At 36.5% G+C, this 1,107,183-nt stretch overlaps 2 protein-coding genes, 4 long non-coding RNA genes and 3 pseudogenes across 10 annotated transcripts; 4 read left to right on the top strand and 5 right to left on the bottom strand.

Annotated features, from left to right (window-relative positions):
- Positions 1-85,409: 85,409 nt before the first annotated feature.
- Positions 85,410-589,028, bottom strand: B3GALT1 (beta-1,3-galactosyltransferase 1). Of its 3 annotated transcripts, none has more exons than XM_072810857.1 (4): positions 588,823-588,984; positions 418,534-418,637; positions 125,544-125,668; positions 85,410-90,343 (listed from the first exon to the last, which is right to left on the bottom strand). In XM_072810857.1, the coding sequence occupies exon 4, from the start codon at positions 90,112-90,114 to the stop codon at positions 89,134-89,136; it is 981 nt and encodes a 326-aa protein (XP_072666958.1). In that variant the 5' UTR covers positions 90,115-90,343; positions 125,544-125,668; positions 418,534-418,637; positions 588,823-588,984; the 3' UTR covers positions 85,410-89,133. The 3 variants fall into 3 exon arrangements, 2 of the variants coding, with proteins under 2 accessions (XP_072666958.1, XP_072666959.1); XR_012023653.1 differs by lacking the exon at positions 85,410-90,343 and adding an exon at positions 93,472-93,603 and having other exon boundaries at positions 588,823-589,028; XM_072810858.1 differs by lacking the exons at positions 125,544-125,668; positions 418,534-418,637; positions 588,823-588,984 and adding an exon at positions 90,963-91,110.
- LOC140624519 (uncharacterized) lies at positions 274,542-286,269 on the top strand. Its single transcript, XR_012023984.1, has 4 exons — positions 274,542-274,663; positions 281,222-281,271; positions 284,400-284,637; positions 285,938-286,269. It is a non-coding gene; the product is annotated as an uncharacterized lncRNA (long non-coding RNA).
- On the top strand, positions 359,834-404,614 carry LOC140624126 (uncharacterized). Of its 2 annotated transcripts, none has more exons than XR_012023655.1 (6): positions 359,834-359,931; positions 384,484-384,529; positions 391,446-391,544; positions 398,658-398,716; positions 402,438-402,489; positions 404,385-404,614. It is a non-coding gene; the product is annotated as an uncharacterized lncRNA (long non-coding RNA). The 2 variants fall into 2 exon arrangements; XR_012023654.1 differs by having other exon boundaries at positions 402,438-402,477.
- Positions 569,724-570,220, bottom strand: LOC140624552 (ATP synthase subunit d, mitochondrial pseudogene; annotated as a pseudogene).
- Positions 589,029-589,441: 413 nt separating the features above from the next.
- LOC140624284 (uncharacterized) lies at positions 589,442-609,277 on the top strand. The gene is made up of 3 exons (XR_012023771.1): positions 589,442-589,652; positions 590,007-590,072; positions 608,374-609,277. It is a non-coding gene; the product is annotated as an uncharacterized lncRNA (long non-coding RNA).
- An 8,067-nt stretch (positions 609,278-617,344) lies between these two features.
- Positions 617,345-691,919, bottom strand: XIRP2 (xin actin binding repeat containing 2). 2 transcript variants are annotated; one of them, XM_072810938.1, is made up of 9 exons: positions 691,623-691,919; positions 666,980-667,140; positions 661,685-661,822; positions 639,214-639,324; positions 638,764-638,836; positions 637,709-637,839; positions 627,780-637,071; positions 625,508-625,641; positions 617,345-619,244 (listed from the first exon to the last, which is right to left on the bottom strand). In XM_072810938.1, exons 2-8 carry the CDS (start codon positions 667,034-667,036, stop codon positions 625,547-625,549), a joined length of 9,897 nt encoding a protein of 3,298 aa, XP_072667039.1. In that variant the 5' UTR covers positions 667,037-667,140; positions 691,623-691,919; the 3' UTR covers positions 617,345-619,244; positions 625,508-625,546. The 2 variants fall into 2 exon arrangements, with proteins under 2 accessions (XP_072667039.1, XP_072667040.1); XM_072810939.1 differs by lacking the exons at positions 627,780-637,071; positions 691,623-691,919 and having other exon boundaries at positions 666,980-667,137.
- On the top strand, positions 654,079-671,045 carry LOC140624211 (uncharacterized). Its single transcript, XR_012023715.1, has 3 exons — positions 654,079-658,044; positions 662,807-662,997; positions 666,912-671,045. It is a non-coding gene; the product is annotated as an uncharacterized lncRNA (long non-coding RNA).
- Positions 691,920-713,422: 21,503 nt separating the features above from the next.
- Positions 713,423-713,986, bottom strand: LOC140624210 (cell division control protein 42 homolog pseudogene; annotated as a pseudogene).
- Positions 713,987-1,095,087: 381,101 nt separating this feature from the next.
- Positions 1,095,088-1,096,482, bottom strand: LOC140624174 (elongation factor 1-alpha 1 pseudogene; annotated as a pseudogene).
- Between the last annotated feature and the right edge of the window lie 10,701 nt (positions 1,096,483-1,107,183).

Here is a 1,107,183-nt window from a genome sequence, read left to right on the forward strand (position 1 = left end):
AGGACAGCATTACCCTGGTACCAAAACCAGATAAAGACTACAAAGAAAAAAAAGAGAGAGAGAGAGAGAACTACAGGCCACTATCTTTGATGAACATAAATGCAAAAATCCTCAACAAAATAGTAAACCAAACCAAAGCCTTAAAAAAAAAAAAAAATCATTCACCACAATCAAGTTGAATTATTTCTGGGATGCAACAGTGATTCAGTTTTTGCAAATCAATCAGTGTGGTTCATCACATCAATGAAAGGATAAACCATATAATCATTTCAATAGATGCAGGAAAAGCTTTTGACAAAGTGCAACATATATTCATGACAAACACCCTGAAAAAATAGGTTTAGAGGGAACATATCTCAATATAATAAAGGCTATATGTGAAAAACCCACAGATAAAATCATACTCAATGATGAAAAACTGAAACCTTTTTCAGTTGTCCACTTTTTCAGAATGGCCACTCTTACCAGTTCTATAACATAGTACTGGGAGTCCTAGCCACAGTAATCAGGCAACAAAAAGAAATAAAAGGCATCCAAATTGGCAAGGAAGAAGTAAAACTTTAAATATTTGCAGATGCTATGATGTTATATTTTTAAATTTTTAAAAAAGATTTTACTTTATTTATTCATGAGAGACACAGAGACACAGGCAGAGGGAGAAGCAGCCTCCTGCAGGGAGCCCAATAAGGAACTCAATCCTGGCACCCCAGGATCACACCCTGAGTCATAGGCAGATGCTCAACCACTGAGCCACTCAGGCATCCCACTATGATGCTCTATTTAGAAAACCCTAAAGACTCCACCAAAATATTACTAGAACAGATAAGTGAATTCAGTAAAGTTACAGGATACAAAAACCAATATATAGAAATCCATTGCATTTCTATATACTAATAGAGTAGCAGAAAAAGAAATTATGAAAACAATCTTATTTACAACTGCACCAAAATAAAATACCTAGGAATAAACTTAACCTCTGGGAAATGAACTAGGGGTGGTGGAAGGGGAAGAGTGTGGGGGGTGGGGGTGACTGGGTGGCGGGCACTGAGGTGGGCACTTGACGGGATGAGCACTGGGTGTTCTTCTGTATGTTGGCAAATTGAACACCAATAAAAAATAAATTTATTATTTAAAAAAAGGAATAAACTTAACCAAAGGGGTAAAAGACTGGTATTCTGAAAACTATAAAACATTAATGAAAGAAATTGAAGATGACACAAATAAATGTAAAGACATTTCACGGTCATGGGTTAGGAGAACAAATATAGTTAAGATGACCATACTACCCAAAACAATCTACAGATTTAATGCAATATATGTCAAAATACCAGCAGCATTTTTCACAGAACTAGAACAAAAAAAAATCCTAAAGTTTGTATGGAACCATAAAAGACCCCAAATAGCCAAAGAAAGCTTAAGAAAAAAGAACAAAACTGGAGGTTTCACAATTCCAGACTTCAAGTTGTAGTACAAAGCTGTAATAATCAAAATAGTATGATAATAGCACAAAAATAGATCAATGGAGAATAGAGAGGTTATTTACAAATAAAAAATATTTAATTGACCATATAATCAAATAAGTATGATTATATGGTCAAATTATCTTTAACAAAGGAAGCAAGGATATGCAATGGGAAAAGTCTCTTCAATGAACAGTGTGGGGAAAACTGGACAGCTACAATGCAAAAGGATAAAATTGGACTTCTTACACCATACAAAAACAATGAACTCAAAATGGATTAAATACCTAAATGTGAGACCTGAAACCACAAAGATCCTAGAAGAGAGCACAGGAGTAATTTTTTTGACCTCAGCAGTGACAACATTTTTCTAAATGTTTCCTCAGGTGAGGGAAGCAAAAGCAAAAATAAACCATTGAGGTTACATCAAAATTAATAGTTTCTATACAGAAAAGGGAACAATCAACAAAGCAGTTTATTAGATGGGAGAAGACCTTTGCAATGGACAAATCCAATAAAGGGTTAGTAAAAATTTATAAAGAATTTATACAACACCCAAAAAATCCCCAAACAATCCAATTTAAAAATGGTTAAGATATGAACAAACCTTTCTCCAAAGATGACATACAGATAGCCAACAGACATATGAAAAAGTTCTCAACATCATTCATCAGAGAAATGCAAATCACAACCACAAAGAGATATCACCTCATACCTGTCAGAATGGCCAAAATAAAAAACCAAGAAACCACAAGTGTTGGCAGGGAGCCCTCAAGCACTGTTGATGGGAATGGAAACCACTGTAGTCACTGTGGAAGACAGTCTGGAGGTTTGTCAAAAAAAAAAAAAAAAAGATAGAATTACCTTATGAGCCAATGATTCTACTGGGTATTTACCCAAAGAAAATGAAAACACTCATTTGAAGATATACGTACCCCTATGTTTATAACAGCATTATTTACAATAGCCAAGATATGGAAGCAGCCCAAATACACATTGATTAGCGAATAATAAAGATGTGGTATCTGTGTGTGTGTGTGCACGCATATATATATAATGAAATATTACTTAGTAAATATTACTCATAAAAATAATGAAATCTTGTCATTTGCAACAACATGGATAGATCTAGAGCATAACACAAAATGAAATAAGGCGGTCAGAGAAAGAAATACTGTATGATTTCACTCGTATGTGGGATTTAAGAAAACAAGTGCACAAGGAAAAAAGAATAGACAAATATAGAGAACAAGCTTATGGTTATGAGAGAGGGGGTAGGTGGAAAGATGGGTGAAATATGTGAGGAGTACACTTATGATAAACACTGAGCGATGTAACACACACACACACACACACACACACACACACACACACACACACACACGAGGGACCAGATAGAAAAGAGTAGGAGAGGTGGAGATGTGCCAAAAACAGGAACCCGGCCCCTGATGTGGAGTCCTCCTTCGGTAAGGAGAGTCTCATCTGCCCAGGTGCCCATTAACATCTGGCTTTGAAAATCAATGTGGCTTAACTCTGGGAGAGCCAGAGAGCTACAGGAAGCGAGACTCTGCTCTTAAAGCACCAGTGCCCTATATCACTCATACTGAGACCAAACACAGAGGAAGCAGTTTGAAAAGCACTTAAGTTCTACATGAGGGAGATCTATTGACTAACATTAGGGCATGTTCTGAAAGAGCAGAAGTTGGTTTTATCTGAGAATGGAAGTGCTGGCAGGTGCTAGCCTGACTGACAAAGGGCAGGCTATTTTCCTGCCCTTTGTCAACCAAGCTAGCACTTCTCAACCTGCCCTACAGACCCCCAAAGAAGTGCCTGTCTTGCCACACCTGGTGGGCAGACTCAGATGTGAGTGGCATCACCTCAAAGCAAATACCACCTGCCACATCGGTCAGGCAGCCCCAGTGGGGTTGGCAAGCTTCCAAAGTGACTCCAGTTCTTGGGAGAAGGGGAGCCAGCCTCACCCAGCAGCACCCCTGCAGTAGCTACAGCAGGACCTCTCAGCTATAGCTGAGATAGCTGCACTGGGAGCTAACTTCTCTGACCCACCAGCAAGCCCAAAGGAACTAAGAGCCAGGCCTCTCAGCCAACTGCTCTGGGGGCCGGCACTACCAACCACTACACCCAAGGAAGCCGTGATCAGTCATTGCAGGCAGCAAGCGTTGATGGCCATGCCTACCCATCAGCATACCCCCAGCAGCTACAGCTTTGCATCTCAGTAGGCCACACTGAGGTGCAAGCTCCACCCACTAGTATGCCTTTAGTAGTCACAACTGGTCATATAGCCCCACCCACCAGTGCACTGCAGCATACCTGTCCCAGTCGTAACAAAAGGGCCCATTGCAAAGGTGCCTGGATGGCTCAGTGGTTGAGCATCTGCCTTTGGCTCAGGGATCAAATTCCACATCAGACTCCCTGCAGGGAGCCTGCTTCTCCCTCTCCCTGGGTCTGCCTCTCTCTGTGTGTCTCATGAATAAATCTTAAAAAGGGAGGGCATGCAACTCACACAGGAAGCACCCTTAGACCACCTGAATCTGATGATCAGGAGGGATTATGCTACTGGGTCCCACAGGACACCTTCTTTGTAAGACCACTGCTTTCAAGACTAGGAATAGTAGCTTACCTACCCAATACATAGAAAAAAATAGAGAGAATCTGACAACATGAAAATACAGAGCCATATGTTCCAAATCAAACAAGAGAAAATCCCAGAAAAAAATTAAATGAAACAGAGCTAAGCAATCACCTTAAAAGAATTTAAAGCAATGGTCATCAAGATTCTCACCAGACTTGAGAAAAATGGATGAACTCAGGGAGAACTTGAAAAAAAAGATAGGAAATATAAAAAAAGAACCAAAGATGAAGAATACAATAAGTGAAATGAAAAATACACTATAGGGCATAAATAGCAGATTAGAAGAAAAGAGTCAGTGGTCTGGAAAGAGGATAGTGAAAAGCAACCAAGCTGAACAGCAAAAAGAAACAATTTTAAAAATAAGGATAGAAAAAAAAATAAGGATAGATTAAGGGACCACTAGGACAAAAAATGTACTAACATTCTATTATTTCTTCCAGAAGGAGAAAAGAGAGAAAGGGGCAGAAAACTTATTTGAAGAAATAACGCCTGAAAACTTTCCCAACCTGGACAAGAAAACAGACATCCAGGACAAGAAATCACAGAGAACCCCAAACCCAAGAAGATCCACACCAAGACACATAATAAAGTATCAGAAATTAAAGATAAGGTTAGAATCTTGAAAAGCAAATAGTTACATACAAAGGAAACCCTATAAACCTATCAGCAGATTTTTGAACAGAAACTTTGCAGGCCAGAAGAGTAGAATATAATCAAAGTGCTGCAGAAAAAACCTACAACAAAGAATACTCTTCCTTGTAAGGTTATCACTCAGGATTGAAAGAGATATAGAGTTTCCCAGACAAGCAGAAGTTATAGGAGTTCATCACCATTAAACTAGCCTCATAAAATTTAAGTGACTTCTTTAAGCAGAAAACGAAAGGCCGTAACAAGAAGTAAGGAAAATTATGGAAGAAAAATATTTCAGCTCTAAAAGCAAACAGAGTAAAGGTAGTAGGTCAATCACTTACAAAGCTAGTATGAACATTAAAAACCAAAAGTAGTAAAAATAAATTAAAAATTTAGTTAAAGGATACGCCAAATGAAAACATGTAAAATAGGAAACCATAAACATTAAATGTGGAGAGGGAAGAATAAAAATGTAATTATTTTTTTTAATTTATTATTTTTTTAATTTATTATTTTTTAAAGATTTTATTTATTTATTCATAAGAAACAGAGAGAGAGAGAGAGGCAGAGACACAGGCAGAGGGAGAAGCAGGCTCCATGCAGGGAGCCTGATGCAGGACTCGATCCCAGGACTCCAGGATCATGCCCTGAGCCAAAGGCAGGTGCTAAACTGCTGAGCCACCCAGGGATCCCCTAAAAATGTAATTCCTTTAGAATACATTTGAACTTAAGTAACCATCAACTTAATATAGACTGCTATATACATAGAATTTTACCTAGGAACATCATGGTGACCACAAAACAAAACCTATACTAGATACAGAAAAAAGAAAAAAAAATCCAAGTATAACACTAAAGAAAGTCACCAATCACAAGGGCAGGAGAGCAAGAGACAAAAAGGAACAGAGAACTAGAAAACAAGTCACAATGGCAATAAGAACATACCTGTCAATAATTACTTTAAATCTAAATGGTCTAAATGCTCCAGTTAAAGACACAGGGTGACTGCATGAATAAACAAAAACCAAAACCATTTTCATGCTATTTACAAGGGAGTCACTTCAGACCTAAAGACACATGGGCGTAAACGAAAGAGATGGAAAAAAAAGAGATTTCACAAAAATGGAAGCAAAAAACCCACTGGGGTAGCATTAAACAAAATAGACTTTAAAACAAAGACCGTGGGGGAGCCCCGGTGGCTCAGCAGTTTAGTGCCGCCTTCGGCCAGGGGTGTGATCCTGGAGACCGGGGATCGAGTCCCACATTGGGCTCCCTGCATGGAGCCTGCTTCTCCCTCTGCCTGTGTTTCTGCCTCTCTTTCCTTCTGTGTCTCTCATGAATAAATAAATAAAATCTTTTAAAAAAATAAATAAAACAAAGGCCGTAACAAGACATAAAGAAGGACATTACATAACGATAAAGGAACCAATCCAACAAAAGGATATAACAATATTTGTATTATGTACCTACCATGGAAGCACTTAATTATATAGAGTAAATATTAACAGACATATAGGGGGACATTGACAGTGATGCAATAATAGTAGGGAATTTTAACACACCGCTTACATCAATGGATACATCATCCAGACAGAAAATCAATGAGGAAAGAGTGGCTTTAAATGACACATTAGACCACACAGGTTTAACAAATATATATTGAACATTCCATCTCAAAACAGCAGAACCCACATTCTTTTCAAGCGTACAAGGAATATTCTCCAAGACAGATCACATTAGGCCATGAAACAAGTCTCAGTACATTTAAGAAGATTGAAATAATTTCAAGCATCTTTTCTGGTCACACCAGTATAAAACTAGAAATCAATTACAAGAAGGAAACTGGAAAAAACAAACAGAAAAGTTAAATAACTTGCTACCAAATACCAATGGGTCAATAAAGAAATCAAAGAGGAAATAAAAAAGATCTCAAGACAAATAAAAATGGAAAAAATAGTTCAAAATCTTTGGGATGCAGTAAGAACAGTTCTATAAGAGAAATTTATTAACAATACAGGCTGACCTCAAGAAACAAGAAAACTCTCAAACAACCTAATCTTACCCCTAAAGGAATTAGATAAAAAGAATAAATAAAACCCAAAGTGGATAGGAGAAAGACATAATAAAGAGTAGAATGGAAATAAAATAGTTTCATTGATCTTTTCTACTTTATAGTCTCTAAGATCTTGTGTGAAAATAAAATTGTTAAACGTTTAGTCAGACTCATCAAGGAAAAAAGAGAAAGGACTCAAAATCAGAAATGAAAGGGGAGAAGTTACTACTGACACCACAAAAATGCAAAGAATTATAAGAGATTACTAAGAAAAATTATATGCCAGACAATTTATCAGAAATGGATAAATTCCTAGAAACATACAATCTTCCAAACTGAATCGAGAATAGAAAATCTGAACAGACTAATTATTAGTAACAACACTAAGTCATTCATCAAAAACCTCCCAGCATGGGACACCTGGGTGGCTCAACGATTGAGCATCTGCCTTCAGCTCAGGGCATGATTCCAGGGTCCTGAGATTAAGTCCCTAATCAGACTCCCCCCAGGGAACCTGCTTCTCCCTCTGCCTGTATCTCTGCCTCTCTCTCTCTCTCTTTCTGTCGCTCATGAATAAATAAATAAGATCTTAAAAAAAAAAAAAAAACTCCCAGCAAGAAGTCCAGGACCAGATGGCTTCACAGGTATATTAATCAAATATATAAAGAGCTAATACATATACTTATCAAACTGTTCCAAAACGTAGAAGAGGAAGGAAATCTTACAAATTTTATGAAATTTGGAATTACCCAATTACCCTAATACTAAAATCACACAAGGACATCACAAAGAAAGCAAATACATATTAATATTCCAGATGAATACTATTAAATGCAAAAATCCTCAACAAAATATCTGCAAACAAATTCAAAAATACCTTAAAAGAATCATTCACCACAATCAAGTGGGATTTTTTTCCCCAGGGAATCAAGGGTGGAACATCCACAAATCTGTCAACATAGTACATCACATTAACAAATTGAAAGATAAATATCATATGAGCATCACAAGATATGCAGCAAAAGCACTTGAAATATAACATCTATTTATGAAAATAACAGTCAACACAGTGGGTTTAAAGGTTATATATCAAAACATAAGAAAGGCCATATATGACAAACACACAACTAACACATACCCAATGATAAAAAATTTCCTGGCTTTTCTCTAAAACCAAGAATGAACAAGGATGTCCAATCTTGCCAGACTTTTCCAGCACTGGAAGTCCTGGCCACAGAAATCAGACAAGTAAGAGACAAAACCTACCTAAATTGGCAAGGAAAAAGTAAAACTTCACTATTTCCAGATGACATGATACTGTATGTAGAAAACCCCAAAATTCCATCAAAATCTTATTCCATCAAAATAACTATATTAAGGATAAATCCCAGGATACAGGATCCAAAATTAATATACAGAAACCTATTATGTTTCTATATATTAATAACAAACTAGAAGAGAACTTAAGAAAATCCCATTTACGAATGCATGAAAAATAATATCTAGGACCAAACTGAACCAAGATGCTGAAAGAACTATACTGTGAAAACTATAAAATACTGATGAAAGAAACTGAAGATGACGCAAATAAATGGAAAGATATATTATGCTCATGGATTGGAACCATTAATAGTGTTAATGACCATACTATCCGAAGCAATCTACAGATTCAATTGAATCTCTATCAAAATACCAATGATATTTTTCACAAAACGAGAACAAATTATCATAAAGTTTGTATAGAACCACAAAAGACCCCAAATGGCAGAAGCAATCTTAAGAACAAAGTAGGAAGTGACACAATCCCAAACTTCAAACTACACACAAAGTTATAGTAATCAAAATAGTATGGTACTGGCACAAAAAATAGACATGTAGATGAATGGAATAGAAGAGAGAACGTAGAAATAAACCCACACTTATATGATCAATTTACAATAAAAAGACAAGAGTATACAATGGGGGCATAGATAGTCTCTTCAACAAATGGTGCTGGGATAGCTACATGCAAAAGAATGAAACTGGACCACTTTCTTACATCATACACAAAAATAAACTCCAAATGGATTAAAGAACTAAATGTAAGACCCCAGATCATAAAACTCCTTTTAAAAAAAATCATAACCAGCAAACTCCTGGACCTTTGCCCGGCAAAAGTTTTCCAGGTCAGTCTCCTCAAGCAAGGGCAGCAAAAGCTGGACAAACAGGCAAATAACTACTGGAACTACATGAAACCAAAAAGCTTTTTTGCATAATGAGGGACAAAACAACAAAGGCAACAAAACACAAAGGCAACCTACGAGTGGAAGAAAATGTTTGCAAATGATATATCCAAAAAATGGTAAATATCCAAAATATATTAAAAACTCTTACAACTCAACACCAAACACTCAAATTTAAAAATGGGCAGAGAACTGAATAGACATTTTCCCAAAGAAGACAGACGGATGACCAATAGATATATAAAAAGGTACTCAACATCACTAATCAGTGAAATGCAAATCAAAACCACGATATTACTTTGCAGCAGTCAGAATGGTTAGTATCAAAAAAAAAAAAAAAGAATGGTTAGTATCAAAAAGACAAAAAATAACATGTGTTAGCATTGATAAAGACAAAAGGGAACCCTTGTACAATATTGGTGGCAATATGAATTGGTACAGTAGATATAAAAAAACAGTATGGAGCTTCTTGAACAAATTAAAAATAGAAATACCAAAGGAACAAATATTTCCACATCTTAGTATTTACTTGAAGGAAACAAAAGCACTAATTCAAAAAGAGGATTAGAAGAATAAATATTGTGAAAATGTCTATGCTTCCCAGAGTAATTTACACATTCAATGCAATCCCTATCAAAATACCATGGACTTTCTTCACAGAGTTGGAACAAATAATCCTAAGATGTGTATGGAACCAGAGAAGACCTCAAATAACCAGAGGAAAGTTGAAAAAGAAAACCAAAGCTGGGGGCATCACAATGCTGACTTCAAGTTGTATTACAGAGCTGTGATCAAGACAACATGGTACTGGCACAAAAACAGACACATGGATCAATGGAACAGAACAGAGAAACCAGAAATGGACCCTCAACTCTATGGTCAACTCATCTTCAACAAAGCAGGAAAGAAGATCCAATGGAAAAAGGATAATCTCTTCAATAAATGGTGTTGGGAAAATTGGACAGCCACATGCAGAAAAATGAAACTGGACTATTCTCTTACATCATACACACACACACACACACACACACACACACACACACACACACAAACTCCGAATGGTTGAAAGGTTTAAATGTGAGACAAGAATCCATCAAAATCCTAGGGGAGAACACAGGCAACACCCTTTTTGAACTAGGCCACAGCAACTTCTTGCAAGACCCATCTATGAAGTCAAGGAAAACAAAAGAAAAAATTAACTATTGGCACTTCATCTAGATAAAAAGCTTCTGCACAGCAAAGGAAACAGTCAACAAAACTTAAACAACCTACTGAATGGGAGAAGATATTTGCAAGTGACATATCATATAGAGGGCTAGTATCCAAGATCTATAAAGAACTTGTCAAATTCAATATCCTAGAAACAAATAATCCAGTCAGGAAATGGGCAGAAAACATGAACAGACATTTCTCCAAAGACGACATACACATGGCCAACAAGCACATAAGAAAATGCTCCGCGTCGCTTGGCATCAGGGAAATACAAATCAAAACCACGATGAGATATCACTTTACACCAGTGAGAATGGAGAAAATTAACAAGACAGGAAACAACAAATGTTGGCGAGGATGTAGAGAAGGGGAAACCTTCTTGCACTGTTGGTGGGAATGTGAACTGGTGCAGCCACTCTGGAAAACAGTGTGGAGGTTCCTCAAGAAGTTAAAAATAGAGCTACCCTACAACCCAGCAATTGCACTACTGGGTATTTACCCCAAAGATACAGATGTAGTGAAACAATGGGACACCTGCACCCCAATGTTCAGCGCAGCAATGTCCACAATAGCCAAACTGTGGAAGGAGCCACGATGTCCTTCAACAGATGATTGAAAAAAGAAGATGTGGTCTATATATACAATGGAATATTACTCAACCATCATAAAGGATGAATACCTACCATTTACATTGACGTGGATGGAACTGGAGGGTATTATGCTGAGTGAAATAAGTCAAACAGAGAAAGACAATTATCATATGGTTTCATTCATATGTGGAATATAAGAAATAGTGAAAGGGACCATAAGGGAAAGGGAGAAACTGAATGGCAAAAAATTAGAGAGGAGATAAACCATAATAGACTCCTAACTCTGGGAAACAAAGGGTTGTAGAAGGGGAGATGGGGGGCGGATATGGTAACTAGGTGACAGGCATTAAGGAGGGCACATGATGAGAGGAGCACTGGGTGTTATACTATATGCTGGCAAATCGAATTTAAATAAAATTTAAAACCCCACTAATTCAAAAAGATATATGGAGCCTATGTTTATTGCAGCATTATTTACAACAGCCAAGATTTCAAGTCAACCTAAGAGTTCATCAATAGATGAATCAAGAAGGTATGATACACACAGGGCTATTAATCGGCCATAAAAAATAACATCTTGCCATTTGCAGCCATATAGATGGACCTAGAGAGTTATCATGCTAGGTAAAATAAGTCAGACTAAGAAAGACAAATGCCATATGATTTCAGCTATATGTGGAATCTAAAAAAAAAAAAACAAAACATCCACGTTGAAGCAAATGGTGGGTATTTGTCATTTCTAATAGCTGAGTAATATTCCATTGTATACATAAACCACATCTTCTTTATCCATTCATCTTTCGTTGGACACCGAGGCTCCTTCCACAGTTTGGCTATCGTGGCCATTGCTGCTATAAACATTGGGGTGCAGGTGTCCCGGCGTTTCACTGCAACTGTATCATTTGCTTCAACGTGGATGGAACTGGAGGGTATTATGCTGAGTGAAGTCAGTCAGTCGGAGAAGGACAAACATTATATGTTCTCATTCATTTGGGGAATATAAATAATAGTGAAAGGGAATAGAAGGGAAGGGAGAAGAAATGTGTGGGAAATATCAGAAAGGGAGACAGAACGTAAAGACTGCTAACTCTGGGAAACGAACTAGGGGTGGTAGAAGGGGAGGAGGGTGGGGAGTGGGAGTGAATGGGTGACGGGCACTGGGGGTTATTCTGTATGTTAGTAAATTGAACACCAATAAAAAATTAAAAAAAAACAAAACAAACCAGAAACAGTCTCATAAATGCAAGAAGAAAATGGTGATTTCCAGGTGGAAGGGTGGTGAGAGTTTAGATGAAACAGGTGAAGGAGATAAGAGGTACAAACTTCCAGTTACAAAATAAAGAAGTCACAGAGATGAAATGTACAATATAATGTAATAAATATTTTAGTAACTTTTTATGGTGAATAGATGGTAACTGCACTTATGTAGGTGAGCACTGTGTAGTATTTAGAATTGTTGATCATGGTGTTGTACTCCTGAAACTAGTATACTATTGTATGCCAACTTACTTCAATAAAAGTAAAATAAACCAGTCTACTTGAAGAATAAAAAAACTTGTAACATTTTGAAATCCAAAAGTTCACTACAATTTTTTAAAAAAGAAATTAGTTTCAAAGAATAATAGGGAATCAGCTATTTGTTTTCAAAACTAGAAAATGAAGGAAAAATAAAATCAAGCATTTATTGTGCATCTTTTTTTAAATTTATTTTTATTTATTTATGAGAGAGAGAGAGAGAGGCAGAGACACAGGGAGAGGGAGAAGCAGGCTCCATGCTGGGAGCCCCACACGGGACTCGATCCCAGGACTCCAGGATCGTGCCCTGGGCCAAAGGCAGGCGCGAAACCGCTGAGCCACCCAGGGATCCCTTATTGTGCATCTCTTATATGAACTGTACTACTGGATAGCCAGTAGAGGAAGGGTCTCTTTATAAACCTATTCCAATAAATAAAAGAAAAAATTGCAACTTCAAATAAATTAGTGGATCTAGGGCATGTGTATCAATGGCTGCTGACATCTCAAAAAGAGAGACAACAGATATTATGTTTCCTTTGAGAAAACATAAAGCTGCCTACAGTCTTGCCAAAGAGATCAAATAGGAGTTTGATCAAGCCCTTGGATCTAGCTGACAATTTCAGGAAATATCAAGGACATGAAAATACATGGAGCCACACCAGGAATATGAAATCAGAAAAATCCAGACTGCATGAAACTTTGTATGTCACATGGCCTGAATTCCTCAACAGATAAGTTATCAGCAAATGAAAGGGATAGAAGAGGAGCCTATAATTTAAGAGCCATTTACTTTATCAATTTTTTCTAAGAGGCAAAGCTAAAATACAAATGTTTAGGTTAGGTAAGTATGTCGGAACAATATTATTTTCAAAAATATATTAAAAATAAAACCTAGTGGTTTGAAAGGCAACTGGACTATAAAGAAAATCCATGTATTAACCCTAGAACATCCACCAAATGGGTGGGAAACTTCTGGAAATCTAACTAGGATGAGTGGTGCCAGTCAGCACCTTTTTTTTTTTTTTTTTTTTAACATTCCCCCTCCATCTTGATAGTGCAGATGGGAGCAGAGTCCAAGCACTTCAGTTAGCCTGCTAGGGCCACTCCAGCAAGTCCCAGGCCTCTAGCCCACATCAGCTCCATCCAACCCAACCATTTTGCCAAGCATGGCATGCCCCAATAACTCCTGGCCCACACCTAATGCAACTCCAGTTGTCCTGCCAGTGGCTCCAAGGCAATGCACACTGGGACAACTCCAGCCCATACCTGCTTCAGTCCCAGCTATCCTCCCAAGATAACTCTGATGTGGCACAGCATGGCCCAAGAGCCCCTGTTCTTCACTGACCCAGCTTCCTAGCCATAGTAGCCAAGGTATGGCACACTGGGATCTCTACACCTGCTCCAGCCACCCTGCCAGTGTTGCCCTGAAGCAGTGCACCCTGGCCTGTGCTACAGCCATCCATCAAGGAGTCCCTGGCACAACACATACCGGGACACCCCAGCTGATGTACACCCTACTCCAAGTTGTCCCATTAAGGTGGTTCTGGTGCAATGCACACCAGAACCACTGGCCCACACATACTCCAGCCACAGCTATCCTGACAAATTGGCTGTGACACAACAAGTTCTGGGAACTCCATGACCTATACTCCTGTTACTCCAGTCAGCCTGCAAAAGCTGTCAATCACATGCAGTCTACACAGGATACACTACTACACAAGGCCACTCCTTCAAGATTGGGAGAGCTGGCTTTTCTGCCTAATTTATAGAAAAAAAAAAAAAAAACCACACACACACAAAGTCAAACAAACTGAGTAGACAGAGGAATATGTTCCAAGAGAAAAAAGAACAAGATAAAACCCCAGGGGGAAAAAGAAAACCCTAATGGAAATAAGTAATTTATCTGGTAAAGAGTTCAAAGTAAGAATCATAAAAATGTTTATCAAACTCAGGAGAAGAATGGAGAAGCACAGTTGAGAACTTCAACAAAGAGTTGAAAGAAAGAACCAATGAAGGGATGTAAGTTGATGCAGCCACTGTGGAAAATAGAACGGAAGTTTCTAAAAAAAATTAAAAATAGAAATACCATATGAGGGCAGCCCTGATGGCGCAGCGGTTTAGCGCTGCTTGCATCCCAGGGCGTGATCCTGGAGACCCTGGATCGAGTCCCACGTCGGGCTCTCTGTATGATGCCTGCTTCTCCTAACCTCTGCCTGTGTCTCTGCCTCTCTTTGTCTCTGTCTCTAAATAAATAAATAAAATCTTTTAAAAAAAGAAATACCATATGATCCAGTCATTCCATGACTGGGTGTTTATCCCCCACCCCAAATGAAACACTAATTCAGAAAGATATTTGCATTCCTATGTTTATTGCAGCATTATTTGCAATAGCCAAGGAATGGAAGCAAACAGTGTTCACTGATAGATGAGTGAATAAAGAAAATGTGATACACACACACACACACACACACACACACACACTGAACTATTACTTGGCCATAAAAAAGAATGAGATCTCACCATTTACAACAATATGGGATGGACCTAAAGGGTATTAAGTTAAATAAGTCAGACAGAGAAAGACAAATATGATTTCACTTAAATGCGCAATCTAAAAAAACCAAACTAATGAAAAGCAGAAACCCATAAATACAGAGAACTTATGGTTGCCAGAGGGGAGGGGTATAGGGGGATAGGAAACATGGATGAAAAGGAGTGGGAGGTACAGGCTTCCAGTTATGGAATGAACAAGTTATGGGAATCTGATAGGGCAGTTGTGAATATTTTCTCCCATACATTGCCTTTCAGTTCTGTTGCGGTTTCCTTTGCTGTGCAAAAGTTTTTTATCCTAATGATGTCCCAGTCATTCTTTTGCTTTGGTTTTCCTGGTTTTTGGAGTCATGTCTAGCAAGAAGTTGCTATGGCTGAGGTCTAAGAGGTTGCTGCCTATGATCTCTTCTAGCATTTTGCTGGATTCCTGTTGCAGAGTTAGGTCTTTTATCCATTTTGAGTTTATTTTTGTGTATGGTGTAAGAAAGTGATCCAGTTTCATTCTTCTGCATGTGGCTGTTCAATTTTTCCCAACACCATTTGTTGAAGAGGCTGTCTTTTTTCCGTTGGATCTTCTTTCCTACTTTGTCAAATATTAGTTGACCATAGAGTTGAGGATCTATTTCTGGGTTCTCTATTCTGTTCCATTGACCTTTGTGTTTTTGGCCAGTGCCATACTGTCTTGATCATTACAGCTTTGTAATACAGCTTGAAGTCTGGAATTGTGACATCTCTAGCTTTAGTTTTCTTTTTAAACACAGAATACACTTTCTGCTGTCCATGGAATGTTCTCTCCAGGGTAGATCATATGTTAGACTGTAAAGCTAGTCTCTATAAATCCAGAAAGACTGAAATCCTATCAAGCGGCTTTTCCAACCAAACAATATGAAACTAGAAACCAATTTTTTAAAAAACATAGAAAAACATGAACATGTGGAAACTACACATATATTTCTAAACAACCAATGGGTCAATGAAGAAATAAAAGAGAATTAAAAATATCTTAAGACAAATAAAAATGAAAACACAAAGAATATGTGATATACATATGTACAATGGAACATTATCCACCCATAAAAAAGAATAAAATCTTGCCATTTGCAACATGGATAGAGTTAGAGGACATAATGCTAAGGGAAATAAGTCAGAGAAATAAACACTGTATCATCTCACTCATATGTGGAATTTAAGAAACAAAATAAATGAGCAAAAGAAAAGAGACACAACCACAAAAACAGACTCTTAACTACAAAGAGCAAATGGATGGTTACTGGGGAAGAAGGGGGATGTGCGTTGAAGGATGCATAGAATAGGGGATTGGAATTAAACAGCACATTTATCATGAAGAAATGAAATAAATAACAAAATAAGGAGAAAACTTGCACTTGCATTACTTACAACCAATGCAAATATTTTGACAAAAGAAGCATGAAGTCAAATTTTAATTAATTCAGAATATATTTAGAATTTCTTCAGATAGGGGCCCTTGGGTGGCTCAGTTGGTTAAGTGGCTGCCTTTGGTTCAAGTCACGGTCTCGGGATCCTACGATCCACCCCTGCATTGGGCTCCCTGCTCAGCAGGGAATCTGCTTTTCCCTCTCCCTATGTGCACACATACTCTCTCTTTCAAATAAATAAATATTAAATAAAATATTAAAGTTTTTCAGATAGAGAAATATTTATGCAGTTGATGGAATGATGAGGAGCTCTGCATAGCACAATTTCAAAAAAGTTTGAGAATTAAATGGAGATATGATCTATGCACAGTTTAACACATAATAAATGTAATTTATAAAAAAAGAAATATACTTGGCACTAATAAGTTTACTGGAGCCCCCAAATAAGCATGTATGTGTTATTTTTAAAAAAGAAAATTAAAGCACAAACTCCCAAAAATCAATGGGACATAGGAAAAGCAATGTATAAGAGGAAAGTGTATAATTAGATAGATCTAATTAAAGAATCATGAAAAATCCCAAGTAAACAATCTAACTTTACACCTAAAGGAACTAGAAGAAGAGCAAACAAAGCCCAAAGTTAAAAGAAGGAAATCATACAGATCCGATTGGAAATTAATATCATAGAGACTAAACAACAATAGAAAAGACCAACTCTTAGTAAAGATAAATGAAATTGAAAAATCTTTAGGTGGTGGGTTCATAAACAAAGAGCAAGGGCAGCCTGGGTGGCTCAGCAGTTTAGCGCTGCCTTCAGTCCAGGCATGATCCTGGAGTCCTGGGATCGAGTCCCACATCAGGCTCCCTGCGTGGAGCCTGCTTCTCCCTCTGCCTGTGTCTCTGCTTCTCTTTCTGTGTGTGTTTCTCATAAATAAATAAAATCTTTTTTAAAAATGCAGAGCAAAGGCCCAAATAAATAGAATCATAATGAAAGAAATCTTACAACTGATACCACAGAAATACCGAGAATCATTAAAGATTACCAAGAGCAATAACCTCTCAACAAATTGGATAGCCCAGAGGAAATGGAAGTCTTCGGAGGTGAATTCCACCAAACATTTAAAGAAGAGTTACTCCCTATGCTCAAATTACAATGGACAATGGACTCTTAATAATGTGAGGGTAAGGGGCACAAAGCCCTTATCTTTTGACACTCTAAAAACTTAACTACTAATAGTCTACTGTTGACTGGAAGCCTTACTGATACCATAAAGTCAACATGTATTTTGTATGTTATATGTATTATCTATTATATTCTTACAGTACTAGAGAAAAGAGAATATTAAAATCTTAAGGAAGAGAAAATACATTTACTGTACAATACAGTGCAAGGAAGCACCCCACACACCCTTATCCCCACATGGTTAGGAAAGCTGGATCCTGGAGTGACCTCCACTCCTTACTTCTCTATCCAGAGGAATGAGGCAGACTTCCTTGCAAGCAAAGTCTGGGGGAAAGGCAGAGAACAGGGGAAGGAAGAATGCCTTTGTCCATCTCTCTGGGTCACTGATTCCACCTGCCCTCCTTTCTGTGGCTCTAACAGTTTTTGCTTATGGAAATGCTGGCGAGCAGTGAGCAGCTAGTTCCCCAGCAGTATTAGCTCCCTGCGGAGAGGACTTTCAGCACCACTGACAGCACCCCTGTCCCTGTCCGCTCTGTGGCTCAGGCTCCTGCCTGGTGTTGTCTTGACCCCAGTGTTGTCTTGAACCTCTCACCTTGGGGGCAAGTTTCTCATTCTGTGGTCCTTGACCAGCGACTGGCCCTGACACTTCGGCAAAAATCCTCCTCAGAGCCAGTTTCCTTGCATCTTTCAGTTCAAGATCTCAATTAACCAAGCTTTGCACACCTGTGAGTACCCTGCTGTTCCAACCTTCCCCACATCTTTCTTCCTTAATAGGTCTAGTTATTCGGCAATTTCTATCTGTTCAATCATAATGTAAAACATGTGTTAAAAGCAAAAATCCACATGTAAGTGGATTAGTGCAGGTTAAACCCATGTTGTTCAAGGGTCAGCTATACTCCAAAAAAATTGAAGAGGAAGGAATGCTTCTGAACTCATTTTTATACAGTGAACACTATACAGATGCTAAACTCAGACAGGGGCACACCACACAACAACAACAAAAAACAAAACAAAACAAAAAAATAAAAACAAAACTACAGGCCAATATCTCTGATAAACATAAAGGCAAAAATCTTTAGCAATATCAGCAAACTGGATTCACAGCACATAAAAGGATGATCAACTGGGATTTATCTCATGGATGCAAGGACAGTCTGACCTCAGCAAATCAATCAAGATTCACCACATTAACACAATGAAGGTTAAAAACTCATGATCATCTCAATAGATGCAGAAAAAGTATATGAAAAAATTCAACATCCTTTTATGACATAAACTCATCGGGTCAGTGCAACACTATTAACATAATAAAGTCCACTATGACAAACTCACAGCTAACATCAGACTCAGTGGTGAAAAGCTGCAAACTTTTCCTCTAAGATCAAGAACAAAACTGTACAAAGGAACAGTGCCTACTTTTGTGACTTTTATTCAAAACAATATTAGAAGTCCTAGCCAGACCAATTAAACAAGAAAAGACATCCAAATTGGAAAGGAAGAAGTAAAACACTTCCTGTTTACACAGGACATGATCCTACACATAAAAATCCCTAAGGACTCCACCAAAATGCTGTTAGCATAAATGAATTCTGTATAGTTGCAAGATACAAAATTTACATACAGAAATAAGTTGCATTTCTATAAACTAATAATGAACGATTAGAAAGAAATTAAAACAATTCCATTTATAATTATATCAAAAAGAATAAAATATGTAAGGAAATGAAAGATCTACACTTTGAAATCTAGAAGACAAATAAATGGAAAAATATTACATTCTCATGGATTGAATTAATATCACAAAATCCACACTCAAAATCCACACTACCCAAAACAACCTACAAATTCAATGCAATCTCTGTCAAAACACCAATGTTTTTTTTTGTTTTTTTGTTTTTTTGTTTTTTTTTTTTTTTTTTACACAAAACTGGAACAAATAATTTTTAAGTTTGTATGGAGCCACAAAAGACTCTGAATAGCCATAGGAATCTTGAAAAAAAAGGAAAGAGCTGGGGTATCACATTCCCTGATTTCAAAACTATATTACAAAGCTATAGTAATAAAAAGAACAGTATGGTACTGGTACAAAAACAGCCACATAGATGGATGGAAACTGGAAATAAACTCACACTTATTTGGTCAATTAATCTATAACAAAGGAGGCAAGAATATACAATGATGAAAACAGTCTTTTCAACCAATAGTGCTGGGAAAACTGGACAATTATATGCAACAGAATAAAACTGGACCATTATCTTACACCATATACACAAATAAATCCAAAATGGATTAAAGGCTCTGAATGTAAGACAAGCGATTAAACTCCTAGATGAAAACATAGGCAGTAAGCTATTTGACATTAGTCTTAGCAGGATTTTTTTTTTAACCAGTCCCCTCAGGCAAGGGCAATAAAAGTTAAAACAAACAAATGAATTATATCAGTCTAAAAAGCTTTTGCACAGCAAAGGAAACCATCAACAAAACAAAAATGCAACCTATTGAATTGAGAGAAGATATTTGCAAATCCTACCAAAATAAGGGGTAATATCCAAATTACAAAGAGAACACATGCAACTCAAGAGCTAAAACACAAACAACCCAATTTTTAAAAAATGGGCAGAAAACTTAGACTTTTTTTTTTTTAGATTTTATTTATTTATTCATGAGAGACAGAGACAGAGAGAGGCAGAGACACAGGCAGAGGGAGAAGCAGGGTCCATGCCAGGAGCCCAATGTGGAGCTCAATCCCAGGACTCCAGGATCACACCCTGAGCGGAAGGCAGATGCTTAACCACTGAGCCACCCAGGCATCCCTTAAATAGACTTTTTATAAAAGATTTTGTTTATTTGACAGAGAGCACAAGCAGAGGGAGTAGCAGGCAGAGGGAGAGGGAGAAACTCCCCACTGAGCAGAGAGCCTGATGTGAAGCATCAATCCCAAGACCCTGGGATCATGACCTGAGCCAAAGGCAGATGCTTAACTGACTGAGCTACCAAGTCACCCCAAATCGACGTTTTTCAAAAAAAGACATACAAAGGCCAAGAGGCACATGAAAAGATGCTCGACATCACTAATCATCAGGAAAATGCAAATCAAAACCACAACGAGATATTTCCTCATTTCTGTGAGAATGGCTAGTATCAAAACAACAAAAATACCAAGTTTGAGTGAGGTTGTGGGAGAGAGGGAATGCTTATATCTTGGTGGGAATATAAATTAGTGTAGCCAGTATGGAAAACCATATGGAAGTTGAGGTTGGGCAAGATAAATAAAGGTGATTAAGAGGTACAAACTTCCATTTATAAAATAAGTAATTATGGGGTTGTAATAGACAGCTTAAGGAATATAGTCAATAACAATATAACTTCGTATGATGATAGTAACTAGACCTACTGTGGAGATTATTTTATAATGTATAAAAATATCTAATTACTGGGCAGCCCTGGTGGCTCAGCAGTTTAGCACCACCTTCAATCCAGGATGTGATCCTGGAGACCCAGGATTGAGTCCCACATTGGGCTCCCTGCATGGAGCCTGCTTCTCCCTCTGCCTGTGTCTCTGCCCCTCTCCCTCTCCCCCTCTCCCCCTCTCCCCCTCTCTCCCTCTGTCTCTCATGAATAAATAAATAAAATCTTTTTAAAAATATCTAATTACTAGGATAAGGAGATATTATGTCAATTATACTTTAATTTTAAAAACGAATTTGCAAATCAACCCATCTACCCACCACTCCTAATTTCCCTTACTCTGCTACTTTTTTCTTTTCCCAAAGCCGGTATCAACTTTCTAACACTTTATAAAATATACTTATGTCTGGTATGTAGTCTCTCATTCTGTTCCCCAGGGTTAGAGATCTTTGTTTTGTTTAGGATATATCTAAACTCCCAGCATAGTAATCACAATATTTTAGTGTCTTAGTAAATACCAGTTGAAGAATAAATGATTTCTTAAGGAAAAACATGTAAAAAGCTATGAAACAGCAGCAATAGTTCAGAAAAATCTGACCAAGAGACCTGCCTTCTGAAACTTTATTTTTCTTTTTTACTCAGCCTGAAATCTCACCAATTATGAGTTTGACTTAAGTGATGTCTTCTTTTAAAATGCGAATACTATAGTAGTGGTGCTAAGAACTCAGTTACTAATGCATTATTGTGAATTGATTTGAGTTCATCACTCCCTTTCAATCTCTAATGGAGAACAGCTTCCTGATGACACACAGAGAGGGTAGAGGAAGCTAGGACATTTTGGAACACAGACCACACTAGGGAGTGTGGAAATCCTGGGTTAGAGTCAGAGTAGGGTGGCTTACAGCACCATAGCTCAGCCTGAGGTATGGGAATGGCAATGCCACATTTACATAGTAATGCTTAGTTCTGTAATGATCTTTTCAAAATCCCTCCAAAAAAGCTTGTTTAGATCAATAACTGCCTCATTAAATTGATTACATCTGTTGGCCAAGTATAACCTAATTCCCAAAATGCCCATCAGAAACTTGTTTAAAGGAGTAAATGGGAACAGGGATGGGCTTTTGGTTTCCCAGATCTCTCAACGTGACTTTTGCCAGGAAACTGAAAGCGCTTATCAGATTTGCTTCATCTAGAAAGAATGGTTCTATGTTTCCCTTTGCAAGTCTCTACAGGCCAGTCAATCTGATGAACTATCCAGATTTCACCGCCCAACACTGTGACAGTTCCATGATTTATTGGCCACCATGAATAATGCCAGTATTACAACACACACAAACATCACTTTATAGCTATTTTATGATTGTTGGATTGTTGATGGTCAAGCTGTTTTCATCCCTTGGTGTCCAGAGATTTCAGACCCATTCAAAGACCTGAACCAAACAACTTTGGGATAATGATGAGATGCTGTGTAGGGTTGGCATGAGCAGTGGTTCATTGAAGAGCTCAGGCTTAAAAGTTTTTGGCCATTAAAGTTATTCATAATCTATATGGCAGCAGAAGCTTAATGATATCATTTTCCTCCTATCCTTCCTGGAACCCAAATGACTATCTGTAACATCATTTGAGGTGTGTGAGAAAACAAGGGAAAGAGAATAGGATGAGAATGATTCCAAATAACCTCCTTCTCCATCTTAAGGTACAAGAAAAAGAACTAAGCCCAAAGTTAGCATAAGAGGAAAAAATAAAAGTTAGAGTAGAAATAAATGAAATAAAGAAATGTAATAAAAGATTGACCAAACTAAGGGCTGGTTCTTTGGAAACAAATATAAAATTGACACACACTTAGACTAACCATAGAAAAAAAATAGAGGAAACAAATCAATAAAATTATAAATGAAAAAGGGATGAAATAACAGACACCACAGAAATAAGGATCATAAGAGGGTACTATGCACAATTTCATGCCTACAAACTGGACAACCTAGTAAAAATGGAAAATACATAACCTATTAAGATTAGAACAGGAAGAAATAGAAAATTTGAAGACATCACTTACTAGTAATAAGACTAAATAATATAAAAAATCTCCCAGCAGGGGCACTTGGGTAGCTCAGTTGGTTAAGTGTCCAACACCTGATCTCAGCTCAGGTATTAATCTCAGGTTCATGAGTTCAAGCCCCACATTGCGCTTCACATGGGGCATGGACCCTACTTTTAAAAAAATCTCCCAGCAAAGAGAAGCCCAGAGTAGATGGCTTCACTAGTACATTTCCCCAAATATTTAATGAAAAAATTAACACCATCCTTCTCAAACTCTTTCAAAAAATCTTAGAGAAGGGAAGAGTCCTCAATCCACTTTACAAAGCCAGCATGATCCTGATACCAAACCCAGATAAGGATACTACTACAAAAGAAAATTAGAGGCCAATATCATTGATGAATATAGATGCAAAAATTCCCCCCAAAATACTAGGAAGCCAAATTTGGCAGCATATTTAAAGGATCATTTACCATGATTAAGTGGAATTTATCCTTGAGATGCAGGAATGGTTCAACATATGCAATATGCAAAAATCAATGTGATTCATCATATTAATAGAATGAAAGAACCATATAATCATCTCAATAGATGCAGAAAAAACATTTGACAAAATTCAACATTCATTCATGATAAAACACTTAACAAATTAAGCATAGAAGGAACATCTCAACATAATAATGGTCACATATGACAAGCCTGTAGCTAACGTCACACTCATTGATGCCAGTTTGAAAGCATTTTCTCTTAGATCAGGAATAAGAGAAGGGTGACTTCTCTCACCACTCCTATTCAACACTGTATTGTAAGTCCTAGCTTGCACGACAGGGAAAGGATTAAAAAAAGCATCAAAATTGAAAAGTAGTAAAATTGTTTTTGTGTGATGATGACATGATTTTATATGTAGAAAATCCTCAAGACTCAACCAAAAAACTGTTAGAACTAATCAATAAAATCAGTAATATTGCAGGATACAAAATTAAAATACAAAAGTCAAGAGTGTTTCTATAACAATAAATTTTCTGAAAAGAGGGGTACCTGGGTATCTCAGTCATTTAAGTGGCTGCCTTCAGCTCAGGTCACGATCCCAGGGTCCTGGGATCGAGCCCTGTATGGGACTCCCTGCCCTGTGAGGAGTCTGCTTGTCCCACTCCCTCTGCTGCTGACCCTGCTTGCGCGCGCGCACTCTCTCAAATAAATAAAATCTTTTAAAAATTTTCTGAAAAGGAAATAAAGAAATCAATTCCATTTACAATAGCATAAAAACAGTAAGATGCTTAGGAATAATTTTAACCAAGGAAGTGAAAGATCTCTACTTTGAAAACCACAAAATATTGATGAAAGAAATTGAAGATGATACAAATAACTGGAAACGTAGGTTTACAAATAAGAGTATTATTAAGACACACCCAAAGCCATCTATAGAATCAATGCAACACTCAAGATTTAAATGGCATTTTTACAGAAATTGAAAAAATACACCTAAAGTTTATATGGAATTTTAGGAAAAGATTCTGAAAAGCTAAAGAAATTCTGAGAGAGAAGAACAAAGCAAGAGGCATCATAATTCTTTTTTCATGCTATACTGTAAAGCTATAGGAATTAAATCAGTATAGTATTAGCAAAACAAACAAACGACCCAAAACAGAAAGGCCAATGGAACAGAATTGAGAACCCAGAAATAAACCCTAGCATATAGGTCAACTAATATATGACAAAGGAGCCAAGAATACTCAATGGAGAAGACAATCTCTTTAATAAATGGTACTGAGAAAATTGGACATTCACATATAAAATAATGAAACTTGACTTACTGCTCACAAAAATTATCCACAACTGGGTTAAAAAGTTAAACATAAGACCAAAGTCATGAAATTCCTAGAAGAAAACAAAAGGAAAGAGCTCCCTGGGTTTTTAAAGTAATTTTTTGAAAATCACCCCTAAAGCCCAACCAGAAAAATAGAAAATTACTAAAGTGGGACTACATCAAACTACAAAGCTCTGTACAGCAAAAGAAGTGATCAACAAAGTAAAAAGACAGCATACAGAATGGGAAAACATATTTGCAAATCATATCTGATAAAGGGTTAATATCCAAAACACATAAAGAAGTCATACACTAGATTACAAAAAATAATAATAAATTAGAAAATGGGCAAAGGGAGGGAGGATCAAGGTGGCAGAATAGGAAGATCCTGAGCTCACGTCCTTGTGTGAACATACCAAGGCCACAGTTATACACAGAGCAATTCGAAGAATGACCTAAAGACTAGCAGAATAACTCTTCCACAGCTACAGATATATAGAAAAATCCATATGAAAAGAGTAAGGGGGTAAAGATTCCATCTTTCAGGACTCATACTACCCATGTGGTGACTCATGAATGGGAGGGATATCTCAGGTGTGGAGGTCCCTTCTAAGGAGTGATGATTTCAAGCCCCACATAAGGCACACCAGCTTTGGGGACCTACATCAGGAAGATAAGCCCCATAACATCTCGCTTTGAAAACTAGTAGTGCTTACCTCCAGGAGAGCTGAAGGCCTATAGGAGACAGAGACTCCACTCTTGAGGAGCCTGACAAATTCACTCCTTCAGAGATCCAACACAGAGACATCAGTTTGGAATGCATCTAACCCATACATGAAAGAGATATATTGGATAATTTGACAGAATGTGCCAGAGGGGCAGAGATCTGTAGGAAATTTCTCTGGGAATGGAGATTCTGCTGGCTTCCATTTTTTAAACACTTCTACTTGCTGGCCTGGCACTGGGGGGGGGGGCACCATTTCTAACACCCTCCATCTACCTTGCTACCACCACTTGCCCCTCTCTGGCATTCCCCTGTGGACTATCCAGTCTAACACATCTGCCCCAGCAGGCACCTATCCAAAGCAGCTCCCACCCTCCTGTACCTGGCAGATGGCCTTGGTCTGGATTAAGGTCCTGCCATAGAAGCTCCTGCCTGAGGGTTATGCCAGCTTTGTCCACTAGCACACCTAGAATAGTGACAGCCAACCACACTCATGACTATCCTTGCCCACCAGTGCACCTGCAGCAGAGTCAGCTGGGCCTCTTAGCCAGCTGTACCAGGGGCCAGCTTCACACACCAATGCACCCACAATAGTCATGGCTGGGCAAAGAGCCAGCTAGGCTGGGGGCTGTCCCACCCACCAGCATACCTGCAGTAGTCATGGCCCAGTCACAACAGGATGGTGCACACAGTCCACATCTCGTACATCCCTGGAGTTCCTGGTCCCTTGACCAGGGGATATTGTGTTTCTGTGCTATGGGACACAATCTGTATAAGACTACTCCTTCAAGATTGGGAGATGTAGCTGATATACCTAATACATAGAAACAAATATAGAGATTCAGACACAATGAAAAGAGAAAGGAATATGTACCAAACAAAAGAATAAGACAAAACCTCAGTAAAAAACTCAATGAAGTAGGAATAAACAATTTACCTGATAAGAAGTTCAAAGTAATGGTCATAAAGATGATCACTGAACTTAAGAATGGATAAATGTAGTGACATCCTCAATAAACAAATAGAAAATATGAAAAAGAACTAATCAGAGCAGAAGAATACAGTAACTGAAATGAAAAATACATCAGAAAGAATCAACAATAGATTAGAAAGTACAGAAGAATGGGTCAGCAGTCTGGATACAGGGTCATGAAAATTACCCAAGCTGAGAAGCAAAAATAATAATAATTTAAAAAAATTTAAAGGGGTCTTTGGGAAAAAATTAGGCATATAAGCATTAGTAACATAAAGGTCCCAAAAGGAGAAAAGAGAGAGAAAGGAACAAGAAGCATATTTGAAGAAATAATAGCTGAAAACTTATCTAACCTGGGGAAGGAAACAGACACCCAGGTCCAGGAAGAACACAGAACTACAAACAAGAATTCCATGAGGTCCATACCAGGAGAATAAGTAAAATGTCAAAAATTAAAGATAAAAAGACAGAATATTAAGAGTAGCAAGAGAAAAGCAAATAGTCACATACAAGGGAACACTCATAAGGGTATCAGAGGATTCTTCAGCAGAAACTGCAGGCCTAGAGAGTGTGGCATGATATATTCAAAATGCTGAAAGGAAAAACATAAAACCCAGAACTATACCTAGCAAAATTACCATTCAGAATTGAAGAAAAGATAGTTTCCCAGACAAGTGGAAGTTAAAGGAGTTCATCATCACTAAACCAGTCTCATAAGAAATGCTAAAAGGATTTCTTTAAGCAAAAAATAGTCATTATGAGAAAAATAATTATGAAAGAAAAAATTTCACTTGTAAAAGTTATGGTAAAGGTAGCTGATCAACCACTTATAGAGCTAGTATAAAGGTTAAATTACAAAAGTAGTAAAAAATCAACTAACTCTACAATAATCAATTAAAAGGGACATAAAATAAAGAAATGTAAAATATGATGTCAAAAATATAAAATGTAAAATATATATATATAAAATGTAGGATGGCAGAAGTAAAAATATAGTGCTTTTAGAATGTATTTGAACTTAAGCATCAACATAAAATAGTCTACTATATACATAGGATGTTAAATATGAACTGCATAGCAACCACAAACCAAATGTCTACAATATATGCATAAAACAAAAAAGAGGAAAGAATTTAAACATAACACCAAAGGAAGTCATCATTTCACAAGGGTGGAGATCAAGAAGAGAAAGGAACAGAGAAGAGCTATAAACAGCCAGAAAACAATTAACAAAATCAAAGTATATACCTAAATAAATGCACATGGACTAGACATATTTGCTGCATATAAGAGACTCCCTTTAGATCTAAAGAGACCTACAGACTGAAAGTGAAGAGATGGAAAAATATATCTTATGCAAATGGAAAGAAAAGCTGGGGTAGTAACATTAAACAAAATTTATTTTTATTTTTAAAAATATTTTATTTAATTTCAATTTGCCAACCTATAGTATAACACCCCATGCTCATCCCATCATGTAACAAAATGTATTTTAAAACAACACTGTAACAAGACACAAAGAAGGAATTATATAATGATAAAGGGATCAATCCAACAAGAGGCTATAACAACTGTAAATATCTATGCACCCCTTAAGAGCAGCTAAATACTTAAAGCAAATATTAACAGACACAAAAGGAGAAATTTATAGTACTAATAGCAGGAAATTATAATACTTTACTTATATCAATGCATATAGATAGATCATCTATATAGAAAACCAACAAGAAATTGGGACCTTAAATAACACATTAGACCAGGGGATCATTAAGATATATATAGAACATTCCATCTGAAAACAGCACAATGCACATTCTTTACAAATGCACATAGAACATTCTCCAGGACAGTTCACATGGTAGGTCATAAAATATGTTTTAATAAATTCAAGGAGAATGAACCCCTATCAAGCATCTTTTCCAACCCCACCTGTATGAAACTAGAATTACAAGAAAAAACAACAACAACAACAACAACCTGGAAAATAGCCCCCCCCCCCCCGCCAAAACATGTGGAAGCCAAACAGCATGCTGCTAAACAACGAATGGTCAATGAAGAAATCAAAGAGAAAATTTTTAAAAATACCTTGGGACAAGTGAAAATGGAAACTAACTTTCCAAAATGTATAGGATACAGCAAAAGTAGTTCTAGTTTCTAGTGATATAGGCCTGCTTCAAGAAATAAGAAAAATCTCAGGCAATCTAAAGGTATACCTAAAGGAACCAGAAAAAGCAGAACAAAGTACAAAGTTAGTACTGTGAAGGAAATAATAAAGATCAGAGCAGAAACAAATGAAATAGAGACTAAAACAACAATTAAAAAGATCAATAAAATCAAAAGCTGGTTCTTTGAAAGAAATAAATTAGATAAACCTTTAGCCAGACTCATCAAGAAAAAAAGGGAGGGGTTGGGGGCTCAAAATCAGAAAAGAAATGGGAAGTTACAACCAATACAAGAGATTATGAGACTATTACGAAAAATTAGATGGTAAAAAATTGGACAACCTAGAAGAAATAGGTAAATTCGTTTAAAAATACCATCTTCTAGACTGAATCATGAACAAACTGAAAATTTGAGCAGACATTAATGGGATTGAGTCAATGATCAAAAGTTTCTCAGCAAAAGTCCAGAGCCAGATGGCCTCAGAAGCGAATTCTACCAAACATTTAAAAAAGAGTTTTTGGGACACCTAGGTGGTGCAGTGGTTTAGCGCCTGCCTTCAGCCCAGGGCGTGATCCTGGAGTCCCGGGATCGAGTCCCACATCGGGCTCCCTGCATGGAGCCCGCTTCTCCCTCTGCCTGTGTCTCTGTCTCTCATGAATAAATAAATAAAATCTTAAAAAAATAAAGAAGAATTAATACCTATCCTTCCCTATTCCAAAAAATTGAAAAGGAAAAAATGCTTCCAAATTTTAGGAGGTCAGCATTATCCTGATACCAAAACCAGACAAAGACGCTACAAAAAAAAAAAAAAAAAAAAAAAGGGGGAAAATTACAGGCTAATATCCCTGATGAACATACATAAACCAAAACCCAACAAAAAAATCCCCCCAAACCAAACTCATCAACAAGATTAGATTGCTTACTACCAGAGGCAAAGGGTGGAGAGAGAGAATTGGAAGGAGGTGGTCAAAAGCTACAAACCTCGGGGTAGAAGATAAAGAAGTACTAGGGACATAACATACATACAACATGATGAGTATAGCTAATGTTGCTGTATGATACGCAGGGAAATTAAGAGTAGATCCTAAGGGTGCTCATCACAAAGAAAATTTCTGTTCTTCTCTTTTTATTGTATCTAGAGGAGAGGATCATAAAAGCCTGTGCTGTAATCATTGCACGGTATATGTGAATCATCATGCTATACAATTTGAGCCTTATGCAGGGTGGGAGGTCCATTATTTTTCAGTAAAAGTGGAAAACAGCTGAAGGAATTAAAGAAAAGTAGTAGTGTATTTTTGGTGGGGGGACAAAGTGGTTCATATTAAAAATATTGAATTCACTGAGATGAATAACATAGGAAGAAGATTTTTTTTAATAAAAAATGTTTACTCTTCATCTGAGATAGACTATTCATGATCAGGAAGGTTTGTCCAGCCCCCCACCCCCACCCCATCTAGAAATGAAATTCTTTTGTGCATTCCTAGAGCTGCCTTTCTACTCTCATTTAGCAAAGCACCTTCATCATTCATCCCTGCGAGCTTTAAAGAAAGGAAGACAAAGCAGATGAGGCAAGGTCTCAGTTTCCTTCACAAAATGAACCAAATGTTTTCTCTTCTGAAGCAAGAGCCCAATGAGTTGTCATTAGTTGGTAGCACTGATGTGGGGATTAGGCGACTTCGCATAGTCTCAAGCGTTTACAAAATGGGTTAATGTGAATGAACATTACATTTCTCTGTTGCCAAATGCCTTCAGGGATGTGAAAATGAATAGTCTGGGTGAAAACTGGGAAAATATCTAAGATAAATGCTTCTCTTTGATTGAACAGGGACAGGATGTAAGAGCCCTAATGTGCTATAGTTTGGAAGGGCTTCTGGAGAAGAGCCAGGTCTTTAAAAATTAAGTATATGTTCAGCTTTATGGTAAACTTTGTAAGTACTTATGCCACTGGGTATCACAGAAGGAAAGTTGAATTAGAAGGCCTAGTAAACAACACATGAGCAAAACAAAAAAACAAAAAAACAAAAAAAAGAAAGAAAAAGATAAAGAGTAAAGTTTTCTCTTAATTTTTCTGACCCACAAAATGCCCTGGGTTCATCGGACTATTTCCTGAAGAATTTCTTTATTCCATACACTTTCCTTGATACTACTTACATGGTATAGCTGCTGTGCAATGGTTTTGTACTACTAAAAAGTCACAAAACCCAATCTATAATGAAAACCACAAAAGCCCACAACTCAGAAAGGAACCATATAGATTTCCACATATAGTAGTTTTTCTGAAAAGTGAACACATAAATAGCACATTTCTAAACTTTATCAAATGGTAAACTAACTGGATGATAGTGAAATGTTGCTTTTTAGTGAGTGCATTGAGCCTTTTGTCTTGGACAATCCTAAACAGGGAACTTCATTTCTATCTTATTCCTGCAATTGTAGCTTAGAAGTAGGCTTTTTTAAAAAAAATTTATTTATTCATGAGACACACACACACACACACACACACACACACACACACACACAGAGAGAGAGAGAGAGAGAGAGAGAGAGAGAGAGAGAGGCAGAGACACAGGCAGAGGGAGAAGCGGGCTCCATGCGGGGAGCCCGACGTGGGACTCAGTCCCGGGTCTCCAGGATCGCACCCTGGGCTGAAGGCGGCGCTAACTGCTGCGCAACCCGGGCTGCCTGAGGTTTATGTATCTACCCTAGTCAATATGTATATATATATTTTTGCTTATATTACAAAGTGTGTAGCCAGTAATTATTTTTAAAATGGCACCCAAACTGAGTGCCAAGAATCCCTGATGCTTAAAAAGAAACTAATATAGAGAACATTAGGAAATACAGAACATCTAGCCAGCCAGCCTCTCCATTTTACTAAAAAGAACATAGTACTCTGGATTTTTGGATTCGACTAAAAGAAGAGGAAAAGAGAAAATTCGAAACTGGACACGCTGCACTATTGACCTGCTTATCTGTTCAAGGTGTCCTGCTGGAATTCCACACGAACAGAAGCCAGACACCTGCTTTCTCGTCCACAACCTCAATTACCAACACAGAACTGGAGCAAACTTTGAATAGGGTATAGATTCTGTGCATAGTCAGCAATCACGTTTTTCTCGAGCACACTATGGGCTACCCTACACAAGCTGGCACCCAACAAAGATTTGTGCGGAAGAGAAGGAATGGAAAAAGCAGAGTGATTGTCAAACTAAGTTCTTTAAAAAAAAAAAAAAATCTGTCTTTTCCCCTCATTTCTTCACTCTTGAAAATAACGGATACATTATAATACCTGAAAGCTTAGACTCAGGAGAACATTCAGACTGAAGTAATACATTTGAGGAATGGGATGTTCCAGTCACACCTGTTTATGTTTGAAGAGGGCTGGGCCCAGCGAGATGAGGCTCACTGCCCACGTCCCACACAGCTGGGGAAGACAGGCCCAAGCCTAGAACTCAAGGAAGTTTACCCCCAGGCTCATGCTCTTCCCCCCCCTCCACCCCCCACCCCCACCGTGAAGCTGCCCAAGGCCAGGGTGGCTGTCTTAACTAGATGATTCCTCCCCTAGTGCTAGTGTCGCAATGACTTGCTGGCCTCCTGTAAATGCTAAGTCACCTGAGGCATTAGTAAAGGGAACACCTCAATTCTAAGATGTGTAGCCATACATCCTGTGAGCCCGGATTCTTCCAGAGTCTTCAACTGCCAGGCCGCTGAGTGGACCCAACTCGAACACTAGACCCTCATCAGTTTATGTTGGGCCTGCTTTTTTGTCGCGGATTACATGGTAAACTTTTTTTCTGCTTTTCCAGCTTCGCTGAAATATAGTTGGCAAATAAAAATTGTATATACTTAAGGTGTGCAGCTTCACGTTTTGATAGATGTATACACTGTGAAATAATCAACACAGCAAGTTTTTATGGTGGCTTATAATTTCATAAGGTTCAACCCCAAAAAAGAAAATACCTTGTTAATTACCATTGATTCCAAGAGGACAGCGCTAAAGTAGCAAAAGAAAGAAACCGTTTACTAGGCACATTTTCATATGGAGAAAGTTTATTTTTTTCCTGTGGAAGCTCAGGTATGCCTATTTAGCATACTAGGTTTTTGAAGTGGCAGTTAATGTAGTAGCATGTGTCAGCCATTGTATGTGCGACAGAGAATGGAGCACATGTAAATGGGACCTTAAGGAAGTTTCTAATTCCAAGTCCAATAAATGGACTTCTAAGTCCATTTATGTATGGACTGGGATCCAGAGAAAAGGCAAAGCCATGCACCTAAGTCTAAATATGCATGACCGGTGGCAAAGTGATGTTCAGCTGTCTTTTTGGTATCCATGCAGCCAGTTGAACCATGTAGATATTTCACACAACTTAAAAAAAAAAAAAAAAAAAAAACATGGAAGGTATCCATTTCCTCTAAAGCCTGTCACTTCTGGTCATTTTCATTTGCTGAGTGGGTAGGATTCTTTTTTATTTTGGGGGGGTGTAGGATTCTTAAGCAGCTTTACCTTCTGTATTAGTTTGGTAGGGTGGCCATAAACCACAAACTGGTAGCTTAAACAGAAGAAACCCATTTCCTCACAGTTCTGGAAGTCCTAGATTAAGGTGTCATCAGGGTGGGGGCCTTCTGAGGGCTACGGGCAATGTCTGTTCCATGCTGCTCTCCTAGCTGCTGGTGGCTCGCTGGCCATAGTTGCCATTCCTTGGCTGCTGCTCAACACTCCACTCTTCTTCGCAGCTTACAGCCATGTAAGGATATTCTGGTAGATGACACTTGAGTATTGACAATGAGGGCAGGTTCTGGGTGACATCCTTGTGAAAGCTACTTTCCTTCCATTTCCTGTACCCCTGCCCTCTCCTGGAACATGGACGTGGTTGTGAGCCAGCCTCCACCTACACAGGAGGGCAATCCTTTGGGCAGTGGTTCTCAGACTTTATACTTTCTTATACTTTCTTCTGTACATTCTTAAAAATTATGGAGGACTCCAAGGAGCTTTTATTTATGTGGGTCATATCTATTAATAATTATCATTTGAAATGAAAAGAGCCTTTAAAAATATTTCCAAACAATGAACCCATTACATGTTACCATAAAGAACATTTTTAAAGATAAAGTTAAAAGAACTCTCTGAAAAGTATTGCATTGTTCCATATTTTTGTAAAGCTCTTTAAAGTTTGACAATAGAAGACAGACTCTCAGGTCTGCTTTTGCATTTAATTTGTTGTAATATTACATACATGTCGTGTAACCTGTGGAATACTTCACTATAGCCTCATGACAAAATGAAAAAAAGACAAAACCACCTCAATATTCTCCTAAAAAATTATTTTAATCTTGTCAATTCTTGAAAGGGTCTCAGAGACTGCTTTAGAGGCCTCAGACCAGACATTGACAATGACTCACTAATGAGGACAAAAATGGAGGACTAGGGTCCCAGTGTGACCACATGGAACAGAGCCCTGTAATCCCACACCCTAACCACCTACCCACATAGATCTTCGTGCAAAGGACAAATAAGTCTTCTATCTTAAGCCACTGTGCTTCCATCTCCAATGAAGCCAACACGCTATTAAGACAATCATTTGACTGGCAGGATTGTTTTCCTTAAAACAGAGTTAACAGTGAAGTGATATTTCTCGTACCAAGTGTGAACTAAAAGTGGGAAACAAACTGTAGACTCAGAGAGCCTCTACTTTCAAGATAAATGGGAGAAAGTGCATCTCCCTACAGAGCTTACAAAGATTTCCAGGTTTTCAGATCCAAAATGTGTCTGTTTTACTTTGACCCGCTTTGTTCACTTAGGACACTTGCTGGCCCCAGCAGGTAATGAGGCGGTAGAGAGCCAGTGGGAACTTTGTGGTAGGAAAGTGATCAGAACAATGCTTCAGGAACATCAATCTGAAGGTCCTGGGAAAAATGAACTGGAGAGGAGAGAGGCTAGCAATGGGAGAGCCAGGTGGCCCACTGAAGGCTACCATAAGATTCCAGGAGAATTAATGAGCAGTCTGGATTAGGTCCAGGGAGGAGGGTCGGAGGAAGGGGGTGCATTAAATGTATTCACGCCTGAACCTCGGTTACCTACACTGTACTGGTTATAGAGAACCATGGACCAGAGCACAGCCCGACTCTCCATCCAGACTATTCTTTATTACGACTTGTTTTCAGAACACTGCCTGCTGGTCTGCACCTGGCAGAAACATGAAGTGTCCCTCTAAGTCTTTTCCAAGGCTGCCCAAAGCTAGACCCCATAATTCATTCCCCAGAGCCTAATGACGCACTACGGCAACCCATTCCCCCATGTCAAGGAAATCTGAAGCAGAGAGCATGTCTGGCCACGTTTCACCTGTCAGCAGGTGGCAAAGAAAAAGTCGCTCCCTCCGGGCTGTCTGCGTTATAATCCCACCAAAACGTTTTGCTGACCAGTCCTGGGGAAGGAGCAAGGGGACCACCACCCTGGGGGGTGGCCCTTACCTGTATCCAGGATGGTTTTTATTTTTTTTTTTGTTTTTGTTTTTGTTTTTGTTTTCAGGATGGTTTTTAGAACTTATCCTACCTACTCTTTCCTGAAAGCTAGAATGAAATAGGAGAAAGGTTATGTGCCCAACAACAGCAAGAATAGCAACAGCCTACATACATAGATCGTTTATAAATGTGCCAGGTACACATTTCTGGTTTTGGGATACATTAGGTTGTTTAATTCCTATAACAATTTAAGACCGGTCTTAATATCATCCCGTGTTACCAATGAAGAAACAGAGGCACAGAATGTTGAATGACTTGCCAAGCTCATAGGTCTAATGACCTGAGAAGCTTGTATTCAAACCAGGTCGTCTGTCTCCAAAAGCCTGTAGCCTTAACCATATGTTGGTTTGCACACAGCAGCCCTCTTGAGAGCTTCCCTGGATATAATCTGGAACCAGCCCCCATATGCAAGAGGTCAGGGAGCAACCAAAGAGGCAGGCCACCCCAGGTTGGTAGGTAGCAGTTTTAATAAGCAAAGAGAGGGCAGCCCAGGTGGCTCAGCAGTTTAGCACCTGCCTTCAGCCCAGGGCCTGATCCTAAAGACCCACATCCGGCTCCCTGCATGGAGCCTGCTTCTCCCTCTGCCTGTGTCTGTCTGTCTGTCTGTCTCGCTCTCTCCTTCCCCCCGTGTGTGTGTGTCTCTCATGAATAAATAAATAAAATCTTAAAAAAAAATAATAAGCAAAGAAAACCTACAGAGAAGGCTTATCTTGGGAAGCCACAAAATGAAGGGCTCTCCACACCCGCCTGCTAAATCTTAGAAGTTACCTTAACTGGGATCAGTCAAGCATACCGTGCAGGTGTTTTTAACACCACGTCACTATCTCTAAGGTATGTCCTGGGAGCAGCCTCTGAGAACAGGAAAGGCAAGCCGAACGCACGTTCCAAGGACAGGGGAGGGAGAAGCACCTTTAGCTCACATGTCAACTGGAGGTCACGTCTTTGATGACCTCCAACACCGTAGCATTTTATCATCTCAAATACAGTGCCAAGGGCTCAAGCCTGAGTTGTGGAGGATGGCAGTTCCCAAGAATATGAGCAAAAGAGAAGGCAAGGAGGGCTTGATATTCAAAGCGCTTGATATCCAAGCAAACAGAACTGGAGGAAAAAGAAAATCAATTGGATTCGATCCATTGTGCCAAGGAGAGGACGGAATAAAAAACAAGTCTAGAGTGATGAGTCTGGAGCACTGGATAATCGGTTTGGAATCCAATCAAGAGCTTTCATTTATAACCTGCTGAAGAGCAGAGAGATGTGACCCTGGTTCTAGGTTACCACGGAGCTTCTAATCACACATCAGTCAAAGAAAAATTTGTCAGCGGGGCCAACGTCTTGGCGCATTCACAGTCCTACCTGCGTGTCTGAGGAAGCCGGCAAAGCCCTCTACTCTCTCGCCGTCAGGCGCTGACTGATGGCCAGGGTCCTGGAGTCTCCAGGTTTTATCAGTTGATAGGGTCGAATTTGGCACAGCTGGCCAAGGGCCATCCATGTGTTTTCCTTCTGGAATGACTGTGGGTTCCTATTTGCTGCATCCAAGGTTATGTCCTTTGTAATCAGGCCAGTTTTCTACTTCTTTTGAAAATACCAACTCAAATCTTACTATGCGATGCCTTTTCTCCTGCAATAGGCAGAGTGCCCTTCCTGGGGTTTTCATAGCACCTTGACCATAGCTTTACTTACTAAACTGCTTTGTAATTGATTGTCTATATTTTTTCTTCCATCAGATTATGAGCCTAAGACCGGAACTGTGCCTCTTCCATCTTTGGGCCTCTGCACTGAGTAGAGTGGCCTGACACATGGCAGGCTCTATGGTTGATGAAGGAAAACAAAAGGATGGAAAGTGAAAAGAGGCAGAGAATGATGAGAGCACCTTTATAATATGGTTCAAGGTGTCCTGAGAATAACACTCCTATCGCCCCAGATCCCCTTTCTGGTCCTGCCTCCGTATGTGATGTTCCACCATAATCAAGGAGTTGGAAAAATGCAAATAGCTTTGGGAAAATAATTAATTCTTCATCAGCCCATAGCTATTAGTATGGGATGGGATGATTTTTAAGAAGGTGAGTTTCAGGGAAGAAAGAGCCTGGGGAAGATGAGGTTGTTGATGGGACCCACAACGGGTCATCCCAAGCAGAAAGGAAAAAGCCAGAGATATTGAGTGTCTCTGCTGGTAAAAGAGGGAAGGGTAAAGGTAGGGGGGTAGGGAGACTTCAGAAAAATGTCCTTACATAATTGTCCCCAGAACTAGTAGCCCAGAAGGGGAAAATATGATTATCCTGCATATCTCCTTGATGTATTTTGGAATCCTGGTGCTTATTTCAGTATCAAGCTTATGTGTAGATATCACAGTTATATCAACTAGTCTAATTTCTCTTGGCAACGTGGGACTCAATGAGCCAAACTGTTCAAGTATATAATTCAGTGCTTTCAAGGCCAAAGCAAATGCTGCATATTTAGCATTCTTTTTTTTTTTTTTTTTTTTTCGGAATAAACTAACTGATCAAGCCACTGGATGAACCACATTTCCTTTTCACAGCCAATCCCACATAATGTGATGATGTTCCAGCCCCCCAATGGTAGTTTAATCTGGAATTGGTTGTGCTGATTTGGTGGCTTCTTAAGCATTTTAAGAGACCTCCATGACTGTATTAGACCCAGGAAAACAAGCCACGCTGAGCTGCTGTGAACTGTGGATGTGAGGCTCATTTCTGCGGGGACTCTAGTCGTCCTGCTCCTAACCACCAGCTCCCTTCCTCTGTCATTTGCTCCCCCCTGCCTACCTTCGGGGTCATTTACTCTTCTAAAGCCACCTGCTCCTCCTTGCCTTTGAGTCCCCAGGTGCCAGCTCTCTAAGACTTGACCTTGGGAACTGCCAACTCAGAGCTGGGATGCCTTTTCCCAGCTGCAGCAAAAGCCATTTCAAAAAGCAGGGAGAGAGCTGGGCTTCTCATATTTTCCTTGCTGGATGTGTTTGTGGCTGCAAAAACCAATTACGGAAGCTCAGCTGTAAGAAATGAAATGTATTTAGTCACAGGTAAAGTTCATGAACACGTTATTAGCTGCAGAATGTGTGTGGTGGCATCTTTTACAAATGAATGCATATCCTAGATCCTGCTCCTTTTACAAATAAGCCATCTCCAGAGCGATATTGATGGCAAAAACAGAAGCAAGTCTAATGGCCAGGCAGCCTCAAAGCTGCTCAGAATAACGAGCTATGGCACACAGCACTTTATCTTCATCAGATTTCCCCCCCTGCTTGTTTAAAGCATCTGAAATGCCCATATTCCTCTGGGATCAAAGAGGCTTGCAAGTCCTGCAGGACAAACTCTTCCCTCCACACTTTTTTGTTAACATTTGAGGCTGTTTCACCAAGAGAAATTGTTGCATAGAGAGAAGTCAGGAGGCAGATGAAGGCACATATGGATGGCATTTTGGCTCTACCAGCACCATTTTTGAGAATGACTATACCCTCCCTTCCAACTGGCCAAAAACCATTTGGGAAACAAAGGACAAACCAACAGATTTAGTTGGCCTGTTCCCACTACATAAGACCTTTGGTGAAAATGAATTTTTAATTGAGAGAGCAATTTCCGTTTGGTGGTTTGTGGTTCCATAGAGATCTGAAACCTGGAAGACCACCCAGTATCAGATGTTATTCTAGGTGAAAAGGGAAAGCTTTCTAGAACCACAGATCTGAAAAGACCCTGGAGAGGCCTTGAGAAGTCAGGCTTTCCAGGCTGTTGGTTTATTGTTCAAGCCATTAGATGAAAGGTATTTGTGTGATTCACTTGGATCTTTGATCCGTGGACTCTGCTGTAGTTGGTTTGCCTCCCAACAGGAGGACTGACTTCCAGGCAAGGCACTGGCTTCCACTGCCAGCTCCCTTATCAATATTGCTGGCTGGGTGGCACCAGGTTAATCCTACAATATTTCCTAACTGCTTATAATGCTCCTTTGTTCTTTACTTTCCACTTGGAGCCACAAAGGGGTAAAAAAAAAAAGAGTCTGAAGGAGGTCTAAACTTGAAGAAAACAGAATTTGTTATGAAACCTTGCAAATGCTTTGAGATCTCTGTCCCTCTCAGCTCTTCTCCCTTTTGGCCAATGACCTAATTGCTTCCTTTACTGGGGGGGAAAGAAGTCCTCAGTGTCTGTTTTCTTGTTTTCCTCCTGGTTTTTTCAAAATTCCATCTCTGTATGAATCCTCTTCTCCTTTTTTTACGGTCTCAGATGGTGTCTTGCTTTCCCAGACTAATTAGCCAACCTGAATTCATAAACCCATACACTCCTCTTCTTCTCCTCAGTAACTGTTCTTTTACAGTTCCCCTTCCCCAAGCATCTTCAATTTTGATTTCTGCCTTGGCTCCCTTTCTCAGCTGCCTGCAGATAGGCACACACCTGTGCCTGGGAAGATTTCCTAAGCCACTCTGCTAATCTGCTTCTGCTTCTCCCTACCAAGACTCTTGGCCAAATGCCACCCAGTGTCTAGTAATAGGAACTCTAATAACAAGAAATGATAAATGACATTTGAGTGCCTACACTGTATCAATCGATTTACATACACTATCTTTTAGCCTCACAAAAACCCAATAAGGTGGCTATTGTTACCACAATTATCTCTGTTTTAAAGATGGGGAAATTGGGATGTCTGGGTGGTTCAGTGGCTGAGCGCCTCCCTTTGGCCCAGGGTGTGATTCTGGAGTCCCAGGATCGAGTCCCACATCGGGCTCCCTGCATGGAGCCTGCTTCTCCCTCTGCCTGTGAATCTACCTCTCTCCTCTCTCTGTCTCTCATGAATAAATAATATTTAAAAAATAAAATAAAGATGGGAAAATGGAGGCAGAAAGGAGTTAAGCAGCTTCCACAAGATCCCACAGTAAACTTAGAGCAGAGATAGGACAGAAATCTGGGGCGTCTGGTCCCAGAGCCCACAGGTTACCCCACTGTCTCATGCTGCTTTTCTCTCTTGTTCTGCAGTCAGGCCTCCCAGCATTCTGGATCCATATGCAAGAAGTGCATGACCTCAAAAGAGAGGAGTCCACTGACATTATCAATTTTTCATATTCATCGACCTTTCTGAAGTATCTGATAGGGTTGATCTTTGGTACCCATCTTCCTTCTCATCATTAACCTCTCCTTTGGCTCTTACAGCACCATACTCTTGTGGTTCTTATCCATTCTCTCTCATCACACTTTCTGTCTTCTTTGACAGCTGCATTTTCTTCTCTTAATGCATATGAGCGTGGCCCGAGTTTCAGTCACTGAGACGTGGCCTCTCTCAATATATAGTCTCTCATATCGTGCCTGATTCAGTTGTATCATCTGCCATTGAGCTTACTCCTACAGTTCCGGCCCCACTGTCTATCCTGGCTCCAGGCTTGCATCTCCAACTGCATGGTGAACTTTTTTTTCTAGATTACTTCACTTACACTTCAAATTCAGTATGAGTTAGTATACATGAATCATATCTTCCCCAGATTGCTAGAATATTGTTCTCCTCTGTCCTCCATCTCTGCTTTAGTTCAATGGTACTTGTCCAGTAAGCTAGCTTAAAATGTGAATGGCAAGCCTGAAGACTCCCTCATTGTCACCATTCAGCATGATCTAATCAAAATCAGTCTCTTTAGTTCTTTCCTGATTCTCAGAACTTTCTTCGCTATTCCACTCCCTGTCTACCGCCAGCACCTAAGTAGAGGCCCTTATTAGCTAATGCTTGGCCTATAGCGGAAGTCACTATCTGACCTTCTTGCCTCTCTTGCTGACCCCAATCTATATGGCTGGCTGCCAAAATATCATCAGTCTAAAACATTACTTCCATCACCATATTACCCTGCTCATAAATCTGAAGGAGCTTCCTATGAGCAAAACCCAAACTCATTAGCCTGGCATCTAATGCCCTCTCTAATCTGACCACAATTTATCTTTCCAGCTCTCTGTCCTCTAGTCCAGGTGGGCTCTTGCCCATACCTAAACATTTCAGCTCACTCTTGTGTCCACACCATTGCTCTCTGTGTGTGGGATAACACCCTGGTCTTCTCCACAGACTACTTACTTTTCAGGATCTAGCTTCAGTTCTCATTTCTTCAATCAATATGTTATGACCACATCCCCTAGATATGATCTCCTTCCTCTGAATTCTATAGTAATGATCATACCAACAATTCAGTACTTAGCATTTCCTGCCTATATTTTCATTTGATATGTATTTCCTCTTCAACTATATATATATATACATATATATTTAAAATATATATATATACATATTTAAACACACTGAGCAGTTGTTAAAGTCTGGGCACTATATTAGGTGTTTTAAAGTCGCCACATTGGGGCAGCACCAGTGGCACAGCGGTTTAGTGCCACCTGCAGCCCGGGGTGTGATCCTGGAGACCTGGGATCGAGTCCCATGTTGGGCTCCTTGCATGGAGCCTGCTTCTCCCTCTGCCTGTGTCTCTGCCTCTCTCTCTCTCTCTCTCTCTCTCTCTGTGCCTCTATGAATAAATAAATAAAATCTTAAAAAAAAATAAAGTCGCCACATTTTAACAACAGTCTTGAGAAGTAGGTATTTTATCTGTATTTTATAGATAAGGCAATTGAGTCTCTGAGAGGTTAATTGGCTAAGGATGTTGCTAACACAAATCCAAACAGAGATATTATCCAGGGAGCGTGACCCTAGGGCTTATTCTTTTTCTGCTGTTCCACATCATGTCCTTTCAACTGCTTGATGGCAACAATCCAATTTTATATCTCCCAGTCCACCCCCTGGTATCCACCACAACCCTTGAATCATAGCATTCAAAATATTGCTATTTGAAAGATGTGCTGCCAAAAAATAATAATTTCTTAACATAAAAAGACATTAATAAAATTTGTAGGAAAATTATAAAGTGGAAATTTTATTGTCATACTGCAAAGAATAAGTTACTGCAGGAATATGGGGGGGAACAAAATTTAATTAATTAATTAATTTATTTATTTCAATGTGGGACTTGAACTCACTACCCTGAGATCAAAAGTCAGATGTTTAACCTATTGAGGTACCCAGGAGTCTCCCCAGTTTTTTAAATTTAAATTTTATTTAGTTATATATAAATTCATTTATATAAATGCCCCCAAAAATATTTTAAAAATTTCAAAAGAGCACTGTCTGGGTTGGGTTTTAGGGAAACAGATTCTTAGAGATTTAAGAAAGCAAATCTACTGGGGAGAGCTCTGGTTGTCTACATCAGTGGGAGAATGAAGGAAACCAGGTTGCGCAGGGGAAAAAGCTGAACAGGGATGCAGAGAGCAGTGTTATCAGCTGAACAGCACATCAGCTTAGCTGAAAACACAATCTCATGACCATGAGGAGTCTTGGAGCTGAGGTCTTGTTTCAAATTTGTCCTGCCTTGAGGTAAGGGGGCCGGTGTTTATAACTCTCTCTCCCCACCAGTTTCATTAAAGCAGGCTGTCCACACCAGCTGAGGCAATTTCCAGAATGGGACTCAACACTGCTGGCAGTTGGGGACATGAGAGCCTCTCCTATGAAGAAGAATCTGGTGGCACATCACAGCATCCACTACAGATACCAAGGATGGTAGATAGATGATAGACCCATGTTCCCCAGGCACCAAGTTACCTCCTACAGAGGTAACCAATGTTAATCACTTCCTTTTGTATCTTTCAAGAGATGTTTCATAATATTTAAGCAAACACAGCTATTATTTTTTTAAATGATTTTATTTACTTGAGAGAGCGAGAGACAGTGAGAGAGATCATGAAAGGGGGGAGGTGGGTGCAGAGGGAGAAGGAGAAGCAGACTCCCCACTGAGCAGGGAGCCCAACCTGTGGCAGGATCTCGGGACCCTGGGATTATGACTTCAGCCAAAGGCTGACGCTTAACTGACTGAGCCACCCAGGTGCCCAACAAATAGGTAAAATTTTTCTCCTTTTTACAAAAACAAATGGTAGCATACTATATGGGTTATTCTGCTCTTGCTCTTTTCACTTAAAATACATTGGCTTTCATTTATGCCAGTTTTTAAAGGAAGCTTCTTCATTTTTTTAAGGCAGCATTTCATGTGGATGCATAATGATTTATTTAACCCATTTCCTACTGATAAATACATAGGTTGTTTCCAATCACTTGTTATTACAAACACGGCTGTAATGAATAACTTTGTATTTGTCTTACTTCATTCACTGGTGAGTATATAGGTACAATAAATTCCTAAAGGTAAGATTGCTGGTTCACAAGAGTTGTAGACCCTACAATTTTGATCCATCTGGCCAAACTGCCTTCCATGGAGTTTGGCACTGTATGAGAATGCCTATTTCCTCATACCCTCATCGACACAAAGCATTATCAAATTCCTTAACCTTTGCATATCTGATAGGCAAAACAATGGCATATCACCATAAGTTTGCATTTATTTAATTTTTATAGCATTTAGATGGCTCTTAGTATGTGCCAGATATTATCAGCATTTTACAAATATCATCATATAGAATATCATCACTTCCCTAAGAGGTAGGTTATACTATTTCCAATTTATTGATATGAAAACTGAGACACACTGAAGTTAGGTAATTGCACATGGTCATACAACCAGTAAGAGGTGGAACCAGAATTAGAAACACCATTAGAAATTTTGGCTCTAGAGTTCTTTTATTATGAGCGTGGTTGAGGAGCGTCTGGGTGGCTCAGTCGGTTAAGCATCCTACTCTTGATTTTGGCTCAGGTCATGATCTCAGAGACATGAGATCAAGTCCCAGGGTCGGGCACTGGGCATGGAGCTTGCTTAAGATTCTCTCTGTCCCTCACCCTTTGACTCTCCCCCACTACCATGCTCTCTTTCTGAAAAAAAACAAAAAAACAAAAAAGCAAAAAATAGTGAGGTTGAAAATCTTGTCATATGCTTAATTTGGATTTTTTTTTCTGTGAATTCTCTATGTCTTTGTTCAGTCTTTTAAAAAAACAATGAATTCATTATTCATTCCCAAATATGTAAATTAATTAAATTAGTTAATTTATTAGTAATAAATTAGCTATTCACCCCCAAAATATGAAATACTGTAAAAAACACTATGATCAGATTGAATAAAAATATTTAATGGCTTAACAAAATATTTAAAATACAAGGATATTTTATATGCTTTATTAACTATATTCTGATAAAGCCAGTTACCATATAGATGGCGTAGTTTGATCCCCAAATCTACATACTCTCCCATATTTTGATACCTGTGTATCAATAGAATAAAGCTATGTAAGTACTGGAAGATGTGCATAAAATATTAACAGTCATTATCCCTACATGGTAGTATTGTCACTGGTTTTATTTTTCTATTTTTATTTTTAAAATATATTATTTATTTATTCATGAGAGATACAGAGAGAGAGGCAGAGACACAGGCAGAGGGAGAAGCAGGCTCCAGGCAGGGAGCCCGTTGTGGGACTCGATCCCAGGACTCCAGGATCAGGCCCTGGGCAGAAGGTGGCACTAAACTGCTGAGCCACCCGGGCTGCCCTTGTCACTGGTTTTAATTTTCTACTGTGTGCGTCTGTATATTTTCTTAAGTTTTAACATTAATACACATTATTTTTGTAAAGTCTGAAACTTGATTTTTTTTTTACCGAAAAATGAAATATGAAAAAAAAAGCCGACAGTCTAATTATTTGGCACCCAAATCCTGGCAGCAGTTATACAGCAGGCCTCCTCATTACCTGTCACACTCACCCAGCTTTCTGGCAGATTCTAGAAAATATATGGTTTTCCTTGAGTAGAGTCCTCCAGACTCTGGCAGCTGAAGGATCTCCGTCACTGTCCTGTCTTCTGGAGGCTTCTGTCTAATTGCCTGGAGCAGGGTGGGGTGGCTTATTCCCCTTCTAGGGTCCCCGTTTGCCATCAGGCCCAGGGTTGTAGCCTCATTTCCCCTATAGGTTTCTGCAGCTCCTCATTTCCAAGAATTCCTCACAGAATAGTTCTTAGGAGAACAGGATATTCTTTTTCTTCCCTGTTTTCCCCTCACTGGTCTTTGTCTACTTGAGAGACAGGAACATTTCTTTGACTAAAAACCTGTCAATTTTGCTTTTCAGCTCCTTCAAAGGGTAATTTTTTACCCATTAATTTTTTTATGCGTGGATTTTAAGAGAATTCCTTTGAGTTTTTGTTGTCCTTTTACCAGTTGATGTGGAGACACAAGCTATCATTATAAAGCCTCTTAAGAAATTAAAACCATTTCTCTGAAACAATCTCTATAAACAAACCCCAAGACTTGTGTTTTGCATCTCAGGCAGGAATTCTCTTTGATTAAATACTTCATTTGTCAGCTTCTGAGGCTGAAGAGAAGTTTGCTGGTGTTTTGGTTATATTTCAAATTTTGGGAGGAGTGGCATGAAAGCGCTTGCAGTGTGCATTTTTTTTTTTTTTGGTTTGATTTTTGCTTCAGTTTTGTGGTATTCTTTATTGATGATCCTACAGATGCGGCTATTTCCATAAAGGTTTGGGCAATTGTAGCACCACTAAAAGAAAAGAACTGTCTAAAAAAGAAACTAGACAAAACAAAATGCAATCCCTCAAACCATTAATTTCAACTTCTCTCAGTAATTTGGGGTTGAGGTGATATTCAGAGTCAAAGCCTATCATTTTGTTCTAAGTGTATTATGCTCCTTCCTCCTGTTAAGTTTCTATATCCAATTCCCCAGCGAGTTCTTAAAGCAAGTGCTGTATTGATTAGGTTTTTATACCAAGTCCACCACTAGTCTGAGATAAAGCTGACCTCGCTGATAAAACCGGATACTTCTTTTTGTTTCAGAACCAGGGTCAATCCTAGAAAAAAAATATCAAGCAGGCAGATTGTTATTTTCTTGTCTCCTCTTTTGGCCCTTGCTTGGGGTCCCCAGCAATAAATCTCAAACATCGTGTTGCCTTGGAAGACTCCTAAAGCAAACACTGCTGACAGGCTGCATTTTGTCTGGCAGAAATATTTTGTGAAGCCTGTATGTTTAATAATTGGTAAATGTCATACCTTTTGTGTGTGTAGTGAGAACGCTTGAAATCTACTCTCAGCAAATTTCAAATATACTATATATTGTTATTATCTATAGACACTATGCTACACAATTAGGTCTCTAGAACATATTCATCTTGAAACTGAAATGATCAATGTCACTATTTTTCACATTCTACCTCTGTTCCTAGGAGTGTCATCTTTTTCTTTCTTCTTCTTTCTTTCTTCTTTGTTTCTTTCTTTTTTTTTTTTTTAAGATTCCATGTATAAATGAGACCATGCTGTGTTTGCCTTTCTAGGTCCAGCTTATTTCACCTAGAACCTGTCTTCCATGTTCATCTACATTGTTGAAAAGGACAGAATTTCCTTCTTTTTTTAGACGAAATAATAATCCATTGCGTATTTTCTTCATTTATCTGTTGAGGGACCCAGATTATTTCTGTATCTTGGTTTCTGGGAATAATGCTGCATTGAATAATGGGGGTGCAAATATTTCTTCAAGATAGCAATTTTATTTCTCTCAGATACACACCCACAGGTGGGATTGCTGGATTCAATTTTTAATATTCAATTTTTAATGTTTTGGGGAACCTCAATAATGTTTTCCGTAACTGCTACACAAATTTACATTTCCACCAAGAGTGCACACATGTTCCTTTTCTCCACACTCTTGTCAACACAAGTTATCTTCCAACTTTTTGATGATAGCTATCCTAACAGGTGTGATATGAAACCTCATTGTGGTTTTTATATGTATTTGCCTAATGATTAGTGATGTTGAGTGACTTTTTATAAACTGGTTGACCATTTATAAGTCAATTTTGGAAAATGTATATTCAAGTCCTTTGCCTATTTTTGAACCTGATTGTTTTTGTGCTATTGAGTTGTATGTTACTTAAGTGTTTTGAATACTAACTCCTTATCAGATTTATGATTTGCAAATATTTTCTCTGATTCCATAAGTTTCCATTCCATTCATTCATTATTTCCTTTGCTGATCAGAAACTTTTTAGTTTGATGTACCCCCACTTATTTATTTTTGCTTTTGTGGCCTGTGCTTTTGCTGCCAATCCCAAAAAACTATTGCAAGGCTAATGTCAAGGAGCTTTTCCCCTATGTTTTGTTTTAGGATTTTTATGGTTTCAGGTAATTAAGTCTTTAATCCATTTTGAGTTGACTTTTGCATATGGTATAAGACAACGGTCCGGTTTCATTCTTTTGCATGTGACTATCCAGTTTTCCCAACACCATTTATTGAAGACACCTTTGGTGTATTTGTGGAGAATTCATCATATACACTTGGATTTATTTCTAGGCTATTTTGTTTCAATGGTATGTGTGGCTGTTTTTATGCCAGTACTATATTGTTCTGATTATTATAGTTTTGTAATATAATTTGAAGTTAGGAAGTGCCAGTACTATATTGTTCTGATTATTATAGTTTTGTAATATAATTTGAAGTTAGGAAGTGTAATGACTCTAGCTGTGTTCTTTCTCAAGATTGCTTTAGGTATTTGGGGTCTTTTGTGGTTCCTTGTGGATTTTAGGATTGTTTGTTCTGGTTTTTTAAATATTTTATTTATTTATTTATTTATTTATTTATTTATTTATTTATTTAGAGTATGAGCAGGGGCGGTGGGAGGAGCAGAGAGGGAGGGGAAAAGAATATCAAGCAGACTCCACCTTGAGTGCAGAGCCTGACATGGGGCTCAATGTGGGGCTCCATCTCAGGTGCATGAGATCATGACCTGAGCCAAAACCAAGAGTTGGGTGCTCAATGGCTGAATCATCTAGATGCCCCAGTTTGTTCTGTTCCTGTGAAAAATATCACTGGAATTTTGACAGGGATTGCAATGAATATTTAGATCCCTTTGGGAAGAATGGACGTTTCAACAACTTAGTTCTTCCATTCCGTGAATGTGGGCTATCTTTCCATTTATTTGTGTCGTCTTCAATTTCTTTCATCAGTGTTTTATAGTTTTCAGTGTATAGATCTTTCATTTCCTTGGTCAAATTTATTCCTAAGTATTTTATTTTTTTGATCCTATTGTAAATGGGATTGTTTTCTTAACATATTTTTTGGATATTTCACTGCTACTGTAGCGAAATGTAACTGTTTTTGCATGTTGATTTTGTATCTTGCAACTTTATGGAATTCATTTATTAATAGTTTCATTTATTATTTATAAATAAATGTTACATTTATTAACATGTTTTAACAGGGTTTTTTTGGTAGATTCTTTAGAGAATGCTATATATAAGGTCATGCCACCTGCAAAAAGACAGTTTTATATCTTTCTTTTTTAAAGATTTTTATTTATTTATTTTAAGATTTATTTGTTTATTTATTCAGAGAGGGAGAGAGAGGGAGAGACACAGGCAGAGGGAGAAGCAGGCTCCCTGCAGGGAGCCCGACGTGGGACTCGATCCCAGGTCTCCAGCATCACACCCCAGGCTGCAGGTGGCACTAAACCGCTGTGCCACCAGGGCTGCCCTATATCTTCCTTTTTGAGAAGGATAAATTTTATTCCTTTATGTTGTCTAATAGCCCTGACTAGGACTTCTAGTACAATGTTGAATAGGAGTGGGTACACATGTCTTGTTCCTGATCTTGAAGGAAAAGCTTTTAACATTTCACCATTGAGTATGGTGTCAGATGTTGGCTTGTCATATATCATCATTATTTGAGGTCTCTTCTATATCCATTTCGTTGGAATTTTTTTTATCATGAAAGGATGTTGTATTTTGTTAAATGCTTTTACTGAATTTATTAAAATAATCATATGAGTTTTATCTTTTATTCTATTAAGATGGTGTATCATATTTACTGAGTTGCATACATTGAACCATCATTGCATCTTAAGAATAAATTCCACTTATCATGGTATATGATCCTTTTATTGTGCTGTTGAATTCAGTTTGCTGGTATTTTGCTAAGGATTTTTGCCTCTGTGTTCATCAAGGATATTGGCCTATAATTTTTTTTCTTACAGGGTCCCTGTCTGGCTTTAGTATCAGAGTAATGTTGGCCTTATAAAATGAGTTTGGAAGTGTCTCCCTCCTCTTAAATTTTTAAGAAGAGTTTAAACTAAATACTAAATAAATGCTAAATACTAAAGGATTAGTATTAATTCTTCTTTAAATGTTTGATAGATTTCCCCATGAAATGATCTGGCCTAGAATTTTCTTTGTTGGGAGATTTTGATTACTAATTCAATCTTTTTACTTGTTATTAGTTTATAGTCCAAATTTGTGTTTCTTCATGATTCAGTCCTGTTTGGTTGGTATGTTTCTAGGAATTTATCCATCTCTTTTAGGTTTTCTAACATGTTGGAACTGTTCTAAGTACTGACTTATGATCTTAGTTTTTCTGTGGTATAGTTGTAATGTCTTCTGTTTTATTTCTGATTTTATTTGAGTCTTCTCTCCTTTTTTATGGTTAGTCTAGCTAAAGGTTTGTCAGTTTTATTTATCTTTTCAAAACTCAACTCTTAGTTTTATTGATATTTTCTATTGTCTTTCTAATCTTTATTTCATTTATTTCTCATTTTTGTTATTTCCTTCCTTCTACTTACTAACTTTGGGCTTAGATTGTTCTTATTTTTCTCCTAAAGGTGCCATGTTAGGTTGTTTGAGATCTTTCTTTTTTCTTATTTTAAGCATTTATCACTATAAACTTCTCTCTTAGAACTGCTTTTGCTGCATCTCTTAAGTTTCGGTACATTGTGTTTCCATTTTTGTTTGTCTCAAGATATTTTTAAATATCCCCTCCGATATCTTCTCTGACCCATTGGTTGTTTGGAAATGTATTGTTCAATATCCACATATTTGTGACTTTTCCATGTTTCTTCTTGTTATTGATTTCTAGTTTCATAGTATTGTGGTGGGAAAAGATATGTGATATGATTTCAATTGAGTTTCTTAACTTTGTAATGAGGCCTAATGTGTGTTCTATCCTGAAGAATATTCCATGTGCAGTTGAAAAAAACCTATATTCTGCTGCTGGTCTGCAGGGTATGTGCTAAGAAATCTGCTAGTAGTCTTATGAGGGATTCTCTTTTATATGATAAGCTTCTCCTCTCTCACTTTCAAATTCTTTGATTTTTTTTTAAAAAGAGGTTTTATTTATTTATTCATGAGAGACATACAGAGAGAGAGGCAGGGATATGGGCAGAGGGAGAGGCAGGTTTCCTGAGGGGAGCCCGATGTGGGACTTGATCCCAAGATACTGGGATCATGACCTGAGCTGAAGGTAGACATTCAACCACTGAGCCACCCAGGTACCCCTGTCTTTGATTTTTGACAGTGCTATTATAAGTATCGTGATGAAGTCTTTTGGTTTAACTTGATTGGAGACCTTTGAGCTTCACATACCTGGCTGTTGACATCTTTTCTCAGATCTTGGAAGTTCTTAGTCATTGTTTTGTTAAACAAGCTATCTTTCCCTCTCTGTCTCTCTTCTCCTTATGAGACTTCCATAATGTGACTATGGTTTGGTTTGATTGTCCTGGAAGTCATACAGGGTTTCTTCATTCCTTTTCATTCTTTTTCTTTTTTGCTCCCCCGACTAGATAATCTTAAATGACCTGTTTTAGAGCTCACTGATTCTTTCTTCTGCCTGACTGGGTTTCCTACTAAAGCTCTCAATTGTTTGTTTTTTGTTTTTTGTTTTTGTTTTTTTTAGTTCACTCATTGTATTCTCCAGCTCCAAAATTTCTATTTGGTTCTTTTTTTTTCTGTTTGTTGAACTTCTCATTTGTTCTTATATTGTTTTTCTGATTTTGTTACATTGTTTATCCATGTTCCTTTGTGGTTCTCTGAGCTTCTTTAGAATAATTATTTTGAATTCCTGGTTGGGAAATTCATAGATCTCCATTTTTTTTTGTGGTTACTGGAAGTTTACCTTTGGGTGGTGTCACATGTTTCTGATTCTTTGTAATCTCTGTAGACTTGCTTAGGAGTTGGCACATTTGAAGCAGCCGTCACCTTTTCTAGACTTTATAAGTGACATTGGTAAGGAAAGATCTTCATTTGTAAGTAGGGACATGCTGGAACATGCTATGGCCCTCTACTGGGGTGGGGTATCAAGTGTTGGGGCCTGTGGTTGGTCTGGATCTGCAGGGAAATGGTGGGTTGTTGGCTCAGGGGCTCAGCTAGGATCCATGATATCAACAAATGCAGTCCTTCTTGGCAAGAGCTGCAGGGTGTTCCCAGTGGATGCAAGAACTGTTGGGGTCCTCAGCAGCACCTCCAGGTTTCATGCCATGGAACCAGAGTTGGTGGTGCCAGTTGGTGGTAGCCAGAGCTGGTGGTGCATATAATGAACTGTGGGAGCCGGTTTCAGGTGCTTGTGGGGTGGCAGGGTGGCAACAGACACATGCACAGTAGCAAGGGCAGTGGCCAGTGGCAGGGACTGAAGCCAAGTATGGATGCAGCAGGGCCCTAGCCTGTTGTATACTCAAGCGGCTGCAAGCACTAACCATGTGTGCATGCATGGCAGTGAGGGCCAGTGATGGGAGTTGGGCTGGTTTTGGCATGCAGGTGGGAGGCTTCATTGTTTAGCTGCAGGCACCTGCGGCAGTACAGGCCAGTGACAAGAGTCTGGGCTGGCTCCAGCTACCAAAGGAGCTTCATGGTCCCAACCTGGCTTTGTGTACACACATAGTTGCAGAAGCCATGGCTAGTGTGGGTAGGGTTGCTGTGCTGGATCCTGTGCCTAGACTGTCCAGAGTGGTGTTGACTGGGGTGGAGAGCAAGGAGGAACTCAGGCAGCAAGAGTCTGCAAACACAAAAGGCTATGGGGCCTTCAGCAGTGAAAGCTGCAAGGAGTCTGCAGCAGCTGTGTTGATTGTTGGTTTCCTCAGCAGCAGAAGCTGTTGGGATCCTCTGTAGAGCAGTCTGCTGAGCTCTCTGACAGGATCCTCTGTGATGAAAGCTGGGAGTCACAGCATCCCTGAGTGCTGTTGGGAATCGCAGCAGTGAAGGCTGCGGGGTCCTTGGCAAAGCCAGCCACTTGGGGCTGTGGTCGCTCTCGCCAAGTGGTTGACATTGGTAGCTCCTGCTCTTCCTCTTTGTTCCTAGACATTTCTAGATGTCTCAGCTATGCCAATCTCCAGATGGGGTGAGACCGAAGCGGGTCCTTCCTTATAGTGCTTCAAATGCTGGGCAAGTGGTTGCTCACTCTACTTTTCTTTTCCCAGTGAGGGGAGTTCTGTCTTGGTGCTAAGCTGTGCCAGCCTAGAGGATGGGCAGATGCAGGCAAAATGACTTTTACCCCTTTTATGTGACAGTTGGAGGAACCAGGGTGGGGTCTCCTACTGTGCCACATCAGTGATGTCACTTGGGCTCACCTCTGTAGGGAGGGCGTGTGCTCTTACTCTATTTTACTACATCTCCACCACTCCTTATTGCATCATACTTTTTCCTTTTATGTCACTCATTTATGCAGCTTTCACCATTTTTGTAGGCATTTGAGTCTTTGTTTCCTTCCTTGAAGCAAAAAACTGATGAAGACTTAACTAAGGTGTGGTTCTTAAACTTTAACATGTATCAAAACCATCTGAAGAATCTGTAAAAGCGCGGGTGGCTGGGCTCCAGCCCCATTTTGTAGGTCTGAGGCAGGTCTGAGAATTTGCATTTCAATAAATTCTTAGATGATGCAGATACTGGGACCACACTTTGAGAACCACAGCTTTAAAGTGTTATTTCTCTGAGTGGTATCTATATCTTCATTCATTCCCTCATTCATTTGCGTGTTCAATATTTATTACAAAGTGCTTTGCTTTATATTGAAGATTCATTAGTGATCAAATATATATAGTTCTCATTTTGATAATCAGGCAAAATTTTAAAATTTTATTCACACTATACACAGGTATATAATTACAGATGTGATAGTGCTGTGACGAGTATTCAGAATGGCTTCCTTAAGGAATGACAAGAAGCAATCTATAGAGGACAAGTAGGACTTGGCCAGACAGATTAGGGAGGAGAGAGGAGCTTTCTAGGTCATTGGAAGAGCATGTGTAAAGCCAGGCAAAGCCGCCTTGCAGATCTAAATGATAAACCTCTGATGGGGGTTTCAGAGACTGTGGGAAATATTTCAGTTTGGGATACTTCCCAGTCATCATTCCAAGGAACCAGGTGCCTATTCTGATGACTTCTGAGGCTGATTGTTTCCAAAACTGCAGAGTATGGAGCCAGGAGAGAGGGAGATGTCCATCCTGGCAATCTCACCTGTCAGCTCTAATGAAGTGGGCCGCATAAAGGAGCAGTGGCAAAAGTTATTTTGAAATCCTGTACTGGGGGGAAATCCCAGTGGCATGTTGGCAACTCATTCCAATTTCTCTCTATTCCAATTTCTGGGCCTGTGAGCATTGCTAGATAAAAAAAGTTAAAAAGATACCAACTGGAAGCTCAGATCATCAAAATTTCAGGCTCAGTCAGCTGTGCCTCTGCCTTGGCTAATCAGTCCTTTTATTCCTCATTGCATAAGCTGTCCATGCCACAGTTGTCCCTCATACCTCCAGGTCTTATCCCGGCCCACTTACCTGTGGCTGCTGACCTCCCACATCACCTGTGGATTCTCCTTCTGTGCCACCTGAAAGCATTTGGTTTTATTTCCTTGGCTTTATAATTCTTTCTTCTTATTCTCAGATGTCGAAATGTAAAAGCATTTGTTTTTGTTTGCCTTCTGTCTTTCCTTTTCTCTTTTTGCCAAAATCTACAAATAAGAATGCCTTCTATTTAAAAAAATATTTTCCTCTGTATTTCTTCTCAAATTTCTTCATTTTTTTCTATTTATACCATACACTTCATCTACAAATAAGAATATCTAAATCAGCTCTCCAAGCCTTTGTTTTCACTTTTTCCTTTGAGAAAGTGGAAGGTTTTCGATGTTGGCAACCACTGTTGTCAAAAGGCTGATTTGCTTTCTGCCTCTTCATTATTCCTCAAAGATTGTCTTACGTATTTGTTTTCTAATACAGCAGTAGCATGAAATGTTCTCTGAGGTTGCTTTTAGTTCTGAAATATTATAATTACAAGAAATTTGCTCCTCTTCCATATAAATTGTAATTGAATTCCCAGCTTTTAATAAATTAGTTTTGATTATTTTCATAGCATCATTAAAAAAAGAATATGCCTTTCACTCACATTTTATGGCTTCTCTCCTACCTTGCAAATTAATTGCATCAATGCTACTATACTAGCCAACTTCTTTTTATGTGACTTTATTTTGGACTCTTTTAAAAAATATATTTATTTATTCATGAGAGACACACACACACACACACAGAGGCAGAGACGCAGGCAGAGAGAAGCAGGCTCCATGCAGAGAGCCTGATGCGGGACTTGATCCTGGGACTCCAGGATCACGCCCTGGGCCGAAGGCAGGTGCTCAACTGCTGAGCCACCCAGGCATCCCTCTTTTGGACTCTTTAAGTGGGTACCTAATAATATGTCCTTTCCTAAATGTGTATCATACACACTGATTTTATTTATTTATTTATTGATTGATTGATTGATTTTTATTTAGAAAGATTTTATTTGAGAGAGACAGCATGTACACACAAATGGGGGGAAGGACGGGAGAGGGATAAGCAGACTCCCTGCTAAGCAGAGAGCCCCACGTGGTGCTCCATCCCAGGATCCCGAGATCATGACCTGAGCTGAAGACAGACACATAGCTGTAGCTGGCTGAGCCACCCAAGAGCCCCCACACTATTTTACATATTTAAATTTGGAGGTTATTTTGTTCCCATTTTTCTCAAAGTGGTGGAATCTTTATGCTATCTTTCTTGTATGCAGAAAGCCTAACCGAGTTTCAAATTACTTCCTTCTTACACATCTTTCGGGTATGTGCATGCATTTTGCAGATACAATCTTGTGCCCTTCCCAGTTCATACCTCTGCAATCTCTTTCCAATACAGATCTCTTGGATCTTCTGGTATCTGACTGATAATCCAAAACTTTACCCAGGAACAAATTCCCTAGATTCTTCTTTTCCTAATATACCATTTGGTGTAGATGCAAATCTGTCTCTAGTTTCCTTGTATTCAATAAACTTTTCTCTCTCTGGTCAGATATGACATTTGCCATTTTCTTTGTATTGAATAGCATTGGCAATTTTGAACTTCCTTACCCTGTTTGTAATATTTTTTCCAGTTTAGTTATTTTTATTTATTTGGCCAAGATTTCCTTTGACCTCACTCATTTCTTTTGGCTCCTTGGTTTCAACTTCAAGTTCTGAGGGTGCCCTTATTCCCTTCTCTTATATTTGAATTTCTTTTATAGTTTGTCTTATTATTTTCATTTACTGTGATATATTTCTCAATATTCTTGCCTTTTCTTCTCCCTCTGCCCAAGGATTTCAAGGATTGCCCAATAGCAAAGGTGTCATTATTCTCTGATAACTTATAATGCACTCATATAATTTTAAATTCTATTGCTGATAATTTTTATGTTGAACATGTTTTAATTCCTATTTCTTGAATTGCTCAAAACACACAAAAAATAAAGATCTTTGACACTTGTCTAGATAGGCTAAGGAATTTAGCAAATTTTAATTTCCCCTCATCTTTTTAAAAAAATACATTGTGGTGTTATAATACCTGACTTTCATTCAGATTATTTTCAAATCATTATTAACTTAGTAATGCATCTTAATTTTTATTTTTAAAATATGTGTTTAGTTATAACAATTATCTTACTTAATCCTTTGTTTAAATACTTTCAATGCTAACTGTTTGGATTTTTCCAGTCCTGAGTTCAATATTTGTATTCATCTCTAGATCAACTCAAATATATCTTTAACTTTATCAGAGAAATTCAGTCAAAATACCTAGGAATCTTGTATTGTTGATGATTTTTTCTAAGAAAGACAACTTGAATATGAATAGATTTTTGAAGGTAGACTTTTTCACCTTGAAAAGTCTGTTAAGTAGAAAGGGCACAGATGTTCACCGATGTGTTAACTCTATAGAGATCCATCAATATAATAAAATTTTATATTATTTTTTAAAAAAGAAAGAAATGAAAAGCTCTTCATACATAATGTGAAAAGATCTCCAAGTTATAACACTGATAAAATGAAAATGTCATGGTACATTCTATGTCCATGTTCACGATAGCACTATTCACAATAGCTAACAGGTGGAAGCAACCCAAGTATCCATCCCGGGATAAATGGATAAACAAAATGTGGCATATACATACAACAGAATATTATTCATCCTTAAAAGGAAGAAAATTCTGACATATTCTACAGCATGGATGAACCTTGAGGAACAGTATGCTAAATGAAATAAGCCAGTCACAAAGAAACAAATGTTGATTCTATTTAGTTAGAGTAGTCAAATTCATAGAAACAGAAAGTACAATGGTAGTTACTGGGGCCTAGAGGAAGGGGAAATGAGAAGTTGTTGTTTAATGGGTCCAGAGTTTCAGTTTTATAAGATGAAAAGTTCTGGAGAGTGGTTGCACAATAATGAGAATGCACCTAACACTATTAAACGATATACTTAGAAATTGGCAAAGATGGTAAATGTTATGTCATATGTTTTTACCACAATAAAGAAAATATGGTACAGATCATAGAACCTTTGAGGTTAAAAAAATGGGTCAGAAAATTTAGATACATTTGTAATTGTCTATGTACAAACAATATAGTATACATAGGAATGTGCCAATAGAGTTATAAGTGGGTAGAGGTTTGGAACAGACAGACGTGGGAATCAGCCTTAAGGGGGCTATTTTTCACTAGATATTTAAAAAAATCTTCTCTTTTTCAACCATGAGAATGCATTACAGATTCATTGAAAACAAACCAAACCAAAACAGTGAATAGGTAACATTGACATTTATGGTCCCCAAATCAATCTCCCACTTTTTAGTAGAAGAGCCTGTGTATCTGATGGAGAAGGAACGCCCCCCCCCACCTTGGAAGCCCCATTCTCAGTGTTCAAAATGTTTATTTTTACTGATAAAGCCTGTTTACTGGCTGTGGTATTTAGAATAATGGCAACCACTCCCCTCAAAGACATCCTCATCCTGATATCTGGAACCTGTGAATATGTTACTGTACATGGTAAAGGAGAATTAAGGTTACTAATCAGCTGACTTTAAGATAGGGAGATTATTATGGATTATCTGGTGGGTTCACCATTATCACAAAGGCTCTCAAAGGGGGAAGAGAAAGGCAGGAGAGGAAATTAGAGTGATGCAATGCAATGTCAGAAAGACTCTACCTACTGTTGCTGGCTTTGAAGAAGGAGGCAGGAGGCCATAGTCCAAGGATGCAGGGAGTCTCTAGAAGCTGGAAGAGGCAAAGAGACAAATGCTGAAGAAATGCAGATTTCCCAACACCTTGATTTTAGCCCAATGAGACCTGGGTAGAACTTCTGACCTACAGAACTGTGATGTAATAAATTTGTATTGTTTTATTCTGCTAAGTTTCTGATCATTTGTTACAGCACTAGTGGGATATAGTGATTATGGAGTGGGCTGAGGCAGCAACTGGGAACAAAATAATCAAACTTGAATAGTTTCTCTAAAAATCTCAGTATTTATTCATTTTCTGAATTAAATTTGAATAAAGATGGAAAAGAAAATACCCCATGGATATTGGCACATCATCATCTCTTTAATTAGGAAAGGACCAAAATCAGAATGATTCTTACTTTAAAAGTAACATATTTTTTATTTTCCTAATTGTGGGATCCCTCTTTTCCTTCAACCATCAAATTAAAAAAAAAAAAACCAAAACTATCATTACTAATCAGAAAATAGAAAATACAAAAAAACCAAAAACCATTCTTGAAATTAAACACAAATCAAGACATGCCTATGCAGGGATTTTTTTTCCCCCACAAATGTAGCTATTTTGGAATTTTTCCTTGGTGTCTGGCACAAAGCTTTAACTCCAAAAATGACCATATCAAGTAGGAATGATGAGTGTCCCCATTTCATAGATGATAATCTCGAGATTAAAATAGCTGAAAATTTTTTTTTCAAGCTAATCAGTCTGAATCTATGCCTGTTGACACAAAGGCCCATTTTCTTCAATCACCAAGGTTCCCTGCTCTCATGTTGTGCTTCCATTCCTCCTGGTTATCCTCAGGAGCCCTGCCCTTTATACATTCCTCTGTAGCCCTTGACCTCTCCCTAGGAAATATTCCTTATCCATAGACTTCATATTATCCTCTTCCCTCACACTCTGTCTTTCAAATAATTGAACCCTATTTTTCTAGTATCATCTCTGCTCTTTACTACTTTCATTGTAGATTTTAATATACTATTATACTTTTAGTGTCCATGTGTGTATGTGTGTGCGTGTGCGTTATATGGCCTTTTTTAAGGCTAATTGTTTCAAATAATTCTGTGTTTGAGCTTCTTCTCTCTATCTAATCTCTTGATTCATAGAAACACATAAGAAAACATGAAGTACAGGCACACCTAGGACATATTGCAGATTTACTTCCATCCACTGCAATAAAGTGAATATTGCAATAAAGCAAGTCAAATAGATGTTTTGGCTTCCCAGGACGTATAAAAGTTATGTATATACTGTATTGTAGGCTATCTTCCTTTCATGATTTCTCTGTAGCATGTAATGTTGTTTGATAGCATTTTACCCATAGTAGAATTTCTTTCAAACTTAGAATCAATCCTCTCAAACCCTGACATTGCTTTATCAACTAAGTTTGTGTAATATTCTAAGTCCTTTGTTGCAATTTCTACAATCTTCGCAGCATCTTCACCAGGAGTAGATTCCATCTCAAGAAATCGCTCTCTTTGCTCATCCATAGGAAGCAAGTCCTCATCTGTTCAAGATTTATCATGACCTTGCAGCAATCCTGTCCATCCTCAGGCTATACTTCTAGTTCTCTTGCTATAACTACCACATCTGCAGTTACTTCCTTCACGGAAGTCTTGAATCTGTCAAAGTCATCCATGGGGGTTGGAATAAACTTCTTCCAAACTGTTGTCAATGTTGATATTTTTGACTGTTTCCTGTGAATCCTTCATACACTTCACGACATCTAGAATGGTAAAGTTTCCTAGAAGGGTTTTAATTTACTTTGCCCAGATCCATCAGAGGAATCACTATATATGGAAGCCACAGCTTATGAAATGTATTTCTCACATTATTATTTCTTACAAATAATAAAACTCAATAGTTGAATTAACTCCTTGACCCTTGGGCCGTAGAACGGATGTCACCTTAATAGGTATGAAAAGCACACTAATCTCATTGTCTTTCTCCTTTAAAGCTTGTGGATGACCAAGTACCTTGTCAGAGCAATAATATTTTGAAAGCATCTTCTTTTCTTAACAGTAGTTCTCAATTGTAGGCTTAAAATATTCAGTAAACCATGTTGTAAATGGATGCGCTGTCATCTAGGCTTTGTTATTCTAGCTGCAGAGCACAGGCAAAGTCGATTTAGCATAATTCTTAAGAGCCCTCAGATTCTCCAGCTGGTAAGTGAGCATTGGCTTTAATGTAATGTTACCAGGTGCTAACAAGAGAGTCAGCATATCCTTTGAAGCTTTGAATCCAGGCCTTGGCTTTCCCTCTCTAGTTATGGAAAGTCCTAGATGGCATCTTCTAACAGAAGGCTGTTTTGTCTACATTGAAAATCTGTTGTTTGGTGTAGCTAGTTTCTTTAATTATCTCAGCTGGATCTCCTGGAATACTTGCTGCTTCACATTGCAGTTATGTTATAGAGCTGGCTTCCTTCCTTAGACCTCACGAACCAACTCTTCTAGCTTCTAACTTTTCTTCTGCAGGTGGCCCACCTCTCTCAGCCTTGAGAGAATTGAAGAGAGTTAGGGCTTTGCTCTGGATTAGGCTTGGTTTATGGGATTGTGGTGGCTGGTTTGCTTCTCTATCCAAACCGCTAACACTTCTTCCATATCAGCAATAAGGCTGTTTCACTTTCTTATCATTCATGTGTTCACTGGAGTAGCCCTTTTAATTTCCTTCAAGAACTTTTCCTTTGCATTCACAACTCGGTATAAGAGGCTTAGCTTTGGGCCTGTGACTGCTTTCAACGCGCCTTCTTTACCAAGCGTAATCATTTCTAACTTTTGATTTAAAATGTGAGACACCGAACTCTTCCTTTCACTTGAACACTTAGAGACCCCTGTAGGGTTATCAACTGGCCTAATTTCGATATTGCTGTGTTTTAGGGACCAGAGAAGCCTGAGGACAGGGAGAGAGACAGGGGACTTCCCAGTGCGTGGGGCACTCAGAACACACAAAACATCTAGCAATCAGATCGGCTGTCTTCTAAGGGTGTGGTTTGCAGTGCCTCCAAACCAATACAGCAGTAACACCACTGATCACACATCACCATACCAAATACAGTGATAATGGAAAAGCTTGAAAAATTGTGAGAATTACCAAAATGTGACACAGAGATACGAAGTGAGCAAATGCTGTTGGAAAAGTGGTGCCGTAGGGTTGACTTGATCTATACAGGGCCGCCACACACCTTCAATGTGTAAAACAAGGCAATATCTGCAAAGCACAGTAAAGCAAGGAAATTTCCACAAGTGCTTTCGAATTTTTTCTTTTGTTTTCTATGAAAGATTTCCCTTCCCTCCTTCAAATCCATGACACCTTTTCACTTCTTCTAGGTTTAAATTCTATGGAAGACCGCTCTGTCAGTGCAGCAGGTTGGGAAGGGTTGGCTCCCTGGCCTTCTAGAAGCATGGAGACTCTCTGGCAGACCTTGACTTGCAAGGACTATCCAGTGCCGACTCTGACAGATGTGATCTAACACAGCTCTCCTGGACCTACCAAGGGTCGTCTACTGCTTCCTCCTCTTCTCATTCATAGAAGACCACTCGTCCTTTCATATTAGAAGTTGTCTGAACATTTACTCTTGAATTTTCTCTGACAGTTCAAGTGGAAGCATGGCAAATACAGTCTCCAGAGTGCATTATGCCACGAAGCTTCCTGTTTCTACCCGATTGAAGCCTGATCACATGTGACAGTGTCATCTACCACAAGTCTACGTTTACCATGTTCTCATTGCACGATAGGGCATCTCTCCCTGTATGGGGAAAGAAGTGTCCCCAAGGATCCTATCGACGTGCACACACGTGTGCGCTGCTTCACTCTCCATAATAGGACTTACGTCCTTGAGGTCAGGAGCCACGCAGGACAAGAGGGGTGGGGAATAGTGTCTCTCACTCCCTCTGCTGCCCTCTCACCCTCCCGTACAGACCAGCCACTCTGTCTCACATGGTGAAGCCCCTCACCTGGGCTTTGTCTAGCAGAAAAACCTTTCAGTGTTGGATTGTTGATATTTGTTTCCAGTTTTCAGGGCTGCCACAATGCATTGTGACCTTTTATTGCTATTGCAGGGGGAAATGGGAAGGTGCCTCGGTGCCACCATCACGACCCCGAGGTTGGCACCACAGAGGTGTCTTTGCTGTTTGATGCTTCTGGTTTCTGTCCTCAGCTGGAGCCCTCGTCTTCATGGACCTCATTTCCATCCCAGGCTTCCTGCTCTATTTTCCTTTGCTTTCCTCTTCTTTACTTCTCTCCTTTTCTTTTTGAACCTCACCCACGCGATGTGCTCCCACAGCGCTGGAGACTGTGTGTTCCGTTAGGTAAATGCGTTCGGTCACTGCTTGTCCTCTTTAATTGCAAGCCTTTGAGGCTGGCGCTGCTTGCCCGTCCCCCGTTTGGGGCCTTGAGCACTTTGCTTATATATGGTCCCCCTTTCATCCTAAAGGCTGCACGTGATGCTCCTCCCAGGAGGCCCTGCTCAGCCTTTTCTCCATCCTACCATGCTTTTCCTGACTATAGCTTGTACTCAGATGATTTATTGAGCTTCATCTGTAATATGTCTTTGATTCCCTTCTACTCACTGAGAACCTTCTGTGTCCCTAAATGAAAAGCACTTGGCAGGCAGTTAACCTTATCTTCCTTTGCCACAGTTCTATTTCATGCTTGTATCAATGAAACCAACTCCTAAACTGTCTGCTATTTTTACTGAAACCATCCATATGTCACAATCTCTTCTTAACAAGTCATAGAATCATTGATCCTTAGGGTTGAAAAGGGCCTTAAAAGTAACTCTGTTATATATGATGACATGAGGATAGCATGACAGAAAATTAAAGTCATGATGTGAAACCATATACACAATGTGGCCTTTGTGTGTGTGTACATAGGTGTGCTGTGTGTGTGTCCTGGGAAGGTACATATCACAGTGTGAACAGGGTTATCTTTGGGTAGTAGGATTACCATTGCTTTTAATCTTTCTTACACTAACCCACATTTTCCAAATTTTCTTTATTCAGCAATGCTAGATGTGATGGGAAATACTAGAGAATTGCCTTAAAAATTCCAAGGGGAAAAATCTTCAGACTCAAATTCTATACTGATGCTATTAATCGTCAATAGTAAGCTACAATAGCAACATTTTAGAAATGAAAATACTAAAAAATTTAGCTTCGATTTGTCCTTTCTAGGAAGCTCAGTGAAAATGACTAATTACAAAACAAGGGAATAAGACAATGAAGAAGACGTGGATGTAGGAAACAAAACACCCCCCAAACCCCCCCACCCCAAATTTGAAGAAATTCCTAGGATAACAGACATTCTAACAGTCAGAGGAAGTAATCCCCTTAGAAAGGAACAGGCTGAGAGAGCTCTTTTGCCTTTAGGAGAAATAAAGAAGAAATTAGCTCTCACAGGTCCCTAGAGGTCAGTTTCAAAAGACGGCGGCGTTATCCACACATTCATTCACTCAATACCTATTTATTTAGCACCTATTAGTGCCGTTGCTATGCTAAGTGCTGAGGACACAATGGTGAAGCAGAAAATCTTGTTTTTATGTAGCCATTAAGAAGACAAGGGCGGGGTGCCTGGTTGAGCCTCTGCCTTTGGCCCAGGTTGCGATCCAGGGGTCCCAGGATGGAGTCCCACATCAGGTGCCCGCAGGGAGCCTGCTTCTCCCTCTGCCTCTCTCCCTGTGTCTCTCATGAATAAATAAACAAAATCTTAAAAAAAAAAAAAGAAGAAGAAGAAGAAGAAGACGACAACGGCTACCATTTCCTTTAATTTCCCCCTCCAGCCCCACTTTATAAATGACATCTTTGCCCTTGTAAGTTAGGAAGCCAAGTCTGCAGCGTTTGCATACCTTGCTCCTGGCTGCCGATTAGCAAGTGCCAGGGCTGGGATTCAGATGTGGACTCGAAGCCTGCGCTCTTTGCTCAAAGCAGAGTTTTTTTCTTCAGGGGGAGAAAACGTCTTTGCCAAGAAACCTGCTTTCTTAGAATTGTATGCTTAGCAAAACTGGTGAGGAAAATAATCTTGAAAACTCTCCTGGCTGGCCATTTGGTGGATGATGTGTCTGGCTACACCCGCACCTGATGGTCTGTGACAACCCACTCTGTGCAGATGGACGCTGAGCAGATGATGCTGCAGCAGGCCTCCCGCCTCCCGGCCCGCAGCGCACTTCCCAAAGTGTCTGCTCAGCATAACTGCAAATTGAAAATAAACTTGTAAACCATTGTCAGTGATGTAGCTCAAAGACTTTATGTGCTGAAGTGTCTTTAAAGTTGTTTTTCATTACAGCCTGCCCTTTTTCGATGGGCAGGATTCATTTTCTCCTCTTTAAGTGTGCTCGGTGAGGGGAAAACGGATCTTGAAAGGGAGACGTGGGTCTGATTTCCTGGTGCCGTGTGTGAAATGCATCCTATTCTTGAGAGCTGGGACCATTTCTTTCTCTCCCCTCCCTGTCTCACAAAGCTTCTCCAAAAGTCTATCACGCTCAGGCAAGCTGCTCCAAGGTACTCAAACTCTGTGCTCACCAGGGGACAGTTGCTGGGACCCCACGGCCAGTGCCAAGGCAGGTTACGGAACCTAGGTTATGAGCCCCTAAGCCCTCCTCAGCTCTGGCTGACCCAGTGGTTTTAGGTTTTGACTCTGAAACCAGGACTTCCTGGGTTCTAATCCTAGCTCATCTCTAACTAGCTCTGGGACCTTAGATAAGCTACATAATCTCCCTGTGCTTTGGCTTTCTGTAGAGTAGGAAATATTATTAACAGTCTCTTCTTTTATAGGATTTTAACAGGAACTAAGTGAGGCATTCTGTGTATAGATTATATACATAAATATACTATATCAATGCCTGGCAAAAGGTGTGAGCGATTGGAAATTATTTCCTCCCCAAGGACTTCTTTTCACCATGCCTTCCTGTCCTTAAAATAATTTGCTCCCAGATCTCAACACAAGATCCCCTCCCAGAGGCCAGTATGATCTGTTTGCTTTTTGAATCCAGAATCAAGGACCTGTAATCAGTTTTCCTCCCCAGTCTGTTCTCCCTAGGTCAGATCCTGTGTCCGGTCAGGGGGTGGGAATTCCTGTCCCCTCTAAGTCCTTGGAGCCGGACTAAGACTCAAATTGACAAGAAGACAGAGTCACAGGAGAAAATAAGATGTAATCGCTTATGTATGAGGAATCCACACAGACATGGAATTTCTAAGGGCCATCAGGCAAATGAGGTATCTGTGTCATCCTGAGCCAAGGGAAAGGGGGTCGGAGTCTGGGACTTTAAGGAAAGGAACGCACTTCACAGGGTGCTAAGAGCAGGTGTTTGGCAATCGGACGTTTGCCCTGCATCCCGATGGGCCACTCAGATCGAAGCATCCCTGCTAATAACCCTTCTGAGAAGGACACCCTCTTGATTCTTCTATGTGGTGAAGGCAGGAGCAAAGGTTTCCCTTGAGCCCGGAGGGTCTTGGCTGCCTGTGGCCCAGAATCATCTTCATGCCGAAGAGGCCCATCGTGGGGCGGCCTGGCCTGGGCTTCTCGAGTCTCTGCAGGGCAAGCAGGCAGAGAAACATCTGGTGGATGTTTGCAGGTGCCTCGCCTCAGGTAGGCTTCCTCTCCGGTCGTGCACATCCTTAGCCGCCTCTGGCCCACCCGAGCCTGGGTGCCTGCCCCTGTCTCCCCACGGCTACTCTCCCTCCAGCACTGTGCCTGCTGACTCCGAACACCCGTGTCAAGGAGTCCTGCAAGAACTGGTGACTTTCTCAAAGTCTGACACTCTTAAGAGGTGTGAAATGGCTAAACCAGGTTTCAAACAGGGAAGGGAAATGCTTGCTCTGAACCCCAGAATATGTAACGAGGGCTCTGTACCAGCCGTAAAGGCTCTTCCATCTCCAGCCTCACCCCTCACCAACCTGCTCTGGGCGCCTCCAGGGCGAGCTCAGGATCCCGGGGCTTCCCCCACTGGTAAATGAGACGAGCCTCCCTCTGTCCTGCCTGCCGCGACCCTTCAAAGGCTCGGAGAACCAAAGCCAACGCAACGTGTGGAGGGAAAGAAAGCCTGCCCTTCCCGTAAAGATTGGCGCTCCCCCACCTGCACCCCGATGTTCGTAGCAGCAGTGTCCACAATAGCCAAACTGTGGAAGGAGCCTCGGTGTCCATCGACAGACGAATGGATAAAGAAGCTGTGGTCTATGTACACACTGGAATATTCCTCGGCCATCAGAAACGACAAATACCCACCATTTGCTTCGACGTGGATGGACCTGGAGGGTGTGATGCTGAGTGAAGTAAGTCAGTCGGAGAAGGACAAACATTATATGGTCTCATTCATTTGGGGAATATAAAAAATAGTGAAAGGGATTAAAGGGGAAAGGAGAGAAAATGAGTGGGAAATATCAGAAAGGGAGACAGAACATGAGAGACTCCTAACTCTGGGAAACGAACTAGGGGTGGTGGAAGGGGAGGTGGGCGGGGCATGGGGGTGACTGGGTGACGGGCACTGAGGGGGGCACCTGATGGGATGAGCACTGGGTGTTATTCTGTATGTTGGCAAATTGAACACACCAGGCCCATCTGTATCTCCCGCCCCTTCTCCTTCCTCCCCTCCCCGCACCCACCCACCCTGGTGGCCCTTCCCTCCTTATCCCTCTCCAAGGCACAGAATACTCTGCTAAAAACTGGCAAAAGTAGGAGAATCACTGCATGCTGGAAGGTCAGTTCATGGCTGTGCCTCTTTTCACTTGTTTCTTCCTTTCTCCTGGCTTGAATACTCAATACCGACTCTCCATCAGTCACGAGGGGAGGCCCTGCCCCCTTGCTCCATGTCTCCTCTCTGTGCAGCTGCCCTGGTTGGCTGCCCCAGGGCCCACTGCTTCCAAGTAGACCTGGCCACCATCTGCTGTCCTCGTGATTTGCCTGCACTTGCTTCTCTCTCTTCATCGTGGTCGGTGTGCCCAGGGTCTCAGTCCAACTGTGCACGGGGTAGAGACTCAGCCCTTGCTCTTTGTCTCTCTGCTTCTCCCTTGTGGCTACTGGGCTATGGCAGCTGCTGTAGTTGGGGCTTGGTTGCTTAAGCAACAGCACTTAGGAGCGCCCTGGGTGGCTCAGTCAGTTAAGTGTCTGCCTTCGGCCCAGGTCTTGACCCCAGGGTCCTGGGATGGAGCCCCTGGTCATGCTCCCTGCTTGGCCAAGACCCTACTTCTCCTCCCTCTGCTTGTGCTCTCTTTCTCTCTCTCTCTGTCAAATAAATAAATAAAATCTTTGAAAAAATACCCCACAGGATTTAGGAACAAATGTCCTTTAAAAATATTGTTCTGTTTCTTTTCTTCCTTTCTTTAGTTCAATTGTCAAATATACTTTTTACTGCTGTCTCTTTCTCCCTCCGGATCTGGTGGGTGTTTCTTAGTTGTATTTTGCATGAAGTCAATTGACGTTTATTAGCTTAGAACAAGGTTGCAATGAACCCCTTTAGTTTTTACTTCCTAGGACCCGTTCATGCTCCAGCTGAAGACAGTTACCCAGTTTATGTCTGGGAAGCTGCCCTTTCCCTATCCTCCATTCATGTTCTTTGGATTGAGCTCCCATCCTCTGGGGCAGGTGGCTCAGATCTGGGCAATCAGGGCACTGTTTTGTCCTGGCCACAGTGCTTGTTTCAGGGATCAGAAACCAATGATACCTTTTCTGGCACTGTTAAGGAATGTTCTTTTCCACTGGACTTGTGATGGGAGGATGTGATGTGGGACCTTCCTGCATCCATCTTCAGTCACAAGGGGACAGCCTGCCTGAAAACAGAGCTGGTATGCGGGGATGTGTTAAGCGATGGATGGAAAGATACCTGGAGAATAAGCTACACGGGACAAAGTATCCCCACAGCCAGCTCCACCCTTGAACTTTTCTTTTTTAAGATTAAAAAAAAAAATTCATGAGAGACACAGAGAGAGAGGCAGAGACATAGGCAGGGGGAGAAGCAGGCTCCCTGCAGGGAACCCCATGTGGGACTCGATCCTGGGATCCAAGGAAGGTAGACGCTCAACCGATGAGCCACCCAGGTGTCCCTGAACTTTTCATTTAAACCTAGTAAACTCTCTCTTTTTAACTCTCATTTGAATGAGATTGTCTCTCACTTAAAATGGGAAAATGTGCCTACTAAAGAGAAGGAGTTTAGTTCCAAGATCTCTCCTTCAGTTTGCCAGAGTTTCCGTCATTCAGAGTTGGGGCCCATACCCAGTTCTTCATAAAATGGTGTTATGATTTCTTCAGATATTGTTCCTTGTGCTTTTATCTTCCCTAGGGTATTGCTAATGAGGCAGAATTTGAGTGTTCCTCTTTAGATCCATATTTTCAGACCAGACTTTGGCCTCTTCAATTTAGGCCTGGGATCCATGTTGAGTTCATTTTTGTGTACAGTGTGGGGTAACAGTCTAAAATCATTTTTGGGACAGCCCTGGTGGCTCAGCGGTTTAGCCCCGCCTTCAGTCCAGGGTGTGATCCTGGAGACCCGGGATCGTGTCTCATGTCATGTTCCCTGCATGGAGCCTGCTTCTCCCTCTGCCTGTGCCTCTGCCTCTCCTGCCCCCCCCCCCCCATGTCTCTCATGAATGGATAAATAAAATATTTTTAAAAATTAAAAAAAGATTAAAAAAAATAAAATCATTTTTGTTGCATGAGAGTATCCTCCTGGGGCAGATCGTTTGTTTAAAAAGACTTTTCCTCCTATTGACTTGGCACTGATGTTGAATATTCATGGACCATAAATGTAAGGATTTTTGAACCTTCAGTTCCATTGGTATATGTTTCTATCCTTACACTAGTACCGCACCCATCATCTTGACTTGCTTTTTAGTAGGTTTGGGAATTGAATGATGTAAATTCTCTGGGTTTTTCCTTCACAATTATCTTGGCTACTCTGGGTTCTTTGCATTTCTGTATAAATCTTAGGATCAAATTGTCAGAAAAAAAAAGCCTGCTAGGATTTGGAATATTGAATTTTCTAATCCATGTACATGGAATGTCTTTCCATTTATTTAGATCATCTTTATCTCAGTAATTCATTGAAGTTCTCAGGGTATAGAACTTGCACTTCTTTTGTTAAATTTATTCCTAAGTATTTCATTCTTTCTGATACCGCTGTAAATGAATTGTTTTTAAAATTCTATTTTTGAATTGTTCCAACCTTATATCTTCTAAACTTATTAAGAGAAGACAAAAAATGTATATAGGTTGTTAGTGGTCTTCATTTCTTTCTGTAGAATCTCTTTAACATCTGGTGCCATTTCCTGTCATCCAGAAGGACTTTAGTATTCTTATAAGGCAGAACTGCTAGCAACATGTCTCAGTCTTTGTTTATCTAGACATGTTTTTATTTTGTCTTCATTTTTGAAGAATAGTTTTGCTGGACATAGATTTATTTACTGACTTTTTCTTTTCTTTCTTTCTTTCTTTTTTTTTTTTTTTTTAATTTTGAATGTCACTGTAGTACTACCTTCTGGTCTCTACTGTTTCAGGTAAGAAGTCAGCCATTAATAACACAGCTACTCCAAGAACTCCCTGTTGAGGTTCTAGATCATCTCTGGTCACAGTAACCTCCCCAAGTAGAATTGCAACTTCAGGCTACTGGAGCTCCTGACTGCCTTGGCAGGGCTGCTGATGACCAATACTGCTACTTTATTGATAGCATAAGGAAACATAGGTTTTCACTTTCTGCTCCAAATCAAGTCCATTCCCTCCAGCAGTAAAGCTCTTCTTTTCATGGCTACCCTCGCCCTGGCAAAGTTAACTTACTGACTGAGCCTGGGGGAGGAGAGGAATGAATGGGAATCACCCCAGGCAACGAAGACTCCCTTGTGTTCTTAAATAGAGTTCTAGCAGCTTTTTAATGAATAAACATTACTCAATGAGTTGTTTGCCTTAAGTCCATTTCTAGAACCCTGAAATGGATGTTTATGAAAATTTGAGCCAGTTTTAGAGTTGTAATTTTGGGGAGAGGATTTGCCAACCTCTTCACTCTCCCATAAGCACTTGTTTGGTGATTTGAGCTGCTACAATAATATGTACTTATACATATATTCTTATCTTTTATTTTCTTTGATCATTTTTAAATCAATAGGAAATGCCTGTTGGTCAAAATCTTTCTGTTGTAATTGTGTAAAAGCTTTAAAAGTTTGGTAATTCTCTATAATCCACTCACCGTAACACTAACCATACTAAAGAGAAAATTGCCTGATTAATGATCCTTAACCTTCACCGGTAAGGTCCACTTTGGTAAGGGCTAGGTCTTCTTTGTTCATCAGCTATATTCCTAGGACCGAGTACAATCTGATGTATTACAAGGTACTTAGATTTATTTGTAAATATTTGCTAAGTAAACAAGTAAATTTCCCCTACTGTTCTTCATCTTATGTTGGTGACGTTGTGCTGAGGTAACAGGGAAGGGTCTAGAAAATGTAGAAGGCATTTTAACTAGAATTCTATAGCTAAATAATTAGTCACTGGGGTCTTCTTTGTTTAGGAAAGCACTGCTCTGCCCTCAAAATGAGTGATCATTTAGCTTATTTTGGTGAACCCTACACTTGTTTTTGAAGGCACTTAGCAGGTAGCCTTGGTTTTAGGAAGAAAATATAACAGCATGGGAAAATTAGGACTTGGAATTTTGATTTGCCTCTGTCAATAATTGGTTGAATGTCATCTCTGGAAATCCATTTCCTCATTTAAAGTGAGAAAACTGGACTATATTTTATTGGTTTGTGAACATGACTGAGCAGAAGAATCACCCATTAAAATTGTCCCAACTTTAGAATTTCCAGGGTTAAGGTGTGGTAACTTATTTTTAAAAGCTTCAATGATAAGGGTTTTTGTTTTGTTTTGTTTTTGTTTTTTGGTGTGTGTGTGTATGTGTGTGCTTGTAGTTACCTAAGCTGGCAAATGGATGGCATTTGAGAATCGCTGGATTCTCTGCAACTCTCTTCGGACTATGTACCCAGGGTGATCCCAAACCTCTGTAGGGAGGGGAAGTCTTTGAAGATGTAATTCACTCAGGCAGCAAAATAAAAGACAGGTTCTGGCTTGTTTTTATGGAGTCATACAAAAACTTTGGTTGCATGTGAAATGGGAATTGCATAAAGGGCGCTTGTATCTTTTTTGGCTACTTGACAATTGATATAGGTAGAGAACTGCTAATTATCTAATAAGCGAGGCTGGCAGGGTATTTTGATCACTTTTCCCTTTCTGAAACTGCAAGTGACTGTCTGCAACTATCTCTGTCATTTCTCATCCTTTAAGAAAGCAACCCTTCCCAGCATGAGTTTATTTTAAAATAAATTGAATAAGACTTTACAGGAAAAGAGGGTACATTGGGCCCTGTGCACAGGTCTCTTTTTCTTGACCTATTCCACAGTCTGTTTTCCTGGGAATAAAATGAAATAAACTTTGAGAAAAGTGTGGCAGGTAACTGCCTCGACTATTAATGTTTTTGCTCAAGCATAAGCATTTGATTCCTTTTTATCTGTAAGAAATAAAGAGCTACCTAGGTCCCTAGGAGGAAAGCTGAGATCAATGTGATGGTCTAAAATGCTGTGCTCTCTGTGTTGCTAGAAGAGAATGCTTTCTTTAGATGCCAAAACCCAGTATTTGCTGAATTAGATTTTCACCAGGCAAACCTAAGTGTGTGGTAGAATGACTGCTCCCAAAAGTACCAGAGATATGCTCTGTTTAGGGAAGTACACAGCCTGTATTTCCCTGTCCATGGATCCTAGTGAACTGGGTGCTTTTTCTAAAAGGTAGAAATTCTATCTTGAAAGAAGAAAATAATAAATAATTTTAATATACAATTTCCCAGTGATTTTGTCTTCTTGGAACAAAACCACTTTGTTTGACAGAAATGTTTGATCGTGGTAGTCATGTTGATTAAATTGTAATATGTGCCCTAGCAGAAATGTAATCTATCTACTAAAAATAATATATACAAAGAGAGGAACAACATATAAAATGTTTATAGCTTTACATAGTAAAAATAAGATTCAAGAAAGTATGGAAAATAGTTAATATGGAGAAAGAAACAGGAAAATTATTTGAAGGAAATATATAGAGTAACTGTATTAGAATAGTGGAATTTTTTCTTTTTCATACTTTCTGTAAGGTGGTTTAAAAAAATTAAAATATAATGATAGTTAATTAAAAATGAATGCTGGGGTGCCTGGGTGAATCAGTTGATTGGGTGTCCTACTCTCGGTTTTGGCTGAAGTCATCATCTCAGGGTCATGAGCTTGAGCCCTGCATCAGGTTCTGCACTCAGTGCAGTCTGAGATTCTTTCTCCCTTCCCTCTCCTTTTGCTTCTGCTTCTCTCCCTCTCTCTTAAGTAAATAAGTAAATAAATAAAAGCTTTAAAAAATGAGTGCTAATTGAATGAAGATCATCTAATGGTCTGAGCCCCTCTTCCACTCTGAGTTCCATCTCCTCACATACCCCTTCAATCAAAAACAACAACAACAACAACAAATGGAGGGAACAAGTGCTCATGTATGGGAAAAAGAGTTAGGGGGCTGAGTTATCTCAAACTGAATATGGGTCTGACTGTCCCAGGTTTAGGTTATTTAGGGGTGATGGACCACTAACCTACATCTAGACTATTGTACTAAGTATGAGAGCATCTATATTACAAAGGGTGTTGACTGCTTATGCTGGCAAGAAGGAACGCTGACAAATGAATGCTGAAAACATTGCTCCATCTGCTCCCTCAATCTTGCACTTAAGTGGCCATCTATACCTAACCCAATCTCCACTGCCACTACGTTGAATACCCCATTACCACCACGAACTCTGCATCAGAACCTTTCGGTTACATCTATATTCCACAGCAGCTGCTTTCTAATACTATTCTTCAGCCAAATGAACTTTCAAGGCATTTTTCTCTTCTGTCTTTGCTCACACCATTCTATCTGGTGTGTCTGCACTCTTCTTTTTCTTTTTAAGATTTTATTTATTTATTTATTCATGAGAGAGAGACACACACAGAGAGAGGCAGAGACACAGGCAGAGGGAGAAGCAGGCTCCATGCAGGGAGCCCGATGTGGGACTCGATCCCGGGTCTCCAGGATCGCGCCCCGGGCTGAAGGCGGCGCCAAACCGCTGCGCCACCGGGGCTGCCCTGCACTCTTCTTTGATTAGCTTTTAGCCATCCTTCTTTTTTTTTTTTTTTTTTTTTTTTTTAGCCATCCTTCTTTATTTAGCTTAGATGTCACCTATTCTACAGCACTTACCACAAAGCTTCCACAGAGTGATGTGCTTTCTCAGCTACGCTTTCAATATATTCTTTTCATACCTCTGTTGCATTAATAATCACATTATATCATCAGGATTTACTTCCAATATTTCTTCCCTTTGTACCTACACACTCAACTCATCTGAGAGAGTAACCTTGCCTTATTAATTTTGGCATACCCCTACTTAGTAATTTTTGACACACATTGAATAACAATAAATATTTACTGAGTGAAAAAACAACCATTTATCAGTTACTATATGAATGAGTGAATGAATCAATGAGCTGTTAACAATCCTTTTCCAGAATAGAATAGGAACCTCTGCAAATCTGCTCCTCGATGAAAACAATGAGAATATTGGAAAAACTGTCAACTGTCACAATAAACTTTTGGAACTCTCTAAGTAAACTAAAGGTTTACAACAATCTGAGGGTTTATTTAAGAAATATGATTGGATCTTTATAGGAACAGTGAGGTTTGTGGGATTTTAATTTGCCAATTTCATCCACCTCTTCCTAACTCTGTAGTAGTATTGAAAAATGGCATCCCCACAACTATGGTAACTATGGAAACCAGCAGCTTACAAGCCACTGGAAGAGATGTGATGGAATACCCTCAATACCCCATTACCAAAGAATTGTCACTATTTAACCAGACAACTCACCGAGGGGCTCCATTTTCAGGGCTTGCCTTTATTGAACCTGACACAGTTCTCACTCTGTAAAAAGAGTCCTAGCCACAGAGCATTTGTCAAATACAATCAGTGGCAACTGTTTAACATTGCAGCTGCCTGAGACAATGTTACCAGTTGGGAATAATAAGACATGACCAAATTTTTATAATGAAAACCTGGAGATTGAGATATCCATAGGAGACTTTGAAAAGTTCTGGCATATTCCTGGAATTCTAAAGAGTCACACACATACCAGACTATGCACATACCCAGGAATGACCTAAGAAGGTCTGATGGTCATAATTCTGGCTAACTTGGAAGCTCTGTGTATACAGGGAGTAAAGACTAGGGTGGAGTTGCAACTGCTTGTCAGAGCATTTAAAACATGCATGCTCCCACATCCCCCCTACACAGCCCCTCTACAAAGAATGGAAAACACATTGATTCAAGGCATTTAAAGACATCTCTATCCAGTTGCTAGCTGGTTGCTAACCTCACTGATTAGAGACTTCAGTGGCCACACATGATAAAGAATATAGATTTAATAAAGTCACTCCAGGAAAGCCAGTAAACAAACAGTTAACAACCACCATAAGAGACAGCAGTAATAATAGACCCTGGGGAGGGGACAGAAATCGAATATCTGGAATTCACAAATTGTATTATTTAAAATGTCCAGTTTTCAACATAAAAAGAACATGCAAAAAAAACAGGAACCCATTTAGAGGAACAAAACAGTCAATAGAAACTGTCCCTAAGGAAGCCATGTTGAATTTACTAGATAAAGACTTTAAACTAGCTATGATAAATACATTAAAAAAACTAAAAGTAACTATATCTAAAAAAGGAAGCAGGGATCCCTGGGTGGCGCAGCGGTTTGGCGCCTGCCTTTGGCCCAGGGCGCGATCCTGGAGACCCAGGATCGAATCCCACGTCAGGCTCCCAGTGCATGGAGCCTGCTTCTCCCTCTGCCTGTGTCTCTGCCTCTCTCTCTCTCTCTCTCTCTGTGACTATCATAAATAAATAAAAATAAAAATTAAAAAAAAAAAAAAAAGGAAGCAAAAATATGGGAATAATGCTTCACCACATAGATAGTATTAATAGAGTAATTATGAATAAGAACCAAATAGAAATTGTTTTTAAGAGTACATGAAATATTTTCCAGGATAAGCAAAATACTTGGCTATTAAACACAAATGACATAAATTTAAAATAAATGAAATATTTCAAAGTATATTTGTCAACCACAATGCAGTTTAGTTGGAAACCAACAATAGAAAGATATTGAAAATCTTCAAATATTTGAAAATAAAATAATACTCTTTCAAATAATATAGGAGTCAAAGAAAAATCACGGAAGATGTTAAAAATATTTTGAACTAAATGAAAACAAAACCAAAACATATCAAAATTTATGCAATACACCTAATGCAGTGATTTAAGAAAAATATGTAACCCACAGAAGCCTATATTTGAAAAGAAGGAAGGTGTAAAATAAATAATCCAACCTTCACCAAAACAACAACAACAACAGACAACCAGCACCTTAAAAAGATAAAATGAAGCAAATAAACAAAACTAAACAATAAGCAGAAGGGTGGAAATAAACCAGACCAGGGTGGAAATCAATAAAATAGGGAAATAAAAGCAATAGGGGAAAAAAAAAAATCAATGAAGCCAAACCTGGTTCTTTGTAAAGATCAATAAAATTGATAAGCCTTTATTTAGATTGAGAAAAAAAGAAGACACAAATTTCCAAAATCAAGAATAAAAGAAGGAACACCGCTATCAAGACCGCAGGAATTAAAAGGGATTGTAGGGAAGAATATGAAAAATTCAGGTAAATGTGGTATATCCATAAAATAGAGTGTTTATCCAAGCACAAAAGAGTGAAGTTCTTGTATGTGCTACAACGTGGATGAACCTTGAAAGCATTACACTAAGCCAAAGAAGCGAAACACCAAAGGTAACATACTTTATAGTTGTATTTATGCAAAATGTCCAGAATAGGTAAATCCATAGAAATAGAAAACACAGTAGTAGTTTCCAGGGGCTGAAGGGACGAGAATGGAATGTGACTGCTGATGGATATGGGGCCTCTTTTTGGGGTGATGTAATGTTCTGAAATTCAATAGTATTGATCAACATACAACTATGAGAATATACTGAAGGCCCTAAATTGTACATTTTAAAAGAACCAACTTTTTTGTACATGAATTATTTGTTAATAAAGAAAAAATATACATGGCTATAACAGAAAACTGATTAGGAAAATGATTTTCCCATACCTCTACGCCCCAAAAAAGATGCCCATGGTTTTCAATTTGCTTCTCTCGAGTTCATTTTCTGCACAGCACTCCAGATGGTTAAAACTTAACTCAAGCCATGTTATTGCCCTCCTCAAAACCCTTTGAAGGTTCTCCAAGTGTGATCTGTGGCCCACTTGGGATTCTTATTAACATTGTAGATTCCTAAACAGATTTCTTATTAAAAATACAGATTGCTAAAAGCTTATAATCTCTGTTAGAATCTTTATTTTTCAAAAGTCTTCTCTTTCAGTTTTCACACTTGGAAAAATTTAAGAACCACCAAATTTGATTTCAATCTAAACTAATTTGGCTTCCAGGGATTTGTATGATTCGGTTCTCCCTCCCATTCCAGAATTATCTCTAATTCCACCTCCAGCTCACCATTTTTCATCCACATCAGGTATCTTTCATTTCCTCGTATGGTTCATAGACAATTTATAAGCAAATGGCCATGGCTGTGTTCCAGTAAAACTTTATTTATAAAACAGGTGGTGGGTCATATTTTGCTGACCTCTACTCTAATGAATAAAGATGTGATATTTCAAAAACAGGGCATAGAATAAATCACCTTCTGAAAAGTAGCCAAAAACTCAGTTTTAAATATTTGTATATTATTAGCTTGAAATTTGTCTCCTTTAATTAATTTAATTTAATATACACTCTGTGAGAGTAAAGATTGAGTTTACTTTGTTCAGTAGTATATTCCCTGCTCCTAGTGCAGTGCTCAGTATATATTTATTGAATTAATGAATGAGTTAAAGAACATATACTATCAGTACTGTTGTAAGAATTGGCTCTAAAATTATGAACAAGGGGAAACTAGAAAGTATAAGGGCAAGGATTTTTTGAATGTTTTGTTTATTGCTATTTTCCCAGTGATAAGAACGGTCATGGTACATAATAGGTGCTCAATCAAAATTTGTTAAATAAATGCAAAACTGACTGAATAAATGAATAAAGGTGGATGCAATCTTTGCCTTTATGGAACTCTGGGGGGAAATAGAGATAAATCAATGGATAATTACCATGAAGTTGGATGACCATCAGATTTAAAAAGACAGGGTACATTGAAAGCAAATAGAGTATAGCTCAGAGTTAGTGGAGAGGGGTGTCTAAGAAGGCTTTTAGAATGATGGTCTTCTGAGCTGAGGATGAAAGATTGGGAGCAATTATCCAGATGAAGAGGTGGAAAAATAGCAGAAGGAAGAGGGAAGAAGAGAGGCTCAAGCAGAGAGGATAACGTTAAAAAGCCCAGAGACAAGCGAGGGAATGTGTGGAGTGTAGCCAGAGCACAGAGAAGTGAGAAATAATGCTTGAGAGGAAAACAGGTTCTGGTAAACTTATTTCTAAAGGTATTTAACCTTCATTCTGCAGCCATAGGGAACCTTTGGGTTGGGATGAAATAATACGATCAGATCTGTGTTACAAAGATTACATAAGAAGAAGCTTAAGGGAAAAAAGAAAGGATGAAGGGACAAAATGATAATTATTTTCTAATAGCTAAAGGAAATCCAGTGACCTGTCCAGGAAGGGAATCGGTGGCTTAGGAATGAATGAGCTCCCTGTATCTGGAGTTAAGTAAAGCAAAGTGGGATGAGTACTCATCTGAACTGAAATTTGTTGAATTAGGACATAGAAGCCTCTTCTGGCATTCTTAGATTTTATGATTTATGACCTTTATCCTATCAATCTTAAAGGATGAAATAAATTAAAAGAAAAATTAGAATAGGGGAAAATTAATTTTATTTTGAGATCTGTTTGAGACTTAGGAATTTTCCTTGAGATAACAGAAAATTTAGTTAATTTAGTTATTTATTAAGTGCTTACTGAGTACCTTCTTTGTCTGACTCTGTTTTGGGTGTTGAACATACAATATGGACAGAGCAGACACCATCCCTGCCTTTATGGAGACCATGGTCTGGAAGGGGATGTAGATTAGAATCAAATAAGGCTGGTTCCCAGATTTCCAACTTGAACTAGAGCTAATAGGCCCAATTTTAGAGGTGGGAAAATTGGAAAGGACCAGATTTGGGGAGAAGATAAATAATGTCTGCAAAGTCTAAGGTTGGTAATCATTGTTTTGATCCATTCTAAAGGAGCTCATCTACTCTTTAAACATGAAAGGCAATGACCCAGGAAATCCTCTTCTTAAAATAATAGATTGACAGTAGGTGGTGTTTGTGACTTCAGCATTATATTTGGTGAAACTTCTATTTAGAGAGACTATGTGGTCTAATCAAATGAATTTGTGAAGGATTTTGTACTTTGAGGAGCCCTACCACTCTCATACTATGGTTGTCCATACCTGCATGCTTTTTTTGAGTTATGAAGGGGCAATAAAGAATATCAATCACTAGCATTTGACTTGAGTCTTGAAGGTTGAGTAAAATGGAGGTATAGGGTGGGGAAATCACCCCAGACCACGGAGTAGCTACCTTGATATAGGAGAGAAGACTTTATTTTTAATTTAAATTCAATTAGTCAATAGGGGAGAAGACTTTAAACAAGCCCTTGTTGAACATTTCTGTAAAGTTAAGTGACAGATGCCTTCACCCTAGTTGGGCAATTGCTGAATGGTCTGGAGATTTCAAACCATATCCAGTTGCCCATGCATAGCTGTGAATACAGACTGCATATGGCTGCTGATTCAGGATAGGGGGCTGGGACAGGTTTGCTAGCTTATAGCTTTTCAGCAAATTTTATTGCCCATGGTGCAATCTGCTTTTCTTAATTTCATAGAAATATATTTTAATTCTAAATTATTAAAGCTATTTAGAGTTTTGTATAATTTTCCATTTGTTTGAAGAAATGAAAGTATCAGTGCATAATATAAGTGATACTTACTGGTTTTGGGTTGGGGTTGGGGCTCAAACACAATTTACATTGCAATAAGAATGGATTTAGTATTTGAGAGACTTAAATGTACAGAACTACATACCCATTAGTACGTTTCTTTTCTGGTTAATAGACACTAATCAATCATATTCTAATCCATTAGGTTTATTCATGAAAGAATAAAATGCTGATTCCATGGAGCAAAAATGCTGGCTTGGAGATCATGGGATCACAAGTTCTTCTATAGTGAACTAGTTCCCACTAAATCATCCAGGAATTAGAAATTCTAAGAAGCATATCTTGATTTTAAACAGCAAGGAAGATTGGGCTGTCAGGAATATTCAACAATCCACTCCTAAATGTGTAAACACTTGGTACTAACATTGTGTCTGATTTCTGGTTAGCCCTCAGGAAATACATACTGAATTAATAGTTGAATGAATGAATGAATGAATATGCCTCCATGGACTTCCATCAACATTCTACCATCTACCCAAGAGTAATAAAGCAAAATGATAGCTTTCTCAACTGAAATTGATCTTATAGTTTATCAGAAACCTAATGTGTATCTTTTAATTTTGCTTTTGAGTTTTATTTTAAGATTTTATTTATTTATTTATGAGAGACACACAGAGAAGCAGAGACATAGGCAGAGAGAGAAGCAGATTCCATGCAGGGAGCCTGATGTGGGACTCGATCCCAGGTCTCCAGGATCACACCCTGGGCCGAAGGCAGGTGCTCAACCACTGAGCCACCAAGGCTTCCCTTGAGTTTGATCTTAAAGCTAGTCTTTAAAGCGAGTTTGCCTTAGGTTGTGCCTGTCTTCCAATGTGGAGAGAAGAGTATCTAATGATCGCTTTTCCACTGAAAAGGTTTCACTTAATCCGCGCCTGTGGAAATCCAAGCAAGTCCAACCTCTGGGATTTAGTTATAACACACCTGCAAAACTTAATGTAAAAGACTGTAGCATTTCTGGTCCAGGTATCAGAACCAACTGAGAATAATTATAAAACTGAAGTAAGGAAAGGAAAAGAAACTAGCAAAAAAGGAACCTGATATATAAGAAAATGTGAATTGATAAATATCATCTTAGAAAAAAGCACAGAGGGGCAACCAGGGTGGCTCAGTGGTTTAGCGCCACCTTCAGCCCAGGGCGTGATCCTGGAGACCCAGGATCGAGGCCCGTGTCAGGCTCCCTACATGGAGCCTGCTTCTCCCTCTGCCTGTGTCTCTGCCTCTCTCTCTCTCTCTCTCATGAATAAATAAATACAATATTTTAAAAAAAAGAAAGAAAAAAGCACAGATTGACAACTGCCTCTGCGGATTCGCCCCCCTGTTTGAAACTTCTCTACCTAGAAAAAAATTTGATGAAAAGTGGCTTGAAATCTCTGATACCTAGATACTTTTCACAATGGCAAAAGCAAAGTAACATTGGTCAACATAATCTGAAAACAGGTGTTTTCTTCATCTTCACCTCACTCTGAATTACTGTTTTCTGTTCTCTTACTTACTTTCCTTCCTTCCTGCTGCTCCTTGTTCACGGTCCGTTTCAGAAGTTCTTACTGTCTCTATTGCTGACTCTCTTCCTTTGTTACTGGAGTCATTTTCTCCTCCTTCCATTTGCCTTGAAAATAAAAAAAAGCATGTGCAAAGCCTTTGCAAAGTGCGCTCTGTGTTCTTATTGAAAAACATTTATTTCGTTTGTGGCTACATCTGATGTAGGTTACTTCTAGATTCAAAGTAGAGGTACAACCCTCCCTCAGGATCCTGTAGACAACCTTGCTCATGGCAGTTAGAAGCATTCCTGGATGAGGATTTCTGCCAGAAAAATCCAGTTCTCTTTGTTTTGCCATTTAATATTAAGTAATTCTGATAGGTGTCCTAAACTTATTATTATTTTTTTTACTTTTGCCTAGATTTTGAAATTGTTATATCCGCTATTTACACAGTCTTTGGGCGGCAAATTTGGATTCTGGATCTCTTTTGTTTTGTGCTGATTTTCCAGACTTGTTTGTTACTTCAAGCATGGACTGTCCATTTGGCCTTGGGTATATTGCTAATATGACCTTTAATGTGTATATACTTGAAAGCCAGAGTTTCCCCCTCTTTTGTTTTAAAAATTGTGAATGGTATGGAGAGCAGTAGGATATAATGGAAAAAGCATATGAACTCCAGTCAAAAGATCTGGGGACTGAATACTATCCTTCTGGTTATCAACTGACAATTTCTTCAGCTCCTATATTCCTCAACCTCAAAATGGTGCCAACAATATATGCTGGATTCCTCTATGGGAGGGACCCCCTAGTTTCTGGTATCATGCCAAAAAAGCTTCCTTTCTCTCACCCTGATCATCGTTTCTCCACAAGAGGTCAGATTACTAATCTGAATGGTCATATTCTATGATGATGATTAGTCACATTTATGCCTATGGGGGAGGGTCACTATTTGTGGACAGATGACATATGGGTTTCTCTCTCTGCTGCTTTCCTTCTGTTTCTCTTGTGTCCATGATCTGGTAGCAGTTCTGTAGCCTGCTCATGCATCCTTCCTCTCTCCTCTCTGTGGGCTATGCAGTCTTCCTACCTTAAGCTTGTGTGTGATTGGTGGAAAAGATGAAGCCATCTCTCTTTCACCAGGACCTAAACTAGGAGTTCCAACTTGTGTGTGTGTGTTTTTGTTTTGTTTTGTTTTGTTTCTACAGCGAGAGCAAGCAAGCAAGCAAGTGAGAGCATGAGGTGGGAGGGGGGCAAAGAGAGGAGAGGGAGAAGCAGGCTCCCTGCTATTCAGGGAGTCTGATGTAGGCCTCGATTCCAGGATCCTGGGATCATGATCCCAGCCAAAGGCAGATCCTTAACTGACTAAGCCACCTAGGTGTCCTGAATGCCAACTTGATTTTAAGATAGAATCCTTTATTGGGCTAACAGGCACCGCGTCAGCAAAATAATAGTGTGATATTTTAAGTAGATTGTTCTGCCTCTCATTGTTTTTGTTTCTTGGGTGTGTATTGCTTCCTCTAGGACCTTAACCTTCTCCCATAAGGTCTTAGAGGAAATATATACGAGAAGGAAAAAGAAAGAGTTTTTAACCCAAGACGGCACTAGAAACTCAAACCTCACCTTAATCCTTCATACCTTTTAAGAAGTTTTTCTGAAGATTTAGAGGCAATATGTGAAAGCCTTTGGTATGGTCCATAATAGATGCTTAATGAATGCTAGTATCTCCATCGAGAATCTAGCCTTGAATCTCGATACAAGAGTATCGGTGTGGTCTGAGAGCTTATCAGAAAATCAGAACCTTGGCTGTACCCTGAACTACTAATCTGCATTTTAACAAGATTCTCAGGTAATTACTAGGCACATTACAACCTGGGAAACATTGCTGTAGAGTGTATGTGTCCCTCATGCTGTTCCCTGTGCCCCCAGGCTCCTGTTTGCTCCCACAGCCGTGCTGCTTCCAGCTTGGATTGCCTGTAGGAACCGAGGAGCATATTGTTACAAATGGCATGCTTTCCAAGTTAACTCACATACTTCTGTCGATAAAGTTTGAAGAGAAACCTGTAGTTGTGAAGTTCTCTTTTCCTAAAGGAAATGTGGAGTAGCATATGTTGAAGAGACCAACAGATGCAGAAATAGAGCTTGTCTGAGTGTGGTTTGAGACCGGTGTGGAGACAAATCCCCCAGTGCAGAGAGGGCTTGCCTTTTTAATGAGCTAGCCAGTGATGGATGCCTCTCCAGAGGATCCTTTGCTTCCAAGAGGGGAAAAAAGTATAATTGAACTTATAGATTGTTCTTTCTACTTTACAGAAACGTAGTGTGTGAGCTCTGAAGAAGTTCTGTTAAAAGTTCCTCTTGAGCTGAGCTAGACTCAGAGAGAGGGGTTATAGATTTTTGACTTGCACCTTCTTACTACTATGCATTAGATTTGGATATTATCCAATCAATCAAGAATTTATTTTTAAATTCTGGAATTTTTACCTGTGTTTTCACATTAATTATTATTATTATTATTATTTTTTAACTATTTCCTTAAGCTTTTTTTTTTTTCTTTTGTCTTCTACTCTCTTCCTTTCCGGGTTTTTCCTTTTCTTTGTACTAAATTGTCAGAATAGGTTATCTGAAAAAACTTTTTCTAAACATTAAGCATTATATATGACGACTAGTAAGTGAAATGCAAATCATGTAAAATAGAAGTTTGGAAAGAGATCAGTGACTGCCAGGGACTGGAGAAAGGGGCTGATTATAAAGGGGCAAAAGAATTTGGGAGGTGATGGAACTGCTCTTTATCTGGATTATGGTGGCAGATCATCCCAAATGTATCATTTGTCAAAACTCATAGAACTGTACACTTAAAAGGGGTGAATGTTAAAGTGCTTAAATTATAACTCAAGCAAAGTGGTGGTGGTGGGGGTAGTTCTAATCTGAAAACAAATTGTAATAATTACACAGGTCAGGGTGATGGGGGTTGGGGTATATGTTCTTACTTTCAGAAGTAGCGGGCTGAGCTGGTTATAGACACATACTTTAGAGCCAGAGTGCCTGAGCTCACTCTGTAAGTCACACAATTCTCTGTTGCCTCAGTTTCCTAATCTGTCAATTGAGATAACAGTAACACTATCTCATGGGGCTACTGTTAGGATTTAACAACAGACCAGAGGAATGGACACTGAAAATTTAAGGCTTTGTAATGGGAGAAAGTCTCTGGTGTGTTCTTTTCCCTCACCTCTCTCTTGGTGAGGTTATCCTTGTCTCTGCTGAAAAATAGTCTTCATCACAAAACCCCCACACGTACCACTGTCCAGACTGCCATATCAAGCAGCCACTGCTGAGTAAACGCTCTGGAATAAACCTTAGAGAGAGAATAAATCACCTTTCACGTCATGCTCCCCCCAGGTGAGGACTGAGGTCATTGCAAGAGGCATAACAAATAGTCGACATAATGTACCAAACTAATAGATTCTATAAGGAAAACTAAATGGAAAATTTTTCTTGAGTGCGAGGCACCTCTGGCTGAAGAGACAGTGGAGCTGGTGTTATTATAGATGTAGTTGAATCAATAATACTTTTTCATTCATTTCTTTTTCATTTCACAAAAATGCCTATTTTAACCAGCAAAGAGGTAAGGAGATATTATCAAGGGCAATTTTTCATGCTCACATGGATTATATTCTGGGACACATCGTTCTTCTAAATAGCCCCATTTTTTTTTCTCTCAGAAATGTATTCAATTCTCTTCCAGCATTGTGAATTTATCTGGAAAGCTTTGACAATCAATTAAGTAAATGAGAAAATAGAATGCTTGTAATTATGATAATCAAGCTATATGAAACCCACCCTCTTAGGTCTAATACCCACACATCTTTAAGCAATATATTAATTAAGCTTTGGATAATTGTTACAATTAGAATCAAGTTTTTATAATTTTTTAAAATCACCCAGAGAGAAAAAGGAAATATTTAAAAATATATGCAGCTGTTGGTTTTTGACGCAATTCATCATCATGACTACATTGTCATTCTCCTGGCTGCATGGGAACAATTCCAGTACCCTTTATTGATGTGACTTCTCACTTACAATTGGAGAAAATTTGTATGTAACACCTTTGTCAGATGTCTCTCTGTTTCTCTAAGTCAAAGGTTGAAAAATTTTTCCTGTTAAGGACCAAATGATAAATACTTCAAGCTTGTGGGCTAACAGGGAAAATTGAAGATATAGAAATGTACTGAAATAACAAGAAACAGATTTCCATGGTTTCTGTATTAATGAAATTAAAATATGATAAAATAAGCATATATATAGCAAGAAACAGATTTCCATAGTTTGTATTAATGAAATTAAAATATAATAAAATAATAAGTATATACATATATATGCAATACACATCCATTGAGAAGAGTAGAATTCTTACCGTGGGGAAAACATGTTGCTTAGTTGGGGTTCAATGTTAGTGTCTCCCCTCGTGGAATCTTCACAAATATTCATCCTGAAACCACCCTTAGCCTGTGGGCAGCAGGTTAGACGTGGTTTGCAGAAGGTAGTTTGCCCGCCCCCAGCAGCATTCTCGACTTTTGTGTGCCCGAGAATCACCTAACCACCAGCTTGTTGAAATATATTGGGAAGCCACACCCTCAAGTTTCTGGTAGGTTCCAAGAATTTGCATTTCTAACCAATTCTGACTCAGTGCTGATGCTTCTGGTCTAAGACTGTGCTTTTACAACATTGCTCGAGATGTTGGTCCTTCAAAAGAGTCACTCTGAATATAAATCTATAGGTTTTATGTTTTCATTGTTAACTCATGTATTTGAGCTCACCTATTGGACTTAACTTTTTGAACTCTGAGGTACAGCAGTAGTAAATCTGGTTAAATTTCCATTAAAAAGCGAAGACCTATTTAAGCTAATGCAGGGTTGATAACAGGAACTTTTGTCTCTTAAATAGCTATTAGTCTCTTGCTTACAAAGTCAGGCATCAGCAATCAGCATCTATTTGTCTGCCGTAAAGAATGCCTGAATAGCATTTTTCCAGTCTGAGCAAAGTTTTAAAATAGTATGCCAACATTCTAAAGGATATATATGGATGACTCATAAGAATGGCAGTTTTGCTTTGACCTTAATATGTCCTAATTCACCAAACGCATTATCAATATAATGCTCTCTGAATTGGAAGAAGTTGCCATGTTCAACCCATAGGATTTAAAACAGAGGCTTTCCTGAGGCTGCCAAGGGGCAAGGGAGATATCGGTTTCCTAAATCTTGGAGCAGCCCATGATCTACTGGACCAAACCATCCCTAAGTTGACTGTTAAGCTGCAGTGGGGCTCTCGGGATGAGCTCTGAACGATGTGAGCTCTAATCAATGTTGAGGTTGTGGAGAAGGTTAATGATAACAGGGCACTGGCTAATTTTAATGATCACATTTCACCAAAGAGATTTTTTTTTCATAAAAGAAGCAAACTGGAAAATATCTTCTCCTTCTGTTTATTTGTCCCAATGGTTTTTAAAAAATCAGCTTTATGGAACCATAATCTTCCTCGTGACAGATGGGCTTATACATTGGCATCGTGCTTTCAATCGACAGTTTACAATTCAAGAGGAAGGTGAAGAAACTGAATGTAAAGACATCTTCAGCATCTATTTGTCATTTTTCAGTTTTATAACATTGATACAAAAAATAGTATTCTGATTAGCAGCTTGATTGGCAACCCATGTAACCCTAAATAGTACTACAAACCTGGAGAGTGCACTTTTACAGACAATTACGTTTGGCGAAATAGTATGTACAATTCTGACAAATAAATACATAAATAAACAATCATTCATATATAACGATATACCTAAATGTCAATTATCATCAACAAGCGTTTCTAGTAAATTACTTCTTTCATTCACAAGTTACTTTGTTGCTTATAAAAACTATCCTCACCTTTACAGAAGAAATGACATAATCAATTCCCCCCACTAAACCCACATATTAGGAAAGGTAGAAAAGGAATCCCAGAAGCTTTATGTAAATGTTCCATTGTCTTTTGATAGAAGAGATTTTTGATTGAAAAACTTCTTTCTTAGCTTCTCTGTCAGGAGTTTGTTTCCCCTGTATCATCACACAAAGGGTTCTAGAATTTGATCCAAATCGAAAATGATCTTCATTTTTTGAGTCTGGTTATTTAAAAATATGATATTATGTATTGAAACTGGCATTTGGTCCGATATAAGAAGACCCAAAGCCTTGCAAACTAGCCAGCAAAGATCAAACTTTTTTCCAAAAATAAATTTTAAAAAGAAATTCTAAGAATACAGACACTAATTATTGATACATTTTGTTATCCAATGCATAATGAACAAAACAGGTAGGGGGACAATCAGAAGGTTTTTATAAAAATTATCTGAACGACTCCTGGTACAATACTGTCTGAAACATTATTTTATATAAGAGAAATGAAAATACATTTAAAAATGGCTTAAATAATTGAAACCATAGTTTGGCCAGTGTCATAAAATTAAGAAAAGTAGAAAATTAGAGCTTTTTTCCTGATCACGTGACTTAAACTTTTTTTTTTTTTTAACATTCAAAAAATGAAGGGCAAACATGCTTTTGGCTATTGAAACACTGGACAAATGGCTTTGCCTCACCAAGCTCCATGCAGAAGAAAATGTACATAACAAGCAGATTCTAACTATACGTACGGGGAGAAGAAAAAAATGCCTTTAAAATATATACATATGGTCTTTGATGAATATTTACATGTTTGTCACATGGGCACTACCTACCATAAAAAAGTTAGGAAATAGTTCTTTAAGACATATGATTCTCCAATTTTTGCTCCTTTTAAAGATTAGGGCTCTATAATGTACACGCATACACACACACAAAACAATTCATAGATGTACATATGTGATGTTTATAATGTGCAATCCCTTGACACGAAGGTGGCTTGACTGAGTATCAGGTAAATGCAAGATGGTAGTTAGTATAAGACAGAGGCTTGATTCAGCTACGTGGTGGAATCGCGAACCAAGTACAGAGTCATGAGACTTTTCCAATGACTGGAACTCACAGCAGTTGAGGGTTGGGGGTGAGAGAGGGGCTCACCTTGTGTTGATCCATCTCTCCCCAGGCTACCTAATGCTGTTTTCCAATCAAACTCGGCAGTCCAGCTGACTGTTTGATGAAGATGTACTGAAGGACAGGAAGACCTGTCTCATATTGCATTCTTTTGGACTGGGGATAAGAGACCCAGTGTCGTCAAGAAATAGGCCATGACTTCCATTTGTTCATTTTGTTTACTTGTTTGCTATCAACTTCTAGGGGGAGCTTCTAAAAGTTAGATTGAAAGAGATTAAAAGTTATATTCTTTCAGTTGCAGGGCTGTCTTTGAATGAAAACAAACAAGTTTTTTAATGAGCAGAAGCTGTGCAGTGTGTGGGTTTGCTGAATGCCTATTCTTCTGATAGAGGGGGACTAGCTCTACCGGCCTCAAAGTTCTTATTGAGAATTCAGATCAATGTTTCCTGAGATCTAAGTTGATGGGATATTACACATTTTGCAAAGCATGTGATTCAATTATTGTAACTTACTTCCAACCAGAGGCTCCTCCCCGAGGAAAGGCAGCTGCCTTCACTTTCAGCACCCTGGGAAATCAAGGCAATGCACAGAAGTAAAAACTGATTCATTGAAACCGGAAGAAATGATAGAGAAATTGAAGCTTCTCCAAACACCTAAGATATCCAGGGAAAAAGTCAAAGTCTTAGGAGAATCGGATGCACGAATAGTTTGTATTCGATCTTTATTTTGGCATAAATTATATTTAAGGTGATGTTACTACTACTGATGATCATGATTGTAATTAATTATTTTAGCATTTGTTATAACGCATGACATACTGCATTAGCACCTTGTAAACTAAGGATCTCAAAATACTTAGCAAATGCAATTTGCTCTCACAGCACCTGTGAGGTAGGTGTTTTTTCCATCTATTTTATAAATGAGAATACTGAAGCATAGCAAGGTTAAGATGCATGCCCACATGACCCAACAAGTGTGATGGTATCAAGAGAAACTGATTCCAAACTTCTCCACTCTTCCTTCCTGTGGACCTTAGTCACAGAGCTTCCAGAACACCTCCCAATAGCATTGCTGCTAGAGGTACTTGGATGTTTCAGATGTTACAATATTACTGTAGGGCTAAAGCACTCAATGACATTGGTATCCATTGAAAGATGATCTCACATGCTTTGCAAATACGTGGGAGGGGCATCTGATATGACTGCTAAGTTTGTCTATGTTAATTATAATGTATATGTAAATTTGCATCTTCTCCGTGTAATTTATTGTTTTTCTGCCCTCCTGACTTTTTTTCTACACATGTGCCTTCCTGAGCCAGAAACTGTAAAATGCACTTAGCAACACCCTATGGAGGGAAGCAGGTGAGATTACATTTGGCAAAATCTCCTTGGAGGCACCAGGTAATGTTTGTTCTGAAAGAACAACAACAACAACAACAAAAACCCCAAAAAACCCCTCTTGTTTATTTTGTTAAGTAGCATTTTATATACATTCCACCGGATGACCAGTTTTAATCCTTGGATGAGCAAGCAGAGTTGTCTTCCAAACATACAGAATATTTGATTTTCAAGTTTAAATTTCGATTTATTTAGCTGTAGCCTCCCTGCCAGGCCTAAGTTCATTTCTTGGTGGAACCGCAAATACTGTACACATTACATGGCAATAGATGTAAAAATTCAATGTAACAGCACACATAATATTAATAATCACATTGAGTGTGTCTTCCTGACTGTGCATTATTTCTGAAAAAGAGTTATTTACTTTTATTTTTGCAGAGATGATATGAAGACATTACTGTGAGTCTCGGTTTCCCAGAACCAGATTTTTATCTCAGATGCACAGTATGTAAATCCTAGCAGTTGTTAGGATGTTGCTTTTTGAGATAAATGCAGTGCCTCAGGACCTGAGCATGAAATCTGGCCCTTCTAACTCATGTATTGTTTCTATGACCAGAGCCTAACACTTAGAAATTGGTAATCCAAGAAAGAAACTAGGAGAGGGAAGAAAAAACTTTACAAAACCCCTACGCCAGTTCATTTCCCCTGGTGACACCAGTAAAATACCAACACACTAGGCCCCATTTCTTAAAAAAGAAAAGAAGTGTATTTACATCGGTAAAAATCCTAACATCTGAGATGTTTCTTGCTTGACATGTCATTCCAGATTCTGTGCATTTCTTCTGGAGAGATCTGATGCACGGTGATAACTCGGCGATACCTACACAAACTGTAGGCCATTTTCCAGTGATTGAAGCCACTGTTCTGGAAAGGATGTATGCCCAGTTTTCGAAGACAGAGTCCCACGTATACATCTTCAAGGTGAAGCAGCCTTGTATGGAGTGAGGTCTTATAGATGAGCTCAGCTACATCAGCTGAAAAGATATAGCCAGTCCCCGAACAGAACGGTGGGTAGTTACTGTCAGGGTACAAATCCCTGGGCATGTACCACTTGCTGCGGACGTCCCGGATCGGCCCTCCGTTGATGACATAGCCAGTAAAATACCTTCTTCTTGGCTTGGTGGAGGGTTTTAGTAGCTTATAAATCAGGTTGTCCATGTTGACAAAAATGTCACTGTCGGTTTTCATGACATACTTGGCTTTTGAACAAAAAGTGGCCACCCATCTCATTCCCATTAATGTTTTGAGGGTAAGGTTATGGTAGGAGTCGATGAAGTCCTCCACGATAATGTCGTGGAAGATCTGGCTCTCCTGCTCCACCATCTGATTCAGAACGGGATCGGCGTTCTTGCCCAGGAGGAAGAGCGTGGCTATCTTGATACCTTTGAAGTTGTTCTCGTCCCCCCACGTCTCTCGGATTGCCTGGCGGGCATCGAATTCTTTGTGGGTGGTGCTGATGAGGATAACCAGGAAAGGAATGCTTTTCTCACATTTGTTGGGCTCATTTATGAGGAATTCAAAAGAATGTGGGTTTATAGGTCGAGTTCTTATGTTGCCAAAGGTGAAGTTTTTCCTGGCAACTGTTAGGTGGCTGAATGGCTTGGAGCCAGTGTAGGAGGAAGTGGGACGAGTTATACTCAGATACCAGAGGGCGCTGGCCCAGCACACAACTGTCAAAACATATAGACAGGAGACCTTTGAAGCCATTGTCTTGAGAGCACGTCTATTCCAAATACCGAAGAATATGCCTTCTTGGCATTAGTTTGTTTTCATCTTGCAAAGGCAGCATATTACTGATAAATCTTAAAGTTCGATAAAGAAGTGTGAGTACGGGATTGTCCATGGGTCTTAGTGGCGGTCTGGCATCTCCGCATTCCCTCTACTTTCTTCCAAACCCGATGGAAGGTTCCATGTCTCATAAATCTTCCTCTAAACTCTGCAAAATCAATAAAGTACAGTTGTGATTCAGATTTATTTAGTCACCTTACATCCTCAAATAAACAATAAGGGTGTTAGAATTACCCACGATGACTAAAATCATAAATGTATTCATTCACTTCCACCACTACTGAAAACTTGCTGACACCGCCATCCTCCCTTTCCTCCCCTGGACAGAAGTGATTTATGTATATTTGTGCCAAATTAACAAGTCTTAGATTATAAACTCTGGAAGAACATGGAGTAAACTGAACATTGGTAATTAAAAAAGAGTTTCCCCTCTTCACAAAAGGACTTCTTTGCTGTAAAATACCTTCTGACATCACAGGCTTCTTTCAAGCACAGGGCCTCCTACCTTTTCTCCACGCTTCTAAGTCTGAGCGTTTGTTCGCTCGATTCTGATGAAGTCGGTTCTCAACATCCCTCTGCTTTCTCTAGCCCTGAATTTGAAAATGTGTGCATGCGCGCTGGAAAAATCTCCGCTCAAATGGTCTCTCTGGGCTCTGACTTACAAGTAATTCCGTACTTTTTCTCACTTTTTCTTAATTTTGGCTCTCACACATGTTAGTCCCTAATTCTTAGTTTCCTAGGAGGCCTCAGATGAAGAAGAGCCTTACCCTCGGGCATGGACACCAGCACCCAAGTGTCTTTTCAGACAGCTGGCAGCATTCATTTTGGAGGCGATCTAAATGGCATCGCTTTTTGTGGTTTTCAACAATTCATCCTGATGTTCCTTTGATGAAATTAAGCTCGCCCCTTTCAATTCTTTTAAAGTAAACTGCAGGAATATAGTAAGAGACACAATTGAGCTTGGGGCCACAGATCCAATGAAGATGGACAGAACCCTTTAATTGGTGTTCAAATTAAAAAGCTGTTCTCCAGAACTCTAATCCTTTCTAGGACTTGAGCCGCTCTCATGCCAGTAAAAAAATTTATGCCAGGGTACGACGTCCATTCATGTTAAAAATTGTCTCTTCCTCCCCAGTTAGAGCAAAATGCGGTAGCCCTGGAAGCCAGAGATAGTAGATAATGGGTAGCAACTTTAACAAAGTCTGCTTCAAAGAAAACTACGGGCTTGAACAGAGAGAGACTGTGTTGAAAAAACTTAACTGGGATTATAGATTGAATATCAGGCTTCCAAGCCAGATACTCATAATGAAATGAAGAGACATGATGGACAATAGCAGAGATAATACACATCCTCTTGTCAAAGCCAAGAGCTGACTGTGAATATATGATCCATATGAGACCAGCAATAACTCAGTGTGGTTACGGTCCTAACTAAATGAATATTAGAATGGCTTCAAGCAGCATGACTCTAGGCATAGCCAGGCCTTCATCCAATCCATAACTCAATAATAAGCTCCAGTATCCTTGGCTCCTGAAGGAAATGTCCGCTCTAAGGTGCAGCATGGCTGATAAAAGGGACGTGATGTGCAACAAGCTTTGAAACTTTAAATAGCAAGCGAAATGAAGTGAGAAGCCAGCCATAGAGTTCAGAAAAGGGTTTCTCAACTTGGGATATACAGACAGCGGCTCCATTTGAATGCCAAAGGGATGTGAGTGAGTCTCAAGATGGTATTAGAAACCAAATTCTCTCTGTCATTGTTCTAGATGCTTATAAGCCTATCGTTAACCATCACAGAACCTTTGTCACTTTTCATACTTTCCTGCTAAATTAGGAAAGTCATCTTGTTACTAAGCTGGTGTACCAAAAGTGGGGACTGGAAGAGGCACCTCTCAGGTTCTCTTCTCGAGACCCTACTCACATGCGTGCATGTGAAGTATTGGATAAATGGAAGTAGAGCCCGTACTCCTCCTCGTCTAGGAGGAAAGACTTCATGGAAACAAAACAGAGAGATGAAAAATTTCATCACAAGGCCACTGGAGTACACAGAAGATGAGAGCTGGTGGACAGGGCATGGGCGAAGCAGGTCGTGTGGGCTACACAGTGCAACTCCACAGAGTGCCATTCCTTTTTTTTTTTTAAATATTTTATTTATTTATTCATGAGAGACACACAGAGAGAAGCAGAGACACAGGCAGAAGGAGAAGCAGATTCCATGCAGGGAGCCCAGTGTTGGGACTCGATCCCGAGACCCCAGGATCAGGGGGCTCAACCGCTGAGCCACCCAGGTGCCCTGGAGTGCCCATTCCCTTAGACTGTGGTGGGAATCGTACTCCCCCATCCTACCCAGAGTGAAACAATGAGGCTGCCTTGGGGAAGGTGCCATGCAAAAGTTTTCTAAGCTGAACCTTCAAGGGCAAGTAAGAATGATCTGGATGAGAGCCAGACATTTGAGGCAGAGGGATCAGCATATGCGAAGACAGGAAATGAGAAGCACGTTGTGTGCCAGGACTACCAACAGTGGAGGAAGAGAAGAGGATGGGGTGCTGGGGAGGAGGGTGGTGATGGTGCAGTTTCCAGCTCTTGAGATAAGCTGGGGTGAGTGGTGCTTAGAAAGTGTTCTGAGCTGAATAGCTTGGCACCCATCTTTGCAATCCAAAGGGTGTTAAGGGAGGATTTCACCTTCACCAAATCCTGTCCACTGATTTTGGTGGCAATTTCTTTTTCATATTCAGGATTTCTTTCTCCCATAGTTCTATGCCCCAGAGGAATAAGTGAAAAATTGTTTTCTCTGATACCTTTCTGTGTGGTTTTCTGGGGGAAAGGACTCCATAGCAACAGGTATTGGGGGATTTAGAAAGAGCTAAACGAGGGAGAAATATAAGAGAAATAGGTGAGCACGTAAGTTTATGTATTCAGAAACACTTTTCATAGAAGAATGAGCATTCTCTCGTGGACAGCTTAACAAACCCGACACTTCTTCCGTTGTTATTACAGGTCTCACTTCAAAACGTGTGTAGTACGCCAGGCGCTGGTCCATGCGCTGTGCGCTCCAGGGCCTGCATTTTAGAGAGCTTCACCCCTTACGGTGTTACAGGAGGGGTACTGTCTCCATTTTACAGTTGAGAAGACGGAAAATCAAGAGATATTAAGTAGGATGCTCAGGATCACACAGCTAGGGAGTGAGTGACTAAGCGAGCCCTCATCTCGAGCTTCCCAAGGCCTGTGAGGACCGCACGGGAGGGCCCAGGGTGGCAGAGGAACACATGCTGCTACACTCCCTGCGAGCTGTACCTTTGTTGTCTTAGGTGTGTGTCCACTGCTGGAATTTTTGCCTGGTCCATTCTGGTTGGTTACCCACCGCAAGACACCAGTTCTGTGGGGCTCCCTGATCGTCAGAAAATGATGACCTGCAAAGAGCAGATTCAAGCTGGGAGCGGGGGAGAGCTGCAGCAGTTGAGGAGGTTCAGGGACACTTTGCAGTTCCCGGCCTCTGAAATCCTGAAACACGCACATGCACTCACACTCACACACACAATCACTCCTTCTACTGACTTTTTTTTTTTTTTTTCCAGACACGAGGACAAAAGTAAGCACGGTACTATTACATCTCGGTCACCAGTAAACACAAGGTATCACCAATAAAAACAGAAGATTTGAAATGGGAAAAAGAACCAGCCTAGAATCTGAAGCAAGGCCAAGGATAACGCGTAGCAATGGCAAGGGGCACCAAAAAACAGCCTTTGCGTGTACAACAGCACAGGTTTCTCAGGTGGCCAGACAAACACAAAAAGTTGCCTCTGGAACACAAAGAGCAATGTGAGCAAAGATGAGAGAGAACAGTGATGCTGCTTGTAACTCGAAAGCGTGATTTACGTATGCTGCTTGAAGTAGTCAGTGATGGGCCAGACATCCATGCTTTATTCCTTGAGTAATTCTATTTTTTTTAAAATTTTTTTTTATTTATTTATGATAGTCACAGAGAGAGAGAGAGAGAGAGAGAGAGAGAGAAAGGCAGAGACACAGGCAGAGGGAGAAGCAGGCTCCATGCACCGGGAGCCCAACATGGGACTCGATCCGGGGTCTCCTTGAGTAATTCTAACTTGCTGTGTGGCTTTCTGTGCCTCGGTAGCCTTAAGGATGAAATAAGGGGAAAAATAACATCTCTATTATCTCTGGCGACATTATAGGTATTAGTGATCATCACCAGCCCTCTGAGTTTCTGGGGGAAATGCTGCTGTACAGGCAGATAGTATGATGTAAAGAACAGGTTCTAATGGGGATGAGGGGTTTATGTCAGTTTATCAGTTCTTGATTTGGGGGTCCAGGGCACATAGGTCTATCGATTCTTCTAAATAGGATTGTGGTCAGTTTTTTGGTGTAGGGAATACACTACAGATTTCCTGCTAGAGAGTTCTGTTCTCTTTCTGGAAAACACAAAGGCAAAGGTCCACTAAAGAGCAAAGAAAATGTCAGCTGAAAAGTTCTAGGGAGGGAGCTGAATGTCACAAAGCAAAATCCTCTGGAGGGTTCTTTCCGTTTCATGAAATTTAAAAGAGTCCCATTTAACAGACTCGTTAATGTACTAAAATACAAAGTTGCTCACAGAGCATCTGTCATTCCTTTTAGTGGCCTGACTACAACCACAGACGCCTCCGATGACACATTCACTTGTCATCCATTAAATACAAATCCCTCCCAATAGAAATATTCCTCTCCTCCACTTGAAAGATTTCCTCCCCAGGGGCTTCCTGGATTGCAGATTACCTTGTTCACAGAACCCTTCAGTAGCTAGCTATCCACCTTCACCTTTCAGCAAGTTAATGGGGCAAAATTTTCAATTTAAGGAGCACAGGTTTCTCCCAGAAATCACATCGCACAATCTGGTATTTTGAGTCATTTATTTTTTAAAAGGCCCCTACATTTGCCCAAATTCTTTTCTCATATGTCTCAAAGTAAATCCAGCAGCAAGTGGGTAGAACCGTGTATAGTTTGGGTGTCAAGCTCATGTCCTTCTCCATCATGGCTCAGGCATGTACAAGTCAGTACTGGCTTCCTACGCTCCAGATGCCACTGGGTTGGCTTGGCAGTCATACGAGCTTTCCTCACCCATGGCCAAGGCTGCACAGGCCCCCTCTGCTCCCTGGGGTCACAAGGAATATAGTACCTCCAAGTTTTGATTGCTCTTGGATTTTCAAATCTACTTCATTTGTCCATCAGAGATGCCCTGAACGCCTGTGAGAGACACCAGGCACTGCTCTACAGTCTGGTAAGACAGATGGGGGCTTACTTTCTAGGAACTGTAGGCAGAAGATAAACGTACAATAAATGAATACAAAAATAGTTTCAGGTAGCGATAAGTGATGTATGCAAGTCGGGCAATGGGATAGAGGCTGAGTCAAGCGGGAAGGGAGCAACTGTAGATGAATTGGTCACTCTCCGAAGGGGTGACACTTAAGCCCTGTGATCTCCAGTCTAGTCATTGCATCTTTTACCAATGTTTTGGTTCTTTGCTTGCCTCCTTGGGATTAAAGCTTCATCAGGAGCATCTTTTGGTTTTTGATCTCTGCTCCTGTCTTGTCTTTGGGTAAATACCTACTAGTATAATTGCTGAATCGTAGGGTAAATCTATTTTTAACTTTTTAAAGAACCGCCATACTGTTCTCCAGAGTGGCTGCACTGGTTGGCATTCCCACCAACCATGCAAGAGGGTTCCCCTTCCTCCACATCCTCATCAATATCTGTTGTTCCTTGTATTGTTTCACAAATCTGAAGTCTGGAAGTCTGAGAAGATGTTGGCAGGGTGGTTCCTTCTAAGAGCTGTGCATGAGAATCTATCCCCTATTTTTCTACTTTTCTCCTAACTTCTGGTGATTTGCTGGCAATCTCTGGCACTCCTGGATTATAGATGCATCAATTAGATCTCTGGATTCATGTTTAGACAGCATTTTCCCTTCCCTGTGGGTATCTGCGTATCCAATATTCCCTTTTTATAAGGACAGAGTCAGATTAGATATGGGCTTACCCTAATGACTTCATTGCAATTTGATTACTTCTGTAAAGATCCTATTTCCAAAGAAGGTCCCATTGTGACGGATTGGGGGTTAGGACGTGAACATGTCTTTTGGGGGAGGAGGATACAATTTCATCCATAACATCTACTTTCCTGGATAGCAACAAAATGAAATACTTGGCTCCCCAATACTTCATTTCTTCACATTTTATTTTCTTGATTTGAGCAGGTTAAGTCTTGGATTTGGGGAAACCAGCTTTTAAAGGATGAAAAATGTGTAATTAGGATTCAAAGAAGAAAGAAACATGAATGTGTAAAAGGACACAAAGTATGGCTTATTTTTAGGATGAAAAAAAAACCTAGTTCATTTTTTTTTTTAGTAAGACCACATGAAGAACATGGCATAGTTTTATTTTTTAAAGATTTTATTTATTTATTCAGGAGAGACACACAGAGAGAGGTAAAGACGTAGGAAGAGGGAGAAGCAGGCTCCCCCTGGGAAGCCTGATAAGGGACTCGATCCCAGGACCTGGGGATCATGATCTTGCCTTTGCTCAACCACTGAACCACCCAGACATCAGGCGTGGCATAGGTTTAAACAGTCCTGTGCCTCTGCCACTTTCTCTTTCCTTTGAGATATCTCTCTCCACCCACACAAAATCGACCCTAACTATTTGGGAAAGTTGAGGTAGGAGGGTGGCAATTTTCCCAAAGATTGGGGTCAACAATTTGTGAGACACTAACTTGGTTTGAGAATAAGGACGATTCTCCAGTGTCACCTCAAAACTACCAGCATTCCTATTATCCAGAAACAATTCTGAATATTCAGAGACCATATGGCACTACAAAAGTGGTGTGAACGTTAAAATCTATGTAGTGACTTTATAACGTGGTACAAAAGACAGTTGAAAAAAAAGTAACCCAATCTTAACCAGTTGAGAGAGGAATAAAAGGAAGACAGAAATTCAGAAAAATAAAATAAAGAAAAGAGAAGGCAGGGAGAGAAAGGGCTAACCACTCATGTTTATGAAAAGCTCTTGTAATGGATGAGAAGCGCACTGTACAGCCCATCATGATATCGGGGAGGGGAAGAGAGATCCTGTCTGAAAAATGTTTTGATCTCAAATGACTTTCCTCAGAGCTGGTGTATGAGTGAAATCAAAGAATCTTCATTCTGTGGGGAAATACAAGAACTCAGACCGCAACAGAACTAATTGATAAACGAGCCCCAAAGGCCAGAGATTCTTCTCGGCTGCATTAATTTGGCAAATGGTTATCCTGATGCCCAACCTCCTCCCTTCCTCTCGCTCTTGTAATTATGCTCTAAATAAGCACAGGAGAGGAAGAAATAAAGCACTATTAACACTAGATAATGGTCCTTGAAGGAAGAATTTCATAAACCATTATGTTATACAGCTTGCTAACTTATTATCTCTCCGAATCACAGAGGGCTGGCTTTCTCTCCTGGCCTTTCTTTGAAGTGAGCTGCCGTGGCTGTGGAAGGCTTTGTGCCCCCAGAAGCTGAAATCCCTGAATGCTCATAGGAGTAAGCGTTCTGACTCCGCTGGCTCCGAAAGACAAAGAGCTAATTTGAGCCTTTAAAAAATTTAATTATGAATCCTTTCAGAGACCCCGTAATTGAACTCGCCCAACAGATCATTTGCAACACAGAAGTGGCGGAAAGCAAAAGGGGAATATTCATCATGATTGGGCAGTTGAAATCATTTCCCTCCCAAATCTGGAAGAGATGATTTGAACCTTTCTCCTTTTAGTTCAATACACCTTGAAATTTATTGAAAAGGTCTTTATAAATTCCTGCACTCAGAAGAATGGGGCCAACTTGAAAGAGGAGTGGGCAGGATGAGGATGTCTTTGTGTGGGCTTAGGGCTCTTGCTATTCTGAAAGCCACACTCTATTTCATTGCAGAAAAAGTGCACTTCAAATTAGCGGAGAAGATTATAGCTTTCTTCAAATCAATGTGTTGCCCTAGTTCTAGAATTCAGAGAATTTTTAAACATCGCTACAATCCTCTCAGGGAAAAATGAAAATGAGGATGTCTCATTATTTTAAATAAATGCTTGGCTTCCTTTGCAGTGATGGATATGGTGCCTTGACGGCCATATATTAGACACATTTTTAAAGATGGGCAGAGCTATCACTTATTTAATCATGGGAGCCTGGGAGCCTGGCGGTGTAGTCGGGCCGTGGGTAGGGCTTCTCTGCTGGGAAAGAAACGCCAGGATGTTTTATTACAGATGTGGAAGAGGATGAGAGGAAAGACATCCTACTCATAGAAACAGCAGCTGGGAGAACTTAAAAATGATGAGCTATGCGATACCAAAAAGAGTATTCATTTGGCCCATTATTTTGGGGAGGGGAAGCCGATATAAATGGATCTTATTAGAAATCAGGAAGATGTTGGTGGGTTGCCATCTAAAATTTACAGCATCTAAGGAGATATTTCTTAGCCCATCACAGAGAGGTGCTATTTTAGGTCATATTTCAAAGAATGATATTAGTACCATGAGGGAACTGATGACATCATATGGAAGAGAACTTGCAATTTTTATTTTTCCTTTCATTTCCTTTTCTAATGTCAATCCCCCTTTATACCATATCAATTTATCAATACATAATAGAAATAATTTTGTGTAGTTGCTGTCGATGGAAATTATCTCGTAGGCAATCTTACGGCACTGGAAGAGCTGGATAAAACTTTCAGCTGTTTAGTCATCTGCTCTGGACTCTGTGCATCCCTCTACCTTTGTTTCTCCATCTATAAAATGAGAATGACAGCATCTGGACATACTTTGCAGGGTCACTGGATAGATCAGCTAAGATACCGTGTTTGAAAATACCTTGTAGGTTATACACCGCTACATGAATGAAGAGTATTATCGTTATTAATATAAATATGTTTTCTTTTTTTTTTTATGATAAGCACACAGTGAGAGAGAGAGAGAGGCAGAGACACAGGCAGAGGGAGAAGCAGGCTCCATGCACCGGGAGCCCGACGTGGGATTCGATCCTGGGTCTCCAGGATCGCGCCCTGGGCCAAAGGCAGGCGCTAAACCGCTGCGCCACCCAGGGATCCCTATCGTTATTAATATAAACACGATAAATAAAAGACAAATCTAGAGAGGATCACCTTTAAAATGTTTCGCAAGTACCAGTCAATACATCTTTTTTTAAAAATTTTATTTATTTATGAGACACAGAGAGAGAGAGAGGCAGAGACACAGGCAGAGGGAGAAGCAGGCTCCATGCAGGAAGCCCGACGTGGGACTCGATCCCGGGTCTCCAGGATCACACCCTGGGCTGAAGGCTGCGCTAAACCGCTGAGCCACTTGGGCTGCTCCACAAGTTAATACATCTTGACTGACTGGTACTAAAGCAGATTTCTTACTTGGCTGATACTCAAAAGGGGGGAAAAAAAAACTTGGCAGTTGACTGTTTTCATAAGAAGATTCAATTTCATTTTATAATGTGTATATTAAGAGGTCTTGCACTTCTGTGAGAAAGGGGTACACAAACTAGAGGAAATATTATGATTATTATCAACACTGATATGATGAAGAACTAGATTTTTTTCTAATATAACTTTAGAATATAAAAAAATCTACCAGATTTAGATATCTCTCTGAGCAGCACTGACATAGCCATCATTAATGTTTTTTTTTTTTTAAGACTTTTTAAATTTATTCATGAGAGACATAGAGAGAGAGGCAGAGACATAGGCAAAGGGAGAAGCAGACTCCCCACAGGGAGCCTGATGTAGGACTCGACCCCAGGACCCTCGGACCATGACCTGAGCCAAAGGCAGATGCTCAACCACTGAGCCATCCAGGTGTCCCTCACCATTAACATTCTGTGTACATACTAAGTCTGAACCGGCTATCCCATGATTATTTTTGAGATATTTAAGACAAAGCCAAGTCAAGATTTATCATTTTCCTTCATAGACTGGTCTAGGTTGTAACAGAACCTATCCGTAATATAATATTACATGGCATATGGTCATCTCATCACTTAGCCAAGAGACTTCTCAATTTCCACACAGTATCAGCGTTGTGAATTGCTCTAGAAATGTACGCAAATGAAAGCCTGGGTGACAAGGAGTTTTGTTTGGCAGAGTAGCTTTATAACCACACCCTTTTGTTTCTGAAATCTGTGATCTTGCGTATAATTTTCTCAAATTAGTACCTACTGGCTGGTCAGGTGAAAAATACTGCCCTTGGTTGCCATTCCCATCCTCGGTCACCCATGTTGGCTCTTCACAGTCCTTACCTCATTCAATCCCCAGCATCGCTCCCCACAAGCTATTTACCAAACACTTGCTCAGTTTCACCACATCAGATACTATTTGGGGCTAGAGATTTACCCTCTTATACATCCCCCCCTTTTTTTTACAACTTCCTTTTTGCTTAAGATTCTTATTTCTCCAATGGTTAGAGGCCCAGGCTGCCACTGTTCATTCTCCTGGAGCCTTGAACTCTTTACCACAATCCACCCTACATAGCTCTTGAATCTGTTTGAGGCTACACTGGACTCCTCTCACTTGGATTCCACGGGCAGGGCTGAATGCCTCTGAGACTCCATTCTCGTTCCCGTCTCACTGCACCATTCCCTCTTCCCCACCACATCAGCTCTCCGCAATCATCTGCCATCTTTATTCTTACTCCTGAGTCTTTACATTTTGTGGGGTAAGGTCTCATTGTCAAAGAGACTGAGACAACCTGGTCTCCTGGACAAAGCACAGGATTGACTGTCAACAGAAAAAGATGCAAGTGGTAGTACTGCCATGAAGGCTCTTTGGAAACACTTTCCTCCTCAAAAATTTCTCTTAGTTTCAAAATTGCATTAACTTTCACTGATCAGAAACTCCTCACCCCTCCATGATTCCTCAACCCACGTGACGGACGGCTCATCTCTGCAGTATCTGGCATTTCCAGTCTTTCCATTCCCATTGGCTCTCTTGTCTCTGGAAGGGCTTTGAAAAATGATGGGAATAACAGTAACAAAACCTCTTCACCCTGGCATCGTTTTCAATTATTGTCATATTTTTCTCTTTCATTTCATATCCTGAGCCCCTAAAGAAGGGCTCTCTCATGCTTTTCTCTATTTCCCCACCTAGTAACTCTTGCGATCTATCCACATGGAACACGACACCATTCTGAGTAAAGCTGTGAGACCTGCCCTGACACACTTAGGCACCCTCTTCTTCCAACTCTTGCCCAGGGTTCCTCCTCACTGCATCCTCATGTTTCTCTGCTCACATTTCTGGTGGTCTTTGAGGTTTCTTCTCGTCACCTCTCCTCTTCCTGCTCTTCTCATTTTCCACACTGGCACTCAGCCCTCCCTCCAGTCTCATTAGCATGGAGAACTAGCTCTCTTGCAAAAGGCTTCTGCTGTCAGCTTTCTAGCAGTGTTCACTGGAAAGGTGGGTCAGGGACCCATGAACTTGCCATCCTTTCCCATTTTCAGCACAGTTCTCTCTCAGGGTAAAAATGTAAGTTTATACCAAAGCAGAGGGATATTTGCTTTTTCTTTTCCCTGTAGAAAATAGACGTCAGAACACGTGTTTAAGTCCAAGTTCTTAAGCTGGAAAGTTTGAATCGGAGGCAAACCCTAACAGGTGTAGAGGACAGGTTTGCTAACGACAGCACAAGGTAAAAAATGATTTTGTGCTTTTGTTCACCTACACATACGAGAGTTCCACTCTTCTTTATGTTGGAGATGTTAGGCTGTTTCTGAAACTGTTAAAATGTTGTAAAGTCCCATTCAAAGCATATTTTTACTTGGCCCATTAGAGATGAGTTTCCGTGAAATTCTGAGGCTACTTTTTACTTTTAAGACTGCATTTTAATAGTCATTTTTTTCCAGTAACTCCTAGACAGATGGTACAGGTGACTTTTTAAAGAGATATCAAGCTATTTGCTTTCCCTTTCCCTTATTATATTATTTGAAAACCATCAGACAGTTTGAGTTCTATAAAAGTAGAATTTAGGAAAGGTCTGTAAGTATAATTGGAAACAGGTCAGTTGTGGAAGGAAATAGACTTTTTGTTTTAAACACATAAGCCATAAAAATGTAAAACCATCAGAAAATAGAGGAAGAAAATCTTGTCATTATTCTCTATCATACGTCTACAGTCAAGAGTGTAGCTACTCCCATGATGAACCCCCACGTCTACAGCCTATGGACAAGGACATGAAAGGGGTCTTCAGAAGGTTCTTGGGGGGAAAAGATGGACTATAGGATGTGGGACTGAGGGGAGAGTAAATAAATTAATATTCTGGATTGCCTAAAAAAAAAAAAAGTGCAACCGTTTTTATGACCGGATAGACTAGCATAGCATTTCATTTTTCAAATTTGTTAAATCAAGATTATGACATTAATTATTTTGAAATAATGTTTTAAACAATAGTTTCTATTTAATACTATTTGCTAGGACTATATAAAATGCCTTACAAATCACTATTTGTACATGTAATTTATATATTTAGAGGACACATCATTGCTTCTCTGCCTCTACTCACACTTAGGATGTTCTCTATAATTTATGTAGAATCTCAGTAACAATTATAAGAAATAGGCATCCTTGTTCCCATTTTATAAAAGAGGAAACTGAGGCCCAAAGAGTAAACAACTTACCCCTGTGTCACACAGCTAGCGAGTGATTCAATCTGGATGCAGTGATGCCAGGTGGCTTAGTTGGTTAAGCCTCTGGATCTTGATTTTGGCTCAGGTCATGATCTCAGGGTCCTGGGACTAAGCTGTGTCAGGCCTTATGCTCAGCAGGGAGTCTGCTTCTCTCTCTCTCCCTTTCCCTCTGTCCCTTCCCCAGCTCCCACATGTGATCTCTCTCTCTCTCTCTCTAAAATAAATCAAATAAATCTTTAAAAAAAAAACCCAAACATGGATATGAACTGTAATGTGGTTCTATATGCCATATCATACATTTCACTTTTTACATCAGTCAGATTAAAACATTTTTTTTTCTCCTACTTCCAAGGAATAATGTGAACATAGGGAAAATGAACTCACAGCTGCTATGCATCTCACCATGGCTCAAGGGTCTTTCTGGCCCTGAGATCTTTAGTTCCACAATGTAAATATGTAGTTATTGTTTTTTAATGAGAACTTGAGAAAGGATGAAGGATTCAACTCCATTCATAAAGCTACTCCCTTCACAATATTCAGATGTCTAGAAAACCATACCAGTAATGATTCTTAAAGCTCAAACAATTCTAGGTCAAAAGGAAACAGTTGATCTTAAGGGATATTTTAACTCAGCTTTGAAGGTCAGATGAACTACTCATCTCTACCATAATAAAGCAGTCATTCTATCTTGGGCTGAGTATAAGACTTGGCATCTGAGGCTCTGGCACTTACTAGCTATGTGATTGGAGTCAAGTATAATTCTCCATTTAGGGAAGATTTGGTAGTTTAGCTATTTCAATCTATTTCTATTCCAATTCCCTTTTAGCTTTTCTTCCAGGAAAAGGGCCAGTTGTAAAAGAAGCTCAAGTCCAAAACTGAATTTCCCAGGTCCCTTTACAACTTGGATAAAGGCATATGACCTAGTTTCCACCAATCAGATGCCTCTGGGCAAGACACAGATGATGGACTGAGCCACATAAGATGGCAGCTGCTTTCCAGTGATTTGGACTGACTGGAAAACACATGGAGTGACAAAGGTGTCTGGTATTGCTCGAACAGCTGTGATAGAATTTTCATTCTCCAGATGTGACATCATAGGTGTGAGTAGAGGCAGTGGAAGCAATGCTGTGCCCCCTAAGACAGCTCCAACAAATTGTCAAGCACTGTTTGGGCTGCACTCTTACGGGCAAGCTACTCTGGTTGGTTAGTAACCACATGGGGGTCCTGCCTCCCAGAGATTCCACGAGCTACTTAATGCCTTTCCATAAATTTCTTTCTCTTTTGCCTGGTAAAATGGCTTCTGTTTTTGGTAATTAAAAACCCCAAACCATACTATTCTCTCTACTTCTTTAGGTATAAAATGAAACGATGATAATCTAATTTTCAGGTTGGTTGTGAGATACATATAAAGTGGCATATAAATTTGTTATTATAAATTGCTGGACATTTAAACATTGTTTGAGTGAACTACCTACCACCATAAAACGATGTGTCCCTGCTATATTCATCTTGGAAAATGCTATATAGCATTGCCCATGTAAGGAGCAGCCTTTTGAATGAGGATCACATTTGAAAACTCTATTTTCTCTCTCAAAGCTATCTAAAAATGTATGGCATGTGTCTCTTGGCTGGATGTCACATGGCCCTGTTGTTGTGATCTTGCTCAGGACAAGATGCCCTGGATGACAACTGAATATCTCTTTTAGGAAACTCTTGTGTACCTTTTTTCTAGGTGAATTCACTGAAAACCATGCAGCCTTCATTTAAAAATAGGCCACCATAAATACACTCTCAAAAATTGCTGAAAATTCATTTGCTTTTTTTGTGATGTGTTAATTTTACCTATATAATTACACATGGTATCATACAGGTGCCTACTCCTAAGTCTGAAGACATGCTGACAACTCATTATTCTCTGTTCTTTTTTTCTCTGGAAGGGAGGATTATTATTATTTTTTAAAATTTTCTTTATTTGAGAAAGAGGGAAAGAGAGACTGCACACATGCAGAATGGGGAGGAGCAGAGGGGAGAGAGAGTCTCAAGCAGAACCCTGCAGAACATGAAGCCCGCAAGAGGGCTTGATCTCCTGATCCCAACATCACAGGCTAAGCCAAAACCAAGAGCCAGATGCCTAACTGACTGAGCCATCCAGGAGCCCCTGGGAGGGAGGATAACTGAGAAGAACCAGTATGCTTTTGTTTGCATTTACTCTTTCATTATATTCGACAATCCCATGATTAAAATTTATAAATGTTACAATAAATACACAAACTAAAATGCAAATTCACTACCTCTAAGGAGCTTAAAGTTATATTAACTATAATCTATGTGGAAAGAAATAAGGAACAAATAGAGTTACGGTACTATTACTGAAATAGTTCATTTTTGATGTAGATGACTGGGTTACCTTCATGTAAGAAACAAATTTTGACTTGGATCTCAAATTTTAAAAACCGAATAGATAAATCTCACTAGGAGAAAAATTGGTTGTGGGGAAGAGACATTCAATGGTAAGAGAAAAGCATCTGCAAAGAAACAAAGATGTTAAATTGATTTACTTGGGGAATAGGGAGCTGTTTGGTATGGCACAGTGTTGCATTAATGATAGAATGTAGTTGAAATTAAGTAGGTGGAGGTAGTCGTTGCTCATGAACTCATTTTTTTTTCTCCACCACACTTTCATCATTTCTTCACTTTCAAAATACTTTCATAACTTTACCACTGATCACATTTTGGGTTGATTGTTTATGTCCTATGGAAAGACCCCTCAATCACTAGGCTGGTTTCCTCATTGCTTTTAACTGTGTCTATTTGATAAACTGTAACCTATATAAGGACAAAGATTTTCCCTGACTTTATCACCATTTTTACTACTTTTATTATTATTTCTATCTTTATCACTATGTTTAAGTATAATAGCACGGTGCAGGAGATACTGTACTTGATAAACGAATAACTGTTTGAGTGAATAGTTTCCGGATAGATAGCCATCAACAGTTAACCTGTCATCCAATAAGATGGCATCAACAAGAGAACTTGTTGAGGGCTCTCGAGAGCTGAGATATCATAGATAAGTGGACTGTATTCCAAAGCAAGCATTTATGTGATGTGCTAGAAGGATACATCAAAAGGTGTTGTGTAGTCTGAGTGTAAATCTTCTCTCATGTCTGGCCATTTTTTTTTTACTATGCCATTCATGCCAAACCTCTGTCTCTGATTGAATTCCTGAACTCATGACTTTGTTGTAATGATTCTAGATTAAAAATAATTTTTCTGGATAAAAGATATATCTGTGAATGACAATAAACACACACACACAAACACACACGTGCAACTAGCCTGGCATTAATAAAAGAGAAATTCAGAAAACATAATAGAGAATCTGAACTTTTCTGGGGTGAATATTTTTAAAAATTTTCCACAAGTTGTCAACTGTCAAATCCTTGAATTACTCTTTCCTGAATGTCTTTCTGAACCAATTTTTTATAAATTATCTGGCTTGCTGTTATGGTGGGTCATTTGTGATTACATCCATCTTGTCCAGTTACAGCAGTAACATGTGTAAATTGGATCTCTAAGGAGTGATAAAGTGATGCAAATAGTGCTTTTCACCTTGGGTTACCATAGCCACAGTCATTATTTGCAATAGCAACTGTACTGTGTTCTTCTATGAAATCTCCTAACAAGATGCTTTACCTCATGTCAATTCCAAGCTACTGATAAGAGTTTAAACATCGAAAAGTTTGGAGCCAGCATAACTTCACTGCTAAAAATGCCCTTCCAGGAAATTACCTTCAGAGCTATTATTAGGTTGGTTTTTGTATGCTTTGAGATTCTTTACAGTGGCCATATGTTGCCAGATTCAACAGGCAAATATGCATTTTGGGGTAACAGGAATGGGGCAAAGAATAACCTCTAATAACCAAAGTATTTTCAAGGCATGAAGTGCAATGGTAAAAATGATCTCCTTGGTTCCTGGGTATGTGTCAGTCCCAGGAGACTATTAGAGAAGTGCCAATGCTTCTGGGTGCCTGGGGAGCTCTAGGGCACGGCTCCTGAAGCAATTGTCAGAAATCAGGATTATTATTTATCTTCCAGTTGGGTCTGAAAGCTAAACAAACAAGTAAAAGCCCAATAGGAGTAATGTATTCATGTGGTATGAAAGAGGTTTTTCTTTTTTTTTTTTTAATTTTTATTTATTTATTTATTTATGATAGTCAGAGAGAGAGAGAGAGAGAGAGGCAGAGACATAGGCAGAGGGAGAAGCAGGCTCCATGCACCGGGAGCCCGACGTGGGATTCGATCCTGGGTCTCCAGGATCACGCCCTGGGCCAAAGGCAGGCGCCAAACCGCTGCGCCACCCAGGGATCCCCGAAAGAGGTTTTTCAAAGTACTGCCTTGTCACCAGACTGTATTCCAATATACTTACTACTTTGGGTTGTGAGATGCTAATGGGCAGAAACACTGGGTTAAATGAAATTTTCACATTAATTTACTGCAGGACTGCTCAGAGCCTTTAATACGATCTATTCCTTTGAGAATCTCAAGACAGACATAAAATGGCTCACTAAACTTTGTTTATACTAAATGCTTTCTAGCAGCACAGTTCAAGATGCTGTGTGCTATCGGACAGTTAAGACGCTCTGTGACTTCCCTTTTGGAATTGTAAATGACTGTCATCACATTATTGTTACTGCATTTTTTGTTTCTTAAAAAAGAGGTCTAAAGAAAGGCAGACTGGTCACAGCCTTTTGGTTACTTTATGGGGTGAGCATAATCCTATTAGAGTATATATTTTTAAAGATTCTTGTAAGCCTAGTATCTTATAACTCTTAATTTTTCTAACTTTTCTCTTTCTAACACTGTATTTTAAGGCCATATTGCTTTTGAGAAAGCTTTTGTTTTACTTGGACAAAAAAGATACATACTCAACACCCTCCCCAAAAAAGGTACATACACAAGACAGAAAATTTAGGGGATCAAAATAAACAAGAAAAGAAAACCCACCCATAATTCTGTCAAGCAGATACAAGGACTGTTGACAAATAGATCTTTTCTTTATTCATATCTTATATTTTTTAATTATAAACATAGGATCGTGTTGTAATGACCTTTTCATGCAGGTTTTTTTTTTAGCATCATCAACAGCTTTGCATGCCATTACCTACCCTCACTTTGCTTTCAATTACTACTGTATTTCATTTATGTAAATCATCCCTCCACTGCCAGATATTTTAGTCTAACAGACTTCCTGTGTTTCCCAAATTTTTTTCTGTGAGCATTCTCAGAGACTCCAGGCATGTGAATATTAGAAGAGATGACAGTGTTCTCGGTTCCATAAGCCCTGTCCTAGAAACTTCACATGTCTCAATTGTGGTGTCAGGGAACAGAGGCGCCAACAATGATCTGCTGACTGGAGTCCCTGAAACCATACTCATAGTGCTGCTGATAGACATAACTTCCCAACCTGGCTCATTAATCTGTAACTACAACTTATTCCCAGGCTGCTAATATTTCAGAGGAACGATACAAGCAATCAAAACCTGCAATTTATGGGTCAAATCCACAGAACAGTTCTAAGTCAACCTTTCTGGCTCTTGGGATGAGAATAGTATAGCATCTGGGGGCTTTTCTGATGGCAGCACGAAACGGTTCCATGTTTTGTTTGAAGTCTTCCAGATTATTTATCCCGAGGCTCATTCTATAATGAATGCTCATATCACTTACACAATACACAGTATCGTCAGCACAATAAGGGCAGTTATTAAGAGGCCGAAATTAGCACAACCTGGTAGTCTGTTTGATGAGCCAACTCCAATCATGATTTGAGCTATCAAGTATTGAGAATACCTATCTGGAGATTGTTCATCAAAGTTCTTCTGGGCATCAGGTCAGGTATGACATGAGGGAGCCTGTTGGACTAGATTTCTCTGGTCTAAGGAGAGTTCCACACCATGTTGTAAGGATTGAGATCTTGATTGTCATTCATCCTAGTTGCCCTTACTGTGAAGCATCTTGAAGTAATATTTCATAGAAAGGAAGTCAAATTGGACTAGAAAAACTTTGGCTATCTCTATGTGTCAAATAATTGTGAAAAGCAAAACCAAAAAAAAAAAAAAGATAAGAAAAGCAAAACCAAAACAAAACCAAAAACCAAGAGGCAATTGTATTTTAAAGGAAATATGGCATAATATGGAAACATATTATAGTCATTAAAATGACTTTAATCTATTAGCCTTCCATCTTTATTTATTGTGGTTTACCATATTTTCCCCTCTCTCTGAGATACGCTATTGGCAGCAAATCGAGAATCTCAAAATCTGTACTTACTGAAATGATTTGGATTTTTTTTTTCTTGTATTTTTGTCTGGGGCATTTTACTTTCCTAATTAGGAACATGGCTTCAGTGGCTACTGGCTAAAAAGCATCCAGGTATTGCTTCTCACCCCCAGTTAGGAAAAAGGGGGAGGCTGGAACAGGCCTTTGAGCCTCATTAGACGGCTGATACATTTCATTTGTACATTTTGCAGAAGCTGCTCAGACAAGTGTGGCAATGCCACTGTGGCCAGGTTTGCTAATTGGGGAATGTGAAAGAATATCCATATAATCTCAATATCTTTGGGGAATTTGCCAAATTGGAGGTTTAATCCCATTGTTTTTCTTATCCTAAAGGCACAGGAAGGCACTATCTCAAATTTCTGGTCTCCCTTCAGATACGAATGTGGCTCACAATGATCAGATGCCATATGTGAATGAACCACAAAAGCCAATCTTCCTTCTGATGGGTGAAGACCTAGAGCCTATCCATACTGAGTTATGAGACTGGATGGAGGAGATGGCTCCAGAGAGGCTTCCTAAAAAACCTTTAAATCTTTAAAAACCTTTTATTTTGGGACGCCTGGGTAGCTTAGCAGTTGAGCATCTGCCTTTGGCTCAGGTTGTGCTCCCAGGGTCCTGGGATCAAGTCCCACATCGGGCTCCCCTCAGGGAGCCTGCTTCTCCTTCTGCCTGTGTCTCTGCCTCTCTCTCTGTGCCTCTCATGAATAAATAAATAAAATCTTAAAATAAAATAAAAACATTGTTTTAAATATGAGAAATAGCAATGGATCAGGACAGAGGGCAGCTACACTTGTGGTGAGTACAGCATAATGTAGGAACTTGTTGAATCATGTGTTGTACACCTGAAATGAATGTAACACTGTGGAGCCACTTTTTAAAAACATGTTTTTAAAAAAAAGCTATTCGAGGTGGTTTTCAGTATTACACAGGTACGTTTATCAAGTTGTCATTCCAGTGAAATGTGTGACAGCACGTAAGGCAGCAGCAGTTTCTTTGCTTGCCTGAAAAGGATGTCAGTGTGTTGATAAGCACGATTGGTGTACAAATGTCGTCACAGCACCTTATAAGGACAATGTCTCCAGAGTGATTAGCCATTTGTAACCAAAGTAAAAGAACCAGTGGAATCCAAAGCTAGAACTTGGGTCTCTGATCTCAAAAAGAGACTTGTTATCTTCTGGAAAGAGAACACACTGTGCCTTTTAGACAAGCCAAGGTTAAGCTGGTCTTTTTCTCCACCTTCCTATGAGACATGTACACTAAGCAGACAATTATTCAGACAGGGCTGGCTATTTTCTAAAGAAAAATCTAGACTTCGTTTGGGTACCATCGTTTTTGACTTCAAGTTTAGTTTTCTACTGGGGGCACGAATGTTTACACGGAAGACAGTGTCATGCACTCAGCCTTCATACAAAGGTACAAAGTGGAGGTTCCTTTTAGTCTGAGTCTATTTAAAGATCCTATGACCCACAAGAATACCATTGCCCTGACCCAGTTCTTTTTTATTTTTGAATTCTGACCTGGGTTAGAGTGCTTCTGAAATGGAGATCAATATACCATATTTTGTTCAGAAAAGTTCTCTTTTTAGTTAATAATTACCACAGAATTAACCCTTCACTGATACAGAAGTCCAACATTGAGCTTGATTTTGTTAAAAATTCTGATTTCATCCTTACTCCTTACAGGTTTTTTAAAAAGATTTTATTCATTTATTCATGAGACACAGAGACAGAGAAGCAGAGACACAGGCAGAGGGAGAAGCAGGCTCCATGCAGGGACCCAATGTGGGACTTAATCTGGGACACCAGGATCATGCCATGGGTGGAAGGCAGGTGCTGAACCGCTGAGCCATCATGATTAAAACTCATCCTTACAGTTTTAATTTCAATGTTGGAAGTAGTCTTAAGAATCATCTACCCCAGGGATCAATCACAGCATTTTGGATACAGATGTTTCTTAGGAGCTATAGGAAGAGACTTTTTAGAATTTCCCTTGGGAATTTGTACTAGGATCTGATCATATTCACTTAAAGATATCATTTTTCATGTACAGATCTGCTATTCCTATAATTTCAGCACATATCTTCCAGTGTCACCCTGGGACTTGGTGGGAGATGGTCAAATCAATTTCTTTTATAGTATTTACATGAAGACAGATCAGAACTTTCAGCTTTCCTTTCTCCATATTAAGACATGTCCTTTTCAAAAAAAAAAAAAAAAAAAGACATGTCCTTTTCAATGGTGGCACAAAAAAGTTTATATCCCACATAGTCATTCCATTTATTGTTCCAGTGTCACCTTTCAATAAGGAAATCAGAAAATAGCAACCTTTGGGTATGGTTTTTACCTGACTCATTGGTGCTGACACATCGTCAGGATCTTTCTGAATTTTGTTTAAAGAACTGAATTTCTCTGAGAGCCTCGATGTTTGATCTGCAAGGGTCATTGGTCCCTCTATTTTTGTTTCTGTTAAATTAATTTCCTAGTCTGGGAGTTTTGAGCTCATAACCTCTGCAAGGAGACACAGCCATCTGCCATGTAGCTTAGCCTCTGAGCTGTGGGGCTTAGAGGAAGCTATATTTCAAGGACAAGGAAGCCAAGGAAGGAAAGGGGGACATGCTTATTTTCAGTTTTCACGGACAACAGTGGGAGTGAATCTAAACTCTGGCAGGAGACTGCGTTAGGTGCCAAACTGCGACCGTCATTTGCATAATGTGTAATCTAAGGTGTTGATTCATCTCTGATAGACGGGCACGTTTAGTGAGGGGAGGCAAAATTACACATCGCCCCTCTGCTGCCCCTTAAGAAACCAATCACATTCCTTCTCTCCATCAACTCAGCAGAGGCAGAGACCTTTCTGCTCCACTGAACTTGCTTCTTGTCTCTACTTAGCAAATTGACTGATGGCACTGGCTCTTCCCCTGCTGCCACCTCTGATGCTGCTAAGTGCAGCTGCTCCCCCCACTCTCACAAAGGAAAGAAACTGATGATGTCAATGGTGACTGGTTGGTTTGGGGTGTGTTTTTTTAACTTCATTTTTGTAAAATTGCATCCCATCCCTTGATAGGACATACCCTTTGAAGACTGTGGAGGAACATATAGCTTGCAGAGCAGTGTGCTATTAAAATTGAACCACGTTAATGTAATTGCAGAGTCACTTGATTTTAATATGCTGTTTCTTGAAGGTGGGTCTTTGGCACAGAATTTTGGTTTTAGAGACTGGACATATAACTGCATGTTTACGAGAAGCATCGAATGTCTTTTCCAACAAATGGATCCTGTCATTTTAATAAAATCCTTAACATTAAGTAGTTAGTGCAATTTTTTCTTCCACTCTTGGTCCTCCCAGAGAATGTACTAAGCAACACCATTCCTGTACAGTGGGCACAGCAGCAAAGTTAAGACAGTGTTGTAATTTCTATTTTAAAATACAGTGATCAGAAGGGAGACTCCCACAACTTTGACTTTTGCAATATTGTTGTTTTTAAAGATTTTATTTATTTGTTTGTTTATTTATTCACGAGAGACACAGAGGCAGAGACATAGGCAGAGGGAGAAGCAGGCTCCCCTTGGGGAGCCCGATGCAGAACTCGATCCCATGACCCTGGGATCACCACCTGAACTAAAGGCAGATGCTCAACCACGGAGCCACCCAGGCGTCCCTGCAACATTGTCTTAGCTGATATTGTTTAGTACACTCTTTGGGAGGACCAAGGGTAGGACCTTTCTACATCCCTCTTACTATACACTTTTCTTTTCTTTTTAAAAAAACGATTTATTTATTTTATTTTATTTATTTTATTTTTATTTTTTTATTTATTTATGATAGTCACAGAGAGAGAGAGAGAGAGAGGCAGAGACATAGGCAGAGGGAGAAGCAGGCTCCATGCACCGGGAGCCTGATGTGGGATTCGATCCCGGGTCTCCAGGATCACGCCCTGGGCCAAAGGCAGGCGCCAAACCGCTGCGCCACCCAGGGATCCCTGATTTATTTATTTTAGAAAGAGAGAGTGTGTATGCATGTGTGGTGGGGGTGGGGCAAAGGGTGAGAATCTCATGCATTCTCCCTGCTGACCATGGAGCCTGAAGCTGGGGCCCAATCCCATGACTCTGTGGTCATGACCCGAGTCCAAATCAAGGGTTGGATGCCTAACCAGCTGAGGCACCCAGGTGCCTCACCATGAACTTTTTCTAAAAAAAAAAAGTTTCCAATTCTCAATCATCCTCCTTTTTAGCAATGAAGAAACTGGGGCCTATAGTACCTAAGAGATTTTTTCCCATTCTTTTTGGTCAAACCACATAAAATTTCCACCACCATGTAGCTTAAAAATAGTTGAACTCAGTTCTGCAGCTTCATATGGCTCAACCCAACAGCTACCGGGGAGATCCAGGATTCAGCTGAGTCAGCCAGGGTCAAAGGCAGCCTTCCCTCCACCAACTGTGATGCTGCCTTATTTGTTTATATTCTGTGTTGTTACGAGAACATAGCTTTGTATGCATTACATACTCAAAGTATGTGGCTAATAAATATCTATTGTTTGGCTTTTTTAAAAGTGGATTTAGGGGAAGCACCATAGAGCCATGTTTTGTAACCAGTTAGTATACTATTAGATCTCAGTTTTTATTGTTTAAATCTGGGTGGTTATAAAGGACTGTCAGGGGCAGCCCTGGTGGCACAGCTGTTTACCGCTGCCTGCAGCCTGGGGTGTGATCCTGGAGACCCAGGATCGAGTCCCACATCAGGCTTCCTGTATGGAGTCCGCTTCTCCCTCTGCCTGTGTCTCTGCCCCTCTCTGTCTCTATGAATAAATACAATCTTTAAAAAAAATAAAGGACTGTCAGATACTCTCTCTTGAATCATTAATTCCTGTACTCTCTACATATGGTACAAGTTTCCTAACATCCAAATAGTGTCCAAAGAGTGACGGGCTCTTCTCAGAACAGGTGAAATCTTGCATCTCTGAACTCTCTTTCTCCTGTGATTTCTCCTGCCAGCAAGGCTTAGCAATTTCACAGCTCTTATGAAATGACTGAGAAAGCATTTAGATAATTTGCCTTCAAAATATCCCTCCCCTTTCTTTCTCACTCTATTAACGTCTCCTTCCACACTTTAATCCCTTTCCCTACAGCACTTTATCTCTTCTAGAGATAATACTCTAATTTTCGGGCCACAGGTGTTTAGCTCAAATCCTTGTATTGACCATTTTAAGAACATATCTGCACATTTTGGAAGAACCCAGGTGTTTTTCATATTGGGTATGTCCAAAAGATATGAATTTTGAGAGCAAATCAATGACTGCACAATTTATAGTGTAATTACATAGTAATTACTCAATTTGCTGGTGAACACTGACTCTTCTCCATGGGTTTTAAACAGATGTCACAGCAGATGCACTTCATTTAAAGGAGAATTTCTATTAACTGCAGCAGTAGTTGGGCTTATTATTGTCAGTAGTGCTGAATTATATTGGTAAGAGAGGGCACTGTTGAAAACTATTAGGGAATATGACTCAGGAGAAGGACAGGAATTGTTACACACGGGAGTCTTCCCATGAGTAAGTGTATCAAATATAGTGTCAGTCTTTCAAAGGATTGATGAATATTGGGCTTTAGGGTTATGTGACAGTTATTTATAGTAATAACTGAGTTTTGTACAGAATTTTCTAGTGTGCAAGCTTATTTCTACCCACGTTATCTCATTTGATTATCACTGGAATTCAGGATGTAGGTATGAGTGTCCGGAGGCTCAGAGGTCACCCAGATTCTTACGGGTGTGTGTGTAGTGGAGCCCAAACCCATGCCCGGGCTGCCTGGCTCCCAAGCCACTTCTCTTTTCATCACACCATGCTGCCTCTTCAAGCCAAGAGTCAGTGCAGTCAACAAATCAATTAGGTGGTGCATGTGTCTTTAATCAAATTGACGTCTTGATTTGTTAATTTAAAATCAAAGCAATCGAATCTCTTGTTTGTGAAAATAAAGGTTAAGAAGTGCTTGTTTACTTTTCCTTCAAACCCTTGGTTTTAGTGGTATATATTTTCAAACAGCTACAGTTTGAAAACAACTTTTTGTGCAACAAAGGAGACTGCTAGATGTGCACCAGCCTTTTCAACTAAAGCCAGGTATATCTAGGAAAATCACTACCGGCAGCATCTTCTTCAGATGTGTAGAACAACATGCCCATATTGATACGGACGGTATAAAACTATGGGTAAGTTGGAAATCAACGAATATACAAACTCCTCAGTTGAAAGAAATCTTGATAGCATTTCACCGAAGGTTGGGAATCACTTGCATATGTTTATGCTCTTCCTTTCTGACCAAAATGTTTATTTATTTGCTTTTAAGTGACTTGATCCCTACTCCACCCCATTCCAGTTTCATATATGTCCTCATCCAAATCCAGGCAGTGGTAGGTTTGGCCAAGGGCCTGCTTACTACTGACCCCGCTCCCTGCTCTGTAAAAAAAGCCTGGCCTTGGTGAGGCTTGTCATTCAGGGGGCTGCTCAAGAGGCAAGGGCTCCAGAGAATTTCCTTTGGCTTAGTCCTTGGCTGCATTTCCCTGGGGCAAGACTTCCAGGTGGTGATTGATGAGAACAACAGAGAGAAAGGATCTGGTTGTTTGTCAACATGATTCCCACTCAAATGCAGAGCTTGGCTGGAAAAATCATTTTCTCTCTCTCTCTCTCTCTCTCTCTCTCTATATATATATATATATACACACATAAATCATCAGCGCTCTCTAGAGATTTCTTTCCCATATCCTTACCTCCTCAAAGACTCTGCAGGCCCTAGCTAACCTGTAGCCCTTTCTCCTACCTTTCCCATTTTCTCACCTAAAGGAGCTGGCTGTCCTGCTGTGCTCTCTCCTTGCTCACCCCTCACACCACTCACCTCTTCCTTTCTCCTGCTTGGGATGTCTACCTCCCTTCGGAACACTAACCTTCCTACATCTTCTCTTTCTATTTCCTGTTCTCTCTTGCCTTCCTCCCTCAAGGCTGAGGATGGTCCTCCCAGACCCACTCAGTCAATGGATGAGTCTCAGCTGGGGGAGTGGTGGCCATGAGGCTAGTGGAGAAGGAAACAGAGGAGGAGGAAAGGCGCAAATGAGACTTGTGTAGAGTGGGGATCATGAAGGGGAGGTCAGAGGCCTCTGCAGCCTAAAAGTGAAACTAATCAAGTGGGGTAAGACTTGGTTCTTCCGTTCTGCTCCAACTTTATACATAACACTTTGTATATCTGTTACATTAGAAATCTAATATGAATGTGATATAAATAAATTAATATTAGAAATATCTTAATCAGCGCAGCCCAGGTGGCTCAGCGGTTTAGTGATGGCTTCAGCCCAGGGCGGGATCCTGGAGTCCCGGGATCGAGTCCCACGTCGGGCTCCCTGCATGGAGCCTGCTCCCTCTGCCTGTGTCTCTGCCTCTCTCTCTGTGTCTCTCATGAATAGATAAATTAAAAAATTTTAAAAAAAGAAATATTTTAATCAATGATATGAGAAATAATTTCTGCAAAATGTCTGATATAATGAGTGAACTATAGTAGAGATACTAGATAAAAGATGGTTATTATATTATTGTTTTTTAAGACCTAAAGTGACTCAAATAAATGAACTGGGTTCAAACCACGGAGCAAAATCTAGTTTTGATAAACACAGCACTATGTCCTTCGCAAAAGGTTCTCTACATTATAATATACAGATTGTGGTGGTCAGTTGTGAGGTATGTCACAGAAAATGTATAATAATAGTCACCAAGCGCTGAAATTTGTGTATGATTTTGGAGACAGGAGAGTACAAATGTAAAGACCTGGATTCCACTCATAGGCATGTATTAGTCTAGAAACATTCTGTAATCTCTATAGGTCGCTGTTTCCTAACCTGCAAAATGAAGATGCTCCAGAGAATCAACCATTCACAGTTGTTCTTCGCTCAAATGGGATCAGATGTGCAAAGCTCATGACACAGTGCTTATTTAGCACATAGTTGACACTCAGTAAGGGCTGTGCATTATTGGGTTTCAGTTTTAAAAATTAGAGATTTAAGTTTATCCTTGTAAAAATACTGATTTTGCTCACTTGCCCTCTGATTAACTTTCCTAAAAAAGAAAGAGTCAAGGCTCATAACCCATTGGGAATGTGTGACCCATGAGAAATTTATCTCTTATGTAGATTGTGACAAGAAAAATATTAGGAGTCACTACACTATGGAATATCAGAACAAAAGTATTAGAACCCACTAAAGTGGGTTTCTTACCAACTGTATGATCTCTGCTTATTTCTGGCCATTTCAAATGCCCATAGGCCATTTTTCCACAGGGTTACATTAATTGATTTATAAGTCCATTTATCATAAGCTAGACTTATTTCACTAGGGTATCAGGGATATTTTGTGCTTTTAGGAAAGGTACAAGAAGCCATTTGGGGGATCTCATGTAGATTTTTTCAGTGTAGAAAGATTTTTTGACCATATCATATTATAGGGCATTTTCTAAATAAATGCCTTATTACTTTATGGTTTATGCTAATTCATTTGACCAACATCTATAGAGTACCCCCTACTTTCCTGCTCTGTCCTAGGTGTCAGGGAGCCAAAGATGTGTTACACATGTCACAGCCTGGTGAGAGAGCATGGGGCCTTGCACACAGCTGAATAAATATTTGCTGAAGCGACTGGAAAATATGTCCTTACTTAATCATACTCAGAGAGCTAAGAACAAGCTAGCCTAGGAGGAAAGGGAAGGGACAAGTACTCTGGATAGCCACATGTTTGCTGCCTGGAAAAGTCTTTATTGTGCTTTAAGATCTCTCTGTGCTATCTCTCCAGGGCTCAGTAGAATTTACTGAGAATACTTGTCCCCAAATCCCAGGACAGAGCACTGTGAGGTGGCCAACCCTACCCCCAACTCCTGCCCTTAGGACTTCTCTTTTTCACTCTTTTCAACCAAACATTGTATAATGTTCTGGTTTCCATCCTAGTCTGCTCAGTGGCTGAAGCACAGCTCGGGAAGGCCTTTGGTTATAGTGCATCCAAGGCCAGAAACAAACACAGCATCAGAAAAGCAAACTTGGGCAGCTGCCATGCAATGAAGGGAAACTGCCATTCTGTGGCCAGAGAGAGAGCAGGGGCGAGTGTCATTTGCAGAGAGCATGCCTGGCTCCCTGCTCCTCAGCCCTCCACTGTGCACAGCTGGAACTACTTAGCTCCATCTTGTTCATTCCGTCTCAGCTCGGTGCCAGTCTAGGCCAGTCCACTTCCCTAAAGGCTCCTAAGGTCACAAGGCAAGTCAACTACAAAGTCTGCATTCAAACCCAGGCTATCTGACTCCCAGGTTCACACTGTAAACCACAATATAAGTTGTATTCCCAGCACCTAGTTCAGGGCCTGGGAAATAGTCACTCTGTCTGGTTTTCCTTTTTTTTTTTTTTTTCAATATTATTCAGCTTTATTTATTTTATTTTTTTAAAATTTTTATTTATTTACGATAATCACACACAGAGAGACAGAGAGAGAGGCAGAGACATAGGCAGAGGGAGAAGCAGGCTCCATGCACTGGTAGCCCGATGTGGGATTCGATCCCAGGTCTCCAGAATCGTGCCCTGGGCCAAAGGCAGGCGCTAAACCACTGCGCCACCCAGGGATCCCTGGTTTTCCTTTTTACTTTAATGTTTTTGTGATGGTTAATTTTACAGGTCAACTTGGCTGGGCCCTGGTACCCAGATATGTGATCAAACATTATGCTGGCTGTTCCTGTGAGGGTGTTTTAGATGAGATTTACATTTATGCCAGTGGACTTTGGGGAAAGCAGATTTGTCTGTAATGTGGTGGGGGATGGGACGGGGTAGGGCTCCTCCAACTAGATGAAAGCCTGAATAGAACAAAAGGTGCATCTTCCCTGAGCAAGAGGGAGTTCTCCAGCAGACAATTTCAGACTTCATCTGCACTGCCTGCTACTTCTGGTTTTCCGTTTAGAATGCCTGGGGATTCCAACTGTAATTCTTTCCTGGGCCTACATCCTGCTGGCCTCCCCTCTTAGATTTCAGACTCACCAAGCTTACACAGTCCTTAAAATAAAATCCTCTTATATATACACCTCTCTTTTCCTTTCAGTCTAAGTCCCCCCCACCTTTTTTTTTTGAGGAAGAGAAAGTGGTAGTGGGGGAAGGGCAAAGAGGGAGAGAGGGGATCTTAAGCAGACTCCACGCCCAGTGCAGAGCCCAATGTAGGGCCTAATTTCCCGACCCTGAGATCATGACCTGAGCAGAAATCAAGAGTCAGATGCTTAACCACTGAGGCACCCAGGTACCCCTTGCTTATTTTCTAAGCAAATTTTTCCTGCCCATGGCCTAAGGTGCTAGCCATATGCCAATAACTCTTAAATTTACACTCTAGCTCAGATATACTTATGAAACTCTGGACCCAAATATCCAACCATATACTTGGCATGTGTTCTTGGATTTCTGAGGAGCATCTGACTGTTGCATGTACAAAGGTAAATTCATCATCTTGCAATCCTGATCCTCTTTCAGGGTTGCCTATCTCTCTTCAATGTTTCCACAACCAGGTGAAAGACCTGGAGCCATTCTGAACAGTGCTCTCTTCTATATCTCACACCTAATCCATCACCAATTCCTGCCAGTGTCACTGCAGAAACTTTTCCTATCTTTACTTCCCTCCATCCCCACTACTACTGCCTGACCTCTCTGTGGGTATTCTTAGTTTGGTCCTACAGTCTTTCCAAGTAGTCCACATGTGCATTCTCTGTTTCCCTCCAATCTTTTTTTTTCTTCATAGCCACAGTGATCTTTCTAAAAGACATAGCTGATCATGTCATTCTATGCTACAACCTGTTTGAAACCATTTCAGTGACTTTCTACTGCACTTAGGAAGAGAATCAGTTCTTAGATGACTACAAGGTGGTTCCCAAGGCTTAAATGATCTCATTCTGCAGTGTTTCCTCCTCGCTCTCTATATTCCTGCTACTCTTAGTCTTTTTCAAGTCTTTATTTTTTTAAAAGATTTTATTTATTTATTCATGAGAGACACACGGACACACACACACACAGAGAAAGAGAGAGAGAGCGAGAGAGGCAGAGACACAGGCAGAGGGAGAAGCAGGCTCCATGCAGGGAGCCCGACATGGGACTTGATCCCGGGTCTCCAGAATCATGCCCTGGGCTGAAGGCAGGCGCCAAACCACTGAGCCACCCAGGGATCCCTCTTTTTCAAGTCTTTAAAAATGCTTCCTCACATCACTGGTCCTTTGCACACACTGTTTGTATTTTTAAAAATGTGGAACATTATTCCCAGCCTATCAACTCTCAGGTTAGGAGTCACTGTGAAGAGAAATTGTGTTCCATATACCTTTCCCTCAGTCTGCTCAGATTTTTTGTTATATAATCTTATATTATTTACCTAAACCAATACAAATAATAATAGCTAAGATTTATTGAATGTTTATCAAGTTCAAGTGTCAAGCATCATGCTTGACATTTTATTTAAATATTATGTAATTAAAAAGTACAAAAACTGAGAAGCAAGTAATATTCTTCTTCTTTTCTAAAGATGAGGAACCTGAGAACCTGGGTGGGAAGCTGAGTGCTTCTTCAGTAGTGTGAAGACTTGGTGGGTACTTGGTCTCCCACTGGACTGTGTACTTGGAGTGAGATGAGGCCAGGTCTGTTATTGATCAGCACTGTGAGAAGACTGCATGGCATATAGAATGCATTTCATTCTACACTCTAGTTACCTATGAGATAATTTATGAAAGTCCTTACAGTTGCTTGCAAATGAGAAAATGGCATCCCCAATGGTAGAGATGTTTCAGAGTACCCTCCACTCTTCATTTTGTTGACCATCTGCTCCATTTCTAATAAGGCAGCTATTTAGTTTAATTTTTCTCACAGTGAAGGATGATTGTTTTTTGTCCCAGTCCTTCTAGGGCTTCTAAAACAGAGGGAGTCACACACACATAGACTCATGCTTACAAACATGCACACACTGTGTTAGGTAAGCCTATATAGTTGCTATAACAAATAAACACTAAATATCTGAGCCTTGTTGATAGTTATTTCTTATTTGTGTAACGACCTAATGGGGGTGTTCCCACTTGGCCAGATAGCTTTCCACCTGGTCATCTAGGAGCCTGGCTCCTCCCATCCTTGAGGACCCGAGACAGCATCAGGGGAGATTAAGCAGGGAGAAGGCACACCTACTTCCTTAAAATCCTGGTCCCTAAATGAAGCACATCATTTCCATTCATATTCCATGTGAGAAAGTCACCATGTGGTCATACCCAATTCTAAAGAAGAAAAGGAAATGCTGTATAGTTATATGCCCAGGAAGAAAAGAGAGAAAATATATCTGAGTGAGTCAGCAGCCATCTTCACCCTAGCTCCATCCCTATAATACAAAGCAGAAACATGCTTTAAGATTAGTACAAAGTGCCCTGGCAGATGGGAAGATGGGAGCTTGATATTAATATTAATTTTAATGGTGAATATCATAAAGACCAGTGGGGGAGAGGATTTTGAGTGGATCTTAAAGGAAAGGTAAGTCCTCAATAGAAAGAGATCCTAATGGTTTTAACTGAGACCAGTGCCAAAAATGGTGATGTCAGAGGCCAGGATAGAATGGGGGTATGAGAGAAATATATGCCTGTGCCTTGGTCTCTGTGTATATAACTCAGAATCAAGTAGAAATTATTTTTTAAAGATTATTTATTTATTTATTCATAGACATAGAGAGAGAGAGGCAGAGACACAGGCAGAGGGAGAAGCAGGCTCCAAGCAGGGAGCCCGATGTGGGACTCGATCCCGGGTCTCCAGGATCACACCCCAGGCTGCAGGCGGTGCCAAACCGCTGCGCCACCAGGGCTGCCCAGAAATTATTTTAATAATCTCTTTTTCCTGGTTTTCCTCTACTCCTTCTATAAGTAATTAAATAACAAACAGAATTACCTCCCTCCACCATGAGGATCTTATCCCTAATGTGAAAATATGAAATAATTAGAGGGTGTGCTGTGTAAGAACTTTAATGTAACGGGAAACTTCTATTTTCAAGACTGTGCTAATTATACAGGATGAGGCTGAACAAAGGGAAGATGTACAATTAGCAGAGCACAACTTATTACAACCAGCTCCATTTAGAGGCTCTTCTGAATCTAGATACGTAATAATTGAAGAGTGATGCAGTATATATCTTTTAGAGCACAACTCTGGAGATCATAGAAATGCAAGGCTGGGCTACTTTAGATATGACTGTGGTGATGGTATAGGGACACTTTCACACTCTAGTCTAAGTAGCAGAGAGGAAAGAGAAGGGTCTTTGGAGGGGAAAGACTCCCACCCCTTCCTTGGTCTTCACTCATTGGCTGGATGATTGTAACCTTTCAAGGCTACTTTCTCATGTATGGGGATAATACTACATATGAAAACACTTAGCACTGAGCCTATTTTAACGACCCTGTTTTTATTTTAGATCCATCTCCCTTCCTTTCTCCTGCTTTTCTTTTTCTTAAACAGGATTTCATTCACCTCAATAAAAAATCCTTAAGACTTTAAGAACTGTACAAGAATGACTCTAATATCAGCTGGATGTATTTCCTCTAAATCTACCAAACTTCAATAAAGGCAGTTATAATATCTGGGGCTCTATCTGAGCAGTGTCAAGGATAAAGAAATACCTTAGTTGTCAAATCCCAGGAGGGCTGACTCAGCTCTTCTTTTCTTCCAAAGAAGATAAACTGCATCTCCGGCAATTTGCTTTTTGCTAAGGGGTTTTTGTTTTGTTTTCGAACAAGATCTTCAGTGCAAAAGACAATCTCTCATACATATACATTAAAGGAGCTATGATGAGTCCCATGAAAGTTTGGGCTTTTCCCTAGATTCTGTTGCCAGAATATTAGAAATTGATATGAAAAGCTGAGAGCTTAAAAATCACACAATATTACATATGATTCAATTGCAAAATGCCGTGGGCTTCCCATCCCAGGCCTCAGCTCAGCCATGAATGGCCTATACACTCAAGTGCATCTTCCAATTGACTGAAAAGATAGAGGCCTCAGCTCCTGAGAGGGCATTAGGATTGCATTATCATATCAATAGCCCACATGCAAAGTTCTTGATAAAAACGATCATAATCCAGAGGCAAGAGATAAACTATGAGAGTTTGATTTGTGTAAACAAATCAAAAGCATTTAAAGTCAGCTACTTAATCTATCTCCAAGCATTGCCAGGAATATAAATATCAGAACGGCTTTAGAGATACAACAGGCAAGAGTTGAGAGAGTAGAAGGAACTCTAAAGATTATTTGCTACTTCTTCCTGACTTACTCTAATCCACCCATATTGACCTTCTTTCAATTCTGTGAACTAGCCATGCTCAAAGCCTCTTGTCTTAAAGTCTCTATAAATCATCTTTCTGCCTCTTTAGAAATGCCTCTTGTAATAGTCAGGATTGTCCCTGTTAAGCTACGTTAACAAAAAGCTTCCATATCTCTGTGGCTTAAGACATTAAAGTTTGTTGTTTGCTCATGCTACATGCTTGCTCATGCTACATGCATGTCCAGTGTGGGCTGGCTGAGGTGGCTTTGTTCTCTGGGGTCACACAAGTCCCAGGTGAAGGGAGCCACCACATCTTGGATCACATCCCTGGTCAGAATGCCACAGGGACAGGGACAGGGAGCTAGAGTAACATTAATTAGATGCTCCAGCATGGAAGAGACACATACTGTTCCCATGCACAAGTGATTGGCCAGACCAAATCCCATGACCCCTGGAATCTCCTGGGGAATGAGGAAGTGCAATCATGTCACAGGCCTGGAAAGGGGAGGCACTGGGAGCAGCCCTCTCGCCTCCCACACCTGTCCTGACTACCTTCTAAAGCCAGGTCTAGCTCTTCACTGTCTGAGCATTCCTTTTATTTTTCCATAGTGCTTATCACAATTTGCAATTATATTATTTGCTAATTTCCTGCTATTGTTCTAATCTTTTTCTTCCATTGAACTATAAGGCTCCTCAGAGGAAGGACTGCAATGGCAGGCTCATTCGATGGAAGAGTTCCCCTACATGGTCACTCTGCCTAGTATATTGAAATACCAGATATATTTGTCTTGAGTTTGGGGAATCCTTATGGTGTTAATGCCACATCTCTTAGTCAGTATCCTTTTTGGCTGTGTGCTGGTGCCTCTCACTCTTTATCAGAGGATCCTCTCCCTGCATTAACAGCCGAGGCTAAGGCTAAGACAAACTCCGTATTCCTTCAAATGCTGTTATGAAGCGAACTGGAAAACTATCCATTAAAATCTCATAGAAATCCCCAAAGGTGGTAGACCCCAACACACCCAGTGCCAATTGCTGTAAGTTTTGTAAATAATGAAAAGAAGAAAGGAATTCAGTGAACTGGCATTTTGTTGAATTTGCTTTAGGCAGATGACTTTGCAGGGAATAAGCTTAAAGCTACCCCCCCCACCCCCACTCACAGTATCTCATGGTCAAACTGAGGCTAGCATTTAGTCTGAAATCTAGTCTGAAATCTAGTCTGAAATTCAGGCAGTCTGAAATCATGCACAAGGAAACTGTAATTATCATCCCAAAGCACAGAGGTGATGGTGGAAGAGAGAAAAGTATGATTCAAGTCTCCTGGTGCCAGTGTGGGGCTTCTTTCCCTGAGTCACACTCCAGGAAGTCTGCAATCATTTCTATAGACTTATTAGCACTCTATTTAGGGCAACAAGCATGGAAAGGAATATTCTGAGTATTTGTCTTGAGTTTTATCACTTTAAATAAAAATATTTTAACGATTACTTGTTATTTTGGACACTTTTTATAACTATTCCATCATTTTCTATATAAAAAGACTATTATTTTCAAGTGAAATAAGAAATAATTGAAGCACAATTGCCTGTGGGACAAGGTTATTTCGGCAAAGAAGTTTCAAGAATCAATTAGCTATAGCCTTGGAGAAATGGATTTTTAAATAGGCATTGTCTCAGGTCACCTAAGGCATATATTTAGTTCCCCGTTTCGTCTTAAAAGAGGCCACCACTAAAATCAGTCAAAGGTTTTGTAGGCACTTGTAAATATGAATTTTTTTAAAAGGCCATTCTTTTTTTAGCTTTCATTTTTTTTTTTCTCCCAGATCATACAAGAACAGGGGTTACTTCATGGCTCATGGCAAGGGTAATCACATGGTAGAGCACATAAACAGAAACGAAAGCCCCAAACCACACTTTTCTCTCTCCTCATTAGTCCTTAGATGTTGATTTCTGCTTTTATAGAATTGCTGGTATTTTCCCCCAGGGATGGACTGCATAATTGAGCAATGCCTTCTCTTACCTGTTGGGCCAAGCCTGCTGTGGACCTCTTCTTAATGCAGGTGCAGGGCGCGAGGCATTGTCTCTGTTCGTCTGATTGCGGGGAGTTGTGCCAGGAGAAGCTGCTGCTTAGCAAACCCCAGGATCCTGTGTAGATAGCCCGAGGGGAGAAAACTTTAGAAACGATGGAGATTAATCAGTCTCTGAGAAATGCAAACCAAGTTCTCCCCCTTAAAAGCCAAAAGGCTTGTATGTAGGCTCTAAGTACAATACACAGAATGGTGTCTGGGTGAGCACTGAACACAGGTGGATCAAATGAGAAAAATATGAATAAATGAACAAAGGGAGGTTTAGAGCTGGTCCTAGGATGGCAGCCCAGACACCTACAAGCCCAGGCGAGTGGCACAGATGAGGGGCAGGCCAGGGGTGGGTCAACAGGGAATGGCGGGGCTGTGGAAGGGTTCGGGGGGGGGGGGGAAGGAGAAGGACTTCAGGGGGCCAGGGACTCAGCTACTTAGTGGCAGAGCTGGGGCTTGTGAGCTCAAGCACCTGACCTTTTGCCCACAACCTTTCACGCTCACGGTGACCCCTGAGACTGGCTGAATCTGAGCAGATCTTTAAATGACACACTGGAGGCCAGTTAGAAGCGGCCTCCAGTTGACTTGAGTCTTGGGTCTCAAGCTTTATACCAAGAGGCATAATTTTCTGTTCTCACTGTTCATGTCCTGGGATGAGGTCTGGGTAAAGCTGGGTGACTAAAATAGAATGGTCCCTCCTAGGAAATCATACTCTGATTGTAGGTGTGTTTGGGGTGGTGTTTAAGTGGTGTGGCCAGATGTGAAGAATGGCAGTGCTGGGGGTATGGGCAGAAGCATGAGGGGGTCCCCCCAATCCACCTGCTGGCTCCTGTTGCTGCTAAAAGGCTGCTCTGTCTATACAAGAGGCAATGTTGTGTGGCGGCTAAGCGTAGGGGATGGGCTGTAATACAGACTCAGCTGCTTACCGTGCCTTAAGCCCTCTAGGTCACATGTATAAAACAGTGATACCACTCCCTGAATCACAGAGGTGTACTGAGGTGTAAATGAATCAATACAGAGAAAATGCCTAGAGCGGTATTTGCACAAGGTAGGTGCTCAGTAAATGTTAGTACCTGTAACACATACCAACATTTCTTGAATGCCTAACATACACTAACTTGCCTACATTTATTATCCGTAAGCATCACCACAAGCCCCTTCATCTGATATTATTATCTTCATTTTAATAAAGAGTAAACCATGACCTTAAGAGACAGTCTCTGGTCTAACATCCCCCTGGTAGGTAGCGGAGCCAGTGTTTGGAACTAGGTCTAGCCATTTTTTTAACCCACCTCTCCAGTGCCTTGCCAGGTTCAACTGAAAATACTATGCAGATCTTTGAAGGGAAAGAAAGCCAGCTTTGGTCAAACACCAAAACCTTATCAAAGGAGTCCTAAAGCAACCAATCAAAAGCATTGGAATGCTTGATAAAATCTGCCTTCTATAAAAACGTACTGTTTAGAATGGGAGTGTATCACGTGACTGGGAGTAAGACAGGAGAGTGTGTGGTCAATTTTTAGTGTGCATAAACTCTCATGCTTAACTTTATTTTTTTTTTAAATTTTTATTTATTTATAATAGTCATACAGAGAGAGAGAGGCAGAGACATAGGCAGAGGGAGAAGCAGGCTCCATGCACTGGGAGCCTGACGTGGGATTCAATCCCAGGTCTCCAGGATCGCGCCCTGGGCCAAAGGCAGGCGCTAAACCGCTGCACCACCCAGGGTTCCCTCATGCTTAACTTTAAAATGCTATGCCCTTAACAGATGAATAGTGGTAAACCTGGGGGCACTTGGCTGGTTCAGTCAGTAGAGCATGAGACTCTTGATCTCAGGGTCATGAGTTTGAGCCCCACATTGGGGGTAGAAATTATATAAATAAAACATAAGAAAAATAGTGATATATCAAATTCCATGGAGGTAGCTCTTAGGAATTAAAACACATAGTGGGTATTGACATTGGGAAAATAACACCTGAAGATTTTACTTTAGCATCTTAAAAAAAATTCCTTATTTGTATAAAATGAATCTTTTTTTTTTAATAAAGACTTTATTTATTCACGAGAGACAGAGAGAGAGAGAGAGGCAGACACAGGCAGAGGGAGAAGCAGGCCCCATGCAGGGAGCCTGATATGGGACTAGATCCTGGGACTCCAGGATCACGCCCTGGCCCAAAGGCAGGCGCTAAACCGCTGAGCCACCCAGGGATCCCCCAAATGAATATTTTCTGTACAGAAAAAGAACGGAATAAAACATAAGTATTTACTGAAGTATATGAAGTGTTAATATGAAGCATCTTATGTAAAACATTACTGAAGAAAAGGAAGCAAGGAATAAAGGAAATGAGCAGTTACTGACGGCTAACATGAGCCAGATCCAATGCCAGGTAACTTTGTATACAATTTAGCATTTACTGAGTGAAAAATGACCAAACCAGGTCCAAAATAGGTGTGGAAAATGTATATATGGTCAACTCAATTTTCCATGGGCAGATATTTGCATTCATACATCTCAAATCTTACTGGGATATAACTCTTTATCTTGACCACTTATTTAGTTTTTTTTTTTGGACATATACATAAAATATAAATATAATTAACTTTAGCCAAGCAAGGGCAGAGAGGGAAGCTGTCCATTCAACCAAAATATTAAATTATCATAGGTGCTAGGAAAATATAAATAGGAAACACGTAGATGCAAATAGGATGAATGTAACATTACCCTAAGGGATAAGATCTATTTTCAGCAATAATATAGAAAGTAGGAAAGTACTATACAAGGCAAGATGAAAAATATAAGCCACTTTCTTCCATCTGATTTCTAAAATATAATTTTAGTGTTTAAGTTTAGGCATAGCAACTTTACAGAATTTAAAAAGCATCCACATCCAAATGTTGGTTTTGGAATACAAAACAATATTTCAAAGTCAAATAGAAATGAATTTGTTCATTATCTACTCTTTTGGATAATTGCCATTATTGCTATTTCTCCTTGGGCAGATAATTGAAAATTGACTATATAAATTGTGTTTTTCTGGAGAAATTGCCTAGACTAAAAATTTGTCACTCACCTCTTAATCTAAGTTACAATTTTACCAGGCCTAAAAATATAGCTACGCTAGTACATTATTTTATTATATCTCATTAATATCTTCCCTTCTTTTTAGCTTTACATGGCAAAAAAGAATTCTGGGGATGCTTGGCTGGCTCAGTCGGTAGAGTGTGCAACTCTCAGTCTCTTGTTCTGTGGACAAGTTGTGAGTTCAAGCCCCACAATGGGTGTGGAGCCTACTTAAAAAAAAAAAAGAAAAAAGAAAAAGAAAATTCTGTCCATGCCATTTTTGTCTGAAGAATCACATTTGCTTTGTATGTCTCCACATGAGAGTTAGCTAGCAAGTATTTTATGACAAAATAGGACAAAGTAGGTAGATACTATCTGGATATGAGGCTCTGTCTCCCCAGATTTGCTGCAGCCCTCTTTGCAGCAATGAAGAGATTTGCACAGTGAATCTCTAACGTCAACATCTGGCCACATGTGATCCTGGTTTGTGCGTGGTCTGTCTGTAACCAAGGACTTGAATAAAGACTGACAGAAGAAAGTTGCCTATTAACTTACCAAGGTAAGTTCTGTGAGTTGTTCGGAAGCCAGCTGGAGGTAAGAGGTGATCTAATTAGTTAACGAATTTAGGAGTCAGAACAGGGTTCTCACTCTCTAAGTTTCAATGATCATGAACTTAATTTTCCATTTCTCTTCTCACAGGCTGGATTTCTGGGAAACAGACCTTGAGACTCTGAGATATCCGTGCAGGAAGTTTAATGGGGTGTGTTCTGGGGACTAACACCCGTGCCATGATGAGAAGGGAAGGAAGAAAGGGTGGGAGAGGTTGAGCTGTGATGCAGTCACGAGGAGGCCTGAGCCCACCGTGAGGCAGCGCTGGAGCAGGGATGGGTCCATGTGTGCCACCGCCAGCTTGGATACTGTAACTCCCGCAGGCTAGGTCTTCCCTATTCTACACAGAGTACTATTCTAATCCCAGGATTTCTAGCCCTGCTGCGTTGTCAGTGATCTTTTTTGTTGCCTTTCTGAAAGGGGCAATTGAGCTCCCTTAGAATCAGAACAAACCCTACGAGACACTATTCCCTGGTATGACCGCCAGAGCCTAAGTGACAGGGTTGTCAAAGGAGCAAGCACTGACAATGATCCAACATCTGGGATAAAATACTTAGAAAAAAAAAAAAACAACTGAAATGATTTGGTTTAAAAGTACTTCCATTTCTTTATACGTAAACATGGTCATTCATGCTAATAAAGTAGAATGATAAAAACTGTGGCATGTCTTTGTTTAATGAAGTCATTAAATATTTCTGGAGGCAGTTCAGGATGTATACCATAAGGTGGGAAAAGATTTTAAGTGTATTAACCAAGCCACACGAAGAATTTCAATTAAAAGCATTCCAGCTTTTTTTTTTTTTTTTTGCATTCCAGCTTTTTAAAAATGGTTACTTTCTAGGAAAGATGAACTAAGCCAATTTCTTTTCGCAAATACCAACATCATTAGGAAACTCAGAGAGTAGTGTGAGAGACTTCACCATTGGCTGAGGTAGCAGAAAGTTTCAGGGGGACCATTCTGTACAAGGCTGCATATCTATTGAAGTTTTTTCTTCTTCTAGAGTCCTTTACCAGAAAAAGATAATAGGGAGACACAAGATTTGACAAGCAGAGACAGATTATACAGAAACTCTTCTCAGCTTTGCCCCTACATCCTACACTAAATCTTGGTGCTGCAGATTTTGCAAAACACCACTTAGACATCTGATTTAGGAAAGAACAATAGACTTCAAATGGAGGAGAACTTGTCATGATATTAGTGCATAAGGCTAGAATTTTGAAACTCAATAAGAAAAGTGTGGATGATTCAAAAATTCAGTGATTAAAAAGTGACTCAGTATCGACTATCTCTATTCCATCGTCTATCACGCTTCTGTAACAGGCATCAAAGCAGAGAGGAAGGGAGGTTTCCGAAAACCATTCTTTCATGACATAAAATCACTGGGCACAAACTCCATCTTACACATCACAACTTAAGCACAGAGCCTTGTACCTGGTAGGAGCTCAGTCTCTCTCAATACCTTGATCTTAAAAAAAAAAAAAAAACCCACAAAAACCTTGATCTTAGATGAACTGATAAAATACAGCTACGGCTACACTGTGGATTCTAGAATCAGCTTCTTAATTCCTCTCCTGTAATACCTACTGTTTCACTCAACAAAACTACTTTGAGTATTTTCTATTATTATGGTATTCTACTAGGAGCTGGAAATACAAAAGAACTCATATCCTTCTTGAGAAAAATAAAAAAGTCAGATAACAAAGTATAGTAACAGAGATACTGAAGTATAGAAGATAGATGCTGAACAGTGTGTGTGGGTGTGTGTGTGCGCGCGTGTGCACGCATAGGCCTTGGTGTGTGATCAAATGCATTTTTCTCTTGAATGACGTGTTCAAATACTGAAAATTAAGAGCAATAGCTCCACTAGTTCGGACTGAAAAATATGAATGCAGTTAATGTTTCTGTTAATCAAACAGGGGATATTATGAGGATAAAGGAATTTAGCACGGAGCCCCAAATTACATGGCCTGTTTTTTCTGATTTTAAGCTGAAATGCATGTGAGCCAGTCTTTTACCAGTTCAACAATATTTTTATTTTCCTTTTAAGAGCAATTCGCATACTAGGTCTTGGGTATTTAAAGAAGAATAAAGAAAATCCAAGTTTGTTTTCAAAGTCTTATTAAGTAAGAAATTCCAAAATTTGGCACACTATGAGCTTTTCAAAAGTTTGATATAACTTCATGATACTTTTCAGGAATCTCAAATGTCCTAGTGTATGTTTACTTTAAAAAGTTTAGCTGTATAGATGAGTTACTCCACAAATGATTCTGGTACAACATGAATTTACCTTTAAAAGAAGCAAACCGAGAAGAACAGAATAGATCCTTGTTTAAGTTTGGCTGTCAAACCTTTTAGCTACAGTTTTTTCTCTGCCTTTATGGATGCCAAAGCTGATTCTGAAAATTAAGACCATTCCAAAGTTTACCCGCAAAGAAATTCTGCACAGCTTGCATATTGACTGAGTCAACTACTGCCTTGCTGGATTTTTTCAGGTCATGCTCCACATATCTTGCAAATACTGTTATAATAAATCATGCCATGTAAGCTCATGGAATTTGAACATGATTGCTGGTTTTGAACATGACTGATTTGAACATGACTGCCTGCAGCCAGTTAGTTCCAGTGCGAATTGAATGTGACCCATCTGTGGGTAGTTGCTTTGCTTTTTTCTTCTTTTTCTAGAGGCATTTTATTCTAGATCAGTCTTTTTAGGAATGGATACGGCATCTGTCACTAGAGATAATGGGTGAAAGAATAGGCCAGTTTCTGCACAAATACATCACCACTATTAAAAAAAAAAACAGCAAACAAAACCAACAGTCTAAAATGCATGTTCTATAGACAATCAAAGCAGCAACAGCACCTCTTAATTCAAAGGGTAGCATCTTGACTTGACATGTAGGTGGAAAGTGATCTTCCTCCTGATTTAAGAGGTTCCCGACCATACCCAGGCACATGTAGTGCAGATGCCAGCAACCATATTGACCAGAGAGAGTCATGACAGAGAACCTATAGCAGCTTCTGCAGAGGGTGGGGACTTACAGAGAGGTCACTTTTGCTCTTAATGGGTCATCCTGAATGGAGATTTCTATATTCTAAGATCAGCAAGACTTGCTGAAGTTGTGGCATGGCAAGCAACAGGTCTAGGGTGGGAGGAGTCATTTTTTCTTCTGAAACATAAAGCTCTTCTCTTACCCTAGGTTTGATGGGTACTTAGATGTGCAAAAACAAAACAAAACCAAAAAACACAAAAACCCACACATCTGTTACTTCCAAATTGGGCACATTTTCCTCAGCAGACCTTCCAAAAGAATGAGGATTTAAACCCGCCCCTGTGAAAGTGTCCACACTTTGGCTAACTGGTAAAAGAGATCTGTTTAGAGATGTCAGGGAAACAGAACTCATGTTAAAAAACACAAGTCTTCTTATTTGGAAAACAAAAATAGGTGAAGCCTATAGATTAATGATCTCATAGAAGGACTAAATTTGAATGTCAGACACCTAAAAAATAGGAGAAATAGGAGAAAGCTTACAATTTTCACTACAACTATGCTACATGAATGCGGTTTTATTCTAGTACTTTGATTAATGCTAGTTTTTTTTTTAAGTTTTAATATCCATAATGCCCTGCTCCCTAAAGGTCCTGGAAGCCACCTACACCTCATGCCCTTGACAGCAATATCACCTGGGCTGCTTACTGTTGTTCTTTTGCCTTGAACTTTGATATTTAGGCAGCCCACTCTGTCACTGAGAACAGGGTGGGCGAGCTACACCCTCATGTTTTCTTCTTGTGTTACTGTTTTTGCCCAATTTTCTTTTCAAGGAGGAAGCTATACATTTTAACTGGACAGATAGAGGAAAAGAAACTATTTTTCTCCAAAGATAACAATCAACGACCTTTGGCAATATGTGCAGAGCTCTCTGGAATTCTATTTAAAAATTATCTGATAAACTGCCTTTGGATCTATGTGTTATTTTCTTTGTGTGGGGCAAGAAGTGGGACCTACTGAGCTTAGCAATTTTAGCTGGATGTTACTTAAACTGTAGGCAATAAACAAATATGTGCTGTGTAGTACACAGATAGCTGGAATGATCAATGTTACAGTTGAAAGTTACATGAAGAATCACCTGGTTCTCCCTGTATTCATTACACTTAGTGCAATAGTAGCTAGCCCCAAAGATACGGTACCTTATGTAGTCCATCTATTCCTTCCATTAAACACCTCTCAGGGTGGTTCCTAAAAACCAATCCGTTCATTTTTCTCTTTCAATGAAAACTAAAAAAGAAATTTTGAGAAAAGTCACAAATCACGGCAACTGTGCATGTACTCCTTGTAATACATTTCCCCTGGAAAAGAATGGTAGTAAGTACCAAAAGGACTTGTGAAATATGCCTTTAAGGCTTCATATGCTTTAAAGCAAAAAAGTTCTTTCACAGGCTAAATGCTTGCCTAGAACTGCCCACTACTCCAGGATCGTGACACATATGATGGAATGAGGGTGTAAACAGGTCACTCTGAGTGTACTTTTTTTCAAAAAAGGTATTCTTTGGGGGAGTTTTGGTTAAATGAACTGTATATGCTTTCATTTCTCAAGCTTTTGAGCAGGAAGCGAATGAAGCTAACTACACAGGTTTAACTCTGTGTAGTTAGCTACCTGCTAAAGGTCAAAGAGCTGAGTGAGCTGCCATAAAACCCCCCTCTCCTCACCTGGCCCCCACACTCCCTGGACAAGGTCCTGCTAGGGGCACAGACATCAGCTCATTGTCTTCTCTTCCTTACCTGGAAGACGCAGTACCTGAAATTATGCAGAATCAAACAACGTGTATTCCAAAACCAATAGAGCTAAGTACATTGTGAGGTCTCTAGGATGAGAAAACACCACATATGCCCACACTATATCCCCACCACAGCAACCGTTTTTATTTTTGTAAAGCAATTATCAACTTATGTATAAGTGATTACAGTATTTGAGATCCAAGATCCTTGGAAAATCTGATGTTGCAATCAAAACGTAATTGAGCTATTTTGGAATAGAAAGCCTATTTGCTCTTCAAAACACATAAATATCTAAAAATTAAGTGATGACCCATTTAGAACAGTGTTGCTTCACTGCAATCTTTTAAGGATTCGTTTTAAATGAACTTCCCTGCTTGATGGAGTTTCTATAGTCTGATGCTGTTAGTTCCCAACCTGAGGGGTGTGTGTGTGTGTGTGTGTGTGTGTGTGTGTGTGTAGGGGGTGGATGGACACGTGGGCAGCAATGATGAATTAATTTCCTCATGTGATCTGATCTGAAAATCCATCTGCACACCAATCATTGCAGCCTAAATAAATCATGTCTTGTACATGTATGTACTATTATTTTTTTCAAATGTGTACATATGACTCAGTGATGAGAAAAATGTGAGTTCATTTTAAAGTGTCGACTTCACTGTAGATTTTTGTTATTCCCATTTTTCAATCCGTGGATTATAAAGTCACAGCAATTACTTATGGGCAGTCACAACATTATAACTGTTAAGAAGTTCTTCTTGGGGGGAATCCCTGGGTGGCTCAGCAGTTGAGTGCCTGCCTTCGGCCCAGGGTGTGATCCTGGAGTCTGGGGATCGAGTCCCACATCAGGCTCCCTGCATGGAGCCTGCTTCTCCCTCTGCCTGTGTCTCTGTGTCTCTCATGAATAAATAAATCTTAAAAAAAAAAAAGAAGTTCTTCTTGGATTGGATGCACTGTAGTAATGTATTTCAAGAGTTGCTGATAAAATAGTTATAATAGGGACTTACTAGAGATAGCTAATATATGGGGATATGATAGATATAATTGAATTTCAACTATGAATGAGTCCCATTAGAAGAATCATTAAACCATTTGGTTATATTAAGTTTAAATGTTTAAACCTAACCCCCAAATCAAACAAGAAACAGTTAATAGCCATTACCTCTACGGACAGAAGTGGAATGGTGGGAGCAGACTGTGCAAAGGCAAAATTTACTCTATTCTCTATACCCCTAAATTGCTTCCATGGTTTACAACCGATATGGATTCAACTATTTATATATATATTTTTAAAGATTTTATTTACTTATTCATAGAGACACAGAGAGAGAATGAGAGGCAGAGACACAGGCAGAGGGAGAAGCAGGCTCCACGCAGAGAGCCCGACGTGGGACTCGATCCATTGTCTCCAGGATCACACCCCGGGCTGCAGGCGGCCCCAAACCGCTGCGCCACCGGGGCTGCCCCAACTATTTATATTTTAAAAAAATATTAAAAACATCCACACATAATGAAATTAGCAGTCTCTTTGAAACCCAGTGAGGTGCTGGCTCCTGTGTGCCTCTCATACACCCATTCTTTTCCATTAGGCTCACGTTAGAAGACTGAGAATTTTTTCTCATTCTTCATCACTTGGGAGGCTTCTCCCAACTTGAGAGTCATGTTCATCAAGGTACTGGGCTGCACACTTTACACGAAGTCAGAGCTCACACTGAGGGCTACAGGGCAAGCTATGTCAACACATCCGCGTGTTTGGGGGCTACAGCACTACAGAAAATTCCCATCCAACGGTGTCTTATGGTCTATGGGTGCAGAGAGAAAAAGGATTATTGATGCTTGCCACCAAATGTGTTGGGATGCTCCTGGAAGAATTTATAAAATCTCACTTTGTTCTATACCAGGAGGAGACTACAACTGGCTACTCCATAGTGTCTTCTCATGATAACCCTATGAGAGCTGGTATTTGGTGTCAGGGACACACAAGGATCATGTGATATTTAATGCATGTACTCAAAAAGCTGTAGCAAATTCCATGCAACACTTGCTAATATGGCAAATTAATCTAAAATACTTTAAAGTCTGTCCAAAAAAATGCTGTCATGCTGAATTACCCCAGGTTAAGTATTGTCATGTTGTATTATGGCATGACATTCAGGTGGCTCATTGTAGCAAATAAAAACATTTATATCCTTTAGGGAGATTTCATGGAAAGCAGACTGTTATTTTTTTCTAAGAACTATAGTCCAATTTTAGAAATGCATATGTGAAATGGATAAAACATCACAAATATAAGATTTCAGTTTTTTTTTTTTTAATGCGTAAGCTAGACCTTTAAATTTTAAGTAGAGTCTTGGGGAAGTGAATTATTTAAATCTAAGGTTCACATTTTCTCTTCTGTCACCCACGTCTACAATGACTTTCCTTACTCATTCAAAGGGAGGACAAACAAGACGGGGTGATTTTCCTAATTGATGGCTTTTTTGATTTAGGACCAATATATACCAACTGGTTTTGTTTTCACTATTGTCCTTAAGACTTAATCAGAGCCTCAGGCCCTGATCTTTGTAGAAGAGTATTGAAAAACATATAATATAACATAGTACAATATTATATAGTATAATATAAATTATATATTATAGTTTTATTCTCTACTCTTTCCATTCTCTCCATAAGTCATATATATTTTAATATATAATATAATATTTTAATATTATAATATTATATTATATTTTAATATAATATTTTAATATATATTTTAATATATAAGTCATATATATTTTAAGATATATAATTACATACATAATATTATTACATCATTTTATATATATATAAAATATATATATTTATATATATATAAATATATATATATATATAATCATATAATCTAATCATGTGTTGCCAAGGAGCCAGCACACCAACTCCCTACTCATATGTTGGCTGTTTCACCTTTCTCCTTTAAATTTCTGTTATATAGAAATAACTTGCAATGAATAAATGTGAGTGGCTCTTTTGAGTCAGCTTTTCACGTACGGTTTCTAAATTCAGGTCCAGGGCATGCCTCCTTCCTGCAGATGCTCTCTCTAGACTCCAACACTCACAGCTCGGTGAGCTGAGGGCCTCTAGATTAGGACATAAAAGGTGTGCACCCCAGTTCTTCCTGGTGTGTGAGGGCTCATCAGGCACAGGTCTCATTCACACAATTGCCCAAACCCATGCGCAAAGACCAGGATCAACAGATTCCTTTGGTTCCTCAACAGAAGCCACTCTTTTGTGAGGGTGAAAAGAAGAGTTATTTAAAGTTGTCTCCAGAGGGTTTTTCAATATTAAGGAATAATTCCAAAGTTTCAAAGATAAGGGTGAGGCAGGGAAGCTGAGTTGCAGATGATACTTTTAGTGTATTTATTGCTTTCATTTTACTTGGGACTTTTACTTGCATATTTATACATTTTGTTTTGCTTTTCCTCCATTGAGAAAGTTTAGGGGAAGAGTTTGAATGAGAGTGGGGTGACAGTGGGTTCTGGGGGAGGATGATACAGGTGGTAGTTTTCCCTTCCTAAACATTTGATTTAATGGTTAAAAAAACAAAGGCTCTAGAGGTTGTTTAATCATGGGATTCCAAACTTTAGAAGGCGCCACCTAAGGGGCCCCGTGTGGCTCAGTGTGTTAAGTGTCTGCCTTCAGCTCAGGTCATGATCTTAGGGTCCTGGGATCCAGCCTGTGTCTGGCTCCCTGCTCAGCTGGGAGTCTGCCTCTACCTCTCCCTCTATCCGAGCCCGCCCCACCTTGCTCATACTCTCAAATAAATAAACAAAATATTAAGAAAAAAAGAAGGCACCACACAAGAATGCTCACTGCTGACTATCCTTGGAGCTGCTTGCATGTCCCATATTTTTACTCCTGGGACCCCTTTCTCAATGATTTTATGTACATGAAATCAAATAATGGGAAAAATTAGTTGGACTGAAATAGAGCTAATAATGAAATGCTATCATTCCCTCAGCATGCTATTTTTATATTCATTCAACAAATGTCTAATGAGAATAGATATATGTCAGGCAGTATTCTTGGTACCTGGAATACATCAGTGCACAAAACAGATAAAAATCCCTCCTCTGGGGAAGCTTATTTTTTAGGGGGAGGATCTAAATGTATATATACTTTGTGTGTGCATGTATGTGTGTGTATACATACATATGTATGTATATAATTCATCAATAGAATTCATTTATTCATTTATTGAAATCAGAAATTTTATTAAAACTAGGAACCTTTGTCTGTGGGTCTTGTACACATCTCATATTTCATAAAGTAATTAGATTGCCCTTTAACATTTGCTTTAAACTTTCCCCCTCATTTCTTAATGAGAATACAATCTCTTCACAGCTTGACAAGAGCAAGCACCAGACACAAGGAATATAAAACCACAAAGAAGCATTTAGACTGTTCTAGAAAGCTAAAAGCAGGTTCAAAACTAAAAGCAGGTGTAGTGATTTGGTTTGAAACAATTTTTCAAACTCTCTCTTTACATCTGATGGACAATCATTTTTAGCAAAAGCTAGTGAAGTAAAAAAAACCCTCAAAATATTAATTTTTCTTGGGTTTCTGAAACTGACGGCTTGTTTTCAAGAGTTGATTTTGATACATTTCATCAACATTGAGACAAATGCTTGGATGTAGGCTTCTTTTAATCTGATAATGACCCATTCACAGATGAAACGACTGGAGTCAAGATGCAGTATCAAGCACCATATTTAGGAAATGGTATCTATGGCAACATAAATTAAAGTGTATTCATTGAAATCATAGGATTAGAAAGCACTTTGAAAAACGTCTTCACACAGGAAAGTCAATGAAGAGATGAAAACTCACTTGGCATTCAAAAATATTTATCGAAGCCCTACTATGGATCAGATATTGTATTATATATAGGAATGACTAAATCGTGGGTCATATTCTCAAGAAATCAAAGCTAACAACAGCAAAGTCAGAAATACGATGAACTAAGTATAACCCAGTATAACGTCATAATGATGGGATATTTGAGGGGATGTAAAAAAGTTGACAAAACTGTCCTCCATTTCATGGCCTCTCAAAAATGTTCCTTAAGTCTTCCCCCTACCTTGCTAGAGAAAAACCTTTATTTTTACTAATGCCTACTTAATGTCTAGTGTAACGCACCATGTTCATTTCTGTTTTACCCTGTTTTCATATCTAATTAGTATTTCCCTAATGAGGCCTTTCGTATGTTTTAAAATTTAAAAAATTGTTATGCTAAAGTAAGAATATTTTAATTGTTGAATTTACTCATATGCCATCTCTTTCCAATAAAGATTTCAGGGACAGGGATCCCTGGCTGGCGCAGCGGTTTGGCGCCTGCCTTTGGCCCAGGGCGCGATCCTGGAGACCCGGGATCGAATCCCACGTCGGGCTCCCAGTGCATGGGGCCTGCTTCTCCCTCTGCCTATGTCTCTGCCTCTCTCTCTCTCTCTCTCTCTCTCTGTGTGACTATCATAAATAAAAAAAAAAAAAGAAAAAAAAGAAAAAAAAAAGAAAAAAAAGAAAAAAAAAGAAAAAAAAGATTTCAGGGACATAAAGCAGAAGATATAATTATAAGGCAAATACAAAAGAAATGGAAAAAGAGACCCAAGCTATAAACAACCATGAAGTAAACCATAAGAGTTATTGTTACTAAGAGCTGGAGATCTTTTTTAGATTTGTATTTGGCTTCCTGGCAGCCAGTGCAAAAATGAGCAATGTGTCAAGTTGGTTACATAAATTTTTTTTAACTATGAAAGTAATAAACATACCAGTTTATCAGGGGAGATATTATTATTATTATTTTTGACATTAAACTCTTTTACATGGAGAGTGCAGATTAAATGTATAATGGCACTATCCAAATGTTGAAACCTATCTCAAATGACCAGTTAAAATCAGGCTCTGCCTCTCTCTCTGTGTCTCTCATAAATAAATAAATAAAATCTTTAAAAAAAAAACAAAAACAAAACAAAAAACACTTTTTCACCCGGCAGTAGAGATATGTGCATGGTTGATGATTCAAGGGTAACTCTCTCTTAAAAAAAAAAAAAAAATCCAAAAAAAAAAAAAAAAAAAAAAAAACCAAAACCAAAAAACCAAAACCGAACAAACAACTTGTAAAACCTTGGAAACCTGGTTTTCTGTTTGTTTGTTTGTTTGTTTTTTTTACTATTTTATTTACTTATTTGAGAGAGAGGACAAATGGGGGAAGAGGTAGAGAGACAAGCAAACTCAATGCCAGGCTCCATAGGGGCTCGGTCACAGGACCCTGAGATCATGACCTAAGCCTATGTCAGACACTTAACCAACTAAGCCACCCAGGTGCCCAAGAAAGCTGGTTTCCTATAATACTAACGGTGGATGGTGGATGGTGGATGGATGGTCTCCAAGCTTTGGAATTTAAGTCAACCAGTGGTAGGATTGCCAGTTTACTGTTAGAGGTGTGAAAACAAAGCAGCATAGATCTCTGCTTGTTCAGAATATGGGAGCACTGCATCCTAGCACAGAAATGAATGAAAAAAAATCAGGATTTTCCTTAGATACAGTATTGGACTGATTCTAAGTCTTGGATAAAAATCCCAAATACTACCATAGAAAAGAAAAGCATTTAATGGAGGAGTTATTTTTAAGGCAGATATAAAATAACCAATTATTTTTGTTAATTCAGGCAAATAAAAGGGCCATTCTCCCCACAGAGCAATGATGACTCTAAGCAGGACAGTCAACCCACAGGCAAAAGAGAATTGTTCCTGGCTTTTTATTTTCCCTAATTAAAATTTCAAAGGGTGTATTGGTGTTACAATGGTCTTAGAATATTCTTCCATATGTTTCTGTTCTAAAGCAATATATCGAATTGTTTCTACCTTTCCTTGTCATTTTGGATTTCTTTTAATGATTTTTTAAAATTAAATTTTTTATTCTGAGGCGACTACATACAGTTTTAACTTTTAATAATTTTTTAATTCCCTTAACTACGTATCGGCTATATAGGTTCTTGGGAAAATACAAATCATAGTGTGCCAATGGAATTTTAATCTAAATAATCAAAAAGCCAAAGAAAGGAAGGCTGAGTTTCATAGTAGAAACCTATCTGGGCTGTCCTGGTGCTCACGGAGACTGCCTGGTAACCAGGTTACGACTACTCCTTAATCCCTTATTCTTTGTTCAGAACGCATTGTTTTCGATCAGAAAGTAAGTACTTGAGTACCTGAGGCTCTGAAATTTATTTTACATCAATCCATATATAATTTCAAAGGTGGAAAAGGAAAGCTATTTCTTTTTTATCTTGATATTGGTAATTGGAGATCTGTGTGACTGTTTACCTTCCATCTTCCATGGAGGCAGTGAGATTAAAGTGAGGTGAGAAATAGCTTAGTCTTTGATCATTTGACTTTATGGAATTGGGTGACCAGGATGAAAGTCACCCGTTTATCACATTAGTGCATTCCAACTTAAGCATTTTAAAAGCGGGGAATAAAAGGACTTGTTCAATAAGTAGCATGTTAGAAAAACAGGGACAATGAAGTTGATTTGACCTTTCAGTTACAACAAAGGGGTTTTACTCTTTTATGGATAAATTTTGAGGTGTAGGTAAATAACCAATACACAGCAAACAAAGCTTTCTGGTTTTTGTTTCTGTTTTTTGTTTTTGTCTGTTGGTTCATCTAGAGAAGGGTCAAAATCCTAACCTATTAATAAACTGGATGCCTGCTAAATGAGGGAATTTTCACCATCTAGTTTGTTTATTAAATGCTCCGGTTAATGTTACACAAAGTACAACAAAGGAGCTGGCACTCTTGCTACGCTTTTTTACGCAATGGTGATTCAACAGAAAGAATTTTATTCTTTTACATTATGAACTAAGGCAACGTGTTCCAGAGAGTGTGTTTCTTTATTAAAAACATCAACTTCAACCAGACTTATTTGAATAAGACATATATTCATTAGACTCACCGTAAGGTTTTAGTTTATTCAATGATAATAAAGCTGAAAAATAATTGAGTTGGACTAGTGTTAATCACAGGAGAACACATTTTTGTTTCAAACAACATTAGCAATATTTCTAAGCAGTTAGAGACAGAGCTCCAGAATGTAGAAGGACCCAGAAGACTGGGGCTATAAGCTGCAAAAAGTGTGTAATATCCCTGCTGAAGTCTCCATCCTCCTAAAATACCTAGAGAAATTAAAAATTTCTCCTTTTTGGAAAAAATCCCATTTGAACAGTGGGCTGGTTTTGAAGTAAAAAGTGTATCAGTTGACAGGTACAGTTTCAGGTCAAGGAGGGAATGAACAGATTGTATTTAAAAAGGGAGGAGTTCAGGGGATTTATATAAAGATACAGTCTATAGAGCCTGTGAAATCCTCCCATTTGAAAAAAGGGCGAGTGACTCTCCATTATTCACATGTTTGCTAAGCCCCTAGGGCTAGCTACCATGCAGGTCAAACATCGCATTGGGGGCTGAATTTTTCATTTCTGAAAACAAAAATGATGCAATATGTCTGTTTTATCCTCTGAGTCTGCAAAACATTGATCTCCCTCTCTCTCTCTCTTATTTGTATTTGGGAAATTCTACTTTGCACCTTGCTTTTACAGTTAGTCTTCCCCGACATGCCTTGCCTCCACAACTAGACTGGAAGAAAAGAAGCCAAATGAATCATCTTCCCTGTAGCAGACAAGGTTCATTCCTACCTGGTCCTCATTGTTTTCTGACTCTTCCTCAGAGACAGGATTTCGCTCTGGTCTGTACCCTTCTAGCGCTCCAGGAAGGGCAGACACCGGCCCCGGCTGAGTCATACTGACCTAAGCTGCTCAGTGGTGGCCTCCTTCCCTCTGTCAGTGATGGGGTTAGGCAGGGGCATTTGCCTCAGTTCTGGTCATGAGACTTGCCAGGAGGTCTGCTGAGGGTTTCTGGGAAACGTTCCTTCACTCTGAGAGAAAGGCATCTAGTGGTGTGTCCACGTGCCACGCTTGCACCTGCGAGCTAGCACTATATTGTGACTGTGAGCAGTAGAGGGGGAGTGGAGAGATGGAAGGAAAGGGAATCTGGATTTTTAAAAAAAAATTTAAAAAAATATTTTACTTATTTATTTCAGAGAGAGAGAGAAATTATGAGCAGGAGGAGGGACAGAGGGAGAAGGAAGCCCCCATTGAGGACACTGGGATCATGACCTGAGCCGAAGGCAGACTCACAGCCAACTGAGCCACCCAGGTATCCCAGGTGCCTTGATTCTGATGGACTTGGTTACTTGACCAGTCCTGGGCTTACCTGATGTACACACTTGTGGTTATTGGAGATAATAAATTCCCTGAAAGCACCTTAACTGATACATCTGTATCAGCTACACAAGTGGGTAGTCAGCTTCATTTCTTTCCCTTCCACATCTTCCAATTCTAAGACTACCCATCATCTCTCTCTCTATCCATCTATCTATCTACCTGTCGATCATCTAAATTCTGTCCTCTCTTCGTTTTGTTCCTAAATATCTTTCTTGTGGGCTCTTACAATAATCTCTAATTGACCTCTCTGTCTGCAGCCTTGGTCTCTGGAAACACCCGGCAGACTGTCATCACTCTGATCTCTCTACAAGGGAAACTAAATCCCATTATTCTTCCACTTAAATTCTTCAATAGTGTCCCACTATTAGGAATAGTGACTACAAGTCCAAACTATTTTCATATTTACAAGATGTTCTATATTCTGGTTCTCGACAAGTTTTCTATTCATTTCAGGTACTGTGCAACTGGCTCCTACTCATCCTTCAAGACCTAGCTAAAAAGAAAGAAAGTCCCCTCTGAGCTATTGCCGACCCTTCTGCCCCTTTGTGGCATCTCAGTCTTTTACAGGTGATTTAACCAATACTTGTCTCACAGTATTCCTTGCATTTGTTTGCATGTCTGTCTTCTTCAGTAAACCACAAACTTCTTGAAGCCAGGGGCCATGTCTTATTTTTCTGAATCTCTAATGCTCAATACAGTGATTTGTGCATACTAGGTACTTAATAAGTATATTGTGATTGATTCTAGAAAGAGGCCTATGGTGCAAAGCTGGGAAATTTAAACTCAGAAGAGCTTAAGTTTCAGTACAAGAAATGTATATAGCGTCTCTGCTGTCTATACCTTGGGCTAATAATGACTATGTAACGATATGGGGGAGATCAATATTACAACCAGGATCCCATCAAAAAGATTAAATTATTTTTGTTGTTTTTCTTCCTTTTTTTTTTTTTTTGATTTGCATTTGTTTTGGAAAATCATTCAGGAAGTAGTGATAAGTGGTCTCTCAGAAGTCATAAATTGCTAAATAATGATCAAAGTATGAATTGTTCAATAGTTCAATCCATAAAGAAGTAGTTACTGCCTGTCCATTGCATGCTAAATTTTTAAAAATATTTTTTCTTTTTAGGAGCATCTCAAATGACTGTCAATCTTTGTGAATTCTTTTGAGAAACACATAAATACAAGATCCAATGATCTAAAGGTCAAAAAATGTAATTTTTATCCTCATTTACAAGGAGAAAATATGATTTTGGTTAAGGGTGTATTCATATGTTCATAAAAATATGGCAGCCTTGATCCTTGCCCACTTTATGTGGAGATATTTTATGGCGTTTCCTGTAATTCACAAAATGGATTCCTTATAGGACCCTCTGGACACATGTGCTTTGCATTAGAGGTCTGATCAAATGATTATATTGACTGCAAAATCAAGTGGGGAAATATAATTCTACCAAAATTCCTTCATGTTCACCCTTCAGAGACAGTCTGTGTAAATCCAGACAAGCAGACATATTGAAGCCAGATTTTGGATTTATAAGACTGCTCTGAGTTTGAGATCTGCCAAATTGTGACTTGGAAAAGCCACTCAGCTTTTTGAGAGTCCCATTTCTTTTCCACATGTAAAAAATGACAGAACCACCTACATTAGGAATTTTTTTCAGTAAGATAAGAAATGAGAAAAAGGCACATAACCAGAGAAGATGAACTACTGGTTAAAGCATGGTCCCCAGAGCAAAGCTGCCTGGATGTGAATCCTACTACTCACTGGCTGTGTGCCCTTTGTTGAATTCCCTACCCTCTCTGTGCTTTCATTTTTTCCCACGTGTAAATGGGGATGACAATAATGTCTACCTATAGGGTTGTCACGAGGATTAAATGTGCTAATGTTTGTAAAACACTTAGAACACTGCCTGGCACCTAAGAAGTGCTAAGTGTTTAGCAGATACACAGTAATTTGTATTCATCTCCTGACACAGTTCTGGCAAATAAAAATCTTTGTATTTATACCATATCTACATAAAAGGGCAAGTAGAAGAAAAAAATGTAATAATGTAACTAGAAGAAGAGGGAGGCACCTTGTTTAAGACCTTAATTAGGTCAATATGAACAGTAATTTCAAAGCTTTGGCTGGGCATTTTTGTAGTTGAGGGAACAGCCATTAAAATTTTTTAAAAAAAATCACTATTTTAAATAATTCCTGATAGAACAAGGATTGGCATAATTAGGAAAAGGAGGAGCAAGAGGTTGATGGAAGAAGCTAACCAGGCTTTGTACAACAACATTGACATGAACCCCATTCTGAGGAGGGGTGGAAAAGATGGAATCTTTCAGGCAGAGAAATGCTTTGCTTTCTTTGTATTAATTTCAAAGTCCTACCTCTGAGTGCGTGCTTGGGAAGTATGCAGTTGTATGGATTACGGCTGTGCTGGGGATAGTAGTGAAGATGAGTGGTCCCACAGCTTCCTGTTCAAGATTCAGAATAGGAAAGCATGGTCCAGGCTTCCCAGGTGGAGAGATCTCTAAAGGAGCCCGACTCACAGTACTTATCCTGACCTAGCAGGCCAGTAGACAGAGACTATCCAAGTCTACTCTAATTGTCCTCACTGAGCTCCAGTGGAATGCTAGTCTAGACTGAACAACTCAGCCCTGGGAAAAGATTCCTTCAGAAAAAGGCACTAAAACCTCAAGTGGATAGAATTAGATTTCCCAAAAGTTGGGTTGAAATGTTCTTAGCAGATGTGCAAAGTAGTGGTAGGCAAACCTGAGTTCTGCAGAGCAAGACTGGGAACTTGAGTGTATCTTCAAGGGGATTGCAGTGAAAGGATTAATTTCTTCTGGAGCTTTTATTGTAATAGAGGATAGTCTGGTGAAGTATATTTTAAAGAAATCTCTGCCTCTTTTGTGATTTTCTTTACCTGCTGGTAAGCCACAGAGAAGTCTGAACTACTTCTTCATTCTTGCATGGTTGTGGTTATGTTGTGTAGAAAAAAAAGGAATAAGGTGAAGAAGTGGGCCTGTCCTGCCTTCACCATTCTGTTTGCCTTTGTGTAGATTTGATAACATCATTTCAAGGTGCCTGAGACTATAGTTTCCACACTGTAACCACTAGACACAGAACAACTGCCTATCCAAGGTAGAGCTGGGAGCTGTGGGAGGAGCAGGGGATATAAAGAAGCAATGGAGAGGGATGGAAAACTCTGGAGGCATCTATGACATTTCTCTTCCCCAACTTCTGATGTTGAGGTAATATATTTATTATTACCCAATAGTAAATATGGCAGTTTGCTTTGACAATACCCTTTCAATAATAATGGTCATTATAAACTCAACACCCAAAAACAAATAATCCAATTAAAAATATGGGCAGAAGACACAAATAGACATTTTTCTACAGAAGACATCCGGATGGACAACAGACACAAGGAAAGATACTCAACATCACTAATCATCAGGGAAATGCAAACCAAAACCACGCTGAGATATTGCTTCACACCTGTCAAAATGCCTGTAACAAAAAACACAAGAAATAACAAGTATTGGTGAGGATGTGAAGAAAAAGGAACCCTCACGCGCTGTTGATGGGAATGCAAGCTAGTGTAGCACTGTGGACAACAGTACGGATGTTCCTCAAAAAAGTAAAATAGAGTTATCATATAATCCAGTAATTTGACTACTGGGTATTTACCCAAATAATATGGAAACACTAATTTGAAAAGCTGTATGTACCCCTATGCTTATTGCAATATTACTTAACAATAGTCAAGATGTGGAAGCAGCCCAGTTGGGATATAGGAATATATAAAGGAGATGTGGTATATACACACACTGGAGTATTTATTACTCAGTCATAAAATAGAATGAAATCTTGCCATTTGCAATGACATGGATGGATCTAAAGGGTATAATGCTAAGTGAAATAAGTCAGAGAAAGACAAATATCATGATTTCACTCATTTGTGGAATTGAAGAAACAAAACAAACAAAGAGGAAAAGAGACAAAAAACCAGACACTTAAATATAGAGAACAAACTGGTGGTTGCCAGATGGGAGGTGAGTGGGGGGCATGGATGAGATAGGGAGGGGGATTAAGAGTACACTTGTGATGAGCACTCTGATGAGTAATGCATAGAATTGTTGAATCACTATATGGTACACCAGAAACTAATATAACATTGTACGTTAACTATACTGGAATTAAAAAAATAATAATGATTATTGTTGTAATCATCATCATTATTATATTAGAATCTGTCATTATTGAGCTCTTATGTGCCAGGCATTGTGCTGAAGACTTTATTTACATTCTTTCATTAATCCTTAAAACAATCCTATAAAGCTGGGGCACCCAGGTGGCTCAGTGGTTGAACATCTGCCTTCAGCTCAGGTCATGACCTTGGGGTCCTGGGATCGAGTCCCACATCGAGCCCCCACAGGACTGACATGGTCTGTGTCAGAAGAGCCCTGATATCATTTCAAGTCATTTGTACACTTAGACTCTGGCACTGACAAGGAAGCATTTGACCCTCAGGAGGAAATATATACAATAATATGATATGAGCTGGAGTGGGTAGGATGTAGTCATAAAATACTAATTTTTCTCACTTTATTTCCCCCAATCTGTTCTATTGGTTCTCCCTTTCCCTCCCTTGATCATTGTCTTGAGTTCTTCCTATAGACTTTCTCATCACTGTGAGGCACTAGGAGAGCTTCATTTCCAAGTTATTGGAAGATCAGGTGTCATCTAAATCAAAATTGAAAATGCTTATCCAATCTAAAGAAACTATTTTCCAGCTCAGGCCTGGCAGGTCATGGATGGCAGGGGTGGTGGCATGGCCTTTGGTTCACGGTGCTATCTTACTCTCCTCTCCTTGGCACCCTGCTCACTGTACTCCCCCTGGCTGCACAGGGGAGGGATGAGAGGAAGACAGCAAGGTCTCACCTGCATGGGGCTACTGGAAAACGGCATCAGTATTCTTTGCAGTGGCAGATGCCCAAATGCTGGCCCTGTGGCTCAGTGTCAAGTTGAGGATTTCTTCAAGTCTCTGCCTATCACCCCATTCCTCAACACCTGGACCTCCTAGTACAGCACTCTTTACTGATAGAGGTGATTCCCTCTCCAGTTGACTTCCTTTCAGTTCCTGATCTTTGGGCTAAGAAGGCTGCCCTGCTCTCAAAGAACCTCCTGGGAAAGATTCTTTAAAAAATGGCTCTAGCTGGGATCCCCGGGTGGCTCAGAGGTTTAGTGCCACCTTCGGCCCAGGGTGTGATCATGGAGACCCGGGATCGAGTCCCACATTGGGCTCCCTGCATGGAACCTGCTTCTCCCTCTGCCTTTGTCTCTGCCTCTCTCTCTATGTGTCTCTCATGAACAAATAAATAAAATCTTAAAAAACACTTACTTAAAAACATGGCTTTAGCTAAGCAGTATTTAGCAACATGCCATGTTCTGGAATAGGGATGGAGCAAGGGATCTCAGAATCAAGTTTTCTATACCTTGGCATGTTTTGCATGAAATATGATGGTACATGATTCCTAATGGGCTTTGAAGCCTCAGCAGAGACTCAAGAAAAAAAAAAGTGTTATTGCAAGAGAAATATGACTAGATATATAGGACCAGGAAGTTTTCATTTGATTTAGCTGGTAGAAACCACCTCCTAGTTTTAGCGTTAAGGTAATTTTTCTCACCTTCTCTATTCACTTTGCTCACTGAGAAAATAAGGACCTTGTTTGTTGCATTAATTTTCAACAGAGCTATCATTTTTAGTACCTCCTCTATGTGTATTTCTTGATAGAAGCCTCACAGCAGCCCTGTATGATGGGTGCTCTTCTATTCGCATGCCAGATGAGGACATGGGGGGCAGACGGCTGGCTGATGGCAACAGAATGGGGCAAACTGAGATTTCACTCCTTGCTCATTCCAAAACCTGTGCTTTTCTCAATATTCTTCATTGCATAGTCCCAGCTGAATTTAGGTAGCATGGTGATGATGGCCTTCTGACTGACCAAAATATGGACTGGCCAAGCCATAATTATGGCTCAATGATTTCTTAATTCTAGTTAATTAAAATGTAAAACCTGATTCTCAGCCTTACTTACACATTTGAATCATGCGGGGAGCTTAAAAAAAAAAAAAGATATGCCTGAGACTAATCCCCAACCATGAAAATAGAATCTCTGGGGCTGGAAATGGGCTTATATGTGTATTGTGCCCAAGCTCTCCAGGTGTTTCTAATTGTGGCCAGGGCTGAGAACCACCCATTTACACAAAGAGATAAGTGTATGTCTGGGTTGTAGGTGAGAATCATGGTCTTTAAGAAAGTAGACAGTAGGTTTGAAAAGGAAATATTAGTAGATACTTCTATATAATCAACAGGGAAGTTACAAAACAGTGCAAGCTTGATAGTTCAGTTATAAATACTCCATGTTCCTGTGGAATAGGAACTCTACAGTAATAGATGTGATGAAGAAATGAAGATACATTTGCTTTATCTATTAGTGCTTGCCACTTAACTTATTTCAAGTTACCATTTAATTTACTGAAATACATACAATCTGAGAGAAGACCAAAAACAGAGAAGGAAGATTTTTCTGGCGACAGTCTGAGATCATATTATTAAATAAGTCCTGAACAAGGTTAGGGAGAAGGCAGCCAACAAAGAAAATGAGCAGGCGAGAGGCACCTGGGTGGCTCAGTGGGTTAAGCATCTGCCTTCAGCTCAGGCCATGATCCAGGGTCCTGGGATTGAGCCACCCATTGGGCTCCCTGCTCAGTGGAATGCCTGCTTCTCCCTCTGCCACTCTCCCTGTTCGTGCACTCTCTCTCTCTCTCTCTACCAAAACAAGAAATAAAATCTTAAAGAAAAAGAAAATGAGCAGGTTAACTACCAAAACATCATTCCTTTAAAGAGAATCAAATAATGCTGTGGAGCTTAATTACCATTTCCCCATTTATTACTATTCCATTTGATCCTTGTACATTCCCAGGAGAAAGTGATGCTATTACTCTTGTGTAACAGGTAAGGATCCTGAGATTCTGTGTATGAACAACTTACCCAAGGGCGGGGGGGCTTAAACCCAGGTTTCCTGGCTGCAAATTGTCCCTTTCCACTACTTCACACTGAAGGGAATGATATGGATTCAACGAATCTTTCGTGATATCAAAGCCGATCCAAATTCACAGAGTGAGAGGCAGACCTGCCATTTGCATCTGTGTTGATTTAATAGCTATAGTGATTCAGAAAAGCTGACTAGTGAGAATGATTGGAAATGAGCAGTGGAAATTGCTTTCAATGTAGCACCCATGAATCAATGGTTCTTGCTGATTTGAACAGTTGGGGAAAGTTTACTGATATAAAATCGGAAAAGCAGTTGTAGAAAAGCCCTAAGGGTGAACAGTGCTTTGTCAACGTTCACAGAGGGCTTTTGACTTCTCATTTGATTTCATGAAGAGTGAGCTGAGTGAAAAAGAATACTGCTCCCTAAAGCAGAACACCCCAGCAAGAAGGAATTTGGGGTTTGGCCACCAAATTCATAAGGAAATCCTTACATGAATAATTCTAGATCCAAGCACTCCTGTTAAATGCTCAGCAAAGCATGACATTCAATTATTTTATGCATTTTGTTCCAATTAGCTACTTGATTTATTCCAGCAATAGAAAATAAGATATTTCTAATATGACCTAGACCAGTGCATTATGGTGTCCATCACTAAAAATTACACTGTTTATTTAGAATTCAGAATTCACATGCCTTCTTAACTGCAACACAACTTGAATGCAATGTATGTGACCTCTTTCTAGAAAACCTAAAATGGGTCTTGTCTACGGGGTTGCTGTGTCACTGTCACCTGAAATCTGAAAATAAGGGCTAGGGAGAGTAAAGGCTGCCCCTGGGATGACAAAAAGCCCTTTTTGTGATCTGCTTCTAAGCTGATTCTTTATATCAATCTATGCATCTGGCGGTTCGCTCTCTGTTCTATGCCCCATGATCCTGACCATCTTCCCATGAATTTCTCACTTGACCTTTTAGGTCAGATCTGGTCTTCTGACTCTGAATCCCCCTTCAGTTATGAAATTCTTAACTTTGACTTATATAATGACTATTTGAAATAGGGGACTATTACTGAAAGCAGAATTAGCACTTACTTTTAGGTAAGGCCAATTATATATTGTTTAAATGCATTGGCTTCTCTACAGCCACCAATTTATGTTGATCCTGTGATATAAGTCAGAAGTCCACATCTATGAATGGGCAGACTAATATACGTGGATGGTTTCAATGCTTTTTGAATAATGTCTTTAAATATTGTATTTTAAAACATGCTTACTGTTTTATGTTTTAAAAAAGCCAACTTTAAAATACCATAAAAATACAAAGTCCTCATTCACTCCGAGCACTAATTATAACAAAAGTGTGGTCTTTTCTGGTCTTATCATTGTACAGACATGGTTTTCATGTTGTCATAATAATATTTTGCCATATTATGCTTGGGATAGTGTGTGCTCTCCTTTTTAATATAGCACTGTTTTACAGAGGCTTTCTAAATATTTATATAGTCCAGATATCCACCATTTTTGCCATAGACTTTATCATATTAAAGTTCCAAAGTTTGTTTAATCACACCCTAATTGTTGAGCATTTGGATTGTTTCCAGTTATGGTAGCTGTAAACATCTTTGCAGAAGAAGGCTTAAAAGATATTTTCTTTAGATAATACCCCAAGATGAGGATTCTAGCTCAAAGGGCACGAACATTTTATTTAGCTCTTGCAGTGCCAGAATGTGCTCTAAAAATAACATATTAATTAACAGTGCCACTGACAAGGTAAGAGGGCATCTCCATTCTTTTTTATCTTCATGAATGTTTATACTATCATGAAAAAAGTGACATGGCCTCAGATCCCTACCAAAAGAATAAAAAAGATTTTCTGCAGCCAAGTGCACCCACAGGACTCCTCAGAGGCACATAGGTTTCCTTGCGGTTGGCCATCAATCTGCTGACCACTCGGCCTCGTGCCCTTGTTGGGTTTTACCTGACCTGCTGGAATTCAGTACTCTGGGCACAGCCTGGGAACAGAAGCGGGAGCAATGGTTTGGAGTTTGTGAAGGAAACAAGCTAGATAAGGTGGCTTAGAATCCTCCCAGCTTCAAATCCCTCATGCCATCTACGTCCTACTCATTTACAGCTATCACTGCGGCTTCCTCCCCAGATCCACCTTCCTACTGTGGCCATTGCAAATTGTCATGCTTATTTCTGCTTTATGCAGTCATAAGCCCTGGCTTCTGCCAGAGGTTACTGGCCTAGAAAAACTGCTTTTAAATCTAATAATATGGGTGTTGTCCTCAAGACAAAGGAAGTTAATGACCACAGCAACTTTGCTGAATTCCACTTCACCTGACTACAGGACTTGGCATTTGAAACCAAGATTAGCTAGAAGGGCACATTGCCTCTTTGACCTCTATTCCTTCCTTGCCCAGAGTCGCTGGGGAGCCACGTGGACAGGATCAGAATTTCTTTCCCCTCTCCTCCACCCATGCTAAATAGTCACCTTGTTCTTCCTTATTATTTGCTCTTAAAGGCATCAGCCCTCTTGGACAGGAAAAAAACAAAAAAAAAAAAACAAAAAAAAAAACAACCAACTAGCTTCATGATAAGAAAATGTGTGGAAAATGACTATACTTTTTTTTTTCTTTCAGATTCCAGAAAAATAACTGCTACTCTGCTGGTAGAAGCATCACATAGTGACTCAGAGTCAGGTGTTAGATGGAGGTGGGAAGGGAATATAATGGATCTTGCACCTCATTTGGCTCAAGGAGATAATAATTGCATGGACTCTCAGCTTTATCGTCTTCTCCCTCCCCATCATCAGTTGTAGTTGACACAGAGATAAACAGGAAAATGTTCCCTGATGGGCCATAAATATTGGGCAGTAGCTTTTTCCTCCATATACTCCTGTTGAGTCTGATAATTAAACCTCATTGAGAGGGGTATTACATTTTATTTTTGTACTCTCTTTAATCTTTCTAAATATTTTTCCTTTTCTTCCAAACTTTACTTGTTTGGTATGAGATTGAGGGCATAACAGAAAGCAGAAGTGGTCAGGTTAAAATTGTCTACCTTATTCCCCCATGAGTGCAGAACTGCAGTAGAAAGCCTACTTTCTTGTTCTCTGTTGACCCACCATAAACTAAACATCCCACCAGACTCTATACCCATACGGGAGAATTCTCCAGTAATCAGATGAATCATGCAGTCAGAAGGTATGTCTAGCATTTAACCTAAAATGTTGATTTCTATAACATATTCTTAATACTCTCTCTTTATTCTTACTATTACAATAACTTCATGGCAATATATTTTTTAAAGATTTTATTTATTTATTTATTTATTTATTTATTCATTCATTCATTCATTCATTCATGAGAGACACACAGAAAGAGGCAGAGACATAGGCAGAGGCAGAGGGAGAAGCAGGCTCCATGCAGGAAGCCCGATACGGGACTTGAACCTGGGTCTCCAGGATCACACCCTGGGCCGAAGGCAGACGCTCGACCGCTGAGCCACCCAGACGTCCCACTTCATGGCAATATTAATATTGTTTTCAAAGGGACTTTGATAGATTATATAATTTTACTCATTCAATTTATAGAAGGTTTCACAAACAGTTCCAGAATTTAAAAATTATATTTAGAAAAAAAAATACTTGCATACTTCTCTACTGAGAATCTTAAAGTACACGCTCTGTTAAAATCACGTGGCCTCTAGGAGTTGAGAAGGGCACATAATTCTTTTATTTATGGAGTAATTGAGATCACACACCACATTCATTTGGATAAGCAGATTTCTTCATTGTGTTGTTGTATTTAAAAGTCTAGAGCTGATCGTGTTTGTTTATTTTTTATTTTAAGTAGGCTCCTTGCCCAATGTGACCCTGAGCCCAAGAGCCGCATGCTCTACCAACTGAGCCATCCAGGTACCCCTAGAGTTGATCATGTTTAGAAAGGATTAGAAAAGGATGATTAGAAAGGATTTTTGTAAGGTGGTATATGTTCACTATTTTGCTGGAATATTCAGGGTTGTGCCCCGTCTTACCAGACAAATGCTGACATTTCTTGACGTTTACTTAGAAGATGCCATGACTTGCCTCCTGGCCCTTTTGCCGGGTCTTGGAGTTCCCCACATCTACACTCCTGGGCCTTTTAAATGAGCCATGCAGGATCCTTGGGTGGCTCAGCAGTTTAGCGCCTGCCTTTGGCTCAGGGCGTGATCCTGGAGACCCAGGATCGAGTCCCACATCGGGCTCCCTGCATGGAGCCTGCTTCTGCCTCTGCCTGTGTCTCTGCCTCTCTCTCTCTGTGTCTCTCATGAATGAATAAATAAAATCTTAAAAAAAAAAAAAGAGCCATGCACATCTACCCAGACACATGTAGGGATGTCAAACAACATCACTAGGGGCATCACCCTTCCTCTTCAGAATTTCTCCCAGCCACCTTCACTTGCTTGTTCTGCTGGTGCTCTCTCATTGTGCCAGCTTCTTACTCAAGCCTGGAATCTGGGTTCCTATTCTCCACCCAGGCCCAGCATCATGTGGAAGTAAATTAACACTGGAGCTTGAGCTGAAATCTTTTAGATTTTTAAGATACTTTGTATTTTCATCTTCTTTTTTGGTTCCTGAAGCTTTGTGCACAGATCTTAACTTTCAGGGGAATGACAGTGTGCCTTATTAAATGGAGTGTTGTACTCATCTGGGCAGACCTTAATTTGAAATAGAAACAAGAGACAAATCCCTAGCTTTAGGAAAGAGCTTTGTAAAGAAACTAAAAAGATTTTGCCAGAGGAGAGAGGGTGCCACTGAATCTTCCAGGAGGAGTCACTGCCTAAAACATTTTGAAAAATATTATTCTTTGCTTGATCCTTCAGATTGTCACACAGTCGTACTATTTCTTTAGCCCTAAATGTAACATTATAGAATCCTGAGCACCAGAAATACTAACACGGCCTTAGTAGGGCTTGTTTACATTCATTTATTACAGATGACTGACAAAGTTTCTTATGTTCATTTATTGAGGGCTCTTAAAAAAAAAAAAAAACTTTTGTGTGTATAACTTTGTTTATTCTGAGACATTTTCTTCATTGACTATATGCTTGACCAGGTAGGCTCTGAGCTCATTCTGATATTGTATTCCTCTGATTCCAAATGTGTGTGTGTTTAATTTTTTAAATTGAGGTGAAATCCACATAACATAAAATTAACCGATTTGAAGCAAACTATTCAGTGGCACTTAGAACATGTAAGTGTGGGGGATCCCTGGGTGGCTCGGTGGTTTGGCGCCTGCCTTTGGCCCAGGGCACGATGCTGGAGTCCCGGGATCTAGTCCCGTGTCGGGCTCCCTGCGTGGAGCCTACTTCTCCCTCTGCCTGTGTCTCTGCCTCTCTCTGTCTATCATGAATAAATAAATAAATCTTAAAAAACAAACAAACAAACATGTAAGTGTTGGGCAGCCCGGGTGGCTCAGCGGTTTAGCACCACCTTCAGCCCAGGGTGTGATCCTGGAGACTGGGATCAAGTCCCATGTCAGGCTCCCAGCATGGAGCCTGCTTCTTTCTCTCTCTCTGTATCTCTAGTAAATAAATAAAAAAATCTTAAAAAAAAAAAAAAAGAACATGTAAGTGTTGTGCACCACCAACCCTACTGACTTCCAAAATATTTTCATCACTCCAAGAGGAAACCTGGTACCCATTAGACAGTCATTCTCCATTTCACTTCCCTCCAGCCCAGAAACCAGCAATTGGCTTTCTGTTTCCATGGAATTACCTATTCTGGATATTACATATAAGTGGAATTCATACAAGATGTGACCATCTGTGTTTGGCTTCTCTCACTTAGCATAATGTTTCTGAGGCTCATCCACATTATAGCACGTGTCAGTACTTCATTTCCTCATGTGTTTTTACTAGCATAAGACTCTAATTCTTCTTTCCAGACATGACTTGCAAGAATAAATGCAAAGATAATAATCCAAAGGGTCATGTTTCATATTTAACTTCTAGAAAGAAGTACTATGGAATACATAGGTTTACCCAAGATTGGTAGGATGCTTCCCTCCATCACATGGCATCCCCATTTGTTGGGACATTCTTGGTGTTACTGAGAGAAATGAATAGCCTACAGACTGTTGGAGATCTTCGACTTTGAAATTCTTTTATTTGAAAGAACCTCCTTTCATGGTCTTTAGCTCTGTGATTTACATATAAGAATAGAGCAGCTTTTGTGGGTAATGTTGCTGCCTTTTGGTATATTCTGCTCATGACCATACAGCGATACCTCCTACAGTCACTCAGGCTGCCTGTCCAGTAGAGCTAACACCTGCACAGCTGAAATCAACTTAGAGTCTATCACTGAAACTTCAGCATGGATCACTTATCTGGTTTCAAAAAAAAAAATGGCATTTTGGTAGTGTCAGGAAACAATTCCAGGGTACAACTGTGCTTCCAAAATACAGCAATCTAGTCAATGAGTAGGGCTTTGCCAACAAAGTATGCATCTGTGAGAGTATGTCGAAATGGGCTAACAAAAAGATGTAAAAGAGTCCCTAGAAGCTTTATGAGCTGAGTACTGTTGCTGGAACTGAATGCCTAGTTGGAAGTGCTTGGCAATGGACAGCTGTGTATAGATGTCATCATAATAGCTGCCTTCTTTTTGTTAGCGAGTTCTTAAATTTTAGTGGACCTTGCAGAATACAAAATGCTTTTCTTAGAGCATGATTACTACAGTTGATTGTTGAAAGCAGCACTCTTAACCTTTTCGATGCCAATATACACATGGGAAGTAATATTTCAGCAGCACACTGGGGACAATGATCAAAGCTGATCATGTGTGGAGATGACTGGACCAGAGATTCTGGACATTCTGGGCCCCACGAGCCACCCCTAGGGCCAAAATTCAGCATCTCAGCACACCAGCTTGAAGACTCTAATCTAAAACATTGTGTGCAATGCAATATGGTCCATAAGTATTTGTCATTCAAGATTCTGTTAGTCACAGAAAATCTGTGTTTGCAAAAACTGCTTTGAAATCCTGATTCACTGTCTTGGGGTACTGTCTTGAATATGGTGGAGGTAACAGAGCAAATATAAAGAAAATAAACTCTTGTGTTGTTTTCTTGAACCTGTTTGAAACTTGCCTGAGATTTTTGAACCATGCAGCAAGATAGACCTTGGTAGTTAGCAATCAAATAATTTTCCTAACATTCACACTGTATTTTGATAGAAAGTTTTAAATGTTGAATGTTCTTAGGATATGTGATATTAAGAGAAAGGGACTACGTATGTGGTAAATCTTTTAATAGTTTCCCACAATTCTCTGAACAGATGGATAGGACTCTATCATCCAGTGATTACTCTGAAATTAATAACAGCTATAGGTTTGAGTGGCACTCTGAGAACAATACAATATGGGATGCTCCAGTTCTTACTGTTCTTTTTGATCGTTGTTTTCAAAACAGACATTCAGATTTGGCCTTGCCTGCTAAGCACTGAGCCACAGAGTCCCTGAAGGCCTGAAATGACCAGTGCCTACAAATTAGGGAGAGGTACTGACAGCCCCTCAGAAACGCAAACCAAGAAGTTTATATCGCAACAGTCATTCTCAGTGTAGTACCTTTGATCAATAAACACCAAAGAGTGAAAAAAAATGCTTATTGATCAGAGCTAACTGCATCAGAAAAACAGGATATGACTATGGATGTATTTTATGCAAGGCAGAGCCTTCCGACAATAGAAAGAAAATGCACCTATATCATAGCAGATATCTTAAAGAAATCTGTTGATCTTAAAATATTTACCAGCCTGAAACATTTCCTCTACCTTCCTGATGAGAGCCTGCCATTCCCTTCTCATCAGGCAGGTCATTAAATTCAGATTATTTGCACATGGCAAGCAATTCTGAGTGGCTCCAAATGCCTTTCTTCTGCTATGTGGCTTGTTTCAAAAGCTTGAAAAAATGTGTAGATGGAGGGGACGGTGGAAGGATGGAGGGAGGAAGAGAAACATGAAGTGGACATGCTATCCAAACAGTTCACTATGTCTGACGTGAATAGATGAAAAAAGTGAATGAATGAAAAAGCATTTCTGCCTCATAAACTCCTCTTAATGCTTACTATTGCCTGAAAGCCCAGAAAAGTGAATGTCAGATCTGGGGTGTGGACAGGGGTCTCCTAATTCTAAGGTCAGGGCCTTTCTTTTACTCCAGGTTAATTTCCATGGAGAGATGGTTGGGGGGAAAATGGTGTGGAGTGTTCCCACAAAACACTCCCTCATATGGTCTCCATCTCAGATTCCCTCAGCATTCACAGCGATGTTCACGTGACTGACATAAGTGCTCAAAGATGGGAGAGAGAGCAGCCAGGTTTGGAGGTGCCAAGAGTGAGCACAGGGGTCACAAAGGTCTCTGTGAAGGTCACAGAACGTCTTAGATGCTTGTGTCTGCATGTGTGTGCATGTGGGGGCACACTTGCATAATTATCTGTTTCTCTAGTTACCTAATAAATTTTCTGACACTCTTTTTGTACTCTGGTTTCTTTCATTTGATTACAGACCCCTGATGGGTAAAGACTCTGTTAATGGTCTCTCTTGGGTCTTTTGACAGAGCAAAAAGACTAGACTAGACTACTTACAGAGCTCTGTATGCGGCGAAAGCACATTTCCTATTATTGTCTGATTTACATAAAGACATTGCTGGTCATGCAAAGTAATTGGTTGTGTAGAAATTGGTAATACACGCAGTATTATTTCTTCACATATTTGTATACGGAGGCACCTGTTTAAGTTTCATGAGATCCCCATGAATAGCATTTAATTAAAAAATCCCAGTGTTGCACAATCTCATTGCAGTATAGATAGCAAGAAATTTGGGAAATCTTCAAAATATGCTACTTAAAAATTCTTTTTGTTACAACATTGCTTTTACCAGAGTTAGAGATCACCCACTGGAGGAGAGGTCCTTCCTAAAAATTTATGAAATAATTCTACCTAATAGTATATCTTGCAGTCTTCCTTTGAATCTGGTTATCTTTCTACTTCTGTATTTTGATAATTTTAGACTCCATGCCACTTGTTTATATAAAGCTGGGGTTTCATAAGCTAATTAAAATAATTGTTTTATGATTCATATGTTGCAAATTTACCATAGAAAATCCAGAAATTATAGAAAAGTGTAGGAAAGAAAGAAGTATCATCTATATAGTTCAGGGATATCCACTATGACTGTTTTGAGTGCTTTGCCCTACCGTCTGATTCCCATAAGCATAAGCACATACAATTTTTCTTTTTCTTCCTCTCTCAATCTGTGTGGGCATGTGTCTATATACTTTCAAAAATACATTGCAATTATACTCTTTAATAGTTTCTGTTTTTATATAACATTTTACCCTAAGCATTTCATAATTTTTTGTAAACACACCTTTTACTGTATAAAAATATGACATCATTTATATGCATTAAAATTTAATTTCATAATGTGCACATTTAACTAGCTTAAAATTTTTGTTTCCAATAACTAAATAATTTCCTTATTCACAAATGTTTGCATCTATATTTATCTTGCTTGTTATACACTTCTAGAACACAGAATATTGGGTAAAAAAGGCAGAAAGCCTTTTTAGAGAAGGTTAAATTACTACAAATTGTGCATGGGAATGATTATCCAAAGTAAACTCATCAGCATTAAACATTATCATTTAAAAATTAGTGCTTCTGCTCTGAGAGGCAAATGATAATATCCTATCGCTATTTTAATTTGCATTCCTTTGATTGTTAGTGAGTTTGATTTTTAATAAGTTTATTAATATAATTAAGAAAATCCAGTTCATTAGCTTAAGTTTTAAGAATAAACACAGGGAAGCTACAGAAGCCAATATCCAAAGGATAGTGGTCTCTCCAGGTTCATACAGAAAGATAAAGCTCTGAGGTGCCTGGGGGCTCGGTCAGTTAAGGGTCTGCCTCATGATTTCAGCTTAGATCATGATCTCAGGGTCATGGGGTTGAGACCTGCAGAGGGATCCCCACTCAGTGAGAAGTCTGCTTGAGAGTCTCTCTCTCCCTCTGTCTCTGCCCTTTCCCTTGCTTGCGCTTGCTCTCTCAATAAATAAATAAAATCTTAAAAAAAAAAGAAAGATAAAACTCTTAGAATGACAACAGAAAGGGAAAAATCGTTCTTCAATCTTACATGTTTTCAATAACATTCTCATTTTGATATGGGTCATAGATGCTTTCCCAGGTAAAGACATAAGAAAGGGAAGGGGCTTTGGCTCCTTAATCAATATTTATTCTGATGCTCACTAACAGTAAATACTCAAATGATGATTACTATAGAATTGGGTCATACAGTTAGTTTATTGTAACCCAGCATTCTTGAACCAAAGAGAAATTACCTTCTCAGTGACTATATCATCACCTGTTTAACAGCCAAAGGATACTTCAACAAATAAGTGAGCATTAGATTGAAAAAGATCCTATAAGTTTGGGCACAGAGAGTATTCTTTCAAATACTTTGAAAAACCGGGACATCATTTCAGTTGGAATATCTGAAGCATGGATCTTTGATTTGAGCACTCAGAATAACAAGCTATCAGTTTAATCTTTCAATTAATGCATTAGCAATATATCCAAGTATGGAGTTAGGCCTCCCCTTGTCTAGGTCAGAAGAATATTCTCCAGATTCGTAGATGACAGGAATGAATGACCCGTTAGCATTGGTTATGGTTGTTCCCATGCTGTTTTACTTAGGAGCTAGCTAACAAGTATGCAACACAGAGATGAGAAATCAAAATACATGTGATTGAATGTGGCTCCACTACCTTTTGGAATTCTGTCCAGAAACACAAGTATAGTACTTGGGCAGCCTATGTGGAGTAAGAAATCTGTCAAAAGAGCCTAGAATTATGTGCTCACTGACTTTTGCAACATTAGCCTGGGGAGAGTAAGCTAGAATTTATGGTCTGACCACTACCACATAGGCAATGTCTTGCTTTGCTACAGTTAATTTTTTTCCTTCTATTTTCACTTATCATTAGGCCAGCAGAAGGCCCCAAACCTAACATGCCTGCTACTTGTGACTTCTCTTCTTTTATGCATCTTTTATGAGGTGCTTTGTAGAGGTGATCTAGTTTATAGAAGACCATTTAGAAGTGCCAGTCATGGAGACAAATTCCTGAGCTATAAACATAACATTGTGAAAACAATAGGAAATTAGGGCAAAGGAAACTTGATGTTAATGTTTCCCTTAAAAAATAGTATACACAAACATATACATAGATGACAGGATATTTGTGTTTATACCTTGGAATATAATATATGCAGTGTTAAAAGTTGCTTCTAAATTACCCAGTTCTACAATTCATGCTCAGTATGCAAAACTATTGCTCTAAGAGCTAACAGATTGATTAATCAATTAATAATTAATCTTAAAAATATTTGAGTTAATATTTGCTGATAGACCCATTCATTCATTCATCAGCACAACAAACATTTACTGATTCTCTCCTCAAAGTAATACATTATGCCATGGTGAATAGATAGGTGAATAAGGTATTTTCTTTTTCCTAAGAAGCACATAGAGATTTTTGATGACAGTTATTTAGAGGTTCCAGATCTTCCCTGCCTAACGGGTTAAGAGAATATTTTCTTTTGGCTGGGGGGAAACTCCGCATTTAGGGAATTGGGAAACATTTGGGTAGCTCTATTAAATGATAATTACCTCTTGACAGGTATCCATAAAGTTTAATCAGTGTCGCTGCATATGTTTAGATGAGCTTGAAAAGAGGAACATACTTGGTATGTTATGCATTTGAAAGTGCTAAAATATTTAGGAGATTAATAAGGAAACATAAAACTGGAGTGACCTTTAATCTTGTAATTGGGAACTGAAATACATATGCACCTAATCAAAGGGCCCTGTGCTGCGTATCTAAAAGTCAGGAACATTACTGATTCATTGGGTTTCCAAAATAGAGACTGCATGTTTGAGAGAGCATTTCTACAAGCTATAGCCATGTAAGATAAGGTGATAATGTATAGCAAGCAGTTAAAAACAAGGCTTTCCAGGTACACAGGCTTGAGTTCAAATTCTGAGTCAGTCATTTATCAATAGTGTGACCTGGCACTGGATCTCACCTAAACTTGCAATTTCCTTGTTCATAAAATGAGGAGAATGATAACACTCACTTTACAGAGTTGTTATGAGAATTAAATTAGATAATGTATAGAAAGCCTTAGGGACACGGCCCGGAATTGAGCAAGTGCTTAATTAATCGCAATATTGTCAGAAAAAAATATCAACATGATTTTCTTTTCAGGTCATGTCTCAAAATAACCAATTTAAGAGCACTTCAATATATTTCACTAGTCTGTGCTTCTCAACTATGTAATTTGGGAGGTTACTTTGTAGCTCACCAATGAAGCAACATGATTATGCAGTTTACCAACTAGTGTCTGGGATTAAACTTCTTTTGGTTCCCTCAGTCAGCCATTAATGGGCTAGTGTAAATAGAAATATCCTTTTGCTTCAATAAAAATTTAATAATAAAATGTAGCATAACTTGCATTTGGTAAGTTATTGGTAATGACCTGATAAGCAACCCATGAGCAGAACCATTTATCTCCAGTTTGTATTTAATTATTAGTTAGTGAATTGATGACCAGGTTCTGATTAAGATTGCCTTGCCAAATTCCAATATGTGTGAGAGGGGACTCCCACATGAACACTGAACTCTAGAATTATCCTTGGGCATACTCCCCATCCCAGTTTAGTCCCTTTTCATTCCCTCTACTGTGTGCAGGAGAAGAGTTCTAAGGAGAGAACCTGTAGAAAATGGCCACACAGAACCATGTTAGTCATCTTTGCTGACAAGTCAAGCACACACGAAAGAATATATTTAAACAGCAGATAGGGAGGCGATTGATTCACAGCATGTAGCAGTTTCAATTTTTCAGCACTGGAGTCGCCTGGCTGTTAAACACATGCATATTCAGGACTGGATGGAAAAAGTAAAAAGGGAGAAAATAACTCTTCAAGAGTTTCCAATGTATGTCAGGTACTGTGAAGACACTTTCACATGGTGCCATACTTCATCTTCACACAAAATCTCAGAATGCATTATTAGCCCATATTTTTAAGTCAGGAAACCCTGCCCAAAGAACATAAGTAAAATGCCTGCCCCAGGTCATGGAGCCAGCAAGATGTGGAGCTGTAATGTGAATAAAGAGCTGACCACAAAGCCTATCCTTCTTGTACTATGCTACACTGAAGGAATCATTTCACTTTTCTGAGAAGATTGATCAGTTCTTAATAAGTGTTTATTGAACACCTAGCTGCTGCCATGGGTGGGGCTAGCGCAAGGCACGGTGATGTCACTGTGAGAAGCAGAGTTAGACTTCAAGGAGTTAATCATTTCTCTGATAGCTTAAATTTTCTATATCCATTTACAATACACAGAATTCACAGAGTACTTAATGGTCTCATTAAAAGGGGACACCAATGTAAAAAAAAAACTATAAACCTTTTAGGGGAAAATACAAAAGAAAAACTTTGTGACCTTGGTTTAGGCAAAAATTTCTTAGGTTTAGTACCAATAGCATGATCCATGAAAGAAAAAAGGTGATAAATTGGACTTTATCAATATATATAAATTGTGCTCTGAGAAAGACACTGCTAAAAGAATGAAAAGACCAGCTGCACTCAGGGAGAAATTATCTGCCAGCCACACATCTGAGAGATGACTTGTATCAAGAATATCTAAAAAACTCTTAAAATGCAACAGCAACCCAATTAAAAAATGAACAAAAGATCTGAATGGACATTTTGCCGAAGAGGATATACAAATGGCAGCTAAGTACATGAAAGGATACTCAATCTCATTAGTCTTTAAGAAAACGAAGATTAAACCCACAATGAGCTATTGCTATATACCTATTAGGATGGCTACAATAAACACTAAACAAAACAAAAATGCAGACAAAACAACTGGCAATACCAAGCGAAGAGGAGAATATAGACCCACTGGAACTTTCATGCACTGCTGGTGTAGATGCAAAATGTTAACAGCCACTCTGATTCATTTGGTAAGATGATCCAGAAATTCCACTTCTAGATATTTCAGATGAAGTAAAAGCCTGTATTTGCAAAAACAAAAAACAGAAAACACCAAAAAACCCCTAACCTTGAATATATCATTCATACCTGGTCAAATCTGGCAACAACCCAACGTCCCTCAGCTAAGGAATAAACAAATGGTGGCACATTTATATAATGAAATACTACTCAGCAATAAAAAAGGAATAAATAATTGACAAATGTGAGAATGCATATCAATACATATCATGTATAATGTATTTGGATGAATCTCAAATGCAATGTGCTAAGCAAAAGAAGACAGATTCAAAATGCTCTATGCTGTATAATTCCATTCATCTAGTATTCTGGAAATGAGAAAATTACAGAGACAGAGTAGTTCTGTTCTCTGTTAAGGATGGGCGGAGAGTTTAACTAAAAAGGGGGTAGCATAATGGATTTTTTTGGTGACTAGGATGATGGAACTATCCCACGTCTAAATTGTGGTGGTGGTTATAATGACTTTATATTTGCCTAAACCCAAAAAACCAGAAAGTGAATCTTAATTGTACATAAATGTTTAAAATATGAAAATGAAAATTCAGAATAACAACAAAAGAGGCACTGGGATTTAGGAAGTTCAGCAAAAGACTATCCTTGTCTACCTAGCCTTGTAGGAGAGTGGAAGGCACCTGGATTTGGCTGCACTCTTATTTCTTGCAGCAAACCACATCTTGTATGCTCCAGGATTTGTGCGGGCTAGAGTTACAGCTACAAGGTCTCAGAGGCCTCTGCCCTTACTGGGACTGGCCAGTAACTCCCCAGAGTTGCTGAACTGCCTGTTTATGGGCACCTGCTACCCCCAGCTAATTTGGTGCAGTTTCAAATACGTTTTTCTTTCTACTGCCACCTCACTCGTTAATGGTAGATTCAATGGAAAAAATTATTGTCTGAGTTAATCCTGTAAAAGAGAGAAAATAAGGCAATTCTGGAAGTATGTTATCTTTTTAAGATGACTAGCATTCTGTTAAGCAATAATTTCCTAAATGGAATAGCAAAGATAACAAGATTCTTTTTTTTTAAATTTTTATTTATTTATGATAGTCACACAGAGAGAGAGAGAGAGAGAGAGGCAGAGACATAGGCAGAGGGAGAAGCGGGCTCCATGCACCGGGAGCCCGATGTGGGATTCGATCCCGGGTCTCCAGGATCGCGCCCTGGGCCAAAGGCAGGCGCCAAACCGCTGCGCCACCCAGGGATCCCAGATAACAAGATTCTAATTTACAATTAAGACATTAGTAAAAACAAACAGGATTCTTCTAAGACACCTTGACTACTCTTAGAATCTTCCCACAGTTGCCACCACGCACAGTCAAACTTTGCAATTTCCAAATGTCTCTCATGTACTTCAGGCAATGTTAAGTACATTTTAAAGTAGGGAAATTTCTGGGTGCCTGGTTGAGTTGTTGGTGACAACACCAAGAAAAGATGCCTTTATGAACTTTGTCAGAGGCAAATATCTACTTGACACACTGGGAATAACCTTTGTTTTTCCAACTGTCAGTCTGAATATCTAATATTTTAATTTATGTTCTGATATCTTTGAGAATAAATATGTTCCTGTCATCAAAATAGCTGCATCTACTCGGAGAGGAATTTGTAACTGCATCATTGTTCCCTATTGCCTAATCTGGAGTGCATATGCCATACGGGTGAGTGGTAATGTCACAAATAGTAAACGGGGAGGTCTTTTTGCCCATCATATCGCAGACTGCAATGATTTTATTTTCTTTATGAAAAAAAAAAAGAAAAAAAGAACTCTAGTTAGATGCAAATAAACCCAGTCCCACTGTTCAGAGTAGAGAAAGATTTTGGTTGTGGGGAAGCATGAAGTGAATATATGACTATGGTGTCTAGAAGTTTCTTCATATACTTATGAAGAAATGCCTTCCAAGTTAGAGCTGTAAAGATGTATCAACTTTTTTCACACAACTTTTTTCACACAATTCTCCTTTTGAGAAGATATTTTATAATGAAATTTACTTCATTACAGAAAAGTCTAACTACATTGTTTGCTTTTTTCCCCTCAACCTTGCAACTCAACAAATATTTGTGACTTTGCTACATGACTGAGGTTTCTAGAGAAAGTTTTATTTCCAAGCTTTTATCTTATTTCCTAGGAGTAATGAGTGGAAGCAACACTAGGAGAGCCATTCTTTGATGCTGGTTCCAACTTTGATTTCCCATTGATAGGTTTGTCAGACCCACTCACATGTACTTGCCTTCTCTTGATACAAATCAAGTAGGTAGAAAGAACTTTATTTTTGTAATTTTTAAAAATTTTATTTTATTTATTTTTTGGTAGAAAGAATTTTAGAGCATTAGGAACCTAAGGGGACCAAAACCACTTTGCATCTAGCCTGTGTGAGTGTGTATGTGTGTGTGTGTATGAGGGGGATGATTATTTAAAATATCTTGTAATGTTTAGGAGAATTCTACTCAATAATCATCTCACTTCCTGTTATTGGACAGAGGGGGCTAGCAAATGAGCTGGCACATAGGTAAAGGAAGTACGCTTTTACTTGGTTACAAAGGTGTTATTCACTTCTCAGGTAATATGTTAATAAATGGCAACAGAGTTTGAATGTTCCTAGAAGATCCTTAGCCAGATTATGAGGTATCAAAGAGGTATAAACTTATTATGGTGCTACAAGGCTTCAGTAAACAATACATTTTGGACTAGAGAATCAATGTCCATGATTCATTGGTTCTGTCTTCATTCAGAGAAGGAAAGGCATTTTCTAAGATACATTACCTGAGTTTAAATTTAGGGTTTAGGAACGCCTGGGTGGCTCAGTGGTTGAGCGTCTGCCTGCTTCTCCCTCTGCCTGTGCCCCTGCCTCTCTCTCTCTGTCTCTCATGAATAAATAAATAAATCTTTAAAATAAATAAATAATAAATAAATTAATAAATTAATTAATGTAGGGTTTAAAGCACTTTTCTGCATATGTACCACCTAATCAAATTTGGTATCCCATTACATAGCCATGAAAATGTATTTGTTCCTTATACAAGTGGTATTTTTTTACTTGATACAACAGTGAAGCCAAGTAAGAAAGCCATTTGGCTAATGGGCACATTCTAGTTATCAATTCAATCATTTAGAAATAACAGCTATTCTGAATTACCTTGGATCAAGAACAAGAGATTTATTGATCATTTGTATTTTCCCTCTAGGAACATGTCTTACGTTCTAACCAACCTTGACAGAACTTACACCTATGGACTCCCACATCCTTCTGAACTCATAAATTTGCCATAGCTCCAAGCGGACCAAAAAGAGAGAACGTTCTCATTAAACTTTCTACTTGGGCTTCTGTTGCCTGTCAGTGTAACTGTTCATCTTCCACCCCACCCCCCTCCCCACAGCAGTGACTACACTCAGCCACCTCATAATTCCGTAATGAATCACGAATCATGAGGCCATCTAATTACAGACAGGAATCATGCTCACATTTTGCTGGATCTCCAGGGGGTGTTTTTAGGTACACATAGTCACAGTGATCAAAGGGTGATACGAAACTAAATCTGATGACCTCAGCACTGGATGGGATCCCAGTTCCTTTCAAAATGCCAGGGGGAAGGGTTTTCTGAAGTGGGTCAAGGTTCTGGCCTCCACATTATCTGGTGATGGTTCACTCAAAGGCAGGATACCCAAAGAGATCCCACACTTGCTTTCTCTGGCCTTTGTAGAGCATGGACTACTAAGCCTTCCTAATTCACCCCCAAGCGGTCAGTCTTGCACAGACCAAGATCCATTACTTATTTTACCTATTTTCATGTATCCATGTTTTAATAAATCTGGTGGTGAAGGAAACCAATATGAGGAGTCTTTCCTGATTTGTATTCATTATTCACTCTGTTATGTTTTGGGCCCTTTAGGTAATTTGGAACAAATCAGGAAATAATTATTTTTCTTTTTTTTTAATCAAAAAGTATGTTTATCTAGGAATAGAATTATAAAACTCATTAAATCCTCAAAATGTGTTCATTTTACATATTTATAAAAGTGTATTCAAGATGCATAAATAAAAATGAATGCTTTTTTTTTTGTATTTATGCCAACCTAAATTAGACATTTGTAAAACATTAACAAAGAACTATTTGGGGGCAGCCCTGGTGGTACAGCGGTTTGGCACCGCCTGTGGCCCGGGGTGTGATCCTAGAGATCCGGGATCGAGTCCCACGTCGGGCTTCCTGCATGGAGCCTGCTTCTCCCTCTGCCTGTGTCTCTGCCTCTCTCTCACTCTCTCTGAATAAATAAATAAATAAATCTTAAAAAAAAAAAAAAAAAAAGAACTATTTGGGAGGACTACCCCAGTCACATCTTTGGGCTTCAGAAGGTATTGGCAATGCCTACACCTGAGTGTGGATGCCTTCCTCGGCTGTGCAGACAAGTATGCTTCTATAATTAGTCACTCTGTTTAGTGAAAAGTATGCACTATACTACATAATTGAAAGGGAGAAGCCAACTTGGAAGGACTGTAATCTATTTAGGGTTAATTTAGGAATATGATGATGGGACCTAATGCTAGTGAGGTTATTTGGAATTCAATGACTTGAGTAGACCAGGGTTTTGTAAAGGAAAGGGGCACTTATGTTTAATGCAGGCTACAACACCATTTGGAACTCCGAAGCCTAAAAAAAGAGAATGTTTTTATTGCAGCATACCTTGCTGTTGAAAACTGAGGTAACTGTGTATATAATAAATGCAGGTATCTCTTCTCATGCACTTAAAAATGGAGTTCTTTCATTCCTTATCTTTTAAACATAGAGTGATTCCATTTCCCAAAGCATCTCCTCTACTTCATGTAATTTACTTTTGGCTGAGTTTTATCCCAAACTATTGGTCCTATATGAGAACTCATCAGCACTAGGTTCATTGTCTTCAAGGCTATGTTTGTACTCCTGTTTTCCTTTGTTCCTCTTAAGACTATTTATTATTTTTCTTTAAGGGTTAGAGATGACTCCAGTGCCCAATAGTCTTTTATTTTTGAACACAAATACACTAGCTTCTATTTTCACACCTGAATAGTTTGCTAGAGTTCTCAGAATGACTCTGTTGGACATGGAGCTGGCTACTGAGAAGGAAAAACAAACCATAATTGGTCTCCTCTTTTGTCTCCACAGATGCTGTCCAGTGTATGCTTGGTTTAAAATATGCAGTTGTTATACACATTCCAAAGTGTTTATTTACTTTTTTTATTGACGACTTCATTAAATCAAAGGTGTTCCTTTATGGCCTTGTAATCCCTACTAAAAAAAAGCCAACTAAATATTGAAAGAAAACATTAGTTTCCCCAATCTTTATTCTTATGAATATATTCAGCATTTACTTTTATAGTTCAAGACAGAGTCTGCATAGTTATCCACTTACAGTATTTTCAGAGTACCTAATATCATTCTATATGCAACCTAGGTACTTGATAAGTGTTCATTGTTTTAAATGGTTTTAACCATAAACACAGCTTGATTATTATGAAACCTAGAGGTCACTTACAGAATATATATCAGTACTACTATGAAGAAAAAACGCATTTTATTAACAGATATAATTTTACTATATGGCTGATGAGTTTTGGGTTAATTCACCCTCTGGGCCAGAATGATAACAATTGTTTTAAAATCATAACTCTAACAGAGTTCTTTTTTGTGCTCTAAAGCAAGCATTTTTGGCAAAAGATTAGTTTTTACAGAAGAAAGAATTTTGCCTTTGGGATCATATTGGTTTTCTCACTATTTCAACCTTAACTTAGCTAAATTGAGCCACTTCTAAAATCCATCACATAAAATGTTCAACCTTAATTCTTCTCTAGCCTCTCAGGGAAAATTTGGTGGAGTTCTTTCTTCACAAAGACCCTGGACATATCCCAAACTCTACGTGTAAAGGGGTGTCAGCTCAATCAGCACATAAATAAATCATTAAGCAAGAAATAGTTGTCTTCTTAAATTTTACCTTTGCACTTCATTAGGCTTTCCTTGGTTCAGATTTCCTTTGTATTCACAAAACATTTTCTTTCTTTTAAAATGTCTTAAGACCGCCTACAGCATGTTTACCTGAATGGCAGGAGTAGTGGCCTGCTCCAGAGGAAGAAGACCCATTTTCTTTCTATCTATCTATATATCTTTTTTTTTTTTTTTTTAATTTCTGAAGTTATCTTCTCAGCATTGTTATAGGGATGGGCACGTTTGCTCTCAAAAGAGAATTGCAACTGCAAAGGAATTAGAGTAGAGAAAAAAATAGTTCTCTTTTGAAATGCCATGTTCTTGGTCTAGCAATCTGAATTTTGTGAACTGATAAGTACTGGTATTGTTTAAATAGATTCATATGAAAATATTTTTAAGTTTTATTTTCATTTCAATTAACTATCAAGTGCTATGTCATTGTGCTAAGAACTATAAGGAATAAAAGTAATCCATTTTGAATCCAAAATAACAGGTTGGAAAGTACTAGGTGGTGGTTATGAGGGTGTTCACTTTTTAAAAAGTCACTTGTTAAACAGTACATATGTATTCTATGTATCTTTCTCTGGGTACTTTTTTTTTTTTTTAACTAGAAAAAGCGAAAAGAGATGTTGGAATCTGATCATTTCCTTTTCAAATCTGGGCTTCCTCATCCTCAAAGTTCCCAATTGATTTAAATAATTGATTGTGTGCCTACTATCTGTTCCAGGCATTGCAGTGGGGAATCATCGCTGAACAAGAGGTAGATTGTTCAGAACGTGGATATTTAACAGATGTGAGAGTCTATAATATTTGACTCTGTCCTTAAATATGCATAGATTAAATGTCTTGGTTGACTGTATTTGTAGGAGTCAAGATTTTTTTTAACCTATGGAGATGTTGGGGATGAGAGAGATTCAATTTCTTATCTCTATTTCCAGTTGTTGAACTTCATTGCTTTGGAAAGATTGAACCTCTGAACAGAAAACCAGAAGGAGGCTTAGGAAAGAGCAGGAGTTTCATGTGCCCTGGCCAGTTACAAATCTATGAGGTCCTGGTCCACTGCCCTGGGTTAATGTATCAGAGCTCTCTTAAAAAAAAAAAAAAAATTTGAGGGGGGGAAGGGATTGGTGGGGGGTTGGAGGGACAGAAGGAGAGGGAGAGAGAATCTTCAAGCAGACTCCCTGCTGAGTGGAGCCAGATGCAGGGCTCTATCCCACCACCCTGAGATCACAATCCCAGCTGAAATGGAGAGTCCCACATTCAACTGAATGAACCATTCAGGTGTCCCCATATAAGAGCTTTTCCAAACAATCTCCACTCTTCTCACACTTCTGCTTCCCTCTAAACATCCAGTAAATAAATTTTTTTAAAAAGCCTTGATTTAGAGTGTCACTGAACAATAGTCCAAGAATGAATAAAATAAAAATAATTACACACATAAAGAAAAGGACATGCTTTGAATCCACTGATTTGAAATACTTCTTCCTGGGGACACCAGTCTAACCTGTAATTGTATTTCTAACTTTTATAAATGGATTCTTTTTTCATGTGTGCCATTTCTCCAAGGATGGAGCATGGGGGTGGGGGATGGAGGTCTGGTAATGGCAGTGTTCTGAGGGAAATGATGCTTTGTGTTAATCCAACATCATCATCTGAAAATCTATCTTTTGCTGCAGAAGAAAAAAAAACTATGAAAATTCAAACTTGAATTTGTTTCGATTACTACAAAGAGGGTACTGATAACAGGCTAAATGATCCCGAGGTGACCATTATTTTGCCATTTCACACTATTTTCTATTACTTTTTCACTTGGAAAAGTTATCTAGAGTCTTGGAACAATGTTGCCAAGAAATGCCCTGCTGATGAGAGGCTGCTCGCAGAGAGCTGAAGGTCAAATAGGCCCACATAACACTGATTTATAAAGCCCTATGCTGCATTCCAGGTCCAAATATGCTGCATCCCAAGCACTGTCTCCAGGTGCACACAATGGTATACAGACTGAAAATATAAACACTGTAAACCCGAGTGTCAAAGACATGGATGACATCCTTTATCCCCTTTTTCTTCTCTTTGTAAAATGTTCAATTATTATCACATATTTCTTAAGCATCCTAATGCACCAATGATAGGAAATAAGAGCTATACTTATTAGGTCGCTTAAGAAACTGCTAGAAAAGCCAGAGGCATGCAAGTGTCAACTGCTATTCTTTAGATCAGCCTATGTCTTAATAAATTCATAAGGTAAAATAAATCTGGTAATGAAAGATAATTTCCTTATGTCTGAAAGGAAGAGGATAAAAACTAGAAAAAGTTCACTGTTTCATTTGGTCTCAGAACGAAAAGGGTGACTGTGATGCTGTGGCCTGATTTTTAGCAGGTCCTTCTTGTCATTTTAATGCATGACACTGTCCTTGACTACCCACTTGCTCAGCATGTTGCAGGTAGTAAGTTGGCCTGATTATTACGGAGGACAATTGCTGCTGTGATATCTAGTTTCTTCATTCATCAGAGCAATTCACTTTCCCATACCCAGGGCCCTTATACTCTCAGTGACTCACAAAAGTGTCACTGTCATTGTCATTCCAGGCATGGTAATATTATAAATTGCGGCCTCTAGTAAAAAATTAGTTCTCTTCATTTAGTATGAAATGGGATCCTTTACTTTAATCAGAAAGTTAAACAAGTATAAAATTTTCCCCTTCTGGTCTAAAACAATCGCATAGCAGAAACAAATCTTTGTAGTTCTTACTTTTGTGTTTAATTCTTCATGTGAGGTAAACTAAATACGGCTGTATCCTTAAATGAACTCTCAAGTTCTTCTCTAATGACCTTCCTGGCTGTTAATTAGACTTTCAAACTAGTACCTTGGGTTGGACTCCAGTGATGATAGAAAAACTCGAGCTGAATAAATCCAAGAGCGCAGTCAGTCATGTATTTTTCATACTATGCTTTTCCCAGGAGCAGTTCAACTTAAGTAAACAAACCCTCGAAATGGTGTCTCAGTTATAATAACATCCTCACAGGCCTAGATGAACACAAAATCAATGCAAATCTATAGAAATTCTGCGCTCTCCCATTATAACGGGAGATGCATTTTGCAAGATAACAGAGTAGCTTATTACAGACAGGGCCGCAGATGTCCCTTTGCGCACTGGTGTGCCTCAGTTTCTCCCTGCATGGTTGTCTCCTGCTCCCTGTCAGGATGGAGAGAAAAGCTGCAGCAGCCCGGGACAGCACAGCAGGGTAAAGGTGCCCCCTGTACTCCTGGGCTGCAGCCATGGCCCTGCCAACTCGTTCTGAACAACTAGCTCCTGGCCACAGCTCCTCCGACCTCTACTTTCTCTTTTTTGTTTTCCATGGTACTTTAGGGATACATTCATTTTAATATTTAGCTTGCATTAGAAAATCTATGGCTATTCTTCAGTAAGATCTCTAAGTATGCCAGGCACTATGCCAGGTGATTTACGTATCATAACATCATGCAAGTAAAGAATTACTACACCCACCCTGCAGTTCTCCACAGAGCACCAGGCTGTGTGGTGCTGAGCCATATTCCAGGACATCTTTCCTCCCTTCTATACTCTCACTACAAAGTGGCACTTTAACAAACAAGGAAACCGAAGCCTGGGGAAGTTAAGGTTACTCAGCTAGCAACAAAGAGACAAACAAACAACCATTCAAGCTGGCATCTAAAGCCCATACTCTTAGCCACTGTCATATGCTGCGGCTCTTAGGGGCACACATTCTGTCTTTGGCTACTAGTCTGTGGGCACCGTGGGAATGGGGACAGTGATTCTAGGCAATCATGGTCTCTCTTGTGTTTTGCACAATGTTGGAATTTAGCAGTTACATTATATGCATATTCTTATCTTTATGAAGAATTTATCATCTGCTGTATGCCCAAAGCAAAAGCCCAACCCCCTCAGAATCAGTTGGCCATTTAGAAAACATTTTGGGGGGCTTATTCTTCTTTGTCAGAGAAAAGGTGCTGCGGGGTTTCTCTATTTCCAGACTAAAGCTTCTCTCTCTCCAGACTACCCAAAAACACACTATGCTGAGGGGGACAGGTTTTGTTGCAGGTAACGCACTCACCCTGGGCCACTGCTGACTGAGCCCGGCCATCAGCCAGGTTATGGCTCTGGGAGATAAATCAATGTGAGAGCCCCGTGGAGAGCCAGGAGTGGAGGCAACCAAGTCAGTGAGGAGGGTGGGGTCACTGGGTGGCCCACCAGAGTTGCTGGAGTGTCCCCATTGAGGACCAGGAAGGGCCAGGCTGCAGAATGCTGAGTCCACCTCCTGGACTTCCTTCCATCGAATCCCCATCACTGTCTGCGAGCCTGCTGCTGAGTCAGGGAGGAGGGGGGGCTGGTAAAAAAAAAATGGTAAAAACACATTATCTCAATCTTTAAGGAACTATGATCTAATGAGGCAGATGCAGGTGATTATAACCCAAGACTAAATATGCCTTGATGGGCTGGACTCTATATCAAAGGACTCTCTAAAAGGGGCTCCTGGGACATTGTCACATGTTCTCGTTACAGGTCTATATGACAAAGCTGGGGATGGAGTGAAAGGAGAGGAAGAGAAAGACAGTGGAACATGGGAAGACTAAAAAAGCAAAAACCTATTATAATTCTATTCCCATTTGAGTTCACATATTTCAGTAATTGCCTACAGTGCTAAGAGAACCTAACCTTTTTCTTAATTTCATGTTTAATAAAAACTATCTCTTAGTATATCTTGAGTGAGTTCAGTGCTCCTTAGAGTGAGGGACAACTAGCAAATGAGTTATAGCACTGCATAACGAGGAGGGGCACTGTGCAATGTCTTCAGCCCTGAATTCACTCCTTTCCTTCATCCAAATCAGGAGCTGGCTTTATAATGTGCACCCTGGATGTCCCAGTGCTGGATCTGGCCCTCAGCTACAAAGTAAATAGGAAATCAAATCAAATCAACCACAGGCTTCCCTTTGTATAGACAAGACCTGCATAAGAAGGGGACCTTCTCTCTTTTTCAGACTGTGGTCAGTCCAGACCTAAAATTACAATGGAGAAGGCCATATCCTTCCAGAAACTTAACTGGTCATTTTTTTCCCAGCCCATGACCAAGCTGCCTATACGATGGAGGTCACCGAAAGACAGCTATGAGCAATTGCATATCTTGCCCCTCTAGATTTCCAGGGTCATAAGGGTTGCAGAACTGGCCTATAGTGTGGTATTTTGTCTGGATAGGTAGACTGGATGCTATCACACATAGTCCATTACTACCCTGAACTAAATGGCCACAAAAACAAATTATGTCCCTGAACTTAATAACAGCTTATACTTCGTGAATGTTCATGGTGTGCCAGGCCCCTTGAAGGCATGTCTTCTTCTTTACCACTTCCTCTGAGGTAGTGGGTGATAATAACTATTATTAGTCCCATATTACAGATGAGGAGAGGGTTATTTGAGAAAACAAGTTACTTGTCCCAAACAACATGGTCAATAAGTGGTGAAGTGATGGGATTTGAACCCACTCATTTGGACTAGAGATGTTGCTCTATTTATTGCTTCAGTACACTGCTTCCCAGCATTAGAAAGAGTATTTTACTCTCTTTCAGAGAGAATGGAGTGAAACCAGAGTCCTTTCTATAGTAAGCGCCGGTAAACAGCTTGTTCTTTTGGCAGGTTTCTACCCAGGCCCCAAGATTTTCTTGGATATCTGTATCACGTCTTTCTCTTTCCACCTCTGGAATTCTCCTGCAGTGATTATGTGTTTTTGTCTCTGCAGAGGTTCTCTGGTTGAAACTCATTGACAGAGAGCAGTGATGTGAAATGACTTCCTCTGCTTTCCAAAGCTTAGCCATTCACTAGATCAGTCCTTAAGCAAAGCAATGCATATTTCAAATTCCATCCCCTGAGTAGCCACAGTCTGCAGTTTTAGCCTGCCGAGCCAAATTAATTAGAGATGAATATCATAATAGGACAGCATTGATCGTAGCATATCACTAAGAAGTGCTGGTCTGTGTTAATTAACATGATTTGCCATCAGCACTCAGTATATTTATATACAATCAGCATGGGCATTTGTCCACATAGACCAATACATTCTTCAGTAGAACTCACCTCAGAAATGCTCCATGTGTTCAAATGTTTGTCCTACCTCTGCCCAACACACACATTGGTGGCCTAATTGCCTCTATTTGGCTGTTTCAAAACATAAAGGTGCAACCTTTGGAAAATCTGAATATTTGATAGTGGAGAAGTAGAAATTGTTGATATAAATGTGAGAAGCATCCTGGGAGATGGACTAAGAAAAGATTCCTTGGCAAGTCCAGCCTGCCGATAGAAAGAATCTGAGTACTTCTCTTATGTTCATGTAGTTCTAATACTGATGCTACACTTGCCATTTCCATGAATAGAACTTTATTTAAAAAAAAAAAAAACAACTTAAATAGCCTCTTTTAAAAGGCAAATATCTCCTGAAAAGCTAGGGGTTTATAGGTCATTTATCTACTTCATCAAATTTGTCCAAATTTCTTTTCATTACATTTAATTCAGAAAAACTGAGTTTTGGGCTGCGACTTTTGGCTGGGGATGTCCAGGGAGGGTGGTGTGAATTTTGTAGCACTGGGTCATTCCCAAATGTAGGAAAGAGATACAATTCTTCCTTTCCTCCTCCTCCTCCTCCTCTTCCAGAGAGCTTCATGGGGGCATCTTCCCTCTGCAACTCAGTTGGGTGATAATCCAGACCCAGCTTCAGCTCTGCCATAGATTCAAGAACCTTCTGTGAACTGGCTTGAGCAGTTAACCAATGCATGTAACACGGTTTCTAGAGGAAACTGCTTTGAATGTTGAACGTCTAAGTTACAAACCAACCTTTGGAACAGAATCTATTTGAATTTGGGGACTCTCTGTGCCTGCCTCCAGGCTATATCTTCACCCTCCACCCCAGGACACACTCATCAGACACAGACTGTTCAAGCATGGCAATCAATGCATGTCAAAACAGAAGGCCTGAATGCAGTACATGGCTCCGCACACAAAGCCAAAATATCTGGATGAACTGTAGACTAAGTAAGCTATTCAGATGTTTTAAAATAATTAGTGGGGGAGACAACACATTTGTGTGATTGACGTTTTTACCTTTACATATATATATATATATGTAGTATTGAGTAGCCCCAGTCATTGTAACTGCAGTCTTGCTTGCTAAAATGTGCCTTTATTCCTGAGAAGCTGGGAGTGTTGAACTCAGTGGGTGTACTTAAGACTATAGGGGATTAGCTCTGTGTTGTCTTGTAAGATGTGGACTTGGTGTGGATCAGGTGAAGGGGAGCAAGGTGAGTGGCCTGGCTATATATATTCCTTTTTATCCTCTCCTTCCCTTTTGGCAATCTACTCTGGATCGGAGGCTTGATCTCTGCTCTGATTTCAGCTATTTTAATCTTCTTAACTTTCTGTCCTCTTTCTTATATGTGTCCCGTGAAATCTGATTCAAAAGCAGGATGTACTCTATCGCAGTTCTTCCCAAAATACTATCAGGGCCACAAGCATAGGAACACATTGGATATTTAATGTGAATGCTGATTCATAGGCCTTCTTAGCTCTTGTGACTCAAAGTTTCTGGAGACTACGTGCTGGGAATCTGCCTTTTAAAGAAACTGTATAGGTGAGTATAGTGCAGACTTATGAGGATTGCTGCATTATAGCCTGTTCTGATTATTGTGGCTCACGAAACTTTCACTCTTCAATTTTATTAATCTATAGAATCTAGAAATCAAAGTGATGGTGGAAAAGGTATAAATTGAAGTATCTAAGTGCTTCTGGAAATGGAATGTAAGCAAGTTAGGAGCTTGATAACCTTTCATCATAGATGAATCTATTGCTCTAGAATCTATTCTTAAGTATGTCGGGCATTTTTCTATCTGAAATCTGATTTCCATAGGAGATCAATAGGGGAATATTTACACTGCCAATATGGTAACCATTTATTATTTGATTTTTACAAAATCCTTGCCTCTAAGCACTTGGCATTCAAAACAAATCATTCCTTCATTAGCCATAATGATACTTTATTGCCTTTGTTCTGAAGTATTCATTTTATTTCCATTATCCCTATTGTATAAAGCAGGCACAAAACTAGCAAACACCAGTTTATCACAGTGGAAATTGAACAGAGAAGCTAAATAAATGCAATCTGAGGAGTTTCCCCTCAGATTAGCAACCAGAAGCGTTCATCTTCTCTAAGAGCCCCCAAATTAGTCTGTGGGGTGGCAGTTTGAGTTACGAATGTCTAGAATGTAGAGCTATAACTCTTCTAAAATCATTGATAAGCTTATTTATTTCTATTAAACCAATTACCAAGTGAGTTGTTTGGCATCAAAACAAACCACCCGATAAGTGAATTTTTTCCACATTTTCATGGGAAGGGTAGAGAGAAATGTAGAGACTGTGGGGACAGAGTACACTTTAGAACCTCTGGAAAATGCTGGCTCAGTGGAAACACAGGTACTTACTTCTAGGAATAAGAAAAGCTTCATGAAGGTGTTTTTAGCTTCTGAACTCAACTCACCAAGAAAATGGGAGGTTAAACAAGTTGCTTAAGGACCAGGAACCTCAAAGCTAGACTCAAATTTTACCCTGCATAGTCGGGTTTCACCTGTCAGTCAATGATTAGCAGTTTGTTACTGCTGGGGACTTGTTAGCAGTTGTATTCCTCTAGTCTGGATGTGTGTGAATGGCCTTTGCTACTATTTAGTTTTCCTGTTTTTTTTTTTTTTTTTTTTTTTAGTTAATTGAGTGCTGCTCCCACTCTTGTTTCAAACTCAAGTGTTCAGTTGGATTTAGGCTCTCAGTTTCCATGAAATGGCCCCTCTCTCCAATGCTCTGCATGCAGAAGGACCTTCATCGATGCTGGTGGACTGTCTAGCATATGGTTAGTTTCCAGAATCAGGCTTGGGTGCATAGGATGGCAGATATTCTAACATGGCTCCAGACCCCACTTTTCACATTATCCTGGATACAATTAGCGCTTGAGTCTAGCTATCTCATCTCTCCTGGCTCACTGAGGAAGCATCTCATTTATCTTATCTTAAAATTATCTTAAATTCAGCAACTCTATTGTCAAATTGTGGCTCTCTGAATGTGGTTGCCAAAAAGTCATGTGACTATGAGGTCAGTCTTACAATTTCCAATTATTGTGAGGTTCTGAAGTTTTTTTTTTTTTTTTCCTTTTTAGAGTTTTGTTCAAAAGATGTTAATTTCTTAGAACTGAAATGCACTTTCCTTTCAGGCAAACCTGACCTATAGAAGCTGCCAACTGAGAAACTACAAGGTGGCTGTTATTCTCCATCGGTGACAAAGCCTGCAGTTTATTAAAGGACAAACAGACAATCTTTTTCTGGAAATAAACCTACACAAATGGTATACAAAGTCACATGGGTCTCCCCATGACTATAAAAGCAATATACTTTATATTTACATTGCCTTCACACGATTAATATCAAGCATTCTTCTTTACTTTTATCTGTAAGTACACTTAAATTCTTGTCATAAAAAGTAGAAATGTTTTATGAGTGTTTAAATATACACATAAAGCTTAAAAGTATTACTCTTTTTATTTTAAAAAATTTTCTTCAATACAATAACTCATCTCAACTTGAAAGGTCTACCAAACATAATACCTATTATGCTGTTCTTTGTTTCCACTTTTCATCCTGAAAATGCTTCCATTTCCAAGTAAAATCCTCACTGCATCTTTTAAAATCTTTTTACAATGTAAAAAGTCTTCAAGTGTTAAAAAAAAAAAGGTAGACAATATGACTGTGAGCAGCTAAGACTCTCATGGAACAATGCAGTGTGAGGCAGAGGGTCTGTTTTCCCTCGGAGGTATAAAACAGACTTCATAAAGAAAGAGTCCATTTTTGGACCTTGTAGCTTTTGTCCAATGTAAGCATAATGCCTACAGTCCTAATTTGGTCAGTAGCTGTCTAGGTCCTGGGTTTGGACAACCCCCTTCTCCAGCCTCTGCAGTGCTTTCTGCAGACATTTACCTGATCTTAGATCAGAAACTTGGTCACACACTCTTGTGGTACCTTAATTAAATCTTGCAAAATACTCCAGGAATTCCGTTGCTGGGAAAGACTTGGGTATCTAAAGTAGCTGCCCAATCACGTAAATTTCAACTTTTCTAAATATCTCATCAAGCATTCTTTGCTCCTTCCCTTGCCTGCACCCCCACTGGCTGCCCCAACAGCCCCACTCCCACAACATGGATATCTTTGATCAGTCCCGACTGGTGCTTACCAAACAGTCCAATATACCTACTGGGATTGACTCTTTTCTCTGAACTGACTACTGCTGTCTACTAGGCTGGAGCACCATTATATTGATGACCCCTACTTTCTCAAGCTCTTGGGTGGATCTTTGTCTGAATTGGACATATTGGTAAGAACAGTATTTGATCTGAACTCCTCCCCTGGTCAGTTTCCCTCCCCTTCTCCCACTTCAGTGTACCCAACCCCACATTATTAATACCTGGGAAAACATACTCTGTCCAGGTCTCAGAGGGTCCTCTTTTGCCCTTTATTCAGGCACTTGTTGCCTGGGTCCCTACAAGCCTTGGCTAAGGGCTTGCCAATGTTAGGACACATTTTAAAGAACTTGTAAGTATCCAAGGGAACTCCGATACTTTCTCTGACTGGACAAGCAATGCAAATTTATGTGGTTGCTCATTCTGAAGTCATGTGCCAAAACACGATCCCCAGGGGGCTGGCACCCTATACCAGGCATTAGTAAATTACAGAACAAAGGTCCAGTAAATCCCATTCCCTGTTCTTGTGTGTGTGTGTGTTTGTGTGTGTGTATTTTAAGATTTATTTATTTACTTGAGAGAGAGAGAGAGAGAGAGAGAGAGAGAGAGAGAAACAGAGACAGTAGGAACAGGAGGGGCAGAGGGAGAGGGAGAGAAAATCCCAAGTAGACTCCAAACTCACTGCTGAGCCTAACATGGGGTTCCAGTCCAGAACCCTAGATTATGATCTGGGCTAAAACCAAGAGTTGGACACTTAACTGACTTTGACCCCCAGGTTCTCCCTCCTCCCTTTTTTGTAAATAAAGTTTTATTTGTACACAACCATGATCATTGCTTATTAATTTACATGATGTTTATACCTGTTTTCCTCCTATATCAGCAGAGTTGAGTAGTTGTGACAGAGACCGTATAGTTCACAAAGCCAAAAATATTTGCTATTTGACCTTTTATTAAAAAGAAATTGCTAACCTCCGCGTTAGGCTCATCCATTACCTCATCTCTGTGCTCAGATCCTAAACAGAGTCGTACTTGAGAGGCAAGTACTCATTACTCAGGAACCAACTTGGTTGAAGTCCACATTACTTTTCAACAAAAGGGATGGAACCTATTTTCAAATTAGTGACATCTGACAAAAAGCATTAGTATTTGTAGAGGACAAAAAGCCCTCACATAGCTAAACTCAAAGACTTCTAGAAGAAATTACTTTAAAAAATGCAGCATAGAGAGAGGCAAACTTGAGATTAATTATTAACAATTATTGCAGCCCAAGAGGAACTCAGAAATCCTGATCCCACTCCTTAGCTGGTGCTCTCTTTCCAGCTCATGTACTCTGACCACACCCTGCCGCTAGACAATTCATCCTCACTGTTATGGAAAGAGAATTAGCATTGATTTTCTCCCATTAAATAAAATATTACAAAGGCATGCTTATAAATGATTATATCACCAAGGCTTGCAAATAGACAAGATAAACATTTCTTTTTCTTGAGCTCATTTGCTAAATTGAACCTGATAGAGAGAAAGCAAAATTTCTCATGTAAATCAAATGACTAGATATGCTGACATTTCATTTCACAAAGGCAGTCTTTCTACAAGGTTACACATGTGACTACTCAAATTTAAAATGGCTGAAGGAAAGGGTTTTACACTCTATTGTGCTAAGTTGTAATTTTTTCCTCTGCACTGATTAAAATAAAGGAGTCGTCGTGTCAATGGGCAGAGCCCGTTTCATTGCTTTTACCGAATGCAAGGAGGTGTAAATACAAACTGTAAAGTAGAAGAGAAAGATCATGACTCACTGTCTGACAGCAAAGCTATTAAACATAATCAAAGACTCAGAGTGAACTCACGTTGCCTTTCAACACATTGCTAAAAAACCCTTTCTGCTGTAAAACTAGCATAAAATGTCACAATCCTGACACTGCTATTGGAGAAACTTGGTTTAAGGCATTTAAAACAACTTCAAGACTGCAAATGAAGGCGAGTTACTTACCAGAGGATAAGTCACACTGCATTTAGTCTGGACACAGGGCCCCTCAAGCTGTAATCAATAACTGTAAAAAGTTGATCTTTCAGGGCATTATAATCTGAAATTTTAGGACACGTATTGGTAATTAAAATATACAGTTTGTTGAATGAACTCAGGCTCACATATGCTCACAACAAGGTCAATATTTTCTTTTATTAAATACAAGGACAATGATTTATTCTCAGGAAGTCAGTTGGACCATGAGGGAAGGCACATGGTTCTATATTGAGAGGTGAAAATCCTGCGCATGGTGTAGGATTCCCAGATCTTGAACGAAAGGAACAGATGGGCAGGTAGATGGGACATGTAGGTGCAAGAGAACAGATATGACAATATACAAGTGCCCTGAGCACTACCTGAAAGAGCCTACTTATTTTCTGCTCATCTATCTTTAAAGGTATGTGTCCTCAAAATCTACTTGTTACAGTACATCAGTTTGTGAAAATGGCTATGAACGAAAGGGCTTTTATGAGTTCTGTAGGAAGCTTAAACATGACAATTTAAAAGCTGAAGCTAGGGGAACTCTGGGTGGTGCAGCGGTTTGGCGCCTGCCTTTGACCCAGGGCGCGATCCTGGAGACCCGGGATTGAGTCCCACGTCGGGCTCCTGGTGCATGGAGCCTGCTTCTCCCTCTGCCTGTGTCTCTGCCTCTCTCTCTCTCTCTCTCTCTCTCTGACTATCATAAATAAATAAAAATTTTTAAAAAATTTAAAAAAATAAAATAAGAGCTGAAGATAGTCTTCTAAGGCCAGCCTCTGGCCAGCCTTGCAAAAATATATGCAATTTAGCTCTGTCTGGTTTACCAGTATTTTATTCATGCTCTTTGGACTTAAGGCTCTGAAGCACCAACTACTTTCACTTGACTCTCCATGTACACTCAGCATGGAGCCTGGAACACACTATTTACTTAATAAATGCATGTGGCCTGGAGGACTGCAAGAAATAATTTTCATCACTTTTTGTTAAGCAATGTGAAAACACAAAGACAGAGATATGACCTATCCAAGGAAGACTGGCTTTGGTTGTCAATATCCACTCAACCTCTGACCCAGTAACTCTGACCTCAAACCCTTCTCCTGCATACTCCATAAAAGTCACAAACACTAACATTTATTGTAGGGTCTGATGTGACCAACTTATTAGAGAATTCAGGCTTCATACTCTGACTTCAATACCTGCCTCTAGCTCCTTGTAATTTGTTGTCCATGAAGTTTCTCCTTCTGAAATTCTGGATTGTGTACTTCCACACAGTGGGTTCACTTTGAATCTTCCCTTAGCCTTGGTACCTTCTGCTACCTCAGCTCAGAAAGTCTCTGCTTTCAAATCTAATGCCTGGGCACCTCCTGACCACCAACCCTACTCTACTATGACAAGGACGGAATCTGTCCTGGAAGGAATAATCTCAGGAAGAACTTCAATAGATATTTTAATTTCTGTTTCCTTCCTTGAAGCCTTGTGGATCTTTGAGAATTTTTAGCAAAGGTAGGAGCAGAGACTCTTTTCTCAATGGTAAATACTCAAGAATTTTCTAGTTAGTGCTCATCCTAGTGGGTAACTGATGGCTTTTCTTAGGTGATCTGCATGAAAGGAACTATCACTTCCAACTGCCAACCTTTATAGCAATGGCTCAACAGGTCACTTATCATGAAGGGGTTTAGCATTATCTAGCACTCAGCATATACCATATTGTGCTTCATCTGTACTTTCGAAAGAGCTCACATCACTGCCTACCTTGTGTTATATTTATTGTTTTACTTCCTTCTTGCAGTACTTTGGTAGGTAACTTAGGCGGCTCTTTTGTTTTTCTTACTCATTGTATTCCCCAGAACATAAGCAATGAAATTTGTACAAATAAGGACACTAGAAACGCCTACTAAAAGTAAGAAGAGAAAATGGGAGCATATGCAAATATATGCCATTCTAGTTTGGTGAAATGAATATTTAACTATTGGATTGAAATGAGATTTTTGATTAGTTGTTGTGCCTATTTTAATAGTCATTATCAGAATTACTTATGTGTTCTAAAATCCTATCGAGGCAAAAAATAACATCTACCCCCCCCTACATCTACCTACACTCTTTCACACTTTTGATCACCTACAAGTTAATTTCTGTTGATGCTTCCCACTTTCCATTAAATTTGTCTAATGTGATCCCAGATGAAATTATAGTTTCCTGCTCTAGGTTCTTAGGGTTTTCATGTGGATGTTTTTTCTTTATTTAAATATATTATATTTGGTAATAAGGATGGGCAAAATGGAAATTAGTTGAGTTTCTCTTAAGCCTCTTCAACCTTTAGGTGTTCCTTCTCTGCCTGTAATGGCCTTCTACTGCTCTTTGGATGTTCTATGACCTCATTTAGTCCCAAATCTCAAACTATGTCTCTCTAGTTCTCCTTACAAAATATGTTCTTAGTCTAGTTCTGCTGGAAAGTTTCCAATATATGAATTAGTCATATGATGTTAATGAATGATAGCAGCTTAAGGCATTTTTTTGGCCCAGAGGGATTTGCATTTTGATAAGGGGCAATGCCCTAACCCAAAGGATGAAATTACTAATGGTAGAACTTAAAGTTTTCAGAGATAGCATCAAGGGGTCAGAGAACCTTCCAACCCCTATCATATTGGCTGCCAGCTCTAACAGTGCAGAAGACTTCCACTCCCACAATGCAGTCCCCTTTTATCACCATGAATAATCAAGAAATTATATTCTATGTAAGTCCCAAGTGCTGACACTGGCAAATGCTGAACTTATTAAAAGGGAAAAATGTCAACACAGTGGTTCCAAATAAGTTTTGGACTTGGTGGGGAGAGGTGGGGGAAGAAAGGAAAACAAGAAGGGAAAGAGAAAGGCAAGAAAGGAGAAGGACTGTCAACAGTGAATGAAAGAAGTATCTCTTTTATCTGAATGTTACTATAATATATTACTAGATTTTTAACACACTTCTGAAATTAAATTGTAAGTATTAATCCAATTTTTATGAAATAAAAAGATTGATTTATAATCTGTGGGGAAAGGGAACTTAAAAGACACAATAGATTTGAGGGCCATTAAATGTAATGTGTTTAAATTTTAAAATGAATTTCATAACTGTAACTCTCTATCTTAAGCTAGTGTATAATAAGTAATACTAATTTTGACAAACAGGTGTCTCAAGGCTATTTACCCAATTGTTATTAATTGAAATGAATGACCAATTTGTCATTGCTAAGAGTGGTGGAAAAGGAATTTTGTAGTCACATATTTTTGAAGAAAGTAAGAAATGAATTTGCTCAATAGCAAGAGAATTCAGCTGTATTTGTTGAACACATGACTTTTTTATCTTTTTGGAAAACAAAAAATCACACACTTGCAGAACATGGTGCTGGCCTTATGTGAGCTCAAGCATACATACCCTCTTAATAGATGTGGGTAGAGTCAGGAAAGGACTTGAAAGATGAACCCATATCACAGATAGCAATGCAATGTGTTTTCAAATGTGTTACTGTGCTGACTTTTAAGTTTCCTTTTTTTAAAAAAAATAATTTTATTTAAATTCAATTTAATTAACACATACTGTATATTAGTTTCAGAGGTAGAATTTAGTGATTCATCAATTGCATACAACACCCAGTGCTCTTTACTTCAAGTGCCTGCCTTGATGCCCATCACCCAGTTACCCTCTCCCCCTCACTCACCTTCCCTTTAGCAAACCTCAGTTTGTTTCCTATAGTTAAGAGTCTCCTATGATTTGCCTCCCTCTCTGTTTTCATTTTATTTTTCCTTCCCTTCCTCTATGTTCATCCGTTTTGTTTCTTAAATTCCACATATAAGTGAAATCATATGGTATTTGTCTTTCTCTGACTGACTTGTTTTGCTTAGCACAACACCCTCTAGTTCCATCCACATCTTTGCAAAGGGCAAGATTTCATTCTTTTTGATGGCTGAGTAATACTTAAGTTTCTAAATTAAACCTTGAAACTTTATAAAGATGCCATTTTATTTATCTTTTAAAAAGAAAAATTAATGAAACAATTGGAAAGCTAGGAGTTACAAATTCTTCTAAAGTGAAAAATTTAGGTAATTGTGCAGCATTAGTTTTATAGAAATTCTAAAGCAAACAATAATAGTAATGGTTATTAATTTAGGTTACTTGGGAAAAATTAATCTATTTCCTGTATCTCTGAAATAGTTCTACCATTTCTTCTTCTTCTTTTTTTTTAAGATTTTAATTTTTCACTTGAGACAGAGAGATACAGAGAGGGAGAGAAAGAAAGAGAGAGAGACATCATGATCAGGAGGAGAGGCAGAGGGGGAAGGAGAAACGACTCCCTGCTGAGCTGGGAGCCTGATGCAGGGCTTGATCCCAGGTCCTGGAGATCACCACCTGAGCTAAAGGCAGACACTTAACCTTCTGAGGCAACCAGGCACTCCAGACTCTATCACTTCTTAAATTATCATTTGTGTTTCAATTTCCATCCATAAACAATTCATGAGATGCTGCAGATTAGATGCAGATGAAGACTTAGATCTGATATAATTATATATACACAAGAAGATGGAAATTATTAGAGAGAGTTTAAGAGACATGGAGAATAATATCAGAATATTAATCATATACATATACAATTGTAATTCAGAGATAATGGAGGTAATATGATAATCAAACTCTTTTTTGGTTGAAAAATTTTCAAAATTGATGAAAAACATTACTGCACATATAAAGGAAGCACACAATATGTCAAAAGAATAAATGTTTATAGATATATACCTAGACAGATCCAGTGAAACTGCAGAACATCAAAGATAAAGAGAAGGTCCTTAACATAGTCAGGAAGAGAAGACAAAACAACTATAAAGGATAAATATCTAACAGTAAGATTCTCAAAAATAATGGAACCCATAAGCCAAGAGAATAAAATCTTCAAAGTGCTGAGAAAAAGAATTTTCGATATAAGTATAAAAACCTCCTTTAAAAATGAGGATAAAGGGGATCCCTGGGTGGCTCAGTGGTTTAGCACCTGCCTTCGGCCCAGGGAGTGATCCTGGAGTCCCGGGATCGAGTCCCACATCGGGCTCCCTTCATGGAGCCTGCTTCCCCCTCTGCCTGTGTTTCTGCCTCTCTCTCTGTCTCTCATGAATAAATAAATAAAATCTTAAAAAAAAAGTGAGGATAAAATAGGCACATTTTCATTTAAAAACAAACAACAAAATAGAGTTTCTGATAATAGGTGATCATTAAGGGCATATTGAAGTTTTATACTCCTTAGAAGATGGCAAATGATCTCAAAGAGAGATTCAGAAATGCAAGGAGCAATGGTGAGAACAAACTGTTTAATAAGCAGATAAATCTAAATAAATAGTTTATATAAATAACCATAATCATCATTATGGTTAGCATACTGTTTAATATTAGACTTTACTAATATACTAATAAGTATGAATAAAGTATGAATGCCCTAAAATTTTTAGAACCACTAAAATAATATAAATAAAATAACTTCCAAACTAGTAGATGGAAAACAAATAAGAAAAAAAACCTAACTTTTAATTCAAAACGTAAAGGCTCAAAAGGAGAAGCAACAAAGAGGCACAGGAAAAGTGTAAAGTAAAATGCTAAAAAAAATTCAAGCATATTAGAACTACAATAAATGTAAATGATCTAAGATTGTTAATAAAAATGGAGATATTAGATTAAATATGAAAACAAAACTAGCCATGTTCAGCCTGTAAGAGGCATGCCCATAAGAAAACAGAATAAAAGGACGGAGAAGGCAGACCAGGTAAACATTAACCAAGAAAAGGCTTGGGAATATAAAATGTTCCTTAGGATAAAAAGCCATAGGAAATAGGAAGGGTTACTACATAATGATAAAAGGGTCAATGCACTACAGAGCTATCATAATAGTTGTAAACTTGTGTGTGCCTAATAAAATAACAAACAAAAATAAAAGGAAAACTAGAGCTGCAGTTCTAGTTAGTGTTACAGTATTAGAATTTACAAAGAGAAATCTCTCATTGTAACAAAAGATTTCAATGCAATCCTTTAAATTATTAATAGATAAAGCTGATAAGAAAATGAATATATAAAAGATTTGATAATACAATTTACAAGTTTTATTTATTTATGAAATCTTTATTTAAAAAATGTATTTAAATTAGTTAACATACAGTGTAATATTAGTTCCAGATGTACAATACAGTGATTCAACACTTCCATTCAACACCCAGAGACAAGTTTGATTGACTGAACTCTGTATACAACTAGTGATATTTCATTTTTATGAAGAAACATGGGATATTTATTTATTTATTTATTTATTTTAAGAGGGAGCAAGCAAGAATATGTGAGTGAGGCAGGGAGGTGCAGAGGGGAAGAGAGAAAGAATCTTAAGCAGGCTGCATCCCTATTGTGGAGCCCGATGAGGGGCTTGGTTACAATCCTGAGATCATGACCTGAGCCAAAATCTAGAGTTGGGCACTTAATGGACTGAGCCACCCAGGTGCACCAAGAAACACGGAGCATTTAAAAAATTCACACACTAGGCCATAAGGCAAGTCTCAATTTTGGAAACTCATGCACATGGAGTTCTTTTTTCTAACTACATGCACATGGACTTCTTTTTTCTAACTACAATTTAAATAAATTAGAAGATAATATAATCAAAAGAGTAATGAAAATCTCCATTTAGTTGAAAGTTAAGCACACACACAGGTGAATAACTAAAAAATCAAGACTTTTTAATGAAAATTAAAATATTTAGAAGGAATGATAATATTATACTGAAATAGTACTCAAGAAAACTTTGCAACCTTATCAAATAAAGAAGTTAGGAAAACAGAGTAAGTTCCAAAAGGCAGAATAACAAAGATGGGCTTTTAAAAATAAGGAAAATAAGAAACAGATTAAAATAGCTGGTCAACAAAGCCAAAGTTGTTTCTTTGAAAAACCATTAAAATAGACAAACTGGTGGCTAGATTTATTAAGAGAAAAAGAGAGAAGATGCAAATAAAAAATATTTGGAATATATATGAGGACATAACCATAGATGCATTGGAAACTTAAAAAATAATGCAAAGATACTTAGAGAAATTATGGCAATAACCTGGAAATTCAGACAAAACTGACAGGAAACATATTCTTCCTCAAACTGATTCAAAACATATAAAATTGCCAAAGCCATTTTGAAAAATAAAAATAAAACTGGAGGTATCATAATTCCAGACTTCAAGTTATATTACAAATCTGCAGTAACCAAAACAGTATGGTACTAGCACAAAAAGACACATAGATCAATTGAGTAGAATAAAAAAATCCAGAAATAAACCCACAACTGTAGAATCAATTACTCTTTGACAAAGGAGGCAAGAATATCCAATACGAAAAACATAGTCTCTTCAACTAATGGTACTGGAAAATTTGGGCAGCTACTATGCAAATGAATGAAACTGGACCCACTTCCTTACACTGTACACAAAAATAAATCCAAAATAGATTGAGGACATAAATATGAGACCTGAAACCATAAAAATACTAGAAGAGAGCACAGGTGGAAACTTCTTTGACATTGGCTAGAATAACTTTTTTCTAGATATGTCTCCTTAGGCAAGGGAAACAAAAGCAAAAATAAACAATTGGGAATACATCAAGATAAAAGCACAGAGAAAGAAACAACTAAGAAAAATAAAAGACAACTTACTAAATGGGAGAAGATACTTGCAAATGATACATCTGATAAAGGATTAGTGTCCTAAATATATAAAAAGTTATATGACTCAACACCCAAGAAACAAACAACCCAGTCATGAAATGGGCAGAAGACATGAACAGACACTTCTTCAAAGAAGACATACAGATGGCCAACAGACATATAGAAAGATGCTCAGCATCACTTACCATCAGGGAAATCTCATACCTGTCAGAATGGCTAAAATAAAAACACAAGAAACAATAGGTCTTGGCAAGGATGTAGAGAAAGAAGAATCCTCATGCACTGTTGGTGGGGATGCAAACTGGTGCAGCCCATGTGGAAAACAGTATGGAGTTTCCTCAAAAAGTTAAAAATAGAATTATGATCTAGCAATCGAACTCTGGGTATTTATTCCCAAAATACAAAAGCTCTAATTAAAAGGTATTCATGCACCCCTCTGTTTATTGCAGCATTATTTACAATAGCCAAACTACAGAAGCAGCTCAACCTTCCATTGATAGATGAATGGATAAAGAGGGTGTGGTGTATTTATACAGTGTTATATTATTCAGCCATAAAATAGAATAAAACCTTACCATTTACAGTGACATGGATGGAGCTAGAGAGTATAATGCTAAAGGAAGGAAGTCAGTCAAAGAAAGACAAATACCATATGATTTCACTCATATGTGGAATTTTTTTTTAAAGATTTTATTCATCCATTCATGAGACACACACACACACACACACACACACACACACACACAGGTGCAGAGACACAGGCAGAGGGAGAAGCAGGCTCCATGAAGGGAGCCCAACGTGAGACTCAATCCTGGGTCTCCAGGATCAGGCCCTGGGCCGAAGGCAGGGCTAAACTGCTGAGCCACGGGGGCTGCCCCCTCATATGTGGAATTTAAAAAACAAAACAAATAAGCAAAGGGAAACAAAAGAAGAGAGAGAGGGAGAGAAACAAGAAACAGACACTTACCTATAGAGACCAAATTGATGGTTATCAGAGGGGAGGTTGGTGGGGGAATAGGCTATCTAGGTGATGGGGATTAAGAATAGCACTTGTCATGATAAGCCCTAGGTTTTGTATGGAATTGTTGAATCACTATGTTGTACACCGGAAACTAATATAACACTGTATGTTAACTACACTGAAATTAATTAATTAACTAATTAATTAGTAAAGAGCACATGTGGGGGGAGAGGGGCAAAGGGAGGGGGAAAGAGAGAGAATCTTTTTTTTGGTATTTTTTTTTTAATTGGAGTTCAATTTGCCAACATATAGCATAACATCCAGTACTCATCCCATCAAGTGTCCCCTTCAGTGCCCGTCATGCAGTCACCCCATTCCCTTGCCCACCTCCCTTTCCACTACCCCTTGTTCGTTTCCCAGAGTTAGGAGTGAGAGAGACAATCTTAAATAAGTTCCACACTCAGCTCCAGCCCAAGGTATAGCTCTATTTCATGACCCTGAGATTATGACCTGAGCCAAAATCAAGAGCTGGATGCTTAATTGACTGAGCCACCCAGAGGACCCCAACTACACTGAAATTAAAAAAAAAAAAGGTGGCTCACAGAAACAGAAATATTAAGTAAGAACTGACAAAACAAAGCCTACTGAATGGTAGATGTTTGTAAATGTACATCTGAAAAGGAGTTGATGTCCAAAATATATAAAAATGTATACAACTCAACCCTCAAATCCCCAAATAATTCCATTAAAAATGAGCAGAGAACTTAAATAGATATTTTTCAAAGGAAGTCATACTGATAGCAGACAAATACATGAAAATATGCTCAACATGGTCATTAGGGAAATACAAATAAAAACACAAAGAAATATTACTTTGCTTCTGTCAGAGTGGCTAGAATCAGAAAGAAAGAAATCATAAGTGTCGGCAAAGATGTGGAGAAAAAAGAACCCTCATGCACTGTTGATGACAATGTAAATTGTTATAAACATTGTGAAAAACAGTGGAGGTTCCTTAAAAAGTTAAAACTATTAAAAAATTAAAAATTAAACCAGGTAATCCAGTAATTCCACTACTGATTATTTACTGAAAGAAAACAAAACACTTATTCAAAAAGATATATGCATCCCTATGTTTATTGCAGTATTATTTATAGTAGCCAAATTATGGAAGCAACACAAGGATCCATTGACAGAGGAATGGATAAAGAAGGTGTATCTCTCACACACACACACACACACACACACACACACACACACACACACAGAGGAATGTTATTTAGCTATGAAAAAGAACGTGATCTTGTCATTTGTAACAACATGAATGGACCTAGAGGTATACGCTAATTGAAATAACTTAGAGAAAGACAAATATCATATGGTTTCACCTATCTGGTGAATCTGAAAAAGCAAAAGAAAACAAAAAACAGAAACAGACCCATAAATAGAGAGAATAAACTGATGGTTGCCAGAGGTGCATAGGGTGGGAAGATTGACAAAATAAATGGGTGAAAGGGAATGGTAGATACAGGCTTTCAGTTATGGAATGAATAAGGTGTGGGAATAAAAGGCACAGCATAGGGCATATAATCAATATTATAATAATAGCATTGTATGGTAACAGATGGTAGTACACTTGTGGTGAGCACAGCATAACATATAGACTTGTCAAGTCACTATGTTGTACATCTGAAACTAATATATGGAATATTGTATGTCAACTATTTTAATAAAAAATAAATAAAATATAGAAAATTAAAAATGTTTTATAGCTATGAAAATATTTCAATTGAAAAATGAGCAAAAGAACAGACAAGTCTTAAAAGAGACATAATCCCATATAAATATACTAAAAATGCTCAATTTCATTGGCAATCAGGGTGATACAGATTAACACTAAAATGCCAAACATTTTGTTGTTTCCTCGTTTTGCAGAAAGAAGTTTGACTCTACTAAATGCTATTGCTGCTCAATACTGGCCAGTGTTTAAATTGTTTTAGCAGCTTTAGGAAAAATATTGATACTATTTTATAAACTCGAACTTCAGAAACATAACTTTCAGCAATTCCTTTCCTAGGTATACCTGAGAAACTTTTGCTTATGTGCATCAGAAGGCACTGCTTGTAATAAAAGATCTGGAATGTCCATTAGCATAAGTATGGATAAATAAATTTGACATATTCACATTGGCATATTAGACAATGATGAAAATGAATGAACTATAGTTATAATAATGACTGCACACTGATATATCTAAAAATAATATTTGCATAAAAAGCAAGTAATGAAAACGATGTGTAGTATATAATTTTTATAAAGCTCAAAATCAAGGAAATCAAGCAATATATTGTTTAGGGATATAAACATGCTAAATATTTTTTCTTTATAAATGGCTAAAAGTAATAAACAAAATTCATTATAGTAGAGAATTTTGAGCAGGAAGTAAAAGGCAGGTGAGAGGTGAAGCAAAGTACACAGGTAATGGTATTAAGATTATTTTAATTATTTAAGTTGGGTGATAGTTTCATAGCTATTAATCAAATCATTATTCATAACAGATATTTCAAAGATTTTTTTTGAATGTTCAAATATTATATACTATAAAATCAAAACAGATTTATGTAATTTCTGTGGTCAACACTTACCTACCAAATAAAGTTCCAAGTAATTGGCATGACGTTCTAGATGCAACTTGTTTTTGCTATGTTCCGTCATCTTTCAGCAACGTCAGAACAGATTTCTTTCCCTCACATATACTGCCACATATGCTGCTGCTTTACTGTCCTTTAATAGACGCACAATACATTTTCATACTCTTGTATCTTTTCTTAAACTGTTCCCTCAGCTCTCAATGCCTTCACGTTCTCCCTTGCTTAAACAAATCTTTCTCAGCTGTCAGGATCCAGCTCTTGCTCATCTCCCCAGTGAGGACTGACTGAAGAGTGTCCCTTCTCCCACCCATATTACCTGTACCTACATCGCAGTATAATCTGTATCCATCAGATAGGAAATAGCCAAGCTGTAATGGTAAAGCAACTGTCATACTACAATGGAAAAAAAGACTACATTTAAAGCAATCTTGGAGCAAGCAATTCATCAGAAAGTAAGAGTACGAAGGCCTGATTGAGTACAAGGGCAGAACAGATTGCTGCCAGGATGGGAGATGTGCAGAACAGCGTCAGTGGACTAAACTACCTATGTAGGGACATCTAGAGTCATTCAGAGTCATTACAGTCTGTTCTCGTAGCCACACCTGGCTGAGAGATGTCATCAGTTCCTCAGCAAAGACAAACCGGAGGTATATATGAGCTCTCCACTTCATAGCATGAACATTTTGTAGCATATGATTTTCTTTACCCCTTATGTACCTTCATATAGTTTCAGTAAGTTCCTAAGCTGCCTTTATACAGTAGCGAATTAAACACTCCCTATTGCCAACATTATTATAATTAGATAGCTTTACTCCATTATTGCAATCAAGATTTTGGTTCCTATCAGTCAAAGAGCAGCATTCTTTGGAAGCCTTATTTCTGTAAAGGGTGAGCTTCAAGCTACAACAAGGTTGTTTTAGTTAGGTGACTCATCAGTAGTCATTCAAGCACAGCATACCAGGTTTGGGGTCTGAAGAGAGTGGTCCCCCAGCAGGGACGAGTACTTTATCACTGCACTGACATTATTTAGAATTGACAGTGCAGGGCAATCATAAAAAGACTAATGTTTGGTCAATTGTATTATTCTTAAATTCCCTTTAAACAATGCACCCCCTTACTTGTCTGCATCTGTGATGGACCACTCCTACTGTGTCACTACTTCTTGCTATTTACTTTCTGTTTCTCCTACCAGATTGTAACTTCTTTGAGGGTATGAAAGAGATCTTAATTACCTTTGGATTGTAAAAACCTAGCATTTAATAGATTCTTAGCAGATGTTTGTCGAAGAATGGAATTTGACCTTGTTAGGATGTGCTTGGTGACAAGTACCCAAATACCCAACTTACACTGTTATTAACAATGAAGCAGATACAGTGACTCACGAGACAAACTTGGTTCGGTGACTCATCTACTTTGGGTCAAACACCCACTTTCTTTTTGCCTCTCCAGTCTACCTTCTGGAGTGTTAGATCACTCATACAGATACAAACTGGGTGCCAACAACTGCAGAGGCTACAGAAGTCCCCATCCACAACCGTGAGAAATAAAGAAGAGGAATTCCAGAAGCATCCTCACAAGAACAAGGAAGCTTCTATTCTCAGTCTTATTCTTCATTCTCACTCCTCTGGCCTGGGTCATGTTCTTAGTCCTCGATCAATGACTTCTAGAGCCAGGGGAGAACAGGGCTTCTCCCAGAGTTGGGAAGGAAAACCTGAATATTGTTCAGGTAAAGAGGGAAATGGAAATTGTGAAGCCATCACAGTGCCTGCCAAAAGAATAAAGTATAATTGGTTGTATAGTGGGTTGGAAGGCAGGTTTTGACTTGGAAAAAGGTTTCTGATATTGGGCACAACCTAAAAATGATTAAATGTATATCAACTATTTCTAAAAAAAATTATTGTTTACATGTTTGGTTATTTTACTAATGTTTTACTTTTTAGAGTATTTGCAGAGAGATGATCTTACCTGTACTGTGTTATTGCCATTCAGAGAAGTAACCAGGAAAGATATTTCTACTCTGGGCTCTTTTTGTTCCAATTTACTATGTGGGCTACTCCTGTAATGCATTTGAAAAGTAACTGAAAACCTAAGGTTATTCATTATTATGCTGTAATAATACTGTTTTACTTGCCACATTTGACTTTGATTATGAGTAAGTCCACAATAGTTTTATTTAGTATTGTTTTGCATCCAAGTCAAGAATGGCAGACAGGCCAAAGGCATTTCACCATAAGGTGTTTTCACTAGTGTTCAAGAGCAGCGTGTACTAACATTCCTGGAAAGAAACAGGCCAAAGAGCCCTGAAAATTTTATACTTATACATTATAATATATGCTTCACTTTTTGGCATGCAATTAGAGAAACTGTACGTACCATCCATCATTCCTGGTGCAAAAAGTGGACCTCTCAGAGAAGCTATTAAATGTGTTCCATTTACCCTAATCTGAGAAGTACCAGACACATTGCTTTATAAGTTTTCCCAATAGAATTGCTTTTAACATACTATAGATTATATTAAAAAAGGCTGTCTCACCACTCATTCATTACTTTACTTCACAAATTTTTTTTAAAGCATTTTATTTATTTATTCATGACAGACACAGAGAGAGGCGGAGACACAGGCAGAGGGAAAAGCAGGCTCCCTATGGGGAGCCCGATATGGGACTTGATCCCAAGACTCCAGGATCACACCCTGAGCCGAAGGCAGATGCTCAACCACTGAGCCACCCAGGTATTCTTATTTCACAAATATTTAATAAACTCTTACTTTGGGCTAATCGTTGCAGTGATGGGGAGCTTATAGCCTGTGATATGGAGGCTGATAATAAACACATAAATATATACTGTTAGGGGAGAAAATCACCATGGAGAAAATAAGGTAGGCTAGAATTAGAAAAAAAGGACAAACTGCTAAATACCTACAAAATATGTAGTTGAAGAAAATACAAATAAATTTCCCATACTTTTCTAAACATGAGAAATAAACCCATCTGGACCACAATCTTTCCAACTGCAGCTTACAGAAAGAGTTCTTAGTCTATCTCACTGTCTTCTCTCATGCTTTCCTTTTGTGGACCAAGAAAGCTAACACATCTTATGGATAGCTCTCTGATTTTTTATTTTAAAGGATTACTAAAATTTTCCATCACTACAAGCTCTCTTGTAAGTTATATCAGAGCTATATGTGAGTCATAAATTTAGAAATTACACTTGCTTAGGAAAAAAGTTAAAACAACAATTTAAAAATGTCTCCATTTGGTAAAGTACAATTTGGAATGATAGCTATTTTATCCTTCAACACACTTCCTCGATTGTTATAGCTTAGGCAGCAGAAAAGAAATAAATCCAACCAAGAGCAAGAAGGGCAGGACGAATGAAATCTGGACTGGAATTAGACATCATGAAACTGAAAATTAGGGCAGGCTGAGCTTAGGGAAATGGAATATTTCACATCTAACCATAAAGGAATGACTGCTTATAATACAGTCTTAAGAGTTATACATTTCAATCCCAGAGCTTTTGAGGGAAACCTGGAAAGACAGTGAATGTCCGAACATGGAAAATATCAAGGATACACGGAGTTCAAAGGCAAATGTTTCTTGATTTCAAATATAGACACAAGCTGGTCTCACAATGGAAAGTATATAAGCAACAAGCCATTCAGAAGGGTGATTTTGACTTTTCTCTGAAACTTCTAGCTACTCTGAAAGGCTAAGAAATCTCAAGGTATTATTTGAAATCTTTTATTTCAAAGGTTTGAATTATAACCCTGTCTGGAGAGGGATTCTAAACTGTTTTGTGTTTGTGTATCTGTACATGTGTTTCACATAGAAGATATTAGGGGTATTTGAGATCGAAAGAAGACAAAATATAAAAAGAACACCACTATAGTGACTTCTTCTTTAGGAAAATATCATTTGAGAAAACATAAAGATGAAATTGACTCTGGCTTCAGGATATTTGTTGAATGGGTTCTATCATTCTCATTGTATTCATCATTAAGACTGATTTTTTGGGCTTTTTTTCCCCCCCAACTAATCTCTATATCCAATGTGGGACTTGAATTCATGAGTCTGAGATCAAGAATTGCATACTCCACCAATTGAGCCAGCCAGACAACCCAAGACTGATTTGACTGAATTTTAAAAATGGATTTGATTTTATCAATTAATTTGAATTTTTCATTCATTAACTTATATCCATATATAGTTGTATTTAACCAAGAAAGATTCCCTATCAATTAGGAATGTTGCCTAACTTGTTGATATTATTAATAATCTCTAAAACTTGAATGGGATTTTGTTCTTTTCAAACATTTTCTTATGAGTTATCTGATTATTTCTTGCCCGAATTTTCTTTTATTTTTTATTGTGGTAAAAAAGCAAATAACATAAAATTTACCATCTTTGCCATTTTTAAGTGGATAGTTGAGTAGTTTCAAGTACATTCGTATTTGTTGTGCAACAGATCTCTAGAACTTTTCATCTTGCAAAACTGAAACTCTATACCCATTGAATAATAACTCCCCCTCCCCTCCTACCTCCAGCCTCTGGCAACCACCATTCTACTTTATAAGACTTTGACGACTGTAGATGCTACATACAACTGGAATTATGTAATATTTGCCTTTTTTGTGACTGGTTTATTTCACTTAGTGTAATGTCCTCAAGTTTCATCCATGTTGTGGCATATGACAAGATTTTATTCTTTAAAAAAACTCTTAATAATAATGTATCATTGTATATATACCACATTTTGTTTTTCCATTCATCTGTCAGTGGACATTTAGGTTGCTTTCACCTCTTGGCTATTGTGAATAATTACATGGATTTTCTTACAACCCTGTCTATGTCATTTTAGAACTCAGATACAAGAGTTAAGAGCTGATGCTACTGTCATCATAAATTCTTCTCTCTAGTCTTCTCTTTCTACTGGAGGCTACTTGAGATGAGCAGAGGGAACACAGGATCTCAGGCTTGGGAAACTTAGCACATTGTTTGGGGGTTTGTAATCACGAAGACTTTATGTATCAATTCATGGGTTCTCCAGGCTGGAAAAGGCATCCAGTTTAATCAATCACCCTATATTTAAATTTCCTTTCCAAAAGTCCTGCCAAGTATTTTTCTGATCTATGCTACAAATTGCAATGATGGCGTAAGTCTAAGGCATAACTACTGCCATTAGATTGCCCTAGTAGAAAATTCTTCCTCAGGCTAGACTGACATGCAGTTTCCATAAGCTCTACCCAGCTATAGAGTGAGTGTTTGTGTCCCTCACCAAATTTATATGTTGAAACACTAATGATATGGTATTGGGAGGTGGGGTCACTGGGGGGTAATTAGGTCACAAGGATGAAGTCCCATGATGAAACTAGTGTCCTTATAAGAGGAAGAGAACTATTCCTCTATTACCTGTCACGTGAGGATACAAGGAGAATATGGCCAATAGCAAACCAAGAAGAATTACTTCACCAAATACCATTTCTGCTGGTGCCTTGATCTTGAACTTTCCAGCCCCCAGAACCACAGAAAATAAACGTTTGTTCTTTAAACCACCTGGTCTATGGTATCCTGTTATAGCTGCCTGAAACGACTGAGGCATACTTCTTGGATTATCATAGAATCACAGGATGTCAAGAAACTTTGGAAACGTCTCATCTCCTCTGGGCCCCTCCATTCACAGGCTTATTTCACTTCCTTCAGGACAAATCTTCAAATATCTGAACACAGGACCATACTTCTTCCATTCTCCTGGCTAAACATTCTTGGCTCCTAAGATCCTCTTTTAGCTGAAGTGGTTGTGGGCCTTTTGCCCTTCAAGTTGCTCTTTTCTGAGCACACATCAATTGATCTGTATTTCCTTTAAACTGTAAGACCCAGAAGTGAACAACACACAGCCCTTCCATGCTGACAATGATCTATTAATCAACACCTTTGAACATGATCATCTGACCAGCTATGAATTCAATGAATACTGATTAAGAGCTCAGACTCTGTAGCAGAAAAGACTTTCTAGTTAAGTGACACAGGAAAACTAATCTCATTAAGCCATGGTTTCCTCATCCATTTCATAGAGATTATATAGCACCAACTTCAATAACAGAATGTGAGCAAAGTTCCTAGTACAGTGCTTGGCACACAGTAAATAATTAATGTAAGTTCTTGTAAATCCATTTCCAACTATTCAAAACTGATATTGTGAGAGACAATGAGATATAAAGAGTTAAAGGGGAAAATAATTACTAGAATAATATTTTTAAAAATCTGCATTACTTAGGATAGTTAGCAAAGGAAAGGGTAAGCATAAAAAATTGCTTTAACCCTATAAAAGGGATTTATTACAATGAGTTAATTGGTTTCATTCAATTTGGAGCCATAACATCTGGAATTTATTCTAGCTGAGTGCATGCAATGCTTTGAATTTATTAATCCAGTTCATCAGCAATCTGCTAATTTTGCATGAGCGATACAGTTAACCGGATGTGCTGACCCTGCAATTTTAAGACTGTTTTCTCCTCTCACCAGTACTACCTTGAACTCCTAATGGATTCTGAAGAAGGGGTCCTATATGTACTGCAGTGGTGACAAGATGTTGGTGAACACTTTCTAGACATGCTGAATTACCTTTTGACAAAAACCTTTTACTATTTGGGCTATATTAGCATGCTATTCACATTTTAACTAAAACAATCTCTATTTTTCTTAAGTATGGCACTAAAATATATTTTTGAAGCTGAATTTCCATTTCAAATGTCTCTAGAGACGTGGTGATACAGTGAAGAGTATGTGGACTTGGAGTTGGCTGTGAGGAATCGGAAGTTAGTTGGCTATGGTTCAAATCCTGGAGCTTTTACCCACTAGCTCTGTGACTTGAACAAATTATTTTAACTTGCTACCCTTTCGGCTCTTATCAATAAAATGTAAGTAGGAATATAGCTACTTCAGAGAGTAGTAAATGAAATAATGTATATGAAATGCTTCTACAGTATAAGGTCTGTCTCAATAAATGCTCCTTCTTGCTATTCTTCTTCTTCATCATCATCATAATCTGGATTCATAGATTACATTATCGTTTGCTAGGTGACCATTGGCAAGGTACTCAACTCTCTGATGTCTCCATTTTCTTAACTTTTTAAAAAGGTATAGTTGTAAGTACTTCATAGGATTATTGTAAGATTAAATAAAGTAATATATCTAAAGCACTCGGGACAGAGTAGAGGCTCAATGAATTTTCCTGTATTATTTCTTTCCCCTTCTGTTCCCAATCCTTTCTTCATTCTTCACTAATATATATCTGTATCTACATTGATTTATATTGGTAGTAATATATTTAGGAGAGATGTATTTGTTTTCCTGCTTTTGCATAACTTGCTTTGAGCCAGGGGAAATGTTTCTCAAACATTATGCTACATATTACCAAATATAAGCAGTCTCTGCTCAGATGGCAAGGGCAGAAATAGATTGGAATTCATACTCTCATTGCTCTTGCTCCGTGGATGACCCATTGAGATGTTTAGCTGCTGTTGGGGCAAGAGGTCTCTAGACAGTCTATTGGAATTTCATCTGCCAAATGCTGGAGTTAGCAGAGACCAAGGAAATATATTAAAAAGGCATGGCTCCCAGAATTTACTGGCAAGTCCAAGGTAATAAAAAAGCAAAATTTGATATAACCAGGGGCTTTTCATACTATCATTTTTCACCTTTGCCACATCTTCTCTAGCTGACCTAAGCTATTTCTCAGTAAGGTCTTAGAAATCAGAAAGGGGATTTAATGCCTTGCTTGAGCACATTTTCGCTTGGCCCAGGCTGATTTATATTTAAGATTGTATTCTTTTCTCCAGGGATAGTTGGAATATTACTGGAGTGATTGTTTAAAAATATAAAAACCATGAGCAAACTCAGTTACTTGAAGAGAGAATGAGAAGATGATGGTGGCAGAGGCAGCAAGGGGAAAGAAATAAAATACTGAACATACTAAAAATGAGAAGGGACAGAAAAGTGGCAATTAGCAATGAGGTACCTGCAAACAGTTGAGAATTAAGCAAAGAAAAATGGATGGAAAAACACACGTGAAAGAAAAAAACTGGAAGAATCGAAGATGCAAAAACAATATGCTAAAAAGAAATCCACTGACTCTGAGTACATCTTTCTGTTTCTTCTTTATGTTATCTGCTTAACAGAAAATGAGTCCAGGAACTGGATTGTTAAAGAGAAGAAAATTTTAAAAGAAAAACTTTCATAATTCATTCTCACTTCTCGCGGATCCATGGTTGAGTATTTTTTAAGAGGGACCCTTGTGGCTGTTGGGACTGTCTGCTACAGCTTTAGTGCCTTCAGGAACAAATGGATCATTCTGCTGGTTTCCTGGCCCAGGACTCACATGGTGCATGGGACTCTCACTCATATAGTTCACTTTTTGATGCTGTCTGAATAGTCTCTGAAGTTTTCAACACATTCAGGCCATGTTGACAGCATCTGGAAAATTACTATTGCCTTAGAGCAATAATGGCCTGGAAATTGCTTTTAACTTGGTGTTACAGTAGCAGCCACAAGCAAAGAAACTTGTAAACTGGTAGGAAATGAGATCAAAGACCACGGCTACTTTTTTCTCCCTTTTATATCCTGGTTGGGTAGTAACTAATGATTGGATTGACTATATTTACTTCCTTAGTGATTGGCTCTAGAAAATATCATTGGGGAGTTAATTCTGCAGATCATTCCCTGGACTCATGTTTCTGAATCTTTGTAGCAAAATAATTTTTATAGACCCATAAAACAAGCCTCTCACATGTCAGCAAACCAGTGTGTGAAAGGTTGCCTGTGCACAAGGAGGAGAGGCATGTTGCTTAAGGATCTGAGCAGTCTGGCTCTTCTTTCTGATTCACTCTATCTTGAACTTCCACTGCCTGCTTCTTACTTCTCTGGACTTGTAAACTGAGTAATATTAGGTTAAACCAAGAAATGGCAAAACTCCTGGTGCTTTCAAGTGAATTTAGTCCAATAATGTCACCATGTCAATGGCCTTTGCCTAGCACATTGGGGATGACAAGGTCTCATGGATTCTAGCAATCACCACAGAAATTCTCAAAAACCATCAGAAACATGATGAAACACCCACATTTGTGGAAATCTGCGCCAAAGGTGAATGGCTCTGAAAACTAGTGAGTTTAACAGAAGAATGCTATTCCTGAATTCTCATACTGACTTTACCAGCAAACAGCTTTGCATTCTTGGCAAGTCATTTGAAATCTCTCTGCTAGATGTAAAATGGGGAGAATATGCCCTACCGGATTGTCACAGCAATCAAATGGTATCTGATTGGGATGGTTTTAGAAAGTTAGGAACTAGTTGCACCTGGGTGGCTCAGTGATTGAGCATCTGCCTTTGGCTCAGGTCGTGATCCTGGGGTTCTGGGATCGAGTCCCAGATCATGCTCCCCTCGGGGAGCCTGCTTCTCCCTCTGTCTATGTCTCTGCCTCTTTCTCTATTTCTTTCATGAATAAATAAATAAAATTTGAAAAAATTAGAAACTATTTCAACAAATAAGGCACCAAGAGGTAGGTCACTATGATGGTTTCCAGCATACTGGAGCCAAACTGCCTGGATGGGAAACACCCATGATGTCATCCATCTAACTGAATGTGCAGGTGCCCGTAGACTCCCCTCATGTGCCTGTCTCCGGAGATCCTGCTAATAAGAAAATCAGGTTCTCCTCCCACCCTACCAACAACTCTCCTAAAACTGCCCTCGCAGGCTTACAGATAAACCTCCTTATGGTGAGATCTAGCAGACTTTTAAGTACAGCTCTGCCACTTACCAGCTGTGTGATCTCCCTTTGCTTTTCTTTCTTCTGGTATAAAATGGAAATAAAATAGTTTCCAATACTGGTAAGTACATGCCATTATAAATTCATCCAAACCCACAGAAGGTGCAGTATCAAGAATGAACCTTGGATTTTTGGATTTCTAAATTATGTGCCAATGTAGGTTCACCAGTTGCAACAAATAAACCACTCTGGTGGGGAACGTGGACAGTGGGGGAGGGTTTGTTTGTGGGGGGATGAGGATGTCGGGGGCATATCTGTGTACTTTCTGCTCACTCTTGTTGTGAATCTAAACTTGTTTTTAAAAGAAAAGCCTATTTAAAACCAGTATCTATTCCATAAGGCATTATGAGGATTTAAAAGGGTAGCATAGCTAAGGAGCCTATACAATCCCCAACATCTAGTAAACATTCAAAAAGTGTTGGCTGCAGGACGCCTGGGTGGCTCGGTTGAGCGTCTGTCTTTGGCTCTGGTCATGAGCCCAGGGTCCTGGGATGGAGCTCTGTGCCTGGCTTCCTGCTCAGTGGGGAGTCTGCGTCTCCCTCTCCCTCTGTCCCTCCCCCTGCTCATGTGCTCTCTCTCTCTTTCTAACACATAAATAAAATCTTTAAAAAAAAGTGTTGATGCTGCCACAGCATAATTTTCATGAAACTCCCAGTGAATGTTCTTTGTTCCCTTTTTCCTTTCATTTCATTATCTTCAATGTAGGGCCATGACAGGTTATTGTTATGCCAGCAGAGTACCAATACTATACGTGTAAGAGCAATATCTTCCATTAAAGGACATTTTGTTTTGTTCACATGAAGTAACTAATTCAACTGACTCATTCCTTTCCCTTCTCTATCACTTTCCCCTAGTCTGTTCAGTTATGAGTGTCTCACCAAACTGACCATTAGTTCAGTCCTATGCAGAGACACTGCGACGTCCAATGGAAGCCACCATCCTGCTGAAGTTACAGCCACACCACTATCAGATTTAGCAGTAAACACCCCACTAGCTTACTTCCAGGTGAAGTTCAATCCTTGCCAGTAGTAGATCTTACTGTATGCTGGCTTCACTGCTGTGGAAAAGGCTCACTAGGACTTAATTCTGGCCATCTGCTAAAAGTTTAAAGCTGTAAGTATCTCCAGTGAGTACTGTGACTCCAAATAGGTTCAACTTCTAATTATCTCAGTGCTACTCACCACTTCTACTGATTGATTGACTGATTTTTACTGTGGTGCCCCAAAATGAGAAGATTTGACACAAAGTTTACCATAACATTTTATAATATCAATAAAGTTATCCACATGTCCAATTTAGAATTTTATGCCTCATAATATATTCTACTTTTTGTTACATTGGCTGTGTGGACTGCATTTACAGAAATGTTCAGATCAGAAAATGTCTCTACCAATTAAAAGCTTTTTGCAGTTGTCTTAGAACAATGGGATCAGGTTTGACTTGAGCTTACAGTTCTTGTTTTTGGACATATTCATATAGGAAAACATTATATAAGTTGCAATACTGTGTATAAAACACTGCCCTTCCAAGTGAAATTTTGCCAAGTAACTTTTGTGGGCTGATGAATGGGAAAAACAATATCCTGGGAGAAGACACTTGACAACTAGGGCAAAGGGGCCTAGAAACAAATCCACTTATGTGTAGAGAACCATCAAGCACTTCTGCTCTGACTCTGAGGCATCAGCCCATGATCCAGTCTATAAGCAGGAAAGAAAGTGGAACAGAACAAAAGAGGGGCCATTGAGATGGAGGCCTTCATTTTAAATCATGCTGTGGAAATGGGAGATGTCTGCAGTGAAATAGACTGGTTTCCATCATGCACAAGAGAGGGTGTCCTCAAATGGCCCTAGAAAAGAGTCAAACACACACTGGCAATGTGAAGAAGGAGGTATCAGGAGGAGACAGGATGGTAGTAATAGTGCAAAACAAAAGATGCTGGAGTTACAAACTTACTTGAAACAGCAGCAACAATACCAGGCTTAAAAGTGAATTGTTCCAAGGCAGGACAGAAGGAAAGGGCCTGGTTAGCCTTGGACATTGGTGATCTTGGAGGCACAGGAGAGATGGAGGTTCTAAAAACTGCATGTGCAGAGAAATAAGAGTATGGCACACATAGTTGCTTTTCCACATATATTTCAGAAATAAGGGCAGCCCCGGTGGCTTAGCGGTTTAGCGCTGCCTTCAGCCCAGGGCGTGATCCTGGAGTCCTGGGATCGAGTCCCACATCAGGCTCCCTGCATGCAGCCTGCTTCTCCCTCTGCCTGTCTCTGTCTGTCTGTCTCTCTTTCTGTGTCTCTAATAAATAAATAAAATCTTAAAAAAAAAAGAAATAATGAGCACTGGGTGATGTACGTATAATGAGCACTGGGTGATGTATGTAAGTGTTGAATCACTAGTACACCTGAAACTATTACACTGTATGCTAACCAACTAGAAATTAAATGAAAACTTTAGAAAAATAAATAAAGTAAATGAAGCTGTGTGTAACCACAGTAGAACAATACTAGCCAATAATTATTGACAACTAGGCACCAAGTTTTTGATCATTTTACAGATGGAAAAACTGAATTCAGAGAGATTAAATATCTGCCTAATTTAATGCTGTTGGTCACTAGTGCAGCTAAAATTCAAACCTAAGGTTGATTACGGAACCAGACATCTTAATCCCTATGGTTTTGTGGTTAAGAATGTGCTCCATGGAGGGGCACCTGGGTAGCTCAGTGGTTGAGCATCTGCTTTTGGCTCAAGGTCATGATTCCAGGGTCCCACAGGGAGCTTGCATCTCCATCTGCCTATATCTCTGCCTCTCTCTGTGCATCTCTCATGAATAAAAAAATAAAATCTTTTTTTTTTTTTTAAAGAATGTGCTCAATGGAGACATTTTTCCTAGGTTCAAGTCTCTATTCCACTACTTATTAGCTTGAGTGACTTACATAATCCCTTACAACTGTTTCCTCATCTACAAAATGGGGATGATACTGCTTGATATGATTGTGTACTCCCTCCCCAAATTCATCGTTGAAGCCTAATCCCCAATATGATGGTATCTGGAGGGGGGGCCTCTGCAAAGTCATTAGATTTAGATTAGATCATTAGGTCAGAGCCCCAGTGATAGGATTAGTGTCCTTATAAGAAGTGGAAGAGACCTCTCTCTGCCATGTGAAAATACAGCTAGAAGCCACTTATCTGTGAACTAGGAAGAGGGTTCTCACCAGGAACCCATATTGGCACTCTGTTCTCAGACTTTCAGCCTCCAGAACTGTGAGAAATAATTTGTCTTAGCCACCCAGTCTACAGTACCACGTTATAGCATTCTGAGCTAAGACCCTAGTATTTTCTTTGTTGTGAGAATTAATTAACATAGTATTTGGAAAGCGCTGAGTATAGGGTAGGGCGCATCGTAAGGAGTCAATGAACATAAGCTATTAAAATCTTTAAAAGCACCAGCTACTTACTGCTTTTGTATGTATTGCTTTTATGTTAACAGGCATAAAATGACACATTTTGAGCAAAACCTACACTAGGAACACTAGGAACATCTTTCTAGACACTGAGCTTTATTCTCCTACCTATAAAATAATAACACATATTTGCTACCCATATTTTCTAGTGTGAAAACACACGGGCGGGCACTAGGTAGGCAGCACCATGTGATAGACAGGGCATGACATTTGGAGCCGAAAGGCCAGTTTCAATCACAACTCTGTTAGTAGCTGTGTAGCCTTTGACAAACTAGTCATATCTTCAAGTCTTAGTCTCTGCCTTGGAAAAAAGAGTTACAAATAATACCTCCCTCTCAGGAGATTATGGGTTTGAAAGTATTTTGTAAACTGTAAAGTACTGTACAAATATTAATTATTATGTTAACACAGTGTGAAGGTTTGAGAAAAGCAAGAAAACAACACATTACTGGTGAAGTTTGAAGGGCTTTCTAATTTAGGAATTGTTGCAGATACCCTTGAGAACTGAGACACACTGTACTAAATTTAGTTTAAAACAAACAAAAACTGAAATGTGCTTCAACCTGGAAAAAATATAACTTCTGAATCTCTGAAACAGATTCACAGAAACCTAGAGAGCAGCACTGTGGCCGAGCGACCCAGTGGTTGTAGGAAGTCAGAAACCAGATTGGAGCTTTTACAATGTCATGCAGCATTTGAAAGGGCAGTTCTGTTTCAGGCTTTTATCAAGAGACAATGAGCTTCTTTCTTGCTTTTGGAGCTGGGACAACACTGGCCGAGCATCCTGGGCACTGCAGGTTAGCTATAAGGCCAGGTTGCCTCATCTACTACACACACACACACACACACACACACACCCCGTGGGATTCTGACTAGGAAGGAGAAACAGATCTAATTGGAGAAGGAAGACTCAGGGAGGTCTTCACCACCTCCCACAGCATCACAGGCCAGTGCAATGTCCTTTAGCTCCTTTCATGGTTTCCCCACAGGGATTTTGTCCACTTCACTTTGTACACGATTCCTTTGGATCTGTTTGAATCTGATCTAAGTGTACAGAAAGCAGGTAGGAGAGAACACTGAGAACACATTAGATAGGATAGAGGGGTATGGTGATTGACTAAAATAAATCATAACATTTGGTAAGGCAACATGTTGAAGAAAAAAACCAGACTTCATTTATTAAAGATTTTTAAAGATTTAAAAAAAAAAGCCTTAAATAATAGGCAGAGGGAGAAAATATATGGATCTGACAATTTTTACTCTCAGCAGAAGTTTCCATGGGTGGCCCTAGGGAGGTATGTCCCTGTACATGATTCTAGGCTATCACTTTCCTCTCATACTTAGCGATACAGTGACTGAGCCAGTGCCCTCCATTTTTCCACAGCTCTTCCCTAATTCCCTAACATCATTCTTATGTTCACTATTTCCACCTGCCATTTCACAACAGAGAATTGGTAGTGGTAAGTATGTTAGAGTTTGCCTGCTGTTCAGTAGAAACCCTAGGGCATATTAAGAAGTAGACAATGTTAGCTTTCCCCATCCTCCATTCATTATTCTTGTTACCTGTCATCACCTGCCCATTCAAGAAAGTCATTCCCTAGTGATTCTCAGGCAGCCATCTGAGTGGCAAGACTGACCTCCACGGACACTCACTCATGGTCCAGGCCTTCCCTTTCAATCTCTCCTCTCCCACTGTCACCCCTGCCAAGTCCCCTTCCTTGGATCTTTCTAGTACATTAAAACTGATGGAAAAAAAAAAAAAACAAAAAACTGATGGAACACATCGATAGATAGGTATATATATCATAACACATGATATATGTGATATATATTATACATAAACACACATAGGTATATATCATTACATGTATGATATATATGATATATGTATAACATATTACAACACACATATATGGTGATAATGACTGATAATGACTTAAAGAGCCCCTGATCAATTCATTCACACAAAGAATACACTAGAAAGTTAAAATAAGGGTGAAAAAGAAAAACAAATAAGAAATTGAGAAAAAAAAGGTATTTTCATTTGCATATAAGTCCAGGATTTCTTCTTAATTGCTATTAAGATACTTTCTGGAATAAATGTTAAATATCTGAACTCCATTTCAGTACCAGAATATTTATTGCAAACCTCAATTACAGAAATATCAGAAACAAACTAAGTGTTCAATAAGAAGGGCAGAATTGTAGACATTCACACAATAAAATAATGTGAAGCTATTGGAAATGATATTGTAAAAGAATATTTAATTATATGGAAATGCCACATCACCTTAAGTCTAAGTTATACATGGTTTGCTTTTTAATATTTCTGAAATCAGAAAGTCTCTCACAACCAATCTTTTTTTTTTTTTAAGATTTTATTTATTTATTCATGAGAGACACAGAGAGAGAGGCAGAGACACAGGCAGAGGGAGAAGCAGGCTCCATGCAGGGAACCCAGTGTGGGACCTGACCCCGGGACAGGGATCACGACCTGAACCAAAGGCAGATGCTCAACCACTGAGCCACCCAGGTGGCCCCTCTCACAACCAATCTTAAAACAAGTACTAAGCAGATGAGTGAATTGTGACTTAATATGTTGCCTTCGTGTGCAAATGTAGCTGCACATAAAAGAAAGGTTTCTGTCCACTCATGTTACCTCTGAGTTATTTGTAATGGTAGGAACACATATGTCGAATTTTAACTTAAGTTTGTACCTCTAATTGTCTTTTAGTTGTCATTTTAATTGTCTTAAAATACATTTTGATATAGCTTTGACATGAAAAATATTGTGTATGCAGAAGATTGTATCTGTCACATGCCAGACAATGCAATTAACACACTAGAAATAGCCAAATCTCCAGGAATAGATTACAGGATTTTCAAAGCCAGGAGAAGCTAGTGTGACTGATTCATACACCATGAAAGACTCTCACCCAGACACCAACATATCAAAAGTTTCTGGCTGACTTTCAAGAGAAGCTGTTTAACTTGCATCCATTTTTAATATAATTAAGCAAAACCCCCCAAATTGAATCTAGCACTTCCCTCCTATCCTCCTCCCAAAAGTCTTGTGAAGCTTTTCTGGCCCTTTGATTTGCCTTAAGATTTTAAAATCAACCCCACAGGTGGGAAAATGTCAAAATAGAGATCTTGTGTTATGAGAAGTGACATGTCCTTAGGAAGCAATGCAGAACTGTTGATGGGCAGCATGGCAAGCAAAAGCTTATACGTACTGTAGACTGCAATTTCATTTTTTCCTTTTGGTAGGGTAATGTCTATAACTGTTATCCTATGCCTGTCCCACCACTTTATTTTTCTAGTTTCACAGATCTATAGGTGTTAAGAAAATGTGTCCCATGATGGAACATACCCAGACTTAGACATACTTGATTTATGTAATGAGATTTAGGGCTTCCAACCTAATGATATTTGGATGAGATTTTTGGCTTCAGTTGATACTGTAATAAGTTGAGATTTGGGAGGATGCTGGTAATGGGATGTATCATGCACATGGGATGGATGTGAATCTTTGGGAACCAGAAGATGGATTTGGCAGGGTGAAAAAAATGCCATTCCTCACCAAAGATATGTTTTCTTTTGAATCCTCATAGCCTGTAAATATCTTATAGGGCAAACAACGTGATTAAAGGAAGGATCTTGAGAATAGACATTTACCCTAGATTATCTGAGTGGGTCCTAAAGTCTAAACATGAGTATGCTTATGAGGAAGAAGTAAAGGGCGTTTTGAGATAGGCGCACACTGTTGCAGTGGAGAAGGTGTTATGAAGAGGGACACAGACACTGAAGTGATGTAACCACTACCCCAGGAGCATCTGCAGTGTCCATAAGCTAGAAGAGGCAATAAACAGTTTCAGCCTAGAGCCTCAGTAGAAAGAGCAGTCTTGACAAAATCTAGATTTTAGATTTCTGGCCTCTGGAACTGAGAGGTAATAAATTTCTGTTGTTTTAAGCAAGTTTGTGGTAATTTCAGCAGCCCCAGAAAACTGAAGCAGAAGACAGAGGCCTATAATAGTAAGATGTGGCATCATCATGACTGATAAACTACAAAAGGTTAAAAATACACTATAGCGGGGATCCCTGGGTGGCGCAGCGGTTTAGTGCCTGCCTTTGGCCCAGGGAGCGATCCTGGAGACCCGGGATCGAATCCCATGTCCGGCTCCCGGTGCATGGAGCCTGCTTCTCCCTCTGCCTGTGTCTCTGCCTCTCTCTCTCTCTCTCTCTCTCTCTCTCTCTCTGTGACTATCATAAATAAATAAAAATAAGAAAAAATACACTATAGCATAATACTATTTTAGCTGAAAAGCAGTAGCTATTAACAAATGAATAAAGAAATAAAGAGATGTATCTGGAAGTTAATATGTCTTAGTCTGCTTGGGCTGCCATAACAAAATACTATAGAATGGATGGGCTTCAACAGCAGAATTTTTTCTCTCTCACAGTTCTGAATGCTGAAAGTGCCAGCATGATTGAGGTGTGGTGAGAGCTCTCTTCCTGGCTTGCTGTCTTCTTAACTGTGTCTTCACAGTGTGTAGAGAGAAAGAGTCTGACCTTTCTTCCTCTTCTTACAAAGACATCCATCCCATTAGGAAGGCCTTACTAGGGCAGCCCAGGTGGCTCAGTGGTTTAGTGCCACCTTCAGCCCAGGGCCTGATCCTGGAGACTGGGGATCGAGTCCCACGTCAGGCTCCCTACAAGGAGCCTGCTTCTCCCTCTGCCTGTGTCTCTGCCTCTCTGTGTGTGGGTGTGTGTGTCTCTCATGAATAAATAAATTTTTTATTTTTAAAGGAAGGCCTAACTATCATGACCTCATCTAAACCTAATTATCTCCAAAAGGCCCCACCTCCTAAGACCATCACATTGGGAGTTAGAGCTTCAACACATGAATTTTGGGTGGGCACAAAACATTCAGTCTATAACACTACCTATAACATGGTATTTCTGGTAACTGTGAGTTTAGGTGATACTTAAACATATTCTTCTAAATATATTTAAGGGGATACAAATATTTAACCCATTGTTGGTATGAAAAGAACTCTTTCCCTTGGATTGATCATGTGGCCCATTTAGGGAAATATAATTCTCTCCAGCAAAGACCACAGGCAATTGTCTTAGAAAAAGACTTCATACCCCTAAAGAAGGGAAAACATTTTTTTTTCTATTGTTATGGATGACAATTCTGGTTTTGATAGCTTTTCAAATGTTTTCAGGTAGTCCAAGAATCATTAGTGATAAGAGAATAGGACTTTGATGGGAGGGACTAAAGGGATGGAAATACGAATAGAGAGGAAGGTTAAGGAAGAAGAGTAGAGGGAGAAGGAGCCCAGTAAGTGGTATGATAATGGTCATTGCCAGCGGACAGTGCTGAACCAGTGTGGTAAAAGTGTGGTCAGTGCTTATAAAGGGACACTGTTTTAGGTTCCCATGGGCATTTTGGGTCAGGCCTAAATACCAGACTACAAGATCTTTGAGTGGGTACTTTACCACAGGAGTGGGAACCATGCTCATTAGGTACTAAAAGTCCCTACTCCTCCAACCATCCAACAATCTTATGAAACTCCTAGGCACTTGAAGAGTAAAGGGGACCTTTGGGTACTAGGGTGATGAAGACAACCTCTGACTGCTATAGTTGGCGGTTAAAATGAAGTCCTCAGCCTGGGATAGAGGATGCCTCTTTTAACATTTTTTTTTAATAGTGAATATGCAATACTTTAAAAATAAGAAAAATGAATACAAAAAAGAAAAAAAAAAGCCCTATAAATGAAGTAAAAGAAGACTCCATACATCTACGAAAAAACCATTTGTTTCATTTTAAAAGAAGAAGGAGGAAAACTGTTCAGTGGTATCATCTCATGGGTTAAAATACTAGCTGACTGGTCAAGTGAGCGCTTGGCTCACAGTTAGTTCTCTGAGCCTTGGGACTGTGGAATTAGAAGAAGCCGATGAAGAAATGAAGTTTAAAAATGAACTCTAAAAGTGTGAACAAAAGCTGATGGAGATAATCACATTGAGGTCTCAAAGGACAAAGCTGAAGTCCATCACTTGCAAAACTTTCCTTCATGGGGCTCTGTGGGGTTAATGGTATCTCGAAGCTCAAAAAAAGTCCAGATGTCTTGTGCTGGTCAATGAGCTTCTGGCCTGGAACAAACCACTCTGATTTAATTGCCTGTTACCTGGTACAGAGGAAGGGATTATTAGATGTTTATGATGACATGGCTTTGCACTTTCACTCATTCAGTTGGTTTGTAAAGAACATAAATTCTCCCTACCCTCAGTCAGGAGTGAGTGAGCATGTGACAAAGAAATGATAAAGTGCCTAAATCAAAGAGATATTAAAGGCCAGATGTCAAACGTTGCTTACATAAAAATAAAAATGAATTTAAGGATGCCTGAGGTTCTTTTAGATTCCATTCTGCAAGGTGTAAATGCGCTGAGTGCAGAGTCAGACAGACAAGGATGAAATTGCCTCTGCTACACACAATTTGTGCTAAACTGGATATGGTATTAACTTCTTTGAGTCCTTGATCTCTTGACTATAAATTGGGGGATAATGATACCTATCTCATGGGGGTGTTGTGAATGCTAATTATACAAAGTATCTAAAGTATTTAATCCAATGCCTTATATAAATCCAGTTACTATTGTTCTTTGATGTTATATCACCAATGAGAGCTTTGTCACACTACAAGTCTATAAGGGGGGATGCTTTGGGGCAAGGCAGGTTTCCCAATTATCCTTAAATCGTTTTTACTTCTTACTCTTAGAGTGAGTCTTGGTTACTGCCCCATCATGTACCTGGGCCAATGGAGTTCAAGGCAGGAGCAGACACAGATGGGCAGATTCCTGACAAATATAAGGCTAGAAAAAAGAGGGAGATGAACATGTATGGCATAGGACTGGCAATATTAACTTGCAGTGTAAGGTCTCCGGGTATAAAAAATATAGGCACTATGTCAATAAATAATCATAGCAAATCTCACAAAGAAGCTTGGTGTTCCACAAATACTTGGAAGCAGGGCAGATCTGAGCTGGCAAAGCAGGCCAAACAATGATGCCCTGAGATGAGCACTATGGATAGCTCCAAGGAAAGCCATTTCTTCTCTGAAAAGGAGGCAACTCAATTATTCAAACCATTTATATGAGGAAGCCAACATTTCTCTGCCTTAAAGAACCAAAATCTGTTAAGGCATATTTGATCCCCAACATCAGAGGAAATGTTTATCCATTCAGTATTTCTAAATAGAGGTCAGCAATAGCTAATATCTGGACAAAACTATTCAAAACTGGTTCTCCCTGTAGAGAAAAGGAGATCCGATGTGACCTTAATTGGTTTGACTAAGGTTGCTCAGCATTCTCAGAGATCCTAAACTAATTCATGGCTCTGTTAAGAAGGTCCTTGCCTCCCTTAACACTAATGCCATGTTGGAGTTTGGGTTAGTGGTGGGTCAACTGTAGAATGTTTCAACCATAAGAGGTCATAGGTGTGGGAAAGGGCTCCCAGGTGTATGTTCTAGGGCCATATTTATTCCAGTCCATTAGACAGTCTAGCCACACTACTGTTAAGAATCCATACAGGGGTAGATATAAATTCTGCTCTACTTCCTGTGTACCCCTGGGAATGTCTTTTGGTGCTTCCTGGTGTCTGTTTTCTTATCTGAAAGATAAAGAAATTGAACTATAATATCTTAGGGAAGATAAGAGGTTCCATTACAAAAGATAAAATAATTTTCGGTATTTGGCTTGAAATTATTAGTTCAGCGATTCAGGAATGCAAAAAATATTCCTGAGGAAAAAGAAAATAGCTGTAAAGGTATGTAGAATTGAGACTCAGGCAAGCACTCTAAGGCGGGTGCACACACACACACACACACACACACACACTTAAGGAGATAAGGGAGTCAAAGAGCATGGTTGCAAAATACTATGGTGTCTTAGAACTTAGAATACTATGGTGGAGTAACCCCTCAGATCTTCTAAACCAGGAATTGGCAGAAATAAGGGTTTACTTTTTAGTTTTGAATTGATAGTTGTTCTCCAAGTTTTGAGGCCTCCAGATAACAGAATGCAGGGTTTATTATATTGTCCATAATGTCTGAAGGGCAGTGGCTCAGACTACAGGAGGCAGCTATGGGGTAAAATGACCCTTTTGGGGCATGGAGGCTTTGGATTATAGGAACCCCTCCAATAAAGCAGTGTTTTGCTGATGGGCGTTTATGTTTTCTCAGAAAAAGGAGTCTTATTGTCATTTCTGAATAATGATAGTGGGGCTCCAAGTTAGTTAGATAGATAGTTCTCCAAGTAATGGATGGAAGAAAGCCTTGCATTTTCTGGAACTGCGATTCTCAAAGTATTGTTCTTGGACCTCCATGTGTCTCTGCTACCATTTTTGGAGGCCTATAATATCCTTCCCTTTCCAACTACATATCCCCACAAAGCCTGATTTTCTTCTTATACTTCAACCAAAATGATGGATCACAGCAGTTTGACTATAAAAGTAGATATGAAAGCCCTGTAGTTGTCTGTTGGGCCAGACAGTAACAAGATTTGCAAAAATACAAACTGCCAGTGTTCTTAATAATTATGTTATTGTCTTTAAAAAACATTATTTTAAATACATAATTACTTCATTGCATCTTAAAATTAATTAAACAAAAATGTAAATCTCCCAGTTTTGATCTCTAATATGGCAAATACTGACAAAAATAACCCTATAATAAAAAAATTCTTTGGGAATCTTCAGTAATTCTTAAGAGTGCAAAGGGAAGAAAATATTTGACAACTACTGTTGCAGGGGCATCAGGATTCAAGTTTTTCTGAAGAGTCTTTTAAAGATTTTATTGATTTATTTGAAAGAAAGAGAGCACAAGCGGGGTGGACAGAGGAGAGCATACTCCCTGCTGAGCAGGGAGCCTGACATGGGGCTTGATCTTAATCCCAGGACCCCGAGATCACCCAGGTGCCCCCTGAATAGTCTTTTAATAATAGAGCAATACTGAGCAAAAACTTGGTTTCTGAGTTTGTATGAGATGTTATATTGTCTGGGAAATATAGAGGCTCCCCTAGGACATTTAGATGTTTACCTGGGTTGGATATGGCATGACACATGTGAGGTTGCCCCTTCATGGCTTTGAGTTTCTCCACTTTGTACTGGCTTTGAGCTTCATAGATAATACTAGTTGCCATTACGTTATTCACTTAAACTTCTGCTTCTAGAATACCCCAGTGATGAAAGAAAGTGTTCTGCAACCAGGTATAATTGAACTGACTGAAGAAAAAGTAAATATAAGTGCAAGGAAAATCTCTCTATTGATGTTGGTGAGAAATAATTCCATTTTAAAATATTATGTCTAGGGAACTGGTGGAAGTTTTATCACTTAGACAATATCACATGCAAAAGTATCTCTCAATATTTTAGGGTTTTATAGAAAACAGTAAACAATATTGCTAAGCTTTACCTTTGGAGCAAAAGGATTTATGACTGTGGGCAAACCTCAGTAAACTAGGCTAATTAAAATAAAGTCCAAACAAATTACATAAAAATACATTTAGAATGGAAATACTTTCAAATAAAGCACTAGAAGATGAAATTTTAATGTTTTGGAATATATGTCATATTCCCACCTAATATATAGTGAAATTTAAAAGCGATATATATATCATTGGATTTACTTTAAAGAAAGCAAAAGTACTGCTTTGTGTTTTTGAGCCAGTCATTTAGCCTCTAATTTTTTTTACATCTACTAAATAAGGAGAATGCATCAATAGTCACCAGCTGTAACATTCATTCATATGTAGGCCATAAACCAAGTAGGTGTCACAAGTGTATTTTACTCTCTAAGGTAGTATAACGTGTCATCTGCTATTTTATATTTTTTTGTTTCTTCTATACACTGTTTTTACTATAAAGTTCAAAAGCAAAGTTCATCAAAATCTTAGATCAATTATCATAAAACAGTGAATGGTGACTCAGTTCAGTGACACTCAAGGCCATCTTCATAGAAAATTATGAAATTTCAGGCAGGAGTAGAATTTTTACCCTTTAAGAATTTAGATATTTCAATAAGATAATTTTGGATTCACTTGATTATTGAGTATTATTTTTCCTTTATATGTTTTGCTGGTGGTGGGAGTGGGGTAGCAATCGAGGTGAAGGGAAGGAATAATCCTTGGGCCAGTTCAATGATTATTTTTTTGGTTCATTGAAATTTGTGTCAGGAATTTCAGTTTTCACTACCTCTGGGTTTTATCCAATTCTAAACAACCTTTTCCTAAGTTTATGATTCCCAAGGCAGTGGAATAAAAATCATATCAAAGACAACACTAATTCAAAGTCATCAGCTTATAGCTTGTCTACCATTTTAAGTAACCAATTATTATGTAAAACTCTGGCTTTAGTGGCATTAAGAATATGCAGAAGTCATGAACTCTGTATGATTATAAAAAACATGAATCTTCATTAAAGAACAGAAAGCTAACTAAAAGCTAATTAAAGGGAATGAGGATTTTTGCATATCTGATATTCTCTACTTATTCATACATCTAGAAAGTTGCAAACTGGTCAATGTCAGGTAAGACACTAAAGTCTTTCTTTTGGGGGTAATTTCAGCATCTTGACATTTGAGAAGAGGAGTCAACTGTTTATGTTACATAATCCACTCAAATAGGGAGGAGGAAGGAATACTCAGTCTATAATGTATATCATAGATACATTACCTTCAGAGTATCTGTGCAGGGAATTCTCTAACACAAGTGGAATTTATATTATAGTACATTCATACTATAGCCTACATCAAAGACTAAGATTACTATACAAAGATTCCAAGTAAACAAGTACTGGAACTACAATTAAGAATTTGAGAAGAGTAATTAGTGGACTCCTTTATCCTCTTTACACAAAATAGCTTTGTTTTTTAACAAAAGCAACAAAGAATACCAAAGCCAAGGGTAACATTCATGAAGAAGATAATCAAAATGAATGAAAAAGATAATATTTATCATTAAAGAAAGATCAGAGGCACATAAGCCTACCCCAAAAGAGGTCAGAAATTGAAAATAAAATAATACACTAATATGGCAAATGCCAGTCCCTGCCTGCTCTTCACTATAGGACTGGACTTCATCTGCCTGCAGGACCAGCCCTGCCCAGACTTAGAGCCATTGATTCATGCTTAATGGCCACTGTGTGTGTGGAGCTGAGTCTTGAGATGTGTCAGCCTAAGGTGGATCCCTGAGATTGTACCTTGATTTCCTTTTCTGTTCTGAGTAGTGATGTGTCAGCCTAAGGTGGATCCCTGAGATTGTACCTTGATTTCCTTTTCTGTTCCTTCCTGTTTTGAAAACTTGGTTTGAGCTCTGGCATTCTGCAAAACTATTCCATTTTCTCCTTTCTTCTCCATTTTAAGGTCTGATTCTTGTCCTACAAATTCCTAGTTGCTGCCTGGATTTTTGTTCCCATAAGCTGCTTGTTCAGAAAACACACACTGTTCTACTTCTTTTAAAGACATATCTGTTGTTCTCTGACAGAGAAAAACTTCTAATTCTTTTGGTGCTATTTTCTGCTTCTATCTTTGTCTGTCTACAAGAGGAATTTCTATAATGGAGGATGATCAAAGGCAGTACAGACCACGAGACAGACAAACTCTCCCTTTTCTGTATTGCTTTAGCTGCTCACAAATTGTTTGCCTATCCTTTGCTTTAACCGCATGCAGACCTGCTAAATTCTTTCCTGTTGTCTTTAGCTCCTCTTGCTCCAACTAGAGGCTATGATCAGATACCAAAACTTCCTGGTTGCATTAAATAAATTGTCTGTAACTGTGTATTTGCTCTAGCACATAAACTAAATTGTCTGTAACAGAGTGTATTTTCAATGATGAATAACACCTGCACAGCATTTTCTGGCTGAAATGAGAGAGAGGAGGAGAGGAAGAGAGGGAAAGACAGAGAGGATGCCCAACAATAACAATAGCAAAATAAAATAGAAAGTTAATCCTACAGGATAAGATGGCTTACGTGAACGCCTCAGTACATCCTCCAAGTGGATGATGTACCCTTTGCTCCTCTTCTCTAGGTAACTTCTAGAATAATATATTTATTCTCAGTGTATAAAGGGCAGGAACCTACCATTCAGAAAGCCCTGTATATTTGGTCAAAGATTAATCAAACCAAAAGTTCAAGAATGGTAATAAGGAGGGTAGATGTGTAGCAGAAGAATTTTCTCTGGGAGAAAATTTAAATAATGCCACTCTTAATGCATTGTTTCCAAAACCAAAGTATGGTTTCAGCAGCATTGCATATACTTACTGGATAAATGAGCAAGGAAGCAAATGAGTAAATGGGATGAATTTACCAAGAGAGCCAAGAGCCAAGAATTCTTAGGAATTCCATGTCCTGTTCGTGGAATTTTTTCTTGGTGACTATACAACTGTTTAGCAGGTTTTTGTTCTGAACTCTCCAAATGGGATTCACTTCATGGATGCTTTACAAGTTGAATGACCCTAATACTTTAATGGAAATGGTGTCTACTGATGGCAATTGAGTTTGGTGTCATTTATAGTCATCTGAATAGAAGTTGAGAACAATTTCCAGTGTCCAGATGTTTGGCATAATAATTGAACGTTTACCTTCCATTCAGATGTTTTAGTTGGTAAGTACATAACATTCCCTCTGCCAGCAAAGACCAAATAAGTGAGTAAATTAATAGAACAGTCAATATAAAACTACAAAAATAAACAAGAACAAACATAAAACCAATTTTACTACAAAAACCAATTCCTAAATAGCAAATGTTGAGATAAAACAAATACTATTTTTATCAAAATTATCTATCCTGCTACATCTCCAGAGTTTCATTACCAAGAAAACCTACTTTAAAAAGTCACATTTTAAGTACAAGATAGAAAAAGGAAATAGGGAGCTAGAACTTTAGACATGGGATAGCATTGCTATTTTTCATGCATGAGTTTCAATCATGCAGTTGTATTGATAAATGTACCTTTGGGCAAAAATCAAGCGGAGAAGTACAACTCATTTTGCCCAGGAGCAGTGGCTGCTTCTTCCCATTCACTAAGGAAATAATCACCAAGCCAGGGTTCTTAAGACTTTCTTATCATCTCTATCACCCAATACTCTGATAAAGACCCAAGCCTCTCAAACAAAGCAATGTTAAGTGAACAAATTTTTCTTCTGTAGGTAAGAGGTAGGGCCTAGGATTCTGTTATAACAGATGGTAATCACAGAAATGAATCCTATTTTCTATAGATTTGATAAGCCTATGGTAAATTATATAAACTTGAGTGCAAGAGAGGTACCTATAATCACTTAATGTTTATTATTACTGCTATAGCATATTAAGAACAAATTCACTGAATCTCCTTCTACATCAAACGTATTATAAAAGTAATAACCAAAGTAGCAAAGCTTATTTATATGTCATTTAAAAACATCTCAACACACACACGCACGCACGCATGCACACACACACACACACACACACACACACACAGGACAAGAAGACCTAGAGAATGACTAAAATCAAATAAATTATAGTCAGGTAGCCTGGGATAATTTCAAACTCTCTCTGAGTAGTAGGGCTTTGGTAGTCATATTGAAATGGCACTGTTTTACTTGGCTTTGGTTGCTCTAACTAATGGTACTATTTTTAAAGTTGTTTTGTGTTTTGATAATTAATCAACTACTAGGATGACACTGCATCATACGTTACATAATTTAGTTTATACAGTCATCTGGAGCTAGAATTCTTGTCTACATTTAAATTTCAGTGATTGCAAAAACTAACAAGGACATTCTAAAACAATGCTTGTTAAGAATACATTTGCCATAAGCAGAAAGATATGAACATATTTTTATCACACCTTTGTTCTGGAGTACAAAGAACATAATTAATTGTTTCATGAGTCATGAGGAAGAGAGGAAACTGGGGATTTATTACTTTTTTGTTATTGATGAACCACTGTGGATAAATCCTATTTAAGAACTGTTAATTCACATCTGACACAACTCTTGAAAGAAAAAGACACTTAAGTCTTGTTGAGGAAATCGTTTTTCCTTCCCTGACCTCTAGGATTTGGTCACAGCTTGATGTGTATCTTTGTTTTCTGCCCTCACCCACTTGTGTACTCTATAACCCAAACAAATCCATGTACTTTGCATTTATTTTGTGCCTGTGCCTTCATCAGTCTGTGTTTTCTGTTGAAAAGACCTCCCCACTACTGGACAAATTCATTTAAAAATTGCAATAGGCCATACAAGAAGGGGGAAACATAATTACTAGCTAACGTGTTAAAATGATCTCCCTAGTAATCGAAGAATGGATTTAAAACATGAATAAAATACCATTTCCCCTATTAAGTTTCAAAGAGACAAATTGATAGGTATCTCTTTGCTGATGAAGTTGAAGTGAATCTGGAACCCTCTTATATGGCTGGAGAAAGGATTATTTTACTTTGTAAAATAACTCAATATAGTATATTAAGAGTTATAAAAAATTTTTGGAAGCAGAGATCTGAAAATCCCACTTTTACAAATTTATTTTAAGGAAAGAAACCAGTGGAGCTGAAAAAAATCTTACCTGTGAAAGTGTCGACTTCAATATGTTTTGATATTGAAAAGAACTTGATGTCAAATAATAGTGGAAATATTAATTAAATTATGGTAAAGCTATCTTATAGAATATTATGTTTACAATCCAAAAGTGATAATTATCAGGATGGTTATGGCAATAAAGAAAACTCTTTTGATAAGTAAGTTTAACAGTTTTTAAAAGCTATATATACAATATGAATATCAATATATAAAATATGTACACATATGCAAGCATGCTTGAAAGACATATAATGCAGATAATAGGTTTTTAAGGATGATGAAATTATGTCTGTTTTCTAGCACATTTTTCAAGCACTCTATAATATTCTCATGTCATTTTTTATAATAATTAGAATTTACTTTTAATTCCCAGTCCAAATAGACCTCTTCCAAAAAAACTTTTATAAAACCTTATTTACATCTATTTTTGGAATTTAGATATATTCTTTCATTATAATTATCAATTTCCTTGTATTAAGTTAATAAGCTGCACATTAATTTGGGCCTAGAGTTTGTAAATGTAAAAAACTCTAATAAAAAACATTACTAGTAACTACTGTGGTGAAAATTTGAGGATGTATATATTCATTTTATATTCTGCTTAGGAGGGACAATAATTGCTATGTGACATCTGCAAAATTCGTGAGGCCTCCTTCTTTTATGACTAATTATTATTTAATATTTTCATATGGATATACTCTATTCAAAATGATCACTAATTTCACCTCTTGATATGGTTTTTTTTTTTCTAGCAACAGCAGAGAAATTATTTACTGCAGTTATTTAAACAAAGTTGACTTTGAACACAATATTTTCCTAAATCTCTGCTACTAAAGATGGGGTCACTCTCAACACAGAGCAACCCTTTTCCTAGAATTGAAGTGAAGACAAATCTGTCCCTAACTCATGCAACCTTAATGGCTCAAAGAAATGCATATGCATATGATCTGGTTGAACAGGATTTGGAAAACAAAAGTGAAAGGGTCTTGTTTCAATTCTGTTTTCCCAAGTAAGCACAGGTATCCAATTTGCTAGAAATGTAGTCTAATATGGCTAGTGAATTTGTACTCAGGCACCTTTATTTTTTTTCTCAGGCACCTTTAGATTAAAAAGAATTACATAAAATGTCTAAGTGCAATTTATCTCAGGTATGTAAGGCTGATTCAACATTTGAACAGCAATTAATGTAATCCACATCGACAGCCTAAAAAAGAAAAATCACATGGTCATATCAATAGATCTTATCTATTGGATAAAATCCAAAGCATTCATAATAAAAACTGGAAACTAGTAATAGAAGCAAACTTCTTCAGCTTGATAAAGAAAATATGCAAAAAAAAAATCTACAGCTAATATCATACTTAATGGTGAGAAATTTGAAGGTTTTTCATGAAGATCAGATGCAAGACAAAAATGTCCCTCTCACCACTCCTGTTCAACATTGTACTGGAAGTTCTAGCTAATACAATAAGAGAAGAAAAAAAAAGTATACATATTTGAAAGGAAGAAATAAAATTATCTTTTTTGCAGATGACATTATTATCTATACAGAAAATCTGAAAGAATTAACAAAAAAATCCTAGAACTTACAAGTGATTATATCAAAATTGCAGGATGTGAGATTACCCTACAAAAATCAACTGCTTTCCTAATTACCAACAATGAACAAGTGGAATTTGAAATTAAAAACACTATACTGTTTACATGGGCACCATAAAAATAAAATCTTAGGTATAAATTTAACAAAATATGTACAAGACCTGTATGAGGAAACTATAATACTCTGATCAACAAAATCCAAGAACTAAATAAATGAAGACACACTCCATGTTCATAGATAGGAAGACAATACTGCCAAGATATCAGTTGTTCACAACTTGATCTATACATTCAGTGTAATCCCAAAGTTCCAGCAAGTTATTCTATGGGTACCAACAAAGTGATTCTAAAGATCCAAAAGAGACAATGCAATATAATATTGAAGAGAATGGATGCCTGACACTACTCAACTTCAAGGCTTACTCTAAAGCTACAGTGACCAAGGCAGTGTGATATTAACAGATGAATAGACAAATAGATCATGGAACAGAATTTTCTATTCTGTGAAGAAATAGACCCGCATAAATATTGTCAACTGATCTTTGACAATGTGCAAAAGCAATACATTGGAGCAATCCTTTCAACAACATGATGTTTGTCCTTTCAACAAATGATGCTTGAACAACTGGACATCCACATGCAAAAAAATAAAATGTATTGAGACACAGACCTCACATCCTTCACGAAAATGAACTTGAGATGGATCACAGACCTAAATCTAAAATGCAAAACTATAAAACCTCTAGAAGATAATCTAGGTGACCTTGGGTATGGTGATGACTATTTAGGTACAACATCAAAGGCATGATCCATGAAAGAAATAATTGATAAGCTGGATTTCAAGAACATTTAAAACTCCTGCTCTGCAAAAGATACTTTCAGAAGACTGAGAAGGCAAGCCATATAGACTGTGAGAAAATATCCCTCATCTGATAAGGGACCATTATCTAAAATATACAGAAAAACCTTAAAATTCAATAATAAGGACAAACATCCTGATTTTTTTAAAAAAATGGACCAAAGGCCTTAACAGAAACCTCACCAAGAAGATATATACATGGCAAATAAGAATATAAAAAGATGTTCTCATCATGTCATCAGGGAAAAGCAAATTAAAACAACAGCGAGATATATTACTCCACACTTATTAAGTGGCCAAAATCCAGAACACTGACAACACCAAATACTAGTGAGGATGTGGGGAACAACAGGAACTCTCAGTAATTGCAGATGGAAATGCAAAATGGCATAGCCGCTGTGGAAGACAGGCAGTTTCTTAAAAAACAAAACCTACTCTTAGCATACTATTTACCAGTTGCATTCCTTGGTATTTACCCAAAGGAGTTAAAAGTTATGTCCACACGGAAACCTGTATATGTATATTTATAGCAGCTATATTTATAACTGCCCAGACTTGGAAGCAACCAACATGTCCTTCAGCAGGTGAACGGATCAATAAACTCTAGTACATCCAGACAATGGGATATTACTCAGCACTGAAAGAAATGAGCTATCAAGCAATGAAAAGATATAGAGGAACCTTAAATGCATATTACTAAGTTGAAAGAAGCCAATCTGAAAAGGCTACATGTTGTATGATTCCAACTATAGGATAACTGAGAGGGCAAAACGATGGAGATGATGAAAAGATTCATAGCTGCCAATGGTTAGGGTAGGGTAGGGGTGAATAGAGGGAGCACAGAGGATTTTTAGGGTAGTGAAACTACTCTATGCTGCCATAATAATGGATATGTATCATTTATATTTGTTCAATCCCATAGCATGTACAACACCAACCATAATGTAAACTATGGACTTTGAGTGATTATGTGTCAATGTAGGTTTATCAGTTGTATAAAAAACCCCAAAGTACCACTCTGTTGGGGGACATTGATAATGAGGCAGATCTGTGCAGGTGCAGGGGTGGGAACTATGAGAAATCCCTGTACCTCCCCCTTAATTTTGCTATGAACCTAAAACTTATCTAAAAAAATTAAGTCAATTTTTAAAAAAAAAGCAAAAAAGAAAACTCGTAAACTGAAGACTAAAGAAGCATTCTTTTAGAATGAGCCAAGCTGAGGTTCATGCTTCTCAGAGGAAGTGCTGGCAAAAATCCTGTGTTGTGCCTGCAGTCTGTGGTAGGACTGGTTGTTGTGAAATTCTGAATGTGAGGTGCTACTTGTAGGTAGGTGGATTCTTTGGATTCCACATCATTTTTATTCCCATTTCTTCATCTCATTTCTTAATTGCCTGTGTTGGTTTGTACTTTGGAAACATTTGGGAGGCATCATGGTTATTTACTTTTGCAGCATATTTGGAGGCTTTCTTTAAATTACACATTTTACACCTAGGTCAAATCAAGGAGACGAATCCATGTTTGGGATCCTATTTCCTTGATCTCTTTCTGTTTGCCCACTACCCCATTATTAAAAGTTTGGATGAAAAGTTGGGAATTGAGGCACGATCGAAAGCCATAAATATTCTGAAAGGACTGTTTCTTAAAGGTTTAAAGGAAGGGAGAGGTAAAAGCCAAAAATATAAAAGTACACTGAATGTTGGGAAAAAGTTCTGTACAGATGAGCTAATAGGTTTTACATTATATTTCTAACCAAATGTTGAAAGTTTTAAAGATTATTATTTTTATTAACAAGATTTAGGCTACTTATTTAGATCTGGTGGTGACACAATTTCTTGTCACTCAGAAATTGTTAGAAATTGTTAGGAGTTTAGGCTTAGGAAAAAATAGGAAGTAAATTCACTTCAGTCCTTAAATCAGAATACCATTTAGTGCTCCAAATCTCTTTCTCACACATTCTTATCTGTCTGTAAGCCTCTTTAGTGACTAAGAGGACTCTCATGTACCAGCTTTTTACCTGTACTGCCATTCATTCATTCATTCATTCATTCATGTATTCATTCTCTTGTAATTTACTGAACATTGATTGAATATCTCATACTGTAGGTGCTGGGATTACAATGATAAACCAAGCAGATATATAAAACCTAGAGATATCAAACGCTAAAATGGTAAGAAAACAGATATGTGGCAGAGTGGACTAGGGTCTTGTTTTGATTGGACAACTGGGGAAGGCAGTTTGAGATGACACATAAATGAAGATGTGATTGACAATAAGTAGAGAAGGGGGACCTTGGGAGAACATTCCAAATAGAAGCAACATAGTATAAGGGCTGTAACACAGGAATAAACTGGGGGTATTCGAGGAAGAGAATAAAGGCAAGAATGGCTGGAGCACAGGATTGGGTGGAAGATGGATGGGAAGTGAGTTTGATGAGGGAGATGGGGGCCAGGTCACATAGGGACTTGTAGGCAGTGTGAAGCATTTGGATATTATTCTATAGGCAGCAAGAAACGGTAGAGGGCTTCACATGTGGCCACCACAACCCGATGCTGCCATGCGGGGATGAGATGGAAGTAAGGAGAACAGCTTGGGGGGTTATTGCCTTAGCCCAAGTGACAGATGATGTTTTTGATTTGGGTGGCTGATCTCTGAAGAGGTGGGAAAAGGGTGTACGGACTTGCCTTGTGTTTTATTTTTTTAAAGGATTTTATTTACTTATTCATGAGAAACACACAGAGAGAGAAGAGGCAGAGACACAGGCAGAGGGAGAAGCAGGCTCCATGCAGGGAGCCCGATGTGGGACTTGATCCCAGGACTCCAAGATCATGCCCTGGGCCTAAGGCAGGCGCTAAACTGCTGAGCCACCCAGGATCCCCAATCAGCCGTGTGTTTTAAAGACACATTCATTAGGGCTTGCTGGTTGATTTGATGGGATGAGGGGTAAAGAATGATCACATTAAATAGACTTTTAAAAAATCAGCAAAAATATTCCCAACTTAATGGGAAATAGCGAGCTGCACTTGAAGACGTCCCAGGCAAGTGATATCTGGACTGCATTAGGCATATGCATTTCGTTTCAGACATTAATGCCCCCGGAGGTTGGTCTGCTGTCTGCTGAGGACCCTACACATATAACACTTAGAGCTCTGCAACCAGTCCTGAGAGGCAGCTGCATAAGCTCCCAACAGAAACTCCCACAGCAGTTTCACCACCCGTGGGTAGCTTTGGTGCGCTGCTAGAAGTTAGGCTGCTTCCAATTTAAAATTTCTGTGCTAAAACCCTGCTGGGTCTATTCCAGGGATTTTGAATGTATAAGCTGTACACAATAAGTAAGTTACAGTAATAAAGATACTTGAGCTGTTTTTTATTGTTTCATACCTCTACTTAATTCCGGATTAAAAAAATTGTTTGATTTGGTTTAGTATTTATAGTCCTTCTGAAGTGACAGCAAGGCTAGTTCTTTTTGCTGGATTATTACGTCTAGCCTTTGCGCCTGGGACAAAACTATATATTTTCTTTAGAGGTACATAAACCCTAGTTGGAATGTTTCCCTTTATCCCAATAAGCATTTTTTTTCCCTTACAGAATCAACTCCCCGGAGTAGAAAATACATATAATCTATACTTATGCACATATACGTGTAACATATATTTGCCATTACTGAGCATATGGTCACACACTGCTTCGTGGTAAGTGATTTGGAGTATGATCTTATTTAATCCTCACAACGAGAAAGGGGTTTGTAGATTTATCCCATTTCACAAATGAGTTAATTGAACCTTGGCATGTGGTGGAACGAGGATTTCAGGCCAGTTCTGCTAAGACTCTTTGGCCCAGGCGCCTCCCTCTAAGGTGGGGTCCCCCCAGCTGTTCCCAGTTACATCCTGCTGTGCAGCTATCACTATGCCTTTTATGCTATTTGAGGCTTCAGTCCTTCTAAACTTTTCAAATTATTCATAACTCTGCCCCGCTAAAATTTTCTATCAAAACTGACTACCTCTCCTTAAACAAATATTAACACAATATTAGTATACACAAAACTCCAGTGACTTCTTGAGCCCTCTGGCACCAGTTAGAAGAGGGTGTATGTCCACCTGTGGCCTTTGGGAAAGGTTTCTTTCTCTCCCTAACCACCCGTCCTTCCCTCTCTTTCTCATCCAAAATTCAGCAGAAGTCCACAGGGCACAGAGCTCAGAATGTATTATCTGGTTATTAGTTTTTAATTTTCCCTGGAAAGTCTGAAGTGTTCTTGCAGACTCTGGGTTACATCTGGGCTTGTTATCCATCCTGCCTTTGGCACCACGCTGCTCTGGGCTGAGGCCAGCTCCTGGCAAGAACTTCCCCTTTTGTTTTTCAAGCACACATTACCAAGTACTTTGCCGTGTTGATTAGCAGCCTCCTAGCTTGGCTTGCTTTGTCCGCTTCTTGGTCTCTGGGTCACAGCAGGGCATGAGGTGATGAGGAGCAAAAAAACCCAGAAAGCATTTATCCTGAGATCCCCAGATCCCTGAATTCACAAGATTTCCTAATATCAGTTACGTACATATTTCTTTGATGCTCACACAACTGAATGTAGGAAAAAATATTATTTTAAAACAAAACAGTGAGCTTTGCTGCCTTCCAAGGGGGTAGAAGGAAGTAGTGGTACAGGTATCACTGCTGTTCGCAAGTCTGCATTACACTACTTTGCTTTTATGAAAGATCCACATGAGTACCTGCTTTTGGTAACTGAAAGAAATCCAAAGAGGATCTTTGCTTTTTTTTTTTTTTTTAAGGTGAAAAGTGAAAACAGCAGTCAGTGGTCAGGGGTCAGCATTTGTTTTGCAGAGAGTGGTTATAGAGTGAGTGTGCACCCTGAGCTGTGAGCAGTCCTTTCTGGGACCCACACTCAGCCTCTCAGCACTGAACCCCCACAGCTCTGAATTGTGTCTATGAGCACTCGTGCTTTATCTCAATGTATCTTATGCAGCTATTAGTGAGATGTGTCCTAAGGTATCAGAAAAGCCTAGAGAGGTTATTTTTTGGGTCTTGGAATGCTTACAAAATTTTTCCCCTATAAATTAATGCTAAACACTTTGCACTGTTTGGGCTCATCTCAAAGGTTTCTTTCTTTCTTTTTTTTTTTTTAAGATTTTATTTATTTATTCATGAGAAACACTGAAAAAGAGAGGTAGAGACACAGGCAGAGAGAGAAGCAGGCTCCTGCATGGACAGCCTGATGTGGGACTTGGTCCCGGGACTCTGGGATCACACCCTGGGCCGAAGGCAGGCGCTAAACCACTGAGCCACCCAGGGATCCCCAATCTCAAAGGTTTCAAAGGCACACTGTACTTCTGGATAACAGGGGAAGCCTGGATTGTTTACATTACTCTGGAAAGAAACCTTTCTCTTTCCTTTCCTCTCATGGACATTGGTGAGGGAAGGAGAAATGAGAAATGGGGCACATCAATGAACTTTGTGTTTGTAATAGGAAGCCTGGAGTTGAGTTTGGGGTCAGAGGCTGGAGGGGGTCACCTTGTTCTGCTTGAAGCAATAAGATATCTTCTTTTGTTTTGCTCCAGAAGAGAGAGCTACGCCATGTGGGGAGGATGACCTGAGTCGGCTGAACTGACATTTGAAGAGAATGTTTTAGTAAAGTGTATCTTGAAATGTCTCCTGTGATGTGCCTCCCTTCTATTGCCTCACACTTTTAGTGAAATCTTTCTGCATGTTTCATTTTTTATCATATTTGGTTTGATTTGCTTTGCTCTTTTGTGACAATCCGGGAAAGGATGGATGCTATATCTAAGTGAGATATGGTACAGAGCAGGGACACTACGTGTGGGATGGTGAGAAAACTTGACAAATTCATAAACTTGACAAATTTAGGAGTCATGGGAATATAAAAATAGAGGTGACTATGAACAATGTAAGCCGCCATCCTCTCCTCCACCAGAATTCCTGACATGATTGAAAAGACTGTGAAGCCTTGACTAAACGTGATGTTTGAACCAACTGCACTTAGATCTCAATGGATGTGGTGCCTCAGCTGGTATCTCTAGAGGCCACTAACCAATGTAACAGTTACTTTAAAACTATAATGCAAATTTCATTGATTTTTGTCCATTCTTGTAGTAGCAGAGTAATGCATCCCCCAAAGATGCCCACATCCTAACCCCTGGAATCTGTAAATATATTGGGTAACATAAGATGGCAAAAGAGATTTAAGGTTGCAGGTGCAATTAGGTTTGCTTATCAGTTGGCCTTAAAGTGGAGATTTTTCCTGGATTCTTTGGGTGGACTCAATGTAATAACAAGGGTCCTTAAATGTAGAAGAGGGGAACAGAAGCAAGGGGCAGGGTGATGCTCTGAGAGCAGAAATCCATATCATTTCTGGTTTTCAGGATGGAGAAAGGGAGGCATATGCCAAGCCTTTGCCTCCCTTTCTCTAGGAAGAGAGGAAGAGCCTCTTCTCTAGGAAGAGGCTCTGGGAATCCTCTAGAAGACGGAAAAGCCAGGAAATGTATTGTCCCCTGGAGTCTCCAGAAATGAACCCAGCCCTGCCAACATCTTGATTTTAGCTCAGTGACACTCATGTTGGATTCTAACCTACAGAAAGGTGAGATAAATTTGTTATTTTCAGCCAGTAAGTTTGTTATGGTAGCAAAAGTGTATCCGTATCAGTTATCTATTGCCAAATAATAAGCCACCTGAAAATGTAGTGACTTAAACAACAATAATCATTTATTTTGCCTGTGAATTGGCAATTTGGCCAGGGCTCAATAGGGCAGTTTGTCTCAGTTTTATACAACATCAACTTGGTACTTCTTTTGAGGGATGGAGAGTCTACTTTCAAGATGGCTCATGCCCATGGCTGAATAAGTATCAGCTGTTAGGTGGGAGTTTGCTAGGAGCTCAGCTGGGGCTGCGGGCTCTGGAACTCATTCCCTTCCCACACGTGTCTCCACATGGGCTGTTTGGGCTTCCTCACAGTGTGATGCAAGATCAAGCATCCCGAGAGAACAAGGGAGAAGAACAAGGTGGAAGTGCACGACACTTTCATGACTGTGACTGTGGGAAGTAACATCATTTCTCTCCTGCCACACTTATTTGCCTGCTCAGGCCCAACGGGAAGAGACACAGACTCAACTCTTGTCACAGAGGGCAAGTTTCTAGTAGTGCATGTGAGGCGGAAGACAATAGGGAAGCCATTTCTGAAAGACACGATGTGCAGGACTCACTTAGTGTGAAATCTCAGCCCTTGGTGCACTATCTCCCAAGATGATTTCTGGAAGATCACAGCACGTTTTCCATATATGTTTAAAATACGATTTGTATTTACTACCCGGTTTATTCGCCTTCTCTTGCTTCCAACCCTTGTTTCTTGGCATAGCTATGCCTTCTGGATAATGGGTGGTTTTTGTTATTCCCACTGCACTACTACTCTGGAGGAGCCAAATGCATATGTTAGGCTGTAACACCAGAGGGATGCCAGCTTCTGGTCTCTCTGCTTTGGTGTTCCAAATGGGACACTATTTTTTAAATATGCAAGTGGAGTGTAGCAAGTCAAGACCTAATTAAACTTGGAAATATATATGTTAGGCTTGTACTCACAACAACAGAATTACTATTCAGATAGCCTTTACTCAAAGTACACAATCCCACACATTCTTAGCTGATTGGCAATGACAAGGATTAAGGTCTGTTCTGTCTTCTTTGCTACAATATCTTTTTTTAAAGATTTTATTTATTCATGAGAGACACACAGAGAGAGGCAGAGACGCGGGCAGAGGGAGAAACAGGCTCCGTGCAGGGGGACTTGATCCCAGGACCCCGGGATCATGCCCTGAGCCAAAGGCAGATAGATGCTCAACTACTGAGCCACCCAGGTTCCCCTGCTACAATAGCTTTATTTCTATCTTTTCCTATTCAGAAGACTAAGCTTGGCTGAATTATAGGTAACATAGGTAAAATGACAACTGTTACAATTTCTATAATCTCTGCTTTTTTATAGCAAATAGTTTCCATATGGAGATCCTATTCTTTATAATTGCCCCCTTTCTTCTGGGCCATTTCCCTTTAGAAACAAAAGCTACAAAATTTTTGCCCCAATCCCAAGTGACTTCAGCCACCTGACTGTCAGAGATGAGTAATGAATGTGTCCTCTTGCCTATAGTTAGTGCTGTCTGATAGATATTTTGTAGTGAGGAAAGGGCTCCATATTTGAGATATATGGTAGCTACTAGTCACATGTGGCTATTAGGCATTTGAAATGTGACTAGTGTGACTGAGCAACTGAAAATTTCATTTATTTTATTTAAAGGTAAATAGCCACATGTGGTTAGAGTTACCATACCTGGCTAGTATGACTCTAAAAGATGGTATCCTACTGTGACTTCCAGGTCCTCAAGTTTCTGTAAGCTCCCTCACAGCTAAGGAAGAAGGTTTGAAGAAATCAGAGCCCCAGTAAGATTTGGGAGCATGTAAAGCTTTTACATATGGTTATAATTTTAAGTGAGAAGTTCAACTAGACTCTGGTTTTATCCGTCAATAGTTTTATTTTATAAGGTTAGCTTCATTTAGCAAAGACACAGTTATACCGATTATCTTGTGACCATGCATATAATGTCTACTTTTACTAGAAAGAGCATCCTGATTCTTCTCACAAAGCTCCTCAAATCTTGCTCTGACATTGGCAAAGTCTGCCTCAGGTTAGCATCACCTTTCTCCTAATTTTTCCAATAGCTTAGCAGAGTCCAAAAGAAGAGTTCTTCAGAGCTTAGAGTTGAGACAAATATTTATTTTGGATCAAGTATAGCTACCAATAAATTAACTATTGCAACCATAATGCTGCTTAACAAATAATTTTAAAAAAACTCAGTGGCTTACAGCACAAACAAGTATAGATAGGTTGGCTGGGTTCAGCTGGTCAAGGCTAATATAGCTGAGTTGCCTATAGGCTATAGGATAGGTTCAGGTCTGCTCTATGAATTTCAGGATATGTTCTCATAGAGATGTTAGAAGTTCAAGAGAAAAAGCCCAGCCTTGAGAGCACAAAGCTCAGATTACATAGGCTAATATCCCAACAGCCAAAAGCAAGTCACATAGCCAAGCCAAGAGTTAAAAGGTGGGAGGTTTACTCACCCCACTATGAGGCCATGGAGAATGTATGGATGTAAAACACTACTTATATGGGGGTGGAGAATTAAGACCATTAATTTAATTTACCACACTTATATTAGACTCAATCTCTCTTCCTCTTTCTCATTCTTGTTCTCTCTCCCCCTTCATACACACACATTTCTGTTAGTGATAACAAAATCAATGCTTTAAAAAAAAAAAAAAACCCTTTTTATACCTGGAAAGGCAATGCTTTGGCTCCTGTCTTTTTTACTTCCATGTTGGGAAAGTTTTTTTAAATCACATTTTTATGGCAAATATATCAGCAAATTTAGTTATCTGGAAACTAGGTTCCTAATTGTGCCTATAATAACTTATTTGCTATTCTAAATGTGGTGTGATAGAAGAATTAGTCTCAGCGCATCAGTTCTGTTACCTTTTCTCTTTTTCTTAAAGCCTTTGGTGTTCATTTAGTTAAAAGCAAACCGACTAATTTAGCACCCAATCTCTTTAGAGCTATCCCACTTGGAGCTCTATAGTATCGGTCTAAAATAATTCCAGCTTAGTCTAAAACTTCAAAGTTTTTAGAAGCCAAATCTTTAATGTTAATGATATATTATTATTTTGAAAAGTAGGTTAGAGAAACAAGATAGATAGAATGATATTATTTATATTAATAAATATTTGTGTTTTTTATGTGCTTAAAAGAGATCAGAAAGACTTGGTTACCTCGGGGGAGAGGTAGTGACGTCTCATTTTCACTTTAAACTTTACATGCTATTGTATGTTAGATTTTTATTCAATAAGCAGGTATTATTTTTATGACAAAAAGTTGTTAAAAATAAAAATCATATCATTGTACTTTAAATATTTTGACAGGCTGTCACAGTTGGCAGGACAGAAAGAAATTTCCTATTTCTATTATTTACATGTTTCTAATTTTGAGTTATCTTTTCAGAGGAGGAGAGAAAGAGAGGTGGGTCATTTTAAGGGGTCAGTAAGATCCTTTCAGGGTTCAGTATTTTGTATTGTTCTAGTTCCAGTTTTCTTCAGTTTTTGATGTCTAAATATCTTACTCCAAAAAGATCTGTCCTTGTAGCCATCTCTAAGCACTGCAGAGCTCAGCTTCTCTTAAAGATAAATTACTTAAAGAGAAAGTGACCAAGAGTTTTTGTTTTCTTATGAAAGCTCTGTGGTCTCTGTAGCATCATCTTGTGTCATCTTAAAATGAATTGTAGCCAGGCAACAAATGTCATCTATTCTAACAGTAAAAGCTCCTTTTTGCATTGTTCAAACATTCCTGTTTTTACCTTAAAATAATCTTGATCCTTCAGTACCAACTCTCTAACAGAAACAAATACAAAACACAAATTTCCCAGGAGTAGGCTCTTCCTGGGTCACTTTAGCATGTGTCAAGATTTCATAAATCAAATTCATGGCCATTCAGGGAAGTTGGTCCCCCCACTCCTGCCATTTCTGGGTATCTAACGGTGTGGAGAATGGTCCAGCAGTTAGAGGAAACCCTTTGATATCCGAGTTTGAAACCTGGCTGTTTCCATTAGTACATTGCATAACCTCCGGCAAATCACAACTGCTTTATTATATATACTTCTTTTGTAGATTTTTCTATGTTATTACAGAATATATTTGTGATTGTGTAAAAAGGGGCAGAGAATTCCTTGTTTTTGACATGAGAATCCCTTTAAAACTGAAATTAGAAGGCTATAAATCATGTAACATTGTTTCAATTTTATTATAATGTACTTGAGGGAATGAATTTGATTTTCTAAAATATTTCAAAAGGAATAGCATCATTTTTCACTTTGCAGGGTTCTAGCTATATTGAATTACACATCACCACATAATGTTACCGAATTTTATTTTCATATTATATATTATCCCTCTGAAATCAATATCTGGAACATTTAATTCCTGTAAATGGGAATTTGCTTATTAAAAATGCATAGAATGTAAAACAAACTGATGACTATTTCATCTATATTGTGCAATACCTTCCCCTGCCCTTCAACATATATGCACATTATTTTAATCACACTCTCCCAGAAATTGAAGATGGAGGAATATTGCTTCATTGAGTAGAACATTTCTCAGAAAAAATAATGCAGAGAAAACATACAATATTTGGTGGATAAAAGATTGGAACTGACTTAGGCTTAACAAGTGAAATCTTTTCTCTTCTGCCCTGATTGCTTTTTCACAGTTGCTAGGTGAGTGACCAAGAAAGATTGTGGGCTTTTGGCATGATGGGGTAGTCAGTGGGCTAAGCGTTCCTCAGGGAGCCACCAAGGGGGTGGCGAGGGGGGGGGCTTCTGGGAAAAAAGAGGACTGAATTATACAGAGATTCTTAAAAGCCACTGCTATGGAATTCAGTTAAAAAAACTGCAGGTCTGAATGTTATGAATGTATAATGTTTATTCTGCAAAGGATTCTGAAAGGTCTCAACTCCTTTAAAATATAGTCATAACACAGGCTAGTAGCTGACATGCCACATTTTAGTGGACATAATTTGAAATGGATGAGAAATTATCACAGGTGTTGGGTCCAAATGCAGTGCAATAGTAAAGCACCAAAGCTCTCACAAAGGACTTGAGAGAGGCTTGAGGTGGTGTATTGATGCCTGCCAAATAGCATCTGTCCTTCAAATGCCTGGCTGAAACACTTTATGCCAAATTAAAAGTGTATCTGAATTTTAGTCAAAGAAAAAGATAGCCTTGTATACTGCCTGTTACCTGCAATGATCAGAACCCACAGATTTATATTCTAATTAATTTTTGATCCTGAACATCTGCTTTGGTAAAAAACGGAGGAACATAAAGAAGTCCTAAGATCTTAAAACTCTTTTCAGTCTAACAATGCTTAGGGGGAAAAATCAAGTTCAGGATATAACTTATTTTTATTGTTATGAAACCCAGCATCCATTACTCTTAGGAAACTTTATGACCATAATAGATATCTTCATAGAAAGCTGCTACTTTTCTTAAGATGTTGCTGGCGTTGACTAGTATATGCATCAGTGCCTAGCCTCTATTCATAGGCTATTGCACTGGAAGCCTTCAATTAGTTTCAACCACAGCAAGTGCCTAGTCGATTCCTGAGGAGCTCCTTCTTACTCACTGTCTCTGGAAGCCATACCTCTCATCCTCCCATGAGCAAAGGTGAGGTGTTAGTGCTTTAGCATTGCTACATCCATGCCCCACCAGCCCCTGAACACTTCTGAATTTCCACTGAGTCCCAGTCTTGTTAGAATTCACTGCAGTAGGGGACCTTGCCAACCAGTGTGACACTTAGTCACTCCTCTCCCTAATGGTGGTTCCCTGTCTTGTTTGCTTGTTGCCATCTATAAAATAAAGACAACAACAGTGCTTCTCTCATAAGGTTGCTGGGAATATTACATTTATATAAGTGCAAAGCACAAACTGTGGCACATGGTAAACATTCAAGAAGTTATTAATATGAAGGCAGGTGCTAGGATTTGATTCTAAGAAAAAACATTTTGTAGGATCACAGTGCTACACAGTATTTTGCTTCAGTTAGACCTGCTTTCCTGAATTCTGTTTTACCACTTCAGTCGCTGTGCCTTCTAAAATTTATCATCATCTCCAAAAAAAGATTATGTCAAAATGAGCAGTTAGACAACTGTGTGTGAGGTCAATTGTTTTGCAAGACATATGCAATCAAAAAGTTCTAAGTGTCTATTTACCAATAAAGAATGTTTTCACTGAAAAACAAACAGGTATATGGAACCCATGTGACTACAGGTGTCACACTTTCTTGGAGATACTTTCTTTGGAACTCCTCTTTATTCCTCCTGCTACCCCTGGGTGAACCCTTGGGATATCAGTGCTAACCTGGACCAGGCTTGGTTCCTGATTTAGCTGTAGATCACTATCCTTTTTGTCTCTTTACTAAGAATCCATCATGCTTTTTGAACACATGTGAGTTATGACAATGGACAAGTATTCTACTAATTTATTCCCTATGTTTCTCTTTGAATAGATAAATTTTTATGACCCAAATAAATTCTAGAAACTCATCCATTAAGAATTAGATGTTAAATCTTAGAAAAATGTGTATTCTTTTTCTAAGCACATCAGTTCCCAAAGTTGTTACTTCAAAGAGATCATATCTTTTACATGGGTAATAATAAAGATATATTTTTGAATGAAGAGCAGTTATTTTTTCTAGGTTATTTCTAGAGTGATGACAAACAGGAAAACAAAAAAATATAAATGATCAAAAAAATTAACCTTTCCCATATTAATTTTTATGCTGTCTAATGTATGATTTGATAAGATATTAGGTAGTAGTAACTATATTAAACTCAAATAAACATTTGTCTAAAATACACTGGCTCATAATCTTGCCTAAGGTAAGTGTACTGACTGTTCCCTAATATTTTATTGATTATCAAGATGCTATAGTGACCAAAAGTAACTTTTGTGAAATTCAATCTTACTCATAAAGATATAGGCATAGAGATTTTAGCGGATCAAATATGTTGTTGTAATGGTATATTTGAGGAATTTAATGTTTTGCAAAAGTTTCCATTTCACCTCTTTTAGTCATTTACTTTCCACCTAAAAACAGCTGGATCATATGCTGGTTAATTGTGGTTTTATTTAATAGAATTTTTAAAAATTAGGAATAAAAACAAAAACAACAAAACATGTATATATTATGCCCATCCTGGCAACATCTTTAGTAAGGCAATATTATACAAGTGATGCTTACAGATTTATCCTTATACATATATGACTCTATTAAATATTTTTTTAATTGTGTGAAAAATAAAAAAAAATAAATTTATCTTAATACCATTATAAACACAGGAAATGTTTACATCTAAGAGGGGAAAAAAATCCAGATCTTTGTATCTTTGTAAATTCACAATAAGTCTATGGTATGGTATTTCTCTCATAACTGAAAATATTAGGGATTCCCTTTCCTCTTGGTGATTTTTTAAATATAAAATAGAACAATTTAAAAATTATTTTAAAGCAAAGAAGAGTTCTTTTTAAAAGGTTTCTTTACTCTCTCTTTATTTTCACTCTAAAAATTAAAGATGGATTCCCTTTGGTGTCAGAAATTCCACAAACTATCCTCAGATGATTTATTGTTTATTCAAAGATCATTGGAGAGAGATATAACCATACTGAATGGACCTAAATTCCTGCCTTAGACCATGTTATGGGCCTACATAGTCAAAATTACAAATGCCAAACCTCCAAAGGCCAAAAGATTTATTTAACATCAGTGTTTTCTTTGTTAGTTATTTTATTGTGAATAATCATCCTTTAACATTTACATTCCAAGAAGATTTTCTTGGAGTGGTTTACCCTTGAATGAACTTGTTAAATCTTGTCCTTCATACAGCTTTCAGAAGCTCTAAAAATAATAGCTGTTTTACTTTATCTTTTCTTCTTAATCAGGAATGATGATTTGGTGTGGGGGAAAAAAAGGCCAGTAGACTGGTAGGCAGTGAACTCAGTGGTTCAATTTCTGCCCTTGCCTGGATTGGGTAGGTCCCTTGGCTTTGAATTGTTGAAGTAATTTGTAAAGTGAGGGACTTAGAAGGACATAATCTCTAATGTCCCATTTTTTAAATATCTCTTTTTAATCTAAATCCATTTACACACTAATGGATTGCAGAAAAGGAAGCAGATGACCTTAAAATAAGTGCTTTAAAAATCATTTTCCATTTTTTCCTCACTAACTTTATTTCTCAGAGTGTTTTTGAACCTGAAAGCATAGCTTAATGAGCCATAAATAAAATTCAAGCCACAAAATTTCGAGTTGCTTATAAACAAAATATCCACAATGACCAAGATGTTTCAAAATACTTTCTTCATTTTCATAAAACTACTAATTTACAAAACCATATGGTTAAGTAATGTAACTAACTCCCTCTAAAACTGTGAAGCTAAGACCAGCTCAGAAGCTACAAAGCAGGAATAAACATGATCTTTTAAAAAATTCAGTTATGAAGTACAATCATGATAATACCAGCAAATAAATATATTTTCCATGCTCCATAATTTAAAAATTTTAAAGCTTTTCCCTAGAAGACAAAGCAAGACTTATGGCACAACTTAAGTGTTTCTGAAGTACATAGATTGATACAGATCAGTGACATATCAAATTTAAGTGGTAAAGTGGTGTCTTCCTAAGGACCACCAAGCTAACTTCCACTGGAGGGTGGGTGGGTTTGTTTGTTTTTCAGTGTCAATCTAATCAATGCCTTGACTTATCTCTTTCTTGAACCAGGCTCTTCTGGAAAAAATGTGGGGTACCTTGCCTCTCATATTCTATTATAACATCTGTAAATTCCTTGGTGGCAGGAATTTCATTTTAACTTGAATGCCAAAGAGAACCTTTGTTAACCAGACAAGGAGATCAAATTGGACTCAGTGAAAAACGCACTGTGAAAGATAGCAACTTGTTCTGTTATTGGGAAGAATCTGTCTGTGTAGGGGACTTAGTGCACTTCTCAAATAGGAAACCAGAGACAGTGGGTTACCTCACAGAGCAGGGACACAAATGTGATCGCCATGTAGCCATCACACTGAAGAGCGAACAACTGTCCCGGCCAGATGTGGAGCTCTGCTGCTAGGAGGAAACAGTCAGTCAGTCCCTCACAATTGCATCGCCATTTAAGGCACAGTGTGCTTCCCCCAGCTGACCAACTCCTTGTTTACTCATCTCTATCAATCCTTTGATCATGACTTTGATGATCATATTTAAACTTTGCAAACTGGTATTTAATTGTTATAACTAATTTCATAATATACTTATTTCCATTTAATATGTTCAATTCGATTTGGTCTAGGGCAATTCTCCAGTTTTTTAGAATCTCTCACACCTGAATCACTCAATTAAGGCAATATCTGTTATGAGAGCAATGCACAGAACACCATCGTCAGCAGCAACAGTTGCTCAATATTATGAAGCCCTTACTGTGCTCAAAACACCATGCCAAGTGATTTATGTGCCTTATCTCATTTAATCCCAGTGTATGAGGAATCCCTATACCTGATTTTATAGTTTTTATAAAACAGAGACCCAGAGATATAAGTAAATCCCCACAGTTAACTCAGATTAGGTAACCATCATTGCCAAGATTCCTCATCTCTTGATAAAAGAGATGGACAAGTTTTCCTGAAAGTGTTAATGTCTATAAATGCCTGTTATACAACATTGCTTTTACTTATGTTCCCATTCACATCACGATGTTGATGTTTCTCAGTATTAAATAAAAGCCTATAATGTGGATGATATTCTTGTCTCTTGATCCTAGATTGTTCAACATTGACCTTGATTATAAAAGTCTGACCAATTATTTTATTATATGTGGGGTTGTACAATGAGGGGAAAATCTATAGAACAAAAATATTACATGGTTTCTGTTTTTAGTTGAAAAGACAAACAGTACATAGGAAACAATGGAAAATCTGTTTGACAACACGTTTGATCACTGTATGTGTGAAACCTAATGTAAAGACAAGAGATTCTCTGAAGGCTGAGACACTCAGCAAGTTTCACTGAAGGAAGTAATACAACATAATCACCATAGTAACTGTCATGTATTCAGCACCTACTACGTGTCAGATGCTGTGATGGTGGTGTTTTTTTTCATAATTGAAATATCTTTATATACAGTGAATTAGCATTACGGTAGGTATTTGGATATCACAGCTAAGGTAGGTATCTGGGATGCCCCAATCAAGGAGGTTCACTTAATCCAGTGAAGCCTATATCCTTGGTGTACTGACAGAAACACTGGTGACACAGCTTGAGGCTGTATTTCTGTATCAGACTGTGCAGGTTTGAGCAGATATGGCAAGAATGAAAACCCTGGCCAAATTTCCTTGGATGGCTCTAGTAGAGCTGCTGGTGACCCATCTTGCTCTCTTGGATGCAACGAGGCCAAAGGTGTGATATGTTTTTTATATGCACAGTCTTCTCACTAGCCTTGACAAGTAAATACCATTTTTCACATTTGCCAGTGAGACTAAGTAAGGTTAAATCATTTGTCTGAGGTCATATGATTAGTAAGAGGCAGAGCGGGCATTTGAATGTTGCTCTGTCCAACTCTAGAATATGCTAGGTTTTGAAATGTGTAAATAAAAGTGTGGGCAGAGACAATTTCTTATTCCTGATGTCCATTTTCTCCTTCTTTAGGAATAGAAACCTCAAATTGTAGTTGAGCATATGGATACCAGTTAAGTTCTACTTTCCTTTGTCTCTTTGCAACAAGATGTGGCTATGTATCTGTGGGGCATGAGCTAAGGGATGCGTGCAATTTCTTAAAAGAGTAAGTACACAACCTTCACTTCCCCTGCATCCTTTCCCCTGGTTAGAATGTGGACATGATGGTGGGAGCTAGGGAAGCTATCTTAAGCAATGAATGAAATCTGCATGTGGAGAATGGCTGGGAGGGAGAGAGGTTTCCAGCACCACCAGCATTGCAATATTAGCTCTGAAATCATGTTTTGTCATTATGTAAGAAAGAAATAGTTTTCCTGAATATAAAAAATAAATCATATCATATCATACTTTAGTACTACAGGGCTCTGTATTTGAAAGAAGTCATCTAGTGGGCCAACCAAGGATATAAGGCAAAGCAGTGATGAACATAACTATGGGAAGAAAAATTAAAGCCAAAGGTGCATTTGATAAACAGAAGGAAATATTCTTTGACACATAAGGGGGTCAGGTTATGAAAGGATTTCCTTGGTGGGGCTGAAAATGTACATTTTAGGAAAAAGGAGCAATTGGATAGGCTTTGAGCAGGGCCTTGTATATTTATTAACCCATTAATACCTTTGTTCAGCAAATACATGTTGATTATAAATTCTTGTGATATAATAAAAACTTTTCTTAAAGATTAACCGTTGGTTAAATATAACCAATAATTAACTATTTGGGGGAATAACTAGTAATAGATAGCCAGAAAACAGGAATGAAAGGTAAGAGATTATTTAATAATCTAGATACAAATTATATCTAGTAGGAGGTGCTGATATACACGTTAGAAACTTTCACTGCAGAGTGAATTCAATTCAAGAATAAGAAAGAAGATGGCATATTATCGTAGTTTATAAGAAAAGATGACTCTGACTTGGATAATCAGTGATCATATTCTAGAAGAAACAATGCTTAATTTGGGACCTACACAGTGATTAGAAGTAAATGAGATGAGGAAAGAAGAATGATATGGGAGAGAACGTTTTGAGCAGAGGTCATGAGATAGGTTGGCTCATTCTGAGAATGAAAGGAATTCAGTAGGGTCAGAATATAGAAAGTGTTGGGCAGAACTTGAAGAGCTTTCAGATGAAGTTCTCTAAATAAACTTAGAAAAAGAGAAACAGAGAATTAAGTTCCAACTTTTCAACAATAAAAATAGTTACTGATTAATAAGAGAGAGGAATAGATGGATGAGGTTGTATTAGAAAAACATATTAAAAAAACATACTGCCAATAGAATGTAGTGGAAATGTCACTGGAGGATATTTAGATCTAATATCTTAGAAGGTCTTACTGCTTTCATTTTTTGTCATCTTAGAGGCCTATTCCACCATGGCTGATACCCTGATGGAAAAAAAGGTCAGATGAGGCTCCAAAGATGTGAGTAAGGCCAACTTGGATATTCCAGTCTCAGCCGAGATCCTAATGAATATAGCCATATAAGGAACACCAGCCAACATGACATAAAGCAAAACAAAAACAAAAACAAAAAGCCCCCACAAAACTTAGACCAGCTAATTATAGTATTGGGAGAAAGAATAAATTGCTGTTTTAAGCCTCTGTGTTTTGGGGTGGTTTGTTACACAGCAGTAGCTAACTGATACAGTAGAAGAAACTAAAATCTAGGAGAAGTGGAGACAAATCAGAATCATGTATCTTAAGGAGTCAGAGGAAAGACCATTTCAAGTAGAGACAATCTATAGTACTGAATACGGGAAAGAAATCAGACAGTATCTCACATTGGAAATTATAGGCATTCTCTGTGGTGTCAATTACCAAAGTCAAGTATCTGAACTTGTCATTACTGTAGTCAGTTTGTAAAAGGGCATTTTCTTTTTTTCACCTACTGAATAAGCACTGCTGTGAGAATTCCTTTCTCCCAAATTATGATACTGTTTTTTTTTAAAAAAAATATTTAATGTATTTATTCATGAGAGACACACAGAGAGGCAGAGGCATAGGCAGAGGGAGAAGCAGGCTCCCTGCTGGGAGCTTGATGAGGGACTCGATCCCAGGACCCTGGGATCCCAACCTGGGAGCCAAAGGCAGATGCTCAACCACGGAGCCACCCAGGCATCCCTATTATACTGTTTTCAAAAGAGAATATAGATAGAGCATCCTATAGCAGACAGTCCTTCTCCTTATTTGCTACTCTTTATAAAGCTAGATGAAGCCTACAGTTCTGTTGATTTCCTGGTCTATTCAAGTTTGCTCAAGTTCACTCATAGTCTTCCACTAGGGTCTTAAATAAGGGATAAGCCCAAGGGTCTGCGCCTTTTAAGTATCAGGTTTCTGCTTCCTATGCTTACAGACTATCATGCTCATTAGCAGCTGGTGCAACATCTACTAATATCTTTTAGTTAGTTTGTTTGTTTCTATCTCCCACTGATTTTAAGTTGGTATTCAACTGGAGTCTGACTCTTAAAAAAAAAAGCCTCTTGAAATGACTGAGATTAGATAAGCATTTATCCGTATTCTCTACAGGGTTTTGCACCAGGACCTTGGGCACTCTTGTGTTGTGAATTCTCATTTGGCTTTCCAACATCTCAATGCACCCACTGAGAGCCCCAGACAATTCCATCACGAGTTCAGCAACCCCTTATGTTGCTCTTGGTTCCCTAAGGGCTATAATTTCACTTATCGTGCTGCCAGTCTGCACCCTTGCAGACTTCCTTCCTCTTCTTGGCTCATCAAACTTGTTGGAAATTGGCCTGAATTGCATATCTAGGGAACCTGAAAGAAGAGCCCATTTCATCGGTTTTCTCTTGGATTACCCACAGACTATGATGTCTTTACAAAGTTAAAATAGCAAAGCACAATTATTAAACAAAGCAAAGCAAAACAACAACAACAACAACAATAAAACTAAGATATTTTCTTTTAGTATCATTTATCCATAGTTATGTTACCAACTAGATGACACTTGGTATTTGATTTTTATGATTTGGGGTAATTTTAAAACTCTTGAAAAGCTCTATTATTTAAAAATTTTTACTAATCAGACCTATATCCAAGCCCATTAAAGTGAAAATATCTGTCTAAGTGCAAAGAAAGACATATTTAAACTACAGGACACTTATAAAGCTTGTACCAACTACATTCATAATAAACACACTTTGGTTCTCAAACCATCTTACTGGGAAGAAACAGAGGGGATTTTGCTCAGCTCCAAAATTTTAAAAAATGAGTCTGTATGCTCTTTTTATTGTAGAGTAATACATAGTCATATATACCAATATTCTGAAAATTATGCCATATGGATATGAATCGAGGTAGGCTCTAAGTACATGATTAAGTAAATTACCCCAAAGACCACGGAACAGAAAGGCTCACAGACCAAAATAAGATGCTTACATCACTCCAACCATTAAGTCATTGAAACACATAGCAAACAGAAAGAGGCAAAAGATTTAGCAGAAGTGGAAGTACAGCAGGAGGCTTCTGCCTGGATTCTGGGTTATATAACGTGATACACTATCTTTCTCTTGCTGCTGCTGCTGTGGTCATGAAGAGCTAGGTGATGTTTGAGCAAAAGAGCCTGGCAGATGGAAGGTGTCTATACCAACACACATGTGCTCTATAACAGAAGCAAGTAAACCTGGCCACAGTTAAAGGTTACCAATTAGCCTGATGAGCAGCAATCGGATTTATTTGTCAGAATGTATCACATTAAAAGGTGGCTAATTTAATGCCTCTGAATGTTGAGTGCCCCATATACCTCTTGTACATTTACCATATGATGCATATTAGATACTTAGTACATACATGCTTTACTTACTTTATCCATAACCAATTTGTCTCATAGGTAACTAACATCTATATCCATATCCACATCTGCTTGTTTGTTCCCTTTCCCTAACACAGTTTCTGAATTTTGCCTATGCCTTATAAGACACTAAGTTATTCAGTATCTATGCTTAACCTATCCATCCCATTTCCTTGTCTTCCATAGCAGATTAAGTATTCTCAAATACAGGAAACACATACCACACAACATTTATTTAGCAAATATGTATTGAACACGTACTATGTACTAGGCAAAATTCAAGTGCTGGTGGTACAGCAGAGAACAAAATAAAAAATTCTGCTTGTTTAAGCAGAGAACAAAGAGACGACAACTTCTAATAAATTCTCAGTGCTCAAAACTTATTCATGGTGATACTGCAATATATATCTAAATTTTTTCTTGTAATGATCTTTATTTTGTTTGTATTAATTTTAACTGAATGTGGAAAAATACAAGTAAGTCGTTAGTTACATTGTGATCACCTTTGAAAACAAAGTGATTGACAGTTAAAATAAAATGTAACTTTTCAAAATGACCTGTAGGCAATACAGGAAAAGGTAAACTTGCAGATGGATGTGTAGCTGGGATTAGAAAAAAAGCCCCTCCCCCACATGGGAAGGATTAAATGGGCCATTCAGAGCCAGTTTAAATTCATTTTTTTAAAAAAGATTTTATTTATTCATTCATGAGAGACACAGAGAGAGAGAGAGAGAGAGAGAGAGAGAGGCAGAGACACAGGCAGAGGGAGAAGCAGGCTCCATGCAGGGAGCCCGATGGGGGACTCGATCCCAGGTCTCCAGGATCATGCCCTGGACCGAAGGCAGATGCTAAACTGCTGAGCCACCCAGGGATCCCCCAGTTTAAATTCAATATACTTTGGAACAAAAGTGAAACTGATACAAATATAAGGGTAAGCTCTGATTAGCTCTAAGGAAGAAATAAAATGAAACAGCAACATGGTCTTAGACCACCACAAGGACTTTAAAATTTAGCAGTAATTACTTTAAATGATACTATAACAGAAAGTTATTTATTAGGAAGTTTAAATATCAGTTTTCTACATTCAGGTGTTCTGGTATTTTGTACTATTTTAAAGAACTGAAATTCTTATATTTTGGTTGGTATTGTTATTTCAGATCTTTAAAAAAAATCAGAAATCTGAATCATTTCTATCTTAAAATTCAACCAGTTTTAAAATGAGTAAAATTTTATATAAACAAGGTGCACCTGTTTAGAATGCATTCTTCCATACGTAAATAATTTCCAAGGAGAAGAACGATGAAAATTGACACAGCAAAGCTTCTACTGCACAAATAATTCTTGCTTTGGTTCAAAGACTTTCTGAAAAGTAGAATACCCATCTGTAAGTGATAAAACTAAAAGAAGATAAATTGGTAATATATTCTTTGAAACACAAATTGCAACTTTCACTCAATAAAAACATTTCAGCTCTTGGAGATAACAAAAAGATATTTAAAAAAGTCTTCAAAGGTATCAAATAAGGCACAGAATTGTTTGAAAATGAGAGTCAAAGGAAAATATTTGGAATTGGTTTATAATTATATCCTCATTTTCCCCAAAACCAAGGCTCAGAAAAACTTTTCTTGGAAGAGCTAAAAAATGTGTGCAAAAAAATATACTCAAAACTCACCTACCCAAAGAGGTAAAAGATCTATACTCTGAGAACTACAGAACACTTGTGAAAGAAATTGAAGGTAATACAAGGAAAGAGAAAAACATTCCATGCTCATAGATTGAAAGAACAGATATTGTTAAAATGTCTCTACTACCCAAAACAATCTACCCACCTAATGCAATCCTTATCAAAATGCTACCAGCATTTTTCACAGTGCTAGACAAACAATTGCAAAATTTATATGGAAGCACAAAAGATCCCGAATAGCCAAAGCAATCCTAAAAAGAAAAACAAAGCTGGAGGCACCACAATTCCAGACTTAAAGCTCTATAACAAAGTTGTAGTCATCAAGACGGTATGGTACTGGTACAAAAACAGACACATAGATCAATGCAACAGAATAGAAAACTCAGAAATGGAGCCTCAACTCTATGGTCCACTTATCTTTGACAAAGCAGGAAAGAATAGGCAATGAAAGAAAGACAGCCTTTTCAATAAATGGTGTTGGGAAAACTGGACAGCAACATACAGAAGAATGAAACTGGACTACTTCCTTAGACCATACACAAAAATAAATTCAAAATGTATTAAATACTTAAATGTGAAACAGGAAACATCAAAATCCTAGAGGAGAACACAGGCAGCCACCTCTTTGACCTTGGTCATATCAACTTCTTCCTAGACAGTGGCCAGAGGCAAAGGATACAAAAGCAAATGTAAACTATTCCGGACTTCATCAAGATAAAAAGCTCCTGCACAGTGAAGGAAACAATCAAGAAAACTAAAAGGCAGCTTATAGAATGGGAGAAGATATTTGCAAATGACATATCTGAAAAAGGGTTAGTATCCAAAATCTATAAACAATTTGTCAAACTCAACACTCAAGAACAAATAATCCAGTTAAGAAATGAGCAGAAGATATTAACATTTCTCCAAAGAAGACATCCATATGGCTAAGAGACACAAGAAAAGATGCTCAACGTCACTCATCATCAGGGAAATAACAAATCAAACCATGATGAAATACCACCTCACACCTGTCAGAATGGCTAAAGTTAACAACACAAGAAAAAAACAGGTGTTGGCAAGGATGTGGAAAAGGGGGACCCTCATGCGCTGTTGGTGGGAATGCCAACTGGTGCAGTCACTCTGGAAAACAGTATGGAGGTTCATCAAAATGTTAAAAATAGAACTACCCTTCGATCCAGCAATTGTACTACTAGGTATTTACCCAAAGGATACAAAAATACTGAATTGAAGGGGTACATGCATCGCAATGTTTATAGCATTATCAACAATAGCCAAATTACAGAAAGAGCCCAAAGTCAACTGATTGATAAATGGGTAAAGAAAATGTGGTATGTATACGCTATACTACACAATATCACATAGCCATCAAAAACATGGGTGAAACTAGAATATGTTGTACTAAGCAAAATAAGACAGAGAAAGACAAATGCCACAGGATTTCACTCATATGTGGAATTTAAGAAACAAAACAAGAGGAACACAGGGGAAGGGAAAAAAAGAGAGGGAAGCAAACCGTAAAAGACTTAATTGTAGAGAACAAACTGAGGGTGATAGGGGGAGATGGTGGGGGGTGGGCTAAATGGGTGATGGTTATTAAGGTGGGAGACTTGCTCTGATGAGCCCTGGGTGTTATATGTAAGTGATAATCACTAAATTCTACCCCTGAAACAAACATTACACTATTAGTTACCTAACTAGAATGTAAATAAAAATTTGAAATAAAAGTCAACAATGACATCATTAATACTCTTTGTTTTTTAAGGATTTCACATTCTGAAAAATAAATATCTTACTTTCTTTTTAAAAATTATTGGTTGAACAATTCATTTTTACACTGTGGATAGTTTGTAATTTTTGAGCATTTTATTGTAATTACTTTTGCTTAGTAATTATTTTCACTGGAATGTTAATATATGCCTCCCATTCATATTTTGTGGTTAATTTTTATTTGATGTTTTATAATATTTATACATGTTCATATTTTAAGTGTACTAAATATATACTTCCACAGTTTTAAATTCTAAACACTTTTAAATGCAGTTTTGTCATTTTTCTCTTGTATCACATCATTGTGTATGAATCACTCAATTCCTAGTTAACAGTTTAGATATTTCCAAATCTCCAAATTTGAGGGTGGTACCAATACACAAACAGATAAATGCAGCTTTTGGGATGTTTGTATGAGAAGATGATCAAGAAGTTTAAATGTTCTAAAATTTTAATTTTCATTGGCTTATTACTAAACTCATGATCTTTCCTCACACCTGCTACACCATTAGCCCTTTCTATCCATTGATAGCACCCAGATGCTTCCAATTGTTGAGAACAAAACTCCTGGCTTTGTCCTTGATGAAAGCTTTCCTTCCCTCTTGCTATACAATCATCAGTAGCAAATCCTGTTGACTTTACCGTCAAAACATATTCAGGTATAGAGCACTTCTCATTAGCTTCTCTGCAGATGCCCTGGCCTAAGGTCTCCATCATATCATTCTGGATCACTCTGGTGTCCCTACAGCACTCAGGAACATCCTTTATTTAAGATTATTTATTTATTCATGAGAGAGACACAAAGAGAGGCAGAGACATAGGCAGAGGGAGAAGCAGGCTCCCTGCAGGGATCCTGATGTGGGACTTGATCACAGGACCCTGGAATCATGATCTGAACCAAAGGCAGACACATACCACTGGGCCACCCAGGTGTCCCCTCAGGAACATTCCTTTAAATTTCAGATCCAATCACATCACTCCTCTGCACCAGACCTTCCTAGAGCTCCCCATAGCTTTTGGAGTCCAGATGTCCTTACAAGGAGATCAGCCCTCACCCCTTGCTCAAGACCAAAGAGGAGAGGGAAAGTCTACTGGATTTACTCATATTTTTGTTTACCACGTAGTTTCTTCCTAATGCTCCAAACTTCCTCCTTCTATTGTTACCTTTCTGCTTAGAGAACCCCCTGTAAGCATTCTGTTTAAGTCAGGTCTGTTGGTGGCAAGTCTGCTCAGTTTTCCCTCATCTGAGAATGTCTTGGTTTCCTCTTCCTTCCTGAAGGATGTTTTTGCTGGATGTGGGATTCTGAGTTCTGAGTTAATTTTTTTCAGTACTTTAAAAATGTACCACATACTTCTGGCTTCCATGGTTTCTATTAAGTCCCTGTCATTCAAATTGTTCCCCTCTTAAAAAGTAGGTATTTCTTGCCTTTTTTTTTGTCTTTATTTTTGAAAAGTTTGACTATGAAGGTTTTTAGTATAGGTTTCTCCTCTTTGGGGTTTGCTCTTGCTATGTTTACGGTGTTTGTGTGTGTGTGTGTGTGTGTGTGTGTGTGTGTGTGTGTGTTTGTGTTTTGGTCAAATTTAGGAAACTTTTGGCCACTGTTTCTTCTAATACTTTTCAGTACTGCCCTCTTTCTCTTCTCCTTCCTAGATTCCAATGATATGGGTGTTAGATCTTTTTTATTAGTCCAACAGATCCCTGAGGACTAGTCATTTTTATTTTTCTTAGTCATTTTCCTCTAGGTTCAGAATGAGTAACTGCTATTGCTCCATTTTTTTGGCTTATTGATTTTTTTTCTCTTCTGCCTCCCCTATTTTTTCTAAGCCCATCTACTGAGGTTTTGAAATTTTAGTTATTCTACTTTTTCATTCTAAAATAAACCGATTTTCCATTTGGTTTTTCTTTATATTTTCTATTTCTTTGCTGAGACTATTTTTTTCCCATTAGTTTTGTGTTCATAATTGCTTATTGAAGCAGTTTTGTGATGGCTGTGTTAAAACCTCCGGCAGAAAATTCTAACATTCTGTCAGATTTGTTTTGGCACCTATTGATTGTCTTTTAAAATTCAGTTTGATATCTCCTGGTCTGACAATGGTCCCTTGCTGGAGGCGCTTCTATTATGTCTTTTTTTTTCCATATAAGGGAATGAAGGTTCAGATGGGCCCCAAAACATACCTTTCAAAATAGGACTGGGAGCTGAAACTAGAATCCAAGTGTGTCTGATATCAAAGCCAGGCTCTTAAGCTCTCAAATTATAGACAAATATGTTTAGTGCAATTCTATTTTTATAAGAAAAAAATGTACAGCTAGATATGGATTTCTAGCATAGAGAAAATTTAAGAATAGACTTCAAAATTTTAGCTGGTATATTTAATGATTATAATATTTAAATGATTTCCATTTTTGTCTTTCTGTGTTTTAAATTATCTATAACCATCTCAATTTAATCACCTGTCCATTTTATGATTCTGAATAAAGTTCTGGATATCTTACATATTTGCTTAAATTAATTTAAAAATTGTGTTGTTCATGCTTTATTTCTCATGTGACTGTCACAAATTATGTGCTCTAAAAGCAACTCATTTAAATGTTAAAATAAAAAAAAATACTCTTTACTTTTAGACTCTTATTTGCAGGAAGTAGATTTAACACATTTTTGTTAAGGCAGAAAATTTGTTTTCTGTTTATTTTTCTCATATTCTTTAATATTAATTTTGTAGTTAAAGTTATTTAAAATTTAAATCAGATTATTTTCAAACCAGCACTTTTTGGTAGTGAAAATAATTAAATTCCATGATCTCTCCATTCTCTCATCCTCTTCTTTTTTTCCCTCTTCTACAGTCAGTATTTAAAGTAGCAACAAAAACCTTTGGAATGATAATATATTTTTGTCTAATAGACTTGAATGACATGGTATATTTTCACATCATGTTGCCATGACTACAAAACCCTTGAGCTCATCTTCATTTAAATATGTTCACTGTTAAATTAGAGATGTAGCTTAAGCAATTTGGGATACTCTATAATTTTTGTTTAAAACATTGGTTATATGGTAAGTCTTAAGTTCACTCTTGCAGTGAGAATAATGCTAGCATGTTGCTGCCTATAGAACACCTATTCTGTTTCATAATTCTTCCAACAGCAGTTAAAAAGAAAAGGCCAACACTTGTCTAGGAGAGATTTTCAAGTTCTGTCTAGGAATTTGCCACTCAGGTACAGAGCAAAATTTATGTATGTTGTGAAATAAATCAGAAAGCTTTTCCTAAATTCCAAGATGTCTGCACTGACATTGAGACTTCGCAAAAATACCCAGAAGCCCACACCAGAATTGCTGAAAAACCTTCAAATGACAACAAAGGTCTTTCCCTGACTGATTTAGAAGTGTTTGTCTAGATACAGCCTCCCTGAGCCCCTCACTGTGTGAAGGTGTGGCTGTTGCACATTGCAGGGACTCCACACTGACTTGCTAGTCAGGGGTGAACTTTGCAGAGAAAAGAAAGCAGTGGCCCTAAATGAAAAATAGTTATTAGCATCTGAAAATTTATATTTGGCTACCTCTTTTCCAGAAGCCTCACATATTAGAGAATGAAGATATGAATTTACTTTGTGTGAGTTTGTGTGTGTGTGTACGTGTGTGTGTGCACGTGTGCAGGCATGTCAGAATAAGCATGGTATCAGACAAGTACACAATTTTGCACACTCCAGATTGCTTAAGTACTATTTTTTAAAAAACCTGACTAGCTTTGAGGACTTTAATGTCATTCAAATACTTTTCTTTTGAAAACAAAACCAAAATCTTTAAATAAGTAATAGTATAACAAAGAGAAAAAAATTGGTTTGACCTTGATAACTCTTAGACTTGATCTTTAAAATGATACTTCTTTAAATTTTATGGAATTAAAATAGCAACAAATATATCTAGATTCTTCAAATGGCTACTCACAAATTCACATGAAATACTAAGAATTACTAAATTTTCTAATATCATATGTTATCCTCTATTAAAAATCTATTAGGATGAGGTTTTGCCTAGGCGAAAACCACAAGATCAAATTCTAAATAATTATAAATCTATAATTCCCCATATATAATTGTGGATAAATGTATTGGAAGGGATGACATTCGACATATGTTTTTATTAGCAAACCTAATTCTGCATAAAGTATTAAGGGTTTTTATAAAACTGAGCTGTTCATAAATCCTAATGCACTGTCTAATCTTCCTACCTCCAGTTTCTTTCAAAATGGAATACTAAAAATAATTAACAAGTCAAAATAGAGAAAGAATCTAATAATCCAGAATTCTAATAATCCTTCACTTTGAATTCCAGGATCACAAACTGACAGTCACTACTTATTGCAAATGACCCCTGGTCTTATTTTGGTTTTCAGTAAAGCAAACCAATAACAAATAAATTAGAAGTGACCTTTTCGTTTAAGTGAAGCGGGTGGAGTAAAATATTTAACAGGTTTAAGAAAGCAAATAAAAGTGTGTGAACTTGGTTTAAATTTCCCTGAGACAGTCCTTGTCTGCTTAGCCTTTTCTTCTGAGGGGAAAAATCAGCCTAAAAGCAGTAGTTTGGGGTTACTGAGCATGTGACTACATTGCTTTGGAATTTTTCAGTGGTGTTCCACTGCACAGAATAAAATCCAAATTCTTTCTCTTGGCCCCCATCATTCTCTTTGACTCACATTCTACCTCTTATGCATCATTTTCTATTTTTTAACCATAGCAGCCTATTTCCATCTTTCAAATATACTAAGCTTATTTCTGCCCCAGGGCCTTTGCATCTGCTTAGGATACTCTTCCTCAGGACTTCACAGCTCTTAATTCAAATGATACCTTTCAAGTCTTTCCTGAGCTTCACTGTGAAAGTAGTCCCCTCAAATGCTCTGAAGATTATTTTAATAGTTTATTTAATTATGTGTTTGTTTTATGTTCAGTCTATTGTTTTCTGTTTAGTCTAACTAGAATAATGGACAAGCTTCTTTTAGAACCATGCCTAGATCTGTGTCTGACACATATGATGTGCTCAATAATATTTACAGACTGAGTGGCCTTCAGGTTATTTCAAAGGTGGGGTCTGTGACAGTCTAATTTTGTCTAAGAACTATCATTTGCATTTTACAACTCACAAAAATGTCCATATACAATATCTCATTATATTCTTAGACCTTTATGCAATCTGAGGAAGTTAAGGTGAGGTGATATTGTCCTCCTTTCTATACAGTAGGAAGTGGCCACCTTGTGATTCATATCCAGATTTCAGTGGTGTGGTTGATGCTGATATTGTGTCCTTCCCTGTCCTTCCTCCATTTTTCATGAGCCCCAGATGGCTGGGATGAAATGATGGGACTGCAATCATGCACCACAGCTGGCTGTCTGGACTCTGGTAGCCAGTCTCCCCACATTTGGCATCAGTCCTACCCGACCTGACCACTCAGCTATTGATATCACCAGTAGGCACAAAGTCACCTTTTCTTCCTTCCATATTAATTTTACTTCATATAGAGGAAAATAAACTCTATTTGCTTAAAAGCCACTGGGTCTTTATTAGTGTCACAAAACATCATTATGAAAACTTCTATTACACCCTAGGAGAACAATAGATGCTTATGTTGTAGAGGTATTTTCCCTGAAATATGAAGAGTTTCTTTTTGGACTCATGGAATCTTTGGGTTAGAAATTAGTTTTTGTAGGTGAGAGAATAAGTAGAAAGGCATAGTGATCTGTAAAAGATCACTTAGCTACTTAATAGTAGAACTAGGACTGAATGTAGATGGTTGACCTTCCAGTTTACACGATTAATGCCTCTTTGGAAATTAAATCAGTAGTTTTGCAGAGCTTGAAAGAATGAAAAACAAGGAAAACAAGAAAAAAAGTAAGTAATCTGTAGGCTGTGATGATACCCAGTGATTTATATTGAGTAAATACACGTAACATCGTTAATTTACTTGACAAATGTTTATTCCATGGCTATCTTATTGTAGGCTCTATTCTAGACACTAGGGGTATAATGAAGAATAGGAGAGCATTTCTCTCTTCAAGAGCTCATGGTCAAGTGGGGAGACTAGCCAATATTAAATGTGCAATTTTGATACACAGCGTTAGGTGCTACGATAAACACAAGCACTTGGGAACACAGACATGTGGCAGCTAATCCAGATGGTGGCAGCTAAGAAGAGTAGTTCCTGGAGTATACTGTTTCCAAACTAAGATCTAAAGGATGAGAAAGAAATATGTGTACAGAGAGGGAAAATGTTCCAGGCAGAGAGGGACACGCATGTCAATACAGATGCATTCCCATCCAAAATGACCAAAACACAAAAATAAAATAATCATTATCCGTATTCTTTTGTCATCTTTTGAACCACAGTTCTTTGTGAGGAATCACACATGGTACTCCAATACCTGGATTGCCTCGTATGTGTTTTTATCTAGACTATCACTGTATAAGACTCAACATCCTGACAAAGTGGGTTATAGTGAGACCCCACTGGCTGGAAGTGCAGAGGGGCAGGGCTTTATGAATTTTGAAGAAGGCCAGGTTCTCATTTATCTAAATCACTTGCACCTACCTCGGAAAATCTTTGGTGTCTACCTCCACTATGTAATTTAAAATGAACATATTAAGGTGGCATTGTGCCCGATAATATTAATATATTGTCACAAATGAGCAACACAGTTTTATCCATGGGCTGACTGCCTTAGGGCATTTAAGGATCTATGCCTTTGTAAACTGACAACCCTGAAAATTAAAATTGTTTTTCTTAAAATGTACATGTTTAGAACCATCTTGCCAATAATTATTAGGAGTCATAAATTAGAATTTCCTCCTCTAAGGATAATCAAAAGTAGATGTTAATCAAAACAAAAGCTGAATGCTTTCTTTTATTCTTTGACCACTGATGACTCATTTCAGATACCTGCCCAAATCTCACATGTTTCTGATTTTATCACATCAGGCAGAATGATTTTGAGTATACATTTGTTTCTTTCCTTCATTTAAAAGTAATTATGGAGAGCCATCCATTTCCTAAGCATTCTGCCAGATACTAGGAACACAGTTTGGTTCCTATCTGTAAAGAATTTATAACAATAGGAAGAGACTGGAGGGAGAGTAGAAATAGAGGAGCTGCCAGCAAGGACACTAGGAAAGAAGGCATCTGGGGCGAGAACTACTGAATCAGAATCTTGGGAGGATCTGGCCTCAAGAATTTGCATTAAAGGAAAGAAACAAAAACCTCAGGTTATTCTCATACACATCCAAGTCTGAGAACTTTTGTTTTGGCAAGGGAAGGTCACTTAAGAGTTTTAGGCAAACAAGTAGGGTGAGAGGTTAAGTGTTTTAAGAGGTAGCTCTATGAAGCGGGGCAGGGCATTTTAATTTTGTAATGTAAATTGGACTAGTTTGATAATGTGGCATCAACTATGGGAGGAAGGGTGGGATAATATACAGAGGAGAAATAAATTTAGGACTTGAAGAATTACTTTTACATGTTATTTAACAATTTTAATTAGTTGAAAGTTTCATATTTTACTTATTTTGTCTTTTTTGCAAAAGCATATTCCATTTGATCAAAATGCCTTAGTTAAAATATCAAGTAATGAAGGTGATAATGAATTGGAGCGAGGCAAGCACAGAGACAGGGAGGGTGCAGTGACAGCTAAAGATAAAAAAGATGAAAACTACGGCAAGAGGAACAGGATGGGGAGAAGGGAGTTACATCACAACAAGGGAGAAATTAAAGGACTTGGTTTCCAGTTGGGTGGAAAAAACAAGAAGCAAATAGCTGTGACTTAAAAAAAATCATTATTTTGTAATTATTGGATATGGAACTGAGTCAATATGATTTACCTTAATGAGATCACTTTATGGAAGTGGTTCGATGGAAAATAGGCCAAAGAAAGTACAGCTTAGCATCATCCTTCACTGTTCTGAAAACAGCTGCACTGATGACAGTTTATGCATCATCTTTGGATTTAAGACTTGCTATTCGGCTTCGGGCCTCACCATGCTGTGCTGCAATGATGTCCTCATGCGCCCGCTTCTTGCACTGCGCTATGAGCACTTCATCAGTAGGATCCATGCTCTTCTACTGCTACCGTGACCCACACATAGTAGACCCTCTGAACTTGGTTTTAGAATACACAAACTGATTAGTTGTGGTGCTGATTGGAAGTAGCACTTTCTGGCTTAAAATAACTTCCAGTGAACCCATAGTAGGTGCCTCTAGTCTTCAGCAAGGCCACTTTGTCCTCTGGCACTACTCTTATCCTGGAGAATCCAAATGAAAGGTGTTGCATTCAGTCACACAGAGAGTTGGGATCCTGTGTGTCCTATCAGGGAATAGCTTGAGTCTGAGATCTCCTGTGTGAACCTTAGCAGATGGCTTTCCAGATGTTTTTCTTGGTTAACAGCTGCCATCGGTTTGACTTTGCAGAAATAACCGGGGTTTGTCCATAGTCTTTCAGATTAAAGTCTACAAAAATTTTGTGTGAAAGAGTGAAAGTACTGCTACTTGCGAACGTTACAATTATTTAATAGAAATTTTAAGAAGTGGAATTTTGAAAGCTTTAGATTTGCTTTCAACTTTAGTTGCTAACCTCCCCCAGTTCGTGACAATTCTAGAATGTTAGGGCTGAATAGGACCTGGAAGATGATTTACTCCAGTCCCTGCCTTAGAAATGAGAAAACTCAGACCCAAAAAAGCTGGGTGACATGTATAAAGCCTGTGGCTCACTGGCAAAGAGGTTTAGAATCCAGCTTTTGTGGTAGTTTGCTTAATGTATAAGGATTCTGTTTTAGGTTTATTTTGACTAAGTGCTTATTTTGCTCCCCCATTTATACCAATTGTCCATTTCTTCTTAAATTCCTTTTATTTCTTTGATGTCTCTCTTTATTTTCCCCATGATTTGTGGTTAATGAAGTTCAGTCAGATGGAGTAACCCTAATACAAACCACCAAATATTATTATTATTATTATTATTACTATTTTTCACCAAATATTATTTGTTATGTAGTAAACACCAAGTCTATTTCTATGTAAATCAATTATGTTCATGATATATAATGAAACAGAGAAAGAAAATTCTATGGTCCCATGAAAATGTCTATCCACTGGGTTTAATCTTGAGTTAGTGAAAAGCTCTGTAGTTACTGTTAAATATCAATGGTACCGTGCTAAATCTTTCACATATGAGGTAAGTAAGGTTACCCTCCCAATATACTTAATAAATTGATGCTCAGAAGTATTGAATAATTTGCACCACTAAATAAATAAGTTGCACCACTAAAAAGTCAACTGATAGTCTGGAACAACAGCCCCTTATTTGGAAATTCCTGAGCAGCGCATGAGCTGCCATGTGAATCTTATCTCAGCAGGTTAACAAAATTCAAGGAATAGTGAGAGGGTTGGGAGGTATCTCACAAAGAAGATGGTTTCACAGACTATTTGAGTCATTAAAACAGAGACAGAGAAAAAAAATTTGACTCAAAATCTCTGTTTTATCCAGCAGAAATTGCCAATGTAAAATACATTTTTGGGATGGTGGGAAAACTCTGCATTTGGTGGCTGCAGATTCACTCCTTGAAAGCCAAATGCTGTGGTCAGGGTTCATATTTCTACAGCACGCGGCCCTCTCCCCAGCTGTGTGCTTGCCACAGTGCCACTGTGTAGACCTCTTCTCATTTTCATTCCATTCCCTTCCTAACCTCATTTCTGGTTAAGCAGGCAGGGCTCTCTGCTTACGTCATAGCCTTCGTTGTTGTGTTTGATGCTTTCAGGTTAAACAACAGCAACAACCATGCCATTGTAAATTTTAAATTAATTACTTAGCTTTAGAATTTTTTTATAGGACTGAAAACATCCACAGAAGAAACAAAAAAGCACTTTATTTCTATATATTAGATCAGATTTCTGCAAATATGTGCAGCCTACTTTGCACTGTATTTCATTTGACTTTATGCATTTTATTTTACCAGAAGTATAATGAGAAATACTTCTTAATGCTTTCAGTTCATAGAAATAAGTAATTGCACACCAATAATCAGGGAAGATATGAGAACTGTCTCCAAGTCTGCGTTCTAGCTCTGCTCCGGACATTTTCTATGGCCTCGGTTTAGGTGAATCCCTTTAACTTCTCGAGCTATCTATTTCACTCACTAAAAAAACATGTGAATCATAAATACCTAGTTCTTTCAGAATCTTTGACGTTAGAGGATATTGGAAAAATATTTAAACTACATAAAAACATGTAGGATAAAAATGGAGTGAATAGGCTTCTATTCCCCTCCCCCTTTAAAAATAGCCTCATCCTGTGACCTGAATGCTTTGGAGACCTGGTTATTTAATTATTAAGCCATTAGAAAGGCTGCCTTCCCACCTGCTCCCATGGAACAGGCAAACCACCATCAGATTTTGATGTGTGCTTATGAGTGCGTGCAAAACACTATTCCCGCTACAACCCGACCTTCACTCCCCTGCCTCTCTCTCTCTCTCTCACTCTCTGTGTCTTGAAATCTTTACTTATGAATTTTAACACAAAATATCTGAACAGACTGACTTGTTGTGACTACTTTTTACCTTTCAATCTCCTTAACTGGAGAAACAGAAATACCTTCTTCCTGAGATTTTTACAATCTGGCGACTCTAGATCACTTATGCTTATCTATAAACCTGTTCCTTGCATCGAAAAAAGGCTTAGCTTTTTACATGCTATTTCTCATTCACAAAATATTTAGGTAAAACTAATCCTTCATTTAAAGAATTTATTGGGATGAATTACCAGAGTGAGAAAAGAAAGCAATTAGCATTTAGAAAATGCCAGGTCCAAGGTTTCACCAAGGAACAGAGAAAAAAAAAGTAATTTAGACATTGATATGGTTTATTAAGTAGAAGGAACTCATATGTTTATGAATTAGCAGACAAATCTCAGCAAATACATTCTATCAGTAAAAGGAGACTAAAAAAGAAATATATGCTACTTGCCACAAGGGAAGTGATAAAGGATACTCAGTCTGATAGAAAGTTGAGATACTTTTAAAATACAGCCTCTTCCCTCAAAATAAATATGAAAGTTAAAAATAACTAACATTTACTGAGCATTCTGTATGAGCCACTCATTGAGTTAAGCATTTTAAAGATCTTGAGCTAAGGACAATTATAATCCAGTTTTATAGGTGAGAAAACGGGTGCTCAGAGATGATAGGGAACTTTGTTCAGTGTCATCCAGCTAGTAAAAGGCAGAGCCAGCAGGTGCTGGAGCCCAGGACCCATAGTTGGAACTACTGGAAGATCTGAAATCTCAAGATCTGTAAAATTCTTAAAGAATTCTACAAAGGTGGGGCACCTGGGTGGCTGAGTTGGTTAAGGGTCCAACTCTCAGTTTTGGCTTAGGTCATGATCTCAGAGTCCTGGGATCCAGCCCTGTGTTGGGCTCCATGCTGAGCATCCTCTTGAGATCCTCTCTCTCCTTCTTCTGCCCCTCCCACTCCCACTCTTTCTCTAAAATAAGTAAAATCTTAAAAAAAAATCTACATAGGCCTCATTTAAGAAGACAGGTTGGGAAGAAGGAATGTAAATGAGTAAGTGGCTAAGTAAGAAGAATAAGTACAAAAAGGTTGGAAATGTTTAAAATGAAACTGATAAAAAAATTTAAAAATGAGTATTTGGAAAAATAAGAATTCAATTATTCCTATGAATATATACCCCTATAAATATATTTTTATGAATTCCTATGAGTGAAAGTGTTCAGTAGGCACAAACTTCTACTTATAAATAAGTCATGGGACTTTAATGTACAGCATGGTGACTATAGTTAACAATGCTATGCTGTATATTTGAAAATTGTTAAGAGAGTAGATCTTAAAAGTTCTCAATCATGAGAAAGAAAATTGTAACTAAATATGAAGGGTGTTAACCAGGTTTAACATCTATCCTGATCATTTCACAGTATATACGTATATTGAATCAGTACATTGTATACTTGAAACTAATATAATGCTACATGTCAGTTATATCTCAATAAAAAAGTTTTCAAAAAGATATAGAGATCCCCTCCCCCAAAAGAAACATACTGATTCCTTATTCTACTTAAAAAATTAAAAAAATTTTTTTTTAAGTAGTCTCCATGCCTAGCATGGAGCCAAAGCAGGGCTTGAACTCAAAACCCTGAGATGGAGAACTGAGTTGAGATAAAGACTTGGATGATTAATGGACTGGGCCACCCAGGTGCCCCAATTCCTTATTTTAGGAAAGGAAAAAAAAAAAACATTTAAGATAGCAACACAAAAACTACATATTACATGAAATACATTCCTTATTTAGTAAGGGTGTTTAATGTATTAACATAAAGTTTGTTCAGAAACAATTATAAATCTATTAATTGAGTTATTTAAATATTTTCACTTTCTACTACCATTTGAGCTGCATGCTACTGCACTGTGGTCTAACACTGTTAGTCTTATCCATTTATAAGAAAGTAATGAAAGCAGGGAAAAGAGAAATTGTTCTAGGAAGGCCAATAAACATTTCATGAATTTTTGCGTTAAAGTCTCTCACGTGGAAAAAAACCTCATTTTGATTCTTTCAACAGCATATTTTGAGGTTTATTGAATGCTAGGTATAAGAGGACAAAGTAAGATGTGACTGATGCTTCAGGGAGCTGCTGGCGTAGAAGACAGCAAATGTAAGAAAAATAAATAAGGTGTGGTAATCTGATCAAGCTGACTTCCTAAATTCTGACTGTGGTGTTTCCACTTCCTGGTCGCAAACAACCCTGGAAAAGTTGTCTAGTTCTTCGGAAGGGCCTCAGTTTTCTCATCTGTAAAATGGATGCATGATTACTCTCTCTATTATCAGGTTATAATGAGGAAGAGTTGTGTTAAAACAGGAAAGGGATCAGAAAAGCCCCTGGTACACTGCGAGCCATCAGCCAGTGTTAGCTGCCGTTAGGAAACCTGTGATGAGTGGCTGAACAGAGTGGGGTGGGGACACAGAGACTGGAGAGGCTGATTACCTCGCGGTGTGAAGGAAACATCTCAGATCATCTGATTGCGGTTATGAGCTGGGTGCCTGGACGCAGTGCCTGGCCCTTCCCTAGTTCTAACCCGAGCAGAACTGCTTTTCTGTCTTTCATACATTGTGTTTTCACCGAAGATTTTTATTTCAGGAGATGATCTGCTCCTTAAAAAAATTTTGAATTTTATTTATTATTATTATTATTATTATTATTATTATTATTATTTTTAAATTATTTGAATTTTAACAACAAGATCCACTGAAGCTTCTGATCAAGGAAGAAATATGATTGGATCTGAATTTTGGAATAACTTTGGGAATACTTCTTTAGTTATTTAGCAAAGATTACATCGCACAACGTAACAGAAACTGTTCTAAACATTTTATAAATATTAATTGATGGAAGCTGGGGAGGAGGATACAAAAAAATCAGACAAGGGATTTCCCCCAAAACTCAGCACCTATAGTACCGAGAGCCCTCTTATATTCACCTTATAAACAAGCCCTTCACTATCAGTACTTTTTCTTCTTTTTCTTCATATAGTTGTGAGAACTTATAAAGAGTTTGGGGATAAAATTTTTTTCACTACTATGCATGTTGGACTTGTTAGGAATTATTCTGATAGACAGGAACTCACTATGGGCAGAGTTGAGGCTCTCCTAGGATTGGGGCGGGCCGGAGTGATGAATGATCACGTGCCATGATGAAAGCCAGGCATAGCTCTCCACACCACTGGTACCACTCATTGGCAGGGGGGTGGGGGTGGTGTTCTGGAAATCTTTGCAGATGCTTTTGGTTGCCATGAAAACGAGGTGCTGCTGGCATTTAGTGGGTGGAGGCCTACGGATGCTAGACATGCTGCGATGTACAGAGTAGTTGCTCATCCTCCAAGGCTTTCATATATGCAAGAAAGTAAAACACTTGAGTATAACTGCAGAAGCCTGTAACCTGACACTTTTACAAAAGGTAAAACACATAGTATTTTGGTATGGTTTTAATATATACTGAATTTATCAGGAATGGAACTACCGCATGTATGAAGGAGAGACTGTATCCTGTTCAGGTTTTTTTATTTGCCAGGAGTTGTTCACTGTTTTGGAAAATAACATCACAAAGCAGTAACACTGCTCTTGGCATTTGAGTTTCTGATCTACTCACCTGAACAGTCAGCCTTTGTAGCTGCCACATTCACCAGGAGCCCATGGTGGGTCTACCCCGGGGCAGATGCAAGTGTTTGATTACTTCATTATGTCACCTACTGAAGTTGTGCTTCAGGGCATTTATATATTTTTCCTTTAAATCTAGGGCATCGTATTTGTTTCTTTGAGATAGTCTGTGCAGATAGCTTATATTGAAATTTCTTTGAGGCAAATAAAGATGTCTCATAAAATATCTGCTATAAAAATGGAGCTTGGAGTATGACTGGGTTGAGAGTCAATGTGTCAAGGTAACACAAAAGCACTTCCAAACCACTCGGTTTCTCCTATTCTATAGTGGATAGGGAATCAATTTCATTTCTTGATTTGACTTTAACTTTTCCAAGCGGAGGCCACTTTTATTCACATGCTATGGAAAGTGGAGGATGATAAAGCACTCCAAAACCAAGAAGACCCTTGTATGTGTGCCACGCTGGGCCCCAGCCATCAACGTGCAGGGGATTCAACTGGCAGGTCCACACCACGGTCCTGGGTAAGATTTTTGAGGTTATTGTTTATGTGTAATTTGGGAAAATACACTTCCAGCATCAGCTCCATGCTAGCTGCTTGTCTTGATATGCAGTGAGAAGTAATTCAGGAAGTGATACATTATAACTCGGGCTTTTTGTATTTGAGGCAAATGGTTCTTTATAATTTGTACAAAATATATTTTGTACACATACAATAACAAAAATGCAACTAGTCATTATATATCACATTTCCCAGCATGGAAAAATAGTCAAAATACACATTCTTCTAAAATACTGCTGTTCCTTAAAAAACAGAAATCTTGATTTTCCTCTCTGTTCTTTCATCTCTTTGGCCTAATATTTTCATCAACTTGTGCCAATTTATCAATAATGCACTTGTCAGCATATCATTTACATATGTCCAAAGCAACATGTTGTAGATTCTTTCGAGTCGACCTGAGTTTACATACTCTGAAAAAATTGAACTCACCATGGACTATTTGGTTACTTCATGTGCTAGTTATTACTTGAAAAAAGCTTCTCCAGAGACTGCATCAAAATATTTTTTAGTCCAGATGTGGCCCCATGCTCATTAATCATTTTATATTATAAGTACATTTTTAAGTATTAATCTTTTGCTTACACAAAATAAATTGAAACATTTATTAAATTTTTTTTGCAAAGAAAATAAAAGATGGTATCTATAATGGGATAGAAGGAAGGGAGAGGGAGAGAAAGAAACTATGCTTTCTACTCATTAACTTTCCACTCATAAACTAAGATAAATTCTTGCTTTATAACTCTAATGGGTATTTCTGAACAGCTTGTTGGCAGGCACCATCTTAACAAGTAGAAATATTTGATTCACAGTTCTAGAGGCCCTGAATATGAATGTAAATTTCTTTCCTCTTTTAACACCAATATTAGCTGTATCTAATATATACTAAATCCTGGTAATTGGTAGTTCACATAGATCCTGGGACCACTTATTGCTATTTACTGCAGCTGTATCTTTAATTAAAACAATAATTTCCATGAATAGATAGAACAGCAAAGCTTAATTCAGGACTAGTTAATACTGACTTCTAATTTACCTATTAGGATTAATCACGCAAAGCAAATGTTACAATAATCAGTCATTACTTTTTAATTTTTGTTCAGCAGTATAGTAAGGGGGACACATTTCTGATTATTCAGAGGTCCTTAGAAAGGGTTCACCCCAAAAGTCCTTCCCAGATAGCTAACTAGATCATAATATCTAATTATATCCTAATTATATTCTAAATATCTATCTAGATAATTCTGAAGTAGATAATTCTTGTAACTATTTAGAATTCTAATTAGACAATTTGGTATCTTGAAAAAATGTTAGACCCTTTTTGGGTTCTCAATATAAGGATTTTTCTCTTGGTTTTATAAATTGGTATTTTCAAAATATTTATTCATTATGAGCAAGATAATATGCAAGGAGCTAATCTGGTTCAAGAGTATCCCTAAGTGCTGGGATTATTGGGAGTAAATGGGAAGGACTACAGAATGTTATCTGATTAACAGCAGTTACACTTTCTCAGGATCACAGAATCTACAAGTATTACTCTCATCTCCCATAAGAATTAGTATCAGTTCCTCTTACTTTAGGATCTAATTATTTTCTGCCTGTGATAGTACTTTTTCTATCTTTTAATTTTCTTTGTACCCCTCATTAAAATACAGTGCCTTATTTTACCATTTATGGGTCATAACAAGATAATTGAAAACCTACTTTTTCATTCATTTTCCTCTTGCCCTCTCATACTCTAAGCCATCACCTAGTCCATGAAGCATATTCTGAAGTCTTCCATTATAAAGGATCTTTTTCCCCTAGATGCTCCAGACATCCTCCCATGTCTCTTTACAGGAATCACCATATTCGATCTAGTTTTATAATTATGTATGTGTATTTCCCAACAGCTAACTGTTATGCTTCTGAGGGCCGGGCTACTTTTATTGCGTACCCTTAGTAGAACCCCCACCGACCAGACACCTCTACACATGCACACACACATATACATATACACACACTCCTAGCCCATTCTCAATAGTATCTATTTGTCTTTTGACAAAGCTTCCTGAGAAATTTTAGGTTAAAAATTTTCAGATGTATTATTTAGTTTGGAAAATTATAAAATATCAATTTCCATTATAAATTCATCAACAATATCAACACCATTTTTAGACTATTATATCCTCAGTAAGTTTTAGGACCTATAAATTAGAGTTTGAAATGTAAGCATGTGAGGACATACCAAAGAAAGTGTGACATTTGTATAGGCATGATTAGATGAGTAGATATCATTGGTTTCTTTATGTGCCAACAGCTTTCAAAATTCCACTGGGAACTTCAGGCACATCCACTCAGTGACATTTATGGCATGTGTTCTGATTGGTTGGTACCTAGGGCTTACTAGCTGTTAAGTATTTTGAACACTGCCACATATATATTGACTCTTGCTTCAGTGTCAAGTCACAGTGTCTCTTTTCCCACTCTGATGGCTGAGTGTATTACTGAGCAATACAGAGAAGAGACTAAGACTTAGTTTTCTCTGGAGGGCTAACTGAGTTAAAGCAGCTTACAGTGACTCCAACACCAAGTAAATTCATGAAAAGAACTCTCAGTTGAACAAATAGAACACGGAAAAGTATATGCTTGTAGAGAAGCTGAGCTTTGTGTAGTTCTGAGAAAATCAAAGTGGTGAGAATATGTTTGTTTGGGGGCTGTTACATTCTTCCATATATTTGACTGTCATTGTTTCAAGAATGTAGTTCCGAAATTTGTAAAATTTCTTTTGAAACACTGTATAAAAGTGAAAATGACATTTAATAATATAGAAGCCCTCCTTGAAATGTTACATTTATACCATTTTTATAAGGATACAGAAATGCACTCATAAACCTCCTTGGAATTTGCATTCTTCTTTAAATGGAGGGTTTTCAACAGAGAAACATGTAGAGAGTTTTAAAAATATGTCTTTTTGACATTATCCCAAGAATTTTTTGAAATATTTATTTCTTTCACAGAATAAACAACATATTTCTTTTTCTTTTGAAGGCATTGGAGATGTGTATAGTTTTATTCTAAAGTCATTATTAGAAAAAATCCTTAATACTTAAGAAATTATAAAGAAATGTGGAACACAATGTGGTAGTACAGTTTGTGTTAACTGACTGAACCACAGTGTGTCCCAGAGGTTTGGTCAAACATTATTGTGGTGTGTCCGTGAAGGTATTTTTGGAGGAAAATAGCATTTTAACCTGTAGACTGGATAAAGCAGATTGCCTCCCTAAAGTGAGAGGCCCTCTTCCAATCAGCTGAAGGTCTGAATAGATAAAAAAGGCCAACCCTCTCTCATCCCTCCCGGATGGCTTGAGCTGGGACACTGATCTTTTCCTGCTTTTGGATTATAATAATAAATTAGTTATCCTCTCATAGTGTGTTTTTCAGTAAATAAAATATTAAAAGTATTAAATTTTAGATTCATCCCTTTTTCCTCACCTGATTCAAGTGATAATAATCTAATCACTGGCATTCTCCACAAAAATTTATATCCACTTCAGAAACACTTCGGAAACACGATGATTTAAAAACCATCTAATATATTTCATATTTCATAATGAGAAATTCTTTGAATTATAAATTATTCCTTCCCATGACTAACTGCTGTTTTGTAAGGTTATAAAGATTAAAAACAGACCACATCAAATATAATTTGAAACTCCATTCTTCAATAAAACTTGAGTCTCAAGAAATCTTGAGACCTCATGGTCTTTGAATTTATATTTTGAAAGTAATTTTGATTTTCATATTGATTACTTATTTTTGTAATATAGATTTCAGAATCATACATATATCAACAACTTTTACCAGGCTTTTGTGATATAGTAGGAGATTAAATGGTAAAAATATTTTCCTTCATTGAATTTTGTTTTTGTTCTCAGGAGGAGTGGAGAATGCAAACAAGAACAAAAAGAAATTAATATATTAGAAAGACACATGCTCTGGGGAAAAATCAAAAAAGAGGAGAGGGAGAAGGGAAGTGGGACGGAGAAGGGTATGAGACAGCAAGTTTAAATAGTCCGAGAAACCTCACTGAAAAAGTGACATTAAAGCAGACTTGAAGGAAATAAGGGAGTGATGCATGTAACATGCATGAATAGTCCGTGGGAAAGCACTGCAGGCAAAAAGCCAGCAGGTACAAAATGCCTAAGATAGATCTGGTGATTTCAGAACACTGAGGAGGCCAATGTAGCTGGAGTGGAGTGACCAAGGTGGAGAGGAAGAGAATATGAAACCAGAGAGATGGGACCTTGCAGACCATTCTATGGTCTTAGCTTTTACCCCAAAGTGCTTTGCACAGAGGATTTACATTTCATTATTTCAATGATAGTTAACAGGATTGCTCTATTATAGTGGAGAGAATAAACTTTAAGGGGTAATATGGAAGAAAGCAAGGAGACCAGTAAATGAACGATTGCAGTAATTCACATGAGAGAGGATGCTATTCCATGCTGGTGCCTGATTGTTGCAGGTGTTGACATACTTGGCTTTTCATACTATGGCATCAGGATCAGTACTTTTCTTTGGCAAATTCTTGGAGATTTATTTCTATATGTGCAAAATGAATGCAGTTTTTGTTTTGACATATTTTTAAGACAGTTATTTTATTTTTTATAAAGATTTTATTTATTTATTTATTTATTAATGAGAGACACACACAGAGAGAGAAGAGGCAGAGACACAGGCAGAGGGAGAAGCATGCTCCCTGCAGGGAGCCTGACATGGGACTCGATCCCAGGACTCCAGGATTGGGCCCTGGGCTGAAGGCGGTGCTAAACTGCTGAGCCACCCGGGCTGCCCAAGACAGTTGTTTTAAAAAGAAATCACAAGCAATCATGGCTGTGAGTACTGAATTCCTAAAGAATACTAAAGAATAAAGCCATTTATATACAAAAAGATGTACTTTTGGGGATGCACTTAGGTGACAAATATTTTCATGTGGATGGGAGCAAAACACTAATTAGGGTAGGAGTAATGTTATTATAATAACATTTTAATTTGAATTATACTACAGTTTGTTATTTTTCTTTGTCTTCATTCTTTATGAAAAACTTTTAATTTTTTACTGCCTCTTAAAAATATATATAGGATCAAAACAGTCTACAATGAATAACACTGAGTTGGTGTGCTTTTGGCTGTTTTATCACGTATCTGAAAGTTTTGTTTTTTCCCCTCACAGAAATTGTGTGAGAGGGGGAGATGTCTTTGCCATCATCCTGCTTGTCTTAAAACCCACCCTTGACACTAAATTATCTTATAGTGTAGCTTCATGTTGCAATTTTGAATCTATAAGCTGAAAGCATCAGCTTTTCTGGTTTTATTTAATTCCTGGCTAGTTCAACCTTTGGTTTTACATTTGATCATTATAATTATATGGGTGTGAACCAATTCTGGAAATATCAGACCTTATCCTTCCAGGGTATCTCTAGCTTAAAAAAAGAGCACTGTAGAGCAATGGTTCTCAGCCAGGTCAATTCTGTGCCCCAGGGGTCCTTTGGCAATGTCAGGAGATATTTTTGATTGTTACTTTTGTAGAGAAGGTACTTCTAGCACCTAGTGGCTAAGAGTTCTGCTGAACATCTTACAGATCACTGGATAGCTCTTGTTGACATAGTCCCAAATGTCAGCAGCAGTGAGAAGGCTTGCTGGAGAAGAACAACTTAGAACCACTTGATCAAGGGGTGGATGGCATTCCAAGCAGACAAAACTCTCCGTCGGTTTGAAGAAATCAGACTGTACAACTTGGTCCTCCTGAGGCTAGAGAGAGTTAATGCGCCTCCACAAGAGGCTTTTCCATAGAGTAACTCAAGCAGCAGTTCAGCACCTGCCACAGTATATTATAGAGATTGTTTTGGGTTTAATGAAACACAAAGAGCTATAAAAGCATCTTCAATAAAATACCAGTGAGATTTTGCACATTGTAATTGAGGGATAAGAGGGTGACAACATTGCTTCCCTGACTTAAAGGAATATTTTCCCACTTTTTCAATTAATTTCTTTAGTAGCCTCAGTGATGATGGTAAATGTCCATTCTGCATTGAGAATTTAAGCTCCATTGCATGATGAAGAAAATCCAGAGATTACAGCCTACCCTCCATTCTTTTCCTTCCAGTTGATCAAACACACATCTGAAGGCTACAAATTGCATTAGCAGTGACAAACCATCAGGAACAATTCTTCAAAGGCTATTTATCAAATCTGTAAATGAATGGAGCAATCTAGGAAATTCTCCCTCATTATGTTATTTCATCAATGTTAGGTGTACATATTTTCACTTTTTAACCTTCCTGAAACAAAGTTTACCTGACGGTGCGAAGCGTTATGCAGTCACTGACTGTCAGCCAGGTAGCAGTCATGCATCAGTTATGTAAAAATCTTCTGGTAAGATAATGTCATCATCCGTGTATCCTTTATGTAATAAAATAAGGCTGAGTCCCTAGAAGTCTGTTAACAGAGGCATAGCCCACACCTTCTGGCCACAGGGAAAGTCACATGCACAGTAAAAAAGAGGATCCAGACTCTCACAAACTGTATTTTGAAAGATTCTTCATAGCTATTAATTCACAGTACCTTTATGAATTATTCTAGAAATAGTATGCAAGCAATTAGAATATTGAAAGCACTCTGGCTTCTGAGACCAGAAAAGCCAAATCACACTAATAGAATCTATTCTCAAGATACCTTTGGAATTGTAAAGAACGGCAAGTTTGTTCCTTCTACTGAATCTCACTTGAATGTATCTGAACTGTGTTAACATTGTTCTCTGACCTACTGGAGACAGGCCAGGTACCCTCCATGGTACCTACCATTACTCCCATAAAGTAGAGTACCACACAAGTAAGAGAGAAAACAAAACAACAATTAGACGCAGTTTCCTATAGTAACTTCCAGGGTTTGCATCAAGAAGAGAAAGGTCTAAATGCTCAAGTAACAAAATCCACTTCTCAAACAAGCTGCATCAACTTCAAATTTCCCTGTGGAAGAGCACTGCTATGTTTATGAAATGTCACTTGTCTTACAAATAAGAGGAGCTTCTACCTGGAGATGGGCCAATGATATGGAGGACAGTGGTATGCCAAGGGCTTTTTCCAAAAAACAACTTTCTTGGGAAAGACCAGACTCAGAGCAAGATAGACTTTCTGAAACTGGGATAAAAATTAGAATTGGGTACCTCTCACTTCTGGAATTGAGAAACCATCACTATTAGTCATTATTCAAAAGGAAGAGCAGCTGAGACTATGGTTCCAGGGTAGGACTGAATGTTTTCGTCCACTGTAGGAAGAAGGGAGGAGGTCATCTCTCTCTAAAGTGCCCAAAGACTTAGCTGAGGGTTATCAGCTCACTCATGTCTCCCTGTAAAAAAGCCCTTACATACACAATCTACATCAGACTATAGAAGTATTTTTCACCTGGAGTGGTTATAATGTTCTCTGCAGAAACGATCCTCTGCCTTTACCGTAGTCAGGAAGGAAAGCAAGAAGACGTAATTCCGGAACAAGTGCACTTTCCAGTATTTGCATCTGGCCCTACAACCCACTGAAAACATTATTTTGCTTTACATTCCTCCCCTTAGCCCCCTTGCACAATTGTGCAAATGTCTAAGGAACCAAGGTCTTCTAGACAGTGCTTAAGAAATAAGAAGTAAAATAAATGTTTCACAATTGGTACAAGAAAATTTCTAATATGCATAGTGTCAATTTTTAAAGTTTCCCATATGGTTTATTTTGATAAAATTTCAATAGTTTTATCTAGTGTGATTTCAGTATTGAAATTTTTGTCTGACTCGTCACTTGCCAAAAGGGTTCTATTTACTTATCCATATTGAACTACCCTGTAGTACTTGCGTTGCAACTTTGAGCCAAAGAACAACTGTTGACAATGGCCAAAAATTAAAATATTAAAAGAATAAATTATAAACAAAAAAGCACACAGAACTAGCCTAGGATACTTTTCTAATTAAAATTCTTATACCAGTTCCACAATATCAACCATTTAGATACACCTCTTGTCCCCATATCTGATTGGTTCTTTTGTTCTTCTAGATTGCAATCAAGTTCTAAATCATAGAATTATAGATTTTTCAAATTGCTTAGCAAGCAATTGAATAGTAGTGATAAAAATGAAATAAAATAAGAAAAGTGACAAGTGAGTCTTATATCTACAACTCTGGGAGAAAATTTGCAAAGTTTAAAAAGTGAGTTGGAATTTGTTGCTCCTTAGCAACATTTTCCCAATATTATCATATATTCATAGAGTGGGTGGCCTTCCAGGATCATCTAGTTCAAACTTCCACCAGATACAGGAATCTACGTAGCATCCAGTAACAGCAGCCATTCAGATTTTATTTAAATACCTCAAGTGTCTATACCTCTCTGTGGTAACTTTGCTTCATATTTCACAGAAGCAAATAGCAGGCAGGAATGCCTTAACTTGAGAAGAGGAAATATAGTAGCCTATTCATACACTTAGCCAGTGATGTGCTGGTAAATGTTTAGCAAATGTTAGCCCATGAAAAATAAAACCCTTGATTTGTACCATGCACTGATTCTTCTCATATAAATACTAATGTCAGGTCCTGTGACAGTGGAGTTGCAAAGAGATGTGCATGATCTATTCTCCTTTCCTTTGTAACTTTGATGAGATTTTTGTGTAAAAGGCCAATCCCTCGACTTCAGTTCTATATCCAATTCTGTCTTACTTTCTCAAAACTTCATTTACAGCTAAACTTCTTTTCTCCTAAATCATCAATTTATTCATTCCTGGAGGAAAGTTACTATTAGCATCTAACATGGTGTGCATGATCAGAGCACTCTTTTTTTTTTTTAATTCAATAGCACTTATTACTATTTGCTAGCTTTCCTTATATATTGTAAATTTTTAATTTTATTTATATTCTATCTCCCTCAATTGGAATGGAAGCTTTACAAGTTCAGGGTCTTTTTTTTTTTTTTTTTTAAACTCTTGTCCACAAGCTTATCTCCAGAGCCTTAAATAGTTCTAGGCACATCATACAAATTCAACAAATAGTTACCAGTTTCTGGGAACAACACGAAACTTCACCGTATAGCTTTTGGGTTTTTGATAGCACTTACTGTTAGAAATTTCCTCTTTACATTGGTGGGGATGAGTTGTCTCCTAATTCTACCTGGCGATCCCAGATGTGCACTGATTTATATTAAGACAAGAGAATCAAGTTTGTGTGCAGGTGAAGGATAGTGTATACATGGATCATCAATATACTTTAATCAATTACTTGAGGAAATTATATCAGCTTGAAAGTAATAAAATACATGCTTACTTATTCCTACATGGTCATATAAAGTATACCACATTAATTGAAATTGCTGTTTATTGGTAAACGTCCTGACCACCAAGGTTAAGGAACGGTTCAAAAACCTTGATAGTGTTCCTTGGTTATAACTCTTGATAAGTGAATTATAAGATATTTGTCCAAATTTAATGTATATTTTCACACTGCAGGTAATATTTAAATGATAAAAATTTTATATAAATTCTAAGCAGATGGACTTTCTTAAACATTTTCGTAGCAGATGACTACATAACTCATCAAGATGAACTCTGCTCCCTTCTTGCCGTGGGCACATGCTGGTTTGCATCTTTCAGCATTGATATTTGGCTCTCAGGCTGTTGGGCAGGCTTCCCCACCCTAGTCCACTCCTTACATATTAGTGACCTTCACGGTTTCTTCCCTGGGCTCTCTCCTTCTTTCTCTCTGCACACTCTTCCCTGTTGATCTCAGCCAGTCCTGAGATTTCAAAGATCAAAGCTGACAATTTCCCAGATTACTCTCCAGCCCAATGTCTGTCTTGAGCTTTGAAATATGCAGACTCCATTGTCCCACCCATCTTCATTTGAATATCCCAAACAGGTACCCAGCTGAACTACCTTCCTCCAATTATCCGTAAGCATGCTTCTATCTGCCAACTTTTCTCAAAGAATGAAACCACCCTCTATCCAGCTAAAAATAATTTTCTCCCATAACATAGACCTTTATCATACTCATTCTGAGTTACCTCTTAACTCATGAGAGGGTTAGCTCCATCCTCTTCAGTGTGGAATCTCCACCACGCAGCTCTGTACCTAACCAAATACAGGTTCTCAGTAAGCATTTATTAAAGTCTATTTTTCTCTAGGATATTAGAGAAAAGATCTATGGACATTTGGGCTTCCATCCTTCTCTAAAATCCAGACACTATATTTATTAAAGAAGTGCCAGTTTTGAGTATTTATTAAGTGAATGTGGTCAAATTCTGTATAGATTATACACTATAATCAGTTTTCCCTTTGCTGCACCAACAATAAGCTTTAGGATGGCTAATCCAGTATAAGTCACAACTTTCAAATATGCCAGTTCAATGCCTGAATGCCTTGTCATTATTCTCATTTTTGATGCCTTTTTCTTTCCAATTACATGCTTGAAGCAGAACACATGAAGTACAATTCTTTTTCCTTAATATCATAGTGGTTTAAATTTAGACTCCTTAGAATTTTAAGGGGGAATGCATATAGAAGAGGATTGAAAAGTTGTTAATACTTCACAAGAAAATTCAACTCTTCTAAGTGCAATTCTAAAAGAAAATAAAACCAGACCCTGAAAATTTCTCTATTCAACAATGTGCTTTATACTTATATTTGTTGTGGTTACTTCTGCTCTTTGTCATAAGGTCTCCATGGATCCACTGTGTAATTAGAACTAAGGGCTGAACCATGGGCAAGACTTTTGAGTGATTAACTTCTCAAATTCAAACTGGGCTTCACTGTAACCTGGAGACGAAACCATTTGAAAGGAGAAATTATGGGGAGGAGGAAGAGTGGTAAGTGTTTGTCAGTCTGAAGATCTTTATTGTTTTAGAAAATCTAACTTTCTTCCCTCACATAAATCTAGAGGGGATGAGAATAGAGGACAACTGCAGGATTATCTAAGTCCACTAGAATGTCATTATGATATCTAAACTGACAGTGAAACTCACCGTCTGTGCTATCAGGGGGACAGGAGCTCCAGAATGGCTGCCCCAATGTAGGGAATCTTTCTAAAATGAGTAATATATTTATATGAATGAAAATGTTAATGGTGTGTGAGCATTTTCATTACTTTGCTGACATTTGATCAGATATTTAGAAGTCTTTTGAAGTGACTAACTCACAAACCTACATTGTCAATTTTCACAAGTAGTAGACAATATAAAATCAGTCTTAATAACAGCTTTGACAGGATTTAATAAAGCAGACAAAGAAAACTTGTAATTTGCACAGGCTAATTTACACATATGTATAACTGAGAAATGATTTTGGAAGATGTTAGCTTCCCATCTGTACCACGCAGAGAAAAAAAATGAAAAAAAAAGATTTACCAACTGTCAATAAACAATTTTAAATGCATTCTCATGTTCCCATCCCAAAATAAAAATTTCAGTGCCCAAAATATATTTTCTGAGCTCCCTTGCTAAGGTGGCATTTTATTTCCATGTGATTTTGTAATTTCTATACATGTGTCATAATATGTTGATTTTCAGGACCTCAATTATTATTTTTTAAGACTGAATAATCAAATTCAGTCAGGGGAGCTTGTGGTTGAGAAATAAGACAGTGATTTGGCCAGGTCAAATGCATGTGATATTTCTTCAGCTCTCCTTTTCTTCTGAATTTTTGAAATCTCACCTTCTTCCGTTGAGTTTATAATTTCTACATCCCTGAGTTATATTATGAAATCACAATGCACACTAACCTGCCTTAGGCTTGAATGTTGAAATTTCTAGATTACAGAGCTAAATATTCTTTGTTAGTCTTCTTGCTTGCTTTAGACTCTAACTTAAAAATATGTGTAGTCAATCACTTGGTAGCATTCACATAGGATTTGTGTATCTCATTGAGTATGGTAAGGTTTTTTAGGATTATGTAAATTTGAATAAGGTATTAGCATAAATTTTGGGGCAAGAAATATAGTTCCAGATATATATGTCAGAATATTGTTTCCAAGAAAAGGAACCAAGTTCCTTTGCCCTCCTTTGTTCATGGCATTTGTTCACCATTCTACTATAGAGGCCTTCTCTATCTTCCCCAGGCAATTAGAGGCACTAATTACTGATCTAGTGGGGTAGTTACTTCGGGTTGAAGGAATATGAAAGATGTCATTATAAGACCTGAGAGTGAAAAAATAACAAAGTAGTAAGCTAAAAAAGAAAAAAAAAAGTTGGTCCAAGGAGAAGAGAGAAAATTCTGATGTAGACTTGCAGAGTAAATTTTTAGCTGCCACTTCATTCCTGGACTGGGAGAGGTGGGACATAGAAAGACTAGCAAAGATTTCATAGGATCAGACCTCAGAGTTCAGCTTGAACAGCCTGCCAACAGAGCAAAAGCTGGTAATAAGGAGATAGACAGTTTGTTCTCAGTTCTATCTGACGAAGTTAATACAGCTAGTATTGTTATCAATTATTTCTTTTCTTTTTTTTTTTTTTAAAAACTCTTTTTTTTTTATATTTTTTATTTATTTATGATAGTCATACAGAGAGAGAGAGAGGCAGAGACACAGGCAGAGGGAGAAGCAGGCTCCATGCACCGGGAGCCCGATGTGGGATTCGATCCCGGGTCTCCAGGATCGCGCCCTGGGCCAAGGGCAGGCGCCAAACCGCTGCGCCACCCAGGGATCCCCAATTATTTCTTAAATGCCATGTAGTCTACATGACTTATGAGTATTAATTCATTTAATCCTCACAAGAATCCTATAATAAGTACTATTATTAATTCCATTTTATGAAAAGGGAGGTGGAGGCACAAAAAGTGAAATGTCCAAGATCACACAAGCAGTAAGTGCTGAAACCAGGATGACAACCAGCCAACCTAACTCCAGAGACCATATTCTTGATTACCACTTACTGCCCATCCAAGTAATCACCCAGCAGAAGTGCTACCCAAGAACTTGCCCACCAACCCCACAGACAAATGAGAAAGTGTTAAGTTGTATCTACCATCTGTAGATAATAGCTCCCATTTCAGTGGCCCAGAATAACCATTCATAAGCCTCCAAGAATGCATGGTGGGGAACTTGGATAGCTGGGGGGTGGGGGGGTTCGGGGTGGTGATCAACTGGGCAAGGAGCCACTAGATGGAGCCAGTGGAGGAACTCCCACAAGGACACAGAAGTGCAGCACACACATTTTGATTATGCAAATAGTTTTGATACTTTGATTCATGTAGTTTCAAGGACATTCAAGAATAGACCCCCAACACTGCATGTAAGCTCTGGGCAGCTACCGGGGACACCTATTAGGCTGAGCCTGTCGTGTCTCCCGTGAATCACCTGGTAGAGCACGTGAGACACTGGGGAGGGAAGCTGAGCCTGCTGACTTCTAAAGCCTTTGTATTTCAGAAGCTTGATAATTCTGTAATTCCAGAGAGATATTGCTGTTCTTTCTGTAGTTTCTATCTTTTAATGTTGGCAGCTCAAACAGGTTCTGGGATGCTGAAGTAAAGCTACTTATTAAAAAATAATTAACAGTGAGATCACCACGAGCGAGGCTGGGTTTTAACAAAAGAGCTCATGGAATTTTCAGAGTTTTAAAATTGCTATATGGGAGCCTGAAGACTAAAATTAGCAACAATGAATAGAAAATGAGGCACAATGGTTAATGTCCACATTGGCCACAACTGAGTAACTGTCTGCTGTTTTGAATCCTAATCTGTTTAGACATACTCATATCAAATACTTTTCAGGACATAAATATATACATAGTCACAGGGATTAAATGACTACATTTTATTTTTGAAGCATAGTAGTCTTCTTCATATGCATTTACTATTATCACCGCTTAATAATACATATAAACATTTTTTAAAGTCCCATTTACAGGCATTCTCTTCAATAAATAGAAAAGGTAGTCTCGACAAAGCCTTAGCATGTACGGACACCCAGCTATTAATGAACATGGTGAGGTTTGCCATTTTCTACACACAGACACATACACAGGCATGTACATAGATACACATGTTCAGACACAGATACACACATAAACTACTTCGCATTTTTATGATCTGACTGTTCAAGTGAAAAATGTATGGAAATATGGCACAAAGTGATGGAAGAGAGGCATACGTAGTATTAAATTTCATCAAGTACCTACTATGCGTAAGAAGTATGACATCCCTGGGGACAAAGATGAATGAGATGCGGGACTGATTCCCAAGAGCTTCTAGTATGGAGGGGGCAGAGGTAGGAGATGTGAAGGAGACGGATAAATACAACCAATACGTGATAAGGGCATCATCAGGTATATTGCATTTAGGCACAAATAAGCCACTTAAAAGGCCTCTGTCATGAAGGCATCCGCATCCAACATGAGACTTTTAACAGCAAAAGACCTGTTGGAACTTAACAAGGAGTACCAAGGGATTCATTTGTGATGACTGAATACATGCTTCAAAATAAAAGTAGCTGCCACTTATTGAATGCCTACTTGATATTCATTTTCTCTAATTCTCACAATCTTGGAAGCTTGTTTTACAGGCAAAAATCTAAGCTTCAGAGGGGTTCAGTGACTTACACAATGTCACAGCAGGAGAGTGGCAAAGCTGGAATTCAACGCTAGGTCTAGCCACAATTTCACACCACTAAAGCAAGAACAAGCTTGTCCAGCCTTGGCTCTGCTCATGTTCTTTTCTGTAGCCAGGGCCACTCTTTTCCCAGGGTGTCTGTTCTGAGACCAGCTGCTTCCTCATTTCTGCATTTTGAGCTGTTGGTAGATTATCTTACACTTGGCTGTGGAGATTGTGTTGGGTAAAGACTGCATCAATGGCTTTACGGTTTTGCTTCTCCCCCAATATGCTCAGCAAAGTGTTGGCTTCCTACTTTCCTTGTTAACCCCTGGTGTGGCTCTTGTTGGTCTGGTTGATTCTGCAGCCTTCTGTCTATTGTGAGCATTCGGCATTCTCTGCTGGATCAGTGGTATTGGGCAGGCTGGGGCAAAGGGAAGGGATTTATTCTAGTCCCTTTGGCAAGAAGAATTGCTTCTTTGTTGAGGTTAGAGTTGCAAACAGATGCCCCTTTGTACAGTGTCATGATACTTCCTGGGTAACACTATTAAATGTTTCCTGGGCAGCAGAAGCTCTGGGGTCACTGCTGAATTACCATTTAACTTCCAGTGGTATGTGAGCCTCCAACTGTTTTGTTCAACTGCACTACTGCACTCTGCTCATGATAACAGTAGGATTCTCATGAACTGGATCTTTGACAAAAGGAATCATGACCTGAATCTTTGACAAAACAAGCCTGCTTTGTTCAAACTATGTACTTGAAGTACCACATAATATATGCATCATACATAGTAGGTGTTCAATAAATGCTTATTGAGTAATGAAGTTCGAGAAGCAGCTGGTGTTTGTGTTTGTGTATGTGTGTGTGTTTCAGGAGTGTTCCTCTTTCCCCTGGAAAAGCATAATAATAATCTATGCTGACTACCTAGACTAAGATAATTTAGGTGATCAGATTATAAGAGGTAATAGTTATATAGAGAAAGCAATAAAGATATCGGTTATATCCGAAGATATTTTGGGGTATGGGTAATACTATCCTAACTAAACATTGCCTCCTATCAGAGTGACTAATAATCACCAATAAAATGGCTATTTTATTCTTTCTTTCTCTCTTACACACACACACACACACACATCCTCTCAGCTATGTGAAAACATATAGAAAGCTGATACACAATTTCCAGGAGAAGCAACATGACAAGAGGATGGGAAAAACTGCATTTTGAGTTCCCTAGCAAAAGTTCACTGGATAAAGTGTTGAGTATTCTCCTCACTTAGAGCCTCAGGGCAATTTACCTTTCTAGAAAAAAACAAATCTAGAAAGGCTTTGAGAGGTCAAAGTTAACATGTTTTCCTTAGAAATTTTGTTTCAAAACATAGGAACATATAATGAAGGGCAATCTATTACATGGAAGGTGGAGACATTTTCTTGTCTCATTTAGTTAGTTTTGGTGAGGAAGCTGGCTTAACACTAGATACCACATTTCCATTTGGATTTACTTTCAAAAGGGGAATATTTTTCGTCTCGCTTTCAGCTTTATTTAACCTCTGAAAATGGAAGGAAAAATAAAAGGTGATTAAAAAAGGTAAGAGACCCAAGAAACATGGAAACTACCAAATTGGTTTAAGGAGAAATAAATCTTAACAGACCTATAACAAATACAGAGATTGAATCAGTAATCAAAAACCTCCCAAGAATGAAAAGCCCAGGATCAGATGCCTTCACTGGTAAATACAAGGGGAATGTGTAAATTAGCATGGCTTAAAGATGAGGGAGATTATTTCATATGGTAAAGGATTTATATTGTCTTCTAAGGAATGGGTAGGCATTGGTTACAGATGAGATGGTTAGAGGTATTACTTACAAGTAAGGAGCAAAATGAATTGGACATAGCAGGGAGGACAGATGAGACAGTGACAACTTTGTTAAGTGTAATAGTTTATGTTGTACAGGGAAAGAAATTAAGACTCGGTATATAGCTTAGGACCAAACAAATGAAGTTCTTAAACGATGATGTGAAGAGTTGGACTATTACTCTAGATAGGATCTATTAGAGGATTGTGAACAAAGCTATATTAGAAAAGCAGATTTTTAGAAGATAAACTTAATTGTATTCACAATGAATAGAAAACATGGGAGAGCGTAACAGAGAGATGACTGGTTGGGAGGTCTTTTTTTTTTTAAGATTTTATTTATTTATTCATGAGAGACACACACAGAGAGAGGCAGAGACACAGGCAGAGGGAGAAGCCGACTCCATGTAAGGAGCTCGATGCAGGACTTGACCGGGGACTCCAGGATCACACCCTGGGGCAAAGGCAGGCGCTAAACTGCTGAGCTACCCAGGGATCCCCTGGTTGGAAGGTTTTGATGGTAATTCAGGCAAGATTATCATGGGGATAGGATGGTTGCACTGAGATTGAAAGAATGATTATATGGACATGGAAGCTTAGTGGCTAATAAGTATAAATGATGGATTCTAGCTGAAAAATTATTAGATGATTCCACAGTATATAACATGAAAAACTAGAAGGATGGTGTAAACACTGTCAAAAATGGAGTGATTTCGGGAAAAAGAACCAGATCTGGGACATGAACAATGAGTGCAACTGGACACTCAGAGTTTGAGATCCCAGGAGCATATCAGGGTGGAGATTTCCTGTAGGGCAAATATCCAGGACAAGATTTTAAGAGAGAATCCAGGCTTGCGAGTCATTGCTCGACCACTTCTAGTACTCTCCCCAAAGGTTTCAGAGAGCTGTAGATAAAGGACTTAAATGTATTTTAAATCATTTAATAGAGGGACTTCTTTGCCTTCCCTGTTGTATTTTTGTGTTCCAACCAGAATGAAGACAAAGAGATGTGCGATGAGATGCTGAGGAGTGCACCCAGCGAGTAAGCTGCTGCTTCTCTTGAATGATCCTCTTTCTGGGCTTCCCTTCTTTTCTGTTCATGCTCAGCTCAGCTCAGTTCTAAGGACTTGGGGGAAGTCTTCTGTGTAAGATTGTGCTTGGTGCTGTGAGAAATATGACCATGTAGGAAATAAAAACTCAAATATATATAGTCTAGTTGAATTTTCAGGAAAATTTATGTGTAAATGTGTTTGTGATCCCCACTTGCCCCATTACTGAAGCTGTGTGGGGTGCCTTCATGTAGAACATTGCCACTTTCTCTCTGAGATGTACATTGAGTGTAGTTGAGAAGGTTCGTGTCCAATTGTAAGCTGGCTCATCTGGCAGAGGTCTTGAGAAAAATCTATTCTATTAAAGGCAGTTTTCCATGACATAAGGACACTGAGTGTCAAAAGCAACACAATAAGATCAACTAAACTAAGACAAATGAGCTGTACACTTATGCTTTCAAAGAGATTTCTAGAAAATTTCTCAAGACCCAGTGGCACAATAGCTTCTACTGAGTGAATCAAGACCAAAAAAATCAAATTTTTATATTAAGCTCTTATCAATGATGAAAAAACACCCCATTCAAATCTGTTAATAAAATTCACCACCTTTTCACAATTCACTGTCAGAAAAGTGTTATATTTGGCTAACAAATGATCACTGACCAGTGTAATGTTATTCCTTCCTTTCCTTATCATTTTTATTTCTTTGTCTTCCTACAAGGCTGAGTGGGTCCTCACTCACCCTCAGTGAATGAATAGCTTCGAGAACTGTGCCAATTCAGATTTGTTTGTTGAATACATTTTTATAAGTATCTGATTTTCCACTGCTATGGTTATAGGTTTAATTGGATCATGTGTTGGTAGGGGACATTGAACTGGGAAACAAAGCAAAAAAAAAAAAAAAAAACAAAACCCTAGAAAATAGGAACTCATGAAAAGGTAGCTTCAGTTGAGTCAGGAGCTATACTAGGGGGTTAGACAAACAGAAAGAGGTGGTCAGGGACAAGGAGCAGATGGAAGATAGTGTGTGGGGGGAAAAAGTAACAGTAAAATAGTTCTTTCTTGGTCCCCCCACCCTGGGGAAGAGCTCCTCTTTCAGAGCAAGAAAACTTAGATTCAGGCAAATGTGGCAGATACCTCAGATTCTGCTCATGAGAGACCAAAGAGTCTAAAGCAAGGATGCCTTCTGTTCTTTACCCAACCTGCCTGGTCCACTTAGAACTCCTTACTCCTTGCAGCCCTATGGTAACTCTTCTTGAGGTTGTAGTAGCTTCTCACAATATAACCTTTGAAATTTCATGCACTCTTTGTACCAAACCGTATCTTTTCATCAAGTCTCAGGTGACTTTCTGTAATAGGAAGAAGTCAAAAGAGATCATCTCTAAGCTTTCTTCCAACTTTAACATTCCGTGATTTCAGAGAAGAAACAGAAAACTCTTTGCTATGAAAGGAATCCAGGCAGATATAATTTACTCACAAGTCATTTCTGCATTTTCATTGATAGTTTTTGAAGCCATTCTCCTGACGGTAAATCACACAGATATTTCACAACTGCTATAAGCCCCCAATTATGAATTTTTGCTGGTAGTGGCCAAGAGTAGAACAAGTACAAACACTGCTAAAACCACTGAAGCATTATGAAACTTGTTGACAACTTAGTTCTCAGTGTAGCAGTGCCTGCTGTTGCTGATAATGTCCGCAGCATTCCCCTTCTGAGCTCATAATTTGATAGTTAAATACTATATCTTGTCTACATCACCCTGCTTCTCCAAAAAGCTGTTAGTGATTTTTTAGAGAAGAATGTATACAAAACATTGCTAAGAATTTTAAACATTATGTTTCATTATGGTAATTTCTTTCTTCCTTTTTCTTTTTTCCCTTCCCTTCCCTTTCTCCTTCCTTCCTTCCTTCCTTCCTTCCTTCCTTCCTTCCTTCCTTCCTTCCTTCCTTCCTTCCTTCCTTCTTAGTACTGCTAGAAAAGATCTAGAAGAACCATGAAAAGATAAATCAGGGAGATGAGCATTCAGCGGTCCTTTCTGCAGGCAGCCTTTGCTAAACAGCAATGGATGGCTGAGTCCAATTCAAGTCAGCCTCTTAAACCTTACTTGCTTCAATAGGAGTTTGCTTAACGATAATAAGAAGAGTGGATTATAACAGAAGATAAAGAAAGCCATTGGCCTGGTGCTCTCTGTCATTCTGTACTCAGAATAAATGGGAAACATATTGGAAAATATTCTGAAAGGGAAGTTTCGAACTTTCTTCAGCAAATACTGAGTTGCAATTAAGCACTTTAGGTGAACGTGGCTCTGAGTCTGAACATTGCTAAATCTTAGATAACAAAATCAATATGGTAAATTCTAGAAAGAAGGCTCCTGTGTGGAAGTGCAAGAGCAAATCTATTAGGAGTATATTAGTCAGAATAAAAGCCAGTGAAATGTTTTTTAAGATCAGCTCAATAGGTGATCCTCAAAGATTTCTTTTGGTTACTTGGGGTACAGGGTCTTCAGAGAATGATATAAGTCAAATTAATGGTGATACTCCTTTCAAGTCTAGAAAATAGTCTCTCCCTTTTATTTAACCAGATAAAAAAGGATTTTTGTTTTCTACCAAGAACTTGTTCTCTCATCTGAAACATGCAAATTAAACTCATTCATACACATTCTTATTTTAGATCTTTCTGACTTTTCACAGATTCACTCCAAAATTGCCATTCCAATGGCTGCCTATGGTGTCAAAACAAATAATCAACACAATAAAATATAATGTTAGTTAGATTCAAGGGGCTATAGTGTCACTCAATCTCATTTCCTGGACCAAATCTGAAGAGCCCCTGAGCTAAATGACCCAGACACTGTCCCCAGGTAGGAGGAGCAGGGGAGAGAAAATGGTAGCCATTTTTACATTGTTTTGTATGGTATTTATTGATTCAAGAAACAAATGCAAAATTCTGAATAAAATGACATCAAAACTTTAAAAAAATAAAAATAATTATTGCTAACAATTCTAAACACCACCTTCAGAACTGTGAACTCTGGACTCTGGTGGTTATTTTGTGCTCTTGTATCTTATTTTACACTTCAGTTTTAGGTTGTATTTTGTTCCTCTCTTCTCTTTTTCCCAGATAATCCTGCCCAATTTATAGTCATTGGCAGTGGGTATACATGAAAGAAAGATGAAGGTAATGACAAGACAATTCAAAACAACTGCTTCAGTCTTCTAATTTACTTTGCACCAAGAGCTATAACCAGAAATAACTCCCCCTGCCCCCCCCCCGGCCCCGCTACTTTTATTCAACATAGTACTGGAAGTCCTAGCCACAGCACTCAGATAAGACAAAGAAATAAAAGGCATCCAGACTGGTAAGTAAGAAGTAAAACTTTCACTATCTGAAAATGACATAATACCCTACATAGATAACTTCTATGATAATACAGACCAGTCTACACATGGCACCTGAGGTTCGTAGTATGTAAATATGTTGCCAGTTATCCATACCTTATAAACTTGTAAGCAGATAAAGTTCATTTCATATGAACCTCATGAAAGGGAAAATGTGCTATATTTGGAAGAGTTAGGTATGAGTGGGGATCTCTTCCATTTAGCATAATGATGGTGGGGAACAGGCTTATGGCATATTTGTATAAGACATGAGTAATTTGAAAAAAAAAAAAAAGACATGAGTAATTTGGCATTGTTGCTTTTTTCTTCCTTTCTCTTTTTCTGTCAACAGTTGCCTAGGTCAGCATTCCAAATTCAGGTTTCAGTATGATCACTCCAATTCTCCATTGGCAACTTTAATTTCATACTTTTTTCTTTCCTTGCCTCTATTATTTTACAAGAGAAGGGAGCATGACATTGCAAGTCATACCCATGCACCTCCCTGGCCAGCAAGGCCATAGATGGGTAATGTTATAAACCATGGATATCATGAATTTTGATCTAATCCCAATTATATTACATACCACTTATAAATGTGATTAATGGCAGCCAAAATAGAGATAATATACCAATAATATTTGAATCATCAACAAAGAGTTGCAGATAAGGCATGCCTCGGTGGCTTAGTGGTTGAGCATCTGCCTTTGACTCAGGGCGCGATCCTAGGTCCAGGGATTGAGTCCCGCATTGGGCTCCCCGTGGGGAACCTGCTTCTCCCTCTCCCTCTCCCTCTGTCTCTCTCTCTGTGTGTCTCTCATGAATAAATAAAAATCTTTAAAAAAAGTAGCAGATAATCTCTGAATTTCATAATCTTAATGTAGATAAATCATTTCCCTTAAATCTCAAAGATAGATTTAACGTACATTTGTTTCTATTTTCTTTGTAACTAAGAATTTTAGAAATGGTATATACACAAAACTTACTAGCTGAAGAATTATTTTCATATGACCTAATCCATTCCATGTTTTATAAGACGTATTTGAAATATACTGTAAGTAAATTGCAGCTCCAATCAAGTCTATAATGGAAGGGTTCTTATATCCTTAAGGGTTCTTATATCCTTATACATGACTATAGCCTTAGTCTTATGTGGAGAAATAACGCAGGACGAGCTCTTTGACAGCACTCATTTGATTATTCACTTTTCACATTAATAGCATTCATTAATTTATGTGTTTTCATACTGATTTATTGCATGCCTAATGTGAGTGAATGTTTTAGGTGCTGAACGTATCACAGGAGCAAAAAATATGAAGCCCCTCTTCCTGTGGAGCTTCTATTCTTGGGGAAAGTGACAGATAACAACCACCACCACAACTGCAGTGACAAACAGCTCAACAAATCAATATATAATAAATACAAAGACAAATAAAACAGGGAGAGCCAGTACAATGTGATGAGTGCCATTTCAGATCAGGTGTCAAGAACAGCAGACACTTGAAAGAAGGTCTCAGGAAGGACAAGTTTGAGAGTCACTGAAAGAAGGTTTATCTTTTGCTGAGCTATATTTACACCACACTAATCTAACAAGACAATCAGAAAATAATATTACATCAACCATGTAGTCTAATAAACATAATCCAGCAAGTGATTTGTCCTCTGAATTCTTCAATCTTTAAACCAGCTTTTTTATGGTACATGAATACAAAATAAGATATAGCCTTAGGGGGGATCCCTGGGTGGCTCAGTGGTTCAGTACCTGCCTTTGGCCCAGGGCGTGATCCTGGAGTCCCGGGATCGAGTCCCGTGTCGGGCTCCCGGCATGGAGTCTGCTTCTCCCTCTGCCTGTGTCTCTGCCTCTCTCTCTCTCTCTCATGAATAAATAAATAAAACCTTTAAAAAAATATAGCCTTAGATTCACTAGTTCTCAGGGCAAAATAAAATCCATAGGTGGAGTCTCTGATGGTGAATCACCTTTGGTGATTATCACTCTTTTTTTATTCTAGAATTCTGGCAGTAAGTGATAAATCCAGGTAGTAGTTGGAAGCAGTGATTGCTGCTGAATTCTGTCTCCCTGAGTCTGCAGTGAGTAAGTAGCTGTCACATACCAGCAGGGATGTCAGCAAACTAGATGGTGCTCACAGCAATCATTCAACCAATAGAGATGTATTGAATGATTTGAACTTAAAAAAAAAATAAATCATTCTGCTGCTTTATTGAGAATGGACCCTCTGGAGAAAGAGTCAAAATTGGAAAACAGAGGTGTGAAGGGAATCAGGAGTTCAAGTTGGAGATACCTGGTAGATATGTTGAGAGGACACTTGGATTGTGCATGCCTAGGGGTTAGGGACAAAGTCAGGGATGGTGATATGTCATAGTCAGGAGAGCAGAGAAGGCCTCTAAAACCATTGATTAGATATGATTACAATGGAGAGGGGTACACAGAAAAGAGAAGGAGGCCCAGTACCAAGCTCTAGAGCACTCCGATATTTGCAGATCTCACAAGGTCAAGGAACCAGCATAGAAAACCAAGGCTAGTCACAGTATAGGGAAACCAAGAGAATGTGATGTGAGGAAGGACAAACCAAAGGAAGAAAGTGTTTCAAAAAGAAGAGAATGCCTATTTGTGCTAAATACTGCTTCAAAAAAGACTAGTAATTGTAGAGACTAATAATTTAACAGTAATCATCATCATACAAAAAGCTAATGTGTTTGTACCCTTATTATCTGCCAAAAATTAAGAGTTCAGTGGATTTTCCCTTATAATCCTTACAATATCCCAGGCAATCCATCCTCACGTGGATTATCTCATACAATCAAACAAGGTGGATACTGATATTGTCATAATTTTACAGATGAGGAAACTGTGAAACAATATTAATGATAAATTAATATTAATAACAGAATTTAATAACCTAATTCCTGATTAGGAATTGATTTAGGAAGATGGAGACTGTTGATAGTCCTAAACAGACTTGTTTTGGTAGAGCAATGTATGCTCTGGACTAACCGGGGTGGTTTGAAGAGCAAGTGGCAATGAAAAGTAGAGACAGTAGATACACACACACATACAGCTGCTTGCCTAGCACCTAGAATATTCAGTAGTTGATGGCTATTATTAAAATAGTGCCGATAACATTTTATTGCAATTATTCTTTCAGACAGCTGTCTTTTCATTGAACTGTGAGCACTCTTTGAGGGTACACCTTGTATTTTTTATCTGTGTATTTCAGTCCTCACTCCAATCTCTCTAATTTGTTAAGTTCAATTAATGTTGATTAGGGTTAGGATAAGGAAAAAGTTAATGGAGGAAATTCACTTTGGAATGGCTTCATAGATAGGTAGAATTTGAATAGATAGAAAGGTCAAGTATAATATCACCAAAGATGCACAGACTATTGCTGAGTTCAATATATAACATTTTATGAAATATCAGTCAATAATTTGTCCAAAATGTTCATTTGTGGGATGATATAGGTCTATCTAGATCAGAGGTCCAAAGCTCAAAAGCCTACAGAGACCATGCTGCAATGGAAATGAGTAGACTGAGCCAGCTGTAAGCTTTGGAATAAGAAGATTGGGGCACACCGGAGGGAAGCCAGAAAGTTGGAATTCTTATATACCATCTTCTCCATTTTGTAATGCAGGCAACTAATTCAATTTTTTTGATAATACTGTTAAGTGTAAAAAAAGACATCTATGGGGTGCAAATGGTCCAAGGGGCACTAATTTATGACTTTTTGGTCTGGACAATGTCAATCCAGCTAGTCAAGAGTTGATTCTTGGGGGAGGGAGGGGAAATCGATCAAAGAGTAAAACGAGTGAAACCTTTTTGACATAATGTATCAGAATTTTATATAGCAGGATAGCTGCTAGTTTAAAAATAAAAGCTATAAGAGAAAAATATATATTCCAAGTCCTTCAATAAGAGTAGAAAAGAAAAGCACAGGCAACCTGCCACAATTAGTATTTAAAGCAGATCCGCCTGAAAAATTGTGTGATCCAAGGAAAATCCAGATGCACGGGGATGGCTCTGAAGATCATTGTGTGGTATACAGTGTAGTATATCTTTCTTCCACTTTGGGTGAAGGCAGCATTCACAGAAGTGGAGGGTGTGAGGTCATCTTTATCTAAGGGAAAAATATCTTCTACAGTTAGGTAAATATTTTATAACTGCTTGGCACATCTCCTAGCATACTGCTTAGATCAAAAGAATGTATCTACAGAGATATGTGGAACATTATATTATACAAAACTATTGCCTGTACAGTGCTGACAAATAATATTCTAATCCATCATTTAGTCTTAAATGATTTTCTTTAGCAAATCAAATTACACTGTCTCCTAGGTAACCTCAAAAGAAGTTTTCTTTCATTCTCTTTTACACATCACACCATTTCTCCTAATGGGGTCTTAGGGGTTTGATATCAAGAGAGTGTGGAACTAAAGTGTTAAACGCAGGGACCAGCTAATTCTTCAATGATTTGAATGTCAACTAAATTACTTCTTTTGATCAACAAGGCAGCAGAGTGCTTTGTTGTCCGGATCTATAGAATGATGTATCATTTATACACAGATAGATCGAAGAAAGATTATGTAACCTAAATTTTTTTTAAATGCAGTATTGGATTTTTAGTGTATTGGTACATGACAATAGGTTAATAGGAAGCTGATTATCCATAATACTATGTATCCCTCTATCTAAATATACAGTAATTGTTTAATATATAGTTCCCAGATTGAATTGAGCCAATTACAGGACATGAGCAAATAAACATGGGATGTAAATTTACAGATTTTTTTAAATGAATAATCAATATTTGAAGAAGTTACCAAAAGAATAGGCTTTCTTTCTTTAATGCGTTTGTTTCAACTGAATAGTCTTTATACGTTTTTTACTTGAAAGTTAAAGATAAATTAGTTCATTAAGCCTCAAAGTTTAAATTAAAAATGAAAACTGATTACTAAAATACAGATCAATTCTCAAATCATAGATAAACAAGGTATTAGATACCTAGTAAAATACTGTGAAAATAATAAACTTTGCAACGTGACATTTCTTAGAACTAATATTATATACAATGGCCCATCAAGGTTTACACTATGTAGCTTTGTATCTTATCTCTCCCAGAGAATTTATTATGTGATAGAAGACAGATGCATATGGACTTCTTATTTGGGTTCCTGTGAATGCTTCTTGAGTCTAATCATTTTTAAGCATATGTAAAACTTATGTTTTAATTAGAAATTTAAGCCTGCAAAATTATTAACTAAGCATACCCTTCTGCTCTCACCACAGTCAGGCCAATGGAATTAAAAAGCTCTAACTATAGAATGTGAGAATGGAGTTGTTATCAGGCCAGGAAATTGAAGGCCAAAAAGTAACTTGCGTTAAGTTTCTACAGGTAATCAACAGGGGGGTTGCAACTAGAATCTTAGATTGGTGTTCCTTTACCTTATTAACTTTCATAATTAAAAGAATGATATTCAAGAAACACCTGAGAACTATAAATAAGATTCTACTTTAATTTTTAAATTTGCTATGGACATTAGCCCAACCATTCTTTTTAATGAAGGCACAAATAAATAAATAAAATAATAAAACTTAATAGATCCAGTAATAATTTCAAATTATAGATCAAAAAGCAAATGCTTAGGATCTTACATCACTATTATTTTGGAAGATGTGTAAATTATTCTACACTAAATTCTAACAACCATATTATGCCTTTGAGCCATGTAAGTATTTATCTCCTGCCTTTTTTCCTTCTCTCTTTGTCTTATGAGTCTTCAAACACAAATCTCGTTGCTTGGTACAGTGAAACATGAAACAAGACAGCTGCTGACTATGGAAAGCCAAAGAGCATGGCAGCTTGCTTTAAATAAGATCATTTAAAAATCAGTTTGCTTTAAGTTCATAAAATGTCATTTCATTAAAGTGTGTTTTCATTTATGAAATATGACTGCCATGCCAATGCTATTTTATTTGTGCAGTGAAGATATAAAAATGTCTCTTTATTATACAGCAGCACAAAACACTATTTATTTACATTTTGTTGAAATTTTTAGGAAATTCTAGATCCCCATGGTTAGTTTTTAAATCAATTAAATAAAATCGTATGGGTTGCTCTATCCATGTATCCACTTCGACAGCATATCTACAGGCCTGGAATTTACAGATATACTATTCACTGCCCTTATTCTCTATCCAAAGAAGTATTATATAGTGTTCAGTGCATGATAAATACTTGTCACAGGTTGTTTAGGAAGCAGTCTGTCTGATTCTGACTTCCTTCTTGGTTAGTCTTGCTGCTAAGATTACTGGCCCAATGACCATGGGTAGAGATTGTAGAGAGGAAGGTATAGAGGAGGCATGCAGACCAGAAACAAATGAAAAGGTGGAGGGTCTGATTACTTTGTGCATCAGTACGGTGGTGGTAGTGGCTGGGACCATCAGGGTACTGGTGACAGAAGAATCCCTATAATGTTTCAGTCTCCTAAAAATTTTAGGCCCTTCTGGGCCACTCAAGCATTGTACACACCACAAACTAGAAAATGGAGATGCAACAGAAATCCTTCTTGATTCAATATGTGAGTAGATGTCTGAGGACGTTTCCCATGTAATTCCTGCAGGCAGGGGAAGAGTCCAAATGTGTAACAAGCTGGAATTGCTTGAGCACTAATCAAGGAGGGTGGGTGAGAACAGTCCCAGTGGCATACTTCTGAAGAGCCACCTTGCCACAGAGAATGTCTTCAATTTGGTATGAAGAGGGTCCCCTCTGCTTTCCGAGTGGGCTGGACTGAGCTTCTCCAATCTACTGCTCCAGAAGTGCCTGTTCCTTCCCTGTCACACTCCAAACAGACAGAAGAACTAGTGATGATGGAAGGTTAATACTGCCTTGAGAATCTTAATCCTTTCAGCTGCTGAAAAAGTTGTCTCAGTCCGCCTGTTACTTAATTCCATTCAATTTCTTTTTTGATCATTTTGGGAAAGGAAAGGTATGGGGTAGGAATATGTAAGCTCTGCTGACTCTAAACAAACTGATGTTCAACTGAAACAGCCAAGAAAATATACCTCAAAAGGACTTTTAAAAGTTGCATGTTAATAGTGAAAATGACCATCCAAACAATGCATATTTTTAAAGGCAATTTGTAGAGAATAAAGAGCAAGTATTTGGATATTTCTTCTATTCAGATAAATGGCAAGTTTGTACTGCCAACAGTTTTTCTTCTTTGGGCCTCTGCATCCTGATCCAACCTTCATTTTCTTTATGGTTAAGTCATTATTTCCAACTGGTACATTGCAAAGAAGCATTGTTTTCAGAAGATGGTACACAGACATACTCGAAGGAAGATTCTAATTCAGTGAAATACTATTTTGGTTAAATAGCTAAGAGTAATTACTTAAATTTTTTTGCCTGTGACTTTATTTAAATATTTAAAAATGTAGTTAAAACAATATGTGAATGTGGTAAAAATTCAAATGATATTAACAAAATAAAATGAAAAGTAAAATCTCCTTTCCTTTACCTCCAATTCTAGTTCTTTTCTGTAAAATAACTTATGAGGTTCAGCCTCTCATTTATTCTTCGAGAATTAGAAGAAAAAGAGGAAAGAGGGAAGGAAGGAAGGAAGGGAGAGAGGAAGAAAACAAGATACACTGGGATTATTCGTGCACTCCTTAGCATGTGGCTTTATTTGCTCTATAGTATACCTTGGAGCCCTTTCGCTATTTAGATAATTTTTAAAAAGTTTTTACTATGGGAATTTTATACAGAAGAGTATAAAAGTTTGATATAATAAGCACCAATATATCTCCATCAATTAAAATTGTTAACATATTGCCCAATTTGCTTATTTCATCTTTCAATCACCTATCTCTATTTCTTTGCTGAATCATTTCAAAGTAAACTGTAGATATCCTTACACTTCATTCCCAACTGCTTCCGGACTCATCACTTAAAATGAAGAATATTGGGCAGCCGGGGTGGCTCAGCGGTTTAGCGCCGTCTTCAGCCTAGGGTTTGATCCTGGAGACCCGGGATCAAGTCCCACGACAGGCTCCCTGCATGGAGCCTGCATCTCCCTCTGCCTGTGTCTCTGCCTCTCTCTCTCTCTTTCTGTGTCTCTCATGAATAAATAAATAAATCTTTAAACATAAATAAAATAAAATAAATAAAATAATAAAAAAAGAATATTATCCTGTATGGCATTCTTGTACCAAACAAACTCAACAATAATTCTCACATATAATCCAAGATCCAGTGATTACTAAAATATCTCCAATTATTTCCCAAGTGCAATCACCAGATTTTTTTTTTGGGGGGGGGGTGGACTTGTATTTAATTAAGAATCACATTTTGAATGTGGATGTCTAATCTTTTAAATCTCTTATAATCTAGAACAATGCCCTGCTCCACATTAAAAAAAGGTTGACTCTATGAAGAGATCAAAATTGGTTGTTTCCTCAGGGTGTTACTTGCTCCTCTACTCACTCATCCTCTTCATTAATTAATCAATATGCTTACATTTCACAAACTGCAATAAATGCATTTTATGCATTTAATCTCATTTAATCCATAAAACAACCTTAAGACATTAATAATACTACATCTATTTGATAAGAAAATGGGAGTTAGAGAGATTAACTCAATTCTCTAAGGTCACATAGCATTTGTGTTTTCTTCCCTTTCTTTATATGTGTCTCACATAGTTTAGTCTAGTACTATACCAAAAAGACTTAATTTTACATAGAAGAAAAAGAGGCCCAGAGAGACCAGTTGTATGATATGCCTAGTCATGTAATTATTTAGTACATAATTTTCAAATGTTAAAAGCATTTAATGAGCTGGTGTCACTAGGGAAGGTCAGCTGGATTCTCATAGGGTAGCATTACATTTGTAAATCTGCCAAGGTATAGAGCAGTGTTTACAAAGTGTGATATGCAAGGTAATTTCAGTCCGTGCATAAGTAATTTTTATATTTGCAGTTATTTATTTTTATGCATTTTAGAGAAATACTGTAACTAGTACACTGACCTCAAATATTTTTTAGCCTGAGGCTCAGTTAAAAACAAAGCTAAGTTAATTTAAAGTAAATGTAAAGAAAAATGTTAGGAAAATAATGGGACAGAAGGCATATAGTTAGGGGAAAAACATCATGATGATGGAGAGGAAGGTATACCTCCAAAGAGGAGGTATCTTTTAGGGTGAGGTCATATTAACCTAATTCATGTCTGAAACCAGAGTGTTAATGTATTAATTCATAGCGAGAAATAAAATAGTTGTGTATACTGAAATGCACATCCATCCACGTGACAAGTAAATTATCTGCCTGTAGGCAGAGCTCAAAATTAAAACAAGGAAAGTTATTTAAATGATTCTTAGGCTTAATAACTTCAGGTCAAATATGCCGAGTTTATTCTTCTTCAGAACGATGCTGGCCTTGACAAAGGGACCTTTACATTGAAGCTCCGCTGTTCAAAATTTCCTATCTCTTAGGTGTTACAAGATGACTGATTCTCTCTTCTGGATGATTAGATCTGTTCACATTTACTGGACAGCCATACCTGGGAGGATATTTTGCCTTTCCAAGGAATCAGTAAATCTCTCTGCTCTAATCCATCCCCTGTCGGATATACAAAGTAACTTAGAGGTTATACTTACTTCTCTTATGTCTAATTCATGGTAGGCTCCAAACACTAATAGCTGTTGCTAGCGGTCATGGCCTTGACTGCTGGCTTCTTGTCTCCTAACCCTGTGCATATTCTTCTATACTACTTAGCACTGAGTAATTTTCTCAGAATAACATTTCCCACACTAAAGAATCTGAAACCCACAAAATCCTTCATAGCAGGTCAGCATCTCACTCTGAACATACTTACAGTAATTAAAATATATCATAAGTAAAGTATAGGTTCTTACTGCATGTACTTAATACAGTGAAGATGGAAACATAGTAATTTGCTACCAAAGTTCCACAAAGCTTAAATAATTTGTTTCTGGCTATCTTTCCTTCTTCTACCTTTTGTTACATTTTCCTAATTCAGTGACAGAGGAAACAGGAAGATTTTGAGTGAATTCTTATCACTATTTATACTCAGTCAATGGATCTAAAAATGAAAGTTGTTAAATCTATTACCCAGTTTGTCCTTTATTTTTACCAGCCTAGGTAAGTGCTGCTGGCTTGAAACCTCGAGGCCAGGTACGTTCATCTTCAAAGGTTGGCCACATGTCCACCTACTTTCAGGGTAGGGATTAGAGACACATTTGGAGTTTGGATTGAATAGTACAGCAAGCCAAATTTCCAAAGAAGGAGAATAATTATAGAAGCAACTATCTCAAGTCTGTCCCCCAAAAGTTTTCCCTTACAGATTTAAATGAAGTTAAGGTGGAATCAATATGTGTATTGACATGCCAGGGGCTATCTCTGCTAAAAGAGTTTTGGTGTATTCTCTCCAACTCACGACTGGATATCATGTTAGGAAAATCATTTGGGATAAAAAGCCCAGTGCATACTGTTAAGAGAATAAAAAGCCATGCTGTGAAACTGGGAGAAAATATTTGTAAAACACATATATCATAAAAGACTACTCACCAGAATATGTATACAACTATCAAACCTCAATAATAAGAACACAATCATCCCGATTTTTAAAAAGTGGGAGGAGCAAATAAGTTAAACAGAAACCTCACCAAAGAATGGATGCAGATGGAAAATAAGCACATAAAAAGTTATTCAAAATTATTGGCCATTAGAGAAATACAAATTCAATTCACAAGATACCACCATACACCTATTAGAATCTCTCAATTAAAAATTTTGACCGCAGCAACTTCTGGCAAGGATTCAGAGCAACTAAGATTTTCCTAGATTGCTAGTGGTGGGAACACACAATAGTATATATAGCATGTCAATGGTTTGTAGTTTATTAGAAGTTGAGCATATACTTATCATATGACCCTGCTATTCCACTACTAGCTATTTAGCCAAGAGAAATGAAGATATATCTACACAAAACCTCTACATAAATGTTTACAGTGGCTTTATTCACCATTGCCCCAAACAGGAAATAATTCAAATGTCATTAACTAGGGAAGGGATAAACAAATTGTGGTATCTCCACACACCGGTACACCACTCAATAGTAAAAAGGATAAACTTGATATATGGAGCAACATAGATCAGTCTCAAGTACATTATGCTCGAATAAAGAAGCCAGACCCAAAAGGCTGCATATTATATGAAATTCCATTTTAATGGTCTTCTGGGAAAAGATAAAATGATAGGGAAAGAAATCAATTAGTGGTTGTCTGGACAGTGCAATGGAGGAAAGGAGGGGATTGATGATAAAAGACTAGGACAGAAATTTTTGGGGTGATGGAAATATTCCATATCTTGTCAAAACTCATAGAACTATACATTAAAAGGGGAAAACAATATTGTATAAAGTATACATAAAAAACATGACAAATGCAAACACACAGAGATACATACACGCATCACAGATATATATATATACTTGCCTTATTGAGGCCTGAACCTTACTGACTCCAAACCACAACTAGATCAACAGCATCTATGTCATTTTTGGCCTGAGATTTTATTATTTTCTGGTCTATGGGAGGGCTACTGTTTAGTGTTAGGAAAGGAATTCGGAAAATGTCACTAATACTTTAGGTTCTTTTTCTTGCCAAATGGATGAAAACTGAGGATGTCCTATTAATTAAACGACTGTTTACTGAGGACCTACTACATTCTATGCTCTGCTTTAATGCTAGTTGGCAGAAGGAAACTGCAGACACAAACCTCTGCTTTCATTGGAAAAGATTTTTAGTTAGATTTTTAGTTATCATAAAATAGGTTATATGTCAGATGGTCATAGTTTTGATGGAGGAAATAGAAAAAGCAGAGAACAAGGGTAGAGAAAACCTGTGGTATGAAAGGTGGGTGGGTATTGTAAAGTTAACCATGAAGTCATTAAATATACATGTGCTCTGAATACTATGCTGGACACTGAAGATAAGGTGATGAGGAAAAGCAGACAAAGTCTTTGCCTTCCTGGATCATTCACCTAGGAGAGGAGCGATATTAACTAAATGCTGTATAAATGTGAAACATTCACTGCAATAATTGCTTTTGAAGAAAATTGAAAGGATTCTATAATTAAGTAAGTCTAGGGGATGTTATATACCATATGAAACCCTTTCCACCCCTCCCTTATTAATATATTAACGTATTAAGAAGCCCAAGAGTCTCCCTAGTGACTATAAATGTTTAATATATATATACCAAATGTATCTGTTTTGTGGAATAATTTGTCTATTAGCATCTCGCAGAATGCTCTATTGAAAGAGACACAGGAATAAATATTCATAGTATATTTTTTAAGTATTCGAACTTTCATTAAATGGTTATTAATAGAAAGATAGAGGGTAAGCCAAAACCACCAAGGAGGAAAAAAGTAGTTTTGTTCACTATTTCCTATTTTTTTGGTCTCTGAATAAGAGAGTGAATCAGGAATGAAAAAGAACTGTGTGCTTTCTCCAGATCTATTTCTCATAAAATCTGCCTGTTTGGCAACATTTTCAGCTTCCAAATATAATATTCATACACCAAACTTCTTGACATAGAACTATAAGGAAATACTGACTTTTAGCTACCCATTTTGTTGTGGTGGCATATTGAGGGATGGAACAAATGAGTTAATATATTGATACTATCGAATGCAAATGTTCTTATTGTGAGATAAAGAAGATTTAAATACTTAATGAGGAAAAGCAGAAGAGATCCATGTGGGTTTGGATTAGAATTAGAGCTATGATTATGAATTTATAATCAAAAAAATTCTTGACATGGCTAGGGGCCACCATCACCCCCCCCCCAAAAAAGGGGGGTATTTACTAAAATATTTCTTATTCTACTCATGACCAGCTTTATGTTTCTTTTCAAGTTACCTTCTTTTTTCTTTTTCCTAACCCCATTGCTGTAGTTTCAGCTGAGCTGAAAATTGTTCCCTTCAAAACAAAATTGTTTTGGAGTTTTCAGCAACCACTGCCTTGGCTTAGATTTTGAAATTTCTGAAGTGAAAAAAATTATAAAGGGGAAACTAGACCTTGATTTTTCTGTCATCTGGGTGGTTTCTAATTTATATGACCTAGCTTCAGACAGAAAGCAAATATTACAAATATCTCTGTACTCATTGATTTCTATAGCCTCACTTTAATTTGTCACACCCAGAGATAATTTTGAAGTCCATAGGCAGCCACTATATAAGACAGAGAAATTAAATGGGAGAAGAAAATAAAATAAGTTTCCAAAGATTAAAAGGCTGAAAATTAATTATAAGCAAAATGCAGAGAAGCTATAGTTTGGAGTGAATCATGTCATACGGTTAATTATAACACAAATTTAAAGCTTTCCTTTGACATAGAAAATAGATATTAGTGGATTTTTCCTTTTGAACATAAAAATACAAATTGGTATATGGGTTGGTTTAGTTTAATGTTTAATATCCAATTTCTTTCTCTGATATTTAGGCTTTTTGGGTTTTTATTTTACTGATCAAATAATCATGTTATATAACAGTTATTTGCTTTATAGTGCTCCACTAAATATGATGTTTGATTAAAAAAAGTTTTAACCTAGTGTATGATATTTAAAAGCACTTCAAATAAGGGAATAACAAAGCTGTTACAAAAGGAATAAACTGGTGAAGGCCAGAATGATTGTTTCCAAGTGGGCACTGCCTCAAAGGTTAGCCATCCTCTTTTCTTTTGTGTCCTTTAAAGTTGCCGACTGGTCTGTACTTAAAAAACAAAATACACGACTTGAATTTGAATTGTTTGAAAGGAAAAGATGGAAGGTTTCATACTTTTCTATTTTACTAGCACTTTAGTGTGCAGGACTCCAAACTTTTTCTGAAGTTCAAGGCACCTCCATGACAAGTTATTTGTAGAAAATAAAATAAAATCTATATTCCTCATGATGCATGCCTGAGATTTATTCTTCAATTAGGCTTAGCCCTCTATTCCTTATGGAATGAAATTTGGCCCAAGGGAACAGTAAATACTTAAAGTTGATAGAAAATCACTAGCTGGTTGATCAGCTGGGATTGACCAATCTTTAGACAGCTATTCAGTATTTTTTTAATGAAATAGGTAATTATAGGTTATTTCCTACTAATAAATACTAGATATTTCTCATGAACATTCTTCATAAGTAAACTAAAGCAAACAGGACTTTGCAAAAAAGAACGAATAAACTAAATAAACAGAAAAATACTTCTAAACCCCTAACTGAAAGAGAAAAACCCCTCCAAATCCCTTTTCCAACATGGCAAACTAAAGAGCTAACTCTGCTATTTAAAGCCATGTTTGAAAAGAGATTGGAAGTAAATAAACATATGGATTTAGTGAATGTAAATTCAAATGTTAGGGTTAGATGGACCTGGAGCCAAATTCCAGCTCTATTTCATAGTAGTTTGACCTTGAGCAAGGTACTCAAACTCCATTTTCTCACAAATAAAATGAAGATCACATCTACGTCATAAGATTGTTTTGAACATTGGATATAATAATACATAAGATGTTTAGCACAGTGCTGACACATGAGAGAATTGTTTTGATTTTCATTTTAATTATAACGACTATGATTGTTTGGTTGTAATTTCCTTTCTGGTTCTATACTGCACTGTCCTGAATTTCTTGGGAAAACCATAAGGAAGCATATTAAAGAAAGTTGAACGTCCAGATATTACTTTTGAGGAATTCCAACATCAGTGTGAGTGGGAAGGTGGTAATGGTCAGAGGTCAAAGATTAGAATTTCATTAATAGGTCTTTCTAGAAGACCTAGGTAAAAGATCTTGTTGGTGAGCATACTTCTATCTTAGCCCACCTGTCAACCATCTCCCATTATTGTATCCACTTTAACATTTTATTGGTAGGCCTCACTATTCCTGGAAAACACTCTAGCCACTGTAGGCTCTGTGAGTTTGCTTAGACAAGTTTCTTTCTTTGGAATATTGTTGCCCCAGTTCATCACGACCTATCTAAATTATATGCTTATTTCAAGATTGAGGTCAAATGATCTTCCTCCCTCCACAAATACTTCCCAATACCATAGTACAGTATACATTTTTACTTCATTGGTGTTCATTTAGTATTTAATATCATGACTAAATCACTCCTACGAGTTATAGTTACCAGTATGCATGTCTTATCTTCCCTAAAACATTATGAGTTAGTAGATTCCTCTCCTATACCCAGTGAAAACTTCCTGTTACACAATAGTCACTGCTGGCATTCAATGATTGATGTTCAATTAATCAGAAATGATTGTATTTTCAAAGCAAATAGCTATATTGTTCCAGCAAGAGGAATGTTAATCATATATGTGAAAATATTTGGGAAGAATCAGAAGATATTTTATTCTACTGTTTTATCTTGAATCAACTATTATAGTTCATACTCTATAGCTATATTTTGTGGGTGATACATTATTTTGTTTTGGATCAGCTTAACATTGATTGCCTTAGGTTCTACCCATGGCCAGATGCCTTAGAATGTCACCAGGGCACCACTGTTTAATATAGTGCTCTTGTACATCTTAATGTTGAATATTAAGCTTTGCAAGGAAAAAACTCCTTTAATTCACTGAATTTAAGATGCTATCAATTGTAAGATGAGTTTCTTTTCAGAGATATTAAAATGTGCAAATATGTGCATCTTACAATGGATAAAGTGTGATACAATAAACTCCTTAATGGTGGTCCATATTAGGATGCTTTTGGTTGCAAGTTACACAATTCAAATCCAAATTAAGCAGAAATAATAATTAACTTCAGATAATGAAATTTCCTCTATAGGTGTGGTTAATTAAGTGGCTTTGAAGTGATATCACATACCCAGGTTCTTAACATAGTTCCTTAGGGCAATAGCTTTGGTCCTCTGCTTGAGCTGCAAGATAACTTACACATCTGGCACCACTGATACACTTAGGTCCATACGCACAGACATGTTGCTTTCCATACAGCGCTTTTTATCAGTGGGAAAACCTTTCTCAGAAGGTACCCTAGTAGCTTTCTCCTCATGGTTCTTTGGGCAGAGTTGAATCTCATGGCTTTTCCCACGTCAATCCCTGGCAGAGGGGATGAAATGACAATCATTGGCTAAAGTGGGTCAAGTTCCAAACCTCTGGTGCTGGTGATAGGATGGTCTTTCTTGAGAACATGGATGTGAGAAGAGCACATGTGTCACAATGAGCTGCTGCTAACAAGAACAAAGCAGGTATCTATTTGAGTAGGTGCCCATGGCAATCTATTTATGCCTCTGTTTATGTATATACTTCTAAAGCCAATTATTTGCTAAAGTAATATTCTGGCTGGATTGTTTAATTGTTATAACTGGAAGCTCTTAGATTCTATGTGAAATAAAAAGAAGTCTCTGGTTTGTAGCAGAATGGTTCACTGACAACTACTTTTTTCTCAGAAACCCTTCTAGTCAAGTAAATTAAATTCAAAAATTAACTAAATTGTTTGATAACTCATAAATATATAAGATATGGACACTCCATAAATGTCACAATTGTAGTTAGCATTCACTATTTTGCCCCAAATTCCAAACCTTCCACTGTGGAAAGAAAACCACCTTCAACTTGATAGTGAGGAGAGGTGGCTACCTTTTTGAGGCTCTCTAGATAATGATAAGGTAAAAAAATTGCTTTAATAGGCTGGTTACTATGAATATTACAATTTGAAGAAGATGACATTCCCTAATGGAGAATGATTTGATAGCTGTTAAATATATGCCAAAAGAATAAATTAATTAAGCCCATGCTAATTAAAAAATGGTATCAACCATAGTCTTATGAAATGGTCAGTATTGGTAACATTCTTTGAAGGATTTTTAATTGTATCCTATTTAAATACCAAGTTAAATATTTAGTTAAATATTAAGCATTCATCTGATTAATTTATAACCTAATAGCTATTATTATATAATGAGAAGTTCTTTGAGCAAATGGGCAGCAGAACCATGAGTATTTCTGGGCATCTAAAGAAGAGAAACTGACAAAGTTAAAAACAACAACCACCACCACCTTACCCTGGAATTTTACCTCCAGTCAGTCTTAGTCTCTCAAATTTGTCTCCTTATATCCATATCCACCAAAATCCCAGGACATGTTACCTTCCTTCATTTCCCACATTAGCCACTGAAATATTTCTTAATAGGGCTTCCTACTTCTACTCTTGTCCATTCTCTATACTCCATACTGCTGTTAGGGCAATCTTTTACACAGATCTAGTCAATTTTCAGTATTCATAGCAGTTAAGACCTATAACATTGCTGTAAACACCGAGTTAGCAAATACTGAACGACTGCTCGTAGAGGACATACAGGGCTTGGTTACTCTATGCCTCTGGTCACAATATTTTCTGTTAATTTATCAACACATAACCTTGTCTAATGTGTGTTTCTATTTCAAGACCTCTTATTTAATATACATTGCTAGCTTTTTAACACTAAACATATGGCTACAGCAATATGACTCATGCCTGAATGAAACTTACCTAACACATGTATGTTCTCCATAGGCACATGACAACCTTAGGAATACTATGATTATATATAAATATATAATTGATAATTATGATAGGTACTAGAGATTAAATTAAAAATGCTAAGAGGGTGTTCAGTGGTGAGGGAATAGGGAAAACCAAAGATCTTGTGAGAATCGTCAAAATGTAGGTGTGTGTTAAAAGCCACGGGAGAAGGTAGGTCCTAGATATGTAGGATAGAAAAAAATTAAAGCAAAAAAAAAATTCTCAGAAGTACCCAAGGGAAGATGTTGCTAGGCCTCTAGCAATTGGTTTGCTTTATTCTAATACCATCTTGTTCTAAAACTCTGTGCACACACAGCACATGGACAGGAAGAAAAAAAAAATTGATCTACTTATCTTTAAGCTGAATTTTCATTAATCCCAGTCTCTTTTTTAAATAGAAATATCCTTGGTATATAGTAATAATGAAGATAACATCTACAATGAACCAAGTTCAAAGCCAGCTCTTTACATGCAATATCTCATGTGGCAATGCTGTCTTTCGGTTTGGTATTTTGAGATAGTGTTAGGTGCTGTCCACATTGAATCATTCTACCATTTGGGTGAGGACTCTGGAGTTGAGAGGAGGTAAGTAATTTACTCCCAGCTTACATGGTCAGTAAAAGGTACAGCAGGGACAGGAATCCACCTCTTGCAAATACCACAACCCACAATCTTCAGTAATTGCCATAAATTATTAATCATCTGAAAATTGGGATGTGTGTGTGTACATGAGTGCTGAATTGCAGCTGTCAACATATCATCAAGAGTTATGAAATTGAGGTTTTAATAAAAGGTGTGACAGAGGAAGCATTTTTTAAAAAATATTTATTTATTTATTTATGTATTTATTCAGAGAGAGAGAGAGAGAGAAGCAGAGACACAGGCAGAGGGAGAAGCAGGCTCCATGCAGGAAGCCCGACATGGGACTCGATCCTGGGTCTCCAGGCGGCGCTAAACCGCTGCGCCACCGGGACTGCCCAGAGGAAGCACTTATTAAGCTATAGTTCAGTAGCTTTAAGTTAAAGGATTTAAACAAAATTGCAATGTTGAGAACTCGAAAATTAGTTCTAAAAGATATTATTATAAAAGTATTTTTAGAATGAGGACATCTACATAGACTGTTCCCCCCACCTCAACTATTCATGAAATTTTATTTTTCCTGATCTTAAACAATAAATATCTAATTTACATATAGGTACATTTCACTTGGCTCAGAATTTAGAGCCTACTCTATTTGAAATCATTGCTGGATCATTTACTGTAATGGAAAGGATAGCAAAAATTTTTTTCGACTGAAGCACTGTTGCATTTTAACATGAAAGATTTAAAAACAATTTTACTTATACATTTTTTAGTAGTAAAGGAAGGCAATTCTAAAACAACACCGGAGAAGTAGAAAATAAAAGAGGGACATTAGGACAGAAATTTTATCAGTTTGATCCTCACCTGCTAATGAATGAAAGGGGAAGAATTAGAAAATATCTTAATAGATTCAGTGCTTGGGATTGAATTACTAAAATTTCCAAACTAAGGTCTATAAGACATGTCTGTTCATCTGTCCCATCCATCCATCCATCCATCCATCCATCCATCCATCCATCCCTTCTAAACTCTATCCTGTGATTTGACTCTATGGAATTTGTGGAATTCTAATTGTTGTGCCATTGAAATTTCTACAAATAAAATTTCACACATTTCTTTTCTCATTTAATTCATTGTGACTTTTCCCGGAGTACTTTCACTTAAGCATGTATACTATCTAAAAATTTCAGTTGGTTTTCTGTTGGTATGTTATACTTTAAAACTATGAAGAGTGAAAGTTTGACTTCTTCCTTGACAATTTGGATGCCTTTTATTTGTTTTTGCTGCATGATTGCTGAGGCTAGAACTTCCAGGACTATGTTAAATAACAATGGTGAGAGTAGACATCCCTGTCTTGTTCCTGACTGTAGAGAAAAAGATCTCAGTTTCCCCCCACTGAGGATTCTATTAGCTGTGGGTTTTTCATATATGGCCTTTATGATGTTGAGATATGTTCCCTTTATTCTGTTTCTTGAGGGTTTGTATTAAGGATGGATGCTGTACTTTGTCAAATGCTTTTTCTGCATCTATTGAGAGGATCGTATGATTCTTATCCTTTCCTTTATTAATGTGGTGTATCACATTGAGTTGCAAATATGGAACTACTCTTGCAGCCCAGGAATAAATCCCACTTGATGGTGGTGCATGATTCTTTTAATGCACTGTTGGATTCAATTTGCTAGTATTTTGTTGAGAATTTTTGCATTCATGTTGACCAGGGATATTGGCCTGTTCTCTTTTCTCGTGGGGTCCTTGTTTGGTTTTGGGATCAAGGTAATGGTGGTCTTGTATTATGAGTTAGGTAATTTTCCTTCCATTTCTATTTTTTGAACAGTTTCAGAAGAATAAGTATTAAGCTCTTTAATGTTTGGTAGAATTCCCCTGGGAAGCCTTCTGTCCCTGGACTTCTGTTTGTTGGAATATTTTTGATTATATATTAAATTTCTTTGCTGGTTACTGGCCTGTTCAAGTTTTCTATTTCTTCCTGTTTCAGTTATGGTAGTTTATATGTTTCTAGGAATTTATCTATTTCTCCCAGATTGCCCAATTTCTTGGTATATCATTTTTCATAATATTCTCTTATCATTGTAGTTCTGTGGCATTGGTTGTGATCTCTCCTCTCTTGTTCATGATTTTATTTATTTGGGTCTCTTATTTCTTTTCTCTTTTTTTTAAGTCTGGCTAGGGGTTTACCAATTTTATTAATTATTTCAAAGAACCAACTCCTGGTTTCATTGATCTGTTCTACCATTTTGTTGTTATTGTTTCTGTATTATTTATTTCTGCTCTAATCTTTATTACTTCCCTTCTTATACTGGCTTTAGGCTTTCTTTGTTGTTCTTTTTCTAGCTCTTTTAGGTATAAAGTTAGACTGTGTTCTTGAACTTTTTCCTGTTTCTTGAGGTAGGCCTGTACTGTATACTTCCCTCCTATGACTCCTGTTGCTGCATCCCAAAGGTTTTGGACTGTTGTGTTTTCAGTGTCATTTTTTTCCATGTAATTTTTTTAGGGTTTCTTCTCTAATTTCCTGGTTGATCCATTTGTTCTTTAGTAGGACGTTCTTTAACCTCCATTTATTTGTGGTCTTCTCAAATTTTTTCTTGTGGCTGACCTCAAGTCTAATAGCATTATGGTCAGAAAATATGCATGGTATGAGCTCAATATTTTTGTACTTGTTGAGGCCTGATTTGTGACCCAGTTTGAGATCTATTCTGGAGAATAAAAAAGAATGTGCATTCTGCTGCTTTAGGATGAAATATTACAAATGTATCTGTTAAGTCTATCTGGTCCAGTGTGCCATTCAAAGTCATTGTTTACTTTGTTGATTTTCTGCTTAGATCTGTCCATTGCTAAAAATGGGGTGTTAAGTCTCCTACTATTATTGCATTATTATCAATGAGTTTCTTCATATTAGTTATTTATTTATTTGGGTAAATTTATTTGATAAATAAAGTTATTTGATATAATGCCCTTTTCAGCTCTTATTGGAATCTTCGGTTTAAAATCTAGTTTGTCTAATATACATAAAATCTAGTTTGTCTAATATACATATGGATACTCCATCTTTCTTTTGATGTCCATTATCATGATTCATTGTTCTCCATCCCGTTACTTCCCATCTGTGGGTGTCATTAGGTCTAAAATGAGTCTCTTATAGGCAGCATATAGATGGGTCTTGTTTATTTTATTCATTCTGACACCCTATGTCTTTTGATTGCTGCAGCTAATACATTTACATTCAGAGTGATTAGTGATAGATATGAATTTAGTGCCATTGGTATTACTTGTTAAGTTGTTGTTTCTGGAGATTTTCTCTATTCCTTTCTTGTCACTTTTGGTCTTTCTCTCTCACTCAAAAAGTCCCCATTAATATTTCTTGCAGGCTGTGTTAGTGGTCACAAATTCATTTAGTGGTTTTTGTTTGGGAAACTCTTTGTATCTCCTATTCTGAATGACAGCCTTGGTGGATACCGTATTCTTGGATGTATATTTTTGCCATTCACCATGTTGAATATATCATGCCACTCTCTTCTGGCCTGCCAAGTTTCTGTGGAAATATCTGTTGCTAACCTTGTCTTCCCTTGCAAGTTAGGAACTGCTTTTCTTTTTGCTGCTTTTAGGATTTTTCTTTATCTTAATATTTTGCAAATTTAACTACAATAGATCTTGGCATTGTCTTGCTTTTGTTGATTTTGATCGGCCTGTGCCTCCTGAACTTGGATGTCTGTTTCTTTCCCTAGATAAGTTTTCAGCATACTTTCCTCCAATAAACCTTCTGTCCCCTTTTCCCTCTCATCTTCTGAGACTCCTATGATACAAATGTTATTACACTTTATGGAGTCACTGAGTTTCCTAAGTCTGCATTTGTGATCCAATGTATTCTTTCCTCTCTTCTTTTCAGCTGCATTATTTTCCATAATTTTATATTTTATATCACTGAGTCATTCTTCTGCATCTTCCTTCCTTGTGGCCATTACATCCAGTTCATTTTCATCTCAGTTATAGTATTTTTAATTTTAGTTTGACTAGTTTTTAGGTGTTTTATCTCTACAGTAAAGGACTTCCTAGTGTCTTCTATGCTAGTCTCAAACCTAGCTAGTATTCTTACAACTGTTGCTTTAAATTTGGGATAAAAAAATACTAATATTACTTATATCTCTTTCAATTAGCTCCCTGGCTATGACCTTTTCTTCTTTCTTTTGGGATGAATTCCTCTGTCTTGGCATCTTGTCTAGGTTTCTGTCTTCTCTGTGTTAGGAAAGCCTGTTATGTTTCCTGTCTTGAGAGTAACGACTTTACAAAGAAGAGGTCATATACTGTCCAGGGACTGGCACTTCAGGAAGTGTCTCTGTTGTATGCTGTGTATACTCTGCGGCTGTGTTTTGGCTGCTCTTTCCCTCATGTCAGTCCTCGAAGAGTTTCTCCTCATCTGCATTGGGGAGTGTGTGGACCTAGGCCAGAGTGTGGTGAGTTTTAACTAGGTGTCCTCTGTTGTGCTTGTTAAGAGACCTGATGGTATATCCACCAGAGCTGAAGCTTTGCAGGACATTATGGTGAGTAGATGTGGTACAGGGGAAGGAGGTGCGGTGGGGAGGTTGTGCTGGTCTTTTGGGGGAGAGGCCACTGCTCTGACTCAGGCACACTTGCCCTAGAAAAACAGCACCTGTAGAGTGCAGGGGGGGTGGGGTATGGTGTAAGTGATTTAGGCCACCACTCTTGGCACTGTGCTGCTCAGTGAAGCCAGCTTATGCTGAGGGGTAGGGGACAGAAAAGGCACCAGCCCTCTTCCCCATCCTAGAGAGGGTAGTTCACACCAACTGCTGTCCAGGAAGCAGCAGGGCTACTGTCCAGGAAGTATCCCAGAAGGGCAAACAATCTCTCCTCATGTGTCTCAGGCTTCCCTCAGATTCCTGCCTTCACCAACTGTGTCTAGGCCATCTGCCCACCTGGCAGCACAGTGCACCTGTGTTCTATCCTAGGTGGCCTAGGATATTTATATTAAATACATTTATTTAATATTCATATTATATTAAATATATTTATATATGTTTATATTTATTGGACCTGGTGTAGTGTGTACTTATGTTGGTCCTCTGGGGAAGTGTCTTGCACTCTGGGACTGATGCAGATCTGTCCCAGAAGGGCAGTCATGCCAAAGCACAGGGCGGTGGATTTTGGAGTAAAGCACAACAAGGAGTCAGTGTCCAGGTTAGCTGCCCTTAACAGGTGTCTCTGCACCTATGCTGAAGGGCAGGGATGGTAATGGTGCCATTCACCTGGCTCTTTTGTTCTGAGAGACAATTCCACTTCTCCCAAATGTGCTCCAAGGAGGCGTAACCATTTCTCCCAATGTGTCCCAGAGTATCCTCAGATAGCACCATCTGCCTCAGGGCTGTCTGGCCTCCTTCTCCACAGGAGCAATGCAGTGACTTCAAGGACGCCATACCTGCTATGCCACAGACCTCTACAACTCCAGTCTTTGAGCCCCACTGCTTGTAAAAATTCACGAAAATTAGCCCCTCTCATTTTCCCAGTCAATATCTTTGGGGAAATGTTTTCCTTATGAGATCCCCTGTATACTCCTCTCTCTCTCTCACCTCTCTCTGTGACCAGGGCTCCCTCCTCTCTACAGCAATCCTTTTCTCCCCAAAATTACATCTCTGTACCTCTTCCTTTCCACAATATGGCCTCTTCTCTCCCTCTAGTTGTGCATTTTGTTCTCAGTCCTCAGACTGATTTTTTGAGCATTAGAATGCCTTTTGAGAGAAGAGGTAAGCCCAAGGTCCTCATACTATTTACCATCTTACCTGTGCTCTGCCATCCAGTCTGGTAGTACTTAAATGGGAGAGATTTCTTTTTCATTCTCTTTACTACTGATGGTGTGAGTAACATATGTAGGGAGGCAATGAATTTTTGTGTAATCAAGTATAGCCAAATTATTTTATAAATAATTTTATTAAGCATTTATTTGCTGGCATACTTAGGTTTTCCTCAGTGTACACTCATTTCATCTATAAACAATAATTTTGGCAATTTTGCCTCTTATTTGCCACTTACACATTTATCTATTATTGTTGTTTTATTTTATTTGCTAAAACTTTCAGAAAAATAATGAATGATAGTAGTGTTAGTGAGATCTTGGTCTTTGCCTCACCTTTAAAGAACATTATTCCAATATTTATTTGTTTCTCAGTTTCTGGTAGATTATAATTTCAAGAAAAAATACCTTTATTCTTAATTTACCAAGAAATGTATTGGGAACAAATGTTGATATTTTTATAATTATTTTAAAATATCCATAATGATGTAAATTCCTAGAAACATATAACCTACTGATACCAAATCAGGAAGAAACAGAAAATATGAACAGACCAATTAGTATTAGTGAAATTGAAGCAGTAATTAAAAAAAAAAAAAAACTCCCCCAAAACAAAAGTCCAGGACGAGATAGCTTCAAAGGTGAATTCTATCAAACACTTAAAGAAGAGTTAGTACCTATATTTCAAACTATTTCAAAAAATACAAGTGGAAAGAAAACTTCCAAGTTTCTTCTATAAGGCCAGGTATTACCCTGATACCAAAACCAGATAAAATAAAAGAGGACTATAGGCCAATATTTCTCATGAATATAGATGCAAAAATCCTCAGCAAAATGTTAGCAAACTGAATCCAAAAATACATTAAAGAAAATATACACCACTATCAAGTTGGATTTATTACTGTAATGCAATGGTGGTTCAATATTTACAAAACAGTGTTATACATCACATCAATAAGAGAAAAGATAAAATCATATGATCATCTCATGAGATGCAGAAAAAAACATTGGTCCAAGTACAACATCAATTCATGATAAAAACCCTCTGCAGAGTAGGTCTAGAAGGAACATACTTCAACATATCAAAGGCCATATGTGAAACACCCAGAACCAACAACATACTCAATGGTGAAAAACTGAAAGCCTTATGCCTCAGGTCAGGAACAAGATAAGGATGTCAATTCTTACCACTTTTATTCAACATGGTACTGGAAGTCCTAGCCACAGCAATTAGACAACATAAAGAAATAGAAAGCATCCACTATTTGCAGGTAACATAATAGTATATACAGAAAACCCTGAAGACTTTGCTAAAAAACATCTAGAACTGATAAAAGAATTCAGTAAAGTCCTAGGATACAAAATCAAAATACAGAAACCTGTGGTATTTTATACACCAATAATAAAGGAGCAGAAAGTGAAATTAAGAAAATAATCCTATTTACAATTACACCTAAAACAGACACATAGATCAAAAGAACAGGAAACCCAAAAATAAACTCATAATTATATGGCCAGTTAATCTAAAAAAAAGGATAAATGAATATACAATGGAAAAAGATAGTCTCTTCCACATATGGTATTGGAAAAACTGGACAGCCAATATAAAAGAATGAAACTAGCCACTTCTTTTTAACCATACACAAAAATAAAATCAAAATGGATTAAAGACTTAAATATGAAATCAGAAACCATAAAAATCCTTTAAGAGAGCACAAGCAGTAATTTTTCTGACATTAGCCATAGCAACATTTTTCTAGATGTGTCTCTGGAGGCAGGGGGAATGAAAGCAAAAATAGACTATTGGAACTAGATCAAAATGAAAAGTTACTGCACAGTGAAGGAAAGACTCAACAAAGCTAAAAGGCTACCTAATGAATAGGAGAAGATATTTGCACATGACATATCTGATAAAGGGTTACTATCCAAAATACATAAAGAACTAATGCAACCTAACACCTAAAACCAAATAATCCAATTAAAAAATAGGCTGAAGACATGAACAGCCATTTCTCCAAAGAGGACCTATAGATGGCCAACAGATACATGAAAAGATGATCAAAAGTACTCATCATCATCAGGGAAATGGAAATCAAAACTAGACCTGACAGAATGGCTAAAATAAAAACTCAAGGAACAACGAGTGTTGGCGAGGATGTGAAGAAAGAACTGTCCTGCACTATTGATAGAAATGCAAACTGGTGGAACCACTGTGGGAAAAAGTACTTTGGTTTCAAAAAAAAATTAAAAATAGAACTACCCTATGATCCATTAATTGCACTACTGGATATTCACCTCCAAAATACAATAAAACACTAATTCAAAGGGATACATGCACCTCTGTGTTTACTGCTGCATTACTTACAACAAAACTATGAAAGTAACCCATTTCTATCCATAGATAAATGGATAAAGAAGGTGTGGCACAAATACACACACACCACACACACAGAGGAATATTATTCAGCCATAAAAAGAATGATACCTTGCCATTTGCAACAACAAGGTTAGAGCTACAGAGTATAATGCTAAGGGAATGAAGTCAGTCAGAGAAAGACAAATACCATATGATCTCATTCATATGTGGAATTTAGGAACAAAATAAATTACCAAAGGAAAAAAGAGAGAAAGAGAAAGTGAGAGAGAAACCGAGAAACAGATGCTTAACTGTAGAGGACACACCAGAGGGGAGGTGGGGGGGGGCACTGGATGAAATAGGGGATGGGAATTAAAAAGTACACTTATCATGATGAAAATAAAATAAAATAAAATAATTTTTTAAAGTTGAACATGAAGAATATGAAAAACCACAAAAATTTAAATTGTCCTTGATGCTTAATTATTTTTAAATTCATGTAAGACTTTTTTACATAGTAAACAGTTTGAAAGACAAAAAGTATAGATAAGTTTTGCAATATCTTGACCTGTTTTTATCGTGCCTCCCACAAGTTAACATTACAAAAAATTAGTTAATTGCCAATTATTGGTTCTATCAAATCTGGGCTTCCTTTCCAACTTATCTGAAAAGACATCCTCAGAGGAAAAGAGTTTAAGAATGTTTGTAAAACATTTTTTCCTACAGAAGCAACATGTCTTCATTACTTTTAAAACTACAAATTAAAAAAAAGAGAAAGACAAAAGAAAAACAAAAGCTCAAATGCTCATAAACAGAAGATAATTACTAGTCAATATTTGCTATTTGTTTTTCACATATTTTCTTTCCTCTAATATGTGTATAAAATGCATTAAAACAGTTATAATTTAATATCCTGCTTTTAAAATAGGATTAAGAATAGGAGTTATGTAACAAGTACAGAAAAGAAGGTTCAGGGTTGTTTGTGTTGGAAATTCTTCATAAATTTTTCCATGATCCATTGTTAGAGTTTGGCATTATTATCAATACTGTTACTCCTTAATGCAAATAGGGTTTAAAAAATTTTCCCAGTGTATAATTCACACATAAGTATTACAAACTAACTGAAAAAATAGCAAAAATTATTTGTTTTAAAAGCCAATGGAAATGATAATTTTTTCCTATCAGACTTCAAGACCTAAAGACAAGCTGGACCACTTACCTTGTGCAAAGCAATAGAGCCCAGTGGATTCAGTGTTTTACTGGGAATTACAGCATACAGGATTATCAGAGAACTGATTAGATTGCATTGTGAAATTCTATGCCGATTCATAGTGCAAAAACATAGTGATAAGCTGTAGTAGGAAGCACACTTCACCACTACAAGGAAAAAAAAAAAAGGCCCCAATAATGTCTTTTAAAACCATTTGACTCCTGGTTTCAGGCAAAGATTTTAAAAGGTTAATGTCTCATTTATTGCAAACATATTACCATAGGGAAGAAAATATTGAATTTTTAGGTCCACTATTCATAAATTAACCGTTCAATGATAAAAGCTTCAAACTAGATCATTCAAAGAAATTGGTAATTTTCTTAACTGCCCTTTAACAATGAAAGATGGATTTGCATACAGCTTTAGAATGAAGTAAGTTAATTCTTTTGTTTATCCACAGGCTATCACTACCCCCCTAAGAAAGTCCCACTGTTAATGATTATATATAAAGACATTTTTATCAGCCTTCTCCCAGTAATGTCAGGAACTAAAGCAATTCATCAACAGGCCACTCGTTTCCTTTTTCAAATTAAACAATCTGTTAGATATTCTTTTCCATCAGAGAAGAAATATGATGGATTCTATTTCCTGGACTGTAAACGATTTTTGAGTCTTCTTGTCTGAAATGTTTCTGCTTAAACCTGACAAGGGGGAAAAAAACCTTTCATAAGGCAAAGTCATCCTTAAGGTTAGAGTAGATGTGCTGCAGGAGCACAAGTCCAATTTCCTACTGTGGCAATGGAATATGAGAGAGAAGTAGCAGATGGATATTAGATGCTCATTTTGGAAACCATGAGTTTCAGACATTAAAAGATTAGGCTTTACTAGGTAAAGAAAATTGCTTCATGGTAAACTGCACATCTGTGATGCTGTTGTTAACTCATTTCCACAAAGCTTTCTCTTATTTGACCAAGATGGAACTGTGTGACCCAAGGGCACTCCTCTATCTCTGAATTTGCCTGGTACACTGAAATTCTCACAGAACCCCCTCTTACTGAGCACTGCAGGACTACTCATTTCTTAGCTACAAGTCCCTGGCAATGTCTATTTACACCATAAATTATTTATATATATATATATGTATTTCTACAGAAACCAGCTATCTTGCCAGGGCCTTAATGCAAAAATGACTTTTCATGTGACTTTTCACCACTTTCATAAGTGAAACTCCAACATGCAGCCTGGATTTGGCCAGAAGGGGAATTCTGATAAAATGAAAGAAAATGATGAAGGGCCAGAAAGGACAGCTTGCTATAACTTAACAGGAATATGATATGTTATATCATAAAAAGCCCAGTTTTTTTTTAAACAAACATATTTTGAGACATTGTACATATGCCTAGGATTACCCTATATAGGCAAGGCAATAGGTGAGTTCTTATATGGTAAATTATCTGTCATAAAAATCAGATGCTTGAGGTCTCAGTAGTAGGCTTCCTTTTTTTCACCAAATGAACCAGGAAGACAACTTTCTAAAAACTTTTGCTCTGTGGTTGGCACTACGACCCTCAATATCTTACAGTTCCCTTGGTTTGTGACACAGATTTTGATCCCTAGATTCTGTCTTGGAATTAGATACAGTTTCCTCTGGTCCTCTTCTTAGCCACAGATACTTGTTCCAAACACAGGAGTCTGCTCTGTTGCTTCTATTTTGAAGTCTGGCCTGGTTCAGCATTAAACTTGTTAAAGAGGCAAGCAATTTGGAGTGATTACCACTACCAGGTGTGGTTTTTATTTCCCACCTGAAAATCTTGTGGTTATCAATATTTCACTATGGCCTGGAAATTCCTCCTTTGGGCAGGGGAATTTGTCAGTCTCAGAGGGCTATGTATTGACACATTTGGACAGTGATAGTATACATTTTGGAGCTGGTACAAGCACACAATTTTGACTATGAAATGGAAACAGAAATCCTCAAAAAGATGAGATAGGCTTTCTATAAAGAACATGTATTTTCCAATGTACACAGGAGAAGGCTCATTACAGCCTATCACAAGGACAAGCCCATCGATTTTAAATACAGTTGAAATTCTAATTATCTATACTCTGCCTAATTGTAATGAACCATGCAATATGTCAACCTCTATATGGTTAAATCTTTCCATATAAACAAAATACATCCATAGAAATAGGATTAATAGGTTAGTCTTTCTCATATGTAACCCTTACTCTAAATCATGAGTTAACATTGAAAGATAGTATTGTCTCCTTATTTTTTTTGTCCTCTTTGAGTAGAACCTCTTCCTTTCAGAAAAATACAATATTGTCTATTAAAAATATATATTTTTTCCAAAAGTTTAGCATCCCCCCAGCTTATGAAATAGTTCTCACCTATCTTTAATTTGTCATTTCTCCTTTTCTTTTAACTTCACTATTTTGTTTGGCTGGTATTATCTATTTTTAACATTGTGTGTCAACTATATTCAAAAATTATCAAATCAATAAACATAAGAAGAACAGTGCATGAGACAATGATGGAAAATGAAGTACAGACAGATGTGCACTGGTGGCCTCTCAGAACATTCTCCCTATCTCTTACTAGAGAATAGTTGAAACTAAGCTATTTTCTTCTTGACTTGAACACGGAGTATATATTTGCCATTGGAAGTCATTTTATTTTTTATTTTTTAATTTTTTTGGAAGTCATTTTAAATCAAAGAAGAACCAGCCTCAGCATGAGTATAATACTCTGGATGGCAGAGCAGAGAGCCCAGAAAAAATCTAGGACCTAGGCCATTATTGAGCCCCTGGACCCACTGCATCTTCGCTCTGCTTCTTTATTGTTTAAATTGACTTAAGTTGCCTTTTCTGTTATTTGTCATCCAGAGGAACAAAACCAACACATTTTGATCTGTATATTACTAGCTGTAACAGTAAAAACTATCACTTTGGTAAAGATAGCCATCCAGTGGAAGCTAGGGCTTTACTTCCTTATAGTTTTCCTTTATTTTTTAAAAAGATTTTATTTATTTATTTACTCATGAGAGACACACAGAGAGAGGCAGAGGGAGACGCAAGCTCCCCATGGGGATCCCGATGTGGGACTCAATCCTAGGACCCCTATGACCTGAGCTAAAGGCAGATGCTCAACCACTGAGTCACCAAGGCATCCCTATAGTTTTCCTTTAAATCTAAGTCACAAAAAACACAAAAGAGAATAGATTATTATTGGTCTCTATGTCTAAACAGCTTAAATATCTAAAAATACTTCTATGATCATGATAATTGGTCAGCTTCTTGTTAGGTTGACAATAACAAACTAGGCAGTAGCCATTAAGTTATAAATATGTCACGGGTCCTTTTCTCAAGAAGCAACATCCTGGATGAGAATGGGCAACATATACATCAATAAGTATATATCTGTTGCTCTAATGAACTGCTCTAAGGTCTTTGGAAGCCAATCTCATCACAGAGTCTTTAAGGGGCTTTCACCAGGTACGTGAGACCAAATCCATGTAGACTACAGATGATTATTTTATATTTATGAAAGAGATTCTGTAATAATGGTATTGATGTAAAAGGGGCAGTTTTTAATCTCAAGATTATGGTCCTTTATTTAATTATTTTTAGAAGATTTATTTATTTATGAGAGAGAGAGAGAGAGAGAGAGAGAGAGGCAGAGACAAAACAGAGGGAGAAGCAGGCTCCATCCAGAGAGCCTGATGCGGAACTTGATCCTAGGACTCTGGGATCATACTCTGAGCCAAAGACAGACGCTCACCTGTGAGCCACTGAGGTGTCCCAATTATGGTCCTTTAAATCTACTTATATCATAGATATAGGCTGTGTTCATATTTAATATTCTTGGAGCCATTAGGACTATTTCAAATCCAGTATTCTGGGATGAAACCATTTCTTGTCTATCAATCTGAACACTGCTAAAACTCTTAAAGACTTTAAACTCTAAGATACTAATTTTCAGACCATTTACTTAAGATGCACCTTTATTCAACTAATTATCTTTCCTACTTACCTACCTTTTAATATGTAGGTATAATTATACATATACAAAAACTCCCTAATACAGGACTCTGCAGGGAATCAGAACATGTCATCCTCAAATATGCCACTCTGGCATATTGATTATTTTGAGCTCTTGGTGCTTGAAAAATAACAAATTTATGAAAGGCTCTCTGGGCTCTCTCTTTCTACCTGAAAGTAGGGTACAAATTTCCTATGAAGAATACACCCTCCCTGTACCAGGAAGAAAACAGTCTTATCACAAGAGAAGGAAGTTGACACCAAGAAGAAGCTGTACAGACAAACCTACTAAAATACCCTTATTTTCCATTATTTCCCCCATATATTTCCTATATAGAAATTTCTGTTCAATTTACTGCTCTAGCTCAAACTCCCTTTTCCACTGTCTTGTCACATCTCCACAACCTACTGTTCTTTGTTAAAATGGTATATAAACTCTCAAGCCTACTTGCTTCTTTGGGCATTCATTTCCTATACATGAAGGCTTCTATGTACATGTAAAAATGTTAACAAATACAACCTGCATGATTTTCTCCCGTCAGCCTGTCTTGTGCCAGTCTAAATAGTAGGCCCAGTCACAGAACCTAAGATGGCAAAGGAAAAAAAAAATCTTCCCCCTACAATACCACTCATTCTAGCAAAACCATGGCTCTTTGTAAACCTAGAAGTTTCTCTTAAAAACTTGATGTTTCTATATTTCAAACCAAAACACTTGGAAAATTTATTTATGTAAATAAATTCATTCTGGTCATTTGAGATTTAATGTAGTCTTCTAAATATCAGATTTGATTACTTGTTTTCTGTTACATTTGATATTTTCCATCATGTCAATAGTATAAAGATTGGAAAGAACTTAAATATCTGATCAGCATCTCTTACAGTTTTATTTTCTATATTCCTTAATGCCAAGTGAATAGTTTAACAATAAAATTCACAGTAAACTCAAAATCAGAGTTAGACATGTTAAGAATCTGGAAGGGAATATGTTATATAACTATTGACAGATTAAACATACACATTAAAACAAAATTTAGATATCTAAGTTATTAAAACACTCTAATTTAAAGGCAGAAGTTCAACCTCAAATACAAATTTCAACCCTCTAAGGTAATTAAGCCACCTTATGACTCTAATGTCAAATTAATTTAAATCTCAACAAATTATAAATTATGCTATAGGCCAAATATGCCAGATACTATGAAAAAAACACAAAACTTGAAATGCCTCCCACGCAGAAAAATAACTTCCCAAATATCTAGTTACAAAGCAACTTCCTCTCCTCTTAGTTATCCATTTACATTTGTTTAATTTTGATGGATGAAAAGCCAGTGTTGTTAACTTCTCTTTCTTTTGTCTCAGGTAGCAGGTAATCATAATATTAACAATTTATATGTTTTGCTACACCTTATTTAATTTACATGGGCAGTTAGACATATCAGCATGTTGAAATGCCTTCTTTTCATAATTTTGTCTATGGGAACACTGTTGCATAAATCGTCTGCACTAGAGGTAGCCATGGGTGAAATGGCCTTTCTTATTAAATGTCACAAGATTTAATGTCACAGTATAATTGGGATGGAAGGATAATTGCACTAAGCTCAACATGTCTTTTTCTGCTAATACATTATTAATCCACAGGAGTGTTAAAATATGTTTAATAAAGGCCTCATTCACATGGAAATTGTTGGCACTTGCTAAAAATTACACTATTTCATTGCTCAGCCCTAAGAATTTCTAGTGGAATTCACAGCAAGTTTGATTTTCAAGTGAAATTATAATGGGAATCCACACTAAAAAAAAAAAACCTTCAACATTTGTCCTTAAAGTATATTTTTTAAAGGATTAAAAATGGTCTTGTGCTTGAAGCACTAATGCAGTCTAGAATTACATTGGCAGTGCCATAGTTCATGTTTAACAAGTGCTTTGAAAGAAGATGTTTGGATCTGTTCTTAGGTTTATTTCTTTTTATCCTGCCTATACACATACACACACACACACACACACACACACACACACACACACACATACACACACCTGAGCACACAGCTAAGTTACATTGCTAACTACTAGCTTCCTTTGAAGGAAGGCAGGGTCATATGACTGAGCTCTAAGGAGTACAGGCAGAAGCCATGAAAACCTGTTCCACAATTCTATATGGTCTATTCTATCCTACTTCCATGAAACAGAAGACCCAGGACAAGACTCCGAATCTGATGCTTGCTGAATATCCATACTGACTTACAAGCGAGAAAAAAAAATTATACTGTGACATTTCTGAGACTACAGGACTGAGTGCAATGCAGTTAGACCATCCTGACTTTCTTCTTTCTTTCCTTATTCTTTCTTTTTTAAAAAAGATTTTATTTATTGATTCATGACAGACACACACAGAGAGGTAGAGACACAGGCAGAGGGAGAGCAGGCTCCCCAAGAGGAGCCTGATGTGGGACTCGATCCCAGGACCCCAGGGTCAGCCCTGAGCCAAAGGCAGACGCTCAAGCACTGAGCCACCCAGGCATCACTCTTTCCTTATTCTTTCCTTTTGCCTTTTACAAAGGGTAAAACCTACCTACTGAAGAAAGAAAGAAAATCATCTTCTAATACTCCATGTTTTGTTATCATTCAGTCAACGACCTTAAGCTATTTTTTGGGCTTCACACTCTCAGTCATTAACCCAAGGATATATACTCAAGCATTTCATAAAGTCATAATCTCGAAGACTTTTTATAGACAAACTCCTCCATCTCCATGCTTTCCTGTAGGATCTGTCCTCTCAATGCTACAGACTATATGAGAATTTTCATTGTTTTTAAAGGAACTTATGGTAAAAGATTCTGTGTTATTATTCTAATCTGGCATTTTCAATACCATTCTTGGTAAAATTTACTTGTAAAAAGTCTAACCGCCCATAAATGTCATTTTAACACATTTGTATTTATCTTACTTTCAATAGAGTATAATTCTTCCTATAAGTGAGAATACCCTGTTTCCCCCAATCTTTCCTTTTCTAGGCTAAACTAAATCACACTGGCCTTTTAATCTTTCCTTACAAATGAATCTCAAAATTTCAAGCAGTTCTAACTTTTTTATATTTCTTTTTCATAACCCACAGTCACATAATTGATCTGTTTGGTGGAAAAGTAAACTGAAGCAGAAAAGAAATCCATCCATCCAGCTGTTTATACAGACAAAACTACTTCTGATTGCATGTACTTTTTTTTTTCAAATAGTTTTTATAGCCTAAAAGAACAGAATCTGAAATTGACATAATACTCAAGGAAAACTGTAATAAATGAGCTTAAGGGAATAATTTTTTACGGGTTTCAAGTGTTAGATGTCTATGCATATTTTACAGTACAACCCGTTTGGATTTAATTTAGTTGTAATAATAGTTATTTTCATTTCAGCTAGGCACATTCCCCACAGGTTTCTATCTATTAAATATATTTGATCAAGCTAGAACTGGACATGATTGAAAAACTTAGAGGCATATTTGCCCTAATCTATCTTTGTGACCATCCAAGTGGTAAGAACTCAACACACTCATTTATTTGTAAGAACCAGGAGAAGCAAAGTGAGCTAGTATAGAAAACAGTGCCATGGAAATTTTTAGACCATTTAATTAACATAGCTTTATAGGCTAAAAAAAAATCTTAATAATTTTAAGATAATAGGAATGGAGGAGGGAACTCAACCAACAGTTTAGGATCCGCTAATAGAGCAATATAACTTACCTAAAAAATGCATAAGCAATTGTTATTGCCATCTCTTTCTCTGTGGCTTATTGGAGCTTTAGAGACAGATAGACTAGGATCAAAATTCTACTTCCTTCCTTTATTAGCTCTGTAATTTAATATTTCTGATCAACAAATTTCTAATCTGAAAAACAGGATAATGATATTTAACCTCCTCTGTGGTTCTGAGATTTATATAAAATGCAAGGGATACAAGACTTAGCACAGTCCCTGGAATATAGTAGGTGGTTGTGGTGAATTACAGATGGCTATCCACCCCTCACTACTCCTTCGCTACACACTTGGCCATCCAACAACATCCTCTTCCCACCCTGAATGTGGGCCTTTTCTGAGACTTGCTTTGATCAAAAGAAGGCAGTCATAATGTTGCTATAGAACTTTCAAAGCTGGGCTTCAAGAGATATGCAGCTTTCACTCTCATACTGGGGATGCTCCTACTTTGAACACAGCCACCAAGCCAGGAAAAGCTCAAGCCACAGACAAAAACCATGTAGAAAGACCCAAGGCACTTGAGTTGACAGCCTCATGTCCGCTAATGGTCAGTAAGTACTACACACCAACCATGTGAGTGAGCCATCTAGGATCCTCTAGGCCATTTGGACCTCCAGATAACTACAGCCCTGGGCGATACTACATAGAAAAGGATAATCACCCAGCTGTGCTTAGTCAACCCATAGACTCAAGAGATGGTAGTTTTACTTTCTTAAGCCACAAAATTCTAAATTAAGCCACTAAGTTCTTAAGTTTTGATAGTTTATTACATAGCAATAGATAGCCAACAGTGTGTACAATAAGCAATTGTTATTGTTTTTCTCCAATGATGAGGGAAAATAGCATATACTGGTATTTCTTTGCTCTACTTATAGACTTAGAGGTCAATATATTCTATATTGTCACTCAATATCAAAGCATTGGGGAAATAAAAAGTAGATGAATTGCCAAAAATTTTTTTTAAAAAGGAAAATTTCACTTATACAAGAGACCTCTAGAAGGACTACTGTTTTTGTTCCATTGTAGTCTTCACTGTAGTGTGAATCCTCTCATTTTATCACATACCTGTGAGTTCTTAAATGACTATAAATCATAGGACAGAGAATACGTTTGTCCTAAAGTCAGATATCACAGCCTATTTAAAGGGTGCAGCTCTCATAGACTCCCTCACTCACTGTTCTCTGCCTATGGCCTTCTAAGATTTACATTTTGTTTGCCTCCCTGCTCCTCGTCCCATCTACCTTTGTAGAGATTGCAGAGCCAGCATCTACTTTGCTTATCTGCTCCCATTTCTTACTTTTATAGACTTTCTGTATCTTCTTTATAGTTTTTAAACTTCTCCCTATGCTTACTATCTCTCTCCCTCCTGCACCCTTGACCTTGACTAGTTATCTCCCTACAGCTATTACATCTAATGGACACTACTTTTAGATTTCCAATCTTGGCCTTTCTTGTCCTACGCTGAATCATTATTGCTATGCCCAGTGAAGCACTAGACATGGTATTATCTTAATTGCAGGTATATAAATGCACAATGTCTTCTTTCCTCAGGATACAAATGAATGAAAATTATAGTAATCTACAAAACAAAATGGTTATGTGATTCTAGGTAAATTTCCTAATAGAGGTGATGGTATCAAAATATATAACTGCATATTCAGTGACAAGTCATATTCTTTGCTTTCAATATATAAGCAAGCTCCCAAATCCCTTGAAAGTTTCTACTTTCAGGGGTGCAAATTCTTGCCATCTTTGGTAGGTTTTGCCATCAAATATAACATGGGGGCAATAAAAAACATGGGGGCAACTGAGCAATTATTATGACATGATCAGTACATTAAAGTCATCCTGTTTTAAGGAGCCACCTTTCCTTTACCAAAAGAGGCTATGACTAATTTAGGAACAGAATATTTATTGTGTATCTGCAATGTGAAGAAAATGCTTATTGTAGATTATGATATAAGATTTTACTATGAATAATACATTTTGTTCAGGAACTTTCCTCTTAAACATAGTAATTATTTTAATTATTTCTTCTCTGGCAATTTTTCAATTGAAATTTTCTCATTGTGTTGTTTTAATTGAGAGAACTCAAGCCACAGAAATGTGAAATTATTCAAAATTGCAGCAGTTTTCATTCTATGTGGATTTGAAAAAAATTCTTTTAAAAACTTCATTTTGAAGAAATGTTTTATGTATTTACTCCTCAGCTATGTGTTTCTTGGCTGCCTTGATCTACCTCCATCTACATGGTGGCAGTACTTTGTATTTCATAAGAGTAGATATCCTAGTGAGGACAATTCATTCCGACTGCAAAGAAAACAGGGATTTGAGTTGAGATCCTGAAAGCCAAAAGTAAAGATTACACTTAGAAACAACTGGCTATCAAATATGGACTTGAACAAGGAGGCAGAGAAAGCAATTCTAACAACTTGTTAGTAGCATGGATAGAAATATTTAGATGACTAGCATGTAAGGACCACAGGTATGGTGGGAGGGGCTTCCTAATGAGGTTCCTTTCATTTTTACCTTTGTGTAGTAATGTTTAATTTACAAAGAACTTTCATGTCCTTTATCTCATTCAGTTCTCACAACAAACACATGAGGGACGCTGGCATTGTAATGTTTTTCCCTTTTTCACCTATGGGAAAGGAGGTTCCAAAAAGATTATAGATTTCCTAATATCATTAGTTTCCTTAGAAGGTAATCCAAGACAGCCAATAAGAGTTGTCGTTATCTGTGTCTTCTGACTGCTGGGCTCGGGTCCTTGACTGTATGATTCTGTGGCTCAAATTTTGAGATGCATAAAGTTGTAAGTAGTGATAGATAAAGCCTGGAAATCACATGAAAGATCATATCTGCCCGATGCTAAGGAAGAATTAGAATTGGTTAAGAGGATGTATGTTCAGTAAATACTTCTTTATTAAAATCTTTATGATGTATGCACTGAAAATTATACCTGTGTGGAATTCCTGTTTACTGTCATGAGAAAAGCTAAAGAAGCATTCTAAACAGGAAATCTGTGAATAGTATCATTTCATCTGATCATGCTAATTATTGACTACTGTGGTGACCTCACTCATGTGGGTGTGCTGCACAGCCAAACCAAAAGGATTCTTACTTAAGGAATATTATACAAGAGGTGCTGTTTACCTTATCTGACCTACTTTGTGGTGCTGCCACCTCTAAAAATACATTTTTTTAAACTCAAGATTTTGTGAAGGCAACAAAAAAATTAAGATGAACAAATATTACTATGGGCTGTGAATTTCAGTACAGGGTTAAATATAATTTGCATCTGCAACAAACTTTAGGTAACATGTCAATGGTTAGAATAAGATTTTTCTCTAGAAATTATGGAAACATTTAGCGAAATGTACTCAAAAGAAAAGATTTCTCATCAAGACTAGTACTAGTATTATACTCTTACCCTTGACCATTGATCTATTTTCTGCTTGTTAGGAGCCTAGATTGGTCTATAGTAGAAGGCTATTTCCTTTATCAAGGCCTGTAACACAAATGGCAGATCATCCGGAAATCCTTTGTTTTCCAGTTTGCATTTATTTGAAAATAGAGTCTTAGCCGTATTTCTAAAGTGGTTTTTCTTTCCATAAATATGCTTTACAAATTGCCCACGATTAGTTGTTGATGACCATGGAACTCTGCATTTGTGTGGCACTGCAGTTCTGTCTCTCTATATGCACTCTTTGCTGGGAGCTCATTTAGCTCTGAAAATGATAGCCATAGCCTCAGTAAGCTGCTGGTTCTCCAATCTGCCTGATATCTTTTACTTAGCTACTTCAGGATCCGACGGCAGTGGAAGGACTTTGTTAGTTCCTGGCTATTTTCAAGAAAATCAAATAACTTTCAGATCAGTCTGCAATAAAATATAATCTGTCCTGAATGAAGATACTCTATGCCAATGTTTTCAAATTGTGGTTAGAGATCTACAGGTCCTAAAAACCAAATCAAATATGAATATGTGATTGAGATTTTTGTTTATAACTGGTAACTGAGTTTTGATGTAAGACATATTTTTAAATTTGGATCATGATTTTAAAAACTTTGAGGGCAGCCCCAGTGGCTCAGTGGTTTAACGCCACCTTCGGCCTAGGGTGTGATCCTGGAGACCCGGGATCAAGTCCCACATCAGGGTTCCTGCATGGAGCCTGCTTCTACCTGTGTCTGTGCCTCCCCCCGCTCTCTGTGTGTCTTATGAATAAATAAATTAAATCTTTAAAAATTAAAAAATAAAAACTTTGAAAAATTACTCTTCTTTGTTATTTAATGTGTAATAGTACATATCCAACTATTGGCTGATGTTTTAGATTTTTAACTGTTATGCTTTTCATGTTTGCTGTGGGGTCATATCTATATTGAAGTGAATTGCTGAAACAATTACACAAGCGCTGTGAAGAAAATTCTTTCATTTGGTGTCACTGATCAAAGACTTCTCAATATGGGATAGCCTGGTATGTGGGAACACAGGCTTCTGAGCTGGTTGGCCTTTGTTTCTAATCTGTTTCTATAGCTCCTTAGCTGCAGGCCTTGGGTAAGTCACTTAGTTTCTTTGAGCCTCAGTCCCCTCACCTGCAATATGGGAATATTCATCTCACATGGTTATTTTAAGGATTAGAGAAATGCATTCAAAGCACCTAGCATAGTACCTGCACATAGAAAGTTCTCAGCATATAGATACTATAATTCTAGCAGTGGAAGGATGGTTTATAAGAAGTATTAAAGCAAGTTATGGAGATATTAGAGCAGTTTCAGGTTAAAGTAAATGTGACCATAGCAACTGATTTTAAAAATCTGAAATATTTAGGGGCGCCTGGGTTGCTCAATCGGTTAAGCGTTTGACTCTTGGTTTCAGCTCTGGTAGTGCTCGAACCCTCCTCAGGCTCTGTACTCAGCAGAGAGTACGCTTGGGATTTTCTCCCTCTGCGTCTCCTCCCACTTGCTTTTACTCTCTTTCTCTCTCTCTCTTAAATAAACAAACAATCTTTAAAAAATCTGAAATATGTAAAGAATCAATACTTTCATCTGGAATTGAAACAAAAACTAAGTAATCTTCTCTATGACCTGAGAGTAAACTATAAAGAAGGATCTAGTCATCTTTCACAGAGGTCAAAACAAGATAATCTGACAATAAGAGAATCTAGTTAGATACAAAAATTAATTTTATTAAAAAACTTAAGAGTGGCTAAATAATCTAGCAATTGCAATCCCAGGTATATAAATACTCAAGGAAAATGGAAACAGAAGTTGATGCAAAAACTTGTATATGAGTGTTTATACCAGCATTATTTATAATAGTTGAAAGTGGAAACAATACCTTTAGAATGAATAAACAATGGGTTAGATAAACAAAATGCCATGTATCTGTATAAAAGAATATTATATAGCTATGAACAGAAATGAAATACTAAAACATGCTATCAATGAATCTAGATGAACCTTGAAAGTATTATGCTAGGTACAAGAAATCATTACAAAAGGCCATGTATTATATGATTCCATTTATATGAAATGTTCAGAATAGGCTAGTCAGTAGAGATAAAAAAAATAGATTAGTGACTGCTTAGGGCCAGGGAGGCAGGGGGATTTGGGTAGTAATGAAAGGGTATAGGTATCTTTTTCAGATCATGAAAAGGGTTGAAATTTGATTATGGTAATAGTTGTACAACTCCATGAATATATTATAAACTACTGAATATCCTTTAAATGGGTGAGTTATATAATTTGTGAATTATATTTTAATAAAGTTGTAAAATAGTGGCTAAACATTGGGAAAGGCCATAATAGCTATGAAGCCATAATACTTAGGGGGTTGGGCTATCTCAGTAACATAGTGGCCATGGAGTTGTAAAGTGGGGTGGTAATGATTGATTCTGGAATGTTGCCATTGTGGGGGGTATTTCTTAATTTTTTGCCAAACTTTATCCTACTCTGGTTTTGAAGATCATTTCAGTCTTGATCATACTGGTAGAATTTTCCTCCTTTAAGGATTTTTATTATTCTGAACTGGCTCTCTCAATACAGAGGAGAAATAAATAATGCATCGAGTAACACAAAAGTAGATTGGTAATGTATAACATCAAATGCTTGCAAAAGCATGCATCATATGGAGACACATTTCTGCTATATACAGATAAAAATGAGATAAATGTCCCATTTTTTTGCTTATTGCTGTCTTTTCCATATCTATAATTAATGATCAACAACCAAGTGTTTAATACCCTGGATACAACTAACTTTCCCACAGAAATAACCTGTCAGAAATGGGGGAAAAAAAAACACATGTGCAGTTGGTAGTGCATCAGAATTGTTTAATTCTGTGGCATAACAATTTTAGCCATAAAGCAGTATACATTGTGATAAAGGATCTGATGTTAGTCTACGTTTATCTAAAGTTAGGAATATATAAGATATAAAATAAAATGTTCTACTACAAACTGACACATAGTTTGGTGATACACAACAAAAATATTTAATTTGGGGATATTCTTATGACATGTGGGAAAAAACACCCACAAAATCACAGCTTTCTCCAACACATGCATCTCGAAAAATTGCCTGTCTCTTGCCACCTATGCAATGTGAAGTCTAATTTATAACAAAGCTTGTAATGGGCTCTTAAATGTGCTGTACAGATGGAGATTTTGATAATATCACTGGAAACCAAAAGCAGAAATGCGATCTGTCTGTTTTTTGGATTTGTTATCTTCATAAAATGGAATCTCATTATTTTTCATTTCTTTGATTATTTTATCTTCTATTATGGATGAGTTATACTCCAGACTCTAAAAGTCACACAAAACATAATGAAAAAGAATGAAATCCTATTCATCATAAAATATTATTAGTTATAATAATTTCTGAATCAGAGAGAACTGAATATTTTGCATCTAATAACTAGTATTGAGAGCAAATGCAGATACAGGCAACTTGGGGTAATAGTAAGAATTGTGAACTGAGGAATCTTAATTGTACCTGCTGTGCAGCTCACTCATCAAACCTCATTCTTCCCATTTGTAAAGAAAAGACCAGTTGGACCATATGACCTCTATCTGTATAACATTTTTTTAAGCTTTGGCAGTTTATGATTCTTTGATATGGCACTGAATAGTCTGAAAGGATGGCAGAGAAGAGAATTGTATATCTTTCTCTACTACATCTAAATTAAGCCACCTTTATAACAAATACAGTTTATCTGCTAAGAGTTTGAAGCAATTATGATTTTAAGCCAATAAAAATAAAAAAAATTGAAGCCAGTTCAGATATTGTTACAAGGGTGTCTAATGTATATGTAATAAACACCTAAGCTAGTAAAGCAAACTCTACAATCCAGTAGACACACCATCTGAGAATGTGTTTAGGAAAAACAGTTAAGGGGCAGCCTGGGTGGCTCAGCAGCTTAGCGCCACCTTCAGTCCAGGGTGTGATCCTGGAGACCCGGGATTGAGTCCCATGTCAGGCTCCCTGCATGGAGCCTGCTTCTCCCTCTACCTATGTCTCTACGTCTCTCTCTCTTTCTCTTTCTCTTTCTCTGTGTCTCTCATGAATAAATAAATAAAATATTTTTTAAAAAAGGAAAAACAGTTGACTTTAGTTCTTCAGGGTAGACCGTTAATTATATTTGAGCCTGTATCTGATTTTTGGTACAAAATTTTTCCAAATATTGCTTTTGAATCACTTCTCGGCCTTTTGGCTAAGATCAAGTGGAAATATTGCTTTTAAAGCTTTTTTGGAGTAGAATTTTCTCTTCATTTTATGAGTACTGTTCTTTATTAGTGATAAAACCTCAATTCTGCATAACATCTGATATGTGAGGCAATTTACATTGAATCTTTTTGCCAATCATATTGGCTATGTCTCCCTAACTTTGAAGAACTAATAGTTTAATTTAGAAAATTTCTTGAGGTATTAAAACAAATAAATACATTCTATAATATGTAGTATGTAAATTCAAATACATATACACAAGAGTGTGTATATATGTATAATATATAAATAATATATAAATATATAAATATATAAATATATAAATATATAAATATACATATATCTATATCTATGTCTCTATTTAGAGAGAGAGAGGAAGAACACACACAAAACCAGAATTGAGCATTTGAACATAAACTACATCAATTGATTTACATTAATTTATTTGGTTATTTCAGTTTGCCTCAAATTTTCAATAATGAAATAAATGTAATCTCAGTGTCAGTCTACATCCAAAATGAGAACTGTTAGAATTGGCTAGTTTGTGTTTGTGGCTTTCAGTAAGCAGGACTATCTTAGATGCTAAATCTTAACATTACCTATTCTCTCATGTAAATGTCAAGAAATCTGATGAGATTTAAGTTTCTGAAGGTAGTCTGGGGAATGCTATTTGTTTGTTTATTGTGAATGCTAACTATTTGGACAGAGGCAAAATTGTTCTTAATATTCAAAGATAGCATTATTTGACTTTCATTTTTATGTTTTTCCCCCCACAGCAGAAAAGTGACCTCAACATTTACCCATAAAATGGATGCCTAGATTTGGGACCAAGTTTTTCCCCTGAATGAAACTACAGAGCACTAGCGTTTTAGCTTCAATAATACCTCATTCTAGAACAGTAACAGACAATGCAAGGTAATGGCTTTACAAACCAGAGCTAATTCTGGTAAGACAGGTGATGTGTTAATATATGGAAATTTCACACCTCCTTCATTTCTCTAAGACAGAACCAGATCTTCCTCATTTGGTGGCACTATTTCACAGTGATTTTAAACCTTTTACCCATTTTGTCCCTAAGTGGCAGGGCATATTAGAGAACTAGAAGGATATTTTGTCCCATTAAAACATGGCAGTGGACACATATTACCAACATTAGTAGATGATACTCTGGTCACTAAATCTAGAGTTTAGCTTTGCCACTCACTACTTGCATGCACCTGGATAAGTCCTATGTTCTCTAATTCTTACTTTTATTATCCTTAAAATAAGGGATTTCAATGGACTCTCAAGTGCCTTCCATAACCAACTTGACGTTTGACTTTCACAGCACACAAAATATTTCCACAAATCTTATGATATTTGTTTCACACAACTCTGTTGGTTATTTATGCCATTCCTATTTTATATATAATTACACTGAGGCCTCCCCACAAAAAACCTTGTAATAAATGTGTCATCCAAATTTCTTTTAAAATTATTCAACTGCTGAGGGCACTAATGTGGTCATCTTAATGTGTATTATTTAAGTGTATCATGGTTTTCTACAATAGTCCTGTTTTATATTTTCATATTATTTATCACAGGGGACAAAATTAAAGGGCAGAAAAATTAAGTGGATCTTAATATTACCAAAAATTCTATCATTTTTTGAAAGTTTACTAAGTGACATATACTATTGTGTTACACATTATTTTTAATTCTACTATCCTTCAAGTGTGTAGTAATATTATCTCTGTTTTGCAGATGAAAAAAAATGAGACTTGGAATGTAGGTACATATTAATAGTTGTATAACAAGTAAATGGTAGAGCCATTTGGAACTTAGATAAGTTACTCCCAAAATGGCTTTCTCTCAACTATAGCACATAGCCTCTCTATCTCTTCTTTTTTCTTTAAATATTTATTTATTTTATTTGAGAGAGACAGAGAGATCAAATGGAGGGAAGGGCAGAGGGAGAGAGAGAGAGAGAGAGAGAAGCAGATGCACAGGGCTCGATCCCATGACTCAGATCATGACCTGAGCAGAAATCAACAATTGGATGCTCAACCGACTGAGCCACCCAGGTGCCCCTACCCTGCCTCTTTCTTTCAATAAAATGAACAAGTATGTAAAAATGCAAATATATATATATATATATATATATATATATATATATATATATATCCCAATGTTAAATCTAATAAGTATAGTTAAATAAGGCACTTAACATCCTAGGTACTCTCTGTTATAAGTGGCGTTCTCAGCAAATGACCTGTCATTCTCTGAATTTAGGTTGTTCTCATTCCATTCCCCTCAATAGATGCTTAAGGCATTGCCCTAAAGTCTAAATACAGTGAACACATTCACAAGATATCTATGCTCTTTTAAGCTAAAAGGGAAAAATTTAATTTCCCTCCTCAAGAGACCAAACTGCAAGTGCACAAACTAATTAACCATCACCAACTGACGTATTTTACACTGCTGAGGGAGATCAGGGAGTCTTGCACAATTATCTCTTCTAGGAGGGCTCCTAGGACCATTTCTTTCTCCTACAAAACAACAGTATTAGAATGTAAGAAGATAAAGTCAGAAGAATTGAAAAGCCTAAATCACTCTGGAATGAATGAGAATAACCATTACATGAATATACCAACACAGAAATGGACAAAACAGCCTTCTTAATCTCTCTCACTAGGTCTTTGATATTTTAAGACTGAGAAACTACTTTCATTTTTATTCTACCAAAATACATAAGCTTACATTTCAATTCACATAAGTATTAAATTGTGTGCTCGTTACATTTTGGTGGGATTAATGTTGGAAATTATCATTCTAAAATGATTAATCTCCTTCCTTTTCCCTCACCGTGAAGTTGTCAATGAAACATGTCGCCAGTGCTAACAAGTTTCCGTGGTGTTTTGAGTTTGGGACTCAGTGATTTCCCTGTTTATTTTTTAAAGGCAAAGCAAATATTTTAATAAATTACACACACAGGTGGATGAAGACACAATTTTTCAAAATATTCTTGAGCAATCTGAAGGCCTCATTTGCCTGTGATTTAAGAGAATCATTTTTGCTTTTATAGTGTTTAAATCTAAGAAGAATAAAATGGCAAAATAGATTAAGAGAGCACATACGATGTAGGTAGGTGGTCTGGAGCAGACAGCTGTAAGTGTGACTTGTTCTTAGACAAGTTTACTCTACAATCTCTAGGGAGTTTTACAACCAGTTTTAGCTTCATAGTGTTGATCTTTCATTATCATCTCCATCATAACTTTTTCTTTGCCCCTCACATGTGGGCACCCTGTCCATCTGCCCACTATGTCCTTCTATCTTCCAACCTGCTGCATTCTCTCTTGAATGCCTGACTTCCAGCTCCACCATTAAAGTTCAGAGTAAGTAGCTGCCTACACCTTTGTCCATTACCCATGTTTTTCATGCAAATTTGTAAGGCTGAGCCATGAAAGCATAACAAGTTAAGTGGCAGCTTAAGAAAGTTTAAAAACAAACAAAAAATTAAAAAAAAAAAAAAAGAAAGTTTAAGAACCACTAGGGAAAAAAACTGTCTTGATATGACAACAAATCAGGTTCTTATGATATACATGAAATCATAGTTTGGTTATGCTGTCTATCAGGAAACATATGCATTATTTTATTATATAGTCCTGTCATTTTAGTCTTCCAATTAGTCCAGAATATTATTTATAATGATCAAGTCCTGACTGAAAAGTAAATTATGGAAATATGCAATATATATCCAGTAAAAGCAAATAAATCTATGATTTATTGAGCACTATGTACCAAGGACTTGCTTTGCATCGACATGTCTAATGCTATCTGAGTGGGAAGTAGCAAAGTCTATGATGTTTGACATTTACACTCTATAGCCGCTGAAAGCAAAACCTTAATGTTTTCTTGCAGTTGTCCTGAAACAGGAGTGTTATGCCGTGGACTCCGCTGGGGGTACTTTATTTCAGCATCAGCTTTCTAAATATTAACATTTTAATTTCACATATATTTATTCAAATAATGGGAGCACCATTTGGGTCATGTGGATTTTTAAAAATAGCTTGGTGTCAGGAAATTTGTAAAATTGTATTCATTGTAGTGACTAGTGAGTCACTTTAAATGGTCTAGAACAGTGGTTCTTAATCTATATAGTTACGAATTTCTTTGAGAATCTATTGAAAGCTTTTACTTATACTTTGAGGTCATTTCAAATGGGGTAAGATGGTTAGCAGTTATAAACACATAGGCAGTGGAGACGGAAAAGAAATACAAATGGGAAGAATAATGAAGTTTAGGGTTGATGCACAAAATGTGTACCTTACAGCCCTGTAGATTTGTTGGAGGTAGACTCAAGTTTTGTCGCTGAGCTGTTTATTAACCATAGCATTACGACTTTCAATGCTAATGAAATAAAAATAAAACCTCTCTACATTGTGCTATTAGAAAACTGTGTTTTATTGTATCTGTAATAAAAATTTTAAGTAGGTTACAATTATTTTTTCCCCAAAATAATATATAATTTTAATGCAATCTAATAAAAATCCCAGTGACTGATACTAGTGTCAAGACAGGAAGACAGATTAATGGAATGAAATAAAAGGTTAGAAAGAGATCCAATTATATCAGAATTGTGTGATAAAATTGGGATATTACGGTTGTGGGCAAAGTGTAGATTATTTAACAAATAGTACTAGGAAAAGTAGATAGTTATTTTAAAAATAAAAAAAATTTGATCCCTACCTTATACTTTGTAACAATATATTTCAGGTTAAATTTTGAAATAAAATCATAAAACAATTATAAGTAATGTGCACTTTTATTAAAACTTGGGGTAAGGAAGACTCTCCTAAGCATAACAGTGAAGACCAAAACCATAAAACACTGATAGAGGTCTAATTGCTTATAAATTTAAAACTTCTATATATCAAAAGCATAAAAAAATATTTAGAAATTCAGAAAATATTTAGAAAATATTTAGAAAACATGTATATATAGGGATTCATATATAGATGTATATAAATGGATATATATGTGTATGTGCATATATACATATATACACAGAGAGATTACAATTGAAAGTGAGCTTACAAATTAGTAAGAATAATTTGAATAGCATAATAGGGAAAAAATGGCATAAAGAAACAATTCTTCCCAAAAGAAATTCAAATGTCAATAAACACATGGAAACATTCAACTACCACAGTAATCCAATAAAGGTAAATAAAATACTGAGATGCCAATAAATCTGATAAAAATGGAAAAATAACAATGGCTGTAGCTATGGATCTTAGAAACTGGTGCTCTACATGCTATTGTGGTAGTGTAAATTGGTTCAAAATTTCAAGACAGCAATTTGACAGTATATATAAAAAGCCTAAAATAGCATTTGTTCTAGGACATCTTTTAGCATTTAATACACATAATACTGGTCAATTATACAAATATATGTGGAGTCTATATTAGTATATTTTTTCTTTTGGTTTCATGTACATAAAGATTAATATTTGTTAGGAAAATTAAACAGGAAACATATATCATGATGTTATCAGTAGTGATTGTGGGTTTTTGAGATCTCAGGTAATTTAAATTAATTTTCTATTTGCGCACCCATGTTTTGACTACAGTCTCCAATTTGGAAACAAGAGGCATATATCCCTGAGTACAGTCCTGAGATGGTTATTTTCAGAAGCACAGTGGGGTTCCTGAGCACATTTAATATGCGCAGCAAAGAGCAAAGTGTGTTTAAAGAGGTGCAATGACTTCATCAGGATCAGTGAGCAAATTCTCATCAGTGCCAGTCAATTTCTAGTCCTCAAATATTTAACAGCGCTCTACACTTCCATCTAATGAGGCTTTGTGATACAACACGGCAGCTATTCAGCTGACTCCACAATGGGACCTGAATTTTGTTTCCAAAGGACAGTCAAAGAATTAGTAGAGATTCCCTCTTCAATTACACTCACAAGGTCATAGACTTTTTTCTAAGAAAACATAAACAGGGATCCCTGGGTGGCGCAGCGGTTTGGCGCCTGCCTCTGGCCCAGGGCGTGATCCTGGAGACCCGGGATCGAATCCCACGTCAGGCTCCCGGTGCATGGAGCCTGCTTCTCCCTCTGCCTATGTCTCTGCCTCTCTCTCTCTCTCTCTCTCTCTCTCTCTCTCTCTCTCTGTGACTATCATAAATAAATAAAAAAAAAAAAAAAAAAGAAAACATAAACACACCACAGTACTAGACTAGAGAATTTGCAAATGGATTAATTGGTGGTAAACAGTTCAACATTAGTTACAGAAATTTAGGAGTAAATTTTGATAATATAATTTAAATAGTCTTGTGGAGAAAATACAAATTCAGTATGCAGTGAGAACAGACTTCATGTCCCATAGCTTCCGAAGTAAAGAAAATTTTGTCTTAATTAAGAAGAAGTCAACACTTTAGAAAATGTTTTAGATTCCGGAAGCATGTTGGAAGCTTTTCTACTGCACTATGTTAGGCCCAATAAACAAACAAGAGGCGGCATTAGGTAGATTTTAAACTTTAGGTCAGGAGCTCCTACACTTACTGTGTGATACCCTGTGTACACATTCTGTGTACTTCAATTATCTGATTCATAAAGCAATAATAATAATAGCAATTCCATATGGGTTCTACAAAGATGAAATTAGTAAATGAGCATATTTAACATGTAGCATCTAAAAACAAGCTCTGTTTTAAAAGGTTGTGACAGGGATCCCTGGGTGGCGCAGCGGTTTGGCACCTGCCTTTGGCCCAGGGCGCGATCCTGGAGACCCGGGATCGAATCCCACATCGGGCTCCCGGTGCATGGAGCCTGCTTCTCCCTCTGCCTGTGTCTCTGCGCCTCTCTCTCTCTCTCTGTGACTATCATAAATAAAAAAATAAATAAATAAAATAAAAATAAAAGGTTGTGACAAATAAGTATCCCAAAAATAAACTATCAACGAAATGACAGTATGTTTTATATATTATATTTATTTTTTAATAGATTATTTATTTACTTATTCATTCATTCATTCATTCATTCATTCGAGACACAGGGAGAGAGGCAGAGACATAAGCAGAGAGAGAAGCAGGCTCCATGCAGGGAGCCTGATGTTGGACTTGATCCCAGGACCCCAGGATCACGCTCTGGGCCAAAGGCAGATGCTCAACTGTTTAGCCACCCAGGTATCCCGACAGTATGTTTTATAAACTATAAACCAAAACATTTTGAATATTTGATATGCTCTGACATGGCAAGCTTCCGAAGCAGGCAGGAAAACATTTTGAAAAAAAATAACATGGATAGAAACATAACAACTGGAGTTGCATAGCATATAATGTGGATTGATTAAGTGATAAAAATCTAATTGAATAATATGAGGTCAAGGCAGGAGTAGTAACTAAAACTTCTTAGAGAAGGTGGGGTTTAAAATACTCCCTAGAAAAAAAAAGTACGATTCATTTTGCTAGATAAAAGGTAGGGGTATGAGATATTTAAAATTTGTAGCGGAAGCAAACCAAATTTTATTATCCAATTTCGTATGTGATTTCTTTTTCTGACTCTTTTTTGTCCTCTTCTGTGGGAATCCACTTGTAATATAATTTGTTTTTTGTTACTGAATAGGTAGATCCTGTGTTTTTCTTCTTTAAAAGAACTTTAGAAAAATTTCAAGCATATACAAAGTAGAAGGATCATATAATGAAATCCCAACTTCCTTAACTCAGCTTCAAACTGGTTGTCAATATTTTGACATTCTTATTCCATGTTATGGCTTAATTAGCATATAACTTTAAACATTAGGCTCTTTGTTATGACCAACTTTTATTTTTTAATATCTTTTTAAAAGATTATTTATTTATTTATTTATTCATGAGAGACACAGAGAGAGAGAGAAGCAGGCTCCATGCAGGGAGCCTGATGTGGGACTCGATCCCGGGACCCCAGGATCACGCCCTGGGCTGACGGCGGTGCTAAACCGCTAAGCCACCGGGGCTGCCCCTATGACCAACTTTTAATGTGTAGTTGAGGTAACTATAAAAATATGAATTTTTTCATTACTGTGCAGGATGCCCCAAAGGGGCCTTCTGGACTTTGTTCATCACTTCCTGGAATAAGGAAGGATTAAAGGATTTTGTTCAAAAGAAATAGTCTCCCATAAGTTGAATAACACTTTTAAGCAAACTTTTAAAAAACTGAATAATATAAGTACAGAAAACCGTGCAAATTGCAAGTATACAGCTGAACTGGTGAATACTCCAAGTGAGTATGTGTGTGTAACTATCACCCACTTCAAGAAATAGTCTACAACTTGGGTACTTCCCTTGTGCTGTCCCAGGAATCATCTTCCCCAATTTTCACCTCTCACCACAGATTAGTTTTGTTTGTTTTTGAGTTCTTGCATACATATATTATGCATTTTTTTTTGTGCCTCCTCAATGTGAACAACGCTATGCTCAAGACAAACACCCATATTGGTTGTAGTATTACATATCCTTCTATGGTATGGATATACCAAAATTTATCTAGTCTATTTTTTTTTATTTTTATTTATTTATTTATTTATGATAGTCACAGAGAGAGAGAGAGAGAGAGAGAGAGAGAGAGAGAGGCAGAGACACAGGCAGAGGGAGAAGCAGGCTCCATGCACGGGGAGCCTGATGTGGGATTCGATCCCGGGTCTCCAGGATCGCGCCCTGGGCCAAAGGCAGGCGCCAAACCGCTGCGCCACCCAGGGATCCCTATCTAGTCTATTATTGATGGATATTTGAGTTGTTTCTACTTTTTAAAAATATTACATATAATGTTGTAATAACTTCTTACATCTGTCTTTTGGGATTATTCATTGCTATTGGGTAAAAATCTACAAGTAGAATTACCGGGTCACACTGATGAATATTCAGTTTTGGTAGATTTGGCAAAAATAGGTTTTCCAAAGCAGATAAACCAAGTATATTTCTTAAATTTTAGCCACAGTCTGGTAGTTGTCTCTAATTTGAACTTAATTTTCAATTACCCAAAAACCAAGGAAATAATGAGATGAGCATGTTTCTCTATGTTTACTAACCATTTGGATAGCCTCTTTTGTGAAGTGCTTAGTCAAACTGGTTGCCAATATTTAAAGGAGTTTTCTATTATTTTTGTTTAATTGATTTACAGGACCTACTAAGATATTTAGGACACGAATTCTCTGTCCATTCTGAATATGGGCCCTAAACTCCAATTTCAGTTTGCTTACAACCATGACAATACCAAGAGCTGAGCTCAGCCTTTGAACTTAGTTATTGGCAAATTCCTCAGTGGAACAAGAGCTGAGGTCTCTCTTTCTTTTTCCCAGGAAGTTCTGACATCACTGCTACCCTTAATTCCAATTTTCATCCCTAGCCTTATTAAAGCACCAGTTTACCACATTCTCCTTGGCCTCTCAGCCCATGTCACTTAAGCAATGGCAAACATTTTGGGTTGAAAGGCAGAATACAATTCCAAGTTCACTTGAATGCATTTCCTTTTTCTGCTGGATCTTACAAATCCCACTGGCTGTCTTGTTTGCTCTCCAATACCTCAGACAACTTGGTATTTAAAAAAAATCATTATTGTGCTATTGTAGCTCTTTTTAGAGAGATGGTTAGTTTGATACAAACTATTCTGTGATGTCTGGGAACTGACTCTAGATGTAGGACTCAGAATCTGGATTTGTTTTTTAAATTTAAGCAGAATTTTGCATGTGAAAATATTTGGCAAGGTTGGGGGTGGGGTTGCAGAAAATCCATGATTTTTAATCATTCTTAAAAACATGAGACTAAAAAATCTATTACTGCTGTAATTTCTAGGAGCCCAAAAGAGGCTTAAAAATGTTGTGGATATTTAAAGTAATTCATCCAGATCCTACAAATTTCATATATATGATCCATACTGTAGGGGTAGAAAACTTTCCTTTTATTAATTCTAGGTTCTTTGGCTAGTCTAATAATTAGAATGATTAAAGTGGATTAATAAGAGAAAAGCAAACTCATGTTGTGTAGATGGCAGCCCCATAAGAATATGAAATGCAGAAATCAGCCAGATGATTGAGGCTTCTGTAACATCTTGAGCCAAGGAAAGGGGTGGGAGTCTGGGAATCCAAAGAGAAGGAAGGCCATTCACAGGAGGGCAGAGGAGGGGTTTGGAAAACAAAACTGACCTATTATACAGGTAAGTTTCTTAGGTAAAAAAGGTATCTCTAGTAAGAGTTTTCTTCCTAGGACAGGCCCTCTCTTTCCAGTGTAAATTTAGGCAGGTGGGTGGGGGGAGAGTGGTGGAGAAGTAGTGTTTTTCCTGAATGTGCTGAGTTATAAATACATTCAGATCAAAATAATCTTTATGCCAAAGAACCATATTTTGGGGTAGCAAACTCTATTCCCCTTCAATACTAAAAAAGTTCAGGGTATGCTGCCCTAAAATCTGCCACTCTGACATAAGGGTTATTTTGAGCTGGATGCAATTTCAAAGAACCCAACATACACCCAAAAATTACTGACCTCCCTCTGTCTACCAGGAACAACAGGATGATTCTTCATCACCAGAGGCAACCCTGGACTCAGACTACAGATGGCACCAGAATAATCAACGTAACAAAACTTATTAACTAGCTGTTATCTTCCATTAGTTTCCTCACATATTTACCTTTTCAGTTTACCATCCCTTAGAGTGGAAACCCCCCTTTCCTTTGTCTCATCACTTTTCTAAAAAATGTATGGTTCTTTGCTCCTATACTATAAAAGCCCAAGTTCTAACCAGCCTTTGAGATACTCAGTACGGAGTTCTCCCACATACATCTGTGATACACGTGTTAACAGACTGTGCTTGTTTTTCTCTTGTTCATCTGTCTTTCATCACCTTATTCTGAAGCCCCAGCTACTGAACCTAAGAAAGTATAGGAATTTTTTCCTCCCCTAATTTTGGCAACTAGATGAGATGCCTGGGACATCCCACTAACCCCAGAGGCTACAGTAAATCTTAGGACAACTGACCAAGCAAGTAAAAGGTAAGAATTCTTACCAAAAATAAGTTTTTCTGATTTCTGTTTGTAGGATCCAGGCAAGAAAGGATGGTAACATTTCTCCTTTCCAAATTAGGTTTAAAAGCAAAAAACCTTTGTGTAAACTACTTCTTTGGGGATGGGGCATTTTGGCCAATTGCTATTGATCCGTTTCCTTTCAGGTAGTCATAATTTTCCTTTGCCTTTATCTTCTGTGGCATTTGTCATAAGGAGACTCATAGGGTAAAACACAAGCATAAATCCCATAAGCCTATTGTTTGAACTGGCCTCACTGCCTGGTCAGTTTACAGTTCTCACCAGACCAGAGTTTGTTTGGACAACAAACTTTGCTGTGGGTAACCAATTTAAAAAAACAGATGAGATTCTTCTTCTGTCTTGTTTTATGTCTTGAGAATTTGGCTTGAATCCAGTGAAAGCATACTCTCCCTGATTCCTCTGCTTCCTGGGAGATATAGGTTCTTGGACCTGCATCTGCAGATGGCCATCTGTCAAGATGAGGACCTGAGATATGTCCCTACTGTCTGTGCAAGCTTTCAGGGGAATTTTTCCAAATAAGATGGTCTCAGCCCATAAGGACCTTTATCATCTTTTCCCTATGTTGCCTTGTCAGTGCTGGAAAAACCTCATGCCTCAATAGCCTACCAAGCATCATAGACTAATGGCCCAGTGACTGAGGCATCTCATTTTTGTGGGAGACTGAAGTTTTCTTACTATCTGGGGGTGAAGTCTGTTTTCTTTTATTATCTTTGGAAGTGACCTTTCTGGGCTATGGAGGCTGCATCGTTGGCACCCACTCTACCTCTTGTATCCATGTGAGCATTTATTCTAAGCTTGGAAAGTTGCTTCTGGGTCTTTCCATAAAAAGGCTTTCTGGTTTGTGTTGCAATTATAATAGGTATACCTTTGGTGATCCGATGTGTTGAAGGCTTGACAATAGACCTTTGGTTTGAAAAAAAATATATTTGGAAAATATCTAAAAGGATTTTTAGAGAGCTCTCATCCTAAACAAACCTCTTATTGGTACCTATTGGAAGATCATACTAAACATAAAGGAAAAGAAAGAGAGGGAAGAAACAGGAGAGTTCATTTCCTGGCCCTTAACAAGATTAGAAAGTAGAGTTCAGATTTAGAACAAAAAATCGAGCATTGCAAAAGGCACTAAGGCAGTTGTGAGACAAGTAAGTACTGATAGCCAGGAAATAGCTTTAGTAAAGGTCCTGGGAATACACAGTAAACCTATGTTTACTGTCCCTTATTCTATAACCAGACTCAAACAACTTCAGGCCTTCTCATACAAAACTCTTGGCAAATATATTTTATATCTCCCACCACAAAGAATTCACTGGGCTGTCTACAGTTAAGGGAAAGAAAGACTTCAAAAACAATTGCCCTAGATTTTTGATAATAAGCAAATATGCCCCTGAACTCCTTTTTCTTATGACTTTTTGTTTAAAACATTACTAGTTTAATAAGACTCCATTCTCCTTATGACAGAACGCCATTGAAAACATTGGTTATATTACCAAGACTTTGACTGAAATTTCATATTTAAGAATGATGTTCATAGAATCAGATAGGAACAGACAGATTTAATAAAGTAAGATTTACTTTACAGAGCCAGTGCTTGCAGGGTCTCTTGAAAAAACTGGTCTCATACCTGACTTACAGGGTTCTCAGACTTACAGGTGAGTAAGAAAGATCACTTCCTAGCAGGCCCACGAATTTTAAATTTTTGGGGGACCTCAAGAAGAGAGAAATTTGCTGAATCTATATGTATTAAAGGAAACGTCTGATAGCTACTTCTTAGTTTGACTTCCCAGCCTCAAGAGGCTTTTAAAAGTCGAGTCTGAGATTCCCTAATAAAAGTTCCAGTCAAGGAAAATAGTGTGGAGGTTCCTCAAAAAATTAAAAATAGAACCACCCTATGATCCAGTAACCATATGACTGGGCATTTCCCAATACAAAAACACTAATTTGAAAGGATATATGCATCCCTATTTTTATAGCAGCATTATTTACAATAGCTAAATTATGGAAGCAGCCCAAGTGCCCATTGATGGATAAATGGCTAAAGAATAGTCAGTCATAAAAAAGAATAAAATCTTACCATTTGCAACAATATGGGTGGTTGGGAATGTAATGCTAAGAGAAATAAATCAGTCAGAGAAAGACAAATACCATGCAATCTCATTCATGTGTGGAATTTAAGAAATAAAATAAATGAACAAAGGGGAAAAAATAGAGACAAATCTAGAAACAGATCCTTTACTATAGAGAACAAAAAGATCGTTACCAGAAGTGAGGTGGGTGGGGGGACAGGTGAAATACATGATGGGGATTAACGAGTACACCAGTGATGAGCATTGAGTAATGTATAGAACTGCTGAATCTAAACTAATGTAACATGGTATGTTAACTACACGTTAACATTAAAATTAACATTAAAAACCTAGTAAAATAATATTTATTTAAAAATTTTCCAGTAAAGCAAACTTAAAATAAAAAGAGCCTATATGGCCAATCACTAGTCTTGCTGCAATTTTTTTTAAAATATTTTATTTATTTATTCATGAAAGACACAGAAAGAGAGGCAGAGACATAGGCAGAGGGAGAGGCAGGCTCCTTGAAGGGAGAACGATGTGAGACTTGAACCCGGGTCTCCAGGATCACGCCCTAAGCCAAAAGCAGATGCTCAACTGCTGAGCCACCCAGGCATCCCTCTTGCTGCACTTTAAAAAAAAAAACTTTATTTATTTATTTGAGGGAAAGAAAGAGAGAGAGACTATGAGTAAGGGGGAGGGTCAGAGAGAGAAGCAGACTCTCCGCTCACCGGGGAGCCCCATGTGGGGCTTGATCCCAGTACCGTAAGATCATGACCTGAGCTGAAAGTGGACACCTAACCCACCCCCTTGCTGCACTTTTGTAAATAACCAGGCTAAGTTTAATGAAACTAGGCTCACAGCATAAACAAAGTAGTCTTACTTTGGTTATCTTTTATAGAAATGGGGGTGAGGTGATTGTAGGGAAAAATTCTCTGATTCAATGGAAAATTATAACTTCTCCTTATGTATGTTTAGTATCTTTGAACTATTTTCATCTCTTTGTAAACTGGATCTTGCATCTTTCTGCATTTTGTCAGTGATTAAGGTTTCCCATTATCTCTCATCCTTTTGGTTTAGTGTCACTGAGAACTAAAACCTGAATGCCCAGATCCTTATCTAAAAAAGCCCTGAAAGCTGAAGCTGGATGCATCCATGGTCTGCTCTGAACAATAGCCGTGACTGTGACACTGATGTATATGCCATCAGAAGAGACACTCAAACTACAGAACAGGAAATTCATTGGATCCCCACTATTTGTTTTCACTTTATCATCTAAGAATGTTTCAAGACTTTCATCTAGAAATCTTGATTCCCCGACTTCTGGATTCAAAAACTGAGTTTAGAGTTTGTTCTAACCATTAAACTTTGTTTGTATTTTCTTTACACAGAAATGCCCCCTCATTAAATGCTTGAATGCTCACATCCTATCAAGGCCTCATTTAAGTGGGTGCCCTCTTCTCATCTGTACCACTGCCTCCAGAAATGAGACACAATTCTTTATCTGGACTGACCTATTCCCAGGACTGATAGACTGTTCAGTAAGATATGGAGCAATGTACTTAGATTTGTTTTTTCTGCTTTTTCCAATCTTTGTTTTTTGGCTCCTTTACAGATCTCTTATCATACAACTTTTAACTCAGATCTCCCTCCCTAGCCACCAACATGATTTTTATTTTTTTATTTTTTTTTCAACATGATTTTTAATATACAAAACTTCTTAAATTTTCAAATGGGAGAGTGAAGGGGTTTGGAGTATGCTACCCTCAAAGTATGCCACTCTGACATAAGGGGTATTTTGAGCTAAAGGCAATAGAAAAGAAGCAGACACACATTCATTCACTCTCTCTCTCTCTCTCTCCCCCCCTCTCTCTTTCTTTCCTTCTCTACTAGAAAGGGAAGGGTGATTTTTAATCATGGGAGATAACTCTAGGCTTTTATCAACTCAGAGACAGCACTGAGTGGAATCTCCATAACAAACCTTACTAAAAAAACCCTTACCTTCCATTAGTTTCCCTATACATTTATCTTCCCACAGTTTGCCACCTCTAAGAGCTTAGACCCCTTTTCCTTTGTCTTGTCACTTCTTTAAAAATTTATTCTTTGTCTAGATATTATATAAACCACCCTATTGGGTTACTCATCCCTTAAGTCTTCCACTGCACGTATTAAAAAGATTCTGTTTTTCTCTTGTTAATCTTGTTTTTATCAGTCTAATTTCCAGAGATTTAGTTAGAGATTCTCACAGGGTAGAGGAAGAATTTCTTTCTCCCCTACAATTCCAAACATAATGTCTGAAGTATACTGACAGCAAGTTTTAAAACATTGAGAAATCCAAGATAACGTTCACACTCTGGAAAAATGAGCAGTAGTTTGAGGTACTGATATATAAGATGGATGTTGAAAATAGAGTAAGGTGAAAGATATAATATTTGTAAATACATATTGGTGCATTGCGATTTATCCTTTAGAAAATATTCTTTTATCCTTCTAACATGTCAGAGAAGGGGTAACTATTTGATGCTTTTAACAAAAATAATGACCTTGACAAACAAAAGAGAGCAGGGAAAGAGAGGAAAAGGAGGATGAAAATAAAAGAGAATAAATTTCTTAAATTTCTTTAATATATCAACAGGAATGCCTAATCATGAGAGTGACAGATCATAGAATTTCTTCCTTAATGTAGAGAAGATGTTCCATTTTCAAATACATCATGAAGCTTGGAGTCATATGATAGGAGGAGAAAATGGCATAGAGAAATAAAAGAAAAGCCTGCTCCTTGTCATTTAAGGGATAGTAAAAAAAAAAAAAAAAAAAAAGTGGAAAAAACAGTAATAAAGATAAAGATGGTAGAGTGTCAGACTCCTGAGCCCAAATCTTGCTTCTTTAGCTGAAGCTGCAAGTGTGCTACAGATATTTAAGGCAACATTGAGAGAAGAAGGATTCTTGTCTGTCTCTCTCCCTGATGGCGCTCTGAGAAAAGCACATAGTGTGAAAGACATTCTTTCCAACGGGGAGCTGCTGCATTCCAGGGTGGGATGGCATGGCCAAGCATAGAGTATTCTCTAGCCTCAGTGCCCACATGGCAGGAATGCTGGTGGAAAACCTGTGGGCCACCTTGGTGAAAGTTCAACATGAATATGAGACAGGTTAGCCATCATCCCTGTGCCTTGATACAGACAAGAGAAGTTAGACCAAAGATGTAGAAGGTTCTCCAAGTTCTACAGGAGGTCCTTGTAGAATGCCCAGAGATGGGCCTGCATCGGTCATTTGTTTGTATCCTCCTTCCTGCCGGTACAAACCCAAGGATTAGCAGGGTGCCTGGAGAATCTCTCCTGGCCAGTGTACAAGATCCTCTAACCCTTCCATCTAGCCCATCTAACCCTTCCATCCTCTAGCCCAAACACCATCTAAGGAAGGGTCAAAGTAAGGAGAGAAAATGAGGAAGCTAATTTTTTTTTTTTTAAGCAGGTAAATCTAGAGAAATTAAATCATTGGCTCAGGCTGTGTTTGGACTAACTTTAGTATGTCTGTACTTTCTACTACTTAGTATGTGGAGGCTAGTGAAATAGATAAGAGCTGTTTTATAAAATAATGGCATTACATTTGCGTGGCACATCTGAATATACTGTGATACATTTGTGAGGCCACTGAAGTATTAACCACAAAGCCAGTTGCATAACATTTATTACTACTGCTAAATCATACCAAGTCTATAAATGTATGGTAGGCAATGGCACTCAGTTTTCAGAACCATTTCAAAATTTTTTGCTTTGGGGTAAGTTTGGAGAGAATAAAATCTCAATGTTGGCTAAAAAGAGAGAAATCTAGCTGGGTTTCAAAATAATTAAACTGGTCAACCAGCTCTAAGATATTAACAGCTGCTATTTTAATCACTAATGAGGTAGTCAGTTCCTATAATCCGGGAGATGGACCAAAAAACATGGGCTTGGTTTTCCTCTCATTTTAAATCAGTTCACTGGAGAAGGGCTATCCTCTATCTTAGTGCCGTCACTCTGCAAGCTGCTGATAACCTGTGGCAGACAGGGAACACTACTGTATCACCGTGACACATATACACAGAGGAGGAAGCACATTGAGTTTAATGGTTATTAACAAAAACAAACACGATGCAGACCTAAGAAATTATTTCTGGGCACTCTAATTTGCAGGACTCACCTGACTCCTAACAGATAAATACATAAATAGGAAGGGTAACTACCTTCTGGATATATTTGGAGTGTGCTCCTCAAACATTTTACAAACTCCTTTATGGTTTTTCAAAAGCCTCTGTGTTCCTGAAAGTAACATTCTGATCTAATGGATGTGACGTTGGTCTTGCAGTACAGTTCTCTGTCATTACTTTTTTATTCATTATTTTCACTTGATATAACTGCATGAATGGCACAGGAGACTTGGCAGGGCTCGAATAATAAAATATCCAGTTCACAAGAACTACGCAATGTAATGATGTCTAAATGTATCTCCTTTTAAAGTAACAGACCGTCCAGCAGAGATATTTTCGTCTGTTTCAGTTGTATTCAAGGCAAGTTTATTTTCCAGTGGGTTAAAAATCTCAAGGAAGAATAAGGGAACAATTATAAATTGTTGACTAAGTTAATAATAAAATAGTCAGTTGGAGAAATATGATTCTAATGATTACTAGCAATTTATCCTAGCGTTTTCAAGGCATATTTTCTTTAAATATTTTGTATGTACCTCTACTACAGCAAATAATATATTATATTGAAATTACTCATTACACAGCTGTTTCTATAGGTAAATGTAGGCATGTTTTGGACAGGGACAGCTTTTACACTCTTATGATGATGCTGTCTGGCATTCAATCAATGCTATTGAATGATAACAAATGATATTTTACTCTGTTAGAATGGAAAACAGGGATCCCTAGGTGGCGCAGCGGTTTGGCGCCTGCCTTCGGCCTAGGGCGCGATCCTGGAGACCCGGGATCGAATCCCACATCGGGCTCCCAGTGCATGGAGCCTGCTTCTCCCTCTGCCTGTGTCTCTGCCTCTCTCTCTCTCTCTCTCTCTCTCTGTGACTATCATAAATAAATAAAAAATTAAAAAAAAAAAAGAATGGAAAACAACGAAAGTGAATCAAATTGGAATACCACTGCATAATTTTAAGAGCTTATTCAGATAAAAAGTTTTGGGATAAATAGAATATAGTATTTCCTAGGCTTGAGCCTAGAATGGGATTAATGGAGAAGAGTACGGTTTATAAAACATGATTTAGAGGCCATTTTGATTTCCTCCCCATTTTTAAAATCAGATATCTCATAATAAAAACTGTAGTGAACATATCTACAGATCTTCCTCTGTACTCCCTTGCAGTTTCCTCCCTTATTTTGCCTCATCATTACAAAGCTAGAAGACTCCTGGAGAGGAAGACCTCTTACTCTACCTTCATCTAGGACTATTACTACATGCTCAAAAAAATAGTACAGAAATTTGAAGGGAAAAATCCAATCTCTCCCCACCCAATTCCCTGGATATTAGGAAGCTTTTTTTTTTTTTTTTTTTTTTAACCAGCTGAAATGAAACTAAGGTAATTGAAAAGCAAGAAACTTTGCAAAAGCTTATTACTATAGTGATGTAGAGACAGGCCCAATAATGAGTACTTTGTGTTTCTACAGGATGGTTGGTAGGGAGGCTGCCCCGGTTCCAGTCTTCCTGAGAAGTCAGATACAATTTTGCACTGGGGCCGCACTGGTTTTCTCTTTGGGGTCCCAAAGCTAGGGAACAGCGTAAGGAAAGGTAAGAGTGGAATCCGGCCTTTGTTTGAAGACTGAGAGAAGGAAGAAGGACAGAACAGGTAAGCGCCCAGTTGGATAAGAGAACTAAGGGAATGGAGAACAAGTGGGTTTCTATAGGAATTAATGCAAAATATGTTTCTAAAAGCATTTTTGTTTCATCACCTAAAGAGATCACACATTTTAGTATCATACTTAATCTATGTAAAAGCAGAAACATATTTTAAAAGTTATCCTTTCATGAGCCCATCTGTGGCTTATCAGAGGACTTGCCTGACCACAGAAGTAGACGCGGGATGATACTGAGGAACTACATCAAACTATTTTAATTTTATTCAACACTATTTTTCCCCAAATTGTGAAGATGCTGCAAAAATGAGCAAAATTTATGAAGTACTAATCTGTTATGTGAGACAGCCTAAATTTAGTTTTAAAAATTGAACTTCACTATTTTTCAATCACCTATATAAAGCCTAGGTACTTGAAAGAAAAAAGAATATACATTTAAAAAATCCTCTAGCCTCTGCCCTTCAGGAGTTGGTTTTCAACAATGTATTAGGTAAAGGCTTGGAACTTGAAAGGCAGAGATACAGCCCTCTAGGAGTGAGAGAGAGACAAAGAAAGCAACAATTATGATAAAATAGGATAAGCACTATGATAAAAGAAGCCCAAGGTATTGCAGCATCAAGGAAGAATGGCTTCCAATTCAGCTAAACTCCTTTTTTTTCTCAGCAATGTATCAAAATGCCAGTTACTACATCTTATATAAAAAGCTTCCTATTTTTGAGGATTTGAATGCAGAGGTTATTAATTCTCATTGAATGTCAGCAGCCCTTGAGGACATTTTGAAAATATAGCTATGTTCAGACTCTCAGGTGAGGCAGAAATCTAGAAATTTCTAGAAATTAATTGTTCTTGGGTGGAGACAGAGCATCAACACTTAAAGGAGAAAAAATAATCTGCCAACTGTTTTTGCTGTGCAGTTAAGGCTCAGAACCAGTTCCTTCTCCAGGTTTTCCTGATTATTATGCAAAATTTTAAAAGAGAATCATTGAGGGTTAGAGTTGCTTCCTATAAAATTTCATTTTAAGAGATGAACAGATTGAGGAGAGGGTCCTGAAACCAAAATTGGGGTCATGAGGTTAAACAAATTCAGGATAGGACATGTAACATTAACAGAGAAAGGCAACGTCATGCTGCAACTAAATTCATTCTCTGAAGACTTATTAGCAGGCAAAGAAAGTCAATGAGCAATGTAAAAAATGATTTAAGCCCTGCCACTGCCATTCTATCTGGGGGCACGCTCTGTCAAAGACTATTTAGTGCTTCGCCCTAGTGCCACAAACTTATCACCATCTGTTCCTTTTGTACGTTCCTCTCGTTCTGCTGAAAGGAAATGCTTCCCACTATATTATTAGGTTTCCTATTATACACATCCCATACTGTGGTTTGAATATCAGAGTTTTGCAAGTAAAAAGCAGCATATTTGCCCTCCAAATGTCCTCACAACTCCCAGGACTTGTTAATTTCCAGAGCATCACTGATTTTCAACTTCTGGGATTTCCCTGAAACATGTGGAAATGGGAGAAAAAGATTTTGCTGAAGCTCACAAGCATACCTACATTCTGACCCAGACTATTTTTGTTTCTTTACCTCTATCAGGACACCTGTTATGATTTTAAGAGAACTCTTATTAGAACATCTGTTTCAGTTGCTCTGCTCTCTGGAGAAAATACATTTATTAGAGAAGATATCTGTACTTGATTTTCTTTTTTTTTAAGATTTTTAATTTATTTATTCATAGAGACACAGAGAGAGAATGAGAGGCAGAGACACAGGCAGAGGGAGAAGCAGGCTCCATGCAGGGAGCCTGACGTGGGACTTGATCCAGGGTCTCCAGGATCACGCCCTGAACTGCAGGCAGCGCTAAACCGCTGCACCACCGGGGCTGCCCCTGTGCTTGATTTTCAAAGTTGAATTTTTTCTCCCACAAAATGTTGCAAGGAAATTTTTGAGTATATTGATGCAAATGGGGAAAATCCTGGCCTCATACTTATTTAGACATCATTCTGGTGGCACTCTAAAATTCAATTTCTCCTTAGAGAAGTAACACTAGGTCTGGGGAACCCACAGTGTGGGCACAACCTATTGCCAGCATTGCATTTTGTTTTGTCCTTGGATAAACTAGAATTTTTCATTAACCAAGCTTCCACATCTATAATTGGGAAATTTTTCCTTTTATTCCACTGAGATGATTTCGGTGTCTTCTTACCACAAAACTAGGCTAAATAATATTGGAATGGCCCCTTCCCTAACTCAGTGCTATGCTTTACAAGCATACAAGACTGATTGCTCACATGCCAATATGATGATGAGTACTCATAAACAGAGAAAAAAATGATAAAATGTATTCACTAACATTTCTGTTGCTTAAGGTTTATGATAGATAATAAATCTCTGAATAGAATTATGTGAGATAGAGAAAACACTTGACTGCTTCATTTATGCAGGGTTTTTATATACTCATTTTCAAAGGACAATGTGAAAAGTGAAGTGTCTAATAAGGTTACAGGGGCAGATTTTTTGTTGTTGTTGTTCACTAGGAAACATCTTGTTTGACTTCTCTTAACATTTTTCGGTAGATTACTATGGGGATTCTAAATTAATTTTGCTAATTAAGAATGCTCTTGAATGAAGTAACCTTCACCCGCTGCTTGATATTTCTCTCAAAACATTTCAGGACCTGTAGGAAATTCATTTCAATGTGTCTAATCCCGGAAGCCATATTTCAAATGAAAAAACATCCTTACGTTACATACAAATCAGAAATATGATTGAACTAAAAGAGGTACAGGTGAGTCAAGAAAAGAAATATATTCATTATTAAAGGCATCACAAAGCATAGATTAAGTGATCAATTAATGCATATGGATTGATTAATTGAAAGCAATGCCTCATTGTTCCACCAATCTTAAACTTTAGCATATTATTCCATCACTTTATACAGATGTTGATGATCAGAATAACAATAAAGGTGTTTGTTTTAGTTGATTGATATACCATTATTAATCTAGTGTTATCTTTCCATTTTATAAATGAGATTCCTGACACACAAAGAAGGGACTTTTTTCAATGTAACTGAGATCCTGTTGGTATCAGTATTAGAATTTCAGTCCTTTGGTTGCAATTTTATTGTCTCCCTATCATACAGGACCTTCTATGTACCAAGCATTTACTAAATACTGTGGTGGGGTAAGTAAGGTGCAGAAGGTGGTGAAAGTATATCATAAAAAGACAAAGGAAGAGATTTCATGATTTGTCCCTTGAGGTTATTAAGATTTCATATTCACTGGTAGCAAAGAGCCATCAGTTTCACAAGCTGTTTGTATGACCAAGTGGTTGCCTGTTCAAGAAGAGAGTACTGGGCAGCCCAGGTGGCTCAGCGGTTTAGCGCTGCCTTTGGCCCAGGCCTGATCCTGGAGACCTGGGATCAAGTCCCACATCTGGCTCCCTGCATGGAGCCTGCTTCTCCTTCTGCCTGTGTCTCTTCCTCTCTCTCTCTCTGTCTCTCGTGAATAAATAAATAAAATCTTTTTTTTTTTTTTTTTTTTTTTTTTAAAAAGAGAGTACTTAGTATATGTGGAGAGGAAGAGGAAAGGGGAGAGCAGACACTGACATGGTGTAAATCCCCACATACTTTAAGCCTGATGCTTCTGGGGACCAGGGATAATGATAGGAAAATCAAAAGTACGATTAGTTTGTTGTTGTTGCTCTCACCAGTAATTCCTCCTTATAAACTGTATGATTTAAGGATGGGTACCATTCATTATACAAGGACAGTAAGAGAATTTTTATTTATGGGGTTTAGGAATTTAGAGACAATTATATATAGTTGAAGGGGTAACTGAAAAACAAAGAGATACACAGATGTATTTCAAATATACCCTAGAAATTAAAAATGTGAACTCCTATTATTAAAATATTTGGGAAACCATTAGAGTCAAGTTATAATGATGATAATAATAATTAATTATTCCACTGGTTCACCCACCTTTGTTCTTTGCACATGGGAGATATAGATATAGATAATCTGCAATGAATGAGTTAATTGAGTAAACCTATAGGTTATAGATTATCTACGTAAAACTTCATTAAGAGATGATTTGGAGATAGGCATTGTTGGTTTCATAAAAATGTATTTCAAAAGGCTTTCCACAATATGTGCCATGATATTCTCATACACAAGATAGGGATGTGTGAGCAGAATGCTAATCTGGCTAAGCAGAGGCAAAGCTGGTTGAACTACTGTATAAAGAGTGTGAGATTAGTGGATCAGTTTCACCCTGGCAAGAAGACCTCTGTTGGTGTGCCAAAGAGCTCTGTACTCAGCCATGTCTTGCTGAACATTATTATGAATGACTTGTATGAAGATGTAAAGAAAATCCTGTCATATTTGCAGATATTATAGAGCTAAAATCTATAAAACAGCATTAGAGTCCTAAAGTAAATGGACAGGCTGGAATAAGGGGCTGAAACTAATAGGACTGGATTGGTGTTCCGGGAAAGTCCCTGTCTAGACTCAAGACAAAATTATAGAGTCAGCCTTTCACCATCTAATCCTGATGTAAAAGGAATAAAGTCAATAATAACAGTGACAATTTTTATTTTAGGCCTTCTAAGTGTTTCTCTGGTACATTTGATGCTTAAAATGGGGCTATGAAATAGTTATTATCATTCCCATTTTATAGATGAGAAAAATGAAAGCAAAGAAGTAAAGCTGCTTTCCGTGAGTCATAGAACTGGAAAGCAGAGAGGAGGTCAGGATGGAGAGCACAAGCCATCTAACTCAAGATACACTGTAAATTTACACAGAAATTCTGCCCTTAGGTTTCAAAAACCAAATACAGAAGCACAGGTTGCTAGAGGAGACATTGTTTAAAGGTCCCTAAGTGAAAGATTTCTGTGACAGGGTTCAACATGAGGTATCAGTGTTGCCAGAATGGTTAATGGTACCTCTAGCGGCATTTGTGGAGAAATTTATCTAGATCAAGAGAAATAACATTCTTGTTCTTCCATATGGTGTCATCCTGCTTCAAATTCATTCATCATCTAATTTTATGCTCTTCACACTTCCTGCATTTACATTGACACTGATAAAGGTACTCAACTCATTAATGAAGAGACAATAACGTAAAACAAAATACGGCACAACTTGAGCTCAATACACAAAATTTGAGAAAATTCGAGCAGTTATTCAATTAATCGAGTTGATGAAAATCGTAATCTAGATAAAGTGAAATTGAAGCTTGTGAACTGGTCCATTCATTTCTTTTTCAATCATATTAACATACAAGTACCACACTGTCATTTGGATCAACTGGATAATCTGGGATGACCTTCATGTTTCCCTAACAACCTGACCTTCTTTCCACATTCACTTCATTTGATCATATATAGTCCCTGTTTTTTTTTTTTTTTCTTTTTAGTTGAATGCTACTGGCTCAATTATTCAATTAAGGGGAACTGAACCTACATTTAGTTGGCTTCCAAATACTCTAGTTTTACTAGAGTAACAATTTTATCAGTTTTAGATTTGAATTTTAAATTCAGACTAGATTTTTAGATTCTCTGCAATCTACTTTTTAAAGATATTTTTTAAATGCTCAAATTGCCCTTGCAGACTTTTCATACAAAATTACGAGGTACATAGCTCATATTTTATGACATCAAACTTAAAATATGTATGCTTTCTCTAATATTCTGAAGATTGAGGGAAACTTCAATTCTGTAAACAAAATAATTTTAGAAGCTAATTTAAAAAAGATTCTGGAAGAAGAGTAAAATTGAAGGCTCAACCCTTTCAACAAGAAAGTTGTACTATAGTCTATTTTGCCACTCTTATATATCTTTATTTTTGTAAACTAATGACAAATTATTTATACAATAGGAAAAGAAAACTTAAATACAGTGTTAGATTACTCATAGTATGCACAGAAGCTTCCTCTCTTGAATCATGTCTCAAGTTGTTTACCTTCAGTCTTTGTTCCCTCCTGATAAGCCAACAGTCATGTTCAGTACACATCTTGCAGATATTGGAACTAGTTATTTTTGAGGCCCATTCATTTATATAATGAACTTCAGAAACTATACATTAAGCAGAAAAATTAAGTACAATAGTCTATTTTTAATCATGAAGACAATACTAATTATAATTCTCCAGATAAACATACATAATTATAGTAATTACAATTCAACAATAACTCACTGGTACTTACTATTATAAACTCATAAACTATTATTCAGTACCCTATAAAATTCAAAATCTAATTGAAAGTGCTAGTTTAGCATAATTCCCACAAGCCATCATTCTTTAATATTCTGGAATGAATGAGGTTTTGGTTGAGCTATTAATTGATACTGACAAGCAATAACCACTGGAATGAAACTGCAATTATGAGTGGCAATTAATCACATTTGCTGTCATCTCTGGTGTCAAACAAAATTCAATAATATTCTAAATAGTTTTCAAAAGTTTATACCTTTTATGTTTCAATTTACTTAATGGAAACCAAAAGCAGTTTCTTGGGATAATCAAGTGATACCCAAATTGTATTTATGTAAAATATGAATATTACATTTTCTTAGTTTAAGAAGCTTTTGTTCTCCTTCTGAAATTATTTTCAGCATTAATCTGTGTTTTTGCACGCTAGGAAAATCTCCTTATGCTCCAACCCCTACCTGCATTATCCCAGCACATCTTTTTGACTCATAGATCACCTTTGGACATGGCCAAAATTGCACGTGTAGTGAAACTCCTGGGAGCAGGAACTTTAGTAGGCATCATTAAGAACTTGAGATCATTTGAGAGGGATCTTTTAGAAGCTTCAATTGATCAATGTCTCTTTGAATTGGGGAAAGGAGGTAGAAGGATTTAATTTCCTTTCCTTCATTTTTTTTTTTCTAATTAACACGGCAACTAGCAATGTTCTTTCTCTGACCTATAGCATTCATACACGGCATCATTTACCCCAACCTGTTCTGTTCAAAAGTCACTGGAGGGCTCCTTAGGCACTAATGCTGTGACCTTGGGATTGAAATATAGCAACGTATTTGTTCTAAACCAAGCAAGATCACCTATTAGATGACCACTTCAAGGACAATATTAGCAACAAAAGAGCCAATCCCAGATAAATGAAGCACTTTAGGCAAAGTGGAGGTTGTGACCTCAACAGGCAATATCTACCAGATATTTAAGCAGATACACAGGCTTACTTCAATATTCATGAATCCCAATTCTTGTTTGCTCAGTGAGACATGTCTACAAGGAAAAAGTCTTGTTTCGTTTTACATGCTTACAGTTTGTGGCAAGTTTAATGTACTGAGATAGTTAATCCTCAATAAACTAAGAAAAGAAATAAAGCATCTGTTCACTCTAAGCTCCAAATTTGAAAAATGTTTTCTGGAAGGGTCTTCCATAAAGCTGAAAATGCCAACAACTTAAAAATAAAAAAGGATTTATGTGCTATAATTAAAAACTTGAATAGACAGAGCAAAGTTACTTATTTAGAAATATTTCTAAATGCATAGCATTTATATATGTTTCAGGGAATGTTAGTAAAGTGAAGGGACTTACTAGCAAGCAGACAGAGAAGAAAAGAACATTATACTAATTGCTGACACTAATAATGTAAATAGAATGACTTTCACTTTAATTATTCTGTTTTTTCCCTTTACTTCTGTTTCTGCTAATTGCATTTATGCTCATTATTGACTTACAATAACATAAAGAAGTAATGGTCAAGACTTAGATTTCATGCTGTTTGAAAGCTGCCTCAATATAACATGACCTTTTCTTCCTTGGTATTTACGGTTCTGACACAGCTATGTTCTGGCATCTTTTTGTTTGTTTCTTTCAAAAGTTATTTAAGTTCTACTCTGATTTTGGATTCGTTTCTTTCTCTTCCTTTTTCCTGCTGTTTTCATAATAGTAATTTTATAAAATTTCAAGTGTACAGAAAATTTCAAACTACTCAGTTAGCAGTTCAATTATTTTCAGTTGTCTAACATATGTCTTGACTAACTCATCTTGGTAGGTTTTCTACAAAAAACCTTGTTTAAGTTCAGATGTGCAGCAAGAATAGTACTGAAATTCTTATTGTTAATTAGAATCGCAATTTGCTCTTGATCCTTGAAAAGTTAGGGTTAAAAAAAAATCTTGTTCCATAGCTTGGAACTTTGGTATCTGAACTGAAGCCTAATCTAAGTACATGATCAAGGCCCATATGCTTCCAGAAGAAACTTTGCAGCACATCTTTGTGTTAGGTGCTCTGGTTAAGATCCAAGTAAGATTTCTCTTCTTTCCCAGTTAAGCACCAATTATGTCTTTGTCTGACAGTTGCCCTTCAGTCAGAAACACAGAATTTTCACAACAGAATCTTCTATTTGCCCTCTCCAGGCCTATTAAATGCCTGCCAGCAAAAAGTGTTATTTAATAAATAGTGTTAAGGGAAATCCCGTTCCTATGTGATCTGAATTCCAGGCTTGTGTCAAGTTATATGACTGGAAAGGTGCACATCTGAATGATATGTGATTCTCCCACTATAGAATCACTGATACAGAATTATACTTTCATGTTACTGCAGAGCAATTACAAAGCAGATACAAGAAATATTATGCCAAGAATTCTTCTGTGCTTTCTGTTGAAGCTCCTATCTGCTATGTTGTTTAATGTCTCCTATAAAAGTCTCTTTTCCTCCTATGGTGAATTTCTTTTACACTGTGATACCTAGGAGAAATGAATCTCTTGAAGAAATAGAATGCTTCCTTTCACCGGAATGAGAATTATGTAACTTAACATTTTCTAAAATAGTTTTAAAAGAAAATTATTGTGGAGGATGTTATTATGTATGAAAAGTGAAAAAGTCTATGCCTGTGAATCTAAATTTGTTTAACAATTGAACCAAGATTCAAAAATTGAGGAGGTTTCTTTTTTAACTGTAGGATGTCCTCAAGACTTTGATTTGCTAATATGTACTCTGAGTCTCTAACAGGGAGATTTAACAGCCACATATCCCAGCTCACTGAAACATATAACCCTTGTTTTCAGAGCACGATTAAAATCTTTCCACATAATTAAAGAACTAAAGAAAAATCTAAATGAATGCCATTTAGATTTGAATGCCAGGATCACACTTTCTTGCATTCCTTTTGACCTAACTGCTAAGAAGCAGAAAGTTAAATACACTACTCAATCACAATATCCAAAAGACCTCTTTAGTTAATATAATTCCTCCATCACATTAAAAATTATAACGCTCTTATCATTATCCACTACAAAATCTTAGAAGCAATAAAGTATAAATGCATGAAACTTTAACATTTATAGCATTATTGAAAACACTGTGAAAAACATGCATAGGGACAGTGGTTTTCAAAAATCAGTTTACTCATCATCACTGTTACTATCATTTCGCTTTATTTAAAATATGAAACTTCAAGAATGATCCCTTTGTTCAAGTGATAGGGGGAGCTTCATACATCCTTGAGATGGCCTTGGATTATTAAAACCAAATAAAAATTCCATGCATAATAAAAGAGAACTCCTATATTTAAATCAAAGGGTTACATTCTTTGAACATTATTTAAAAAAATAATCAGGTATTATTGTCTATAGTCTTGCAGATTAATTCTAATTCTTATTTTTTTAAGTTGTAAAATACGGTTTCCTAATCATCAAAGCCACTATCCTAATATCAATTTAATATTAGCCACACTCTTCAGTTTTAAAAAAAAAATCAGATTTTATTCAAGGAAGGGGACACCATTCCCCTTTAATTCAGGCTCTTTACAAGTACTATTTCAAATCTGTGTCCACATAAATCACCAAAGAGCTTGTTAAAAATGTAGATTCTATGGGTCATTTCCCAGAGACTCTGATCCAGAGTCCTGGAATCTTCATAGTTAACAAGTACCCCCAAGTGAGATGGTGGTTTATATTTTAAAAATTGCTTTTGAAGAGATTGTTGCCATGAGAGAGAAATTTTAGTTGTACTTAATTTCCTTCCCATTCCAAAAGGGCCTAGACACTAGTGTTACTTGGGAAAGGACTTAAAGTTCACTCAGTACTTCAGCATAGGAATGCCCACCCTTCCTTCTAACTGCCATTCCGTCCACACATAAGCAGTGCATTTTGTTCAGCCTGGACATGTGAGTTCTGGACCCAGCAATGTTGTTAACTAGTCATGTGGCCCAACCAGCAAATCTCATAACTTTACTTCATGTCATTCAAATAGAAGACTGGATTACATCATTCCAAAAATCACAATCAGTTTCAAAGTTCTGGCAATCAGTAAACTTAGATTTTTCTTTTTTCTTTTCTTTCTATGTTATTTTTTCTAATCTGTAGGTTTTCAAAATGAGCTTTAAGGGTAGGTTTTATTACTGTTGTTTTGTTTTTGTTTTTGTTTTTTTCTGATAACCTGACTTGTCTTTTTCAGAATACCACACATTGTCTCCATTTTCTTTCAGAGATAAGACATAAAAAAACATAAAAAATTTGAGAGCATTGTGACTTCATCTGGAGCTCAGTATTACTCCTCTTGACCTCACTTGGTAAGTCCACTGGGCCAGACTAAAAGGTTTACAGTTCGAAGCAACAAATATAGCAATAACAACAAAGAATGTGATTGAAGGTATTGAGAGTTTCCCCCCTTTTTTCTTGAACTGGCAAAGTAACTGAATGTAGGTACTGCTTTATAGTTTGCAAAAGATGTAGACTGAATATACAACTACTGTGAAAGTGACACCGCAAATAAGGTTGATTCTTCCTTTTTTAGGGTGAAATTTTAACACATGCTCTACTTGGCCTACAGTCAAGCCAGTGATCTCTGTTTATGTGGAACAGAAAAGTCCATAATGATCCTTTGTTTTAGGTGAGTTAAATAAAACAACACTTTGTCTTCTATACCATCTTTGAAGAAAAAACAACAAGCATCTGTCACCTGTGGGATGAAGTGTTGCCCACAATCACCTTGATAATCAGTGTGGGGCTATGGCTAGAGCACAGGCTTCTCTGCTCCTGTGTTCTGTCCTCTAAACAAACAAAACAACAAAACAAAACAAAACACCCCAACAAACAAACAAAACAGGTGCCGCCCTGTGTCCTGACAAGTAATGGTTTGTTCTTGATATCCAAGATAAAATGTTTCTCTGTTTTACTAAAACTTTTAGACCTAAACAATTTAGGTATTAAATAATACATATAAAATCTAACATTTCAAGCAGGTATAATAACTTCCATTCTGTAGCCACATATTTTATTACTTTGCATTAAGATGACATGGTTTTAGGTGAGAAGGTAAAAATATCTGTAACTTCTTACTAGAAAAGGTGAAATTCTTGGCAACAAAGAATACTTGTTGATCAATATTTGTAATTCATAAAAGTATACAATATAAGGTGTTTAAAATGTCTTCAATCTGTCTCCAAACTCACTTCATAATTGACTTTGGTATACAAATAAAATTAGAAAAAAGGGAGAAAAAAGTCGTGTGTGTTATATAGAGAGCTAGCTTATATCACCACCGATTCTGGAAGTAGATATATAGCATTATTCTACAATTAGAGTTATCTGCAATTTTTAGCCAAATGGCTCATTTTAAGGGATGAGCTCTAGAATATGCAGAACTGAACCTTGGCCTAATCCAAGAGCATATTTCCTCATTTCTCCCTAAGCGTCACCTGTAAAAGTGGCACACTATTACCTACAGAAACCTTATACCCAGTAAGGAGTAAATCAGTTTTGCCACAAGAGAACAATTATTCCTAAATGGCAGCCTGAAGAGAAGCATACCTATAATAACCATTCCTCACTGAAATTGCAGTATAGGAAAATGTCCCAAGTACGGGCATCATGGATTAGTGAAGATGAGGATGGCCAGTCTATTTACTGTTTCTGCAATGCTTTCATGATTATTCCCTCACTGTCTTACCTCTAGACTTTAAGAAAGCAGTGAGATTTTTGAGTTTAAATATTTTGATCACAATAAAACCATTTTTATTAAAATAAAAGTTTTAAAGACTGGAATTTATGAAAGATTCTAAAAAGACTTCGTTATGCTACTGTAATCTCCCCGTGGCATCCTTATATTACATTTTTAATATTTCCACTCGCATGCTTGACAATAATTGTTTCTAAAAAATTGTACTCCCCACAATTGTGCATTATAGATAGAAAAATTTAGAAGTAGAGCTTTTTCACATTAAAGAACTTTAAGTGCTTTATTCAGTTCTTATAAGAATGGTTAGCTTCTTCTATTCCACTGCCTCATTTGTGCTAAATTCTAAGCATTGTGATTAAACCATATTCTTTTTATCTAACCTCTGAGTAGGTGAGTCTTCCATAATTATTATTTAAAATATATTCTAGATTATGTTATTGAGCGCTTCCACATAGAGAGATTTTTCTTTTCATTACTTTTCCCTCAGATTACCAATGAAAATGTAAAAGCTGTATTATATTATGTTATGAAAAATGGTGATTTACAAATAATTGGTATTTGGCCTTGGTCCCTTCCACACTGTCCCTGGGAACCATGGAATAATCCTTGGCGATTCCATCCTGTTGAATTAGTTCATATTTGACTGATGTCAATAGCTAGAGAATGGCTCAACATGCATTCAAAGAGTCTGGTATTTCATTATCGTCACGGAGTCATTGTGCATGGTGGTATAATCAAAATCCATTCAGACTCAGATGATTATTCAATACACTTTCGAAGGATTCCTTTCTCCTTTCATCCTTTGTACATTTCCCAAGGAAATAGGATATATCAACACAGCATATGGTAAATGGAATCAGTCATAGCACCACATTGTATCTTCTATCATATGCTATTTCACAATATGACATGCTCAAGTTCTTTTCTGATGAACACTGTAACTCCTAATATAGATTTGGCAATAGCTCTTGCTTCTTCCCCTTTCATAGTCATCCCTGTCATTGCTATTAGCCTATTTTTATGTCTGAATAAAAGCCTGTGTTTCTTACTGAAATGCAGCTTTTTTATAACAGTGTATAAAAGTAAAATGTAAGCAAAAAGATGAAATAGCTCCAGATGTGGTAATTCAGTGACAAGTAGTTGAGCTATACACTGGTAAGAAAAAAAAATGCCCATAAAAGATTGGATTTTACTTTATCCTAGAAACACATAGTGGAAACAACGGGGACTTTGCAGTTCTTTCATGCCTTATGACTCACTGTGTGACCTGGGGGGATGTTAGTTCTGAAATTAGAAAGGTAAGAACACTCATTCCATGACACTGCAGTGAAATTTATGTAAGATCATGTGTGTAAAGTTCCCAAAGCACAGTGCCATGGCACAAAATGTAAGTGCGCTGCACTCAATAGCTTTCTTGTTCTTATGCCTTCTACACTTCTTAATGCTTCCTGAAGATTTCCCAGATAGATTGGATATAAAATGTGAATTTGAAAACTGAAGCCTACACATGTCTTTCATGTACTGTCATGGCATAGTTCAGTTAGTTGAAAGATAAGCCTGTCATACAAATAATCACTCAGCATGTTATGTTATTATCATGTCACCTATTTTAAGGTAGAAGATTCAGAAGATAGGCCTATGCTTCTTACCCTATGTTTCCTTGCCCTATACCATGCGTGTAATTATTTAATAAAAGTTATATGATGAGTTGCATATTTTGTGTGGTGACCAAATGACAGGACACGTAAAGAAATATTATTAAAGAACACAAGAAATTAGCTCAGGGTATTAAAGGTACAAAATACCTTTCAAGTAAGTCAAAAGAAAATTTGATTCTCAGTATAGTTTTACATTTTGATGAGGAGAAAATAGAGGATAGATCTAAAGTAATCATCAAGCAAATAAATAAAATGTCTTCTATGAAAGATTTGCTGTGAGCTTCATGGATTAGCAATGAGAATCAAGTGTGAAATCTAACTTTCTAAAATATTACATATTCTCATTTCATACACTCATTTTCTTCACATCAGCCTTATAATCTAAGGGGAGAGAAAAGGACAAAACTAAAGGTATGTATGTCAAGGGGGCAGACCATAGGAATATTATTTGCATTATATTGGTTCCTGAAAGTACTGGTTTTACAATTCTTAGTGTTATCTTGATCTGTTATCTAATCATTTAACCCTTGGTTCATCCAGCCACTATGTCCTGAGCACACCTTCAGTGAGCTGACACCAGGCCAGGTGCTTCTCTGTTTAAGGATATTGTCTTTCTTCTCAATCACTCTTACAGGTTTATTATGAACAGGGTGGCATGTTCCAATTATTTAACAACTTGTACCAAGTAGGAAATAACTATTTAGAAAGGATATTTCTTAAGCATTTACTACATATTAGGAATGATACTAAATGTCTATATACATTAGCGTCATGTATTCCCTTAACCAGCACAATGTAAGTACTACTCTTACTCCCATTTCAAACCGGAGAACACTGAGATTCAGAGACATCACTTGCTCAAAGTCATATATTTGCAGGTAGAAGGGCCAGAACTAGAATGTAGGCCAGTGACATAGATCCCACAGAAGAAAATCTGTACTCTGGTGAGTCATGGTACAGCTTTTGCCTCATGGATGCCCTTATTTTTTGACATTTTTCCTGCACAGTTGTTGACTAAATGTACCATATAATTATGCCTCTCATATCTGTCCTTTTACCTTCTTTTCAATCACTAGGAAAAGTGATTGCAAAATTTGTTTTCTGAATTTCAGAAAATTACATCAGCTTAAATGTTCAGAAAAAATGCCTTGATGATTAAGAACTTCATATCCATAGTTATAGTTCCAAAATTATAAGTTTAAATTGGGCCTGAGGAAAAGATCTGCCAGGGAATTAGAGCAATTTAGGGCCAAGAAAGATGGAAGTCCTTATCATTTTATAGATGAGGATGGAAAGCCCAGAGGATTCTTAATTGTTCCCAGAGCCCAGTGTTAGCAGAGCCAAGAGAGGAATGTAAACATAGGACTCTACATGTTTTCTTGGAGGTACAGAAATAAAAGCAAAAATGACCAGTAGTCAAGGGTTCCCTAAATCCAAGTTCTGCCACTAAATGGCTATGCTGTCTTTGGGTAGTCATTCATACTTTTTGGGTCTCAGTTTCCTAGGGTGAAAGAGCATCTTCTTATTTTTGCAATTTTAGTTTGTTTCAAACTGTAACATTTTATTATCCTGAGTTTCATTACATCATGATCAATTTGGTTATGTCAGACAGACATTATTACTATTCATTCGTGTTTCAGCCTACCACCATTCTACTTCCAAATGCAAATACTGCCCTCATTTGCTCTTTTGAGACAAAAAGATTTTATGCTAAGATTTAAGTTTTGTTTTGGATTTGGTTGTCCTTGAAGCCTTAAAAAATATCGACTAGAGTAGCTTAAGAATTCTTTTCTGTATAAGGATTAAATATCTTAATAATGATGATACAATAAATATTTGATGATATATTTTGGTCACATAATGAGGGATAAAATAATACAATCCTGAAGATGTTTAACAACACATTCAAGTACTGAAGCCCTGATTAAGACTGCTTTTAAATAACAAGGAATCTAGATAAAGGTGACCAGTGGAGAAATTCAAGGACTTAAAGCACATTTTAAAAACAGCAAAATGTGATATACCATATAACTAAAAAAGAAACTATCTTGCCTGGAAATCCAGGCCATTTTAATACTCTTTGTCATTTTAACTGGCTTTCTCCTAAAAAAATTATTTCAGGAAGGGCTCATTAGTGTCCTTATAGAAGACCAAAGCCAACTAGAATAAGGGGACCTGGAAACACATTCCAAACTTTACTAAAATGTAACTTTAATATAGAAGAATTTTATTTTACAGTTGGACTATTTATAATATTGGTTCCAGAGGGCAGCCCCCATGGCGCAGCGATTTAGCGTGCTTGCAGCCTGGGGTGTGATCCTGGAGACCCAGGATCGAGTCCCGTGTCAGGATCCCTGCATGGAGTCTGCTTCTTCCTCTGCCTGTGTCTCTGCCTCTCTCTCTCTCTGTCTGTCTCTACGAATAAATAAATAAAATCTTTAAAAAAATAAATAATATTGGTCCCATGGATGAAAGAGTATTAATAATAGTAATAACAACATACACTTAAATTGTGTATATTGTGTGACAAATACTGTTCTAATATATATATGTATATATATATGCATACACATTAAATTTCATGTTGTACATTTATTTTACTGTTTATCTGCTTTATAGTAGTCCTACTGAGTAGTTTACAAGTTTTAAAAAGATATTTTACTTTTATATTCTAAATAAGTAGTTTTATTTAATTTCATTAAAACTGATAAATGTAAGGTTGTACATTTCTGGGTTTCTTAATGTTTATATGAAAATATCTTTGCCTAAACGGTTGTGCTTGCTATGTACCATAGAATCTGGAAATGTCAGAACTAAAAAGGAAATTGGTAATCATGTATTTGAGGAGTCACCAGTACACATGAAACGAGCATTTTACAACTGAGATAATGCAGGGTCAAAGATGTGAAAGACTTCCAAGGTCATCCAATTAGCTAGGGGTAAAGTCAGATCTAGTTCTTTTTGCTTCCAGCACTAAGAACTTTCTACTACAAGCAAAATCCATGTAGCTACAAACTTAGTAGTAACTAGCAATAAAGATAAAGTTCTAAAAAAAAAAAAAGAGCCTTTTTACTACAAGTTTTAAAACCCTAGGACATGATAGAAATGTTCCATAGTCTATTTAAAATACTGGGAAAAGAAGCACTTTCAAATAAAATAGTAAAGTTTTAATATAAGGACACAGCTTAGGGGGTTGAGAACCCCTCTCCAGTGTCCCTTCCAGTATATCCTCAAACCTGCACATAGGGGAGGCACAGAATTACTTCTCATATATCCAAGTCATGATACGTATCTCATATATCTGTCCAAGTCACCCCTGATCTTAGTAGGGCCACTGTTAGCTCATATGGTGCTTTGAGTAAATTTAGGAAAAATTTCTTCCTCTGGATGGTTAAATTAGAAAAAGATACCTCATATGGGTGATCTGTAGCCCCTCAGGCACAAGATGGCTTTGTGCCAAGAAAAATGTATCCTCTTCCAGGAGTGTGCAGGTGTCCCCAGAGCACACTGCTTAGAGAGTCAACCAATGGCTCTTCATCTCTCCCTGCTTTTATGGGATACAATACACAAACTACACAACTCTGTGTAGTGGTCTTGCTCTTGGACCTGCTGTCTGTCTCATGAATTCCCTTGGAGATTAAAATGAAATGTTGTGGTTGTAGAGCCCTCCACTGAATGCCTCTTATCACTTTGTCTTCTAAGTCTGAGAATGTGTTCCTCTACTTCTTGTTTAAAGGCAACATCTCCACCAATGCCTTCTATCTCATCTCCTTCTAACTCAATCAAACGACATTATTTTTTGGCTTATCTGTTTTCACCTTTTTCTGTATCCTGACTCCTTTACCATTTATAATTATTCTAGGTAGCTGATCACTAAAACTCTCCTTTTCCTCCTGGGCACACACATAGACCACATTTCCCAGCCTTGCTTAAGGCCAGGTATGCTTTATGACTAAGATCTGGCAAATGGGCAGGTGGATGAAAACAAAGAAGCTGCATGTGGGCCTAGCCTACAACACTTCTCATACAATCGATCATGTTCTCCATTGTTTGTCAAGTAAAGACGATTTCAGTAGTTCTGTGGGTTTTGGGAGATAGCATGGTCATTACACCAAAGAAACTTGGTCCCTAAATAACTGCAGTATGGACCACTCATGCCAACCCTCACCAGACTGTAACGGAAGTGAATACATTTTGGGGGGTTAAGTCACCGAGATTCGGCAGTTGTTTTTCATGGTAGGCCACTGAATTCCACTATAAAATGTACCACTTTCCATTTGTCAGGCTCTACTGAAGAATCAGACCATCACTACAGGCAGCTATCCTTTACGTGGTATAGGAAATTCAATGATACCATGCCTTCTCACTCTACTTTCAAAGACTTCAAGCCTTTAGGATAATGAAAAGTAACTTCAGCTTACCCAAACATGTGAGAACATCAGTAATTCCCACCCTTTCATGCTGATATTGTAAAACTAACTCAGCCTTTTGGGTTTGACATACCTTCTCCATGATTGAAAAAGGACACAGGGAATTTGGTTATTCTTAGTCATACTACTACAGGGTATTCTTGAAAGAAAAGTAAGTTTCCAGAGACCTCCTGCATTTTAGATCACAAAATCCAGTATGTACGCTTTAAACTCTATAAATTTCCCTCCAAGTACTCAGGCTCTCATTTAAATGATAATAAATGTCGTTAATCATTTTTTTGAAAATGTATGCATCATACAAAATTACCTCATTATCTGAGATGAACTTGCATATTCCTTTTGTTTTCTCCCACTCCCTTAGTGGATAGTAATGCAAAGAGATGACAAGGATGTTTACTTTTGAGATTAGAACCACCTGTTAAAATTAATTTCAAGTTGGTGGTAGGATTAGTAGGCTCAAAGCAAAGTAGAAAATGGAAGGAAATATTACTATTGATCATCAAAGACTAGAGTAGAAAATTAAGACCTGAAACCTTAAAAAAAATATTATGGTGAATATATCAAATTGCAAGGTAGGTCTAGCACAGTTGTTCACCAGAGTGAAGAATAAGAGCATAGAGTATTTTTGAAGTACTTTTTCCTTGGAATTACTTCTGTTTTAGAAAAACTTAACATAAACACTAAAAGGAAAAATGAAATTATGGGCTTTTAACAATATTTTTGAGGCTAAAATCAGGTTAAGAGAAGGAGGCAAATTTCCTAAGCTTTTTACATCATACAGATTCATATTCTCTGACTGTGTAAAATACTTGCTGTTTGATGCTTAGGTCAACTACAAGGTCCAGGAAAACATTTGGTCCCACAGACCACATGGTGCTGAGAAACAGAACCCCAGTGACAAAATGGCATCACGGGCAAGGAGAGAAGCTGGTTTCTGCCTTTCAGTGACAACCCCACACTAGGGGAGTGAAGTATGCTTGTTATGTATAGTTAAGTCACTTTTGCCACCATCCCAGGGATATAGTTGAGAGTACAACATAGCAAGGGAAAGGGTAATTATTTGCTAATTTGAAGGAATTATCTATTAGTGATTTTAGTGGCTAGCTGCTAACTGGCAGGGACACCACTTAAGTATGGTACTGCATTTTGGGCAGCAGGAAAACTGGTATGGACACCATTTAAGAGAAGAGCATAAAGTGATTTGTTAATTCAAGGCAGCAACATGCAGTGGAGAGTCTATGTTCTGAAGGCCGTGGTTGGTTCTAGTTCAATCTCTTTTAAGATGAGCATTCTAGGAAGGTTATTATGCTGGTTATGAACTCCTTTGATTCTGTTTCTTGTTTTGGAAAATAGGATACTAATACCTCCCTCACAACTTGGTGAGCTACACACACACACACACACACACACTGCTGGTTTTAACTATTATAAATAACTACATTGATAACAAACATCAATAATTCATTTAACATAGCTCTCTAAGTATTTACTGAGAGGCTTGTACATTTTCAGTACTGAGTTGGAAACTATAAGTGATTCTAAGAAGTGGTTGGACCTTAGTCTCAAGAAGATTACAACTGTTTGGGGAGTCAAGATATACTGATGAAGCAATAAATATTAATACACAATCATATGTTATTAAAAGGGAATGTGTTTTTTAGGTGATGAATAATAGAAAATGAGAGGTAGGCCTTGAACTTGGTGAAATATATTCCTGAACAGGAGAATATTAGTTATTAAATAGTTTAATAGTATAGTTTAATACTTATAGTTTATAGTTATTGAATATTAAATATTAGTTAAGAAGCAAAAGACAAAAAAAAAAAAGCATCCATTCAAGTTAAGTCCTTTGAGATTTACCTTAATTCTAGGAATTTAGTTGGATAGGTTTTGCTGCATATGACAGAAAACCAAAATTAGAGTGATTTAATTTCTGATTTAAGACAAAAAAAAATCTCCCTGTCTCTCTCTCCCCCACTTCCTCATCCCTTCCCCACACATCTGGAAAGACAATCCCAGGCTAGCATAGCATCATCTCAGAGTCAGACTTCAAGTTCTTTCTATCTTGATGCATCCCCTTGCATGGTACTGCATTTCAGGCAGCAGCAGGAAGGAGGGGAGGGTGGAGAAAGGCTCACTTCACCTCTTTTAAGAAGACATTCTGGGCAAAAAAAAAAAAAAAAAGATATTCTGGGCACCTGGGTGGTTCAGTCAGTTAAGCATCTGCTTTCGGTTCAGGTCATGATCCCGGCCCACAAGGGGCTCCCTGCTCAGTGGGGAGCCTGCTTCTTTCTCTCTCTGCAACTCCTCTTGCTTGTCCTTTCGCTCTTTCTCTCAAATAAATAAATAAAATCTTTGAGAAAGAAGAAAAAAAAAGACATTCTAGATATGAACTATATTTCCTTTCACTTCTCATTTTCAGAACTTATTCTTATGGCCATATTGAGACATAAGACTCTGGAAACTGGATTCTAAGCATTTATTAGAGAAAAAAGAAAGGGCATAGATGGTAGAGTGGGGAGTAGCAGGGAAAATGAACCTCTAGTAGGCTTGGTTTCTCTTTTCATTTTCCTCCTCTAGTCAGAAAACTAACACTCCTAGAAAAGAGTGGGCAGAAAGAGAGTAGAACTATATTCCCTTTCCAGCACTTTCACTAACTAGGTAAGGGTGGTGCCTCTCTCTCCACTTCCTTTCTCAGCTGAAAAATGAAAGTGAGGTCTTGTAACTGATCTGAAACTCTCTAGATCTATCATGGGTAAAATCAGACTGATGGAGCTGGAACTGGTGACTTTACAAATGAGGAAATGTTCAAGAGTTTAACACTTAAAAGATTAGATTAGGTTGCTGAACTAGAAAAAAGTTTATAGTCCCAGAGTCATGAAAGAAGGGGTTTCCTTCTGCAGTGATTTTGGTTCTGGTACAGAGAGCCAATGGAAATCCTCATTTAGAGGTTGCTGATTTGATGCTTCATGAGCCTCAGCAAGCACAAAATTTCATGCAGCAAAGTCTGCTGGATCTGATTCTTTTTGGCAGACAGCTGGAGGAAAGTGGGGAAAGAAGTTAGAGAACTTAATTCCTGTCAGATGTGGTCACTCACTACCACTGGGACTTTCAGCCAATCATCTAACATCTTTAGGTCTCAGTTTTACTAACAGCATCATTTTTGTAGATATCCCAACAAAATAATGTAAAGACCCAAAGATCTCTCACCTTCCTACTCAGTGATTTGACAAAGATGTTAATGTACAGATATACAAGTTAGGCTGCCTATGTAGAAAAAAAGGACCCAGGGATCCCTGGGTGGCGCAGCGGTTTGGCGCCTGCCTTTGGCCCAGGGCGCGATCCTGGAGACCCGGGATCGAATCCCACATCGGGCTCCCGGTGCATGGAGCCTGCTTCTCCCTCTGCCTGTGTCTCTGCCTCTCTCTCTCTCTCTCTCTCTCTCTGTGACTATCATAAATAAATAAAAAAAAAATTAAAAAAAAGATAAAACCAAAGAAAAAAAGGACCCCAAATAATCCGATGAAACACATGGCTGCTCTCCAAGTGGAAGGTTCCAGGAAAAGCAGGATGGCATCCAAGGTAGAGCAACTCTATATGGCACTGAGACCAGGGATGTGCAGCAGTGGTGGGATCGAGCCAGTATAGCTAAGAGCCCTGCTTTCTGAGCAAGTGAAGGATTATTTCCAGTAGCCTATGTGTCCAGCTTATGGAGGCTGAACAGCAGAATCCAGGATGTGATGCTGAATGCTGGAGAGCAGCTAGGGACCATGGGGGCGTGGGAGTGAGGGAAGGGGAAATGGAACATGAAGAATGAGGATACATCTTGACCTTGAAGAGGTTTGGCTCAATGCAGAAACAATGGTGAAAGGACATTTGTTTTCTAGTGCTAAGAATGCATCATGTTCCTCCAGGTTGGTGTTTTGAGAAGATGTTAAATGGTACCATAGGAGAAAATATGGGTGGCAAGAAAATTTAAGGTCAAAAAAATTATAGCAGTGTTATGGAGAGGGATATTCTATATTAAGCAAGAATCTATCACTGTACATGGCTGACACATCTGGATGCCAGAATTATATGAGAGCTGAATCAGAATTTCTTTTTCTATTTCCTATGAGTAGTGAAGGATAAACTTTAACCCAGAGAGGTCTGGCCATTGCTCTTTGCTTCTAGAAGGTGATCTCTAGGGCCCTGGAATATCCTGCCTAATAGGAGTGTCTTTGTTTGCCTGGGGACTTTGGTCACCAGTCTAGCAACATGATATGCGATGAGGCTTAGAAACCACCATATCGGGGAATCCCTGGGTGGCTCAGCAGTTTGGCACCTGCCTTTGGCCCGGGGCGCGATCCTGGGGTCCTGGGATCGAGTTCCGCATCGGGCTCCGGGCATGGAGCCTGCTTCTCCCTCCTCCTGTGTCTCTGCCTCTCTCTCTCTCTGTGTCTATCATAAATAAATCAATCTTGAAAAAAAAAAAAAAGAAAAGAAGCCACCGTATCAGTTTTGACCTCTGGAGGAACTAGAAACTAAAGTTATTATCCCTAATTTCCAGGAGGGGGTAGAAACTAGAGGTCAGCCATGTGGGCAGTCTGTGATTGAGTCCCAACAGAAACTCCAGATACCAAAGGCTGCACTAAGCTTCCCTGGTTGGCAATACTCTTTGAGTTACTGAGTCTCAATGTTGAGTTGTTCATCATGGCTGGAAGAAGGCCATCCATTACTCCTCAGGAGAAGATAAGTGTTTTGTGTTTCAAGAAAGAAGAAGGAGCTTTGTGTTTCAACCCTGCCCTGGCTTTGCTATGTCTCTTCCTTTTGGTGGTTTTAACTTCTATCCTTTTACTACAATAATAAAACTAATTTTAACTGTAGCAATTTTTTGAGCTCTATAAGTCATTCGAGTGAATTATTGAACCCAGGGGAGTCCACAGGGATTCCAAACTTGTAGCCACCTGGTCTGGGTAAAGGGAGGGGGGCCCTGAAGATCTCTGAATTTACGACTGGTGTCTGAGATAAGGGCAGTCTTGTGGAGGGCTGTGCCCTCAGACTTGCTGTTTGCCAAACTCACTGCAGTTGGTGTCAGATGTCTTCTGTCAATTTGGCAGTCTGTGGCCTGTACCCTTAACTTTGAATTTGAATAAATCTGGATACCCCTCATCTAAAATCTCCTTCCCCTCTTGGGTCAGCTGGATCCTTCAGATTGACATTGGCCATTCAAAATCCATTGTCCTTCTCTTGTTATTTTTAAGGGTAGCCAATGTACTTATCTGGGCCAGGTACTGGATCAAATTTGGTCAAAGTCAATCATGACAATTTTGTGTTCTGCTCTCCCTTTAACATGAGTCTCCATGTGACCTAGTTCTGACTATTGGGCCCTAAAAAGATTTCTGCTGGGGGTGCTGGTATTCTGGGAAATTTTTTGCCTTCCTGATGAGAGAATGCATATAGCTTTTCTCCTGTTGCTGGTTTGTCTGCCTTGAATGTGACATAATGCCTAGCAGGTGGACCATAAGGCTATATAAACCTACAAGACTAGGAGAGTTAGATTGAGCCTGGAGCACTATTAATACGTTTGAGCCACTGCAGCTACCTATTTCAGGACTTCTGCTATATAAGAAAAATACACTCATACTTGTTTATAGCCTGTATGTATCTGCTTCTCTGTTGTTTGTAGCCAAATGCATTTATGATAGGTACAAAGAAAGAAGAAAGAGGTCAACCACCATGTTCAAAGTCATAGGTGTGCCAAGGCTCCCATGACTTCCATCCCAACACCTTCCTCCATACTCCTTTATGCCCTGTTTTGTCCTTATGAATCATAATGAGCTTAATTTCTACATACTATTCTATATAGTAAATGAAACAGCCTTCTAATTAGAGAAAGTTAAAGTCATATACAGCTCAATGTTCCATTATCAGACCCTTAAAACCATAAACTGAATGATCAATTTGCTTTTCTAATAATCTTTATTTTTTAAATATATCTTTTCCCCTTGACTTTCACCAACTCCCAATCTCAGTGTCCCAGTGATTTTGATATGTGGTGCATAATCATGTCGTAACCATTCATGTTAAAACTACTTTATTATAATCCCATCCATCAAAGCATTAATACTTCTAAAGAACTTCAAAAAGTTTATTGATATGATCTCAGCTGACTAAAAGCATCTATGTCACCCTTGTTCAAAATAAATTTATTTCTTGCTTGATTTAAAATAAACATTAAATTCAAAAAATAAATAAATAAATAAATAAAATAAAATAAAATAAACATTAAATTCACTGCTTTTCTAAGTAAATACTAAGTAGACTTCTTCGACCATGTTGTTTATTTACGAAAACCATCATCTGAGTTCTGGAGGATAATTCCCATAAAAAAAAACTCTCTGTTATTGACCAAGCTGAGAGCATAATTAGTATATATTTTCCCTCTAAAATGTCTGAACTGAATAATGACTAATAAATCAATCACTTCTGAGTCTCTCTAATCTCTTAATGTTTAATTAGGAAACATTAAGACTATTTCCAGTGAGAAAGTACATTTTCTACAAGACTTCTATGAGACTATTTCCAGTGAGAAAGTACATTTTCACAACAAGAACTTTATTTTTTTAAAAAGAGTTTATTTACTTATTTGAGAAATAGAGAGAGTGCACCAGCAAGGTAAGAGGCAGAGGAGGAAGCCCACTTCCCCATGAGCAGGGAAACCCACACAGGGCTTGATCCCAGGATCCTGAGATCATGATCTGAGCCAAAGGCAGAGGCTTAACTGACTGAACAATCCAGGCACTCCTGCACACACTGAGAACTTGAAGCTCCCCTTTCAAAATGTTTTACTCTGGAATATTTTTCTAAATGTATGGTGTGAAAATTACGACAGCATAGATGTGAAGAATGTCACTGTCAGTCTCAGAACCTACCTTTCTTTCCTTTCATCTTAGAAAACAAAAAGCCTTAGTATCAAATCATATATAGATCTCTAGAATAGTACAGGACTAAAAAGACTTTGCCTACCCTATATAATCCATGCATTTTAAAAAACAAGATACAAAAAGCAGAATTCCACTTTGCAGAGTTGATTTTCCATCAACATCCTGGTCACATCTTTAAGAATAAAGTACGTTTATACAAGTAGACCAGTGATTACTAGATTCATTTAAAATACTCTTCTATTCCTTTGTAAAAAGCATTCTGCTGAATTTATATCTCATCTTATGGCATAAAAACAAGTAAAGGCTTCTAAATCACTATATATAGTTTTGTCCATAAGGAAGAAACTATGCCAGTGCTTTTTCCTTCTTCCAAATATGGAGATATTCAGGTGGAAAAGATAGACCCTGACTTGCCCACATTTTAACAGAACAAGCGTACAGCAAAACCACCATCTGGGTTCCCCATCACAGTTATATGGTTCGTAGGATACCTCACAGCAGAATTACTTCTTAAGGCTTATTTTAAATCTTGAAACTTATCTTAGAAAATTGAATACAACTGAGTTAAATTGTTGAAAACGCAAAAAGAATAGAGATAAATTATGAAAGGGCAGATCCTTCCCTTTTTCTTTTATCAGAGTAGGTAGAAAAATTATCTCACATCATTTATACAGGATTATCAGTGAAATACATTTGTCTCACATTTTAAAGGGGTATAGAGGCAAATGTAAAGAGTTTCAATAAAAGCAGTATAAAACAGTTAACAGTTTGGGTTTAAACATTAGTTCAGAAGAACTTATAATTTTTAAAAGATTTTATTTATTTATTAATGAGAGACAGAAGAGAGAGAGAGAGAGAGAGGCAGAGACACAGGCAGAGAGAGAAGCAGGCTCCATGTAAGAAGCCTGACATGGGACTCGATCCTGGGTCTCTAGGATCAGGCCCTGGGCTGAAGATGGCGCTAAATCGCTGAGCCACCTGGGCTGCCCAAGAACTTATAATTTAAAATGAAAAATTTAATGTTTTTTTTTTTTTCCCAAAATATCCCTCTAAGTTCAGTGTCATTTTGTTAATATTGCCATTAAGTAATGGAGCTCAAGTAGCTCCTTCGGGGACATCAGTCAGCAAACAGATTCAGGAACAAAAGCCTCATGTTGTGACCTCTAAACCCAATTCCATTTCCAGTAGATGATTTGTCTTTTGGGGTAATAGGTCATATTTGAGAGATTAACCACTATGGAAATTCAAAGCATAGGTTAATTAGGAATAACAAGCTACATAATTATGCCTTATGGAGCCACAACTAGAAGTATGGTAAGCTGGGAGACAGTCATGGAGGATGATATCATCATCACATGTAAAAGCCTCATAGGCCCTCAATAAATGTTCTGTAGGACTATTGCAGCGATTGTAGAAATATCTGTCCACAGGGATAGAAAGGAAGTAGAGAATTGAGGCAATTTCTGATTAGTTCAGGCTTTTCCAAACATCCAAACGGAAACATCTAGATTATGCTAAAAACACCTGAGTTACTTCAAAACTTTGTCTACTTCACTATCTGTAGATGGTTTAAATCCTTTGTGAGACACTGTAAAGTGCCTCTAAGAAAGAGGTATTTTATATTCCAACAGGGAAAAGGCCATCGACACTTTTACAAATTTGAGCTACCTAAAAAGTGTTTTTAATTTTCATTTGATAATTGCTTATATGTAACTTGGTTGCTATAAAATAAATTAGTATTTAGAGATTAGGAGGAGAATGGAATGAAAGAAAAGGGTTGAGTAAGCAGCAGCATCTTTAATCAAAATAAGTCAGAAAAGCTAAGAAGTCTATCCTCTTGATCATCTAATCAGTGTCAAATCGGAAAGGGCAATACAGCTTTTTTTCTACCTTAAAGGGAGGAGTGCAGGTAAGAATGCAAAATGAGTACCCTGTGTGAAAATCAAGGCCTTGGAATTTACTCTTTAGTAAAAAACACATGCATGAAGTCTCTCTAAAAAATAAGAATAACTTATTAAGTATAAAAAAATGCTACCATTTGGCAAGAACAAATAATTCTGTTTTAAAATAATTTCAGAATTTTACCCAAACAAAGCATAACTAATGCTTTTATTTGGGGTTATTTTAATGACTGATTTGCATGTGCCAAGACTGAAAAGTAATCATTTCAATGATTTTATATGAATATCCACTGTTACCATTCAGTTGGCAACCTTGTTTGAATGAGATCATGTCATAGTCTCAATCTCTCTGCCTCCTCTTTCGAAAGGTTTGAGAAGGAAAATAATTTAATTTTACAGAATTAGATGTAATGGGGAGTAAGAAAAATCTAAGAGCAGATTTAATGGTATGTTAGAAATGACGGACATGTGAGTTGAAACATACTTATCCCCCAAAGACAACCAAAAGCATAAGGACAATAAAGCAACCACAAAACCCAGATCGGTTAGTTTAACACCAGTTGGCATCTCTAAAATGCAATAGGAAGTCAGCATCTGATGTTCAGCATAATTTAAATTAAAAAGGCATGCTACCTAGTTTCAATACTTAAAAGAAAACTGATGAGGGACTCCTGGGTGGCTCAGTGGTTGAGTGTCGGCCTTCCCTTCGGCTCGGGGCATGATCCTGGAGACCCAGGATCAAGTGTGGCATCAGGATCCTTGTGGGGAGCCTGCTTCTCCCTCTGCCTGTGTCTCTGCTGCTCTCTGTGTGTCTCATGAATAAATAAATAAAATCTTTAAAAAAAAAAAAAAAGAAAGAAAACCGATGAACATGAGGCTAAATACCAGAAAGAATGCTCAGGCACCAAATAAGTAGCCTAGAGCAGCACTTCTCAAACATTAACCTGCATATGAATCACCCAGAGATTTTGTTACAATATTGATTCTGACTCAATAGGTCTGAGGTGGGGCCTCAAATTTTTGTATCTCTAATAAGCATTCCAAGAAAGAAGTATGCTGCTGGTTTAGAAACCCTTGGAGTAGCAGGGCACTATTACATATAGTAGGAACAGGTACAGGTGCTTTTTGGGCTCATGAGTTGAAAAGCATTGAGGCAATCTGGGCAACTTCTGACCTAAACAGTTCTCTTTCTTACTGAAATCATCCTAGGGTGACTGGACCACCACTAAACAAATACAAAATCAGCAGGATTCTCTTGGAAGTGAAAAAGTTGACTAGTGTTCTACCAAACACAGGACTGGGGAAACGACCATTTTGTAATTGCTTTGGACTGATTTGTTTCAGTGGATTTAACTTGTTCCTAATAAATAAAGTCTGAGTCAGGGCAGCCCGGGTGGCTCAGTGGTTTAGCACCACCTTCAGCCCAGGGCCTGATCCTGGGGACCTGGGATCAAGTCCCACGTCGGGCTCCCTGCATGGAGCCTGCTTCTCCCTCTGCCTGTGTCTCTAACTCTCTCTCTGTGTAGGTCTCTCATGAATAAATAAATAAAATCTTAAAAAAAAAAAAAGTCTGAGTCATATTCAATATGCCCTTTCTCCTGTAAGGAAAAGAGTTGTTTTTTTAACAGTTGGAAGAAGGGAAATTCATTATTAACTTAAGTATGATCCAAGGTTTGAAAAATGGAAAAGAATTAGAGGATTTCCAAAAAGTTGTTTGAATTTAATTTAAAATTGTATCTGGGGTGCCTGGGTGGCTCAGTCGGTTAAGTGTCCAACTTGGTTTCAGCTCAGGTCATGATCTCAGGATCCTGGGATTGAGCCCCATAGCAGGCTCCCTGCTCAGTGGGGAGTCTGCTCAGGATTCTCTCTCTCCCCCTTTGCTCCTCCCTCTGCTGTCCCTCTCTCATCTCTCTCTCTTTAAATTAAATATTTAAAGAAATAAAATTATATCTGATTTTCTATTTTTATTCATATTTTGTGTAAAACAAATCATATTATCTTTGTTTCCATTTACCTTGATCAACTCAGAAATAAAGGTGTAAAAAACAGAATGAAGGCTAGTTTTGGTTCACTATGAACAGAGTTATATAAGAAGAGAATGGGTACAGTTTTGGCAGTGATCTCACCATAATTCAATTTCTGCATGCTTATATGACCTACAGTTTACATTATAATGTCAAAGAATAATCAGCACTATCCTCCTGTCTTTACACAAAATATATCAGTACCATAGATCATATCAGATTGAGATTCAAAATACATTACTTTGTTTAAAGAGGGCAACCTATCCTTGCAAAGTAATGCGTTGTTGTGATTTATTTGGGATAATGAATAATTTTTGTCTAACTTTTGCTGGGTGTGTACCTGACTACTTGGGGACATTACTAATATCTGCATATATTTTTTTTGTCCTTGGAGGACTTATTCATCTGCTTTGTATTGCAGCACAAAGATTTTTTTTTTCATTGATAAAGCTAACTTTGGTCTTGCCTAAATCTTTTTTAAATAGAAAAAGGAATGACTATATTCTACTTAAGCTCTTTTTAAGAATTCCAATCATGTTTGTACTATGGGGGAAAGAATAGAGGCTGCCATAATTTATGTGGACTTAAGGAGATTAACCTACTTTCGTTACTTTTATTGGACTGCTTTCATTTGTCATTAATTTTTAGCGTACTGCCTTTAACAATTAACAACAACAACAAAAAAAGACAAAAAAAAAACAAACCCACCCACACCTAAACAGTATATTTATCTTTTCACCATTTTTACTTTAACAATTATAAACTAAGTAAATTAGATCCGTTGCCTTTGGAATCTTTTTAACAATAATAAGGCAGTGAGTTGGAGTACAAGAAACATTTGTCACATAGATTTTGAGGTACATTTGGTCTGTTGAATAAACTAATTTTTCTTCTGTCTAATATCAATTTTGTTATCTATCAGTGCTCTAGAAGCAGGTATAGATTTTTCATGAAAGCTAAGAAAACTCGGTTAAGTATTTTTAAGAAGTTCCTGCTAAAAATCTCTTTAGTTTCATATTTAGTTCAGCAGTTTCTATGATTTACATAATGTTCTAAAATACTATTCGGGTTATACAAGGATGAACTGAAGTTATTTTCTTTTCTCATTTTTCATGTTGGTGAGCGTAGAAACCCAGTTTAGAAATAATCAAAGATGCCTTCTGTGAACAGTGTGGTAAGATCACTGCTCCATCCAGGGTGACTCCAGGGGAAGGTACTCAGTAATGTGTTAGTCTTAAGCAGTCAACTCTGCTACAGAGGAGCAAAAGAGCAAGACAGCACTTACAGACGCGAAAGTGGCGCCCTTCATGTATTCTCACCAATACTGCAGGTCTGATGTCCTCAACCATCCTACTATTTGCAACACTGTAAAAACATACATATGTTTTTAAAATATATGTATTTATACATGTATATGCACAAAACATACATATATGTGGTTATACACACCTTAAAAACATCTAGGTATGTTTTCATATGCATACATATACCTGTGTGGTTTACTCAGCTATGCCAAATCTTTTTATTCATGTTTTTTTTAATCTTTTGTTTGTTAGCAATCCAGTATACAGATACAGCATAAATCTTTGTATATCTGAGTTTATATGACATGGAATCAGAGAATATTTGCAAAGGCAAGAAGCTGGGAGCATAGCTGACTTCAGAATAAGCATCCAGAAATTGAAAGAAAAATGTTTGGCAGGGGCTTCCAACTGCTAGAAATTGTGGATTTTGGATTACTTTGGACCTCAAATAGGTGCAGAAGCAGGGAAACAGTTTAGATAGGTGGCGAGAAGAGGTCAGAAAGGTCAGAAAGATCAGAATTTGCTGATACTTGGAAATGGGGTGGGGTGGGGGCCTGGAGAGGGAAGGAGGAATTTGCTGGACTGATGTTTTGGCTTCAATCACTCGCTGGATCATTGTTCCATTTACAGAAATGGGGGCAAGGGTAATTGAAGGAAGAATATACATAATTAACTACCATCTCTTTAGATTTTAAGTCTTTTTTTGGATTGGATCCCTTCCGACTATATCTTCATCAGTTCTCTCAGAGACAGATTGCATATATAGATACAATTTTTTCTCTATCTTGTTGGTCAGTAAGTCAGCCTTCAGTTCTTGCAACAGGGATCTGGGACTTTTTTCACTCTTTTAGAAATCTAAGTTTAGCAAGAAATAGGCAGGTCAAATTTACCTCCCAAAACATGGTGTCAGAGTGTTGAGGCAAAAGAGCAGCTAAAACTCTCATTTTTCCTGCAACTTGACTGGGCCATTTTCTACTTCCTCAGTCCTTGCATTAGGGTGGCAAGGAGGAAGGACCTGGGTGTATTGGTTCCTAAAGGACCCTTAACTCTTCTGGACTCTTCTGGGAACAAATATTGTATAAAAGGGACGAGAGATGTTTTGGTTTTTCTTGCACATCTTCCTTTCTCTTGTTCTTCCTCTCAACACAAAAACATATCCTTGTCTCTAACAGTATAATTGCTTTCTTGAGGACTGAGGCATTGGGAGGAAGGGAAGGGTGTTCAAATACATGGTGGAAGATTTTATAGAGCACTGATGAATAAGATTGTGTGTGTGTGTATTTATCTATCTATATAGATACACACAAATTACTTTAGGACATTAATTAATTACTTTAGGACAAAATGTTTTGCAGGATGCTTTATGAAAACCAGACTTTCTTTTGAAGATTTTATTTATTTATTTGAGAGAGAGAGCACACATGGGGCATGGCAGAGGTAGAGTAAGAGGGACAAGCAGACTCTGCACTGAGTGTGGAGCCCAGCTCAGGGCTCAATCCCAGGACCCTGAGATTATGACCTGAGCCAAAATCTAGAGTTGGATGCTTAACTGCCTAAGCCACCCATATTCCCCATAAATTATGTCCTTTTAAATGACAAATACCTCAGTTGATGTGATGCCTTTTGAGAATTTTTTTACTACTGGGGTGCCTGGATGGCTCAGTTGGTTACGCGCTGGACTCTTGGTATTGGCTCAGGTCATGATCTCATGGGTCATGAGATCAAGCCCATGTCTGGCTCCACACTCAGCAGGGAGTCTGCCTGAAAGATTCTCTCCTTCTGCCCCTCTCACACTAAATCAATCAATCCTTTTTTAAAAATAATATTATTATGTATGTCACTCTTTTTCTCTTCTCCCCTTTCCCTCCCTCCTTCCCTAATTTCATTCTTTCCTCTTATCTTTCTTCTTCTTTTTCTCCTCTTTTCCTCCTATACTTCCTTCCTTCCTTTCTTCCTTCCTTCTTTTCTAACATTTTAGAAAATATCTAATTGTAATACTGTTACACTGAACGAATTTTGTCGAGTGAGATACTTCTGAAACTAGACTTTAGACCTTGTACACTTTAATGGCAAAATATACTTTGACTCAAAATGGCTCTTATTATTCTATTCTGTAAAATAATAAAGTTGTCTAAGAGAAATGACATAAACAGCATCTTTCTTTTAATATAAAGAAAAATTAACTAATCTAATTGCTGTAAAAACATAATTTATGCCAAAAATTTATTCCTGTGAAGTAACATAACATTGGTTATATTGGGGGGATGACAAGGGATGTATCTCCTTCAAATCCCTATGCCTTTTATTTTGTTTTTGCCTTCTTCCCAGACTAGAAAAATTCAAAGGATAGAGCCACCTCTTTCTAGTAAAATATGCTAGCCCTAAATTAATTCAGTCAACTGACCAAACTCGATTTTTCCTGATTCCCCATCCCCTCCTCTATTGTCTTCCTGGAATTATATTGCAGGTTGCATGTCATAGCTTCGAAGACCAGATGGCCATGGTTTCCCCACAGTGGGCAGCTGCACTATGTAGGGTGGAGACTAGAGAACTCAAGGAAGCACCATTTTCATTACATTTCTAGAGATATAGAATTCAACTTGTGCAGCCATGCTCTGTGGCCTGAGAGCCAATAAATCCCTACCACAAATAGAAGTCTCCTCCAACACAAAATATATCTATAATTCTAATTTCCTGCAACACAAAATATATCTATAATTCTAATTTCCTGCTTTGATTCTTTACACCCTATAGCTACTTAATCTGGGAAAGTTGAGTCATCTTTTTTCCCCTTCTTCCTGTGTTTCCTTGATGATGTGTACGATAGAACCTACAATAAAATAGCATGGTTTTGTGAAAGATCATGGTCCTTGGAGTCAGACTTGGGTTTGAATCTGGTTCTAACAACTGTAAGAGTTCTTTTTTTTTAAGACTTTATTTATTTATTCATGAGACACACAGAGTGAGAGAGAGAGAGGTAGAGACACAGGCAGAGGGAGAAAGAGGGAGAAGCAGGCTCCATGCAGGGAGCCTGACTTGGGACTTGATTCTCGGTCTCCAGGGTCACACCCTGGGCTGAAGGCAGCACTAAACTGCTGAGCCACCTGGGCTGCCCCAATTGCTAGCTTTATAGTCACAAGTATCTATGCTCCCTGAATTTCTTCTTTTGTAATATGAGGATAACAAAACTTTCTCCTCGGAACCACTGTATGTCTTAAGTGTATGCAGTGCTTAACACAGAATATCATAAATCCTTAGGAAATACTAATTTCCTGATTCCTCACATTTGCCAGTTTGGATTTGATTACTTAAATTGTGGGAGAATGAAGTACTAATAACACATCACAAATTACCCTCAAGATCACCCAATTTAACTGTAGCTGTGTCCCCCAAATATAAATATCTACATACACATGTATTTTCTCTGTGTGTTTGTGTCATAGGTGGCTTAACAGAGACACTGAGAGGGTCCTTAAGGTAGCTCATGAGTCAGCTCAATTACTACTTTGGGGTCTCTCTTTGAACCATTCCCTATAATATTCATTCCATTTATACCTTTTCAATTTAGAAAAAGATTTTTAATTTTACAATAGCTTATAAGTTTTTTTTAAATTAAAAACGCACACCTTCATAAATCTTTCCAAATAATATATTTAACCACCTAAAAACAAGGCAAATCCTGAACAAATTCCTTTCTATTCTCTAATCCTCCAAAATTTCATTATCTTCACTTTTATACTCTCCCCAGAACATAATCTCTTTATTTTTAAAAAGAACACTAAACATAGGCATTTTATATATAAGCATAACATACATGTGAGTATAAATGCTATTTTAATTTTCCTATTTTTTATTTTCCTAAGTAAATGAATGGGAAATTTGTGTGTGTTTGTGTTTATAGGTGAGAACATAGTGAATTAAGAAAATATAGGAAGTGTGGACAAAGAAACAAACTTTACTTGATTTGAAACAACAGACAAAAAAAGATTTAACATATAAAATAAACCTAAGTAGATCAGTATTGCCTATAAATAAATGATTCATGATATTTTATTTAGAAAGGGTTTTAATACATCCTAAACAGGGGATATTTTTTAAGTGATTATCTAGCACTTGGCCTTAAACATTTCTTTACCATTTTGTGATGTAAGTTAAACTGTTAGCAGAAAAATGAAGTAGATCATGGACTAGTTAGTTCTGTTCTGACTGTAGAAACTGTTTACTAAAGAATGTAAATACTAGAGCCCAAATAGTAAATTAACATATTTTATGAAAAGGTCCCCAAAGAAGAAACACAAATGGCTAATAAACATGAGAAAGTGTTCAATATCAATAGTAAGCAAAAATATACAAATTAAAATAACAATGAAATTCAATCAGCAATTTAAAATAAAATTATGAGGAATGCATAAGAGCAAAACATTCACTTACTTGTAGGAAGTTAAGTTTTTATTTATTTAATTTTTTAAAACTTTTTTAAAGAAGGTAAGATTTTAGAACATTTGCTCCACATTCTTCTTTATAAAAAAATAATTCATCCCAAAAAGGTAATTCAAAAGTTTTGTGCAAAAAAGCATTAAACTGAATGTTAGAAGTAACCAAAATATTCACAATAAGTAAATGGCTAGGTAAATTTAACATATGTTGATATATTATAAGATATTATGGTATGATTATGAAAATTAGACATTTGTAAGAAATGGACATAGCTTATAGTATTAATAAAAACTATGATACATAATTATAGAGTATAATTAATATTATACTCTCATTAGCATATTAAAATATACATAGAAGGAAGCTAGGAAGTGCAAAAATATTCGTAACAATCCTATCTAGATGGTACTTTACCTTTACCTTTGGGGGTGCTTTACCTTTTTTAGGGGGAATTTTTTGTTTTTACCTTTTTTTTTTACAGCAACATATATTACTCTTATTTTAGTGCATTTTTTTTATTTATTGGGAAGTAAGCCATGCACTATTTGAAGAAAAAATAATTGCATTACATTTTCTATCTCGGAAATATGCCTTTGTGACTGGCTTCAATAATGCAGTCCCCAAAGAGCAGCCCTATTCTCACTGTTGGCTTAAATCTTCATATCTGATAGCAGATCATTTATTTGGTTTTTAACACATTATGGAAAGATAAAAATAAAATGACTGAATTATAACGAGGTTCTAACCTCTCCTTAATCTTTTTCAAGGTAACACAGAAAGTGACCATCAATTTCCAGACATGACCTTTCTTTCTGCTCTGACCCCCTTCATTTTCCCTGTCATCTCTATCCCAATTTACCCCCAAACATTTATGTTGAGTACCTCACAAGCCAAATAGAAGAGCTGTTATTTAAAGCTGTAACACAACATTGAGATCAACTATTTTTTTGATGTCCAAAACATTGGGATTATTATTTTAAAGTTAATGTTCATTTGCTATATGAACTTTTGGTGTTTGTGTTTTTAATAGGAGAAGGAAACACAGTATATAAAGCTGAACTACAAAAATAACTAAATGAATAAAAACAGATGTCATGATAAAAACCTTAAAGTACTTAAAATGGCTAAAAAATTCTTTCTTGTTCACATATGATTAATTCAACAACATTTGAGCATTAGCGTTTCCTACTATGTATGCCTACACTGAATATGCAGGCTAATCTGCTTAAGCATTTTGTATGCAGAATTAATTTTCTATTTTTCTAGGAGATCTTCCCCCAAAAAAGAGCTTAAACTTTTGTGATCAAATCTGATTTAACTTAAATAATAGATGTTCAATTGAAAGAATAATTAAATATTGGAAAAGGTTTCCCATCAAGGTTGTAAAACACTGGAAGAGCAGTAAGAATGAGACAAACATTCAATAAAGATGGACGGTTGCCTGAGTGCTATGCAGGCTAGAGGGTGGTAGCTGATTCAGATGAGCTTTTGGGTTTTCCTCCACCCTTGTTCTTACAATTTTAGGAGCTGTTTCATAGCCTCACTTAAAACTAACATCAAATAGCAAGGAAAATGGGTCAGTCTACTAAAAAATTAAGATTTTACTTGAGGAATTATTATAGCAGCATGTATATAATACAGCTGTACAGAGGCCATTCATCCTTTCATCCTTTACTCTAGAAGATGTTTAGTAGGCCCATTTGGGTGCCAAGCACTGATCTAGGAGTTGGGAAATCACAGAACTCCTATGTCCTCACAAAATATATATTTTAGTGAAGAAAACATACAAAAAAAAATAAACAAAAATTCATAATAACCAGGTACTGTTAATAAACAAAAATAAACCCAGACAAGAGACAGAGAAAGACATGAGCACCGCTGTAGTTAGCACTGTGTAGTAGAGAGGGGGCTGTACCTATGTCGAGGGGATATGTGCACAGAGACCTGTATAATATGTGAGGGAGCAAGCTATGCAAATATCTGAAGGAAGACAGTTTTAAGCACACAAAACAGTAAAATCAATGTCACAGAGACTAGATGGGCTTTCGTGGACAAGGGAGAGTGGAGGCAGAAGTGAAGAGGGACTAGATCAAAGAAACTGTCATGGGGCACAGCAAAGATTTCGGATAGCACAGACTCCACCCGAGAGCAAAGAGGAGGAGACTGCCATAATCTGTTCTGTGATTTAAAAGAATTGCTTTGGCCACTATATGAAGCACAGACTTGGGAGTTTGTGAGGACACAGGGAGACTGTATGAGAGGCTACTGAAATAATCCAGGTGAGAAACAGTGGTGACTCATCCCAGAGTAGTAGCAACAAAATAGAAGGAGAAGTATTTGGATTCTAGATATATTTTAAGGTATAACCAAACAATTTATCAAAAGATCAGCTGAGAAAAAGGAAGTCAGGGAAGATTCCAAGTTCTGGCTTGAGCTACTAGAAGGATAGAGCTGCTACCAACTGAGATGGGGGCAGCTATTAGTGGTGCTCATTTGGAAGGAGGGAGATCCTTCCAAATGAATTGAGTTTTGAATCATGAACTGAGTTTAGGTCGTCTATTAGATGTCAAGGAAGCAAATGTGAAGGCTGTGGCTTCTGTAGATGTTTGAGTTAGAAGTATCAATTTGAGGGTTGTCAGTGTATAGATAGTATTTTAAGATATTTTAAGACAAGGAAATCACCTAGCAAGTAGCTGCAGATATAGATGGAACCAAAGGTCTACCCTTGATATGCCAGCATTTAGAGTTAGGGAGATGAGGGGGGAAAAAAAAACAACAACCTGGTAATAAAAATAAAGAAGGAGCAGCTTGGGAAATAGGAGCAGATTGAACACTGCTCTATGATATGGGTTTCCTGGAGACCACTGGAGACATTGATTAAAGCAGTTTCAATGGAAGGTAGGAAAGAAAATCCAATTGAAATGGGATCAAGACATAAAGGCAGATAACAGGGAAGTAGACAACTCTTTGTAAGGGTTTTCCTGTAAAAGGAGTCAGAGAAGACAGAAGTACAGAAGTCAGGAGCACAAGACTGGAAACAGGAGACTTCATAGGAATCCTAGAACTTTATGTTTAGAAAACAAAAACAAAACATAACAAAAGATATTCCAACAATTACTGCCTTATGATGGAATAAATTTTCTCTTTTGTACTCTGCTTTTGTTCCACAGACCTGCATTAATGAAAGAAGAATTAACAACAAAAGAACTCCACAAAGTATGTAGTTCTATTTCATGTAGTTCATCTCATATAAGAGTATTTGGTCAAAGATATTTGATGTGTGAAAAAACTCAGGCACAGAGAGAGTAAGCGACTTGTCTACTGGCATACGACTATGAGCAGCAAGTAGAATTCCATGTAGTGGGGGGATCCCTGGGTGGCTCAGCAGTTTAGCACCTGCCTTCAGCCCAGGGCATGATCCTGGAGTCCTGGCATCAAGTCCTACATCAGGCTCCCTGCATGGAGCCTGCTTCTCCCTCTGCCTGTGTCTCTGCCTCTGTGTGTGTGTGTGTGTGTGTGTGTGTGTGTGTGTCTGTGTCTCTCATGAATAAATAAATAAAATCTTAAAAAAAAAAAAAAAAGAATTCCATGTAGGTCGTCTGACTATAGTGTATACACTCTTGACAGAAATCAATGTTGTCTCTGAAAAAGAGTGAACCGGGTTCCTCCCCAGCTGATTATGGAGCGTGCCGTGAAAGACAGGAGCAGGGCAATGTGATAGTGGATGACAAGAAGGAGAAGAGGCACCCTTAGACTGTGGCCAGAGACTCCAGAGGCACAAAACAGATCTAAGGATAAAAAAGAGCCAAATACATAGGGGCTAAGGGTAAAGTTCTCCAGATAGAAGAAATGCAAATGCACAGCCCTAACACAGGAAAAAAAACCTGATGTCTTGGAGTAGAGTGAGGCTAGCTCCGGGAACTTGCAGAACAGTGATAGTGCAGTGAGGGTTGGAATGAATGGGGTTAGAGAGACGGGTAAGGGCTGGATCCTGTCTGGCCTCATGGACCACAGCAAGCAGCGTGTCTCATGTTCTAAGCACAACTGAAAGATCATGCTTACTTCTTGGTGCTGGCAGTGACAAAGCTCAAAGCCAAATGTCTGGCCCACCATTCCATGGTATATAGTATTTTACAACATGCTTTTTCTTTTTCTAACTTCCTACCTGACTTAATCTTATCTTTTATACTCATCCAGTTTCCTCTTCAACTTAAAAAAAGAACAATTTTTTGAATTCTTTTCTTTTTAAAAACAATTCTAGGAATAACTTACACACACACATCTTTAAAAATATTCTTTTTCTGGTTTGAGTGGGCAGACTTCAGGTTCTAAATTTGGTATTGCCACTACATATGCAGCTAATCCTGAAAGCCACTTGACCTTATAATGTCTAGATTTCTTCAATTATTAGATGAAAAACCACAACAAGGATAGGCAGGGGATAGGATGGGTGTTTGAATGAAAACTAGTTTTTAAATTATATGCAAATGAACACTATTACAATTATTATTGTGTTATAAAGCATTATGGAATATGAGGTCAAATCAATTTTGTTTGGATGAATACACCTGTATTCATCCAAACAAAAGTTTGCAAATAAAGTTCTATTATTTACGGTTTTGTGAAAAGGAAGTCAATTAGTTTGCCAGTTGAACTCATCTGAATAAATGAATCTTTTTATTACTAAATGATAAAATATGATCTTCAGTTTTAGTTTGAAAAGTCATCAAAAATTTATCATTCTTTTTCTACTCTTATAAAGTGAAGGTGTAAATCAAAAAATGAAGACTTACATCAAATATAGCAAATATTTAATATCCTCAGTATGAAGAAAAAGGATTAAAATCAACCAAACACTGAAGCTCTTGTAGGAAAAAGTGATAAAATGTACACTAGACTTTTTCAAGATCATAACACTGAGAGTATTGTGAGATGGACACCTTTTAAAAACCATTAGTATGATTGCAAATCGAAATTTTTGAAGGAATAAAATCTTGTAGGCTGTATCAAAGGACATAAATCTTTCATACAGTTGACCACAGCAATTTCACACTTGGGAATTTCTCCCAAAGAAATCAGAAATAGAAAAGTAAAAAGAATGTGAATATCAAATCATAGGATATGATTAAATAAATTATGATAAATGCATAAGATGTGATAAAATTCAATGTAAAGGAAATATTTTAGAAGTATTCAAATGATCTTTGCTTACCATTGATTAGAAATTTTATAATATAATAAAGTACATCCAAATGTATATTCAAAAACAATTTTTGGAAAGGACTACAATAAAATATTAATAATGACTACCTGTAGGTGGTAGAAATATTGCTAACCGGTATTCTCTTTATTTTATTTTCTAAAATATTAATAAATACCATAAATTGTTGCCAAAATAACAAAGCTTATACCCTTCATGTAAAAAAGTAGGTATTTCCTTATTTTGTATTAACTACGTTTAAAAATCTATTATAGTTATGGAATGAAAACTGTGGAAGATATGTCTGTAATATGTATTAAGATACTTGTCGGGATCCCTGGGTGGCGCAGCGGTTTGGCGCCTGCCTTTGGCCCAGGGCGCGATCCTAGAGACTCGGGATCGAATCCCACGTCGGGCTCCTGGTGCTTGGAGCCTGCTTCTCCCTCTGCCTGTGTATGTCTCTGCCTCTCTCTCTCTCTCTCTCTCTCTCTCTGTGTGTGTGACTATCATAAATAAAAAATTAAAAAAAAAAGAAAAAAAAAAAGATACTTGTCAAACAAGAAATCTCCCACTGGTTCACCACAGCTTAGTCCTGTTATAATAAAAATTCAGTGCCATAACAGGCATAGGACCTGTGCTATAAAGTAGAGTAACTGCATTACGTGATTGAGGAGCAACTAATTTACAGAAGATGCTGTGGTTGGCCCTGAGAATTAAGTAATTATGTGTAGAAGAAAATTTTACAAATGAAGACTGTCAGATGTTTTCCCTGTAGAAATGAAACGATCTCGTTACATGCTTTGAGTTAGGTTGGTTATAACGTTGGTAGAAGGTTTCTTTAAAATAGCTTTGCAGTGATTTATACTCTTACTAGGATATATTCTGCTAGGAACAGAGTCAGTAAAAACCAAAATACAAATCAGCCCAATACCAGTTCTCACATACATAAGTGAAATTTTTGGACACATACATAAAAATACAAGATATGGGTATACAGAAGAAGTGATAACATCCTTTTATATCATTCAGTTTGAAAAAAAATATGATAAGCTCAACCATTCAGAGGATTGTGCATAAATTTATCCCCTAAGTGGAAAAAAATAAGTTAAGAAAAAGATTTATACAGCAGGCCTACAAGATTGCTATATTCACCTTCACAAAACAAAAGCATTTGCATCGAGATATATATATATCCCAATAAGAAACTGGAAAAACATTTGAAACTCATATCATGGACCAAAGGCTGGCTAATTTCCTTAATGTAAAAAGTAATTACAAATGGATAAGAATTAGTAATAACTCAATTTTCAAATGCACAAAGAATATAACAGGCACTCAAAAGAAAAGCAAAATCAAAGGTTTCTTAAACATATGAAAAGATTTTCAATCTCATGGATAATATTAAAAATGCAAATTAGAACTACAGCAACAATTCTAGTTGGTAAATTTCCTTCTCATATGGATATAGGTTAATAATTTTGAAACTGCTTTAGATGTATACTGGGGTTGAACAAATAAGTAAACAGATGGTGGGTAGTGAGAGCCAGAATATTCACACTGTCAGAGGGAAGTAATAGATAAACAAGAAAGGAAGACTTGAACGAACCCTTCACTGCCAGATTAGAGCTGGAAACATGAACATAAATTCATGTTTAACTTCATAGTTGTACAGACAGATAAAGAAATAATCATAGATATATGAATATACATATATTACCTAATTTGGTCCACTCAGAGGACCTTGAAGCATTGATACGCCAATAACAACAAATATACTCTGTGACTAGATCTTCAGTTTTAGATAGTATCTTCTATTGAAGGAACCAAACTACCTGGAAAAATTATTGTTTCGAGGCTGGGACAAGGAAAATACAAGATGATCCCAGAGCATCTTGTATCAGAAAATAAGAATGTGCTCAAGAAACAAAAGATTGGGGCAATGTCAAACGGACCCAGGAGCCAAACTGAAAAAGCTCCCCATGGCTAAATCTGGAACAATTTGAGTTAAAAAGTAAATAATGTAGTGCTGGATTACATTCCAAAGTACGATTGGCCTAAAGTGTCATAGAGGACAACTTGGCAACATATGTCAACTGAAAATGCACCTACTAGTTTACTTAGGAATTCTAATAAGCTATACTTTGTACATGTGGGAAATGGCACATGCACATGAAAACTCACTGCAGCATTTTTGATAATATCCAATGTTTGCAAATATCCCACATATTAATCAACATGATCAAATATGTCTTTGGATAGTAATTACGTACTTTTAATGGAGTATGTTTTTCATCACAAGAGAGCAAAACTGGGAGTAAAAGAGACAAACCTGGGAAATATGATTAACTATGGAAAACAATTTGTGCATTTTGTTTGCCTTCTCAAAGAATCTTAACAGATTTTCAGACCTATCCTCCAAGAGGCTGAATATACTTAATGACCCTACTCTTCAGTAAAAGTACCAAAAGTTTGTCTCATAAACGTTAGATTGCTGTTTCCTTTCTAGAAATCTTGTGGTAGAAGTCACATTACAATCTGTCATTTTTGTGGTACAATGACCATGTTAATAACATTTAATATATCTCGGCCAACATTTTAACAATTTTACCTTTTAAAATCTTCATACATGTATCTCATGTGGATAATTTATCCATATTCAAAGATTTACAAAAATCTAATATTACTTTGTGGTTAGGATAGAGCTTTCTAAATAACTGTATGGTTTTGGTGCAATGAAATAAATATACCTGAATTACATGTTATTTAAAACATAAATTGGCCTAGAAATAAAGGAGGGAACGGAAAGCAGATTCTAGGAATTATATAAAATTCTAACAATTGATGATTTAATTTTTAAAATATTTTTATTTATTTATTCATGAGAGATCCAGAGAGAGGGGGTAGAGACACAGGCAGAGGGAGAAGCAGGCTCCATGTAGATGCCCGATGCAGGACTCGATCCCAGGTCTCCAGGACCACACCCTGGGCTGAAGGCGGTGCTAAACCGCTGAGCCACCCGGGCTGCCCACAATTGATGATTTTAAAAGGTAACAGTAGATATGGTAAATAAGACCATGAGGAATTGGGTGCCCTTATATTCTGCTGGGGGCAGGATAAATTGGGGTAATTTAGAGGGGAGAGAAAAAATTTGATTTGTGAAAAAAGACTTGAAAATATTCAAACTGTTTACCCTACAACCTCAGTCTTAAGACTATCTAATGAACCAAAGTAGACTATTTCGTCTACATTGGCCAGATTTGTAGACAAAAATGTTCACTAAAGCGTAATTTCTAGTAATGAAAAATAAGAATCATAAATCCTAAGGTTTGGATACTAATTAAATTATAGTATATACCTAAGAGGAACTGAATAGTTATTAAAGTAGTGTATTTGAAGAACATCTGATAGAAAAATGGTGAGAAAAAAAAAACCACTCTGGGTTTGCATGTATATTTGATTCTATTTTTTCATACTGATACTCTTTTTTTGTATAAAAAGAAACAGTTGTGTTTATTGAGCTGAGATTATGAATACTTCATATACCCATTTTAACTGAAATTCTATATATTTTCCAAATCCCCTACAATGACCACATATTTCTGTTAAAGTAAAGCTAGAGAGTTTTAACTTAAAAATCAAATAATTGCAAGTTAATTTAATATATTCATAACAAGCCTAAAATGAGGTTAGGTTTTTCGATTTTATCATTAATACCCCCAACAGCTGGCTCATACACAGAAAGCATATGGCACATATAAAATATACTCACAATATCCATGTTGATTAGCTAAGATTTGCCATATCAGAAACAAACAGGATAAAATAACATTCACTATAAGTACTTATCTTACTATCCGTATCTAATGAAAATATAAATATTTTTCAAGTTGGTATTACTCAGTTTGATAGAAGATATACAGTAATTAAAGAAGAATTTTTAATAATTGTTCTAGCAGGGGATCATTTCTGAATTATTCTCTTCATTCTGGAGCTCTGATCTGTGTTCAGTATTTCCATTGATGCTAAGTGATTTCCAATAGTGTGGAGCTAAAGGAGAAATCAGCTGAGTCCGCACTCCACTGAAGTGTCCATTTAAATAATAATATATATCCTTATGTAAAATGATAATGCTATTGTCCAGTTAATAAGCTATGTGCTCTAAATTATTTTAAGTCTTACTATGTTTTTTTTTTTTCTTTTTTAGCCCAAACTTGCTTTGCCATGAATCTTTTACAACTCATAACTTGTTCTCCTTTCATAAGAATTCCACTGGGGATCAAAATTCTGGCCTTTGAATAGCTTTTTTCCACATAAGACTAATTGCCTATATGGGAATCAAACCTGCAATTTTAATCTCATTAGCACCATATTCTAACCAATTTAGCTGATTCCTATTTACGTATTCAAAAACCAGCAAATGGAAAATTATTTTCTTAAGCTTAATGTAAATTCATACTACTCATTTTATCCTTTCCAGCAAAAGGCTTGTAATAATGAAAGATGCTGAATTTATTAGACCCTTTCACATGCAGTTTAGAGTCTTACAAGAAATAAAGGTACAAATTGATTTAAAGAATACTGAATGAGCAAAGAAAAATCTTTGGGAAATTAGAACAAAATGTGACAGAGATGAAGCAAGTAAGTACTGAGTATTGAATATTTGCTCTCTCTAAGAGGTAACAGTAAAGCAAATGATTGGTAATAGTTCAGCATTCAGGATGCCCATAGCAACCTGGGAACCGTTTTCATGTTTCATCTCTGTTTGAAAGATGGGTGTCTGTTATATTCAGATGAAAATCCAGAACAAAATCTCATGATTTGCAGTCCATCAGTCAATTTTTCACTTTCCACTTGTCAGCATTTCCTGGTGTGTCAACATGGTACTATGCACTTGAAGGAAAGAGTTAATGCCTGATTTGTCTTTTCTTACAGATGTAAACTTTCTCCCTGCCCTAGGAACTTATCTTTTCCTGCAAAGTCACTTAGGATCAAAGTTCTACTGAAGGGGGAGCACTTTGTATCCTCTGACCAGTAAGTCCAATAGCAAGGAGAGTTCCCAGATACTTGGATCAAATGAGATTATATTGGTATAATAAGATAGTTTTTATAGACTTGAGTGCCACACAATTGGAGGTATGGTTCATAAAATTAGAGATAACGATTTTCTCCTAAGATTGTTTGGGACTATGCAATAGACTAACATTTTGAAATGCCTGCATTGCTTATGTAAACCCAGCATCGAGGTATTTGTAGAATTATTCATAAATCTTTGTTAAGGAATGTAGAGTGGATAATGATGGTGAATGGCAGAAGCTTGTGTCCACTACAAAACTAGTTTAAAGTTTCATTTTTAGTTGCCTGGTGACTGTTGACTCTTTAGAGAAACTTCCAGTTCACCTTAATTAAATTAGATAATGTAATTCATGGGTTGTTTCTGGACCACTGCTCTTTGTACTATAACGGAAATCAATGAAAAAGTAAGAGGCTTACTTATAAAAAAGAAAATAAAAAGTGCATATAAAACTTCAGAAAAGCAGTTCTTGATTATATGGGCAGTATACTAACTGGCGAGAATTGGTTAACAGTAGAAATTACTTCAGTATAAAATCTGCAGTTTATTTAACTCTTTCTAGACTGATAACTGTTTTACTTTGAGAAGATTTTCTTATACTCCTATGAACAAATAGTATCTCCGTTAGAAAATACAAAATCTTACTCGGTAGGTGACCTAGGGTTGCTGCTGCTAATCTGTTAGCTCTGAAAGGAAGTCACCTTCTGCATATTGTGTAATTTTATTTCTTTGTTATATGCCAGAAAAAAACATCAATAATAACATCTTAAAGTAGAAAGTGCTAACTTCATGTTTTAATAAAAAAAAAAGAAAGAAAGAAAAAGAAAACCATTTGAGGAGAATATTCTTCTTTGTCTCCATTTTACAAAAACAATTATTCAATTATTTATCAAGCCCCTAATACATATTGGCTCCTGTCCTATTAGTGGTACACAGATTTTTAAAAATCTAAAACAATTTCTCCTTCAAAGTATTTATGATCTTGTAGCATAGACAGTCAATACATTTTATATGTATAAATACATTTGGGTGTGTCTGATGGGCTCAGTCAGAGAAGCATGCAACTCTTGATCTGGGTCCTGAGTTTAAGCCCCACATTAGGTGTAGAGATTACTAAAATAATAATAATAATAATAATAATAAAGAAACTTAAATAAACAAAGAAATAAATACATAGATGGCATCCAAGACAAGCAGGTAACCCATATGAGGAGTGGTCACAGGGTTGAAAAATGATATAAAGAGCAGGAGAAAGTTATAGACAAAGGAATGCTCAGAAACTATGATCAGTGTACCTGCAGTATAACTATACGTAGGCTTGATAAGACTGTGATAGAAAAATAATTTTGAAAAATAACAGCAATAACAAAATAATAATAGATGAAGTTATATAGTTTCTCCTTCATGCCACGCACTGTTCTAAGCATTTTACATACGCTACCTCATTCAATGTCATCAATAATACCTTCTCATTAACAGTACTATTATTTCCAACATTTCACAAATGAGAAAACATAGGCCCACAGAGACAAAATGACTTGCCACACGTGAGCCAGCTACCTAATTACTGAACTGGAATTTAAGCCTACTCTGATGCTTTGGTCAGAATTCAAGATTAGAGTGGTAAGCATGGCCTTGGATAGCACAGTAAGGTTTGAAACTAGTTCTGAAGGTAATTGGAATCACTAAAAAATTTTAAGCAGAAAAATGTTTAAAAATCAGACTTATGTATTAGAGAAATTTCTCAGGCAGAAGTGTAGAGGATGACTTAAAAAGAAGCAAGACACCATCAGAGCAGTCATTAAGGAAGTTCTTGCATCAGTCCAAACAAGAAATAAGGGCCTGACAGAAGGCAGAAGTTTGACAACAAATGTCCCCTGATGATAGAAAAAGTTCTATTGGATTTTTTTTAGCATAAGAAATAGAATCTTCTAGCTCTGTCTAGAGTCAGAGGCAGTTATATAAGGTGGTCATAACAACCTAAGTAGGGAGAAAGGGAAAAACCATAAATGGGCAAATATGATTAAAATTAAAGGTAAATAGAAGTTAAAGTCCATTCTGCCTAAGTTTTGCTTCAGAATAGAAATTGCTAGAGTATATTAAATACCTACATAGGCAAGCCTGGAAAATTTATGTGGTTTGTCTTGTGACCTAAAAAAGTTGGTTTTTAAAAGTCACTTGTTTGATTAGAATATTCTTTAACCATATAATATAAACGTTACTTTATAATTAAAAAAAAAAACAAACCTTGATTGCCCCGAAAGACTGAGAAGACTTGCTAGATAATTGTGTCCTAAAGAACATCCAAAATCCAAGCCAATTATATCATAAATTTTAGAATAAAATTTTTAGGCAATCTTGCTTTAATGACAGGTTTAATTTCCCTGGAAAAACAAAGTGATTGAAGGTTATAAGATCAAAAACAAAGCTAACAGAAATATTACACCCCAACGAACAATAATGGAAGTGGCTTCACATCCTGTAGAAAGATAAAACAATGAAGAGCTTCACATCATCCTTGAGACATTAATCTGTTTGCAGAGACACTTTTGAGCATTTTGGTTTATGCTTCACTGTCAATCTGATTGCTCATCTGATGCTTAAGCAGTAGGACTGTGTTAGCCAACAGCATTCAGTGGCACATTGCTAAGAATTCTTTTGTAAACTCCAACATATGTGAGCACCTTCTCCATCTCAAGTGTGTTTCTTTTAGGATGCTTGATTGGCCTTACACATACTGAAGGAAATAATAACACCTGAAGTAGATATGTACATCAACTCTGGAGGCATCTAGCCAAAAATATATGTATCTTCTTACCTTCAGAGGAAAATTTCTCTTGTATCTTTAGATTTTCCAAGCTATATTAGGTTGGCTCAGACTGAAGACATTATTTTTGTCCTCAGTATTATTTTGATTGCTAAATGTAATACCATTAAAAGGGCTAACTTAAAATGCCTGAGTGAATGACAATATTAAAAATAGTAAATCAGTTACTAAATTATCAAAATATTCATGTTCGCTTTTAAAAATAAACTTTTGGTATATTTCAAGTTAAAAATACAAATCACAATGATGATAATGATAGCAAGATGATGATAATTAAAACATTATAGCAGTTTACATTTATTAACCAGGCTACTAATTTACATTTCACCTTTTCTTCACCAAGGTGAAGAAACTACCTTATGGAGTAGATGTGATTATTATTCCCATGTTATGGATGAAAAGACCATGGCTTGGAAAGTTTCAGTAATTTTACCCACATGTCCAGGGAGGAGCTAGGGTTTAGCTGTTTTTTAAAAGTCTACATTATTAATTATTATTCTATATGGTCAACATTATTTGACATCAAATAAAAAATAGTACTAGATTAAACTTTACCACATAAAATAACAGATATTCTGCTTTCCAGTTATATTTATTATAGCTCAGCCTGAAATTTGCTCATTTATACTCAGCTCTATGAAGCTGGTGCTGGGACTCAGAACTTTATTTTTCCTTTGCCCCATGGCTTCCAATTAGATTCTTTCAATAGGACACATTAAAGAGAGATGGGAAGGCAGAAAGAAAAAAGAAAAACAGCCCTTGTTCCCATTTCCTACAGGGAGCTGTTACGGGCTGACAATCCTCTAATGTTCAAAAATAAATATTTTTTAAAACTGCCATGATTTTGCTCATTCAGTTACATTTATTTTTTTCTCTTGCAAAATCGTTGAACTGATATCCTTTTTAAAATGTGGTTAAAATCTCTTTTAAAAAATAGCTAATAAAGTAAATAGGAATTTTGAAATTTTTCTCAAAGTTTAAAATAAACCATGTATAGTAGGGAAGCACAGGTATATGAATTCATAGTAGCAACAGAATTAAGATGGAAGAAAAAACTGTACATTTGTAAGCTAACAATGCTTTTTTATTCTTTTTCCTAATAAAAATGAACTCTTCATGATAGACATTTCCAATATAGACAAAGATAAAAAAAAGGTTATTATAATGAGCCTATCCATTAAATATAATCTAGTTTCAGCAAGTTTGTTAAGTTTGGTTCATCTAACACACTTCTTTTTATTTTACTAACTTTGCCTTTTTTCTGAAGCTTTTTTATCCCAGAAACCATGAAATTTCACTTGAGATCTTTCAATATGTATCTCTAAAAAAAAAATCACTTTTTAAAACTACAGTAGCTCTAATAAAATTAATCATAATTTCTTAATGTTTTCTAATATCCAGTTCACGTTCAAGTTTCCAGTGTCTCAAGATGTCTCCTGCTGTTGATTTGTTCAAATCAAGACTCAAATACAGCCTACGCTTGCATTTGTAACTAACTGCTCCTCCATCCATTTCCTTCTTTCTGTACCAGGTGGTAGAAAGTACAATTTGAAATAGAAGCTGTGATAACAGGATTTCGGTTTTTCACCATTAAATGTGATGAAAAAACCAGGTCATTTATCCTTTAAATTTCCTGTTATTCTAAATACTGCTGATTACTTCTTCATGTGTCATTTAACTTGCTTCTGGATCTCCTAAATTTTCTGTGAACTGGTAGGTAGAGCTGAAGATTTGAATAGATTCCACTTTATTTATTTATTTTTAGCAAGAAAATGCTATAGATTGTCTGTGAATTCTTCCAAACATTTAAAGAAGAAATCATAGCAATTGTACTCAATTTTTCTCCATTGAATATAAGTACATTTAAAAATTAAATGTAAATATGTACATTTATATATAACATATACAGATTTATAGGAATACAGTTTCACATTTATATTATATCCATAAAATATTATTTGTGTTTATATAAGTATAAACCAAAGTGGGTTTATTCTAGGCATGCATTTTCTGTTTAACTTTTGAGAATTATGTAATGTATTTTACCACATTGATAGAATAAAGAAGAAAAACATGATTATCTCAATGAATACATAAAACTTTTGATAAAATTCAAAATTCATGATAACTCATAGAACATTAGGAATATGAAGAATAACCTATCAGCAATAAGATATCTAAAAAACAATCTATAACAAACATCATATTTAATAACTGAAATATTAAAATCTTTTCACCTAATAGGAATAAGAAAAAGATTCTTGCTGTCATAGCTTCTATTTCCAATTGCACTTTTAATTCAAACTGTGTCATCAGTTTAACAACTTGCCCTCTATCTTGCTTCTTTTATCTACATAGTACCCATCATTTCCTAACATATCTTACATTTATTTTTACATCTCCGTATTGTCAAAAAGTGAGCTTCGCAATGGAAAGGACTTTGTCCTTTGTGTTTAGTGCTGTATCTCTTTTCTATACCAAGATGGGTGCTTAGTAAGAAATGTATTTTGAGTGAGTAAAAGTAATAAGTTAAAAAGTGTTCACTTTATTACTATTCAAGTCCGTGTTATTAGTTGTCCTTATGTTTTTCATGTAATTCACCACTTCCCTCTTTTCAGGTAACTTTTTCCTCAATATATGATTTATGTTAGAAAATTTAGAAAGTACAGAAAAGTTGTAAAAGGAAAACCTATCACTCAGCAAAAATTATTTGCTAACATTTGGAAGACTGCTGATTAAAAAGAACTACGCAAAAATATATTTTTTGTCTATCTAAAATCATGTAAATTCTGAATCTATTGTACTTATTTTTATTTTCGATATACTTATTCATTATTTTAATGGGTGAATGAACATAGTATTTAACTATTTTCTATCATTTATTGTTTGTAATGTCTTCCTATTCAAATAACACTACAATATTCTTCTGCATTTCTATAATTATCCCACACAGCAAATTACTTAAACTGAATTTTCTGAATATTATTTATTTTTGCCTTCTCATGAAAGCCAATCACACTGTTAACAGAAAAAGAGTAGACCTTTAAATTTGAGATAATTTAAAATCCTGAAAACTAGCTGGTGTTTATCTTCACGGTTGATGTATAATAGTATACAATATCTAATGCTGAGCTACCTCCAACTAATACCAGGATATGGATTCTAGGCTAGACTTATATCCACTCCAATTCAATGTTCTATGCCATTTCAGGAAATGATTACCACTAAATAAATAAGACCAGCTAAACAATAGCAGACAATCTATGGGCTTGGCACAGAATTAAGAAACTTCATTATAATTCAAGTATAGCTTCCAAATTCTGAGAGTATTTTAACTTCTTCATGATTGGTAGCAATTAATCTGTTATGGGATTGTAGCCACTGCATATTAATCTAGGGAGCCAGAAAATCCTGGTGATGATGATACAGTAATTTTTTAGCTTGATGGTTATTGCTAAGTTTCTGTTCTTTTTTTTTTAAGATTATATTTATTTATTCATAAGAGACGGAGAAAGAGAGGCAGAGACACAGGCAGAGAGAGAAGCAGGCTCCATGCAGGGAGCCCGATATGGGACTCGATCCCCGGACCCAGGGACCATGCCCTGAGGCCAAGGCAGATGCTCAACTGCTGAGCCACCCAGACGTCCCTCTGTTCTTTTTCATTAACTCAGCAACATGTATTTATTGAACAACAAATATGGGAAAAGCACCTTGACTTCAAGGATTTAAAGATAAACTATCCCAGAATATAGGACAATTTATGTACAAAATTATGAAAACAAAGTGCATTTGAAATTTTAACACAAGGAAGGCAATCACAACCTTGTAAGTGTCACCAAACAGATGGGCATCCAGAATACAGAATGTTATTAGGGGATTTGTATGATTTCTAAAATTGGAATTCAGATAAAAAATTACCCTGGAGTGAAGTGGTTAGGGATATAAATACTTAGTAGGCTTTTTAAGAAGAGAAATTGGAGGAGAGGAGCTTTTCTTGGAAGTGAGATAACTTAGAGTACATTAGGGGAAAAGTAAATGAACTACTTTGGCCAAAGCATAGAATTTGTGTCGGGAAGTAGTGGGTGACATGCTGTAAATGTAGGTTGGAGATCACATTGACTATAAAGAGTTTTTAAAGCTAAGCTACTATATTTTGACATTATCACATAAAATACATCAGCTATTGGAAGCTTTAAAGAGTCTAACATAATAAAACTTAGCAGGAGGCTTTTTTACTTTTTTGCAGGTGTTCAAGAACCAGCAGTAGCCTGAGTGGCAGTCAAGTGAAGGGAAACCTCATGGCAGGTAGATACTTTGCAGATTTTGATTTGAAGTCTATAGCCCATGAATTTCTCACAAATAATCACCCATGAACACCCATCAGATCTATTCACTGCTTGTAAATACTTTTGTAATAGTTGAGTCAATCCATAAGGTTGGTAAGAAGAATTGTGAGGAAAAACTTAGAAAGTTTTAGTGCGCAGTATGTCAATAATCTTAACTTTAAAGTATCATAAAATAATCTATATGTTATAAAGTAGTAATTAAAATCCTATGCAATTACATTTATCTCCCTTAGTTTTGTCCAGTTCTGTCCAGGAAATACCTAATAAATATATACCTAGAACACGAAGGTTGCTTTACCTTTAGCTTTCTCCTGGAGATTCATGGCCTCTCTGACTATGTTAAGCCATGCTGTTATATACACTTGTCTCATCCTGTTCTTCTCTTTATGGTGTTTCTCAAAATGGCATCTATGGATAGATAGGTGATGTGTTGTTTAGTGTATATCTCCCCTACTAAATTGTAAGCCTTTACCACTTGTTCACTGCCTAACAACAACACAAAAAGACATTCAGTAAATGTTCCTTGAATGAATGAATAAACCACCTATGGTCCCCTGTCTTACGCATCAATAGTAAGAAGAATGGAATGTACAAGTGATATAAGACACGTTTATTTCACCAGGACACTTAAAACTTCAAAAGATTTAACACTTTAAGAGTTTAGAGAGGAAATGAGACTCTAGAGTCTTGCCATAAATGTCATATGTAATTCATTCATGTACTCGTCTCAAACCAACACTACTTTGAAGGCTAAATGCCAACAAATAAGCAAGCACTTCAAGGTAACGTCCAAGGTACATAATTACTGCAAGAGTTACACACTAGTGGCTCAACCTCATTGACATTCTTTTCCTGCTGCAAGATGAGTGAATTAATATTTCTAAGAGCTGTCTTTAGGGGCAAAAGTTTTCCAAATTTGGAAAACATCTAATTAATTTTATATTTACATTACAACTAGGATGAAGCTATAAACTATTCCATAAATGTCTAAAACCTTGGTTTTTGTCTTATAAGCAAAAGTATTAGTTTTTTTTTTTAATTTTCATTTATTGCTTTAAAGTTTGAACTTCAAGGTAAAATCAGGAAAATATTTTTAACACATTAAAAAGCTTGATTGAAAAAAACTGAAAACTTGACATTTGAAAACTAGAAACAGCTGCTATTGGCTGCCTTATGTATTAATTTTACTAAAACATAGTATAATTATAACTATAAAGTAATATTAATGTAAATATTTTTGAGTTAAAAAATGTTATATTTGTTTTCATTTATTATTTAATAGACATATTATGAGAAAAAAATAGTTCAAAATATCCACTTTAAGATGTTTTCTAAAGCCCATTTTCTTCTTCTATGACATAGTACCTTAGAACATTAGTAGTTAAAAGGACAATAATTTTATAATCATTGCATTTTAATTTATTGAAATATATCATAAAGTTCTTTAAATGTCAATGGCTCTTTAAATGTCCATTTTTAAAAGATGTCCCATTACTCTACTTTAGGAATTAGCAGCAAATTCATGGAATAGTTCCATTATCCCAGATAGCACGATAGACCTACCAACAGTAAAGGATTGGGGTTCAAACAATCAACTATTACTAAAGATCTTAGAATTACCTCATTAGGATCAATCTCTTCCTACAAATCATTACTCAAAAGATTTTTCTTCTTTTTTTTTTAATATTTTATTTATTTATTCATGAGATACACAGAGAGAGGGAGAGAGAGGCAGAGACACAGGCAAAGAAAGAAGCAGGCTCCATGCAGGGAGCCTGACGTGGGACTCGATCCAGGGTCTCCAGGATCACGCCCTGGGCTGAAGGCGGCGCCAAACAGCTGAGCCACCCAGGGATCCCTCAAAAGATCTTTCTACTCTTAATCCTGAAATAAGTTAGAATCAGCAAGTGAATTGAAAGTTCCAATAACATCATCCAAGGGATGTCAGCCATATTCATCTTTAAATCCATGTACTAGCAATGTATTAAAGAATTATTAATGCTCACAAAAATTAAGCTGTGGATAAACACTCTTCCATTTATAACAAGCACAATATGGGCATTTCCCTCCTTTTAAAAAGTTGTCTGGAGTCCTAGTGTGACACAGAACTTCTTAAATGCTTGCAGTTACTCTAGTGATGGATATAGTCAGATCCTCATCAGATATGGTGAAGTCAAGAGAAGATTCTATGGGTCATAAAACAAATAAAGAGCAAGACAATTTTCTCCAAAGATCCCAACAATGGCACCCCTTGGGAATTTTTTCCAATTAGCTATCATTTAAAGTAGAGAAATAAAACTGGGGCACAGTGAAGCCATATTTTAGAAGTGCCACTGAAGAAGGTCAACATGCAATTTTCAGGTCATTATTTAACAAGCATTTTAACAATTTCTGAAGAACTGTTCTTGCCTTCTATTCTGTATAACTGATGGTTTGGTAATAAACCCATCAAATTCTCAATCTGTTAAATTAAGATTGACAGAGGCTGCAAAGGCCTTTGCAAAACTGTATCTTCTATCCTGAGAGTTCTTACAGGCTTTTAGCAGAACTACTGAATTGTTCCTGTGAGGCTATTGTGACATTAAGTGGATGTTTTCCTCAGAAAAATTCAGATGCAAGAAGGTGAAATGATATTTCCGAAGCAGCAAAAACCATCGCTAGTGTCAAACCATAAATTTAAAATATAATCAAGTATCTTCCTCTGTTCAGAACTCAAATTCTTCCCTCTGAGCTTGTTTCTGAGTTTGTATTTTGGACTATCTCTCTTACACACACACAAACACACACACATTCTCTTTCTGTCTCTCTGTCTCTTTCTGTCTCTTTCTGTCTCTCTGTCACTCCCTTTCTCTCCTCCTCTTACTCCCTCCCCACAATCCGCAAGATTTTACTTTAACTATTCTAGTAGAAGGCAGATAAATGAATTTTACTTTAATTACTCTAGTAGAAGGCAGATAAATGAATATAACTAGGGTATCTCCAGGTTCTAATCCAGCCTTGCATTCTTACATGGTTCACTTATTTCTTCCACCCAAATGTTCTTTTGCAGCTCTTTGCTGCAGAAGGGAAAACATAATTTCTTTCATCTTTTAATGTAGAGCTTTGGAATGTTTTTGATAAAACCTGATTTTCTCCTTACTCCTGTTAAAATAAAAAACAAATGAAGACCAACCTTGAAAATTCTTCGATAAGACAAAAACCAGTTAGTCATACAAGCAAAGCTTCATTTATCTTATTTCACAGGACTAACCTGATCTGGGGCATTTCTTGCTTATACACCTGGAAATCATAAGCAAAACTTGAACTGTTTCTCAAAGTTGGTATGAGGTTACCACTGACCAATTCTCTATTGTTTAAGAAAATTTTAATATTATAATTAACCAATTAATTGGTTTTAATATTATAACCAATCACTGTGAAGAATAAACAGTAGTGACTGCTTCCTCACTATATAAACTGCTCTATAACAATATATCCCTGAGCCTCATTCCTTATTTGGGTTGAGGGCTTCTGGTTTGCAAATACGTCTTTTTGGTGTATGTATGATAAACTTGTACGAATTACTATTTTATTATTAAAATAATACTATAAATACTATTTATCATATTATTTATTTTATTACTATGGTTCATTGGTTCTACTTTTGTTATTTCTCAACTTTTGACATTCCATGGCATCAGAAGTGGGATCCAGAGGAGACGCCCGAAGACTCCAAGGCCTGTAAGCAAACAGGTGCTGGTACCCCCCACAGAGCTCACTGAGCTCCTTGCTTTCTTGCCAAACCTGGAATTTGAGAATAAGTCTTTCTTGTATCCAAGCTCTGTTTTCCTTGCATTTTGGGCTTGTGAATAGCTTGTGCATTAAGCATCTTGTGCATAACTGTATTTTGTTTAGTGAAGCTTCTGGTCCCCTTCTGTTCAAAAGTGACTCCCTGTGTTTTGGAACAGTTGTTGGAAAACAGGACTCCTCGTAACTAAGATGTCTTAGGGAATCTAAAGGCAAAGATGGGTTTGACCTGGTCTATGGACCAGGATCTTGTGCCTTTTAAGAAAATGTATGATCTTCTGAAACTGTACTGGCCAAATTAGAGAAACTTTAACTTAGAAAGTCTACCTTCAGGGGCACCCTCAAAAGATTCCAAACCCCTTGGAGACAATGGAGTGCATTCTTTGATTGGTATTTAGAAGTCCTAACAGACCAGATTGCTCTGAAAATAGCTTTAAAAAGACCCTGGCAACATAGAAATGAAAAATCTTTAGTAAAAACTCTTTGGCCCTCTGAACAGGTAACTGTAGCTATGTCCATCTGATGTATGTTGTAAATATATGATATTTTTCTACCTCTGAATGATATTGCCAAAATTAATTTGTAAAGAGATCTATTTAGTTGGCATAAAGAAAAATAAGCACTTTTATAAATTAAGTATTCCTAAGACTCAGAATTATAGAAATTAACTCAAACATTTTTCAAGTTCTTTGTTTTTTAAATAAAGATTATATTTATTTATGAGAGACACAGAGAGACAGACAGAGAGAGACAGAGACAGAGACAGAGACAGAGAGGCAGAGACACAGGCAGAGGGAGAAGTAGGCTCCATGCAGGGAGCCTGATGTAGGACTTGATCCTGGTTCTCCAGGGTCACACCCGAGGCTGAAGGTGGCGCTAATACCAATATACCAATATACCAATAAAATTTTTATTTTTTTTAAGATTTTATTTATTTATTCATGAGAGACACAGAGAGAGAGAGAGAGAGAGAGAGAGAGAGAGAGGCAGAGACACAGGCAGAGGGAGAAGTAGGCTCGTGAGGAGAGGCAAATGCGGAATTTGATCCCAGGACCCTGAGATCACGACCTGAGCCAAAGGCAGACACTCAACCACTGAGCCACCCAGACGTCCCCACTTTTGACTTTTTAATTTTTTTAGAGGGACAAAAGATACTTGGGCCTAATAATAAATAATGTTTTATGCCACACTGAAAAATTTACTATGAAGAAGAATCTATTTTTAGAAATTATGAAATGTAAATTATAAATTTGTCAGTCCACAATTGCTCACTTCTCAGTGTTCACTAAGGATTCTAAGAGTTAATTTTATTTAATATATGTAATTAAAACTATTGAAAATAATAAGGGTGAAAGCAAATGACTGTATGTGAAAAGTGGGCTAGGTGAATTGGGGGTTAAGGAGAGATATGAAGGTCACAGAATTTCTTTGGTTTTTGTTTTTTTGTAAAGGAAAAAAAATTAATTTTGTCCTAAAGTAATATAAATTGTTCTAGAATAAGAAAGGAAAAAGGAAAAAAGCTGGATGGATACAGAAAATTGTAGGTTTGTGAAAAAGAAATCTTTACAAAGAAATATACGTGTAGTCAAGCTAATACGGGAATGGATTCAAGTTAAAAAGGTAAAAAAGAAAAGAGGAGTTATAATATCAAAAGTATACTGGGACAAAATTATAATTTGCTTTTCTTTCTGTTATGATGACGAAGTTTATCTTAAATCATCAATCTGCTCTTGAGAAATTGTAAACAAAGATTTTTCTTTACCTTCAATGTAATCTGCCTAGGAAACAAAGCTTCTATGCCTTATGAAAATAATTTCCTGTGCTTCATGTTGCTTTATCAGGTCTTCGATTCCTTGAAGAAAAACATGGAGTCTTCTCCATTAAAAGAGCTAAGCTCTACAGTTGTACATTCTAGTTGTATCACTATGTAACTTTGTTTTTAACCTTTAACATCTTTTAATTTCACTCTGGTTGAATGGAAAACAATGTATTGTCTCACAAAGACCTTTGATCCTGTTTGATAAGTATTTTACATCTTTGGATGTTTAAAAAAAATCTTTTTACATTTTAAACAAACTTTGTCAAATCAAATCTGAATGAAATAAAAAAGTTTATTTAAACTTATTTGATATATTAAATTGGTTGAAGGAATACTGTCAAATAATAAGTAATGTTTAACTCTCTTAGATCATATATATATAATTTAAGGGACGCTTGGGTGGCTCCATGGTTGAGCGTCTGCCATAAGCTCAGGGTGTGATCCCAGAGTCCAGGGATCAAGTCCCTTATTGGGCTCTCTGCATGGAGCCTCCTTGCCTTCTCCCTATGTCTCAGCCTCTCTTTCTCTCTCTCATGAGTGAGTAAATAAGATCTTTAAAATAAAATAAGTAATTTAAAATTATTTGGAATTCTTTTAAAAATTTGGCTTTATGAGTCACAATTCTAGCTATTACCTTAAAATATTGTAAATCACAGAAAAAAAAGCCAAACTTACTGATCAATTGCATTATTTGTGTGTGTATGTGTATGTGTGTGTGTGTGTGTGTGTGAGAGAGAGAGAGAGAGAGAGAGAGAGAGCTCTCACTAGAGCTTTAACAACATAGTTCTTTAAAAGTCCCTTATCACTCACAATGAGTCATTGTTTTACTTCTCTGAATGCATTTACAATCAACTATTTGGCAAACCTGCTTCATCCTCAAGAATATTCATAGAAAAGACCCTAACAAGAACTCTAAATTACAGGTTTATGATAAGTTTAAGGTCATAACACCGAACAGGTTAAGAATTTCTAAAATTCTAATGAAAATCTAATTGATTCATAAAGTTTCTAACCTAAGATGGAGCAAGAATCATACAACATTGACAAAACTGATGAAAATGATTATAAATTTGATGACTTCATTTAAAGTATTGCTAGTTCTTTAATATTTTGTTTCCAGATTTCCAGATTGGTTAAGTATATTCTTTGCAACAAAGATTGAAACACATCTTTTTCTCCCTGATTCCTCCAAAATTCAGAAACTCTTATTAATTATTCTTATTTTTCATGACAGTAGATACAATTGCATAAGTTCATTCAATATGAATCTCTTTTCTTGTAACAGGACACAATTGGACAAATCCTTGGCTTGGCTTCCTAGCCTTGAGAGGCTTTTGAAATCTAATCTGAGATACCCTATGAAAAGTTCCAGCAAAGTACATTTATTTTTTTTTTTTTTTTTTTTAAAGATTTTATTTATTTATTCATGATAGTCACAGAGAGAGAGGCAGAGACACAGGCAGAGGGAGAAGCAGGCTCCATGCACCGGGAGCCCGACGTGGGATCCGATCCCGGGTCTCCAGGATCGCGCCCTGGGCCAAAGGCAGGCGCCAAACCGCTGCGCCACCCAGGGATCCCCAGCAAAGTACATTTAAAAGAACTATATGGTCAATTGCACTATTTTTGCTTCCCTTATGCAAATAGCCAGGCCAAGTTTATTGAAATCAGATGTAATTTACAAACAAGTTAGTCTTATTGTGGTTATCTTTGATAGATATTAGGGATAATTATAGAGAGAAAAATTATATTTTAGTAATATAATAGTATATTACTAAAATAGCATGGATATCATATTCTTGTGCTGTTAATGTTTCTTGAGGTTTTGTTTTCTACTTATAAACTGGACTGGATACTCAATTCTTTCAGTTCCCTCTAATATTTGGCTAGAATTTTTCACACTAACATTTCCAGTTTTCTCACATTCTTCTGATTTGGAATCACTATAAAACTAAAACTGTCTTTTTCTTGAAGCCACTCAAGCTAAAGCAGGACAACTTGATATAAACTTCTGAGAAACCACCATAAGGGCTGAGGTGTGGCCAACCTTCACGTCCGTTACTTTGTGGACACTCAGAAAGATCACCAGAGACGTTCACACCACAAACCAGGAAAATCTGTCTAGAAATAGACACAACTGGCTGTTTTCACAACAGGCTGCTCTCCAAACTCAGAAACTGTATTTATAAACTACTCAAACTATTGAGCTTTTTCCATAAAGACGCCTCTCATTAAATAACCTGTTTGCTCATCTCACATATAGGCCTAATTTAGGTGGAAGCTCACCTGGAACACCATCTCCTCAAATTAAGCATCTTTACCTTGTCCTAAGTAAGCATGAGGATGCTCACTAATACATTACCTTGTGCCCCAGCAAATAACTTTTAAAACATTATAACCCACTCGAGACATTTAATTGGTTAAACCTTATCTCATGAGATGCTGTCCTCTGGTGAATTTTTAAATCATTTGCTCTTTTTCCTCCTTATAGTCACCATTCAGACCTCTCTAGGCGCATTGTATCACCTTGAGGGTTTTAAATGCTTATTGGTAGCCACTCCCTTGTCAAATGGTAACCATCAGGATCAGACAAATAGATCAAATCAACAATAACCACATAAATAATGAAGCAGGTCCTCAGGCACGATGAATGCAAACACAGAATGTGTGATTCTTCACTCTGATTACATCGATGGTAGGTAATAACAGAGAATAATGCTATACTACTTGATCATACTCTCAGCCTGCTGAGAGAATAACCAAAAGGGGGAATGGTTAAAAAGAAACAAACAATAACAACAACAACAAAAAAAAAAAACAAACAAACAGAGATCAATCTTGTCTTGAAGATTTCCTGAACAGACAAAACTAGTTAGTCATATAGGTACAGCTTCATTTAGCTTACTTCACAAGACTAACCTGACCTGGGTCATTTCTTCCTAATATTTCAGGAAATCATAAGTAAACCTTAAACTGTTTTTCAAAGTTGGTATGCGGTAACCACTGACCAATTCCCTATTGTTTAAGAAAATTCTATTATTATAACCAATCACTGTGAGGAATAAACAGTCCTCACTATATAAAGTGCTTTCTAACAATATTCCCCTGAGCCTCATGTCATGTTTTGGTTTGAGGGCTCCCAGTCTGCAGACTGTCTTTTTTGTATGTGCACAATAAACTCGTATTCATTATGACTTTAGAGATACATTGGTTTTACCTCTGTTATTTCTGAACTTTTGACACTCTGTTTCTATAAAGCTTTTATGTATTTGGAGATATTATAGGATTAAAAAACTATCCATTATAATAATTAAGAATTCTGTTATTGATGCAATTCCAATAATTCAAATAAAAAGCTTTAGGAAAACTTTTATTTCTAAGCAACCACTTACAGTGTTGCCAGATTTGCAGTCAAATATAGCAATTCAACTCTCTTCCTCTTAACAAAATATGCCATTTTTTTTCTTCAGTAAAGATTTCTTTTTACTGCTAAATCCTTGAGACTCGTAATACCAAATATACTAGATTACTATCTTATATTACTCTGACTGATGTTTTTCTCTTCCAAGAAATGAAACCAATGATGCTACCCTTTAAAAAATCATTTCTAGGACAATGCCTTCAAGGACAAAATGGTGATTTTATCACAGAATATAAAATCTAGATTTTAAGATTTTTCTCATGTGAAATATAATGATGGAAGCATCAAACAGTACATAAGAAGAGCAATATGCAACTAGTGTAGTTACAATTTTTCATTTGTTAACCAATTTAGCCAAATTAATTGTGGAGTTAAGAAAGAAAAAGGCAGGTTAATTAAAAGCAATGAGAATCTCATCATGTTGCAATTTTGGGAACTATATAATTCCTTTGCTATAAAATGCTAGCAAAAGCATATACAAAAATGCAACTATCGGGGATGCTGGGTGGCTCAGCAGTTGAGCGTCTACCTTCGGTTCAGGGTGTGATCCTGGGGTCCGGGATCGAGTCCCACATCGGGCTCCTTGCGGGAAGCCAGCTTCTACCTCTGCCTGTGTCTCTGCCTCTCTCTGTGTGTCTCTCATGAATAAATAAAATCTTTTTTTTTTTTAATGTCTTTATTTATTTATTTATTTATTTTTTTATGATAGTCACACAGAGAGAGAGAGAGGCAGAGACATAGGCAGAGGGAGAAGCAGGCTCCATGCACCAGGAGCCCAACATGGGATTCGATCCTAGGTCTCCAGGATCACGCCCTGGGCCAAAGGCAGGCACTAAACCGCTGCGCCAAATGCAACTACCAAATCAAGAAATGACCCATAAAATTTCTCAGGTCTTTCATACTGATCTAAGCAGGCTGATTTGTAATTATTTTCTTTTATTTTTAAAGATTTTATTAGAGAGAGAGAGAGAGAGAGAGAGAGAAACAAGCAGTAGGGAAGGCAAAAAGGGAGAGAAAGAGAGAGAAGCAGATTCCAGTGAGCAGGAAGCCTGGCATGGGGCTCCATCCAGGGATCAGAAATTATGACCTGAGCTGGAGGCAGATGCTTAACTGAGCCACTCATGCGCTCTGAGAGTTGGTGAATTTTTTAAATGGAGATGCAACCTTCCTTCCCTGTTTAAAATGTAAATACCCTTGGGACAAGTAAGACACTTAAATTCATATGATGTTATAAAAGACTGACAGTGGATCATTTTCTGAGCAGATTTTAATAGGTGCAAGATGATGGGAATCTGGAAGAAAAGAGGCAAGAAGAGAATAAGGGCAAAGGGATTGGCCTTAAATATAAATATGATCTTCAGAAGTTTCCTTAGTGTCAATCCCGAAATTCCAAATAACTTACACCACCTATCACATCAACTTGAACACACTTTCCGTGTTTTCCAGAGTAAAAGTCCATCTCTTTTCTTACATTAAGATGTTTCTCCATTCTTTAAATGGCTAATCTCCCACTGCTTTCAAAGCACTTTTTCTGAGAGGCTCACTACGTTACATAAAAAAAATGTCTTAAAGAATGAATTCTAGGTCATAGCACAGGAAGCAGGAAGCATGGCTGCTTGTACCAGTTTTATAAATCCCTGACTTCTGTACATTTTTTATTAACATTCTAACATAAATGTATTGAATTATTACTTATTGCTGTATCTTACTGTTCATAATCTTTTTTTAAAAATTCCAATAAGGGAGCTATTGAAAAGGCTACCAAATATTGACAGGCTCCACTTTTAACCCTAGCATAAGCATATGTTTCTGTTGGCCTTTTTTTTTTTTTTTTTTTAAATTTATTTATTTATGATAGGCACACAGTGAGAGAGAGAGAGGCAGAGACACAGGCAGAGGGAGAAGCAGGCTCCATGCACCGGGAGCCCGATGTGGGATTCGATCCCGGGTCTCCAGGATCGCGCCCTGGGCCAAAGGCAGGCGCCAAACCGCTGCGCCACCCAGGGATCCCTCTGTTGGCCTTTTAAAACCAGAACATCACTGCGTCCTAGAAAAAGACTTGATGCATTAATAAAATACAAGCTTTGGTGAAGACCTGAGGAAAACTACTTCAGGTCAGAGAATTTCCGCAAATTGAGCAATACTGCAACATCTCCCCACCAAAGGATGTGGAGACTTCAATTCTCTAACATGTCAATACTGTGCCTAGTTATGAAATCAGAGCAGATGGGAAGAGCAAAGGGGAAGGGGAAATTGCATACGTCCTTAGTTGGAAGCCTAACACATTTCATTTTACTCTTTCTAACTTGTCAACACTTTCTACCAAAGATAGACTTCAGAACATTATTAAAATGTCTTTAATGGATTGCTGAAAATCAACTCTAGGCAACTACCAATTCTTTAACAGTACAGATTCCCCATTGTTCCTGGTATAGGAAAAATGACCAGTTAAGTGTTTTGTAATCCCGTGTTCTTAATTAACTGAGACTGCTCTCTCGGGTCAATGGCCTTCATAACTCCAACACCCCTTCTCTCAATCCCATTGGGTTGTTTTTTGTTGTTGTTGTTCCTGCAGTCTGTATTCTCTGTAATCTTTTTGCACCATTCAGTACCTGGGCATCCCCTTTTCTTGGCCAAGCCCTCTTTCTACAACTCTAAGGACAGATTAGATACTGTTTTTTTTTTTTTTTTCTGACTTCTATCTCCTTCATTTTCTCCCACAGACTTCAACTGCAGGCATGGCCCAAGGCTGACTCCCTAATTCACTCTTCTATTTCTTTTGTCCTTTTGAAATTCAACCCATTTTGGCCTGAGGCAGAACTGTAAAGGAAGAAGATCCTTCCTAGCAGCAGAATCCTTTTTTTTCAGTAGTTGGTGAGGGGTACATCTGAGCATCCTGCCTTGGGATAGATTTTAAATTCAAAATGTTTGGCTATTAGTGACACATCCCCACTTTAGGGTCTTTGCCCTTCCTTTTCCTTCCTCCTGAAAGGCTCTTCCCTCAGGGTACTGTCTCACTCCCACCTTCCTCAAACCTCTGCTCCTCAGAGGCTTCCCCTGACCATCCAATGTAACAGTGCAGACTCCTACCCTTCCCTGCCTTACTCTGCTCAAAGTTTTCTTTTTCTGTAACATCTAAGATTTCCAATATATATAGTATATTATTTATTATATTTATTAGTTATTGCTTCTTATGTTTGTCTTCCTGACAGACATATGCTCCATTTTGTTCACTGATGTCCCAGTGGCCTCGAACAGTGATTGGCACTTAGTAGGTGATTAATCAGTATTACTCTAATTGAGTTGAAAAACTTTGCTGTTATCTGCCTTCTTTTTCTTTACACTGCCAACAGCCTAGTCCAGGTTTCTTCTCATGGTAATTAGCTAATTAGCATGCTAATTGTGTTTCCTGTTCTTCCTCTCTTTAATCCATCTTCTTTACTGTTGGCTGATTTTCTCCCTCAAAACTCACATTTATCCTCTCATTATCCTTCTCAGAATCCTTCACTGTAAGGCCAAGTAAAAATTCCTTAGTGTGAGACTTGATGCCCTGCTCAGTACCAGTCATGTCCAGCCTCACTCATGCCCTTTCCTCAGTGGACTCTAGTCAAGCTGCTATTAGCTTTTTTCTTTTAAGAAATAATTGTTGACCTCCTACTCATAGGTCCCATGTGGCATAAAATGAATTTACGGTCAGTTTAGGCAACATACGCTAGAAGGATAGAAGTTTAAACAATAGCATTTGTATTAAAGAAGAAATTAAGTCGACAGAAGAAAGACACTTGGCTGACTTGGGTGTATGAGGTCCCCGTCACTGAAATGACTCTCAACTGCACCTTTCATGTTCTGGGAAAGCAAACCATATCTATTGGTAAACATTCAACTTCATCTTACTCTGTGATTAATTCTCTGTCTTTTAACAGCCATAATCCCTTAAACATAAATAACAAAAATTTTGTCTTTGCACAAATATTCTGATGTGCCTTTCCTCACCTTAAGAAACACTGATTTATAGGCTTCACATGCCTTCCCATCCTGGAGTGCTGAAAAGCCTCTTCAAGCAGAGTCAGCCCTTGCCTCAAAACCAAGATCCAGCTTGGGAGGAAAAGCCTGAAAGGGCCCTGGGCCTCTGGGGAAAGGATGCAGAGATTGGATTGATGAAAGAGCTGGCATTCTCAAATGGGCCAACTGTGTTACTGACACCTCCAAGTGTCTCACAGTGTCATCACTCTGCATCTTAACATGAAGGTTGCTAAGATGATGACAGTTCTGCAGCATTTACTCTATCTCTGCCACCGACGCTTACGAGGTTCTTGTTCAAGAAGTCCTCCCATGTAATCCTCTTCATGTTATTCTTCCTCTTCTCTAAACTTCTACTTTATTTACTATGTTATATACATGAAACATTCTAGAATTTGACATTATTTTGACTTGCATTTTTTGGTCATACATTGATCACTGCAGAAATTCTTGAAGACATAATTGTCTTTCCCACAACAGTGGTCACCAACCTTTGCTAATCAATAAGGCCATCAATACAGTACTCAAAAAATTCAGAATCCAAAGCTAAACTCAGAACTGCAGAAATGTGACTACTTGTCCAGAATCTAAGGAATCCATGTTTTCAAAAAGTCCCCCATACAATTCTAATAATTGGCCAAGTGGGGGTATCACTGCTTTAGCTTTAGAGTTTACCTGAAGCTTACTAATAACATAATTTCAAAACACCTTTTTACTTAAAAATTATTTACTTTTTTGTTTTTTGATTTTTATTGTTGTTGTTATCTTGTCTTAGATATTTCTTTGAGGGAAGCATACCGCACTTCTACTCAACTAAAAGAAACATTTTTACAGTCCAGAGGTTTTTTTTGTTTTGTTTTCACTTATCAAGCCATGGCTTCATATAGGGAATGGATTCCAGCAGCTCAGGTTTCTTTCCATTGGTTCTTACAAAGTGTGCTTCTCTGGAGGGAGCAGGCTGGCACTTTAGTTGAACCCAAGTAAGTTTCTCCTTGGCTTCCTTCTTTTTCTAATCATTTTCCTTCTGATTACTCAGGAAGCTCTCTAGACAGAGGGCTTAATATGCTCAGTAGATATGTTAATTCTCTTGACAAAAATCTTGCCCTTAACTTGTTTGTTTACAATGCCAACAGCATGCAGTGTAACACTATAGACTCTTCGAGTCTTGTCATGGTAACATTTGTAGGGTATTCCTTTTTGAACAGTGCCATCCCCTTGATATCTAAAATATCACCTTTCCTTTTTTTTTTTAAGATTTATTTATTTATTCATGAGAGACAGAGAGAGAGAGAGACAGAGAGACAGAGAGAGAGAGAGAAAGAGACAGAGACATAGAGGGAGAAGCAGGCTCCCTGCTAGGAGACTGATGAGGAATTCCATCTGGGATCTCAGGATCACACCCTGAGCTGAAGCCAGATGCTCAACCACTGAGCAACCCAGGCGTCCCTATAATATCACCTTTCTTGCAGATTGGCATGTATACAGCCAAAGGAAGCAACCCTATGTTTCCTAAAAGACCTAGAGCATATATATCAGGTGTCTATCCTCTTCCCTTTGTATTGGTTATTTCAGTAAATTACTAGAAGATGGTGGGTCTGGCCAAAAGTAAAAAATTATTTATTTTAAATAATATTATTTAATAATATTTTAAATTATTATTTACCACTATTAAAAATAAAAATTCATGACCAAAGCATCTGATTCTAGATATCATTGGATTCTAGTATTTGATTTTGTGACTAACATATAATACCTAAGAAAATTTTAAAATTCAAAACACGTGAAATTTCACCACATATACAAACATATATTATGCATAAACAGTCATATCCTTTCTCATTTTTCTTTTTATATCACATATGTTAGATACTTTCTAAATAACATCATTCTTTAAAGCAGTGAAAATTATATTACATTGGGATAGTGATACTAATTAACTTAGTCACTTTTGGACTTCTTGGGTATTTATCATTTCCCCTATAATTACAGATATCATAACTTATATCTTTGAAATAAATAATTTGTTGAATATTGATGTAATTGTACTATATTTTATCTATTTAGAAAATATTTATTCTATTAACAAAATATGTATTTCATTCTTTCTAAAAATGTTCTAATCTCGGACATAGTTTTTGTGCTGGTGTCTCTGATTAGCTTGCTCTCTCATTTTCAGACTTGTAGGACAATCCTCCTTCAACCACACCAGTGTAAGGGGCCATGAAATTAATCTTGCTGGCACATTCTTTTGGTTCCTATATTTGGGCTGATCTCTCTACCACCCTCTTCTCAGGGGGTACTTTCTAACATCAACCACACAACAGGGAGGAAAATTGTAAATGGTACAGATCAGCATTCTTTAAAGCATAGCCCACAGGTCCTTGTAACAGAATAACCTGGAGTGCTTGTTAAGAGTGAAAAATCACTGATCCTTCAAATTACTCAGATGCTGTAGTGTGGCGCCTAAGAGAATAAAATTTAAACAAAGACTCATGGTAATTTTTATGCATGCCAATGTTTAGAAAATCAAGTTTCCATGTACTACAATGTCAATGAATTTGCAATCTAGTTTTAAAATTGAGTCTAATTTAGGGGTGCCTGGGTGGCTCAGTCAGTGACGCATCTGCCTTGGGCTCAGGTCATGATCCCAGGGTCCTAAGGTGAGCCCTGCATCTGGCTCCCTGTTCAGTGGGGCTTTCTCTCCATCAGCCCCTCCCCCTGCTCATGCTCTCTCTCTCGGTCGGCTCTCTCTCTCTCAAATAAATAAAATCTTAAAAAAAAAAAAGTTTAGTCCAATTTAAGGTACATCCTAGGGTTAAGATCCATTTTATTCTATTTCTCTATAAAATTTGTATATATATTTAATCTTTGTCACTAATACAACACAATTCTTCCCTTCTCCCCCAACCCTCCTCCACTAAAGTGTATTATTTTTAGAAAGTAAGAACATGTCTACTTTATCTGCACATTTCTGTCATCGTTAAGATTCTGCTTTGCACTTAGAAACTGCTCATGTATATTAGTCATTTAATTTTTTAAACAGATCCATGCTCTGTTTAATAGCTTACACTTGAACATTACACAAAATTATTTAGATGATTTAAAGAGATCTTCCTCTTTTGTTAAATCATAATGCCTGCCTGTTGTCTTTAGGACTTCGTTAATAGATTTCTATAGTATTTGTTAGAAACACATCTATATAATACCATAATACATGTTCACTAAAATTCTACTAGGTGTCAGGTGACAAAGACTCTGTCCTGGACCAAATCCCCTTCTCAACTAAGCTCTAATTTTGGTTTCTCTCTTTGGCCTGCTTAGTCCATTTTTAGCAAGAATACTGCTGAGTTCACTTAGTGAGACCCCTCTTCCCTTGGTATTTGATGATCCTTGATATTAGATCAAATTTATCCTCCATCCTCTATATCTTAGCCCCCTGGCCTGCCTTCAGTGAGAATCCTATGGTTCAGTCTAGTGAGAATTTCCCTTGCCTCAGCAATTTTCTATCCTCTAATCCTCACTCTAATCCTTGGCTCTAGATCCCTCCTTGTCCTGGTTATATTACGAATGGAGCCCCATCTCTGTCCCCTCTGCAAAACTCCACTCTCCTTACTTTAACAAGTATTGTGAAGATTATTCCTTTGACACAGGCATTGTGCTATGTTTTAAAGACAGAGTTATGGAAGGAGTAGTCCTTGTACTTGAGAAGGTCACCCTCCAGAATGGGAGTTTATCTCCTCAGATTTTTTTTTCTAAAGATTTTATTTATTTATTCATGAGAGACACAGAGAGAAAGAGAGGCACAGACACACGCAGAGAGAGAAGCAGGCTCCATGCAGGGAGCCTCACATGGGACCCGATCCCGAGTCTCCAGGACCAAACCCTGGGCTGAAGGCGGCGCCAAACCTCTGAGCCACCCGGGCTGCCCTTATCTCCTCAGATGTATTTACAAAGCCATATAATCAAATCTGAAGCATAAACATGCATCATGCCCACAGAAAAATTATTGTAACTTGGAAGGACAACGAGGAATTTCTTCCTATAGCTATATCTACATGGGGGGACTTAACGGAATGAAAAATCTAGGAATGCCTAATTTGAAATGGCTTACTCATGCCAGAAAGCTAGCTTTATATTAACATCAAGCACGGCCTGTTATAGTATCAGGATCTATAGAATACTCATACTTCATTTTTAGAAACAAAAATATCTTTGATTTACTCTGCATATTTTCATTTCAATGGTATATTATTAGAAAAGTCTTTGCCTATGATCTCCTTTAAGAAAAATAGAAAATAGTAGACATACACAGATACACAGATACACATAAATATACACTTGAGTGTACATACACTTTCATCTCATAAAAATACATTATCACAGTGGATGTTACCAGGGGAAAACCCATATTATTAATCATTTTCATCACCATATGAAAACACTAAATACTAAAGAAATTTCTAGGGGCTAAGTGTTCAGAATATTCTGGGCAGTCACAATCTCTCTTGTGATACATCGTATTAAAAACCTAAGACAATGAGAAAACACTACTCATCTATTAGAATAACATTCAAACGTTGACAATACCAAATTCTGGTAAGGATGTAAGGCAACGAGAGCTCTTGTTCATTGGGAATGCAAAATGACACAGCCATTTTGAAGAGCAGTGTGGAGGTTTCTCACAAAATTAAAGGAACTCATACCAATATGATCCAGTAATCACACTCCTTGAAATATACCCAAATAAGTTGAAAACTTATGTCCATGCAGAAGTCTGCAGAGAACTATTTAGAGCAGCATTTTTTTCATAATTGTCAAACTTGGAGGAAACCAAGATGTCCTTCAATAAAAAATGGATAAACAAACTACGGTACATTCATACAATGGAATGCTATTCAGCAATAAAAGGAAATGAGCTATCTAGCCACAAAAAGACAAAGCTAAGTGAAACATTGCTAAGTGGAAAAAGCCAGTCTGAAATGGCTGTCTTCTGTATGATTGCCAATTACATGACAGTCTTGAAAAGTCAAAATTCTGGAGGTAGTAAAAGGATCAGAAGTTGCCAGGTTTTAGGGAGGGAAGGGAAGGACAAATAGGGAAAGTACATGAAATTTTGGGCATGGTCAAAATATTCTGTATTTTCCATTTTATGTCCTATATAGTACTAGATGATACACTATATGATATAGCAACAATGGAAATACGTCATTATACATTTTTCAAAATCCAAAGAATGGACGATAAAAAGAGTAAATTCACACAAGTAATGAACTTTAATTCATAATAATGTACCTACCAATACTTGTTCATTAATTATAACAATGCACCATACTAATACAAGATGTTACTAATAGGGGGAATTATGTGCTTTGGGGAAGGATATGTAGGAATTCTCTATAGTTTCCAATTAATTTTTCTGTTAACCTAAAACTACTCTAAAAAAATTGTTAACTAAAAATTAAAAAACAAAACAAAACAAAACAAAAACAGCAAAGCCAAAGACACTAAAGGTTTTAAAAACAAACCAAACCAAATCAAGGCAAAAATCCTGGTAAGATAAGACAACTTCTAATATTGTGACTAAACAGTATTTTGTGCCGGTCTTTCATGGTGATAGAACTGGGCATCTCATCCCTGTTGTTACCACTTTATTCTTGAAATCATCATTATGTTGGTACCTGTGATAATATTGGAATAAGGCAAGAAGAAATACCAGAGAGTATCCATGTCCCATTAGCCTGAAACCCATAATTCTGCAATATTCAGTCTGAGTTTGAATCAGGCCCCCAATCTGTTGAACATTTGTGGGTTTTTTTCTTTTTAAATAATAACAAAGACAGCTAACAACCTTACTCAACCTAAACCAAATACTGAAGTGAGACCTGAGCTATGCACATCTCAGACTCAGGGGAGCCCTCATGACTGTTAAGGCAGATTTTGTCAACTTCCCCAGAGCCCTAGGACAACAAGGCGCCTTGCCAGAATTGAAATGTACCTGTGGATTCTCTAGGGGAGAGATTCTTTATTATTGTACTAACAGAAAGGATGAAGAAACTATTTTAGGTTCAATTTTCTTGATATAAAGTCAGGGATATTGGTCAATCTTTATTTAGATCAAGTTAACTTCATATGAAAATTGGGGACCCAGAGTTTTGTTTTGTTTTGTTTTGTTTTTTTCTGTAAAAGAAACTCCTCTAAACCCAGATTCCAGTCATTGAGATGCAGACAAAGCTGGGGACACTTTAGTGTTTTCAAAAAGGATAGAGCTCCCCCAAATAATGGTTTACAGACGTACTGAGATTCAAACCCTTCGGCCCTGGAGCTGTTCTGGGTCTGGTCTGATGACCAGGGCCAGCGGTCTCTGGTAGTAAGCAGCCTCTGCCATCTCTCGCAGAAGTATTGTCCTTTTCTATGTGGGCATGATAAGAAAAAGGCTGAGAAGCACCTGACTAGAGAATCTCTGCTAATAATGTTTTAATCCAAAATTGTTAGATTGGTGTTTTGCAATTCCCATTGTTTCTACATGACATCCTATTTCGAACATAACGATGATACCTGCCCAAGGAACTTTTTCTGAACATGTTTCACACGAAAGGCTGTAAGGCACGAGCTACTACAAAGCTATAAACAAATTCAGAGCATCCTACTACTTCTGTGAATACCAACTCATTTCACCTCACAATTTCATTAATTTTCAAAGACAACAAAACCAAAAGTAGGAATCATCTCTTACCCTACAAGGAAAACTTCTGAACTTGTCTCAGGGTAAAGCGTCAGGGTCTTTACACACTCCCTCCACTCCGGGATTAAGCAGCTCTTGAAGTGTCTCTACCGGGTCTGAGGGGGAAGAAAAATACATTAAAAATAACCTTGGTACGCTTCAGCTAATATTAACATTCTTTTTCAAGTTCAGATTCTCTTTTTGCCACTTCATGAAATTGCCACATATCTTGCCTCAAGCCATCTTGTACAAACTAATCAGCATTTACAGAACACTTAACTTGAAGAAGGAATTCTCTTCCTCTCAAATCATTTATAATCTCCCCCTCATCCGGCTTTGAATGAATGGAGTCTTTCCTTGTTATAACATCATATTTACTACTTTTCATGATTATTTACTTCCTTTCCCTAGATCACGATTTTATTCCTTGATCTCGTTAGTAATAGCAAACGTTTCTGCAAAAGAAGTTGAAAATTGTTAGGCTTAGCTAGTCCTGTCTGAGGCTTTGCTAAAGCTGTTTCATTGCTCTACTCTGATGAAATAAACTAACACGTTTTGGTCCCTAATCTCCTATGCCTAATTTTTTTCTGACCTAAAGATCTCTACCAGAGCCCTAAGTACTGCATCACGTCTGTAACAATACTGACCTGAGCCAGTGAAAAAGTGCTCTCTGCCAGTATGTTCTATAAGATAGCCTTCCATCACCACAAAGTTTCAGGCATTCTTTTTTTTTTGGAATGAGCAAAGAAAATAAGCCGTCTCTGGCAGTTGATCATGGACTGCTCTAATTCGATGAATCCATTTTCTACAGGCTTCAGTTGGCAAGCCTCTTTCCACTGCCTGCAAACTGACTACAGTTCTTTGCAAACCTCCTTTGCAATTCTACTCAAACACCATCCTCTACGCCACAAAGAGCTATATGTTACTGAAAATACATTTTAAAGAAGACTTTTAGTGGAAATACCTAATTTTGGAGCTCTTTCTTAACCTCTCCCATTTATTACCCATACATATGTTTACCCATAGAACTATCTCGAGGATAAGTGAAACCGATGGTGTAGTGCTGTGTAAAGCTCAGAGAAGTCAGGAAGACAGGCTGCATTCCCACCCCTAAAATATGCCTCTCTTGATCAGCTTGATTTGTCAATCTGTGTATAGAGGCCCACAGTTACAATAATATAAGTTTGATGGTACTTCTGAACTCTACTTCTAAGAATCTTATTCTGTATATCGTTGAAATTCTTTTTCAAAAAGATTTTATTTATTTATTGAGAGGGAGAGAGAGTGTGTGAAAGCATAAGCAGGGGTAGTGGCAGGCAGAGGGAGAGGGAGAAGCAGGCTCCACGCTGAGCAGGGAGTCGGACATGGGGCTCCATCCCAGGACCCTGGAATCATGACCTGAGCTGAAGGCAGATGCTTGACCTATTGAGCCACCCAGGCGCCCCTATCTTCGAAATTCTTAAAGAGCAAATGGTTAGAGAATGGGATAGGCAGGACAATAAATCCTCCAAGTAAGAGTCATACAGCAGCTTTTTAAAATAGCACAGCCCTTCCTTATTAATCTTATTATTACAGACAAAACAAGTGCATACTTTATTCAGTTATGGTTATATTTATATGAAGCTCCAGAAAAGGCAAAAAAGAGGTTATGATGATAATCAGAACAGTGTTGTGAGAGATTAACTGGAAAATGGTAGGAGAGCACTTTCTGGGATAATGGAAAAATTCTGTATTTCTTCTTAAGATTTTATTGGGGGGGGGCAAAGGGAGAGGGACAAGCAGTCTCTGCACTGAGTGCAGAGCCCAAAGTGGGGCTCGCTCTCACAACCCTGAGATCATGACCTGAGCCCAAACTGAGAGTCAACTGACTGAGCCACCCAGGGGCTTCAAAAATTCTGTATCTGGATTGAGATAGTTCCTTATGTAAGTAGAAACATTTGAAAAAACTCCATGGACCTGTGCCCATAAAATCTACATTTTACTATAAATTATATTATAAGTAAATACCTTAATAAAAAATAAAAAACAAAGGGACTCAAAGAGATCTCTCAGTTTTGGAGTGATTTTCAGAGATCACCTACTTTGTAGGAAGGAGTCTTCACCTCCTTCCTGGCCAGTGAAAAGTAATTCTTCATTCTTTCATTTATGGATCTACTTAACAAAGATTTATTACACATAAATATATCCAGAGTTAGCACAATGGCAGCATGCTAGAAAAAATGATGGTTAGCAAAAGAGATACAGCCTCTATTGTGGAGCTTAGAGTCTGGTGGAGGAAAATAGACAATTAAAATGGACAAAGAGAAAGAGTTATGGCTGCAGCACTGAGAGAAGGTCCATGTTTTACGTAAGAACTTGCATCAAAACAGAATGAACTATTTTATGCTAAACCCCAAGCTAAGCTGAGCTGAAAATATTGGTGTTCACTCAGTCATTAAAAGCTGTTAGAGTAATCAGACTAAAGCAAACTAAATAATGTTTTTCTATTAAACCAAGCCTAAATATTCTCTAAATTGACTGAATCAAAACATCAAAATATTTTTCATGTCAAATTTCATTTGGACATTAAAGTCTTTTTTTAAAACTGAATTTAGGTCTTCCACACCCTACGGCAGCTTATACATACAGCTGTCCATGAGGACAACATGGTGTTAAATGACCCTCTTTCCCATGAGCAAATCCCAGCTGGGAAGACAGGTGCATCTACTTCTGGTGACTCTGCTGCCAAGGAGGGATTTGCAGGCTCTCCCAACAACAGCATTATGCATACTCACCATAAATCCAAGCTTGTGATAGGTACAGTATTCGATATACAAAGTATAACCACGAGCAAAGTATAACCATAAGCATTCCAACATAAAGTACTTTTAGGTAAATGCCACTTCCTTATCACCACCCCTGACCACACTTTTAAATGAAGTCCCTCTGTGGGAATCCAATTTTTTTAAAGATTTTATTTATTTATTCATGAGAGGCACAGAGAGAGAGAGAGCCAGAGACACAGGCAGAGGGAGAAGCAGGTTCCATGCAGGGAGCCCAATGGGACTCCAGGATCACGCCCTGGCCTGAAGGCAGGCGCTCAACTGCTGGGCACCCAGGCATCCCGACAATCAAATTTTTAAAGCATATGAAAATTTTCCTTTGTCTAACTAGTATAAAAAAATCATCTTGTTCCTTTTTATGGTTTTCTTTTTTTTTTTTTTTTTTTTAGATTTTCTTTATTTATTCAGGAGAGACACAGAACGAAAGGCAGAGACATAGGCGGCAGACCGAGAAGCAGGCTCAAATGCAGGGATGTGGGACTCGATCCTGAAACTCCAGGATCACACCCTGAGCCGAAGGCAGGCACTCAACCGCTGAGCCACCCAGGCATCCCTATGGTTTTCTAACCTAGTCGATCAAAATTCTTTCCAAAATGAGAGAAGTCATTTATAAAATCAAAAAGATGAAATAATATATTTTAAAAACAAATAAATGAAACATGAACCATATAATTATTGAATTTCCAAGCCTTCTAAAGAAGACTATTTAAAAAAAAAAAAAAAAAAGAAGACTATTTTTGTTGTTTATTTGTGAAACTATCTAGAAGAAAACCAACATGATTTTTTAAAGATTGCTTTAAGAGGAAACATGCTAGAAATAGTATTTAAAAAATTAGCCTTCAAATGAGAAGTGTACTTTAAACCAAGACCATGATGGATAATGGATGATTTGTATTTAATTACACAGACATCCATAACCTCTTACTTCTACCATCTTTCCCAGGCTCTGACCAGTTTAGGGTTTCGGTTGCATTCTCCTGGCAGCACCAAGAATGGCCACTAAAATTCTAAAGTAACTGGAACTCTAATTAATTTTCTCAAACATGAGACCCATTCCATATATCCACAGAAAATATTGTCAGATTGTAGTTCAAACTGTCAAATGACACTTTTATTATTTTCTAACTCTGGTCAGTGACAAATTCAAAAGAAATCCTCTACTGGTAATTAGGAATTACAGTTCCTGTTTATGTAGTTTTAACATATTTAATATTTAAGGAATGTGTATATTTTGACAAAGTAATGCATTTTTTTAAATCTCATGTTTTATTTTTATCCCCCAACCAAATAGCTTGATGATTAGAATAGTTAACACAATGGAACACTTTCCTAGCATTTTACTTTAATTTTTCCTTCTCTAATTTTCACTCTACCAATCTCACTTTAGCTTGGTTGCTATTCTTTCTTTCTGCCAATGTAAATATCAGCTCCCTGTGTTCCCAGTTCCTTAGTCATTCTTTGATATTCACTGGTATTTTAAGAAATACTTTAAAGAAAGAAAGATGGTGTTGAGTTTGGGAGATTTGAGGAACCTTATATATATACTGGCACTTAAGATTTTCTCAATCTCAATCCATTAGATATATAATTGTGGTGCAAAATTCTAGATGATTTTTAAATGATTTTTTGTATTGTCACAGCCTCCTTCCTCATTAAGTCTCAAAGAGATGTCACAGCATGGCATTCTGTTTGTTGGCTTGTATCTGATAAGACAAGACTGTCATGTGTTCTTAGAGCAAATTTTAAACATCTCCAGACTCAATGGACTTATTAAATACTAAAATCTATATAATAACACTGAAATATTTTGAAAGAGGAAATAGAATCTTTGGAATTAGTGATTAGAACTGAATTATTCTAGCAGTTAAATTTTAGGAATTAGCTTTATTGTATATGCATACCTTAGACAAATTCAAAGGTATTTATTTAGCTGCTAGTATGTGCCAGTCAACATGCAAGTCACTATAGGTACGTGAATAAACATGGCCCTTCTACAGCAACTCACAGTTTAACGATGGTAAGAACACATAAACAGATAAAAAGATAATTTAATACCATTTGGCAAGCATTGTGACAAATGCATACACAGCCCTATGTAAAAAATGTAAGTTGGACACTCAGTTTCCCAGATGAAGTGGGAAGGACTAGGATGTGTTCCATAAATAGTGACTGAGATTCTAACTCTGGGGCAACATGTGTCACCGAAGTCCTTAAGATATTATCCTAATTATTATTACAGATCTCATTAAATATACATTTGGTTTTGCCCTGTTTTTCATCTAATAACTTTTTCTTTAATATTTAAAGTGCGATTAGTTCAGGGAGAATTTCCTCATTTCATAAAACACACACATCTATAGGCTTATTGTGATATTTAATGAAATATATAAAATACTTAATGCAGTACCTGGTATGTGGTAATTGTTCTCCAAGGAAGGAAGGAAGGAAGGAAGGAAGGAAGGAAGGAAGGAAAAGAAAAAAGAAATGAGAAGAAGAGAAAGAAAATTCAATCATTCTTATTGAAAAAAAATTGGCTTACCATTGTAACTCTGCCACTGGACAAAATTTTCACATATAAAAGATCTGGGGTTAGTTATCAGAATTTCTCATCCTTTAGAAGTCACTCCATTGATCCAAACAGATTGCTTGGTGTTTATATTTGAATGGAGAGCTACAAATACCTTTAAGACTAAGGGCTTGATGGGGCATTCATCTGTAGCTAGAAATCATTTCTCAAGAGGAATAGCTGAGCTGAGGAGATCTCTAAGATTTCCATAGAGATCCAAGGAGGTTCTATAGGGTCTGTATATTCTTCTTAATTATACTGGCTGGACAAATTGTTAAATGGACCAAAGGAAGACTTAGCATCTTTTATGGAAAGGAGACATTATCTAGCACACACTTCTTGGCTATCTGATTCTTTTGGCGGGCAATTTGAATTATTTTATAAAGCTGTAAATTATAGATTACTGAGAACAATTAAAATGATACTTATCCAAAGATGTGCAAATTCCATTTAGTGGAGGGAAAACTTCCCCCAAGGAGAAAAGGCCAGTTTTACATCTATTTGTAGATTCAACATTCCTGACTCAACTGTGTATATGTGGTATTTTGAATTCCCAATTGAGAGAGTTCATAACATCTTATTAATTTCCTCATTAATAATTGAATGAAAGAATCACCTTTCTGATACTTGTATAATAGTTTTGACTTCGCCCTTTTAAAAAATTATCCTTTAACAATTTTTTTATGTTTGTGTTTTTATTTCCCACAATAATTAAAGAAATAACCTAAGTGGTTTTTGGGTCTTCTAGACCTGTATTTTACAGTCACATATTCATATGAACCCAGTGTTCATGTTTGTAAATACATGGTACCAGGAATTATTAATAAAAACAGAGTTAGAGAAAAAGACAATGAAGATACTATCCCAAAAGAGTTTCCCCAAGCAAAATATTAGAAGAATATTTTACTGCACACCATATTGTCATACTAGATACAAGAACTTGTATGTAACAAGCCAATGCCATATTCACGTAGTGAACAAATATTTCATTTTAACCAAACATTTCCTGCTACATTAAAACCCAATATTGTGAAATTGAATTTTCTCATATTTGTAGATTTGTTTGTGTTTTATTTGTAATTATGTTTCATAAAAGATATAGGCATAAATACCTTATATTTAAGTAACAATTTAATAAAAATGATTTAATATCTGAGGCACAGAGAATATTTTTGTCCTTGTTTTTGCTTTTCCCTTAAAAAGACACTATATATTATGCAAGTTTAGGAAAAACTGACCTAAAATATTGTGGAAAATGTGTGTTTCAAATTTTGCATTTGTGGAAACATATTTTCTAAAAGATAAAGTTCTGGTGTCCTGAAATAGTTAATTTATTTAAATTTCATGATCATCTTTAATTCATCTGGATTTCCCATCAGATGATGTACTAAAAGAATAAAGAAGGCTTAAGAAAAATGTCATTGTTCAAAAACAAACCCAAAAAAACCCACCTAGTCCTTTGAAAGCTCCCTTGTATAGCTGCAAAATACCATTAATCTTTTCAGGATTTGATATATTATAAATTTCAGTTTAGAAACATTAGAAATTAGATAGACAATAGCCTATCTCATTAGACTATGAGATAATTTTACTAGTAAAGGACTGCAAAGAGATGAATTTATATTGTATCCAATTTTAAACCCAATAAGAAAGGAAATATATAAAATTTCCGTTGTTTAAATTTATATGAGTCATTTCCTAGTCTTCTAAAAACGAGTTGCATCTTGAGAAATGATAGGCATTAAGTGGGAAGTAAGTTTTAATTATTTAGAAAACACCTTTCTGCATATTATTTATTTAAAAGAGCCTTCTTTTTTAGAAATCAGTCTTAAAATTGTGTACTTGAGGCAACTCTTTTGGGGATCTAACAGTACTCTCTGCAGTGGTGAAGGAAATGCCAAATACAATTAACTCCACCACCAGAAAGAACAAGTGAAGATTCAGGTGTGGCTTTGAATACCTTGGAAAGGTAAGGTTTGGGAGGTTCTACACGGTGGGATGTAAGTTTGAAGATTTTTGATGTTACTTGGTGACTGAGAAATTCCCAGCGTTTAGTAGATTAGCATTTAGTAGAACATGCCCATTGTTTTTCATTTGTTTATCCCCAGTTCCTGGCATATAGTAGTAAGGAATTAGGACAGTTGTAAGAAAGGCAGGCACGGACAAGCTCCCCAACCCCCAAGAGGAAACCACCTTTAAAAGGATTCTACACCAGGCTGGAAGGAGCCCTTCACCCTTCCCATGAGAACAACTAGGTTGACCACAGTCTGTAGACAAAAACTTGATTGGGTGGCAGCTCACACCAAAGAGCCCATACAAAACCCCCTAGATTTAAATGCCAAATTGGCAACCCTCTTGGGTCCTCTCCCTCTTCCGGAGCTTTGTACTTTTGCTCAAAAACTTGGCTTTGCTGCCCACCACTCTGGTCTACCTCTTCATTCTTCAAAGCAGTGTAACCAAGAACTTTAGGCACTAAAGAAAAAGAAATTCTGCAACAGTAGGCATTCCATATATGAATTGATGTTTATAGCTAGAAGTATTCAACCAAGACATCATGCTCATGGTCAAAGATTTTTAAAAAGTTTGTGATAATATATGCTGCTCATAAACATTATATATATAATATGCATATATGTCATAATATGTGTATATATAAAACACACACTCATATATACATATATATGGCACATTTGTTGCTTTGTTTTTGTTTTACCTTATGGAGCTAGTACACATATCATTTTATTTCATTGTGACTATCCTTCTGTAGTAGGGTACTTTGCTATTTTTTTTAAATTTTTTAAATTTTTATTTATTTATGATAGTCACACAGAGAGAGAGAGAGAGGCAGAGACATAGGCAGAGGGAGAAGCAGGCTCCATGCACCGGGAGCCCGATGTGGGATTCGATCCTGGGTCTCCAGGATCGCGCCCTAGGCCAAAGGCAGGCGCTAAACCGCGGCACCACCCAGGGATCCCGGTACTTTGCTATTAAACTAAGTGTTGATTTTTTTTCAATTTCTTTTAGTTCTATTTTTCTACTATATTTAAGTAGCAAAGAATACTTTCTCTATGCCTCAGGGTAGGGTTGATTCAGAGAGAACAAAGAATCACATTTTTGGCCTTTGAACTATTAATTTGACCTTTGTAAGTCAACAGTGCAGACAACAGACAACAGTCTTTAAAACCAAGGCTTTGAATTGCAAGTACCAGCAGCTTTAAGGAAAAAAAAAATCCAAAAGCTTGGATTTAAATATCAAGAGTCAAATCCTAGAGGACTTGGAGGTAAGAGTTTAGGTCTTGGAAAGAGTAGGAAAAAAAATAAGTGATGCCATAGGAGCAATTTTTCTATAAAACAGAGAAGTGATACCAATAAAAATCCCTTTTGGACTAGAAAAGGAGAGATAGGGAAAGGAGAATAAGAAAATATAGCTGGCCTATTCCCTGAACCTATATTAGAATTGAAATTCTAGAGTTCGGTGACAAATATTTAGTGACTCCCCCACATCTACTCTAGAAATTGAGAAAAAAACAAACTTGATAGTTACCCGTCACCAAACTAGTCAGCTGTAGTAGGTAGAAATGTCACCTAGGCAGATCTAGATAAAGAGGCGCCCTGGGACCCCTGGGTGGCTCAGTGAGTTAAGACTCTGACTCTTGGTTTTGGCTCATGCCATATGATCTCATGGGTCATGGAATCCTCACCCACTCCCCCACCCCCGCCCCCGTCCCCGTCCCTCCCCATGTGGGCACTGTGCTCAGCACTCAACAAGGAATCTACTTAAAATATTCATGGATATTTTTTAATAAATAACTGAAAAATAAGCTAAACATTGCCAATACACATCTGGATAATAATAATAAATGCTAACATTATTGAGCGTTTAGTTGGTACTAAACGTTTGCCTGCACCACCTTATTTAATCCTCACCTATATAGTAGTATCATTATTCTTATTTAACAGAGTAGGTAATAGGAAATTGTGGCTTGTGGAGGGAAAAGATGATCTGCCCAAGGTCCCAGAGCTAGCAAGTAGCAGATCTGGGATTTAAAGATATACAATCTGAAATGCTGCAACACTGAATATTAACTTAAAAAGCTGTTTTTGAATATTGGAAGCAATTTTGGAAAGTTGGTTCCACATGACTTTTTGCTTTTATTTGTTGTTTACAGTTTTTATTTTAGTGCCCTCACTTAGCCATCATAGCATTGTAGATCTCAAGCAGGGACACTTTATGGATCATCTAGTTCAGTCACCTATAACAAATGATAGAATCGACTCATTCAAGGGCAGAAAGCAAACCAGTAACTCTTGCTTTAGGAAAACCTCTCTCTCTCTCCTCTTTTCCCTTGGATTTTTTTTTTACTCACCCATTTTAGTAATTGTCAAAAAGAGTTGCAAAGGTGAAGGGTAGTGTATTTAGGATCATAAAGGATTAGGACAATGAGATCAGTCAATGAAGGCTGAAGTTAGAACTGGTAAAGCAAACTCCTTTGCGTAAATACAGAACTACAGACAGTATCTAAAGCTATGCTTTTAAAGAGCTTGCTAAATCCATCCATCGTAAAGGAATTCTTTATAAAGGCATGCACCTCACTATCTCAGACCTCTAAGTTATTTTATTGCAAAGCAGACTTTCCTATTTTGAAGATCTATTTTGTATATACTCGATTTTAATGTTCTAGGCATAATACCCAAAATGTAAAAAAAATATCATTTCTGTTTGAAACAATAGACTTTCCATATGCCATTCACACACTGTTAGTATTTTCTAGTCTGTAATTCAAAATGTGTTTTTGTTGTTTACTTTTCAATCAGCTTACTGAAAAGGCATGGGTGGACAAATAGAGGTACTCAACACCGATGATTCAATGGACTGTGTATGAGGAGAAACAATATCTTTAAAACGTTGAATAGGGTTCACAACCATCTATTTTTTAAAACTATTAGACACCAAAGCACATTGACAAATGGGTCTAATAGTTTCTCTGCAGTGGTCATCACAGAAGAATTGGTAATGCACTCTATTATTTTGTTAGACATGCACTTCTGGTGACATTATAGTGCCCATAAAATGGTCTGATAACTAACAATCGGGATAAAACTAAAGTAATACATTATAGACTTCATAAAAATGTTTCTCTGGAACTTACTCTCACATTATTATAGGATCTCACTGCATCATCTTTCCTTTCTTCTGTCTAATCATCTCATTTCATTTTTCTTAAGATTCTTAAACTGCCCTTGCAACAATTTTTCATGTAAAGACTCAGGCACCATTATTGTATATGGTCAACATTGCATGGCCTGCAGCAACAAATGTGAAGGCCAAGGATGTCATTTTATCCTACACCTCTAGCTCTACTCGCTGACATGACTTTTTAAGCACCTTTAATTTATGTCCTTCTTTCCCTTTTTCCAAAAGGCTAACCCGTCAACCTCCTTCCCACGTATGAGGTTTAAATCATCCCAACATTTAAAAGCACATATGCTCATAAGTGGGAGAACTCTTAAACATAAAAAGCATTCGCCAGTGTCTTAGCTTTTGCTCCTCCTCTTGAGTTTTACATTAGGATTCTTTGATGAGTCCTAAAGCTTGAATAATTAATGAAAACATGGATGTGATCAAACAGTTTGAAAGTAATTGGCCAATCTGCTCCTTTTATCTTTTGCAGACAGAATTATTTACGGAACTACAATACTTACTTAAGAGAGGCTTTTTAAAAATCAGAAGAAAGTCTTTTTTTTTTTTTTCTTTTCTTCATGTTTGGCCATCTCCCTTTATCTTTTTTCTCTTTCTTTGTTGCTGCATCTTCCTTAATTTCCTTCTTTTTTCATGATTCCATTTCATCAATTAGCATTAAACATGGATTATAGATCATGAAATAAATTGCTCCATGTTGCTCCAAAAATTAAGGAAGCCATTATCTCAGTGAGAGTATACAATTTGGAATTTCAAAATTTTGTTTTGAGTGGGATATATATGTTTTTTAATGAGGGAGTAGATTTTTGCATAGAATGTTTTATTAAGATACTACAACCCTAAAAAGTCCACAGAACTTCAAAACTGTCCATATTATTCTCTCCTTAAAGGAAAACCCAAAAAGCTGTCAAAGTTTAACAAGACAAGAAGGACAGTGTTGTGCATCTTGCTTTTGTAAGCCTGCAGGTGCCAGAATTGAAATGTGACTTGAGGCCACAACCTTATGGGCAAGATATGATATTATCTGAACTCCAAACCATAAAAACAATACATTCTTATAACTGTGTCCACTGACATTAGAAAAATGCTCAATACTGACGCTGGCTGTGCCTAAGGTAAATACCTAGAGCTGCTAACTTGGATTCTAAACACTGGCCACATTAGAAGCAAACCAACTTCATAAATGTCAGTAGTCTTTCCGATTTATTTACTGTTAGGGTTGCTAGGGGTTAAATTGTGTTCACCCAGAATTCATCGGTTAAAATCTTAACTTCCAGCATTTCAGAATCTAATCCTACTGGGAAATAGGGTTGTTGTTGATATGATTTGTTAAGATGAGATTGCACTGGGGTAGGGTGGGCCCTTAATGCAAAATAATCAGTGACCTTATAAAATGGGAAAATTTGGACACAAACAAATAGAATACCATGTGAAGATGAAGGCAGAGATCAGGGTGATGCAGCAGAAGCCAAGGAACGAAGGATTGCCAGCCAACCCCCAAAAGCTGTAAGAGAGGCATGGAACAGATTCTTCTTCACAACCTTCCGAAGCAATCAACTCCACCAGCATCTTGATCTCTGCCTCCAGAACTGAGACAACAGATTTCTGTTATTGGAGCCATTTGATTTGTGGCTCAAACACTGCTACAGAAGCCTTAGCAAATTAATACAGTTGTTGAATAAGAAGATATATAAAATCTGATTGATATTTACAATGCATAACATGTATATTTATTTGTGATTATGAGGAAATAAAATTTTCCATCATCCAGTAATTATATCTGAATTGGCAATTCAAAACTTTTAGAATCATTTTAGAATCACATTTATGTACTCCTTTGGAGAGCAAACCTCATAATGAATAATTTAGATTTTAACATCTGGGTCAAAATCACATCAAATTCTAGGTGTCTACCAAACAGTGATAACAAGAACCTACAATGTAGCTTCAAGAACTGATTAAAGTACTGTTGATGGCTATTTCAATTTGTGCCCCATATTTTGTAGCTGAGGTCGGCTAGGAGTAGATTCAGGTTTCATGCAGCCTACATCTCACACAACTTTGGGATCCCTAATTAAGAAAAGAAGACAGGATTACAAGTTAAAAATTAGATCATATAAAATGAGCCCATGTAAGTGACAAGCCCTGAAGCTTAGTCTTGATTAATTTCACCTGAAATCCACCTCTGCTGATAAGATAATGATAATAGAGCCCAGAAACAATACAACCAGTTTCACAGGGATGAAGTAATGCTTATATCAACACAATTTTGCTAGCTTGTAACCGTGAAATAGAAGTGGAAACTACAGGGAAGGATAGACCATGATGCTGGAAGATACTACAAACGTCCTACATAGATCAATCCAGTCTAATTTTAGGTCACCATTTCTCCACAGACAACTGTACTGTATAGATGATGAGTAAGACTGTCAATGAAAAGTCAGTTCAGGGATCCCTGGGTGGCGCAGCGGTTTGGCGCCTGCCTTTGGCCCAGGGCACGATCCTGGAGACCCGGGATCGAATCCCACATCGGGCTCCCGGTGCATGGAGCCTGCTTCTCCCAAAAAAAAAAAAAAGTCAGTTCAGTTAGCTGGCCACCTTGGCAGTCTAATGCTAACAATGAGTGAAAATAGCTATTGAAGTATGAACGAATTGGCTAATTAGAAAATTTTCTTATTCAAGTGGTGTAAAACACAGCTTCATATACCTATTATCTCCATCCTGTTACATTCCATTTCCCTCTGTACAATATTCAGTACCAAGCTTTTAGCTATGAGCTCAAGAACCTGTGCTATGGCATGTGTTTATGCCCATGTGCATTGTGGTTTTTCTTTCTGGTTATCTGCTCTGTCTTCCCAGTAAATGTCTTCTTACCTTTCTGCCTCCTATGTGGTTTAGCCCTAGAGCTGAAATCAAGAGTCGGACATTCAACCAACTGAGCCACCCAGGCGTAGCCCCCTTTCACTATCAATTCATTAGTGTTCCTTTTCTTTTTTCCCCCAAATCTCTGTATCTTTAACATATTATACTTATGTTTAAGTCTATTTCTGCCAAGGATTATAAATTTCTTAAATCAGGGACTCAGTGCTTAGCATAGTGATAGGCACATAATACATTTTCAGGTAATGTTTATAAGAAACTAAAATGAATACACATATTTTAAAAGATTTTATTTATCTATTCGAAAGAGAGAAAAAGAAGGAGAGGGAGAAGGAGACTCCCCACCGAGCAGGACCCCAATGTGGGACTTGATCCCATGACTCCAGGATCATGATCTGAGCTGAAGGTGGATGCTTAACTGACTGAGTCACTCAGGTGCCCCGAAAGTAAAATATCTACATATTACTCCCAATGTGTCTATTCCTTGGGGTCATGTTTCTTTACAACAGGATAACTGGAAATGAGGCATGCTATTTTTTAGAGTGACTGGCATATAATAGTTACTCAATAAATGCTAATTGACTAAAGGAATGAATTACAAGATTTGGGTTTCTGAATAATTAAACTGCAAATAGACATTTTGGTCCTAAGTAGAACTTATTGAAGATTTCTGAACACAGAATGTGCCTGACATAGATTTCTTAATTAACAGAAAATGACTTAACTATCCTTCATTTTTTTCACAAAAATTAGAAAGGACATTTAGACCTCCCTAACACATATATATAGCAATTTGCCACAAAGAATTCCAAACAAATGGAAATACTGACATCACTGCAGGTAGTTGCCATTTTTCACCATGTTTCACTTAATATTTGACAGCTCTGTTCCTTTGATGCTACCAGATAAAGACTACTTCAGTTACAAAAATGAAGAGTGAGGAAGAGCAAACAGTGGGCAGAGGGAAGAACAAGGCAAAAGGCTTTGAAATAGGAGGTGCTTGGAAAATTCAGGGAAGAGTAAGGATACTTAAATGTTTCACAGAAAATAGAGAAGGTTTGGTAGACTGGGATAGATCTGTGTAGGATCTTTCAGACTATGATAAAAGGTTTGAATTTTATCCTAAAGTTTAGTGGGAAGTCATTGAGGTTCAGCAGGGTGTGAGACAGCAAGCTGAATTCAGTGGACCCAAGGGATAAAGACTATAGTGAGATTAGATTTTATGGGAAACACTGGATTAGACCCATGAGTTGGAAGGGTGCTCAGTTGGGTTGGAAAGGTCCAATATACTTGGGGTCAAGAGTCTTTGGCAGAGATTACTGTTCGCTCATGTTAGTATCTTCCACCTCCAACTCTTACTCCACACCCTCCCAAATGCACACACTGATTAGCAGGACTGAGTAACCGAAAATATGTGTATGTATGAATTCTGACTTGAAGTCCCATGGCAGCATCTTATCAGCATCAACATATAAAGATTGCCTAATTTGTATATCCTATAAAATCTACAGCCAGATGTGCAGGAACAGCAGAGTCAAATACGCACTAATTATATTTATACAGTGAAAACATACTGAAACACACACTGAAACACTAAGCACTCTGAAATTAGGTGGCTAGGATATAGCCAATCATAGCAAGGAAACGAACAGCAAAACCACTAGGAGGACTAATTACAAAAACAAGTTCCCTACCATGGAGTTTAGTAACCCTGAGCTTTCATGGTCTTCTAGCACTCTCTCCTACTACAGTGGTTCATATAATCCAACTACTCTTCCAACCAACAGATGGCTGAAGGTTCTGGGGCTCTCTCTGAAAGCCCTCACACTGGTTATTAACCACAGGTGTGCCTAGCTAGCCACCATGAAACAAAGACCATTCATAGCTTTATGGTGACCAATGGACCATGTAAGGTACCTATCAAGGGTTTAAAATATTATGAACTTTTACTATCGCTTCAAATAGAGTATGTGTATATTAATAGCAACATTAATTCTAAATATACTAGGTAACACTACCCTGGAAAGCCTTTTGTAATACTGAATAATGCTGTAAGTGATTTGGAAAGACTATCTCTTGTCAGCTTCCATGTGCCACCTTGAAACCAGTTCACCGTAGGTGTTAGACACTCTATGGTTTTGATAGTGATCTATCCAAACTCTGTATCAGCTGGATTTCCCCAAAGCTGATTAGTTTCTGATGGGGCTGCCAAAATCTCAGTTTCTACATCTGCTCTCTTAAATCGTCAACTCCAAAACCCATCTTTCATTTTCAATGGGAGTAATTTAGAAGATGAGGTTTGATATATTGATTTTTTTTTCCTTCTCAGCTAACTTTGAAGGGATAAAACTATTCCCTCTATGAAAGGATAATTTGTACATAGGAATATGTCTCCTACCAAATCTTAGTTCTATTTATGTGGCATAAATGAACCAAATGTCAATTTTCTTTTCCAAAATGCGCAGACATTTAATATGTGCTAATTAATTAGCAGGTCCTCTTCAGAAATAACAATTCCCACAGGCTTTTTCAGGAAAGAAACCTAAACAAGAAAGGGTCTCTCACTGTGTTTACCCAACATTCTGCTTATCTATTTTTAGCAGATTCTTCCTCACTTTTCCCTATTGGACAGGATCAAGGAACTGAAACTACATTATAATGAATCTCTTCAATCAGCCTGCTCTTTCCTCCCTATATAAAGGATAACAAAATATCAAGCTGCCAAAAGCCACAAAGCCTATTTTCTATGTAGAATAATGAGTCCTTAGGACAGAGGCTCTGAATGCTCCCTTACAATAGCTAAATGAAATTTATCAAGCTATATGGAAAAGTAGGTACATATTTTATTTTTAATTGTACATTTCCTCAATGCTTTTCAACATTCTTTAAATAGAATAAGCTCTTAAAAACTGGTCTACTATATCTCACAAAGTAAAACCAAAAGACAGGTGAATATAATCTTATGTAATATGGTAAAGACTTCCACATGGGCTGAATAGAACATGATACTGTATAGTCAGTAGTGCAGGAGTGGACTGCAGAAAAATTGTGGGTTGGGGGCAACCTCAACTCATAAAGTCCCTTCCCTCTCCTTGTTTACAACTGTGATTTAGATATCAGCATTTAAAAAAAAAAGAAAATGGAGTACTTAGTAACTTAATACTTACCACTATAATAAGTATTTAAAATCCAAATCTTTACAACATTTCAATAAATTGCACTGGATTTATGCATATATCTACATATTATTTACTATTAAAAATGAGGATGCTACGTCTAAAATCTATTTCTCAATAAAAGAAAAGGGAGAAAGAACACATTTAGACTATTTCTATTTAATATTTAATTGCTAGGATCCAGAAAAATGAGTTAACCAATTTTTACTATTTCTTGGATTAATCAGAAGAAAATGATCAGTGGGTCCATTCTCAGAAATGACTGACTACATCAGTGAATTTAGCAGACATTCTTGGTATTATGAAACTAATGGTATCAAATAAACTCCCTTTGGGAGAGAGCAGGAGTCAAATAGAGAGACACTGGGTTTGAAGTTGGAAGATGTACTGCTGAGCCCTTCATTCTGGAACTCATGAATATACATCAGGATTATGGTTCAGAGGAAAGCTACTGTGATGGGAGTTTATTTTTGCAAGTGGACAAAATGAACATTCAGAAAAAAAAATAACAATTTAATTCTTAAGAATCAACACTGTGGGAAGACAATCATTTGTTGCAAATCTCACAGAAATAATTTTATATAATTTGCTATTATTAATAAGGAAATAGAAAATACTTGACAGTTTGCATACGTTTTTGAGATATAAAAGGCTGGTCAATTTTTAATGCTAACAATAGTTTTTTCTTACATGCTATGAATTTTTAATGATTATACATATTAATTAAAATCATGTGTTATCTAAAAATATGAATGATAACTAGAAACTGCTTTCCAGTCTAGTTTGATGTTTCTAGAAAGACTACTACACTTTGATAGTATATTATCAAAGTCTCTTTACTCTATATAGATAATATTTTTAACTTTTTCTATTATACCATGATTACAAGTATCTATAGTGACTGAAGATGCGTTTTATTAGGATTTAGAATGTGTTCTTATCATGGACACATTTGTTCGGATGTACTGCTTCATGCTTAAATACATCTATGTACTGGTTTATATAAACTTAGTACAAAAGAAGAAAATCATTTTAACTCTAAACATGAAATCTCAAATTTCCATAGTTCAAATTTGGTTTGTTTTCCCAAGTTAATATTTATTTAATAAATACATACCAAATATGCAATACATATATACCCAATATATACCAAATATAAATGCATGTTAATATTTAATAAATATATACTAAATAAGTACATATGAAATATTCTGACACTTAAAATATTTTAGAAGCATCAACTTATATAATTCTCAAAACAATCCCCTAAGAGAGATAATATTATCTCCATTTCACAGATGAGAAACTGAAGCACAGAAAAGTAAGTCATGCAAAGTTACTTGGCTGGCACGTGGCAGGTTTGAGCTTTTACACTTTGGTAGGCTGGCTCCAGAGTCCACAATTGTAACTATGATACCAGGCTACTTCTCAGATACCACTAAGTAGTTTGTCTTTCAGATTTGGCTTCTACAATTCTCTCAGTTGTAGAAGGAGTGTTTCTGGCTATTTTAGGAATAGCAGCACCACACTCATTCTACAACTAAGAGATATGGATCTCCTCACATCACCCTTTACCTCTTTCTTACAAACAGGTAATCATTATTCTGGTTTCTAACACCAGTGATTAGTTTAACTGTTCCTTAACTTTATGTATGGATTTCTCATATCTATCTACCTAACATCTATTTATTTGTATCTCTTGTTGCTCCAGTATCCTCTTCATTTTTATTCCTATTCCAATGCATGAATACATCCATTCCACTATGTGAACACATTAAAAAAAAAAAATCATACTGGGACACCTAGGTGGCTCAGTGGTTGAGCATCTGCTTTCGGCTCAGGGCATAATCCTGGGATCCCGGAATGAGTCCCACGTCAGGCTCCCTGCATGGAGCCAGCTTCTCCCTCTGCCTATGTCTCTGCCTCTCTCTCTCTGTGTTTCTCATGAATAAATAAATAAAATCTTTTTTAAAAAATTGGCTTCAGGGTCCAGAGATCTTGCTAAATTCACTTACTAATCTAATAATTTTTCTGTAGAATATTATGTTCTATTTTTATATATAACCCATGTCCCCTTTTTTCTAATCTTGATTCAAGATTCACATTGATTTCTTTTCACTTTATTCACTGGGCAGTTTCTGTAGTACAATATTAGATGGAAGCATTTATACTGCTATCCTTGCCTTGTTCTTGATCTTAAGGAATAAATATTAAACATCTAATTATTAAACATAATGTCAGAAATACTTTGTCAAACTGGGAAATCTCATTACTAGTTTCACAGTTTTATTTTTTAATTCTGAAGAAATGATGATTTTTATTAAATTCCTTTTCTGGGGATCCCTGGGTGGCTCAGCAGGTTTGGCACCTGCCTTTGGCCCAGGGCGTGATCCTGGAGTCCCGGGATCGAGTCCCACATCGGGCTCCCTGCATGGAGCCTGCTTCTCCCTCTGCCTGGGTCTCTGCCTCTCTCTCTCTGTGTCTCTCATGAATAAATAAGTAAAATATTTTTTTAAATCCTTTTCTGTATTTATTGAGATGAACATTTCTTCCTTTTATTTTGTAAATGTGCTAAGTTATATTGATTTAATTTTCAAATCTTGCATCATAGGAATAAACCCAACTTGATCAATTGTGTTATTCTTTTTATATATTATAGAATTTGGTTTGCTAGTTTTTTGACTAAGAGTTTTTGCATTTATGTTATAAGAAACAGTAGTCTGTAATTATCTTTTCTTTTAATGTCCCTGTTAGATTTGTTTTTGTTTTTGTTTTCCCTGTTAGATTTTAATTAGATTTGATTACAAAAGCATCTTATAGTCTATGCTTAAAAGCAATTTATGTTGACAATTATTTATCATAGGCCTAATAATACTATGTCCTTTAACTTATGAAAATCAGTAGTCTACAGAATCTTCCTAGATAGGCATCATTCCAGAAGGCTACGGTCTTTCACAATTCATTGCCCTTGAATCCTCCACTGAACAAGAAAAAGCATCACTACCTCTTCCTCTCGGGCCCCTTATATTTTATGTATCTTCTAAGCACTTATCACCAATTAACATATGTGTATTTGTTTAGATGTTTATTAAATGTCTTTTTGCCCACTGGACTTCAAAATGCATGAAGTACATCTTTTATTTTTCCCAATGCTATAAACAGTGTCTAGCACAAACCAGAAAACATATATTTGTTGAAAGAATGGAAACATCAGGGCAGCCCGGGTGGCTCAGCGGTTTAGTGCCACCTTCAGCCCAGGGTGTGATCCTGGAAGCCCAGGATCAGTCCCACATCAGGCTCCCTGCATGGAGCCTGCTTCTCCCTCTGCCTGTATCTCTGAGTCTTTCTCTGTGTGTGTGTCTCATGAATAAATAAATAAAATCTTAAAAAAAAAATGGATACATACTATAATCTCTAGATTGTATATATATATATGTATATATATACACTATATATATTTTTACATATAATTTTATATATTTTTAAATTTTATATATTTTTATATAATTATATATATATATATATAAAATGTATCCAGTTTATACAATGTGTGCTAAATTAATTTTCTTGTTTTTCTTCTAGTTGTGGAAAATAAATATTTTTGACAAAAATACAAATGCTACACAACATGGCATTTTGAGTTAAAAGCCAATTTATTAATCTCCTCATTATCTTTATCTTGGAATGGCCTTCTGCCCCCATCCTTTACAAGAAACACAACCCTGTCAGTCATATGTCATCATGTCAAAACTCTGGCTGACAGGGCAAAACAAAGACTCAACAGCTAACAGCTTATAACATGGGGTTTATGAACATGCAGGAATAATAACAAAGAAATAGTCTTCTTTCGAGAATCTTCATGTGACATTTTTGGTCTTTACTATTTGCTCTGCTAGGTAATGTTAGAGCTCAACATGGTTGCTTAGGACTATGAGTTATCAAAAGCAATGTCTGCGAGAGGCCCTACACGAAGTAGTAAGCCAAGAGAATACCTGGGTTTGTGTATTTTTTCTTTTTATTATTTTTTCCAGAGAATAAAGCATAGTTGTAGGTTAGCTCAGATAAAGATACATTATATTGATGAGGTCTTGAGTGGGCCAGTGGGTTTTACTCCTTTCCTTGCCAAGCATGCTGCCCTTCCCTTCAATTCTGCCTCTCTGTCTCCAGAATGTGAATACTGTCTCTCCCTATTGGTCATTAGATTGGCTAACGGGAACTGTAAATGAATTTGCGTCCATCCAAAGGCCTACTGCCACAGCACAGTGGCATCATTTTTTTAATATAAAGGAACATGATAGTAGTTGATAATTACACAAATAAGGTGCATAGCTTGCTAAGACCAAGTTAACAGTATTTACAATTTTTTAAAAGCCATCCTACTTAAGATATTTATAAATAACATGCATGTCTTTAATATATGCTGCATATATCCATATATGATTATCAAACTTATTGTTTCTTTTCTTTGATATCTTAGCATCCATTTCTGTTCTTAAAAACAAAACAAAAACCCCACATTTCTTCGAATATATCAATGAAACTAGAGCCATAAACAACATTTCCTTTGAGGAATTCATTGAAGTATAAATCTTCCCTGATTTACAATGGGGTTATATCCTAACAAACCCTTTGGAAATATGAAATATTGTAAGCCAAAATGCATATTGCTAGCCTGGGAAGAAATCAAAATTCAAAGAACAGTTTCTACTGAATGTGTATTATTTTTGCACTATCATAATGTCAAAAAATTGTTACATCAAATCACATGAAGTTGGGGACCATCTGTATTTCAGTCTGACTCTAAGGGATGGGGTTGCATTTATAGGAAGGTAGGCTTTCTGAAGATCGCATGCTGAGGTGTGATTGAGAGCAACGTGTTTTCTTGCCTTGAAGCAAAACCTATGACTGACTTTAGAAGCAGCAGATGATATTTCTGCAGGCAATGTCATTGAGCTTTTTTTTTCACAAAGGTCATTCCGAGAAAGGCCCTTGGAGAGGGAAAGAAATAGCCTCAGCGAAAAGAGGGGGGGAAAAATCCAGTCACATCTTCACTCAATTGTCCTCTTTTCCTTTAGGTGATGTGAAGTTATGTTTTATCATTCACTGCTATTCTATTGTATGATTTAATCTAAATTCTTGGGGAATGTTTTAGATAATTAAAAATAATGTACATTTGTTTTTAAGAGTTCTTTTTGAAGTATACTTGAATAGACAGATCTTTGATCATGTTATGAACACTTTATGCCACATTAAAAACACACACAAACACAAAGTTCAATGGACTTATTTCCTCTCTTAAATACTTTCCTCTTTCTCAATACTTAATATTTCTTAAATTCTTTTCTCTTCACCTTCCAGAATGGAAAGAAAATCTTAGATTATACAAAGGACTAAAATATAATAGTTAGCAGGTACCTCCTAAATAATTATAAGAATATGTAGTCTGGAAAATATAAAGTATCTACCTATCTATGCTTAAAAGACTTTCTCTTTGAAAACCCATTTGTATACTTTAAAATAGTATCTTATTTATGTCAACACATAAAGGATTGAGCAAAATGACCACTATGCCAATTCAAATTTGAAAAATGTTCTTGGGATCACTTATGCTGTGAATAATATATGAATGAAAAGCAGAATGTTGACTTTATATCATTGTAAATCCAATTTATTTCACTTGGCACCTCATGTCTGTTAGATCATCTATTTCCTGCAATGATTCCCTGTGTCAATATTTCCATTCATATCCATGTCAGATATTTGGAAGTGGGTCTTAGGAAAAATTAGGCAGCTGAAGGTTGTTCAACTAGTAATCAAAAAAGCTGAGTTTCTAATTTAAGATTATCTGACTCCAGTTCTTACTGCTCACAGGCACTATCTCGTGTTGCCTTACTCTATACTGGATGAATTCTGATTCTGCTACACAGATAAGGACTGGACACTATCAGCACTCAAAAAATTATTTTTCCTAGAAAGAGATTGGATTATATTTTTCATCTTATTTGGAATGTCACAGAACTTTCAGATGATCCAATAAAATCTGTGGCAGGAAATGGCAAATTTAACTTCTTACAAGAAGAAATTACTCTAAATTATTCTTCTAAATAATATAAAGAAAAACGATGGGACATCTGGGTGGCACAGTTGGTTAAGCATCTGACTCTTGGTCTTGGCTCAGATTGTAAACTCAGGGTCATGAGATCAAACCCAGGGAAGGCTCTGTGCTCAGCGCAGAGTCTGCTTAGGACTCTCTCTCCATCTCCCCATGCCCCACCCCTGCCCAATAAATAAATCAATAAATATGTTTTTTTAAATGATATCTTCATTGAGGCCAAGAACTTGCATTTCTGTTGTCTTTATTTTCAAGTTATCTCCTTTAAGAGATAGCTGAAGCAGTGCAATAGTGCATTTAATGATTATCACTTGATCCTTTGGGATTTTCAAATAATTATTTTAATCTTTTAAAAAAATCACACAGGATTCTTGGTTTCAAGTATTAAGTTCCTTATATAAATCATTTATGTTTCAGAAAGCTTTTTTTTTTGTTTTTCTTAGAAATTATATTAAAGATTAAAATGGAATAATTACGTTTCTCAGACCTGAGTAAGGCAGAGTCTTAAAGAATGGCGCAACCCAAAGTTCAGCTTGTCATAGCTCTTGCTCAGGTCCTCTAGGTTAGGTCTTGACAAACACATAAACTGTAGTTCTGAAATGTTACATCCAATTTTACAAATGCTTTCTGTCTTCATAGTAAACTTTCAATGAATGACTATAAATTTCTTGTTTTTTACTTCCTAAGGAGCTCAAATCAAACTTATTCTATTCTCATACTTACTCATATATTTGGTCCACACTTGCCATCTTCATATCAGTATTGGGTTATATTTAGAGAACTTCCAAAACTCTATATTCCATTTTTACATAATCTTAAGGGCACTGAAGTCCATCAGTATTAGAGTTTTTGTTGGTAGACTTTTGAAACGTTTAATCATTTCTATATCTGAGATGGTAGAGTAATGATTGTGGATGCAGATTTTCAACCCAAACTTCCTGGATGCTGGTCCTTAAACTATATGACCATGGGATAATTTTCTTTCTACTACCTAAAGAATTACATGAATAACCCATGTAAAATACTTGGAATGGTGCTAGTATTATTAAACACTAAATAATGATACTAATATATTATTAATATTATTGGTGGGAGCTGATTGTATAGACCCATGTGTAGAACCTTATACTTCTTTCTAATAAATTTTAAAAGGCACAGAATACTACTATGTTCCTGATGCTGGTAGAGGTTACAGAGGACAAAAAAAGTAAAAAATTTCGTTCTCGTGGATCTTAAAATTTAATGAAGGTAAGATGGTATTGAGAGAAAAATGGCTTTCTAATTCTGCCAGAAAGAAAATATGTATAATAGATACCGGAAAAAGAAAAACTAAATAAACTAGGGCAAGTCATTAGGAATGATTTTGCAAAGAAGATAGGACTTAAGTTGTGCCTTGAGGGAAAGGCTTATGATGTTTTCCAGCAGCTTAAGTGGAAATTAAATTTCATTCACAAATAAATTTGCATTCATTTTATTATTAATATGCTCAAAAAAACTCTGAGGACAAGTGCTACAGAAAAAACTTACATGGCAATTATCCTCTTGTCATATTTGAAATTTTGTTCCCTGATAAGGTTCTTCCTTTGATAACCTTTACATGAAATACTAGAGATAATATGTGGGTAGAATGGATTTAATTAGTATTTGTTTATTTTACATACTATATCATCATGAGCTTAAAGATTACTAAGAGAAAAGCCTATATTGAAGAAATCCTTAGAATGGTGAACATGATCCAGCCAACTGCACTTAAATTATTATTATTCCTGTCTCTGCACTGAAATTAATGACACAAAATTACACCAATCTTTGGATATCAGATGGTTTTCAACTCATTTCTTCCCTTCAGTGCCCAAATCCAATTCATCAGGTATATTAGTTTGAAGATGGATACAGTTGCCAATTTTTACAGAGAAAATAATTTGATTATGGAAAAGAGGAGTGGATGGAAATCAGATTTTCTTCTTTTAATACAGAAATTTAGGTAGTCCAGAGAAAGAATAAAGGCTTTGAAATGGCTTATTACATTTGCCATTTTCTCTCAACATTTTGAGTCAGCAGAAAGCATGGGGAATGATGGCCTAAACCCCGGCTTTCAAACTTTCTGACATGGTCTAATTGTGTGCTTGAGCTGGCTCATACCAGCTCATGAGAGCTGATTATTAACTTTTCAGCACTGTTGTTAAAGTTGGCCATTATTAAACATTACATTATAAACAATATCAAATACATGTTAAAAATAAAGGTAATAAATACTTGAAACTGAACAATTTCTAATTACTACATTTTACTATGTGCTCTTGAGGCTATTTATATATACCTTTATGATTGAAATATATCATAATGTTGTACACTGTACATCTTGTCCACATCTACCTTCAGTGGAGATGCACTGATAGCCTAACATCTGCTATAGGCAGGTGGTGCATATAATAATTACACTATGCAAACAGACAAACTGTAAACCAGAACACTTTGCCCCCAGACAGTCAGTTGTTAAATATCTTATATTACAACCTAGTAGCATACACATATTTATACATATACATATATATGTGAATCAAAATTTCACATTGCTGTACTCTACTTTCTACTATTTTATTCTATTAAATCTAATACATTAAAGGTGCACCTGGGTGGCTCAGTCAGTTAAGCACCCAACTCTTGATTTTGACTCAGGTCATGATCTCAGTGTCAGGATCTCAAGGTCGTGAGATGGAGCCCTGCATCGGGGTCCATGCTGCTTAAGATTCTCTCTCCCTCCCTCTTCCTCTTACTCTCCTCTCTCTCAATCGATTTAAAAAGAAAATACATCATGATTAAATAAAGTAACTTCTATAATTACCTATAAGGATCACAATCCAAAGCATGAAAAATAAACTAATCAAAATATAGAAAAATGTATCTCCCTTAAAATATACTCCAAGAGTTTTGGCTCAGGTCATAATCTCCTGGGTCATGGGACTGAGGCCTAAAACAGGCACTGCACTCAGAGGGTAGTCTGCTTAAAGATTCTCTCCCTTTGTGCCTCCTCATACTTGTGTTCTCTCTCTAAAATAATAAATAAACCTTTAAAAATATATATATACTCCAAGAAATGATATTTTATAACTTTAATAATAATAATGTACAACTTTTGAGAATTTTTCCGTATCAAATAAATATACTTTATATGCTTTGTGTGTGGTTGATTTTATGGCTAGATATATAATGCATTTCATATCTCTCCTATAATTAGCTATGTAGTTTGATGGCTTGACTTCAACTCTAGATATAGGCTCTGATTAGTCAAAAACAATGGTTCTCAAGTTTTAGTGTGCACACAATTTCCTAGAGGGATCAATAAAATACAGATTGCTTGGGCACTTCCTCAGAGCTTCTAATTCAGTTGATCAAGAATTAGCTCCTGGAAATTACGCTTCTAATAAATTCTCTGGTGCTACTGACGCTACTTGTTCAGGGACCATATTTTGAAAAGTACTGGATTAAGTTATTCTGGGTAACCACATTCCATTTGCCCAGTGATTCATTCAAGATGGGCAGTTTATACCGGGTCACTCCCCTGGTAACAAGTATTTGCTCAAGAAATAGGTGAATAATCGATATCAGACCAAAGACATGTCAGGGCAGATTTGATGATGGCTCCTGGGATAGCAACTTCAATTATGGACTAAATTTTGAAAGTCACTCTCTCTGCCTTTGATCTACTTAAAAAGGTGAAACAACTATAGTAGCCCACTTGTAAAGAGACTGATGATGAAACCAACACACAGAGAAGACAGAGCCACAGAAGAAAAGAGAAATGAATTGGCTTCCTGAACCACCTCTGAATTTTTTTCTGTTAATAGAGACCCCTCCAGAACTCTCAATATTGTTTAAGCTGGTTTGAGTTGAATTTTCTTTTCTTTACCATGAAAACCATCTTAATTAATATATCTATACCCTTGGTGAAGCAAAGTATTCGAAGACCCCTAAGAAGATACCTAAAATCATTATGCGTTTTATAATAACCTCTATGAACTGACCTATTGCTTTGGGATGCAAAACCCACATTTTGTCTTGCTGCCATTAAGGAAAAGTGTTCGATGCATTCCCATCAGGAACTTGCATTTTGCATTACAAACAAACAAAGTCAACTGGAATAACTGAAGACCCTTGAATAAAAGAAAACGTAAGTATTTTATACTCTAACAAACCAACTTAACCCTGAATTTTGCAATGTTGATTTCTTAAGATTTGTCCTGTCCTCTGCATTTACGATATTTGTTTGGGGGGAAAAAAATGCTTCCAGACTGGACATAAAATTGGAAATTCTGTGAGTTTTGTTTTCCATTGAGATATCTAATGGGGTTGTATTTGATGAGTCAGCTCTGCAGTCTGACTTTCTTCCAATGGTTTAGTATGAAAACGTCTTTCTTTGACAAAATGCGTTTGTCTCTTAGCCTTCTCTTTCATTAATTTCCATGTTTTTAGACCGGGGGTTAGCAAACTACAGCCCATAGCCCAAATAGTCTTCTTCCAATCCGGACCTTACCTTTTTACTTTCTTTATGATATATTTTGATGAACCATTTAAATATAGTCCTATTTATCTTTTTTTTTTTATCCTTTAATCATTAGTCTTGTGTTTCCTACTTAAGAAATCATTGCTTAGTCCATGGTCAGGAAGATTTTTTTTTTAAGATTTTATTTATTTATCAATGATAGACACACACAGAGAGAGAGAGAGAGAGAGAGAGAGAGAGAGGCAGAGACACAGGCAGAAGGAGAAGTAGGCTCCATGCAGGGAGCCTGATGCGGGATTTGATTCCGAGTCTCCAGGATCATGCCCCAGGCCAAAGGCAGGCGCTAAACCGCTGAGCCACCCAGGGATCCCCAGGAAGATTTTTAAATGTTTTCCTCTTCAAATCTTATTGTTTTACTTACTAGATATAGATCTGAAATGATCTGTAGTTCATTTATATGTACAGTATGAGTTAGGGGTCAGTTTGATTTCTCTTATATCCGGTTGACAATTTATTGAAAAGATCAGGTTTTTTTCTATTATACTGTATGATCCCTTTGCCATAAATCAGGTGATCATATATGTATTGGTTGGATCACATTTTAAGGGAACGGTTTAAGGATAATTCTATGATTCTATAGATATTTATTTAGATTATACCATTTACAGTGATCCATTAAAAATAAAGTACTAGGGATCCCTGGGTGGCGCAGCGGTTTGGCGCCTGCCTTTGGCCCAGGGCGCGATCCTGGAGACCCGGGATCGAATCCCACATCAGGCTCCCGGTGCATGGAGCCTGCTTCTCCCTCTGCCTATGTCTCTGCCTCTCTCTCTCTCTCTCTGTGACTATCATAAATAAATAAAAATTAAAAAAAAAAAAAAATTTAAAAAAAAAAAAAAAATAAAGTACTGAATTTTGCCTTAAAATGATGGAGCAGGGCACCTGGGTGGCTCAGTCAGTTAAGCATCTGTATATGACTCAGGTCATGATCCCAGCATCCTGAGATCAAGCCTGCATCTGGATCCTTGCTCAGCGGGGAACCTGCTTCTGCCTCTCCCTCTGCCTACCATTCCCCCCCTGCTTGTGCTGTCTCTCTCTCTGTCAAATAAATAAATAAAATCATAAAAAGGATGATGGAGCAATGGCATTTTTATTTTGCTCTATCTTAAAACCTATCAAAATCAACATATATATTATATAAATAAAATAAAATAAAATAAGTTTGCTTCATCCTCCAAATGATATATTTTTCTAAATCTAGTGAAACTTGCCTTTAAATCTGGGAAAACACTGAAAGCTAACCTTGATTCAGTTAGAATTTTCCCTAAAGGTGAATGTCATCATTCTTAGAGGTCCAACATATGAGCATATTTTTTAATATGGGGAAACATAAGGCATAGGAAAACTGTGGAATGCCGCATACTTGGAAACCTGGAATGTCCCATACATGGAAACCCAGGTGGGTTTTAATTAAAATAAGTTTTGATTTGCAAATGTTGAACTTAGTTCATAAAATTCTTGCAAGTGGAGTCAATAAGTTGAAATAAAGCCTTGGTATTTTGAAACACGTTCTCCAAGGGAAGATTTCCCTGACTTCTTGAGGGGCTTTATTTGGTTTTAGGTATAGGGATGCACAACCAGCAGGCCCCTGTATATGTCGCTGGATCTCAGGGGTGGATGAAGCCTGAACATTGCCTAGAACATATCAGGCAATCAATGTATGTATGTTACAGCAATTGTTTATAGCTCAGTAAAAACTAACGTTTATTAACCTTGATTTTCTCATGTGAAAACCTGGTATTACAGTACCAACTGCCATCTCGCTTCAGAGGGATGCTCTGAGTAGCAAATGAGATAACAGATGGGACTTTTGTTTATTACTATAAAATCCTATTCAAAGGGGTTATTGTTTCTAACATTGCTTTCCTCTCTTAGCATATTCAGTTTTCCAGGAGAACAAGGTTGACACTTAAATAAGCAGATGATATTTACATGAAGCATAAGTCCAAACCACATCTCTCTGCTGTAACAACTATATTTGAGAAATTGGTTTCCGAACTTTTAAAGTGTTTTTCCTTCCATATAGCTCCTTAGATTCCTTTTTCTTTTGTTTTTTGGGGGGTGTTTTGTTTTGAAATGATGATGTTGATTTTAGGTCTCAGGGTTTATTAGCAGGTAATGGGAGGACCTGGGAAGGGCTGAAATGGAAATGGCTATCTGTGATAGTTAATTTTATGTGTCAACCTGAGTGGATCATGAGGTGCCCAAATATATTCCTGAACATTATTTCTGGGGGTTTCTGTGAGGCTATTTCTAGATGAGATTATTATTTCAACCTGGACTGAGTAAAGCAGATTGCCTTCCCTGATATAGGTGGGCATAATTCAATCCATTGAGAACTTGAATAGAAAAAAATAAATAAATAAAAGGTAGAGAAAGGGAGAATTCACTTTCTCAGCCTGACTGCTTGAGCTGTGCCATCAATCTTCTGTCCTGTGACTGGGACTTACAGCCTCTTCTCTCCTGTTTATCAGGTCTTCAGACATGCACTGAACCACTCCACCGACTTTCCTGGACCTTCTGCTTGAGATAGCAGATCATGAGACTCTTTAGCCTCCATAATCATCAAATGAGCCAATTTCTTAATATATATACCTTTACTATGCCAAAAACAACCAACGCAGCATACATATATAGAACGCCGGCCACTTTCCAGGCCACATTCAGACTTCACCTATACTCTCAGATGATCGATATATTTTAGTTTTGTTGATTTTGATGGACCTCAAGATAAGGTAACAAAATAGTGCACCTCGGTGGCTCAGTTGGCTGAGCAGGCTGAGTCCTCATTTCAGCTAAGGACATGACCTCAGGTCCTGTGATTGAGCCCCATGTCGGGCACCATGCTCAGTGGGGACTCTGCTTGAGGATTCTGTCTCTGCATCTTCCCTCACTCATGTGCTCTCCTTCTGTCAAGTAAATAAATACATCTTTAAAAAAAAAAGAAGAAGAAGATAAGGGAGCAAAATAACAATGCCATCATTCCATCATCTGTGTATATTATTGGTTCTGTTCTCTGGAGAAACCTCATTAATACACGATCCATTCTGGGCTGTATTGCCAAATGCTATAGCTTCTCCAGAAAGTCAGGATGGATATCCCATGCCAAGCTAACATTCTACTTGCAGATCCTTGGCTTTGTAATTTACACACATACACACAAAATTCCTGTTACACATAATATTCCTGTTATTACTATATCTGATAGCTGTGGTTTACCTGCAGTTGTATGTCAAGAACATACAAATCACACAGACAGATACAAAAATCTTAGATAATTTTGGATAAGTACCTGGTGTGGGTAAGTAAAACTCTAACCATGTAAGATTCTAGTCTAGACTACTTTTTAAAAATCTGTGATTTGTATGCCAAACAAGTAGAAGCTGAAGCTCATTTAAAGTCAAGGTAAATTACAGCTGTTACTTAAACTGATACATCAGTCCTATCATTCTGACAGAGAGGAAAATTCAATTAGTCTGACAGAACTTCACAAAGAAATTCTGATTATTACCTCTTTCCTTTTACATGTCTTCAAAATGATATGTTGTTAAAACTTCCATTGAGTTTAATGGTAGTAAAAGTTTACCCTCTCCCAAAAAGAATAATTCTTGGTCAACCATTTTCCCACTTAAAATAGAAAGTCAAACACTCCACTGGCACTTATCCAGTGTTTAGGTTAAAGTGCCTTTGTAAGAATGTGCCTTTGTACATATCATTTCAATTTTATGTTAAACACTTTTCCTAAATGACAGAAAAATATAGTACTGTTCTATGACCCTAAACCAAAATGTAGCCTTCTCAATCTATTTCAGCTTTGTCTTCAAATATTATAGCTTTTCCATCAACTTGGTGAAAATTAGCAGAATATACACATTGCATTTCATATGTTTATCTAATTGATTCTGTACAAAAGATTTGGAAATATAAAGTCAGCAGGGGTGTCCAACAGTTGGAAATAAGGCTTCCTCTCTAAAGAAGAAACCCAAAAAGAAGGAAATAGAAAACACCACCCTAAGTCATGAACTATGAAGTGAGCCATGGAGGTGATGTTGGAATGACTAAGAATTTTGGGAGCTGCAAAGATATGACTAAGTAAACAGAAATAAGCAAATAAAGTGAAATCTTTGTGGGAGATAATATTAAAAATATGTTTGAAAGAACGAAGGAAAATAACAGAGTTGGGACGGTCTACCTTAGTACGGAAACTGGGAGCTCAGAATGCAAGAATACAGTAATTGGAAAGGCCACCAAAGGTTCTATTTGTTCACCCCTCTCTCTCTCTCAAGTATATACATTCTCATGAGAGCTACCTAACTGACTTGATAAGGCTAGCTGCTCAGGTTATTTAACCCCTCCTTTGTGATTTCTACATTCCCCAGGTGAGCCACCAACTTCATGTTAGTTCCCTATGTAGACATTTCTTCAGGAAAGAGTGTGCTGATAAACTAATATTGGTATTTGATCTACTTGGCATTAAAATTCACAATATGTATCAGTGATCCTCAATGTGGTTTAATATTAGAATCACCTGGGGAATTTTAACTATGGATGTCAGTACCATGCCAGACCAATTAAATTAGAATTCCTTGGAATTGGGTTCAAACATTGACATTCTTTTCTTTTAGAGAGAGAAAGAACACAAGTGGAGGGTGGGGTGGGGCAGAGGGAGAGAGAGAATCTTAAGCAGACTCCACAGCCAGCATAGAGTCTAATGCAGGGCTTAATATCACAACCCTGAGATCATGACCTGAGCCAAAATTATCAGTCAGACACTTAACCAACTGAGCCACCCAGGTGTTCCCAAGTATTGACATTCTATATGTGAACCTCACAGCACTCAGAGTTAAGAACCAGAGCAATAATTAAACTGGCAATTTGTCTTACACATCAGTCTCTTATCTCTTTGGTTTTTGTGTGCTGTCTTTTCATGATCAAACTCTATGGACTGGAAAACTGAGATTCTGTATGTGCAAAGCTGAAGACCAGTCTCTAGACTTCTTGCTACTCAAAGAGAGGTTTTATGAATCAGCAGCATTGGCATTATCTGGGAGCTCTTCAAGAAATTCAGAATCTCAGGGAAGACCTAAAACTTATTGAATCATAATTTAGTTGACTTTTTCCTATTTAAGCTTGAGAAGCACTGTGCTTTAATGGTTCTTCAAAGTAGAATTCTTATACCTGTATATCTGAATAATGCCACAAATGTACATTTCTGAGCCCCACTCAGACTGAATACAGTAAGCTCTGACTCTGCAGCTAGGCAGCGTTCCACTGTGACTACTTTGTCACCTCTTTCTCTTTGATCATCAATATTTCAAATACTCCTGAGAGACACAGATAACCATGAGCATGAATTGTTTACAAAATATGAACCATTTAAAATTAATCACCTAGTCCAAAAATACTAGAAGAGTGGCAATTCTCTCTTTGATAAATCTATGCTGTTATTCAGCCACTTAGAAACCAGCATGGCAATAAAAGTAGTTGCTAAAAAGGAATAGGAAAAATATTTTTAAAAAATATTTTACATTTAAAAAAAATTTGTCATTGAGTTATGGTTATTCATGCAGCTGGCAGAGGCTCTATTTAGAAGAAAATAAACCATCCAGCATTCATGTGGAATTGGTCATTCTACCACGCATTCTGAATAATGTATGAAGGATCCAGGGAAGATTAATTTGAATGAAAGAATATTCTGAATAACTTTCACTTTTTAGCTCACATCAAAATTGAAAACAATATTACTGCTAAATCATTCATTCGTTTTTGTTTACATTTTGAAGGTTGCATGGCTGGGAGTCTCTTCGAGGAAAAGGATGACATATTTTAGAAATTACCCAGTGCACATTCATTTTTCTTTCTTCTTTATTAGAGAACAAGTCCCTAAATGGTCATGTTTTTGTAGAGCAAGGGAATAACAGACCCTTCTATTATTTAAGGGAAACATTAAAGATAGAAACCACCTGGTTATCATATCAATAAGAGTCTCTGATCCTGACCCACAAAGTACGTCAGAAAGTAAAAGCTACTACTGGAGAATGATTCGAAAACAAGCTTTTCAGATATGATTGTCCCCAAAACACAACTGCTTGATAACAGAATAACTGTGTTTAAGATGGTATGCTATGACCATTTCCTAGTAGAATTCACACCTTAAATCATATCTTGAATGCCTGTTTATTTTACTAAATTATAAGATGCAGATATGAGAAGTCACTGCCATTATTGTTAGTAGTATCAAAAAAATCACATTGATTCTCTCCCCTTATACACCCTGGCAACCTCCTTTGAGTAGGAGGAAAGCATCTGACTGAATATTTTGATCTGGAATTCAGGAAGCAAAGGCAATGCAGCTGATATTCTTCCTGAGTATTTCTGCTTCTGAATGTGTTATCTTGGCAGATTTTCAACGTATCTCCTCAGTAAAAGTTAACAAATGTGAGAATGACAAGTCATAAATAACAAAATATCTTACTTCAACTATTTGCAAGTAAAATAATTTAGAAGACTATCAGAATCACAACTGTCCTAAATGATGATTCTGTAAACATTACACACCACCTTACATTGATATAAAGATATATATGCTTTTGATAATCAAGATATTCAAATCCAATAATTTGGGTTACTAAAACCAGAAGGGCGTCTGTATATTTGTTCTTTCCAATCTCCCCTGGAGTGTTAAAATATAAATGAAAGTAAGAACAAATCCAGTATACTAATGATTACCAAGGAAGACTGCCATCAAATCAATTCCCAAGAATTTCTGAAAGATAACATGTGCGACATAAGATTGGTGGAAAAATCATGCAACATTTAAGAAATCACAATACTATAAAAATGGAACTGTCAAAAAGTGAGTTTTTAAAGACCCTTATTATAAATACAAGATGAGGCAGGAGTTAGGGGCAGGAACTAGGAGCAGTGGACCCATTAATAGAAGTGCTGTACAAATAGGTTTAATTCCCCTGTGCTCAAAATTGCTGGCTTCAGAGTTTGATCCAGCCGAAAATGAAAGAACAGCCCTCTGCGTAAACAATATAACAATCTGCCACCAGAAATTTATATTCTGGGTGCTAGGAACAAAGTCAAAAGTGGAGTCATGCTCCAGGCAACTTTTGGATCTCTTCATGAACCTTGAAATTCAACTACATAGAGCATATCACACTAGAAGCTATTCGACCAAATACATCCCAATCCAAACCATGACAACCAGGGATCCTATAATCATAATATCCATGCACTATTCTTAGGCCATTAGAAATAAATAAACTAGACTTCATCCTTCATAATATCAATGATCAATCATATTCAATTAGAATTCTCAAAAATTAATCATGATCATTGTTTTTAAAGGATCAATAAGAAGGTTGAATAAAACTGGTTATGGCTAGAAGGGAAAGAATAGAAAAAAAGCAAAACAAAAAGTTTACGTTAGGGCTCTGGGAAGCTGAAACAGGAAATTCTGTCAGAATACAACGCAAAGGGAAAGGGAAAAAAAGAAAATTATAAAAGAAAAGCTATGAGATATGGATAATCGATTAAGATATCTAATAACTAGGCAACACTGTCAGGACCCCTCTCACGTCTGAGAGCTTTCCCTATCTTAATAAACTTCTATCCCTTTACACACACACACACACAGATATCTAATAACTACAAAATGATCATTCCAGAAGGAGATAACAAAGATAATGGAGAAGAAACAATCAGAAAAAATAAAGACTAATATTAAAAAAAGAAGAAGAAAATATCTAGATGCAACAAAGTTAAATTAAGAACTGAATAAAAAAATCATTAAAACCATATAGAAATGAAAAAATATGTTCTTTCCATAAGGAAAAAAAATCATACTTTTAACCTAAAACATGAAATTTTAGAAGAAAACATAGAGCTGTATCTATAAGGTATGAAAAATGATGAAACAAATGTCAACTCTTATGATCAGTGCTTTGAATTCCTATTTATAGCCATACTGTAATTAAAACCTCAAAATATTATGATTCATAGGCTTTTAATAGTTTTTCTTGCTAATGTCTGTCAAAATAACAAAACAAAACAAAAATCCAAAAGATTGGGTAGCCTGGGTAGCTCAGCAGTTTAGTGTGATCCTGGGGACCCGGATCAAGTCCCACGTTGGGCTCCCTGCATGGAGCCTGCTTCTGCCTCTGTCTCTCTCTCTCTCTCTCATGAGTAAATTAAAAAAAAAAATCTTTAAAGAAAAATCCAAGAGATAAGAGAAAGGTAAGCTAAGATAAAGTAAAATCTACATTTAATCCCAAATAATTATTTATATTGTAGCTATGAAATATACTGCTTTTATTAAAAAAGGATTCATAATGGGAAAAAAAGTAGACCATATTGCAACTAAAATTGTGAACAATTGCTACAAAATCTGAAAAGCTAATAGAGAAGAAAAGGAAATACATAAAGAATTTACTAAATGTCTTTTCTCATTCACAGGAGAGGTTACTCATTAGATGTGTTCATTGATAACCAAATACATATTTAAATATGTCTATTAAAAACCTAAGGGTGTTTTTACTACTAAATGAACTAGAATATCATGGTAGAAATAAGACATATCTGTAATTTTAAATATTAATTCGCATATTGGGGAAAGTGTGTATACGCCCAAATCGAACAATCTAAAACAAAATAACATAAATCTGAAAAGAAGGAAATGCAAAGTAACATATTAGGGAAATATTAATAGAAAAAAATCAGAGTTGGTAATATTGATATGAAAATTAGAATTGAAAGAAATTAAAGTGGTCTAAGATGACATAATTAACAAAAGCCTTTATACATCAAACAATACAGCTTTAAAGTATAGAAAGAAAAACTTGTTAGTGTAAAAGAAAATTGACAAAACAACAGTTATATTGAATTTCACACTAGTATCTCAGTTATCAGAATATAAAAGCAAAACCTATTTAGGATGTAAAGGATTTGAATAAGAAAATGAACAATGTTGATATATATGTATATGTATAATGCACATATTATATATAACATATATATAATGTGTACTATAAGGTACATGTATATTTGCGAATATATATAAAATGTGTATGGTATATTCAAAAGGCAGAATAAAAGGGCAAAATAAGACTTTATTTTTTCATGATTGCTTCTGAAAATTCACTCTTGGGGGCTAGGTCTTCCCTTGTCCTTGGACAAGGAATCAGGCAGATTCATCTCTCATTTGCTCAATTTTAGATACTACAAAGTCCTTCCGTGCGGATCTGCTTCAAGGAGAAAGAGGGGCATAGTGATTCCTACTCAGTTGCTCCACTTGAAGCTACTCTCTCTCTCTGCACCAATTCACTGTATTGCCAATACCCTTTGAAGTTTGAAAGGTGGTAGAGACTAAGAGCAGAGAATAGCTCCTAAACTAAAAGATTTGTAAGCTGGAGTCTGTTCTCTCTTAGCTTGGTATTTGTAATGTGCTGACTTGCACTTTTCAGTGTGCTTTGTGAATTCCATGAAGGATATGCATTGCTTGGAATGTCTTGCTGAAATTCTTTGATGCAGTTCTCAGGGTGCTGGTGATCTCTCCGACCCCATTACCACCACTGCACATTTTGGTTCTCAATAGTCTGAGCCCATCTGAGAAGATATCTTTTGGTATTTTACCAAATGCCAGGTGTACTTTTAGGAATAATCCCAATAAGACAATGCCACACAACTCTCTCTGTGCATGTATCGACAGGAAACACGCAATTTTAATCAATCTTAGAGAAAGCAGTTATTCTTGAAATCACAGTCTTCTAGTGGGCTGCTGCAAGTGACTTCCATTTCTTGCCCTTTAGTTCTTTCAGGTATCTGAATGATCTCTTGACAACTCCTCTCAATCTACTTGAGTTTAGACAAGGAGCATCTCCCTCCCCATCATGCTGTATGTGGAGATATGCCATAGCATTTCAACAACTTTTTACAAAGACATTTTCTCTCCAATCTCTAATTTCCTTTCATCTTCTCTATCTTCTATTACAAATGGTCAATCAGCCAGGTAAGGCGTGTATAGGTAGTTTAGCAATTTACTTTAGAACATGGGAGAAATTGTCACTTGTTTTCTACCCTGCCATTTTGGCCTCACTACAAACCACCACTAACATCCCATTAAACAACCTGTTTCACAGTGAGTTGGCATTAGGGACAACAGGTCCACCCTTAATAGACTATAATTTTCCAATTTTCCAATGTCTATTATGAATCAGATATCAGCAATAAATATATGAATTTCTCTAGCTCAGGTCATGGAAATTGTTTTACATGAGAATCAAGGCAATCTGGGATTCAACTTGGCATACAATATCCTTAAAGAAGAAATAGCTAAGCATTCTGGGACTTCGCTGTGGCTGAGAAATGTGTGGCACTAGGAAAGTCTCCATTGCCTCCATCATTTCAAGTGTTAAGGAAGAAGGGCAAAAGCTACTTGAACAAATGGACCAGGCCTACTTCCAAACCCTACAATGTTACTTGGGTAATGAGTTCATAAACAAGATGTGGTTCTCTCGGTTCAAGATCAGAGGAGAGAATCGGCCTTAATCCACAAGTATCTCCCTGATTTTGAGAACATCATATGAGGACTTTGGATATCTGAATGGGGACATAAATTTTAAAACTAATCTAGACAGTGATTTTTCGCCTACAATTGCAAAAGTTAACAGATTCAAATGGAAAATTTGTGCTTACTGCTTCTAGCAGAATGCCCTACCCACGCAGGGAGCTTAACTTGAGGACAATTCAAATAGGAAGCACTGGAATTAGTATTCATAGACCTTTGTGCTTAACTAGGGAATATATACTTGCAATGGCTGAACACTTTATCTTTTAGGCCCGATTTATCCCACCCAAGATCAGAAGGCACAAACAAATGCTCACTTATCACTATATGAGCCAGTGATTCAGGGGAGGGTTCCCAGAACCCCTTGGTGTGTAAAGTCCTCCATCTAGTGGGAGTTCAGAATCCAGAAACTTCTAGTCCTCACTAAGAGAGACCCTCAATAAGAGATTAATGAAAATCGCTAAATATCCTGGGGATACATTCCCCAAGAGAAAAGAAGATACAGTGTTCCTCCATAATGCCACCAGAACCATGCCATTATTTCCTCCCATTTTTCATACTGGGAACATACCTCTGCTGTCTTTTATTTCTATATATCCAGAAACCATCATGCAGCTAACCTCAGGGACACGTTTCAGGAATAATACTTCCAACTAACAATGTAGTAGTTAGGATAGTTAGCCAATAGTACTGAAATAGTGTCTGCTCTTGAATTGGAGACTGCAAGGTAAAAGCAAGATGAATGATGACTAGAAGCCCCACTGTATCTCATATTAGAGTGTTGCAGATTTTACCTGTATGCGAAGTAAAAGATGACAGTGGATTACATTCATTAACCAAATATTTATTGGGTAAATGCACTGTTGGAGATATAACAATGTAGTTTGTATTCCGTGGAGGGAGGTATATAATAAGCAATTGTATTAAATAAATAACAAATAAATATGTAGATAACACATAAATATGCAGTGTTCTGGGCGGTGATTAAAAGCAAAGAGCAAAATTAAATCAGGATAGAAGGATGGGTAGGTGTTATTTTTATTTTTATTTTTATTTTTATTTTGGCAAAGGAAGAACTCCTAAATAAGGACACATGTTAGTAGAGACCTATAAGTAATGACAGCACATCCTACACGTGTCTGGGGAAAGAAGAATGTAGCAGAGAGGGAGTGGCATAGGCAAATTCCTGGGGTTAGATTCTTCTTGGCAGGGTGAAGGAAGGGCAAGGCCAGTGTGAGTATAGCAATTAGCAAAAGGAGAAAAGAAGTAGAAGTCAGATAAGTCATTAGGGGCCACATGGTGTAAGTCATTGTAGGCCTTATTTGAGCACCTTGAATGTTATTTTGAGTCAGATGAAGGTTTTGAGCAGAGAAGTAAAATGACATGAGTTATTTTCAAAAGGATTATTCTGATCCTGTAGAATACAGAGGGTCAAATGTTGGGCAGGGAGATTAGTTAGGTATTATTGCAGGAGTCAAGTGGAATCATGACAGTGGCTTGGACTAAGCAAGCCCGTGTGTGTGTGTGTGTAAGGTGAAGATGGAAGAAGACAGAGACCAAAATGGAAAAATAAAGCAATTCATACCCATCAAACAGAGACTACCTATTCTTTTCCAAGTAATTATGAGACATTTATAAAAATAAATCATTTGGTAAGATAGCAATTCAAATGCAATCAATTCTAAAAAGTAGAATGGAAACAGGCAACATTCTTCAATCACAATGAAATTAAACTAAATATTAACCATGACAGACTAGACAACAAATCTAACCCACCGGAAATATTTTAAAGTCTCTGTATAACTTTTAGCTTATTACCTGACAGTCTTTATTAAACTAGGATCCATGTAGTGAGTCTTTTTGTGTGCCCAGGCAAAGAGTAAGAATACAACACTGCGAGGCTTATCTTTCTAAAATATATGTTTTATTACATTTTTTTCCTCCTGAGTCCAAGGCTTCTTATGATTTCTCCCCACAACCTATCTTTCAATATTTTAAAAATCTCACACTGAGGGTATATTATTTCTAAAGTAAAAGGGTAAAAACTACAGTTGGGAGTTCACACCAGAATATTCACCCTGGGAAGAAAATAACCCTTCAGAGCCAAAGCGAAGTGAGTGGAGTCAGAGGATCCTGAGCTCACTTAGGTGTCCATCCAATGGACACACTGAGGCAACAACTACATCTATCGCAATGACCTGAAAACTGGAAAAACAGATCTTCCACAGCTGGTCAAAGAGAAAAGGCCACATCAAAAGGGAGGAAGGGCAAAGATGTGGTCAGTAACCAAACCCCAGGTATAACCAACCACAAAGTGACGAAAGAAGATCAGACCCCACACAAGGCATCTCTGGGCCTGGGGACCTGCACTGGGAAGATAGAGCCTTATAATGTATGAAACCGAATCCTCACCCTTGAAGAGACAGCATGCTACATAACTTGGCTAAAGACACAGCACAGAAACAGCAATCTGTAAAGTACCTGGAGTATAAGGAGATTTATTTATGAATCTTAGATTGTAAGCTGCAAGGGCAGTGATCTGCAGGAAATTTCTCTGGGAACAAAAGTGTCCATGAGTACCATTTTTTTTGTCCTTCCCCAGCCAAATATTCAGAAGCTTGTGGGAGCTAGTTCTACTATGCTCCATCTACCCTGTTAAAATGGTGTTCCCTGCCCCAGCATTCCCCTGCATCTGCCCCTTTCAATCTACCTGCCAGGACAGACACCCTTCCAAAGTGGCTCCTGCCCAACCACACCCAGCAGGTAGCCCTAGACAGGACCAGCAGCCCTCCAAAAGGGGCCTGCCCTTAGGATGCCTGACAGGAGTCCTTGACAGGGAGGGAGATAACCTCACACACAGTGCACTGGCATATCTTGCAGCTAGGCCTCTTCACTTGATGCTCAGGGAACAAGCCCTGCCCTTGGGTGCACTTGTAGCTGTCACAAACACTAACTAGACAGCTAGGCGGAGTACTGGCCCCAACCACAAGCAAGCCTATGGTGGCTGCAGCCATGCCTTTCAATAGCGAACCCAAGCCAGTGCATCTAAGAAGGCAAAGGGGGTTACTACAGCCAGTTGGGCTAAAGGCCAGCCCCACTCACCAGTCTGCCTACAACAAAGGGGCTCAGCCACAATGAGAGGGTGTATGCAAGGCACTACAAGGCACAACAAAACCTCTTCTACTCAAGGTTAGTACTTTAAGACCAGGACAAATGGCTGACCTATCTAATACATAGAAAGAAACACAGAGAACTAGACAAAGGAATATGTCCCAAATGAAAGAATAAGACAAAAACGTACACATACAATCAAAATGAAATGGAGATAAGTAGTATACCTGATAAAGAGTTCAAAGTAATGGTCTTAAAGATACCCACTTGGCTTGAGAAGAGTAAATGAATTCAGTGATAACTTCAACCAAAAGACAGAAAATATAAAAATAACCAGTTGGAGCTGAAGAATACAGTAACTGAAATGAAAAATACACTAGAGGGAATCAGTAGAGGATTAGAGGATGCAGAAATATGGGTCAGTGATTTGGAAGACAGGGTAGTGGAATGCATCCAAGCTGAACAGCAATAAGAAAAAAAGAATTATAAAAAAGAGGGATGCCTGGGTGGCTCAGCGGTTGAGTGTCTGCCTTCCGCGCAGGGCGTGATCCTGGAGTGCCGGGATCGAGTCCCACATCGGGCTCCTTGTAGGGAGCCTGCTTCTCCCTCTGCCTATATCTCTGCCTCTCTCTGTGTGTCTCTGATAAATAAATAAACAAAATCTTAAAAAAAAGAAGGATAGGATAAAGGAACTATGAAATATCAAGCATAGTAACACTTCACTATAAGGATCCCAGACAAAGATAGAAAGAAGGATGTAAGACTTATTTAAAGAAGTAATAGCTTAAAACTCCCCCTAATCTGGGGAATGAAACAGACATCCAGGTCCAGGAAATACAAAGAGACCCAAACAAGATGAACCCAAGGAGGTCCAGAACAATAATAGAATAATAGTTAAAATTTCAATAATTAATAATAAAGAGATCATCTTAAAAGCATCAAGAGAAAACAGTCATATACAAGGAAAACACCAATGAAGCTATCTTGCAGGCTAAAAGGGAGTGGCATGATATAGCTGAAGTACTAAAAGAGGAAAAAAATCCAAGAAACAAAAAACCTTGCAACCAAGAATATTCTTCCCACAAGGTTATAATTCAATTGAAGGAGAGCTACAGTTTTCATAGACAAACAAAAGTGAAAGGAGTTCATCATCATGAAACCAGCCTTATAACATTTGTTAAAAGGACTTCTTTAAGTGGGAAGAAAAGGCCATAACTAGAAGAAAATTATGAAAGGAAAAACTTCACTACTAAAAGTAAACTTATAGTAATGGTAGTAGAGTAGTCACTTATAAAGGCATTATGGAAGTTAAACATAAAAATAGTAACATCAATTATATCTATAAAATTAGTCAACAGATACATAAAATAAAAAGATGTTAAAAAAAGGACATCATATACATTAAACACAGAGGGGAACCAAAAATTTAGTGCTTTTAGAATGTGTTTGAACTTAAGTGGCCATCAACTTAATATAGACTGCTATACCCCAATGTTCATAGCAGCAATGTCCACAAAAGCCAAACTGTAGAAGGAGCCTCAATGTCCATCGACAGGCGAGTGAATAAAGAAGATATGGTGTATATATACAATGGAATATTACTCAGCCATTAGGACAAATATTCGCCATTTGCTTTGACCTGGGTGGAACTGGAGGGTATTATACTGAGTGAAGTAAGTCAATCAGAAAGGACAATAATTATATGGTTTCACTCATAGAGGGAATATAAAAAATAAGAAAGGGCTTATTGGAGAAAGGAGGGAAAATGAGTGGGAAAAATTAGAGAGGATGACAAAATATGAGAGACTCCTAATTCTGGGAAACAAACAAAGGGTAGTGGAAGGGGAGGCGGGCAGGGGGATGGGGTGACTGGGTGATGGGCACTGAGGAGGGCACTTGATAGGATGAGCACTGGGTGTTATACTATATGCTGGCAAATCTAACTTCAATAAAAATTTTTTTAATTAAAAAAAGAAATGCACTGTAAAAATTACAGACTGCTATACACATAGGTTGTTATGTATTACCCATGGTAACTATAAATAATAACTAAGATACACAAAAAAAAAAAGAGAAAGGAATCCAAGCATAACATTGATGAGGGCCACCAAACCACAGGGAAGAGAGCAAGAAAAGAAGAAAGGAACAGAGGAGAACAAAAATAACCAGAAAACAGTTAATAAAATGGCAATTAAGTATTACAAAAATAACAAGAAAACAGTTAATAAAATGGCAATTAAGTATTACTTATCAATAATTACTTCAAAGGTAAATGGACTGCATGCTCCAAACAAAAGATATAAGGTAGCTGAATGGACAAAAACAATAAGAAAAATAGACCAATATGTATGCTCCCTATAAGAGACTTCAGACCTAAAGACACATATAGACTGGAAGGAAGGAAGAAAATATTCCATGCAAATGAAAGCAACAGAAACCAAACAAACCCCAAAAAAACAAAAACAAACAAAACAAAAAACACGCCACGATAAAAATACTTATATCAGACAAAAGAGACTTTAAAACGAAGACTGTAGCAAGAGACACAAGAAGGGCATATATACATGATAAAGGGATCAATCCAACAAGAGCATATAATAATTGCCAATATTTATACATCCAACACAGAAGCACCTAAATACTAATGCAAATATAAATAAAGGAGATATTGACAGTAATACAATAGTAGTAAGGCATTTTATCACCTCAGTTATATCAATGGTTAGGTTGTCCACACAGAAAATCAACAGGGAAACAATGGCTTTGAATGACACATTAGATCATATGGACTTAACAGATAGATACAGAACATTCCATCCCGGAATGGACAGAATGTACATTCTTTTCAAATGCACATAGAACAATCTCCTGGATGGGTTACGTTAGGACAAAACAAGTCTCAGTAAATTTAAGAAGATTAAAATCATATCAAACATCTTTTCAGATCATAACAGTACAAAATTAGAAATCAATTACAAGAAAAAATTGGAAGAAACACAAATACATGGAGGTTAAACAACATGCTACTAAATAACCAATGGGTCAACAAAGAGGAAATCAGAACATATATGGAGACAAAGGAAAATGGAAACACACTAATCCAAAATCTTTGGGATTAACAGTAAAAGCAGTTCTAAGAGGGAAGTTCATAGAGTTACAAGCCTAGCCCAAGATACAAGAAAAATCTCAAGTAAGCAGTCTAACCTTATGCCTAAACAAACTAGGAAAAGAATAAACAAAAATCAAAGTTTGAAGAAAATAATAATAAAAATTAAAGATAAAAAAATAGACACTAAAAAAATAGAAAAAAAAATGAAGCCATGAGCTGATTATTTGAAAAAATAAATGAAATAGATAAGCATTTAGACAGATTCATTTAAAGATAGAGAGAGAAGCCTCAAATAAAATCAGGAATAAAGAAGTAGAAATGACAACTAACATCACAGAGATACAAAGAAGTATGAGAGGTTATTACAAAAAAATTATATGCCAACAAACTGGACAGCTTAGAAAAATTGATAAATTCCTAGAACACAATTTTCCAAAACTAAATTAGAAAGAAAATTCGAACAGACAAATTACTAGTAATAAAATGAATCAATAATCAAAAATCTCCCCACAAACAAAAGTTCAGGGCCAAATGGCTTCACATTAAATTCAACCATGCATTTTTTATTTATTTTTTAAGATTTTATTTATTTATTCATGAGAGACATTGAGAGAGAGAGAGAGAGAGAGAGAGAGGCAGAGACACAGGCAGAGGGAGAAGCAGGCTCCATGCAGGGAGCTCAACATGGGACTAGATCCTGGGTCTCCAGGGTCAGGCCCTGGGCTGAAGGTGGCGCTAAACCGCTGAGCCACCAGGGCTGCCCCCAACTACGCATTTTAAAAAGAGTTAAACTCTATTATTTTTAAACTATTCCAAAATAGGAGAGGAAGGAAAATTTCTAAATTCATTCTATGAGGCCAGCATTACCCTGACATCAGAACTAGACAAAGACGCTACAAAAAAAGAAAACTAATAGGCCAATGTCCCTGATAAACAGATGTAAAAATTATCAACAAAACACTGGCAAACCAAATTCAATAGTACATTAAAAGGATCATTCTTAACAATCAAGGGGGATTTATTCCAGGGACGCAAGGATGGCTTAATATTCACAAATCAAGGTGATAACATCATATTAGAAGAGAAAAGATAAAAATCATACAATCATCTAAATAGATGCAGAGAAAGCATTTGATAAAATACAACTCTGTTTAGGATACAACAAAGTGAGGTTAGAAGGTTCTATTATGTTAGAACTCCAACATAATAAAGGCCATACATAATAAACCCATAGCTAATATCATACTCAGTGGATATCCACTGTCACCATTTACATTCAACATAGTACTGGAAGTGTTAGCTCCAGCAATCAAACAAAAAAAGAAGGCATTTAAGTTGGTAAGGAAGAAGTCAGAGTTTCACTATTTGTAGATGACATGATAGTATTTATAGAAAACCCTAAAGACTCCATGAAAATTATTAGAACTAATAAATCAATTTGGTAAAATTGTAGTATACAAAATTAATACACAAAATCTATTGTTTTCATACACTAATAACAGAGCAGTGGAAGAGAAATTAAGAAAAAAAAACTCATTTACAATTGTACCAAAAGAATAAAATATTTAGGAATAAGTTTAAGCAAGGAAGTGAAAAACCTATACTCTGAAAACCGTGAGAGTAAAGGAAGAAATTAAAGATGACACATACAAAAATGGAAAGATAGACTGTGCTCAAAGAATGGAATAATGTTAAATATTAAATTGTTAAATTGTCCATTATACCCAAAGCAATCGCTATCAGAATACCAATAGCGTTTTTCACAGAAGTATAACAAATAATCTTAAAATTTGTATAGTACCACAAGACTCCAACTAGCCAAAGAAGAGCAAAGCAGGAGTTATCAGAATCTCAGATTTCAAAGCATACTACAAAGTTATAGTAATCAAAACAGTATGATACTGGCACAAAAAGAGACACGTAAATCAACAGCTCAGGATAGAAAGTCCAGACATAAATCCATGTTTAAATGGCAATTAATACATGACAAAGGAAGCAAGAATATTCAATGAGGAAAAGATAATCTCTTCAACAAACAGTACTGTAAAAACTGGTCAGCTACATGGGAAAGAATAAACTGGACCACTTTTTCCACCATAGGCAAATATAAACTCAAAATAGATTAGAGACCTAAATGTGAGACCATGAACTCTTCAAAGAAAACATAGGTGGTGATCCCTTAGACATCAGCCTTAGTATTACATTTAAGGATAGGTCTCCTTAAGGCAAGGGAAACAAAAGCAAAAATAAACTACTGGAATTACCCAAAACAAAAACCCCCACTTTTGCTGAATGACTTATTATTGAAAAAAATGTAGGATAAAGATAGGTATTCTAGGAAATGTTGAGTCCAGAATTTGGTCAGTAATAAACAACTAAATAAATCCTCTTCAGTATATTTGTACTTGTGATTAATATTAGGCAAAAGTTTTAAAAAATGCCTTTTAAAAAAGCATATATCTCTTAAAATTGCTTTCAGTCTCTTAAACTTTGCTTTTCTAATTATCCACTTTAAGCATTAAGGAGAAACGTGTTGACTATCTACTTCAAAAGAAAAACTCAGTTTTATATGGTTTTATTGAAATCATCTAGGATTACAGACTCAGACATTATGTATCTTTGATTTTAAGAATGAGTCATGACATTTTCATTCGACTTTGTAAGGCAAATTTGTAATTTTAAGGCTTAATCCTTTTTCATTCCCAGTTCTGTATCACAACATTTCCAGTTTGAGATTTTTTATTTTCATAGATTTTGTTGTTTGCTTACATTTTGTGCAAAGTACAAATGATAAATTTAGAATTTTAAAATCACAGTGTATTCTCTCCAACTCTACAGGATGGAGAAGTAACTATTTCCTCAACAAATAAATTATAAGGAAAAAAGAATGGGAAGAGACATTTACAAATTAAATTATACTTTAGAGACTAAGCCAAACAATTTCTGAATGTATTTAGGATCCTGATTTGAATAAACCAAAAGTAAATATATAAAATTGGGGAAGACTGATATACTGTTTGGCTATTAAACGATATTACAAAGGTATCTTTTTAGATATGGTAATGATTTATAGGTGTGATTTTGAAAAAGAGTGTACTTCTATTTTAGAGATATGTAAATGATGTATTTATGAACAAAGTGATACAATATCTTAGAATTGCTTCCAAAATTGGGGAAGGGGGGATGGGTAGATATACAAATGAAACCAGGTTAGCATGAGTTGATAAATGTTGATCATCAACTGGGGGATGGATGGGTACATATGGGTTTATTATACAAATTTGCCGACTTGTGTATATATTTGAAAATTTCCATAATGGAACAAGAAGAAAAAAAAGGCTAGCTATTGTTTACTCTTTTCTACAAATGTAGAAGACAGATCTGACTATACTGTTGCCTTGGCAAGAAAAGTGTTATTTATTCACTATTTCTTGCTGGAATGCTTGTTGGATTCTTTTTGCTTAAATTTCAATAGCTTTGCTATATCCATGTCTAGTCTTTTAAAACTAATTCTATAAATTTTGTTAACTATCAAATTATATCTTTAGCACTGAGATATCTTCTCTTATGTGTTTTAGTCCCATTTTTAATGTTCTGATTTCTTCAGCAATTCTATGCTGTTTTCCACATCACTCAACTTTCTTCTGCTCAAATTATTGTTTTTATTATTATTGTCCACATTCTGAGATCTATAACACTTGTCCAGTTGCCCGTTGTATAATTTCTGCTCTTAATTGGTTTTAAAACATTAAAAAATTCTCCTATAACTTCATAACCTACTCCCTTTCTATTACTGATCTCTCTCTTCAGACTTCTGCTTGCCTCTCAGATGGCTTCATTTTAATAATTTCTCTTCTCTTACCTTTTATTTCTCACCTAATACAGGCAATGTTTTCTTCTTTTGTCAAAGGGACAAAGCAAATAGAATCTGAAATTTCTTGCTGTATGTATAACATCTTTTTTCAAGAATATGGTTTTGGATGCTTATAGCAAGCAGCTTTATTCATGATTGGCATAACCTGGAATCAACCAAGAATGTTCTTCCATAGGTGACTGGATAAATAGACTGTGGTACAACCAGACAATAAAATATTATCCAGCTCTAAAAATAAGTAAGCTATCAAGTCAAGAAAATACATGGAAGAAATTTAAATGTATATTACTAAGTGAAAGAAGCCAATCTGAAAAGGCTACATACTATATGGTTCCAACTTTATGACATTCTGGAAGAAGAAAAACTAAGGAGACAGTAAAAGATCAGTGGTTGCCAGGAGATGCAGGGGTATGGGAGTGATGGATGGACATAACACAGAGGATTTTTAAGGCAGTGGAGATACTCTGTGCGATACCATGATGATGGATACATGCCACTCACTATAGATTTCTTCAAACCCGCAGAAGGTACAATACTAAGAGTAAACCGTAATGTAAACTATAGTCTTTGGGTGATAATGACGTGTTATTGTAGGTTCACTGAATGTCACAAACGTACTACTCTGGTGATGAGTGTTGTTAATGGGGCAGACTATGCATGTATGGAGACAGGACTTATTTGGGAAATCTCTATGCTTTCTGTTCAATTTTGCTGCCTTAAAAAATAAAGTCTATTTATTTCATTTTTCTTCCTTCTGCATCTTGAACGCTTTGTGCTCAATTTTATTATAAAGTCTTTTCATAGGCCTCTCTTTGAATTTTCTTATTTTTCGAAGATGGCAAGGCCATCTATGTCTAATATTTCTCCACGGAAACAGGGCAGGGAATTCTTAGGCTTCCTCATTTTCCACTTGCATGCTGTTAGAGAAATTATTTTTTTTTCCAAGATTTTACTTATTTATTTGAGAGAGAGAGAGGGAGAGAGAGCGAGCTCATGCATGAGTAGGGGGAGGGGCAGAGGGAGAAAATCTCAAGTAAACTCTGTGTTGAGCACAGAACTAGACCCAGGGCTCAATCTCACAACCCTGAGATTATGACCTGAGCCAAAACCAAGGGTAAAATGTTCAACCGACAGAACCATCCGGGCACCCTGTAGAGAAGCTCCTTTAAAGCTCAAACTGGAGGGCATGCTGCTACTGTGTTAACATAGTGTGTAAGAAGAGGGGGGCCACTAAGGCTATGAGTGATCTCAGCAGGCTAACTTCATCTCTGCATGCTTTCTCTTCGGTTTTTAAAAGAAGCCTTTAGGTCAGTAGCTAGATTTGTTGAGACCCAGCCTTCTTTCAGGTGCACCAACAGTCTTATTTTTCTGGACCAATCTTATTCACTTGTCAGTCAACAGAGCCTCCCACTTTTTATCAGGATACCACTATCCCCAATCAACAGGTCTTGAAACTGCGATTGAATTTCATCTTGGAAGTGACTGGAGGGTTCTGCTAATTTACTGCAGTCATCGTTACTGCAGCTTTTCCCTTCCTTTTATCTTTTTGAGTCCCTGGCTCCAGTGCCATTATGTCGCATGGGATATGGGACCCCTGTGACACAATAGGGCCCTAAATGGGGTTTGACTGGTCAGTTTCTCAGTTTACTTCTCCAAATCCAGGAAGGGTTATATCCTCCAGGATATCAACTGCATACTTCCTATGAGACAATCCTTTTTAGAGCTAGTGACTTACAAATAGATTAATTCATGCTCCACCCACACTGATTCTGGCAGAAAATATTTAAAGTTAGTGGTAGTTTTCTTTATTTCTTAGTTTCCAGTGTTGTTGCAGATTTCCCCCTATTTTGATATTTTCTAGATAGTTTTCTTAAAATATAAAGGGATACTTCTCCCCCTCCCCGCAAAATTCTCAAGCAATCATCTTTTCCAGAAAGAGTGGCCACATTTCAGATAATAATTTTAAGTGCTCTGAAAAAGCAGTGTTTTTTACTCATCTTTTCTTATCCTTGAAACTGCTTCTGACTGATTTCAATGCAAACACCTCTACCACAATAAATAGAAAGTTGCCACTGTATGTTTTTATTATGTCAAAGTAAGAGAAGTCTCAATAGACCACTACGCATGATGTTCAATTATTGTCAGAAAAGAATAACTTAAGAATTAGTATTCTAAAAGCAAAAAAACAAAAAACAAAACAAAAACAAAAAAAAAACCCTCTGAGGAAGATGTCTTCTAACACTAAATTGTCTAGTAAACATAACATCTTTTGGAAGGTTAGCTCACTTAGCTACTCAGAGATGCATTTTTGCACCTTAATTAGTCTTGCTGAATTCATCAAGAATTTATATTACTTTAATATTAAAATTCTCATGAGTCTGTTAATGAAAATTTCCTGTTAGGTGATTGGTAACACTGCTTTGAAATTTTGCCAGGTCTAAAATTATCAGAGCAATGTTTCATGGAAAAAAAATTGAGGGTCTTTATTTTTCCACTTGTTTATGTCGTTTTCTGATGAACATATTTACCTCAACCATTTACTCTTTCACCTTCGTCTTTGTGAAGGTGAAATGATTATCTCTTCAACTACAACGTTTACCATTTTCAATTTCATTGTAGATAATTTTTTTTTCATTTTCATGGTAGATGATTAATTATACTATCCACACAACTGACTATCAAAGCACATAGGTTTTCTCTAGGCAGTAGTATAAAGAACATGACAGTTTTCATGCCAAAGAATTCTCTGTTGTCCGAATATTATCAACATTGCAGTTGTAAGAAATAACTTGGAAGGTTGCCTAAAGGATAAGCAGTTCATTAATTCCTCCTAATATCATAAATTTTATCCTTGCATTAGTTAGACCATCAAAAAGCTGCACACTTATACTACATTCTCTTAGATCTTCACTGAAGTGCTTCCTCTGAACCACATTTTAGGGGTTTGCCATCACTTTGCTCCAAGGAAAACAGTATTAACAATAACAGGGATTATTTTGATGTTGACATTATTTTCCTTGAGACTGGTACTCCTACAATCTTCCCTTAGCAACTCTCTGCCTTTATCCAGTTGGCATCAACTCAATCCTTCCATATGTTCAGATAAAAAACTTAGGGGCCATCTCTGCCTCCTCTTTTCCTTTGATATTCCACATGTAATCCTTCATCACATTGTGTTGCCTCTACTCACACACAAAAAATCCAGATGATGACTAGTTTACATCATCTCCCCTGCCACCATCATGATGCAAGCTATGATAACTACTCACCTGGATAAACCCAAAAGCCTCCTGACAGAGAGTCAAATGACCTATTAAAATGTAAGTCAGACCACATCACATCTCTTCTCCAATTCTCCAGTAACGCCATCACATGGAGAAAGCAACAAGGCATTTACCAGGTTCTTCTCGGCCTGGCCCTCATTAACTCCCTGACCTCCTCTTCTGTTGCTCTCCTCATTCCTTTGCTTCAGACAAACTAGTCCCCTTATGAGTGCTTATAACACAACAGCCATTCTAACTTCAGGTCCAACAATACCTGTTAAGAAAAGATGAGTAAAGAACTAGTCAAACACAAACAGCCATTCTGCTCTCGTTGTCTGGCATGTCTTCCTTCACATATACTCATGCCTTTTCACTAACCCACTAGGAGAGGACTCTAACTTGCAACTTTATTTAAAACTGAGCCCATCCACACTTCCCTTTGGCACTGTTTACCCCCATTCCTACCTTACCCCTGCACTTATGGTCTCCTGTCATGCTGTGCATTTTACTTAAATATTTTGACCGTTGTCTGGCTCCTCCAAATTTACTTTGAACTCTCAGTAAGCAGGGATTTTGATCTGCTCTGTCCACTATTACATCCCCAGTGTCTAGAATGGTGCCTTACATATAGCAAGCATTCAATAAACATGTGTTGAATAAGTGATTATATAGAGAATAATGGCAATATTAGAAGCTAACATAAACTGCCTTTTCATATCAGCCAGGCAACATCTTTATAGGAATTATTTATGCTCACAATCTTATAAACTGGGTGCTGTTTTCCTCTATGGGAGGAAACTATGGCCTTCCAAAGGAAAAACTTAACTGAGGTCACATAAGTGGCAATGGAAGAGCTGAAATCCAAACCTACCCTCTTTCTCCTCTAAGTCTCAACTTTCTTAATCACAACATCAGACTTGCTTTCATCAGAAACACATATGACAACTGATGTGGATGTGCATGTGTGTGTGTAGAGGACACTGTTCACCATTTGAGAGAGTTTCTGTTATGTAGATCCATGGAAGAAATATCTCTAGGCCTCAGGAACAGACAAGCTATGTTGCTCTAGATACTCAGCTCTTTTTTCATCTTTTAGACACTGTGAAGTGTCTGTTTGTTTCCATTTGAGTTCTTGACTGGGAAACTCAGAAATTTTGAGCTAAGTTTTAGCATGCAATATTGGGTGCTAATCTTCATCTTGGCTTTCTACTACTTTCTAAAAGTCCCCATTCCAATTTCCCTTATTATATATTTTATCTTTCTCAGTGTATACCATTTGTATAAATTCCCCTAAATGCCCTTTGGAATGAGATGGCATGGAGAGAAATACATATATTTATAAATTAAATCAAAGAGTTGAGTTCTTACACCAAATTGCTTTGACCTCTTATACAACTGCCTATTCTTCTGTTTTCCTTTAGGGTTATGTTCTCAGCTTTATATCAGGTGAGATACTAAAAGGAACAGCCATGAAAGAAAAATAGCATGCACGTATTTCTTGCTTCTGTTTTCCAGATGCCTATCACCTTAAAAGAAGGCAAAGGACCTTACAGAAAAGGGATAAAGAAGGAAGAAGACTTCTGTGATTAAAGAAGGTAGGGAATGAGGAAACCAGAGAATGACCAATGTAAATAAGAGCAACAGAGATGCACTCTGCTTCTGACATTTTTGCAAACTTCAGTTCGTGGATCTACATATATGTAAGTTGCTTCACACTCCTTTTGGAACCAGGCACAGTCCACACTAACCAATCAACCCAAAAAAGAATGAATACAGAAACGAAGAAGAAAACATGCAAATAAAGTGATATAAATGAAAGATAAAAAATTCAGAGTTAGAAGAATATTATGGTCAAGATTTGAAGTATAATCCTTAAATGAGATTCAGATAATCGTTCTATTGAATATCCTGAAGGCTGAATTAAAATCTGTTCTATCAAATTTCTCTTTCCTGCAAGGTACATTCATTACACATCTTAATGCAGTTGTGAGGGATAACCAATAGTTTAATGTGAAGTACTTTATTAGTCTAAGTCCTTGGTAAATAGTTGTTACTATTATTAATTATGTATTTTCAGTTCTGTACTCTGAATTTGAAACATGATCTCCAGTCCTTACTTCCCTTTATTTCTTTTCTTTTCTTTTTCTTTTCTTTTCTTTTTGTTAACTTTAAAAACTGGTTAACAGCACATGAGGAACTAAATAATAATGATCACTTGATGTTCTCAGTTAATGTGCATTTTACCATTAACATCATCAAGAAAATATTGTTCACCTATATGGGTAGAACAAACATATTTTGCAAACGCATTATAGCCCTTTTTAGTGCCTTTCCAGCTCTACTTCCAGCATAATTCTGGGATGCTATGTCTGAAATCTGAACCACTTCTATTAAGCGGGAAGTAATTCCCTGAATGCAGGTTTACAGATAGAATCTGCTTTTCCCACTGGTTCTATCAGGATAGGCTGTCTTTGGTCCTTGTGCTCTTGTAGGGATGAGAGATTGGAAAATTTAATTACTATGGTACTGCCCACTTACTGGTGCCCATAATTCTCTTTAAAGAAAATTAATATCTACTGTCTTATACAATACTTCCAAAATATCCTAATGATTTTTAGTTTGTAAAAAAAAAACAACAACAACAAAAAAAAAAACTGTTGGAATAAATACTCTCAGGCAGTTTACAGTGCCTTTTTAAAATTTAGTTTTCTTTAGATAAAGATTAATTAATGTTGTGTGAAGACTTTATAAAGACTTCCAACGTGCTTAAATTTTTAAGCCTAAACTCTTTTATTTATTTATAGAAACTCTAGAGGAGCTATTGCAGTGGAAAGTGGCATTTTTGTTTATAGTTTCCATGGTATGTGCCTTTTATAAATGTTAACATTTATAATGTCATATATTCTTTGAGATTCAAAAGAAAGTAAAAATTCACACTAAAAAAGAAAAAGCTAAATTCTTCAGGTTAAGGTCAATCTGTAACCTCTTAAAAAAATTTTTGATATAATTTTCAATTTTAAGAATTAGTTAAGAAAGCAGATTTGTAGAATCTAATCTCAATTAATTCCAACCCTATGTTCTTAGTCTAATGGGCTTTCAAGAACTTCTGCATCAATCTCCATCTTTCATCCAAACCTCTACCTGAACCTTCTTTGCATAAAAACACTAATGATTTATTTTGCACAGAATTTAGCTCATACTAGGGTCAGTTAATACTATTAAGCCATGGCACCATCTTTTTCACACTACTGCAGCTGAATACAGACGGGAGAAAATTGGAAAAAAGAGAAGTATTATGACATGAATAATCAATGGCCTGAAAGAGAAGAAACGTGAAATCAGACCAGAATAGAGGAATGAGCATTTTTCCCTTAACTTTATTGACTGGAGAGAAATTTAAGGATAACTTGTTGCAGTATTAGAGAGAAACAAGGCTGGCACTTCTGAGATTTACCTAAACTTAGCCACGTCCCTTTGATCTCAATGGCTTTATCTGGATAGTGACATAAAGGGTTGGACTACTTGACTGTTGACATTAATATTTTATGATTCCAAAATTAAAGGTGATCACGATGACTTGAGAAGTATAGAATTGGTTATCAGGGGAAAATTACTAGGGATCTGCTATTAGTGATATATTGTAGTTAGCAATACCATATTGTTTATTTGGAAGTTGCTAAGAGATAAGATCTTAAAAGTTCTCATCACACGCAAAAATGGTAACTATGTGAGGTGAGGAGTGCCTCAGCTAAATTTAATGTGGTAAACATTTTGCAACATACCCATATAGCAAATCATTATGTTGTATACCTTAAACTTATACATTGTTGTATGTCAGTTATATCAAAATAAAGGTGAGTGGAAATTATATTTTTTGCCAACTGCTCCTTGCACAAGGAGTTCATGATCTATATGTTGTCCAACTGTTTTAATGGTAAATATAAGCTGGACTGAACTTTCTACCTCTTTTACCTTTTTATTGTGAAATATATTTAGAGAAGAGTACATAAAACCTTCACAGAGAGTTTAATCAATATTTATGAAGTGAGGTATAACAATCAATCAGGTCAAGAAACAACATCATTACATTCAGATGCCCTCCCCAGCCCATGCAGATTTTTCTAATCACTGCTCTTTCTTTCCTATCTAGGTAACCACTATCCTGACTTTATAACACTGATTTCCTTACCTTAGTCATGTTACTCCTACTTACTTTATCTCAACATAGTTTAGTTTTGCCTACCTTTGAGTTTTGTACAAATGGAATTGTATTTTGTGTTTCTTTGTGGTTTTCAGGATTTTTAATTTAAAAAATTTTTTGAGAGAAATAGAAGTGGGAGCAGAGAGACAGAATCTTAAGCAGACTTTGTGCTCAGTGCAGAGCCCACTGTGGGGCTCAATCTCAGGACCCTGAAATAATGACTTGAGCTGAAATCAGGAGTCAGACATATAACCAACTGAGCCATCCAGGCACCCCTTGATTTTCAGTTTTATTCAACATAATGGTTAGAAATTTGCACCATGGCAGATTTTTAATTTTAATTGTTGCATAGTATTCTATCATATGACTATACTACATTTTTTTTTATCCATTCCGCTAGTAAAGGACATTTAGGTTGAATCCATTTTGAGGATATATTAAAGAATAATACTATGAACATAATACATATTTATTACATAGCATATAACCATGCATTTCTCTAGGAGATATATAAATATCTCTAAGAGTGGAATACAGGGTCACAGGATACGCGTATCTTCAACTTAACTAGATAATGCTACCCCATCTTGTGAAGTGGCTTTGGCCAATTTACATAATTATCAGCAGTGCGTGAGCATCCCTGATGGTTTTGTCAACATATAATTGTGTAAATTCATCAAGTTACTTTATTATACTCATTCACTCATCCACCCATCATTCGTTCAACAATTTTCAAGATTTTCTATGTCTTAGTGTGCTAGGCACTGGGAACATGAAGATAAATACAAGAGACACTTTGTCCATTCTAAACTGAAATAATGATAAATCCAGAGTGCCCTTCAGGATTCCAATTTCCATCAACACTCAGTGGGTCAACAAACTATGAACATTATATTTCAGGAAAGATCCTACTGCAGAGGTAAAGGACTTAGTGTATGTATCATCCTGGTTATGATTAGAGAGCATAGTCAATAGCACTTCCAGTTGCTTCACTTTTATTCTCTTGGTTTGATATGTGCATTTTATTTGAGGACTACTTTTCTTTCATGTCACAAGAAATTATTCCTATATTGTTGCTTTGGAGGTTATAGGTTACATGTCTTAACTTGACAAATTACTGATAGAATAAAGAAAAGGTGCCTCAAAGCAGCAACAAATGGTATATCATGCTTCATGTCAGAATAATATCTAATCAGTTCAGTTCTTAAATAGGAACTCTTATTTCATTTAAATTTAATGGACACACTTTTCTGAGTGCCTCTGTTTTTGCACATGCATCTACTATGCTCGTAATTACAAAATTAGTGCATTTAAATCATGTACAAAGTCACTGAATCATTATACGTTTGGTACTCAGATACAAATGTACAAATGTGCATTAATGCAGAACGAAAAGGAAGAAGAAGCTGAGAAAATCTGGCCTTGGATAGCAAGTAAAAGAATGCAGCATAGCAATTCTCTTATTTCCACCCTAATTTGCCAGAGGAGTTAATTTTGGTGACCCAAGTCTGGCAGTGGTCCACACAGCATGCAATTGGAGAATTATAGGTCATCTGTGGACGTATGAAAAAGTGATTCTTCTCAAGTATATTACTGTATATTATTCTTAATCCTTTAAAAGTCATATGGATAAAAAATAAAAAAAATAAAAGTCATATGATTTGGAGATAAATGTTTCTTTTAAATAGGTGTGCTTCTTTTTCCTTTGGTGGGATTCATTTTTAAATATTCTTTGGTGGGTACTTAAACCTATGCAGAATCTCTTGATCATTTTATGCATCTTGTCACGGCATTACTTCAAAAAATATGAAAAAAGTATGGATCACATACAAATTAACCATCAAAGCAGTTGTAGCCTTCACATATAGTTTAGCATGCAAATGGCAACTGCCAACAGAATGTGTAAAGCTCACAGTTTTGGATTTGCACTCGATACAGGACACAAACAGCAGGGTTCTCTCTGCCATGGACAAATGAAGACTGCTGACTTTGTCAAATGCTTATCATCCAGAGCGGTTGCCAGTACTGTTTACAGTCACAAATACAAATTATTTACTACAGCATATTAAGTAATAGGGTAGATTTATAAGTAGCAGGAGAGGCTGATAAAACCACTGGCAAGATGTAGCTTGTAGAAGTAAACAAATTAACCAGAAGGAGCAGCTGGGGAAAGAAGTGCAGGCATATGTGTGTACATTTGGTTAAAATGCAATGTTGATTTCAAAATGATGGGAAAAGAATCCTCTTCCTTCTCCTATGCTCACCCCAAGGCACAGAATCTAAACAGGATACTTTCAAATTTCATTGTCTGTCTGCTGCTGGAAATCAGGTGTAGTATATGTAAGTCGTCTATTATTGCTGTAAGTCTACAATCCTTCATAACAACCCCCATGGCTATAAAAGGGAATGGCTGTTACAAAAGTGTGTATTTTCATTGTCAGCTACAGAAAAATGAGCAAGGGATGAGAGAGCCCTAGGACTTACAGACTTGCCTCAATCTAAATATGGCTTGCTAACTATTTTTGCTTTATCATTTTGGAAATCACTACACACACGCGTAGAGAACACTTCTGAAAGTTTCAAGTTTAAAAAAAAAGGCTCTTTCTTGGGTTACATAATTTTAATTATGTCTTCCTTCTGGCATTTTAGCAGGTGGCATTTCAGTGATCAATGAAGCTCTGGCATCTGCGCTTCCTTGTATTTTATGCTAGTCCGCCAGTCCACTGATCTAGAATTACATTATTGTCACCATCATTTTTAGATGCCTGTAAAAACCAGGTCTTCTGGCACCTTTCCTCGTTTTTTAGCATGAGGGTTATCCCAAATTCTCTTATATTTTATTCTTAAGGAAGCATTTTTTTTTGTTCCAAAGTTATTTTTCTTTACCTCTTTGGCTCCTTTTATGACCCTTACATTTACATGGCAAGTGTAGGACGCAAGACAGACTGGACTAGACACGTCAAAACCAAAGACATATTACACACTTAATAAATTGAGGTTGAATGATTAGGGATGCCAAATGTGCCTGGGAATGTGGCATCTGGACATCTCAAATCACTCCCATCCTGCATAATGACACTTTGTATATGCCTTTGACTTTGGTGTAGTGCTTAAAGTGTCTCAAGTCTCCCACCTCATCTTATCTTCACAGTATTCTTGTGAGCTAGGCAGGAAAGGCATTCATTCAATCTTTATTGAGTATCTTTTTGTGCCAGGCGCTGTTCTTGGCACTCAGAATAGCAAAATAAGTAAATGATACTTCCCTGTTTAAAAGGAAGAGGGATATCATTCTAGAAGTTATCATCACCAGTCTGCAAATGTGGAAACGTAAGTTCTAAGAATTAATGATTAACTCCTAGTAAGATGTTGATTCCCAGGTTACTTCTAACACCTTTTTGGACTGGTGCTAATTACTGCAAAGAATGATGATGACAAACCCTGAACAGAAATATCCAGTTTGTTAATCTGAATAGAAGTTCTCAACTTGTGCTCGACAATATAAAATGTGGACTTTTATAATAGGCTTTTTTCAAGGATTTCAAAATTTTAATTGCACTGGGAAGAAATACTTTTGTTATATGTATCAGATTTATTGCATAAAGTGGTCCTGCAGAGTTGTGAACAGAAAGCAAATAGAATCTTTTTCACTAAGTCCCCTTCAGACAATCACTATAACATTTTTCTTCCTTTCTTCTTCTTTTTAAAGTTGTTTTCTGGTATTTCAAGGATTAATCCAGTTTAATGTAATCATTCAGTTGAAAATTTTTCTTTCTCCCAGCTGAAGCCTGGAATCAACACCCCCAGATGAACAGGGGCTACAGCCAATTTCTTTCAAATCTTCACATCTGGCTCTTCTAGGCTTTTCTCCCATTCACAGTGCTGCCTCTTGGTTCATCAGGTTGGAGTGGGGAGACAAAGGAGAAACAAAAAAGAATAGAGATCTCACTTGACTGGTCTACGTATAACCTAATATTGGGGCCCTATGGATTTTGATGTACAAATCCTGGTTTGTTTGTTGTTTTCCCCTTCTGGGATGTTTCTGAGGGATGTGCAGATTCCTATTGTTAGAGGTCTTCTGGCTGCAATTCTCTGACATGGGCAAGTCTCTTCTGGATAATAATCCTGTGTCTTTCCTCAGTCCCGTTTTGCAGTAGTTTATCTCCCTCACATTAGTTCCAAGTAAATCATCTCATCCTCAAAGGTGATCAACCTCATGACTCTTGGATGGAGTCTACTTCAAGATGTCTTAAGCCTGGGTCCCTTCTGTGGAGTCCATATCAGGCTCATGTGAAAAATGCACCTTTGTCCTGCCCAAGCTCTGGAAGGAGAGGGCATTCCCAGAATGGTGTTCTTGGCTCTGCTCTCAAAGCTGAGCTGTCCTGTCCACCTCCAGCCACTGACCTTTTACACTTTTTATAGACATGAATCAGACACCCATAAACTCAGCCTCCGATGTCCATGAGACTTAAGTGAAGCATGCCCAAGGTCTCTCTGTAATTTTCCCTGATTTGGCATAAAGTGAAGGAGGAAGACCCCTTTTCCTCTTCACTGAAGATAGGAAATGCTACAATATCCTATCTAGCTTGTCTCTGTTGAAATTCTACTTATCACACTTTATCAACATGTAAGCCAAATGGAGGTTGTTCTTGGTTGGCTCTAACTGCCATTAACAAAGTACTACACATCAAGTAGCTTAAACAACAAGCTCTCCATCTCCCTCTCCCTCTCCCTCTCCTCCTCTCCCCTCCTCTCTCTCACTCTCTCTCTTTCTTTCTTTTTAGAGTAGGATCCACACCCAATGTGGGCCTTGAACTATAAAGACCATAAGATCAAGAGTCACATGGTCTATAACTGAGCCAGCCAGGCACCCCCAGATTTGGTTCTTAGTAAGGGCCTTCTAACTGGCTTGCAGATGGGCTGTCCCCTTGCTGTGTCCTCACATGAGGTCATGAAGTGGGGAGTGGGGGGCAGGAGGACAGAGATAGAAAAGAAGAAAGAGGGGAATCCCTGGGTGGCTTAGCGGTTTAGCGCCTGCCTTTGCCCAGGGCGTGATCCTGGAGTCCCAGGATAGAGTCCCACATCGGGCTCCTGGCATAGAGCCTGCTTCTTCCTCCTCCTGTGTCTCTGCCTCTCTCTCTCTCTCAATCCCTCTCTCTCTCTCTCTCTCTATCATGAATGAATGAATGAATGAATGAATAAATAAATAAATCTTAAAAGAAAAGAAGAAAGAGAAAGAGAGCATACTCCTTGTGTCTCTTGGGTCACTAATCCCATCATGAGGGCTCCACCTTTATAATCTAATTACTGTCCAGAGGTTCCATCTCTCAAACCATCACACTGATGTTAGGGCTTCAATGTCTGAGTTTTGGAGGAACACAATTCAGTCCATAGCAGAGGTTGATGTGGCAACTCTTATCAAACTATCTTTTGGTCACTTAAATAACTGCATGTAAAATATGGGAACTTCATTAGGGGTGGGGGTATTTAGACTCATTTTTAAAAGTTTTGTGAATTCTTCCGATGTGCTGAGACAGGAAGAATAATATTTGAACACTCTTTTAAATATATGAATGCTTGAAAAACTAACCTCTTTATTTGTAGTTTGTCTTTTCTTTTAAATAGTAATATTTGTCTCCTGTTTGCATTTGCTTTATTGTTTTGTGTTCTCTAGCCTTTTCACATCTATAAAAACCATTTAGCTCTAGAATAAATGGCCTGTTCAATAAAACTTTTTGTGATGATGGAAAATTCTGCCCTGTGCAATATGGTAGCCAATATCTATCTTTGACTATAGAGCATATGCAATATGGCTAATGGCAATTAGAGATTTGAATTTCTAATTAAATTAAATTAAGTTAAAAAGTTAACTTTAAATTTAAATAGCCACATACATTTATAGTTAGGATCTACCATGTCAGATAGATAGTATAGAGCCAAATGACTAAAATTTTGATTTCTACTTTTTTTGCCTTGTATAGCAATATCCAGAATGACATCCCGCTTACAATGCATATTTTTCTACTCAGTAAATACTGAATGGCTCTGTTATTTCATCATTTCACATAGCCAAAATTAAAACTTAAATATATCTATTTGGTGATATTAGAAAAAGCCACTTACTTGCAATAATATTGCAATACAAAATGATGTCCCTTCCTATTTGCTACCACAACTACGTCTATGCCCTTCTCTACTTTATTCAATAAAGTAATTTTGGAAGGTAGGACTTAACATAGTGTGTATCCTTAATTCTTCAAAGAAGAAGCTTTAGAGCAATGACTACATATGATCTGAGAATGAATGCTTCTATAAAAAGGATAAAATGGTTCATAGGGTTTCCAAGGCCAATCATCAAGGAAAAGATGGATCAAGATGGCCATGCTAGGCATCAGTTAGTTTATATCTATTTCAAAACACACTAAGGATATAAAGGACATATTTAAGTCATGTAGTGCTCACTACTCTTCTGGAATTAATCCCTGTGTGCAATGAAATTTTCTGCTTTATGGATCTGTCCTTGTTTCTCACAACGTACAATGTCTTTATGCAAATAAAACCATACCACTTCTGATAACTGTACTTTATATTTAGCTAGATACTTCTGAGATTTACTAGGAACCACCATGTTACTTTTGGTTAATCTAGAAAATTTACAGTATTTCTGCATAGTTACCATTTGTTAGTTTGCTGAAACATCCAGTTTCTATCCATTGTTCACCCACTTAAGTAGAATATCATTGACATTGAACTTCAGTGGGTATGCCATGAGCATTCTCTAGGATTTTTCTGGGTACTAATTCTGTCATTTGAAACAATGGGTGGCACAGAAGTAATACTGATGCCAATGCATAGAAGTCATATGTGAATTCCGAATCATTTCTAAAACTCCAACAGCCTTTCATACTACTACAAAAACCTTCATTTGTTCTAGAACTTCACTTTGGAGTTATGCTCTAAGGGATAGAGGGAAAACAGATATCAATTTTCTGGGACTAATCCTATAAGAGACAACCCATGAAGCCGATATTTAATAGTCTTTTAAATCCTCAGAACAAATTCTAAAGGAAAAAATATGTTTTGCTTCTTGACACAAACTATTCTGATTATAATAGTGGTTTTAAGCACACTGTGGTAACTTCATATCATGTAGTATTATTGGAATCTGCTGGGAAATAACATTATTATCAGACTCATTGCCTTTGACACAATCAGGTCCACAGGACTGTTTCAGACTAAGGATGGTGAATAAAGTCAACAGCCACAGAAAATAGAAAATAGAAATACAATGTATATTTTCAGAGTTGAAGAGACTATCAGATACACCTTGGTGCATTAAAGCACTGTAACTCATGTATGATTTAAAATTCTTCATTCCTTGAATATGAATGATTATATGAATAAAAGCATTCTGTCCCAGCTTCTCCCTAAAGACTATCCCAGCTGTTTTATTTTGTATCAGTCTTTTACACTTTCCAGAATCTTACGGTACTTGTTGCTACTACCTGATTTGGCAATTTAATGTCTTCTAGTATCATCTCTCTTCCACAAACGGTGCCTATGGACAAAAGACATGTCTCAAACATGTTCTATATTTTTCATAGTACCTAGCATGATGCTAGAAATAGAAGGCATTAATAACTGTTTGTTTGTTTGTAAGTATAATGGCAACCATTTGGGGGAGGGAGAAACTAGATTTAAAGATTGTTATATTTTACTGGCAGTGATTAAGCACTAACACTTCATTTACTCAGTTAAGGTGACCTGTGCTTTAAATAAGTTTGCAATGGTCTTTTGGTGTGATCATATCTGAAGGCACAGTTGCTCCCTAAAGGTTAAGTCTGGGGCTTATTTATGATAAGTCCAGCATTTGATAAGACTATGAATCTCTTTTTCTTTTAGATATATTTTTCTGAGCTAGAGTCAAGTTGTTGTGTTTTTTTATTTTTTTCCATTTCATTGTTGTATCCCTAAACCAGAGGGTACAGAGTCTCTTTCCTAATTTTTTTCTGGAAAAGTAAGAAAATTGTTTAACACACAGAACCATCTTATTCCCATAGTGAAATACTAACAAAGGCAAACATAGCACCCAGGAGTTAGGTGGAATCTATGCTACTTATCAAAAAGCAAACACAGTACTCTCCAATGGAATAAGAGCTACCACAACAACTTCACCCCTCAGCCAAGCATCCTGCATCTGTTCACTCAGATGGGTAGAAAAGACAGAAGAAAAAAGAAAGAAAGAAATCTGAAAAATATTTCAGCTATAATCTTTGGAAAAATAACAGTTCTGTTTATGAGGAAGGTTGGGGAATCACTACAAAATACAAACTCTAATCCATAATCGCCTATATTGTCATTGGGGTCTATGGAAGCCCTGAAATACCATTTAAGGTAGTGGAAGATAATGGAAAATTTTCTATGGCACTGAGGCAATTGGCTTCTCCTCTGGTAAGTTCCTTTCAACACCACAGAAAAAAAACATTAGTTTTCCTATTTCATCCTTTTCCCATACTCATGTCTCACACCCCTACCTTTGCTCCCCTCAACGTATTGAGGATAACATTAGGCTTTGCAACAAGCCATTTTCCCAAGGTAAGTCATTGTTTTTTAACCCACACCCAAGAAGAGAAAGCGAAAGAAAGTAGGAGTAGTCAGAAACTTAATTCACAGACACCTGGAGATCTGAGTTTTCTGGAAGTGCTTAAGAAGCATGGGGACTGAGAGCTGTGTTCCACTATGGGAGTCAGTGGCACAATGGAAATAAATATAAGTGATTTCTAAAATTGCTTTCAATCAAAGCAGCATAAAGTGACCACGTGATGGAGGTTCAAAATGGAAATAAATCACATGCAAACTCTAAGTGAATATTAAACTATGTCCAAATCTGTCATTTTCAAGATCAAAGAAACTCTTAAATTGCCGAACACAATAGAACTTTTTCAACACACACAAAAAAATGGTGCTTAACATCATAAATGTGTCAGTTTACTGTTGAAATACATTGAACTAATTGTGCCATGAAATTCATATTGTACAATTTCTGGAACAAGATCTGCACAATGTTTACTATTGCATGCAAGTCACCACCATAATAGGAAGGCTATTTTTTTTTTAAATTTTATTTATTTATTCATGAAAGAGAGATAGAGAGAGAGGCAGAGACATAGGCAGAGGGAGAAGCAGGCTCCCCACTGATACGAGACTCGATCCCAGACTCCAGGCCCTGAACCAAAGGTAGACGCTCAACCACTGAGCCACCCAGGTGTCCCAGAAAACTGTCAACTTTAACAGAAAATGTTAGCATTTGTTTAAGTAATTAATACTTTCAACAACCACGATACTTTGTGATTTATTGGGCCTCATGAGTTAAATAAAATCCTGAAACTATTCACTTATGGACCAACCACTATTCCTGAGGTCACCTCTCAATGGTGGACCACTGAATCCTAGTGATACTCTAGGAAAACTCTTATAATACTACATAGTTTTTAAACTAATTCTTAAAAGAACACAAATCTTGACTTGGCAATTGACTATGTAAATTTATCCAAGTGACATAACTCTCATAAGTAGTTTCTAATCTATGAAAGAGGGGATAAAATACATCTATCTCACCGAGTTCATTATAAAATTAAATGAGATAATGCATTTAAGACATGTAATAAACACTAAGTGAACATGGATTTTCTCCTCATTTGAAAAGTACCAAATTTATATTTGCAAATGTCTGTTAAAAAATTAAAACAGAAGTTTGGAGTGTGCATATACCTCATATTCCTAACTCCTGTGGCTGCTAAGATTGTTACACAATATTTGTGAGAGCCTGATAAAAATGAAAGTATATTTGAATGAACCCATGACACTGTCTACTTATTAGTGGAATTAAAAGGGGTTGTTGATTAGTGGTTTTTAACAGTGATTACAGGGGCCATTACCCTAAGTTCATAAGAGTATGTGTTTATTTCAAATGTAATGAATCTTTAACATTAACTTATCTTTTTAAGATTTCAAAGTTCATATAAATGGTTTTTGTGGAAAAAGCCCACTTTACTTTTCTGCATTGAAATTGAAGATTTGGCATCTTTAATTTACTGCGGATCTTATAAAAAGTACTGAACCAAGAAGAGGACACATGGTTAATTATGTGTCACTTTAGAAGAAATGTAACATACAGTGAACAGAAATGACTTCCATAAAGTATACATTTTTACCTAATTGGTTACTTGCACCTTATAAATTAGAGCTAATTAGCAAAGAGATATTTTTGCATCTTCGAGTGGTTAGTTACGTTGTTTGGCCAGAATTACAGGGTCAAGTTCTAAGCTCAAGTCTTCTTGATTCAAACTTACTATTCATTTTATTGACTGTGCTCTCTTAAGAATTAGTAAGAAGAAATGAGTGGCATTCAAGGTTTTCATGAAAATTGGTAGTACAAATATTGACCCAAGATTGAGCAAAAAGAAATTGTCTTTATTGTCTATGTTACCTATTTGAAAAGGTTTTTCACTGAAAATGTGAATCTCTCCCTTTTTCTTTAGTTTCCTTATTTATTAATAAGTTTTATATTTAATCTATAGCATGAGATATTATGAAATTAATTTGTAGAGCCAATTTTAAAAAATTCGTGTTAATAAAAATATTTTAAGACATGTACAACAGGAATACTGACTGAGCAAAATAGATATTGACAATATACAATAAAAACAGAATGAATAACAACTTTATTATCTATCAATAAAAACTTTACTTATTCCAATTTTAAGTAGTGTTAACCAATTCCTAAAGTCAATGAGTTCTATGAAATGCAATAACCTATTAGGTAAATAAAGATAAAATTTTAAGATGGTGTTGCAAAATGAGAAACCAATGTTAAGTACAATGCTTAGGAATCAGTAGTAAGTTATTCTCATTCTTCTTTCATCGAAACTATTCCCTAACCTGAATGACTTCCATTAACCAGAACTTCGATTAGAAAGGAGGAGGTTGGCTGTTTCTTTCCTACTCTATCAGATTATCCATATAGGGATGCCTGGGTGGCTCAGCAGTTGAGGGTCTGCCTTTGGCTCAGGGCATGATCCCAGAGTCCCCAGGTCGACTCCAACATCGGGCTTCCTGCAGGGAGCCTGCTTCTCCCTCTACCTATGTCTCTGCCTCTCTCTGTGTGTGTCTCTCATGAATAAATAAAAAAAATCTTTCTAAAAAAGAATATTCATATAGATTTGTTTTTATTAAAAGAAACATAAAAAGTAAAACCATTTTAATATTTAATAATTTTTTTCTTCATTTCTTTGTTTCTTTTGAAACCATTTCCAAAGATTAAAATAACTTACTGTGCTTGGAATAGAGGCTGGTTAAAGAAATACAAAAGATTGATTGTTGAGACATTCCTGTTATAAGTTTTATACCTGAATGCTGTTCAATCATTCTCAGAACCACTTCCTGCTGGAAGTGTGCTGCAATAAATACCTGAATAAAAATGATCTTGGTAATGCACTAGAGCAGAGAAGTAAACTGAAGACCTAAAAGAAATATGTCTGCCATTTTTAAAAAGGACTAGAGAATAGATTTGTGGATATTAACATTTTTGATTATCAGCTACAATAAGAAATACACCTCACATCTTGATCCAACATGCACATACATCAAGATTAAATCACCAAACAATAATACTTTCCCTCAACTATTAAAGTGCTTATCTTATTAGAAGATATTGATATGTTAAATACAATAATAGGGGTAAATAAACTGAACATAGTTCTTAAATTTATGGCATCTACAATAATAAAGTTAGAATGCATAATTCTTAAACCAAAAAAAAAAAAAAAAATTCCAACAACTTGAGCTATTCTAAGAAAGCAAAAGTGAATCAAAATGAAACAAAATGATACATAAAATTAAAAATATGGATAAGAAAGCAGGGCTAAATCCTAATAAAACTACAATACAAGCACAGAACATGAAACAAAAGGGCATAGAAACTATGAAATTAATAGTATGGACAAAGATATATCAGGTAAATATGAGCCCAAAGAAACCTCCAGTAATACTAACACTTGGAAGCACAGAACTTAAGGCAAAAATAATAATAATAAAATAAAGAGTACAAAGAAAGATGTTATATACTTTATAAAATGAGCAATAAATGGACAAGATATATTCATCATATCCAACAACAAATACGTATCCAACAACAAATCTTCAATATATATAAAGGATTAACTGACAAAATAAGAGGAAGATAAATAAAAAATCTAGACTATTTTGTCATACTCCTCAGAAAATGTAGATTATACCAAAAAAATGCAGTTATGCAAAAAACCTCAACAGCAACAAAAAAAATCATTGCTAAGCTTGAGCCATCAGACATATATTGACATATATACTGACATATATATCAGACATATATATTGAGACTGTCTCTCAAATAAGAATACATAATCTGTTTAAGCACACGTAAAAACTTACAAAATTTGACATTTATTACGTCAAAAGAATGCCTCAGTAAATTTCAAAGCATCAACATAATGCTGATTATATTGTATAATTTTTTCTCATTCTCATTTATTTTTTTTAAAGATTTATTTATTTATTTATCATAGACAGAGAGAGAGAGAGAGGCAGAGACACAGGAGGAGGGAGAAGCAGGCTCCACGCCGGGAGCCCGACGTGGGACTTGATCCCGGGTCTTCAGGATCGCGCTCTGGGCCAAAGGCAGGCGCCAAACTGCTGAGCCACCCAGGGATCCCCTCATTCTCATTTATTTTCCCACTTCTATCCTTCCTTCCTTCTATTCCTCCCTTCCTCCCTCTCTCTGGCTCTGTCTTTAACTCCACTCTATCTGTAAGTTTCATTGTGGCACCACCTACATACAGAAAAGTGCAGAAAACTTAATTGTACACTCAATCAATGTTCACAGAACGAACAAATCAGTATAAACAGTATTACCAAAATCCAAAAAGCTCCTTTTTTTATACTCTTCTAGATGCTATCCCTCTTTAAAGGATAACCTGATTTCTAATAGTGAAATCATATAATATGTACTCTTTTTTGTAGGATGTCATTTGTTCATCATTATGCTGTGAGTTTCATCCAGTTAGTAGCTTTCTTATTTTCTCTTTTATTTTCTTTTCATATTTTTAAGGTATTCAAATATATTGCAATATATTTATGGACATTTGAATTCTAAAGATATTTCCAGTTCTAGAGCTTCCACAAAATAAATCTGTACATGTCTTCTAGTGAGGAAATGTACACATCTCTTTTGGTTCTATATAGGTTATAGGTATACGTATATTAAAGGTTATGGGAACACATATATTAAATTAGGTTATAAGGTATACATATATTAAACTTCAGTAAATAACACTAAACAGTTTTCCAAAATCATTGTATTGATTTACATTCTCATTTCCAATGTATGAGATTATTAATTGTTTTGCATCCTTGCCAACTTGATATGATTTTTCTCTTTTATAGTAGTCATTTGGTGAGTATGGTATTTTGTTACAAGTTCAATTTTTATTTCTTTTTTTTTTTAAAGATTTTATTTATTCATGAGAGAGAGAGAGAGAGAGAGAGAGAGAGAGAGAAGGCACAGACACAGGCAGAGGGAGAAGCAGGCTCCGTGCAGGGAGCCTGACGTGGGACTCGATCCCGGGTCTCCAGGATCAGGCCCTGGACCCAAGGTGGCGCTAAACTGCTGAGCCACCCGGGCTACCCTCAATTTTTATTTCTATAATGAAATTAAGTGTTTTCATATTTCTATTGATCATTTGGATATCCTCTTACAAAGTGCTCATTCAAGACTTTTGCTCATTTCTATATTTAATTGTCTATGTTTTGATTATTGATTTGTAGAAATTCTTTATATATTCTGGATTCAAGGTTTTTGCTAGATAAAAGTATTGTGAATATGTCCTCCAATTCTATGGATGGGTTTTTCCAGTAATTGATACTATTTGATGAACAGAAATTTGTAGTTAAAATGTGACTTTGTTAACTCTTCTTTATTTTTCTTCATTTTTTTTCTACATGGTCAGTGCTATTTGTGTGTGCTATTTAATTAATCTCTGCTAACACCATTTCATGAAAAGATCCCCTTATGAATTTTTTAGAAAACCTTACTATTTTGCCTTTCACATTATTTCTACAATCTATCTGGATTTTTTTTAAGATTTTATTTATTTATTCATGTGAGACAGAGAGAGAGAGAGAGAGAGAGGCAGAGACACAGGCAGAGGGAGAAGCATGCTCCATGCAGGGAGCCCAATGTGGGACTCGATCCCAGGACTCCAGGATCAGACCCTGGGCCGAAGGTGGCGCTGAACCGCTGCGCCACTGGGACTGCCCCTCTAACTTGATTTTTAAAAAATATAGTCAATATACTTCTTTTTTAAAAATCAACCTTTTCTGAAATTAGGTCATAACTTTAAACATTCCCTTCAGTATTGAAGGTACTGCATAGTACCACCACTGTAAAATAACTTTAAAAAAATAGCTTAAACTTAGAAATGTTCTCATAGAATTCAATGTTCTTTAAACAATAAAGTGTACAGGACTAGAAATCAGGTGATCTTTCATCTACCAAAGTGGTCAAAATGGAAGCAAATCAGTTTTGGGACATCATTCTTCTTAGCCATAATGTGGATTTTGATCCAGGTCCCTCCCTATAGATCTTTCCTTCCAATTCTAACTTTTTTCTCTCCTATAATATCTTTATGCCATTTTGTTCATTTAAAGGCAAGAAATTGCACTGAGTACCCATTTTATTTTATTGTATTGTATTGTATTTAAAGATTTTATCCATTTATTCTTGACAGACACTGAGAGACACACACACACACAAGAGACACAGGCAGAGGGAGAAGCAGGCTCCATGCAGGTTGCCTGATGTGGGACTCGATCCCGGGTCTCCAGAATCACACCCTGGGCCAAAGGCATGCGCTAAACCGCTGAGCCACCCAGGAATCCCCCACTGACTCTTTAAAATAATTTCAATTATGTTAAAACTTAACAAAATAGGAGTATTTCCCCAAATAAAAACCATGTTACACAACAGCTGCTTTATTTTGCAATATTTCTTTCTACTCTTTTCCTTTCTTTCTACTTACTCATCCATACCTGTTTACATTCTTCATTTATTCAATCATAGTTTTTTAATATGACTCCACTACTCGAGTCTTTAAAGTGTATAATTCACCACTGCTGTCTTGAGCTTCCCTGGATAATAGTCATATTTGTTTATTTCATGATCATTATGGGGAAGTTCAATTTAAATTACAGCCAAAAGCAAAATAAGATTCAAAATAAATAAGACTGAATCAAACCACACAATATATTTAATATCTTACTTTTCACATAAAAAGAGAAGGCATGGGGAATCTAATGATTAAGTAATACTATAGCTTCAAATATACATACATGTGAAAAAAAAATCCTTAGATAATGTAACGAAGACAGGTTCTCTTTATTTTGATCTCATCTTGCATTTAACATGAACCTGCAAATAATGTCCTTATAAGGAATAATACTTCCCACTTTTGACCCATTTTGACTTAATAATAACACCCCAGGAAACTAGACTCATTATAATTAAAAAATTATTACTATAATAAGAATAGTATTTGAAAAATAATTATTGCACTGTAATAGTTAAAATTAACAATCCTCAGAAATTCAATATTCTTTAAACATTCCTAATGTAATAAATTGGATATATAGGATTATGAATCGTCATTTTAAGTGATAGTAATTATTTAATAACACTGTTATAGAATAAAATATTTGCTCCCAATACTACGTTAGTATAAAGCTACTTTATACTTTTAGATATTCAAATAACTGCATTTGTAAACTGCACCCATAAGAAATGTCTAGAGTTCTTATTCCATAAAAACTATTGTAGTAATATGATGCTTACATATCATGGCTAAAATGGCCAGTCATGAAATGCAGTCACACAAAGGGTCATCTTTCCTGTGTAAGGAGCACAAATGTGTCTTTAGGAATAGTGGGCACAAAATGATTAAAACACTGACATATTGACATTCGGGGTTTTTTCCCCTTTGCTCATAACAGCAAAAATGAGTTTGTAAATTACCTGTATATGTAACACACATGGTTTGAAAGCTGCTCTTTAGCTGCCACAACCCAGTGGAAATAAAAGGACAGCAATTAAACAAGCATCCTAATTATCATAAACTCTGAGGAATACATGAACAGAGTGCCAGGAGGCATTCATTCATTTTCATGCCAGAATGTGCTTTATTTAAGCATAGTGCAAATCACCAAAGCATTTGAAATCTATGCTAAGGTAAGACATTCTTGTTAATGGAGATGTCTTTAAGCAAACTACACTGAGTGAAGAATGACTGTGCCATCTAGCATCAATTTTCACTATGAAAAGAAGACTTATATTATAGTGAACATACTGACTGTGATGCATCTTCACAATTTCAAAATAATTAGTCAAGTTGGGCATATCAGCCAAAAAATACTAGGCAAACCAGTTGTATTACAGTGAAGAAACAAAACAATAAAACAGAACAACCTATTAATTAACTGAAATTTTCTCTAGTTTGATACTTGAATAATCACTAATCTCAAAGTAGTCTATTTTATTTTTGTCAACTCTGTGACAAAATACTTTCTTATATTGCTCTAAAACCTTTCATTTATATTCATCTGTCCTTGCTTGCCTCTTAAGACCAAGGGGGAAAAAAATCTAGTCACTTTTTATGAACAAACCTTAACATTTATATATTTATAAAATAAATTATATCTTCATGTTATATTCTCCTCTTCTCAAGGTAATAGTCAACCATTCCTCATCAACCTGGTTTCAGGTTCTTTTTGCATAGACTTGTCTCCCGTATGAGTATGTTCAGTTTGTCTACAATAGTGTGTGATATTCCAGTCAGGCCATTCTATAACAGGTTAAGCAGGGTTTCTACATGCTGGTTCTAGCTACTCTTCTAGCTGGCCATCATGAAATTATGTTGGCCACATCATAAGATTGATCACATCACTCTCTGGCCTCCTACTGATCAACCAAAGCCATAGTTGTGCAAATCACTGAGTCCTTTCTATTTTATTTTTTTAACATACTCTATTTAGCCACATCATGCATGCTTATTTAGAGTCAAATGTAATGAAGGGGTAGGAAGTCGTTCCATTATTCCATATTGTGCTTGTTAGAATATTTTTCATTTTAACTGAAATTCCTAATACCTTCAAAGTATCTTCCAAAATCTCATGCTATGGAAATGTGGCTAACTTTGGTGTAGAGGCCACTTTTAGGCAACAGGTTTGAACAGAGACCTGGGTAAGGTAAACAGTCCCACAGGAACCAACAGGTTGAATGCGAACAGGCCCTTTAGGCAATTCACCTCAAAATATCCCTAGGCCTACTTGACCAATGGTCTACTTTATAACCAGGTACATTTTTACCAAAAAAGGAAAATTCCATGTGTTCTCATACCTCTTCACTTCCCTCATTAACAGCAGCCCTCTGCCACTACCCCCAGGTGTTAGGAGTTTGTTGGACAGCTAGGTATCAGAGCCAGGGTCCCCAAAAAGAAAATATGGAGTCAGGTCAGCTAAAATAGAACACCACTAACATCCTGTTTTGCAGCTTAGACAGGAGCACACTAACATTCTGCTTTGCAGCCTTTGCAGAAAGGACTTCTGCAAAATGTCCTAAAATAATACAATTAACCACAAAGCATTTGTCCCCATCACCGGCAAGGAATAGTTAGAACATAAACCCCCAGATGTCAGCAAAAAAGACCAACAGCATGTGGACATTAACCTAATAATAGGTAGACAGACATGTGACCAAAGCCCTGATTGGCATGACTCAGCATACCCTGATTGCTGAAGATAGTTCCAACAAAAGAGTTCATAAAAACCCCTACACTTAGAAGCTCCAAGGGCAACCCTCTTAGGTCCCCCTCCTTTCCTGGGAACTTTATACTACTGCTCAATTGGCTTTGCTGCCCACCACTCTTCGTCTGGTCTACATCTTCATTCTTCCAAGTGGCGTTACCAAGAACTGCAGGCACTAAGGGGACAAAAATTCTGTTAACACTGGCAGACAGTCTCTCCTTTACTGTCCTGCTGGATGCTCCCTTGCAGCCTATTCAATAAACGTCTATTTCCTTTGTTCTGCCTTGGATGTCTTCTTTCATTACCTGCACTACCCCGTATTTGGATCTTCAGAAATCTGACTTTATGACCCCGATGTGTTGGCCAGCTTTAATATCATGACAACTTCCACTTTTCAAATGGGTCTGTCACATCCAGTGGCATAATGGCTAAGAACCAGATGGCCTCATTTTTAATTCAGGTTCCGCTGCTTATTAGTTGTGAGAAGTTAAACTTGATTTCTTATTTCTTCATATGTACAATGAAAATGATATTAATATCTGCCAATAGGTTTTTTTGTAAAGATTCATTTAATTAAAATATACAAGTCACTAAGAAACATTCTAGTTCATAGCAAGCCTTAGTGGGTGTTTACCTATTAATTTGCAACCCATTTGTCAGAATTGAGGCCAGAATAGTGGTCCAATTATGTATTTATCAAATAGTAGTTTTTCAGAAATTATTATGCTCATGAATCACCTTCCTTAAATGCATATTTCCAGGTTCCATCTGATTTGCTGCTTCTTTTGGCATTTTTTAAAAAGTAGGACATATAGTCACATAAGATAATCGAGACAAATATTTTTTGTTATACTTCTAAATTTTTAAGTTGGTAATTTTCTATTCATAAATATCAAACACAAGCATGGTTCTTTAGTACTTTTTCTAGAAATTAAAATTATTTTACCATATTAATGATAAAATTAATTAGTAGGCATTTTAACAATTCCTTCCATTTAGTTCCCCTAATGAAATTGCTTGTGTGTATTTTTATTCTTTAACTCCTAATTCTTACTCAAATTTATGCTGTCAGAATTTCTTAAAAGCCAGTTCATTCTTAACTTCCACTCAGAACTTTTTGCTTCCAAATTAGTGGCTCTCTCAAGCCATTTATTGCAACAACTCGTTCATTTCCATTTAGTTCACTGCTTTTTTTTTTTTTTTTGAAGATTTTATTTACTTATTCATGAGAGACACAGAGAGAGAGAGAGGCAGAGACACAGGCAGAGGGAGAAGCAGGCTCCATGTAGGGAGCCCAACATGGGACTCGATCCCAGGTCTCCAGGATCATGCCCTGGGCTGAAGGCGGTGGTAAACCACTGAGCCACCAGGCTGCCCTAGTTCATTGGTTTTAATGAGATTCTACTCCAGGTACAAAATTCAAGCCCAAATAATCTTCCTTCACAGAGTTTTCCAAAAGTCATTCAAATTCGTCCTCAATACTACATCCCAAGAAGTATTAACCCATGGAAAACACATCATTAAAATGTAACTTTTTCCCTTCTCAGTTTTGGTTAAGGTGTAAAGGTCACAGGCGATGCCTGCTGGCAAAGAGAATTCTGAGTGTGATCATCAAGACTGCTGAAATTGAGAGTATTTATTTAAAGAGAACTGGGCAAGTAGTCCATCTTCTGAGGCAGAAGGGCCAAGGAGCTGTTATCCTCTAACCTCAAGCAAAAGCAACAGAGAATTCCAAGGAATCACTCAGAGAGTTTGACTTGCATACCCTGCAGTTCTGGGTGCAGTGGATAGTGAGAGGGTCATTGTTGAAAGAATCCTGCTAATGAAGGCAGACTGCCAAGTCAGGAGGACCCCAACGGTAAGATCTTGGATTGAAGCGGTAGTTCAGGAGAAGTCTAGCAAAGGAAGGGCAAGGCTCTCTCAAGGCAGTTGCAGTTCACAAAAGTCACCATGAGAGAGTCAATTTTACACATCTGCTAAATCAGAGAATACGTCATCCTTCCCTTGCTTTTTCCTAACTCCAGTTGGGCTAAAAACAGGTTATCCTGATGAGGAAAGAGGAACAAGGAAAAAATGGGAGACTAATTTTATTTTATTTTTTAAAGGATTTTACTTATTTATTCATTAGAGACACACAGAGAGAGGCAGAGACACAGGCAGGGGGAGAAGCAGGCTCCTCACAGGGAGCCTGATGTGGGACTCGATCCCAGGACCCAGGATCACACCCTGAGCCTAAGGCAGACACTCAACAACTGAGCCACCCAGGCGTCCCAGGAGACTAATTTTAAAGTTTAAAATTCTTTATACTATCTGTACCAAGTAATTTTGATTATTTAATCAAGACTTAGTAATTTAAAGTGACTCTTGGTTTGGCCTGGGTTTTTCCAGTGATGGGAACATATTGTCCCTCATCAAGCTGATTTAAGGGGACAGTGGAAGACAAAAATAATGGTAATTTCTAACTATATCCTATGAGACTTGCCTACTCAAACTGATTACATATGTATGCATGGGGAAAAAAAACTCTAAAAAAATAGACTGAAGCAAAATAAAATTCTCACTCTATATTAGTCACTGGCAAGTCTGCTAGAAGTCCTAGCTATTGGATTGAGTATGAGAATTTCCTATTTAATTCAGGTCTATGGAAGTTTAGGTTGCACTTTCTGTTTCCTGACTGTGATGGCAATCTTTTGGGATAAATTTCCTACACAAAGCCAGATTTTCTAGTAGGATCCTCATCCAATTAAGCTATTGAAAATGTGCATCCTGTTCAGTTCAAGATGGCCAAATTACTACACAAACTTCCCTCCAGGCCTTTCCAAATCCCACTGAATTGACAGTGAAGTTGCATAAAGAGTATAAATCTACCAACAGTGAAGAAAATAGAATTGAAAGAGAGATCTTTAGTGAATGAGTTTATAACAAATTTCTGAAAATGGTGTATCTCCAGGGTCTAGTCAAGGTACAGGAACCTATAGTATGCTTTCCCTGATCCCATTTTAAAACCCTAATAGAGATTCAGTTGAAAAGTCAAATTAAAAGTGAATAGATATGTTGCTGATGGATAAAACATAATGGTAAAATTTATATTGAAATGTAAAAGGAGACAGTATACATGAACAAAATCTAGAAATAAAGACTTCATACAGGAGCTGAGACATCTCACTAAAAAGATTTAAAGAAAATGACAAAAGAAACAGAGGGGTAGAACCTCCAAAAATTACACAGCACTACAGAAAGTAAGTTGAAATAGCTTACCTACTTGTAAGCATAAAAGATGAGGCAAGTCCTGTTCTAATACATATTTATGAAATTTCACAACTCCAAGGAGAAAGAAAAATCCAAAACTTACAAAGACTAAAAATTAGATCTCCTCTAACAGAATAAAAATCATTTTGGTATCTGACTTCTGATGAGCACAAATAAATGTTAAATAATATTAGACTGACGTGTTCAATTTTAAGGGAAAATGATTTTAGATAGATAATCTTATGTCCAATAGAGTCATTAATTAAGGATAAACCACAGAGATACTTTCTGACATGCAATTATCAAACTTATTTCTTTACTTTTCACTTCTCTTCTGAGAAGCTAAATTGAACATATATTCTAGAAAAATGAGGTCTAAACAAGATAGTCTAAGGTATAAAATCCCAGAGACAAGTGTTTCTAAGTAATAACAGCTAAAAGAAGTCTCATAATGACAACTGTGAAGTATGCGTAGAAAACAAATAATTCATTGTAGAACAGAAGATCAAGGATTATGGGAGGAAAGAGAATATATAGTATAATTGAAAACATTTGTAGAATAAAAGACTACACTGCTTCTATGAACTAGCAAAAACAAAGGCAATAAAAAAAATCTCAGGAAAAACTGAAAGCAAAACAATGAATGTTAAAATATGAAATAATTACATCACAATTTTAAACAATTGAAAGTAAAAGAAAATAGAATGAAGAGAGGAAAAAGGAATGAATATGAACCCATTTGGCCTTGATGCTAGAAATACGTACTTTAAGTATCATTACATTAGTCTCACTTTGCTTCCTTTATAACTTAGAGAAGAAGAAAAAAAAACCTAAAGTTTGTTTTATACAATTCATTTATACTTATGTTATAAATTAACAACTATTCTGACTTCTAAGAAACAGAAGGCAATTAATACATTCTAAGAAACACCAGATACTTGTCCTAAAGATAATTACTGATGAGGGGCTTTTAACTCAATTATTAGAATGTCCATTCCTGCTGGCCCACGTGTTTCTAGAATTTCAGAGCACTGTGGCTTACTGGGTTCTGTAATGCACCTACTGAAACCATCTGCACAATTGTTATTCAGCTCATCTCAGTTAAATGAAAAGACTGACCTGTGATGGCTGTACAGAATGCAGTTTGCCACATCTAGAGTTGCTCAAACTTCTGGGAGCTATGACCCTATTGATTGATAACAGTCAGTAAATCTTAGTATATGAAGGTCTGTGTTGGCAGATGTCACCTTGACATTAGCTATACTGGCTTCAGAATAAAAATCCCTGAAGACAGAGCTCCAGTATGAAAATGCAACACCTATTATAGGACACAGGCTGTTGTAGATGAAAACTCAGTTTTCTTGTTTTGTAGCCACAACCATTGGTTTGACTCTCTATATGCCTAAGATATGCCTGAACAAGTAGGAGGAGAGATAAGTTAAATAAATGATTGAGGAAACAATATTCTGACCAGTTAGTTTAGTCAGACCTATAAGCTTAGTGAACATTTCTCTCATGAATATCCTTAGTGAGTATTCCTTGCTTGAGTGGTTAGCATTTAAAATGTATATTGAAGTTTATTTTTCATAACACTGTAAAGTGCAACAATTGCTTTGTTCTCCATTTCGTCACTCTTCCAAATCTATATAAAATACATGTAAGATTTATACCTGGCGTACATTAAACATTCAGTGAAGATTAGCTATTAACTATTATAATTTTTTATGAGTTAGAGAATAACAGAGAGAGATATAGAAATAAAGATTGAGATAGAGATAGAGCAATATAGCACTAGCAACAGAAGGAAGGAGGAGGAAGGGAGAGAGAAGAGAGACTGGAAAGGCAAAAATCAAATCGAATATATCACTCATTATCTAACAATTTATAACTGCTAAGCCTGGACTAACAGTGTGAAGATCTAAAACTTTTGGTCATTCCTTAGAACCAAATCATTCAACTGCATAACTACTACTAACCTGAACTGACTTTGATGGTCTCCTTAAAGATTGAACCATAAACGTTGAAATTAGTGAATAAAATACATTATTTAAAGTTATAAACCAGTGACTAGTTTTCAAACACAGAAGTAAATCACAATGTTCCCTGTTACTACTTTGTATGGCAATAAAGATTAATTACTCCACAAAACTCAAGGTGCAAGAGATATCATATCACTTTGATTTTGCACAAATCAAAGCTAGGGCTGAAGCCATAGAACTAATTTAACAGTAAGTCCAATATCTTCTTGCCTTCTTTCTTAGATTGTGAGATATGGAGATACAGAGATATGGAGCTGTATCCTAGTTGTATTTTACCTTTTTCTCTACGATTACACCACCTAGAAAATGGGGTAGAGGACATTCTGATCATTGATCTGCTGCTGTCTTTAACTGATGAAGATAATCTTGGATGGAATAAGTCTAAGTACTTTCCACCCATGGGAAAACAAAATCTAGAATATGAGAACACTAAAGCATGCAGGGGAAAACTTTTCATTCTCTAGGTGATAAATCTAAAATGTCAAGAAAAGATAAGACAGCAAACATTTCTCAACTTGTTACATATGCAATATGAAATATTTGAGTAGATAATGATCATCACCACCCCAATTCTTTTCCTTCCCCTTTTTTAAGTGTCCAAAAGTCCGTTTGATTTGAGTGCTGGTCAGTACAATTAGGGAGCCAGTAAGGATAGGATGTTTCAAGAAGTTTTCAAACTATATTAATGACATTTCAATACAGTGCCTTCTGAAATCAGAAGGGAAGGTTTTACCCTCACATCTTTAATAACTTGAGAATCATTTAAAAAGTTTTTCATATTTGCCCCCAGAAAATGTGCTCAGCATTTTAGATTCAACTTTGATTTGTGCTTTTAAGTAGTAAAAGGAAGGAAGGATAAAAGGAAGAAAAAAAGGACAGAAGAGAGGTAAGAGAGGAAAGCAAGGGATAGAAGGACAAAGTAGAAAAGAAGAAGGGAGAGAGGGAGGGAAAAAAGGAGGAAGAAAAAGAGATGAGTGAATGAAAGAAGGAACTTCAACAATCTAAAGGTGATTAATGATACAACAACCAGGGATGCCTGGGTGGCTCAGTGGGTGAGTCTCTGTCTGGCTTCAGCTCAGCTCATGATCCTGGGGTTCTGGGATTGAGCCCCACGTCAGGCTCCCCTTGGGGAGTCTGCTTCTCTCTCTGCCTATGCCTCTGCCTCTCAATCTGTGCCTCTCATGAATAAATAATCTTTTAAAAAATGATACAACAACCAGATTTCACCTAGCATTGTAATAAATACAAATCCTATTCTAAACACCATAATGCCTTTTAAAAAGGGTACGATTTCAAAGTCATTTTTGGAAGTCTTGGATTTGAAGACTTGGCAGATTCTGATTAAGATCGTTTTCATTCGGGGATCCCTGGGTGGCTCAGCAGTGCCTGCCTTTGACCCAGGGTGTGATCCTGGAGACCTGGAATCGAGTCCCGCGTCGGGCTCCCTGCATGGAGCCTGCTTCTCTCTCTGCCTGTGTCTCTGCCTCTCTTTCTCTCTCTCTCTCTCTGTGTCTATCATGGCTAAATAAATAAAATCTTAAAAAAAAAAAAAGATTGTTTTCATTCAAAGTTTACTCTGGCTTCATACCATTAACAAATATGAAAACTCTTTATTTGAAAAAGTCCTATAAGATCATCATAATAATAATCATAAAGATGCTGTTGAGGACTTTGTTCACTGCATTGAAACGAGCCACTTTTATCAGGACCCAGTTGTATTTTACCTTTTTATCCATATATACTAAATCATGTAAGTAATAGTATCACTTCTTTTGCACTACTTTTTAGAAAGGTCACAGCTGTATCTGTGACCCTTATTGGGCAGGTCCTGGACTTCCTGTACACCCATGTTTTACACATCTCAGCAAGCTTGTTCTTGTGTCCTTATGCTTTGGCCCAAAGAAATAGTGTACTATTGCAAATACAATATCACTGAGAAAAAAGTTAACTTATATCACATATATAATTTAAAAATCACAAGTATGATTTATATAAAAGTTTGCTTTCACAAGGCTTAAAACTAAAAAAACATAAATATATATATGGTTATATGGTGAATATGTATACACACACACACACACAAATGGCTTATATACATATACAATATATAGAACACATTACTCCCAGCCCAATATTGGCTTTTTGATTAAAAGGAAAGACTCTATCCAGAAACTGTTTCAACCTGGAGCAACTTGTTTTTTGGAAATTTTTAGGTAGTAAAGATTTTAGACTACTTAATGAAATAAATTCTTTGTTCCTCTAAAGACTCATTTCATTCCAACACATAGAGCACAGCAAAACAAAAAAAAATGTGTTGGAGGGGATCCCTGGGTGGCTCAGCGGTTTAGCACCTGCCTTTGGCCCAGGGCGCGATCCTGGAGTCCCGGGATCGAGTCCCACATCGGGCTCCCTGCTTAGAGCTTGCTTCTCCCTCTGCCTCTGTCTCTGCTTCTCTCTCTCTCTCTCTCCTCTCTGTGTATTCTTATGAATAAATAAATAAAATCTTTAAAAAACATGTGTTGGAGAATAAAATTTATAATGATATACTGGCTTTTAGGATGACTAATCTTAAGATGAAGAAACTTCTGGATTCATAATAATCAACTCTGTTTCCATTCAACTGTTTTCCATGAGAAATTCAAATCAAATTATGCTAAATAGCAATTAGTTATAAACTCTTCAGAGGAATTATTTGGTTTTATTTCCAGTAAAAGCCAAGTCTTCATAAAAGCCATTAATTAGTGTATCTTTTGTCTCAGCAGGGAAACTAAGAATTGAAGCCCTTGAACTTCATTTAACCTTCAAAAGTCTCTGTGGGCTCAACTTGAAATGCTCTAGAGGAGTTGGGGTTGGCGACAGGAGAGAAAATATCCAGGAAAACCAAAATAAAAATGTTTTTTGATGCAGTTTTTTGGACACTAATGAAAACATCCCTGCTAAACTGTAAAATTCCTCTTCTTTATGACCCAGTAATGTGTGCAGCAAACATTCCTGAGTGACTTCATGTTCAACTCCCACGCCCATTACAAAATTTTATTTTTTTATTTGAATTTTTTTGGGATCCCTGGGTGGCGCAGCGATTTGGCACCTGCCTTTGGCCCAGGGCGCGATCCTGGAGACCCGGGATCGAATCCCACATCGGGCTCCCGGGGCATGGAGCCTGCTTCTCTCTCTTCCTATGTCTCTGCCTCTCTCTCTCTCTCTGCTATCATAAATAAATAAATAAATAAATAAATAAATAAATAAATAAATAAATAAATTTTTTCAAGGAGTGTGAATTTAATGTTCAAGGAATCATCAGTTTTGTTCCAGAATCTGATATAAAGTAGTTTCACATGGACCCGCAGTATTAGACTCCTATTGCTACTATACGAAATTACTACACGGTAGCTTAAACAACATGAATTCATTATCTTTGAAATCTGGAGGTCAAAAGTCTGAAGTCAATTTCATGGGCTAAAATTCAGCTGTTAGCAGGGCTGCATTCTTTCTGGAGGCTCTAGGCAGGAGGAATTGGTTTCTTTGCTCTTCCCAGATTCTTATTACCACTTGTATTCCTTGGCTTGTAGCTACTTTCTACAGCTTCAAAACATATTCTCTGACTCCATCATCACCTCATTTTCTCCTCTAACTGTGACTCCTCCTATGCCTCTGTTATATGGACACTTGTGGTTATATCAGGCTGCCTAGATAATCTAGGATAATCTCTTAATCTCAAAATCCTTATCTTTATTACTTCCAAAAGTTCCTTTTGCCTTATAAAGTAACCATCACAAGTTTCAGGGACTAGGACATGGGTATATCTGACATCATTCAGTCCACTATAGCCCATCCTCTTGTCCCTAAAGATTCACATCTATGCACATGCAAAACACATTCACCCCATCCTAATATCCCCTGGAGTCTACACAAATTAACATCAACTCAAAGTAAAAAATCTCACCTAAATTCCATCAGGTCAAAAGTCCCAAATCTCATCATCTAAATAATCTAAATCAGTTATGGATGAGACTGGATATGAGCAATTCTGGGCCAAAATTCCTTTCTATCTGCAGACCTGTGAAATTAGAGAATAAGTAATCTCCTCCCAAAATAAAATAGTCAGTATAGGGTAATAGTTGTAGGCATTCCCATTCCAAAGGAAGAAGATGGAAGGAATACAGGAATAATTGGTCCTAAGAAAAGTCAAATTCAACGGTAAACTCCATTAGGCTACAATGTCTAGGAGTAATTCTCTGTGGTTTACACTTCTGCTCTCTGGGATCTTACTCCACCCCTAAACCACCTCATTCCTAGTTTCCATGGTCAATAAATAGGTAGTATTTGGTGGAAAATATCTATTTTCAAAGTTAGAAGGAAAATATTTATTTTGCCTAGCGCTTAGTAATGAAATGCTGAAAATAATGATTTTTTAAAAAAATGCATAATGCACAAAAGTGTCCCCATATCACATTGCTCCTAGCAAAAAGACACTTCAAAGTATCCTCAAAATAAAGAGAGAGAGACTCTTGTTCAGTAGGGTTGCATTAAAGCTGTAGTATCAAAACATCAAGTACACATCTGGAGTAGCATGTAAAAAATTTCTGTTTCTACAGTTATCTATACTATTTCAGAAATACAGCAGGGCTGCCTACGTGACTCAATGGTGGAGCATCTGCCTTCCTCAGGTCGTGATCCCAGGGTCCTGGGATCGAGTCCTGCATTGGGTTCCTGCGGGGAGCCTGCTTTTCCCTCTGCCTATGTCTGTTCTTCTCTCTGTGTCTCTCATGAATGGGTAAATAAAATGTTTTTTTTTTTTTAAATGAAAGAAAGAAATACAGCAGAGTACACCCTGCACAATGAGGTATTTCATTAGGGCAGTTCTGTTTCTGAACTAAATGCAGAGATTACTTTGGGATAATCTGGCTTCTGTAATAACAAATAAAATTTAGAACAGCCAAACCTCTTCTACATAAGACACTGAAAACAAAGTATATTTGACTTAAAACTATGAATTGTTAAATCAGTAGACAAACTAGTGAGTTCTAAATTCTTCCTGACCCCAAATTTTTGTTAGATACAACTTCAACGGAAATTTTTATAATTCAGAGTTAGATGGAAGATTCATTGTTAAAAGGTAAACACTAAGCTAACAATTTATTTTGCTATTTACTAACTTCACAGCTAAAATTGAATACGAAGAATGGCTTGTTTTAGAAAAGAATTCTAACTAGAACAAAGTCCATGATGTCTCTGGAATGTGAGCCATCTCTAACTCTAATTCAACAAGCTAGCTCCAATAATGGAGGGGGAAATTTAGCCATATGACATATACAGAGTAATGATTTATAAAAAGTAAATTATTCTACTGAAATATAATGATAAAGGACAATATAGTTCACTCTACATCCAATTTAGAATAAATTAGAATAAAGTCAGACAAGTGGGTTAGGGCTCTAAAACATGAGGCATATTCTGGTCCAATTATTGCCTTAAACTTCTGCCCTTTTTAATGAAAATTAAGAGGTGATATGGGGGGGGAATCCCTGGGTGGCTCAGTGGTTTGGTGTTTGCCTTTGGCCCAGGGTGTGATCCTGGAGTCCCCAGATCGAGTCCCCCATCAGGCTCCCTGCATGGAGCCTACTTCTCCCTCTGCCTGTGTCTCTGCCTCTCTCTCTCTCTCTCTGTGTCTCATGAATAAATAAATAAATAAATAAATAAATAAATATCTTAAAAAAAAAAAAAAGGTGACATAGGTAGGCTTGCAGTTGAAAAATTTACCGTATTATGTGGAAAGATTTTGTTGAGATGACCTCAAAATTGTTACATTTTGAAAGCAGGGCATCTTTACTGAGATAGAATAATCCCTAATTTCAAAAAGAGAAATGTAGAAAGTTAAATCATTTTCATATCATGTATTTTTTTAAAATTCTTATACAGTAGCATTGTTTTTAAGAAAAGCAGTAAAAACTGTGCAGATTGACCTTTGGTTGTTTTGTTTTCTGCTACGTCTTCATTTCATAATATATTTCAGTCACAAGAGAAACATACGACAGATCCATGGTACCTTTAATGTCCTCCTCCAACTCCAGATCCCCACTCTTGGTACCCGTAATCTCCCTGCCCTTGAACATCCTGGGGTTGCCCAAATCTAAGTCTGTTTTAATAAACCTTGGTGCTTAGAACGTTTCTACTAGGTCACAGATATGAGTAAACAAACAAAACACACACACACAAAAATCACTAACAGAAATACTTATTAATGGTTCACTTTCAGCTCAGAAATGTATGGCTTTTTCAGAAGTGTTCCTTCTAAAAGAGTGTGTGTTATGATAGATCCATCAATATCATATAGATTAAAAATTGCTTCTGGCATGTCTGATTTTTGTTGAATTAAAAGAAAAAATAATATACTGAGTCAAATAAATATACTAAAATGTGGCCTGTTACCTCTAAGTTTTAATGGTCTTTTGTAGTATTTTATGTTACTTTCCCAAAGAAACCTAAAGCTTTCAAAGATAGGGTAGCTCCTTAAAAATAGTTATTGACCAAGTAATTTCAATTATATCCTACTTGATTTGAAAAATGATTCAACTTTAAAACAGCAATAACATATCTCAACATAATTAATATCTATAATGATTCTGTTCATTACGATCTTTCCTACCACAGATAATACTAAAGCCCTGACAATTGAAATTGTACTGTTTTTACCCAGAGTTATGGATCAAAATTGCCTGGAGCAATTTGAAATATAATGGTTTACACTCTTGTGCCCAGTGAGTTGACATTCTAAACAAGATAGCTGAAACAAGCAAGTCAGCAGGCTGAAAAGAAGTATACATCCTTTAATGAAAGCCCACCATATTTGGGGGATTTAGGCAGGGCAGAGGGAGTCTTGGCCTTTTTTCAGTTTCTTCCATATTCTCAACCCTTTTGTCCTTGAGAAAAAGCTTCCTAAATTAGATAGCTGTTAAAATTTTTCTAGAGCTAATTTGAAAGAAAAACTTGCTGAACAGAGAGAGATTTCTGGTCTAGTTTACTTGTAGGACCCAAGAGAAGAAGAGAAGAATAAGATCACAAGAAAATAACAACAGCAGTCGGCCTGGACAGTGCAAATGGCACAGAAGAGTATCACACGTGTGAAGCTGATGAAGAATACGGGGTTCTACAGAGACCAGCAAGTCAAGTGGGATGATAAGGTTGTAGGATAGAGTCAATATTTAGTTACTTTTAAAATGTATGCACTTGCTAATCAGATTCATTCTCACCTTATTCAAAGTGGACTTGCAATTACAGTCACAGGATTCAACAGGTATTTACTGCAGGATTTCATTATCCTAGGCTCTGCTTTAGGAGCCAGATATCAAAAGTTGAGACAAAGTAGACAACATGCCTTTCTTATAGAAATTATAGTCCATGTACAGTAGGGTAGAAAGTAAATTTAAAAACTGAAATTGGGGCAGCCTGGGTGGCTCAGCGGTTTAGCGCCGCCTTCAGCTCAGGGCGTGATCCTGGAGACCCAAGGATCAACTCCCACATGGGGCTCTTTGCATAGAGCCTGCTTCTTCCTATGCCTGTATCTCTGCCTCTCTCTCTTTCTCTCTGTCTCTCTCTGTCTCATGAATAAATAAATAAAATATTTTTTAAAAACTGGAATTAAAAAAAATAAAAAAAAATAAAAAAATAAACTGGAATTGAAAGATGTAAGGGGGGATTAGACAATGAGCCTAAAAAATGTAATGGTAGTTGGGAGGACAATGCTCATGTCACTGATCCTCTAAAACAGGAGACTTTGAAAGCTTACGTTTGCCATAAAAAATCTGTTATATCAGGTTAATCCAGACTCAGCCTTAGCAAAATTACACCTACCTAATGAAAGCTATCATTAAAGCAACCAGCAGTGGGTGGAAGAGCATTCATTATTCTTTCATCAGTTATTCCCATGATTCACACAAGTGTTCTTCATCAACTGATTTATTAGGCCTAAAATCCAATATTATAAAGTAATTCTAAGTCTTATCAAAGCAGTGGAACTGTTATGTAAAAGTTTCTGAATATTAAGTGGGCTATAATAAAGAAATAAGAAACAAGTTCCAGGGAGCTCACAATGTTAAAAAATAATCATAATACAGTAACCATGGAAGTATAAATAAAATTGCCACATAAATGTACTGTTATCCAGTTCACTCACTCATCTGCATAATATTGCTGTACTCTGAGAAGACATAACTTCTATGATGCAGCAAAACTACCTAGCCATGCTGATGATAGTGGATAATAGGACAAAGAGTATAAGCTCCGTCTCTAAGAGGCCATCAACCAGATTCCTTCACATTATATCCATATTCCTCCCCCTTTAATAATTCGAGGTGACAGAGGTGAGAAATTAGGCCTAAATGTACATTCTGTAGCATATTTCAGAATAAATATAGATCTGTTTCATTCTCCTTTATCTAGAGTCCTTTAAAATGAGAATAATGGTCAAGAGGCAACACAGTTTTAAAAATTAATAAAAAGACTTTGGACATCCTCTTTGTTAATGGTTGTTAGAGCAGGAGGGAAGATCAATGAATATGTTAAATTAAACATAAATAGATGAGCAAGTGGATTCTCAAACTCATTCATTTGGATATTTACTAAATGCTTTTACCACTTCAGAAACAGATTCTTTCCTCATAGAAATAATCGCATGGCTCACATCCTAGCAGGGAACACATTAAATACATAATTACAAGTGTCATGAATGACACTGAACAAGGATCTTAAATAGGAGATTTCTGCATGTTGTCCAGAACCTGCAAGGGAGGCAGAGGGATAGAGAGAAAGAGAGAGAGAGAGAGAGAACATAATCAGAATTTCCAGAAAAATACGGAGATAAAGAGAAGGTAGTCATATGTTTCATTTGAAAAAACTCCAAAGATGATGCATTTCAACTGAAAACCTCTGCTTGGAGCCTAGATCAAAGTCTGAGAGCTTTGAAGAGAGCCTTCTCCCAATTATATCTGGTGTCCCATCTCCATTAGCAAAGGGGGAAGTAAGAGAGGAAAGAAGTAAATTATTTTGGTAGGTGACAATGAGTTCATTTTATTGGTGTATCACTATTAGCAATTTCCAGAAGTGGCAAGATATGGATCATGTTCATTGGGAGCAATTTCTGTTCAGCTATTGACTCATTTCTTCTGTATCTCTCTAGCCTCCCAGACTTAAATCAACCATTTAGTCCAACCTGCACACCAGTCAAGCTCCAGTCTTAAGGATAAATCCAAGCTGAAGCAGCAGGTATTTGAACAGTCTTCCTCGTATCTTCTACTGGGGCTTGGAGGCTATTGGAGTACAGCAATGACTTAGTCCTAGGGTCCTACTTAACAGATACTATACCCATTTCCTCCACAATAGTTCAGTGTATATATCTGGGCTTCCGTCTTGATCCCTCAATATTACTGGTGTCCCCAACCAGGATCTCTTTCCTTGCAGTTGTTCTCTTGATAACTCACCTGGTCTTTGTCTTTTCCTAGGTAGCTGGAGTTGGCTTGCTTTTTACACCACTGAGGTCTATTAAGATTCTTTCGTAAAGAAGCAAATTTCCTACAACTACCATGCAACTCCAGTTGCATGTACAATCACCTAGACATTCCCATTTCTGGTTCTTATTCATGCATGAGATATTTATGTTGCCCTTTATTGTATCTTGAAGTCTTTGACCTCATTCAAGGTAGCATCAGCAAGCTGATTAATCCACATAATCTACAGCAGACACTCTTGATGGTGGTTCTTCTCATTTTAGGGTAGTTGCTTCCTACAGGCATGACTATTATTCAAACTGACAGTGAAAAAATAAAATAGCACGAAGTCACTGAAAATCACCTGGGCCCCATCAGTGGTTGTTCATTGACTTTTTTCCCCTCTGCTTTTTGCTGAATAAAACTACTAAGGTCTATACATCTGAATTTGTTCTCTGACTTGCAAACAGAAGAATTAGAATGCTTAACAGACAAAATCTCAAATTCTTTGTACTCAGTGCTTATGTGCTAGGAAAAAATAATTTAAGACTTGTCTTCACCATCAAAAATATTCATGGGCACACCAGAATCACAGAATTAAGTCTATGACAAGATGTTCTTATATAATATATTGGCTCTCTCTGTAACCAGATTGTGATTCTTCCTGCCAGCCAAAAAGCTGATATATTCTTGGAAATGTCTCTTACAGAATTGTTTTTTTTTTTTTCAAGATAATTTACACTCTAGGAAATTATTTTGTCCACAACAGAAACAGATGCATTCCCCCCTTAAGGGACAAGACCCCCGTCTTTCTCTTATATTTACAGACATCAAATTTGCCAAATGATAGTTTATGGTTTTATTAGAGAGATGGCTCTCTCTGTTTCTATGGGAAGTATTGCTATTGTATTCTTGTTATAGAACAGAAGTTCTCAAGGCTGGCTGCACATTAAATCACCTGCAGAGTTTTAAAAAAAATCTTTGTAATGCCTCTGCCATAACCGCTCCCTCCCAAGGACTTTGATTTAAATGACCTGCGAGGGGCCCAGGCAGTGGGCTTTTGTTTTTTTGTTTTTTGTTTTTTCAAAGCTCCCCAGGCAATTTTATTGTGCAGCCAAGAGTTGGGAACCATGGCTACAGAGTCAGTTTGTCTCTGTCTTCTCTTGTTATTGAGCACTTGCTATTGAGTTACCTCGACAAAATATTGATCACTGATATTTTCACTTTCTAATTCTGGATATTACCTTCAAGTCTGTCTAGGATGGTCACAATAAACTTGAGTGGGGCCCAGAGGAGAGTCAACTGCAGTGTGACCATCCTTCTACTCCTAAATTCCGGGAGCCTTCCTAGAGATTTCCTTGGTCTCTCTTTGTCTAATGCTTTGGAACAGATGGGTTGTTTTAACCAAAATTTTGCTATTTTTATTTTGTTTGAGGATTTAAGAGAAGACTCTCCTCTCATATTGCACAAAAGTCTTAAGTGGCAATCTTAAATCCTACCAAGTATAGTTTATTGCACCTTTCTCAGTGAATTACTTAGCACCAAGTTCATTCTTCCTTTATTTTGTGATATCTATTTACCTCATCATCTTGCATCTCCTAATAAATGCAGGATTCAGTATTCTAATGCCTCAGAAGTTCTCCTCGATCTAAAATGTTCCCTTTCAAAAATTATATTCAATGCTGGTGACAGAAAAGCTATCTTTTTGCCCAAGGTCACCCACTATTCAAAATATTCAATATTTGTTTTATATTTTTATTCAAGTTTTGCTCTTTAGGAAATGCCATTAGTGATGTAATAGGTGGCATCCCATTAAGTTACATATGCTCCTTTCAAATATGCTTTAATGCTGTCATGAAATTAATTGAATTTTGAAAAACAATGCTCCGTATTCTGACAGCTGCAGAAAAAAATAAGGCATTATTAGCCTTTTGGGGAAGGGTTGGTAGTGGAGCTTTACACTACCCTTCTTTTTTTTCCTTTTACAAATAAAGTGTCTATAGTGCTATATGGCTTAGAGTTATTTAACCTAAATTAATGTATGTAAATTAACACATTCTATGATTTAACTAGTAAACAGGTGTATTTAAAAATGAAATGTGCAGGTTTAGTAGCAACTTAAATTGGATCAGTCTCTCCCTGAAAATTTTTAAGATAAGCCTAGTAGTTGCTAAAGTAAGGAGATCATATTGAGTTAAATGGCTTGGTTTTTTTCTACCATCATAATTTCCTTTTGTAATGCCTTTTAGTCTTTTTCTGACTAGAGGGAAAGAGACTCAACTAATTTCTACATTTTGCCGTTGAATGTATAGTAGAGAAAACCCCATGAGATTTCATATGATGAGATAACCTCTCGCCTCCTCTACAAGGCCCTATCCAGATCCAATTTTACAATTTTGAAGTTTCATTATAGTACTCTACTTAATTAATATAACATCTGATTTTATTAGATTTTTCCCAACAGACAAAATCAAATGGTTCCTTTAATGGGATAATAAAACTAATCTAATTTTACATGTATATTTCCATTTATTTTAGCAATCATAAGTCCAAGATTAGGAATGGCTTATTTTTGTCCAAAATATTAATGAGGATAACAGCAGCCCATATCTCTTAAGACTCTTTCCTACCAAAGGTAAATAAATGCAATAATAGAAAGTGCATTCGACTGGCAATGAGGATTCTCACATTCTAATCATAGTTTCCAAGGCAAGTTACCTCACTTCACTGGTCCTTAGTTTCCTTATCTGTGAAATGAGACGGTTATACTATCAGTGGTTATAACTATGAAGCCCCAGGGGAATCAAGGAAGTCACACAAGGCCCAGAGGAAGTGAAAGGCAGTTATGTGGCCCTCACTTCATCCAAGTGATCTCTTATATCTATTTTATAATCAGGACTACCTCTGTTAGGAAAGAAAAAAATTTCAGTTTCCAAAACTAGTTTGAAACACTATTAAAATAAAAATTGGCCAAAATCCTGTTTAATTCCCGAAGTAGAATACTTTATAATAGTATCTAAGCTCCTAGGTCATATGTCTAAGCTTTTGTACTAGAAATTTGAATTTACATGTCAGACAGTGATACAGTATTGGATTTTCATATAAGAGGATGAACAGTTAAGGCTGTGTAAGACTAGTAACATGGTTTGAGACCATCACCTCCTATTTATAATCCAGTATAAGTGCATTGAAATTACTCGAAAAGCTTCTGGAAAAAAAAAATTCAATGTCTGGCAACATTGCAGGTGTACTGAGTTAGAATCTGAGAGAAATGGGAAATGTGTCATGATGTGTATTTGGAAACCTTTTCCCAAGTTATTTTGCTGCTCACCCTCAATTAAGAACCATGATTTGTACTGTTGTTTTATGTGTTTTCATTTCTTAGTTTTCTATTTGATTTCCTACTATAAAATTAATACTATCATTAGTAGTAATTTAATTAACTGGTTCTTGAAAGCAGAATTTTCAATTGATACTCTTTTAAAGAACTTTCTGCATAAAGAGTTAGCAGTACAATCTTACACAAACTGCCTGCCCAGGCAACCAGAAAGCTTTCAAAACCCAGCTGAACTTTATTAGCAACTTCTAAGGAACAACAGTGCAAGGTTTCTGCTGACGTAAAGATAACTGGACTTCCCACCGTGTACCTATTTCAATTCCAGTCTATGTCAATTAGCAGAAGCCACTAAGGGCTTAGAGTCTCCTTGCAGAGGACTAACTTGTTTCAACTTAGCAGGCCCATCCTACAAGACAAAATAAGAAAGGAGAAAACTAAGAAACTGAGTATTCATTTTACCTGGAATATGGTCCCCAAGAATATAAATGAACACTTATAAACAGTCCTCCTTCCAATCATTTCTGTGTCTGTGGGATGGTAAATTTGGGACATGGGCTCTTTTATTAAAGGTCATCTTCCATGAAATTTGAGCTCAAGCTGCAAAGTGCAATGTTGTTGCAGGCAACAAGTTGTTCCAAGCTTGTGCTAGTGGTGTCCACCAAGCAACTATTTTGATGAAAGAAAAAGCTGTGGTTTTGTGGTCTCATTTTCAATTTCAATTATGTTATTTCCTAGGATTGTGGCCTTTGCACTCTTCCACAACCTCTCTACCATGAGAAAGGTGCAATTTGGGCACCATCTTAACATAGGAGTTGGAAATTGATAGGTATTAGAGAGGAAAGAACATCTGGGACAGTATGGATGAACAGAGTAAAAGGTGCCTGCTCTTCAGGAGTATGACAGGTGAGTAGTGGTTTAAAGTTCTGGCTCTGAGACCTGCTTCCTAGCTTTTAGTGAGCTTTCTCAATTCTCAATTTTCTCCTCCACGTCACCACCAAGCTTGACTGTGTTGATGATGAACTGAGTAGACTCTTGTTCTCAGCACAGTGCTTGGCATGTGGTAAGATGTTACTGCTGGTGGGAATGATGGTGATGATACTGAGAATATCAATATCAATGTTGATGGATCTAGAGGAAGACGAGGCTACAAAACTAAAAAGGAGACCAGCCACCTCCTTTGAGGAACTTTTGGGCCAGATAAAGAAGACTGGGCTTTTGGTTCCCAGAAACTGGTGAGATGGAGGTTTTACATATGTGTGAGAGGCATGAGGCACAGATGATGGCTTGGATGAGAGGACAGAAAGGAAAGACCAGTTGCTTAGAGGAGTACTGACCAGAAGCTATGGCAAGACTGCAGGAAAGAGATGTGAGGGCTGGCCCTGAGCAGCAGGAGTGCTCCCTGTGAAAGTGATGATGGACACTTAAAGGAACATATGACTGGCAGCACGTGGGAGGGAAGGGAGACAGAGCAGAAGTTTCTAGGTTGGGCAGCTGCCTAGGTAATGATTTCTGATAGGTAAATTAGGCCATATAGGAGTGTGTGCGTGTGTGTGTGATGAGTGGGTGGGAGGCAAGAATGGGTTTCAAAAAATGAGTCTAGAATTTAAACGGCCCCAGCTTCCCACAGGATCCCCTGAGGCATCCCCATGAGACAGCATACATGTTTACCACATGTTAGTTTATTCAAGGAAAACTGCAATGTGTCCATAAACAAGTTTATCAAGCACATATTATTCAGGGAGGAAGATGCTTTAAGTACTGTTCCCAAATCTTTAAGGATCCAGAAAAAAAAGATCATCAGACAGTACCATTTTATTAATACTGTGTGTCATGATGTTTTCAAACTATTCCAAATTCATTATCTAAGTCAAGCTCTGCCACATTCCATCCATTAAAGGGATCAGGTTTTGTTGCAACTACTTTAAAACTAAAATGGAAAGGTTTGTTGGAGTCCAAGTACTGGTTACCAAAGGAACTGGTGCTCTTTACGTTAATACATACTGTATCTATAGCCATAGCTATATATTTAACATATATGTAAGGTTGTATACATAAATATTTTGGGTTTTTTTAAGATTTTATTTATTTATTCATGAGATACAGAGAGAGAGGCAGATACAGAGGCAGAGGCAGAGGGAGAAGCAGGCTCCATGCAGGGAGCCCGATGTGGGACTCGATCCTGGGACTCCAGGATCATGCCCTGTGCCAAAGGCAGGTGCTAAACCGCTAAGCCACCCAGGTGTCGCAATATTTTGTATTTTAAATGTATAACAGTTACTTTAAAAAGCAGTGTAGTAATGTCATAATATATTCTAAAACACACAATAAAAACTTAGCCATAAAATGCAAAACTTTAATTATAAAACTTAAAACCTGAGAGAAGTTGCATTAGAAAATGTATAGGAAAACTCTGCCAAAGTCAATGACTGAGGCTTTATACTGCAAAAGGCCATGAAGTGCTTAGCTCCCCAGTACTGAAGACACAACCAGCAGAAGAGAACTATGGACATTTATGCCACCAAGACAAAATATCTGGATACTCATTCATTTGTTCTGAAAAAAATTATTGTGCATTTACAATGTGTTTCATACTATATTATATGCTGGTGTTTCAGAGCTGAAAAATATGCTCCCTGATCCCAGTAGAGTGGAAGAGTCAGAAAAGTACACGAGAAATTATTATTGTAATACCATGCATTACATGTTATGATGGAGGAAATTCAGAGGAATGGTTCCTAATGTGGGCTCTGGAGTGAAGGCAGGCCCGCAGAGGAAGTGATCTGAGCCTGAAGGATGTGTAGGAATCAACCAGGATAAAAGCTGGGCAAGTATATTATTAAACAGTGGGACCTGTCAAAGCCTACTTCCCATTCTTTGGAGGCTTCCTACTTTCTGGACAGATCTCTGATTTGAACTCTCATATTGACTTACTTTGGAACGTCTTTCTTGAATAGCTGCTCCTTCTATGATTAGAAATTACTTAAAAGTAAACCATAGTTTCTCCTGTCCTCTGGTGGCAAACCTTGGTAAAGAGGTTACCAAATGAATTCTGGTCTAAATAAAGTCCTGCACATAGAATTACAAACTGCTAGAACTAGAAGGGAATTGAATCCAACCCTTTTAGTGTAATATATAAGGAATCTAGGAATTTAGAAGGTGTTTATAAATAAGGTATGGAGTATAGCACCTAAGATTGAGGTAGAAGCATCCTTCCTGATGACGTTATTAAAAGTCATATTTGGCATGCATGCAAACTCAGGCATGACTCACTACATATGCCCTCTCCACCTGCCACCCCCACTCTTCCTTCACTACACCTGCAAAGAAGGTTGGCTAGGTTTCCATATACTATATTCATCAAGTTTGATTTCTAGGTATGGCTGTTACTGTAGTTTCTTTAGCCTATTCTATTTCTAACAGGGATTGCTTTTAAAACTGCTGAGTTCCACTCTAAGGTAAAAACCCTGATTAACTCTTGAATGATCCTCATCGAGGAGTCCTTGATAAATATTTGAGGGGATGGGAGGGAAGGAAAAAAGAAAGAAGGAAAGGATACAGGGAAAGAGGAAGGAACGTATCTCAAATACAATTTTTAACCATAAGCAATATCTTTAATAAAAGAAAAAAGTAATGGAGAGTTAGTGGAGAGGTTAAGAAAGTGTTCATTAAAATTTTTTAGGGAAGAAAAAGAAGGGAGAAAAAACTCATGCAGAGGATAGAATGGAAATGAGAAGAGCCAAAGTTATGATTAGACCAATTCTAAATAATAGCAATGACGTTTTGTTTTGCCATGTGGGAGAAAAATATTTAATGGTGGAATCACTGACATTACCTAAGTGTGACAGCGTGATTTAGAAGCGACTTAGTAAGCTTGTAAATGGAGATAGGAGGAAATGACATCCTGCAACTAAAACAAATAGCCTCAATTTAAGCCCAATACCTTATTCCTGCCACTGTTGCTACAACTAGCCACCTTTGGCTCACACCATCAACCTCCAATAAAACACAGTTGGCAGCACTGGTTACTGAGGTAATAGGCTATGCCTAACATATTTGATCCAAATTTAAAAGGATCCTGCTGTCTACATCATCAGAGTAAGAAAGATAAATTGATCAAAATGTTAGGTAAATAAACCATTAAATGAGATGTTGGTTGCCAATTCTGCAGCCTCAACACCACAAAGGCTTTTACATGATCCTTAAAACAACAGTCCCTCTCTAGCTAACAGTGGGTGCCACCTGCTTCCTGTAGGTTCCTGCTGTATAACGCCTAATGTATGTTCATAAAGTTGGTAATAGTAAATCAGAATTTTCATGCTACAAATTCAGCACAGGCTCTGTAAGCTTCTCTCAAACCTGGGGTCAGAAGTGTAACACACCATGTGAGTATCAGCACATTGGTTCTCAGCTCTGGCCGCACATTACAATCACCAAAAACTTCCAAATAATACTGATATCCTTAGGCTCCTCACTCCATCGATTCTGGTCAGGGATGAAATGTGAGTACTGGTGTTTTTAAAGGCTCCAAAGTGATACTAACATGCAGCCAGCATTGAAAATCATTGGCTTAGATATTTCTAATAAATCAGAGTCCAATTTGGAAAAAAAATATGCCAAAACAAAAGCATTTAGAAGTCAACACTTGAGTGCTAAATTTGTCATTTTGCTTCCTCAAACCATGATTATATTAATCTCCTTTTATGAAGTATCTGTTCAAGTCTTTTACCCCTTTTTTTATTTGCCTGTTTGTTTCTTCTTGGTGATTTATAGGAATTATTTATATATTCTGGATACCAGTCAATCCTTTGATGTATGTATTGAGTTCTTTGTCTGATATATATATATTGAAAATATTTCTCTTCCAACCTGTGGCTTACATTTTCAATTTTTCCTTTCTGGTGTCTTTCAAGGAGCAGGTGAAGTCCAATTTATCAATTATGTTCTTATTTGGTTTGTGCTTTACATCCTATATATTCCAATGTTTTAAATACACTCTTCTATATTTTCTTCTAGAAGCTTCAAATTAGTCAGCTTTTAAATTTAGGTTTATCATCCATCTTGAATTAATTTTTGCAAATGATGTGTAGCAGAGTTGGGGCTTCTTTTCTCCCAATTTATAATTTATCCAATTGTTTAGAACTTTTTCTTGAAATGGATGTTCTTTTTTCAATGGAATTACCTTGGAACTTTGTTCAAATATTGAGTGGCCATATATACATAAGTCTATTTCTGGGTTCTACATTATAGTCCATTGATGTATTTGTCTAACCTTACGCTAATACCACTCTGTCTTAATTATCATACCTTTAAGTAAATCTTGCAATCAGGTAGTATAATCTATAACTTTCTTCTTCTGCAAAATTGTTTTGGCTAACCTAAGTCAGGTCATCAGTCTTTCCAAATAAACTTTAAACTTATAAATTTCTACAAAAAAAAATCTGCTAAGATTATGACTCGGATTGTGTTGAATCTGTAACTTAACTTGGAAAGAAATGACATCTTAACACTTTCCAGTCTGTTAATCCAAGGACATAATATATCTTTCTACTTATTTAGGTCTTCCTTAATTCCTTTAGTGATGTTCCATAACTTTTAGTTTATAACCTTTTCACATATTTTGCTAATTTTTTTTCTAAGTATTTTTTGCATTTATATTACTGTAAGCACCTTTTAAATCTTCTTCTTCTGGGGATCCCTGGTGGCTCAGCAGTTTAGCACCTGCCTTCAGCCTAGGGTGTGATCCTGGAGACCTGGGATCGAGTCCCACGTCTGGCTCCCTGCAGGGAGCCTGCTTCTGTCTCTGCCTTTCTCTCTCTCTCTCTCTCTATCTCTGTATCTCTCATGAATGAATAAATAAAATCTTAAAAATAAGTAAATAAATAAATTTTCATCTTCTAATTGTTTGATACATAGAAATACTGATTTTTGTCCATTTACTTATTAACCTGATCTCCCTAAATTAATTAAATTTAAAAGTTATTCTTTAGAGTCTAAGATATTCTAAGTAAATAATTATGGTTTTGTTACTTGTTTATTTCCAATTAGTAAGCCTTTTGTTATTGTTTCTTCCCTTATTTTATTGGCTTGAGCCTCCACAAAAATGTAGAAGTGGTAAAAGTGAGTTTCTTTGCTTTGTCCCCAATCTTAGGAAAATCATTTAAAATTTCACCATTTTATATGTTAGTTATAGGTTTTCACTGATTCCCTTTTGTAAGATTAAGGACACCTTTATCTATTCTGTTTTCTGGCAGTTTTTGTTTTTAAACCATAAGTGGGTACTGAATTCGGTAAAATGCTTTTAATCAATTTATTGAAATGATCATATATATTTTCTTTTTTATTCTACAAAGACAGTTAGCTATAGCAAGTTATTTTGAATGCTAAATTAGCTTTCCATTTCTAGGATAAATCCCACTTAGCCATAATGTTTTACTTTTTTATGTAATGTTGGATTCAATTTGCTAAGATTTTGTTAAGGGTTTTTCCATCTATGTGCATGAGGAATATTGGCTTATAATTTTCCTTTCTTTTAATGACTTGGTCATGGCTTGCTTTGAGACATACGCTGTCCTCATAAAAAAAAGGTGAAAGAAAAAAAAAAGGAAAAAAAAAAAAAAGGTGAAAGAGTTTGTGTAAACTTGGTATTCTTTCTTTCTTTAAATGTGGAAGAGAGGGACGCCTGGGTGGCTCAGCAGTTGAGCATCTGCCTTAGGCTCAAGGTGTGATCCCAGGGCCCTGGGATCGAGTTTCACGTCTGGCTCCCTGCATGGAGCCTGCTTCTCCCTCTGCCTGTGTCTCTGCCTCTCTCTCTGTGTGTCTTTCATGAATAAATAAAATCTTTTTTAAAAATGTGGAAGAGAATTAAACAATGAAATTATCCAGACGTTGTAGGAATACTTTTTATCATAAAATTAATTTTCAATACATATAGTTTTATTTTTTCAACATTTTATCATATCTTTTAATCAGTTTTTATAGACTCAATTTTGAAAAAAATATTTCAAGTATAGTTACATCTAAAGGCTAGATTGTCAAATCCGTTTATGTTAGCAAATGTTTTAAAGTTTCTAATTTTCCAAAAATTTCCCCTCTGATTAGAAATTTTAGAACATGGCAAAAATATTTATTTCTTCTATTAGAGATTCAGAATTAAGCCAAAAGTACATGTAAAAGGCAATTATTTCTCTTCTTAAAATATGTGTAATTTAGCAATTCATAATTTCTATCCTCTTTTCAGTTTTCTAATTTATGAAATGAAGGAATTGGATTAAGTAATCTCTAAGAATTCACCCAGCTACACAGCCTATTAATTCCAAATTATGCTATTACTTTCTTCAGATAAGGCGTTAAATGTTTTACCTAAAGGTTGAATAAATTTAGCCTGTCAATAATCTTAATTAAATCTATTTTTGAGAGTTTCTAAATTATTTCAGAAGAACATTTTAGGTAATTTGGGACTTTATTATTATATGGGAGTAGAAAGTATTATCAATTTAATCACATTGCTATTAAAAGCCAAACAACATCATCAAGATCTAAATGTTGCCCTTTTAGAAATATATACTCTTTAGTACAAATATTTCTTTTAAATTTTGAAAAAAATTAAACATGTCTAACATAAAGACTAAAGAATTTTGCAATTTATTATGGTACCATTCAATAAATATTTCTGAGCACATACAATGTACAAAGCACAGAAGATGTAGCAGTGAACAAAAATATACAAAAAAAAAAAAAAACTCACAAAGCAAATATTCCTGTAATGTAAATGAGGAGAATGAGACCAGTGAATTAGTTCAGACATTCTTGATTCACAGAAATATTGCTAAGCCCTTTCCATTATCACCATGCCTCCTTTTTTATTTCTGCTTCTATTACATTACTGTAGACTCACTGATAAGGGTATTCAGCATACAGAATTGAAATTTTGTAACTTATGGTTGATGATACAATTTCATTAGAGCTTCATGAAATTGATTGATTAGGTAATTCTTTTACTTAAAATAATAATAAACACCACAGGGATAGAAGTCAACCCAAATACTCAGAATACGATCAATTATATCTACCTGTGTTTTCTACTCCCTAACTCCACTTCAATGCCCTGAACCAGAAGTAGCCAATCTTTAATTCCTCCAGTAAACTAATCTTCCCATCTTAGAAGCACCAAAACAGAGCCCGAGTGGGTGTATTCTCTACTGGAGGGCCAGCTCTATTTTCATTTTCTTCCCACAGGGCCTGGCTAGCACTGGGCTGGCACAGAGTGTGTTTCGTTAATGTTTGCTGAATGAAGCTATTACAGGAACTCATGGTTCTGTCATTCAGTCCCTGTAGACATCACCATCAGATATATGCCTCTGCAAGAAATATGCTTAACAAAATGAACAATCATGAGCACAGTCTCAGCAATTAAATGCATACAATCTTGGCCTTTTAAGAGACTGGAATCTAAACTAAAGTCCCATGTATATACAGTAATAAGGTGTTCTCATAATCATTGTAAAGTTTATTAAAACTTCATAATGAAAGCAATGGGAATGGACTAACATTTGTATAGCAATCAAAACTTTGGTTTTGTTTTTTTTTTTAATAACATTAACCTGCTTCACATTTAATTACAGTTAACTTCAAATATTACTGCATCCATTATTTAAAAAAAAACAAAACAAAATAAAAAACAACATAAAACCCATAGAGGATTACCAAGTCTTACTAATGGAACTAAGTCTTCTGGTCTACTTCGTAGACTTGTACAATTTTAAAAAAAATCTTTCGTATCTTCCAAAAATGAAGAAATAAATTTTAAAAACTGCTATGAAAGATATTTTTATCTGTGCTAAATTTCACTTTGCTCCAGTGTGATCCTAAGAAATTCTAAAATTTTATTTTTAATTATAACTACTATTATATTTAATATTACATATTCCTTTCCTAGTTAGCTACAGCACATACAATATTGAAACTAAAAGCAATTCTGTTCCAGACCTACAAAATCACCCTAGCCTCATTTCCTCCACTTAATATACTCTAATCTATGCTTGGGTGGCTAAAACAAAATTGAGTATTACTATCACTACCTTTGTAAAGTATATATTTTTACTCAACTGTTTCACAGCTCAGTTGATTTGGTAGTGAACAGATATAAAATACTTTCCAATTCCTAGTTTACTCAATGTAATACCTCAAACTTTAATCCTGTTATCATTCAAAATAAAACATCGATGCTACCACTTTTTCCTAAAGGCATTTTCATCTTTCATACAACTAGTAAATACAAATATTGCAAACACTATCACTCCCGGGAACTTTTGATTTTGCTTTCCCCACTCTGTGGTTCAAAGTCACAGAATATAGACTCCTCACTCTTCCCCACTATTCTGAATATGGAACTAGTAAAAGGCAAGGCCTCCAAAACATTAGCACCCCAGCACCATCCAAAATATCATCCTGGAAGTCCCACTGTGTGCAAAGCTAAAGACATACAAAAACAGTCTGCTCCCTCTCCCATTCTAAGATATCGAGTACACATTTGTACACAGACACACACGAGAAGATAGGAGTTTTATCCATCCAATACAAAAAATATCTTATTACTTTGAGTTAAAAAATTTTGTGATTTAAAAAAGTTAGGATAATTCCTTGTACATAATTGCCCTGCTAATTAAATTCTTCACTTTAAAAACTGCCTCTTTACATCCCATCTACTATGTGAAGAATACTGATGGAGTAAGGAGCACCTGAGTGGATCAGTGGGTTAAGCCTCTGACTGGTGATTTCAGCCCAGCCCAGGTATCGCATGGATTGTAGGATGGATGCCCTTGTGGGGCTCCACACTCAGCAAGGAGCCTGCTTGAGCATTCTCATGCTCTTACCCTCCCCACCTCAAATAAATAATCTCTCTCTCTTTTTTTTAAAGACTACTGATGGGGTTGGGGAAAGCAATAAATAATGGGCATACTAAAATACTGCAACATTTTTCACTGGGGCTGAGGAGAGACCTGCATTCTTAAGATTCAAAACAGCAAGGATTTGCAGTGGGCCTAGCAATAGTGAAGCAAGACAGTGAGGATAACATTTATTTGAACATACGCAAGGTTAAATTTGGAGACTTAATTGTGAGTCATATAAAGTCTTAATTAACACTTCCTAATCAGATGTTTCAGGTAAACGTGATTCCTCTCAGCAAACTGCTTAAATAGTGAGCCACAGAAGTCCCAGACCTTTCCAGAACTGGAAAATGAGGATGGTCTGAACCAAGCGCGGCAAGTACGAGCTAGGAATTTTACTTTACTTCCATAATTTCTGCATAACCATGAAGTGATCAGAGCAGTCTCAGCTAATCCTGCCATCTCGGGAATAGGGGTAAAGCACATGGAAATCACGGTGTGGTGACAGTGGGATTCAAGGCTTCAACAATTTAAACACAACCCTCAGGATTTATTTATGTTTCACCACAAATAATGACTCAACAGACTTTTACTTTTCTTAATAGCTTCTGGACTTAAATTGCCTAACACTGTGAATCAAAGCAATAAGGAAAAAAGATTGGGCCAAAACTTCAAGACACCCAAGGATGAAACTAGTATGGACTTGAGCACTCTGGTCACACACTCCAGAAGACAATTTTTCCCTGAAATTAGTTTTTTTTCTTGGCTCCAGGTTAACTGCTTCCAGAATCTTCACATTTTCTGGTATAGATTACTTGAGATGAAGGTGTCATACTTTCTCATTCTTAGAAAAAAAAAAAAAAAGTGTTCCTGATAGCTCTTTGGTCCTCTTGCTTTTATTTTTTTTTTATTTTTTTTTTTTTTGGTCCTCTTGCTTTTAGTCTGGCTGCTAAAGGAAGGAGCATTCACAGCAGTGCTACAGTTTAGTGTTAACTAGCAGATTTTTTTTTTCCTGCTCACAAGACTAGTAGAAGAATAAATGGCAAAATTCTTGCTTTTGCAGTCCTGTTAGATTTGATTTGCTATGCCTTGAAACACTCCAGAGATTCTTATTTATGATTTAAAGAATGACTAGACCACTGTAAAGGGATGTTAGCAAGGGAGACATTGCATTTGATAAATATCCCGTGAAGGAGGCTAGTTTTACTCAGGGGAGAGAAGGGTGGATTTTTACTCAGTTGGCAAATAAATGTTCAAATTCTTGATCAGACTCCTTCATGGCCAGTTTATATGTTTAACTGGAAAGAACTTCACTGCCTTTCCCACACATAAAGTTAATGACAATAATTGACATTTCAATTCTTAATAAAATTGCAAGTTCCTCTTGCTGAAGAGAGCCAAATACAATAACGAACAAACCTAGATCTCACCTCTAAGATTTCTATATTATTAGCTTATTCTTCAAAAATGTGTTCTCTATAAGCTGTAAGTGATTTCTCCAAAATAGCACAGTAATAGAAATGAGAAGCTATCTTCCTGGCTCTAAATCCAGTAAATGTTGAACACTCTCCCAAAGAAGATCCAAAACTAGCAATGGGTAATCCATCACATCCTCACTAAAAAATCTAATTGAAGGCAGATTACCAAACTGCTAAAAGGAAAAAAAAAATAGTTGAGATATATTACATTGGGATCCTTTTCAAATTACAGTGGATTTTTTTATCTGGCTTAGTTTAGGAAGTAAAGGATATTTCCCATTAACTAAGATTTATTTTTGTAAATAACTGATTTGGAAGTCTTTCAAAAATGTATACAATGTCTTTGTTTTTCTTAAGTAGAATATTCTAAACTCTATGTAATGTAATAGCTATATTGGTGGCTTCCAATGGACCACAACTCCCACATGTTATGCACTACATAGTCTCTTCCCTTGAGTCTGGACTAGCCCTGTGACTGATTTTAACCAACACAATGTGGCAAACATGAAACTGTCAGTTCTAGGCCTAAGACTTAAGAAGTCTGGCAGCTTCTGCTTTTGTGCTATACAGGAAGCCAGACACCTTATAAGAAGTCCAATTGTCTCGAGCCTCAAGGAGAGCCCAAGTTGAGGAGGTCTGAAGACCCTGGCTGACAGTCCCAAGCTGAGCTTCCAGCCAGTAGCCAAAAACAACCTGCTAGACATGAGTGAACCACCTAATAAGCGCTCTTCCTCAGCTGAGCTGAGCCAGCAGATATCCCACAGAACAGAGATGAGCTACCCCTAGTGTCATGCCTGAATTATAGACATATGAACAAATGATTGCTATTGTTCTAAGCCACTATGTTTTATGATAACAGACAACAAACACTGCAGTCAATCTTTTCTTAATGGCTCATGGTCATCATATTTTTTGAAGAGCACAAGAAGCAGATATCAGAAGATCTGGATTCTTATTCTAGGTCTACTGCTTATGGTCTTGTGGCTTGGCTATTCATATTCTCAATTTCCACATGTATAATTCCTGACTATCCCACAGAATTATTGTACAAAATGAATGACAAACACATCACAGTGCTTTCAAAACTATTCTACACATCTGAATCTATTCGCTGTTAGCATGTTTAAGTCTCAATTCTAATTTTTTATTTATTATAATCTATGTAAAAGAGTTGGAGCCTATACAAAATTTTGGAACAAAAGAGGTAACAATTTTTTTTGCATCCATATACTTGATTTTGTATATGATTTCAAGTTGGTGAGCCAGAGTTGCCAGCAGTTTGTACACCTCCTAAACAAGGTGTTGCTCTACTTGTACACAGAACGGGCCGATTTTCACTTTAAAGAAGCAATTGTGAAGTATTTCAAAATTATTGGTATCTCAAAAATGTTTCTTGAACTTTAAAATGTGTCTTTGATAAGACGTTTCCCAATATCGTTCTCTGCAAGCAATTCCGCTCTTTCTTCGGATGCTTTCCAAAAGAAACATGAGAGTCTTACATATATGCAGCCTTTGGCCAATTACTTAATCATTCTGAGATTCAGTTTCATTCTACATAAATTGAGGATAACTGTTTCTTCCTTGCTGTTTTGTATAAGCACTTATTGTTAGAGGCACTACAAAGCCATTCAATAGATGGTAGTCAATAATTATTGTCACTATTATCACTCTAATTTCTTTTGTATGCCATATTAGAAGGTATGCCTCATTTTTATGATTTAGAGACTTTAGGGCAATCTTTTTTTTTTATAGCTCTCTTCTGAAGAAATAAAATAAAGCAAGAGATTCAAATGTGAAAAACAAGGCAGATTTTTTTTTCCTCCCTGAGAATTTGGCAAAAGGCATTTTATGTGTGTGTGTGTGCGCGCGCGCACATCTCATACTATGAATATGAGCTCCCTAAAGAAAGAGATACAATTTTCTTGTATCTTCTTTTCGGCATCTTGCAAACTAGGGGTGATTAAGAAAAATATCATTATGATAGCAGCAGCAGCGACAACAATAAGAACAGATATGCAAGAGCCTGTGCCTCTGATCCTTTCACAGTGCAGTAAGCTCTTCATATTTTAGTGAGAATAAATGAAACATAACGTGAAGTCTTATGCCTAGTTTTTGAAGCCAGATTTCCTGGCAGCTTTACCAAATGCTTCAAATTGAAAGGGCAAGAGGAACATAATTCTTTCTGATCTTTTCTCACTCTAAGACTGTTCTTAGACTTTAGTTCCTAATCTATGATGGGAGGTATACAGAGATGCTAGATGCCGGTCTCTGATTCCAACTCCTCAACTGTAATTCATTCTCTGAAGCCCCCGAAATTATCTGTAGTCAATGAAGTTCAAAGCTCCTCTGGAGTCTGTTACTGAGCTAATATCAAAGGCCAGATACAGTGTAATATTCATCAGAAAAGCTAATTCATATAGCTCACATTTCACTTTTTTGTTACATTTCAAGCATTTAGAGTCCAAAGAAAATTCTCCACCCACCAACGAGGCAGCTTTAAAAAGTACTCTAAGGCCATCTAGATTGTCCATCAAAGTAATACCCGGTGCTCCCAGAAATAACTGTGGGTTTTAAAAGGATCTGGTGCATCTTTTGATTTTGCCTCATGTAGCAATATACATGGTATATAAGGTGGATGCAACCAAGTAAAGAAAATGAAGATATGAGCTATGTCAACACCTACACTAAACATAAAGCACAACTGCTGTCCAAGGGTGTGTGTATAAAAAACAGTAAGAGAGCATCCAGCTATGAATGGTCTAGTCTTTAGACCCATGCAAACCATACCTCAGCATCCCTCCTAGTCACCTTGGTGAAAAAGTGCAGAATGGCACACGTGCCACAAATGGAGTTGGGTTGATGTGCCTTCAGTTTTCATAGCAGCCAAAATGATGGACTCACTCAATATTTATTCTTTTTTTTCACAAAACAATGGTGAGAATTTCTGCTATGTACCGGATACTAACATGTTGGGAGTGAGAAATGAAAATCCTGCCCACAAAAACTAAATAAATAAATAACTTGACAGTAATAAACGCATAGGACAGAGAGGAAAGGTTATGGAGAGAATGGGTGGGGTAAATGTACTTTAATTTCATTCCACAAACATTTATTTAGTTCTTCTTGTGAGGCAGGCAATCATATATCCCAGGAAAGAAATTAGATCACTCCTTGTAAAATAATAGAAAGTGGGATAAGGAATACATCCAACTTTAGATGGACTTAAGGTTTAGCAAGGTAAAGTGTGGGGCTTGAGGAGAGAGAAAGATAAGGAGCTGAAAACCTAAGAAATCATATGACCAATGGGGACTTTTTTGTGTGTGTGTGAAACTGAAGGAAAGGCCACCTTCTAACAGTAGAGAACTCTAAGACAGAGCTTGGGGGAAGAAAAGAAAATGAGACAAGTGTGAAAATCTTGAGTTACGAATGAGTAAAATCTGAGGGCTCAGGCAACAATGGGCAGGATACATTTCAGAGACACGCGTCAAAAGTCATGGTGAATGCCATCTTCTTTGTGAGCAGGAACCATGATTTATTCATCTTGCTAGGATGAGTACACATTTTGAACTCTTCATTCAGTACCCCTTTTCAGTACGCATTAACTATTTTATTGAAAAAAGAGTGAAAAGGAGAAGAAAGTGAAGAAAAAGAAAAGATATGGGGGATGCTCTCTGAAGGGTAAGATCAAGAGACAGGTAAGGAAGGCCCAGCAGAATGGGGAGGCTAGGCCTCCACAGGGAGAGACAATGCAAGGTGGAAGACAGGGTGGGGACTTGAAAACCGGGAGAGATAACAAATGAATAGGAGAAAGAGCAAATGAGGTAATGAACTGTTAAAGACCTTATACTCGAGATCTGCGTAGGGATGCTCATTTTAAAACAGGAAAGCTGGGAAATGGGAGAACAAAAGACACAGGATAATGAAGTGAAAACGAGAGGATGTCCTGGAGTTGCCAGACATCAACGTGTGCAGAAAGGCAGGTGTGGAGAAAGGCAGAAAAGCACAGAAAAAGAGGTGAAGATATAGATATATTTCATGGCACTAATTACATTCTATTCATATTCTTATATATCGTACATCTTTCTCAATCAGTGCATGTCTAAAGATTTTTTAAAATCAAAACTGGAAAAATGGTTATTTGGAGGATTTATAATATGTAGCTTCAAAACAGTGGAATATGTATTTTTTATAAAAAATCCCTGCCACAGTGACAGGTAATTTTCTTAGAATCTAAAACTCTGATTTGGGATAGAGAAGGTTTTAGAATGAAAAACAAAGGAGGGAGAAAAACAAGGAAACAGGATAAGTGTTGATTGGTGCTGGTTGTCAGCTTGTTGACAAGAAGGAAACAGATGAATAGTCACCAAGAATGCTAAGCAGTAAAGGCTCTGACAAAGGAAAAGCAGAGAGTTTTTTTCTTTCGATTCGTCCTTTGGTATTTTTGTTCATGGATCACAGTCTGCAGTGTGTATAGAGGCACTACCACTGCCAGTACCTTGCTTAACACCTGACTTCCATCTCTGTTCCATTTGCATTGCACTGTATTCTGCTGTGCATTGTCAGTTTTTGCTGGATCACTTGATTCTTTCCTTAATGAAGATTTCTCTCTGTATCATTCAGGAGAGATGATTCATTGAGAATTTTCTCGCTCTTATGGTACAACTGGTCATAACTCCCCACCATAAGTGGCATCTTCATTTATGCAGATCAGTGGTTTTCAAGCTTAAATATGCATCAGATCTCCAAGCCCCATCTGCAATGTGTGATTCAGTAGATCTGAAGGGAGGTCCAGGATTTGCATTTCTATTAAGTTGCATGGTGATGCTGATGCTGCTGGCCCTGGGGCGCATTTGGGGAACCACTGGTGTAGATCCTTCCTACTAAAAAAGATTTTCTTGAAAGACTTACTCCTACGTCTAGAATGACAGCAAGTCAAAGTAAGGTCCTTTGATTAGCAGCAATGTTCTCTACTCATATGATTAATTGAAAAGAATGCTTAAAATACTGCTTTTAGTAGCAAAATAATGGCTTACTACACACCTATTTATATCTGGAAGAACATAACAGTTCCTAATTCTGTTCCTAAGTAGAGATTCTGTACATCAAAGTATGTAAAAACCAGCATTTTGCACTTCATATACACTTTCTTGTATGCAACCCTCTAAAATTCCAGTTGATTTTAGCTTAAAACGGAAAAGTGTATATAGTAGATATAAATCACTGAACGTTTTTAACTTTTATTTTCTGTTATCTATAATTATAAAAAAAGCAGATATACATGGAGAAGGTATAAACCTCATGGAAATTTGAAAGACAATTTTGAGTGCTTCTTTATGGCAGTACTTGATTATTATTATAACTCATTTCAAGATATAAGTCTCTATATTTTTTCCCTACTAAAATTTTAATATGAATACTACCACTTCTGATGCTTTCCAGTTGCGGTAAGGGTTGCTTTTTTTTTTTCCTCATGGAAATTAGCAAAGTAATGTTTGACAAGGCAAATGTTATAAAAGACAAAAGACAAAAGTTACAAACCAAAACATATTTTTCTCAAGATGGATGTAGTCGAACTGTTTGGGGGTAGGGAGTGTGGGGTGGGGGAATTGTATGTGTGCGAGTGGTATTCCTGGATGGGCAAAAAAGAAAGAAGTGCTAAATGTTCAAACTTAGGTTATATTTATCCCATTGTCCGTTATCAGGAGACACTGTTCATAATCAACAGCTTAGTTGTGCTCTATAGCCAGTACCGTGATGTTCTCAAAATGTAGTCTGTAGATCTTACGTATCAGAATCAGCCAGGATGTATGTAAACAACATATATGTAGACTGCATCAGGAATAGACATTTTAAAACTGCTAGAACTCTAAGTTTGTACCCTAAAATTTCAAATTACTTAACTTGTGGGTAATGGCAGAGAAGATTTATGGTAGGTATTGCAGAAGGGCGCAGCATGACACTAGTATTTTGTATTTTGGGAGGGTGTTAAATACAAATTCAAAAGATTGAGTTTTTGCCTTCACATATTCTAAAATCTGTCATACAGACCCAGGATACATTTAAAGGTGACACTAAAAGCATTAACAACAGAACTTTTTGAGCTACTTTATTTCATTTACGAGGATGTTGTTTTTAATAGATCTTTGCATATAAAGTATGAATTACAATTATATGACTGTTGCTAAAACAATCATTACTTTAGTTAATAAGAATTGTCCTGTCTAATTTACTAAAAATTAGCAACCCATATGAGAAAAATTCATTAAAATCCTGTCACATAATAGTATATAGTGTTAATGATTCAGGTACCATATCAAAATAAAGGTTTGTTAATGTATGATTTAGTGACTATAAGATTTGACAATTTCAAATTGAGCCTTTTGTAAAATTTTCAAGGTATTTAACTGAAAAGAAGTTTACCAACCTGCTCCACAAACTCAGCTAACTAAATTAAGATTAGCTTAGATTAGATTTTCTTAGCTTTATTTACAATTAGAAGACTCTAATGAAAAAATCTGCATATAATGTTTCCAAAACAAAACAAAATCCACCAAGCAGAATGTGCCTGAGCATTGTGCCAGCTTAATCCACCCATATGCCTCTAACAAACAATCTATAAAAATAAGTCCTAAACTTCAACACCATTCATTAAAATTACCCAGAACTCCTCCTTCCTCAATCCCTTTTTAAATTGTACTCACTCCTCAGACAGGCTTCTATCTCTAGGACTTTGGGTTTATGAACTTATCTTGGTTCCCCTGCCTTGACCTTGGTTTCTTTCTAAACTAATGGTTCAGGCTCAATTTCTGACCATCTTAGCCCTGGTTCCCAGCATTCATCTAAGTGATCAGTATAACTGTAGATTTTGCTCCATTTTTTGTAAACAACAACAACACAGTAATTTTAGTATCAAATAAGTGCAAGGGATGCCTGGGCGGCTCAGTGGTTTGGTGTCTGCCTTTGGCCCAAGGCAGGATCCTGGAGACTAGGAATTGAGTCCCACATCAGGCTCCCTTGCCTAGGGCCTACTTCTCTTTCTGCCTGTGCCTCCTCCTCTCTTTCTATGTCTCTCATGAATAAATAAATAAAGTCTTTTAAATAAATAAATAAATAAATAAATAAATAAATAAATAAATAAATAATTCTATTCAAAATCACCACATCTTGAAGATTTAGCCAAACTGAACCAAACAATTACTTATTTTATCATATATTTAAAATGCTCTTAGTTTGATACCCCATAAAGTCTGCAGATGTTAAAATTCTATCCCAGATTCAAATTAGTTAATAGTTTTACCTATCATTTATATTGCAGTTTAAAAAGATGAATGTGCAATGTTTTATTAAAAAGCTACGAACTGTGTCCAAACAGATATAAGGAAATGTTGAAATAGGTTCCATGTAGGAGAATGTATGGCTTTTATTTTCCAAATAGCAACTTCAATAAATTAAAGTGCTCAATATTGTACCAGCCAGGTGTCAGAAATGAATAGTGAACCTGTCAGCAGAAATGTTTTCAATTTCTTAAGCACCATCTTGGTCACTGACAGAATTGATTGGCTTTTTGACACAAAGTTGTAGTGGCAGAGATTAAAAAAAAGAAGAAAATTCTTCTTTAACAAACTACCGGAGTGACAAACTGTATCCAAATGTAATTCAATACACCCAGTGTTCTATTTTAGAGTGAAGCTAAGATAAATACCAGCACTATACTATTTTGGCACTTTAAATAATAATAATAATAATAATAATAGTAGTAGTAGTAGTAATAGTAATAGTAATAATACTGATGTGAATCTCAAAAGAAATGTATGTTTAAAAATTAATTAAATGTGGGAAGCCTGGGTGGCTCAGTGGTTGAGTGTCTGCCTTTGGTTGAGTGTGATCCCAGGATCCAGAATCGAGTCCCATACCGGGCTCCTTGCGGGGGAGCCTGTTCCTCCCTCAGCCTGTGTCTCTCCCTCTCTCTCTCTCTCTGTGTCTCTCATGAATAAATAAATAAAATCTAAAAAAATTTTAATTAAATGTTTGGGATTTTTTTAGCCCACATATTTTTCTCCTGGATTTGGAACATTAATTAAACATTCTGTACCTATTCTACTTCAATTTCTTTTATCATAAAAGAAATGCAAGTTATTTGAATAGGTACAGAATGTTTAAGTCTCAAGATAAATCTAAAATAGTATTAAATATAAATATGGTTGTATATTTATTACAGTTTTTATATAACTTGTCTTCAAAGTTATAGAAAGCACTAGAAGAGTAATTCTGTATACACATATATTCACAGGTATATATTCATGATCATAATATGTATACATGCATACAACTTGAACTGGGAATATTACTTATGATACTCATGTTAAACATAAGGCTAATGATGTATCTACTTTGTTGTTTTCTATCTTTATGATTTCCTTACTTAGATTTAAATAATGAATCCAATTTAGAGTTATTTCTTGTGTGACTATAAGTGAACTGAAATCCCACTCTAATAATCCTTGCTCATACAAGTTATTTGGAAACTAGCAATAAGTTACAGTCTAAATATATGTATTTAGTGCATATACATGTCTGTAAATTTTATTAAATCCAACATTTAGCAATTACCTTAGAACCAAGGTTTAAGCCCAAATCTATTTAAAAAGTCTGAAATTCTAGACCATATTAAATAAATTATATTTTTTAGATTATCAAAAATTTCATTTTACAAAACGATCCAAACCCAGGTTTCTTTAAATTTAAAACTCCCAATAGTATGTAGTAGTTTACTATACCACTACCTATTCACAGTGTTGCAGACACAGGAATTTAAAATTAGAATAATGGAAGCAAGAAGTATAATTTAGCAATTATATTAATATACTTTTATCTACTAGGAAAAATAATACACCTATGCTACAACTTCAAGATGATACTTTTTAAAAATCAAATACAAAAAAAAAGTAAAATGTATCACTCTAATCTAAATCCTCATCCATCTTTCATTCTCCAAATTTTGGCCAAAGACATCTGTATGCACTGAGGGTCTATTTTATTTTCACCACTTGGCACAGTCAGTATAAAAACAAAGTAACAATAGGTACTGAGATATGTGCACAATATCTCCATTTCAGACACCACTGTTCATAATGTATTATAAATGAGGTATCGACCTTACCACTAAACCGAGAACAATTCCTACAGTGAGCAGGGGAGACGAGTTTAGGGTAGCAACCTTCTTGCTGCAGGAGATATAACCAATCTTGGGCTTCACACTCCACTAGTTTTGCTTAGTTTCTCATTTTTCCTCAGAAAACTTGATATACTCAGTTTCTATAAACATTACTGTGACACACCTGGAAACACTATACTGTATGAATCATTCTCAGTACTAGGGTTTGATCTCTTTCTTCCATATTGAAAACAAAAATACTCTCCCACTTACATCACCAAACTTGCATGTCTCAGTACATTTACCATGATTGATCCTTTTGGAAGAAAAGGGAAGCTGTGAATGTTTCTTTTTCTACATTTTATTACATTAAAAATGTCGATCTTGGGTATCTGGGGTCTAATACAAATATTCAAACATTGCACCCACTTTAAACTCAGTGGTTGAAAAAATCATTCAGTCTAAAAAGCACAACACACCAAAAAATCATCATTATAAGGAAAAAGTGTTCTGAAGTTCAGGAATGTAAAAAACAAGGACAGGGACTAGTTTTAATATTTTCTATGAAAGATAAATTCTAAGCTAACAATGAGCAATAAATCTAGGAGTGTACATATAATGGCATCACGTCTTAACATCACACATAGCTCAGAAAGTAAAAGACTGGTATTTCCAGACAATATTCTCTATTTATTGACTCTATAAAGTTGTTAAATATAATACACAGGTATGCGTTTGGCAGTTACTCATCAAATTTGACTTTGTAAGCTATGATGACTCAGCTTCCCATAAAGGAGCACCTAGTCCATTCAGCCCTTACTTCCTCACCCATGTAATACAATCTTAATCAATCCAGTGTCTACTTTTAGATCATTTGTAATTTGCAAATTACTTGTAAGCTCCGGTAGCATTTAAAAGTCCTTGAGATAGTCACCTACAAGTTTAAACTGGAAATTCATCATCATCCTGAGACATATTTTGAAAACAGAGGAGGTAAACAAACACTTGTTTATCAACCACTTTCTATATAACAATTTCATCTATTCTCCTATATATTTTTTCATTTCATTTTTTTTCCTAAATCAAGTCCACTTAATTTTAAACTATTTTTTTTTATTTCAAACCCCCATAAACACAGCTTTTGTTGGGCCAGCACTGATGGATTTAGTAAGACTTTATGGAGAAGATAAGACTTGAGGTTAGCCACAGAGGATGCAAGGAAATAAGACACTTTAGAAAGAGGAAGAGAGAAAGGTATTGAATAAGCAAAAGCATGGCATGTTCTAGTGAACCAATTTGCTAGGAATCAGTGATTGGTATAATGTCCTAATGAAAGATAAAGATGAAAAACAAGGTTAGAATTAAAGTGGGCAGGCAGATAGTAAATGTGGTACAGGCAATTCAAGACAATTGAAGGATTGTGAAGCAGGGAATAACTTGCATGGAATATCATGATAAACTGAAGTATAAAGCCCTGTTGATGGGCTCTTAATAAACGGAATAGTAGGTTAGAAGGGTTTTAGCCTGAACAGTGCAAAGGAAATAGAGCAAAAAGGACAGACACGAAAGACTTAACAAAGGGGAAAAAAAAAAAAAAAACTTAACAAAGGGAAAAACTACCATACTCTTATATTACTATGAGAGGGAAGAAAATAAGAAAATTTGGCAATAACTTGAATAGGCTTTAGCTATTTTAGAGAGAGGATGGCACTGTGGCTTGATGACAAGTTAGGAAAAGATGTATACAAAACTGAGAGTTACGACGCAACTTGGCAACTTGGACTTGGACAGGGCACTGTTGTGGAATGTGCCAAAGAGCTGACGTATAGGTCATGGGAGCTTCCTCATGACTTTTTGCATCCTGACACAGTATGCGAAGACAGCATCTCTCCAAAGCAAGGAAAATACTAGAAAACTGTATTTGTATCCATATTTCATGGCTTCATGCATTAAATTAACTCTGTAAGATTTCACCATTAGGTGATGTACTATATTTATGGTTATATCATCCTTTATTATCACAAGAAATAAAAGGAGGCTTGACATTCCATCACTCAAAACTGCAACCTAAATTTCTTTGCCAAACTTCTAGGAGGTGTCAGATATACAACAAACTACCTACCTATTAGGCAGGTATAGGCATTCCAATCGACTCAGCCAGGAACAATACAATAAGAAATCAGGGAATTGAAAAATCATGCAAGTCTCCTAAACTGATATATTTCAATATGATTTCAGAATTTAAAATACATTCTATACTGTAAATTATTTATTTGATGTACTCAGATTTTACAATGATAGAAGCTGCAGTAAGAAAAAAAAATTATCCTTCATGATGCTTATATTTGCTATTAGCTGAGCTGTATATATAAGTTGAATGGGTAAGATATCCTAAGACCTTAGAAAATACCTTACCGAGCAACATTTGAGCAATGGTACAAAAATAGCTGAACACGACCAAACAGCCATTTATCTACCTGAAAAAGTGATCACTGGAAAAAAACAGTATTAAGTTTCAACTTCAAGCAATATTTGAGAAAGCTGTGAAGCAATAAGTCACAGGTCAGCCAACTCGCAGAATGACTTGAGTTTCAGTAGATACTACTGAACGAATTATTGTCTCTACATTTGGAACCTTTCTCAAGAATCTTGCACCTAAAATACACTACCTCAGGACCTTAGATCACCTCAAATTAAATTCTAAGAAATAACTGTTTCCTAGTCATCTCATATATAATCAGTTATCTTCCCCAATTGAGAGAGGAAAGAAAGGAGGAGGAACTACTTTTACATTTACTTTTATTATCATTTGAGTGAAATCCTAGCCCCATTTATTGTCATAGCTTGATCCAGAGTGAAAAACCAATGAAAATCTGACATACTTATGCTACTTGTATTACAGAGATACAATCTCTGTTATTTCTGGTCCCTCACTCTTAACATTTTCCCACAAGGCTTTTTTTTTTTTTCAATCTCCATTATCAATAAACACTTGACACACCAAAATCCAATGGGTTTATTATTTACAGTATTATGCCCCATTATCAAATTATTATGACTGTTGTTATCCTAGGATTCATTATCCCAGAAAATGGGCGATGTCTGCTCAATAGTGGTTTTCCTTTTGAGACTGTTGGGTAATCCATCACTTTCAGACATTCTTTTGGACTCTACGCCAGTTTACTGAGTGTGACCACTAGTGTTTATCATTCCATTAGTCCTTCCTCTTTTTTGGAATGGTTTGTACCTTTCCTGAATTATCTCACATACTCCCAGTCTACTTACACAGACAAACTCTAAAGACATGTCTATGCCAAATAGAGAAACAAATTACCCATATATTTCTTTAAAAATGATAATGTAGAGAAGCAAATAGCAATGGACATTTAAAATAACTCAAGAAGAACCTTCTTGTTTCATAGCATTGGGAGATTTTACCACTCACTTCTAGTCATAGCTAGTATTACGTAACCATATAAGTTTGTTAGCTGTATTAAAGGTGAATAGCAGATAGAGCAGTTGTTGTTTATGTCTTTGTACCTATGTAAGTGAATGTAAATAATACTTTTAAAGAATGGAAGGGGGCACGGAAAGTAAGGAAGAAAGCAAAGTGGGTCATTTCATATTCCGCAAAGTTTTCAGTACTCCTGACCACGATCTTACTTTTTTTCTTTTTTAAAGATTTTATTTGGGCAGCCCCGGTGGCTCAGCGGTTTAGAGCTGCCTTGAGCCCAGGGTGTGCTCCTGGAGACCTGGGATCAAGTCCCACATCAGGCTCCCTGCATGGAGCCTGCTTCTTCCTGTGTCTGTGCCTTTCTCTCTGTGTATGTGTCTCTCATGAATAAATAAAATCTTTTAAAAAGAGAGATTGTATTTATTTATTCATAGAGACAGACAGAGAGGCAGAGACACAAGCAGAGGGAAAAGCAGGCTCTCTACAGAGAGCCAGATGGGGGACTAGATCCCAGGATCTCAGGATCACAACCTGAGCCAAAGGTAGACCTCCCAGAGCCACCCAGGTGCCCCACCATCTTATTTTCTTTTACCAGCATGTCCCTCATTACATGTGCAAAATCCAGAAATATAAAAATATTCCTGAATCCTAAGTAAACGTTCCATCTTGACCATTCCTACACACATACTTGTGTACTTTAGTGGTTTTGCCACACCAATCACTTTTCACAAGGCCAAGCCCACATTCCAAGGCAAAATTACTTTTTATTATACATGCCATAAATAAGAATGAATGCAAAACCACAAAGGTTGATTTTTACTGTCACGAGATCTATTTCATTTTTGCTCTAGGAGAAACTACATAAACATCATATTAATCTATAACAACATGGAGAAATAACAGCCTCTACAAAACATCTCCAGTATGACAAGAAAACTTAAAAATGATATTGGTTCACTAAGTGGCCAGGCTACGCCCCGGGCTAAAATGTATGAATACAGACAAGGTTAAAAGTCCCACTCACGGGGATCTGTGGGTGGCTCAGTGGTTTGGCATCTGCCTTTAACCCAGGGAGTGATCCTGGAGTCCAGGGATCAAGTTCCACATTGGGCTCCCGGCATGGTGCCTGCTTGTGTCTCTGCCTCTCTCTCTCCTGTGTGTCTCTCATGAATAAACAAAATCTTAAAAAAAAATTCCACTCAGGAAAGAGATCAGTGCATGATTTGAGATCCTTGAAGAGAGACAACATACATACCAGGTTCAAGGTATACAGTGCATATTTATGGCAAGAGAATACACAAGATCCAGCTCCTTGCAATACATTGATCCCCTCTGGCTGGCTTCACTCTGCAGCCGACGTGGGCAATGCAGCTGTATGTAAACCAATTCATGCTACAGCAGAAGAGCCCCAACCCTGACCCTGTGGGCCCTGAAACACAAAAAAGCTGGGGGCATGCCCAAGGTTGATAGCAGCATATATAGCTAGGCCATTCCAAGAAAAGTTTGCATGTGCCAGATACAGAGGAAACAGGGATGTGTGTACTGGCTGTGCTCTAAGCCTTTTGCATGCAGTGTGATTTGTGAGCTTGCCAGCATATCCTTTATTGAGCGCAAAGTTCTTCTTGGGAACACAGAAGAGGTGTCCAGCTGAGCTTGGATCCTTCCCACACTGATAAAAACCATTTTTGAAAAAGACTGCAAACAAGTATTATCATCAATTATAATACTAATATTTTATAAGCAATCCAGAGATTAAAAGTCCCTTTGCTTATATAATCACAGTTGATCTTCTCCACAACCCACAGAATAGGCTGGCCATGTTCAATAATCCTCATTTTCAAATGAAGAATAAACTGTAATTTAAAGAGGTTTAGGAATCTACCAAAAAGCCCACTGTAAATGAGTGGTGGAATTACTTAACATTATGATTCTGGTCAATTTGGCATGCATTTAATATCTTTTTCAACTACCATGTTTTACTAAAGGTTTAAAAGATTGGAAATGATAATGCTTTGCTATCTCTGTGAAAATGCTGATTAGTCTTTATTGGCAATTATAACTATGAAGATATATTTAAAGTTCTTTGAATTGATATCAGAACTTTTATAAAAAGGACTCTATGATTGGGGTTTTATTTTTATATTTAATTGATGGAATACACTGATCGGAATTACGGTTTAATTGTAAACTTCAGTTCTTAAATATTATTTATAGAGGGACATGAAAAGAGTTTTAAAGATAAACTGCTACAGATATGGATATGATCCATTAAAAAAATAACATAAGATGTTACAGGCTGATTCTTTATAGAACACTAAGTATATAGTTATCTATCCAACACTTATCACTTAGTATATTTCAATACCTATATCATGAACTGAAAACTTTGAATTATGACTAGTTCAACAAATATGTATGATGTGCCTACTAGAGGTAAAGCCCTCTACCCACTTACTACAGGGACACAAGGATTAATCAAGCATTGATCCCACATTCTTTCTTTTTAATTAAAAAATTTTTATTTAAATTAAATTAATTAACATATACTATATTTTAGTTTCAGAGGCAGAGTTTAATAATTCATCACTTGCATATAACACCCAATGATCATTACATAAACTGCCCTCCTTAATGCCCATCATCCAGTTACCCCATTCCCCTCCTCCCCTCCAGCAACCCTTAGTTTGTTTCCTATAGTTAAGAGTCTCCTGTGGTTTGTCTTCCTCTCTGATTCTATTTTGTTTCTTAAATTCCACATAACAGTAAAATCTTATGATAATTGTCCTTTTCTGACTTATTTTGCTTAGCATAATACCCTCTAGTTCCATTCATGTCATGCAAATGGTAAGATTTCGATTCTTTTGATAGCTGAGTAACATTACATAGTGTGTGTATATATATATGTATATATATATATATATACTTCTTTTTTTTCCATTTGATCTCACTTTCAAGGAGCTTTTACTAAATAATAATAAAGACGACATATATGTAATATGATTATATTATGACACAGAAAGAGCGATATCATTAAACCCTGTATAGAAAAATAATAGTAAGAGTTAGAAGGACAGCAATATTTTTTAGTAAGGGAATCTGGGAAGGCTTCCTGGAATGAGACTTTGAGAAAAATCTTTTACAATGAATGAAATGTGAACATACTGAGTAGGATGGAAATGCTTTATATCCTGGATGAATAAAAAATAATTTGTGAAGCCAGAAAGTGGAGTTCAGCCTACATATTAAAAAGAAGTGGTTTCATAGAAGGTAAGTTCAGAGCAGAAGGAAACAGTTCATAGAAGGCTTTGAATGATGGACAAAAAAGTTTGCATTTAGATAATTAATATGGTTAAGCATCTGAGGTTCTAGCCGTTGCTTCAGTTTTCTGGCAAATCTTAAGTCCTAGGATCCTCATAATAAAATTTGTCTTGGGCAGTCCCAGTGGCTCAGCGGTTTAGCACCACCTTCAGCCCAGGGCCTGATCCTGGAGACCAGGGACCGAGTCCCACATCAGGCTCCCTGCATGGAGCCTGCTTCTCCCTCTGCCTGTGTCTCTGCCTCTCTCTCTCTCTCTCACTGTGTGCCTATCATAAATAAAAATAAATAAAATAAAATTTGTCTTATTGAATTCTATGTATGAAGATATTTAATGAAATTAAAGGTAGTAGTATCCATTAAAAGTATTTAAAAATATGGGGCATCTGGGTGGCTCAGTCAGCTGAAGCCAGCCACTTCAGCTGAAGTACCTGCCTTCAGCTCAGATCATGATCTTGGGATCCTGGGATAGAGCCCTGCGTCTGGCTCCCTGCTCAGTGGGGGTCTGCTTCTCCCTTTTCTTCCCCTACTTGTGCTTAATCTCTCTTCCTAACTCTTGCTCTGTCTCAAGTAAATAAATAAAACCTTTTGAAAATATGTAAAGAAATAAACTTATTACCAAAACATTGCCTCAGTATAACTTCACGTTTCATATAATTTGGAAAAAACGATACAAAAATTATTGAAAAAACATCAGGAAAAAAAAACAACTAAATGTATGTGTGAATGCCAATAGGACTTAAAACTTGTATTAAGTGTACTGGAGTGTTTGTCTTAAAAATAATTACTGTTTCTGGTAATAATAAGAGTTAATCTTGCCTGAATATTTATGTCAGGTGTTATACAAAATTTCGGTTTACATGTACTATCTTTGATCATCATTAAGCTCTGTCATTTGGGAATTGCTACTACTACTTATAGAAGATGAAACTGAGATTCAGAAATGGCCAAGATCACACAGTAAAATAAGGTTTGGACATGGGATGGTTACCCAGATCAGTCAATCAGCAAAGCTAGTAGTGGTGCATTTTTTTTTTTTTTTTACCATCTTAAACACCAAACTAGTATCTCTAAAAGTAAACTTGATCTCTGAAGATATAATACATTTCGGTTTTCCAGATACTAACTCAATTTTTCTAGGATAAAAAATAAGGGAACTGTTTTCCTATTTTCTTCTTTTACTTCATCACAGAAATAAATGGTATTTTTAAGGAAAAGCAACAAGCCCAATGGATACTGAACCAAAGACAAGACAGAATGACTGATTCTGCAGGAATTCATTCTATTCACACATTTATATAAACTCTACTGGCACTAATACTAATGTTTAAAAATGTCAAGTCAATTTCAAGTATAATCAGTTCTCGTGAATCCCGGTCCCACAGAGCTTGAAGGGTGATACAGAACACATAAAATTTAATTTCCTATATATATTTTTTTTAAAAACTGCCTATGCACAACCTCAAATACAGAACTTAGAAACCGGTTGGGAAGATGACCTGATAATCAGAAGGATAACACTGGTGAGATTCCAGAGAGCTTTCTCCACCTCTTCTCTCTTGTGAGGACACAAGAGAAGGAGAGCTGTCCAGGAACCACTAGACACTGAATCTTCTAGCACCCTGACTTTGGATTTCCTAGCCTCCAGAATTTTGAGAAAGAAAATTTCTATTGTTAATTAGCCATTCAATCTATGTTATTTTTGTTTATAGCTGTTCAATGACTAAGACATTAGGACAAAAGACAGTCAGGATGGCTACACTGTCTAAATTGCAACTGGACGACCCCAAAGGACTCTGACTTATTCCTGGTTGTGATTTAAATATTCAAGACCTGGTTGTGATTTAAATATTCAAGACCTCCCTAAACCAGCAATTTCAATGCAAAAAATTGAATAACTATACTATTGTTTATAATATATTTTCTTACAACAGAGGAGATTTAGAATTTTATTTTAAGTAACTTAAAATTTCATTTCAAACAGTCCCAATGTTTAATGAAAGGTCTTTTGGTTAAACCATAGGGCACAATGGAAAATTTTTATTTTAAAAATTATATTACATTACTACTTTCTTATTAAAATTGATAACCACTTTATTATTGAAGTTAATGTAAATATTTCACTGAACTTAAACTTCATATTATAGCTTAATTTTTTCAGGTTTTTCCAAGTAAAATATTGAGGTTTTTATTCCTTTTCCACCCATACTTATTGTTCAAATATGATTTTGCAGGTAACCTCTAAAGTACTTTAATACATTTTTAACCTCTCATACATTCATTTTAATCAATTTTGATATGATATTTCTATGTCTTCCACTAAGGTTTCGCTAAAATGCTCATAGTTAATCTAGTAAGATTTGATTCTACTTAACAGGAAATAATAGTTCCACAGAAGAATGAAGCACTTACTAAGACCCAGAAGTCTTTCACTTAATATCAAAGCCTATTTTTTTTCTTTTTTAGATTTGTCATCCAGAGGATCAAAACATTTCTTTTCTTTTTCTATCAGCATGATACACCTAGATAGATTCACATCCCCAAGGAGAGTTTGTCAATTGTCATTGCATTCACCTACCCAAAGCCCCAAGTTTAATTTAATTTCAGAGTATGGTTGATTAGTATGAGAAGGAAGGAAAAAAGAGGTTGATTATAGGCACGTGATCAAAATAAAATACCAGTGCAATAAGATGCTAAATGAACTGAAATGATATATAATAGTTCCTCAATTATGCTGCTTTTCTTGTCCCTTCTCTTCATTTTAGAAGTGAAGATGATATTTTGGGGGAAGTGAGTAGATAAGTTTCTTTTTTCCCTCCAGCTTTATTGAAATATAATTGACACCTAATATTGTTTAAATCTAAAGTGTACAGCATGTTGATCTGATAAATTTTTAATTGCAAAATGATTACCAAACAAGGTTCTTTTGGAAATACAGGAGCAGACTGTGGCTTAAGACCTCATCTTATTTTTACAGGTTAAGTCCTTATATATTTCAATTACATCACAATTTCTACCTGTTACGTTATTTTAATTATTAATCATAGTCATCAATTGTAATTTATGTATTACTTTTCTAATGATTTTAAAATTTAAGAAAGAGGGAAATAACTGGTGGAGATGAGAAAATGACCACCCAAAAGCCATCCAATCTTCTCTCTCATCCCCTTCCTCTATTCTAGAGGCAAGATTTAAACCTGTGATCCAGCTCTGGAAGTGGTATGTAATTAAAAATCATGGGGTATATGTGAGGGGGGGGCTTGGGCAGTTGTTTCCTAAAGTATATCCTCTTTTATCCTTTGCTATTTAGCTTCTGGCATCTTCCCCTTCTAATCCAACCTGAAAAAGAGAACTGAAACCTGAAGGCACAGAAGGCATCATGCAATCATAATGAAAAAGCCATACCATATACTTATAAGCCACACTTTTTTTCTCTTTCCTTTCATCACCAATAGAACATACTGGAATTAAATCAAAATTGGAGTTCCTGGGGATGCCTAGGGGGCTCAGCAGTTTAGCGCCTACCTTCCGCCCAGAGCGTGATTCTGCAGTCCTGGGATCAAGCCCCATGTCGGGCTCACTGCAGGCCTGCTTCTCCCTCTGCCTATGTCTCTGCCTCTCTCTCTGTGTCTCTCATGAATAAATAAATAAATTTTTAAAAATTGGAGCTCCTGGTTAATGAATGTGATAACAATAGACAAACTTTCTTAGGATATATGAACCGTTAACATACACAGATGAAGAGCAGAGCACCATCCTAAGTAGTAGAAGGGAAAAACAAGATTTCTCGCCCTACCATCACAGAAATGGCTAACCAAGAGATGGAAGGAACGTGGTTCCCTCTAGTATCATTGAGCCATCATGCCAGTCCTAGAATGCTTAAAATGAGTTAATGTTTATTTAAGGCACCATTCACTGTTTTTCTAATGTTTGTAGCTATAGATATTCCCTTGGTGTTTCAAATTGCAAAATTCAGAAAGAAAAAATATTCAAACTGTCAAATTATGTTTATTTACCATCGATTGTATCACTTGACTGCTCTATAATAAAAATCCTCCTAAGCTGAATTTCAACAAAGGAAGTCAATCACACGTTTTTAAAAACATGGATATATTAGATCCAAATCTATTTAATGTCATAAAGCAAGTTTGCTCTTTTGTTCCTTCCCTGAGTATTGATTTCATTTTTCACTTAACCTGCTTCACACTTAAAAGTTTTATGATTCAAACATTATCAGATACAAGATCTAAAAAATATAAAGCTACTTCTTACCACTACACAAGTTTCAAATTTATAATATTCATTGACATTCAATCCGGTAGGCAGGACAAAGAACTTCTTTCAATAAAGAAAAGATTAATAAATCCTGAATGCTACCTTGAGGTGACACACGTTTGGACCACTTTAAGAGTTCATTTGCTTTTGTCATTATTTCTCCTTTGAGAAAATTCTAAGAACTCAGAAGCATCATTTTTAAGATAATGAAAAAGAAAGCAGTAAAAGCAGGTGTTAAGTCCTATGATAATAGACACAGAAAATGGTGTCCCATGACCAGTCCAATCATTTATGGGCAGTAACATACCAGGCTATGTACAGCTGGAAATGGAATTATAGTTAAAGAAATAGGAAACTCAGAAAGGAGATTACATGAGAAGAAAGCAAACAAACAAAATAAATAGAGAATGTGACATAAATTCATTTCTACCAGTAATTTACAAGTTTTTATTTTGATAAATTCCATCTCATATTGGGAAATACTAACTCCAAGACCTTTCTTCTCTTTTTAGACATTTTAAGATGTGTCTTTGTTGTTGTTGTTAATATCTGTTTCATTTCATTCACTTTAATTCTCATGGAGATTTAGATTTTATAAACCTTAACAATTCTTTATTACTTACAGCAATATCTTTCAGATGTCTTTAAAAACTTTTTTTTTTTTTTTGCCATTTTTGTCTATTACGTGTTTCTTTTTGTGGTCACTATCATGATTGTATTTTTAATTTCCATTTCCAGTAAATTTTGTTTGCATACTAGACATTGGATTTTTTTTTTTTTAAATGGTAGAGGCTCCAGCTGATGACATTTTCAACTAAAGAAGTTTTACTCTTTCTTCTGCTGGGCAGATGGTGTGGATGTAAGCTGATAATGCAGTTTAGGAGAGAATAATGTCAGGTGAGGAGGCTACTTTGGTAAGACCCAGGCTACTTCTGGTTTCCTTCGTTCTTACAGGATGGTCTTTCACGATGCTGCTTGGAAATCTTTGTGAATCTTTGTCCCTTCAGCACTAAAAGACTGCGAACATTTCACCTTTTTGTAAGACGTCTATGACTTAGCTGTTTAGCTCCTGCCTTGCAACGCTTCAGATTTTGACAAATGTCTTGAGGGAGACTGCATGTGGTTTTGAGGTTCCTTAAGTCCCTGATTTTGTAACATCAGCCCTGCTCCATTGTTAAAAGCTGTGTGTGTGTGTGTGTGTGTGTGTGTGTGTGTGTGTGTGTGTTTCTGTCCTACAGCAGTGGTCTTCCTTCCAGATAACCCTCAGGATAAAGAGGTTGAGGAAGGAGATCATCAAAGCCAATTTGCCATTCCCTCAAGTGCTTTCAACTCTCACCTGCTGTTCTCATGCACCTCTCCTTGCCTCCACCCTTGGTAAGTCTTTATTTCCCAAATATACGCAAATACAAGGAACCCATGCTAGTTTTACAAAGTTTTTGCCCAATGCCCCTCTAGCTCCAGAATTCAGTAAATGACAGAATTAGAAACTATTCATGTGTTTTTGAGACTTCCCAAATTCCACTTTTGTTAGTCCAGCCCAATGAGGTGACAAAAAGTTCTGCTAGATTGTTGCTTTCTAGCAGTGACCTTCTGTCTGAGTCTCACCCATATTTGCAATTTGAAGCCTCCGTGTAGGTCCAGTAACTGCCCCCAGGGACCACTGCAGATCCACAACTCACTATTGAAAGGTTCTCCCTGTCTCTGATTTTATTCCTTTTGGTTCTCATTGCTTCTACTGCTATCTAATGCCCCAATATACATGTTTTTGTAATTAATTGGCTTCTCCATTTGTTTTAGTGAGTTTTGGCCTACTATAAATTATTTTATCCTTCTTGGAAATGGAAGTCTCCTGTTCTTTTGAATTTCCATTATGTAGTTGAAACTCTCATTTGCTTATAGAGTATTTTAAGACTAGCTAGACACACAGAGAATCCTCCACCCAGCTTAAGAAGTAAAGGTACCTCTTCCTAACTTAATAAATACTGCCAGTACAATAGAAGGTCCGTGTATATAATTCCTTCCCCAAAATATTCATCATAATGAATTTAATATTTATCCTTCTCATGCACATCTTCATGCCTTTTATTTACACTCACAACCACATCCACACACCATGAAACCCCCACACATATGCATTCAAATGCATTAATTTACTTAGCATTTTTGTAAGTTTCTAAAGTTTACATAGTTGGTATCATACATTAATTTACCTTGTGCAATTTGCTTTTTAAAAAATTCAACATTCTTGGGCAGCCCGGGTGGCTCAGTGATTTAGCGCCGCCTTCGGCCCAGGGATTGATCCTGGAGACCCAGGATCCAGTCCCACGTCAGGCTTCCTGCATGGAGCCTGCTTCTCCCTCTGCCTGTGTCTCTGCCTCTGTGTGTGTGTGTGTCTCTCTCATAAATAAATAAATAAAAATCTTAAAAAAAATTCAACACTCTTATCTTGAAATTTAATAGTGTCGATTCAAGTAGTTTTTGCTATATGCTTTCACTGAACATTTGATTTTTTTTTTTTGCTTCTTTTGCCACTGATCAATACAGTTATGAAAATCTTTATGCAGTTCCTCCTTTCACACATGTGAAAATTTCTCTGGAGTTTATACCTAAAAGGACAATTGCTGGTCAGATGTTATGTACATCATCAAATTGTGCAAATTGCTAAGGTGAAAATATTAAACACCATTCACATTTTATAGGAGTTTCTGTTCTTCTACAACCTCACTAATACATTATTTGGCCTTTAGAGTTTTGCCAATGGTGGCATGAACAGGTATCTCATTTTCATTTTGCTATTTTTAAAATCCATATATTCTTATTTATTGAAGGAATTTTTTTGTATGCTCAATATTAGTGGTTTTTTATTATATGTATTGCAAAACCTTTTTTTAACCTGTGGTATTTTTTTTTTTACTTTATTAGGTCTTTTAATGTACAGATATTTAAAACTTCAATGTATTAGCTTAAATGCTTGTTTTATATATTTGGGGTTTTATTTCACCTACAGTATCTGAAAAAGGTATGAAATAACTATCCAATTTTATTTTTTTTTCATATGTGTATTCAATGCATTCAGCACTCCATCACTGATTTGCAATGTTGCTTTATCAGCTACTAACTTTTCCAGGTATGCATGTGTTATTTTTTCAATGCCTATTCAAATCTATTCATAGTTGTTCTCATACATACGTTTATTTTCAAAATTTAGTTGCCTATTCATGGCATTTTTCCTCTTGCACAAATTTTTAGTAATAGCTTTCTTAATCTAGATAGGTAAGGTTCTGCTTTATAAGCAAAAAAATTGCCACAAAATTTTAGTGGCTTAAAAAAGTGTGCTTTCCTCCAACTGATGAATCAGGGATCTAGCCTACTTCATCTGTAAGTTCATGGCCATCTAAGTGGCTTCAAGGCCACCTAGATGCATATGATTTCCTCTCATGTTCCATTGACTAGTGCTAATCATCTGGCTAAGCGAACTGTGTGGAAAGTTGGGAAATGCAGAGGTGCAGTTTCTGCTATGTGCATAAACATTTATTGCAAGTCTATTATAATTTTAATTCCATTTCATCTATTCATAAATGCATAAATTTTAGGATAATTGATTTTATAAGTTAAAACTTTACTTACTTAGAGCAGTTTTAGGTATACACCAAAATTGAGGGAAAAGTATAGAGACTACCCATATACTCCCTTCCCCTACACATGCATAGTTTCCATAATGATAATTAAGACTATCAACATTCACTACCAGAGTTGTATTTTTGTTACAATTAATGAACCACATTGACATATCATAATCATCCAAAATCCAGAGTTTACATTATAGTTCACTCTTGGTGTTTGTTATACATTTTATGGTTTTACACAAATGTGTAACATATATTGATCATTATTATATTATATAGAATATTTTCACTGCTCTAAAAATCCTCTATATTCTATCAAGTGTAAGGTTTGTGTATTGTCTCACTTATTGACTATGGATGTCCAGTAGTTCCAATACCATTTGTTGAAAAGACTACATTTGCCCTATTGTGTTGCCTTTTTTGTTTGTTTGTTTTGGTTTGGTGTTTTGTTGTTGTTGTTTGGGTTTTGTTAGGTTTTTGTTTTGTTTTGTTTTTGTCAAAGATCATTTGACCATATTTCTGTAGGTTTATTTCTGGGCTTTCTAATTTTTTCCATTGACCTATTTGTCTACTCTTTTGCTAACACCACACTGTCTTGATTTTTGCCGCTTCATAGTAAATCTCAAAGTCAGGTAGTGTCAGTCCTCCAACTTTCTTCTTCTTTAATATTATATTGACTGTTCTAGATCTCTTTGCCTCTCCATACAAACTTTAGAATCAGTTGCTGATATTCACAAAATATCCTGCTGGTATTTTGATTGGAATTGCATTGAATCTATAGATTAATTTTGGTAGAACTGAATCTTTACGATATTGAGTTTTTCTATGCATGGACATAGAATATTTCTCTATTGGTTCTTCGATTTCATTCATGAGCATTTTGGAGGTTTCCCCAAATATGAAACTATTCCTCACTTATTTTGTTAGACTTATACCTTAGAATTTCATTTTAGGGATACTACTGTAAATGATAATGTGTTTTTAATTTCAAATTACACTTGCTCATTGCTGGTACACAGGAAAGCAACTGACTTTTGTATGTTAACCCTGTATTCTATCACCTTGCTATAATCATTTACTAGTTTCAGGAGTTTTTAGCCAATTATTTTGGATCTTTTATATAGGTGATTATGTTATCCACAAATACAATTTTATTTCTTCCTTGCCATCTGTGCACTTTTTGTTTCCTTTTCTTGTCTTATTGCATTAGCTAGAACTTTCAATATAATGTTGGAAAGGAGTGGTTAAAGGAAACATAACTGATATCTATTGTTGAATATTTATACTTATAAATGCAGTGTTATCCTCTAATTTATTTAGATTCTCTTTAGAAAACTTCCCACTTATAGAGAAGTGGAATTGACTACCCTGCTATAGAGCCATGTGAGAATAGGATGACTTAATTTTGCCCATTGGTGCATTCCCTCCACAAACTTTGATAGTCCATCTAATATCTGGCTGGCTCTGTGTGTCACGACCAAATACCAGGGTGACTAAAAGCCTGTTTACTCTAGCTTAACACTTTGGATGACTCCTATATATTTTCAGTTGTGATCTAAGAAATAACAGATTCTATCTGCTGTGTATAGCCATGTTGGCCTTATACATTTTTCCTAAAATGAAAAATCAAGTTCCTTCCTTCAAAAAATCAAGTTCCTTCCTTCAAAAATATCTTGAAAATTTGCAATTTTATCACCTTTCAGTTCATAATATTCAGTGTTTCTCTTATTCACAGAGGAAAATGCAACCAGAGTTGTTAGACCCATTGTCAGCTTAGATTTCAGAGTTTTTCCCATATGGCAGTGAAAAGAAGGCAGTATGCACTTGAGAAAGCCTCCTCTAATTGGTTTCTGGGAATCCAGAGAATTGGTCCAATGAGAATAATAACACTTATTATCTCTGATTAGTAGTAACATGAGAAAATAAATGCATATGAATGATTGTTTCTATTAACAGACTACTTTTCATGCTTTTTACATAGTAAGTGCTAAACAGCCATCAAATGGAAAGGTATATTTAGTTTTACATGGCTGTAAGTATGTAAAGTTCAGAATTTAAATACAGATATCCCATGCAGCAACTGTGCACTAACAAAATTGTTTCTAGGAATAAATGAGTCAAAGAGAGGACATCTGAAACTAAAGGAGGTACATTCTTTGTTATTTTTTAAATTGTTAGGATGACAGCAAATGAATACTCAAGTCTATTTCAGCAGCCTGAAAGAATTAATTATATACCCCAAATGCTAAAGTTATTGCTAGAAAATAAATTATACAGGAAACCCAGCTGGTCAGATGCTTCTTCACAAAGCATGTGTATTTTGGGAAAAGTTTTATTGTGGTGTGTGTGCATGTATGATGTGTGCCTATGTGGAGTGTGTGTGTGTCTGTTTGTGTATGCTTGAGGAGCGTAGTAAAGAAATGGATGATAGATGGATATTCTTTCTCCAGGATAATTTTATATACTTCAAACCTCACAGCATATTATCTATAGCCCCTGGTAAGCACCTGCATTATAGGAAGCCACAAAAGTGATATCCTTTGACTTTCCTTTGATGGAGTATATTTTTCAGTGAAAATTAAAGAACAAGTTCACCTCTAACTATAGTTTTGAACCAGCCCTCATGTAATACTAGTATTATTCAACATTCTGATCCTGCTCCAACCAGCCCTATCTTTTCTACATCCTAAATCCTACCCATGGAAAAGAGACAGGGAATTAAAGAGGGATGTAAACCTTGGAAAGTTAGAGAAGAGCTGTAGAAATTCTGTAGTTCCCATCTAGCCAAACTGGATGAGAAAGGGATTTCCAGGCAGATTCTATGCCCAGTCATGGCTACAAGCTGAGGTTACAATCAGCTGTGCCAAATACAGGACAAATTTCAAGATATGGACCCCTTGAGAGAAAGATTTAGAACTTTTAAAATTAATTGTAGGACTTTTATTGATTTAAGAAAAACTAAAATTGGGCAGCCTGGGTGGCTCAGCAGTTTAACGCCACCTTCAACCCAGGGCATGATCCTGGAGACCAGGGATCCAGTCCCATGTCAGGCTCCCTGCATGGAGCCTGTTTCTCCCTCTGCTTGTGTCTCTGCCTCTCTCTCTGTGTGTCTCTCATGAATAAATAAGTAAAAAAAATCTTAATAAAAAAAGAAAAAAAAAAACTAAAATTACTAAATAGCCTGACCCACCAGTTTAGAGACTTTATGGCAGACTGATAAAAAAAAAAATTAAAAAAAAAACAGGAATCACTAATAAGTATCTATTTTAAAGGAGATAAAGAATAGACCTGGAAAAAAGAGACATCCGACTTTACTTCTATACCCATAAAAAAAGACTAGGACAAATACAACACCATGTACTTAGAAAAGAATAAAATGAAGAAAAATCATCATCTGCCTTGATAGACTAATCCAATCCACTTTTTTAAAAAAATATATTTTATTTATTTATTCATGAAAGACACAGAGATAGAGAGAGAGAGGCAGAGACACAGGCAGAGGGAGAAGCAGGCTCCATGCAGGGAGCCCGACATGGGACTCAATCCCGGGTCTCCAGGATCAGACCCTGGGCTGAAGGCGGCGCTAAACCACTGAGCCACCAGGCTGCCCAATCCAACCCACTCTTATGTAAGAATGCCCTAGTGGACCTCACACTGTGCTCACAGTACAGCAGCGGCTATACTTTCCAAAGATTAATCTGAATGCCAACTAATTACTTAGTATATCAACATCTTTATTGATGACCATTAGAGCAAGTGCCTTCCAGATGGTAAGCTTCTCTCTCTGGGCAAACCCTGAAAGACTCACCAAGAATGACCCCAATGCCTACCCTCTTAAAGGGTAGGGAAAATGTATATGATTTTTAAGGACTCCATTTCATGTTCACTTTAACAGTGGTCTTTGATGACCTAAAACAGTAGGATCCAGGTTGACATGTAAAAATTGACTTCAATCTGTGAGTCACTGTAGGCATTAAGGTTTAGAAATAGAGTAAACTTTACAGGGCACCTACCAACATGATATCAGCTAACAGGCCACTGTCCAGCAAATATAAATGAGGCAAAAACAAGCAATAATACACGCAAAATATTTGGGTTTGCCATTTGTTTTTTTTTTTAACAAAAGTTTTAAATTCTCTCCCAACAATATAGTCATCAATAAACTAACAAAGAAGTGATAATTTGTTACTATTGAGCTGAGCAACTCTGGCTAAAATCCCAAATTTCCCTAGGACCTCAATTTCTCATCTCTAAGTGAAGGTGTTAAATTATTAGGTGATCTCTAAAAATCAATGCAGCACAAAAACCTTATGGTTTTTGAAGGTAAACTGGAATTATATCCTTCCCATTATGCCTATCAAAATTGTAAGTAACTGTAGGCTAAGTGGAGAATGTCTCTCAGTAGTTATTTTTTAAGATGCTGAGCTGGAGAAGGTGGATAGTATAATAAAAGTGATTATCCTTATACAAATAAGACTGTTTGCTATATTAAATGAATAGATAGCCAAAAATATATCTGTGGTCATCAGAAAGACAGATAAACCAATTCACTTTTTAGAATAAAGTAAGCTGTGCTCCTTTTTTTTTTTTTTTTCCTATTGAGAGGTTTTGGAGAAAACAGACCACAAACTAAGAGGTAAAGAGAAGTAACAAAAAAAAAAAAAAATAAAAAAATAAAGAGAAGTAACTTAGGCTTTTAAAGAGAATGGAGCTTCACCTAGAGATCCACATATGTGTACAAAGCCAGAAGTTACACCTAAAGTTGAAATATAAAAGAGGAAAGAAAGCTTGAATATCCTAGCAAGAGAGCAACAGTAGCAGAGCTTCAGCAGGAAATTGGAGAATTAAAGCCAGAACATGAATGAAAGACAAATACTTTAAAAATAAAGAAAATTACAGAATGCAATCATCTGGAGCTTAAGATAAAACAGACATAAGAAAATTATTTTGCCACAAAGAAGTAATTTCATATCTATAACATAGTTCTTAAGAGATGATTCCTGAGTTAGTCTGTGCAAATAAACTTTTGGTTATGCTACAGTATTCCCATTTTTTTTCTTGAGAGAGACGGAGAGCAAGCACAAGTTGGGGGTGAGGGGCAGAGGGAGAGCGAAAGAAAGAAGAATCTTAGGCAGTTTCCAAGCTCAGCCAAGAGCCCGACAGCGGGCTCGATCCCATGACCAGGAGATCATGACCTAGGCCAAAATCAAGAGTTGGACACTTAACCGACTGAGCCAACCAGGCGCCCCTAAAGTATTCCCAAATTGTTCAAATATCTCTATATTCACCTTCTTCACCATATTTCATCTCCTTTTGCAAATAAAATTTAAACATCCTCATAAAGAAAGATACCCTAAAATACTATCTTTTTCCGGAAGGAAGAGAAACTATACTATCATCTTTCACTTAAGGATTGCAAGCTTCTTTTTATTGCCCATTTCACTTTCCTATTCCATCCATAAGTATCTATGTAACAGTACAGAATGTTTCAGTGTTATTATATATAGTATCTATATAGCCCCAAACTTGGTTCAAAGCTGGCTTCAGAGGGAATGATAAACCTGAATGAATCAGCTCATGACCTCCTTTAAAACTAACTTCAGAAATGACTGCTTCATGCTTCATCAACTGTCTTTAACATAATGAATTATAAAGCATGGTTAAATCACCTTGCAGGGACTATTTAAAAGCGAATGGAGTCCCTTTACTTTCCAACTTATTATTCCTCTTTGAGGAAGATTAGGAGAAGATACCAGATGGTTAGTTGTCCATCTATACTAATCTTAAAGGCAGTCAAATGTCAAATGATCCGTACTATCATTAAGTTCTTTTGTGCATAGTGTGTAAGTCATTTTTGAGGGTCACTAGTAGACTAATCATAGTAAGTAGGTAAAAGAGTTGTTGAATTGCACTGTATTATATTTATTATCCAATATAAGTAGGGTCATACACTAAACTATATCCAATTATAATATAATAATTGATACTAATTGACATAAGTAATAGAATAAAAATAAGCACCTGAATAAAAGTTTTAGTAAGCTATTATCTGGAAAGTCAGAAAATGAGATAAAGTGCAATGCTCTCACACTGCAAAGATAAAAAAAAAAACAATAAAGCTCCTTAAACCTAAATAGCAAGATTTCTCAGTGCCACCAAACACAACTTTGAGAAAAGAGGTTGTTTTTAAGTTTTTAAAGTATGTTCTTACCGTTGCCATTCCCAGTAACTTCATAGTTTGAGCTAACCTAGTTAAGTTCTCTGAAATACTGCAATAACGTAAATCACTTCCCTTTGTACTAACTCTCATCTAGTGCTTTCTATAAGCCACCAACCAATTATTTTTCATAGCATTGTCCAGTTCCAAATCTTGAGTTGCATACACTGTTACCAATAGAATATACCTATAGGTCCAAAGCATTCCTTTGCAGGATCATTCTATGTAGGTAGAAAGAAATTCATAATCCAGTTTTAGTAAAGCCTCAATCACGAACTCGGTATCTGAACTTAAGGAAGGTATGTTAGGACAATCTAAGATTGATCTTCAGATTGTAAAATTCTGAATCTGTACAACACTTAGGTAGGAAGCAGTTGGAGATCTGAGGATTGCACTCATTCCTAAATAGAATTTTGACCAACTCTCCTGGTTCTAGCCCTGCTTTACACTTACTTCAAAAGGTACCTCTTAGCACCAAATAAAGCCTTTGGGAGATGTAGGAAGTAAGCTATGTGGTTTCTTGGCCCTCTGTGCAATTACCCCAGGATTTAACTTTTTTAATACTGCTAGGTTAGCTATCACCTGTCCATCCACATTTCAGTTTCCAAGATTATGTTGCTATTGTCTCCTCTTCTGTTTTCTGTCCTTGTGGGTTCATATTTTTTTAAAAGTTACCCTTATTATCACTTTAACAGAATTTCCAAAGAGTGAAATAAAATGCACATGTCCAATTTGACATCATTACTCAGGATCAAATTTTCTTAAACTTGTTTCAGAAAAGGTCTGCTGTGAGGGCTAATTTCAGCAGACCTGTAATTGGCCTGAGTTGGGTTACTAAAATAAGAAATGTACCTGCACAGCAATGACACCGGGTTAAGGCATGAAATGTACTGATTAATAGTGTTGCTTTATAACCACAGGTCCAAAGACTTTGGGGGAGGTTTGTAACAGCTTGTCAGCATTGTTTCTTGGTAATAGTGAGATTGATGATTTGCATTTGGTCCCCATGAGACCCTTACAGGGTCTGCTGTTGGGGCTGGTTATGTAACATAAATCTGTCTACATGACCAGCAGAGTCAACTGGACTAAGACTCCATCTGGGGTTCTTGGCTCTAAGGAATTTTGCGTACATCTCCGTGGTTCCTGATCTGTATGGTCTTTATTAAAGGACAATTGGAGCTGGCGCCTGCCTTTTCTTGAGCACCTGCCGGGAAACAGCCTTTGGATGTGATCTTTTCCTTAATTAAATAATGTTCCTATATTCCATCATTTTTTTCTGCAATAAACTGTAGACTGTATGCATTTTTATTTTGAATTCTGTGACTCTTCTTAAACAATCTACCACTATTTAACAGCCTACTGTTAGTGTAACAGGTAATCACATAATTTTACATTTTCACAGTATTGCTTCAGTAACTTCTGCACAACAAATTAGTATGTTATATTTACTAGGCAAAAATCATTCCTTTTGGCTTTAGGTCCTAATAAATAAAACAAAAGCCTTAGGTATGAGTAAATCAAAACATGCCATTAATTAATCCCAAGACAAACACAGACTTAAGAAACAAAAAAACAAATAAAAACCAGCACCAGGCAGCAAAACTAAGCACATTTTTGGTGCCATGTGGACAAGGTATAAATAATTGGTTACTCCTAATTATCATCCTAATACTCCATCATCTATTATGAAGTAATGTGCCTTGTACTGTGAACTTACTCTCACGAACTAAAGCAGTCAGAATATATAGAGAATTCCACAGATACAGATTTTCCATCAACATACCTGAAAATGTTTAACTGAACTGCTATTGTTAATGTCAGCAGTGAAGCTAATAGAAAGGAAAAGGAATCATAGGTGCAATAATTCTGGCCCATATTCATAGGAATTTCCAAACCTCCAATAATCATTTGAATTGCATTTTGAATCAAGGTTAGTGTTCACTCTAAGGCAGGATCCTAGTGCATTTCTAGCCAGAACAGTGTCACCAAATCTTGCACTTGCTGAATGAAACACTAATCAACCACAGTTACATATAAGTCATGGAAGCAATGAGCCACTGTGGATATTACTGGTGGCCAGGATTGCTTCTATCAAGCTCCCACTATCAACACTATATTGTTGACCATATTTCAAAAAGGAAATCAGGCAACTGAGCCAATGTTAAATTCTGGACATAAAGTATAACTTTGGAGCACTAGGTCTGAGATGTCACAGGCAAAGGACAAGTACAATTTTTCACATAAAACAAAAGAACCCTAGAGTTTTTGAACATCTACCAAATGTGAAGCACTGAACTAAGAGTTTTATACCCAAAACCTGAAGAGATGGGACGCCTGGGTGGCTCAGCGGTTGAGCATCTGCCTTTGGCCCAGGGCGTGGTCCCAAAGCCCCAGAATCAAGTCCCAGATTGGGCTCCCTGCACGAAGCCTGCTTCTCCCTCTGCCTCTCTCTGTGTGTCTCTCATGAATAAATAAAAATCTTTAAAAAAAAAAAAAACCTGATGAGAAAAATACAATTATTCCCATTTTATGGATGAAAAAACTGAGGCTCAGTTTTATGAATGAGAAAACATAGAGCTTAAGTAATGGGCTGATATTCCCAATGTTTGAAATGTCATAAGCAGAATCTGAACATGTGTGCATCACTATAATGGACTTTCTGCTGCATCACAGTATCTCCTAAAAAAGTTCTATTACTCTTCCATCCTGTATGTGCTCACAGTTAATATTCCCTCTGCATTTGCTAACTTTTATGTAGCTGTCTATCTTGCTCAGTTATTGAGTTTCTTAATAATCTGACATTTCAGCGAAGTAGCCATTCATTCGTTCATTTAATCATACATGCATTAAATAAACAGTTACTGAGTACCAACCTATCCAAAGTGACAGAAAAAAAATTCAGTTATATGTACATATAAGAATACAGAAACCTCAGGCAAGGGATTTTCCAGAATAAAAACCAATTTGCATTTAAGATATATTTTATCACCTAAAATGAATCTTTCACATATCCAACATACATGCCACACAGCATTTTAAACCTTATTTACTCACACTCTTAAATTTCTTTCCTTTGCTAAATCATGACCTTTATAACTTCAACTGATGAACAAATATTTCAAGCTACTAAACAGTGGGACTACCTGCCTGTCTGCTTTGCATGGCTGTGCTCTCACATAAAATATGCTTTTGTCTATACAACAATGGTTGTTTGAACAATCATAATAATGTTTTATTGCACTTTGCCTTTATTTTATAAAAAGTGATCAGAAAATAGAAAAGGAAGGCATTGTTTTAGAGATAATACAATTGAGGCAAAATGAAAATGGTTAGTCATGCCAAAAGTGATGAATCCTAAGCTGATTGGCTCTGTTTTCAATTGTGAGGGAAACCAGTACTATCCAAAATCATAGAAAAGAACTGCCAGACTGCTATCACTGAAGATTTTGTCTGAAAGCCTCCATTTACTGATAGACAAAATAAATAAGCATTTTAAATTATAAGCTTAAAAATAAAGATTCAGAAGCTCATCAGTAATGTGGATTCCAGAGAGTGCATTACAGTCCCATAGAACTACAGCTATACAGTTATTATAGGCTCCTCAACCAAGAAAAGAAAACTTGGAAGTTCACTTTTTTTTGACAAATTTTTCAAGGAGGTTGATAAGCCATTGTTGCCCCCATACCAACTCTTTTTGGCTTCCAGGCCCAATTCCAATGTGGAGGAGGGAGTTTTTCACACACACACACACACACACACAATACCAAGCAATTCTCAGATACCCTGTTGGTGTCCAAGAATTCAACCCACTTCTGACACTACTTACCATGAGGTAGCACCAGATTCTACAGGTTAAGGGCTCAGTCCTACAATGGACCCCCACCCCACCCCCATTTCAGACGCTAGTCACAAGCATCAGGCTGTTTCCTGTGCTTCTGACCCACTGGCTATATACATTAGAAGTTCCCGGGACGTCCTCCTTAGGTTCTTTTAATTTGTTAGAGTGGCTCACAAAACTCAAGGAAACATGTTTAGCTGTTTATTAAAGGATATGATAAAGGACATGAATCAACAGCCAGACAAAGAGGTACACAGAGCAAGATGTGAGGAAAGGGTGTGCCCCCTCCTCCCCCTGTGCCTTCCCCTGCACCTTCCTGCACCCCCTCTCTACTCCTCCTGCACCTCCACACGTTCATCAACCTGGAAGCTCTCTGAATTCAGTCCACTTGGGTTCTTATGGAGGCTTCATGCATAGTCATGATTGACCAAGTTAGTTATTGCCCACTGGAGGATCCAATCTCCCCCCTCTACCCTTCCTACAGGTAGCAGGTGGCACTGAAACTTCTAACCTTCTAGTCATATGGTTGGTCTTCCAAGCAACCAGTCTCCAACCTTAGGTGGAGTCCAAAAATTACCTTCCTTAGTAGTAAAACATCCATGTCATCTTTATAGCTCTGAAGCATTTTTCCGGAACTGTGGATGAAGACCAAATACATATCTATGTATATATCATTACATATCATTATATTGCAGCCATCGAAGTGAGAAGAAGCTCTTATTCCTTCCCTTGCAAAATCATCATTAAATACTTCTCAATATCCAGCTAACCTATCTGAGTTTTCCAAAATGCCATTCAAGTAAGCTGTGAAATTATCTAGGTAAGTTAGAGGAAAAATATTGCACATTCATGCATTTAGACAAGTAGTTTAGGTAAATTGTCCTTTTAGAGATAAATTTGTCTACATTTAGGGTATAATCTTGCTTTTAATTTTTTAAAAAGGTTATAGACCACACATCATAAAAATTATTTATGTAATAATTATAGATTTTATCTCTTTTTAACTTTCTGGGAATGAAATCTCATTTGTGAGATTCTACTGTTTTTCTTTCAGATATTCAACGATCAAATACATTTTCAGGAGTGTTTTTATTGGAAGGTAGGGGACAGCTTATATCAGGATAAAACCTTTAAAAATATGTTGGGGTTGGGGATCCCTGGATGGCTCAGTGGTTTAGCGCCTGCCTTCGGCCCAGAGCACAATCCTGGGATCATGGGATCGAGTCCCACATCGGGCTCCCTGAATGGAGCCTGCTTCTCCCTCTGCCTGTGCCTCTGCCTCTCTCTCTCTGTGTGCCTCTCATGAATGAATAAATAAAATCTTTAAAAATAAATAAGTAAAAAATAAAAATATGTTGGGGAAGAACTTTTCATAGAAATTAGTTATAATTTAGCAATAAGCATTTCTCCTTGTAGAAATTAGGCAATACATTTAACCATTAAATTAATGTTTATTTGTTCAAAATGACCAGATTCTAACTTTCTGGAAATATATGTCTTATTTCATATATGTAATAGACCAAGACAAAGTCTCACTTTTAGTACCTCACCAGAACAACTAGGACATTGGCTGGATTCTTAGAGCCATTCAAAAGTTAATATTTTAAAAATTAGATGCCCCTGCCTCAGAAATTGTTCATCTCTCAAATGAAATAGCCCTGTAATCTTTCCCTCTCAATATTAGTGCTCTTTTTTTTATTAAAAACCTTATAAATATTAGATAGCACATATCTTTGAACTTATTAAATATATTAAGTTATCCCCAGATAGCTAAATCTAATGGGATTTATTATAGGTCTTTGTTACACTGGAGCCTTTGAAAGACATGCCCAGTTTTTATGGAATGTTTTATGCAGCCATTTCTTTTTAAGAGCAAACATCTCAGGATACGGAGTGTATTTCTATACACTAGGGTGGAGAGAAAGATTAATTAGATTTAGATTTTTTTTAGTATAATACAAAAAAAATTTAATTTGAAATGATTCAATTTATTTTTTTAAAAAATAAGAAGGATAGTAGTATCAATTTCCTCGCTATTTTGTTCTAAAAGGGTGTTCCTTTTATTGTTTTCAAATCTATTACAATAAAATAGTTAATAGCTTTGCATGTCATTCCTCTCACAGAAAATGCAATCTTATAAAATGGCATGTTTTCATCCTTTAACAATGTAAATGCTTCCATAATAATATGGAAGGTGGAAAAAATCACCATTTCTCTAGAAGCACAAGGACACGATTTTAGTTTTTCCATTTTTGGTCTGCTATTTTTTCAACCTCCTGCCACCTAGTCAATATTAACATGTATATAAAAGCTGTGAAACTGTCTATTATATTATATAAAAAATGTAGCAGAGTAATGTATTTTAATTATTTTGAATACCATATTTTGAGTCAGATGCTCTAAGTAAGATATGGCAGAGAGAGAGAAGGAAGGAAGGAAGGAAGGAAGGAAGGAATTAAATATCCTGACACTTTGAGGTATTTATAGACCACACAGCCATGGGAAAGTGCCTGGTTATGAGGTAGATACTTAAATATTAACATAGTGAAAGAATGATTAAGCAAATTAAAATATTACTTCTGGGAACACCTGGGTGGCCCAGTGGTTGAGCATCTGCCTTCAGCTCAGGTCGTGATCCCCGGGTCCTGGGATCCACTTCCTCATCAGGCTCCCAGCAGGGAGCCTACTTCTCCTTCTGCCTGTGTCTCTAGCCTCTCTCTGTCTCTCATGAATAAATAAAATCTTTTTTCTAAATAAGTAAATAAATAAATCACTTCTGTCATTTGAAGAACTGAAAGTAGAATAGAACAGAAGCTACAAAAGAAACTGAGACTGAGGAACCAAATCCTGGGAAGAAAACCAGGATACTGTAATGTCTTAAATACCAAAGAAGAGTCTCAGTCAGGAAGGAGTGGCCAAAGGTATTGAATGATGCCAAGATTTCAAGCAAATGGACCAATTGCCCTTCATATTTAGCCCCTTGAATTTTAATGGTACCCACACTGAAAGGTCTTCTCAGGTGAGTGGTAACTACAAAAGCTGGACTATAATTGGTTGAGACATACGCAGGAATTGGGAAAATGTACTCAAGTTAACATTATCATATTGACACATTTATAAGTGGAGGGAGAAAGGGTAGCTGTTAAAATGGGACATAGGACATACCAGCACTTTGTTTCTGTTCTTGTTTTAAAGATAGAAAGAAAATCTTTAAACATACAATGAGAAGCATCAATAAAGAGGTAGGTAAGATTCCTGATAAAATATGAAGGAAAAATCTTGACAACAAAGTGGAAGGATACCTCTACCCTGACCTTGTTAAATGATCAATGATTTGGTGGAAATGCAGGTATCTCAGTAAATGTGGTGTCTGGATATTGAAAAGATCCTCTGTTCCCAACTTTGGTTTTCCCTGTGTATTGACAAGGAATGTTAAAGGTGAGAATGCTGGGGAGATAGGATTCAACGCTGTATAGGTAGATGATATAAGAGAAAAAATAAACATCATATATAGTAAATATTTAGCTTCATGATTTAATATAGCTAATATAATAGTTTGTATGCTAAAACCAATAACTTTATATATACTAGAATTTTTTCAAGGTGATTTTCAGAGTTCTTTTTCTCTTTTCTCTTCTCTTTTTATTTCTTCTCCTTCTTCTCCTTCTTCTTCTTCTAGTATTCTCCAAATCTAGCGTGGAGTATGACACAGGGCTAAAACTCATGACCCTGAGATTGAGGCCTGAGCTGAGATCAAGAGTAAGACACTTAACCAACTGAGTCACCCAGGCACTCTTGAGATTTTTTTCTATAATAGGTTTATAAGTACTAACTTTTTAGTATTTATTCACTTCACTTCAGTAATTATCCTTTCTTTGTTTTTTCTTTAACTTTATAAGTATTGTATATATAAATGGTGTTACCTAACATCATATGATGCTAGGTAAACATCATAGGTTTACCATCACAGAAAATCTCATATTTAAAAACTATGTATCAAAAACAGGGGATCCCTGGGTGGCTCAGCGGTTTAGCGCGTGCCTTTGGCCCAGGGCATGATCCTGGAGTCCCGGGATCCAGTCCCATGTCGGGCTCCCTGCATGGAGCCTGCTTCTCCCTCTGCCTGTGTCTCTGCCTCTCTCTCTCTCTCTCTCTATGTCTATCGTGAATAAATAAATAAAATCTTTAAAAAAATAAAATAAAATAAAAAACACTCCTGCTCCCCTTGCATGTGCGCTCTCTCTAATAAATAACGTCCTTAAAAAAATAAGAAGAAATACAGGTAGACGGTCAACAGATGCATGAAAAAGTGCTCAACATCGGGGCAGCCCGGGTGGCTCAGCGGTTTAGTGCCGCCTTCGGCCCAGGGCCTGATCCTGGAGACCTGGGATCGAGTCCCACATCAGGCTCCCCACATGGAGCCTGCTTCTCCCTCTGCCTGTGTCTCTGCCTCTCTCTGTGTGTGTCTCTCATAAATAAATAAATAAATAAATAAATAAATAAATAAATAAATAAATAAATAAATAGAAAAAGTGCTCAACATCACTAATTATTAGGGAAATGCAAATCAAAACCATAATAAGATATTACCCCACACCTGTTAGCATGGCATCAAAAGATAAGAAACAAAAGTATTTGCAAGGAAGTGGGGGGAAAGGAACTCTTGTGCACTGTTGCACAAGGAATATAAATTGGTATAGTCACTATGGAAGTTCCTCAAAAAATTAAAAATAGAACTACCAAATGATCTAGTAATCTCACTTAGGTATATATCTAAAGGAAATGAAAACAGGATATCAAAGAGTAATCTTCACTCTCATGTTTACTGCATTATTTGTAATAGTCATGATATGGAACCAACTTATGTGCCTGTCAACAGATGAATGGATAAAGAAGATGTGGTATACACACACACACACACACACACACACACACACACACATCTTATCCAGCCATGAGAAAGAAGAAAATCCTGTCATTTGCGATAATATGGATGGTCCCTGATGCCACTGTGCTAAATGAAATAAGTCAGAAAAAGACAAATAATGTTTGATATTACTTATACACAGAATCTAAAAAAAAGTAAATTCATAGAAACAGAAAGTAGAATGGTGGTTACCAGGGGCTGAGAGTATGGGCAATAGAAAGATGTTGCTCAAAGGGTACAAACCTCCAGTTAGAAGACGAATAAGTTCTGAGAAGCTAATGCACAGTATTTGATTATAGATAACAGTATTGTGCTCTATACTTGAAAGTTGCTGGAGAGAGACATAATGAAGGTTTTGGCTAACACTCTAGTGGTAATCATATCGCAATACGTAAGTATATCAAATCATAGATCATACACCTTAAAGTTACACAATGTTATACATCAATTATATTTCAAAAAACTTGGAAAGAAAAAAAATAAGAATGACCAAGTGAGTTAGAAGACAAGCCACAGACTGGGAGACAATATTGGCAAAAGACACATCTGATAAGGAACTGTTGTCCAAAATATTCAAAGAACTCTTTCAACTCCACAATAACAAACCACCTGATTAAAAAATGGGCCAAAGACCTTCACTGACACCCCACCAAAAAAGATATACAGATTCCAAATAAGTACATGAAGAGATTCTCCACATATATTTCATCAGGAAAATGCAAATTAAAACAAAGCTGGAATGCCATCATACTCTATTAAGAGTGGCCAAAATCCAGAACACTGGTACTAAATGTTGGTGAAGGTGTGGAGAAACAAAAACTCTCACTCATTGCTAGTGGAAATGCAAAATGCCACTCGGAAGCAGTTTGGTGGTATGTTTCAAAACTAAGCATATCTTACCATATGATCCAGCGATCACACTCCTTGGTATTTAACCAAAGTAGATGACAACTTATATCCATACAAGAGTCTGCACACAGATGTTTATCACAGTTCTATTCATAACTGCCAAATCTTGAAAGCAAGCCAAGATATCCTTCAGTGGGTGAATTAATAAACTGTGGTACAGCCAGACAATGGAATATTATTCAGTACTAAAAAGAAATGAGCTCTCGGGCAGCCCCGGTGGCCCAGCGGTTTGGCGCTGCCTGCAGCCTGGGGTGTGATCCTGGACACCCGGGATCGAGTCCCAGTCGGGCTCCCTGCATGGAGCCTGCTTCTCCCTTTGCCTGTGTCTCTGCCTCTCTCTCTCTATGAATAAATAAATAAAATCTTAAAAAAAAAGAAAAAGAAATGAGCTCTCAAGCTATGAAAAGGCACGGAGGAAACTTAAATGCATATCACTAAGTGAAAGAAGCCAATCTGATAAAGGTGACATACTGTATGATTTCAACTATACGCCATTCCAGAAAAGGGAATACTATAGAGACAATAAAAAGATCAGTGATTGTAGGAAGAAGGGTCATAAGAGATGAATAGGCAAAGCACAGAGGATGTGGGGGACAGTGAAAATATTCCATATAATATTAAAATGATGGCTATATATCATTATAAATTTATACAAAGATAAAATACCAAGAGTGGGCCATAATGTAAAGTATTGATTTTTGGATGATTATGATGTGTATGTTTATCCTTGGTTTGTATGTACCATTTTGGTGAATGATGTTGATAATGGAGAAGGCTATGCCTATGTGGAGAAAGGGGCAGGGGGTATGTGGGAAACCTATTTACCATTCTCTCAATTTTGTTTTACACCTAAAACTCCTCTAAAAACAAAGTATTTTTTAAAAAGTGACTTAATTTGGCTTGGTTAATTTTATTCTCCTATTTTAGCTTTTTCTCTATTTTTAATGCATACTAGCTCTTTGACTTGGGTTTTTCTTTTCAATCTTTTTAATGATTTCCTTTCTGCCCTGATTACCAAATTTCCTTTAAAAATGACTATTTTTCATTGCTTAGGATATTTGAGAGTAAGGGCTCTATTTTATTGTGATTCATGGATTTAAACTTGGATATCTTCCTTTTAACCTAAAAAGTGGGTACTAGATGAACATTTTTCTTCAAGAACCATTATACAGCTACAGGCATTGTAGCTTCTGAATTGCTTGATTCTCATTTATCCATTTAAATGTTTTCAATTGATCTTTTTAAAAACATATTGTTTTCTAAAAATATAGCTACATAATCTCAGTTTATAATCTATACAGGAAACATTACTTAAAATGCCTTGAAAATGTTTTTATGCTCATATGTATTGGATGAAGGCATTCTGAAGAGAGAAAAAAACAAAGAGATGATAGTGGAAAGTGGATTTCACTCTTTAACATGGGCATGGCAAAGTCCAGCTTTAGGATGAACCTGAAGGGCTACACCTAGAGCAACAGAGGCAGAGTCTTCAAAAATAACCGAGGGTGTTGATTGCATAAATAGGGAAACAGTCAAAAAATTCATAATACCAGAATGTTCTTCAGTCTCACTGTAACAGGCAAGTTTTATTATGTTTCTAAAAGAAAGCAAGCCAAAGGGTATAAACTTTCAGTTATAAGATAAATAAGGATCTAATGTAGAGCATGGTGACTCATAGTTAATAATACCATATTGTATACTTGAAACTTGCAAAGAGAACACATCTTAAGTGTTCTCACTGCATACACACCAAAAAAGGTATCAATGTGAGAATATAATGTGATAGATGTGTTAATTAACTTGATGGTGGTAATCATTTCACAATGTATACATATATTAAATCATCATGTTGTACATCCTTACAAAAGGGCAAGCAAGATAGAACACCACCATAGGACTCTACTAGATCCGGATTCAAATTGGAATTTGATCACTTCCAAGGTATGGAATATAAAGAATACAAGTAACCAAGTCACTTAACTACAGAGCCACACTGTTTTCATCTGAAAATGGAGCTAATGTATCTGCCACCCAGCTTGTTGGGATCAAATGGGTAACAGGACTGAGCACCCAGGAAACATCTGGTGGCATTGGTCATGATTACTACTCTAGCAGACTTTTGTGTATGATCAAGTAACTATACTTGATGAATTGCAAACATCATATGTACTATGACTTGTTATGCCCCTCTTTTAAGTGACAAGGAGATACATTTCTTTATTTGAACTAAAGAGAATGTGCTCTTTTTTTGTCCCTCATGTAAAAAAGTAATTAGGCCAGGGCCGTGTTATCCTTGTAAAAGAATTCTTAGAAAGTTCAACATATGACATAGAAATTCTCTATGCTTTCCAATTTTCTCATTACAGTGGCCACTGTTTCAAGAAATCTATTATTACTTGCATCTCTGCCACAGGTATTTGATAAGTGAAAACCATCTTGGTTTGGGTGCATCCGTGCATGAGTTCCATCTCCAGACGATTAGGTGAGAAGACACCACCCTAGGCTTCCTGGAAAGAAACCTCAGCCCTCAGGAAAGGAAGTTACAAAAGGGAAACTATAGTGAGGAAAACATGACAGGTTGAGATAGTCCCCATTACAGCTTAGAGGTGTTTGCATGCAGACCTGCCAACTGTAGAAATGAGATCAGGGTCTTGGAGACTCATGACAAGCTTCACCCCTCATGTGCTCAAAACAAACATCCTAGGCAAAAAAGAGTTCAACCTTCAGTTTGCCCTGGCTATTATTATTCCTTACAAAGAGTCCTAAAACCCATCACAAAGCAAGGTGATGGCATCTAATGTTGAATTCCTCATGCCAGTTTGACCCTTAGATGGGCCCCTCTGGAAGTCATCCTCCTTCACAGCTATAAATAGAAGTGGCTCAAGCTCCTCTGAGAGCAAAGGTGGCAGAGAAGGTGTTCTTGACATCAAGTGTACCCTGCAGGCTACAGACTAGACCCTCCGGGCTGCCCAGGGTCCCATGGTCCCATTTGCAGCTGTTTTCTGTGGCTGATTTTCGGCTTGTCAGAAAGACTTTCCTCAGCCTCTGTGCACACCGGAGTCTATCTGCCACGGCAGCTGAGCATGTCTCCCAGGGAGGCTGGCGGAAAGCCCAGGTTCCTCAGGGAATCCAGGAAGTTGGAGAAGGAATTTTTTTCCTCTCCTTAGACAGGAGTGCAGTTGGCTTGCATTTCTGAACCCAAATTGGATAATTAAGATCAACAAATGCTAAATTAAAGAATTATAAAATCTTACTGAACATTTAAAAAAGATAACATAACCTTTTAGAGAAAATAATTGCATAAATGCAAGCTGGATTTTTTTCCCCCCTTCCCAAACTTCAAATTTCTTAACAGGATAAGGGCCTAATTGGAGAGAAGAAACTGGTTACAAACTGGGCTCACTGATTTGTCCCGTTAAAAATAATAATAAGGAAATCTTATTTTATATCTAAATTTGCTTAGGAAATGAAACTTGAGTGAATGTCTGTTACTATTTGGGTTTCAACATGACTTCTTTAAAATGTAAACATCAGAATATTAAAATTACAAAAGAATCAAACACATACAATAATTTTGGAATTGAATATAGTTAATCAACCAATTTTGAGTATATCTGCAAGATTTTATCAGGTTTTATTTAGCTTCCAGTAATGAGTTTTAAGTTTTCACATTGGAACTGAGTCTATTTGCAAGGTGAAAACTCATCTTCCAGAAATTCTGAAAGTTTTCCCATTTTTAAATGGAATAATCTCAGAATTTAGAAATCTGCAGTTTAGAAGAAATCCAATCATCTTCCTTATAACAAGTAGCAGCAACCATCTACATTACAATCATAAGACATATTGATTTCTTTTACTATTATTGCTATGACAAAAGCTATCCTTAATTATCTGATTTTTTATTGTTTAAAGGGAATGTGCAAATATGCTGGATTGTAAACGTGAAATGTATATCCATCACAAATTGTGATGATGTTACTCAAGAAGAACATAATGCTTTCTTGTGGAAATGTAAATAAGAGGGCAGGTTTCCTTATCATCGTTTTATATAGTTCATCAGACCACATTGAACAAGGGGTTCACATCCTTTTAAATGTATCCTCAAGTCACTCCCAGCAACAATGTGACTGTACTGTGATGGAAGAGTTAAAGTACCCTGGCTTTTTCTTCTCTATGCCCGCAAGGAACTGGAGTTGAGTCCCATTAGCAAATGCTTTGGGACTTTACAGCTTGATTTGTCCACTCATTCATCTGTTCAACTGCTATCCCGGGTAGCTGAGCTGATTATCCAGACTCTAACATCTCTGGAATGTTCATTTCTGTTTGGATCAATACTGGAATAGCCCACATATTTCAGTCTATCCTCTGACACAGACACATTATTTAGGTAGCCTTCTAAATGCTTATGTTGCTTCACAGAGAAATAATTAGAGCTCTTCTCTTGTCTATTCCTCTCATCCTAAGATACCCACCACACTCAAATCCTTAGTGGCCTGGGGAAGTGGAATAGTTATATTATCAAGTCTCAGAGGAATGACATAAACTAGGAATTGGTAAAATAATCAAATAAGCAAAAAACTTGACCACTGTCTCCCTTCAGTACCTGTGTTATCATTTTTCCCTTATTAGTGTCCACAGAATTTTATGGAAGGTACTTAATGGTAGTTTGGATTCCCTCAGAATTAGACCCTGTGAGGAGAGTCTGAGTACTCGAATGTATCTGGGAGCTGATCTCAGTAAGCACCAATATGAAGTGCAGAAATGAGATAAAGATGGGTGGAGGCCAATAAAGGTATGTAGCTGAATAGGTTACTGCTTTAGCCAACTGTCTTGCTAGGGAACACTGGGAGACAATACAGAGTATTCCTCAGACTTTTCCTACCTGGCAAACAAGAAGCTGGGAACTTACCTCCAGCTTGAACATGTTATTCCCTGAGGATGCTCCTGGGGACAGTAGTCTCTGGGCATGCCCAACCTGCCCTGCCTGAGGTCTGAAAGCCCTCAGCTAGAGAAACCCAAGACTTGCAGTGATGGCATGTGTTAGTATGGCTAATGCTGAGTGCGTTATGGGCAGAAATAAAATAAAGGTGGGGGGAGGGGGGGATACCACTCTTCTTTACATAGCAAGTGTGATGTAAAATTATTTTAAGTTATACTTTAAAGGATTTAACAAGACTGCTTTTTATGTAATAATTGTTCTTCAATTGCCAATGATGGGCTAGACTAAAGCATTGTCTATGCAAGAATTCTACGGCAAAGGTTTTGCGAATCTAATGCCCATTCCCATTGAGGTTTTTTGCTATTCTTGTTATACATTTTTACACTTAGGTATGCATAAAGCATTCCTTACCATTTCCTCCCAGAAACAGAAAAGCTCTAAAGAGGCCGGTATGGAATCTTTTGTACCAAATACCCAAAGCTCTCCCACCCTCCCAACCATCTCTATCAGTTTTCAAATTCTTGGTAAAAGCAGAACTGTGCTAAAAATTCAGCAGGATTTTTTTTCTTTTTATTGGCAAGGCCTGGTTAAAAGTGAAAGAAAATCCTGGTCAATTGTTTTATATTTATTCCATGCTATTAGGAATTATGGACTAGGTATTGAAAAAACTATAAAAACTTGTAGTTTATTAATAGGCAAAAATAAATATATTGTTAAATATGATACAGCACATAGAAATGCTTCAAAACACACCCTATTTTATCTGGCCAAGTGAAGCATTTCCCTACCATACGGAAATAAAACTATCATTACATTTTCAAAAGATCTTCTCTCAGCATAAACCTTGGGAGTAAACAGAAAGGCTGTGAGGTCAGGTCTGCAAAGAGTTAATTCTGCTCAACTCACTGAGCTAAAATGGGATTATGTCTGGCAATGGAAGGATGGGGGGGTATTTTGAAATTTCATGGCAATTATAAAGTATTACATTAGTCTGAGGTTTCAAGTTACAACTATTTCATCCTCATAAAACTTTCCTGAGATAAGGTGGTGCTTCCTTCTAAATAGAAAATTTGGTGAGCACTGAAGATTTACCTGCCAGCCCTGAAAAAAAAAGAAACCAGAAGGTAGGTGATAATGAAGGTAGCTGCTATGTGCATTCTATCTCTGTTGCGGAAAAATCAAATATCATGTCATAGGCCACTGGGTAATGCACTCTCAAAGAATCCCATCTAAGACTGAAAAAGTTCAGTGTTTCTCACTGACATATTAACAGAACTTAACAAGCCTGTATAAAAAAAAATCCTCACTTCATTGTATCTAGATTGGCAACTATTCTAGGAGCCTTTGCACAGTAGGTGGATTTATACTTAGTCACTAGGATATTAAACAAGGACTTTTAAATAGGAGTTGACATGCAGCAAAAAAGCATGGTTTATTACTCTGAGGCTTATATGTTATTATGCAGAACAAGCTCTTCATCTTCAAAAGGTCAACTAATATTTCAATTAAGTTTCAAGATTCAATGGATATATCACTATTACCACTCAACAGAGTTCTTGCTAAATATGCATGATTTATTTTAATAATATTTAAGAGATATAATTTATTAAGTATTCTTGTTCTGGAGATATTTTGCAATCTAATGGACACACTGAACTGAGTCATGAAACAGCTAATTAGAAATAGGTAGTCAATATGTAACAACCCATTTATGTAAATTTAAGAGTTTTATTAGGCCATAAGATTATATATCACATAATTTATGCAAAACATCCTTATAACCTTTATTTATAAGAAATGGAAGATCCTGAATCTTAGAAGGCTTTAAAGTACAAAATAGAAGTATTACTTTGTCAATTCTACCTCAATTTAAAAATGAAATAAAAATTACAATGTAAAAAGACAAATATATCACTATTAGTAGTCCTGGATATTTTTCATACGATAAAATAAATCTGTAGTTTGATTCCACACAATTTGATAAAACCATGAATGACACATCAACTCCTGACACAAACTGTGTCTTTACTAGAAGAGCTAGTGAACATATGTGACCAGAGGAACACTTGTTAAAGAACACACTGGCAACATACCAATTAGCTTGTAATGTTCATACAAGTGAAAGTAAAATTGTATATGCTAGTCACAGTGACAGACTGAGTCTGGTGCTAGAAGGAAGCCAGGTTAAATTATTAGGGCACGGGCAGCCCAGGTGGCTCAGCGGTTTAGGACTGCCTTCAGTCCAGGGCCTGATCCTGGAGACCGGGGATGGAGTCCCAAGTCAGGCTCCCTGCATGGAGCCTGCTTCTCCCTCTGCCTGTGTCTCTGCCTCTCTCTCTGTGTCTCTAATGAATAAATAAATAAAATCCTTTAAAAAATATTATTAGGGCAAAGACACCATCTGAGCAATTTTCTCTCCCCTCCCAGGGACTCAAAGTCTTCAGCATCTAGGCCAATTTTTCCAAAACTTTTATTCTTCCACATTTTAAATCTTGAAACCAATGTCAAGCAGCATTTATACATACTGAGTAGGGAGTATTTTTAAAGGTTTACTGCTAAGCTCAGTTCAAAAGCGTATCAGGCTAATATTGTTGACAGCAATTTTTTTTGAAGGATTAAGACCCTCCAATCTCCCAACCAGCCATGCTCATAATAGGATATGATCTTACTGAGGATTTTAACCTAATGACAAAGCCACATTATTCTTAGTGGGTGCAGCATGAGAAGAGATACTCTCAACATACTTCAGGACTTAAAATATGCAATTAAAAGATACAAGGGCACTCTTATTTTGTCGAAGGGAAGCACTGGCAAAGAAAATCTAAGTGACTACAAGTGACCTGGGCTTTGACAAGTATGCAAAAAAAATATTTTTTGTTAAGTAGATTAACTTGCTCTGCATCCATCAAATATCAGTTATTTCAACGGTCACCTGATAATTACCAACAAATCAATTATTTTCTCAAAGGATGATTGAGGGAAATAACTCTAGAGATTTGTTTTCACAGAGAGACAAGCCCAAATTGGGAAATTCCATAGGACAGCATCCAAATGCTGGACTATACAGACAACTGTTCTCTCTCTCTCCCTGCCTTAACCAGGGCAACAAACAAATCGAATCCTTTGCATGGGAAGGGAACTTTATCTGACGTCTTACACTAGGGTTATCAAAAGACCAGAGTTCGTAGAGTCCTTTTGGACTGGGAGATCCAGCCTGGATTGAGACCCTAAAAATATCTTTAATCTTTCCAAATACAGATATCTATTTATGTTTAAATTAAAATCTTTATAGTAAATCATTTAATATGTTGATCACAGTCCAGAATAGTCTGTCAATTATTTGGGGAGGGTAATATTATTTAAATCATTGAGTCATTTACTGAAAGAAGGTGTGGAAATTGAGATAATGGACTTCAAAATCTGCCTTTCTCTATAAAAAGTAGAGAACAGGCAGACAAGAATACATAGCAACTTATTCTGAGGGGACAGTTAGTTTAGTCAGATCTCCATATAAATGGCAAAGTGACGGTATACTGGCTTTTCCATAAATGAGGAGGAAAATCAAGGACACAAGAAATCCAAAATATTGTAGCATTTAGCAAGTTAATTACAAGCTCATTATATTGTAACTTTGCTTAATGAAATTGAATATACTTTGAGGGAGTGAGGGAGAAAGACAAATTCTTTTTTTTCACCATATCATTATTTTTAATGTCCAACGTTTATAATATGAGGGCCAGAGCTTTCTCTCCAACTCCAGTTTATAAATTTTCGATCGGCTTGTGAGGCCAATAGGGATACTTCTTATCTAATTTGGTTTCTGGGAAGACTTCATTCAGGTCCTCAATGATCATCTGAACAAATGGAATCATGCTCTTCATCTTCTCCAGCTCTTTTTCATATTCTTCAATCCTGGCCTTTGAGAGAGACAAAAACTCAGCACAGCTTTTCACATCTTTTTCCTCAGCATCCACCTGGATAGTATATTTATCCTCTGGCACAGGAACCTTCAGGGCATTAAACTTCTCAAAGTCACCTACCAAGCCAGCCTTTGCCACACCAGCCTTGTAGCAAGCCCAGTCGATAGCAGGTAGTTTCTCAGGAAGAGTAGCCAACCTGTAGGTAAGCGTCTCATTCCAGGATTTCAGGGAGTTGGCAATGGCCTTCTGGTTTTGGGGTATGATCTCCCTGAAAGGTACCAGTCAATGTTTTTAGAGCAAATTTTCGCCTGGCCATCTTGAGATCCTTCACCGACCCCAGCAGCCCACAGTCCACAGCCAGAAGAAAGACAAATTCTATTTGACTGTCTATATGCCAGACAGAAGAAAACTACAACAGAACTGTAGTAATAGCTTAATGGCACATTTTTAGGTCTGTGCTTTGTAGTACTTTTAAACTAACCTGTGTATGCCTGTTATACAAATGAAGTCTTATGTTTTATTACAAAGAATTTTTCCAGCTTTATTGGGGTATAACTGACATATAACACTGTATAAATTTAAGGTAGAGCATGTTGATTTGATTCATGGGCATACCGCAAAACATGGTTACCACAATAAAACTAGTTAACACTTTTAATAGCTTATGTAGTCGCCTTGCGTAATGAGGAGTGAGAACATGTAAGATCAAGTCTCTTAGCATCTTTCAAGTATATAGTCCAGGATCGTTAACTTTAGTGGGCCTACATCTCCAGAACTTATTGATCATAGAACTGGATGTTTGCCCCTGTTATTTCACCTTTGCACAGATTTTCAAGTATGGGTTTTTTTTTTTCCTCAAAGAAAAAAAAAATATATATATATTTTTTTAATTTAGTGGTATTGCAGGCTGCATCTGATAACTTAGATATCTTAGAACTGGTGGGCCTAGTATTTCTTTCCAACTTTTCATTTACGCATAATTTTAAAGCTACAAAAAATTTCTAAGCGTCAAAATACATAGAACATCCATATAATCTCTCCTTGATTCAATATTATTAACATTTTGCCCTTGCTTTACCATTCTATTTATAAAAACATATAATACATATAAATATCTGTATATAAATATTTTGTGTAACTTTTTATAAATATGACATATAATACAATTCTTCTCTGAACAATTTGAGAATAAGTTATACATAACACTACTCATAAAATCTTTAGTGTTTAGTTTCTAAGAATATTATCTTATATAACACAAGACAACTACCAATAAGTTAACATCATTCTAATACTACAATGACTGAATGTGTCCCTCCAAAATTCGTATCTTGAAATCCCAATCCCAATGTGATGTCATTTTGAGATGTGTTTTTTTGGGAAGTAATTAGGTCATGAGCCTTATGAACGGGATTAGTGTCCTTATAAGAAGAGTTCATAGAGCTTGCTAGCTCTTTCCATCATGTGAGGATACAATGAAAAGTCAGCAGCCTCCACCTTAGAAGAGGTGTCTCACCAGAACCGAACCACGATGGCAGAAATCTCAGACTTCTAGCCTCCAGAACTGGGAGAAGTAAATTTTTGTTGTTTATATGTCCCCCCTTCTCTGGTACTTTGTTATAACAGCCCAAATTGACTAAAACAAATATCCTTATCTAATCCTCCAACCAATACTCTATTTTATGAATTGAGACAATAATGCCATTCTTTTCAAACATTTATTTATTTGTGAGAGAGAGAGAGAGAGGGAGCGAGCGTGCAAGGTGAGGGGCAAAGGAAGAGGGAGAGAAATTCTCCAGCAGACTCCCTGCCAAGTGCAAAATCCGATGCAGGACTCGATCCCAGGACCCTGAGTCAAAATCAAGAGTCGGACACTTAACCAACTTATGTTTATGTCCCAATAATGTAACTTTTTGCCATGTTATTCTCTTTGGTACAGAATCTAATTTAGGATCATGCATAGCATTTAGTTGTCATGACTCTTTAGTCTCCTTTAATTTGGGACATTTCCAGATCCTTTGTATTTTATGACACGGACATATTTGAATAACATAGTCTTACTTTCCCTCTTTTAAATAGAATAATGTCATTAAGGTTTATCTATTGTTTCTCAATGATTAAAGTTATACATTCTGAACCATACTATTACATAAATGATACCGTCTCCTCAGAACATATCAACAGGTACATGATGACCATTGGCCCTTCACTGATAATGTTAATTTTGATGACTTGGTTAATGTGTATCTGGTTTGAATGTATACTGAATATTACATATGAAAAATTATTCACTAAAACATTTCAAGCCTAAGATGATATTTCCTTCAGAGAAGATTTTCACTTTCTTTTGCCAGACATTCAGGATGTTAGCCAGCATGAACCACCTTAATCTGATTTCAAAGTTTGTGGTTTTGCAGGCTACCCATGTAACATGCACGTGGACTGCAAGCTGATGCAAAGACAAGTTTGCTTCCAGCAACTTACTCCTAAGGTTCAGCTTTTTAAAAGTCCAGTCCCAAAGGAGGGATAGTTACTTAGTGAATCCCTCTATGGAGATTCTTGGATTCTGTCCAGTCCCACAAGATCACCAAGACCACAATTCAGTCTCTCAGATGTTTTTCTTTGGGATGATAAAAATATGTTCGAATGGTAGATGCCTCTCTCTCCCAGATTTCAGCACTGTAATCATTCTTGACCTTTGTTACTTTTAAGAAGGTTTTAATTTTCTTTTAAATTTCATGTAATTTTTGTTGGTGGTAGAAAGGGTGATTCAAATTAATGTGGAAGTTATGTTTAACAGAAAATGATCTGTCCATTGGTATCTAATGGCCAAGGGCAATTTTTGCATTTACCCAAATGATAATCAGGTTTGTTCTGTTCCCTTGGACTCTGTACTTCTCTTCTCACAAATATTAACCCAGAAATACAGAATGTCATCTTCCAAGAAATTCATAAATCTGAAGTTTATTCGAAGTAATTCAAATTAATGGATGTAATTTATTTGTATCCTCAACATCTTTTGTTAGGGTTGTGATCAGTCCTTGTATGTAGTTCCAGAGAAGAAATGTAGAGGCATGTGGGTCAGCGCTCTCTTCTCCTGATCACATTGATCCAGTCACATTACCCAAATTGTGACCTCTCCCAGAGTTATGCAAGAAGAGCTTCATCCATTTCTGGCATCTTTAATTTGGAGATTGCCAGCTGTGTGGTAAGGAGGTGGGAGTGTGAGGTGTGACAAGGAGAGAGATAAACTGCCTAAGAATGAAACCAAGCAGAAGCTAGCCATAATACAATGATTCAGGGTGATAGACTAGGTCCGTATCATTGGTTGAAACCTTTGATCTCGATAAAACTGAATTTACCCCTTGGGTCACTTAGTGATACAAACCAGTAAATTTTTCTAAGCTATTTTGAATTGGAATTCTGTCTCTTGCAACTCATCCAAACTGATTAAAATGTTCTAAATTTTAGGTACACAATAAAATTCTATGTATAGAGTACGTCTCCTCTCAGAACTTGCAGGTCCAGTGAGTAAAAGCCAAGTGAGGAGAAGAAGGCATATAAAATGATGAACTGTGTAGTAAAATCAAATCTAAATGGCAAATAAGTTGGAAATGCTAACAGCACATTTAATTTTCACATAGCCAAATCTTTTAGTATTTTTATTATTGATAAGTTGCCTTAGGAAAAATAAAATGCACCCTCATGATAAGTGTACAATACTGTTCCCTAATAAGTCCACAGCACCTTGGTTTCTGCCATTATCCTTATAGAACACGTAGAATCAACAGTGAGACATTAGTAAAGAAAATAATTTATATTCAGAAGTGCTTGCACATAGCTGAGGTGTTTCTATTACCTGTTTCCAAGACCACCATTCTCTCTCTCTATAGATGTCTGAAATAGTCTCGAAATAATTTTCTACCGGGCTTTTTTCCTATTGTCAACTCTACACCTGGCAGCCAGAAACACATCAACCCATATTCCCAGTCAAAACCTTCCAACTATTGATGCTTCAAACTCTATAATCCTGCCTACAGCCTACAGAAGGCTCATTCTCTTCACCTCTCCAATCTCACATCCTACCATTCTTTCCTCCTCATTCTTTCCAGTAGAACTAGGTTGACTGAAGTGTCTCTGACACACCAGGCTCATTGCTCCATAGCATCTGCCTGGAGGATTCTTCCCCAGACAGTAACATGGCAATGGTCCTTCCTTTAATTCAGGTCTCTGCTTCTGAAAAACCACATCTTCTGAAAAACCTTTCTTAATCACCCTACCTAAAACTTGCAGCCCATTCTTCCATCAGTGTCTATACTCTTCCTCTGCTTTTGTTTTTATTATTTTTTAAGATTTTATTTACTTATTGAGAGAGAGAGAGAGAGAGAGAACACAGCAAGCAAGGGGAGGAGCAAAGGGAGAAGCAGACTCTTGGCTGAGTGCAAGGAGCCCAAGGTGGTGCTTGGCAGGCCTTGGGGGTCTGGATCCCATGACTCTGAGATCATGACCTAAACCCATGACCTGAGCTTAAATCAAGAGTCAGAGACTTAACTGACTGAGCCACCAGGTGCTCCTGCTTTTGTTTTTTTCTTAGCACTCATACTACCTAATGTGCTGTTATATTACTTACATGTTTGTTGCCTCTCTCCTCCTTCTCCTGTCCTGCCCCCTATCCTAGTCATATTACCTCCCTCCCAACTAAAATGTAAATTCCATGAGAATAGAGTCTTTTATTCACTGCTGCATTCTCAGTCCTTAGAACCGTACCTAGCACATAATAGGGGCTAAAAGAATTATGGTTGAATATATAACTATAATGGAGGCTAAATATTTTTTAATTATTTTTTAAGCTAGGCAATAAATAAATAAGTATTCTTCAAGGAAGATATTGGCTCACCAGTGCAAATATAAGTTGCTCATTGAAATAATGCATCCTACTGAAAAAAATTAAATCATAAACAATGTTGCACATTGCTGAAAGGAAATAGTTTGCTTTTGATGTCTGCACAGAAAATCTTTTATATATTCTTGTTTACTGTTTCTGTGGTATGCACATGACATTTCAGTTAAAACTAATACTTATTACATGTGTATAATATCCAAATATTCATTAATCCACTAGTTATTAGTTCAGTTGAATTGCAGTTCATGCTTGTTTTGGACAACAGCATTTTCTGAAAAACAAAATGTGAGTAAAATATATAAAAAGGAAAAAGAATCTATAAGCCTTTTTCTAATTACGGTATACCTATTTGAAAATGAAAATATAACACTAACTTTGCTGTATATGTATTTTTCAAATTAAATTTTTCAAAATCGTCAACTTAAATTTTTTTACCAGTTATTGTTATGTTTTCACTCTTCATTGTTAATCAATTGGGCTCTTGGAATTATAATGTGACTTGAAGGCATAAAACAACATAGATATTGAGTATTTTCTAATTCACTAGATGACCAAGATTAGAAAGGACCCTAAATAATTTTTTGAAGAGGCAGGTCCATGTCACTATGAACACTAGAACATATAATTGTGCACATGACATATACTATATCTGCCACATGCAAAAAGTGGTTCATAAATACAAAGTAATACCCAAGAAGTGAGTATATAATTCTAAGGTACATAAACTCTAAGTTTCCATCTTTCTTAGGTTCATATATTATCTATTTCTTCATTCTGAGAAATTCTGAAATCTCACTATTTGAAAAGAAAGCAAAGCAAATGTAAGGAAAGAAAAACTGAGTAATAATGATTAATGCTGAATCTAACCTTTCTGTTCCGGAGCATCTAGTATCTAATATAGACCAAGTTACATTTAATAGTCTTCAGTCATAAGCTATGAGAAGTTAAGTTTCTTGAAATACAACGTTAATGTATGTAGTTTAAAAAAAAAAGTCATGATTGTGATTCATGGCCCCTTGGATGTTAAGCTGGGTCCTGCTGGGTAAATTACTTTTGCAACAGGTAAAGCTGCATATATAAATATGACAATGAATATGACATTAAAAGGGCTAGGGAACACAGCTAAGTATAAGTTCTCAGTTCAAATAGGAGTTAATCGGGATCCCTGGGTAGCGCAGCGGTTTAGCGCCTGCCTTTGGCCCAGGGCGCGATCCTGGACACCCGGGATCGAATCCCACATCGGGTTTCCGGTGCATGGAGCCTGCTTCTCCCTCTGCCTATGTCTCTGCCTGTCTCGCTCTCTCTCTGTGACTATCATAAATAAATTAAAAATTAAAAAAAAAAAACCAAATAGGAGTTAATCATTGAGTTTCTGAATACTGAAATCATTGCTTTAGATAATTTTGGATATTTTTCAGAATTTTATATACATGAAATATTTCATCATAAATATTTGTCAAGCCACTGATGGAATAATATAGTTTTCAAATCCTATCTCACATATAGGGGGAAATTAAGTAGAGGATGTCATTTTCCTATCACCAACTAAAAAAGGGAAATAAACTATCACCCTACAATGACGCTTAAAAAAAAAAACCCAAATACTAGTAATACACTCAACTCCTCACTCCCATTCTCACCCATCCCCCTCAAAAAAAAAAGGTTTGGTTAGCAGCCAAATCTCTTAATTTCATTTTCAAACTGACTACTTCTCACTGGAGGATTTTTCAGATTTGATTTTAAAATATCCCTTACTTCATTTCCTCATTTTAAATTGAAATGTAAGATAATAAAACAGCATAGTAAACTATATGAGAAAGAACACGAATAAAACAGAAATTATAGCCAAAGTTGGAGGAAGATAGCATTGTCTTTCCATTTATTAGACTACCCTGGGCCTGTTCACTTGAAATCTCCTTTCTAGTGATAGATATAGATAGATACAGAGATGCATACATACATACATACACACATGCATATTTTATAAATTTCACCTCCTTTATTGAGTTTGTTCAGCAGAGGAGAAAAAGTTGAAAATTCAATCACTCTATGCTAAAAGCCAATAAACAAAAGTAGTAAAACTTTCTGAGGCTCCCATGTTGGATTCTTGCCTCCATCAAAAACTCACTTTTGAGTCTTAGAAATGTTACCTAACCTATATCTTGGTCTTAGTTTCAACATCTATAAAATGGAAATGTTAATGACATCTACTGCCTAAGGTTTTGCTAAGTATTAAAAGTCATATTATGCCCATAAAATGATTAACAATTCTGTAACTAACACATAGTAACACTCCCAAAATTATTTACTATTACTATTATTCTCAATGAAAAGCTCAATGAGACAGGAACTATTGTCCCTTTTACTAAAATGATATTTTGGGACTCCTGGGTGGCTCAGTGGTTGAACATCTGCCTTTACCTCAGTGTGTGGTCCCGGAGGTAGAGGATGGAGTCCCACATCGGGTTCCTCTAGAGGAGCCTGCTTCTCCTTATGTCTTTGCCTTTCTCTCTGTGTCTTTCATGAATAAATAAATAAAATCTTTTTAAAAAATAAGATAAAATAAAATGATATTTTAACTATATTTTCCTACTTTTTTATGTCACCCTTACTCCTAATTACAGACTGGAAATTTAGTTCTAAATGTAATTTTATTTTTCTTTTTATAAATGTAATTTTAAATGAATATGTTTTTAGACCTTAAAAAGTTGTTGAAGGTTTTTTTAATAAAGATACTCACAACCTGAAGCTATCACCTGGTGTTGATGAGAAATTTAGAATAGCTGAAAGTAAAATCTCTGAGTTTAACTAGGAAAAGGGGAGGGAAGGGGTGATCTTGACAGTGATATAGCTAAAATCTATAGTGAAGGGTGGTTTCGGCACTTATAAGCAAATCCGAATGTATTCTTTAAAATTTGACCAAGTCTCAGATGGTAGTCCTGGCAGGTCATGGATGGAGCATTGTCAAAAGCAAGTCCTTTAGAAAGCATTTCCACCATGACTTCAAAATGTCCCATGACTCACTGGCCCACCATCTCAGAAAATAACATCTTTATTATGAAGAAATTCAAAATCAGTTACCCTGACAGGAAAGATAAGTAGATAGAACTGTAAAACAGTGCTTCAAACATGAGATGACACTCTTCTCCTTGCAGTCTCCTTGAAATTAACTGTGAGCTTAATACTTTGAAGATAATGTGATAATCAACTGGGCAAAGATAACAAGATAGTCTATGATATAAAATGCACTTCAATAAAGAGAGATAATGCCACCACATTCATTTTACAAAGAGCTAGTGGGGAAAAAAAACATACTTCACATTATCCCTTCCTACTTCACTTCAACTTAACAAATTAACTCATATGCAAAAAAAAGGGAGGCGGGATATTTTTCTCATATTTTAGTTATTTGCTTTTTCTTAAAGATATACAACTGTCATGGGCAATATTATCTAGTGCCCATCTATTCCACAGGGTATGCCTATATGTCTGATATATTTGTGATGTCATTAATTTTTCCTGCATATACTTTAATGAAGAATGTAGAATTTAATAAAGAATTAGGAGACAGTCTGATTTGGCTTACAGTGTTTGAGAAGGAGAAAGATTGGCATGATAGAAGCTTGGTGAGCAGAGGGAAGAATGTTAGGAGATTAAGTCTAAGATGTAGGCAAAAGGCATGTTCAGGACTGTCCAAATTATCTGAATTTTTCTTCCAAAGAGAAAAAATATCTATCACAAAGAATGAGATTGAAAAGAAGTTCAGTGATTAAGGTATCTTTTGATATATAGAAGGGAGAAAGCACTTGTAAAGAAAACATGTATTGCACTGCACACTCCAGGATAAACTCACCTGTATATAAAAGATTAAAAATCTCACATCACTGAATAGTGGTAAAGAAGTTAGCCATCAAAAGCCATGATTTATATACAGTGCAAAACATCAAAGACAAAAGGGAAAAACTATGTTTTTCTTTTTTTTTTTCATTTAAAACGTAAAATATTCTAGAAAACGGGATAAAAAGGGAAAGACTACCTATTTTCCCACCATTTTATAACATTTATAATTTCAGTGTTGTTATGTGTAGGTCTTATATAGCTATAGAACTAGTATGTAATTTTGTACCATGTTTTCCCCAAGAAACATTATAGTATATGTATTTTTATTTTATTATAGTTCTCATATCTACTCTTAATTGTTGTATGTTATCCTCAACTGTACATGCCTAAATGTATTATTGGCCATTTGAGTTGCTTTTGATTTTATATTTTACATAATACATCCATCAACATCTTCAAACATAAGACCTTTTCCATGTTTTGTACTATTTCCTTAGGATAGATTCCCAGAAGGAATATTAATGGATCAGACAGTATGAATATTTTTGTAGTTTTTTCCCTATATGCTGCCAAATTGCTTTTCAAAAGGGCTGTGCCAATTTTAATTGCAACGAATGATTTCTGAAAGCACCAGATTCACTGCATCCTTGCCAACATGGGACATGATTATTTTTAATATTGTCATTTAGTAGATGAATAGCAAGTGCTCACATTGCTCATATAATTTATTAGTCTAGTAGGCCAGAGGATAGGAAAAGAGAATTTTTGAAATTAAGGAACAATTTGACAAAATCTCCCTATTTTAGTAGCTATCTTTGTGGTCAAGATGGTTAAGCAGATGCTGGAAGATCACCAAACAAGATTAGTTCACAATAAATTGCATACCTACAAAGCATGCCGATAGGGAAGTGTAAACCTGGGCAGGAGTCTCTAGGGAAAAGTCATGAATTGAAATCTTTGGTCCAGTCTAATTCAGCAGTATTAATCATGCAACTGAAGACAAGGAAAGCAAGATAATTAAATGAAAACAAATACACATACACTTTCAAAGGGAACAAACACACATATATCTGAATCCAGTGAGTCCATGTCTAGGACCTAACAGATTCTTGCACATGTGATATAAATGAGGAAACTCTTTATGTATCTACTTTGACAGTCATTCAAGGTTGTTGAGTTTAAAAGGTAGGAAGCAAAGTATGTATATAAAATGTCACCATTTGTATAAAAATTGAGAAAAGGAAAAAGCCTTTAAAAGGTTAGTGTTTGCATATGCTTGGCAATCCCTGAAAAGATACTAAGAAACAAATAAAAGAGGTTATCTATTTGGGGAGATGAGGACTAGGGGAGATAGAAATAGGGGAGAGAGAATTTTTACTGTGTATTTTTTGAACCATGTGTATATTATCCATTTGAAAATCCTATACATTATTCTAACAAAAGAAAATAATAACAACAGAATTGGCTCTAATCTACACCCTGGAATGGAACTAGCTATCAGATCGTACATTCCATGAACCACAAGAAGGCTATGGCTGTTAGAGGGAACCAATGATCAGCCAATTTTCTTTTTCCTTTTCTGTTCTTTCCCAGTTATTGTATTATTTATTAAAGTATAATTCATGAGATCATCAAACTCATTCTGTACAGAACTCAGTCAATATGCCAGAGTAAACTGCGACCCCAAAATGTATTATAATAATAACTTACTTATGCTTTTAGGAAAATTCCACTCATTGTTATCCCTAGACCCCTCTGTTCCTTAGCATGTATAATTTCTGAGCTGTAGGTATGAACCAAAAAGAAAAAAATTCAGACATTCGACTACATTTGCTTTCCGGTTTATATGGCATGGTTTTCTGTCCTATGATAATGAAATTTAACAGAATCTTGAATTGTACTTAATAAATAACTAGACCAGGCTATCATTTATCTTCTTTTTTTTTTTTTTTGTAGTTTAAATGAGTTTTTTTTATAAATTTATTTTTTATTGGTGTTCAATTTGCCAAAATATAGAATAACACCCAGTGTTCATCCCATCAAGTGCCCCCCTCAGTGCCCGTCACCCAGTCATTTATCTTAAGATACACTAGCGCATATTACCTCAATTTAAGCATGAGTTAATGAGAATTAGCAAGGAAACTGATGGGATAGACACACATATCTATATATGTAATCATTTCTATTTTTTTTACTTCTTATGCCAATAAAAATTCTTCATTTGAACCATAAAATGCAAATACATTCCCAATACTATTATACTGAGATTAAGATTTGAAAAGCAAAGTCCAAAATGACTCCTGACTTTCAAAGTAGGAAACTTAGCTGAACCTTACTTACAATAACTTACAATGTGGAAAAAGGAATATTGTACAATGAGCTATTTTCCTTTCAAAATTAAGTGTATCAGTCCAATGTTTTACTTCTAACATAGTTGCCTGGAAGCCCAAAGCTACTATCATTTTTCTAATTATTCTTTTGTTTATTTTAGTATAGATTTTTGTGTGATTATTAAAGCAGTGCCTGCTCCTGGCAAAAACATATTTTTCTATGCTTAAAAGTAAAATTCCCATGATCCCAGTATCCCCCCCAAAACAAATGTTAATATCTTATTCAAGCTTTTTCATATATGTAAATGTCAGTTCTTCCTACATAATAAATTTTGCATTCTGTGGTTTTTCACTATTATTTCATCAACATTTTTCCAAAGTTACTACCAACCTTTCAAAATCATCATTCAATGGCATAAACCATAGTTTAATCATTCTTCTCTTTATGGGCCAAATAGATTATTTTTACCATCAATCTATTACAAATGGCATTTAAAGAACACTGTATTTCTGATTAACGACATGGCATTAATTCCTAGAAGTGGTATTACTAAAACAAAGGGAATATTTTTAAGGCTTCGATACATACACTGGAAATCTGTTGCTTTTCACCTGTCCAGTATCCTTTCTCCCTTCTACTGGTAACAATGCCTTGATTTTCCTTTGAATGTGTTCTTGATAGGACTCCCTAGTGATTCACTGACTAAACTGTAGGCATGAAATGTGAACTAGGTCATACTTCTCATTCCAGGAATTTCATTCTGGAGCAAAGTGACACACGGACAGGAAAGAACTGATGCTGATTCATCCCAGGGATGGTACCCGGGATTCCATCACCTTCTTCCATGACCTCTGTAGCTATTCCATTTCCTCTCCTTTTCTTTTGATTTTGTAAGCTACAAAATACCTTCCCTTGTTTTCGATCTTATTCCTTAAGTTAGTCACAGGTAATTTCTGTAGCATGTAACAAGAATTCTGTAAACACTAATGGATAGCCTTACCAGAAATTTAGGAGAATCTGCAGTTTACCTTCATCTTCATCATCTACATCAACTTTTTTTTTTTTTAAATGAATCAACCTTCTCTTGTAATCTTTGCTATTTTGATGAGCTAAAAAGTACGCCATTTAAAAAATGTGTTCCTTTTCTTTTTATCCTTAGTTAAAACTAGAGATGCTTATTTACCCTTATATATTTCTGGGTTTTGTAGATTATTTTTCCCATTTTCTACTGGTATACTTTTAAGTTTTTACTAGCCACTAACAATACCTATTGCTCCCTAATTATTGTTCAAGACACTGGGAAGAATGATGAATATAAACCTCTTTTTCAAGAAGTTTTCAGGTATGAAGGGAATGGATATAAACTGGGAATCACATTTTGAGATAAGTCCACTAGCAGAAGAAAATACGGAAAGGTTTCTGTAACAGTGAATATGAAACTGCTATTAGCAGTTTCTGGTGAAAATATTTCCTTGATCTACTTTTGGCATTCCTGACTTAAAACGGTCAAATTTTATAAGGTCATATCTTCATATGTGTCCCATTATATTTGTGTTTATAAAGTATCTATTTTTGTCTAACTTGATTCAGAGTTTCTACTAACTCTTTGTTTCATCTGACATTTATTTTGGAATACATTATGAAATAGGGAGTGTATATTCTTGACAAATAATTACTCAGTTTCCCCAGCACCATATATTTTCCCACAGACTTGTAATTATTACATATTATACTTTATTCTCATATATCTTAGAGTTTGTGTCTAGGGTTCTCTCGCTTTCTTATTTGTCTATATATTCATATACTGTGTTAATTACTGACATTTTTAATATTTTTATTTGATAGCTCAACTTTATCTCAGTGCTTTATTTATTTAAACAGTTTTTTGGCTGATATAACCTATTTGCTATTCCATAGGAGCTTTAGAATCTCTAAATTTTGCAACACTCTCTTTGGATCTTAATTTGGATTGTCTAGATATGTGAAAGTCTATATATGTGTATGCATGTACGGAATGCTATCATCATTTTACCTGACACAGAAAACTAAAGTAGTGATGGGCTATGGAGGGAACTCACCAGCCCTCTGACTGGCATAGACAGATGTACAGTGGAATCTATTAGTTCATATACCCTATTCATAAAGCCTACCCACATAGCACTGTGTACATCTAGTGTAATTTTTCTCGTGTACTAGCATTTAAATTACAGCTTATTGTTTACAATCAAACTCTACCTCTGGCAATTGTTTCTGACTAAGTGCTAAGGGCCCTGAGGAAATCACCCACAAATGTTACTGTCCCACAAGGAATTGAATTGGCTCTGACGTCACCTCTATATGCCATGAAAATATTTCATTGTCCAAAACCAAACAAAATGCTAACTGCCATAACTCAAAACCAAGTACAGTTTTATAACTACATGATTTATACCATCTTTTCAGTTGTAAATTTGCATTTTAGGACAATGAAGTATCTCTTCCAACCACTGTGGGAGCTGTTTTCTGATGGAATCTAGCAGGAGGGTTTTCTTATTCTTTTTCTTCTTGAATCAGAAAAGTACTAGTTCTTTAAGGTCTCTTCACTATCCATACAGGTTCCTCTTTCTGCCTGCTTTTTGTGTTTTATATATTTACGTATTTTTTAAAGATTTGTTTATTCATGAGAGAGAGAGAGAGAGAGAGAGAGAGAGAGGCAGAGACATAGGCAGAGGGAGAAGCAGGCTCCCTGCAGGGAGCCCAATGCAGGACTCAATCCCAGGACCCCAGGATCACAACCTGAGCTGAAGGCACACACTCAACCACTGAGCCACCCAGGTGCCCCTGGGTTTTTGTTTTAATCTAACTTAAAGCAGTAGCTTTTAAGCTTAACAATTTTTTTCCTTACTATGGAATATTCAAAAATGAAAAAGCTTGCAAACAATTTGGTATTTCTTGGAGTCCCTAAAGCTCACCTATTGATCACTTTGAAGCCAACAGACCTTTGGAAATGAAAAAAAAGTCCTGTTAGAGACATAAATATTTAAAAGGAATTCAATAGACACAACAGCTGAATTGAGTACAAATATTTTACATGCAAACTTACCCCTAGCCCTATAAATCTTAGATGACATCTCTAAATGCATCCCAATTTATCATTTTCTTGATCCTAACATAATATTAATACAATTGCAGTATTATGTCAGATATTAAAATACTTAGATATACAAATTGGTAGATGTAGTCATTCTTCTTAACATTAATTACTATTTCACAAAATGTAGAGCTGTTTAATGGGCAACTGGCATGGAGTTAACTTACACACTTAGTAGTTGAAACACAGTGTTTCTAGATCTGGCTCTCCTTTCAACGGACTTTGGGCAATTATCAACTTCCTGGAGTAAAGTTCTTCCTTTCTCATAGGAGAGGTTGGGTTAATAACCTGGATTCTTCCCAGGTCTAAATATCTAATTCCTACTTAGCTCTCATCCAACATTTTCATAATCAGCCAGAGCTGACTTTTGTATGCAAGGTAGGATTACTACTGGTTGGTTTACTTGCTTTTTTAACACACTATTTCACTAAAGTCTTGAATTTTGAGGAGAACAAAGAAAAAAACAGGCAAAAAAGGTAAAGGCTTAAACTGGTAGTATATACATTTTTGAATCTAGATAAATAAAATATTGAGATAGTATTATTAGAAGACTTTTCCCCATCTCCTAAAGCTAGACTGTATAGCAGCAATCTTGAAGATTTTTCTTAAATGATGGAAATCCACTCAGAAATGACTGTTAGCCTTGTATTAGTACTAATATCTTGTTATAACAGAACTTGTGAATAAGTTGGCAGTAGTTCATTACGTAGTATGGCTTCTTGCGTATACAATTTCATCCTTCCTCTAATATGAAAATATTGTTCACAAACCAGTTTTTGAAAATAAGATTCCAGACTTTCTTCACATGAGGGTAAAAATAAAAATAACAAATCTTTGGAGCTGTAAGCTCAAGACCCTGAAGAAAACAATTACATGGAAAGCACTGAAAGTGAAACTGGACTTATAATTACACACTTTTATGCATAAAAGAACCTGGGAAAACATCACAAAGTTTTATCTGTAATTGGGCTTACTGGATAACCAAACTGATTTTGAATTAAAGACAAAGTTATTTTGAAATTTTTGAAATATTTCGGCATTTTTTCATTAGAGAGTCGGATCATGAATCTTTTTTCTGATGCATCAACTTTAGGGAAACTTTGACCTCAGATGCTAGGATTTTTGATCAACTTTCACAGATGTACATGAACATGTCACTCTCGATGTAGAAGCAGCAGAAGGTTTCTCATTAAAATTATGCTTTTGGATCTTTCCTTACTACTTCTAATTCACTCTTCTCCTTTAAATGAGGTTACGTAGATTTGACCTTGATAGTCACAAATGCCTTTTAAGATGTTGTTAATTTGAAACAAATTTGTTAAAGGATAATATTTCCCATTTTAGTTCCACTGGAAAAAAAAAAACGTTTGATTTTAAAGAATTTTTAAAAGGCAGATATTCTGTTATTTTATTGCTTAATCATCTTTGAATCCCTCTCTTACCTTCAACCCTTATCTTAGATAGTGCTGTTATTGTTCATATATATATTGCCTCAGGAGTGACACGTATTAGATTATCAACATGATTACTTTCCAGTTCTTAGATTAATTTGAGTATATTTGTGTGGGTGTGTGGATAGGTGTATATTTACTGGAAAGAAAATGAGATGCAAAGAGACCGGGCCATTGCATGGAGATTTAAAAAACAAAGGTCAGTAGGAGAGATAAATATTCTATACACTTTTCACTTACGTTTTTTGTTCATGATCTATTTCACCCCTATAGAATATAAGCTTCATGGGGGCAAGGGTCTTTGATTTAATCTCTGATATAGTCAAAACAACTAGACCAGTGTCTTTGCACATAGCAGGGACCCGCATAATTTGTTAAATTTTATGTGAATCAACCAGTATTATAATTAATTAGTAATGGATTATTTAGGCAGACGAGCTTTGCCTTATAAAGTATCTTCATCATTCAGGATAGGTGGCTGAACTTGTTTCTAATGCAGGGTGGTTGCATTCCTCTTGAGAGACTTTCCAGTAAAAGGGTGTATGTGCGACACAGAGAGATAAAGCAATGAATTTCTGACGTACTAACCTGGCTGAGGTTTCTCATTCTCCTAAATGTGCTAGTTTCCAATTAAAAACTGGCTTTGTCATTACTTAAATGAAAACAAATTACTATTAATAAAATTAAGTAAGCCTCACTATCTTACCTAATAACGTAGAAACTCTAATCATGACTATTTGACAAATTAAATGTTTATTTAATAAGGTCATAGTATTTTTGCACTGCTATTTATAGTAAACGTGATCTTTTTAAAAAAGTTATTCAGTGTTGAAATGAAAATCTGGCACAGGTCAAAAAGTGAATTTAGTGGCCTAGAGTCTTGACAAGTTGACATTTACTTGAGCTACTAAAATCCATGTAGAAAATATGGCAGTCTGAGCCCATGGGCTGCCCTGCAGCAAAACAAGTCAAAACTGAAGTGAATTTGCAGAACTGGCAAAACTTGAATTGCTTGTGTGAACTAAGTGGCTAGCGCTATCTATTACCTCCTTTAAGCCTCTGCTCTTCCACCACCCACACACACACACACCCACACACACACACACACACCCTGCATCATTTCTGCTTTTAGTCAAACACAGACCTTGCTGCTTTATCCTAATATTTATGTTCTTTGATGCATTTCTCTATATTTGATTATATTATGCCCTCACGGTTTTACAAATTATATTTAATTATTTTTTTAAACCCTCCCCAAATAAAAGATCCACAGACTAAAAATACCCACACTCTCCTTAAAATGAGTACAAAAGCTCTGTTTCTGTCTAAAGACTTGTGGCTTTCCCCAGTACCTAACGCAGTGGCTTTACAAGATGTTACTTGACAGCAATGTGAAAAACCACTTTCTTAGCCAAGTGGTTAAAATCTTCTGTAAAAGTTCCAGTTTTGTTACCGATAACTTGATTTTAACTTAATTTTAAGATGATTCATAATTCATAGTCCTATTTCCTCCATACCAACCTATAAAGGAAAATGATTTCTACCAACTCGTAGCATTGCATAAACGGAACACAAAACTAAAATCAACTGCTTAACGTGTTTAGTAACCTTAATAAAATCCCAAAAGTTACAACGACTAAAATATAGCAATGTTTAAAAAAAAATATATCACCTGGCAACAGGTAAATTTTATATTGAAACATAACAATAGCAAGCTATGCTCTCTTTAATCATATCAGAAATCTGGACTTTTAAGCCACATGTGATGAATACTAGAGGGAAAAAAAAAATTTACAACCGATTTTCTACTAGTCCAACTGCACAGTATAAGCATTCGGCTGTATAAGAGCATTAAAAATTCCATTTACCCGTTCATGAATTAAGCGATGAAAAATGTGCAACCATCGTCGGACACAAAACTAAATCACTGCTAGGTGGCCAGTAAGTTCTTCATCTGCCCCAGAATAATCTACATTGCGAAGCTGGGAGAAAATGGAGCTTTTACAATTAGAAACGTGAGAGATGCTGACATTTTGGACAGCTCCCTCCTGATTTTTTTTTTTTTTTTTTTTTTTTTTCCCCTTTCCCCCAACTGGCTTTCTGGACTAGGAGTCTCCGTTCCATTTCTCCTGCTTTCCCAAATCAGAAACGAGCCGGGCCCGCGCGGCTTCTGCGGTCTGGGGTTTCTCTGTCGTGCAGCGTGTGCGGGGGGAAGAGCGCACGGAGCCACCTCACAGCGAGAGGAAGGGCGCGGGGTCCGCGTTCCCCGGGGCCGGGCGGGCGGGCTGGGAGCGGCCCGGCCCCCGCTCCCCCGCTCCCCCGCGGCCCCTCCGGCCCGAGCGCGGCCCCTGCGAGGCCCCCCGGGGGCTCCGCCCGCGCCCGCAGCGCCCGCCGACACCAAGTTTGCGCGCCCGGGAGGCGGATGGAGACGCCGGCGGCGGGGCTCCGCAGGGGTGCGCGGCGCCGGTCCCCTGCCGGCGGCTTCACGCGGAAAATAATTGAACACAAAATAAAAGCAGCGTCGGCCCTGGAGGAAGCCGGGCACGTAACCCCGCCGCACTTTGCGCTCCGCGCGCCCCGGGTCGGTGGCCCGGACCGCAGCCCGACCAACTTTCCCGGAGCCCCGGGCCGCCCGCGCGGCCGCTGCGCTGCCGGGGGCGCCGCAGGCCGGGTGCGACCCCGGGGGCGGCGGGGGGCGGCGGGGGACCGCACCCGCACCCGCACCCGCGCCCCGCCCCCCGCCCCGCGCCCCGGCCCCTCTCCAGCCCCAAGTCTGCGCGCCCCAGAAGTGGAGCGAGCCTCCCAGCAGGAGCGACGGACTGGACGGAACGCCGCCCCCGCTCGCGCCCCCGCGCCGCGCCGCCCCTCGGCTCCCGCCCTCCCGCCGCCACTTCCCTCCTTCCTCAAGTCCCCGCGCGCGGCGGGACTTTGGGGAGCCCCGGGGCACGCGCCCGGCCCCCCGCGCGCCGGGAGCGCGGCGCCTCCTTCCCCTCGCGGCGGGAAAGTTGCGCCCGCGCGGCCCCCGGCGAGCCTCGGCGGACCTCCGGGGGCGCCTCCGCGGGGCTGCCCCGCCGGCCGCCCCGGCCCCCGCGGCCCCGCGCTCGCCTCTGCGCACACAATGCCGCCCCCGTCCCCGTCCCCGCCCCCGTCCCCGTCCCCGCGCCGGCAAAGTCCGGGGACCCGGGGGCCAACGCGCCGGCCGGAGCCGGGTCCCGAGCACCGCGGCCGGGGCGCCCCCCGCCGGCCCCGGGGGCGGACCTTACCCGCGGGACGCGCCGGCTCCCGCCGCTCAGCTGGCCCGCGGGCCACGGGGACGCCGCAGCCGGGGTCCCGGAGACGCTGCTGCTCCGCTGCCGCTGCCCGGATCCCCGGCGCCAGCATCACTTCTCCGCCGCCTCCGCCTCCCCGAGCTCCGCTCCCGGCCGCGCGCAGGACCCGCAGCCCCGGCGGCGCGGCGGGCTGGGCAGCAGCGGAGGCGGCGGCGCCCGCACGAGCTCGCCCGGCTGCACCGGCTCGAGCAGCCGCCGCGGCAGCCGGAGCCCCCGAGCCCGGCGGCGCTTCCCCGGCGAAGGCTCGGGCCTCGGAGACTGACGGCGCCCGGCAGCCAATCGGCGCGCCGCCCCGCGCGGCGGGGGAGGCCAATCAGGGCGCAAGGCCCAAGGCCCGCCTCCGCCCTCGCTCCGCGGGCTGGTTTCCGGGAGCGGCGGCGCTGCCGCGGGGTCTGGGCGGGGGGCGCGCGGGCGGGCGGGGGGCGGGGGAAGGACGCGCCCCGGGGCGAGGCCGCGTGCGGGACCCCGCGCCCCGGACCGCGCCCGCCCTGCCCTTCGGCGGCTCCGGGGCCTCGGCGCCTCGCGGGGCGCAGCCGGGAGGGGCGCCGACCCAGGGCGCGCGCAGGCCCGCCCCAAAGTTGCAGGTGCACGGCCCCCCCCCCCGGCTCTCCCACCTGCACCCCGCGCCGGGCGCGCTCCGGGAGCCACGGCTCCAGAAGCCACGCGGAAAGAGGCTTTAAGCAGGCCGTCTAGCTGCGCGGGGCGTCTTTTGCTTTTGCTTTTTTTCCCCCTTTTTCTTTGGAAAACCACTGCCGAGCGATCCGGTAGGTGTGTGTGTGTGTGTGTGTGAGCGACACAGACCTCGGGTAAGTGATGTCATGTACGTTCAGCCACGCAACAGAAAAAGAACACGGAGGAGGCAAACTTTGCGCATCACTCTCTGCACCCCCCCCCCCCCCAAGCTGGAAGGATCTGCCTTTGTGAAGCATTTCAGTGCCCTCCGTGCAAAAGCCTCAGAATGGTCCAGGGCCCTCAGCCTGTAAAGCTATGTTGCAGTTTAAAAGAAAAAAGAAAAGAAAAAAAAAAAGGGGGGGGGGGGACTTAAGTTCTACAAGAAGACTTTAGTATGCGTGGGTCTTTCCCCAGGTGACCGGTTCTGTCCTCTGCTCTCTCACAAGGTTGATGTGAAGGTCAAAAACCAAGCGTGTGAATCGGCTACATGATTGACAAAATCGTTGGAATCAGTATGTATTAGCTATGCTGCTGCTGCTGCTTCTAATTATATTTTAAGTGACCTTTTTTTTTTTTTTGGCAATAATCACTCCCTTTCTTCATCTACCTTCTTTTTAAGATAACTCAATGAGTCCTGTGATCCCCAAAATAAACCCTGCCTAAATTTTATGAGCCCTGGAAGCAAAATTTCATTGCAGAGTAGAGTGGTGTATTGCCATCTCGTCGTAAACCAAAACGTGCGCACATCAGCACCATTCTTCCCAACTTTCCTGTGCCCCTTCCTCCCACCTTCAGTCATTTGACCAATCTAGTTTGGAGGCTAGACCATTTCTTCTTAAGGAATCAACTATGCCGAAAGAAGTAGTGATAAGTTTATTTTTTAGGCTAAAACCAGAAATATGTACCACATCACTTTGAATTTTTAATCAAGAGAAGGTTTTTAGTTGCCATTGGTTAGGATTTTTATAATTATTTCTTTAGTATTTTTGCTGTTGTGTAATTTACAATCAATCCCTTCAACAACTACATGAGGTGATTAATAATGCAATGAAGTTTAACTTTGGTAGAAAAAAAAACAAATGTTTTATTTAAGCTTCATGGGGAAAAGAGTGGATATTTGAAAAAAGTAGAAATATTGGGATGACTGGGTGACTTAGTGGTTGAGTGTCTGCCTTTGGCTCAGGGCGTAATCCTGGAGTCCCGGGGATAGAGTCCCACACCAGGCTTCCTGCAGGGAGCCTGCTTCTCCCTCTGCCTATGTCTCTGCCTCTGTTTGTGTGTATGTATGTCTCTCCTGAATAAACAAACAAAATCTTAGAAATATTAAAAATTATTAAAATTGGAAATTGTAATGACAATTTAGATCTCTGATAGAAGATAAGTTTAGGATTATCTTCCAGCAAAAGATTAATCTTGACTAAAGAATGTTAAATATGAAGATGTTACCAAACTCTAGAACATTGTATGCTACTTACAAACTCTGGGATGCGCATATACAAATATTTACATGATTTTTCTAGCCACTTCTCCATGCCCTGACAAGTATATTATATTTCAGGTATACTGTTTCTTCATGTTATCTTGTATTTTGCAATATAAATCCTGAAAAATATAGAAGTTCTACATACCATATTCCTTAATAATTAAGATAATGAAATGACTCTCCAAAGAAGACGTACACATGGCCAACAAGCCTATGAAAAATTGCTCCACATCACTTGCCATCAGGGAAATACAAATCAAAACCACAATAAGATACCACTTTACACTGTTGAGATTGGCTAAAATTAACAAGACAAGAAACAACAAATGTTGGTGAGGATGTAGAGAAAGGGGAACCCTCTTGTACTGTTAGAGGAAATGCAAGTTGGTGCAGCCACTCTGGAAAACAGTGTGGAGGTTTTTCAAGAAGCTAAAAATAGAGCTATCCCATGACCCAGCAATTGCGCTACTGGGCATTTACCCTAAAGATACAGATGTATTGAAACATTGGGACACTTGCACCTCAATGTTCAGAGCAGCAATGTCCACAATAGCCAAACTGAGGAAGGAACCACGATGACCTTTGACAGATGAATGGATAAAGAAGATGTGAGATATATATATATATATATATGATTGATATCATATATATATATATATATATATATATATATATATACACACACACACAATAGAGTATTACTCAGTCATCAGAAAGGACGAATACTTACCATTTGTTTCAATACGGATGGAACTGGATTATGATGAGTGAAATAAGTCAATCGGAGAAAGACACTTATCGTATGGTTTCACCATATGTGGAATATAAAAAATAGTGAAAGGGACTATAAGGGAAAGGAGGGAAACCCAGTGGGAAAAAATTAGAGAGGAAAACAAACCATGAGAGACTCCTAACCCTGGGAAACAACCAAAGGGTTTTACAGAAGGGGAGGTAGGTGGGGGAATGGAGTAACTGAGTGACGGGGACTAAGGAGGACACTTGATGGAATGAGCACTAGATGTTACATGTTGGCAAATTGAATTTAAATAAAATATTTTAAAAATTATAATGAAATGACTATCTTACAGAAGCAAAAAAGTTAAAATGAACAGCATACATACAGATATAAAAGTAATATCTCATAACACTAGTGCTATAAATAAGCAGCTCTGAGCAAAACAGACCTGCACAATTAACAACCTACTACCATTGAAAACCATGAAATATTTCAAATGAATAAAGATGAAAAAATAAGGAAAACTTATTAAAGTAGCTAAAAGATTGATTGCATGCTGATGCCAGTTTATGTATTTCTATGAATTTCATGGGATGTATTGGTTAGAAAGTCTAGTGTTGGGCAGCCCGGGTGGCTCAGCGGTTTAGCGCCGCCTTCAGCCCAGGGCCTGATCCTGGAGACCTGGGATCGAGTCCTACGTCGGGCTCCCTGCATGGAGCCTGCTTCTCCCTCTGCCTGTGTCTCTGCCTCTCTCTCTCTCTCTCTCTGTCTTTAATGAATAAATAAAATCTTAAAAAAAAAAGTCTAGTGTTATTTAATTACATGACTATTTAATTAGCTAATTATGTTGAATTAAATGATGTTTCCTTTTGGGGGGGCCTGCTTACGTATATCAGTTTTTCTCCCCATAGTGGGAGAACTAACTCATCTTGTTAGTGGAGGAGGAGAAATTTGTTTGGGCACTCCTTAACTCAATAACTACTTGCCTAATTTTGGAAAATACATAAAATAATTTTATATTAATTGGTGCTAAAATCTATGTTTATCAATAATAGAAACTACTTCGTTGGAGTGAGTTCTGACAAGAGTTAGATCTAGCATGCAGAAAACTGAATAAAAAGGAAAGAAATCAGTCTAGTTCCAGTTCTGATTATGACTGGGTGAGTGATTGCAAGTCACTTAAACTTCCCCAGCATTCCATATCTGTAAAATAGAGATTAACAACAAAATCAGACCTATAGCTGCTTTTCTAGATGTGAGGATTAATTTATAAGTGGAACTGCAAACCACAATGTAGCTTGTTGCAGAAAAGCCCTTCCCAAAGGTAAGGGCTTTTATCCTCTCTCCAATGGGACTGAGTTTGATTCTCATGATGGCCTGTTTGTCGTGGATATATGATACCTTTTTCTACAATAAACGTATTAAGTTCCAAAGAGGTTCTTTTACCAATTTTGTGATAAATTGACTATCAGGTACATTCATTTATTTGTTAATGTTGTCCAGCAGGAATGTTTTTCCCATGGTTCCTTCACTATGCCACTTCCAATATGGTTAGAAGTTTAAAGGCTGGACACTTAATTTAAATGAAGGACAACCCATTTCATTTAATATTAGAGGTCAGTTGAGCCTGGGATAAAATCTATTTCCCCAAATAATATCATTAATTAGGTAACTTAAGCCACATAAAGCCTGTTTTCATATTTAAAATTCTAAAACATCTATAACAATAGATATTGCTCATGTTTATGTTAAAAGATTACTATTTAAGTCTTTGGTTTTAAAAGATTGAAGCAAAATTAAGATACAAAAACCACTAGAATGGAATTGAATTCTATTTAGCTCATCACAACTAGTATTTTGTTTTAAATATACTTTATACCAGGACCAGTGTCTTCACTCTCTCTCACATGCACACATGCATACATAAATGGAATAGTCACTCATCAAAATTTTATAGGGAACAAGACTCCAAACCAAGCAAATGTTCCCATTCCTAACCCAATACTCTTCTCACTGTATAATACCTTTCCCCTGAGATTTGAGAATTATCAATAGAGAGGGTGTCTTTGAAACTAAGAGAATGTAAAAAGATATTTGAGGATAAAATGTAGACAAAGCAGCAAGCGTAGAAGACCATTAATAATTATGAGAAAGTGTTTGTTTCGTTGTTATTGTTGCTGTTTTCGTTGGGAGTGATGGCAAAATTTAATCTGAAATCTAGGAAGATAATTAAAAGTAATTTGGTATCGTGGAATCCAAGAAAAGATAAATTTGCTAAACGAATGAAAGTTGAAGGATCCCTCGGTGGCTCAGTGGTTTGGTGCCTGCCTTGGCCCAGGGTGGGATCCTGGAGCCCCAGGATTGAGTCCCACATCGGGCTCCCGGCATGGAGCCTGCTTTTCCCTCTGCCTGAGTCTCTGACTCTCTCTCGCTCTCTCTTTCTTTTCTGTCTTTCATGAATAAATAAATAATTTTTTTTAAAAAAAGACTGAAAGTTGAATATATCAACCTAAGTACTGAAAACACATCATGGATTAATTGAAATCTTTGGTTTCTTTTAAAAGGACAGTTCTGGCAGGGTGATTAGGATGAAAACCATTTGATCCACACAGAATGAGGAAAGGGTAGTTCCAGTGGGCATATTTCTAATATATTAGGAAAAATTATGTGATTTTAAGTTCAGTATTTTGAAATAGAGGTAGAGTCCATTTATACAAAAGGTTGTGTAAAGAAGTGTGATCGACAAAATCTTAAATTATTGAGCCTGTATTGTTGTTATTAAAATAATTTGCGAATATGCAGCCCTTTCGTGGGTACATATGTTGTAGAAATCAAACCATTACCAAAATTGAAGAAAAGATATTTAAATACCCTATAGATTCCATCTTCAGTTATTAGGATTTTAAAGTAAATTATTTGCCTGAATAAGAGAATCCAACCTCTTTTAATAATGAGTTTCCTTTCTCCCCTTTAGCCTTAATCATTAAAGAGCAGCTGTATATTACACTGGTCTATTATGCAATAGAAAAGTGGAAAGGAGACTGGTGTGTGTGTGTGTGTGTATTGGGGGAGGCAATGGCAGGTGGGTAGGAGAGGAGCAGTAGGAGCTGAGAAGAATAAAAAGGAGAGGAGGAATAGAGTTTTGAAGCATTTGCGTAGCACTTCTCCCTGGCTTCGTTAATCGATGCTTCTTTCAGAAGCCACTTAAAGCAGAGGATGGTAAAAAATTAATTTTAAAAAATTAATGGCTCCTACATTACCACAACACAATGCTATTTAGGTGCCTAGTATAGTGCAAGGAGCTCAATAAATGTTTGATCAAGGAAAAAATGAATGTATAAATGTTGCATGGGGATTTTTTTAGGGAGAAAGGGAGGGGTTGCTGAAACAAACTGGTAACACTTAACATGGTTCTCGTAATTATGACTATTTTAAGTTTACACAAATGAAATCTTAACATGTCATTTTATTTTGCAGGATTTCCCAGGGCTTCTGGTCAGATTACACAATAGAATGTGTCCTCTCCTTACACTGAATCTTCATTTTCCCTTAGCATCCCAGTCCCTCCCCATCAGGCTTTTAACTAATTCTCCAGGTGTTTTAAGGTGATTAGGAAGTGTGGCTGGAGAAGGATCCTATCTGCTTGGGAGAAGAGTGCTAATAAAAGGTCAAAGCTGAGTTCCTAGGGACTGTGACTGCTGAAGCTAATAGCATGAATCATCATTAGCTCTTACTGATGCCAAGTCATGCAAGTCTGTGAAGTTCATACAGAAAGAGAAATTTCGATCAATAGGACTTTATGCTACCATGCAGCTTGATAATTACTTTCTAGAAATTAAGTTTGTAAAGCTTTTTTTCTTTCTTAAAAAATATTCTTCGTTCTGAAAGCCTGCCTTAGTCTTTGTAACTACAGTGCAAGATAAACCAAAGTGTCTTCCTTTAGCAACCTTTTTTTAAAATGTTGCATTACTATGGAGGTTGGCTGCATGCATACTTTATATTCAGTAACCTTTGGTGTGTATTTAACAGTGGGATAATATCTCATACCAGGATTGATATTTTAAATCCACTTCTCTGCGTGTCTGTCTACAATGCTAAGTCACAAGCATATTTCAATATTCTGTTTGCAGTCTGTTAGTATACTGGCTGTTGACCTGGTAATTCTAGGGGTAGGTAGGCTATGTTGTTATGTTGGTAAGTGAAGCGTGCAAACCATCCCCACTTCTGTTCTACTGTATGTTGATAACACAGAGACCCATGAGCACAATGGAACACCTTTGCATTCACTGGGAAAAATATAATACACTTGCACATCTCAGTGTCAAAGTCCTTATATAAAAATACCCAAGAAAAGGGCAGCCCAGGTGGTTCAGCGGTTTAGTGCTGCCTTCAGCCCAGGGTCTGATCCTGGAGACCTGGAATCGAGTCTCACGTCAGGCTCCCCGCATGGAGCCTGCTTCTCCCTCTGCCTGTGTCTCTGCCTCTCTCTCTGTGTCTTTCATGAATAAATAAATAAAATCTTTAAAAAAAATACCCAAGAAAATATTTTATGCCCTTACTATGTCAAGATATGTATATCTTTAAGGCTTTAAAATGAACCAGGGAGGTGAGAGCATGTTTATGAGCCTAACACCACAGAATGTAAGTTACTTTGCATTTACTTTGGGCGCAGTCATGCCCATTTGCCTTTAGCTACCAGCAGAAAAGACTTTATTTAACCTGTGATGAAAGAAAGGAAGTGGATGTAAATTTAAGTGATAGAAAAATCTAATTTCCTTATTAGCATTCATTTAATCATAAAGTGAAACTCTGCTTTTGCATTTCAAAACTTTCTTAAAATCTAGCTTACATAAATATTAGAAATCTTATAGTCTAGATTTTTATGTCCCAGTCTTACAATCCTTTCTAAAATACTTACAGCTCTATTCCTCTATAGATGATTTTTCTCAACCAAAGAACCTGAATCCTTAACAATTTATGTGAATGTCTCTGAATAAAAAACTCATTTAAAAAACATAATAATGGCTTCTATTTTTGTATCTTTCAGTGCTTTAACTGAGATTTTACGTGTATACTCTGTATTCAATTTTTTTCTTCATTACACTCACCAGTTAGACATATCTAGTACGTGACTTGAGGACTTCATTCTTAGAGAAGCAATTCTGATTATATATCAAGGACTTTTCAACTGAGACATTAATTATAAATATTTATACCCTGGACATTGCAAAACATGGCTGCACAGGGTAAGAGACTTCAGATTCCCAACGTGATATACATTTGTAACATCTCTTTTAGGCTTTAGGTACTCTAGAAATATGTTATATTAGATATACTGTTAATACATCTAAGAAAGATAGATGACAACATATTTTACTTTACTTGTATTTAACTATCTCCCCCTACTGCCTCCTGGGTGGTCAACTCTCATAAAGCCACTGACCTGTGATTTTTAAGTCTGTAGTGTAAATCTCCCTGAAAAAATCCAGTGCTAAGCCACATGCCATCTTAAACCCTTCTAACAGCACCCAGGGTTACATCCTCTGGTCAAGTATGCTAAGGATACTGTAACAGGACAGCCCATTAGATGCTATATAAAGTCCCAAGCATTTGTAGCAACTTGGAAATCCCTTAACAGAACATTTAAGTCAAGTACTTTAATGTAACTGATTAGCGTCTTTTTAGTCTTTGAAAGAAATGTTAGGTCTGAGAATTAAACAGGAGACCCTGGAATCTAAAAGCAACAGATCGAATTTGAACAGGAAGATAATTTCCAACAGCTGGTATTGGCACTAGACCATAGATCCTTTTTGTTGGGCTTTAGCCTCTGGGGGGAAGAACATCATGATTTTCTGAAGAGTAATAGGATAATTGCATGAAACACAATTTTAGATCAGCTAAAAGAAGAAAAGAAAGACCAGAAAATGTGCAAGTATCATTCTTTGCTTGACTTTTAATGAGAAACTAATGAAAATTAACCATAAATTCATTACTCTGTTATATCTATATTCACTGGAAAGGAGTGGTTAGTATACAATGATATAAACACAAATAAGATACAGATTTTTATGGGGGTTTTTGGACATTAAGTAACGGTGGTATGAGAAGACAAATGCTAGTTTTGGTTAACAAAGGAAAATGTATTTAACAAAAGCACAGTTTGGATCATTTTGGAAAACTAAACCACAAAACCTCATCCATCCCATGCATGCGTTCATTTATATCAAGTGGGTAATGGCAGGGAAGTTTAGAGAGTTTTGCTTTCTAAGAAATAGAATGAAGTAATTAAGAATGGGGAATTTTAGAGGCGCAACAACTAACAGAAAGTTGAAATTCTAGGTCTTATGGGATGTGTGACCTGGACACATTACTCATATCTTTGTGCCTTAGTTTCCTCACTTATGTAAAATAGGGATAATAGTAATATCTTATTCTTAGAGAGACTTTGAAATTTAAATGAGATAATAGATTCTGAGAGCTTAGTATCTGAAAGATAACTTATCAATATATATTACCTACGTAAATAATTGTCATTATTGTTAATCAGATCCCCAACATGATACATTTGTAACATCTTTTTTATTGTCAAACCAGCATTATTATAAAATTGTGGTGATTGACTTGCCTCAACTTCCAACCATTCTTTCAAAGATCGATCTAGTCTTACAGCTTTTGCTCATGCTTTTCCCATTAAAGCCCATATGTTTCTACATTGCATGTGAATTTCAGGAGCTATTTCAATTTCTTTCTTTTTTTTCTTCTGGGAAGTCTTCCCTAAAGTATTTGTTAGGATAGCTATCCTGCAACAGATAAACCTCAATATATCAAAAGTTTACTATAATAGAAATTTATTTCTTACTCATTCTCATTCTATTTGTATAAGGAAGAGGAGAAACAAAGGGATTTGCTCCACACAGTGCCTTTCATTTTCAACACATAGTTTTCAAAAGTTATCTATGATTCTGGGAGTCAACATGCAGATTAAAGTTGTAACATGAGGTAGGAAGGATTATTCAGGTGTAGCACCTGCCATTTCCATAAACATTTTATTGGCCAAAATTTAATGGCATAGCCATATCAATTGCAAGGGAGCCTGAGAAAGGCAATCTAACTATGTACCCAGAGGAAAAATAAATGCTTTTATTAAACAGTTCATCAGTTTCTCCCACAGGTTGCCCTTTTATAGTTTTACTCAAGCCTCACTATGATCAAAAAATAAACTAATTCCCAACCCGATACCATGTCTGGCTCAAAAGCAAGTTATATGTGTGCTACATGTTCTTCTCATAAACTATCAACCAGAAGACTAGTTATCTACTGTCCCCAAACCCAGTGAACAATGGCACACTTAAAAACTACTTTAGAAATGAGAATAATGGGAGATACTGAGGGGACATTCATTGACAGCAATCAAGGAAACTTTATTGTAGGTTTTGTGAAGTTCTACATATTACAATAGCTAAAATCCCCAAACCAACAGCTGGTGAGAATCTGGTATAACAGGAGCTCTCATTCATTACTGGTGGGAATATGGAATAGTTCAACTACTTTGGAAGACAGTTTGGTGAGTTTCTTACAAAGGTAAACATTGCTATGCTTTGTTAGATGATATTTGTAAACCACATCATCAATAGTTATGCTCATTGGTATCTACCCAACTATTTTGAAAAGTTATGCTCACACATGTTTAGGCCTACATACAAATGTTGATAGTAATTTTATTTATAATCACAAAAATTGAAAGCAACCAAGATGTCCTTCATAGGTGAATGAATAAGCAAACTACAGTAACCCATATAATGGAATATTATTTAGAGAGGAAGAGTAAAAGTAATGAGCTATCAAGATATACAAAGACACGGATGAATCTTTAATGCATAATGCCAAGGGAAAGAAGCCAGTCTTGAAAAGTTAAAATACAGTGTTATTTCATTTACATGATACCCTAGAAAAGACGAAATGGTGGAGATATTAAACAGACAGATAAGTACTTGCCAGAGGTACAAGGTGGGCGGTGCAGAATAAGTGAAGTGCAGGGAAATTTTAGGTTGGTGAAACTATTTTATGTGACATTACAATGGTGGATACATGACAGGATGATTATTAAAACTCATACAATTTTTTTAAGGTTTAATTTAAATTCCAGTTAGCTAATATACAATGTAATATTAGTTTCAAATGTACAACATAGTGATTCAACACTAATCTAGTGCTCATCGCAAGTGCCCTCCTTACTCCCCATCACCTTTAAAAGGTGCTCCTATCTCCTATCCCCATACCTACCTACCCTCTGGTTACCATCAATTTGTTCTCTAAAAACTTGTAGAACTTTATAGCAGAAAGAGCAAAACTTAATATATTAAACTAGAAGGAAATAATTTAGGGGGGTGATGAATCCCAGAATGAAAGTTATATAAATATATACTTGGAAATAGCAATTACCTCTTGATTATGAAATTACATTGACTTTTAAAGAAAGTTATTTTAAAATATCAAAATGGGGGTAATGGGCACCGTTATATAAATTCCAAATCTTGTTCAAGGCATTTCTTGGCTTATACAACTTCCACTACTCAAAATTCAGGCTTTCAGAGACTTCTTCCAACCTCATCATTACTAAAGTATAATGCCTTGAACACCTTCCTCACCAAGATCAACACTCTCAAAGTAAGTTTCCACAATTAGAGCCACTGCACACCTCTCTCACTTCTGTCTATGTCTTCAAAAAAATCACAAATCAGGAAATGGTGTTCTTCCTACAAGTTGTTCCTTCCAACTGTCACCACTTAAGGCCATCATCACTTAGCTACCAAGTAAATTCGTACCAGGCTCCTAGCTTGCTTTTGGTGCAGAGCAGCAAATAGCTGTTGCCAAGGTCATCCACACTTTCCTTGGCACCGGAGCTGCTGGATGTCTCCCTGCTCTGATCCACCCAGACTGCCCCGCAGTTTGGACAGGAAGGATCCTCACTTCATTTTATTTTATTTTTTTTTTCTCAGCTTAGAGTATAGAATTCACTTTATTTCTCTTTTATTTTGCTCTTATCTCTTAAAAATGATGCCAATTTTTGGATTGTAATATTACAACTCATCCCTATTCTACAAAGGGATTTATTGCTCCAGAGTTGTTTGTCAAACACATCTTCAAGACCAAAATATTTTTGAGTAATTCTTTCATTTTTTATGAGTTTATTTTTAGAAAACTATCAAGAAAAAAAGATCTGCCTTACTGATGTACCTACATCCTTTTCTTTTGTTAGTTTTGTTTTGAAGTGATTATGAATACTACCATCAGGGTTTCTGTCAACAAAATCTAGAAAAGGAGATATGAAGGAGGTGCCAATTTTTTGGAATGTGAAAAGGGCAATCTATAGAATATTCCATTTTCTACTCTCCTAGCAAGCACTCAATGCTTTCACATCCTTTCATTTCCAAACATTTTTTTGGCAGATAAGTCTAGTACTCTCACTGTCCTTAGGCTACAGCTGAAACTAGAAACCCACGATGGACTCTCTCTGGTTTCCATACATGTTTGCTTTGGTCGTTCAGTATCTTAAAACCCTTTAAATGCTGACCCCTAACATTTGGGAGATTTAACATAGAAATTCCAATTTCTGGCTTATCTGTTTTTTAAAGAGGGTTGTCTGTCCACACTGTCCACATTCTCCAAAACAACAGTAGCCTTGTACTAAGAAGAAGCTGCCCCTTCTGATAAGCTAAGCACACTCCAGTTTGACACAGGGTTTGCTGCTCCCTTTTGCTAGTCATGGAAGGTGAATGTTAGTTAGTTACTACTCATTACTAAGCTTACATTTTCAAATCAGCCCTCATCATATTTAGAAGTCCTGCTTGATCTCACGGGCATTTGTGTTTGCTACCCCTGACTTTACATTTTCAGACCTATAGGAGGCAAGCAGCGTACCAAATCTATACCAAGTTTCTATGTCCTGTGTCTCCTAGGCTAGTCTGTGTTTCACTTGTAAATCCAAAATTTGAAAGGGATAGAAATGTGTTCAACTTCTGCAGTTTCATCTAAAATGAGCAATGTATTTAGGAAAAATATAATGATGGACCAACCACCTAAATTACCTTTTTTTTTCTGCAAAATGAGAAATGTCTGGTGAATCCGGGAATTTTTCTTTCTTTCTTTATTTTTTTTACTCACAAGGAAAAGTTATAGAGTAGTGGAAAAAATAATAAAAAAATTTATACTTAGAAAACAAGCAAGTGGTATTCACTAGCTGTGTATCTTTGGGCAAGTCACTAAACACATGTATGAACTTATCCATAAAATGCATACAATATCTTCCCTATCTCTCAAAGAATTCTTTCAAGGCTCAGGTAGGATTATGAGAGTGAACAGGCCTTAAAAACATGAAGCTCTTAATGTAAAGCATTGTTTTAAAATGAAAAACAGACTCTCAGATGTAAATGAATGAATGAAATTTAGGCATTTGTCTATTTTTTATTGCTTTTGACTGCATTAGGCAGAATAATGTCCTCCCTAGAGATAAACACGTTATCCTCAGCCCCTGTGACATGGCTAAAAGGACTTTGCACATGTGAGATGTTGAGATGGTGTGATTATCCTGGATTGCTATTATGCTGACCTACATGAGCCAAGGATTGTATGAGGCTTCTAAAAGCTGGAAAGGGCAAGGAAACAGATTCTATCCTAGAACCGCTAGAAGGAACTCTCTCCTGTAGATATCTTCATCTGGGGATTTCTGACCTCCAGAAATGTAAGAATATAAATTTGTCTTGTTTTAAGCCACTAAGTTTGCAGTTATTTATTAGACAAGCAATAGAAAACTAATGCATCTTCACAGTATTCGGAGTCTAAATATTTAAAATGAAAGGGAAGCATGCCACAAGCAATATCGTATTTCCTGTATTATATTATTTGGAAATTTGATTACTCTTGCTTTAATCCTGGTCCCACATGCCTTGGGCACATTTACCTCAGCACACTTGTTCTTTATCCGATTATCCTATTCCAATTTTCACGATCAACATCATGTTCCAGAGGCATTATTTTCCCTCTCCAGTATCTTATCTAACTCTCCTCTTCTTGGTATCTAAATATTTCCCCAAATATTGCTTCTTATTTTGTTAAGGTGAAACCAGAACAATAATCTCTGAAAGCTTTTGGGTTACTCACATTCTTTTTGACTTATGTTACTTGTTGAACATTTATTTCTATGGTTCTCTTCTATAAAGTTGTGGTTATTAGTTTGTCAGCATCAAACATTGTCTTAAATCCTGAGCTCAAAAATACTACATACAAAATTCAATCATTTATTTTGAAAACTAAATGCACTGTCATGCTCATGCACAATTCTGATGTTTTCAATTCATCAGTCTTCATATATTCTGTGTAAGCAATTTCAGCCATATCCATATCTATTTTGTGTGGATGAAACCCAAGTCAGTGCTTCTGGTCTTCTAGCCTTTAGCTGCTTATATTCTTATAACTGAGAATACAGACATGATAAAGACACATTTTCACAGCCTCAAGATGTTCGACAATTTGTAGTATTTCCAAACACAAAGGAAATAGAAAGTATAGGCACCTGAGTCAGTCTAGGCTACTGAGAAGGATGTTTTCAAAATGACATATGATGATTGAATTGATCTTGAGAGTCACACATGAGATATGAGTTAATCTACAGAAAGGGTCTTCAGGGAGAAAAGACAGCAATAGGAAAAGAGAGATAGAGAATGAGGGAGAAGGAGCGAGATATGAAACAGGGAAACAATAATAGAGAACAAAATTAAGGATGATCATGAGATTGCTGAATTGAGTCTGTGGCCATCCCACTCATTTAACACATCACAATATGTAGACATACAAACATACACAAAAGGGCAATGTTTGTGGAGAACCTCAGCCTGCTATATTTAAGGTCTTTGTGGAAGAGCAAAGAGCAAACAAATTAAAAACAAATAGCCAGAGCTCAAGAGGAAGGTCCAGATTCTAGAGCTAGGGACATAGCAATGGGATTATTCACATGAGGTGAATATATGGAATATATAATGACAGAAGGAAAGAGGGCTAAAAAGAAAAGTCTAAATTCCAAAGAAAGATACTGGTGAAGCTGCCATGGCAAATGCAAAGAATGAACCACTAGAGTTGGAAAAAGAATCAGGAAAGATGTGTATCAGTGAAGCTAAGGTTGAAGATGGTTTCAAGGAGGGTGTAGTCAACAGTGTCAGATATTGCAGCAAATTGAAGTGAATTGAGCCAGCCCTCCTATTTCAGGGGCTATTTTTGAAGTAACCAGATCTGGGAAGAGTTTGAGGGTCCCCAATTGGGGGACCAGGTCAGTGACCTCTGGGTGAAGGAAAGGATCTCCAACACAAAACAGGAGGTAAAAACCAAAGACCATGAAAAGCACCAAGATCCCAAATACTGGAAACAATGAAAAACATTGTCACGTCCAGGAAGGTCAATAAAGGGTATGAAAATATAGTCATAGAGCCAGGAGGACAAAGAAAGGTACTCTTAGGACTTGGAGACAGAGCAGTATTGAAGTGTCAAGGATCAGAGACAGATTGAAAGTGGTCTTTAGGCTCCATAATGAAGATGTCACTAGTAAGAATTGAATGATTCCAGGTTATAGTTGGCTGAACCATCTATCAAAGATGAGAATCAACTGCAACTAAAAATTGTTTTCAGGAAGCTTCATTGTGAAAGAGAGGAGACACATTGGAGCTAATGGAGTATGCATAATTAGAAAGTGTGGTTTTGGGATCCCTGGGTGGCGCAGCGGTTTAGCGCCTGCCTTTGGCCCAGGGCGCGATCCTGAAGACTCGGAATCAAATCCCACGTCGGGCTCCCGGTGCATGGAGCCTGCTTCTCCCTCTGCCTATGTCTCTGCCCCCCCCCCTCTCTCTCTCTCTCTCTCTCTGTGTGACTATCATAAATAAATGAATGAATGAAAGAAAGAAAGAAAGAAAGAAAGAAAGAAAGAAAGAAAGAAAGAAAGAAAGAAAGAAAGAAAGAGATGTTTTCCTTGAAGACAGTAGTGTTCAGGATATGGAAAAACAGGTAGAAGCTCTGGGAAATAGGAAATATAATTATGGAGCAAGATCTCTGAAGAGGGGAGGCAAAAGGATGAAATCCAGAAGAGGGGAGGCAAGTTCAACAATAATTTAGTTTCTGAGATTTCTGATATTGGGGAAAAAAGAAAAAGAGTAACTTGTAGTTCCTGTATTTTGTCCACAATAATGATGAAATGAAGTAAAATTTAAGTGTAGTATGAAAGCCGTGTTGCACCATTTAGAGAAGTTTATGCACAACACATTTATGCCTATACATATAGTGCAACACATTTTTCAAAAGTCTAAGCTCATTTAGGATGACAGATCAACAGTTTATTTTTAAAATCAGCTTAGAAAAAGTCAACTCTATAATAAGGTGACACCTGAGTCTATTAATTATATATCCTATTTAGTGCATCATAAGTCACTTATTTATTTGATGAGGAAAAATAAACAGCTCCTCTTTCATAGGCAGAATTTGTTCCTTTGTGTTACCTAAATTCTTTCACCCTATTACTCAGTGGGTGCTAGTAATTTCATAACCAATAGAATTGAATTAACTTGTTAGTTAATATGTTTGAAGTGTAGTTCAACAATTAGAATTCAAATAGGCTTTAGAAAACACCTGTGTCTGATTAAACATCTAAGCCAGGTTTTCCTATAAATATAATTGCATTTCAACACTTGAAAGAAAAAATAATTTATCCATTTATATATTAACACTATCTATATTCTGCTCCACGCACCCAGGTTCTAAGGGACCACTTTCTTGTTCTCTTATCAAGAACAGAATATGAATCATCTTTTGACACAGAGGAAGGTCTGGATTGAAAGTAAAGATCACACCGGCCAAAGCATCCCTAGATTTTTGCATCCATAAGCTTAAATAGGCACCCAGTTTGAGTAAATGTGAGAAAAAAATAGGGAACACACAAAACAGAGAGAGAAAACTGTAGGGCTAAATTAACTTGTCTTAGATGGCCAGGTACCAAGAAGTATTTTTGCAAGAGGTGGGGGCAGAGCCATAGCATTTGGTGGCAACCGCAGTAACACGTTATGTGATCCATGGCTGTCATATACCACAGCCTGCCTCCCAAAATGTGGAGTTTCCCATAATCTTCTCCAGCAAAAAAGCAGAGGTCACAGCTAATACAAAGCAGTAGATACTGCTGATACCAAAACATTTGTGTTTGGATTTAGAATGCTTTTTTGCCCAGCACATTTATCTAAAAACACTAATGATCCACTTTTGGAAATTGTCCCTTTTCCCCTCAGAATCTGGAGCTAGAGCTAGAGCTTTGCCAATCCATTGGTAATCTGTAGTCTCACCATTTTTCTGCTTTCCACATTCTCGTAGATTTAGCAGCAATTCTCCAGTCTCTGGCGTGGCATCTTGAAAAACGTCCGCAAGTGACTCTGAGAATAGTAACCAAGTCAGTCGTATCCACAGAGCTCTCACCTAGGCTTTCAGCTTGTCCTAAATTCTCAAAGCTGAATCCTGTTATTGTAGCCTCTCGCCCACCTTGTGTCTCCCACCTGGGCAGCCTCCTTATCCTTCTATGGTTGAGGGCTGCTTTGAGCTCTCAGGTGTTGCATGGGTCTTCAAGGTTGATTGAAATCCACCAGCCTACATTCCTAAGTCCTGCGATGTAAAGTGCCTGCCTGCTTGGTCTCCACTTTGCCTGATGCTAACTCCTGAGTCTGAGTACTGCAGTACTTTTGGGAGTTCCTTGAGCTAATTGTTCAATCTCCCAGGTATTGCCTACAAGTTGGCTTTAACTTAGATTCATTAATACATATAAAAATATCTATGGAGACTTTCTAAATGAAAGGCTTAAGCCATACAAGTACAAATCTTAAAGAATAATATTTTTTAAAAAGAATAATATTAAATAAAAAGATACCAAAACCCAGATGTGGTTGGGTGCCTGAAAGTCTTGATTTTTTTTAAAAGATTATTTATTTATGAGAGACACACAGAGAGAGAGGCAGAGACATAGGCAGAGGGAGAAGCAGGCTCCATGCAGGGAGCCTGATGTGGGACTCAATCCTGGGTATCTAGGATCACACCCTGGGCTGAAGGCAGTGGTAAACCACTGAGCCACCTGGGCTGCCCTTGATTTTCTTTTCTTAAGATTTATTTACTTATTTTGGAGAGACAGCGTGAGTGATACAATGGGTGGGGCAGAGGGAGAGAGAGAGAGAATCTCAAGCGGACTCCACACTGAGCCCCCAGGGCTCGATCTCACGACCGACAGTGCTATCATGACCCAAGCCAAAACCAAGAGTCGGACACTTAACTACCTAAGCCAGCTCCCCAGTTGTCCCAGGTCTGGATTTCCTTTTATCTCATTGTGGCAGAGGTTCAGTTATATGCATATTTTAATTTTCCTCCTGGGCCTCAGATTGGCTCCATTTCGCAGGCTCCTTTACAGGTAGGTGTGGCCATGCCACTAGTTCTGGACACTGAAGTAGAGGCGAAAGTGACACACCCCACTGACAGGCCCAGTCCACAGAAACCTCCCTCTTGTGAGCCTCATTCTCTTCTCCATCCCTGCCCACCAGTCAAGGGGATTCCAGGGCCTCAGAGGAACACAGAACCACCACTTGGAAGGACTGAATTTTTGAAGGAGTTTATGGAGCAGAGTCCTCACCAACCCACTATGGATTGTGATATAGCAGGAGTTAAAAATTTCTTGTCTTAAACTATTGAGATTTCAGGGTTTATCAGTTACACCTGAGGTTACTGACTGTTACCATTATATCTAAGGCCTTTCTTTGCTTCTAAGTTTTCAGTGCTAGAATCTAAACCAATCCATTTACTGATCCTCACTGATGGAGCACCAGTTCTGCTGTTAAGCCCTTTACTTTTTCTCCATCTCTTCATTATCACCTTCATTTAAATCAAAAACAAACAAACAAACAAAAAATATCCTTTAAGCTATTTCTCTGGGTAATTTTCTCCCTACTACTTGCCACATATCTCTACTTCTCAAATCTCCCAGATTAATTTAGGCACACTGATTTTTGGCCAGTGTCCCCATGGTGTCTCACAGCTTAGTGTGATCTGCCACTTTCTAAGTGGGTAACCATGGGAAAGTAGTTAAAGCCATTCAAGACGTAAGTTCTTGGGACACCTGGGTGGCTCAGCGGTTGAGCATCTGCCTTTGGCTCAGGTACTGATCCTGGGGTCCTGGAATCGAGTTCTGCATCAGGCTCCCTGCACGGAGCCTGCTTCTCCCTCTACCTATGTCTCTGCCTCTCTCTCTCTCTCTGTCCCTCATGAATAAATAAATAATATTTAAGACATGAGTTCTTTACCTAGAGATGACGACATCTCAGAACTATGTTGTCAAACCAAATGAACATCAGTTACCTTGATTATAAAATCATGGTAGTAAGAGGCATTTCATATACTTTAATATGAGTAAGTATCAAATAGATATCAATATTTTGAAAACCTGAACTTTGGCAAAATACGGGCATTCTTTATAAGTTTTTCTTTCCTTCTTTTTTATCCCCTTGCCTTATATTCTTACCAATGTTTGGAGACAAAGGACTGAAGATGTTTCTGCAAAGTGCTGTCATTTGCTGCCCACAGGACCCTCTGACATTCACTCATTCCTTCATTTGTCAAGTATTCATCGAGTACCCATCAGTTACTCCCCTAAGGAAGACAGAAGCAGGACGCCAGAGCTAATGAAAATAAAAAGCTGGAAAAGCTGATGGGGGAGTAAGTGGCTACATACCCTGAGGGCAGGAGGGAGATGAAAGGGAGGACCTTGGGGGAAAACCTTCCGCTGGATCTTAGTTGAAGATTGCATTGAAAGCAGAAGCTGCCCCAATCCAGGGTATGCCATTTACACTCACAACTCTCTTCCTCCTGCCTTGGAATAAAAATATCAGTGGAAATTATTCTGTAAATGTGGCCATTATGTTTTACTTCTGCTGATATTGAAGTTCGTTCCTATTCCCCGAGGACACAGGGAAAGGTAGAAGGGAGGCAGTGGTCTGGGCAGGTTGGAGACGCCTGCCTGGAATTTAATATTTTCTGTAGGCAATCTCTTCATGGGTAATTGAAAGTGGGCTCTTTGAAATGCTAGTGATTTAATACTTTTCTTATGAATTAAAAAGTAGGCACATGCTCTGCCTTTATTCTTTATAAAGTAGCCATTTAAACATCTTCCAGTGTTGGAAGTATTTCTGGCTTCAATATTTCAGAACTTTGAAAATTAAAAGGTCTAGTATTTAGGGCAAATAGTCCTTGTCCTGTTTCACATAACCAGGGCTGAACCATTAAAGTCCTGACATTTCCTGGCACAGGCACAAATGCTGCCATGTTTTACAGCCACACGGAGAGTGAGGTAATCACTAGCAGCAGAGGCATTGATGTCTTTCTCTAAGTTATTCACAATCTTCAGGTCCCACATGTGCGGATTCCTACCTGACATCTCCTCTCTGCCACATTCAATTGCTTTTGTTAATTTCATCGATTTAAAAAAGAGCAGTTCTGCTTTCTGCTTGCCTTTAAGGTAGGCGGCCGGATTGATGTATTTCCTTCACTCCCATTCCCTGCGGTTGGTGACACTTTCAATAAATAATCTTATTTTTTTGTTCTCTACTTTGCACTATAAATGTCTTTGGAATGTACAGGCGTAGGCACCTGGCTGCACTCATGGTGTAATATATACGTGCACCTGTGTGTCCATGTACAAACATACATATACACGTAGATACACTCACACAGGAAAAATACAATGTGCACATACCTTATAAATATGTAACTTCGGTATGATATAAAAATTCATATAGTCAGGCACATTACTGGCTCATACTTATATGTACAGATGTGAACATTTCATGTACATATTTTTACAATCACAATGAAGTGTTGGGAAGCCAGCAGGATGTAGAAAAGCCATATTTGATGAGTCTTTTGGTCAATTAGGACTAGTATCAGTCCCTGTCTCCTCACTTAAAAGCTGGGAAACTTGGTAAACTCAGTCAAATAATTTAACTCCCTAAGGACAAACATTATATGGTCTCATTCATTTGGGGAATATAAAAAATAGTGAAAGGGAATAAAGGGGAAAGGAGAAAAAATGAGTGGGAAATATCAGAAAGGGAGACAGAACATGAGAGACTCCTAACTCTGGGAAACGAACTAGGGGTTTTGGAAGGGGAGGAGGGCGGGGCGTGGGGGTGACTGGGTGACAGGCACTGAGGGGGGCACTTGATGGGATGAGCACTGGGTGTTATTCTATATGTTGGCAAATTGAACACCAAGAAAAATAAATTTATAAAAAAATAATAATCTGTATATTCTTCACCAGGGTTAATAAAATCTTACCTCTTATCATACCCCTGAGGTATTTGTAAGTATTAAATAAGATCAAGGACCACAGTGTTCATCCTTGCTGTGAGCTTGAAACGCAGAAAAAGAAGAATGTTACCTGCTACTGGTTTATATTATTTTTGTACAGACATGCATAGCCATTCTCTAATTAATGGTAATTGGTTCCCTGCCTGTCTATAATTTCTGGTTAATTAATGGTTAATCCAGACCTCCGTGTTTTAAAAATTCTTGCTAAAAAATCTTCCCAAACCAGTGGACTCTACAGGTTTTCTAAGTTTATTAAAATGATCAACATGTTAAGTTTCTAAATATACCGAAATTGTTTTATGCACAAAATCTAATAAATTATGATTTTTTTCAGCCAAATCATGAGTAGAACCTTAATTAATAGATGTTTCATGTGGTCATAGGACATATACATGTCTATGCATGCACATAAATGTACATATACGCTGAAGATGTATGCATGTACATAGTACAATCATATACAATGATAAATGCAAAAGCATAAAGATAAACCAGAGAATAATAATTAAATGCATGATAGCAATATCATGATACTTTCATAGAGACTGCTTGGGTGGAGGATAGGATATGGGACTTCAAATAATAACTCCTTTTCATATCTTTGTGTTGTAATACTTGAACCTGTAATCTTGGGCAACTCAGTATCTACAAATCTTGCTTCTACCTACCCAACCTACATGTTCTATAAAAATGATTATATATTGTGTCATATATATGACATATTATATATATATATTATATAAAATTTAACTTCTAATACATGGGAAAATGTACGTTTTAAGGCTAATAGAGACTTCATGTCTATGTATCTGTATGTGTGTACTTATATGAATGAATTTGTATAACTTTATTTATTTATTTATTTATTTTTGAATTTGTATAACTTTAGGTACTGGATTCATTTTCATAAACTTTAAGATAATAAACATGTTTTCTTGTAACATCTGCCTAACCCTATTTGTAACAAATGAAATCTACCCATGCAGCCATTGTTCTAGACTTCTACCCGGGGGTGTCACTGGCATCTAGACATGCAATTTGGGAGCATAACTGCAGCTCTCTTGAAAGTAGTTTTTACATGTTATAAACATTGTCTGTTTGATACTTAGCATACACTCAAAAATCACTCCAGAAGATATCCTTATCAATTTTCACATGTGGTTCCATGTACAATGGCTCAAATTTTAGATTTGTACAGTGATTGACTCTTCAAATAAAATTTACCAAATGCCTACCATATCCTAAACTTTTTGCTAGGAATTGGAGAAATTTGGAAGATAGAATCAGATCGTTTCTATCTTTATAAAATTCCCAGTCAGTAGGCGGGGTGGTGTGGGATAGAGTGCCATGGGCACTGATCAAATAACTTAACAAAAACATGTACAATTGCAAATGTGTTATGTTTTAAGAAGAAAAGCTGAGAGAAATATTTAAGTAGTAAACATCAGCTGGACTTCGTGAAACATTTTAATTGTGAATGGATGAAAGAAATAAGGATATAAACTATGACTCTTCATTCTATGGTTTTAGTAACAGGATGGATAATGGTGTCTGAGATATGTACTACTAGAAGAGTACCAAGGTTGAGGTTGAAGGTGAGGAGCGAGTGATGCTCTGATTTTGATGTGTTGGATTTAAGGTGCCATTAAAACATCCAAGCGAAACTATCAAGTAGGCAGTTATCTATATGATTCTAACATTTAGAGAACTCAGGGAAAGTGGCATACGTTTGGAGTCATTGGTATTATGAAGATAATTGAAGCCTTGGGCATGTATAAAATTACTAGGAATAGTATAGATGAGGAAATAAAAGAGATTAGCAAAACATTTTGAGAAACTGTAAATGGCTATAAGAAATTATGTAAATGGATGTGCATTTGTTCATATACTATATCAACAACAAAAAAAATCAATGCAGGTATTATGAATATCACAACTGGTAACATAAATGTTATCCATTTGATGATAAATATTTATCCAACTAATGTTATTAACTTATGACAAATATGTATTCAGAGTTGATGATTTTGATGACATTAAAATTGAACATGTTGGTTTGCTAAAATCAGCCTGAATAGCACTGAAAACTGCTGATATTAATGTTTTCATAATTTGGACATTAACTATTAAACACATACTCACGCACTAACATTCACACATACAAACATATGCACTTAGAGTATGAAATGTAGAAATTAAGACTTAAAGAGATCAGTTAATGAGCTAAGGCAGAGCATTTAATATTTTTTTTTCAGTATTTGTCCTTAGACATTGCCAGCATTAATTGTGTTTTATATATCATCTCAGTTACAAAGTCACTGAAATTTTTATTGAACAATAAATATTTTCGGTTAGATGAATTCAGGAAATAAAATAATTTGAAATTGGCTTTTTAATTAATTTGAGGAGATTTCTATATAGGCAAATAATGATAATATAGAAAGGTATGTTCAACAGAAATATCCTTTCACCAGTCTGTCCTTCTCCTAAAAGAAATGGTTTAATGGGGATGAAAGGAACATCATGATAATTAATAAATAAACATCTGCCGCCATCTTATAAAACATGCAGTAAATTAGAGGGTGGACACAGTAGTAGTCATTACCAATTACTTCCTCTTTGAACCTTTTAAATCATCATTCATCAAAAACAGGTTAACTTAAAATGATAATGAGATGGATGGATCCAAGCACAGCTGGACACCTTCCCTTTGTTCCTGAAAAGAACCTGTGCTTGGTAAAGAACATGCTGGCAAGCTCACAAATCACGTTGCCTGCAAAAAGCTCAGAGCAAAACCAGTACATTCCTGTTTCCTCAGTATCTGGCACATGTAAACTTTTCTTGGAAATGCTTAGCTAAAGTGCGTAAATGGCTCTTAGGCACTCCCCCAGATTTCTGTATTTTAGATCTCACAAGATCAGGGTTAGTCCAACTACAGGACAAAGTGGGATGCCTGTGGCCATAATGTCCACTTTGGCTGTTGAATGGATCCACCAGCCTTGGAGAATTACAAAGGGCTGGATTTTGTGTACAGTGTCTTCTTGCTATAAGTAAACACTACACCACCAAAGCCTTCCAGCGCTCTCTCTCACTCTGATTCTTTGAAACAAGACTTGCTCTATTTGAAGGAGGCAGAAGTAATGGTATGCCAACATCTCTCTTTCTTTTCTTTTACTTCTGCCTTCACCATGAGGAGGACATGCTCAAAATAGCTTACTGGTCACAATACTATGGATGAAAAATAATCTAATACAGAGCTATTCTAGCTAATGTGACCCAAACAAGCACAGCCTAGAACACAATTCTCCACAGACTTGCTGATGCTTGGGTGAGGCCAACCAAGACCACCAGGAACACCCAGTTGAGCTGGAGAGAGTTGTCTCCATTGTTTTTGAACAAAAGTGTGGATACTTACCCTTAATAGATAGGAACATGTCACTTCTATAGGCTCAGAAGGCTCAGAGGATTTTGAGGTTTCAACATTTTTGTTGAAACTTATTTCCACCACATTCTGGATCCCATTCTTTTCCAAACAAGTCCCTGACTCTGGCAAAAACTTTGATTTCCATGGGGCTCAGGTACTTTTACAATTAAATTACATTTAGCCTTTAATTGTTGATTCACACTTTCAACTTTTTTGTTAATTTTTTCCTAAAGTGATAGGGGTTAGCAATGGGCATTCAATTCAATGTCTCCTCCATGTCTCAAATATTTGATACATGGTACCAGCTACGCATTCGCCTCAACCATTATAGGCATCCTAGTTTACCAGTGCTGAGAATTCTTACAATTGTACAGCCATCTTGTGCCCCTTATCAGCTGGCAGCAAATAGAGCAGCTCTAAAAGACCATCCCAGTGTCTACTTTCTTGGGCCACTCCCAGCATCAGGTTGTCCAGGTTGGCTTCTCAAAGATGTAAATTCTGAGACAGAGATTAATGTAGAGGATGTCTACCAGGGTGTGCTCTTGATTTCAAGGGAAAGGAAGGGACATAAACAAAGCTAGTTTGGACATAAGGAGAAGTTCAATGGTGACAGAGGCTCAGTGGAGGCCTCAGCCAACCCTACTGGGATATTTGACACTTTTAAGTGGAGTTTGCCTTTACTGATCACTTATTGAACACAGTCCATATGGGGGAAGTGGCTCTCTTCAGCTAAAGTGATCTTGGTAGGGGGCTGAAATTTGAGGGTTTTCTGTGGGCAGCACTTCTGGTATTTGGGAAGTAACTCCTTATCCCTGAAGGAGGATCTTGATTGTGCATTATGGAGTCTTCAACCACATCATTACATTAAGTAAATTACAACTATAGCAAAATGAAGACAGTTTAGCTTTTAAACTGGACATTTGTCACCTATTTATTATTGTTCTGAAGTCTTCTAATTTAAGAGAATCCTTTGTGGCTATACATTTTCCTGAGTTGATTCCCTCTATAGACATAAGTATCAACTTTGATTAGTTTTGTTTGAATGCTTCTTTTTCTAGTCTGAGAGATTATATGGAAGATGCCATTATTTGTCCTTTTAAAAAAAAAGTCACTCTGCCAACAAATACCAAGGGCTCCATAATATTTGTTGAGTGGCTGTTGACTGGATGATGTCAGGCTTTCTATCTACTAGTTTACTTTGCAAAAAAAGATAGTATATCAAAACATAATGACCACATCGTAGACATTCTACTACCATTATTTTTCCTCTACCATTTGAATACCTAAAGTTTTAAAATTTCTTATGATATTTTAGGGGAAATATTTACAGCAAATGGACCTTGTTAAATAGATTGAATTAGCCTTTCCAAAGGACTCTATCAAAGCTGAGATTACGTTATTTTTATATTTATCTAAAAATATTTTTAGTCTTCTATTAGAGTTAATTTCCAGGGGATTGAGGCTCTGCACTCATCAGCACCTCTCATATGCTCTCAAAGCTCTTATTTTGAATCTGAGTATCATACCATAGCCTATTTCTGATCTCCATGTAAATTCGATTTTTCTAAAGTAAGATTTTACATTACTGTTAATACGTGCAGATTTCAAAACTTACATTAGATTTGGTTCTCAATAACATTTTCAGAGAGAGAAGGAGAGAGAAAAAAGTTTTGCATTTCTCTTTTTTTTTTAATTTTTATTTATTTATGATAGTCACACAGGGAGAGAGAGAGAGGCAGAGACATAGGCAGAGGGAGAAGCAGGCTCCATGCACCGGGACCCGGACGTGGGATTCGACCCCGGGTCTCCAGGATCGCGCCCTGGGCCAAAGGCAGGTGCCAAACCACTGCGCCACCCAGGGATCCCTGCATTTCTTTTTCACTTCAATATCTATGGTTATCTTTCTCTAAGTTCATTTTCTTGGCAACGGGAAAATTTTCTACCCCTCAATTGGATAGTACCAGTAGTCAGTAACTATCAAAACACAGTAGAGAAAGTATTCTTCTTCTATCTTCCAGTTCCTTAAAAAATTGATGTGCCTTTAGAAATTACTCTAGAGATGTTTATAGAAAATTGTTAGTTTGGGGAAAAATATGCCAGATGCACATGTTGCTTGCACATTAGGGAATGGGTGGTATGTTTGCATTCTGTAATTTTATTGCACTGTTGGAAAACTATTGTTCTAATCCAAAAAATGCGCTGCCCAGAGCCCCAAATCTGTCACAAGGATTGATTGTGTGGAAGCTGCAAAAGACAATTCAGCACAATTTTCTGGGGGATAAAACATTTTTACAAGATTCATTGAAAGGCCCAGTCTCAAATAAATAATGCAAAGCCCCTTACATGCCAAGCTCTGCCATGACACTGCCTCCTCTAGTAAAGCATTTGGTCTATCATGGGCCCATTTGGACCCAGGAAATTATCTTCCTGGAAATAATATATTTATAGCATAAATATAGATGGCACAGTTCTGTAATTAAATCCCAAGTGAAAAATAATTGAGAAATTGTTTCAGAATATTAACAAACATCTGTAAAAAAAAAAAACTGAAGGTAAAATGTGGTTTCTTGCTGTTATGGGCTGAATTTTGTTGTCCTAAAAGTAGTATTTTGACGTCTGAACCAGTATATCTTAGAACAACTATATTTGGAGATGGAGTCTTTAAAGAAGTAACTAAAATAAAAAGAGGTCACTAAGGTGAGCCCTAATCCAGTATGACTGGTATCCATTATAAGAGGAAGAACTCTGGACTCAGACCCATACAGAAGGAAGACCAGGTGCAGAGAGAAGCTGACCATTTAAAAGTCATGTAGCTGGGCTTCAGAAGAAACTGACCTGCCAACTTGATCTTGGACTTCTAGCCTCCAGAATTATGAGAAAACAACTTTGTTTATGTTATGGCAGCCCTAATAAACTAGTAATGTAAGTCTTAGATCTATCTGGTTGAGAACATACTAGCAAGAATTTGTTATACTTTCTAAGGAGAAATAGTTTTCACCATTACATTGCATTTTCATACATAAAGTCAGTGGTCTGTGTTTATGTAGGAGAATAGGGGATCAGGCCTGTTTTCACATATGTATACTCCAAATTAATGTGAAGCCACTCGTTTATATTCAGATTATATTTTCCTCTCAGAATCATCAAATGTATTTGCAAGAAGGTAAAATCAGTAGAAATTCAGAAGACAGATTTTGCAAAGACTGTTTTGTAATAGAAAAACTTAACATCCATCAAATATGATTTAGAAAAACCTGACAAAACGTAGTAATAATATGACTTGTATATTTATTGATTACATATGGTAAGCAACAAAAATGCAATGTGCATAATTTATTTAAGTAACTTCTAAAATCTTTGTCATTCAGTTGATTTCTGAGAATGGACTCCACATTATCTTGAAGAAAAATTGATATTTTTCATTAAATGTTTATAAACATATTCCATGATAGTCTAGTATAGGTAATTATTTAAAAAACATAATAATCCTCCTATTTTTAATAATACAGAGCAAACAAGAAATGACAATTTTATATTTTCTAGTAATACTGTGGCTTTGATTTAGTTTTTTTTCTCCAAGATTATTAGCATGTAGGTGTGTGTTTGTGTAATGAGCTTGTGTGTTAAATACTTGCCCCTTAAAGACAGTTCCCAAATTATGGAAAACACATATACTTAAAATGTCAATATATTTGGAAAAAAAGTTACAGAAGTATTTTGATTTGTACCCCAGGTGATTTAATTTTATTTCAGCAGAAATTATAGAGAAGGTATAAGACATTGTGATACAGATCAGCAGTACAGAATCTTGCCAGTGATGTTATCCAACATGTTGAAAAACAGAGCGATATACTTAAGTGCCATTTGACTGGAAAACAGAGCCATATTTTTCATCTTTTCATTCCCTTCAGAATAAAAGTAGATTCAAACCGATTATGGAAAACATTGTATAGCTTAATACATGGAAAATCTGTTGTGATAGACATGAAATTTCTGAGCATCAAGTTTACAAGTTCAACAAAATGTTATCAAAATCTCTAGTCTTATTTTGGAACATCAATGTTTCTCAGTGCCCGAGTGTGGACTACAAGTGGCCCTCTAGGATGTTTTACTCAGTGTCACTGTAGCACCTGTTCCTCTTAATTTGCTCTTCCACAGTGAGTTGTTCAGACTGGACCTCCACTCCGGGAAATGAAGGTTTAGCTGCACATTCACTGCTCTGGGCATCAAAACTCATATTCCCATTACTGTGGGCTGTTCCTATTGCTTCACCATGCCAATGTTTGACATCCTTCCCCAATTCCCTTAAATACAAACATGGCATCGTTTTAATTTGATCTACAGAATCGATGAAGTCATGTTCGAAAATGTTCTCATTCTTTTTGGAAAAAGCAGCAATTTTCATGGTGTTGGAAAAGAAGAAGTGTAGATTTTTGTTATTTGCATGGTTTCTTTTGATGTTCAAGATATTTGTATCAGCAGAAGCTATAGACCTTTCCTCCTTTCCTCTTAACCCACCACGGAGGCCCGATTTGGGAGCAGACTGCAGGGTACTGCCAGCAGTGGCCCTGTCAGCCTGTTTACCGAGTGCCATAGCTAGTACATTCCTTGAATATGGCTTTTCAGATTCAAATATACCAAGTAACTCTGAAATTCTAGATGCATTTTCTAAACTTTCAATTTGATATTCACTTGCAGTGTAGTTTGCTTCACTTGACAGTGGTAATAGATTAGGAAATTCTAAAATAGATGTCTTCTGCCTGAAATTATTCAGACACGAGACGGCTACATAATTGTTATTATTATTCTTATTCAAATTCTCTTTACGATTTTCTGGCACCACCTCATCACCAGTGTTAGTAACCTGTAAAACTTCGCCACCATCAGGTTCATTAGTTTTTCCATTTTTCTCCTTCTCAGCACTCTGCACAACCACATTATTGTTGTCATTAAGATCCATTTCACTTTTCCTTTTATTCTTTGTATCTTCAGCCTCATTCAGCTTATCTTGCACATTCTTATTTCCCTCCTTCTTCTCATCTTTTCTTGCTTCGTACATTTCCATTTCTTTGGTTCCTGTAACATCCGCTTTCTGACATATATGGATGGACTGCAGATATGGCTGCAGGGAAGAAATGTTATCTTGTTCTTGTCCTTTATTTTCCAGAGTTTTAATGTGTTCTACTAGTGATTCACTTTTGAATTCAGCGGATGTAGCAACTGTTGTTTCTGGTGGCCATTTAGGTTTACTCATTTTGAGCTCTTCCTCAAGGAGGAAGGTTTTCTTAGGCATCTCTCTGGAAGGGGGCCAAATGATTTTTAATTTTCCCCTCTCCCTGAATTTTCTCAAATCATCTCTTTGCCCTCTACTGTTAACAACATCTAAATGTTTATTAGGATCTGCAAGTATGGCGGTGTTTTCTGCACTATTTTTACACATATTTGTTTTTTCGTTAGGAGTAAAGTCCACTGAGCTGCTTTGATTTTTGCAATTCCATTGATCTTTATGCTGTTTGTGTCCAAAACCTTCATCATAATTTCCTTTAGATTTGAAAAGTTGGCTAAAGTGAGGTTTACAATATATTTGTCCGTGAAGTGATGCATAATTTCCCAAACTGACAAAAAGAAAAAAAAAGAAAAAAATGTTTAACATTCCATATATATACTACAAATTCTTAGGGAATTAGGTTATTAATTATTTCAAGAATGAGTCAGAGATTCAGTGCAATTAACTGGCAATAGGGATATGCTTATTAATTGAACATTCTTGTTAGATAATAGTTATTGCTAATACCCCACATGATACATGTCTTATAGTATTTAGAATTTCATACTGTATGTCAAGTGTTGGTATGATAGGTATTTTAGTATAATGCATATGTAGTTATAGTGCAAAATGATAGGACTAAATCTTTGGTAACTGTGATTTATGTGAGGGGGCCCAGGATTTTCAAAAAATCCTGAATAGCACACACACACACAAATCAGCTATTTAAATTTCCTTGTTAAGTAGGTTTTGAATGAATTAGAAAGCTTGCCTATGCAATTGTTTATTTGGCCTCTTTGGGGATATTAACAAGTAGAGTGTCTGTTAAAATTAAAATTAAATTTAATCAAAGGCATCATTTTTTAATATCTGAATCTCTGCATACAAACAGATCCACCAATCACATAGCAAAACTTAAAACCCATGGATAAAATTTATAACAAAACTAAGAGACAAGGTACCTCACCAACCCTCAAAACACAAGAAGGTAAGAACAAACCAACAGTTATAGTGGCATCTGTATGAGTGATAGCAGAAGGAGCAAGGAAGGTGTCTAATTGTCCAGAAAATATAAGACCACAGGATAGCCAGCCAGTATTTCCTGGAAAGTATCACATGTCAACCAGAGAATAATAGCTGAAATGGGGAAGGGTTTTACTGTCTCCATTAGCCAGTGACTGCAAGGGCCCTGTGGTAGGAAAGTCTGAAGAGAATAGAGAAGTCAAACTCTCAAAACTGAACAATCAAGATCCCTTTTTAGGACAAGACTTTATACTGACAAAAAAAAAAAATGAGAGTGGTATCAAAATGTCATTGGATAATGATGACATCAATGAAAGAGAAGGTCTTGACTAACATGGGGGGAGAGGACTCAAGATAGGAAATCCAGAAATCAAGCCATTACAGTTTTTGGACAGTATATGAAAACTGGAAGAGGTAGCTCTGTGAAGTTTGGGAAAGCCAGTCTGAATTTTGCCTCCTTCTAAGATTTGGGAAAACTAATGCCTTACAAAAATAAGCAACAGAAAAGTACTGAGGCCAAATATTATATAAAGTCATTATAAGAAAAAAGAGTAAGGAGCATTTTTAATATCCCTATAGACAATGAAAACATGCTAGAGAAACATGCTCTTAACATCAGAATTTTAAATATGGGCTAAAAGACATTAAAACATGATAAAGAGACTTGAAAGAACAGCATGAATTGTAATTAGAAAATATCATAAAGGAGATGCTAGAAATCAGGAAAAAACAGAAGTAAAAGAAAAAATTGAGTAATAAAAACTAAACTAAAAGAAATATAAGAGTAAATAAACACACTAGAAAGTATGTTAGAAAAGAAATAAGGGAATGAAAATTTACAATCGGAAATGAAAAAGGAGAAGGATTTGAGAGAAAGACAAATATTAAAGCAAGGCACAAAATATCCATGTACGGATAACAAGAGATCCTGAAGTAAAAAAGAAAGCAATGAAATTGGTTAAATACTAAAAAGCTGTAATTTAAGGAAACTTTCCTGATATAAAGAGGTAAGAAACTGCACTTTGAAAGAGCACACTAGGCAACTGACACTGTTGACCCACAATGACCAACATCAAGAACTATTTTGGTAAAATTTCTGGACTTTATTTTTATTTTTTATTTTTTTGGACTTTAAATAAAAAGAAAAAAATCCTTTGTGTTTATCTAAAAAGAAAATAAAAGAGAGCATATGATTGAGAAGGGAAAGAAAATTAGATTATTATCAGTCATTTCCAATACTTTGTGCCAAAGAAAACAGAATAATACATTTAAGATAGTTAATAAAAGAAAATGTAAGTCAAAGATTTTACTTTCAACAAAACAGACTCCATTATCAAGCTCATAGAATAGATGTTTCTGAGGGAGGTACTAGAAAATAAGCTTGCATAACCAGAAAGGCTACAGAAACATCAACACAAAGGTTGGTGGCAAGCATTCTATATACTGCTACCTATAAACTAAGATGAGATGAGGACAGTGTGGGAGATGATGTGACATGTAATGGCTGTGGACTATGACACCAAAGATATAGCACAATTTTGAAAAGGGGGTGTGGATGAGTGGGGAGCAAATGCCATTTTTTTAAGTTTTCATTATCAAATTAGGGGGCTGATAGTTTTGCTATTCTAAAACTGTTGTCCAAATGAATATGGGATATTTTAATTCTTATATCTCCTTTGTCTTTGAGAACTAGAAGTCCTGAAGTGAAGGTCCATATGGAGACAGACCTGGCATGGAGAAGAGGCAAAGGCAAGAGCAATGCAGTTCTCAATTCAATTTGGAACTATTCCTACAAATTCATGATATATTTTTTCTTTGTATATAAATATTTGCTAGCTCTTACCACTAATAAAGCCTCAAAATAGTGACCAACCCAGTAAAAAGAGAATTGAGGTTATAGTCTTGAAATGCCATTTCTCACATAAAGAAAGCAAATGACTGACCAGGTTCATGGGAACTAAATGCACCAAATGAGCATGGACCTTCTAGTCCCATCAGACAATGAGGAGACTATCAAAGATTACTTAGGTCTTGCCAAAAGGAATCAGGAGACAACCAGAAGAGGCCAAGACTAGAATAACTTGAACCTCAGTAGCGATAACAGCATCTGATTAAAACCAATCAAATAGGGAATTGCTGCGTGGCTCAGTGGTTTAGCGCCTGCCTTTGGCCCAGGGCATGATCCTGGAGACCAGGGATTGAGTCCCACGTCAGGCTCCCTGCATGGGGCCTACTTCTCCCTCTGCCTGTGTCTCTGCCTCTCTCTCAACTCTGTGTCTTTCATGAATAATAAATAAAATCTTAAAAAAAAAAACCAATCAAATATATGTAAACCTATGAGTTTATTTTATTTTTTTACAGATTTATTTGTTTGTTTGTTTATTTATTTATGATAGAGAGAGAGAGAGAGAGAGAGAGGCAGAGACACAGGAGGAGGGAGAAGCGGGCTCCATGCCGGGAGCCCGATGTGTGACTCGATCCTGGGACTCCAGGATCGCGCCCTGGGCCAAAGGCAGGTGCTAAACTGCTGAGCCACTCAAGGATCCCCAACCTATGAGTTTATAATTCAAATATTTTATAATTGGTTACCTCTAGGCTATGATAAGGAACCATTTCATTACACTGTTATATAAATAAATGATACATTGGTGAAGCAAGTAAATAAAGGGAAAAAGCTATGCATTTATTTTTCCTTTCCTCCACCAACTGCACTACCAGGTAACCAAAGAGTAGATGAAGGGAAGCATCTTCTGTAAAAGTATTTGAACTAATAATGAAAAAGAAAAAAGAAAATGGGAATATCAACATTTTGCAAACATCAATGAATGGATATAGACATTAAGCTTCAATATCTGCTATGATCACAAAACCAGAGGCAGCCAGACACTATGTGCTTATTCTCTTCTTGCCAACATTCCCTATGTTCTTGCAAAAGGTATCAAATCTTAGTTTACACTAGTTTCTAGATTCAGCTGACAGTCGGAAATGCAGGGGAGAAAAGGAGTATGTGAACTGCACGACTAGTGTGCAATCAGCAAATCCAGACTGTGGAAAATTCTACACGTCAGATATCTTGGGCTCTTCACAAATAAATTGCAAGGAATGAAGGAAATGGACAGAAACTCTATAGATTTAAAAGAGATGTTAAAGTTGAAAAAACTGAGCAAAACTATAGTATCTAGGAGAGCATATTTGGATTTAAAAAAACTATAAAAATGCAAGGAAGCAATGATGAAAAAGAATGCTGTTTACTCAGGGAGAGAGATAACTGGAGTTTGGGCACACGGAAGGAGCTTCTGAAAGGGCTGGCAATGTTTATTTCTTGAACTTGGTACTGGTTACAAAGTGTTCACTTTATAATCATTCATTAAGCCATACAGTTGCTTTTTCATTTTTCTATAGTTGTGGCTTTTGGTACAATAATTTTTTAAAAATATCAGTTATTAAATATTTTCGAGTCCTTGCTAAACGTCAGGCTTTACTAGGTATTGACAGTCAAACATTAACACATTTCCTACAGCTGGAAAACAATTACATTAGACGGTGTTAAGTATGGGGCAAGCACAGGGGATGCTCTGGGAGCACACAGGAGGGACACCGGATCCATATGTGGGGCTTAACGCAGGTTTCTTCATAGACATGAAGTCTCAGTTGAGGTCTGAAGAATACTGGCACATTAGTCTGGTGGAGAGGCCTGGGGAAAACTCCTATAAGGAGCGGAAATGACACTTGGGACCAGTTAGATATGAGAAAGATAATGATTTTGTGCAACTGAAAGAAGTGAAGTCTTCATGAAAACTAACATGTAATGGGAGGAAGAAGTGTTGGGAAAGGAGCTGGGACAAGATTCTAAACTGTCTGTTAACTCATAGTAAGATGCTAATATGACTTTGATAGAGGAAACCATATGTTTCAAACAAGGAAATGACCTCAGATTTACATTTTAGAAATATCATTTTCAGTACATCATGGAACATGGCATTGGGGCAAGTTGTTGTTGGTGGTGATGGAGGTAAGAGGTGGTGGAAGCAGGGAGACTAACTTGATAGAAATACTATTGCATTAGTGCAGATAGGACACTTGGAGGGTACCTGGTCTGTGGGGATGGAAAAAAGCATACAGTTCAAGAGGCTTTTATGGGACCTCCATTATAGGACTTGGTCATTGCTTGGGCATAGGGAATGAAGAAGAGGAAAGAGTCAAAGGTAACTTCATGTTCAGTCATTGAGCTAATGCTAATGTCTTTTATTGAGAGAGTATCATACAGATCATGAAGTCAAGGAAGGAATTTTGGTAGAGAGAAGATAATGGGGCATATTGAATTTGGTGTACTTATGAGAAATATAATTGGAGATAAATATTAATAATTGAGATATAAGCATCTGAAAGAGGACAGAACTGGGCTACTGAACAGATTTCAGAGTTATTCCCCATAGATAATGATTAAAGTCATGGGAGTGGATGCAATAAACCATATATATAAAGAATACAAACAGTGATAAAAATAAATGTCCATAACAGAATTCTAGGGAACATTTCAATGATGGACAGAGAAAGAATCACCCACATAGGAGTCTGAGAAGGAAGACCCAGAAGGTAGCAGGAAACCATTATACTCTGGTGTCATGGAAACCAAAGGAAAAAAATGTTGCAACAAGGGGTGTTTGACATTGTCTATCAAAGCCAGGAAAGATATAATCTGATACACACTAGATTTAGCAAAAATAATTACAATTTCAGCATCTCAGATTATAGCTACACCAAATGCCACACTCATTAAAATTCATTTGTAACTGTGTTGATATGGTGCTTCTGTTGCACTAGAGGGGGAGGGAAACAGTATATCTTACCTGACACTGACAATACTCTACAATTATTATGATTTTTACTTAGATGAAACACCCAAACCTAGGTAAACTCCAGCCCACCATCTGATTTTGTATGTGAAGTTTTATTGGAATACACTTGGGCCTCTCAGTTTACAGCCACACTTGTTTGTTTAGTTATCTGTGGATGCTTTTGCACTCAACTAGAAGCTGACTAGTGACAGAAACAGTATGGCTTATAAAGTTGAAAAGGTTTACTATCTGGCCCTTTACAGCAAAAGTTTACTGAATCCTGATCTAAAAATTTAGATTTTAGGGGTGCCTGGCTGGCTCGGTCTCTAGAGTATGCAGTTCTTGATCTCAGGTTTTTTTTTTTTTTTTCAGGGTTTTGAGTCTAAGTCCCACATTGGGCTTACTTTAAATAGGGTCAAAAATAGAATCTAGACTTTAGATAAAGTAAGAACTTAAAAAACCTGACTTGCATAGCACTTCTTGATTTTTCTTATCTCTGTGATCTCTAGGTTTGGACAAAAGGGAACTTTCTGGATTTGATCAGAAATCAGATTTCCTTTTGATATTTCAAAAGGAAAAAGGTCATGGCTATCCTGAGAAAAACATAACAGAACCTGACCACATCCCCTTTGATAGTTGTTTTAAACTCATGGCAACAAGATCTAGAAAAATCCATAGCTTCTTTTGTACATGTATGTGTATATGTACAATATCCTCCAATATTTGTGTCGCAGCCCACAAAACATTTTACCTCAGTTTACTGTTGCAGTGGTGGCATCGGAAGCAGGATTTATGAAAACTCTGCTTGTCTGCTACTAGGCACTCCATTGGATAAACAGTCTTTTGACAAAGTATACATATTTCCTTGTCTTGGGGTAGCAGCTTCTAAAAATGAAAATTCGCAGAAGTTAATATGATACTATCTTCAATCCCATTGTAAAACCCAAACAAACAACAGCATATAGACTGCTATGCAGTTAAGAAAAACCTCTAAGACTATTATCCTAATATTGCTTCTCTGGACATGAGCCTACCATCAGGTTTGAGGGTCTGGTACAATCAATATCCAACGTTTTCATTTTTTAAAGCATTCTGGAGAGATTTTTTTCAGAGTATCTACATACTTGTTAAAGCTGAGGATATTGTATTTATTTAAATATTTCCTTGATGACTTAGTGTTGACTCTGTGACATCGTTTCTTAATGTTAATACAGTGAGACTCCTGAATACATCCTGAGATGTTCAAGGCCATTTCTCCTCCGTCTAAATGGCTTTTTTGGACTCTCATGTTTGCCTTTTATACTTTTCCTACCTCTTCCCTTGCTTTAGAGTATCGATAACCACATGCTGCTGAGCTCAGGTGAACGCAGGCTCCTATAAATCACAGTAGTTATATTGCTAACCAGTGTTTAGATGGTGGTTCAAAGCTGACATAGAATTTTTACCTCATTATTTTGATCCTCACCACAATCCCACGAAACTAACAAATTAAGCTTTCATATTAGTTCTGTATAAAAGCATACATGCTCAGTGTTCTTTTTATAAATGAGTATGTATTTTAGGCCTCTGATGCTTGATTTGAACTACTAAGAGATCTCCTTTGTATTTTTTTGTTTGTTTTTGGTTCTAGTAGGACGCATATTTCTAATATAAATACTGGGTGGTTTTTGTTTCTGCATTTTCTGTATGCTTTTAGTTATCTTAACAGAAACTGAGCATTTGAAATTAATCAGACAGCTTTGCTTGATTATGCCAGAAGCAAGCACATTAACAAATCATATTAATCTGATAAACTAGATACATATGTTACAAATATGATAGAGGCAGAATTATTAGTTTCAGCAGTTTTTATTTTCGAGCTTGATATTTCTTTCAATCTGTTTATTTTTTTAAAATCTTTTTTTAAATTTATTTATGATAGTCACATAGAGAGAGAGAGAGAGAGGCAGAGACACAGGCAGAGGGAGAAGCAGGCTCCATACACCGGGAGCCTGACGTGGGATTTGATCCCGGATCTCCAGGATCGCGCCCTGGGCCAAAGGCAGGCGCCAAACCGCTGCGCCACCCAGGGATCCCCTCTTTCAATCTGTTTAGAAGGATGGACTATGCTAATGGTGCACATTAATTATGTCAAATCCTTTTATAATAAAGCCTCATTAATTATAAAAGGTAGGGAAATATAAAGAAATAAAATGTTCTCTGATGTTAAAAAATAAGTACTAAGTTTGTGTGTTTTGAATCTTCCTCCTTCTAAATATATAATCAGATTTTTAAAATATATTGTCCATGTTCACCTGTGAATGAGGCCAACCAAGCTATCATTTGGAGTTGAAGAAAGGTAAAATAAAATTAGTTTAAAGGAAAAAAAAAAAAACAACAACAGTGGCATTAGAGAATGCTAACTCCACCCAGGTTAATAACCATAATTAAATGTACAAATGGTCCAATTCCATACTCGTACTTGTGTCAAAGATATCAATCAATAAAAATCATTAAGGCACATATGAAGGGTGTAAATTGTTCCTTAGATCATTACCAGGCTGTATTGAATTCAAATGCGAATATAATTTAAGTCAGTTAAAAACACGTCAATAGTAGGTCAATAGATATTATCTAATGTTGTCTTGAGTAAGTGGATAAAACATGAACTTTTAATAAAAGTCTAAATAATGGGCATGCCACTTTTAATAAATACACAGTTATCATAACAATCATTAATACTATTACGATAACAGTTATTCTCTCTGCCACTTTACCCAAAGTCCTATTTACCTTGACAAATACGGGTCTCAATAGCCTATAGGAGGGCAGTTGTTATTTTCACACAGTGCAGGTGAGTCCTACGTTAGATGCTGTTGTAAAAAGAAAGCGGTGGGAGCAAGCGTCGCGGAGAGAGGGCCACCCTCGGCCTGGGAAGCTGTTAGCTTTGGGTTACTTTCAGACACTCCTTCAACCGCAAGTCGCCCCAGCTGGGCCCGCGGCCTCTAAGCGGGTTAGTCCGCACACCCTGCAAGCTCATTTACCGCGTCTCCATGCAGATGCCTCTGCGAGGTGGAAGGTGGCTCTGGTCTCGGTGGCCGGAGCATCTGAGGTCGCAAATCCCAGGCTTTGAAACACGTCTTCGCTCTCCTGCCACGCCTTCTGCAACTTGCTCCTGAGCTCTTTGGGAGAGTCGGCGAGATCCAAGCTGTGGCCCGCGAGCACGTCCTCATAGGTCGGAGGCGCGTGCTTGAAGTCCAGGCCGCATCCGGCGGCCCCGGGGCTGCGCGAGGCGGACGGCCCCGCGGACGGCCCCGCGGACGGCCCCACGGACGGCCCCACGGACGGCCCGCCCGCCTGCCGCTCGCGCGCCTCCGCCCCGGGGAGCTGCTCCCGTGGGGACCGCACCGCGGGGCCGCTCCCCCGCAGCTCCCGGGGGCCACCGCAGGAGAAGCCTGCAAACCTCGTATTTTCTAGGGACGTCCATCCAAATTCCTCCTTACAGAACGAGTGGCTTTCCTGAATATCGTGGTCGGCTTCTCCGTTTGTGTCAAGTCTCCCGCCGGACGCGGCCGCAAAGGCGGCGCCAGCCTCCCACTCCCGGAGCCACCCGTGCGCCTCCCGCCCGAGGTCACCCGGGGGCCGTCCGGCCGCCCGGCCCGCGCACTGCGCCTCCGCCCGCCCCGGCCCCGCGTCCAGGTGGACGCAGGCGGCCCCTTCCTCCCCCCGCCTGACTTGCCCCTGGGCTCCCGCGGAGGCTCCTCCGAAGGCCACGCTGATGGGAATGGTGATGCTGGGCGCCGCGTCCCTGGCGCGGGTCTCTATCTTAATCTGGCGCCGGAGCGAGGCGGGAGAGGGGATGATCTCGGACCTGCGCTCTGCCCTGGCGGCCGGGGCTGCTGCCGGACACGGGGCGGCCCCTGCGGCTAACCTGGCGGTGGCGTCTCGGAGCTTGGCCAGCTGCTCCGAGCGACCCTCGGGGACCGGGGCCGGGGCCGGGGGTGGGGGCGGGGGCGGGGGCGCGGCGCTGGCTGCACCTGGCGCGGGGGGCTCGGCCGACCCGTGAGCCTTAGGGACACGGGGCAGCTGGTCCCCGGGGGGGCTGCGCGGGCGCCGGGCGCTGGACTCGATGGTTATGAAAGCCGGGGACCTTGGGCGTGTCTTCAGGGAGCCCGCGGGGCCCTGGCTGTGGTCTGCTGGGCCGTCGGGATGCGCGGGCACGTGGAGCTGAGCTGCGGGCACGTGGGGCTGAGCCGCGGGCACGTGGAGCTGAGCCGCGGGCACGTGGGGCTGAGCTGCGGGCAGGTGCGGCTGAGCTGCGGGCAGGTGCGGCTGAGCTGCCGGCACGTGGGTCTGAGCTGCGGGCACGTGGAGCTGAGCTGCAGCCCCGTCTCCCCACGACGACGTCCCTCGAAGGCCCGGGGGTTGGCTCCCCTGCTCCTCGGCCCTGGAGGACACCATGGCCCCCTGGATGGTGCTCTCACAGGACACAAGCATACCCTCCACTTGAGTTTTAATTTGCGTTACTTCTTCCCTGATTTTTTCTAGATTGTTCTCCGCAGCAATGCAAACGCCACGCCGCCTCTTTTCTTCACTTAGGAGCCATCCTGGCATGACCTTTAACAGCGTCTGAAAGGCTTCAAGGCCACCTTTACCAGGCTCCGCCTCCAACTGTTGTACCCGAGACAAAATCTGTTGCAGTTCTTCACGTTTTCTCACGGATTCCAGTATATTGAGAGCACGTTTTCCATCATCCTGCTGGGATTCTTTCGCGGAGGAAAACAAAGACTTGTTGGCTGTGATCTCTTGCTTTGAATCTTTATTATGAGAAAAGACTTGTTTCTGTTGTATGCCCTTGACCTCAAGACCTTTTTCTTCTTGCAGATTATTAGACGGCTGAGGCGCTGTTATACGTTCCACTTGACTTTCAGAAGTCTGTGTTTGCTGGAAATTCCGCGTTTGTGAATCAAGCTGTACATCGGTGACCTTTTGCTTGACTACCTTCTGTGCTGATTTATTCAAATGTCCTTGTTTTCTTTCAGCTCTTAGTCTCTCTTCCTCTGGACCCATCGCTGCTGGTTCCTGATCTGTTCTTTCACTTCCTGGAGGCTTCCCACTCGCAGATTCTCTAAATTCTCTTTGCTTCTCGGGAACGATACGCAGTTTACTTCCCTGGCTTTTCCCTGGGGGGTCTGTAGGCAATGTTATTGTCACTCTTTTCTCCCTCTTGGGTAGGTGATAATATTTTTCAGCTGCCGATTGCTTATGACTATATTCGGTGCTCGTTTCAGTTTTCTCGGTTTTCTGGTGTTGTTCCTTGCTGATGGTTTGAACGTCACAGTCGGGTTGCTTTTTACAGCTTTCATACGTGCGGTCCGTTTCATTGCATTTGTGATCTGCAGTTGGAAGCTTGATCGTTTTGACTTTGAAACTTGGAGACACTGGTTTTCTTGGGGGCAAGTGCAGCTGCTCCTCCAGACCCCTGTGTTGTGTTTGCTGCGTACTGCATTCCTGGTGCTCCTGCTTAGCTTCGTGAGCTGATATAGATCTTAACACCTCCCGTGAGCTCCCTAAAACTTCCTTTTTCATCACAGCCTTGTCTTCTGAGGCTGCTGAAACATGTTGGAGCCCCTTGGCGGCGGCTGTCACTGGTCCTGTGGTAGAAAGCTGGTCATCAGTACACACTCCTGGCACTTGAGAATGACTTTGAGGGTTTGGGTCTGGTTGAGCCAAAGTGACCCCTGACTCCGTTCCAGGGAGGGGAGCCTCCTCCTTTGTTTTCTGCAGCACTGACCTGTTTTGATTTGGGCTTCCGGTTTTGACTGTGTTGTAGCAAGAACTCTCGTGTTTCTGTCTTTCGAGCTCTTCTCTTTGTTGTCTGTACTTTTCCTCAGCAATCATTAAAGGGGTCTTAAATTTTCTCATATAAGGTTTTGGACTTTGTGGTCCTGAACCTGCTGAGAATGAATGAGATTTCAGAAGAGGCGCCATTGTTTTTTCCCTGGGTAGTGAAGTTTCTGGAACTGTCTGTGAGAGAGACCTCATAGAGTCCATAGATAACTGTTTTCGTTCATCAAGACTTCTAGATGTGCTCTGTTTCACCTCTGTGTGTTCACTGCTAGCCGCCAGTACTACTCTTTTCTGATCCGTTGAGGGAGTAATTTTACATTCCACACCTGGCAGGAAATTTTCCAGTTCAACTTTTGGGGAACTGTGATTCTTTTTGTCTTCTCTCTGTTTGGGAAATTTGGGTTTGGGGAGTGTGGGAGGTGGCAAAAGTACTCCTGATTTGCCTTTCAGGACTTTAGCCTGAGAATGAGTCTGCTGCGAACTGAAGGCTTCTTCCTGGGAGTGCTGTATGAAGGTTCCGGTGTGCTTTCCTTGAACAGAGGAGGAAAGGAGATGTGCTGGTTTACGAGATGGAGTTGGAGGAGGAAGAGGTGTTGGAAACGCTGATAGACAATCTCTTTCAGACTTCTCATCTTCTGGTGGTGGAGGAAGAGGGAGGCCTGGGAAACTTTCAAATTCAGCCTTTATCATCTCTGGGGACAGTGATGGAGGAAAACCATTTTTTTCAGGCAGCATCATTAAAGGAGGTGGAGGAGGAAGAGGAAATTCAATTTCCGATGATGCATTAGAAGGTGGAGGAGGAGGTGGAGACGGAGGTGGAAGAGAGCACTCACTTTCCTCTACATTATTTTCAGGGTTACAGTTGGTTGAGTTCAAGGACATTTCCATTGCCATTTTTAAGTCTGCGGAAGTATTTGTCTTCATGAGAAAGTCCTGGCTCCTCAGATGAACGTCAGCCTGCTTTTTGTCAGTTGCTTTAAATTTACTGTGGTTTTTGGGGGAGACTTTCACTTCTGTTATATTTGCTATGTCTTGCTCCACAGGCAAAGTCGGTTGAGGGTTCATGTTCTTTTTCTTCATATCTTTATGAGAACATTGTATTTCTTGCTTTAACAAGGTTTGCTTCTGGAAGTCCTCTGAAACTTCATAAGTTTTCCCAACTGTCTTATTGACTGGCCCCTGGGTTGGAATGGGCCTAGGGCTTTGTGTATCTGTTGGTATTTTCAGGTTTGGGGTACTTCTAGGACTCTTTACAGAGAAAGACTCAGTCTTCTGGTGGTCATTCCTCACTTTGCAAGTTTGAGTCTGTTGCCTTCCCACTCTTTTATCGATAGATTGAGTAGAGTGAAAGATAGCATCCTTCTGTTCTCTCACAGTCTCTGATTCCTCAGTTTTTAGATATTCCTTAGCTGACACAGTTGAGGTCAACTGTCTGCTCATATGCTCATCACTACGATGCTGCTCTGTTGTGGTATCAATCCGGACACCCATTTTGTCCCCCGATTCCAACACATTTTTAATAGCGTTGTGGTGTGAATTAGATAGTCTTCTAAGGCTTTTCTCAAGGGCATCATTGTTTTGTTCACGATCTATGACAATCTTTACAGTGCCTTTGGGGGCCTTTGGAAGAGTGACTTCAGTTCTTTTTTCTATTAAGTTCCCGTGACAAGATTTGCCTGTGGTTTGATCTGCTCCCCCTTGCCACCTGGCCACTGGCTCAAATGGTCCTGGTCTTGGCTGAAGAACACTTTTTGTGTCCCTCTGGACAGCCAGCTGATGAATCATTTTCTGCTCTTCTGAAGATCCTCCCATCACACTTTTCACATCTTCTTTCATTACACCTTTTTTATCCACCTCTTTGAAAGCTCTCTGGGCTTCTTTCAGATTCCTTAATGATATTTCAAGGTCATCTCGGATAAGCTCCTTTTTCAGAATTTCTGTTCTTGTGCTTGCAGTCTTTTCAAGGCATTCAATAGCTTTCTCGATGTCACCGGGGATGGCATTGGGCTGTTTAGATTCTCTCCATTGGTGGCTTGATTCCCTAAGTGACTTGAGTGTGGTCAGCATGTCACCTTTTATAGTTTCTTCTGTTTTAGCCACTGTTTTCTGATTTATGGCCTGGCTGAGGGAATTTAGGGTTGATTGCAAATCACCTTTGATAATTTCTTCTTTGGGTGTCTTGCAAAATGTAGTTTGAGGCTCTGTCATAAAAACCTTAACTGTGTTCTGCACATCTCCTGGGATGATGTCAGCCTCATTAACAGTACGTCCCACCTGAGACTGCCTTTTCTTTAGTAAGAGTTTTGTGCCCTCCACATCGCCACCAATTATTTCTTCCTCTCCTTGTTTCCTAGCTGTCAGTGTTTCATTTGACCCTTCCTGCAGTTGTTTAAGATAATCCAAAGCTCCAGTCTCTATGCATGTTGTGAAAAACTGAACATTTCCCCTCTCAGAAGCATCGATTTTCGCCCTTTCGGATATCTTATTGTTCGATATGGAAGACAGCAAATTGTGAATGGTACGTTTTACGTCACCCCCTATTACTTCTTCACGCTTAATTGTGTCACCAGTGTTTTCATGAAGAAGACAATAGATAGTCATATTAACATCTCCTCTTTCATCTTCCTGAATTAAGATGCCTTTCTTTACAGACCTGTCCTCAGAGAACAGGTTTTTTATTGCTTGTTGGACATCACCACTCACTATTTCTTCTTTTTCAGCATGAAATTCTGTTGATCGGTTTAATAATTGAGTTTTGGTCAAATTAACGTTGCCCTTCTCTTCTTCACTAACCCAAATCTCCCTTCTTGTGCAGTCTCTTTTTGAAAGTAGGTTCATTATTATATTTCTGAGATCAACCCTGATAATTTCTTCTTTCTGTATCTCGGGAGATGCTTGATTCATTAACTTGTATTTTGCCATTCGAACATCCCCAACTTCACCAGCTTCAATGATGATTCCAGGAGCCTCAATGACTTTTTGAGAGTAGAGTTCTTCTAATGTTTCCTTAATGCTCTTGCCAATAATTTCTACCTTCTCTACTCTACTTTCATTGAATTCGTGAAGGGGTGTGGTTTCAAAGAGCCATGTAGTTGTCTTGACATCAGAAGGAGGGATTTCCTCCTTGATGACTTTTGTGGTGCTTTCGTCGGCTTCCCTAATAGAATCCAAAGTTTGATTTTCAAAAAGCCATACCGCCTGCTTAACATCACCTTTCTGCATATCTTCCTGGGTAACTGTTTTGATGTTTTCATATTCTGACCCTTCTCCTCTCAGCTCATCTATGGTGTGGGTTTCAAATAGCCAAGTGGATGTTTTAACGTTGCCCTTTTGTATTTCACTGACACTTACTGTTCTTACATAAGTATTCTTACCACTGTTTTCAGACTCAAAAAATTGTCTACCTGCCTTTACATCCCCACCTTGAATATAGTCCACAGTGAGCATAGCATCACGTGATTCTTCTGAAATCTGATCCAGTGGCTGGGTTTCAAATCTGTATCTGACAGAACTAACATCTCCCTTCTGAATGTCTTCTTGTGTGACAGATTTAATAACATATACAGTCTCTGACTGATTAATTGAGTCTAGTGGTTTTGTTTCAAAAAGCCACCTCGTTCCTCGTACATCTCCATGAATCACCTCTTCTTTTTTAACTGTTGTCACTTCATGATAATAGCCTTCTCGATCTTGAATTGCATAGAGTGGCTGGGTTTCAAAGAGCATTCTGTAGCTTTTTACATCACCCTTCATTACTTCTTCAGTAATTGTTTTCTTGGTGCTGATACAGTCAGATTCTTCTTTAATCTCATCTAAAGAAAAAGTCTCAAAAATAAAGCACCCCTTTCTTACATCCCCACCTTGTACGTCTGTCACTGTCTTAACTAATTCGTCACCTTCGTGGTTCTCTTTTATCATATCAATTGGTTGGTTTTCAAAAAGCCACCTACAATTTAAAACATTGCCTTTCTGAATATCTTCAGTCTTTAGGGCTTTGATCTTTTTCAAAACTTCCTCTGAACTGGAACTTATGGAATCTAAAGGTTGGTTTTCAAATTTATGCCGCATGCTGGAGACATCTCCAGCTTGGATATCCATTTCCACGGCCTTGATTTCTTTTCCTTCCTCTCCTTGTATGCTGTCCAAATTTTCTGTCTCAAAAAGAAAACATGCCGTACGAACATCCCCACCTTGGATCTCCTCCTGTTTTACAGTTTGCAATTTGGTGGTTGCTTCAGAGTCATCCTTTATGGTATCAAGTGGCTTAGTTTCAAAGAGCCAGGTACAGGCTTTGACATCTCCCTTGTGAATTTCTTCACTGCCAGTCATTAATGAAACTTTTTCATAAAGAGACTCCATTGGTTGGGTTTCAAAAAGCCACCTGCAAGTTTTGACATCCCCTTTAACAATATCTGTCACTTGTTCAGTTTTACTTTCTACTTCTTCCATATTACTAAAATATTTAATTGAATCAAGAGGTTGGGTTTCAAATAGCCATTTAGCAGATTTCACATTTCCGGTCTGTATTTCTTGAGCAGATATTCCTCTGATTATCTGGAATTTATGAATGCTTTCATCAAACTGGTCAATGGGCCTTGTTTCAAAAAGCCACCTACAACTTCTTACATCACCTCTTAGGATTTCTTCTTGCTGCACTGTCTTGACTTGATGATATTTTCCAAGGTGATCTTGAATGGCATAAAGTGGTGTTGTTTCAAAAAGTGATTTGTTTAACTCTACAGCCCCTCTTGTGACTCCTTCCACCTCTATTTTATGTGATGCATCAAACTTAATTAAATTGTTTGATTCAAAGATGTGTGTGAAATTCTTTACATTTCCTCTGTCAACTTCTTCAAGTTTCACTGTTCGTATGTACTCTTTTTTATCTTCTCTAATGTCTTCCAGAGGTTGGGTTTCGAAAATCCATTTTTGGTGTCTAACGTCTCCCTTTTCTTCCTCAGAGGCAGTGATTTTTTGAAGTTTTCCCACATCAGGACTATCTTTTAAAGCCTCTATCGGAAGTGTTTCAAATAGATGCTTAGTAGTTTGTACATCACCCCCTATTATCTCTTCAGATCTTAGAGGCTCTGTATCAGGAACATCTTTTAGAATGTCTAATGGCTGTGTTTCAAACATCCAACACTTTCTGGAGACATCTGTACCTATTATTGTTTCCTTTTCAATGATGACCTCTTCTGACTCTTCTTTGATTTTTTCCAAAGGTTGAGTTTCAAATAACCACTTTGCCCTACTCACCCCACCTTTGACATTTTCTTCCATAGATATTCCTCGGACAACTTTAATTTCTGTGATATCCTTGTTAATTGTGTCCAAGGGCTGTGTTTCAAACATCCAACGTGCTGTTCTCACATCTCCTTTTTCAACGTCTTCTCTGTGAACAGTTTTAATTTCTAGCATTTGACCTAAGCCATCTCTAATAACATATAATGGTTGAGTTTCAAAACATTTTATACTTCTCTTAACATTTCCCTTAATTTCTTTGAGCTCAGACCTGAGTTGTAGTAGGTGAACTTCATCCACTGAATGAAGCTGTCCAAGCTGATCCAGATGTTGAGTTTCAAACATATATCTCACAGTCTTGACATCCCCACCAGTTATGTCCTTTGTGGCAGTTACCATTGATTCTTCTTGATGCATTTTATTCATTGAGTCTAATGGCTTTGTCTCAAACATCCACCGGGCAGTGCGGACATCTCCTCTGGCTAGCTCAGGAATTTTCTCAGCATTTTCTTCAGTGCCAGAAGAATGATCCCCCAGAGTATCTATGGGCTGAGTTTCAAACATCCATGTGGTATATTTCACATCACCACCAGCAATAATTTCTTGACCAGCAATGCCCTTATTGATGTTATCTTCATCTGGAGAGCCATTGTTGATGGAATCTAAAGGCTGATTCTCAAAGATCCATCTCATGGACTGCACCTCCCCCTTCAGAATTTCATCCCACTCCAAGTGTTCTCTTTCTGAGTTCAGAGTTTTTTGAGAACTGTCATTTGTATTTTCAAAAACATACCGGGCTTGTTGCACATCTGCTGAAACTGAGCTCCCTGAGTTCACTTGGCTAGAGACAATTTCAGAAACCTCACTGATATAATCTTTTTCTAAGTTTTTTCTTAACTCAGGATGTATGTGTTTATATAAACGGTTTAATTCATACAGATTTCTTTGCTTAGAATATAATTCTTTCGGTACTAGTGGTATTCTAGGAGGGTTGGGGCATTCAGGGGACTGGGAAAATGCTGTCACATCTACTGGAGTTTGAAATATATCAGGTGGGGGAGGAGGAAATTCTTCTGTCTTTCCCATAGGAGTCGCATTAACTTGTACCAGAGTTGAGGAAGAGGCACCGTGGTCACTATGTTTTGTGCTTGATGTTTCCTTCCTCTGGCTGGTAGATGTGCAGGAAGTGGAAGAGGTACTCACAACTGATGATGGTTTTAAAGTCTCTTCAGATTCACTTATGATCTTTAAGGGAAAGAAAGTCAAAGCTTATAAAAACGGGTATAGTGGTGAAGACTTCCTAGGTACTGCCCCTCACCTGTCCACCTGCTATGACATCTCCTTTGGAAATAACAGGTAATAGACTCCTTTGAGAGACCTATCTGGGAGCAATATTTAGTGTTTGTTACTGTCTTTCTTATAATTCATTGCGCTTTCAGCGTTATATTCCCCATTCAATACATCAACAGCTCAGTACTTTAACATTTTCACATAATCTTGATTGTTCTTCCTCCTTTACTTAATATGCTATGCTGAGTAATCTAGAGGGAAGCAATAAAAGTCTTAAAGTACTTTTGAGAGTTGTTTTGTTTTCCTTGGAATTTTAAGCAGAGTATCTGACATTTAAAATTGACTTTATTATTTTATCTAATGCTAGCTATTAAACTTTAGAGCACATATAATTTTTTCATTTTTTTCTTATCAGAAAAGTTCTAACTCCACTGCTTTTCTCATGTAGAATAATATCCTCCTTATGGAACAGAAAAGTACTGGCTCAGGATTTAGTTGGAAAACCACATCAAACATTCAATAATTTGAAAATGCTACGCATTTGTATCTGGCTTTTCACTTAAAATGTTTCTATGTAGAGAAATTGTCTTACTTTAATCTGCTTGGCTGGGGTCATCTCTTTGTCAGAATAAAGGACCTTTTCCTGGGCAGACTTTTCAAACTGCTCTTTTAAAAACTTAGCTGAAACCTTCGGGATTTCTTCATCCTCAGCTGTATCAATGACTGCAAACAGAAAAGAATACCAGTGATGTTATGTAACGAATAACCATGATGCTTGAGAAGGAAACTAATGCTATGGGAAACTTCTCACAATATATGTTAAATAAAAAGGTTCAAGGTACAAATGTATATATATGGCACTCTTTCATTATGTAAGTTAGTATATGTCAAGAAATATTGGAAGAACCGTGGGGAGTCATAGTGATGGGATTGTTGTTTAATTGTATATATTTCTCAAGTTTTCCACAAGCATGTTTTATTTTCATGCTTAGGAAAAATAAAAGTTATAAAACAAGAAAGGAACAGCACAAGAACAGAAAAGGAAGACCTACTTCCTTTAGGAAAACCAAAATAAAACCAAAATACAGATAGGGTCAAGTAATGATAGGGTCGCAATTGGCTTAAATCTCCTCTTTTAGCTCTTCAAGGCAACAAAGCTTCTCATTCCCCTCTTATAGTCAAGACAACCTGTATGGGTCTTATGCAAACTCTCACAGATTTGTCTGTAGTTTAATCTCATATCTTTAGGTTGAAAAAACTGTATATAGAAATGTTTAAATCTGTTATTAAAAGAAATACAATCTAGGAAACATTTCTGTTCTCAGAGAGCTTGTTAAACATTAAGTTTTATTCTAGGTCCCTACGGCAAAAAGCAATTCAGAGGTGGCTGGCGTATCACCTTCTAGGCTTTTAGGATGAATTCATAAGGCTGATGGGCAGTGAACTATTTTAGAAGCTTATTGCATCCATTACCACACACAGAACCTAATTATATATAGAAATACTACTCTGTCCCCTTTGGGACCATGAGTCACAGTTACTAAATTTACTTAGTGGGAGGGATTGTGCTTTGGAAGGCTTCCATTCAAACACAGATATATCAGCAGGAGAAAGGTATATTGGGGTCAAATAATAACAGATTCTCACCTGTTTCTTGAACATACTGATGGAACTGAGAAGCTTGGCTTCTTTCCTCAGTGTGTTTTTCAAGATGAGAGGCCTATGTTTTAAACAAACAGTTGTCTTTAAGAAGTCAGTTATTTTAGTATTATGCATATATTTTTCATTTCACAATGATTTTCATTCAAGACTCCAACAAACACTAAGAGATGCTAATTGAACTTCTATCCCTTATTTTAATGCATGGGCTCACGCTATAACAGAATATATATGAATTAACATCTAAAATGCACTCATATTTTTATGGTGCTCATCTTATTTTTCAAAGAACATCAGTTCCAAAGTGAGGAAATAGACACTGATATGTATTGATAGTAAACACATAAAGGACATTAAAAGCAATTGCTTATAATGAGGTCAGAATTTCCACACAGCTCTGTAAACTGTTTGGAAAGTATTGTCTTTTTAAGTAGTTACCATTTCTGTTCCAAGAACATCACTTTTGTGTGCTTTGGAAGCTTCTTGTTCAATTCTTTCCATTGCCTGGCTGCTTCTGGAAATGTCGACCTGACTGCTGTGGATTACCTCCTGAAAATAAATGAATGAAGAAATATACAATGTTTTAAGAAGAGTCTGAAAATTTTAACTGTTTTATTAATGCAATCTTAGTGACAGAGTCTTCTGAAAAAGGTTAAAGTTTCTCAGTGTATTAGTTTTCTTGGCCGCTATAACAAATTATCACAAACTTAGTGGCTTGTAACTGCACAAACTTAATAGTTTACAGTTCTGTACGTCAGAAACCCCGACTGGGGGTGTTGACAGGTATTAAAAGGTATGTATTCCTTTCTGCAGCCTCTAGGGGAGAATCTATTCCCTTGCCTTTTGCAATTCTAGAGACTGCCCATTTTCCTTGGCTCATGGCCCCACTCTTCTATCAAGCTGAAGTTTTCTCACACTGCCATCTCTGATTCTCTCTTCCAATTCCCTGTTCCATTTTTAAGGAAGCTTGTGATTACATTGGACCAATCTGGATAATCCAGGATTCCCTGTCAGAAGGTCAGCTGATTAGTAGCTATAATATTATTTGCAATCTTAATTCTCCTTTGCCATGTAACTTACATATTCACAGATTCTGGGAATTAGGACATAGATATCTTCAGGAGCTATTATTCAATCTATTACCCTTAGTAAGCTGCAATATGAGAAAGATGAACGTCAAAAGGAAAATGTAAGTCTTGATGAAAAAGAAATATATTTTGTTGTTTATAAGCCAACTTTTCATGTTATAGAAAGACATTCCAGTCTTCAAGTTGGCCACCTAGTTTGATGACACATCCAGAGTTCAAATGAAGACTATAGGGGAGCCTGGATGGCTCGTTGGTTGAGCATCTGCCTTCAGTTCAGGTCATGATCCCAGGGTCCTGGGATCAAGCTTCACAACCGGCTCATCATTCTGTGGGAAGCCTGCTTCTCTCTCTGCCTCCTTCTCCTTCTGCCTGCCACTCCCTCTGCAGGTGCTCTCTCTCTCTCCCCCTCTCTCAAATAAAATAAATAAAATCTTTAAAACAAAATCAAACCAAAACAAAACAAATGAAGACTATAACCATTAAGTATAACCAATATAAACAGACCATATTACATTAGTGTGTATCTCTCTCTCTCCACACATGGGGCTACTTTTGATTTTGGTTAATTGATTTAGGTGACCCTGGCTGAACTGAATGCTTTGAAGACCCTGTTTATTTTGGTGATCCAGTCCTGCTCTTACTATAGGATGTGATCTGATACAAATACATGATTGATTGGTTGGTTGGTTGATATGATGAGTCAGTTGGCATATTACTAAAAATCTTAACATCAAAAACTGAGGATGTGAAGAGATTACTCTTTAAGAACACATGAATTTGAAGTCGTTTGAAGTTGGGAGTTCACTTTTATCTTGATATCTACTTGACCATCAAACACTATTTTTGAGATCTGATTTTTAAAAAATTTGTCTTTGTAGAGAATAGTCAGGTGAACAAAGATCCATTACTATTCATCAAATAGGAGCACTATTTCTGTTTTACAGAAAGTTAAATAGTTTGACTATTTAAGAGTTTGACTATTTTAAAGTTTAAAATTAATTGAGACCTTGACTTGTTTTTTTTTGTTTTTGTTTTTTTGCTAGTGGACTTGTAGTGTGTGGCTTTTTCCTCCTAAGGTTATTTGGTATACAGGGTAAAACTTCTGATTAACCAAGAGGCAGTAGACATCTACTTAGAGATAGATATACAGTATGGTCTGATCTTATACTTTTCTAAGAAGGAGAATTAAGAAGAAAAGTTGACATCTTCCTAAAAGTTCTACAGAGAATTGAAGGCAAAATGTATGTTTATACTTTAGAATGTAGATTATATTTTATTGGATGTATTAGTTACCCAGATATCCTTTTACAATGTATACGTATATCAAATCATCATGATGTATATTTTAAATATTTTATAATGTTAACTATACCTTAACCAAGCTGAAAAAAATGTAGATTGTATCTCATTAAACTGAAGACCAGTATAATCTTTTTCTCTGAAGCAGAATGGTTTTCTAGAATGAGTTAATAATCCAGATACATAAAATAATAGTTAATAAGATGCTTGACACACGATTTGTGCTAAGAAAAAGTTTACTTAATGAGTGGATGACTAAAATAGCAAACTTCCATTAAAAAATGATTTTCATTTGATCTTCTATTTGCCAGGGAAGGTCCTAGAAATGGGATGGAACAATGAGTGAGCCAGCCATGGACTTTACTTTCTCAGGAGGGAGTATAGAAAATAAATAATCCATATCCTTTCCTTTAAGTTCAAATAATCAAAATCTAATTTAATAGGAAGCGTTACATAATCAAGTTTTATTTGAGGATATCAGTAACATTAGGCTGTAGGGAACAATAACAATCACTGAAGACTACAAATAGAGAAAAGGCATGAGCACAAATAACAACTCTTTCCGTGATAACTGTTTACAACTGTGACAATTTTTCCATCTATAAAGATATGATGGAAATATTTTCTGATATGATACTTTCTTATGATACTGATTAAACAAACAATGAAAGAGCTAAGGACAGTTTGAACCTGATCCCACTTTACCAAGATCCTTATTGAAGGGTACCATGATCATTACCATGGAATCATATCTCTACTTAGAATTCCATGTGACAAGCTATGGTGCAGAGACATGCTTATTTGGCTCAGTTGGTGTTTTTAAATTTGGAACTAATTAATACCTACAAAAATCAAAATTCCTCCCTGCTTTTGTAACCTTGGAAGATTTGACCACACTGGGTTCATATTCCAACATGTGAGTTGCTTGCCGGAACAAAGTAGTGGCCAAACTTTTTAGTTGGGACACGTACTTTTCAGTCGATCACTGTTCCCATCATTCACAAATAAGTAACAAATAAGTGGACATGTTTAAAAAAACCTGCCTGGAACCTATAGAAATTTTGGTTTCTTATACATGCTGCTAACCATCAGGCTGAAAGAACAGAGTTAGTGATTTGAATCTGTATGTTCAGAAAGACAAATGCAAACATTGGGAGTAACAAACATTAAGTAAATGTATTTTTGACATATTTTGAAAGTTATCATTTTCTGGGCACACTATACTGAATATGTATCTACTTGAGTAAAAACAATCCATGCCTGTCAGATCTAAATATATTTTCTTGTAGGAGATGACACAGCATAAACAGTACGAGGGTACATAAATTTTGTTTAGAGTTGTAAGTTTCTACTTATGTGCTACTACTAAATAGAACTGTAATTGCTACATTAGTTTGGTATGTAAGTGTCAATACATCAATTTTACTGCCCCCAGGTTGCTGTAATTTATATAAAATCTGTCTTAAAATATGCCAAGATTTTATTTCTGTCATTATTGTGTTTCATATTTTGCAACTAGTTTTGTTTGGATTTTAAATCAGACTTTCATTCTTCTCAATTACTGGTGTCTACAAAGTATAGGGATAGGTAAAAGGATGGATCAGGATAATGCTTAGGAGAAATCAAATTATACGAATAAAATGTAATAAAGAATTCTGGCAAGAACACCATCCATGAATTCACTCAAAACAATTAATAAAATTGGTTCTTGAATATTAAATTCATATATAGCTCTGGCTGCAAGAGTCAAAATGCAGTTTCGTTCACAAGTTGTATCAACCAGGAGTCAGAAACAGGGACTTTGTACTAACTTTCTCCTCTATTAGGTATGTCATAATCTTGGGTAAGTCACTAACTCACACTTAAACTTTTTTTTTTTATCTCATTCATCCATTTATAAAAAGTAAAACAGATGATATGTGTGCTCTAATATTGGAATCTAAAGGAAAGGATGTGGCACGATTGAAAGTAATATGATGTTTGTATAGCTCTCACCAATCTGATGTCAGTGCATAAATTAGGCAATCTATCCTTGATATATACTTCTAAGGAGATTTCTCCAGCACAGCAAAGACTTCACATTCTACTTACCCAATTTGCCATTGTTATTATCATTATAGGAGAAGGCATTGTACATTTCTACCAATAAAAATTCAAACTCATTCTAGCACAATGAGTAATGAAAGAATAGGACCAACTTTTTTTATGGTGACCCACTATTAGTGTGACTCTTAGAAGTATACCCAATAGGAAAAAATGTCATAAAACAGTAGAATAGTACATGATAACTGTTTCACTAGAGTGGAAAAACAGTTCATGCTCAATGCCAATAATTCAGCTGTTTTACCTATCACTAATCTCATTTTTAATAAAACTAGAAATAGTTATGATGTGTTAATGCTATTTGCTTCTTTGTCAAACAGACATAAATAATACCAAAAAATGTGCTATTTATGTTAGCAAAACTGTCAGCAGATTCAAAGTTTGAAAGAATAAACAGTTCTTTCTTTTAAGTGATGAACAATGATTTCTGGTTAATATATTGTGTTTCTCTAGATTTGGTTATATTCAAATTCAAACATGTTTGTTTTGCCATTGGTTTCTTTAAAACATTTAAAAAAATAATTTACAGTATAAAGTTTGATTTTCCTAGGGTTTAAACTTCAGGTTAAGGTTTTTTACATCACTATGGACTTTTGAAGTCATGGCTCAGAAGTTATTTTCTGTTTGAAACCTTTCCTGACTTTTCTATAGAAATTTACCTATACCTGCTTTTTTTGTTGTTGTTGTATTCCCATCCTGTCAGAACACATCTTTATTTAAACCTCTTTAACTGAACTCATGCATTCTCAAATCTCAGTGTTAGCATCCTGGCAGATAGTTGATGACTCCTCCCCGCCACCCCACCCCCAGCCTTAAATATCAAGGAGTAAGTGCATGGGCAAATTTTTTCCAAGAGTGTGAAAATTTTGTGATTTTAAATCTAGTTTAAAAATTGAAATTCTAAAATGTTTCCACATAATCCTATGGTTTTATTTTTTAGTCTTTTAGCTAACAATCTTTGATACTGAACATTTCATAATTGGTCAGTGGAATTATTGAAGATAATGTGTATAACAATAATGTGTTGATCACTTTACAAAGTGTTTTCTGAAAGAGGCCTTTGACAACATTGCAAGGGGTCAGAACATCTATGGATGAATATGGACAGTGCTGTGATGCTAGGAGTAATTGGCATCATCACAGGGAGGAGAAGGCTGAGCCAAGAAACCAAAAAATGCACAAAGACAACAAATATACACAAAGGGAAAAACACCTTTCAAAATAAAAAAATATATTTCCAATAGCCTTTCTATAAAAAGATCTACATGGTGCTGGGGCATCTGAGTGTCTCAGTTGATTAAGTGTCTGCCTTTAGCTCAAGTCATAATCCCAGGGTCCTGGGATGGAGCCCCAAGGCTGGCTCCCTACTCAATGGGAAATCTGCTTCTTCCTCTTCCCCTGCCCCTCCTCCCTGCTCATGCTCTTTCTCTATCTCAAGTAAATAAATAAAACCTTAAAAAAAGATCTTCATGGTGCTAAACAGACTAGTTTGTATTTTTTAAGTGAATTAGTATTCATTGAGTTGAAATTGAAGTGTTGTCAAGCATCATCTAGAAACAGCAGAATGCATTGAGCAGAATTACTATGACATGAAGAAATTAAATTGAGATATTTATGATGACAATGAAAGACAATACTTTATCCTAACTTTTAGTTTACACAAATAGGGAAAGATATCAAGGGAGAAAGGAATCAAGGCAATAACTCACTATACTCGGAAATGAAGCCTCCAATTTTATTCAGCTCAATAGTAAAGCTATGAGCACGTACTAGTTGGATTGTCGGATCCAAAGAGACTGATGATGCAAAACATTGAACAACATTTTAAAAGGCAAGGTAGTGACATTTTCCTTTGAAATCATTGCATCCCTAAACATGAGTGATCTTATATAGATTCACCTATGGATTTATTCAACCAACAGCTCCTGAATACCAACCATCTCAATCACATTGTGTTAGGCATGTCCCTGTTGTTTTAATAAAAGTTTCTATAATTATATCTCAGTCCACTTAAATGCCTAGCAATCATGTATCTATCCATCTGTCTATCTCTGTATCTGTGCAATATATAAAATTATATACATATATATTTAATGAAATAAAAAAGTTCAGCTTGAAATTCTCTTAAGGCAAGATTTGTAATAAATACAGATACATGAATTATGTAGCTTCACTACATAAATCTCTGGGAGAAGTATTATCATTCAATTAATTTCAACTTTTTTTCACTGAAAATAATTATGCTTTGGTCACATTTAGCTACAAAGAACAAAACTTATCTTTTCTAATAAAAAATATTTAATTTAAACGTGGAAATATTTTTTGCTTCAAAAAGGTTTTTGAATAAGAAACATCAGCTTTAGCTGCTAGAACTCTGACTGTCCTCATCTTTCCCCAAAATTTTATTTATAGAGCCATAACCCTGCGTCCAGAAATGCTGAAGATTCATAAAAAGAACATATAAAAGATGCACTCTCAACTGCGCCATCAAACATATTAGTTATATAAATAACAATATTTATTTGACAAACTAAAAAAGCAGGACATATAGAAACATTCAATTTGCAGTAAAGGATGCCTTCTAGAAGTTTTATGTAGATGCGTCTTAAAGATTGACATATGTATGCAATATTTCAATCCAACATAGACATAAAGCATCTTAAAACCAAAGTGGCATGGGGATATAAACAAACATAAAAGTATAATAAAAGAGGCTAAAACTTAGAGTCTCAAGGAACAGTGATATTATAAATAAAAGGCTTGCAAGAAGAATGAAAATATTTTAAAGAAAAAGAAAGCCAGAGGCTACATGTATCTTATGTTAATTAATGCAAACCAAAATAGAGAAACAGAAGAATCATACCTCTTCATTACCACCCTTCCCTCACCAATATCCACTAGATTTATAAGCCCTGCCAATTCTTTGTTTAATTATCTCTCAAGTCAATGCCCTCTTTACACTAAATTTCTGACCCATGTAAGCCCATATGTATTTAATCTATTTCAGTAGTCTCCTAACTTTTCTTCTTCCATCTAAACTTGACCCCCTTTATTTCAATACGGCCAGAAAAATCTTTCCTGCAGATCTATTCATCTTCCTCTGTTACGTTTCTACAGTGGCTCCTGATTGCCTTAGAATAAAATAACAGTTCTTTAACATATAGAACTTTCTTATTATCAGGGCTTTGCCTACATCTCCAGCTTCATGCCTCAGTTGTGCCTCACTATATTCACAAATATACTATTTTATCTTTTGTATAAGGTGTTCCTTTTGCCTAGAATGCAATTCTAAATTCATGAAAAATTATTTCAAATCTTAGCTCAGCATTCTCTGCTCTCATATGTCTTCCTTGACCATCTTTCATTCAGAGTAGTTTAGCACCAACTTGTGTCCCAACAAACCTCATTTATATTTTCTATCATAGAATAATTGTACTTTAATTATTTGTTTATGTCTATTTCTCTGATATAGTGAGCTCCTTGAGGGCAAAATAACATACTCATCATTGAATTTTTGTGCCTGACATCTGGTGGGTGCTTGATGACTATCAGCTGAATAAAAAAAAAAATATAAGGCACAACCTCCAGTCATCCACTTGAGTTAGGATCACTTCTGCTCACTTTCTTTGGGCAAGTTACTCAGTCCTTCAATGTGTTCTTGTCTTATCCTCTCCCGCCCCCACAATAAAAAGGACTAACCAGGAAATAATAACAGTGTCTATCTCAGAAGGTTATTATGAGGAAGAAGTAAGTTAATATAAGTGAATACCTGGCTCATAAGTACTATATTAGTGTTTGCTATCTTTACTTAACAGATATTCAATGCACACTTACTTTGTGTCAACTATTCACACAGTAAACAAGGCCAGAAAAAAAAAATAGATGGGATGAGAGTAGATTGTCTATGGCTCTACGAATTTTACCATTGAAGTTTACCATGAATTTTTCATTATAGAACTAAGGCCAGAAACTAAAGAAGAACAAGTTCTAATACATACATTTTTTTTCCACCAGAGAATTAGTAGATTTGGGGGGGTTATTCAAAGAGAGAGAAGCAAAAAGGTGCCCGTGCATATTGTGTCTCTTCCAAATTGCTCTGGCTGCTTGCACATGGGAAGACTCTACAGAGGCATGGACAGAGAGTGGCTTTGTGATCATTTGTTTACTTTTTCTATGGTTCATCTTTCTTGAACTAATACCTAGTGAAGAGTCACTCCATAGTGATTTAATCTACAATTACGCATTTTCCCCCATACTCTTTCCTAAAAATCATGTTGTATGACTATCATTTAGAAAGTATATTAAGAATGTTAAGATTTGGGGCACCTGGGTGGCTCAGTCAGTTAAGCATCTGCCTTGGGCTCAGGTCATAATCCTAGCATCCTAGGATCAAACCCCTCATTGAGCCCTGCATGAATCCCTGCATCAGGCTGAGCAGGGAGCCTGCTTCTCCCTCTCCTCCCCTCTTGTACTCTCTCTTGCTATCTCTCTCTTTTTCAAATAAATAAAATCTTTGAAATAAAAAGAATGTTAAGATTTGTATATTACATATTTCTAAATTTAGTGACAATTCCCGGTTTCCAGCAGCAGTGTCTGAGTGATTTAAACAGGAAAGGTAATTTGTGAAAGAGACACTGGGCAACAGAGGTGGGGTGGAATTCATGGAATCTCCAGGATTCCAGAAAATAAAACTCAGAGGTTTTGTGGCCACTGACAGAGCTGAATAATGCTGCAGAACCATCTGGTGAATGCACCCATGCTGCTGACATTGAACACCAGACACATTCATTGCTGAAGCTATCAATACTATATAATGGATGTTGCTTCTAGAATAGTTATTTCTTGAAATTAGATGGTGCTAATCTCCTGACATCAACCATAATTAAGATTAATTCCACAAAGGCCTTGCTTCTCATGTCATTTCATTATTTCTTTATGCAAAATCTGAGTTGGGGGGTGTCTGATTGGTATGATCTAGTTCATAGTTCTGGGTCTTAGATATCAAGGAGTCTTAGGAGAATAAGTATATGGTATTTGCAGCTTCTCTTAGTGGAAGCTGGTTCTCCCTCACTAGGCACAGGAGTTCCGAAGTATAGAAGCAGTTTCAAATGTCATAAAGAATAAAAAGTGCCCATTTACCTCTGCTAAAAAAGTATTATTCATGAACATGAGGTCTTCTTAACCAAATGGAAACCAGCTAAAAACATAAGTGAAGGTGTTTATTTTTGACAACAGATAACATAGTAGAAACCAATGTTCATGTCTTATAATGTAATTGATTCAGGCCTATTTCTTGGCAATATATATTCCACATGACATTGCAAGTACATGTAGAATGACTCTGAGACAGTACAATTTGCCTGCTAAGAGGTCAGAAAGAGTTCTTGCTATATAAGCCTCCCTCCTTCTTTCACTGTCCCTCTGAACCTCTATGGCCATGGGTCTTGTTCACTGGGAGGAATGACATTTTAAATCTTTATGTAAAACCCAAACAGAAGGAATAAGCACAGTAAAATAGATTTGGCTCTGATGCAAGCATTTTAGGGTTATTGGGGCAAACAAGGCAGTATAATTATCAATTATGGCTACAAATGAATTATCCTGATTACTCGGGTTTTCTTCAAAATAAGGAAAAATGGGGAAAAATAAAAGGGTAACTAGTTGCAGTTTCACTGGTGAATGTATCTACTAGCAACACAGGGAATGAAAAGAGATTGAAGTGGCAGACAGGAAGATTAGATTATGGCTGGAGTTTGTCATCAATTCAAGTGAGAAATCAGGTAAATAAGTCACAACTAAGTTCAGTCTCACTTAGAATCCTCATTTGTAATCTGCTGGAACAGAGAGTGGGGAAGCACTGAAGGAGACAGATATGAAGGGCTACCACAGACTGAGTATTTTACACATCAGGAAGTGTACCAGGCTGTTCACACTTGCATAATGTCTAATTTCTTTAAAACTCTACTATTCTTAAATTCTATATGTTGATTACATATAAAAGGGATGGAAGGAAGAATAATATGCAAGATTTTAAAAACATCAAACATATACCATGAATATAATATTTTAATAAGAATTCCATCACCCAGCTATTTTGAACTAATGTTTTTAACACCTAAAAGCAGTAAGTGATGTATTTAATGTGCACTTATTATGTGCTTAGAGTGTATTTAAAGTAGGGACAAGAGAAAAGGAGGGCCATTATCCTCAGTCAGTTAAATATGCTGAAGAATAGCACAATTCTGAAATGCCTTTAAAGAATCCAAAAATTAATCATGTGCAATAATTTGTATTGTGCATTATCCCTTAAAAAAACACTGGGTCTGTTGCTACAATATCCTTTTCACTACTATAGTAGGTAACTATACATTTTTCTTTCTTTTAGGGCTGGTGATTCAGTGAAACATCTTTTCTCTCAAGATAATATTGGTCATCAAGTGCAAAGTTTTGACAAATACAAAATACCAATGCCAGAAGTTCAAGGGGTCTCGAAATCGAAAAGAGGTTGTTCCTAAAAAGGACCAAGGACTATGTGCTTTAAGTACATGCTTAAATAGTTTCATTTTACATAAAAAATATCAACAGTTAATAAAAAAACAAGCCATTTAACTCCTACAGATTTATAGAAAAGAAATCTGATGAAATAAAATTAAAGGACATACTCTCTAATCTATAATGGATTCCCTCCCCATTGAGCTTATCAATACCAGTGTACTGTAAAAGACAGAAACCTACCCGCTTACTGGAGGCTCATATCTGAAGATCAGGTTTGTTCTTTAAGGATGGATCAGAGCAGATGAGTTTCAAACAGGCATTGATAAAAAGGAATGATAGGTCTTTAAAACTTACTACAAGTTTAGTGGTCTATGAAATACTGAAAGATAAATATTTGATCACATATCTCAAGATTATATGAAGAGGGATTATACTGAACGCAAGGGCCAGACACAGAGCCCATGATTATTAAATGATTTAAACCTGCATTTTGTGTGAAAAGATATTGTCTGTCTCACCACTATTTTTATAGGAACAAGTTAACATATTTGCATTTAATTCTGATATAGAAAAAGTAGTTCTGTATGTATGCATAATTCTCTCATGCATAGTTTTTTTCACACTCTCTCCTCCCTGCAAATGATTCCTTCTTTTCTTTGTCTATCTTCTGTACCCTGACTTGATGGTATACTTTGTCATTATCATCATTTCCTCTTGTAATGAAAAAGGTCTAGAAAAATAAGGAGATGAAGGAAAAGGCGTTGAGGGAAAAAAAAGGAAAATACATTTTTTGATCCTCCAAACGAAAAAAAAAAGACAATATAATTTGGGGTGAACTTTTGATATTTTTAGAATTATGGCACAAAATATTTCTGATAAAAGACTCACAAACTGAACCCCAGCCTAAAGTACTGACTTCATCAAAGTTCCCCCAATGTCCCCAAAATGTTTCTGAACACCATATGATATGATGAGTTCTAGTATTCAATCTTTTTAATCTGTACTCTGAAGATAAAGAATGAATTTCAAATGCTATAGCAGGATGAGGTCTTTAGTACTCTTGGTATTTCCCCCAGGGTAAGGAAGATAGATTGAGCGCTTGGCTCCCCCTGTTGGTATCAATCTGGTGGCTGGGATACAATGTGCCCCACAAATGATGGGGTAGGATATGAAGTAGCCTCATCTGGTTCCTAAAGAGATGAATAATAACTTCCTTCTTACCATGGTAGATGACTCTGGGCAGAGACGGAGAAAGAATAAGCACAAGAAAAGGCTGTTAGAAGAAGATGTAACCTTATTCCATGTGCTATGGTCTTGAGATCTGCATAGAAGCTAGAAAAAATAAATTTCCCAAGCAATATCCCAGACAGGATCCCTTCAACAGCATGGCACTGAGGACAGAATGTTTTTTTTTTTTTTTTTTTTTTTTAAATACTTGGGAATTTTTTTTTTAATTTTTTTTTTTTTATTTATTTATGATAGTCACAGAGAGAGAGAGAGAGAGGCAGAGACACAGGCAGAGGGAGAAGCAGGCTCCATGCACCGAGAGCCCGACGTGGGATTCGATCCCGGGTCTCCAGGATCGCGCCCTGGGCCAAAGGCAGGCGCCAAACCGCTGCGCCACCCAGGGATCCCAGGACAGAATGTTTTAATGTCTCTTCCTTTTCTCAGGCCTTGTATTTTCCCAGTTTTTCGGGGTGGAGGGTTATGATAATTTATTTGTAATTTTACAAAGTAATAAATTAAATGAACATGTAAAAGAATAAACAAATATGTCTCAATCTAATCATTTTCAACGACCCAAGAGGATGGGTTTATTTTGAGAAATAGCAGGCCCAGAAGAAGTAGAAAGAGATAATAATATCTTACGTCAAATGCTAAGAGAAAATACCCATTTTCATAAAACTAACTGTGGAAAAAACATTTTATAGCTTCTACTAAGTTCTACAAGCGTAATGATCCTGTAATGTTAAGGTTTCTTTTGTTATAATTTTCCTTGCTCCTCAAAAACTAGCAAAGTCTATGAACCTAAAATTCCTTAGCTTGCCATTCTAACAATTCAAAACTAAAGCAAATGTAGTATAACATATTGTTTCTATATTTAAGAATTCTATTGAGGGATCCCTGGGTGGCTCAGCAGTTTGGCGCCTGCCTTTGGCCCAGGGCGCGATCCTGGAGACCCGGGATCGAATCCCACATCGGCTCCCGGTGCATGGAGCCTGCTTCTCCCTCTGCCTGTGTCTCTGCCTTTCTCTCTCTGTGACTATCATAAATAAAAAAAAAAAAACAAAAAACAACAACTTAAAAAGCTTTTAAAAAATTCTATTGAGTATAATTATACAAAGAGCATATTTCTATTTTTAAACTAATATGAGACTTCAAATTGAAGGAGGGGCTACACAAATGCATTCTTTCTTCCAGCTTTCCCTCCTTGTCTACTACCTCCCATATAAGATGACATAAAATTCCATCATGTTAAAAATATCTGTGTTTTACATTTTCATCAACCTCAGATGCTTTTGGGGATCACTGGTAACATGAAACTATGGGCCGTACTTTTGTGTATTGTAGGAAAGGGTCTAGGTGACACTCTCTCAACAACTCTGGGCCCTGAGATAAGAACAAACAATACCACTCCTTTTCCCCTAAAGCAATCCCAATTCATTTTACTTGAAAGTAGTGAAGGGTGTATCTGTAAGTGCACTTGTCTTCTGCAAATGAAATTGAAAATGGGTTCTATAAGAACAAATAGGTTTACAGAAACAGAACACCCACAATATCATTAAGAAGAAAAGCCGTGGTAGTGGTACTCCAATAATTGGGGTAAACATTGCTTCTACAAATTCTATTTTGGAGAATGAGTAAGATGAATCATAGAAAGAAAAGCAACTGATTCAGGATTTTTTGAAATCACTTGAATCTGTGCTTGCAACTCAGTCTTACTTACGGGTTTTTGTACTAACTACTGAGGTTCCAACAGCCTGAGAAATAGTGCCAGGGCACCCTTTCTATGATAACATTTCTAATCCCCGCCCCCCCCCCCCCAAGTCACCAGGCAGATTAGCTCATTTAGTTATTAAGAACAGAGTAAAGGAACCCAGGCTTAATGCACACACTGGATGGACTGCACACCTCACCAAGAAGACAGTTTCCACAAAGGACCAAGGCAAACATCTTGCCAACGTCTTCAGAGTGTGAGGTTAGAATGAGTTTCCCTTGATAATGATGCACTGCAGATTCTCACAGTGCTGCAGCAGGGGAGGGAGGAGTGAATCCCTCATGTGCTCATATACCAAGAGTATCTGTGGAAAGAAGGTGAAATTGGAAGTTGCAAAGGGACCATGACTAAGACTTTATGGTCACACCTCAGCAGGCAGTTAGCAATTACCATCAACTTCATTTGGGAAGAGCTGACGTTGAGAGTCATAGTGTGTGGCTCCCAAATAATGCCATTGATGTCAGTAGATCACAGACCTTAGTGCTAATTTTACTTTGTGGGCAGACCTTATGTCTTAGGGAAAGAACACACGTTGGTTTCATTATGTAAAGAGCCAAATGGTTGGAGCAGGTTTGCTACATTATTTAATAAAGTTGATCACTGACTGACATTTATTATATTCACCATGATGTCCTAAGCTCTTGCTTTGTCTGGTTTACACAGTCCCTGTTTTATTCTTTGGTTGCAAATGTAGTCATATCAAGAGAAATGCCAATAAAAACAGAAAGGCTTTGCTATCAGACTGCAGAAGAATGAAGTGGGTGGAGGAGAAGCCTCGGTGAGAAACTAAGAGGCAGATTAACTTAGTTAATCTGGAATGTTCATTGCTACACATCAGAATCACCCAGAGAGTTGAACCATTCCCTGATCCCTGCCCACACGCCAGAACAATTTAATCAGGACCCTCCTAGGCTGTCCAGGGAGGTCCAGGGTACTAACTTACATTTGAAGGTTCAACCTGAGGACCTAGTGACTCAGGTGACCCGAGTTCCCTCAGAGAATCCATGTCTCAGCCTAACAGGGAGACTGGGTTGATTCTAAATCCTTATCTCGTCAGAGAAGAGGTAGGAGGGGATGGATGAGTCAAGGGCACTGAAAAGATGTCCTCTTCAGGTTCCAGATGATGTAGAAACCAGTAGACAGAGGACTCACTGAAGACCCATGACCATTATATTTCTGTACCCCCAAACATGGATGCCTTGAATGGAAGCATGTAGTAGGGGTTTCATGAGGAGTGTGGGGTGCACGTCTAGATGAATCAGGCCAACGTGGGCCTTAAAGAAAGCAGGGTTTGTTGGGGCCTGAAGGAAAAGCCTTTCTTTCTTTTCCTTTCTTTTCTTTCTTTTTTTCTTTTCTTTCTTTTCTTTTCTTTCTTTTCTTTTCTTCTTTTCTCTTTCTTTTCTTTTCTTCTTTTCTCTTTCTTTTCTTTTATTTTCTTTTCTTTTATTTTTTCTTTTCTTCCTGAGAAATACAAGTTCTTATGGAGTTCAATTTGTGTTTTTGCTTTTGTTTTCATTATAGTTGGTGCAAGTATTATTAACTGCAGTTAATTTACCTTGCAACTTGAGCAAGGACTTTTTAAGATTTTTAAATTTTTTTTTCAAAATAGAATTCTTTTCGATTTGATTTCTCTAGAAAAAAAAGTACGGGCTTCCCTAAGACCTACAGAGCTATAGAAAGGTGGACATGGATAGGAAGAGAAGAGACACAGATGGAGATTCAGTTGATGGGCAGCTCACCTGTGGCAAGGCAGCTGGTGGCCAGGGCACAGGTGTGGAAAGCAGTAATGAAACGGCCAAGTATGAACATACAGAGATAGTTTTGAATGCAAAAGCAGAAGTGAAAATGTCTGTTTATCAAGTGTGCATCTACAAACCCACAACTGGACCAAAGTTTGCATTTCTACTTCTCGCTGAATTGAAAAGGACACTGAGTTATTAGTGCAGAGCAAAGCTGGTTTGCTGTATGGCATCAGGAACTGGGATGTTTTGGCTAATAAATAATAACTCCAGGGAAGTGAACTCTGCTTAAACCAGCTTGTACAGGTCTGGCTGTTAGTGTGATACACACCTCAGTTGGTTGAGGCCATTGTTTTATTGTTTGCTTTATTTAGCTAACTCTTGGTCTTCTGATTCTGAGTCAGCATTCAAAAATTAATCTTATTGTGTTTTTCTCATTGCCAAAGTTCACTCAGCAATAGGCACTGAGACAGAGTTGTAGAAGGTAGTTTAAATGGTTTGGTCAGTGGGAAACGTATGCCCATTCACTGGCCTATCTGGAATATGGTCAGGATGATTCCCTGGCTGGTGTCAGGAAAAGAAATGGTTCTCTGGCAAAGAGGGGCCCTTATTTCTTAGTATTTGTGCATATTAGCATTGTATGTTGACAAAACACTTGATATATATTATTCAGACAATTGGAAGAATGTATTTTAACTTCATTGCGTTGAAGCACAAACCAGAAAATGTCACAAGGAAGGTTCTACACCTTACACATGTTTTTCTCTCCTTTCCACACATCAGCTAAAATAAGCCGAGAAGCCACAGCACTTGTAGAGATGGAAAAAATCAACACGGCCTCAACTCTTTCTCTTTTCCTCATTTATTCAAGCAGCGTAGGCCTTTTTTCTCTCTTGCCGGATTCAATTCATATATTAATTATATTTTCCTCTCAGTACATCGTGTCACAATACTGTGAATAAAGCAGTCTTCAAAAGCAAATGCTATGTTACTCATTTGCTCCCACTTGAAAAACAGGCTTTTATTCATAACGGCATCCCAGGGCTGCAGCGTACCTGCGCAAAGGACCTTCTATACATATTCCTCTCTTTGGCTTTCCCAGAGGTCCCCCTCGTCTTGTCATTTTCTAGAGTCGTAGTTAAGCATTTTTTCTTCAAAAGGAGACCTGCTATTATAATGTTTTAAATATGCGCCAAAGTTACTGACTGCTCCAGAACAACAGATGCTAATTTAAACTAATCTTTAATTACTTAATGAGCTCCTAGGAAATGATTCTGTCTCCAAGGGCCAAAGAATTGGGGAAAAAAAATAAAGTTGAGGTGTGTGAGGTGTGAGGCATAGAACAGTGTTATCCTTCTTTGTCTTTTTACATATACATAAAATGTTTATGAATCATATTCTCCTTTGAGAATAATTACCACTTGATTATGCTCTCTTAGCTTTAGTGGCAATACTGCTGATGATAATAGCTGGTGTTTACTGAACACTTCTGTATATGCCAGGCATTTTAGTAAGAATTTTACATAGACCCTCTTATTTTATTCTTAAAACAGATCTGTTACTTCATCCTCATTTTACAGAGATGAGGTGGTTAACTCAAGAGTATTATAATTGGGGGGGGGGGGCCTGCCTTCGGAGCCAGCAGGCCTAACCATCACTTCCTGTTTGAGTGAGGTTACTTTAAGGTGTAAGAGTCATTTAAAAGTAGTATTCAGATTAAAAGACAAAATGAGACACACTTTTGATCACAGCCTTATGCGTTAATAGAGATCTAGGTTCAGTTGGGGCTGCCAAAGAAATCTATGCCCTTGAAAAATTATATACACGGCAGAAAGCTAAAGGTAGGTTTAAAGCACTTACATGAGAAATGCTTTGCACTTGTGGACATTTCACTGATAAAAAAAATAGGTTTAGTCTGCTAGAAAATAATTATGGGTCACCTTTAAAGAGTCTGAAACACACAGATGTCAGATTATATCTGTCACAAGCTGTCAAAAATGTTTTCTATCAACCAAAAATTGTCTAGGGATTGTTTCAGATCCACATAATTTTACCCAGTGCTAATGTTTACATTAGGATTTTTGAAACAGCAGATATATGCAGAAGGATACATACTGTCTTGCAGCTTCCCCTTGGTCCACGTGAGAGGTGGCTGCAGGGAGCGAAGGTCAGGAATGCATCAGGCTCTTGACATGGATTCAGCGCAGCCATTTTCACATAAAAGCAATTACCTAAGCACTGTATTGCACTGATTACTTCCAAACTTTTTGGAGCTCCATCTACTCTTTTCCTACTTAAGCCACTTAGAAAACAAAAACAAAAACAACAAAAAGAAAAAACCCAAACCAAACCAAGCAACCCCAGAAAAGTATAGGCTTCCAGGACTTCAAAATTAATAAGTAAAGAGCTTCTCAGTACTGCATAAGCATGGGGGAAAGAAAGCAAAGATATTCATATGAGAAGATGAAAGTCAAGCCCTGAGTGTGAAAATATGGCACAGAAAGAAATGTCTTAGACTGCTAATGGGTCCAAGCCTTATTTTGGGAGTGAAGGGGAATGCTGTAAAATTAGATTGCAGTGACACTGCACGACTTTGTAAATCTACTACACAGCCATGGAATTGTCCACTTAAGATGGGCGATATTTATGGTATGCAAATTATATCTCAATAAAGGTGTTACAAGAAGAAAGAAGAAAAAGAAAGTCTTGAAAAAACAGAAACCGTAGAATAGGCAAGTGAAAATGAACTCAGAAAAGAGATGATGGCAGTTTCCCATCAATAACACATTTATTTTAATACCTTCTGCATGTACTTCAAGGCACCCTTTTAAGAATGCGGGAATAGATTAAATAAAGTTTCCCCAACACATTCTTTTAAGAAGCTGAACCCTTGCCCTGTGCCTCCCTCACACAAGGGCTCTGATGGTCCAGAGTGGCTCCTTTTTCTAATTTACATAAGGATGCTCCACAGGCTAGCAGTGATGCTAACAGGCAGAACCAGGAAGCATGACAAGTCTAGAATATATAAATAAGACATTATCTCAGAATTTAAGTGTCTGGCATAAATGAGAGTTCCTATATATTATATCTCCTTTTTTTTCTATTTTAGAACCTTTTTGAATAAAAGATAGTCTGATAAAATAGTCGGATCAATCAGCAGACAGAAGGGATCTTTAACCTGAGAGATAGCTTAATTTTCAAAACTTGTCTAGCCCTGTAGCTGATCTTCCAGACAAATGATTACCAGATAGCTAATTATCCTGAAACATCTGACTTCAGTATATTAGAAAAGAAACAGGCAGATTGAACTTAATTATTACACCTTACAAGATTATTACTAATTGTGACATTAAATATTGTCAGAAATCCAAAACAAATGTTCTTTCTTTTAACTCTAATTAAACTTGATTTTCAAATTAATATTAATTTTTATATGTTAACAAAATAAGGTTTTTTCTGGCCAGGGGCAGACTTAGCAGAGAAATAAGTCTCAAGTACTTTGAACAAGCAAAGACTGAAAACACCATCTGGGTGGACAACAGCTTAGGTAAGACAAAATTAACTTTCTGCCTCTACCTGTAAATGTCCTCAATCCCTGCTGATAGGAAAAGCAATTTTTAGAATGCATTTAATAGCTTGAAGATTTTGGGATCCCTGGGTGGCGCAGCGGTTTGGCGCCTGCCTTTGGCCCAGGGCGCGATCCTGGAGACCCGGGATCAAATCCCACGTCGGGCTCCCGGTGCATGGAGCCTGCTTCTCCTTCTGCCTATGTCTCTGCCTCTCTCTCTCTCTCTCTCTCTCTGTGTGACTATCATAAATAAATAAAAATTAAAAAAAATAGCTTGAAGATTTTAAGTGAGTATCTAAGATGTGATTTTTTCTGTTTTCCCCTTTATAACCAGATTTGACATGTATCTCAAATTTCTAATAAGGATTATAAATTAGTTATTTCATTTTCTAAGGTATGGATGACTTTTTTTCTTTCATCTTCCCCGAGACTTCAGCATGCAGTTTAGTAAAAGATATTTACTAGTTTATTCTAACATGTTTCCTTTATATATTATTTATAATACATGACATTATGACCTAGGTTTGGTCATTCCTCATGGAATTATTGGATATTATTAGCATGTCTAAAGGTAGATAATGAAACTGAAGTTCAGAGAGGTCACTAAAGGCCTGGAGTCCTGCAGATATTCAGACTTCTAGTGCATGGTTTTATTTATTACACTCACATGCATTAATATTTCATGTTCCAGAGTAGGGACTACAGCTTATAATAATAGATTATATTTGGAAGGAGCTTATAGCAAGTGCGTGTGTGTGTGTGTGTATAACATTCATATGTTGCTGCTGTTTGGTTTTACTTTTACCCAGTATTCATTTATTCTCCGTTGAAAACTGAATGCTGAGAACTTCCACTTAGGTCAACAGGTACAGAGGCTTCACCCAATCAGTGTCTCCCAGCTGAGAAATTAGTTCTAGGAAGAACATCAGTGTTCCATTTACAGCCAATTAGATGCAGTAAGGTTTGTTCCCGAAACTTCTGGGAAAAGGATCTCACTTTTTCTCTGCATCTTTTTTACTATGAGCTGGGGGAAACCTGGGTGAGAATGGGACCAGCCCAGAGGAAGTGAGGTAAAAAAAAAGAAAGAAATATGTTCAAGGTAATACTTGTTGTATTTTTTTTATTTTTTTATTATTATTATTTTTTAAACACCACACTGTGTAGTGCTTACAATGCGCCAAGCACAGTCTCAAGCACTTTACAAATATAATTCATTTAATCCTCTTAACCTTATGAGGTGGGTACTATTATAATATTGACTTTATAATTGAGGAAACTGGGGCACAAATAGGTTAAGGAACTTGCCTAATGTCACACAACTAATAGATGAAGGAGTGGGGATTTGGACATAAGTGATCTGGCTCCAGTTTCTGTGCTCTTAGCTATTATGCTATGGCCATAAGTTGAGTCCTTACATTAACAGTAAGGAAATACATACTTAACAATGGATTCTCAAAGAAAAAAAAAAGAGAAAAAAAGAAGGAAAGGAAGGAAGAAAGAGAGAAAGAAAGAATCTGCCAATTTCTCTAGTATAAATATTCTCGATATGGTCGACTTTAAGCTATTAACATGACATTATCTGGTTTACAATATTCCTAAAAATTTAATAATCAGAGAGTTGGTACAAGCCAGATGCTCTAGTACACCACTGGAGCTGACACCAAATTTCCCTTCCACAAGACTGCATTTTTTGTGAATCTATAATGTTCCTTTTGGCTTAAGCCACTTTTGGTTGGGCTTTCCATCTCATGCAATATTAAGGAGTCCTAAACTGACTTCAAGTTTCATGGATAATGAACTGCCTTCATGGAAACTGCTCTTTGTCATATTAGACCCCTCATTATTAACCTCATGAGATGGGCAAATCCCTCATCAGTTGCCCCATCTTAATCAGAAATGGAGGGTTGAGGGGTATTGAATTCGGTCTGTGTGGCACTGACTACATAATTTGCCAGACCTAGTGCAAAATGAGAATGCTAGACCCAGGCCTCTTGTTGCAAAATTATTAAAAATTTCAAGATGAGGGATGCCCGGATGGCTCAGCGGTTGAACATCTGTCTTTGGCTCAGGGTATGATCCTGGGGTCCCGGGATCAAGTCCCACATCGGGCTTCCTGCATGGGGCCTGCTTCTCCCTCTGCCTGTCTTTGCCTCTCTCTCTCTGTCTTTCATGAATGAATAAATAAAATATATATATTTTTAAATTTCAAGATGATGACAGCAAAGCACAAGCCAAGTACCGTGCCCTTTCAGAATGGGGCCCTGAGTGACTACCCAGGGCCATGTGCCCTGAAGGTGACCCCGTGTCTGTGTCACTCAACTGGTAAGCGGCAGAGGCGCCCTCTATCTTAGATCTACAAGTCCCAAAGCCCCATAGCCCTTACACTCTATTACAATGTTTTTCTGAAACATAAGCCATGTGTTCATACACACCTGTCTGTGTGGAATTTGCTACTTATTAATGATAACTAACTACATTTTGTATTGTTGACTAATTTCAAGTAAACACACAATTGACTCATTTAAAGACTCTTATGTTGCAACAGCTATATATTAAACCACAAGTATATCCAATCTTAATTACTTATTTACATTTTGTTTCCTTCAGGCAAAGTTAGAACAGATCTTACCATAAATTCATTGAGCTATTTATATTGCACAATTTTTACTTTTCAGACAAAGCCAGAAATGGAAAACAAATACTATTTCACATATCAGATTTTTAATCATTCTGATATACTTTCCCCATTTGTCCCCTATCCATATTATGCACACACAATTGCCTTAATTTTTTAAAATTAGGTAACTCCAAATATCCTAGGGATTCTTTTTAAAAACTGACCAAACAAAAAACCACCTTTTATCTTCCACAACCAAATTGTAAAAGTACCCCACTTACTCTCTTCCTCATGGAAATTCTTTTTCCTCATGGAAAACATGGACCTAAATACAGCTGTGTACAGTGCAATTACTATTTTTCAGAGTGCCGAGCTCAGTCTAATGGGTTTTATTACTGAGATTCTCACATTCAAAAATCATTATAACCCATGACAATATTTGGTGATATATGATAATGGAGGAATGAAATGGGGGGGAAATCTTTTATATAAGATAAAACACAGAAGTTGCATTATGCAATTTTATGCAACATCTGGGTTCTACTACTCAATTTTTGATGATTTTAAAGAAAACAGAAAACTCACCACAATGATCAGGTAAATAATGCTTCACAGTTAATCTATACAAACAACCAGCACAGAGGTTATCATGAATTATAACCTAGAAGCAGAGGCTCAATATAAATGTGGCTCTCAACATTTCTATTTACCTGTTGTCTAACCGAGGCTATTTAATTTTCATTTATGCTTGAAACATTAGAAGCTGAGAAGAAAGATATTCCAGCATGGTTCCCTAGAAATATGACAAAATGCTCCAAGTAATAAGTTAATCAATACATTGGTATGCTTTAAAGATGATTTTCTAAAGCATCTTAAAATAACAATATTTGTTAATGAGTAATGAAAATAAATGTACCACCAAATAGGGGGCTTTCTGAATTGGCACTGAAATGAGAACACTTACACCACACGTGATTTATCCATTACCTGCAGTAGCATTACCTGTTCAGATCTTTTCTCGTGCTGGTATTGGTACTGAGACAAGGTATTACAAGAAGAAGCAATTTTGTCCTTTTCAAATTGTTTCTTCACTCTGGCCAAACCACCAGGCACTGTGCACATTCTGGATTCCTCCATTATCTAAGACAATTTAAGGAAAAGGAAAATTCAGCTTTATATCTGCTCAAGATGGGATTTACAAGCTATTATGCTTTACAGTTGACAATTATTGATGGGTGGTATATTAAAAATATGAACATATGCAATTATTTCAGTAGGCCCTTACAGAAAACCTTAATAAAAAATAATCTCTCCATGTTGTTTTCTCATTTATCAGTCTTTGATATAAAGTCAGGAGGAGCTTCAAAATATTGAGTTAATTCTTCTTATCTCAGATAGGTTTTGATATTTAGAGATTAGACCTGTAGAATCTATTTCACTAATAATACACACAGACTAGTAGAAATTAGAATAATGGACTCAATTTTAACCCACAGTAAGGTTGTCATTAAAATTCCAAATGTCTACATAAGCAACACATTATTAAGAAAGAATATTAAAAACATTTAACTCATTTCAAAATGTACTTGAATCACTAAAGATGAATAAAATAAGCCCCTCTTATATGAAAATGTCAGTATCAGTAATAGTAACAACTACTTAATACTAGAGCTGAGTGATTTCTATGTGTTTACATATATCTTGTCATTTGACGTTTCTCCATATTCTGTGAGATATGGACATTTATTCTCATTTTAAAATGAGGAAATTGAGGTTTGGGCAAGTAAGGCAAGTTATTAAGTTCTCATTGCTGGGGTGTGAGTAGGAGCTGGAATTTGAACCAGGATCTGTCTTCCTGATTGCTTCTGCCTTAATCACTAGTATGAAAGGACAAGCAAAGCAACAACTACTCCAGGGTTGGCAAACCCCAGGACTTAGATTAGAAGGTTTAAGGTTAGAAGCATTCTAGGCTATTGTTGGCATTTTGGAGAACAGAAAGCCTGATTCAATAGGCTTCATTTGGAGCAACTTGAAAAGCCCGAGGAGCCTGGTCAGATCTTATGCCCCTGTGGGAAGTGCAGTAACATAAGGACTTTGGTTTTGATGATTCAACACTCTCCCCAGCCCAGCAGGCACTCAAGCCCAGATGGGATGACAACTCTCAAGCAAACAGGCCTCATGCCAACCAGCCCTCCTCCAGGAAGCTTCTAGGACCGCTTAAAACTGGGAAGAGATTCAGCAACCCTTCAAATCGCAGGAGGTCTCCTGAGGTCTGGCCCAGTCCTGACATAACCCTGAAGCCTTGAGACCTGAAGGTAACTGGATGACCGTGAGCCGAAGTTCCCCTATCATGGATAGGAAACTCCTGGGATCATGAAATCATTACCCAGCATATAGTTTCTCAAACAGATCCTAAAAATACAACTATGATCTTGGGGTTTCCCATATTCTAAAATACTGGAGAATGAATTAATACTCCAGATTATCTGAAGTACTAGCAAACTCAAGTGGCTGCTTTTCCAAATTCATAACCTTTCCACAATTCCATGCACTGTCCGATATTTAAAAGTATGAATATTTGCTTCATGAGAAGAAGGGATGAGAATGTACACTTATATGGTTTAGATATATATACTATCAAATCTTGCAACAAATTTCAAAAGGAAATCCTGGTCAGTTACTGCCATTTGATACGTGTTAAAGTCATGAGAAAGTGTGGCATCTATTTTGAAATTTAGGATAAAGAAGGGAAAGGGTGAATTAAGGCCACAAGATTTCTTGTACCCTCCCCTAACATTTAATGTACATAAATGGTGTTCCTCGATTGATCATATGTAGATAATATGTGAGTACTAAATTATGGAAATTAAGGCAATTATTAAGAAGCCTACTCTTTGTAACAACTATAAACAATGTCCAAATCACGTGCAAATTAATCTAGCAAGCCTCAGTAATTATGCCAATGACTAAATACTTTCCTAGTAAGTGCATTTTCACAAAAATATCAGTTCCTAGACCAAATATGTTGCCTCTCATCTACCAAGTGAACTAAAAAACCAAATATACCCAGTCCTTCCCTTTAGCATTGTGCTTTGGAATCAGACCATATGGCACATACAAAAATGCATATAGTTAATTATTTTTACCAGTACTGCTGCTATTACACCCTTATGGCTTTATGGCTGCACACCCACCGAAGTGAGGAAGTCCTCTGAGCTGTAGTTTCATGGTGGTGATAGAGTGTCTTTATTCAGCGCAGCTTGTAAATGGAGATTTACATATGTGGGATGGCAGGACTTGCTCAAGGAGCAGCCTGTGGTCATGAGCTGGAGTGATGTTTCCTTGCTCAGATGGAGGGCTCGTCTGTGACTTTGCCTTGTTTTGCCCCATGTGCTATACATTTCAACTAACCCATGTTATTGTAAATGACCATATAATGGGTTGCTTTGTGTTAAGCGTTTTTATATTTATCTTTATTTAATGTTTCTTATTCTTGGACTCAGAAATAAGATTTGGAATCTAATGGTATGCCCATAATAATTAAGTCATTTCATTTTTATTTTTATATTTTTTAAAGATTTTATTTATTTATTCATGAGAGACACATAGAGAGAGGGAGAGGCAGAGACACAGGCAGAGGGAGAAGCAGGCTCCATGCAGGGAGCGTGAAGTGGGACTCGATCCAGGGTCTCCAGGATCACGCCCTGGGCCGAAGGCGGTGCTAAACCGCTCAGCCACCCGGACTGCCCAAGTCATTTTATTAACAAGTTAATTTAAATACTTAACACAGGACCAACTTAATATTAAATTATTTTGATAATAAGATAATTATATTACACAGTTATCTACTTTCATTATAAAGAACTGTCCTTGGGTCCTTGGGCATAGGAGAAATAACATAATTTGAGGAGTTGACCAAACAGTGATTCTTTTTTTTTTTTTTTTTTTCCAAACAGTGATTCTAATCCCCAGTTCTAACACTTAAAACCTTGAACTAGAGTTCAAGTTTCATTTCTTATTAAACTGAGAATAACACTATATTTTCCGCATATTCCTTGTGTTAAAAAAGATAAAGGAAATAAAATTGCCAGCACAATCTGGCATCTTAATTTACTGCTTAACAAATGTTACCTCCTCCTTTTCTAGGACGCTCCTGCAGACCACTGCCTTTCCATGGGCATGACTTTTATTTAGGTTCAACCAAATGCCATCCGGCTGAGGCTAGGACCAGGAAAAACTGATCTCAATGTGACTGAAATATAATGGATTCAATTTGGGGCCAAATCAGAGACCTCCAGATTTTACATGTAAAATACTGGGGTTATTTGTGTAAATAGAAATGTCGTCAAAGGCAGTTTCCATGATTTCATAATTGAATAGACATTTGATGCATCTGACCAGATAAGGCAGCAAGGCAGTTATTTTGCTTTTCTTTAGACATTAACCAGGATTTCTTGGAGATAATATATGTGCTCTTCTTCCCCTCCCACACAATATTAACTTAGGGCTAAACCAAATAATAAGGCATTTGTTGGGCCACAGATGCTTTCTTGTATGAGAGAGGAGGCAGCTGAATTCAGTAAAAAAGAGGACAGGAGTCCAGAGACCAGGAATTTAGCCTGGCTTTGTCAGTAATGCATGATCTTCTGTAAGTCACTTCCCCTCAGTTTGTTTTGCCTGCAAATGGGCAGGAGAAGAGAAAGATTACTAAATTCTTTATATGTAGGTTATCTTCATAATAGTGTTAACATTTTGTTTTTGTATTAAATAGTGGGGATAATTTAGTTTTCTTAGGGCCCAATTTAAATATTTTCTTTTTAGCACATTATAAATAAAATTTTGTCATATGGGGATACCTGGGTGGCTCAGCGGTTAAGTGTCTGCCTTTGGCTCAGGTCATGATCTTGGGGTCCAGGGATCGAGTCCCACATTGGGCTCCTTACAAGGAGCCTGCTTCTCTCTCTGCCTGTGTCTCTGCCTCTCTTTCTGTATGTCTTTCATGAACAAATCAATGAAATCTTAAAAAAAAAAAAATTGTCTTATGGTGTATTCTCCTACTGCCTGAAAAAGTCAAAGTGTTCCTAGATTTAAAAAACTGTTTACTAAATAACCCATCTCTTGCTCTGTACTTTCAAAATCTGTTTGTTTCCCCAAGAATCTTTTCTCCAATTTAAAACACTACTTTGTAGTAAAGTTCCTTAATGATCCAGCAGGGGGTGCTATCTAAGAAGACTGGCAGGAGGCGCTGAAGTGATACTATTTGTTTTGGAAGAGAGCTAGCTACTTCTGTGATTTCTGTACATTCATTCAAAATCCACGCTGCATCTAAAATGGATTTTAATGACTATGTAAAAACTTAAATGTCATTTGGAATTACAATATTGTTAATGAGTTTGGCACAGTCAGCCTTGTCTCTAAATAATTTGTAAAGAAGAATGTTAAGAGTAGCTATTTTAGAACACCACCCTTCTTGACTATTCTTTCCCTCTCTTTCTCTTTTGGTTAAATGAACAACTTTGCTAATTTGGAGATTATAATTATAAAAGAGTATCCTTATATTCCATTAAGCTATAAAGCTGCTACTAATAAAATGACTCATCAAACCCTGTGGATTGAAGGCCACAGATGATGGAACCCAACAAATTCTTTTGAATATGACTTTATTATGCTTTGGCTCTAAAAATTGGTGGTCCTACTGAATCCTGCTGTTTCCTATAATCATAATTGGTTTAGCAGAGTGCCTACATTGCTAATCTCCCTCATTTCTATGTTGATTAAGCTACTCCTAATGGATTTAGTGCATACAGAGAAATGAGAAAAGCAAAAAAAAAAAAAAAAAAAAAAAAAAAATTATACTGCCAGTGAATTTAAATGAACTATACATGAGACCAAAGAGGGCGGCATGCAGACCCACGTTATTAAAATCTGAAATTAATTCCCAACCTTCCTGAAGAGAATAGCTATAGGTTAAATGATAATGATGGCAATAATAACACATTTATACCCTGCCTTATGGCTTCCACGTAAATTGTCTCTTTGACTTCCCCCTAAGACCCTCTGTGGTAGATGGCTATTCCCATTTTTCAGTTAAGCAAACTGAAGCTCAGAGAGGGGTTCAGATAGTAGCCCAAGATCACACAGAGAATAAGTTGCAGTGCTGAAGCTTCAACTCACATCCTCTTTGATTCATGCTATGTCTGTGCTTTCTGTACTTTATCCCCCTGCCCAGTGTATTGCAATGGAAGGAGGGTGTGTGAAGGGCAGACCGAAAGCCCAGAACCACCAGGAGCAGCTTACATTGGCGGAGAAGCTGCGGCAGTCACCCCTGGAAACAGCTGCCTGGTACCTCGCCATCCGCTCCTTCAAGGACACCGCTTCCTGGAGGTCTGGCACGGCCTCGCTCTGTGCTGCACTGTCCTCTGCAAATCCGCTCGCAGGCTTATTAGGGCCAACAGTCACTGAAAACAAACGTAGCATGCTCAGATATGTGTTTCAGGCTTTGAAAAGAAAATAGCATCAGCTTATGAACAGTAAAGGCATTTTAAATATCTGCTCTCATAAAACAGACTGCAACATTTCACAGTACTGGGTTTTCAATGTCCCACAGTCACTCTCTTTTCTTCAAGCTTTCAAGCAAAGCTACAAAATGCCTATATAGGAGCATATGCTCATGTGAATGCCAGGCAAAAATACCGTCTCCACTCCTACTCCTATGATTTTTTTGATGAAAAATAGTTATTAAGAGCTCCATGATGTTAATAATGAACTTTCCTGAGGCACCGGGTGTTGACTTTAGGTTAAATGCTGTGAGAGCACTAACTCATTTACTTTTCTAACAACCTCATGAGGTAGGTGCTATTCTTTTCTGAAATTTATAGATAAGACCTTAGAGAGTCACAGTGGTTAGAAAACTTTCCCATGATCACACAATTAATTAGAGACAGATTTGATAGGTGGACTAAATCGTAAGCAAGTCTAAAAATTGCTCTTTGGTTCTCTCTCCACCTCTTAACACTCAAGGAGATAGGTGTAGCTAAAATAAATGATTGCCATGAGAATTATAGACTGTGGCTTTATTTCTTTATTCACAGAGACATGTGTTACATGAGAAAGAAATAATAGTAGCGTTAGAAAAAGCTTTGTCAGTCACCCATTTCAGATGGCCTGATATTTTCCCATTTAAGCCATCTACCTGACAAAAATACAGGGTAATAGGAATTACATGCTTGGAAACAGAGTGAAAGACTGACTGAATGATCACAGGATAACAGTTGTTAGAAACAGAAAGGTCTTAAAGATCATATAGTCTACCCTAATCTAGCCAGCTCCTTTTAGGCATATGGAAACATGCCTAAATGTTCCCTTATGTGAAAGGAAAACAAGGGTTCTCCATGGTTTAGTTCTCTTTAGACCAGAGCTGGTCTCAAAACCAGATTTCTTATTTGATCTAATATTCTTTGCTACTATCACTTTGCCTGATGGTTTACTATTCACTCTTAAAGAACTCTAATTCCGAAATCATTGCAAGGGCTCTTTCTGGGACCAATCAGTGTATGGTACATATCTACATAGAGATACATACATGCATACATGTATATTCATAGCTCATTCATACACCCTCTGCCTTTCACTTTAGGACTCGTAGTTTCTGGGACTCATAGAATAGGGCTCTTCCATGTATTTGTTATTTGGATTGGCTTGATTTAACCACTGTAAAACAAGGCCCTAACAATCTCAAGTGACAGATAACCAAGCTGTTTCCTTCCCTTTCCTCTTTTTCCTACCTCCTCCCCCAGCTCCCACATTGAACCATCATTTTCTATTTTTAGTTTTCTTATTAAATATTTTACTTATTTATTTATGAGAGACACACACAGAGAGGGGGAGACATAGGCAGAAGGAGAAGCAGGCTCCCTATGGGACCCCAGGATCATGACCTGAGCCAAAGGCAGATGCTCAACCAGTGAGCCACCCAGGTACCCTGATTTTTAGTTTCTTTTAAGCTTTATATATAAAATAGCAGATAAGAACAACTTTTGTGACCCAGAAAAAAATTAAAAATCATTTTTTGGCTCCCTGTGTATGTGGTTTTCCATAGGAACTTCTTATTCAAATAAACATTTTCACATATTTTGATTAAAATTGTATTTATTTTTCTTACTTAACATGCTCTCAAAAAACCCCACAAAATATACAGGAATACAAAGTTGTGATATATACATGCTATGATTGTACAACATTGACTTGTTCATAACAAGTGTCAGTTACTTTTGAAATTCACCTGTCATTCAAAACCTCATATCCATACAAAAGTACATTCCTCCAGTTGATTTTGATAAAAGACATTCTCACATACCACTGCAAGTCTTTCACATGATAAAGAAAATATATCTCTGCTTTACCCTGTGGGCTATCTATCTATACAGATGGATTCAGTTTCTATTCAATTGTACTATTACTTTTTTGTGAGTGATCACTACATAGATTTTATTGGACATGATTCTCTAAAGTTTCTCCACATTAAAATATAAATTTCATTTTGTATATTATTCATGAAAAGACGTCATTTTCTTATTTATCTTAACAGAAAGTCAGCAGTTTATTTTTGCTAAAATTGCAGTGGTATTTATTTTTAAAATATTTAATTTTTATCATTTTTCATCCTACTGGGAATTGCCCAAGACTAATGGTCAGGAAATCAATGTTTGGATTATTAAGAGATTTGGATTCTATCACCTTGTGGGCTTTCATTTTGGACAAAGAAAAGACATTATATTTTAATTTCTCTCTCCTTCCCATTAATAACTTTGCCTACACAGGTAGTCATAAAGTAGAAAACTTACCTTGAGTTAACAAGATGCGTCCATATTGGTTTCCTAGCCTTCTAAACCAATGTCAATCCATTGCTTCACCTGATAAACAAGGTGATGTTTCTTGCCCAGTGTACTATAAGGTGATGTATCTATCTGCTCCTACCTTGATGCTGATGACACCTGATATAACTTTTTAAGGTTGATAAGACAGCCTCCCCCTTCCTTAAGATTTATTTATTTAAGAGAGAGAATGGGGAGAGGCAGAGGAAGAGAGAGAATCTCGAGCAGACTCCATGCTGAGTGTGGAGTTTTACTTCGGACCTGATTTCATGACCCTGAGATCATGACCTGAGTCAAAACCAAGAGTCAGATGCTCAACCAACTGTGCCACCCAGGAAGGAAGGAAGTTCTAGAAAGCCCCTTTCTTAGGGATAGGTGGAGAAGGAGACAGGGACATTGGTCCCCTGACCTGGTTCTGTGCTATTTCAGAAGGCTTGACTGATACTGAGGTTGGAGAATAGTGGGAAATGAGTTTAGGTGACATAGAAGAACAAGTAAAGATGCTCTTGTCACAAAATACCTATGGAAAAATAGGGAAAATTTTGCATACCTGTAAGTATGGAAATCAGACTGTGAAAGAACATGCCATAAGTCTAAAGTGGTCTGTGAAAAAAGGAAAAATGAACTTTTCCAATTATCATTTCTGTTAGAAAACATTATAAATACTATTGCAAGATTTTGTACTAGAACTGATTTGTCTCTGGGGTTTAGGGACAAGTCATTGTGTAAGTAAGTAAATTAAAATCCAAAGAAGTTCAGTGAATACTCCCAAATCTCTAAAGTTAATGGCATAGCTGGACATAGACTCCATTGTACCCTAAATATAAAATGTTTTCTTTTGTTTTCTGATGAGAAAATAATTACTAATCCACCCAAAATATTCATTCTTTGCTTAACAGAAGAAATCCTATAAACCAGAAAGAACATGTAAGGAAGCATTTTGAAAGAAAATAAAACACTAAAAAATATAGTCTGTTATTATGAAAATGATTACATATTAAGGGTAAGAATATCTTTTAAAAGAAGAATTCTGGGGATCCCTGGGTGGCGTAGCGGTTTGGCGCCTGCCTTTGGCCCAGGGTGCGATCCTGGAGACCCGGGATCGAATCCCACGTCGGGTTCCCAGTGCATGGAGCCTGCTTCTCCCTCTGCCTATGTCTCTGCCTCTCTCTCTCTCTATGTGACTATCATAAATAAATAAAAATTAAAAAAAAAGATTTAAAAAAATAAAAGAAGAATTCTGAAGTTCTTAGGGAAAAGATTTATATTATTATTTTTTGTAATATACCACAGATAGCTCTAAATTATGTCTACTTCTATATACTTATGTTTGCATGTATATATATATGATGTATATATTTCTATTTTCTTAAATCATGAGAGATTGTGTGACTACAGATCTACCCTCTTGAGTTCAAAATATCTTTTTTTCTGTAGTTTTTGAAAAGTAACTAAATCAATCAATAAAATTTGCCCAGTTATAAAACTCATTATGCCTTCCTGAATTTTACTTTTTATGGAGAGTCCATGTTTAAGGAATTTTTAAAAAGCAAAGTAGTACAATATATGATAGAATGCTCTTCTTTTCCTGACCAATTATTCACATGCCTGTAGTCAGTCACAGAAGGATTGCATGAATAGTCACCCTTCTGTGTTTCTGTGGAGTAAAATAATAGCTCTAAGAAGTCAGATATAGAAAACAATGAGGAATAGTCAATGTAATTAATGCACTCTGGGATTTTCTAATTTCACAACTTCTATTATCAAGGAAAGAATTCTTAGAAATATGCACAGATTAATATTAACAGACATTTCAAAAGAATTCATTATGAGCCATTCTTCTAACTAGCTGTTCAAGAAATTTTAAATTTGGAATTCAGTGGTTTATAAAAGGATATGTTCTTACAACATTGACAAATAACAAATCTATCTTCATTTCCTATTAAACAAATAATTGTCTAGAAATCTGAAGTAATAAATTATATATATGATCCTAAGGTCTTCATAGAGTAAGAATTTGGAAGTAAAGGTCACTGGTTTGATACCATAGTGCTGGGATCAGTGGGTTGCTCAAAAATACAGTTAGAGTTAGAAAAATGTCTATTCAGAAAAATACCCAGTGTGGCACAGTTCACAAAGTCAAATGCTCTGTAATGATCTTATTTATAAAGCAAGATTCCATCTCAACACATTTTCTAAATGTAAATATTTCTTACTTTCAAAATCTAGGAACTGTAGCAGAAGATAAAGTTTTATAGACAGGATGACCATCTAATAATATTATAATGGATGTAACTGGATGAAAGGTAGATATTAAACACCAGTGCTTCAAAACTGTCTTACATAAATACTACTTAAATTTTTGTGAATTTTTTTCTCTTTTGCCTATCCAATATGGATTACGTGGAAGTAATTAAAGTAAAAGGTATTTTGACCTCTGCATTTCATTGACAGACCACTTGCTAGTGTTGCAAACCTGATATCAGCTGTGTCTGATTTTACAACAGGCACCTGGCCGAGGTAAAAATCAGAGGAAAAGAAAGCTGTCAGAGATGAGAAAAGAACTAGGGGTATTAATGTTTATAGAAGAGTTAAAATACACACTGAAGGCAGTAAAGAGAATAATATATGCTGTGGAAGAGAACATCACTAACATCAACAGTAACGTGAAAGGAGATTTCAGAGAACAGAGCACAAAATCCAAACTGTAAGTTGATAGCATTGCAGTGAGAGGCTGGGTGGGGATGGGGAGAGGCAGAACAAATAAGATATATTAGAAGAAAAATTGCTGAAAATAAAATTTAGGCATAGATTTAAAATATTTACCATAATCTAGAAGTAAAATTAAAATTGAAACACCGATGTAGCAGTAAATCCTTGTAAAACTTGAATACAAGGAGAGAGAAAAATTCTGTAATTATCTAGATATATGAAGAGTTTCTGCAATGAGGAAACAAAATTCAGACATCCTTAGATGTCTTCTTTATAACACTGAATACTAAAAGGAATCAGAAAATTGGTTACTGGTTACTGGAGTTTTAGTTCTGTGAGCTACAGTCTGTATGAATCCAAGTTGGTACTTGTGTGAGAAGACGGTCCATGTAACAAAAGTCAGCTGAAAAGAAAACAAAGGGCCTTAACATATAATACCTAAGCAAGAAGGTAGAAATAAGATCAGATGTAGCAGTCATAAAAATAAACAGAGGTCAAACTCCACACTGAAAGACAAACAAATAAATCCAACCATATGCAACCCCCAAGAAATAAACCTAAAGCAAGACACAAAATTTAAAAAGAAAGCGTTGGGTAAAAATGTAATAGGCAAATATAAAATGAAGAAAAGTCATCATGGCTATATTCTTTTCCTGCAAAATATCATTAAAGACAAAGTGTACTAAGTGAGATAGAGGGCCATCAGCAGTTGGAAGATACTAATCGACCAAGAAGCTGTAACACTGTAAGCCTCTACATGAGGATTAGCACAGTACAGAAACATAGAAACACCATCAACAACCAGAAAAAGGAGAACTTTATGGGAATCTAATTGCTGTGGGTGACATTCACATATCTCCCTCCATCTTTACCACATAAAATTTCAAAAGGAAATAATTCACATTATATAATAAAGACGGCTTCTTTAATATATTTCTTCATTATCATTAAACAACTCTTGGTTTATCTACAGCAAGAACATGACACGTTCACTCTGCTCCTGAGTTTTCAGTCTGGTTGGAAGGACAGGCACTTATAACCCAAGAGTTAATGGGTTTGCACCAGCTGGGTTGGGAGTCTACAGGGAGGATATAATCCACTCTGGTGTGTCACCAAGCAGGTGTCAGGAAAAGCATCCTGAGAAGTAGAACATCTGTACTGGAACATGAAGGAGGTGGCCACACGAGTTTGTGGAAGACCAATGGCATGAGACAGCAGCATTACCGATGAGTCATATTGGGAAGTTGGGTAATGATTTTGTGGAAAACATGCAACGGTTCCTCACCTCTTGGCATGTTACAGAGTATTAGATGGAGTAGAGAGCTCAATGTTTTTTAAAATGATGAAAAATCTTCAGAGAAGTAGAAAATTATTTCAGTTGGACTTTCTAAGCATAAAAAAGCATAAAGTAAAATATCTTCACAAGTAAAAATATAATAGCAAATATATATGAAGTGTTTTCTATGTGTCAGACATTAATCCATTTACTGCTCTCAACTACCCTATGAGGTAGAGACTATTTTTATTTTTTATCTCCATTTTACAGATAAGGAAATGGAGACACAGAAAGGTCACAAAACTTGCTCAAGGACAGGTGCCTGGTGAGGTTCTGAGCTGGAAGGGAAAGCCACACAGGCTGGCTCAGGTTCTGTGACTTTCAAAGTCTGTGCTGCTTCTCAAGGAATGCACATGTCCAAAACCCAAATAATCACTTCCCAGTAAATAGACAAAGGAAACTTCAAACAACAAAGAGATGCCTTTTTCTGTTGTGATCTGACTCATGTTGTATATACAATAAAAACATAAAAAATAGTCCTAGATAGCTAACTCAGCTATCTTATGACTCAAAAGAAATTCTAAGGTTTAATAGTAACTTGAAGTCTTGAGCAAATAAATGAGAATTTAATGATTTTTTTCTTTCAAATTTTCTAAAGTCAATCCAAGAAATCTTTATTTAGTCCCAACTAAGAGCCAGGCAGAAAGCTGGCATGCCATGCGGAAGCCCACAAAGCTGACGCAAACACAGATATCAGCTTCAAGCAGGCGAATGCACTTTCAGTGACACATCCATGGCCTTGCTATTGCATTTCGGATGCATTATAAAGAAGTAAACTGCTTAGTACTCAGGGAAATTGATTTAGAACTCAATTGGGCGAGTGATGGACTAAATTCCATCAAATCTAAATATATGATCTATAACCCAGTTCAGATCTGTGAACAGGATATCATACCGATGGACATAGCATTGGCTCACAGCCATTAGCATGAATAAGTTTTCTATAATTCTTAATATCTGCATATCCCTCAGCTAATAATAAAATTCATCTCTCTTAAACATTCAGAATGCTGCTGCCAAGTCAAATTTATAATCACATTTTAAAAAGGATTTTTATTTGTTTATTTTAGAGAGAGAGAGAGAGGGAGAGAGAGAGAAAGAGAGCAGGGGGAAGGACAGAGGGAGAAAGAGAGAGAGAATTTCAAGCAGGCTCCGTGCCGAGTGCAGAGCCAGATGAGGGGCTCAACCTCAGGACCCTGAGATCATGACCTGAGCCAAAATCAAGACTCAGACATTTAACCAACTGAGTCACTCAGGCACCTCAATTTGTAATCAATTTGAGTTTTATATATTTTGATTCATTTGAATATTATAAAACCAAGAAATAGATGGAAAATAAAATGAAAGAGTAAGTATATAGCACAATCTTACATTAATTTACAGTTCTTAAAAACAACAACAACAACAAAAAAACAGAGAGAGGAAGGGCAAAGAGTAAACTGAATGAAAGTGTATGCCATGACAGCACAAAAACTCTACTGTGGCATCCATCCAGCATATGGGCAGAATGAACCAGATTCAATCTTTTAACTTAACCTCCTTACAGTCTTATTCCCTCCAAATGCTCTATGTTGTTGTATGTACACTTGTCACTTTCCTCAAAATCCATTTGTTCATCTGATTACCATGCTTTATACCTTAACACAAATAGATCATCTTTCAGGCTAATAAAAAGAATTAGTTCTTGCCTCCTTACCAACTCTTCCCTAACCGGTACTCTCCCAGTTCATCAGATACTGGAAGAGATCTTGTATTTCTAGTTGCCTGTTAGAGGAAGAAGACAAAATTCAGCAATTTTGTAAGCAAAATATTGGTCCTCCAAAGATGTTTACATCCTTAGCCTCAGAATCCATGAATGCATTATTCTTGTTGGCAAAAGAGACTTTGTAGGTCTGATTAAGTTACTGGTTTTGAGGTAGGGAGATAATTCTGGATTATCCAGGTGGGTTCCACGTAGTAGTCTCAAGGATGTTCATAAATGAAAAAGAGAGGCAGGAGAGCCACAGTTGAAAGGAGAGATGAAGACAGAAGCAGAGATAGGGGTGACGGTGAGGGAGTGGGAGGGCAGTGCAGATCTATATTATTGGCTTTGAAAGTGGAGGAAAGGTCCCGCGAATTAATGAATGCAGGCAGCTTCTAGAGGCTGGAAAATGCAAGAAAGCAAGATTTACCCCTGGAACTTCTGGAAAGAGCTTGGCCCAGCCAGCACCTTGATTTTGGTCCAGTGAAACCCATTTTGGATTTTGGATCTACAGAACAGCAATATAACAAATTTGTGCCATTGTAAACTACTACTTTTATGGTAATTTGCTACAGCAGCAATAGGAAACAAATGCAAACATCTCATGTACACCTACATGCACTGCCCAAATCAGATATCACCACAGGGTGGATTCTTTCTAAATAATATTAGTTCCAGTTCTCCCAAATCACAGCAATTGATATATACAAAGCACCTTGTGATAGAAACATCCTTAAAGTTATTCCTTATGCTCCCCCCCCCCAGAAATATCCATCTTCTTATAGATAAGACTAGGTTTAAATGTCCATTTAGATTTTAATCTCTCTGGGTAAGAGACCTGCCATCTCTAATTGTAATGACATATTGTCATATAGACTCGTCCTGTTTTCTGCAGCTCCTATCACTTCACAAAAGTACTTCTTGTACTAAAGCAGTTATGAATGAATAGAATTTAGTCAGAAATTAGATAATTATCAGTATAGTAATATTTCCAGCTTGGGCATATTTGGAAATTTAATCATATTGCTATTAAATATTTTTAAATTAATTGTTCAGTTTAGTTAAAGAATTGCTCAGTTACAAAAATCAATAACTGAATAGAATGACTTAAATTTCTTTGAAATGGTCAAATAAATTAGAACCATTAAATGCCTATCGATGGTGCATATTTTTACAACATAAGTCTCTTGTTAGACATTCCCCTAGCATAATCAAATTTATATTGCATTATAACAAGGATAACTGTCTATTAATGAATATTGATTATGTGTTAAGCATTTTACGTATACTCTGATTCATCTACATTTACATCTAATTTTTACAGCAACCATATCTGATAGGTGGTATTTCCACTTAACTGATGAAGAAAGTGACACTCAAAAGATAAAATCATATAATAAGTGGCTGAGTCCAGAATTGAGTTCAGGTATTTCTGAGCTACTTATTCAACTCTATCTACACAGTCTCTTATGTGAATATTTTTAATTGAGATATAACATTCTATTAGAAAGAGCATTTTTAATTGAGGTTTATGAATCCTCCTTTCTGCTTCCTAAACATCTATAGACAAATCCTTTCTAAACATTTATTTTAGTGCATGTAGGCATATGTCAAAGGGAAACCAATAAAGTTGAATATCTGTGACTCTAATTGGCTCTTTTTACATCCTCATAAGCTTGAGTTTAGAATTAGAAATGAAAGCAAATTCTTCAATTATATTCCCTTGGTCACTTCAGAGATCAAACTGGAGACAGGTTTAGGTATCCATTCAAGCAAGTAGAGATAGGGACTTACTCTAAGGGAAGAGAAATGCAAAGCAAGGATCACTGCCCAAATTTTCTATTGATCTATTCCGCTCCAACATGGGAATTGGTATCGGGCTCTCATCACAGTATCCTCTTTGTTTAAATGTGCATCTGAGATATACAGTAAAGGTATTTGGTAAACTCTCTTCTTAAGGCTTTAGTCATGCATTCAATAAACATCCACTGTCCATCTACTGTGGGCCAAGCACAGTGCTCAAGGCTGGGCATGAATTATATTCAGCCCTACTCTACTTGAAGAGAGAAGAAAAAAAAACCACCAGAGAGATCCTCAAGAAATACAGTATTCTAAGAAGTGGCCTTATCTCTAAAAACAGAAATACAACAGGTTGTATCATTTCAGCATGCTGACTTCTGAATAAAACAAGCTCCCAGATGGCTGGTCCTGCTAAGGAAGTTGGCTTGTCTGAAGATACACCAAATGCGGCCCTCCTAAGGAGGAGACTCTTGAGGAACTTGGTGGCATACACTCCATATCCCCACCCCCTACAAACCACATTTATTTATATCAAGATGGAATAAATTAAGATGGATCAAGCCAAATCCTATTTAGTGGGGTTACCTACCTAACCTACATTGCAGGTAACCTACCATGAGGCTCCATTTCCCTTCAGATTTCTCCCACTTAACCCAGGCAGTGAGTGAGTTGCTCTCTGGCAATGCTTTTATTTGTATGACGTTACTTTTTAGTGTATCCTTGAGTTTCTTGCCCCCCAGCCCTGCCCCAACTTCTGTCACTTTCCACCAAAAAGCAAGTCCCTCCAGCCCAGGGTAGAGCTAAGTTAATTTTGTAAACCTTTCTACTCTGGTCTCTGTCTTGGGCTCTTATCCATCAGGAGGCAGACCCACATGCAGATTAACCGCCCACTCTGGACCCAGAAAACCCACTATTTAACCTATTTCTGGCACTCATTTTTTACTTTAAGCAAATTGTTTAACCTTTCTAAGCCTCTTTCTTCTTCCCTGTATCATGAGCATGATAACAGAACCTGTGATTGCCTGAAGGGAATCTTATAAAAGTAGAGTTTACATAATATCTTGCACATAGTAACAATAAATACTCACTAGCTTCCACTCTATGTGTTATTATATCTCCTAAGTGTGATCATGCAGATAACCTGAACCAATACAAGTCAGAGGATAAGAAAGGTTATGAAATTTCTCAAGGCTTAAAGTTGTAAGTGAAAAGGATAGGGCTTGATTCTGATCCACCTAAACCTAAAGCCTTCTGTAAGGATATTTCATTCCTCCTTATAAATCAGATATCTACCACGTTTCCTGAAACAAGGAGAACACAATAAGTCATGAAGGAATGGATAACTACACGTTGAGAGTGAGGCAAAGAAGTTGGCATATCCTACTCATATGACTACAGAGATGAGGAAAAAATTACTAACTCAATGTATGTGATATTCAAAGTGCCAAGACTGAATATTGATGTATATTTGAATACTGATGAATCACCATCTTTTCACCAGTGAGCAATGAAGTTGTACTCTGAAAATGTAAAGTTCATAGAAATCACCCTGGTATATCACATGATAGGGACAGATTGATTCTATTTTCCCCCAAAAAACATTCCTCAGGGATCCCTGGGTGGCGCAGCGATTTGGTGCCTGCCTTTGGCACAGGGCGCGATCCTGGAGACCCAGGATCGAATCCCACATCGGGCTCCCGGTGCATGGAGCCTGCTTCTCCCTCTGCCTGTGTCTCTGCCTCTCTCTCTGTGACTATCATAAATAAATAAAAATTAAAAAAAAAAACATTCCTCATATTTCTCTCTCTTCTATGCAATGTAGGTAAAATCATGAAACTATCACTCAGTTATTTAACATTTTTCATTTCCTTATGCAGCCTCTGAGCAGTGGTCATGGTGCAGCAAACCTTGGTCTGGACCAGTCAGGTGGCAATGATGGGGTCACTCCCTACATCTCTGCTGCCCCGTGGCTGCCTACCACAGGGGCAAGGAGAGGGGTCCTAGATTTCCTCATTGGGATCCATTCCAGAGTTGCTCTGCTAGGTACCTATGCGTTGCTAAGTACTTCTCCTAAATACCTCCACCAAGTACCATTCTTTAAGTGTTAAATAACCCCTAAGAAGAACTGTCGCTATATTGATTTAGTTTGAATATAGATTTTCTTCCTCTTTGAGTATTCCTTCTATTTAAATTGAATCCCGTCCTTTCCTTCTCAGTCTCTATTCCAGAAAATCCCCAAATTTCACATCATTCTGCATTATTCCATGTCTCTGTGAGTTGCTACGTTTTTGATAAAACTTCTTTTCCTCACTCCTTATTTCCTCAAGTACTCCTTCTTTATTCCTACTGCTTTATTACTGCTTTTTCTTTGCCCAAACTCCCTATGACTGTCCCATTTCCAAATGTCCTTCATGCCTGGCTCAGCTACTACTGGGCAGTGCCTTTGTGACAAGAATGCCATCTTCTTTCTGTTGTCGGTGTTTTGTTTCGTTTTGTTGGCTGGAACTTGAGAAATGGCAAGCAAATATAATCACTTCTCAACCACAGAGAGAGAGAGAGTCCTCAAACTCGGTCTGTGATTAGCAGCAAACGTTACCTTGGAAAGGCCGTGCAGGAACAGACTAGTTAAAACGTCCACCAGCACCTCTAAAACCATCAGGACTTCCAGACTACACAAAAGTGACTTTATCCTGGGGTCAAAGCAATTTGTTGATAGATGGAGATGACTCATGCACACTAGCTTAGAGTCTGTCTTTCCTGAAAATGGTCTGCTTCTTTTTTTCTCTCAGAGGCTTTGTAAAAATCCATACAAAGCTAGTTCACGTGCCCTGAACTGTCCTGTTTAGTTCTGAGTATGCTGTTGGGCACTCAACAGGTCAAACATGAGCAACAGTAATATCATGGGAGATGATGACGTTTTCATAATCTGCAAATCTGCAGCTTCGAGAAACATCTCCCTGGTATACCCACCTTTAAGTTGTTTGCATGTAGGCAGAGGCAGGCAGTTTAATTACTTCCCAACTATTATTTTAAATCATTTCTGTGTCAGCTGCATTCTGGATCAGCCAGAGGTTTCTGGATCTGTTTTAAGGAATTCCCTATACTTTACCCTCTTTCCAACTTTCACCCCTCTCCTTAGGTTAGCATGTGACAAAGGATATTAAAAGAAAGTCCAAATCATAAAATTCTGACTCCAACTTAGGCAATTGATGCTGTGGCAGCTTTTCTCCTACTGATCACCCTTTTTCTTTGAGTAGTAAAATATATTTCAGCCTTTTGTCTTCCAGAAATTTGGTCTCTGAATCTATACAAACTCTTTTCAGTGACCTTAAGTCTTTGTCTAAAGTGCTTTTTCTGCCCAAGTCTACAAACAACAGATCCTTTGATATGTTTTTTTTTCTTTTGAACTTAATGGGTGATAGGCTTGATCAAAGAAGGGAACCCACACTAATTCTACACTTTCTTTACTGAACATTATTTGGAAAACCTAAGCAATGGAGGGAAAAGAGAGAATGCTGAAATAACGTAACATATTGCTCACGACTCTTCTGGAAGTGAATTGACTCTTTCAGAGAATCACGTACTTAGAAAAATTCCACCTAAGAAAATGAACACTGTAAAAAAGATATGGTCTTTAATCATTGGATCTTGAGGAGGAAGACAAAAGGGCTAATGTTCAGTAGAGTGTTAAGAACCCATGTAGGATACCGTCTTTCTTACCAAAGCTATAGGTTCTTCTATTGTGCTCTAAAATGAAAGGTAATCGGCATCTTGTTCAAACATTTGTACTATCCCAGATGCTTTCTGGCTCCTGTCCCCATAATTGTAGGGACACTAGAAAATGCTCTATAGATTTTAAGAGTCTTTTAAATAGGGAAGAGGGGTGTTTATAAGTTAAAGTGTAATAATTTTAAAGTATCAAAACTCGGAATCAGTCAGGTTCTGGGTCATTCTCCCTCTCACCATTAAGGTGCCCTCCATGCCCTTTGCATATAAATGCAGACTGTAACTTCAAAAGAACAAGATGATGTCAGTTTCCTAATGATATGCCTGTACTAGGAACGGCCCAAAGAGTGGACGTAATTTAATAGTCTGCCCTGCTTAAGATACACATGAAGAACATAGTTAGTCAGTCTCATCATCCCTTAATTTATTTATACTTATTTATCTTTACAAATTTGGCACTGGCATTTGTTTCCTTTCTCTCAGATTCAAAACCTAGTCCTGTAAGTGTGCCATCAGTTTATGCTGCTTATTTCACTCCTGTTTTTTAAAGGGTGAAGTGTAAAAATCACCCTTTAAATGTTATTCAGATGAAAAACTTGCTCTTTCCACGCACATTAAGGCAGTGACATCTGTGAACAACAAAGAATTTAATTAAAACTTGCAAACAAAAGTTTTCCTAGACCAATGGTATTTAAACTCAAGTGTAAGATAAGGTGAGAGGAGGAAGGCTGAGGGGAGTGAAATGTAAAAAAGCAATTTAAAATTTAGAAATTGGGCTTCATTGTAAAATTCCACATGAAGCTTTAAAATAGAGTCACTTCCCCACACTATTCCTTTTAGGCACCAAAAGCCTTGGGCAGATGGACAAGTCATTTCAACTTAGTTTGGCCTGTTGCTGTATTAGGACAACTCACCTGGAAGGGGGAACTCAGACTGTAAAGTAAGCATCTCTTTGGTTGTCTTTAAATATTAGTTTTTAAATTTTAGACACAGAATGACAACTGCAGGTTATCACCCACTAGCGAGGAGCTCAGCATCTGTTTCCATCTTTTAATTCTTACGGTGGCCTACATGGGCGTACCTATCATGATTTCAGTCAGAGAATCTGTTAGCTTCATCGACTTACATACATTGTGAACATGGAAGGATGGGTACCACATGGTGGCCAGAAATGTTCCTTATGTGCCCTTCCTTTGGGGTAGGAGGAATATAAAGCATTTCTAAGGACGATGTTTGTGCTTTCTCTAACAAGGAGCAGTGGGATCTATCCTAACATTTTTGTAGAAGTGGCTATTAAATTTTTATTATTATCTGAAGCCAAAATTCTTAGATTTTAAAGAAGCAGATGGACAGTTGAGATGAAGACAACCAACTTCACAGGTATGTAGCATCTGACATCATGACTGATACACGGGAGACCATCAGCAAGCATTTACCAAATGAATTTGTCTTGAAATCATAGTGCACGATTCAATGCCCATCTTTCGATGGTTCCTATTGAGAGATTTTGTTGCTTTCTCTCTCCTACTTCTTTTTAAAGAGTAGAAAACAAGTTCCAAATTCTGCAACAGAAGTTATTTAAGCAGCCCGGAGATGTGAAAGTTGGGATTAAAGCTTCCAGGAGGGAGCAAAAATAAACTTCTTGCCTGTGAACCTGTGAGTCTCCCACAATGAAATCCAGCTCATCACCAAAAATGCTCCGCAGGACACCGCATGAGCAAGTGAAAATGAGAACGGCACAAAAATGTTTGCTTGGGAAGTGAAACCAGTCAACTTCAGGCTTTCAGCCAAATTAAATTTCTGCCAGAAATTCTCCTGTTATTACATATCTGCAGAAAGCAATTAGTAAAGTATTGTAGCTAAAAAAATTCCAGATACATTCATGTCTCCATCACAGTTCAGTCCAGAAGAAAATAATAGCCTCCCCGCGCAGTGGGCCAAGCACAAGAGTATAGGCAGGACATGCAAACAAAAATGATATACACGCATTTTTCCTTGGAGGACCATCTAATGACAAGTAGTATCCCGTTTGTATTTTGAGAGCTAGGAGGAGGGCCTCAGTAGGTTTTCTGGGGGTCCCAGTGCACTTCTGAACTGGCAGCTTGCCAAGGAAAGCAGATGTGACAGCAAGCCCTAGGTCCCACTCAGCAGCAGCGCAGGGCCTGAGGAAAATGTCATAAACCTCACCAAGCCTGACACTTGCCATTACAGAAAGTATCTCAGAAGAAGGAGGAATTAAAAATGTTGATGCTTCGCAGCACTCTGCGTTGTTCTTTATAAAATCTCAAACCTGAGTACGGAGTTGGTGAGTAGCTTAGACCAGATCGAAGTAACACTCATCTATCATGACCAGTCTCCTGAAAAATTCCTGATGCCCAACCATGTGTCGTCTCCCAGGCTCCATCCCTAGTCTTCTGATTTTGTCTAACCATACACGCTCCATCAGCTCTCGGCTTCATCTCTATTATACCCAGTGCATACCTCTGGTGACTATTTTAGCCCAAATTTTACATTGCCAAGCCTTTTAAAATCCAACATAGCCTTTCTTAAAAAGTATTACCGACACACTTGTTCCCATTCTCATATTTTCCAGTTGTATCTTAGTGTAGAGAACATCTGGATTGTTAGGAATAATGGTGAATGTGATGAGAAGTTAGTATATATGTATTATATATTATTTATAGAGACAGGCAGCCTCGGATAGAAACAAAAATTGTAAGCAACAGGAAAATGTTGAATTGGTTTTTGGTGAGGTGAATTTAGCTCAAGAACGTGTGGACAAATGAAACGGGGGAGGGGGAGTCAAAGAAAGCTGTATTGTTGAAGCTGACAATGGGATTGTGGCTGAATGAACATTAGGCCTAGCACGGTTCCTTTAAGCTATTCCTGAAGCCTGGAGTCAGGAGCCCTCAACTCCAGGCCTCCAACACTCCTGAATTGTTCTTGGCTTAGTTTGAAATGCACGCCCAAGTCCAGCACGGGCTCCAATCCTATCTTGTTTCTAGTCCTCCTTACTTTTGACCTTGCCATTTATTTTCCTGTTTATAGCTTAGCGTCATCCCTCAAATATGATGCATTGCACCATTCATTGGCTCATGATCTTTCACTCTTTTAGTTTTTAAAGATTTATTTATTTATTAAAGATAAAGAGAGAGAGAGAGAGAGCATGCATGAGTGGGAGGATCAGAGGGAGAGAGAATCTCAATCAGACTCCTCCCTGAGCAGGGAGCCCAACACGGTCTCCATTTCACGACCCTGCGATCATGACCTAAGCTGAAATTGAGAGTTGGATGCTTAACCCACTGTTCCACCCAGGCACCCCAGTCTTTTGTTTTCTTTTCAGGTGTTGGATTCTTCTTTGCCTTTGCTGCTCAGATTCCCTTGATAAAGAGTCTGTTCTCTAAAGCCCCATCTTTTAGTGCCTCTCTCCTGCGTGAGTGTTCTCCTTCCATCTTCACTCAGACACTGCAAGTGGATCCAAGATCCAGAGCCATGAGGCAAACAAAAGCAGAGAGGTGGGTGGGCAGGATGTATTGAGGATGGGAAGATTATGCTGAGGGTCAAGATCAGTTTTAGCAGAAAATAAAGAAAACCATGGTCTATATTTCAAGAGTCTAAGAATTAAGTCAAGGTAATAACAAAGTCCAATAAGTGGCTGGGAGCAGCTCTATCAGAAAGGAGACGGTGTCATTAGGGCTGAAGGTAGTTGAAAAGTTTGATTTCTTGAAGTAATGTGATGTTGACATCGAGAATAACGGGAAGGTTATTAGTTTCAAGAGTAGGAATTATTATAACAGAAAGAAGGCACTTAATAGCTTTCTACAACTCCAGAGAGGACAGAAATTTAATTTGAGCTGAAAAGTGCATCTCTGCAAGGTAAGGATGCCTTTAACAACAGACCAATAACTCAGGTAGCTGATTTTCTCTCTTAAACAGTTTTTGGGGTGGTGGGTTTTTTTTGAATGTTCAGCATCTAGGAAAACTTGGTACTTTATTTTCTTATCTTGCTTTCTAGGAAAGAGATAATGGTTCTTATGTTGTACTAGCCTCATGTATTACATAATAATAAAAATGACAGTAATAGCAAGAGCTAATGTGACATTACTTACCAGGTACTATTGTTTTAGTCATTTTATAAATATGAATTTATTTAATCCTCAGAACAAATCTATGAGAAAGATATTAATAGTACCTCCATTTTCAGATGAGGAAACAGACACAGAGATATTAAATAATTTACCTGAAGTCATCCAACTGGTAAGTGTAAGAGCCAAAATTCAAACCCAGGCAGTTTGTTCCAAAGTCTTTGTTCAACTTACTAGGGTTCACCTGAAAGTATTTTCTAATTTCCCAATAAAGTGTTATCTGGGGTTCATTTGGAACCTCTTCTGGCTCTGGGAGATGGTGTTTTGTGATTCTGGTAAACTGAGGGCACTGCATACAACTTAAGGATAATAATAGTTTTAGGGTTAAGGAATTTATTCCAGAGGTCTTTCATAGAAATGAGATTTAAAAAAAAAAAAAGGAGGAGGAAAGACAAGGAGAGAGAAATTCTACATCATTTGAGAAATCTTGCTGATTTCACGAACTATCCAGATTGATTAAAATGTAAAGATGATATAAATAATGAAATTTTATACATCAGCTCCTAGAGCTTTAAAAATAAATCTATCCATGGGAGAGCAATCCTGCAGAAAATGTTTATGTTCATTATTATTATTGCTGTTGTTATAAAAATGTAGTTTGGCACTTTCTCAATACAAATGTTCACAAAATATTGTGTCAGGTTCTTCCCACAATGTTATCCAAAGAATAAAAAGAAAAGTCATTCTGGATGATATTGTGGTTACTGGTTTTTGTCTAAAGATCACTCTTTACTTGAACATCCAAAGGCACTTGGAGAGTGTAAAAGAAATGCAGCCCCAGTGGCCCAGCAGTTTAGCGCCGCCTTCAGCCCAGGGTGTGATCCTGGGGACCTGGGATTGAGTCCCATGTCCAGTTCCCTGCGTGGAGCCTGCTTCTCCCTCTGCCTGTGTCTCTGCCTCTCTCTGTGTGTGTGTCTCTCATGAATAAATAAATAAAATCTTTAAAAAAAAAAGAAATGGAAAACAATACGGAGGCACCAGTGACACCATATTTTACAGAAGATAATATACACATACAAATACATATATGTATGTATATATGTGTGTATGTATACATATACACATATATATGAGCATAATAGAATGTAATGGAAAGAAATGGTAATAACATAATATGATGAATAGTCAAGAAGCTGGGATCAGTGGGTTGAAATGGTGAGGTAAATTAAAGAGGTGAACATTGAAGTCTGAGATGATTTACTGCTTCTATTTGAAGGTGGAGTATTAGAAACTATAAATAGTAGTTTTGAGTTGATAACCACAATAACTGGACTGGATCTTTCCAGGAAAAGAAAAAAAAAGGAATCGTAACTTAAATACAAACACCTGCCTTCCTTTCAAATTTCATTTCCCTAAGATTTTATAGAGTAAAAGTGGGGACCATTGTCCAGCTCTGGATGACAGATGGGTGATGCATCCTAAAATTATTCCCACTCCAGAATCAGTCAGTGACTGAAGTGGACATGCACTAATACAGTTCATTCCTAAAAAATATATGTTTTTGAGTCCTCTGGGACTCAGGGGGCTAGCATAGTCTCTACTGGAGAAGGTAGGGTGGTAATGAGATTCTGTGCCCACTCTGAACATCCTGGGATGGTTCTGAAGACAGGAGGGACTGAGCAAGCTGCTGCTTGCCAGCAGTTCTTCCTTTGGCCTCCCCGGCTTTAACCCCTGCGTTCCAATTGAAAACTTGCTGCTGGGCTTCACCCCTGCAGCAAAACAGCAGACTTCCACCCTATACAGCACTCAGGAAAATGGCTTGGGATACAACAGAAGCAGACACAGCAAATTTTAAATAGAGCTTCTAGCTGGAACTGACAACCTTTAATAACATGAATCAACTCACTTTTTTTGTCTCTTTCCCAGAAATATTCCAACTTAGCAATACAACACTTGTGTGGAGAGTCAAAAATTCTAACTTACAAAACATGCACATTAAAAGGTGATCCCTAGCTTTACAAAAAGATTTTTCATTGTTTCCCTGGACAGGGAATTATTTACTGTGTTACCTATGAACCTCAAATTATTTGACAAAAAGTCTTACTAGCTAGATAAGGTAAAGCTAAATTCTTGCTATGACAGTATTGACTAAAAACAAAGTTACCATCAACAACAGAGTAGTGATAAAGGCACCCATAAAGTTATAATGTAATTTAATGGGGAAATGTGACTCTACTTATCAAAATTTAATATAGTTAAGAAACCCTGTCACTTTATATTGTAAATTCTACCTACATTTTATTTCAATGCAATTAAGTTCCTATGAGTTAAATAATTAAGTTAAATGATATTTAAACATTAGTTTATATACAGTCCACATTTACTGGACTTTAAATGAAGAACACTGAGAACATGTTTGGAAACCATTTATAATGCTGGACTTTGCTTGTAAAATTAATGGTGATAGTTTTTTTTTTTTGTTTTGTTTTCAATGTTAGTAACTACCAAGTTAATGCATTTAGAAATACACATGCTGATATATTCAGATTCTTTAGGAAGATGCTATTGGATCTTTTACAAACAGAGAAATTTCCCAGAATAAATTCTTTTAGTATCATATTTATTTTAAATCATGTGTATGCCTGGAGCAATTTGGCAATTACTTACTTTTGAACAGTCAGATATATCTAAAGGGTTCAGTTCCCCAAGCAGCAGGATATATCCTGCATACAATTAGAAAAATGTAGAAGACAAATCTACTCAAAGGTCTGCCAAAAAGAGCAATGAAAAACCATGTGCCAATGAGAAGACCATGGGGGATGGGGAAAGAGCTCATCTAACACAGAAGATGAGCAAACTGGAATGCTTAGTAAAATTTAAAAAATAAAGCAATCATCATATTTTGAATTTTAACTGAATTGTATGTGGATATCTCCTTTTCCACATTTTTTTTTCACAATTTTAAGAGAATGGGAAATACAAAAGAAAAAGCAACAAAAACCTACTGCTGGAAAAAAAGGACTTTATCAAGGTGTACCTCAAAAATGTATGGCAAGTCATGGGAGTGGAATGGGATCGGGTTGAAGCTTTGTGGAATGACATATAGCATTGAAACACAAGTCAAGAGAGTTAGCTTCTAGTTCTCTGTGTTTAATAAGAGTTACTACTTAATGTTCCTTTGCCTCAGTGTTCTTATCTAGAACTTAAAACTGCCAAACTAAATAGTCACTGAGGTTCTTTGTGTTATCTGTGGAATAAATTCCTCTTATCCTTGGCAATATTTTAAGAAGTACAGTTACTCTACCAGGAATTTGGATTACCTACTGTATTGCTCACTGGCAGATAATTTTTATGCCATCATTTAGGCTCACAAAATGTCATTAAATATAGCCACAGCATCATCTGTTGTATCTAAACTAATGTGAATAATTTGTTGAATTTGCTGATTTTCAACATTTTTAAGAAAATAAAATCTTTGCTCTTTTTGTTGCCTAATTGTTATTGTCCTCTGGATTTTACTAATTTTACTGTACAAGTCAAATACACACAGGTTAGTTAAATTTGTAAGAGATGGAGTCCAATGATGAGGAAAGTAAATCGTATGAAAGTTTTACTCTGGAGTTCACAGGTAGCATTTCAAAGGAGAAGAGATTTTGTGAATATATATGATATAATAAAAAATAAATATTTGGTCTTTGTCCCTGGCTCCTGGCACACAGCTCCTATAACTCTCAGAATCTCTTGATTGGTAGTGTCTTTAGTATACTGATAAGATGATTGCTGGTCTCTTGTGCGGGTTGAGGGGGAATGGAAATGGCTTGAGGATGGGTGTTGACTGCCAGAAAAAAACAACTTAATGATTAAAGAGTTAGGACATTCAACCCACTTCCCACCTTTGAGAGGGGTGAAGGGCTAGAGGTTGAATCCAATAACCAATAGATAGTGATTTAGTCAATCATCCTCTGTAATGAAATCTTGATGAAAGCCCAAAACAAAAGGTTTGGTGAACTTCTAGGACAGTGAACACATTGATGGGCATGGAGCCGAGACAGAGTGTGGAGCTCTGTGCCACTCTCCATTCTCCCTTGTCCTATGCATCTCTTCTATTCAGCTGTACCTAAGTTAGTGGCTGAAATGGGGGCAATCTGTGGGGTCTGTTCTGACTCTGGGAATCAGAATAAAAATTGAATTAAATTGTATACGCAGTTGGTGTTGGAGAATTGGAGAATTGGTTGGTGCCAGAAAACACCACACATTTGTTGTCAGGAAACAACAACAACAATACAACATATCACACCATCATATAAAGATCATGAGTCTATATGGCATAAATCAGTGTTCTAAAAAAGTTTTCCGAATCAGAAAGAGCTGAAGTTACCCACCATTCTGTGAGGAACGAGCCTGTAATTTGAATGAGGAAGTGTCTGCTTCAGAAGCAAAACAAACAAACAAAAAACAAATTAGAATTTAATTAAATTTCAAACTGTAACTTGAATGCTCTCAAAATAGGAGATAGGAAGCAAATAAAAAGGACAATGTAATGTCAATTAAGTACTGTCCCCCAAAGATTGTTCAATCAAAAATGTTGGAATTACACTACCAGGCACTTATTAATTGTCTGCTCTGCTCTATAAATTACTGAATCTAGACATGACTCTTGCTATGAAACAGGTCTTATAAAACAGTCACTCAGTGGGGTACCTGGGTGGCTCAGTGGTTGAGCGTCTGCCTTGGGCTCAGGGTGTGATCCTGGGGTCCTGGGATCGAGTCCCACATCAGGCATGATCCTGGCATGGATCGAGTCCCTCATTGGGCTCCCCACAGGGAGCCTGCTTCTCCGTCTGCCTATGTCTCTGCCTCTCTCTGTGTGTCTCATGAATAAATAAATAAAATCTTAAAAAAAAAAAGGTCTCTCAGTGACCAGGGTTGTGTGTCTGTGTGTAGGAAAGACAGAGCAGAGAGGAAATAGTTCCCAGGATCAAGCTTAGTAGGAGAGTCCAACCCCAAATCCCCTCATCATAAGCAATATTTTACCAAAGGAATAAAAAGAATACTGACGTGTATTAGGTGTTCAATTGTGGTAAATGTGAGAGACAGAACAGGGATGCTGGCTGACTACTGACAGCCATCAATGGTAGACAACTACAAATGACCTCTGAACTCTGTGGGCTTTTTACCCAAAAATAAATCAGAGGAAAGGCAACCAACCCTCTCTTCCTCTATAATCACAGAAGACTTGAGGCCTGGGCTAACATTTTTACATGAACATCTTTTGAATTAAAGCCCTCTGCGATCATTAAAGAATGTCTACTTTTATTTTTCAAGTGGTTGAAGGAAGCTGTGTCTTAAAGATGCCCAACACCGGATGAAAGCAGAAACATTCACTCCAAACTCTGGACTACATTTTCCCCAAACAGCTGGCACTTTGCCATATTTGCAGACATCCGAAATGCTGACTCTAAAAAAATGGGACTAGTTGTTCATTTACATATTAATAGTAAGAAGGTAAAATATTCAAAGACTAGGCAGAGAGGTAGAGAAATATTTAAGCATAGAATTCAAGACTCCTTCATTCCTGATCCAATATTTTGCCACTGAATGGTAGTATCTTTAAAGCTCAAAACAGGTGCTCTTTCATATTAAAATTCATGGCTCTGAATGTAGCTGAGGTAAATATTTTACTCGTCCTTTGGCACTTGCACATGAAATTTTAAAATAATTTAAACAACCTACAGCTCGTCAGTGACCAAATGGAGCTCTGGTAAAAATAAATATCTTTCAGTTCAGCACCAGCTGGCTATATTTAAACCCTGTATTATGTAATCTTAAAGTGTCCTTGCTTTTAGTTGGTGTCTTAAGATATTCTGTTATAATGCCTGTCCCAAATTGCTTCAGTCTCTAACATCTAAACACTTAAGGCACAACAGGACCAAATTAAAGTGTTCACAGGCAATCGAAGACAGAAAAAAATCCATTTGAAACAGTATATAGGCCATGATACCTTTAAAGTAAAATCTCAGTCTTCTCTCTTTAAGTTTGTAGTTACTATAATTAGGACTGGCAGATCCAACTGGCAGTGCTTTTCTTAATTCTGCAAAACATCTAAGAACCTGATTCTTTAATCCTTACTCCAGTAATACTCCCAAAGGAGAGGAGACTGTGGCTGGGGCAAGATGTACAAAATCAAACTCAGGCTGGAGAAAGAATAATTCTCAATACATTCCTCTGAGCAAGCTGCAACAGTTGAAGATATTTTAAATTCTTCCCCCCTCCCCGAATTCAAAGTAACACAATTTATATTTTTTAGCAAATTCATTGTATATTTTATTAATTTATGGTCATAGATACACTAATTTTTTTAGTTTTCTTGTTTAGCTCTAGGTTGAAGTATAATTTTCACTCATGACTTTTTAGCTTTAAGTTTGATTCATTATTCTTCAACACTAAATATGAAACACTCTAACCTTTTGGCAGAGATTAATATATGAAGCCTTACACTTAATAAATAAAGTTGTGCTAAATATTGTCATAAAAACAAAATCTGACCAGATATTTTCTTTTATAACAATTGCAATTTGACCAATGGTCTTCATCAATCTCAAGCAATCAGTAAGAACATATCACAACCCAGGAAGTGGGTAGGTATCAATGACTATATCACACATACCTTTTGTAATAGTTAGACCAAACTCCAAGTTTGTGAAAATATCATATATCTTTACAGTCCTTCACAGACGAGCTTCCTCCCTTGTTTTGTGGACAGCAAATTTCCCAGTCCCCTGAAAGCAATCGGGAAGTGGAGGCCGGCTCCACTGAAGGGTCTATCAAGCAAGTAGATGGGACGGCTGAATTTATTTTAGCCCTGCGTCTAAAGGATGCAACTTGGCACCTATTTTTAGGAACTGAGCTCTGTATAGGTGGGGCCTGAGTCAACTACTCTTTTCAGAAGTGTGTCTCTGAGGGCACTCTGCCTCATAGTGCCCTCAGTAATGTATGCATGGCTTTAACACATGTGCAGTCAATCAAACCCCTTTTTGCAGCCACAACCATCAAGCCAATTCTCAACTTCGAAACAAAGCCTAAACAATAGCACCGATAAGGAAAAGGACGTATTAAAGGCTTTAAATCATTCCCATTTTTTAATAACTTCAATCTTTTAAGAATCAAAAATATGAAGATAAATCATGTGGAAGAAATTCTAAATGTATTCCGGTAGAATTTGGATCCTCAGGAAGAGGTAGCATTATTTTTACTTAGAACATGTTCTTAGGTATGGAACATGTTTCTGTGCTTTCTGAGGCTTCACATACAAGGCAAAACGCTATTGTAGTGTTGGTATAAGTAAAGAAAGTGCTCTTTGGTTAAGAAAGTGAGGAAAGAAGGGGTAAGAAGGAGTTCTAGCATAAATCATTTGGCATGGGGAAGAGCAGTCAGGGAAAGGAGTCACCTCACATGCTCCTGAGATAATAATATTAAATGTCCTTTGCTGCCACCCTACTTACTCAGCATGACCTGACCTGGAAGAAAGTAGAACTCACCAAGAATTGCTATTTAGCTCCACAATGCCAAGACCTAACACATCCTAAATAAATATAAAACCACCAGCTTCCCCTATGTTTCCTCTCCCCTCGTATTTTCCTTGTGTAGTGTTACGTATGTGTATACTAATGGCCTCACAGCAAATGCAAATAAAGAGGAAATTACCCTTTGACTGAAGGGAAACACTTGACATATGTATATACTGTTTATTTTGTACAGAATGTTTACAAGTGAGCTATCTCCCGTATCATTTACTAAGAAAGACCAGATATACCTTATAATTTTTCACGTACAATATTGATTTCTATTAAAAGTAGGCCAAGGAGTGATATCCCTGCTGATTAACTCCAAGAAAAGCCTTCTAAAATGGTGTTCGTGTACACTCTCCCCAAGATCTTGGAGGGCCAGGAGCCAGTCTAATCTCCTTATTTTAAAGTTGTGCTCTGCTTGTGTGGTAGCCACTAGCCACACGTGGCCATTTACATTTTAATTGATTCCAATTAAATAAAATTAAAAATCCAGTCCTCATTGTGGCATTTGAAGCCACATTTGAAGTACTCAATCACCATATGTGACTAGGGGTTATGCATCCGTACATATATAGCACTTTTCTATTATTACAGAAAATTCCAGAGACAATGCTGATTTAGACCACAGGATTTCAGCACAGCTTTCCTGGTAACTAAACTCTGTGACCTGGCAAGTTTCCTATGCTGTGAAAGCTTCACTTTACTCATCTGTGATTACACATGACTAAGTCTATCTACTTTAAATGGTTGTTGTGAAGATTAAATAAAATACTATGTATGGGCGCCTGGGAGGCTCAGTCCCTTAAGCATCTGCCTTCAGTTCTGGGTCTGGTAGTGATCTCAGGATTTTAGGATCTAGCCCCGCTCTGCAGGGAGCTGGCTTCTCCCTCTCCCTCTGCTGCTCTCTGTTGTTTGTGCTCATTTTTGCTCTTTCTCTATCTCAAACAAGTAAAATCTTAAAAAAAAAAAATATATATATATATATAATATTCATTTCAGTCTAAATGTAGGACAAAATATTTATTTAAAAATGATTATTGTTGGATTACTTTGCTATATATTTAAAATGGCACTAGGTCAAAAATAAAATAAAACAAGATAAAATAAAAATATAAAATGGCACTAGATCTAAAATCACAATAGTTCGACTGCAGTTGAGGAGACGGCTCTTACAATGTGTATGCAGTCAGCTTCACGCTCACTTTTGCATACAGATGCTAATGATGCTTATGGTGGTTTTATTCTTCCCATATATTATTAATTACTCAAAGACATAACTGATAGCTTCATTTTTTCTTCTTATTCAAAACAGCCTGCTTTCTCATCTCATTGCACTGTGTGTTAGATTTCTTCAACTGGTTCTTTAATTTTACTTAGGTTAACCTTTCTTCAAACCTCCTGTTGTTACCCTTTTAGGAAAGAAATATATTTGATTTAAATACATATAGATAAATAAAATCGTATTTTCATATTTTTCTCATTACACATTTTCCGATGCTTATAATCATCAAAAACTTCAATGATTATACATTGTTAAGAGGAAAAAAAATGGATAGGAAAAGAAAACTTGGTGAAACATCATAATATAGTTGGTAACGGATTAAGAGCAATAAGCGTCAGGATATATGCGCTATAGTAGCTTGCATGAATTAATTAACTTAAAATAAAGCAAAAACTTGTAGTTATAGAATTAATTAGCTATCATACAATTTGGTTTACTCATTTTAGTCCTGAAGACAATGAAAATATCAGCACTTAGATTCTTTCCATTTATTATTTTAGTTGTTTCAGACACTGATTTTCATTCTTCATTTGAAAACAATCTAATAAATTGTTATAAAATTACTATGAAAGTAAGATGGATGGATAGGTGGGTAGGTGGATGGATAAATGGGTAAATGGATTATGAGATAGATATATAGGTAGATATATAGATGATAGATAGACAGGTAGAAAGATTTATAAGGTGATTCCTTGTATCAAAAATCTTAGAAAGTTGAAGTGGAAAATTTTGCTCTCCCCCCAATACACAAATATATGTTAAATTATCTTCACAGTGACTGGTACCTATTAAAACCTGTATTGTACTCAACTGAAACCTATGTAAATAAGACTGTTGCCTCTGGTGAAATGAGTAGCTAGCATCAAACCAATGTTCCCACTGAAAGCAATTTAAAAAGCTGGATCAATTACAAATATATATATATATATATATTTGATATATATCAATTATATATATAATATCATCAGGGATCAATAAAGGCAAAAACTTTCCAAATGTGAGCTGAGGATCTGAGGTGACACTGGAAGTTATTTGTTGATTCTGGGTGTAGCCAGATGCCGAGAATCCATGCTGAGCCCAGGAAGAGCACTGCTGCAGGGGAACAGGAAAACACAACTTTTGACAATTTCACTGGACTAGAATGACAAGATTGGAGAGTAGTGGGACTTCAAATTCAGTTTCCTTTCCAAGATATTTGCTAAGTTCCAACATTTCACAGGATAGCAGGTATAATCATAAGCCCAAACACAGAAAAAAAAACGGAATAACCCACATGTTCATGATACTTAGGAAATAAGATCTACTAGGGAACAAGACAGTTCAAAGTCCTCAAGGGAAAGGAGAAATGACTAAAATAATCTGCAATAACTGCTTTGTCCCTGGAGGTGCTTAATAGTGTGGAATTAGCTAGAGGCAGAATGAGGATCCTGTCACCACCCTGGAAGATGGGAGACAGATGAAACAGCAAAGATTTTGGAACTCGATCAGGCTTGGGGTGATAAAATTGGTGGCTTGAGTAAACTCAAATGCAGCCAGTCTCCCACCTCAAGACATTTATCAAATTCTGAAGCTTCACAGGGTGTGAGGCTAAATATCCAAGCTGAAGACTTCTGAAAGGTAGAACAAAAATAGCATCTGACAGATTCTCAATAAAACCCTAAATTAAGGTAGTCAGCCTCTTCCCCCTTCTACTCTATCTGCCTCACAGAGGAAAGGCTGAACCTCTCTGCTGAAAATAATATCATCTGGGAATTTTTCATCTTTGTTTTTGGAAATACAATGCCTGATTTTCCATTTAAAAAAATGTCACTAGTAACTGAGAGAGAAAAAAAAAAAACAAACAGGGAAAGGAAGCAGATGTTGTATATATTTGAGCTTGCAGATAAGAACTTTAAAATAATAATGACTGATACATTTCAGAAAATAAAGGAAATAACATACAGAGTATATGAAGAGATGGGCAATTTTATAATAAAATTCCAAAGATACTGAAATGGACATTCTGGAATTGAACAATACAATTATTAGACATTAAGAACTCAATGGAAAGTTTTGAAGTCCCACTATTCTCCAATCTTGTCATTCCAGTCCAGTGCAATTGCCAAAAGTTGTCAATGGAGACAGCAAAGGACAAGATTGGTAATCTGGAATATGGGTGGGTAAGGAATAGAAAGATTTGATTTGGATATTTTATATTGAATATCAAAAGTGCTCACCAGATTTTCTGTAGCAATATAAGATTGCTGGATCATACAGCCACAGTCCATAAAAATCTAAGTATTTTTTGCATATGTTACTGAAAACCTACATCAACAGTTTCTTATATTTGTTTAGTTGATGCCTACGTGAAGGGCAGTAGTGCCCGCCCACCCCTCCCCCCTTATTTTGGCTTGCTTCGGCCATCCCTTAGAGTTGCCCATCTTCACATATGCGTCTTATCTAAGTCTGTGATAAAGGATATTGAATAGAATGGAGCCAATAATATACATAAAGTCGGACCGACTACTCCTAAAGACCTCCCCTTGAGGGAAAACTCATACATGAGTTTAGGTCTACTCACAGGTCTGCATTTCTAGGTGTTCTTGATAACCTGAAATAGGACATATCTGGTTAAGGGATTTCAAAATTCTATGTGCTTCTTTACTAGGTCATCAGTCATCTTGAATTTGTTCCCTTTCTGCTTTTGCTGGCACTACCATTTGTGGCTGAAAGCCTATTCTTGACACAAAAGATAAGAAATCATCTAGGAATTCATTTGGTTCACTTTGTTTTCTTGTTCATTAATATTAAGGCTTTCCAAGAAAATGAATGAATCTTTTTACTTTAATTTTCCCTTAACAATAACATCTATACTTTATAAAGGAACTCTGCCAGGGGTTTAAGTAGGTGAGTTACATTTGGTTTCTTTATTATCACAGTAACTGCAACATGGTGTAATCCCCATTTCATATGCGGAAGTTGAGGATGATTACAGTAGATTGGCTCTGGCAAGGCCTTTATTGTGCGTGGTAACAAAGTGAGAGACGAGCGGACACTCTAGAGATGAGAAGAATGGATAAGTGAGGGCTTTAAAGTTGGGACAACTATACTTCAGCCATCTGACATGTGATCCCTGGACCAACGGGGTCAATCTAACATCTTTTGAAGAACAAAAGTTCTAGAATTTTTAGAATGAAAGAAATTGAATATATAAATACTCAAATTCTACATTATTGTCTAAGCCTACCAGTTAGGGTTGAGCAATCTGCTTCGGACACTGCTGGTGGCATGAACCATTCAGCTGTCATGAAAACAGAATTAGAGTATTAGTAACTGAATTGTAGTTGAATTTAATTGTATTTTTCACCTGTTCTAGTGTAATTCTATTAAAACTATGTCATTCTATTAAGGACACATGAATGAGGCCTTCAGGCATATATGACTCATATTTAAATCATATCTCAAAGTCTTTTGTAGGGTGATCATGTGATTTAGCACACAAACTGGGTGCTTTTGAGAGTGAAAGGAGCACTATTAATAATCAGGCTAGTACAACAGCACAATCTGGGACAGTCCAGGGAAAATAGGGATTTGGAATCATCCTACAATAAACCAAATAAACCAAATGTGGACTATCTTGATTCACCATTGATGTCTACATGCAGGGACATTTCTAGTGACCTGGCTTCCAGCATAAAAAAGAAAAAAGTTCTTTCCAAGGTACTTCAGTGTGTGGATAACTCCTATCTTTTAAACATAATTTGGGTTAAACTTGTCCATTATAACAGAGACTGGAGTGAATTAAAGAGTTCCAGGGAATCTATAAAATTTGTTTTTTTTAAAAAAGATAAGTTATAGGGAACTAACTGGTAAAAGAAATTTGACAGAGTACTAGACATTCCTGACAGACTTCTTATTGAATTTTAATTAAAATAAGAGTAAGAAAATAAGTAAATGAGAAAAAGCAGTGCAAAATAGCATGAATTGCTAATAATCGGAGAGAATTTGTGTGTTTTATATTTGTCTAAGAGAGAAAATGAACACAAAGAAGAAAATGAGGAAGAGAGAGGAAAGAAGAGGAGAAAGGGGAGGAAGAGAAAAACATGCTGAAGTTTTTACAGAATTTCCAATGGTGGTTATCACTGTGACGAAACATGAATCTCTTTTGGATGACACACTGTGTAGAGCACCCTCTGAATCAGAAGGGAACACATAGCTTTCCCAGATAACAGAAAAAGACTTTGACTCATGTTGCTATGATCAAAACTATAAGGTCTTCCCTCAGTACCATGTGAGATACCTTCCGGACCAAGCCAAGCTATAGTCCTAACTCATCTCCACTCCTACCCCTCTCAGTATGTACCTAGCCATGCACCACATCTCTCAGAACAGAAGGAAGAGGATGAAGTGGGCCTTTAGGTTCTTAAGGAAGCACTTTAGAGACGTATGGTGGAAAGCTGTACAACTTTTTATTTTTTATTTTATTTTATTTTATTTTAATTTTTATTTATTTATGATAGTCACACACAGAGAGAGAGAGAGAGAGAGAGAGAGAGAGCAGAGACATAGGCAGAGGGAGAAGCAGGCTCCATGCACCGGGAACCCGATGTGGGATTCGATCCTGGGTCTCCAGGATCGTGCCCTGGGCCAAAGGCAGGCACTAAACCGCTGCGCCACCCAGGGATCCCTGTACAACTTTTTAATGCTTTGTACTGTACAAATGATAGCTTACACATTTTACCTGAAAACCTACGTCAATCCTGTAAGGTATGAGGTAGAAGTTTCAAGCTCTACTCAGCAAATTTGGATAGGGCCAAAAATTAAAGACTTCAGATGTAGTTCAGAAGAAAAAAGTAAAAAAAAAAAAAATGGGAGAAATTATAAGAGCCAAGTGTTCAGTGATGGTAAAAAAAAAAAAAGAAAAAAAAAAAGGAAGAAAAAAGAAAAAAGTGCCTGTCCTATCTGAAAGAAATGCCACGCTTACATCAATGACAACACAATGCAAGTTAAGTAAATAAGTCAAGATATCATAAAGAGGCACTGCTGGAGGATGGTAAGGGGCACTGATTTGAGGCAAACTGATAACATAGCCTTTAAAATTATTTCATTTTTGAAGAAGCTGAAAAATCTACATGTAATATTCTTGATGAGTTCAAAAAGATTCAGGAAGAGAAGCTTCTACAAAACTGTTAGAGGTGTTATTCAAGAGAGAATAGGATGAAATAATGGGAAAAAAGAAGGCTAAAACGGGTTGTAAGAAAATGCAAAATATAAGAGAAAGGTTAAAATAGAATTTGAGATAGTAAAGAGCACTTATGAAAAATATTAATTCAGCGTATTGAATTTATTCAATATGGAGAAAAACTTGAGAAATTTTTCCATAATGCAGGAACAAATCAAAACATAAAAGCGATGGCCTGGATAATGATGGATATGAAGGACTGAGATATGATCAAAGAAACAACTGTTTCAAAGGAAGAAAGGGAACGAGAGCAAGGACATATACAATTAAACTTAAAAGAAAAAGTTTTCAAGCTGAAGAAGGATCTGAGAGGATAAAACCAAAGGTGCATCATGACACCTGGATATGCTCTTATAAATTTTTGAATTTTAAAGATAAAAAATAAATAATAAAAAAGACAAGCTGGTCTCAAGGTTCTTCAAAGACATTATATACTGTGATAGAGTAGAATATTGCTTATAAGGCATTTTTGTTTTGTTTGTTTTTATGATGGACATAAATTAGAATGAAGATTTCTCTTTATAGACAAGATTCTGTTATTTATGTATGAAGAATTAAAGGCATATTTTTCAATATATAAAAAAAATTCTCAGATAAAGAAAATGATTATTATAGCCACTCTGGGAAAGAAACTAAGATGTGTATCTACAAGCCTTTTGCATGCGAGTGCAAAAGATGATTCAAAATTAAGAATAGAAGAATAGAAAAATTTTTGGATAAAAATGCTTATTGAGTGCCTGGGTGGCTCAGTAGGTTAAGTGTCTTCTTCAGCTTGGTTATGTTCCCTGGGTCCTGAGATTGAGTCCAGCATCGGGCTCCCCACTCAGCAGCAGGTCTGCTTCTTCCTCTGCCTTTCTGTCCTGCTTGTGAGCTTCTCTCTCTCTCTCTCTCTGTCATGCTCTCAGATAAATAAAACTTTAAAAAAATGCTTATCATTTGAATTAAAAACCAAATATTATAATAAACCAATTATTTATAATCATATAATATAAATATATAATATTTAATGTATAATATATAAAATATTAATATAAATATATAATATAATTATCAGTTACAAAACTGAATGTAAATGCAAAAACACTTTAAAAATGTATTTGGAAAAGAATATATTTTAGATATTCATGACATTTATCTTATCTCAATAATGCAGTAATTCAGGGCTCTAATCACAACCTAAAATAGATTCTGTAAATGTCGAAAGTGAAGAAAAGCAAGGAAAATAAAATGAGTTAATTTTTTTGGAGTTTAATGAACTTAAACATTCATACATTCATTCATTGAGTGAATAAGTCATCAAATATTTATGGAGCACCTGTATGTCAAGTTCTGTGCTAGATATAGTGTTAATAATATAAAAAAAATTCCATGGGACCAAGTAAATATACAAATATATATAAAGTGGGATCAGTTTATGACGGAGAAGAAATCAGTGGTACAGGAAGGGTAAACACTTTAATTTGAGTAGTCAGGGTAAGCACCTGAAGGTGTTGCCCAAATTTAAAATTTCATTAGAAGAATAAATACAAAAAAAAAAAAAGAATGAGGCAGAAAAATTTGATAAACCAATATGGCATACTAGCTTTAACAAAAATTATAATTTACAAAGTTACGTTAATTCAAGTGTGGCGAAATTAGCATTGAAATCACCATTCCTTTTAGCAGAATAAAAATAATCATTCTGAATTAAACTACAGTGCTTAGTAAATGTAAAAAAAAAAAAATGGATGTTATTTCCCAGAGTTTGGAAACTCAATTAAATAATTGTGTAAAAAAAAATATTTCAAAAGCTTACCTTACACTTCAAAACATATTCTAAGCAAATAAAATACTTAAGCGTAAGTGCAATAAATAACAATAAGAAATAGATGTGCTTTTTTTTTCAAAGTTATATATAGTCAACATTTCACACATTTCACAACATTTCGGATAAGAGTATGCATAAAATAAAAACTTTCTCCTAGCCCGGACACACAATGCTTTTTCATATGCAAAGGAGACTGCTGTTAAATTTTTCACGTATCTCGAAATGTTCTCTGTATATAACTGCATACATATGTGTTTATTTGTGCATAAAACACATGTATACATATTTGTCTCTATATAAAACCACACTTTTCATTTTTATACAAATGGGAAAATTATATACCCAATCATCCACATTTGCTTTTTGTTTTTACTGAAGAATGATGCAAATCCATTTCCATCACCAAAGCAAATAAAGTTATTCACCATAATTAAACATTTAAAAATCTTAGTTATTTACCATTTCAATAACTGAAGAAACATACTTGAAAATATTCAATACCCACTCTAAAAACTTGCAATTAAGAATAAAAGGAAACTTTAAACTTCACAAACAGCATGTGCAGAAAATCCTCTAGGTAATAGCACATTTCATGATAAAAGTGAATACTTTATATTTATTAAGAATGAGATGGGGGCACCTGGCTGGCTCAGTCGGTAGGGCATGTGGCTCTTGGTAACGGGGTCATGAGTTCAACCCTTACACTGGGTGTACAGCTTACTTAAAAAAAAAAAGAAAGCCAAAGATGTCTCCTCTTGCCCCTTTATTTAAATGGCATCATACTGGAGAGTCCTGCCAGTATAATAGGACAAGAAAATAAATATGAGACATAATGAGAAAGGAAGAAGTACAACTATCAGTATTCACAGACAACAAGAGTATATATTTGAAAAACTCCAAAAAATTACTATACCTAGTAGAAGCACAAATACCACCACACATCTACTAGAATATAGAATATACCACAACACATTGAGTAGAACACCATTTTTAAAAAACGAATATTTCTATATGCTTACATGTGTGTACAAGCACAGAGAGAAAAAAAAAACTAGGAGGAAATACCCCTGTTTCTAAGTAGGAATATCAATAATTTTTAAATTTTCTTTAAATTTTCTATCTCAATAGAAAATCATACTGGATTTATAACAATAACAAAACAATAAACCCCGTTTAATTTTTTTCAAATAAGAAACATGTTGTCATTTGTCATCAGACAACATGTTTCTATATGTAGATGAACTTTTCACAGCCAGATATCTTTTATGTCTTATTTTTTGTTGTTTATATTCATAAGAAACAACAAGGTTGTTTATAGAATCATTAATAATCTCCTCGCCCCCAAACCTACACATGTTATTCTACTATTTTCTAGCATTTTATAGGTTGGAGAAATACTCTGGACAGCTTAGCTTTTGTTGTTTTGTATATGACTGATTTTCTTTCCAAGATGCTTGTATATTTTTATTCTTTATCCTAGATCTTTAAGATTTTTTTAACGGAAGAAGTAACTCAATATTATACAATAATAACAACAGTAGCCTACAAATGAACATTACGTATATGCCAATTAAATTCCAACACATTTCAAACATCCTCCAATATATTCCTAAGAAATATATTAAAAAAGTCCACCTTTTTGTTTTTTGGTTGTTTTTGTTTATTTTGGAATGAAGAAGCAGAGATACAGGGAGGTTAAATATTTTTCCCAACCCACTTTCCTGAACTCCAACAGTCAGAAATTAGATCCAAGCAATCTGGTGCCAAATTCAATGCTTTCAATTGCCAGGTTGTAAGGTTTACTCTTTATAGCAAAACATTTACTCTCGAAATTCCTCATCTTTTAGAAATAATTACATAAAATATGTTTTTAAATGACTTCACCCATGACATAAAAATAAAATAGGCATCCCTATAGTGCAGTTGTTATCAATAAATGATGTGATACAATTCATCTCAATGTTCTTGATAGACCAGTGTGCCATTTATCATTCTATTCCTCTAAGCTGCAGATCCACCCTCTGTGGCTCTGCTTGGGATCCTGGAACATTTCTCCCTTGCCAGCTGGCAAGATGGTAAGTTTCATCAGTGGAGGACCCTGGAGGGATCCTGAAGGAGAAACTGTGGTTGGTTTCTGCTCATCATCTCTACTGGCAGGCTCCTGTAGAGCTCTGTGGCCAGCAGCACATGGCACCTCTCCATGGGACCTCTCTCTGCACCCTAGAAGCTGATTTCCCAGCCAGTTTCTCAGTGTAGACTCTCAGTGAATTTTTTTGTCTGCTATTCCTTAGTCTTCTTTATCCCTTTGTACCCAATCTCCTGTTACTCCCATTTCCTGTTACAGCTAATGATTCTTTAAACTTTCCCTTTTCGAGTTACTGTATGTTTCTTGTCTCCTCATTGAATTCTTACTGAAAAAAAAACACCCTTAAGTACTACAAAATATAAGTGGCTTTTTTCGGTTGAGTATCATGTATATGTATTCGTGATCATCTCCAAACCTCCAAAATTTCCAAGTTTCAGTAATCTCATTTATACACTAGAAGTAATACAACATATCTTAAAGGATAGAAGTAGATAAACACAAATGTTTATAAAAATACTTGACATATTGTGAAAACGAAATAGAAATGTAGTTATTATGACTTCATAGTAAGCTCTGTTAGGGTGGGTCATTTCTATCCTTCTATTCCTGGGTACCCACTGCCTTTCACAGGGCTTGGTACACTGTGGGTGCTCACTAAATGTTTTGATGAGCATATGTATAAACACATGTTTATACATATGGAGTCTATTTTACTCCATTTCATGTTTGTTAAGTCTATTTGAACTGAATTTCAAAAATGTCACATAAACAAGTCAAGTGCTTTCAACTTTGCAAAAGGTAAATAATATATCACAAAGATATATCTAATATTCTTCAAATATATCCCCGAATCTTCTGGAATCTTGCCTCAAACATATTTGTTGTTATAAACAAGGACAGAAAATCTGCAACAAACCATGTTATCAAAGAGACTAAAACTTTGGTGCACTATTTAATTAGCTATTTTCAGGTACATTTTGTGAGGTTATTTATTCTTTGTCACCTGATAAGATACATATAATTGATTATAATTCTCCTTTTGTGTTCTGTAAGTGCAAAGGTTCTGATGGCAAACTTTATATTATGGCATAATTTGAATACTGCTTAAAGCATTTATTAAGTGGATAAATAACTTCATAATTGATGCCCTTTATTTTCAGGGAGAAGAGAAATGACTTTCATAAATTGTTTTGCACTCTCAATAGTCTCTCCTACAACATTTTCACCAAAAAAGCCTAGACAGATATCAAACTAAAATATGCCATTATGGCCAAGAGGAAGTTGTACAATTTTTCCTTCTTGCATCAGTACATGGGCTTGTATACACATCTACTATTTGTTCCTCCTATTGCAAGATTTTTTTTCTTAATGATCTCCAGCAGCTTTGTCAAGGAAATTTCATTGTTTTTGTTTTTTCCCTAAGAGTGTAGAATTAGTAACACTTTACAAGCTGCTTTGATTGTAGGGGGGAAAGGAAGGCCAGGATTCTGGATTCCAAAAACTTTTTCTAAAAGTAATTAAAAAATGCTTATTTTTAGTGGACTTCCCTGGTGTGTGTGTGTGTGTGTGTGTGTGTGTGTGCGTGTGGTGTTTCTAAAAAGAAAGGGGACAAAGGAAAACCTCTGAGCCATTATATGTGTGTATTTATACAGTGTAATAAATGTATAGACATTTTCCTTTTGCTTCAGATAAATGAAGAACAATATCTGTATAAAGTAGATACTGACTTTGTGACATAACAGCATTGCAGTGAGTGTAGGATCAAATGGTATCCCAAGCAAGAATAGTAGGATCTAATGCTATCCCAAGCAAGAATAATGAATTAAGCCAAAAATATGTCCAAAGCACATATTTGCCTAATGAAATATATAGTAGGATATATAAATGAATGAATGAAGTTGAGTTTTTGAGGCACAGATTTAGCAATACATAACTAGAAACATTGGGCTCTCTCATGAATTGACCACTTTTTTTCAAGAATGTCATAAACTGCTTTGTGTGTCTATTAAGAACGTTTGTTTCCATTCTTCACTGCACTTAGTGTTTTTTGTTATTGTAAATAACAAAGCTTAGTAAACATTTCTAAGTAACATTTGATTTGTTTATATCGAGAATTGACAGAATGTATAAGAATGGCCTATCATGGGCATTTTTCACTGTGAACTGAAAAAAATAAGCAAGAAGAAATAAAACTCTAAACAAAAATCCAGTGGGTCATGGAAGACAGAAATCAGAACAGCTGGTGGCATTTTCTTTGAAGCTTTAACTGAGCACTGTCTGTTTCCTCATCTGTTTTTATTGACTAACTAAATAGCTAGTCATGCTTTGCTTCAACTATCATTTTAGATTGATAGGTCAGTTTCTCTTACTCTTCTAGTCTCATTTAAAAAAACCCAATAATATTCTATTGACACGTCATAAAAATGTGGATATTGGCAGCTCTATCTGACACAAAGTTTTTTCAGAGCTCATCATTTAAGTTGATGTATTAGAAGCACAATCCATAGCTGATCACCTCACCCCAAAATGGGAAATCACATAATCACACAAACAACATTCTTTGCCTGTCTGCTAGGCGCTGAGTATGCAAGTACAACTTGTCTTGCGCTTGATGAACTTACAGTTGTTTATTGATTCAAAGAACTTGGAAACAAAAATCTTACAGAGAGACTTTAAAATAGTTCACTCTGATTATAAATATATCTTTTATAGGTTTTATAGAGTGCACTTTCCCTAGCTGGCAAACAAAACCTGTGTTTTAAATTTCTACTAAAACTAGTGCCACTTTGAGTGCTATGCAGCATACTTCTCATGTAATATTCCAAGTAATACCCACAACATGTCCAAGAGATACCATTATTAACTTTATTATCTTAAAGTAATATCTTAAAACTAAAGCCAAGAGTAGTTAAGTAACTTACCTAAGACTGCACAATTTTTATGTGCCAAATACAGGATTTTTAAGCTGGACTTGCCTATCACCAAAGTATATATTTCATCAATTTTATCACATGAGTCTGTATATGAAAGAGCACACTCTCACAAATTACAGCTATATTCAATGATTCTCAGCATTTCAAAACTATTAAGTAATGTATTTTGGATCTGTATTCCACAAAGGGCACATATTTTTTTAATTGGAGTTCAATTTGCCAACATATAGCATAACACCCAGTGCTCATCCCATCAGGTGCCCCTCTCAGTGCCCGTCACCCAGTCACCCCCAGCCCCCGCCCACCTCCCTTTCCACCACCACTTTTTCTTTTCCCAGCGTTAGGAGTCTCTCATGTTCTGTCTCCCTTTCTGATATTTCCCACTCATTTTCTTTCCTTTCCCTTTTATTCCCTTTCACTATTTTTTATATTCCCCAAATGAATGAGACCATATGTTTGTCTTTCTCCGACTGACTTATTTCACTCAGCATAATACCCTCCAGTTCCATCCACGTTGAAGCAAATGGTGGGTATTTGTAGTTTCTAATGGCTGAGTAATATTACAAAGGGCACATATTGATACGTAATTGTGAATAATACAGACAAAGAAATCATAACAACGTGTAGAACACGTAACACCATCACAGGGACATATGTAGAGACTGACTCTGCATTCGAAGGAGGGGCTGCATTTGAGGGAGCATCAAAAGGAGACATCTGGGATCATTTTATCTGTCACTCTAATGCCAGTGGCTCAGAACACCAACTTCCCTTTAAGCCATCTAGCAGTTTCTGTTTCGTAGAATCCTGTACTTCTCAAAGTGATTACATAGGGGCACATCAAAGAGGTGAACAATTTTCCACAGACTCATGTCTCTTATTGAAATAGCTATTCACATATCTAGAGGTAAGGTTTCTCTTAGACTGTCTTTGCAGGCCTGATTAATGATAGTTTGACTCGTCTTCTTGCACTTCAAGTCCAAGATATTTTGGGTATAGAAGACATATCAAACCTATTGTTGTGAGGAAGTAAACAATTATAAATACAAAAATGAAGAGTGTAAAAGACATACGCAATAATACCAGCTGGCCTGCCACAGAAAGAAGTGTCAGGCACAGGAGCTCACTTCAGGAATTGCTGTAAATTGATTTACAAATACGGCAACAGGAAAAGAGAATTGATACCACTTCTACAATCACCTGACAGCCTACTAACACATAAACAATTCAGAAAATATCTTGCCAGATTCAAGAGCTAATTCTATTGAAATCCAGTTAGAAATTGAATTTTAAATTACGTTTAAATGATTCCTTTGTCCTTAATACTCTTATAGCCGCTCAGGGCATCCAGTTTTCTTCCTTTCTTCCCACAGTTCATAATTGTCTATTTTGCTATGGGATTATATATTTACTATCTACGTTCTCCACCGGAATGAAAGTCCCATTTGGGAAGGAAACATATTTTTATTCACCAGGGTATAGCTGGTGCCTGGTTTCCAGGGTTACCCTATGAATTTGTTGCTTGAATAAATGAATATTAATTTTATAGATATATTAGCATTTATCTCAATTTTTTGTGCACATGTCCCTCATCTCCTAAAGAGGAGCTCCTTGAGAGCAAGACTATAATCTTAACTTGTATTTGTGTCTTCTAGGTCTAGCCTAAAGAGATACTCAACCAGTTAGCGCTAAGTGAATTAATCCTACCCAGATGTTGCAATATCGCTTCACTGACATAAACAATCCAACATAAAACTTCCTCAAATGACTATACTGGAGAGAGGAAAGATCTCAGGATTTACTTCAGAATAGTGTTCCCTATTGCTGTCCAAAGAAAGTTTTCATTGATTTGAATTTTTACAGTACTTTTCTGTATTTATGTGTCATATATTAGTTATTTCCATGCTGACTGGCCTGTACCCAAAACTTGAAACTTTGATCCCACTCCAGTCCAACTCCAGCCTCTCTCCAGACACAGGCTAGATATTGGTACAGATGAGAATTCAGTGGTATTTCCCTTAGCAAACAAATATCCAAGACAATACACTTTAGCATATTAGACCAGAGTGCAAGAAATCACTCAGGAAGTTTCTTAAAATGCACTGCTATTCAGAGAGTCTAAATCAATGAGAGTAAGCTACATTTGCTCTAAACTGTTAAGTTGCACAAAGAAATCTGAATGTTAATAAACATGCTAGGAGGGTGATTTGAGAACCTCTGGGCCAGATCATAAGACTTGAGAGTTTAAAGAGGATGTTTTATGCATCCTTGCATTGCCAGGGCCTATGCCTGACACATAATTGGTGTTTATATCCTTCCTTAAAATGTAGATGTCTATGCCCCCTAGAGAATATGTTTTTTTTTTCATGATATATTTTCTTTTGTTAAACTTCTGCCCTGGAATTCAGTTCCTATTATTTCTTCTCCTATGCTTTGGCTTGACCTCAATAGAAATTCAACCTCTTGGCTTATATTTAATGAGAACCTTCTTTATGGCATTAGCAACCCAATATCACTTAAGATATCTGAATTGTTTAATAGCCAGTTGAAACACAAAAAACTTAGACAAAGTCCTATAGCCACTGGGACCCATCCAAATTTCCTAGTGATAAATAAATAAATATTGAATTAACTCCTTTACAAACTAGTAAAAGAATCTAGGTTTTGTTCTTCAGATAATGCAATGTTCATAAATTAAGCTGTATTCAAAAATATTTTTTCAAGTTATATGATTTTATATTACCTCTCCTAAAATACTTTGTTCACTACTATTTTTAAAATTGCAAATCTGTAAAAATCTTCCATAACATTGAACAGAAATTGAAATAATGGTCTCTAAAAATATGTGCAAACAACAAAAGGCCAGTTTCACCATCCAAATGACCATGATGTTTTTTGTTGATGTTGCTATTATAAAATTTAAACTTAACTTTTTTACAGCTTTTTACAGTTCTTAAGCACATAGGTATGGAGCCTATAAACATTTTACTATAGTACTACAGAAATTTTAGTATCTTTTAAAAAAGATTTTATTTATTTATTCATGAAAGACACAGAGAGAGAGAGATAGAGACACAGGCAGAGGGAAAGCAGGCTCCATGTGGGGAGACCGATGGGAGACTCGATCCTGGGACTCCAGGATCACACCCTGAGCCAAAGGCAGATGCTCAACTGCTGAGCCACCGAGGCATCCGAAAATTTTAGTATCTTAACTTCACTTAATCAGAAAGTTGCAACACGCTTAGAGATTTTTCTATTTTAAAATTTGTCAGTAATACATGAACAATGCTTTCTTGCTATAAAATCTAATAGCATAACAACCTAATGATACATCTTAGAAAGCTTTCTATGTCAGTATCAAGTGAACTATCCCATTTATCTCAATCCTATGTAATATTCTGTGGTACAGATGAACCATAATTTATTTAATAATTCCCCTATTGATAGGCATATAAGTTGTATCCAATAATTTTTTATAAAATCAATACTATAATAAATATCCTCCACCATTGATGGTTGTACTCATGCGTAGGGTTTATTTTACATCAATAGATAAAAGTTAACATGGAATTTTTTGGTTTATATTTTGAATTTTATTTAACACTGAAGTTGTCTCTCTAAGAGATCATACCATTTCTGTACTGCAACATATGAGAGGGTCTATTTCTTTATATATCCTACAAATGCAAATTGTTACACAACTTTTGTTTCATTTTGATGAAAAATATTCTTATATTAATTTTATTTTCTCATTTATTTGTAATGCTCTTTACATTTTCATATGCTTATTACCCATTTATAGTTTTGCTTTGGTTCACACACTTTTCTCCAATTTTAAATTTGATTATCACTTCTTTGTATATGCTTCCTACATATTCTGGACATTGACATTTTGTTGGTTATATTTGCTACAGTATTTTCTTTCTTTTTTTAATAAGTTAATATATTCTTCATAGAACAGAAGTTTAGTATTTTTGTGATATCAATCTCATATTTTCTCTTTCTGGTTTCTGTTTTTAGTGTTTCTTATGAATTCCTTTCCCTCTCTGAAAGCTTAATGAAGACAACTTCTACATTTTTCTAATATTTATTAGAGTTTTGAGTTTTATGTCTGGCACTTTAAAACATCTGGAAGAGATTGTGTGTATAATAAAACACAGGATTTATTTATTTATTTATTTATTCATTTTTACAGACAATTATCCAAGTACTAGTTTACTGCTAGTCTATCCATTTTCAACTAACTTGAATGCTAAGTGTTTGGCAAAATAAATTCCACAGGATACAGAGTTCCCTTCTGGAATCTCTAATTCATATCTGATGTCTATATAGGTACAGTCCTGCCTTATTATACTTATTGGCTCCTGCGTAGCCTTATTTCCTATCTATATTGTGATTTTTGATTGTGAACTCATGTTCATTGGAACTTTATGTTCGGGATTTTATCGAGGCCCCAATTGAAGGTACATTCCTCCAGAGAGGATTCAGATTTTGCTTCTAAGCCATTTACCAAATTAGATCCATTACAAATTAATATTAAAATTCCTAGTTTCCTGTCTGTAACATAAATAAAAGTAATGGGCTACATGTTCTGATACCATTTCCCATAGTGCAGTATGTCAGCCTTAGGAAAAGAGAATGAAGATATTCAAGCAATGAGTCAAAAGCACTGTGAATTAATGGTATAAAATAGGTTTGGAAGTAGTGTATCAAATTCTTCCCTGATGTTTATGAAAAGTAATGGTCCTACCCAGTCACTGGAGAATGATTACATATCCCCTAATAAATCTGGAACTATCTAGAATGTTAAATGCTAAAATATTAGTCCAAATAAACTATTAAACAGAGTTTGGCAAGAAAGGATTTTTAAAAAAACAGATGGAACAACTAGTTCTTTGTCTTATGCAATACAAAGCCTGCAATATTCTTTAAGACCTTCTGAGACCCTCTGGCTGGGACTTTGTGTTCTCTTCTAATTGAGGCCTCATATATTATTTCATCAGTTTGATGTTGCAAATAAAGAATCCTAACTGTGACATGCAGAATTTATTCATAGAACATGATTTTAGCCCCATCCCCATATTTATAGATGTGGAAAAAGAGTCAAATATAGAAACATGTAGCTCTTCCCAAAGAGAAAGTTTCATGTGCTATTATTATTTGTGTTTCACGTTTATTATTAATAAGTTATTTTTAAAATTCATATATATATATATATATGACACTATATATTTTAAAGGGCATGTGAAGCCACATTAACAGGAATAAGAAGTTATGATTATATGTTAAATATTTATAATTAATTTTGATTTCAAGTAAATAAGGTATTTCTAATAAAAATAGACCTGCCCTACGACCCAGCAATTGCACTGTTGGCGATTTACCCCAAAGATACAGATGCAATGAAATGCCGGGACACCTGCACCCCGATGTTTATAGCAGCAATGGCCACAATAGCCAAACTGTGAAAGGAGCCTCGGTGTCCATCGAAAGATGAATGGATAAAGAAGATGTGGCTTATTATACAATGGAATATTACTCAGCTATTAGAAATGACAAATACCATTTGCTTTAACGTGGATGGAACTGGAGGGTATTATGCTGAGTGAAATAAGTCAGTCGGAGAAGGACAAACATTATATGTTCTCATGCATTTGGGGAATATAAATAATAGTGAAAGGGAATATAAGGGAAGGGAGAAGAAATGTGTGGGAAATATCAGAAAGGGAGACAGAACGTAAAGACTGTTAACTCTGGGAAACGAACTAGGGGTGGTGGAAGGGGAGGAGGGCGGGGGGTGGGAGTGAATGGGTGACGGGCACTGGGGGTTATTCTGTATGTTGGTAAATTGAACACCAATAAAAAATAAATTAAAAAAATAAATAAATAAAATAGCAAAAAAAAAAACTAATAAATGTCCATAAAATTTGAGCAGAGAAAATGCAGATTTTTAATGAAAGTATTTTGCTCAAAATCTGAAAATATAATTACATTATAAAATTCATATACTTTGAAAAATGGATTTAAAAAAAATAATTGTTAATCAGTGAATATGCTTGGTCGCTCCCCCCCCCTTCCCATTTCTGGGGATATCTAGAATTTAGGATTGCCCTAGAATGTTAGTTTTCTATCATGGTGAAAAACAGTCAAAAACTCCACTCCTTCAATTTTGTAAATATTTAAAAAAACATGTCAATGAACATTTTAATCACCTCTGAAAGCACAAAAGTCAAGTGTTCCCTTTTCATTTAAACCTGACATCCTTTTTAATCTAGAAGCTGAGTGTAATTAACCTGAATTGTTTTACTCCCAACTTAGAATCTAGAGCTTTCTCTTGCCCAACCTCATGGGGATAAAAAGACATTTATTGAATTGGTAAAGTTCAAACATATAAAAACATCCTTATTTCCTCCTAGATTCCTTACTTTCAATGCTCCTTCATGATTTTGCTAGATCTACCTGGAACTTTCACCCTTCCTGTCAGTAAACATTTGCTGAATTTATGGATATTGCTACTACTTTCTCTCTGTTTTTATTTCTGATACCAAAAAATAGTTCTTTAATAACTGGATTTTAGCTACTTCTCAAAAGCTTCATAGAACTACTTTATTGTTTTTTCTACTCTCTTCTCACTTTTTTCCCTCCATTCCTATTTCTGTCTCCCTTTGTCTCTTTCTCTTCTTCCCCGTATCTCCTCTCTCCCCCTCACTGTTGCTTCTTTTCTTCTTTCCTTCTTCCCTTTCATTAAAAATAATTGCCTCAAAGTAATGCATTCTCTTAGTCATGTGCTAATACTTAGTGAGTTTTTTGTCTTTAAACCCAACTAGGATTTCCTCACCAACACCTGTCACCAAACTTGTCCAGTATGGACCTACTGCATTCATAAACCTCTAACGTTTCCTTTATTTTGGAACACTGATGGTCATATGAGCGGTGCCAACCTGGATAAACACATTGAATCATAAACTCAGTTTAAGATGTGGAGTTCTTGTGTTTCACCTTTGTGCTAACATTCTAATTTCAAACCTATTAGGTAATTCTCAAGTCCCTTTCCCTCGAGTAACCAATTCCTTGTTTGGCTTCCATGTATGGACTCTAAGACTTCAGCCAGCCCCATGAGTCTGCCTGGACTCCTTGCCTCCTATCTGGATCTGTCCTTTGGAGGCCACAAATACACCAAATGTGCATTTGCATTTGCATTTCGCTTTGCACTGGCAACAGCAGTAAGGTATAAGTGTTTTATTGATGTGTATCTTTCCTCTGCTTTAAGTAACTGCACAGACTAGCCATATAGTTTCTCCAATCATGGGAAAGATCACTCAGGGAGGATTCTGCTCCAAATCTTCCTGAATATATTTATCTTGAGCACATCAAAAACATAATTTTGTATGCTTTTAAGAAGGAAGGAAAAGAGAAAATAGTTTATTCAAGTCTTAGCTTAAATGTCACCTTTTTGTTGTGGCTGATCATAACCATTTTTTTTTTCAGAAACAAACTTTAATATTTAGTTTAACATTGCTTTTAGTACGATGCTGACACCGGCTGTGTGGAAAGGGTTCTGGAGAGTTGTTCATAGCAGCACACACCTGCGGCTCTTCTTTGGTTCTGGAGGCTCCAGGGTGGTCAATATTGCTTTGTCAAAGCCATTCTTTAGGCCTTTCCATGTGAATGCAGAACACTCCACATACTTGACCACCTTCAGGTCACTGGTCAGCTTTTCAGCAGTCTCTGGAGTGATAGACTTCTGTTTGTTCTTGGTGAGTTCCTCAATAGTAGAGGGGTCATCTCGGAGATCAATTTGGGTCCCAAGCAAGAAAGGAGCTTTGGACAGTGGTGAGTTTTCTTAGGCACCCACTTTTCCTTCACATTTTCAAATGAGAATGGAGAGACGCTGAAAAACAGACTAGAAACACATCTGTTTGTGGACAATTCAGTGGTTGTAATCTGTCATAATCCTCTTGCCCTGCAGTATCAAAAAGTCCAAGGGTGTATGGTTCTCCACCAATCATAGTCATGGCTGCATACTTGTCACAGTCAGTACATACTCAGATGGAAATTTGTTTGTTGAGTAGGATATCAGGAGACATGTTTTACCAATGGCACCATCGCCCACAACGAACTTGATTGTCTGCATTGCTGAAACAGTTTTGTATCCACTTTAAATATTTCAAATTCGATGATGACCTCAGCTTCTCCACCGGGGTGCTGGAAGCACTCTGATCATAACCATTTTAATAAAAAAATGAAAACCTCTATCATGTTCCATCCCCTCTATCATAGTCTAAAATGAAAACCTCTATCATGTTCCATCCCCTCTATCATAGTTCCATATCATATCATAGTCTATCATAATAAGTCATAGAACTTATTACCTTCTGGTGTGTAATTTACTTCTACAGCATTTTTATTGTATATGCTTATGTTATAATACAGGCTGCACAAGAGCCGGGTCTTTCTTTTGTTTCTTTTCTCTTTTTTGTCTGTTTTATTCATTGCTGTCCCCAAGCACTTAGACTAGTGCCTGGCAGATTTAGGCCCTCAATAAATATTTACTGATTGAATGAATAAGTGGATAAGTGAAAATACCACATCAAAAATGTTCTCTAGGAATAGATACACATTCTGACTCTATAATCAGAATATTTAAAGATAGCAGTTCTTTCCAGTTGTAAGGAGATAAAATGAATGAATGAGTTTCAAGAGGGATATTTATATTTGTTGTTCTCTTTCTTTGATGCCATCATGTTTTAAAATTAAGTATGACCATACACAAGCTCAAAATGAGTTCCTGGGATTTTGATTATTAATCACTGGAAATTTTCCAGCATTCCAAGGTGCTGATTTATTGCCTCCATGTGAGAGACCTCATGAATAGACCTTTCATTACAATTTCCTCAGAATAGCAAACTCCCAGCTGCCCCTTCCAGTAGAGACCATGATTTAACTCTGGAATTTGTTTTGACTCACTGACTATAAAAGCACTGAAAGGAACATGTGGGAATCATTGAAAAACTGCAGGTAAAACCCACTTTAAGAAAAAGAGGGGGAAATGGCCCATCTGAGTAAACAGATGGAACATACCAAATACTTATATGACAAAAAGGATTCTTCATTTTGTACAGGGTGTTATCTTAGGATTATTTTAAGTTCTGCTTCCCTGACATTTTTACTAATGATGACATTTTTACTAATGAAAAGTCTCTTATGTGAATTAAAATAACATGTCTGTTTTATAGGAGATTGTCTGGGGCATGAAATAAGGTATGGATGGGTAAGGAAACAAGTCTGGAGGCAGAAGCCTGTGTTAGGAGTCTTGAGTCCATCATGGTGTTTGTCCAGAGACTAGGTTTAAAGCTTTGTCTGAGTCTCATTAGACAGAACAAGCCAGTCAGAGCAGAACAAATGGTGCTGATGGCCTTCACTGGAGTTGCTCTGTGACTAAATGTCTGATTTATTTATGTTTCCAAACGGAAGCCCTTTTTTATTAAAGGAATAGTTGTTAATTTTAAGGTATCCTGTATTGCACTTCACTTAACTTAGTTGACTTTAGGTATTTAGAAAATGGTTTGCTTCCTGACCTGAGAGGATTCATTTTCCCAAGAAAATAAAGCCCTAGAAAAGATGTTATGGAAAAATGCATAGCCTCACAGGAGATATTTCTGTTCTAATGATAAAAACATTGTTTTTCAGTATACTGAAAAAGGAACATAGGTAAAATTTCTATTTTCTTTATTTTAGCATTAGGAAATACTACAGAGAGGAGACCGTCACTAGCTCTTGAAGGCAATCTTTTTAATATATGGATTGCTATTGATTTATTTTACAAACATGGATTATTTTTACATTTATCCACATACATTTTAATTAAGGTAAATTTGCAGAGAAAGGATAACATAAAATGAACAAGTAGCATCTGAGTCCCTTCCTATGAGAAGGGTAGGTAAATTCTTTGGAGAAATGGCATCTTTTAAGACTAGACTGTCCAAAACAATGACTATTTATACTTAAATTAATTAGGATTCAACAACATCAACATGTTGCTTGGTCACACTAGCCATTTTCTTTTCTTTTTTTTTTTTTTAAGATTTTATTTATTCATGAGAGAGAGAGAAAGAGAGAGACGCAAAGACACAGGCAGAGGTAGAAGCAGGCTCCATGCAAGGAGTCTGACATGGGACTTGATCCCGGGTCTCCAGAATCAGGCCCTGGGCTGAAGGCAGGCACTAAACCGGTGAGCCACCCAGGCTGCCCATACTAGCCATTTTCTAAGTGCCTAATAACCACCAGTGTGTTAGTGGTTAGTGGTTAGCACAATGGACAGCAGACTTATGGAGCACTTCTATCATACAGAAAACTTTTCTCTGAAATGTCTCTAAAATGATTTTAAATGAACAAATAAGATACATAAACAACAATAACTCACACGCAAATACATATATTGCACATACATCAATATTCCAGAAACACTGATGACTGAAAGTATCCCACCACTTAAAGAGTAGTAGAAGATTAAAAAAAGAAAAATCAGAACCCTCAGTTTGATTTGTAAAATCTGTCAGAGAAGATGAATGGCCATTATAACAATAAAGAATGAATCTGCTTTAATGGAGCAGAATAAAAAGAGAAATACAGCAGGTAATTTCTAAGGTTTATTACAAAAGCCTTGAAAGAGCGACGTTGGATGTATATTTTATCTGTTAGCATTTTACATGTTGATGACTTAGAAGATTAATATTAAAATTATGGTTTAGGGACTACAAGTGAAAAGCAGGTAATTGTCATATTTAAACATTTAAACTTGATGAACATTACCCAGTCACCTGTGCTACTTGAAGCATCCTTTGATCCAGAATTTTTCTGCAGAAAAAATAAATTTTTTACTCTACATACAGGTAGATCAAACTGAAGTAGATCAAACCATGTAAATCAGTATCTAAGACTCCCGATGTTCACTCTCCAACTTACTGGTTTTAAAATATCTAAAGGAAATTTCACATATAAGATTTTATATCACTGTGGTACAGTTAATCAAGTCACTTATATGAGTTTGTTTTTTTTCTCTTGTATCTATTGCATCACCCAGACTTGTCAAATTATGGATTTGTCATGCTTGACATTTAATTTCAAATGAGCCAAGTCTTCCTAGAATCATTGGAACAGCTAACAATTAGACTACATCCCAAAGAAAATGTGAAAGGAATGCACCAACATGCAGATGAAGGACTATGATTTATTCAGCACAAATACATCAGTAAAGAAAGCAGAGCAAACCTAATAAAGGGTGGTGAAAGCAATTAAACACACCCTGAGAGTAGATGGATCATCAAGCATAGAGAGAAGTCTGGGGGGACCCCAGTGCTTTTCTGTGCAGCACTTGAGAATAAGGCGCAGGCACTAATCCAACAGCCATTGCTATTCTTGAGTCCTGAGATGTATCCTCTGATCGATCTGCATTGATTTTACTAAATTCTAAGAATACAGGTCATTAGGTAGCTACATTGTAATGATCTATTGAAGTTTCTCTCTAAGATTCTACTGTTTATGAAAGAGCTATAAATTAATACTGCCTTCAAGTATGAAACTCTCAAGGCTACTTAAGATGTTTAGTCTGGGAGCCACCACAGTTACTCACATAATCCTACACCCTGACATCTTTGTTACCACATTTTATTCAGACACACAGGTTTATCTTCTTGGAATAAATTCTCTTTGCAGCAGAGTAGTAACATCAATGTACTCTTTAGTTGTGTAGGTTTTGTGAAGCTCATACAAAGCCTGTCAAAACTAACTATAACTATTAAAAGGGCTCATCCTTTTCCTACCTACGATAGAAATTTGGGGCACCATAGAAGAGTTGAAAGGATCCCATAATGAAGGAAGTTCCTTTCTTTTACAAGCAGTGACATAGAAATTACAGTTCTTGTGCATTGTACAGATAAAAGTTAGCTTCCATGTTCACCCCCCAGCGCAGTTTACCCACTCTGTGTTTTCCAGTTTAATTCTTGATATCTTCAGTATATCTGGAAATTTAAAACTGAGGTCACTCTTAAATTTAAGTCATATCCTGATATTCAAATAAAGAGGCTTTTGAAAATGTTTGTGTGGAAAAAAAAAAGAAAAAAAAAAGAAAAAAAAAAAAAAAGAAAATGTTTGTGTGGGAACCTAAAAAAGCACAAGAGAGAAGTGAGGAAGGACAAGCGAAGGTGTTTATCTCATGTAACATTGGTCAGTTTGCCAACCTCATCTTTGCCTCCCTATGCAAAGATCTCTGCAGGCCAGCATCATCTGAACATAAATCATTCCTAAAGCTTTCCCTTTTGGCCTCGCTAATCTTATTCTATTGCATTCAGCCAAGTGCTCATAAAGTTGAATCATAAGCCCGAAATATGTGGGGGTAAATTCCTCAAGGCTGATAAGTAATCATATGAGGATATCAATTGGTTATACACAAATGAACTGAAAATGAAAACTAGAAATTGAGATCCCAAATTACCTGTCTTTAGAAATCCATGTCCATCCAGTTCATTAGCAAACTCCCCTTTATTCTTTCCACACCTACCTCTCACTCCAAATTATAATACTTAGTCAACTGGAATCAGAATGGGCTGGATTATATATAAATAATTCAGAAGTGTGTAAAGTTTCTCAAACTATAATGAGCACATGAATTATCTGAGGATCTTGTTAAAATGCAGATTCTGGTTTGATAGGACTGGTTGGGCCTAAAGTTCTGCATTTCTAATATGCCTCCAGGTGATGTTGATACTCTGAGTCACAGATGACACTTTGGTGGTTTTTTAAAAAATATTTTGTTCATTTATTTATTTGAGAGAGAAAGAGAGAGAATGAGCTGGGGGGAAAGGCAGAGACAGAAGGAGAAGCAGGCTCCCCAAGCTGGGCTTAACCCCATCCTGGGATCATGACCTGAGCCAAAGGTAGTCATTCAACCAACTGAGCCACCCAGGTACTCCCACACATGGCACATTGAGTAGCAAAGTTTTAAAGTAGAGCATTATTGGCTTTCCCAAATTATGAACTGCCGGCTATATTCCACACTGTTCATCTTGACTGGCAACTTGACAGTTTGGTATATACTCAAATGACATCCTAAAAATTGTACTAATTATGGCCTTTAACAAATATCACAAATACTATAATATGCATTATTGGGCTAAAATGAAAAAAACAAAATGTGACTAATCAGAAATGATAAATGATATCTGTATTTTCCAATAAATTATTTATATTTTGCACTTCTGTCATAGTTGAAAATTATATTAATAGTGCAATTTCTAACATATGAGCTATTAACTTTTTGATGACATTTGTAAAACATTAATCAAATTTATGAGGTTTTCTCCTAAATTATGACACTCTCATGTCACTTTTTATTCCAAATTCATTAAGCACATTTAGTTTAATTGTCTGAAAAAAGAGATGCTGAAGGCATTTTTAATTTTTAAAAAAATTTTTCCATTGACAGTTACTTATATTTTATCCTTTTATTTTCCCACAAGGAAACAAATATATTTCCTTTTTTTTCACAAAAGGAAAAGTCAGATGATGGTCAAATGCATTGTTCAAAGAGCCTAATACTGAAAGTGCTTATTGTACTAGTTTAGAATCAATTAAAATATATTTTGTTTAGTTTTAAAACTTAAAGTAAATATAATAGAGATAGAAGTATTTAAATATACCTCTATTTTTCCTAAATTGTGCTTCTTGAGCCATATTTTCTCATTTTTTTCTTCTTAATGTTTAAAACAAAACTTAAATATTTTCTTATTAACCACTAATGTACAATATATGATCCTAGGAAATCACATCAAAATATTGTGCCAACCTTCAGAGATGTGGCTGTGACCAGTTTCAGGTGACATCTTGTCAAAAGATGTTTCCTCGCCTTTCTTGTCTGAATCATGCACAGAATCATCGAACTGGCTCCCAGGGTGACTCTTAAATGTTGGTGAACATAAACTTCTCCCAATTTCTACTTCCTGTTAAAAGACATTAAAGGGATGCATGTTACAAGCTATCAGTGGGAAACAGATGTGGTTTTCAGGGGGTTTAGAAGGCAGGAATGAAAGAGAAGGGGGGATTCCTATGAGTGATGTTTTCCAATATGCTTCGGGTAAAATTTTGATAACTTAGCCAAGAATTGCAAACACATATCTGACACTTAGTTTACTTTTCTGCCACTAGTTCCACTTCTGGATTAGCTTTTCTTTCATGTGGGTTTTTTTGCTCTCATAAAAGAAAGAAAGTGGAAATAAGGGTCACAATACAATGTAATATATGTTAATAGATGCAACTTCCTAAGACATGAGAAATGTCCATGAGGGACTTCAAAAAAGTAGCAATATATTGACATTATATGCTTAAGACAGAAGGAAATGAGGTTTTTTTTTTTTTAATGCCATGCTCATCTTGTAATGATAATCTTAGTAAATACAGAGCTCCCAAATTACACACCCATTCGCACTATATAGTAAGTATAGTTTGGCAATTCATAAAGATTGTGAAATTACTCCTTTGAAATAATGATTTAAATAATGATAAAAGTTTCCCAAAGGAAAAAAAAGGATAAAGGGAATTTCAAATAAAGGGAGTCTAGTGCTCCTTATTTTATAGATTAAGTAATAGAATCTAATATAACAAATCATGTCAATCAGACTAATCATTTTAAATAAAAATTATAAAATGCTGGTAAATGAGTTAAGATAGCTTAAAAAGCAAAAGTATATATTTTTTTAAAAATCAAGTAGTATATTGAAAATTAATAGCTACTCATAAATTTTAGATTTTTGTATATTAAGTTATATTTTCTAAGCAACAGTAATTCAAACAATGATGTAATTAATTGCTCTTCACTTTCATTACATTATAATCATGTAATGAATTGCTCTTCATGTCATTGCTCTGGAATGAACGAGTTCAGTTTGAGAGACAGCTAAAAACTCAAACATTTCTTAGAATAGATACACTTTCTATGTCAATGATAGGATGAAAGGCAAAGCTTTTGGAAAAATAACCTTTTAGCATGCTTATGTTTTCTAATTTTCACATCCATTTAAATATATATTTTCATATATATATATATAAATACACAATTAGAAAATAGTGGTATGCATTTAATCATCTCATCTTCAAATACCCTACAAATACATTATGTATACTATCTTCATTACTGTGAACCTGAACTGGAACTAAAAACATTTACAGGAGAAAAACAGAGGAAAAGGAGTTCCCATTTTTTCAGGGCACTGACCTTAACATTTGTGCTTGGAACTATTATAAAGAACCCAAATGTTCATAACAATAGTGATGTTGATGTTGTTGAGACACAGTTTAAGACATGCCTGGCATGTGGGTATGAGTTTCTTAGCTGGTGAACATGCAGAGTCCTCACCTCAGTTCATTCTGGTATCCTCTCCCACTGTCAAGTAAAGTGATTTCTATGAAATGGATGCAGTATTCATTTGCTCTTGTTTCAGCAATTTAACCCAACTCCTAGCATCAGCAAAAATAAAATGAGATAAATAAAGAGAAAATGAAGATGCCTGAAAAGTCGTGATTCCTGCTCAGAAATTTTTCGTTTTGACAAAGGGCGGAATGCTAAATATGGTCCATGGACTCGACTGATGACATGGAAAGATCACCTCTCTGTTTCATATAGAAACATGGTAATGTGATTTAGTAAAATCGTTCAAGCAAATATCTCAGCCAGTGATGACACTAACTTATGCTATATTGGTGTTCTCAACTTCAAACTCACAAATACCAAGAGTACATCATATACTGAGGTGGTAAAAGACTTCACAGTCAACATATGAATGCAGTAGATCTGCTTCCAAGCCTTGACCTCCTTCAGATCCAAGTCATTCTGTGGCAAGTTCCTTAGAATAAATACTTTAAGTCAGTGGGAGGGAGGGGTTTTTTTATAGGGACATAAAAGATCTTAGATAAGGTTGAACTGAGCTGTCTCTAATCACAGCAGCGATCTGCTTTAATCTCTTTTAATCTGTTTTATGCACTGTTTCCATAAAAGATTTACTTTAAGTAAGAATCTACAGGCTTAAACAAATGCACAAAATACCAGTGTGGAGGGAAAATATGCAGCACTTGAAGATGAGAAACTTGGATTCAAGCCCTCCTTTCACTATTTATGAAGATGTGTGGCCTTATTTTGGTTCCTTGATGTATCTAAGACTAAGTTTTCTCTGATGCTATATAAAGAGATTTAGTCACTAAATATCTAACATTTAACAACCGACCATTTGTGGTACAATTTTATTTGAAATAAAATTTAAAAAAATAAAAAGTTGTATTCATCTTTTGTAGTTTCCATTCTAGTAAGTGAGGCAGTAATACAGAACATAAATCAATGTAAATATGCAACTATGTACAGATCAGAAAAGAGACATATAAATGCTGAGTGTCTAAAATGGGGGTACTAATCTACTGAGAAAGGTCATGCGAAACTCCCCTGGGGAAAAGATCTGCAGGCGATATTTGAAGGAGAAATGGGGCTTAACTAAGTGAAGAGCTTTTCAGGTGGAGTGAACACGTGCAAATGTCCTGGGCTGTGAGGAAGCTCAGTGGATAGAACTGAGATTGAAGCAAGGAGCCTGAGAGAGAATAAGATGCTGGATGGTTTGCAAGGGTAGGTAGAGGCTAGAATATGATCAGGAGGGCCATATTAACTATTGTGGTCCTAATCAAATGGGAAATTATTGAAGAATTTTAAGCAAGTGTGTGTTTGTGTGTGCACAATCACACGCACACAGGACATAATCAAGTCTGCAGTGTGAAAAGCTCAGTGTACCTCCAGAATAGGTTTTTTTCAACATTGGCATCGTTGATATGTTGAACTAAATAACTCTTTTTTATGGGGGACTATTCTATGCATTGTAGAATATTTAATAGTATTTCTTGTTTCTACTCACTAGATGCCAGTAGCACTAACCCCTGCAGTCATGACTATCAAAAGTGTGTTCAGATATTGTCAAATCTTATGCAGGAAGCAAAATCACCCCTGTTTGAGGGCCACAGTTCTAGGGTAGGATAGACCGGAGGAAAGTCAAAATATACATGGGAAGATTAGTGCTCCAGGCAAGCAATGTCCATCTTGGACAGAGTGGTGATGGAGATAGAGAAAAGTGAATTATGTTGAAAGTTATGATGCAAAACTGACAAGATTAGCTAACAGACTGAGTCTGAGGAGAGAGAATTTCATTTTTCTTTCTGGCAAATACAACGAAAGGGATTGTAGTAAACAATGTCAAAGCACCAGAGGAAGGCTGGTTTGGGACACAAGGCAGATCAAGAGTTGGGCATCAAGATGTCCAAACAGCATCTGGATGTGTAGCCCTGAAGCTTAGAGGAGAGGTCCTAACAGAACAAGCAATTTGACTCTCTGTCTCTTCGTGGTAATGAAAACAAAGGATGTGATGAATTTGCTTTGAGAGTGATAAAAAACAAGTCCAGAACCAATCCCTGAAAAATACTGACTTTAATTTTATGGTAGAAAAGCAAAAGGAGACAAGAAGAAAGAAGAAAATCAGAAGGAAAGGATATCCTTTCCTGAGAGGGGCAAGGAGAGAAACCCAAAGCATAGATGGACATATAACCCAAAGATAGAGAACATAAGGCATTTCCATTGTCACTGAGGGGAAGGAAAGTGCCATTAATGTGGATATAGATAATCTGTATGTTTGGTAGCCTCAAGATAAGTACACCCAATCTGACATTATCTGTTTTCTCTGATAGGATGTGAGATCTAATGAAAGTGGGAAGAATATTTGAAAGGAGTAAAGGAGTGCCTGGGTGGCTCAGTAGGTTAAATGTGTCTACCTTCAGTTCAGGTCATGATTCTGGGGTCCTGATATTGAGCCCTGAGTTGGGCTCCCTGCTCAGGGTGGAATCTGCTTCTCCCTCTGCCACCCTTCCTGCTCTTGCTCTCTCTTGCTCTCTCTCAAATAAATAAATAAATAAAATCTTTTCTTAAAAAAAGAGAAGAATAAGAAAGTTTAATTTCATTGCTGTGGAGAATGGGGAAGTGAGATGAGCAGACAAAGATGACCACGGCTAATGCAGCACTGGGAACCCATTTAGGGTTGGTGATATTAAATTTACAGGGCTACACATAGATCCTGTTGAGTGACTTTGAAAAATCTCCACAGTTCTACTTCAGGTGATGAAAAAGTAGAAAACTGACTTCAGCCAGGTAGAGGTTTTATGAGGAAAAAAGAAAAAGAAAATATGTGTTGTAGGGCAGGCTAAGGTCATGTGGAAGGGCAGGCACAAGAGAATGTAGGTTACTGTTAAGACAATTAAGAGAGTGACGGGAATGATACACCATGGAATGTATGATGGATTAAAAGGGAAGTGAGTAAAGAAAGGGTGGATTGGAATACAGAAAAAAAGATCAACAGACTGGAATCTTAGTGAATTTAAAGACTGTTTGTACTGTGAATACTTGGCAGAGCAAATTGGAAAGAGAGGAGACCACGATGTCTGCTTTAGTGATTTGAAAAGTAGAACAGCTACATCGACAAGGATCTGGTGTGACCACTAAAATGAAAGCAGAAGGGGTAGAGGAGAAAGTCACCAAATAGGAGAAAAGCTAAAAACTCAGAGGCTATGCTGGTGTCTCAGGATAATGGAAGGTCCTGGAAGGCAGAGAAAGACCGTTAAGTGTCAACACTTTTGGTAAACAAGAGAAACTTAGCCAAAATGTAATAAATAATGTGAGGAAGGGAGCATGGGAGTACACATGACTGGCATGAGCCTCATATGAGTCAGGTTTTTAACAGGAGAGTGGGAGAGAAATGCCTAGAAAGAACAGAGGTTTCAAATTACAAGATGATTCAGGGATGGTGGTGTTTTCAGGGATAGCCATGTTTTTTTTAGGGCATGAAGGTAAAGGAAACATTTAGGAGAATTTGAGGGTACTGAGGAGATTGTTGATTATAAAGAAGTAATACCAGAAGCACTGGTGGAAGCTCTGGCATAAATAATATCTAAATAAATAAAATCTCTCTTTAACGCCTATAACCTTTTCTAGCTTTAAGACACCTTGAAACCAGGAAAATATGGAAAACTTAAGCTTAAAAGAGAAGAGATAATTTTCCTTTGTTATTTATGTACATTTATATCTTTAATATAATGTGTAGTCATACTCTTAGAAGATAAATTATATATTTTTCTATAATATGAGAATGGAAAAACCTTTAATCGTGAACTAACATTTACTTCACAGGAGATCATGGAGCTGTGAAGGATCATCTAAAATGCTCAGAACATTTTACCAGGCATCTCAAAATAAAATGGTTTGCCTTATTACCTTCTATTTTTTTCATCTTGGTATGGATCCATAGGTTGAAGAGGTCACTGAGGAGGGAGGGGATGAAAGATGAGCATAGACTAATAAAATGAAACTGTTTGGACTTGTCTGTACTTAAAATGCTGAGCTAGCTCATGTATATTCCCAGATTCGGTGGGTTCTTGCCTTTAGAGATATAAAAATGTTGAAATAGGCAAATGTAGGTAGTTTTATGACTACATAAAGAGAAAGGGAAAATACCAAAATACAAGATACAAGAAAAGAGATCTCTTCATAATGAATTCTGTTGCATTTAGGGAAAAGGAGGACCTCAGTCATGGCTTGAACAATGCATGAATGAACAAGAAGATTGTTTCATATTCCCTTCTTCCCAGCCCCTTTCCTAGAAGACTTTACTTCTTCCCTCTTTGTACTAAAAGTATCCCTTTCTTCATAATCCAGTGCAGTGTAGCCTCTTCTGTGAAGCTCTTTCAATCATTTCATTCTATACTCATCTTTTGTTTATTCAAAAATTTTTTTTAACATTTAATATGTCTCGAGCACTGTCCTAGGCACTGTGAATACAAAGATAAGGTGCAGGTTGGGTCCTCAAGAAGCTCATAGTCTAGTGGAAGAGAAAGATACACCAATTGAGCCTTATAGTACAAAAATGAATGTGTAGAAAAAGGAAACATAGGCATCCTGAACATACAGAAGGAGGATTTCTGGGTCAGAGAAAGCTTCCTGAGAAGGTTATACCAGAGCTGAATCATGGACTAGAGTTGAACTCCATTCTCTAGTAACAGGAAACTTTGAACGTGAGTTAAATAGGGGTGACAAGATTAGATTTGTACTTTAGATAAGTATATTTGTCAGCTACATGAAAAATATATACTAATAGGATAAGATGGCAACATTATACAGAATAAGTATAGTAAGGAATTTATTAAAATTTCCAACTAAGAGACAGAATAAGCCCACAACTGAATACTAAGAAGGGGAGGAGAGAGAGAGAGCACATTAAAAACCATGTGAGGATAAATAATTCTGTAGGATAAAATAAATAATTTGTAGGATAGAGTACTGTGTAAGAGTAGAAGAAGTCTAGCATAACTAACTCTTTGATGGTTCTATGAAATTAATAAAACAAGATGAATCTGTTCCTCAAAACAATTAGTGCCCCAGAGACATGAAGGCCAATTTCAGGCTCCCTTCTGGACCCATCACAGGTGATCTAGGAGGGATCCTGGGACATCAAGCATATGCCACACTCTCAGTTTTGAGGCAGTACTACTCTGGATGGAAGCCACAGAGGGAGTCTCACAAACATATCCTCTGTTCCTCCCAACACATATATCACACATGAAAGTGGAACTTTCTCATGGAAACATTGATAAGGAACAACAGAGTTATCTTGGTTTAAAAATGATGCCTGGGTTTCATTGTTGAGGGTCTGGCAGTGAATGAAGCTTTTGACATGTTGCATATGAGTTTTCTATGAGACATCGAGATGAAGATACCCAGGAGGCAGTTAGATTTCTCAAAAGAGAAGTCTGTGCTAGAGTGAAAGATTTAGGACTCATTAGCAATAAGGTGATAGTTACAATAGTAAAAGTCTATTAAATTACCCAATTAGAGCATGTAAAATAAGTGCAGAGAGCTGAAAAAGGAGCTCAGTGGCATTCGGGGGACAGGCAAAGGAAAAGTATCTGGGGAGGCAAGAAAGGAAGAATAATCAGAAGTAAGGCCACTTTCCCACACAGTGCCTCTGCGTGAATTAGTAGAAAGATGCCTCTTCCTCGAGACACTTTACTCCATCTGTCAGAAAGTTGTCACAATACACTGATCTTGTTAGATCAGAACATGTTACTGCCACCTGCTGACAGACTGTTCTAGTAGATATGCCACTGTGCCTTATTTTTGAGGTGTACCTGTTTCTTGGATGTGTGACCTTGAGTAGCTTACAGTCTGCTCATCTATATATGTACACTCTTCAAGGAAGAGTAAAAGCCATGAACACCAAGCAAGTAGGGCATTTTAATTAAATGCAGCAGGAAGTTTAGAGAAAAATAATCAATGGACAATATCCTCTGGTTTGGGCAGTTATGAGGTGACCTAGGTAAAAACCATAGAAGGAAGACTTGTAGTAGTTGGTTTAGAAAGACTGATAATGAACAGAGGCAATGGTATAAATTCCTATCCTAATCCTTTTGAATTTTAATAATAACAGCAAAACAATAATAGCTAATGTATTGAATACCCATTTCATATTAGACACTGTTTTAAAAAGCACTTGGCATGTGTTACACTCATGTGATGGTCATTTCAACTCTATGAGAAGGTCCTATTATCCCCATTCTAAAGCTGATGAATGAAACTCAGGCTTATAGAAGGGGATGGACAAGGGCACAGAGGTGAGGGTGATACAGAGATGTGTAGGCAGTGGGGAGAAGATCAGTGCTTTGATCCTCAATGGTCTTTCTCGTCTCTTAAGAAATCTCTTAATGAGTTAGGTGAGAAAAGGCACTAAAATTCCATCAGAAAAATGAACACAACTACTGTTTACCCTAGTTCACAGAACTGTTATAGGAATTGCTGTAAATCAACAACAGTAGTCCTCATGCACATGTTCATGTGCAATGTAACTCTCTTCTCCCCTGTCAAAAGTTAGCCTATTTCTTTACGTCTTTGAGTCAGGGTAGTCCTTGTGGAAACTTTCCCCAATAAAAGCAGCAGGTGTGCTGACAACTGACTACCATGGAGTAAAAGCCCTAGAGAATGAGATGAGATGAGATGAGATGAGATGAGATGAGATGAGATGAGAAGAGAGAGAGCAAGCAGCACATGCTGATATGTAAATGAAGAATCTTTGCAACTTCGAGCCAAGTCTCTTGGACTGCTCCTTTTCAGAAACAATCACTGTGCTTTGAAAAGCTCAAGCTACTTGGAGAGATCATTTGTGGGTGCTCCATTCAATAGCCCCAGTTGATTCCCAGGTGAAAGGAGCATTAAGTACCTGCAGTGTGTGTGAGCCACCTTGGCTGTTTAGTCCTGTAGAGCCTTCTGATAACTATGACCCCAGCCCATGTTAGATAGAAACTGCATGAAAGGTTCCCGGTAAGAACTGCCCAATTGAGTCAAGTCAACCCACACAAACAGGAGAAATACAAATAAATTGTATTAGGTCACCAAATTTTGAGAGTGGTTTGTTATACAGTAATAAATAGTAAGAAAATACTATCCTTACATGCTATATATCCTATTGTTCAGCTTCTGTGGCCCTCATTTTTCTACTCAGACATAAGAAAATGGAGAAAAAATACTCTTTGAAGAAATCATAAAGGCTGACCTTTATTTTTTTTTAAGATTTATTTCTTTATTTAAGACAGAGAGAGAGAGAGAGAGCGCGAAAGAGAGCATAGGGGGAGGAGGAGAGGGAGCAGACTCTCTGCTGTGTGCAGAGCCAACCTCAGGGGCTCAATCCCAGGACTCTGAGATCATGACCTGAGCTGAAATCAAAAGTTCGCCACTTAACCGACTGAGCCACCCCAGGTGCCCCAAGGCAGGCATTTCTTGAATGTTATTGTGGCAAGTGCTCTGCTCTACATACATCCTTTTTATTTAATATATCTAAAAATACCATGAGGCAGTTACCTCTATTTTGCAGTGAAGAACCTAAGGTTAGAGAGCTTAAGTAACTTGCCCAAGGCCACACAGTAGAAAATGATAACCCTAGTTCTCAGATGCTGGCCTGACTCGTAAGTCGATATTTTTCATTACCATATCAGCCAGTCTTGCTAGTATAATTTATTTATTTATCTAGTGTAATTTGTCCTGGAAACTGAAGTGATGACAGGCCAAATATCAGTTCCTTAACAGCTATAAGCGTGTCCTCCTCCTCATACCTCTCAGCATTATGCCTTATACACAATGGGCATTTAAGAAATGTTGAGCTGAATCTTCAAAATCTCATATTTTACATTTGAATGGCATCCAGGAACAGAAGCAAAGGAAATAGGCAAATACAATAATTGGACAGGGAGATCATGATTGTCACAACATGATCACTCTCTAAGCACATGCCCCCCAAGAACAGTCAAAAGAAACCATGTGGCTTGCTCCCTCATTTTAACCACACTTGATAAAGAATTTTGATGTTGGAGTTATCAGCTGGGTTTACTGGCCTGCCTGATTTCCCATTAACTTCTCAATAACTTGGCATTTAGAACCTTTTATCCTGGCTCCCACTGGTGTGAGGGACCATACTCTGGCTGTTCTCAAAGAGCGCCTGGTGTTTCCTGAATCATCTTTGCACTTTCGCCTCCTCCTGTGCTCCTATGTGCCTGTCTAAAGAGCACTCTCCATTGACCCCACTTGCCATATTTTTCTACAGAAATGACCACCGTCTTTTCATATGAAGTTCAAGTGCCACTTGCTTTAGGAAGCCTTCCCCTAATGCCGCAGCTAAAAGTAAACAATCCCTCCCATGTCAAAACTCCTCAAGCATTTGCAGTCTCCTCAGTGCCTTTTACCCATTCTGGTTTGTATGCTAGTCATTTTTGACACACCTTGTTTTTCCCATTACACTGTCAGCTCATTAAGGACATGCTTTATTCATCTTTATAGCCCACATGGAATTTAACACATTGCTTTCCTTGAACACGGCAGATACTTACTAAACGTTCGTTGAATGGACTCAGATAACTTGGATTTTATATTCACATAAAGCGCTCAGAAGAAAATACAATCTAAAAATGTCCAAAGATGGAGAAGATATGTTTCATAGAGTGAAAGGGGCAGACATAAAGAAAATAGGCTAACTCCCTTGGGTAGAGAGGGAAAACAAAATTTATGCATGACAAACCAAATCTTTACTGCCAATACTTTTAAATATCCCTTCAGATAGAACTAAGCACCTGAAATGCAAAATAACTTTACCATAATTTTTAAAGCTTTAAACAAAAATTCATGATATATAATAGAAGCTAAAATTGTTGTCTATAAATGAGAAAATATGCATTTTTCTAAAGCATTATAAAACAATTTCTCTTCTTTAAAAAAATGGTTCATCAGTTCTCATGATATTTCTATTACTCCTACTGATTCGGCTGCACCCTTACTGGATGAACTTAACAAAACAATAATCAAAGTAGTTGCACATGCATATGAATGCATATTTATCCCACCATGTCTATTCTGCATTGGTTTTAAGGCTCATATGTGATATAAGGTATTCAGGCCCTAGATTCTGAGACAAAGCCACAGGCAAAGGTACCCTAGCTATTTTATAACCTTCTGATCAAAGTGAGATACGGTCTTACAGTGTTGAATTTTTCAAATATATTCCCACTGTGACTGGGCCTGCATTCTAGTCAACTTTATTAAATTTTGACAGATTTTTAGGTCCTCGGGTGAAATGTACAAGATCTATCTGGCCCTTGACAAGACAGCACAATTTAAGGCACAAAGCCCCATAGAATTTCCTGGCATAACGACCTAAAGCAAAAAACTATAAATGCGTAAATAGCATTGACCGTCAAGGTCATTCTATGTTCTATTTTGTGTTACACTTAATTTCTTGTCATTTAATTCTAGATTCACCACTTAAGGCCATTCTTAAACTTGATTTTGTTTCCAGAATAATGTAAAGACATCCTGAGTTTTATCATTCTGGCATATTATCCCTAAACCTGAGATGTGCACTAAAATTCCATTCCCAACACCCCCGCCCCTTCATTCTGCAGAACTCCTAAAATGGATGCCACAGGCCTCAGGAACAAGGCTATGTCTCCTCTTCTTTTACCTTTCCCTCTTAGGGAAGGGGATTAGGGATGGAGAAGGCATGCATTATGAAATGTTCTAAAAATAAAAGACAGTTTCTTGAATTTCTGTAGATTATCTAGTGTGATGCACCAATCAATCCTTACCATATTGTCAAAGAATTTGATAGATATATTATCTTAAAAAGAGCCTTTAGCTCACAAATGCAGCTAGTGGGCAGCTGCAGACTCAGGAGAACTCAGCCACAGGGACCTCTGATCTCCACTGAGGCAGAATCAGGTGTTTTCAGATGATGCTCTCTGTTTTGCCTGTGCCAGAGGGGCCAGTGAGCCTGGACGTCCAGGCCAACACTGTCACACAAACATCACTTCTGGGGCTGGAACAATGTCACTAGTAACTGTGGGTAATCCCTCAACCTTTCGGATTCCTGTTATGGTATTTCTCTGCAGAATGAGCCTGTTCGTCCTCGCTTCTAGAATGTGCAGATGGGTTAAAACAATAAAGCACATGTCACCTGTGAAACCTTGTATTGTGCCTTATATGGTTAGATGTCATTTTCTCTATTTTCCATGTGGAGGATATTAAATGCAGAGGTGTTATAATTATAGTCCTGGCTCATATCCCAATTTTGGTTAGGTCTAAAATGATAACTTATATGTCCTAACTTTTTAAAGAAAATATTCTGCATATGTGCATGCATCATTATTTAATATTCTCAGAAGAAGAACTCTTCAGGGGATGGAAAAGCTGATTCAAGTCATGTGTGTATGTTCCCTAATTTCTTTAGATTAATTGATCTCAGTTAGAAGCTGGGCATGTACTGATCATTTTTCTATTTGCTCCTGATCTAACAGAAAGAATGCTGCAGAACTGAAAGAGGTATGTTTCCAAGTTCAATAAAGTTTCCCATGTACAAAAATAAAACAAGTTGCTATTTGAACTTTGAGTGGCCAAGCATATCATTATGTTCTTTTGTTTTTCACTTTTTCAGAGACCATGTTCATCTGACTTGCCAGAGAAAGCCTGTGCCATTTTATGCTCTGGGAGAACTGAACACAAATTCCCCATGAGATGCAGATTTTTACTGCTATGTGCCCTTATTTTCATGCTGGCATCGCATTTAGGCAGTTAATTTTCCATATAAAGCAGAAATAATGCCTTCTTTCCCTTCTCAGTCAAGAATAAAATTCTGCAACTTGCCCTACTCACTCCCATTTTCTTAAATAGGGCCCTAAAGTATTTTATTATTATCTTTATTAGTTGGAGACTATATCCAGGCTTGAAATAATTCTAATGAAAAGAAAACTTCTATTAAAATATTCTAACTAGTTTCAATTGACCATATTACTGGCAATGGAAAAAATCCCTAATGGCTAAACCTTTTAAAGCTAATCTGCTTTAACACATTTTAAAACTGATGTGCCATTTGAGATATAGGTGTTAGCATGCAAAGTGTTTTCTTTTCCTATCTTACATTCGTTATTTCATTTTCCCTTAACTTTTTGAAAATGAGATAACCTAATGATATTCCCTAGAGTTGCATGAATGAGTTAAAAACAAATTTCTGTATTCAAACTATCATACTAAAGATATGCAAAAGAATAAAGCGAAAAAGGTATATTTGTTTGGATGGTGATCTAACAATTCTCACATTGAATCAACTATGTTTACCTGAGGAGAGCAAAATTCTTGACAGGTGGAAGATTCACATAATAGTGCCGAATTCCTGAGTTGGGTGACATTTTGGAAAATGTCTGGAAGTTAATCAGACCTGGGTTTACATCCCAAGTTCACCACTTTCCAACTTGAGAAAATTACTTCATTTCTCTAAGCTTCCATTTCTTTATCTGTAAAACTCTGACAATATTACTCACTTTGGAGTGATACTAAATATGGCATTTGGTAGAGTAGGCATTCAACACCTGGTGGCCACTCCATAGATTTTTCAATACAAAATTGTAACAATCATCCATGAAATGCTAAGAAAGAAATTAAGTCTTCCAAATTCAAAGAGATACCAAAGAGAATTCTTGAGGAGTATATTTGATTTCTGGCTGTGAACTCTCTTCTAGACACTAAATTGAATATCCAAGAAAAATGTGATATTTGTAAGGTATAAATATTTAGACTCATGAACTAATCCTGCCTTGTTGAGATTTTGTTAAGAAAAGAGCCTGAGACACATGCTTTTAGGAAACTTTTGGCTTTCCCTGTTTTATAGAAGACAGAGTCTTCTAATTATCAAAAAAAAAAAATAGATGGGTTCTTGTCTTCTTTCATCTCTCATTATGAGCAATGGGAACTTAAACATATCATATACTCCCTTTAACTCTTTTTCTTTACTAAAATGAGGGCAATGATAATCATTACCTGCTGCAGTAATAATGAGAATAATTACTTAAAAACAATGCTTATAAAACGCCTTACTTGCCTTGGAGGCAGTGTACTCTCATACAAAGTTAGAATTGTATCGAATCAAGGCATAGAGATTTTGAGACTCATGAAGGTATTGTGCACTCTAACATAGTTATTCGCTGTTCTTAGGAAACATAACACTCAACACCATAGAGGAACAGATGGCAGAGAAAGCTTTCTGAAGTCCTTCCCTCCTTGGGGACTGCGCTCTCTGCTAGAAATAACAATGTGGAGCTCAAGAAAGCCAGATATGGCCCCTGAGAGAAAGGGTTCATGGAGTGGCACTGAAGAAGTGCAGAAAGGACCTCATCTTCTCTAAAGCTTTTCCTGAGAGAATTCCTGTTTCTGCATTACTGGACTACAGATGGTCACAAAATGTCAAGGGAAATCAGCCCCACAGCGACTGAGGTAAATCCTTTTAAAGGCTCAGTAGAAAGTGAAAAGCACACTAGCACTCAGTGATTTCTCATTTCCTAGAAACTCATTTTATAAATCCCCATGAACAACACAACAAGCTATTTTAAATATAGTAACACAGAAGGGGAGGCTGTAAGTGGATTATCCATATCACATCTTTATGATGCTGAAAGGGAACACAGTGCTCTTATAGGCCAATTAGATCAGCACTTTGCATGCGTGACAGACTGATGTTTAACATTTACAGCAATGTGGGAGAGAAGCAGAAACAAAATCGTCCTATAAATAAACTACTGAACTTTAGCATGTGCCATATTAAGAAATTTTCAATCTTCTTAACTCTGAACCTGTGTGCTTTGAATTATAATGATTTCTGTAGACTTTGCAACAGTTGTGGGCATCATAACCATAATATATTTTGTTCATTCAGCAAATGTTATTGAGCACCTAACAAACGCCAGAACTTTGTCAAATATTCAGATTTTACAGAGATAAATAGTTAAGGGCTTGTCCTTCAAGAGCTCCCACTCTGGCAGAAGCACCTATAGGCTGGCACAATGGTTCTCAGACACAGTGAGTCATAAGTGTTGAACTCTGCAAGTGGGCCACATATACTCCCTCTTCATTTTGTTTCATGGTGATCCCCTTAGTATTTTATTCTTGTTTTTTGGCATTTCAAAGCATCATCTTAATTAAGAACGAGTGCAAGTCCAAAGACTGCAGTAGAAAACCATGAGTTTTACTTAGGAAAAAGCATCATTGTTATGACTACCATCTATCATGTGCATTTAGAAATTAGGCCATGGAGACTACTTAGTCTCACATCAAGAGTTGAAACAGTCATTTATCAGTGGGTTGTTGCTTTCAAAACTGGCTCTTATTTAAGAAATTACATTTGCTGGGTGCCTGGCTGGCTAAGTCAATAGAGAATGTGACTCTTAATCTCAGGGTCATGAGTTCAAGCCCCACATTGGGCATGTAGCCTACTATAAAGAAATTGGGGTGCCTGGGTGGCTCAGTGGTTGAGTGTCTGCTTTGGTTCAGGTTGTGATCCTGGTGTTCTAGGATCAAGTCCCATGTCAGGCTCTTGCAGGAAGCCTGCGTTTCCCTTTGCCTATGTCTCTGCCTCTCTCTGTGTCTCTCATGAATAAATAAAATCTTTTAAAAAATTAAAATTTAATTTCTGGGAGCCTTGGGTGGCTCAGCAGTTGAGCATCTGCCTTTGGCTCCGGGCCTGATCCTGGGGACCCGGGATCGGGTCCCACATCGGGCTCCCTGCGTGGAACTTGCTTCTCCTCCCCTGCCTGTGTCTCTGCCTCTCTCTCTCTGTGTCTCTAATGAATAAATAAATAAAATCTTTTAAAAAATTTATTAAAAAATTAATTTCTTAACAAAAAAGAAAAAAAAAGAAGTCACATTTGTAAATGGAGAACGCCTAAAAAGCTAAGTTAAACAGCTAAATTTAACAACTAATATTCTATGAAGCCCTTTAAATTTATCCTAATGTTTTCTTTCTGTCCATGCACATAGGAAATAACAAAGAAAACTGACTATATTTAACCCAATTAAAATTTTGCTCCATTTCAAAGAAATTATAATTGCTTCTGAGTTGAAGTAAAACAGTCATGATTTTTTTCTTCCCTATCTATGAACTTGCATCAAGTCCACCCTTGCTCCTTCTCTATAGAACAAGACCTGTCATCCTTTTCTCTAAGGCTGATTCTCTCATTTATACCCCTATTTGCGCACCTTCTGCCACTGTTCATATTTGGCTTTTGTTGGGACCCTACGCTATACGAATTAAATCAGAATCCCTCGGTATGGGACCAGGGTTTAAATACTTTTTAAAACTTTTCCAGGAGATTGTAGTGTGCAGCCAAAGTGAGAACACTGTCCTCTTATTATTTTGGGCATCTTGCTCTATAGTTGTCCAGCATTTCTATTGTATCTTGTCAGAAATATTATCTAGAAGGCAAAATCAGTGTGGAATGTATTTAATCCACTTCATATATTTACTACTCATCAAAAGTCTAAAGACAAAGATTTAGAAAAGACACATCTCAATGTGTATATTTTTGTTGGATAGAGATGCAAATAATTTCTGGCTAGTAGAACTGATAACCCCAGTGATTTATGGTTTGTTAGACATAAACAAGTTTTACATCTCACCTAGTAATCTTATCTTAACTATTTTTGTTGTATTGCTTATAAATATCTTAGTGTTTGGAGGTGCAGGAACAGGTCATAATATCTCATTGCTGCCTTCATTAATTAATGAGTTATATAAAAATCTTTGACTTTATGTTTTCATTTATCTGTTATGATTTTATCTTTATGAAAATTATATTTCAAATACTTATAACTTCTCTCCATTTTTTAGATCCTTCCCAAAGAACATTCCACAATGCCAATATTGATCTAATGTTAAAAATTAAGTAATAAAACGAACTCTTAAAAAGGAAGAACTCCCTATCTTACTTCTCCTCTGCAAAAGCCCTTGAAAGGATTGTCTACTGTCACTACCTCCCCTTCATTACTTCTCACTTGCACCTCAATTCACCCCAATTCAGCCTCTGCTTCTACTGATTTATTGTATTGATCTTGCTGTGGTGTCAATCTCATCAGTATCCTCCTTGCTGTTTAAATCAATGGACACATCTCAGTCTTTAACTCACTTAACACTCTGGGATCTTTCCTCCTGTTGAAATTATCTTCCTCCCTAGGATTTTCTGACATTTTACTCTTGATTTTTCTCCTACCTCTCTGGCCATTCTGATTTCTTTCTCATTCTGTCATAGTTCTCTTCTCTCTAAGTATATAGATAATCTCATCTTCATGATTTCCATCTATACAATCTACCCAACCTACCCAAAATATATAATTTTCTTAACTCTGTAATTACTAAGAAAATTGAATATGTAGCCTAAAAATCCTCCTAAAGAAACATCTAGGGGATCCCTGGGTGGCTCAGCAGTTTAGCGTGGCCTTCAGCCCAGGGTGTGACCCTGGAGACCCAGGATCGAGTCTTGACAGGCTCCCTGCATGGAGCCTGCTTCTCCCTCCGCCTGTGTCTCTGCCACTTTCTCTCTGTGTCTCTCATGAATGAATAAATAAAATCTTAAAACAAAGAGGGAGCACTTCCTTAACTTGACAAAAAGCATCTATGAAAAACACTAACATGACGCTTAATGGTGAACAAAGCAGTGATGTCTATTCTTACCGGTCTGATTCAAGATAATATGGTACCAGATAATATAGTACTAGAGGTTATAGCCAATACCAATGACAAATAAAGGAAATATAAGCATACACCCTGGAAAGGAAAAAAATAACACTGTTCCTATTTGCAGATGACATTGTTGTCTACTTTAGAAAATACCAATTTACACACCAAAACAACTCCCTAGAATTAAAAAGTGAGTTCAGCAAAGTCACAGGATATAAAACACACACACACACACACACACACACACACACACACAAACACTGTATTTCTTTCTTTCCTTCTTTTTTAAGATTTTAGTTATTTATTCATGAGAGATACAGTGAGAGAGAGAGAGAGAAAGAGAGAGAGGCCCGATGTGGGGTTCTATCCCGGGACTCCAGGATCACGCCCTGAGCCAAAGGCAGATGCTTAACTGCTGAGCCACCCAGGAGTCCCACTGAATTTCTTTATACTAGCAATGAACACTTGGACAGTGAAATTAAAAAAAAGAATATAATTTATAATTGTTCAAAATGAAATATTTAGGTTCAAGATGTTCAAAAATGAAATATTTAGGTGTAAATATAACAAACCATGTACAAGACTTAGATACTAAAAAGTACAAAACACTGATGAAAGAACTAAAAGAAGATCTAAATAAATGGAGAGACATATTGTGTTCAGGATTTAGAAGACAGCCAAGATGCCAATTCTGCTTAAATTAATAGACAGGTTTAACAAATTCCTATAAAAACAAGAGCTATGTTTTGGTAGATACAGTCAAGTTTATTCCAAAATAGAGAAATCAAAGAAACTGGAATGGCTAAAACAATTTTGTAAAAAAAAATAAATAAAGGAGAGGAATCGACCTTATTTTAAGAATTATTATATAGCTATAGTAATCAAGACAGGTAGGCACATAGATTTATGAAACAGAGTATACAACTTAAAAAAAAGCCCATAAAAATAAGCCCACCAATTTTTGACAAAGGTACAAAAGCAATTCAATGGAGGAAGCATAGCTTTTAGCTTTTTCAACAATTACTGGATCTGAACATCAATAGGCAAAACAACAACAACAACAACAACAACAAATGAACAAGTGATGAAAAACCTCAAGGTGTCTAAACCCTACAGCTTACACAGAAATTAAATAAAAATGAATCATGCACTTAAGTGCAAAATGTACGAACTACAAAACACTTAGAATATAAACATAGAGGAAATTCCTTAGGATCTAGAATTAGGTGAAGAGTTCTTAGAGTTGACACAAAATAATGAACCACAAAATAAAATTGATAAGTTAGACTGCATTAACATTAAAAATTTTGCTCAGCTAGAGACCTTGTGGAGAGGGTAAAAAGATAACAGACTGGGAGAAAGTATTTGCAAATCACATATCAAGTGGCTGGTATAAAGACCTCTTAAATTCAACAGAAAAAAAAAAAAAAACCACCCAAAATTCAGTGAGAAAATGGGTAAAAGTCACAAAGAGATATTTCACCTCAGAAAATATACAGATGGTAATAAGCACATGAAAAAATGTTCATTATTAGCCATCAGGGAAATATAAACTAAAACTCAGTAATTATCAAACACTCTATCAGAATGGCTAAAAAAAATGGTATTAATTCCAAAAGGGCAGGCAAGGCTGTAGAGAAACTGGATCATTTATACATTGTTAGTGGGAATGTATAATGGTGCAGCCATTTTCATAAGCATTTGGCAGTTTTTTAAAAAAACCTATGCGTGAAACTACCATACAATCCAACATGTGTACTTTTGAGTATTTATCCTAAAAAAATTAAAATTTCTGTTTATGTAAGAATCTGTACATGCATGTTCATAGCGCCTGTCATTTGTAATAGCCCATAACTATAATTAACACACATCCTTAACTTGTGAATGGTTAAACAAACAGGTGGATCCATACCATGTAATACTTTTCAGCCATAAAAAGAGACATATATTCAACAACTTGGATGGATCACCAGAAAGTTATGCTGAATGAAAAAAAGCCAATTGTAGAAGGTTAAAAACTGCATGACTCCTCTATAAACATTCCTGAAATGAGAAGATTATAGAAATGGAGAACAGATACGTGTTAATCAAGGATTGAGGAGGTAAAAGTAGGTGTAACTGTGAAAGAAAAAAGGACAGATCTATGCGGTGAAGGTGACATTCTGTATCTTGTATCAATATGAATACCCTGGTGTGATATCGTACTAGAGTTTTTGCAAGATGTCATTGTTGGGGGAAACACAGTAAAGGGTGCACAGGATCTCTATTACTTCTTACAACTGTGTGTAAACCTACAATTTTCTCAAAATGAAGCTTAATGAAAAATGAATTTACTAACTCATTTGGTAATTAGTTATTAATTAAATGTATATTTTTACGAAGAGTCTGGTTTGCTTCCTCTCTTTTCCCTTTGCTCATTTTATTTCTTAAATTCCACATATGGGTGAAATCATATGGTATTTGTCTTTCTCTGACTTATTTCATGTAGCATAATACTTTCTAGTTTCATTCATGTTGTTGATACATATATATCTATATATCACCTCTTCTTTTTCCCTTCATCAGTTAGTGTACACTTGAGTTGTTTCTGTAATTTGGCTATTGGAGATAATGCTGCTATAAACATCAGGGTGCATGCATCTCTTCGAATTAGTGGTTATGTGTTCTTGGTGTAAATACCTAGTAATGCAATTGCTGGATCATAGAGTAGTTCTATTTTTAACTGTTTGAGGAATCTATACGCTGTTTTCCAGAGTGACTGCACCAGTTTGCATTCCCACCAACAGTGAAATGGGGGTTCCTTTTCTCTACTTCCTCGCCAAAACCTGTTGTGTCTTCTGTTGTTGATTTTAGCCATTCTGACGGGTGTGAGATGATATCTCATTGTCATTTTGATTTGTGTTTCCCTGATGATGAGCAATGTTGAGTGTCTTTTCATGTCTGTTAGCCATCTGGATGTCTTTTTCGGAAAAATTGTCTGTTCATGTCTCCTGCTCCTTTTTAATTGGATTAATCATTTTGGGGGGCGTGGAGTTTCATAAGTTTCTTATATAGTTTGAATACTAGCTTCTTACCAGATATGTCAGGTGTAATTATCTTTGCCCTTTCTGTAGGTTGCCTTTTAGTTTTCTTGATAATTTCATTCACAGCACAGAAAGTTTTAATTTTGATGTAGCCCCAATAGTTTATTTTTGGGCTTTTCTTTTTCTTGTCTCAGGAGACATACCTAGAAAGAAGTTGCTATGGCCCAGGTCAAAGATGTTACTGCCTGTGTTCCCTCTAGGATTTTAATGGTTTTCTGCCTCACATTTAGTTCTTTAACCCACTTTGAATTTATTTTTATGGTTGGTATGAGAAAGTGGTCCAGTTTCATTTTTTTGAATGCTGCTGTCCAGTTTTCCCAGCACCATTTGTTGAAGAGACTGTCTTTTCCGCATTTTCTCCTGCTTTGTTAAATGACCATATAGTTATGGATTCCTTTCTGCATTTTCTGTTCTGTCCTATTGATCTATGCACCTGTACCATACTGTCTTGATCACTACAGCTTTGTAATATAACTTGTAATCCAGAAGTGTGATGCCTCCAACTTTGCTTTTTCTTTTTCGGGGCTGTTTTGCCTATTCTGGTATTCTTTTATTAATGTGGTGTATCACATTGATTGATTTGCAAATTGAACCACTCTTGCATCCCAGGAGCAAATCTCACTTGATCACGGTAAATGATTCTTTTCATGTATTCCTGGATTCAGTTTGCTGGTATTTTTTCAGAAGGTTTGCATCCATGATCATCAGAGATATCGGCCTGTCATTCAAGTCTTTATCAGGTTTTGGTATCAGGGTAATGCTGGTTTTCCTTCCATTTATGTTTTTTTGGAATAGTTTGGGAAGCATCGGTATCAGCTCTTCTTCAAATGTTTGGTAGAATTCGCCTGCAAAGCCATCTGGCCCTGGCCTTTTGTGTGTGTTGGGAGTTTTTTGATTACTGACTGCTGATTTCCAGTCTATTCAAGTTTTCTATTTGTTCCTGTTTCAATTTTTGTAGCTTATATGTTTGTAGGAATTGATCCATTTCTTTTAGGTTGTCCAATTTCTTGATGTGTAGTTTTTCATAATATTCTTTTATGATTGTATTTCTGTGGTGTTGGTTGTTATGCCTCTTCTCTCATTTGTGATTTTATTTACTTTGGGTCTTTTCTCTTTTCTTTTTGATAAGTCTGGCTAGAAGTTTATCAATTTTATTATTTTTTTCAAAGAATCAGCTCCTGGTTTTATTGATCTGTTCTATTGATTTTTTTTTTAGCTCTTGTATCACTTATTTCTGCCCTAATCTTTATTAATTCCTTCCTTCTGATGGCTTTACGCTTCTTTGTTTCTTGTTTTTTTTCTACCTCCCTAAGGTGTAAGGTTAGGTTGTGTTTTTGAGATTTTTCTTGCTTCTTGAGGTATGCCTGTATTACTATCTACTTCCCTCTTAGGACTGCTTTTGCTGCATCCCAAAGGTTTGGGACCAGTTATGTTCTTATTTTCATTTCTTTCCATGTATTTTTTAATTTCTTCTTTGATTTCCTGGTTGACCCACTCACTGTTTAGTGGCATGTTGTTTAATCTCCATGCATTTGTGGTCTTTCTGCATTAACTATAGAGAACAAACTGATTGTTACCAGAAGGGAGGTAGATGGTGAGGGGAAGGGAGACCAGTAAAATAGGTGACAGGGATTAAAGAATGCAATTGCTGGGATGAGTATGGGGTGTTTTGTGAAAGTGCTGATTCACTATATTGTACACCTGAAACTAATATTACACTGTATGTTAATTAACTGGAATTTAGATAAAAACTTAAAAAACAAAGAAGAAAACATAACAATATGAAAAATTTGAAATAACACAAGTATGGATCATGTATTACTCATCAAATATATTTTGCTAATTAAAATAGTTTAATTTTTAAAGATGTAGGTTTAGCTATTCAAATCTATTAATTCAATACTTCATAGATCAATATAGCAAAAAATATTTGTTGAGGAACTTGGTTTTACATTTAGTAAACATTTATATTGGTGATTTCATCATTTGGAGTAGCGGTTTGTGAGCTAAGGGTAGGAGCAGAATACGGATAATTGAATATTATAAAGAGGTAATGTGAGTGACCAAGAAAGCCATTTGAAAGTAGCTGTGATGATATAAATCCATCATAACTATGGTTGAGTCAACTGACTTAAGTCATACATATACCTAACACTACTAGTGATAGTAAAAACTCAAAGTAGGAAGAAATAAAATAAGCAACACTAAAATAAAACTACAAAAACACAATATTTAACCAGCAGTTACTTATTTGGAAACTGCAATTATTAAGAACTCAGAAAGGCACATAAAAACAAATATTTCTAGGAAGCCAAGAAATGTCACTAAGTTCAAACAATAAAGTACAAGCATTTGATTCAGTTCATTACTTTATTCATTTAATTTTACTTCAGAAAAAAATTTCAAATAGCTTGGTTATTTGATGTGTTAGAAGTGGAAAATTAGAATCTGTGAAAGTATATAAATGTAAATTGAGAACACTCTGCAAGCTTAGTGGCTCTATGGGGGGAAGGTATCAAATTGTTATGTAGAGTTGGTAAAAGTGTGAAGGCGAACTTGTAATTTTTATTCTATATGCGCTGGTACTTTTTTTAACTTTTTGCCAGTGTGGTTTTTTCCCACTAATTTTAAAATGAATAAAGTGGAAAATAAAAATGAAACCTAAAAAATACTTATAAGTTCTATTGCAAAAAGTAAGATGATTATTCCAATCAGGTAAAAATACTAAAACCTTTCATGAGAAAATCCATGAGAATAAAAGACAAAAACTTCTTGTTAAGAATTAATCATAGGAGAGGGTCAGTTCATGTGAGCTGGTGTGCTGGTAGCTTAGATTTTGTTCTCAAGCAAAATCCAAATGAATACTTTGTAAGAGAAATTCTAAAGGAGCCCTAACAATAACTATAACATTCAAGGTTTCACTAGGAGTGTCAGCTGAATCCCTTTTCCAACAAGAGGAATACAGATTAGGGCAGAAAAACAACAATTTGTGCTGGTAATAATGCAGTTGCTTTATCAAGTCTAGTGATAAGAGTAGCTATATTTAAAATTAGCTATATCTTGGCCTTGGCATTTATTTATTTTTCTATAAAGCTTCTCATAAGCATGAGTTTTTATATGGCTGGGCAAGGACACAGCTCATGTTTGACACCATTTAGTTAAAAGTGTTTTCTGACAAATGAATTTCTGTATTTCCTTAGGTATAACTACTTTATGAAAGGTTTCTGTAGAACCAAAATATAAAGAGTAATCTGTTTTTCTACTCTGTAATAACATCTGGTCAAATAACAGCTTTCTTGTAGCCCAGAGCATTCTGTAATATTGGCTAAGTCTGTTTTCTGGCTTTGGGCAACATAAATTCCTGGAAGCAACAGTGACTTTCTAAATCTCAAGATTTGTTGGAAAAGCCTGTTTGGGTAAGAAATATAGAAAGATTTTATTGTGCAAATCCAGAAGAGGCCAATACCACAGAGCAACAGCAAAGAAAAAAGAAAAGCTAAAGCAAGTTTTGTCTGTGATAGACCATTATCCTCTTCAGAGAGCATAGCTAATGATTTTCAATTTGGAAAAGAAAAAAAAGCCAATTCTCCCAAGTACTGTGCCAGAATAAGATACAATTCTTTCTTTGAAAGTAATAATAATAAAAAGTTAATCTGGTAGACTGCAGTAGGCAAAATCCAATGGGCTTTATTCTTTTTATTTATAGGAATTAATCTTTTGTCTGACAGGCCAGTTATTATATATATATATATATATATATATATATATATATATATATATACACAAGAGGTAAAGAATAAGACCTGAATCTCAAAGGGAAAAATTATTCACTTGGAAACCAAATAGTGGTAGAAACAAAATCTACTTAAACAAAGTCTACTATATCCTGTAGAGAGACAAGAATTCAAGGTGGGAGGAATGTGACACTGTACATGAAGTTCAAATGCAGAGGGGGTATGTAATAAAAACTGAGTTGATGGTCTCTTAGGGTTTCTGATCTTGCCAAAGATGGATTTTTTAAAATGGGGATTAAAGGAGAGTATATATTACAAATTTTTCTATCTAAAGAATTGATATTGTCACCATTTTAAATGCTAGATTTATTTTTTGAGATATTTTATTTATTTACTCATGAAAGTCACAGAGAGAGGCAGAGACATAGGTGGAGAGAGAGCCTGATGAGGAACTTGATCCTAGGACCCCAGGATTATACCCTAAACTAAAGCCAGACACTCAACCACTGAGCCACCTAGGCATCCCTTAAATGCTAGATTTATAATGAAACTCTTATAGTAATATATCTAGGTTAATGATAGAGTAAGTGTAGTTTTCACACATAGCACGTTTTCAAGCTTTAACTATAATTCTTAGTTGTCTTGAAGCTAATTGCTTCTTTATAATGTTTATTTGCATGTTAAGTTGTTTATATGCATACCAGTGTGCATACTTTTGCAGTTATTTCTGACAGAAAGTGGTTCCCACATAGTCATGTTAAGGTTGTAAAGATGGCCAATGAAAAAGAATGAGCTCAAGCTCAAAGGATTCTTTTCTTTAGGGTTCTGATTATTTCATTCCATCATCCACATTTTGTAGTGCCCCTCCATGTCTCACTGCTCTGTTTCCACATTCTCCAGCTTGCTCCCTGTGAATTGGTGTCCTCAATAATCCAATCAAGTAGTTATTAACCAAGGTTCAACAAGCTCTCCATTACTTCCCTACTTGAGCAATTAAACCCTTCAGCTGAGATCACTAATGAGTACTAGGGCAACCTGGACACAGACTGTGAAATTCATCTTGACCAGATAAGCACTCATTTTTTACTTCCAGAAATGCTGATGCCATCTCCTCTATTCATGTCCTAGAAACACATCAACTCCTCTACTTCCCAGTCTTCTCCCCAACAATAACCCAAGTTTAAAAAGATGCACATTATGGAGGTTTAATAAACAGTTTTTGGATGGATGGATGGATGGATGGATGTATGGATGGATGAATGAATGTGTTATATTTTATATAATCATATTTTGAGAACTCTTCAGTTGTGTCATTAATTTTTTTTGGTTGAAATTACCTTGAGTACTTCAATAACAAATTTTGAAAAAGTGTATGAGTAAAAGGTAAGTCTTTCTTCTACCACAGAGCTCAGAAACTACTCTCAAATACTTTTCTACTCATAGACAATGCATATAAAAGTATGTATATATGTACTCAAATAATTTTGCTATATTTTGCAAATAAGATTACACTCTTCACACAGTCCTGTATTTTAATTTTTATTTAACAATACATCTTGTAAATTATTTTTTTATTTATTCATGAGAGACAGAGAAAGAGAGAGAGACAGAGAGAGAGAGAGAGAGGCAGAGACACAGACAGAGGAGAAGCAGGCCCCATGCAGGGAGCCCAACGTGGGACTCAAGCCTGGGACTCCAGGATTATGCCCTGGGCCGAAGGCAGGTGCCAAACCACTGAGCCACCCAGGATCCCCTCTTGTAAATTATTTATATCATCACATATAGACCCTCTTCATTTTTTCACAACTAGATAGTATTGCAATGTATGAAATACATAATAGTTTTAAATTGTATATGTACCATAACTTATTTTTCTTGCAAGGAATGAGGAGATGTATTAAAACATGATGCTATCCAGGACATGGGAGGAGGGAATTACTAATGATGGAAGGAGTAAGGGGAGGGTAGAAGTCTGAAGATTAAAGTAACACACACAGACCTGACAAGAGGGAGCTCTTTGATTTCACACAACCAGTATTTCCTGAGTGATTATTGCAGGCAAGATGCTGACTTGCTTTTAATCTAGAAAGACAAATGACAGTTCGGCACAACATATGCTCAGTCCCAGGTGAGTGATTATAGACTGTAATTGCTAAAGGAGTCTGCTGAAAATATTAACACTACATGTAGCTTTCTTCTGAAGCCAAGGGAAAGTACCATAGTTTTTAGTGGTCTGTGTCCATGGGGGACAGTTTGGGCTACTAAGTGGGAGAGGATCTTCTCAGGATAATAATCTAGACAGGCTAGCATGTCACATATGGTTCAATAATTTCCATGCAACTATTACATTTTTTATCATTCATATAAATTCTGAACTTTAGAGATTTTATGTACCTTGATAAAATAGGAAATTTGAAAAAATTCTAAAGAAGTGAATGTTCCCAAAGAACTTTATACCAGTTAACCATCCTAGCCATAGCCAGATGTCTTTGTACAATATTTCATAATTTATATGTTTGTAAACACATATCTGATTTTGCAATTTTTTTCTATTTGACATGTGGTATAGTGGGAAAATCATAGTTTGAGGGATCAGATAAGCCTGGGTTCATATCTCAATTCAACTATTCGCTGGTTGAATCATATCTGTGAAGATTCTCCTGATCTCAGTTCTCAATATTGTTGTGAGGAGTAAATGAGGTCATCTGTACAAGAATCTTGTTGAGTTAAAAACATAAAACACGGGTGTTATGCTAAATGTTGGCAAATTGAACTCCAATAAAAAATTTAAAAAAAATAAAAAAAACATAAAACACACATATGCATTGATAGATATATATCAATGCATGTAAATTTATATATGCAATTATAAAATATATTTTACATAAATTATTTATATTTCATTAGTTTTGTTTAATATATTATTTTATAATATGGCATCACAAACTAATATAACTAATTTTATATATATTACATCATTATTTCCAAGAGTTTAAGTCAAAAAACTGTGATACAAGTTAAAGCTAGTATACTATAGAATAAGGAATTAATTTTCACTTTTAGAACTACTTGCACAAATATCTTCTGCTCTAACATCCATTGTACAATCATGTTATTATGAGATTAATAAAACATTTAATTCTGGTTACTTTTCCAGGCAATATGTATATCAGATTTTGAAAAAAACTTGCTGTTATAGTCTTTTTATACTTCAATTAAAATTCACTATTCTTCAGTAAAATTCACTATTCTTCACTTTCCAGATAAGTATCTGGCTTGTAATTTGCTTAAGTCACTCTCTACAATTCACAAGTAATCATCAACATAATAATCATTTTATAACTATGTTTTTTCTTACAGCCAATCCCTGGATAAACCACAATGGGACCAAGGCATTGGCATATTTAATTGTGTAATCTGTACATGATGTAGTCAAGAAGCCCAAAAAGTTATTAAAGATAATTGGCAAGAATTATTATAGTGTCCAAGAAATGCTGCTCTATTGGGAATGATTTTTAGATTCAACATAGAAACTAAATTCAGAATGCAATCCAGGGACAGATCACAGTCAACTGCAATGCCACATAGGGAAAAATACCTTTCCTCAAAAAGTATATTATTTGGAGGGGGAGGAGCAAGACGGCGGAAGAGCAGGGTCCCCAAATCACCTGTCTCCACCAAACTACCTAGAAAACCTTCAAATTATCCTGAAAATCTATGAATTCGGCCTGAGATTTAAAGAGAGACCAGCTGGAATGCTACAGTGAGAAGAGTTCGCGCATCTATCAAGGTAGGAAGACGGGAAAAGAGAAATAAAGGAACAAAGGCCTCCAAGGGGGAGGGGCCCCGCGAGGAGCCGGGCTGAGGCCGGGGCGAGTGTCCCCAGGACAGGAGAGCCCCGTCCCGGAGGAGCAGGAGCTGCACCGACCTTCCCGGGGGAAAGGGGCTCGCGGGGAGGTGGAGCAGGACCCAGGAGGGCGGGGATGCCCTCGGGCTCCCGGGGACAGTAACAGAGCAACTGCGCGCCCAGGAGAGGGCGCCGAGCTCCCTAAGGGCTGCAGCGCGCACGGCGGGACCCGGCGGGACCCGGAGCAGCTCGGAGGGGCTCGGGGGCGGCTCCGCGGAGGGGGCTGCGCGGCCCCGGGAGCAGCTCGGAGGGGCTCGGGCAGAGGAAGAGGCTCCGTGCGGAGGGGGCTGCGCGGTTCCAGGAGCAGCTCGGAGGGGCTCGGGGGCGGCTCCGCGGAGGGGGCTGCGGGGCGGGAGCAGCTCGGGGGGCTCGGGCAGAGGAAGAGGCTCCGTGCAGAGGGGGCTGCGCGGCCCCGGGAGCAGCTCGGAGGGGCTCGGGCGGCGGCTCCGCGGAGGGGGCTGCGGGGCGGGAGCGCGAATCCAACAGCGCAGGCTCCGGAGCACAGGGCGCCGGGACACAGCCCAGGATCCGGCCTCCCCCGGGACAGGCAGAGGCCGGGAGGGCCCAGGACAGCAAGGACGCTCCTGCCCCAGCTGAGCATATCAGCGGCCCCGCCCCGGAGCCTCCAGGCCCTGCAGACGGAGTTCCTGCCGGAGCTGAATCCAGGGCTCCAGAGCTGCCCCGCCACTGGGGCTGTTCCTCCTGCGGCCTCACGGGGTAAACAACCCCCACCGAGCCCTGCACCAGGCAGGGGCACAGCAGCTCCCCCAACTGCTAACACCTGAAAATCAGCACAACAGGCCCCTCCCCCAGAACACCAGCTAGACGGACAACTTCCAGGAGAAGCCAAGGGACTTAAAGTACACAGAATCAGAAGATACTCCCCGGTGGTTCTTTTTTTTTTTTTTTTTTGGTTTTTTTTTTTGTTTTGTTTTGTTTTTGTTTTTTTGTTTTTTTGTTTTGTTTTGTTTTGCTTTTTGATTTGTTTCCTTCCCCCACCCCCCCTTTTTTTTCTCCTTTCTTTTTCTTCTTTTTTTTTCTTTCGTTTTTTTTCTCTTCCCTTTTCTTTCTCTTTCTCTTTTCTTTCCTTCTTTCTCTCCTCTCTTTTTCTCTTTTTCCCAATACAACTTGCTTTTGGCCACTCTGCACTGAGCAAAATGACTAGAAGGAAAACCTCACCTCAAAAGAAAGAATCAGAAACAGTCCTCTCTCCCACAGAGTTACAAAATCTGGATTACAATTCAATGTCAGAAAGCCAATTCAGAAGCACTATTATACAGCTACTGGTGGCTCTAGAAAAAAGTATAAAGGACTCAAGAGACTTCATGACTGCAGAATTTAGAGCTAATCAGGCAGAAATTAAAAATCAATTGAATGAGATGCAATCCAAACTAGAAGTCCTAACGACGAGGGTTAACGAGGTGGAAGAACGAGTGAGTGATATAGAAGACAAGTTGATAGCAAAGAGGTAAACTGAGGAAAAAAGAGACAAACAATTAAAAGACCATGAGGCTAGATTAAGGGAAATAAACGACAGCCTGAGGAAGAAAAACCTACGTTTAATTGGGGTTCCCGAGGGCGCCGAAAGGGACAGAGGGCCAGAATATGTATTTGAACAAATTCTAGCTGAAAACTTTCCTAATCTGGGAAGGGAAACAGGCATTCAGATCCAGGAAATAGAGAGATCCCCCCCTAAAATCAATAAAAACCGTTCAACACCTAGACATTTAATTGTGAAGCTTGCAAATTCCAAAGATAAGGAGAAGATCCTTAAAGCAGCAAGAGACAAGAAATCCCTGACTTTTATGGGGAGGAGTATTAGGGTAACAGCAGACCTCTCCACAGAGACCTGGCAGGCCAGAAAGGGCTGGCAGGATATATTCAGGGTCCTAAATGAGAAGAACATGCAACCAAGAATACTTTATCCAGCAAGGCTCTCATTCAAAATGGAAGGAGAGATAAAGAGCTTCCAAGACAGGCAGCAACTAAAAGAATATATGACCTCCAAACCAGCTCTGCAAGAAATTTTAAGGGGGACTCTTAAAATTCCCCTTTAAGAAGAAGTTCAGTGGAACAGGCCACAAAAACAAAGACTGAATAGATATCATGATGACACTAAACTCATATCTCTCAATAGTAACTCTGAATGTGAACGGGCTTAATGACCCCATCAAAAGGCGCAGGGTTTCAGACTGGATAAAAAAGCAGGACCCATCTATTTGCTGTCTACAAGAGACTCATTTTAGACAGAAGGACACCTACAGTCTGAAAATAAAAGGTTGGAGAACCATTTACCATTCGAATGGTCCTCAAAAGAAAGCAGGGGTAGCCATCCTTATATCAGATAAACTAAAATTTACCCCAAAGACTGTAGTGAGAGATGAAGAGGGACACTATATCATACTTAAAGGATCTATTCAACAAGAGGATTTAACAATCCTCAATATATATGCTCCGAATGTGGGAGCTGCCAAATATATAAATCAATTATTAACCAAAGTGAAGAAATACTTAGATAATAATACACTTATACTTGGTGACTTCAATCTAGCTCTTTCTATACTCGATAGGTCTTCTAAGCACAACATCTCCAAAGAAACGAGAGCTTTAAATGATACACTGGACCAGATGGATTTCACAGATATCTACAGAACTTTACATCCAAACTCAACTGAATACACATTCTTCTCAAGCGCACATGGAACTTTCTCCAGAATAGACCACATATTGGGACACAAATCGGGTCTGAACCGATACCAAAAGATTGGGATTGTCCCCTGCATATTCTCGGACCATAATACCTTGAAATTAGAACTAAACCACAACAAGAAGTTTGGAAGGACCTCAAACACGTGGAGGTTAAGGACCATCCTGCTAAAAGATAAAAGGGTCAACCAGGAAATTAAGGAAGAATTAAAAAGATTCATGGAAACTAATGAGAATGAAGATACAACCGTTCAAAATCTTTGGGATGCAGCAAAAGCAGTCCTAAGGGGGAAATACATCGCAATACAAGCATCCATTCAAAAACTGGAAAGAACTCAAATACAAAAGCTAACCTTACACATAAAGGAGCTAGAGAAAAAACAGCAAATAGATCCTACACCCAAGAGAAGAAGGGAGTTAATAAAGATTCGAGCAGAACTCAACGAAATCGAGACCAGAAGAACTGTGGAACAGATCAACAGAACCAGGAGTTGGTTCTTTGAAAGAATTAATAAGATAGATAAACCATTAGCCAGCCTTATTAAAAAGAAGAGAGAGAAGACTCAAATTAATAAAATCATGAATGAGAAAGGAGAGATCACTACCAACACCAAGGAATTACAAACGATTTTAAAAACATATTATGAACAGCTATACGCCAATAAATTAGGCAATCTAGAAGAAATGGACGCATTCCTGGAAAGCCACAAACTACCAAAACTGGAACAGGAAGAAATAGAAAACCTGAACAGGCCAATAACCAGGGAGGAAATTGAAGCAGTCATCAAAAACCTCCCAAGACACAAGAGTCCAGGGCCAGATGGCTTCCCAGGGGAATTTTATCAAACGTTTAAAGAAGAAATCATACCTATTCTCCTAAAGCTGTTTGGAAAGATAGAAAGAGATGGAGTACTTCCAAATTCGTTCTATGAAGCCAGCATCACCTTAATTCCAAAGCCAGACAAAGACCCCACCAAAAAGGAGAATTACAGACCAATATCCCTGATGAACATGGATGCAAAAATTCTCAACAAGATACTGGCCAATAGGATCCAAGAGTACATTAAGAAAATTATTCACCATGACCAAGTAGGATTTATCCCTGGGACACAAGGCTGGTTCAACACCCGTAAAACAATCAATGTGATTCATCATATCAGCAAGAGAAAAACCAAGAACCATATGATCCTCTCATTGGATGCAGAGAAAGCATTTGACAAAATACAGCATCCATTCCTGATCAAAACTCTTCAGAGTGTAGGGATAGAGGGAACATTCCTCGACATCTTAAAAGCCATCTATGAAAAGCCCACAGCAAATATCATTCTCAATGGGGAAGCACTAGGAGCCTTTCCCCTAAGATCAGGAACAAGACAGGGATGTCCACTCTCACCACTGCTGTTCAACATAGTACTGGAAGTCCTAGCCTCAGCAATCAGACAACAAAAAGACATTAAAGGCATTCAAATTGGCAAAGAAGAAGTCAAACTCTCCCTCTTCACCGATGACATGATACTCTACATAGAAAACCCAAAAGTCTCCACCCCAAGATTGCTAGAACTCATACAGCAATTCGGTAGCGTGGCAGGATACAAAATCAATGCCCAGAAGTCAGTGGCATTTCTATACACTAACAATGAGACTGAAGAAAGAGAAATTAAGGAGTCAATCCCATTTACAATTGCACCCAAAAGCATAAGATACCTAGGAATAAACCTCACCAAAGATGTAAAGGATCTATACCCTCAAAACTATAGAACACTTCTGAAAGAAATTGAGGAAGACACAAAGAGATGGAAAAATATTCCATGCTCATGGATTGGCAGAATTAATATTGTGAAAATGTCAATGTTACCCAGGGCAATATACACGTTTAATGCAATCCCTATCAAAATACCATGGACTTTCTTCAGAGAGTTAGAACAAATTATTTTAAGATTTGTGTGGAATCAGAAAAGACCCCGAATAGCCAGGGGAATTTTAAAAAAGAAAACCATATCTGGGGGCATCACAATGCCAGATTTCAGGTTGTACTACAAAGCTGTGGTCATCAAGACAGTGTGGTACTGGCACAAAAACAGACACATAGATCAGTGGAACAGAATAGAGAATCCAGAAGTGGACCCTGAACTTTATGGGCAACTAATATTCGATAAAGGAGGAAAGACTATCCATTGGAAGAAAGACAGTCTCTTCAATAAATGGTGCTGGGAAAATTGGACATCCACATGCAGAAGAATGAAACTAGACCACTCTCTTTCACCATACACAAAGATAAACTCAAAATGGATGAAAGATCTAAATGTGAGACAAGATTCCATCAAAATCCTAGAGAAGAACACAGGCAACACCCTTTTTGAACTCGGCCATAGTAACTTCTTGCAAGATACATCCACGAAGGCAAAAGAAACAAAAGCAAAAATGAACTATTGGGACTTCATCAAGATAAGAAGCTTTTGCACAGCAAAGGATACAGTCAACAAAACTCAAAGACAACCTACAGAATGGGAGAAGATATTTGCAAATGACATATCAGATAAAGGGCTAGTTTCCAAGATCTATAAAGAACTTATTAAACTCAACACAAAAGAAACAAACAATCCAATCATGAAATGGGCAAAAGACATGAACAGAAATCTCACAGAGGAAGACATAGACATGGCCAACATGCATATGAGAAAATGTTCTGCATCACTTGCCATCAGGGAAATACAAATCAAAACTACAATGAGATACCACCTCACACCAGTGAGAATGGGGAAAATTAACAAGGCAGGAAACAACAAATGTTGGAGAGGATGCGGAGAAAAGGGAACCCTCTTACACTGTTGGTGGGAATGTGAACTGGTGCAGCCACTCTGGAAAACTGTGTGGAGGTTCCTCAAACAGTTAAAAATATACCTGCCCTACGACCCAGCAATTGCACTGTTGGGGATTTACCCCAAAGATACAAATGCAATGAAACGCCGGGACACCTGCACCCCGATGTTTATAGCAGCAATGGCCACGATAGCCAAACTGTGGAAGGAGCCTCGGTGTCCAACGAAAGATGAATGGATAAAGAAGATGTGGTTTATGTATACAATGGAATATTACTCAGCTATTAGAAATGACAAATACCCACCATTTGCTTCAACGTGGATGGAACTGGAGGGTATTATGCTGAGTGAAGTAAGTCAGTCGGAGAAGGACAAACATTATATGTTCTCATTCATTTGGGGAATATAAATAATAGTGAAAGGGAATATAAGGGAATGGAGAAGAAATGTGTGGGAAATATCAGAAAGGGAGACAGAACGTAAAGACTGCTAACTCTGGGAAACGAACTAGGGGTGGTAGAAGGGGTGGAGGGCGGGGGGTGGGAGTGAATGGGTGACGGGCACTGGGTGTTATTCTGTATGTTAGTAAATTGAACACCAATAAAAAATAAATTAAAAAAAAGTATATTATTTGGCAGAATGTCTTTTATAAACTGTTTTGGTTTTAGTGTTACTATTGTGCAGTTCTTTGTGATTAAGATTAGAATGTGCTTGAGACATAAGAGTGCAATAATAAGGTCTTTCTTCAAGCATAAAAATACTACTTGCAGATGGAGAGATTAAGAAAATTCTGCTATTGTTATTGAAACCCATGATACTAAAAAGTAAGCATATAATATTATAGGATATGAACCATGTGGTACTCAAGAAAAAAGAATGTACAAACAAAATGTGGTAATGAAGAGCATAACATGCAGAAGAGGCCATCACTGAGATGTTCTAATCCAGAATTTACTTTCAATGATGGTAGACTAGCTGAAAAGCTGGGCAAATATTTAAAAGTTTTTGAAGGCATTGGAAAGCTTTAAAAGTAGTGTAGATATATAGAGCTAAGATCCAAGAAAAGGGAACCCAGAAAGATGAGCCATATATTTGAGGCTTCTTGTCTCCTAGAGTTAGCTGCTGCTGATACTATGAAAGGTGGTAGAGAGACAAAGAAGTTGAGCAGGGCTTCAGGCAAACTGTGGAGGCCACAATAACAAGTAATGTGGGTTTGGATTTCCTCAAGGAGGGATGATTTAGTAAATGTTCCAGGCTTTGAGATTGAATCTTGAAGTACTAGAAGCTAAAAGGAAGGATAAACTGACAATTGACTAACACTAAAAAGGAAAAATAATCTGTTTCAAATTATCTCAATCTCTAATTGGGTCGTGATGATCTGGGATGTCTAATATCCATAGTAGCCTTCTGGATATAATTATTAATTGTTTCTGGAAAAAAACCTTCAGTAATCATAGTCTACAAGTTTTCATATACCATGTCTACACTGTCATAAATAACCAGGAACATGAGAATATAAAGTCAGAACACCAAAAGAGCAACAGACAATAGAAACAGCAGAAAACTTAAAGTTATCAGATACAGTTACCATGGTTTAACATGTTCAAGGAACAAAAAGACAATTTGAAGAATTTCAAGAGAAAATAAATATTTTTAAAAAGAGCCTAATGGAAATTCTAGAAGAAGAAAAAATACAATACCTAACTTAAAAATTTTAATATAATAGTTTAAGTGATATGAGTTATTAGAGTTGAAGAGGGAATTAGTGGATAATAAATCAGAAAAAATATGCATTGAAATAGAAATAGAAGCAAGGAAACAAAATATAGATAAGAACATATGAGATATAGAGGATACTTTGAAAAGGTCTATTATAAGTAGGTGGAGTCTCAGAAAGGGATGGAAGAAGGAAGCAAAGCTTAAAGACATACTTGACTAAAAATTTCCCCAACTGAAAAGATATCAAATTACAGGTATAAATATTTCCATGAAGCCAAGAATTATAAGGAAAATGAGTCTAAGGAAACATCATAAAAAGATGACTAAAAGTCAAAGACAAAGAAGAAGCATTCTGGATCACATTCAAAGAGCAGCAATAAGATTGTTAACTTTTCATGAGGAACCATAGCAGCCATCCAGCAATGAAATGCTATCTAGTGTCACAGTCATTTTATCTCAGCGTACTGAAGATATCACGTCTTATCCAGCAAAATATCACTTTAATATGATGGTGAAATAAAGACATTTTCAAACAAATAGAAATTGAGAGTATATATCCTCACCAGCCACTGATCAAACAAAATACCATAACATGTTTCTTAGACAGATGGTAAGTGATCCCTGATAGAAGTTTGAAGATACAGAAAGCAATATTTGAAAAAAAATATTGGAGTGATATTAATTGCTTAAAATAAAATATAGTGTGTTATAGAGTTAGATACATCTAGAATCCATATCATAACAGCATATTAATTGCAAATGGAGCAAATGAAGTTAATGTATTCTAAAACGTTTGCATTGTTTGAGAAGGAGGGTAACTACTAATTCATATTACATTTAGACAAGAATATTCATTATATAGTCAGGAGAGCTAATCTCAAAGTGTTACCCACAGGTTGAAGGAGCACCCAAGACCTTTCAGTGGGTCTATAAAGACAATATTATTTTTATAAAAAATATTTTTATAACAAGATGTTATTTGCGATTTTTACTCAGCTGGCATTCGATTTGATTGTGTAGAAACCATGATGAGTAAAATTGATGGCTTCCTAGCCCATATCAAGGCAGTAATGTCAAACTGTACTAGTCTTTATTGTACTTTTCTATCCTAGGGGTCAGCTTTTTTTTTTTTCCTGCAAAGGTCAAGATAGGAAATGTTTTAGACTTTCTGGGCCATGCAGTCTCTGTCTTGATTGCTAAACACTGCAGTTAAAGAGCAAAATCCTCAGTAGATGATTTGCAAATAAATGGGCATGGCTGTATTCCCATAAGAAATTATTTTTTTTTAAAAGTATCTGGGTTAGGTTTGACCTATGGACTATAGTTTACTGACCTCTGTTCTATGACACATTTGTGGTAAAAGCAACACACACACATATTTATTTAAGAATGTCCCTTCTTGAAGCAGTAGAAATTACTGATTTTGTTAAAGCTTGACATTTGAGTATGCATATTTTTAGTATTCTTTGTGGCATAATGGGAAGTAAGCATAAAACATTTTGCCTACAGCTAAAGTAGGATGATTGTCTGGAGGAAAAGTACTTAGGTGATTATATCGTTTGCGAGATGAACTAATTGCTTCTTCTGGAATACCATTGCTACTTGAAAAAACAATTAATGGATGAGCTACAGCTATTTAGATTTAGAAATTTGATAGACTAGCCAATGAGACATAAAGGGATGTCTTATAATGGGTTTTTGGGAAAAATTCTTTGCTATCAAAAAAGACCCCCTAATGGTTGCTCTTCCTCCACTGGACATTATCCTGTCTGCATGTGATGCCCAGAACTGTGATAACCATTTTGTAAGGTAAAAAGTGGCTTACCTGAAGACAAAGCCAATCGCATCCTAAGTGACATACTGCTAATATACTGAGTTGATAGGATCGCAGTACAAGGGTTACTACTTGACTTCTATCAGGTCATTAATTTATCCATTTATTTACCAAGCATATATTGAATGCTAATTATATACTAGGCACAGAGGAAAATGGCAAGTCCCTCAACTCCTAGAAATTCTAATACAAAGGACAGAGAACAAACTTGTAAGTAGATATATGAGGAGAATTCAGAGTGCTATGGAAGTGTGACCTAGTTTGGGATGAAGGGAATGCATTTCTGAGGGAATGTATACTGTAAACTAAACCTGAATGAGGAGCAAGAGTTGATTAGGATAAAGGATAGGAAAAGGTTTCCTTTCTGGAAACCAACACACTTAAATTATGAAAGAGCAGGGAACACATGCTAGGAAGTTAAGGAAAGCTTATATGCCTTTAGCAAAAAGAACAGGAGGCAGCCATGGAGGCTGAAGAAGTGATTGGTCACCCTACAATCCTGGAATATTATGGACTGAATTAGAGATTTTTATCTTTATCCCAAAAGATAGACAGATTTATTGATGGTTTAAAGCTGGATCTTGACATGGTTCAATTAGAATTTTAAAAAGATCTTTCTGGAGAAGAGCTGAGATGGTAGTCTAGTAGAAGGGACTCTTTGAGTGGAAAGGAAAGACCAAAGGTGACAAAGACAAGAAAGAAAGGGAGAAAATGCCTGGAGAAAATGCCCAGAGACAATACCAAAACAAGTAATATAATGGCACTAAATACATACCTATCAATAATTACTCTGAATGTAAATGGACTAAATGCTTCATTTAAAAGACATAGGGTGTCAGAATAGATTAAGAAAACAAGACCCATCTATGCGCTATCTACAAAAGACTCACTTTAGACCTAAAGACACCTGCAGGTTAGAAGTGAGGGGATGGAGAAATATTTATCATGCTAATGGACATCAAAAGAAACCTGGAATAGCATGCTTATATTGGACAAACTAGACTTGAAACCAAAGACTGTAACAAGAAGTGAAGAAGGACATTATATCATAATAAATGGGACAATCCAACAAGAAGAGCTAACAATTGTAAATATTTATGTATCCAACACAGGAGTACTCATATGTACATATAAAACAATTAATAATAAACATAAAGGAACTCATTGATAATAATACAAGAATAGTAGAAGACTATCCTTATTCTATTTAAACACTCCACTTGCCTCTATGAAAAGATCTTTTTTTTTTATCTTCTTCGATTTCATTTATTTATTCATGAGAGACACAAAGGGAGAGAGAGGCAGAGACACAGGCAGAGGGAGAAGCAGGCTCCATGCAGGGAGCCTGATGTGGGACTCGATCCCAGGACCCCAGGATCAGCTCTGGGCCAAAGGCAGGTGCTAAACCACTGAGCCACCCAGGGATCCCTATGGACAGATCTTGTAAACAGAAAATCAACAAGGAAACAATCACTTTGTTCTTTTTTTTAAATTTATTTTTTATTGGTGTTCAATTTACCAATATACAGAATAACCCCCAGTGCCCGTCACCCATTCACTCCCACCCCCCGCCCTCCTCCCCTTCTACCACCCCTAGTTCGTTTCCCAGAGTTAGCAGTCTTCATGTTATGTCTCCCTTTCTGATATTTCCCACACATTTCTTCTCCCTTCCCTTATATTCCCTTTCACTAGAATTCTCGCCTGCCACTTTGAATGACAAAGTGGATCAGATGGACTTGATAGATATATTCAGAAAAGTCCATCTAAAGCAGTAGAAAATACATTCTTTTCAAGTACACAAGGGACACCAGAATATATCACATACTAGGTAAAAAATCAGACCTCAACATGTACAAAAAGATGGAGATCAATCCATGCATATCTTCTCCCCACAACACTGTGAAGCTTAAAGTCAACCACAAGAAAAATTAAGAAAGACCACATATACATGGAGGTTAAACAACATGCTACTAAACAATTAATGGGTCAACCAGGAAATCAAAGAAGAAATTAAAAAATACATGGAAAGATGAAAATGAGAACACAACTGGTCTCAAACCTTTGGGATGCAGCAAAAGCAGTCCTCAGAGGGAAGCAATACAGGCTTACCTCAAGAAGCAAGAAAAATCTCAAATATACAACCTAAACTTACACCTTAAGGAGCTAGAAAAAGAACAAGAAACAAAGAAGCCTAAAGCCATCAGAAGGAAGGAATTAATAAAGATTAGGGCAGAAATAAGTGATACAAGAGCTAAAAAAAAATCAATAGAACAGATCAATAAAACCAGGAGCTGATTCTTTGAAAAAAATAATAAAATTGATAAACTTCTAGCCAGACTTATCAAAAAGAAAAGACCCAAAGTAAATAAAATCACAAATGAGAGAGGAGGCATAACAACCAACACCACAGAAATACAAACAATCATAAAAGAATATTATGAAAAACTACACATCAAGAAATTGGACAACCTTGAAGAACTAGACAATTCCTACAATCATATAAACTACAAAAACTTGGGACACCAGGGTGGCTCAGCAGTTGAACATCTGCCTTCGGCTCAGGGTGTAATCCCGGGATTGAGTCCCACATCAGGCTCCTCACAGGGAGCCTGCTTCTCCCTCTGTGTCTCTGCCTCTCTCTCTGCGTCTTTCATGAATGAATGAATAAATAAATAAAGTCTTTAAAAAAATAAACTACAAAAACTGAAACAGGAACAAATAGAAAACTTGAATAGACTGGAAATCAGCAGTCAGTAATCAAAAAACTCCCAACACACACAAAAGGCCAGGGCCAGATGGCTTTGCAGGCGAATTCTACCAAACATTTGAAGAAGAGCTGATACCGATGCTTCCCAAACTATTCCAAAAAACATAAATGGAAAGAAAACCAGCATTACCCTGATACCAAAACCTGATAAAGACTTGAATGACAGGCCGATATCTCTGATGATCATGGATGCAAACCTTCTGAAAAAATACCAGCAAACTGAATCCAGGAATACATGAAAAGAATCATTTACCGTGATCAAGTGAGATTTGCTCCTGGGATGCAAGAGTGGCTCAATTTGCAAATCAATCAATGTGATACAACACATTAATAAAAGAATACCAGAATAGGCAAAACAGCCCCGAAAAAGAAAAAGCAAAGTTGGAGGCATCACACTTCTAGATTTCAAGTTATATTACAAAGCTGTAGTGATCAAGACAGTATGGTACAGGTGCATAGATCAATAGGACAGAACAGAAAATGCAGAAAGGAATCCATAATTATATGGTTAATTAACCTTTGACAAAGCAGGAAAGAATTTGGAAAAGACAGTCTCTTCAACAAATGGTGCTGGGAAAACTGGACAGCAACATCCAACCCTAACCCTAAACCTAACCATAACACAGACCCTAATTTCATCCCTCTAGAGAAATCTCTGAACGAGAGTACAATAAGCACATATCCTCATCCTAGCCCTAACACTAACCCTACCCTTACTCTGGCCCTAAGCCAAACCCTAACACTACATGTGAGGGGAAAAAAAATGACTTGGTATAGCTGAGTGAAGTAAGTCGGAGAAGGACAAACATTATATGTTCTCATTCATGTGGGGAATATAAATAATAGTGAAAGGGAATAAAAGGGAAGGGAGAAGAAATGTGTGGGAAATATCAGAAAGGGAGACAGAACGTAAAGACTGCTAACGCTGGGAAACGAACTAGGGGTGGTAGAAGGGGAGGAGGGCGGGGGGTGGGAGTGAATGGGTGACGGGCACTGGGGGTTATTCTGTATGTTAGTAAATTGAACACCAATACAAAATAAAAAAAAAATGACTTGGTATAAATATGCAATGGAATATCACCCAGCCATAAAAATGAATGAAATCCTACCATTTGCAAAGACTTCAGGGAGCTAGAGAGTATATTCTAAGTGAAATAAGTTAGTCAGAGAAAGACAAATACTATGATTTTATTCATATGTGGAATTTAAGAAACAAAACAAATGAGCAAATGGAAAATAAGAGAGAGGCAAACCAGGAAAAGTCTTGACTATAGAGAACACAATGACAGTTACCAGAGCAGAGGTAGGTGGGGGGATGGATTAAATAGGTGATAAGGATTAAGGAGTGCACCTGTGATGATGAGTGTTGGATGTTGTAAGGAAGTATTATATCACTGTATCACACACAAGAATCTAATATTACACTATATGTTAACTAAGTGGAATTAAAATAAAAACTTTAAAATGAAGATATTTCAGGCCATAGTGTGGAAAATGGATCTGAGCCTGAATCCAGGACCTCAGTAAAAAGGCAGGAGAGAGATAAAATGCTTCACTAGCGCAATGGTAGTGGTGTTGAAACATGGAAATGTAACCTAGGTTACATTTCAGTGAATGGGTGAATGTGAGGTTTAAGCAAACACCCAAAGGATGCCTAAGAGATGGGTGCATTAAAGAATAGAAGGAATTTTGACAGACTTTCTTTTTTTCAGGGTTGAGGCAGGGAGAGAGCATATGTAAAATGTTGTAGCACAGGTCCCAGATCAAAATTTCTATAATTTTTGCCTAATTTCCCACTTTGTCTGATAGTTCTATATATCCCAGATTTTGCCCATCTAAACTTCCTATTATTTCCAAGGGAAAATTTTAAGATCTCTATTGCCAGAATGTAATAGTGCCCAATGAAATATTTTCACATGATTTACATAATTTTATAAACTCTTATGTGATTATATTTAATTGGTTAAGATACATGGTTCAATTGGTATAACTGCATGATTCCACTACTCCAATTTTTTTTTTAGACTTTTATTTACTCATTCATGAGAGATACAGAGAGAGACACAGAGACACAGGCAGAAGGAGAAGCAGACTCCCTGCAGGGAACTTGATGTAGGAGTTGATTCCGGGACCCCATGATCACTCCCTGAGCTGAAGGCAGACACTCAACCACTGAACCATCCAGGTGTCTCTACTCCTAAATATTCTTTCTCACAGAAGACACCAAACTTGAAATCCTCTGAGTATTTTTTAAAAATTTAAAAGGAAAGCATATGCCAAAGACAATTATACATTTTTGTGTGCTTGTTCTACCAAGTCTTGAATCGCTTTATTCCAGTCATAATAGACTGGAATATTTAAATAATTTTTGACTTTTAACTCGGTAGTTAGAGGTTTATCACTAAATTTATCCCTGAAACTAATATTATGTTATATTAACTAACTGGAATTTAAGTAAAATTTTGAAGAAAAAAAAAAGAGGCAAAACCATTTTAGATAAATAATGAAAGATAACACACAGATTTTCAGAAATTGAAAACACTTTATGTAAGAATAGTCTTCAGTTCATCTATTTTCATAATAAAAGATAATTTCTTATGGAAAGTAACCATGTAATATATATTTTGATTCCTTCTAGTGGGAAGGAATGAAGATTCTTTGGCTCCTTTGGAAGCTATAACAGTATGAAATGATCTATGTAGTTATTTCATTTAGAAATACATCTGTCAATTTAAAAAGTAGGCTTAAGAGAATTCCTCCATGATTTCTTGGTCAAATCACTTCATTTTATTATTTTTTAAAAGATTTTATTTACTTCAGAGAGAGAGAGAGACAGAGTGGGGAGGAGGCAGAGGGAGAAGGAGATTCCCTGCTGAGCAGAGAGCCTGACAGGGCTGGACCCCAGGACTCTGAGAGCTGAAGGCAGACACTTAACCGACTGAGCCACCCAGGCACCTTTTTTTTATTTTTTAGAAGAGGAATTAGATTGAATCAGAAAGTTATTACATATTGTTTTTCCAAAACCTTCAAAGTTTTCATATCTAATATTTTGGAAAATATAAGATATTTCCTTAGTGCAATCTTAAACATCACATTTATTAAACTTCTGTATAAATTTGGCTAACAAAACAAACAAAACAAAACTGTGATCATGGAAATGCTATATTTCTCTCCAGAAATGGTTCTTTTCATGTAAGAAAAGGTTTCTTTGGAATCCAAATTTACAGACAGAAATGCTCTTATTCCAGAACTCGGAAGCACAAACTAATATTCACACAGTAAAATAATTCGTGAGTTATTCAGTCAAAAATATATACTTGTTTTCAAACTCCTCAAATGAGATTGGGATATTTCCATTTCTCTTCCTTCTATCTCTTTGCTCTATTTCATCCTCTAGAGAGTGAGTGGGACTGACTTTACTTCTGGGCATTCCTTATCATAATAAGGCTTTCACCCTTCATCATCATGCATTACCGCACATGTTATCTCATTGGTTTCTTGCCCTTTGGACTCTCGGCATCAATTTCTGCTACCTCTCCTTCAAGGTCCATAACCACAGTAGCTACCATAGCAGTATCAGCAAATGTCCCAGGTCTCTGAATCTTAAGTGTCCTGTTTTATCTCTGGAATTTTGCTTTGTTTGAGGATTTATTCTGAAATTTCTTGCTATCTGATCAGTTCTTTGAAGGGCTCATAGAAAAATTCTTACTTTCGTCTTCCTGCATCTTTATTTCCGAGTTAGTCTAAATAACCAGGGTAATCATCACAGCAAACAATACCACAGTTCAAAGTCAAATCATTTTTTTGATTTTTTTTTTAATGCTACTCCTTGGGTCCAAGTCACTATTTTATCTTGTCTGAATTATTGGAATACCTCCTAACTGGTCACTGTTTTTATTGTTCTTAGACACCAATAGTCTACCTTCAATAGCTCAACCAAAATAATCTTGCAAAAACCTGAAACAGAGTGTTAGGTTTCTGCTCAAAATCTTCCACAGCTTCCCATTTCACTCTGGGTAGCAGCCAGACCCTTAAAAGCAGCCTATAGGTCTTTCTCTGACATTCTTAACAGGCCCTGGCGTTGGGGTCTTACTCCCTTGCTATTCTGGGTGGCTGAACCCCTGTTTCCCTGGGTTTCCATATAGCTTACTTCTCTATGTATTTCAGATACATATTCAGATGTATTTCAGTGGCTTGGCTGCTCTATCTAAAATCACAGTCTACCCCTCACCTCTGCAGTTGTGTCCTTACTATTCATTATTCTTTTTCTCTAGCACTTAGGGCATAATCTCTATGTATTTATTTATGTTCTCTCACCTGAAAATCAGCTGTGAAATGGAGAAAATTTTGCTTTTTTTCTTTTAACTTTTCCATCTTCAGTTTCTAAACTAGCACCTGATACATAATTGCACCCAATAATTATTTTTGGAATAAATGATCCATTATAGACACCAATAAATCATGACAATTAGTGTAATATGAGAGAAGTATACTTTTCCATTAAAATGATTGTAATACCAGTTTTTAAGTGTAATCTGATAGAGCTCACCTAACTGTTCACTGTCACAAGGCTCTCTCTCCTTCATTAAATAAATATATAATTTTTTTCTTTCTTTTCTCTCCCCCCAATAATGCAGAAAAACAACACAAAAACAAATAAATAATCATAGTAGTTGTTACCTTAACATGGAAAAATACTTTCTTGGTATCTCTTCCCTGCAAAATGAATACACCTGTATATCTAATGCCTATGAACACAGTGAATCCTCCATTTCAAAAATGATTTTCGCAATTTGAACATGTAATCAATTCCCCTAGACTGAAGCCTAACACATTTACTGTGAAAAGGCAAAGAGAGAATATTTCTAAGGCTTACAAACTATAATTAAGGAAGAAGATACTGTCCTTGTTTTTCTTTAATAAAATTCCCTCCCTCTCCAGTCTGCACTCATTTTCCTGTGTATCAACTGTCTGTCTTTTATTTCTTGATTCATTTTTTTCAAGTTCATTTTTCCTCTTCTATGGGCTTCCTCTTACATATAATAGACAATGTTTTCTGAACATTCATCATGTATTTTATAACAGTTTACTCACTTCCCTCTGTTGTTTTATTTTAACTTCAACAGTAACTGAAAGGCTTTCAGCTTGAAGTGTCAGCATTAAAATAAAAGATTGAGTATCCTCTAAGACAGAAATTGTCTGGATGTCATATAAATCGCTTCTAAATTTCTCTGGCAATGTTACCTTAACTTTCACCTATCATTTGAATACCTAATAATTTAAGATCATTTACATTTCAGAAAAATAGAAGCTAGAGAAGTGAGCCACCATTTTCTATCATAATTAGTACACATCTATCGCTCACTCTCATGATACCATCCTCCGTGCATGATGAAGGTTATACTCCAAGAACCCACTTTCCCTTCAAAGGGAACTCCAATAAAGAAGTGCCTGTTCTGCAGGATTGGAGAAGGAAGCACTCATTAGACCTTGGTGAAAGACAAGTCTTACTAAAAGAGAAAAGAGGATTCTTAAATCTCTTCTAAAATATTGGCTCTGGATGTAAATGATGTACACAAAAATGGACAGAGAAAATAAAACCCAGAGACACCAAAAAGCAAACTTTTAACAATCTAATAAAATTGTCTCTTGTTAAGAAATGGTAATACCTCAATGGAGCAGCTGTGAAACTGTTAAAAATGATGTGCCTCCATGAGAGTTAAGTGTCATTCCAGATGTGGGGGAAAGGGCTAGATTGTAAAAAGAAAATAACTCTCCAAACCTTTTCTTGATATTGTTTGCCCAGGTTTAGAAGTCTACTAAATAGGCAATAGTTGTTTTTTCATGCCACATTTAAAACCACTCTTTCCTTCCTCCCTCCACCGTCTGCCCTTCCGTCCTTTCTTTCTTCTCACCTCTGTTCTGCTTCTGCTCCTTCCTTCTCTTACCAAAAAAAAAAAAAAAAAAAAAAAAAAAAAAAAAGATACAGTACCATTAGGGACCAGACAGGGTTCTAAGTACTACAGAGACAAAAATGATTAACAGGATTTATACTGAGAAAACAAAGAAACCAGCACACATACAAGTACACATTGTAGATGTGAAACTGGGAACAAACGTGAAGATAAGTCATCCAATCCTCATTTTACAGATGATGATTTTGACCTTCTTAGAAGTAGATGTCGGGGATCATTTTTCTAATTAAATGGTGAAAACATGGTGCTAGAAAGTTGGATTTCTGATGCCTGGTCCAGTTCATTTTCTCTTAAAGAATGTTGACTTTTAGGGAGAACAAATAGCCAAGTGAAAGTTTAAAGTAAAGAAAAAAATTAAATGCTAAGCTGAACTATACTATTAAAAATTTAAACTTGCTGGGGTGTCTGGGTGGCTCAGTTGGTTAACTGTCTGACTTCAGCACAGGTCATGATCTAAGGGTCCTGGAATGGAGTCCCACATTGGGCTCCCTGCTCAACAGAGAGTCTGCTTCTCCCTCTCCCTCTGCCCCTCCCTCCCACTCATGTGTTCTCTCTCTGCCTCTGAAATAAATAAAATCTTAAAAACAAAGAAACCTTAAACTTGCTTTGACATTCAAAGATGAAGTTATAAATCAAAGATGTTTACCATTTAAGTCTGTATATATTTTTCATGCTTAACATCAAGGGCACTATTTAGTTTCAGAAATAATAAATGGAAAACTGGCCCTAGTAATTAGGGTCACATATACAGGACAGTATTCCATAGTTATGAGAACAGAGAGCTTTTGACTGATACATTCAAGGAAACTCTTTAAATTTAATTTATCAATTTGTTCTTTACTCAAGCCTCTAATTTTACCAGTAGGTTTAGACAGGTAGACATTTGCTACAAAAGAAGAATTGAATCTTAATGAATACATTAAATAAATAATGAATGTGATGACACTTACATCTGGTTGCCAGGCAGGCCTTGAAGGCTCAATGCGAAGACTGAAATGAAGTTAAGTGGCAGATCTTGTAAAGTTGGTTGAAAGGACACAGTAGATTATTGGACATACCACTAACCTACTGCAGGATTCTCTTACAAAGCAAGAACATGGATCCTATACAGATAAAAATTTACTTGTTTAATAATGTTTTCACTATATAATAAAGGACAAATTAAATAGTTTTTTATATTACAAAGGAATTTATTCACATTTTAAAAAATGCATATCTTTCGGGCATTTAAGTACTGCTTTACTATTTGTTAGAGCAAATATTGGACATAAAAAACCTTAAAGATCAAAGGTCAACTTTCACAGATAACTGAAGATGATTCATAGAAAAAGATAAGCCAATTTCAGATGAAAATTTAAAGTTGAGACATTCAACTAATGACCATTTGATGTGTGTTTAAATGAATTGTTTGTAATGATCTTCAATTCCTCTTTAAAATCATTATTTTCGCTTACTGAATGAGTCATAATTTTTGAAATTTTAAGAATCTTTTTACTTTTTGTTAACCAATAGAATAAGACTAAACTGGAAAATGCACAATGCTTTAAAAATCCATATTTAAAATTATGCATAAAAATACAATTATGCTGTGAAATGTTGTAAATACACTCTATGCATAGTATGTAGCCCTCTGTGTGTTGTGACTTAGGAGGCTAGGGAAGATTCTTTAAAGCTCTCAAAAAATTTCTTATCTACTTTGTAGGATAGAAAAATTTAACTTGAACATAATATTTTTATATAAAAAATGATGTTTACAATGTAAATATTGATTATAAAGGTGACTCAATAATAAATCAGATTAGTGTTTAAGTCTGATAAATACTCATTTGAGGGAAGCTTTCAATTTGGGAGAACATATAGTTCAAATGAAGTATATTTATTGAGTGTCTGGCACTTTACTTGGGTTGAGGATATATATAGAATAATACATAATGTCTATATTTACTGAATAGTAGGACATAGAAATTGTCAAATTAAAGAAGTATAATCAGTGCTATGACAAAGAGAATCAGAGTACAAGAGTATCCTACAGCAGAGTGATCTGACCTAGACTGAAAAACAAAGCCCACCTTATGTAAAGAAAAAGTAGAATCCAGCTGGCAGAGAGTGGGGGAAAGAGCAGTCCAGTCAAGGATTACATGTTTATTAATTTAACGTGTTCAATTTTTTTCCTCATATTATGTAAAACATATGAAATCACTTTTTTCTATGTACATTTTCCCATAAAATAACACATATATGAACAATCACTTGAGAGATAAAGTATAAGTTTCTATAAATAGGAACAATTATGTATGTATGTATATTATGTATTTATACATACACAGAAACACTCCTACCATACAAATATGCACACAGATCTGTACATATGTCTATATATGTATATATATCTCCACATATATCCATATTACAGATTTAAAAATATTTACCCTATTGTGCTGCTATATTAAATAACCATTATTTTAAATACTGTACTCTATGTGTGGGATCTAATAGTTCACTGCTAAGTTCATGTTAATTACTTCTGAGTATAATACCTCACATATTTATAAGCACAGTCTCTTATCGAATGTGATATTGGTAGTGACTGCATTTATTCCTTGTCTGGGCTCTTGATTCTCCACCTGTGTACCTATACCCTGAGATGGCTGATGCTCTGTTTTCTCATGGAAGATATGCCACACTTATCAGATACTGATACCAGTAATGTGCCACATTCTCAGGAGATCCCCTATATGAAGGCCTGCTGGCTTTCAGCAGACATAAAGTTAATAACACTCTCTCTTCTTATTTCTCTCTTTTTTTCCCTTCTTATTTCTCATGTTGTGCTGCCTTAAATAGTTTAATAGCTTTTTTTTCTTGCAGATAAGAACAGGTGAGAAAATGAGCCAGAAGATAAATTTGTGACAGACCCCACCCTATATTTAGAATTCCCTTTATTCTAAATAAACACACACACACACACACCTTAGGCTTCTCTTGAAATTCTTGTATCTGTGACATATTATTTCTCATGATGGACACCTTTTGGTGGAGATAGTTTTTCAGGAAAATGTTTCTATTTTATTATTTTATTAATTCATAAAATTTTTTAGACAAAATGTTGCCCTTCACATTGGTTTAACAGCCAAAATTCATTTATATTCTGTTAATCCAATCCTGGTTAATACTTGGAATCATATTTGTTCATACTACATTATTTTAATTTGACTCCTTCCCTAATAAGTCACTATTGGTGACTTTCTATATCATGACAGAGAACTAATAACCCATATGTTAAGTGAATGGGTTTTGGACAAATTCAGACAAAATTTGGTAAAAACCCTCATCCTGGCACTTGTTAGATGTTTGATATTGGACAAACTAGTTGCTTTTTTCAAGCCTCAGTTACAAAATGAGTGTGATAGAGGTACTCATCTCATGATTTTGCTGTGAATTTTAAATGAGATATAATCTGAACAAATGCTCAATGCAATGATGTCAACATAGCAAATTTCCAAGAAGCAACAGTTATGCTATTGCATATTGTTGTTTCTTTAAGATATTTTCCTCCTTCTGAATCAATTTAACAAAAGGGCATCAAGATGAACTTGTTCTTTAAAGAAAAATGCCCAATCATGGTATGGATAAAGTAACTTTCTGTGAACCTAGTTTGCTCCAATTTAAGTCTTTAAATGTCTTAATGGCAGACTTTCCACCAGCAGATATGTTGTCTGCCCCTATAATAAAAACTCATAAAAGAAAAGAGCAGATAAAATGATGATAAGGAAAGCTATTTTTATTGAATGATAAGACCTGGGGTCCTATGGACATTTTAAAGAACAATGTATCTGAATTTAAACTACAACTATATTCAGTCATTAAATTCAGAATATGTCAAAGATAAAGATTTCAATTTCACTAGCCTGTTCAGTTACTAAAATTCATTTAGATATCAGATTTTCTGTTTATGTGGTTCTATGTGGCTAACCTGAAGGTCAGTGAGCTAAAAATGTGATGCCTTTACCAGGAAAAAAAAAAACCCAACTAATAAAAGAATTATCTGAAAGTGAACTTTCCTAGATTAGGAGGTCATCAAAAGAAAGGCCAAAGGGTGTCAAAGCACTAAATAAAGGCTACTCGACTAAGATCATCAAATATTTATTGAGTTCCTGCTATGTGTAAAGCTCTGAGCTGTAAGACACCAGGATAATCCAAATACAAGCAAGACTCCGTCTGTAACTTCAAGGAGCATATAACTATGGAGAGGAGTTAAGTAGATATGACTTTTATAGGCAAAGATTCAGAGAAGTTAGACTAATGAATTCCAGTCAACAATATTGAGAGATTATATGGAGTATTCAGCAAGTTAGGACTGAATCATTACATAGATTACATACATACTGCATACACATAGTAGATATATAGAGATATAATACAGGTTGAGGTCAGATTGCAGAAGGCTAAGCTAATATCAGTAAGGTACCACATTCTCAGGAATTTTTTTCTTAAATATTTCTTTTTAAAAAATATTTCTTAAATATTAAATCTTAAATTTCTTTGTTCCCAAAGAGATAGTGTAGCTCATGGCAGGGCAGCACTCCTTCCTAGAAAAGCTAGGAAAGCCAAATAAAATACAGACATCATCTATTTGAAGTGGAGAATCACAGAAGCAGTGAAAAATAGAGGGCTAAGATGACAAAGAGGGAACCAACTAGAGAACCCCATCCTAGGTATGCCAATTCTGGGAATGAGCAGGAAACTGAAAATCCAGATTGAAGTTTGGTGGGAATTCTTGGGGAAGGCCACTGTGGGGTGGAGGGTTGGGAGTGGACACCAGAGGCTTGGGAGGCTTCAAGCATAGCGCCATTTTTGACCTCAGGATATTTTCCAAATATTGAGATGCATAGGGTAGGAGATTAAAAATTTGAACAAGAAGCCTCAGGAAAGCTGAATGAAAATGTTAGAATTCTGACAAGATGGCGATTAGAGGTAGGACACAGTAAAGGGAGGGATTTGCAGATTATACCATGTTCTTAATCAAAAATGCTGAAGGGCCATGGTTACAGCTGTGGTAGAGAGAACATTATCAGGCTTTTGACCACCTTCAATGCAGGACTGTCCCTGCTTATATTATGGTGATCAATCACCATTCTAAGTGCCAGCCAGAAGGAAGGCTGTATTATGGAAGATAAGACTCTCTAGAGCAAGGCAATAAAATAATATTTTATAACAGTATTTAATGCCAAAATGTTTTACAAACAATTGCTAAATATTAATTACAACTTCTACATAAGAAGGATAAGGAATTCTTTTCATATATATATATTCAAGATTAAAATTTTAAAATATCTATGTAAGGTATTATGGATATTGGTAGAAGACCATGGTTGAAAAGTTACATTATTCAATCTATTGAAGGTAACAGTTATGTATTACATGAATGTGCAGTTATGGACTTCTGAACATTATTATTTACTTACTAGTCTATAATGATTTTGGATAGTCCTCTATACAAGTATATTATAACAACATGCATACTATTATTTGGCTGACTTTGTACCAAAGCATGATAAAAGAGACACTGTTTTCTCAGTACTGTTCTGAAGTCACATGAGGTATTAACAAGCAAGTTTCCAACACATTACTTACTATTGTGCAGTTAAAAATTTGTTTACAAAATATGATTTGCTGCCTCAATATATATTACACAGAAGTTTTTTCAGATATATTTTTCTAAGAAAGAATAACAAAAAACCCTCTTATTTTGTTCAACCCTACTTTTTAAAAGACTTTATTTATTTATTAATGAGAGACATACACAGATAGGCAGAGGGAGAAGGAAGCTCCTTGCAGGGAGTCTGATGCAGGACTTGATCCCAAGATCACACCCTGCGCTGAAGGCAGAAGCTCAACCACTCAGCCACCGGGTGTCCCTGCTCAACCTTACTTTTACCTTTGACCTTGATCTAGACTGTCTTCCTAAAAAAAAAAAAAAATCTAATCCTGATAGTAATCTATTACTTAACTGCCACCTCATTTCTTCCCTCTCCTTTAACTCTATTCTCAGAAGGATGTTTATACCTGTACCACTGGCATCCTATTTCCTAGTTTGTAGTTTTCATCTCCTAAAGTCCAGCCTTTTAAGACTTTACAGCATTGAGCTAGTGCCAATCACCATGGGGTTGGCACACTGTGGCCACTGAGACAAATCTGCTATGGGCAGTTTTTATACATCCCACAAGCTAAAGTGATTTTCATTTGTAAAAGGTTGTTACCAAAAATAAAGGAAAGAAAAAGAAAAAAATATGAGACAGAGGCTGTATATGGCCTTCATAACCTAAAATAATTGCTACCCCTTTCTCTGGAGCTTCTACAATTATTTATACATACTGTTTGTCACTCAATTAAATAAAATTATTCTTGTAAAATAAAGGACCACATGACTGAAAGCCAATAGAGAAAATATGCATTTGGAATAGATATAAAGATGATTCAGATACTGATTTTAGCTGACAGAGATTTTAAAATTACTATGATTAATATGGTGAAGTCAGAGAAAAAGGTGGAAACATAGAAAGTGAGCTGGAGATTTTCATCAGAGAGAAAGTATAATGGAAATTCTGCAGATGAAAATCTCCATCAAGAAAATTGTTGGGGGGGATCCCTGGGTGGCGCAACAGTTTGGCGCCTGCCTTTGGCCCAGGGCGCGATCCTGGAGACCCGGGATCGAATCCCACATCGGGCTCCCGGTGCATGGAGCCTGCTTCTCCCTCTGCTTGTGTCTCTGCCTCTCTCTCTCTCACTGTGTGCCTATCATAAATAAAAAAAAAATTAAAAAAAAAAAGAAAATTGTTGGTAAGTGACATATTAAAGAAGGATTAGTAAAGTGTAATACAGGATATTAGAAAATATGCTTATGGAGTCATAAAGAGAAAAAAGGAAAAATGTAGAAAAGTGTCTAAGACACATAGAGTAGAATTATTATAATTAAAATAACTTGAATTGGAGTCTCCTACTGAGTAAAGAGAATTAGCAGAAGCAAACTTCAAGAAAGAATAGCTGAGAATTTTTCAAAACTTAGGAAAGGAGTGGAGCGCTAGAGAACACAAAAAAGAGAGTTCCAGCAATGTGCAGAAAGAGTCTCTCAAGGCTTTGGCTGAGTTATGATATGTATATGAATAGAGAAAACTAAAAACCACATAAGGCTTGAGAAAAAGCCCTTGTAAAAGAATAGGACAATGTCCAGACATTAAAATAGCATTTGTAAATATCTTCATAGTGTCAAAATAATTATTATACATATATCTGTATTTTTAAGAAGGTACAGAAAAAAATGAGCATAAGAAAGAGAAAAAGGAAGAAAAACTGGAAATATTGAGTATAAAAATACAACATATAAAATTAAAAATACACTGATTGGGATTAACAGAAAACTAATCATTGTGGAATAAAAGATCAGTGAACTTGAAGTCATAGTAATAGAAAATGCTGAAAACAAAGCATGGAGGAAAAAAAAAGACAAAAATTACACAAACAGGCCATCAAAGAACCAAGAGATACTATCAAGTGATCAAAGATACATGTTAACTGAAGTTTCAGGAAACAACATAGAGAAGGGAGGCAAAACATATGAAGAAATAATAACTGAGAAATGTCCAAACTTGTGAAACTAATTAATTAGTTAATTAATTTTTTATTTTAGAGAGAGAGAAAGGAGAAGGAGCAGAAGGAGAGAGAGAATCTTAAGCAGACTCCATACCCCATGCACAGTTCCCAAGTGGGGCTTTATCTCATCACCTTGAAATCATGACCTGAATCAAAATTAAGTCAGAGACTTAAACAACTGAACCACCAAGCTCCCCTAAATTTGTGAAATTGATTATTCCATAGATTCAGTTCAAGAAATTCAGTGACTCCTAGCAAAATAAAGATAATAAAACTACCTTAAAGTATATCTTAATCAAATTGCTTAAAACTTAAGTTAATTAAGAAAAAAAAAGCAGAGGTAAAAAGACACATTATATAGAGACCAAAAACAAGAATTATCACAGATTTTTCATTAGAAATTATGCATGTGAAAGGCAAATGGAAGGACATCGTTAATATACTGAAAGAAAACATAATACACACACACACAACTGTTAACCTTGAATTCCTTAGTCAGTGAAAAATTTTTTCAGAAATAAAGAAAAATAAAGATTTAGGATCCAAACAAAAGCCAAGAAAATGTATCCCTGTAGACATGCATGACAAAATTATTAGAGAAAGTTCTTTGGATGGGAAAAAAATAACACATAGAAATTTGAATATACACAAAGAAATAAACTGAGTCAGAAATGGTAAACATGTAGGTAAACATTAAAAAAATTTTTTCCTTTGAATTATTATTTTAAAGATTTTATTTATTTTGTCAAGAGACACAGAGAGAGAAAGAGAAAGAGAGAGAGAGAGAGAGAGAGAGAGAGAGAGAGGCAGAGGCAGGTAGAGGGAGAAGTGGGCTCCCTGCAGGGAGACGGATGGGGGACTCGATCCCTGGACTCTGGGATCATGCTCTGAGCCGAAGGCAGGTGCTCATCCACTGAGTCATTCAGGTATCCCTCCTTTATTTTATTTTTTAAAAGTTAATTTATATGACACTGGATATGGCACTGATTTCTGGGATATGACACCAAAAGCACAGGCAACAAAAGAAGCACAGATAAACTGAGCTACATCAGAATAAAAACTCCTATGCATCAAAGGACACAATCAACAGAGTGAAAAGATAATTCAGAGAATGAGAGAAAACATTTTGAAGCCACATATCTGACAAGGGATTAATATCCAGTATGTTCAGAGAACTGCTAAAACTCAACAACAAAAAGATAAACAACCTAATTAAAACATGAGCAAAATACTTCTTTCAATATAAAAATGGCTAATGTGGAAAAATGTTCAACATCACTAATCATTAGGGGAATCTAAATCAAAATCACAATGAGATATCAATTTACACCCATTAGATTGGCTAATATAAAACAACAACAATAAAATTATAAATTTTGGCAAGGATGTGAAGAAACTGGAACACTTGTGCACTGTTGGTAGAAAGGTAAAATGGTGTGGCTGCTATGGAAAACAGTATATTGATTCCTTAACACTTAAAAAAATATAATTACCATTAAATCTAGCAAATCCTCACTTGGTTATATACTTCCCAGAAGTTAAAGGTGTCTAATAGATATTTGTACACTTAGGTTCATAACAGTGTCACTGAGTATAGTCAAAAGGTGGAAGCAACCCAAATGACTATTAACAGGCAAATGGGTAAACAATATGTGGTATATGCATTACTCAGCCTCAAATGGACAGGAGATTCTGACAAATGCTATAACATAGATAACTCTTGAGAACCTCATGCTAAGCAAAATACGCCAGTCAAAGAAAGACAAATACTGTGTGATTGCACTTATATGAGATACCTAGAGTAGTCAAATTCATGGAGATAGAAAGTAGAATGGTGATTGCTGGGACTGGGGGAAGAATTAGGGGATTTGTTGTTTAATGGGTACAGAGTTTTAGTTTTGCAAGATGAAAATGTTCTGGAGATTGGTTGCATAATAACATAAATACACTTAATACTATTAAGCTGTATACTTAAAAATGCCTAAGAAGATAAAATTTACATTATGTGCATTATAGCACAATTAAAAATAAAATTAATGAAGGTGGTAAGAGTGATGGTATTTAAGGGTACAAATTAATATTGAGTAGCAAATAAGCCACACAGATCTAATGCACAGTATAATATAGACAATAATATTGTGCAATAATTATATAATGTGATATGTATCACTATATCAGAAATCCTATTAGAATATATAAATCAAAGTAACAAGCTGCACACATTAAACTTACACAATGTTATACATCAAATTTATTCAATAAAAATTTGTAAAAATTAAAAGATCATTTACTGTTCAAAACAATAATAGTAATGTTTTTGGAGTTTCGATTATGCACAGAAGTAATATGCATAACAATCACACAGAGGACAGGAGGAACAGAATAGATGTATATTGCTATAAGATTCTTATGCAACATATAATGTGGTATAACTATTTGAATGAAAAGTGTGATAAGTTGGAGAGATATATTGTAACTTCTAGAGCAACCACCATAAAACAAAGTTAGCAAACATGGAACTAAAAAAAAATCTTTTAAAAAAGCAAGGGGAAAGGAAAAAAAAAAGAGCAAATAGGAAAAATGGAAATAAATAGGCTGATCATATATTTAAATATTTAAATTTAATCAAATCAATAATTATACCAAATATAATTGTCTAGATATTGTATTTAAAAGATAAAATGTCAGGAGTGCCTCAGTGGTACAGTTGGTTGGGCGATGGATTCGTTTAGTTGGTGATCTCAGGGTCCTGAGATCGATCCCCATGTTGGGGCTCTGTGCTCAGCAAAGAGACTGCTTGAGATTCTCTCTTCCTCTCTCTTCCCTTCCCCTTTACTCTTTCTTTCTGTTTCAAACAAATGAATGAGCAAACAAATCTTTAAAAGGTAAAAAGTCAATTGAATTCAAAAAGCAAGACTAGAGATACACTATCTACAATAAGCCCACTTAAAATAGATACATAGATTAAAAGTAGAATAATGGTTAAATATAAACTTAGAAAATACAAATTTTAAAATAGCTGAAGTGGTACATGACTGATATATTAATATAAGTCAAAGTCAGTTTTAAAATAAGGAGTATTATTAGGAATAAAGTGAAACATTTCATAATTAAAAGGGTGTCAATTTGTCAAGACAATGATCTTAAATGTGTATATGCCTTTTAATGGAGTTGCTAGATATATGAAATAAAAACAGACCTGAAAGAAGAAACAGATAAATAATATCACATTCACACACACACACACACACACACCCCACAGGTATATTGTGAGGTTCAACATATGTTTTCCTATAACTGATTGAACAAGTACAAAGAAAATCAGTAAGAATACAAATACTTGGATAACAATCCATTTCACCAAATTGACATTTATAGTCAGAGGAGTACATATTCTTTTCAATTGTATATACAACTTCTCCAAAGATATACTATATCATAGATCATTAACCAGGTTTCAATATACATATGGATTGAAATTATATAAAACATACCCTCTGAACAAAAATGAAACTGGAGATCAATAACAAAACTATTTTTTGAAAATACTCAAGTATTTAGGAATTAATAAGCTTTTAAATAAAAAAATTCACAAGAAGAATTCGAAAATACTTTGAAGATGGTAATAAAAATCTTTAAAGGATATTGCCAAAGAAGTGCTTGGAGGGAAACTTAGAGTAAATAACAGTTATATCATAAAAAAAGAAAGGTCTCAAATCAATATTTGAAGCTTCTACCTAGAAACTAGAAACTTATATAAAATACCTATAAATTTTCATTTTAAGCGAAATGACAAAATAATGAAGAACAAAAATTAATAAAATGAAAACCAGAAAATCAATAAAAATCAATAAATCCTAAAGCTGGCTCTTTAAAAAGATCAATAAAGTTGATAGGTTGATAGTCCAGATTGATGAAGAAAAAAAGAGGAAAGACACCAATTATAAATATCAGAATGAAAGGGGGATATCACTCTTTTAGGCCCTAAAAGCATTACACAGGAATTTTATGAGCAGCCTTAGCCCCACAAACTCAACAAGTTAGATAAAATGTGCAGTTCAATGATGAAATGTCAGCTACTACCAGACTCACCCAAGAGGAAAGATAACCTGAATAACCTTATACCTATTAAAGATATAGACACCATAGTAAAAACTTTTCCACAGAGAAAACCTGAGGCCCAGGTATCTTCACTAGCAAGTTCCATCAAACATTTGAGGCAGAAATATCAATTTTACACAATTTTCTCCAGAAATAGAAGAGAAGGCAATAATCTCTAACTCATTTTATGATAGCTATATTACCTGTTATCAAAACCAGACAATAACAAAGCAAGAATACTATAATACAATGGCCTTCATGAACAGGAAAACAAATACATAAAACTCTTTTTTAAAAATTTTAATTTTTTTTTACAAATAAATAACACTCCTTAACAAAATAGAAAAATAATAATACAAGGTGACTAGCAGGTTTATTACAGTGATGCTAAGTTGATTTAACAGCGTGGTGTGCTGTTGTATGCATAACAACGGGCTCTAGAGGGAGGGAAAAAGAAAAACCAGTTTGCACCATTTGTCAATTTCCTTGGTGTAACTTACTGTGGTCAATTTTCTTCTAACTATTGCTGTTTATCTTACTGAATGCAGAATTCGAAGAGAGGTGCACAATCAGCATACCACTGTTTTAACATTTAAAAATCAATTCAAATAATTTATTAACAGACTATAAAATCTTAAAAACATACAGAGATTTCTTTAAAAACTGAGTATATTAGTTTCTTAGGGCTGTCAGAACAAATTACCACAAACTTGGATGGTTTAAAACAACAAAGATGTGTTGTTTCACAGTTCTGTAAGCTAGAAATCCAAAATCAAGTTGTTGGTAGGGCATACTTTCTCTGGAGCCTCTAAGGGAAACTTTTCTTTGTCCTTTGCTACCTTTTGGACATTGCTAACAATCCATGGTTTGTCTCTGCTTCCACCTTTAATGGCATTCCTTGCATCTGTCTCTGTCTTTTCTTATAAGGACAATAATCATATTGGATTAGGGCCCATGTATACGCAGTATAAACTCATCTTAACTTGATTATATCTGCAAAGACCCTATTTGCAAATGATGTCACATCCACACATTTTGGGGGTTACAATTTCAACAGATCTTTTGGGGGACACAACTCAATCCATAATACTGAGCCAACATGGGCAGGTGGTATCTACACAAAACCTCCCACTAACATCACTTACACAAATGCTTTCACTCTAAGATTTTAAAAATAGGTAGTTTTCTGGCCACTTTTATTCAATATTATACTGGAGGTTCAAACTTGTGCAATAAGGCAAAATAAAGCGATGAAGGAAATACAGATTAGAAAAAAATAATAAAATTTTGTTTATTTACAGATAACCTGATTGTCCATGTAGAAAATTTTAAGTTGTTATAAATTAGCTACTAAAGCTAATTTATAAATTTAATATTGTCACAAGTATGATCAGTATACAAAAGTCAATTTTATTTCTATATACTGGCAACAAAGGATTGGAACTTGACATGAAAGAATTTAATTTTCAATTATATAAAACATTAAATAATTGGGGATAAATTTAATAGTATATGTTCATTATTGTATGTTTTAAACTGCAACCGGGATCCCTGGGTGGCGCAGCGGTTTGGCGCCTGCCTTTGGCCCAGGGCGCGATCCTGGAGACCCGGGATCGAATCCCACGTCGGGCTCCTGGTGCATGGAGCCTGCTTCTCCCTCTGCCTATGTCTCTGCCTCTCTCTCTCTCTCTCTCTATGTGACTATCATAAATAAATAAAATTAAAAAAAATTAAAAAAAAGATTAAAAAAAAAATAAACTGCAACCAATTGCTGATAAAGAACACCATAATAAGTGGAGAGAAGGCATGAACATAGATGAGAAGGCTTAGCATAGTTCAGATGTAAATTCTTCACAAAGTGATCTAAAAATTTAATGTAATTCCAACCAAGATTCTTTCATGTTTTTTTCTAAAATATATGAAATTGGAGAGAATCTGAATATCAAGACAAATTTGAAAAAGAAGAAAAATAAATTTTGAAGGACTTATACTGATTTTAAGAATTACTAGAACTCTAAAGCAATTAAGATAATGTTAAATTATTTCCCTGATGATGAAATCAAAACCACGACAAGATACCACCTCACACCTTTCAGAATGGCTAAAATCAACAACACAAGAAATAACAGGTGTTAATGAGGATGTGGAGAAAGGGGAACCTTCTTGTGCTCTTGGTGGGAATGAAAACTGGTGTAGCCACTCTGGAAAAGAATGTGGAGGTTCCTCAAAAAAGTCAAAAATAGAATTATCCTATGATCCAGCAATTGTACCTGTAGGTATTTACCCAAAGGATACAAAAATACAGATTCAAAGAGGTATATGTTCCGTGATGTTGATAGCAGCATTATCAACAGTAGCTGAACTATAGAAAGAGCCCAAATGTCCACTGACTGAAATGAATGGATGAAGAAGATGTGGTATATATACACACACTGGAATATTATTCATTTATCAAAAAGAATGAAATATTGCCATTTTCAATGATGTGGATAGAGCTAGAGTGTATTATGCTAAGCAAAACAAGTCAGTCAGAGAAAGACAAATACCATATGGTTTCACTCAGATGCAGAATTTAAGAAACAAAACAGATGAACATATGGGAGGTGGGAGAAAAGAGAGAGGGAAACAAACCATAAAAGACTCTTAATGATAGAGAACAAACTGAGGGGTGATGGAGGGAGGTGGATGGGAGATGGGCTAGATGGGTGATGGTATTGAGGAGGTATTGTTATGATGAGCACTGGTTGTTGTATGTAAGCAATGAATCACTGAATTCTGCTCCTGAAACCAATATTGTACTGTATGGTAACTAATTAGAGTTTAAATTAAAAATTTTTAAAGAGTTTTAAATTAGCGTGATGATATATAGATCAATGAAAAGAGAATAGATTCCATAATAGACCCACACATATCAATGATTTTTTAAAAGTTCCAAGGAATTAGTTGGGGAATTTCAACAAATGGTCCTTGGTCAATTGGATATTTATATGCAAAGAATGAAAGTCAATCCTTCCTTTACGCTCTATATACCAAAAATATTTCAAATGAATCATAAACACAAAAGCTAAAAGAGTAAAACTTATAGGAGGAAAGTTATGGGGGGAAATACTTTCCCTATTTGTAGGTTAGTTGTCAGTGGGAAGGAAATATTTACAGAAAGAATTTGCTTTAGATGTAGGATACAGAGGCATGAACATAGTACTCCCACTAAATTGCCATACTAAGGACACGTAATGGGGATTTTAGTCTTATTTTCTGATGGATGGATGTTGCCTTTTCTTCTTTTTTCCTTTATACCTTATACCCCACCTCATAAATGTTCCATGTATATGAAATTACATAGCATTTCTAGTTTCCTCCCCCCAGTCATATTTTTGTTTTCACATATCTATTACTGCATAACAAGTCATCCAAAAACTTAGTTGTTTATAAAACAAGCACCTATTTACTCAAATTTTTGCATTTTTGAAAGAATTTTGTATATCTGATTGTCTCAGCTTCATGTGACATTGGCTGGGACTGCTAATGTGGGCCTATTCAGCTGGCACTCAGCTGAGATAGAAATATTCGAGATGCCCACCCATTCTTCAGGGCTTCTATCTGTGTATTCTCTTATGATTTGACACCCACAGCAGTATGCTAATAAATGCTTCCCACGTGGCAATCAGGTTAGCTGTTGTAAACTTCTGTGTGTATCATGCTTGCTGATGGCGTATTGACAAAAGCAAGTCACATAGGCAAGGCCAGATTCAGTGTTGGAGAAGAATATACTAGATGTGTATTTAGGAGATGCATTTCATTGGGGGTCTCAAATATAACAATCTGTCATACAAGTAGGAGCTGAGAATAGACAGCTCTCTTTTATCAGACTTCCACTGCTAGTACTGGTTATTTTATTTGGGTTTTGAGAATGTGGAGAGAAATTTCCCTGAAAATCTCTCCAAAAGTTGATTCTGCTAATCTTATTGTTCTTTCTTGTATTATAATTTTTCTAACGTGATTGTTTCCTTTGCAGAGATATTTTCTAAGCCTCTTGTGAGCAGTTTTCACTACAAGTCAACCTAAACTTAATTATAGCTAAATCTTCTAATGAGATCTACCAACTTTTAAGCTTACAATTATTTTTCTTTTTTTGTGAATAATTTATTGTTACTTTCCCCCACCCCAAAAAAATCTTTTCTACCCAAAGAACTGGGATTTTGGTTGTAAGTAGCCACACAGTCTCTGTCCACTATGGATGGTGAAGAGATGATTCTTATTGGTTCCATCTTTGAATCTTTTCTATTAAACTGTCAACTTCTCCCATTCTCAATATACTCACGAGTTTTACCTTCCAATATTCTTACCTTTCTGTATCTCACATTCACTCCAGAGGCTTGTTTACATGACTTGCTTTGGTCAAGGAGGTATTAACAACCATGATTCAAGCAGAAGTATATTTATTTTCACACATTGGGAGTTATCCTCTTGGAATGTTCCCTCATGGAACTCACCAGCCATGCTACAAAGGCTATTCTGCTGGAGAAAGGTCACATTGAGTGGCCCTGGTGGACGTGATCTCATGTCAAGGAGACTTCATGTCAAGGAGAACCAAGACACGCCAGCAGGATATCCTGCTGAATGCAGCCATGTGTTTGTTTCCTGCCTGGGCCATTTGGATCAGAAGATCTGACCAGTCAACCCCAGAATCACAAGAAATAACAAATCACTGTTTTAAGCCACTAAATTTTGGGATGTTTTGTTATGTGGCAATAAATAACTGAAACATGCACAAAGGAAACCCTATCCTTAGGCAGTTTGGACTACTCATGTTTCCCATAAGTTTTCATTCCACTCTTGTTTTTACTTCTTTCTAGAATGTGCCTATTGAAACCCTATACATCCATCAAGATGTTGAGATATTAAGTATTGAACAAAGTGATAAAGGTATCCTGTGTTTCTAATACATTTTAGCTTATCTTTCTTTACTTCTCACCAAGCAGAAAATCCCCCAGGATTTATGGTTGTCTCTATTTTCATTAACCATCTGGAGCTATAATACTGTATCATTATTTTAAACCCAAGCAACTGAAAACTGTCAACATACTAAGAAAACTGCTATTGTGGTTGACTAAAGCTGTTTAGGAGTTCATTTTCTTCTTCAGCTATCTGGCTCCTATAATAAGTGGAAAATGGACCTAATGATAATGTTACAGCAATCATTTTTTGAATGCTTGCTGCACTATGTTAAGACCTATGTAATCCAAGTGCCTCAAATCTCAGCATTCTGTGCTTCCTGAAGGTGGTCATCATCTAAAAGCTACCATACTATTCTCCTGTTCTGGCTCCACTTATTTATGTCTCTGCTCACAAATCTACCTGGTGAAATCTCATAGTGTTATTTCTCATCATAAAAATTGCAATCCATACTAAGATTACAGTCTCTTTATATCTCCAAAGGTTGGGACTCCTTGGATTGAGATGCAAGAGGGTGGTTGAGAAAAATAGCATCCTAAACAATTTTTTCCCATGCTTATTATTTGGGTCCTGAAACAAGTCAGCTTGTACAGGGGGTCTCATAGATGATAAAGGTAATTATGACAATAATAATTAGATATTTTTAGATCACTGGCTGATCACTTTACTTTTTAAAAATCTAGGGATCCCTGGGTGGCGCAGCGGTTTAGCGCCTGCCTTTGGCCCAGGGCGCGATCCTGGAGACCCAGGATCAGATCCCACGTCGGGCTCCCAGTGCATGGAGCCTGCTTCTCTCTCTGCCTGTGTCTCTGCCTCTCTTTGTCTCTCTCTATCTCTCTGTGTGACTATCATAAATAAATAAAATTAAAAAAAAATCTACAGTGTCCTTTAATGCACCCAGCATCCCTATGAACTATCATCACCAGTTCACAGACAGGAATGAAGACTTATAAAGGCTAAACTGCCAAAAATTAAACAAGTTTCCAAGAAATTACATCAGTTTTTGTCTGTTGCTCCTCTAATCATAGAAGCACAAATTCAGTTCAAGGAGCTTGACGGATGTCCTATTCCATTCCATTTGCACATCCAGGTCTGACTGCCATCAGGCACTTTCAACCCATCCCCAATTCCATCTCCTCAATTTTGTAACCAAAGATCCCTTATAAAAGAATAAAAACAAATATGGAGGAAAGCAGGATGTGGAGGAGTTACCTAACCTGTGTATTCAACTTAGCCCAAAATGGACACCTGCACTGTCTTGCTACTTTAAACTAACAAATAGAGCATATATGATTGTTAGCCTTGTTCCTATTTGATAGTTGAAGAAACTAACACTCAGTAATGTTAAGCAATGTGCCCACGCTCATGAAAGTATCATGTGGTTATGAGTAGAGTAATTAGAAGTGGAGACTGAGCTCATGTTTGTCATAATGTCTCTTGGAGAAGGCCTTAGGGAAAGGGAAATATAAAGAAAACAGTTTACATAAACTGAGGATTTCCAATATTTATTCTAGGTAAAATTTCACATTTCTTGCTATTTAAACAGAAGGACTTTCAATAACTAGAGTTATGTGTTGAGACTTTCAACATAGAGAGAGATACCACGCAGAAATGACAAGAAAGCACTTAAATCAATCAGCAGAAATGTATCCATAAAAGAAAAAGTAATTTCACATTTATGTTCCAATATTGATTTTATAATTTCAAACCTCTAGCAGGAAATGAGAGGAATACCTTCTTATTTTCCCTCAGTGACTGAGAAGCTCAACCCAGCAACAAATGCTGTATGTGCTCAGTTTCCTCAGTAAGTGCCACCCTAGCTGCTGTTTACTTTTCATATGAAAATACTTCTATTCCATGTGAGGTTTATGCTTTAGGGACAACTGGCTTGCTTTTTATTATATACTTATTAAGGAACATCTTAACTTTTTAAAATGAAAATTAATGAGGAAGGAAATAAATTAAGATGAAGTAGCCCCAGAGGGGGCTGGCACTTAAAAGGTATTTACTGAACCTGGTATATTTATAAACAAAGGCCTGTGGTATACTACCTAATTATGAAATTAGGTTTTATTTAAGTTTGCAAATGTTTATACATTAATGCATTTCATATAAAATTGAATCCTAGAACACACAGTTCAAGGTAGCAGATAAAATTTTATTCTATTCCTTTAAAAATACATAAATGAAGAAGAAGATGGTACCAACCTATTCTGAGATCAGGTTGTAATTTTCAGATTATATCACTTAACCCCTTTTTAAAATTTTTATTAAAAGCATTCTTTACTTCCCCAATATATTCTTTCATATATAAGGCTAATATTGTTCTGTTCATTTACTTGGGTTTCTTACAATTGAGTGAAGGAAGCATATTCAGAGATAAGGCTACATTATCATTTCATTGTTTTGGCCAGGAGGGATACAATGGTCTGAATGGTTGTGTCCCTCCCAAATTTCATCAGTTGGAATCCTAACTCCCATTGTGATGGTACTTTGAGAAGTGGTCAGATCATGAAAATTGAGCCACACTGAAATGGATTAATGCTCCTATAAATAGGACCCAGAGCATTTTCTTGGCCTCTTTCTACCTTGTGAGAATATGATGAGAAGTTGGCAATTTGAAACCAGAAGTTTCTCAATAGAACTTGAGATTGCTGGCACCCTGTTTTCGGACTTCTACCCCCAGAAATGTGTGAAGTAAATTTCTCTTGCTCATAAGCTACCTAGATTATGGTCCATTGTTATTGCACCCCAAACTAAGACAAAGCATATGTTTTAGAATCATTGATGAGAAAGGCTTTTATTTCTGATAATCTCCAGCAAATAACACTTAAATTCTCTCATATTTATTCCTCTAGCATAGAATTTGTAGATTATAATTGTATTAGATGAAGTGATCCACACCATATCCTTGATGAAAAATACCTACTTGTAAGGAATTGCCTCCTTCATTAACCTAAACACACAAAACTTCAATGTTTTACTTTGAGAAGGATAATCGCTCGCTGGTGAGGAGCAGTTAGATTGAATTACTCCGTATCTGTTCTTGAATCTTATTTTCTCTACCCTTACTTAGACCACTTAGTCTTCAGATGTAAACTGCCATATATATATATATGTTATATATATAACAATTATTATTCAAGCATGGATACAGAATCTTTCTGTTGTTCTTAGCATGGTATAAAAAGGAAAGAATTTTTGATATTTTTACAAAATAATAAGGTACAATATAAAAAGAACATGAAAATAGAAAGTATCTAAAAAAAAAAAAAAAAAAGAAAGTATCTGAAACTTATATGGGTTTCTGATTCTACCGTAACTAGTATGCCTTCAGTTTACAGCAGATGCACGAGTCAGTCTAGTTAAGCTCAGACGTTAAAAGAACTCTGTGGCTAACTCAGATCGAAATTCTGATCCATAGACTTGTGACCTAAATAAATAGTTGTTTTAAGAACCAACAATTGCAATTTTTTTATGTAACAAAAACTAATGTATCATGTTTCAAAATAATCTATTTCAATTCAGAAGGTAAATTCAAGTGTCAATATCATCTTTTAGGTTCTGTGAGCACATGGATGAGAGACAGAGGCAGACAGACACACACACACACACACAGAGGAGCAAAGGCAGAGACGGAGACAAAATTGAAGAGAATTTTCATTTTCAGTTGAGCCTGGAAAATCACATACATTATCTTGCCAGTAAAGGTTAATTCAAGTATGGTAAATCAACAGTAAGATAAAACACGATCCTCATCACTACTGACTTGAGAACACATGTTATCACTAGAGAGTTGGTTTTATTATCTTAAAACTATTTTCGGTAAAGCATTAAGCAAAGATATTAAATGCCTTCTATCAAAGAAAAGATCATTAATGATCAAAAACTGCAAAGCATCTATTGTAGTTGGTGTGAAAAATCAACTGTTGAAAATAGAGGTGTAATAAGGATATTTCTGTTCATTTTGCATTTTTTAGTTGAAATTGTGATAAAAACTACACTAGTAAATTTTTAAGGCAATCAATACAAAATATTATGTTGGCCATCTGGTCAGATATCTAGAGGTCATCATACCTTTACCATTACATGTTTAATGACCCTATTATTATACAGAATTAGAGTAAAATATGATAAATTATCAAAATTTGTATGAAATACTACTACCTAATAAAACAAGAAAATATTTTTTTTTCTTTCTCACTTTGCATAGAACAGTGGGATTTATATCTGAATTTAACACTTGGTTTTCTGATTTATAGAAGGCATCATCCTACTTTTTATACTCATGTCATCATTGGCTCTGTGCATGATGCTTACATAGAAAGATTAATAAAACAATCTACATTGGGCCCTGTTCTCTCAAAGATTGGATTCTTAAAAAAATATCAACAAGGAAAAACCCAAATGTTAAATGATACAATTGAAACATAATTGGACATTCTATTTTGTCAAATGAAGAAAAAATAAGCTTATACCAAACATACAATATGTATATACATATGTGAATACACACACACATAAAAACAAATAATACACATGTAAATACAGGCATGCAAGTGCCACCAGTGTTTTTAATCTTTTAATGTGCTCCATATCCTATTGGAGACATGGATTTCCTTGCTTATATCTATAGGGTAAAAGGCATGTTTTGGAAAAAAATTAGAAAATAAAACACAGAATTCATGAATTTGCATGAAAAAATAGTGATAATATAAACACAACAATGACTGATGGAGACAAGAGATAGATGAATGTGTGACAGAGCATGCCCCTAGAGTAGAAATATCATGAGCAGCATCTTTCTGAGCCACTGAAAAATTACCCTCCCTGGCCAGGGTGTTCCACACAAGATCTCAATGTTTAAATATAAGGACCAATGCATTAACAGAAGAAAGGTTGGTCTGATTTTTAGACACTAGAAAAACATGGAATTTAATAAATGAGCATTAAAAGGAGAAACTTTTTAAACATAAAATCAATTAATTAACATGTAGTATATTATTACATCCAGACATAAAGTTTAGTGAGTCATCAGTTGTATATAACACTCAGTGCTCATTACATCAAGAGCCCTCCTTAATGCCCATTACCCAGTTACCCCATCCTTTCCCACCTCCCCTCCAGCAACCTTCAGTTTGTTTCCTATAGTTAAGAGTCTCTTATGGTTTGTCTCCCTCTCTGATTTCATCTTATTTTTCCTTCCCTATGTTTATCTGATTTGTTTCTTAAATTCCACATATGAGTGAAATCGTTTCTTTCTCTGACTTATTTCACTTAGCATAATACCCTCTTTCCATCTATGTTGGTGCAAATGGCAAGGTTTTATCTTTTTTTGATCCTTTTTGATGGCTGATAATGGTTTTATCCTTTTGTACAGCTGATAGTGGAATATATAAATATATATCATCACATCTTCTTTATCCATTCATTTGTCAATGGACATCTGGGCACTTTCAATGTTTTGGCTATTGTAGACACTGCTGCTATAAACATTGGGGTACATGTGCCTCTTTGAATCACTATGTTTGTATCTTTTGGCTTATTACTTAGTAGTGCAATTATTGGGTCACAGGGTAGTTCTATTTTTAAATTTTTGAGTAACCTCCATACTGTTTTCCAGAGTGGCTGCACTAGTTTGCATTCCCACCAATAATGTAAGAGGGTTCCCCTTTCTTTGGCTCCTCATCAACATCCATTTTTTTCCTGAGTTGTTAATTTTAGCCATTCTGACTGGCATTGGTGTCCTCATTGTGATTTTGATTTGTATTTCCCTGATGCCTACTGATGTTCAGCATTTTTTTATGTTTCTGCTGGCCATTTGTATGTCCACTTTGGAGAAATGTCTGTTTGTGTCCTCAGTCCATTTCTTGACTGGATTATTTGTTCCTTGGATGTTGAGTTTGATAAGTTCTTCATAAATTTTGGATACTAGTCCTTTATCTGAATAGAAATTTGCAAATATCTTCTCCTGTTCTATAGGGAGACTTTTAGTTTTGTCCCAATTTTTGGTACTGGTTGAGACCTGATTTGTGACCTACTATGTGATCTATTCTGGAGAATGTTCCATGTGCAGTTGAGAAGAATGTGTGTACTGTTGGTTTAGGATGAAATTCTCTGAATATATCTGTGAAATCCACCTGGTTCAGTGTGTCATTCAGAGCTCTTGCTTTCTTGTTGGTCTTCTACTTAGATGATCTGTCCATTACTGTGAGTGCAGTGTTAATGTCCTCTAATATTATTGTACTATCATCAATAGGTTTCTTTACTTTTGTTATTAATTGATTTATATAATTGGCTGCTCCCAAGTTAGAGGCATATTTACAATTGTTAGATCTTCTTATTGAGAGACTCTTTTATTGTGATATAGTGTAGTTCTTCATCTCTTATTACAGTATTTGGTTTAAAACCTAGTTTGTATGATATGCGGATTGTTACTCCAGCTTTCTTTTGATGTCCATTAGTACGATAAATGGTTCTCTATCCTCTCATTTTCAATCTGGAGGTTTCTTTGAGTCTAATATGAGTCTCTCATAGACAGCATTTTGATGGGTCTCAATTTTTTATCCAATCTGATACCTTGTGTCTTTTGATTGGAGCATTTATTCCATTTACATTCAGAGTCATTATTAAAATATATGAATTTAGTGCCATTGTCTTACTTGTAAAGTTTCTGTAGATTGTTTCTATTCCTTTTTGGCCTGTTTCTTTTGAGCTCTCTCTTTGCTCAAAGGATCCCCTTTAATATTTCTTGCAGGGCCAGTTTAGTGTTCATGAATTCTTACAGTTCTTGTTTGTCTTGGTAATTCTTTATCTCTGAATGACAGCCTATCTTTGAATGTCATTCGATTCTGAATGACAGCCCTGCTGGATAAAGAGTTCTTGGCTGCATATTTTTCCTATTTAGCACATTGAATATATTATGCCAGTCCTTTCTGGCCTGCCAGGTTTCTGTGGACAGGTCTATTGCCAGCCTTATGTTTATACCTTTTAGGATAAGGACCTCTTGTCCCAAGCTGCTTTCAGGATTTTCTCTTTAATCTGTGAAATTTGCAAGCTTCACTATTATAAGTTGAGGTGTTGGGCCTATTTTTATTGATTTTGGGGGGGTTCTCTGGGCCTTCCTAGACTTGAATTCATGTTTCCTTCCCTATATTAAAAAGTTTTCAGCTATAATTTGTTCGAATGATCCCTCTCCATCTCTCTCTCTTTCCTCTCCTTTTCTGGGGCATCTATTATTTGACAATTATTTCACTTTATAGTATTGCTGATTTCTTGAATTCTCCCTTCATGATCCAGTAGTTGTTTTTCTCTCTCTTTGCTCAACCTCCTTATTCTCCATCATTTTGTCTTTTATATCACTGACTCTTTTGCTTCATTTATTCTGGCAGTTGGAGCCTCCATTTTTTACTGCATCTCAGTAATAGTATTTTAAATTTCAGCCTGGATTTTAGTTCTTTTATTTCTATAGTAAAGGATTCTCTACTATCTTCTATAATTTTTTTCAAGTCCACCTAGTATCTTTATAATTGTTTTGAATCCTAGTTCCAACATCTTACTTATATCCATATTGATTAAATCCCTGCCAGGAAGTAGTACTGCCTCTTTTCTTCTTTCTCTTACCAGTATCCTGAAAAGAGTAAATGAAAGAAAGAGAAAAGACAAAAAATAGCAATAACAACACGAGAAAAATACAAACAAAACAAATCAGAAGAAAACAGGAAAAAAATAAGAAAAAGCTAAACAAGAAATAAAACAGAACAAAACAATAAAGGAGACCCTGGATGTATTTCGGTTTGTTTGTTAAAAGAAACTAGATCCCAAAATAGGAAAGAAATATTTGATACAAAGGAAATATATACACTAAAGTAAAATAAAATGCACTGAAAAGAAACCAAAAATTAAAAATATATATAACATATATAAAAATTAAAAAATTATTTAAAAAGAATTGATAAAATAAGAAAATGGCTGAAAAACAAACAATTGAAAGACTAATGAATAATTTAAAAACCCATCAGTGCTATGTACTATTTCCCTCAAGAGCTGAAATTTTGCAGATCTCTAAGATGGGTAAACTTGGTGTTAGCCAGTTGTTCCTGTTGGCCTTCTGAGGGAGGGGCCTGTTGCACTGAGTGTCAGGTGTCTCTGTGGGGACAGAATTGCACCCCCCCTTCCCAGGGGGCGGGGCTCAGTGTAATCAGCTCCAGATTGCTGTGTGCTTTCAGCACCAATGAGGGGGATGAAAATGGAGACACTCCTATCTCTAGCCCTGGAGCTGAAAGCTCATGCACCCCACTCTTCAGTGTGCCCTCAAAGAAAAGCAGTCACTCTTGTTTCCCTGGTTTCTGTCCTAACTCTGTGACCGTGTGTTTTTTATCTCAGGCATGCAAATCTATTTCCAGTCTCCAAACTTTAGGGACTCCTGTGGCGCAGACTGCTGCCATTCCTGGGGGTGGGGTGTCTCTCCACAGTTCTGCTTGCTGGGCCCTTGTTCCAAGTGTGGTTGCCCAACTGTGCGGTAGTTCGGGTTAATGGCAACACCGAGCAGAATGCTGGCCCTAGACTCACTGCTTTCAGCTGGCTTCCCCTCTCCTGTGCTGGAAATCATGCCACACTCAGGCATCCCTGTTCCGTCGGGGACCCTGGGGATCCTGAGAGGACACTGTCCCACCTCGGAGTCCACTGCGCTTTGCCATCTGAGCGCCTTTAAGCCAGGGGCATCCCCAACTGTAGCAGACGTCTAAAGGTTCAACTCTGTCCTCTGCTGCTTAGGATTTCCAGTAGCCTGTGTAAAAGCTCCCTCTCCTCTGCAGTTCATCTTCCAATATATGCTTCCAGATTCATGTCTGGGCATCTCCTACCTTGCAAAAAGTGGTCGCTTTTCTATTTGTAGAACTGCAGCAATTCTTTTCTCAGATCTCCCATTGATTTCACAGGTGTTGCAAATGATTTGATACTATTTAGCTGAATTCCAGGACCAGATAAAATTATGGTCTTCTACTCCTCTGCCATCTTAATTCCTCATCAAGGAGAAATTGTATATTAGGTGTTTTAAGAAGACAAGCTCCACCCAATATTTCATCTCAGGTAATCAGGTTACTTGGGTGTCAGAGGAGAAATAATGATTTTGTCTTTTGGGCCTCACAAAACAATGAATCTAATGTTTCCACTATCTTAAAATGGCATTTGATTAGAGTATTTGGTTCTATAGTGATATATGTGTCTTCTTTGAATTTGTCCCAATTTATTCTAACTTCCTTTCAGCCCTACTATCTGTAAATAAATGAGTATCATTTTACAAATTAAAAAGGACTACTAGATAGATTTATGGAAGAAAATCATTAGGTATTTTATACCAAATTTGATCTTGTAGACTAAGTGGTTCAAATTAGCACTTCTGTATTATGAATAGAATCAGATGTTGAGTGAACCACTTTTATTATGCTGTGAATTAATGGTATAAAAGCTATCTTCATTCCTACCCTATCATGGGCATCACTCTATTAAGACAAAGCAATGTATTAAATAAAATGAAACTTCATAAACTGATAGATTTTAATTGTATTAGAGTTTAGATATCATCTCTCCTTTGCTTAAAAATTGTCCATATAAATTTCTACATAATAACAGCTTAATATAAAAGAAACTAAATATTGGTAATTTTGTTGTAAAATATAAACAGCAGTTACTTTGGGCTTCAATTTTCTTATTCATATAAAAGAAAAAAAAAAGCATTTACTCTCCAAGGTTATTTTGAGGTTGAAATCTGTTAGTACATTGTGCTATAATTTCTTTTTCTACTAGAATGTAATATCCTTGAGGGTAGGATTTATGTCTTATCTTTTTTCTGAAATGTATTTATATTGTTAGCTTATGGCAGTCATTCTAGTTTTCATTTCTCAGCAATAAAATAACAAACCCAAAGTTTTTGTCTTAAAGAGATAATAAAATAGATGAAATCACATTCATAATAAGTACTATGAAGTCAAATTCACAGTAAGAAGATGCAATGGCAGCTTTTCAAGAAATGGATGCTCACTTGATCAAATGTAATGTCACCATTTGCTTACTAATGGCAAGTTCAGTTACAGAACGACTATATAATTTATTTAATGATTCATACAGTCGTCACTGAGAATTTCTTCAAAGGTTCTTGACAAAGCTTCTTATGTAGGCCATCATTATGTGCATTAAACTATTTTATTCTGAAGTGCTTTGGCCAAATAGGTAGAAATAGACCATAATATAACATGCCCATAATAATACAACACCATGATTTATCCACATATTAACATTTTGCTGAATCTTCTTAAGGTTTTAAAAATAGGTATGTTGTCTTAAAATGGAAACATTAAAAAATGTTAAGTAAAAGAAGAAAATTATTAAAGGATATGTAAACTAAAAACTTAAAAAAAAACAATAAAATAGTTGATGATGTTTAATTGATCTAACCATGCATTTGTTTATGTGTTGAAAATCATTGTTTTTTTTTTCCAGTGGCCACTATGTTCAAGTTACTTTTATAAGTACTGTAAACAATGAAAAACATATAATCCACAGTGTCTGTTACTAAAAATTTTATAATAAATGAAGGTAGGTGACACATACACTATTAATGGCAAGGCAATTTAGAAAAACAAATATGTGCTTAAAGACCCAAGTGTCTTACAGTGTCAGGATCTGATGGATTGTTTCTAGCTTAGTAGTGTGAGATCAGAAGGCTTCATGAAATTCTCACACTACCTGGAAGAAGAGATGATATTTTGGTTGGTATTTAAATATCTGGAAAGTGCACATATGAGGATGAAGGGCAATGACTCTAAGAGAAGAAGGCCGTAGGTGTTTTCCATGAACAGAGAGGAGTGGGGTTTAGTTGGTACTGGGAGTGCCTGAAGAGGAACTATGGGAATTTAGGAAAACCTAAGAACTTTGTGTATGTATTACGAAAGTTTAAATTCTTGGATGGAATGTTTAAATTCACTACAGTAGACACTAGAGCATCATTTCAGTGGTGCTGTGCATCTCTTTTAGGCCTCCTCCCCGCTGTCCGACAAGGCAGCCAGAGCAATTATACAAGAAATGTGCTGGCAGATGCTCAATATTTACAGTGTCAGTCTTGAACTTTTACACTTTGCCCACTTACATCTGCTTGTTGTGATTTTCTTCTTTTTCTATTTCACCTTCTCCTTAACCCTTATGGTTCCACTAATATCTGATTTTACCAGATTCTAACCTTTGGTTCAATTCTCTTAGTTTTCCAAAAGTTTTCTCTTTGGTGATAAGATCTCTCTGGTGATAAGATCTTTGAGAAACAGGACTTCTTTTCCCTTAGATTGTTCTCTCTAGCACTCCCTACTTGGTAATAGCAGGTCCGGTGTATATCTTTCATTCTAATAACCCTATGCCAAAGTGGCATTTCATTTACCTCATTTTGTCTTATGGTGACTTTCCCGGTATACAATCCCTTGTCATACTCTAGATTCACTTGGATAATGAATTTGGTTTCATTTGGATAATGAGATAGATAAACAATGAAACTATATTTATACTACTTACATCTCCCAAATGTGTGTTAATTAGAGCTCCTGTTTTCACAGATTTCAAATGACCATCATATAAATCTGCAACAACCAAGTAGTCTGGAGAGATTTGCAGATTTAGACTGAATCACTGCTGAAGTCCTACCTATATCACTGGAGTATTCTTGCCCATATGCAACAGCTGAAAGGTAACTCGTACTTCAAAACAACAGCTCGGGTTTGTGGCAATTACTCCATCATTAGTCATGTTAGGAGCAATAAAAAAACAAAAAAAGCCAAAAATCTAGCAAATTGGCAACCAGCTTTGAAAGTGAAAGAAAACTATTCTGCATACATAAGACAGATGCTGTTTAAATTTCAAGTAGTGAAGTGGAAAAAAAAAGGTTCCATATAACCATAATGTGTGGCACCTCAGCTAGTATCCAAAACTCATTCCTGAAATAGTTTCTTCCAAATCAAAGCCCGAGGGAATGTGAATCTTAAATCCTTCATCTTGTAAATAGCAGCCATAGCTGAGAGAAAACAAAGACTACTGTGTTCATCATGGACTCCTGGCCAGAAACTTTCTACCACATAATTTCCATCACCACTTTTACTTTATCTCGTACTATCATTTTTTTCATTTATCTTCTAATTCTGGTTTTTCTCTTTCTTTAAAAAGAATTGATACTTGAAAAGAATTAGTGTTTTCCAAAATGTGTCCAGCAAAAATACCAGATATAAAAGCAAAAGCTAATTCAAACATTCTATTTTTTTATTGTGGGTGTGAAAAGATAACTCCTGTGCTAAATATTTTCAATAGATGGACACAGAAGATACACATTTAGGATTCGGAAAGGGTTTTAACAGATTGAGAACTGAGGAAAGAGTGAGTTGAACCGTGCATTTCTTAATTATGTGATTTTTCTGTGTAAAGTCTCCATTATTTGTAAAATATATCCGTGAAATACATAGGAATGATGGTTTTCATTTGTTAGTAAACAAAATACAGGCAAAAAATTTAAAACAAAAACAAGTTGAAAAATCAAGAGACACTTCAATTTCTGGCCAAAATGGCAAAGTTTGCACCAGGCCAATAATGACATTGAGAACAACTAACCAACACCAGTAAAAAATAAGTCGGTTTGAAGACATCTTAGAGTCACAGATCAAAAGAGCCAGAAATAGAGAAAATAAAATGAGAGAGAGAGAGAGAGAGAGACAAAGTGTGTATGTGTGTGTGTGTGTGTGTGTGTGTTTAGAAAGTAACTCACTAACATAAGCCCAAAGCTTTGCATACTAATTTTCCCTTCCACACATTTGCCTACTTTTTGTTTAGGACAGAAAGCTAAGAAGCTGGACAGAGGGAAGCAGCTAAGCAGAGGCTGAGAGACCTGCAGGGTTTCAGCAATCTCACAATACTGGGGAGGATAAAAACCAGAATTCAGACATACGAAAACAGCCAGAATTTCATGCAAGGTCATGGAGAAAAAGAATAGGCACACAGAAATAAGAATCTTCCAGTTTGCTCCTCAATATAGAAACGTGGGATATAATCTGGAGTACAGAAAATACAAATAAATTTCAGAAAAAAGTCAGACATATCAGTTACAGTAAATATGTATGTGACTCTTATAATTAGGCCATCTAGAGAGGTGAGAAGGTATGGATTAGAAAAAAGATTTGAGGAGAAATTGGTAAGAATTTCACCAAGATTAAACACACACACACACACACACACACACACACACACACACACACATAAAACCAAAAAGAAGAAATCTAGACCCTCAAAACTGGTATTAATCAAAGAAAACCATACCTACGAGTATCAGAGTAAAAATACTTAAAAACAAAGGCAAAGGTCCAAAATAAACTAGAAAAAAGAAAAGACAAGTTAATTATAAAGGATCATCATTAGGTTTATTAGTGATCTCTCAACAGAACGATGGAAACTAGATGGCAATGAAATAGTATCTTTACTCAGTGATTAGAGAAAGTAATTGCCACTCTAAATTTAATATACGGAGAAAATATTATTCAATACTAAAAGCAACTGAAAAATATCTCCAGACACACTCCCTTTCTCCTACCCAAACCCTAAGAATTTGTCACCACCAGTTAACACCAAAAGTGATACTAAGAATCCTTCAGGAAGAAGAAAGACTATTGTAGACAGAAATATGAGAATGTAGGCAAATAGAAAGAGAATTAAAAAAAGTGTCTGAGGGGAAAAAAAGAATGTTAAATGATTACATCAATAAAAAAGTGACTTGTGAGGTTTGAAATTTCAGAAAGGGAGACAGAACATGAAAGACTCCTAACTCTGGGAAACGAACTAGGGATGGTGGAAGGGGAGGTGGGCAGGGGGTGGGGGTGACTGGGTGACGGGCACTAAGGTGGGTACTTGACGGGATGAGCACTGGGTGTTATTCTATATGTTGGCAAATTGAACATCAATAAAAAATAAATTTATAAAAAATACTAAAAATAAAATAAAATAGAATCAGAGGGGAGAGGGGGGACTTTCCAAAATATTTTATTACTACTAAATATATACTTTTTATATTTGAACAGCATTTTAAAAAGCAATTTCAGATGACATATTCACTCTATAAAGATTAAATCTTGCCTTGAAAAAAAATACATGTTAAAAACATATTAAAAATAATAAATAAAAATGAATAAAATAAAATAAAAATATTCATTTATAAAAATAAATGAATAAAAGTTTATTCCAGAAATTAAATGGTGACTTAGCATTCAAATAATAATCAATGAGATTGATTAAATTCATAATTTAAAAAGGAAAATTTTATGATAAAATGCTAACCTCTGGAGCATCCTAGTGGTTCAGTTGGTTAGGCAGCCAATTCTTGATTTCAGTTCAGGTCAAGATCTCAGGATCATGAGATCAAGCCCCACTTGGGGCTCTGCACTGGGGATGGAGCCTGCTTAAGATTCTCTTTTTCTCTCTCCCTCTGCCCCTCCCCGTCCTAAAAAAAATTCACTTTCCATTTAATAATAAAAAGTCTTAACAAGATTGAATGACCAAGTACTTACTTATGATTAGTAAGTGATAAGGACTTATGATTACTTAGTAAAAACCTATAGCAAACATCACACTTAATGGTGAAATATTTAAAGCCTTCTTCTTGAGATCAAGAATGAGACAAGAATGCCAGTTATTACTGCCCTACAATGCTGTACTAGAGGTTTTGGTCAGTGCTTTAGGCAAGAAAAAATGTGTGAGGATGGAATAGAAAAACTAATTTTTCACAGACAACATAATTGTATGTACAAAAAAATTTTTAATCTGTAGATTAATTAGAATTTAGCAAGTGTCTTGGATATGCAAAATATACCCCTCAAATCATAGTACATAATAGCAATTTCCAAAAAAAATTACAAAAAGAAATTTAAATAAATATCATTTACAATAACATTAAAATGTTAAATACCGGGCAGCCCGGGTGGAGACCAGGGATCAAGTCCCACATTGGGCTCCCTGCATGGAGCCTGCTTCTCCCTCTGCCTGTGCCTGTGCCTCTCTCTCTCTGATCTCTCATGAATAAATAAATAAAAATCTTTAAAAAAATGTTAAATACCTAGCAATAATTCTAGTAAAAGATGTGGAAGATGGAGAAAACTGTTAGATTTTATTACAAAAAATTAAAGACCCAAATGAAAGAGGATATATACCACGTTCATAATATGGAAGATTCAATATTATAAAGATGTATATTCTCACCAAATTGATTTAGATTGAATGCAATAACCAAAAACACTCTCAGGAGCACGCGTGTGTGTATAAGATGGAGAGAGATAGAGAAGATATTTGTCTTTTATTATAATCACTATGTATTTAGGTATTTTGTTACACCACAATAGATAACTAACATGGCAATCTAATTCAAATTTTACCACCTAATATTTGTGTGAATCTGGGTAAATCATGTAAATTCTCTGATCCTTCATTATCTATAAAATGAGTTATCTCAAGTTTTCTTCAGATCTAAAATCATTGTGAGTTTTAGATAAATGTTTCAAATTTATGAGGAATTATTCAGCTGAATTTATGGTCCCTATGTATTATTGAGACATTTTTCTCTCTAAGCTTTTGCTTTTTAAACATCTTAAAATGAATGCCTTTGTAGGCAGGTAGGTCATATAAGAAATTACTCTGTTTCAGTACTTATTTGTGTGCTTTTTATTGTCTTAATTCTGTCTTCAGAATTAAGGTCATTAGTGTTTCAAATTTTCTATATTCAAAGTAATATAGACTAAAGCAAGGTCATCAGTGTTTCAAATGTTCTATATTCAAAGTAAATATACTGCACAGCATAGTGTCCTCACTGAAATAATTCAAGGATTTATTTTCTAAGATGATGTATTTACTATAATGATCAAGGTTTTCATTTGTTTATTCTATGCCCCAGACACTTTGGGTTACAAAAAAAATTCCATTTCTGGAACTTGTATTTAATCAGAGCTCAAGACCTGCTAATTTTATAATTTAAAAAGGGTAAATTAGTGTCTTCCATAAAATTTTAACATTCACAGTCATAACATTAAGCAATATTATAAATCTATCATTATGATAAAATAAAATTTTATTTTTTATTTTTTAGAGAGAGTTTGAGTGGGGAAGGGCAGAGGAAGAGGGAGAGAGAATTTGAAGCAGGCTCCACCACCCAACGCTGGGCTCCCTGTCACCACCCTGAGATCATGACCTGAGCCAAAATCAAAGAGTCTGTTGCTTAACTGACTGTGCTATCCAGGTGCCAGTAAAATATTAAGGTAGGTTTCATTTGGTACATAGGGATAGAAAAGTTAAACTAACCTTAAACAACTATTAAACAAAAGAATTCTTTGAGTCAGGATGAATTTTTAAGTTTGTATTTATGAATTCCTATAAATTCACTCTGCCTCATTGCCTTCATTACTGCAACTTGTAGGAGTAATCATATTCACAATAGTTCAAATGTGCTTTTGCATCCCCATAGACTTATCAAAATAAATGTCTGGCAAATCAGAGCTAACATTACTCATAAGCAAGTGGTGATTTGCCACCGTCAGCTCTGTTTTGTAGTTAATGTTTAAAATTTTGTTGAATTATTTTCCAGTTGTACTAGTTTATTTAATTCTATTGATATTTTAGGTAGATGTAGATATCATCAGAAAAGAGTTTTTCATTTCCTTTCTAATTTTTAGCCTTCAGATTTACTCTACTTTGTAATAATATTGATTTAAATCTGTAATATTATGTTAAATAGCAGTTGAAGTAGATGTCCTTATTTTCTCCTGTTACAGGGATTTTATTTAATATTTTTTCATTAAGTACTGAGTTTCTTCATTAATTATAAAATTTCTTCGTGTTCAGTTTGCTGACTTAAAAATACTAAATAGGTGTTGAACATTATACAATGCCTTTAAAAATGCATTGAGATGATCATATGATTATCTCCTTTCAGTGTATATCATTGTTATATATAGCAATCCATTTATAGAACAAACACACTTTATCATATCATTCACTTACTAATAATTATTTGATTGTTACTATTGTTACTATTACAGAAGGTGCTGTAGTTAGCAATGATGTATATATCTTTTTTTTTTTTTTTTTTTGGCTTATGTGTGAGAGTTTTTGGTGCATATATACCTGACGTGAAATTGTTCAGTTATAAGTTATGAGCTTCTTCAAACTGCATATACAGTATCAAATTATTCTCCAATATGTTGCTAAAACTTAAAATAGCCAAACATATAAATAAGAATATAATGCAAATGTTTATACTTTTTTTGTAGCTCCCATTACCTGCAAGGAAAGGCACAAATAATCAGTGTGATGTTGCCCAAGATAGTTTTCCCTCATGTACGAACCTTGGCTTTCACCATCTCTACTCCTCCCCTTTGTCACATTCTCCCCATACCACATTTTTTGTCTCTTCTTTCATATTACTTTGTTAGAATCCCCTTACTGCAACCATCTAGCCATAGGAATGAAAAGTTATCTTTAGCTCCCTCTAGACAGATTTGTTCTTTTCTCTACAATTTACTCTTGATCTTGCTTCACAATTATTTGCTTCCTTGACCTTGTTTCCTCTTATACCTGAATTCTGAGGTTCCATATCTTTTTAATGTGTTTTCCTAGCAATGACTTGCGATGTTGGCATAGAGCAAATACTGTTGAATAAATGAGCAGATAACTGAATAAATGAATGGAGAGGGAGAGAAAAATTAGAGGGCTTTCTAAACAAGGACAGTAAAACCACTGAGACAAATGTATTTTTATCACAAAGGCGGGACTTGCCAAAGTTAAATTTGTTTTTGCTCTTTAGAATTGTCTTTATTTTGTGACAAGCCCTTCTTCTGTTGAATGTAGGTGCACTTGGGTGTGCATGTATCTTCCATATTGAGTTTTTGTCAAGATCAAATTGAATAATATAGCGAGTGTTTCTTGGATAAGTATCACATAAAAGTTATTCAAGGAATTAATATTTTTGTACTGAAAATAAATTTTGTTAGGAAAATTTGGTGTGTTCAACTATTTTGATCCCATTATGAATATAAATTTGATTGAATATGCCAGTACTTTTCTTTTTTGGTTTTGTTTTGTTTTTTAGTGATTTGACTAAAATGAGTAGCTCCACATAGATTTATTCTGTGCCTATACATAACCACACACACAATTCTTAAATCCTTATCAATGCTTTAATATTCTGGGTTTTACAACCAGACTGGTCAAAGCTTCCAAGGTCATGAGGATCGTGCCACTAATAATTATCTCTAAATCAATGAGATTACATTTCAGGTTATTAGTATGAATATAATGAAGACACTTATTTTAAAACATTATATAATACACATTAGCATTTATTACTCTAGGCTTACTATTTGTACAATGGAAAATGAAAGAAAAGCAAGAAAGGGATTTTTCCCATTAACTTTATAATCTATTCCAATAACAGTTAAAAAATAAAAACTAAGATTGCTCTGAATAGAATTTCTTGGTCAAGAGCTTAATCTTAAGATATAGGATACTGTTACATCCATTATTCATGGACTTTAATGGTCATTTAATGAACTATAATCTGTATGGATACTAATTGGAACAAGATGAAAATAAAGTATGTTATAAAAAGTTTGTACTTACATGTAAGATTTATATTAAAATCTTGACTATGAGATTTTAGAGCTGCTTTGAAAAGTTCTTCAAGCACTGAAAACTACTGTGGGGTCATGAATATATTAGATGTGAATACATTATTAACATTTCATTTTTATCCTATATTTTGGACCTTCTGTAAGTTTCAAAATTGAAAAGGAAATAAAACGATTAAACAAAATAAGTCCAGGCAGCCTGGTGGGTCAGCGGTTTGGCGTCTGCCTTCAGCTCAGGGCCTGATCTTGGAGACACAGGATCAAGTCCCACATTGGGGTCCCTGCATGGAGCCCGCTTCTCCCTCTGCCTGTGTTTCTGCCTCTCTTTCTCTGTGTCTCTCATGAATGAATAAATAAAATCTTAAAAAAAACCCCAAAAAGACAAAAAAAAGCCCAAAATAAGTAAAAATGTAATTAAGAAAGTTGATACCAGGGGATACCTGGGTGGCTCAGCGGTTTAGTAACTGCCTTCAGCCCAGGGTGTGATCCTGGAGTCCCAGGATTGCGTCCCACATCAGGTTCCCTACATGGAGCCTGTTTCTCCCTCTGCCAATGTCTCTAATGAATAAACAAATAAAATCTTTAAAAGTAAAAAAAAAGGTTGATACCAATTTTACAGATTTTTTAAATATAACTAATGAATCATTCTTATAATGACAATTTTTAAAAGAAAATTGTCCAGCAAATTTTAGGAATCACCAATAAAAAAAGGGATAGGGAGCTTGAAAGTAATATTCCAAAAGTGAGAGCTTTAATGAAGTTCAATATTATTACTAACAAATTTTCAACTACCATAATATAATAAAAATAATATACTTGGGAGCAGAGATATCAGAATATAATTAGTAAATAGTTATATAACCATAGAACTTTCCTGCAAAAATCATTGAAGTCATTGACTAAAGAACTACATTGCAAATAGAATGATATAGCTTAACATTCAAACGTTTTTGCAGTAAGATGATTTATTCAAACAAGATCTTGTAAATAATCACACTATAAAACATACATAAAACACATGGCTTCTCTGGAATGATAAGTGTCAAAATAATTTTATGTGAGAATCATCTAGGAAGTTTTGAAAGCATGTAAAGCACAGTTGCTCACAGACAATTAAAAATAATGGGGGGTGGGGATCCCTGGGTGGCGCAGCGGTTTGGCGCCTGCCTTTGGCCCAGGGCGCGATCCTGGAGACCCGGGATCGAATCCCACGTCGGGCCCCCGGTGCATGGAGCCTGCTTCTCCCTCTGCCTGTGTCTCTGCCTCTCTCTCTCTCTCTCTCTCTGTGACTATCATAAATAAATTAAAAAAAAATAATGGGGGGTACTTTGGGGGCGCTGGCTCAGCACAGTCTGCTTGAGATTCTCTCTCATCCTCTTTTTCTGCCCCTCCCCCGGTTCGCTCTCACTTTCTCTCTTTCTTCTTTCAAATAAATAAATAAAATCTTTAAAAAAAAATAATAATCCTTCTAAGTGATTCTAACATGTAGCTGGGGTGAGAACCAGAGTTCTGGAAGAATTAGGGGGTGATTTGGAGACACATTCACTTAGACCACCCCTGTCAATATAAGAATCCAAGAAATAGACTTTGAAGACCACTGGAATAGTAGATTGGTTATACTTAACAATAAAAAATAAATTAAAAAATAAATTTATTATTAAAAAATAAAATAATAAAATAAAATAAAAATAAATTATATTTATTATATTTTATAAAATATTTTATAACTTTATAAATATAAATATTTATAATAAAAATATTATACCATTTTATAAATATCTTATAAATAAATACATGTTACTTAGTCCTTTGAGCAGAAGAGGGTGTGATGAATATTGAATATATCAGGCAGAGATAAAACAGTAATTATGAAATAGTAAAGAATCTACCAGATATTGAGAAAAATTCCTTCATTTGAAGAAGTTAAGAAGAGATAAAGCCATCAATGAATTTACAATTTGTATTGTCTAGCGTGAGACACCTTGGAATTACACATTGCCGAGTTGCCTTGAGTCCTACTCTCAAAAATCATAATTATAAAGAACTTTCCAGTTAGAATACATAAACACAATTTATATAAGATGCAGTATTATATATATTATATAACATATTGAATGTATAGTAATATATATAATACACTTAATACACCTATATATACACATATGTAAGTTCATTTTAAAAAGAGTAAATAACAATCTATCGCTTTTGATAAGGGCAATGTGCTAATAGGTTATTATGCATCTTTCATTTATTATTTAAATATTATGTTTAAATATTATTGAATATAATATGTTAAATATTATATAAACATATTTTTAGCTATTATTTAAGTAACTAAAAGCTTTGTTAATGAACTTTTTGCCTGATAGATGAAATAGAAATGAAGATTTAGTACTAATTTTTAGGATCACATTCTTTCATCTTAATGAGATGAAAGAGACATCTTTTCACTTTTAATTTTGGCTGAATACAATCTATGTGAAAATTGAAACAAATCCTCTAATATAGATGGCAATAATTTCATCAGTGGACACACATTGATTATGCTTCAAAGAATGAGTGATATTAGTATCTATTCCCTAAAAGCTAATAATGAATTTTTAGTGAACCACCCATGTGTTTTTAATACTAGAAAATAAAAATACCAGCGTAAAAAAAAAAATCATCTCACTACAAATAGAAACACTTAGCTTGGCCATACAAATGACTGCTATAAAATGTATCTAATTTTTATGTATTAATAAAAATGTGATATTTTTCTCAGATGGGGAAGTGTAATAACTTTAGGAATTCATAACCCCTGAAGTATATAACTCATTTCCTGATATTTTTGCCAAATGTCTTATTAATAAAAATTTAAGGTTATGGAAATCTTTTTAAAATTAAATTTGCTTTAATCAATAGAAAAAATCTTCTGACTACATTGCCACTTCTCAGTAAAAAAAAAAAAAAAAAGAAAGAAAGAAAAGAAAGAAAAAGAATGCAAACACTGCAAATCTGAGTTTAATTCAAGACTGAAGGTCTTAACCCTGGCTGGCTAATTGGGCATGTTTGACATTTGCTTTATTGCCTTGTTCTTTTTCACTTTGAATTTCTTCTTTAATGAAGACAAAATTCTTGACAACCACACTGCCCTAGAGATTAGATTTGTAGCAAAGAGGTCAAGTTCCTCTATATTTATATTTCTCCTAAATTCTCATTCTTTTTAATAACATTATCCATTCCTTACCCTCTCCGTGGTAACTTATGTCACCTGCTAACCTTTGTCATTCCTGGTATTATTATTGGCGTCACTCTTTCTTGTAATCAGAGTGTATATTTTGTTATTAGTTTAAAATATAACCTCTTTTTAATAGGTTGCCTCTCAGATGTTGATAACAGCAGGGACTGAATGGTGCCTTGAGGAGTTATCTACTTCTTAAATAACTTCAAAGTTTTAAGTCTAAACCATCTCAGGGAGTTGAAAATATTTCATTGTTTACAGAGAGATTTTAGGGTTTCCTTGGTACTTTGTCTTCATCACTGTGGTATTCAGGTTTTTCAACATCTAACCTAAGTAGACCTCCTTTGGTCTCTTGTGCATGCATTTATTCATTCAGCAAATACTTGTTTAGCATTTACCACATCCTAAGAACTGTGCTTGACTGTAAGAATGCAAAGATTAAAAAAGAAAAAAAAATCCCTACCTGCCAGGTGCTCATATTAAAGATCAAAGCAAGCAGACTTTGGTGTACACTGGGGTCCCAGGGGATGTATGAAAGTTTTGCATGTTATAAAGAAACAGAGAAAGGGAAGGGAAGTGAGAAGCAAAATTTCCCCAGTGGAAATAAACACTAAGCCAAATTTTGAATTATTGGTAAATGTCAGCAAGTGGTGGGGAATGTGCTTCATATCTCTGATGGGCAGGAAAATACACTGTTCACGTCTCCTACTGCAGGGATCATAGCTGACTGACAGCCCCAGCTGGACTCATGACTCTATTTACATAGAAGCCATACTTTTCTTGGCCTCCTCAAAGCTCAAAACTGAGAGTCGTGGGGAACTTGTTCAGTCCTATTCGGGGGGCATGTGTGATTCTTCTAATGAATGACTTTGGCTCCACATCTTTTGGCCCAATGAAGCCTTCTTAGAATTGTGCCAAAGACAGAATATTCATTACAAGTCTTTCTTTCTTCTCTCTCTCTCTCTCTCATTCTCTCTCTCCAAGGCAGACTTCTTACCATGTACTGAATGGTTTCTCTCTCATTTCTTCCTTCCCTTTAATCTTTCATATTTGTTACCCTCAAATGATTTCTTTCATAACTAATCCTGTTCTGGAGACTGCCTAGAAAATCTGAACAAACATAGGTGGTCCTGAGAGTGGTCCAAGGAAAGTGGGGTTTGAGGACTGGCTCACCTGTTGCTTGGTAAATGAAGAGAACACCATCCTGAGTGATATTTGGATATGGTTAACCCTTGGTAAATGTGGTGGTCTAACTGAGATGATTTCACCTAAAGGTAACCTGGGAAAATGTCCTGGTACAGGGGAAGCCCCATGAAGGTGGAAAGATTCAAACATTTAAAAAATACGGAAGCAACAATTCCTCCTTCCTGAGAGTTGGCTGGTTGTTGCTACACTGCATTGACTTCTTGCAAAGGGATAATGAGAAACTGAGGAATGTTAGCAAGCAGTAACAAATTACATTAAGGGCTAGAGGTTCTCTTTGGTAGGTTACAAAGAGTGTTTTGTCTTCTGAAGTAGAACAGTGGACCCAGCTGGGGCAATAACTCATGACTTGATATTTAGATTCATAGAGTTCCATAGATGTCCAAATGTTCAAACAAGGCAGGTCCTTTATGCTGAATTCACAGCTCTGGTTAGGATGGGCTGGGGGCAGCTGGATTAATGAATGCCCCTGAGGATGCTGGCAGTGAAGAATCCCTGAACTATCCCAGTTTGCAAGGGAGGCTCACCTCTTCCTTGTAAGGGGTAGGGCTTCTGCTGTGCTAGAAGATGCTATAAAGACTTACCCCTTTCAAGACAGCAAGTACATCCTTCAGGAGCTGTACCCATTTCCTCCCTGGGCTACCACGTGGATGACTAGAGCTAAATCCTAATATCATCTAGGTGAAGGAATACTTATGGGAGGAAAGATAGAACACACTGAAGGAAATATGAGCATTAGCTAGCACTGGGATTGAATTTTGAACACATCTCATCAATGGGGTGAGATGTAAGGTTAAGTAATCAAGAACTTATTCACTTGGGGGCAGTTTCTAGGGGGCAGGGGATTTAACACCTTGATGTTACTCTAGGGGATGATGCAAATTTTCTGCTTGGGTGGCTGTTACAGGCCAGAAGAAGTAATTCCCCATGCCGAGCAAAGTAGCAATTCCTGAGTTGCGCTGGCAAATGGTAGAGGAATGAGCAGAAGTAAGGGACTTGAGCATATACTCAAATAAATATATTGTATAAGGCCAGAAGACCCACCAGGGGATTAGGTTCTATAGGAAGGCCCAGAGAACACAGCATGTACCAGGACCATGAGAGTGCACTGGAGAGAGAGAATGCACCAGAATCATTAGGGAGCTTAGTGGTGACTTTTCTCTGTAGGCCAGGGATGATGCTAGGAAAGGCAGTCACAGCCTGTTGACCATGTGGTTTGCCAGCCTGTTGGAACCACCACCACCTAATAGGCTGGCAACCCAAAGTCATGCTTCCTCTGTCTTACTCCCAGCCAGTGACTGATTATGATACGGGTGCCAGTGCACTTTCCTTTGGGAGGGTCATGGACTCCTTTAGTGGTAAGTTTGGTTCAAGGACTCCCCATTAGCTTGGCTGAAACCTGCTTTAACTATGTTGCAGGCTGGGAATCTTGCTCATTTGTCCTTCCCTACTGCTCTCCTTTAACAGATGCCAGACCGGAATGCCCACCTTGCCTACTATATCTGCTTCCTCCCCTTCATTCATCACAGGCATTTCCTCCAATAAACATCCTCTCATATAATTCTACCTGGAGAGCTGCTTCTTAGAGGAATAAAGAAGCAAAAGCACAACTTGTTTGAATCAATCAATGTTTTCTCTGACTGTAACACTGGGTAAAAATGGAAATGTAGGAGAGTATGAATTTTAAAGAGATGTGGCAAAATGGTGGAAAGTGGCTGAATTATGATATATTTTTTTTGTCTTGCTACACTGCAGTGTTCTGTCTTTGTTTAGGGGACTAGGGAGCCATCAAAGGGGAATGCTGGATAAGATTTGTATTTTATTAGATTCACTCAGCTTTGTCAAGAAAGGAACATAAGGTGTACTTGATTTAGCAAAGAGGATAGAGTACATCTAGTAAAACTGACTGTTGGAATGGAGAGTAATGGATGACGTTAAAAGAGATTATGTGATAATCAACAAAGGCTGGTTTGATTGATTACAGACTGAGTATGATAAAGAGGAAATTGACAAGGATAAATTATAGATTCACTTGAACAAAGGGTAGGGAAGATAGTGAACACAGAGTCTTGGAATAGAACAGAAAAGGCACCAGATATCATGAGTTTGGGTGCAAAGGGAAAACATAAGTAGTGTTACCTGTTGGATATATGGGTTGAAGGTCAGGAGAGAGAAATCAGTAGGACAAAGATATAGTAAATGTTAACATATATAATAAACTTTCTCAAAATGGTTAAGATTGCTAGGGTGGCTATCCAGAATAAAAAAAGAAGATTGCTGAGAAATGGAACAAGTTATATAATCATTTCCACTTATACACACACACACACACGCAATACGACTGACACTAGAATATTGAAGACAGCTCAAACTAGGGGGAAATGGCATCCTCCACTAATTTATATGGGCTGACTAGCAATAATATGTACTTAAAAATTGCTACAAAGATTTTCACACTATGTCTAGTAAACTACACAATTGTGGATATCAATCGAAAGGAAAAGAGAAGATTATTCAGATTTGAATCTACATTGAATTTAGTTTATGAGGTGGTGTCTGGTTCCTTATGACCAACTTAAGTATGGACTCAGGGGATTTCTGTGAAAGAATTCCTTTCCACAGGAAAAGAGGCCAGCTGTGTTGTGCCTAAACCTGTATGAATGTTTTAATCTTCAAAGGAGACTCATGGATGCACAATTATGGTTGAATTGGACAATCTACACAAGTAGGTGAGATTAGGTGGCAATAAATATGCTCTATTGCTGCCGTGTTAAAGAGCAGGAGGTTTAGAGTGATGTCTAAGTCCAGCTCCACTACTTATTAGCCATGTAACACTGAGCAAATGATTTAACCTCTATAAGTCTCTGTTTTTCTAACTACAAGAGAGGACTAACCATTTGGCACAGAAAATGGCACACCATAAATAGCTAAAGAATGTTAGTTATTATTGTTACTATTACATCATTCAGTCTGATCAACATTTCATGGGTCCGTTTCTTCTGAAGATATTTCCTCTCTTTGGCTCTGGGAAATTAATTTGTATAATGTCCTTCTCTTTGTTTCACTATGTGCTTTTTGACCTTCTGTTGGTCTGATGTTCTATTGGATTGCTCTGTGTCTCATATTTCCTTTTATATTTTCTATCTTGTTGATTTTTTGCTCTTTGCTCTGAAAGATTCTATCACATTTTATCCTCCAATCCTTTCACAGATTTTTAAAATATGTAATCATATTTCAATGTCTAAGAGCTTTATTTTTCTGTAATCTTTGCTTTTTATAGAATCATATTCCTGTTATATGGAAGCAATAATTTCTTGATTTTTCTCTGGTGTTCTGTCTAGATTTTTTTGTATCTAGCTAGCTAGCTTGCTAGCTATTGACACAGTCCTTGAAACATCTGTTTCTTCTCAGTTTGGATGGTCTTTCATTTATTTTGGCCTTATTTAAATCTACTGGTTTTCGTCAGATATCTGGTGATCCTTGACTATCCCTTTTGTTTTTGCTAGCATGCATAGGTCTTCCTTTTCCCTAAAAGGAGAAGCCTGAATGAACTAGGAGTGGATAAGAAATAGTAAATCAATTTAAAAAGAGAGGATGAAAAGAGTTATTGTTTCTATATAAATCTCAACAACAGATAGTTACTAAAAATCATTACTGCTGAATTAATTGTAAGCAAGGTAATGATAAAACTGCTTAAATGCTGAACTTCTAGACTGATTTGCATTGTTTATTTCACAAGTGTCTTAAGTTCTCCTACTCCCTTAAGAAAACTGATACTAGCTATTTCATCAATATCTCACAGTATGGTAGGGTAAGATTAGTAAGTGTAACTCACCTTGTACCTAAGTGAAAAGATTGTGTCAAAATGTACATTTATAAGTTTAAAGCTAAAGTGAAATATGTAAGATATCCAGGTATCATTTCTGGAGTTTCTGATTATAAGTGACTTTTTGTTCTACTGACTAAATACAAATAGTATCACATTAGGAGAGTGTACTAAGTGGCAGACAGATTGTCTTTTAACAAATATAAAGAGGAATAATGTTGTAGTTACTATATTTATGTATATTTTCACAAATGTACTCTTTATATTATTTTAGGGTTTCCTGTATAATCAATTTATTTAGTATAATTTTTTTAATATGAGGAAGATACATTTTTTAAATATTTATCTGCTATACAAAGAGAAATCCACTAACCAGAACTATTATCATCACCTGGAAGCTTGTTAGAAATGTAGACTTTAAGCCCCTCCCAGACCTACTGAATAAGAATCTGCATTTTAACAAGGTCCCCCAGGTGATTCTTACACTCATTAAAGTCTTCACCAGCAGATAGGAAAGAGGATCAAGTTGTGAGTCATTATTCCTCATTCCAGAACTGGTTATTCCTTTTGATATGTATTATGTTGAAAACCATACTTCAAAATCTTGGAAGCTTTGGTATGACATATTCATAAAAAAAAGTTAAGGGAAGAACAATGGGCAGCATTTCATTTCATATATTTGCATGAAAACTCATGTACTTGGGGACAGACATGCACTGGAAAACTAGTGAAAATAAAGGCAAAGAGAAAATAACTAGCTTGGTCATATTAGAAATGACAATATTGAATCAGCGAGAAGATATACTAATGGTGGATATTTTAACTAGGCAGACAGTTTCTGGATGATTCAGTATAAAAGCAGGAGGGCTGATAAATCTTTCACTTTAATTGATGGGAATGTCGATTTTACCACTGAGAAGGAAGAACAAGTGACAAGAAATTTTACTACTGTTGATCTAATTTTCACCATAATGGAAAAGCCAACTGATGAATTGGAAATAATAGGATGTTGGAGAAGCAGTTAGCTCTTTTGGTCTGTGATAACAAGGGAAATCAAGGCATAGCCAGACTGACAGGCTAGATTAGGGGAAGTAAATTTCAAAAAAAAAAAATTGACAGAATGTTGGATATGATCCCTTAGCCTGAGTCTCTAAAAGAAATGTGGTCAGAAGAGAAGCATTCCATAAAGAATTCACTTACAATTCCAATGAAGAAAAAAGAGAAATGTAGCTGAAAGAACCACTGGAGCTGAATGGTAAGCTTCACAAGGATATAGACAGACTTGAGAAAATATGAGGAATAAACACATGGATTATTTATTTCAGAATAATGACAGGCAAGTTCAAATCTAGAAAGACTTAGGCCAATAGGTGTAGACTATATTGTGGAGATTTTGGTATAATCTTCTTAGCCACGAGGAGGAAACCAGATTACTCAAATCTTATTTTCTCTTTGCATTTGTATTATAATGATTTGCTCACATTTGTCTCCCTCACTAAACTGAGGACTGAAACCTAGTCTGATTCATTTTATATTACCAAAATACAGTAGGAAGTAAAAGCTCATTAAAGTAGAAACTTATTCAACTCTGTTAATAGATGAAAAGAAGAATAAACATTGGTAACGGGGAATTACAACAACTGCTATTATAAAAGAGAAGTTATCTTAAAATATTATTATATGTATTTAAAAAGCTGTGATGATGATGACCAAATAATCTTTTCATAATTTTGTAAAATTCTAAATTAGGCAAAAAGGAGTTTCCCCTGAACTCAGAGAGGAGGAACAGTAAGCACAGTACCCTGGTCGTCTTATATTTGAATGGTGTTACTTGGACACAGTTAAAATATCAGAATATGCCAAGGTACATTACTAAACATGTACTTCTTTAATTTCATGTTGGTTATGCTTAGTTTTCAGTTTTCACAATCATATATGTAAACAACTTATTGTTTACTTTCGCTTATTTGTGTGATGTAAATAAAATTCACATTATGCATAAATTCCAACCCTGTTCCCTTCCATAGCTACCCACTTCTCAGAGTTTCTTCTGTAACCATTCATAGGTTCTCAAAATATTGCTACACAAATATGAATCTACATTTTTATTCATTTCCTCTTTTTTTTTTATACAAATAGGAACATAGTATATACAATTAGTAAACATAATCACTTCCAACTTCTGTTTGGGTAATCTGTCCACATACCTACATAAAGAGATTTCTGTTTCTACTTTTTTTTTCTTTTACAGAGAGAGAGAGAACATGAACATGGGGAAAGGGTGTAGTGGAGAGGAAGAGAGAGAGAGGGAGGGAGAGAATCTTAAGCAGGCTCTACAATTCAGCACAGAGCCCTATGCAGGGCTCAATCTCACAACCTTGAGATCATGATCTGAGCTGAAATCAAGAGTCTGACATTTAACTGTCTAAGCCACACAAGGGGGCCCTGCACTTTTTATTATGGAAACTTTCAAAACAAACATAGGTATGAAGAGTAATATAAATGAATATCAGCACTAATCATCAATATTCTGCTACTCTTGCTTCATCTATTCCTCATTTCTATTTTTTTCTTGGAGTATTTTATTTTATTTTAAAGATTTTATTTATTTATTTATTCATGAGAGAGAGAGAGAGAGAGAGAGAGAGAGAGAGGCAGACACACAGGCAGAGGGAGAAGCAGGCTCCATGCAGGGAGCCTGATGTGTGGGACTTGATCCGGGGACTCCAGGATCACGCTCTGGGCTGAAGGCAGGTGCTAAACCACTGAGCCACCCAGGAACCACTTGGGTGTATTTTTAAATGGATCTCACTTACTTCATTTCATCAATTAATATTTTGGTATATATCTCTAACAGATAAAGGTATTTATTTGCATAACCACAATGCCACTATCATACTCAGCTAAATCAATAATAGCTTATTTATATAACCAAAAACTCAGATTGTGTTCAAGTCATTCCCCATCTTTGCTCAAAATCTATTTTGACAATTAGTTTATTTGAATCACTATTCAAATAAGTCTGTAGATTGCATTTGGTTGATATGTCTCAAAGTCTCTCTTAATCTATAACATTTCTTTCTCCTTTTTCCTCTCTGACCTCCCTACCCCCCTGTTTTTTTTTTTTAATTGAAGGATCATTGTCTTATAGAATTTTCCATATTCAGATGTGATTGCCTGTAACCTCCTGGTATTTAACATGGTCCTTTTCCCACTCTATTTCCTGTAAAGGAATAGTTAGAACTGGAGGCTTTATTTACTAAGTGCTTTATTAGATTCAAGTGTAATTATTTACAAGCATCCTTCATAAGTGATTCTATCTTCTTCTTGATGCATCTCAGCAGGATGCATGTATCATGGGATAGTTACACTTGGAGTAATTAATCAGCATGTTTAGGTGGTATTAGCCTGGTTCATTCAGTATAAAATTCCCCTTCAAGTCTTCCTTAATGCTGTGAGCAGTCATTGATGATTGTTGCTTAGATCTATTATCTCATACTGAATTGCTAAATGATAATTTAATAATTCTATCATCCTTCTTTTGTTAGTTTGCTCTAATTTTTGATAAAGAACTTTTACACCAACTTTTGGGGGACTGTGAAATATCTACAGGAAAGACAGGATATTGATCATATTTTTGGAATAATAAATTGGTTTTCCAGCATCCTGTAATAGTGACTGATGGGATATTTTTTTTATCATTTTGAACTCATAAATTTTAATATATTTAATATATTTTAATTTGTGTAATCATAATTCCTTTGAAACTTTAATTGCCCTGTATTTCATCATTCAATTGCATTGCTTTTTTTAAACTGATGCATACTACTCTGTTACATGGATACACCATAATTTATTTAACTAATCCTCTATTGCTGGGCATCTAGGTTATTTCTGATCTTTTGCTATAACATAATACTGTAATAAATAACCATATATAAGTTGTTTCACACATGTATGAATATATATTAAGGATAAATTTCCCAAAGTGGAATTATACACATTTAAAATTTTGTACCAGAAGCCCTAGCCATAGCAGTCAGACAACAAAAAGAAATAAAGGACATCCAAATTGGTAAGGAAGAAGTAAAAGTTCTGTTGTTTGCAGATGACATGATACTGTATAGAGAAAATCTGGAAAACTCCACTAAAAGAACTATTAAAATTGATAAACAAATTTAGTGAAGTCACAGAATACAAAATCAATTTGAAAAAAAATCTTGTAATGAAGCAGCAGGAAAAATTAAGAAAATAATCCTATTTATAATTGCAGTAAAAATAATAAGATACCTAGGAATAAATCTAAACAAGGAGGTGAAAACTATAAAACACTGATGAAAGCTGAAGATGACACAAGACATGGAAAGACATTCCATTCTCATGGATTGGAAGAACAAATATTATTAAAATGTCTATACTAGCCAAAGCAATCTACAAACTCAATGCAATGCCTATCAAAATACCATCAACCTTTTCCACAGAGTTAGAACAAAAAATTGGAACAGAAAAGAACCCTAATAGTCAGAGGAATGTTGTAAAGAAAACCAAAGCTGGTGGCATCACAATTCTGGACTCCAAGCTCTATTGTAAAGCTGTGATCACGACAGCATGGTACCAGCACAAAATAGTCACATAGATCAGTGGAACAGAATACAGAACCCAGATATGGATCCTCAACTCTATGGTCAACTAATTTTCAAAAAAGCATGAAAGAATATCCAATGGATAAAAAGTCAGTCTCTTCAACAAATCATGCTGGGAAAATTGGACAGCTACATGCAGAAGAATGAAACTGGACCATTTTCTTACACCATACACAAAGATAAATTCAAAATGGATATAAGATCTAAATGTGAGACAGGAACCCATCAAAATCCTAGGGAAGAACACAGGCAGCAATCCCTTCATCCTTGGCCACGCAACTTCTTGATACACATCTCCAAAGGCAAGAGAAACAAAAGCAAAAATGAACAATTGGGACTTCATCAAGTTAAAAAGCTCTACACAGCAAAGGAAAGAAATAACCAACAAAATAAAAAGCAAGCTATGGAATGGGAGATGATATTTACAAATGACATATCAGATAAAGGTCTAGTATCCAAGATCTATAAAGAACTCATCAAACTCAACACCCAAAAATACAAATAATCCAATCAAGAAGTGGGCAGAAGACATGAACAGACATCCCTCCAGAGAAGTCATACAAATGGCCAATAGACACATGAAAAAGTGCTCCACATCACTTGGCATCATGGAAATACAAATAAAAACCACAATGAGATACCACCTCACACCAGTCAGAATGGCTAAAATGAACAAGTCAGGAAACAACAAATGTTGGTGCAGATGCAGAGAAAGGGGAATCCTCTTATACTGGTGGTGGGAATGTACAGCCATTCTGGAAAATTACTCAACCATAATAAAGAATGAAATCTTGCCATTTGCAATGACATGGATGGAGAAAGTATATAATGCTAAGTGAAACAAGTCAGAGAAAGACAAATACCATATGATTTCACTTATATGTGGAATTTAAGAAACAAAACAAACCAGCAAAGGGAAAAAAAAGAGAGAGAAAGAGAGACAAACCAAGAAGTAGACTTGTAACTATAGAGAACAAACTGATGGCTACCAGAGGGGACATGGACAGGGAGATGGATAAAATAGTTGATATGGATTAAGGAGTGCATCTGTTGTGATGAGCACTGAGTGATGTAGGGAACTGTTGAATCCCTTTATTGTACACCTGAAAAAATATAATCCTGTATGTTTTTATTGGAATAAAAAAATAAAAATAAAATTTTGTTAAACATTGTCCAGTATAGGGGTTGTACAGACTTGAAGTTCTGTGAACAATTCATGAGAATGCATGTTTTTTTGTAGCTGAGCCAAGAGACTACATTATCAAACTTTAGGTGTTCCTCTCTACCTCTAATTCAATAGGTAAAACTAGTTATCAAAATATAATATACAAATTCAATCTTCCTATGAGTCAGTTTGAGCATTTTTTCTGTAGGTTTGACTTAATTAAAAATACTTGTATTTCCTTTTCTGTGAATGAGGTATTTATATACTTTGTTCATTTTTTAATATTATTTTATTTTATAAATCTCTAGGTACCTCTCAAAAATAAAAAAGATAATCTCTTGATATCTGTTGACATTTTAAAAATTATATTTGATTTTTCTTAGGTGTTTTACGAAATGTAAATTTTTTGTTTTCATCTAGTTGATTTTATGGCTTCTGAATTTTTAATTATGAAGATTTTTCTATTTCACGTTTATAAAGGAATTCTTCGTATTTTCTCCTAGAATTTTTATGATTTTTTAAACATTTAAGTTGTCTATTTGCTTGGAATTCATCCTGTGTATTGTATGAGGTAAGGGTTTGATTTACATTTTTGAAGATAGCTATGTAGATGTCCAAATAGTATTTCCTAAATAGTTCATTTTCTCCTCATAAATTTATTTTCACAGTAGGTTCCTGGATATTTTGGCACTTATTTCTATGCTTTTAGTCAGTTCTATTTTCTTGTTTGTCTAATCATTCACAACCACTATACTGAAGAGTTTTTGTGGCCACCATAATATTTTAATATGTGTAGAACAAACCTTTTAACTCGCCTTTTTTTTACTTTCATGGGTTTTTTTGTTTTATTTTTTATTTTTTATTTTTTTTAATTTTTTAAAAATTTTTATTTATTTATGATAGTCACAGAGAGAGAGAGAAAGAGGCAAAGACATAGGCAGAGGGAGAAGCAGGCTCCATGCACCGGGAACCCGATGTGGGACTCGATCCCGGGTCTCCAGGATCGCGCCCTGGGCCAAAGGCAGGCGCCAAACCGCTGCGCCACCCAGGGATCCCTCTTTATTTTTTAAATAACTTTAGAATCAGCTTATTTAGCTACAAAAGAGTTAGTGTTTTACAGTAACTGGGTTAATCTTTAAATTACCTTAATAAACTGATATTTTTTTTACCACGTGCAGTCTTCCTTTCCAAAGTGCAATGTAGGTCATTCCTTTTCAAATGTTCTTTTGAAATGTTTAAAATTCTTCATATAATACATGTATAGTGTTAGGTATTCCTAGACATCCTACCTTGTTTCTATTGTAAAAGATATTTTTTTCTATTATATTTTTTACTTGGATGTGGCATGTCTATCACAATATTTATATTAATTTTGGACCATGTTACCTTATCAAGTTATTATATTTTTTTGCTCTTTCTTTACATTTACATCTTTACATGAGTTAGGTTTTCTTATGTACGTTAGGGTAGCAGAGACAGTCTAGTCTTCCTGCTTTGTTTCTTTTTACAACCCAGTGGATCTTCTCCTCTGCTGCCACCTAGAGAACTTCCTGAATATACTACTTTTCTGGGTGATTATTTAGGTATTGCCACCTCCTCAAAACCAAACTTGGTTCACAGAGGCTTCTGTTGCCTTACTAACTCATTACCACATTTGTGTACCAGTGTTCAAAACATAAAATGCATAAAGTATATTTTTCGTGCTTCACCTTCCTTTTTTTTTTTTTTTTTAGGAAAAGTACTTTTGCTGAGATGGACTGCTCCTAGGCTATCTCATCATTTTCCATGGCTCTCCATTTTTTCCCCATGGGACTTCTGCTTACTGTTCACTGATGTTGGCAGTTTTTACATGTATTTTGGAGGCTTTAATTACATGCGTCTTCCACTTTTATCCAACATGAAAATTAGGGCTTTATTTTTTAAAAAATTTTTCTTAAAAAAATAAAAAAATTTTTTCTTGTTGCATTTCGATATTTCTAAGAAAAAGAGAAAGTATTAACTAATGCCACAATTTTATAGCAGAATTCTACCAAATGCCACTATCAACCTCTCTCAGAAATTGTGAAATGAGGATAAAGAGAAAAAAAGATGAGATAGTCTGTCACAAATTTTAAAGGGTCTGAGATTTGACCTACGCACAAACTGGTAAGTTAGCCTGCCATAGGGTCATGCATGGTGCCAGAAGACATGAATTTCCTGGGGTCAGAGACCAAAAAAAAAAAAAAAAAAAAAAAAGCTTATTACAGCAAAAGATTTATACAGATGCATGTTTACATCAATTTCTTGAGCCTCATTTCCAACAAGGGTGATGCACAAAGGCCTACATGGATACCTGTGCACACAGTAAGTTATGTTACACAAGAGGAACTCTAAGAAATTCACTACCTTATTACACCAGTAAGTACGCATGCTCTTTGTCCCAGAAGACATTACACCTCATCCTTAAAAGTTGTTTGCTGAAAACACAATCCTAAGATATTACCCAAAGCATTAGGACCCTACATTCTTACACTCCCAGCTTTAGCAAGATGTGTAGGAGAGATCCAGGGAGGAGGGTATCTCAACATCGTCATTTTGATATTCAAAACACAGAGGAAGCAAATTTTGTTAAAAGCCAAAAAAATGTAAACAATGCCATCCTAGGTAGAGTTATATATTGTAATATTAAAATATATTTTGTGAGCACTCAAAAAAAAAAAAAACCAAACAGACTACTGAAGAAATAAGTTCACGAAGATAAACTATATTGAGTTTCCTCTCAGAAAAAGTTTTATTTTTTGCAGAGCAAAGAAATTTGGCAGGCATAATACATTTGAATTTTAGAAGATTTCCTTATGGAAAATTGAACAGTATATAATGGCAGATTTTACCTAATTTTTTTATATTTTTTTTATTTATGATAGTCACACACAGAGAGAGAGAGAGGCAGAGACACAGGCAGAGGGAGAAGCAGGCTCCATGCACCGGGAGCCCGATGTGGGATTTGATCCCGGGTCTCCAGGATCGCGCCCTGGGCCAAAGGCAGGCGCTAAACCACTGTGCCACCCAGGGATCCCAGATTTTACCTAATTTAATGAGAGTAAGATTATTATAACAAGTGATATTTAATTCAACAATTTAACCCTGGAGGGAGGTTGATTGTGAGCATACCTGTGACCAACAAAAATTGATTCTTCTTTTAGTTACATTATAAGTAGTATCTAAAATGGAATAGTTGAAATACTGTTGTATTATGACACTATTTTATGACTTTATTATAAATTCATACTATCATGTCTCACTTATTATAGTTTTTGAGAGTCACATGAAGCATAGAACCATAGAGATTGGTTTAGTATTTTCATATGAAAAGCTCTTGAAGGAACTAAGCTTAGTTTCCATCAAAAATAAAACAGACAATAAAGAGAATTTTAGGTCTATTTTGGAAGAAAAAATTAAGGTTGTTCTATTTGGTCACTAAGGGTTGAGACTGGGTCTACAGGTAAAAGATAATGAGCTGACAAGTTTGAATTCAACATAAAGAAAAAAAATCTAGAACAAGTCCAATGATGGAATGGCATTTCAGATAAAGTAAATTCAATCCAAGGATGGCTCCTGGCTCTGTGGGTTCTTAAGTTTTTGCAATTTGGGGGCCATCTTAAAAAAAAAAACAAGCAGGAACACACAACTGGAACATAACATAGCTACAGAAGTAATCATTTATTCAGAATGAGAAAATATCGGACAAAGTACACATTTCCAAAAGATGTCAAGTATCACAAACATCATAAAATTCAAAAAGTTACCTAATATTTTAATTAGTTAAGTGTCTGATATACCTCTATAAAATTCCCTACACTCTATATTTTTGACTATGTATTCTCCCCATCTTTTTTTGGATAATACTGTTTAGAAAGATAACAGTTCTTCCTCTGGCAAGGTTGGCTAATTTATCTGAAAACTATAATTTAGAAATGTTTCTTTCAGCTTCATATCTCAGTCATTGTAATGCTATATTATTTTCCAACTCAGATTTCTGAGTCTGTGACTATAGCACTTCTAATTCCATATGAGCTCCTAGTCTTTAGCACAGTTTCCAGGTGGATCTTTAACTTAGGTTTAAAAAAAAAAAAATCAACCTTTTTAGATGTAATTAGATGCTTCTAGTAACACATAAATTATTGCCAACATCTTTGAAGACTCAAAATATCCACAAATTAAAGAAAGTGTTATTTTTAATAAAACATTGCTGTTCATTTTAAGTAACATTGTTTTAGGTCATTTTCCTTTGGTGTATTATATCTAATTACTTTAATTCTGTAATCCATAGAAGTCTTATTTATTGTTTCTATAGATTATCATGCTAGTTTTCTAGATTAGTGAAAGATGAACAGCTTTAAAGAAAACATGTCACAGAAGAATAAAAAAGATTAGAATATGAGAAGGATGAGAAAGGTAAAGCATATAAGACAAATCCTTATGGTGGCCAGAATATTATTCAAAGAAGGAAAAGTATTACAAACAGAAAGAAATTTACTGATGAGTTAGAATTTTAACAGTGCTTTCAATTCACCCAAAGAATTTTTAATCCAGCAACTGACAGAAAAACTATGTATTTTTTTCTGGGATGCTTGGTCTCCTCTGCACCCAAAGGAATGTACATATTCAGCTCAGCTCTGGCTGTGAATAACACAGTTATCATTTTCCACCTTAGAAGGGGCTGTCTTGTGCACCAGCTAGCTCAACACCCCATGGTAATAGCATGTAGTATTGCTTAAAAGCAGAAATGATATACATGCTTTCCACAAAATAATTCTCCTCATTTGTAAGTGACAAGGGTCTTTTAAAAAAATAGTGCAGTTCATATACAAGATTTTAGTTTACTTTTCCCACTTGGGCAATTCCAGAATTTCTTCCCTCCTTTTTCTCAAATCATTTGGATCTTCTATACCTCCTGTTCTTTTTTTCATGGAATTGTGTGTTCCTTTACCATCTACACCATCCTTGATGACTCCCAGGGGAAAAAATATTGACAGCTTCTAATATCACATACAGTTTATGGAAACCAAATGTAGCAAGCTTCTCAGCATTTTTATTTCCAGATATCTTACAACTCTCCAGAATGTTTTTCTGTGACTTTTTAACACAACATCATCCCGATGGATTGACTCATTCATTCATTCATTCATACAAAAGTAACATCGAACATCTAAAACATACCAAGCACAGCATTATGGTTCTGGAATACAGTGAGAAATAAAATTAACACAGTACCTAGCCTCGTGAATTTTACATTCTTAAGGAAACAGATGGGATGGGCAGAATTGTGCCTCCTATACCCAAATTCATACATTGAAACCCTAATTTCCAGGACTTCAGAACATTACTATATTTGGAGATAGGGGCCATTAAAGGGGTGATGAAGTTAAAATGAACCCATGAGGGTGCACTAATACAATCTGACTGGGTGTCCTTAAAAGAAGAGAAAATTTGGCTGCATAGAGAGACACTAAGATTGTGTACACACAAAGGAAAGACCATGTGAAATTACAGTGAGAAGGTGACCATCTGCAAGCCAAGGAGAGGGCCCCAGAATAAACCAAACTTGCCAGTATCTTGATCTTGGACTTCCAGCTGCCAGAAGTATGAGAAAATAAGTTTGTTTTTTAACCCCCGCTTCCAGTGCTATTTTGTTATGATAGCCATAGAAAACCGATGAATCCAACCTTAAATCATCACAAAAATACTTTAAAGTTACAATTGAGACAAGAGTTATGGTTCTGATGTGGCATGCACAAGACTAAATAGATTTGGAACAATACTACCACTCTCGTACATACACTAAACTCAAAGCTAGAGGGGTGTCAAGAATTTTAAAGCTGATTCTAGTCTTGGCTCAGCAAATAGTAGTGTAATTGGTCAGTTCTTTCAAGAAGGTCATTTTTCCTGGCATTATATAATACCCGGCCAGTACTTTCCAGATACCCCTCTTTGTCTTTTTCTCCTCTATCGAAGAATTTAATTCATTGCACCCTATGCTAAGTTCTGGATAAACTGATGGCAGCTACATAATTTCTCCTACTGAGTAATTCCTGTAACTAGAGATTACTTATGGGGTCAGTCATTCTACAACCTTCTCTTTGAATAATGCTCAAATCTTTATAATTGTTCTAGAAATGCATAATTATTCTAAATGATTCTCAGTTGTTCTAAATAATTCTCAACATTTTCATCACCCAGTAATTCACCAGGTGACCTTAATTTCTTTGCATCTCAGTTTCCTCATCTGTGCATAATAGACTTGAGAACTACAGTACTATCTCAAATGTTCACTCCAGCTGGATCATTGCAGGACTTCCCCTGGTAGTGACTGCAGTGACCAAGGAGATAGAAGATAGGACCTTGCCCCAGGCTAATTTACTATGAAGAGAAATGCTAACAACAACAACAACAAAAAATCACTCTTGTTTCTTCTAAAAAGTAGGAAGAGTAGAAAAACGGAAAGAGCTCCAAAATTGGTTCAAAGCTGTTATCTTGAAATGTATCATACCAAAAGAGTTATAATAAAAATATTTATTCCCATGGTACTTTATTTTTATTTTAAAGTATTTTGGTTGCTTTCTTTTTGAATTTATCATTTCTTGCCAATAGATACTTAGACTGTCTGCTATATAGGAATCCTATAGATGTCCGGCAAGATAACAAGAGTCACTTCAATTCACTTGAGAAACACACTGGTACATTGTATCGGATGTTACTTATAAATGGAGATTACACATGGAGAGCTAATGTCAGCATCTTCAATTCTCCTATATTGGTGAGAATCTATACATTTTATTCTGGATAATGAACATTTTTCTTTTATAATTTGCACTGTATTTCTATCAAGCCTGAGGCCTAATATCTTGCCATTACAAATTTTTTAGCTACATTTACATGCAGAAAATCAAATTCACTAATAGAATGTCTTGAAAATAGCAGTTATTTAAAATTTATTGACTTTTTTTGAAATCAAATGGCTCTGCCACTATTACTGTGATGAACTCAGGAAAGGTACTAAACTTCTCTTGCCCTCAGATTCCACATCTCTACATCTCATAGGGCTAAATGAAAATCAATGGCCACATGTACATAAATGCAGCCCCAAAAGATGGCTGCGATATAATAAGCAATTAATAAATGATGGGAGCCTCTGCCTTTTTACATGGCTCATAATATCCTTATGGAGAAAAGATTTGGTTTTCCTTATAATGCTTCACAAATCAAAACGTCCCATGGACTTTTAACTTTTTTTACATAACCTTTGAAATGGAAAGATTTAACAGCTTTATTAGAATAAAGAACATAGAGATTATTTCATGCCCTGACAAGAAAATCATAACTAAACACCTTCCAACAACAAAAAGGGACATCTTAATTTAGGCACTTCTACAACAGTAATCAAATGTTTTGCAATTTATTTGATTTCAGTTTTCAATTTAAATGAAGGTGTTATAACAGAAACACAATTTATTAAGACAAAGTCCAAAAAAGTGCTAAAATATATTTTTGTATTTTTTACTTTCAATCATAGTATCAACTGGAGTTATTTGTTTAAATATAAGTTCATTATTTTATTTACCACCTAAAAACCTCCAACAGGTTTCCATTGCCTTGAGGATATAACATTTAGAAATTCTCTTAAAGTCCTTTGTCTGATGTCATTCTACGCCATTTTCTTTGGGAGTAAACTCTTCAAGTACTCCAAAATATTCATTTAATAGATACCCAACCATACCCAACAACATCCTAGTCCCAAGTTTTTTGTATTTCTTCATCCTTCATTAAATTGAGCTTCTGCTGTCTATATCTGAAATACCTCTCACTGCCTCTCTCCACACAGATAAAGGATAAAGTGTATTGTGCACTTTATAAATCAGTTCAAATGCCACCTCTCCTTTGAAGTTTCCTGACTGCCCCACCCCACCCCTTGAAAACCACTTTTTAGTTGCCTCTGTACTTCCCAGTGTTATTCCTTTAGCACTTTTCAGTTATCTCTTTACAGACCTTAATTCATCATTCTGTACTTAGGTTTTTAATATTTCTATATTCTATCTTAATGAAGGGAATTCTTAAAGGGAAATGATGTTTTTTCATCATTTCTATCTATCCTAGTCCTCCCCAAGGGTTTGTTGGCTGAATAGATGAGATTCATTTGTGTTTAAAGTTCACCTGCAACCAATGAATATTACATCTTTTTTTTTTCATTTTTAAATTATATCTCTATTTTCTTCTCTTTCTAATGTAGACGTGTTTTTTGTCTCTTGGTATTTCTACTTTAAAACTATTTGTTTATTTTATGAATTATTCAATAGGAGAAAGATAATAAATAGTGGTTTTGAGAAATATGCAAATATGACTAGTGACTTTTCTTTTTTAAGTTTCATAAACTACCAGTTAATATGCCATAAGCATTTGACAATCCAAGCATCAAATGGGAAGCACATGTCTTGAAATACATTAACACCACATTTATTACATTTGAATATTTAAAGGGCTGTTCACCAGATAAAGATACCAGTATCATATTGTTTTGCTCACATAATCCATTAATTAATTTTTGATTCATTCAACAAATATTTAGTGAAATTACTATATGCAAGACATTAGATCTGATGTTCAGGGAAATATTTTTTACTCTCAAAGAATTTAAATTCTAGGAAGATATGGCATGCATATAAATAAGCCATTGATAAATGACATGAAGAATAATGAAATACACTAAAAGTTCAAAGTGAGGAAAGATAATTTCCTTTTAGAAATAGAGAAGAAAATTTTTGTATATATGCTGCGAAGCAAGCACAAGAAGAAAAGTTTTGAATTGTACCTTAAGACATTAATAGTGTCTGGACATGTGATCATAGATAATTATCTATCTTTCAACCTTCCGACATTTGTCTGTTTTAAATTCTAGGTGGAGAAAAGTGCATAGATGTTTAAAAACTACCATAACCACTTTAGATGTACTTAAATCACAGTAAGAATAACATTATGACTGACATGAGGATGGTAATAACTATATGTATACCAAATATTGAGTCAAAGCCTAACTATGTCTAAAGATTATTATGACTAGATTTTTAACAGATTTATCTAGGCTTATGACTGACTCTCTAGCTGAGGCTATTCAGTTATTTTTTTCTGGATATTTTACATAACTGGAATCTGAAAAAATCTCAGGAAAATAATGGCATATAGCCATCTAATTATATTTGGGCCACATTCAACCTGAAAATAGTCATGTAAATCTTTTAGGAATTATTTGTATTTGCTCTCTAAAAAATCATGTCATTTTGCAAATAATTAGTCTTACTTTAGTGAGGAAGTAATAATTTTTCAAATAATATTGTATTTCAAGTAAAAAAAAGTATTTAAAATATTTTGAATTAAATAATATTTTTTACTATGTCTGGTTGACATAGAAGATGAAGAAAAGAAGAATGTCAATTAAAATGTTGCATAACATTTTAGGAATACCAAAGGGAATGGACATATTCTCCATTGATCTCTCATTTAGGGTTCTTTTAGCTAGTATTATATTCAGGAAATTATAAACTTTCAAGAAGATGATGATTCCCACAAACATAATAAACCAAAGCAGAACAAACATATAGATTTCTGAAAATAAAAAAAATATGTTTCTATACTAGGGACACTTAGAAATCCCAGGTTTTGCAGGACACATTTCATTTCCGTTTTAAATAGTTGACTAATAGCAGGCTATTTGAAATAGAAAAAAATTTTATTGGTAAAATTTTCATTGATAATAATAACTAGGTTACCACCAGATTGTGGCATTATTCCCAATACCATAAATTTTTGTAGTTTTATAGTTGATATTATACAAATAATGTTAATTCTAAATTCAGAGCATAAGATTTACTGTATGTAGAAATGGTGAAAAAAAGATATATTGAGAATATTGTTTATTATAAAGATAACTGTATTGAAACAAGGTAATTGCTTATCAAATATGATCCCTAACCCTTAGCCCAGTTGCTAGAATTTTTCTGAATCAGTAAAGTTTCTTTTCATTGTGTCCTTCTAGATATTACTCAGAAAAGTGAGATATGGGTGTGCATTCATGGGGGACACAGGTTATAACATTTATGGAGGAAATGTGGAGTTGACATTGTTATTGATGATATTCTTTTGGCATTTTGTAGTGCTTTGTGTAGGAGTTATTTACCCAATAGGAACAGAAAGCAAAGTGTAGGGTACCTGTAAAACTAATTCATCTACCCCACTAAAATATTTTTTTAATTCACACGTAATTTTAAGAAAATATTGAATTAATCACTACAGAAAACAATTAGAACTTGTCTAGATTTTCTTATACCCATTTCATTCTTTACTACTACTGCTTTTTGAATAAAATATAGGACTGAGATCATAATTTTTTGAGTGCTAGACTATCAAAGACAATTGGAATTATGTCAAAGGACACAATAATCAATATGAAGATGTCCCCAATGTCCAACTTTGAGACAATTGTAACTTAATTCAAGAAAGTAACTACAAATAATTGAAGCATATATGTGTTTAAATTCACAAGTCTTTAATGTACTAAAATCCAAAAAAATAGAAACTAACAAAAAAGCAGCTGGTGAACTTATTAGTTAGTTGTTGCCACAAAAATACTGCATAAAAACCACACACAAACTTAATGGAATAAAATAATAATTATTTATTCTTTTTTGCATATATGAGGCTGGAGAGGTTAATTGATCTAGGTTAGGTTTAGCTGGGCTTAATTCCAAGTTGCAGGTTTGATTAGAGTTTTTACATCTTTCTCAGCCTCCATGGGTGGGTAGGTTTCTTTAGAGCATGTTCTTCTCATGGTTAATACATGCAAAAAAGAAAGTGCAACCACACAAATGTATTTCATGCCTTTGCTTGTTTCATATTTGCTAATATCCCATTGGCCAAAAGAAACCACATAGTTGGATTCAAAGTCAAGGGGTCATAAAATATTTTTTGCTTTGATTGGGAGAATCTGCAAAGTCACAAGCAAAAAGCATGAGGAAAAAAACCAAAGGCCAATAAAAAATTAGGGCCAGTAATTATATCTATTATACTGAAAATTTCAGGATGCTAAGAAAATAACTTTTTTTGGAAAAAATAGTAAATAAAGAGAATGAACCAAATCTATTCAGCTTTCTTATAGAAACTATACCTCTGGGTAAACAGATAGCTGAGGGGATGGGTCTCGTTATACTCAATTTTCAGCCCCTTAAGAATTCATAAATCTAAATATCTGTGGTCATTAACATAAGAAAAAAGAGATATATGTTACTCTTCTCAGAAGAAAAAATAGCACTTATGAAATGGCCATAAAACAAATAAGCAAATAAACAAAAAAATCAAACTCGATTAACCAAACTTTAGACCCAATTACTAATTCGAAGGACATTGAGGAATCAGAAGAACTTAGGGATACAACTGCAAAAGATGCAGCTAGGGAAACTGAAGGAAAACTGTCTACGTTTCTTCAACAGATAATTTTTAAAAGAGAGTAAAAGTGTCTTATGAAACCCACTAATAATCAAAACATGGGGACTTTTTCTCATCTTTAATTAATAGGAAACTGAAATTGATATTTCTCTAACACGTTCCCTAATATTTCCCAGCAAATATTATTTTTAGCTTTCCATAACTGAAATACTTTCATATTTATGACAGGAAACCCAGTGGGCAACTTAAGTTTTACACTATTATCAGGGTTGGGTTTTTTGTAAGCACACATTTCAGATGGGAATTAATTACCCCCAGACATTTGTCTACTTTATACCAAACATTCTACTTTTGGTTAATGTAAAATCATTTACAGCTCTACTTGAAATCTCTATACAACAAGTATTTTTTCTTAAAATTAATTTCCTTCCAGCTACCAGGAAGAAAATAATAATTTTAAGAACAGTACTAAATTCTAAGAAAATTGTCACCTTTCCATATAGAATCACACCAGAATGACTTGAAATGTCTTGAATTTTCAGTTGCCTATGGTTGGAAAATAAAAATACCGTTACAACAAAATGATCTCTTACACAAGTTTATAAAATGGGGTGGAGGGATGGGGTAACTGGGTGATAGACATTAAGGAGGGCATGTGATGTAATGAGCACTAGGTATTATATAAGACTGATGAATCACTGAACTCTACCTCTGAAACTAATAATACATTAATTAATTGAATTTAAATTAAAAAATAAAAATGAATACTGCATCTGAAACAAATGATATAGTATATGTTGACTGATTGAATTTATTTATTTATTTTTTAAATATTTATTTATTTATTCATGAGAGAGAGAGGCAGAGACATAGGCAGGGAGAGAAGCAGGCTCCTTGCAGGGAGCCTGATGTGGGACTCAATCCCTGGACCCAGGATTACGCCCTGAGCCAAAGGCAGACACTCTACCGCTGAGCCACCCAGGCATCCTGGCTGATTGAATTTATTTTTTTTTTTTTTTTTTTTTTTTTTTTTTTTTTTGGCTGATTGAATTTAAATTAAATTTTAAAAATGCTTTGTGTTTCCATATAAGACTGCAGATTTTAATTGACTGGGGTAACAGTCTAAAATACTAGATTAGATAGAAATAGAAGTAGCCCTTGAATGAACTGTAAAGGTATATAAAAATGTATAATCAGAAGGTCTTCCAACATTAAATTTACAAGTAGAATTATATATAAGAACTTGCATATACATTGTCTATACATTGGCAATGGTGTCTGCTTTTGGCCACATTAAAAGAAACCAGTAGCTAAACACAGCCAATAACAGGCTTTCATTCTTCATTTTCCTTTTTTCAAATATCTTCTTCATTTCTTAAATTACAAAATCTTAGAGTATATAATTTTACTTTTGTGACTTATTTTATTTATTCTGGTCAGTTCTTTTTTTTTTAATAATTAGCTTTTGCTCTGCTTATTATATTTTTGTTTCTATTTTCTAGATTTTTTTGGGAAAAAAGTTTGTTTTTATTCCAGCCATTATTTAAACTTCATTTTTTTCTGCAAATATTTATATATAAATATATACGTTATATGTAATTATTTCTCTTTCTTCCTCAGAAATAGCTACATTCCATCTCTTTTTATCTGAAAATAAATTAGTATCCATCTTCCCCCTTGCTTCCCAAATTTTTCTTTTTATATATGATGTGTTTAAAATTATTTTATCATTTTGCATTATTTGTGTTGACCACACCTTGAGTATGTTTGAAGCTACATTTATGATAATTAGTAAGGTAACTCTGTAATTCCACTTAATATAAGTGTCAATATGGACATCACTGCTTTACGTTATCAATCTCCTGCTAGGCTAGAAAAGTTCCTAAGTAGTTTCTCCACTAAGGGTGCAAAGTTGTAGTTTCTAGATATGCTTGTACTTCAAAATATATTTCTGCTGTCTTGACAACTTGGCTGGGTATAAAAATCTTGGGTCTTAAATTATTCACCCCAAAGCATTTTACATTTTCTCTTCTAGTATATGTTTCAGAGAATTCTGAGACCACTTGATTTTTCTTAAGTTAGCCTATTTTTATATCTGCCTGAATGATGGAGAGGCCTTGGTGATTTGGGCACTAACTTCTCACATGCTTCCTTTTCAGACAGAATTCCACCTTTTATGAGTCTTAGTAGAAGAAAAGCATCATTCTCTCCTTGTGGAAGCTGTACATCCAGATCTTTCCTCTCTTCTTAAAAAGTGAAATTCCTGCCTTTTTACCAAGTCTGGTTCTGCAGCATTTTTTCAAGTTCTACAAACTGCATGATAGAATTTAAAAACGCTTTTCTCTCAGTTAGCTGGAGAGAATTTCTTTTGTATACAACTAAGAGACTAACACATTGAGAACTTTTTCCTTTCCATATATTTGTTGTTGTTGAATATAAATATAACATGTATATATGTGTATGTGTAAATTTATACATATATGAAAACATTTATTTAATTTTTGTTTTCAGATACCTCATCCTAAATTGAGGAGATTGTTAAAGGTTATAGCCATATTACAGAAATAGGGCACTGCCTCCCTCTACTCGGGTTCAAACTGGTTTAGAGATGTCTTAGCATTCAACACTCAAAGATACTTGCTAGTTCTGAGATCTAGCTTTCTTTTTTTTTAAATTTTTATTTATTTATGGTAGTCACACACACAGAGAGAGAGAGAGAGGCAGAGATATAGGCAGAGGGAGAAGCAGGCTCCATGCACCGGGAGCCCGACGTGGGATTCGATCCCGGGTCTCCAGGATCGCGCCCTGGGCCAAAGGCAGGCGCCAAACCGCTGCGCCACCCAGGGATCCCACAAATACTGTATTCAGTATTAATTTCTGTGATTATCATTGGTATCTGGCCAACTGGAATTTTTTTTTTTTGGAATTTTTTAATCAAGGAGTCAATTGAATTATAAAAAACGTAATATAACAACAACAACAAAATTTTTCCTGTTTCAGGGAAAAATCCATTCTAAAGCATTATAATGGCCACTAGTTTCCCTGCTTATTAGTATTTTCTGGTTTCTGATTCTGCTGTCCTGTGACTAAAAAAATTTACAGTAACAAAAATTATTTAAATTGGGCTTTCTCAGCAAGCCTCATGAATCACTCTTCACCCTAACTCTAGATATTGCAGGGGAGCAAATTTTGCCACTGCAAGATATGTCTCTTTAGCACACTGATTATTGTAAGCTGGATTTTTTTAAAAAAAACTGCAGACATAAGAAAAGCTCTGAAAACCAATAGAAGAGACATTTTGTAGGAGACATTTACATGTATAAGGGAAATAGCCATTTGTTAGACTGTCTCCCTTAGTGCCAGGAGGAGAGGAATGACTCTAAATCTCCAGAAGCGGTTATTAGTGGAGGGGCATGGACTTAAATCTACATAACAACCTTACCCTTGTTTCCTGCACTTTCCTGGTAACCTCTCATAACTGACTCCCTGTGCCAACATCTTTTGTTTTTAGCTGGAAATGGTAACATTATAGCTTACTTTATTTCAGTGAATTACTCTGTTTTCCTGGGTCTCTCCCATGTATACGACAGGTATACATGTTATCAAACTTTGACTTTTTTTCTATTAATCCATCTCATATCAATTTAATTCTGAGACCAAGAAGAAGAGTTTTGAAGGGTAGTGAAACATTTTTCCTCCCCAATACTATTAATATTTTAAGTTCAGTGCTCTATAGAGGGTTGATGATTTCACTGATATACTTTTATTATAACAGTGGTCTAATAGGTGATTTTTTTTTAATAGGTGATTTTTAAATTGACCATATACTTCTATAATCTAATGTAATCTACCATATAGTAAAAAGAAATGCCTGAAATTTGGGAATATTTATATGACTGTCTTCCGTAGTATCGAGGGGAACTTGAATTTCCCCCTATATGTATGGTGAGGGAACAGAGGACTAGCTAAGGACAAAGCACATTGACAAGTCCTTGAAACAGGGAGAGTGACGTTCCTCCACAGACTCAACTGCCTCAAAGTTCATACTTTGCTAAGGGCAGAGGGCAATCTTAGCTTGACCCCCAGGAGCCTGTAAGTCTACTTTAACATATAAAAATTCCTTTAGAAATTTCTTTTATCTCTAAACTCCCAAGATACATGTTGGGAATCATCCTCCAAGCACATGGCCCACTGGTACACATCTGAAGGGTCTCATGACTCAGGTTTTATTAGACGATAATAAGTGACCTTTTTCCCAACTAACGCTAGCCCCCTCAAGGTCCTGGAAACCTTGCTTCAAAAATTCCTTAGAGAGTACTCTATCTTCAAACCCCTCCCAACTTCCAGGTATATAATCAGCCACCCCTCACAGGCCCAGGGCAGCAGCTCTTCCTGCCCATGGGTCTTGTCCCTGTGCTTTAATTAAACCACCATTTTGCACCAAAGATGTCTCAAGAATTCTTTCTTGGTTGTCGGCTCCAGACCTCACCTATATTCCAAAACTTCATCTGTACATGTTCTGGATTAGTTATGTTGTAATTGTGAAGGTAGGGGTGGGGAGAGTTGCATTTTGAAAGTAGTATATATTCACAAACCACACTAAGATTTTTTCAATGTTTAAAACTTACAATTAAATATTTTCAAAACACTTTTCTGTGTCCAACTCCTTCCAATTCCATAAAGCATATGACTTTGCCTGAGGAAGCATATATAGCACTTGAGTGGGACTCATATATATTTAGAGTTGCTACTGCAAACTTGTTATGTCCAGAGTTTAGCAAAAGAATTCATAGGTTTTTACTTTGAGTCTGTAATGAAAAGTAGTCATGTTTTGTGTGTGTATGTGTATATGTGCATGTATAGGTTTTGTTAAGTACTTTTCATACTACGACAAGTTAAATATATAATTTAAAATCTAGAACAGATGCCTATTTTTTCAAAAATTCACTGAAATGTAAGAATCTTTAAATCAATTTTGAATAAAAAATTTAGAGATTTTAAAGTTTGTCTTCTAAAAATTAACTATCTTCATATTTTAACTTTTAAGTTAATTTTATAGGACAGAGTTTAGAGTCACATGCACTTGATGTGTAAGATGAAGGAATTACAAGTAATGCATTAAGGCATTTATGACATTCACAATGACACACATTTTCCCTCTCCCTATTTCTCAAGTTGAAACTCTTTTATGTGACCCAACAGAAATAAAACTCTAACTCAAAAAGTCTTCCAGTAACTTCTGGTAACTGAACTTCATACAGAAATTCATGTTGTGCAAGTCATGCATTTTTGGAAAGTTACCTCAAAATGTCATTTCTGAGTAATTTACATTTATGAAGGGACAAGGACTGAAAAAGAAATTCATTAAATGAAACCTACTCCCTATCTGAATGAGATATTGAACCAGATTGTCTTAGCAACTAACCTACTTCCTGATTTAGACTTTTGTGTGTAGTTTTTTAGACTCCATGAGTTATTAATTTGCTCTCAAGGAATAAGTTCACACCAGAACATATTACATATTTATAAGCTGAGGATCTTTAAGTTAATAAAAAATTTTTTAATGCCTATAAGGTGCAAGACACAGTTCAAAGACTGATGCAAGAAATAAGATAAAGAATGTAGTAAAAAAAATAGGCATTTCAGAAAACTAGAAATTATTCAAAATCCTGTGAAAATAATTCTCATATTCTTAAGACCTATCAGTGCTGAATATATTACAATCATCACCAAAGATGTAGAGATGATCCTATATTTTGGGTAAGCAGACATCCTCCTTCTTAGTGGAAACAAAGCAAAGCAAACTTTCCTTTATTCATTTTTCTGTCATATCTAGGAGTTTTCAGTTTAGATATGTTTTTATTTAAATTTAGTTAAATTTTTATTTAAGGCCTTTCTGTTAAGGTATAAATGTTATTTAGAACAAACAGATATTATTTTTTCTTGAAGTAATTTAATTAGTCTTTTGGGAATGAGAAAAGGCAAAGGTAATTCTCAAATGCAGATGGAGACCAGAATTGCAGACTGAATGAGTTCCTAAATTTGAGAGGTGAGTCTGTGTGTGTGCATGTGTGTGCACGTGCCTTTCTGTGAATTGATGGTAAGAAGGGGTACCAAAATAAGAATACCAATGTATCTTTTGGCTTAAGCTGACTATAATCTTATTGCATTACACTAGATACCTGGAATTGTGAAATATGCTAAAAATCTATTTCCTAAGATAAATTTTAGAATATTGCTTAGATTGACAAATTTTATAAGTTTGTAACCTTGGCTTGGTTTACTCTCTCTAGAATTTGAATCATTTTCTGTCTTTTCTTTCTTCTTTAAAGTTATGGCTTTTATAAAGCAGAATAGATTTTAACTTTTTCAGTTGTATTGAGGTATAATTGACAAGAAAGTATATTTCAAATATACAATGTGATTATTTGATATATGTATACATTGTGAAGTGATTACCACAGTTAATCTTACTAACATATCCATCTTCTTTTCTCCTAGGTCATTTACACATTCACTTATTTCTTTTCAAGTAATTTCTGCATTTCTACTATGTACCAGGCACTTTCCTAGGAATGGAGATATGGAAATAATAAGATTTAGCTCTTGAATAAGACTCAAGGAGCTTACAACTTAGTGGGGGAGCCTGAGACATAAAGTAATTATATATCATTGTGACTGATCCCTTAACCATACTGTTCAAGGGATAATAAAAGATGTAGTGGTGGGAAGGGGTGGAGAAAAGGGGACATAACAAGGAGATTAGTTATTAGAAGGTGATGAGTAAAAGTAAAGGTTGAATCGAGTTAAGCTGGTGAAGACAGGGGAAAGTAAACCTCAGGAAGTTAGAAGCATTACATTCTTTTTTTTTTTAAGATTTTATTTATTTATTCATGAGAGACACAGAGAGAGAGAGAGAGAGAGAGAGATGCAGAGACACAGGCAGAGGAAGAAGCAGGCTCCATCCAGGAAGCCCAATGTGGGACTCATTCCCAGGACTCCAGGATCATGCCCTGGGCTGAAGGCAGGCACTAAACCACTGAGCCACCCAGGGATCCCCAAAGCACTAAGTTATGAGATAGGAAATAGCATTTGATGGCTTGGCATGAGGACTAAAGCAATTTCCTTCAAGGAACAGCCAAGGGCAAAGAATTTTCCTAAATTCTCAATCACCTACAAATTTCATATCAGCCTAAAAGGTCAGTTATGTGGTATACTTGCTAAGAAACTTATATTTGAAAATCACGTTCATAACAAAACTGTTCTATGGTAACTGTTTTTATCACCTTTAAAAAAAAATCTCCAAATTATAAGGGATGGAGAAACTAATCTTGTGCTAATTTTACAATCAACTCAGAAGAGACTTTCTCATTCTTTTAAAGGTTAACAGCAATAGAAGAAATATTATCAAGAATCTGGTAGATGTGACAAATTTCACAGAAAAAGATTTTTATTGATCATGCATCTTTAAAGCTACATCATAATTGATTATCAATTCTAATTGATTCTGGCCAACATTTCTTGAAAATATATCCAGCAATTTTGAGAGGCAGCACTTATGATAAAGCATCACTTAGAGCACTGATGTTTTTGTCTTAAAAATTAAATAAAACTCAACCAACAAGCCATATATCAAATGGTCATTTCTAACATTGTGCATAGAGTAGCCATTTCCTAGAATCAATCAATCGAGTTTTGTTTTTAAAAAATCAAAGCACGCATCTTGTCATTTGTAAATTTTTATTTCGTAATATTTATAGACTTAGAAAAAAGTTGCAAATATAGTACAAAATTCCTGTAAACCAGTTTCAACCAGTTTACTCTGATGACAGTATCGTTTATATGACTGAAACCAGGAAATTAACAGTGATGCACCAGTAACCAATCTACAGATCTTACTCAGATTTTAACAGTTTTCTCATTAAGGCTCTTTTTCTTGTCCAGGATCCAATCTAGCATCCCACATTGTACTTAGTAGTTACGTCGCTGTGTTTCCTCCAATCTGTGACAGTTCCTCAATCTTTCCGTGTCTTTTGGGACTTAGTACTTTTGAAGAATATTGGCAGTTATCTTGTAGTATGTCCCTCAGGTTGGTTTGTGTGATATGTTCTCATTATTAGATTGAATTATATGTATTATTGGCAGGAATACAGCAGAGGCTTTGTGGTGTCCTTTTCAGTGTACCATAGCAGGAAGCATATGATGTCCATGTCTCATTCTACTGATAAGTTATTCTCTTTCATTTTGCAGTTAAAGAGTGTCTTATGAGAAGATGCTTTGAGACTAAGCAAAACACAGTATTTTTCATCATACTTTTGTTTACCAGCCCTAGAATCCATCGATTTTTTTTGCCTGCCACAATTGTGAAGTTTATCTAATGGTTGTTTTATATTTCTACCATGCTTTCTATATAAATCAATTGGAATTATACTGTATGGAAGCATGTATTCCTTCCCATTTTTATATTCAGTTACTTATATTAATATGAACTCATACACGGATATTTGGTTTGTTATATTGGCTATAACTTGTTAATATTGGTACTTATTTTGTTGTTCATGTTGCCTTCTATTTGGTCATTGGGAACTCCTTCAGATAAAACCCTATATCCTTTATAGATTCCTCCATCCTTTTTTGAGTACTTCCTTACTTTCTGGCACATCAAAATGTTCCAAGAACATGTATTTTTCCCTTCCCAATCCTTGAAACGAGCCATTTCTACAAGATGCCCTGATTCCTTTAATTGGATAATGAGTTTTAGAAATCAAGATCTGGGTGCTAGTAAAAATGTATACTTTTGAAAAGTTTTATAAAGATTCATTATATTTAAAGTTTATTATATTATTCACTGATAATGTTGCCATTATTCCGGAATGCTATGGATAACCTAACCTTAATGAGCACATAATTAATACCATTTTCTTAATATCTATCCCAGGTTATCTCATTGTGTAAATAGATGTTGGCAATCCTAGACTTCTATGCAGAGATATCCTGTGGGTGGTTGTCAGTGGTTGCCAAGCTGCTTGCTATTTTCTTGGTTTTCCTATTAAAGTTTAGACAATCTTTATCTTGTTGTCATCTACCTTCCCTGAGGCTTTCAAATCAAGATTGGTCTATCTTTGGGTCTTTTTTCTTAACTTTCTCCATACCAAGTCCAACCTCTTAAGCAGACATTGTATTTCTGCTGTCTCCTGACTACTCAGAACTAACACAGAGGTGTGTCAGGTTAGCTTATCTTGCCTTGCAGGGGTCTCTATTAAAATATCTTTTTTCTTCTCTCTGCCCCAGTTAAAACTCCTGAACCCTCAGAATTGCTGATAGAGGCTAGATGTTGAGTGGAAAGTAATGGATTTAAACATGGAAAGTAATGAATAGTAAACGTGGTTGTCCTAGGATGAATATCACTGACATTTACCCTCCATTCAGATTTTCAAGTTTTATTTGATGTCTAAATGATACTGTTAACTCAGTGAATTCCAAGGTTAGTAATACAGCAAAGTAAAACATTTGGGAATTATGGAATATATTTGGACAATATAATTCCTATAAAATCCTCAAAATGCATAAAACTATCTCTAGATAATCTTACTTATTTTTCAACATGTGAAAAGAAAGGTCAAAATCAATAGAACATATTTATGGTGTACAGCCTCTGGCATAACCTCATTTATCTAAATGTGTGCATTATGATACCATTTCACTGTACAAAAAAGTTAAAGTAATGAAATACAAAGAATTACACTTTGACATGTACCTGCCAATCCTGGATAAGTGACTGACAACAAAATGAATATCATGTAATATGTGAATATTTCATATTGAATGTTTCAGTTGAAATGAACACTGATATTTTATGCACACTTGAAAGAACTACAAATATCTTATGAAAGTCCTCTATCAGGTAGCAACATCAGTGACATAGGCATTTTGAGATACTGGCTATGTTGATCAAGGTCTGACAACACTAGGAGAAGATTTTCAAAACCATAGAGACTATTAGAATGCCTCATTTGGGAGGAATCTCAAAGCATTCCTTTGGCCATTCCAAAGTGAATGATTAAAAAAAAAACAAACCACCTAGTAAATGTAAACATATGAAATGTGAAATTGTGTCCCTTAGTCTCAAATACAGATACAGACATTGCCAATAAAGCTGGATGGCATGTAGGTCATGCATGAGTTCTTGCCCTGGTGCAGCCTGGTGCTTTGCCCCTCTCCTCCTGCCCTTATAGGAGTGATGGGTATGGTTTCCCAGCTCCACCAAAGCTCTACTCTGCCAATCTTGGTCATATTTTTTCTCCTTCCACAGGACTAGATCATTTGATCTTAGAAATATGATGCTTCTCTTGGGTGGGGACTGAACCCTGAAGAGTATTATCACTGTTGTTTTCAGAGCTGAGTGATCAGAAATTCCTAACATCACTTTGCATTTAGACTAATACTAACATTAATTGTTTGAAAGATTCTGAAGTAAAGGTATTAAAGTAATTATGCAATTTAAAAAAGTACTCATAAATAAAATATTTTGGCAGTGCTAGCTAGTAAGTGAAAAACAACTAAATGAGCAGATACACATGGTACAGGTTCTTGTAACTATATAGATTTATTATTTCTTATCTCTCTCTCTCTTTTTGACCTGCCTGTTAGCTGGGGTCACTTAGCTGTGTTTGTAATTGGTTTAATTGCTATTCTAATTGATTTCCATTTTAAATGAAGACAAAAGGGGAAAATAATTATAGCATGTGTTTAGTATTAATCCAACCAGTATGAAGGACCAAATTTTGTGCAAAATGTGAAAATAAAGAATTATATAATATATTGAACAATAGGAGTTCTGAAGGGTACATGGCACATATGCAAATAATTACAACTTGATAAGCAGTAAAGAATAAGTGAAATTATGAGAGCACTAGGATTGTGAGGTTACATAGGGCAAGTAAGTAGAACTGATTTCAAAGAGAAAGTGAAGTTTGAGTTGAGTCTGAATAGCTCGCTAGTACATGAGTGATTGGCCTCAGCTTAATTCTCTCACCTCAATGTCATAATTCTTGTTTGAGTTGCAGAAACTCAACTCTGATATATTTCATGAAACAATTTTATTCAATACTTTACATGGATCTTTGACATGTGTCTTCATAATCATAGAACATTTTACTTTGTTTAAAACAGAATTCCCTCATACATCAACCTCAGTATCCTCTGCATTGTTTCAAATACAGTGAATTTAAAAAATATGTTACTGATGCTCAAATACAAAAAAAAAATCTTTAGGATAACATCTGTGAAATGGAAATTTTTTTCTGTCAATTTGTATTTGTGATCCCTATATTTTAACTTATAGTATTGGACCATACTTTAATAAGATGGCTGTAGAGGAAAGTGCAGAAATGGGGCTATGTTTGTTAACTTCTTTTTGGAAGAGAGATGATAATATTTATTGAAATAACAACTCGTAGAGAAGAGGATAGGGACTTCTTCATCTGATCATAATTAATACTAGCATAGCCATCTGCCATATGCAATTATAAATGTGTACAAAATATATAATCAATACAATAAATTATTGGCTTTCTACAGTATGTGGTATCATGCTGCACTATCTGTAAAAAGAAAATTTATGAGTTGAGCTCCCTATGTCCATCCTGGCTCTTTGTCTTGGGACAATATACAAGATTCTCCACAAAGAAGAGAGAATTTGGAGTGAATCTCATCAAATTTAGGGAGACTGGTACACACTTTGGTATTCCCACAGAAAAAGCATTAAAGTCAAAAGTACAGAAATTCAAAGGGACCAGCTACCAACTGACTACCAGCTAGAATAAAAATTGACAGTCTTCAGAAAAAGACAACAGAATTAAGTCTTACAGTACACTAAATGTCTAATTATATAAATTATTAGATATACAATAAATGGATAAATAAGAAATACATACATACATATCTAATGATGGCCTGAATGTTGGATTTAACTGACAAAAAATTTAAAGCGACTACTGAAAGTATGATCAAGTTCTTAAAGTGAAGTAAAGTCTTAATGAATGACAAGAAGAGGAATTTCAGAATAGAAATGGAATCTATAAAAACAACTAACGGTAAATTTTTGAACAGAAAATTACAACAAATGATATAAAATTTTTTCCAGATAGTTTTAAAACTCACGGTGGAAATAGAAGAAAAGGTTAGTAAACTTAGATCAGTAGAATTATCTAATCTGAAAAAATGAGAGAAAAAAATTGAAATAAAAAATAAATAACTATGGGCAAATAGCTCTGATTGAATCAAACTCCCCAAAGATAACAAATATAGGCTCCGGATAAATACAAATACAAAACAAAACAAATTAACAATAACACCACCAACAAACCCAACTGACGGCTCTAGAGAGTGACTCAAAACAGACAGAAACTTGAGGTAAGTTGGCACTTAGCAGAAGGAATAGAAACCTGGGTTAGTTTCACATTTTAATGGCTGCTAGTGAGACTGAAAATACTAATCTGTGCTGTGCAGGAAGAATAAAACTCTGATGGAAAATTTACAGTTTTGTTGTCTTGCAAACTATAGGTTAGCCACTGGAAAGGGAAAAGAAAGATGAGATATAGCTGTTGGAATTACCAGAATTTTTATTTTTGTTTTTTTGAGAGAGAAAGCATACTAAGGGTGGGGAAGGAGAGGACAGAAAGAAAGGGAAAGGGAGAGAGAATCTTAGGCAGACTGCATGCTCTGTGCAGAGCCCCACGTGGGCCTTGATCTCAAGACATTGAGATCATGACCTGAGCTGAAGTCAAGAGTGGAATTCTTAACTGAGTGAGCCATCCAAGTACCCAGGAATTAGCAAAGATTTTAAAGCAGCTATTTTAATTGTGTCCAAAAACTAAAAGGAAATAATTTTGTAAATACTGAAATGATAGTATACACAAACTAAAATCTTGAGGGAGGAATGAAGAGTCCCAGAAATGGTACACATGTGGGGAGATAAGTATATATACATATATATATATACATATATATATACTTCTCTTTATATATATATACTTCTCTTAATTTCCTTACAAAGAAAATTACTGTTTAAAAAATTTTAAAAAGAGTAACACTGTAAGATGGGGACTATGACATGTAGAAACGAAGAGTGAAACAACAATAGCACAAAGAAGGGGAGGTCATATGTGCAGTTTACGCTATTATAAACTTCTTATATTTATGAAGTGTGACGTGCTGTGGGAAGTGGAAGGTAGTGTGATATTAATTTTAGCTTGATGATTTTAAGTTTTCATCAGTTAGGGCTACTATAACAGAGTGCCACAAACAGGATGGTTTACAAAACAGAAATTTATTTATTACATTTCTGGAAGCTGGAAATCTGAGATCAGGGTGAGAGCATGGTTGGGTTCTGGTAAGAACTGTTTTCTGGGTTGCAGACTGGAAATTTCTTGTATCCTCATCTGGCAGAAAGAGCTAGCTATAGCTCTCCAGCCTCTTTCTTCTAAGGGCACTAATCCTATTCATGAAGTCTCATGCTTATGACATAATTACCTCCCAAAGACCCCCCCACCTCTAAATACCTTCACACCGGGATTAGAATTTCAATATATGAGTTTGAGGTGGGGGAGCAAACATTCAGTCCATTGTAAACATTCAGTCCATTGTAAAGTCCATTTTATACTCCAGCAAACACTAAAAACATATTTTAAAGAACTATAGCTAAAAGTTTGTTGAGAAAAAAACTAATAATAGAAAATGTTTATTATTACCCTCCACCAAAGAGGCATCAAAGGAGCAAACAATTAAGTAGGATACAGAATACATAAATTTAGGCCAATAACACAGAATGTGAGAGTGGATGAAATGCCAAACAGCTGGAGAAGTTGGCCGTGGATAAAACAGGCTTGTCTTTGTATCCTTTGAAACAATAACTGTAACAAGGAGATAAGAACAATGATAGCACTGGGACACCGATTTGTCTTATGTGATGGAAACCATATCATTATTGCAAATAGGAACCCAGTGGGATTGGAAGGTACTTATATACTTAGATGAAGTGAGATCATTTTTAACCCAAACAGTTGTAAATGGGAGATCAAAACAAAAGTGGTATTTACATAACGATCTAGGAAAATCTCTTTCATACTTAGCGATGTCCTCATCATTGTAAAGTGGAGCTTTCAAAACAACAACTGGGTTATATCAGAAGATCAAAAAAATATTGCTTCTCTCAGGACAGGTTAAGGAATGCAAGATGCCTGCTAAAGAGAAAACAATAGATCCCTTAACTGCCTATACTATTTGAGGAGCTATATAACGAAACGATTAACCCCTTTTCCTTCATTTCTAAGAGAACTGAATATAAATTACTAGGCTTATATTGTGGCAAGAGACTTCATTTAGCCATTAGAATGTTTTTCTTCGAGTTTCCATTCCAAATTATTGAAGATGACTACCAAAGAATATCTGTGTTGGAGTATTTAAGGCTCTGTCTACAATAATCATGGAAGGATACTTCTGCATATACATTGAAATGCATAGATATTAAGTGTATAATTCACAGGTTCTAATAAAAACACAGCCCAATGCAACCACCAGTTATGACTTAGGACATCTCTTACATTTCTATCACTCTAGAAAACTCATTATCTTTTTAAAATTATTTATTTACTTATGAGAGAGAGAGAGAGAGAGAGAGAGAGAGAGAGAGAGAGAGAGGCAGAGACAGGAGGAGGGAGAAGCAGGCTCCATGCCAGGAGACTGACGCTGGACTCGATCCCGGGACTCCAGGATCACGCCCTGGGCCGAAGGCAGGTGCTAAACCGCTGAGCACCCATGGATCCCCTAGAAAACTCATTCTTAAAATCTATTCTTATCCCACAAGGCAACAACAACAGTTCTGATTTCTATCACCATAGCTTTATTTTGCCTATCCTTAAATTTCATATGAAAGAGTGTGCATTCTTTGTTATCTTCTGTGGTTTAGGGTAAGAATTATATGGTTTATTCATGTTGCTGTATGCATTAATACTTTCTTTTTATTGCTGGTAGCATTCAATTATATGGATGTACCACCAATTGCTTATCCATTCTCTTTTTGATGCATATTTGGGTTATTCCCAGTCTGGGACTCTTCAATGAAGCTTCCATTAACCTCCCAACGGTCATAGATTTTTATTTATCTTGTGTAAATACCTGGGAGTGAAATTCCTGTTTCATAGTGAAAAAAAAAAAAGGTTAACTTTGTGTATGTCAGCGATTAAGTAGCTGTATCTCCAGCAACATTTAGTATTATCGATCATATTAATTTTAGTTATTCTAGTAAGTACATAGTGGCATCTCAATATTCTGGTATCTCATAGTTTTAATTTGGACTTCCCTGATTAATAATGGTGAACGTATTTTTGTAAGTATGTGTTCAGATCTTAGACAAATTCTTAATGAGTTGTTTTTGCTTAAATTATTGATTTATACAAGTCCTTTTTATATTCTCTAGTCCTAGGTCAGCTTCATGAATTTGTGTCTGTTGTTTGACTTCTATCTCACCTACACCAATGCAGAGGAAAAAAAGAAAAACCTGGACTTAATCAAAATTAAGAACTGCTTTTCTGGGGCACCTGGGTGGCTCAGTGGTTGAGCATCTGCCTTCAGCTCACATCACATCATGATCCCGGGGTCCTGGGATCAAGACCACATCGGGCTCCCCTCAGGAAGTCTGTTTCTCCCTCTATGTCTCTGCCTCGCTCTCTGTGTCTCTCATGAATAAATAAATAAATAAATAAATAAATAAATAAATAAATAAATAAAATCTTTAAAAAAAGAAAAACCTGCTGCTTTTCAAAAGGCAAAGGAAAAAAAAAAGCAAGTCACTGAGGAAAAACTCGGCAAGTCACTTATTTAAGAAAAAGTTTGTATCAAGAATATGCGAAGAACTCTCAAAGTTCAATAAGAAAACAACTTAATTTTAAAATGGGCAAATGACTTGAACAAATATTTTGCCAAAGAAAATATACAAATGGCAAAGGAGCACATGAAAAGATGCTCAACATCTTTAATCATCTGGGAAATTTGACACAATGTAATACTACTACCACCTATTAGAATGTCAAAGATTAAAAAGACTGACCATACCAAGTGTTGGCAAGGCTGTGGAGGAAGTGGGATGCTCATAAACCGCTGGTGCGAATGTAAATTAGACATATTTAAAGTTTTATTTATGGAAGGGTTAACACAAATAGAATCCTATGTATATAATAGATATGAAGGATTCATATTTTCTTGTACTTTTGAATCAGTTCGGGTAAGTTAGGTATTAAAGAATTTGTCATTTTATCAAAATTATCAAATTTATTGATAAAATATTTCTTACGAAATACTGTTACTGTCCTTTCAGCCTTTCAATATCATCAGATCTGTAATAATGTGTTCTGTCATTCTTGATATTGTGTATTCTCTCCTTTTTTTCCCCTCGATCAATTGTGTTGTTTCATCAAATTTATTAATATTTTCAAAAAAGTACTTTTTTGCTTAACTTTGTTTGCATGTTTTCTCTTTCATTGGTATTTGTCTTAGTTGTAGAATTTCCTACCTGCTACTCACTTTTGTTTTAAATTGTTCGTTATTCTAGGTTTTTGGTGGTACATTAATTTACTTTCAATGTTTCTTCTCTTTTAACATAAAAGTTTAAAGCCTATTGTTCCCTCAAAAGCTATATTATTTACATCTCACAACTTTTCATATGTATGTTTCTGTTTTCATTCAGGTTGAAAAAATATTTGATTTTCTCTTGTGAAAATAGAAATTTTCTATTTGGCATTTTAAATTGCATTGTTTACTAACTTAAATCACAGAACATGTTCTAGTGGATTTCAGTTTTAAACATTATTTATATTTACGTTTTGCCTCCCTATATGGTCTATCGTAGAGAACATACCACACACACTCCTTAAGAATATTTATCCTCTGCGTGGTGCCTTGTTCCACAAACATCAATTAGGGTAAGTTGTTCAGCAGTGTTTAATCTTCTTAGGCCCTAATTTTTTTTCTCTAGTTTTTCATCAGTTTCAGAGAAAAATGTGTTAAAATCTGTGAGCATTGTGAATCTATTTCTTCTTTTAAGTCTGTCAGTCTCTCCTTGACATTTTAGGTACATAGATATTTATGATTATTATGACTTACTCAGGTATTGACCGTTCATCATTATGAAACCATACTTTTGATTTCGGAAACACTTCTTGTCTTGAAGCTCTGTCTGATAGTAATATAATTATACCAACTGTCTTGTGTCTAGTGTTTGCATGGTGAACCTTTTTAGTACTTTTACTTTCAACCTATGTTTTCTATTTTAAGATATGATTCAGTTGGACAGTATGTTGTTGGTGCTTGCTTTTTTATTTATCTAATTTGACTTCCTGCTTTTTTTGGAATGCTTAACCCATTTACACTTGATGTTATTATTGATATATTTGGATGTGGGTGTACCATATTTGCAATATTTTTGTATTTGTCTAATCTGTTCTTCCTTTGTTAGTCCTATACTGCTTTATTTTGATCTAATCAAATTTTAAACAGTATGTTTTAATTCTTTTTAGCTTTACCTCTTTAACTATTTTACGTTCTATTTAGCAACAGTGCTGCTGTTTACAGTATTTATCCTTATCTCAGTCTATCCAGGGTTAGGTTACCATTGTACCACTTTGTATAAAATATAGGAAGCTTGCTCCACATAATTCCATATATATATATATATATGAATAAACATATATATATATATGTTTTTTAAACCCTGCACTATAAGATTTTATTTTTGCTTTTATTATTTTTTTAAGAAAAAGAAAAATTAAGCGTCCTGCATTTAATCCACATATCATTTCTAATGTTTCTCTTTCCTCTCTCTAGAGCAGAGTTTCTTCTTGGCATCATTTTTCTTCATCCTGAAGGATTTCCTTTATTATTTCTTCAGTAGGAGTCTTCCACAAATACTGTCCTCGAAACCTCAAACCAGTAGGATGGCAGAGTTTTTCTTGCAGCTGGCCAACCTGTGCTGAGCAGACCGGGGAGTGATCTCAGGGTAAAAGCCATATAAATGCAGAGTGCATCCAGCACATATTCTTTTTCTCAGTGGAAAAATATCTTCCAGTTTCTGCCTACATTTGTTGCTCTGAGTGTCCTTTACATAGTTGTCTTTCATAATTTATCCTAAGTTCATAAGTCTTATCTGGGATAGATTTGTCTGCTCTGAAGCCCTCCACCATCACTGACGCTAGTACTCCCTCATTTGCTCAATTTTAAAATTCAGTTTTATAATATGACGAGCATCTGTGTTACAAATAACCATTACCTATAAATATATCCAAAACGTAGTGGATAATTAATGGAATCAACTCTCTGCACACAAAAATGCATTTTTGAGAATATTTATTACAAGATGAACATGCAGCTACAATTCATCTTTGGTTAAATGCTCATGGATTATAGGACAACTCATTTTATCTCTCTCAGCCTTTGTTTCTTTTCTATAAGGGGTTTCGACAAAATGATTTCATGTCTGACAAGCTAGGTATAAAGGTTAGACATGCTGTCGTATTTTCATCCTGTCCATGGAAAATAACTGGGAGAATGAAGGTTTGTCTTCAATGGCATGAATGACCTAGGGCACCACTTCCTATGCTTTAATGGAAAGTTCTTAGAATGCAGATTTTGTTCAGTTTTCTCAGGTGGGGACTGAGACTCTGCAGTGCTCTGAGGGGTCCATATGATATTGAAACTACTGCGTGTGGAACACACCTCAGTGAGAATCTGCAGTAGAGAGTAGCACTGCATAGATTTTGGATCTTTTATCCAGAGATTCCTGGGTGTGCATCCTGCCTTGTGACTGCCGCATTGCTATGTGACTTTGGACAAATAAATGTACTATCTCAGCTTTATATACTCAAAATATCAAATAATTACACCTACTTGGCAAAACTGTTGCCGCACTTATATCTTCAATGTTTGTAAAGTACTTGGAATAAAGCCTAAAGTTAAATACACACACACACACACACACACACACACACACAACACTAACAGAAGCTCTTGCTAGTTGAACAGAAGATCTTGTTATGCTTAGAGAAAATATATTTCCCAAGATTTTCTAATAAGGAAACAGCACACTTCCATATAAGCAGTTCCTTCTTACTTAATACTTCTTTCTTAAAATACTCTATTCCTATTCCCTGTCAAATTCAAAAATCATGTCTCTCTTTTCTAAAAAAAAATTTTCATTTGCCAAACTATGAAAAACTTACTGAAAAGGAAAATGGCCTACAAAATGCAAGTGATATGAAACAATTAAGCCAGATTCAGTCAGTCCTTTAAAGTATTCACTAGAAAAAGGTAAGTTAAAGTAAAACAAGAAGTTGCGAAAAGCCCTTTTGGAACATGAAACGTGCTTTCAAAATTCACATCATGTCAGACAAGTCGATGTTAAATTTAGGAAGCATTATTAAGGTATCTGGAACATGAAATATTTGATTTACAAAAATTGCCACTCTTCTTCTGACAAGCCAGCTTTTATCCCTCCCCCTTATCACTAGCTACACTTTAAGTCTGGATGACAATAAAGTAGAATAAAGATTAAAACAGTCCCCTGGAGACAGCTGTTCTTATGCTTCCCACTCACAATAAGGGTGCCAGATCTGGATACGCAAAAAGCTCTTTTGACTGTATAAATTCTTTATATTCTCTGTCAGGAATACCTGTTTGCTTTAATAGTTAAAGTTCAAGATGCCTTCACTTTACTACAATCTCTATTTTTTATTCAAAGGGATATTTTATGGGTGGGACCTGCAGAATGTGAACTACGGTTTAATGCACACTATCCAGTTTCCCACGAAAATGCATTGTTTTCCTCTTTATTCCTAAATAGTATATTTTCCTCAGCAAAATGTGATCCAGTAACAGGTATAGATCCTTATTAGTTTAAGCCAGTCAGTAACTGGTTGCTGCTTCTCCATTGACATCAGTGAGCTGCTCATTATTCAGATGCTTATGGAAATCATTTACCAGACATGTACTTGAGAAAAGAAGTGTTGTATAAGTCGGTTTGAGTGGCTATAACAAATTATGAGAGACTGGGAGGCTTCAACAGCCAACATTTATTTCTCACAGTTGGGGAGGTTGGGAGGTCCAAGGTTCTGGCAGATTCAGTGTCTGTTTAGTGCCTTCTTCCTCATTTGGAGACAATCTTCTTGCTATAATCTCACATGGCAGAGACAGAAACTCTTCCTCTTCTTTTGAGATCACTACCCATCAATGGGGCTCTAGCCCTCCTGACTTGATCTAAAACCAATCCCCTGTTAAGAGTCCCACCTGCTTCCAAATACCATCATTGCACAGGGGCCTAGGGTGTTAACATGTGAATGTAGGTAAATACCTTCAGTCCATAGCAAGTGTCCACTTTACATCCATTTTTATTATGTATTTTTCTGTTACTTGTATTTAGAAGTGGTGAAATACTAAGCTAATTATGGACACTCCTTTGTACAGAAGCAATGCCCTTCACCCAAGTTGTTAACTATTTTTGCAATACTATGTATATATACCATTTTGTTTAAATACTGCTTCTCTTAGAGTCTGATAATTAAAAATGATTTTCCTAAGGATAGCTGAGATAGCTACGAAAGATTTTTCATTAAGTTTTCTAACACAGTCCTATATTCACTCTTGCAGGTCAACATCTGATTTTGCAGAATGACTTAGAAAAGCCATTGCAAAATGGCCGTTTTGAAAAAATAAAAAAGTCATACTATTAACATAGTCTTATACATTTTAAAGGGACTAATTATGTCCAGCAAGTAAAAGTTAAATCACAAGCTTGTGTAAGAAAGTGGGTGACTAGGAAGTCTAAGATATCAGAAATAATGAATGTCTTAATGAAACAAAATATTTGCATTTTAAAAATCTCCCCAAATTAATATCAGAGCCCAATAAATTGCTTAAATTTACACCTTTAAATTAAATTATCTTTATCTCCTAGAAGCAACTGGATTTTTCATATCAGTTTCATTTATTCAACAAACACTTAGTGAGTGCCTACAATGAATCAGGCAGTATATTATGTTCTAAAAAACAATTAGCAATATCACCCACAGTTCCTGCCCTGGTATAGCATATATTCCAGGACGAAACAGAGACTGATTGAAACTATAAAACAAAGTAATATTACAATTGTATTAAATGCTAAGAGGTAGAGATTTACTATTAAGAGAACATGTGATAATGGAAAAATAATCTCAACAGAATGTACTCCCCTTATGTTCCCTTTTAGTTCCTTGCTCACTCAGGCTATTGAATTTAGATGGCCATGGCATTGCCCCAACACTTATATTAAATGATCTATCTTCTCCCTAGAAACTGAGATGACACTTTACCATATACTTGTATATGTATTTGGTTCCATTTCCAGACTTTGTACTCAGTTTCATTTCTCCATTCATGAACTATTTTAATTAGTAAGGCCTTATGTTTTAGTATTATATTTATTTTAAAAATAAACTTCAGAATCAGTTTTGTAATCTATCAAAGGAAAGCACTATTGATATTTTTATTGAGATCGCTTTTACATGTTAGCTTAAAAGAACTGACATCTTCCCCAAATTAAATATTCCTGTCTAAGATCGTGATATGTCTTTTCATTTATTCATGTCTTCTATCAGGTTCCTCAGGTGAGCTTTCATTTACTGAGACTATAATCATCGTATTATAAGCCAATAAAGTCTAGAAGTGAGAATAGTTCACCACGTTATTTCAGAAAAAAAGTGACTAGAGGATGAAATACTACCCCCACCTGTCATATTATTACTCTGTCAATTACCAACATTTAACTGAGTTCAACTAGAAAAGAAACAACAACAACAACAAAAACCCCAAAATGCAACAAGAAGTTTTCTTGCCATGAAATGACATTTTAGACATATGTAACGATCAGGCAAAATTACAGTGATTTCCTTACACAAGGAAGAAGTAAAGGAAAATAAATGCATCTTATCACAATATCTTAAAACATAAACCTAGTCATTTTAGATTATTCATGTCTCCCCCATAAGGACCTTTTCAGACCCTAAAGACATTTATCAAAAAGTAACAGTGAACAACCTATAAGTATGTATATATACAGTATGCAAAGAATTTTATGTAAAATATAGACGTTTTTCATAACATAAGTTTCTAAAATCTGCCATTTACAGTACTCCTGTAATATTCAGGTTCATGTTATCCATGAACATTTCACATTATCTCAGTAGACAGTGTCCCTTTCTATTGCCTAGAACCAGAAATGAAAAGTTAAAATGATCCAAATGCTAATAGTTCATGAAACTGACCTACAGGGTTTTTTTAGGTCTCTTACTTTTAATTCTCTGTCCTGAATGTGTACAAATGTTTCTTGGAAGAGGTTTTAAGAGTACAGGGAGAGTTGCTGCTTATTTAAACAATTTTAATGAAGGACTAACCTTTTACATTTAACATTTGTTCCCTTCATTTGCTTTCTGGCAGCAGTTCATACTTTCTCTTTTTTCTCCCAAAGGACATAGCATAATGAACATACACGAGATTATTTAAATGAATGGTTTTAATGAGTTCTTTGAATAGATTCTTTAAAAAGCAAGCATAAAATTGCTTTCCCAGTTGGGATACTTTAAAATATTTTTAGAAAATTCATATATAAAGCCTTAAAATTCTAACCATTTTTAAAGAAATAATAATTGAAAGGGTTTTTTTTCCTAACGTGATTTATTTTCACTCATACTGCAGAAGACATTACAAAACCCAGTAGGATTTTGAATTATTTTAATGGATTATCACATTTCATATTAATAAATAGTAACTTGTTAAATTTAAAGGCTGCAGCTTTTTTATACTACTTTCATGCATGGAAATATGTGAACTCTGCAGTTGGTCAATATTGGCTAGATATAAGTAAGTTTACTTTATATAGTGAACATTGTGCTGTGCTGCGCCTTTAACCCCTTTGAATTTTTGCTCAAGTTGTCAGAGTCTTAAGTTTGGATGAAATTGATCCCATCCCCTAGCCACTGTGATTGTTTCAGATTGGCATATACCTCATTTGTTCTCATCAAAGTGATGTTCAAACTTCTGCTCAATGATTTTATTCAATCCAGGAATTAAATGGGAATGAGAAAAAGAATAGGTCCAGGAACTTCTGGAAACTTAAGCCACCATGAGCATTAAGGATAAAGCAGACACATGGAGCAGGGTGTAGTTGAGAGATTACAGAATCAAAGTTTGATAAAGCTCTTCCTGACACTGGCTGTGGCCTCAAACTTTTCTGTTGTGTGAGGAAATAAATTCTCTTTACTATTTAAGATCCCCTGCAATTAAGAATATGGAAACCAAGAGTGACATAAACTGCCTTTGGCAAGTATCATTGCCTTAATTTTGAAACCATTTATCCATTTGAAAGCATAAATTATTTGATTGCCTCTGCTTGGATTCAAACTATTCAGATAGCTTAGACCCTTAAAGCTGACATCTAAAAAATTAAACTACCTTGTTAATAACTATTCATTTGGGGAATATAAATAATAGTGAAAGGGAATATAAGGGAAGGGAGAAGAAATGTGTGGGAAATATCAGAAAGGGAGATAGAACATAAAGACTCCTAACTCTGGGAAACGAACTAGGGGTGGTGGAAGGGGAGGAGGGCAGGGGGTGGAGGTGAATGGGTGGCGGGCACTGAGGGGGGGCACCTGACGGGATGAGCACTGGGTGTTATTCTGTATGTTGGTAAATTGAACACCAATAAAAAATAAATTTATTAAAAAAAAGAAAAAAATAACTAAAAGTCATATGTTGATCAGTCTTACGTTATTATTGTAACACCTTGTGTGTTCTGTTTCTGTCAAAAATATTCATACATGCTATTGTACTAGCTTCTGTAAAAAAAATTAGAAAATAATAAAATCAAATTTCTCATCACTAGTGTTATATACACATACTTGGAAAGTAGAGAATATCTAATATAAAATAATATGGTGACAAAATAGTTTCCAGATTATTTCTTCTTCTGTAAAAAGACTTTATGACATGACTGGTTAAGTTTCCTTCCTGCTTTAATGTCCTGATTCTATGGCAAATGAAGTATGAGGGGCTTGAAGGGAAGTGGTTGAGGCATGCACCACAAAGAGATCATCAGGAAAGCTGGAATCCTCTTGTCCTTTATAAACTGGTCATCGTTTTTCTAATTTATATTCTTAAAGAACAGATGCAGTGCCTGATTTTTATTTCTATATATTTTTCACAAAATATTCTATGATGATAATATTTAATATTTTGTGATTAGATATTCTTTATTAAGTGTCTTTACATATTCAATTATATGCATAAAAACACTGATTTGATGTTAAAGACTTTAAAAACTTAGAATCTCAAAGGTTCAGAACTGGAAAGATTTTCTCCTATCGGGAGAAGTCTTCCAGCATGTTTTCCATGTTGTGCCTCTTTGGGAATTTCTTTGTTAGTGAAAGATTCGTTAGTCCCTAAGAAGCTCATTCTACTTCCATATAGTTCTTATAGTTAGTACCTCCATTTACATATTTAGTTAATATGTATTTCTTGGAATTCTAGAAACTCATTTAACATACAGTAGCTAAATATATTCTTTTTAAAAGATTTTTATTTATTTATATGAGAGCAAGAGAGAGAGTGCATGTGCAGGGGGAGGGACAGAAGGAAAGGATGAAGCAGACACCCCACAGAGCAGGGAGCCAGACTTGGGACTTCATCGCAGGAGTCTGGAATCATTACCCGAGCTGAAGGCAGATGGCTAACCAACTCAGCCACCTAGGCACCCAACAAATATATTCTTCTGGAAAAATATGCTATACTTATTATCAGATTGTCCTTATTTCTGTCAGACTTTCTTAAAACACAGAATCATTTATATAAAGTGCAATGGCTTATGACCAAATAAGAATTTCAACAGTTAGAAATAGTGACTTAAAAATCACCACTGTCATTTTTTTAAAATCATGTAAATAAAATTCTTTTCTACTTCCTATTATAGTTATATGGGGCATGATTAAATGGTAAAACTATTATTTTAGTCACAATCCTAGTAAGAATATTTAATATGGTCATTAGTAGAAAATTGCATGCTTAAACATGTTATGTGTGAGAATAAGACTTCTGCTCTCCTTGCATAGGATAAAGGGGTCTCTCTTTGCCATCTATTTCTTCATATCAGCTTTCTGATCATGTAGTACCCAATGTGCTAAAGGAAGCAATAAAAGTATTCCTTCAGTATTCTTTCAGAGAAGCCTCAACTACTTAGTGCTGAAAAACAGGATCAATATCTAAATCAATATGATTTATATGTCATTTGTGCTTTATGGGCTTTACATGTAACAACCGGTTCATCAAAGCTGCTTTGAATTAATTTCATATAATTCAAGAAACATTAGTTCCCCAACTAAAGGAGACTTCAAATTTGTGAAAGTGTTGTGTTCTTCCTTAACTCGGGGAAAGTTTGACTCTTAAGTGTGGGTCTGTCTTGTATGAAAAACTTGCTACAGGGTTTCTGCAAATGCTTTATTATTTTTTTAATGGTTTCTTAACTAGTGTGATGAAATGAGTTTTTTCTTTTTTTTCCCACTACCCTATTTATCAAGCTCCTGTAACTTAATAAGACAAAGCAATGGAAAGTGACATTTTGTTTAACTCAAAGCTGGAAAGTAGAGAGACATATAGTACATATAGTACATATATAGACATATAGTACATATAGTAATATATTGACTATAAATAAGGTTTCTCAAACTTTGGATTATATACAAATCGCATGAGGACTTTAGTACATTTGAGATGGCCCTAAGATTCTAACAGGATTGTAGGTATTGCTTACACTGCCAGTACAAACACCATCCATTACAATATATGCTAATTAGAATATACACAAACTATAGCTTGACTTTGTTTGCAATTGCTCTTATTGTCTATAGTTTACTCTGATATCAGAACATTATGAGAGCCTTTACTCTCTTCTATCACCTACCTTCATGATCTCAAGCTATAGATCTGTCTCTATAGTAGCAGAATTAGATGGAGCAAATAAAGACCATTAACCCATTTAAAATGTTGGCTAAAAGTGGAGTGGAACTATGAAATGGAGGAAAAACGAAGGATTAAAAGTACCAAAAAGTCAGATGTGGGGAGGGGGAAGAAAGAAAGTAAAAAGGGTATACGTATTGGCAGAGGTCCCTATGGAACAACATGACCTTATCGTCTGATCTCTGAGTGTATGACCAAATCTAAGGTCAAGGATACACCCCTGAACCTCTGCTATGCTCTACAAAGTATAATATAGGGCTTGTAAGTAAAGGACTGGATGAATAAATCTCACTGTTAGAAGGATATTTCTCTTATAAAATGTGCCTTATCTCCCTTAAGTACCATACTCCTGTGGTTATGCCAGTTTTAAAATGTACTTCAGCAAAAATACTCAAATCTGCAAATACCAAATATTAATAAATCAGAGATCTCAAATCCATTCATCTGTGATGCTATTAAGCTGTTTGTATAGAATTCAAAATAATGTAATTTCTGGGGACACAGTAGCATTTTATACAAATCTATCATTGTTGAGTATCTATGAAGCCTTGTATATCCCTTTATCTTTACTGTTGATATTTTATAGAAATTTTAACCTATTCATTTATGCCTGTGTGAAATTATATGGGTAAATAAACTACTGGAATATAAGTGAGAGATATTTAATGATAAGCAAGAATCAGACATATTCTGCTATAATCACTGTGCAATGATAAGCTAGATTATAATGGAATACTGTAAGTATATAATATAGAATACTATTCTTGCTAGATTGGTAGATAGATGGATAGATAGATCTATATATATACCATCAATATTTGGTGAATGACTGACCCACTTCCTGACCTGCAACACCAACATCAACATAGTAAATATATAGACACAGATATTTAGAAAGATCTAGATCTATCTATATTTATCTACCCATATCCATATTAATACCTATCTACTATCTATCTGTCTATCTATCTGCCTATCTATCTATCTATCAAAAGTGATGCTGGTGATACAGGTGAGGAGATATTTTACTAAATATTACTGACTCTGTCTTCTAAGCACATGTTAGAATTGCCTCTTATATATGACTGGTTGAGTCATATGACTGAGCTGTAAGTAGAAGTGATATTCATCAACTTTGAGTTATAGTACTTAGTGACTTATGTAGGATTCTCTCTCCTGTTCCTTCCCTCTGATGGTGAACTGACAATGATCAGGCTGGTTTCTGCTCTGAAAGACCATGTCTCTTAAGGGCTACAATGAGCAGAACCTCCCAAGTGACCAAGGGTAGATACATAGCATGAGTGTGAGCATGAACAAAACCCAAACGTTCTGCTTACAAGTCCTGTTTGTTGCTGTGACATAATTAAGTCTAACTTGCATGATTCTTTTTTTTTTTTTAAAGATTTTTTTTTTTTACTTATTCATTTATGACAGACATAGAGAGAGAGAGAGAGAGAGTCAGGCAGAGAGAGAAACAGGCTCCATGCCAGGAGCCCAACGTGGGACTCGATCCCAGGACTCCAGGATAGCACCCTGGGCCAAAGGCAGGTGCCAAACCGCTGAGCCACCCAGGGATCCCCTAACCTGCATGATTTAGGTGGGCAAGATATGGATCAGTAAAGGCTATTCAATGTCATTGAGGTCATAATGACTACCTGAGGCAAACTTAACTCAAAATATTGTTCAACATTCCTGAAATGTATATAAAAGTTAAATATATACATACAAACACAGCTAAATCAGAGGCGACCAAAGTATTCACTTTGTCCAATCGGTTCATGAAGATGGACATGTGAGAAACAGACTGATATTTCTAAAGCCACAAGTATGTAGCCACTTAGGTACAAATGGTAAAAGGAGATCAAGACCAAATTTCTTGTCAATTGACTTGTCAATGTGTTTTAACAGGTGTTACTTTTTTATTAAAAGTCATTTAAAATTTTCAGGGCACCTAGGTAGTTGAGTCAGTCAGTCAAGTCTGACTCTTGATTTTGGCTCAGATCATGATCTCAGGGTCCTGAGATAGAGCCCTGTGATCAGGCTTCACACTCAGCGGGGAGTCTGTGTCTCTCCCTCTCCTCCTGCCCCTCCCCTTCCATGCTTTCTCTCTTTCTCTCTATAAAATAAATAAATCAATATTAAAAAAAAAACAGTCATTTAAAAATCTTTTATTTGTGGTAATCAAATTAAAAATATTTTAAGGTGATAGCATTGATATCACATATTCATATTTGAATTTATAGAACTGACATGTATTTAAAGAAAAGTATAGTTTAGATGGCCTTATCATTATATCAAACACAATTTCGACTTTTTAACTTTCACTGATTGTAATATCTTTCTATATTACTTTATGAGAAACACAATTCGCTTATACATTAACAGAATGACAATATGGTCAATGCGATTAAATATTTGGAATAGTTCAAAATAAATAAATAAATAAATAAACAAACAAATAAAATTTGGAATAGTTAACATTATCATTTTAAATGATATTGATCTAAAGCAGCTGTGTAGTAACAAATTCAAGCTCCAATTAATTTTTATACATATGTGTAGAGACAGCATATCTGTAGAATCAAATTATAATGCCTAACACAATGACCACTCTTACTCTAACCTATTTATGTCCTCTAACAAGAATATATCAGTTAACTTTGCTTCCTTTCCTTCAGTTTCCATATCCCCTTCATCTGCAAGTCCTGTCATATCTACTTTAAAAACATATTCTGACTCCAACCACTTCTTGTCATCTCTTCACCTGGACGATTATAACTGCCTCCTAACATTGTTGCTTCCATTTTCCTTAGATTAGCCATAATCATCATAAACTTCCTCTGCCTAAAAGTTCTCTGGGACTTTCCACTTTTTAAAAAATAAAGTAAAAAATCCTTACCATTGATTATAAAATCCTACATGATGTAGATCTTGCTTACCTCTCTGACTTCTTTTTTGTTCCTTAAGTATTCTCCTTTGCTATGCTTTAGCTTGGCTGGCCTTCCTTCCAGCAGGTTCATAAAACCATCCCACATCTGCCTTAGTTCTTTGTGATAACTTTTTTCTCTACTTGAAATTCTCTTAACCAAAATCTGCATTGATGACTCATTTATCTTTGAGACATCTGTTCGAATATTTCATCCTTAGACATGCCATGTCTGATCATCCCTTGAAAAACTTTCTTTCCTCTCCCATACCTTTATTCTTCCTTAATGCAAATACATTTTTTATTCCTGTCATTAATGTTTGTTGCTACCTATTTAAAATTATCTTATTTACCCATTTTAGTCTACCATTCCTTGAATATATAACTCTATGGAAATGAAAGCCTTGTCATTTGTCAATCTCCTGCAGCTTGAATGAATGAATGAATGAATAAGAGGACGAATGGAAAAAATGTTGAAATGAACTAAAAATAGCCAAAGAGGTATTCAGTGCCAGTTTGGCACTCTGTTGCTTATAAATTATTCAACAATTTTATTTATCCTTTTTCTTTACATTTTTATTTTTGAACATTTGGCTTTATATTAGAATATTAAGATGTGAGAAAGAAAATTGGCCTGACTGGCTCTGAGACAGGAATTTGGAGATTGTTTTAATTTACAACTCCTTCTAAAAAATAACAAATATTCTTGATAAAATGAGCAAAATTTAGTGGAATTTATTCATATTAACAATCCTATTTAGGAGCCAAGAATATACAATATTAAAGAGTCTCTTCCATAAATGATGCTAGAAAAACTGGAGAGCTGGATTGAAAAGAGTGAAACTGGAACACTTTCTTATATCACACACAAAAATAATTTCAAAATGGATTGAAGACCTACATGTGAGGCTGAAACCATAATATTCCTAAAAGAAAACATAGGGAGTAATCTCTTGAACACTGGTCTTAGCAACATAATTATGGATATGTCAAGGGAAACGAAAGCAAAAGCAAACCTTTAGGACTATATCAAATTAAAAACCTTTTGCCCAGCAAAGAAATCATCCACAAAACAAAAAGTTAACCTATCGAATGAGAGAAGATATTTGCAAATGATATATCTGATAAAGGGTTAATATCCAAGTATATAAAGAACTTAATATCAAAAAACCGCAAAAAATCTGATTAAGATGGGCAGAGGACCTGAATAGACATTCTTCTAAAGGAGACATCCAGGTGGCCAACAGACACAAGAAAAGATGCTCGACATCACTCATAATCAGGGAAATGCAAATCAAAACCACAATGAGATATCACCTCACACCTATCAGATTGGCTAATATTAAAAAGACAAGAAATAACATGTTGGCAAGGATGTAGAGAAAAAGGAACCCTCATGCATTGTTAGTGGGAATGTAAAATGGTGCAGCCACTGTGGAAAGCAGTATAGAGGATCCTCAAAAAATTAAAGATAGAAATACCATATGATACAACAATTCTACTTTGGATATTTACCTGAAGAAAATGAAAACACTAATTCAAAAAGATCTATAGATCTTTATAGATCTATAGATCATCTCTATATTTATTGAAGCATTTATTTATATTAATTAAAATATGGAAGCAACTGCAAGTATCCATCAATAGATGAATAGTTAAGAAGACATGCAATATATATGATATATGCAAAAGCTGTACCATATACAGGATATGCAAAATCTATATATAATGGACTATTACTTAGCCATAAAAAAGAATGAGATTTTGCCATTTGTGACATGGGTAACCTAGTGCTAAGTGAAATAAGTCTGACAGAGAAAGACAAATATATACAATTTTACTTATATGTGAAATCTAAAAAACAAAGCAAAGCAAACCAACTAAACAAACAGAAACAGATTCATTAATACAGAGAATAACCTGGTGGTTCCAGAGGGGAGGGGGACAGAGGAATGACAAAATAGGTGAAGGGGATTAACAGGTACAAACTTCCAGTTATAAAATAAGTCACAGAAATAAAAAGTACAGAATAGGGAATACAGTCAATAAAATTTTAAAAATGCTGTATGGTAACAGATGGTGACTACACCTACTATGATGAGCACTGAGTAATGTATAGAATTGTTGAATCACTAAGTTGTACACCTGAAACTAACATAACACTGCATGTCAACTATATTCCAATAAAAATAATAAATAGGAGGCTCTTAAAAATTCCATTTAGTAAGTTAGAGTAACTCCCCTTTCCATAAATTACTGACCTTGGATCATCCCTGTGACAAATTAATTAACTTTAACAAAGTGTGCCTTTATTGTATCACCATTTCTCTTTATATAGCCCAAGAAAAATCTTTGCATTGCTTCTTCCAAGATTGTTTTTGCTTTTGAAGCAAGTCTGGAGTAAATTTTGAACATGATTATAATCGTTTGCTTTAAGAACTTCCTGTTACAGATTTATGAGGTATTGTTGCTGACTCTCCAAATAATTTAGATTTAATACTAAAAATAAACAGTCCTAATGAGGTAAATTTTCCCTGAGCATATCCTAAAGCAATACAATGTTACTCTTCTGTAAGCTTTTGTATGGACTACACACTGCTCTATAGATAACAGTATCTGTGGTTTTGCTCATGCAGTTCCCTAGCCCTAGATGGATTTGCCATCCCACTTTTGCATGCTTAGAACATCTTTAATGTCAAAGGCACAGTCCAAGATCTATGTATTCAAGAAATCTCCTTTGGATCTTCTAGAAATCTTTGATTTTCAACAATGGCAATTCATGCTGTTTGGATGACTTATGGAAATATGTGAATATTTGAACTTTTTAAGTCTTTGAAAGATTAGTGGGTGACAGGAGCTAGGGATACTAAACATACTATTCTTCCCAAGATTCTGATAGCATTCCCATAAAGAAACTGAAAAAAAAAATTCATCCTTTTTAAAACTCCTCTTACCCTTCACTGGTAAGACCCGCTTTTAGCCTCCAGTTACCCTTTAGGTACATATTCCAATCCTATACTAAAGATTCCTTGACTGACTTCTGGATTTTTCCCTGATTCATCCTTATTTTCCCCACCAGGCAAGTGCTCAATGAATGTCTTCTTTTGAAAAAGTAGATGATCGTATGTATTTTAATGTGTTCCATTAGCCACAGTACATTCACATTAATTAACGAATCCAAAAACAGTAAAATTAATGGTAGAAATTTCAGGAATGCTGATCTGGAGTTCTGCTCCACGGAAGAAAAGCAGAGAAGATATTTTGAGGGAGATGGGGAAGAAGATGCCCATCTGGTGCACTATAAATAGAAACTTTTCTAGGTAGGTTCAATATCTCTTTCCAATAACTTACTTCTGAAGCTTGTACAGTAAAATTATCATAATTATTGCTGACAAAATAGGGGGGAGAAAAGAAACATATTTGATCGAGATTATTGCTACATTTTCTTAGTGCATACATTTCATTTCATTTCTTTGTTTTCTAAAAAGAATACAAAATAAATAAACAGATATATTAGCTGTTTGAAGGCTAATTCAGCTCTCATGTTATTCCTGATTTTTTTCTCTTTTTTAAGTATATGATTATGCAAACTTGGATTTATTAAGACAATTTAAAGCAACCCCATGGCCCTGAAATGTACTGGACATCAATTCAGAAGTCTTCAAGTAATATTCTGAGGATTTAATTTGATGCCATCCTAGTGAATTTAGATGAAGCATGTTTCAGTGCTCTCTGCAATATCTCCTTTTGATGCTGGGCAGGTCACTTTCTGTCCAAGGGAAGAAACATTCTAAATGATAATTAATACACAATAACACCAGCATTGTTTATAATGGCTCTGATCCTGTCCCACAGAAGCGAGGGTTAACTTTGCTCTCTGCAAAATATTCTACTCTTATCTGCAAGTTTGCTGGCAAATCCATGTGATACCATACAGAGCCCCAGAGAGGGAGACTGAGCGGGGCACTTTATATTAACAGCACTCTTCATATTCATGTTATGCTAATTAAGCCAGCAGAGCAATCTGATGCAATGATGGTACTTAAGCTGAGCTTTCTAATAGCAATACTATGCCTCAAAGGGCACAAGTCAGTGTCCTGCCAATGAGTTTAATCCATGCTTGGAAAAGTAAAAGGTCAGGCTACAATGTGCCAGTTAGTGCTTCGAAGTAGGAAGCTTGAATGAAACCCAATTCTAGTCTCTCTAATAAAGTCCTTATAAAAGCCCCTGACTTTACTTTCATTATCAAGTCTTTTGCAAATATTAAATATGCTCATGTCTGCTTCCATTGGGATAAATATTGATCCCAATTTCTCCAATTTATAAGTGTGTACAAACTGCCTCAGTCTCAAAGTAAGCTATAGTCCCATACTAAGTGTATCCCCAATAAAACATGCTGTTTTTAACCTGAGATTCATGAAGATGTCTCAAGCAAATCCTTATAAACTTGCCCTCTTCAGAAATTCTAAACATCTCTTTGCAAAATCCCTTGCATTTGTGAAAACAGCCAGTAACATGGTCATCAAAGCAGAGGGTTGCAAAAGTGGGTCCAAGCTGATCTTGGTGGGAGACCCAGGATCCTTAATTTTAAAACATTTATGTGCACTTGTCATAAATCCAGCTTTTCTCACTAAATGATACATTGCTAGCTACTTGCTCTGTGGGCACTAGATGAGCCAACAAATTTTGTTGTTGGCCTTTTCTATTCGTTTTTTGTTGTTGTTGTTGTTGTTGTTTCTTTTCTCTTGTCATTCAACTAACATATCTGCTTTCCACCAACAGCTGAATTTTCCAATGTTGCCGTTTCCTTAAAAACAGCCCCATTTTTAGTGCAATGTACTCACCACATATAGATATTCTGCAGAACAAAATGGATTTTTTTTGTGTGTTAATAACCTCATTTTTTAAATAGTAAGTCTAGCAACACCGAAACATTCTCAAATTACAGACCGTGAGACATGAAACTGGCAGGGTAAAAATAAATGAAGCGCGATTATAATTGTGATTTAAAATTATTTTTAATTTACTCAATTATGCTTTCCTATTTTCCTAAGCCTCAGCTACAATTCATCTCCATTTCCTTAAAGCGACTGTGTTTATCAGTTCCACTAGGTCAGTCTCATGTTTAATAGACCTTGCTTGGAATCACAGAGATGCTCCTGGAACTGCATCCTGTGAAATAGAAGATGTTTAACCCTGGAGCCTCATTGTCTTCAATGCAATAATTTGTGGGCAAACTATCAAAAGCACCATAAGGGTGTCAAAGTCCAACCTCAAGAAATGAACAGCAGGGAAATGAGCCCTCCTGCACTGAAACTTCAGGGCAGTCAGGAAGATTTCTGTATCCAAAAGCATAACTAATCATCATAAATGGTCTTTAAAAAACTGCCAGCGTTTCTCTCTAACTTGTTGCCTATGCACTGTTTTCCTTGCTTTTCGATTTTCCATCCAGAATGAAGGAAATATTTCATCACGTTTCCTTTCCCCTGCATTTCTAAAACCAGACACATACTGTAAGTATACAGCTTCTGAGAAGCAATTAGAGTTAATGGGATTAAAAATCTAATCACACTACTGCTCTTGGCTTGTATCTGCAGAGTAAAGCTTAGCATTGCAAATGCACAAAAATGAATTATTACACTAGTCCATAGAAGGTCTCCATAGCCCTTGCTTTATCAGGCTCTCTCCAGGGGCAACTTTCATGGTGTGATTTATTTCTTACAACAGGGACATTTGCACTTTCTTGCTTTTAAATTGCTTTTGATATACGTTAAAGACAATGGTGAGAAAAGACACCAGGGTGGTACAAACAGCACTAAAATACATTAAAAAATTAGCAGGAGTCCAGAGTGAAGACAATCACCACGGAGACTCCCCTCTTTCTTTCAGGAAGGTTTCTACTTTAAGAAGTTGAAAGAATCAGAGATGTTCCTGATAAAGCATTATGGAAAGTGGAACAGTCACTGTATAAAGGCAGAGGGGCCTGTGCTGGAGTCCTCCTGACCTTCTGTGACAAAGAGGGGATTGGAATAGGTGTCCTCTAAAATCCTTTTTGCCATTGAAATTTCATGAGCATTTGATGTGAATGAAATGCTGGTAATAGATTTATCGTGAAGATAATTTAATTTTTAAGATACCAGAACAAGAAGAGAAAGACATGACAGGAAGCAATTACACCATGGAAAGATGGGGAAAGATGGATGGCTTATTCTTGATACTCTTCTGTCCAATAAAATACAATACTAATGATAATGATAATAGTAATAATAACTCTAACATATATTGAACACTTCCAACTCCATGGCCCTATCCTGAGCATTTTCTATATATTCTCATTTAATTTCACAACTCTATGAGGCAGCTCCTATTATTATTATTATTATTATTATTATTATTATTATTATTTATTTATTTTCTGGCACAGAGAGAAATTAAGGCATAAGACTGTTTAGTAATTCAACAAGGTGACACAATGCAGTGCTTGGGCCAAGACTGGAATATAGGCAATATGGCCCCGGATTCCAGCTGTTAACTGCCATGTATAAGTTAGAATATTTGCTTGAAAATCACCAGTCTGATTTTGTTCTTATGCAGAGAATTCTCAAACGCCTTTCAAAAAGTTAAAATTCTATTCGCAAAGAAAAATAAAACCTGTCCTCACTTTCTCTTTCTATTAAATCTGAGTGCTTTCCTTGTGCCATTGAGTCTGCTTATATATATATATATATAAATGTATATATACATATATACATTTATATATAATATATACAATTCCTCAAGGATTTTTAATTACCGCCCCCCGCAACTGTCTGGCATGCATCTAGCCAACTTACTCATAGTCAGTGGGTCTTGTCTGTCAGTATATTCCTGGGGAACACCCAGAGAGCAAACTGAAATTTTTTATTATTTTAATCCAAGAAGAACACAATTTGCAAAGTCTCCCATATTTTAAGGGCAAATATAAACCACTCTTAGATTCCAAGACTGCCAATCATATTGGATTCTTAAGATTTTCCCTCTTCATTAGTTTGCAATTATCCTCAACTATCATCAACACTCAGCAAGTAGCTAGCAATCACATCCAGAGAAGGATGTATCACAGGAAGTTCCTAACACAGTTTCAAAAGGAAATCAGCTGTATGTAATACAGAATATTTATTGTAGTCATATCTTATGTGAAGTTAGATTATAAAGCCAATGATTAATGTGAAGATCAGCTAAACAAAAAATTGTTCCAAAAGAGAACCTAAATCACTCATACGGGTTTGTCTACGTGGTTTGTTTAAACAGAGCTGTCTTTTGATAGGGCCTGTATATTTAGTGTTTCCTCCATGCAGGACTAGACCACAATTCTTGTGCTGAGCAGAAGATTCAATACTTCACTTATACATACAGTGAAAAAAAAAAAAAAAGTCATACCCAACCTCACATCCTTGCAAAACCGTGTATAGATTTGCAAGCACAAAATATACATTTTATGCAGCAATCATGAAATTCATAGAAACAAAGATAATTGTTAGTGTTAAGCCCTAGGTTAGTCCATCTATTGAATCATAAATGTAAATTCATGTGTATTTGTCCAGGGACATAGTATAAAATGAAACTTTTCAGGTTCTAGCAAATAAAACAACAATATAAAATGAAATAAAATGATATTTTTTATCTTGGATGTTGATGTTTGAAGAAAATTATCTTAACCAAAGGACAAAGAAAAGGTAGACATAAATTTTGGGAGGAACATTTTTCTACATTTTTCCCTTGTTCAATTTTAATAAAGAATAACTTTTCCAAAATGATAATTTTATTAAGAACATAAAATGTTAATATCCTTTGAATACCATTAAGGAAAATCTCCAAATAAAGGGAAAAATCAACAATAAATATGGTACTCAACAAAACGAAAATATGTGTGATTGATGATACCTATCTTGGATCAAATATTATACAATACTCCAGCACAAAGCTTTTAAAGACAGGTATTATTGTATAAAAGTCTTATAATAAAGTGAAATTACAAAATGATTAATGCGTAAATATCATTAGTTACCTATTCAGTTCTATTCTAACCTTTGTTCAATTAAAAGAACTCTAATTTCTAAAGAGTAATAATACAACTAGATTCAAAATAAACATTTGCTAGACTGCTGTGCAACCAGAGCTAGTTATGTGATACATTTCTGGCCATTGTGATGAAAGAGGAAGTCAACAGGAGGATCTTATAGGAGTAAAGATCCTATACTTTTAAAATGTATACTTTTAAAAAGGGATGGAATCTATCTGTATTTTTTCTGTGCTTGGTCTTTCCATTTCTTCCTGCAGCGTCATTCTACACATAGAGCAGCCATCCTGAAACCATGAAACAATGTCTAAGAACAAAATCTACCTGGTAAGAATAGCTAACTAAAGAGAAGGAGCCTGGGTTCCTGATAGCTATTTACCTGGACTTCTATTTTTATGTGAAAACAAAACAAAGAAAAACAAAACAAAACAAAAAAAAAAACTAGTATGTTTAAATCACTCTTTCTCAGGTTTTCTAGGGATTTGTTACTTGGATCTGAATGCAATCTACAACTTTTATATATATCAGTATAATTAAAATCATGTTTTGCCTTTTAAGAAAATGAAGGCAGAATGAGGGAAAGACCAATTGACGTCACCATGCAAGAATTAGGACTGAAGAAGGAAGGAAAAAAAGAAGGAAAAGAGGAAGGAGAAAGACGGTAGGGAGGGAGGAAGGTGAACATTAGAGAGACTATAAGAATGCCTTATGAATGTGCTGTAGTAGAAAGAAGCCATGTGTGATTCGGAATAAGGGTCTTTTGAGAAGGTAATGGACCAGAAGCAGTGACCCTGAGTCTTCATCTCAGAATCTATTGGCTTAAGAACTGATGGAACATTCTACTTCCTTTCCTAAGGCAAGGCTAGACTTACAAAGTCCAAAAGTGACAATTGCAATTTCTTGTTGCTACTTTAATTTGATCAAATCCAAAAATTCAGACATGTTTATATGCCTGATCATCATAGGAACATCCAATAAGATGACACCTCCAAGAAATCTTCTAGATTCCTGTTAATATGGTATTGAATCTTCTCTTGAGGTAGCAATAGCATTAATCCAGGCTCTGCAAGTGGCAATCTGATATACACTGTACATTTGCCATTGAAAGTATCCAATAAAAAAATGTTAGCTCCTATAAAATCATGCATGTGTTACTTGACATAGCTCTATCAATATCTGTAATCATAATAATGTCTATGAAAATACTTAAATAATTTTAAAATTGATTTGACATTATCCATATCTATACAATATAACTGAGGTAGTCATAATGAAATCAGAGCCTTTCTTAATCATTTATTACCACAATCTACACTGACTGTGAAGATAGTGGAGAGTATAAAATTACAGCCCTTTATAACAATTGCTGAAACACTGCTATTGTCCAAAATTCAAGTTTTATTTGAAATGAGACTTTAGAATCAAATTCATGGATAGTCTGAATAAAAAACACAGAGTAAAGTTGAATATAAATGGTTCTTTCTTATTTTAAAATATGACAAACTGACCAAATGCTACAGCAGAAAACTAAACCTTTAGAAGACTAATGATTTATTAGTTAAGAATTCATGTGGGAATATTAATATTAATCACCAAAGAGAATTGGTGTTCATGGTGATAGAAAGCTATTTTCTGGATGTGGAGAGGTGTGAAATCTGTATAATTCTAGACATATTTGTCCTAATTGCAAAAATCCCAGAAGAATGGACTTTCTTATGTCTCCGTGAGGTATTCCTTAAATCTATTGCTTAATGAAGTTAAGTACTGGCGTGTAAAAACCTCAGCACTTCAGATAGTACCTAAATTAAAATGTGTTATAATGTGAATTTTATAAATTTTAACATGAGTGACCATTAACAGTATAAAGAGGTTCAGTATGAAAGAAAGATAAGAGTTTTAAAAATATAAGGGATTGGCAGGAAATGGAGACTTTATAAATTGGTTTAGTGGTGTCTTCTTGTATAACAATGAATTACAAACTGCAAATAATATTTAACTATTTTTAAAAATTACGTTTCCATAAAACTAGATCTGGAGGCCCATATCCTAGACACTCAGAAACAGCTTAGGTTCAAAACTTCATTTTTCCAAGTTAGGGAATAAAATAAACTAGAAAGTTTAACTTCTCAAATTAGCCCATCGATACCCAAAACATGTCTCAATTCAAGTTCTAGAGAACATAATGAACATTTCTGTGTTATGGGAGACATCATTTCATAAAACCACTTTTTTTTTTAAATGAGACTCAAGTTTCTCTCCTACACCTCTCCTCCCAACCCCCCCCCCCCCCCCCCTTCTCTCTCTCTCTCTCTGAAGAAGCAGAAAGATAAAGGACAGCCTGGGGCTTGAAACACTCTGAGGGCTCAGGTAGGAAAGGAGGAGAGGTGACCTCTCCTTACTGCAATCCCCCAGGCCTGGGAATCATGTGCTGGGATGATTCAGCTACAGCCTCTCAGCTGCTGCAGCTTCCAAAAATACAGTTGGGGTGAGAATCTTTTACAAGTAACAATCCTTAGTAATGATCTCAATGACAATGGCAGTGCCTTACATCTTTCTATTTTTTCATTTAATCCTTCCAACAATCTGAGAGGGTGGAAAGCATTAACTCCATCTTAAAAATAATAGCTAAACTTGATGTGTGTGCTATTTTATCCACATATATAGTTGCCCACATTTTCTCCCATTCTTATATGAGCATGACATTCCTCTTATCAAGAGGCCAAGTCTATTATGCTTTCCCCCAGTGACTTGCATTTACCAGCTGAATGCAACAGAAGTGAAGCTATGCCAATTTAGCCTCAGTCCTGCTCTTAGTCTCTCGGAACGCAGTTGTCATGTTGTTTGGAAGTCCAGGATACCTTGCAAGAGAGAGGTCATGTGGAAAAGTAGGATAAGATATCCATGAGGGAGGGGCAGTAGGGGAAAGAATCAGACGAGCCATCTGACCGACAGTACCAATTACCACAGACGTATGAGAGGACGTCTGGGACCTTCCAGCACAGCTCATCAGCAGCTGAATACAGCTGCATGAGTGATCCCAGGTGACATATGTGGAGTATAAGAACAGCCCAGCCAACTTCAGAATCAGGAAAAATGCTAAATTGTTGTTTTGTGCCATTAAATTTTGGGGGCAGTTTTGTTATGCAGCAATAGAAAACTGATAAGTGTGCTTACACTTTTGAAGGTTCCTTAATCACCTCATTTAATCCACACAATCCAATTTGGTAGACAATGTTAATGTCCTCATGTGATGGATGAGGAAACTGAAGTCCCTAAAGATAAAGTGGCTTTCCTAATGTCTTGCTGCCAAGTGGTGGAACCTGAGTACAAAGCATGATTTTATGATCAATCCCTGCCTCTTATGTGAGAATAGTGAGGCTCAGGGAAGTGAAGCAGCTCACAGTGGGATCAGGTGTCAAGTCTGCCTAGGGCAAAGAATGTGGTCTTTTGGGGTGTGACAAGCAGTTCAGTGTTGCTGCAGCTTAGAATTCATGGGCAAAATTTGCAGATGAGAATAGAAAAGTAGGTTGGAGCTACACTGAAAGGCCCATTCATCATACTTTAACGTCTGCTCCAATGACTCGTAAACCCTAGTCAATAATAGAATTTTGCCTAATCCATGACAAATGACAAAAAAACACAAAAGCGTAACATATTCATATGTGACATGTTATTTTAACCCCTTCAAAAGGACTCTCCATTTATAACAATGTCCTTTCTAGTTAAAAAAATACACTTTCTTTTGTGAAATAATGGAGAAAACAGAGCTGTACTTGTTTTCTTAATGTTACTACTTGGCAAAAATGTGTGTGTGTGTGTGTGTGTGTGTGTGGTTGGTTTTTTGTTGTTTTGTTTTGTTTTGTTTTTTTTTTTGTTTTGTTTTGTTTTGTTTTTTTCTGCCCTGTGAAATCTAAAAATCTAGAAGCCACAACTACAGAACTACAGACAGGGAGCTTTGGAAGATAACACGATAATTTTGTTAAAGAATCAAACGTAATTAATTAGGACATTGTAAATGCTTAAATATGTAGATGTTTTGCTTAAAACTGTGTAGTAATAATCATTCACAGTTGGTAGTTATCTTCCATTCTGGACTCTTTCCTTTGTTGTTATATTCCTGTTTATTCATGCCTCTTTGGAATGTGTTTGGAACCAAAGAAAGGAGAGACAAAAAAAAAAAAATCTAAGCACCGTTTTTAGCTCTTCCTAGCATCCCTGGTTATACCAAGAGTACTGCTGAGTGTATACAATTAATTGCTCATTTATTGATGAAATGACTTTTTAAAGAGGGAGTTTTGTATTATCTATACATTTTGATAATTATTAATATCTCTGGCCTTGAACATGATTGGACAGCTTCCACTGTATACAACAGAAAGATAAAATATTACGGCTCTAAAGTGCTTTAGGAAATCATTCCAAACTGAACTAAACAAAAAGAATGGTGGCAACAAGCTTTTATTTTAGCACTCAGTTTTAATTTATGAAATTCAATGATGGGCAGTAATTTAGAGAAATTGCTTGTAGTGTAAAGCATGCTTTTTCTATCTTCAAATCAGTTGAAAAAATATTTTAATACAATTTAGATTTCATTCTACAAAAGCTCCCTGTAATTATGCTTCCACTAATTAAGGCTTTTATAGTTTGGGTTTAATTCAGCCTTCAACCTATTTTTCCATCTTTTTTTTTTTTTTTTTATCTGTGAGCTGTCAAAAGTAACAACTGTACTCTCATTTTTCCTTGTATAAAAGTCAGAAACTACTCCCAAGACCTCACCACAATTAAATACACAAATGGAAAGGCAGATATTATAATGGGAAGCAAATTAGTTTTTGCCTCCGTGACAACAAGTACTTGAGATTCTATGAAGATTCTTCAAATAGCAAAACAACCAGGGAGGGCACTTTAGTTGCTGAATAAACAAATACTACATGCAGATATTCTAATCAAGAACATTGCCAAATACTACCTTTAGCATTTGGCTTGCAGTTCTAATTTAAATTCTTCAATGTGGAGGGACTTCAATGTTAAGGGACTGCTAGCCACCAGCTTTGTAAACTATTTGTAGGTAATTGACCATTGTTTGTGCTGATGACATATCCTTTTTTATCCAAATGTGAAGTCTCTTGTTCAGTTTCTACTTCTTAAATGACATAAAGTTGGAAAAGATGAGTAAAATGGAAATGTAAAGAAAAGCATGAATTTGATACTGAGCCATCCAGATTCTTAAAGTACACATCTCAGAAGAAGTAATTTTATAGTTCTAAGGTCAGTGAAGAAACTATAGAAATGTCATTGGTATAAACACAATGTATAACACATTTTATATGAAATTTAAGAAGATACACATATGCCAGACTTATACCATCCTTGATTGATGACCTGGTCCTAGAATCATGAATATGCATCTTCTTTTTGTAGCAATATTAGTCGTACTTGCTGATCGATTGTCTAACATGAACACAATTACAAATAAATTTAACCAACTGGAAACAGGGTTCATAAAATTTAACAGCATAAAGTGCAACACGGTATTGACATAGAGATATAAAACCAACGTAATGAAAGAATGTCTTGAACGAAGTGAGGGAAAACAACAACAGCAGCAACAACAACAACAACAAAATAAAGCAAAATTCCCCAAAGTTATAAAATGCTGAAGTCCATTTCGTAGCAGCAATGCAAAAGAACAAAATGAAGCCACCCTTGAATAGTCAATCATGACCAGTTCATTATATGCCCCATGTAAGTTTCCTTTAATGCCTTTAACACTATAAGGTACATTTCATAATTATTTTCCTCATTTTAAGGATTAGGGGAAAAAAGGCATAGAGAATTTAAGTTGCTTAAGTACACAGAGCAAGTAGGAGGAGATAGATTTTGAACCAAAGCACTTTGCTCCAAAGCCTGTAATCTCAAAACACTATAATCTGTAAAATAATAATGCATTTCAAAATTGGAAGTAAGGCAAACTGATAAGTATTTGATTTGTTAATATCATGCTAGAGAACTTGTTAATAAACCTGTTTAATGCTCATTAACTCTCTTGGAGGATGTAATTATATTTTACTAACAAGGGTCCAGGTGTTTCACCTGCCTTTGCCGTTAGAAGTTAATCCAAAAACAAAACAAAACAAAAACCGATTAGGTATGATTTTAGAGTTGGAGGATTAGTAGGAGAGATAACTCCAAAAATTTTCATTTTATCCCTTAGCAGGATAACAACCGGTTTTGTATTTAACAATCTTACATTGGTATTTCTTTCCTTACCGACTAACCAAAACTATGCTTTTCAAACACTCTTGGAACCAACTCTCTTGCCTTGTTGTTGGTGTCCTAATTAATTAGATGAATCTCTCACATGTGGTCATATCTACTTTTCTTTTTAAATATTTTTTTCCAACTTTCTCTTGGCAGATTAGAGTATGGAAAGTTTGAAATAAAGAGGCATCATGGTGTAGTAGTAGAAGTGTACAGATATTGGAATTAGAAAAACTTTGGAACAAGTGCTGATAAGGCAAACATGTAACCCCTCTAGGCCTCAATATCATTATCTATGAAATGAGGGTAATAATTCTTAGCACATAAGAATTGTTGAAAGGATTATAAAGAATAACATACCTGAGGTAACAAAACTGCAGTTAGCCCATTCTCTCTAAAATTTTTAGCTCTTTTCCCCTCATGTTTTACAGCTGAGATAGATGAAACTTATAACTGTCCTGCCATCACAGGACAGTCTTTTTTTTTATATAAATATTTTATTTACTTATTCATGAGAGGCACAGAGAGAGAGGGAGGGACACAGGCAGGAAGAGAAGCAGGCTTCCTCCAAGGAGCCTGATGCGGAACTCCACCCCAGATCCCAGGATCACGCACACCCTGAGCCAGAGGCAGACACTCAACAGCTGAGCCACTCAGGCATCCCCACATGATAGTCTTTCAAACAACACATTTAAATAAGCATGTGTTGGGGGAGTGGGGACAGATTTGAAAAATGTAAAAATATAGAAAAGTAACCAAAATGAACATAAATGTCAAAGTTAAAAAATATGATAAAAATTAAAACATTTTTTTCTTTTTGAAAATAAGATTCTGTTTTTCAGTATATGAAGAAGTTTCATACCAAAGAACTATATTATATATTTTACATTTGAAGAAGTACTTAAATAAGGAAGTTCATATTCCAAAATTGTCTTCCAAAGGATTGGTTTTAAAGTATTGTGTGCCAAACACTGTTTTAGACTTTGACAAAAGCAAATGATTTTTTCCCCTAGAAAATTCATAAATGCTGCCCACAAATCCCAGGCTAAGAGCCCTTGTTTTGAAGGAACTATAAAAAATGAGGTGATAATCATTGCCAAAAGTCAGAAATGCTCTAGATGTCACCTATTTTATAATTAAAATTAAGATGATATTGGCATTTGACATTTTCCTTTGAAATATATCCATTGCTTTATCTGTATCTATTTAATGATAGATTCTTGTTTTAATAAAGAATATAGAAATGGGCCAATGGAAGCAAGGCATCTAGCACACCTTTCAGTGTTGTTACTAGGTTCTATGGGGATGCTGTGCTTTCATTGTTTTTGAGCTATGTTACAACTTTATAAGTTTGAGATAAGTGATAGCACTAAAAATGAATTTTCCCATAGATACAAATTGTATTTAGTGGAAACTGGTAATTATTCTTTGACTATTGACCTATTTTGCAGTTTTGCATGTGTTTGTAAATTAAGTACTTTCTATCTAACAACATGTGGTACAGGGAAGGGAGAAGAAATGTGTGGGAAATATCATAAAGGGAGACAGAACATAAAGACTCCTAACTCTGGGAAACGAACTAGGGGTGGTGGAAGGGGTGGAGGGCGGAGGTGGGGGTGAATGGGTGACGGGCACTGAGGGGGGCACTTGACGTGGTGAGCACTGGGTGTTATTCTGTATGTTGGCAAATTGAACACCAATACAAAATAAATTTATTATAAAAAAAGGAAACATCAAAAAAATTAAATAAATAAATTCTTCTTTGCACTAGCTGTAACATTTTACTGATTCGTTCTTCAATTAATGAATTAAAGAAAATCTTTGGCACATATTTCTTTTATATTTGTATGAAAAATCATGATTTTCACCCTTTCTGGAAAGTCATTCCTCAGGTATCAATCTATATCCATAAATATTTATGAGTTTGTATATTTATAAAAACTTCTCAGATCTTTGGGTAAAGTGATGTTTTATGAAGAGGAGCCAAATATACCCTGTCACTTCACATATCACTGCTCTCTATCTGGTTGTATTCATAACTCTGTTGAGGTGTAGAAGCCTAAGTCAAAATAGCAGCCATCCAGGCTACCCATAAAAACTTCTCCAATCAGAGCAATAAAGCATTGCAGTGAAAGGAAAAGGAGATTCCCACTGTCTAGGGGAACTATGGAAAAAGATAATCAAATAGATGATTTGTCTGGTTAGTAGCTTAAGGACAAAATGCTCTTAGAACTAAGTCCAAGTCCTTGTTTCCAGTATCAGTCTTTCCTGGAACAGTGCAGACCATTCTAAGTTTAACCACAATAATCAAGAAACTTGTTCAAGGTCTTCCATTAAAAAAAAAAACACACAAATATATTTAATAGTTCTAGGAATCAAATCATCATTTTTATATTACCCTGTGAGCAAACACTGGATGAGGAGTTTCTCAATTGCAGAAGATTTGACAGAAATCTTAGCAAAGATAACCAAAGTTTAAAGAGCTACATGTATTTTAAGGTGACATGGACCAAGGTGGCTAATGAAATTCACTGGGTGGTGACAACATTCACTTTCTTTCTGACCCTTTGGGTGCTCTGGCTCTCCAAGAGTTATATTTAGCGGAGTGGTGCCATGCTAAGTCAGAGGCTCTAGACCTTCTAACTTTTGGAGAACTTAGTCCTTTTTATACCAAACCTACTAAAATCCCCCTGAATATAAGTTGAGTTACAGCTATCTTTCCAATATGTTACTTTTATAAACATTTAATTAGATATTTACATATTTTGACTTTATTTTTTCCCAGCCTTTTTTTCCCTAACCTCTTAGGACTTTTCACCAACCTTAAAAAGCTCATAGATCCTAAATCATGTTAACTAAAATAACTAATTCTTAAAAGGTTCTTTAATGGATTTGGAAACCCATGTAAGACACAGAGTCCTATTATTATGCTTTCTTAGGGATGACAACATTCACTGAATAAAAACAGAGCAAAACCACTTACCTTTTGCAAGTGGAAGCTAGAGGGGGATTGTGGCGCTGTTTTGCTTTTGTCTGTACAATTCTCCTGCCTTGGGTACTTTGCTTTACTCCAAATTATGGAAGTGAGTGGATGACCCAGGTCCAAACAATTTTTTACCACCAGGGGTCAGTAATCTAAGCCTGCTGGAGATTAGGGTCTTTGCCAATATAAGTGGGAGAGGATATAATCAATATAATGACAGAAGCAGAAACAGGCACAGTTGACTACAAGAACCATGGGAGTCCTGCTGTTAAGTCTTTCTTTGGTGGCAGCTCCCACAATATTTCCCAGGGTCTACCTCAGGACCCAGCAGCATTTGAGTCATCCTAGTCTGATGACTCAGTACATGTTTTTTGCAACCCAGTGGTATGGGATCAAATCCCAGCTCTGCTGCTTATTAGCTGCTGTGCCCTTCTCCCATTCACTAATGTCTCTATGGCTTGATTTCTTCAACACTAAAATGATAGTGATGATGATGATGATGACGATGATAGCAATAGCTAGGTCACAGAGGTTTTTGTGAAACTCAAATGAGTTAAAGCACTTAGAATCATGTTTAGCATATACTGAATAAGTGTTAATTGTGTTTTTTAATTGGATTGCTTTTTTGGTATTGAGCTGTATAACCTCTTTATATACTTTGGATATTAACCTCTTATTAAATATATCATTTGCAAACATCTTCCCCCATTTAGTAGATTGTCTCTTTGTTTTGTTGATGGTTTCCTTGCTTTCTATCTGATGTAGCCCCAATAGTTTATTTTTGCTTTTGTTTCCCTCACTTTAGGAGACATATTTAGTGCTAATACTGTTCTTGATCCCAGTTATATAAACAAATAAACTGTTTTTTTCTTAAGCTACTTTGAGTCAGGTTGCTGTAACTTGCAATTGATATAGCCATGATTATTAAAGGCACCTCTTGGTCCCTCGTCTTCTATTACACGGATATTAACTCCCACAGCCTCTCTTTAAAAAGCATCTGTTTCTGAGGAGAAATGCAACATAGTGAGTAGCCCAGATTTCAGAATGGCTAAGGTGCTGTCATCTCTTGTCACTGGCCCAGCCATGAAGTATTTTTTTAAGATTCCTAATGACCACCTCAAATTAACTTCTCCAAGGTAACTTTTAGATAGGAGATAACAACTATTTACTTTGGAGATTTGACCAAATACACACAAAAAATCATAATTGTTTTCTATATATTGAAGGAAGTATATATGAACTAATGATAGTTTTAAAAAATACATATACCTTAAATAAAATAATCATTAACAATACACAAGAGAGAAAATTAAAACATACCGAAATCAATAAACTGAAAGATTCAAGCAAAGAAAATTTAAGGATTAAAATGTGGTTTAAAAAAATTAGTAAATTTCATGCCAACCTTAATTGTACCAATTATTCATTTTTTTGGTTGGAAAAAAATTCAGAGGCTCAAAGAGAAAAGGATGCCATTATCCATATTTCACTTCTCATTATTTGCCATTTTACCCAATTATATGCATCAAGGCATTTGGTGTCTAAGGATTCCTGCTCAGGAATATTTCTAAACTGGATATAATTGAACTGGACATGAAATCAAGTCCCGTATGGAAAATGAATCTGTACTCTAGAGACAAATCACCTTGATTAAAAAAAACCCAGGCTAAAGATCACATCAGGGACCCAGCTCATCTCTTGGAGTATCAGAGGAAAGAGTAAAAAGAGAGACTAAAAGGGAAGACTTTCAAAAATTCTAATTTGAATTTCTTTCATATAGGACATTCAGCATTTTGATAGGCCTGGAGAGGGCAAGTCATATGCCTACCACCAGCCAGTCACTGTGACAACCAAGCTCTTTTTTTTTGGCTAGACTGAGTCACCTGCCCCACTCCAGAAGTAGGGTGGTACTCTATACACCTTTACATGAACTGAAATAGAAGGATGTTGTTTGCTATAAGAAGTCAAATATACATAGGACAGATGGTCACATGATGAAGAAAACCTCTGAAGGCCCACTATTGCAAAGAATCAATATTTTTGCCTGATCCTAAGAAGGCAGTAATATTTCCAAGTAGGCTCTAAAGTGAGACCAAAAGAGTCCTCTGATCAGAGCAGGGACAGAATAAAGATAGAGCAGAACCATTTCATGACAGTCCCCAAAAGTGTTTCACCTTTGGGTGCTCTTTTAAATTTTTACATATTGAGTTACTACATTTAAAATTAAAAATAAATTATCTATCATTTATATTATATTTCCCTTTTTTTTAAAGATTTTATTATTTATTCACGAGAGACACACAGAGAGAGAGAGAGAGAGAGAGAGAGGCAGAGACACAGGCAGAGGGAGAAGCAGGCTCCATGCAGGAAGCCTGATGTGGGACTCGATCCCAGGACCCTAGGATAAGGCCTGGAGCCAAAGGCAGATGTTCAACTGCTGAGCCACCTAGGCATCCCCTTTCTTTTACTTTTTAAAATAAATTAGGAAAAAAATGATATAAATACATATGAATTACCTTATTAGTCCTATGGTAAAGATCTGTAGTTGGTATGTGTTTGTGATTTTTCTACTGTGAATTCTGAAGAAAAAAATGTTTTCTTTCTGAATAGCTAACAATGTTTCTTGTAGAATTATTTCAATTAAAATATTTCATTGTTCTGATACCCATTTATGTGTATTTTATTATGTTGAATTCACATTTAATAAAAGCATGATTTAATTCACCTTTCCTTAGATATTATTCTGAATGATTCACATATATTTTGATGTTTTTCCTTACTAACACAAGAGTCACTATTTGAAAATTTCAATTTACTTGGTAATATTTTGATGTTGTTAATTATTTTTAACACTATGTCAGCAATATGATTGATGCTGTAGAGCTTTAACATTCAAAACAGCCCCTCTTGAAGGCATTTATTTTGCATTTTAAAAATACCTGACACTGATATACATATATATCAGTGAGAATATATATATATTCTCTTCTAAAGAGAAAAATTCTGAAAAGTAGGTTTTCAATGAAAAGACTTATCTTGAAAATAATAATTTTAACACTTCCTGTCTCCTCTTAGGAATTGTTTACCAATACCAGTTTATGAAATATGCATAATCACAATGGTCCTTAAATAATACATGGAATATGATGCTTGTGGCTATATTGCACAATATTTTTATGGAAAGAGCATGATGAACAATCTTGGACGTGGCAGCTTATTTGAGTTCTGACTCTACCACTTACTAGGTGCAGGTCCTTGGACTGACTATAATTGCAAAGGGCCTCATTTTGCTTATATATAAAATGGAAAGAATAATACTAGGCAAGACATTTTAATACCTAACTGAAGATTTTCATAAAAATAAAGTGAGACAATATCTGTGAAAGCATGCTGTATATCTTTAAGGTCTATACAAATTGAAGGCTGTATTGTTGCAGGCATCTTTGCAGGACTCCTAAAGTTATGTTTGCTGTAGAATTCCAAAATGCAACAGGGTCAATGGCTTTTTAAAGCCTGAACTGGGTCATGATGGCTTCATGTAAAATGGAAGTGGCAGCAAGAGGAATCTGGCTTTGCCACATTCATGGGGCTTTCTGGCAACTTCGGAAACTTTGCTAGGGCATGGGTTCTTCTAAGAGTTTTGTAGCAACATTGGTTGCCTCATTTACTGGTACAGTTACAGCGAGTTAAGGAAGGTAGTGGGCCCTGACTTTTGAAGAGAATAATTATTTTCTTTCTGGAAAATTTCAGAATTGACTGGAAGGAACTTGAAGGGTTAGAAATTCACAGAGAAAATTGAGAGTACAACCAGAGAAATATATTTTATTGCTGTTCCTTTATTATATCATTATCATAAGACTAGTGTCCTATAATTAGTGGTATCCTAGAAAGACTTGTATCAACAGGGGATCATATTTGGCAACATTCTCTACTCAAATAAAATATATAATTATTCTGACATAACCTAAGTGTGTTTTTATGATTTTCTCTTTTATAGAATATTTGTTCTGTTGATAATTTCTTTTTCAGATATTTTTTAGTTTGGGATGCAAGATCTACATGTAGAAAAGTTTTGAAAAGATAGGCATAAAGAATAATATAAAAATCTCTGAAAAAGTGCTGTTGTTAGTATTTTTTAAAGATTTATTTATTTATGAGAGACAGAGAAAGGCAGAGATACAGGCAGAGGGAGAAGCAGGCTCTCCACAGGGAGCCTGATGCAGGATTCAACCCAAGGACCCTGAGATCACAACCTGAGCCAAAGGCAGATGCTCAACCACTGAGCCACCCAGGTGCTCCGATTGTTAGCATTATTATACTATTATTTTTAATCCATCTATGTAGTAATCTATTTCTGTTATTTATCTATTAATCCATTGGTTTATTAACCAATTTTGCATAGCTAAAAATATATTTTAGATATAATTTTTGATGCTGCACTTCCTTCTTATAATATTATATAATCACATTTCCCCACATCATAGACTCATTTCCTGAAAAAAAAAAAATAGCTGCTGCTACCACCAAATAGATATTTCTTAACATTTCACTTACATCAATAGATAGATCAGCCAGACAGATCAAGAAGGAAATATCAGCCTTAAATGACACATCAGACCAGATGGACTTAGCATGTATTTATAGTATATTCCATCTAAAACCAAGACAACACACATTCTTCTTAAGTACACCTGGAATATTTTCTGATATAGATCATATGTTAGGTCACAAAACAAGTCTTAATAAATGTGAGAGGAATAAAGTCATATGAAGCATCTATATTACCACAAAGGTATGAAGCTATAAATTAATTATATGAATAAAACTGAGATTAAACAACAGGTCACTAAACAAGTAATGAGTAAAAGAATAAATTAAAAGAGAAATAAAAAGGACACTGGGGTGGATCAGTGGTTGAGTGGCTGCCTTTGGCTTGGGTTGTGATCTCAGGGTCCTAGGATTGAGTCCTGCATCAGGCTCCCTACAGGGAGCCTGCTCTTCCCTCCGCTTATGTCTCTGCCTCTCTCTCTGTGTCTCATGAAAAAATAAATAAATATTTAAAAAGAGAGAGAAAAAGAAAAAAATATCTTGAGATAAATGACAATGGGAAAGCAACATAACAAAATTTATAGCAGGTAGCAAAAGTAGTTCTAAGAGGGAAGTTCATAGCTAAAAATGCCTACCTCAAGAAACAAGAGAAGTCTCAAACTAACTTAAAACCTCAAAGTATAGAAAAATAAGAACAAATGAAGCCTGAAGATAGTAGAAAGAAATATTAGAGCAGGAATAAATGAAATAGGGGCCAAAACGACAACAGAATTCACCAGTGAAGCAGTCTGGTCCTGGATTTTTGTTTGTTGGGAGAAAAAACAGACTTTTATGGAATGTAACATAGTCACGGGAATGAAATCTTTCATTTTTGCTATACTCTACTGATTAGAAGCAAAGCACAAGTCCTGCCCTTACTCAAGGGCTTGACTATTAGAAGGCAGAGACTACTGAGAATCATTTAAGATGGTTTCCCACCCTTCTGTGATTTTCATAATTTCTACAGCAAACATGTATTATGTTTATAATAAGAAAAAAATAAAAATTTCCATTTTTAACAAAGGGACCATATTTTTAAAATGACATTGAAACAACTGAATATGATAATGAAATTCTAAAAAATACCATTCACAAATATCTCCAGAAATACAAAGAAAAGGACCATTCAAAGATGAAAAATTCAATAACTAAAATTAAAAATACACTTAAAAAAATACACTTAAAGTAATCGATGGTAGAATGAGAAGCAGAAGAATGAACCAGTGACCTGAAGGGCAGAGTAATGGAAAGTAATAAAGCTGAACAGGAGAGAGGAAAAAGAATAATGAAAAATAAACATAGATTAAGGGACCCAAAAATACCATCAAGCATATTAACATTAACATTATAGGGAGGTACATAGAGTCCCCAAGAAAATCAACCCAAGGAGTTCCATGACAAGATGCATCTAAATTAAAATGGCAAAAAGTAGTGGTAGAGACTTTTAAAGGCAGTAAAAGAAAACATGATACAAGGGAAATCCCTTAGGACTATCATCTGATTTTTCAACATAAATTTGCAGGCCATAAGGAAGTAGTATAATATATTAAAAGCACTGAAAGAAAAAAACAGAAAAACCAAAACCACGGGCAACCAAGAATACTCTAACCAGCAAGGCTATTATTCAGAATGGGAGAGATCAAGTTTCACAGACAAACAAAAGGTAAAGGAATTCATCACCACTAAACCAGCCCTACAAGAAATGTTAAAGGGGATTCTTTGAGTGGAAAGATAAGATCATAAGCAGGAGTAAGAAAAGTTGGAAGCACAAAAGTAGTAAAATTAATTACATCTATAAAAATCATTTAAGGGATTCACAAAATAAAAGGTTGTAAAGTATAACACCATATGCCTAAAATATGGTGGGTGTGGGAGGAGAAGAGTAAAAATTTAATGCTTTTAGAATGGGTTCAAACTTAAGCAACCATCAACTTAATATAGACTGCTATACGCATAAGATGTTAGGTATAAACATAATGGTAACTACAAATAAAAACAGGCATAGGCAAAAAATAAATGAAGAGGAATCCAAGTATATCACTAAAGAAAGCCAGCAAAGCAGGAGAGAGGAGAGCAAGGGATGAAAGAACAGAGTAGAACTATAGAAACAACTACAAAACAAGTAACAAATGGCAATAAGTACGTATCTATTTAAAAATTTGTAAACTTTACTGTACATAGCTTAAAAATCCACATATAATTATTCTGAATGTAAATGGACTAAACACTCCAATCAAAAGACATCATGTGACAACATGGATAAAAAAGCAAGACCTATCTACATGTTGCCTGTAAGAGACTCATTCCACATGAAGATTGAAAGGGAAGGAAGGGAAAGCATTTATCATGAAAATGGACATGAATAGAAAGGTGGGGTATTGATGCTTGTATCAAACATAATAAAATTTAAACCAAAGACTGTAACAAGAGACAAAGGACACTAAAGAATCATAAAGGGGAAAATCCAACAAGAAGATAAAACAATTTTAAGTATTTATGCATCCAACATGGGAGCATCCAAATACATAAAGCAGTTAATAACAAACATAAAGGAATTAATAGACAGCAATACAATAATAGTAGGGTACTTTAATATCCCATTTATATCAGTAGATAGATCATCCAAACAAAAAAGCAATAAGGAAATATTGTCATGTGAATGACACACTGAATTAAATGTATCTGATATATTCAGAACACTCCATCCTAAAATGATGGAATACACATTCTTTTCAAGTGCACATGGAAATTTCTCCAGAATAAATCACATTTTAGGCCACAAAAGAAGTCTCAAGCAGTTGGTTAAGCACCTGCCTTTGGCTCAGGTTATGATGTCAGGGTCCTGGGATCCAGCCCTGCATCGGGGTCGCTGCTCAGTGGGGAGTCTGCTTCTCCTTCTCTCTCTATTCTTCCCCACTGCTCATGGTCTCTCTTTCTCAAATAAATAAATAAATAAAATCTTTAAAAAAAAAGAAGTTTCAACAACTTCAAAAAGACTGTAGTCATACAATACATCTTTTCTGACCACAATGCAATGAAACTAGAAATCAACCACAAGTAAAAATCTGGAAAGAGCACAAAAACATGGAGGTTAAATAACATGATACTAAACAGTGAATGAGGGATGCCTGGGTGACTCAGTCAGTTAAGCGTCTGCCTTTGGCTCAGGTCACCATCTCAGGGTTCTGGGATTGAGCCCCACACAAGGCACCCTGCTCAGCAGAGTGTCAATTTCTCTTTTTCTCTCCCTCTGCCCCTCCCCACCACTCATTCACTCTGTCTCTCAAATTAAAAAATAAATAATGAATGAGTCAACTAAGAAATTTGAAGAAGAAATAAAAAACATGGAGAAACGAAAAAGAAAATACAATAATCCAAAATAGCAACAAAAGCAGTTCTAAGAGCAAAGTTCATAGCAATCCAAGCCTACCTCAAGAAGCAAGAAAAATCTCAAAAAAAGCAATTTAATCTTACACTTAAACAAGTTAGAAAAAGGATAATCAAAACCTAAAACCAGTAGAAGGAAGGAAATAATAAACATTACAGCAGAAATAAACAAAATGGAAACAAATAAACAGCAAATAGATCAGTAAAACAAGGAGCTGGTTCTTTGAAAAGATCAACAAAATTGATAAACCTTTAGGCAGACTCATAAAAAAAAAGAAAAAGAGAGAGAGAAACAGAGAGAGGATGTAAATAAATAAAATCCGAAATGAAAGCAGAGACGGGCACCTGGATGGCTCAGTTGGTTGAGCATCTGACTCTTGGTTTTGGCTCAAGTCATGATCTCAAGGTCATGAGGTCAAGCCCCCCACCTCAGGCTTCTCAGGAATTCTGCTTGAGATTCTCTCTCCCTCTGCCCATCCCTCCAAATGTGCTTGTACTCCTGTGCACCCTCTCTCTTGCTCTTTCTCTCAAATAAATAAATAGATCTTAAAAAAAGAAAAAAAAATGAAAGTGGAGAAATAACTAACATGATAGAAGATGTTAAGAGAATATTATGAAAAGTTAAATGCCAACAAACTGGACAACCTAAAATAAATGGATAAATTCCCAGAAACATTAACCTTCCAAAACTGAATCAAAAAGAAATGGAAAACTTGAACAGACTGATTACCAGAAATGATATTAAATTAGTTATCAAAAAACTCCCAATAAACAAAGGTCCAAGCCCAGAAAGCTTCACAGGTGAATTTTCTCAAATATTTAAAGAAGAGATAATACCTACTATTCTGAAACTATTATAAACATAAGAGGAAGGAAAGCTTCCAAATTCATTCTGATTCCAGCATTAAGAGATGAACAGACATTTCTCTAAAGAAGATGCACAAATGGGCAATAAACACATGAAAAGATGTTCAACGTCACTAATGGGCAGGGAAATGCAAATCAAAACCACAATGAAATATTACTTCACACCTGCTAGCATAGCTAAAATAAAAAACACAAGAACTACAAGTATTGGTGAGGATGTGGAGAAAAAGGAACCCTCTGGCACTGTTGGTGATAATGCAAATTGATGCAGCCATTCTGGGAAGCTAATATAAAGGTTTCTCAAAAAATAAAAATTGTATTACTATATGATCCAGTAATTCCACTTCCAAGTATTTATCCAAAGAATACAAAAACACTAATTTGAAAAGAATTATGGACCCATCCTTATTGCAGTATTATTTACAATAGCCAAATTATTGAAGCAACCAAAGTGTCCATCAATGGATAAAGAAGATATGGTATATTTATACTATAGAATAATAGTCAGCCATTAAAACAGAATGGAATCTTGCCATTTGCAAAAACATGGATGAATCCACAGGGTATAGTAAAATAAGTCAGAGAAAAACAAATACCATTGATTTCACTCATATATGGAATTTAAGAAATTAAACAAACAAAGAAAAAAGAGACAAACCAAAAAACAGACTCTTAACAATAGTTACTAGAGAGGAGATGGGGGGTGGAGAATGTATGAAATAGGTGAAGGGGATTAAGAATACACTTATTGTGATGAGCACTGAGGAGTGTATAGAATTGTTGAATCATTATATTGTATACTTGAAACTAATACAACACTGTACATTAATTATACTGGAATTAAAATGTAAAAATAAAATAAGGGAACCTGTAGCTCAGTCAACTGAGTGTCTGATTCCTGGTTTTGGCTCAGGTTATAATCTCATGAGTCATAGGATCAAACCCCATGTCAGGCTCTGCACTGGGTGGGCAGTCTGCTTGAAGATTCTCTCTCTCTACCCCTACCTCCCCACTCTGTCTAATGGATAAATCTTTGAAAAAAATAAAATAAATAGTAAATGAATAACTAAAGATGTTTTATGTTAGACAATTGAAAGATTCAATATTTTAGATACCAATTGCCCCTAAATTTATAGTTTTAATGTATATTAATTAAGACCCCAGAAAGGGTGTATGTATAAGATCTCAGAAAAGGTGTATCTGTAAGTTAATAAAATGTAAGTTATAAACTTAAATGCACACACAAAAATAATAGTATAGCCAAGATAATTTTGAAGAAGATGAATTTGGTTGAGGAAGTTTATCAATTTCTAATATTTATTATAAATCTACAATAATGATGTTAGTGTGATGTTGGTGTATAGATAAACAAATATACAATAAGAATTGGAATAGTGATTCCAAAAATTGATCCACATATAGAGGATAACTTTATTTTTAACCACTGTGCTACAATACTTTAGTGTGTGTTAGGGTCAGAATGGCTCTTTCAAGCAATGACTCTATAACAAATAGATATCCATATGGAAAAAAAAAGTCTTGACCTCTAACTCAAACCATAAACAAAAAATTAATTCAAATTGAACCATGGATCTAAAAGTGAAAATAAGGGGATCTCTGGGTAGCTCAGTGGTTTGGTGCTTGACTTTGGCCCAGGGCGTGGTCCTGGAGCCCCGGGATCAAGTCCCACATTGGGCTCCCTGCGTGGAGCCTGCTTCTCCCTCTGCCTGTCTCTCTCTCTCTCTCTTTCTCTCTCTCTCTCTGTCTCTCATGAATAAATAAAATCTTTAAAAAAAAAGTGAAAATAATAAAGCTTCTAGAAGAAAATATATCATCATAATATTAGAGTAGTCAAATATTTCTGAAACAGAAAAGTAAGCATTTACAGATTAACCTTCATTAAAATAAAGCCCTTCTGATGAGCAAAAGTCATCATTAAGAATGCAAATATGCAAGACACAGAGAAATGGTAATCTGACAAATGACTTGTCTAGCATACATTAAAAAAATCCTACACAGCAAGAAAAATACAAAAATACAATTTAAAATGATAGCAAGAAGACATTAAGCCACCAATATATAAAATATCTATATGGCGGATAAACATTGAAAAGTTGGTCAACATCAATAGTCACCAGGGAACTGCAAATAAAACCATAATTAGAGCACTGTATATCCACAGGAAGGATTAACACTAAAATAACTGACAGACATAAATAATGGCAAGGATATTAAATAACTAAACTCTCATGTGTTGATAGTGGAAATGTAAATTAGTCCAATTACTTAGGAGAACTATTTGGTTAAATCTATTAAAGATAAATATAAGCCAGCAATTGTGCCAGCAGTTCCATTCCTCTCCAAGAGAAACAAAGCGTATATCTACTCAAATTCATGTGTAAAAATATTCATAGCAGTTTTATTCAAAACTTAATAGTCAAAAAGTAAAAACAACTCATATGTACACCAGCAGAAGACTGAATAAACAAACTGCACAATACTTCTACAACTCAGCAATAAAAACATACAAACTACTATTATACACAGCAGCATGGGCAAAGCTCAGAAAAATTTTGTTGAGGGAAAAATGTCAGACACAAACGAATACATATTGTGTGATCCCATTTATATGAAGTTTAATAACATGGAAATCTAATCTATTTAGATAGAAATCAGAATAGTTATTAACCCTGAGGAGAGTGTTATTGGCTGCTAAGGAGCATAAGGGAAACTCCTGAGGTGAAATCTTGGTCTGAGAGATGCTTAAACGGGTGAATGGAAACATACATGTGTAAAAATCAACCAAGAGGTATACCTGAAATTTGTAAACTTTACTGTACATAGCTTAACTGTGTAAAGATAAGAGGCACACACACCAATGGTAAAACCTTGTCCATTTATGTCTGTCTCCAAATCTCACAGCATTACAATAAGTACCAGGATCTTCGCTTAGTCTTCATATTAGTATTTAATCTCATTTGACCTGAGTTACCCCTATTTCTTTTTTCAAAGTCATCTTTTTCAACATTCTACTAGTTTCTGAACTTCTAGTTAGTGGATATTTAATCAAACCCAGACCAGTAAACTCACTGAGTTTATGACATGGTACTATGATTTGCCTTTCCCTTCTTCGCAAAGAAACATTGCACCATATTTTGACCCTGGCTGCGTCCTATCACCCAAATCCATTCTGGCTTCTAGGACTAGGAATCATCTTGTCCATTCCTTCTACTTAACCCCCAAAATTGAGGTCTTAGAACACAGGCAACCAGTACAAAGTAACACAGCTATCTACTCTTAAATCCACAACTCATTCCAACTTGCCTCTTTTTGAAAGGAAGGTTCCGAGATAATTCAACTTTATTTATAATGTCTGGAGTGGAGGGAAAGAGAGCCACAGTAGTATAAGAAAAGCAGAAGAACTTCTACAGAAATTTTGGAGGATCATCATTTTAGAGTTATGGAAACCGACATCTGGAAGTTAAAATGAATTGCTAATATCATCAGTAAGTTTTATTAGTGTTCGTCAAAAAGTATTCAGATACTATTTTTCCATGTTTCTAATTCAAATGGATTTATACAAATAACAAAAACAATAGGTTAAAAAAGGTTATCTTCATGGAATCAAGTATCTTTATTTCAAAATGATTTCAATATTGGCATGTATCAACCATTAAACTACCCCTGCAACAATTTATTGCACACCCATTATGTACCTTCCATGAACTTACTGAAATACATGCTATAAATAGAGATCCAAGACATCTACAATTTACTTTCATTCTCAGGAGTAATATAATATTCACAAGGTCAATAAAAGGAAAAGCTCTTTTGTGATCAATACCTTGTTTCAGGAGGGTTGCTTATTATGTGTAAGGAAGGAAGGGAATCTGGCCAGCTAAACACCAGATTCAGGACTAGTGGGTAAATGGCATGTTTGATGTTGTGGTCAGAAGATTTCTCATACTTCTGAAATATGCCCTATGAGAAATTGATGGATGCCATTATGCATCAAGTTAAAAATAGGTGGAAGCACCTTATATTAATCATAATCTTGATCTTACCCATATTGCTGATATCATCCAGATCTAGAAAATATCCATTAGCAACATACACAAAATAGAATCTATGATGCCAGCTTGGAAACAATGTTCTGAAGAATAAGGAACGTGGATCTGAAGAAAAATACATATTGGTGATTCTCAATCTTATCTATACATTGTCATCATTTGGGTATTGTTAAATTATAATATTCTCAATAATAATATCCCAACAACTAATTATTCTAATTTAATTGAGCTTGAAGACTAGATATTCCTATATATTTAAAATTTTTCAGAGAGCCTACCTAGGTGGTACAGTTGTTTAAGGTCCAACTCTTGGTTTTAGCCTAAGTTGTGATCTCAGGGTTGAACCCCACTTTGCTCAGCACGAAGTCTGCTTAAGACTTTCTCTCCCTCTCTCTCTGCCCCTTCCTTCTGCTCGCTCTTAAATAAATAAATAAATAAATAAATAAATCTTTAAAATTTTCCTATACTACCACTGAGAATCATTTATTCATGTGAAAATAATGAATACAGATTTTTAAATAACTAAGGAAATCATCTGAAGTAAGAGACCAAATATAAGAGAAGAAACAATGAGGCAGCCCAAGTGGCTCAGTGGTTTAGTGCCACGCCCGCGGCGTGATCTTGGAGACCCAGAATCGAGTCCATGTTGGGCTCCCTGCATGGAGCCTGCTTCTTCCTCTGCCTGTGTCTCTGCCCCCTGCCCCCCGTATCTCTGTCTCTCGTGAATAAATAAATAAAAATCTTTAAAAAAAAGAAGAAACAGCGAAGTATGTCTTCCAACATGCTCAAGTACACCATTTCTTTCTAGAAATCAGTATGAATGCAAGACATTACATAACAAAGATATGATGATAAATTCTGATTTAAAAAATGACAACTATAGAATAAAACAGTGAAGAACACCCAAAAGAGCACTGGTTTTAAGGAAGAAGTAGCCAGAAATATTATTCAATAGTATTTCAACAATACTGTTATTACCATAAGCTAATAATACTATTATAGTAAAATGCTAGAGAGACACGGTCACTATCATACTCCAATAATAACACAATCTCCAATAATGGACACCTGCCAATCAAAAAGAGAAGCAAATAGGGGCTAATTGAAGTTTTTGACTATTTCTTTTTTTTTTTTTTGACTAGTTCTTCAAATGTACCTTAGAAAGTCAAATTTAAATTTCTAAGATAATCTTTGCATGCCAGAATTCTTATCAATGTAACTGGAAGCAGTGTATTTGAGGATAGCAAATAATCAGGAAAAGATCTGCAAAATGCTATATTACTAAGGACAATAGCTCTCACTTCTCAAGCAGGTATATTTCAGTGGAAAATACGTCTTATCTGATCCACTTATAGACATAAAGAGCAGTAGTTCTCAAATGTTAGCAGACATCAGAATCAGCTGGAGGGTTTATTAAAACAGATTGCTGGGATGCCTGGGTGGCTCAGCGGTTGAGCATCTGCCTTTGGCCCAGGGCTTGATTCCGGGGTCCCTGGATCAAGTCCCACATCGGGCTCCCTGCATGGAGCCTGCTTTTCCCTCTGCCTGTGTCTCTGCCTCTCTCGCTCTCTCTGTGTCTCTCATGAATAAATAAATAAAATATAAAAAAAAAAAAGAAAAACAGATTGCTTCCCCAGTGTTCCTGATCCAGGAGATTACGGATAGGGTCCCCCCACTTTGCATTTCTAATAAGTACCTACATGATGCTGAAATTGCTGATTGGGGTATTACTCTTTGAGAATCACTGATACAGAGTATTTACAATGGCCTGATGAATATTTCTAGTATTTGAGAACTGGAACAACTTTCTTCACTGTCTGTTACACTGAATAACTTCCACTATACTAGCTCCACAATTCTAAGGAACTTGTGGTAAGATAATAAAATAGCCCATGGTTGATGCCCCTTTGGACATTCACTTCATGCTGACCATCCAGTGAAGCCCTCCTTCATGAATAGACCTACTGAGCATAACCATATTTGGCTGGAAGATGAGAGGTGAGTAATGTTTACTAGCATTCTATTTTATCAGCTGTTTCCATTTCTCATGCAAGTAGGATAAATGAGTTAAACACTTTTGAGAAGCAGAGTCTTCAAAAGGTCTTTTGATTCTATGAAGGAACTGGGACCAAGGGCATCCAAACTTTTAAATGATGGAAGGGATCTTAAGTTAACTTCTCTCAGTGGTTTTCCCTTCTCTGGGATTGGCTCCACATTAGAGGAATGGATTCCTGATAGTCCTGCTAGTATTGGACTCTCCCCCTCACCATATTTTAAATACAGTGGATATATTTAACCAAAGCCAGACCAAGGATGTTCCCTAGATTTTTAAGTGAAACTATGAATCAGTATTTCTTGGCGGAAGATGTTGTAAAATATAAAACTCAGCTGCTGAGTAAAGGAGGCTGTGTTTCCCAGCATGATGATCATGATGAATGGGATAGATGTCATATTCACCAGCATGTGGTGGAAGAAGGTTCACACTGATAAAGAATTGAACTGACATTACCAGAGAAGAAAAAAATATGGATAGAAAAAGGAGAGAAAATGAGAGAGAAGGAGACCTGGCAAAGTTCAGTGAGCTCTTTAGAGTAGTTTATAATGTTCAACTGTATATTTTGCCATTGTATTAGTGTAACATTTCTCCATGTACCAAATTTGCTTGCTTGTTTTTTTTTTTTTGGCTAGTTGTTATTAACTGCATTTAATTTGAGAGACTCTTGTTATGAGCTTATAAGTCAAGAGGATGCTGCTTGAAAAAAGAAAGCCATTGTAGTTAAAACTCTTAAGGACAGTGAGAAGAAGAAAGGTAACAGAAAGAGGATAAATGGAGTAGCAGATGTGTATTCCTATTTCCTCCAACTAGGATTACTGCTGTGGGTGAGGGTAAGATATGTGAGAGAAGACCCAAGGGCAGAAGGCCCTTTCTCGATCCATATTTAAAGGCATCTAAGAATAATTTTGTATAGTGTATTGTGTACCAACTTGTTGCCTATCAAACAAGTTAAGGAGCATAACAGTATGGGCAGTGACAGGAGGGTTTTAGCTAGAACTCCTAAACTTCCCTTAGTTCCAATGGGATACAGATATTTAGTTGAAAGCCCGTGAAATTACCCATTGTACCTACTGAAATGAGAAACACATGACCGTTTCCTAGATATTGGGGTTCTGGCTCTAGAGTCTCAACAAAAGAGACTCAGGTATCTGTAATCAATACAATCTGAGGGATAAAGTGGACTCAAGAAGAGAGATATGGCTATTGCTTCCCTTGAGCATTATTTCGGCCAACAGTATGTAGTGCAAAGTGACGAAACACAGTATATGGCATCAGAGGCCAGTAGGCCACACTTCAATTAGAGAAAATGGGGCTGTTTTCCTGGAGAACAGAGAAGCAGGCACAATAAATTGTTCCTCTCCCTCTAGAGTAGACACGATCTTGAAAAAAAGTTGAGAAAGGAACTGAAGAATTAAGAAATGAGAACACAGAGAATTTTATTCTCCAGAGAGACACTGCTTATATTATTAAAGCAGGTGAGGTTTTAACAAATAGATCTAAAATTAACTTGTCTCATCCTCAGCCTACCACCCTCCCCAATAACCAGTAGATAGGGATTTGGGATAAAGATTACATCAGTTCTAGAGACTTAAAGGAGATACATTTTTCTCTGCACATGTGAATGTAAAGTGACCAGAAATCTAACCATTGTTGTTTTGTCCCTAACTAATTTGATGGTTTATGATAGGTTTCAAATGCTCTTTATTATTGTTTAATTTAAATCATAGATTGTTACAATAATCCAATTAATCCTTTTGTGTAAGGCTCGGTCTCTTCTGGATAAGATGCTCGATTTCATTAGCTCCTTCTCTTTTTCACTTTGATAATATTAAGTGTACAGGGAAGGATGCATCTCACAAACTCTCCTGTCAGAGCAGAATCCTTAGGCACAATATTCCTTGGCTACTCTGGTCACTGGGCCAGATCCCCTGACCATCTGAGATTGGTGTAATCCAAATCTATGTCCTTCTTAAGAGTTCAGTGGTCCTTATAGTTGATGACACTTGAGTTTGGCTCCCTATACCTCCCTCCATGACTTCATGCCACCTTCTCTCCATATTTTTGTAACCTATCTTTGAATATCAGAAGGCAGATTTTTAAAAAGCTGTTTTTTAAAGCTCTTGAAAATTTCTACTTTCCTCAATAGCGAAATGAAAGCTAGGGTTCAACTAGTGAAAAGATAATATATTAGAAAAGATAAAAATAAAAAGGACATGTGTGGTTTAAAATGTAATTTTTATTTTATTATTATGGTAGGTGGAATAATGGACCCCAAATCCATGTGCTAATCCTTAGAACCCGTGAATATGTTAGAGTACATGGCAGAGGGAAATCAAGGTTGCAGGTGGAATTAAGGTTGCTAATCAGATGAAGATAGACTATCCTGGGTAACCTGGGCTGTCTCAATGTAATCAAGAGTTCTTAAAAGTGGAAAGGTGGACAGAAGAGGAGGTCCGAATGATGTTATATGAAAGAGGCTCAACCTACTATTGCTAGCTTTAAAGATGAAGGAAAGGGCCATAAGTTCAGGAATATGGGCTGCCTCTAGAGGCTGAAAATGGCAAAGAAACTTCCTTAGAGGAGCCAATAAGAAATGTAGCCCTGCGAACACTTTGGTTTTTGTCCCAATAGGAATCATGTAGGACTTCTGACCTCTAGAACTGTGATATAGTAATTTCTTATTGTTTAAGCCACCAATTTTTAAGGTAATTTGTTAGAGTAGCAATAGGAAACTAATACCACTATTGAAATTGGGAATTGGCTTGATAAACCTAAAGTGATGCTCATCTTCAACATCAGTTGCCGCTGCTTTCCCCAACTATTACTACTCTGATCATTTCCATAATTATTAATTGTAAGCCTTAGATTTAAGTTCTTTAGCAGTGAAGAGAAACACAAAAACTAAAATATTAGTTTTCCGATTTGAAAATAACTATAGAAAAATAATACAGTTGGAGCACATTTCAAACTAATGGTAAATATGAATCTTTTAAAGTTATATTCTCAACTCAGTGACCCATGTTCTCTTTGCCTCCCATTACCAGGAACAACTGAGAGCTAACTATTTAAAATAAACAATATTTCCAAGGTTTTGAGCTATTGCTGACTGTATTATGTCTGGTGCACTCTGCCTGCTGGGTCAGTGGACAGCTGCTGTTTTATTTATTTGTAGACTCCTGGGCTACATTTTAAGCATGAAAAACACTGTATAAGGCTGATGTTTCTACTGTTCTGTAGTCTGTCCACTGAGTAAATTCTTAGACAATGAGATTGTATTTCTTTGTCAGGAAGTAAACATTCACGATAATTCATGTCAGGAGAAAATTCTGCACAAAGCTTGAATAGTAAAATGATGCCATCTGAAAATGTGACTCTGTTCTGTCAAATGCAACACTAGTGTTAATGTAGATTTAGAAGACAAAGAGTTGCCACTAAGTAAGAGGATTTTGTCATGTAAGGCAGATAGATCTGGATATATGTTATAAAAGCAAAGATTATTACAATTGGCCTCTTGCTCCTTCTGAATGCCACAATAAAATAGACACTAGTGCTCAAAGACTCTTTTTAATAACAATTATGAAAATGATAGCTGGCAGCAGATTAGAATGGTAGTTCTTTTAAATCAAGACAGATAGCCTTCGACATTTTAGGTAGGAATGGATGCATAGATTATTGTTCTGGCCAGATTTCAAAAAATGATAGATTATTTACAGTTGTCACAATAATGGAGAAAGGTAGGTAGGATAGGACAGGAAAAATATTTTATGAAGAAACTTGAGAATTGTTTGTCAATATGAAATGAGTGAATACATCACCCCTCCAAATAAATGGGATAATAGAAGAGTGCTTCAGAAAACCAAATAAGCTCAGGCAATTATCCTTCAAATCTAATATATATAATTGTCAAAGGCACAGGATTGCTTCAAAATGGATTGGTTTATTCAACAAACATCAACTGCATGCTTGCCCTGTGCCTTTCACCCTGCTAGACACTAGAGACACCAAGATAAATGTTGACATGGTCTTTAACCATGAGAAAGCTGGGGGAGGTATTAGACATATGCATAAATATTTTTGGTATGAACATGAGGATATGTATTTATTTAAAGATAGTTGTAGGGGATCCCTGGGTGGCTCAGCAGTTTAGCGCCTGCCTTTGGCCCAGGGTGTGATCCTGGAGACCCCGGATCGAGTCCCGCATCGGGCTCCCGGCATGGAGCCTGCTTCTCCCTCTGCCTGTGTCTCTGCCTCTCTCTCTCTCTCTCTCTCTCTCTCTCTCTCTGTCTATCATGAATAAATAAATAAAATCTTTAAAAAAAATAAAAATAGTTGTAGAAAGTGAGTTGAGCTGGTTATTGTGCTCAGAGGATCTATTAAATCCTAATTGATGAGAAATTAAAATTATCCCATAAACTAAAAAGTAACATAAATTTAGTGTCTTTTCTTAAAAATATTTTATTTATTCATGAGAGACAGAAAGATAGAGAGGCAGAGACATAGGCAGAGGGAGAAGCAGGCTTCCTGCAGGAGCCCAATGTAGGACTCAATCCCAGGACCCCAGGATCACACCCTGAGTGAAGGCAGATGCTCATGCACTGAGCCATCCAGTTGTCCCTGGTATCCTTTTTGATCACAGTTCCCAGAATATACCAAGCAATGGAAAAGATATTCCTGAATGCATGTCTGGTCATCTGGTAATTACAGAAGCTTAAAGAATGTGTAATCTAAAGGAGTCAAATTCTAACTTGGAAAGAGAATTAAAAAAAAAAAAGAATTAAATGGCTCAGTGAAAACTGTATAAACCTTTTATACTAAAGTATTAAATGCCTAATATCAAGTCATCCCTCAGATGTTTCACAGAACAATACTGAATGTAGGCTGACAGCTGTCTAACTGCAGCGTTAACAAGATTTTTGATAAATATAGCTACTACCTATTATATGTGAAAGTATAACCTATAATCCTTTTAATATAGTGAAAAATACACATAGTAGAGCAGGTCTAACAGGTATTGACAAGTAGAAAAGAGGAGAGAAAAGCCTACATGCTATTATAGTTGTAACAATACTTAATATTAAAAAGCAGACTGTAAGCTTCATTTTCTGATCAAGAGACAAAATCTAAACTCTGTTTTTGCCTTTGCTTTAGGGATGCAATAAATCAACATTTAAATGTTAGCTCTATGGAATTCTCAATAATTTCTGAATTTAAATGGTTCATTTAAATCTTGCCGTGAACGTATTACCCCACCACTCTTGAACTTGGCACCATAAATCACAATTTAGATCAAAAGTGATCTATAGATTCAGTGAGATCTCTATCAAAATTTCAACATCATTTTTAATAAAAATAAAAAAATAGAATTTGTATGGAACCTCAAAAGGCCTCAAATAACCAAAGCAATTTTGAGAAAGAAGAACAAAACTGGAGGCATCACAGTTCTTGATTTTAAACTATATTACAAAGTCATAGTAATCAAAATAGTATGGTACTGCCATAAAAAAAGAATAGAAAACCTCAAAATAATCCCATGTACACATAGTCAATTAATTTTTGACAAAGAACCAAGAATATACATTGAGGAAAGAAGAGTCTCTTCAATAAGCAGTGTTGGGAAAATTGGATTGTGATGTGCAAAAGAATGAAACTGGACCCTTCTCTTACACAGAAATCAACTCAAAAGGGATTAAAAGCTTGAACTTGAGGCCTGAAACCGTAAAACACCTTGAAGAAAATCTGGGGAGTAAGCTCCTTGACATAGGTTTTGCAGTGATATTTTGGATTTGGCATCAAAAGCAAAGCAAACAAAAGCAAAAGTAAACAAGTGGGACCACATCAAACTAAAAAGTTTCTGCTCAGCAAAGGAAACCGTCAACACAATGAAAAGACAATCCACTGCATGGGAGAAAATATTTGCAAACCACAAATCTGAACAGGGTTAATATCTAAAATATACAAGGAACTCACACAACTCAGTAGCAAAAAAAAAAACAACTCAATTAAAAACATAGGCAAAGGAACTTGAATAGATATCTTTCCGAAGAAGGCATGCAAATGGCCTACAAGCACATGAAAAGTGCTCAACGTCACTAATCATGAGAAATCATCAGAAAAATGCAAATCAAAACCACAATGAAACATAACCTTAAAAAAAAAAAAAGAAATATCACCTTACATCTGACAGGATGGGTATTATCAAAAAGACAAGACAACCAGTGCTGGCAAGGATGTGGAAGAGAGGGAACTGTTTGTTATATGTTGGTGGAAATGTAAACTAGTGCAACTACTATGGACAACAGGATTGAGGTTCCTCTGGAAGTTAAAAATAGAATTACCATATGATCCAGCAATCTCCATTCTCATATATACCCAAAGGAAGTAAAACCATTACTTGGAAAAAGTATCTGTACTACCATGTTCATTAATTGCACCTTTTTCACAATGGCCAAGGTATGGAAACAATCTAAGTGTCCACCAATGGATAATGAAACAAGAAAATATGGCATGTAAAATTATTCACCTTTAAAGGAAGGAAATTCTGTTACCTGTGTTGAGGGCATTTATGCTAAGTGAAATATGCCAGACAAATACAAATATTCCATGATATCACTTAGAAGTAGAATCTTAAAAAAAAAAACCCACACCTTATAGATATAGTATAAAGTGGTTGTGAGGGGCTAGGCTTGGAGAAAATAGGTTGAGAATAGTACAAGTGTATAAGCTTTCAGTTCTAAAATGAATAAGGTCTAAGGATCTAACATTTGACATGGTGACTGTAGTTGAAAACAGGGTATTATATAATTGAAATCTGCTGAGTGTAGAATGTAAATATTGCCTCACATACACAAAGGGTAAATATGTGACGTGATGGATGTGTTAATTAACTTGATGGGAGGAATCCTTTCACAATATACACATATATCAAATGAAGTTGTATACTTCAAGTATTTTAAAGTTTTGTTTATCGGTAAAGCTGGAAAAATTATCTCACAGCTGGCTGCTGAGAAAGAGTTGGGTATGTGTGGGCTGGTTGGGGTGGGTTGGAAGAAAGGTTATGTTCTGTTACTTGGCATCTTACAAAAAGGGTTCAAGCAGCAGAAACACTTAGGAAGTCTCTTATCCTTCAATGCTGGTCCTTAATCTGCATGTAAGGATAGAGAAGACAATTGTCATGGGAAGGAAGAGGCTGTGTGCAAGCATAATCAGTCAAAAACACAAACAAAAACTAGTATACATATGCTTATGAGTGGAGTTTTAATTGAAAAATAATTTTTTTTCACAAAGAGTAGCAGTAAAAAAAGACAGAAATGACACAACTGGTGCCTATCTATGTAAATAAAGCTGCTACTAGGCCTTGGTTTGAAGCCTAGCCAGAAAAAGCAAAGCCTCAAAAGGGATATATTATGTCAGCACCACAGGGTGCTAACAGTTCTGAAAAGTATGAACTACACACAAAAAAGATAATAAAAAATGCTGGATGGAACCCACAGTTGTCAAATCCTCTACCTTTCTAACCCAAGTGTTTACTACAACACTTGGACAAAAAACAGTTAATGATATTTGTCTCTGTCATTGTTGCCGACACTCCCAAGTGGGTCTACTAATGTATTCCTGATATTTCTAACAACAACAAAGCATAAAACCACAAAACAACAATTTTTAAAACATCTGCAAAGAAAGATACTCAAATGTGTTGGCTGACCTATCCAACACAGACTCCTTAATTAATGACCACCCTTTTTTGGAGGGAGGGATGTTTCAGAGCATCTGTCTTTCCTTATTCAGATCATGCCCTTGTCATGCGTAGGTTTAGCCCTGACTCCTCTTAAGTCACTCAGGAATATCTCAACCTCACCTCCTACTGCTAAGTTGTGTCCTGAGCCCTCAAGATTAGACTCAGCCTGTCATTTCCCACAGTAACAAATGGAGAATATTCTATGTTGCTTCAAAGGGCAAAACCTTACTGAAAAATTGCGGATGGACTCAGGAGACACATTCTCCTCAACATGAGGATTAACCTTCTAAGTAAGAGAGCCATTTGACAATAGAAAGAACTGGTTTACAGAAGCATGAACTCTTTGAAACTGGAAGTATTTAAAGGAAAGCTAGGCTGCCATCAGTCTGAGATATAATACAGATTTCAACCTTGGGAGGGAATTTGACTCAATAGCATCCGAGGGCAGTTTTATCCTTTAAGATTCTTATCATTCTACGTCAGTCACTTTAATTACCATATTTTTATGGAAACGGATTGTCTCTGGTTTTTAATGATTAGCTATTTTGGAACCACATTTCCTAGTTAAAAGGCAGTATAATCTTCTCATGCTGGGAGAAGACTTTTTAGTAATGTTCATATTGGAATTGGAATAATTTCTTTGGAAGAATGTATGCTTTTTAATTTCTACATTTGGAAAAGCATCTCTCAGTAGAAAATGATGAATGAGAAAGATCTCATTAGATATATTCTATTGAGGCATTTCTGAGCAATATGCCAAAAAACTCCAGGGAGAACTCTGGCAAAATATGTTGCTATGGAGAAGGTGTTTATAGTAAACTGATTTTAACTTTGCACTTACTTTTACCTTTCAAGCATTTAAAGCCATTTGGTATAGATTTATTTCTGCTTATACAGCATCTGTACTCTAGCTACCACTTCTAAGTTATTATTAGTGGCATTACAAGAAAATAGGATCTGTGCTTTCTGTCTTCATTTCCATCCCATTATTCTCTTAGAAATGATAGGAATGTTACCTACATTTTTTTTTCATTTAGCAGCAAAGAAACTCAGATGCTGAACATCCTTGGAGGCCAAAACTTTGGCTTTATTCACCGATGAAGAATAAGAAAGAAAATAAGATGATTCAACACAACTATATCTATGAATGTTTCACTTTGAGTATTGGAAATCATTTTACTTAGGTATATATATTATTAACCTCGTTTCCTTTCCCAAAAAACACATACACAAAAACAAAACCCAGAAAGAAAGTAGCTGGTTTCCTAGTTGGTTTATTATTATTATTTTTTTTAATTTATTTTTTATTGGTGTTCAATTTACTAACATGGGTGACGGGTCCTAGTTGGTTTATTTATGGTGTATGTGGTAGGAGCAGCATATATTTATTATTTATTCCGAGTCTTGCATCTGTTGAGTTTATCTACTTCTGTTTTATGCAGAAATCCTCAAATATCATTGAAAAGGGAAATTTGGACAATAGCATGAGATAAAGCTTTTTACTAGCCAGAAAAATCTTTCAACTCCATGGTGGCCTATACAAAAGGGATCTGAAACCTGAGAGCCTTTATAAGCTCACCACTGCACTTTTAATGCAGGGCTGCCCCAAGATGCACAATGTAGTTTTAGATTTTCTCTATGGCTGAAATATTTTATAATTTAAAAAGAGTAGGTAGTAACTGATTACTACTTAACATTTTCTAGAGTAGAAAAAACAGGTCAAATGACAATCCCAGTACATTATGAAAGAGCTTCCTGAGCTGGCAGTGGTGGTGCGTTGGGTCTACACCCTACCATGAGTCTATGCAACATAGAGATAAAAGCACCTTCTAGCTGCGTATTCACTAATAATGCACCAAAAAATGGAATAACTATGAATCATCAGGCAGTTTACCCTTTGGGAAGCTGATAGACACAGCTTGATGTCAAAGTAACATCATACTTCAGACCTAGAGAAGCTGGCACGTGGCCAATGACAAAATTGCTTAGGCTGGAATAACCATATGCAAAGGACAGAGGACATTAGGTTATCAAATCCCTGCCATCAAATGAGCAGAAGGAACACAACTACAAGCAGTGTAGGCTAAAAAAATCACTATAAGGTTATCTTGAAGCTGAGTCCTAAGGATGGAATGCTAATGCATATATATGACCTGGATGACAGACAGTGAAAGAGTCAGCTCATTTTAACAGGAATTTTTCATCCACCTATTTCTAAGGTACTTAATGAAAACCCATCCTGTGCTTAGCACTCTGGTAAAAACCATGGAGAGGGAAAGAAAAGAAAGACCAATGAACCTAGCTATAGGCCTAAAGGGGCGCAAGATAGCACCACTGGACAAATGTCTGCATGAAATCAAGAGCCGGAAGGAAGTCAATTTTTTAAAAATTTTTCATTGAGTAAGAAAATCCAACAAACAAACTTGAGAAACTTCTTTTGGGTCATATGCAGGCTTACAACTAGTCCCAAAAGCATGCTCAGTATTCATGGCAAATAAATCACTGTAAGCAGATTCATGTTGCATTACCCTCTCCATCCCTTGGCACTGCAGCCTGGATAAGTTCCAACAATACAGTCTCTGAGCATTTAGGAGCAAAATGAAAAAGAAGGTTACACATCCTCCACCTGAGGCATGACTATGAAGTGGGAAAGCAGAGATTAAGACGGGAACAATAGGAAGAACTCTAGAACAATTAGAATCTACTAGGAGCTTTTCAGACGGAGAGGTTGGAATGCCACAGAGTAGCCCCTAGAGCACACTGCCCAACAGAATTTTCTCCCATGATGGAAATGCTTTGTATCATGCTGTCTAACACAGTAACTGCTAGCCAGATATAGCTATTAAGAACTTTAAATAGGGCTAGTGTGACAAAGAAAATGCATTTTTAATTTAACTGTAATTAATTAAGATGTAATCTAAAGTGACCACATGTAGCTAGTGACTGTAATAGACAATGCAATATTGTCAAATAGAATGTATATACATACATATATAAGTATATGATACGGTACACAAGTCCACAGCTGTGGGAATTAGAAGAGCTGTGACTATGTTGCTGAGATCAAGCCTCTACAAAAGGAGTTTACTCTAGATGGACTAAGACACTACAAAGGAAGGTCTTTGCGTTCCAGGACCTAATTCTAACATGTGTGCATGTGGATTTTTTTTTTTGGACACCAGTTGGGTATCCTGTAATTCAACTCAATTCTCACACTATCTACCTAGAGATAGCATCAGATCCCATAGGTTAAGGGTTCAATCTATAAGAATGTCCCCCCTGCCCCCTGACCCCCCACCCCCATTTCAGATGCCAATCACTGAAGAGCAGAGTTCAAATACATCTCAGTAAAAACACAATTGCTGTTTGCTGTTCCTGTTTCTATAAATCTTTTTAGAGACAATGATATCACAACTTTTCAATTTTACTTTTGAACGTGAAATATTTTTAAAGGCCGCTGTGTGTGTGTGTGTGTGTGCATGAGAGAGAGAGACAGACAGACAGACAGACAGAGAGACAGAGAGACAGAGAATATCTGTAGAACTCCTGGCTTTTGTTTTTGCTTTTATTTTGTACAGCTTGAATTTCCTTTCCTATGAGAATTTCAAAAATATTTCAAGACACAAGGAAAAAATTTGCTCCTAACATTTAAAAATAAAGGTAAGTGAAAAAGAGATTAGATCTTAAATTATGAGATCATCTTGATCAGAAATAGAAATATTTTATATCATCTTTATCATTAATAAAAAACTCTGACATCTAATCAAAGCTGAAATCAGAACATTTTGATTAATTTAAATTGTGCTCCTGACATGTTTTCACAAACAAGGGGAAGGGGAAGAGAACTGCATGTATTATGATGCATTACCATGCTTTAGAGCAATTTGTCTGATAGCATCCAATAAATGACTTACATTGACATAAAACAAGTTAGTACACTATTAAGTACCATAAATCATCATATTTGGTAGTTGGTATAGATGAGAAACATTAATGGAGCTTGAATTTGTTTCAGGTGTTTGAAACTCATTGCATTCACTCTCCACTACACATTAAACAGACAAAGAAATATCTTTCCAAATAAGAAAATGCATTAACTATTTGGTTTCCATGGGTGCTAAGCAGGTGCTAAAATAAGGGTAGATTTCCATCTCTAAAAGTTGGTTTATCTCCAAAAACAGAGTATCATGCTACAAAATCCTGAATTTCAACTCTGACAAAAGTTTCCAGGCTTCTAAGTTCAGATGAAAGGCTTTGTCTGAGAAATAATAAAGGGCAATTATATTAAAGAAGTTATTACTACATCAATCCCGAGGCTTGATTCACAGTGAGAAAGACCAGAAAGGAGAGCCTATGGAGTTAAGGAAGCCAAAAGGTCTAGTCCAAAATAGAAGGAACCCCTCCCCCCCACACAGAAAATTTCCTAAGCAATTGGAAAATCCATCAAAAGACAATATCCTCTGAAAAGGATTTTCATCCTTTTTGGAGGGGCTCATTTTGGAGAGCATTTTGAAGGGGCTCATAATGTATTATAGAGATTGAAGCTTGCTGTCAAATCAGCACCAAAAGAGCAATAGATAACTATAGGTCCTGGAATTTGAGTTCAAGACAAGAGATAATTTGAGTTCCTTGAACTTGAGGCAATGACTTGGAAGGAATGTAAGTCAAGATAAAACCAAGGCACGTGATGTGATGAGCATTGGGTGTTACGCGCAACTGATAAATTATTGAACACTACATCTGAAAAGAATGATGTATTATATGTTGGCTAATTGAACTTAAACAACATTTTTTTAAAAAAAAGATAGAACTAAGGGTCCAAACAACAACTTTGACTACATTAAAAACAAGACAAAGAACTCTACCCCTGAAAATGTAGTGAAACTCAGTGAGTGGAAATATGATATAAATTTAATACAGATCTAACTATAAGGCTGCCCATATACTCAACTTCTGACTACTGATTAGGCTTCTTAAATTTTCCTTGTTAGGAAAACAATTACCTGCAGAAATCCTGAGATTATAGGCAGAGAGAAATGGCTGAAGCATTCAAGGTTTTAGAAGTATAGATCTGTGAAGCCAAGAATTACATTCTATAAGGGGATATAAGAATAATAATCTGTAAGGTTCGGAGAAATCCAAGCAAAAGAGACAGTGGTCCTCCACTCCACAGTGCTAAGGCTTCAACAATGATCAAAACAGTTATTTAACATTTTATTTTGAAATAACTTTAGACCTACTGAAATGTTGCAATACTACAGGGAATCCCATATACCAATCATTCAGCTTTCTCTAATGTTAATATCTTAAACATAGAACAATTTTGAAACCAGGAAATAATCAGACCTTATTAGAATTTTACCTACTTTCCCACTAACCTTCTTTGGTGGTCCAAGTTTCAATGGACGAGCTTATCTTCACTTTTGTGATGTCTGTTAGGTCACCTCCAATCTGTGGTAGTGTCTCAGTATTTTTTCAACAAGGCCTTACACTTTTGAAGAGACATGGCCAGCTGTTTTATAGGATGCTCTCTACATGCATTTATCTGATGTTTTTTCATTATTAAATTGAGATTACATAATTTTGATGAAGACACCACAGGGGTGATGCTTTGCCTTTCACAGTATATCACAACAGGAGGTACATGATATCAAGATGTCATATTACTGGTAACATCTAACTTTGATCTCTTAGTTAAGTTGGTTTCTTCTAGGTTTTTCCACAGTAAGTGGAAATTTTTCTCTTAGGGTATTGCCAAAGGAATTTCTACATTGGATAGCCTTTGGATTGCTGGTAGACTTTCAGTGACTGGGACATCATCTCCATGGCCTTTGGTGGGGTCAAAAGCTCTGAACAAAGTCCCAAATTCTCCCTACTTAATCAACCTTCTCAATGCATTTTATCAACTTCTTTTATTTATTTTCCCATTTAGTGTATCCTTATGGTGAGAGGATTGTCCAAAAGAACCTGGTCAAGTATGAAAATCAGCAATGGGAGAACAGGGAATGGCAAAAAGAGTCATACATGGGACTCCTTGAATTAATTCAGCCAGTAAGTAGAAATGTTGGATAAATATCTGGGGAAGATAGGATGGGCAAAAAAAGTGGGTTCACAATAGAAGCAGCAGGGCTGGCAGCAATATTCCCCTAACACTAGGGTGAAAACTCTCATCCATCATCCAAGTAAAATGTCAAAGAATGCCAATCCATGACCTGACAGTAGGTTTCCCAGATGAAGGTGAGTCAATATTGTTTATCATTCTGTGGTTACTGGCACCCTATTCTTTAACAATGTCATATTGTGACTGCATATATCACTATGAGACATGAATGAACTGAGAGGGCAGTTTCTTCTGGAAGTCTTTAAGGCCATGCAAATGTGTTCAGTTGGGAATTTTACCAGCAGATCACAGAGCTGTTTCATTTTTGTTTTGCTTTTTATCCCAGCTAACATAAAGTACTGGACAACAGGCAGTAAAATAATAAACATACAAATCGATGAAAAGAACCAGCAAAGAGCACTAATATTTAAAACGAAAAGAAATTACACCTCCAAGAAAAAAACTGGATAAAATGAAACACCACCATCCTTGTGGTGGCTTTGAAGTTTGTTCTGTATGTGTGTGTGAATATAAATACAATAAACACTTTTATAACATGTAAGCCTCATCTCTCTTGGATTTGGATTTGGAGTCCCTAAATGCCAGTGACTTTTTTTATTAACTGGAAAGGACAATGAAGGTGGCAATGTATCTCTGTTTAGGGTTTTAAAAAAGCTTTGGAAACTATGATTTAACAGATTATAGTCCTTTGTCTCATCATCTCAAAATGGGGTTATAACTCATGTTGGAAAGTTTCATTAGCATTTGCTCCACTGAATATTCAATGAAGCCCTGCTACGTGAGGTCTGTGTAAAAGACTAAGGTGTTGTCAGATGTGAAATAAAAACTTACTTGCCCCAAGCACCTTTCCATTTTTACAAACCATAGAGTGTAATCCTCTGCCTTGGTAGGTGAGAAAACAGAAGTCACTGAGATTAAATATTTTCCCCAAAGGCATCATACTAAGTTACAGAAGTGATACCAGAGAATACGAAATAAAAGAAATACCCATTTCATACCCATTTGGTGCTACAATGGTACAATTTCTTAAATTTTATTTGGTGCTATCCCTTAAACATCTCTTCTCCTTCAGGTGTTATATAACTTTATCCTCACAAAAATCTTGTGCTGTATTAATTTCCTCATTTTATAGATGTGAAAATTAAGGATTAATGAGGTGAAATAACTCACTCAAGTTTATATGATGAAGTAGCTGAGCCAAGGCTTTCAACTGATGCTTTGTCACCAAATATTATGTTCTTATATCCTATGCAGAAATTAAAATTATGATTCCATATATTCCTCTAATAAAAAAAGTAATGATCTTTCTCATTAAACTATTTACTTCAGTTCTACAAAAAAAACCTACTTGCCCATTTTTCAGGCAAAGAAAAAGTATGTTATTCCTTCAAAGACCTTTAAAATTTTTCCCACAGGGAAAAAATATTTAGCTATTTTTTTAGTTTGGTGGACAGATTTTTCAGTAATAACTTCCAAGACTGTAATAATCTCTGTCCTATTCAATGCTTTTACAAAATACATCATGCTTAACAGAAATTATCTCAGGAACACTGATGAGAGAGGAGGGCAGAAGATGGAGAGTCAGAAGGCTGTGACAGGTAACTGCCTGAAAAGAAACTCCTGCTCTGAGATTAGAGATAAATTAATCCCATAGTCCCCACATGTCTGGGTTTAGGGAGCAAATGAAACTTTAAGCATCCAGTAGAGTGATTTTGTAGTAGAAGCCAACTGCAATCATGATTCATCTGTACTTTTAAAGGTCTGATTTTATGCAGAACTGAAAGTAGGAAACGACAAACTGGTCATTAAATGAAAAACCAGAGGCTTTGATTATTGGAGGGAATGAAAATAACAGATTTTGGAAACTATACCATATTTAATTATTTATATCCTGCTTAATCATTGATGCATATGTAGGCCCATACTCTCTTAGCCATGTGTCTTCATATTCTCATCCAAGCTTTCAATTATATAACAGATTGAACCAATGTATTATGAGACAGCACAACTAAAATACAATGATTGTGTTTCTTTCTTTCTTTCTTTCTTTCCTTTTTTTTTTTTAATTGAGTCCAGCTCATGTATGAATGGTCTTTGTCAACCTGATGGCTTAAGTAAAAGAAATAGTCTCTCTTTGGGCATTAGGTAAATCCAACCTGATGGCACAAGTGAGTGCGGTTTTTGAGAAAGATCACAACTGTGCATTAAAAACACAGGTGGGTCATTTAAATAACTACTGTGAAAATCAGATCCTTTACCATTTGGAGTCTAAAGATATGAATAGAAAGAGGCAAAATTAGTTAATTGAATCAAGAAACACCTGATTCACTGTGAGATCATAGTAAGGGCTGAAGTGATCCTTCAAGGGATCCTTTAAGTGGTCTCACTGTCCCAGTTCTGTGAGCAGCAACTGTGAGCTTGAAAGAAAGAAGGAGGAACTTAGACCATCTTGTTCCACTCCAAGTTAGTCTAAATGCTGCTCCGATTCAGAACTGACTGGGTGGAGTTCAACTGATTTTATTTAAAAATTGCACATACATTCCACATAAACTAGCCGTAGAAGTAATATGAATCAAAACAAGTGTGTCCCACAAACTTTTGAATGTATTTGTTCCTTTATAATATTCTCTCTCTTTCTCTATCTCCTTTTTTTGGTCAAACTCCCTCTCCTTCTGATAAATTCACTCTTTTAGGGTACTTGTGTGTTCCTATCAAATACAGATCATCCCAAACCAAGAATTAGTGATGTTCCTGATTACTTAACATTACAAGCATTCATCTTATCAACTGCAAATAGAAGGAAGTCAAAGATCTGATCTTGAAATATGGGGTTATGTTCATCAGGGAAGAACAGCAGAAAAGTCTAAAATCACATATTACCCAATCATTTTTTTAACAATGTTTGAATAGCCTATAAAATAACTGTAGCAGTTTCCTAATAGTTCTATAACAAATTACCACCAATTTAGTGGCTTAAAATAACACAGATTAATTATCTTATAGTTCTGAAGATCAAAGTCTGAAATCAGTTTCACTGCACTAAAGTTGAGGTGTCTGTAGGGCTACAATCTTAACAGATGCTCTAGAGGAGACCTGGTTTCCTGGCCTTTTCCAGTGTAGAGGCTGCCTACCCTGCTTGAGTTGTGGCCCTGCATCCCTTCCACCTCTCTTCTGATATTATAACTCCTTCTCTGACTTTCACTCTGACTTTCCTGTCTCCCTCTTATAAACACCCCATTTTCATGTGGGATAATTCAGAAAAATCTTTGCATCCCAAGTTCCTCAACTTAATCACGTTTTTCAAAGTCCCTTTTGCCATATCAGGTAAAACATTCACAGGTTCTGGGGATTAAGAGACGTGGACATCTTTAGGAGGCCAGTATTCTGGCTTGAACAATAACTATCATCGATCTAGTGGATAAGCCTAAGAGAGTTTTGTCTACAGATAGTTGTTAACATGGATCATTTTCTGTTAGACTCTCCTCCTGATGTTTGCATTAATGAGTGACATATTAAAACATTCTGATTCTTGAAAGTATTTAAATAAACTTGTCAGTGGTAGATTGTGTGCAAGTGCCTACAATTCTTTCTCTCCTTATATTCATTTACCTTTGCAGTGTGAGGTTGTAGTTGCCCCCATCAAGTCTATTTTAGCACATTATTAATCTGGTTTATTTTGTGACTATTTTGACAAATAGAATATAGAGAAGTGAGGTGTAAGTTCTGAGCATAGGCCTTAGAGGCCTTATGCAATTTTACTTTCTTTTTTGAAACTCCTATGGCATGTACATAAATCTGGACAACCTACTGAAGGAGAGACTATGTGTGGCAGCACTAAGTTGTCCCAGCTCTGTAGACATCCTAGAAGAGTCAGAGTCCAGATGACTTGGCAGCTGACTATAGATGCAGGAGTGAAACCAGATTAAGCTTCCCAGCTCACCAGAGACTTGTAAGCCATAATAAGTGCTTACTATTTAAAGCTGCTAATGTTGGGATAGTTTGTTACGTGTAAATGCTAACTGATACATTGCTTTATATAATAATTTATTTCTTAGTGTTGTAAGTGGGTATGCCATTCTTTTCAAAATTTATGATCTTAAAATTCTTATGGTTCTTTGAAAATCTTTTAAAATCATGTTCTATATCATTTATTTGGGATAATGCCTGTGTGAATTTATGTCTACGTGAATTACAGTCTACCTCATGAGCATAAAAACCTTCAGTTTAAAAAATCATTCTAAGTTACTTTTCCAGAGTGTTTTAGAAATAATTACAAAAGATTATGTCTCTTATTAATTTTCTACTGAAATAATATTGGGATAAATTGTTTTTTTTTTTTTTAAAGCTCTGGAATACACTGAATATTAGGGGGTAGTGGTGTTGATATCATCCTTCTCTAATGAGCTTGAGTACATATAGAAAATAACATTGACTCTTGTGGTTTCTTTCCTCAATTAACATTTTTTTTTCTAAACAAAACTACTATTCTTAAATAAACACATTTTAATAAATACAAGCATACATCAGAGATATTGCTGGTTTGGTTCTAGACCACTGCAACAAAATGAGTATTTCAATAAAGCAAGTCAAATGAATTTTTTTGTTCCCTAGTGCATATAAAAGTTATATTTACACCATACTATATATAGTCTTCTAATTGTGCAACAGCATTATGTCTAAAAAACCTTAAAGTATCTTAAAAATACTTTCTTGCTAAAAAACACTAACCATCATCTCAGCAAGTTATAATCACTGACTGTAGATCACCATAACAAATACAGTAATAATGAAAAACTTTGCACTATTTCAAAAATTACCCAAATGTGATTTAGAGAGCAAATGCTGTTGGAAAAATGGTGCTGATAGACTTGCTTGATGCAGGGTTGCCATCAACCTTCAATTTGCAAAAAAAAAAAAAAAGCAATATCTGAAAAGTGTAGTAAAGTGAAGGACAATAAAACAAGGATATACTGAAAAGATGGATTTTGAATTTTGCTGAAGATGCTTTGAACAAATATATGTGTGTGTGCATCTGCAAATATATATGTATATAAAAATATTCCACACTTTAAAAAATTCTACAATTCTACATTGAACCTCAATAATTTTATAAAAATTTTCTTAAAAAGTACCTATTGCTAAAGAGCATCCTTCTACAGCAACATTGAAACACAGTTTATTATTATTGAGATGATTTACTAAATTGCAAGAATCATATCTGAAATTATTTTGTCCTTGCTTTTAATATCACAAATATTGAGTACCTTCCCCACATCACCAATACTCAGTAGAGCTTCTGTAAATATTTTTACATATTTGTGCAAATAAAAATTACCTCATTATTATTTAATAATAACAAAATATTGATAAGAAAGAAAAAGTTCTGTAGAAACAAATGATTAGGGCAGCCCTTGTGGCCCACCGGCTTAGCGCCTGCCTTCGGCCCAGGGCGTGACCCTGGAGACCCAGGATCGAGTCCCATGTCAGGTTCCCTGCATGGAGCCTGCTTCTCTCTTTGCCTGTGTCTCTGCTTCTCTCTCTCTCTCTCTCTCTCTCTGTGTCTGTCACGAATAAGTAAATAAAATCTTTTTTTTTAAAAAGAAACAAATGGTTAAGTTGTATATAATTATCGTGCTTTGGTGTGAAATATACAATTTCAAACTGACTTGAATTAGGATACTTTTCACATGCCTAATGACATACAAAACACTTCATTAAAAGAAAGCAAGCTAATTCTTCACTGGCTTCTCATTTTTCTTTTCCTTTCTTTTTCTCCTTGTCCTAGAAGTCATATGAAATCTACATAGATTTTTGTAAACATTCATAATACTCATTTATGTAAACTGATCCTAAAAATCATGTGTATCTGCTGTAGACGAGAATTTCTAAATGCTTGATCCATGTTTCATACATTTAAAGAAATAACATTTTATGACATAGTACAATAGAATACCTCCAATTCAGTGTGTTAAATACACTAACCAAATTTCATTTTTACTGCCTAAATGTTGGTTTTATCTGTGTCTTTCCATAATTATTTTTATGGACATTAGATTCAAAATCACACACCATACCAATAGTAACAATCTCCCATGTCAAACAGAAACCCTTATTAATGCTTCATATTTTTACTACACTGAAGCATCTATCCTTACTCCAGATGAGGCTAAGTTATATTACATAATTTATAAGGATTATTTTTTCTACTTTTGGCCATTTCTTTTGTCAGTTATCTTAAGTAAATGTTCAAAATTATTAAACTATATTCAACAGATATTCAACAGAAACACTTTTTATGGCTTTACTTTCCTTAATATATAAAAAAATGACATTGTAGATATCTATGTTAAGTGTATCCCAATCTCTAGATATCCTACTAAAAGATATCATAAAACTACAAACAAAAAGGATTGTGATAGTAGAAGAAAAAGGAAAGAAAGAAAGTTCTCAAATTACGGATTGGGAAGTGGTTATATTTTTAAGAAACCCTCTAGTTTCAACATTACCTCACTCATAAATGTAACTTCATATTCCTTATTCTCATTAAATAAATTTGAGTTATTTGAGGTACAAGCATGGTCTCATTGTAAATACTAAATATGTCTCAATAGGAAAACTGGGAACAAGTATTAGCAAAATAATTTATTCTGAAAAAATCTCTGTTTTTGTTAATCCTCTGAATGCTAACTATTCACTAAGAGTAGAACTGCACCTTCTTGACAAGTGTCACTAGATAAAAAATATTAACAAAGCATGGAATTTGCTTCCCATTGGAAAACCTGAGATCATTTACTAATTCTTTATTAAATTAAACTATAATCTCTTACATGGGGGCCCTAATGGGCTCAATAAATTCAAGCAATTCCAGTTTAAACAGTAGCTGCTTTTAATTGAAAACAGAAGTATAAATGTGGTCCTCATTAATAATGTTATTAATCCTGTATCCTGCATTTGATTAAATGTTCCCTTTAGATAATAGACATGTTTTATATGTGACATGATAGCACACCCAAATCACTGAAGCATGATCATCATCTACTACAAAATATTCCAGACTCTATCCCTAGTAGTTTACATATATTATCAATAATCCTCACAATATCCCTATAAAGCAGCAGATTAAGACATTTGCATTCTCAAGGTTAAGTGTCATGCAGTTATAGAAGTAAATGGCAGGTTTTAGGATTAAAATCTAGTTCACTGTGGTTCCAAAGCCCTCACTTGTTCCATTTCACCATTGTTACTGATAAATCCTCACTGAGGTCTAACTAAATGCAGCACCATTTGTTAGATGTCTGAAGTACAAAAAGTGCTAAGAAATTGTCCCTGCCTCTAGGGAACTTGCAAGCTAGTCATGGAAACAAGGGACATACAAAAGGAAACAGCCTATCAGAGCTGTTTTTGTGGGACTGAAAGGAGGTTGAGTCCCTGCTGGAACAGCCCATAGAGGAAGTCAATGATAGAGGACGCCACATTTCACCCAGTATTACACAGTTGCTTCAGGACATCTGCCTAGATAGAGTACAGGTGAGGGGAAACCACACACACACACACACACACACACACACACACTACAAGCTTAGAAATAAGTGGCAGGTTAGGCAAGCTGCCTAGTTTGTCAACTGTAAATTTCCATTCTCAATTCTTACCTTTTGGCAGTACTCAGCTGGTCTGTTTCCACTCCTAGGAGCCTCAAACACACTTCTGAGCTCATCCAGGGCAATGGAGAAGCGCTCAATCCTGCGCCGCCCAGTCAAGGAATCCTCCTTTAGTACTTCAGGCCCGCCATATTCCCTAGGGTTGTCGCTCTTGCCCTCAGGGCCCTTCCCAGAAGGCTCGGAGTTCAACATCTCTTCTATACTAGGGGGATCTGCAGGTCCAGGTGCTGATACTACCTCTTCTTTGGGTTTAAGTAATTTATTTTCTGGAGGCTGAAAGAGCCTGCAACGACTGCCCCCAGGGCAACACTCACTTTTCTGGTAATCACTGGATTCCCATTTCTGCCTCAGGAGGATCAGAGAGCCCTTCTGTATTGGGAACATGGGTGGCTCCAGGTCGTCCTGCAAAATCAAAAGTATCTTTGATCAAAGAGACAGTCAGTCCTGTGAGTCATTTTCAAAATGAGTGCCAGCTCTTGGGGTTTGTGTTACAGTGTAGCAATCCAGCTGGCTCTATAGTTTCTGGCTCTTGACTTGACCCTACAAAGTATGTCATTTAACTTAGATTATGGAGAGGACTGATTTGTACAGCCATGGACATTTGAAAATAGAGACAAAAACTAGGAAGATATGATTTTATTTCCTTTTCTATGTAATATCACCCAACAATTTACATAATGTTCATTCATTGTTTAGTATGTTCTGAGAAAAGAGCAATTTAACAAGCCTAACATGAAATAAAGAGGTTCATTTCCTGTCTCTAGTTCAGGACTTCTTTTGAAATTACTGGTTTTTGCAAATGTCTTACTTTATAAGTAACAGACTAATAGCTTACAGTCATTAAGTTTTTGTTATAAGGCAACCCTTTGATAACAATTTTATGTGTATATCTCATTTTAATCTTAACATCATCACGATGAGTAGGTTGCTACTCTGATTATTATTTTCCAGGTGAGGAAACTTAAACGTATTTTGCCCAGGGTTCTTAGTGGTAGAGTCTGGATTTGAAATGCATCTGCGTGATTCCAGAACTTGCCCTCCTAACCACTGGAACCTAACGTCTCTTTTGTACTTCTGGCATCCAATTCATATCCATTGTGAACCAGATTAGAATTTCACCTTGTTTTAGAGTTCTGTGATAAATGGAAAAAAAAAATCAAATGACAAAATATACCCTTCCCAGAAATAAACCTACACACACAAACAAATCACAGACAACAAGAATTACACACAAGCATAACTTTTTTTTGTCATAAAATAGCTACTTTCTATTCTAACGTAGAGATTCTACACTACAAATTTGGGGCTTTAAAAAAATAAAAATTTAAAACAAACAAACAAATAAATAAATTTTGCTCTTGAAGGATGATGTATTTTCCTGGAAAAGTATTAGCAGAGTAGGTATGATAAACAATCTCACTTAGATTAAGGCCTGGAAGTATCTCAAAAGGTCACCTAATACAATGGCTCCAGACTTCTTTGACTGCAAACCATATTACAAAACACATTCTATGCATTGGTACTCAGCATACATACAACATAAATAAATAAGAAACAGATTTTTGTTTTCATGAAATACTTTCTAATACTTTCTTTTAGTATGCGAACTGCCTGGTGATGTTTTCTACTCTGATATCCTTCACTAAAAAAAAAAAAAAAAAAAAAACAACAACTTGCTACCCACTAAATTGATTTAATGGTCTACTAATGATTCATGGACTGCTGACTAGCTCTACTTACAGCAGGAGTTCAAGCCCAGGTTGGGTTTTACTAACAGTGAGAGTTTGCAAAAGCTTCATTTCTCAAATGGATTTAGAAACATTATGGCTTTATTTTGAAAAATACATTAGATAATGCATATAAAACTTCCAGCGACTATGAGACACCCCTCCCCCAATAGCTCTTAATCCCACTCTGTGCCCCAGCTCTTGCTAAAACATCATTTGAATCACTCAAATATTTATGCTACACATGAGCGTCCTAGATAGCAGTGCTTGGACGAAGGACGAGGGTATTTTAAGCCTCAAATCCATCGACTGAACAGACTGGAAAATTTGGCTTTAATAATATTGCTAATTAATAACTTTGGATTAGACACTTATTATAGAAAGTCTCAAAAAACAGTAGCACCCAACAAAACCTGAATATGTTTGGAAAGCTGATCAGCATATGCTGAGAATCTAATCAACATATGCTGGAAATGTCTGTGACTCATGTGTAAATGGACTTCAGAAAAGATTTTATTAACAAGGGAATGACTGAGACATTGTCACAGCTGGTAATAGTGACCTCGTGAGGTTATTTAATGAAAGAATTGTTCCTGAGCCAACCTTGCAAAATTAAGAACAGAAAGCTAGGGAAAAAAAAAACAACACTGCCAAGTAGAGGAGGAAAACCATTTATTTTCTCCTCTAGAAAAAAGAAATCCTAATATTTAAAACTGATTTGGAATTTCTGATTCTAGATGAAGATGGAATAGACATACTTTTCTTTATTCTTCCTACTAAATATGGCTAAAACTCATGGAAATTATATATAAAACCGACGGAAGAGGACTTTGAATGATAGAAGGCAGACTGCCTCGGTACTTTAAGATTTGAGGAACAATATGGTGGTGAATTCCCTGGGTTTTCTTTCAGTCTTATATAGCCAGAACTTGTTGCTGGAAGAGACAGTAACCCAAAGACTTCTTATGAGAACAAAGAAATTTCCCCAAGAAAAACCTCTCTAGCCAAAGAAACAGGCAACTCAGCATGATAAAAAAAATTTTCGACCATGATGGCCATACCCCAGGTAAATTCTGAACTATTATCACTCATGAAATATGTTTATGTATGAGGTTTTCTCACCAATTGTCCAACTTTCTGATCTTTAAGTAGGTGTCCTATGACTAACACTTGGCATTAACACAGATTCCAAAGATGAAGGTCTCAATCCTAAGACTGTTCACACTTCAGAGACCAATCAAAAGTCCCAGGTTACCTTCTGTACTTCTGACCAATTGGCTATCAGTTGGAGGTTCCCATGATCCCTCTACTCAGGTTGGATAAATTGTTAAAACGACTCACAGAATTTAGGATGGAACTTCACGTATATTTACCTGTACATTATAAGGGATGCAACTCAGGTATAGTCAAATGGAAGTGATGCAAAGGTAATGAATGAGGTGGGTGGTACAGAGCTCCCATGTCCTCTCCGAGAGCATCACTCTTTCAGCACCCTGCTGTGTTCTGAAGCTCTGTGTTGTTTAGGGGATATTATGGAGGTTTCATTATAGACATGATTGATTAAATCATTGGCCATTGGCAATTAACTCAATCTCTAGCTCCTTTCTCCTCCTCAGAGGTCAGGGGGTATGGTTAAAAGTTCTAACTCTCTAACCATTTTTGTGTCTTTCTGGTGAATAATCCCTATCATGAAGCTATTTAGGACCCCAGCTACCAGTCATTTCATAATCATACAAAAGATACTCATCACTCCAGAGATTCCAAGAGTTTTAGGAGCTATGTGCCAGGAACTAGAGACAAAGCTCATTATATATTTATCATAAACACCCTGAAAAATGCCAATTTTGTTCCTTGTTGTCACCTTCTCCTCCTACACAATAATGGTGTCAGAAAAGAGTGAGGAGCCAGGATTTTCATCCCCATATCATGATAATGAGATCTCACTCTAAGGTATCAGTGAAGGTCCTGTGAAGATCATGTAGTTCTGTACCACCTAGGGATAATGAGATATTTCTCCTTTTCCCCTTCCCTGCTTATATCAGAGAGCACAGAGCTCACAGCTACAACTTTCACCATCATCCACGGTTGGTAAGGTTTCTCTTCCAACAATGGTGTCAGTGGAACCCACAAGGAGAGCAATAATTGCCAGAGTTGGGGGTAGGGAGTTGAAGCCAGGGTGATATCAATGAAATCCCTCTACCGCCTAACAGTAATGGATCACTCTTCTCCTGGCCGTCAAAGGGGACTGCGAAAACTGGACTTCTACTCCTGCTTGAAAATAATAAAGCTGCTTTTCCTTTCATCTTCTGAAACAGATATAAGTAAAATCCAAAGTTTGTAACACAATTGCCCAAATGTCCAGGATATAACTGAACACCACTGGTTGTACCAAGAGCCAGGAAAACCTTATGTGAAGGAGAAAAACAATCAATAGACACCAACACAGAGATGACTCAGATATTTGGAAACTTCTGAAAGAATTTTAAAATAGTCATCATAAAATTGCTTCAATGAGCTATTGCAATCCTGCAATCTTTTTAACAATGGAAAAGTACTAGCAAACAGGAGATATAAAGAATAATGAAATGGAAATGTTACAATTGAGATCTATCCATAACCAATAAAAAAATTCACTGGATGGTCTCAGAAGGATGAAGAGGGGAGAAGGAAAAAGGTCAATGAATATGAAGATAGAATGTTAGAAGTTACCCAATGTAAACAACATAACAAAAATACAATGAAAAAAGAAAAAAGAATGGAACCTTAAGAAACAGAGATCATAACAAAAGTTCTAATATTTATGTCACTGAGGTTCCAGAAGAAAAGAAGACAGATGATGGTGCTGAAAAACTAGTCAAATCATGCCTGGAAATTCCCCCAATTTTTTTTTTTTATTTTTTAAAATTTATTTATGATAGTCACACACACACAGAATGAGAGAGAGAGAGAGAGAGAGAGAGGCAGAGACACAGGTGGAGGGAGAAGCAGGCTCCATGCAGGGAGCCCGACGTGGGACTCGATCCTGGGTCTCCAGGATCGCGCCCTGGGCCAAAGGCAGGTGCTAAACCACCGCGCCACCCAGGGATCCCGAAATTCCCCAAATTTAGTCAAAGACATGATTAAAAAAGCTGAGCTAACCTCCAAGACACATCAAAATCCAATTTCAGAAAACAAAATTAAAAAAAAAAAAGAAAAACAGAAAAAACTTGAAGGCAGTAAGAAAGAAATGACACAGAACCTTAGGGGAAATCAATTTAAATGACAGTGAATGTCTTATCAGAAATCACGGAGGCCAGGAGGAAGAGTCACAATATTTTTCATGTGTTAAAAAATAATAACTACCAACCCCAAATTCTATTTCTACCAAAAATATCCTTCTAGGAATGAAAGAAAAATGATGACATTCAGCTGAAGAAAAACTAAAAGAATTTGTTGCCACCAAATTTACCCTAAAAGAACGTTTAAAGGAGTTCTTGAAATACAAAGGAAATTAGAAAATAATTTTGGAACATCAGGAAGAAAGAACAATAAGAAGATAAAAAGTCACGTATAAATACATTGGTCTGTCTCCTCCTAAGTTTCCTTAGGAAACTGATGGTTGAAGCAAAAAGTACAACATTGTTTGATATGGTGCCCAGTATATATAGAGGAGTTATTTAAACAATTATACCATAAATTAGGGAGGGTAAAGGAACAAAAGAGGTAAGGTTTCTACACTTCACTCCAACTGGCAAAATACTGACACCAACAAACTGTGATAAATTATACAACATGATACCTAAATAAATCATAAAAAAAAATCCATCATGTATGTGATATGTTACAAAAACAAACAGATAAATCAAAATGGATCCTAAGAAATACTCAAGTAACTCACAGAAGTCATAGAAAAGGAGAGAAACAAATAAAACCCAGAAAAAAAACAAAGATAAAACAAACTGAAATGTCAGAGTTGAGCCTGTAATATTACATGACAGCTAAATGATCTAAAAACACCAATGAAAAGCTAGAGATTGCAGAGAACATAAAAACCATTATCCAAGCATATATGAAAGGGTGTCGTGCTGACTGGAAAAAGCCAACCTCAGAAGGTCACATACTGCATGATTGCCTTTACATGACATTCTTGAAATGACAAATCATAGATATGCAGAACAGGTTAGTGATTGCCAGGGGCTGTGAATGTGGAGGGCAGGCTAGATATGACTAGGAAGGGGTAGCACAAGGGAGATCTTTGGGGGAAGAAGGTTGGAAAAGTTCTGATCTCTATCGCTATGACTATAAAGAATTAGGAATGAACAACTACAATAAGAGGAGAACAATCTACAGAGCATAAAATGGCATAAAACTATGTATACACATGTGTCAATGTCAATTTCCTAATTTTGATAATATAGAGTCATGTGAGATATAACGATCGAAGGAAACTAACTAGTGTTCATTAGATCACTCTGCACAGCCTTGGCAGCTTCTGTGAATCTAGAATTATTTAAAAATAAAATGTTAAAAATCAAATAAACAAGTGATGTGACAGTCACTCCTCCAAGTTCTATTCTACTTAGAGGGCAGCGGGAGAAGCCCAGACAGTAGTACCAGCACACCTGTTGTGCAGTGACACAGGATAGTGAGCCATGCTGCTGCAGAGACCACCAGTAAGTGACATCTCTGTGTCAGTCGTCAATTTATTGCCTCTCAGCTCCCCCAGTGTAGTCTTCAAAATATGCTCCTTGATAAAATACTAGTTCTCCTCTAAAGTGCATGCAATATTTAGCATTCTCAGTAGGGGGTGCTGGAGGGTCAGTGCAGGAGGAAGAGGTTTTCTGCAATTTCCTGCAAGGTGGGTGTCAGGGGTTGTATGAGGTGAGAACATCCCCTGGAGCCTGCTCAGTCAAGGGATAGAATGCCACCCTATGATCTTCCAGCCTTGGTCTGGAGCTAAGCTTTTCATAGCTCTCTCAAACAAATCTGGAAGCTGCCAGAAGACAGTGGTTGATTCTGCAAGCCTGCCTGTGGCCCAGGAGATTAAACACAGATCTACTGCGCCCTCTGCCAGCCTCCACACAGCCCCTGTGCTCTGAATGCCTCTTGCCATGATAGGCGCTATGATTCCCGGTGCATGGCCTTGCCACCAGGTGCTGCTCACCTATTCAGCGTGCACCCTGGAGGGTGGCCTCCTGCTTGCCTAGAAATCCCAGAGCCGCTCCAACCTGTCTAAACCAGCAAGCTGTTCTGCTCTCCAGGGGCTGAGGCACACCTTCTCCAAAGTCAGAACCCTTTGTAAATGTGCCCTTCCTTGCTTACTCTTCCTCAGCCCTAGGATGCCATAAAATGTTTTCTTACGCCTTATGGTTATACTTTATTGTAGTGGTTATTCCTTTATATTGAATTTCTCCTGTTTAATCCGTCGTGTGGTTTGGATTTCCTGATCGGACCCACCCTGCTATAACCCTCTTGCTTAATAAGAGAGGTTTACGATCTAATTCCAACAGGTCAGAGGATACCTGTTTTTAGTATTGTCATGATAACACATGCCGCTGTTTCCCTTATTACCAAGTGTCCTGGTGTGTGATGTGTGCTTGGTAGTAACCCTCTTTCCCATACTTCCTCGGGAATGACTGCCAACCTGATGGAGGGCAGCATTTTCCCAGAAGTGTCCCAACGAACTCTACTCCTCCATGATGTCCTTCAGAAAACATCACAGCAAGAATTATCTAGACAAATGAAATTTTAAAACACAATATCCATCCCCTGCTGAAGAGAACTACAATGTGAACTTCCGCATTAGAAGCTGGGGAAAGTCTTTTTTTAAAAGATTTTATTTATTTGTTCATGAGAGACACAGAAAGAGAGAGGCAGAGACACAGGCAGAGGGAGAAGCAGGCTCCATGCGGGGAGCCCCATGTGGGACTCGATCCCGGTACCCCAGGATCACACCCTGAGCCAAAGGCAGATACGCTTAACTGCTGAGACACCCAGGGATCCCTGGGGAAAGTCTTTCAGGGAAAAAAGAAGCCCAAGTAATTCAGTGTTGCTGTAAACTCATCTAATGAGAGAATCTTTTATCACAACTTGCCCTTAACATCCTCCAGTGTCTTCCATCAGAGTCATTTTGAGAAACGTTAACATAAAGCAAAAATCACTATAAAAGGCAAGCCTCAGATTCTATGTGTGTGTATATAGAATTTGACAAGTTTTTATTTTTATTTTTTGACAAGTTTTTAAAAAGTGTTTGTTAATTATATTTGACAACATTTCTATATTTTAATTTTATTAAAAAAAACATCTGGCATCTGTAAAAGGCCACATGATAAGCTGAAACAGTTATATATAAAATGAGAAGACTTTGCTGGCATTCGGGGAATTGTATAGTAAGTCAGAGTCTGAATATATATGAGCCAAGGGAGATAACTGTATATTTTATAAAACAAGAGTCATTTAATTAAAAAAAAAAAAACTAAGTAAATAAAGATGCCAAGGGGCTACACAGGTGATCTCCCTGTGAAGATGCTGCAAAGGTCACCAATTTGGTACAGCATCTTCTTTCACACTCAATGAGACAGACATTGATTCATGGAGGATCTACTGTTCACCCACCCAGAGGCCTGCTGCCACCATGGGCGTCACCCAGGTGAGCAGTGCTCAGCAACAACTTGAATTCAAGAATTCTTGTCTTCGCTTTTCTCTGTCAAGTGAGTGTCTGTTCTAAGTTGGGATATCACTACGTCAAATCATTGAGACTGAGGTAGGATAAAACTGAAAAATGTCCACAGAAACTATGGGATTAATTGATGACTTAGAAAAAAAGCATCAGGGCATAACACAACCACTGTTGGCATTTCCATGGAAACGTATGCTGTTTTGCACAGTCACAAATGGCTCATGAAACATTTTGGTGTGACCAAAGTAAATGAACTCTGCATTTCTCCTCGCTTAGGGGACAGTTTTGGTAACACAAGCGATTTGCATAAAAGATTCTCCTCCATCATTCTCTCTCTCCAGGATTTAATCCCTCTGTTTCTTTCTTTTTATTTTAATCCCTCTGTTTCATGCATTCCTTATTTCCTCTCCTCCCACAGGACCTTTGCAAATCCTCTTCCTTCTGCCTCAGTACTCTTTCCTGTCCTGTTCCACTATCTCCTAATGCTAATGACTCACTCAGAGAAGCATTCCCAACTTATCAAAGATGTTATAGCTTACTATTTACTAAATATCCAGGGCGATTTTGAGGAAGGCGATCTGAAATCAATACTATGAGAAACACTAATAAAGAGCAATTGTTTGCATGGACTGACAGAAACAAAATCTGACCGAGATTTTGTACGTATGCTATGAACGGATACTCACATGAGGATTGCAGGGCCTTTAGAGCCTGTCGCTCCAGGTGATCTGCTAGCTCTTGGGAAAGAGTATCAGGTGTGCAGAGGGAAACATTTTCAGATAGGGGGAAAAAAAAGCCTTCTCTAAAACTAAGTTGTCAATGTATTAAAAACTGGATTCTCTCAAAACTGTTCTTATATGTTGTGATCTCTGTAATTCTAAGAATTACTTCTTGCCTCTATTATTGTAACAGTCAGCTTATTTCTAATCAGAATAATAATATAAGGTCTGTGGCCCATGTCATAAAACAACAAGAACAACAACGATCTTGCCTGTCAAACTCACCAATGTGTTCAAAGAAAAATTAAGTCTTTGAGTAACTCTTGGTGCAAAAGAAAAATTACCAAATGCTTTCGTGTTCTACTGAAATTCCCTCAAGTCAAATTTTAAACAAGCTTTGTAAATAGTCTCATATGGTTGATTTATTAAGACTACTTGTAAATCATAAGTCTTGTTTCTTGTATTTGAAGACATGCTTTGGCATACTTTTCTACTAAGAGTGTTTCAAGTTTAAAGCAGAGTTATTTGTCAACTTAAAACACATTCCCAAATAGACGAAATAGGATTATTACAGATGATAGCAAGTGAAAAGTTTTAAATAGCCTGGTATGTGGCAAGAGTAACAAAAGTGCTGACACCTTTGGACTACATTTCCAAAAAGGGAAATTTATCCTAAAGTAAAACTTTAACAGAAGAACATTCCTTATATGCAAATGTCCCATGCAGCATTTTTATAGTCACTAAACAAAAAGGAAAACCCTAAAATTCAAAGCAAGAATGCTTTATTCCATTACAGTAGAGTCACACAATGAAGTTATGTAGCCATCTGAACTAGTAAATATGAAGAACACATAGAAATGGTAAAATAAACTTACAGTAGAACATTAAGCACAGAAATGCACAGAAGAGAATGTATTTCATTATTTCCAACTGCATGCATGTGTTTAAGAACTGGGAGCATTTTAAAAAATGAAAATAATCGCGTTTATGTCCCAGGACTTGAGGCAACTGGCTTTTCCACACCTTGAAAGAAAAAAAAATACTGTCTTCAGAAGCATTAAACTGTTTATTTACCACCTTTCGTGGAAGAAAAACATGATGCCTTTTACTACAATTATGGGTGTTTTTGCAATATTTTTAAATTTCTCACCCATTACTCTAATATTTATAGCATCAAATTCCAATATTCTCAGTTTTCACTAAGCAGAGAATGACCATTGAAGGTAATTTAAGCCCAAGAGTCAGTTTACTGCAGTCATCTCTGTTTTAAATTACAGCACTACCGAACCCTCCCCAGAATCAGCATGTGATCCCTTTTTCCCTCTGGTGGTTTATATATGAATATATACATATATATCACTTATGATATAATACCTGAGACTGACTGCCAGTGATGTCATTTTTATTGTTTCCTTTGCTCTAAAATCAAGTAACTAGCAAAAGTTATTTCAGAAAAGAACACAAACTCCGCTCTAAAACTTGAAAAGTCTCCTCAACGTACTCCCTATAGGGACCCGGATGGCAAGCCTTTGGCCAGATGAAGGGCAAGTGGAGTTCTTCAGGGGCTTACTTAATGCTATTTCACACTTAGCTGATCATTTACTATTTATTTTGAAGTTCTGAAAGCATAGCAGACTACAGAGGGTCTAGGACGCATGACAGAGCTGTTCTGGACAATCATTTCAATCATAAATCAATTTATTTTTTTGTGTGTGAAAAATCACCAGATGCCTGTCTCCATTTGCATTATTTCTATTGGTTTCTACATGTTCTCTCTTTTCCAAACACCCACCATCCTCTTAAACATTGCATCTCAAAAATGAGAGCGTCTCCTGAAAACCCTTTAAACATTTTTTAATCATCATAGCAATTTTCACCAACTACAGTTAGGAAACTTTTTTGTTAATCAGAATGGACCCTCTGTTGACTTAAGAATAAAAGAAACATCAGACTGGAATAAAAATGTATTGTGGGACAGAAGTGTTTTTAGCGGGCTTCTCATCTCTAGTAACTACAGCTATAAGCCCGGAAGGGAGAAATATTTTGAAATATAATGCTAGCCTCCTTTAAAACAGTAGCTAATGATCCCAACAAGATGACAGAACATAAAAAAGATTGTGGGGCGTATCAGCATCTGAAAGCTGCAGTTTCAAACTACAAAACAAAAGGTTTCAAAGAACCTGCCAAATTTGTGCTGTCACTGAGCCAGATTCCCTGCCAAGGAAATCCTCAGTCTTGCAACCACAGAAAGCAAGTTAAGGTTAGGGAAATCATCAAACTAGCACCTTCACAAAAGAGTAAGTATCCCAAGTGTTAAATTTACGACACTGATACTAGTGTGAGTTAATATATTTTTCTGTTTTGGTTACTTTTTCAATCCCTGAGCATTTAGTATTTTTGTTGTGATTAAAAAATATTCTCAAACAACACTCCTTTTTTCTTCAGAATAAAAAATCCTAAAGGTAATGGCTAAAAATGTTTGTAAAAGAAAAAAAATTAATTGATCTTTGTGGGAAGAGACATTTTAATTAGTTTTGGCAGATAGTTGCTGAACATCTATCTACCTGATAAGAATGATGGAAAAAAATTGAGTCAAGAGTTTCAAAGGGATGGCATTTTCAATATTAAAAAAACAAACAAACAAACAAAACTAACTAAAGCTTTAATATTAAATGTTGCCAATTCCATTAATTTCTCTGGCTATTTTAACCTCATCAAAACAGATTTTCAATTAGTTTTCCTTCTGAAAATGTACCCAAAATTAGTACATTACTTAATTTGCCACTAATAAGATACATGCATAATTCATAAACATGAAGAAAAAGATAGGAATAATGCATTTGTTTATTTTTCTTTCTTTTATCTCCTCATCTACACTTATTAAGCGATCTGACAAAGCACCTTGCTAAGACAAGTTGTTAAAAGAATTTATGAAGCTGTATATTTACAATAAGCTTTTCTTACCGCCATGTCCTTTTCTGTCAAGTTCCTGTCCTGTGACTCAGCTACCACAGTTACATATCCATTAAAGGAAAACACAAATTTAACAGTTCTTTAACTCACTGATCTCATCTAACTAATGAACATCAAGCATGATGGACATACGTTGCTAGATAGCGGTTACAAGACACCAAATCTCTCATAGCTAGCTCTGGGAGCTACATTATTTAGTAAGTCATGCAAGAGAGAAGTGCACTTTCGACCATAACCCCTGCTTGTGCTAGCTACTCAGCTTACAGGGTTTACCAGGTGAAGGCTGACTGAAATGGCTTTTGTTTACAAATTCTATAGAACAAAAACCCACACTCAAAGGACTGATCTTGCAGCACCCCAGGAAACTGCAGGATGTGGATTATTACTATGTAATAAAAGAAGATATTCATTAAATGTTTTATGGATTATCCCAAGCAGGTTGGGTACCAGACAATATTTGTTATTTAGCACAAAGCTTATGTTCTGTTACACAGGTAAGCCTCTACCGCTCTCATGTACAGAACACATCTGCAGGGAAACCATCATCCAAAACCTGTTCTTGTGACATTTAAAATGTGAATCTCAATGCTAATAACAAAAAGAAAAGCAAACTTTTAGAGTTAACCGTGGGAATCTGCCAAAGAATTAGAAAGGCTAAGTCCTACCTTCAAGGATTTACAGTCTGGTCAAAAGCACTGCTTCTTACTTACCTTTATTTCACACCAGCATCACCTGAGATGCTGTTACCACTGTAGATTCCCATGGCCCTGATTGGGGAGTTCAAGATTCAACAGGTCTGGAATGTGGCCTGGGAATTGGACTTCTTACAAGTGCCACAAGCGATTCTGATACCTGAAGCCCAAATTTTAAAAATACTCTGTTGGGACACCTGGGTGGCTCAGTCGGTTGAGCTTCCAACTCTTGATTCCAGCTCAGGTTGTGATCTCAGGGTTGAGAGATCAAGCCCCACATCAGGGTCTGTGCTCAGCCAGAGGTCTGCTTGGGATTCTCTTCCTCACCCTCTGCCCCACCCCCAGCTTACATACCCATGTGTTCTTTCTCTAAAAGAAATAAATTTTTAAAAATACTGCCTCAACAGAAAATATCAATGAACTGAAGAAGATACAACAGCATTCATTAGTTCAATAAATACTTATAATAGCTTACTATAGGAGAGGTACTATGCTCAGTACTTATAATACATTTATAAAAATAACTTATAAAAACAGAAAATAAGTGTTAGTGAGGCTATGAACAAATTGGAACCCTTGTGTATTGCTGGAGGTATATAGAAGGTTTAGTTGTACTGAAAGACAGCATGTTGTTCCCCCCCGCCCCAAAATTAAATATACAACTACCATGTGCTCCAACAATTCCACTTTAGGTATATACCTGAAAGAACTGGAAGCAGGAACTCAAACACATATTTTTCTTCCTCTGTCCACAGCAGCATATTCACAACAGTCAAAAGGTGGAAGCAGACCAAGTATCCATCATTGAATAAATGGATAAACAAAATGTGGTATATACACACAATGGTATTTCATTCAGCCTTAAAAAGGAAGGAAATTTGGCACACGCTATTACATGGCTGCAACTTGAGTATGTTACACTAAAGTGAAATAAGCAGTCATAAAAGGATAAATATTATATAACTTATATGAGATAGCTAGAATATTCCTATTCACAGAGATAGAATACTAAATAGTCATTACCTGGGGCTGAGAGGGGGACGAGTTAGTGTTTAATGGGCCCAGAGTTTCAGTTTGGGATGATGAAACAATTCTGGAGATGGATGGTGGTGATGCCTGCACAATAATGTGAACGTATTTAAAAAAAAAAATGTTAAGTAGGCTCCATGCCCAGTGTGGAGTCCAAACACAGACTTGAAATCAAAACCCTGAGAGCAGGACCTGAGTCGGGATCAAGAGTTGGGTGCTTAACTGACTCAGCCACCTGGGTGCCCCAATGTGAATGTACTTAATGCATACTTAAGTATGCTTTACTTAAATATGCATACTTAAAAATGGATTAAATGATAAATTTTACATGTATATCTTATTATAATAAAAAACGTCATTGAAAATCATGCTAAGAGTAATCATAAAGTATAAAAAGTACAACTGAAAATGTATTGTGATAAAATTAAATAGGCTTCTTGGTGAAAAGAATTTTTGTATGTAGTCCTGAAGGCAGAGGGGACCCAATCCCTAGTGCTTCCACCATCATGACAACCACCCTCCAACACAAACACACACAAATCAAGGGGCAATGGAAACTTGGTAATTCATGATATAATACAAATATTAGTCCATCTCAGACATGGAGAATCAGATATTACTTAAATTCTATAAGTGAGGGCACAAATGAATATAAAAAGCACATAGGCAAGCAACAACAAAATCAAAATCCCTTTCTTATTGAGTAAGCAAAGAGAAAAGGAACAGAGCAATAAGGATGGGTAATGATACAGACATGCTGCGTATGGAGTAGTAGCAAAAAACAGGGACTCAGGGCTCAGAGACTATTGCCCTATATTTTGTATTAGGCCACTAGAGCCTTGAGTTTTAGTTTCCTTGGGGATAAAATGTAACTCGTAATACTTTCCTTGACCTGATAGTTGTCTATATCACTTCAAAGAAAAAATATATAGAACTTCAAAAGTTTTACACCAGATCAGAATAATGTCTTTATGCTGTACCAGACATTCCATAGAGATTTGAGTACAACATTAAAACCAATCAAAATATATTTGGAATTTTCCTTAAAGTTTATCAATTTTTGAATTCATAAAACTAGATTGATTTTGAATTTTTTTGAATTTTTTTGTGAAGATAAATTATCTGTTAAGGATGGATTTGATTTTTAGAAACAGTTCAAGTAAAAGAATTAAAATGGGATTAGTTGAGGGGTGCCTGGGTGGCTCAGTGGTTGAGCATCTGCCTTCGGCTCAGATGGTGATCCTGGCATCCCGGGATCGAGTCCCACATTGGGCTCCCTGCAGGGAGCCTGCTTCTCCCTCTGCCTGTGTCTCTGCCTCCTTTTCTATGTCTCTCATGAATAAATAAATAAAGTCTTAATTTTTTAAAATGGGATTAGGTAGTTTATTATGTTTTCAGGAAACTTCCAGAAATGCTGAGATGAAGACCAGCTATCCAGAGTGGCAAATGCACATCTGAAGATACTATCACTTGGTCTCTCAGTGTCTTGGTTTCTTTATACTTATGTAAATTGGATGGTCCTTTCAGAGTTTGGGGTTCAAAGAATATGCCCAGTCTATCCCTGAATGACATGGTGATGGTAGAAAGTTTATAAATTCTCCACCTTCACATTTTTAGGAAACCCTCAGCCTTAGAGGTGAGTCAAAACACTCAAGGTCCCACTTTGGGGAATGGATTCAGGTGGTGAAGGTCCACAATCAAGTGTTCCTAATAGAAGTCATAAAGCATCCATAGTCAAATATCCCTGATGGCTTCTCAGGATGAGGTTGCAGTCAGTCTTTGCACTTTCAGGAAAGTGTATCTCCTCTATTCCCGTGGGCGAAGCTGTCCACAATGGTTTGATCCAGAGCTCACAATGGTTTGATCCGGAGCTCAATTACAGGTACACAGTCCTCTGCTCTGTCCAATGCATTGGAAGCTCATGCCCATTTGCAGCAATGCTTTGGAGGGATGTCATTCTCAAGAATTATTTTCATTAAAACATGGCCCCCAGAACAACTATGTTTGCATACAGAGCCACTTCCTACAGCAAATCCCAACCTATGGCTGTTGGGTCAGGACTGGTTTCAGCAAGATTATCCCAAAGATTTCCTTTCTCACAGGGAGTCCCTATATTTAGAGGTATACCAATTTTTTTAAAAAAGGCATTTTTTTTCAAATGTAAATGGGACTACTCACCTTGAATTACAGATTCTATTGACATAGCTCTTAGACATTTCCAAGGTTCTTATTTGCTGAGGGAGAGCGCTCTCCAAGAACTCTTAACCTACACTGTAGTGAACGTGGCCACTTCTCTAGCTAATAAGAAAAGCAGGTTGGATCTGCAGCAGGACACACCTCTAGTTAGATTTGCCTTGACCTGCTCAATAAACCAGTATATCAGGCTATATCAGTAACTGACAGACTATGTTCTGTGTGTCCTGTGGAGGGACCTGTGAGATCTGGAGAAGAGGAATATCAATGGTGAAGATAGTGGCCTCTGCACAACAAGACAGCATGGCATGTCAGTAAAGAAGAAAGAGTCCTAGCAAATGAGGGAGCCCTTCATGTTTTGCTGGGAAAACACAAAAAACCCTTTCAAATATATTTTATGAGAACCTCTTTCAGCCCTATTGAAGTTTGCTAACTTAGAACGGTGAGGTAAATGTTTCCCTCTGTGCTGAGTATCCTGAGCTCTGGTCTATTCCAGCTGGGTTTTGCCAGGCTTCCCTCTCCTCCCACAAGATTGTCTTAATCTATAAGAGAAGCTAAAGTTCTGATATGTTTAGAATGTGATGGTCTTCAGTCTAGCTGATGAGCATCCCACTCTGTCTGCCTGCAATTCGAACCATAGTAAACAATAGAGTCTTATTTTGAGTCTCTTATCTTTTTTTTTCTGAAATAGGTCAGGGTGCTTATAATAGTATATATAATTATATTTATATATGTATTCATATGAATATATGAATTAATTTTTAAAATCATATTAAAATATTTCTGTATTTATATATCTGAGTATATATACATATGTCTGTGTATATATATATATATATATATATATATATATGAAATTATTGTACTTCTTAACATTTGGGAATCCATTGACATTTCACGTGATTACAAATTACAGAAATTCCCACCTCAGTGGCTTAAACAGAAAACCATATGATGGTACTTCACACAAAAATGAATTCAGAAGTAGTCCAGGAAAGGTTGTGCCAGCAGCCTTCCCTCATCACCCTGAGCATGTGGCCTCCATCCTTAAGTTCACAGGAAAGCTGCCACGCTCCTAAAAATTGCAACTATATTCTAAGAAAAAAGAAAGTGGAAAAGCCAAAAGCTTTCTCTGAGTGAGGCTATTTTCTGTTCATTTCCTCCTGAGAAACCCCTGACGACCTCACAGTGGGCAGAACTGTGTCCCACAGTCAGATCCATCTACAAGGGAATCTGGGAAGCTAAGCCTTTTTCTTGGGCACACTGTCACCTCAAATAAAATTGTGTTTCTCTTAGAAAGACAAATAAGACTGCGCAGTCTTGAAGCAGTATCTGTCACAATGTTTTAGTATAAATACATCTACAATGCTATAATTCTATGCTTTTATATTTAAAATAGGAGGAAAACAAAATAGTGTCCTGTCAGAAGTATCTAAAGAGAAGTTTGCTTGTGTAGGAAAACTATGGGAGAGAGAATGTTTTCTTAGGAAAATCTTACTTTTATTCTAGATGCTCTAATTTTGTAGATGTTCCCTCTTGGCTGCTTAGGGGCCTATTGGATCACTCCAAGTAATCTTGACTTCCTGGGCACACAGGTAGACAGATTGAATTCTAGAGGAATTTGTCTGCATTGTGATCTATTGGAATCAGATTCTGCTCATTATTTTGAAACTAATAAATTAATCTGCTGCAAATGCATAAATGGGTGCTATTAAGTTAGCTATTATCGTTTGTTTTTTTTTCCTACAGATTTCTGGAGATAAGTTTTTTTTTTTTTTTGGAGATAAGTTTTAACACAAAGACTGTGAATTTGAGACTGGGTATGACACTTGTGAGTTATATGACTGAAACCTACATTTACCATCACTGAACCTTGGGTTCCATGTGTATAAAAATGAACATAATATTTAACTCAAAGTTATTTGTGAGGGTTTGAGACATTGGCATTACTATGGAGTGATCAAATACAGAGTCCACATTCAGACTGACTGGCTTCAAGCTCCTACTCAACCACCAGTATTTATATGACATTAAATGTCTTACAGGATTTCAGGGTTCTTGTCTCATGGAGCCAAAGAATGAATCTCATGGACTCAATACTGTGAAGTGAAGTGAAAGTTTATTAAGTGAAGGTGCGAACAGAAAGGAAAGAGAAAGCTCTCTAGAGTGAGAGGGGTCGCAAATGGGTTGCCACTGAGGGGTTTTAGGGCCAGTCTTTTATTGAAAACTTGACAGGGGGACGCCTGGGGGGCTCAGTGGTTGAGCATCTGCCTTTGGCTCAGGTCGTGATCCTGGGGTCCTGGCATTGAGTCCCACATTGAATTTCCCGAGGGGAGCCTACTTCTCCTTCTGCCTATGTCTCTGCCTCTCTCTGTGTGTCTCTCAGGAATAAACAAATAAAATCTTTTACAAAAGGAACAAAAGAAAGAAAGAAAACTTGACCATGGAGCTTGCGGCCTTGGGATTCTTGTGCTGTCTTGGTTAGAGCAACACTATCGATAACAAATACTCTTAATAACTTACTTTTTTGAGGTTTGGTCATTTTCTGTGATTACACTGAAGCTGCCAAAGAAAAATATCCCTAACATCCAGGGCCAAGTGGTCTGGTCTATCCCCTTATCTCTTTTTCACTCTGGCTCAGTGCTTTTGCCTGCCAGGAAGTTTCAGAGCCTAGTCAGGAGTTCCCTTCATCTCCCTGTCAATACATTATCCCTTTCTGTACTCAGATGTATTATTTAAATATCTAAGCATTAGTTTCCTCATCTAAAAATTGAGATGATAATAATATCTCCCAACAGAACTCTTGTGAGATGAATAAAGTAAGTGTAATCATGTTTATTAAAGAACTTAACATAATACCTGGTATGGAAAAGTGTTCAGTGAATGTTAGCTTTTATCAGTAGTATTTGAGTGTAGTGATTGGCATCCAAAAAGTGCTTAAAAATATCAGTCATCTTCTTCTACAAACTATAGAGGGCCACAGTCTTTGAGATAATTTAATTTTATATATTTTAAGCTAGATATTATTTTGAATTTATTAAAAGTTTTTCTCCTCAGAGGTTGTAATCACAAAATCTAATAAACCATGTGACTTTTATTCCATTTTTCTAATAGATGTTATTCTAGTGTGGAGATTTTCACATATATTGTTACAATGATATATTATTCAGGACAACGTTGCCTGTTTTTTTTTTTCTTTTTTTCTTTTGATTTGGCTTGGTTTTTTGGATAAGTGAATCAAATGGCAGAAATACATTGTATCATAGTATCTTAAATCTTACATGTTTAATCAATGAATTTTATTACATAAAAAGGACTGTAAATTTATATAAACAGATGCAGTTTAGCCAGTCTTCAAACTTATTGCTTGAAGACTGAAGTAAGACTTATTTGAAAGCTTAAAATATAGGATAGTTATGATATATGGAAAAGATACAGGGGGTAGTACAAGGATTTTATTTTTAAGATTAATTTATAAACTGGTTACATTGAACTTTAAGTTCTGGTGACTTAAAACATTTTTTTTTCAAGAATTTGCCAAAGTCAATGGAGAGCAATTAACAGCTCAACATCTTAGTTTAAAAAGGACTTGGGGTTTCAACTATATTGGAAAGACTAAATGCAGTTCTTATCTTAGTGTTTCTTTTTCCCACCCTTGGGAAGACAAAAAAAAAAAAAAAAAACTGACTAAAAATGATCAGACCTGTCATCATCACTACTTCCTTGGAAACATACTGAAACATATCATCAAAAAATCAATTTGCAAGTACCTAGAAAATCAAGAGTACTGGGCAAAATCTGCTTGGCACGGTAAAAAAATAAATCCTGTCAAATCAACTTAATTTCCATCTATGACAGAGTGACAAGAACAGTAGCTGCAGAGAACTTGACAGACAAAATATATCCTGACTTTTGGTCAGAATGTAGAGGCAGTTCCACATAATATATAGAGAAGATACAGTTTGGCCATCACTTCATCTTTTTAAGCTCCTATTAACCACTGTGCTTAATATATCTGGAAAAGATACTCAATTGGAATATTGACAAGTAAAGTAATTAGTTAGATAAAAAGATGTTAGAGTTCCAGACCAAACTATCATAGGGTTGATTCTGGTAGCTTTCTTATTTAAAAATGTTAATGTTAAAATACATCAGCGTACATAGGTAGAATTAAAACCAAGCAGGAATCATCATCACTTCACTGCTTCTTTTTAAAAAGTCATACTTTTTGCAACCACCATGCCTTTCCTCCTAACTTCATTCATGCCTTTAATAAATTATAAAGGTCAAACTAAAGATTCGCAACTGGACTTGGTACACAGAATGATAATGTCTATGCAGTGTTGGAATGGGATCATTCTTTGAGCTTCTGGGGTTTAAAAGAGAGTAGTTTAATGGCATGGAACCAGAAGTGTCACTGAATCACTGCTTCTGCCCAGATCCATTTTTACATGTGATCCCCAGAGTTTCTTTCCACCAAGAAGGGTTTAATGCATCTGTCTCATCTCCAAAGACTCAGGACATTTAACAAAACAAAAACCAGAGAACAAGTCCTACTTTTGTGAAACATTAGTAGTTCCTAAGCAGTAACTCAGAAATCTGAGTATGTATTAAAATGTCAATACAAACCACTTTATAAAAAAGTATTAAGGTGAATTTTGATAAATATTAACTCTAAAGTGAATTTTGAGGCAGCATATTAGCAGATATTATTTAGTAACAGTGTTAAAGGATCTGATTTCAGTACATCATCATCCAAGCCTAGACAATTTAAGTTCCTGAGTGGACACAAATAAACATAGCAAGGCTTGAAAGAGTAGTGCATACTAGGCCAGCAATAGAGTGTTTCCTTAGACATGGACTTGAAAATAATTTTCATCTTATATACCAACTCTAATTTGTAGTGGCTAGACTTACTATAAAGAGTGTTATGATCAGCAAGTGAACCAGAAGTACACCGATTCTTTGATTTGATTGGGTGGGAGACTTTGCCTTCTTCCTATAATGAGTAAGTTTATATCAGAGCCTAACTATAGTATTTATATTTGTACAATAAATCCAGAGGAAGTAATAATTCTTGAATATCAATTTATTCACTCTCAACTAGGCATTTGTGTCTTCAGTTAAAGACTTTCTTCAGGTACTATTGGGCATATCTGATTTGTGTAAACCAACCTGGATGCTAAAGTCCATATTCTAATATGCAAAATGTGCAACCAGGACCTTTTAGAGAACTGTGTTTTAACAAGACTAATTTTGGTTGGGCTGTGATAATTTATTTAATCTAAACAATTATTTATGCCTGAACTTCTATATCTATGAATGAGCCCTCAGAGTGGGCTGGAATGTTATTTAAAAAGATTCACTTTGGGGCACCTGGGTGGCTCAGTGGTTGAGCATCTGCCTTTGCCTGAGGTCATGATCCCAGGTCATGGGATAGAATCCTGCATCAGGCTCCTGTGGGGAGCCTGCTTCTCCCTCTGCCTATGTCTCTGCATCTCTCTCTCTCTCTCTCTCTGTGTCTCTCATGAATAAATATATAAAATCTTTTAAAAAAGATTCACTTTTATTAATTCATTCACTTGACACAAATTGACTGATACTCAGTTATGTGCTAAAAAAAGTTATCAGATATTGGATTAAAACCCATGCTGTCTTAGTCCAGGATCTCATAGTCTAGGGAGAAATTCCAGTGAATTAATCTTTAACTTAATTCATTGACATTAATTCAGAGTGCTCTGTCAGTGGTGCTATAAAAGTACAGAATGGGGAATTTGCATTAGTCTGATTTTAAAAATTATTTCTTGCATCAACCACAAATATCCCTGTAATTCCCCCCCCAATGAGCATGTTCTAAGCCTTAGGGCCATTACAGAACAAGTCTAATCCTTCTTCCACATGAGAAACCTTTAAAAATTTGGAGAAAATTCTATTAGGTCCCCTAAATCATATTCTATCCAAGCAACCATCCCCAAATGTATCTTACTGGAAATGGTCTTAATTCTCCTAAACATCTCAGCTATAACCTGTCCATCACCTATAATCAGAATTAATCATGCATTCTCTTAGCATTAGATAGATAAATCACTTATCTCTCTTCCTTTCTCCTAAGACTTAGAAATCTTTAAAAAAAAGTTAATATTTTGATTCATTTGTGGTCGTCTGCACATTTTGCACAGGGCCAAAATCAATAGATTTTAATTGAACATAAGGGAAAGAATTTCAATGTCTAGCAAGCAAATATAGAATACCAGGGACTTTTTACAAGTATTTTACAAGAATACCAGGGACTTTTTACAATCCTTATAGAGGATTACAGTGGCTAGTAAGATTCTTAGAGATAAATGACATTTTGAAATCTTAGGAATTCCTTCTTTTGCAAAGGTCATGTTTTTTACTAGAGTCCTTTTCTGACTAACTGTAACATAAAGAAGTGATATTCAAAATATTTAACAACTAATATCACATTCCTTAATATTGAAGCAAGATCTTGGAAGCCCTGACTGTATTTTTTTTTTTTTTCTGACTGTATTTTGGAAAGTTGTAGGAGTCTCAGGAAGAACCAGAGGTTATTTAAAAACAATTTCAAAATTATTTCAATGCTTTAAAAATCATTAAGACAATAACAGTGCACAGTGGCTAAATAACAGCCTTTGAAACACAGACTTTTAGCATTAGAAGTTTTAACAGAAACCCTATAATAGCCTTGATGTTTCTTTCAGCTTAACTAAACTTTAGACAGATTTCTTATTGACTCTAGGTCTCTAATCTTCCATTTCTTAAGCGCATTTACTTTGGAAAACTTGCAATTATAAATTATTTGTCCATCCCTCTGATTTATAAATCTTTTCTCAGACTTTTGCCAGTTTTACAACCCAGGAATGTTGATTTCTCAAGGACCTAGAAGCCATCCCTTTAAAATAATCATCAAGAAAGGTAGTACTCCTATTTCTGTGGGAGGGTGGTACCCTAAATTCAATAATCGCCTATTGGTAAACACAGATGGTCTAATCACACTGACCAATGTCTCCACTAATGGCCCCACCTCCACCCTGTACTTTTCAACTAGCTCATGCCTGTGCCTAAAACTCTTCCTATCTTTTGTTTCAGGGAAATTAAGCCCGATCTCTCCCGCTATTGCAATGTTTTTTTTTTTTTTTTAAGAATTTATTTATTCATTCATTCATTCATTCATTCACGACACCGAGAGAGGCAGAGAGAGGGAGAAGCAGAATCCCTGCAAAGGGCCTGCTGGGGGACCAGATACCCAGACCGGGACCATGCCCTGAGCTGAAGGCAGATGCCCAACCTCTGGGCCACCCAGACATCCCTGAAATGGTCTTGAATACAATTTTCCTTATTGTTTAACTTTTCCAGTGCAATTTTCTTTGACAGAACCCGTATCTTCAAAACCTTGACCTTTCTAAGACACCATACTCCTTACAGTTGGTAGTTGGAGTTACCATATAAGCAAAAGGAGAAAGAAAGAAGTCATCACTTTTCTGGTCCACTATAATATAAATAATACTCCATGGAAACTTCTTTTTAGAAACTTGAGGTCAAACTTCAGTATGCCTAAGAATTTCTCAGGCTGCTCTTAGACAACATAGATTATCAAGTTCTGACTCAGTAGATCTGAGGTAGGACCAGAAATATGTATTTTAATATGCATCAAATGAGCCCTGTTCTATAAAGTCTGCTCTAGATTGTAAGTTTGACAAGGAACAGGGTTATTTCTATCTTGGTCACCATTCTATTCCCAGTATAGCATCTAGCATTCCATAAATACTTGCTGAGTATATGACTGTTTTTGCTTGAATCTTTTCCAATATAGATACATATTTTCCTTCATGGAAGTCTAATGCATAGGGCCAGAATTTTACATATAATCTGCTTCATAAATTTGTAAATGCCAAAAGAAATTTTTTTTGGTAGAAAATAATAAATGCCCTAATAATAACAGTATTACCTTGATTTAATTACAGTTTGCAAAGAAGTTTTGCTCATATTTTCTCATTAGATGCTCATAGCCACCCTTTTAAGAAAACATTATCTTCCAATTATGCAGATGAGAACACTGAGTTTCAGAAAGAATTAGTGATTGCCAATTATAATACAAATAACAGATGACAGACAAGAATAGGGCATAATTCTTTTGACTCTTAATATAGGGTCATGGAAAAAGTTTGGCAAAAAACTCTTATTAAATCTTGTATTCTATTACTTTAGATTTATGAATGTTTAAAAATTAAAAAAAACATTTATTTTAGATGGTTTATTAACAGGGTCATATTTTGCACCTTATTCTTTGAATGAAAGCTATAAATTTAAAATTATATTGAAAATAGGCTTCGCTTAAATAAATTTATTTAGCATGTATTTCTAAGCTTTCCAATTTCCTTAGAAGTGTAACTCCTAGTTTTTATTTTATTTTTATTGTTATCTCCTTGTTATCTTTTGAACCAGACATCAAAGGGAAAAATATGAAAAAAAAAATTACTTCCCATTGCCCTAGGTACTGTAAAAAGGTTCTAAGGCTTAAAAAATACACAGTTGAATCTAACTGATATTGTAGGTTGAATAAAGTAAAAACTGAATCTACTTTATCCTAATTAAGAATCTTTTTTTTTTTTCTAATTAAGAATCTAAAAGATTTTTGGAAACACTCAAGTTATTCTTTATTCTCCTTTAGTATTGTATATCCATTAGCAATATTTTCCGAATGGATACACTTAATAACAATTTTATTTTCTAATAACTATCACATTATGTTGTATAAAATTTTTTTCAGATTTTATTTACTTATTTATTTGTGAGAAGAAAGAAAGAGAGTGAGAGAGAAAGAGCAAGAGAAAGGTGGGAAAAGGGCCAGAGGGAGACAGAGAAGCAGACTCCCCAATGAGCAGGGACACTGATGCAGGGTTTGATCCCAGGACCTTGAGATCATGACCTGAACTGAGGGCAGGTGCTTAACCAAATGAGCCACCCAGGTGCCCCTATGTTGTACAAAATTTACATTTAGACAATCTATAAAGTGGTTCCATATTTTAGTGGAGGAACAAATATTAGGAGTGTATATGATACTTTGATTTTTATTAACTCATTTCAGAGAATAGTCAAATATACTTCTGAGATTCCAACATAAACATTCTATGGAGGGATTAAATATCTTCTGTATCTATTCCTGCATGTAGCCACTTTATAAAACTTTTTTGCATAATTTTGAAACTTATGAATATTGCACATAATATTATTGAAATATGTGCAAACATAGGCCTCAAGAGAAACATGAAAGCTATAGATGAAGTGGGGAGAAATCCTTCACAAAACTGGAACCAAAGGCAATCTTCTCAGCACCTTAGTGATATCAAATAGGGAGTAAGATTTTATTTTACTAATAAAATGCCCCCTTTGTATGGCTCATTCAACCAAGTATGCTGAAGTTTGATTCTAAAAATGTCCTCTCATGTTTTTCTTCTCCTGCATTTCTAGCTGAGCTCACTGAAAGGGCAGTGTAGCCCGCTGTCTACAGTTACTTGGGCATTTTCTCATTGGCCCTCCATAATTTGGATTCCAGTCTTGCTACAAGACTGAAATGACATACAAATTCAAACTAACCTCTACATTATAGTACTCTATGGACACTTCATAATCTTTATCTCATTGAAGCTCTTAGTTCTTAAAGTTTCCTACTTCATTGCTTTTCTTAAAACTATGAGAACTGTTTTGTGATAAGACCTAATGCTTTTATTTTGAAAACTGACCTGTAAATTACCAAGCATTTGAATCATTCACACTAATTACTAAGCAGTGGAAAGTATCTATGCTTAAAATAAATGTATTCATAAATAGCCCTGATGTGAAGAACAGGATGGTCTCTACCAATTTCTCTGGAAAGTCTCTGCATTGGCAGGATCAACATGGAGTTGGCATAACTTTGTGATAGATCAGCATTCTTTCAAACTTTTTTGACAACTTTACTTGTTTATTATATTTATACTGTATATACTCACTCTGAAAAACTGCTTTTAGTTGGCTGTGGAGGAGGGTAGGGGTCTTGCTTAAAAATATTTTAAAGAACACACCCCACCCAACCTCCATCTCCCTGCATTGCACCCCTAGAGGCCCAAAAGCTTCTGGGCATCCAGCCTAAGACTAGCAGCTCAGTGCAAAGGCTGATAACACTGCATGTACACCGTGCCCAGCCATCCTGCACACAGATGCCAAAAGCCTCCCATACTACCACCACCACCATTACCACCCACTGATGCTACTAAGCACAGCACCTAGGCAATCACTAGGCTGTGAGGGATCCACTTAGGACTAGTCATTCACGGCAAATTTTGCTAACATCATCACCCTACCTCCAAGCCCTTCTGTGGTCAAACTCTCTCAGAGCTGGCCTGCCTCGGCCTCTCCAACACCACAGAGAACAAGCACATCCCACAACAAGCAGAGTCACTGCGCACTTCAGAACTGATAGGAAACACAACTCAGACACAATAACAGGATGGAAGCAACACACAAAGGAGACTCCTCTGAAGTGTCAGGTTCTGGTGAATAGGGCACACTGCACTGCAGTGCACTACAGGGTCTCTTCTTCATAAAACCACTACTTTCAAGAACAGAAGATGTAGGTGACTTCCCTAACACAGAGAAACAGACACAGAGAGGTAGACAAAATGAAGAGACAGAGAAATATGTCCCAAATGAAAGAACAAGACAAAATCAAAACAGGAGACTTAAGTGAAAGAGAAATAAGTAATACACCTGGTACAGGTTTTAAAGTAATGATCATAAAGATACTCAATTGGATTTCAGAAAAGGACAGAAGATAATAGTGAGATGTATAACAAATAAATAAAAAATAATGTATCAGAGACAAGGAACTAAATAAATGAAATTAAAAAAACAGTAGATGGAATAAATAGTAGGCTACAGGAAGCAGAGGCACCTTATCAGTGACCCCGGGGTGGGGGGGAAGAGTAATAGAAAGCAATCAAGTAGAACAAGAGACAAACACACACCACATAATTAGAGTAAACTTAGAGAATTCAATGACTTCGTCAAGCATAGTAACATTCACATTCTAGGGATCCCCAAAGAAGAGAGAGAAAAGAGGGGCAGAAAATTTTTTTAAAGAAATAGTGTCTGAAAACTCCCTGAATCTGGGAAGGGAAGCAGGTCCAGATTCAAGAGACAGAGAGATCCCAGAAAAAATTCAACTGAAGGAGGTCCACACCAAGACACATAGTAATTAAAATGGAAAAAAGTGATAAAGAATTTTAAAAGTTGCAAGAGAAAAAAAAGACAGTTACATGCAAAGGAAACCCCATAAGGTTATGAACTGCTTTTTCAGTGAAAATTTTGCAGGCCAGATTGGGGATCGGGGGCGGGGTGGTGGTGCATGATGTATTCCAAGTGCTGAAAGGGACAAATATGCAGCAAGAATACTCTATCCAGCAAGGCTGTCATTCAGAATAGAAGATGACATACAGAGTTTCCCACACAAACAAAAGTTAAAAAAATTCATGATCACAGTCTCAAGAAATGTTAAGGAGGACTCTGTGAGTAGAAAACAAAGACCATTAAGTAAGAATAAGAAAAATAGGACCTACAAAAGAAAAAAGTTTAACTATAAAAATAGGTCAAGAAAAGCACAAAATAAAAGGATGTAAGATAGGATATAAAATATCTGATAATATCAGAGTTGACTTTAATTGTAGGACACCCAGCTGGTATCAGAGAATTTCTTGTTGGGGTGGGGGAAATTACTCCTCTCCACATATTCAAATTATGTCCAGTATCCCAAAAGAATTACATATACAACAGAGATTTTTTAAAATTAGAGAATAATATGACAAAGCCACAAAAATTCCTAGAAAACATGTTACCAAATGTGATATGTATAAATATACATATGCATAAGTAATTTATGTTTATATATAATATGCCTACAAATATATATTATATATACAGCCATCTCTGTGTGTGTGTGTACAAAACTGATACCTATATATAAACCCAATATCATATTGGTTCTATTTGTCTGGAGAACTCTCTAATGCTAATATTAATGTTAATACTAATACTAATGCCTTCCAGATAGAAAGGAGACATTTCTGAGTGCTGTTGAAAAATTAGGTAAAATAAAACCACAAAAGTTACCATTTCGACTTTGCCTGACATAAATACCATTGTGGTCTGTGCCAAGAGCAGTGTTGGTAAAGTGTTAGAGGGGGCTGAAGATAAAAAATGAAAGTGAGTAAATGGAGATGGTGCCTTTAGATGACTTCTTCCTTGTGGTATTTATTCAACACCTATTTGTTTACTCAGTAAAGTTTTTGCTTGCGAAGGGTAAGACCACATATTTATATTCTATACAATGACTATGACTTCAATTGAGCAGTAGACGCCAATATTTCTTATACTCTTCTTTCTTAAACTGTTACATGACTTTTGTCCAGAACAATGAACTATATCGACAATTGACAGAAAGGCAATCCAAGGTTTGGATAGGGGTAAAGGAGGGAAACTTGTATAAGACACATACAATTTGCCTTGGAAAGAGCATAGAAACCATTATCTGCTATGGTAGACTGAATAAAGGTCTCTAAAGACACTCCTGTCCTCATTACCAAAATTGGTTAATGTTACCTTATTGGGACTTTGCCAATGTAATCAAGAATCTTGAAATAGAAACATTTTTCTTGGTTACATGGGTGGGTCCTAAATAGGTATCATAAGAAGGAAGCACAAGAAGACTTTACCAGAGAGGAAAAGGCAAAGTGAAGATGGAGAAGAGGGAGGTTTAAAGAGGTGCTGCTGGCCTTGAAGATGAAGGGATGCAAAGAAAGCAGCTCTAGGGCTGGGCAAGTCAAGGAAATAGATTTTTTCCTGAGGACGTGTAAAGGAGAGCAGTCCTGTCTTTTAGTTCTCTAAAATTCATTTTGCACTTTCTCCAGACTATAAGTTATAAATAAATAAATTTCGGTCATTTTAAGACATGACGTTTATGGTAATTTGCTTCAGCAGCAATACTGATACACTCTCCTGCCTGGTAAGAGTTCACATTGTGGAAGACTTAAAACAAGACCTGATTGATGATGTGGCAGGTTGAGGGGAATTTTTTAGCAATATTCATCTAGAGCTTTGATAGTCTGAGGAGTCTGGATATTATTCTGTGAGTCAAAAAGGAGACTAATAGCTTTTACATGGAGAATTAACGCTATAGAACATTCTAGGACATATTTTTCTGATAGTAGAAAGAAAAAAAGAATGATCATGGAAGCTTTGGTGGGTGGCTGGGTGAATCCATGTGTGACATGACAAGGATTTAGATTGTAGTAGACAAAGTTTTAAATGACTCAACAATGTTTAAAACATGAGACTAGAAGGATAGTGCTCTTGGCAGAACTGGTAATTATAGGGGGACCGTTGGGGGGGGGCTGTTATGGTGGGGAAGACCAAATGATCCAAGAGTTTTTTTGCATTCCAATGGAAAGGTTCATTAGAAACAGAAATCTGAAGTCACTATTTTGATGAATAAATTAAGGCTACCGATGGATCTCTCTCAACGGATAAAGCACAGAGAGCAGATGAGCTGTGTAAGAGTAAAGAAACGAAGGTTGCAAAGTTGATGTAGAAGGTGAGAGGTGAGAGAAGGAACTAAAGATAAAGAATAGCTTAGGGAATATCACTTAGAGCAGAAAGGTTTTCAGCTGTATGATTTCTACTCTAGTCTAACAGCCTGAATACATACCAGATTTCATAGGGTAAGGAACAGACAGGTGAGAAGAAAGAAACAGGTTAAATCTGTATATTTCCTCTTTATGATTTTTTCCCATTTAGGTCATAGATAGCTTTAAGACTTCTTAGCTGCAGGAACTCCACACGTGATGGTCTGACGTATTTCCTTCTCCAAGCAGGGCCTCTGGAGGACTAGTATTACTTTTGTTGATGATGAACTTTAGGGCATGGCTCAGTCAATATTGTGAGCTATAATATTGGTGTTTCATGGTCCTAGTCTTATCATCTGTGTCTTGGGACCCCAAAGGATTTATGCATTTTTTCTGGTTTCTTTTATGCAAACCATTAGGCAGAAATTATTATTAAGGCTGCGTTGCTTCTCCTTTATTTTTGCATTTTATTTGGAACAAGGCACTTGTTGAAGTTAATTTCAGGCATTACTATGCAGACTGTGATAAAAGATTTAGTTTCCTTCATTTCGTCTTTCCATTGTCTTTGTTTTCTGTTCTCCTTTTCTTCCTTCTTAATGGTAGAAAGAAATAATACCCCAACTTGCTAAAACAACACTTCATGTTTGGCCATATTAGGCAGTTCTATGAAGGTTAATTTCAGATCTTCTGGAGTCAACAGAAAATGGAATGATGCTTCATTGACCATCATTCCATCTACCAAGATAACAATTTCATTTTAATTGTGAAACTGCCAGTTTTGAGTAAGGTGCAAAATGAATCACCATGTAGTTTAATGCATTTTTGCATTCTTCTGCTTGAGCAAAAATAGAACAACAGATGGCCATAAATTCAGGAAAGCTTAATGAATTGGCAAGTTATGACAAAGTAACTTGGAAGGGAGTAACTTAAGTGTCTATTAACAAAGGAGGAAAAATCTTCAAACATAATTTTGGAAAATATAACAAGTTATGATTTATGACTTCTGTTTTCTTTAAATTATTATTTCCTTGATGTGATTAAGAAAATCAGATGTAGATGAGCATAACTCTCTTAAAAAAAATTAAAGTGTCGTGAATTTTGACCAAAACTGTTGGTATTCAGTTAAACTCCTGAACTCTCCAGTTTCACCTCTCCAGTTCTCCTAGAAAGTTCAAATTCTCTAATAAACCTAAGACCTTCAGGGAGTACCTCTGAGGCAGAAGATGAATTTTCCAGGATGGTACTGATCATATAAATTCCCTATTGAAGTGTGCTCTATATCCTAAATGTTTATGAAGCATAATAATTTTACATGTAAATGCCAAGGACATAGAAAAGAAGATGAAAGAGCATCCTTTGAAGATTGGGGGATTTGTGGGTAGTGGGTATTCTGCTCTTTTACCATATATTTTTGTAAAATTGCACTAAATAGGTATGTATTTACAGACCTCAGTGAATGCATACTGAAACTGGAAAATAATATATATGATAGTTCTTTAAAATTTTCTTAAAATTCAGGGATCCCTGGGTGGCTCAGCAGTGGAGTGCCTGCCTTTGGCCCAGAGTATGATCCTGGAGTCCCGGGATCGAGTCCCACATCGGGCTCCCTGCATGCAGCCTGCTTCTCCCTCTGCCTGTGGCTCTGCCTCTGTGTATCTCTCATGAATAAAAAAAATCTTAAAAAAATTTTTGTTTTCTTAAATTTTTTTTAAAATTTTAATTCCAGTATAGTTAACTTAGTGTTAGTTTCAGGTGTACAATACAGTGAGTAAATAATTCCATACATCACCCAGCGCTCATCACCAGTACACTCCTTAAGTTCCATGACCTATTTTACCCAACCCCAACCACCTCGCCATGGTAACCATCAGTTTGTTCTCTATGGTTAAGAGTCTGTTTCTTCATTTGTGTGTGCGTATGCCTCTCTCTTTTCCTTTACTCATTTTTATTTGTTTCTTAAATTCCACATGAGTGAAACCATATTGTATCTGTCTTTCTCTGACTTATTTCACTTAGCATGATACTCTCTAGCTCCATCCATGTCACTGAAAACGGCAAGATTTAATGGTTTCTTATGGCCGAATAATATTCCTTTGCATATACTTACCACTCCTTCTTTATTCATTCATCTACTGATAGAACTTGGGTTGCTTCCATAATTTGGCAATTGTAGGGCAGCCCAGGTGGCTTAGTGGTTTAGTGCCGCCTTCAGCCCAGGGTGTGATCCTGAAGACCCAGGATCAAGTCGCACGTCAGGCTCCCTGCAGAGAGCCTGCTTCTCCCTCTCCCTGTGTCTCAGCCTCTCTCTCTCTCTCTTTCTCTCTCTCTCTGTGTCTCTCATGAATAAATAAATAAAATCTTTTTAAAAAATTGGCAATTGTACGTAATGCTTCTATATACATAGGGGTGCATATATCCCTTTGAACTAGTGTTTTTGTATTTGGGGGGTAAATACCCAATAATGTGATTGCTGGATCATAGGGTAGTTCTATTTTTAACTTTTTGAGGACCCTCCATATTTTTTTCCAGAGAGGCTGCACCAGTTTGCATTCCCACCAACAGTATAAGAGGGTTCCTTTTTCTCCACATACTCGCCAACACCTGTTGTTTCCTCTGTTTTTTTTTTTTTTTTTTTACTTTGGCTATTCTGATAGGCGTGAGGTGATAGCTCCTTGTAGTTTTGATTTGCATTTCCCTGATGATGAGTGATGTTGAGCATCTTTTCATATATGTCTGTTGCCCATCTGGATGTCTTCCTTAGAGAAATGTCTGTTTATGTCTTCTGTCCACTTTTTAATTGGATTATTTGCTTTCTGGGGTGTTGAGTTTTATAAGTTGCTTATATATTTAAAAACTAACTCTTACTGGATATGTTGTTTGCAAGTATCCTCTACCATTCAGTAGGTTGCTTTATAGTTTTGTTGGTTGTTTCCATCACTGTGCAGAAGCTTTTAATTTTGATGTAGTTCCAATAGTTTATGTTTGCTTTTGTTTCCCTTCCCTCAGGAGACCTTTCTAGAAAAAATGTTGCTGTGGCTGATGTCAGAGACATTACTGCTTGTGATGTCTTCTAAGATTTTTATGGTTTTAAGTCTCACATTTAGGCCTTTAATCCATTTTGAGTTTATTTTGGTATATGGTGTGAGAAAGTTCCATCTTTTGCACGTAGCTGTCCAGTTTTCCCAATGCCATTTGTTGAACAGACTGTCTTTTTCCCATTGGACAGTCCTTCCTGTTTTGTCAAAGATTAATGGACTACATAATTGTGGGTTTACTTCTGGGTTTTGTGTTCTGTTCCATTGATCTATATGTCTGTTTTTGTGCCAGTGTCACACTGTTTTGTTTCCTATAGCTTTGTAATATAACTTGAAGTTTGGAGTTGTGATACCTCCAGCTTTGCTTTGCTCTTCAAAATTTGCTCTGGCTATTTGGGGTCTTTTGTGATTCCACACAAGTTTTAGGAATTTTTGTTCTTGTTCTGTGAAAAATCCTCCTAACATTTTGATAGGGATTGTATTAAATCTATAGACTGCTTTGGTTAGTATAGACATTTTAACAATATTTGTCCTTCCAGTTCATGAGCACAGAATGTCTATTTCTTTGTGTCATCTTCAATTTCTTTCAGCAATGTTTCATAGTTTTCAGAGTACAGTTCTTTCACCTCTTTGACCAGGTTTATTCCTAGGTATGCTATGATTTTTGGTACAGTTGTATCCTGTGACTTTGCTGAATTCGTTTATCTCTAGCAGTTTTCTGGTGGAGTCTTTAGGGTTTTCTCTATATAGTATCATATCATCTGAGAATAGTGAAAGTTTTACTTCTTCCTTACCAATTTGGGTGCTTTTTATTTCTTTTATTGCTGTGGCTAGGACTTGAATAAAAGTGAGAGTGGACAACCTGGTCTTCCTCCTGACATTAGGGGGGAAAGCTCTCAGTCTTCCCTATTGAGTATGATATTCACTGTGGATTTTTCATATAAGGCCTTTATTATGTGGAGGTATGTTCCCTCTACACTTATTTTGCTGTGAGTTTTTATCATGAATGGTTGTTATACTTTGTCAAAAGCTTTTCCTGTATCTATTGATATGATCATATGGGTTGCATCCTAAGAATAAATCCCACTTGATCATGGTGAATGACTATCTCAGTATCTTTAACTTACATCTGCAAAATTCTTTGTGTCATATAAATTAATACATCCATAGGTCTGGGGATCAAAACTTGAACATTTTGGGGGGTGGGGATATTATTCTGGCTACCACACCAAATACAGCTATTTTTTCATTATATTTTTAATTTATGATAGTCACACACACACACAGAGAGAGAGAGGCAGAGACACAGGCAGAGGGAGAAGCAGGCTCCATGCACCGGGAGCCCGACGTGGGATTCGATCCCGGGTCACCAGGGTCGCGCCCTGGGCCAAAGGCAGGCGCCAAACCGCTGCGCCACCCAAGGATCCCTACAGCTGTTTTTTAAAAGATCAATTTGACAATCTTCATTTTTAATTGATATTTTCTCCATTTAGTTAGAGAAACTTGATATTTTGGGTCTTATATCTGTCACCTTATATCATTGATTCTCTTCCTGTTTCTATTTCTTCCTTTTCTCTTATTTTCAATTTTGTTATTATCTTATTCAATTTGTTATCTATTATATTAGGATTTATGAATCTTTATACCAGAAATAAACATTTTCACTATAAGGAAGAAAAGCTAGTACAATTAACTAATCACTTAAAGAAAAATAGAAGTACCATTAGGGTTGGAGCTAAGTGGAAATATGAAGTACATATTTAAAGTAAACCAAGTGTTTATTTTGTTCTTCTATATGCTGATAGGATCTAGGAGCACTGTTAACTCAGCAACATGAACCTACTGTGCAACCTCAGATCTTCAATTATGACTTCTAATACAATTCTCAAATAAAAGGATCCAAAGTGCTTTCAAGGAATAGAATTTTCATATCTGTGTCAGTAAGGATACCAGATAAGTTTAGGATATATTGGTATGCCCCCAAGTAAAGCAAACTTTCACAGATTAATAGCATCATTTCAAGAGGACACAAGAACCCTAATAAACTAGTGATAGTACTGAAATAAGTTCAAGTTTTCTTGTATAGATCTATTATTTCTAGGATGCATTGTAATAAGCATATGTGAGCAATTTACTTTGTTTTAGAGTCATTCATAACTCACCCTGCATGGCTACAGAAGTATTTACTTGGTGTATGATTTGTTGCAATTTATTTCAATTCAAGGTGTATCATTTCAACAGATGACAGTTCTGTATTTTTCAAAAGTGCCATTTTTAGGTGTTGATATTTAGGTTCTGGTAGAGTAGTAGAAATAAGTTCTATTGGTCTACTTTATGAAATGTAGAGAAAAGAAAAATTAGCAATTTAATCTCTGAAGCCCTGTGTAAGTGTTTCATTTAGCCACCATCTGGTTTATCTGCCATGGTTAAATGCATGGTTATGTGCTTAAGATTCATATGTATGACTTCAGGCTGGGCAAAATAATTCTATGCTCTATGTTCAGTTTCAAATAATACTAAAATCTACATGTTTTCACGTATTCAATTAAATTTTAACTTTGCAAAATCCTGTTCTGCTATATTATTTTATTAATCTTCTTCACTTTAATAAGCTTAAAGTCATTTTCTTTTTTATGAAACATAATATTCTCTTATAACCTTAATATATTTTGTTTTGCATTATTTTGTCTAGGCTTAGAAATGTATATATCCAGTTTCTAGTTAGCGTTATCACTTAGTACCACTGAATTTCTTTTTTGTGTGTGTTACATGAGGATTTTGAGGAAGATATCCAGTATCTTAGAATTCTCTATTACTCTTCAATTAATATCCATGCAAAAAGTTCTTTGAAAATTTGTCTGAGATACATCTCAAAATTCTTAATATATAAAATAGGAATTTTTTAAGTATAGAAAGTCTAATGAAGCATTCTATATATGCATTACTAAAATAACAGGAGTTTAAATTTCCTAGTCAACTAAAATATTAGAAAAAACAGAATTCATTAAGAACAAAGTAACTTAAAATTTTTTTAAAAGAACAAAGTAATTAACTCATGAAAATATTATCTAAAAAAATGTGTAAGATTTGTAACTTGAAACTTCCCTAAATATCTAAAAAACAAATTTTTCTATAGAATCATAAAAATTTAGATTATCCAGTTCATTAAAAAGTTAACAGAGGGACCCCTGGGTGGCTCAGCAGTTTAGCACCTGCCTTTGGCCCAGGGCGTGATCCTGGAGACCCAGGATTGAGTCCCACGTCGGGCTCCCTGCATGGAGCCTGCTTCTCCCTCTGCCTCTCTCTCTCTCTCTCTCTCTCTGTGTCTCTCATGAGTAAATAAATAAAATCTTTAAAAAAATTAATAGAAAACACTAGATTTTATAATTGTTACACAGTTTAATAACCACACTTTCTCTATTAATGACTATGTTCTACTTTACGTTTCCATAGAAGTTCAGCTATAGTTCACTGAGATTCACTGTCCAGCTTTTAGAACTGAGTTGTTTTTTTTTTTTTTTTGGTGGAAGTTAAGGAAGTTAAAGTATTTATTGATGTGTTTAAACTGTACATTCTCCACAGATCAGATTAAGGAGTTTGTAGGTGAAGTTTATCTGTGCATAGTGGGAAGACACATGGATAAGGTGAAGGGGAGGAAGAAGAAGAAGAAGAAAAAAAGTGACAGGGAAATAGGAAAAAATACACCACAGGTTACCAGAACCTTCAGACTAAAATAAAATAAAATAAAAATAAAATAAAAGAAAAAGAAAGAAAAAGAATGAAAGGAAAAGAAAAAAGAACAGAAGAAAAAGAAAAAAAAAACAAACCGTGAGCATCCTCAACTACTGAAATTAATTTTCAGTGCACAAATCAAAATTACTCAGAAGGAAAGGATGCCATGCTACCAACTGACAATTCTGTTTGAGGTAACTGCATTCATCAATACAGAATAAAGCTATAGAGTTATTCCTTTTAAAATTTATTTTAAACATCACATTTCTTAGTTTTAGAATACTTTACCTCTTTTTTGAGACTACACTAACATTCCTCTTTAAATAAAATCCTTATTTAAAAAAGAATTAGCAAACATTGAAATTATTAAATAATTTTTTAAGACATTGAGCTTTAGGCAGCTAAGCCTCTTATTTCCTACCTGTGCTTTTTCAAGAATATATGAGTTGATTTATGAGCTTGACACTACCTAAAAAGAAATAATTACTGGTTTACAAATAGGTAATTTTCAGTTACATTGTTCAGAGTCATTCTGCCCTTGTAGCTAGGAATGTACACTGCATCAAATTATCAGACTCAAGTTTTTGTTTTGTTTTTTACTTTTATAATAAAATCAGTGTTTACAATAAAGTATATTTTAAGCTTTTGCTTATTTGTAGGTGTCATCCCATATAACCAGTTTGAGACCCTAAGGTATATGAATAGATTTCAAGGTGCATTAAATTTATATAATGTGGTTTTATGAGTTAGAGTAACCAGAGCTCCTTTTCAACAGAACAGATCTTTTATCATCAAAATAAAGATTATCTAATATGTAAAAACAGAGTTGTTTATATGTACTCATAATTGAAATCTCAGTGTCCACTCAAAGTTTCTTGATAGACTAGGGTTCCCAATTTAAAGTATGTGTCTTCTGCCTTCTTGTGTCTTGTCTAGACTTATAGAATAATATAGAGTTATTACAGTTTGATCAATTTCCAATACTTGAATGTCTTGTTCTTAAGAGCTAAATGGTCTCCTGGGTGTTTTGAGTTATCTATTTTCAGAGACTGCCTGTCACGAAGCTCAAGGCCTTTGGTGATGGTGCCTCAAAGGCTGTCTTATTCTAGGGCAATCTGAGTGGTTCCTGGCACTCCCAGAAGCGGGAATGCCAGGAGCATGTGAAAATGTGAGACATAAGGGACTTACTATCTACAGAAAGCAAGGAAGAGGAAGAACTTGACCATCTAGAAAATTATTATCTCCTGATAGGACGAAAGACCAGCATAGAGCTTCAGAAGTTCACACTCAGATACAGAAGTGATGAATGAATAATCAGGAGGGTTTTTTACACCTACATAAAAATGCCACTCCTCTAATTTTAACATTAACATTTTTATGTAGTTTTGTAATTTCTTCTGGTTATTTGAGTGTTAAAATTCGCTTTCCCACACATGTTATTAAGTTTATTGGCTAGAAAGGGTTTCTTCCACATCTCAGGGATTTCTCAGAATTATCAGGAGGAAACAATAATTTTGAATCATATCAATATTAAACTTTACAGATTGGGAGCCATAATGTTTACTGTTTTCTAAAAAGGAGAAGAATGTTCCTTCTGTTCTTGAAACAAGGAAATACTTATGGTGGATTGCTCTAAATTTGAGATAAAAACAAGCACTTGATACTTTCATAGCATCTTATAGTAAAGATAAAGAAATGCAGAGGTATGACATAGAAGTTAAACAAAGATTTAAGTATGATTCCTAAATTTAAAAAAAAGTCATTTGAACTTAAACAGTTTGGAGTCACGGCCTACAATGCCACTCTCAGAGAGTGGAGGGCAGAGAGGGGAGAGGAGCCAAAAGAAAAGACTAATTTACCCACATGTGGTTCTCATCTTGCTGACTCATTCTACCATTTTTGAGTTCCATGCCAAAATAATATTAAATTGTTACTAAATGCTAAAGACTGCATTGTTGCTGAAAATAAAACCATAGATTAAGAATTTACAACGAGATTGTCATTTGATTTTCAAAATATAATGCAGAAAAAATATAATGCAGAAAGAAACTAATGACATTAATTATCTACTGCTACCTATCAATATTACCATAAACTTAGCAACTTAAATAATACATGTTCATGATCTCAAAGTTTCTGTGGGCATGGTTTAGCAGAGGCGTCTGCTGCAGAGTCCCACAAAACTACAATCAATGTTATCAGCTGAGGTTGCTGGTACCAAGCACTACACTAGTAGAGATATAAATATGAAAAAGCCACATAGATAGAACCCATTCCTCTAAGGATTTTATAACACAATGGTAAGGTTATACACATAGACAGGTGATTTCACTATATTTGTTACTTAGGATATACAAGAGCCGAGATTTGGTGATTGGATGTGAAGGGCAAGTTAAGGGGGCCAGGCAAGAAAGCCACTTGGGTTTTAACTTAAGTAAACTATGTGGCTTCTGTGCCATGCAGTGATGTTTAATACACAAGAGTAACAACTGTCAACAATTCATCTATAAATATACTTTCCTAGAATGAGATAATTATGCTTTATTAATTCCACATGGTCTGCTTTCCATTATACATTTACATATAAATAAATATGTACAGGCATTGTAAATATCTCTACCAAAGAAAGACCTCATTTCCTCTAGCTTATCCTTAATTAGCAATGTCATTCCCCGGACTTGGTTGATTGAGCCAAGAGTAGCTATCCAACCCCAGAGGAACCAATCCATAAAGTAATCTGAATTAATCAGATTCCCTTTTGAGAATTTGAACTAAGATACTCAGAAACATAATAAGTTGCTAGCTGAGGTAATGGTAGATCATTAGAGTAAAGGTCCATGAACTCCTACAGCTGAGCTCCCTAGAGCTTCATGTTTTCCAGACATGCCGAAACCCAGTTGCTTTTTTCTTTAAGTTTTAAAAATATTCATTAAAAAAAAAATCTCTTTATCTTGGGCTAAATTAAGTGGCTTTTGTTGCCTTCAGACATTTTTTTTCCTGGCTAAAACATTTTGAAGGTTGTTGATGTCTACTGAGAAATCAAGAGATATATTTTTAAAATTTAATTTAAAAAATCATAGATTATATATTTAAAATCATATACTAGCTTGAGTACAAAGATCTCTATATATGATATCATTTATTAAATAATTAAGCTCTAATAATTACCTGTTATTTATAGATAAGGAAATTTTTTAACAGACCTCACTGTCTCCAAGATACTTTATGCAAAATAACACTGGGAGTGTCGTCAAAGGCTTCTTCATTTTCTTACCCTCCTTTTCAATTCAGTCATCTGATCTAATGAAATGGAATAGTAGAAAAAATCCACAGATGAAACTAGAGATTGTTTGGAATGCACAGGAGAACTGGGTCTTGATACATTAGGAACCTAAGAATTAGGAATCATAGTGAATCTCTGAGCATTCACTATGAGAAATGGCAAGCAGAGCTCAAGGAATAAATTTTAGATTCCATGTCAGATGAGTTGTTTCTACCTGAATTTAAAAACAGAAAGACCATCTAGATTAAGAATCCATATTTGCTATGTCTGATTTTTTCTTTTATGGGTCTTTTGTATATTCCAGTATTTTCATTAACAATGAATTTGAATGTCTTGGCTTTCTAATCAAAGCTCAGAATTATAAAGGAAGAAACCTGAGGTTCTTTTATGGCTCCAGAGCACCTATAATGGGGGCTTAATTAATACTTGTTGGCTTTTTGATTGTTGTTTGGTACTACTTTCATAGGGAAAAAAAATCCCCTATTAAATGTGGAAGAAACCATATCTTTTCCCAGAACACAAAGCAAGCACAATATTATAATCAGATATCACTGAACAAGGTATGTGACCAGATTATGAACACGGCATTTCAAACCCTGGAGGACACTGAAGAGGCCAAGAACGCTCATTTTTTATCTTACCTTTTCCTCAGGGGTTATACAAAATTAAGGTGATTTTTCTCCATCAAATATGATCTGTCACTTTGAACTATATTGAAATTTTAGGGAATGCCCTAGAAAATGGTATGTACCATATTTGTACATCTTTGTATCTTATTAAGATAACAGGATCTAGAAATTGGTCATTTATAAAATCATATATTGATGCAAAATTCCTTTTTTTCTACAAAATATAATATTGTTTTATTTAGGACCTATTGATGGACACATTCTGGCTTCTAGACACTCTGCTAAGAATAAATCTGCTGTGGAGGACAAGACACAAAACCTGACTTCAAGGAGCCAACAACTTACTTTAAATTGTAATATGCTTAAAATAGGAAAAAATCTATGTGGAAACTGTTTTAAATGACTTGTGCCAAATCAATGACTCCATTTCTTCTGGCATTTTTTCAAAAGTTTTATTTATTTGAGAGAGAGAGTATGAGTGGGAGGGAGAGGAAGAAGAATCTGAAGTAGACCTCATGCTGAGCTCAGAGTCAGATGTAGGGCTCCATCCCACAACAGTGAGATCATGACCTGAGCTGAAACTAAGAGATGCTTAACTGACTGAGCCACCCAGGTGCTTCTCCTCTGGCATTGTTATGATGGACTATTGTATCCCAGAATGCAAATGACCTCCCCCCCCTTTAAAAACATGTTTCCTTGTTTTCTGAGCTTCTATCAACAATTAAGAAGGCACTGGGATTAAGTATTTTAAAATATGAATATACTGTAAATTTTAAATCCAGTGATAACTAATTTCATAATTTAGAATCTGAATTACTTCCTCAGTACTGAAAATATTACTTTCCTTAAGGGAAATGTGCCGGAAGACCTAAGGAAAAGTGCTTTGGAGTAGGTGGGACTAGATAAGATACTTTTCAGTGTGCTCCCTCATCAGGTAATTTTATTCAGTCAGAGAGCAAGAGAGAGAACTTGGATTGGCACATTAAAGAATGATCCACCAGATTAACAAATATGAGTTCCCTTGAAAATCAACTTTGGCATGTAAATATTACCAGAAATCAAAAAACACCAGTAAGCCTAAATTCAAATGGATCACATAGTATCACAATTTCTCTAAATGTCACAGTTTTCTCCCAGTTTTGCATTGCTTAAGGGCACTTTCATCAATTGATTAAAACAGTGTTCAGTTTATACTCAAGTATTAAATAAAGATATTGAGGGTTCCTGGGTGGTTCAGTCGGTTAAGCAGTCTGCTTGCTGCTCAGGTCATGATCCCGGGGTCCTGGGATTGAGTCCTGACATCGAGCTCCCTGCTCAGTGGGGAGTCTGCTTCTCCTTCTGCTTCCCCATCCCTCACCACAAAAATAAATAAATAAAATCTTTAAAAAACAAAATACAGATATTGAGTACATTAGAATTGCTTTTCTCCCCATGATTCATAGTGTCAAGTGCCTTGGGGAAGATCTTACAATCTTTGAGTTTTAGGTCAAATTCCTGGCAGTTTACTTCTGATACAGGTTAATTTGTCTTTTTCCTCCTTTTTCAAAAGTAGACATTGACAATATGATTTACAACTCCAACCCCACCTAAATCCTTCAATCTGAACTGTTCCTTTGTCTGAAACATTCTCTTTATCTGAAATATTTCTTAGCGTAATCATTTAAACTACACCTGCTCTACTGGCTCCTGTCACTTCGCTTACAAAGAAACCTACCTCATTTTTTTTTCAATTTTGCACTAAAGAAACAATAGTTCCCAATTTTAAAAATGTCTGTTCATTCATACATAATAAATCTGCCTCAGAAGGCTTCTTTCTAGTGTCAGCCATGAAAGTTTTTCTTGCCTGTTTTTTCAGTCAATAAAATGATTACTAGAAACACATCGTTCAAAACATCTCCTGGAGTTAAAAACCACACATTTGAAAATTCCAGCCAAATGTCATCTGTCCAACATGTTTTTACATATTTTTAGTTGCTGAAGAATTATACTAGCCAAAAGAATCAATTATTTCTAAAGCAGGAAAGAGAACAGTGAACGTATGTTGGAAAAAAAAAATCAGCTTCCTAGGAGGTTTCTTAGCTCTTAGTGAAATACAGCACTTGAAAACAATACTATATGGAACAACTTTTTTATTAGCTTTTTTTCCTATTAACCAAATACCAGGAATTGGTATAACTTCACACCAGAAGAGTTAACATATATTAAATCATCCTGTGACTATAAACATGCATTGAATTTCCAGGACTATTGCTCTTTTTTTTCAAATTTTGCTCATATGAGCTAGCATATTTAGGTTTGCTATTTCTCCTTCCTAGAAAACAGAAAATTGATATAAATGACGTGTTTTCCCCTGTGTCTCCAAATAATTTGCACTGTTTATAACAAATTATATAAGCATCTTGTGATTCTTTTCCAAATTCTCAATTCATAAAGAAACATACTCCAATTAATTACTGAAGCCACATGCAGTGTATATATAAATATGTACCGTTTGCCAGTTTTGTTTGTAGTGTGGTTCCTTGAAAATGTCTGAGACTTTAGGCTGAAAACCAAGATTGAGAAAAATATACCAGATTTGTCAGGCTTTCTATGCAATGTCTTTATATAGTTGGCACTTCTAAGCCAACTAATGTAGTTACATCATGTAAACCACACCTGCTCTCCTGACCACCCTTATGCATTTATTTGCTGTAAGGTATTCATTTTGCTTCTTAATATACTCTGTACTCTGATCCCTTTACTTTAATCCAACACCAGTCTTCCTTTTTCAGGTCACAGTTACGAATACATGCAATTCCTCTCAAATACAGTGACTACTGGTACAGGTTTTCAGGCGCTATACTAGGAATCATGAATGAATTCGGCTGAATGAATTACTTAAGTTTTCCGTTTGTTATTTTCTAACTTACAAAATGGGGAAAATAGGCAATATTAGGTTGAAAAACTGATGAAGCGGTTGGGCAAATCCCATCCGCAGATACTTGATAGTTTTGTGTGCCATATATTTTTTCCTAATGTGAGTTTTCATTCTTTAAAATAAGGAAATTTTTTCCTCAGGTTATCATAGAATCTAATCTATTCTTTTACAGCAAGTTCAGTTCACACATTAACAGCCTGCCTGGTCCCTGTAGGCATCTAAGTTTGCAATTCTGAGCTAGAAGAGGTCTAAGGTTCCATGAGCCATTGGAAGGTAATAAACTGAAGGATTTTTTTTTACAGTACATTCAATTTCATTACTGATTCGTTATTAAACATTAGACCATGAAACCAAGATATTAGGACATTAAATGTGGACAAACAATATAAGTACCATTAGCCTACAGGGAAAGCAATGAATGATCTCATTTAATTTGTGGGAAGTTGGATAGCAGAAATTCTGCAAATGAAATTAAGTGCTATGCCTCATTGAATGAGCTCAGAGCTCTCCAAGGGGAGATCTGAGTTCCAGTATACAGCAAATAACAGACAGTGTCTTTAATTTAGTTGTAATTTTGAAATGGTTAGTTGGCAAAAGATATTGAAAAGAAGGATGTGAATGATCCAACCCTGCAGGAAGCGGAGAAGTGCCCATGTCAATGAAGCTCTCAAGGTTTTCAACTAAAATGAAAGTATGTTAGATTTTTATTTGTACTGTCCATTGATCAAATAATTTTCAGTTTTCCAACTCATTCTCATACCCCCTTCAAAGAAGCTGGATCTAAATTTTGGTCAGCTTCTTAATTAGACCTTTCCTCTCAGTAAGTTCAATGATCATTTTTATAACTACTTTAATCATTATTTGACATTTTCTGCTCTATCATCACTTAGGCGCATTTCTTGATTTCTGTGAATCATAAATTCTGGGATACACTGAAATATATGCCACTTTTACTTAGCTTATTTTGAAAATCTATCTTAAAAACGTATGCAAATGAAAGGAAGATTTAGATGTAAAGGTTGTATATGGAGCAAAGTGAAGGCAGAGTTTGGCACTGCAGGTAAAAACTGTAGTGTACTGCATGCATTCTTCAGCATAATTACTCTCTGATAAAACCATTATAGATAGCAGATGTTTTATTTTGTACAGACTTTTTATTAAAGACATCTACAAGTTTCTTCAAATATTTAATTAATCTATAATTTAAGGCACGGCAACTAACTTAACCCTATAGCAGCAGAGATTTTCTAATTTCTTTTTGTTTTTAAGAATTTGTCAGGAAATACTCTTATTTTAATCCACCACTCAGCTCTCGTTTATTGGATAAACCACTAAATGCAGAAACAGATGATCTGATTTTGAATCCTGACTCTGATACTCAATAGTTCTACATTTTCTTTAAAAAATCCCTTTCCCTCAATAACCGCCCATTTTCACATCAGGTCAATGGGGATAAAATACCTACCCCATTGAGTTGTTAAAATAACAGGTATGAAAGAATTTTGCAAATGGTTGATCATGATTTTAGGCATTAGGTACTATTAATTTCTATTATAAATTAAATTGAGATTTAGCAAATGTTTAAATGTCACTTGACTATGTTAACTGGACTCATTTCTATTAGCTCAAATAACTTAATTAATTACAATAAGGCAAGAAATAAAGTTATTCTTCTAGATACAAGTAACTAAGAGATAACTTTTCTAGACAAGCTGATGGTGGGACCATTTCAAGCTCTTCTATAAGCTCATTGTGTCCAACATCCAAAGAAATGGCTAATGATCCTAAAGTTCACTTTTAAAACAAATTAACACTATTCTAATAAAATTTTGATATATGTAATTTTTTTTTCAAAAAGCTTGACATGGTAACAAAATAAAATGGCATAAATCATTCAGCTTGCCTAGAAAATCCCTAACAGCATGTTTTTAATTAAAATATTATCCACATACAATGAATTGCATAGAACTGAAGTGTGGAAGTTGATTAGATTTCCAAATGCATATGACCATGTAACCCACATCTTATAAGAACAGAAAATGTTTCCGTTTCCATTACTTCAGAAAGCTCCGCACCTCTTCCTCCAGTCAATATTCCCATATATAACCACACTAATTATTTTCATTATAACAGATGATTTTACTTCTTTGAACTTCATAAAAGCAAAACCATTAATATATACCTTTGGAACCTTAAGGGAAGAATCCACTTCTAAGGTCATTTAGGTTGCGGGCATAATTCAGTCTATTGTATGTGTAAGACTGAGGTTCTATTTCCTTGCTGGCTCTCAGAAGACATGGTTCCAAGTTCTCAGAGAACGCCCACATTCCTTGCTATATGGTCTGATTCGTTTTCAAAATGGAGACTCTCCCTTATGTTAAATTACTCTCATGCTTCAAATATGTCTCACAAACAAGAGCCCTGTCTTACTTAAGGGCTCACCAGATCCACTAAGGATAATCTCTCTTTTAAGAACAACTAATTTGGGATCTTAATTACATTTGTGAAATTCCTTCACTGCAGCACTGAGATTAGGGTTTCATTTAATGACTGGGAGAAAGTACAAATACACTCAATGAATAGAATCTGAGATCTCAGAATCTGGTCTATGTATTAAGTGACCTTGTATTCAGCAATGTCACTATATTCACATTTTGGTTCTAATAATTGCCTCATAGATTTCTCAGAATTCTTTATGTAAACAGTCAAATAGTGATAATTTTACTTCTTACCTATCTTTATATCCTTTCTTTCTTTCTCTTGTTTTATTGAACTGGTCATGACTTAAGTTCATTGTTGATAAAAGTGGAAATGAATATGCTTGCCTTTTCTAACCTGGAGTATTTTATCATGAAGCATATGCAACATATAATCAAATCATTTTTGAATGACAGCTTATAATTATATATTCGATTTCTTTAATAGCTATAGTGTAGCTAGATTTTCTATTTATTTTCTTAGTTCTGGCTGTGATCAGATAAATACTCTTTAATGTTTTTTTTTCTGAAATGTGTTGAGACCTATTCTATAGCTTACTACATGTTCAATATCATGACTAGTCTATGTGTTTTTTAACAGAATATTTATTCTTCTCTACAGGATATCTATTGTTGGTCACAGTGTTCTATAAATATCAAATAGATCAAATAAGTCAAAGTAGTTGACAATGTCACTGAAATTTTTTATAATTTATTCATGTTTTATGGAGTCATTCTATCAATTATTAGCAATACAGGGGCATAAATATCTCTAACTATCATTATAAATTTTTCTATTTCTACCTTTAAATCTGTCAGTTTTTTACCTCATATACTTTGAATATTTTTTAAGCATATAAACATTTATGATTTTATTGTCTTCCTGACTAATTTTTATCACCATCAAATATAGCCTTAATCACTGGGAATATAACATATTTTCAAGTCTACTTTATTTGATATTAACATAACCACACTGTCCTTCTTATGTTGTTTGCATGTTTTATCTATTTTCATATTTTTATTTCAACCTCTCTTAATCTTTATTTTTTAAAGATTTTATTTATTATTTGAGAAAGAAAATGAACGAGAGAGAGAGAGAGAGCACAAGCAGGGGGAGGAGCAGAGGAAGAAGGAAAAGCAGACTTCCTGCTGAGCAGGGAGCCCAACACTGGGCTCCATCCCAGAACTCCAGGATCATGACCTGCGCTGAAGGCAGACACTTAACCCATTGAGCCACCCACTCATCCTTAATCTTTATTTAAGATTTTATTTCTTTGAGACAGACAGAGAGAGAGTGGAAGAGTAGGGAGCAGAGGAGAGAGGCAGAGGAAAAGGGAGAAGGAGAGAATTTCCAGCAGACTCCACACTGAGCACAGAGCATGACATAGGGCTTAATCTCACAACCCTGAGATCAGCTCTCAACCTGAGCTGAAACCAAGAGTTGGATGCTTAACTGACAAAGTCACCTAGGTGCCACTCAATCTCTCTCTTATCTTTAAATTTAAAGTGAAAAAAAAAATAAATTTAAAGTGCATTTCATGTAGACAGCATATATTTAGGTCTTGCTTTTTATAATTTTTCTCTATATATTTCTATAACCATCCTACCTCTCCATTTTTTGTGCTGTTGATTTCATATATTTTATATCTACATATGTTATAAACCCCACAATCCAATGTTATAATTTTTATCATTAAGCAATGGCATCCTGTTTTAGCATTTAAAAAAAATCACTACTTCTGCTCTGCTTATTTTTCTTAACTACTAGGCATAATTTAAAATAAATTTTCTACTTCTCCTTTAAAAGAAAGTATATAGACTTTTTCTTTTTAAAATTTTGCCTTTCTCCTCAGCCACCAGGATATTCTTAACTTCTCATGACTTTTTAATCATAGATTAAAAAAGAATTTTAAAATCTGGTTATATTTAAGTAAAGGGGAAGTTAAAAAATAATATTGAGGATCTATATATCTGACAAAGGAAGTCAAAAAATTTAAGTGTTCAATAAGGCTCTGTTCTCCAAAAAGGGTAGGTAGGCACACCTTAGAATAAATGGAAAATATGTTATAATTAATAACCGTAAATGTCTTCTAAAACTCATAGGGACTAGACACTAGAATATCTACTTTTCTAGTTAATAGTTATTACTCAAATATGATTTCACCTAATCCCATATATTATGTTCAGAGATTTGAATGATGACTCTATCCAACTAGAAAAGTATTTTCCCAATTCCCACAACACTACCAATTTTATCTTATGTAAATACTATTTGTTCTAGTTGATCGCACTGAACCAGTACTAATTTATTATGAAAAAAATTTATTATGAGAAATAATTATAATAAGTCTTTCTAATCTAAAAGATAACCTTGAATATACTTTTAGGCATAAAGGCTAAAGAGTTTTCCCCACTTTTCCAATAAGTTGAGAATACTAGAGAGGTGTGATTATTAAAAAAATAAAACAAAAAACACATCCTCATGAGGTTCTCTCTTACCCACAGAGAGAATTGTTGGAAAAATTTTTAATGGTATTCCCTAAGTATATTGGTTCAACATTTGTATGTGACACCTGACTAACGTCTGGAATATATATATATATATATATATATATATATATATATATATATATCAGGATTAATTAGGTCTTTTTGCTAATTGTTCAACCAACTTCTTCCTTATTGCTATTTAATAAATCATTACTACTGCCTAAGTTGTGTAAGACTCCATTTTATTTTTATTTTTATTTTATTTTATTTTTCAAAAAATTTTTAATTTTATTTATGATAGTCATACAGAGAGAGAGAGAGAGAGAGGCAGAGACATAGGCAGAGGGAGAAGCAGGCTCCATGCACCGGGAGCCTGACGTGGGATTCGATCCTGGGTCTCCAGGATCGCGCCCTGGGCCAAAGGCAGGCGCCAAACCGCTGCGCCACCCAGGGATCCCAAGACTCCATTTTAGCATCCTTTTTTTACACTATGCTAAGCCATCCCCACATGTACATGCATATGCACACATGTACACACAAACGTACCTCAATTCTAGTCATTCTGAGAAGTATAAATTACAACCATCTAATAAATATTTATTTGTAAAGTTTATATAAGTTACAATAAAAACAAAGATCTGATTTCAAGAGTAGACAACAGTTATGTTTTAGGGACATAAGTAGACACTCAATAATTAGTTTTGGCCGGTGATTTACATACTTTTCTAATCATCACATTATCCCTTAACATAGTATTAGTATCTCTGCTTTATAAACAAAGGAATTTAAATCTAGAATATTTATTTCACTGAGCCCAAATCACAAAGTTAGTAAGTGCCAAATTCAAGAAACATTATCTTAAAAATTATTTAATGAGAGCATGGTTTTGAAAGCGCATTTTGTGGAGCACAAGTTTCTTAATGACATAACACTTATAGACTAGGTTGGGATCCCTTTTGCTTACCCTCTTACAATGCTGGAGTGCTTCAATGGCTCATCTTAATTATAATAAATAAATCATTTATTATTGTCTCCCTCCCTTGCTGTATTATAAATTTCATGAGAAAACTGTACATCCTGTTGTGTTTCAGCTTTTAGAATGGTGCTTGGCATTATAAGTCCTTGATGTATTTGTTAGATAAATAATTGAATGATTATGCAGCAAGTCTCTAATAAAGGGAAATATTTCCTAGCATATGTCACAATTTTCACAGTTGAGATAATGCTAGGTTATAATTGTGTAAATTGGACCTCACATAAAAGAATGTGTGTGATCACAATCAAGTGTTAGTTTGATCTCACCATTTAGTTTTCACTAACATTTCATCTGAAGTTTTTGGGAAGTAATGACAGTTGCTATTGACTGCTTAGGGTTTGTGGAATAGAAGTTAATGCCTCTAATCAGCACAGTATCATGGAAAATAGTTTTGTTGGGTCTCTCAAGAATAAGTAGCCACATGTTATATGACATCACGATTATATAAAAGTTATCTTAGCTAAAGATTATGTTCAGACCTCTGGTGCACGTGAAACTGTGCTCAATATATCTCATTTAGTCCTCATGACAAATATAATACTATATTATATGTCCTATTAATTCATCCATTTTGCAGATACAGACACTAAAGCTTAGAGAGGATACTAACAGGATAGTGACAGTAGGCTAGTCTTTAAATCCATGCTGCCTGCCTGAAGAGAGGGATTCTAGCTACTACCTGGTACCATCATTAACCAGCATAAGATTCCATAGTGTACTAAATTCTGTGAATTATTTCTCACTAATAATATTGAAAAATAGATTGCCTCAGAAGAAAAGGGTTAATTTTAAGAAAACAAAGATTGAAACTTTTCCCTTAGCTTAAAGGAAGAGACTGGCCATATGCTGCTATATTTAGGGTATCCCTTTCGAAAAAAGGTAATATGAACTATCGCAATGGTTAAACATTTTGTTGTTTGACCTCTGAAGTATCAGACAGTAGTGTTGGCATCTTAATGATATACAATAAGGAATTACACTGGAAAGTGGTGTTAAAGGGAAAAATTAAAACCTCCTTATTTTATTAAATTCATCTTCTCTTTGAACTTTCCCAAGAGTGATGGATTTCCTCCATAACACTCTAAATTCAGTTGAAGGTTTGAGTAAAGTAACAGAATAAAATCATGTCTTCCTCTTACCTCAAAGAGTAATCCTTGGGTGGAGCAATGTACAACAATTACATTCAAAATGTATTATGAGAAAAGTCTCAGAAAAAAAAGTCTCAGATCTAACTCTCAAGTGCTGAGAAACAATAACATTTTTTTTCTCTGTGCTATGTAACCTGTAATTGAAAAAGTCATTAGAACTAATAAAACTGACAGAAAACATTTTTTTTTTTGCACCATAAATATCTCAGGGCTTGGTGTATGGCCTGAGAAGGGACGGAAATTTAGGGAAGAGCAAGAATAGGGAGAGAAAGTGGAGGAAGGTGTCATCTTCTTGGCATTTTATATCTTTATAACTGACACAAAATTACATTCTTAAAGCAGGCAATTTGATAAATTTTAACACATGGACTTGCCCATGAAATAATCTGAACAATCTAGATAATGAACATAACCATCACCATCAAAAAAATCCCTCATCCCCTCAGGTTCCATCAGGTATCTTTCATTCCATATCATTTTTCTGAGGCTCATCTGATAATTCATTCCTTTTTATTGCTGAGTGGTATTCTGTTGTATGTATTTTCCACAATTTGTTTATCTACTTATTGCTGGTGGACATTTGGATTATTTCCAGTTTGAGCTACTGGAAATGAAATTACTATGAACATTTGTATGCTAAGGCTTTGTATGGACACATAATTTCACTTCCTTTGGGTGACTATCTAGAAGTGGAATGGCTAGGTCACGGAGGTATTTATTTAACTTTTTTTTTCTAATTAATAGGTTTTAGGGGGCAGTTTTAAGTTTACATTAAAAACTTGAGTGAAATGTACAAACTTCCATACACACCTACCAGCCCCTCCAGTTTTCCCTGTTTTCAACAGCTTGTATTACTGTAGCCCATTTGTTACAACTGGTGAGCCAATATCGATGCATTACTGTTAATTAAAGTCCATGGTTTACATTAGGCTTCACTCCTTGTATCGTACATTCTATGGGTTTTCACCAATGTATGATGACATGTATCCACCATTATAGTATCATATAGAATAACAGTTTTGCTGCCCTAAAAATCCCCTGTGCTATACCTACTCATCTCTTTTGAATGCATTTTTAAAAATTGACAAAGAAACATTCCAAATGTTAGAGGATCTATTCCCTTTCTGAAGCAGAAAGAAACAGAGAGCAGGAAGAGGGCAGAGATGAAAGAGATGGAGTTAAAGTAGTTCCAGTGACCATCCCTTGCTGAGAGAACTGCAAATTGCAAAGCAACTAATGTCTCTTTTTTCCTTTTTAAAACAGAATGGAAAATTGAGGGTTAAATTACTGAACATTATTCAGACAACCCTGACTGGGCAGGACTCAAGTACAGAATTTGCTACTCCTCTTAGGAGCTACACCATCAGGAAAACTGGGACACAGGGATCATTTTTAAATGAACAATTAACATTTTAGAATTCCAGCTCACCAGGGGGCACTGCTGGAATATAATAATATTTTACAAAGAAATAAATTAGCTAAAATGGCCTTTAACAGATTGTTCTATAATGGAGAGCACCAGAGCCTGCATTTTACCCTCTGAAATTCTAGCTCAGGCCATTTTCAAAGATCAGAACATGGAACGAGACAGAATCGGATTTGAGTGTAAGAGTTATGTCTTCATGGGATGTTCTGAGACATGCTGGGACAACCTCTGCTTTCCAAAATACCTCCTCCCTTGGCTTGTCACATTGCTTTCATACCATCTGAGAGGGGAAGGGCTGTGAGCTAATTTGCAGATGATTCATGTTAATGTAGCTGCCTCTTTATGTGCCCTTTTAGTATCACTCAGTTTGTACCATCATTTCTTAGCAGAGGACACGGATAGAATAGGGGATTGGAGAAAAGGGAAGAAGGCCCAAAACAACATAATTTTAGACCACTGGGAATTTCTGACATGATCCGTTTGGTGGAAAAAAGTTTATGGCAACCAGAGAGCAGTATGAGGGCGTTAGGTACCCCGGAGTCAGGTAAAGAGGGTCTCCAACAGTGGAAGAAGCAAGCCAAAGGGAAAATAAGAAAGCTGTAAACAACACACTGCATCTGTCAGAGGACTGCTGCGGTCCTATTCTAGGCATAAGACTCCCACTACGTTCAATTTTAATCTGCCAAGAAGAAAGATAAAGGAAGGTAAAAGGGTAAATTTGTCAACAATCTTCCAATGAATCCAATTCACCAGCATTCATCTCTGTTTCTACCCCGACATGTTCTCCTTCTAAATATATCACATATTGCCAGAAAAGTGGGGAAAAGCAGGAGGAGCTGATAGAGTATAATTAAGTTGTTTGTTAGCTGACGCTGACCATGCCTTGCCCACACCTTTCTGATCTTTCAATGTAATGGACACTGTAAGTGTCTTCATCTGCGTCTGTGGGTTTTTTTTTTCTTCCTGAAAAAGCAAATATCAAGTAATTAACATGCTTCTTCCCCCTACTTAGCACTCCTCACAGTCAATGATTACCTGACTCCTTGGATGGGATAGTTTTGAGGCAAGTGTTTTGCATGTTTCCCAGGATTTTCCCATGGGTTCTAAGCTCCTCTAGCCCCCTAAGGGAGCTGGCCCAGTAGAACACCCTTTATCCACTGCCTCCCCTTTCCAGGACCACATCCACATCTCTCTACAAGTTACGTGTGTTTCCCAAATAGGTTATTGTTCACTCAAATCTCTCTAATTCTATTCCTAGAATAGAAATCAGATAGTGAACAAAGAAGAAATTATTGTGTTACTAACATCTGGGAGTAATTAAAGATAATTTTTTTCTTTTCTTGGTAAGATCCATTTATTAGGGTTACCTTTTTCTTTTCCCTTTTTTTCTTTTAGATTTGTACTTATTCATTCATGAGAGACACAGAGAGGCAGAAACATGGGCAGAGGGAGAAGCAGGCTCTTTCCAGGAGAGCCTATGTGGGACTCAGTCCCAGGACTTCAGGATCACAACTTGAGCCAAAGGACACTCAACTACCGAGCCATCCAGGCATCCCTAGGGTTACCATTTTCAGAAAACATGGAACCAAGGCTTCAGTTAGATTAAACAGACATTATAGGAGTAGTTATCATATGGCAGACATTTTACTAGGTTTGTTAGCATGTTGTTTTCTTCCTATAGCCTAATTATAGTCTAATTGCACTGGCAGCTATCATTTTCATCCATTCAATTCATAGCCTTTGTTTCTCTAGGTTTCAACAATCATGAGATAAAAGACAATATTACAGTAATACCCAACATAGAATATTTTCTGGTTATGTTTAGATTATTGGGTAGACTTCCAAAGCCCCCTTCTGAAAATACCTATACCAAAGCAAAAATATAGGAGGGAGGGTTAACCTTGATTGTTTTCACAGAGTATCTTAATCATGTAGCATACGCCATTTACATCTCCCTCTACCCTAGTTTTGCTTCCTGAAACATCTGTCGTCCAGATTATTGATTAAAGTCAAAGTGGCTTATTTCTGCTACCCTGTATCAGTGATGCTTTGAAAGTAACAGAATACTTGGTTCACAGTAGCTCAACACTAATGGCGCTGAATTATCTCCTATAACAAAAAGTTTGGCAGTCAACAATTTCAGAACTGATGCAGTAGCTTGATGCTATCTTCAAGGACCTTTTTTTTTTTTTCCTGGTCTGCCCAACTCAGTGTGTTGAAGTATTATTTCTCATGGTTACAGAATGCCTGCTAAAGCACCTCATATTACAACATTTTAAGTGGTAAAGAAAGGAAAGAAACAGTCAAAAAGGTGCTTTTCCTTGTTTTATTAGAACAATTTTTGCATAAATACAAGAAAAGTTCTCTTTTTGTCACATGCACTAGAACCGGATCGAGTGGCCACATTAACTACTTGCTCATAGAATATACAGATTGACTTAGGCCATTCATTATTTATCTTCCTAGCTTGGACAGAACTCAAATAAAAAAAATAGGTATTCTGCTGACAAATACAACAAAGGGATGGTTGATAGATGTAATGAATGCTGTTGTCTGCCATGCTCTATAGTACCCCTTGATGTCTACTAAAGTGCTTCTCTGCAAAAAGCCAGCACCATGATCTTGGTTAATGAGAATTCCTCTCTCTTTGCTCTTTTAACCACTTTACTGAAGTATGACCGACACACAAAAATGCTATACATATTTAATGTACACAACTTGAGTTTGGAGAGAAGTATACCTCCACGAAACCAGGAATACAATCTACACTATAAACATATTCATTAACTCCCCAAATTCCCTCCTGCCTTCTTTATTATCATTATTATTACAATTATTATTATTATTGTTATAAGAACATGTAACATTAAGATTTACCCTCCTGAAGTAGGCAATACAGTATTAACTCTAGACTCTATGCTGTGCAGATCTTTAAGATTTATTCATCTTGCATAACTGAAATATTGTATCTTCTGATCAGTACCTCCCATCTCACCTTCCCCTCAGGTCCCCAGAATCACAGTTCTATTCTCTGTCCTATGAGCCTGATTGCTTTAGCTTCCTTATATAAGTGGCATCACATAGGATTTGTCATTTACTTTTGGATTGCTCTTTTAAGCATTGTAAAGTTGTGCATCACTTAATTATAATGTCTTACAGATTCTGGGGGGGGGGAGCAAAATTCTTTCTATTTTCAGTCCTCTTAAACAGAGTAGCCCATGGTGATGAGTTGAAGGATCAAGAACGATAATCTCCGTATTATGATCCTTCTTGTGATCAATATGGAGACACTATTACTGACCCGTGCCTGTATATCTGCCTCCTTCTACACCTGGGATTTCTTCCTTTCTCACACCATCCCCCCAAGACTATATGAAACAGACCCCTGGTGATACCATAGTCTCCAAAGAAATATCTGATTCCTAGAGTGAATACAATTTTCACTGTGTATCAGACCCTCATATACACACATCCACCTAGATTCTACTCGTCTGTTTTTCTTATGTGTCTACCTCTTCTCTTTCAGGATTCTTAATTTACTCATATAACTTTATTTCTTATCAGAGTTATGAAGATAAAAGTTGAAAAGAGTGAAATTTTTTAGTCTCTGCTTTCCTGGCCTGAATTACCTTCGATTTTTCCCAAGACTCATATTTATTGTTTAAGTCAGAGGTAGAAAAACAAAAGATGAAAAACAAAGGCTAAGTTTCTGAAGATACCAAATTTAGCCAATAGGCTCAGTGAGGCATCATTTATCCTGTAACAATAATAAGATATTCAAGTGCAAAGGCTTCTTCTAATTTATGTTTATTTCTGTCCTAGATTCATTTTAAGCGCATAAATAAGAATGGAAACTGCATAACTTTTCTTTAATTATCTGCAAGGTGATTAAGTCTATAAAATAAGGTATGATGACATCTTCCAGATTGGCATGGCATTATTAATTCTAGAAATCTTTTGCAATGGCCCATCTTTTGCCTCCCAACAATTGACCTTGTCTGCAGAATTCTTTATTGTACACTGTCTTCCTTGACAATCACATTTAGCACTACTAGGACATCTATATGCTGATGACTGCTAAATCTTTATTTTCAGCCTAGATGTCTCTTTTGAGTCTGAACCAGCTATAAGACATTTTTTTCTTTATTATCCTATAGGTATTTTAATCACAGATCCAAAATTGGATGTATCTTCTTTGCTAAACCTACTCCCATTATTGCTATTTTTATTTGAGGGCATTAAACCATGGAGCCACCCAATCTTTCAAATAAAAAATCTTAAAAGTTATATTTGATTCCCTCCTTCCTTAATCTCCCACTTTGACAAGTCAATAATAGTCCTACAATATTAACTCCTAGCTATGTGCTGGTTTCTGTTTACCTACCTCCAAACTCTTACCCTAGTTAAAATCACCATCTGTTTTCACTTTGAAATTATTATATTATCTTTAAAATATTTTTTACTTTATTTAAATTCACTTAATCAACATATATTATTAGTTTCAGAGGTAGAGTCATGATTCATCAGTTGAATATAACAACCAGTAATCATTACATCATGTACCTTCCTTAATTTCCATCACCTAGTTACCCCATCTCCTCACCCCTCTCCCCTCCAGTGACCCTCATTTTGTTTCATATGATTAAGAGTCTCTTATGGTTTGTCTCCCTCTCTGATTTTGTCTTGTTTTATTTTTCCCTCCCTTCCCCTATGCTCCTCCGTTTTGTTCTTAAATTCCACATATGAGTGAAATCATATGATTATTGTGCATCTTTGACTGACTTAGTTCACTTAGCATAATGGATGAAACTAGAGGGTATTATGCTAAGCAAAATTACTATGTCATCTTAAAAGTGATATTTTACCTACCAATAAGTCTAATCTCCTATGTTCCAATCTATACTCTGTAACACAGCCAGAGATTTTCTAATTATGTTTAAGACATAATTCTGCCTTGCTTCCTTACAACAATCAATTCTTCCCTTTACTCACAAGATGAGCTCCAACTCTCAGTATGCTAACAAGTTTCCTTACTTATTATACCTCATTCTTATCGCACTTCATACCCCACTTTGGTACCACTTTCCAGAAATACCAAAATACTCAGGATGTTATGAATTGTCTATTTTGTTCCTTTTGCAGATGTTGCTACAAAAAAAAATCTGTAATCCTTCTCTTCATTCTCCATACTTCAGCATTCCCATATAATGGCTAGCTTGAGACCTTTAATGACACTTTCTCTCATCCACTTAATTAAGAAAACTTCATCTCCTCATTGCCATCACTGTAGTCATGTAGTCAGTATACCTCTCTATTACAGGCCTTGGTTTTCTGGGTCTTCCTTCCTTTTAGATTGAATATTCCTTGGGGCAACAGAGAGTGTATTATTTACCTAGGGATACTCCAGGCAATATCCTACTAGCACAAGTAGGATCTCAGTAAAATAGTTGTTGAATGGATGGATAAACATGGATTGTACATTTTCCCAACTGCATTTAGTTTCTTGTTCTCTTCCTAAATTATTATGGATAATTTACACTCCTTTCCAGGTCTATATGCTTATATTCTCATGCTTATTCCAAACAGATTTTGGAGAGCATTACCTTGAAAACAAATCTGTAATCTATTTAAAGAAAACAAGGACAGGAAGAGGAAAGAATAAAGTAAAGAAAGGAAATGGACCTCTCATGCCTTGTTGTTTACACGGCTCTAGAGGAACTGAGCTCAGATCTTTACATTGCCTCTACACTTTCATACTGTAACAAGTCTCCACATATCAAAATTGACATTTTTCTGACTCTATAATTTTCACTGATAATGCTTTATGTTAAAACAGATATACTTTTCAGGAAATGAAAATTACAAATTTGGGTTCATAAACTTGATTCCAAAATTTTTATATCCTTTGTTGGAAATAACGCTAGTAAACATTTTAACTCCCTGTACTGTATGTACTACTTGAATGTATGATAAACTGAAAAAAAAGTAGCTCCAAAGATATTTAACATTGATTTCAGTTTGTGAACCTCCAGATTGTTCTAGGCATGATTGTGAGCATTGTGAATTTGCTAGAGATGCTAAGCGCTGAAGCCAAGGGGATGAAGAAAGAGGAGTTTCTGAAGGAAGCTAAGACTTGTCAAATTCCTTCTTCTAGAAGGGATTAGGTCAACAAATTGTATTACTTGGAATTATGGATGGAAAGGGGAATTTTTAAGTTTTAGAGCTTCAAAGTCAGAAGTATATGCAGGGGAGAGGTGAATGACAAGCACCTTTAATTAATTAAAAAGAGGATTCAAACTTGCTGCTTAAATTCAAAATATAAGGTGTCAAAAGCAGTTACAGAGAATCAGGACATAAAGTGGAGAAATTAAAATCAAGAGGGACAAGTACAAGAAGAACTAGTGTCAAATCAGTCTCAATGTAGGATACTTGCCTCTGGTTTGATGTGTGCAGTTACCTCAAGCATGTCAGGTGTGATATTATATGTGGCTAAAATATTTACACTTAAAGGCGAGAGATAAACAGGGATTTGTATTCCCTTACTCTTTCTTCATTACTCTTCCAGCCTGGATCACTGGTTAGGAAATAGTACAAAAATACAGTCAGGCCTGGAAGGAAAAGTCTGTGATTAACAATAATAAAATAGAGATTTCATATTTCCCAGGCTCTTGAGAGTAAATCTTTTAATGTTCTGGGAAACAGAATGCCAAGATCTTACCTGATAGAATAATAGTTCACCAAAGTCATTCTTGTAGTGTCTATTCAAAAATGACCTCAATACAATAATGTCACCCAACCCCTACATTTGTAGAGGAAAGATTTAATAATTTTAAATCCTTTGGAGATATTCCAGAACCTTCCCTAAGGTCTTAGAAACTCTTCTTTCCTGTAACCCCTGCATAGACAAGCTCCACCCATTACCATGTAAGTACTGAAGACTCTTTATAGAAGGCAGTCTGGGGCCAGAAACTTAAGAAAACTGACATCAAATAGGATTTCTTTTCCTATAAAACTATAGCTCAGGGTTTGGCAAATATTAGATAATAAAGGTTTTTGAAGCAACTTAAATCCTTTGAATTTGTGAAGAAATGAATTTTATATAATCTGTGGACTAAGTTTATGTACCATTTTGACAATGAGACAAAGGGGAGTTCTTAGAATAATAAAACCAAGAGACAAGTGTAGGATTAGAATGAGCCAATACCAAATGCTGAAAAGGGAATTAGCACAGAAGAAATGCAATTTCATAGGATTTGTAGAAAAGCTTTACCATCAGCAATCAAAGGTCTACTGTGGGAGGAATTCGATATTTCACATGGTTGTGACAGCTGCTGTAGAAGCAGAGTAAATTTATGGAGTTTTCCTTTAGGAAGAAAAAGATAGAAAGCAGATTTTTAAAAGCCATATGGGCAAACTATAGCCCAGAAGCTTCGATTTGAAAGCGATCAGTTCATCCCAGACAATAACGCGTAATGGGGACATAACCCGGACTAAGTGTTCTGATCTCAGGCCTGCCACTAATGAGCTATACCACCTCAGACAAGTCTCCTGACAGCCTGTGTCTTGGCATTCACATTTGCAGGAGGAGGAGGCCACATTAAATGATTCCTGCGGTTCTTCCTTGTTCTGTGATTCAGTGAAATGCTAAAGAATCTAGTAGAAAATATATTTCACACTGCCTCTAACTTTGTACAAATAAACTAAAAAAGCCATGGTTTAGATAATATAATAGAGACAACATTCTATCTGAATACTTTCTCAGCCTCATCCCCAACCCTGCATATAATCTAAGCTAGAATGTACTTGAAAAGTAACAGCGTGTTCAGTTGCCAGCATGAGTTGCATATTGGTTGACAGAGTCATCTTTCCTGTTTTGAGTGAGAAAATTTGAGAGGGTCATAAAAGAACTCTATTCAAGGAAGGTCAAAAAAAAGGCAGAGCACATTATTACTCTAAATATGGCTTAAAATAGAGCTTCACTGGTACCATTTCTAACAAAATGCTTATGTATCTACAAAAATAGTTCTGAAAGATTCCAGTTTCTTTTGGGGACAGAGGGCAGGAAAAGAAATAGGGTAGTTTTTACTTTTTTCACATATCTTAACCATGTGAAATTAGTAGGCAATATTTCTAGAGTCCCACACAAACATCATAAAGATGCATAGAGAAGAGATCAGTTGTGGCCCTTGCATGTTGCAGTAACTTGTGGGTATTTGTGGTGCATGTCCTCCATCTGACCAAGAGATGCAAACAGAAAAAGAGATGGGGCCCCCTTACTCACCCCCAGTCCACATTCTTGGTTACTTTTCGAAACATTCCCTAAGTAGAGAGCATTAGGTAAAGCTAACCTCTTCTGATATGTTCCCCAATGTCTTCAAGATGAAGAGAAAAAGAGTTTGGTAAAGTGTTGAGTGTCCATAAGGTCATTAACTTTGAAGATAAGGACCATATTGCTTGTACTTTCAGATGTATTCAAGCTTCACAGGCTGATTTACTAACAGAACCTCGTGAAATGTTTCTGTCACAAACTGGCAAACCATACAGGTTCAAGAAGTAATACCCCCATGACCAAACTGTCCTGGCAGCCTATGCCCACCTATGATTTTTTTATACTTTTTTATCCCCAGTAAGCGAGTGTGAAAGGCAATATGACCCAAAAATGGACTCTAATATTATAAAGTAACTAGCTCACATTTACTTGTTTTGGCAGTTTGGCAGGACAAGACCCCTCCTTTAATGAACTATCTGCAACAATAAAATTAAGGATGGGAGACACTCCAGGAAGGAAGAATATGGGGAAGATTCATCTTAGATTATTTACTTTTTAAATATATTGTGCCAAAGACAACACTGTGGGGAAGTTGGCTGCCTAACAGATTGTGTTTAAAAACATGGAGGTGTCCTAACAGAAAATAATGGAAAACAATAGTATAGTGAAATGAAGAATTACACACCTGTACAAGTTCCCAACCTTCATTAGCATCATTTATCAAAATAAAACACGGTAGCTTCAGTGTGCTAAGAAAAATTGAGTGTTGCTTCCCAGCTTTGTTCACCCCCACTGAAAAATATTAGGCTATTTGCAAACCATGTTTCTTTATGTTAATGTGAAACTGTACAAATCTGCATCCCTAGGAAGATAAAATGTTTCACTATGGTGAGTGACAAACATCCCTGGATTTAGCGTGACAACTAACACAAAGTAACAGCCTGCCCTGCAGAAAGCTGCAAAAACAAGCCCACTCTGAGAAGCAGTCAAGGGTGTCTATTTTCTGTTTTTATTCCATTTTCTTACATTGTCCAATGTAAAGAGCCAATTACCCAATGCTTTATGAAGACTATATAAGTGCGCTAATTAGATGGTCTAGTTATCTGAGGGATTCTGAGTTCACCCTTATCTAGGTTCAGATAAAGAAAGGAAAATTGGAGTCATCAGATCATAGAACCAAAAGCGAATAAAACACAATTTTATACAAACACAAATAATAATAACTCCCACCGACTAATTTCTGGTGTCGCTGTTTAGTAGGCTGTTGAATCACTAAACAAAACACAGAATTTGCAAAAATAATATTTAATCAGAAAATAAATAATGTGATGTTATAAGAATACTTCCTCATAGAGCATTCAAGTAGATTTCTCTCTGTAATTCAACACGTTTCAAATGACAGGACTTGCATTGTATTCCTTAGGGCATGAATCCACCAACACAGAGATCTCATTACAGCATCACAAAATGTTTTCTGATATCCAATTCCATCCCTCTTTTTTAAGGCTCCCTGGACTACCTTAAATATACCTGGTCTCCCACTGGAGTTCAGGTTTCCCTGGAGCCAAGGTAATTCTAAGAGTTACCTGATGCTCTCTTCTAGGCCTCCTGCTCCCCTGACCTTACCCCGCCCTCTATGCTGCTCAGCCTGTAACTGACCATGTCAGACAGACCTTTCCTTTCCTGGGTTCCTTTCTTGTTCTACTGTCCTTACTTGCCCTCTCCCCAGGTCTCTTTTTTTTACTTCAACCTTAGGGTATCCTTTACCTCTTCTCCACCATGCTTTTCAAGACATACGTGTTTTTCATGATGTTTCTAACCATATACTTTCTTTACCATCTGTAAGGAATGATGAATTAAATTTCCTCTGTAGTTCTGACCATACCAAACTATAGTTTTAAATTTTAATCTGTTGATTTTCCTGTTAAAGAAGCACACTCTCAGAATTTCAAGTCTGACAATAATTCAGCTATCAGATATTCACGGTTAAGATGGAAAAAAATGAAATGACACTGCATTTTTTCCAAGTCAATGCTTTTTTTTTTTTTTTTTTAACTTTAGGTACAATTACTATGACCAAGAGATAGTTGACTTAAATGACTTGGAGGTGAAATGATTTATTCTCCTTCATTTTGTGAGCTTGTTTTAAAGTCTTTGACCTAGCTCCCAAGTGATTATGCTAGTAACTGCCTGCTCTTAGAAATACAGGTGAGGGTGTTGTAAAGAAATATTTGGCCTGAACATGAAATTTCCAATGGATTCCCTACCCTTCCAGAAATATGCTACTCATATCTTTCCTTATAGGGTATAATTTTTCCCTAGAGAATGCAAAATTAAATGAATTCCTCAATCACCCAATATCCCTTATAGGTAAAGAAACTACTCTTTAAGATTTTATTTATTCATGAGAGACACAGAAAGGGAGGCAAAGACACAGGCAGAGGGAGGAGCAGGGAGCCCAATGTGGGACTCAATCCTGGGACTCTGGGATCACGCCCTGAGCCAAAGGTAGACGTTCAACTGCTGAGCCACCCAGGCATCCTGGAAATTACTCTTCACTATCCTTCTCCATCTTTTGTCTGTCAGGTGCTTATTTAAAAGCTTTCATGTGCTTGGTCTTACTTAATCATCACACATCCTGTAATAGAAATGTCATATCCCCATTTTCTCACATGAGGAAACTAAAGTTGAAAGAAGTAAGTTTATTTGCCCAAAGTCACACCAAGAGTATGTGACAGAGGGTCCTCTTATGTGTTGACTAATAAATACCAACCTGAATCAAAATATTTACTTTTTAAAAACGAAGACTTTGAGTCTTAACAATATGTTGTATATCAAGTGTGAGAAGTGTATTATTCAAAAACCTCATCCAGTTCTGCTCCTTTTTTCTTTCATATAACTAGATAATAGGTATATCTTTTTATTCTTCTCTGTCACCAACCATATAAGTTATCTGGAATAGTCAATAATTTATGAGACTTACATCTTTTGCATATGTTCAGATAGTTTCAGAGAGTCTTCTCTTGCTTAAGAATCAATATTATGAAAGATCCTTTTCATCTACTGATTAAAAAGACAAATTGGATTAAATTAAATTTTTATCCATTGACATTGGTTCAACAGTTTATGACATGTTCTTTCATGTTAAAAGAACTACTTCAGTCTAAGAAACATTTTTTCATTTCTTCACAACTGAAAATTCTGTTTTAATAATTTTACCAAGTTCATCTCACTAATCAAATAAGGAAAAAAAGAGTCTCCTTTTTTCTGGCTTCCTTATTGTCATGTATTTTTCTCTTCATTTATGCACATGTTTTTTTTGCATATGACACCTGTCGTTTGCAAATTACTTTGGCATGTGATCAGGTATGGAAGACATATACATTTTCAAATAATTTGCACATTTTATAAAAGGAAAAATTTACTCTTTAAAAACTATTCTGATATAATGTCAAATAACTGTAAAGCAATTGCTTCAAATATTAAAGATTTTATTTATTTATTCATGAGAGACACAGAAAGAGAGAGGCAGAGACACAGGCAGAGGGAGAAGCAGGCTCCATGCAGGAAGCTTGATGCGGGACTCAATCCCAGGATTCCGGGACCATGCCCTGAGTCGAAGGCAGATGCTCAACTGCTGAGCCACCGAGGCGTCCCACTTCAAATAATTCTAAAAACATGCAGTTTGGCAGAATAAACTATTAAATATCCTTGATAATAATTGCTACATTACTTATTCATTTTGTTTTTCTTTGCTTTATAGGAGATGCCTTGGAAGAAATTTAAACTAGATTTTTAAAGCTATATATGAAAATGCACACACACAAATATTCAATTTTTAAAATTTTAAGTGAAATAATGAGTAGAATTGATAATGAATTTTTCACCTTAAATATAAGGCTTTCTTAGAAATAATGCACCTAATGCCTGTTAAAATCTATGAATGCTTATACGAAAAAGAAATACTTAGGAATCAACTTAACCAAAGCAATAAAAGATCTTACGCCCAAAACTATAAAACATTGATGAAAGAAATTAACTGAAGGAGACACAAACACATGGAGAGATATTCCATGGTCATGGATAGGAAGAATCTTGTTAAAATGTGCTTAAAGGAATCTACAAATTCAATAGAATTCCTACCAAAAGATCAATAGCATTTTTCACAAAGCTAAAACAAATAATACCAAAATTTGCGTGGAACCACAAAAGACCCTGAATGGCCAAAGCAATCCTAAGGAAGAAGCACAAAGCTGCAGGTGTATCACAATCCCAGATTTCGAGATACACTACAAAGCTGTAGTAACCCAAACAGAATGGTACTAGCCCAAAAATAAACATGCAGATCGATGGGGCAGAATAAAAACCCCAGAAATAAACCCATGATTTATATGGACAATCAATATATGACAAAGAGGCCATATACAATGGGGAAAAGACAGTCTTTTCAATAAAAGGTGCTGGGAAATTGACAGCTGCATGAAAAGAATGAAAGTGGACTACTTTTTCATATCACATAGAAAAATAAACTCAAAAGGGATGAAAACCCTAAATGTGAGACCTGAAACCATAGCACAGGCAGATATTTCTTTGACATTGGCTGTAGCAACATTTTTCTAGATATGTCTCCCAAAGCAAGGGAAACAAAAGCAAAAATAAACTATTGGTAATACATTAAAATTAAAAGCTTCTACACAGCAATGGAAATCATAAACAAACAAACAAAAAAACAGCCTACTGAATGGAGAAGACATTTGCAAATGATCTATCCAATAAGGAGTTAATATCCAAATATATAAATAACTTATGCAACTCAACACCAAAAAAAAAAAAAACACTCTAATTTAAAGAAATGTACAGGGGACCTGAAGACATACAGATGGCCAACAGACAGGTGGAAAGATGCTCAACATCACTCATCATCAGGGAAATGCAAATCCAAGCCACAATGAAATATCACCTCATACCTGTCAGATTGGCTAAAATCAAAATGAGAAGAAAGAACAAGTGGTAAGAATGTAGAGAAAGAGAAACCCTCATGCCCTGTTGTTGGGAATGTAAGTTGGTAGAGCCACTCTGGAAATCAGTATGGAGCTTCCTCAAAATTTTAAAAATGGAAATAGCATGTGATATATAGCATATAGCAGGGATGCTATAATTCCACTACTGAATATTTACTCAAAGAAAATGAAAACACTAATTTGAAAGATATATGTATCCTATGTTTATTGCAACATTATTTACAATAGCCAGACACAGAAGCAACCTCATTGTTCATCAATAGAAGAGAGGAAAAAATGGCACATGCACACACACACACACACACACACAGTGGAATATTATACAGTTATTTTTTTAAAAATAAGACTGTGTCATTTGAAAGAACATAGATGAACCTATAGAGGGTGTATTGCTAAGTGGAATCAGTCAGACTGAGAAAGACAAATATGATTCCACTGATAAGAAAAGTAAAACAAAATGAATAAACAAAAAGCAGAATCAGACATGTAAATACAGAGAACAAACTAATGGTTGCCAAGGGCAGGCGAATGGAGAGTTGGGCAAAATGGGTGAAGGAAGAGGGACTTACAGGCTTCCAGTTATGGAGTGAATTAGTGACAGGAATAAAAGGCACAGCATGAGAAATATAGTCAAGGATACTGTAATGGCAAAGTAACAGGGCAGATGGTAGCTACACTGTGGTGAGCATAGCATAATGCATATTGTAAAGTCATTAAGTTGTACACCTGAAACTAATATAGCAATGTGTGTCAACTATACTTAAAAATCCTATTTACAATATTACATTGAAAGTTGAGGGTAATCTTAAAATTTTTTGATTTAAGTAATACTGAGTTCTGAATTGAAATTCATATTTCCATTTCATAGAAATAAATGGTTTTTATTCTTTAGCAGTTTCTGAAGCCAGAACAGTTGGATTAAGAGTGCAATGAAATTTAGCATTGAAATAAAAAACAAAGTGAGAAAAAGTGGAGATTGCCATCATTGCATTATGTTCAATTAAGCAAGGCAATTTAGTTGAACATATATATTCCTATGAATCATCATACTTTTAGAGACTGACCTTGAACATTTTAACAGTTCTGAAATTTGCAGATATTCTGGCATAGATCATTATAACATAGATCCATTTGCTTCAAGTAATTCCAGTCATTTATTCACAAGAAATTAAAGAAATTTTCGTTTAACTTAACTTTATCTTATGCAAATAGTATAATTTTGTCTGCTATGGGAACCGGAAGAGACAGACAACTATTCTTCTGCTTTTATATCATTTTGTCTTTTTCCTTGGAAGAGCTGACCATTTCCTACCATGTATTTTAAATGTCTAAAACACTGATTTGGAAAAGGCTATAAACATGACACCAATTTCAGCAAAAATATTAACTCTTCTGTAGTTTGGGAAAATGTGCATTAGAAAATCTGAATTTGGGCAGCCCGGGTGGCTCAGTGGTTTAGCGCCTGCCTTCGACCCAGGTCCTGATCCTGGAGACCAGGGATCGAGTCCCACGTTGGGCTCCCTGCATGGAACCTGCTTCTCCCTCTGCCTGTGTCTCTGCCTCTCTCTCTCTCTATGTCTCTCATGAATAAATAAATAAAATCTTAAAAAAAAAGAAAATCTGAATTTTTAAAATAGATATAACAATTTAAGAAGCAACCCTCATATTTTCCTTTTTAACACAGATAAGTGGTAGTTACTTGTATTGAATTATAAAATATTAATTTGGTTAAAAATGTAATGAACATTTATGACATTCTTTTAACAAAAGTATAATGTTCTGTGAAAAGTAAAACAAGTAGTGGTTTGATTTTTTTTAGTAGTTGTTTAGTTTTTAAAGCATTTCCTTATATGTTTCCTTAGAAAACTGTTTTTATGACCTTGAAGATATATCAACTCTTCATATCACTCTCCATTACATTATTCATAGAAAGCAATTATTAAGATAGTTAATATGGAGCCTCTGGGTGGCTCAGTCGGTTAAGCACCTGACTCCTGATTTCAGTGCTGCTCATGATCTCAGGGTCATGAGATCAAATTCCACGCTGGGCATGGAGCCTGCTTAAGATTCTCTCCCTCTGCTTCCTCCCTTACACATGTGCATGTGTGCTCTTTCTTTTTTTTTTTGTTAAATATTTTATTTATTCATGAGAGACAGAGAGAGAGAGAGAGAGGCAGAGGCACAGGCAGAAGGAGAAGCAGGCTCCCTGCAGGGAGTCCCATGTGGGACTTGATCTCAGGACCCCAGGATCATGATCTGAGCCAAAGGCAGATGCTCAACTGCTGAGCCACCCAGGCATCCCCGCGCTCTCTCTTAAAACCAAACGAAATGAACCAAAAAATTCACTCTCAAGGAAAAACATAAACATTTAACATGAGTTCCACCAGACATTTTTAGGACATATATAATAGTTCTTTGTATGATGCTGCAATTTTTTTCAAAAGTAAAATCATATTAAATATACTTGCATTTTTAGGTAACGATATATAGTAGACATTTTACATATGTGCACATAAAAATAGATCTTTTTAAAGGTACATTGATATTTTGGGTGTAGGGCTCATATAAGTAAACAATATATTTAAAATTTTTCTTTGCTGTATTTTTAAAAAGCCACATTAATTTTTACCCAATTTTCGTGGTTTCTCTTATTATTTTCATAATACTTGGTTGTTTCTTTGGACTTTTGACTCCTACAATATATGAAAATAGTAACTTTCCCAACTTTGTAATATTTATACTATTTTTTCTCACATTTATGAAATTGCCTAATATTTGTAGAACAAGGTGAAATTGATTTTTATGAGTGGCCTTTGTTTGGTCCTAATTTTTCTTTTTAAGATTTTATTTATTTATTCATGAGAGACACACAGAGAGACAGAGAGAGAGGCAGAGACACGGGCGAGGGAGAAGCAGGCTCCATGCAGGGAGCCCGATGTGGGACTCGATCCTGAGTCTCCAGGATCAGGCCCTGGACTGAAGGCAGCGCTAAACCGCTGAGCCACCCGGGCTGCTCTGGTCCTGATTTTATTTTATTTTATTTATTTGTTTGTTTGTTTGTTTATTTATTTATTTATTTATTTATTTATTTATTTATTTTTGGTCCTGATTTTAATAAGAGTAATTGATACCTTTGCTATTAACAATGTACTGGTATTGGTTTCAGGAAATCTCTTACCCTAACTCTAAATCTCTCCCTAGCCCTGATACTTATCCTTAGCTTAAACCTTAATTATGATCAGAATTTTTCTACCTAGTTCTAGTTTTGCAAGAGTCTATTTGTTTTAAAATCAGAAAAAAAAAAAAAAATCAGGAGTGCAGGGCAGCCCGGGTGGCTCAGCGGTTCAGCGCCACCTTTGGCCCAGGGTGTGATCCTGGAGACCCGGGATCGAGTCCTGCCTCGGGCTCCCTGCATGGAGCCTGCTCCTCCCTCTGCCTGTGTCTCTCATGAGTATATAAATAAAACCTTTAATAAAATAAAATAAAATCAGGAGTACACCTTACGTATCCTAATTTCTTTAATTGAAATTGTTTTTGGAGAATTTTTTGAAGTTCTTTAATTGTAATTCACTTTCCTCTTTGATAAAACAGCTGTATTTGGAACTTCTATGTATCCAACCTCAGAGTGGATTCTCCTTGACACCTTTCTACTCTTCCGGAGCCCTGTTTCTTCCAACATGCACCGATTTTATTCCCTGAAAAAAACAACTTTAAATAGGTGGATAGGTCCCCAGACTGGCTGACAGAAATCTACTTTGCCAGTGATACAAAGATGTAACTAGATTACTAATAGTATGATTTCAGCTCGTTACTGTAGTTAGAACTCATAAATTTAAGCTCTAGACAGATCCCAGCTGTTCTTTTGGCACATGTGGGTGTTAGCAATATGGAGGGTCAATATATTTCCAACATTTCTTAGAACTCAGCAGGATTTTAAATTAATAATGCCTGTCTTCTAACCAGTCACCAAAGCCATAGCTGTCCCGCCTGCCCAGCAGGCCTATGTCATTCTCGGCCCCATGGGTCTAAGAGCTTACCTAATGCTTTCAGCGTCCTGACATACCACAGGATCTGTCCATCTGCCAACCCTTCTCATCAACGCTGCCCTCTTCCTTGCCACTATCAACTCTAGCTTAGACAAATGCTATTGTATTTCTACTCTTGACCTTTTAATTTCCCCTCTATTCATTTCCTTACAGCAGCCAGAAGGATATCAATAAAACATACCTCAGATCACATCACTTTCTCTCGCAAAACTTCAAATGTTTTTTACTTGTATAAAGGATAAAACATCACATTTTACCATGATCTACAAGGTCCTTCAGGACCGACCTACCTCACCATCCTCAGTTGATAAAACTTACAACACTGAAGCCTGTCTGTACTTCCCTTGTTTTTGACAATCTTGCTGGCATTTTCTGACTCTGGAACGGTCCAACCTGTTATTATCTTCATGTGGGAGGCCCTTCTCCTGACTCATTGTCTGGATAATTCCATCTCCAGGTCTCAGTTTCAATGACACTTTCTTAAAGAAATCTTCCCTCATTCCTTAAGCTAAATTCCTACCACCTATTATGTATCTCAGTGCACAAGATTATTTTTCTTTCCCTATTACATATAACAATTGCATATTTCTAATAATTCCCTTATATAAAATCATATGTGTTTTTTCCTCTCTGTATTTTAAGGATCTATGTATAGAAAGGTATGGTGTTCAATAGGTATTGCCAAAATTAGAGAGTAATGAGTAAATTAATGGATGAAATAAATATATTTCACTAGCACTAAAGATTTGTCTCATCTGCATTTGACAACTCTGGTCACCATCCAGAAAGTGTGTGGCATCATTATTCCTCACCTTGTTCTTTGTCTCAAATCCAGTCTCAAGGAACATCCATTTTTAGCTTATGATTTTGGACTCTCAACCGTATTTGAGACAAGGCTGACATACATCCATCAGCCTTTTAAGGTCATGGCTATGGCCTACTAAATTTCTCACATCTGCCTTTGCCTCCATTCAACCAAGATCCAGATGCAGAGATTCCTACTCAACAATGACTTTTGTTACCAGCCTATATTTTGAGTATATATTATCCTAATTAATGATCTGAGGTCTTTCTTTACTCAATAATCCTCCACATCCTTTTGAATATACCTTACTATATATAGAAGTTAAAGAAAGCATTTTAAAATTCTTACATGTGTTTGGAGTTTTAAAAGGTAATTAGTATTTTAATCCAGTCTTTCCACCTCTAAAAAGTATGGCAGCTATGCCAGTCTGAAGAGATGATTATCTCTTCATATTTAAAATGTTCTCTTTTGGTGATCCAATCAGAACATCCTAATGACATACTGGGATCTCTATACAGAAGACTAACAATAATAAAAGGAACAAAATGTAAAACACTACATTTTACCTGATCTTAATAAAGAATCAGCAATAATTAAATTTAGGAAATAAGTAGGGGTTGGAAGGTAGGCTGTGCATTCTTGACATGATTTGAATTGATTTATCCTCCCCTACTGGGCTTTTATCTTTGAAATTGATGATCTAGATGATACCCAGGATAGGCCATATAATCCAGATTTGAGTGAGTCAGCCACAAAGCCAGACAAAAGCATTTATCTTGCTTAAAAATCACTGAGTCCTTTCTTTCTTTTCAATCAACTTCTAGGATGAAAATGTTATATTTTAATTTAAATGAATACTGAGAACTACCTGCTATAGAAGATCAAGGTGACACTTGTCCAGACACTTGGCACATCAAAAAAAAAGTAGGAGAGTAGGTTCAATGACAATAATCCCACCTGCATTAAGTATTTCCTGAACTATTTATGATGTCATATTCTAAAAGCATTTCAGTAAATTATTTCTTTCTTTAGAGGCTTACCCAGGTAAGCATTAAAAACGTTCTTTAGTGTCTATATTTTTTCAGGAAGCTATTCCCTCATACAAAGTTCATTCTTCCTGTTTCCTAACATATTCTCATCGGCTGATATGGCCATTATATATATTAATATACATACATACACATATATGTTATATATATACATAATATTAAAATACAATATACAGAAAAAAAATCCAGGATGATTTCCATTCTTTTAACATTTCCTTTGTAAACTTTTTGTTATGTTTGAAAAACTACATTAGTGTCTTTATCAACATGTATCCTTTTTAGAAAAATTAAAAACCAGAAGAGCTTAAAAAACCAGAATTACAGTAGATTCTTAAAGTAAATAAATTTAAATCTGTGTTTATGACAACTCCTAGTTTTGAAAGTGACATAGATAAACTGTCATTCTCTTGAGAAATACATTTGAATTGTATACACTCTGAGGGCAGGGAGCAGGGAGCAGATCTCTCAGCTGGTAACTGAGACCAGAAGACTTCATCACATATCCATTTCAACAGGACTTTGTTGTTCTCTGTTTCATGATGCATATCTAGTGAACTCTATTGAAGTTATAAGTCTTCGCTAGTGGTGAGAAATAATCCCTAAGAAAAACTGGCTAGTAAGTAGTGCTACTTGTGGAAATGAGAGAGCAAAAAGGCCAAAAATAGTGAATGTTCTTACCAGAAAATATGAATTTGGAAGAAAGCTAAGAATATAATTTTTGTGACTTAAATATAATTCATTGTTCTTGAACATGAATTCCATGCCAAGTACTGTTCAACATAAAAGAGATATAATGATGACCAAAATGGACATGTGGGCTGACCACAAGAAGAGTCTAGCAATGAACTCTGTGCCTTAAACTGTAATGTATTCATGTGTGCATATACGCATTTCTTTTTTTTTTTTTTTTTAAGATTTTATTTATTCGCAAGAGACACACAGAGAGAAAGAGAGAGAGGCGGAGACACAGGCAGAGGAAGATGCAGGCTCCATGCAGGGAGCCTGACATGGGACTCGATCCCGGGTCTCCAGGATCATGCCCTGGGCTGAAGGTGGCGCTAAACCGCTGAGCCACAGGGCTGCCCTATATATGCATTTCTTTACTTATTTCAACAAGGCAACTTTTATATGACTTTTACTATCTGTCATATATTTTTTTAAAACTTGGTACATCTAACTCATTGAATCCTTCAACCTTGCAAGGTAGGTTCTATCTTCATTTTCCTTATCTGGAAAATGAGTGGTGTAGTTGAGCAATTTGCTGAAGATCACACAACAAATACGTGGTGGAGCCAGGCTGTGAACCTCAGCAGTCTGGCTTTAACTATTTCCTCTTCTCTCTAAGAAACCTGAGACAAGGGACACATGGGTGGCTCAGCAGTTGAGCCTCTGCCTTTGGCTCAGGGCATGATCCAGGCGGGATCGATCCCGGGCTCCCTGAGAGGAGCCTGCTTCTCCCTCTGTGTCTCTGCCTTTCTGTGTGTCTCTCATGAATAAATAAATAAAATCTTAAAAAAAATAAAGAAAGAAAACTGAGACAAGGTGAGAAATGGTAATGATTAAAGCCATGGCTCCAGATGGCAGGGTGGGGGGAGGGGTGCGAAAGATTTAGACAAAATGGAAAAGATAATCAACTCTTTTCATAAACATGTGAAAAAGAAAAAAAAATGTGATTCAATTGAGTACTGATTCACAGGAAATTTTTTGATAGGAAACAGACAAAAAGGCAGTAGCTTTATAACTGATTGGCTTAATCAGTTTTCTCTGAAAACAGTAAGAACAAGTTTTCCTCTGTAAGTTAAAGTTACAGATTGGAACACTTCTGCTAACCATGTTATTGCAGAAATGTTCCTCTCAAGCTGAACAAGAATATGGAGGAGGATGTTTATAAGCTAAAGAATGTACAAAGCACAGGCAACATAGGCTTATGAGGAAGAAAATGACTTCATAAACATGTGTTTCGAAGGAAGAGAAAACCTGAAACATTAGAGAGCAGGAGCTAATGATTGACTACACTATCTCATAGGGTAGGCCAATGCTGCAAAATCAGTGATTGAGCCAGGCTACTTCTAGTGATTTTATAAACCCTACAAATGAAGAAGCAGGAATAAGAACCTCTGATGTTACGGTTAGCTATTTAATAAAAAGTTTGGGTCATGGTTCAACTCTTTATAGAGTTGTAGAACCTCCTTGAAAAAAGAAATATCTTTCCCAGAAATCTGAATCATCATGAACAACATCCTGGATCTTACATAAATTCTACTGTTTTTGTATCTGAATATTCATTGTATATACCTTTCTTTGATATGATTGTAGCCCTCATCTTTCCAATGAGAGGATTATAAATTATTTCATGGTATATAAGATGTATTATTACTTCCACCAGAAAAATCAGGATAAAGATCCCAACAGTAATGTGAGCTTATGCTGGAGAGAGTAAAAATTTGACCAGGTAATGACCGCTAACAATAAAATAAGAAAAAAAGTCAGAAATGGCAAACAATTCCATTAAGGGCATTGAAGAAGGAGGAAATTACAAATCTTTTCCAAAGGACTTATTTCCACAGAAAAGAAAGTGAAGCTTGTCATGTTTTATAGAAAATAGGTGGCAAACGTGGCTAAATAGATATAGGAAGGCTGACTGATGAGATTTGCAACAATAGCATAGCTTCCATTTATTGATTTATATTTGTCTATCAGTCAGGGATTAGCCAGAACAATAGAAACTATTCTACATCTTTTAATCAAAAATTGCCACTAAAAATAGTTAACTGAAGTATAATGCCCATCCATAAAATATACATAATTTTACAGCTCAATGAATTTTCTTGGTATAAACATGCCCATGTCCTATGACACAGATTTAAAAATAGGACATCATCAGTACCTCAAAAGCTCACATCATGCTCTATTTTTGTCACTTTTTTACCTAAGGATATCTATGTAAGATTTATAGCGTAATTGGAAGGGTTGAGAAACAAGGGTCATTGAGGCCACTTCTAGCCTTCAGGAAATCTGTAAATATAGAGAACAGAGGGATGTCACCATAAATGATCTCAGCTTTTTACAGCACTAAATTGGGTGTCTTGGAAAGAAATCTGTCTTGCCACATCCCTTTGCCCAAACTTCTGTCCACGGTTACTACCAGAAAATAATGGCTTCTCTTCAGCCTTCCAAATATTTTGCTACTGACTTTAACTGGTTGAACATTTCTTCATGAGAATTTTACAAAGGTAGAGATGGTACTGGGCATCAACTGAAAGTATCTGATCTAGTCTGTTCTACCAGTTTAGCTTCTGAGCTTCCATACACACTATTGTGTATATCTAAATTACCACATCACAACAGGGTGTTATCATTCATCATATAAATGGGGATGAAAAATGGCAAAAAGAAGTTTCATAAATAATGCCATCCATTTTCAGCTGGTACTTATTTATTGATCAGTCACAATCATCCAATGATATTATGTAACTTCAATACCAATATAACAGCTTGGATAAACTATTGAAGGAAGGAAGGAGAGAGAAGGACAGAAAGGGAGAGAGGGGGAGAGAGGCAGAGAGAGATACAGATACATGATGAATAAATTATTGGTGATAGATATGTTTAGCTATTATTGTTCTTGTTTTTATAAATAACCAATGCCACCATAAACACCTTACAAATGCCTTATGTCTGCCACTACCTGTGGTATGTTCCTTTCCTCCAGTAAGAATACAACTATTAATGGTTCTCATTTCTTGGGTGAACAAAATCTTCTTTCATCAGGTCTGAGATGCTTGTGCCCCTGCCTTTATAAGATTACTATAGTTCTCCACTAATAATTACACTGGAAAGAGAAACAATAAGAGATCCCTGAAAAAAATCCCTTGATTCTGGACATCCTCTAGGGGGACATACTCTCCTTGTCGTATAGCAGAAACCACAATTCTCCTTGATGGTTGGGATTCAGCATTCCAGGCAGTATAGTAGTCCCTCTTTGTTATTGGTTCATGGTCAGAAGGTACTTAATATGGCCAGATGGAAGCCTCAATTTCCAATGCAATTTGGTGACAGTTGTGTCTCCCATAAAAGCATGGCTCCCTTGGACAACCAAGTCCAAGGAGGTATATACAAAACCCAAAATTAATACAAGCTCTTTCACTTCCCCACTGTTTCCAGGACACACACCTTCTTTGGGTCATGGGATAAATGTCTTCACTTGTTTATACAGGGCATATGTTAAAATTCATATATCACCACACAAGCGCTAAGGCTTTGTCATTGCCCAGCTTTGTCATAATTGAATATGCAATAGTCATTTCACCATTCTCTCAGGTTTTTTTTTTGTTTCTGCATGATGAGGACATGATGGGATCAATGAATGTGAGCACCTTATCCCACTTATTCTTCTTTCAAATTACTTATAGCAAAGTCTTAATCAAAATCACACCAGATTATTCTGAAGAAATGGACAAGGTGATTCTAAAACACATATGGACATGCAGAGAATCTAGGACAGCCAAGCCATTTTTAAAAGAATTTGTGGGCAGCCCGGGTGGCTCAGCGGTTTAGCACTGCCTTCGGCCCAGGACCTGATCCTGGAGACCTGGGATCGAGTCCCACGTCGGGCTCCCTGCATGGAGCCTGCTTCTCCCTCTGCCTGTGTCTCTGCTTCTCTCTCTGCTCCCTCTCTGTGTCTCTCGTGAATAAATAAATAAAATCTGGGCAGCCCGGGTGGCTCAGTGTTTAGCGCCACCTTCAGCCTCCCCGCAGGAAGCCTGCTTCTCCCTCTGTCTCTGCCTCATTCTGTGTCTCTCATGAATAAATAAATAAAATCTTTAAAAAATAAATAAATAAATAAATAAAATCTAAAAAAAAAAGAATTTGTATTTCAAAACTTACCACAAATTTGTAGTAATCGAGATAGTGTGGCTTTGATAAAAATACATACAAGTCAATGAAAAGGAATAGAAAAATCGAAATATTCCTAGGTCTATATATTGTAAGTTAATTTTTGGCAATGAAGCCAGGGTAATTCAATAAGGGAAAGAAAGTATTTTTTTTATTTTTTTGTATTTTTTTAATTGGAGTTCAATTTGCCAACATATCGCATAACACCCAGTGCTCATCTTGTCCAGTGTCCCCCTTCAGTGCCCATCACCCAGTCACCCCAACCCCAGCCCACCTCTATTGCCACAACCCCTTGTTCGTTTCCCAGAGTTAGGAGTCTCTCATGTTCTGTTATTTCAGAACTGCTATTTCCCACTCATTTCTCTCCTTTCCCCTTTAATCCCTTTCACTATTTTTTTATATTCCCCAAATGAATGAGACCATACAATGTTTGTCCTTCTCCGAATGACTTACTTCACTCAGCATAATACCCTCCAGTTCCATCCACGTCGAAGCAAATGGTGGGTATTTGTCGTTTCTAATGGCTGAGGAATATTCCATTGTATATACAGACCACATCTGGAAAGAAAGTATTTTTGATAAAAGATGCTAGAACAACTGGAGTGAAATTCTACTCCTCGTTTCTCACTGTAAACAATAACATAAATAGGTCTAACATGAAAGCTGTAATTATAAAATATATTTTAAAACTAACTAAATAAAATAAAATAAAATATATTTTATACAAGAAACATGAAATCTTTGCAACTTTAGCATAGGTAAAAATTTCTTTACAAAGTAAAAACCTAAAAAGATAGGATTTACCGCATAAAAATTAAAAACTTCATTCTCTGAAAGATAACATTACTAAAATGAAAATGCAAGCCATAGGTTGAGGGAAAATATTTGCAATATACATATCTGTAAATGGAACTCCATCCAGAATATATGAAGAACTCTTACAATTGCAGGCTAACAACCCAATTTTTAAAATGGGCAAACGAATACACAATTCACAAAAAAATGAAGAATAGCCAATAAGCACATCAAAAGATGCTCAGTATCATCAGTCATTAGGGGATTGTTAAATAACAACATGATAAAATATTATCTCATACCTACTAGAATGGCTAATGTTAAAAATATTGATGAAATCAATTGTTGATGAAAATTTGTAACAACTGGACCTGGCCTTGCTTTATATGTAGAAGTATAAAAATAGTACCACTTTGTGGGAAAAGTTTTGGCAGTTCCTTGTAAATTAAACATGCCCTTATCTTGAACTTAGCAATGCCAAGTATATATACTACACAAGAGAAAAAATATATATGTCTACAAAATGCATAAAAAAATGTTCACTGCAGGGGATCCCTGGGTGGCTCAGCGGTTTGGCGGCTGCCTTTGGCCCAGGGCGCGGTCCTGGAGTCCCGGGATCGAGTCCCGCGTGGGGCTCCCAGCATGGAGCTTGCTTTGCCTTCTGCCTGTGTCTCTGCCTCTCTGTCTCTCTCTCTCTCTCTCTCTCTCAGTCTGTGTCTATCATAAATAAATAAATAAATAAATCTTTAAAAAAAAAATATATATATATATAATGTTCACTGCAGTTTCATTCATAAGAGCCAAAAACACTGAAAATAACCTAGTTACTTTTTATTTGGAGAATGGATAAACAAACTGCAGAGTATCTACACAATGGATTCCTACTCAGCAACATAAACTAATGAATTACTGACACATTTCACAATGTGGATGAATCTCAAAAAATCCATTACGCTTAATGTAAAGAACCAAAGGGCTATATACTGTGATTCCATTTATATACAACTCTAGAAAAGGCAAATGCAATATATAGTCAGAGAAAGCAGAGAAGTGTATGCCTAGGGCCAACGTGGAGGGTGGAGTTTGGGAAGGACAAATGGGGCCCTTTGGGAGTGATGGAAGTGGTCTAGAAATTAATTGTGGTACTGGTTAAAAAGGCATATGCATTTGTATAAACTAATTAAAATATACATTTAAAATGCATTTTATGGTATACAAACTAAAAATATAGTTGATTTTAAAAATTGGTTCTTGATCAGAAGCAATATTTGAGCTGTAGTATTATATAATATATACATGATGAGATTCAACATGATGATGTACAAGGCCTTCAGGAAATCCATGAGTGTGGTACTGGAACAAGCACCTGGGAAAAAAGTCAAGTCCATATCCAAACTGAGTGTCCAGGAGATTGGGAAAAGGATAAGCAGAAAGACTCAAAACTACACATGATCCTGTAGGAACTGAATTTATGATACTGCTTAAGAAAGAGCCTATCATTTACAAATATCATTATATCCCTCATTTTTTTTCAACATTTGAATTTTGGTGAGGTTTTTGCTAAGGGCCATAAAAATATCTGGAGGAACTTTCTCAATTGTTGTAAACTGATTTTATCCTACTAAGCAAAACACGTTCTCATCATTGTCATACATACAGTACATATTATTGCCCAAACAATGCAGCTTCATTTGTCATTATCCCTTTAATTTGACAGGTTCAGTTAAGATCTAAGTTAATGCTATTAAGGAAAAAAATAATTGTCACATGATATTCAATTGTAGTAAAAAATTAATAGTTTTACAAATGTATTTGTTACTATGTAATATAAATTATCAAGGGCAAAAACATCACTTAAAATAGTTATATTTTATTGAATGTTTATGAGAAATTATGTTAAAATTGCATTATTGATTTGGGAATTCACAAATATCTTGGAATGTATTCTGTGTGAATATAGTGGGTGGTATCTTACACTTTGGCATTGAGTCTCACTGGATTAAAGACTGTTAGCCAAATGTTACTTTTTGTACCCACAGCCTGAGGTGAATGCATGCAAACTGATTCTGTGTTCAGCCACTTTTAATTTTCACTGACATCCCTATAAAGTGTATTTTGGGTTTCTTTTATTTATTCATTAAGCAAAACCTTATTTTCTACTAAAGCATCACATCAAGTTTCACTACTTTGTGAACCATATTTTATACTAATGTTTATTTTAATGTTGGAATATTGTAACCTATAAAGAAATATCATAACAAGAGAGTTTGAAAAGGAGTTAAAAACATGTTTATATATGATATGTCCTAATTATGTCACCAGATTCATATCAAAGGTAATTTTTTCAAACTACAAATAATTTCTATCAAGCAATTTAGAATAGAAAACATTAGAGTTGAGGATGATTTCATACATGAGCTATTTTAGTCATTCAGAAAACTGAGGGCTAGATGAATTAAATAACCTATAAAAGCTGTGCTGTTCCCAGGCCTGAAAACTTTGATTTAATCAAATGCCAGCTTTCCTCTCAAAATTTGCATCTAAACACATTGAAAATGGGGAGTAAATATAAATACATAAAATCCTGCCAACACATATCATTCAGGATATAAACATTTTTCTTCCACGCATCTTTTGCAATACCTAAGTGACTTTTTCTGAGCTTTTACTTGTCTATAGGCTCATATATATCTATCTCTTTATGGCAGACTACTCCAAGAAGCCCTTTTAATCAAAAATAGTTTTTTCTTTTTTTTTTTTTTTTTTTTTAAATTTTTTTTTTAATTTTTATTTATTTATGATAGTCACAGAGAGAGAGAGAGGCGCAGAGACACAGGCAGAGGGAGAAGCAGGCTCCATGCACAGGGAGCCCGATGTGGGATTCGATCCCGGGTCTCCAGGATCGCGCCCTGGGCCAAAGGCAGGCGCCAAACCGCTGCGCCACCCAGGGATCCCAGTTTTTTCTTTTTATTTATTTTTTTAAAGACTTATTTATTTGAGGAAGAGAGCACAGTGCATCCATGTGAGTCAGAGGGGGTGGTGGGCAGAGGTAGAAAATTTTCAAACAGACTCCGTGCTAAGCATGGAGTCCAACCTGGGTCTCAATCCCACAACCCAAGAGATCAGATCTGAACATAAACCAAGAGACAGAGGCTTAACCAACTGAGCCACCCAGGGGTCCCTCAAGATAGTTTTTAAAAATACTTTTAGATTTTCAGAAAAAAAGAGACAGAGAGAGAGAGACAGAGAGAAACAGAGAAAATAGCATAGATATACCCTTGTACCCTTACACGTATTATGAACATCTTAATATTAGTATGGTATACTTCTTACAGGTAATGAACAAAGGTTGATACATTTTTATTAACTAAAGTATGTGGTTTATTCAAAATTCCATAATTTTTAACAATATCCTCTTTTCTATTCCAGGATTACACCCAGGATACCACACTTACATGTCATGTCTCCTTGGGTTCCTCTTGGCTGTGATAGTTTCTCAGATTTTCCTTATTTTTGATGACCTTAACAGTTTTGAGGTTTATCGGTCAGATACTATAGGATGTTTTTCTCATAATTAAGCTGGGGTTATGGGTTTTGAGGAGAAAGATCAGAGAGCTAAAATGACATTTTCATTATATCTTATCAAGAATATAAGCAATAAATATGATTTATGACTGTTGATGTTGACCTTGATCACTTGACTGAGGTAGTGATTGTCAGAATTCTCCATTTATAAAGTTACTCTTTTTTCCTCCTTTTTATACCATCCATTTTGGAAAGAAGTTGCTATGCACAATTATATTTAAGAACTAGAGAGTTATTCTTCCCCTCCTTCAGGTCTAAGTATCTGCATAAATTATTTAGAATAAGATATTTGTCTCTTTTCCCCCATTTATTAATTTACTCAATAACTCATTTGTTAGGTATGGACTCATTCATTCCTTACGTTGGGTTATAATCAAACATTATTTAGCTGCTCGATTTGTTCTACATCAAGTTTGAGACCATTTTTGGTTGGCTCTTGTGCCCTTTTGACTACACCCATCAGTGAAGGTTTTGTTTTATTTTGCTTTTAACACAAAGTGCTCCAGGCTCATTTGTAATTTCCTTGCCTTAGTCCTAGAATCAGCCAGTTCTCCAAGGAGTTCTGGTTCTTTTCATTGGAGAAGGGGATAAGAAACCAGTATCTGGGTGCTCATTGAGCCCAGAGGCCTAGGTGTAATCAGGGGTTCAGTGCATTTAGTCCTGCCATGGTGATATTTGTGAAGCAGTGCAAATATATTATGAAAGATGATCTGTAGTAGTTTTTTGATATGTTGCTCTATCTTAATTGAAGATTTTCTCTTACATTTTCTGAGGTGAGACATGATACAATTACATTTTATATGAAAGCTGTGTATTAAGTGTATCAAAAGCAATATTGTGATTCCCCAGTGACTTCCTCCCATTCTTTTGTTTTGTTAATACCTCTTTGCTCACTTGAGTTTATAAAATGCTCCCTTTACTTCCAGGTCCCACGAAGTTGGTAAATAAAATACAATGAAAGGTCAATAGCCTCTTACCTGAGTTCAGGCTCCTGGGCACTCTACTTAATTGAAATGGATTCACCAACATTTTAGTTTTTATATCTTCTAGGTATTCTAGAATATATTCATCTGAAAAATGTATTTTATGATTTTGTGAAATTGCCCCTCACCAGAATGATTTTAAGAAAGAGCGATGAGTTTTCTGGGAGAGGAAAGGGAGTCTGGGAAAATGGCACACTACACACTACACATTTCAAGAAAGGTTTTCATATATGTCAAAAGAAAAACAGTAGAATTTTCTGCTCCAATGTGTGAGCTAAATTCTTTTAAAATACTAGATTATGTGCCTATTTTGTACCGGTACCATACTGTTTTCATCATTACAGCTTTGTAGTATAACTTGAAGTCCGAAATTGTGATATCTCCAGCTTTGCTTTTCTTTTTCAAGGTTGCCTTGGCTATTCAGGTTCTTTTGTGGTTCCATACAAATTTTAGGATTGCTCTGTGAAAAAGAGAAAACTCTGAAAGGAAATGCATTAAATGTGCAGATTGCTTTGGGTAGTATAGAAATGTTAATGATATTTGTTCTTCCATTCCATGAGCATGGAATATTTTTCCATTTGTTTGTGTCCTCTTCAATTTCTTTCATTGGTGTTTTACATTTTTCAGAGTATAAGTCTTTCACCTCTGGTTAGGTTTATTCAAGATATGTTATTATTTTCAGTACAATTGCCAATGGGATCGATTTAATTTCTCTTTCTGCTGCTTCATTATTGATGTACCGAAATGCAACAAATTTCTGTACATTGATTTTTCATCCTGCAACTTTACTGAATGGACATTTACTTTGTCAAATGATTTTTCTGTGTCTACTAAATGATCATAAGGCTCTTATCCTTTCTTTTATTAATGTGGTGTATCACAACGATTGATTTACAGATATTGAACCACACTTGCAATACAGGAATAAATCCACTTGATTGTGGTGAATGATTTCTTTAAAATGTATTTCTGGATTTGGTTTGCTCATATTTTATCGAGAATATCTGCATCCATGTTCATCAGGGATATGGGCTTATAGTTCTCTTTTTTAGTGGAGACTTTATTTGATTTTGGTATCAGGGTAATGCTGTCTTCTTAGAATGACTTTGGAAGTTTTCTTTCTTTTCTATTTTTGGAATAGTTTGAAAAGAATAGGTATTAATTCTTCTTTAAATGTTTGAGAGACACATAAATCAATGGCACTGAATAGAAAACAACTATATGGTCATTTAACCTTCAACAAAGCAAGAAAGAATATCCAATGGGAAAAAGTCTCTTCAACAAAGTGTTGGGAAACTGGACAGCCACATCCAAAAAAGTGAAATTGTACCACTCTTTCACACCATACAAAAAATAAATTCAAGATGGGTTAAAGACCTAAATGTAAGACATGAAACCATAAATATCCTAAAAGAGAGAACAGTCAGTAACCTCTTTGACATCAGTCATAGCAATTTCTTCTTAGATAGGTCTCCTGAGACATGGAAAACAAAAGCAAAAACAAACTTTTGGGACTTCATTAAAATAAAAATCTTCTACACAGTGAAGAAAACAATCAACAAAACTAAGAGGCAACTATAGAATGGGAGAAGGTATTTGCAAATTACATATTTGATAAAGGATTAGGATCCAAAATATATAAAGAATTTATCAATCTCAACACCTCCAAAATAAATAATCCAATAAAAAAGGGGCAGAAGACATGGACATTTTTTCCAAAAAAGACATCCAGATGGCCAATACACACATGAAACAATGCTCAACATTACTGGTCATCAGGGAAATACAAATCAAAATGACAATGAGATATCACTTCACACCTGTCAGAATGGTCAAAATCAAAAGCACAAGAAATGATGAGTGTTGGTGACAATGTGGAGAAAGAGGATCCCTCTTGCACTGTTGGTAGGAATGCAAACTGGGCGGATCCATTCTGGAAAACAATCTGGAGGTTTCTCAAATAGTTAAGAATAAAACTACCCTACAATCCATCAATTGCACTACTAGGTATTTACCAAAAGAATACAAAAATACTAGTTCAAAGGGATAATTGCACCCCAATGTTTATTGCAATATTATGGAAATGGCCAAAAATGAATAGCCAAATTATGGAAACAGCCCTAGTGTCATCAACTGATGAATGGATAGAGAAGATGTGGTATATACATACAAACATACAAATACACACACACACACACACACACACACACACTGGAATATTAAGCAGCCATAAAAATGAAATCTTGCCATTTGTAGTGATGTGTTTGGAGTTACAGTGTATCAAACTAAGTGAAATAGGTCAGTCAGAGAAAGACAAATACCATATGATTGTACTCATATATTGAATTTAAGAAACAAAACAAACCAACAAAGGGGGAAAAAGAGAGAGAGGCAAACAAAGAAACAGACTCTTAACTATAGAGAACAAACTGATGGTTACCAGATGGGAGGTGGATGGAAGGGAGGGGTAAAATATGTGATAGGATTTAAGGAGTGCACTTTTAGTAATGAGCACTGGGTGTTATAGGGATAAAGTGTTGACCCACTATATTGTGCAACTAAAACTAATATTTTACTCTATGTTAGCTAATTGGACTTTGGATAAAAACTTTAAAAAATTAAATAAAGTGTTAGATTATGGATTTTCCCAGGAGATTTCCTACTTGAAGAATGAAAATAATAAAAACAATCTCTAATGAGGGCTTACAATCAACTTTCACAATACTAGAACTACAAATATTTTCATCTTTACTATAAAAAGGTGAATAGTATTCAATGTTAAATTATTTGTTCTTGGGGCACCTGGCTGGCTCATGCCACGCTTGATCTTGGGGTCATAAATTAAAGCTTCATTTTGGACATAGAGATTATTTTTTTAAAGAAGTTAAAACAAAATATTCATTCTTCTTTCATGTTTATGTGAAATTATTCATGTTTGTAATCTACTCAGTGTATTATTCTGGCCTTTCATCCCTCTTTTACATGCGAAACCTGTTCAATGCACTTAAATCACTAGATAGCTACAAAAACATAGTTCCAACAGAGGTATATCAGTGTTGTTCTTTTAAAGTAAAGGCTTATAGGAAAAATACTAAGATGAAATTTTATTTTTAATTTAATTTACTTTAAAATTGATATTCTTTTTCAGATGTATTTTCTAAGAACAAACTTAAATGCTATAGGTATTTTAAATATAGCAGACTACTAATTTCATTTTGAAGGGATTTAATTCCTAAAAAGAAATAATATCCATAGTGTAATTATTTACACTGTATTACTTACATATATATGTATGTGTCTATTAACCTATCCATCAATTCATTTATCATCTATCAATTAACTACTACATATATTATTGGAAAAAGTATATATCCACATGCATTCCAAATGTAATTCTTTTTTTAACCATCCCCTAAAATACAATTAATTAGGATATTTTATGCTTTTTGTAATCCTGATGGTGTCACAGGCTAGAGTTACTTAATAGGATAAACACTTTTTAGATTTTTTTTTTACCAAAATGAATTCTGAGATATAATATAGTCTACTTCTGAATTTGTCAATGTTTACTTGGTTGTCCTTAGACAGTAACTAACTATAATTTTATCTTAGTATCTTCAATCTGATATCGGAGAATTGGTCTAGGTGATGTTTGATTTCTTAGAGTACTAGCATTCTATGATCAGATTTGGTTCTTTGATTCTATTCTTTCCATGCAGAATCAAAGAAAAGGAAATAATTAACAAATAATCATTTCATGTCCTTTCCAACTTATGCAATGTTTCATAACAATTTTCTTCACAAATAGTATAAACATGCATGACCAAGAATAAGAACCAACTGCAAAATTATGCCTTTCAATGAAAAGGTTTAGGTTTTTCCTTCAGTCCATGCAATAACTTAGGAAATAGTTATTTTTGTAAGGAAAAATGAATCTATCTTTTGTCTAATTTATTCCATTCATGTTTCTGGGAATAGCATTCCTTAATATTTTAGAAGCAATCAATAGCCGATGATACCTCTTAGCTACTCTACTCCAGAGAACCAACTTTATCTTCATTTTATGCAGAGTCAATGCTCTATTTAACTCTAAATTATTTATTATGTACCATTCGGGATGTAGAGGAAGCCGTGTTTTAGAAAATGAGGGTCATGTAAAATAAATTAATTCTAAATTATTATTCATGTATGTCTCGCATAGGCTTTGGATTTAGTCTGAGGTACCACTGAGCAGCAAATAAAACCAAGTGCTTCTTTGGAGTAAACTTTCTAAGCAGATTTTTGAACCTGAGACACAAGAGTGTGACTACACTAGCCTCTGCCGGATTGTAGGTGCACCTATAAACAAGGAGACTTTTGTGTTTGATTGAATCGCTTCACAATCCTTGGTTAGACATTGCTTTGTAATGTTAGCACCTTTGATAGATATAAGACATATTAGTATCTACATGGAATTCAAAGCTTCATTTCTATTATTACCATTTTGTTTGGTAGTAGCTGTGTTCTTGACCACATTGGCAAAATGTTTTGAACTTCCTCAAGGCAATGTGCTATGTCGTCATACACTTTAATTATAAAACCATCTCTGTAGCAAAAGAAACTGTTACTAATTTTTTTAGAATTTCTCTGAAACTCTGTAAAAATTCCTCTAAAATTTTCCTTCGCCATTCTAGAAACAAAGTTATAGAAATAATGTATACCAGAGGAAGTCAGGATCAGAATTATGCTTTTTCCAAGGTATCCATGGATTAAATAGCCTGCTGACTACAGAGAGCAAACACAACACCCTGTCTTTCAAAATACAAGAGAATTTGATTCAGTTGCAAAGTAACAGGTCTAAAAATAAATCCTCATTAAGCTTCCCATAAATAGAAAACTAGGAAATTGGCATTATTACAATACTGTTCTCTAAAGTAGAGACTTGTTTGAATTTCAACACTTTTTACCCTACCGTCCTTTTTCACTTCCAGGATTCCAAGACTGAAATTGCATTTTGTCATTATCTTGTCATAGAATCCTCCAATCTGTATGGTTTCTCAGTCTTTCCTGGTTTTTAGAACCTTGACCGTTCTGAAGAACATTGGTTAGATATTTTGTAAAATGACTTTCATTTGAATGTATCTCTTATTTTCTCATGATTATAATGGAGTTATTGGTTTCAGAGAAGAATACCACAGAAGTGAAGGCCTTTCTCATCACATTGGAGTATCAGATGCTAACGTAACTTTTCTGTGGTGATTTTAACCTTGAGAACTAAGGTGATATCTCCAGGTTTACTCACCAGACATTTATCATTTTTCTCCTTCTTCTTTGGGAGATAGTTCCTAGGTCTAGCTCTCATTCATAGAGAAGAAAAATCATTTCCTCCTCTTTGAAGGACTATCTTGTTCTATTTTTTATATTCCTCTGTAAGGAATATGTATCTTCTCCCCATTTATACTCACTTATTCATTCATTTATCTCACTATGTACTAATCAATATTTGTCTTGTTCTTTGGGTAATTTCTTTTTATTATTATTATTTTTATTGAAGTTTAATTTGCCATCATATAGCATGACACCCAATGCTCATCCCATCAAGTGCCCCCCTCAGTGTCCGTTACTCAGTCACCCCATCCCCCTGCCCACCTCCCTTTCTACTACTCCTTGTTATTTCCCAGAGTTAGGAGTCTCTCACGGTTTGTCTCCTTTCTGATATTTCCCACTCATTTTCCTTCCTTTCTCCTATAATTGCTTTCACTATTTCTTATCTTCCCCACATGAGTGAAACCATATAATGATTGTCCTCCTCCAATTGACTTACTTCACTCAGCATAATATCCTCCAGTTCCATCCATGTCAAAGCAAATAGTGGGTATTCGTCCTTTATGATGGCGGAGTAATATTCCATTGTGTATACAGACCACATCTTTATCCACTCATCTGTTGATGGATGTCGAAGCTCTTTTCACAGTTTGGCTACTGTGAACATTGCTGCTATAAACATTGGGGTGCAGGTGTCCCGGCATTTCACTGCATCTATATCTTTGGGGTAAATACCCAGTAATGCAATTGCTGAGTCATAAGGTAGCTCTATGTTTAACTCTTTGAGGAACCTCCACACAGTTTTCCAGAGTGGCTGCACCAGTTCACATTCTCACCAACAGTGCAAGAGGGTTCCCTTTCTCCACATCCTCTCCAACAGTTGTTGTTTCCTGTCTTGTTAATTTTCCCCATTCTCACTGGTGTGAGGTGGTATCTCATCGTGGTTTTGATTTGTATTTCCCTGATGGCAGGTGATGCAGAGCATTTCCTCATGTGCTTGTTGGCAAATCAAAAGTAAAACTTTATATGTACTTACCAAGTTCTGCACAGTTTACCATCTAAATATTTTTAATATATGTACGACTTTCTATTCTTAAACTTGGCCCACACGTTTCCCAATTTTTGCAGTGACAATTGCAAAATACTCCCCTCACCACTGCTACCACCACCAACTGGCCTCCTTCTTCTAGACTTGAAAGCTTTAAATATGCTCTTCATACTGTGGCTAGAGTGATCACTATAAACCAAAGATGTAACTTTCTTATTCCTCTGCCGTAATTAATTTATAACTCTCATCCCTCCACCACCAGCCACTAGTCCATCATTGTCACAACTAGATACAGAAGTTTGGCACCGAAGGTCTTTAATCTCTTAGCCCTGCCTATTTTTTTAGTCCCCCCATGCCCACTGCTTTGCCTTTATATTCTGGCACTATACATTTTTTCCCTAAATGCATTACCTATTTTATGCTTACATAAATTGGTTAATGCAGAAACACTCTTCTCATCTTTTACCCCAGCCTATGTTTATTCAAACTTGAGCTTAATTCCAGCATCATTTTCTCCCAAAAACTTTCTTCAAGTTCCTATATTGGGTAAATATCCTTCCTGCTGGGCTCTCCAACTCTCAGGCCACGCATCTATCATATCAATTACCATGTTGTATTAAAATGATCTGATTATATGTCTGCTTCTCTTACTAAACTATGACTCCCTTAGGGCAGAGGACATGTTTCCATTCTTCATCTTTATGACCTTAGTGCCTGGCACAACTCTTGCCCATTGAAGGCATTCAATAAGCATTTTACACAACCGAGGGAAAGGAAAATCTAATTTCAAATCCACTTTCTGACACTTAAAAAGCTTACTATTCCCATTATGCCATTTTTATCTTCTGTCAGTAAGATTATACCAGATGATTTGTCAAATAGAAAAATATTATTGAAATAATTACAAAAGGTATACAATGCTTCTACTTGATACACTGGCTTTCCATTGGTTTGTAAGGGGCAGTCACCTATTCTCTTCAGTAGGATGACTATAGCTGAAGTTTTTGCAAATATAAAGAGATTGGGATTTAAGTCTTTCATTTTCAACCCATATAACTTTGACCAGTTCACTTATTCATTTTTTAATAGTTGATGGGACTGAAGATAAATATAGTAAATCGACCCTTGAACAACACAAAGGTTAGGGGCACTGACCCCCATGCAGATGAAAATCTATATATGACTTTTGAGCCACTAAACACTCAACTACTAAGATTCTATTGTTGACCAAAAGCCTTACCAATAATATAAATAGTCAATTAACATGTTTTGTATGTTACATATGTTATACACATGCTACATATGTAGCAAATAATAGTGGTTTCAGGGTTTGAATCTGTCTCCAGAGCACTCACATTGTTATTTTTTTTTTTTCTGCTCTGCTGGATGTCAGGATAACAAGTTCAAAAATCTCACAGTGATCTTCACATTTCTTTCTTTAGTGTGTGGGGTGGGGTAGGTCTTTATTCTTGAATGTCAAAGTAACTACATTGGAACTTTCAGGGAAGATGCCAGAACAAGAGGATCCTAAGCTCAGCTCACTCCACAGATAAAACCAGGTAATGGATGCATATCAATGTAAACAACCCAGAAACGACCTGGACACTGGAAGAACAGACTCTCCGTAGCTAAATGTAGAGAAAAGGCCGCACAAAAGAGGGTAGGTAGGGTGGAGAAAGGTGGACAGGAGCCACACAAAACCCTGAGACTGTCCACTGGAGGGAAGGATGTCACAGATGGCAGTGAAAGGAGAGAAAGAGAGGCCCTCACCCCAGGCACCCCAGGCATGGGAAAACTGCACAAGGGTGACAAATCTTTACATTTAGCCTTGAAAACAAGGTCCAACTTCAAGAGTTCATAATCAGTGGGGCTTAAAACTTGGAACTTAAAAATCAGTGGGCTTGGCTCTGGGAATGCTGAGAGGGCAAGAGGAAGCTGAGCTCCTGCCTTTAATGAGACAGCAACAATGAACAGTCCCACTGAGATACAGAATAGAAGCAACAGTTTGAAGAATGCCTGATGTATACTGGAGGGAGGTTTGTTTAGTAATTTCTGAGTGTGTAGTAGAGGGGTGTAATCTTGGGTCTTCTCCAAGAACAAAAAAGCTGGCAATCACCGTTTCCCTCCCCTGCCCCTGGCTAGATACACAGATACCTCTGAGAACCAGTGCAGTGCCAAAACTCACCACCTAGATTGCTAACAGCACACCCCACCTCCATGCACTTCTGTGGATCTGCCCCATAGAACCCTGTGGGCCTCCAAAGTAGTCTTTCTAGGCAGCAGCAGGTCCCCTGTCACAGCACAGATCTTGTAGGCACCACACACCCCCATGTTCTCCTGCAGACCTGAATTGTCTAATACACTCTTGGCCAGAGCCCATCCATAGTGGTGCCACAAACCTAGCAATGGCCAAGCAGTCCCAACAGAAGCCAGCACCACACCAAAGTAACTCCTGCTCAAGGGAGAGGAGAAGATAACCACTCACCCCCCCACCCACTGCAATCCCAGCAATGAGCGGGGGACAGACAACAGGTCTGACTGCAGACCCCACCAACCAATGAAAGCTTCTCAGAGAACAAAACAACAACAAAAAAAGTGCCTAAAGTTCCACGTTACCACATCTCTGGCAAACACTTGTTTTGACTCAACTAAAGCCCAAGGTAGCTTGAGACTGACTTACTAACACCACAGGGACCAAACCCTGCCACCAACAGGCAAAGCCACTACAGATGACTGGATTAAAGGCAAAAGCGGTTCAGCTACAAGAGTAGTGTATACAAAACACACATAGGAGACACCCCTGAAGTGTGAGGTTCTGGTGAACAGGGATATTGCACTGCAGGGCAATATAGAACCCCTTCTTCATAAGGCCACTACTTTCAAGAGCAGGAGACATTTCTGACTTTCCTAACACGTAGAAGCAGATATAGAGATTTAAATAAAATGAGGAGACAGAGGAATATATCCCAAATGAAAGAACAGGAAAAAAATCACAGCAAGAGAGCTTTAAAAAAAAGGATATTAATAGGAGGTGGTATATTTACATATATAATGGAGTATTAATCAGCCATAAAATGAAATCTTGCCAATTGCAACAACATGGATAGAGCTAGAGAATATAATGTTAAGTGAAATATCACTCAGAGAAATACAAATACCATAAGATTTCACTCATATGTGGAATGTAAGAAACAAAAGGAAAAAAAAGAAAGGCAGAACAAGAAACACTCTTAAATATAGAAAACAAACTAATGGCTAGCAGAGGGAAGGTAAGAGGTAAGAGGATGGGTATAATAGGTGATAGGGGTTAAGGAGTGCACTTGTGATGAGCACCGGGTGACATGGAATTGGTGTTATATTGTACATTTGAAACTACTATTACACTGTATGTCAACTTCACTAGAATTAAAATAAAATAATAATAAATTTACTAAATTGCTTCTGTATGGGCACCTTCCTGGCATTTTGTTGACACTGAACTAGAACACATTTATTTTGCATGTGATTATTGTGTTAACATGAAACTACCTGGAACTTCCCTTTGCTTCTTTAGTAAGTGGACATTAATGTCCACTTACACCTCAAACCTAGAAGATCATAAGTATCAAAGTCTCCTAAGTTGTACCAGCTGGAAAATACGTACTTTATGAGGATAACATTATTTAATGGTACTGAATTCTCAGTTAAATGTCTCAAAGGACTATAAATTCAAGCCCTGTACCACACTAGATGTATAATATTGTAAAAGTTGTCTTCTGTAGAAGTTTCTAAACAATGCTCTTGATTTATGGACAACTTTGTGAAAAGAGAATATTCATATTCCCAACAATTTGATGAGTAAAACATTATAACTAAAACATGAAGAAAGTCTATGTTAAGAAATTATAATTACATAATTATCAGTCAACAGAGAGCCTAATTCAATGTTAGACAAAAAATGTAAGATTTCTAGGCTCTGAAAATTCTCTAGTGAACCATTTAAGAAAATGAAGCATGAAGACTGTAGATCCATAGGTGAAACTGACAAGAAGGCGGCATTGGAAAAATAAAATTACAAAAGTGAACTTAAAGAATATTCTTCATAGTTAACCATTGGACAAAATGTATTTTAAGTTGCATTAATTATCACAGCCAATCTAAAGAACATGTAAAATGCCATATTTTATCATTTGTGCGTTCTTTTTTTCCAAATGGTGATTGATCATCTTCTCTTAGAGCAACATGTGATTGTATATATCTGATATCAATATTCTTACAAAGTAAGACAAATGATGGTTTAAAAAACACACACATATAACTCATTAAATTTTGGTGACAATTGGAGGTGGAAGTGTAAGTGTCTATTTTAACTTTTTAAAAAATCACTTTTCAAATTGGTGAAATGAATTTTACTTATGGAAAGGGGAATGGTGTTATGTCTACTTAGCTGAATGTGACCCCTACAGACAATTGCTAATAGTTGACTGTTTCTGGATAATGACTAACTTCCAATATAACACTTTACTGCAGAACCCAGAACAAACCAAACTGGAACTTGGGCCCAGGTTGGCAAGGGGGGAGAGAAGTTTTTCATGGTAGGTCAGGAAGACCAAACAATATAGTTCCATCTAGGTAGCTCAAGCAATCTGACCATTATATACATATTCAATCAAGATAATTCTGCTAATGAGACATTAATTAGAATTTAATCTAGTGATTGGGCTAATCAGCTAACTTGCAGAATAAGACATTGACTACAGGCACTAACTCATTCAACAGATTTGCCTGATACCTCATCTACAGGCCATGAGAGATGCAGGGGACACCTCAAACAGCGAGAGGGGCCCTGACAAGCTCCTTCTGGGGAACCACACTCAGCATCTCAGCAAGCAGCAGCCATAGTTTCAGACTATGTTTGTGAGCATCTGTGGTTTATCTTGATTTATTTTGTGTATCTATCTATTGGCAGGATATTCCTAAAGTGTCAGAAAGGCTTAAGATAGGTTATTTTCTGGGTCTGAGAACATTCAAAAATTTTCTGTATCACTTAATGGTAATTTCTTCTTTGTTTCCGCCATTTCAGCTTACAGAAGTTTTCATAGGAACATGCTGCTTTCAGAGAGCAAGAGAAACCTGTCCCATAAGGGATTGTTTCTGGGAGTTTCTGAGATTTTTCCAGAATTTTGATGACCCTGGCAGTTTTGAGAAGCTTTGGTCAGGTATATAACAGAATGTTCCCATACTGAAATTTGTCTTATCTGTTCTCTTGATATGACTGAAGTTACAGGTTCGGGGGGAAGAACACAGAAGCAAAGAATCATTCTCATTACATAAAGGTACATGCTATCAACAAAATTTGACTGTTGATATTGACTTTAAAATCATTTGGCTGAGGTAATATTTGTCAAGATTCTCTACTGTGAAGTTACTTTTTCCCCCTTTCCGTATTGTACCTTTTGCAAGGCAGTCACTATCTGCAACCTACACTTAAGGAGTACAGAGTTATGCTCCCCCCTCCTTCAACGTGGGTATCTCCAAAAATTAGGAATTTTCTGTATTGGATATTTGTCTTTTCACCCCCCTTTTAGTTATTTAGTCATTCATTAACTTCTATCAGTATGCATTCATGGATATTTATATTTTGGATAAATAATCCAATACTGCTTAATTTACTTTGCTACTTTGTGAAGATTTTGTTTTCTTTGCTTGTTTTTAGCATTGCTTTAATTTCTGGTACCACAAGAAGCTTTAGACTCTTCTTAAAAGTTTCTTGCCTCAGTCCTAAAATCAGTCATTTCACCAAGGAGCCTTTAAATGCTATTTTATCTGGTTATAATAGTTCCAGTTCCTATTTCTTTATGGGGGAGAGGGAAGGGTGTGCCATGGGATTTTATTGGTACCATATTAATTTTCTATATTTTAAGTTTCACCTTCATCTGGGTCATTAGGTTTAGGTGTATCTAGTGAAAATAACAATTAGGTAGATTTCTTTTTTCTAATTGTAGAATGCCTCTTTATCAGGTAAAAATAATTAACTTGTATTATATACATTTATTTATATGTCTTCACTTACCTTTAATCTTGATTTGCTTTTTTAGTTCATATTCCCTTCTATATTTCATTCCTTTTATTGAATTAAACAAATTTTATTTCCTTTTCTCCACTCCTTATTTATATACTATAGTATCATCTAAATTTGGTCACATTTGTACTTTTTATATTATGTTGTCTTATATTTAAATTTTACTTATGTTAGCAACTTGGGTTAGATTGGCAGTAATCTCTTGTTCTTTTGAAAAACTCTGGGCATACTAGTGGTCACTACCTTGACAATAACAACCACATATCCTATTCAAATCATAATTTGAGAAAGCAGTGTAAGTTGGGAAGGGAGGAAAAAATTTAAAGCATTTACATTTGCACATGAAAAAATTTAAAGGACATACACAGGAATATGAAAAAGATAGCTCATTGGAAAGATTCAAGCAGTTGGAATAATCATTCACCGTATTACTAGCAAGTGAAGTAAGAATTTGTTTCCTTAAATGTAGTAATCAAACTGTTATTTTTTTTATTTTTTATTTTATTTATTTATGATAGTCACACAGAGAGAGAGAAAGAGGCAGAGACACAGGCAGAGGGAGAAGCAGGCTCCATGGACTGGGAGCCCGACGTGGGATTCGATCCCGGGTCTCCAGGATCGCGCCCTGGGCCAAAGGCAGGCGCCAAACCGCTGCGCCACCCAGGGATCCCTCAAACTGTTATTTATGCTGCCTTTATCTTAATATTGATCATTCTACTAAAGAAATAGGTGTGATTTTTGTTTTTTTGGAGGAATAGTAAAGTGAAAGGGCCTTCAAGAAGACTATTTCTACAGATACAGAAGACGTTTAGCTGTACAACATGTGGAAAATGTGCATCTTTGACATAGACAAATTTGAAATTCTTCTCTTGTCATAGATACACAGGTGCCTGAGAGTTTATTACCAACTCTTTAGAAACAGAGGAATATGAGAAAAATAAAACTACAGAGGTGAAAAAAAAAAGTATGAGAATTACATAGAGCTTCCAACCAGCTTTAAATTTTTAGCTTAGCAAACAACTTGATTATTGACTAAGGTTAGCAGAAATGAAAAACATATTTGAAGACTCAAGTCAAGAAGATAAATATGTTATACCCATCTGGCAGGCAAGCAGTGTTTTCTTGTGGAATAGGGGAACCATCTCTAGAGAGAAGATTGGGTTTATTCAGAGTTACACAATCCAACTGCAGAGACTTAAGGAGAAGGAAATAGAATTGAGTAAAATCTCCCTGCAATTATTTTACAGGTCACTACTTTGAATCTAATATTGGAAAAGTTTAGTTTTTTTAAAAAATAAATTAGAAAATTAAGAGCAAAGTCAAACACAAATGCTAACAACAGCTTTTGTGGTAAACCGACCACCATGATCCCACCTTTGTGTAATCCCCTTGTGTCTGACCAATGCCTGTGACTTGCTTCTAACCAAATGCAAAAATGTAATGAATGTTGCATTCTTCATGCCACTGTCTCTCTCTCTCTCTCTAGCTTAGAAGCAGCAAGCTACCAATCATACAGCTGTAAGGTTATGAAATCTGTCAATAACTTGAGGGAGCTTAGAAACAGATCGTCCCCATTTGAGTCTCCAGGTAGGAACCCAGTACTGGCCAACACCTTAGTTGCAGACTTGCAGAGGACTCCCACTAAGTCATGCCTGGACTCCTGAGCCATGAAAACCATAAGATAATAATAAGTATATGTTGTTTAAGGCTGCCAAGTTTGTGGTAATTTTGTTATTTAGCAATAGAAAAATAACATACCTACTTATATTAAGTTATTCATTCGTTTATTCAATCTGTACATGCTTAGGCACTGGGCTGAGTCCAGTGCTAAACCAAGGTTTACAGCCTAATGGGTCAGACATTCACTATACTGTGCAAGAATTTGGAAGAAATACAGAATTCTGTTGGAGCTATGGAAGGCTTTCTGGAAAAAAAAAGAATGTTATATAATATAAAATTTGAAATATAAATTTTCTAGGTGAAAAGAATGTGAAAAGAAGAGAATTCATGCAATTCTCAGGATGAAACTGAAAATAGATCAGCCTATCAGTTTAGGTGTGTGTGTGTGTGTGTGTGTGTGTGTGTGTGTGTGTGTGTTTAGTAAAAGTGGGAGGTAGCAAAAGATTGAAAAAAGAAGCACATTTATGCAGGTTTATTCTTGTAAAACATGTTACAGAGTTTGGGACGTACCCTAATAAACTGCTGTTTTCCTTCAGATGTATGTATCTATGGTATTTTGTCTTCACTTTGTTAAAGTTTCTGGATCGTGAAAGACACAGCAGTTTTTTTTTTTTTCTTTTGATCATCATTCTGGCCTCAGTTCACTCCATCTCCAACTTTCTTATATGAAGTAAACACTGTGATAGTTGGTTGGAGTAAATGACTAAGAGAGCATTGCAGAACCTGCCTCTCATATCAAGGCTGTTGTGTACAGCCATGTGAGTTGAAATATTAAGAACTCCAGAGGATTTCAGTCACATAGAGCAATGTTTCTCAAACACCAGTATGCATAAGAATTACCCAGGGATCTTTTTAAAGTGCAGGTTCCAATTTGGTAAGTCTGGGAAGCGCCTCAGAGTCTGAATTTCTAACAGGATCTGAGGTGATGCTGATGCAACTTGCAATTGCACAGAAATAAATCATAATGTAAATCACAATTTACATAGAATATAAATCATAATGAGTCCTTGGGACTTGGTTAGTTACAACTAATAGAGCAGTCGGGGCATCATGAATTTCAGAAATCTCAAGTGTTAGGTTAGGGCTATGTGGTAAGACTCAATTAATTATAGTTAGAGATTTTTTAAATATGAAGGGGTTTTTTGAGCTCTTTTGAATAAAAAATTGTTTTAATGTGCCCAATTCCAGTTCCTTAGGCTATGTACTGTGATTAAAATAGAGTTAAGGGCTTTGTGAGCATTTCATATCTAGTTCAGTATTGAGCCAGTACCGGCTCTGAAATCCCAGACAGAACTCTATGACGGGAAAATTGAGTTGTCTTTGAATTTGTGAATATGTAGACAGGGAAGGTTATCTCTGGTGATGAACAAGAAAAATGTATATCCCCACTATCCCTCCCTGTACAAACCAAGGGCACATGCCCTTCTGTTACTGACCCTCTCAACTCCTGCCCCAGGTGGGCTCTCAGATCAGCCCCACACTCCCAAAATCACTCTCCAGACTCAGTTCTCCATTATTTCATGGACTTGTTCTCTATTAAGCCTATACTGATTAAAAAAAAAAGCCTATACTGATGAATGAAAATATATCTCAAAAAATCATCGTGATACTTTGTCAAAGCTTTGTTTCACCAGAGAGCAGTTCTGAAGTGGAAATTTGCACGCAGCAAGTTTTTATGGAAAGTGCTATTGAAATCAACGGCTGTGGGAATGTGAAGACAAGACTGAGCTGAGGAAAAAGTGAGGTTGTGATGAAGTCACAACAGAACTGCTGCCTTGGGGAACTATGGCACTGGGAGGGTCCCAAAGCATTGCCTCCAATGGAGGCAATAGGGCCACTCACTATATCCCCACATAAAATAGTCATTGTATTTAGACTGCCACTGGACAGTGGTGATGCCACTGGATTTTACATGATGCAGCTCTTTTCTGCCCAGAGCAAACATCAGGAGGGAATACTCAGCTGCCAGCCATCAGCCATCAGCATTCCCAGCAGCTTGGTGGGGAGAGGAGGCAGGGGAGGCCTCTAGTCCTTAGGGAAGGATTATATAAACTTCATAAGGGGGTATCTACCATCACCCCTTCTTAAATAACTTGTGTTTTAAGAGCCTTAAATGCCCTAAAACAAGAATGCAAAAGAGCAAGTAATGCAGCCATTTCATGCTCTATGACAGAAGTCATTTAGGATATGAAAGTTTCTCATACCATCCAGGCAAATGCTTCAAAACCTACCTTAGTGAAGGACCATGGTGTTTTCTCCATGTTATTTTAAATCTGTCATAAATAGATACATGGTCTTATCACACGTGACCAGGACACAGTCTGCATCAGGAGAGTTGGGCAACATCTGAAATATTTAACTCTTCAACGAGATAGGTCACACACTTAAGTGTTTTAGCAATGCCAAGTCACTACAAACATCTGTCAAAATTACTCTCCATTTTTGTACTTATAAAGGACTAGAATAGTTCACTGAGGGGCACTGGTTTTGTGCACTATTCAGATCCACACACTGCAGTTTTTGAAACCCTGTTTCAAGTGGTCACCTGGTGTCTCTCTTTAAAAGAATTAAAACCAATCTAAAGAACAAACAACCACAACAATGAAAACTACAGCAGTAATACCATCAATTACTGTTTTGCTTGGAAAAATAGATAAGTAAGATTTTTTTGTTTCTCACCTTGCTTTCAGGGCTCAAGTGAATTTAAGTTCACCTGCTTTTAAGTCTAAGGTTTTTTCTAGGTTATTTTAACCTCCATCTCTATCAGGAAAGAACATTTGTCAGTCAATGCCCTTGTTTCATGCAGGTAATGTTCCTTTAGCTGCTTTTTAAAATTTTTAGCCCCTTTCATACTTATGGGACATTTTCCGACCCTTACTGTGCTGTTTCTGAATCAAACACTGACAGAAAAGGTCTGTGTTCAAAGCCTATGCCTGCTGAATTTGAGTCAGCCTCCTGTCACAGTGTCATTCTAAAGTTTAAGCTGCTGGAAGTTCAAAAAGATGTGAAAAAAGAGCTAGACAGGACACTTATATGAGTAGTGGAGCTCCTATTAGGTCTTCTGAATACCAGAACTGCTCTGACAATCCACTTGGACTTGAGCCGAGAGGCAATATTTTTCTTATGTGCTGGGAAGCAGCTGCCCACCACAGGCAGAACTTCTTAGAAAGTATAGCTTTTACTTTAACCATTAGATTCCAAAAATAGCATGTCCTTAATAGACACTCTTCTATTCCCTCCTATTCACAAACACACAAAAAAAATACAATTCTGTTTCTGCTTTGGACTCTGATCATCAAAACACCAAAACAGAGACTCTGTAATAACTAACTGATCTCCAGAAACATAAACCCTTCTAGATTAGGGGAAAGATTCCTGGAAATCCCTAACATGTCCAAGCCTAGACCATGGGGAAGAGCTTCTGATAGAAAAGAATATGTCTACCCAATACTAAATAGGGATCCCCTAAATTGGGGGGGAGGGAAACTAGCAGTAGAGCTGCACTATACTTGTAAGATGGTTAACCATATTCTCATATCATGAACTAGTAATTGTTAGTGTGGGCGTCATACACATTGAAATACAACAGAACTTGATCTTGAAAAAACAAAACAAGGGCTGTTACAAATCAACTAAAAAATATATCTCAAGGGATCCTTGGGTGGCACAGTGGCTTGGCGCCTGCCTTTGGCCCAGGGCACGATCCTGGAGACCTGGGATCGAATCCCACGTCGGGCTCCCAGTGCATGGAGCCTGCTTCTCTCTCTGCCTGTGTCTCTGCCTCTCTCTCTCTCTCTCTCTCTCTGTGACTATCATAAATAAATTAAATATATATATATATATATCTCAAGGCATCATCGCCACCATTATAATCATTGTATGAGCTTTTACCATGTGCCAATTACTATCCAAAATGTTTGCACTTTAAATCATCTAAGCTTCTGAATAAACCTATGATATAGGTAGGTTTTAGCATGATTACCATATATATCATAGGCCACACGTATATCTTCAATATTGGAAAAATGTTGGGCTTCTGGGTGGCTCAGTTGGTTAAGTGTCTGACTAGCTTAGGTCCCGATCTCAGAATCCTGGGGTGAAGACCTGTGTCAGCAGAGTTTGCTTCTTCCTCTTCCTCTGCCCTTCCCCCTGGTTTTCTCTTTCTTTCTCAAATAAATGAATAAAATCTTTTAAAAAATGTTATTGAGAACTATATTGGTTTCTCACTAAAAATCAACTAATTAGATGATTAAATTATTCAGCATTAAAATAAGAACTTGCCGGGCAGCCCCAGTGGTGCAGTGGTTTAGCGCCGCCTGCAGCCCAGGGCGTGATCCTGGAGACCCAGGATCCAGTCTTAGGTCGGGCTCCCTGCATGGTGCCTGCTTCTCCCTCTGCCTGTGTCTCTGCCTCTCTCTCTCTCTCTCTCTCTCTGTCTCTCTCTCTCTATGAATAAACAAATAAAAAATCTTTAAAAAAATAAAATAAATTAAGAATTTGCCTTATATTGAGGGAACTTCAAAGAAAGAAGAATGTCTTTTAAGCCGAAGTACTGGTGTAAGATGTACTGATGGCATTTGCTTTAGCTTCAGCATCAGCCAGACAGCAACATATGATGAATTCTGTTCAGATTCTGCACATACATAGTCTTGGCCTTTCTAACGAAAAACATCAGTAAATTGCATGCTGTGAGCTTCTCACTGTAACTTTCAGGTATGCTTGGAAAAATTTAGCAAACCATTGTTACGAATATGTTTTCTGAAGTTGATTAAAGAAATAGTCACTTTCATTTCTAGAATATGTAGCCATCCTATAGGAATTACTGGTACAGATTTCTCATTCTATATATAGACCAAGGTAAAAAAAAAAAAAAAACACAAGTCTTATTATTCAGGTATCTAAGTGCAGAGGATAGAATATAATGACCCTTTTTAGACCTCTCCTTTCATTCTTTTCTCTTTGGTCCCCTTTTTTTCTGTCCTATATCTAAGTAATTCTCAATAAATCCACCCCTAAGAACTCAATTTCAGGTTTTAGAGAGCAATGTACAGTTTCATTCTATAGTGATCAAAAATGAGGAAGGTAGAGTTTCATTTTCAATCCACTTGACCTAATTTTTTTTTTTCAGATTTATAGTGTCAAAGTGTCTCTAGAATCACACTCTAATGCTGAAACTCGGGGGCTTATACAGTTCTTTTTTCTGCTTATGCATGCCCAGTACCATCTGAAGAAGCAGGAATCCTGATGCTTCCCTTGGGACCACCAGAACTACTGCAACTAAGCTATGCAGGAGCTTCAGATTCAAGAATGAATCAAACTGAAGCACCATCCACTGGAAGGTGATTGAGTTATACCAGTGTACTGAATTCTTTATCAGAACAATATGATCACAATACAAGGAATAAAAATCTAATTGCTTCTATATTTACTTCAGATATTGCACCTAAAACTCCTACTCATCTTTAGAAACATGCAGTAGAAACGCAGTAAAAGATAGCAGTAATTTTCAGGCTGAAAACCATCTTTAGGAATGGATTTTTCTGTCTATGTTGTTACATGTGCCAATGGGTTCTACTGGATGAATGGATTCACTGATTTAACTGTAATTTGCTTCCCTGATCATTCATTCAGTAGATGTTTATCAATCTCTGGTCTAGTCAACAATATTCAAGGTACTCTGATAAACATGAAGGCCAATAAAATGGATCTATAATTTTACTATTAGGTGTTAAATTACATGGTATATGTACAAAGCACAAGAGAAGAATGGATAAAGGAATTATGGGTGTAATGATAAATTCATTGAGTAGTATTTGGGTTAGTCCCTAGAAATAGGATTTTATTAAACAAAATAAAGGGAAGCAAGGAGTATGAGAATATTGAACAAGTTACATAATCAAACATTTCTGAACTAGAATCTAAACCTTTCTAATTCTAAAATCAGAAGATGTTAATATTCAAAGTTTTAAAAAAAAATCTGATTCTAAAATTTGGAAGTTATGCTCCCCCTAGTTGAAAAATATGAGAGACTGAGTTAAGTGAAGTCTGGACATATCATGATGTCCACTTGAGACATATTAGAAAACTTTTATTAAACATCCACAATGTGATATGTGTATGTGTGTGTGTGTGTGTGTGTGCATGTAGGGAGGGAAGGAGGGAAAGAGAGAGAGATTCATTTGAACATACCCATACTTAAAGCATAAATAGAAGCAAAATACACGGAAGTCCACATAGCATGGTTGTATAACCTAAAATTATTTATACAAACACTAACACATGTTTTTACATACATCAACATGTTTCAGGAAAAATTAAAAAAAACAAAACAGCAAACCCAAACTCCTGATAATGCTATTATCTTTGGGAAGATAAACTAGTAATTCATAGGAATGGAAAAATAGGTTTCCAACTTTATACTCTGTTGCACTAATTGCTTTGGGTGATATGTGCATATATTGCTTTTATAATTAAATATCTAGTCTGAAATTAGATTCTAACATTTGTACAATAACAAAAATATACAAAAATATGTTGTTTTCAAAGATCACATGGTAATGCACTTTAAAGTATCAGTGGAAATCATTTTAAGTTAATTTCCTGTGCAATTTGAAAATGATCCAGTCATGAGAGTTCCAAAATGATCTAGTTGAGAGTCTTTCTCATCCTGTTCAATTCCCCTTTCTCTGGGAACATTTGCCACATGGCCATGACTTATGGCAATGCAACTTCTAGGCTTCAGCAGGAAAGAATGATTTCCATTTGCTTTCTTTTATGATTATGAGTTCCTGGAGAGTTACAAAGTGCAGAATGAAGGGGAAGTATTCTGTTTGACAGGAGTTAGTAGTAATAAGCTGTCATCCTTTAAAAGGAATTCAGTAAATATTTCTTTAGAGCAGCTTCTCTAATAACTTCCACAGTAGTAGAAAACAACATGATGCCCCAACTTACTGCTATCCGTCAACCAAGTGACAATAGGTCTGACAGTTAAAGATAGGCCTTTCCCACTAACCCAGAGAATTAAAGAAATCGTTCATTGATTTCTTCTATTCTATTCTACAGAAGGCTTGAACTCTCTGACTATATATATATATATATATTCTATAGACATTCAGTGTGCAAAGCTATTTGGATAAATTTTCAGTTTATAAATATTACTGTGCTTTCAAGTATCTTTTTTCATTTTCTCCCTCTGTCATAATACTGGGCAATGAGAATATTTTCTTTGAGACTAAAGCAAGTTATAAATATACAGGACTGATCACTGCCCCGAAGTTGGGATGTATTTCATTAAAGTCAAACTCAAGGAGAGATTAACAAATCATAAATTTGAATAATACACACCATTTATAGTAAATTCAGTTGGATTTACATAAAAGGACAATAAAAACTATTTGAAAGGATGTCTCATTTTCTCAATTTTCATCAAAATAAAATAAAGGCCTGTAGACATTTAACTTCCTTATCTTAATTAGAAGGGGTTGGAGTAAAAAAAATACATTAAATAATATATTCTGTCATTCTGATCTGAGAAAATATAAGGAAATGATTCCCCATGCTTCTAATTATTGTTTTAAATAATTAACACTATACAGAAGACCACAGTAATTTACTTCACTACATACATTTAGCATCATTCACCTTTTCAGATTTCACTTGTTTGGCACGCTTTGTATTTGTCAGCTTTGAGATCAGGGATGAGGGTTAAAAGCATTTCAAATTGTCATAAGATTGAATGAATTCTGTGCCAAAAAAAAAATGACCAACTTAGTGAGCTGCCCAAAGTTGCACTTGAAGGGAAAAATGTACTATTTCTGAAAAAGAAAAGTAATGGAAAAATATAAGCAGTGAAGTTCCTTTACCAGTAATGCTACCTCACTGAGCAGTCAGCTACATATGCTTTGAATAAAAATCATCACTTTTTCTATTATCTGTAGGGTTTTTTTTTTAAATAAAGAACACACCAAAAAAAAAAAAAAAAGAACACACCACAGCTTAAAAACCATGTGAATCAGTTTTTCCTTATTTGAAGGACTATTTTGAAGAACATAATTAAACATTTTTAAAAAATGGTTAATGTGCAACAGCAACAAATAATCCAATTTGAAAATGGACAGAGGAACTGAATAGGGTGTTACCTAAGAAGATATACAGATGGTCACCAGACACATGTAAAGACGCTCAACATCATTAATCATCAGAGAAATGCAAATTAAAACCACAATGAGATATCACCTTAGACCTGTCAGAATGACTAGAATCCAAAATATATGACATAACAAGTGTTAGTGAGGGGATGCAGGGAAAGAGAAATGCTCATGTGTTTTTGGTAGGAATGTAATTGGGGCAGCACCGTAGAAAACATTATGGAGGTTCCTCAAATATTTAAAAATAAAAATACCATATGATCCAGTAATTCCACAAATAAGTATTTACCTAAAGAAAACAAAAATATGAAATCAAAGAGATATACATACCCCTATGTTTACTACAGAATTATTTATAATCACAAAGATATGGAAACAACCCAAGTGTCCATTGATGAATGAATAAGAAAGAGGTGGTTTACACACACACACACACACACACACACACACACACAAACACAAACGAATAGTACTTAGCCATAAAAAGGATGAGATCTTGTCATTTGCAGGAACATAGGAGCACCTAGAGGGTATTATACTAAGTGAAACAAATCACACAAGACAAATACCATACGATTTCACATATACGTGGAATCTAAAAGAACAAATGAATAAAACAAAAAGCAGAAACAGACCCATAAATACAGAGAAATGGGGAGGAAGACAATGAAGAGTTTGGACAGAATAGACAAAGGGGAGTTGGAAATATAGGCTTCCAGATATAGATTAAGTCATGGGGATATAAAGTACAGTATAAGGAATATAGTCAATGATATTATAATACTTTTGTATGGTGAAAAATGGTTAGCTATGGTGACCATAGCATAATGTATAGACTTGTTGAATCACTATGTTGTATACTTGAAACTAATACCAACTACATTTCAATAAAAAATACTTAATTGTTCTAAATAATGCTGACCACTTAAAACTCTCTATCAAGTTAGTGTTTCCAAGTAGAAGGGATTAAGCATACAAAACTGTGTCAAGTTTGTAAGTGTCAAAGGTAACATCAACTCTTGAAAATTTCCAAAGGAAAGTAATGAGCATAAAGTTGAGCCAATTTAGACATACATATATTAGACATACATCTATTTTGTTCTCATTGCAATTATTCATAATATACACAGAAAACCCATATTTCAAGCAACATTATGTCTTTCTGGGGATTTTGGGGACATAAGCTTAAAAATATGTGAGCAATCATCTTTTTTTCCCTTTAGATGAAAAATTAACTTGAGGCATACTCAAATAATTCAAAAGTGATGAAATCAATTTCACTCCAACTTTTAAAAGAAAGAAAATGCCCTTTAAAAAGAGGCATAGAAAAATTTTGATCAAAAGTACATTTTAATGGTATAAACAGTACAGGGTAGAAGCAATAGTGTAAAATAGTTAACAATTTCCTGAAGCTACCTTTTGAATAAATAGGTACTACTTTCCTATTGATTTGAGGGCAGATTTATAGATAGACATATTAATGACATAAACATTGGTCTATGAGCTCAAATGAGTGAACTTGCATCTTGGACAGCTCAGTTTGGAATTTTTAAAAAAAATTTTAATCAATAGCAGTAAACAGATGCCCCTAGAAAATTATTGGAAATTTACTTTGAGACCTACAAATAAAAAATGGGCACATCACTACTATATACCAATGGCAAATACTATAGTGTCTTTGCATTAAAATACAAAGATGCATTGTTGATACGATGCAGTATCTCACTCTATAATGTTAGAACAGGAAGGAGTGGCCTAGATGAACCAATCCATTACGTTCATTGCAGAATGAGGAAGCTCCAGTCCTATAAGGTAAGGTGACCTGTCTATGCCACCCAGACAGTCAGTGCTAAACCTGGCCAGAGAGTACAGATATCCTAATCATTGCAGCAGCACTCTTTCCACTTAAATTAGTTAGTATAATGCTAATAGCTGAATTGCAAAGATCCCAAAAATGTAAAGGTACAAAAACAACAGGAGTACATTTATGGCTCATGCAACAGACCTGGGTAGATGCACCCTGTCAGTGGAAGATCTCTCATTAACAAAATTATCCTGGTACCTAAGCTGCCTACAGCTCTGAGGCCTTCTTCTCTTATCTTTTCCTTTTCTTTTTCCTTCTCCTTTTCTTTTTCCTTTTCTTTCTTTCTTTCTTTCTTTCTTTCTTTCTTTCTTTCTTTCTTTCTTTCTTTCTTTCTTTCTTTCTTTCTCCTTTCCTTTTCCTTTCCTTTTCTTTTCTTTTCTTTTTTCTTTTTTCTTTTCTTTCTGGCTCTTTAATAAATGGCTCCCAAAGTTGTCTGTCATCTCCCTCCTAATTGGCTGGAAGAAGAAGTAGCATATAGGAGAACACTGAAGAGAAGTGTTTTGGGGAACATTGGCCAGAAATAACAATCATTACTTTTGATGGCATTCCACTGGCTAGCACCTAGTACCTTGACAATAAGAGAAGCTCAGGATTGTAGTCTATTTGCCTACAAGAAAAAAAAGGCAAATTTTGGTGAAAATCGAGTAGTCTTTACTTCATGGTAAATGGCATTAATCTGCATGGGTAATTTAGAAAAGGCACCCTGCATCCCAGCCCTGAGTTTTGTAAATCAAAAAGGTAACTAGGTAAATGAAGAAACATCTAGTAATCTCTACCACTATACTTTACTACTTTATGGTATGTGGCCCTAACCTGTAAGAGTGCTTTAGTAAAGGGCACCCTGCATCCTAGCCCTGAAATTTATATCAAAAAGATTCTGGGTGGCTGCTCCATAGTTATCTTCTCATGGTCAAGTCACTGGTGATATCACTAACAGCAGCTTCTCCTGCGTGCCCAGTTTGGATTTAGAAGCTCACTCTTCTTTCTGTGCTGACCTTCACATCTGTCTCTGCTTGTAGTTTAACACACAAATACTAGGGGAAAGAAAATGTTATGTCCACTTTAAAAATGAACTAACTATTTTATTCAGAATGGACATCTATTTATATGACGTGAATACATTTTTAAAAATTTTTTTATTTATTTATGATAGTCACAGAGAGAGAGAGAGAGAGAGAGAGGCAGAGACATAGGCAGAGGGAGAAGCAGGCTCCATGCACCGGGAGCCCGACGTGGGACTCGATCCCAGGTCTCCAGGATTGCGCCCTGGGCAAAGGCAGGCGCCAAACCGCTGCACCACCCAGGGATCCCCCGACGTGCATACATTTTACAAATGAAAACATACATTGGACACCAGTTGACCTAGGATGACAGGAGCATTTAATTTGGAATTCAAATTTCAAGCTTCTTTGTGAATTATTTTTTTAATTCATGACTTATTATTTTTTACTTACATACTTACTTATTTTAAGTAGGCTCAATAAGCAACATGGGGCTTGAACACAGGACCCTGAGATTAAGAGTTGTATGTTCTACTGACTGTTGAGCCAACCAGGCACCCCTATTAATGACTTTTCTTTTTACAAAGGGTCAATTTATGTAGACAAATGGATAAACTGATTAATATTTACATATTAGGACACATACTTTTAAACATATACATTTTTATATGTTAAAAGTAAAAAGATGTGAGAGAAAACAAAGAAATAAAGGCTTAGTTTTGAATTTTTAAATGCTAAAACAGAAAAATTAAAAGAACTCAAACCATAGGCAATAGATTTGGAAGAACCACATAAACTTAAGAAAAGGATATCACATGGAGAGTATAAACTAAATCCTCTGTCTTAAACAAGGGAGGTGGGGAGGAGGAGATAGCATGGATGTCCCTGAATGAGGGACTCTGGACTCTGCTCCCTGGGTCAAGTACAAGTAATGTGAAAAATATAAACAATAGCAAGTGACCTGTCTATGTGTTTCATTTTAGCCTTTCTGTTTTGGGTGTAAATGTATCTCACTGTCATTTTAATTTGCATCTTATTGATGAATAATGATGTTCACGCCAATTTCAAATATTTTGTGGTGATTTACATATTCTATTTTGGGAAACACCTTTTAAAGGCTTTTGCTCATTTTTTAAATTCTTTTTTTTTTCTTATTAATCTGTAGGAGTTTTTTCTTTCAGTTTTACTGAAATATAATTGACAAACATTGTGTAAGTATACAGCTCAATAATTTGATTTACAGATATTGCAAAATGGTTACCATTTTAAGTTTAGTTACCATCTATAATCATGTAGATGCAAAAAAAATATTACCCCCTTGTGATGAGCACTTTTAGTATCCACCTTCTTAGTAACTTAAAAATGCCGTACAGCAGTGTTACTGTTAGAGTTGTCATGTTGTACATTATATCCCTACTATTTATACTGGAAGTTTGTACCTTTTGAACATTTCCATCCAATGTAGGATTTTTTTAATGGCGTCCCTGTTTTTTTCTATTTTCTTTAAGAAATAACTTTATTCAACATAATAAAGGCCGTATATAAAAACCCACAGCTAACATTAGATTTAATGGTGGATGATAGAGAGCTTTTCTCCTTATAAGGAATAAGACAAGAACATCCATTCTCACCACTTTTATTCAATATAATAATGGAAGTCCTAGACAGAGTAATCAGACAAGAAAAGGTACTCAAGTTGGTTAAAAAAAAAAAAAAAAAAAAGGAAGGAAAACTCTATTTGGAGATGATATGATAATATATAAAGAAAACTCAGAAGATTCCACACAAAAAAAATACTGGAACTGATAAATGAACTCAGTAATGTCACAGGATCAAAATCAATACGCAGAAATCTGTTGCATTTCTATACACTAATAATGAAGTACAGAAAGAGAAGTTAAGAAAACATTCCCACATACAGTTGTGACAAAAATAATAAAATACCTAGGAGTAAACTTGGCCAAGGAGGTGGAAGACCTGTACTCTGAAAACTATAATACACTGATGACAGAAACTAAAATGACACACAAACAAATGGAAAGATATTCCATGCTCATGGATTGGGAGAATAAATATTGTTAAAATGTCTATATTATCCAAAGCAAGCTACAGATTTAATGTAATCTCTATCAAAATACCTATAGTAGTTTTCACAGAACTAGAACAAATAATTATAAAATTTGTATGGAACCACAAAAGGCCTAAAGGGGTCAAAGCAATCTTGAAAAAGAATAACAGGGATGCCTGGGTGGCTCAGCAGTTGAGCGCTTGCCTTTGGCTCCGGTTCTGATCCCGGGGTCGCAGGATAGAGTCCCACATAGGACTCCCTGCATGGAGTCTGCTTTTCCATCTGCCTCTGTCTCTGCCTCTGCCTCTCTCCGGCTCTGTTTGTCATGAATAAATAAATAAAATCTTTATAAAAAAAAAAACAATAACAAATCTGGAGGCATAATTCCCAGATTTCAAAATATATATATAAACGTGAAGTAATCAAAACAGTATGGTACTGGCACAAAAACAGGCACATAGATCAATGACATGGAATAAGAGTCTAGAAATAAACTCATAATTATATGATTAATCTACAACAAAGAAGGCAAGCAAATATAATGGGAAAAGGTCTCTCCAACAGTTGGTTGGTGGGAAAACTGGATATCTACATGCAAAAGAATAAAATGGGACCACTTTCCTACAGCATACACAAAAATAAACTAAAAATGGATTAAAGACCTTAATGTGAGATCTGAAAGCATAAAAATCCTGGAAAAGAGCACAGGCAGTAATGTCTCTGACATCAGCTGTAACATTTTTCTAGATATATCTTTTGAGGTAAGGGAAATAAAATGAAAAAAATAAAACAGAAGACCAAAGGAACCATTGTGACTAAATCAAAATAAAAAGCTTTTGCAAAGCAAACAAAATAAGCAAAAACAATCAACAAAACTAAAAGACAATCTGAGTGGAGAAGATATTTGCCAATGGTATATCTGATAAGCAGTCAGTATCCAAAATATATATAGAACTTATAAACTCAACACCAAGAAAACTCCAAATAATCCAATTAAAAATGGACAGAAGACATGAACAGACATTTCTCCAAAGAAGACATATTAACAGCCAACAGGCACATGAAAAGATGCTTAACATCACTCATCATCAAGGAAATGTAGAGCAAAACCACCATGAGTGCTAAAATAAAAAACAAACAAACTAACTAACTAACTAGTGCTGTCAAGGATGTGGAGATAAAGAAACCCTCATGTACTGTTGCCGGGAATGCAAACTGGTGTGGTCACTATGGATAACAGTATGGAGATTCTTCAAAAATAAAAAAAAAATAGAATTACTATATGATTCAATAATTCCACTACTGGGTATTTACCCAAAGAATAAAAACACTAATTTGAAAATATATATGTACCCCTCTGTTTATTTCAGCACCATTTCCAATAGCCAAGATATGGAAGCAACCCGAGTGACCCTCAATAGATGAATGGATAAAGATGTGGTAGAGAAATAGATAGATAATGGAATATTAGCCATAAAAGAGAATGAAATCTTGCCATTTGCAACAAAATGGCTGTATCTAGGCAGCAAATGCTATGTGAAATAAGTCAGTCAGAAGAGAACAAGGATCACATGATTTCGCCCATTTATGCAACATAAGAAACAAATGAACAAAGGCAAAGAAACAAACAACAACAACAAAACAGACTATTAAATATAGAGAACTGATGATTGCCAGACAAGAGGCGGGTAGAGCCATGAGGGAAATAGGAGAAGGGAATTAAGAGTAAACTCATCCTAATCAGCACTGAGTAATGTATAGAATTGTTGAATCACTACAATATACCTGAAATTTAACACTATGTTAAAAAATATATATCTGCTTCTCTCAAGTAAGAAAGACATTGTCTTATTTTTTATAGGATGTTATTATTTCATCTTTCAAATAAGAGTAGCTAATCTACTCAAATTTTCATATAGTGTGAGGAAAGGGTTAATGCTTATTATTTTCTATGTAGTTACTTGACTCCTTAGGGGTCTTACTAATGTTTTTAAAAAGAACATTTCTTCTACGCTGTATTGAGTTGCTGAACCTCTATGTGACTGTGTATGTGGAAGTCTCTTTTTAGACTCTCTTGTTTTATTCTGCTTGCACCAATGTCACACTCTCTAAATCACTGTAATTCTACAGGAAGTCTTGCAATCTAACAGGGCAAGTACTTCAACTATCTCCTCATTTTCCTCCTCTTCTTTTCCTTTAAGATCGTCTTAGCTATTCCATCTATATTTCCATATAAAAATATTCCGTGATATGATAATATTCCACAATGAATTTTCACTTATTTCCTATCTAAAATTTCATATAAATTTTAGACTGAATTGGCCAATTTCAATAAGAACCCTGTGATTTTGACTGTGAATACATCATCCCCTGAAACCTCAAACTCTATCATTTTGTTTTAAGGGGCAAATTGAGTCATATCTGAGGTAGGAAATCCTTCACATGCGACTTTGATTCTTAAACACCAGGAAACAATGGGAGTTAGGGCTCTGCCATTAAGAAGCCCTCAAGCACAGGGCTTCCTAATTGTCAGAACTCAGTAAGTCACAATAAGTAAGCTGGCTCTGAGTTTGGGACTCCAAGTTTCCAACTGTCATGTGAGCTCCACCTAATTCTCAAATCTCACAGGTCTCTCTTTACTTCCAGTAGGGTCTCTTGAAGCACAGATTTTGGTCTGTACCCTGACAAATAGCAACAGGATAGAAAATGGCCAGCAATCATCTGCTCACCTCACAAAGACCTTCTTTCAGAGTAAGAGTTCATCATTGCTTCCTCAACTTTCATATCTTAAAAAATATTATTTTTGTAATATAGCTAGCCTTTTTTAAGCTTTTTTTAAAAGATTTTATTTATTTATTCATGAGAGACAGAGAGAGAAAGGCAGAGACATAAGCAGAGGAAGAGAGAGGCAGGCTCCCTATGGGGAGCCAGATGCAGGACTCCATCCAAGGATCCCGAAATCATGACCTAAGCCAAAGGCAGATGCTCAACCACTGAGCCACCTAGGTGACCCTAGCCTTTTTTACTTTTGCAGCAGGAATACTGGCTTGATGAAATCTACCCCATTCAAGTAAAAAATGGACAAATTGGGGACCAATTTGAGTCAAATTTTAAAACAAAACTCTGAAAATCTTTCAAAACCATATTTCTTCCTTATAAGAGAAATTGTCCTCAGAAAGCTCCTCAGAAATTTAGACTTATAGGAGATATGACATCAGCTATCAGATTTGTATATGTTTATATACTTTATAGGTCAGATTATCATTTTACTATACACTCAAAAAGCTATTAAGTATGCCCCAGGCACAACAAAAATAAATAATAAAGTGAGGAAACAAAAAGTGAATTGGGTTTGAGGTCAATCTCTGGGTGAGAAACAGATGATATTTTGAGCCCATACCCCTGACTTTCAACTGTAGCTTAAATATTTCTCATATAAATTCACCTATACTTCTGATTTATATAGTGCCCAGCGAGGCATATGAGAAATAAAGGCATTTTATAGGACTAACTCATAGAATAATGTTTAATAAATATTTGAGGGTGTACTAGGCATTGTTCCATATAATCTGAAAAATGAGAAAAGTATATAATGTGTAGTCTGATATAGCTGGTTATAGGTTAGGGTGAAGAGACTAGATGAACACACATGAGAAGAAAAATAATTTACCAGTATACTAAAGCAGTGGATGATATTGATAATTGACATATTTTTATTATTGCTTTGCACTATCAGATTATTAATTCTAGATGACTGTCACTGTCCTTTCATCTTGAGGAAATCTTAACAAGGGCTCCTTTTTTTCCTGATAATTCTTTGGCAGATTATCAACAAATATCCACATAAACTCAGAAAATTGTGAGTTTTAGTAGATTTAAGATGTTTCTTTTCTTTTCTTTTTTTTTTTTTTTTAAGATTTTATTTATTTATTCAGAGGGAGAGGGAGATGCAGGCTCCATGCAGGGAGCCCGATGTGGGACTGGATCCTGGGTCTCCAGGATCACACCCCAGGCTGCAGGCGGCGCCAAACCGCTGTGCCACCGGGGCTGCCCAAGATGTTTATTTTCGATTTATGTTCTTAAATCATTTCCAGAGATTTTAAATAGTTTTTTTTTCTTTTTTCTTTTCTTCTATTGCAGGTCAGTTTCATGGGAGAGCAAGTCTATGGAGCCCTTCAGTTTGTCATGCTGGAAGTGAAACTCTACACATTCTCTATTTTTAGCACTTAAGAACTTTGGGCTCTGCTTAATTAATACATAAAAAGTACATTATGGGACACCTGGATGGTTCAGTCAGTTAAGTGTCTGACTCTTGATTTTTGGCTCACATTGCAGTCTCATGAGATTGAGCCCCTAGTCACGTTCCATGCTCAGTGGGGAGTCTGTTTAAGATTATTTCTCTCCCTGTTCTCTGCCCCTCCCCCTACTCTTCTGCTCTCAAAAAAATAAATAAATAAATAAATCTTTTTTAAAAAGTATATTATGGAGGTCATTTCTTCACTTGCTACAAGCAAAGGAATTAAAGATCAATATTTCCAATAAAATGGAGGCATTTTTTGGTCATTTTCCAGGAGTAGCAGTTCTTTCTCTAAATAAATATACTTTATACTTCCCTCCTTGGCTCTAGCTCAGGACACAGCTGATAAAGCAATGGTGATGAAGCTAGTGAGAGCCAACGGTCTATGCTTCCCTTTGACTCATAATTTTTTAAGTAACAAAATAAAATTTCCCTGGAATATTTATATTTCACACATCAGGCACATCAAGACATGTTGTCAGTTCCCATTTTAATTACTTTTCTAATTGGTTTTCATTTTAAATCCTACCATAAACCCCCTTCCTGCCACCTGCTTATTCACAGTAGAATGGGGAGAGAATGGGGAGACACAGACAGTAGGCAGAAATTATGGTTCAAATAAATTCTTTTTAATCTTAAGTATTCAAGAATATGCTACAAATGAGAATTCTGCCTTCACTACTGGAGGGCATGAAATAATATAATCAATAGATAGCATGAACTCTTTGTCATTTAAATCAGTTTGTGTTTTACATATGAAATTCTAGACACGTAGGCATAAAACTTGCCAATTTAAGTGTCTCCAGTATACTCAAATACCATAGGTTCTAGTCTATTTTGTATACTACTAACAATGTGAGATACACTTTTCATAATTCTACATAGTGTGATTTTCTGTCTCCTTGTCACAGAATTCGCAGAAGTATTTGTTTAAAATGCCAATTTTAGTTCCTATTCAAGTCATTATCTTTAGAGATTGAGAACATAATGATGCATTTTTAACGAGCCCTCCAGGTGATTTCAATGCAACTGAAGTTTGAGAGCCAGTCACTCCGTACTTGGTTTTCTGTGAGAGGCTCACTGACATGCTTTTCTGGAGGAGCTAATGCTGTGTGACAGGAAGAATGTTGGGATGGACATCAGGAAGAGGCTGCTCTGCCACTCAGGAGCTGATGATGGCCGAGTGGCTTGTTCCTTCTGGGTGCAGTCTCTTCATTTATAAATGGGAGGAACATTTCAGTTCGCTTCTTAGGCTAATGTGAATATCAGGAAAGATAGATCAATTCAGCAAAACCACTTTGCAAAATGGAATACTCTTTACAAACAAAGGGGATATAAGATAGAGGTTTTCTTGTTTTTTATGTTTTTATTCTTTTGTTTTTGTTTATTAAGTTTTTATTTAAATTCCAGTTAACAGGGGCAGCCAGGGTGGCTCAGCGGTTTAGCACCTGCCTTCAGCCCAGGGCCTGATCCTGGAGACCCAGGATCGAGTCCCACATCGGGCTCCCTGCATGGAGCCTGCTTCTCTCTCTGCCTCTCTCTCTCTCTCTCTCTCTCTGTTCTCATGATTAAATAAATCTTAAAAAAAAAAAACTGTAAAAAAATAAAAATAAAAAAATAAATTCCAGTTAACATGTAGTATAATATAGCTTCAGGTATACAATATAGTGATTCAACACTTCCATACAACACATGATGTTTATGTCAACAAGTGCACTCCTTAATCCCCATCACCTATTTCACCTCTCACTTGCTCCTGTAACCATCAGTTTTTTTCTCTATAGTTAGCAGTGTTTCTTGGTCTGCCTCTATTTTTTTCCTTTCATTTTGTTTCTTAAGCTTCACATGAATGTAATCATATGCTATTTGTTCTTCTCTGACTGACTTCACTTAGCATAGCACTCTCTAGCTCCACTCATGTCATTGCAGATGGCAAGATTTCATTCTTTTTTATGGCTGACTAATATTCTATTGTGTCTATACACCATATCTTCTTTATCCATTCATCAGTCGGTGCCTACTTGGGCTGGTTCTATAATTTGGCTATTGTAGATAATGCTGCTATAAACATAAGGGTACATGTATTAGTACATTTATATTTTGGGGGTAAATACCTAGTAGTACAATTGCTGGGTCATAGGGTTACCTCTAAGATCTATTTTACAACTTTACTAGCATAGAAAGCAAAAAAATATATATTTTAGAAAAATATCGTTAGAGGAAAAAAGAAGGAAGTATGAGAAAGCCTCCTTTGAGTTATTTTCACCAGGTGATTCAGGAGCTAGAAAATGTTGTACATACAACACATTATGTCCAAACCTTACATTTTGATGGGCACCTTAAATTTGGTGAATCAGAATAAGTTATGGGTGACATGCAATGATTAATAATGAGGATATTAATTATATTTGTTGAATTATGGCACCTATATTTAGTTCCCAAAGAATAGAATGATGGTCACAACTTGTGATATTTATCAAAGTGACACCAAAGTCTCAATATATGGATTTACTCTTCACCTACTGAAATTTATAGACTTTGATTAAGTCATGTGATAATACATGCAGGACATCCTGGATCTACTGTATATCAAAAGGACAACACTGCTGACAGCTTCCCCTTGAAACATCTGCAAGTGACCAAATTCCAGAGAGCATATGTCTGAGAATGGTACCAATGACATACTGTTAATGGATGAATCACTTATCTGCCAAAAGTCCTCCACCTCTCTACTAACATTCTGTTCCCATTAGAAGTCACTACTTATTTTTATTCAAGGATAGAAGGACATTTACATTAGCTAGAGTTTTTCTCGTACAACATCTGAAGCCCATGTTAAGAACAATCAATCTAGAAATTTACAGGGGAAACTATCATCATGACTATCATTGGGTGGGGAGGGAAGGGACTGATGTATATCCTTAGTAATACAGCTAGAACAAGTGTGTCAAGTTTCAGGTTTTCCATAATCTTGTTTCTTTTGTGTATGTTTCTCGATATGGCTAATTTAATCACATTGATACATATACAACATTTAAAACAGAATTACTGTTTAGAAAGGGACCACTGAAATAATATACCTAAAGGACTCAAACTCAAATATCTTTAGAATAATCAGCTAAGGTAAGTGGAGAGAGACTTATGGTTTCTGCATGAAGGGACAATAAGAAAAACAGATGACTGCTCTGTCAACTCTGATTCACCTGCCTCTCATTTCTGAGAAAAGAAACATACCCATAAAAATCATGCAGCTTTTTAGTAGAAGGGCCCAGATTACAACCCAATTCTACTAGTGTATTCAATTTTGGTTTGATTCATAATCAAAGCTAAGGCTATTTTAACATACCTGTTATAATTTATACATTTCCTAACCCAAATTTGCCAGACAGAAGATTTATACATTTTACTTTAAAGCATCCAATTTATGACTTCCATTCCTTTAGATATCTTAGTAGCATAATTCTGACTATCCTAAAGTTTTTTGAGTGCTTGATTTATATCACTAATTTGTATAATACTTTTTTCTTATTTTCTTAACTGTGCTTATCATGACATTCTATATTTTATGTCTACAACTATACTCCCTTTCAATAAGAAGTATACCTCTACATACTTGTATAGACACTTAAATTGTTTTCTTATACCTCTAGAGCCTAGGTGGCCAATAGATACATTTTATATTCAGGTTACAGACAGTGAAATTTTTTTTTGCAGTGTCATGATACTTAATGGATTATTAACCAACAAAATTGTGGGATTTTATTGTAATGGATTCTTGAACAGAAACTAGGAATCCAGATGGCTGGTATATTTAATAGGCAATATGGGAAAAGAAAGTAGGTGAGGAGAGCTGCCTCAAAAAATATTAAACAACTTTTAAAGCTTTTTGACATCCTGGAAATACTGCTTACACATTGCAAAATGCTTTTATATGTTAAATACCACTAACAAATGGGTAAAGCTCATAAGCATATGTTCTCACTTTAAACAGGGGACATAACACACATAAATGCAAGGTCCTAAATAAATTATGAATTTATAACCAGATGCTATAAGGGTAGATAAAAATATGCTCTCAAAAAGCTAATAGCCAGCTCATTAAGGACAGAGTCACCTTCTGCTCTTCTAATAGTTTTACTGTAAATGAACACCACAGAAAACAGATATTGTGAACAAAGCAGACACAATTTAAAAGAGTGAAATTAAAAACAGAAAGGAAAGACAATTTGAGAAACTTACTCCTAATGACTTCTGTATGTACTTAGATGCCAAAAAAGTAAAACTCCATTTATTAAACCATGACTAAAGCCAATATTTTATAAACTAAAAAAATTGAAATATTTTATTTTCAGGAACACTTATTGCAGGTAATACTTAGTTCATAATAATAAGTAAAGATTTATATTTATTTAGAGTACCCATGCCTTTTAAAGGTTGATATTTCTAGAGAAAAATAGATCTTTGTGAGTAATGGAAGGGAAGAAGGAGGAAGGAGATGTTGAATTCACCAAGTGTCAAGTGCCAATGGAAATGATGAAATTCAAAAATAAACAATCTGGAGGGAAGCTTGGCTGGAGGATGCATTTTAAAATACCTACTGAAAATGATATCTAAAACAAGGAGGGTAAATAGGTAACTAAGGAAGAAAATGTAAAGAAAGAAGAACTAAAGCTCTGACTTTGTCTCAGTTTTGGACTCAGAATAGAAGACCCTGAAGAAGAGAAAGGAACATGGCTTTAAGAGAAAAAAAATTAAAGGATAATATTGTTTTATTAAAGCCACAAAATGGTTTGATTTTAAGAAGAGCTAGAGATGCAAACAGAATGGACTACCCATACTTCTGAGTCACAGCTTCCTCCCCTGAGAGACAGGACTTAGAAATGCCCAAAGGTTGCCTCCAGTTCAAGCAAAATTTGGTCAATGGGCAATTAGATGGTTGCCTGCTTTACTGTAATTTCAGGGGACTAGGGGAAATGAAATTCAGATTTCAAGGGCTTATTTATTTACTTTTTATTATTTTTTTGTAAATAGCTAAAAAATGCTTTTATTTTTATCTACTTTTTTAATGTTTCAAAAGTTTACTTAAATTTTGGTTAGTTAACATTTAGTGTAATGTTAGTTTCAGGAGAATTTAATAATTCATCACTTACATATAACACTCAATGTTCATCACAACTGCACTCCTTAAAACCCATTATCCATTTAGCCCATCCCCTACCCACCTCCCTCCATCAACCCTCCGTTTGTTCTCTATTGTTAAGAGTCTCTTTCACAGGCTTATTTAAAAAGTGAGTGGATGGGCAATGAAAATTTCTGATGGAATCAACTTTATCAGGGATTTTCAAAATATTCTCAGCATATAAAATGTTACAAATATTTGCACACATTTATTTAATCTGCAGGATTGGCTATTCCAGATATAATTATAGCTATCTTTTTATTTTTCATGAAGTTCTTATCGTTATATTAAACTTAAAGGATAAACTGTTACTATTAATCACTAAAACATTCCTGAAACTGCTTTGATCTTAACATTAACTGGGAAAGACTAGTGAGTAAAGAATGAGCAAGAAACTGTAGCAATGAAATCACCCATGATAACTAGAAAAATCAGAGTAACATCTTTCCAAGCAAGAGAGCTCTGCCTCTGCTCTCTGTATATGATTACCCTTATAGTTTAAATGAGAAATATTTAAATAACAACTAAAAGAAAGTATTTGTAGGAATATTAATAAGAGTACAGTATTACTTGTGCCAACCTATTTAGAGAAATAAAGAGGGAATGAACCCACCAATACGATATAACATTTATGAACCTACATACAATAATATATTTCCTAGAAAGAGATAAACCATATACTGATAAAATAACAAAAAGAAAAAATCTATACTGATAGCGTATGAATGTAATATACTTTTATCAGAAACATATAAACACAAACTTAATATGAATAGAAATGTAAAAAACATAATGAATTGATTATATGTGAATATACTATATCTGTATTTATAAGAACCCTATATCCTAAAGAGAAAATACATATTTTAAAACATACAGAATACAACATATGGAACATGTACACAATTTTTATCAGGTACTAGGTCTCAAAAGAACTTTTTTTTCATTGTCATGTTGGACCCCATTCTGTAACTAAATGAAATATAACTTCTTTACAGTTATGTGTGTTTATGTGACTGAGTTCTTGGAAATACAATGGAGTGCAAGTGACAAGTACAACTTCTATATCCCTTACTACAAGGCAGTTATTTGCCTTAGATATGCTTTCTTTCTTCTTTTCTATAAGGGGGACTTCAGATAGGCATCAACTAGCTTTCACTCTGCAGATAAGGAAAGTACCCAGGAGAAAGTAGAACAACAAAGAAAGAAGCCTGGTTACCTGAATGACCTTGTGGAGCAGAGCTGTCCTACTGGCCTGGACAAGGCAGATTGTTAAGTGAGACAGAAACACACTCTATCCTATTTAAGCCACTCGATCTTTATTATAGTAACTTAGAATTGATGTTAAAAATATGTTCCAAAGGATTTAAAACCTCTGGGAATCTGCAGCTCTTTTCCAATTAATGAAGACATGTTTATATAGGATTTCAATCAGTTTGGTATGATAAAACATCCCATGCTCTCATTAACACACGCACCCAATTGCTGCCAAGTTGATGTCAGGACTATCTAAATCCTTTTATCTACACTACATTGTTCTCTATTTTCAGCTTTCCCACAATTTAAGATTGCACTCAAATGTTTAATGAAACTGTTGTTTCAAACAAAGGCTAACATTTTGCATATCATAAAAATTATGTGTATATATAATAAAACTGCCAAAAGGATCAGAGATTCTACAAAGCATTTAGATTAGTAGGCAATTTCATGCATTTCTACCTTAAATAAAAACTCTTAAGTTTAAGAGTTTTTTTCTGAGTAGACATAATAAACTGCAACCTTGGCTTATAAAAAATATAAAACATTATTTGACAAGTAATTGTTGATAAATTATTCCTGAATGCTCTGTTTATATTTATTTAAAAATATTTTTAAAGAGTCAGGGGAAAGGAATATGGTGATGGCAGAGGGAAAAAAAGTGGAAAGGAATAATAAATATTGATAAATAGATTTTAATCTGCTGACTTTCTTTACTAAAAAGTATTTGCCGAATTGCCAAAAATATATTTCTAAATATTTCTAATTACCAAATTTACCATTTGATGAATATTTAATGAATGATAAATTTACAAATACTTTAATTACTGAAAGATTTGTATTTTTGTTTAAATGTCACCATGCTATACATTATATCCCCATGACTATAGAAAATATTTTTTTATACTTGTTTAATGTAACAAGGGATACAGAAGTTGTACTTGTCACTTGCACTCCCTTTTATTCACAAGAACTCAGTCACATAAACACACATGAGGGACTGGCTCATTGCCACCTTATTTATTATGCCTATTTAAGTATTCCTTTAGAAGAGACTATCGTTATGGACATGTGTTGTAAGACCAGTATTTAGGACTCCAAACACATTTCAAAATAATCAAGATGTAATATAAACTTAATGGGACCTATTTTTTGGCCTTTGTCCTTCTTTATTATGTCCTCCTTGGGAAGATTTGAAATTCTTCCCAAATAAATTTTTCTATTGCTATACTGCATACAGTCAAAATCAAGGCAGGAAAATAGAAGCCAAAACAGCTATTTTTAAAAAGAGAATTTTACATAGAGAATTAGTTAAGCTGATATTAGAAAGCCAAGGGAACAAATACTGAGATGAAAAGAGGTAACAATTGCAAGAACTGGCTAGTAGAATTAAGGCTCAAAGACCAAAGGGAAGAAGTAGATAATCAGAAGCTAGCAGTTTGGAGGAACTAGAACCAAAGATCTAGAACCAAAGCCTCTGAGAAGCAGACATGTAGGGCTAATGTTAATATTTCTGGAACCTGAAAGAGGACTCTTGTGCAGCTAGGCCCAGACCCTGAGGGAGGGAGGTCAGCTGGTTGATGCTGTCATTGCTGCCAAGGCTGCCTCTGAGAGTAAAGAAGCTGGGAACTAGAAGCACCTGCTGTTGTCCAAGGTGGAGGGCCAACGCTGGAGCAATGCCAACAAAACGGCACTCCAAGGGGGAATCTCTTTCTCCCTTCCTATCTTCTGCACTTGTTTCAGTGTTCCTATTGGCAGAACCTAAAGGGAACCAGTTGGTAAAGAAAACATGGTTGACGGTGTACCCTCCTAGTGTCAAAATGCTGAGTGTGAAAGGTGATTTCATAGCTGAGAAACAACAGCTTAAGAAAAGTAACAAAGTTATATTTTTAAGATGATGAATAAAATGTAAACATTCCATAATAAATTTACTATTTTACTATGAAATTGAAATCCTTGTCACATAATTTTATTGTACTGCATTTAGCTTTTGTTATTGGTAAACGTGCATTTCAGTGGGGAAGAGAAAGGACAAATTCTTGAAAGGTGAGTGAAAATAATATAATAAGCACAAAAATTTAAGACTATCACTGAAAGAAGAAAATATTTTACTTTCATTTCAATTGTGTTTAGTGCAAGCAAAATTTTAACAGAACAATTAATGTAGATGAGAAGGAATTAGAGACTAAAGGATATCTGTATGTGTGCTAATGAATAACCGCCACACACCAAATGAGAAAGATAGACTAAAAGAAGATTAAGTGGTGAATGAGGACACTAATGAGTGGCAGCTGTGTAACATTTTTCATGATTTCCCTACTTTCCTACATGAAGCAGAAATCCCTGGCTCTAATCAAGGTGTGGTACGGATTAGAATCATTTTAAGGCTCTAGTGAGTGAGATCTGTTTCAAGCTCTGCCTTTTAAGTGTTAGGAAGGGCTCAGATCCTTGCTGGCCATTGGCCAGAAACATAAGTTCTTGGCTAAGTGGGTATCCCCTAGGGCAGCTTGAAATAATAAGAAATATATACATTGGTATTTGCCTACTGGTTCCTGACACAGAGCTCCTAAAATCCTTATAAATAGAACTGCTAGGAGAATCTTTTGTCCTGACATATAGTCTTTGACCCCAGTTCCTGACACAGGATTTCCAAGATCTTTGTAATTACATTAGTGATAGGAACATCTGACACCAAACTCCTAAGCCCTTGAATTTCCTGAGTGATAGAAATGGTTTGGGGGTGCCTGGGTGGCTCATTTGGTTAAGCAGCTGCCTTTGGCTCAGGTCATCACCCTAGAGTCCCTGGATTAAACCCTGAGTCTGGGCTCCCTGCTTAGTGGGAGTCTGCTTCTTCCTCTCCCTCTGCCCCTCTCCCTGCTCCTGCTCTGTCTCTCTCTCTCTCTCTATCTCTTTCTCTTGCTCATCTCTCTCAAATAAGTAAATAAAATCTTGAAAAAAAATGGGTTTTGTTCTGAAGGATGAGTCTTGGTAGGCTCCTACATGGGGACTAGACACCACAAAGACCCATCCATGGTTAAAAGTTTGGGAATTTCAGTCTCACCTCCCAGTCTCTGGAGAGGAGAGAGGGCTGGGGGGTAAGGGTTAGTTTTGTGAAACTGAGTCTTTAACCTGTAGGGTCTGTGCAAAATTCAGTTAGGGTCAGAATCGAACTGAATTATAGGACACTGAGTTGGTATTACAGAAAACTGCTTGGTGTGGGAACCCTATACAACCTGTCCCCCCAAAAACCCACATCTGGTGTCAGCAATGTTGCAAGGGAGGTAGTAGTATAAGACTAAAAGAGAGGGATCCCTGGGTGGCTCAGCGGTTTAGTGCCACCTTCAGCTCAGGGCGTGATCCTGGAGACCCGGGATTGAGTCTCACATTGGGCTCCCTGCATGGAGCCTGCTTCTCCCTCTGCCTGTGTTTCTGCCTCTTTCTCTCTCTCTCTCTCTCTCTGTTTCTCATGAATAAATAAATAAAATCTTAACAAAAAGACTAAAAGAGAAACAGAGAAACACAAAAGGAGTATTTTTCCCATACAGCAGCTCATAGCATAGCACGTCACCAAGATGCATGCCACAGTCTCTCTGTGACCTTAGCTCAGAAATGACCACCCATCTCTTCTACTGCATTCTATTCTCTCCAACGAAATTCACTAAATCCAGCCCCTGCTCATGGCCATGAATACAAGAAGTCAGGGATCACTGGGAACTGCCACAGATGCTTCAATACTGAAAACAACAGGGTGGTCTGTGTTCTAGGTTCTGACAGGATCATACAAAAAGGGTTGATATCAAATTTTTGAAGACTATGGAATCTTCTATTTGAACTATTTTTGTAATAGGCCTGTCAATATATTTAAATAAGGTAGAATATCAAATCAGGTACAAACACAAGTGTATGCCTCAGAGCCATTTTCTTTTTTTTTTTTTTTTTTTTTTTTTGCCATTTTCAATTTCATAATGATTCTTCCCCAAAGCTATAGTTCTGTGGGCTTATGGTGATTGGTTTAGCAGATCAATACTGTTATGTGACAATAATGACCATTTTTGACCTTTAAGGCTTTTCTCTTAAGAGTACAAGTTGGCTGCCACGACTCCAGGCATCACACCTTAGTTCAAGACGTAAAGAAAGGAGAAGAAATTGCACTGCAAGCACTCTTCTCCTCTCCTGGGAGAAGGAAACCTCAGAATCTCTGTAGCAGATTCTGCTTACATTGCAATATTCCTCTAGAGAGGACATAAAGAGATGAGAAAACACTGACAAGTTTAGACTGATCATAGTTTGACTCCCAGGGATGGAAAAAAAGGAGTACATCTCTGTCTTTTGAAATTTCAGGTCTTAGCAGATCAGATGGTGAGAAATGGCTTTTGGATATATAATGAACAATCTGCCACACATACAGCCAGTACTACCAAGTGTCTCCCTGTTTTGCATATTTTAAATTCAAAGAAATTGTTAGTATTCTAATTTATTTCTACCCTCTATTTTATATTAAATTATTAGCTGTAGAAAATAAATGAAGCCAGATAAAGTCAGATGAATCAGGAGCCTTACGGCAATAAACTTGAGCTTTAATTTTTGAGTTGTTAACTTGTCTTACTTTTAAACAAAAATATATTAGAACAATATGAAACTACAGAAGCTTTATACATGAGATGTTAATAGTAAAACTTTTGTTTGTTTTTTTTACAAAGAAATCCTTATCTTCTAGAAAATCTGTTATCTGATGTATTACTCCAGTCCTCTTTTCTTTAAAAAGGTCTCCATTTAATATATTAAAGTCTTTTTTTTTTAATATATTAAAGTCTTATTTAATTTTAGACAGAGGACTATAAGGTTGTTGTTGTTTTAATATGCATTTTAAACCTGTGCATTGATGCTTAAGGTTATTTAATGTATCTGTAATGATAGGGAATTTAGACTTTCTAAAACTTAAAAATGACATTGTAGAGACAGGATATTGCAACAGACTGTTAAATTAAAAAATGGCAAAAACTATATTCAGAAACCTATAATATGATAAAGGTTATATTTCAAATTCATGGTCAAAACATTCATGGTTTAATAAATGTTATTAGGGTGATTTGACAGTCATCATATTTTACACAAAATATTTTCATAAGAAATATGGAGAAATAAAAATAGGAAAAAACATGAGAACATTTCTTTAAGCTATGAAATGAACAAAATTTTTAAGACTAGAAAGATCAGAAACTCCAATATATAAATCAAACATTCTAAACTGCAACACACATACAAAGAAAAGTATCAGTAATTACATAGCATAAGGCTATGTAATATAGGAAATACTCCTTTAACAATTAAAAAACTGCTTAAGAAAAAGTAAAAAATATACAGAGTACATGAGAATAACCTATGTAGAAGTAAATTCAAGTAGTCTGCAAGTATCTGAAAAAATGGTCTATCTCATTCATGAAAAAGATAATGAAAATAAAACTGATAATACTATTTTCTCCTATAAGATTAGCAAGGAACAAAATGATTGAGAATAGAACGGTAAAATGCACATGAATGCACTGATGTCTGTAAGCTCGTCAATAACTTTCAGAAAATACTTAATAAGTAAGACTCAAATAATAACTGTATCTAGAGAGGTGAACAGAATGGCTATTGGGAAACATTTTGCTGAAAACTCATGTTATTTCTAATTCGAATTGCCATTTAAAAATAATTAATTTAAAATTTAAAGACTACTCCAAATGTTGCACTAATTGCAATGTAATTGAAAATCTACCACTATCATGTAATTATATAAAATATTACCTAACAACTCTTTCTCAAACATACCAGACCAAATGCCAACTTCCAACTGCCAGAGAGTTTCCTGCTTATTGAAGGAGTTTCCTGATTTGTCTGCCTGTGCAATAGGCCAGAAGTACCTATAAATTAGTGCTCGATAACCAATAACTGACAGAAGTGAATATATAAATAAGCTTGACCATCCCTTGGGTAAGATATCTGAGCCATGTGTCCAATGCTGGCTCACAGTTTCTCCAATGGGCTTAAACTCAAATTAGATGATGGAAATTATTTGGGATTAGACCCAAGTAGTTCCAAAGTACACAGGTAAGTTTCAACAACAAACTGGCCAAGAAACTCAAGTGATGAACCTCTATTGTACTATGTATCCACAGGTCTCCTTCAGGTCACACCTTTTAGGGACTTTCCTTTTAGGGACTTTCCTATAACAGCTGAGCAAGAAATAAAATTACCAATGTCTTGTTCAGGATGGGTTGCCTCCTTATGTTGGAGTGAATAAAAAAATTATTGCTGCTTAAATCTAAGTATATCAGAAATTGCTCTGAAATAAAACAATGAAAAAAAAAGTTTTCTATCATGTGGGCTATGTACCTGAGTGTTGACTTGGCATAGAGAGAGAAGTCGATGGGAATACAGAGGCCGAAGAAATCCTGAGAAGGATTTGACTAGTTGATCAAAGCCCTGGAAAATCTAAGTTGTAAAATCAGAGAAAAATGTGTGGGGAACTAAGCATATAGGTGGATTTATGAGTGTGGGAACAAAGTTTGCAAATTTTATACTGCCGCTTAGTGCCCATTAGAGACATCCACCTCCGCCACAGAGGAAACACATAACAACCAGATAGAGAAGGTCCTCTGAAAAGCAGCCAACCTCCTCCTCAGCCCTCCATCCCTAGATTATATGATAGGCCTATAACTGATAGGCCCAAAAGAGTAGGAATTGACACTATGCATGAGATCCAAAGCATGGGCTTCTTCTCAACTATAACATACTAGGACAGGCCCCAATATCTTTGATAGGATAATAAATCATGAGTCATGGGAGAATTCCACATATCAACAAACCTTGTTTACATAGCCCTTATTCGGCCCCCTTAAATATCATATACTACTTTGCCCCACAGCAGGCTGACGCTTCCCAATTCCTACTGATACCTATTAATCAGATCTTTTGGTAAAACAAACAAACAAACAAACAAACACTTATTCCCCTAACAGGAATAGTAATTTCTGTGGGTGACCACAAACTAGCTGGAGTAACTGAACCAAACCAGGCCCAGACTTGCGTCCCTCATTCACTTAAAAGGTTCAGGAGCCTAAAGGGTGAATAGTTGGTAGACGCTTGAGAAAGGGCTTGAGCAATGGTTCTCAGGGCTCGCTCGTACATGATCGCCCACATAACACAATAGATACAACTTATTCTGACCTGGTCATAAATGTAAGTAAGGGTCTCTGCTGTCCTTGCTGGTCTGTTTACCATACCTAATATTCCTCTGAAGTATGCACATCTGGAGCAACAAGCTTATCTATTTACCAAGGTCTTCTGGCACCTGTGAGTCTGTCTTTCATGGTGAGAAAGGGGAACTTTGGAGGGTTTCACAAACCTGCTAAAAATAAACACCTTCTTGGCTTTGTTTTGCTCATGCTATAAAATGTTGTAAAACCTTGAATAAAGCTGGCACTGCTTGGACATCATCCACTGTGTCCCTCCTGTCCCCACCTCTTTACTTTTATTTTCCTCATCCCCTTATCCTCAGGACCCTGATCGTGTTGCCGCAGCGCGCACAACAAATTTCCTGCAAGTAATATCATGATACTTTACCCTTGTTATTGACTTAAAGGCAATGATAACATAAAGAAGATTCAGTATTTACGTACAATGTGATATTCTTAGCCATAAAAAAAAAAAAAGATGAGCTCTTGCCACTTGCAACAATATGGATGGACCTAGAGGATATCATGCTAAGTGAAATGAGTTAGACAAATACCATATGATTTTACTTGTATGTGGAATCTAAAAAACAAAACAAAAGAATGAGCAAACAAACAACAAGCATAAACAGACCCATAAAGCAGAGAACAAATGAGCGTTGCCAGAAGGGAAGGTAGGGAAGGGATGGGCAAATTAGTGAAGTAGAATGGGAGCTACAGGCTTCCAGATATAGAATGAATAAGTCATGGGGATAAAAGGTACAACATACAGAATATGTACTAGTGTTGTATGGTGACAGATGGTAAATACACTTGTGAGTATAGCATAATATAACATTGCACATCAACTATACTTTGATAAAAAGATAAATAAAAATATAAAAGCAATGAGAAAAATAATCCATTGATCAAAAAAGAATAGTCAGAAAGCAGGAAATATTCTGTAGAAAATAATATAAACAAAAATAGAAAAATATGTGGGATGTAGTTCAAGCAGAACTTACAGGGAAATTTGTAACTTTAGAAATCTATATATGAAAGGAAAGATTAACAATAAATTATCAAAGTTACAACTTAAGAAGCTACATTTGAAAAAAAAAAACTAAACCCAGATTAAGTAGGAATAAGTAACAAATATAAGAGTTGAAATAAATAAATACAAAATAAATGTTAGACTTATGTAAGTCAAAATCTAGTTCTCTGGAAAGATTAATAAAATAGATAAGCATCTAAGCAAAACAAAGCAAATCAAGAAATAAAGTATTAACACAAAATACCAATAACAATAATAAAAATTGTGTTATCATTAGAATCTATAATTGTTAAAAAGGACTACCATAAAGAGTATTATGCCTACATTCAAAAATTCAAAAGAACAATTCCTTAAAAAAATAAATTATTAAAACTGACTCAAAATAAAATAATCAAAATCACATTCTACCTATAAAAATAATCAAATTCATAGCTAAAAACCCAACCTCAACAAAAGCTCTAGTGGCAGAGATTTGCATTGGTCAATTTGTCAGACATTAAGAAAAAAATCACACCAATCTGACAAAACCTCTGTTAGACAACTGACTAGATGGGGGATACTTTCCAATCATTGTATAATGTGAGCACAATCCTGACAGCAAAATCTGATCAAGATGTTACAGGAAAATTATAGGCCAACAGCCCTTTTAAACATACATGTAGGGCAGCCTGGATGGCTCAGCGGTTTAGCACTGCCTCCTGCCCAGGGCGTGATCCTGGAAACCCAGGATCGAGTCCCACGTCGGGCTCCCTGCATGGAGCCTGCTTCTCCCTCTGCCTGTGTCTCTGCATAATTCTCTCTCTCTCTTTCTCTCTCTCATTCTCTCTGTCTCTCATGAATAAATAAATAAAATCTTAAAAAAAAAAACCCTCTCATTTCTCCACTCTATCCTCCAATGTTAGAAAAAAAGTAAACATACATGTAAATATTAGAAAATCAAATGGAGAGCTAAATAATGGGAAAATGCATTGTGATCAACTAGGAATTAAGTGAAAATCAATAATGTAATTTAACCACATTTAAAGAATAAAGGAGAAAACTCACGGTCAGCTTAATAAATAAAGAGAAAGCCTCCGGCAAAATTCAACATCCATGCATTAAAAGTTCTCAGGAGACGTGGAAAATAAGAGAATGTCCTTAATTTGACAGGGCAGTTACAAAAATCCTACAGCTGATATTACGCTTGGTGGTTAAAACTGAATGATTATTCTGTAAGATCAGGATGTATGCAAGGTTGTCCACTCTAAGTTCTTATAGGTATTGTACTCAGGGTTTTAGGCAGTGAAATATACCAACAACAATGGGAAAAAAGGAATAAATCTGTCTTGATTCACAGACAGCACACTTATTTCACAGAAAGTCCTAAAGGCCTACAGGAAAAATCCTAGAATAAGTAAAATAAGCATGATCATAGGCAACGGAGCCAATATACAATAATCTATTGTATTTCTTTATACTACGAAATTGAAATTTTAAAATGATACTATTCATGATAGTATCATAAAACATGACATTTCTTTAAAAATGACATTTCTAGGAATAGATTTAATAAAAGATATTTAAGATTCTGAGTCTAGGGCAGCCCAGGTGGCTCAGCGGTTTAGGGCTGCCTTCAGCCCAGGGCGTGATCGTGGGGTCCCGGGATCGAGTCCCACATCAGGCTCCCCGCATGGAGCCTACTTCTCCCTCTGCCTGTGTCTCTGCCTCTCTCTCTGTCTCTCATTAATAAATAAAAAAAAATCTTAAAAAAAAGATTGAGTCTAAAAAACACAAAATATTACTGAAAAAATTAGAGACAATTTAAATAAACATAATTATATCACATTCTAAATTAAACAATTCTATACTATTAAGATGTTTACTCTCCCCAGATTGATCTATAGATTCATTTTAATATTAATCACAAGTCTTACTAGGTATTTTTGTACAAATTGACAAGATGATTTGATAATTTATATGAAAATCCAAAGGACCTAGAATAGCCTTAACAATTTTTAAATGTATTTTTATTTTTTCTTCAAGTTGTTTATAAGTCAAATCAGTAAGGTAAGTCACGTCTGTATAAATGGGGAACAATATATATAAGTGGCGTTTCCAAAATTGTGTTTTGTGGAACACCAGTACCTTCAAAATGCCAGTATGAGTTCTGTGATCTAACAAAATTAGTGAAATACTGCAAGCAAAATGCTCACCTTGAAGGTTTTAACATTTTATAGTCTGAGTGATTGTAAAGCAAATATAGCTATTTAGGTTTACTTAACATATTGTTTCTCAAACTTTTTAAACTAGGACCATTCTAAAAAACTTTATCCTTCAATTGAATATCTTCTAACATCTTTACCTGTGTGCAACACAGTGTGGAAACACACACTAGCATTTTCTTTTCAGCACCCTTTGTAGAGGAGGAATAAAAGCAGATGTTTGCCATAATAAAAGGAGACAGAAAAGTTATTTCATTACAAAAAAAATATAATAGTAAAATTGTACATAACATTATATTTAGAAAGTCTATCTTATTTTATATATGACTTCCATTTTAATGAATATATTATACATAATTCCCATTTCAATATTTCTCAGAAATTCTTTGATGTGAAAGAGCTTATACCAATAATTCAGGATAACAGAGAATTTGTAGAGTTTCTACATTATCAATGTATACTTATTAAGCATGCCCTTTCTGTTAGTTTATTTTGTGTTCATATTTAATCATAGATTCTTTGCAGGCCCAGAATATATCTCCTATGTCTTTTGTATTTTTCCACTAAATACAATAAAGTGCTACATATGTATTCACTGAGAGTTCTGCGTTTTTAAGCAATATCTAATAGAAAGCATTTAGATTAAATATCTCTAGGTTTCCTAGTTTTTTTAAAACGGGACTTACAGATTGTTCTATTTGTTACTTCATATATTTAATTTAAAATATACATATACCGGGATCCCTGGGTGGCGCAGTGGTTTAGCGCCTGTCTTTGGCCCAGGGCACGATCCTGGAGACCCGGAATCGAATCCCACGTCGGGCTCCCGGTGCATGGAGCCTGCTTCTCCCTCTGCCTGTGTCTCTGCCCCTCTCTCTCTCTCTCTCTCTCTCTCTGTGACTATCATAAATAAATAAAAATTTAAAAAAAAGAAAACTTGAAAAAAAAATAAAAAATAAAATATACATATACCTGCATTTAAGTTTTTGAGATTATTCCTAGCTAGTTGGTTGTATTACTAGATGTCATATTGCTACTTAACAATCATTCTGATTCATTCATTTCATTAGAAACAATTTAACATTTTGCTTGTAGTATCTGTTTATGTATATCAACAAAACCTATTTGTTCAGATAAATGCATTGAATTAACTGCTAACGAAATGGGTTATAATCTTAGCTAGAAGGACATACTCTATACATCTACATTTAAAACTGTATATACTAATCCTGCCACCTCAAATCCATTTAAATATGTCCACTCGAGTGATTGAGATAAATGGCTTGAAGACACAATATAGTACACTGGATCAATAAACCAGGCTTTGACTATAAATAATGGAAAGCACTCATGAAATAATGGAATATTCATATCAGCAAATGGAAAATGTCATTGATCAAAATCAGAAATATTACACGGGAAGATGGTGAGAATCCTGACCAACTTATATACCTAAAAGCATACTAATATCCCCAAACCATTTTATTTAAAAAGATGTCAAAATCTATTACTCTAAGAGTATCTAATTTTCAGTTATATAATTTATCTAATACCAAACAGGAGACTGGCCAAATAAAGACTACTAGAATAGACATATAAATAATTATAAGAAGGATACATATTTTACATGTACTAATTTCAGAAAAGAGATGGTTAATAAAACATCTTTATTGAAAGGAGCAGCTATTAAATCAAATAATCTAGCTAGATCTGAGTGTATCAACAAATACATTTCAAAGCATAATGAGTGAAAACAGGAAGAATAGGTTTATTGAACATTGATAATTTTATGATTTTGTTTATGTAAATACAAAAAAAAATCCTGTTTTCTGGGATGATTAACTTCAGAAAGAAAAGAGAAGTATCTTATAGGAAATGGGTTTAGTGGTGTATCTACACTGTCCAATTTATTTGAAGGAGATGTAGGATGGAGAGAAGGAGAGAGAGAGGGACAAAAAGTTCTAAAGCAAAATAAGCAAACAGAAAGTGCACTTAATATCATTCATAACCAAATAATCCATAATCTCAATGTAGGTTTTCTAATATTTCCTTAAGTATTTAGAGACGAGAGGAGAAAATGAAGAGGTGAAATTTTGGAGTTTACTACTATCAATCCACCTGTGCTTATGCAGTGAGGAAAAAAGTGGCTTCAGAGAAGCGCATCTATTCATAATGATGCTCTGTCCCCTGAGTGCCACAGCATTAATTAATGCTTAAAGGAACATACTTGGTAATGTTCCTTGGGAATGGCAGTTGTACAGTAAGTTTTAAAAATTTAAAAATTTTCCTTTATTGCATGCTGTTAAGACCAGTTTGTGTTAATTAAATTGAAGGAGAGACTTCAACAATACATTAAAAGCCTTATACACCATGATCAAATCGGACTTATTCTAGGGTTACAAAAATGATTCAGTATCCATAATCAATCAACATGATACACTCCATTATCAAAATGGAGAATAAAAATCATAATATCATCTCAACAGATACAGAAGAAGCACTGGAAAAAACTCAGTATCCATGTATGATAAACACTCTCAACAAAGTGGATGGAGAAGGAACATATAAAGATCATACTTATATGATCAATTAATCTATAACTAATGAGGCAAGAACATAAAATGGGGAAAGACAGTCTCTTCAATAAATGGTGCTGGGAAAGCTGCACAGCTATATGCAAAAGAATGAAACTGGACCACTATCTTACATTATCTACAAAAATAAACTCAAAGTGGTTTAAAGACTTAAATATAAGACCTGAAAACAAAACTCCTAAAGGAAAACACAGATGATGAACTCTTGGACACTGGTCTTAGCAATATATTTTTGATCTCTCTCATCAGGCCAGAGCAACAAAAACAACAATAAATAATTGAGATTACATCAAAATTTTAAAAAAAGTTTGCATGGTAAAGAAAACCATCAACAAAATGTGAAGACAACTTACTGAATGAGAGAAGATAGTTGCAAATGATATGTTTGATATCTGATACAGGGTCAATATACAAAAATATATATATAGAATTCATATGACTCAACACCAAAAAACAAATAATCCAATTAAAAATGGGCAGAGCACCTGAATAGATGTTTTTCTAAAGATGATATACAGATGGCCAGCAGACATATGAAAAGATGCTCAACATCACTAATCGTCAGAAAAACGCAACTAAAAACCATAATGAGATGTCACTTCACACCACTCAGAATGAATAGTATCAAAAAGATAAGAAATAACAAGTGTTGGGAAGCATGTGGGGAAAAGGGAACTCTTGCACCCTATTGTAAATGGGTGTAGTCACTATGGAAAACTATAGATGCTGAGGCAATTCCTTAAAAAATTAAAAGAAATATACAATCCAGCAATTCCACTTCTGGATATTTAATATTATAACAACTTTGTGTAATGACAGACAGTAAATTTATTGTGGTGGTCATTTCATTATGTATGTAAATGTTGAATGGCTATGCTGTACACCTGAAATTAATACAATATTGTATGTCAACTACACTTCAATAAAAAAAACCTTGAAGGAATGAAATCATACCTACTTTATTTACAATCTCAATTTTCTGTATCCATTTACAAGAGACAGTAACTTCTCCCTTCCTTATCATCTTCAAAAGAAGTGCAAACCAAATAAATGCCTACAGGGACAGAGTTATTTGGAGGTATCTTTTGGAACGTAAGACATCTGTAGCATACATTGTCGATGACCATTCATAATTCCTTGGCAGTCAGCATTCACACTGACAAGGTCTTGCTCCAAGCCGGGTGACTCTCTGAAAATTTTCTCTGGAATATGTGGGAGGTAGTCTTATTATCTACACTTTACATTTGAAATACTGTTGACCTGATTGAGTTGGTAATTCTTTTTTAAGACAAACTTAATACTTTTGTTTTGAAGTATAACAGAATTTTTTAAATATAAGAATATTTTTCAAGTAGCGACTCATATCAAATTTAACTACTATTCACTTTTGCATTATCCCCCTCCTCCCCTCCATACTTCCCACCCTCCTTCCAAGAATGCAAATTGCTCTCCTACACCATTCTCCCCTTATGTCTTATCTGAACAAGTTAAAATGATACAGGCATAAGTATCCCCAGCATCTAGAGGTACTATACAACTAAATTGGGCTAATGAGGCTGTAACAAAGGTTTGCTGTATCTCTATAAAGGATGAAGACATGTCTACAATCTCTATCTCCTGCTACTGGTTTAGAATGCAAAAACAACTGCTAAAGCTCCAGCAACCATTCTGGATTACAAATTGATGTAAGAATTTTGAGGTGATTGAGAGGAAAATTAGGTAGCTGGGTGCCTGATGACATCATGATATCACCATACTAGCCCTAGTAACTTAACTCTATCACACAATAGATAAATCAACTTCTACCTTCTTTAAAGTAAAATAATGTGGGTTTTTTGGGGGGTCACATATAGTGGAATATAACTCTGTTTGTTATCTATTGAAATTATATAACTTTATGAATATGTTTCCAGTAGAAATTATTAGCAGACCACAGAATGTGAAGCTCACTTGATTACCTCCTTCAATTCCAATCTAATTGACTCCTGTTCAGAAGCTTCCATAGGCTCTATGCTTATGATTTAATCTACCATTCTCTTTCTTAAACTTTATGTACACAGAGTAAATGTAGTTTTGTCATGTGTACTTTTATTAATTGAGGCAAAGGATAACATACTTTTTCTGCAACTCATTTTTTTCACTCCACAATTTTTTAAAGATGTTTCCACAATGATCTATAAGATATAGTTAATTTTTATTGTAAATTTTAAAAAATATTTGTGTAGACATATTTCATTACATCTCTACCAATAGGCATATATAGTTTCTAATATTTCACTCTCACACACCAGTCCAAAATGAACATGTTTGAATCCACCTCTTTCAGAATATGACTAAATATATTCTAGAGTTGATTCCTAGATATACAGGTACAGGCCATAAAAATTGTACATTTTCAATTCCCATAGTTGTTTCAGGTGGTCTCGTCTCATAAAGAAAGGTACAGTTAACAGCATTTTTATACAACAAGGACAATCTTGATTATCTTTATAGGTTCACTCCTAGGAGGAATTCCTAGGTAGGTCTGGCTTTTTACTCATATCTATACACACTTACTAAAACCAACCTTGAAAAATTTAAAAATAGTGAATATAATCCTCTGGTTTCCTATCTTGTATTTGCTTGGTGAGAAGGATGATGGAGCAAAATAAGAAAGATTAAGGGGACCAACAGCCAAGGGAAATTTAATAGTAACAAAATAAAATAATCAGTATGCTGAAAACAACATTTTCCCTGCTTTCCATTACTTGCCAATTGATGGGCAGAGAAAGATAAATGGCAATGTGAAAAAGATAAGATTTTCTCTGAATAATAATTCCTCTCTGTCCCATGGCACCTTCTATTTGACTTTTGTTCAAAGGTCTCAGAGTTGTATATCTACAGATAAGCTTTAGTTTAAAAATTCAAAAAATAAGGTTCTGTGAGACTTGTTCAAAGTCTTTATGAAGGCCAGTGGAGCCCCTGATTATAAACCTATCACATACATTCACCTTAATAAACCCCCTCCATCTTAGAAATTGTGACCATGTGCCCTTAAACAGTCAGCAATGTCTAAAACGCTTACTCCCTTCAAAGTTACATTTTAAATGTTAATTTATGGGGAGAAGAGCTTTGCTGAATTATCATTTACAATATGTCAATCTCTTACTTTGAAGTCCGGGAATGATGTTTGTAAACAGTGAAAACTCAGCTTTATTTTTTTGCAATCATTTAGCTTTCAAAATGCATCAAAATATACCTCAAAGACAGAAAAATCAAATTATAATCTTTGACATGTTTTTCAAAGATGAATGTTTTCTTATAAGACACTTTTTTGCATAGCTTCCCTTGGATTTTAATGACATAATTTAAAATTATAATACATTTCCCCAATATAGGAGAAGGTTCATTTTAAATATGAAATCAACTTTAAAATACTTTCTCAGTATTTCTCCTGTTAATTAGAGAAATAGCAAGCAATTATTCAGTAGTATAACTAATTATTTATATTTCAAAAATATATATGCATCCTAAAGTTAATGTATTATTTTATGACTCCTTTTTAAAATTTCAAAATAACCAACTTAATATCACAAAGTGATTGCCATCAGATTAAAAGTCTCCTGTAGAAAGCTAAGAGTTTCTTTTACAACAACACCATTTCCCATTAATATTACCTAGTTTTAAGACAAGTGGGATTATTGACAAATTAAAAAAAAAATAGTTCTATACACTTACCAAGGTCTCAATAGTCAAACAAAAATAGACTGCTAATGTTTTACATTATGATTAGTTCAATGCTGGCTTATGTAATTGAAAGGTGTCTTACTGGCTGGTGCTGTATGAAAAATGATTACTATAGTAACTCAGGCTTTCTATTAAAGGTAAGTGTGTGGGCCAGTTCTAAAATAGATTCTAACAATTCAATTTCTATACACCTTATTTACTTGAAGTTAGTCAGCATCCTCAAAAATATAGCCATTCTGAAAAATTTATTAACTAGGACTTAGATTACCACCATGAGGAAATAATAGTCACTTGATGCAAATAAGACTAGTGGGCTTTTTTCCTGCACTTAGACACAATATCATACATCAAACACAAAATGTTAATTCAGATTCCTTTGACAAATGATAAAATGCTTAAGTGATTATGTACATTAATCCATTTATCTAACTTGTTTGCCATTATGTGTTTCATCATCATCCATAATACATTTGACAAGTAATCCTCTTCTGATTTGATAGAAAGAAATTTGGGAAGTTAAACTAGTTTTATTTAACAGCAACAGAAATCAGTGTGAAGGATATCATGTCCTTTCCAAGCTTGTGAAACCAGGAGGCCTGGTCTGCTAAACTTGATGATTTGGCATCCTCAAATCATGCATAATAAATTACATTTGAGTACAGTACATCCCTAAACATTTTTCACAGTGCCTTCTAACCTTTCCTTTGTTGGGAGTCTGTTTCCAATGAACTAAAAAATTCTCTTAGAAAATATCTCAAAGTTACTTTTTAAAGCACAGTATCTGGTATCTTTTAATAGTTGTTTTCATAACAGCAGATGTACAAACATTCAGTGAAATGTATGCTCAAGGTTGGTGTTTTCTCCTTTTCAAAGAAGAAGAGAAAAGAAGGTTCAAAAAGAAAATGCAACATTTTGAAGTTGTTATCTCTATTCACTATTCAGCATCCTACAGTTTTTCCTAAGGGACTATTCTATAAATCATTTTTAGATGTAATCAAAATAACTTCATACAGACCTCTCAAGCCAGTACTTTGACAAGACTAGTCAAGAAATAGATGTGAGAGCATCTACCAATTGCCTACACTGTACTAGACACTCTACAGAATATAGAGAAATAGACGTCCCTGCCTTAGTACTATATTTCTTCTCACCGTAAATTACCTCTCCAAGTAGGTCTAGACAACTGATAATTATCCATTCCATCTGGATTATTTAAGTCTCTACAATTTAAATATTTTGAGGAGATATAAGTGAGCCATATTTCTTACAATAGTAAAAGGACCTTAAGTTGTACTGGTGCCCTCTTTACAGCACATTAAAGGAAATGGTTATTTCTATCAACTTGATAATTAAACAAAACGTCCGTTTTCACAGTTTACATGATGGTGTTGTTATTAAACAACCTTTGTTTCTTAATCACCATGTTTGCAAAGGAGCATTGGCTACAAATATTGACTTCTGCTTATTTAAGACGTTATTGGATATGGTTTCTTTCTTTGCCATGTCAGCAAGATGAAGGAATAGTTATGGCTTTTCCCGTCCCAATTACAACCTGGTAACCTAAATCATTCCCCTGTTTCATCTTTATGTTATCTGTCTTATCCTAGAGCATGCAAAGAGATATACACTGCACAAAATAGATTACTGTATTTACAGGAGCTCACACACAATTTAGAATGGCTTGCACAATCCAAGCCATTATAAGTAAGGTGTGTTAAACTGGCTTTCCAATTTACCTCCATTTTCCAGGTAGTGTCAAATACTAAGCTGAAAAAGGGCCAAAGTCTTGGATTTTTTTTTCCCTATTCTACTTTTTTTTTCCCACAGAAAGGTAAAGGCTAGGTAGAAGTTAAAAAAAGGGGGGGGGGCTGTAGAGTATAGGAAAGCCCAGCAAGAAATTATTCTGCATTTCTATACCTTTATTAAAGTTTGTCTCTATTATTGTCTATTTCTCATTTATTTCTGCATCTGAAAATTAGAAGACACAAAATTGACGTAGCATGCCCAACTGATTAATGTTGTAAATAGTAGGTAAAGACTATATGTATAAGCTGGAGATAAACTGGATTTTCATTTTCAAAGAATGATTGTATCCAGTGCCTTCTTTGGAGACTAGCAACAGACTTCAACTCTGGCTAATTTACTAAAAATGAAATACATGAAAAAGGTGTAAAGTGGTTCACAGAGGAAGGAGAAGCTAAAGGACTATGACATAGAAATGACAGGAAAAAGAGCTATTTAGAGTTGAGGATTCAAGAGCAAGAAATAAAGACCATCTCTTTAGGGCAGAACTCTGGAAACACAGAAATTCCAACTGTTTTCACATTTTTTTGTTTGTAATCACTGTTCAATGTTAAAGCTCCTGGAAGCATGCCCCATGGTCAGTCTTAAATCACAGGTCTAACCCTTAGCCAGGGGAAACGGATTATTTTTGTAGATGGTGTCATGAATACTGTGTCTAATGAGGAAGAGAGAATTTCCCCAGATTCTGGATCTGCTGCTAGATGACGGGAATGGATGTTCAGGTGGCCAAACTGATTTCTATGACAATTAGTAATAGATCTTTGAGTAAAATTCATACTTTCACGCTTATTGTAACAGAAAATACTGACTTATGTTAGTTTATTATAGAAATGACTTTTATTAGTAAATTAATTTAGCTCAATAAAGAGTCAATACAGTGTATGCACACACACACAATCCCAGAACAGCCTTTTGTATATAATGACCTATTTTGCTCTACCCTGTAGATATGACCTTGTATAGTTTACAGAAAGAAAAAAGTAGATTCAAAGAGAGGGGATATTGTTATGGTTAAACAGATAAACAGGGACAGAGACCAGAACTCAACCTTTCTTGGTTTTGTTTTAAATGTTTAAGTGTCCTATGGGTTTATCAGTTTCATTTTGTATTATAAAAATGAGAAGGACTCAAATCCAATAAATATATTTTATTTATTTATTCATGAGAGACACACAGAGAGAAAGAGGCAGAGACACAGGCAGAGGGAGAAGCAGGCTCCATGCAGGGAGCCCGACGTGGGACTTGATTCCGGGTCTCCAGGATCACACCCCAGGCCAAAGGCAGCACTAAACCTCTGAGCTACCCAGGCTGCCCTCCAATCAATATTTTTATGTAATAACTTCTATACTTTTCTATAAAGGTGTTTCAAATAATTTTACTTTCCTAATCAATGATGATGTTACATAATTTGCTAGCCTACCTATGAATATTTACTTAAGGTTGGACTATAACACATATAATCCTGTTATTCTAACATCCCAAACTTGTATTTTCTTTTCTAATAAAAAGACTTTTTTCCATAAATTTGTATTATGGCACTTAAAAAAAAATAATTTAGCTTCTCCCTTCCCCCATGTTGTATCTCTGTAATTTTTAATCAAATGTATTATTATGAACTCTGCTGAAATTAATTCTAATTTTTGCCAGTTTCTATATTTGTCTTCCCCTATTTTAGTTTAGGTGTGCATGAGACAAAGAAATAGAGAATGTATTCTATTTATAATCCTGACACAAACCATAGGATTTGCATACACTCTTCCTGCTGCTTATGGGTGGTGTTTTGGGTTTTTTGGTTTTTTTTTTTTTTGGATTTGTTCTTTCTCTTGCTCTCAAACCCTTTTTGTTTTTTCTTCATTTATTTAAGTCTTAATTTGGGCAGGGCATTTTAAGAGTGTTTTCACAGATTTAACTTGGCCAGATTTAAATTAAAGTTCAACTGGTTCAAGAACATGTTGAAGCTGGGAGCTATGCTCACAAGTGTGGGTACCTCAAATGGTGTGGTGAGAAGAAACAGCAGGAACTACAATGCTTCAAGAATCTGGGAGATGCTCTTTCTTCCCTGACCTCTCACTGCACTGTTAATCTGGTAAGAATAATGCAGGTCTTCCTCTGGGAATTGGTTTTCGTTTGCTCATATATTGTATTGTGTTCAGGTAGTTTTTGAACATACAAAAACATAATATCAAAGGCACCTATAAAACCATTCAAAGGCAACTGATGCCAAAATTTACATATTTGACTCGTGTCTCTTAAAAAATTAATATGTTAAGTACATTGCAAATAATGGTCCCATTCCATTCTGGTGTAGGAGAGATGTCAGGGTTCAAAGCTGATGGCCAAGAAAGAATTCTTGAGACGTCTCTGGTGCAAAAAGGTGGTTTTCCTAAAGCATGGGGACAGGACCTGTGGGCAGCAAGGAGTCACTCCCAGGGTCATTAGGAGTGGCCCAGTAGACACTTCCAAGTTGGGAGGGGGTTAGGGATGGTGTAAGTCTCTAAGGAATTTTGGAAACATGGTTTGCAGCATCCTCAGGGAGCTACCTATTATTAGGAAATGGCATTTATTACCGTTTAGTAAAAACTCAAGTCATGAGACCCTTCAGATGTCTATCAGTGGGTCATATGCTTGGAGGATGATTGCCAACATATGTCTTGGAAGGTGGAGGTAAAGGAAGTTTCCAAAGAAATTTTTCTATGTTGAAGCAGACTTACAGGATCCTGGGGGTCGGGCTACGATTGCCTTTTGCCCTTAGCAAAGTACTAACATCCAGGCAGCTGAATCCTAGAGGAATGCCACTTTGCCTGCTTAAAGGACTGGTCAGTGGGCCACAGGAAGTAAGGAAATTGAATGGTCTTTCTTCTGCCTTTGTTTCCCATATCACATTCCTTCATGTGTGTGCATATGTGTGTGCACATATAAGCTCCGCATCTGGAGCTCAGCAGTTGAGGTTTTGGCTCACGGATTTACCCAGTCGTTACTTTTAGATGATGCCGGCTCAGTCCTGGCCACAGCCACGAGCTGGGATGAACTAGAAATTCAAGAGGAAGTGGAGTCTGGCAGCAACATCATGTCCACAATCCGACTCCCTATACAGCCATCCTGATACATCCAGTCCTTCCTGTTTAGGCTCTGCCAGGAAATTAATTGGGTTGGAGGTCATGCTTTGTGCTTTGCCAGAAGTGACACTGCAAGAGATGCTGAAAAGCTGTCCAGTCCAAGTGGTGGCTGCCTATGAGAAACTTGCAGAAGAAAAGCATGTGAAGAAAGAAGGTGCCTTCCAGATGACCCAGAATCAGGCCCTGCAACTGCTCTTTGATCTGCGTTATCTCAACATTGTTCTGTTTTGATTTATTCCTGCAGCAAACAGGACTCCAGAATTGAGAAAGTGGCTGACTATCTGGAAGCACTCATTGACCCACTTGACCTGGATGTTTTCACACCACACCTCAATAGCAACCTTAATCACCTAGTGCAACGAACTTCTGTTCTATTTGGATTGGTCACTGGGACAGAGAATCCTTTCATTCCCAGGAACCCCATAACATACTGCCCCTGGCGTCGAGTCAGATCGGGTTTGGACTTCTTCCACTGAGCATGACAAGTACCCGAAAGGCCAAATCAATCAGCAGAAGTATGGAGACAAAAGCCCAGGTTATCCCCCCAGCACTCTCCCAAGCAGGTGACCCAATGCATCCCGGCTCCTTGTTCAGACAGCTGGTCGGTGAGGAAGAAGACACATCTACGCCTTCATTATTCAAGCTAGGTTGGCTCTCTAGTGTGACTAAATAACATGGGAACGTATCCGTCTCTCTCTAAATAAATACTACATCATTTCTTCTAAAAAAAAAAACAAAAAAAACCTCATTACTCATGGCTCCCAGCTAAGCCTGCTAGGGACTCCTGAGAGCTGGTACATGGCATACACACACACACACACACACACACACACACACACAAATATTCCTATATTTATATAATGTAGTATATATATATATATATATATATATATATATATATATATATATATATATAATGTTAGGTAAACCTGATTTCATGGCCCTGGGCAGCTCTTTCTACCCACAGGTCCATCCCCAACACTTTAAGAAAACCACCTTTGCACCAGAGGCATCTCAAGAATTCTTTCTTGGCCATCAGCTTCAAACCCTAACATCTCTACTTCATCAGAACGGAGTGATTATTTGCAGTGTACTTAACATTTTTTTTAAGAGACACAAGGCAATATGTAAATTTTGGCCTCAGTTATCTTTAAATGGTTAGAAACATGCCTTTTATATGAAGTTTTTTGTAAGTTTGAAGCCAGTGGCACAGGTGGTGAAATAATTCACCCAAGACAAAACAGAAGAGATAGAAGTTTGTTGAATACAGTGCAAAGGAGCAGCGAGCAGGACAGCAAAGTAGAGACTGTCTGCCAGGAGTGGTGGGGGCTGAGGGGTGGAACTGTATTTATGGGGAAAGTAAGGAGGTCTGGGAACAAATGGAATTCTCCTTTTTGGAAAGTCAGTAGCTGGGCATGCTGTTACAGAATGAAATAAAAATACAAGTTCCTTTTCTACAATGTAATCTTCATGGAGGTAATATTATATCTACACATTATTGTAGCCCTTTATGTCTGGCACAATGGACTTGAACATTTTAATCAATGAAATAAATAGTGATTATACGACTGCTTAGTGAAAAGAGTCCATTTTTACTTTTCCTTCAGAGTTAAGCTTTTGCTATCTGGGGATTTTTGTTCTTCTTAGGTTAAATCTAATAAGTCGAGACGAATTTTTCTTTATAAAATATTGCAACTAAATTCTTCTCAGTCTTTATGAGGTCTATGAAATATTACAGCATATTCAATTCCTAAATACACAAGATCTTCTTTAATGATCTTCTTTAATGTCTATCAACTGCTTATAATGTAGTATTCAGTCATTTTGTTTGCCTGTTCAACTGAGTCTGCTACCCTCTGCTTAGAATTGTCACTCATTCTACAAGTTTGATTAAACATATATTCCCTATAAAAATCAAATTAAAAAGGATTAAAATCACAAATGCAGATCAATTTCTCTAAAATTGAAAAAGGGAAGAAACCTTTTTTCTTGGTCTTCCTGCCTTTATAATATTGAGAATGTTTTCTTTTCATTTTTAATTTTGCATAAGAACTGCCTATTAACCATCCTGTAGTTGTATTACTCCCTCCACATCCACTCCCACTTTTGTTATTTACATTTCTATGTCCTTCTTTAGTGATTAAGTTGTCTTTCCATTTCAGAGTCATGGCAATCTGGGCCTAGAGATATTAGCATCTTGCTATTTTACTTTCTTTCCCATGTTCTTTTTTTTTTTTAATTTTTATTTATTTATGATAGGCACACAGTGAGAGAGAGAGAGGCAGAGACACAGGCAGAGGGAGAAACAGGCTCCATGCACCAGGAGCCCGACGTGGGATTCGATCCTGAGTCTCCAGGATCGCGCCCTGGGCCAAAGGCAGGCGCTAAACCGCTGCACCACCCAGGGATCCCCCTTTCCCATGTTCTTAATGCTAAGAATGAAAGCAAATATTTGAAAAAGCATATGGGATGATAAAGCAAGAGGAAAGAGGTAGGTAGAAGTTATAGGTACTGAATTTTGACATAATATGCACAGCCTTTGGCCTGAGATTTAAAGAGGTCTTACCACTGAGGTATCTTACAACTAATGTTCTCCAAATTTATTTTTTTAAATATCCTGATTTCCTGCCCCCCCCCATTTTTATAGAATTCTTAATAGCACAATCTTCCAGTTTGGTTAAGTGAAATTCTAACACCTCCAGGTGTTAAAAATTATTCCCCTTTCCAGAAAAGATTCTTACACCCCATCCCATAAAAATTTAATATTACATACAGAAATGCTTTGATAACTGTAAAACAATCTATTCAATTTTCTACTGGCTTTCCAGAAATTTGTATAGGTTTTTTTTTTGTATAGGTTTTTTTTTTTTAATTTTGCATTGCCTGAAATTTCAGAAGCATCTGTGTTTACTTGTAACAATTGAATGAAATCTGATTTTGAGGCTTCTCTTCTACCCCATGTAAAACTTTGTAGCTTAACGATGGTTCTAGTTAAAATACTGTATTATATCCTTGTAAGTCACTAAAAGATTAGATCCTAAATGTTCTCGCCAGAAAAAAAGAAACAGCAATTACATAATGTGACAGAGGTGGTAGTTAATGCTATATGGTGATGGTTTTGCGACATATAAATGTATCTAATCAACATATTGTACCCTTAAGTATACCCAATGTTATGTGTCAATTATATCCCAATAAAACTAGAAAAAATATATATAATTAAATAAAAGGCAAAACCATATAGCTGATAACAAAGGGTCATAGCAATGAAGAACTGGACACATATAAGGGAAGAAAGCAATTGGGAATGATATGGGAATGAGAATACCTGGTATGTCCAGGGGTTCTCAATCAGATGTATGAGCTATCTGTAGAAAAACCAAAGGTTTGTTGGTAATAATTAATGCTCCTGGTATTTAGTACCCAGGGTCCAGTGACAAAACACCTGTTGTAATGCCTAAAACAGTTCTACACACTGAGGAACTGTCCAGTCCAAAAATGGGACTGGATGCCTGATAGGGCATTTGATAAAAGAGCTTGGTTAGAAGAGGTAAAGAAAGGAGTTTGTACTGTATTCAGTATAAGAACAATATGAATAGTCACCTACCCCTCCCCAGATATTTGCAGAGGGAAAGGAGAATGTTCATTAACACATGCAAGTCACTCTAAAGCTACATGGTGGCCTCTTAATTTGATGAACAACAGAAACCATAGGAACAGCCCCTATCTGTAGAAAGATAGCACAGTGGCACACACAGGAGGGGGTAGGGGGAAGACCACCTCCAAATTCCCATAAATTCGGGTTTCTAGGATTATTAGTTCCCAAGAAAGTAACATGGAACCCTAACCAATTTATCACCTCCCAGGAGCCTGTCCAGAGACAGGAAGAGACCAAGGCTTTGTTGGTACTGTGGAGCTGAACTGTCTATAAGAATGGTATGGAACTACAACCCTCTCTAGTGAGACCTATAAAACTCCTAGGGACCCAGATCAGTCCTAAAAGATCATCTCATGTGCCATTTAAAATATTTCATATAAGAGCATTTATGTCCAGAGTCAAGCACAGTTATCAATCACTGCATGGTTAATAGCGCGTAAGAGTGTGGTTATTAACATGGTGACAGAAGACAAGAGGACTCTTTGAGACAATTATTAAAAAAAAAATTGCAGAAGTGGATTTTCCCTTCCATTTCCAACAAAGTAAGCCTAACTTTCCTGACCTTCATGATCCCTTCCTCCCTATTACTTCTGAGTAACAGTACAAGGCAATGCTGTGAAATTAGAAATGAGATCTGGACATGCAAAAGCAATAATGCCAAAGAAGGGGAAAATAATCAAAAAGGGAATTGTGGTTAGTAATTGAACAGAAATACTTGAATTTGATAGACTATTTACCCCAAAGAAATATGAAAGCATGTTTCAAGTGTTCTGTTGCTATAATGGAATAGGGATGCATGAAGGAAATTAAGAGTAAGCTATATTGGAAAATTAGATTACTTATTTCCTATCTTGTTTTATTTTTATGGTTAAGTAACTGATAAAGCATTTATTAAACACCCACTATGTTTAAGGTCCTACTCTAGTTCCTCAAAGACAGACTAAGAAAAATATACAAAGATTCACAAAGCAATGGTAACTTAAAGGAAAACCCCTGGATATAAGGGCCAAATTCTATCCCTGCTCTGCCCCTTATTAGTCCTGTAGCTCCGGATGATCCTTGATGCTCTTGTGTCTCATTTTCCTCCATTCTAATTTAAAGAAGAACAGGATTTGGATGACCTCTAATTGGACTGTTGTAAGATTCCACTGAGATGTGTATACATGTAAGGGATCATTATTCTCACTGTTCTTGAGGAACTTGTAGCACAACAGTAGTATCTAAAAACAAGAAGGCATCTTAGAAAAATTCTAATCCATTTAATAAAGGAGAAAAAATCAAGGGTGAATCACAGATTATATATACTAGATTAATTAAACATATTAGACAGTATTATTTTTTCATGTTCATCATTTCTGGCTATAAATTCTGTCAGTTTCTAAGCAATTTTTGTTTTCTTTTAGGGAAAAAAGAAGATAATTAAATAATTTATCCTTGGGATACTCTAGAATATTTTACCTTTCAAATTAGCATAACCTAGAAATAAATTTGTGTTCAATTGCACTATTCTAGTACCATATGCATACATATTGTTTCTCATACTAAAGTTAAATATACAAAGGTGCAAATATACACACCTTTTGTTATTCTCTTTTAAACCACCATATACACATACTAATTGCTACTCTTACCTCTGACCTATCAACAATCTGTTATGCATTATTTCACCCTCTACAACGACCCTATAAGGCATAGTATTCCTTTCATTGTTAATATTGTAATAATTTTCATTTTATCAAAAGATAACTGAGGCTTAGTGATGTTTATTATCTTATTTCAATTTAAAAAGCTCATAAATGAAAAGGCCAGGTTTAGAACTCAGCTCAACTCTCCTTTTAAGCCCGACACAAACCTACTTCTCTTTGATTCCCCAGTAGCTTTGATCTATTCTGCTCTCAAATCTATAAAAGCACTCCACATTCTTTGACAAAACTGGGAGAGATGCAAAAGTAACATCAAATATAAATATATATTCAAGGAAAGAAACAGAAACCTGATAAATTAGTGCCAAAGTCACCAAATTCTGAAGGCTGCCAGTTCAGCCAGGAAGTCAGAATACAGATGGCCTATTTATTATAAGAGAGAACTACTGAAATATTCAAGTAAGAGCTATTAACATGTTTGTCTCATTTATTGATACGAATCATAAAATGCTAGTATCCAAAACACAGAAAACTTAAAGAACAAGCAATCCATATACTATTATCCCATTTTAGTTGTACAGATTGTATATTACCAGAACCTTGCTTCATTTACCTGTAATTTATATTTAAAATAAGGTTGTTAGGATTCAGTTCCTGTCAGTTACCGCACCATTTCCTTTATTTTTTCCCCTCAGAGACTGAAAGCATTATACAAAATAAAGTTATCTTCGGATTGTGCTAGAATGTATGCAAGATTGCAGGTGGCAATTCAATATATTATTCATCAAGTTCTTAAATAATTACTCTTTTTTCATTGATCTTTACCCAATTCTCTTCAGCATCTCTTTGGAATTAAGGAATATGGTTTGAAAATGTTTTCTAGAGAGCCAAGATCAACAATTTCTAGTTATAAAACAGATGTACATATACTGTTCTCTGGAAATAGGTTTTGTAATACATTCATTTTTATGAATAATTTAAAACTTTCACTCTTTTTGTTTCTCTTTGCAGAAGGTTTTTTTTCCTTTGCATAGACACAAAGATGACCTTGATTTGCTTTCCAAAAATTCTCAGCACATTTCAGGTATTGTCTTTGAAACATATGTCTCATCGAGCTTCTTCTCTACATAGTATTTTTACAAATTGAACAATGTGCCACCTTGAAAACCCTGAACAAAGCACCTTATATGATTTACTAGTGCTGATTCTTCGAGCTCACTACAACTGGCCAAAATAAAAAACTATTGTGTTTGATTCTAACTCAGATAATGAACAGATGACATCTAATAATTCATGTATTCTTTATAGCACTTATTAGAGTTTATCGCAGCAAGATACTTCTAGAATTACATTCTTTTCCTAGGACCATTTTCCTTGAATTTTGGTTTCTCCTATAAGCCCAACAAAATGCAGCTGTCTCATGAAAAGAAATTAATTATAAACATATTGCTGTTCTTCACTTTTCAATTCTAAATCATTTTCTCTAAGGTTACTTGTCTCCTCTCTGTTATTAATAATTTATCAGTATGCAAATTACATTTTAAGTCATGTCTTTCATAGTCTAAACTTCACAACTTTGCCCTATGTGACTATTGTCAAATGTTTCCATAAGCCAGAACTTTCTTGTGAAATCTTAACATCAGTTCCTTTGTTTCACCCTAACTATGACTTAGAGAACTGTATGGATGCTAAGCCTTTATTTGGGGAGTAGGCAATAATGAGTTTTAGAGTTGCTCTTACCCATAAATTGTAGTAATTTATTACTTTGCTCTTTTTCCATAGTTAATTTATCTTATATCTGGTTTCTTATAACATTATTTTACAATGATATTTCGGTAATACAAATACATCTATGATAGCAAATATCTATTACTTCCTTATTGAAGTCCTTCTTAACAACAGAATGGAAGACATTACTGGAATGTGAGAAGACATCACACCTATTTTGTTCTATGGTGAGGTTCACCATGGTAACTTAGGTAGCAAGATAAATCAATAAGGAAAATTGATGTGAGGATTAGGTTTCAGGCAGAAGTATGCTGCAGATGAAGAATGTCAGAATCATTTAAGTTGAGCTAAATAATCTGAAACGAGTTACAAACTGATCTGGTCTTGAATACAGTCTACCACAATATCTTATATATAGGGAATATTCAATACCTTTGTTGAGTGGGCTTTGCAATAGCTATAAAAGTTTTCTTAGAAACCAGATTTCTAACTCCACAAATAAAGAAGCTGTGTATTAAAGTTTACTTATAATTTCTGAGTATTCAGTTCTTTTTTTTAAAGCTTTCATATTTTGCTGGTTTTTGGTTTATTTATTCATGAGAGGCACACAGAGAGAGGCAGAGATAGGCAGAGGGAGAAGCAGGCTCCATGCAGGGAGCCTGACGTGGGACTCGATCCCGGATCCCCAGGATCACACCCCGGGCTGCAGGCAGCGCTAAACCACTGCACCACCAGGGCTGCCCAATATTCAGTTCTTAACGCTAATTTGCTGATATTATTTGCACCATAGTCAACAATAAATGATTTCAATACTATGAACTCCTGAGCTCATAGTAGGACATTCTACCAAGTATTTTCCTTCATGTTTCAAATCTTATTAAAGGCCAGTTTAGAAGGACTTGAATCAACTTTTTTTTTAATTTCATTCAAATAAGATTATACAAATTTTCCCTCAAAACTCATTTTGTGTATTCATTGTTTCTGTAAAATAATTTTTTATATATTTTATTTATTTATTCATGAGAGACACAGAGACATAGGCAGAGGGAAAAGTAGGCTCCTCTCGGGAAGCCTAATGTGGACTCAATCCCAGGACCTCGGGATCATGCCCTGAGCTTAAAGCAGATGCTTAACCACTGAGTCACGCATGTGCCCCTGTAAAATAAATTTTTAAGAGAAGCTTTTCTACCCTCTTACTGTACTCATTGTGGGTCATAAATAACAATTTATCATTTATAATTCCAGTATCTCTTTCTATATACTTCCTCATGATTCTCAAAGCAAAAGAATCAATGCAAACATAATGGCAAAAATTGAAAACTAGTTAAGCTATTTCATTGCAAAATGAGATAAATGAAGTGGTAATGCTAATCAAATAAGCTGAGAAATTAGGCTTTTATTTCTTAAATGAATATTTAATTTTATAATTGTTTTAGATTTGCATAAAAGTTGCAAAGATAGCACAGAGTTCCCTTATACCTCTCATCCATTTTCCCATATTGTTAATATTTTATATTACATAGCGCACTTGCCAGAACCAGGAAACCAGTGTTAGCAAATTACTTTTAACTAAACAGTAGATGTAATTTGGATTTCACTAGCTTTTCTATTGAAATCTCCCCTCCCCCCACACCTAGAAGATAAAGGATCTCATCCAGAATGTTTCATTCTATTTAGTCATCATATCTCCTTAGCCTCATCTGATCTGAGAGTTTCCTAGTCACCATTTTTTTTATGACACTGACAATTTTAAGGGCTATTATTCAATTATTTTGTAGAATGCTCTCAGTTTGGGTTTTTGTGATGTTTTCTTCATGATTAGAATGGTATTATGGATTTGGAAGAAGAATATATCACAGAGGTGAAATGCTCTTCTCATCCTATCGTATCAGTGGTACATGGTATCAACATGAGTTATCACTTGTAATGTTAACCTTGATCACTTAGTTCACATAGTGTTTTCCAGGTTTTTCCATAAAGGTAATCCTTATTTCCATACACTATTTCTTGGAAAAAAAAGGTACCAAATATAGCCCATACTCAAGGACATAGGGGGTTAAGTTCTAAATACTGGTAGAGGCAGTAGCTTAAGTGTTTTGGAATTCTTCCACAAGATTGATCTCTTCTCCCTCATTTAACTATGAATCCTGGTTTTCACGGAGCAAAATACTAATCTGGCAAAGTGAGGTGAAAGAGAAGAACATTTTCAGATAACTTTCCTTTAAGGAAAGAAGAGACCTTAGAAAGTGTGTTTTCTCCTTTGAAATTCTCAACAGGTACAAAAAAGATTTGGAAACTAGATTCTAACATTTTATAGTAATACCATAGGTAAAAAAGAAAAAAAAGAGGACAGGACATTAAGATCACCATCACAGTTCTTAAACATTCATGCATATACCAACTATGGCCTTTAAGTATTTTTACAGAAGGATAAAAGACCTTACATGTCAAAATACTTCAAAAATATTGTATTTTCAGGTCAATTTCTCTATGAAAAATGTCAACACTCAGTCATCCATCAGCTTCCAGGAACATCTGGTATGCACCCTAATGCACACTGTTGAGTACTCGATCTTCCCTCTACAAACGTTTGCCAAGACAGACTGCTTAACTATCCTTATCTATTCCAAACTCCACATCCTTTAGAGGATTTACTGCGTTCACAGTCCTATCCCAAACTCCAAAATGTCATCTAACATTATCTCAGAACCAAGTGGAACACACATAAGACGGAGGATATCAAATACTTCATTTACTTCTAGATCAGTTATAGAACCAAATAAGGCAAAGCTTTCTGTTTCTTTGATACCTACATTTTTAGAGGAAAAACGGTTGGGAGAGAATTAGTAGTGGAAAACAAAGCATCAATTATGCATGCTGGTCTCTCATTTTACAGAGTCAGGAAAGACTAAGAAAGACTCAGTAGAATTGAGATTAGAAAACAGCTCCCACTTCTTACAACCCACAATTCTTAAGCAAAATAAATGTGTTAAAGAAAAAACAAGACTTTTACTATATCAAACATTTTGAGCACTACAATAGGCAATGTTTTATCAGCCACTATGAGAATTTGTCCAATTAGTGAAGCAGAAGAAAATAATTTATGTACTTTAGTGATGTTTGCAAATGTTTTCAATTGTCTTTTAGTTCAAAAGAACTGGGGATTAAATTAAATGGTGGCTAGCAGCCTGAAAGTGTTTAACACTGTACAAAGTTAGAAAATCACAGATTCAAGATACCTGCCTGAAGAGGAACAAATTCAGTATAATAATGATTATTATACTCAGCCCTTTGCTTCAAGTCAGGTTCAGCTATTTTGACTTTATTTTTGCACTACATATTTATTGTGTAACAAAATAAATTTTCATTTACATATTTCCCCAAAACTTCCTCACTGCAGTGAATGTTCTTTTCTCTTTCTTCTATCAAGTAATCATATTCAGTCAACAGGAAAAGACATCAGAAAACTCAACTTCTCAACCTCAAAGACCTTCAGCAAGAATTAAAGGTTATGCATTAATTCCAGGAGAGGCAAATTGATTTTAAGGTCTTTATTAACCAGGTGAAAAAGGAAATGCATTATTCTTGATGACAAATGCATAATGGTTTAGGATCTCATCCTACAGTATGCTTTGGGCATTCTTCCACAGAATTACACAAACTGAAAAATTTTACTCCTATTTATTCATCAGCCACAAAAAATCATTATTCAACCAAATGAGAATTTAAACACGTAATTTAGGTTTAACCTTTAAGGTCCCTCTGCCTTTTTTCTTGTAGTCATGTTATTAAGTTACAGGGTTTTTAGACGCATTTATAACTTAGCTCTAAGATGGTCTTCATATCTTTATGGGCTTGGTATAGATTTCTTTTTTTTTATATTTTATTTATTTATTCATGAGAGACACAGAGAGATGCAGAGAGAGAGAGGCAGAGACACAAGCAGAGGGAGAAGCAGGCTCCGTGCAGGGAGCCTGACGTAGGACTCCATCCCGATCCCAGGTCTCCAGGATCATGCCCTGGGCTGAGGGTGGTGCTAAACCGCTGAGCCACCCAGGATGCCCATGGTATAGATTTCAATGTCAGAAATACTGAGCAAGATTTTGATACATGCAGAAAATGAAAAAGGTCCATGCAGGTGCAACTGAGTGAGGCAAGGAACCATGCAGCAGTTCACAGTTGAAAGCCAGGGAACTGTGTCCCTATGGAAGAGAGAACACATTCCATGGAAGATAAAAGGAAGGGATGAGGAAAAAATGCCAAGCCTATAAAATTATCAGGGCTGTAGCCAGTTCCATTTAAATCCCCTGCCCTTGTTCAACTGCCTGCACTTGAGTGGGGCTGGGGAAAGAAAAAGAGATTGAGGAATTGTTGAGGGAACAGGTTCTAGTCAGAAAATACCAGAGAGGCAATTTAGCAAAAAGTACTCTGTGTCTTATCTTGGCTGATCTAATAAAAAATAGAACAGTCAAAAAAAGGCAGCATATGTAGCACTGAATAGGAATGAATGTTAACAGGCATTTAACCATCAGAGACCTATCAGCCCCAAAAGGCTTGCAGACTGCATCTACTATTTCTTTAGTCCTTTGTCTACGAGAAATGCCACCCATACACTAAAGAGTGAATTTGGTGAGAAATCCCTGGCCATCCTTCATTCAGCAAAACATTTCCAAGTCTCTTTGCATCTTAGGTAGGTGGAAATGAGGATATAAGCATAACAGCATCTACCATTCACTCTGGTCAGTGGCTTAGAGCTTCATCTTGGCACCACCAAATGAACTGAAACAAAAAGCCAAATGAATCATCTGACTGCATTTTAAGCACACTGTACTATCCTAAGTGGAAACTGTTTAGGTTAAACTGCTCTCCCAATGTTATCTTCAAGGAATACATAAATCTATTTTCCTCCTATGCTTGAAATTGATTAATGTTGAAATATAGTCATTCATCTTCAAGACTGAGTATACTTAGAAACCGAAAGCTTTTTAAGTTAAGATTCAAAACTTAATGGGGGGTGTTTTCTGCTCTAACAGTGTATCCAATTTTCCCGGCTATAGCTTTATCATCATCAAAACTGTCTATACTTGAGTGAATATTGTACAAAGAAAGTTAGCCACTTGCATAGTTTCTGCCTTCAAGAGATGGTAAAATAGAAACAATAGAAATTGTGCATGTGAACACATTACTGTGGTAATTCAAACAACACACTATGTGTCAGTTATTTCAAAGTGACTCAAGAATACACATTTGTATCATTCACAGACTTTTCCAAAGTTTTGCACATTTTCTCCATTCTAGTTATCAACACATATCTCCACGGAACCACCCATGCTAGAAACCTGAGACTAATTCTAGACTTTCCTTCTTTAGTCTCTTATATTCATATTAATGTTGCCCTATTGACCTTACTGTCTAAAAATTATTTTGATCAATTTCAACTTCTATTTCTATTGCCTTAGTCCATGCCCTTATTTCTGTCCTGGAGTTCTTTAATAACTTTCTACTTTGTCCAGCTCCCTACACTCGTACAACCAGAGCAATATATCTAAAATAGATAATAAAAAACATCTAAAATAAATAATAAAATCCTCCAATGGTAGACCATTACCTAGACAGTGAAGCCCAAACAGCTTTCATGGAAAATCATCCTTGCTGCTCCCTAGCTTGCCTCTCCTGTCACCACCTTTCCACCTGAACCAAGAACTCCAGCCATACTAAACTTTCTACACTGTCTAAATGTTCCACATTTTTCTCCCTCTCATCTTTAACTCTACCTTCTCAGAAGCATTTCAATGTAACTCCAGGGAACACCTTATATGCTCTCTTAAATAATTGTTCCTGCACCTCCTTCATCCCATACTACACTCTGATAATCAGATGTTTTCATGGCTGTCTCTGTCTCCTGCTTTGTTCTGTTTATCTTTGTATCTACACATAATTGGTACCTAATTAATATCTGATGGATGAATACAGAGTGAAAAAAAATGGATGGATGAATCTTGCCTGGCTATGTAATAGGAAATACTTTTTGGTTAAATATTGTAATTAACAGGGTTTTTTATTAGAATTCAAAGGAACACTGGAAAATATTACTTATTTATAAGTCTAATAGCATGGAATTATTAAATATATATTAATTAAATAAATACTGGTAAATAGTCAAAGAACTCTCCATCACACTGGCACAGCATCTGGTTCTAAATGTTTATTTAAATGCCTGATTCTAATTTTGAACTGTAAACTTATTAAAGACAAGCTAATGCTTTCCTGTAAAAAAAAAAAAAAAGTGCTTCTCAAATAAAAATGTGTCCATTTTATTTTGTAGTGAATATAATCCCACTCCTTAAACGTACTTAATCTTGCCCATCTGCACATGGACAATTTTCCTCTTCTAGGAAAAATTCCTCTCTTTATTGAGAAAATTAAAGCCTATATTTCACAGCTTCCCAATTTGTAATTAAGGATAGAAGGCTGCCAATACATTCTTGATCAGAGAAGGACCAGAGCACAGTAAGAGGTAGTGAAAACATTAAGTAAGAACCAAAAATAAAGGGCACTCCCTTAGCACATTTCTGGGCACCACTTAATTATTGTGAATGATCTGTGTACAGTTGAGGGGCTGGTCTGGTTATTTCCTTCCATGTAACTCCACATTCTAAACATCCTCAGACAAAGTTTCTTTACTTACAAGAACAACAACAACAACAACAACCCTAGATTTCTATAATTCACAAAGTACTAATTAGAAAAAATTGTGGGCAGCCCAGCGGGTGGCTCAGCGGTTTAGTGCTGCCTTCGGCCTAGGGCATGATTCTGGAGACCCGGGATCGAGTCCCACGTCGGGCTCCCTGCATGGAGCCTGCTTCTCCCTCTGCCTGTGTCTCTGCCTCTCTCTCTCTGTGTGTCTCTCATGGATAAATAAATAAAATCTTAAAAAAAAAGGAAAAAAATTGTGATAGAATGCTACTTTTAATCTGTCCAAGTAAAAGCATTAAGAAGAAAACAACTTCCATCTATTGTCAGCATCAATTCCTAAAATGCTTTAACACACAAAAGGATTTAATGCAAAATATCTTAGCGAAGATGACTGGAACGAAATTAACTTTATGAGAAACCAAGTAGGTGAGTGAGAACTTCATCCTAAAGACTGGTATTTAGAGGCTACCGTGCCTCTGTAATGAAGAAAGCAGGCAAAGATTACGCCTTTAAGACAGACAAGTTACAAATAAATCAATTACTCAAGATGACAGAGGGAAATAAAAGGAGGTCCAAATACAGAAGTTGTTCTTGGGTTTACTAATGATGATGCTTTGTTAAGTGTCAAGAAGATCTCTTCTGATAAATGGGGTCCAAAGGAAGATGTATAATAAACAAAGCAATACTATAAGGTTAACATTTATAAATACCTATTTTGCTTTTAAGAACTCTATAATCAGCATTCCTCTTTTGCTTTATCAGGTACACCTTCCCAGTCCATCATTGCTCACTGTCCTCTGGGAACATTTATTTCAAATCTTACCCTTCAGTGAAGCTTGTGTGAACCCTACCTCTCCAGGTAGCTCATAACCTCACCTTCCTTTTCTTAAAGATGAAATCAAAACTCTCTCTGTTCCCCTTTCAGGTAGACACCCAAACAAACCACCAGCATTATGATAATTTAAGACTCAACTAATGCAGTAATTTAGAAATAACAACTTCTCTGAACTCTGCAATTCAACCTGATTTGCAATCCAAATTGTTTATAATGGTGAAGACAGAGTCTTCTTAATGCTATGTATGTGACACCTTTAAAATAATGCCTCTAATGTCAACATATATACTTTTTGAAAGATGTCAACTACTAGTATCATGCTAAATAAAATATGACTTATTAAATCTGCAGTTTGCTTATCTACCATTTTATTATAGAACTTTATATGGACTAAGCACTAACATGTTTGTCACATGTTTACTATCTTTTTTACTCTGAGATAAGCCTTCCCACAAAGTAAAGAGAATGGAGAGCTGCTTAACAAGTATCACATGCCTGAGGCATTTATTCAGTATACTTCTGTACTACCAAAGGATTCTCTGAGCCTTAGCTTTACTCTGCTCCTGAATTTACCCAACTCCACCATCTCACACGCATAGACCTGAATTAATCTGTCTAGCTCTAAAAGGGGAAAAAAAATAATGGACAAATAAATGTAAGCTTTGAAATCAGAAAGAATAGTTTCAAAACTTAGATCAGTTATCTAACTTGAGTGAGCTCCAGTCTTCTCAAACTGAAGTAGGAGTATCGCCTGTATTTCTCTATAGAGTTGCTATGAAGCTTGAAAGCAATCATATCAGGGATCCCTGGGTGGCTCAGTGGTTTGGTACCTGTCTTTGGCCCAGGGCATGATCCTGGAGTCCAGGCATCGAGTCTCCTATTAGGCTCCCTGCATGGAGCCTGCTTCTCTCTCAGCCTGTGTCTCTGCCTCTCTCTCTCATGAATAAATAAATCAAATCGTAAAACAAACAAACAAAAAACCCAACGATCATATGTATGTCAGCATTATAGAATGTTTCTTTCCATCTTTCTTCCAGTTCTGGGAATTTCAAATCTGTTTGATGGAGAGATCTCTGATCCACTAGAAAGCAAGTCTGAGGACTTGACATCATTTATATCATCATTCATTGGTTGAATATCATGAAGTGTAAAAACACAGTAAGGAAAATAATTGAGTCATCACAAAAATACAGGTTCATTCTAAGTAGTTCTGTGCAGAATCTCTGAGAAGTGGTAGCAAAAGCGTAGGAGTAATCCCAGGGAGAACAGGTTGCTAAAGCAGCAACAGACAGGGTGACATGAGTTGAACAAATGTGTTGTTGTTGTCTCAGGTTGGGTTACCTTAGCCTCAAAGGCAAAACCCTGATTTTATCTATCTGTGACCTGAAATCATCTCTAGAAACAGACTCCCACTAACTCAAGAGATCCGAGTTTAAAACCAGAATGCCAAATTATTTTAGAGGGGAATGATTTTTGTTGAGATGAAAGATACTGGAGTTCTCTCTTTCACACTTACTTACCACCTCCATAGGCAATTCTAGAGAATGCCAAGTTAGAATCTGTATATTAGTGTGTTAACTTAACATGAAAACTCTAATCTATAACTGTCAAAAGGCACTGGACAGGTGAAATTCTGCAGTCAATATGTTATCTCTTGGTAAGGGAAAACTAAATCACAAATGGTAGGTTGCCCGGTGAGTGTGTGATAAGAATAAGTAAAATGTGTGACCCAATGCCATTAAACCTTTGAGCCATGAAAAGAAAGTTTATACTTTTTCACTCCATTCTGGAGTCATAACTACAACCTGGACCAGACAGATAGTATGTTTCTTAACAGTGTGTCCTTGCCCTGTGGGGAGCTTCAGGTAGTGTTGGCCTCTTCCTACAAGCCCGTGACTGATCCACCTCCCTGTTGTCTATTATAGCCCTTCAGTAATTCACATTAATACCTTCCATCTGAGTACAGGTAGATCTTACAGCCTGGGACCCTTTGCCTCTATACTGTGATGGTATCGCTCTCCTTTTTTTTTTTTTTTTTTAAGATTTTATTTATTTATTTATTCATGAGAGACAGAGAGAGAGAGAGAGAGAGAGAGAGAGAGGCAGAGACAAGGGCAGAGGGAGAAGGAGGCACCATGCAGGGAGCCCGATGTGGGACTTGATCCCGGGTCTCCAGGATCACGCCCTGGGCTGAAGGCAGTGCTAAACCACTGGGCCACCGGGGCTGCCCAATATCACTCTACTTTTAAACACTGTTTTTAAAGTTTGACCTTTACAGGGCAATTATTCTTTCACTTTGAATTCCTGGCAAAAGCATGGAACTCTCATCTTTGGAAAAGAACAGTTCCAAAATGTGTGATGACAATGATGAGTCAGGAAGATATCTTTATATTTAGATTGGAATCCTCAACAGTAAAGAGAAGTAGGGGAAAGAGAAGAGCAACAGAAAATTCTAATCATGGAAGCTGTCAGATTTTGGTTTGCTATGTTCTATAGTACAGATTCACAGAAAATAATTTTTAACTCATCACTGTAAACACCTAATTAACTTGGATCTTAGTTTTTCTGCTGTAAGGTTACACATGCAGGGACATGAAATATCCAAATTTGATCTTGCTCAAGTGTGTCATCCTTCACAGTCAGTTTGTAGACCAAAATCTCATCAGGGCAATTCAACAGGGCAAATGTAAGAAGCAGCAGACATAGTACTGCTCCTTCCTTCTGCCCCTTTTCATGGAAAGATTGAATGTGTATAGGAGATACCACACACCACAGGAAATCCCCCAATTATAGAATTCAATAAAAGGATTTTCCTGTAGGGCCTCCTGAACATAGTAAGTCATCCTGATGACTTGTTTGAATTCTCTTTTCATTTGTAACTCTTATAGCTCTTTTGATCACCACTGTCTACTCTGCAGTGGTTCAATACTTGCAAGATGCCAGAGGAATAGAAATCTCTAAGTCCTGAAGTGTATTTGCTTAAAAGATACATGTTCTCAGATTGCCTAGAAAAATGATCACACCTCTCCATTAATTGTAATAAATTCCATCAAAAAATGCTTCTGTGATGCAATATGATGCTTTCTGTGAATATATAATAAGGCTATCACCATTTCCCAATTTGACCAACTTTCTGAGCCACCAGTACAATGACATCACGTTGGATATTTGGTAGCTTTATTTCAGTGTCTCCATACACTCTGACCTTTCCTGTCATTATTCTGAAAGTGAAGAAGTTCTATAAATGTTCAGTGAAAGAGACATATATTTATTTTCTGAGAGCTACTGCCTACCATTTTTGTTACTTTACAAACCATTCTGACTGAGATTTGAACTCTTTGTGGTTATTGTCAGGTAGAATAAATTGTAAGGAGAATTAAAGAAGCAAAAGAAACTCCTTGCTTTTACCATCTTTATCATATCTACGCAGAAGACATCTGAAATATAAACATTAAAAAACTGTCTAGAGAAGATAGGGAGGGAACCCATAGGATTTAGATGAAGGAATATACACCTGCAGACATGCAAACCAACAGAATAGGACATCCAGGACAATGGTTCCCCTGTCTTAACCCATCCTGTGGATAAAGGTCATATACGTGATCCTCTCCAGGCCACTGAATAAGCTTAGAGTTAAACTCAATGCTCTCCTCTAGTTGTAATTCCAGCCCTTTCTCTCTTGTTCTGAAAAGCAAACGCAAGTCAGTGAACATGACATTATTATAGGGATAACCTTGAATCCACTATAATTTATAAGACAGCTAATCTTTCAAACACTTGAACACCTGACACTACAACTGATCTCCATGTGCTCCTATACCATAGTTAAACCTTATGAGTTAAACCTGTAGCAAGAATTATTATTCACAAAGCATGTGATAGAGATTGCATGACATAAAAAGCCTGACTTGTAACTTAAGAAACCTTTAGAGTCTGCAGTGAGTTTTGCTTTTGCTTTGCTTGGGTAGGTAGTGAGGTGGGAACTAGAGAGAACGATTATATAAGAACAGAGAAGGAAAGCAGAGAGAAAGAACAATCAATCTGTCTATAATATGGAATGATGGATTTGTGCATTTGGGAAAGAGCAGGAGGCAGGGGAGAAAAAAATTATTCAGTAATCAAGCATTTCCTTTTCAATTGTTTGATGAGTTTGCATTGGTTGTCATTTTTTTGCCTACACTGGGATAATGCTTCATGAATACTATCCCCTTGGGTTTCTCTACAAATGCAAGATGTGTTTCTTATGAGATTATTCCCCAGAGCCTCATTCTGAAATAAACAGTTCATTGCTTATAAGGGTTTTATAGAGCAAGTTCTCTTTCAATAGATATATGACTCAAAAAAAAGGAACTGTATAAAAACTGTTCCTACACTCTCATCCCCCAAACCAGGGATTTCTAACTTGCTCCCTTTTCTCTGGTGAGTCCTGAGGCTCTTTTTCCCCTTCTTTTCAGAAAGTAGCATACCATCAGTATGCAAATTGTTTGGCTCCCAAATGCAAATGGCTGCCTATCTAGAATATTTTACAGTCTTTTCTCAACAGTGCATAATAAAGTAAGCCAGCACATAAATCATATAGCAAAGCCCTATGTGCCATAGGTAAGTTCTTAGAATTTTTAACTACCTAGAAAATAGACTATAACACATGGTATCTACAATTTTGGCCTTTAAATTCAGTTTTAAACTCTCTGCTTTTGAAGATCTCATCTTAAAAATGAAATGGATGCCTGGTTAGTGTGCTTGGAAATGCCTTAAAGGATAAAGCAAGAAGCACAGATTCCTAACATTTATTTTTATGAGCAATGTGTTCAGTACTTTTCACTATGCTATTTGTCTTTTAAATGCTTTGTTAATATGCTGTAAAAAACAATTAATAGTCCCAAGACACCAGTAACCAAGTAGTATTAACCACTTTCTCAGACATTCAAAATGATTTAAAAAGGTTAATACTTACTTCCACAATAGAAAAGGGAGAAAATAATAAGCCTAGTTTAATAATGAACTGTCCCCACCTATTGCCCAGACCTAAACACATAAAGTTACACCTTCAAAAAATATTATTTCTCTACTATGTTCCACTGCCTGAGCTGAGAATCATAGGATGCAAATAGCCAAGATAAAAAAGGCCATTTGGTCATTTACCTTGACCACCTAAACCCTGTTCAGTTGTTCTGAAAGAGAATTCATTGGAAGAAACATATTCAGGCAGGATCAATAGGAGGTATGCAAATCCTTTCTTGCTCTAGCACATTCTGGCACAGCACATAAAAATTCAACAGGGCTGGACATCACACTCTAGCACAAGGTCTCCCTGGGATGTGGGAATTTTTAAGCCAAATAGTTAGGGATGCATTGATCCTTCCCTGTTGGCATTAGAAACCAGGGTTCAATAGCAGTATCGTGTATTAGTAATATGGATCCCATCCTCTCTTGCCAGCTCAGCACTGAGAGCTTGGGTAAGGGGCTACATGTGTGACATAGTAAGCCAGTATCAGGATTTACCAAATGAGCACTCATGGCTGGTAGGTAAATAGCAAACCTACTCTGCATAACCTCCCAGTTAACCAAGTTTGATTTCCTTAAGCACTCTATCATAGCCTTATCCACTGAAATTCAAAGAGAAACATTTATTTTTCTGGTGAAGCTAACCTATAGAGCCAGTCCTAATTTCTTTCACTTCACCCTCCTGATTCCAAATGATAGACCCCACACTGTCAAACCTTTATCATTTAAACTGTAGGAGCTGGGATCCCTGGGTGGCGCAGCGGTTTGGCGCCTGCCTTTGGCCCAGGGTGCGATCCTGGAGACCCGGGATCGAATCCCACATCGGGCTCCCTGCTCCCTGCATGGAGCCCGTTTCTCCCTCTGCCTGTGTCTCTGCCTCTCTCTCTCTCTCTGTGACTATCATGAATAAATAAATAAAATCTTTAAAAAAATAAATAAATAAACTGTAGGAGCTGTGAGGCCAGTCACTGAAATTGATGTAGGAGACCCAGAAAATGATTGAGAAAAGCCAGGTAACCACCCACAAGAAGAAAATCATGTTCTCCCAAAGTAAACTGGAAGGCCCTTTGGTAATAACAGCCAAAAGACATACAATACCCATTCCAGAAAGTGTAAGAAATCTGCCATCCATGGCTGCAGCATGGAGACAGAGAAATGCCAGACTCTCAAGTCCGCTCCAAAGACTATAGGAGGAAGTTCTGAGTCTTTGGGCTTTGGCTTCATTGTTAACAGATTATTTGGCAGATATTGGTGCTATGATTCAATGATATTTGCCAGGTGTTTGGGAGCCCCATGAGCATAATTATATTTTTAGTAGACTCTGGAATGGCTACCAACTTTCCCCTTGATATGTCAGTACTCAGCAAGCTCAACATCACAACAGAGTAGCTGAAATGGACACAATTTAAAAATGTATACATTGAATTCAGTGCTGTCCAGATGACACTTATCTTGGAAGACCTAGTGCAAGACCATTTAGTATGCATTTTCTTCTCACCTCTCAAACCTCAGGTACTTCTCTCTGGGCAAGAAAAGTTTTAACTCCACAGACCCAGGCTGCTCAAATCCTGCAAATTCCAAAGAAAGGCTTCTCTTCAAGCCTGGCTCTTAGCTCCTGGGAAATAACCTCTGAGTCCTGGGAATATTCTGTAATATACAAGTAATATGCTTGAGGTCATAGGCCATGATATAGGAGTCTGACCAGATAAGTTTATGCTATAATATGTTTTATGGCAAATGCCTGTTTTTGCCTTGTGTGTGCATGTGTGTGTGTGTGTTGTATGCTGGAGTCTTGAGTAGCTGAAGTCAGTTGTGCAGCTTACACAACTGACTCCTAATAAAAACTCTAAATGCCAAGGTTTGGATGAGCTTCTTGGTGGCAACACTTTGAAAGCACTGTCTCATTTCATATTGTTGCTCAGAGAAATAAGTGTGTCCCTGTGTGACTTAACTGGAAGGAGGCATCTTGTACATGGTTTCTCTTAGACTCTACCTCATGCCACCTGTTACCTTTACTGGTTTTAATCTGTATCCTTTCATTGTAATAACCTGTAACTGTGAGTATAACAGTGTTTCTGAGCTCTATGGAATCCTTCCAAAGAATCACTCAGCCTGGGAGTGTTGGGGGCCCTGACATACCTTCCTGTTAGGCAAGGGGTGTTTTGGTTACTCAGAGGTCATGCCATTACTGCCACACACATTACACATCCATGACCTTGTGGCAATTGAGTACAAGGATTTGAAGCTACAATTCAGGTGAGGATGGCCAGTATGAAATGTTTAACATACAATGTTTTGATTTAGAACTGCTTTATCACATGAGTAGGGGACAAGATAATGGCTGCAGCCTCAGGTGGATGGGTTAGCAACAGCCAGCCAGTCAATAGCAATGCCTTCCAAGTTGGTGTTCACTCATTCTTCAGTATAGCGTGCTCATCAGATTTGCTAATCACCTGAGGAAGTTTGAGAATGGGGGGACAAAAAAATGGGAAAGTTTATAGGGATCAGGTCCTTATAGGTTCCTGTAAAACTCCAGGTATTTCCTATCACCCTCCAGCTCATGGGTCTCTAAGTGGCACATGAAAGGAAATGGACTCCTACAAGAAAAAGCTGTCCTTAGGACAACATTAAGAAGTCCAGCCAGTCTCCTAGTAAAAGCAAGGGCAGTGCTAGTGTAATTTGTCTTTAACTGTTCTAGGGCTCTCTCTTTCTCTCTCTCTCAATATGTGGAATAGATATATGTCTATACCATATTCTATGTATCTATTTCATATTAATAGCTAGATAGATGTGGAGTATATTATATATATCCACACACACTTTGGGACTTCTTAGTATCAAAATGACTAAATTATGAAGAGTTCTCTTAAGGAATGAGTCTGGATATCCTAATAAAAAAGCTCCACCTTTCCCAGTCCATTCAATGTAGAGACATCTGCATTTGAACAGTAAAAGCTTCTGCTTAGTTTCTAAGACACTAGTTGTTTCTGAGGTTTGAGGAGACTGGTTACCTAGTGACCAGGAAACATTCCATCAGACCACTTTGCTATTTAAACTCAAAGGAGGAGGATGATCTTTATCCATTTCTTCCAAATGAATAGTGTCCTCCTCTAATATTCCCCCTATCTTATGTACTGAGCAGTTGTAACCATCCTTCTAAGGGTGAGGACAACTCAGTTTCTCCTGCTGTGGTCAAGGACTATGGCACCCTGTCAATATGATAAGTCAGACCTTTGGCTTCCAGTCCTAGCTGGTCAACTTAGCTCTGGAATATTCAAGTGTCAGGATCCAAACTTTATGGTTGCAGTCTTATATGTTACAGACAGAAGCAGAATTAACCATATCACCAATCATGGGTGGAAAGAAATAGCCCTTCTGTTCAGCATCATCTGAAAATTAGAGTCCAAGTCTTGTCCTTGACCTTAATTATCTTAAGCACCACCCACAGCTATTTTTATAGGGCTGTGCCGAGAGGTCATTTCCTTTCCTAGGAGACCAGCCTGCAGATGATCACTGTTGGGACAAATTAACCCTTTCCTCTTAACAGGCAATAACAATGTGTAAGGTATTAAAATTTTTATAAGACATTATTCCTGTCCTAGGGAAAGCTTGCAGATCTACAGGGTGAAAGCTAGCAGCATCAAGATCGTTTTAGCATCAGTAAAGAATATCCACTGCAGAGAGGCATTGCCTGGAGGAGTCATTCAGTTTCAAATTTGATAGTTATCTCATTTTAGCTTGGTCACACAGCATGAAGAACCTAGTCTACATTGTTGTTCTCTGATTTTCTTTAACATTTCATCCTTAATATGAAAGACTTAAAAAATTAACCTAAATAACTCAGTATGTTTTAGTTGATATTTAATAAAACCATCAATACTGTTATTATTGAAGATTTGCTAAATGGCTCTCACGACTCTAAGATGGACAAGAGAAAAACAATTCAAGAACATATATTCAAATACTATCCCTAACTCCTAATACTTTTAAGCCCTAGACTAATCACTTAATCTCCCCACACCCTGATTGCCTTATTTACAAAATGAGAAAAGTAGAAGAGCTTACTCATCAGAATGCCAGAATGCATATAGAGTGAGGAGTATTTTTATTTTACCAACTGGAGATATGTAAATTATAACAGGCAGCAAGTTAGAGTGTTTTCCGATATGTATCTTTGCCTGAGGAATTTTCTTTCCTCTCCTAAACATCAAGCAGATTCATTTAATGTCTAAATCACACTTCCTTTCTGACAGGAATCCCTTCAATCTAGCATTTAAATTGTGTTGCGTTTTTGTATTTATATAAACCTCCTCTCCACAATAAGGCTAAAGGCTTCTGAAGGGCAAGTAACATGCCTAATGCTTCTCAGTGTCCCTATAATACCTAATGCATTACCAAGACCGTAGTAGAAACTCATTAGGTATTTGTTGAGCTGAATAACATCGCCGCTAGACAGCTAGGGAGATAGCACAACATGTTTCCTCACACTTAATTCTCACACAGTTACATTATCAGGTACAAAACCTCTAAGTCTTCAGCCTCTCACTGCTTGAGCCAAAACATTGCTCCTTTATTTTAGATGGGTGGCTGATGTCAGCAGGCTCATAATCACAACCCTCTGAGCCAAACATCAGGAGGTTAATAGAAGCTGTTGTTGGAGAGAAAAACATCCTGTTGTTCTTTGTCTCCAAAATTTCCCAGCAGGCACAAGGACCTCCTACTACATGAGGAGCTAAAAAGAAGGTCCCATTTGCAAAACAATTATCTCATAACCATACTTTTTGTTACCCCCAGTGGTTCGATGAATGCAGGGATGAGGGCACTTCTAAGTATGCTTTTATTTGCTTCTCAGCTCTAAAAACACAATGCCCCAGTTATTACCAATGACAGAAGAAAATAGTTCCATCCCCTGTGGCCCTTTGCTTTTTCAGATCTTACTTCAACTGTTAAATAAACCTCCTTGAGAAATGAACATTTTGGTAGGTTAAAGGTATAGAAATAGCTAGTACACTATTTATTCCATAGAATATTCAATGTAGTAATGGACTTTTTCCATTAAAACAATACTACCAATTTTGTCAATTATACTTCACTGAGAGATTCTCCTGTTCTTACGGAAAAAATTACACATCTTTACCTGCAAAACTCTAGAGGGTCTCCAGAGTCTATCAATTTAGTTTTGCTTAAGAGGCTAAATGATAGGCATTACATTGGTTAGTATCTGTGTGTGGGAGACGTGACAGCAAAGGACACAAGCAGAAAAGTCCCCAAAAGAGGAAAAAATCCTGGGTTACCCACCACTCAGATTGTTTCATTCACTAAGCTCAACGTTTCCTTTTATCTTTCCCATCCTTCTAAAACTACTTAATCAACTTAAATCTTAAACTGTTTACTCAATAGGTTAGATGTTCATTGAAAAAACTTGAGTGGCCCTTTTCTTCATAAACTTAAGGAATTGTTCAGTTTGTGTTGAATAAACAGTTATCTAGTGTTTTGAGGTTCTAAAGCTCTCTCAATTGTCTAAAAAGAACTGCCGTCTGCTACATATATCCCATTCAAACCAAATCAGTCTGCATGTAATTTTCAACTTTGCACTTCAGTTAGTTAGTGTTAACATCTAGGCTTTGCTGCCCTCTGCTGGGCCTTTGGGAACCAACTAATCCTCAAACAGAAATCAGTGGCATTTCTATATACTAACAATGAGACTGAAGAAAGAGAAATTAAGGAGTCAATCCCATTTACATTTGCACCCCAAATCATAAGATACCTAGGAATAAACCTAACCAAAGATGTAAAGGATCTATACCCTAAAAACTATAGAACACTTCTGAAAGAAATTGAGGAAGACACAAAGAGATGGAAAAATATTCCATGCTCATGGATTGGCAGAATTAATATTGTGAAAATGTCAATGTTACCCAGGGCAATTTACACGTTTAATGCAATCCCTATCAAAATACCATGGACTTTCTTCAGAGAGTTAGAACAAATTATTTTAAGATTTGTGTGGAATCAGAAAAGACCCCGAATAGCCAGGGGAATTTCAAAAAAGAAAACCATATCTGGGGGCATCACAATGCCAGATTTCAGGTTGTACTACAAAGCTGTGGTCATCAAGACAGTGTGGTACTGGCACAAAAACAGACACATAGATCAATGGAACAGAATAGAGAACCCAGAAGTGGACCCTCAACTTTATGGTTAACTAATATTCAACAGAGGAGGAAAGACTATCCACTGGAAAAAAGACAGTCTCTTCAATAAATGGTGCTGGGAAAATTGGACATCCACATGCAGAAGAATGAAACTAGACCACTCTCTTGCACCATACACAAAGATAAACTCAAAATGGATGAAAGATCTAAATGTGAGACAAGAATCCATCAAAATCCTAGAGGAGAACACATGCAACACCCTTTTTGAACTCAGCCACAGTAACTTCTTGCAAGATACATCCACGAAGGCAAAAGAAACAAAAGCAAAAATGAACTATTGGGACTTCATCAAGATAAGAAGCTTTTGCACAGCAAAGGATACAGTCAACAAAACTAAAAGACAACCTACAGAATGGGAGAAGATATTTGCAAATGACATATCAGATAAAGGGCTAGTTTCCAAGATCTATAAAGAACTTATTAAACTCAACACCAAAGAAACAAATAATCCAATCATGAAATGGGCAAAAGACATGAAGAGAAATCTCACAGAGGAAGACATAGACATGGCCAACATACATATGAGAAAATGCTCTGCATCACTTGCCATCAGGGAAATACAAATCAAAACCACAATGAGATACCACCTCACACCAGTGAGAATGGGGAAAATTAACAAGGCAGGAAACCACAAATGTTGGAGAGGATGCCGAGAAAAGGGAACCCTCTTACACTGTTGGTGGGAATGTGAACTGGTGCAGCCACTCTGGAAAACTGTGTGGAGGTTCCTCAAACAGTTAAAAATAGACCTGCCCTATGACCCAGCAATTGCACTATTGGGGATTTACCCCAAAGATACAGATGCAATGAAACGCCGGGACACCTGCACCCCGATGTTTATAGCAGCAATGGCCACAATAGCCAAACTGGAAGGAGCCTCGGTGTCCATCGAAAGATGAATGGATAAAGAGGATGTGGTTTATGTATACAATGGAATATTACTCAGCCATTAGGAACGACAAATACCCACCATTTGCTTCAACGTGGAGGGAACTGGAGGGTATTATGCTGAGTGAAGTAAGTCAGTCGGAGAAGGACAAACATTATATGTTCTCATTCATTTGGGGAACATAAATAATAGTGAAAGGGAATATAAGGGAAGGGAGAAGAAATGTGTGGGAAATATCAGAAAGGGAGACAGAACATAGAGACTACTAACTCTGGGAAACGAACTAGGGGTGGTAGAAGGGGAGGAGGGCGGGGGGTGGGAGTGAATGGGTGACGGGCACTGGGGATTATTCTGTATGTTGGTAAATTGAACACCAATAAGGGAAGGGAGAAGAAATGTGTGGGAAATATCAGAAAGGGAGACAGAACGTAAAGACTGCTAACTCTGGGAAACGAACTAGGGGTGGTAGAAGGGGAGGAGGGCGGGGGGTGGGAGTGAATGGGTGACGGGCACTGGGTGTTATTCTGTATGTTAGTAAATTGAACACCAATAAAAAAAAAAAAAAAGAAAAAAAAAAGAAAATAAATTTTAAAAAAGTCATTAAAAAATTAAATGGTTAATTCACTCGTTGAGTTTGAGATTCCAGCTAAAAGGAAGAAATGAATGGATATGAAAACTGACATTAAAAAGTAAAATTTAAAAACAAATAAAAAACAAAACCAAAACAAAATTTTATTCTTTCTTCACAAGTGGAATTCCATAATCTACATTTAATACCTAAATTTATTTTGCTGAAATATTGCAATAGTGTGTAATAAGTTAGGTGCAGTCCTGTCTTCCATATACAAATGAACATTCCATTGGCATTGAACACATTATTCAGAGTAAAAAGGATAAAAATTTCCTGTTCCTCCTCCTGAAAACTTTTATACTCTCTCTTCACACCTAAATTTTAGAAACATAAGAGAAAAAAACTGTATACTTCTAACATTTCCAAAAATGTATGGACAGGCTGCATTTTTTTCTAAGCATAAAAATGTAATACAATTGCATAATTAAGTTTAGAATTCTTGTAGAGCTCTATAGGATTTAGGCATGCAAACAAAAACTTTTTTCTTCACATATATACAAATTCAAATATTTCCAAACTTATACTTCTGTTATTGCTCAGAACATTTTTCCGAAGTTAAAGAATCATAATTATGAAATATCAGGTGAATTTCCCTGTGTTCCATGCTACTTAAGTGGTTATGATAGGTCATATATTGTAATAATTCATTTTAACATGAAGAATATAAAATTCGATGATAGAAATTCATAGCAATATCTAAAAGGATTTTTAGTCATCTTAATATATTGAATTGTTTGATGTAAAAAAGAGACTAAGTTATAAAATTCCTTACAGATTGAGTTATCAAACTAGGTAAAATTATTTCTATCATGTGCAGCCTATACAAGCAATTTCTTTGAAAAGCCTGATAGGTTGGAACTGATACTAAATGCAAAGAAGCAGCTGTTTGTGTGTTCTGTGTATTAGTTCAGTATGATTGTAGGCAGAAATGAGTTTTGTGATCACTTCCCCTAAGAGAGACTAATACAAAAAGAAAACATTATTAGCATCACCACCATCAATGTAATTACCATGTATGAAGATTATCCCATATATCAAATAGAGAATGCAATGCTTTACCTTTATAATTTCATTTGATACAACATGAATAGTTATTTATCACCACCCTTCACTTTACAGATGAGAATGTATGGCTCAGAAAATGTAAGTTTGATAATTAATTTTGATTGAATTTTGATAATTAATTTTAATTATATTATTTTGATTTTAATAATTAATTTGATAATTATTTTTAATTTTCATAATTAATTTTAATATTATTATACACTGCCAAATAGCTCCAATATATAAATATGAAAAGCCTTTTATTGCTTTAGGAACAAAATGTTGTCTAAGCAACAATCAGAGCCACCTGTTAGTTCAGCTAAGCCACTCAATTTGACATATCTTTGATCCTTAAAGGCCTCAATTTTAGGGTCATTAGTTCTATGTTAAAAATGGTCTTGAAAAAATTTCAAAATCCTGAAGTATGAATCCTTTTACAAAAAAAGGACACTACTTAGGATTTCTTTGAAAAATCTCTTATTCTTAGAGAAAACCCAAAAGAACACCAAAAGAGCCTGCCCCAACTGACAAAGTCAGTAAAGCTACAGAATACAAAGTCAATATACAGAAATCTGTTGCATTCCTATACACTAGTAATGAAGCAGCAGAAAGAAAAATTAAGGAATTTATACCATTTATAATTACACCAAAATAGTAAGATATATAGGAATTAACCTAAATAAACCTAATAAACCTAAACTAAAAGACCTGTACTGTGAAAACTATGAAACAGTGATGAAAGAAATTAAAGATAACACAAAGAAATGGAAAGACATTCCATGCCCACGGACTGGAAGGACAAATAGTTAAAATGTCTATACAACTCAAAGCAATATACACATTTAATGTAATCCCTATCAAAATACCACCAACATTTTATTTTTCTACAGAGCTAGAACAATCTTAAAATTTGTATGGAATTGCAAAAGACTCCAAGTAGCCAATACAACATTAAAAAGGCAAAGCAAAGCTGCAGATACCACACAATTCCACACTTGAAGACATATTACAAAGCTGTATTAATCAAAACAGTATGTTACTGGCACAAAAGTAGACACAGATCAATGGAAAAGAACAGAAAACCCAGAAAAGAATCCAAAATTACATGATCAATTAATCTTCGACAAAACAGGAAAGAAAATCCAATGAGAAAAAGACACATGAACCATAAAAATACTAGAAGAAAGCATAAGCAGTAACCTCTTTGATATCAGCTGTAGAAACTTTTTTATAGATTAGTCTCCTGAGGCAAGGGAAACAAAAGCAAAAATAAACTATCGGGACTACACTAACATAAAAAGCTTCTGCATAGCAGAGGAAATAATCAACAAATCTAAGAGGCAACCTAAAGAATGGAAGAAGATACTTACAAATGACATATCTGATAAAGGGTTAGCATCCAAAATATATAAAGAACCTATCAAACTCAGCACTCAAAAAACAAATAATCCAATTTAAAAAGGACAGAAAACATGAACAGATGTTTTTCCAAAGAAGACATCCAGATGGACAATAAACACAATGAAATGATGCTCATCATCATTTACCATCGGGGAAATCCAAGTCAAAACTACAATGAAATATCACTTATATCTGTCAGAATGGCTACAATCAACAACACAAGAGACAACAGATGTTGGCAAGAATGTGGAGAAAGGGGAACCCTCTTATACGGTTCGTGGGAATGCAAACTGGGTACAGCCACTTTGGAAAACAGCATGGAGGTTCCTTAAAAAGTTAAAAATGGAACTACCCTATGATCCAGCAATCACACTACTAATTCAAAGGGAGACTGCACCCCGATGTTTACGGCAACATTATCTACAATAGCCAAATTATGGAAGCCACCCGAGTATCCACTGACTGATAAATGCATGAAGATGTGTACACACACACATACACGCAATGAGATATTATTCAGCCATAAAAAGAAATGAACTCTTGCCATTTTCAATGACATGGAGATAGAGAGTATTATGCTAAGCAAAATAAGCCAAAGAAAGACAAGTACCTATTTGATTCCACTCATATATGGAATTTAAGAAATAAAGCAAATGGGAAAAAAAAAAGAGGCAGACTAAGAAACATTCTTAACTATAGAGAACAAAGTGATGGTTACCAGAGGGAGGTGGGTGGGGGTATGGATGAAAGGGTGATGAGGAGTAAGAAGTACACTTGTGATGAGCACCTATGATGGAAGTGTTCATGTTCAATCACTACATTGTACAACTGAAACTAAAATTATACTATATGTTAACTGGAATATAAATAAAAACTTTAAAAAAATCTATCCTATTCTGAAAAAAAAAGTTGGAAACAAACTTAATCATAACATATACACACATTCAAATTAAGTTCTTGCATTTTTCTTCTGAATAAGCAAGCACATAAAGTATGAGAAGCATCAGTTGGAGCCCAAATCTGTAAAACCCCATGTTCTCTTACATTTCTTGAAAAAGAGAATAACACTCTGCTTTGTTGAAGCTATGTTAAGGAAAAAATCAATTTATAAAGAGTTTATTTGATGGGACCTGAACTTCTGCTAAGAAATTATTAAATCTAAAAATATGATTAATTCGGTCATAAAAAAAGAATGAAATCTTGCCATTTGCAATGACATGGATGGAGCTAGAGAGTATTATGCTAAGTGAATTAGGTCAGTCAGATAAAGACAAATACTGTATGATTTCATTCATATGTGGAATTTAAGAAATGAGCAAAGGAAAAAAGAGAGACAAGCCAAGAAACAGACTTTTAACTATCAAGTACTGATGGTTACCAGAGGGAGTGGCAGGGGGGATGGGTTAAAAAGGTGGTGGGGATTAAGGAATGTACTTGTGATGAGCACTGGGTGTTGTATGAAAGTATTGAATCGCTAGATTGTACTCCTGAAACTAATATAATACTGTATGTTAACTACATTAGAATTAAAAGAAAAAATGGAAAAAATGAAAATAAAAATATGTTTAAAAGCAAAGTGTGCTTTCCATTGCAGCTGGTGTTGGAAAGCACCTTCTGAGTGTATGCAATGGCTTCTCTTTGTTCTGGTAAACTCTATGAAGAATTGATGTATATTTGTAGCTAATCAAGGAGCTTTGCTTCATCGCCCTTTTGTCTGCATACAAAAGCTTATGTCAGGAAAGCTTTCAGAAGTAATCAATCCTAAGGAAATAAATGGATCAGGAAGAGAGTATCATGAATAAATACTTTATTGCACTATTTAAATTCACTGTTTTTAACATTGCCATATCCACAAAGGCAACATTATCCCTATCTTGTTTTATAGTAATTGACTTTTAATTACAATACAACTATGATTAAATCAATCCATCATCCAAAATTATGTTTTACTGTATGTTCTAACATGTTTAAACTATTTATTATCAGTTTCCCATGGCCTGTAATTAACCAAAGTTTTTCTATGTCTCCATTAACTTCAGCTAATCGAGGTTATCCTTTGCTTATTATTCACTTTTTAAAACTCATTTCTTAGCCATGAATCATGATGAGAGAGAAAATGATAGCTGAAATGTATCTTTTTGGAAGATACACAGAGATGACAATAACCTTTACCTACAATACCAGAATGTTGCTTCATAAAACACCAGAGTTGAATAGAAATAACCTCTAGCTTTATGCTAATAATGAGTGCTAATTTTTATTAGTGCTCACTATGTTTTCAGAAGGGCTCTTCACAAAGTACTACACATGCAGAGATACATCCTCACAAGAATGCACAGAAAGAGCAAACTTATGTAATGTGTTTTAAATTGCTTAGCTAATAACAGACAATGCCAGGACTTGAGTCTAATGCGAGTGACTGAAAATTTCATCCCTCTTCCTCTGCTATAGACAATTATAAGATTCTCCCTTATAGCTGTTCTCAGATGGTGGAATAGTTTTGCATGGAATAAGTGATACACACTTGTGTGCACACAAGCATGTGTTTAATTTAGGATTTCTATAGTTCATCTTTATTCTACAGAAAGCCACACTTTTCATAATATAATTCACTTTTTAACTCGCAACCTTTCTAATTTACCAATCCAACTTTAAAAACTAACTACAGTGACAGGGTGATAGGTGCAAATTCATTTGAAGGACTGTAATTTATTCAGGCCAGTTAGGTGGCAAACAACAGAAATTCACGTCCAACAGGTTTAAGAAAACAGGAAAGTATATTGATGCATATAACCAAACCATAGGAATCAGAGATTGAATGCAAGGCAACCAAGAATTTGAACTCTATAAGCTTTTCTGCTCAACATCTGGCATGTCATCTCTCTCTAGCTTCTCTTGTCAAGACTATCTTATCAGTGAGGAAGATTGGGCTATCAGAATCTCTAGGTCCCAGAACTGACATCTTTATAGACAGAGAGAAAGGAACTCTACCATCACCTCTAAGTTTAAAAATCCTGTGAGATATAACTATAGAACTCTCATGAAAGAAATTGAAGATGACATAAAGAAATGGAAAAGTATTCTATGCTCATGGATTGGAAGAACAAATATTGTTAAAATGTCTATGCTACCTAGAGCATTATATACATTCAATGCAATCCCTATCAAAATACCATCAACATTCATAATAGGGTAATTTGTAGTAGCTTTTTAAAAAAAGATTAATTAATTAATTAATTAAGACAGTGAGAGAGTGAGAGCAAGGGGGAGGCACAGGAAGAGGGAGGGGAAAGCAGACTCCCTGCTGAGTAGGGAGCCTGACTTGGGCTCCATCCCAGGACCCCAGGACCATGACCTGAGCCAAAGGCTGATGCTTAACCAACTAAGCCACCTGGGTACCCGTATAGTAACTGCTTTCAAAAGCAGTGAAGATTTTTTTTTTTAACGTGGAAAAAAATCAATTAAAAAAATGTTCAAGACCAGTGTTGTTACTCTTGAACTCTGCAAAAAGATGATGACTATAAAAAAAAGGCTCAGTTGGGAGTAAACATTATAAAGAGAAAATTTTCGAGAGGATCTTTTGGTAGAGGAATTGCTCTACATACCACTCTCTCATGCCTCATCCTTAGATGAGGAGGAGTAGAGAAACCAGTTGGCTAACCTTCAGCTTAGTTGGTTGGGCCTTCACTGGGATTATATAGAGAGACTTCTAGTGTTTCTTTCTAGGCATAGGGGGTTGCATTTTGAAGGAAAGACATTGCACTGAGCTCAGTCTGAACTCTAAGAATTTATCAGAGTCAAGGATGCATGAATGTTTCTGATGGAAGAGATGGGGATAACATGGAATATGAGCTTACTCTTGCTCAAGAAGACAGAAATGAGGCTCCAACAGACAGTCTGTGGAGGATGGCAGACAGGAAGTGGGATGTGGCCACCAGAAGACAGTCCATACTCAAGATATGGGAGCTGTGCATAGAAAACCCTAGCAGGGAAGCTCTGAGGAGAACACAGGTGACCTTCTAGAGAAAAGAACTGACTCTAACCTTCTGCCAGGTACAGAGCACCAAAGCCTCTGGAGCAGACAGATCTGTTGCTGAAAGTCAACAGTCATCAAATGGTTATTTTCAATTCACCTAAACATAGGCCACTGGACAACTTGGTTGGCAGGGAAGTGAACTGTTCAATGGGTCTGGCTCCAATAGATTCCAATAAATGCTAAATTCTTGCTGTTTTTGAAACAAGCACTAGAAATTAGACTGTGGGGGGGGGGGGAATGTAATTTGTGTTCTGGAAACTTATTTCAACTTAAGAGTCAAATTACCATAGCGGATGTGATAGAACATGATTATTATTTTCTTAATGTTACGTATAGACTCCCTAGATTTATACTCCAGACTGCTAGTGTCTAGGATTCCATTTTCATACTTCTTATCAGAATGAATTGTAAGAGTAGGAAAATTCAGGCTCTCATACCCACAAATCTCTCCCCTTTTGATCCACATGGCTCTCTTTGAGCTATTCTTCTCACAAACAATCAGGATAGTTGAACCATCTCCTTGTAAAGATCAATCCCAGCATGACTCAATATTCTGGCCTTTCTAGAGAGATACTTGAGCTGCCTCACTAAGATTCCATGAAATAATTAAGCCTCAGGTTCCTAAGGCACTCTTTCTAAGCAGTAAATTACCGTATCTCCTCTAAATCTAGAATACTACTAGTCATGTACCACCTCTGGGAGAACTGAGGGAAGACGCTCAAGAATTTTTTGTGTTCTGTGATTGAAAGGAGGAACCCAGACTGAAAAATGCAAACCTTAGCTGTGTTGGCCATCTCAAAAGGTCTTTTCTCTTGGGTAAGAAGATTGTTAATAAATAAATAAATAAATAAATAAATAAATAAATAAATAAATAAATAAAAATGGTTTAATTATCATCTGCCCTTTATCTCCCAGAGCATTTTGTGCGATATGGCATTGCTTATGTTATCTTATGCTGTTTGTTATCTCCGCTATTGGATCATGAGCTCCATCAAGAACTGCTTCTTTATTCAATATCTATTCAATATCTAGAAAAAAACTGCTTCTTTATTCAATATCTAGAAAAAAACTGCTTCTTTATTCAATATCTAGAAAAAAAACTATCAATGTCTGTTAAAAAATGACAGTTCACTTTCAAGTCTTCAAATAGTATTTTAGAATAAAGAAAAGTTACAGAATGAGAATGATGCTTGCTCACTCTCTGATTTACAAGGTTTGTCTGTTTGCACAGACATGGTTCCTTATAGAGAATCCAGTATCACCAACAGGAAATAAGCATCAGAGAAACTAAAAGGAAGCAACAGTATCAACTCCACAAAAATACAAAAGTTCTGAGGTAAAACACAGATTAACATTTGCAGATCTGCTTTTACAAAACATAGATACCTATAAAATTGCCACAGTTTTTATCATCTTGACTGACTAAGTCTCTTATGAGTAAGCAGGATGGAAATGACATCAAGGCTCAGTTGCCAGTAAATTGAGCACACTGGATCAAAGAAGGAGAAGCAGAGAAAATCTGATGCTATGATATATGTTCATAAATCATCTAAGAACCATCTGTAAGTATGAACTCAAAATACAAAGGAAAAAGGAAAAGTTTTATTACATTGAATGTATTTTCTTACATTAAAATGAAACTCATGTAATTGTCATTGGAAAATAGAATTCAATTTGTGTGTCACTGAGGCAACAATGCAAAAGAGAAATAATAAAATTCAGTTCTAGTCCCAACTTAGCTATCCAAAACCTGTGCAATTTGGAATAAGTCTTTTACTCTTTCTGATACTTAGTTTTCCCTTCTGAAAATACGTAACTTCATAAGATTCAATCTCTTTCTTCTCATCTGAAAAATTCTATAACCCTAAGAATGTCTATGACACCCTTAAAAACTTCCACTTGCACTGTTTTGGTTTTGCTAGGGAATGTGTATTTAAAACAAAATGAAAAAAATCCATTTCCAAGAGTGAAAAAGAGAGCAAAATAGTCCTTTCTTGGCAGACTCTGTCTCACTCCCATAAAAGCATCCTGACAGTCAGATTGTATAGATGCACCTGCAATTTATGGGATCACACTTGTAGGCTGGGAAGAAAGAAAATATTGTACATGGAATATGATGAATTACCTACAGGGGTTTATACACTGAATATAGAAAATGACCTTGACAACAATACAATTATGCAAAAACACATGGTAATGGTAACATCACAAGTCAGTACTCAGAAGAGTCAAAAATTTTGAGAGATACAACTTTCATAAAGGTTTGAGATTCTGGGATCCCTGGGTGGCGCAGCGGTTTGGTGCCTGCCTTTGGCCCAGGGTGCGATCCTGGAGACCCAGGATCGAATCCCATGTCGGGCTCCCGGTGCATGGGGCCTGCTTCTCCCTCTGCCTGTGTCTCTGCCTTTCTCTCTCTGTGTGATTATCATAAATAAATAAAAAAATTTAAAAGAAAAAAGGTTTGAGATTCTATTTTGGAGGAACATAGAAAGCAGCATCAAAATGAATACATGGTAGAACAAGTCATATTAAAGAAATAAAATGTTAGATGAGATGTGTATATTTGTATGACATTTAAATATGAGGTAAAGCAAAGGTTCTTATATACATGTGCATTGATACATACACGAGAAGTGAGAAATACATAAATTATATAAACCTATAAAATCTGTTATAAGTTACATTAATACATGTGTGACTGTAGGAATAAATTATAATATAAAATACAATTTTTTAGGTCTTCAATTTTACTCTGACAAGTAAACTTCTATATCAGAATATTCAATAAATAGGGACATGGGTTCATAGATGATATTCTCTATCTTTTTACTTATATTGAGAGCTGTTAAATATACTACAGGAGAAAATCAACTTTCTCCTAGAGAGATACTTTCTAAACAAATGAAACTATACTATAAATAATATTACATGATCTAACTTTATTAAAACTATGGGTTGCATTTTCAATTTATTCTAGGGATAATGCTAATATTCCTGCTACTAAAAAAAAAAAAAGTATTGTAGAGGCACCTGTTTGGTACAAACATCCAACTCTTGGTTTCAGCTCAGGTCGTGATTTCAAGGTGGTGAGATGGAGCCCTCCCTCCAGCTCCCTAATCAGCGCAGGGTCTACTTAGGACTTTCTCCCTCTCCCTCTCCTTCTGCCCCTGCCTGCTTCATATGCATACTCTGATAAATAAATCTAAAAAGTCTTCTAATACATTTGATTTATAAGATTGAATTTTTAAGAAATATTTATACATAGCTTTGCAGAAGGAAACTTACCTTAGGATCTATAAAGCACAATAATTTATAGGCTAAGTAATATTTTAAACTCCTCGTCTTTTCCCTGTTTTTTAATTTCTTTTTTCTTTGACTTTAGTTTTACAAATATAGTTTTGTAAGTATTTTACAAATTTCCCTTATTCATTCTTTTATTCTATTGTTCATTCATTCTTTAAGCATCTAGCTATTATATACCAAGATCATGGGAAAGGGAGGAGGGTGTTGGGGAAGAAAGAGGTAGAGGAACAAGAGGAGGAAGCAGAATGAGGAGATTCCTCATACATAAGGAGCTGATAGCAACCCTTTAGACCTGTCTCTATCCCCTCTCTACCCTGTGTTAGCTCTCTCTCCAATCTTACAGTTTTGCCTTCTATGTAGATCATTCCTAAGACATCGTCCTAGTCTAGAAGGTCTTCTGAGCTCTTGCAAATACTTCTCAAGGCCTAAACCACTCCCACTGAAAAGTGCCATCAACTTCATAAATTGGTACATGACAGAACATCTTCATCTTCTGTTCTAGTTCCCTCTATGTTCTCTCTATGGTTTCATTGGCACCGCCAATCCCTTTTATTCAGGTTCAGAATCTAAGATTTGTCAACGATTTTCCACAATTTCTTTCCTCTTACAATGATTAGTTGCCACATAATATCTACTCTACTTCTACAGTGTTTTGTATTAGTTTAATTTCTCCCACTTCTATTACCCAAAATTTAGACCCTTATTTCTCTTGCCTGGATTATTAAAACAGCTTCATATATGGTTTTCTCACTTCTCTTACTTTTTCACATTGATCCAGTATACAATTTGCCAGATATTCTCTGCAAATTATTACTTTAGTGTTTTGGTAAACTTTACTACCTTTCTCTAAAATTTTCAGTGCCCTGACCCACAGGGATATATGATTAAATCAGATGATGCATATAAATAGGTGAGTTCTAGAAGGGTGCTTCTGAATAGTAAGTACTCCATTATAATTAGCTATTTTTTTCTGTCAAAGGTGCTTTTGAAAATTTTAATATAACATATTAGATATAATTTAAATATGATGTTAGTTTCAGATATACAACTAATACTTTTGTATTCATATATATTGCAAAATGATCACAGTTAAGTCTGGTTAATATCTATCACCACACCATTACAAAAAAAAATATTTTTTCTTGTGATGAGAACCTTTAAGATTTACTCTTAGCAACTTTCAAATATACAATGTGGTATGATTAACTATAGTTACCACGCTGTACATTAAATCACCATGACTTAGTTTTAGATTCCATATGTAAGTGAAATATTACAATTTATGTTTCTGACTTATTTAATATAGCATAATGTCCTCAGAATCCATCCATGTTGTCACAAATGGCAAGATTTCATTTTCTCTATGGCTGAATAATCTCTTGTGTATGTGTAGAATGTATGTGTGATACATTCTATATGTGTGCATATATACTCTACACACACATTTTCTTTATATGTTCATCTATAAGTAGCAATTATATACATCATTTCCCACAAAAAATGTATCAAATTATTTAGTTCTCTGCTTGTTATTCTTTTAGAATGCCTAAAAAGCCAATAATTAAGAGCACTGCAGACTGCCTAGATTCAAATCCTGTGGATTCCAAAATGTTATACTCAGGAAACTGCCTCTATATCCTGATCTACATAGTTATGATATTGGTATCTATTTCACAGTGTTACTGTGATGATTAAATAATTGGTACACGTACAAAGTATAGGGTTAACGTTAAATATTCAGTTAATGTTAGACATTATCAATAGCTATTCAGAGTCTTCTAAAATCCTTCTCCAATTTACTGAAACCTTATTTCTTGTTCTTCCTGTTCATAAATCCTATGTTTATTCAATTGGAGCTAATTTCTATTTCTTATACATACCTTGTCTTTTTCACCTGTGTGTGTTCAAGCTCTCTTCTTAGACTATCTTTGATCCTGTCCATTTATACTTCCTGAAAACCACACATTTTCCATATTTATATATCTAATGTGTGTCTTTGACATAGGAAGAACCTAATAACCACTTGTAGAAAAATGTATTGCTACCATTGTAGTCTCCTGTATTTCACTACGCCACTGTTTATGGTGCTTCTAAATGCTTGAATCTTGAATTGATTTATATATATTAATAATAAGATGCAGAGATGAATGTATAATCTATAACTTTCTCTCTTTTGAATAATATCATTTGCTTATGAATACATTATAGTATTTACAAATCAGGTAAATGATTTACTGTGCTCATAAAAACACCTCAGATTGGGCTAACTTGCTTGAACTTTTTTTTTTTTAAGATTTTATTTATTTATTTATTTATTTATTTATTTATTTATTTATTTATTTATTTATGAGAGAGAGAGAGAGAGAGAGAAAGAGAGAGGCAGAGACACAGGCAGAGGGAGAAGCAGGCTCCATGCACCAGGAGCCCGACGTGGGACTTGATCCCAGGACTCCAGGATCACACCCTGGGTTGAAGGCAGGTGCTAAACCGCTGAGCCACCCGGGAATCCCACTTGAACTTTTCTTATAAGAATTTCAGTCTTTTCTTTAGTTCTATTAGACTCACCAAACCTGCTTTTTGAGTTCGGAAAGTGATGCGTATGATTTTGCAAAGCTACAAGGTGGACTTTTATGTGATTTTTAAAAAATATTAACCATGCTGTATAAAAAAGAGACCTCTCCTAGGTTCTGTATGGCTGGTTATATTAATCTCCTAGGGTTGCCATAACAAAGTATCACAAACTGGGTGGCTATAGACAACATAAATTTTATTGTTTCACAATTCTCAAGGCTAGAAACCCCAAATCAACAGGTCAGCAGAGCCATGCTTCCTCTGAAGCCTGTAGGGAAAAGTATTTCCTCATTTCTTGTATTCCAGTGATGACTGCCAATTCCTGGCATTACTTGGTTTGCAGCTACATCACTCCAATCTCTGCCTTTGTTATCACATGGTGTTCTCCTGGGTGTCCCTGTCTTCACAAGTTGTTTCTTCTTCTTAAAAGAGTACTAAGCATATTGGATTAGGGTCCACGCTAATGACTTCAACTTTATAATATCTGCAAAGCCCCTATTCACAAAATAAGATCACATTTATAGGTAGCAGGGCGAAGACTTCGAAATATCTTTTTGGAGGACACAATTCAATCCAGAACACCTGAAAGGGTCCTGAACCTGCCACTGTAGCATTAAAGTTATTTTAAATGGAAGGCTTTTGAATTTCTGAAATCCCTTTTGACTGAGAGAACCTCCCAAAAGAACTCAGAAGAATGCCTCATGAACTCTGTTGGAGAACAGTTCTAATCCTCTAATCCTGAGATAAGAAACTGGCACCACATCATTTTTTTTTCATAAAATCCCATATGTATGGATGTGATTAAATCTATTCTCCATTGCTAACTAGTTTTTTGTTAGGTTCTACCTTGGGTAGCAGCTGCAAATTAAACTGAGGGCAGAGGAAAGTTTTTTCTCTTTTCAGACACACTGGTGAATTCAATTTAAACTTATGAAGAACTACTTGGAATTTTTCTTCAGTCTTTTGGCCATGGAGTGGAAGGGTCACTGAAAGGTCCAATGTCTAAGACTTCATCAATGCTGCTAGAAATGCCTTTTCTCTACAACATCTGCCAGTTAAAAACATGGTAGCGTGGTAGTGCCAACATCTAATCTACGTGACGCAGAAATAATCCTGGTAAAAGGTAAAGATTATCTGGTAATTATGAAATGATTAGGCATTTCTAGTATGTACCAGGTGAAAAAAACACTAGAGGAAATAGATAAATGTACCAACATAAAATCTTGGAATGCCATATAGTCACTTTAGCAGTAAAAGGGCTGAGCTGAGCTAGTTCAGGTACTCTGATTATCCTAATGCCTGAATTAAAGCTAATATATTTAAAATAAATATTAAAAATATTTTATATCTAAAATCCCATTCTAAAATCCTTCTAAGAAAATAAGAAAGCTCTTATAGGTGTTTAGATTCACCATTACTGCCTCAGAATAGTTTAAACCAAGCTGGAATTCCAGTATAGCCCTTCAAAAACAAGGACTATTTCTGGGAAGATTCCTTGGAATAACCCCATGGTACTTAGAGGCAACACATCTATCTGTTAGTCTTCACATTAAGTTGGTAAGAGAGGAGAGAGGAAGGAAGACGTAGTATTACAGTGACATTCGGAGATTAACCACAACCACTATTTTTTGACATGTTGCTAATATAGACTTATCCAATCTAAGATCACACAGGGTTCCCTGACCATGACCTTTCACAAATATCTCACTAAAACCTAATATTTGAACACCAAAAATGAATGTAGTTGTAGATAAGAATATGAAAACTAGAAGGACTGATGTTTAACATCTGGAAACTTAATTTACATTGAAGTAAAGTCCATCTGGTTCAGTGTCCTCTGAAAAGAAAACAAAAGGAGGAAACGTTCCAATCGTTCTTCAATGGTGAGACACACTGACAACACAGACCTCAGGCAGATGTGTCACTGTATTTAAGACTATCAATGGAATTAAATGTGTCAGGAGAGTTGGTAACATAGTGACTAATAACTTTTCCATTCATCTTATACTTTTTGTTTCAACAAATTTACCTCCACACTATTCTCTACCTCTAACTGGCACAATTCAGCCTCCTTTTGAAGCATTCAGTAAACTATCTGTTGTTTAAATACTTCATCAAGAGGTGCCAAAGAATAGACACCAGAATCACATTGTACTCTTCCATTTTTTTCATAGATCGTTTCTGCAGTGCCAGAAAGATGTATTCCTTAAACTTGAAGAAAGGGGGCAGATTTAGTGTATGATACTCTTAGAATCATAGTAGAGGCAAATGTTCGACTCCTGAGTTTAATCTCAGTCTTCCTGATTCATTGTTTATCCTTGTTTAGAACCACTTACTGTTGCTTCATTATTTTACCTTAAACAAATGCACTACTACTTTTCCTAGAGGTTACTTGAAGTTGATCCTCATTGAGATTCCCAAGTGAAATTTCTAGAACAAGAAACATTAAGTAGATTGTCATTCTTATTGTAGGAGAATGTTTATTGTGGGGAGAACACCTCAGAACAAAAATGGCTCTTATTTACTGAGTCATTGTTTGTGCTGGCTGCTTACTATGCATTACTTTTCATTGTCCTTACTGCATATCATAAGGATAGTTATTTTTATCTTCATTTTAAAGATAAGGAGACTGAGGCATACAGGCATAAGGGTTTAACATGTTGCCCCACATTATGTAGGTAGGACAGAGCAGAACTTGGGTTGAATCTAGGTATGTTAGATTCCAAACACCTATGGAAGCACCTATGGTACTTCCTTCATAAAGCAGTGGTTCCCACAACTGTGTGACTATGAATAAACCTTCAGATTTTCAGGTCTGACCCAAGTCATGTACCCAGGGGATAAAAAGTTCATGGTATGAAACCTGGAAATCTGTATTTTTATCTCCAGGTAAGTTTTAGGGTTCACTATTTTAAAAAATATAAAAGACATTGTAATTATCCATATCACTGTAACTTCTTTTTTAAATACTATTAAGTACTATTTGAGTATTGAAAGAATTGTGAGTTTAAGGGATTTTGTTTTCTAGTATAAAAGATTAACCTTTATCAAGAAAGCAGAGACAACCTAATTTATGATAGTTGCTAAGGGAGTTATTCCATATATATCACAAGAATTAGCAGAGTTTGATGGTTTCAGAGAGGAGGAAGGACAGTTTCTTTTACAATATAAGCAAGTAAATACCTTGATTAACTACTAGTGACGGTTATGCTAGCATGTAATTCATGATCTATAAATAAATGTTTAAGTACATAAAATAAAAACTAAATTTCTACTACTCATTTGCAACATAATTCATTTCACAACCAAAAACTTAATAATTTCACTATAAATGACTTAGGCAAGAGGTTGACTGTATCTATATGGTGTCTTCAAAAACTAGTAGTAGTGGTTGATATAGTTTTACTGGGGCTGTCACTAAGAATCCAATCTTCCTCAAATTATGACAGTCTTCCTAGGATGTAAAATAATCTATCTTCTGTGTCACGCTAAATCAACAGAAATGCAACAGTTTCTCCTAATTTTGCAATCCCATTAAGGTCTGAATCAAATTTAGTAATCTTAAACTATACTTTGAAGCATAAGCCATTATCTACGCAGTTTCCCCTAATTTTGTTAGATAATAATTTTAAAAAACAAGTTTTGTACTCTCCCTTGTCTGTTAAATAATTATTCTTATTATTGTGTTATAGATGCTTTGATGAATTCTTAAACTCATCAGTAATTTGTATCAGTTGATCTTAATAAATGAGAGAAAACTAGAAATCTTCACCAATTGTTGTATACATTATTGCATCTGTCTCTCCTTGATGATTTAGTTCATAAATTCTACCATTTCTATTTATTTATTTATTTATTTATTTATTTATTTATTTATTTATTTATTTATTATTTATTTATTTTCTCAACAAATGGTCCACAAAACATTCCTCTTTCCTTCTGAAGGTTTTACGATGCATTGTTATCATTAACCAGTCTTTTACTATTAAACTTAAATGGCCAATTGACACAAACAGTTCTGAGACCGTTCTTCCACCACTGATTAAGACTGGGGTGGCAGATACACAAAGATAAACTCAAAATGGATGAAAGATCTAAATGTGAGACAAGATTCCATCAAAATCCTAGAGAAGAACACAGGCAACACCCTTTTTGAACTCGGCCATAGTAACTTCTTGCAAGATACATCCACGAAGGCAAAAGAAACAAAAGCAAACATGAACTATTGGGACTTCATCAAGATAAGAAGCTTTTGCACAGCAAAGGATACAGTCAACAAAACTAAAAGACAACCTACAGAATGGGAGAAGATATTTGCAAATGACATATCAGATAAAGGGCTAGTTTCCAAGATCTATAAAGAACTTATTAAACTCAACACCAAAGAAACAAACAATCCAATCATGAAATGGGCAAAAGACATGAACAGAAATCTCACAGAGGAAGACATAGACATGGCCAACATGCATATGAGAAAATGCTCTGCATCACTTGCCATCAGGGAAATACAAATCAAAACCACAATGAGATCCCACCTCACACCAGTGAGAATGGGGCAAATTAACAAGGCAGGAAACCACAAATGTTGGAGAGGATACGGAGAAAAGGGAACCCTCTTACACTGTTGGTGGGAATGTGAACTGGTGCAGCCACTCTGGAAAACTGTGTGGAGGTTCCTCAAACAGTTAAAAATATACCTGCCCTACGACCCAGCAATTACACTGTTGGGGATTTACCCCAAAGATACAGATGCAATGAAACGCCGGGACACCTGCACCCCGATGTTTATAGCAGCAATGGCCACGATAGCCAAACTGTGGAAGGAGCCTCGGTGTCCAACGAAAGACGAATGGATAAAGAAGATGTGGTCTATGTATACAATGGAATATTACTCAGCTATTAGAAATGACAAATACCCACCATTTGCTTCAACATGGATGGAACTGGAGGGTATTATGCTGAGTGAAGTAAGCCAGTCGGAGAAGGACAAACATTATATGTTCTCATTCATTTGGGGAATATAAATAATACTGAAAGGGAATATAAGGGAAGGGAGAAGAAATGTGTGGGAAATATCAGAAAGGGAGACAGAACGTAAAGACTGCTAACTCTGGGAAACGAACTAGGGGTGGTAGAAGGGGAGGAGGGCGGGGGGTGGGAGTGAATGGGTGACGGGCACTGGGGGTTATTCTGTATGTTAGTAAATTGTACACCAATAAAAAAAAAAGACTGGGGTGGCAGGTATTGGGGATAATATTCATTTAGCCTTCTGAGCAGACCTGGTGACTTTGCCAGCTCCAGCTGCCTTCTTGTCCACTGCTTTGATGACACCCACAGCAACCGTCTGTCTCATGTCATGAACAGCAAAACCGCCCAGAGGAGGATAGTCAGAGTAGCTCTCAACACACATAGGTTTGCCAGGAACCATATCAACAATGGCAGCATCCCCAGATTTCAAGAACTTGGGACCATCTTCCAGCTTCTTTCCAGAACGATGGTCTATCTTTTCCTTCAGCTCAGCAAACTTGCAAGCAATGTGAGCTGTGTGACAATCCAGCACAGGTGCATATCCAGCACTGATTTGGCCTGGATGGTTCAGGATAATCACCTGAGCTGTGAAGCCAGCTGCTTCCATTGGTGGGTCATTTTTGCTGTCACCACCCACCTTGTCACGATGAACATCTTTGACAGATACGTTCTTGACATTGAAGCCCACATTGTCTCCAGGAAGAGCCTTACTCAAAGCTTCATGGTGCACTTCAACAGACTTTACTTCAGTTGTAACATTGACTGGAGCAAAGGTGACCACCATGCCAGGCTTAAAAACACCAGTCTCCACTCGACCCACTGGGACAGTACCAATACCACCAATTTTGTAGACGTCTTGGAGAGGCAGATGCAAGGGCTTATCAGTTGGACGAGTTGGTGGCAGAATGCAATCCAGGGCTTCAAGCAGTGTGGTTCCGCTGGCATTCCCATCTTTACGGGTGACCTTCCATCCCTTGAACCAAGGCATGTTAGCACTTGGCTCCAGCATGTTGTCACCATTCCAACCAGAAATTGGCACAAATGCTACTGTGTCGGGGTTGTAGCCAATTTTCTTAATGTAGGTGATCACTTCCTTAACGATTTCCTCGTATCTCTTCTGGCTGTAGGGTGGTTCAGTGGAATCCATTTTGTTAACACCAACAATTAGTTGTTTTACACCCAGTGTGTAAGCCAGAAGGGCATGCTCACGGGTCTGCCCATTCTTGGAGATACCTGCTTCAAATTCACCAACACCAGCAGCAACAATCAGGACAGCACAGTCAGCCTGAGATGTGCCTGTAATCATGTTTTTGATAAAGTCTCTGTGTCCTGGGGCATCAATGATGGTCACATAATACTTGCTGGTCTCGAATTTCCACAGGGAGATATCAATGGTGATACCACGTTCACGTTCAGCTTTCAGTTTATCCAAGACCCAGGCATACTTGAAGGAGCCTTTTCCCATCTCAGCAGCCTCCTTTTCAAATTTTTCGATAGTTCTTTTGTTGATCCCATCATATTTGTAGATCAGATGGCCAGTAGGGGTAGACTTGCCTGAATCTACATGTCCAATGACGACGATGTTGATGTGAGTCTTTTCCTTTCCCATTTTGGTTTAGGTTTAGTGGTGGTTTTCACGACACCTGTGTTCTGGTGGCAAACCCATTGCAAAAAAGTACCATTTCTATTTAGATGTTACCTTTATTTCATATTTTTTTCCAAGTCATTTGACACAAAGGCAATATAGAACGGTAGTTAAGAATGTAGACTGTTGATTGAGGATTCAGATCTTGGCTCTACTATTTATAAATATTACACAATTTGCTTAACTTACATACTTTGGTTTTCTCATATATAAAATGGAAATACACATAATAACTATATTAAAATGTAGTTGTAACTATTCAATAAGTAATGAAAAAGCATTTAGAATATAGTTTGGCCAATGGATACAATTTTAATAAATATTCAATAAAAATTATCTGGAGGCACCTGGGTGGCTCAGTTAGTTAAGCATCTGCCTTTGACTCAAGCCCAATCCATGGGGTCCTGGGATGGAGCCCTGATTGGGTGGGGCTCTCTGCTCAGTGGGGAGCCTGCTTCTCCCTCTGCCCCTCCCCTGTTCATGCTCATTCTCTCAAATAAATAAAATCTTTAAAAAAATTATCTGTAAAAAAAGCTATAAACTTTCATTTATAAGAATGAACTTAGGGTGCCTGGGTGGCTCAGTTGGTTAAGCATCTGCCTTTGGCTCAGATCATGATCCTCGGTTCCTGGGATGCAGACTTGCATTGGGCTCCCTGATGAGCAGGGAGCCTGCTTCTCTCTCTCTCTTTCTGTCCCTTCTCCTACTTGTGCTCACTTGCTCTATCTCAAATAAATAAAAAAATAAAAAAGTAAAAGAGAAAGAACTTATAAAGAACTTTGGGTTCTTTAGATCATAAATGAGAAGGTCTAATAAATTTACAATAATTTACCTAAACCAAAAAGGTACTAATTTGTCTAGGACAGAGCTAATTCTGTTGATTTTAAATCAGAAATATTTTTGTAGCAAGGATGTAAAGCATCCATTCAAGCTTTTGATTTTATGATTATAAAATACCCTTTCTGTGTTTCACTCAATTCCCAAATTCTTCCCACAAGTAAAGCCTATATCACAAGGAATTATCCTATTGGAAGGACAAAATAATTATAAACAACTGATATGTATATAGGATGCAACAATGAACAAAATGTTTTCCTCATAACTTCTCTTGCTTTTGATTCTTAGAGATCTTTATTACCCTCATATTAAAGGTAAAGAACATAAGTTAATAAAAATTAAGTGAAAGTTTTATTAAAAGCTGTCTTTTCTGCCTCTATGATCTTATCTCTTCATTTTACTCTTTTTAGGGACCAAATAGCAGTTTGGTCAGGTACTTTGATGGATTTATGATTGTTCTTTTGCTTAAAATAAATCAATAAATGGGATTTTTGCTTCTTACTAATACTAGTGAATTAATATATAAAAGACCAACTGACCTCCTGAGACAGGAAACTAAAAAGCTGGATAAAATCTTCAACTAAATAAAATTGATTAAAAGAAATTAGCTAGAGCCATCAAGACATTAACTACCTGAGGGTTGAAAATCAAGAAAAGGGAAACAGAGGTGAGCACATTATTTGAGACATCTTTTCATGTATTTGCAGCAGGCAACTAAGGCTGAGAAGCCAAGTAAAAGAGGGTGAGTAGGAAGCGTTGTTAAGAAGCTGAGGATCTTATTAGTTTTTTTTTTTTTTTTTTTTTTTTTTTTTTTTTTTTTTTTTGAGAGACAGCGAGCAAGTGTGGAGGTAGGCAGAGGGAGAGAATTGAATCTCAAGCAGGCTCCATGCCCAGGACACAGCCTGCCAAAGGGCTCCATCTCACAACCCTGAGATCATGACCTAAGCCAAAATCAAGACTTAGATGCTTAACCAACTGAGCTACCTAGGTGCCCCTAAACCTTTTGTTAATACAGAGCAGAGAAGACAAAATTTGTCATTCACAGACACTACAGAAATGGGTCACTGATAATCACAGAAAGTTTGTAGTTTGAACCTTAACAATTAAGAATAAGGATATATTAGAAATAAACTTATAGCTCTGTCCTTACAAAGATTAAAACCTAATTGTAAATCAGTAGAATCCCTGATTGAATTAGGTGATCACCCTTTACCTCAACTCCTTGCCAAGAGCAAAAATAATTCTCTTTAAGGAAGATAACACCTTAGGATGTAGATAACTGCCTCACTGTCATGCCTTAAGCTTTAGGAATTTTCTGCAAGATATAAAGCTACTGTCATTAATTTAAAGAAAGACTTCAAAAAGCTCATTTATGCCTATTCTAGAGCTATTCAAGAAGTATTATGAGAAACAAACAGCAAATAAATATAAATAGTTCTCATAGAACAAATAAAGCCAACTGTTGTTTGGACAGTAGATTTAATGGTCAGGAAAAACCATGAGATGTATAAGAACACCAACCCTTCCATTTTGAAGCATTTTTGTCATTATAGCTTTCATAATCAGCTGCATAGAATCCCAGGAAAACTACTGCCACTCCAAAAAGAAAGCTTAAAAGCTTTTTAAGAGTTGATCTTTTCATTGTCAAACTTTCTTGATATGGAGAGTTTTCTTTCTGAATTAATACTGAGTTCACTCAGATAAAATAATGCTAAGAAGCAGCCACCATCCCAAGGCCTGGGGAAACAAAAGACTGAGAAGTAAAGCTACAGGATATCAAAGGAGGATCCCACAAAGCTGATTCCAAGAGTTCTAAAGAACCAGAACCTCTAAGCTACTGCTCTTATGGGATCCTGCAGGACTGACTGAATGAATGAGCTGGAGATAGAGGGAAAGATGGGGGAAGAGGAAGGGGGAGATGAAAGGGGAGAAGGGGAGAGGGGAGAAGAGAGAGGGGTGGAGGGGAGAGAGAGAGAGAAAGAGATAGGAAGAGAGAGATTTCTAAAGCCATCACCATGAACCTGTGAAACCACTGTCTTGTGATATAATGATTCAAGTGCCTTTTTTCTTCCTGGGAAGATAGACGCTCACCAACAGGAACTGGGTTTTCCAGACTATGACCACATTGGTAAGATTCATTTCACTATTGCCTTCCTTGCCTTCCTCCATTTCATAATCTATTAGTATAAATTGTCTATGCAATATATACAAACTGTCACATGTATATAGATCCCCATTTTATGTCTATGTACCATAAACACTTATTTCTGACCCATTAAAACAAAAGAAAAAATTCAACATTTGTATTGATAGAAAAGGGTTTATCTAACAATTTCAACCATTGTTGAACCATCAACCATTCAACCAGTTATGGCATAATCAATGAGAAGCAATTAGAAAAGCACAATCAAAGGCAACCCAGTTTTCAGAACATCAATACACCCCTCTTCACATAGAGCTATTTAATATTATTTTTCAAACTATATACAACACAAAAATACAGTGACTGTTTCACATTTTTAAGTGACAAGATACATTTTTATTTTCAAAAAAGCTATTTCTAGACAGTAGGTATACTACTAGGTAGGTATTATTAAAAACACAGTTCAGAGTTGACACAGAGGCTTGAAAATTAGAATGGATCAAAATATATTCTAAATAGGCTCTTACCACACATTATTAATGGATAGGACAAAAAAAGTGGACATATTTCCATCATGCAGCAAACCTGGTACAAGTAGGCTATCAATAAATATCAGCAAACCAATGAATCACTATACTGTACACTGAGACTAATACTACATTTTTCATGGTGTCCTAGTTTTTAGAAATATATGGAACATTGCAACAGTCAGAAAAGACTGAAATTCATGACTGTCATTTTTACATTTATAAAAGTAAGATTTTCCTCTTTGTTAAAAGTAAAAATTAGCCAGAAAGTGCTAAATAAATAATAAACATAATTTTAAAAAATTACAGGGAAACATGAAGGTTAAGGTAGAAAAAATACTCATTTTCTAAAATTATTTTTGTATTATAGCTATCTTGTCAATAAAAAAACTAAAAAGATATCTTTAGCCTAGCAGAAACCTTAGCAGGGCTAGCATCTCAGCCAAACATGAAAACAATATAGAGTGTTTTAAGAAAATGAATTCAGGGAGGCAGGACCCAAAGGATAAAGCTCCCTGTTATCACACATCATTTAACATCAGGGATTCTAGTACTTAAACTGCCCTTCTAGAACATGCAGACTCAGGACTGTTCTGATTTGATAAGGTGTGGAAGCTATGACAGTGCAAATGTTGAGGCAATTTAGTCAAGAGTCAGAACCATATTAGACATAGATAAAGATATAGCTAACAGGAACTTCATTACAGCGATTGGTTCACATGATTATGGAAGCTAATCCATAATCTGCAAACTGGAAAGCCAGAGGTGTGTGAAATCCTCTGAATCAGGAGTGCCAATATTGTTAATTCAAGTCCAAAGGCCCAAGTACTGGGGCCCAATGGTCTAAGTCCTGGTTAAAGTCAGAAGGTCCAAGAAGTACTCATGTTTGAGAGCAGAAGATGGGTGTCTCAGCTCAAACAGATAGAGCAAAATTGTACTTTCTCCACTTTTTGTTCTGCTCAAGCCTTCAGCAGATTAGATCTACAAATTCAAATGCTAATCTCTTCCTGAGACTAAACACACCCAGAAACAAAGTTTTATCAGCTATCTGGGCATTCCTTAGTTTGCTCAAGTTAACACAAAATTAACCAACACAAATACCAACTCCTCTTTTTTATTTATAATACGCAAATAACCAAATCATCCATCCTACCTGTTCTAGAACTCTCTCTCATTGCATATTCAGTATGATGACTGAATCACCATGTGAACTGTTCAAATATTACAGGGAAATGTCAACAAAACAAAACAAAGTGGGTTACTCAAAGTAGCTTTGAGTTGGCTTCCTGTACTCTTCTCCCTGTCTCCAAAGAGAAAAGATACATTTAAATAGTCTTCATTGTAAAATATTTTTGTGAAAGGAAAATCCATTCACTTTATAGAAAAGCAGCCATGATATAAAATGACTGGACATACCCATAGTTAAAAGAACTGTGGAAATGTACAAGAGAAGGGTACTTAAAGATAGAGAAGTTATCAAAAGATTCAGAATGGTTTTCTGGAGAAGCATCATTAAGGAGATTTTTTGTTTGTTTTTGCCTAGTTTTACTTAGGAGGAAGTCCATCAGAATCTTCAGAGTGGTTTATAAAAGAAGGGCTGGCTGGCTCAGTTTGAAAAAGCTCTCTAAGTCTGATATGCCCAAATTGGACGGTAGCCAGAGTTGGGATAGAAGACTATTTCCTTCATTTTGACAGATGTCCAGACACCTCATTCCATCAAACTACCCTAAGGCCTGTAGAGAAGCAATCTGGAGTGTCAGATACCATAATTAGATCCTTTACATCATTAACTCATTTAACTTTCTTTTATCTATTTCTCATGAAAAAAACTCAGAAGTAATAAGTAAATTTTAGTTAAAGAAGTCATTCATTTGCTCTATCTTGAGTTTCCACTGTAGTTTAATATTTATTCTTTCTTATTGAAGATGAGTATATGATCTTCCTTAAAATATATTTTCAAAGTTGCCCACTGTCCTTAAGCCAATAATTATTGAAATATGTACGCATATTTCTCTAACATCACATCAGAGAACTACAGGCTGTATATAATTCCTTAAGGGTGACAGCCTACGCCCCAAACTGTCCTGTAATTCAACAAATACCAGCAATACAAATTGTGTGAAGCCAATAAGTTACAGTAACATTCTTTTGTGGTATTGCTAGCAGAGCTTTCACCCAGAGGAGCCCTGCCTGTGGTTTCAAAATTCTGGTTATATGCTTTATTACAGTTACGGAAAGGAAAAAAAAATAATAAGACAAAACAGAAGAGAAAACAGTTCTACACTACTGCACCTCACCCAGGGTTAATTAGAATGCTCTCCTTTGGCCCTTTGAGGCTTCAGGTTGTGACAAACAGAATGCATCCCAAGCAACAAACACCAAAAATTAATATGCCCTCTGCAAAGGCCGTAGCTTTAAATGAAGTCAACCATCATCAGATGTTTGCCACAAATAATGCACCTACAAATGTTATTAACATTGCAACCTGCTTGACATAGCTAGTCATTGTGTTTACAACCTAAAGAAAATAAAACATAAAATGAAAACATTTTCTTGTCAGGGTCAGGCTATCGTCATTAATTTTATTCTTCACTACTGTGGGTTTTTTGTTGTTGTTGTTGTTGTTGTTTTGTTGTAGATTTTTTGCCCCATAGGAGGCTGTTAGCAGTTAACTCTCCAATTACCTTACTGATCTGTAGAGAACAAAAGAATTTTAAACTAAAGAGTTATTTCAATAACGGTAATTAAAAAGACGCTATAGCAGTGCCTGGTTGGCTCAGTCTGATAAGTGTCTAACTCTTGGTGTTGGCTCAGGTCCTGATCTCAGAGGCCTGAGATAGAGCACGCTTCAGGCTCTGTACTCAGCAAGGAGTTGGCTTGAGATTTTTTTCTCCCTCTCTCCCCACTTGTGTGTTCTTGTGCTTCCTCACACTCTCTCTAAAATAAATAAATCTTAAAAAAAAATAAAAAAAGACAGTACACAGATGTGTTGGCATTATGTACTTGAAACACATACTCAAAAGAATACACAAAAGGAAACAAAATCTAGTGACTTGCGGTCCCTAAAGAAATACCCATTCTTTTGGAAACTTTATCTAAACAAATATTTCTGAAAGTAAAGAAATAGTCTTGTAGCAAGTGTTTTTTTAGGAGACTATTGGTAATTCGAAGACAGACTGAATCATTTTAAAATACAGAAAGATGCCATTTAAATTCTAGGATCAAGAACAACCTACAACATTTATAAGAACACTTTCTATCATTAATTATTTAATGCATAAATGTGTGTCAAATTTCTTAACTTCCTTTAAATTTTAAAAATAAAACTGCTTTATCAAGAAATGTCACCTGAATAATACAATGCTGATTTATACGGGCAATGCTTCATCACCACCTTAGATATCATTCTGCAGGTAGTGGGCAAATAGAGAATGGAAGGAAATCTTTTCTTCCTTTTTTTGTAGCGTTAAAAAGAAAATCATGGGTCCCAAGTGGTGTCATTTAGGCCAGGTCAAGTCATTAAACTGGGACTTAATACCTAACCTAACTGCAGAATCAACCTCCCTCAGGAACATTAAGTCTTAACTCGTCATTCAGGAATTTTCTGATCAGTACCAATGAGGTAATCGGTCACATGGGCCTTCTCCATCCCTCAAAGATGTGGTACCTTCCTACTGTGCTGCCACCACCCCCACCCCTAGGTCAAGGAAAGGTGGCTTTGCCTGGAACAATCCCGTCTTTCCCTTTGCTAGTCACTTTCTTGCCCTGCCCTCTTTCCTATAAAAATCTTCTGTTTTGCACAACTTTTCAGAGCTCCCCTCTGCTACATGGGATACTGGTTGATTTATGAATAATTTAGTAAAGCCAGTTAGAACTTCAAGTTTACTCAGTTGAATTTTTATTATTTAACAGTAGTCAGAAGGGAGTCAGAAAATCACCTTGGAATCACTTAAAAACAGTTACTCTGAAAGAGAATATACAGGTTCCAAAATGACCTAAGAAGGACAAGTCATGCGCAGCCAAACCAGCTTCCTAAAAGGATGGGAGGAGTGTAAGTATTATCACTTCCTCAGAAGAGATCCTTTAAAGAGGAGAGGGGATAGAGATTTTGGATGTCAGTGATAGCCTATTCCTGAGCCAGTCTGTGTTTCTGGTCAAACTTGATCCTTAGGAGGCTTTACATGGGAATAGATACTGAGCTCTGCCATTTGGGGAGTGCCTGCTTAGTGCAGTCCTTGTCACCTGGAACATGGAGGAGTCCGATCATGCTGACGCACCAAACAATGGGATCTGTGCAGTTCTGCATAGGATATGACAATCACATGATGTGATTAAAAACAGAATAAAAAAAAAACAGAATAAAAAAAAGAATTACCATGCACTGCAAATTAAAGTGTAAAAATTATTTCTTGAAACCAAAGGGGAACAGAATTTGCTGCCCCAAAATAGGTCTCTTTGGCAAAAGGATTATTTTAGACTGATTATTTTTTTAAGACAAACAGTACATACAGGAAAAGCTCTTACAGACTCAGTGGAAGTTACGCTTTTGTAAGAAACATTTACATTTATAATGGAAATCTCCATTTATTAGGATGACCTCCCCTCTGTACCAGGAAGAGAAGATGACTAAATTTCTAAAAACTCCTTTCAACGGAGAAGTCAACTACTAAAATCTGTATAACAACCTTATTTACTGTTCTTTTCCTAATAACCTCTCTGAACTAGCCTCACCTACTCCCAGTATTTTCTTTTGTCTTTAGCTGCAGATGTTATTTAAAGTGTTAGCTTGGGCCATTTCAAAAAGTTTTTCAGTTTTACTGGGTCTCTACTACGTATATAGAAAATACATGTTATTAAACTTCTGTGTGTTTTTCTCCTGTTAATCTTTTATTATAAGGGTGTCTCAGCCAGGAACTTAGAGAGGGAAAATTATTTTTCTTTCTCCACAAAACTTCTATATTAGCTTGTATATGTCTATTCAGAGATGATGAAAAATATAAAAAATGCTGCTCTGCTTGATATATTGAGAAGCAGAACTGCTGGGTATTTATATATTCAGCTTTACTGCAGAACACAAAATTGTTCTTCAAAGCTATATTCTTACATGCTTATATCTTCCTCCACTATCAGTACCGCACAAGAGATTTGATTTCCCCATTTCCTTGCTTACACTTGGAACTATCAGACTTCTTTAGATTTGCGAAACAGAATAGTGTTAGTTTTTAGTTGTTTTGTCTTTCTGTAATTTCTGAGAATTGAATAGTTTTCTATGTCAATATTGACAGTATGTGATTTTTCTTTTTGAAGTGCTTGTTTACATTTTCACCCATTTTTATATCAAATGTTTTTCCTTAATGGTATGTAGTTGTTTTAAAAGCATATATTCTGGATACTAATTCTCTCTCAGATATATGCACTGAAATACTCCCTCTCAATCTGGTCTTTTCAAGTTCTTCTCACTTTGTTGGTAGCATCTCTTCTTACACAGATCTTATTTAATATACTAATCTATCTTTTACAATTTGCTCATATTGTGTCACTCTTTAGCTGGGTATTAAAGTTAAAAAAAACCTATATTCTAATCGTTTCAATTGCTACTTCTTCCTATTTTTGTCTTTTTATAGCATTTATTTTGTGGATGATTTGAGATTGAGATCTGATTTTAGTTATTTTATGGATAGCCAATTGTCATAGTAACATATATTGGACAGCCATTCTTTCTCCAATACATGTTGCCACTTCTACCATTGACTAAGTTTTCAAATGTGTGGATTCAGTGTGAATACATGGAATTGAAAAGGATTATCTTTAACTTTCAACCTGGCTTACAGCAGTATTAGGACTTGACCCTTCACCACCAATCTGAAGTCCAAGTTTCCAAATTATGGCCTCTTTCTACTGAAAGATTCTGGTGTCTAGCTAATTCTGTGGTTTGGAAGAACTCTGGTCCTAGAATATTTTATTACTGTCAGAAAGCAGAGATACTTTTATGAATTATGGGGTGGTAGTAAATCAAAACAAAACAAAACAATCCATACAACTTGATGGGGCTCATATTGTTCCAGCTGTGACAATCTGAGCCACTACAATCACAATCTTCATTAATAGTATGAATCATGAAAATATATTGAGCTTGTGAAATGTTATTCATTTATTATCATATGGAAGGAAATAACTAATATAAATTATAAGAAGTTTTAGCTATACAAAACATGGATATATATTAAAGGATAGGTTTTGGATTTTAGTCATTTCAATAAATATAGCCAATGGTAATACACATCGGAAATAGCACTAGCTAATAACATTAATTAATAATATCAATGTTAATACACATAGGCATTTTGATTCTACTAAGTGTAGGTCTTTTTCAAGTAGATGCCATGCCCAGCATAGAACCCAATGCAGGGCTTGAATTCATGACCCTGAAATTGAGACCTGAGCTGAGATCAAGAATTAGATGCTTAAATGAGTGAAGCACCCAAGTGCTCCTAAGTGTATGTCTTTTTATAAGGAATAGGTTATATACCATTTTCTGTGTAAGTATAAGTAAACACAATAAACTATGTAAGGCAAAGTATCCTGCAAAACTAGCAAATGCTCATCACCAATAGTCTCATTATAGCTAGGTGGATAAGAATTCAATATTATATTCTAAAATTGTTAATTAGACAAATATTCTGAGTAGGACATAAGAAAATGATTCTGTGAAGTTAACTTAAGACGTTAATTCTGTGGATGACTACCGATGTGTAACAACACTAATAATGCATTCCTAACATTTTAATAATGCTAAGTAAATAGACAAATATTATGCAATAATAATCCCACAGGATATGTAATGTTGGACAATGAAATCATACATATACAATGTACACTTTAGAGAAAAGATACAAAGTTAATATATGTAATAATTCAAATAAAAATAAAGAAGTCTTATCAATATACACAGGAAGCCAGATCTGAAGAGAGGTGAAGATCTGACTCACTGTTAAAGAGGCAACCAGATCCCAAGACTCAACAAAGAATCTATCTATTGATAATCCAGATTTGTAACTTAGATGGGGCTGGGACAATGTTTTTTGTTCTTCCTTTTTGGTCTGTAAAGATTATTTGAATGCATGAACTATATTAAAATATTTTTGTTCTGAAGCCATTTGATATTGTGTTACA

This window comes from Canis lupus, chromosome 34, assembly GCF_048164855.1.
Source record: "Canis lupus baileyi chromosome 34, mCanLup2.hap1, whole genome shotgun sequence".
Taxonomy (NCBI): Eukaryota; Metazoa; Chordata; class Mammalia; order Carnivora; family Canidae; genus Canis; species Canis lupus.

What these genes read in the sequence shown, in the direction of transcription:
- B3GALT1 (XM_072810857.1), bottom strand. Translation starts at nt 90,114, where the DNA reads ATGGCTTCAAAGGTCTCCTGTCTATATGTTTTGACAGTTGTGTGCTGG.
- XIRP2 (XM_072810938.1), bottom strand. Translation starts at nt 667,036, where the DNA reads ATGGCGAGGTACCAGGCAGCTGTTTCCAGGGGTGACTGCCGCAGCTTC. An exon ending in ATGTTCTTGGAACAGAAATG is followed by an intron (nt 638,837 to 639,213) that starts GTAACTACTTAA and finishes TTTAAAACATAG; the next exon opens with GCCTCTCATCTTGAAAAACA. An exon ending in TCAGTATGTTCAAGAAACAG is followed by an intron (nt 637,840 to 638,763) that starts GTGAGAATCTGT and finishes TTCTGTTTGCAG; the next exon opens with TCATTGATACAGCTGAGGAT.